This window comes from Rhodnius prolixus, unplaced genomic scaffold (assembly GCF_049639745.1).
Source record: "Rhodnius prolixus isolate KJV_2025 unplaced genomic scaffold, Rpr scaffold_2, whole genome shotgun sequence".
Lineage (NCBI taxonomy): Eukaryota > Metazoa > Arthropoda > Insecta > Hemiptera > Reduviidae > Rhodnius > Rhodnius prolixus.
In genome coordinates this window covers 24935428-25750628 of record NW_027411592.1, presented here as the reverse complement: position 1 = coordinate 25750628, position 815201 = coordinate 24935428, and the positions used below count along the sequence as shown (strand labels likewise).

The 815201-nt window shown below is 35.0% G+C and overlaps 6 protein-coding genes, 1 long non-coding RNA gene, 1 other non-coding gene and 1 pseudogene across 24 annotated transcripts; 6 read left to right on the top strand and 3 right to left on the bottom strand.

Annotated features, from left to right (window-relative positions):
* The first annotated feature begins 47126 nt into the window (after window positions 1–47126).
* LOC141449308 (LIM domain only protein 3-like) lies at window positions 47127–255596 on the top strand. Of its 2 annotated transcripts, XM_074118592.1 has the most exons (7): window positions 47127–47282; window positions 55867–55928; window positions 192108–192225; window positions 194997–195134; window positions 198559–198684; window positions 233927–234059; window positions 252469–255595. In XM_074118592.1, the coding sequence occupies exons 3-7, from the start codon at window positions 192119–192121 to the stop codon at window positions 252658–252660; spliced, it is 696 nt and encodes a 231-aa protein (XP_073974693.1). In that variant the 5' UTR covers window positions 47127–47282; window positions 55867–55928; window positions 192108–192118; the 3' UTR covers window positions 252661–255595. The 2 variants fall into 2 exon arrangements, with proteins under 2 accessions (XP_073974693.1, XP_073974694.1); XM_074118593.1 differs by lacking the exon at window positions 55867–55928 and having other exon boundaries at window positions 47133–47282; window positions 252469–255596.
* LOC141449307 (histone-lysine N-methyltransferase SETMAR-like) lies at window positions 84244–87676 on the top strand. Its single transcript, XM_074118591.1, has one exon. It carries the CDS (start codon window positions 86591–86593, stop codon window positions 87659–87661), a length of 1071 nt encoding a protein of 356 aa, XP_073974692.1. The 5' UTR covers window positions 84244–86590; the 3' UTR covers window positions 87662–87676.
* A 36017-nt stretch (window positions 255597–291613) lies between the features above and the next one.
* Window positions 291614–298052, top strand: TrpRS (Tryptophanyl-tRNA synthetase). Its single transcript, XM_074118590.1, has 7 exons — window positions 291614–291817; window positions 291903–292131; window positions 293128–293310; window positions 293395–293605; window positions 294714–294887; window positions 295039–295179; window positions 297375–298052. The coding sequence occupies exons 1-7, from the start codon at window positions 291700–291702 to the stop codon at window positions 297546–297548; spliced, it is 1230 nt and encodes a 409-aa protein (XP_073974691.1). The 5' UTR covers window positions 291614–291699; the 3' UTR covers window positions 297549–298052.
* Window positions 298053–325065: 27013 nt separating this feature from the next.
* Window positions 325066–780451, bottom strand: LOC141449304 (uncharacterized). 4 transcript variants are annotated; one of them, XM_074118586.1, is made up of 11 exons: window positions 780296–780451; window positions 697115–697148; window positions 616384–616529; window positions 558340–558447; window positions 492662–492740; window positions 452441–452458; window positions 344068–344234; window positions 342904–343038; window positions 335444–335643; window positions 329451–329543; window positions 325066–327084 (listed from the first exon to the last, which is right to left on the bottom strand). In XM_074118586.1, exons 3-11 carry the CDS (start codon window positions 616526–616528, stop codon window positions 326998–327000), a joined length of 1032 nt encoding a protein of 343 aa, XP_073974687.1. In that variant the 5' UTR covers window position 616529; window positions 697115–697148; window positions 780296–780451; the 3' UTR covers window positions 325066–326997. The 4 variants fall into 4 exon arrangements, with proteins under 4 accessions (XP_073974687.1, XP_073974688.1, XP_073974689.1 ...); XM_074118587.1 differs by lacking the exon at window positions 697115–697148 and having other exon boundaries at window positions 780296–780442; XM_074118588.1 differs by lacking the exons at window positions 697115–697148; window positions 780296–780451 and adding an exon at window positions 625797–625814.
* Window positions 597871–681973, top strand: LOC141449305 (uncharacterized). 8 transcript variants are annotated; one of them, XR_012455450.1, is made up of 4 exons: window positions 597871–598102; window positions 675276–675426; window positions 675826–676026; window positions 677703–681973. It is a non-coding gene; the product is annotated as an uncharacterized lncRNA (long non-coding RNA). The 8 variants fall into 8 exon arrangements; XR_012455446.1 differs by having other exon boundaries at window positions 675826–676102; XR_012455452.1 differs by having other exon boundaries at window positions 675826–677838; window positions 681609–681973.
* Window positions 632240–632425, bottom strand: LOC141450570 (U2 spliceosomal RNA). Its single transcript, XR_012456176.1, has one exon. It is a non-coding gene; the product is annotated as a U2 spliceosomal RNA (small nuclear RNA).
* A 6589-nt stretch (window positions 780452–787040) lies between the features above and the next one.
* Window positions 787041–787856, top strand: LOC141450187 (uncharacterized). Its single transcript, XM_074120342.1, has one exon. It carries the CDS (start codon window positions 787041–787043, stop codon window positions 787854–787856), a length of 816 nt encoding a protein of 271 aa, XP_073976443.1.
* A 1351-nt stretch (window positions 787857–789207) lies between these two features.
* On the top strand, window positions 789208–814739 carry Ack-like (activated Cdc42 kinase-like). Of its 6 annotated transcripts, none has more exons than XM_074118572.1 (22): window positions 789208–789717; window positions 789785–789922; window positions 790139–790324; window positions 790640–790789; window positions 790886–791034; window positions 791114–791254; window positions 791434–791593; window positions 792818–792934; window positions 793027–793133; window positions 794183–794316; window positions 795196–795338; window positions 795723–795840; window positions 795917–796014; window positions 796120–796344; window positions 797745–798077; window positions 808631–808779; window positions 809040–809134; window positions 810096–810254; window positions 811330–811432; window positions 811555–811798; window positions 811904–812137; window positions 813383–814739. In XM_074118572.1, exons 1-21 carry the CDS (start codon window positions 789625–789627, stop codon window positions 812114–812116), a joined length of 3255 nt encoding a protein of 1084 aa, XP_073974673.1. In that variant the 5' UTR covers window positions 789208–789624; the 3' UTR covers window positions 812117–812137; window positions 813383–814739. The 6 variants fall into 6 exon arrangements, with proteins under 6 accessions (XP_073974673.1, XP_073974671.1, XP_073974672.1 ...); XM_074118570.1 differs by having other exon boundaries at window positions 795911–796014; XM_074118571.1 differs by lacking the exon at window positions 813383–814739 and adding an exon at window positions 812300–813349 and having other exon boundaries at window positions 795911–796014.
* Window positions 802623–804244, bottom strand: LOC141449850 (putative serine protease K12H4.7; annotated as a pseudogene).
* Window positions 814740–815201: the final 462 nt, after the last annotated feature.

Genomic DNA, 815201 nt, shown 5'->3' with positions numbered 1-815201 from the left:
CCTCCGCGTCGCAGTCCAGTACGCTAACCCTTCCCTAGGTTTCTTTTATTATTTTTTCAGAACATTTCCGCCTCTAACAGCCATACTCTGATGAAATTCATTTTCTAAAGATAATTAATCACAATAATACTTATTTCAATATGGCAGATATAAAAATATACATTTTTTCTGCAACCATGTAGGGAAGTTCTCATTACTCAATTAAAATCAGCTGTGTAATGCCCAACTTCCCACACTAGTGGGGGGAAATTCCCATTAGTGTCACTTTCCGCACAAGTGAGTGGAAAAACTTTATTGTGCTTCCTTGATATAAGAAGTTTTGTTATTAACATAAATATTTTCTGTAAAACTCTAATAAGCTTATTTAAATTTATTTTATTTAAATAATTAAAAAACGAATATTAAAAAATAAAATAAAAATTGAAAGGAATATAGAAATAAAAATAATATTTTAATAAATAATTGGATATTTTTAATTATAACAGTTAAAAAGGTTGTAGTGTTACCTTATAGAAATTTAAAATGGATTCTAGTGATGCCTGTTTAGAAAACACTCCTCCATCAATAAAAGAAACAGCAGAAAATGTAATAAGTAATGTAAATACGTAAGTAATGTAAATAATTGTAATATAACAATAAATGTTTATAATAAATAAATTACTTTTTGTAGACTGTAAAAATGAAATTTTTAATTTTATTAGTTAATAAATGGTTGCAGAAAAAATATAATATTTAACTCTAGTGTAAAGTATTTTCCTCACACTCGGCAATTTGAAACTTGCACTCGCCTCGCTTCGCTCGCTCGTGCGTGCAAACCCTGCCTCGCTTGAGGAAAAGTACTACTTTCCACACTTGTTAAATAAATAACTATTTGTCGGCTGCAAACCTCATAGTTTCTTTTAAGTTTTTAGATTGTGTTTGTTCTAACTGCATGCACTTTTTTTTTTGTAGAAGTCCATTTTTATATTTTTGAATAGGTAATAACAATTCCCTTCCTTTATTTATTCTTTAATAGTCCCTAAATATTATATAATTTGTTAAAAAAAATTATGTAATTTGTTATATTAATGCAACTTTTTAATTTTAATTCCATTGAATGGAGTCAGCTGACTGCTCTAATGTAAGCAAGACGCGATTATTTATTGTGCTTATTAAAATTAAAAGTTTTTTGGTAATTTATGGACTATTTGTGCCGATTTTTGGTAAGTAAGTACCTTACCTTAAGTGGTACTTGATTCTAAAACATTCTCCGGTACATTGTGTTCGGAAGTTTGTTTTTTCTTTCTTTTCCTAGTGACAATTTATTAGCATTATTATTAACTTATATTATGTGACAATTATTATTTTTAGTGAGTATTTCAGTTTTAGGATCTAATAAACTATATAAATAACATAGCAGTGTATTAAAAAGTAATTTTATAAATTTAACCTGGACAGTAACTTTAACATTTTTTTTATAATTATAATCATCTGTAAAATTGTAAATATTATTATTAGTGTTAGGCAGTGTACATACGCATATAGTTCGATTTTCTTTTTTGTTTACTAACTTTTTATTACTCTCTTTCTGTTTATATTGTTATTCTCTTATTTATTTCTCTTTCACGATGAGCAATTCTAGTGACCGCACAGTAATAGCGACCTCCACGGACAACGAGTCCACTACGTCCACTTCTTACAAGAGGAACTATCCTTCCGGTGTCTCCCCCAAAAAATGCAAAAAAACCAAAAGCACACGGAATGCCTCTGCCAAGAAAGGACCCCAGGGCCCCATTGATCAACCACAAAACCTTCCTGCCTTTTTGCAACCAGCGACGCCCTCAGCTGAGAAACCCGAAGTAGCTCGGGGCCTAGCAACTGTTACGGCTCCTCCAGGAGTGCTGACTAATAATCCCTTCGCTCCTTTGACTGATCTACAGGACATGGAGACTGCAGCGCCCGCCTCAATACGTGTCCACAAGCCACCTCCTATTTACGTGAAAAACCTCAGTCAGTACAGTGTTTTATGCGCTGCATTATCGCAACTCGTGGGAAGAGATACCTTTATATGTAAAGCAAGAATCTCAGATCTAGTCATCCACGCAAAAACAATCGACAGCTACAGGGGTATCATCAGGTACCTCAAACAAAATAATGCAGACTACCATACCTTCCAACTGGAGGAAGACAAACCCTACAGGGTAGTCTTAAGACACCTCCATCAAAGCGTTCCCGTCGAATTCATAAAGGAAGAACTAAGTGAGCTGGGCCACACTGTTCGAAATGTGGCTCCAGTTATTCATCCAATCACCAAACAAACTTTGCCTCTCTTCTTTGTGGATCTCGAACCACGGCCAAATAACAAAGATGTTTTTAATATAGAAACTCTTTGTTACTCTAGAATAAAGGTTGAAGAGCCACACAAGCAACGGATTGTTGTGCAGTGCAAGCGTTGCCAGGAGTACGGGCATACGAAGAGCTATTGTCAGCACAGACCAAGGTGCGTAAAGTGTGCCGGCGAGCACTTTACTCAAGATTGCGGCAAGATGCCAACCACACCAGCCAAGTGTGCTCTCTGCAGCGGCGACCATACAGCCAGCTATAAAGGGTGTATGGTGTACAGAGAGTTGCAGCGAGCTCGGAGACAGCCTCCCGTGTACGAACATCGGTCAGCACAACGGAGTACTCCACAACCACCTCCAACACAACAGTCAAGAAACTTTCCTCCTCTGCATACTCCCTTCAATACCCAAAACCTATCATATGCAAGGGTGGCCGCGGGACCTCAGCCGCCTCCTATTTCTCAAATGCCCACAACCTCATCCACAGGAGACATCAATACACTTCTCACAAGCTTCTTAACAGACTTCAAATCCCTCATCACACCTCTGATATCTCTCCTTACAACTGTCGTTTCCAGACTCCTTCCTAACCAATCTCCTTAATGGCTCTTTCACAACACTCTCTCACCATCATCCTCTGGAATTCTAATGGACTGATTAACCGCAGACATGAACTAGAAATATTACTACGAGACAAACGTATTGACATCGCCCTTATAACTGAGACGCACTTCACTGACAGATCAAGATTTTTCATCCCAGGCTACACGACTTACAAGACTAATCACCCCGACGGAACTGGACACGGAGGAACTGCAATACTTATTCGAACTTCTTTACAACATTTCTTAATTCCCTACAACGCTACACCCTTCCTACAATCTACAGTAGTCTCTTTACTGACAGAGCCCTTCTCCTACACTTTTGCAGCTGTTTACTGTCCTCCTAACCACAATATCCATCAAAACGATTTCTCATCCTTTCTCTCTTCTCTCGGTTCTCGTTTCATATGTGGTGGCGATTACAACGCTAAGCATCCCAGTTGGGGCAGCCGGGTGGCGAATCCGAGAGGTCGAACTCTTAGCACCATCCTCAATCAAAATAGTTACATTTCCTTATCCCCTTCTCAACCGACTTACTGGCCAACTTCTCCACGCAAAAGACCTGACCTTCTTGACTTCTTTATCTGTTCCAATATTACCTCTTTACACACTGACATACACACATTAAACGACTTGTCTTCAGATCATAGCCCCGTCATTCTAACCTTTGACATTCACCCAAAACAAGCTCTTCCCCGACAAACCCTAATAAACGGAACTGTTGACTGGGACTTATTTCGAGAAACTCTTGACGAAAAACTGAACTTAAATGTGTCCTTAAAAACTCCTCAACAACTAGACGATAACGTGGCATACTTGACTACCGCTATTCAGCAAAGTATTTGGCATTCTTCTCAACGGACTTCACCCAACAGAACTGCACCATTACCTTTAAATCTACCTATACACTTGAGAGAACTGATAACGCGCAAACGTCGCGCAAGAGCTCTTTGGCATCGCACCAGATATCCCTCTCACAAAAGACTGTTTAACCAACTTACTAGAGAACTGACAACAAAACTAAGGGACTACTTTAACGACCAATTCTCTGATTATACACAATCACTCACAACTGAAGACAACTCTCTGTGGACAGCAACCAAAAGAATTCTCAAATACAAAAAAACTTCTCACCCACTAAGACGCCCGGACAATTCTTGGGCTAAATCCGACGAGGAGAGAGCCCAGTACTTTGCCGAACATCTTTCTACAGTCTTTACTCCTCATCCCGACGTACAAGACTTACAACATACTGAACATATTCTCAAAGAACTGGACATCCCTTTACAACTTTCACCTCCTCCCAAGCCATTCACTCCTAAAGACATCATGGACGTAATCAACTGTCTTCCCAAAAAGAAAAGTCCGGGCTATGATCTGATTACTGCTAACATCCTTTTACAACTCTCCAAGAAAGCAATAGTATTTCTTACTACTCTTTATAATGCTGTACTTCGAACCACTTACTTTCCTATTCTCTACAAATTCTCTTCTGTAACAATGATCCCTAAACCAAATAAACCTTCTCATATCCCAAGCTCTTACCGACCCATCAGCCTTCTACCCATCCTGGGGAAAGTCCTGGAAAAACTTCTACTACTCCGCCTCCAAACTGAAATAGCCCCTTTAAATATCATTCCTGACCATCAGTTCGGTTTTCGGAGTTGCCACTCGACTGTTCTCCAAGCACATCGAGTGGTGGATGTAATCGCTACTTCCCTTGAATTAAAGCAGTATTGCCCGGGTGTCTTCCTTGACATATCTCAGGCATTCGACAGGGTATGGCACACGGGACTGCTTTATAAACTCAAACGCCTACTGCCTTCTACCTCTTACCTCATTCTTAAGTCTTATCTCTCCGACCGTTTCTTCCAAGTCAAACAAGGTTCTTCTTCTTCTCTTATCCTTCCAATACTCGCTGGAGTTCCTCAAGGAAGCATTCTAGCCCCCTTACTTTATATTCTCTATACTGCCGACTTACCAACTAACCCGACTACAATTACTTTCACATTCGCCGACGACACTGCAATTCTTTCTCCTCATCTAGATCCTGTAATAGCATGCCGTGCCCTCCAATCACACCTCAATCTTCTAGAGCCTTGGCTGCAAAAGTGGAGAATCAAAGTGAATGAAATGAAATCTAAATACATAGTATTTACCTTAAACAAGAAAACTCTCCCTCCTCTCTCCTTCCACAATACTTCCATACCAATGACTAACCAAGTACGATATCTCGGACTACATCTTGACAAACGACTAACATGGAACCCACACACGAGACTCAAACGAACTGACCTCAATCTGAGGTATAAAATGTTGAAAAGACTACTCGACAAACGATCAAAACTGACCCTGACAAACAAACGAACACTATATACCGCTCTACTTGCCCCAATATGGACGTACGGAATACAACTTTACGGAAGCGCCAAAAAATCGAACATCAACCGACTTCAGACCTTACAATCTAAAATTCTAAGAACAATAGTTAACGCTCCCTTCTACGTCTCCAATCATACTATACACTCTGATCTCAATATTCCTCTCGTTTCTGAAATAGCCCAAACTCGATACACAAAACTCCATTCAAATCTACACGGTCACTACAACCTTCTGATTCACAACATGTCTACCACAACACTTCCTTCTAATCCTCAACGCAGACTAAAGCGGCGGTGGCCACGCGACCATCTCAACACAACGCCGACCTCCTAGGAAGGTTGCTGTGTAAGCTTGCCAATCTGGCGAACTAACGGCTTCCATCACTGGATGGTCGTCGTTCACTCCAATCACGCCCTTGGTGCACATGCATGTGCGCGTATGTGTATGGATATGCATATACGTGCATGTGTATTTGTGCCATCCCTTTTCACTCATCACTTTTGCTTATTGTACTGCATACAGTTGCAAAATAAATAAACAAATTAAAAAAAAAAAAAAAAAAAATTCCATTGAATAACCATGTCTTCCTTATCATTAGATTGCAAAAATGCATATAGACTTATGTATGCCGTAATGCATTATGAATTAATTCCATTGTAATGTACAAACGAATTTTCCAGCTGAAAATGACTGTCGGAGGCCCAAACTGTCGGAAATAAATAAATAATCTACGATTTAAGATTTATTAAATAATAAACGAAATTAATTTAAAAAAATTTGGGCGTATAAACAACCAAAAGAGTTATTATTATTTAACAATTATTTTGTTGAAGATTGAAAGAAAGATGCCAAAATAGCAACTGGACGTAGCCTAAATCTGCCATCGATGGCAACCCTGTTCGCTCCTTTTCTCCTTATACTTAAAAAGATGGAAAAGTCGTGAGTTCAACTTTCTTTTTTTATAATAAGTTGCCTCAACATTTAAAGTTATTGGTGCCATTATCGTCACAAACCGGACATGGATCTCGTTTCTAGACCTTTAAGATAGGGGTGATCTCACTATACCCAAAATTCTGCTAGGAGGTAGCCAACTAGATTCTTGTCCACAGGCTCATGAGCTGTGAAAAGGTTTTGTGACGGTCATGTCCTCCATTACAGATAATGATGTGCTATTTAGCTCTAATTTAGATCTTGCTGGTAGAGTGCCTGCGGGACTGGATACTCTAATAAGAGTGGTATTGCTGCTAAAAAACGTACAAGAAACCTCTAGGAAGAAGAAATTGTAGATAAGCTAGATTCGAACCCAGGTTCTTAGCGTGGGAATCCAGTAATCTTACCACTGAGCTAATTTATTAATCTCTTGCATTTTTTTTTTAATTTTATAACTCTCAGACGGAAAATCCTACCACCTATCATCTTGAACCAAACTCCTATACCAACTGTGGACAAAGCGCTACCTTGGACTGTACCTAGACAAACGGTTGACATGGAATCCCCCATACTAGACACCACACTAAACAAACTACGCTACCTTGGACTGTACCTAGACAAACGGTTGACATGGAATCCCCATACTAGACACCACACTAGACAAAGTACGCTACCTTGGACTGTACCTAGACAAACGGTTGACATGGAATCCCCATACTAGACTGAAAAGACAAGAAACTAACCAACGCTACAAACTTCGCCAGACTACTTGACAAACGTTCGAAACTTAACCTATATAACAAAAGACTCTTATATCTACTGTTACTGCGACCTATTTGGTCATACGGCATCGAATTATGGGGATCGACTAAGCGTTCCAACTCACTACGCCTCCAGCCATTACAGTCAAAATACTTCGAAAACTTCTTAACGCTCCGTTCTATGTATCTATCCATAATGACCTCAAAATCCCTTTCATTACAGATCTTGCTAACACTCGTTTCTTCAAATTTCATTCCTATGCAGCAGCTCATCCTAACCCTCTCATAGAACACCTATCTTCCTCCACATTACCAGGTAATCCTCTAAGGAGATTGAAGAGAAGATGGCCTCGTGATCTTCTCTTATCGATCGTGAGAGCAAAGCACGTTACGGGAGTGACACCACTGGGTGCCTTCTCCACTCATGATTTTCTTTTATTTCTTTTTTCTTTTACCATATTTGCTTGTTGCAACAACTGTTGCAGTGGTAAATTACAAGAAAATATTTAAAAAAAAAATTATAAATCTTATCTTGGTAAAGTTTCTGATCTTGTTTAATATTTAGGCTTTGTAGCTTTTACGTCAAATTAAATAATCTATTCTAAGACTATGTTCTTAACCCAAATTGGCCCCTATCTCTTTAATCACTGTCAATGATTGTTATCTAGGTTTGCGGATCAATTTATTTAGCAGCTTGTCAAGCCAAATATGTTTCACATATGGGAAAATGGGCGAAAATCAGAAAACCTTCAAAATTGAAAACTAGTAAAGCGAAAGTAAAAACGATAAATACGCGAAAGAAACGTGAAACGGCGGTTAAATAGTTGGACACTAGGTAGATATCTATCGAAATAGCACAAAATCCAGATCGCAAAACATAATATGGCTATAATTACTTACATAACCGCGAAAACCAAGATTACCTTCAGCTACTACCTGTTAGTGAGCTTTCTAAAAATATGAATTAGAAATACATGCGTCTATTGAGGAGTAGTCTTGAGTCATTATTATTCTATTCATAGTCTCACTTGTTATTATACTAAATTCGGTAAGTATATAAATGTTTATATATTTGTGAAATATCCGACAATAAGAAGCTAGTAAATCGTATTCACCTTCCCTTTTATAGCCGAGCGCCGTTTTACAAATGGGTAGCAATATTGTGTAGCTTAGGGTTTGCTTGCCGTCGACATACACCCCAGAAGAGTTCAGTTTATGTGGTGTTCTGCTGGCGGCTAAGAACCACCTCCTCTTCGTGCAATGTATGTCTGTAAACTCCTCTGAATATTCGAACAGCTTCGCCTACCGCAGCCATTACCCTATTGTATTTTCTGATACACCACCTTTATACAGCTTTCACCAATCCTTCTTTCAACAGCCCATCGTAACAGTCATCAGCAAAACATTGAAAGTTTGCCGGTCACGTAATGGTTGTGATATTCAAACCACTCCTTCAACCTCTTATTTCTTTCTTTCTCTACTGTCACGTCAAACTATACGAGATCAGTTTTTTTTTTCTTTTTATTCAAAAAAGCATCAGAGAAGTAAGAGAAACAGAAGGGTGAGTGATATTCACCTTGCTGCTCGAACAGAGAGAGGGTGCTGAAAGTCGCATTAGAGAGTTAGCTCACTCTGTAAGTGAAGTTTAGTGGAGGAGGGGTGAAAGGAAAAAATTTACTGTTCAGAACTGACTAGAGTGGGACCCGTGGGGGCGCTTAACTCTTCTGGGGGCCCATAAACAGCAGTACCGCAGCTACACCAGAACTCTCTCTGTTGGCTGACTACTAACATTTCTTTCTCGCTAGAACGCTATCTACCCACAGTTAGTGGCACTAAGGATTCAAACCTTATTTCTCTAAAGCCAGTTTTACAACTTTGGCACAGACTCCATATTATCCTCTAGAACTAAATCGTGTTTGAATCTACCACATGCTCGCTAGTATTCCTTAATACAAAACTTTATTTAAACCAATAGTTTTCAAAAACTATAAATATTTAAAAGCCGATTATAAATTAGCATTCTAAAATATATTATTTATGTAGAACCAGTATTAAGTAACTTATTATTAACTTACAGCCAGTAAAATATTCATTACTGCCGAAATGACTGGGTTTCTATTAAAAATGTTTGAACCGTTGACAAAGATATACAGGGTGACCAGAGTTATAAGCTCCACCCACTTTTTTTTTAACGGCGGGAAATTCCGTAAAAATAAAAAACACGTATTTAATCATTTTTAGTCTAGTTCATTTTCAGTGATTGACCCATTTTTTTAAACCCCTGTATCTCGAGATACAACACCCAACTTGGTTTTTTCAAATGGAACGTTATAATTTTTTTTGCATATTTTTATAGTATTTGAACTCCTAAATAAAACAAAAATTTTTTTTTTGAAATCGGTTAGGTTTTTCAAAAGTAATGGTAATTTAAAATATGAAAAACAAATTTCAGTTTACTGTCAAAATTACGTTATTTTTTTTAAAGAATCTGTTCAAACTGGGCACCATCAACGGATAGGCAAGCCAAAACTCTGGACTCCCACGCTCTGTTTGTAGCAGCACTTATGGTGGCGAAGTCAAGATCTAGGCAGGCTAGAGTTATTCGACGTTTCAGATCATCGACTGAAGCCACGGGATTAAGGATACTTTACACTTTATTTTTTTAGGTATCCCCACAAAAAATAGTCCATTTGGGTTAAGTCCGGAGATCAAGGTGGCCATTGGATGGGACAATGAGTCCCTAAACACTTTTCATGGAAATTTCTGTCCAGGTAACCACGAACCACTCTCACATTATGTCCCGGGCAACCATCTTGTTGAAAATACATATCTAGCCGACGTTATAGATGAACATCTTCAAGCAGAACTGGCAGAATATCTCTTAAAAAAACGTTAGATACCTTGCACCAGTTAAGTTCTCTCTGTAGAAGTATGGGCCGATTAGTTGATTTCCTAAAACTCCACACCAAACGTTTGTAGAAAAAACAACCTGAACGTCGAATAATTCTAGCCTGCCTAGATCTTGACTTCGCCACCATAAGTGCTGCTACAAACAGAGCGTGGGAGTCCAGAGTTTTTGCTTGCCTATCCGTTGATTGTGCCCAGTTTGAAAAGATTCTTTAAAAAAAAATAACGTAATTTTGACAGTAAACTGAAATTTGTTTTTCATATTTTAAATTACCATAACTTTTGAAAAACCTAACCGATTTCAAAAAATTTTTTTTTGTTGTTTTTAGGAGCTCAAATACTATAAAAATATGCAACAAAAAATATAACGTTCCATTTGAAAAACAAAAGTTGGATGCTGTATCTCGAGATACAAGGGTTTAAAAAAATGGGTCAATCACTGAAAATAAACTAGACTAAAAATGATTAAATAAGTGTTTTTTATTTTTTCGAAATTTCCCGCCGTTTAAGAAAAAAGTGTGTGGAGTATATAACTCTGGTCACCCTGTATATTTATTATCTGATTGGTCTTAATGATATATTTAAATGTATCAACTAAAATTCCTAATTATTTTCATCAGTCAAATAGCTTTATTCATAATACAATTAGATTGAGGTAGAATAAATAACAACGAATCCTATAAAACAAGTTCAAAATCAAAACTAACCTGTATCTTAAGCAGATAGCTTGATGAAGGATTGCAGTCTTTATTAATGATAATGGAATATCCCGAAAAAATCTAAGTACATAATTAAATCTGCTCAAATGTTTCTGGTCCATTCTGATCACGCCAAAAAATGTGACCGGAGGCTGAGGTACCAACGCTATAAGACTCGATCCTCCGGGAATCCTAAACTTTTCCTTACAAAAGACGATTCATTTTTATACTTAAGTAAAAAAAGTAAAGTAAAGTAATTGCCCATTTTTTCAGGCAGGTTTTACGCCTAACTACCAAATTATATGTCTTGGACGGAGGCGATTAGCAAACATACTTTACTGTAAATTTCTTTTATTAATTTTTAAATAAAATGCAAGGCCTAAGACCGGGAATCGAACCCAGTACTACAATGCATATTAGCTTTACAGGTCTCGCCTCTTAACCGCTCGGCTACCGTGTGTCGCCTAATTTTATACTTAAGTTATATATATTATATTTACAGATACGTTGCATATTTTCGTGCCTTTTCGTAGACTGCTCCTCATAATTATTTTCGAAACGTATTATTTTGAATTTAAGGCGCGTGAACAACTTCCTCCTACGGTCAGTAGCGCCCGAAGCTTTTTTCTGAGCAAAGCGGGTCTCAGAGATTACTGTCCACCAAGAGACAGGGAGCTGCAAGAAGCTTGAAGAGAAAATATAAGGTCGGGTAGCTGGATTCAAACCCGAGTTCTCTGAGTGGGAATCTGGTGTACGCTGAAGACTCAGCCAATCCCTTCCCGTTATTATTACTATTATTATTTATTTTCTAATCTCAGATATCCTATTAATAATATACAGGTTGTCATCCAAGTGCATAATTTTTGGTCACCTAGAAATTTGCGTACAATACGGCATGTGTTCAAAATCACCGGCTTTTGCAGTGGACTGTATAAATCTTCTGGTCCAATCCCAGGGCTGCTGACTGGAGTATAGTTGGAATGGAACTGTGCCAGTTACTGATAGTACTATGCACACTACCTGGACATCTCTACTTCCCATGGCCTCTTTACTTCGTTACATAGTTTCGCATTATTTTTTGTTTTTCTCTCCCAAAACTTGAAGAAGGTTGTCAGTACCTGGGACAGTAATTTTCACCATAACTACCATCTTCTTGGCCTTTAACAGGCAGCAGGCCGCCAGATTGATTGTAGATGGACTGTTCTGTCAGTGATCTCCGTCAAGTGTGAGTTCAATCTGCTTCTGTCCCACTCAAGCATAGGTTGAGGCTCAAATCGGCTGTAAAGCCCACTTCCATTATTAATTAACCCAGTTTTCTTTGCTAACTCCTGATGGATAATTTTGACCACCTGGTTGTGTCGATGAAGATAATCTCATTGTGCCCACCGTTTGCACCAGGTTAATTATGTGCTGCATAATTTCTAACGTTGGATGACTAAGTCTACATCTATCATCATGCATTTCAGGTGATTTAACTTATTCTCTCGTAATTCCTGGGTAGTTGGCCCTGGATAGCTGCCATTAAATCCTCCATCTTAATAAACAGATCTCTACACATGAATACTCCAAGTATTCTAAATTATTTATGGTATATCCGGTAGAAACCCACTTCCTGGATTAAACCGTGAACTCAAATGATACGATCGCTGTACTACTTTCAGTGACTAGAAATAATCTAATAACTAGAAGAAAAAAAATCTAAAAAAAACCTGAAAGATCTGAAAAAAGTTCTTAGACATTTTTATAAAAATATTAATTTTTTAAATTTCCAATAGCAGAGTCGCCATAACGTATTTAGAAATTTGGAAACTTAAGCATGACTACTGGTCCTGTTAATAACATTGCTGTGCGGTTTATTCAAAATAAATGTTCTGTTATATTACGTAATTATTTCAATGTTATGTATGCGATAGTCACACAATTACGGATGATAATTATTATCAATGATTTATTGTTACATTTATTTAATTAGATTTATGTAACATTGAGGCCATATTGTGATAAATATATGGTTGAACTATGAAGGTTTGGCACAATTAGTTCGTATGCCAAACATATACATTTGCATAGCTTTCTGTAAATAAACTTTTAATGATCTAGATTTTTTAAAATGATGCAATGTTCCTTCTTGATCCTAAAACAGTATATTAAATTTATGGATATACAAATTTATGGATATACAAATTTGATTATACAAATTAGTTATAAAAAAAAAGTCAATATTTCAACGCAATCTCTTAACCTTGTCAGATCGGAATAAAAAACACTTCATATCTCTCTTCACTACAATCCATTAATCCAAGAACTATCTTCTCAATCTATTCCTGGAAATCCTAATAGAAGACTAAGACGCCGGTGGCCAAGAGTTCTACTAATGGAATCAAATTGATTTATAATTTTATCTTAGTAAATATGTAAATATTCCTCTCCCTCCTCATTCAGTCCAACTCTTAGCGCTATTACTTTGCTAATTACTCTCATCTCGCTCAGCTCAAGTCGTTCACCTATCCCTTATCACATTCACCATTTCTCCTTTCTCACTGCTTGACAATATCTACATAAATAACATAAATTTATTCGCTTTTTTATAAAAAATACAATTTTTTATAAAAGCTGGAGTCTAGCCTAAGTTTAATATTCAATAATCTTACAAAATACAAAGAACCATAAATAAACAAATTAATTCTAATATACAAAACAAAAAAAAAGTATTCTTTTAAATAATTATTAATTATCTGTATATTACACTACGTATATGTATACAGTAATGTCGAGCAGAATTATAGCCAACGTTGGAGTTCTTCTTTTATTATTATACATTTTTTAACACAGTAACAGATTTTAATGGTTTTTCACTTACACAATTTAAGAGGAGATCTAACCGGTCTAAATAACAATAATTATCAGGCAAAATATACGGACCAATGTACTTTGTTCTGAAACTACTGAAGAATTTACATTCAATCAGAAAATGGGCGACTGTGTCTCCCAAACTTTTCTGAGCAAAGCTTGCAGTTAATTTTAGGATTGAATTTGTAAATTTTATTTTTTAAAATAATCCGCGGAAATTGTGCATTGGCTACTCTAATTTGTGAAAGAATTTTAGCAAACTCAAACTCTGCATTTAACCTTAAATACGATTCATCATCGTGAAAATTACTGATAAATCTGATGTAGCTGTTATATCTATTTATTGTAATTATCTATAATTGTAGATATACCAGCTTGACAATATCTGGGAGGGTTGTCAGTGGACAACTGCTCCTCTCTTGCACTCATCTTTACCCTTCATCACATTTACTAGATGCTAATTTTGCAGTTGTAAATTTTTCTATAAATAAATTATTTAAAAAAAAACCTTCCAACTATGGAGCATATGTTTTGGTAAAGAAACAGTTGAATGTTTCTCTCCAACGCTTTGGAGCTGAATTTCTGAACCGCGATGTGAAGCAGAACATTAGAGGATTGATACAAACAATGCATGATAAGGCATTTGACGATTTGGCAGATTTTAAATGGCTTAGGAAATTTTAAAATACTCCTAAGGTAAATAAATTTGTTAATAATAATGTGCTTCTTTCTTGGACTAACATCCCTAAACTGAACATTAATTATGCTCCACTGCAAAGATGTCCTGACGAGAGTTTGGGTCCCTGTTCCGCGATTATGGCCGAGTGTGAACTACTAGGCCGTATGCTTCGAAACTGCTCTAGTAACACGCTCCTTATTAGCCGGCAACACCATAATGGAACCAATTGCAGAGAAAAGATACGCATGTTTTTATAAGGTAAATGGTACTGTCAGACGATAGGCACACACCATCAGCATCTCTTTTAGGAAAAGCAATGAAGTTGCTATGATTATCGACCTGCAGTGATTTTCGGATCCTGGCAGAAAAGGTGAATCGCGAGAAGAAGTTAATGGATTCAACGGTAATTTTTACCCAAAATTACAAAAAATGCTTTAGTAATCAAACGGTTTAAAGTTAGGATAAATTCAGTACCTCAGATTTTAAAGGGCAGGAAGGGTTCAAGTTATGTTTATTGATGATGTCCAGCGAATTAGTCCAGCTAATAGTTATGCACATTATTGTCAACACTGGAGAGACTTATTAGTTACCAGGGTACCTGTGTGATTATTTTATCACCTAATCTGTGTATAATAAAACTAATAAAGGTTGCAATGCAGGATGCCCTGTCAAAAAACAAAAGGTAAACCATGAACATCCAGTAAACAAATTCTGTAAGAATTGGAATGGAGACTGCCGAGACTGAAATGAACAACATTTTCCTCCATACAAAATGAAAGAGGTCACGGATGGATATTTATTTTAATTAATGTCCAACAACATGGAGCACTGATAGTCTCGAGACAGGTCCTTCCGTTTCAGACAACTCTATTGCATGCCCTGAAGGCGAGTTGATAAGTTTCCAAAAAAGAGTAAATCTAAGTGCAGCAAACAGGAATCGATTCTCTAATGAGTCCTGCAGCTTAACACCGAGAATCCCTTCTTCATGGGAAACACTTTGGAACGAAGGTTGATCAAGTCAGTCTTATTTGATTTTTTTTTTAAAGATATATAAAATATTTCGCCATTGATTACTAAATAAAGAATAAATGTTGCCTATAACTTATTCTCAAGTTATTTGTAAGCAGTTCATCGCCGGGTAATGAGTAGTAAGAGAAATCTAGGATCAGAAAAGGCTAGCCAGTTGCATGACGATAATCAGGTTTAAGCAGCGTAACAGAAATGCTTGAAACAAAATAGTATAAAATAATATAATATTATAAAGTTTAAAATAAAAATCCATGTTCCTGAACATGAATATTTATGTAGGAGATAATAAATACAGCAAACAGAAGTATATCAGGTTTTATTTGTGTCAATTTTTTTAGTTTATTTGCTCAGCTGTTACGAAAGGTTGTGTAAACAAAGGATCGTGCGGAACCCCTCACTTCGTTCCAGCCCAGCCGAGTCAGCGAAGCTATCTGCTAAGTTGTGGATTCTTAAATCAGACAAATACAGGATGTGCAGCAGCCCTGTTCCTACCACATTTCATGGAGCCCGGTTCCCCCTTCTAGTAATAAATTTCAAAGAGACTTTCTAAACACATCCATAAACAATTGAAAATTTCACGTTACTAGATAATTGCCAGCGAGTTGTAGAGCGCCAACAGCAAAGAAGAGAGGAATTTCGCACGAGTGGAGGTGTGGGTGTCCTGTTGTGAATCATTGGACGAGTGAAGCTGTCACCCGCTATAGGAAGCAGGTGTTTAGTTTTGTGTCGCTCGCTAGGGAGCACTGTCATTTATTTATTACTCTGTAGTTGTTATTGTTGAAAATGTTGGAGAAGCAAGATGGCATACTATAGGTGGCTATACTGTTGAAGTGCTACAACCTAGTGGGGTAATAACACACTAATTATCCAAAGCTATAACGCTATACATACTTCACCCCTTTGTTTTTAGAACTATTACATGCACCTGAGTTGTTTGTAAAGACAAACTTTCCTACTGTGCAAAGCGATAAATTTACAAACTGGTTAATTTACAAACAATTCAGAGGAAAGCATGCTGCTCTCTTTTTTTAAACCTTAGAAAGTGGTCGTTGTCATGTGTGACACCACTGATAGCAGTTGCTTATCAATTATTACATAACTTATCAACTATTAGCATAACTTTTGACTCGGAGAAGCTACGATGTTCGTTTAAGTTTTAATCGTCAGCTGTCGTCACAATCTATCGATTGTATATAAAACATTAGTGTAAAATAGTGACAGTGAATAAAATAATGGTGTTAGAATAAAAAAATATTATCAAAAATATATAATGTCGGCCTTTGAAAGCTCTTTACATTTACAATGTAATTTCTGTATTACACCATGAATGTGGACCGTAACTGGTGTAAAACACTTAATCTCACTAATATCTCAGAGCTAAGGAAAATTCCATTTAAAGTTAAAATTATTTAAAAACGGTTACTCACATTTTATAAATAACTTCAATTTTGGATGCGCGAAAATATTAACATTAAAATAAATATCTTTGGCAAATTATTCACACAAAATTTTATATTCAAGAGTGGTTGTTGATTTTTTTTTTTTTAACTTTTTGACGCGAATACGTCTTTAAATTTGAATCAAATGGTGGCAATCCAAAAAATCTAATTATAACAAAATCGGGGGATACAGTTTGGCATTATAGTTTTGAATCTATCGTCTACATCCAAAATTAAATTAGACCACTGGATAGCTCAAGGATCAAAGAATTCATTACGATAAGCGAGGACTGTGACATATCGCGCGCGGTGGAGGGGGAAGCGCCGCCATTTTGAGATAATTTTGCTGCGTATCGAGATTTGCAATTAGCATAACTATTGACTCGGAGAAGCTACGATGTTCGTTTAAGTTTTAATCGTCAGCTGTCGTCACAAAGTCTATCGATTGTATATAAAACATTAGTGTAAAATAGTGACAGTCAATAAAATAATGGTGTTAGAATAAAAAAATATTATCAAAAATATATACGTAATGTCGGCCTTTACGCGTCGAAAAGCCAAAACAGAGATCGTATGCGGTTTGAAAGGGCTTCTCAAGAACAATCGAATGGTAAAAGTCGCAAAGCCGATGAAGTCGCCATATATCGCAACATCAATAGCTTCACTGATTGCAATAGAGTTAACATTGACATTTCGGAAATTTATTTGGAAATGAAAGACGCAAAAGCTGGTGATGTCTATCTAGTTAACGAAAAAGGCCAATGGCATCTTCAAATTCGTACTCGGGTGTGTGTATATCCATCCAGGCACAGTGTTAGCAGAACTTAAACTCTTTATGTTACGATCGTTGTTAAAATATTCCAAAATAATCTCTAAAATTATACCCGATTACGAGCCTAATCTTACTACACCAATTATGATAGTTGGAGACTTTAATGTTGATGTCTCACAAAACCGCTCATTGCCCGACTTCATACTCAGCGAGTTCAATTTGTCTAATATTGAAACTTCTCCAACAACGTTAGGTAATACCTATATTGATTTAACGTTTACCAGAAATCTCGATGTATCTTGTATGCCATTTCTGTCGTACTTTTCGTATCACAGACTATAATTAATAGTTATATTGTAACACAGTAATTATTTGTTTCCTTGATTTCATCCTAAATACATAAATAAAAATATTTTATATACAAAATATAACCCGGTACGTAAACGTATTCACGTACAACACACGGCCGTGTCCATGACACAGCCACAGTAGAGCTTTTTTTTTTTTATTAAAAGTGGTTCTTATAGGAATATGTTTGTCTAAAATGTGGTCTGAACTAAGTTTTCCGAAAATTAGGCTGGATATGTCCAAAGAGAGCCGAAATGTACCCAAGTAAAAAAATATAACATATCAAAAAGAAAACAAATCTCCTAAACAAACACTTACAGTTTTAAAAGTTAAGTATAGGGGCTGATTTAACGCCAAAAAGTACACAAATCAGCAAGTACCCAACATTTCATTCTTACTTTTTACTAATGTTTCAGTATGTATTAGATGTCACAGACCCTTGTGCTGGCCTTTTATCACCCATAAATATTTTTCTGTTAGAATAATAAAAGATGTATCTCAACACCATATTAAAAAGGCACTTCATTTTAACCCTGTTCCAAATTATTCTTGTGATTTATCTTTATTCTGAATAATTATCACATTCACTCGCATATTAAGGAAGAAAAAGGGAAAGTTAGAGTTGGTCTTTAATTTGAATTATGGAGTTAAAACGAAATTTCAGTCTTGAATTCGTCTTATGTGAGCACTAATTACATAGTTAATAACAAATAAATAGTACTTGTAATTATAATTTATTCATTTTCAAACTTTAATTTAATGTAGCCCATTAATTGAGTACGTGTTGTAAAGTAGTTTTATCAAAAGGAAAACAAATTAGATCAGTAAATAAGAGTGTTTATATTCAACAACCACGATATTAAAGGATTTGTCTGAGAAAAAACTACAGAATTTTCTAGCGTGAGTAAAAAAAAAGTGAAGTTATTGCTAATTTTTTTCAGGTGGGGCTTAACGTCCAACTACCAATTGAGTGAGTAAAATTAATAACGTTCTAATTCTTGGAGTAATGTGGTTTGTATTTATTCATTTTATTTTTAGAATATTTGGATGGACTTTGCAGAATGAGCTTTACTGTTAAGAGTAATAATCAGGAAGATTACACCTGACTACAGTATCCATTCACTTTTTAGGACTTCCCTAGGAGCTTGGTCTCACTCTTTGAACTAGAAGGAGTCATCAGTAGATTAACTGGGGAACGACAGAAGATTGACTTTGACGTTACTTATTAGTTACCAAGGGTACCTGTGTGATTATTTTATCACCTGCAGGGAATCACATGTCACTAATGTGGGTATAATAAATCTAATAAAGGTTGCAATGCAGAATGCTCTGTCAAAAACAGAAAAATAAAAGGTGAACCATGAAGAAGAATTTCATTTTCCTCCATACAAAATGAAAGAGGTCACGGATGGATATTTATGTTATTAATTAATGTCCAACAACTAAGTCACGGAGCACCGATTGTCTCGAGACAGGCACTTCCGTTTCAGACAACTCTGAAGGCAAGTTGATAAGTTTCCAAAAAAAAAAAAAAAAAATATAAGAGCAGCAAACAGGAATCGATTCTCTAATGAGTCCTGCAGTCTAACACCGAGAATCCCTTCTTCTTGGGAAATACTTTGGAACGAAGGTTGATCAAGTCAGTCTTATTTGATTTTTTTTAAAAAAGATATATAAAATATTTCGCCATTGGTTACTAAATAAAGAATAAATGTAACCTATGACTTATTCTCAAGTTATTTGTAAGCAGTTCATCGATTACAGTGAAGTAATTCCCAGAAGATTTCACTCTTGCCAAATGTTTTAAAAAGCACAGTATCCTTGATTATATTTTATTTATAGAATAATGAAGAGTTGAGAGTAGGCTAATGGAGCGTCAAGTACAGCCTAGCGCACACATTACAATTCTCTCCTGTTTACACGAGTATCTTCCCCTCGTTTATTTGTGTTGCACTGTATCGATCGTTGCTTTACTCTAGAGGGAGAGTACACCTTCATCCTTATATAAGGGTCACTAGGACTGCTTCAATATGCCTACTTTATAGCTGCTACTTTGTCTGCAGCCCTTTCTTGTCCACTTTTATCCACTCATAAATGTGCAACAGGTCATGACTGATTTGTAGCTTACAGGTTATTGCTTTCTTAAAATATTAAATTAGTAAAGCTTTAACGATGAGTAATATTCATTCTGAAAATTTAATGTTGACTTTAATTTAATAATTTATATTATTCGGTATTCATTGGTTTCTTTATGAAGTATATCTTATCTTATCGTTACGTGAATCCAGAGAACAAGCAGCAATAGAACACGTGGTCTCTCTACGAAACAAGGCTTTTGATTTTTTGAAAAGAGGAATTTATTTTAAACATTAGGTTAGAACAGATTTAGGATAGTTGAAATAAAATGGGGAGTGCATTTCGTTGACAGATGATTGGTTTTATAAGTATAAATGAAACAGCGTTTATAAGCATACTGTATTTTAGTTATTTTTATCTGCGTGTTGTTTATAGAGTGTAAGTATTAATGAGAGCCAGACATTGCTACATAATATATTAGTATACAGTTTAATATATTAATTCGTAATAAGAGTACTACACCTAATTACAGATAGGAAACTATCTGATGGAAGGAATATTTACAAAATTACTTTAATAAGAGAAAATTCCTCCAACAAGATTGTTTAAATGAAGAATGCCAGCACTCTAGTGCCTGGATTATCTCTCGTCGACTGGTTCCATGGACTAAGAGAGGTGCTGTAGTAGAAACGCTCGATACCTTGAGACTCCTTCATGTCTTGTTGGAGATCAAGATAGCATGATGGATATCTTCATGGTATGAGATCATGAACGATCTTAGAGTGAGTTTTTAATATTTAGAAGCGCTAATTGCCCAAGCTGTCAAAGCACAAAACAAATAAAAAACAAAGGGTATCGCTGATTTTTCGTGTTTCTAAGAACCAGTTGCCTAAAACTCTTTATATTTTGAATTTCTTTATCTTCATTTACGTACGGAAGAAGACGACGATCGCCGGTCTTCCCCAGAATAGAGTTTGCTGGAATGATTATTATTAAATTTAGTAAGAAAACTAATTTAGTAATAAATGCAACATTCTCTGCATCTTCTTGTGATTTTAGATAAATGAAAATCTGTCATATTTCTGTTACAAAAGAAAAACAAAACTAATTTAGAGATAAACATGAAAAATTTGAAATGCGGTAGGTAGAAGTTAAATCACTAAAACTTTATAAAATCAAGATGAATTAAAGATACTAATTTCAGTTACAACAGTGAATCCAATCCTGTTAGAAAATGCTACAGCATTTGCTTTAAAATTACAAACTCTTAAAAAGCTTTTGTTATGAATATTTTTGTTGCGACATTCATAAACAATTTTTGTTTTGGAGAGTTTATAGTCAAACGAAATTGATTCTAAGTTAAAGACGTTTAATTATGAGTTTGTACACAATAGACAAATGGAGAACGAAATGGGAGACTGCAGAAGATAAACGTGGATAGAGACTCCTCACAACTCCCAACTCTAAGTAAACACCTAGAAGGTTCTCCTCTTTTAATTAATAACAATGAAAGTAAATAGAAATAATTGAAGTTTTTGCTTTATTGCGAACTATATCCTGCTGACCTAGAACCAATTATCTAAAACTATAAGAAACTAATGCCGAAGGGGGTGAGGTTATCATTTGCATTCTCACCCTTCTGGCCTTCTTCATTGGCGGCCGTCACGACATTGGCTTTTTCGATTTACGCATTATTTGACCTTAAGAGCTATCGTGAGCGTCGGCTTCAAGGTTCCCTACTTGCCCCCACGAGATTCTCGGAATAAATAAATAAACAAATAAAAAATGGGAAAGTAAAGATAATGGATATTAATTCAGTCTACGTAAAGCAAGGCGCCACGGTAGCCGAGCGGTTAGAGGCAAGACCTGTAAAGCTAATATGTATTGTGGTACTGGATTCGATTCCCCTGTCTTAGGCCTTGGATTTTATTTAATGGTTAATAAAAGAAATTTACAGTAAAGTATGTTTGCTAGTCGCAAACAACTCTGTCAACGAAATCTAAAGAAATAGAAGTTAATATAGGCAAACATTTTGAAAACCATTGGATATTTTAGCTCTACAAAGTTTGTGATATTTGAACAAGCAGAAGTGATTATAGAAATGAAACGTAACAGGATTGGTGGATTGGAAAAGCCTCCCATTAATTTGTTTATTTTGGTGAAAATTTGAAGCAAATTTCAATGCACCTTCGCTCTTGCCGCCATCATGGATTAGCTGGAATGATGTTTTGTACGAAGAAGTTTCTTTAAAGGGTTAGAGTAATCTTTAGTAAAGTAATAAAACAGAGAAAAACAAGATTTGGCTAGATCGCGGACTAAGGGAACTTGGAGGTCATCAATATGAGACACATACAATAAAATGGCAACTTCCGTATTTCGAATTTGAAATTTTGCTTACAAAATATGTGATATTGTGTTTATTTGCCTTGTCAAACCATTCTGTGTTTAAAGTGGAATCTGCCCCCGATAATGAAGCTAAAAAAAAGTTATGAATTGGTGCAGACGAGCACCACTTTCTCAAAAATTTTACTGAAGTCTATTTTACTAGGACAACAGAAGTCATCTCACTCTTATTGAATAAAAAGTAAATAGGGAATGATCTTTTACTTTATATTGGGACTCAATGATTCTCAATTCGGTTCTCAGTTTCTATGTTACTTGGGCGGAAAAGTATTTACTTCTCAAATTATTCGTAAAATGGGCACAAACATCTGAAGTGCCCAAAACTATCAGGAACACCTTTTCTCTGGATCAAATCAAAAAAATCAAAGCCTTTCACCAAAATGGTTGTGAATCTTATGACAATAATATTAACAGTACGCTCACAGCCTTCAATAGCGTGAATCCCCATGCAGGCAAAGCAAATAAAAGATCGCTAGCTCTGGAGGGAACTTCTCTAAATCTAATCTGAGTCCCTAAATTGGGAAAAAATGATGATGCTATAGAAAATAGTAGTAATGTTGTTATAGAAACAACATAATTACCGGCATAACATAAATTCAAACCTAGTGATTAAAGTCCCTCGTTGAAGGAAGTGAAGGTGGCCTGGCAAGTATCCATCGTTGGCAAATGGATTTATATTGATGATAATAAACATGTACTAAACGTTTTGGATATCAGAGCTGTAGGTAAAAACAATGAAATTGAAACCAGTACCTCCGAGGCGGCGGACATCTTAAGTAACAATAATTTTTTTAAGAAAAGAAATTTGAAAGACTACATTCTGTACCATCTAATAGGGGTTATACGAGGGTCGTTTGAAAAGTCCGTGAAAATAAAAACTACTTAATTTTGGGGGGAAACCTTTTTTATTTTTCAACATAGACTCCTTTTAGGCTTATACACTTCGTCCAACGCTGCTCTAGTTTGTTGATCCCTTCCGAATAATAGGATTTGTCCAAGTCTGAAAAATAGACATTCGTTTCTGCAATCACCTCCTCGTTTGAATAAAATCTTTTTCCCGCCAGCCATTTCTTCATATTGGGGAATAAATAGTAGTCCGAGGGAGCCAAGTCTGGAGAATAGGGGGGATGTGAAACGAGTTGGAACCCTATTTCCATTAATTTTGCGACCACAACTGCTGAGGTGTGAGCTGGTGCGTTGTCGTGATGGAAAAGGACTTTTTTGTGGGCCAATCGTGGGCGTTTTTCTTGCAGCTCGGTATTCAAACGGTCCAATAACGATGAATAATATGCACCTGTAATAGTTTTACCCTTTTCCAGATAGTCGATGAGGATTATTCCTTGCGAATCCCAAAAGACAGTCGCCATAATCTTTCCGGCCGAAGGAACGGTCTTCGCCTTTTTTGGCGCAGATTCCCCCTTGGTAACCCATTGTTTAGATTGTTCTTTGGTCTCAGGAGTGTAGTGATGTATCCATGTTTCATCCACAGTGACGAAACGACGCTTAAAGTCCTGCGGATTCTTCTGGAACAGCTGCAAACCGTCCTTGCAACACTTCACACGATTTCGTTTTTGGTCAAGCGTGAGCAATCGCGGCACCCATCATGCGGATAGCTTTGTCATGTCCAAATGTTGATGCAAAATATCATGTACCCGTTCATTCGAGATGCCCACAGCATTAGCAATCTCACGCACCTTCACTCTTCTGTCATCCATCACCATATCATGGATTTTATCAATGATTTCTGGAGTAGTAACCTCAACAGGGCGTCCAGAACGTTTAGCGTCACTTGTGCCCATATGGCCACTCCGAAAATTTTGAAACCACTTATAAACTGTTCTAATCGAAGGTGCAGAGTCACCATAATGTTTATCAAGCTTCTCTTAGTCTCCTGAGGCGTTTTGCCTTTCATAAAGTAGTGTTTAATCAACACACGAAATTCTTTTTCGTCCATTTTTTGAAAATCACTCGACTTCCAAACGAATGCCAAACACAAAGAAATAGACCGATCTGGCTGAAACTTGGTGTGTGTTCTTCCAAGAGATGCTACTAACTAAACATAACCTCGATACGCGCCAGTAGTGCTATCTCTCTGACTTTGCACGGACTTTTCAAACGACCCTCGTAGAAAGGATGGAGCCTTTTTTTATCCGTAAAAGAGATCTCAGATTCTCAGAGAATATTCAGAAAGCCAACCTCTTTCCCTGAAGTATCGAAACGAAATGAGCGTTTCAGCTCTATGCTTATCAGAATCCTTTCATAAACACACAGACTATTTTCTAAAAACTTTTTAGATTAAAAGTTTTTAAAAAGGATATTTCCTTATACGAGCGCAAAACTTGCCTTGACATTTCTAAGTTAAAGTAAAATCGTTGTCAGTCTATTTAATGAAAATGAAAACATATCTTTGTGTACAACATCTAAATTTGTCTTAACATTCCAGTAGAGGTTTCTTTATTCATCTTTTTAAAGTAAAAATTCCTAAGTTGCTGATAACTCTTAAAACAAAGAAGTATTTTAGTACAGAACAGAAAACACTGGCAATATAGACTAAAATTTAATTGTGTTGACACTTGTCTGCTTTCATGAAATAGCTATTTTTTTAAAGAAAAAGAAAGAAATGGAGTTTACTGAAAATGAGCCAGAAACGTTTGTAATATGAGGGGTACAAAATTTGGGAATTGATTTATTCTTGACGTTTAATTTTTAAAAGTAAATGTAGCTTATTCCCTACGCCTTCAGACATTACAGTCAAAAATACTTCGAAAACTTCTTAACCTCCGTTCTATGTATCTAACCTCACTATCCATAAAGACCTCAAAATCCCTTTCATTACAGTGATCTTGCTAACACTCGTTTCTTCAAATTTCATTCCTCTACAGCACCTATCTTCCTCCACATTACCAGGTGGATCCTCTAAGGAGATTGAAGAGAAGATGGCTTCGTGATCTTCTCTTATCGTGAGAGCAAAGCACGTTACTGGAGTGACACCACTGGGTGCCTTCTCCATTCATGATTTTCTTTTATTTCTTTTTTCTTTTACCATATTTGCTTGTTGCAACAACTGTTGCAGTGGTAAGTTACAATAAAAGATTAAAAAAAAAAAATTAGCTTACAGAATTAGATAGTCAATATAATATAATATAATCATCTCGACTTAAGGGTTTCAATGTTATTAAGGTTTATAATTTTTTGTTAATTAAATTAATTTAGAATGCAAAATAATAACTATAATCTACTTAAAAAAAATTGGAGCTATTTAATTAAGTTTCTATATGAAATGTTATGTAAATTTGTGCACATTTATATTCTGTTACTCTCCCCAGCGACAAAACGTTGGGTCAAACTTGAAGCAGAAGCAGTACCTACGCGAAGCTCCATGTGGTAACACTTGGTCAGCATGTCATGCGACAGCAGGATGTAGACTGAAAGAGGGTTTCCAGCTGAAACCACTAACTGCAGGGGACTGAAATCATGGAAACTACTGACGGCAGTGATATTCAACGCGTTGACCACAACCTAGAATATTAATTATATTCAGAGGCGGCCAAGTTTTGCTATGTACGACCAGATGTCGCCAATGTAGCCCTCAGTCTGGTTGTTCATTATCGCGCTTAGAGCCTGTCTCGTAATAGTTAATTTTTGTTCTTTGTAAGAATCAGTGTTATGGGTTGCCAACCAAACGAAGAACCAGCGTCAAATATTGAACTTATTCAGCTATCTGTTCAATTCTTTTCGTCTTCATATTAGGAAATATATCTCTAGCAGTTATTTGCTTATAAATTCCGAGTTTAGTTTTGAAAATCTCCTTTCTTATTCCCGGATAGTTAACGAACTTAGTCCTAACGAGGTGAGAGGAACCAAGCTTGATTGGAAGCGGAGTGAAAGTCATCTGTTACGACTTAACAGCGCGCTAACTTTATGCATAATGAAATTTATTTATGATTTGTACGGACCGACACAATAAAAGTTGATCACAGCAACATTACGGTCGGTGATTGCCAACTGCCACCGGTACGTGGCGCCCACGTTCTACACACGCGCACTTATTGTTTTGGTTTATTTTCATCTTTTACTACTGCAATCTGGCGGTGAGAGAGGAGTGACTAACTGAATTTTACGGCCTAATAGAAACTATAAATATATCTTCGCTTTTTTCTGATCATTAATCCGAGATTTTATTAATTAATTTCGTTTAAAGTCACCTTTACTAAAGAGGACAGATATTAAGATATAATACAGGATATTATATAGAATATTATTATATAATATATCTCATAAATATATTATTACACATTGATCCAATCTCAATATTAATATACCAATCAAAAGCTAGTTTTTACGCTTACCCATTCACAGATAATCATCAGTTTTAGAACTCTCCAGCTGACTTTTACAACCCTTAGATTTTCTCTTCCTAGGAGCTTCTTACGGCCCACTGTTCGGTGATGGACAGTGTTGTCTGTAACGAGAGAACACTGCCCGGAAAAAAGCTCCGGGCGCCAATAACCTTAGATGTTGAGGCGCCTTAAATCATTAAAAAAAATAAAAGAGAATAGCTATATGGTTAGAATGCTGGATTGCTACGCGGAGATCCCGGGTTCGAATTCGACTGCCGGCATTTAAATTTCCTCTTCTAAGCTTCTTTCAGCTTGCTGCCAGTGTAGTCAGTAGGAAGATAGCATCGTCCACTCCAGGCTCCAACAACTTGATGATGACGTGTGTTAAAATAATCGCCTATTTTTTCAGGCGCGGCTTAACGTCAATTTCCAATTAATTGGTTGCCGCGGTCTGGAGCGGGAACACTTACTCTATTGGTGGGACTCAAACTGGGGATCTCCCACTTACAAATCTATGCTTCACAACCATTTCACCGACATCCCTTCAAAATGGTTTAGCCCTTTAAAATGATCACACTCAAAAAAGGTCCCTCCTACACCTGCGTTTTTTCTTTTTTTAATATTGTTTACGTATCCCTCATATTCTAAAGACCACTATTTTTGGTCTTCTATATATTTCAAAACAGATTTTCCCATTGAATAGAAGATTTGACTCGATCACTATTCTTCCTCTTACCGAGTGACAGAAACTAAAAATTCACTATTTTCAAACCTGAACACGAGATAAAGCACAAAACTTCTAACTTAACCAGTTAAACGTGGTATTTAGTGTAAAAAACCCCCCACAGGTGCAGAATTAAAATCATTTCGTTTATGCACGTCGAACGCAGGGCGAGACAACCAAACGTTTACAACGACGTAATAGTCACTGCAAGCACTTTTTCTGCAATCTCTGGGGCTTGAGATTGCAGAGCATTCTGTGCTCTTTCAAAATCTTGCACCGCTTCACGTATGCATTGTCTAGTTAACTAGGGACGCAAGAGCTATTACAAGGAAGAAAAGAGCTTTGAATTCTGTGCAAAATGAAATCATGCTCGTACTGAGGTCTGAACCTCTGTCTAAGGTAAAAACGGCATTGCACAAGGGTTGAGAGCTTTTATTTGAGTGCGTAATTCCCAATCTCTAATGCGGAGACCAAACATGTACCAACCACTTATCATTTGGCTGACTCCCTCCAACACCCTCCGTATAAAATACTTGGCAGTTCTATTGGTAAGATAAAGGAAACATTCCACCTAATAATATTCTTATTGTATTTTATTAAAATTTCGAGTTTTTATAGTTAATGGCAATTTTATATTTTTCACAACGAGTATACACGTCGAACGCACCGAAATAGAGATTTGGTTTTAACACGCTTAACTGGTTAACCAAAAAGGTCTATAAATGATCACAAGTCTAGTATTATTGTAAATTTGTGAGAATGGTTTTGAATCCTTTTTGTTGTGTGATCGTCTTGAAGGCCAGTACCATGGTCACGTGTTTTTGAGACGTGATTTGTTCCATATTGGGCATCTAACTATTCGACATGCCACATTAGTTCACTTTGGGCAGATTTTAGTCGCTAAAAATTAAATATAAATTTATTTACCGCCCCTGTTTTGCTAAATTTTATTTTCAGAGTATTATATTTGGACTCTACTAGGTCCAACTTAAGAGAAGATTCAAAATTCAACTACATCAGTTGTCATCCTGTCCTTCTACCAAACACATGACAAGATACCCTCTGCAGACGTTATTCAATTCACTTATCTATGTATTGCTGTTGTAGGCTTGCAGTAAACTGTCAGAATTAGGATATAACTTGATTCTAAAGACCTTAGCTTGACGTTAGACAAGTCTCTGAGGTAATTGTGACATACTTTGTAATTGAGATAAACAGATACGATGGTAACTTGTATTTCTCTGGAGAAGTATAACTATACATTATTAAACACCGGTTACCATTCTTGACATGATCTTCTCCGTAATCGTTGACAATGAAGATACGAACAGTTTGAATTGATTTATCTTTTTCATTAATCTGTAGATTAATTAAACCATGTTGGTCGCTGGTTCTCTTCGTAATTTCCAATATCAAGGTGGCTACTACGGTACTACTAAGATTGATGGATTGTTCTTTAATTTGTAGATTCGATACAATTGATTCTCTTAGCAACTCAGGTATGATCAACTTTAAATCAATATTAGAGTAATTTTTAACTGTCTGTAATCCGTAATAATTCATTCTGCATTCATAAAAGTAATTTATTAGTAGTGTGTATGTTAATGATTTGACTAATGAAGGCGCAACCGGAATTAAACATTATAAATTTGGCCAAAGTTAAGAAAAAGTCAATTGTTTAATTAACTGCTATTCTTCACTTTTTGAACTGAATGTTATTGAATAGGAATTGCTGAATAGTCGATCAAAATGTCGAGGTACTGACAAAAAAGCAGCTGCAACTTCAGATATTTTACTGCAAGAATGCTTATCACATGATATTTACAGTAATATCCATTATTAAGTTTGTGAGCATTATTCCTTGGAATGTTAGACTATCACACTAAAGGTAAGCGGGAAGTTTATCATAATTTTAATGGGCCTTTTCGAAAATGTCCTTTCAGGAAAAGGTGGTTACCAGTAAACATTTGTAATTAAAGACTTCCTTCTCGTATTAAACAGTCAAATATTGCCTTTTCTTATTTCTTATTTTAAATTTTCTTATACTGCATGTGCAATGATTCACAGAAAGCCAGCTAACTAATCTCACGTCAATATTTTAAAAGTGTTAATACTTATGAGCTTTGCAATGACAACTTAAGATCAATGCAGAGGGTGTCAGATTTGTTTGAAAAATGGTCTAATCATGTTTTTTCGCTCGATGTCGATAGGGCTGTTCATTCTGACTATAGTCGCTTGTATAGAGATATCAGTTTATTGGGTCTTAATAAAGAATATATTTATTATACTTGCACCTTAGACAAACTCAGGGTGGTCAGCCAGATTCGAGTATATTGTTACAAGACATTGAGAATCAGGTCTAGAAATGGTTATTACCACATAGACACCAACTCAATCTGCACAATGTGCAATCTAAATAGAATTGAAACTCTAGAGCACTTTCTCTTTATATGTCCGCTGTATTCACCGCTGAGAAGACACTACCTGGGAGAGTTTCTTCAAAAAGAGTCCCCATTAATAAATATTCTAAAAATAAACACATATGATCGCCTGATCACTCATATGATCTTTCAAGATTTTCCTGTTCTTGTTAGAACCCAAGAAGGGACAGTGTATAATCAAATAAAACTTTAATATATACAAATATTAATGCAAAGAAAGGTACCTGAAGCTTCTTCATGAATCTTTGCAGAACATGACAAAGAACAAAACTCTTAGGATAAGGTAGAGGCAACCGGGTTAAACCTCGCTCTTCATCACTACACTCATCCAAATAGAATTTTTATCTAAATCGAACTGATGAAAGTTTTTATAATTAAAACGGATAGCGAAGCATTAAAGTTGTCAGTGTGCAGCAGGTGTCGATGTTAAGTTCTGAACGCTGCTGTTATCAGTTTTGTTCCTCTGTTGTTTATTTTTGAGGTATATTGCGTGCTCTGAATCTACTTTAGTTGCTAATATCTAGTCATTAGTTTTTTATTACTTCTGTTTGTAGTTATATTAGTACTTTACACTTGTTACTTTCACACCTATTAGGTTATCGATCAAACTTCTCCACAAACTTTTATACACAAACTTATCTAAATAAATAGGGCTATAAACTACTGCACCACGATCCTTGATTTCCAGAATTAGCTACATTTCATTTTCTTACAACAAATTGAAGGAAATAATAAGTTAACAAAATAGTAGATAATAGTTTGCCTTTTATTTATTAGGAACTGTTTTTTTAAAAAAATCACTTATTTAGTTACAATTAACGCATTGCGTTATACGAAACAAGGGTAACAGCAACATTCATACATCAGAGTGGAGAAGGTACCGAGCGGTAACACTCCAATAACATTCTACATTCTACTGACTCTCTTCATCAGAGAGAAGATCGCGAGGCCACTGTCTTTTAAGACGTCTGGAAGTGTTGTCTGGAAATGTTCTTGAAGATAGATGTTGTACCAGTGGATTGTGATGTGTTTGAATGTTAAGATGGAATTTTCTGTATCGTGTTTTTGCAACTTGTGTGACGAAGGGTATGTTCAAGTCTGTGTGAATGGTTTGATTGGGTGACGTAGAAAGGAGCGTTTACTATAGAGCGAAGAATTTTAGATTGCAAGGACTGGATCCTTTGCAGATTTGAGCGTTTGGTTGAACCCCACAGTTCGATGCCATAAGCCCAGACTGGCTTTAATATACTTACATATACAAGCCTTTTGTTGTTCAGAGTGAGTTTTGATCCGTTGTCGAATAGTCTTTTCAGTTGTCGAAAGCGTCTTTTGAGTTCTGTTCTCTTAAGTCGAGTATGAGGGTTCCACGTAAGTCTTCTGTCAAGGTAAAGCCCAAGGTAGCGGACTACGTTGACTGATGGTAAAGGAATAAGATTGTAAAATGCAGGTGGAAGGTAATTTTTTGAGATTCTGTTTCTTTCAGTTTGATAGCCTATTTTTTGAACCATTTTTCTAAGGAGGTGAGGTGAGACTGAAGGTTTCTATGAGCTATTAAAGGATCTTTGTTAGTAGATAAGATGGCAGTATCGTCAGCATAGATGAGAAGAGTAGTTTGAGGATGAGTAAGTATGTCTGAGGAGTAGATTGTGTACAGAATGGGGTCCCAGTATGCTGCCTTGCGGAACTCCAGCGTCAGCATGACTGAATGGAGAAAGAATAGTACCTACCTTCACTCTAAAATGTCTGTCAGTCAAGTATGATTTCAAAATGAGGAAATAGGTGGTTGGAAGGATGGTCTTTCTTGATTATGAACTTGAAAAAAAAAAAAAAAAATCCAAGTCCCAAATTATAAAACATATCTTATTAAATTTGTGGAGCCGGCATAACGTGTATGCAAGGCTGGTTAGCATAAGGTTTAAACTCTAATTTACTTTAGACCAGAAAGGTTAGACATTGAAATGAACTATTTATTTTTTTATTTTTACTTATTTATTAACTTTATTTATTTTCACAATTGCTGCAGTATATTTCTGCAATAAGCTGAGCTGATTCAACGTGATGCATAGCATAAACATGAGTATCGTGAGGGGAGAATTCAGCCATTGGTGGAACTATCATACTATTTTAATAGAAAATTAAACGATGTTTAGATTACAATAATAACAGCTTCATAGCTTTCATTAAATAGATTCTAGGTCAATATTGCTGAGCAGTTTACCAATATAGTATATTTTTTTAATATTTATATTTTCTTTCAGGATCCACTAAAATTATTTTATATTTATATTAGGTGGAGACCAATTTATTCTTCTTCATTCAAAAATAAAATTCTCCATTTCAGGAGAGCCTGAATTATTTATCACTGGAATAATAAAGTTTGTAACACAATAGAAAAATGGTTATAAATTTATTAAATTCAAGTAAAGGGTTCATTAACTGTATAAATGTTTTTAGCATTTAATAATGCCAGACGTTTTCCTTGAGAAGCTGCTACATTTTTTGGTTTGTTTTTCGATCGATTTTGGGCATTAACCCACTTATAACATGTCTTGATCATTAGTATGATATGAGGGACACACTCACAATACGTTCTTTCAGTTCAGTGTATTGTGACAACGCTGAACTCACTGCCTGTGTTAGTTATCAAGCGATTAGCAACACAGCTGAGGTTGCATAACTGATCGATTATCAACAATAGAAGCAGGCTCTCAAGATCAAATATTTCTTGATTATAAAAAAAAAATCCGTGATTTTATTAGAGGATATCGATGCTGAAGCACGGATTGAAAAGTTTACACGAAGAGGGCCAAATAGAAATGTATCAATTCTTTTGACAATTTTAATCTCACTTCTTGTATAAATTAACTGCCTTCATAATAGTTATAGACAATCCTTCCTTTAGCTAATTTTATTTTTTATGTTTGTGATATTTGTGCATTTGCCTATAGCTAAAAAGTAAAAAAGTAATTGTAGAAACTATAATGTTTTCATTAGACTAGCGACAGACAGTAACCCGTTCTACAGTCCATAAGTTTAGGCAATGTTCTTTAAAAACTTAATTCTTTGTATTACTGATTACTTCTAAAACTTAAAGGTATAATATTCTAAAAATCAATTCAATTTATTTACAAGCATTTAGGCTACAGAGTGCCATTGCCGGGAGCACGGCAATAAGTAAACAGTAAACTCAAAAACAAAGTAAAATTAACTTAATAAAGTAAAGTGACAATAAAGTGAAAATAAAAGTAAAGAATTAACCATCAGCGGTTTTATAGATACTATTCATAACAAAATAATAAACATTGTTTAATTTATCGGTATTGTCGATGTCTAAAATAGAGGCAACTTGGTAATTTATATCATCATTTATATTTACATATTTGTTTAGAAACTTATTTCTATGATCCGTAAAGAGAGGGCAATGAAGTAAGAAATGATATATCGAGTCCTTATTTTGATTACAATATTTACAAATATTATCAACATCAAAAATAATTTTTTTACCTTTAATAAACAACCTAGTCTGAATTTTGAATGATAATCTTAATTGGCAGATCAGTCTAATTTTTTCTACATGTGCATTACAATTTAAGTAAAAAGCATCGGCGTCGAATGGGCATATTAGTCGGTAAAATAAATTGTAATTAGAATTAAATATCCTGTTAATGTCTTTAGAAATCAAATTATTTCTAAAAGTCATAATTAAATTAACAAATTGTTTCTCAACTGATTCAGCTTTTTGAGAAAGCCAGAGGTCTTCAGCTCCGATCATGCATAAATAAGTTTTCATTTCAAATGCCCAGTTAAATGGTATATTTGAATGGTTTATAAATTTAAGTAAACTATTGTAACAAATTTTGACTATGCAAGAATCTGGCAATTTAAGTAATGTTAGCCACCATTTTAACATCTTTTTAAAGACTTTATATTGTGTGTGTACTATATTAGCTTCAATTCTAACAAATGCATCAGGAGTGGAAATTGGCAGTTGTAACAATCTTTTAAAGAAACCCAATTGATCTCTTTCTAAGATATCCACATAATTACATCCCCAAATTTCCGAGTTATATAGCAAAACACTTTGCGCTAGAGCATCATACAAAAAGTAGTTAGATCTCAATGAATCTGATTTAGACTGTTTCAATAAATTCATAACGATAGCTTTAGCCGCACCACTTTTACTTAGAAAGTAATTTGCTGCCTGATTGAATTTGGCTGACTGAGAAAATGGAACACCTAAATAGTTGAAGACCTTTACAGTTTCTATTACATTATTGTTATATTTAAAGGGTTTTAACTTGGCGGGTCGCCCACCTTTTTGGAACATGAGAACCTTAGTTTTATTTGTATTTACTGTAAGATGGTTTTCCAGACAATAATTATGAAGTAAATTCAACTGTAGCTGAGTTTGTTGCCATGTCGAAGCCAACATGGCCACATCATCAGCATACATTAACATGCTGATATCGTTATTGTCAATACTGACGCCAACTGAACCATGCTTTGAGAAAAAACTAACTATATCAGAAACATATAATAAAAATAATAATGGGCTTAGAACTTCCCCTTGGAGTACACCCTCTGTAATAACTATATCTGAGGAGTTTATATTGCTCTGATTGATTATAAAAGAAGATGATTCGTAAAGATTCTTAATTATATTTAAAAGTTTTTTACTAATCCCCAGATCATAAAGTTTTTGCCACAGCAGTTCGTGGTTAATGGAATCGAATGCCCGCTTTAGGTCAATAAATGCAACAAACATTTTCAGTTTTTTTAGTCTTAATTGTAGATTGCTAATAGAGCTTAAAGCAAATATACTATCCCTACAACCCATACCTGACCTAAATCCAAATTGCTCTCTAGGAAATAAATGGCGAGATTCCACCCAGTTATATAACCTATTGTAAATAATATTTGTAAACAGCTTTGTTGTGGTGTTAAATAGGGAGATACCTCTGTAATTGAAGGGATCTGAGGGATCGCCTTTCTTAAAAATTAAGTTTAGTTTGATTTTGCCCCATGAAGATGGTACACATTCATTAAATAAGATTTTATTAAACATGTTGACTAAATAAGCGGTCCATTCAGGTGTAAGATTTTTTAGGCATTCATTTGGGATTAAATCACAACCAGAAGCTTTTTTATTTTTACACTTGGATATAGACATCATTAACTCGTCAATACTTATGTCGTAATCCAAATCAGGGTTAAAGGTACCCAAGTATGATTCGTTTCTAATACTACAACTTGTGTAAATAGTTTTGTAAAAACTCTCCCATTCTGTTAAACTTATAGGTGAAGTATTAAAAGGTTTTTTTCGAAATCTGTTAACGGTGTTCCAAAATTCACAGCTATCTTTTATGTTTCTAAAAGTACTTTTTATTTTTTCGAAATAATTTTTTTTGCTCGATTTTAACAAAGCTTTATACGATTTTTTATGTTTTAAGTAGTGATTTAATGATGGACTTGAAAAGTTATTTTTTCGACAAAGTTTCAAACATAAATTTACTTTTTTCCTAGCTAAATTACACTCTCTTGTAAACCATGGCTTATTTATGTATTTGGCACTATTTGAAATTTTTTTAATTATGTTTGCCTCATTCATGCAATTGGTTATTGTGTCAATATAATTCAAGTACAATTCATCAACATTATCGCTATTAAAATAGAACCCGTTATTTTGTCTTAAACATTCAACAAATTTACTTAAATGATACTGATCTCTCAGTACTCTAGCAGTGGGATTTGTCTGAATACACGATGAACTATCTGCGTATGGTCCCGAATAGAGTCGGAGTTCACAAGCAAAATGATCTGACAAATTAGATATATTGATAATATTTAAATCTTTAATTAGTGAAAGACTACAAAAAGAGGCACAAACTAGGTCGATCACACTGCACCCGTTATTACCTAAATATGTATAATTACCCACACTATCGCCTAGTGTGCGCCCATTTAATATAAAAACGCCCAATTGTTCTATTATTTCTATTAATTTATTTCCCCGAGTATTAGTTATGTTATCCTTGGACACCCTCAATCCATTAAAGTCATAGCCCGCAAACACTTCATCATCTAAAACATTCAATTGACCTATTCTCGAATTAAAATCTCCTGCCAGTATTAAGTTATAATTAGGGAATGCCGATCCAATTTCGTGCAGATCATTTTTAACAGAATCAAGTAAATAATCAAATTCTTTACCTGGTCTTAAGTATACTACACAGAGAACAATTTTGACAATATTACTTTCTACACACACAGAGAGCCACCAATCGCGACACTGAATAACTCTTATTTGAAAATTTAATGATTTTTTGAATAGCAGGATAATACCACCACTGGCACGTCCTCTTGATTCAGTTTTCTTGGCTGGCACGTTGATGTAATCGTAGCCCATTAAATAAGTTGGTAGTCGGATATCATTAAAATAAGTCCAACTTTCATACACACCAATAATGTGATAAAACAGTAGTTTGGTGATTTCTTCAGTTGATAGATTGGAAAGTGTAGAAAAACCGTTGATATTCCAGAAACAAATATTTATGCCTTCAGAATTAAGATCTGTTAATACCGACGGCTCTGAGGAAGAAGAAAGTCCGTTTGTCCTTGGAGTGAGTTTCCGTGAGGTCGCCGAGTTGTTCCCCAGATTACTATACGTAGTGACACCTGCTTGCTACGAATCAGAGAAAGGGGGACCTTTTTCAAGACTAGTAGGAGTGTTAGATGGCGTCTGAGATCGGAATGAAAATTGTTCCAGATTAGTTTGAACCTTAAGGTTTCTATCAGATTTGTTTTTCTTCGGTAGAACATTTTCTGGTCTGCTCGAACTTTCGCGAAGATTAGGCGGTGAAGTTGACAGCAGACGTTTCTTATTGTAATCACGTATCTGGGCCACTTCCTTAATAATAAGTTTATCATGTCTCAGTACTGCAAACTTCCCGTCCTGTCGAGCCTGAATAAGTTGTGGTTGTAGCTTTCTTCGAGTTTCAATCACCTCTCTTGAATAGTCCTGAGCAATCGAAAAATTACTGCCCTTTAGCTTATGAGCATTTTGAATAACTGCAAGCTTACAGCGAAAACTAACGAAGCCCACCAAAACCGGTCGCCTCTTGTCAGCGGATTTCTTGCCAAGACGTTTCACAAAATCTAAATCGGTTAATGCGATATTCAAATCTAATTTTTCGCAAAAAAAATCACAAGCGAATTTCTCCAAAGCCCAATAACTCTCAAATTCCTCCTCGATACCGAATATCATTATGTTTCGTTTTCTTACTTCTCTATCCAAATAATTAACCTTCGATTCAACAATTTTTATTTTGTTATCAATTGTACAAATGAATTCCTTAATCTCCGAAATTGTTTTAGATCTATTATCGGCCATATCTTCTTTTAATTCCATTCTTAGCTTTCTAAATTCTTCAATTAACTCAGTACTCATTTTTGAAAATTGGAAGAAAAACTATTTTTTTATTATTTTATTTTATTTTATTTGTTTTATAGGTTATAAACCTGTAACAAAAGGAGTTGGTTTTATCCTTAACAACAATGAATACAACTTGGTACAAAAAATACAAACAAAATAATAAGAATCTAACATACAACCAAATTCAAACTTTACTCATTCAACAGAAATGACCGTAACATTAGTATATTTTTAACATATTTGTACACGTTGTGAATGTTTGATTGAGAATAATCATTCGCTAATATTTCCATTTCTCTCGCTAAATTGTTGTTATCAAGGTTTAAACTTTGCCTATAAATGCTATATGCAGGACATTCTAAAAACAAATGAGCGATATTTTCACGCTGACCTCCATTACAAACCATACAAAATTTATTTGAATCTATTGTATATATAATATTTTTGACAGTAAACTTCAGTACATAAGGTCCTGACATTCTGAATTGAAAGAATAATTTAATAATATGAAATGATAATTTGTTATTAAGATATGGTTGTATTATTTGTTTATTAAGATAAGAGTTTTTAGTAAAAGTAAGAAAACTAGAATTTATCATTTTGTCATAGTCCATGGAAATTAAACTTTCTTTATACTTCTCTAACAGCGTGCGAACATGGGACTTATCTTTTATAAAGGATACCAAATCGTTTACATTTTCTAGATTTACGAGTACATTCAGCAATAAATTTGACAGTTGCGAATACCAATTATACTTTAGTTTATTATTAGATTTATCGTTAAATAAAACTAACTGAGAAAGACACAATTTAGAATAGTTCTGAGTATTAAGGTTTACAATTTTTAACAACAGATTAAGAGCAGATTTAACTATAGCATAATGAATCTTTAACCGTCCAGTCTCCAAACGAACAAGATAACCTGGTGTGTTACGAGGAATTTGGAATAGTCTTTTATAAAAATTTAATTGCACCCTTTCCAAGTCCTCTAAATGCCTGAGTGCCCATACCGGTGAACAATATATCAATGTATTTCTCACCAGAGAGTCAAACAGATACACCTGGGAATCCCACGATTTGCATTTACCTCTACATAATATTTGCATTACTACACTGGTTACTGCGTTACACTTACAAATAAACGCCTGAGAAGTTTGATTGTACAAAGCAGATTTAAAAAATGGTATACCAAGATATGTAAACCGATTTACCAATTCTATTTTAGTATTATTATAATAAAACTGTCTATGTCTGGCCGGACTTCTACCTTTACCAAACTTTAATATTTTCGATTTATTTACATTCACAACAAGCCTATTAATAGAACAATATTCCTCTAAAATCTTAATTTTTTGTTGTAAGTCAGTGAAACTATCACCAAAAATTACCAAATCATCTGCGTATGATAACAATATTACATCCGATTGGTTATTTATTCTAATTCCACCAACGTTCTTTTCTCTGAAAAAAGTCTCAATATCCACCAAATATAAGTTGAAAAGCATCGGACTTAATATCTCGCCCTGTATGACACCTCTGGAAAGGACCATCTCTCCAGTTCTGAACGTATTGCCCCTTATGCTTACCCTCATATTTTCATAAAGACACTGCATTATTCTAAACATTTTCCCATATAAGCCTATGGAACGTAATTTTTTCCAAAGTAGATCGTGAGGTATGGAGTCAAAAGCCTTTTCAAAATCAATAAAAAGACAGTAGAATTGCTTATTTTTTATTCCAAAGTGAATTTGTATAACTGAATTTAATATAAAAATGTTGTCAATACAACCCCTATTTTTCCTAAAGCCACTTTGGCTCTGTGGGATAATATTGTAAATTTGATCCAACTCTTCCAATCTAAATAAAATTACTTGTGTGAAAATTTTTGTAATACAATTAACTAAACCTATTGATCTATAATTATCCGGCAAATTTCTATCTCCTTTTTTAAATAGCATATATAAAATAGTATGTTGCCAATCATCTGGCAGTTGTTCGGCTTCTAAGATTTTATTAAAAAATACCTCAATATAAAGCAGCCAATTGCCAGGCAAGTATTTGAAAAATTCATATGATAATTGATCAACTCCAGTGGCCTTATTTTCCCTACATTTTTTAAGTGAACGTAAAATATCATCAGATGTAATATATCTATCTAAAATTTCATTTGCAGGATCAAAAAAAATTTCACGATTTACATTAGTTGGACTTAATTTTGCAAGTAAATACGCCTCCCATGAATTCGCGTTTATTGAATTCTTATTACAATCTTTATTTTTTATTTTCATATTATTTACAATTTTCCAGAACTGGGCAATATCTTTACAATTACTAAGTTGATTAGAAATAGTATTAAAAAATTCGGTTTTCTTGAATTTTACAAGTGACCTATAAACTTTCTTTTCATTAAGATAACGTTTTGTTACTTCATCGTTGAAATTTCTTTTCTTACATAAAAGTAGTAGTTTCTTAACTTCTTTCTTTGATCTGGCACAGTCATAGTCATACCAGGGATTTTTTCTTTTAATTTTATAAACCGAAGTACCGGTAGAACTAGATACTTTATTCCGTACCATTCCCAACACTTTTGCTGTTTCCCTAATTGTAGAAATTAAATTACAATGGATGTCCTCAACAGTTTTATCCCCAAAATTAATAGCTAAATTACCGCTTAACATCATGACATTTATATAGCGCTCAACCAAATTCGATTTCCATTTGATTACCGATTCATGTATCAAAGTTGCTTTTTCTGCAGGCAATTCAACTTCTTTTTGTATCCCCAGATTTAAACTAAACTGTAGAGGAAAATGGTCCGATTGCGAAACAAAATCAAGAACCTTTAAGTCACGAAAACATGACAGGCTGCAAACATCCATCCAAACCAAATCAATGACTGACCTACCGAGAGGTGTCACACAAGTAAACTGACTAGGATTGTCCGATACCGATCGACCATTCAATAATACAAACGATCTTTCATCCATAAAATTCATTAACTGACTTCCTTTCGAATTATAATTTATATCTAAACTAGATCTATTTTCAGATAAATTTGTATATACAGTAAAATCTTGAATACATTGGTCTAACAAACCCATTCTTGAATTAAAATCCCCACAGATTAGAATAATAGAATTAGTAAATCTATCTTTTATATCATATAAGGTGGAATCCAAACAAACCAGCCATTCACTTATTGACAAATTAGGCTTACAATATATTACTCCGATTACTAGTGAGCTCATGGTCAAAACAACCCTAAAAAAAATCCACCATTCAGTTATTTCAATTATCTCAGCCGGGCCTAAACTATTTTTAACTAAAACCAAGTTTCCTCCACTTGCACGCCCTCGACTCTTTTCTTTAATTGCTCGAGACGAAAATACAGTGAAACCATTGAAACAAACAGGAGGATTGATCAAAGAGGAAGTAAGCCATGTCTCATTCAAGCATATTACATCATAACCAGTGAATTCATTACAGTGTGTAAGAAAATTGTTGTAACCGTGTACATTCCACAATAAAAATTTAATAAAATTATGATCATTACAAACATACCTGACTATTTTGGATTTTTTATCAGTGTTTGGCTGGCTGCTTGAGATCACAGAAACGCTACTGTATGAAGTTATTTTGGTTTCTTGTATAAAAAATCAGTAATTGAAGCAGTTGTCGGTTGCAGTTTTTCCTTTCGTTTCCTTTTGGAGATGTTAGAGACGGATGAAATATCTGAATCGTAAGCACCATTTTCCTCTTCATCAGAAGCATTGCCTGGTAACTGACGTATTTCTGACTGAGTAAAAAACAGCAAATCTTGAGTATTCCGAATGACTTTCGGTTTATCGTTCGTTCCTTGTTTCACTAGTATGGAGCCATTTCTATGCCAAACTGAGACTAGCCTTCCTTGCACTTTCAAATCTCTAGCCTGCTTTAGTAGCTTATAAGTGAATGATGAAAGATATTCATTAACATAAATATTCTGCCCCGTCCCCGATTTTAGCTTCGCCTTATTTTTCTTTGCCTCTATTACGAATTTATTTTTCAGTGAAGTGTATACGAATTTGCATATAATAGATGAAACATTTTGATTTCCAAACTTTCGTTTATAAATGTAATCAATCATATCTTCTCTCAACTCCAAGTCTATCAAACTGCCGATATGTTTGAGAACATCAAACAAACTATCATTTTCATTTATATGAACATTATCTATTTTAACATAATTTTGGTAAACGGACTGAGAACAATGTAACACTTCTTTACTTAAATTATTAATTTCATTCCGTAGTAATTTATTTTCTTCTATCAAGAAGGAAATTTTGTTCTTACAAACCTTTAAATCTTTTTCCAAATTAGCTGCTAGTTTTTTAAAATCTGTTTTAATTTTTTTTACATCTGCAGACAGAGCATTTTGCTCTTTTCTAACAGTAGCGATATCTGTTGACAGCGAATCTAACTTTGCAAGAATCAAGTTGTTTATATCAATTCCACTACCACTAACACCAGAGACATTATCTTTGTCTAAACTCATAGTTCGAAGATCAAGTAAACACACACCAAACCAATATAAGCTTAATTATAAAGTTTTTTCTTTATTTTGTTATTTTAAATTAATAATTTACTTTTAGATAATCAATGAAAAAGAAAAACAAATCAAAGCACTTATTTTTTCACCGAAATTAAGTTCAAAACTATTGACTAAACATAGGAAAAACACAAAAAACATAGAGCACTAACAAGTACGTCTGTTCACTGCAACTGACCAAGGCCAACAACCAACCTGGAAGAAAAACTAACTGAAATTGAATCAAATAAAATGAATTCTCAGTAGAGGCAAATTGACAGTGTCAATGACAGAGTATAATAACAATACCTTTAAACTTTTGCATTAACCAGACTGTTGTGTTACAAAAGAGTTGCACAAATTGTTTATTTAGAAAGAGATAGAATGATGAGCTTCAGACCCCCCACCACTTATCGGCACTGCTCTACACAGGTTTCTTATAAAATTCACTAGAATTAAAGTTATTTTTTCACGAAAACTACTCCATAAATTTTTTTGAAAATTTATGTACTTTCGTAACTAACACTTCACTATAAACTTGCCAATTTTCACGTATAAGTGATTGTTAGAAACCAAAATAGATTAAGTTAATGCAGAGACGATGTTCACTGTGTGAATGCCAACTCCGTACAAATTAATATTCTAAAAATCACAAATTATAAAAAAGCAAATGTATTAATTAATTAATGATGAAGAATGAGCAATTGGATTAATGTTGTTCATCAAACATTTTAGGCATTAGCAACTAGAAGGTGGTAACTTTTTCATTTATCGAATTCACATTGTACTAATCGATACAGTAATTATATCTTTAATGTATTTTATTTAGTTAATTATGTATTAATTTAGGTATTTGAAATTATTCATCAAAAAGTGGATGTAGAAATAAATTTTATATTTTTTTCCTGCAATGGAATATAACTTCCGCTAAATTTTAAAGTTCTATTTATTTTCATTAATTACTTCAGCTTACTTGTTAGATTGAATTTCCCAAAGCTTGCTTGCACTTGAAGACCTAAATGAATGAGCTAATTCGACTTTTTAAACAGTTATTTTTACAGAAACTTTCATGTGATTTTGATTTGCAGGTCGCAACATTTACCATTATTTATCTGAGATGTGACAATTTAGAGAATCCAGCAGGGTAGTATGAGATGCTGCGGTCAAACAAATGGTCGTGGAACAATTATGGATTGATTGTTGGTGCATTTGAAAATTAATTGTTTAGCCGCACATGTTTTGTTTAAGTTCTTACTTATTTAATGATTTTATTAAGTTCTAGTAGATATTTATTGTTAGTTATATTAGGTTTATAAATGGTGCTTTATATATGAACTTTCTGTATTGAAAAGTTATAGAAAAGTTAGTAAAGTTTTCTGTTGAAAACGACGTCATCTTTAGGCGCTTTCTTTTTCCGAAGAGTTTCGAGCCGAAGGCTTGTTTTCGTAACCCGCGTACTCAGTATTTTGTTGCAGATATGTACGAGGGTCGTTTGAAAAGTCCGTGCAAAGTCAGAGAGATAGCACCACTGGCGCGTATCGAGGTTATGTTTAGTTAGTAGCATCTCTTGGAAGAACACACGCCAAGTTTCAGCCAGATCGGTCTATTTCTTTGTGTTTGACATTCGTTTGAATCGAGGAAGTCGAGTGATTTTCAAAAAATTGACGTAAAAGAATTTCGTGTGTTGATTAAACACTACTTTATGAAAGGCACAACGCCTCAGGAGACTAAAGAGAAGCTTGGTAAACATTATGGTGACTCTGCACCTTCGATTAGAACAGTTTATAAGTGGTTTCAAAATTTTCGGAGTGGCCATATGGGCACAAGTGACGCTGAACGTTCTGGACGCTGTTGAGGTTACTACTCCAGAAATCATTGATAAAATCCATGATATGGTGATGGATGACAGAAGAGTGAAGGTGCGTGAGATTGCTAGTGCTGTGGGCATCTCGAATGAACGGGTACATAATATTTTGCATCAACATTTGGACATGACAAAGCTATCCGCAAGATGGGTGCCGCGATTGCTCACGCTTGACCAAAAACGAAATCGTGTGAAGTGTTGCAAGGACGGTTTGCAGCTGTTCCAGAAGAATCCGCAGGACTTTAAGCGTCGTTTCGTCACTGTGGATGAAACATGGATACATCACTACACTCCTGAGACCAAAGAACAATCTAAACAATGGGTTATCAAGGGCGGAATCTGCGCCAAAAAAGGCGAAGACCGTTCCTTCGGCCGGAAAGATTATGGCGACTGTCTTTTGGGATTCGCAAGGAATAATCCTCATCGACTATCTGGAAAAGGGTAAAACTATTACAGGTGCATATTATTCATCGTTATTGGACCGTTTGAAAACCGAGCTGCAAGAAAAACGCCCACGATTGGCCCACAAAAAAGTCCTTTTCCATCACGACAACGCACCAACTCACACCTCAGCAGTTGTGGTCGCAAAATTAATGGAAATAGAGTTCCAACTCGTTTCACATCCCCCCTATTCTCCAGACTTGGCTCCCTCGGACTACTATTTGTTCCCCAATATGAAGAAATGGCTGGCGGGAAAAAGATTTTATTCAAACGAGGAGGTGATTGCAGAAACGAATGGCTATTTTTCAGACTTGGACAAATCCTATTATTCGGAAGTGATCAACAAACTAGAGCAGCGTTGGACGAAGTGTATAAGCCTAAAAGGAGACTATGTTGAAAAATAAAAAAGGTTTACCCCAAAAAATTAAGTAGTTTTTATTTTTGCACGGACTTTTCAAACGACCCTCGTATTCATATGTTATGTATACATGGTAACTCAGCTGAGCCTTTACAGCGTACCAAAAATATTTTAGTTTAAAAACATAAATGTGTTTCATATTATTGTGTAATTGTATATATAAATTGCTATCTGTGTTCTGGAGTGGCTACTGCACAAACTGTCATATAAAGGCAATGAACTCTTTATTAGGAAAAATAATAAAATATAGTTTTATACTTAGCTCTAAAAGACTTTATCAAAATGTTTGATCCAATTAAGTATCAGTTCTTATCTCAAGCCATGTCGTGGGTTCGAATTGAAAATATTGAGGCTGCTTTACAGCATTAGCCAAGCGTGACTGAATTTTGATAGAACTGGGCCATTTACCCAAAAGAAAGTGTTAGGCAGGGCGATCCAATATCACCATCAATGTTTAACTATGAGTTGGAAAAAGACTTCATTACGTTAGAATGGGGTAATTGCAAGCTGAAATACTCCTAAATAATCTCAAGTTGGCCGAAGATATTGTTTTAAAACGTTCATCGACAAAAGAATCACAATGCATGATGAATTAATTGACCAAAGAGGGTAAAGAAGCAGGATTAACATTATTTCTACTGGCCTCGGACAAAAGAGCTAAGTAATATTCAACTTAGTTGGAACTAAGAGACAATCTACCTAAAGAAACAGTTAAGTTTAGTTGGTAACTCTGAAAATGAAGTTAACAAAAGGATTAAGAGATACAATTGGGTGGGAAAAGTTATGGACTTTGAAACACATTTTAAAAAACTAAACAGAACCGCAAACGTAGAAAATAGGAATTATTTGTCGTAACTGCGATTCTTTGCAGGGCGCCAAGCTTGAAGAAGAAACAAGTTAAAGGTAAATAAAAAGAAGTTCGCTTTCTAGAAGCGGTGCGGCCCAATGAAAATCACGGAATTAAGAAGAACCACAGGGATGGACGACATTTTAGTCAAAATTGAAAGTCTAAAATAGAAGTAATCACTCTGCCAGGGCGGTTTTCACATTTTTGTTGACGATAAGAGTTTTGGAATAGTGTTCTGCTTACAAAGTCCGCAAGGTTGCCCGTCAGCGGAACCGCTGGCATGATGTATCGAGCGCAAAATCAACATTATATAATGTACTGCAGTCGATACGTAGCGTGATTATTTTTTTTTTTTGCCTAGATTGTGCGATAGTTATGTTCCAACTTCTTCTAACGATCTCCTCTGATTAGTTAATAAAAGTAACATTTTTCGGTTTTCTGGGTGAACAACAATGGAAAATGTCGTTAACCAGATGTTGTAGGAAATGATGTATCAATTTTCCGTCTAGCTTTCTAATAGAAGGAGAAGGGGTAGATTTGGGTTTTATTTTTTGCTTTTCCTTCAAAACTTTTGTGAGTGAAGAAAGACAGATGTTCCATTTAACTATCGTTTTCATACTTCTGACATACTCGATAATAATTCCTCTTGTGCCATACTTTTAAAAAAAGAATCAAACTGCAGTAAAATGCATGAAGAATGCTACGTTACATATGATCGAGATTCACGGACGAACTTTCCTACCAAAATGGGAATGCTTTCCCATTCAAATTTACAGCGGGACATTATCCAGAAATGCTTTCGAAATCTATTCCTGACTTTCAAAAGCCTCTTAACTCTCTTAATTATCCAGTCTCACCCCCTTAGATTTCGTACAGCCAAGCCTTCCTGCGCATCCTTCGTTTACTTGGCCATCCAAACTTACTCTTCCTCTTTGGTGCGCACTTACGAATTTTTGGTTTTAATAATTAATTTAACGAAAATAACTTTCTTAAAATTGAGATCGTTTCACTAAAAACCCTTACTGATATTCCAGTAGATGAAGAAATGGCTAGCAACAAATCCACTGCGCTTAAAAGATCTATTGTGGCTCCATAAAGTGTAGTGATTTTGGACATAATATCTGTGCGGCTCTCATTGTAACATACTGCTTGAGCCATTATGAACGTTGTTTCTTCCTTAAGGATGAGATTCCGCAAGGACGCCACTAACCCTGAAGTAGTGGCTTATTTCCATGACCTACTTTTTTCCTATGAAGGATATTACAGTAGGGACCAACAAGTGAGTGCATCGCAAATAATATAAAGAGGTACCTTTCTGGTGGATTTGTTATAATCACACTTCGCCATTGGGTCGTCTAAGAAAATTCCAGATGAAGGGTTGTATGTCCCTTCTTTTTGGAGATTCGATCTGCCGAGAGAAACATATTGGTTTATGTAATATTCACTTATTGAGTAATTCACCATTGGTTTACTTTAATACGATACTATAAAGTTTTTTGTAAGGAAGTGATGAATTCTTTTGTGACATTCATTATAACGGTGGGATATGAAGTTTGTTTATTACTATAGCTATGGAAATAGAGAATTAAACATATTAAAGTAGGTCCCTAGGGAAGAACCCATGGATGTAGGTAATGTAGCTGGTGGCCTGGAGGCAAGCCTGGTTATGGTGGGCGTGACCTGGATCGCGACAGGATCAAAAGGACTTTGGAGGACGCAAACGGTGCCACCCTTTGGAGGCAGGCATAGTAAAAATAGTGGCCACCTCTTGAAGATGTGCGGGGGGCGGCAGTAATATTGTGGCGCATGCTCGGCCACCTCCCACGCCACATGTTTGGGCACCACCCCTAGCACTTCGGAGACCCTAATACTAGTTAACTGTGTCAGTAAAGATCGGGAAGCTGGACTAGGGGCTCACGTCATTCTCCATTAAACGAGACATCGCGCTCGCATTTGCATCCCAGATCATCTTGAACAGCCTATTACAGGCGTCAACCTTACTTAAATAAAGGTAAGCTGAAATGTTTCTAGAAGCGAATGACAGTGTTGTCGTCTTAATTTGGAACTTAAAGTTTTGTTATGATCATTGTAGGTTTTTTAAAGTCAACGTTTTCTTTACTTCTTGATAAATTAAACTAATAACTATGATTATACTAATTTTCGTTTATGTTTTTATTAGTCGGTATCCTTAAATTAAATAATTGTGCAGTAAATTGTTAACAGAAATTCCTAATTATTACTTGATATTGTTGTAATAAAAGTTATAAAAATGTCCGATTCTTATAATGAGTGTGTTACATTACTAGCAATTTGTCATCAAATACTGCCCTCTTGATTAGATTTCCCAAATTTAGTTAAATTTTGTGTCTCTATTTTTCATTTAATGAAATGATAAAATATTATTATTATTTTTTTTATTTCATTACTTCAATGAATGATTGATTATATGGTTAATAAATATCTTGCAAATCATTCTGATGCTGTCTGCATCAACAAACCATTACCGTGTCAAATTCAAGTGCCAGTTTAATATTCTTTTTTGCCGGTATATTCACATCACGTTACCTTTACTGAATTTTAGCTTCAGTGTTATTCTATTCAAGATTCCTTAAATTCAAAAAATAGTACTGGCAATTAGAATGTTCTGTAAGTTCAAACCTTAAGACAATAATTCATATTCAAATTTTCGTGCGTAAGTTAGATGAGAAATAAAGAAGACATTATCATTTAATATCGATAGAAACTGTTATTTCTTAAAGTAAGATTTTGTTTTGCATTAATTTCCTAAAATATTCAAAATTTTATTTTTTTGTTATTTCTTTGGTAAAATAAATTATTGCTTTTGTTTTATTTCGGTAGAGAATTAAGATTTTATCTCATATATCAGTTTGATGTATAGTCTAACTAGAATATTTATTTATTTTTTAAATTAAGGCGTGCCCACGTCTGGGCTTGTCTTTGCTCCACTCCCTGTCAGCGTTCAGATCGTGTTCTTTTATTATTAGTAATACTGTTCACGTGACCATCAGGTGTAGAAAGCCAAAAATATGAAGGCAGGCGGCTGAATTCGAACCCCGGACCTCCGCAATGCTCCAACCAATGGTGTGCTAATCTGTTCTATTTCCTTTCTGATTAATTTTGGTTTAGATTATCCACATTTCTGGCAGTAATTTAAATTACCAGCCAATTTATTCCTTAAAACTTAAGCTCTTAGCATCGTATTCTTCTCGATTGAGTACTAATCCAAAGACCCTGAATCTTTTTAAAAACAATGGCAACCTGCAGTTTAAAGATACAGTCGTACCTTGTCTACAGCTGCGAAATGCTGGTGGTTTGGAAGAGGTGCATAAAACAATTTCTGTCAATGCAAGTCGGCTTGCAGAGATTTGCGTGAACTAATCACAGTCCAAGTAACTTGAGCGAAACAACCATTCGTAAAAAATCTACCTTAAGTAATTAATAAACACTTCCTTTGTGTTGTCTCTCTTCAGAACCCATAAAACTTAAACCTTATAATTTTGTAATGTCCGGCACTTGTTGCTGATAGGGCTTCCACTTAAAGAGATTGAGCTCAATGAACGCTTTCGAAGATCAATTGGATTAGAAATTGTACAAGGTAAGGATAGAAGGACCACTGTGCTGCCGTCTGAAGAATTACCAGTTATATCAGCTAATTGAATCAGTTAGAAAAAGGGGATATAATACTCGAGAATGTTGTAAAAACTTCCTGGAGCGGGTATCCTTTCTGGTAGAATAATACAAACTAGGGGGAATTAGTTAACGTTGCGTCCGTCTGGAGTAATTCTTTTAGGTAATACACAGATGGTTCCAGGATGGACGAGAAGTCCTGATGTTTCGTTGCTTGGGTCATTGATACATTGACAAATGTGGTCGGCTTCTGTATATTCACAAGGTATAGATAGACAGTCCACGACGTTGGTCCCGGGTTCGTTAGAGTTACCTGGTTTGTTCGCTCATTAAGTACTGTGTTTAAAGGAGACGCCTCTAGACTGTGGGTCTCACGCCTAATCCGTTCTGTAGACAGAGGAAGAAACACTCATCTATCTTATGTTTAGGGTGTGAGTAGACTAGGTTTAGGATATTTCGTAGAAATAGGTTGACATTGGCGGAGCTAAAGCTGTTATTCACAGAGATTCGGTCAGCTGTGAATCTTTAGTGGCTCACTCCTGGAATTGGATTTTCATCCTAGAAGTTGCAGTTGTTCTATGTAGTATCTATGGGGGTCCAGAGGACTTTGGATAGCCTGAGATTTCCTTACCCACTGACAAGTAATAATGACAACCACAAGCTGGGTATACAATTCTTTTAGGAAGATAAGACAAGAGAGTGCCAGAGGATGTTTCCAATGTTGGTAACCATCTTTTCAACGCGACGAGATATTAAGAAAGCTTTGCGTTTTTCGAAAAGTAAAAAAGATAGAATAAGATGATGTTTGGGAAATGAGAAAATTATTATTTTTATTAACATCTAAGCTCATTGCCTTCTCCGTGCATTGCCGGTCTACGGACAGTGTACTCTCGTCTTTTGCAACTTATAATTCTGTCCATCTTCGGTCAGTGGACTATAAAGGCAGCCTACTTTTATCTTTATTTATCATTTTATCATTTTTATTCACAAAACTTAGATGAAACTAATTTTACGGGACGAACCCAACATTACAGATGGGTTTATTACATTTATATTTTTAAATAGAGAATAAATTCAAAGAAATGGAATTATATTCCTACTAATAAAGAAAATCAAGTTAAACTGAATATGGCTGTAAAGGTCAAAACCTCCTGAAGGTATTTCTTAAAAAAAAACTGATATTTGTTATGAATTCTACCCTAATAAAGTACTCTATTAATGTCTGCTTTAGAATTGGGTTTTACATGTTCCTAAATAAAAAGAAATATTTTGCTCGAATAACACATGCTCCAACCAATGAAATTGTTTACGGTCAGCTTCTTCTTTTGGTTGACTTCCGCCTTTACGAGCTTTCCCCTTCATTAAGATCTCTTGGTATATTGTGTGACATCAGGCGTGTTAGGCTATAAAATTAAAGAGAATTTCGAGTCTTGGCTTTCCTGTAGATTATAGTTTTTGATCGTTTGAACACTTAAAATTTTAATATTCATATTGTAAAACTTGCTTTATACGTTTTAAATTTAATATTTTTGATAAATAATATGAGTCTACTTTCTCTAATTATGGCAATTTCTTTACATTTTCAAAATGGATTTTTCTTCAGGAATATTTGGCTTGTGATTCCATAAAGACTAAAAACGTTTTTAGAGGACGGAAATTACAAGTGTATGCTACTAGCAGAGTGTACAAGCTTAGTATTTCATCTAGTACGAGTACTAAGATGTACTAAGGGTCTTACCGATTTAGGTATTTTAGACAATGAGTATAAATAATTTAATTCTATACTTTTTGTAGATTGCCTTATGCGAAAAAGTAAGTTAATTAAAACACAGATCGTACATATTTGTTAAGAATTTTAAGTTTTTAGATTATAATATTAATTAAAATAAGATAAAAAAGAATTAAGAAAAACAGATTAAATTAAATAACATTTAAATACATTTCAGCACAAATAACAGCAAATTAAACGACCAATTCATATTTAAAATTGTTGAACATTCAAACACTGCTTGCCTAAATGCTTCATAAATTGATTCTTGTTTGCTTCATGGCAATTTATAAAGCACCTGGACATTATATGTGAAGCTTGAACAAACACCCAACTTTATGTGGTACTCAATGGAATAATAGGCGTTTTAGTAGCATTTTATGTAATTTTTAAATGTAAGTAACTAGCCACTAGATAAAATTACAAGATTTCAAACTGTGCTAGTAACATGATGTGGGTGTATCACCGTCTAAGAAGGGAGAAAAGATGACGCAACAAGCACAAAGTCGCTGGACGTTCGAAAGTTGATATTCTGGCTTCTGTTCTTTGGGCATATTTAGCCAGATGTTTCAAACTGAACGCGAGTTAATTATCGATTTAGCATTTCTTCTTGTTTCTATTAATTGTTTAACCAAGTTCAGTTAATTTCCAATTAGTAGATGAAGCGTTTAGAGCAGGTATTCCATTTAAGGAAAAATGGTATTAAATTCTATTGGGTTAGAATTAAAGCAGATGAAATTTTGCTGAAGATGAACTAACATTTTAGGCAATTATTACTATAAAAAAGGTTCATTTTAAATCTTAAAATTAAACTAAATCATTACGTATAGATGTAGTGTAATTTCATCTTTTATCTTCTCTATCATTGTGAGCGAATTCTTGTAAATAATCTTCAAATAACATAATGTTCTTGAAATGCATGAGCGTTTTGTGCTTTTAGCGGAATCTAGAGCACTGTTTAATCCAAAAATCTGATGTCAGCTTGAATATCAAAAAAGGAAGTCAACTTCAGAGAGTTGAATTATGTTGTTTATAATTTTTGACATTTAACAAATCGTTAAGATTTATTTTTCAATCAGTTTGCTAATATCAAATATGCGGTTAGAAATTTATAAATTGGTAAAGCGGTGAATAAATTTTATCACAGAATCAAAGGATCTTTTTATTTTCCATTTTTTCAAAATTGATGGTTACATTTGAAATTTATAAATATGTAAATAACAATTTACCTCGTCCTCACTTTACGCTTCTTTGACTTTCATTATATTTTATTTTGCTGTTCTTTAGGACGAAGAAATTTGTTTTCTGTGCAGCCAAAATCTGTTCCAGAATACTGGAGGAAATCCAGATGTACTATTAACACATTTAACTATATGTTCCGTACTAGAGAAGGGATTAATAAGATTTAAGTGCGCTGGACTCACAAGCGAAAACCCCGGCTGCCAGCCCTTAGGTTTTCTGCACCTAGGTACTTTCTAGCCGAGGTAGGTCCAGAAACCTCTAATTGCTCAGCTGTAAACGCTGTTAAACGGTTGTATTTTAGGTTTTTTTTTATCACAAAATAGTAAACTCGTGTTATAAATACTCATATTGGTGGGAAAGTCAATTAAATACTCCCCCTAAAAAGTGAGCACAAAATTATTAAAAAGTAATCATTTAGATTGGAAGAACTAGTTATGAAGAGTTCTGGTGATGTGTTTGGTTATTGTCGCTGTTTACTAGCGCACACGGAGAGTGTAGACTGTTAATGTCATCGCTGCACATATTTGTTTGTTATTGTGGTGTTTGGGGTGCCATCTGGATAATGTTTAGCCAGATATTGTGGTCGTTGCTAGGTAAGAAAGCAAGGCCTATATTTATACAGTGGTAACACATGCTTGTTTGTATTATCAACCTGCCACCATCATTGTCAAAATATTAAAGCGTCGTGTACAAGTTTATGTAAGATTTTTTCAGAACTACACACTAAATTTACATCAAAACACATAAACTCTACATGCGAGGTTCCACCCTTAGTTTTTGAGAGTAAACCCTTAAAATCACATGCCCACCTAGATAACGGGAGATAATACTCTACCCCAGAAATCCATTGTTAAGGAACAACCGAAGTACAGCCAGACGCTGTAGGACTAGGCGTGAAACGCGCCAGTCAAGGAATGATGCTGAACGTTCAGACTTTGTTTATTCGTAGCACATGATTAAGTAAATAATTTGTTAACAAATTTGTTAATAACAGAATTATAAAAGCAACGTCTTGAAAAATACTTTGGGCAGACTTAGCCTTGGAACTTAAGCTTAATAGAATCCTACAACATCTCACAACACTTAAAGTTACCAAATTTCTAAAAAGAAATCTTTTATGTTTTCTGGAAATTACATTTCTAAGAAACGGATGCTTTTAAAATCCACCCCGAATGTTGACTTCTCTTTGCAGTATGAGAGCGAACAACCGGGTAATTTAAGTAAATGTATAATTTATTAATTACGTCACTATAAATTCTCAGACTAGATCAAAACGTTACATTACCTAGATTATGTTTCGGTTCTAACGTTGTCGCGCGGCAGAAAGTTTAGGAGTCCATTAGAACTCGTCTTTGTAATATTTGCATTTAATGATTTGGCAATACACGCAGGTGGTTTTTTTAATTAATAGCCTTTATATTCAATAACATTATAATTTAAGTTTGGAACAAGAGAAGAAGTAAGGGTAGCTAATGTGAAAATCGAACCGCGGGTTTTTATTATTTCGTGACTAAGTATGTTCTTGTGAATACATTCAGTCCACTTTTAGTATTAGTATTAGAGTTTCGTGCCGCTAATCTTATACAACCTGTTGTACGTTAGGGTCACTCTGGCCGAGAGTTGTGACTGTGACTCCACATCTCGCGCTCTCTCATTGCGTAGACCTGAGTAAACGGTTTACTTCTCTCTTCTCACTAAATTGCTGGCAATTTATTCCTTTTTGCACTTTTTAAAAATAATATCGCTGATAAGTTTGTGGATTTTGTTTAAATGTTTTTCTACTAAATCAGATGAAAAATGGTTTATTTTCCTTTCTCTTCAGTTATAGTTAAGGCAACAATGTCAACTTAATGCAACGAGTGCTGATAATTTTTATGATGATTTTGAGAAAATTATTGGAGTGCATTCTTCCTATTGTTCAGTGGAAAGAAGAAACAAGTTAATAATTTACTGAAAATAACCGAAGAATAATTATTGATATAACTAATTAATTAGATAATTTCAAGAACACTCATATGATTGGAGCAAGGTTAATTAGTATATATATATATTTTTTTTAAATCTTCTATTGTAATTTACCACTGCAACAGTTGTTGCAACAAGCAAATATGGTGAAAGAGAAAAGAAATAACGGGAAATCATGAGTGGAGAAGGCACCCAGTGGTGTCACTCCAGTAACTTGCTTTGCTCTCACGATAAGAGTAGATCACGAGGCCATCTTCTCTTCAATCTCCTTAGAGGATTACCTGGTAATGTGGAGGAAGGTAGGTGTTCTATGAGAGGGTTAGGATGAGCTGCTATAGAGGAATGAATCTTGAGAAAACGAGTGTTAGCAAGATCTGTAATGAAAGGGATTTTGAGGTCATTATGGATAGTGTGGTTAGATACATACGGAGCGTTAAGAAGTTTTCGAAGTATTTTTGACTATAATGGCTGGAGGCGTACTGAGTTGGAACGCTCAGTCAATCCCCATACTTCGATGCCGTATGACCAAATAGGTCGCAGAAACAGTAGATATAAGAGTCTTTTGTTATGTAGGTTAAGTTTCGAACGTTTGTCAAGCAGTCTGGCGAGAAGTTTATTGCGTTGGTTAGTTTCTTGTAATTAGTATACAAAATAAATAAATCGATACTTTGCTAGATAGAAAGTATTTTTTTTTTTTTTGAGTATTTAAAGTATTAAGTGTTTAGCAACTTAATTTGTAAATTACCGCTGATTTCGTAGGAATAATCTAACATTAATATCAATCGATATTAATCAATCGATTAATATCATCTAATGGACGATGCTGTATTACTGTAATGTGCACCATCTGATCGAAATAAATGCAGTTGAGTCTTTGAGTGAAATTAACAACGATAATACCACATAGGTTGATCATTTTTCCGATAATTTCTAGTAGAACAAGCGATTGTCTGTTTTCTATGATGATTGCACGAGTACGCGAAAAGCAAGAGATGTTTTCTAAAAGAGTTGATGATCTACTTGAAATTAACAAAGAAAAATTATTGATAGTTTTTTATTTAATAATCTCACGAAAACAGAATTTATGTCAAAACACCAATAAATTACCTATTTTATGGGTTTTAAGTATATTTTTTGAGTTAATAAAATACTTACAAATGAATATTCAGCGTATAAATTCCTAAATTTCAGCGTAGTGCTTTGTTATCGCTATTTAATAACCACCTGATTGTGATGAGAACTTCGCCTTAATTCAATTTTAATACTTTGATTTAAGAAAGATATAAATAAATAATAGTTATTGCGCTACAAATTATTCATTCTACTTTTTTAAACAATTAACATTTTTAGATGCGATACACTTTATTTTACTTTTAGTTCATAAAAACCGAGGGAACATTTAGAATAGGACTTTTAACTGCTTGTGCAGTGATTTCTTTGTTTTATAACTACTTTGTAGTACTTTTTTTTTGGTTTTTAGAAGAAAATTACATTATTTGACGCCAAAAGTAGCCACTTAATTGAAAGAAAAGTGATTTTCTTCATTAAATGTAAGGCGCGTCAACATTTGAGTTCATTTGCGCCCAGAGATTTTTTTCAGTGCACTTGCTGGCCTCCTTACAGTGTTCTGTAGTTACAGACAACACTATTCATCACCGGGCAATGAGCTGTAAGAAGCTTCTACAAAGAGAAAATCTAAGCGACCAGCAGCTGGATTTTAATTTAAGATCTCTACGTTGAAATCCAGTATAAGCTGAACACACTGAAGATCTCTAGAGAATAGGCATTGGTTTAAACATTTATTTTGCATTCAATTACCCTCTGCTAAAGAAAGGTACATTTTTTTTCAAAGAAGCAAAACTCTGCTCTTTGTTATAGATCATATTGCAGAAGCAGCTCAAAAAGTTCTGGCTAATGTTGTGTTATTACTTATGGTCTGGAATGTAAACAAGTGTTTTGTCTTATGTCGCAGGTTGCATTAAACGCTCACGACGAAGCCCGAACGTTTCTGCTTAGACTCCTCGCACGTCCCAAGTAAGTCTATTAATAATATAAACAGTAAAAAGAGAATAATCATTGCGCAAATAGTGTGGGAGGCTAATAGAGATGGAAACATTCAATTATTGATTCATACAGATTTCTAAATATTTGTAATAATTTTTTGAAGATGATAATCTGTAAAAATGTTAAGTTTACGAGTACAAGGAAGGGTAAGTATTGATAAAAGTTAGTTGTACATTAGTTTCCACTCAGGATGTTACAACTTCAGAGGTTTAAGTAATCTAGTGGAACACAACCCTTACACCCTGTCGGGTTATAAAGCAATCCAATCGTTGTGTACAGGGGCGATAGTCTCAGAAATACAATCCCACGCTATACAGCGCTGTTAGCCACAACGACCCGTTTTCTCTTAAGAGGATCGTCACAACTACACAGTGGCTCTGTATAACATGTATAGAGCCACATCGTTCAGCACCAATTATACATTTCCTCTATCCTCTGTGTTGTCTTTGTGCACATGTATATCCTGGTCCAATCTTGTTCTTATAAACATAGAAAAGAAAACTTTTACTCCGACTACAGTCAGTTCCACAGTTTCCAAACAAAACTTTTCCGATCTCTTCATCAATGTTGTAAACAAACAAATAACAAGCCTATTGTAGGGCCATAATAGTTGCTATGATTGGTACACTTGGAGATTGTTTATCTTATTCGAACCAATAATGATAATGCTTTATTTATTTCTAACAAATAATTTTATATAAAACAAGTTTCTGTGAACCCAACTGTGAATCTCCGCAAAATACTGATTGGATTTATTCGTTTGTTTTCGTCAGAAGAAATATTGTTCAATCAGAGTTTTATTACTTTTTTAGAACAATAACAAATAAGTAAATTTATCAAATTTATCCAAAATTTAGCCTTTATCACTTATTATCAACAAATATAATTTTACCAGAATTCTTTTAGAACCATCGGAGCTTATTCGCAACAAATGATTGATTATTTTATTTTTTTAAGGCGCGCCCACATCTGTCAGCACCCTAAGCCTTTTTTCAATGCGCTGCCAGCCTCCGGACAATGTTATCTCGTCATAGACAGTGAGCTGTCAGAAGCTACTAGGAGGAGAAAGTCTAGCGCTAACCACTGGGCTAATTTTCTCCAAGTTAATGATTTTATAGAGAAGAAGGTGGTAACATGGGACAGTCTTTTTTTACCTTGTATATTTTGAACATTACTGAATTTAAAATCTACTCTGAAGTAAAATCATAGGCATACATTATTTGTTTTTGTAAATTTTGGAGTCCTGAGTGGTTTACAGCAAGGAGTCTGGAGTTACACTGAAAAAGACTGTCGTGGTGCCATATTGGGTTTTCAGAAAGTGTGGTCGTAATATGGGACACACATAGTAATTATAGTTAATGTTCTCGTTTCTCAATGAATTGTAAAAATAAGCCTTAAATATGCCACAAAACTATATTTTTTCACAATTATCGTACATTAACGATAAAAATTAGAGAGTAATCAGTTTTCTTAGAGAAATTTCAAGACATGATAGGTGGACTGGACACAAAAATCACAAACAAATGACTCCTTTTTCACACGCAGTGCATTCCAAATGAGCCCAACGACAACAAACAATGCACTCAATCCACATTTCTCCGCAAAAAAATGCAATCCGCATCTTCATTATCTGGTGTGAAATTTTGGGGTGGAGTGGACAAATCTGATTTTCCTGATGAAAATGAAACATCAGATTCGTCTTCAGAATGTGTCTCTTCGAAATTTAATTTCCTTTTGTCTTTCATCCTTTCTCACCTAATTTTTACGTTTGCCTTTCGGCGGTGGTCCTAATTTTGTTCTAGGCATATCTTCTTAGGTCCTGCAGAAAAAAAAATAAATTGTAAGACACTAGTTTCGCCCTCAGTGCCACTTTTCACACTTGTTTGGCAGACGATTAACGAGGTCGTTATATGGGACAACGCTGTCCCATAATACCACCAAACACCGCGTACAATATAACCACATTTTTTTCCCCCAATATACATTCATATTTGAAATCCATAATACTGGCATTTAAAACTCTCTATTTTCAACATTTCTAATGCCTAAGTGAAATTATTCTAACTTTCCTCGGCATTACCCAAAAGCAGAGGAAAACTTTTTTACACTGACGAAATCAACAGGGTCTTCTCTTGGACAAAGCTGCCACTCGATTGACCCTCTGCCTTCTGCAGCAGACATAGCCTACCCTAAAGAGTAGTAAGACACCAAAAACTAACTGATAGCACCACTACTGGTTTCACAAAAACCAGGGGCGTCCCAAATTCCCATCGCGTCCCAAATTACCACCTTCTCCTTTAAGTAAATTTTATATTATAAAACCTTTGTAATTCATTTAATTTGTTGATAACTTTTCTAAGAGTTAAAATTCGTTTCTCTTTTTCTAAAAATTGTGTAATAGCTTTTTAAATTTTTTCATTGACCATCTAAACAATTAACGAATTTACTTTGCTTTATACAGATCAGTCTAAGATCACCTTGTGGCAAAAATCAGTAACCAAACATTACGTTACATCGCTATTCCTCGCCTTGAATTACCTTTGAGAACAAAGTTCTTTCTTTCCAATCTTAAGTTTCTTCGTTACGGTCTGGAACTATGGAGAATCTCTGAGAACAGATTTTTTTCAAGCGACAGAAAGATACTTTTACTGTTTTCATTTTTTCTAAATAACAAATGTTATTTAAATATACATTTATATTGAAACTTTACTTAAACTCATTTTATCTCTATGCATATCCAAAAAAAAATTAAACTAAAAATACTTCTAGTGTGCTTATCTAAACTCTTATCTGTGCGCTTCTTGTATGTGTGGTGTAGAGGTTCGTGTCTAAAGTGGTCAGTCAAACAGGAAATGGCCGGTAGCGCCATCTAGCCGCAATGCTCGATTCTCCCCCTTCCTTTCCCTTAAACCAAAACCAGTTTAATTGCGTGAATAAACTAGTGAATAATTCAACAGTTTAAGGGAATGCCAGTATGATATTGAGTTAGTGTGGCCGTGTGTGTTGGTAGAGGGCACAGTTTGCTGCAAGCAGTATCCTAGAGGGTGCCAACCTTTCCCTGTCAACTTTACTGCATGTTCTCCGCCGCAACAACCTCTATTTGTTTCCTTGCTTCATTCTATCTTATATTAAATAAACTGATAAGTATAAAAATAAATATCTCTAATTTAGTCTCCATTTACCTTTGAATTACTTTTTCTACCCATTGTCAGAGAAAAACAACGCAATTCGTGACAAATTTTTTTGGAATAATGGCATCACCGTTTGCAAATATCGTATATTGGAATTTCCTGAATTCCAGAAAAATGATTTTACCTATTTGTATGTTTGAATGGCCATGTGATGCGACTTTTAACGAAATTTAACTAACGAAAGCCGCGGTGATCTTAAGCTTGGGGTAACATTAGGTTTTTTTTCCGAACGGGGACGAAAACGTTTTGATGTAGGACTTCCAGACTCTCGAATGCTGAATACAGAAGCGAACAGAGGTAATTAACTACTTTCGAAAACCAATCTTTCCCGAGAACGGAGCAGTGTGGGGATGTTATCAACTCTTATTTATCTACAGCATTAACACTAAACCTACCGACATTTATGCATAACTATTCCTACCGTGACCGGTCAAATGATCGGACTTTAAAATTACTTAAATTTCTTATTTTAGAATGAAGATAATAATTATTTAACAACGAAAAAGCGCAGTTTCTTTTGTTTAAATATAAATCTCGTAGATTTTACTCTTTTTTGCATCATTTTTTATAATTACAGGCTTCTCAATTGCACATTTCCCGCATATGTATTTTTTTGCATTTTAGACAGCATTTTTTAGTCTTATTGCCTTTGCAGTCTCTTATTGGGCTATTTTCCGACCACTTGTTCGTGTACTAATATTTGTCATGCTTTTGCAAAGGTAACACAAATTTTGCCTTGAAATTTCACTTCCGGTAGTTTTTTATACAAAATCCATGGATTTATCCCGGGCCTAAGTCCAGGATATTGAAAACTATTTGTTGAGGCGATCTCCGAGATTTTCCACGGTTATATTTCTTCCACGAGCTGTATACATTTCTGCTAATTTCAGAGCGACCAACTCCCCAAGCGGAACAGAAGGTTCTCTGCTTTCTAGTTTTCCCAAATATGGAAAGCCTTTTATTACATCAAACGCTAGCCAAAATTTGATACCAAATTTGTCCGATTTATTCGGTATGTGCTGAGTAAATCTGCATCTTGAGATATATGCTCTTGGTTATAACAGTTTTGACTGTTCTCTACGAATTTGTTCCAAAATTTAGAAATCAAAGCAAATTTATCGGTTTATAAACGATGATTACTTTGATCCACTCGAAGAAACCTCATAGTTTCCGTCTATACATTTCTGATCATAGTTTTTGAGAAGAATGCTCGTCCCTATTTTTTGTTCTATAGAAAAGGGCAATTTCGTACATTTTTGGCCTCATATGCACCACATGCAACAATGAGCCGATAAATGCATTACCAAATTGAGTTTTCGAGAGAATTCTGTTACAAAAATAAAAAATAAATAAATAAAATAAAATATTAAAATAAGTAAATAAAATGAAAATATTCAGCCGGTCAAATGGCCGGTCGCGGTAGGTTTAGTGTTAAGTTTTTTCAAGCGGGAGTTATACTATGGTTTTCTGGCGTCACCGCGCAAGATTTTTTTTGATTGTCTTATTGTTTAATACTTTACTTATATAGAGTTAATTTACCATTAAAAAATTAATACATTTCAATTATGGTTTATTTATTTATGTTGTTGCCTTCATTGCTATCTGCATTACGGTATTTTGACTGTGCAAAAGGCCCCATTACTTTGCCTGGTGGTTTACTCCCTTACATTGAAATAACAGTTTTTCCCTGGAACTTAAACCCAATCCAGATATCATACGTTCTTCAACAGTAAACAAGCTACTCCTCGTGTTATGGAGTACTCCCTATAACCCTCTTACTTCCACTTCAACCAATCTGATAGTAGCGTTGATTGTAGCACCCACATCTATTATACCCTTCTCAAAGAAGATCGTATGTCAAACCTTAGAGATTGTGTGAAAAATATTATTGGAAATAATGGTTTTAATTCTGATAAGACCAAGAAATTCTTGGCGCTACTCCAGATTAAGTCCTTAAAGCAATTGGGATTGTTGCTTGTTATAAATAATAGCATTTTCTTCTTCTTCTTCTTCTTATCACTTTATCAGCGTAACTTATTCTTTTTAATGCTTTGTTATTTTTTGGGGGCAATACTCAATAACAAAGAAGGAGAAAGATTGCGATTCTTGTTGAATAATGCAAATTTTTTATAAATCGATCTGTAATGAACAATTTGAGTTCTCTCTCATTTATAGGAGCGTCTAATTCTTCTCTCTCCCTTTAAAATCTATTGTCTTTCTGAAGTCTCAACGGTAAGTAGAACTGCTAAAATTGTTCTGTGTTTAGTATCTTTTGTTCCAAAATCTCCAAAAAATATTATGAGGCCCTAGGTTGTATTCATATGGTAATATTCCTCATAGATAAAATTCATGGAAAAGTTCAAATGGTCAAAAACTGCCATAATTCAATCGGAAGCCTAATATGTTCTTTGCGCTTACAATGGAGACGGCCAGCCAGGGAACTCGCTTTTGGAAAAGTCAAGAATTCCGAAATTTTGGAGTAGAAGAATGGGAAGATTAAGACCAGGAGCGCCAATAACCTTAGATGTTGACGCGCCTTAAAAAAAAAAAAAAAAAAAAAAGACCAGGAGGTAAACAGGGCCGCTTGGCATCTAGAAGATGCGAAGCTTCATATTCTAAGACGATGGGCGGATTTGAACTGATTCAGGTTCACGTTAAGTTATGAATGATGTCGTTTTGCTTCCATTTTGATTTTCGTAATCCAATAGCAATGACGCTCTTCAACTTTGGCACCAGAAAATGTTACCTTTTTTGTATATACTATGTTATTTATTCGGCGATACTTGTCTATCTCTAACGTTAATTTGTTACCAAAGGCGCATTGTATTTTCTCACGTTTTCCAACCCTTCAATTGTTAATCCGAATTCTCTTGGCTAGCACTTTCGTTCTAGTATTCTCATCAACTTTTATTCTATACTCCTTATAAAAACAATTTACTCCTTTACACTTTTGCTATTCCCCAAACAACTTCATACAGCTGAAGAAGCTTCATTCACTATTATGCTTGATTCGTTTTCTCGGACCATATTCTTAATATTTTTTACCCGACTCTTAATATTTTTTTAAAAAAAGAAAAATATCTTCTTCATATCGTTTCCTACAAATTGTACCAACCTCATCGACATCCATAATTATTAATGAATAAATATTGATAAAAGTAAATATTATTGTATTTTTCATGGATCTGATAAAAACAAATTTGAATGGCTCAAAAACATAATGAATTAAGTTTAAATATGAAAATGTTTTATCATTTTTTCATGTTAAATATTTTGCATGATTAATTGAATTCAGCCATTAACAATAAACTATGATAAGGGGCTTTAGATAAGTGTGTTGTTATTAACAAGATTGTTGATCACTTCGCCTTTGCACACCAAACTGAAACTCTTTGAATGGTGCCCTTCCATTGTCCTAAGGAAGCGGTGCAAGATGGTAATTTTTCTTGTGAAATGAAGCCGATCCATCAGCTAAACGATTTGGGGCGTCACTTGGTATTTAAAGAAGTAAGGAAGTGGAGGCTGTAATCCCTCCATACATTGTTATAAAAGACAAAAAGTTAATTGGTGAGATTTTACTGTGTTGTACTTTGAGTGGAGCACTGGTGACGGCTCTAACGACTTCTCGTTCCTCTACCCATAACTGTCTACTCCCCTTTATGCGAACAACCTCCGCCTCAGACATTAGAGTATGAGTGAACAAATCTAAACTGCATAGAGCGTCGGTGGGAGATTTTCTACAATCATTTCTGGTCCCTAGACCGCAAAATTAATGAGATTGTTTTGTGCACCCCGCTTGCTCCTATCGCCCAGCCCCTTTCATTTTGATTTAAATATCTTTTCTTCCTCCAGTGAACTGTGTACTTCTTCAACCCTTGCTTGTTCCTCTTCTATCATCCTTTCCTGGGTTGTTGTCTCCACTCCTTCCTTATTGCTACTACCAGCCAATTATAAGCTATGAAGGGTTTAATTTTTCTTGCATTGTTCTCTATAACTCTTACAAAAGGGTGAAGTTTTGTTCTTTCTCTTTGTTCACCCTGTGGTTACCAGACAGAAAGATAACTTTATAAGATTTATTAAATTAAATGGAATTTTACTTTATTTTTATTTAAAAACAAGAAACAAAAATTTATCTCACTGGTAGGTGTTTCTGCATCTTAAAACTTTAATCGAGATTTATTTGTTTAAATAGATAGCAAATAGTTCGCTATTTGTTTTATTTTTTTTTAATTGATAACCATTTCAATGTAGAGTAGACCGCTGCGTGTTTATAAAGCGCATGTGTGCAGGAAAAAAAATTACAGTGTGTCTCCCCACATAGTTCACTAACTTGGGCTCGGATATTGAGAAGTTTTTCAAATCATCATTTGAAGTTTGAGCTTCCATGGTATCTCTTCACACAAGCTAGTCGAAGAAAATCCCAAAGAGAGAAACAAGGACACTCCAGAAATTATTTTTTCTGGCTTAGAAGACGAACGTGTACAAATTAAGAAAATGGTAAAAATTCAATTTCGAAAATTGTTCTCACTACTACAAAATTTCTTTAACCTTTTAGTATAATCAGCATCAATAAATTGAGCATAACTATAGTTCGATCTACGGCTGAACCTGAAATTTGATTTATTTGTAGAATTGATGCGATAGATGCCAGAAACCCAATTTTTGCTAAACGAACTTTTCTCCGCTATTCTTGTTTTCAGTTCCCGAATTAACCGGCAGGTCCCATGTAGGTTCATTCAGTTTACTTATTAAAAATTATATATCAATTCACTAATTTCACATTTATTAACACTCTTAGTTATAAAAGAAAATTAGACTTGAACAGCAGATTTAGCAAAGTAGCTTATGATCCGCTGGTCGCTTTGTTTGGTCTTCGCATGTTCCCTTGTACTCCTGCAAGATCCTCGTTATTTACACAGCCACTGTGTGCTGCTAATGAAAAGAGGGATATTTTAAAGTTCTGAAACAATAGGTTTTGCTTTCCTTCTTCATTATTCCATAACAAAGGGCCACTCAAATAAATTGTATGTTTTTGTCCTTCACAACTAATTCAGTGAGCATAAAATCCTGTAACAACAAACATTTACTGAAGACGAGATAATCTACTTGGAAAATTGTTACAAAGTAGCATTTGCCTTTTGTTCTCTCTTTAATAAAGTTTCGCTTTTCATCTATCAGGAAGTGACGTCAAGAGATAAATTTTCTTTCATTGATGTTTCTCTTGAAGAGTAGGTATTTTCAAGAGAAAAGAAACTGCTCGTAAAATGGTTATTTGTATTTTATTGTAATTCCATAAAAACCTGTAGATTTACGATAACTCTCTTGGGCTAAAAAAAAAAGAAGTCTTCAGGAAATATGTCGATTCTTCTAGAACAGTGGTTCTTAACCTTTCTAATGCCGTGACCCCGCAATTCAGTTCCTCATGTTGCGGTGACCCCAAACCAAAAAATAATTTTGGTGGCTACTTCTTAACTATAATTTTGCTACAATTATGATTCGGAATGTAAATTAATGCATATTAATTATGTATTCTCATTGCTACAAATCAAATATAATTTATACATAGTGATTAATAACAAAAACAATATTTAATTATATATTGAGAAATATTTATTTCTAATTCCAATAAATAACATTAACGGCCATAGCGGCGTGCGTTACAGCTGAATAGCGCTGCTGCAGACGGTAGCGCGGCTTCTCAGCGGCTAAAGCCATCGGAAATATGTATTTTCCGATGGCTTTAGGCGACCCCTGTGTTTTGGTCGCGACCCACAGGTTGAGAACCGCTGTTCTAGAATAATCTAAGGTAGCCGCAGTTCCGTGTAGTGTCATCAGCATAATGAACCTCTTAAAACCCAAGAGAACTCGCAAGGCAGACTTTCTCTTATCCTCTCCAATGTTTATATTCTGTTCACCGCATTCTCTTGTTATTAGCTTCTAAATGCCGATTCAGTTAAGGACATTAAATGTATATCACACATTAAATGGCCGGAATTGGAAGGAATTGAATAGTTACTACTGTATTGAGGCTGGTAAATATAAAAAAACTATTTAATTGAATTCCGATGCCTTGATCGATTACAGAATGATTACAGAAATCTTCGTCTTCTTGAAGGTGACAGTTGTGCAAATTCTTATCAGATGAATCCTGCCTCAATGGTGATCTAAATAAAAATGAGGTGGAAAAAAGATTGAGGATTTGTTGCATATTCCATCCAAAACCAATTCAAGAAAGTTATCCTTTGGTTAAAGTCTGGTGAAGCGAGTGTTTGGACTGAAGATGATACACTGCAAACTTTTAGATATACCAGATGAGTAAGTAGAAGACAAGTTGTGGTTGCATCAGGATTTCCTTCTTCATGCTCTTAAAGCGCAGCCATTGGACCGCCATTCTCAGTCTAACCTTCAAAAAAAATTCTGTTTCACTTAAATTTGGATTATTAAATTAAACGGTTTTTTCATGTGGTAAACGTAAGTTGAAAAATATTCGGGTTTATTTGTAAACAGTTCGCGACAGCGTAAAAAGTGCATAAAGCGCTATTTCTAAATTCCAGTAAGAATTCATTTGACTTGTCTAAAATTAAACTTTTTTGGTTTGCTTTTCCATAATTAGTGAATAAAGTATTGCTACCCGGTTTTTCTTTAGTTTATCTTTATTAATCTAATATTGTGATATTCTGTATTTGGCCATACTTTAAGGATACAGTCAGTGAACTGCCATCCACATAGCAGGCTATCAGATAGTAATGTGACAGCAAGTGTAACGCTTGAAAAATGAGTTTTATATCAATAATGCGCTAAAGCAATTTAAAAATAGATTCCACTTTCAGTGTAGGGAGATTGAATGGTACAAAACGACGATGTCTAAGAACTCCCTTTGTAAATAAATGTTGATCTACTCTGGTAAATGGTATTTCTTGTTTGAAAGAAGCAACTGTTTGCTTGAAAGAAGTGGTATCACCCCATTATTATTTTATTTTATTGTTGCGGTGTATTCCGGACACCTGCATAGGTGACATTGGCCACTTGGTAAAAACCTCTTTTTTGCCCTTAGAGGGCCTCAAAACGGCGACATCTGATATATAGATAATCTGCTCAATTAGAATAGATTCTCTTAGTAAGTAGATTAAGGATTAGTGATGTATTTGTCTTTCAAGTCGGAAGTTGCTGGTTCTAGCTAGGCAATGCTTTCATAATTATCTTTTTCTTCTGAAAACCTTAACAGCTCTGACATATTTTGTCAGACACTATGAGGAAGACTGATAACAGCTCTGAGAAGGCACCAGGCGCTATCTACCTTGGTTTTAGCCGGACCTCAACTAATTAGAAAACATCCAATTTATAATTTGGGTTAAAAAATAATTATTATGCAAAAACCAGTGACAATATATAAAAAAAGATTTTTTTTTTTAAAAAAACTTCCTTAAAGACCTCATTGTAGATTCTAGAAACCGAAGCAAGTTGAAAAGTTGAAGAACCCAAATACCTTTTCGGTAGTTCATTTTTACTCACCTGACCCTAAGGAGTGTTTGCAGTAAGAAGAGCATTACATTCAAGGAGTGGATGGTCTCACTAGAGCAAACTACCAGCACGTGATCAAAATTGGCTATTTCAGCCTCTACTCTACAATACTCTCAAGTTACCAAACTGTGGTAATTAAAACTTTTCGTTAGCTGCAGGGTCATGGAGAGAGGAAACCTATTTCTACCCACCTGAATGATCCCCAGGGTGGAGTTAGTTCCAGATATCTTGCACTTTTACTTACAGTTTTATGTTCATCTTGATGTATAGTGGTACTCTGTTTAGACTAGTGAATGGTTGTAGCATTTCTTTATTTGAAGGCGACCTAGGCTAAAAGGGTTCACACATAGATGTAATAGTTGCTGACCATAAGGCACCATATCCCTTATTTCTTATTGACTTGCAGTACCTGGCTGAGATTATATAGTAAAAGTAAAGTAATTGCTTATTTTCATCAGGTGGGCTTTACGTCCAACTTCCAAATTAGGAGTCGTGGACGGAGGCGACTAGCAAACATAAATACTGTAAATTTCTTTTATTACTCATTAAATAAAATCCAATGCCTAAGACTGGGAATCGAACCCAGTACCACAATACAAACTAGCTTTGCAGGTCTCGCCTCTAACCGCTCGACTACCGTGGCGCCTAGAGATATGAGATTATATATCTTGTTTTGTAAAGTGGACCCATTGTGCTCATCAGGCTACTCACACTAAAGGAATCTCTTGCGAACAGTGAGAGAACCAGCAGAGTAGTGGGAGTAGTTAGGCTTCAAAGCTGAGCCTACCCAAATATTTTTCAAAAAAAGAAAATATTAATATAATTATTTTTTTATAGGTATATTTCAGCATAAAAATGCATTCTTTGGTACAAAAAATCATTTGTCTTTCTTGCTCTTAAAATGAACTATCAAGAATTGAACCAAAGGCTTGCGCTTTTTCCAGCCACCTTCACTTGTGCTCTAATCATTGATTCAGGTGTTAAGTGGACATGCGAATTTAGCGTATCATCTTTTCAAATGCGGCCTTACTCAGTCGCCAATTTGCGCTGGACCGATGAGACTGTGCGGCACTTTGTAGAGGTGTGCCCCCGTTTATTCTAAAACTAGATTTCTCGTCTTCGGAAGGTCAAATGTCTCCCTACCAGAGATTGTAGCATCTGGTAATCTTAACGAACTTTCTAGGTTTATTCAGTGCACTGAGCGATTGAATCGCCATGATCCCTAATGTCCTGTTACTACTTAATTAGTTTATTATATTAGCATCTGGCAACCTATAGTCGGATTTGTTGTTTTAAAGCCCCGGTATCTTTCATGAGATGAGGGGTGGGCGGGGAACAATGGGCATTTTGGATTGCCTGCGTTCCTTCCCCTTTTCGGTGGAACCGCCCGTCTGAAGCAATCTTGTGCTCCAATCTAGTTTTCATGATAGTTTCTTAATTCTTCTAGGATGGTTGCTATGTAAGCTTGCCAACGTGGCGAACTAACGGCTTCCATCACTGGATGGTCGTCGTTCACTCCAATCACGCCCATGGCGCACATGCTTGTATATGTATTTACACCATTTCCTTACCCTCATCTCTTTTGCTTATTGTAAAATTAATTACAGTAGCCAAATTAATAAACAAATACCTAGTAATAAAAATTCTGAATAGTTTCCAGAGTCCAAAGACTTGCCTTTCGGCAACATCCAAGGGTTTTAGGAAAGCTGAGGCTTGCTTTAGTCAAACTCTTATTTTGAACAAAAATATTCGATTAAATTTAAATTCTCTGTTACTGTCCAGTGTCTATTTCCAGAAAAGCGTATTGAAGTTTTCTTCCATTGTTAGGGCGTTTATTTATTTTTTTTAATTGTAACATATGACCAGGTGGAAAATGAAAATTAGTTCTACTTTATTATTATATTATTTGTGTACGAAAGGATCTTGGAAAGAGTTAGGCTGGAAACATAGTGGAGCGGCAAGCAAAGCGGCGATGATAGCTGCTTCAGATCTAAAGAAAGCGACGAGCAGCGAGCAAAGAGTCGCATGCACATAGTGACGAGTTTAGTCGCGTTCTCCTTTCGACAAAACAAGATGGAGGAATTATTTTTATATGAAAATTCTTGGTTGAAACTTTGGTATTTGCAGCAGCTTAGTAGTAGGAGCTGCAGTGTACATGACATAAATAAGTCTAGACATGAATATGGTGAATTCCATCACTAGTACCAACAACTTAGGGAGCATCCTGGCAAGTTTCATGCGTATTTTCGAATGTCTTTATCAACATTTGATTACATACTAGCCCAGTGTAACCCCATTAATCAAAATCAAATTTTATTGTTTTTGAATAATACAACTCATAACAAGAGTTAGGCACAATATAGAAAAATTAACTATGTAGGTTATTAACTAAATACAAATCTGTGTAACCCCATTAATCCTAGCAGTTACTTTAAGATAAGAAAATCAAAATAAATAAAAATAAAATAGAAATATATGCAGATAAAAAGAAATTAGTCAATTAAAAAAAAACAATAATTTTATTAAATCACTTTATTATTATTAATAATTATTAAATCAGTCGTAAATTAATGTTGTTTATCTGAAAAACTGGAGTAGTACGACGCTACAGAAGAAGGATTGGAGAATTCGTCCTGATCAGAAGTAGTAGGACGTGAAAATGTAATTTAATTTTGCCTAGTATTTAGATGAAAGTTAGCATTAAGGGAATGAGAACCAAATTAAATGTAGCAAAAATTACCTGAATTCTCCATTAACTACTAATTGTTAATTAATTTTAACTATTAATTATTAATTGTTAAAAACTATTGTATCTTCGCAAATACTATGGTCGCGCAGAGGTATCTTTAAACAAACTAAACCAATAAATGTAACAATATCCATAACCTATGAGCAATAACCTTTACAAATTAAGCGCGATAAGAGCGAAGAAATCAAACATGTCATAACGCTTTGCTCCACTCTCTATAGATAGCGTTGCTCTATCTTCGCTTTGCTCGCCACTATGCGCGGTCCCATATGTTAACTTGTGTTTGATTTCGCCGCTTTGCTCTTCGCTATCATCGCCGCTTAGCTCGCCGCTCCACTGTTTCCAGCCTTAGGGCAACAAATAGGTTAGTTTCGACAAGATTAGATGTTAAAGTAAATCAAGTAAAATAGTAAAGTGTCTATTCTCCAATATAGTTCAGGTGCAAAGGGCCTTCGATGCTGTGCACCTTTCAAAACGAAAACAAACAAAAAAGTATCTAAAAGTATCTTGGCTTTAATTGAAAATTTAACGGAAGCTTAAATAAATCTTGGTTGCACTTTAATTGGTACTGAAAGATCTGATCGCAATAAATTTGACGGGGAGATTCCTCTTTAATAAATTTGATCACAAACGTCCTTTCAAGAAATTGGAAAATTTTATTTAAATTTCTTACCTGATTTAAAATTTTACAGGGAATTCTTTTGCAGGACTACAATAAGGCATCTCCCAAACGTGTTCTCAGAACCTTTTTTCTTTAGCAATGATTCAGATCTTTTTATTGTATCATCCAAAAAAATAACCCGGTACTGTCGAATAATACAGTAGGTTTCATTGAGATTTTAAACTTGTAAAAATTAAAAGAATTATTGAAACATTTTCAAGACAACATTCCTTCTATTTTAGCCGTGGTGGAATATTTTGTAAAATTTGTTTTATTTTTTTTTTAAATGTGAATTTTTGTGACTCCTCGCGAATATATATAGACGTATACATCCGAATGAATGCATTGTCCGACCGTTCGGCGATAAGGGCTTTAAATGTAAGCTCTCTGTTGAGAGGTGTATCCCCAGTTTTACAATGATACTGCTGCACTTGATGTGTTGGAAATTGTTTTCACTTTTCTCTTCTGGGTATTATCCATCAGTATGAATGGTATTTTAACGAAATGGTGTGGCGGAAATGATTCTGCAGGAAGTCGTACTTCTGGTATTCTCTTTTTATTTGCTGTTTGGCCATTCTCTAAATTTAGTATTAAATTATTATTTTATTTCTTTTATATACATATATATAATTTATCTCTTCACTCAATTTTGACAGCTATAGACCAAATAATAGCAAAATCGGGCATCTTCTGCTTGATGACTTCTTCGGTATGAGTATGTATGGAACGTATTATGTGGTTTCACTCTGGATTTGGGGATTTCAGGCTTTTGCTTTTTCTCAAATAATTTCTGATTTTTCCCCAGCATTCTTAATTTTTATTATAAACTAATTTTATAGGTAATTTTTGTTTAAAATAAAACAAAAATGGCTTTTAAAAAGATAGGATGAATTCAATTGGTGGTGCTGTGGACTTGCCTGCAGATATCTTAGGTTCATGTCGAGCTGCTTGTCTTTGAAACCTTCAAACTTACACTTTGTTCATCAAAAGACCGTTGTGACGAAATTTAGTTCCTAATATTCCTCCCAGAACTCAGGGTTGGTTCGAAATTAGTGATTAAACATAATAAATAGCACCAAATATCCCAATTTACCTCAAAATTCAGTTTTACAATTCTAGGAAGGAGTTTTCCACATGACGCATCTGCTATCGTAGCATTAGTTACACTTTGGAATTCGAAAACAGTTAATTGTTTCTCTGAAAACTTTTTTTACTCAACTGAAACTTTTGTGGGCAATGAGAAATGCGGTATGGGATAGCGCATTGTTCACAGAGTCTAGGCTTTATACAGGGTGTTCATTTTAAGACGGCTCAAATGCATTTCACGCTTAAACGGTTGATCTGAGCAAAAAATGGTAGAGGAAAAATTTGTTGCCCGTCACCTCTAGTTTCTGAATACGTGACTTGATTTTAGATTCCTGTCCGCTTACGCGCGACCATAAATGAGAGTTTTGAGTTTTCATAAGTTATGAAAGAATCCTTTACATGAAAGATATTGTTCACTTGAATATGTGGCAGGAGGTTTCTTATTTTTTTGGTAATTAAACGCAACTCACCCAAAATTACCAAAAAATTATTAAACTTTCTTGTTTGTAACAGATGTAAAATTAATTTTTATGCATGCTTGAGAACATCTAAAGCTCTTGACATTTGATTTTCCTTAGAAAAATCACTCGAAAAAGGACTTATTCCCCGATATTAAGAAAAATAGTAGCTTTACTGCCTTGGCAATATTTTCAGTAGAAAGGGGATGAAAAAAATACATAAAAATGACCTATCGCCTGCTCTTCTTTCTCTTTGATAACAAGTTAAAAAATTGAAATATGTTTAATAAATACCAGATTTTGAAATGGCCTAGCTCTAGCACCTTTAGTTTAAAAGATATCGAATTGCGGTTTCCAGTTTCTTTCATAACTTTTTATACTCTTTAAAACTGTTTATATGAAAATGAGGGTCAACTGCAAACTCTTACTTTTGGTCGCGCGTCAGCCGCGTATGCGGGCAGGAATCTAAAACCAAGTCACATATTCTGAAACTGGAGGTGACGGGCAACAAGTTTTTCCCCCTACCATTTTTTGCTGAGATCAACGTTTAAGCATGAAATGCATTTGAGCCGTCTTAACATGAACACCCTGTACAGTTCTTTTATTTATTCATTTAACTGTAGAAACGTAGTTCGCATAGTTTGCAAGAATATTTTAATAGAACCAATTAGACATTAATCATGTTTCTAAACCCCCAAAAAACGTACATTTTATGATGAATGAGGAATTCGCGTCGTTTCAAATGTTATTAGATGTTATCAACTTATATTTACGATATAGCCTTAATGCGTGTAAAATTAAATAACTTTAACGAAAGAATTTTTTATTTTTATTTTTGAAAAGAAGTTTTTTGTTAGAATATATGAGGTACTTAACGTAACAAATTGTTGGAAGTAGAGGACGATCTGTTTGGCTGGACAGAGCAAACAGGATACGAGTGCGCGAGATCTATGTGACAATTAGTAGATAATGATCGCAATTTACTGGTTACTGGAGGGTATTTAGCAAAACTTTACTCATACGCACAGCCTATCTCCCTAATTCTCTTGTACAGCGGACATTTTTCACAAGCACCAGCTGTAAAGTACGGCCCTAACCCTAGTAGTGACCGCTGTTCGCCCATCTCTACCGCGCTCCCGCCAAATGTTTACCGCCATATTACCTGTTTTCAATTAACCCTCGCTTATTCCCAACTTTTTTGCTTTGTTTTGACAACCACCTCCCCCCCCCCGCGTGAGATGGAACCCTTTTTCCAAAATTAACAAAAAATATCCAACACAGCATAATCGCTTTGCTGACTGGCTTTATTCATCTAAATTATTTTTAGATTCGTCCATCAGCATGCTGTGCTGTTCAGCTTTGTGTTTACTTTACAAAATGATGCGAAGAGGATTTTTTTTGCAATAATTGAATCAAGAAATATAGCTGCTGTGTACTTTCTGTTTTCTACTTTATTCACGATATGTTCAGTTACTCTCGTAACTTGATGTTATTGATAAATTCTTTGACCTGAACCCAAATTGGTGAGATGGTATTTTGTGTGAGTCAGTCAAGTTATGTAATAGTTGTTGGCTGATAAATTTGTCCAACCGTATTTACTGAAAATATCTAATACATAAATATCCATTCTAGAGTTACAAGTGATTGTAGACAGGAGCACTTTATGACGGTTACATTTTGCTCTAAGGTTTTCAAGTTTTTTCTTTTTTTTTACTTTTTGTCTCATCCTTTCAGTGTAGTATTAGAATCGTTAGGATTTGCGTTGTGCTGGAAATCCTTCAATGTGAAGAATCGAACCTAACGTTAGTTTTATGTTTAGTCCAGCTATCTTGTTAATTTCAACAAAATGAGCATGTTTAGTGAGTAGCAGTACATTTGAGAATGGCAGAAACAACTCAAGGAAGATTAATTTCAATCTCACTGGTGTTGTTCTCTAGCATCACAAAAATCTCTATCATTTTCTGAAGTTTAAACTTAAATCAGCTTAAAACATGTTCACAATTTCATGATAGCGTTTGTTAAGAGTCATTTTGCCTTTAAAACACTTGTAAACAAACTTGTTTTTTGGAAATCTGAGCTCAATCAGTTGTCAGTGTAATATCATTTCATCAAATTTTCTGGCATGTTACTTTATTGAACTTTAACTTTCAACATAATAGTGTTAGGCTCTTTACGAAAACAAAAATTAACTGAATTTCAAAGTATCGGTTAAAAACAAGCATTTTTAAGAAGATAATTAAAGTTAATGATTACTATCAGCTTCAAAGATCGTCAAAAGTTATTGCCGGTTATCTAAATCGGATTCTCTTTCTCTACCCATGGCGCCCTTAAAATAATTAAATGAGTGCCTTATTTAAGTAGGCGCAATTAAATTATTTATATTGCGATGTGAGTTGTTACCCAAACTAATTGCAATTAATAAATAAAATTTAATTATCCGATGCGAGAAGATTACGAAGAGTTGGGCTATCTGTGAAACAAGAGCGGCCAGTAAGTAGGGGCCGAAGTGATTGAGTACGGCTTTACCGCAGGAATCCTCCTATGGAGGAGAGCATAGCTTACCGCTGGTTCTCTCTGGAGGAAATTTATCAGCATTACTTTATCTGGGAATATAAATGAGTCCATTAGTGGGTCCGGTTTTGCCTCCCTCTCCTACCTTCAGTGGAGGAAAAGGCTTAGCCTTGGAGAGTACATAAAGCCTGCGCAAGGCATTTTTCCTCCTAACTTCCCAGTCAATATAATATTGGAGATTTAGTTTAGAAAGTGGAAGGAGTAGGGGAAGGGTGAGGATTATATTAACTTTGCCTCCCCTGTTAGAGTTTAGTTCTATGGCATACCCCGACTCTAAGGCGAACAAGTAAGTACTGAACACTGATCAATCATTGCCAGAGATAAAGTTGATCTACCCTGTACTCCAGGACTGTCTGATAGAGCAACTACCTCCACCCTTCTCTTCAACATACTGACCCTGATTAGCTTTTATTAAATGGTAAACAGAGTAAACTCTATAGACGAAGTAAGACTACTATCCTCCCTCTATAGTAGACTAGTTGTATATTTTTAATTAATCTGGCGAACTGGAATGCTAACTGATTCAGTTTAATTTTACTTCAAGTTTTTGTAATGAATTAAGAATATTGATTATGAAAGGATTAGCTATGTGGTTACCAAATTGGATTCCCACGCGGAGATCCCGGGTTCGAATCCAGCTGTCAACCCTAACCTCTTTCTAGAAGCTTCTTACAGCTCACTGTCCGGGGATCGACGGTATTGCCTATAATGAGAGATCACTATCAGTAAGCTCATCAGATGTTGACGCGCCTTAAATTAGCAAAACAAGTACATGCTTTTTAAACTTAAAACCAAATTTGTAGAAAAGTTCATTATTTACGGTATGATAATTCGCTCAAATTATATCTCTCGCCGATATTCTGAGTGACAAAATTTTTTTCAAATTATAAATAATTAATTACTTGAAATTATCACTAATTGAAACATTTTCTATGTAAATTTCTATTATGATGATGAAAAAATGATAACTTAGGTTAGAAGATGTCTCTGGGCATCAACAGAAACAAAATCTAAACTGCACGAAATTATTTTAAAAATATTCTGGCGCCATTTTTATTCAACTTTCGCAAAATTCCCTTCACAACACTATTCTGGTCTTAAAATAAAGATTTAAAAGTAATTCAATCCCAAATAAATAAATATATCTTATTTGAACTCTCAAATACTTTTGCTTAACGTATTCTTGAGGTTTAAACACACATATTTTACAAATTATGAATTTTAAAACATTTGAGTTATTTCTAGCATTCTCTTGATTGCAAACCTGCTCAATAAATACATGGAAATGAGCCTAGGAGGAACAAAATTCAGTAAAGTTGTACTTTCACTTCGTGAATCTTCTTACAACTATGTATTCTGCAACACATTTACCATAGCTTTCTTTGTAATATATATAAGGAAAAGATCCTTAATTATCCTCTAATCTTACTGTAGAGGAAAACCTACTCACAACCTCTCCTAGAAATGCCCTTAAAAGAAAAGATGTAGTTGCAGACCATAATGAGTACAATATGCGAACCTAGTTTTAAGAAGATCGTTGGAGTCACATTCGCGAAAAGACTGGAAAATTCCACTCAGTAAAAGCGAACTTCAGCTGAGGAGGAACCACCGAAAGATAAATGTTCAGTTTCCTGCATTATGCATTTTTCGGATATTTTGTTCATCCTTTAGGCTGACATTTTCTAAAAACCACTGTTCAGACTCATCGGACCTAAGAACGGTCATTACTTGTGGAAACTCAATTTTATAAGTTTGGCATGATCGCAATAATTGCCTTAAATAAGAAATGAAAATAGAAAGTTTTCACATTTGAAGTTAAAGTGCAGAAAATGACTCAAGTAAATAAAGTAATGATTCAGAAGAGACGGAGAATTGTCGAGGAAAATCGGTACTTCTTTGATGTGTTGAATGGAAGATTGCGCCTTCGTCAAGATTGAGGTATTGTGTAAGAGTTCTTTTCTGGAGCAGACCTGACCCTCATTTGATGGCGCAAGTATTATTTATTGTAACTTGCTTATAATATATAATCGTAGCAAGGGGTTGACCCGTGCCTATACACGGATAAAATACCTGTAAAAAGAAAAAGAAAGAGAACAAGAACAAAAATAAATTCACTTTTGCAAATAAAATAATAAAAAAAAAAAGTTATTAAATTAACGAAAGCAAATTTCTAAATTTTACAGAGTTAATTATAAAAAAGTACATATATTTTACTTTGTCTACCGAGTCGAAACATAAGAGACTCTCCAACACAACTTTAGGTTGATTACAGGAAGAAAAGTTAATGTTTAGCGTATGTAGATACTTGGCTCTTAAGACATGCAATATCGGGCAGATAATTAAGAAATGAATTAGATCATCTTTATTTTTTCCACATAACAGGCAGGAGGAATCAGTATTAAATTTATAAACCCTACCGAGGATATACAGTTGAGGCTTCTACCCAGACATTAATCTTAACCTTCGGACAACAACGTGAATTGCCGAGACATGCATTACAACGTTGGGTCTTTTTGACCCAATTCATTTTTTATTTGCAATAAGACCTGTTTGACATTTAAGGAAATAATAAAATCAATATTTTCAAAAATCAGACTTTTATTAACGTGGTAGTGGAAACAATGAATTCTAATTTATTAGCTGCATATCAAAAAAAGTACTTAAATAGTTAATTTTAAAAAATAGATACTAAAATTTACAAAATTCAGGTAACTCCAAGAAACAAAAAAATGAAAAACAGACACGAAAAAAAAAAATAATTAGGTACCAAGGGACTAGGTAACTAATTCTCGTCCATCTTCAATAGTTCCTTCCAGTCCATGTCGAACGCACAAACGTTTAATTCGTTGTCTACAAATTGGTAAGGCACAGATATCGCAGGAATTGTATGTTTTCCTGTCGTTCTTGCACAGGTGGCATCTCGTTCTTGTCGCTGATCGGCCTCGGCAAGGAGGGGTAGGTGCAGCTTCCAAAGATTCTGGAAGCCCCAGAACTGTTCTTATTTCGGTTCGTACAGTTTTGGGTAGCTTTGTGTTGTCCATTCTAAGCTTCATGAAAGGCTCCTCCAATGAGAACTCTAATGATTTCAAAAAGTCGGATCGGATGGTTCGATTCCCTGAGTTGTTATTGAGACGATGAAGTACGAAGGTGTTTATTCCTATTCCAGCAGCATCTAGTACACAAAAAATATAGCGCATTGGCCATCTTCTGGAAGCTCTTTTGGCTGAATAGCTGTGGCATAACTTGTCAAAAACATCGACTCCACCTTTCGTCAAGTTGTAGAAGACAATAATGTCAGGTTTTTGCGTGTTTTGGTTCACAGTTCCAGTAACGTGCATCGATGACAGCAGAAACAATTTAAGAGGGTTAACAAAAACGTAGAAACCTTCCAGGAAAAACAATAAAATGAATAATTTATAAAAACAAATTATTGAAAAAACCAGAACATATTACAGAACGTGGGGTCATATTGACCCAGTCTTAATGTACTTAGAATTTTACAAAGCCACGTACCTTTGGTGTTGGCTATTGCCGCGTTAACATCTGCAGGAAAACTGAAAAGTCAGCTACTCAAAGTCCTTACCCTCTCCCGCCACTGCCAACTGACGTACGCGCGTTTTAGGCGCGCGCGGGTCAAAATGACCCGAACGTTGTAGTCCGAAGGTTAATTGACTGGCAACTCTGATCATATCAATGTGACATTTAAAAGTGAACGTAATGTTCACCTAAACCAAAACTGCTATTATTCCTAAAGAAAGTGTTAAATCTGGCGTTTAACAAGGATTCAACATACTTACTAAAAAGATTATTGTTAAATCTTGTCATGATACCAGTCAGTTTACCATTCGGTATGTGCTGTTTTTCCCAGACATCATCAGAACCAATAATCTAAAATTGCTTTCGCAAATCAGGGGTCCAGTTAAAAGGGATGCCAGGGCTATCTAAGATTTTCTGCCATAAAGAGACTGTTCGTTTAAAATTTTTTGAAATTATATGAGTATGTCCAACCTCCAACCTGACAAATGCATCCGGAGTATTCCTGGATAATTTTAACAAGGCGCAAGTAATTCAATGCAAATAATTAGTATTAATAATAATTGATACAATAATAATATTTACTATTAATAAAATAACTACCAACGACATTTTGGATTACTTCTTTAAATTAAATTTCTTAAACAATGTACATATTTTTATTAAGTTTTAGGTTGTTTCATTTTTTACTAAGAAATGGTGGATAGATGGTACATTTGTCCATTTGCGGCAGATTACTTTTTAATATTTATGTATGTATATGGTTGAGGATTTGATGCAGGTTCTCAGGAGACTGATTAGCTTAGAGGCATTATCGTGGGGCTCACTTAGTCCTTCATTAATTACGACCCTTATCCACAGAACAGTTACGGTCGCCTTTAGAGTGAGAGAGGGACTGTCCTTTTTAATCCAGCTGGCCGTTACAGCATCCCATCTCTCAAGAGAGGGTGCAGCTTGGGGCTTAGTCATTGCCCACACATTATACCCACTCTAAGTGGACCTACTTCGTTCTCTGTGCCGGCCAGGCCATCTCACCTCTATCTACCTCAAATGGGATTCATTATGCCAGTACAACTTCCGCTTCCTCCCCAAGCAAGGTTTACTAAACCTCATGTAATTAAGGCAAACAATGGTTGTAAATTTTGTAAAAGGGATTTGATAAGTCTCAACCTCTCCTTTCTAGAGGTTGATTCCATTTATTTATATTCAGCATTATCCAGTCGTTGTATAACATGAAGAGTATTTTTGGTGTTTCTGGTCATCTATCGGTGTGATATAATAATCATTTGAGATAAATTCGTAATTCAGAACTCTTTCAACTTCAGCAAATAAATTCTCGATGGTGAATAGATAGAACTCTAGTAAGAGCTAGTCTTTCTAGCCAACTAACATCCAGGAATTCGGCGTACAGAAAGATTATCTGAAATTTGGGTGAGATTCCCATTCTCCATCTTGCAGAATTTCTTTCATTTCGGACATGTCAGTAATAATTCCTTGATTTAAAATCAGTCATTCTCGTTTCTAAACACAGCGTTCTATAATTATTCTATTAGGATTTAATTATTAACCCCAAAAGGCAATTGTTTGAATTCCTGATGCAACCTGTTCCTGATCCAGCGGGTAAATTTGAAGAAGATCAGAAAATATGCTTGCTCTCACCTCCTAGCCCCTGAGGATCCTTTAACCACACTCAAGCTCTAGCTGGAACAGTTGGGATTCTTTAAGAAGAAGGACAGCAAAATAACGAAATAACACAATGGAGTTAGCTCTGTAATCATACTAGACCCCATCAAACATGCACCAGAACTTGGTGCGGACTTCTGTTTGTGGTAAAAGACATTAACATCATTTTGGTGTTTGATAACCGTTTAAAATGATCACAAATAGAATAAGGTAGTACATGGAAGCTTACGTGTTGGCTCGAAACCTGTTAATATTGACAGAAAGATTAAATATGTTGCAAAAATGCATTTTTAAATAATTATTGTCCGAAACTTCACCTTTACTGAAATATATTTTTCATTTTCTGTTTGTTTTTTCTATTATTATTAACTACTAACTATTTACAACTTTGGTAGCGTAACTGCACACTACACAAAGCCTCACTTTTCATTCCTAATTTTCAACAACCGATTTTTAAAAAGTTCTGGGTCAATTTTAAAGTGGAATTCACGTAACTCCAAAATGACTGTGACCAACAAACTCCTCCTCTAAAAAGTAGTCATTAGGCCGATGTTGCTCTACGCCTGCTCCGTCTGGAGCCTGGACTTGTAGTAGCAACATCAAGAAACTTCAGAAACAACGCAAAACAAATTTCTGAGACTCGCCACAGACTCTCCACGACGCACTAGAATTGACTCACTCCACGGAGACTGCGCCTATTATCCCCTGTACACTCCTATATCCAAAATCGTCTGCTCAAACTCCTTTCCATCCTTGACTGCCATCCTAATCCACTCTGCGGCGACACAGCCTCCTACGAGCCTTTTATTCCCTGCAGGACACAAAAGAATCAAACACATACTCTAACTCTCTACACTAGCTGCAGGTTTTTCCTCTCCTTTTTTCCCTGTATCCTACTCACCTAACTTTTCTCTTTCTTCACTTAGTAAGAAGGTTAAAATGTATCTCCATTATACTTCATTATTTATATAAACTGCTCCACAAAAAAAGTGGCGCACTTTGAAAAAAGCGTTTATTTTTTGTTTTATCACATTTTGGGGAAAGATGATTAGTTTTAATTGTTTTCATAAGCTGTCTGGGAACAATTAATCGAATCAAGGTCCAAAGTTTCTTGGAAATAGAGAAGCAATGCCTTGTTTAATCCCCTTCGGTCTTTTTGTGTAAAGAACAACGTGAACTTTACCTCAACAGTAAATAAATTTATTGACCTCTACAGTTGCGTTTCGGCTTTTTTCAAGCTGAAAGCATTGCAAATTCTCAGAAAATGGTGATTACTTCAGAGCAAGTGGCCCGTATTATTGTAATAGTTGAGGATGGACGGAGTCAGCGGTACGCAGCACGAACGTTAGGGTTGCCTGAGACCGCCGTCCGTAGAGCCATCCATCGTTACCGGGAGACAGGCCTCTGCACTCGCAGACAAGGTTCGGGTCGACCAAGAGCCACAGAAGCACTTGATGACCGATTTATTAGAATTCGCACTCTGAGAAATCGTACATCAACTCCTTCTGAAACTGCTCAAACACTGCTTACTGTTCGTGGAGTTTCAGTCAGTGCCGAAACTGTACGAAGAAGGCTCGCTGAAATGAATTTACGCCCTAGGAAGCAAGCCACAGTACCATTGCTCACCGTAGACAATCGGAGAGCCCGTCTAGAGTTCGCTAGGGAACACCGCAACTGTCTGAGAACGATTGTAGAAACGTTCCCTTTTCAGACGAGTCCCGTTTTGCTCTCTACGCACCTGATGGGAGGCGACGAGTTTACCGAAGGCCTGGGGAGCGCTACGCTCCGTGCAATATTTCTGGTAGACTACCATTCGGAGGTGGTTCTGTGATGGTGTGGGCTGAGATTTCTATGGGGGCTTAAACTGAGCTCCACGTGTTCAACAGGGCAATCTTGAATACAGATTTGTATGTGAGGGAAATTTTGCAGCAATATGTGATACCCTATGCACTATTTATTGGGGAAAATTTTATTTTTATGCAAGATAATGCCCGATCACACACTGTCGCCTGTGTTGTTCAATATCTCCACGATACTGGCATTCGTGTTCTGAGATGACCAGCACGCAGCCCGGATTTAAATCCAATAGAACATCTTTGGGATGAGCTGGATAGGCGATTAAGTTGGAGAAATAATCCTCCCAGGAGCTTAGAAGAGTTGCGAGGTGCTCTGGTGGAGATATGGGAGGAATTAACACAAGATTTCGTGAGAACTTTAATAAGGAGTATGCCGAGGAGATTGGATGCAGTAATGCGAGCAATACACGTTACTAAAATTCTTTTTCTCTATTTTTAATCGGAAGAAATACTTTTTTTTTCAAATTCATATTTTGCTGAGAAGTACTTTTTTGTTAAATTAAAGGTTTTCTTTAGATCATTTTTTATTTTATTTTAGCCCTTCCGTAACTTTATACTTCTTATATTTGCTAACTAAAATAAAATGTAGAACAAAAAAGTTACAGAGAAAAAAAAATAACGCATTTTTAAAGTGCGCCACTTTTTTTGTGGAGTAGTGTATTTATTGAAATAAATATTTATTTATTCATTCATTCATTAAAGTGGAATAGATTCTCCTATTTACATATCATAGCAATTATCTAATAAAGTTTAATTCCAAATGTTTTAAGACAATCTTTATAAATTATACTGCTATTTTATGAGAAAAATATCTGAGGTTTTCCTTCAGATCATGAAAAAGCCTTCCAGATTACCTTTAACGAAATATTTCATTTAAAATCTGGGACTATTGTTTGTGATAAGACTCATATACTCTATATGGCATCGGTGTTTCTCCTAAAGAGTTTTGAACGGTATTTCTGCTAGCGATAAAAATTTCAACATTAACTCTTTTTTTTTATTAATTTATAAATATCAAAAAATAAAACATTGAGCGAGGAAACCAATTATTTTTTAGTAGTTTTAGAATGTTGGCTAAAAAACTTCAGGATGTAAACACACTCGCTTCACCGCTGAGGGCCCTTCTGAAAATGATTAATGACTTTTTAGTAAAAACTTTTGAAACAGGAGAAACATGAATGTAATATGAATTAATAATATCTGAAAGGTATCCAAAATCCTCTCTGGGGAATTGTAAGAAAACTTTTCACAAAATTGGTCTTCTTGAGATTAGAGTGGCTAGAAAACTTATTTAAATTCTCTTGTTACAGTCTGGGTAACAGTTAGTTTTATTTCTTCCCAAAGGTAGCAAAAAGTATGGCAATCGTTTTAATATGGTGACGATGTGACTCTGCAGAGTGATTGGTTAACATAACTTGGAATAGGAAAAAAATCAGCGCACGTTAGAATTTGAAATTATGGGGCACCATCGCACTTCGAAGTCGTGAGAGTTCTTACCAGATTTTCTTTTCTTTCACTTGAGGCGCTTTTCAACATCTGCGATCATTCCAGCCTGAACTTTTTTCAGTACGCAGCCGGCTTTCGGATTGTGATCTCTCATCAAAAGTTGTGTATCTCTTATCGCGAACAATAGAGATGCATTCATCAGTTCTAAAAACTGAATTGTGGTGAATGTTGCAGAAATATTTATGTACAATTGAATTAGGGTTGGCAACATTACTTCAAATGTTAAAAACCCAGATAGTTGTAGCTAGATAATCTTAGTATTTGTAAAAACACCCATAGTTTTGGGTAGAGTCCTCTGAAGTGGGCAGTTTTGATAATGGTGGTTTGGTGTTGCGGTGGTATTGTAATGTAGAGTGGCACGTGACCGTATTGTCGCGCGGACGTCGCGCGGACATGAGTGGCGCTGACAGTGGGCAAGCTGATTGACAGACATACCTCTGGAGTGGTGTAGCTCTCTCGCCGGCAATTATCTGCTACTGACGGCCAATTATAAAGGGCGCGCCTTGTCCTGCGCCCCTTGTCCTATTCCCAATGCACACGTATTGTTTTCTCCCTTTAACTCTTTGTCTAATGCAACAACAAAACATATTCACATACGTACATACAAATAACCGAATAGACTCACTTTCTCTGTCTTTATATCTGTGTTAGCATGGCGGCTAAAAGATAAACATTTTGTTTTATTACAAAACAACGTGCTGCCCTCAAGGGCGACCCTCATTTCTACAAGTCCTTTTGAATTATGTAACAGAAGAATCGTCCCTAGTCTCCGGCGAACCCTGCAGCTTTGCGCCCATTGTCTCAGAAACCTTCTACATGAATCTCTCCGCTCAGCCCTTACTCCTTCGAAGCTACAAAGAGAACCTATATATAACTATAAATTTTCTCTTTTCCCTCCTCTAGGACGGATAGCCGCGATGGCCACGCGTGTGTTTCCATTTTGCTTGCAGTATTTTTTTTCCCTTTTCAACTCTTATTTATAACCAGAATTATGCCAAAAGAAGGGATATTTAACTTGGAAAACATATTTCATCCCCCAGATGTCCAGCATTGCTCTGGAGCAGGTGTGAGTTATAGAATAATGCTTTGTTTTACCACTATGCTCGCTGAATATTTAACATTTATTGATAATTGTTAATAAGGGACTGTCTTTGGGGTCTAATTTTTGTTACAATAAAAACTGGGCAAAATAAATAAGTAATAAAAATAAACACGATGTGTAAAAAATAAAGTTATCTCCGCTTGAATTTTTATTATTTAGCTTCACATAACTTATTTGATTTTATTCATCATATACAATTATAAGGATAATAACATCCATAACAATTGCTTTAACGTAAGTTGATTTATTATTATTATAAATAAAATGAAATAAAACATTATTTGGTTATTTAAACTTCAAATCAAAAAAGTCGGCAAGCAGAAAAATAAAGCAGAACATTGATTCTCTTAAAATAAACAATTATGTTCTATCAGAGTGTTAATTCAGCTCACTTCTTCATTTCTCAGCTACAAATCCTTTTAAAAATTTCAGTATGCGAAGTGTGCAGACTTGTTGCACTCCTTGCTGTTATTTCGACCTGATTCCTATTTTTATGTTTGACATAGTTTTTCTTTTCAGCACTCCTTTGTTAACTTTCTGCAATATTATTTCTTTCTTTTGTTTTTGATTTCATTTTCTTGCAATCTTTATCGTTTACTCTCTCTTGAAGCAAGCGCTTATCGTTCGTTCGGCTATCTTTAGCTTATCGTTCGTTTTAAATGTGCATAAAAAAAAAGCAGTACTTACTAAGACAGTTAAATGACCTAAATAAGCTATAAAGTAATTGGTAGTTAAGCCTCGCCCTGAAAAATTTGGAGATTACTTACTTTTAAATTTATATGAAACGGGTGCAGTGTATCAAATTGATCAAAATAAATTGATCTTTAATTTCTATTTCATTAGATGTAGCTTTATTCTTAAGATGTTCTTCTACTCTTTCTTTATTGGAGATTTCAAGTTAGACGGGCAAAATTGGTAGCTCTACTTCCCGCTCATTGGCTCTCAGCCAACTAATGGCAGGTTTTATTCGGGGATTTTCGAGGAGCCATGCAGTATTCATAATTTTGGATGAGCTCTGTGGCCTGTCGACAGTCAAAAAAATGTTAGCTCGAAGTCTAGGGTTGTCAGTAAGATGCTTTACGTTTGGCCATAGATCTCTTAGGCGGCAACTGAAGGATCCTTCATTCACTGGACAATTTGGTTTAAGAATAAACCTCCACAAAGTTCGGTTTTAGCCAGAAGAATTTGTGAGTTGTAAGGGGAAATCCAATTCATTTTATGGTGGATTTTTGGGAAGTGAAGATCTTTGGTGGGAATAGGTGGATGGTGAAGAAACCAAATGTATTTCCACTTAAAGATGTTACTCAATTGGCTCCTGGACTCGGTCTGTTATTTTCTCGGTTTTGGGTTAGCCAGGTGAGCTGAGCGGGGATAGCGTGGGTTTATCTACTAACTAACGAAAATTAAACATTATTATCCCTCACAGAACTTAGCTTATCGTTTTTAGCATTTTGTATTTGTTTGGTTCATCTACAAATAGGTACTTTGGTTTGTTAACTATGCAAAAATTTCGCTCCGACAGGTTATTAATTTAGTTATTGTTTATTAATTAAACTGTAAACAAATATCTTATCCCTCCCTTTGGATTTTTTCGTTGCGGAGAGCCCCGGCTATACAAGGTAATCGATCTACAGTAATTTTTAATATAAAGTGACATGTCTGGCTGGGTTTGAGTGAGGGTATATATTAAATGGGCGTTTGAGTGCTGTTGGGCCAGTTTGTTAGCAAACGTTAACAAAAGCGAGCCTTGTGACGCCATGAGGCTCCAATTACCGGCCATTGTCCGGCCAGAACGACAGGCCGCTATAGAATACCTTTCAAACTGTGTGACAACTTCAAATTCAATTTTCTATCCAATGTGTTGTTTTATACCACTGGGACGCTCTTTGTATTCCACTTCTTCATAACCGTAGAGATCAGTCGTCTCCTTATCTCTGTTATCCATCCTGTACACTGTCTTTTGCTGAGAAGAAGTTTATGAATATAGAAAATCTGGTTCGTAATTAGTGAGATCTTCAAGGTGTTCGTCCAAGTCCAGTGAAAATCTTCACTATAAAAACTTGTTATGGTGCTCTAGTTTCGGGTACTTTAGGTGCCCTTTATCAGGAGCTTCTTGGGCGGTTGGAGGGTAGCGAAAAAACAATAGAATATTTATTAAAAGATTTTTTTCTGATCATTGTGGAACAAACCTATTATATATCTAGGTTAGATGACTTAAGGAGATCCGATAATCAGATTTTGCGTAAAATCTGTAAACCAGAACCCAAGTACCGCCTGAATTGTACTTTACCTTGAGGACAGTTATTACCGGCTTGGGAACATTAACCTGCATGAGGTTCTTCAGTTCAGGCAAGATTGTGCACGCCTTAGCTTTCGTACATTGGAAGTAGCCTGACCAGTTGACCTATCCATAGTTCTTGGCGCTGATCATTGACTGGTAAGTAGAGGAATGTATCATCATCCCCTGGAGGGTAGACAAGTAGCAAAACTATGCTAAGAGAGAGTGTTAGGCTGATATCAACAAGTACAAAACTATTCACAATTTCAGATTGGTAACTCCTGTAACTTTCCTTCCAAAAAATGGCGATTTAGCTTTTTCCAGAAAAACAAAATCTAATATTGGGTTGGTGCAAAAATAATGCAGGTTTTTGAACTTTCATCTTTTGTTTACTTCTGCTTGCCAAGTAAACAAAGATAATCCTCCAGTCTAGGTAATGGATTATAAACAATGTTTATTAATGTTGTTTTTCCTCAAATATCAGTTTAGTTTGTGTTCCATTTTGTATGAGTTAAGACCTCCGATATTCACCATGTCAAAACAAGATTTTCGTCAAATTTATTTTTACGAGTTCAAACTTGGTCGAAATGCGGCTCAAACTGCGCGTAACATCAATGTTGTTTGGGGTGAAGGAAGCATCAGTGAATGTACAGTGCAGCGATGGTTCCAAAAATTTCGTGTTGGAGATTTTGATCTCGAAGACAAGGAAGGTCGCGGTAGGCCCTCTGTTGTTGATCACGACCATCTTAGGGCATTGGTGGAAGATAACCCTCGCAAAACCACTCGAGACTTTGCGAGAGAAGTTAGTGTTGACCACTCAACAGTCGTTCGCCATCTCGAACAAATTAGTAAAGTTAAAAAGCTTGACACGTGGGTACCTCACGAATTGACCCAGAGCCAAAAACATCGGCGTTTTGAAATTTGCAATTCTCTTCTGTTGCGCTACCAAAATGAACCATTTCTTAATCGAATCGTGACATGTGATGAAAAATGGATCCAATACGACAACAGGAGACGGTCAGGCCAGTGGCTGGACAAGGATGAAGCACCAAAACATTTCGCGAAACCAAGCCTGCACCCGAAAAAAGTAATGGTGACAGTGTGGTGGTCTACTGCAGGTGTTATTCATTACAGCTTCCTAAATACTGGCGAAACAATCACGGCTGAAACATATTGTCAAGAAATTGACAAAATGCATAGGAAATTGCAAAATCTTTGTCCAGCATTGGTGAATCGGAAAGGACCAATTCTTCTTCACGATAACGCCAGGCCACATATCGCAATGCCAACTCTCAGGAAACTTCAGGAATTGAAATATGAAACACTTCCGCACCCTCCATACTCCCCCGATCTCTCACCGACGGACTTCCACTTATTTAGACATTTGGACAACTTCTTAAGAGGAAAAAATTTTAGGGACCGAAGTGAAACCGAAAATGAGAGTCTAAACTCTAGCAGGATGTACGCCAAGCGTCATAAGGTGATCGAGACCATCAGAGCCAACTAGTCATTTCTAGGATGTTGTGAGACTATATTCATTCCTCCAATAAGGTGGGCAGCTTTAAACGCTGAGAGATGTGTCTGTTTGAGTTCAGAAGACATTTGAACCTGTTTGGTCTTTTCAAGTTTGTCTCAGAAAGAAACGCCGCTCTTGGGAGTGAGATTTCTTTAACTGGGCTTAGAAACCTCCAGGGTATGGAGCTTTCCTCTCCTTCTTCCTTCCAGAGCAGCCTTCAAGCAGCTTATGAGCTTGCTTGCATGCACGAGACTTGGTATGTATGTGCTTTGGATCGTTGGCTACTTTTTGTAATCGGAAGAATTTTACAACAGATCTGCTTCATTTATCAAGCAAAATCTCAACAGCGATGCAAAGTGATACCAAAATTGTGACACCACAAACTCAATGATCTACAGTAGTGGTGGATAGATAACCTTAAATTTCCGATTTAAACATTAAAGAAAATCCCAGTATCGAACCCAGTATCACAATACGTTTTAGTTTTGCGACCCTCCCCTCTAACCATTCGGCTATGTGGCGGCTGTTAAAACAAATATGTTATCGATTGCAATTCTTGTTGATTGCCTCTTCCGCTCCAGGTAATATATTTGGGCAACTTAAGCCACATTAATATTAAATGAGTTATTTAACGATTCCCAAAATTGATAGACATGCATAGAAATATTGTGAGAGATGTAATAATCGCAGAGGAAGATAGCTTGACGTCTGGCCAGAATTGTTTTTGGAAAAGGAGACGTGAATAGCCTTGGGCAATGACAGTCAGTGTTTAATCTCGCAGTAATATAACTAAGCAGTGATAGTGGGGGTAACGACATTAAGTCATAGTAGCTGGAGTGCCTGGAGCTATGTTTGCTAACTCACACACAGCACCTACTGTTTACAGTCTGCGAAGTCTGTTTTTGTCTCCGAATGGAATGGGATTGTGCCAAACACTAGTTACAGAACAAAAGGCAAGTTTCATAACTGACTTGACATCCTTATCTGGACACTTGTGAACACTGCCGACCGGCCTCTTCCATCCATTTACCTATCTGCTCTTCAACTTCTTCCTAGAGACGTTACTTCCTGCATTCGGCAATGCTTTCTACCATAACCTTGGGTTCTTCCTCTTATCTTTTGTTATTTGCTTAAAGTTATTTTGGTTCTTTTTCTGCTAAAAAAAAAAAAACAGGGTAACTTCTTCCGTATCATCTTTGTCTTGTAAACACGGCACTTTATGCTCTACTTGGGAAAATAAATAATTATGCGAGCAAATTCCAATATCAGCTTGTCTCAAATACGACTATATCAATCTGTAAACTTTTTTGAAAAATCAAACTCTCATTTTCGAACCTTCAAACAGGATCCTAGTCTCCAAAAAGAGTTGAGCGATTTATCTCATTGATACGTGAGAAACAAAAAAAATTGGTAAAAGTCCTCACGACCCTCCATACTATTCTCAAAATTCTGCCTCAATAATTTGCATCATACTCCGAATGTTTGAATATTATTTAATTCGTATCAAGATTTCACAGTTTGTAACTACCTTGAAGAGACTAAAGTGAAAACAATGTACATTATTATGTCGCATTTCTCCAATTTTTGTTTAATAGAGTTAATCAAGTTGTGCGGTTTTAGCCACTAAAAAATGAGTAGAAAAATAGACCAGTAACGGTGATAATCCACTAACTAGTCCCACATCATACCCGCTCTGTATTAAGAGAATATTTTTAGGGAATAATGTGGAACAGATTGTGTAAGATCAGAATATTCCAATGTAGAACTCGCAGGATAACCAAAATTTGTTTGGCAGCCATCTCCAAGTATCTGGTATTAGGCTTCTCGGTTAATGGGAATCTCGAAAATTTTGTAGTCAGTTCCGATACAACTTCAACGTCCGACAAATTATTCTCCAGAAAACGGAGAGTTATTGAAATATTGCTAAACGAAAATATTTGCAGTTTTCATGCTCTATATGTCTCGGTCACTCATTTCCGTGCACTGTTCTCTCGTTGTGGGTATCTCTGCCTAACTGCAGGCAACGAGCTACACAAATATCCAAGAAAGAACATATCTCTTGATGTGGCTCTACTGGTCTCGGAAGAACATGCATTTCACTTCAGCGAGCTAGTTTTATATTAAACTTATCCCTGTTATTAATTTAAAGAAGGCGCTTCATAATCTTCGGCCATTGGCGCCCAATATGGGGAGAATGAAGTACTGCTTATATGTTCGTAACAAGGTAGGGTTATTTTTTTTTTTATCTGTTGGTAAGAAGACAAAGGGCGCAGTTAAGGTTGTATGTGGTTATGTGAGGCCCGGAAGGACATTCATTGCCAACTACAATGAAGAAACAAGAGGAACACACATGAGGGTTTGTTCACACACAATACTGCAATATTAGAAAATGACCTGACCTCCCTAACACAGTGACAAATACTTATTTGTTGGTACTGTACAGTGGGTGTAGATGTAGTAAATGTATACTTGTAAACCTTACATACTGAGGATGATGGTAATGTTGAAGAATTGCTCTTAGACTAATACGGCCCACAAGCGCACAGAAATAGAAGAACTCGCGCTTGCGTACTAGAGTTCAAACTGCCAGTACTAAAGATGACAAATTCTGCTCGTATAAAGCCTGGTTCCCATTCCCTTCGAATGCCTCATCGTAGCGCCTATAATCCAGATTTGTCCCACTGTATGTCTTCATTGTTGGGGACCTTTACGATTGCCCTATTAGTCACTGGCTAACCCTGGCTCCACACAGATACACACTATTCCCTAAAGCCCTTTAAATCACCTACCTATCTCACAGGTAATTGCTATACGTTAGCCTTGCCTAACCAGAGCTATACCCCACAGTTACCGCTGCTGTTCTAAACGGATACTATGTTTCCATAGCACGCATTATTTTAACATTTCTGTTCCTGTTTTAACCATTTTGTTATTAATCTCCTATTAACTTTTTTTTTTCTTTTCTTTAAAATAAAATTTCTTGTCTGAACACTCGTTAGACTTTCTCGCAGCTTAGATAACTCAATTTACTTTAAATTTAAAAATTAGTACTAAAAAAGTAGTTGGCAATGTTTTATACAATTCTTACAGTGAGTGATTTCTGAAAATGGTCGATCAAGTGCAGAGAAGATAAAAACCACCATCGTTAGCCAGTTAATACTTAAAATAATTCCACAGAATCACCCTACAAAATTTGAATTTTTAAATTCACCGTATAATGGAAAAATGCAATTTTATTTTTTTATTTTTTTTAATTTATTTGATATTCACAATCTACAAAGAATAGAATTCGTAATAAGTGAATACGATAAAAGAAGTCTTCCTGACTGGATCAACTTGAGGAGAGAAGCTGCCCACCGGCAACACTCTCGCTGGAGTTTCTTACATTACTGGAGATTGTCACGAGGCCAACAGCGTTTCAGTCGTCGTGGAGGACGATCTGGAATCGTTGTGGAGGCGAGATTTAGAACAAGAGGATTGGTACAGAATGGAAGAGAGTCAAAGAATTTTCTATACTTAGATTTAGATTCGTCAGTTATGTATGAGATTTTGAGATCGTTATGGAGAGTAGAGTTAGACACATAAAATGGAGAATTTGTAATCTGTCGGAGAATTTTTGATTGGAAGGACTGTATTCTTTGTGAATTAGAATGTTTGGTTGAACCCCACAGCTCAAGTCCGTAAGTCCAGATCGGTTTAAGTACACTGTTGTATATTAGTCGTTTATGTTCCAGTGGTAGTTTGGATTGTCTGCCAATTAGTCGTAACAGTAATTTGTTTCGTCGGTTGAGTTCTAGTCTTTTCAGTTTAGTGTGCGGATTCCACGTTAGTCTTTTGTCGATGTACATCCCAAGGTAGCGAACTAAATTAGCAGAAGGAAGAGGATTTGAGTTAAAATTTAAAGTGGGACAAGAATTACGACGCAGAGTAAAAGTTATCTGTTCGCACTTTTGAGTATTGAATTTGACTCTCCACTTTTTGGCCCAGGGTTCAAGTTTGTTTAGATGATATTGTAGATGAGAGGAGGCTGTAGTGGCGTCTGAGTTAGAAGAGAGAATAGCAGTATCGTCAGCGTAAGTGCAGAGCAGTGTGTTTGAGTCAGTTGGTAGGTCAGATGTGTACACAGTATAGAGAAGCGGTCCGAGAATACTTCCTTGAGGTACACCAGCCCGTGCCAGAGAGTAGTCGGAAGAGGCAGATCCACAACTTATCTTAAAGAAGCGGTCGGTAAGAAATGATAGTATAATCAAGTAATAAGTTGATGGAAGAGCACTCTTTAACTTCCACAATAGTCCTGGGTGCCAGACTCGATCAAAGCAATTTTATTTAATTAGGAAAAATTAAGTTTTTTGTTTTTTAAATTATAATAACGAAATTTTAATAGCTTTTTTCGGAATTTGCGGAATGTATCACACTAATATAACGTTATTTGAACTATTCTCCTTACGCTAAGTTTGTTGATTTTAATAAAGATGGCGTCAATTTGAGAGATTTACTTTGTGAATATTGAAGGACCATACCGAAAAAGATTCACATAACAGCGCACTCCTAGATTCTTGTAGTAAATGATTACTTCGTTACATCATGAAATCGGTAATATGTTCAATCTTTTTATTTATGATTAATCCTAGACAGGTTGTCTCTGACAACAAGACAATTACGCAACAATCTTATCAAACTGTAATAAGCAATGTTACGACAAAGAGTTACGTGATGGGCTTTCTTTTCCTCAGTCGGAAATTATTCAGATTCTACTGTCAAAACAATTGGCTAAAATCTATTTCAGTTTTGTATCAAATTGATATAAAAATTTCCTTTATTAGAAAGTGATGACGTCATCATCTTTATTAAGACTTTTGCTGTCAATAACGTGGAAATGTTTTTTTAAACATTGTGTGATGAAAGAAATGATCGTAGCCATGGTGTGCTGTTGGATACTCTGCAATGGAGCTGGTCAGTTTAAAGAATTATTGCTTTCTGTCGAGACGGCTAACATGACATTGTTACTGGTATCGCCTCAAATTTTTTTCTTTTCTTTACGCCAATAAATTTGTAAGCTTCGTTTCTTTACTTGAAGAACTTTTTCTTAAGTAAGTGAAGGTGCGTGAGATTGCTAGTGCTGTGGGCATCTCGAATGAACGGGGTACATAATATTTTGCATCAACATTTGGACATGACAAAACTATCCGCAAGATGGGTGCCGCGATTGCTCACGCTTTGACCAAAAACGAAATCGTGTGAAGTGTTGCAAGGACGGTTTGCAGCTGTTCCAGAAGAATCCGCAGGACTTTAAGCGTCGTTTCGTCACTGTGGATGAAACATGGATACATCACTACACTCCTGAGACCAAAGAACAATCTAAACAATGGGTTACCAAGGGGGAATCTGCGCCAAAAAAGGCGAAGACCGTTCCTTCGGCCGGAAAGATTATGGCGACTGTCTTTTGGGATTCGCAAGGAATAATCCTCATCGACTATCTGGAAAAGGGTAAAACTATTACAGGTGCATATTATTCATCGTTATTGGACCGTTTGAAAACCGAGCTGCAAGAAAAACGCCCACGATTGGCCCACAAAAAAGTCCTTTTCCATCACGACAACGCACCAGCTCACACCTCAGCAGTTGTGGTCGCAAAATTAATGGAAATAGGGTTCCAACTCGTTTCACATCCCCCCTATTCTCCAGACTTGGACTTGGCTCCCTCGGACTACTATTTGTTCCCCAATATGAAGAAATGGCTGGCGGAAAAAAGATTTAATTCAAACGAGGAGGTGATTGCAGAAACGAATGGCTATTTTTCAGACTTGGACAAATCCTATTATTCGGAAGGGATCAACAAACTAGAGCAGCGTTGGACGAAGTGTATAAGCCTAAAAGGAGACTATTTTGAAAAATAAAAAAGGTTTACCCCAAAAAATTAAGTAGTTTTTATTTTTGCACGGACTTTTCAAACGACCCTCGTAGATAGTTCTGGAAGGATTTAAGTTGGAACCTTGTGTGTTTTTGGCTTTCATGTAAAATTTGCCATTTTGGAAAATAAAATATTTTTTTTAAATAAGGAACCGATTTTTTTTTTGAGAATATCATCATTAGAGAAACTATAAAGTTAGATTAGATTAGATTGTATTAAAGAGCGGTTTCACCAAAAAGGGGGAGAAACGCAGGCATCCCAAACTAAAATTACTCTGAGGAGCTGTGTAAATAGATCGAAAAATAACTGCTTGAACCTATGAAGGATAGCAATATCCTTCTTCTTTTTCAAGATTTCTTTTTCTCTAATCAGAGGTCCTTGCACCAAGTGACCATACATTCTTAATATAGGCGTCATTCGTACACAAACCTCGCGCAGCCATAACTTCTGAAACCTGCGCGATCCAACTATCTCGAGATCTGCCTCTTCTCTGCCTTCCAGAAAGCTGCTAGTTAAGATCTTTCTTCGGGAGCCGTTCTTTCTCATATTCTTCACTACGAAAACAAAAAAATTATGTTTTTCCAGTAACCCTCCAAGAAAATTCACTCCCAAACGGAGGTGAAGTGGTGAGGGACCTTGGAGTGCTCACGGACCAGCGAGCACACATTGACGAAGTACGTAAGAAGGCAGCTAAATCTATAGAAGTTCTATTTAACCATTGCAGAGATATTAAATAAAACTTAAGACCTAAAATCCATAATTACAACTTGGCCAAGTCTAAAAATGAGTACACCTCCATTATTTGGTATCAGTAGGCGAAATTCAGGGGTTAAAAAAACTCCAAATTTTAGGTCAGCTCGCTAAAGTATTGAAGGAAATGAAATGAAGACAAAGTGAATTCGGATTCCATTAGGTACAGGCGACTAAATAATGAGATCGATTGTGCCGAAATACCAGTGTTAGTTTCCATGACCTGTCAGACTCAGACTTGTCACAATATTTGACATTCTTTATTTTTCCAGCGCACATTTAGCGAGCAGAAAAGTGAAGTTGGATGGAACTCAAACTGGATTTTTTTTTTTCAGCAAATAAAAAGACATGTTTTTATAAAATGCAGCAAATTAATTCTTATTTTATGAAATTATTGTGGTGCACAATTTCACTTTTCTTATATAGATCTTCTTGGCCACAATGGACAAGTAACAATCTTCAAACTAAGAAGTTGGCCTTCAATTTGATAAAATTTGTTCTGTTTTGCAAACTTTTTAGTTGAGAATCTCATTGAAATATCTCGAATCTTCTCTTAAAATAACCCAGAGCAAAACAACCTAAAAAGGAAAGTTAAAGGCAAAATTACTTTTGATCAGGTTTTTGTTTATTTTTTCCCTAAACATTGACCCTTTTGTACGCCCTTTAAACTGTAGAAATGTATGCATAATTAATATAATAATGGAGATTATGCGAACTTGCAGAAACTCAAGTACTGGGACAATTAAAGAGTAACGCTTGGACTGAATTTCCTCCTATTTCACTCTTTTATGTTCATCAAACACTCCAATGGACATCAGTCTGTCACCCTTCCATATCAAAGTGACTAGTCATCTGAGATAATGCTAACAGAGAGCGAGTTTCGGCATAAAACAGTACCTGTTGACTAACAATCGACCCCATCAAGGTAGCTTCTACAAGTTTTAAAAAAAAAAAAAAAATTTTTAATAAAAACTGCAATTTCCTAATTAAATTTAATTATGCAGTAATTATGATTGAAACTGATTTCATTTTATTATAATATAGCGTTTGATTACTTCGACTTCTGAAACTCCTTCATTGTTTCATTCCTTTAAAATTTTTGGAACGGTTTGTAGATGATGTGAAAAATAAGAAATAGCAGAAAGTTCAAATTTCATATTTTGGTTGGTGTTTCAGAGGACAACTAACAGTAATAATAATAATATAATTTATTAATCATAAAAATAAAAACATTGAAAAAATCACAAGTAACGTACAACATGGAATTCCGTCTGCCGAAACTGACAATCAAGTTTTGCTCCAATTAGGTAGAACAGCTTAACTGAAATGATGTAAGTCCGTTCGTCGTTCTTAGACGCCCTTTGCTTTGCCAGCTGAAAAAGATCAGAGGTATTTCATGATGAGGGTTCGCCTTTTGTCATGAAAGTACTAAAAGTTATTGCTTTGTAGATATTGGGAGAAAAATAACTGTAGTCAGGCTACGTACAGAACTCAATAGAGGCAAAAGAAGACAAGGAGTTCTTCGTCTAGGCCTTGCGCAGCTTAACCTGCAAATCTTTCCTTTTGTTGATTGTTAATTTAAAGAATATTTTATACAATATTAAATAGACATTTGCGAATCGTCCTATAGAGAAATAGGAAAAAGAGAAATGCTTTAAAAGTCTATGTTTCGTAATTTAGTCTTTATGAATACTTTTGAAAATATATAAAAAAACAGATTTGGATAATATAATTGAGGAACTGAGAGATGTTGTGGAATTAAAGAAAGCAATCACTTCCACAACGAATTACCACTCGTAGTAAAATAAATACGAGTGAGTTTTGATGAGTAATGGCAGATGACAGTTGGTTAAAACTCGCAATAAAAAGACGTTGATGCGAAAAGCAAGGTAGTCTTAGTTAAACGAAGATATGAAAATCCGGTGTGAACACTCGCAAAAATTTTTTCAAACTCTGAAAGAATTTTTCTAAAAGGAAAATTAATAGAGAATATCTATATCCAAGAAAATGAAAATGCACTGCCTGTCGAATAGTTTCTCCCAAAATCAATTTTAGCAAAACACTTAACTCCGCTTCATAGTGTACATGAGATAGAAGCGTACATTGCTGGAAAATTGCACTTTGGAGTTATTTTAGCATCTCAGAAGTATCCTTTGTCAAATTATCTGTAGAAAATGTTAAAAATAAATCAGTAAAATAATACTTCTGATCGATTTTGAATGAAACTTGTTTACAAAGTCCTTTGATGACCTCTACACGGAAGATCAAATGTGAATTTTCAATTTCGTTTTCGAATGTTTTTCGTTTTTGAGGCACAGCCGCGCAGATTATTTGGTAAACACTCACAAAACGCAAAACGGAAATCTCTGGTAAAACTTGAAATATTATCTATCTAAAATCTATACTTTTCTTCCTCAATAAGAGACTATGAAAAAATGGAAACTGATAATGCTGCATAGCCTAGAATAGATTCTAGTCTGTTGCAAGAAGGCTCCAACTTGTCCAAAACACACACAAATAAAAATAAACAAAAATACAGATTCAATTAATTAACGTCATGTGTAACCAGGGGTAATTAACGTTTTTTTTTTCCACGTGGAAAAATTACCTCTGAAATACACCCATTTTGATTTAACCAAGCTCGGTGCATACAAACACCGGCACCATTAGGACGGAGTTACATGTCATATGCACCGATCGTTTTTTGTAAACGTGCATTAATGTTTTAGTCAGCACAATGTTCTACCTCCATAACTCGAACCTGGGTGATACGTTATTTTATTATTAATTTTTTGCCCCCTCTTATAATTCGTTTATAGATGGCGATTCAGATGCAGATGCAAATGATTTTACTTTAAAATTATTGAATAATCAATTGATGTGTTTTATACCGTTAATTACGTTATGAAATTACTTTGAAACTGTGAAATTAAGTTAAAAAATGATTTAGAAATTGAAAAAGCTATTGTTTTGAGTAAAAAGAAGATTTTTAAAACAGTTGTGAAAATATCATTTATTTGGCGGGTGATTTTTCTTTTAAATATCCAAAAGGCCGAATCAATTGAATGAGGGACGTAACAAGATGATTTAGTTAAAGTCATTTTGATTTCTTTAGGCAGTTCTAACCTCTTACAGAGTTAATGTCCTATTCAATGGGTGCCCTACGGATATAGAATGTATATTACATTATACCTAAACATAATGAAAAAGTTTTTTATAAAAATCCCTTGAGGATAGGAGTTATGATGATGACTTGGCTGTAACTTATTTAACTCTGTACAAGCTCTTTGTCTGTTTCACTCAAATAAACTCTCCTTGAACGAACCATCTGTGGAGAATAAGAAGTTATTCTTTGTAAAGAAATTTCTTCCCTTCCGGGGCAGTTAAAAAAAAATATATATATATATATATAACCACAGAATGGGACTCTAAAACCATTCATCTCTGTGATACTTGATACTGTTCTAAATCGGTAAACAACCCTAGATGCCCCCTCTCGTTCTTAGTGGAGTTATTTAGCATTTCGATTATGACTTTATGACATCGCTATATCCAGCATTAATGCGCTAAGACTTTTTTAACATAAAAATATACCAAACTTAAACTTCTTTTTCAATTTTTTTTTTGTTTTGTGTTTAATTTCTTTTCTTTATAAAAGATCTTGAAGATGCCTCTGGCAATAAGGATTCTAAAGAATGAATAACTTTCTTATTCCTTCCAGAGTTTAATTATTATATTATACAAACCACATAAAAAAGTTATATTTTTCTTGAATAACTTATTAAACTACATTTATCTTTTAAAACTTTAATTTTGTTTTATATAAAGTGAGGTGAATTAATGAAGCTTACTGAGAGAGTCAAGTCTACACAGGAAAATCAAACAATGCTCGGTACTTCAGTTAACTAAGTCTAATTTGTTCATTAAAATCGAAATCTTTAAGGAATATGGCCGACTTTTGGCTCAGAGATTTCCAAAACTCGCATTCAAATGCGTAATAGTCAGACCACTAACAAAAAAAAAAAATCTATTTGTAGCCTTTTATAAAATACACTATGGCGATGTTCACAATAAATAGATAAATAAATAAGGGTTTTGTTGCTTGTGTTAACATTAATGTATTTATATCATCCTGTAATGACTGTTAATAAGGTGACCAGTTTTTTTACAATGAAAAGGAGGACAAAAATCATTACCCATTGAAAAAACTCTTTCAGCTGCTGCATTTGTTCCAGGGCAGCACAACGTAAATTCAACAGGAATTATTAAATTTTCATAGGGAATGTGTTCATTTTTGAAATGGATAAATATTTCCACCCATCTTTTATCAATTTCAACATGTTGATTTTCCCATTGTTCTAATTTATCAGAATTTAAATATATATTCAGTCTTCTAATTTCTTCAAACAGACAATTGTCATGGCTTTTAATATCAGGCATTTCTTGCGATAAAAACTCAACACAATTTCTGAATACAGAGATTAACATATCAAAAAGGAGGACAGGTAGGAGGACATTTTTCGAGGGAGGACAGAACCTACAAAAGGAGGACTGTCCTCCCTAAAGGAGGACGATTGGTCACCTTACTGTTAACTATTATTATTTAATATGGAAATAGCGAGGATTCGGTCAATACAATAAAAACAACTCCTTCTTTACGCCAACATTTCCACAAACTGATTGTCTTCCTTAGGGCGTTGTTATGTGAGTTAGTTGAGTTACATTACTGATTACAGTACAACCTCGATTAACCGGGCTGACCTCTGGTTATAGCCACCCCAGAATACTGAATACCTGGTTAAACCGAATACACAGTATTACATAGTAATCCATTCCTGTTTCATCCCAGAGATCAACTCCTATCTTAGACGGCAATCCTTTTTTTTTAATTTTTTACGTACATACATACATACATAATGACCCTTCAAGAAAATCAGGTTGTTGCCACGCCTACAATTATGTTACATCGGAAGACAAAAAATTAGAGATTGGCAGTCAAAAGAAGCTAATTATGGTGGTCGGTGAAAAAGTAAAAGAAATAACATCAAGTACGGAGCCCTTTCAGTAATTGTAGGTCCCACCTCTCTCACCATCTCAAGAAGTGGATGACGAACACCTACACCAGTACTTCAGAGAGCTTATGGAACGAATAGCTCAGTCAAGTTCAACTTTTACACCCTAGAACTTCCGCTTTCATAGTATCGTTTCGGAGTCGATAACAGTTGCGAACAAAGTAACATTCGACCAAAGTTTCCAGTAAAGTTCAGTAGACAGTCTATCCCCAAAGAATGGCGATGTGAAATAGTTGTTACATCCAAGGACGTAGATGAGGGGCTGAAGAACCGACTAATGTACCCTCATTTAACTCTTTGGCTTGTCCACCCCTCTCCATAGTGATACTAATTACTCTCGCTGTCAGCTACACTTCTGAACAACCCAGGCTGGATTTAACAACGAATATAATAATTATTGTTCACCATATCTTTCTGCGATAATCAACCGCTAATTTTATGAACAGCACTCATATCACTCCCGCAATGTTTAAATCTCGGTCGGGGAATTTCTCTTAATCCCCGGCCATCCATAACTGTCAATTTTAAACCTTATAAATACTGTTGTTTTTTTAGGTGGAGCAAGAAAGATAGAAGTTTTGTAATCCCTTTAGTTGATGTCATGAGCAGCACGATTCTGCGTCTCGTCCAAAAATTTACACAGAGGGTTACACATAGAAGGTTACCACACAGAGGGTTACACATAGAAGGTTACACATGCGAATACAGCGGTCACAAACCCCCTGGACTGGTATTAGTTAGGGCGATTTTTTTACAATATTCATTTATACGTACGTATAGGTGTGTGTACGTAAAGGAATGGAACAGTGTGAGCGGAACGAGTAAAATACAAGAGTGGTTGGGTGGTTGGTTGTGATTGACACCATTAGGGCGCAGCACTGGTCAGCTGATACGTAAAATATTGTTACCATCAATCAGATTCGCATTTTTTTCGTTTTGTTTTGCTTACCAAACCATGGTGAACATAAACCGGGGTTTTTCACTCCAGGGTTATTCTGAAAAAAAATTACCTCCGCAGTGTCAATTTTCTGTGATAACCCTAAATAATGGTCAAAACCAAGCTACACCAGTTGGTATTAATTTTCATCCGATTTTTTCTCTTGGTAAATAATGTTATTTTCCTTAAATTTTTGTTTCCCTTTACTCAGTTTGTACTTAGTAGCCTTCATACTTTACTTTAAAAATTTACTTCATATAATGTAACGAATGAGAATTAAATTTATTTGCGTCAGTTAATCACATAAACTTTTTAAGGACACGTACAATTATTTTTTTTCATTTATTTAGTAATTTACTATCTGTATACAAATTACAATAAGTAAATATGATGTATAATGAGCAGGAGAAGAGTAACTACCCAGTTACTCTCTACAGGAACTCGACGATGACAATGATCTTCTCAAGGAAGTTGTCCTTCGAATGGGATGTTGAGGTTGTTATGAAAAGTATAGGTTAGTCAACTCAGAAAAGAACGTCAACTATCTGTCGGAGTATTTTTGATTGATATGCACTGTCCGTATGTTTGTAGGTTTGGCTGAATGTCACAGATCTAGTCCACATAGGTTTGAGGATAGTATTATTATAAATCAATCGTTCTAAAGGGTTCTGTTGGCAAATTAGAGCTTCGTCTAAATAGTCTGTAAAGCAGTTTCGCGCGTTTTGTCATTGCTTGTCTTTTAATAATAGAGTGTGGGTTCCATGTGAGTCGTTTGTCTATGAAGAGCTCTGTCTATGATCTGTGCCAGGGAAAAGATTACTGTTGAAGAAGATAGAAGAGTACTATGCTGGCATTCTACAACCATAATAATAATTTAGTACACATTGTTTTTTGTTTCCTCTCCTTAAAAAGATGTTACGGGTTGTCAGGATGCTAAGGAAACTCGGATTAGGATAATAACAAATGGATTAATAAATGAAATTGGAAATTAAGGACTTACTTTCGTATATCGATGATGGTGTGTTATTTAGTTATTAATGCTCTTAGAGCCATCTTATCCTTAAGTACAAAAGCTTTAAATAAAAATAAAAACAAAGAATTATTTGACAGTCTTTCTCATCGATTTGAAGAGTAAATTACCGGATTCAAAGTAAATTGTAGGAAGATAGTGTAAGAAGAGCACCTGCAACATGCAGTGATAAATGGATGTTATAGTTGGAGATTAGTTTGTTGCGTTGGGGGTATTTAGAAGAACTGCGAGACCCTAATGACCAGGCTATTGTTTAGACAGGTTTCCGATTTGTTCTGTCCATTTGTAGGAGTTGTCTCAAATTTGTGGGCAAGTGTCCGTACTTGTGTTCGGTACAAGTAAGAAGTGGAAGACTCCTGCAGGACCCCATTCTTCCTGCAAAACACTCGCACATAAACAATCAGTCATTTATTTGGTTGAGTGAGTGGTAAGAGCAAGGGGGATAGTAACAAATGGGAGGCCTGCGGGCGGTGGGATTGGATAATGTGCGAGTGGTGATTGTAGTAGCAGTGGAGGCGGCCAGAACGGTGATTAGCCGCACGCCCCGCGCCGCCGCTGGTGGCACAGTTCCCATCTCCTGCTAGAGAGCCCCGATTAATGGGATAATCAGGAGCAAACTCAGGGCCGGCCTCTCACACACCACTAACTTCCTCTTTCGGCCGTCCTGGCGCTAATTCGCCCAGTAAACAACTCACTTTCACTTCAACGCAAACTCTTTAACTAAACTTATTCCAATTTTCTGAATAAATAAATCTCTAAAGCGACTATAAATAAACAGCTGTTAGAGGGAGAGGTTAGGAAAAGAAATCGACGCATTTTTCAAAATTCCTTTTCTGTTCACGAGCATGGTGGAGATTATTCTGAACATTGAATGAGATTAAAATACTTTCTTGACTTTTGTTACAATTATTTATATTAACCAGTTAACAGTTTATGACGTAGATATTTGTCATGAAAAAAGTGTAAAATTTTGTGTTATGACGAGTATATTCGTCATGCGTTTTCAGAAGTGATTATCGGCAGTTAATTTTGCAATTTTAGTTAAAACTAAAATATATTCGTAAACTGCAAGAAGTTAGGAATATTTTGAGGCCTTGTCGAAATAAAAAGAACTAATAGAAGATTTAGAATGAATTAGTCTTCGTAAATGTATCCTTGTCTTTTATTAGTCATTACTGAATCAATAACGGATTCATATATTGTGTTAGGCTAGACTATGCAGTAAGTGGAGCGCCTGGTAATAAAAAACAGAATGAGGATCCTTTTGTTCCCTATTTACCTGTATTCAAGAGGCGGAGCTTTTTTTGGCTCATGTGCGGGGTGCAAGATTTAGCGATCATCCAAATTGCGTCGTGGGCTACCAACCTGCCAAGATATTTCCCTGCATAATTAGTATTAGTATTAATACTAAATATACATGAAATAAATAATGAAAAAAAATATAAAAGTCATTCCATTGCAACCCAATTTCATATCAAACATACTCTGGGTTTGACGAATATATTCGTCAACGCTTAATTTGTACGACGCACCTACGGGACACATTTTCCAACAAGGACGAAATAGTTAACTGGTTAATAGTGGTCAACAATTGGGGCCCAGAGCTTTAATCACTTCATTGTCGGCCTCTGCAAAGTGCTTTCTCATTACAGACACATTGTCCTTCGCCAAACTGTGAGCTTTAATAAACTCTAGGAAAACAAAATTTAAGGGCTGGCCACTCTCGAACGTAGGATCTCCTTATACCAGTTTTATGTTCTAACTGCTCAGTAATCTCTTTTAACTCTTCATATTGTTGCTTTTTTTCAAATTTTTTGGAGGGAACTTTTTTAGTACTCTCTGTACTTTATTTTTTAGTCCTGGAACTTCTGGATCTTCAGGCCAAGACTGTGTATTTAGTAGTAAGGTGTTCAAGTTATGAGTTTAATGTGTGTGTTTTATTTTTTTTTTCTTCGCAAGTTTCTGATTTGAAATGTTTACTTAAAGTTAATAAACTTAGAATAGGCTAATCCGTGAAACAATTAAAGTTTTAAGGCGCCACGATAACCGAGCAGTTAGAGGCGAGACATGCTAAGCTAATAAGTAGTGTGGTACTGGTTTCAATTCCCGGTCTAAGTCTTGGATTTTATTTAATACTTAAAATTAGAACTTTGTAGTAAAGTATTTACGCTATTCACTTCCATCTGCTATTCCTAATTGATAGTTGGACGGAAAGTTCACCTGAAAAAGCAGGCATTACTTTACTTTACCATAAAACTTTTGAGTAATGCTGGGGTGATGCCCTCCTAACTACTTTGCATGAAAAAATGGCAAACAATATTTTAATACGGTGCTGCAGCGCATTTAGAATTATGAATTCTTAAGAATAGTTTTTTAAAGTGGCCATTTACTAAAAGAAAACTCTTCAACCACAGTGGTCGCAAATACAGCCCTCTGGTTAAACAAGATTTTTGAAAACTTTACGATATCCAGTAAGACTTCATCTTCGTAGAACCTAGAACAAATTGTCCATCTATTTTTGGTGGGTGGCTGTGAATGATCAAATCTATGGCAAATCAGCTTTTTTCGTTTTGTCCTCAAATACGTAGATAATAATCGGTCGGCACAAATTTATTAGCTGGGAAAATATTAATAATTCTTATAAAGTTATAGAAAAATTGTTTTATAGAACATCAAAAAAGTTCCTAACAGCTCATTTCCAAATTCGGGTCCTTGAGATTGGCCCTTAGGACAACAATTAATAAAAACAAAAAAAGAACATCAGAAATGTTCCTTCCTTTTCATTAAAAATTATTTTATTAGGTTATTTATTAATAAAGTATTAAAGTAAACAATCCACCTGTGAAAGGCTCTGCAAAGTCCTTTCAAACACGCAACCCTCCACAATGGTGACGCCCTACAACATAGGGCGAGTCTGTTCGTATAGGTGGCGAATGAAATCGTAGCTACAGAATGTATATTTTTTAATGTATACGCTCCAGGCTTTAAATATTGATTATTTAATTATTAATTTTGCAAAAATTTTCCTTTTGTATTATGTTAATTGCTTTTTTAAAATATCAACAGAACTCTATTTTGCTTGACGGTCTCCCTTCAGAAAGAGCGACTCACGCACCACTGTTGTCAATGCATGCGTTTGTGGTTCGTTCTGACAATGAGAAGTTTTATTGTTTATAAAATTTCAACCTGGTTGTGGCGCAATGTTTCGTTCATTCTTCAATACGAGCTCACAAAGGCACCAACAAAACTACAGTAGAGTTGGTGCCACCGTTCTCTGTGTACTGGTACTGCGTTAAATATAAAATTTTCAGCACGCATTGTTTAAAGTTTACATTTCCAAATGTTTTATTAAGCTTGATTTAATTTATAATTGTCGTGTTCTGTGGAAGTTAAAGGGGAAAACAAATAATTGCAAAATAACTTTGTTGGATACGTTTCATACAGAGATATTATCGTGCCGTTAATGGTAATAAATCATTTAGGCTTTTTTTTTCCTCGTTATAAAATGAAATATAAATTAAATAAATTTAGCGGACGGTGTTGGTCTAGTGGTTATGAGTATTGTAGTTAGAACTACATCTCTCTAAGGACGAATAGCATTCTCTTAGGGAGAAAACTAGTTCATTTGCTACAATCTTCTGCAATTATTCTGACAGTAAGTAGAGCGTTATTAACTATATTAAAATTAAACATTCATAATAATAAAACTTATTGTATTTTAAGTGGTTCGATGTGAACTCTTTGTTAGTTTATTGCTTAATAGTGGCTTACTACAGCTTTATCTTTTTATTATTTTATCATCCAATTATTTATTTGCACCTGTACATTAAGAACAAGCAAATTTAATTACAAAATAAAGTTACATGAGTTATATGTATCGTAAAGAAGAGACTCAGTGATATCACTTCTAGCCGTTGGATTAGTTCAAAGATCACTGCGCAACGGTGCTTCAGTCGTCTGATAAGAGTATTGGATAAGGTTAGGCTCTTATGGAGGGGGTGTCAAACTGGCAGCCCGCGGGCCGCATGCGGCCCCCGAGATAATATTTTGTGGCCCAAGATGTTCTGAAATAAAATGAAAATAGAAAAAATTGTTATGAAGAAAATAGCGCTTGGGGATATCGAAGACACAATTCCCTCCCTCGTTAACCCCGTTAGCTACTGAAGACGAGTATACTCGTGTCTCAGTGCCTTACCTGGAGGCCTGCGGGCGTGTGTAAACACGCTGACTCAGTTCTGGCGACGTTAGGAAGCGATATGACTGCCACTCTAAATGGAATTCTAGAATGATTCGGTCAAAGACAAAAAGATAAAAAGACAAAAAGAAGTAGGAATTCCCAAAATATATTCTTACATTCTCCGTCTTTGAATCCAGCTATAGCAAAAATCACTAAGCCAGCATGGAAATCGCTGGCAGGTTACAGGAAGAAAGATTAATTTCCGTTTTATAAATACAATTACATAGTGTTTTAATTAACCTATCCATATTCTTGAATCCTCACTTTAGAATATAAATTTAACAAGATTTGTAAATGTGATGTGGCCCGCGTGAATCTTGCCTGTAGCACCAATTGGCCCGTGTCTTAATTGAGTTTAACACCCTTGCTCTAAAGATATAGGTTCAGGTAGGTTAAGGAATTGTGGAAGCTTAGATGGCGGAATTTTATCTGAATGGATCGAAAACGAATGATGTCATTACGTAAGTTTGGTCGGAGATATAATTTTCAATTTAGGTTAATTTCGTAGGATTTTTAATGGTAAAGATTGGAACCTCACTTCTCAATCTCGTAGTTCCTTAAGGTTGCAGCAGAGTTTTGCACAAAGTTAGTTTAGATCGTTTTGTTGTGTAGCGTGGATAGCATGCGAAATTGTCTTATTATTTTCCATTTTTTGCAGTCTGATGTGAGGGTTCCAAGTTGTCTTTTGTTGAGTAGCGGAGGGTAGCAGTACTTTGTCTGGAATAAGAAGTTAAGTATTATTTAACCAAACATCAGGAGTGTTAAAGTGATTTGTTTATCTTTCATTTTGTAAACCACTTTTTAAATAAGGACAGATATTCTTAACGGAGTCTAAAGGTAGAGATAGGTTTGGGAGAAGAAGCGAGAGCAGCATGATCGACAAAGATGAGAGTTCTTACTAAGATGCAAAGGAAGATCACCAGTGACATAGGGTTCAAAATACTTACATGCAGAATTTTTTGTTTTCCCCAGAAAGTAGAGATTGAAAGAAGTAGTTAGACTTGGCAAAACCGAGCACTCAGATGTGACTTAAGGATGATAAAAGAGTTTATGGGTAGGGTCTCTTTTATTTTCGACATTAACCTGCGGGAATGCCACCTAGTCTGTTTCTGAGAGGCTCCATTAACGTTTTTCATCTCAATGGAACAGACTGCGGCATCTATGTTATAAAGTTAGTTAGGATATAGTTAAAGGCTGTTTATAAGATACCAGTTTCTCTGGATAGGGACATTTGTAACTGAAGTTTGAATGTTTGTAACTTTGGCCACTGCGAGAGATATTGGATTTCCTTCTATACTAGAAAACACTTAGTAATTTATACAATAGCGGAGAGGATGATCTTGGGCTAGAGAGGTTTTGTGGTTAGTATCAGTTGTTTGGGAAGACTTTGGAAATCCTTTGTATAGTCTTTAACTTGTATGGGGCCCAGTGCACGTGTGGATAAAGAAACGGAGTATTCACTTTGAAACGTTTAAGGGATGTTTAGCAATAATGTGTAGAGGGTAGAGTAAAGGACGAGAGAAAGGAGAATGGTGCGGGCTGCCCTTTGGTTAATATATATTGTCCCTTATCTCGGTGCTGGTGATAAGGCCCGCACAAACCGTTCTTGTTCTGTGCGCTGACCGCCACAAACTAACACTTTCCCAAACACAACACTAAAACTTTCCTACATATATTACAATTGATCTTACACATCCTTCCTCTATTTGATGTAAATTACAACTGTTTTCTTATCTTAATATTTTATGCTATTTAACCGATAATCTACATTCAGATCATTAATAGTTATTACAAAGTTGATATTTCTTGATTGCTAAAATTATTATAATTCATGAAAATCGGGTCACGCGTTTAGGCGCTACGTTGTTTACAAAAAAGGTAACTAGAAGAAGAAGAAGAACATTTTCCGAAAATGTCGTTTTTCCAGTTTTTGCTAACTTTTTTCTAGAAATCTATTAGATCTATGTTGTTACGCAAAAATTACTGTAAAGGAGGATTTGCCCTACATTATAAAGAAAATTTGGGAATTTTATCTTTTATAGAAAAAGAGAAAAAATTGTCAAAGTTGGGTGTTTTTCAACGTTACTCTTTTTCATGCACTTTTTGACGATCAAACCGTTCTAGCAGATTTCCGTTCTACCGGACAGTTTTAATTTTGAGTTGGGATTCTGGTTTTATAAATGAATAGATCGACACAGAATTTAATAAAATAATAAAACCAAAGAAGATGTAGGATCAGTGTAATTTATCAGGACGGTGACTGAACAGAAGAAACTAAGAAACAGATCTGTGCCAAAAACGAAACAAAACTATGCCATAAAATGCAGGGCAGTTTTGGAGAACACCAGTATGTTCCCAAAAAAAACTACCATGGTTTGCACTCTCAAAAAGCGTAGGCGAACTGTTTAAAGGCTAGGCTAAAGCAAAATGTGAAGAAAGTTGGTACAAAATTGCAGAATGGCCCCCCCCAAAAAAAAACTGATATTTTTTGGAAACTCATTTTTTTATTAATGTCATACAATCAATCTACTTAGTGGATTAAGACAAGCATAACTTGTCGGCGATTATTGTTTCTATAATTATTATCGGTCGTTCCGTAGTCAGCAAAAATAAAATTGATTGAGATCTTCGTAATCAATCTGTAGTTATGCATTATTTCTCTACGTTTTGGGTACTTTGGTACTCTTCATCGGGTGCTCAGTTTCGCAGAAAGTAAAGCTATAAGAAAACTTGTGTGACGAGAGGTATTTAAAGTACATGAAAGATGAATGATAAAATTTGAAGAAATCAGAAACATTTTAAAATAATAAAATACGTTAATACATTAACATTTAATTTCACAAGGCTGATCATTTTCCGATAGTACTGAGTAATCCACTCAAATCCAAACGAATCAGTTCTTCTTTGGTTTTATTATTTTATTAAATTCTGTGTCGAACTATTCCTTTATGAAAACAGAATCCCAACTCAAAATTAAAACTGTCCGGTAGAACGGAATTCTGCTAGAACGGTTTGATCGTCAAACGTGCACGAAAAAGCGTAACGTTGAAAAACACCCAACTTTGACAATTTTTTCTCTTTTTCTATAAAAGATAAAATTCCCAAATTTTCTTTATAATGTAGGGCAAATATAATGGTAACTTCATGATGTCAGGAATTCTAAGAGAGCGGTTGTCTATTGCAAGTTACGAGTCATTAATCTTCTCAAAATTACCGAATAAAAATTACTGTCAAATATTATTGAATCGGATACTAATAATAACTCCTTAACAAAAACTTACAGTTTAAAAAGTTAAGTATAAGGGTTGATTAAACGCCAAAAGGTACACAAATCAGCAAGTACCCAACATTTCATTCAAGCTTAGTTGATATAATTTAAGTAATTTTGCTGCATTAACTTTTCCTTCACATTTTTTAGAATTTATTAGATGCCACAGATGCTGGCCAGTTCGTTCATAATATTATTTGGTTATAATCATGATAAAATGTATATTATATCTTCGTTTTTAAATAGGTACTTTATTTTAACTCTATTCCAAATTATTCTTCTGATTTATCTTTAATATGCCCTTTATTCTGAAGTTGTCACATCTTATACATGCATGTTAAAGTAGAAAAAGACAAAGTTAGAGTCGGCTACTGTTTAAATTTGAATCACGGAGGATTTAAAACAATATTTCAGACTTGAATTCGTCTTACCGAAATATTCGTGAGCACAAATAACACACAGTTAATAACAAGTAGATTATTCAACAACAATTATTCATTTCTCAATTGTAATTTAATTTTACTTACAGTAAAATACTGGAATAATTAGCTGTCCTAAAAATATGCATATCTTATTTATTTTATATTACATAACATATATATAACATTGTGAGAAGAACAGCTACATTGAGAGTGTGATTGAAGAAAACTATATTATTTGCGATAAAGCCAGATAATTATTACCTATTATTATAAACGTTTGACTACTACATAAAATAACAATTACTTTAATCGATGAATAAACTTAAACAGACGATTTTTATTAAAAATAAAATAATCGAAATCATTGATGTATGTTGGTGTAAGCATTTTTTTAAAAAAGTTTTTAAATTTTGTAGCCTCGTAATTTTTTTTATTTTTTATAACGTTTTCTTTTTAACCTGTAATTAATAGTTTGATTATTATAGATTAATAGATATTAAAGTCAATCTACAGTGCTACTTGAACAAATATTTTGTAGATGAAAATGGCCAGCATAAGGGTCTGTGACATCTAATAAATTCTAAAAAATGTGAAGGAAAAGTTAATGCAGCAAAATTACTTAAATTATATCAACTAAGCTTGAATGAAATGTTGGGTACTTGCTGATTTGTGTACCTTTTGGCGTTTAATCAACCCTTATACTTAACTTTTTAAACTGTAAGTTTTTGTTAAGGAGATTTTTGTACCTTTTGGATAGATTTTCATTTTTGTCTATTTTGCTAAGTAACATATCTGCTTTACTGTTTTTTTTAAATTTGGAATAAGCAATTCTATCATTATAACCTGATAAGGTGTTAAGTAGGAACCGTAACTACCACTGGAGAGATCTTTTTAAAGAATGATTATAGTTGCGGTCCCCAAACCATCCTCAATAACAATTTTTTTGAGAAAGCCTTTTTATATAAAATAGGAAGGTATTTGTTCGTAAAAAGCAAATTTAAACTGCGATTTCAGACCTTCCTTTTAAGAGAAGTAAGAAAAATAAACGGGCGATTACAGTACTTCTCCATAAAAGGGAAAGAGGCAAAGATTTTTAATCGAACGACAATTCATTAATGTAAATAGGTTCACCCATTGATAATTTTAACGATTGCAGTACTTCCTCTTAGTAGGTGTAAGAGCATGATGGCACTTCACAGCCATATAGAGGAGCTTTAATCACTTCTTCGTGCTAAATTTTATCAAAATCGGACAAAGCGTTATAGAAATATTGGTAATAATAGTTTTAGAAACGGCCTTACTTGGGTGGGGCAAACTCCCCTCCATATGAGGCATAGCGACGAGACTTTTAAAGTGCAAATCTATACAAAATTTCGATTCGAATGACACTTCATTCATGAAAATCAGTTCACTTGTCGATAATTTGAAACGATTGCTATACTTCCCCTTAACTAGTGTAAGAGCAGATCGCCGCTTTAATGTTACGTAGGGGAGCCCTAACTCTATCATCCTACCAAATTTTATCAAAATCGGGCTAAGATTTACAGAGTAATTAGTAATAATAATTTTGAAGGGGGCCTTACATAAAGGGGGCTAACTCCTCTCCCATTCGGTGTACAGCGTCGAGACCCCCAAAAGGCACATCTACATAAAATTCCGAATCGAATGTCACCTCATTCATGAAAATCGGTTCTCGCGTTTAGGCGCTACGTAGTTTACAAAAAAGGTAACAACAACAACAACAACAACAACAACAACAACAACAACAACAAGAAGAACAACAACAATTTCTGAAAATGCCGTTTTTGCTCATTTTCGGCAACTTTTTTCTCAAAATCTATTAGGTCTGGGGGGTTGCAAAAAAATTACAGTTATAAAGGAGGGTTTGCCCTATATTTTAAAGAAAATTTGGGAATTTTATCTTTTATAGAAAAAGAGAAAAAAATTGTCAAAGTTGGGTGTTTTTCAACGTTACACTTTTTCGTGCAGTTTTTGACGATCAACCCTCATACAACTGTCCTACCGGACAGTTTTAATAATAATCTCCTTAACAAAAACTTACAGTTTAAAAAGTTAAGTATAAGGGTTGATTAAACGCCAAAAGGTACACAAATCAGCATGTACCCAACATTTCATTCAAGCTTAGTTGATATAATTTAAGTAATTTTGCTGCATTAACTTTTCCTTCACATTTTTTAGAATTTATTAGATGTCACAGACCCTTATGCTGGCCAGTTCGTTCATAATATTATTTGGTTATAATTATGATAAAGTGTATATTATATCTTCGTTTTTAAATAGGTACTTTATTTTAACTCTATTCCAAATTATTCTTCTGATTTATCTTTAATATGCCCTTTATTCTGAAGGAGTTGATCCACTAAGAGAAATAAGAACAACCACTATGATGATGAATTCTTATTATTTTATTTTATTCTCATCAACATGGGTTAAGGCAGTCAAAAGAACACAACGCTATATGAATATAAAACAAAAACCTCTAGCTTCAATATTTTTTTACATTCAATATATCACACATATGTTTTATCATCTGTCCGTATTATTACAATTATTTAATAATTAATATGATTTTAACCAATTAAAATATTCGCCCACAGCTCGTCCAACCTGACCTTGATTGGTCTCTCAATCAAACAGTAATTCTTAGCAAAATCAAAATTAAAATTATGAAAATAAATAACAATAACATTAGAATCCAAAACAGAAATTAGAAAAGTACAAAACATTAAGTTTGAAAAATTAAGCAAACTTAAAACAAATAAGTTCAATAGTCTGCAATTGGCTAACTATTAGGTAACCACGGTTTCATGTTCATAGGTGAACTTTTATGGAATTTAGTAAATTTATTGGGATTGAAGCCAGAACCCCCATCGAAAACTAACTTAACTGGCTTGTGGTATTGGGAAAAAAACGAGTAGCATGCTTGCCATTTAATAACTTCATAAGCGTTAGCAGTACGCATTGGATAACATTTATTGTCGAACTGTTTCTGCATAAGGATCGAACCATAGTCTTGTGCACTTGCATCACATTCAGTAAGTGCAGTGGGTGAATAAATAGCTAACAGCGGCTCTGATATTAGGAAATTCTTAAGTCGCTCAAAACAATTAGATTCTTCTTCGGACCATACGAAATTGATTTTAGATTTCAACAACTTATATAGTGGCTGGGCGACAATAGCAAAGTTATGAATAAATTTTCGGAAATAAGAAATTAATCCTAGGAAGCTATGCAATTCGCGAAAATTTTTGGGTATTGGGTAATTTGCAACTGCAGCAACATTTGCTGTGGAGGGACAAATCCCTTCACCATCCACTAAATACCCTAAGTGACAATCGGGTTTAACTGTGAGTGCTAGCTCTAAATTTGTTACGGGCTCTTTAGGTTTTTCAACATTATTATAATTTTCTTTAATAACATTTTTGACTTTACTTTGAATTTCTAATGATAATTCATTATTTATATCCAAATCAGGTTCATTAAGTTTTACGTTATTGGAAATATCAATATTTAAAATATCAGAAATACATTCACCTATCGGTTCTTCAACTAATGTACTTTTAACGTCAATATAAACATTATTACCCTGAAACTTAACCTGTATTCCATCATATGACAGGAAATCTCGACCTAATAAACAGATAGAATTTATAGTATTTTCCGGAACAACATAGAAAGTAATTGGAATTTTAATTGAATTAACAGATACATTTTGTTTAAGCTCTCCTAATATATTTAATTTACTTTTATTGACTCCTTCAAATTGAAATTTACGCGTATACGGACTTATAACAACATTAACAGGCAAAATATGTTCAGAAATTAGAGAAATCGGGCTACCACTGTCTAAAAAGGCGCTAATTTCTACGTCGTTTACCTCTAACTTAATTTTTACTTCGTAGGTTGGTGCTAACGATGAGCTCTCTGCAATCCAGCCAATCTCCTTATGCGTAGTACCTTCCGTGAGCTGTCTCGATGTGGGACGTAATCTTGGACAGTCCTTTCTTTGATGTCCTTGAGATCCGCATTTGAAACAGGAATTAGGTTCTCGTTTCGGAGCCGTGCATGCTGAAGAAACATGACCCATTTTCCCGCAGTTGTAACATCGAACTACATTCGCCACACTCGTAGTACCTGCATTTTTCACTCTTCTTTCCTGCACTGACTCTGGAAATTTCTTGAATGCTAACGATTGACATTTCTCTTGATGTACTTTACTGCTTAACTTTATTTCTTCATAAATATCAATTCTTTTCTTAAATTCTGCAACCGTAGAACAGCCAAAAAGTACAACTTTGTTTCTAATGTCATCATTGATGCCGTCGATTGTATATTTAATTAATGCATCATCTTCGATACTACCCCTTCCTGCCAGTTCACGCATGTGACAAAAGTATTCTTTAAGTGTCTCTTCTTTTTTCATTTTTCTGTTAACTAGCATCTGATGTAGAGTAGCACTATTTATCGTAGTTGGAAATTCAGCTCTTAAGACCCTCTTCAAATTAACCCAGCTGTTGATATTCGGCTCACAATTAATTACTGTTTTTGCAAATCCTTTTATCGATTTCTTGGCATATATAAAAGTTTCCAAATCGTTCCATTTCAATAATTTCCTCATATCTTCAAATTCTTTAATCCACCGATTAGCGGTGTAATTGTCACTACCGGTGAAAGGACGAATAGAATCTTCTATATCTCTTAATAAAAATTTGGGATGGTAACACAACTCTGAATTACTTCTTTCTTCATCTTCTTTATTTTCTTCTTCTTTTACATCTTGCTCTTCAGTATCTTCATCTTCTTGCTCATTAACCTCTTCATTTAATATTTTTAAATTTTCTAAATTCATTAGACTTGTACAAATACGTTTGGATAGTTCGTCCGCATTTCCGTCATGGTCAATGTTAAGAATATTGCAGATTAGTGTAAGGTCACCATCAGTTAAATTTTCATGTATGAATTTAAGTTTGGCCTTATATTCTTCTGAATCCAACAAGAAACTAAATCCTTCAAATTTTCTGAGTCTAGCTCTTTTCTGACGATTTCCTTCGCACTCAAAAATTAATAAGTGGAGTGCTCGAATAGCGTTAATGGTAGAATTGCTAATATTTTTGTTAATTCTATTAATTTCTCCTAATGACGTCATATTTGCAAATAAATTAAACCAATGTAGTATATAACTGAGTTTTACTTACGGCCGATGAACAATCTGAATTGCTATTACTTCCTCGCAAATCAATTAGTTTATACGACAACTCTTCACTATTTTTCAATGTTCAATTCGTTTCCTTTTCTTTGCAATATAACTTTATCTGCCTCTGATCAACTTTATCTGCCTCGTACCAATTTGATCTGCCTCGAACCCCACACCTGAAGCTGAAGGAGTTGATCCACTAAGAGAAATAAGAACAACCACTATGATGATGAATTCTTATTAAAGTTGATACACAACATTTGAACAGTGAACATCACATCTTTTGCTCTGTGAAATATACTTAAAATTCAGTAGTTTGTTGTTCGAATAAACCGCTGAAAAGTGTCTCAGTGACCAATTTAAATACGCGCTACACGTTAAAAGTACTTTAAATATCGTAAAGTGTTTCTTTCTGGCTAAATCAATTAACTTTTAATTGGTTTAAAAGAAGAATACTTGTACATACTGTAAGTAGCTGTTTATATAATTACAAAGTTGGACAATGAACTGTATTGTAAATATTATTTGTACATACTGTATATAGACATTGAATACTCATTCTCTCCGATTTCTATTCTCTGTACATAATTCTCTTTCTCTTTTGAATTCTTTTAAATTACGCGAACTTTTTTTTTTTTTTTTTTTTTTTTTTTTTTTTTTTTTTTTTTAATGAGTGATAACATGAACTGTTATAGTAATGGGCCTTAGTGACCATACTGTGTTAGAAAGCTCTACTGACAATGAGTCAACTACGTCAGTAACTTCAAAAAAGAGAACCAACACATCGGGCAGCTCACCCAACAAAACTAAAAGGCTGAGAGACTCAACTCGGGTTACCAGATCCTCTGCCAAACAACAACCCAAAGGTTCACTGTCTTCTCTCAGCCAGCCTATCTTTCGACAGCCTGCAATGCCCGACATGCAAACAGCTACTACGAGCACTGCTAATATTGTCACACAGAGTGCAATCACAGTCACAGCTCCACCGGGAGTCTTGTCTGATAATCCCTTTGCGCCGCTTTCTGAGCTAGAAGAAATGGAAGTCGCACCTACCGCGCCAGTGCGCACTCACAAACCACCACCTATCTATGTGAAAAATGTTCAGAAATACTCAGTTCTCTGCACTAAATTATCTGAGATAGTGGGAAATGACACATTCACTTGCAAAGCGCGAATTACTGATTTAGTAATCAACCCAAAAACAGTTGAGAGTTACAGAGGTATCATCAGGTACCTCAAAGAGCGCAAAGCCGACTACCACACCTTCCAGCTAGAAGAAGAGAAGTCATACAGGGTAGTCATAAGAAATTTGCATCAGAGTATTCCCGTAGAGCTCATTAAGGAAGAGCTTACTGAGCTTGGCCACACTGTACGGAATGTAACACCAGTTATCCACCCTGTCACGAAGCAAACGCTCCCACTCTTCTTCGTAGATTTGGAACCCCGCCCGAATAACAAAGATATTTTCGACATTGAAATTTTATGTTATTCTCGAATTAAGGTCGAAGAGCCCCATAAACAACGACTTATAGTCCAGTGTAAGCGTTGTCAAGAATACGGACACACAAAAAGCTATTGCCAGCACCAGCCAAGGTGCGTAAAATGCGCCGGCGACCACTTCACCCCGGATTGCGGAAAGCAGCCGAACACTCCAGCTACATGCGCACTATGCAACGGCGAGCATCCTGCGAACTACAAAAGTTGCATAGTTCACAGAGAACTACAGCGATCGAGAAGGCAACGACCTGTTTACGAGCATCCTTCAGCCCACCGAAGAACACAGCATCCAGCCGATCAGCCGCCACTAGCACCTCAAGTACCAAGACACTTTCCTTCTTTCAACCCAGTCAACAAAAACATGTCATTTGCTCGGGTGGCCGCGGGGCCACAACCGCCTTTAGCTCCCCCTCCACTTCCAATTCCTTCAAACTCAGGAGACATCAATTCACTCCTCAGTTCTTTCCTATCAGACTTCAAGTTACTTATCGGGCCTCTGATAACTCTCCTCACAACTGTAGTCAGCAGGCTCCTCCCCAACCAAGCTCCTTAATGCCCATCACCCAACATTCCCTAACCCTTCTCCTCTGGAATTCTAACGGACTGACAAACCGCAGACAGGAACTTGAAGTACTACTACATGACAAACGTATTGACGTAGCTTTGATAACTGAGACACACTTCACTGACAGATCAAGGTTCTTTATTACAGGATACACAACTTACAAGACTAACCACCCTGACGGAACAGCTCACGGAGGAACCGCAGTACTTGTTCGCAGTTCCTTATCACACTTCCTAATCCCATCCCAAGCAACACCCTCCCTTCAAACTACCGTCATCTCTCTGTTGTCGGAGCCATTTTCCTATACCTTGGCAGCCGTGTATTGCCCTCCCAATCAAATAATCCTCCAAAACCAACTTTTATCCTTCCTCTCCTCTCTAGGTCCTCGATTTATATGCGGTGGCGATTACAACGCGAAGCACCCAAGCTGGGGCAGTCGTGTGGCGAACCCGAGAGGCCGAATACTTTTTAACATCCTTAATCAAAACAGTTACTCCTACTTATCCTCATCCCAACCGACTTATTGGCCAACCTCTCCTCGTAAAAGACCCGATCTTCTTGACTTCTTTATCTGCTCCAATATTTCATCCTTATATACTGATGTACACACTCTAAATGATTTATCCTCTGACCATAGCCCTGTTATCCTAACTCTTGACATCCATCCAAAACAAATTCCTCCTAGGCAATCACTTATTAACGGGACTGTAGACTGGGACGTATTTCGAGAGACTATAGAGCAAAAACTGAACTTAAACGTACCTCTTAAGACACCACAACAGCTAGATGATAATGTACAATACTTGACTGACTCTATCCAACAAAGCGTGTGGCACTCCACCACACAGCTCACTCCACCCAGAAGACCGACACCTCAAAACCTCCCACTCTATCTAAGACAACTAATTACAGAGAAACGTCGTGCGAGAGCTCTCTGGCATCGCACCAGATACCCCTCTCATAAGCGACTTTTCAATCAACTGACCAGACAACTTACTAACGAACTGCAAGAATATTATAACGAACAATACTCAACCTTCACTGAATCACTTACAACGGATGACAACTCTCTCTGGACTGCTACCAAGAAAATACTTAAATACAAAAACATCTCTCACCCTCTTCAACAGACGGATGGTTCTTGGGCTAAATCCGATGAGGAGAAAGCCCAATGCCTAGCTCAACATCTTTCCTCAGTTTTCACTCCACACCCAGACTTACAAGATTTACAACATACTGAAAACATCACTAACGAACTTGACATTCCTCTTCAGCTTTCACTTCCGCCTAAACCGTTCACTCCTAAAGAAGTTAAGAAGATAATCCTTAATCTCCCCAAAAAGAAAAGTCCTGGCTTTGATCTGATCACTTCCAACATCCTACTCCAGTTTCCCAGAAAGGCAATAGTTTTTATTACCCATCTCTACAATGCAGTCCTTCGAACCACCTACTTCCCCATCCTCTGGAAATTCTCTTCAGTGAGAATGATACACAAGCCCAAAAAACCTACACACCTCCCCACCTCATATCGGCCAATAAGTCTTCTGCCCTTATTAGGGAAAATCCTTGAAAAGCTCCTCTTAATCCGTCTCCAAAATGAAATAGCAGCCCTAAATGTCATTCCTGATCACCAGTTCGGCTTTCGGAGTTGCCATTCGACTGTACACCAGACGCATCGCGTTGTGGATGTCATCGCTACCTCCCTTGAGCTGAAGCAGTACTGCCCGGGTGTTTTCCTGGACATATCGCAAGCCTTCGACAGGGTATGGCACCTAGGGCTGCTGTATAAGCTCAAGGGCGTCCTACCTGCAACCTATTATCTTGTCCTCAAGTCCTACCTGTCCGACCGTTTCTTCCAAGTAGTCCAAGGTGCCTCATCCTCTCCTATTTATCCCATTCTTGCAGGAGTTCCTCAGGGAAGCATTCTTGCTCCCCTCCTCTACACACTATTTACGGCTGACCTACCAACTCACCCAAACACTATCACCCTTACCTATGCCGATGACACGGCAATCCTTTCTCCAAACATAGATCCTGTCGTGGCAACACGAACCCTGCAATCCCATCTTCACATCCTCGAACCCTGGCTTCGGCAATGGAGGATTAAGGTAAATGAACCCAAATCTAAACATGTAGTCTTCACCCTAAACAAAAAAACACTCCCTTCTCTTTGCCTGAATAACATTCCTATCCCCCCTGCGAACCAAGTACGATACCTTGGCCTACATCTAGACAAACGACTAACGTGGAACCCTCATACTAGACTCAAACGAACTGACTGCAACTTCAGGTACAAAATGTTGAAACGACTACTTGACAAACGCTCTAAACTTACTTTACTGAACAAAAAGAGACTCTACACTGCCCTGATAGCCCCAATATGGACATACGGAATTGAACTTTACGGTACTGCTAAACGATCCAACCTTAACCGTCTCCAAACCCTACAATCCAAAATCCTGAGAACCATCCTCAATGCTCCTTTCTATGTCTCCAACCATACTATCCATTCCGATTTAAACATACCATTTGTCTCTGACCTAGCCCAATCCCGCTACACAAAATTTCATTCCAAACTATCCTTCCATTTTAATCCCCTAATCCGTGACCTATCCTCAAGAACACTTCCTTCAAATCCTCATCGAAGACTAAAGCGGAGGTGGCCGCGCGATCATTTAAGTGCAGAACGGCGGCCTCCTAGGATGGCTGCTGTGTAAGATTGCCTTCTTGGCGAACTAGCGGCTCCCATCACTGGATGGTCGCCGTTCACATCGCTCATGCCAATTTGTATATATATTTATTTATATGTACATTATTCACACATCAATTTTGCTTGTTGTATATATGTACAGTTGCAGAAATAAAGTAAAAGTAAAAATAAAAAAAAAAAAAAAAAAAAAAAAAAAAAGAATTCTTATTATTTTATTTTATTCTCATCAACATGGGTTAAGGCAGTCAAAAGAACACAACGCTATATGAATATAAAACAAAAACCTCTAGCTTCAATATTTTTTTACATTCAATATATCACACATATGTTTTATCATCTGTCCGTATTATTACAATTATTTAATAATTAATATGATTTTAACCAATTAAAATATTCGCCCACAATTCTGAAGTTGTCACATCTTATACATGCATGTTAAAGTAGAAAAAGACAAAGTTAGAGTCGGCTACTGTTTAAATTTGAATCACGGAGGATTTAAAACAATATTTCAGACTTGAATTCGTCTTACCGAAATATTCGTGAGCACAAATAACACACAGTTAATAACAAGTAGATTATTCAACAACAATTATTCATTTCTCAATTGTAATTTAATTTTACTTATAGTAAAATACTGGAATAATTAGCTGTCCTAAAAGTATGCAATACTTATTTATTTTATATTACATAACATATATATAACATTGTGAGAAGAACAGCTACATTGAGAGTGTGATTGAAGAAAACTATATTATTTGCGATAGAGCCAGATAATTATTACCTATTATTATAAACGTTTGACTACTACATAAAATAACAATTACTTTAATCGAAGAATGAACTTAAACCGACGATTTTTATTAAAAATAAAATAATCGAAATCATTGATGTATGTTGGTGTAAGCATTTTTTTAAAAAAGTTTTTAAATTTTGTAGCCTCGTAATTTTTTTTATTTTTTATAACGTTTTCTTTTTAACCTGTAATTAATAGTTTGATTATTATAGATTAATAGATATTAAAGTCAATCTACAGTGCTACTTGAACAAATATTTTGTAGATGAAAATGGCCAGCATAAGGGTCTGTGACATCTAATAAATTCTAAAAAATGTGAAGGAAAAGTTAATGCAGCAAAGTTACTTAAATTATATCAACTAAGCTTGAATGAAATGTTGGGTACATGCTGATTTGTGTACCTTTTGGCGTTTAATCAACCCTTATACTTAACTTTTTAAACTGTAAGTTTTTGTTAAGGAGATTTTTGTACCTTTTGGATAGATTTTCATTTTTGTCTATTTTGCTAAGTTACATATCTGCTTTACTGTTTTTTTTAAATTTGGAATAAGCAATTCTATCATTATAACCTGATAAGGTGTTAAGTAGGAACCGTAACTACCACTGGAGAGATCTTTTTAAAGAATGATTATAGTTGCGGTCCCCAAACCATCCTCAACAACAATTTTTTTGAGAGAGCCTTTTTATATAAAATAGGAAGGTATTTGTACGTAAAAAGCAAATTTAAACTGCGATTTCAGACCTTCCTTTTAAGAGGAGTAAGAAAAATAAACGGGCGATTACAGTACTTCTCCCTAAAAGGCAAAGAGGCAAAGATTTTGAATCGAACGACAATTCATTAATGTAAATAGGTTCACCCATTGATAATTTTAACGATTGCAGTACTTCCTCTTAGTAGGTGTAAGAGCATGATGGCACTTGACAGCCATGTAGAGGAGCTTTAATCACTTCTTCGTGCTAAATTTTATCAAAATCGGACAAAGCGTTATAGAAATATTGGTAATAATAGTTTTAGAAACGGCCTTACTTGGGTGGGGCAAACTCCCCTCCATATGAGGCATAGCGACGAGACTTTTAAAGTGCAAATCTGTACAAAATTTCGATTCGAATGACACTTCATTCATGAAAATCAGTTCACGTGTCGATAATTTGAAACGATTGCTATACTTCCCCTTAACTAGTGTAAGAGCAGATCGTCGCTTTAATGTTACATAGGGGAGCCCTAACCCCATCATCCTACCAAATTTTATCAAAATCGGGCTAAGATTTACAGAGTAATTAGTAATAATAATTTTGAAGGGGGCCTTACATAAAGGGGGCTAACTCCTCTCCCATTCGGTGTACAGCGTCGAGACCCCCAAAAGGCACATCTACATAAAATTCCGAATCGAATGACACCTCATTCATGAAAATCGGTTCACGCGTTTAGGCGCTACGTAGTTTACAAAAAAGGTAACAACAACAACAACAACAACAACAACAACAACAACAAGAAGAAGAAGAAGAAGAACAAGAACAACAACAATTTCTGAAAATGCCGTTTTTGCTCATTTTCGGCAACTTTTTTCTCGAAATCTATTAGGTCTGGGTGGTTGCAAAAAAATTTCAGTTATAAAGGAGGGTTTGCTCTATATTTTATAGAAAATTTGGGAATTTTATCTTTTATAGAAAAAGAGTAAAAAATTGTCAAAGTTGGGTGTTTTTTTAACATTACGCTTTTTCGTGCACTGTTTGACGATCAACCCTTATACAACTGTCCTACCGGACAGTTTTAATAATAATAATAATAAATAGCTGCTGACTCTTAGATTTTCTCTTCCTAAGAGCTTCTTACATCTCACTGTCCATCACCAACTCACTGTCCGGTGATGGACAGTGTTGTCTGTAACGAGAGAACACTGTCCGGAGGCCGGCAGTGCACTGAAAAAAGCTCCGGGCGCCAATAACCTTAGATGTTGATGCGCCTTAAATCATTAAAAAAATAATAATAATAGTCTTTAACATATTTTCAAAATATACGAAATTAACACTTCTTCTTCATTCTTCTACTTAAAAATTTCTTTAGGTAAAAAACAAACTAAAAGTTCAATTCTTGTATTGATTGAGAAATACCTGTTTCTCCATGCGTACTTACAAAAAGAAGCTAAACTGAATCATTCTTTCCCATCTAAATATTCCCTAAACTGTTGTATTGATAAAATCCTTTTATTGAAATATCTGATTCTAAATTCTGCTAGAACGATAATATAACTAACGTTAATATCTGCTGATTGGAGGATATACAGCACCACGCTGGTTATCGCTGTAATACGAACCTAATTGGTTGAAATCATTAGTTTCAATTGATTGGTAATTTGAATACATGAATTAAATTATAATTTTAATAATTCAATCAAGTTAGAATTTAATCCGTGTTTGTAAAATATAACGAAAAAAGGACACTAAATTTAACTCGATTTCAAGGTTATTGAAACCTTTTTCAATTCAAATTCTCTATGAGGAACTGATTTAGTAATTTTAATGAACCTGATTAGCTCGAATCTTATCGTCAGTAAAACAATAATAGTGCAAACTTAACATAATTAGTTTAGTTGGTAACTAAATACTAGGGAGTAGCTTTCATAAGAGGGGGGAAAGATTTTTCAATATTTGTCCGGAGCCTCTAGAGAAGGAAATCAATTTATATCTGTTGAAGGGAGAGAAAAATGTGGACTGTGCTGAGTGTGGAGGAGGCGAAGGGCCACGGATGTGATTCATCCTTCCGAACCCGGGCGATCATAATCATTCCGGCTCCCCACTCTTAACTACTCTTTCAGAAACATTTTTATTAGATTTACTTCCGCCCTAGAATCAAACCAGCTGGAAAATAACTGAATTTCTACCTTCTTCTAGCCGTTATATTACTGTCAGATTTAAATTTTCAAATTGTGACGATTTTGTTTCCCGAGTTATATTACTGCCTCTGGCAACCTCCGTTTTTTGCCGTGGATTTTTTGCTAGCTAGTACTCTCAATTCAGAGAGCTTAAACACGAATATATTAGTGCCCAAACTTATATTTGTTTATTGATTTTTTTTTTATCTGAAATACCACTTCGTTTTTTTCATTAACCTTTTTGTCCACAGACATTTATCCTTCACTTCAGTTATAATCTACAACTGGATTCATTCTGATCAGTCTAATCAGTGTATCCCCTCTTTGGGCAATTACCCTAATTTCCGCTAGCAAATACCCATAATAATACTAGTATCTTCCTAAAAAACTAAAACTGTGTGGAATATTAAGTATTCCTCTTCCCTGTTACGCCCAAAACTAAAATTTTATATTTATGCTAACACTTCCAAAAAAAATTATATAGATTTTCAATTACAGAAAATTCCATCTTAACCTTCAATCACATCACAATCCACTTCTATCTTCCAGAACATTTCCAGACAACACTTCCAGACGTCTTAAAAGACAGTGGCCTCGCGATCTCCTCTCTGATGAAGAGAGTCAGTAGAATGTAGATGCTTATTGTTACCCTTGTTGCTTATGACGCAATGCGTTGATTGTAACTAAATAAATAAAGGATTTTCAATCACTAGCACACTCATACTTTTTTTTTCTTTTTTTTTTTTTTTATTTGTTTATTTATTTTGCAACTGTATGCAGTGCAATAAGCAAAAGAGATGAGTGATAAGGATGGCGCAAATACACATGCACGCATATGCATATCCATACACATACGCGCACATGCATGTGCTCCAAGGGCGTGATTGGAGTGAACGACGACCATCCAGTGATGGAAGCCGTTAGTTCGCCAGATTGGCAAGCTTACACAGCAACCATCCTAGGAGGTCGACGTTGTGTTGAGATGGTCGCGTGGCCACCGCCGCTTTAGTCTGCGATTAGGATTAGAAGGAAGTGTTGTGGTAGACATGTTGTGGATCAGAGGGTTGTAGTGATCGTGTAGATTTGAATGGAGTTTTGTGTATCGAGTTTGGGCTATTTCAGAAACGAGAGGAATGTTGAGATCAGAGTGTATAGTATGATTGGAGACGTAGAAGGGAGCGTTAACTATTGTTCTCAAGATTTTAGACTGTAAGGTTTGGAGTCGGTTGATGTTAGATTTTTTGGCGCTTCCGTAGAGCTGTATTCCGTACGTCCATATTGGGGCAAGTAGAGCGGTATATAGTGTTCGTTTGTTCGTCAGGGTCAGTTTTGATCGTTTGTCAAGTAGTCTTTTCAACATTTTATACCTCAGATTGAGGTCAGTTCGTTTGAGTCTCGTGTGGTGGTTCCACGTTAGTCGTTTGTCAAGATGTAGTCCGAGATATCGTACTTGGTTAGTGATTGGTATAGGAGAGAGGAGGGAGAGTTTTCTTGTTTAGAGTGAATACTATGTATTTAGATTTCAATTCGTTCACTTTGATTCTCCACTTTTGCAGCCAAGGTTCGAGAAGATTGAGGTGAGTTTGGAGTGCACGGCATGCTATAACAGGATCTAGATGAGGAGAAAGAATTGCAGTGTCGTCGGCGAATGTGAAAGTAATTGTAGTCGGGTGAGTTGGTAAGTCAGCAGTATAGAGAATATAAAGTAAGGGGGCTAGAATGCTTCCTTGAGGAACTCCAGCGAGTATTGGAAGGATAAGAGAAGATGAAGAACCTTGTTTGACTTGGAAGACACTCATACTTAAAAAGATAAATTTCTGACTGAAATCGTATGTTGTGCAACTTTTAATTCTCACCCGATAAGAAACATATTTCTTAACGAAGTGTTGTAAAATTTCCACATCTACCTCTTACGGTTTGCTCATCAAGCATTTGTAGTTTAATGAGATCTTCATCTTCTAGGAGAAGTTTGCCTGCATTTTATTTCTCTTTGCGCCACCTGATGTGTTATGCACTAATTTAATGCATATTTATGCATATTGTAAATTTTTTCTTGTCCTTTTACTAAGAAAGAACTTTACTTACACAACTAATGCCTGCCACTAGTTATTGAATAATATGTGGGTTTGATAAATAATAAAACTCGCTAAATTTGTAAGTAATAACCTGATTTATTAACACATTACCTTTACTCACATTAACATTTACTAGCAACTAACGCTATTCATTACAGTTACCAATTACAACAGTCCCAACAGTTTACTGTTACTTAATCACTTCGTAACGCCACAAAACTGTTCCCCGACTGACCACTGGTCCGCACTGCACCGAATTGCACTAGTCTCTGCTACACAAACAAAGCTCTACTCACTAACTGACTAACCGCCTGACTAGCTACCACTGAAGCACTCCGCAACACTGACTCTCTCAAACTGTCACTTCCAAAGTGTCTCTCCAAACTAACGTCTCTCCAAGACTCACTCAAAACTAACTGATTAAAACTGATTAACAACTCATTAAGAACTCCTTAAAAACTGACTTCTCCAGCTGTGTCTGCCTCCTTTTAATTGCGTGCCTCCCTCCAAATGGGACTGCCCTCCTCCAACTCTCTGAGCATAAGTTTCCACGCCCTCCTGACGTTCATTGGCTGGAGAAAACATACTGCCACCACCTCAGCTGTGAGCCGCCTCCTCACATTCTCTGTCTCTCTCCAACTCCGTCTGTCTCACTCTCACCTGTCAATCACTGGCTGGGAAACACATATGCCACCACCCCAACTGAGGCCTTTCTCTTGGCTGGCTTTTACACAGGTCACTAAATCCTTGAACAATCTAGCCCTTTCCTTTCTAGTTCAGGTAGAGACCGGCCCTTTTGTCTACACAGTGGTGGCCTGTGACCGGCTTTGGTCGCTTAACCCCTAGAACAATCTAGGCCTTTCTTTTCTCCTCAGGTAGAGACCGCCCTTTTGTTCACACAGTGGTGGCCTGTTACCGACTTTGGTCGCTCAACCCCTAAAACAATCTAGGCCTTTCTTCTTTGCCCAGGTCAACTTCGTTACAATATACTATGTTTTGACTAATAATTAGAACTCCATTTTTTGTAAAGGGTTTTTTCCCTCCAAACGATCGTATTAATGTACCGAACCTTTGTAGTACCGTAATAATCCCGTTGCCCTTTATGCCCATAGTCGTATTCCTTTCTCCACTCATTATTCTCTCTGTACCAATCAGTGAATGGTTCTTTCATGTCTAGGGAGTAATTGAATTTACACACTGCCGAAGTTTCAGTGGAGTAGGGTGAATTTGATATTTAGGGAGGCCAGTTAAGAGCATGTTTTCACTTGTAGATGATACAAGATACTTCGTCAAAGTAGACAAAAAAAATACTGTTAATCCAATGGTAAAAATGCATCTATTTTTAGTTAAATTTACAAAGCGTCATTAAATTTGCAGAGCTTTTACTTTATTTTAAAACTAAAATAATACGATAAAACTGCAAAATAATATCGAACTCGTGTATTGTTAACATTAAACTCCCACGCATAAATATAGCGACCTAAATGAGGCTGGGCTCTCTGGTATTGATATAAAGTTTGATAACTAAACTGATAGTGAGAAATTGACTTCAGAGTCAATGAGGTGCGATGCCGAGAGATGTTGGCCTCAATCCAGATAGCGATTGTCTCCACTTATAATCTCTTTTGTGTTCATTCAATTCATATTTTTTCTTGCCAATCAATTTCAATTAATGAAAATAATTTCTATGTTGATTACATTCTTAGCAATTTTACTTTTTACTTTCTTTTACTGTACCAATTAATAGTTTTTTTTTTACAAATTTGTGTGTTTGAGCAGTATCTTCTTCTTAACTGGCGCTACAACTCATGCAGAGTCTTGGCCTCCTCAAGACGTGCCCGCCAGGCGTCTCTTTGCTGCGCAGCCGCCCTCCAGTTTCGGAATCTTAGCAAAGATGCAGCATCCTTTGCCACACTATCCTCCCAGCGCAGCTTTGGCCTGCCTACCCTCCTGGATCCTTGCAAGTTTCCTTCCAGCACTTTCTTAGGAATCTCATCTTCACTCATCCTAGCTATGTGTCCTGCCCATCGCAGTCTACCAAGCTTTATCACTTTTACTATATCAGGATCCGTGAAGAGAGTGTACAATTCCTGATTTTTCCTAATTCTCCAATTCGGTCCGTCGCGTGTAGGACCATAGATTCTACGGAGCACCTTCCGTTCAAAGAGCGAAAGGGCCCGTTCATCTGCCCTGGTCATTGCCCACGCTTCGGAACCATAACTCAGCACTGGACGGATGAGGGTTTTATAGAGAACTCATCAACCTTCTCAAATTTATAATGTGCGATGCTCAAGTGCTGCACTTGGGCGGTGGAGCCACCTCCCGTGCGCATATACTTGGTCTTCGCTTCATTAATTACCAGTCCTAGTCGGCTAGCTGCTGCTTCTAGGGACAGAAACGCTTCCTTCATGGCATTCATTGATCTTGCCATAATGTCAATGTCATCAGCGTATGCAAGAATCTGGACCGTCTTATTTATTAAAGTGCCACTGGTCTGTATACCAGAGTCTCTCACGGCTTTCTCCAGAGCTAAGTTAAATAGGAGGCATGCTAAGGCGTCTCCCTGCCACAGTCCTTTATTTGGCGGTGTTTGAGCAGTATAACTCAAAAATAGGAAGTGCTAGAAAATTCATATTCGATATTTCGAATCGATTCTATCACTATTCCCTTTAATAAGCTTTTGGACGAAATTAGACCACTAGAACTGCCGCTTTATGTGTATTTTTTAATTTTCTCTAAGACGGCCCCGACAGTTATCTTTAATTTTCACAAGCACTTTGCAAACATCTAGATCTATAACTATTATTTGAAAAATCATCCAAGGAAAATGCTTCTTAAGGCCGTTCTAGAAGTAAGATGAGCTTCACTCTAACGTGCTATTTAAGTGCATTTAGCGGTCTCATCACGTATTTAATATTAATAGCAAATTAACCAATTAAACTTCCAAATTGGGAAAAAGTAGCTTGGGCGGAAAAGTTTAATGAAAATTGTGTGTTTTTTAAAAAAAAAAAATTTCACATAAAATAGTTTTTTTACTAAATTCCGGTTAGATAAATTTATGTGAATATTTCACACGGGCTTCATAACAATTTATTTTAATTTCAGTTTTATTCTTTATAGGATAGAAATGCCCTGCTCTACCCTACTCCATAACTATACTATCTGTAATTTCTAAGAGGTTTCATTCAGAAATGTATCATTAACTATTAAGAAGCAAGTGCTGTAGTGATAAGAGTCAGTTAGTTGGGGATGCTTTCCATTTCATCTAAATATCTCCCATTTTTCCTCTAATAGTTTACTAAAAATTTTTTGTGGTTTTTAAATACAGTCACGATGAATATTGTAAAATATAATCGACGAATATAAAAATTTAAAAAAAAAAAATGGTTTCAATCGAAAGCCGAAAATTCACACATAGACTAATACTTTCAAGACTGCGAACGAAAACTCACTAATAATATTAATTGGTAAAAATATTTGAGCAAAATAAATAAAGTAGTTTGCATAAAGATTATCAATAATAATTGTACCATCATCCGAAAGGGTGATAATGTTAACCCTAAAGCACGAGTGGTGTAACTAAATTAAGGAAGGTTGCAAAGGGCAGTTTGGCTGTAAAGAAATGGAGGTGCACTTGCCGTAGGTAACGTTTACTGGGATAATTAGTGCTGGAGGTAGTGAATAATCTGGAGGCGATGCCCTGGTTAACCCGACAGAGAACGAGATGTTGGTTAATAATCTGTGCGGTGAAATGGCGCCCCTTCTGCCGTCAGCCATCCTATACTCCTAGTTACTAATAGCACCTTAATTTCTGACCGCTCCCTAACTGCTTTCTACGACCACCTTTGCCTACATTTGCATTACGATTATACCGCCACGTCTGCAGTGCTCTTCAACAAACCTCGTATACCTGAAACTCCACCCTTTAACTCTCTACTTAACTGCTTTGCAATTACCAACTGCAAACTTCTAAACACTTATTCATTGTATAAAACGACTGCACCTTGCTCTTAGCATCTAATTCTTTCTTACAATCTACGAGCTCTCATTGTTACCAAAATTAAATGTATTCATTTTGTTTAAAGTGATTTAATAGTTAAGAAAATATTCAAGCTGGATATACTCGTATAATATTTAACCAGTGCAGTTTAGATTGCTGTAAATTAGTTTTTAGTAAGCGTTTGTACATGGAACTTATTTAGTTCAAAAGAAATAAAAATCTGCTCACACAAGTAAAATATTTAAAATAAACAAAGTAAGACTAGGCGCACGCCAGTTAGACAAACAAGACAAAATATGAGCCATCAGTAATTTACAACTAACGATAACTCATTAACACTTAGCATTTAACAAGTTGTCAGATAGATAAGTGTTAGTTAACGCTCTAGCTAGCAACGCTTATGATTTATGGTCAGATATGTGACCAAGAAATTGGATGTAGAAGATATCGATTCATCCATATAATGGGGTATTGGAAGGACTAAACGCGTTAGTTATTTCTTAAGCGGAGAGGAAAAGGTTAAAGTACTGTTTAACTTTCTAAAAAATCTGCAACCGACGAAGAACCAACAATCGGCTGGGGCAGTTTAGTGTGCCTTGGTGTTCCACCGGGTCTAGACCATGACCAACTGGTACTCATGAGGATAACTTATTTTATTGTTTACACGTTATGATTATTTTCTTTTGTTATTTGTATAAGTAAAAATATACACGAGTACATCTTCCAAATAAATAACAACATACATAATGTAAAATGTTGAACTCTGCAAGAACTCTCCAGAAATCAGGATCTGATTTGAAAACATCTGAAGAACAAGCGGCCATCGCTTCTTTTTTTTTTATTGTCGGGGCAGGAAGTGAAAGAGAAATTTGGGGCCACCGGATTAAGATCTCTGGATAGATTAGTGAGAAAAGTCAGAAATTGAGTGAGGATTAATGAGGAAATTATGTTGAAGTCTTTAAGAAGGGTATCCTTGGAATTGTAGGGAAGAATAATGAAGATTCGTCTGAGGACATTGGATTAGAATTACATCCTCTTATCATTTTAAAATAAAAGGATGTTTGTCTTTAATCCATAAATCTTTTCATTTATTATTCTTTTAAAAAGAAACCAAACTGGCTGCTAGAGATTAATGGTTCTAGGTTTCGTCTTATTTATAAACTTTTGGTTCATTTCATTAGTATTGAGATCTAACATATTCTCTACCACAAAGTGAAATATCGTCCGCTTTAATCGTGTCGCTGTTCCAAAAAAACTTCATTGTAACATATTTACAGTGTTTTTCTGTTTTCCACATTTCGTTTATGTAAATGTTTATTTCACGGAAATTAATTCACAGCTGTGCAGCGCAAGAAAAAAATTTGAAAAAGTCTGCAACGATAAAAAAAGAAATAAATAAAAAAAAAAAAATCGAGTGCTGACCACTGAATCTGTTGTTAGAATTAAAGATTCAGTGGCGCGTGTTGTTGGGTAAAGCGCGCCGCGTGGGAGTAGAGAGGAAGTGGCGGGAAACCAGCCGTGAAGTTGCGTATTCAGGCGGGTGGAGCTGGCTTCACCACAAAACAGTAAATCTGATTTCTAGGGGTCGTTAGAGTGTGACATTGCCAGTGTGTCTATGTATGTGTGTTTGTTTGCATATCCTCCCTTCTTTGCCAGGACGTCCGAAATGTTTTTGCTCCTGTATCTGTGCCCCTTCCCTTCTCTTCGATGCAAACTTTGGTCCGTTTCCCTCGTCTCTAGCAGCGATCCCTTTAAACATTTTATTCCGTCACTGATGTATGCGCCACCTATCTTACCAAAGAGCTTTACCGGCGGCTGAAAAAAAGCACCTATGTTAGTTAAAACTGATTCTACACTTCCCCTGCTAGGACTCCAGAAAGTATAGGAACACACATTATCAGGAAGGCAGCGGCCAAACGATGGACCTAACTCTTGTATTTATGGCCTCGCCTCTAAACGCAGGGAATCTCCTTTTTTGTTACTGACCACCACTTACCCTCTAGTCACTACAGCCCACCGGAAATCCTACCACATTACATGTTATACACATGGATAAATCCAAACTTTCTACCCTCTGCACAGTTATCAGACTTCTCAATTACCTTTTACTCCAAGTGTAACATATACGTTAAACACGGGCAATTTAACTAATTCAGAAAAACGTTTTAGTTCTGTTTATAAATATAATATAGGATTTCACTTTATTTTTATTTATGTACTGTTTGAATTAAAGTTCTCTTAATGTAGAAAATATTCTAGACTTCTTTTCCTTGGGACAACAAGAACCTAACAAGGAGCGAGTTCCGGTATGAGTATTAGCAGCGGAGCACGTGGACTAAAGTAGTTTCCCTGTTTTAGAAAAATAGGAAAGAAACGCTTACTTTTTCAGGTGGGTATCATTCTATAATGGTATCATGGACAGAGGCGACTGGGCAACATAGTAGTATTGAGAAGCGGTCTTAACACTGCATTGCCAATCCGAAGTCAAAAATAGGAATGGCCTCTGTTTCCCACATTTACATAGCTATCCCAAAATGCTCTTAGATATGCTATCCCCACTCTGAAGACCATAGTCTTTTTGCAGATTAGTTTACTTGAATCATAAGAGTCATTTTGACTCCAGATTGGCATTACACGTAAATATAACGGAGTCATTTCGACTCTTGATTAGCAATATAAGTAGATTTTCTGTAATTATCATGACTCCAGATGATTGCCTAAATCCTTATTTGATAAATTTAAATAATTTTCATAGAAAGTATCATGGCACAAAAAAAAAGCCTCTTTCTACAATTGATTTTCTGTCCGAATTGCAGCAAAACTTGCAGCGAATTGGGTAATTTCCGATAAGTGTCAACAGCGCACAGTAATTGTAAAATTAGTGAATGTAATTAAAAAAATGAAAAAGCCCCTGATCAGAAGGCAGCCAATCAGGGTTCTAGAAAATACTAAACTTACTGCGATCCTAAGTTGAAGTTAATTCCTTCTGCGTGAAATGTTAAAGCCGATTTGTGGACAAAATTGGTTTTTTCGTTCTTAACTCCTATTCTTTCTCATCCTTTAATGCAAATTTTATTATTAAAATTGAAATCAATATAAAAAAAGATAACAATAAATTATGGAGTCAATATGACTCCACATTGGCAATAACTGACTAAGTTCGAGCATTGCCAATGCAGTGTTAAGTAGTTTTATAAATAAACTTCTTTTCGGCAAATTTTTTTCCTTCTTCAGGATAAAATAGTGTTCAATGTCTATTGAATGACACCCATCAGAATCAGAACTTACCATGACGGTGTAATCCAACATACGTTTTTATATGCTACATTAATTATATATTTGTATTAATTACTTTATGGCGCGTCAACTACCGGCCAACCTGAAATTGTTCATCGTTGCATAATACACTGTCCATTTCCGGACTGCAACTTGTAGGAAGAGAAAAATTATGGCAACTTGCGAGGTTTTGAACCCACGACGTCCGGCCGTGATATTAACTGAGTTAACATCTACAGAAGATTGTTGTTTCTAATTTTCATTTGTAAACATTTGCATAGAATCTCTTTTCTAATCGATCTTAACATTTATCCACACGTCTACCAATCCTCCGACTACTAAAATAAAAGGGAAATTAATACTTTTGCGCTAATTTAATCGATAGTGCAAATTAATTAATTAATCGATTTGGGAAATTATCAGTGGAGGTTATAGTTGTTGATTTGTTTTTTGAATCATTATTTAGATAAGCGTTCACTCACTTTAGCCGTTATTTGTTTTAAAAGTAGTTGCCTTCCAGTCTGATAATGAAATGTATATTCACTGCCAGTTACTAGTCGGAAACAAGTGTCTAGAACCCTTCACGATAAGGTATGATTTAAACGATTTAAAATGGGAGAATTTCGTTTTAATCCAGTCCAGCTGTGGCGGGAGTGGGTTGAGTTTCAGGCATCCCAGCAGCATCCGCGGGGTTCTATATCCACTTCCTGTACAACTAGCTCATCAGTATACCCAAACCACATCCGCCTACCCACACATACTCATATACTACATTCACCGTCATTATTGATCTTCAATGATACACATGTTATCTTGATTTATTGGCTATGTAACCGTAGTTGTGTGTGATTATACCCATAGTATATTTATTATAGCCAGCATGAAGGTGGTTTGAGAATGTTTCATGGGTAGATTGGCCAGTCAATGTTCATAGCTAAAACTAACCGTTACCCTGTTACATGAGTGCCTTTTTGTTGTTGTTAACTGGCAAATCAAGCGTAATCAAGTTTCAAACCACTTCCTGATCAATAACCTCTAATAATATACAATGTCCTTCAGCATGTGGGCAGCGAGCGTGACGCACTGCAATGTACACCAGTAATACCAGCGTTAACCGTCAATAAAGAAGGTTAATGCGCACGACATGTATATCAGCTCCAACATGGCTCTTTTATTGGCCACCAATTATTGGTTCAAATATCACTCATTCGATCAGTTATCAAAGAAAAATCATAAAATTCTTGTTTTAAATTTTTGTCGACTTAAAAAATAGAAGTTTATTTTCATTTCTGTAATATTGTAATTTAACATTAAAATATCGCAGCATTTTCTTCTACTACTTTTAACATGTTCCTTTAACATTTTAACTTCTCGAAATGCAAGAAGCGGCTGTTGCTCTATTGGCTATGAGCGTTGCTTTGATAAAGCGGAGATCTCCAGCTCGAATCCTGGGTAAAGTATTTGTTTGAAAAATATGTTAACCAGTTAAGCGCGGAATTTTATTTTAAAAAAAACCCAACAGTATTTGGAATTAAAATCAGACAATGACGTGTATACACGTCGAACACAGGGCAAAACAACCAAAAGTTTACATCTGCAAGCACTTTTTCTGCAATTTATGAGGCTTGAGATTACAGAGCATTTTGTGCTCATTCAAAATCTTGCACCGCTTCACTTACCTAGTTAACTAGGGATGCAAGAGCTTTTACAAGGCAGAAAAGAGCTTTGAATTCTGTGCAAAATGAAATCATGCTCGTACTGAGGTCTGAACCTTTGTCTAAGGTAAAAACGGCATTGCACAAGGGTTGAGAGCTTTTATTTGAGTGCGTAATTCCCAATCTCTAATGCGGAGACCAAACATGTACCAACCACTTATCATTTGGCTGACTCCCTCCACCACCCTCCGTATAAAATATTTGGCAGTTCTATTGGTAAGATAAAGGAAACATTCCACTAAATAATATTCTTATTGTATTTTATTACAATTTCTAGTTTTTATAGTTAATGGCAATTTTATATTTTTCACAATGAGTATTCAAGTCGAACGCACTGAAATAGAGATTTGAGACTTGTATACACGTCCAACGCGCTTAACTGGATAATAGTACAAGTTTGTAGCTCGGTACTGAGGTCTGAACCTTTGTCTAAGGTAAAAACGGCATTGCACAAGGGTTGAGAGCTTTTATTTGAGTGCGTAATTCCCAATCTCTAATGCGGAGACCAAACATGTACCAACCACTTATCATTTGGCTGACTCCCTCCACCACCCTCCGTATAAAATATTTGGCAGTTCTATTGGTAAGATAAAGGAAACATTCCACTAAATAATATTCTTATTGTATTTTATTACAATTTCTAGTTTTTATAGTTAATGGCAATTTTATATTTTTCACAATGAGTATTCAAGTCGAACGCACTGAAATAGAGATTTGAGACTTGTATACACGTCCAACGCGCTTAACTGGATAATAGTACAAGTTTGTAGCTCCGTACTTGTCCACGACACCTAATTGATATTTAAACGTTAAGCTTCGCCTGAAAAAAATCGGCGATTTCTTCACTTTTACTTTTCGAAACGCTCAAAACGATTTTAACCAAGAGTAACATTCAAAATAATGTAACAAAACAGAAGAACATGCTGAAGACATAAACCAAAAGATTGAAGTACATCTCGCTACATAAAAGTATCTTTCATGTTAGTTTTTTCCGTAACTTGTAAATTTGCTTAATATTTAGCTCAAGACAAATTCTATTATTTTTCGTTTAGTGTAAATAGACAGTTAACGTAAAACTCCTCTTGATACTACATTTGTATCTATTTGTAATTAAATAAATTTCAATTTCAAAATAAATTTTTATCAACTTATGAAGTTTAGAGAAAAATTGTAGGTGGCGTTTTCTAAAAACTCTCAGGAAATAGGAAAATCCATTCGGTAAAGTGGTGCTCCTGTATTTGGAATTTTCTCCTCCTCGGGAATTTCAGCCAAACTGTAAACCAAATATGAATTCATCTTTGCATTAGTAGAACATTAATTCTTAGTCAGATGGAATGATGAGCTGTAAGACAAGAAGATTTCGGAAACAAGTTTGTTTATAAATCTATTAATGATTATATATTTTTTATTTTCATTTATTAGAAATAAAAATCTATAGTAAGTCGACCTTTCCCAGACTGTGATAAAGAATGGTAATAAGAAAAACAGTTAGAAGCTAGATCATTTTTCAAATCTTTATATACATTAGGTGAATACAGATTTGAGGGTTGCCATAGTGAGTAGGGCTCCCCTGGACGCTGGACGACTGCAGTTTATCTTGGACATATCCCCATTCTTTGGACACATTATTACCGCGTTCATTGATATTAATGCAACTTCTGGTTTGGCCAAAGCTTCTGTAGCTTTATTCCTCACTGCGCTACTCTTCTTCTAGGAATATAGAAGAATTGTAATGGACTTGGATTTTATTCTTTGTAGCAGCATGTTTATTGAATTGAAAGATCAGTTTTTGAGTTTCAGCCATCTCCAGAAGTAGATTTATTAGTTTGGAGTCGAGTCAGCAAATATGTCCGTATAAAAATAGAGGGATAATTCTATGGCTTGGTGCAAGAAGTGCCAATGTCAAAAAAAGGATTACTAGTGTACGTCCTCTTTGGTTTACCAGGAGGGGGGAAATATTGATGCTAAATTTTGACATTGGCACTAGTACGTTTTAGTAACTAAGTTACTACTTTGAAATTGACTTCGGCACTCCTTGAAAGAAAAATTTTGGTGGTTAATATATCAAAACAGATTTTTTACTCATTTTTACAAAAATCTGACATTGGCACTTCTTGCACCAAGCCACAGAATTATATTAAAAAAATCTTTTATTTAGTTACAATCAACGCATTTTATTGCGTTATGAGCAACAAGGGTAACAAACAATAAACAACACATCACACTTTGAGTGGAGAAGTTACCCAACGGTAATACTCCAATAACATTTTACTTTCTTTTGACACTCGTCATCAAAGAGGAGATCCGAAGTCACTGTCTTTTAAGACGTCTAGGAGTGCTGTCTGTAAATGTTCTGGAAGATAGATGTTGTACCAGTAGATTGTATGTTAAGATGGGGTTCTGTAACGCGTTTTGGCAATTTTGAATGTCTAAGTCTGTGTGAATGGTTTGATTGGTGACGTAGAAAGGAGCGTTTACTATAGAGCAAAGAATTTTAGACTGCAAGGACTGGATCCTTTTGTTGGTTTGTTATGATTTTGATTCTTTTTAAACGTGACTCTAGAGGGGGTGGTAAATTTATGTCTCTCTTGTAAAGATTATCGTTCATTCAACGATTCACGGTTCGAAAAAATGTTCCAACAATCAGTGCTCTTTCATCATAGAGGTCAGAAAATATTTGCGTTGCTTTCATTTTAGGGTGCCTAGCGCGGATAATTTTTATTCTTAATAAGAAATGAACAACCAATTATGGCTGGCCATAACGAAATTAAATGAAAATTATATGCTTAATTAATTTATCATATTTTATTCAAACGGCTCTCAAACAAGGCATTGTCCGTGTGCAAATCCTGTCCATTTCCTGATGTCCAGGTTGTTTCACTATTTCCTCTCTGATAAATCCTTGACTAACCGTAATGAAGAACAGTACAGACTTGTGGATATTTAGTGAATCAAGATCTTAGTTAAAAACTTTGTAAAATTGTTAGGTATTTTGTTTAAAAGACTGAACTAGCGACTAAAGGTAATTGACAGAAATATTTTATTAACAAGCAGATGGGGATAATAACGATGTAGCAAGCTCTTTAGGGTTACAGTTATGACTAAAAAAACACCCTTCTGTGGTGTTAAAAGAATTAAAATAATAAAATGTACCAACTTTGTATAGGGTAAGATTTACTACGAAGCCGGATGTAATCTTAAGCTAATTCAATTTCCTCTTTATAAATCAGTTTATTTATACTTTTGCAATGTGTTCCGTGAATTTTGTTTAAGTAGATAGAAAGGTTTGGGGCGGAGAATTTTGGGGGTATCATCACTTCCCGCCGGGTAGCCCCTGCTAGAGGAGACTGTTGCCCCTTGCTCAACCCTAGTCCATTGTTCCCTTTAGCAACTTACAACTTCCCTGCGGTAGTAACTCTGATTTCTGCCGCTTCACTGCCTCTCCAGTCCTGCTGATGTCACTTGCAAAACTTCCAAAGCTCCAAACTACTATTCAGCATTCACAATGAGATTGTTATTTCCACTTTGTTTGTAAACTACATTTTTAATAAAGCATCGCCCATATTAATTAGTAGAAACAAAATGTTAGTTAAATGCTCCTTTCTGAGATAATTTGCAAGTAAAATTAACTACTAAAATACAATCCTCATTAAATTTGAGATAAATTGAAACTTTGGCGACATCTCACAATTTTGTGTCAATCTAGATTTTAAAATAAGTTGCGGCTTAGCTTTCCTTTAGGCTTCAAGGCTGAGCTTATTCAGAGTAATTTTCAAAAAAGAAACTTTTCTTCTATTCAATTCTCCCTTTTTGAATTAAGTTGCTAACAAACATTCATACTTAGGATTAACTTACAATAGAATCACTTCGGAGCACCTTAAAAGGAATATTTGTCGTGAAAGCTGAAAATTGAAAATCCGTATGATCCAAATATGTTTTTGGACAATAAGATAAAATTAATATTAAAGAACTGAAAAGCCTCCTTTAGTGTCAATGCGCATACTTGCTAAGTCCATAAAAATCCTCATTTTTAATAAAATTCATTTTACGAAAACAGCTAAGATGCCATTAAAATTGCCTATCTAGTTATTTATTAAAATATTAGCAGCTAATTTTAACCACTCCTATATTAAATTGTAAACATTTGAAGGATATCGTGAATGGTTTTCTTCAAGTAAGAAGTCTTATAAAGAAAATGTTGAAGCAGACGACGTGAAAAAGGGAAAAATGGTGCAAGTAAGGGGTTGTACAGGGGCGTTTAGCGGAACATTTTACACCCCAGCTTATCGCTGGTGTTCCGGTACATTGCGCTGGCGTATCATCATCTTCATACACGCTTACACTATACAAAGCCTCACTAACATACAAACTGAAGCTGTGAAAGGGTGGTGATCTCTTTATCCAGAGAGAGAGATCCTGCTCTTTATTCCCTTCCCTTTTATAGAGGCTGGCTGGAATGGTGTATTTCCTCCTAAGACTGGAGTACAGAGAACTTCTTAATCCATTCAGAGTCTTGCTGATATCTCCGGCCACATCACCGCTTGTCGTCTCCACTAGAGACTCGCTCGGTTCTTAAATCGTTTTCTCAGCCCACATTCTTAGTATCTCATACTACTATTACCTTTTTATTATTTAGATAAAAAAATTTTTGTGTCTTTTTAAATTTTATATTCTTTAATTATCCACAAATTTGTATTTGCATTTAAATTAATAATATCCCACAATATTCAACAATAATCTGCAAATTCGTAAGCCTTATTTCTAAAACTGCGATTAATAAAGATGCTGAAGTTTGCCCATATAGTAGTATAAATTAATAAATCGATAGAATTTATATTTATACAGGGTGTTCATTTTAAGACGGCTCAAATGCATTTCATGCTTAAACGGTTAATCTGAGCAAAAAATAGTAGAGGAAAAATTTGTTGCCCGTCACCTCTAGTTTGAGAATATGTGACTTGATTTTAGATTCCTGCCCGCATACGCGGCTGAAGCGCGACCAACAGTAAGGGTTTGCAGATGACCCCCATTTTCATATACATAGTTTTAAAGAGTATAAAAAGTTATGAAAGAAACCGGAAACCGCTATTCGATATCTTTAAAATTAAAGGTGCCAGGCCATTTCAAAATCTGTATTTATTAATCATATTTTAATTTTTTAACTTGTTATCAAAGAGAAAGAAGAGCACGCGATAGGTCATTTTTATGTATTTTTTTCATCCCTTTTCTACTAAAAATATTGCCAAGGCAGTAAAGCTAGTATTTTTCTTAATATCGGGAAATAAGTCGTTTTCCGAGTGATTTTTCTAAGAAAAATCAAATGTTAAGAGCTTTAGATGTTCTCAAGCATACACAAAATTGCTAAAAATTAATTTACATCTGTTACAAACAAGAAGGTTTAATAATTATTTGGTAATTTTGGGAGAGTTGCGTTTAATTACCAAAAAAATTAGAAACCTCCTGCCACATATTTAAGTGATCAATATCTTTCAAGTAAAGGATCAAACTTATTCCTTAATTTATCAAATAATGCACTTTACTCAACTTGTGCAGCATGTACTGTGCCTTTAAAGGTGCCTCCTCTGGCTCGCAAGCCAGGTTAGCCTGGAGGTTATCAAGTGCTCTCTGTATCTGAAGAGGCACCTTTGAAGGCACAGTACAGATTTCGCCGGAAGTTCCAGCTCAGATGAATAAGATTCAGTCTTCATGAAGGTGGTTTTGGCGCCTTGACAGGACGTGGGCCATTGTCATACATATCCATTATCTTCCGGCATGCACTTTGTGAAAAGCGTCCCCGCCAATTTTGTCCATTTAAAGGTTGCTATCAACTGAGTTTTCCTAGTTGAGAGCACCCCAATGCTTGAGCCAGCTCTCATTTCTCTTCAGTAAGTGAAGTTTAGGAAACGAAAGCGTGAAATTCATTGCTGTATTATTATAATTGATTCAGCACCTTAGGGTAAATAAGTACGAAGGGTCAAAGGAGTGGAAATGGATAAAAAACTTTAAACTCTTATGGAAAGAATAACTCAAATTAAAAGAACGCAAAAGGAACATTTTAACGATTTATGTTTAGGTAGGTCAGGATTTCACACTATAGACTTCGACTATAAGTCGAAGAGAATGACTTGTACCTGACAGAGGAGGGAGAAAGGCTGGGAATGTGGAAAGAACAAGATGACCCAAAGTAATAAGTTCCAAAGTAAGCCCAAAATAATAGTAGTTGCAGATAAGTAGTGCGACTATTAATTTGGGAGGGGGCAGACTACAGCGACGACGTGGTGTTTAAATAACCACAACAGAGGTTACAGTGTCCCTAGCCGCCATCCTGGTAGTTGGCTACCCTGGCTGCAGCAGACTCCCTGTTATTGTTGTCCATTAGCGTTGTTAGTGTATTGTGCCCAGTATTACTGTCTAGATACCCTCTAGTTAGAGTAACTGTTACTCACATCACCGCTGTATATTTGTGCTGTATACTGTCCTGTAGATTATAGTCGCACACCTACATATTACTGTTGTACCGATCAATCGGTCTCCAATAATCCGTGACGTCACCTATTGTCCTGGTTATCTCATGTTTCCGCATCGTCGAACTTTCACTAAACCTTGTTCCCTTTCCTAACTTCACATTTCTCTTCAGCCAATGTCGAAGCTGTTCTCTATACATTGCTATTTCAGTTCACTTATGTATACATAATTATGAGTAAAACTTCGTTGTAAGTAAACTAGTTGCCGCCATGTAAAATTATACATTGTTGTCAGTGATTACTGTTACTCCTCTTTTAATACACTCTTAGTATTTAACTATTTAATACTTAGTATTTAACTCTTGGCATTGTAAGAAAAAATTATTTTAGTCAATTTTTTTCTTTCAACTTTGAGAATGAATTCTATTTAAAGAATGATTGTTTAAAAAAAAAGAGTAAATTAATTGCAAATCACCCTTTCTAATAATGTTGTACTTGAAATCACTTATCTTTCGTTTGAAAATCATTTTTCTTAAATTCGTTTTTAAATTAATCTTATTTTTTACTTTTTTGGTAGAGGGAGTAATAAATTGTAGTTTTTTCTGGCAGACCTTAGAAAATTTTTTTGGAATAGCATTATAATGTTAATGTTATTATTATTATATTATAATTATTATAATGTTATTATAATTGTTAATACAATGTATAAATTTTGAGTTTGAAGCGGGAAACTACTAATAGTAGGCTTTTATTTTTTACTTTTAGGGCTTTTCTTCAATAAAGCAGTTAATTACCACTGTAGAACTAAATATTAACAATGAAACTCTGATAATACAAAACCAGCTCGAGTAGATTCTTCCTGTGACTATGTGCCAAGAGTAAACAAATGTCAAGATTCTTGTTGCGGTCACCATTTACTCTAAAAATAAGCACACCCAGCTTTGTGATTGGGCATCATCTTTACTGGAAATGATGCCCTTTCTCGCTTAAAGTGCCAATTTTTTTTTTTTCCAAATTTATTTATTTTCACAAGTGCAAAATACATTTTTGAAGCTGATTACATGATACATACGATATGAGGGGAGAATTCACCCACTAGTGAAACTCCCAAAGAAAGAACATTTTACAATTATGCACTAGCACTTACGTCATTAGGATCACGTGACCTCCGGCGCTTTAATCGTTTTAGGAGGATTTCCTGGTAATGCAGTAAGTTGAGAAAGTAGAAGATTAGGATGTGAGGAAATTGAAGCGTAGAATTTAATGTAACGGAATCTGGCAGCTTCAGGATTAGAGATTCGACGAGCGTTTTTGACTGAAAAGATTGAATTTTGTAGATATTAGAAGGTTTGATTGAGCCACAATGTTCCAGCAAGTGCCGGTTAGGAAAATAAAAACAAAATAAAAAAAAAAACCTGTGGCTGCGTCATGGGTACGGCCGTGTGTTGGACGTGAATACGTTTATGGAACGGGTTATATTTTTTATATAAAATATTTTTATTTATGTATTTAGGATGAAAGCAAGGAAACAAATCGATGATGGAACACAATCTACGTATGCCTAAACAGTCCGTTGTCGATGTAGAAGCGATTTAATCATCCACTTGCATAATTTCAACCGCTCCAGCTGCAAATGTACTGACTGACGTCGTTGATCTGCTCGGCCGCATTCATTCTTTTACGTTCCCGGCACAGCTTGACTCGGTCATAATGGTGTTTTATTATTACCATTCGATTGTTCTTGAGAAGCCCTTTCCAACCTTATACGATCTCTGTATTTGGTTTTGGCTTTTCGACGCTTATAGGCCGTCATTATATATTTTTGATAATATTTTTTTATTCTAACACCTTATTATATTCAAAGTCACTATTTTACACTAATGTTTTATATTCAAACGATTGATTGTGACTACAGCTGACGATTAAAACTTAAACAAACATCGTAGCTTCTCCGAGTCAAAAGTTATACAAATTGCAAATCTCGATACGCAGCAAAATGATTTCAAAATGAGGGCGCCTCCCCCTCCACCGCGCGCGATGCGTCACAGTCCTCGCTTATCGTAATGAATTCTTTGATCCTTTAGCTATCCAGTGGTCTAATTTAATTTTAGATGTAGACGATAGATTCGAAACTACAAACTGTATCCCCCGATTTTGTTATCATTAGGTTTTTTTGGATTACCTCCGTATGATAGCTAATTTAAAGACGTATTCACGTCAAAAAATAGAAAGAGCAATAGTGGGAGTGATTCATTCCAGTAGTTTTGGTACTGACTCCACATTAGGGTGCAGTAATGAGTATTGCGAAGCAAAGGAACATTAAGTTGGGCGTGTAGTAGAGACGAGCAAGTGTGGCCAATTAGCCAGAGAACCGCTGATAATTAGAAACCGATCTCTTACTGACGGCGAGCTAGCGGCCAATTAAACGTGACAACCTTTAATAAAAGAGAAACGAAATGAGACGGGTTTGTTGCGGGGGTGGTGGCCGCTTACAGACTACCTGCCTCCAGTCACCCAGTGCCTCCCTTAGTAACGAACTAAACAACACGATTGTTAAATCTACATCTACCTCAGTACCTCAATTAAATACTCACCAACTGTTAGCCGCCAATTATCGGTGCAGGCGCTCCTCATCCCTAGCTTCTCATTTACCTCTTTTCACTTCACCTTTCTCTGGTGTTTGTTATATTCTTTTTTGGTCAGATTCTCATTATCATTATGTGAAAAATGAAATTTCAAACGTTCTGGTTATAACTTATCTGCGTTATAGATAGATAAAGTAGTTAATTAACATAAAATGTTAACTGCTGAAAAGTTTTTTGAAGGAATGGCCAAGTATTTTGGAGGATTGTTTTCGCGGGGAAATTCCGTAGTTTGATGAGTCCAGGAAATCATAAAAATTACTGGAAAACTGCCACAGAATGAAAGAACAGGACGATGTTATCCTATTATTCGTCCTGCTCAACTTATAGCATTTTTCTCTCACTACAAACACCTCATTCCTTAATCATTCCGCAAGGTAATCCTTAACCAGTTAACTGTTTCGATCTTGATGGAAAATGTGTCCCCTACGTGCGTCGTACAAATTAAGTGATGAGGAATATATTCGTCAAACCCAGAGTATGTTTGATATGAAATTGGTTTGCAATGAAATGACTTTTATATTTTTGTTATTTATTTCATGTACATTTATTCATTTATTTATATTAACGTAAATAGGAACCAAAAACATCAAAAATAAATTTCATTGCACTCGAATACCTATTGCTGATCTGGTAACAACAGCTCGCTACACACTGATTTACTTACTTCGATCGGACAAAAATATTTCTAAATTACCTAATTATCTCAAATACTTATTCTAATGATAAAGTGTTATGAGTAAATTTGACAAAGGATCATAAAACTTGGACAAACCTGGTGCCACTAAATGAACTAAACAGCTTACTCAATACTGTCCTTGCAGAAGTATGAAGTACCAAATTGCTGTTGCAGTTATCCCGAGTAGGTTGCAACATTACAGACTGGTATTTATGCAAATGAATCCCTGACCAGATAATAAAATACAAACAATTATGCAGGGAAATATCTTGGCAGGATTAGTAGCCCACGACGCAATTTGGATGATCCAAAAGCTCCGCCTCTTGAATGCAGGTAAATAGGGAACAAAAGGATCCTCATCCCGTTTTTTATTACCAGGCGCGCCCCTCACTGCATAGTCTAGCCTAACACAATATATGAATCCGTTATTGATTCAGTGATGACTAATAAAAGACAAGGATACATTTACGAAGACTAATTCATTCTAAATCTTCTATTAGTTCTTTTTATTTCGACATGGCCTCAAAATATTCCAAACTTCTTGCAGTTTACGAATATATTTTAGTTTTAACTAAAATTGCAAAATTAACTGCCGATGGTCACTACTGAAAACGCATGACGAATAGACTCGTCATAAACAGTTAACTGGTTAAATATTGAATGCTGATGAATACTACGCTGACCTATTGCTAAGATTGTAATGTTCTTTTATTCTGCCCATTTTTACTGAGACTTCTTTTACGTTTTCTGGATTTTATCTGGATTCGTTTTTAACTTCATTTCTTGAGCTAATCATTATATGTATTGCTAAAAACAACGGAAAAAAATTAAGCAATATATAAACGCTATTTAATATGAATTTTTGTATTAGAATTAAAATGAAGAGCTTTTGCTGCTGGCTTCTTAAAATTAAAGACATCATAAAAATGAGGCCCAGGGTTGTAATCGTAAAAAATGCAGCGTCTAATTAAAAAATCACATAAAAACTGTACGCTTTGACATAATTAAGATTTTAGTAAACTACCAGCAAAGAGTCTACGACTGTACACTTTAAATGTAAGTGTCTACAGTTATGTTCCTCCAGAGGGAGATCAACACCTTCAGGGGATGCTGCTGTCTATCTCGGTGGATGATACAAAGAAAGTTAGAGTAACTGTATTCATTACGTTGACACTGGGAATGCATTAAATATTGCCGCCAAACTGGTTGCGCCGGCGGGGGAAGTTAAGCAAATGACTTTATCCTTGCCGCCCCCTCTATTAACATGGAATTCCCGCCGCCGTATGGATATCCTAATTTATAAATATTCAGAAAGCTCTCCTTTCCAGCTAACTGCTTCGCGTTAATTAAATATTAACACTGTTATTTTATTATTTTAATTAATATTACTTCCGGCTTCCTGCAGTTTTGTTTCTAATTTTTTTTGTCTTTCCCCTGTTATTTTTCTTATAAACTCATTATTCTCGGCACAATCTTCCGGAATAAAGTGATTATATATCCGGTGCTTTAACACTTCCTGTCGTACTTCCTTCAAAATTGTGATATGAAAATTAATTATAATATTTGTATTTCTCTTTCTGCAAAATATTAGTTTTTGAATTTGCTTAGTTCCAAAAAATATTTTTAACGTATAATGTTATGCAGACGACACAGCCATATTAGCTTCAAGTACACCTCCTTCATCAGCTTCATACAAGTTACTGACACACTTACATAAAATAGAATCCTGGGCAAAGAAGTGGCGGATTAAAATGAACCCACATAAATGCCAACATGCCACGTTTACTCTCCGGCGGGGCTCCTGTCCTCTTTAACAGCAATCCTCTTCCTTGTACTGATCTGGTGCGCTACCTTGGGCTCTACATACACAAACAACTCACGTGGAACCCACACACTAGACTTAAAGGACAAGCAATGACGAAACGTGCGAAACTGCTTTACAGACTTCTTGGACGACGCTCCAAATTGCCCATTGAACTTAAACACTTAATATACCAGTACTATCCTCAAACCTATGTGGACTTACGGACTAGAGCTGTGGGGTGCAGCCAGACCTAAAAACATACGGACAATACAAACATTTCAATCAAAACTACTCCGACAAATAGCTGATGCTACTTTGTATGTGACTAACCTCACTCTTCATAACAACCTCTACATCCCATTCGTATAATAATTTGCCGAGACGAAATGTCAAATGTTCTATATTGCTTGATAAATTTGTACAGTCTCTCGTTTCTACAGTTATTCCTAACAATCCATCACGCCGACTGGATTTTCTTCGTCTTGGCCCCGGGACTTCCTTGAGAAAATCATTGTCAACGTCGATTTTCTGTAGAGAGTGCTTGTTACCCACTGGGTAGTTACTCTTCTCCTGCTCATCATACATCATATTTACTTATTGTAATTTGTATACAGATAGTAAATGACTAAATAAATGAAAAAATAATTGTATGTGTCCTTATCTTACATCCCACGAAGATCCTGTGATCGTAACCAGAACGCTTCAACTCTATCTTAGACTTCTTGATGAATGGTTTAAGAAGTGGAGAATTAAAATAAACACAGAAAAATGTAACCACATCACCTTCACTCTTCGGAGAGCGACTTGTCCTCCAGTGTTTTTAAATGGTAGAATTCTTCCTTCTGTGGATAAAGTTCGCTACTTGGGACTCTATTTGGACAACAACTTGCCAAGACTAAATATCAAAAATTCCATACTGCTCTCTCTACTTGCTCCAATCCCCTAGTACAGTCTCTCGCCTCCTCTGACAATCCTAACAATACGCGCCGACTGAATCGCCAGTGGCCCCGCGACTTCCTCGCAGTTTATCCTGTAGAAAGTGCTACCGCTGGGCAGTTTCTTTCCTCCTGCCTTTCATGCATCCGTTTATACTTCATTCTCTCTATTTACTTATTGTATATTATATTATACATGTAAAACTGCCATCAGAGGGGGCTGACGACAACGCCACACAGCCTGAATGTTAGGTTATAGTCGGAAGGTTTAGCGTCACTTTAGAGTGCTTACGTTACATAGTTTTTCATAGTGTTTAACAACGACGATATATAACTAGTACAGGTACTATATTGTTTTAATTATTTATGTATGTATGTATTCATGTTTTGTATTAATTTATTTATAAATTTATATTCTTTACAGAATAATAAAATCTGTTTCGAAAACCGTCTTACATACAGATTGTAAATAACGAAACAATTTTTTAAAACAAGTATAATGTGTGTGTGTATGTAAAAAAAGTAAGAAATTTTACTGTGAAACAATTTTTACTACTTTCTCAAAATTGCTTTAAGAAATATCTTGCTTGGCGTATGTTTCAAATAAATTATTGTATGTAGATCTAAATATACGCAATGGGCTACGAAGTTCTAAGAAGGTAGCCTAAGGTTGGGACCATGCGACAAACTTTAACCAAAATGGCACCTCAAGACCTAATTCCTCCGTGGACTAATTGGGAGGATAGGGTTTACACCAAGAATAGCTCTGACCCTTCTACGACTTAACGAGAACAGTACACATTGAACACATATTGAAAAGTACACCATAAAACATGCAACTGGTGCATACTATACATTAATTATTGTTTTTACAACCTCAAGCCAAAAACATGGACTAATATTGCAAGTTGTAAAAGGAAACGATTGTAACCGTAATAAAGGCAGGCTATAAACGGTGAACATCGGTATGGGCCCCACATGTATGGCTGACTGCTAATCAACAAACAAGTAGGCTAGGCTGGTACCAGGGTTTACCTGACGCTCTGGAGAGTAACCTTCCTCATACTGTGCGTTTTTTATTCCCATTTTTTTTAAATTTCTATTTCCGGGGCCTAACTTGACCAGTATATACAATACTTTTTTAATTGCTAAAACTTGCATCATAGCGAGAGGATTATAATGATTTACTGCAATCTGATTTCTTTAGAGACCTTTTTTGGTTTTATTGTGTTTTCGTATCAGTTGTTGTTTGTTTTGCTCCTTTACTTATATCTCTCACATAAAACTACCTTTTTTATGTTTGAAAAACGTTAGGGGTTTTGATAAAGTTGCGCTTTTAAAATATATAAATATTATTTCAGACAGTATAAATTAAAATGTATTTATTTCCAAGTTGGGATGGCGGTATCGTTTTAATTTCGCTCACGTTCTTTGCTAAGTAGGTCATTAGATAATAGCAGCAATCAGATAATAACTTCTGAAATATGTGCCTTGTGTCCAAGAACTTGAAAGCCACAATCATTCGAATAAATTTTATAACTAATTTCGCTTCGGATATTATCACATATGCAAAAATTGCCATAACTCTCCAGTGAATCATTATGATAATGTTATGTGGAAGGATAATTCATTTAATTAAATGTCAAATTTGTTTAAATGTACATACGATCAAATGTGATTTGCGCATGAATATTTCAGATTCTCTTCAGGTATTTAGGCCTCTTCAGGCTATTTTTTTTAATCCCAAGGAGCAATCCTGAGTAGAAAACTTGTCGGGGTTCACTGAATTCGTTAAACCAGGTACAGACACAGTTGAAAAAGTCACAGAATTAAAGAACAGGACAATTTTAGGCCAATATTTGCGACTCATTGGTACATAATAACATGCCCCTCCATTTATTTGATTGTTATTATTACTATGGTCTCCGCCATGTGATTCTTGCAGTCCAATTTATTAAAATGCATTTCTATCATTGACTTTGAATGTCGGTGCACTTATTTCTTATAACCTGCAATGCAACTTTGGAAAACTCTAATCGAATCCACCAACCAGTTGTTGCATTTTTTTTTTTTGAGAGGACTTTCGAGTTTTATGAAGTTTTATCTCTGGTAATGGTGCTAACAATTTTCCCTAAAATTCGTTCGATCATTTTCCTACATGAAGATGAATTCCTAAGGACATCCTTCTTGAAACATTTCGGGTAATGAGGAAGAAGCTGTCTGTTAAGGAGTCACTTATGTGATATAATGTGTCCGTCGCGTTATCTACTTAATAATTATAGGGATTAAAACATTAAAATTCCCAATTTCAAGCGTGTTAAGCGGAGGGGTCACGTCACTGAATACATTTTGTGATTCTTGCCGATTTCCCCTTACAAATACCATGTGTAAAGAAAATTTCAATACGATATTGGGTTAATAGAAAATCTTATGGTTTGTAATAATTTAAATAATTTGTTTTCATCCGGATAAATTTAAATTGCAATATTCCCTAGCATGGAAAACAAAAAAAAATGTTGTTTACTTTTTATGGTCCACTGCAATTGAATTGAGTATTTTTCGAAACCCAAATCTGACGTAATCTTGACTTCTTTCCTGTAGCTTTATTACTAGACACCAGCTAACACATTTTACTTGAATTTCTCATTAATAATAAATGCAAAAGCACCAAAGGGAAGGGATTAGCTATGAGGTTAGCATACTGGACTCCCACGCGGAGGTCCCGGGTTCGAATCCAGCAGCTGACCCTTAGATTTTCTCTTCCTAGGAGCTTCTTACAGCTCACTGTCCGGTGATGGACAGTGTTGTCTGTAACGAGAGAACACTGTCCGGAGGCCGGCAGTGCACTGGTGGAAAAAGCTCCGGGCGCTAATGACCTCAGCTGTTGATGCGCCAAAAAAAAAAAAAAAAAAAAAAAGCACCAAACCGGAAATATAATTTTGTATCTCAATACATCTTAGCTTTGCGAGCCACACTTAACTAACTGTTCGGTTATCATCCACCCAAGCGGCTAAGTATGTAAGAGATTGGTTCAAGATTGCTACCCTGAGGAATACCGGCTTCCTCAGGTTAAATGAAGCAATCTGTGTTCCCTTGGCTGACCCAGGAATACTGTTGCAGTGATAAGATGAAATAATTTAAACAATAAATGTAAACCAAAGTTTTTACCAAGCTTCCTTACTAAACCTAAACCCGGAGGCTGAACGTTATCAAATGCTAGCCGAATGTTGAGAAAGGCACCCAAGCAATGCTGTTTTGAACCATGATATCTGCAACTCTATGATACAAGTGATTTAATTGCTTAAACCCAATTCTGATGATCAGGCAAGATATTTTGAGTATTAAGAATAGAGTAGACCATATCCCGCCATCATCTCCTTCACCTGGTCCCTCCACCCACTTTTGGGTCTTCCTCTCTTCCTCCGGCCATCCACCTCGCTGTCCATCACCACCTTAGGCAATCTTTCTGGATCCATCCTCCTTAGATGTCCATACCATGTGAGTGCCTTAGCCTCTCTAATCCCTGATATCAACATTCCTCTCTTTGTCCTGTCTCGAACATCCTGCAGATCTCCTCCAAAAATCCATTTCTACTGCTAGTAGTCTCTCGCGCTGTCTTCTGTTCAAGACCCATGTTTCTGCGGCATACAATAGGATACCTTAGAGAATCGATGTAAAGATCAGCCTCTTGGCTCTGGGTACCAAATTTCCGCTCTACAGCGCTGGGTTGAATAGGCCTATTACTTTTTTCCCCTCCCTGATTCTCCTCTCTACTTCCTGCTGGGAGGAACCATCCAGCTCTATTATTGACCCAAGGTATTTAAAATGATCCACTCTTTTATTGCGTCTACCTTCTATTTGTAAGGTACTTGCATTCAAAGTGGATAGGTGGTCTGTCTTGTCAAAATTTACACCCAGTCCCCATTCAGCATAACTCTCCATCAACTTCCTCAGCATATAGTACGCATCATCTACATCTTTCGCAATAATCACCTGGTCGTCTGCGAACAGAAGATTAGAAATGTACAGATTATCAGTAATCTTCATTCCCATTCTCCTACACTTCTCATTCCATCCTCTGAGAGCAACGTCAAGATATATTTTAAAAAGGGTGGGTGACATACAGCAACCCTGGATTGGTCTCGTTGATGTTGTGAATGGCCGAGAACAGCCAGAGGATCGTGTCGCTTGGAAGAAGGCATTTACTCGCTATGCTGATGGTAACCACGAGTTGTGGAGTTCTCTTAGAAAAAAAAGAATAGAGTAGACGCGTTTAAGGAGGAGTTTTTCCACTGCTTTTCTTATTATGGCAGAAAAGTTTTTTTCTTCTTCTTTTTTTGGCATTGGCTTTTGACATACAGCCAGCATCGTCTAGGTGCTTATCACTAGAATATCACTCACTCTCAATTCTTACTTATAAATACATTCGCTTCACACATTCATCCCTCTACTATATACAACTATTTACATAAACCTTACAACTAATGGATGGATCAGTACTCTATATTCCTGCCTTCCTTATAGCTTAACCGAAATTAAAATCACGTAATCCTTCTCTAATCATTTTCTTGCATTCATTCTATAACTTTTAAATACACTCATATTTCATTGCTAGCTCTGCTACAGACTTAAGCACATATATGTTGGTGGAGAATATTATGTCTTCGTAGCGAAATGGTGCATCTAAATACCTGTATATGTCGTCAAACATTCGTTTCCTTTCTACCACATAACGTGGACATATCATTATTGTATGTTTGAAATCCTCGTCCTCATTGCAATCTACGCAAAGAGGAGAGGACCTTTTGTTGATCCTGTGTAGATACGAGCCGCACAACGCGTGGTTCGCTCTCAGCCTGCTTATTGTCGTAACAACCCAATTATTAGTGACAGTTCCCTTAAACCATGGTTGTCTAGGTAACTGATCTGCCATAGTTTTATAGAATCTTCCTTTATTACCATTACTGTAATCTGTCTGCCATTTTTGTAGTGCTGCTTTTACAATTATACACTTGATATCGGTGTGTGGTAATTTATAGTATAGTTAGAAAAGTTATTAGTTTGGTAAGTTCGTAAGTGATATTCTGAATTTTAGATGTAGATTTATTTTTAAACAAAAGATCAACTTTTATGTGGTGGTGAGACAAAATCTAGAGAATTTGTCATTTAGAATTGTAACGAAGATTGAAAATGTTTCCCACAATAAATATTATTTCAGTTATTTTATTAAACAAAAAAATGTGTCTACAGCTGCAATGCTAAGTAAATCGAATGAATATTAATAAGGTCGGATATGAAGAAGAAAGCACTGCTGGAATATACACACGAAGTCCGAAACAAATCTCTTGGGTTTCCTGTTTAAAAAAAAAAAGGCAAACAAACGAAACATGAAGTGTACAGTAGCGATGGAGTATGTGAGACTCGGGCGCTATTTAATCCAGAAGGAAGCTAGGGGGTTGGAACGTGAGCGTGCAGGATTCAAGGCGGACTGAAACGGGATGGCTAGATGTTACATTAGGACACGATTTATATTCATAAATATATGGGAGTCTGTGAGCTGGTGTGAGTGGCGAGGTATGTACAAGCCAGTTGGAGGCGGCGGTAGGGCAAGTAGCCGCCAAAGTCGGATCACGTACCGGCTGTTTGTTTTTATAATTGAGAACGGCAAATGGCAGGCACATCCTACATCCAGTCTCTTCAACGCTCTAACTTCCTTCTCCAAGTTTTTGCTTAAATTTCCTTCTCGAAACTTCATATTACCACTCTGGACATGCAGCCAGTCAAGCCGCCTCTGCACGAATGATTCTTTCAGCCACGTTCTAATGATAAACTCCCTTTTAATGATGTCAACTTTCCTATTTTATTTTACTTTTTTTTTTTGTTTTTTTTAAATATTCTTTTGCAATACTCAAGACTTAGCGATTCTTTGAAATAAACCAATAATATCGATAACTAGGCGCCACGGTAGCCAAGCGGTTAGAGATGAGACCTGTAATGTCTGAGGCGGAGGTTGTTCGCATAAAGGGGAGTAGACAGTTATGGGTAGAGGAACGAGAAGTCGTTAGAGCCGTCACTAGTGCTCCACTCAAAGTACAACACAGTAAAATCTCACCAATTAACTTTTTGTCTTTTATAACAATGTATGGAGGGATTACAGCCACCACTTCCTTACTTCTTTAAATACCAAGTGACGCCCCAATATCGTTTAGCTGATGGATCGGCTTCATTTCACAAGAAAAATTACCATCTTGCCCCGCTTCCTTAGGACAATGGAAGGGCACCATTCAAAGAGTTTCAGTTTGGTGTGCAAAGGCGAAGTGATCAACAATCTTGTTAATAACAACACACTTATCTAAAGCCCCTTATCATAGTTTATTGTTAATGACTGAATTCAATTAATCATGAAAAATATTAACATGAATAAATATTTAACATGAAAAAATGATAAAACATTTTCACATTTAAACTTAATTCATTATGTTTTTGAGCCATTCAAATTTGTTTTTATCAGATCCATGAAAAATACAATAATATTTACTTTTATCAATATTTATTCATTAATAATTATGGATGTCGATGGGGGCGCCACGGTAGCCGAGCGGTTAGAGACGAGACCTGCAAAGCTAATGTGTATTGTGGTACTGGGTTCGATTCCCGGTCTTTAGGCCTTGGATTTTATATAATGGTTAATAAAAGAAATTTACAGTAAAGTAAGTTTGCTAGTCGCCTCCGTCCACGACACCTAATTGGTAGTTGGTCGTAAAGCCTGCCTGAAAAAATAGGCAATTACTTTACTTTTTATATCGATTACTACGTGAAACATATTTTTTTCCTAAACTGATTCAGAAAAATGACAAATTTTATTTAAACATTTGGCTTCCCTGAAACGGTAACGTAGCTGCTAGCATTGTATTATTTGTTCCGTAGTATAAGCGTCTATTATAAATGGCCATTAGAGATTTTTTGTAATATATAACTTCTTGCTATGAGCATGCGTGTTACCATCTTACTTATGAACGATAAATTATTAGATGACAAAAAGTACCAAAAAGTTATTTGCTAAAATTATTCTATCAAGTAAGGAAAACATGCTTTGCTTATTTTAAAAAAAAACAAAAAGTATTCCCTCTGCGAAGGGAGATTTTGGTTTGGTTTGGACGAATATTGAAAATGGTAATAAATCTGGAGTTATACGCCGGTTGTTCTGATACAGCAGTAAATCATGGCGCTTAATGAAGCAATAAGCTGATAATAGTGGAGAGAGTGCAAGCTAAAAACTGGTGCAAGCTGCAGGAGCCATTTTGGCTCTCTCGCTAGCCACTCTTCACCAACTGACATGCCCATAATTCTAGGTTAAACCCTATATCTGCTGTAGTAGGCTAATGTTAAAACTCCACAACCATGTCTGCATGGTATAAAGGCAAGAGCTGTAATTCACAGGAACACACACTCTGATGATCTAGTGTTCTTTTGGAAATAGTTGATATTGGGATGGCCTGGATGATATGTACCAGTTATACAATTTTGTGGTTTTTGAAGTATAATGGTTTTGGTTCCAGAGTGTTGTTAATCACAGTAATGCTATAAATATTCTGGATGGTTATCTTATTTTTAGGTAAACAATTTTTGGTTGATGGCTGCCATTTTTGTGTGTAGATTGGTCAATACATTGGGGAAGGGAATAGATAAATCGTATTACATATTATATGTCAAATCAATCAGACGATCGCTCTCGGAAATCATCCTAAATCAAGGTGATATCCAAGCCTCGTAAACCTAATCGCCTCCATCCACCACTTCTATGAGTATTTCGCGATTAATGTAAGAAGCTCCACTTTAAATACCTCTTCTTCATCCTTGATGTCTGATACGCTTCCTTCACTTCCTTGCCACATTATTCTTTCGGATTCCGTTGTTCTCATTCCACTATTATTTATTGTTCCTTCGGTACAGCAAAAACCATTATTGCTCGCTTACGATTTTCTATACCAGGGGGGGTCAAAATGGCAGTCCGCGGGTCGCATGCGGCCCCCGAGATAATTTTTTGTGGCTCACTTTGTTCTGAAATAAAATGGAAGTATAAAAAATTGTTATGAAGAAAATATCGCTTAGGGGAGATCAAGGTAATACCGTACACATAATTTCCTCCCTCGTTAACCCTTTAGCTACTGAAGACGAGTATTCACGTGGCCCAGTGCCTTACCTGCAGGCCTTTCCAATTCTCGTAACTCTCTAACAGGTATTTTTGAACCATTCAATAAGACATTTATCTTGGGAAGGCCGTTGTTCTCAAGGGCAGCATTCTTGGTCCGATACTTTTCATCACATGCATTGCCAACTTTCCCAGACAATCCAATGACAACCTTTACTTATCCAGACGGTATAGCCATTCCCTCTCACATACCTTTAAAATCCATCCACCTTTTGCAAACAGACTACTACCGTGTGAGCAATGGCTCGTTGAATCGTCGTTTAAATGAAATCTTGACTAAAGACAAACGAAGAATCCGCCCCAAAAAATCTTACAATTTGCTTGCCTGACACTAAATTGTGAAGTAATGATTTATAACACCTCTCCTAAAACCGATCTGGATCCTAAGACTTGAGAGGGCAGCCATGGATGCTAATATTCATCTTTACAGACTAGTTGCTCTTACTGTTTATCTAAAGGAAACATTCATAATTTCCTAAGCATTCCATTCGTCAAGTATTTTATAGCATCCCGCCGCACCTCTTATCCAATCTAGATTATTCCATTTCAGTTTAATCCACTTGGATTGATTCCTACCAACTCTTGTGAAAATCCTAAGTTTAAATAAAATCTTGAGAACTGTTCTAAGAAAGTGATGTAAATGATTCATTCAAGTTTCTGATTTCATATTTCCAAAATTCTGCATAATTGATTTCTAAATAGTGCTGCGAATAATAATTTTGTGTTATTTGTGAAGAAGATGAAGATGCATTTAATGCTGAATCTGAATCTAATATAAGTGCAACATAAATCCCCTAGACTTCTCGTGTCAGAATGTGCCTATATCTGCCACATATCTTTCCCTTGATTTAACTGCAAGCAAACTTGAGTTTCCATTTGGCAGTGCGCTCACGTACCCTAGTGAGTTCTGTGCCTCTTCTACCCCCACAATGTCTTTTTATCTTGTATAGAATTAATAATAAAACGATGTGACCACAGAACCTCCATCAATATGGCAGCGTGACGTCTAGATAGATCGCTACGCCCCACGCCTAAAACTTATTGTTTGACTGTAGTTTGGTTACACAAATCATTTCTTCTTATCATATATATATAATATGAGAGTGTGGTCTTGTATGTCAGTGTCTACTCTACTATTTTATCATTCAGCTCTGCACCCCATTTTCAAGAATTCCCTTGTATGTACATTACTTCTTTTGCTTTTCCTGTCGTCTCTTGTTTTTACTCTCCTAGCTTTGGTTTTCCGCCAGTTCATTTTCACTAAAAAAACCGTTGTTTCTTAATTTTTCCGCAACAGTTTTACGAATCAGAAATTTTCTTGGCTTGACCTTAATTGATCACCGAGATAGTAAACTTTCATTCCAAGATTTCGTCTAGAACTCAAGCGTTGTTTTTCTTTCTTCTGCATCGTAATCGCCATGGGAAGGAAGCAAGATCGTCTGGGAGCGTGTCACACGATGAAAAATGACCAAGTCCAAAGTGTAATGCTACTAATCTGTCCCATTTAAATAAATTAAAGAACTCTGATTCAGAAAGAGTTGCTATTTTTTTAAAAAAACTAATCTTTATTGCGCATTCTGCCACTAAGTAAAACATTTCAAACTTAGCTCGTTATATATAGTTTAATTAATTATAATTGGCATTAATTATCCTATTACGGAAGGAATTAGCCATGCGGTTAGCGTACTGGACTCCTACGCGGAGGTCCCGGGTTCGAATCCAGCTGCTGACCCTTAGATTTTCTCTTCCTAGGAGCTTCTTACAGCTCACTGTCCGGTGATGGACAGTGTTGTCTGTAGCGGGAGAACACTATCCGAGGCCGGCTGTGCACTTATGTAATCTCCGGGCGCCGATAACTTTAGATGTTGACGCGCCTTAAATCATTTAAAACAAACAAAATTAACCTATTGCTTATATAAATTTAACAGTTCGTCTTTAACTTTAAATACCTGCACATATTTTTCTGTATAAATTAACACTGCAAAGAGCGCTGCTAAGACAGAAATAATTTACTCAAACGTTACTCGAAACACCTTTAATTACACTTTCTTTTTTTTTAAATCAGTTCATTGAGCTGGACCTCTTTTGAAACGAAGTTATTCTGAAAATTCATTTTCTTCTCCCGTCAAATCCAATTCAACTTGTGTTTGGTTCAATATTTATTAAATTCGCTTGCACAGGTCTGGAGTTATTTATAAAAAAAAGGTTTATTAGTTTAAATTATTAGTTTAACAGGCGCCAAGGTAGCCGAGCGGTTAGAGGCGAGACCTGTAAAGCTATTATGTATTGTGGTACTGGGTTCGATTCCCGGTCTTAGGCTTTGGATTTTATTTAATGCTTAATAAAAGAAATTTACAGTATAGTATGTTTGCTAGTCGCCTCCGTCCACCGACACCGTATTGGTAGTTGGACTTAAAACCTGCCTGAAAAAGTAGGCAATTACTTCACTTTATTAGTTTAACTAAAGGAAAGTGATTGTTTTTTAGAATTCGTAATTTAAATTAAACTGAGAAAGAGACAATTCACATTTTTTCAAATATTATTAACCGTTTAATTTGACAAACTTTTCCAATGCCATGCATTTGAATATGTAGCATTTCTGTTTTAATCGATTGCACTCTTTATCATCCCTCAAGTTAGCCTAATAATAATTCGCTTCAAAAAAAAAAAATAGTTTTTAAATAAAAAGAAAATCCTAAAAGGGAATTGAATTCAGTTTCTCAATTCAATTCAGTTTCTCAATTCAATTCAGTTTCTCAATTCAATTCAGTTTCTCAATTCAATTCAGTTTCTCAATTCAATTCAGTTTCTCAATTCAATTCAGTTTCTCAATTCAATTCAGTTTCTCAATTCAATTCAGTTTCTCAATTCAATTCAGTTTCTCAATTCAATTCAGTTTCTCAATTCAATTCAGTTTCTCAATTCAATTCAGTTTCTCAATTCAACTTAAACTTCAGGTGCCTCTAACCGTTTGGCTAAGATATTAAAGGCATCCTGAAGTGCGATTCATAATTTAGATTAATATTCTTCGAATGTTTGTTGGAACATACTTTAAATATTTGATTCTTAAGATATAGCAAGAAAAAGGGCGCGATGCATATCATTTTGGGTAGATACTGAGGTGGACGGAGAACTCTCGAAGTTTTTTTATTCTTATAAAGTTTTAGTTTCAAAAAATATATGTTATTAAGCTGGTAGAGCAGCTTAACTAAGTGAAATTAGATAACATTACGCCATAATAAATTAGTTAATTATATGGCCAAGTATAAATTGTCATGCGGTATATTTAATTAATTGAGATCAATGATAAATTGGCCAGTCAGAGGTTAGTGGTAGAGGTTGGTTGAAAGTAACCAGGGTTGAGTGTGTGTTTGGTGTACGGTGGCTATGAATTGACAAACTTAATTTCAGTTGTGTGTTATCATCCGCTATGGCTGCCCGGAGAGAGTTGTCACAAATTTAATAAGTACAGCTACGAGTATATAGGAGAGTATTGTGTCAGTTGTGCGTCCAAGCATCGCTTACAGCGCTAATCACCATTGGCTGGACAACGTTCACCTACACACAGCAACGAGCACATGTTTAATTATATGGGCTTCATACTGGAGACGCACACATTTACAGACACATGGAAGGATTGACAGAAGGTGAGGGTGGCCCCAGGAGAACCCGTCACTGTCGCGGCCGAGCACCAGGCCTGTCACATTAGTGCCAGCCATTCATTAGTCTGCCTCTACGTGATCACTGCGAATGTCCCTCCTTCCTCGGACAGACTGCCAAGATTTCGTACATGACTACCTGTGGGGGAAAAAATATTCTTTCTTTTCATAATTAAATATTTTTAATTTTTAGTTTCATTAAGTTTATATTTATTTTATTTTCTCTAATTTTCGCGTGTTTATTTTTTAAAGATTGTGTAGAAGTGCTCCTGAATAGTTGGCATCGTCTCTAGATCCCTGCAGAGTTGGCTAATCCGGATGAACCATTCTGCGTATCGCTACAATTTTTAGGATCTTGTTTTGGAAAAATCAGAATTCTTTAAATGTTGATATCAGAGGCACCACACATACTACACTTCCATATTAACTGAGTAACTGTCTTAAAGTAGTCTAAATACGAGATCAAAGTACGTGAGGTTTCAGTTAGGACTTCCTATCGATGTTTCGAACAAGAGCAGCTAGTTTTGCATCAGTTTATTGTTGATAGTTTTAGTTAAAGATCAGACACGGTCGGTTTAATTGTACCCCTAAATATTTAACAGCTTTACCTTTTTGCGTCCAAAATGTCAACTATTTATGGAGGGATATCTACAGTGGCTCAGTGGTTCTACTATTAACGTGAATGATTGCACCTCACATTTATTAAGATCTAAGTTTATTCGCCATCTTGTGATGTAATCCACAAGCAGTTTTGTTCTTTTTTGAAGGGTTTAATAGGCTTCTAATAAATCATGTGCTGTATGAACTATTGTCAGCTAAAAGGGTTATTTAATCAGGAATGGAAACCATAGAACTGTCCGAGAGGGGGAGATTAAGCAGGTTGGGAGTAATACAGAACCTTGGTTTGGAATACCTTCGTTTATGACTTTTAATTGTTCATTCTAATTTTAAATTTTCTGTGTATTAGGTGCGAAATTATTCAGAGATGTTACAAGAGATTTTTTTAAATTGTTTTTTTGATACATCGTTACGTTGCCAAACTTTATCAAAGGCTTGTAAAAAAACAAAACTGCGGTTAATGTAAGCCCATAACTGTATCTTAGATTTTATCCGTTATAGCAAGCATGTTTATTTTAGCCCTACTGGCTTCGGAATTTCATCCATCGTCAGAGTTAATAGATTAATGATACAAAAAAAAAAGGTGAAGTTGTCTTGAATAAAAGAATATTAAGCAAATTAAACTACAAAATACATTTAAATAGTTTAAGTACTTTGAAAGAATAGAAAATGGCATTAAACATTGTGTTAAAAGAGAAGCAGAAGGAGCAAATCATAATCTTCATAACGTGTTTGTAGACAATTCTAGAAATTACTTCAATCAAATTAAAAGAAACGAACAGTTAGAATAAATAATGGAATGTAGAGATCTTTTAATTTAAATTGCAAACAATTTGAATAGTAAAAAGTACAGTTAGGTTCATTATGTGACAGGAAACAATCATTATTTCCTGGCTGGGTGCCACAATCTAAATTAATTGTAAGAAAAATTAAAAAAAACAAAACATTTTTATAGATGAAATGGAAAGTTAATGATATTTGGCGTATACAGGGTGTTCATTTTAAGACGGCTCAAATGCATTTCATGCTTAAACGGTTGTTCTGAGCGAAAAGTTTTAGAGGAAAAATTTGTTGCCCGTCACCTCTAGTTTCAGAATATGTGACTTAATTTTAGATTCCTGCCCGCATACGCGGCTGACGCGCGGCCAAAAGTGAGGGTTCGCAGTTGGCCCCCATTTTCATATACACAGATTTAAAGAGTATAAAATGTTATGAAGAAACCGGAAACCGCAATTAGATATTTTCAAAATTAAAGGTTCTAGGCCATTTCAAATTCTGGTATTTTTAATCATATTTCAATTTTTTTAACTTGTTATCAAAGAAAAAGAAGAGCACGCGATAGGTCATTTTTATGTATTTTTTCATCCCTTTTCTACTAAAAATATTGCCAAGGCAGTAAAGCTAGTATTTTTCTTAATATCGGGAAATAAGTCGTTTTCCGAGTGATTTTTCTAAGAAAAATCAAATGTTAAGAGTTTTAGATGTTCTCAAACATACCCAAAATGGCTAAAAATTAATTTTACATCTGTTACAAACAAGTAGGTTTAATAATTATTTGGTAATTTTTGGAGAGATGCGTTTAATTACCAAAAAAATTGGAAACCTCATACCACATATGTAAGTGATCAATATCTTTCATGTAAAGGATCAAACTTATGCCTTAATTTACCAAATAATGCACTTCACTCAACTTGTGAAGCATGAATGTGAAGCAAGAAAGACCATGAACCATCTCCGAACGTTTCTGTCGACGTTGTCACCAACTACACCAGGCAAACGCCATAAAATATTATGGCTCCTTCGTCTAACTCTAGAAGTAGGTTTACTTAACTGACAATTTGGTTACTTTATCTGTACATACGCACTCAAAATCATCCGCATCTTGATCTTCTAAAAATTAAATTAAAAAGCTTATTTAGTGTCCGAATCCCCTTCTCTTTCTTCTATTCAATATTATTCAACAAAAGACACTCGTTGCAAAAATAGTCAATAAGTAGAAAACTGTCTTTTAAATGATAATATGTACAGTAACAGTTTTTGATAAGAAAACTTGGAAAATTTCAATACCCTAAGAATAAGACCATCGGGCGCAACTAATCTGACAGATGTACGCGGAAGCTAAGTAACACCACATAACTCAGAGTAAAACACCGTCAGGCCGTTTCGTTAGATGAAGGTAAAAGAGGAAGCTACTGAGGGTCATGGCTCATTCTAAGAAATACCTGAGTTTCTATCAACAAGAAAATGCCCTCTTCATCTCACAGATTAAATACGCCCGATGGAAGGTTAAATTCTTTTTTTGTTTCTTAAGGTTATATTAAAAGGGAAATGATACATCCTTTTTATTTCGTTAACTGGTATAAAACTAGTCTCAGTTGAAATTTTAGTAGCGCAAAGATGTTTCGAATAAATGGAAAATGCTGGTTATATCTTCATTAGTACCCTTAATCTAACCATTAGAGTGTAATACGACATTACTGTAACAGAGTAAACTTAAACTTTGGACTTTAGAAGAGAAAGAGGTGGGGATTAAGTCCAAGCCGATACTGGTGGGAAGACTTACTACCAAACTTAAAACACTGCAGCTCTGTTTGAGCACAGTATTGTCTTAAAGGATCCACAGAGCCTTGCAGAGCTCCTCTTCTCCCTCACTACCCGAATGGAACGGGAGATTAAATGAATAATAGGATTATAATTCGAGGCTTTTGTGGCCGTTGAGCAGCTGGCAGTTTGAGGGTGTTCTATGCGAAGAAGCTTTAACAGGTTTAAAACTTAGTCCCTACTTTAGGCTTGGTGTTGTGTGCTGACTTTACCGATATGGAATTAGTGGGACTGTTGGCGAGAAAGTTGCGAAGAGAGCCAGGATTCTCACTTTTAAGTGGCTTTATATTGGCTTATTGGGAGAGCAGGACCTCTAGTGAGTAACTTAGCGTCTGCATTTTGTTGCTGGAGCTCTAGTATTGCTGTTACAATGGCTCCTCCATTGTGTTGGTTACAGTCCTGTCTCTTCACTTACCCTCCAATCTTACTCTCCTCCTGCTCTAAGACAGAGCACCATTGTATAGCAACAACTCAATATTGCTTAAATATTATCTTAATGCTATTCCCTACCACATCTTAATATTCTTTACATCCACTAAACACTCGCGCTTCATGATTTTATTTTAAATTTCTCCACTTGAACATTATTCTTTAATGCTTGCAAGAAGTCCTACTACTGCAGATTTAGCTTTCCCTTACTGCAAGATGTTCCTTAAGACAAGGTATTGTGATCTGACAGATATTCCATTGCGAGATTTCAACACAAAAATAATTAAAAAACAAAAGTTGTTATTGCTAAATGTAAGGGTTATCCCCCCCTCCAAAAAGCAGTAAAATCAACAAAACGGCCTTGAGCCAATAGTTTTTAAGAAGAAAATGCACGACGTATTAAAATTGACTCACTCTACGAGACTGTCCCCCAGTACACTCCTATATCCAAAATCGTCTGCTCAAACTGCTTTCCATCCTAGACTGCCATCCTAATCCACTCTGCGGCGACATAGCCTCCTACGATCCTTCTACAACATACAGACCCAGAAGACTAAAACATGTCCTACTCTAACTTTCTACACAAGCTGCAGGTTTTACCTTATCCTTTCTTGTTATCCTCAATTGATATGAAGGTTACAATGTTTTGTTCATTGATACTTTGTAGAAAAGTAAAAAAAAAGTAAAGTAATCGTCCATTTTTTCAGGCGGGGCTTAACGTCAAACTACCATTTACTAGGTGTCGCGGACGGAGGCGAATAGCAAACGTACTTTACTATTTCTCATTTAACCATTAAATAAATCCAAGGCCAAGACCGGGAATCGAACTCAGTACCAGTACCACAATGCATATTAGCTTTGCAGGTCTCGCCTCTTAACCCGCTCGGCTACCGAGGTGCCTGATACTTCGTATATTTATTATTGCTATGATACTATTTTCTTTATTGCGACTCAGTTTGGTCGATTCGCTTCTGACATCATTTATATTCTCTAAAAGAATAGTTTCAAAAGTGTAAAATGAATGTAAACGTTTAAAATTTCAGAACATAATGTAAACTTTTAGCCTTGCCGTCTGTCCTCCTGTTTACTACGGAGCAACGACTCCAATTTACCAGACTGTACATTCATGCACCGACAGCGTACGACACCTCAAAGTAGATATTGTCAAACCTTAGATACTCACCTAAAACGATTAAAATTTTGAAAAATAAACGCTACAACTAACTTGCATGGACTTTAAACAACAACGTAAACCTCTCTGTTTATGCTGATCCACTCATTGCCTATCTTTCTCCTTTAAATATTCCAGACAACCACTGAGACGGAGTTAACCATGCAATTTACTCAACGTTGCATGTCAGTAATTGACTCATTTATTTCAGAACCAGTAATTGGTGATAAATCCACTCATGTTATTGTTTCAGTGACTCGATTCACTTGGTGCAGCAGCAATTGCAACAATAGTTATCAATTTCAATAAAGTTATTTAAAACAAAACCAAAAAAATCAAAGGATCTTCGACGTCACAGGTTATTAGCGAACGGAGCCATTCTTTATACTGACTGCCTATCATTTTTCACTCGTTCCAGACATTCTTGGCTTATTTTTTTCACTTTTAACTTTTCCAGTGAATTGTAGAGACTTGATGAAAGTTTGCAGAACTCGATACTTACTAAGTTAAGAGTCCAGTACTCTATCACTGAACTAATTTGCCAAATTATCAGTAGATGAATTAATTTCAATGTTTAATAATTATCTGATTGAAACAAGGTTTTGCAGTTTTAGTGAAGACTCTTCAGTACATATGTTCTGGGTTTGAATCCAGGGGAACCAAGTTTGGCACTTTGCAGCAGCCATGTGATTAGTTTTCTTCAGAAATACTCGTATATTATGGTTTGATCACAAAGATTTTCTCAAAGAATCTCTTAAAATTGCAAAAGACTTTAAAACACCTTAAGAAAGAGGAGAATATTAACATTCCCTACCTAAAAAGTCCGCCCTTCTCATCTGAAGACCGTAGGGCTTTGATTAATTATTTCCCTCTGCGACATTCACTTTCTTTTCAAGTCAAGCGCTGTGAATGTGCTGTACTAAAGGCCCATTATCTTTCAAGGTTTTCTTAAGCAGAGGCTTTTCACCGATGGCTTACAACCATTAATTTCACCAAATCCTAAAGCGAAAAGTGTTTATTTTAAGCAAAGTGATCATCACCTAGAACGCCGTTTACAATGACCTTTTCAATTATCACTAATTTATTTACATATATATTTTATTATTGTTTAATCTTTATTTTATTATTATTTGATATTATATATCTCCTATTAGTTGAATTAACAGAATTCTGAAAAGAAAAATCAGCATATGCTTCTAATAAGTGCAAGCTTAAAGCGATGGTGTCTGAAAATGCTTAGTCCTGACAATTTTATTTATTGGATGCCAAAAGTTCAGGATTTATTCACACTAAATTTACAGAATACCATTTACAGCGAAAATTACTGAATACTGAAAAAACCGGTGAGCTGAATTTATTCTAGTTTGGAAATTTAGTTCCACGTTGATACTTTTTATTATAATTTATGCGAGGTCTGTGAATTAAGTAATGAGAATGATTTTTTTATTCTAAAAGAATTACAATTCTATATTGTCACCTTCAAAATAACTTCCTTCTGAAGCCACACAGCGCTGGAGACGTTTCTTCCACTCCTCATAGCAGTGCTCGGAGCATGCTGATTTGTTTTTTCGATATCCACGGAATCGTCCACAAAGAGTTTCTACCTCAAGGTCAAACGGTCAATCAACACCTTTACCGAGAGGTTCTTGAAAAACTTCGAAAAAGAGTCATTCGTGTGAGATCAAACATCAAGAACAAGTGGGTGTTGCATCACGATAATGCTCCTTGTCACACAGCTATTTCAATAAACGAGTTTTTGGCCAGTAAAAACATTCCTGTGGCTTCTCAGCCTGCTTATTCGCCTGACTTGAGTCCTTGTGACTTTTTTCTCTTCCCGAAGTTGAAAAATCGCCTCAAGGGAACTCATTTTTGGGACAGTCGAAAATATTCAAACGGGCTGTAACCGACCAGCTGAAGGCTATTCCAGTATCAGAGTTCGAGAACTGCTATGAGAAGTGGAAGAAACATCTCCAGCGCTGAGTGGCTTCAGAAGGAAGTTATTTTGAAGGTGACAATATAGAATTGTAATTCTTTTTGAATAAAAAATCAGTCTCATCACTTAATTTACAGACCTCGCATTTTTATTTATTTATTTTAAAAGGCGCGTTGACATCTGCGATTACATGCTTTTTACAGTCTGCAATCTTCTCTCGTTGCAGACAATATCGTACAGTGAACTCTTAAGAAGAGTAAAACAGCCATCAGTTGGATCTCTGCGAAGAAATCCAGTTTACGATGACCATTGAGCCAATCCCTTCCCGATTCTTCTTATGATTGGTATATCGGAAGTAAGACAGTACAGTGTAAACCAAAATTACACCTTAGAAGAATAGCTATAGTTTACACGAAATCGTAGTAGCCGTTTTCAGTAAAATAGTACAGTTGGATGACCGATATCGTTCATATTGTCGCTCCCTCTGGTAGTTCCTGAACGAAATGTTGAATTTGAACTTCCTTTTTTTGGTTTGGGTTTCGTGGAGACTAATTTTTCGTATTCAAGGACCAAAAATGGAGGTATTTGGTGAAAAGTCAATTTATAAAATTTGCATTTATTATAAAACCTTCTCTTATTATTAGAGTAAAGAAAGAAAATGGTTTTTCATTAATTGGACATTGAGCTAACGAACATTTGGTCATAAAAAATAGCAATCGACTTTTCTTGAATAATACAGGATTCTGCTTCATCTCTTTCTAATACTGGTTAATAAAATGATTTCTAGAATTTTATTTCATTAAACTTATGTTATTAATCTATAAAGACATTACCTACCTTTTTATAGTACCTCATAAAGTCTGTGTGAGTATTAACAAACATCAAATGAATGCCCATCAATATTGTTCGATAGTCTATAGCAAGTTCCGCTGTTACAATCGATGAAACCATGAGCAGTTTGTGATTGTCTTTAGGGGAGTGTCTAGCAGCGCTATCTATAGTTTAGAGCTCTCCAGAGAGACATTACTGCAACATCTACTATGACATCATCAGTAACTGGCTATTTACTGTACCAACTACCACTTCCTTCCTACAGTAATAACTGACATTATACATATATATACTATGAGTTAATACATTCCAGCGATTCGCGTCTTATCGATTTCATTTTTCTTTATTTGTGCATTTTTCTCCTGCTCTACCTCGAAAATTGTACTTGTCTTTCATGCCTTTTGCTCAATAACTTTCTACGTTGGTTATTCTCCGAGAATCTATTGTTTGAGAATGGAGAGAGACAACATGTTTCTAGCATAAGATGAAGTGAATTCAAAGGAGGCCTTTTTCTTAACGTGGGAGGTTGTCTTGCTTCACTCTTCAGGAAGGATTTGACAGAAGGGTAGTTTGGAACGAGCGGGTTGTATTGTTGAGGCGATGGGGCAGTGATTCTCAACCTTTTTTTGTTTATGGTCGCGGCACACTTTTAACAATTTCAAAATTTGGCGGTACACTAACAATAAGATAAGTTTAAAAGTATTTTACTTATCCATAATACACTGTGTAAAATAGTTTATGTTTATTTTCAATATAAAATAAAGTAATAGGTATTACAAAAACAACAGTGCATTAATTACAAGTTAATAATAAGAATACTTTTAATGAGAAATTTGAGCTTGATGTTTTTTGATAATTTCGTTTATATTTGGTCGTATAAATGATAATGCTACTCTCATATCGTCTTCTACATTTAATATATTGTATAATTTTTATTGTGTGCATTTCTAAAATTTGGCGGTACACTTCAAAACTTTCGCGGCACGCAAAAGTGTCGCGGCACAGTGGTTAAGAATCACTGAGATAGGAAATGAAATTTGTCCAATGGGAATTTTAGTTCTGTGTCGACAGTCTAATTTGTCAGCTATTTCGTGCCAGTCCGTGAGTCCACATTGAGACTCGGTTCAGAATCTTTTTGTTCAACTGAGTCCATTAGGATCGTTTGTCGACTAGTCTTTTGATCATATGGTAACATAAGTTAAGTTCCAGATGCTTGAATCTGTTGTGATGAGACATTTGTTGGAAATAGGATCCGAAATGTCGCATTTTATTTGCCGGTGGAAGGGGATTTTCCCTCAAAAATATTGGACGGAGTAATTTACGATTGAGGGTAACGGTGGGATTGGTCTTGTGGATCTTTCTTCCGCATTTGCGAAATCATAGTTCGTGGAAATAAGGATAAGAATGAACGGATGACAATTACTGAGTACGAATCATGGGCTAGACTGGACGAAGTCTTCGGCACATGAATAAATTGAAGTCGTGAGTTGTCTTGAGGAACTCCAGCGAGAATTGGTTAAGTAGTTGTTTTCGAAGCACTGGTCATATGTAGATCAAATATCTAGACTTTTAAAAATCCGAAGGCTCGTTCTGAAGTTTTTATATGGTAATTAATGAAGTAAAGGTAGAAAAGTGATGAATCTTATGTTAATGTTTGTAGCTACTACCGTTAGCGAGTTAGCCAACGAGGTAGTTAAGGATAGTTCCGAATTTTAGAAGCTAAGATCAGGTTTTCACAGAATCCTGGCCTCACAGTCACAGTGAGGATACCGTTGACTGAGCATGGGCCTCCTCTGTGAAGGGAGTAGCTCTCCCCTAGAGATATCCAAGCAGCTTGTCGATGTCAGGATGAAAGTTTCTTTGATTGTGCCGTTTTGTTTCCGTTCTGATCTGGTGTACTTCATCCAGAAGCAGTGTTAAGGCTGATTGTACCTTATCTCATCTTTCATTCTCTTCTATTCTGTAATCATATTATTTATTCAACCCATCATCTGCTACAGTCATTTATAAGAGTGATGAACGCAACATAATTTCCAAGCAAACTTATCGTTTAAGAAATAAATAATTAAATTAATTTTCAGTAAATAAATTTAGGCCATATTACATCACACTGCTTATAAAAATTTGTTTATTTATATTTAAAAATGTATTTACGGTTGCTGGAATTATGTATGTATATTAAGAAAATTATGTACTCATGTTTATTATTGAACTGGGAGCCTTAAACCTTGTCTTCTCTTTATTACCATGTCAGATGCAAACATAAGTTCAGGTTATGTAAGATTTATCTCATTTTTCCAATTGAGTAATTTCAATATCCTGTTTTTAGGGCACAATGTCAGTACTATATTAAGGATATTTAATTATATTTTTTTATAGATACATTCTAAATATAAATGATGGCCAAAGGACAGAAAAAGTAAATGCTATATTTACATAAATTTTATATAATTGATTTATATGTAGGAGTTTGCTTAACGTTCATTCTTTCCAAGGGAAGTAGGTCTTCTCTTTGCGCCTTGCTTCTTTGATCCTAACGCCCATAGTTACCTATCACCCATGTATTATCATTTCATTCCCAATTTTCCCAGGCTCGGGGCTAAGCATGGGCTAATAGGAATCAATTGTTATTCACAACTTATTCTAATGGCTAATCGGGTGGTCTACATTTGCTGTTCATCTCAAGTTCGCGCTAACTGATATCTACTCTTGCTACATGTTTCTACTGAGTGACGATTTCCTAGGTGAGTTCTAGTACTTTTGGTGCTTCTCAATGTACGTACAATGTACAATATGGTTGTTCCTTGTGCCACCCGATTCATAGAACTCCATGTACCACTGTCCTGTCAGCTAAGACCAGTGCATTCCCAGTAAATTGAATTTCTGAAGGTAAATTGAATTAATCTTCTAATTCCCTGAGGACATTTATCCGGCCCCCGCCGCACTTCCGGAAGGGCCATCTATTTCATTGGTGGTCAGTGAGAGAAGCACTATATGTGGCGGTGCCGCAAAGCACTGCGTCGCTCATGTACAGTACTACTTCCGATGACGCGGGATGCTCGCGTCTCGGCTCCGAAAACAGTGTAAAATAACAGCAGAAGTAGAAAGAAAGGCAAAGGACTATAACTAAACCGGACATTGACCATCACATTAGCCAAAAGCAGGCTCTTAGTTCCCACTAAAATACTGAGCAGTTTGGTGATTTGTTCTTTATTTTAAATATTTTATTTGTTCCCGTTTTGATTTTTTTTTACTTTAAAATAGTTTGTTTTATAGTCCGGCCCTCCAACGGTCTGAGGGACAGTGAACTGGCCCCCTGTGTAAAACGTTTGGGGACCCCTGGTCTAGAAGATACAGCTGTTAATTAAAGCGATGTGGACAACTTTGGGCGACGCAGTTATGCCTACACCCCTATTGCAAGTCGTCGCTGGGCAAAGACTGGGCATCCAGAAAATACGTGGTGAATGCTCTCAGTAAAGTTACCGAGCATTCGGCACGAATCATCCCGAATGGACGGATTGACCACGATTCTTTTCTAGTAATATCTAATTGGGACCAATTGGTGGTTATGCTAGTTCCAAGCCGTTCAGTTTCTGCAAGAGGTCTACTCTCCGCCACGATCCACGACACAGTAGCTTTTTTCATTACAGCATCAACATTCAGCGTAGCCGGAAACTTTCCATGAAGGAACTCAGATCTCCAATCTTGTTCCTCTAATGTTTCGATCTCCTTCTGCGTTCGTCTTTATCTGAGATAGGTTCAGTGAGATGCTTCACAAATCTATAGTGATTACATCCTCTTCTTAGAGATCTGGCTTTATTAGCCTGTAGGCTGACTTTTGCAAATCCACAGCTAGAAGTTTGCTGCTCCTCCCAAAAAGTTTGAAGTTATTCACGACTACTTTTCATTTACAGAATTTCTTCAGATTTGAAACATGATTAACACACGCGAGTCTCCGTGAATACATGGTGAGCTGTTTAGTTAATACCAACATGAGCTACCATCAGCACATGAATACCAACGGGTACAATGCTGATCTGTCTATGAATACATTCCAGACTTGAACTTTAATTTCCAACTAATTTCCAACTCGTTCGTGGTAATTATTTGTAACCAGAACTTCTTCTTAGCAAAAATCATTCCCCTCTGTTATCTCTGTTTCATTGAATAAGAAACTTGTTGCAACGATGAATTCCGATTCATGATGAACAACATGAAGGACTTATTGATTGATAGAGATTTGAAGACTAAGCATTGCCAATGGAAAGCAGTAAAAGTGGGGAGTGAGTGTTTAACGACATTAACCACCCGGAATACGCACTGATAAGAAGCGTGTTAATGAAATTTCACTCATCATATGTGAGTCCGCATGAGCTCGTATGATGTTATTGCGGGGGTGGATGCTTCTTATCACTTCAAACCGCCCCCAACTAGCCCGCATTCCCCACAGTTACCGCCCTTTCTTCCACCGCTTTATGTACCTCGTTACTAGTGAATATTTTCCACAGACAAACTGATTTCAATCTAGTTCACTATTATCTAAACCTTGTCCAAAATGACGAAGACCCCTCTTCTCTCTTTTCATCCTAAATACAAAATATTTTACCCTCAGCAGCCATGTAACTTTTACATAAAAATCTGATATTTATGTCATCATCATGATACATGGACAATGTAAACATTTCCTGATGAAAGAACGAAACAAAATTTCTACCGCTGTTATCACCCTGATTCATCATGCCATCACTCTAGAGAGTCACTTGTTTCTGCTATAATTCTGTTGGAGATTCTTTGTTTCTGCCAAAATGGGGGGAGAAAAATTCAATTCTGGCAAAAAAAAGAATAGAAAGTTGATTTTTTGAACTTTTAAACTTTTTGAGCTTTTAAACTCATTTTAAAAACTCTTCAATAATTTTAGACATTTTGTTTATGGTAAAATTACTAATTCTTCTACAACTTCGTAAAATGTGGGATTTGTTCAATCTTTTATTTCGAAACGATGTAAAGCTAATCTATTTTAATTTCATATTGACGTATTTTTTTTAACTTTTAAATATTTTATTGCTTTCAATTTTATTAGCGCTCGTTTAGTTAAGTTGTAACGTTCTTTGCACTGTGCTACATAATTCACCTTATTTAGTTGGAGATCGTTTTTTGATATATCTTTCTTAATTGGTGTGGATTTCAAAGTAGCTTTCGACTATTGTTGGACATCTAATAGTATGATTAATAACGTTTAATAATAATAATTAAAAATAAAACAAACGAATAAAGTATTAGTGGTAGAAATTATTGCCATTTTTAAAGAGAAGGGGGTCTGCATTAATTTTTTGTTGGTAAGGGGTCATTGTGGTATAAAAGAAAATGAAATTGTGGATAAACTTGCAAAGGAAGCCACCAATAGTGGGGGAAATGGCTAATTATAAATTAACACACACCGATATCAAGTGTATAATTGCAAAAGCAGCACTACAAAAATGGCCAGACAGATTACAGTATTGGTAATAAAGAAAGATTCTATAAAACTATGGCAGATCAGTTACCTAGACAACCATGGTTTAAGGGAACTGTCACTAATAAATGGGTTGTTACGACAATAAAATAAGCAGGCTGAGAGTGAACCACGCGGTGTGCGGATCGTATCTACACAGGATCAACAAAAGATCCTCTCCTCTTTGCGTAGATTGCAATGAGGAGGATTTCAAACATATAATAATGTTATGTCCACGTTGTGGTAGAAAGGAAACGAATACAGGTATTTAGATGCACCATTTCGCTAGGAAGACATAATATTCTCCACCAACATATATAGCAGAGCTAGCAATGAAATATGTATGTATTTAAAAGTTATAGAATGAATGCAAGAAAATGATTAGAGTAGGATTACGTGATTTTAATTTCGGTTAAGCTATAAGGATGGCAGGAATATAAAGTACTGATCCATTCATTAGTTGTAAGGTTTATGTAAATAGTTGTATATAGTAGAGAGATGAATGAGCGAAGCGAATGTATTTATAGGTAAGAATGGAGAGTGAGTGATATTCTAGTGATAAGCACCTAGACGATGCTGGCTGTATGGCGAAAGCCAATGCCAAAAAAAAGTATTAGTATTTAACTATTAAGACATTAACTGTTTTAAGTGTTAAGTCTTAACACGTGGCTAATTTGACATAAGTCTAAGGAGATATTTTATCGTCTTGTAAGGTCCAAAATTATAATATATTTAAAAAAATATATATTAAAATATAAAAAGGCAGCTAAATTTAGTTTAAATAAGTTCGTAGAGGTTTTAAGGGTTAAAATTGGTTAAATCGGACTTTGATAACAGTTTTTTAACATAAAAGTTGCTGCCAGTTCCTTGCTAAATGGAATATCTCTCTGTGAACCCAATGAAAAGAGAGAAGAGAAGAATTTCCTTCGCTTTGCTTGTAACCTCCTACACTACGGTCGTAATGATAAGCAATGTGTGAAGGTATATCTATCTATAAGTGTAAAGGTAAACAAAGATGGCCTATATTTCCTCTCTAAATGAAGGAAAGAGATCATTCAGATAGCTTCTTCTAGAGACTAAGGGTGCTGGCACAACTACGGCAGGAAAATTAGAAGTCTGTTTGTGAACCCTCGCATGACTTGCGTTTTTTACTATTCTTAAGGATCTTATAAATTTTATCAAACTTCAAAAATTTTAGATATATTTAATTATTTTCTATATTATATAGTTTTTAACCGCTCTAACCCCAAAAATAGAATCTTACAGGGAAGACTAAACAGGATTGCCTGGCCTAAAGGATCGTAAACGCTTGTAATTAGAGCGACTGATTTTGGTTCAAACAAATTAATCACTCTTTAATGAATTCTTACGCATGTTATAGTCGTATCGGTTAAGTGAAGCTACTAAAACTGCAGTAAAATGTATCATTTCCAAATATTTACTAAAGTTTAACGACAAGAAACTAAAATCATTTAAGTAATATACGATGCTTTAAAGAGCCACTATAACGTTAATATGTAGATAGGTCTTGTGTTTCTATACATATTGAAGATAACGACCCGGAAGCAATGTGCTTACTATTCCTTTACCAATGTCTACACATAACTCCTTACTTATTATGTTTGTACAATGTGCGTCTCCCTTCTTTAGTAAACATCTACCAGTGAAAGATTCTGCAGCCCGAGCTTTATATTGTTGGACATCGGCAAGTATTCTCGTAGCAAGGAAATGTTCTCCTTATGGTCTTTTTTGTTTGTCCTGTTCATATCAGAAGAGCTATGCCCTGCCTTGACTTGAAGGTACCCGCGTACAGTCAACACAATAATGTTTCTTGCTTACAAGAGTTCGCCTTGACCCTCTGCCATGATTTGATTTAACGCTTTGCCTCCACACTACAGAGTGCTGCTCGCCTTTATTGGCCATCCATGTTCAAATCTAGCCAAGTGTAAATATTTTTTTTCTTTACAACATTTTTACTTCTCTCTTATGTTGTAAATGTTATTTTCAACGCAACAATTCTTTATTATATTATATTATATTCTTTCTTCAATTTCCAATGCCCGGTGGCGTCTAACCACTGGGCTAAGAAAGACTAGCAAAAGAGTTTATTCTAGGAATCTCGCCAAACTTTAGGGTAGAACTGTTTATTAATCAGCTATAAGAGATAAGATGTGTCTGTTTGAGCTCAGAAGACATGTGAACCTGTTTGGACATTTCAAGTTTGCACTTGGGAGTGAGGTTTCTCTAACTGGGCGTAGAAATCTTCATAACCTCAGGAGATGAGCTCCCTCTCCTTCCCTCCTCCAGGACTGTCCCGGAGGAGGGGTAGGTTAAATTTCCCTCTGTAGTGTTTTTTTTTTTTTGGCGTTTATTTGTGCTACAATCAGCGTGTTGGCTATAAGTAACAGTGATAACAGAAACAATGAATAACAGAAGTGTACGATTGGAGAAGTTACCCAGTGGTAACACTCCAAAACTTTAGGCTATTAGTCGCTCTCATCACTTGAGAGGAGATCACGAGGCCGCACTGTCTCTTAAGGCGTCTTGTCCGGGTTATCAAGAAGATTTTTTGAAGAAAGATTTTGTGTTAGAGGATTTATATGAGATTGCAGGTTGAAGTGGAGTTTTCTGTATCTTGTTTTAGCAACTTGTGTGACAAAAGGAATGTTAAGGTCAGTGTGTATAGTCAGGTTGGAGACATAAAAAGGAGCGTTTACAATAGTTCGAAGTATTTTAGTTTGAAGAGATTGATCCTTTGGAGATTTGTGCGTTTGGTTGAACCCCACAGCTCTATTCCATACGCACAGATGGGTTTTAAAACAGTAGTATAAATTTTCTTTTGTTGTCCAGAGAGAGTTTTGATCTATCGTCTAAAAGTCTTTTAAGTAGTCGATACCGTCTGTTGTCTCATTAGCTGTATAGTGTTAAAAGGAATTAAATTTGTAAGTAATGTTTTAAATTTAAAAAAATAGATTTACAGAAGGTTTTTCGCTGCGTAAATTTTGTGAGTTTTAGCTAATTTATCGCAAAAAAATCTTATTATGTTAATTGCGGTATGAGGTGGAAGTGAGAGAGTTTTATTGCTAAAATAAAGCCAATAATAACTATACATAGAGGTAATTAGTTTAGCTACTTTGTGAGGAGAAATAATGTTGGATTGGTAAAGCGCGCTAGAGATGGGCGGACTGTTCCCCAGGTGGTTAATGCGATCAGAGAGGGCGGTAATAGTCGAGTTGGGTGACAGAAGGATAATCATTGGAAAGCAGTCCTATTAATCAACACGGATTAGTTTGGGTAGCGAGTGAGCCAGCGAGATATACATACGGACTAAACATTGAGCCAAGATGTAATTAGTCAAATAGCATTATAATATTAACAATAGAGACTGTAACTGTTGGACTGCTTTGCCGCCCCCAATCTCCCCAGGGCTTCTCTGCCTCCACGAATCCACCCCAGATCTATCTGTCTCCTGCTTCAATATCATTATCTATTATTACCAGATATATCCATTTCATATTATTCCTTACTCCTACAATAATTATCATGTTTGCAATGTCTCTAAATTTGGTATCTTCTTTTTCTTTTAGTGTTCACTTTAATTTTGAACTATATTAATGAAAGTAATGGACCACTACGGTTTTTTTGGGGGGCATAGACAACTAGGCCATTAGCCTTAACCTATTTGTTTAAGAGCTTCTTAAGCTAGAGTGGTATCTTTCTTTCTCTTCGTGACATCCCTTAACTGCCTCCACCGGGGAGCAGCATTAAACCGAGGAACCCTCAAATACTCTGTTCCCTATTCATTACATTAGTCATCAAATTCTGTCAAGCAGACTTCATCTGATGGTCTTTATTCAGAATATTTCCAAACATTTTATCCTTATTCCGTCAGCATGAAAAGATGAAATAAATAAGTTCAGCACTAAGAAAGTTTATATCGATAATTAAGAACAATTTGTATCGATAATTCTAAATGCATCAATCAATTATAGAAGAACAATTTGTATCGATAATTCTAAATGCATCAATCAATTATAGAAGAACAATTTGTATCGATAATTCTAAATGCATCAATCAATTATAGAAGAACAATTTGTATCGATAATTCTAAATGCATCAATCAATTATAAGAACAATTTGTATCGATAATTCTAAATGCATCAATCAATTATAGAAGAACAATTTGCGAATTGTGTTCATGATTTTTAACTGTTATTTCCTGGTTGACATATTGTTTCATTTATAATTCCGGTTTCGAGCCAGTAGGTCGAAACTAAGTTTTCAACTGACAAATCTTCAATAAATATAAAAAAAGCGCATGGTCCTATACAACTACATAACAATATCCTTTCTTTTGGCAGAGAAATACATGGTCAGTAATAGGCCTAGTGCAGCTAATGTCAATGAACTGCTGGACAAGTTCAATGATTGTCTTGATGTTCTTTTCATTTGGTTAACAAGGATAGCCTAACGCTTGTCCTCGCAGTGCCTACTCAATTCCTCAAGGAACTCATGCTTAAAAGGTTTTGAATTTTCTGTTGCGGCGATGATGTAATAGTGATGATTTCTTTGGTGAATAATAATGCAAGTTTTTACTAAAGTAGTTAATACGTAAATATATAGAAATTACTTGGATGGGTACTTCATTTGAAAAAGCTGGTGTTTACCAATAGATAATGTCAAAGTTTTCGGATGCAGTTGCTAGGAAATTACTCTTACAAAGTGCCGCAGAGTATAAGAGTATAAGTGAATGATATGTTTAATTCAGTAAATAGATACTGGAGCCGACTTCTTTCCCTCTTGTATTCTACCGCACGCACACTCCGGCCACCCTGACAGTTGGATTACACATACAGAGTTCTGAGATTCTGGAATATAATCTTACCTTAAGAGAATTGAGTGCTTCCCGACTATTGTCAACTGTTAAGGCCTTCTTTAGGTTTCCTATTCATAACCTGATGAAATCACTTTTCCCTGAAGCATTTCTAAGTACTTCAGTACTCAAGAAAGCTTTATTATAAAGAAACTTTAATATTATTTAGTACCAAACTAAGAGTCTATCTTTAAGATACTGTTATTTATTACTAAGATTGAATCCAAATACAATTAAACTTGGTGCACGGCCATGTTTTATTTGTATGTATAGAATAACTTTCTTGACATTCACTTTTATAATAGCGCTAACTAAATATCACAGTTTATCCGAGAGGAAAAAGAAATTACTGTTTTTGATTTCAGAGCCATGGATCGAAAGTTTGGCAAAAATAATTAGAGAAGATTGAAATCAGCAACAATTTTTATTCTCTTATGGATTAATTCACCAAAAAGTTAACACCTGTACTCTGGATTAAATTTTAAGGAAACCGACTTTTCTGTATACTGTTGCATTTTGATGATTTTTTCTTCAATTTTTCATTATAACTTCATTATTACTCATTGAGATCTGTAAATATTTAGAACAGTTAATATGAGAAATAGATAAAATCGTATAAGGCACTTTATGTTAGATCAGCGTTTTGTCAGCTATCCGGGCAAGTTATTTAAAAGAGAAGAGAAACCAAATTGGCGAAATAATGGATTGGTATGTACACTGAGAACCGAATGAAACTTTTCATATTTGGTTTTAACCACTCCTGAAGGACAAGAATGTTGAGGTCTTGATCTAGAATTACATTCGCCACGTAGAAGGGGACATTAACGATTGTTTTCAGCGTTTTTGTTTGAAGAACTAAATTCAGGTAGAATTAGAAGTTTTGTTTGAATCGCATAGTTTAATAACTGCCTGACAAATTACTTATCTGCTTCACGATAACATTTTTTAAAAAATGATTATGTGCTACGAACAGTTTTGATGTCATGAAGTTGCATATTAATTCAAACCTCTTATTGAAACAACTAACATTTCATATTTAAATGCACCATCATACTTGTTCATGCTATTAGATACTTTAAACAGTCACGTGTAATGTTCTAAAAGTGTTTCTCGTAAAAAAGAAAAGTGTAAAATAAGTTTTGTACGAAGAACGCAAGTGTAAAAAGCAAATCTTTACAAATAAGCTGTCTAGATGTTAATCCCCAGACTTATTTGTATGCGTTTACTACGCGAACAAGTTTAGGAGGAGAAAATGTTTTAAAGAAGTGGGTGGGGTTATAGTCGTTTATAAGGATATGGAAAACTGGGGAAGATAACAACCGTAAAATGTAACCTGTCTCCTACTTAATTCAGCATTGGTTACAATTTTTTAAAAGATTTCTCTTTCTACTTTAGTGGTGTATGTGTTAAACGTTTCCATTCGACAAACAGGAAATAAGAAACATCCATTATAGTGCGAGAATGGCCTTGAATGGGCGGCAAAAGGGAGGAATGAAAGGAAAGCAAGAGTGTCGATAAGAGATGGTAATTGAGCGAACGGCTGCCACGAATAGAGTGCGGCGGCCCGCCATTCTCTGCTGAACTTTCCTTTTGTTAAACTTGCCTCAAAGAAAACTCAATGAAACCGCTATAGACTCATTTTCATGCTAAAAAGGGCAAACAAACATCAATTCGTGTCGCGTACGTACCTTAGCTGTACTTTTTCTTTGCTTTGCCCAATGTAACCTGCCACATCATTAGCTATTAAAACTTTGGGTTGATGGGCCCAATTAAACTTTCTTGTACATTATTCCGCGGGTGCCCGCCTTATTTGACTTACATTGAATAAATAAACGTCAAATCTTTTTTGAATTAGCTAAACAAGTCATAAAGGATTAATTTACTTCTACAACTTTTGATGAGAATTTACTTAAATATTTAATGTTCCTTCGCCAGCAATTATGATGTTAATGACGTTCGTCAGCTTTTACATTTTAACAGTTTCACTGGCCGAGCACATACCTTAATGTTAAAAACTTCTTACACTGGCTCACTACCATTGGAGGACCAATGTCTGCTAAACTATCTTTCTGACCATTCAAATCATCCAATCATACGGAGTCTTTCACTACTTTTTACGCCAGACTGCCTTCATCATTTTTTCGGGACTCTTTCAGGCTGCCATCATCTCAGTTGGCTAAAGCATTCTTTGTTCATAAATTCATCAGTCCGTTTTCCAAACTTTTTTTTTTGTCGGCTTTTAACAACCTTGGGTCATTTGCTGATCCCCAACAAAGTTGATCGCCAGTACTCTCCATCCTCCCAATCACCTGCTGCTAGGTCTCTTGCTGCCATTGCTACCTCTACTCTCTGCAACCAACTCTTTCTTGGACGGCCTCTTCTCCGGCACTTAGACAAAAAGATTCTTTGGCCATCTCTTTTGCCCCATTCTTCTGAGATAGCCGTACCCCTGCAGCTGCTTAGTATCAATGGTGTGCACTATGCTTGTGCCCACCTCAACGATATCTCGTATGGTCGAGTTTGTCACCCGCTGAGTCTTCGAAAAGCGACAACTTCTCCTAAAAACATCCATTTCCAAAGCTTGCAGCCTTTGCGCTTCTCTCGCCCTTCTAAGAAATTCATCTTAAGACTGTTTTCCCCCCCAGTTTAAGAAGTCATTCACTCCATTTTTTTTGTAAGAATAAGAATTCACTTCCGAAGTAACTAACGGATGTATCATTGTCTGGTACCCTAATACCCGAGCACTTCTTGTTAAGAATCTAGAATTCAATAACTTTTAAGTGCATAAAAGCATAGATTTCCAGGTGCAATTCTTGCTTTAATTTCTGTTATTGTAATTCTTAAGGCTAAAAACTACTTTTCTTTAAATCGCTGATTTTACCCGTCCGTTGCACGCGCTCTAGATTATTGTATTTCTGATCGGTTTCGAATGTCCGTCCATCATTAGAGGCTGAATAATCAATTTAAATAGAGAATTCGACTTCATTTACATTACCTTCTCACACGACCCTTGCTGACTCAATCATATAAGGGGCAAATCATTTAATGACCTATCAATTTTGTTTAACACGTTTTCCATGAAAATTAACCTAATTTAATTTAAAACGGAAGGCATTTAATAAGCAAATGTGGGATTTTTTAATTTAACCCTTCATTGGGCGCTATATTTTTGTAACACCATCGAGCGCAACTAATCTGTGAGATTAATGACCCAATAGCTGTTAATTTTATCAAAAATGTTTTGAAAATGTATGAAAAATGTCAGTTTATTTCAATTTTTCTTTTAAAAAAAAAACTTGTTAAGTAGAATGGAGCATTAACGTGGATAGAAAAATCACAGAAATCCCCAATTTGAAGGTGCACATATTTTTTAAATATGCGATAGTTTATTAACATCATTCTCTAAGAAATGTTGTACGTATTGGTTTCCGCTTTAATCAGAAGAGCGAAAAAATGGCCATGAGCCATCTCCGAACGTTTCTGTACACTCTGTACATTCCTATTGTCACCAACTACACCAAGCAAACACAATAAAATATTATTATTTCCACGTCTAACTCTAGAAGTAGGTTTACTTAACCGACAATTTGGTTACATTATCCTGTACATACCCACTCTAATTCATCCGCATCATGTTCGTCTAAAAAAAAGCTTCTTGTTCAGAGTCTGAATCTCCTTCTTATTTTTCTATTCAATGTTATTCTACAAAAACACTCATTGCAGAAATAATCAATGAATGGGAAACTGTCTCATAAATGGTAGTACTTACTTTGTAAGAGTTTTTGATGAGAAAACCTGAACAAATTTTTTTACTCATTGGGCGCAACAGTTTACGCGGACGCTAAGTAAGACCACGTAACACCACCGACAGGACGTTTGGTTAGAAGAAGGTAAAAGAGGAAGCTACTGAGGGCCATGGCTCATTCAAAGAAATACCTTAGTTGCTATCAATAGAAAAATGCCTTCTTCATCTCACAGATTAAATGCGCCCGATGGAGGGTTAATGCGAAAAAAGTTTTGGGCATAGAAGTGAACATAAAAGTATGTTCACAACCTCTGCAATTTTATCTGTCATAAATATTTATTTGATAAGGTCCTTTTTTAATTAAAAATATTTCAGCAACTAAAGGAGTTGTACAAAACTTACGGGTTGTCTCATCTAAAAGTTGAATCGGAAAATTAGGCGAATACGAGTACACTACCTGTTCAGTAATTGGTAAGTTTCAATTTTTTGAGTAATTATTAAACATGATTACTAGTGTTCTTATAAAACCAGTTGCAGTAAAACTGCGAGAACATTAGAGATATGTCTCACACCAGGTTCAACTTTGATTCCAAAATGTGGGTACTTCAGTTGATGTTTGAAGCCACTTACTATCTAGTAGCTGCGACATGTGCAGCACTAATTTACAGCCAGAAGATAAAGAGAGCGCTCTCTACTTCCAGCCCAAAACCAAGTGCCCATCCAACGGAAGGAAAGTGGCCACTAAGTAAACGACCGAATTGGATACAAACAGAAGTTATGGGGGCCGATTGTCGCTGGTTACCCTCAGGCCAGTATTTACCCGGTCACTTTGGCCATCACTTCAGTTTGTTACCAGATAGTTATAAAGGGCTGGATGGGTTCTGTTTCATGTGGTACTGAGTGGCACCTCGGGCTAAATTGTCCCCCCAAACCCCACTAATCCCCAAGAGGGAAGATTCAGGACTAAAACGACCACAAGCATCAGCGATTCTATCTTTCTAATAACGTTTAACTACGGGAAGATTTCAACATTGTTCAGTAATAATACAAAACCTTATTTTTGTTTGTTTTTATTTCTATAAATGTACATATATTTTTGAAGTTTCTGCACTGAAATTTTGAATTTATAGACATTTTTTAACGAGAAAAAAAACAAATTAACGACCGAGTTCTTATTTACTGTTTAATTTTTCAAAATTGGTTCGTACAATTCATTAATATTTTTAGCGTAATGAAAAATTAACTTTTTTATTATTTTGCGAAAAATTAAAATGTAGCAATGAAATATAAATATGATTTGCAACAAACATTCCTAAAAAGACTAATTAAGTTTCACGTTACTATTACGAACTATTTGGAAAATATCTGAACAAATCTTTATTTATAGTAGAACCGTCTAACTTCTAGAAAATCTGACTATTTGCGAAATTGAATATTACTATGCACAATCAACCCCTTTGTGTTTATAATTTTACAATTTTTTTTTTTTTTCTATTTCTTTCTATCTTTATTTTATTTTTCAATTTATTTACACATTAATTTCACTTTTTTTTAATGTTTTTTGCCTCGTATATTAAGTCTGGAGTACTTATCCAAGTGAGAATCATTGTTGTGGAGAGTACATAGGCGCTGCAGCCTGAAACCTCCTTTTATATACGAGTATGTATATTTGTATAAATTCTTAAATTGTAAATAAACTTTTCAAATTTCAATTTCACTTTATAAAAGAGATATTATATTAAGGTTTCCGACTTATTGCCTGCATCTACTTTATCTGTTTAGTAATGAAATCATAGCGAATTTTTAAATTAAGGAAAAATATAAATTATTAGAGTTATACAACAAAATATTTTTTTCTGCAACCATGTAGGGAAGTTCTCATTACTCAATTAAAATCAGCTGTGTAATGCCCAACTTCCCACACTAGTGGGGGGAAATTCCCATTAGTGTCACTTTCCGCACAAGTGAGTGGAAAAACTTTATTGTGCTTCCTTGATATAAGAAGTTTTGTTATTAACATAAATATTTTCTGTAAAACTCTAATAAGCTTATTTAAATTTATTTTATTTAAATAATTAAAAAACGAATATTAAAAAATAAAATAAAAATTGAAAGGAATATAGAAATAAAAATAATACTTTAATAAATAATTAGATATTTTTAATTATAACAGTTAAAAAGGTTATAGTGATACCTTATAGAAATTTAAAATGGATTCTAGTGATTCCTGTTTAAAAAACACTCCTCCATCAATAAAAGAAACAGCAGAAAATGTAATAAGTAATGTAAATACGTAAGTAATGTAAATAATTGTAATATAACAATAAATGTTTATAATAAATAAATTACTTTTTGTAGACTGTAAATATGAAATTCTTAATTTTTTTAGTTAATAAATCTAATGGTTGCAGAAAAAATATAATATTTAACTCGAGTGTCAAGTATTTTCCTCACACTCGGCAATTTGCACTTGCACTCGCATCGCTTGGCTCGCTCGTGCGTGCAAACCCTGCCTCGCGTGAGGAAAAGTACTACTTTCCACACTTGTTAAATAAATAACTATTGTCTTTTTATCTTATTTTCCTTATAGGACTTGATTGGTAATAACCAACATTAGCTGAATTATGGGAGATGTGTTTACAATAATAGTAATTGACATATTGGGTTCGTTTAGTACAGCGTGCCCAAAATTATGGGCATCTACTCCGGAAATGAGCCGATCAATTCTCAAAATGAAATTCAGCGCTCCATAAAAATAATACATTGAATGATTTTTTGAAAATTATTTATCTAGAGTTAGGAAATAATTTTGTAGACCAGTGATCAGGAAGCCAGTAAATGTATTTATTTTATTTTGGCGCATCGACTGCCAAGGTGATTAGCGCCCTTTATTTTGTTAATATTTTTATCTAGAAAGAAAAGAAGACTTTATTTGCAACATTTTTAAATCCTTATTTTCGATTATTCTCACATCCCAGTATAATTTATTAGTTTATTTATATTTTTTCTTCTAGATTTTCTGATGAACCCTGTTTAGAGGGCGCAACAAACTGATGGAAATCTGCAAAATAAAACTGAAATTAATGATAAATCCAATGATTCTCTTGGCAATGATTGTTCAAATAAACCGTATAACAATAAAATATTTCGTTTTTATAAAAATAATTATTTTTTTTTTATTTATATTTTGAACGAGATGTATGTGTATGTATGAATCTGTTGTCGTGCAGATGGATTAGCATTGTGAATGGGGAATGAAGTGGATACTGGAGCACCACCTGAGACCAACAGTGACGTCAGTTACAATTGGGTGCTCTGGATTAGTTAGTACTCTGGATTCGGCGATTCAAAACTAAATACAATAGAAAGTCAATACTGTTTTAACCAGCTGGTGTGCATTGCGTTATCCTGGAAAGGTATGAGACCTTGGGGAGAGACAGGATGCGGCAGGAGAGCGCAGGATTAGAGATGAAATTTAAAGCGGATCATACACTAGCGCCCTTACACACACACACACACACCGTGGAAGCGGAAATGTGCGTGCGTAGAAGAGTGGGCAGACGAAGATAAGGGGCTAATATGAAATAATTACCCCAGCTGTGTGCTAAGTTTGGCCAGGCGAGTCGTCGCCCATACTTACAGATAACAAACACATTACACACTGCTTAAACGAGGACCTCGGCAATCCCAACCCCCCGCTGTCCGCTCAAACAGCAAACAGTTAGAGCACTCTGCAAGCCGTGTCTGTCTGAGAGAGAGCGCTATAGAAGCTAAAAACTAATTAATAACATTATTAAGTTAGGAAGAGATCTAGAAGGCGGTGGTGGCTCCGCCCCTCCACGACACAGTTCATAACAAGTATGTGTATATTTAAAACACAATATTAAAAGCAAACCGTCTTCACATTCTCTGCTAACTTTCCTTTACCAGCTCACATATCTACACACCACAATTTACTTTACTGTATGCTACAAACTTTCAGCCCAAGTATTGCTGTTACTTTTCACAAATAAACTAAACGCACACAGAACAGTGGCGCCCTTCTCGCCGGGATGAAAAGTTAATCTATCTTCCTCTCCCCGTGCTTAACATGAAGTCTTTATCGCTATTAATTCTAAGGAAATTTTACTAAGTGCTTTTACCTTGTTCCCAACAAATTAATTCACTTAACTTCATGTTGATGTTAAGAAAATCTCCAAGCACCCACCTCCTATCTCCCAACTGAGTTTTCTATAATTTATTACATAACACAGAACCACTTGCATTCACATCTTTTACCCTCTTTTCAGTCTTACACCAATTCTCAGTTTTATTGAATCCTAAAAGTCATTATTCAGGATATCCCAAGCTATATAGATAACGACCTTTTTCTCGGAAACTAAGATAGCTAGAAAAAAAAAACAAAAAATACGTGTCCCCTTAGTTTTTTGTTAGAAATCCAAATTTAATTTGTAAATTTTGTTCGGTGCTTCCAGAAGCGAGATACCGGCACCAACTTCATTTTTTCAAATGGGAAGGTGGGGTTTTTATTTCAGAAATAGATTCCTCTATTTTTTTTAAGAAAAATTTACTCGAACGGTTTTTTTTTCTGTGAGTGATATTTCAGAAGTTATGAATGAAAACATGATTCTTATAAGAAATGTCAAAATGATAATATTATAACGGTTTTTTTGATTGAATAAGAAGAAAAGTACTATTTTATTATAAATTTTACTCCTCATTAATATTACAGATCTTGCTCGAAATGGCCTCCACCATTAGAGATGCGTAGACATGCCCTTTCCTTCCAATTGTTCCTTACTGCCAAAGAAATAGATTCGGCTTTAACCGAGTTACAGGTATCTATTATTCTCTGCTTTAGTTCATCTACAGATGCAATCCTGGCTTGGTTCTGATGCACCTAGATTTAGAAATGCTTTTAGATAAGCAGAAATAAGGAAAGAAAGAAAAAAGTTATGAATAATCACCTTGTTTTTCAGGTATCCCCAAAGGAAATAGTCCATAGGAGTCATATCCGGTGCACGAGGTGGCCACTGAATAGTACCCCCGTGTCGATATAACACGCCCATCAAATTTCCTATCGAGATATCTCTTTACATGGCTGATGGTGTTATATCGACACGGGGGTACTATTCAGTGGCCGCCTTATGGTGGCAGAGGCATTGTCAGAGGGGCAGATTGGAACAACTTTGTCCAATTCTAGAACCTGGACAAATTAATTATGAAGAAAAAGCTGCTAGGAAAGTTAATACTTGTACTTACGAAGAATAGACGATGATTTAGAAGTGTCGCAAAAAAAAAAAATCTATTTATAATTGCTAGGTATTGAAGAGTGCTGATGGATTCGTAACTGAGGACATACTTACTTACTACTCGGTGCAACAGTCCTGAGAATAGGGCCTTCTAAATAAGTTTTCGCCATTTTTTTTATACTTCCAAAAGTTAACGGAATTAACAATGTCGAAACAGGAACAATTATCTATTTTGAACGAAGAGAATCGCCTTCCGAGAGAATGGCGCATCGTTCGGATAGAAGCTTTGAGTTTGGAGATCCTTCGCTAAAGGATGCGTCCAGCCTCTGACGTTCTCTAGATGTGAAAGTCCTCAGGAAGTTATCAATGCCAAGATTGTTATTTCCGGCAATTGAGTAACTGTAGTTAGAGGCTTTTCTCTTCAGCTGCTATTGGGTTGTTCGATAAATGAATTGAGATTATGGTCTCCGTGAACAGTTTATCCTCGGATAAGTTCGTTTAGTCCTAACTTTTACTAGGCTTGACAAGGCTCTAACATTCACACGGAAATAACCAGATTCCTGTGGCGTCAATAAACACTTTAGTGTTCAACCAATGAAACCACATTACCTTTAATCACAGGCCTTTTGAAATATTGTTTAAAATTTGGTTGATTTTTATGTATTTTTGTGTGCTAAATTCAAATATGAACTCCAGCTCCAGCATCACATAAGAATTTTTCACAAAAACGCTTCGCATCTTACAAAAAGTTAGCCAAAAAAACCATTTAAAATTTGATTTTATTTACAAGTGATACGAAAAGTAAAATTACTTTAAAAAGTAATTAAATATAATGAAAATACTCAGTAAAGTATTGCTTACTTCTTTGCAAGTCCTTGTTAGATTTTTTCCTTTTCATTTCCATGCTTCTTTTGGTGCTTTGTCTTCTGTGGTCTTGAGCAGGTCGTCTCTTTTCAACATCCAACAGTAGTCAGTTATCATGCTTACGTTCCATCTTCCTTGGTCTCTACTTCTTTTATATTTTGCTAGAATCTTTCCCCCTGCACCCCACTTACTGCACCAAGATTTGAGGGAAATTAGTCGAGGTGCGAATGTAAAAAATGCACCTTTAAACTCATGTTACAGCATAAATTTTTGAATTTCTCTAACATATTTTGTACAATATTTTTATATTCTTCATCTTTTTTTGTTGCCAAGAAACTTAAGTGACTACTTCCTTGAAGGCTTTCCATGCTTTTTTTTCCGGTTCCTCCATTTTAGATTCAAAATTTTCATCTTTCGTAAGCTTCCTTGTATCCGGTCCGACAAAAACACCCTCCTTTATCTCTGCTTCAGATAAACATGGAAACTGGCTGCAAAGTTACTTGATGTACTCTCCATCTTTTTTTAATGCCTTCACAAACTGTTTCATCAGCCCTAGTTTAATGTGCATCGGAGGAAGCCAAACGTTGCTCTGCTCCACTAAACATTCTTTTTCAATGTCTTTCATACCAGGGTTTAAGGTCTGTCTTGGTGGCCACATCTTTATACAATTATTATTACTTATCATTATTCATTTCAATAATTGTTTTACAAAATGATCCTTTACAATAGGCTAACACCTTTAGTTTAAAAAAAAAATCCGAAATTGTGATAAAACCTTGCGTGATGAAATTTTTTAAATGTTTTTCCAATTTTCAGCACCAAAAAATCTAGTGAAATCACACATAGATTCCAGAAAATTTTACCATCGCGGGTCTGTATGATCAGTCCAGTTTTGGTTTCTGTAAGATCGCAGTTTGGTGTAGAGTGGATGGTCCATTATTGAAAGGAGCTGTATTGGTCTGCTGCTGGAGGTAAAAGCGGCGGTACTTCTGTCTTTCTGTGCATTGTGAATTAGTTTCCTATCAGTTGATAGAAGCAACTAATTCTGCTTAACAATAACCTCTTCTTCATATCTGTCTCAGATTCATGGCTTAAGCAGGCTGAACTTAATGATGGTTTATAGCCCTTCTTTCACTTCTCCAATTTATACTCGTCACACTATCGTAAGACCTACTTGAATGAATTGCTTATACACAAAGGTCACTCGATTGTTCTTATTAATTATGCAAAGGTCATTTTGATTGTTCATTAATTAGAAATATGATCCATTAATAAAGAATTAATGAACCGTTGCTAGCTCAATGTGAGCATCGGATTGTAGTTTAATTAAACACTGGTCTGCGGGTGGTTTTGGAGGCGGCGAGAGTGGGCGCTGGAATACAAGTACTAACGGATACTTCATTAAACTTTAAAGCGTTTCAAAGTCTGTTCTAAGGAAGGCTAGCCCTTCTAAGTAGGGCTAAATGTTGAATTATGAAAATGGCGGGTGGACTAGTGAATCTCTGTTGCACAGTTAATTGTTTCTTTATGGTGGCAGTTAAGAGCAGTGTGGGCAACTACAATATTAAGACGTTCATAGAAATTGAATATGGTGGTTACGGGCTGGAGTTAGATATGTGAATAAGTTAGGATAGTTAGTTGGTGTGATTTAATGATCTGGAGGCGCTCCAGAAGGTGGACGGGGGGATTCCCAACTCTCAAACTGCGCTGAAGTTATACTCCCCAACTTGGTCGGCTGCATTCCCTTCAACGCTCACCCACACTTCGTTCCGACTTGAATTTAACTTAGCCAAGTCAACACCTCCAAGTTTTGGCAAAAGACCGTGTACTGTAGATGAGATGAAAGCGCCCTTTAAGATCAAGGAGGCTTAATTATATATTTAGGTAAAATCAAACATTCGAACTCCCTTCAACAACGATATTCTCTTTAAATATTAAATTTTATGATTGGTTTTTAAGCAGTTTTCAATATTAATGCCTCTCCTCAATATCTTAAGTAATTCATTTTTCCAACTATTTATTGAAATTTTATTTATATAACAACATTCATAATATATCTTCTAGTGCCTTGAATGAATTACCTTTAGCTTTATTGTAACGTTATTTTTTAAAATAACATAATTTCCTAGAAATAATCTACCTAATCTACGTTCATCATCTGCATACACAAACATACTCTAGCTATTTAGAGCAGATTATGAAATCCTTGCAAGTTACGTTCAAATAATCTGGAAACACATGATAAGAATTGAAGACTTTTGACCACACAATCCAATTCAGCCTCATTCAGTTTAAAAACCCTAGACCCTTTCTTATTGTCACTTAAAGAATTACAAGTTATTGGTTTCCATTGTGGGATTTCTTTTATTAGCCCAGTGATCTTCCTAAACTAATTCTTAGTCCAATTTCATAGATACCTTCTAAAGCGTTTGGCCTCGCGTATATCTTTTATATCTACCTAAAATGAAGTTATTATTTCTAATAGTGGCTAACCTGAGGGGAAAATCCAACAATTTAAATGTTTCATGGAAGGCGCGCGCTTCTAGGTCTCCTAAGAAATGGAAAAACATCTGTTATGGTCACTCACGACTACCTCCTACCTTACTTTACATAAATAAATATTTTTGACATTTAACATTTGACATTAATAAAGTATGGTCACTTTTTAGAAGTGCCATTTTCGAAAAAGTAGTTATAAACTTCTAAATTCTATTCAATGAAAGGCACTTCCCTTCACAATGATCTTAAAATTTGTCTTATATGTATATAATCTTTATTAAAATCTAATAGATAATAAGTTGCACAAAAATGAGATTTAAAAGAAATTCCAACTAAGCTCTCATCAGAAATGTCCTTTGTTAGAAATAAAAGTTGTAGGACCACTTATGGGCAATTTCCACCAATCCTAAAGAAAATCTTAGGAACTATTTTCGATAAAAATCTGGAGGAGAAAAATTGATTTAAATTGACTGATTTGGGTGAAAAGTTTAGAGTGAAGTCCTTTGGCAGCCCATCGACTAGATATCGACTTTGTACTTCATCCGATTTTCATTATTAAGCTTACGCAGGCCATGATGCACTTTACTGGGAAAAATCACTATAAATTACAAAAATCTATTAAGTGAAATGGTTTATCTGGTAAGCCAATTTTTTTCAAATTTGGAATTTTGGAAACATATTTAATCCTTATTAATACTTAATATAATAAGATAATGGCCATTAAATACAATTTATAAAAACTATTTTCCTAGTTGAGTTAAGTTTCTTAAGAACCAATCCTCAAGGAGCGTGGAGTCGATTGGCTCCTCGTTTACTCCCAATGTTTCAGGGACCATTCTATTCGTTCCTTTCGCCTTACTTTGTTGCAACGAATTCTTCTGTATCCAAAAGCATTTTTTTTTGAAGAGCTATCTTAAAAAATTTATGTGCTATTTTTTTTAGTAATTAATGGTAATAACAATTCTAGCAGAATGTTTTGCAGTTTTGATTTAGCTTAGAATCTCTAAACATAATATTCTGCAGGTTCTCTTTTCGTAGTTAAACATATTCTATTTAATTTATGTTGTTGCAAAAAAAATTACAGTTATAAAGGAGGGTTTGCCCTATGTTTTAAAGAAAATTCGGGAATTTTATCTTTTACAGAAAAAGAAAAAAAAATTGTCAAAGTTGGGTGTTTTTCAATGTAAAGCTTTTTCGTGCATTTTTTGACGATCAACCCTTATTCAACTGTCCTACCGGACAGTTTTAATTCGCTCTTTAAATTAAAACGAATGCGTTCTTTCAAATATATTTCGTCTGTTTCTTAGTTATTAATGATTCACTGAATTCATTAAAGAGATGATTGTAAAATCAAGCAGTGACCAGATACATGAGCAGCCAATGTTAGGCAATTTGAAGAAGAAAAAGAGGCATAGTTGTTGGTTATGATCACTTTAAAATAGAATAAAACGAAACATGGACTGGATTATTTTGTAAAATAAAGTTGTATAAAACGCGGAAAGGGACAAAGCTGGACAGAGAGGATATTGTGGTTAAACTAATATAATGTAGTTGAATATAAAGACGAATTGACCAATGGAGAGCAGAAGTTTGATGCGCGCGGAAGAGCGAGACCAAGTTTTCAGAGAATCCTTGTTGTTTGCTGAGTCATACTGGGTGTACGCGCGCGTGTGCATGTTAACTGAGTCCCACCCTCGTTGGCAGCAAATTCCAGCTTTGTACTTTACTATCCGCCTCCGCCCTGGCGAACAACAAAGTCCGCCGTAACCACACAAATATGCTGCTTGCACTACTCACCCTCCGCCATAACTGGCTTAACTTATTTGACAGTTCTTGGCTTGGCTTCGTCAGTCCAGGTATTCTCAACATCCTTGTCCATGGCAGCTGCTCTTCAGCCTCTTCCCTCCATAACTCCACCCCCGCATTGCTCTCTGCAATGTGGGCTAATTAAATGTATCACCCTCAAGTTTACTCTGTCTGACTGCGATATGCGCGCATTCCCAGTTTAGTTAGTCACAAAGAGAGAAATCTGCGGTGTTTATTGTAATTAAAATTCCATTCTTTAGAGGATGAACGACTTATAAAATAACTGTCATTAACTAATCAAAAGTTTTTATATAGTTCTTGAAGAATGTGTTTCCTCCCTCTGAGGATGAAATTATTTTAGCATAGTTTGAAATGGCCTTTCATGACTTTGATGAATAAAAATTCTTTACGAATCAACTCCGAAACGAGGCAATACCTATATTTCCACGTATCCCTGCAGTATCTAATGAGAGGTGACCATCCCCTGTACCGGTTTAAATATTGTACCAACTCCTTCAAGGCGAGAGTGCTCTTATTAAAATACAACAGTCTGAATTCCTAGAGACAAGGACATTCAGCGATAAAGTGATGTACATTCTCTGCCTGAGACATATTACAAAGGGAACAGAAATACCTTGACGGCACTCTAAGTGCACTGCAATTCAGATACAACAACTCTACCCTGAACTTAATTATCAAACTGATTTGATTTATTGACAGCTGATCGCTCATATATTGAACATCTAAATTCAATTCTTTGTAAATTCTACCAGATGAAGAACTTAGTAATTAAATAATTGGAAATAGTAATTAAATAATTTTTAAATTAGATAACCACAAGTCTACGTTATTTAAATTAAATTCTATTTCCTGGTAACAGCTTCTACCTTTGCGGATATACTGATATTCCGCAGCCTGACTGTTTACTGATCATGATTCTCAAACGGATGTACCAATAAACCATTCTTTATAAAACAGGAGTACTATCTATCACCTACTGACGTTAATATATCCAAATATAAAAGAATTGCTGTTACTATATTTTTTGCAATAAGTAAGCTGGGAATCACAGCTGAGGATGTGATCTCATAGCGAAGAAACATTCATTAACAGTTTCTCTGAGAAGAGGCGAGTAGTAGGATCTAATATTGCAATAATTCATTTCAATATTGCACTTGAGATAGATGTATATACATTTTTACCCCCTAGCTTTGATATGATTAAGTTAAAGAGACGTCAAAATCTGGGTGATCACAGAAACAATATTTTGGAGGGATTTAGCTTGCTGAACCGAATCATGGGACACATCACGAAGTTCTTCACCAAAATCTTAAGTATGGGACAGTTGGGAGGTATTTCAGACTGGAAGAAATAGTAAAGATGAGGAAGTTTTTAAAAATATAAAACGAAAGCCGGAGCAACATGTCAGCACATATTATAAAATAGGTTGACTGCAAGTGTACGGCCGAAATAAAGAAATTAGTATTATTAGTCGGGATGTTCTTCAATTAGTCTGTGCCTTGTACATATTAATTAGCAAATTTGTTTAAGTCAGTTACGTACAGCTGTTTGTATGTTACAGATCCTGGGAGGATGACGATGGATGTCAAATCTGGAGGCGGCAAGGCAGCAAGTGCCGCTGGCACGCCCAACACAGGAAGCCAGGAGTGCGCAGGTTGTGGAAAACACATTACTGAGAGGTAGGTATGTGGTTTCAACTTTTTTCTTTTTTTTTTATGGAGGCCGAAAAAATGAGCGTGCTTGCTTAATTTGCGACATCTGGTAGAATTATTTATGGAGCTCCGGGCGCCATTAACCTCAGATGTTGGCGCGCCTTAAATCATAAAATTTTATAGGTTTAGCTGGCATTGAAACATCAGCATCTTTTCTGCGATAGATTGTTTTACTATCCTGGTTTCGAGCTTTCGAGCATCTTAAGGTCTGTAAAGTCACACGTTTCATGAAAGTGTCTTGAAAGCAGGGGATGGTTCGAAAAGGAAACAAGACCTGTATTGAAAAGCCCCACCAAACGACGTTTACATATTGCCCCTTTCTAAGTAATCTGTGTTGTTAAACAGAAATAATTAATTAAAAATAATAAATAGTCCAATAAAAGTAGATTTTATCTTAGTTTGGTTTAAAGCGCAGGAAAACACATCTTTTCGTGCTTCATGTTTTGTTTGTTGACCAGCATCGGGTGAGCTCTTATTTCTTAGATCGAGAAGAATAATGTCAAAATAAGTACAACCAAGAGTGCCTGTAATAGATTAGGATATGTATATTAGCATCGATATTTATATCCTACTGTTAATAAAAATATAATATTAGGCATTTGCTGAATTAACATTTTGCAGCATCGAGTAATCGATAATTTTCAGGTTCTTGTTGTGATCAATTTCGCTTAAGTATTTGATTGGGTTGCGCTTATTTCTTAAATCATTTTGATATTGATTTTACATTTCCGCATCCGAACTCTGAGCGTCCAAAATTCTCCTCAACATTAACACATTAGCAGAATAATCGTTCTCTTCTTCGAACCATCATACTTTTCTTAGGCCTCTGAATGTATTGTGATTTCCTTCGAGGCTCCAATATCGCAGGTCCTGTAGCTGCTGCAGATCCCCCTCTGCAGCCTTCTCATCCTCAGTCTTCCTTCGTCGGGCCTATTATGTAATTAATTTGATTCTTCTCCATCCAATGTCGGTGTGCATCCAACGCATTCTTGCGGTATTTACGGCCGCCACTAGGCTTTCCCCTTTCGTCACTTGTTTCTACCCCTCCCATTTTTTAAATTTTTGCTGTCAATCATTTCTTCAAGATCTTTATTATTTATCTTTCCTAAACTAATACTTATTTGAATATTAATATTTTTTTAAAAATATTTTAATAGTAAGTGACTATAGGAAATAACAAAATTGTCATTTCAGCAGAACTTGTGATATTTTTCTTCACAATGTTGCAAAGAAATTGTACGATAATTCTTCGCTTTCATGTAGTGAAATCTTTATTTAGGCACAAATCATTAAAACTGTCCGGTAGTAAAAGGGTCGATCGTCAAAAACTGCACGAAATTAAATCAAGATTACATTTAATGAAAAAAATACGTAAAGCGTAATACACTTACCTTGCAAATGTGCGGTGAGTCGAATAGGTACAAAGTGCTGCTACCCACAAAAACCACCCGATATTAACATTGAGAGAAATGACTACATTCAGTTTGAAGACGAGGGTTGTTATTGAGGCGAACGGCTAAAAAGTAACATGTACGATAAAATTCTATTGTATTAGCCGGTAAAAAAGTCGCCAAAAAATCAATCTTTTGGTTGTATAAATATGATGACAATAACGTACTTGAAAAATTCTAGTGCGAAGACTCACACATTTTCTGTAGCCCCAATTTACTAAATAGAACTACTTGATTCTTAGAATTTGCTCAGAAAATCGCCAGAAACCACAAAACTTATATAATAAAGTATCAATTTTGCTCAACTGATTTCACTAATATTTGAAATTCAAATGTTTAATTCCAATTAGTATTAATGATATTATATTTGATGTTATAGAAGCAATAAGATAAAATTCTTAAGAAACATTTAAATGGAGCTAACCACTTGATGTGTATTGCTATTTTTTACTTAGTTTTTTTGAAATTAAGATGCAGAGAATTGAGAGAAAAGTACTTTTTTCTGCAACCATGTAGGAATGTTCTCATTACTCAATTAAAATCAGCTGTGTAATGCCCAACTTTACCTCACTAGTGGGGAAAAATTCCCATTAGTGTCACTTTCCTCACTAGTGAGTGAAAAAACTTTATTGTGCTTCCTTGATAAAGGAAGTTTTGTTATTAAATATTTTCTGTAAAACTCTAATAAGCTTATTTAAATTTATTTTATCTAAATAATTAAAAAATGAATATTAAAAAAATAAAATAAAAATTGAAAGGAATATAGAAATAAAAATAATATTTTAATAAATAATTAGATATTTTTAATTATAACAGTTAAAAAGGTTATAGTGTTACCTTATAGAAATTTAAAATGGATTCTAGTGATTCCTGTTTAGTTTTTTTTTTAGTTAATAACCCTAATGGTTGCAGAAAAATATAATATTTAACTCGAGTGTAAAGTATTTTCTTCACACTCAGCAATTTGCACTCGCCTCACTTCGCTCGCTCGTGCGTGCAAACTCTGCCTCGTGTGAGGAAAAGTACTACATTCCACACTTGTTAAATAAATAATTATTATTCTATTACTATTTGCGTGACTCTTTTGCTGCGACTGACTTTTTTTACTTGTTGCTTTTGTTTTGATTTCCTATTGGGCTCCATGTTCCAAAAAAAACACTAAACAAGACGTTTACCAGGAAATATTTCCGGAAGATTAATACCATATTTTATAACTAGTCAATTTATAAATTTGTTTTTTTAAACAAGTAGTGGAATTGTTTAACTATAATGGTCTTTTGGTGACAGGTACCTGCTGAAAGCGTTGGACTTATTCTGGCATGAAGACTGCTTGAAATGTGGCTGTTGTGACTGCAGACTGGGAGAAGTTGGTTCTACTCTCTATACTAAAGCTAATCTAATATTGTGCAAAAGGGATTATTTAAGGTGCTTACTAACATGAATTGCATGTGCATGATGGTTTTTTGTTTCTTGCTTTAATTTAAACAAGAAGATGCTGGCAACAGGGTACACAGCCTTAAGTGTTTAAAGACGTAGAATACGTCTATCCAGATAGAAGTTTACATCAAGATCAACATCAAAAACCCCTTGCCATCCTCTGCCATCTATTAACAAACTTGGTAATCTTCTTTGGTAGACTATGACCGTTAAATTTATTCGCTGTATTGCAATTTGTAAGTCGTATTTGACATCAGAAATTACAACTTAGATAGCAGACTGACAGGTCTGCTCATTAAAGTCACATCTCTGACCCGAATTCAGGAAGATAATAATGTGCAACAGTACATCTCTTAAGGGCGATATCGTAGTAGGTGCAACTGCATTTGCAAATACACTTGCAGAATACGTTTTATTACATTTTTCCTATCACATTTTATTTATTTTAGGAATCTACAGAGGTAAAACATTACTATACACAAACGAAGGAAAATTTTACTCATTCAGTGTTCAAGTAAAGCAAAATTTAATCAACAATAAAGACTCTTTACAACCATTTAAAGAGGTTACACTCCCACCAACTCATTCTACCACAAAACCATTAGCCCCTTAACATGAAACAATCCCATGTTGCTTCAAGATCAAAATTAGTTATGAGAGATCATTCTCCATGAAGTAGATCAACTTGGATAAAGGAATCTTGGACTCCAAACCACTGTTGTTCACCACAACCTTCTGATAAAACCATCTCCATTCAATTTTATCTCGATTATTCTTAAAATTGACCAATGAAACCAGGTCAAAAACTTGTAGATCGCTATTACTATATCGCCGACCTAAAAATTTTTTTGCTGAGTTGATCAGTTTTGTCTCTTCGGCAAGTTTAGATGTTACTACTTAGCTAGATATTGGATTTGTAGACATATTTTTCAGATTATTATCATTGGACCAAATAGTCTCCAATTCGAAGTGGTATCTCCTTTCATCATCAACCTTCAAGGTGACTGATACACTGGTTGGATCCCAAGTCATTAAAAAGACCTGTTTACCATGAATCCATTCCTCACACAACAACATTAACAATGTTGATAAAGATCTTAAACTTAAGTAAGTCACTCCCAGACCTCCCTGAAATGAAATCCTAAGTGGAGCGATTTATAAATCCACATAATTCCTTTTGGAAAAGCTGTACTCTTACGTAAGTTCTGCTGTTTCCAGATTATTATCCCTAGTGCCCTTTTCCAAGCCAATTAGGGTAGTTTGAACCCCCAATCACATATTATCAGCTCCACTAATCAAGACATATAGGTCAATTCAAACTAAATCACACCCAAATTTGAAAGAGTAAGAACTCAGTCTTTTGTTGCTCACCATTTTTATGTGTTTAAGTCGCAGAAGTAGAAATCCAGAACAAAGGAATTCCCCCGGAACATTAATTCTCGTCTATGGACAGTTAACAAAGCCAGAAATCCAATTAGTGCTAATTGCTTGTTTATTTTCCGTTTTGAATTTTTAGTCAACAACACTAATGGAATTTTATCTCAAAATCAATTCGATTAAATAACTAGTTGTATAAATACAAAGTCGATAAGAACAGGGAAACTCTGTTTGAAGAAAAATTTATATTGAAGAGGTATTCTTGAAGTTATAATTCAATTAGAGAAGTAGAACATAACACAATATCTAATAACTGGGAAAGAGCGTAGAGTTGGGGTAGTTTAGTTTGTCTGGCGGAGAGGCAGTGTCTGGAGTTCTCCTCATGCTTATTACTTCTCTTGATATACGTCGTAGCTTGGGAAAATATGATTCCAGCTGGCGTTAATCCCAAAGTAAAGGTAAGGGGAGCGAGATGAGTTTGTTCGTGACAGTACGATGATCCACTCTTCTGGATCGTCAGTCTCTAGTGTTCGGCGGGCCACCATTTTGTCTATACTACTACCTCAGTATTATAACTTTATTATATTGTGTTAAATAAATTACATTGTTCTTCTGCACTTAACTAACATTCTATAAATTAAAGTGACTTTTTTCTTTCTCACAAAATATGAGAAAGATTTTAGGCAGCTTCTAACACTAGTTTTTCTAGATAATTCAAAATTTATGGGTTCAATTATCTTCGATAATTTCATGAAATACTAGATATTTACAGTTTAAACAGAGACTATTAAAGCAAATTATGACTATCGCATCCGCACACGACACTTAGTCGTAAAATTAGGCTTATCACCTTTAGTCCTGTACCAGGTACCTTTCGAAATCTGGCAATATTAGGAGATTGTATTTTTTTTTTTTTTTTCTAATCGATCAGAAGGCACCCAAGTTGTTGCCTGGATATTCAGTTTTGCCTTCCATTTGCCTACACCTTGCAGGAAACCATCAATGTAAATTGGTATAAGGACGCATGTTACCAATACTTGTAAATGATGCTATTATTTGGAGAGTTTATCACATTACAAAAAACTAGTAGCTTCTATTACAATCATGTTATTACCATCATTGTTGTAAATACTGCTTTACCTCGTTTACTTTGATTTTGAAAATTCATTTTTTATTTATATTATTTAAGTTTAAATTATTTCTATAAATATTTTATATACACAAGTAAATTTAATGTTAATCATATTGTAATTCTGCAGATGGGTTAGTATGAAGTTTGTTGAAAAGTTAAGATTTACAAATTTTTGAAATTAAACCCATAAATGTGGACATTATTGTTAAGGCGCCACGCTAGCCGAGCGGTTAGAGGCGAGACCTGCAATGCTAAGATGTATTGTTGGATTAGTGGGTTCGATTCCCCCGGTGTAGGCCTTAAGTTTTATTTAATGTTTAATATGAGTAATCTGTAGTAAAGTATGTTGGCTAGTCGCCTCCGTCCACTTAAAGTTAACCGTCTTAACGTTAAAAAATTATTTCTAATTTCAGAAATACAGTTTAAAGTTCTTGAATATGTATTTGCGAAGTTTACATTGTGAAAAAATGAAAATTAACATGTATATAAATTATTTAAGATTGTCTCCTGCAAGTGACAGGCTCGACAATGAGTAGGGCAGGGCATTTTATAGTTTTGTTTTGAATTCTTATGCTGTTTATTTTATAGCTAAAGCCCGCTTGGAAAAAATCTATTCCGTTAGTTTACTTTTTAAACAATGTTCATTATTCTCCTTCTTATGAATCCCAAAACGTAGATTTCCATGTTTACGATTTATCGTGGAGGTTCGAGTCACTTCAACTGATTGATCTCATTTATATATGTGACTTTGATTTAATCACTAGTCATTAAATTAACAACAGAGTAATGCTTGGCTTAATGCGAATTTGTCTTTTAGCAATAATCGATCATTTTTTTGTTTTATAGATAATATTTTATTTCAAACCTTTTTTTACTGAATAAAAACTAAATTATTTTGCGTAGGTTGTTCGGGAATACAGGATACTGCGCAGCATGTTCCAAAGTTATACCGGCATTTGAAATGGTGATGCGTGCCAGAAATAATGTCTACCATTTGGAATGTTTCGCCTGCCAACAATGTAATCATAGGTGAGTTTTATTCTTGATAGACGGATGGTTTCTACTTTTAATTACAATTACATGTTAATGCGTTAATGAGTATTAAGTAAGGTAATCACAATTAACATTATTCCAAATGTTTCACATCCTTAATATTGTAATACTCAGCCACATTATATTTTGTACGTATTAGAAGGTATTAAACTATTCATTTAAAAATGTTTAAAATAACAATAACTGCTAACAATATACTTGTATTTTTACAACCATTACTCTTGAAAGAAACTGATATAATTTGGTAACTTGGTCAGCAATAATTGACTTGATGGAATTGGCACACCAAGTTGTTTCTTTTAGTAAAGTTTAAAATGATGCACTTGATAAGATTTCTCGACTTGCACTTATGACTTTGATACAACAAAAAAGTTTGGAAATCAATTCTAAATACCACAATAAAAAATGCCAATTTTGAACTTATAGTCGATTAAAAAGAGAATAATGAAGATTGCTTAACATAAGTTCAGAAATTTATTACGTAAAGTTATACATTACTATAAGCTTATTCAATTTGTATAAGGTTATGTCTTTTTATTTCAAAATTTTAAGCTGAAAGAAAATTTAAGTCGTGCGAGTGTTCATACCAGATTTGTGTTGATTTAATTAAATCTACTTTGATATTTTAAAGTTGACTTTCAGCAATTTTTTTTTTATAGTATAATGTCTTTAGTTGTTTGGTCTGTCGTTTACTAGCTGTTGTCCAACTTTGACAGCGGTATGTCAGACTAGGTTTAAGTTGTGTCTTGTACGTTATTGTTAATGTTTTTATATGTTAATAATTGGCTATAACTGCCTCAGTTGGGTTATGGTTGGCGCAGTTTTGTTTTACGTGTCGACATCCAGAGTTATGCAAGATAATACACTTCTTGATCTTTCTGATTCTAAGAAATTTCTCGGTTATTCATAGGGAACCCTTCTTAGTGGGTTTAAATTCAATTTGCATATACAGGGTGTATGCGGAGGAGTGGTCGAAACTTCGGGAGGTGATTCAGCAGCTCAAATTCAACAAAAATTATTCTCTTCACTTTGGCCCGGTTCTCAATAGTTTGGTCTGTTTTTTTATATGATGCAAGATATTTGCATTTTTAACTTTTCACTACTAATTTACTCAAATGTCAATTTTTGGAGAAGGAACGAATAGAAAAGTAACCATTTTAGTTTTTCACAATTATTATTTAATAAAACGGAAGTAAAAAATAAAGTAGCAATAAAACTCAGAAGTAAAAAAGTACAATAGGCAGGTGCCTAGCTAAAATTGCTACAAAAATTGTTCGAACTATTTAACAAGAAAATGGGAAAGAATTGTGGCAAATTTTTAGTTTCTTGACTGCAATTGTTTTTGCAACTTATTTTAATGACATAATGGAGGGTTTTTTCACCAAAGTTAATTAATAATAATTCAAACTAATCAATTTTTGGAGAAGGAACAAAAAGAAAATAGCCATTTTATTTTTCAATTATTATTAATTAATTAACTTTGATGAAAAAAAAAACCTCCATTATGTCATTCAAATAAGTTGCGCAAACAATTTTAGTCAACTACTGCGTTTTTTTGCTACTTTATTTTTTACTTCCGTTTTATTAAATAATAATTGTTAAAAACTAAAATGGTTACTTTTCTTTTTGTTCCTTCTCCAAAATTTTTGAGTAAATTAGTAGTGAAAAGTCGGTTACGCAAAATCCCAGTTTTCTGCATTTACACCCCTCTGTTCAGGATAGGGTTTTATTAAAAACCAAAAAAATCCATATGATCTTGAAGCTCAATAAATGAGCAACTTTTCTGAAATTATGTGACTCCTTGATTCATTAATTATTAAAAAAATGCAGTTGAAAATTTTAACAAAAATTATCAAGATCGAATTTTTTAGACATTAAAGTAAAAATTTCATTTTTATAAGAAACGTTTTGAGGCTCTGTATTAAGCATATTTATAGGAAATTTAATGCTCTTTCGTTTGGAATAAGCAGATTTGTTGTAGGATAAATGATAGAAAAGTTACGGCCGTTTTTATGGCGAAAAACGCGAATTTCGTCGGAAAAGTTAAAAATGCAAATATCTTGGACACTATTGAGAATCGGGCCAAAGTGAAGAGAATATTTTTTGTTGCATTTGAGCTGCTGAATCACCTCTCGAAGTTTCAACCGCTCCTCCGCATACACCCTGTAGATTGTTTTAAGATTAGTTGTCTGTAAGTCGGTAATTTTTGTTAATGTCTGTGTGGACGTCTTTTTTAATGACATTGTGAAGTAAGTAGCTAACATTGTTATACCAGGTTTAGGCCTGTCCATAGAGTAGATCTTATTGCTCCCTGAGGCAGGCCTATTAAGAGAAAGCAGAAATCAAATCTTTAATTATAGATGATTTCAAAAATGATTATATTATAAGTACTTTGGCATGTCCCCAGATCTATTTGTTATTAAAATAACCATCCTGCCGTGTAATGAACTGGAGTGAGAATCGGATATCATCTGAAAATGTCTCACCGCTCAGGGTATATTTTGAGTTCAATAAAACAATAAAAAATAAATAATTTCAGTTAAATAAACTTATTAATTTCAGAGGTTAAAGTGAATCAATTAATTGTTTGAGTGGTTGATGATTGCCGCCTCCAAGAAGGCGGCACTTAACCACCACAACAGGAAATTTAGTTAATTCTGCAAACACTTTATTACTCCGCCTGTATCCAACGAACTGCGCCACAAATGAGTTTGTACATTAGCTCCATCTCCGCCAACCTGCCGATCTTGCCCTCCAGATTGTTTGTACACTTCACTTCCATTCTCCACAGTAGCTCTCTTTTTTCAGAGCCTCTCTTATCATCTGGTTATTATTTTATGAGTCTTCTATGATGTTTTTTTGCTTTAACTAAGGTAATTTAAATAATAGCATATTATTTTACTATTTATATGTTTATGCTATGTTTTTTTACTTTCTTATGTACTTATTTGATTGGTTAACTTCCGCGATTCCATAAATTTTGGCTTGAAGTTTTCCTTTTAAGGGCATCAGAATTTTGCTTAGTTTTTTGAAAGTGCATTACAATCGCAGAAGTCAATCTGCGATGTTAAAAGCTTGCACTCATTATCTTAGATTTATCCATACTGCCTTGCTCATATAACTTACATATGGAGTTGTTCAGTGCATGCATTTAACTTACGACTTTCTCTTTCTATCTTAGATTTTTACTTCAACTCTACTTGTAAAGTAAAGTAATCACCTAACTTTTTAGGCGAGGCAATAACGTCCAATTACCGATTAGGTCCAATTACCGACGGGAGTGAAAGCACATACTTTACTTTTATTACCATTATTAAGTGAATCCGATGTATCCATGTGCCCCCCTCCTTCCTGACATAGAACAAGGATATGATTGAAATTATACATATGTGTATCAGATACCGTGTTGTTCATTACATACTTTCAACAGGTGCAGATGTATCTGGCAGGCTGAAACGTATTCAATAGTTTATATTAGGGTTCTGTAATAACAGAAATAATAAAACAGAACATATTTATACAAAACAAAAACAAAAAATTGATACTGCTATGAAACAAAACTAAAATGAACTTTTAAAAATGAAAATGAAGAAAATTATACTTAATATGCCAATATAATAATATCCGTATATGTATATATAATGATTATCTTAAATTTATTTTTATTATATAATATTTAATGTTATCCTTGGCATCTACAACTACCCATCAAACCCATCATGTTTCACTCATTTATCACAAATGCTCCAAGTTTTAGAGCGCCAGTAACGTAGTAGTAGAGATGATCCAACTGTTTCTCAGTTTATAATTTATACAAATTTTCTTATTGTGTTCAGCGTATATATTTGTCATTTTTCGATTTCAAATAAAAATATTATTCACTCGCCGTATCGTACCTTCGTATCGGTCACAATGTGTCTACGTGAATATATTGAAGCGAACATTATTATTTTTTAACAAATAAAATGTAGCTACACACGGGGATCTCCAAGTTACAAAACCACATTCGTTACGACTTCACCAATCTCTTCTTGTAATGTAATCGATATTTTGCAGATTTTCGATTTTTATTTTCTACCGGAAATATCGGTTTTGAGTTCTTTGAGTTGGTAAAGCAGCCATTTTTGGGGAAATTCTTTCAATATGGTACTTTCAGTTGACCGACTTACTGTCATCTATTTTATGACAAAACAAAAGAATCTATTTTATGTTTCTAAGTTTATTTTATTTTTTTTGAGTTATGCAAAACTTCTTTACAGACTACGTGGACGACGCTCCGAATTGCCGATAGAACTTTTAACGATTGATTTATAATACTACACACAAACCTATGTGGATTTACGGACTAGGGCTGTGGAGTTCAGCCAAACCTACAAACATACGGACTATACAAACATTTCAGTCAAAACTCCTCCAAAAGATAGCTGACGCCCCCTCTCTACGTTGAGTAACCTTCACTCTTCACAACGACCTCAACATCCCATTCGTACACCAAAACGCCAAGCCGAAGTACCCAAAGTTCCATACTGTTCTCTCTATTTGCTCTAATCCTCTTGTACTGTCTCTCGCCTTCTCTCCTCGCCGAAGGCCCCGCGACTTCCTAGCAGTCTGAAGATCATAATCGTATCATATCCTGTAGAGAGTGCTACCGCTGGGTAGTCTCTCTCCTCCTGCCTTTCAAGCATCCATTTATATCGTATATATTCCTTTTTGCTTATCGTTTATATGCATATATTTATACAGATTGTAAATAACTTAATAATTAAAAAAAAGAGAAAAGTTATGCGTATAGATGATATCCACACTCAGATAAATTGTAAAACCCAATTTTTTGTACTTAGAGGAACTGAAAATGGATGGTTCTAAAATGAAATCTCTCTTAATGAGCTGCAAGGATTCCGAAACAAGTTATTGCGTATCGTGTTGGGAGCATCCTAGTACATCCGACATTAACAAACCTATAGGGAGCTGGGAGTCCCGACAGTAAAAGACTTTATGGATGTTACACATATTTCTAAAGAACCTTCAAAATAACGCAGGGCCTAATTCCAAACTTAACAAACAGCCAATGAAAATTGAATAATTATTCTCAGGAACATAAAATTTTGATTTTATTTTTTTTGTAATCAACCAATCAGATACCGTGTTGTTCATTACATACTTTCAACAGGTGCAGATGCAACTGGCAGGCGGAAACGTATTCAATAGTTTATAATTTATACAAATTTTCTTATTGTGTTCAGCGTATATATTTGTCATTTTTCGATTTCAAATAAAAATATTATTCACTCGCCGTATCGTACCTTCGTATCGGTCACAATGTGTCTACGTGAATTTGCTCGTGTGGGTATTAATGTCTGCTTAGTCGTTGAGATCCCTTAATTTTCTAGCTTGTTGACATTAAGAATATTAGCAGTAATATTGTTGCAATAATGTCAGACACACTAAATCATCATTTAATAGATAAAGGCCGCCCGAAGGTTAAATAGAATTGAATACATCTCCTGCTATGTCGCCTTTGTGATTTCTGCCTTTGTTCATTACAACACTGCCGGCCCCCAATAGAAAGCTTTGTTGTATTCACCTATAATTTCTACACTACTTTGTAGTTAATTTAATTAATATAATTACGTAGTGAGAGACGTGCGTTTAACTCAGTAGGTTTCTCTCTTTTTAAATAATTACTGGCTTCCCAGCTTTAACAGATTAATCAAAGTTCGGTTCTGTCGGCTACAAATATAAATCGAACATAGCTTATTACTATGGGGCATCACATTATTACGCAGCTTTCTATAAGACCCCTGGAAAGCCTTCGCAATCAGAGGTTGCTGGTTTCCTGAGATTTTGCAGGGTTTACCGTTTCCGAATTGTTAACTCTAGCACTGGCGTAATGGTGGTACTATCTTATCTAGTGACCTTTTCCCGATGATCACCTGTGTTGGGTAACTTTGTCAGAGCGGAAGGAGTTTGGCATTAGGGCTTCTCCAGAAACTTAAGAGAATTATCCCATTCATGTGCTATCTGATAATATCCTACCACTCCAGTTGGTATAATCAAGTAACAGAAGGTTCTACCACTTCCTCATTCTATTCAATACAGCAGGAGTGCCTTAGAGGCTATCCTGGGTCCATTCTCTACACAGTATACACTGCAGAAATTCCTACCCTTCTCATATACTATCCTGATCACCTATGAAGATAACACTGCAGTCTTGTCTCCTCACAAACACTCTGCAATGGCCACAAAAAACCCTTCAATCCCTTCTCTCATCTTTGCAGACATGGTTTAAGAGTTAAAGACCGTGAAAACAACACGGCAAATAGCCTTCGCTCCGTCATACTATGATAGAATTTCTCTTCCCCTCCCAATGCTTGGGCAAAGACCCGATATGGAATGCTAACACCAGTCTAAAATTAAAAATTAAATGACCTTTTAGCCGCTCAATGACACAACAAATTCAAACAAACAATACTTAAAAAACGATTAGTTTGTAAATCGGTTGAGCTTTGGGGTACAGCCAAACATTCCAAACTCCAGCGAACACAATCCCTTTGGTACGAAATTCACCTTATAATTGTCCGCGCTTTCCACCAACCTGACTATCCAAAGCGACATTGAAATCCCATTTATTAACACCGTCATTTCCTCTTCATTTATGTAGAAAAGAACTCCATAAAACCCTCACCACCTTAGCCAGAAACCCCTTTTTCCTGAACCCACCCAGATAATCACGCCCGTCAACATAAGCGTCACTGGTTTTGTGGTCTTTCAACAAGTGACAGTGATTGCCATTACTGGGTAGTTCCTCCAATATGTTATTGTTGTAGGTGTGGGTATTATTTTGCTCTGATTGGCCGCATTAGTTTGTCAGTATCCAAAAATTTTGAAAAAAAATACAAAGCAAATTTTTAAAGTGCACAAAAATGAAATATCTCTTACATCTCTTATATCTCTTACAGCTCTTACAAAAAAAAAAAAAATTGTCGTTTTTATTTTAAAGTTTTGTTAGTACTGCTGTTAGCAGTAGTACTGCCTGAAATCACAGCTTTTATATCTTTTGTACTACTGATCTTTATTCTATACAGCCTTCAAAAATTTAGCTTTTATAACTCAAAATCCTGTGCTACATTTTGATACATTATCTGTGAAGATCGATGAAACTATGAAGCTAGTCAGAAGGCATGTTCTAGCTGATTAAATTTGAATATTGTCCGAATATCCAATCAAATATCAAATATTCAGTGACGAAATGCAATGACAAAATTGGCTGAGAAGTGGTTTTCTCATCGCTGTGAATGTGGCAAAATATTTCAAACCAATCAGCTGACAGTTAAGAGGTTGTTATAAAAAAAATAATAAACCTTTAATTTACGTACTTGTGGCTAGTTATAGCCATTAAGATAATTTACAGATGAAAATACAAATTTAAATTGTTAATCCTGATCGCTACAGTAATAAAAAGGGGAATCTGCTAACTTGGAGGCAGTGTGCTAAATAATTAGCAGGTGTCAAGTTCTGAACAGTCTGTTCCCTTCTTAATTTAGTCGTTTAATGCGTTCCTTTTATACTCTTTCCCTGAATATCATTCCCTAACGAACTGTGTATTATTTTGGTGAGAAATGAAACACACTCTCCTATAAAGTTTTAGTCTCCTTATGATGAGCAAAGAGATAGATAGATAGTAATGCACGCAGTGAGGGTAGTGTTGTGTCTTAACAGATGGTTAAGAGCGCCCTCGCTTTTCCTAACTGAATAATTTACTGGAAAACCGGGTGAAATAACTCGGGCGAAGGCCTCGTCTTCTAAAAAGAGAGACGGTATGGGTGGGGTTGCGTGAGTAAGAGAGAAGGAATGACTGAGGAAAGCGTTGAGCGGATTTATAAACTCAAGGACTGTCACAATTGTGCTGTGAAGTTGCAGTCTTACCCCCGCGATTTGTTCACACACACACACACACAGCCACTTTGTTCCATCTGCCTCACACCACTTCCGTCGGCTCTCTCGGGACTTCACTGTAGCTGATGGTATGGGGATTATTGTGCTTGTTGTCTTCTCGGCTGGCGCTTTCTACGGAAATTTTGCAAGTCAAATTCGGTATTTAAAACTTGCCTTCTCGCAAGACTGAAAGTGGAATTAATTCAAAAGTTTTGGAAACAGTAATTAATGCTATATGCATATGCTGGGATTTTGCTGCTTGGAGCGTGTGATAAATTTATGAATAAATTTTGGAAGAAGAGTTTAAGTTGCCACCTTTTTCAATAATAACTGCCATTGTAAGAAGATTGGGCTTAGAAACCATAGTTGTTACGTATTTACAAACTACTTACTAGTAACTATGTGTTTCAAAACAAATCATTTTAGCAGGTCATAATGAAATAACTTCACTTTTGATTAACACAGGTTAATAGGCGAAAATCAGTTTTTAATTAATATCAAACACATCCTTTTACTAACGGGTAATATACCCTGATGAACAAAATTAACGCACCACCCTTATTTTTTTTATTATTTCCAATTTGTGCAAATTTTGGACTTTCAAAATATTGTTGCCTGAAAAAATAAGCCATTTGTAACTATGGCCATCAGAAGAATTTAGGCCTACTCTTACCTCATCTGTGATGCGAACTCTCTTCCAGTTGTCTTAAGTACAATTCACATGTTCACGTGCAAACTGAAGCCTGGTGATTTTGTGAGCTGTGGTAAGGAGAGGACCACGAGCAGGATGTCGGGCTCTAAGGTTACTTTCATTAAGTCTTCTTCTAACAGTCCTGCTGGAGATGGAAACATTTCGGACTTGTCTTATGAGACTTTTTATCTCATTTCCCGTTATACTCCTGTTTCGCCAAGCCAGGTGACGGATGTACCTATCGTCTCTCTCTCTGCTGTACATCTCTTCTTGAACGACCTCTTGTCTCCCTAAATCGCTTTAGACAAGTGATGTACGTCCAAAACAAAAGCGGAAAATAATTTATTTAATTTTAACTAAACAAAAACTGAGTGGTGCGCTAATTTTGTCAGTATTTTATCAGACATTAGAGGATCCACCTACTGTCCAATATATGTATAGTATACGTAGTGTATAATGTTTCCAAATAGATTACGCATTTAGACCAAAGGTTTGATTTCTGAATCGGACTATAGTATGTCAATAGCGAAACATTTGTTTCGATATCATTTAAAACCTTTAACAAAAAAAATCGTAGCTTTGTTTTAGGAAAAATTTCAAAATCGAAATGTGTTCACTCAATTGTTTCTTCCAGTTGGACAATTTTGGCTTATTCCTTTCCTTTCCTTTCAATGGCACTACAACCCAGTTAGTTGGGTCCTGGCCTCCTGGATTTTACTCCGTCAGTTGTCCCTCTCTCTCTTGCAGCCGCCATCATGTTCCTAGTTCGCAATAATGCCTGGCATTCTGCATTGGTCTCCCAACTCTCCTTTTGCGGTCAGGGACTTTCTATAGAAGCTTGTACGGGATCTCTTCGTGGGCCATTCTTGCGACATCTCCAGCCCATCTAAGCCTGATTAGCTTAATTAACGCTATAATATTCGGCTCTTTTATTAGAGCATACAGCTCTCTGTTTGTTCTAAGACAAACTATATCTGTGTTCTCACGTATTGGGCCGAAGATCTTACACAGTATTTACCTTTCGAATATTAAAAGGCGTTGTTCATCAGCTTTCGTTATTGTCCAGGTTTCGGAGGCAAATACTAGTTTGGCTTATTCCGGATCCCCAAATTTTATCTAAACCGAAAAGGAAATGAGCGATTTTACGTGCTATAAGTTAAGCTGACTATAGAACTCATATACAAACTAACAGCAGATTGTAATGATTGCTTCGAATTGAATATAACAACCGGTCATCATCAGGTGACCCAAAAAAAAGTGACTTTACAAACCATTTTGCCTTTTCATTAGAAAAAACACGATTTCAATAATTTCTCTTCACAGATAGACAAAAGTTGGTCTGATCAAGGAAACTGCGATAGTTGTTGACACATTTTGTTTCCAATACTAAATTATCCATTCCAAAATTATTAATCATAGCCCTGGAATCAGAGAATTCATCATTGATGTTCGTTTAACTAAATGTTTTAGGACATTGTGTAGTAAAGATGGAATTCTTTATATCTGGGAAACTTGCCTTTAAGTTGAAACAAAAATAGATCAAAAGTTGATTTCTAAACTTTATTGCTTCCATCTAAATTATTTTTTCAACGTGAGAGATGATTAGTTATTCTTACCAGTCCGTTAACAAATTACGGAGTATGTTTGAATTTGCACCACGATAACGAAGTGGTTAGAGTCGAGGTCCGCAAGGCTATTGCGTTACTGTTTGGATTCTCGGTTTAGACCTTGATTTTATTTAATGGTTTTTATGAGTACATAGTAAACTACGAACATGACACCAAATTTGGTAGCTGAACGTAAAGCTCGCTTGAAAAAATAGGCTTTACTTTACTTTATTAGCACGCCCACCTTTACTTTTGAACCGTTTAAAACAACATTATTTGAAAAAAGGAGCACAAGCCAACTTACAACATTAGAGCTTTGAGTTTATGTGACATTGTTAACAATAAGCGCCATTTTAAAAAAAAAGTTAGAACAGAAACAATAATCACTAAGTGTTTACAACATAGTTATAAGTAACTGCTTGCATCAAAACAAATCATTTTAGCAGCTCATAAAGAAGAGAAGAGAAACAATATTACCTCTCTCTCTTCATGTGAGGTGAGCGAATGAGGGGTTGTTAAGGCAACAGCTCGCTTCGAGAAGAACTTTCTAATAGAGTGGAACCGGGACTTGGTGTGCAACTTTTTGTTTTATGAGCAATATTTTGTGAGCAACCAGTTTTATTTGGCTCCTTCGAATGAAGTAGTGTCCCCTGACCATCGCACAGTTAGGCTGTTGTTTTCACAGCTCCCCAATATATCGGCAATAAGATTTACTGACGCTCAGTGTGCCTTATTGAATGTATTTTTCAAAGTTGCTTATTTGGTTAATAGCGCCGACATATATTAATGCAATTAGAGTGGTTCCAGTTTTAGAGAATCTTATTCTTTATTCATTTATATATTATTAATGCCATCTTTGGATAGAGACTCATTTTGTCGTTGACAATCGGTTTCTAATTTCATTCATCTTGGAAATGTTCACTGCTGTTAAGATCTTAGAAGCATTTATACATGATAAAGCAGGACGAGGCTGAAAATCTTGGATGCCACAAGATTAACCTGGATTCCATGGAATGATTCTACAGTTCTTCAGCACCAACGGGCTCATTCGCCCAGTTCCATTAAAATAGACTATTTTTCAACGCTAGCATCAATTAAAAGAGAAACCAGAAATCTGCTAGAACTTCAGCATGAAGTGAGAGACATTTTCTTGTCCTTACAGTTAGCCATAGTTGCAAGTTCTTTGCGTTCACTGCTCTCCATGATGGTGATTGAAAATCCGAAACATTCCTCATTGAATTATGATAAACAGGCACCTGTGACGCATTAATAGCTTCAATAATTATTGCCCTTTTAGTTTCTGTTACGAGCATTGTGTATTTAAGAATAAAATACTGAAAAGAGGATCCGTGGCAGCTTTACAAAACTGTCAAAACGTATCCTTAAACAAAAAAATCCATAACTAAATAATACCAGAAAAAATTATGAAAAAAGAAACTTCAAAAAAGACTTTTATGGTCGTTGTTTTTTAAGAAACCTCGTTTAATACAAAACAGTTTGGTTTGTTTAAATTTTGGATTACTTAAAATATTGATATGTATATATAATGAATTATTGGAGACCTGCAAAGCTAATATGTATTGTGGTACTGGGTTCGATTCCCGGTCTTTAGGCCTTGGATTTTATTTAATGGTTAATAAAAGAAATTTACGGTAATGTACTTTTGCTAGTCGCCTCCGTCCACGACACCTAATTGGTAGTTGGACGTTAATCCCCGCCTGAAAATAGGCCTGAATATAATGAATTATTGTTTCAAAATTTTATATAATTATATAAATAATTTTAGATCGAAGATGGTTCCAGTGTGTTCCGAAACGTTTCATGTCTAAATGTGATAAAAAAAAAATAAAAAATAAAACGGGAGACTGTAATTTTCTCTTTTTTGTTTACAAGTACTATACAATATTTAGGTGTAATTGTCAAGTTTATAACTTTAATCGTAGATGTTGTTTTGAGAGAAGCTTGGCCTGCTAACTCTGTCAGGATCTTACTAAAGTAAAGGTTGCAGTATTTAGCTTGAAAAAAAGAGGATGGCGCCTGATTTAAAAAAATATATATATTCTATTATTTGATTAAAATCTCCTTTTGTGAATATACATAAATTAAATGAGATGGTTGGAGACGTGCATTCGGTTAAAGCAATAAAAACGGCTAGCGATAAGGCTTTAAAGTGAATAATTCACTTATCCTGGAGGCTCACACCCACGCACACTTGCGCAAACCATACAGGACATGTGTGACGAGCAACATTTAGATTGAGAAGTTGAATGGAGAAGTTTGGTGAGTAGAAACTCAAACTGGGAGCCATTAAGTAGGCATCAATGCACCGTGGGTACACACTGATAACAAATCCATTAGCGACGCCCTTCTGCACAAGTCTGCTGATCATCGCCGTCATAGGAACTGTCTCCAGTGGTGTCTTGCATAACTCATCTAACTTCACCCTTCATCCTTATCTTATCTCCAGCTCAACTAAGATACAAACCCTTCCCTAAATGATAAATACTATAACAATCTATCAGCTCATTAAATTGTTTTAAAATAATGCTGAATTATCATTAAAATGGACCTTAAATTTTGTAATTTACCATAGAGTAGAGCAGCGGTTCTCAATCTTAAGAATTGTGAATTCATTTCACTTGATATTTGTCTGGTGGGACTCTAAAATTCTAAAATGCGAAGTATTAGTATGTATTGGAATATTGGATGAAATCTTAAGAAGTAAATATAACGAGTGGCATGTTGTAATATTACTACTCCATGAATCTATTAGTTATAATGTATTACTATAATTATATTTAAAGAACCATTGAAAACAAATTAGAACTTGAAATAAACTTAAGAATGTATTTAAAGTGAAATATGTGCTTGATATTTCTCGCCATTTTCTGGAAGAGTTGGTCGAAAAAACGGCATTATACTCTAATTTCCTGTTCTATGATTTCGAGCATCCGCTTATCCAAATTTCATGATGACTTGATTAAGAAATCTAATCCTAGAGAGAGATACTTTTTTACTGTGCCTATCGCAGAATATTCCTTTTTTATCGAAGTTCTTAAAAGCTCTTTTATTTTTATTTTAAACTTTTTTTAATTTTTTTTTTTTAACAGAAAACCGTTCTTTAAGCAAAGAAACATGATTTATTCTCTCCAATCTTTACATTCAACATGAAACCAATGTGGTTGACATTATATCATACAGTCTTCCCATAATGAAATATTTGTTCAAATGATACTTTAAACATGAAACCAGATTGATGGCCTATATTTACCTCAACCCTTTTGTAGTTTACTGCTTTTGATGATTCTGAATAACAAACAGTGTTACGACATTTGATGTATTTATTGTTATTATTATAATAGTTTTTTAAAGTACGGAACATTAGAGGTGAATTTCGCAAAAAACCCTATAAAAACCAAGGGGTTATTTATTTTAAACAAATATCTCTCGCGATCTAAGGCATGTGTCTTTGGTGCCAGAAATCAGGCTTGGAATGCCCATAAGATATGCGCAGCTTTCCACCAACATCGTAAGAAATGGTAAGGAAATTTCCCTTTATGGTAGGCCTGAATAAGGTTCTCTCTAGATTAGATTCACTTTTGTGCAATGTACATTTATACAAATGGGATAATGTTAATACAAATTTTATTTTTTAATATTCTGCATTGAAGAAAATGCAAAATAAAAGTAAAGTAATCGCCTATTTTTTCAGGCAGGCTTTACTTCCAACTACCAAATTGGGTATCGTGGACGGAGGCGACTAGCAAATATACTTAACTATAAATTACTCATATTTACTATTAAATAAAATGCTGATACTAGAACCGAGAAGTGAACTCAGTACCGCAATACATCTTTGCATTAGGGGCCACGGCTCTATTGATAGCTCGGCTACGTGGTGCCCTGAAGACCATGAATAACATAAGTTAGACATTGAGTATTTTAGTTACAAGAAGTTGAGTGAGTGTTCTCGTTAGATATTTTTGAATTTGTTTGTTATTAAAAAACAAAATAAGATTAATGTTTAATACGAATTTTACGCTGGTAAAGTTTTAGAAGTTATAAAGGTTAAAACCTTCTTAAATAATGCAGGACACATTACTTTCAGTTCTCGCAAGTAACTACGGAGTTCACAGTTAAGCAATTAGAGGGCTGATCTCTAAATAGGAGGAGATTAGACTCACCCTGGCATTATAGTTTGAGAAGTTGGACTTACACACTCTGCACTTTTAATCCGTCCAATTGTCTCTGTACTTACCATCCAGTTTACCAACTAACTAGGAGGGATCAGGGTCCTCCAGGATCTATCCTTAACTTTCAGAGAATAATGTGTGTATAGGGGGAAGAAGGAATTTGTTAGATAATAATTCATCACGTAGCCATAACATTCGAGATAATGTACAAATATCTGTAGATCTGCGGCACTAATACGTACACAATGTTCCAATAAAATAACACAATTATCAGTTAGAGTGTACTTTATAATCAACAGAGTCAACAACACCGCAGCAGTCAACAACTCAAGCACCATCCCTCTCGTCCCAATTAACTCAATTAATGTTGCTTAATTAAGTTACAATGTACGCGGATCCTTGAAATAATCGACTTCTATAAATAGTAACAATGTAATGGTGCAGGCAATAAATGTTCTGAAGGAACTCAATAAAAGATCTCTTTTAACTGCCGCAGTAACATTACTAGTTCTTGTGGGTTAGTTTGGGTTTAAGAGGTGTCGGACTGTTCTCTCTTCGAGTCGATGCTGTTGTCCAGCCTCTAAAGTAGTTAGTTCTCTAGAAATATGTGAGTTGTTCGGTCCTTTAAAGTCTTTTATTATTGATAGTTTTAGCTCCCAGTGAATTAGTTCTATCCTTACAGACTTATCAGTATTCATGTGTACGTTGTATGCGTTAGTGGTTAGTCAGAAAGAGTGTGAGCTTAGATGTACACAGATGTCTAGAGACATGAGATTTCAGAGATGTTCTTCGTGTATAGAGTTGTCTGAGAGATTGGTAGGCCTGCTCTAATTTCAGTATAGCATGTGGAGACCATCCTAGTCTCGTATCGAGTTTAAGATAAAGAAATTATTACTTTTTTCAATTCTTTTCTATTAAAGTAATTTATTGTTGGAGGCCTTACTTTCTATTCTGAACAAACTCCCAAAATTACCCTAGTTAGAGAATAAATACTGTAGTCAGTCTACTTAAAAGTAACTTTAGAATACCAAGCTTGAATGAAATCAATTAACTAGATCAGCGTTTTTTTCTTTTGAGCGGGTTTCAATTTTCAAATTTTATTGAAATCGGTTTTAGCTTTTCTTTTAACTTGAAATAATAAGCATACAGGTGAAATCCAATCGTTTTTGTGACGATAAAATAATGGCGGCAGTTCTTTGGTAGTATTTTGGAGATTCGGTCTAAAGGTAAAAATTTCTTTTCTTGTTCAAGAGAAGAGAGAATTAAAGTAATGATTTTGTGAACGAACCCAGTCATAAAACTTAGCCAAATGTAACTATCACTATCATGGGAATCAATAGAGTGTATTTATGAAAGTTTTTTAAATAGGGTTTACGGAAATTTGTAATCGCATAAGTGAAAACGCGAAGTGTAGAGAGATTTTTTTAAATGTGTTCGAAATTTGTATTTACGGCATACTGCATACTTCTTATGTAAAACTGCAGTTATGTAAAGTTTTTAGCTCTGGTTCTTGCAATTAGAATTACTACATTCTTTGTACAAGTTGTTGTCTCTGAATTTTGTTAAAATTAGACGTTTAAATTTGTACTAATTTAGTGCTTATTTATTTAAGTGTTACGCATTTCGCCGTTAACAAATATAACAATTTATTTTCATGAAGTAAAGTATCTGTAAGGTTTTATAAAAATGGAAAAGAAGCAAGCACGTCGTAGCTGTTAGTATTGTGATAAGAAAGAACTTAGAATTAAGTTGTACTGGGTATCTTGCTGCCCGGGCTTTGCTTCTTGTAGACGATTCCTGGAGAATAAATCTTTTTTGTAGGCCGGATGGACGGGCAGAGGGAAAGAATGATATACAGCCTCTGTTGAGAGAGAGTAGAGAAAAATGATGCAGGTCATTAGGGGTTATAGTTGATAAAGGCGGACGAAGGAACAGCGTGGCATTGGTGCTGTGCTATCTATGGATGCTGTGGTAACTCGCCTCCTCTCTTCACCAAACTTTTATCTTTACCCTACATCCACACAGCTCTGTCTACTCCAACTACACATTCAGCTCTACTGCTTCTTCCACTTCTTCTTCTTCTTCTGCGTCTTTCTTGTATACGTTTTGTTCTAAACTTTGCTGTACTGTACGTGACTGCACAGTATGATTACTAAATCATCGTCAGAGGGACATCTGGCATTTGGCATTTGCCCAACTCTCCAGTGGTCTACAGACCACTACTGTTTGATATTTACCTCGTACGAAAACTATCCTGTAAGCGAAGAAAAAAAGTCAGCAGCGTAAATTTATTTTAAAGATGTCTCAATATTTTAATATTTCTATTTCAATATTTTTAGTATTGGCAAACAAAAGCACCAAAACAAACTTTTTTGTTGGATATTTTCCTTCTTTCTCTCTATGTACTTCTGTCTAATTCGCTTCCCTCTCGAACTCTTCATAACTGGCTGCCCTGCCCATTCAGGTTAGCTCACAAATTACGTTTTTTGAATTTAGGGGCCTTATTTGCTTTATTATTATTATTTATTTATTGTTTAAAGAATACAATGTTTTCTAGCAAGGAGTTGACACAAAATACAAATATACAAACAAGAGAAAGAATAGACAAGTATAAGGGATTAATACATAACATGAAAATAAATAATTGTTAATATAATGATTTAAAAGTAATTTTTTTTTTTTTAATAATTCAAGGCGCGTCAACAACTAAGGTTATTGGCGCCCGGAGCTTTTTTCAGTGCACTGCCGGCCTCCGGACAGTATTCTCTCGTTACAGACAACACTGTCCATCACTGGACAGTGAGCTGTAAGAAGCTCCTAGAAAGAGAAAATCTAAGGGTCAGCAGCTGGCTTCGAACCCGGGACCTCCGCATGGGAGTCCAGTATGTTAACCGCATAGCTAATCCCTTCCATGATTTAAAAATAATTGTTACAGCTAATGATACCAAAATGTAAATTTATGAATTATTAAAGTTAAATGAAAATAATAAACTGAGTTAACAATAAAATTACGAATTAAATGAGTAAAAAAGTAAAGAGATTTTATAAAAATAAATGGAACAAAAAACAGAAATGTATGACTTGACATAAACTAATGAAACCGCTAACTTTTGATTGCACTCCCTTGATTTCTAACCATATTTATTTAACAAATACATAATCCTAATAAATACATTCACGAAATTTATTCTTTCAGAAGAAAAAAGAAGTCATATATTGCCGAATTCTGGCGCCACCGTAAACGAGCAGTTATAAGGCTAGACCCGCAAAGCTAAGATATATTTTGAATATATTGGTTTCGTGACCGTAAATGTTAAACTTAGGATGGAAGATTTGCGAGGAATCGTTCAAATAAAACAACTCGTCTTGTTGCCAACGTTTCGACAAATATATTGTCCTCTTCAGGGCGTGGCTATGCGGGTTGGTTGAGTTACAGAAACTGTTATAGTTACAGAAACAAGAAATATATTTGTCGAAACGTTGGCAAAGAGACGAGTTGTTTTATTTGACCGATTCCTCGCAAATCTTCCATCCTAAGTCTAAGATGTATTGTTGGTTTAGTGGGTTCTATTCCTTGGTCTAGGTCTTGGATTTTATTTAATGGTTAACACGAGAATTTAGTACAGTATGTTTGCCAATCACCTCCGCCTACGACACCAAATTGAACGAAAGCCTGACAAAAAAATAGGCGTCACTTTACTTATTCACTTTATCGCCAAATTCAGACTGAAATAACCGTTTTCAGACTCCTGGCTACGAAAGGGTGGTTTTTACAAATAGGACTCTCACTCTGTGAGTATTTCGTAACCGTCTATTTTTGTGTGTATGTATCAACCATAACTAAAGAGAAAATAATATAGAAAAATCAAATTTGGATTTTTAGGAGCGTGTAGAGAATGCCAACAAGGTTTAACGGTTATTTTTAACTAGGAATAAAGATGTATCTATTTATGAACAATATTTTTTTAATTAAACGAGATTTAATAAAGTAAATTAAAAACAGCATCTTGCACCAATTTAGGATGCAATTACTTTTGAAGGAAAAGCTTAATTGTTGATTTTAATTACACTCAAAACCCAACCGTCGGCAGATGCAAGCGATCAACAGATTGCAGTCAATTCTTATTAAGATAAGAGCAGAGAATGATTGCCAACAACCAATCTGTAGTCAGGGAGAAGCAAAGAATTAAACTAATTACTTGGAAATCATAGAAAAGATTATTACTTACCAGCAGCTGTTTAATCCTTAGAATATCACAATCTGAAAATAATTTTTCTCTTAAATATTCTTTTCATGATCTTCCAATCAACAATCTGAGACGTGACATTCGTCTGTCATCATTACGCTAAGCGATTTATTCGTTTTTCTCATTCTTATAAAAACTCATCAATAATTAGGATCGTATAGCGGAAAGACCAGCCAGATTTGTTATTCACAATATAGTGCAATGGCACATCCGTTGATGGTTGATATTGATAAATTATATCGAATACATTCGTATAAATATTGACTACAATGTTTGCATAAACCATAGCTTATTTGATGGGGATGTTATTGCTTGAGCAAACTGTATCACCTAAACAACAGTATCAGGATAATATAGACGCAATATGCGAATAAGAATGTAAACCGAACTACGATGTAGTTTTATGTTAGGTTAGCTTCTTTGCGCCATGTGTTCGACCAGAATGCTTTCATATCCGCAGCAATATAACTGTGCGGCCACAGGTTGGTCGTACATGTCCCCTTATAGTCACACCAGGTCTCGTGCATACGCGCCTACACAAGCTGCTCCAACAGATTATATTTTCGTATTTTGCGGATTCAAACAAATTCAACTTTGATTTTTAATCAAAAATTATACTGACTACAAATCAATAAAGGCAATCTAAGGTGTTCGACAGTTTATTTTAATTTCAATAGTTTTCATTTTAAAATAAGAATGTATACTTCAAAATCTATGGTTGCAAGCCAAAGTAAAGCAAAACAAAGAGTATCACCAAATGATCCGCTGCTCATTTAACATAATAATTTTTTGGTGCTCCAAACTATTTATTTCCTCCGATATACGTCACTTTTTCGAGATTACTTAGGCTACTCAAGAATCTTATTGATTCTAGACCTTTGAGAGATTCTCCTCTGCAAATCATTCTCTCCCTGTCTATTTCTACATTCAACTTCAACCTTTATGTTCTAGAAAGTAATCAGAGTTCACCTCTGGCTTTCTCTTAATAACTTCTGGAACAAGGAAGTGATTTTTATCTTTTAACCCACCTGCTTTATGAGTGAGACACTATTTTTACCTGACCTTTCGAGTTGGCTCCCAGCAGAATCTACCACAATTATGTTTTTGTTACCAGATATTCTATTCTAAGTAATTTTTTTTTGTTACTTCTGTATTCACTATTTCTTTTTATGTCAAATGGATCATAACTTTTCGTTTCTACTCCGAAATTCTCATTTCTTAGTTATCGCGGCTTGAAACTATTGTTTCAGAGCAGACAAGTTTCCTTAACCTGAGTGTTTATTATTAAATTGTTTAGAATTAAACAAATGGAGTCCTTCCTTTTTCTGTTTTAGGAAGCCTTCTTCAGTATGTTTTGGATGAATCTCTTGCGAATGCTGTGGAATTGGTGGCTGATGAATGTTGTTCTCAATAGATCTGTTTTGAATGTAAAATATAAAAGCTTACCTCATTCATAATAAAAATTGATAAACACATTATTGTGCTAATGCCGTAACTAAGGTGCTACACTGTAAAATTCCACCAAAACGAAAAATTAGGGGTAAAAGTATAAACCTAAATTTTTGAAAATTGTATATACGAGTATTGTAAAAAACTGAAATGGCGCGCATGATGGAATGAATTAGAGAATTTGGTGTGCCGCAAGTTAGAGAACAGCAACGCGATTTATAAACGACCACACTGCTGGTTAAACTTTATAGCTAAAGATAATTTTATGTTCTATTCATATTATTATGGTAAAGAGGGAAGGATAAGTGAGTAGACATGTTGTGCGACCGTAAACCAGCGATCTGTTGGTATATGTTATACATTTATCATACACTGGTAAGTGGTAGGTTTAAACTTGTCAACAGATGAGCTGATGTATACAACAACAGCAGCATGTTGGCGTGACAGCTACTCTCCACAGACTTACAAACATATGAATTAAATTGTGTTTCCTGAACTGAATACTGAATACAGAAACAGATGGTAGCTTTTCTTTGGTAAAATTATATTTTGTATATCTCAGATAGTGTGTACGCAATTTTTAGGTTATTTTTTCTAACAATTCTGGTAGTTCACAACGTTTTCTGAAATATTTCAATAATCGATTTTGGCAAGTTTGTTGTTAATTAACTTTTGATTAAGTGCTACTAAAATTAGTGGAAGTAATTCTGAAAATAAGGAAATCTTTTGTTTAAAAAAAAATTGATATTATTCAGATCAGACGGATGCTCGAAGACCCAGTATTTAGGCCCTATTCTACCCTAAGGAAAACCCAAACTCTCCAACCAGCTTCACATTCAATCTTCGCACTGATTTACTTTTAAAACTGCTAAAATCTCGTTACTTTTTTGATTTTCATATACTTCAGAGATAGGTTTACAAACCTGTGCTGCTGAATTGCATTTGCTTCAAAGACTTTTTTACTTTTAAGAATAGGAAAGCACCTTGTTTCAACATTTTTTTTCTCTGAATTTTATTCAGAGGTTGTCATTTTCAAAATATCGAAGTGAAAAGATATTTTCTACATATTTATAATTGTCAACATATCTTAACGAATAACATATCTTTTTCAAGAAAGTAAATTTTTTGTAAATAATAAATTCAGCAATTTTTTTTACGCTTGTTATTGAGATAGTATATAAATATATATATATTTTTTATTTATCCTTTTATTGAAATTTACACCTGTACCTACAGGGTACAATAGGTAAATGCGATGTATATATATATAGCGTGGCAGACGTGAAAGACGGTCATCCAGTGATGGCCGCCCAGTTGGTCACGGGGCCAACGGCGCCTCAGCCGTCTTCGAGGATTGGAGGGTAGCGTAGTTGAAGACAAGTTTGCAGCTAAAGGGTTGGGATGAAGTGAGAGTTTTAGATAAACATTTTTATATCGAATTTTGGCAAGTTCGGAGATGAGTGGAATTTGGAGAGCTGTATGTATTGTGTGGTTGCTAACCTAGAATGAAGCGTCTACTATGCGGCGGAGTACTTTGGATTGGAGTGTTTGCATAAAGAAGAGTCCGTAAATCCATATTGGTGTGAGAAGAGCTGTATAGAGTCGTCGTTTGTTCTGTAGTGAGATTTTTGAGCGTGTGTCGAGTAGTCTGGCTAGACGTTTGTATCGTTTGTTTAGTTCGGTACGTTTAAGTCTCGTATGGGGGTTCCAGGTAAGTCTCTTGTCTAGGTACATTCCAAGGTACCGCACATGGTCGGCTGGTGGGATAGGTTTATGATGTAAGAAGATAGGTGGTGGAGTTTGACGTTTGAGGTGAAGACTGTGTATTTAGACTTAGTTGGGTTAATTTTTATACGCCAGATAATATAAAAAAATAATCAATCTACGAAGAGAAAAAGTCCATTTTATTAAATTACATTAAAAAACAAAAAAGAGATTTTTCTTTTCTCTTTTTTCAGCATTAACTGATAAAAAATGATTTTTCTCTTCATGGAACATTAACAGTTTGAACATTCCCAGCGATAAAGACTATCTTTGTGCGATAAATGGCAAAATGGCGGGCACAAAAAAACTGGATGTCATTTTTATAAAACGTTATCTCATTGTGAGATGGTAATATAGAGTGTATGAACTAGGGTGCTAAACGACAATCGGTGTCGTTGGGTATTTTGTAGAGGTGTGTTAGTGGTGAGCACATGGGATGTTGGTAAAGGCAGGGGAACCTTTCATACGTATAATAATAGCAGCGTGGGGTATTGTGTCCAAGGGCGGTAGACCGGTCCTTTCTAGATACAAGAGAAGACGCCAGTATTAAGTAGTGAGTGGCCTCTATACGACTGCAATTCTCTACCTTCAAACTACTGTAGTCCTAAAAGAACTAGTGAACTGGATAAGGGTGGGTATTTTTATATTTCATTCCTTGGAATCCATATCCTTAATGTTATAGGGGTAGTGACAACCCGGACAATATGCTAATACATCCTCCCTTACAAATCCTTATATTACGACATTAACTCGATATTAGAAGATGTACCCATCTGCAGTAATTTGAGTTAATTCAATCAGTTGTTGATAAAAATATTCGTGATAATTTCTTGTCTAAAATCTACTTTAAACATATTTTTACAGGGAGCGTTGGATCTTGTTATTGAATACACTACAAATATATCAACAAAACAGAATCCAATTGAAATCATCTGATTAAAAGTAAAATTGGTAAAATTACTAATTGTATAGATTAGTTTAGTGAAATGAACGGGCAGACATTTACTCTCCTTTAGCTTTATCCTCTACTTTTTAAAACCATTTTCCCAAAAATTATGAGATGGTTCCAAATATTTCTGTGGGAAATAACTTCTTTGGAGTCTGAGAAATGATAGCAGCGCCGTCCACTTAGATAGAGAGGTTTGGTCCACTTAGATTAGGTTTGGTTGGGATGTCTCCCCTGTACACTGTGATTACGGAGTAGCCTAAGATGCTGCCTTGAGGAACACCAACTTCTCTGGAAAGAAGTAACAGAATATCCAATGTGAACGGTGACGCTCTACAGTTTAAGGTGAATTGCATGCATTTGTAAAATCTCATTTTTGGAGAAAATCATTGCTCTGAATTTCATGTACTTCATTGCACTCAGAACGACAACTTCGCTTTTGTGAGAAATAATTTCATTGGATAGGTTTTATATTTATTTTTAGTAAAAATAAATTTTATTGGGCAATGAAGTATCTGAAGGTTTAGCTTAAATATCATAGTTTCTTGTGTAAATAAAAGATGGCTGTTTCTGAATTCGTAAGCAAAATAATGTATTAAATAATTTCTCAACTTGATTTAGTAATTCTTAAGTCGAAAACAATTATATCAATTGTTCTCAGCGATTTTCCGTAAAGTTATTGTACTATTTACTCGCCTAACAGCCAATCAATTTTAAATAAAACATTAGCCCACCTGCCGAATAATCAGGAGACATTAAAAGCGTTGCTGTGACTTAAGTAATCGACATCGTAATAATAATTTTCTAAACAGTTTTTGAGACATTTTTTGTTTTTATCTAACATGGTTGCATCGAATTTCCTTACACTTAGCGTGTACTATTCATGCACCAAAATAACTTTTACTTTTATTTGACTCATGTTCCCAGAAAAAGTTATTTTTAGCAAGTTTTGATCAATCTTTTAAGTTGAAAATCTATGCTTTCAAGTATTAAAGGGAAGAGATCATGTTGAACACTAGAATATAATGCATCAGCACTGACTGTAAGGTGGCCCGAAATAGAATTACCTAGTTATTATTTGAAAGAGATATTAGATATAGATCGTTTTTGTGGTAAGGTTACACATCTCAAAAGTTGCACCACCATTTTTAAATATTAAAAACATTTTTGATCAGTTTTTAGATCACGTTTTGTATGGAAGTTTATACATTCATTGCTGCATGAATTGTGAATGTTGGGCAGCTCATAATGCCTTTCTGAATTTTATTATTTAACTTCTTTTTATGTGATAAGAATCGTCTTTCTTTTTGTTTTTTGTGCGATCTCAAAACAACTGAAAGTTGTTATTGTTGACGATAGATTTACGAACTTTAAGTTTGCATTAAAAAAGACCTGATTTGAGTTGTCAGAGTTGTGTATAACGGTAGATGTGAGTTTGGATGAGAGACAAAGTCAACCTTCTGAGAACTATTTAACCTATAAAGTGGAGAGTTTTGCAACTAGTGAGTCTCAAATGTGCGATATTTTTTGTGAAAGATGTGCCACGATTTTTTAAGATAATCTTTCAGACGAAAAAATGAATTTTTCATTTTCATGGTGAGAAAATAGATGACTTACATTCCTTGTCTATCAATAAGCGCCTCTGGAGGCAATTAGGGAAAAATGTGTTGCCATCAGGATATGGTTATCTTTACTATCGAATCCCTGCCCTTTCTGGATTGGATGTTAGATCTGAATTAGCATACACCCAGTTTCTTCTTATTTGGGAACATCTTAATCTCTTGGAATGCGTTGGAGGGACTGTTGGCTCTGATAACCAGCTCTCATCTTCCATCAATTCGCAGGTGAAACGGCTTGTATCCTTCATCTGGTGGAGCCAACCTCTGAACTTCTGAGGGCAAACTGATGAGGGGTGAGTTAGCTCCAGGAAGTAGTCATCTGCCTGCTTCTTGCGAACACACAAACCAATTTCATCTTCTATCTCTCCTTTTCTCTGTCTTTCGCAAATATTCAGTGGCGCACCCAGGTTTTTTTTCGGGTTGAAACTCTATAAAAATATGTATGAAATAAATACAAGTTTTCCAATGCTAAGCGAGGGAACACTTCTACCGCAAAATGGCACGTAATGTTTAGTTCGCGAAGAAGATTATCGCAATGAATGGTCGTTAAATTAGCGGGGAGTAGGGTTCAATATAACTGAAATGAGTTTTGGAGAGGAGAAAATAAGAGGCGATTTCCGGACTAATTTAAAATTAAAATTAGTCCCCTTTTAATTTAGAAAGGCATTAACATTGTATAGATAAGTATGCTGTGTGGTCAGAGCAGTAAAAAGGATTTGGTAATGCTAATTCTGGTAAGGACACCCACTGAGCGCTAGTCCTTTTTGTATATAAGGCGGTCTGCCAAGCCTAATTGCTGGGAATAACGCGACTTGAAGGATTTGTGCGTTGTTTCGTACTAGAGGAGAGGCTGCACAAACATGCACATGGCCTGTGTTCATGCTGCTTGCTCATGCATACTACCCCTTTTGCTCCTTTTCTTGTGGACGTTTCAAACAGCAGCAACTAAACTGTTCGCTCGGCCGCCCAATATGCGTGTCCTGGTCACATTATCTTCTAACACCAACATCATCCCTTCTAACCTGCTGATTTTTTTGGGGAGGATAAAATTTTTTGCAACCAAGATGGTAGAACACAAAAGCGCTGCTAACGTTTTCTTTATAAATTCAGTAGAACTTTTCTTAGACCAATTGGTGGTATTTTGAGAGTACAACTTTTTTGGATTTACATCATTCAAAGTTTAAAGAAATAGCGGTCATTCTTAATAGTGTCCATGAAACAATGGTGAAATGTAAAAGACAAAATTACCAAATGGTATAAGATCTAAGATTAAGAAACAAACCTGGCTGAAATTGCAGGCAGCCTACATTAACGGCAACAAGGAAGCATTTTAAAAGTCCATGATGCACGAATTACCAAAATTTCCAAGTTCAAAGTACAGAATACAGTGCAATCTCGATTAACCGGCTCTCGGTTAACCGGGATTCGGATTAACCGGGATCATGTTGAGTCATCATACCTGGATCGGCGCCGAAACAAAAGTTAATTTTCGGTGGCGACAGGAAAATTTTTTGTCTTCCGATATAACATAATTGTAGGCGTGGCAACAACTCTTTTATACCTGATTTTCTTGAAGGGACATTACGTATGTATGTAAAAACCCTAAATATGGTGCAATTAGTACTGTATTTCTTGGGATTTACACGATCTTACAAAAGACCATGGGATTTACATGTCGTAAATGGTTGATTTTCAACTTTACGGTTATATGTAATATTTTTATGGAAAATTACCGGCATTATTTTAATCTTCCCAGAGAGCAGCCTAATCTCTTAGCTAGTCTTCAGTGCTAATCAGTTCGTCCTACAGAAAACATCTTTCGTTTCCCCTTTCGGTCGAATTTTTATTTCACTTACGCGTATAGTACATACACACATACTTATATACATATGTACATTCATAGGTACAAATGTACTATGTAATACTGTGTATTCGCTTTAACCGGGATTTCAGTTTTCCGGGGTGAGTACAGCCGGAGGTCAGCCCGGTTAATCGAGCTTGTACTGTATTAGTAAAACAGTTACAATAAGAAGTTTGAGTTGTAATTACAAATTTTGTGCCTTTTATTTGAACGTAAGTAGGAGATTAGATTTGAGATTGTATTATTCAAATTAGTGAGTGTCCGCAGATATCGGTAAATGCCATTGGCTGAATTGTGAAAGCCGATATCTAACAAAAAAACAAAAAGTTGAAAAATCGATAGACCTAAAGTACTTTTAGCTACAATATATTTTTTCTTTGGATTTCATCTAGATATAAACCGTAACAGATTTTAACTGACTCAAAATACCCAGGAATATATTTACTTATGGGCATTCTGCTGGATTTTGGTAATTTTATTACATTACAGGGAGGAGTCTCTCTCTGGGGTTAATGGGTTACTGTGTGGCAGAATGTACTACAATGACATCATTAACGCTTCACTTGTTAGAATACAATTAATATCGGCGAACAGCTACCCACGGCTAACTCAATTAGTGTCGCGACACAGGGAATCTATTAGCGCAAGCCGAGAAACCGAGCGACTTGTTTTGCAAGCGTTCTCTCTCTACATCGCGTTCTCCCTTCAAAATGTCAGTGTGTGATTAATATAATTAGTTAGCCGCTTTTATCAAGCACCACTTCAAAATATCATTCGTTTTCAACATTATAATTTATCTTTCTTATTTGATTTAGTGTGTTGCATTGTTCACTTTAATAATATTTGTGAAGAATAGTGAATTTTTTTACTTTTTTTTCCCCTCGGTACGCAAGAGGCGAAGTCACTGCAATGTTCAATGACATACACTTTGAGGACCTCTATTCCAAAGTGCAAGGCTAGAGTAATGTAACAAGTCTTTCCACTTACGTAATAGTGGCACGGAGCTGTTAAAATACCGAGATCGAAGGAAATGCGGATTCCTCGAAGGGTTCTTTAAGGTGTCTTGGCGATTTGCAGTAAACCATTTCAGATAACTTTTGCCATCTTATTAAGGCTCTACTACTTCTGTTTAAAATATTTTTCTTAGAGAGTTGCAGCGCTATTCACTGCATTATATTAGTGACAATTAAATAAGTAGCTAAAATTCCGTGTGTGATGAGAATCGCTTGCCCAGAAATGAGGATCTCTTGAACGATTTCTTCAAACTATGGTTCGAATCAATTCTTGGCCTCAAGAGCTATCTTTACTATTTGAAATTATTTCTTTTTGGTAATTAATAGTTTGATAGGGTTCTGGTTTGTCATTCTTCCCTTAAAAGCCCTTTTATTGTGATGTTCAGCTTTGAAGACACTTTTGTAAATACTCGAGTCTGATTGCATCCCGGAGAACTGCAATTTGTGGCAGTCATATGAGCGTTCTCAGCAGATTTAAGCTCTACTAACCGACAGTCTCATGTAGATTGCATTATGAATTCTCCTTATAAATTAATTATTTGTCATTTTAATTACTTAGGTAATTTAAAATTATTTTCAATTTTATTTTTCACTTCATTATTTATTTTGTAACTGAATACAATATACAATAAACAAAAGAGATGAGAGATAAAGGAAATGGTACAAACTATACTCATAGTTCATGTATAATATGTACCCAGACCACGAGTGGAGTGAACGACGATCGTCCAGTAATGGAACCGATATCAGAGAATTGTAATTTTTTCTAAAATCATTACTTTTTTCCAAAAAAAATGTTATTACTTAGAAAGTTTTAGTCCGAATTCGATTCTAATGACACGGTGAGAAAGCCAGATAAATTTCCTAAAAATTGATACCATTTCTAAGTAGTTATAAGTTATTCTCCAAACTGGCTTAATCTTTCACCGGAACCTAGGAAAATAAAAGTAATCGAAATTTTTAAGAAAACTCATTAGGCCCTTATGTGATCATTATCAGACCTTGGAGCTGGCACTTTTTATAAAAGTTTTCTTGCCTAATGGGCTTTCAAACGGTATATCATTTACCAGGATTCCTTTTATCTTCGTATGAGATATTACGTTTGTTTTGCAAGAAAACGTGTTCACGAGCACTTAACAGTGTTAGTTTATCAAGTTTTTTAATTCATTGAAAACTCTTTTAGATGGACCAATAGTCAATTTTAAAGTAGGCTGTCTTAAAATAAGGAAGTCAAAGGTTACAAATTGCACTAAAAAAAAACAAAAACATTCCCTGGAAAATATGAACATAATTACTGGGGGCGAGAGGGTGTGTAGATTTCCTCTAAAGTACCATTTTTATCACTTGTAGACCATTGAAATCATGTTTAGAGACAATCTTTCTCGGGACGAAATTGAACTAAGTTTGCCTGCAAGGATATATTTCTGTGTAATGGTGTTCAGTGTCGTCACTGATTTTATATTACACAAATATTTGGAATTTGAAAAAAAAATACGTTAAAACTTTAAGAATATTAGCGTGAGAATGTTAACGCTAGAGTGTATTCGATCGCCTATTTAGACATGCGCCTTGCTCTAAACTTAATTATGTCAGATATCTTTTATACATTTTACTGGCGAAGTCAGTTGACTAATTGTGTTCACTACTGACAGTAACCAGAGTGAAGTGTTAGTTAATAAGTCCTGACGAAGAAGGCAGAGTGGGGGGTGGGGGTGAAGTGCAAGAAGTGTCACCCAAAGTTGGCAACACACACGGGAAGAGCACTTCCAGCTTCCACCGCCCTCTCTGTCAGATGTCAGCGTTAAGACAATTGACTTATTTATTAACCACATGTTCCAAGAGCACACACGAGCCTGACAGATCTCTTAGTAAATTATCTCCTACCGTATCCATTGCTCCTTCTCCAAACTCAGGATGATATCGACTCTTCGAAGATTAATTCAAACTAACACTATTGATCCTTAACTTCCCACTTTATATTCAATGTTTCACTCAATATTAAAACAAACAAAAATAGAAAATAAACTCGTTCTTTTTATTTTCTTACCATTCACACATTTTATAATTAGAACGAATTATTTGGTCACGCGACATTTTTTCAATGTTAAATTCACATGCTACGACAATAAATATTAATTATGAGTTTACTCTGATATTTTTATTTCAAATGATATTATTTGTGTTTTGTATTACTCTGATATTATCCTTATTGTTAATTTTTTTCTCAAGTATAGATTTTCTTCCAGATAGAGAAACCAATCGTGATTACACAAAGCCATCAAAAATAAGGTTATAGGTTAATACGACTTTTTATTCGGGTACGTTGACCCCAGTGTGATGTAACCAGTATAATAATAATAAATGGATAATTCTTTTTATCCCTTGAAAGTTATTTAATTAGAAATATCTAGGTTTCATGACCGTAAATTATTAAACTAAGGATTCAAGATTGGCGAGGAATCGGTCAAATAAAAACAACAACTCATCTTTTTGCCAACATTTCCACAAATATATTGTCTTCTTCAGGGCCTGGATATTACAAATACAAAAATACAAACAATTTAGAGAATCAGTAACATAGAAAAATCAGTATTACTGATTACTGATTTATATTATTGATTTTTTACTGATTTTCTATTAGTTAGTAAAGATAATATAACCCAACTTCCTGAACTAATGCTAGCGATTAGAATTTCGAGTTAGCAAGATAACTTTTGTCATCTATTTATTTCAAAGGCAGCACGAATAGTAGCGCACTCCTAAAGACTGCTACAAAACCGCACATGCCACCTAAATTTGCAATGAAGAGGCCATATAGAGATCTGCGTCAGAAACAGACTCCTTTAAACGGCAAATCAATCCTTAGGTTGACGCTTCGAAGGTGTAAAAGAAGCGCTGTTTTCACATTCTGGACATTGCCATTTCATTGATAAAAATATTGGAAAACACCATTCCAATACTCCGCACTTCAGAGATTAAAACGTTATTTGCGCCATAGAATGAAGGAAACACAAATATTTTGTTCATTTGTCATCGGACTTCTAAATAAGAAGTATTAGAAGCAATCTTAGAAGTTCGAAATTCATCATTGATAATACGAGTAGTTTAACTAATTGATGCGGTAATCTTTAAATATATCATATGTAGTAATAAATTTCTGTTCGTATCTTGAACTGTCGTTTTAATTCTAACTAAATACTATTAAATAAATTATATTTTCAAATGTACGAATAGTTTGTCTCGTTTCCCCTCGTTGAAACGGTACTTTAGAAAGATGAAACAAGTTACGTAGCAGTTAGGGTTTTAGAATAATGGATAACAATGTTTAAGAAGCTTTTACAAACAAGTTTGGGAAATCTGATTTTCTCCAAGGAAAGGAAACTAAAAGTTACACTTTCTACTTAAACAAGTAATGTTCCAAACCATTTGTAAGGAACCGTGACTTCCTGCAGCTTTACGCTGGAAGCGTGACACGGTAGGCTGGTGAAGAATGAGAATAAAGAAGATAAGATTGTTCTCGTTGAAGATGGGGTATCGAGGAGTTAAAGGGATTAAGAAAGGTAGAACAGGGTTACCCCACGGCGTCAGTGATAAAGGGCAAAGGGAAATCAAACTTTTCCAATACATAACTCGTGTCAACTGCCCCATTTGCGTTCGGGGCTAGAGTTTTACCCCTTATTTTACACACACAGTCGTATCTTTACTCCAAGATATGGTACATCGGCCTCCTCTTCCACTGGTCCTTTCGCTAAACTGCTTGCATACGATATCTTGCTTGATTGCTTTATGTATGCACGCTTTAAATATTTACTAAAATAAAAAAAAAAAAGACAAAATTAACTCATTAATTAACAGAGTGTCATCAAAAAGTAACCGGGAATTTATGAAATAAATTTAATGTTGCCTCAATTATGGGTGAATAAAAATAATGTTTTAAAAGAGCATCAGGTAGGTTTCAGGGAGGGCTATTCCACTGTGGATAGTATTTTTAGCCTTGTAAATATTATTAAGCTTAAAACCTTGGAGAAAGGTAGAAAGTTATATTGTTTTTTCGTGGATTTTAAATCAGCGTTTGATTCCCTGGACCGGCGCGCTCTTTATTATAAATTAAATGTATTGGGTGCCTCTACAAAATATATTGAAGTCTTAAAGGGGTTATATAATAATACAGAATCGTGTGTTTGGACCCCACGTGGAGTGACAGATAAATTTGCCACTAATATTGGTTTGAAACAAGGTTGCCTTCTTTCGCCGGCGTTATTTAATATCTTTATAGCGGATATTTATGAATTTGTTGAGGGAGGTGTTAATGTTGCTGGAATAAATGTTAGATGCTTAATGTATGCAGACGACATTGTGTTAATGGCAGACCATCCTTTTATTTTACAAGAAATGATAAATAAACTTTTTACTTATTGTAAATTATGGAATTTATTTATTAATTTGAAAAAGTCTCAAATTATTGTATTCGGTAAAGGTGGTAGGAGGGCGAGAAGTGAACGATGGCAATTAAATGGGGAACGAATTGAAATCGTCAACAGCTATAAATACTTGGGCCTTGTCTTAACACCTAAACTCTCCTTCGCGAAGCATTTTGAGGACAGGTTAAGTGCTGCCAAGTTCAGTATTCACTCTACTTATTCAAAATTTTTTAAAAATAAAGATGTCCCTTTATCGTCAAAAGTAGAAGTGTTTAACTCTGTCAGTAGAGCGATTATGAACTATGCTGCGCAAGTGTGGGGGTTTTTGCGTATAGAGGCAACAGAAAAATTGTTTACCTTTTTTATAAAAAAGCTCTTCTCACTTTATAGGTCAACACCAAATTATGTAATATATTTGGAGACTGGAATTGACCCGCCCTTCATATCTACTCTCCAACTGCATTTGAAATATATTCAAAAAGTGTTGCTTCTGCCTAATAATAGAATCCCAAAAATTTTGGCAAGGGAAATAATCAGTAAAAAACTATTTTGGTATAAGGAATTTCAAGCAATTTGTGAAAAGTATAGCTGGGAAAACAGCTACTATTTCATTAATGAGACTAAACAATGTTTTGAAGGTTTACTGGGGAATATTAGAAATGATTTTAACAATTTACAATTTAATCGTAAAAGCTCAAAACTCCCAGTATCACCGTTTGTATAGTGAATTAAATTTAAGTTTAGGTAATAATCATTATATTTCTGACGATGTTAATTTCAATTTTATGAAAACAATAATAAAGTTAAGAGGTCAATTGTTAAATTTAAATTACAATATAACACGGAGAGAGGAGATTCAGTTATGTACAATGTGTAATTGTAAGGCCATAGAAAATACTTTCCACTATTTAGCAGTATGCCCGGTGTTGGGTGAGTTCAGGGTAAGGTGGTTCGGTAAGAAATATTTGTCTAAAGAAGAATGTATCAGCTATTTGAATGGTCAGAATTGGGCAGCTTTATATAATTACCACGTTAATGCTTGGAAATACAGGAGTTTTTTAATTGAAAATTATAATACTTAATTACCATTAAAATAACTAAAAATATAATATAATTTTATTTGTTTTATATATTTTAAAGAATCTGGAAGTATTACTGCTTATTTTCTATTTAGTTTTGGTTTTATTTTTCTGTTTATATCAAGAGTGATTATTATTTTGTTATAAATATATACATATATGTATGAAAATTAAAGAACTATTACGACGCAACTCAGCAGATGGACTATTGTCCATGCTTTGTATAAATCCGTTTATTTGTAAATAGTAGCTTTTGTAATTGATTAATAATAAATACATTATTATTATTATTATTATTATTATTATTGGAGGCAGGATGAATAAAGATCAACGTCTTCTTTCATCTTTTCATTGATTTGAGACAGGCGTACGATAGTTTTAAGAGAGAAGAATTATTGAAGGCTCTGGGAGCTCCAAAGAAACTGGTTAGATTTACAAAAATGACCCTGCAAAGTTAAGGTGCAGGGATTATTGTCGGACGCCTTCTCAGTTAAGAACGGTTCGAGCCAAGGCGACCCTCTTTCCCCCACACTGTTTAATATAGCTCTGGAAGTGGCGATACGTGCTATTCGTACTATCCCGAATGGCACTATTTATAAAAGAATGAGCCAACATTTAGCTTATGCAGACGATGTTGTGCTGTCGGCTTGATCGATGACAGCGTTAGCTGGAGTTTTTGAAGAATTCGCAGAAGAAGCCGCAGCAAGGAAGATGGGTCTGCATATAAATGACGACAAGGCTTTTTATTTAAAAATTTCTAGGAGACCAGGTCGGGTGGAATCCAGCGTGAACCTTGGAAATCATGTGTTTAAATCCGCATGCCAGTTTAAATATCTGGGAGCTCTCGTGACTGAAAAGAAAAAACGAAACTCCAGAAGAAATAAAAGCACGAGTGGCGGCAGGCAACAGATGTTTCTTCGCTCTAGAGAAGCCGTTCAAATTCAGGAGTTTGACAAACAGAGCTAAGGTCCTTATATACAAAACAATCATTCGGCCTTTGGTTACGTATGGTTGTGAAGGTTGGGTTCTTTACAAAAGCTACCGGGAAAACTTCTCAATATACGGGAAAGAAAAGTACTTCGACGAATATTTGGGCGCTGTCTGCGAAAATGGGCGCTGGAGAATTAGAAAAAATGAAGAACTTCGGCAGAGTTTCGGGGAACCAAATCTGGTATCTTTTGTAAGGAAGAACCAGTTAAGGTGGCTTGGACATGTCGAAAGAATGCCAGAAAATATTATTCCAAGGAAACTTATGGAGGGAAGCCGTAGCAGAGGGAGGCCTCGTATGAGATGGTTAGATGGTGTGGAGGAAGTTTTGAGAGGGATGGATTAGACAAGGCCGAATGGCAAAAAATTGTGGAGGAGACCCAGATCCTTGTAGGGCCGTAGCGCCATGGGGTAGGTGGATAGGTAGGCAGGATGAAAAAGCGACTATTATAGTTAGTTATTATTAGTGATTGTTAGGTACTTATTTCAAAAATACTGACCAACATGGAAGTGTACCAATCGTTACTGTTTAACCTTCGTACAGTTATTTACGAGTAGTTCTAACTTTTTCAGTTCTAATAGTTATCCTAGCACGACCACTTTATATTATTATTGAGGCTAGAAATGATTTGAGCACTTATCTGTGCGAATCATTAAGTGCCTGTCGCTTCAAATGACTGTTACTAGTTTACCTAGAAATTCAGATATTCTGTTCGCAGTAAAAAATGTTTAGGCGTCCCTCTAAAGATACGAATTAAACCATCTTCAGCCAACTCCCTGTCGTGCAAATCTTTCTTCTTCTTTCTTTCATTACTGTTTGTTATGTGGATGTAGGCATTAATGATTTCGATAGGTTACCTGCTACTTGTCAAAATTTCAGGAAATAAACACTTTCAAGACTGCAATCAAGACAATTTTGCTTCAGAAATCACAATTAGATTCACAATTTCTGTATTTATTCGGGAATTACCTTAAGTACGGTAAAATGGGTTCTACAAGTTTTGTAAGTTTTCAGAATAACTCTTAAAAGAGAAATCGCAGGGAGAATTACTATTACTTCGCAGTACCTAGACTATCGTAAAGTGTAGCAGAAAGGAATACATTTGGAACATAACCAGTTCAATAAAACGGGTTCGGTTTGTTAGATAATTATTTCCCATTTCGTGTTTTTATAAGAACCACCAGTCTTCTGAATATTCGCAATTCTCCGCCTTTGAAAAAAAAAAAAAAAAAATAGAGTAATTTTAATTGCTGTGTGCCCTAGTATAAATAACATCTTTGGGCAATTGAAATTTATTTCTGTCTTTATTTAATTTCTTTCTAATCATTGAAATTGTTTTCAAATTTCAAAAAATATTTTCTTAAAAAAAAAAAAAACATTACTAATTGACTAATAATTGTTGCAGATTCTGCGTGGGCGATAGATTCTACTTGTGTGAAAACAAGATTCTGTGTGAATACGACTACGAGGAGAGAATGGTGTTCGCCAACATGGCCTACAATCCTCAGTCTTTGGCTCACCTGAAGCGACAGTTACCGGTATATTTTTATTCCACTGTATTTTCTTGAGACAATGCTCACATTAAAAATGTCCGGTAGGACAGTTGTATAAGGGTTGATCATCAAAAACTGCAGGAAAAAGCGTAACGTTGAAAAACACCAAACTTTGACAATTTTTTTCTCTTTTTCTATAAAAGATAAAATTCCCAAATTTTCTTTATAATGTAGGGCAAATCCTCCTTTATAACTATAATTTTTTTGCAACTACCTAGATCTGACAGATTTTGAGAAAAAAGTTGCCGAAAATGTGCAAAAACGGCATTTTCAAAAATTGTTGTTCTTGTTCTTGTTGTTGTTGTTGTTGTTACCTTTTTGTAAACTGCGTAGCGCCTAAACGCGCGAACCGATTTTCATGAATGAGGTGTCATTCGATTCGGAATTTTATGTAGATGTGCCTTTTGGGGGTCTCGACTCTGTACATCGAATGGGAGAGGAGCTAGCCCCCTTTATGTAAGGCCCCTTCCAAAATTATTATTACTAATTACTCTGTAAATCTTAGCCCGATTTTGATAAAATTTGGTAGGATGATAGGGTTAGGGCTCCCCTACATAACATTAAAGCGACGATCTAATCTTACACTTGTTAAGGGGAAGTATAGCAATCGTTTCAAATTATCGACACGTGAACTGATTTTCATGAATAAAGTGTCATTCGAATCGAAATTTTGTACAGATTTGCATTTTAAAAGTCTCGACGCTACGCCTCATAAGGAGGGGAGTTTGCCCCACCCAAGTAAAGCCCTTTCTAAAACTATTATTACCAATATTTCCATAACGCTTAGTCCGATTTTGATAAAATTTAGCACGAAGAAGTGATTAAAGGTCCTCTACGTGGCAGTGAAGTGCCATCATGCTCTTACACCTACTAAGAGGAAGTCTTGCAACTGTTAAAATTATCAATGGGTGAACCGATTTACATCAATGAATTGTCGTTCGATTCAAAATCTTTGCCTCTTTGGGAGAAGTACTGTATTCGCAGTTTGTTTTTCTTACTCCTCTTAAAAGGAAGTACTGAAATCGCAGTTTAATTTTGCTAGTTACGTACAAATACCTTCCTATTTTATTCAAAACGCTTTCTCAAAAAAATTGTTATTGAGGATGGCAACTATAATCATTCTTTAAAAAGATCTCTCCAATAGTAGTTACGGTTCCGACTTAACACCTTATCAGGTTATAATGATAGAATTGCTTATTCTAAATTTTAAACAAATCTGTAAAACAGATATGTAACTTTGCAAAATAGACAAAAATGAAAATCTATCCAAAAGGTACAAAAATCTCCTTAACAAAAACTTGCAGTTTTAAAAGTTAAGTATAAGGGTTGATTAAACGCCAAAAGGTACACAAATCAGCTAGTACCCAACATTTCATTCATGCTTAGTTCATATAATTTAAGTAATTTTGCTGCATTAACTTTTCCTTCACATTTTTTAGAATTTATTAGATATCACAGACCCTTATGCTGGCCAGTTCATTCATAATATTATTTTGTTATAATTATGATAAAATGTATATTATATCCGTTTTTAAATAGGTACTTTATTTTAACTTTATTCCGAATTATTCTTCGGATTTAGCTTTAATTTGCCCTTTATTCTGAGATGTCACATATATATGCAAAAGTAGAAAAAGACAAAGTTAGAGTCGGCTACTGTTTAAATTTGAATCACGGATTTAAAAGAATATTTCAGTGTTGAATTCGTTTTACCGAAATATTCGTGAGCACAAATAACACACAGTTAATAACAAGTAGATTATTCAACAATAATGATTCATTTCTCAATTGTAATTTAATTTAGTCCCCCTAATTTTACTTATAGTAAAATACTGGAATAATTAGCTGTCCTAAAAATATGCATATCTTATTTACTTTATATTACATACATACGAGGGTCGTTTGAAAAGTCCGTGCAAAAATAAAAACTACTTAATTTTTTGGGGTAAACCTTTTTTATTTTTCAACATAGTCTCCTTTTAGGCTTATACACTTCGTCCAACGCTGCTCTAGTTTGTTGATCCCTTCCGAATAATAGGATTTGTCCAAGTCTGAAAAATAGCCTTTCGTTTCTGCAATCACCTCCTCGTTTGAATAAAATCTTTTTCCCGCCAGCCATTTCTTCATATTGGGGAACAAATAGTAGTCCGAGGGAGCCAAGTCTGGAGAATAGGGGGGATGTGAAACGAGTTGGAACCCTATTTCCATTAATTTTGCGACCACAACTGCTGAGGTGTGAGCCGGTGCGTTGTCGTGATGGAAAAGGACTTTTTTGTGGGCCAATCGTGGGCGTTTTTCTTGCAGCTCGGTTTTCAAACGGTCCAATAACGATGAATAATATGCACCTGTAATAGTTTTACCCTTTTCCAGATAGTCGATGAGGATTATTCCTTGCGAATCCCAAAAGACAGTCGCCATAATCTTTCCGTCCGAAGGAACGGTCTTCGCCTTTTTTGGCGCAGATTCCCCCTTGGTTAACCCATTGTTTAGATTGTTCTTTGGTCTCAGGAGTGTAGTGATGTATCCATGTTTCATCCACAGTGACGAAACGACGCTTAAAGTCCTGCGGATTCTTCTGGAACAGCTGCAAACCGTCCTTGCAACACTTCACACGATTTCGTTTTTGGTCAAGCGTGAGCAATCGCGGCACCCATCTTGCGGATAGCTTTGTCATGTCCAAATGTTGATGCAAAATATTATGTACCCGTTCATTCGAGATGCCCACAGCACTAGCAATCTCACGCACCTTCACTCTTCTGTCATCCATCACCATATCATGGATTTTATCAATGATTTCTGGAGTAGTAACCTCAACAGGGCGTCCAGGACGTTCAGCTTCACTTGTGCCCATATGGCCACTCCGAAAATTTTGAAACCACTTATAAACTGTTCTAATCGAAGATGCAGAGTCACCATAATGTTTATCAAGCTTCTTTTTAGTCTCCTGAGGCGTTTTGCCTTTCATAAATTAGTGTTTAATCAACACACGAAATTCTTTTTCGTCCATTTTTTGAAAATCGCTCGACTTCCTCGATTCAAACGAATGCCAAACACAAAGAAATAGACCGATCTGGCTGAAACTTGGTGTGTGTTCTTCCAGGAGATGCTACTAACTAAACATAACCTCGATACGCGCCAGTGGTGCTATCTCTCTGACTTTGCACGGACTTTTCAAACGACCCTCGTACAACATTGTGGGAAGAATACCTAGATTGAGAATGTAATTGAAGAAAACTATATTACTTGCGATAAAGCCAGATAATTATTACCTATTATTACAAACGTTTGACTACAACATAAAATAACATTTACTTTAATCGAAGAATGAACTTAAACCGACGATTTAAAAAAATAAATAAAATAAAATAAATAAATAAAATAAACAAAATCATTGATGTATGTTGATGTAAGCATTTTTTAAAAAACGTTTTTGAATTTTTTAGCCTCATAATTTTTTTATAATGTTTTCTTTTTAACCTGTAATTAATAGTTTGATTATTATAGATTAATAGATATTAAAGTCAATCTACAGTGCTACTTGAACAAATATTTTGTAGATAAATATGGCCAGCATAAGGGTCTGTGACATCTAATAAATTCTAAAAAATGTGAAGGAAAAGTTAATGCAGCAAAATTACTTAAATTATATGAACTAAGCATGAATGAAATGTTGGGTACTAGCTGATTTGTGTACCTTTTGGCGTTTAATCAACCCTTATACTTAACTTTTAAAACTGCAAGTTTTTGTTAAGGAAATTTATTAAAGTTCTGCGTTTGCGGCTGAGAGAGTCAATCGTGTAGACTAAACTCAAAAACCAAAAATCACTGGAACTTTGATTTTGCATTAAGTTTCCCAACTCAGTGATTAAAATCGCTAAATGAAGTACCATTTTAATCAATACAGTTTTTCTAAGGTAGCGTATCCCAAATTAACTCTAGAATAGAATCACATACTCGTATTTCAGAAAATTTTTGTTTCCGAAGTTTAACCCTTCTACAGTTCTTTTTTTCCCCCTTTTATTCGCCTAACTACATTTATTTGGGATTCATGGGCACTCATCTTAATGCCCAAGTTCTCTTCTTCAAATGAAAATACTAATGCCGATTTACTAAACTGCGTACAAATTCAAAAGAAAGTCTCAAAAGGAAGGAAATGAATTTTATTGGATGACATGACTGAATTTATATTTATGGCATCCTAACGAGCTCCTTTTTATAAAAAGTAAATCTTCCAGTTATTATTTAATCGACACAACACTCTAATTAATAAAATAGCATACAAAGCCCTCTGATTGCTTGCGTGCACAAAGGTCAATCAAATTCCCAAGTACCTGGACAACGTCCTGCTGTTATCTTGTGATCAATTATTGCTGTACTAAATTAAAACTATTGCCTTACATACGGTTTTCGAATAACACGCATTCATCCAATTTCCTCGTGTCCTCTTAGCTTTCGTTCATTCAACGGAACTGGCCAGTCGACCAATGGCGCTGATCGTTAACCTTTTTGATGAACTTTGGGCTATCGATAAATTAATGAACATTCTAATCGAAAAAGTAGGGGATATTTCAAAATAAATTGAATACTGTCATCCAAATGATAATGAGGGCACCATGTAAGTCCTTTTTGTGTAGCAAAAAGTAAAGATACGAAGACTTAGTTCGAGAAGAAAGTTGTTCAGATAAAGAGGAAGATGAAGTATTTTGGTGTTTAGAATTTTGGCTAAATTCACCAAAGTAAAACGTTCAGGTCTTTGGCAATTTCGACCGCATTTACTTTGGAAAGTATGCTATCTCTCAGGTGATCGGATAGAGTGGAGTGATAGATATTTATTAAAAATTGTGATTTACGGAAAGTTGGATTCGTAGTTTAGTAATTAGGTTAATGGTTAAGGACTGCTTGATAACAGGATGACATGAGTCCTTGATGCCCATTAACACATATAATATCTAAGGCAGCACTACTAAGGCTGGAAACATAGTGAAGCGAGCAAAGCGGCGATGATAGTGAAGAGCAAAGCGGCGAAAACAAACACAAGTTAAAATGTAGGACCGCGCAAAGTGGGGAGCAAAGCGAAGATAGAGCAACTCCACCAAGAGAGAGTAGAGCAACGCGTTAAGACATGTTAGATTTCTTCGCTCTCATCGCGCTCAATTTTCTAGGTTAAAATGGGATATTGCTGCATTTATTGGTGTAGTTTTTTTTAAATAAACCTCTGTGAGTCCAAAAGGATCTTCTAAATCATAACCGATTTCTGTTGGATAAGAAATGGGACTGGATTAATGGGGTTAACATTGAAATTCGTCCTTTTCTTGATTAACATGCCTTCCACACTGGTTAGTATGTAATCATTTGTTGAATCAGACATTCGAAAATACTTGTGAAACTTGCCAGGATGCTCCTGTTGTTGGTACAAGTGATGGAATTCACCAAGTTCTGTCTAGTCCTGTTTATATCATGTACGAGTATACTGCAGCTCCTGCTACTAAACTGCTGTAAATACCAAATTTTCAGGGAAGAATTTTCTTATAGAAATAATTCCTCCATCGTCGAAAGAAGAACGCGACTAAATTCGTCACTATGTGCATGCGACTCTTTGCTCGCTGCTTGTCGGCCTATTTGAGTTGAAGCAACTATCATCGCCGCTTTGCTAGCTGTTCCACTTTGTTTCCAGCCTAAGGAGGAATGAAGGCGGAGGCTATATAGACTTGCAGGATACGCCTCTCCTGCTGATTAGAAATTTAAAGGGAGAGTAAAGGCAATGACACTTCCGATTTGATGATTGGGAATTTCCCTTTTTGACAATTTATTATTAAATTATGAATATTTAAATATTTATAAATGCCTAAAAGCAATTATGATAGCAAAATTACAATTAGAACTGCTATAACTGCAAAATTTCTGTACAAGTTGAGATCCATGTTAATGAGAAAACTGCCTCACTGTTAGAATGAAACACTAATCCATCACCTGTAGAAGTGGGTATTGGCTCTAACGCATCCTTAATCCGCAGTTCTCTCAGGCTAAAGTCCTGCTTGATTAAAGAGGATATAATGCTAACACTCACCTATAATACCTAATCTTCCTTCACTTACAGTGAGACAACCAAATTCCACTACTCATTCAACCCACCCCAAACTTTTCTGGCAGAACGTTGGGTCGATTAGTCTCACTGGGAGATTTACATGTTATTAGAGGAGCTCGGTAGAAATGCTAGGAAAGATAACGATGTAGCGACTAAAGGAGACAATTAAAGACAAGAACGCGACACCCTGGAGGACAATAAAGCTGGCAATACTAGCAGATAACTAAAGATAATACTATACTGGGCTGCGGCCGTGTGAGTTGGTTAGCATTGTTACCACAGAGGATTGTGTATCTACTCGGGGGCCGCGCCCGCCTCCATTACTTCAGCACGCCAACAACAAACCTAAGGAGGCCCTTCATGACGTAATCTTTAAGTAGAGGATATAATCTCTTCTTCGCGTTCCTACAAAAGCCTTGGCCTTACTCTTTAATTGTTCTCACTTATCTCTGTTTACATTCTCATATCTGATCCGCTTTTCAGTTTATATGCAAAAATTTACTTTTACTTCCTTCTTGGAAATTTTCAAGTTGCTCTTTCCACTTAATGTGTGTCCGCGACGGAAATACAATTTGTAAACCACATCAAATAGCCAATTTTTTTTATGGATAAAGTTAGATTTGAAGAAATAACAGCCTTCTTGTTTCCTGCACTTTCCCTTCATATTCAATGGTTACTGGTAGAACATCCACAGGAACTTGTAGATTAATAATAGCTTTTCTAAATAAACTTATTTACATGAGTAATCAAATAACAGCGCCAGATTGTTGTCTCAAACTAAAGTAATATCTTACATTTCAAAATTTACCGAATAAAAAGACAAAAATCACAATGTTGCAAGAGAATACTCAATATTCGTCTTATTATGTTATTTATTCCCTTATGCTTTAAGCTAATTTGTGTGTCAGTCACAGTGCGCTAATAAACATGAGAACAGGTCGAAAAACAGTTTATTAATTATGAACAATATTTCTTAGATTCACGGCGGAACAGCTCCCTCGAATCTCTTTGGAGTACATCTGTTGGCATTTGTTTGCTTTCAGCAAAATTCCGAAAAATTTGTTTTTTACCCTTTGCAGGTTTAGTCCAATCGTTTCGCATACAAAAATTCAAGATAGAACTGCCTGTAGTACCTTCTGGCTTATTATAACCTATAATCCAAAAATTGAAACAATTCACAATCAAAATATTTAAGAGAAGGTAAAAAGTCAAAAATCTTTTCTTTTTTTTTTGTGCAAGACAATTCAATCGTTAAGAAAAAAGAAAAAATAACTGCGAAGTAAACATTTCCAAATAATGGACAACATGGAAACAGTTTTAAGAAGTTCTCAAGCCTTGTTTAGTTTGTATTTTGGATAATCGTTACGGATTACAAGGGTTAGCTTGGATGTCTGCAGAAGGTGTTGCTGGCCGTGGGTTGGTGCAGTGTTTGCTAAGCGCAAGAAGTGAGGGAGATCTGGATGCACACGATGAGAAGCAAATCTCACTAGCGCGCTTGACTTCATTAACCAGCCAAGCTCTCCCATCAAACCCTCCTCCGGCTAATCCTGCCCTAAGAAGACAGCTTCCTTACAGACCCAGTACTGCCGGGGTACGGGATCCTATCTCGCTAGATAACATTGCTGTTTACGTTGATCTCAGAATATTAACGGTTTCCTACGTTCTGAATACGTAAACAGGTTATATACTTACAGACATAGAATATTTACATCTGATATAAACAACACGTTAACGGGAGAAAAGTTGTAGTTAAAAAATTGTCACTTTACGAATGAAGAATTTTTAAACTTTTAATCCTTGAAGCTGCATATTTTAGAAGAATTTCGAAAACTATCGCTCGATATTTAAGCTGATATTGTAATTATACAGAAAACTGAAAGATAGAAAGATAAAACTTTTTATTTCACATATAAAATACATACATATATACAGAGTGGAGTGCCAGTTAAGTACTATAACCTCCAGACATAGTTTCTTACCATAAATTTATTAAATTATGTTCTATACCAAGGGGAAAACAATGAAAAACCCCCAGCTTATAAGAAATATTTCAATTCAGGGAGTCCCTAACTCTCCTGGGCCTGTGCACCGTGTCCACATTATAGTCACCTATTCGTCTGCACAGGTGGTTGTGACTTGATTCGCATTTGCTGAAAAAACCAGTAGCGAGGTACTTGATGTACTGTCCTACATAGTCTATGTTGGTGTTGGCGTGTAAGTCTATAATACGGGTGTAGCGGGCGGAAGTTGTCACAAGCCTGAGGAATTTATTTTGGATTATTTGCAGAGAGGCGATGTTGGATCGACAGGTCAGATTCCAGGAGGGACAAGCATTAAGTAACATCGGCCTAACCACTACCTTGTATAACAGGAGTTTATTCTCTGGGACAGTTTAGACTCCCTGCAGAACAGCGGGAATAACACCCGAATGGCTGCCTTACCTTTATTGGCTCTATCCTTTATGTGGGGGGGTAAAGGTCAGCCCACGATCCATTATTACTCCAAGATACCTAATAGTGGTAGCCCACGGCACAATCCGTCCCCCGAAGTGGACATGTCGATACAAGATCGGCCTGCGCTTAGTGAAAAGGATAGCCTCTGTTTTTAATGGGTTAATTTTTATTTTCCACTTCGTGAAAAATCGGTCCATACATGACATGGCCCTAGTAAGCCTGTTGACTATCGTGTCTAATCTCCAAGACGAAGCATAGACAGCGACGTCGTCAGCATACAAGGCCAGTCGAACATCCTTTGGTCGAGGTGGGTTGAAGTAAATAAGAAATAAGACCGGTCCTATTATTGAGCCCTGAGGCAATCCAGCAGTTGCTTCATGAGGAAGAGACAAGGATGAATTTAATGAGACGCGGAACTTTCTATTACTTAGGTAAGAGTGAATAGTTTTAGTAATGTAAGGAGGGAAGTTATATTTGATCAATCAGTCCATTATTCCAACGTGCCAGACAGTGTCAAACGCCTTGTGGATGTCCATCAGAATCATGCCAGTGTGCTTGCGTTGAATCAAGGCCTCGGTGACATCGTCTACAACTCTGGCTAGTTGGGCGGTAGTGGATAATGCTGACCTAAACCCAAACTGCTTTTCAAAACTGAGAGAGTATCCGAGAATCAGGTCTAGTTAAACTAGTCTGCACAAATCTGAAAATAGTCAATAAAACTTTCTAAGGCAATCAAAGAAACAGCTAAAATGGGGTTGCTGGTCACTATCAGCAAGTCCTAGGACGAACAAATTGGTGTCGTTCCATCTGTTTAACCAGTTTATGAAGAAGAGGCAATTTTTAACACAAATGGAGGCTACGGATCATTAAAATATTGCATAAATTGAGGATATTATCTGGGGTAAAGTCACCCGTGAACTGTAAAGGAAAGTAAAAGCATCGGGTAATAGTCAGACCAGTTAGAAAGAGATACTAGAGAATATTGTGTGATAGATTGCCGGAAGAAGGCGTAGAACTGGAATGATTGGCGAAAGTCATGGCTAGCTTGAGCTGTAGTGTCGACAAGAGAGAAAGATCTGATTGCATGTCTTGAATCAAGATTCAGAATAACACACTGAACTCAATAATTAGACCCCATTGATAGAAAAGCAGGTAACTTTAGAAAAATAATAAACACACATTGTTGTTATAAGCAAGCTCGCGAATATATTGACAGTTAATTTAGGTAGCATGCAACATGGCGCTGCAGAGTTCGCATGGCGCATAAAAAATAGGAAAAGCCAACCCACTGGTGGCTACATTGTTACAGACTTCACTTCCACTTCCGCCAGAAATAACAATCAGTACTTTATAGTGTCTCGTGACTCTGCCGTTTGCTTGACTCCCGGTTATGTCGCATTACAAGCTGCAATAAAAATGTTATGTGCCCCTTCCCACCGGCCAATGCTAGTTATACTTCAACCTCACACTGACTTCCTCCTAAAATATAATTAAGAAGGCATTATTTTACTCTCCCACACCTTTTCACCCACTTTCATTAATTCAGAATTTGTTGCACTTGCATCTTTTGCAGAAATGCAGTAAATAATTATGTTATTTATTATTAATTAGCGTTTTGAGAAAATATGTTAAATTTCTGAATCAAATTCTGTTCTCTTTGTCAAGAAAGTCATCCAGATGTATCGCTAAAAACTTCTTCCTCTTCAACTTCAGCCAAATTTTTCATTTATTTGTTATTTAGAACTGAAAGTGTTCATAATTCGTATTAATGTGCGTCCTTCGAAACTCTCGTTACTTCTGAATCATTGCACCTCTTTCTCTAACCAAGTCCAATTCTTATTTCAGTTGTTTTAGTGTTTTTCGTTGGAGGATACTTGACTTTTTGTAGCGATGTAGTGCTGGTAGTGTAACTCGCAGACTTGACTTTATCGGGCAATCATGCCTTCCGTTACCTCCCTTGTTCTCCTCGGCCATCGATTTCTTATTCAGCAAATTATTTCATTATATCGAATGTGCCATCTGCAATTGCAAACGTCAGTTAGCCGACTGAACGACTTCATGAATTTTTTATTATCTATGACTGTACTAGTAAAATTAGATATCGTGATGGTGAAGATTTTTGATTTCAAGTGAACTTGAAGTGGCTTTTACAAATTAGTTTGTATGTGTGTGGTAAACATAATTAAAAAAAAAAGAAAAAAATAGAAATTTTAGAAATTTCAGAACTTTACTGAATAAATTTTTATAGTTTTTTTTTTAATTTCCTTGATTCCAAACTTACCTAAGATTTTCCCAAAATTGTGTATGTCCATTGCACATAGATATATGACTTTTAACCCTTCAGCCATCCCGAGGTGACAGTTTGTGCCGTTCATTTCTTAGTCTTAAATCATTTCTTAACCTTTGTTGGGACTCGTAGGCCACATAAGTCAAGGGAAGCGAACAGATACCTTTTTGGGTTCACAAAGAAAATTTCTATGATGTCTTATGTACCCAAAAAATCAAGAGCAGTAATTTTGTTATCTACAATGCTTAGCGATAAATCCATTGACAGCGGAACACGGTTAAAAGAAACTGGAGAGATGGAGTATTCTCCCCTCAAGGGGTTATTTAAGTGTAATATTAATAAGACTTAAATATGAGCCGTTCACTTCCAAATTGATTAACTTCACTTTTAGAAATATCTTAAATTTAAGTGTCAAACCACTTGGATCAGTCATAGCTTTTTATATTTTTAATGAATTTCCCAAATAATAAATATTAACACCATTAAACGACAACAATGTTTTGGCCATTGAATAATAAATCATTTATTTCAGAAGCCATTTTGATTAAATCTCATGTAAATCGTTGAAATAATTCAATTGAAATTCAGAAGCAAACGCTGAATGATAACGGTAATTTTATTTGAGTTTATATTATCAACGGAATTTTAAAAAACAAAGTACATTTCTAATTTCATCGCATTTTACCACTTTTTGTTTTATAGAGTTAATCGACTTATGCGGTGAACTCAAATAAAACTCAAATGTTCGTAAAATTAAGAAAATTTGTTGAGAGAAAGGGTACTTTCTGAATAAATTTTGAGATTTTTATCTATGTTTTAGCCCAAAATAGTTTTTATCAATTTCATTACGACATTGAGGCGAGAGTGTTTCAAATCACAAAAGGTACGATGACCCAATTATGGGGCACCCCTCTAAGAGAAGCTCATCAAAAAGTATTCTTTTTTTATAGTCAAACAAGGCATAAAATTGTAAAAATTATACAGGTTTCTTAAATAGTCAGAGATATTCACATGCCTGAATTAACTACTACACTACAGGATATTAAGACAGAATTTTTTATGTAAATAACTTACTAAATTTAGAATATTGTTATTGATCCATTCAAATTAAATTTTTAAAATTTTGGGTATGGACATACGGAGTGTGGAGCTCAACCAAACCTTCTAACTCCAAACGCTTACAGACACTACAGTCTAAAATCCTACGGAAAATCCTGAATGCTCCATACTACATTTCTAACCTTACCATACACACTGACCTTCACATCCCTTTTGTCACCGATCTAATAAAGTCTCGCTACCGCAACTTTCACAGCCTCCTAGATCTCCATCCTAATCCTCTTGTGCAACAGCTCTCCTCTCCTAACCTTCCAAACAATCCTTCTTGTCTACTGAAGCGGAAGTGGCCTTGGGACCTATTGATGTGAGTGTAATATCCTCCGAGCAAGAGTTTCACCAATGGGTGATTACTCTTATCACGATTTTCATGTGAACTTAACCTGTACGATCAAATTTACTTGATGCAACATTTGTTGTAGTTGTAAATATGGCTAATAAAGTGAAAAAAATTTTTTTTGGGGCGGGGGCTGACAATTTTTAAAGAACTTGATGGGCGCAACAGAAAGTTTAGTAACAAGTGTTTAGCTTGATGGTGCGCTCTGTTGTCCTGTAATAGAATTCAGGGAATATTGCATTTAAGCAAAATATGGGAGAGAAATGCCACTTTTTTAGTAAGTTGTTAAGCTTTTATTCATTTTTATTCTATAACACCTAATTATAAACTGCTGTTAATTAATGTTTACTACTCTGTAGTCAGCAGTTGTCTCGGACCACTTAAAGTGAACAGTTTGGGGGGGGGGATTAAATGAAACCTGTCCAATTGCTCGACAGTTTCAATCCTTTCAAATTTAAAATTTTTCGGAAATATCAATCTGCAGTGCCGAACTATGAACTACTTTCATTCACACTTTTCGCTTTGGATAAACTGGTAGATTCCATTATTCGTCCTAGGGGTTAGCTGCAAGACGTTGCCCTAAAGAGACTTCATTATAAAATAAACAATTTTTTTAAAATTACTAATGTTTAAAGAGGATGTGGAAATCGCGAGGTAGGCATGGGCGGGGCTGCGAAGGCGGTGTCCTGACGACAACTGGAGGCGGAGCAGCCGCCCTCTCCTTGACGTCAACCGCGTCGCCTCCCGGAGTGTTCTACTTGGCTCTTCACCGTTCGGTCCACTCCACCCAATTTTTTTTTTTTGCTTTATACTGGCCATCTAAAGCTTTACCCTACTGTATTTTTTCCTTAAATTTTCTTATTATTAGTGAAGTTGTTAGAAATGGAGTTAAATGGGCTCTTTGAACCAACGTAATATTTTTTCTGAATTTTACAACCAATAATTGGTTCACTATCTCTTCTAGCTTGTACATTGTCTTTATATTTGATTTAAAATAATCAAAAGTTCCTGGAATTATTGTTCGTCGATGCAAACTGGCTGCCCCTCACGGGCCTTTGCAGCTAACCTGAGACTTTGTTAAGAGCCAGAGTTTCACGATTCAACTGTCAAGACAGTACCTATGCACATAGTTAAATTGTTGGATCTGATAAAAGTAAGTAAGTCAATTGATGCGTATTTTTTCAACTACGAGTAGGCTTCACTTCCAGCTATGAAATTAAATGATACGATCGGAGGCCACGGCGATAAACTTTCTTTTAGAATAAAATTATTCTGTTGACAATTAATTAAAATCCAAGAACAAGTCCGGGAATCGAACCTAGAACCTCAATACGTTAAGCTCACCTCTAACCGCTTGGGTTTCGTGGCGTCTAGTGTTAGTATTGAGTTAGGCTGGGCTACCGCATGCCTAACTTCCTGAAGAAGGGACTAATTCGCATCTTCCTACGGGATTTAGTCCTCCTTCTAGTGATAGGATCGCGTACATTACACAGAAATGGAATTTCTCAGGAAAAATTGCTTGAATTATAGGTTTAGACCAGCGAGTTGCTGGTTGGTTGTACGCAAAAAATAATCAATAATGGTGGACATAAAAAATTAAAAAAAAAAATCAAAGCATAAAAATATCCTTTCCTTTCATAAAAATTATTTTAATTAATTATATTATACAGTAAAGTTGTTAATATGTAGAGTAATAAGGTTGGTCTATCTCAAGATATAAGAGAAAATATAATACATTTAACAGGATTAAAATTGTCTTTCATGGAGTATTTTTCAAAACCCGAAAACCCAAATGATAATTGTATTTCAAATCCCTTTCTATAAAGAAAATTTAGGAAAAGCTACATCATTATCAATAAAAGATAAAGAAAATTTAATAGAATTATCATGTGACAGAACTTAAGCGATAACTATTTAAAAATCTGCTTAGACTGATTGTAATGAGTAAGCTCTATCCAAGCAACATTAAATTTATTTACTAACTGTAAGTTACAGTTAGTTAAATGCTTAAAAGAAATTAATTTAGATGATTTGGGCACACAAATATAATAATCCTAAAGAAAAACTTTGTAAATTAATTAATAATTTTGAAGAGAAAAATATGTACGCAATTTTTAATTATTTAAAAAAAGTTTTAAAACTAAGATCTTACACTTTACAAAGTTTATAAAGTGAACATGAACTCCTTTGCAACAGATTCATTGTATCTCTATACAAATAAATATAATAACAATAAAATATAATAACAATAAAATATAATAACAATAAAATATAATAACAATAAAATAAAACTCACGGAATAAGAAATTTCTCAAAATGCAATCATTTTTATGAAGTGGTACAATTTAGCATTATGTACTACAAACAAGTGGTACGCGAGCCAAAAAAAGGTTGGGAAACGCTGGTTTAGACTAACATGAGTACAATAAGTATTTGCAAAGCTTTAAAAAAGCCGAAGGAGTTTTTTTCGTGTAAATCTAAAAAAAAAAAATTGAAAAATCCATTCATTAAAGAGTGTTACTTCTAGTGTTCGGATTTTTGGAGCGCTAAATTACAATCAGGTCCCACAATGTGACCAAATTCTGTGATCAAGATACAACTAACAATGATTTTTCTAGTTTTTGAAATATTTTGTTCAACCACACATACACAAATGTATTCTAAAAATCTTTTTTTTTTTGCACTCTGTGGAACTCAAAATATTGAGAGTTGGGCAGATTGTGCCATTCTGATGATGTCTAAAAAAAGGCTCTGTTAAAATATGTGCGTCTACTCCCTTCAAGGGGATTCGTAAGACGTCACCTGGATGTAAATCCTGAAAAATAGTATTTATGACTCTCCCACTTTACAATTTTAAGATGAAATACGCATGAAAACAGAGGTTAAACCTATAAGTGAGTTACTATAACCTTGTGAGGCTGTGCGTATATAATAGTGCCTTAGAGACTGTCGACTACTAATCGATTTATATATGCAGATTAGTTTGGTGGTGTAGATTGTAAATAGCGGTAGCAATCCTCACACACCCTTAGACAAGTCAGAAAGAGCAGGATTATATCGTTAGAGATCTCGAATTTACATTGTGTGTTGAATGCTAGTGTGTGTGAATCTAGGGGTAAAGTTTGAAGTCGGCTCTTGGGACTTACCAGCAGAGTTTATATTCAGGTTTATGTTAAACTTCCCCCCGAGAAAGCTATTTGTTGTCTTTTCTTTGTGAAAATAAGGTAACACACTTATAACTGAAACATCGACGTCTCAGATTTTGGAGATAGCCACCGAAATTCTCATTTAGAAAGAATTCAGTTCATTTAGAGAACGCTAGAATTTTAATTGTAGACATGCGTGTAATCAAAACGTAAAGACATCAGAACTCATGACAGGAGGGTGCTGTGGGCGCTGCTGTCCTTCTATTTTCCTTCGTTGAAACACTAGCCATCATTAAACGGCGAGTTGTAGAGGCTCCATCGAAAAGAAGAAATAGTAGGATACGAACCCGCGACTTTTGCGTGCTTTGTCTGCGTTCTTACTACTGATCTAATAGTTACTTTTTTTGTGTTGCACTATCAGATCAGTTGAGCTGATTCGACTATCAAAAAGTCAAACATCGAATAACTTTTATGTTTGGTTTCTTTTTAATTTGGTTTGTCATTTTCGACTCCGGTAAAAACTCCGAGGCTGAAGAATAGTTAGCAAATAGCTTTGAGTTCAATATAACGCGTTATGCTGCACAATCGTTGATGACGCTAGCTGGTCTGCTTGAGAATTCTATGTCTTTCCGGAGCAAAATTGTTAAATGGACAAAAGTTGGATTTCAAAAGTTTCGAAGTGAGATAGATATATTAAAGTGTATTAAGAAGATTGAATGATTAGAGCTTAAATGAGGTTAGGCGTTGGATCAGACCCATGACCGCAGATGAAGGAGTTAAAGTGAACCCGTTGATAGAACGTCTTTGTTGTCACAGTAGAACAAATCTATTAAGTATTCGCAAAGTTGTTTTTATTTCTTGTCAGCTTCGAACTTAGAACTTAGGTCCTCAGAAGCAGTGAAGTTTTCAGCTAACTGAATTACTCTTCTAGCCTAGTAATATGTTTGAAGGATACTCGAAGGCTTCCATTCAATAAAAAATTGGTACCTTACCAACTTTACAAAATCTTGCCGTGTGATTGGCTTCATATGGAGGTAACTTATTGGCAAACACTTGAATTCTTTTTCGTATCTATTTGATTTAAAATATGTCCATGTCTTTCTTCGGGTTCCAAGTCCAAGAAGAAAAGAGGAAGTGACGCTTTTGTTGCAACGATATCCGCGACAGTGACCCCTTTCACCACCAGATTTTGTGTTAACTTAAGAAGCGTACGTTCTCAATGCCGCTGTTTTTAACTGAAAGTAAATTCAGCTGTAAATATGTTACGGCTGTTCTGTAACCTTCTGGTGTATTAAAAGGTAACATTGCACTACCTTTTTTGTGATTTCCGTCAGAAACAAGATACATCAGGCATCAGCAAAACTATAGGTTGTCACTACAATTTAGGTAAATATAGTGAAGATTGTTGGTCATTTTCTTTAGCACTTGAATTTGTTCTGCACTGAAATCTCTTTGACGATTTATATTGGTGTATTTTTTTGTTTTTCTAGTGCGTCATTATCAGTATTCAACTAAGTATCAGTTCGCTATTCATGTTTACCCTCCAGTTAAAGCGAGTACTTATAACTTCAAGATTACTTTTCAATGACTTGCTTCTTAAAACATTTTTAGAATAATTTTAAGGAAGGGTCTAACTCTCTCCTCTTCGGGAAAGTTTCTTTTAAGTTCTGAACAATGATCACTGTATAATCAGATAAGTTACAAATTATACCATTAGCTAGATACAGAAGAAAGTGACTTACATTACCTCTGCACTTCATTCTGGAAATATTTGTTTTACTTAATAATGGCATCTAATTATTGTAAAAGAAAAAGAAAACCTTCTCTATTCCTCTCTCTTTACTATTTGTCAAGAGGGCTTAATGACCAACTTCCTAATTAGGTGTCGCAGACAGAGCTGACAAACAAGCGTACTTCACTATTAATTAACTATTAGATAAAATTTAAGAACCGGACCTGAGAGAATCGAACCTGGAACTACAGATAATCTTATCTTTGCGGGCCTCGCCTTTAACCGCTCGGCTATCGTGGCATGCAAAGAGCATGTTATTTCCAAAAGTTTCCAGCCCATGCGTTGGTGTTTCAGAATCTCTGTAATGCATACATATGTGGCATCATCTACTTTAAACCTTGATTACGTTATTTTTAAAATCTCTCATACATAATTTATTTTTGTTCCGTTTTTTTTAAATTGAAATTTGTATTAATCTAAAAGAACTATAAAAACGCAGTGGAGTTACTTATCGAATGGCATTGGCTTCTTTTAAGGTGTGTACTAACCCTCGACTATCGGGTTGCCAACTAATATAGCTAATATAGTTGACTGCATTACTTTAAAATTCATTTAAAGTCATTAATGAAAGTCTACTAGAAGTGAATAAGTCAATGAGAGTAAAGAAATTAAACCCACTTAACCGAAACAGCTACTACGTACATAAGTAGGATGCTCTCAGGACGTTGATGCTGTGGATTTTATTCACTCATTAAAATGTGAAATATTTACTCTTTGGAAGGGTGAAGCGAAAATGGAAAATAATTTTCTGTAGAAAACTTGATAATCCAGATGCTATCGATCGGAACAAATCCTAAACAAACTTTAATTACAAAAAATACGTCTGGGTAAGTAGAGGAATAACACGTACGTAAAGGCACAACATTTGTTGTTAATGTGTAGAGAAGAATGTTAATTTGGTCTTTAGTTACAGAATAAGATAATTCAATATGTCTTAATGTTATTCTATTATTATAATACTTGTGCAATACCTCTAAGTTTTTCATGGTTAAGGTAGCGCTACGGGGAACCGTACATTCTTGGACAGTTTGATTAATTCTTTTCTCATTTTTTTCAGCTGTGTTTCTTAGAACTGAGAAGTAAAAGAGTGATGTGACCTATGACGACAATTGTTTATTGATAGATTAGAGGTAGTACTGTCTGAAAGTCATGTAATTAACATACAGCTTGTGTTGTAGCCAACTCCATCGGCAGGAAGAGGAGCGGACGATCGCCAAAGAGGCGGTAATGCAGGAAGTGCAGGTGGCACTGCAGGAAGCGCAGTTGTGGGTGACGGTGGGGCTGCAACAGCCGGACAGACAAACGGACACTTTGTGCAATCTGCCGGCGCTACACCCGAACAACAGGGTATACTCTATGACGTCAAGTGATCCCACTTTGTGACGTCACCGTTGCCGGGCAGCATCCCAATTACATCTGCCAATCCTTCCTACACTGTGCCAAATGTACGCCGGCAGCGTCGTCACAGAGTTACGTCACCTAGCCAAACCCACCCGTCTTCATTTCTTGACAACCTCCTGCTGCCACTACCAAATAATCTACTTTTCTATAAGTAATAATCATAAAACTTTACTACTATCTAGGAGAAAATGTATTATAAATGTTAAAATTATCTACAGATTTCAGGTAGATGTAGACGGAATTTAGGGGAGCCTTAAGTGTGTTGAAAATCATTAATCCCTCGTTATCAACGCAGTTCTCGGTTATGCGAAGTACTTCAAGATTCATCCAAATTGGCGATGAATGTTTTCAGCAATTTGTCCAGGCGGTTTGATAAATAACGATTATATTATTCCATATCTCTTTCCCCTTTATTGATTGTCTAGTCTGTCTTCTTCTTTACCACACTACACTCGCCATTTCAACTCCCAAAAGCCGTGATCATGACCTGTTTCCTAAGAGCTGTAGGGATTCAATATAGAAATCTACTTACATGTAGTAATTGTACGTATACATAAGGTTGTGAAGTAAGGTTGATATTCGCTCTTTATATTTTTTTCGATTTTTTGATGGGAAGCTGGCAAAACCTTGATGAAATCGACTCAGTTTTTTGTTTTTTCATAATACACGGGCTCCCTATACGTCATAAGAATTTAGAAAGATAATTACATATTTCTGGTCTTAATAAGGAGGTATACATTAAAATCATGACGAAACTGCTAGGTGGTTCGCAGAGTATTCATGTTTGGCGTTTCTCAACTTCACAAAATGAAATAAATTGTGCCGCAATCTCAACTAATAATCAGATTGCCACCTTTTTATGATTTCAGCCAATCATATTCAAATCGTTGCAAGTTATATGTAGAGCTGTTCTATCAGAACCACCGACTAGTTTATGGTTGTAAAGACAATGAGAGTTTGCTCTTACATCAGGATTAAATTTTTAATCGGCTATTCCATCAGAACCCAAATCAACCAAGCTGATCTATATGATCGAACTATGGACACAGAACTTGTAGTAGAGCTACAAATTAGCTTGAACTAAATAACGGAAACATAAATAACAGGCAGCTTGCTGCTACAAGGTTTAAAAATAGTTCTTAAAAATGTTTAGGGTATTCGCAAACTAATTAAAATGTTCCAGTAACTATAATTTAAATCGAATCCAATCCAGTACATGGACCAAACATGCACGGTAAATTATAATACACCAATTTGTTAGCCTTTTGGAACAAATCTATTTATTTGTATTTGAATGGTTAAATCTTGAAAATGGTGTCCAACAATGGTGTAATACACCATTTAATAAAAAAACTGATTTTTGATGAATGTTGGCTTAATTACTTGCTCATACTGATAATTAGTATTATTTTTTCCTTTATTTCATATTTTTTTGATATAAAAGTTTAATGTCCCTTAACGTAAAAATGAAATTGCTAATGTGTACAATATAAATAGCCAAATGAAATTTATAAAATCCAATTACTTTTATTGTAATCTTAAGCAACAATTTACATTATAGTTTTGATTTTATTGTAAACCTCTAATTGACCTTTTAGGCCTCGAATAGGCGTGTAGGAAAGTTTCCTAAATGTTCCCTTGGAAATTTGATGCAAATTTCAATGTATCCACTAAACTTCAGGTCGTTAAAGAACCTGCATTTTCACAGATAAGTGGTACAGCGTGATTCTGTAAATTTTATTCCTTTAATTTTTAAATTCTTAGCAGAGGAACAATTCTTAGCTTGCTATACTCGTATATTTCAAGCTCTAATTCTGGTGAGTCTGCTTGTAGAAACTCCTTCTACTGGTACATTTTTTAAATTCATCAAATTCCTTCAAGCTCCGGATTTTAAGGCAGTTTCAGACGTTGCCACTTTTTACTGACTGAGCTTTATAAGTAATCTAACACTATTAAAATTAAGTAATGCTAAAATCCTAAAGTTAGAAAATAAAACTAAAGCTAGATCAATAAAAGCAGCCTGTTGAAAATTTGCATTAACTTTCCAAACCCTAATAATAAAGTAATTAGTATTTAATAAAATCAGTTTAAATTTCGATATCTGTTTTCTATAAATTCTTAGACATATCGTATTAATATCTAATTATTTGATATAGAAAATAATTTAAATAAGTTAATATATACGAGTATATCTATTATTACACATAATTTTGTAAATATGGTAAATAATATCAACTATTATTTTAAATAAATTAATTTCTACTAAATTAAAAATATAAATAAAAAATGAAAAAAATTCTAGATTTATTAAAAATGGACCCTTTTTATGGCTGTGTTTGTTGCTGGTCTGAATTAATTTCATTTTAGTTCTCGATTGTTTATCTATTAAGATTTTTGGTTTAATATAAGATGGTGAAAACTATACCATAGCCTAAGTTTAAGTTACATTTACAGAGTGCAATAATGGTAACAATAAAAGTTTATTTTGATCTCACTATGTTATATAAATTATAAATCAGACTTATTGTATATTTTTAAGTTTATTTCATTCTTTGCTTATGATTTTTTAAGTTTTCCAAACGATAAATATGTTTTAATAAATTGTAAATAAATAAAATAACTATAACAACTACATGACCATTATAATAATTGTAAAGTAGTTAAAAATTTGGGTTAATTTTGTTTTGTGTGTAAATAATTTTCAACTAACCCAGAATTATATTGAAATGTTACTTAAACATTGTTAAATCTTAAAAAAAATAAAAATAAATTGTTAATATTAATATTCCTGTAAATAATATTTATTACAATATTTGATTTTAATTTAGATATTGAAATAAAAATAAGTTTTTGTTTTTCTGTCCAGTCAGCTCGTCTAGAGCTAGCATTTTATAGTTATTTAAATATATATGCAATTATTTCACGTTGTAATAAATTATATTCTATATCAACTGGTTTGATTGGTTTAATTATTATTTTATTTATTGTTTAGGTAAAAATCCTTCTCTACAGACCAGGGTCCTAAATTCAGGGAACTGTCAATCTTAAGTACATTTGGGTCTATGGGCTTTCCAAAGTAACTCAGCCATCAATCTTGAACCTTTTTAATTCCTGTATGGATCCTATATGGATTAGGTGACAAACAAACTCTTTGGCAGCTGTAGCGTAGGCTTTCTACCAGCAATTAGAAAAGCTATTAATTACTTAATGAGGCGCCACGGTAGCCGAGCGGTTAGAGGCGAGACCTGCGAAGCTAATATGTATTGTGGTACTGGGTTCGATTCCCGGTCTTTAGGCCTTGGATTTTAGTTAATGGTTAATAAAAGAAATTATTAGTAATTATTAGTAAAGTATGTTTGCTAGTCGCCTCCGTCCACGACACCTAATTGGTAGTTGGACGTTAAGCCCCGCCTGAAAAAATAGGCGATTACATTACTTTACTTACTTAATGAACTTAAGCAAAGCAACTAAATTCTTATTAAATACGACTATAAACAGATGATATAAAATTAGAAACGAAAATAATATACATAACTAGTAATAGTAATAATTCATTACCTATATAATTAATTTTCAAGTTACTGGTATTTGAAATTGGACGCAATCACTCCTATAATCAAGTCTTTGAAAGTTGATAACTAGACACTAACATCATTGTCTGTCACCTGTATTTCCGTGCAATATTTGGAGAGCTAGGTATAGTCGCCTAAAAGGGAGATTGAGATAGTTGGGAAATGTGGAAAAGTTGCCTTCGTTGTGGTTACCTCAAACATTATTAAATGGCAGAACGGTGCCCTTGACTTAGATGGTTGGAAGACCAACCTCCGTCGGTTGATGGCCCCTTAAAATAAGGCCGTAGAATGGGGGGAACTTATTGAGGAGGTCCATGCCCGACTTCACTACGGACTGTTGCACCGAATAGTAGGTAAGTATCAGGATAAGTACGAATTAGGGGGATTTAGGCATAGGAACTCTTAAAATTTTGAACGATTGTGGAGTCGAATTATTTATAAGATCGTAACTGTGGTCGAAGGAAGATCAACCATTGACCATATATTCACTTACAGACAAATATTAGAGAAGTCCTACGAATTTAATATGGATCTATATCCCTTATTTGTAGGTTATAAACAAGCCTTTGTCAGTGAATAGAAAAAAACACGTCGAAAAATGAAAATGCCCAAAGTTCTAAAGTTCTTTCGACTTGCAAAAAGTAAGTTACGCAGTGTTCTTAAGGAGTAACAGCTACACTTCTAAAGCGAAGGCAGTTGAATTGGAAGAGAGAAGATGTGAGGTATACTAGAAGGCTTTGGTAATCCTGGTTCGAATACTTGGCCTTCAGACATTCTAATGCTTAAAACTCTTGCAAGGAAATCTTCAGGAGTCAGGAAGCCAAAAATACTGAATATCGATGATCTGGCTCGCTTGTTTTAGCCTCATATGTCATCGACAACTACTTCAATCTTGCATAAACTTTTTTTCAATACCACATTTACCTTAATATAAATTTAAGAAAACACTAAAGTGTATTTTGGTAAGAATCTATCGCATTTTTTTAATCTTTGGTACCTAAATGTATACAGAGAATTAGATCGTTTTTTCTATATATTCCTTTCACTCATCGACAGGCGTTGTACAGAACTACATAGATGTCTTCAGCTCCAACCTAATGAGCTTTTTAGCTTTAACGTCTCCTGCTTGTTTTCTGCAGAATGTGAAATAACAGAAATATGTTTTTATACCGTCTGTGTGGAAATGAAAGTTTGATGTAGATTTGACTCCTAATATTTGAAATCAGGACATATTATTCAAGATGGGCGCCGTGTGATTGCAGTACCTAGAAACCTGCCGGACTCCCTTAACGTATCTTCTAAATCTCTGAGAACCTGTCTCTCTCCAACATATATCTGTTCAGGACATCTTCCATCTAGTTTGCGCAAAATTTCGGGCATTCAGCCAAGTAGTGTGTCTCTTATTCCTTTGATTGTCCATTGTGGACACCGCGTCCACAGTTAGAACCCTCATGTTGAAAAGGTGCTCTTCAACTTGACGTGGCCATTAATCAGGACTTGGATTTCTTTTCTTCCAATCAGGAAAAAGGGCTGCCCCTGCATAATTTAAATATTTTTTGGGAAAAATCAGAAGGTTATGGCGACCCAAATTAGAATGTTTTAAACTTAGGAGGATAATCTAATCAATAAACTAATCCAACTTATATTTTTAAAAATTTTAAATCTTAATCCAGTTTGTGAAATAAAGTTAGTAAAGTGAAGGCTGATCTTGGTAAAAAGAAATTTATTCGGAATGACGTTGCTCCAGGAAGGCGTTGTAATTCTCTTCATTTAGAGACTTGCAGATGAAAGGAAGGGATGGCTCCAGAGGGAGGTTTTGGTCTGCAGGAAAAAAAAATTGTCCATTATCTTGTTAGAAAGCGCCAGGTTTGATGAATGCCAGTTACGGGTATATAGAGACCCTAGGGACGATTCATCTCAAGGTGGGTGGACCGACTCTAGAGCGACCTGGCGGCCACGAGTGACACACCGACCTGCCATCTGTCTCAGTTCGGATGTATTAATCAACCCATTAGGACTCCCTCAGGCGGTTATTCGTCGTCCTACACCCTCAGACCTGCCTTTGCTTTTAAAGCCTCTCTTTACCAGCATTACCAGGATCAGGGGGAGGATTTTTTTTTACACCATCACCGTCGTTTCTTCCTGCCCTCTCGCTCCGGCTCAGTGTCTCAAGTCTCTGAGGACGTCATGGTATTCGCTTCATCATTTAGCGTTTGTTGCCGCCTCTACCACTACACTCACACATCACATTATATATCGCTGAATGCGGTATCTTTTTTTTTTATTCACCTCGACCACTGGGACATATTCCTTAATTTTCCTTTATTCCAGCTTTTTTTTTTTTTGGTTTTTGTTTATTTCACTGGCACCATTTATTTTCATAAATGCTAATTTAGTTTTCTTCAAAATGAGATTTTTTCCCCTATGAGATTTGGTGATTTTTTTGTCCGAAAGGGTGAGATTATAAATTACTTTATAACAATGATACCAAATAAAATAATCCACTGCTGTCTCATTCCGAAATCCAATTGTTTTAACAACTATGAAAAATAGATATTTCTTAATTTGATAAAAGTATAAACATTGGGCTCCCAAAACTTAGCAAGAATAAACCGGTATCTGCATAATTGTGAGTTTAGATATAATGCAGTTTGATGTAAATAATTTGTCCCTTGACTCAGAAAATAAAGACAAGTTGGTCCTTACTCCCTGCTTCACTGTGTTCACTGCGATTAGATGGGCGCCGCTAGGGGTTAGAAGACCCCCTAGTGGGGTACATTTAATTGTTATAGAGTTTAGAGAAGTATAGTGGCAAACAAAAGAAGAAAATTTTGGGTGGTTTTCAGCAAATAATTGTCTATATTTATTGAAAAATTAAAGAAAATAGTTAATTGTTTATGCTTTGCATTTGTGCTTCTATGGCTTCAAATGACTTGACAAAAGTGCCAAATTATCAAAAAAAAAAGTTATATATAAATATCCTATTTGCGTAACTATCTAGGGATTTTATTGCAATTGTAATCCTGTGTTGGAAGTGCATCGAGTGTAGTTTGTGGCGAGTCGTAAAAATTTATTTTTTATATTCTGTAGCGCTATCTATTATCTGTGATAATCCAATAAGGTCAGACCAAGAGAAACATGGCTATGACCATCATATTGTATATTGGAACTTATTCGTCGTTAATTGTGAGTCCTCTTGAATCAAGGGAAAAACTTCTTAACCAGTTAAGCGTGGAATTTAGTTTTAAAAACCTCCCACAGTGTGCGGAATTAAATTCAGACAATGACGTGTATACACGTCAAACGCAGGGCAAAACAACCAGAAGTTTACAATAGTCGTAATAGTCACTGCAAGCACTTTTTCTGCAATCTCTGGGTGGTTGAGCTTACAGAGCATTCAGTGCTCATTCAAAATCTTGCATCGCTTCACGTATGCATTGCTCTAGTTAACTAAGCTTTTACAAGGAAGAAAAGAGCTTTGAATTCTGTGCAAAATGAAATCATGCTCGTCCAGAGGCCTGAACCTCTATCTAAAAGGTAAAAACGGCATTGCACAAGGGTTGAGAGCTTCTATTTGTGTGTGTAATTCCCAATCTCTAATGGGGAGACCAAACATGTACCAACCACTTATCATTTAGCTGACTCCCTCCACTCCCTTCCGTATAAAATACTTAGCAGTTCTATTGGTAAGATAAAGGAAACATCCCACCAAATAATATTCTTATTGTACTTATTAAAATTTCGAGTTTTTATAGTTGAAGGCAATTTTATATTTTTCACGAGTATACACGTCGAACGCACCGTAATAGAGATTTGGTTTGACTTGTATTCACGTCAAACACGCTTAACTAGGTACAGCTCTAAGTTGCCTTAGCTAATTTTGTCGTAAAGTGATATGATTGCTAAAAGTGAGTTTGTCATCTTAAATCGCTCCTAAACATTTGAGATTATCGACCCAGGGTTTTTCTCGATTCTAAAAGTTATATTTTTCAATAGAAGGGGTTTAATTTCAGTCAGTATTACTGATTTTGTTTATTTATTATTTTACGATGCTGACTGGACTTTTACTTTATCGAAGTATATTATGAAAGTCACAGACCCAAAGATTGATCCTGGAGAACTTCTACATCTATACTCTTTGAAGCAATAGTTCAAAACCAGTAAGGGTCACAAAGTTACGTATATGCTGTGTCCAAGAATCAGTCTAACTATGTTTTAAGGCAATTCTTGCGAAGCAGTTGCTGTAGCTACAATGCATGGTTACATTTCATTGTAGCTTACTGGTTTAAATACGATAATGTTGGTGAGAATTAATATCAAATATTTCGAGTTTGAAGCATATTAATGAGTTCGAACCTTGAGGAAGGATAGCCGTAACAGAATGTCGTGTAGTGTGCGCTCCAGCTTTTTTAGTTTTATTGAACCGACTTATTAATCTTATGGGAACGGCTGGGAGTTCGCACAACCTATTTGTACCATAATGCATACAGTGTTTAGTGTTTCCTCGTTTTTGTGTTTCCTTGGATGGTTTCATTACGAAAAGCAGCAAACGCGCGAATACGTTATTTTTAAAATGCGGGATACCAGGTTAATATTTAAATTAGGGCCATTAATGTTACTGGCCGGTTGAAATGTGGTTTCACGATTGGAAAAACTCCACAGATTTTTTTATTAGTGAGAAGATAAAAGGTCGTTTGAAGAATAAACGTGGGAAAGAAAGATTGAAAACGATTGATGTTGAATGGACAGAATGCGGAAGGAGCAGTGACGATATGAGTTCAATATTTCCGTACGGTGGAATTCTTCTTTATTGGTGCGGACTTTGCTGGCCGACATCTATCAGTAAGCAAGCAGCAGTGCCGTTGGCGGACAAGATTGGACAGGCTGGCAATATACAAGATATACCTCCCATCTCCCTAGTCCAGGATGTTTGCATTCATGTATTGTACGCCACCGCTTCCTCTTGGTAGGTACAGTCTGTCTCCTTCCTAACATCTGCTCTCATACACCAGGGTCCCGTGCAGGGAACACAACCTTCTTATATTATATATATTACATCATATCTAACAGTATAGTACAGAAGGAGAGCACTGGGTAGATGGGGTTGATTTCCTTATTTTATTGGCCTCTTTAAATATCGTTTTGTACACACCCTGCAACATCTGATAGCTACTGCCCTCTCCTAATATCTCTTTGCTTATTATAAATAAAATAGGTATATCTCCTAGCAATTTGAAACAAGTTTCATATGTTCCGTTCATCGTTCTCAACGGAATATCATGTATCATTCGCGTATTTCGAGTATTTACTAGTTTAAATACGATAATTTTGGTGAGAATTAATATCAAATATTTTGAGTTTGAAGCACATTAATGAGTTCGAATCTTGAGGATAGCAGTAACAGAATGTCGTGTGGTGTGCGCTCCAGCTTTTTTAGTTTTATTGAACAGACTTCATCATTCGTGTTTCGAGTATTTGATTTCATTAGGGACAAGAAGTTTCATAAGACTTCATAGAAACATTTCGCCATATTTCGAGTTACCACTTTTAACATTTTTTTTTAACTAAGACAATTCGGACAATCCTGGGTCAATCTTCTATTGTACTTACACAAAACTTTTTAAACAATATGACACTGAATGGGTCATATTTGTGGAAACAAGCTCCAAGGACCGTGGCGGCTGGAAACTAAAAAATCAGCAGGTTTTACTTAATAAGTTATTTATCTAGACAGTTTATTTCCTATAGATGAATTTAATTATAGGAATAGTTATTAAGATAAAATTAGAGTTTTTTTTTCTTAATTTGTACTTGCTGTTCCCTAACAACAAGAAAATAATGTAGTCAATTTGATGTAAGATGTCTTCATGACTGTATCAGCTGGAGGAGAGAAGCTGCCCACCGACAACACTCCGCCTGGAGTTTCTTACATTACTGTCGAAGATGATCACGAGACCATCAGTGTCTCATTGGACTTGGAGGACGATCTGGTGCAAGATTTTGGACAAGACGATTTGTGCTGAAAGAAAGAGAGTAATATGAACTTAATAATTTCTTTACATACCTTACTCTGGACAACAAAAGACTGATTTATACTTCTATTTTGAAACCCATCTGGGCGTATGGAATAGAGCTGTGGGGTTCAACCAAACTCTCCAATCTCCAAAGAATTCAATCGCTACAATCTAAAATACTTCGAACGCTCCATTTTATGTCTCCAATCTGACTATACACACTGACCTTTAACATTTCTTTTGTCACCGAAGTTGCTGAAACACGATACAGAAAACTCCACTTCAGCCTACAATCTCATATAAATCCTCTAGCTCAAAATCTTTCTTCTAGAACTCTTCCTGACAACCCGACAAGACGTCTTAAAAGACAGTGGCCTCGTGATCTCCTTTCAAGTGAAGAGAGTGACTAACAGTGTCATGTTTTGGAGTGTTACCAACTTCTCTACTCGTTACCTTATCATTTTTTATTCTATTGTATCTTTGTTACTTATAGCGCTAACGCGCTGATTGTAGCACAATTAACGCAAAAAAAAAACGTACATTAAGCGAGCGGTGCCAAACTGTAAGTCAAACACGAAGTTCTGAAATAAAACAAAAATAGAAAACATTTTTATGAAGAAAGTAGCGCTTAGGGAAGATACAGGCTACTGAAGACGAGTAATACACGTAACCCAGTGCCTTACCTTGGGGTCTGTGGGCGTGTATAAACGAGCTGACTAGTTCCGGCGACGTTTGGAACCATTTGCCACTCTCAGTGTCAAGTAATGTAAACAGATCCCAATAGCGAAAAGGTTAAAAAGAGCCTTCTGGGTTGTGATTTGAATCATACTTATACGAGGGTCGTTTGAAAAGTCCGTGCAAAGTCAGAGAGATACTGGCGCGTATCGAGGTTATGTTTAGTTAGTAGCATCTCTTGGAAGAACACACACTAAGTTTCAGCCAGATCGGTCTATTTCTTTGTGTTTGGCATTCGTTTGAATCGAGGAAGTCGAGTGATTTTCAAAAAATGGACGAAAAAGAATTTCGTGTGTTGATTAAACACTACTTTATGAAAGGCAAAACGCCTCAGGAGACTAAAGAGAAGCTTGATAAACATTATGGTGACTCTGCACCTTCGATTAGAACAGTTTATAAGTGGTTTCAAAATTTTCGGAGTGGTCATATGGGCACAAGTGACGCTGAACGTTCTAGACGCCCTGTTGAGGTTACTACTCCAGAAATCATTGATAAAATCCATGATATGGTGATGGATGACAGAAGAGTGAAGGTGCGTGAGATTGCTAGAGCTGTGAGCATCTCGAATGAACGGGTACATAATATTTTGCATCAACATTTGGACATGACAAAGCTATCCGCACGATGGGTGCCGCGATTGCTCACGCTTGACCAAAAACGAAATCGTGTGAATTGTTGCAAGGACGGTTTGCAGCTGTTCCAGAAGAATCCGCAGGACTTTAAACGTCGTTTCGTCACTGTGGATGAAACATGGATACATCACTACACTCCTGAGACCAAAGAACAATCTAAACAATGGGTTACCAAGGGGGAATCTGCGCCAAAAAAGGCGAAGTCCGTTCCTTCGGCCGGAAAGATTATGGCGACTGTCTTTTGGGATTCGCAAGGAATAATCCTCATCGACTATCTGGAAAAGGGTAAAACTATTACAGGTGCATATTATTCAACGTTATTGGACCGTTTGAAAACCGAGCTGCAAGAAAAACGCCCACGATTGGCCCACAAAAAAGTCCTTTTCCATCACGACAACGCACCAGCTCACACCTCAGCAGTTGTGGTCGCAAAATTAATGGAAATAGGGTTCCAACTCGTTTCACATCCCCCCTATTCTCCAGACTTGGCTCCCTCGGACTACTGTTTGTTCCCCAATATGAAGAAATGGCTGGCGGGAAAAAGATTTTATTCAAACGAGGAGGTGATTGCAGAAACGAATGGCTATTTTTCAGACTTGGACAAATCCTATTATTCGGAAGGGATCAACAAACTAGAGCAGCGTTGGACGAAGTGTATAAGCCTAAAAGGAGACTATGTTGAAAAATAAAAAAGGTTTACCCCAAAAAATTAAGTAGTTTTTATTTTTGCACGGACTTTTCAAACGACCCTCGTATAAATCAAATTTGTAAACGTGATGTAGCCCGCGTGAATCTTGCCTGTTGCACCAAATCTCTCTTGTTACAATTGAGTTTGACACCCCTGATCTAGATTTCCACCTTTTCGGTCTCTGTCACATATTTTAATGACCAGGGCTAAAATAAACATAAAGGGTAGCCTTCATTTGGAAAATGAAAGGTGAAATACTATGGTAAAACAACGATTTGGCACCCAGTTCTTATGGATCGGTGGTGTTTATCCACATGGTAATTTTTTTGGCCTACGATGTTCTGAAATAAATTATAAATAGAACAAATTCATGGTACATAATGCATAGAATTTTTTGTTATGAATGGAGATTTGACTGGATTCCAAGTCGTGCATTAGAAGGTTCAACTCGGACTTTCTCATGTATGAAAAACAATATGAATACCTCTTCATGAAGCTACATAATTCTAATTGAACCATTTTTCCTTGATTCTTGTTCAATCTGTAGATAGGTTAGTGGTGGTTTATAGAGATAAAACTTTTGCTTGGATACTGTACAAGCAGAAATAGTTGTTACTTAGTAAAGTATTTAGATAATTTGAATAATAAAGTTATTATTGTACTTGGTATTTAGAACGAAGAGAGATTTTTTACAAAAAAAAAAATACTGATAACAAAGTTAAAATAAGTGAGGCGCTGTTGAGAGATGAAATTCCAAAATAGCAAGCTGGTTTGGAACGCAACAGGAATTGTTGGCACGCAAAGTGAATTAATAGTGCGCGAGCCATTCATGCCGAAGGGCAAACTGTAGGCATGTTGTATAGGGCAAATTTGGCGGCAATATTGCACCCTCCTGTACGTTGTTTACTCTGCAGGTTATGTGACGATCACATTCTCATTCTCGAGTTATCATCATATTCCATCTGCTTTATCTCTCTTGGGCGTAAAGTTAGTTACTTTTCTTGTAGCTACTCAAATAACTTTCACTTACTGTAATCAGTGATCTCACATAGAATTTTACTTACTGTTATTGTTCGATATGTGTTTCCTAAGGCATGGGACCTAGGTTACAGACAGGAAACTCATGAACAGTGTGAGTGTTGGTAGCAGGTAATGAGGAGAACTTAAGGAGCGACGAGTAGCGAATAGGGATATTGTAGTTAATAATTTAAGTCCAAGTGTGTAGTAATATCCAGATCAGTAAGTAAAATGAGCGAAAAGTATAGAGCATATTCCTTATTTTAAGTAAGTGGTGAGTGAAAGCAGAAAACTAAATGAAAAATCTAAAGCAAGAGTGGTCACTGCAGGGAAGTTTTTTCCCATTATATGCTTGAGAAAAAGTTGTTCGGTAACGCGAAGGAGCCAAATACACAAAAATGGCAGTTTATCACACGACTTTTGTGTCCATTCTCACCTATGGAAGCAAATCGTGGGTCCTCAAACAATCATCAATCAGAAGCAAATCGGTTAGAACTACGGTAGATCAGGAACGAAATATGGCGATACAAGTCATGCTCAAAAGCAAACATCTTCAGAAATTGAGGGGAAATTGAGCTTCAATGTTATGGTCATATTAGTAGAATGAATCATATCCGGCTGGCTACCCAAAATGAGGCATGGAGATGAGAGTGCCTGGGAAACATCCTCGAGGGAAAAGAAGTATAACATGGGAGGATAAGTTCCTCATCTAAAGAAACGATGGTTTGGAAAGCAAAAGGTGCCAGAGTCAGAGAGCACTCCTTCTGTAAAAACTCTACTCCGGAAGTTAGATGAGTTGCGTTGGTGATATACAGTGTTATCAACGCCAACGTGTTCCTTAAATTCTTCTTGTACTATTTAATAATCTCAAGAAAATTCTGCAGAAATCTCTAACCAGTGTGCGCGAAAATTAAGTTCACGAATTCTTCATCAAGAGCAGGCTTGAAACCACCACTCCCGATTTGTTTGCCAGATAACGTATCAAGAAGTTAGCAATATCTGGCCTGTTAACCGTGCAATGCCCACCAGAAAGCAAATATATTTCGCACTTAAAAGCATTCTCCTTTTGCTTTATTAGAACCAACTTGAAACAAACAATACCTTACCCAGAATTAAAGCTTCATATTTTTTGAGTCTGATTCTACTAAATCTTTTATTGATTTTATTTATTTAAACTTTGGCAGAACTGAATGGTCACAGGTATAAACTGTAAATACTTCGAACATAATCTAAATTAGATAAGTTCCTTGAAAGAGGTGACCTACTCTCGGATTCACACCGTAAGTCATATGTAACACATGTGCCTTTGTAGCACATTCTGCTTTCTCGTTGATCTTAACAATTTCCATTTTATTTTATGGTCCAATAGTATGAAATTTGACAAGTTCTTAGTTAAAAAAACTGTGATAAGTGACCTCAACTTTGTTAGATCACAAATGACCCTAATAAAACATATTCAAGATATATATGTAAGCTTTCCTGTAGTAAACATCGCTTACAGCTTTGTAGAGAACTGAATTCTAGCAACCTTAAGACACGTCATTTCCTTACTTTTGTTTACAGCTATATTTGCATAAACAGCTCTCCAGTTGACGATTCCAAACTAACTAAATCTCTAACGATTCTTAAATCAATAATGTTCAATATTAGGATTGCACTAATGTATATTATATTTTCATTATTATATTATACTAATAAAAATGTAAATTTTAAAGAAATGAATAAAAAATAAATGACAAATGAAAAAGAAGTTTAAGAATTACGTTTCTTGCTTGATTATTTGTAAAAAATAATGTGATCAAGGTTTAAAGACGGTGATGGGGCAAATGAGGCAGAGATTTTGAAACACCAGAACATGAGCTGGGAAATTATGCTGATAAAATTCTTTTCGTTACTCGGCGTCATCATGATTACTCTAATAGAGCTTTTCAGAATGTTGTGAGGAGTTGCTACGGCATTCACTCTGAGATTAACATGGTATGCTGTTATAATAGAGTTCAAAACGGGATCTATGAGGGCACAGATTGTCGTTTGAAAGCAACGATGAGCACCAAGTCAATGAACATGCACTCGAGAAAAAAAAATCTATACACGAAGAGTGGAGCCTCCACATCCAGGGAATTCTGAGTGCAATTTTGGGAGAGAATCGTTTGGGAGCCGAATCGTAGGTTTGGGTCGAGCGGTACCATTCGGTTTTCTTCTGAGAGATGGGATTGCCAGTAAGAACTTGGTTAGTATTGCAGTTAGTATTTTCTAGAATTCAAAAACTACATGTATATGTTGAGAAGCCGAAGTTGCCCAAAAATCTGGGCTGCATCATAATAATATTTGTAAGTATGGAAAACTATTTAATAATTCTGATATTGGTTGAGGTTATGTGTGACAGAACAGTTTAAACCAAATAAAATTTTTTAAAACTTAAAACAAAAATAGTATTAGCCCACGTTGAGATTAATGGAGACTCTAGTCATTGATGAATTATCTATTAATTATTGTCAACTACAATCCGCACCGGGGATCCATCCTGGGGACAAAAGAATAAAAACGTAAATCCAATTATCTGTCCAAGTTGTGCACAATGCAAGTTCGATTTTTCACTTGTTCCAAATAATCTGTAACGGCGTGCCTGTCGAATGGTGTTTAGGACTTACCATGATCATTGTCCTGGCTTTGGCCCATTCATATCCTCACATCACCTGCTGTAGCATAGGATTGTTGTTAGGGAAACATTTATCACGTGAACAGAAATCTCCCTCTGGCGATCCGATGGCCACTTCTAATGTTAACCGTTTCAATGCCGCTCTTCAACCATTAAATCAATAACAACGCCCTCTTTCATTTTTTGTTACTAAACTATATTCATTTTTAAAAAACATTGAATGAATGCAACCTAAAGTAATACAAGTTTTGCCACAACCAAATGCACATGAAATTTACAATTTGTTTTCTAAACACCAGGTCTAGCTGTTAGTAAATAAGCTAGTCGATCAATGATGTGAAGGAGGCGTTGTTGGCATTAAGGAGGAATATTGTTTAAAAGTAAATAGGAACAAAACTTCAACCTATCAGAAATCGTTTAACTCGTCTAACTGCAGGTGATAATTACTAAAACGAGCACATGAATTCTAAGAACAAACAACATAATTACCAAACACATTACTGACAAGTATCGCAGGTCACATTACAATAGTATCGATACAAAAGTGACCTCAAAAATCTTATAATTTAATGTACCAAGTGTTCTATAGAATTTGTTCCAATTATGAAATTTACTTCTATTCTTTGAAATTCATCAAAAACCACGTCAACATCTCAATCCAATTTTGTTCAATATAGGTTCTTCTAAAACTAATCTAGCTTTTCTGCTGGGTGTGGTCGTTTATTCACAGTTTAGATTTGCTGTATCTAATCTTTGTTGTCAAAAACCTCAAGGAATTAATGGTCTCAACCCAGGTAAGCTAGTTTAAAGGGATGCATTCATGATGTGAACTATTTCCAATCGGCAACCTTCTGCTGTATGATTAAATAAAGTTATATGATAAGAAAGAAGGCGACTAAAAAGACATTATAGAGTAAAGGTTAAATCTTGTATTACTAATAGAGCTAATTAATAGGATGGTGGGGTGAGTAGCAATGACTAGTTATTGATGAGAACTAGTGTTTATTGAGTGATCTCAGAGCGTGGAATTTAGCTTGGAGAGGCATAGGGAGAGCCCAAAGATCAGGAAGGGGACGCGATAAGGAGTGAGGGAAAGTGAATAGAGCCTAGCAGAGGGAAGGGGAAGGATTGTTTCTGTGATAAGGCCACGGGAGTTAATTCGCTAAGGATAGTCTCCGCCGCTCCTGCACAGACATACCGTTACGAGGGTGTGCTAACCTTTACATATAACATTAGAGGTACTGTTCTTGATTACACTTGTGACATTTGAGACGGGGTGGAGGTGGGTCGACTCGTGCTTATTAAGCGATATTGTGTTTGTTGGACCCTATGAACACCTCCTTTCAAACAGTCTAAGGCAAGGGAATCCGAATGTCGCCGATAGATTCATTTCAGTTTAAATATCAAAACGCGTCAACTCCATCTAACTCATTCTTTCGAGAAGAATTTTGATTATGCAGTGCATGAAAGATGGCTGCTGCTCTGTGGCCAAGAACGAAGTAACCACCTTCTCTAAGAAAATAAAACTCTTTTCCGAAATACCAACTGGGTGGCAATTCACACAAATATTCTTTAGTACCTTCTTCTTTGTTCTATATTACCAGACCTGGAGATTTCAGTACAATTGTGTTTACAAAACTCTACATACTTTTGCGGCCTCATTTATTTATTAATTAATTCCATCTTCGCGTCTATAAAATTTTGTACACACACAGCAGTAACATTAATATTTGAAATTTGAAGCTGTGAAGATGGTTAAAAATTGTCAAAACGTGCATGAAATATTTTCTTCTGATTCATAATTTTTTTTTTTTTTTTAATTCGTTCAGTGGTCCTTAAATATAGACAGTGTGACAGCAATAGCATTTTGAGAGTAAAGAAACGCTTGAGAATCTCACATCTAGCGTGATTATTCTTGTGTAGATTGGTCGAAAAATCCAAAACTTTTATGAGAAAACTTTCATCGATGAAGTGCCTTTCAAAATTATTATTTTATTTATTTGCTACGAAAGGCAATAAAAGGCTTTGTCTTGTTAGCATAGAAGCGTAATAAAACATTAAATTTAAGTAATAATGAATATAATTTGGAAAACAAAAAACATTAAATGCATCAAAATAATGGTAAGAATAAACATCAATAATATTAACTAAACAATACAAGAATTACTACACTTTTTTTCACTTTAAGAAAGTTGTTTTAAAGTAACAGTAAAGTTTTCAAAATGGCACATAATTGCAGTGATTAAACATGAAGAGGAATTGAATTAACTTAAGTAGCAATTGAAAAGTAGAAAATGGAGTCAAAATAAGAGAGCTAAGTGTTGGACTTGAAACACTAAATTGGAATAAATGAAAACTGCAACGCTAAGGATGTTTTCCTTTTTCTTTTCCTTTTCTTTTTCAGCTTTCCTTTTTTCCAATTCTCTAAAATTTGGATCAATTGAATAATTTTGTTGGTAACCTTTTTTTAAAAAAGGCTGTAAATTTTTATCTTAAACTGCTGAATAAGACTGGCCAAGTAGGGATGAATCGTATTGAAATTTGGAATTACAGCATTATGTGAGTTTGGTACAATATGGTAAGTTTTCTATTTTTTATTTATGGGCACAATATCCATATGTTCCATGGCTAGAACGTATTGTGAGTCAAAAGAAAAGAAATATTATAGAAATTCATCTTTATTCTTTTATTGATAGTCAGAAAAAAACGCTTTCGTTTGTGGAGTGCAGTCAACATCTCTTTCTAGTCCTTGTAACATCCAACCCTGAGGATTACTGCAACTTCGCTTAGTAGGATAGTAGCTATTAGAAGAGGATGGATTAATATCTAGAATGGAGACATAAATATATGTGGAATTTTGAACCAAAGTTCGCTTGAAATTGTTATATTTATTGTTCGCATTTATGTAGCTTCGTATGATTGATTGAAACTGTCCCGCACTTAATTCTAAACTTAACAAAGCAATATTTTCTTCTTGCATTGTGGGAACATGGATCGTCAATCAGAAGCTTATAAAAGATATAGCAAGATAAAAGAGGGAAAGTGTATTGAAGTTGGGAAGTAGAGAATTGAAGGAGTGGCAGAGGAAGGGGAATCATTGATGATAACGAGAGAGGCAGCCCTTCCTCGTCCCGAGCGCTCACTGAGTGACTGATGTTTCCTCATAAGAATAAAAATACCATTACATCTACAATGCGTTGTTGGAGGTGAAGTAGCAGAAGTACTGCCCGCATACTAACTACAGCCAACTCGCCCACAAACCAAAGTAACTTCAACTGTAACTACCGCCCTTAGACAGATATACCCAATCTAGCAAACTTTCTCAGGTAATCAGATAAAGCAATATCCCGATTGAAATCGTTCAAAATAAATATTTTATCATTTCAACAAAACTATGGCCATTAGTTCTGAATTTTATTTCTTAAATCAGATACTGCAAAAAGCAAACGTTTATTTTAACTTACTTTGTATAACAATCTGGATTTAAGAAAAAGAAATAAAGCTTTTTAAAAATTAGATAAGATTTGAAGAGATAAAGATTTAAATATATTATTGATTTTCAAAATTAGAATGGAATTTAATGAGTGAATGCAAGAATCTTTTATTAAAACAATCCGTCAATTGTACAAGGACTGATCGTCAAAAATACTGCACTAAAAAGCGTAATGTTGAAAAATGCTCAACTTTAAAAAAAAAAATCATATTTTTCTATAAAAGATATTCCAAAATTTTATTAGAAAATAAAGAACATTACCCTCTTTTATAACTGTAATTTTTTGTAACAACATTAACGATATGTTGTTCAATTTTTTTGGTGACTGATTTATAGTTTCAATAGGATGAAAAAATAATTGCCATTTCAGTCGAGTAAAATTTATTTTGCCGAGCTTTCGATCTAGGGACTAGGTTATCTTCAGGGCTAGTTTAGAAAGTAATACTTTTACAGTTCAGGGTTGGTGTGTCTTCTGTCTTGTCTGTTCATGGACTGTCCATGGCACCAATGTACAGAAGGTGCCTGTTTTTCAAGTTTCAGGCGAATCACCCTTAAAACAGCCATCTTAAAATGTAATTTTAAAAGTTCAGTTGAACGAAATAATTTGATCTAGCCATGTACAACTTACATTTAATATAAAATTCATTGTAACTTAAAGTTATACACATTAAAACGGTTACTTATCGTAATTAGCATCTGAAAATGCAGTTTGTGATTAAGATTATAATAATCCTCTGATAAATTTGAACATATTCTTGCATGAAAAACAGGAAGTGACGTATTTTTCCTTTCTCTTACTAAGATGTAAAAAGTATTTTGATAATGCCAAATTTGTGAAATTGCGATTTTGCCAGAAATATCCGTTTTGAGGAACTAAATCTGGATAGCAATTTGAGTTCCTGTTTCCATAAGATTTAGTTAGATGCAACTTCATACTTTGATTTGATCCTAGTAATTTAGGATCGAAGTCCTTCCACCAAAAGTGCTTACTTACTGAATCGATTTTTCACAATTTTAAGGGTTTCTCGGAAAAAGCTTCATCGATTTTCTCGAAACTTCCCCTCATTGTAGTCATGGTGATCTTCAGTTTCTAATTGAAAGATGTTTCAAGGGATATTTGTTTCAGAATACGTCTGGGAAAAAGTCGTTAGGTAGGCTTCTCTCTAAAGTACCAATTTAGTAAAATGCAAGGCCATAGAGAAAATCGCCATTAATTGAAAATGTAATAATATATTATTTTAATGATTTAAGGCGCTTTAACATCTGAAGTTATTGGCGCCCGCAGCTTTTTTAGTGCACTTCCGACCTCCGGACAGTGTTCTCTCGTCGCAGGCAACACTGTCCATCACCGGACAATGAGCTTTAAGAAGCTCCTAGGAAGAAAAAATCTAAGGGTCAAAATATATTATTATTTAATGGTTTTATATAATAACGAAGAAATAATAAATGTGCAGCTAAATTTCCAAATTAGAAGAAAATTCCACAATGATCATTTTGTACTGAATGGAATGGATTTTTAATTTTACTGGCATTTTTTTTTTTTTTTTTAAATAGCCTCCCATTTTGAATTTGTGTACATACATTACATATAATTAGATCAATAGGGGCAAGTGTTGGTCTAGTGGTCAAGAGCGTGACTTTGTAAGTGGGAGAATCCCAGTTCGAATCCCGCGTATGATTACTCTTTATTTGCTAAAAAAATTTTTGTATATTAAAGTGTGATCTTCAGCCTCCGTCCACGACACCTAATTAGTAGTTGGACGTTAAGCCTCGCCTGATGAAATAGGCGATTACCTTACTTAATTAGATCAACAACTTATTTGGAAAATTTTTCAAAGTAGAAACTTTATAGAGAATTCTGAGCACGGACAGGAGTAGGCTACCTTTAAACTGACATATCGCTGTAATGTGCAATTCTTTCAATCTAGATGATGTTAGTAACAATTAGATGATATTTTTTAATTTGGGGTAAAAGGAATTGTCTAAGTTAGAACCGTAAGCATCGCAAGAGAAAGGCGTGTTTGCCTTCAAACTAGAGCTTGTTGCGTACTTTGTGGTTTGTAGAAATTAAATTTGTAATCTTGTAATGCGATAGCTCTAAAGAAAATCATATAAAAGTCGTTATTTTTCTTGTAAGTTTTCACGTTTGTTTGGAAAACAATAAACAGTCTTCGTTTCTTACTTCTCTTACAAGGGAATAGCGGAAGGTTTTATTGAGCTCTTGGCCGGGGATCGTGCCTTGGGCCGTTCAGCCAAACCAATAAACAGCCAGAAAAGTTTGGTCGTATATTTTTTTAAACGAACACAAACACTTTCATAGAAGTGATTACACATAGTGCTGGAGGAAGAGCGGAGCGGATGCAAGTCGGTGAGTTCATAAAACACTTTCCAACACCTAATATCCAAAGGGTGGGAAGGAAGTCGGAAGGGAAACCATCAGTTAAGAGTGGTGCTGGCGCTCTACAAGGTGCTTACTGGGTGTTGGGCGCTCGTGATTTCTGAGATAGCAGAAGTGGAGGAAGTGGAAGTCCGCTTTCTTTTTTTGTTATTCTCTCAGACCCTGGCCGACTTCCCCCTGAAGTAAGAGGCCAGCAACAGAGAAAGACATTATTCAGGAAAAGAGTATCTCAGGGGGTAGGTGTGCTGTTTAATTAAAAAAGGATTTCACGGCTATTTTACTGTAAGCAGGTGGGTAAGCGGAAGATTTGGTACTGGGAGCAAGAAGTTGATTGTTAGCGTGCTCAGCCTCCTTCTCTTTCAGACCCATACTTACCATCTAGCATAATAAATATAGAGCCTCGTTTAAATAACAGAACTTCATCAAGTCCAAGTGGATTACAAGATTTGATTATGTTCTCCCTTATTTTTATCGTAAATTACAGACTTGACCCGCTTAGGTAAAAGTAAATTACCCGCTTAGGTAAAAAAAGTATTATCGCATACCTGATTTTTGTTTTATACCTCCCTATTTCATCAGAAGACTTTACATAACTATGTAGCAGAGATCTTGATTCTTAATTCAAATGAGTGGATTCGTTTCGTTTTTAAGAAGAAATTGGTCTGATTATTTAAACCAGCGTCCCAACCTGTGGTACGCGAAAAATAATCAATAATGGCGGACATAAAAAAATTAAAACATGAAAATATCATAGATACGTTTTTTTCCTATTTCATAAAAATTATTCTAATTAAATATTATACAGCAAAGTTACTAATATTTACAGTAATAAGGTTAGTCTGTCTCAAGATATACGAGAAAATATAATCCACATTTAACAAGATTAAAATTGTCTTTCATGGAGTATTTTCCAAAACCTGAAAACACAAATGATAATTGGATTTCAAACCCCTTCTATGAAGAAAATTTAGGAAAAGCTACTTCAAAAGATAAAGAAAATTTAACAGAATTATCATGTGACAGACCTCAAATGATAATTATGTAAAGATCTGCTTAAAGAGACTGATTGTAATGAGTAAGCTCTATCCAAGCAACATTAAATTTAATTTAAAAAAAGTTTTAAAACTAAGATCTTACAATTTACAAATTTTATAAAGAGAACATGAACTTGAACTTCTTTGTAACAGATACATTGTATCTCTATAGAAATAAATATGATAATAATAAAATACAACATTCGGAATAACAAATTTCACGAAATACAATCATTTTTAGGAAGTGGTACAATTTAGCATGATGTACTGCCAAGTGGTACGCGAGCCAAAAAAAGGTTGGGAAACGCTGGTTTAAACCATAAAGTTTAACATTATTATATAGTGGAAGGTATTCCACAGTTTTTTGTTCATGTGTTGTTAGTTGAACACAGTACTGGAGACAACTTCAACTGCAATAGCTGCAATCAAAACTCCGACACATTTCTTTAATTCTACCTTAGAGATGTAGCACTGGTGCTTCAAAGAGCAATCATTCTGGGTTAAACAAATTTTTTTAGAAGAAGAGATCGATCTACAGTTAATTATGTGAAGTTGAAAAAAAATTTTTTGAACTATTTTTGAGAAAATTATGAAGACCTAAAAAATAATTTGGATCGAAACCTTTATATCTTTTGAATTAACTTTATAAAGAAGATTTTGCGCTCATTTTATTTATTAATTTGTCTTTTTAACCTTCGAAACATTCAAATAAAACATGACAGCAAAGTAAAACAAAGTATAGCACTTGTTAAAGCTTTAGAGTTGATGCTACTGCTTTTGATGCAGTATCTGAAACAGTTTGGATTTTGTTTCAATTAGAAAGACTTCAAAATGTACATCGGTTGCTTTGGAAATTGGTGCACATTATCTGTTAAATTTTTATAACGAAGGGCTATAGTATAGAATCTGGGACGTTTCGTTGAACGGCAGAAAAACAGCATCTAAGCCCTTTTTTGGTCAAAGTGCAGTACTGCCCATATATACAAGAATTAGAAATTTCTTATTTTCAATTCAAAAATACTAATGTATACGAAATACTTAGAAATTTTTACAAATTATGTTGAATTATACTAGGAAATTAATCTACCCAATCCCTTTTACCCTTTAAGTACCTTTAATCGAATTACAGGGAAACATATACCCTGTAAATGTTACCAGATTTGAGTTTGTAATCATTATTACAAAGTTTAAATAAAGGAGCCCTTTTGCGGGAAAATCTTAAAATACGGAAAGTTCTATTCGGTAAAGTGGTGCTTTTGGTCAGCAGTTTTTCCAAATTTGGAAATTCAGTCTCTATTGGTTTTTATTAATATTATTCAGGTGGCCAACCAGTGCAATAAAGCACTTTAGAAGTGAACCAAACTCCTCTTTCTGCAAAAAGTATCCCTAATCGAAATTTCTTCGAAAAATATTAAAAATTAAACTTATAAATCTACGAAGTTACGATTAGCACACTAAGTATTTCTAAAAAGCTTAAAAATATCTTTTGTAAAATGATACTTTTGCTAAACCGAATTAGATCGAAACGTTATTGAGCATCGTCAGATGGACTAAATATTAAATTGGTAGCTTCTGCGAGTTTTCGTTTTTTAGATGGGGTGGATACCTACAGAGAGACCAATTCCTAAAAAACACTTTTCTCAAAGTGGACCTCAAAATAGATATTTTAAGTGAAATCACAAATTCGTAAATCTAGATGGCCACAATATCTTCTTGCCGTTGTCGAGTATGGGAAAGTAACAGTTCTTGTAAGGCAATAGCTTTCTGACTTGAAAAGCTTCTTTATAGATGGCTAGATAAAAAATTAGATTACTTGAGAATAGACAAGAATTCAATCAATCTTTGCACATAAATTTTATGGTTCCTTTCAAATGGTTTAGACTAAAACAAAGAATTAAATGTTATACTTGTTTAAACATTTTAATAACGAGAGAAAATATTTAGAATAAATTTCAACGAAGAGATATAAACATAAAAATAATAATAACTGTTTTCAGTAATCTGATGTTAGATCAAACGAGAATGAGTCAGTTTGGAATGGCTGTAGTATTGAGTTACTTTCGAAAGAGTTGAAATGAAACCTAACAAAGGGTTGAAGAATGAATTGCCGGGGATGATGTTGCGGTGAGTGGAGAGGCGAAGAGAAAGAAGGTTTGGTTTTCAGGATGTTATTTGAGTGAACTCTTTGGTGAGCAACGGGGGCAAGGGATTGTCTCCCGCATAGTGTTAGACTGCGAGTTAATTACAATAGTAACAACTTGATGAATATACTGCCAGCACTAACACGCGCTACATGAACACAAGAACTGATAAACACGAAATTACAGTCCCAAGAAATAAGAAGTATCTGTTTCTAAAGTTTCATTACTGCATTATCTTTTTCTTTTACTTGAATTACGCTGGAAGGTTTAAATTTGAACTTAGGGTGGAATTGCTTAGAACAAAGACTGCGTTTAACGTGAAATTTCGAATGAAAACAATCAATATAGCCTGTATATGGTGGATGTTTAATCATAATGAATCTAAATTCCTCTTTTCTATTGGAACTTGATTGTGCGAATGGAACAATTTAGAAAATGCGTCATCAATCAGCTGAATTCAATGGAACGCTTCTAGCAAGTCGTAAAGAGAATAACAACTCTCTGCTAGCCAAGGTTGTACCACTATTATTGATAAGGAGATAACTATCAGTGAAATTATTAATTTCTTTTACTATGGTAAGGGGGTGATTGCGAACGTGCAAATATTTTCGATCAAAAAAATATAGTTTCAGGTCTCTTAAGTCCGAATTTGCATGACCTGTTTTTTAGAAAGTCTGTGTGAGCATGAATATGAACCAAATACCCAAAAATTAGAGAGACGAGGAAGCTAGATGATCCTAAGAAGATCTCTAAGTTTGCTGCACTTCCAAACATTGATCTTCCACATCTATACAAAACGTTTTGTCAAGAAAGTTTATTCAAGATACTTGCGAGGACGGGGTGAAGCTAACTGACTCTCTGAAAATGCCTTTTCAGCGAAATGTAGTCTTAAACACCTGAATTATTTAATAAAGATTAACTATAGTGCTGCATTCTGAGTTTCAAAAGAAAAATTGTATACAAAAAGTTCAGAAATTTCTTTTTTCAGATTTTTTCGAAAATTTCTCCCACTATTCTCTTTAATCTTTGCATTTTATTTAAGACAATCAGTTTGCTGGATTCCGGACAAATAGCCAGTTTCAGTCCTGCAATAATTAATCGCCAGCTTCTCAGTACCATTGTAAGTATCTAAACTCCAGTCAAAGCAAGTTTAAGTCTCTCAATTGAGTTTTAAATTTCTTATCACATGTTGCTTACATGCAAAAATCCAAAACAAACAGGGAGATCTTGTTTATAGTTTTGCTTCAAAGCCATTCAGTGCACAATATCAACTGAATCATAATGTTGTTATCATAGAAGCCGTGGGAAAAAAAAAAATTAGCATACGTGACACAGCTTCTAGTTTTATCATAAAAAGAGAGACCATTTCCACCAAAAACAAAGTTAGTCCAGATAAAATGTCCCCGCCACTGGTAGCGCACTGCTGTTTCAATTTCCCTTCCATTTTTCCCGATCACCCTTTGACATTATCTGGTTCTACAATGTTTGTGATCAGGACGGAGTAGTGGCGAAAAAGGGGGTATTTACACTGGAAACAGAGAAAACAAAACTGTTTGGATTTTTCATCCGCCAACTTTGGGCACTCTATAGTGAGGCTATGAAGTGGTAATGGTTACGTCACTCGTGCAGCTCTCTCAATCCCCGTCGCCCTCTAAACTGCAGGCTGTACATTCAGTGAAAAGGGGTGAATAGAAGCAGACAGGGCAAGCAGTAGGAAATGTTCGCGATAAGAGGGTAGTTAATTAACTTTATTCCTAGCCCCTTGAGTCCTCCTTCTGCTATCCTGCTATACACAATTGTGAATAAACACTAACCTAACCTAACCACAAAATGTACTCTTTTCAACTGGCGTGCTCTCAACTCTTAACATCACAGCATACTCTGCTCGTGATCTTTTTCTTTAAAGAACAGTTGCCGACTCACAGTTCTTTAATTAGATTCCATCTAAGACTTCAAGATGTAATTAGCGTTCCTCTTGTCTTCAATAAATTAATTGCTTTAATAATAGCAACACATACAAAAGCGCACAGGCAGATGGAATCGGGTAATTAGTAACACTATTAAATAAGCTCTTACTGTCACCTCTCTTAAGTTCATATATATAAACTTTTCTTCCCAACTTATTTCAAGTTTGGAGCAAAAACATTTCATACGGACTACTTTGAATTATATAATACCTGTCCCAAGAAAAATGTTCATCACTAATTATTTTTAAATCATTACAAAGTTATAATATCTTTAGTTCCTCTTCAGAGGTATCTCAAGCAACTTCAGTCTAATTATTACTTTCGGTTCAAAACTAATTAATAAATCCGGTAGTTATCAAATACTGAGTTCGCGCTGAGTGTTTGTAGCTTTCTAGATCATCAGAGAAATATGATTTGGTCTAATTACCTCAACATTCTTCCTTTTAAAGCTTGTGTGAACCAGTAGTAGTAGGTCCAGGCCATTAGGGTGACAAAATATCATGCTGAGTGAATAATTGCTACTTTTTCCTTTTGATTTTTTACCAGCCTGACGTCAGCAACGTCCTTAATTCATTATAAATAATTCTGTTTACTCACATTAACAAATTATTTATATTTTTGAAAATAAAATAAAGCTTAAACAAAAAAAAATCATCTATGAGGCAGTGATCCGCCTGATTGTCACTTAAGCGTGTGAAACATGGACCTTGGTCAAAAGAGGCTGAGGAATCTCTTCTTGTATCGGAAAGAAAAATGCTGCGGAAATATATGATTTACCTATTAAATAAGGAGAATGGAGGATCCACATAAGACCGGAGTTTTGCCATCTCTTCAAGTAAATGCCACACTGTGACTGTAGTAAAAGTGTGTAAACTGAGGTGGTTAAGACACGTCTAAAGAATCCCAGAAGAAAGGACTTTCAGAAAAATGCTGTATGATGACTAAAAGTAGTTTTTCTGGTTGCAGAAGTTCAGTGTAGAGTTGAGAAAGTGGCTGAGAATAGCGCAAGAAGTGGCTTCAGATAGTGAGGTCTTTCAAGGTCTACTGTGACAGTCAATAAGTAACTGAACACATGATTTTCTTCATAAACATAAACATAATCTTCTCAAACATAAACAAACTCGCATACAGAGGCTCACTATGTCGACTTACAATTTAATTTCCTTGCTGCTGAGAGAAACTACTATTTCAATCAGAGATAGCGATTCTTCTTTCAAGGTTAAGTCAGTAGAACCGTACATTAAACTAAAAGAGCACTTTACAAAGAGCCTAACCCCTCTTTTCCCCAGGATTGCTCTTAATAGAAGAGCTCTCTATTTTGTAAACCTAACACATAACTTTACAGTATACCTATACACTCGTGAAAGGCTACTTACTTCGAGGCGTCACCTCAGAGGCTCCGCTTGCCACTAATTTTCCAAATAAAATGTATCCAAATTTCCAAATTAGCTAAATAATGTCATAAAATAATATAATATAAATGACACCTATTCATATTCGACTTGAACAAATGTTGATCGTTCTCTAGAGGTTTGCTCAATGCTAAAGAAATTTAGTATAATGTATTGGCAAGGGACAATCAAGTATATTAAAACTGATTGGTTTTTTTGGAACGAAAAAGATTGGCAGATATTAAGTAAATCTAGTCATTCAACTGGTAAAAGTTGTTACTTGATCAATTTAAATTTACTCTCTTTTTTTAGTGGTTTAAAAAGTATTATCTATTCTTTTTTGTCGAATACTTTTTTTCTACTTATAAACAGAAAGAAATGTTCATCTTCACCAACCATTTCTATATTTGTTTTACGTATTTTCTAAAGTTTATATTACACTTTTTTTCTTCACTATTTAAACTGTAAGGAATTTTAAAGTGCAACTCAGCAAATGGACTAAGTTCATGCAATTTGTTTGTATTCTTAAGTTATAAAGTGTTCATTATTGAAAAATGTATTTATTATTTATAACTAACAAACAGAAAGTTTTACATTCGATTGTTCAACTTTCTGACTGCAGATTTGATTAGTAAAAACTATTAAAACCTATGTTTAACGAAAGAATTAAACAGCAATCTTAAAAAATCTTACTTTTGGACTATTTTTCTCGAGAGAGTAGCTCACCTTTTCTTATTAATATTGCGAGTGAAAGTTTTTAGTCCGTATCAAATCTTAAAAATTGATTTCGAGACCTTATAAATGATTATAAAATTTTGGCCCCTGCAGGTCCGGGGACAGAATAGGCCTGCTCCAGTCCAGGAAGTCGTAAGAGGCGACTAAAGGACAACGCAGGGACGGCTGGCTTACAGCCGTATGGGCATAGCAAACCCACGGAACCCAAGCTCAATACCACGCCACATAACACATTCACACTCACACTCACAACACACACACACACCACACACACTCATGCACACACCCCTAAATCTCGGTTCCCGAGCCGGGAGGTTTTTGGGCGGGGGTATCGGCCCATGTATCGGTCCCACTGAGTACCAGGCCGATCTCAGTGAGTATGCAGGCCCTCTCTCCGGTAAGGGCGCACTGTCGGAGAGTGACCTATAGAACGTCCCAAATCGTGGGAACTATATGGAACCTACTTTTAAAACAAATTCAACAGGCTTAGTTAAGAATGGAGAGCAATCTTCATCCAAAAAAAATAAATTAAAAAAATTAAAACAAACGCAAGAATTAGCTGGCAATAAATCAGGCCAGCAATTTTTTATTATGACTTGTCAAGAGGAAGGAAAATCTTTTGAGCCATATTGGCCTTATAAGATGTTTGATTTTTTAAAAAAGATATGTCCGGGAACGAAAACCAAAAAATTGAGAAATGGTTCCCTTCTGATTGAGGCGAGAGCTAGTGAGAAAGCTAAATCACTGCTGGAGCTAGAAACGTTTGAAGATATGAAAATTAAGGTTGAGTTACATAAAACACTCAACTATTCTAAGGGAGTAGTAACAAGCTATGATCTAATCCATTGTAGTGAAGAAGAGATCTTAAATGAATCAAGATCACAGGGTGTTGTCGAAGTTAAGCGTCTTTATAAAAGACAATTTGGGGAGAGTACGCCTACTCCAGCGCTTATTTTAACTTTCGAAGGCTCACAACCACCTGAAAAAATTACTGCCGGATTTGTATCATTGCCCGTGAGGCATTACATTCCAAGTCCTTTAAGGTGCTTCAAATGTTGGTCGCTGGGCCATATAGCGGGCAACTGCACCATCGGTGATCGTTGCAAGCTATGCTCTGCGCCAATTCACCAGAATGAATGTGTTACTCCGGCATTATGCATAAATTGCAATGGCTGCCACTCTTCAGTGTCAGTAGATTGTATAAAGTACAAAAAAGAAAAAAGAGCTCAAGAAATAAAGGTTAAGGAATGTATAAGTTATAGAGAAGCATTAAGGAAAGTGAATGCCGAAACTAATAGACCTATATCGTACGCGCAGTGTGTCTCTGAAACACCAGCCGATAAGAAAAAACTGGAAGATCTAGTTACACGCCTTACTGCAGTGGTAGAAACTCTGGTTAAAAGCGTAGGCAAAATAGAAGAAAATTATGATAGAATTATTAAGATTCTAGAAATAGAAGGCAAAGAGAAAGAAGAAGAGATAAAAAGTAAAGAAAAAAGAGAAGAAGTTGAAAGGAAAAGTGATAGTGATCAAAAAAAAGAGATGGAGGTAGTCATGGAAGATTCCGTGAAACCACCCATCGCTTCTAAAAAACGACCCCAAACTCCGATTTCCCCAACCTCAAAAGTTGTCTACACTGCCTCACCACCCAGGAAAATACTGGGAGGAGTGGGCAAAAAAGTAGGACAGAAACAAAGACCAAGAGAGAAATAGGAAGCAATGCTTCCTCAAATTCTTCTTTGGTAAGTGGTGAGGATAAGGATGTGGATCTCATGGATTTAGCAACCTTAGAGAAATATGTGTACAACCTTCGAAAAAAAAAAGGAAGGGAGAAAAAGTTGACTACAAAATAATTTATATTTTAATCTGAATGCACCATGTACAGTGAAGCAAAAGGGAGAGTAAACTTAGAAAATAACATTAAGGAAATTCTAAGTGACAATGAAAACAATGTACAAAAAGCGCTGCAGTTTCTACAAGAAATTAATTTAATGCATCTAATTTAATGGACACTATGCTGAAAATTTATATTAGACTCGTTTAAATCGATGATATAGGTCTCTCTTTTGTTTAGGTCTATAAGTAGGATTAATTTATGTTAGATTTAGACTTAGGCTGTAAGAATGGTTGTAGGAATGAGTGCGGGGGGCCAATGTCGGGATAGGGGTGGCGAACTTCTTCTCTACAGGACGCCTTTCCTGTACTTTAAATGTACAAAATTGGGAGCCACTGTCTTCTGGAGGGGTGGGTCTGTGTCGGGTTTGGCACCCCGGCAAGGTATGAATGGTACGAAAGAATGTAGTGTAAATAGTATAAATATGTTAGTTTAGGTTTAGTTTCTGTTTAGGGTGAGAGGAATATTGAGTACTCCACCCGAATTTTAGTTTAGCGCGTATATGTGTAATATGATTGTCCATTTTTAATGCGTGTATGCTTGGGAATATTTATTAGTATAAGCGCATCTAAGTATGTAAGTATTTATTGGTATGTTTGTCTGTATGAATGCGAAATCGTAAGTGTAAACCAGAGTAAATGTACATATTAGTTTTACTTAGGCTATGATCCGTGAGGGGTGCGAGGAATATCAAGTACTCCACCCCAAGTAGATATAGAAACAATATAGGTGCGATTTATTTATATGTTAGGTCAGTTGTCGTTAGGTTTTCTTCGTTAGGTAACTAGTAGTTTAACATAATCAGTATAGTGTCCATCAGAAATAAGAAAACAGGTGCGAAGGACCTTAGATGTTGTGCACCTTTCAAATAACAAAAAAAAAAAAAAATTATAAAATTTATATTATATTTTTATAAATTTGCTACATCGAGGACCATGCTTTCGCTATACTTAACATATATTACGGCCGGTCTGTTTATCACCATCTCTCATTTTAAACTCTAATCCCTAAAATAATCGATAATCACTAAAAAAACTACGCGAAAATAAGATTTTTTTTAAAAATATTCATCTCCTTTTTTCTTAAAACTTCGATGTTCATCCAAATATAACTTGTGTAAAAAAAATAATTATAAAGTTTAATAGTCACGCTAAAAATCAAAATTCGAAAGTCACAAGAAAGTCATAAACTAAATATTCACAGAGCAGATTTAAGACGTATGAACTGTATGAAAGCTGCACTCCAACTCTTTAATTACAATTATATTTAAATAAGTTTCTTGAAATAAATTTCAGCTAACTTTGAAACAAATAAATCAATATTAGATAAGAATGTTGAGGAATGCAAAGATATAAATTTACAACTTATTCTTTTATAAACAAACATTAAGATACACTCATTATTATATTATCATCAACAAACTGAACTATGGCGTATTAAGGGAACTAAATCGCAACACTCTCGAGTCCAGTTAATGCAAACCTAATTGATTGAGGAGACAGTTACCCGGCAACGTAATACCTTCCCTAATGTTGGATAGTTGTATGTCTTAATTGAGACGGACGACGAGACCAAGGGATTGGCGAATGTAACATGATCAGATTCCCTTGTACGTGCATAAACTAATACCATTATTTGTGTTCTATAAAGCATTGAAAATGTCAAAAATGAAAGTAAAAATCGAGTATTATGTAGCATTTTCTATAAAATATTTAAAGTAAAACGTTATTAAACTCAAAACAAAAATTTCACGCTAATAAAACATTTCTAAGGGTTGAACAAGTTAAGCAAGAAAATGTTACCTCAAATGATAAATCAAAATCGATTTCAAAACTGTAAAATAACTACCAAAATAACTTGCTGCTCCATTGAAACAATTCACAAAAATGTTTCTTTTGTAAATATTTCTATATTGAGTTGACCGTGATAGGACGTTATCTTTCCCTCATGCCACCAAAGAAACATTAAAGACATCTATGTTCGCTCACCCATAGTTTGTCAACTGAGGGACCATTATAATTATAATTTCTGGACACTCTTGGTAATTTCTTAAATGGATGTATAAACTTCTTTTCCACAAACACGTCCCTATGAAGGAGGTAAAGAGCCTCAAAGAAAGAGACGGATGTATCACTCCATGCAATTGATTTCTCATTCAACCAATTATTCCACGCCTTCCATGCACTTCGTCAAAATTCTTAATGTAATGGCCACAATATGCATAATCTTCTTTCCTGTCTCTTAGTTTTCTTCCAACAATGTGTGTCCAACACGTGTGTGCCATAACTCGAATCAATTGAACTTCTTACTCTCTTACCTCTACTTTAACCCTCAAACCACAAGATGCGGGTCGGATCCGACCCGAGGCGAAAACAAATTTCCATTGTTCCCCCCACAATTAACTCTTAGCGATTAGACTCGGTATACCCTTTCTGTGAGTCCTTAGGAAGAGGCCACACTGTTTCCGCCGATTCGGTAAGGGTCTCTCCGCACTCTAGGTTTGTATTTCTTTCAGTAAGTCAGATTCTGGGTCGGATCCGACCCGACCTTGGTATTAACGTTATACGTTTTGTACTGCACAAGTGGAACAAAAATGAAGAAAGTTACTCTGGAGATGCACGTTCGACGTTTCTCAAGAATCTTGCGTTTGCCTTGACGCTTCCTCTAGAAGAAAAAAGACTGAAAAACGAGCGTTTTCCAAAGGAATTACTCCTTACGATTGGAAAATATGTCCTACTTGTTCCCACTGATAATGGCGAACAATCAAATGATTTTCTTCCTTAACAATGTGATAATTTTGTTAGCACACCACTATTTTACTTTAATTTTCATTCAAGCTTTTTGTAAACTGTTTTGTTTTTATTGAAACAAAGTTCCTTTTTCAAGTTCATTTCTTCACTTATTAGTCCATTCTAAATAGACTAATGCCATAAAATTATACAATTTATTAAAAAATTTATACATTTTATATAGAAATAAATGTGTTATTTTCAGTTATATTTGAGTTTTTCACTGTAAGCAAGAAAATATAGTATCGGGTCGGATCCGACCCTACCTTAGTGTTCGTGTCAAGAAAATTCATCTTGTGGTTTGAGGGTTAAGAATGGTACCTGTAAAACCAATCTGAAGTTTCAAATGACCCCGACAGACCAATATGTGAACTGATGAAAACGAATTAAAGTAATTTTTTTTAGAAAAATAGACAAGTAAAAATAAACTGCCACTGAAAGGATCCAAACACTCAAAAGATATGAGCTTCCTTTGATTCTTTACATTTCAAATATTCTGACCCTCTAACAGACCCACGCTAAATACATTTTATTTTTTATCCAGATGATTTCTACTCATCATCCAAATGTACAATACTTGCTCGATTAGCAATAAAGAAATAATATAATTTCAACGCGTAAATTTCAATTTGAAGGAGTCAATCAAAGTAAATTAAATATATTAGGAGAGCTTAAACAAAATGTATCTATTAATTCAATTAAAATTCCAATTACTTTCTATGTTGTTCCGGAAAATACTATAAATTCTATCTGTTTGTTAGGTCGGGATTTTCTTTCATATGATGGATTGCAGGTTAAGTTTCAGGGTAATAATGTTTGTATTGATGTTAAAAGAACATTAGTTGAAGAACCGATACGTGAATGTATTTCTGATATTTTAAATATTGATATTCCCAATAAAAAACTTAAAACTTAAAACGTAAAACTTAATGAACCTGATTTGGATATAAATAATGAATTATCATTAGAAATTCAAAGTAAAGTCAAAAATATTATTAAAGAAAATTATAATGATGTTGAAAAACCTAAAGAGCCCGTAACAAATTTAGAGCTAGCACTCACAGTTAAACCCGATTGTCACTTGGGGTATTTAGTGGATGGTGAAGGGATTTGTCCCTCCACAGCAAATGTTGCTGCAGTTGCAAATTACCCAATACCCAAAAATTTTCGCGAATTGCATAGCTTCTTAGGATTAATTTCTTATTTCCGAAAATTTATTCATAACTTTGCTATTGTCGCCCAGCCACTATATAAGTTGTTGAAATCTAAAATCAATTTCGTATGGTCCGAAGAAGAATCAAATTGTTTTGAGCGACTTAAGAATTTCCTAATATCAGAGCCGCTGTTAGCTATTTATTCACCCACTGCACTTACTGAGTTGCACTGTGATGCAAGTGCACAAGGCTATGGTTCAATCCTTATGCAGAAACAGTCTGACAATAAATTTCACCCTGTGTGTTATTTTAGTAAAAGAACAACCGAAGCAGAATCGCGTTATCATTCCTTTGAGCTCGAAGCGCTTGCTATAATTTACTCTCTCGAGCGGTTTCGCGTTTATCTGCAAGGTATCCCGTTTAAAATTATTACTGACTGTAACAGTCTAAAATTAACGTTGGAAAAGAAGGACATTAACCCGCGAATAATGCGTTGGTCGCTTATTTTGCAAAATTTTGAGTATACCCTTGAACATAGAGGCAATGAGAGAATGCGCCACGCGGACGCTCTCAGTAGGCACAGCCAATTAATGGTGATTTCAGAAAATAGTTTGGAGCGTAATTTAGCTCTGTTACAAGATAAAGATGACGACATCACAAAATTAAAGCTCGAGCTTGAAAAAAAACAGAGTAAAACATTTGAATTATCAAACGGCTTAGTATACCGTAAAAACTATGATTTGCTACTATTTTACGTCCCTAAAAGCATGGAAAATGCTGTAATACAAGAGTGTCATCACACGGTAGGTCATCAAGGGTGTGAGAAAACATTAGGGTTCTTAACTAGGGTGTATTGGTTCCCGAATATGAAAAAGAAAATTCAGAAATATATTGACAACTGTTTGAAATGCATAACTTACTCAAAAAAATCGTCAGGGAAACCGGAAGGTAAATTTTATTCGTATGATAAAGAAGGAGAACCATTCCATTGCGTACATATTGACCATTACGGTCCTTTAGCCACTACTAAATTTAAATACCGTTATATCTTTGAAATTATCGACTCATTTACCAAATTTGTCAAATTTTATCCAGTGCGTACTACTAACGCTGACGAAGTAATTAAATGGCTAGAGTGCTATTTCTCCCACTATAGCAAGCCCGTCAAGTTAATTTCCGACAGGGGTACTGCTTTCAGTTCTAGTAAATTTACTGAATTCTGTAAAGATTATGGCATTCAACATGTTATGATTGCAACTGGCACTCCCCATGCCAATGGCCAAATTGAAATTGTTAATAGAACGTTGACCCCAATACTAGCAAAACTGACTACCTCGCCGACTCAGTGGTACGAAGTTTTAGCGAAAGTCGAATTTGCCTTTAACAATAGTATTAATCGGGCGACAGGTGAGACCCCATCCATGATCTTATTTGGGATAAATCAAAAGGGAAATCATAACGATGATTTAAGACAAATTTTAGAATTTCAACACCCAGTTTTTCGCGACCTAGAACAAAGCCGATACGGTGCGATTAATAAGTTACAAAATAGTGCTAATTACTATGAAAAGTATTATAATAGTAAACATAAGGCACCCGGAAAATATGAAGTTAATGATTACATTATGATAAAAAATACGGACGTGACACCTGGAATAAATAAAAAATTAATACCTGCTTTTAAGGGTCCCTATGTTATCAAAAAAGTATTAGACTCAGACCGTTACGTTATAGCCGATCCTGAGGGGCACCAGACTACCCAACTACCTTATGAAGGAATATGTTCACCTGTGAACATGAAACCGTGGTTACCTAATAGTTAGCCAATTGCAGACTATTGAACTTATTTGTTTTAAGTTTGCTTAATTTTTCAAACTTAATGTTTTGTACTTTTCTAATTTCTGTTTTGGATTCTAATGTTATTGTTATTTATTTTCATAATTTAAATTTTAATTTTGCTAAGAATTACTGTTTGATTGTGAGACCAATCAAGGTCAGGTTGGACGAGCTGTGGGCGAATATTTTAATTGGTTAAAATCATATTAATTATTAAATAATTATAATAATACGAACAGATGATAAAACATATGTGTGATATATTGAATGTAAAAAAATATTGAAGCTAGAGGTTTTTGTTTTATATTCATATAGCGTTGTGTTCTTTTGACTGCCTTAACCCATGTTGTTGAGAATAAAATAAAATAATAAGAATTCATCATTGTAGTGGTTGTTCTTATTTCTCTTAGTGGATCAACTCCTTCAATAAATAATTTTATTGCGTTACATTTTTATTAATATTTTTCAAATATATTAGATGTCACAGACCCTATACTGACAATGTTCACTTATAAAATACTTATTCATTTTGAGTATAGCTATGCCACTTGCCACTTATTGAGATTATGTTATCATTTATTATATGAGGCATCAAATTATAATTATTAATAATGCACAGTATTAAATAAATCGCATCATTTAAACAAATTATAAATTACGTCAAGGATTAAAAAAAAAACAACATGTTTGTGTCTTTTATAATGCCAACACTAACACACAGGAACGAAATTATTTTGAGCGAGAGAATCAGATTCAAGTGCAAGTTTATCATTTTTCAGGCGTAATTTGAAATCTAGGCTACTCTGTGCATACATTCCACCTCAGGCTTAGTAATAAATTCACTGAAGTAAAAATTTGTATTTCTATTTCTTTTCAGTCAAACTAGAGGGCAATTTCTTATTTTTCCATTAATTTTGCAATCGTAACTCAAAATTCAGGCTACCTTGTGTGTACATTCCACTTCTGGCTCATTTAATAATTCGCTGAAGCAGAAATCCTAATATTCCCGGTCAAACTGTAGGAGAATATCTTATTTTTCCTTTTATTTTACAACCGCAATTTTAAACTCGGAGTATCCTCTTGGTACAATCCATTTCATCCATGAATTTGGAATTACCATAACAAAAATAAGTATAGTTTTGAACAAACTTATTTGATTTCTGCTTCAGTGTATTAATAACTAAGACAAAGGTGGATTGTACTCAGGGTTGCCCAAAATTTGAAGTTACAATTGCATAATAAAAATGGGGTACCTAATAAGAAGGGATACTGCTGTATACTGCAGTATCTTCGAATTTCTCGAAATTTCAAGAATATGTACATCTGTCTAAGTAAGAGCTGAAACTCGGTGATCCACTTAATCGTCAAGACAGTGAAAGCCCCACTGTTACAGTTATCAGCGGTATTTCTTGAAAATAAATTTCTTAAATTTTACAAAAAAAAAAAAACAAAAATCAAAAAACCTTGCTATAATTGCAACAAAATATTTGATACTTTTCTGCATTTAATGAATAATCAAGAATGTAATGTAATTTAGTTTATTGTTCATATTATTTTAAATAATAACATCACTTAATATTTTGACTTTTTTATGACGGTGAAAATATTGTTCTGGTAAAAGCATTACAACAGCAAAATTCTGTTTTTTCTTCTTATAATGTGATTAACTTTTACATGAAAAAAGCTATATGAAAACGAAGATGTAATAATTCAGATATATTACGAGAAATCGCTATGTTATAGTACAAATTGAAAAATTAAAGATTAGGAATGCATAAATCGTTTTAAAAGAATTCCTCTACTAAACCATATAGCCCAAATCGATATGCTCACACATTCTAGCGGCAACTTACTAACTAAATTGTTATTTGTAGTTTATGGATTTTACGCTAGATGGTGCTCACCATCTAGGTGAGGCATTAAGGCATTTAAATTTTAGAGTAATCAAGTTTTTTTTTTCCAATGGATATCTCGGCTAGTAGCACCCCTCTTGTTTTACTTCCAATATTTTTTATTTGCGCAAAATAAATAAATAAATGAAATACTGGAAAAACGTATTTTTCGTTGTCTACAAATAAGCGTAATTTTAAGCTTCTTATGTTATATCTTTTTAGGCTTTTCTTTTCGAAAGCCTCAATGATTTTTTACAATTTGTTTATATTATCCACCTTTATTCAATTAATATTTTATTAATTCCGACTAGTTTCGGATTTGTACATCAAGAAAATGTACTGAACTTGGAGTCACTTGGGATTAGGCTGTACCTTAAAATAAAAAATACACAAATCCTTTCAAGTAGTTTACATTTACCGCACACACGAGTATGTAAATTTCAATGTACAGTCTTCGTTAACTTAAAATTATTAGATTGCTGACCGCACTGGAAGTCAAAAATTCTTACTACTATAAAGTAAATTATATCTAAGTTGATAATGGTACTTAGTAATTTTGTAAATTATTTCTGCAATCTCATTAGAAACAGGAGAAGATTAGTAACTCATTCACTGTTCACTCATTAAATTATTGAAATTGCATATTGTATTACAGGACTTAAAACCTAGTGCCCTTAGAATTTAATTTAACTTTTTAGGCAGCCTAAAATTAAAAAACCTTAGAAAAATCGTTTGCATTTTACTACAATAAAGGAACAATGAGCGTTGGATATGAAAATTCAAGAAAAAAAAGTTTGTCTTACTGGTGGATGTCAATAGTAATGAGTTTAACCAATAGAATGTGTTACCTGACTATGTTCTATGTGATCTGTTAGTGTAAGTGAGGTAACACTTACAGCACATGTGCAACCTTTCCTAGTGCAGGAGGTTACATCTGTGCACAATTTGTTAGTTACCACTTTCCCAGATGGAAAACTGTGAACAAGAATTGAGTAAGCTGGCAATTGAAGAAGATGGTGATGTAGTAAACCCTTGGTCTGTAACAAGTTCGTCCCAGGAAGGAGTTGACTACGATAAACTAATCAGTAAGTCTCATCGCAACAATATGTTCTAAGATGTAAGATGTAGGTCAAAAATTGTTACTTGAATCCCTGTTATCCATTATTTTAGAAAGATTCGGTAGTTCAAAAATTGATCAAGAATTATTGGATAGATGGAAAAGAATCACTTCTAAAGAACCTCATCACTTGCTCAGGCGAGGAATATTTTTTTCTCATAGAGATGTTCATAATATTCTTACATATGTAGAGCAGAAGAAGCCATTCTATCTATATACAGGGAGAGGACCCTCATCAGATTCAATGCATGTGGGACATTTAGTGCCTTTCATCTTTACCAAGTGAGTAATCATTTGCTATTTTTAACTGATTACATTAACAGTTGTTTAATTCCCTGTTATGTTAATATGAGTTATTTTGCAGACTTTTTGGCTATATTTTTTAGTCTCAAGACGTTCGTAAAAACAACATCATTGATACCATTGTTAAAGATATTAAATACTAATTATAAAATGAGGTTTAGTGGAATTACTAGTGAGTAACTAAAGTGCGGTTTTTTTGTTTTAATATTCTACCGCAGAACAGAGGCTGTAATGTTTAATTTATGGGCATGCGGTGTTTGAACTAGGGAAGCACAGGGGGTTTTCAGGTAACAGAATTTAAGTCTCTATTTAGATTTAGCAGCTCTGAAGCGGATCTGTGCACCAAATTTTTATTACTTCTGTTATATTAAATAAAATTCTAATAATCCGTAACATCCCGATTGAGACTGGGTCGAGCCATCCTCAAAAGGTCTGGTTGCGTTGTGGGGAGGAGGTGTTTGGCTCCAAGGAATAGTTATCTCCAACGTAGAATTTTCTTGGAGGGCCTGGGTATTTGTCAGATGTTATAAGGATAGGTAACTTATTCTTCCTGTTTCTTCTAATTTGGAGCAGTCTTCTTCAGAATATGTTTTAGACGAAAGCATGAGTTAGCGAGTGGTGATCCCTGATCGCGGCGTTTGCTCCAGATAATACTTTTTACGATGATAATCCAAAATTTGGTTTTTGAACTTCTTTCTAATCCAGCTTTCAATCAAGTTCTAACCTATTCAGATTACTACCTCTTTCCCACAGTGTCCTTTTTTTACACAATAAAAAATTTTCAGTAACGGAGACGGTGGAAACGAGATAGTTCGTTCCAAAAAAATTGAAAATACCAATATTTTTGTGGTATTAAAGTACTTAATCAATATAATTTAGCAACTTATTTCTTTCTCAAAGTAATAACACATATGTTCCAGAAATGTTTTTCTCTATTATTGTCTATATTGATTGATGATGGTCTATTTATTCTAGATGGATACAAGATCTTTTTGATGTACCTCTTGTAATACAACTTACAGATGATGAAAAGTTTCTATGGAAAGACCTTACTGTTGAGCAAGCCAATAAAATGGCAATTTCCAACGCCAAAGATATAATAGCCTGCGGTTTCGATATCAAAAAAACTTTCATTTTCTCTGACTTCAATTACATTGGGTGAGAAATCTTACCGTAAAATTAAGTCTTATAACAAAATTTATAAAATACTAAAATATTGTTTTTATTTTTGTTATTTTATAGACAGTGCCCTGAGTTTTATAAAAATATTGTGCGAATACAAAAGTGTGTTACCTTCAATCAGGTTAAAGGAATATTTGGATTTGGAGACAGCGATGTGATTGGCAAGATCAGTTTTCCGGCTATACAAGCGGCACCCGCTCTGTCCACATCATTCCCACAAATATTTGGTACTAAGAAGATTCCTTGTCTAATACCGTGTGCAATTGATCAGGTTAGTTTTCTTTTTCGTTAAATTATGTGAATTGCGAGCTAAACAATCGGGTGGTAGTTGTTTGCAGGAACATGGTTAATTCATTAACAATGCTTTCATCTCAAGATTTACAATTATTTTTAAAGAAATCAAAATAATACGGATACCGATTCTTTGTACCCCTTATTTGTTCCAGATGGAACATTGCACCCATTTCAAGCCAAGGTATCTAAAAAATCATCTCGAATCGGGGGCTCCAAGCGAGTGTATGTTCTCCTTCAGCACCTAGTAACTTTCCAGACATCTGAACGATGGCATGTTAGCAAATTAAGAGGTGTCAAGGAATTTCTTCCAACTCCCCAGAGAATGTGCGGATGATATCAAGGTCCAAGCTCTGCTTCTTCAGATGTCCTCCTCTAATGTTAAGTCTCTTGTGGCTGCGGTGCCGTTGGGCATAGGTCCCGTCCCGCTTTCGTAATTATAATCATCATAATGTCATCAGTGCTCATGAGGAAAACAGCTGATGAAACTTGTTTTTGAAGCATGCCATAGATCTATTCTTATTTTAATTGGTCAGACAGATCTGGGAGGTTAGAATTACGAGTCTTAGGCATAGGCGGACGGTCCAGAGCTAGACTCTGCACCGTTCCTCCTTTCTAAGCTCTTATGGAGAACTGTCTCCTGTTTCGCAAAAGAGTTCTGGCTCTTTAGAAGAGATTTGAAGGGATTTTTAATTTGGGCCAAGGTAACTTCTACTAAATTCATTCATTTCATGTACATGTATTTCTTGTGTTGAGCCAATGAATGTACAAGGATAACTTCAAAAAAATTACGCTACTAATTGTAGCAAATATTGTTTGTATTATTGCTTTCATTAAACTTGAACCAAAATAAACACATAAAAAATATTTCAATTCAAAACTTTAGTTTCGAATAATATTTGTTAAACGATGTTAAAATTAGTGCTAATAATTATTCTTCTCTTGAACCCTGAGGGGTTGGGTATATGTAAAATAATAAAAATACTGTTAGGTATCTGATGTTCATTCACCTTCGATAGCAACCAGTATCGAACTTCGTCATATGACCATTTATTAATGCTAATATTTGAAATTTATGCTTTGTTTAGGACCCTTATTTCCGTATGACTCGGGACGTCGCCCCACGTTTAGGTTACAGTAAACCAGCTCTACTACATTCTACTTTTATTCCTGCACTTCAGGGTGCTAATACAAAGATGTCTGGCAGTGATGAGAATACAGCAATTTTTCTAACGGACAGTCCTAAACAAATAAAAACTAAAGTAAGTATTCATTCAAAGCATTAGGAGTTCATGTAATATTTATATACGCTATGTTTAAATTTGTATATTAATTTATATATCATTTATTTGAAAGATAATTTCTCTCAGCACATCATGGGCATATTGTGTGATATACTCTGCTATTTTGTAGGTAAATAAATATGCGTTCTCCGGGGGACAGGCAAGCATTGAAGAGCACAGAAAGTTAGGAGGAGATTGTAGAGTTGATATATCCTACCAGTATCTCAGGTTCTTCTTGGAAGATGATGAACGTCTTAAGGAAATTGAGAAGGTATCGAAAGATTTTTTTTTTTTTATTGTCTTTATTATAATTTAGTACACATATATAAAATACAAAATAATCAAACTTGAACACAGAAATCTCCTTTTTTTAACTATTTTTATACACTTACAAAAAGCATAATTATTTTATTAAATAAAAAATAACAAATAAAATAACCAATATTCGTTCTTTAACAAAAAAGGAAAAATGGAAAAAACAAAAAAAAAAAATACTTTATAAAGACGGCTACCGTGGTCACTGACCGTTGGTGGAGTCGAATTTACAATTGAAAATAAATAAATAATAATAATAAGGATGACTCCCACGCGGAGGTCCCGGGTTCAGCTGACCCTTAGATTTTCTCTTCCTAGGAGCTTCTTACAGCCTTACAAAAGTTTGCCAATGAAGGCCAATGCCTTCCATTCAGGTAATCTATTATTTCGTGAGTAGAAAAACACTGCCGCCCAAGCCACTCAATCTTATCTCACTAAGCCGGGGACAGACAGCCAAATAATGATACGTGCTATCAGAAATGTAACAGGCACACAACTCACAAAGTACGGAACATCCTGTAACAGTGGAGCAGACTGACACTCTAAATTAAGCATCCCAGCCCTCGCTCTCATTATCCATCTCATATGCTCAAATGGGATGTTACTCTGTAAATAGTGATCCGGTATTACATTCCAGTACTCTGTAAATGGGATACCGATCATAATTCTCCATTCTCTCCATAAACTGATTTTTAAATTTAATTTGGACTTGATCACAAAGGAGACGGAAATATCGGTCCCAGTTGCATACATTATTTGCATTTATCCTTTCATTTATCCCATAAAGATTTATTAATAATAATCTCTTGCTTTTCATAATCTAAAACTACAAATAGGTTAGGTTAACCGCTCGGATGCCGTTGCGCCTTCCTGTCTATTAGTGTTAACTAGCTCATTAAGCTTTGTAGCTGCATGATTATCCGCTTTAGCTAATACCCGATCTATTCTACTCCCGCCAAACAGAAGAAAATGTTCCTGTACTGTGTATATCTTTTTAAAAACAGTTGTTTGCTCTTCTCTGAAAATGTTTGAGTTTATCAATCATCTCCAAACAACTTGCAATATGTTGCAATTGCTGTTAGCCAAATATTCTTTGTACCTTCCAGTCTAGATAGTACTTCTTGGGTTTCCATTTTTTTTTTTGCACCATTTTCAATGATGGCTGTTCCATGAGGTCGCCGGTATTTTAGCATACATTTTTCTACGAAAAGCATAGAAGAAAACCTAGCAAGTCATTACATTCAATAAACATGATCGAAAGATATTTCACAATTCTTGTCATTAAATAAAGAGCGCTAAAATAAGCTGTTAATTTCGTAGATCGACTGTTTACAATTCAAACGAAACTGGCCAGCTAAATGGAGCGCTTCTGTCTTCCATTTTGACCTCTGGTGTAGACTTGCAACCAGCTTTAGTCCTGTCTCTTAGTGAGATAGGCTTACCAATAGACTCTGATATCTAAAAGAATCCAGATAGTGCTAGTGTTTATTTATTTTAAGCTTGTTGATCTTTTATAAAATTTTGGTGTTAGTTATTTAATTTTCTTCTTATTCATACCTCTCTAACTTCCTAGATTCCTCTCTAACTTCGCCACAATTAAAGCGGTAGTGTAGCCGTGGATTTAAGCTTCTTGTAGCAAGAGAAACCCAACACATATCGCCCAGACATTTCCCATGTCTGATCAGCCATTCCTATCAGGAAATTACCCTTAAAAATATCATAACGCTCGCTTGCTTTAACCTGACTAGCTTTTTTTTTATGATTTAAGGCGCGCAAACATTTGAGGTTATTGGCGCCCAGAGCTTTTATTCATTGCTCTGCCGTCCTCTGGACAGGGTTCTCTCGTTTAGACAACTCTGTCCATCATCGGACGGTGAGCTGTAAGAAGCTGCTAGGAAGAGAAAATCTAAGGGCCAGCAGCAGGATTCAAACTCGGAATCTCCGCGTGGGAATCCAATACGCTAACCGCATAGCTAATTAATCCCTTCCCTTGTGCTTATCGTATATGTCCTAATGGGCGGAAGCTGAGAATTGGTATTCAATAGTACTTCTATTGACTAGCTGTTGTTATTTCTTTAAAATTTTCTTATCTATAGAATTTAAAGTTGCAATTAGGTGGAACATAATTATTAAATTTATTTAATGTTTTAGGAATACTCGAGCGGAAATCTCTTAACCGGCGAATTAAAGAAGATACTTATTGAAACGTTACAGCCAATAATTGCTGAACATCAAGTCAGAAAATCTGCAGTTACCGATGAAATGGTAGCTGAATTTATGAAACCACGTCCACTTGAATTTAGTTGTACGCCTGCATCGTCATAATTGTTTTTAAAATGGGCTTCCTTTAAGTATTTATATTTTTTGAAAGTCCCAATTGCTTCTCCGGCGGGCCCATCGCATATTTTTTAAAATATAAAACTATATTTTATTTTCCTTTTACAACTGTTCACTTTTAAGTTTTTCTATTTCATGTGTATTTTTAGCTCACAGGCCTAATGTTCAGTATTCCTCTAATTTTAATTTTGTTATGATAAATTTGGTCTATCGACCGACGAATGCAGGGATGTGGGTGCATTCGGAAATTAGTTTTATTTAACTGTACATGAAAGGTTGGCATTTTAATACAATTGGTTTTTAAAGAAATGGTTTTTAAAAATGTAACTTCAAACCTCAACACATTTCAGCTAAAAAAAAATCAGCACTTAATTACAAAAAAAAAGAGAGAGAAAAATATTTTACAAAATATTATTAGGGCAACATGCAATGATTGTGATATAAGTTATGTAAATTGCTGTAATTGAAAAACAAGATTTTTCTGAATGCAAATCTTTGTTTTTTTATTTTATTTTATTTTTTTAATAATTTTTTAATAAAATGCATTTAACACAGCATTAATTCTTAGATTTAGCAACCTTAACTAAGTTAAAGATTAATAATTAGAAATTTAAATAAATATTTTTAATGAAAATTGTCCTACTACCTACTATACTATAATTGTTTAATTCAATTAATTTCATTCAATTAAACAGGCGCAATGAATTTTAGTTAGCAGTTTCTCCGATAGATAGTATTCGCGTCAACTTCTTTATTAATTTTATTTATATTAATAACTGAATGTCTTATGAGATCTTCAGTGAATTTATTCAGTAAATTAAATTCCAAATGAATGTAAATATTGTTTTTTAAGGAGTATATTTATAAATATTATTTTAATTTAATTAAAGGGGCGTCAACGACTAAGATCATTGACGCCAGTAGACATTTTGAGTAGTCTGCCAGCCTTCGGCCGGAAAATCTAAGAGAGGCTGTACTCGAAACGCGAGATCTCCGAGAGGGATCTCCAAGAAGCATTTTACTTTTTTTAATTTAAGACGCGCCAGAATTTGAGTATACTGGCGTTCGGAGCTCTTTCAGTGACTTTCGGCCACCGAAGAATGTTCTCTCGCTTCAGACGATATTGTCCATCAGTAGAAAGAGCGGTATAGTAAGGCTGCACTCCAGGAAATGCCATGATTTCTAAGCTTCCCGCTGTCCCGGTAAACAACTAAGTACTCCTGGTTCCAGGTGAGACCCTCTCATGTTTTACGTTTTGAACTCTGGTTTATTGAATGTAGGATATTTCTCTATTCAGTTCTTTCGGTACTGATATGCGTCATTATTACGGGCTGATACGATATGAAAGGAGTTTGGATCCGTGTGGACTCTTCTACCAAAACATCTCAGCTAGTGATGTGCGCTCACTTTTGTGCCGAAAAATTTGGTTAATAGAGAAAGATGAATAATCAAGAACTGGACTCAACAATCCTTAGTCCAAATTGTAAAATAACAAATTATAAAGCATTATTTCTGAAACAACTAACATGCAAAAAGTTGTATGGGTAATTTTGAATTAATTTTTTTTAAATATAGTTACTTTCAAAGTAAACTGAAAGTTGAACTGTTATTCTATTAACAGAAATCGATAGGTGGTACTGAACTATTGGGCTTAAATAGTTTAGATGGATTTTTAGCAATTTAAAATACGAATGTCGACAAGGCCGTTTGTTATTGTTTAAAAAAAAAGAAGCGCTTATCAATTTATGGAGATAAAACCTCTTGCAATATGTTTGGAGGCTATCAAACCAATTCTAAAAAATGTTTTATTTCTTTTCGTTAGCTATTTGGTCCCAAATATTTTACGGGGGGCCAAGGAAACATGGATTTAGGAAATCACGTAATAGTTTAATTTTACTGTTGGTTTTCTGTAGTGAAGATTGTACTATTTATTCATACTAAAAATAAACTATAATTAGATTGTAAGAGGCATAATTTATAAGTATTTCTTTAAGGGGATTCCTGTTCAGTGGTCGATACTGTCTATAGGGGAAACATAAGGATCGATGTGAATTGATTGGTTAAAAATTATATTTGCTTGTCATGTTGGATTATGTAACTTTTCTGAAGTGGTATTAAGGAGATGGATAATACGGCCATCCCGATGATGGATGGATGTAACCAATATTACAGAAGTAGGAAGCTAACTCTGCGAGAGTCTTTATGTATTGGAAGATAGATAAATAGAAAATTTCATTCTTATTGAAGACTTAATCCACATTGTGTAATTTCTACCTTAAAAAACTGCTCAGAGATCGCCAATTTTCTAATTGCCAGTTGATCTAAATTATTTGAAAACGATTAAGGATTCTAAAAATAAAAACTGCTAATTATTTCAAAAAATATTAAGTTCACATGATTTTCAATAATTAATGAAAAACTTTCATTTCCAATTAATGGGGTACATATTTGAATCTGAGGCCACAATCCAGGCCATAAAGTTCTTAGGAAAAGGCATTAGTTATTTTCTTTCTCTATTTTTTACAAGTATACTTTTTTATATTCGCCTAGATTTAGGAATCATAGTAGTTAAATTGTCACTATATTATTATGTATTATTGTTTAATTGTCTTCTTAAAATTAGAATTAGAATAATGATATTAGGCCAGTTTTTTGGAGAGAGGATTCGCCATAAAATAAAATGCACTTTAACTAAGCTAACAACGAGAAGCGCTTCTGTTCCTTCATAATGAGCTCAGGGGTAGAACCCAGCACGCTGTCACTTTTAGTGAAACCCAGATTTCGCACCATCGCCTGGGTATATTAAAGCCCTTTTTCTTTCTTTTTTTGAACTGTCGACCTACACACATTATTCTTTACATACAACATATTCATTACCATGAGGTGTATGGGGCTCCTGAAAAGAAAATTATTAAAATCGTAGCTGAAGTCTCCTCGTGGGAATCATTGCTTAAACCACTGAACTATTATCTTCTCTAGGTTGCATTAGTTTTTACTGCCATTAATTGATACTGCTTTGTCTAGGAAATTAGAAACAATTAAAAGAATATATTCCGAGTAATACGTCAAAGGATTTAGTGGTCGTCCTTTATATATTATGTATATAAGTATATAACGCCCATCCATTACATACAGACAGATGGAATACTTAATATATTTTATATAATATGATATAAACTAATTAATTAATTAATTAAGCTTAGAATCCATCATGCATCGTGAGTATTACGCCAGATATCTATAGAAATATGAGACCTATAATCGATTAGCGATCACCTATGTAGCTCTGCAGTCTGTCCTGAACTACAGCTAAGCCACCAAGGAAAGATACTAATTTTTTATTTCAGTTTTCGCTCAAGGATGCAAGTATTGTTTCCTGTATCTGCAAGAGAAAGACCGAACAAATCATGGTGCAAGAGTTGAGTACAATATATGAGTTCAACAATACCTACAATTCTGCACTGCCCTACAAGTATGTGTGCGATTAAGGTCGCTGTATATTGATGATTCTGACTATTATTAACTCGCTTTAAGGACCCATTGAAGGACTTCTCAAGGTTTGCGCGCAACCTGAGCAAGAGCTCGGTTGTATCTTGCTCATTGTGAGGTTCACAAAGTCCATGGACTAACCAGAGTAGTCAACATACAGATCCTGCTGTAAGCGAATTATTGATCAATTCTGAGACGCTTCTTCCAATCCTTGGAGCAAAAATTTTAACTGGATCACCAGTTAAGTTTGTTTTCTCAGATATTATTACAAAAAGCCTAGGTCCAACAAAACATTCCGCGCACAAATTCTATTAACTAAGCATACCCTCTAGTATCAGTCTCTCTAGATAATAATAATATGTCGCTTTTCTTGGATAAATTTATACCAAGTATGTAGAAAATCAAAGAAATATACATCTGATGATGGTGAATAAGTTATGAGAGAGAAAGAAAACAGACGCTTAACACGGTTTTCAGACTGTAGAACCCAAAAAAAACTTGTCCAAAAATAAATTTCAAAACTTAGACTTGAGTAAAACATAAAGCAATAAAAGAATGTAAAATGGAAAACTCACCCAATACCAGCAGGATGGGATTTCAAATCCGGATCCACTTCTGCTACTCACATATCTCACTCTGTACAGTTCATTCAACATTCTCCATTAACCACACCCTCTGGGGAAGGCTAAGTTAACCACTATGCCTCAGGATTTATGTTCGTTTAGTTGAATTAAATTTGCATCTTCTAATTTTTCCCCGTTTCCTCAATTGCGCAACATAAAACATACATACTTTGAAATCCTTTCAATATATAATTTTTGTTTTTTAATTTTAAGCTACTATCGTTGTCCCAACTACATTTATTGTGTGCACGTGGTCTATGTAAAGGTAATATCTAACAAACAAAAAATTAGAGGTTGAACTTCAGTATACAATAATTACTTCTCGTTTATGCAGCACTTATTTTCCTTATACGTCTACACTTAATCGATTTTTATCGAAAAAGTGTTTTTATTCCTTAAAATGCTTCGTATTTTAATTTATTTTTATTTTTTGAACTATTATTCATTATTAAAGAAGTATTATCGACTACTGACCTTCGTTAGGGTTAAAATAACTTACACTCATTTTCAAATGCACTTAGTTCTTTTTCTTTTTTGATGTTTGACTTTGTTCGCGATTTCAGTATAGTACAATCTTGAACTTTCTCTTATTTCTAGTAAAAAGCGCACATTTCTTAAAAAATTTAAAAGATTTTCTGCAAACTTGGTACAAAATTATCCAAGCATAGCATCTAATGATGGGGAAAATTTAGGTTGCTTTGCTAAACAATAGCTGTAATATGTTTTAGCCAAAAAGTTGACTAAGACCCAACCAGCAATAAATATAATATTCATTTAATTTTTAAAATTACCGATTAGAAAAATCATTTTAAAAAATCTTGGTACCTACATCACAACAAGAACCCATAAAATGAGCAAGCAGTATGCGCAATACATACTAGGAATACTCTGATTAGGACATTGAAAATTCACAATACCTGGCCTCCAAAAGGTTTTAATGACTCTAAAATGTTTTAAGTATACTTTAAGATTGAACTTGTGAGGAGGAAGCACATATCCAGTTTCCAGCGATAGAGTTAAGTGGCAGCGGACATTAAATTGTTAGTCATGACAGTATACACTGGAATTTCACTTGCCTAAGAACCTCTTCCCGCAAAATAGAATTCCCAGATGAAAGATTTAAATAAAAGTGATTGCGTTTTTAGTTGTATTCAGAACCGCAGATTAGCTTAAATTATGAATTGGGGTTGTTATTTGTAATGTGAAGTGTTAAAGGTGATTAAAAAAACTTGAAGTCTTAAAGAAATAGTGGAGAAACTTTCTGGAAACTTTGTAAAAATTAAAAAATAGCTATTTATTAAAATGGTGATAGCTATTAAAATAGTGTCATTTGCACCAATGTTTGACGTACTGCAAGTTTCGTTTTTCAATATTCGTACCATACGCTAAAAACCTTTCTTTTTTTTTATTCAGGGGATCCTAAAACATATATTTTTGGGGAAAATTCATTTCCTAAAAGATCACAAAATCCACTTTCTAGAAGGGGAAAATTAACATTAGAAATGGATGGGTCCTAATAAAAATCGATTAAACAATCTACAATTTTTTTTACCGATATTTCACATTTTTTGTGCTGAACTTGATTCAAATTTAATTTTCAATTCTAATAAACTGCCATGAGGACTGTTTTACGAATGATTAGAGACGTTACTTGGATTAAAATCTGGTAAGTCGACTTGGTAAAATCAAGTGACGGATAAATCTTGTTTTTGAATTTGTAAAATTCCGACAACTGTTCTATTATGGGATACTTTTTTAAAAATTCCATTACTCTGTTGTAAGTATGATGGTGTTTTTCGTAGTGGATGTACCGACCGGGGATGCGTAGTGTGCAGTGTATAGAAACTCCAGAGTGATGTAGGGCTAGGTTTTACCAATTATGTGTGCGGATCATCACGGTGTAGGAGACTCAAGGGAGCTTTCCGTAGTTTGTTTTGCTGGCGCATATTCTGGTGTGCCAACATTTTTCTACATTACAGCTATAGTGTTTAAAAGCCATTGCGCTGTACTCTGCTCTAACAACTTTTATAAATTTTGAAACATCTAATTATTTTTTTATAAGAAAATAATCCAGAAATAAATTCGTTCCTATTTTCTAACATTAATCTCTCAATATGGCACTCAACGTAGGCCTAATTTGGACCCAAGTCTACCCAAAAACAAAACCCGAAAAAGTAGAAGAATCGATGTTTTCTTTTATCCATAATCTATCTTCTTATCCATTCTTGTCAACACTTTCTTTGAACCTACCGTTCTGCTTAATACTATTCTTCGCCACTGCTAAAAGGTCTTTTAGTGCTGGCGTATAACATTTTAATAATTTAACTAATTACTAGCACCACCCCAAATGTTTATCTCGTTCACCAATTTCCCAAAACTAGAATCCTCCATTTTTAGAACAATTTAGAAAGCTTCAAAAAGCATTTATTTCGATTTTAGACAGACAACAATCCTGAATACATCCACTCATGATGTCCTATTGCCAGTTGCATTAGCTAATAATATAATATTCTTAAGTGTTTATAAGATCTTCGGAGAACTAACGGACGCAGGAGCTCACAGATTCCAGAAATTTGAGGAAAAACGTCCTTGCTAAGAAAATCCTCGAAAAATAAAAGCAACACCTCAAACTCCTCTACTTCTAATTTAGTATAGGCTATTCTCGAAATTTTACAAGTACTCTAATCTTTCCAAGACGGCATCTGTTAAAACTTTACACATCTCTTAGAATATTACCGATTTTAAAACATTCTTCCATTCCCTGGTCACCCAACTAATCCTTCATTAAAGAAAAAAAAAGGCGCCACGGTAGCCGAGCGGTTAGAGGCGAGACCTGCGAAGCTAATATGTATTGTGGTACTGGGTTCGATTCCCGGCCTTAGGCCTTGGATTTTATTTAATGGTTAATAATAGAAATTTACAGTAAAGTATGTTTGCTAGTCGCCTCCGTCCACGACACCTAATTGGTAGTTGGACGTTAAGCCCTGCCTGAAAAAATAGGCGATTACTTTACTTTACTTTACTTAAAGAAAAAAAAAAAAAAGTCCTCCTCAAATTAATTCATTATTCTTTTTCTTGTTTACAGAAATTATTTACATTCTTTAGATTATATTATCATATCAAAATAAATAAATAAATCTTAAAACCTATTTTCTTCACAATTTACTGAACTTAAAATCCAATCTTTTCAATCAAAAACACTCCGTCGAATCGCTAAAGCTCCTAACTTTGTTTCTAACACTACCTTGCATCGAGATCTCCTTGTTCCCTATGTTTACGAAGCTGCAAGTTCCTGCTAGGCCAAGTTCCATGCCTCAATTTCCACAAATCATAACCCTCTAGATTCCCAGCTTACCAAGAAATCATCCAAGACGGTTGAAACGCCGGTGGCCACGTAAACTTCTTAAGTAATGCCAGTGCATAATAGTGAAATGTTCTTCTTCGAGAGTTTCACCAATGGGTGATTTCTCCCTTCATGCTACTCACGGATTTATATGAACCATGTTGTATCAGCTTTCCTTGTTGCAGTTGCAGATATGTACTGCAGTTTGGAATCTAAATTAAAAAAAAAGAAAATACACTGAATATATTGCAGACTGCAATGAACTCCCACAGTTCACCTACTTCAATAATTTATTTCATCATGTTGGGTCATCTCTTCTCTTTTATACTCCTTGTTTCAATAACTAGTGACTTTTTCATCAATTCTCCTCATCATTTTAAAAATCTTAATTTTTAAAATTCTACCTAAATAACTTATTTAATATCTAATTTTACTTGGCTTATTTTTGTTCTACTTCCATTATTTTACTCTTTTATATTTTAAAGTTATATTTTATTATTCTTATACTTTATTTTTATTTTTTGTTTTTATGTTTTACAAGTTTAGATTGCTTGATGTTCATAAAGATAGATTATTCTGTTATTTACAAGTTTATTTTATTTCTACTTTATTTTGCCAGCTTCTTTATTGAGTATTGAACTGTTCCCCGAATTTTTAAATAAATTACAATTCTTTTCCTCAGTTGAGCTATAACAAGAAATTGTGCTTCAATAGAGCAAATTGTAACAGTTGGACGAAATCTTCTCTACGATTTCTCATAAGAATTCATTTTTGTTTTTATTAATTTCTAACTTATGTAATATTTATATTACCTTTCATTCATGAAAGGTAGATTATTATTTTGCCATTTAAACTTTATTTTATGTTGACGAATTATATTGTCCTTGATTAACGTCAAAAGAATTGATGTATTAAACATTGTAAACCAATTTCGGTTACTTTTTTTATAATGTAATTTACAGTTTTATTAAGAACGGTCTCTTATCGCCACACAGCTCGTAGTCTAAGTGAGAGCATATTTCAGTACCATATCATACGTACCATTAAACATTTTCATTTGATTTTTAGCTATTAAAGAAAAGATTGATGAGGAATTCTATAGGCACAGTTCTGTAATATCCTTTATGTTCAATGAGAGGGTTTGGTTTAATTTTGTCAAATGACAAATGGCTGTCCGTGCAGACATCGTGAACTCTGAAAGAGAAGCCGAGATGCACACAGAGAGAGAAGAGGGGGACAAAAAAAGAATTAACAGACAGCCATCACGGACAATGGAAGGGCTAAGTCTGTGTTTGATTCCAGCATTGAATGGTGGACGGCGGCAACAAGCAAACCATCAGCTGCAAAGTTCTTTTTAACTTTTTCCCTAGTAATATTTATCATCCGAGCTTGTGATAGAGTGTGAAGAGATTTCTTTTACGTTTCTGCTCACATTTCTACCATTACCAAACCCAACTACCACTCACAGTTAGTTAGCCACCCTTTCCTGACCACGCGCTGTGAAACTGTCGGAACGTTTTCCCTCCATTAATTAAAGGCAGACGTTAATAAGGCTCAGATCTGAGAGACTGAGAATGCTGGTTACCCTTTCTATTCATCCCACTTTCTTTCATGCTCCCTTATCAAGGGTTCGTACATCTCTGACTAAAGGCAGCTTTTTCCTTTTAAAGGGTAATCACTGTTGGCGAAAAGACAGTCTTTCATTGGTCGCGTCATTATATATTTCCACTATCTTTTTTCCTCCTTTACGCTATAGCGTTTCTCTTAATTTCTTCTAGAGGTTTATGTTGTAAAAGTTCAAAAACAAAGAAGAAGTCCCGTACTAAAGAGACGAATTTCACTTTCCTTTCAATAAATAAGAAAATTATTTTTATAATTTCTGTAGAAAATTGAAGTTTAAGAGGTTTTATGGGGTACGCATTTACTTCCTGAAGAACTGAAATTCCCAATAATAATGCTTTACCCTAAAGTAGATCATAGATTAGAATGGGTGCTGAGAAACTTTGATGAAACAAAATTTTAGAATTTAGCTTTGCCTATGAAGCCAGGCTTTGTTTGGGCAGTTCATGATGGTGGTTAATACCACCAAACAATTCAAAGAAAAAGGTTAACAAGAAAAACAAACAAACTAAAATGAAAATGCCTCTTACAAAATGAAAAAAATATCTACTTTGCAAACATTAATGTTATAAAAGCTTCAAGCCTCTATATAATTTGAAAATTTGCTTATTTATTATACCAGAAACAATAAGTACAATTTATGAACTATAAAAGTTTTCTCGCTTTTTTTTTTGTGGTCGTTAACTAACGCAAGAAGGGAAGCGAAACATAGAGAATAATATTTTATTAAATAAAATTTCATAGTTCTAACAGTCTCCTCTCCCAGAAAATAATATTATTGGGTAACAAAACTGCTAACGAATAGATAGATTTGGCGGGGTCTCTGAACAAAATATTTCCAACAGGATAAACCGTGGTTCTTTAATCTTGGTATTCATGGCCATGTTCAACTCATGTTCTTTGTACAAGAGCATTTCACTTAAGTAAGCATATTGCAATTTTCTAAAGAGTGTTACAGTATTTTTATCATTTTAGTAAGAATAGCACTTCCAACTCTTTTGCTATATTAAGAAGGCATTAAACAATTAAGTAATCATTGGTTGGAGAAACTTTGTCACTTCTATTCGAACGTGAAGCAATAGATTTCTGAACAAAGAAAAAGAAAAAGTCGTTCTTCATTCGGAGAAAAAGTAGTTGCTAGTTCATGTTATAGATAAATTCTAGCGCGTTTGGGAATCACCAAAAAAAAAAAAAATGCAAATAGCAACATGATGTTACAGTCTTGTAATTTACAGTCTTCAAGTGCCCACGATGCTGCCAAAGAATGTAACCATCTTTTGTTTCGTTACTAGATAAATATTAAATGTAAACAAATCTTTTCGAGTTGGGATACCTGCCTTTTGAGCTTGAATGGATAAAGAGCAGCTTTAGACATGAACAGCTTATGGCAGAGGGATTTGAGTATGGAAAGGGTTCGATTGAATAGGATCTAACTTCTCTAAACGGTACATTTTTAGGAGCAGGCGTTTCTTGAAAAAAGTTTAGTGAATAATATTGTTGTAAAAAAGCAACAAAACTCTACAAAATATATTCAGTCAGCAGATATATTATTATTGGTTAATACACCAACAGTTTCAATAGGGAATTCCATCAGTCAATTGTTACCAAAGCAATTGAAGGTAAATACAACTAATTTTGAACACATAAATTACACTGGGTGTAAAAAAAAGATTTTTTTTTTGTGAAATACCTAATCTAGTTAGGATCTGACAGAGTTGAGTGTTGAATCCAACAGAGGCCGCCAGAGACACTCGCTTGGCTCTATCTGAGCTTTTAATTTGGCCATCAACTGATTACTTCCGTACCACGAGTAATGTACAAAAGCTTGCTTTATCACGGATGGGAATAGCGATTGAAAGAAATAGAAACATTGTATCAGGTTCATCTGATTGAAAATATATTTGTATATTTCAATCATTTAATTATAATACAATTAATCTCCCTGGGTTCAATAATTTTTATGTCCTACAATTTGAAAAAGGAGACTAATTGTCCCATTAAAATGTTTAAATTTCGGCAAATATTGATGTATACTTGAGGTCATTACGAGTAGATGACGTATAGTCAATCATGTATAGCTAGCAGATTTCAAAAGTGCATTTTGCTTGAGATTGCAAGTCTTGTTCTCACAATCATAAGAAATCGTAAAATACATTTAAATCAATCAGATGATGCACCACTGACAGTACTTACAACATACAAAGTTTGAAGGCTGATCACAAGTTTATGAATAATGTAAATAAAAATTTTCGCTCAGTTTAGGAAACTACTCAGACGTTCACCTAAGAAGTGTTGATATAAGAGGTTTTAGATATATTTACTGAGCAAAGAGAACTGTGATATCTCCAAATTATTGCAGTCTCTTTATAGTCTCAGTTTAATTATTCTCCTTCTTGGTAAACAGAGAGGCGGAACAACTTGTGAAAAATATGCAATTAGCTCCCAAGCCGCCTATGTTCTGGATTTTGTGGAATTTTCTTAGTAAATATTTTTACTGCAGTACTTTCTCTTGAAATCTTTGCAAGGGACAGGGAGGAAATATTGCAATGGAATAGCTGGGCAAATTATTGTGCGGACAAACTAATTTCATTTTAAACATGCCTCTTCTTGGGCTTTGAGCCCGCAGCTTAACCAATTATTAGCACGAATCTCAATCACAGTATTTACTTTAGTTCTGTTTGCCATGTCTTTAAGTACACCGTGCAAAGTACGAACAGCCACCAATTAATTTTAAGGTCTTTTAATCTTGACTTTGCAAGCAGAGAATTTTATTGTTGCACCTTGGATCATTTTGTGCATTTAAACATTTAAGAATTCTTAGAGGATTTTAATTGGAATTAATGAACTTACTTCTTTTTACATACTCTTACAAAGGTGTAAGAGGATGGATTGTGATGGTGCAAAATTTTCGAAATTTCATTTTCACCAAAAATATTAAGTTTAGGAAAACATCTAAATAAACAAAGAATATGGTGTGGCAAAATCACATGACATTAATATGTCACATTTAATTTTGTAATTAAATAGACCTCTGCAGGGATATCTTTTGCCACTAATTTCTTCAGTTAGAAGTTAAGATAAGCAGATTTACCAAACCTTATAATGTTTTGTTGCAGATTTTAGTAAAGTTATTTAGCATCCTCACGCACATGTTGGGTATATGCTTCAATTTGATGGGTCCAAGTAGAGGCTAATCAATGGAATAAATAATAATAAAATACTAATTAAATTCTATATAAAAAAAACAAAAACTGTTGTAAAAAGGGCTGTAATTTTATCAGAACAATAAAGTGCAGAGTGTTAAATTGAAATGCAGTTGATAGATCACATTACGGGATATTCATTGCCGCTAGTGGCGGTGCCCCTTCTTTAGGAAGAGTTTAATCTAATATCCCATCCTGTTTATAACACTAGAGTTGTTAAACACTTGAAAACATCACCAGTGAACACTAAAACTTCCATCAAGTGATACTTTAGTTTTTTCTCTTCTTCGATTAGCTCCAGCGAATGAAATGTGTTCGTTTTACAAGCTATTACACCTCCATCTATCACCAATAAACACCAACGGCGCATTTAAACAATTCTTTATTCATACACTTACTGATCAAGTCATATTCTTGAATAAAAAGCCAAATGTTGATAAAAGCAAATTTACTCGATGTTTTCTTCAATACAAACTTCCTTATCTTACAAAATGAATAACTTCGAAAAAATTCTACACCCTGGATGTAGCATACTCCTCTACTCACAATTTTTCGAGAATGTTTAACATGGCATACGACAGCATCAATATTGCCGTACTATTAAATGTTATGTTGAAATTAGGCATGCCAAGGAAGTGAGTTGGGCAACCAGAACGTTTCTTACTCTAGCTGGAAGGTCAAGAATTAAGGTTTACAGCGAGAAAATCCGCAGTCTAAAGCAAAACAATTCTTCGCCCATATCTCTTTAATCTAACCTTGATTTTTGTAGTTCCAAGTTATTCGAAAAACTTCAATGACATTGTACACAACAGATTAACTTAGCATCTGATGTTTGTGGAAGATTTGTTAATTACTGCAAGATCAAAGGACGAGCTGACTGGGACAATAGGAGACTTTGAATAAGCTGCGTTAAAATTAAGGCTGCATATGACTTGAAAACGACTAGATACCTAGGAAAGAACGAAGAAAATGTAAGGTGAGGTGTAAAATCATACATTCAAGTCAGGCAATACTTTTCCCAAGTATTTAGGAACTCTTGTTCCTCAAATGTAATGATTTATTAAAAGAAATCAAAGTAAGACTTATTTATTTATTAAAGTAAGGTAAAAGAAATATTAAGAAAGAATAAATCCAACTGCTGGGCAACTGAAATGACTTTGCTGGATGCGCTTGTAACAGCAACAACTTTGTATTGTTCCGAAGTTTGGGCGCTAAGATATTTGGATTCCTTGGAAACAGCATAAAGTATTTATTTCACTGGCCTCGATACACATCTCACTATATGTTAAGGTTGGAGACTGGTAGAGCTCCGTTAAGTGTTCTGGTCTGTATAAGGGCTGTTAATTTCTGGAGTAAGTAACATTCTCTTCCAGAAGACCGACTACTTAAGCAATGTTTTTTAGGTTGACGATTTAAGATCCTGGGTGGAAGCAGTAGGTGACCCTCATTTATTCCGCAAATTGGAAGTTAATTATTTTGAGAAGAATAAAAGGAATATTATAGATAAATTAAAAAACAATTCATTTAGTAGCAGCGATATAAACAGAGTATTAAATTCAAAATTTAGTTCCATCTATAGATCTATAGTAGACTTTAATTATTACCAGCCTTTGTTATTTGCAGTACAGCCTTAATATTAATAAGTCGAGAGTTGTTGATCAGTTGAGGCTTGCCGGCAATAATATATTAAAACTATTTTTTAACGTTTCCGCACATACTTTAATGTCAGACCAAGATTGCCCGCTTTGTCAAAAAATAATTGTTGATCCCATACATCATTTGCTTTTATATTGCCCTAATAATTCTATTTCACGCTAAAAATTCCTAGAAAACTTTTTTATACTTGCCTGCAATGAAACAAAATTAAAATATTTGCTAAATATTGACAATGTTGGGAAATTAAACTAATTGTTTTTGTTTTTGTAGATTCTATATAAATGTTTAATTCTTGGTAATAACAGAATTTAGTAATTTAATCTAGACGCTAATAGAAAGCTTTGTCCCGATAATGTGCCAGATGCAGTTCTCATTTTTTAGTATACTATAAACTTTTTAATAATCAAAGTTTATGGTTTTTTTTAGTCAATATCCTTTCATTGATAAAAGTTCCACTTTGGTTAAACTTACTTCTTTGTTGAATCGCTTTAATGCCGATCAAATTAGATTAGTATGTACTTTTGTAAAAACATGTTTGTTTCTCAAAAGTAATGTTCAAAGTTTGCTTTAAAGATATTATTCACTTATTTATGTTAGAGGATTAATTAATTTTTTATTTTTTTTAATTGTAATTGTAAAATAAGAAGAAACATTTTATTACTTTGTTAGGATCTGGTTTGTTGTTTATGTTTATTTATTCTGTTTAATGATTTTATATTCTGCTTTATTAAATTTTTAGAAAATTATTATTTGTTTTAACCTAGTTTGTCTATATTTATTTTGTGTTTTGTTTATATTCATATAATATGTATAAAAAAGATATCTTTCTGTGTTGAGCTCCTGCTTTTATAAAAACTTGTATTTTTTAAAAAGCAAATAAATTCTGTATTTTGTATTCTATTTATGGGTACGCCTGTGCACTGTGACCTCAAAGATTTATTGTGCCCCTTTTATTGTGCTAGGCGAATCCCCATAGCATCTGTTCCAATCACAAATGACAATTCCAGAATCTTCGAGGTCCTAATCTTACCTAGCCAGGTGTCTGAATCTTTTTTGAATAAAAGCATCATACTCAGGAGGTGTATTGGAGATTCCTCTATCTCCCCACAGAATGTGCAAGTTCCAACCGCGTTCTAGACCCAGCTTCTTTAAAGGCGCCCTCTGAATCGACAATGCCTCCAGAGGAAACCCATGTTTTGTGCAGCAATTCACCTTTATTGCGGCCGAAACACGTTAACGTTTCAGATCTGTTACGGTTCTATTCCCTAAATAGATCTTTGCCTATCTCAGACCGTGAAGATTAGTCCAGATTTTGTCTCTGCACATCTGTCACTCATTTTTCAACTCTTCGCCAAGAAAACTGTCACCTACCCCCCAAATAGGGCTCAGTCTAATTTATTTTTATATTTTCATTCAGATTAAATTTATCATTCTTAGTCACTTTCATTTTTAATAATAACGAAACCAATAAATATGCCAAAAATGAATTGGTGTTAACACTCCACCGATCGAGTACTTTCCCCTTGTATGACTGAGTAGTATGTTGTGTTTAATAGCGTGAGTGTATTTATTGGCAAGAAAGTATTTATTAGCGTGTATTTATTGGCGTGAATGTATTTATTGGCGTGAATTATTTTATCAGTGTACGTGTATTTATTGTGAGAATGATGGTACGAATGTTAGATTTAGGCTTTTAATCCGGGGTTGAAAGAAATTTATAAAAGTATTTCAACCCCCCCCCCCCCTTAGGTTTAAATTCATTTAGGATTAGGTCACTTTTAGAGTGTGCAGGAATATTTGTTAAAAGTACTGCACTCTCGAGTTAGATTCTACGGAAATAGCCTCCTTACGATAGACTATATACTTGAAGCGGATAAGTCATCATGATTGTACATATGTTTAAATGAAGCTAAACCCAAATATAATACTTTAATTGATTGATCCTTGACAAAATGTGAGTTTTGCAATATGTGAGTAATGAATTAAGGGATGGTACCATCGGCGAAACCGCATTCCCCCTCGTCGACCAGTTCGATGATGTAAGAAGGGAGCGCGGTCCGATATCCGATAGCCTAGGCTCCACCTTGCCTTGCTATGCAAGATATGTATGTGGCAGCCCGATAGGCCAATAGGTACCATCCCAGCTCTAGTGGCCTTTTTATGAGAAAAGAGAAAACACTCCACCGACGGTTTATGACCACGGTTGTGACTTTAAAAACTGTTTTATTTCCTGTAAACAATTCATAATACATTTTCAATTAATTCTATTAATTAGACTTTGGTATTAAAAAATTGTATTTTTTAAAAACAAAGCTTGTCAAAGACTGATCCATGTTGATAAAAATTCTAAATCTGATTTGAAATAACTGTCATCTCTTTTACAGAAGCATATGCTTCCATTTGCAACCAAATAGCGAGAGAACATTGACAAATAAGCTGAGTATAGGAAAAAATCCAGAGCAGGTCTTGGGTCACTTGGGGTTCGAACGAAATAACTTTAAGCTGAAGCAGCCTGAGCAGTTCACAGCTACTCAGTCACTACCAAAACAACTAAATTCCAACCTAAATCAAACTTGGCGACTGAAATTTCTCTTTTGCCCACCAGCTAATCAGAAAAATTCATGAGATCTGTTATTGAGATTACGGCTGGTTTGGGATGTAGTTAAAAACAGTAGTTATCACATTGCCGAGTATCATGCTACGTGTGCTAATATTGTGGAACGTTACTATTTACCATACAGACCAACTCAGGGGGATGTAAGACCATTTTGACAGAGAACATGAATTTTGGCTAACCCAGAAAATGTGGGAATGTATTAGTTTGGTTGGTATCAGAGTTGGAGGAGGTATGTGTGAACTCGGTGCTGGGATGGGCTGGCAATCCACTTATCGAATACATCAGTACATGTCTGATGATTAATCAACTGAACAATACGTCGCTCCCCAACCCCTGGCCGATTTGGAGGCAGGCCGCTGCTACAACTCTGCTAACTAGTTTTGTGTTACATGCCTTGTTAGCGCCGCCAACATTATTATCAATGTACCGCCTCGCACATTCTCTATTTCCAACTACGCTACCTACCACCATTTTACTTTTCTATTATTTAAATTTTGAATAGAACATCTAATCGATATTACTTTTATAATTCCAATCACATGTTGAAGTGTGTGACCAGATACGGGATAGGGAGAGACCACTTTCTGTTCCTCTCTCAGGGAAGGTATCTTTACGGGTGCTAGATAGCCGGAGGTATCCAAGAAGATGTCCCTAACCAGCCCCAAATACACAAAATAACTATCCTAGATACAAAAATAAGAGAAAACTCATATACAAAATAATACTAAGAACATACAAGGTAGTGACTTACAAGTGTCACTCCAAATTTGTAATGCAGCAGCTCCTGCCATCTATCGGCATTTTTTGATTACAAGCGGATTGATGCGATTGTCTCAGATTTTCATAATAAATTCCCAGATGTATGACCTTGAAGTGTGTGCGCTGTTCTGATGAAAGTGAACTGTAGCTGGTAATTTGAAAGGAGTTTCCTCGAAGACTTTTCCAGAAATAAATTTTCGGGGAAAATGTTTTAATTCAAAGAGACTTGCATCAGTTCGTTTCAAAGAACTTCTTGAAAAAGGGGTTTGGCAGAGTTTCTTCTATATATCAACCCTTATACAACTGTCCTACCGGACAGTTTTAATCAGTATATTTTACGGTTCTTTGTCTTATGTATTATTTTGAAGATTAAATTTGTTGCTGCTGCAACTTCAAGGTAGAAGAAAATCCAAAAACTGGAATTTTCACATTACTGAATGGATTTTTCACATTTCTGGTCTTCTTTTTTCGCAAATGCTGTCAACTTTCTCTCTGGTCTAAGTTTATTGTTGAACAACGTTTTTGTGAATAAGTTTGTTAAGATAATACGAATTATGGCACTAGTGAAAGCCAAAAGTTGTCATTTTGGTGTAATTTTCAGGTTTTAAATGTAGAAAATGTTAATAAAAAATAAGTTATAAAATAAAATTTAGACTTTGAAAAAATGTTTAACTTATATTCTTGAGTATTATGATAGAAAGTGGTTTGATTCAAACTGTAAACTGTTTTAATACTTGATCAGGCCCATTTCCAAATTTTTGTTGATTTCCTTTGGATTGATGCCACATTCAAACTAGATCATTCCAACATTTTTTATACGAAAATAATAGTAAATTATTGCACCACTTACTAGAACGTATACTGGAACAATTACCCTGTATTAAATTGTTCTTTTAAACTGTTACATTAACCCAATGCTTGGCCAAACAGTTGTGGGTAAACAGCAAGTAGTTGACGTCATCCCTAGAGGATCATTCCATGCTGTCTGTTGGTCTGCAACACAAAGTGTAGATGAGGGGAAAAGAGCGATTGTTACATCGCTTGCACGCAGACACTATTAGGTTTCTGTGTAAGTCTGATATGGCGGGGAGGATTTTAAGAGAGATCTGAAAGTTTCAACTGGCCACTAATTTGTGCTCGAAGGCTTAAAGCGTAAAGGGAGTTGTCGAGGGTAAGCATTAATCGAGAAGTGCTCTAGGGATTCAGTAAGGGTGCAATCCTTGGAGTATATATATATACATATATATATGGCGCTCACTAAATTGTGCCCTAATTCCCAAAGCGAAAGATGTCTACCAACTTTAAAAGAAACTAATTAACTTGGTTTATTTCGTAAGTGGACATTGTATAGTAACTTATTCAATTCTTTTTATTCACTGTTGTGAGAAGTTACAGGATATTAGAAGTTAGAAGAATGAGAGAATATTGTATTTTGAGAGTACATTATTTTGCTTCATTAGCAAAATAAATATAAGAAAAAATGCTTTGATGATTTGGGTTTTAGCAAAGTATGATACAAGAAGTCGATAATAATGATTAATGTTCATTTCATTGTTTTATTAATGCACATTAACATCTAGTGTTCTTTGTTTTTGACGACTCTGTTCATTAACAGACGAAGAACTAGAAAGGTAGTTGTTCAGACCGAAATAGTGGTTACTACATTGAAATTTTTGTAAAGGTTAGTCTGAATGGTTATAGGAACCGTGTAGCCCTTCAGGTAACAGTCATGCAAATTGTCTACAGATTACTTTTGAATATAAGATTGAATTTGTAATTTCCACAATGTTAAATTGTCATCAGTAGAGGTAAAACCAAGAAGTTTTAGTGAAAAGGTTAGCGAAGGTAAAGGTTTGTTAATGAAGCAATAGAAAGAAGTTCTTCTGAACGGCGAGATGTTGCAAAATGATTATGCTTACAAACCAAAAATGGTTTACCTAAGAACAGAAATAATAGATTCTGACTCGTTATATTAATGGCTAATCTTCCAATACGAACATAAACCCGAATGTGGGTTTAAATCGTGTATAAATAAGTACCAAGCTTGGATTTAATAAAGTTTCTGTCTTTCAATGAGAGCTTAAGCTCAAGTTTCACAAAAAAGCCGCAAAAATTTTTTATGTTGTCTGAATCAATTGCATAATAGTCAACTGCAAAATTCACTGCAAAGAGTGCGCTCTAACCAGATTTAACTAAGCATGCGACAAACCTGGTTTTAATTAAATTCTATAATTGGTTCAAGTCCACTATATTTCTGTACCTCGGAGGGAAAAGGCACCATGTCCATTTTTTTCGATTTTCAGATTTTGGCATCATTTTACAAATTTTTTGTTGCTCTTTCTACAGGTGTAAAGCACTATGTCCTATGTTTACTATTAAGCGATTTATGTATTTTTAAAAAGCGCTATGATACTTCATTACTTAAGGGTAAAAGGCACTACATGGGCATAAATTTTTTTCACAATGGAGATCTAAATAAAATATTTTAAAATATGGGAGTTAAAGTGGCCGTACGTAATGTAATAATTATGGTGAGAAGTACAGGAAAGAGTACAACCGGAAAAGTGGAACAAAAAATGAATTTGGAAAAATATCTTTATTTGGCTCCCCTGTAAAATTTACTTTTTTTGACATGGTGCCTTTTCCCTCCGAGGTACAGATTTATATCCACTTCTTGGTGATTGCAGCCTTTGCAGGTTACTGTGGGTGGATTTCCAACTGTATACTCACAGTAAGGTACCTTCAAGTTATTCTAACTTCGATTGTTGTCATATTTCTTCAAAAATACTTATTTTCAATGTCATAAATAGTGTTGAGTAAAAATCTTATTTACTCTAAGGCAAACATCTAGTAAGGTTTCGTTGAATTAAGAGTAACAGTTCTGATCTTAATCGTTATAAAAAGCTCAAATCTTGACCAAATGATCTGCAAAGACTTAGCAAGGACAACAAACAGTTCCTATTAAGTAACAACTTAAACAACAATAGTTCCATCCATCAGGAGAAAGATGGTTAATTCTTTTACGAGACTATAAATAACTTTTCAAAAATTACTTTGAGTTTATAAATCTCCCTCACCTTAAGTCTTTCTCTTTTCTTCCGATCAACTTACTATATTTTCCGATGTTGGAAAAACCTTTGGCGTCTAAAGAAACAATTCTAAGAAACGCATTTGAAAAGATCTTTAGAAATTTGCTTTTGATGCAATTAACCGTTTCTTTCTGGTAGATGTGGGTAAAATCAATTTACTTTATAGTTTTTATTTTGGTAATTAGCTCATAGTCGCAGGCTAACGCGAGTGAGACTTCTGCGCAGTCTAGTATCTTCAACAAAAATTGTTTGCTACACAATAATAGCGTTACCTTACGTGTTTTCATCAAGAGCAAAGTGAAGTCTATCCTCCAGTCGCTCCCTTGATTCTTGCCGAGCTTTTTCCTTCATTCTCCCTACTGTTGCCTAGGTCCTCCACTCTCCTTTTGTTCCAGAGGCATCCACTTGTACAATTCCTCTGTATCCGAAATATCTCAATAACAGTTTTAAGGCCTGCCCAGGCGATCTGACCACTATAACATCCATCTCTTGCCTTATTTCCTCATTTCCAACCTAGTTTGCCAAAGGAGTCCAGGTCAATTGTCCTTATCTTCAGTTTTGTTTTCCTGGAAGTAGTCTCCATCCTATTGCCCTTAACTATGAAATAATAAATTTTCTGTATAGTTTCTTTTGAGAGAGAGCTGAACTTCCCAAAACTGATTGTAATAACATTTTGCAGCCATCTTCCCTTATACAGTTCTTCTACTTACGTAGTTCTTAGATCGAAACATAATGTCTAACAACCATCTTAAAGAGCCATGGTTTCCTCCAATGCAATTTTAAACTCTTCTCATATATTCCTTTCCGAGCATTCTTATTAATACTCCAAGTATCCCTTATCCTGGTTAAGACCAACTGAACGTCGGCAAAGTTTACTGCTTTCTCCACCATAAGGAATTCCAATTTCCTTCTTTAACCCTTTTTTGTTTCTGTCTTCAAATTGCTCAGACAAACGTTTCCTGCCTCTACCTAGCAAAATCTTGATATCCTGTATTACATCATCTGGGCTGCTTTCTGATTCACTTCTACACTAGCTTTGGCTAAAGCACTCTTCACTTCAGAGTATGACGTCATTTGTCTTTTCCAAAACTAAAAACGCAATTTTCGATCTCTGGTTTCTGCAGCGAACTTCATTTCAAGAATAAAATAAAATAATTATTTTTCAAATAACTCAATGAATAAAAAGTTTATGTGCGAAGTTTACGTATATTTAAGGTAACTACAGATTTATAGAATTTTCTTAAGTACCAGCAATTGTACGAATTAATGAAATTTTACATTGGCAAATACAGATTAACTAGGAAACTGATTACAAGGGTGTATCACAAACAAATGCTTGTTATTTTGCCTTCCTTACATATTATATATTGATTCAAGTAAATATTACACGTTCTTGTTTTGTTCGCCCTATAGTTTGTTTTATTTTCTTTTTACTTCTGATTTAGAAGGGTGCCCATATTAAGGGGAAGATAAAATCCTGCATAAAAATGGACGAACCGGTTTGAGACGTACATCCGGTTTTAGATTGCTTCGCTAGATTATTTGTAAAAAGCTTTCATATAACCAAATTAAAACCAACTAGAAGATTTACAACTCATTGTTCAAGGTTCACCCAATAAATTGTCGGGGAGTTGGCCAACGCTCGGTTAACTACACATTGTGTAAACAAGCCCTACGAATGTAATCAAGCTACTAGCACCTCCGAACAGAAAGGGTTTGCTGTTCTTCCCCTCTCTGTGCCAGGACCTTACAGCCGCCTCCAACGGTGGTGTTCGTAAGCCTATTTGCCGCCTCCTTCCCAACTAAACAGGATTAAAGCCACCACTTTCTCTTCTCAACCATTCCCTTTCCACGACTCAAAGTGGCTGTTGGGAATATTTTTTTTTTTTTCTGGCATAAGAATAATTTTCTCCACGCGGTTATTAGCTACCGAGACTGAAGTACTAACCAGCTTCGCGTATTTGTTTCCCTGGTGTTACTTATTAACCCCCTCTAATTCTGCATAGTACAGTTAATTTTAATTCTGTTAACAAAAATTACAACAAGAGGCTGCCGTATGTTATCTCCCCATTACTAGGTAACAACGCCAGGAAATCCATGCTCTACACTTTATAATTATAATTGTGGTGTATTTTATGGGTTAATTGGAGACCCTTACATGTGAGTTGCACTACAATTTTTTAATCCAGAGTTTATAATAGTGAATCTGATGCTATGGAATCCATTGGAATTTTCCACATGATTGCTCTTAACAATAACCATTTTGTACTCTAATAGGAAATGAAATTGTTCCTAATATTTGGCAATAAATCTGGTAATATATTTTAAACCATTTTGGTTTCAACCATAAAATAAATGTTTTTCATTTAAGCCGGTTTAAGCAAATGCCTACGAACCAGTTTTTTTTTAAAGAAATAAACGTCATGGTAGATGTGGTTGCCTAATTCATGATGGGATTCATTTTGCTGCTTTTCTGAATCACCTGTTAGACAGGCGGTGTTCCTTTGTAATAGTACTTCATAGGGTGCTCCACTTAGCCAACCACCCACACCTTCACTCTTGGAGATAACGAGCGCCTCTTTTGTACTCACTTCCTTCAGCTTCCACTTGGCGCCGTTTCAGCCGCACTAACAAGCTCCCGCAATTACATAACGACACGAACACTTTTAATTGTCCTTATTCTCTCGCTATTTCTCCCTTTAAACCTCTTTTCCCAATTCCACTCTCTGAGATCTTGATAATAGAGAGAAGAATTTGTAATACTTCAATCAACAATAATGGGCGCTAAGTGCTCCACATTACGCGCATACATCGCCTACTTTTTTAATTAAGCAATGTTTTGTTTAACTTTTTTTTTCCTTTTATTTCTATATCTTTGTTCTTTTAATTCAGGTTTTAACGTCTGCAGCTGATTTTTCAGTACAAAACAGTTCAATAATTTATCATATCTAAAAAATAAAAGAGATAAATATTTCTAAAAAAAAGTACAATGGTTAAAGGTGAGGTCTCGTAAGAGTAAGAGAACTCCTTTCCTCCGCAAACTGAAATTTCTAGTTCATGAACTGGGTTCAATCTGAGTTCTTTGTTTCAAACAACCTCTCTAATAGAGTACTTCCGAATTTCCAATGCAACTGATGAAAATATAACTTTATTTTGAAGTATTTAAGACATCGATGTTGAAAATTCTAAAAGGAAGAGATAATTGTGACTGCCATAAGCATGGGTAGATTGCATTAGCTGGGTCACTTGGTCAGAGAAAATTCAGGAAGAACCATTGTATCATACCATAGATGGTAGGATACAAAGAGGTTGGATGATGGCGATGGTAACATAGAACGTTGAAGAACATTATTCTGAAGTACGGCTTCAGACTGTAGAGTGAGCAACCAGGGGTTTTGACTTAAGGAGACTTCGAGCTGCACAGGAAGAAGATTTCCCCTTCTTGTTCATTCAATAAAATATACTGATTAAGATTATATCTCTAAGCGAGTTTAAAGTTCAATGCTACGTGGGCTACCGTTAATATGAGTGTTCATCTTGTGATGCACCGTTACGAAGCGTGGACTTGTAAGTGAAAAATCCTTAGTTTCGAATCCTGTTAGATAAAATATTAATGATATTTGATCCCTCGATCTAATCAGGGTGGCATTTGCGCACAAATGCGACCCATTTTTGGATAGAATCGATACGAAATTGTAATGAAAAGTGTATTTTAATACGACAAACAGAAACATTCTAGGTAATAGTTGGACAAGGCTGAACTCCCAAACATTTTCCAAAAGCCAAAACCCATTAACAAATTTAAAACAAAAAAACACATGATAATATTATGATGGTTTTTGAAAGACGGCAATGGTGAACATAAAGTGGCCGATCCTATGGCATGCCACGTCTATGTAGTAGGTATTACCACAAATCACCGTACAAAAATCTAAGTCCTTTGTCACCCACATACTCCTGTCAGGTGAGAATCACCGGTTGAAGTGCTTGGATGACCTTCTCTTGCTGTTAGAAACTGAAAAAGGCATTCACGGAATTTCTTTAAACCTAAGATATACAATTTTTTTACAGTGATGGCATAAATCGACTTGTTTCTTCTAGACAAATAATTCGTTTAAATAGACGAGTATGGTAAATGAGTTGTACAATTTTGAAGTATACACTTTGAATATTTGGAAACTTGGTAAATAAAACCGTAAAAGCATTTTTAAAATTCAAATGTTGAAGAAACTCGCTTGACCTGTTGTTTAACTTAAACGAATAATAAGTTAATGAATTGTTCGATTTTGTTTTGACTCTGCTGGTTGATTATAATCTCTTTTATTTTATTTTATTTTTATTTTTTTTATTGTAAAACTTACAATCATAATTTCTAATTGGACGGTGGCGGTGCGTAGTGGTGACTAGAATAACCAGACATTTACTTACCTGCATTTTTAATTGTGAATATTATGTTGGTCTACTGACCATAAAATATTAAATTAAGGATTCAAATTGGCGAGGAATCGGTCCAAATAAAAACAACAATTCGTCTTTTTGCCAACGTTTCCACAAATATATTGCCTTCTTCAGGGCGGGGCTATGCGGGTTGGTTGAGCTACAGAAAACTGTTTTGAATTCTTAATTTATTTTTAATGTAGAAGTAAAATCGAAGTAGGTAAATCCTTAATAAGTTTAAATGAACACATACCAGTATTAGTTAAATTTTATAAATTAGAACTAGTGACTAGAAGTCGAGTAAAGGATTCAAAGAAGTTAGTTACCAGTATTAGTTAAATTTTATAAATTAGAACTAGTGACTAGAAGTCGAGTAAAGGATTCAAAGAAGTTAGTGAATTTGGGGATGTAACAAATCTCTAAAGATGCTGATAGATCACATGAAAACACTTTATTTAACTGTACAAGATGATTTAATTTATTAATTTAATATGTACAAAACTTTAGTTGTACTTTTCACCATTCTTTCATCAAAATGAATTCATTTTCAAAAATCTTTAATAACTAGATATTCTTCTTTCTATTTAGCTTTCTCTTTGAGAATATCTAAATAAAGTTATACATATTTATGTATTACACAATACACAATACACACACACAAACAAACGCCCTATCTCACCCAAAAACACACACATACACACTATTAAAAGAATTTTTTATAATTCATATTTATATATAAGATCAACTTTTCCTTTTAAAAAATATACATAAATTACAATAAAGTCTTAATTGTTTGATATAATACTTATAATTTACAATAATAAAAAATGAAAACAACTACATATATATAAATATATATAGCACTCCTTAGGTGTATGATAAAAATTCGCGCTAACAATAGATAATATTTCTGTTCTCATTAATAAATATACTTATAATATTTGTGTCTACAGTTTTCTCTTTTTTAATATTTACTGATATGTCAAACTATTTACAAATTTATCTTAACGCCAAGCGATATATGTATATATATATATATATATATATATATATATATATATATATATATATATATATATATATATATATATATATATATATATATATATATATATATATATATATATATATATATATATATATATATATATATATATATATATATATATATATATATATATATATATATATATATATATATATATATATATATATATATATATATATATATATATATATATATATATATATATATATATATATATATATATATATATATATATATATATATATATATATATATATATATATATATATATATATATATATATATATATATATATATATATATATATATATATATATATATATATATATATATATATATATATATATATATATATATATATATATATATATATATATATATATATATATATATATATATATATATATATATATATACTATATATTATTTGTTTAATTACATTAAACATAGTTTCAATGTTTTATTAAAAACAATTCAATAATTTTTGTCTTCTTTAAATTGGTTCCTCTGTGATATTTTTATTTAAATTCTATTTTGTATTTATAATAATTTATCATTTTAAAAATTAAAATAAAGAAATAAATAGATAATAAAAAATTCAAAATCATTATTTCTCTCTTTACAATATTAACTGATTGTCTCTTAGCTATTTTTGTTTTAATTATGGTCAATACTGAATAAATGAAATGTTTCATTGAGATACATATTTTCATACTTTTTTTTTCTCAGTGTTATTCATCGAGAATAATATTTATTCAAACATTATTGAATATTTATTAACCATAAATTGTATTGTATTTTAATAATTATTGACTAGCAATAATAATAAAAACACTAAAATGTTAAATATAACTTATTTTGACAATTCTATAAAAATAATTTCGATAAGAAAACAAATAATTATTGATAACTTAACAGCATCAACAGTCGAACAGTAAACGGCCAGGTTTTTTTTTTAAGCTTTATTTGTGATTTATTTTAGATTCATTTAATCAGGTAAATTGCATCCAATAATACAACCTGAGATGTAAATTTCTGTTCATATCGGAGCCACTATTATCACAACTCGGCTACATTGATATTTAACAATAGATTTGCAGATAATAGAAACTTGTTTAATGAAACCGGAAATGATTTATGACAAGCTATCTTTCTCTTACTCATCATCCAATATTAAAACAAAATAATGTTAACTGAACAAAAGAATTATAATCATTAATTTGCAATGTCAAATGTCAGCAATCAGACTTTTGTACTTAGACCAGTGTAAAGGGGCAGAAATGATAATTATAGACCTTTTGAACGTAAATTATTGAACTATCTTAGCTTTGCTTATCGTACTATCTTAGCCAATTAATGGATGAGAAATAAAAGTGGACATTCAGTCACATAAAATTTTAAAAAACTCTAAAGTGAATTGCTTGTTTTGATTCGACGGTGAAGAGAGAAAACCTACGCCATCAAAAGCCTATACGGGCCCATGCAGCCATGCCCAAAACAATAACAGTAGCATACCGTGTCTTGAATGAAAATCTATATTCCGGCCAAAAATCCTACATCTATCCATCTCAAAAGATAAATGGGTCTTTCCCCATCAATTCTTTTAATGGATCAGGTATGAGTTGCTTAAAATGTCTCCTTAAATCAAAATATCATCCATGATAATGAATGCCTTAAGGATGTTCACTGCCTGGAAACCCAAAGACGTTCCTGTATAAATGACACTCCTATAGATGGTTTGGAGCCGATAAAATGGAAGTAGGGCTCCTGATTTGTCTCCTCGTTATCTGAAATTCCCGGCACTCAGACTAGAAGAACTTCTTTGACAGAGGCTAGCTCTCCCACTCTCTTAGAACATTCCAAAACCAGTCCGACTATCCGAACGATGTAACCGCTCATTCGAAACACTCCAATGAATAACAAAAACTCGTCTTGGGAAATAGTGTCCATAATGGCATAAGCAAACGATACCCTAGTATCAAAGTAGATCGTCGCTCCTTATACTGGAACTATCCGTGTAACAATTCCGTATAAAATAATTAATCTTCAAGTAGCACAACATATCGTTAACAAATCCTCTCTAGAAGGCAATTTTGACAGTGGAAAAGCGGACAAAAATAGGCAAGTTTTTCTCAGTTGAATAATGTAACTTTTTCTTAACGCTTTTCCTAAAAGAGATTTATTTTTTGATTGCCCTTGAGAGATTAAAACAATGTTTGTATTTTCTTCCGACCAAGCTACACTTGTCAGCAGTGACGTAGAAGAGGAAATATTTCTCAAATGTCTGATCTAAGCTAATTTCCAGAACTATATCTCATGAGATAACATCTGAACAAGCTCAAACATAACAAAGCCTTTTTGAAAAAATTTATTGATCAACGGTTTATATGAAAAATGGATTTACTGGAGTAAACTCATTTGTAATTAAAAAAATAAGCCGACAATCTTTATATTTGTTGCAAATTGCTAATTTTGGCTTGAAAGCTGTGCTTTATTAGAACGTAGCTTTAGCTTTTCGCCGCTCAAAGGGGATCTAAGAGATATTTGCAGTGCATAGTCCTATTTTTCAAAAATTATCAACTTAAAAATTCAAGTATAGAGCTGTACTTCATTCTTGTAGCTCCTATCATCGCCATATCGCTGGCTCAATATTACAAGGTTGTATGTTACATTTTCAGAATCAAAGTTGTATGATGAAACATATTTAATTAAATCTAATATAAATAAGGCGAAATGGGGATTATTCAGTTTTGTTTTTTAGTTTACACATTAGTAAGTAACAGTTAGACTCAATTTTGCAGCGCTAACTTATCTAAAAATAGTAGAATAAAAATTAAAACTTTGATTTTCTCTAAACCTGCCTCTGGTCACATAAAACCTTGTAATATTGAGCCAGCGATATGCGAAGTATTTATCCAAAATAACAATGTTCAAGGGAGATTTAGCAATTTATGGGAAATGATGTAGGCGTTCGGGATGAGGGGCAAATTCTGGTATCCACTTCCCCTTGGTACCACTCCGGACAACTGCTCTTAGTGGTAGACGAACAAGACGGTAAGAGGGTTTTATCCTTAATTCGTTTCCTCATCATCTCATTTATAATTATTGATGGGATTCGGGCTTGTCTAATTTCGGTATGTCTCATCTCACACCTTTTTTCTGGTCTTCTGTAGCCGGGCCAACAATAGCAGCATTTGCGAAATAAAATTATCTAAAGTTTTCCAACATTTTTGACTCGAAGGACAGGAAGGTTGGGTACTTTATCTTAAGAAATAATAAAATTTTAGCACAATACGCCAATTAATCTTTCGCTTCTCATCCACCAATAAAAAGAAAACAATCAACTAGGCACATAATAAATGAATAATTTAAATAATTCTAGGCTCCCCAATTAGCTAAATAAATAAAAAAGCAAGTTGACGTCCATAAAAATTGTATCAGTTACTATTTAAATAGATATAATAAATATTTTTTAAAAATTTAAAACGAATTAAAAAAATTATTATACATTTTAGAGGAAGCATTTACAAATAAAGTGGTGAGCTTGAAATATTCATTCTGAAGCTTTGATGACTGAAGATCCGTTTGTCATTGTTGCGGTAGAAGCCGTCATGTCCAGGCTACCAACTCGGCTTGGCTCCTTTTTTAAATAAGTTTCAAATTTATAAAAATTCTTAAAATTTAATTAAACCCTAATGCTTTATTCATTAATTTTTAAACTTATAAGAGTTATGTTTCAAGTATATATATAGTTTTTTCTTTTAATTAAGGGGCGACAACATCTGAAATCATTGGCACTTGGAACCTTCTTTGCAGCTGATAACGTTAAAGACAGATAAACAAACGGTTCTTTAAGATATTGTATGTTTCATTTAAGACCAAAAATGAGAAGTTATAAATTACTTTGGTCACAAGTTACGAGTTCTTGGGAGCACAATTTATTATTTTAATCCGCTCATAACTGTAATTAAAAATGTTCTCTAGCATTTATGTATACCCGGGAGACCAAACTTTGTATGTTGAGAGCGATTTTTTTTGGTTCAGTGTACACGAAGGCGATTACATTTTGTTGTTATGCACCAACGAATTGGTACTCAAAAATATTGTCCACGTTTTTAGAAGATATTTTAGAATTTAAGATTTTTTTTTTTTTGTAATGGTAGAACAAATATTAATAATTGGAACAATAATTATTTTATTATTTCATGTCCTGAACTAAAAAAGTAGGTACTACAGAGTTGCATAATTCGGCAGTTATTTCAGAAGCTGCCTCGTATAAAGTAATTTTGAAACATGATTCCCAAATGTAGATTCGATAATTGCATATGTTTATTTTTATCGAATTCAAGCAGGAAAATAATTATTTGCATTAAATGTTGAACCGAAAAGTAGAAATTTGCAGCAACTCTCCAAATATTTGATTATTTATTCCTTCTTATTGAAGTCCTTGAGCTTTTTTCTACCCGATAATCTTATATTATTCTCTCATACATAATCAGGACTGAATTTATCATATAATTTTTCAAAGTTTACGCCAGATTAGTAGGCGATTTCCAGAAGTCTTGCAGACGACTGTGGTCTACGAGGTGTGGCTATTAAATATCGAGACTGACGCTGCTACAGAAGATCTATGCATTTGCTAAATCCTAACGACCGACAGCTGTGCAGCGTAAAGCCTTCTCTTTCGATTGCAGCGTCTCACGTGTTTGTAGAGAAATCTGTCTGACCGTAACCGTCGTTTGTGTAAGAGGTGTTAGTTTCGTATTGCCGAAAACATGATACTACACATGTAGTAGCGCAACGAATTGTCGTAAAATTTCACATGAAACTTGGTGAAACCGCTACTTACTGAAACTTATCTTTTATTAAAAGAAGTTTATAGAGATGAATGTTTATCACGTGCGCGAGTTTTTGTGTAGTTCAAGCGTTTCCAACATGACTGAGAAGACGTCGGAGATGATGACCACCCGGGTCGCCCTTCCACGTCCAAAACGGATGGAAATATCGACTATAATTAATCAACATTACTATCGTGAGGTGCTTGCTCAACTTCGTAAAAGAGTAAGGAAAAATCAACCCGATTGGTAGAAGAACAAGTCAAGGGTTTTCCATCAAGTCAGCGCGCCGGCTCACACTGCATTGTCTGTCAAGACGTTTCTAGCCAAGTACAACATCCCAGTTTTAGGCCATCCGCCTTATTCGCCTGACCTGGCCCCATGTGACTTTTATCTGTTCCCCAAAGTCAAATCTGCATTAAAAGGAACACTATTTCAGTCCGTTGAAGCTGTGAAAGAAAAAGCGGCACACGTCATGCAGGAGCTCACAGAAAAAGACTTCCAGCACTGTTTCGAACAATGGTAAATTCGCATAGAGCGTTGTAGGGATAGGGGAGGGGTATATATTGAAGGTGATAATAACTAAATATGTATAAATTTAAAATAAAATGTTTTACAGCATCAGTCTCGTTATTTAATAGCCACACCTCGTATTATCTTGATTATCTCTAGACAGAGATAACTCTAGAGATACCGTAATAGTTCCTGAGTACATGAATGAAATAACTGTGGACCGTAGCGGATGCACAAAGAAGAATTTAAAAAATATATAATTATAATATTTTCCCTAAACGATTTCGAAAACGCAATCAATTTTCTTTCATTGCTTATTTAAAGGTTTCATAAATTCGCTTCATTCTGCCATCTAATATCTCAATTTGGGTCTCTGTTCCATTAAACGTTTATAATCTTAACAAGCATTGAGTTTGAAATGTCCTGACAGAAACGATCGTCAGTGTGAAGGTTATCCTACAGGACGGAGGCATTATCAACTTACTTTGAATATTTCATTTTAACATAATAATAATGAACAAAGATCAGAAATCAAACACTGAGCAGCATAACAATAAATCTTAACTTTGACGTCAGCGCTTTTAACCGCTCCTAGCATAACAAGTATTTCATTATGTACTATTTCGAGTTTTCAAATAAAACATTAAGGAGTACTTACAATGCTAAGAGCTCCTGTGATGCAAGATTCTGGTGACTCAGACTGAGTATCATCGTCTGAATTTGGTTCCATCTTTTCTTGATCCTCAACATCCTGAAACAAACAAAAGCAGTTAATATTCAAACGCTTTTAGAAGCTGTGATTTGTTTAGAATCTCTAAAACGAAAACTCTTCAAAATGATCTGATTATCTTGCTTTTATTGCAAACCTTGGAATGTGGCGTTCTACAATATGGCCAGCGCTATTTTCAGCCACAATCTTATTAAAGACACAATACGCAGTGATTGCATTAAATACGTCGTAGGTATTAAATCTATTTTCTTAATTATAATTTCAATTGAAAAATGGTTAGATCAAACGTTTCTATCTTGAATAAGACTTTAAGCCGATTTGATTCTACAATGCGGATTAACAGATTTATTGATTTGTTGCGAGTGGTTAACAGTATTCAGAAAATTTGTGTAGTTTTCATTTATTGTAGAGAAAAGTCATATTCAGATAGGCCAAACTTAGTGCATTTATAAGAAGAGTTTTAGATTCATTTTAGGGAAGGAACAGTAACTAGTTCAGGAACATTTTCTTTTTGTCCTCCATGATTGAAATTGCCATCAAATTTGTTTACTTGTCCCAAGCTGCATCTATCAGCTGACACAGATTCTTATTTTCACAGTTCAGTGAAAAATGTAAACATCCACCAAAGTATCAATTATTTTAGTCTCTCAGAATGATGCAACAGCCTTAAAAGAAAAGGAAGATTCTAATGAACGTGAACATTTAGAGTCGATATGTATATTTATCCGCAAATAATTTATTTTTTAAGTTTTTTAGAGAAATATGGTCATGCATTAAATGATAAGAGATTTGGAAGCAGGAAACAGAATTATTGACACAATTCGGGTATTGTTAAAATGAAAAAGTGGCTTGGACATCATTGGATTCCATAATTAAACAATGTTTTAAGGATGACATGATAATCTTTTAGGAGATATCCCAAAAGAAACTTTTTAGCGAAGAGTGGCGCCGTCAGATCTCTGGGTATCAGAAATTGGTGGGACGTCGTCCGGGATAGAGATGAGTAGAGAGCAATTCTTGAAGCGGCGAGGATCCAATTATGGATTGTTAAGCTCATGATGATGATGACAAAAAGTCACTGAGGTTATAAAGATATAGAGTAGAGAGATAGAGTCTTAGAGGCAGGTTTTTGTTCGTAGTTACCTAACTCTCGATATGAAGCGGAAGCTTAAGACGTGACCTCTTCGTAAAGACTGGCCCCAGAGATCTCCATAGCTGATACCCGACGTTTACAAGTGGAGATTTACTGCTTCTGTGTTTCTAAACAGTTCTACAAACGGCATATTTCTTTTCTTATTTAGGATATTTACAATCATTCCAATTTCAAATAAAACAAGTTTATTGAAGTGTGAACTTGTGATTCGACTGTTTAAAAGCCTTGCTAACAATTTGCTGTAATTGAAAAATGGAGCATAAAAGCTTTTATTCAATGTTCGAGTTATTAAAGATATTGAAAATTCGTCAATATTTGTGGTACATCATATTTTGTTATTTAAAGAATTTTACAAACAACTAAAAATCATTCCTGGGTCTCCGACATGGAAAACAAAATCGTTAGAATACAAAATATCTAAGTGACACAATCAATAATATTCTTCACCAAACGATGGACAAATTGAATTAGCGAAAATTAAAGAAATATTAGATAATGGTGTAGTTTCATTACTTAGTAATACTCGGGCGAAGCTTTCCTTTCATCTCCATCAAACTTCCTGCAGTCTATAAATCATCAATCATTCAATATGACGTGGCACTATTCGAGCAGGAAACAAGGGTGGACCGGATATTGTCCATCAAGCAACACTAAAGGTTGGTAGCCGGCCATCTTGCTGCCTATATCCGATTCCCCTCGTACTCTCATCGTCAGCCCATCCTTTCGCTCTTATTATGCTATTAGCGTCATTGATTGGGCCTCAGGGCTACTTGGCTACACGAATAGATCTTTAATCAAATTGTGTCCGGCCATAACGGATGTCCACACAGTATAAAGGATTTTAAACCATTCGCAATGTTGTTATCAAAGTTGAATGAATGTTATGCTGTAGTAAATGTTTTTAATACTATCAACAAAACCATTTAATAGTTTTCTGAACGCAGCATATTTCACTACTTCCGTTTTCAACTCCTCAAGCAACCAAATTATAAAGACAACGAAATTTCTTTTATTACATTCTATCCAACTTGAGGAGTCAGAATTTTCATCTTACAAAACCATCTGTCCACAGTCTTATTTCTCAATTTCTAAATGAAAGGCTCTATTGTTACCCTTATTATAATTAGTGGGAAGGGAAATGCTCGCCACACTGGGCCACTTTAGCCACTCCAAAGAAAACACAGTAGGAGTAACAGCCCGAGTCTAAATCCAGTCCCAGGCCGAGCCACAAAAGATTCACAGCTGACCAAACAAATAGAGTAACAATTTTAGGGTGAAAACAGTGTAAGCTTCTCCATCGTCAACCTACCCCAAACAAAGACCCTGAACTTAGCCAGCTTACACCCTAAACCTAGCCTGCTCACACCCTAAACCTTTATAACATGGATGGGTGTTTACTTCTTTGTCTGACAAACTCTACAGAAGAGAGCATCAAGTGATATCCCAATTTTAAAGAGGTGTCCATAAAACGAACCAGATGATGCCTGAGAAGGCCAGTGAGAGTTAGACGGGTTACTAATCAACATTTTGGACTATCAACAGAGATCTCATCTATAAGGAATAATATTCGAGGCCGTCCATGCATACGTAAAATGACGAAAACTGGTTCGAGACCAATGAGGGTATCATTGCTCCTGATTTAACCAGCCTATTCTCCTCTCAACCCGAAATCCCCAAATGACTCGACTTGAAGAACACCTTTAAACGCAGCTATTCTTTTTCTTCTTCCTCTGGCTCTACGGTCCTCGAAGGACCTTGGCCTCCTCTAACACCTTGCCCCTCTCCTCTCTCACTAAGGCAATTCTCCTCCATGTCCTTACTCCCAGACTCCGAACATCTTCCTCTACATCATCCAGCCACCTAATCCTCGGTCTTCCTCTTTTTCTCGCCCCCCCCCTGGGGGTCCATTCATTATCTTCCTGGGAAATCGGGAATCTTCCATTCTCACTAAATGGCCTAGCCATCTCAATCTTCCCCTCTTAATCAAACCTCCCAAATCCTGCTCCTGGTACAGCTCTCTTATTTCTTTAAACGCAGCTATCTCTCCCCTATTTGTGCCCTTTTTCAGGAATCAGGAACTTCTGAAATATTCCTCTCTCCGTTTTGATTCACATTAACCCTCTCTCTGACCGATTTTCACTTTCTCCGCTTCGCTTCACTTATCCTTTAAACCGTTTCAAATATCTCGCGTCTCTGTTCAGTCACATCTTCTGATTCCTAAGAAATCGTTTTTTAAATCCTTTAAAATTTTACTCATATAATTCAAATCTTTCTTTCTATTGTTATGAAATTAGTAATTTATTTATTTTATTTTTATTAATCAATAATCTTCTGCAAATATGCAAGGAAAACTGGAAACTCCGAGGAAAGCAGGAATCAGGAACAATTTTATACGTGATGCTCTTGGCGGCAGGATAGATGTCACGGGAGAGTTTCCCTACGTAGTGGCATGGCTAGAAACTGAGACCAACCAACAGGAAAATGGTTAGACATGGTACTTATGGCGGATTGCCGCTCCCATTGTGGTAAAGTACGATATTGTCAAACACTTAAATCTTTGATTATGAGCACCTGTTGCGAATCTAAGCGAGAATAAGTTTTCATGAAAGCCTCAGTAGTGATGCACTTCCCTCATTGCTGGCCACTAAGCCTTCAGCACTTTCGCAATGTTGGCTTTAATTAGAAAAGCGAAAAATAGCTGGGTACACTGACTTGATTGTAAGCAATTAATTAATCGTTTGCAAGCGGTGCTTTTCTAAACGTAATTGCTTTTATTTACACATCATCTTCCTTTCTTTGTTTATGGTTTATGGTATGGCAGGTTATGGTTTTGGCTTTATCTTTTTAACTTTTGAATTTTTTGTTTGGAAGGCTTAGTTTCCACTGCCTTATGGAAAAAGAAATTTACTTCTTCGAAGGGTATTCAAGGGCAGGGATGAACACCAGTTCTACATTCTTCCTTTAAGAAAATAAACCATCCCAATACTTTCTCTTACTGGCACAAGGCAGAGGAAAAAAGAGGAATACAAAAATTATTTGGGCATCTGGTCCAAATTAATTAAAAGAAGAAATATACATTGCTATATGATGTCCCATAACTTATGCAGTTCTAAGGAAACCTCATTTATAACCATTATAACGACTCTTCTATCAGCATTTGTTTAAAGATAAGACAATCTATTAATGTTAGCTCATTCCATTCCATTAGTGAAGTACATTTCTTCGTCAAGAATTTTCCTTAAAGTAATCAAGCAATAAATAAACACCTGTGAGACCATAAGTTGGTCAGCAAAGAAGTTTTCAACATTTATTATTTGAGGCGGTGAAATAGTGATATTAAAGTATGTCAGTTAGGAACGAGGAAGACAGTTGTTCTAGTTTCTACGTTGATAGTGTGGTGGCAAGTAGCAGTAGATAAGCTACTTAACGGGCGGACTCAAGATTGGCGGAGGCGGCGGACGTGGCGCACGCACTGGCCCCCGGCCGGCAGTCTTGGCTCGCCCCGCCCCCCCGGAGGCGGTACAGCACGCCCGCTTGGGACATTCTCCTCTCTTCCGTCTCAATATATCTTACAGACGGGTGACGACCACTAAACCGAATTATTTAATTTTCATCGTAAAAAGTGTTGACAATATTACATTTTGTCATATATGGGCTAATCTAATATTTTACTAGGTTCCATTGAAAATCAATGCTTAGTCGGTCTGGGTAGGTCACATTCTTGTCCACTGATGGACAGTGGTATCTGTAATGAGAGAACAACCAGTGCCGGTAGTGCATGTAGAAGGTTGTGGTCTCATGACTTCTGATCATCATCACGCACATCATTTTTAATAACTACAAAGATAAGGGAAGGGATTATTTCAATGTTGAAAGAAAGTAAGGAGCATTGGCGATTCGGCGGAGGGTCTTTTTATCGAAAGAATAAGTTTCTGTGGATATTTGAAGCTTTGGATGAGTCCAAAAGATCCACTCCTTGAGTTTTGGCAGATTTTAGTATCATTTTATAGATAAAGTTGTTTGTTATTTACTGAAGTTCCGATTGTTTGTCGTAAAGTCTAAAAACAAATTTGTAACGTATTTATAGGTTTTTTAAAGTGTAGTATAAGTATTTGGGATGGAGGTTTGTCCATGAAGAGTTCAAAGTATTTAACTCAATATTTGGCGGAAGAGAAGTATTGTTTAGAAGTAGAGGAAGAATGGTTCGCTTTAAGGTGAATGTTTTCGTTTATTTAACTCTTCACTTTTTTTGTAACCCATGCTCAAGAGATTCTATCTGAGGTTGATGGGAGCGATAGGCGAGCGACGAATCTTTCTACGAGACATTCTTCGGCAGATTAAGTAATATTCAGGATCAAATAAGTTGCTTTTGAGTTTAGAAAGCTATTCCGGGTGCGAGAAGCGATCGAAAGCCTGATCAACATTGAGAAAAACTCTCGGGCAATATTGCTTATCCTCAAGGAAGATTAAGGTAGAGATGACTGACATTCTCAACGCGATGGCATTGCTGGACTGTAGAGTGATGAACGCGGACAGGAACTATTTCTTGTTATTGTTAGAGAGGATACATTGTTTTTAGGAGCAAATTCGCAAAAATGTTTCCTAAGAGAAAAGGAAGCCAATTGGAAACGCTGTTCATGGCTTTGGAGCTTGGGAAAAATATGGTTTCAAGTATTTTTATCTTGATCTAGTTTTTCGAACCTTGCCACGAAGATTTACATAACTTCATAAGCAATACAAAATAAATAAATGTTAATAATGAAGTTACCTTTATCTGTTCAGGTGGTTGTCGCTGCTGTCCATTGTTGGCGTTGGGTTGTGGAGATGAGAGTCTGTCTTCAGTCACCTTCGACGACAATTCATATACATTTAACATGTGAGCAGCTTGAACATGCACCATCAGATCCCAGGCTGTCGTGAACCTTTCCTTACACTGGACACACATCAGAGTTACTCCTTCCTCAATGTCTGTAACAGTATTTGGTTTTATGTTTAAAAATTGTGGTCTTCTAATCACGCTAAGAATACATTCATTCTGTAAAGTGAACATAAGTTTGACCCTACATGGGCTAGAAATGCTTAAATTTTTGCTAGTACGATTGTTCGCTTATGTTGTCACAATTAAAGCTCTTTGTCTAATTGGAGGGACATGTACGGGGTCGTCATTCTTGCAAAGATTTTCTGTTGTTCTTGGCGGCTGTCAAATGGTTGCTTCGGGAAATGAGAAGTTGGAAAAGTTGGTCAAATTGGGTGCCACCTTTCTCTTTAATGGCTAACCTTCTTCTTCTTCTTCTTCTTCTACTTCTTGCATGGCGCTACCCAGTGATGTGGGTTTTGGCCTCCTCAATATGTTTCCGCCAGTCATCCCTATTTTTAGCAACCGCCATCCAGTTACGAACTCGAAGGATGCTCTCAGCATCTTGAGCCACATCGTAACCTAGGCCTTCCAATTGCCTCAAATCTAATGTTCCATATCTCTGGAATCAAGTCTCCTGTCTAGCTTAGAAGAAAATGGAAGTATTGGTACATTCATATGTGGATTAGGGGGATCCAGACAGAGTTAAGATGAGGATTTTACATTTTCACGGTCATCTTTCACTAATAAATTGGATCTCTTCCAGAGTTTTCGATTTAAGGAAGCATCTTTCCGTAATGGGTCCAACTTCTGCAAAAGTTTGTGAGATAGTGGAGGATTGTTTGAAGTATTAGGAGATTAGGTGATGAATCTTGGAAGGAAGAAGCCCGGGTATGAATTTTTGTACCAGACCAAAAAGGAGGTAACTAATTGCTATCTTTTCAAGCTGGCTTTACACCCATAACTGCAGATCGACGGAGGCTACAGTGTGACTAAGTCACTCAATCGTTCAATTGTTACTCGGGTCATACTCGATTCTTGTCTCAATATTCTGTATTGAGTCACTTTCCGTACGAGTCACACAAATCACTATTTTTTTGTTTTTGTTTTTCTCGCGAAAAGCATCTTTTAGCTCAGCCTAAAATTGTCTCGTGATGGTGACTCCTCCAAATCAATCTAACTTGTGTATAATATGAAAAATGTCCTTGATGATTGCATCACTGGCAAGAAGCAGAAAATAAAATTATTATCATGAAAATATATTGCTACAAAACTATCTCTTACAATCAGTGGTATATTGCGATTCATTGATTTAAATGCTAAAGATCCGAAGATAAATTTAATTTGATCCAACTTTTCCCCTTTAGCCTCTCCTCCACTTTACTCTACTTTTATTGGATTCTGAATCTTAGGAGAAGGAAGAGATAAGGGAGATCTTGAACTTCCCTCACCAGGCTCCACAATTCCTTCCTCTTTTTATCCAATTTCCCTTAAATAAGTACGGAATGTAGTATCGACAAGGGGAAAAAATCACCGCTGATTAAAAAAAAGCAGTCCTAAAGACTGACAATTGTTAATGCAATATGTCTAAATGTAACAAGTTAAATGTAAATTTCTGCAGCAGAACTTGTCGCCGATGTCACAAGATTTAACATAAAAATCTGTAATCTTATTATATGACGCTATTTTTAATTTGACTTGTAATTATAATAATAATAATAATAATTATCAAGTTTCAGTTTTTACAAAATGTTCATCAGTTCTCATGATTAGAAATTGATTCAGGGAGCTTTACATTAATGCATCAGGAATAAAAATGTGTGGCTATAAATTGCTTCCAATTACAAACCTCTTCTAATTAGGTAATTAGGGAGCAAAATTCTATTGAGAGATTTGATGCAGTTTCTTTGCACTAACATTAAAGCAAGCAGCAAGAACATGGATTTTTCGGGAATCAAGTATTTTTCGACTGCTACAGTATTTATTGATTAACAAATAAGAAAATAATTTCGGTGATTTCTGATCTTTTAGGGTGTACTTTTTAGTTTTGACTGCATTTTTAGTAATGAGGTATGTTTCTGTTATGTGAGGAATCAAAGACTCCTCTTCTTTTTCTCCTATTAGCCTCCAAACCTATTGATGTTACTAAATTTATCTTCACGATAGGTATTTCAAAATTAATAGACGTGTGCCGACTTTTATTATCATCTTAGTTAAATTAGTTAATAATTAATGTATTACCTTGCTCAGCAGAAATTTATCCCAAACTGTGTTATTTCCTTTTAATAATATATTCTTTATTAATGATTGTTTATTGTTAAATTAACGTACTATAGACAGAGGCTAAAGAATGGCTAACCTATAGACAGAGGCTAAAGAATGGCTAACCTATAGACGGAGGCTAAAGAATAGCTAACCTATAGACGGAGGCTAAAGAATAGCTAACCTATAGATGGAGGCTACAGAATGGCTAACTTATAGTCGGAGGCTACAGAATGGCTAACCTATAGATGGAGGCTAAAGAATAGCTAACTTATAGACAGAGGCTAAAGAATGGCTAACCTATAGACAGAGGCTAAAGAAAGGCTAACCTATAGACGAAGGCTAAAGAATGGCTAACCTATAGATGGAGGATGCAGAATGGCTAACTTATAGTCGGAGGCTACAGAATGGCTAACCTATAGATGGAGGATGCAGAATGGCCAACATACTCGTTTGATTACAACTCGTGTTATATTCGACTCGAATGCTTCATTTTGTAACTTGTATTTATGATGCAGTTCATATATTTAATATCAATTAGCAATATTACATTTTTTAGGAGCAAATAATAGCCAACTAGTTAATTATTCCTAAATACAATTAGTCTTATGAAAAACAGAGAGGAATCCATTAAACCACAACAATGTCCAAAATTAATTTTGTTGGATAAATGACTGCTGGAGACCATTTTCATTGTTTCATGGCTAATTTAGAGTGCTTGAACACTGCGTGTATCGGGCTAATTAAGTGGAGTAATAATTAGCTCCCAACATAGAAACATAAAAAGCGGAAGATGAAACTATAGGTAAAGTAAGGGGAAGATAAATTACAATATGAACTCGGAATCAGAAGTCTTGCAGGAGATATTAGATAAGTTAAGACAAAGTAATCCAAAGCCATAGTTGATTTGCTTTTTGTCTCTGAAGTATGTGAGTTAAGTTCGCTATTCCAGTGGAGGGTGTAGAATCCTGGAAGAGAAACCTAAAGTACTGGCGTTTAGATCCTTCAAGCGAGACTACAAAAGTTGCCGACGAGCAAACGCTCACAAATAACAGACAAATATTGACGGTACTGAGCAAATTGTACAAAAAGGGACCACCAATAGATACCCACAACAAATAAGTTTATCTCGGAGCAAAAGAGAGCCAGCAGATGAACTGTAAAAAAAAAAAAAAAATACCTTTGGTGACTTACAAATCCCTTAGATACCAAGAAATTCTTTAAAGGAAACTGACTTTCTACAATGGAGGACTGGAACCTCTGAGGATTCTTCCCTGGAAGTAATGGATCAGAAAGGAATGCTCGGGGCGTTTCAGAGGGGCAACTATTTAAATGACCTCTTCGCAAGGATTTAGGATTCAGTTCGATAACTAGATTGAGTTGGTACAGAGATGAAAACAAAAAAATTGTTTCGAGAACCAGATCATGACATGAATACCAACTGTTGGAAGAAGTGCAATTAGAGAGGAAGATGCAAGAAACTTTGGTGCTGAAGACAATGCAATGCTATTGTTTGCTCTGATATGAATTGATATTGAAGTCAACACCTCCAAAGTACCTAGTCTTCAATTCTAAAAAAGGCAGAAACGAATTAATTTAACTCTGTGCACTTGTCAAGAGGAGATTTCCTTAATTTGTTTATATAATTTGTGTAGTCCCCTTTAGGAAGAACCTATAACAACACTCTTAAGGGATTTCATGTACCATTGAGGGTTCCAGCTGGCACAGCAAAGATAATGATCCTTTAGTACGGTTAGGAAATACATTTTCTTTTTAATTGAAAGCTTCATACCCAAAGACAAATTTACATTGATGTGTTGAAGTATATAGAAAGAGTAATCTAAGCACTGAGATGCTTTAATATCTTCATTACCTACGGTTTCACAAAGAAACTTAGTAATAGTCTCAATGAAGATTTAGTTTAGGAAAGAGTTGTAATATATTAATTATTCTTAACATTGATGTTGAATGAATACAAAACGGACAATAACTTCTTTTTTACTTTTGTCACTTGATTTGTTCCGACATTCTTTTAAAGTTGTTCAGTTTTCTTTAGTTCTGGATCTACTTTAGCCACTCCTTTTATACAAAAAATATTTTATTAGCATCCAAGCGCGCTGTTGTTCTTAAAAAAAATCAATTACTATAAATTTTCAAACCGAACCAATAGATTGTGAAATTGAGAGATTACTTTTGTGATGTCAACTAAATTTGAACAGATCTTTGAGAAATTAACATCGTTTCCCACAGAATTTTAAGGTCCATCACTGGTAAAAAAAAAAGAGGTTATAAAAAGGTTTTTTCAGCCAGAAAATTCCCAACAAAAATGAATTATTCTTTTTTAATCAAAAAAACCTGCTACGTACTACCTACTCTTTTTAATTATGTTTTTGTTGGTTTTCCCTGGTTTTTGTTTTTTCTAAATTTACAAGTATTGTTGAAAATATAATAATGCCCAAGGCCTTGTTATTTTGTCAATTTTTTTTCCCCCTCCCGAGCAGTGATAACGTTTATAATTTTAAAAGAAATGATGCAGTTTGGTCTTTTCCAAATACAACGGTTAGGATGCCATGTTGTAAAATATACATTTTAAGACGGCTCAAATGCATTTCATGCTTAAACGGTTAATCTGAGCAAAAAATGGTAGAGGAAAAATTTGTTGCCAGTCACCTCTAGTTTCAGAATGTGTGACGTGATTTTAGATTCCTGCCCGCATACGCGGCTGACGCGCGACTAAAAGTGAGAGTTCGCAGTTGACCTCTATTTTCATATACACACTTTACCTTTACTGTGCCTTCAAAGGTGCCTCCTCAGATACAGAGAGCAGTTGATAACCTCCAGGCTAACCTGGCTTGCGAGCCAGAGGAGGCACCTTTGAAGGCACAGTACATACTTCACAAGTTGAGTAAAGTGCATTATTTGATAAATTAAGGAATAAGTTTGGTCCTTTATATGAAAGATATTGATCACTTAAATATGTGGCTGGAGGTTCCAATTTTTTTGGTAATTGACCAAAACGCACCAAATAATTATTAAACCTTCTTGTTTGTAACAGATGTAAAATTAATTTTTAGCCATTTTGGGTATGCTTGAGAACATCTAAAGTTTTTAACATTTGATTTTTCTTAGAAAAATCGAGTGATTTCCGAGTGTAAAACGACTTATTTCCCGATATTAAGAAAAATACTAGCTTTACTGCCTTGGCAATATTTTTAGTTGAAAGGGGATGAAAAAATACATAAAAATGAACTATCGCGTGCTCTTCTTTCTCTTTGATAACAAGTTAAAAAATTGAAATATGATTAATAAATATCAGATTTTGAAATCGCCAGCACCTTTAATTTTGAAGATATATTGCGGTTTCCGGTTTCTTTCATACCTTTTTATACTCTTTAAAACTGTGTACGTATATGAAAATGGGGGTCACTCCTCACTTTTGGTCGCGCGTCGGCCGCGTATGCGGGCATGAATCTAAAATCAAGTCACATATTCTGATACTAGAGGTGACGGGCAACAAATTTTTCCTTTACTATTTTTTGCTCAGATCAACCGTTTAAGCATGAAATGCATTTGAGCCGTCTTAAAATGAACACCCTGTATGTAATATTTTTTTATTACAGCTTTAAAAGCTACCAAATTGTAACGAACGGGTATTTATGCTTTATCTAACACAAGATTTTACGAGTATCGACTAAGGTGGGGAATGCGATTCTCCAAAGTCGGGGGAGACGAATTTTTTATGCCCATGCGCCAGTTTGATTTAATATTCACATTTTATGTGAAATAAATGGGTGAACTGCTGGTATGCCAGATAACGTTTTTTCAATGAATAACGTAAAAGTCCATTTTTGATTGGAAGTTGATGAACAGTAAATAATACAATATTAGTATTGAATGAACATGTTTTTATGGATACCGTTTTGTATATGAAATACACATTAAACACAAATACAGATGCGCCATTTAGAGTCACGAGGCTGTACATGCAATAAGGGAGGAGTAACATTATGTGAGGTCTCCTCTAAATCTAATACGATAATAATTTGGCAAATCTTAGACCGATTCTCATAAAATTGGGAGGTTTTTTTTTTCTCTCTCTGATTTTTGGTGCGATTGAACTGCCTTTGGAAGTTGTATGAAATTTTCAATTTTTTCAATCGATTTGAAATATTAAACAAATTTAAAATCGGCAGCTCCCAAAGAATCTGCCAAAAAAGAGAGAATTTTTATCTGGACCTTCTGAAAAGATAATAAATAGGGCTAAAATCCTTATTGCCACAAATATTTATGAATACATACTTATCATTTACAAGTGCGCGGTTCTTGTATCCTTACTTTCTCCAGAATCTTATAACCATTATACACGCATCTTGTTAGAAATCTGTCTAATCTTGCCAAAATTTTAAGCTCCTTGCAATTATGGAATAGTTTTTCCTTATAGTGTGAAAGTAATGCATAATGTAATACTTAAAGCCAATTTAATGTAAACAACTGATTATTTGAAAATGCCTGAGGTAGCAAGTATGCGAAATACAAATATAAAAATGCGATAACCGAACTGTTTTAAGTAAAACAGTATCCACAAAAATGTACCATTTTGGTATGCTATCCATTTATTCTATTATGTATATAAGATATAGAATTTACTCTTAAATAAAATGCCAAAATGTTCCAACAAAGAATAGAACATAGCATTCGTATTTTTATATTTTTGGTTTGGTTTCATTTTTCTTGTTTTCATATTTTATTTTATTATTTTTTGCGTCACTGTCAAAATGGCCAACCACAAAGGGTAATGGGGGTTAAACCCGATTAAAAAATGAACCCTATTAAACGTACGAGTAAATGGCATGCGTGCAAATACCTCGAACAATGCACTTAGCTAACTATAGACAGGATCCATAATTAAACTTAATTTGATTAAGTATTAAGCTCAGTGTGCATTGAAAGACAGGGTCTAAAAATTCTTAACCGCAACTACAAATCCTCAAACAAACATTTATTACTTCGAAATGTATTATTTTCCTCTTAAACCAAATCTTCTTTCAAGAAAAATTTGGCAATAAAAAAAATAATAATGAATAAGTTAATGTCAGTGGAGCACAGCTTACCTCTTACGTTTCCATTCAGAGAGCTGCATTTACAAGTAAACCTTAATTTGCAAAATTCCTTTTTATGTTCCAGTAATTCTTGCAATTCTGTAAACATTTCTCTACAGTTGCCGCAAATTAAAATGTCTGGATTACCTGAAAAATAAAAGCACACGAATAAATTACAAAAACTTTTAGAAATTATAATAATATTTAAATTTGTTTACACTTTGCTGAAAATTAGCAGATCATTTCCTTTTCCTAGCAAAATAGTGCAGATAATAATCGTCTAGTGCCCGCCTAAGAGACCCGGACATTTAGATAGCAGTCTGCTCACTTAAGAAACATACCTCTAACAACTGACCTCTCCTATCACTTCGCGACATACAGCTACGGAAATTCAACTCATACCTTCAGGTAGAAACTTGGACATAAGAAGAGTAGTTAGTTTCTTCCGGCAAGTAGTAGAGGTATCGATTTCAACTGACAACTTAAAATACTATTACAATCAATAATTTTTGTAAACATTCATATAAATATTTATACTTATTCACAGAAATCCTATATGAATGCTAAGAAAAGTAATTGATTGTAATAGCATTTTAAGTCGAATGAAGAATCATCAGTTGACGCTCCGTATTGCATGCAATGCAAGTCCTTGCTCATATATCAAGTTAAAATGTTTTATAAATTTTTGCATGGAATTCTTGCAAACCAAGTTTCTCTCAATTCAAACTTTACCATCAAAATTGATCAAGTAAATATAGTATCATGCAAAAATAAATATTTTTTATTTTAAATAGTAAATTATAACGTTAGATCTCGAGGCAAAAAGGTAGAGAAGGGCTTAATAGCTGGAGCTCAATATGGCTCATACTCCGCCAGTTCTAAAGGTAATTTAGAGTTTTCCCACAAAGAATTGGTAATCGTCTAAACACAAAATACACTAAATTAATAACAATGACAGTTACACAAATGATAGCCTGATTTTGCGCAGAAATGGATGCCTTATTATCTAATGTTCCCACTTTCAGTTTAGCTCCAAAACATGCAATCCAATTAAAAGTGTCTCATGCTGGAAGAGTTTAATAATTCTGAGCTCCGAATAACATGTTAGGACAAGTTGACTATCGCTCTCTAACAATATTACTAAGTATTTAAAAAAAAAAAAACCTAATTACTTACTGTAAGTTTTGACTTGTGGAGGAGGACTGGTAGATAACTTTGCAGTATGCGACGTCTGTTGAGATGTAGATTTGGAGTTTTGTCGAGCGGACATTAACAGGCGAGGTCTTTTCATTGGTGGTGCCAATCGACTGCCAGAAAATGCAGCCGCGCCTGATGAATAGTAGCTGTGAACATTAAAGGAAAATATATAAATAATTACATATCAATCATTAAATTTTTAAAGAAATGTATTAATGAGAACTCTTTATCTATAATGAAAGAACATACATCAGTTCGTAAAAAATTAAAAGATCTTAATAAAGAAACCAGCCCATAAAGAAAACGCAAGGGTTTTTCGCGAGGAATTGCAGATCACGGAAGTAAGTCACTTTCCTAAAAGAAGAAATCTAGGAGTTCTGGGAAGTCTGCTTGATGTATAAAGTGAACAGGCACAAATTTCCATTCTGGTTTGGTGTTTAATATCGTTAAGGATTTTGGATTATAAAAATTACATGCGTTTCGAATTTGATTATTTGGCTCTATACATCTTAGTACATCTACATCAGTCTTAACAACGTTTTGGGAGTTAACAGTTCCTTGTAATTTATTTAAGTCCTGTCAAGCAAGTTTCGATCTGTGGACCAGATTTCTGGAATGTAATTTAAAATATCTTGTCTCCTAATGTAATTAGTTTATAACATAAACATATATTTCAATTGACATTTTTCAAATGTCAATTGAAATACAAATTAAGGTTCCTTCGGGTGGGTTGTGACTGTTAGCAAGACCGGGCAGTGTGCTTCAAGCTGAAAGATATTTAAATTTTTTTATATCGCATAAAAGTATAAAATAATAAAAACATCCCATATTATTGTTATGGGACAACTATAATAAAACATAGTTTACTTTATTAAATTAAATCAGTTCTACAAACAGAACAATGAAACAGAACAGAACATAAAAGAGCCCTAAAATAAATAATTATGTAATAACAGATTGTTAATTAATGTTTCTTGTAGTTTATTTTTTTTAGCAATTTTTAGCCACACGTGCTCGTGCATAATCTATCCACAGCCTGGTTGTTGCACTTCTCGCCATTCAGTTTCGATCGCTTGCCTTCTTTAGATTTATGGCATAGTTTCCTTTCGGATGGCGTCATGACGTTTACTTAACTTTCTTCATATTTTTTTTATTACTTTAGATCGTATTGGTTTAGTCCATCTTGAAGCTCTGATTGCAAACAATGTGACAAACACATTGAAATATAGTTTATATGTGCAAAATAGGACAGTAGTATTTTCCAAAATAGGTAAATCACCTTTACCAACTATTACTTTACACTAGTGGAAAGGGGCCTGAGTGTTAAATTGATCAAAATTGAATATAACATACTCTGAATGTCATCATCAATGCACAAAATAAAAAATAATTATTCTAAAGAGTGGAAGCAATGTGAGATCGAGGTAGCTGTGGCTCCAGATGTTGGCACTTTAACCAATCAAACAGGTGTAGTAGTATCAGTCGCGTCTGAATCAGCCTCGTTCTACAGTAAGTTAGTAAGTTAACCATTCTAGAAGAAGGCAGTGACTCTAATGAGCATTCTATCTGCACTAAACGTCCACTATAAGGGAATCAATTACCCACTCAAATATAAGATGACTTATTAAAGACCGTGTAACCTACCTGACAGTTCAACAGAGAAACGAGACTTACGAGACAGATAAAACTAACAATAACTAGTAGATTCAACAAGTTAGGGAAATAGCTACGACAGCTGATGTTTTGAAGGTTGATATTGGCTTCATATTTAACAAAATCGAGAAGAATAAAATTGTAATAAGGATTGGAATCAAAAGTCCACATTTGATTATTTGGCTCCATACTTCTTTGCTACATCTCCATCATTCTTAACAACGTTTTGGGAATTAAAAGTGCCTTGTAATTTATTTGAGACCTATCAAGCAAGGTTCGATCTGCGGACCAGATGACTGGTTTTATCTGTCTCGTGAATCTCGTTTCTCTGATCAACTGTCTAGTAGGTAGGTTACACTCTCATTTTAATACGAGCGAGAAGGGAAAGAAGGATTGAAGCCATGTTAATTGCATTATAAATATGGAATAGATTATAATAAATATAATGAAAAATAATAATTATAATTAGTAAATAAAAAGAATGAATAGTTCTAATTCTACAAGAAGGAAGTAAACATAACGTGGTGGGGAGAGCAATGTGGCCCAGTTGGACCAAAGTAATACGGGTAACTGTCACATCCAGTTTGGTCTCTCTTCTTCGCAGTTACATACAATTCCAATTATCGTAGCCGACCTTGCTTCCTTAAAGCGAGCCACTAGTAAGAGGTCAACCTCCTTCCTAAACTACACTAACCCAGTCTAACCCAGCCAGCCACTTAGTAAGTACATGAAGATGGTAACAGCAGCAAGCTCATTGTTCCCACAAAGAGATAAAATTATCTTAACTTTATTAACAGTTTAAGCAATTATCAGTTTAATTGTTTAGTGCCATTCTCTTTGTTTATGGTTAAATAATAATTCTGTTCTATGGAAACCCAACCTTAACTTCTATCTGTCGAACATTTAATCCCGTAATATCTGGATCTTTTTTTACACACATTATGGAACTTGTGTTCTTCTAAGTTATCTTTTCAGGGAATTATGCTGTTCTCCTCTTCACATAGAGGTCTGTAAATTACGTAATGAAACTGATTTTTTTAAATTTTTTTATTCAAAAAGAATTACAATTCTATATTGTCACCTTCAAAACAACTTCCTTCTGAAGCCACACAGCGCTGGAGACGTTTCTTCCACTCCTCATAGCAGTGCTCGAACTCCGATACTGGAATAGCCTTCAGCTGGACGGTTACAGGCGTTTGAATGTTTTCGACTGTCCCAAAATGAGTTCCTCTGTGGTGAATTTTCAACTTCGGGAAGAGAAAAAAGCCACACGGACTCAAATCAGGCCTCAAGGTGGCTGAGGAGCCACAGGAATGTTTTTACTGGCCAAAAACTCGTTTATTGAAATAGCTGTGTGACAAGGAGCATTATCGTGATGCAACACCCACTTGTTCTTGATGTTTGGTCTCACACGAATGACCCTTTTTCGAAGTTTTTCAAGAACCTCTCGGTAAAAGTGTTGATTGACCGTTTGACCTTGAGGTAGAAACTCTTTGTGGACGATTCCGTGGATATCGAAAAAACAAATCAGTATGCATTTGATCTTCGACTTCGCCATCCTTGCTTTTTTGGGCCTTGAAGAGGTTGAAGTGTGCCACTCCATGCTCTAGCGCTTGGTTTCTGGGTCGTACTCAAACACCCAAGACTCGTCACCAGTAATGACACGTTCCAGAAAATGGGGGTCATTTTTAATTGAATCCAAAAATCACCTCAAGGGAACTCATTCAAACGGCTTTAACCGACCAGCTGAAGGCTATTCCAGTATCGGAGTTCGAGCACTGCTATGAGGAGTGGAAGAAACGTCTCCAGCGCTGTCTGGCTTCAGAAGGAAGTTATTTTGAAGGTGACAATATAGAATTGTAATTCTTTTAAAAAATCAGTCTCATTACTTAATTTATAGACCTCCATTTATGTACTCCAGTCGCCCACAAAAGCGAAATAGTTCGTCGAACTCTACCTTCCTTCATTCCATCTTGAGGGGAAACTGATGTTGCAGCACACATACAAGAGTGGGGCCTTGTGCGAATGAAGTAACTCATACGGGAACACTCAGAAAAACAGAGTTTACTTTGGCATTTCAGATCAAAAACAAATCCAAATCCTCTTTGCTGTATGAAAGGACCTTCGAAAATTATCTTCATAAACAAATTAAATATTGAACGTATCTCATTAAAAGTGATTTTGGTTTTTTTTTTTTTAAATATTTCTACTCATGATTTCTTTAATTAACTTTTTTACCCATATATTAATTAATAAAATATTGATGACAGTTAAATATAGTAGGGAAGATATAATACGGTAGCTTTTGTCCATCCATATGTAAATTTTTATTTTCTTCTATCAATCAATCCTCTTTGGCACACAATTTGATTACCCTAATCAAGGAGAGAGGAAACGTTAAAGAGTTCGGAAAAACTTTATCGCAACTACAAAACTAGGGCTACTAAAGGTTGTTTTACTACTCAGGATATTGGGCACTTCCATGGGCAGAGAAAAATACTATTTTGTTTACTTTAAAAGACAATATTAGCTACAGTTTAATAGTAATTTGTTGCATTTACCGTGTAAGCTGTTGCAATACAAACTTATAAAATAATTAAAGAATTTAATATTCAAGGCAGACATTAAAAAACAATTCCTATAGTCTAGTAGAAAATCGCTTTTCACAAATTGGAAGAAATAAATATCTTTGTAATTATTTTCGGCTAATTGAAGCGTCTTGTGGTCGGCAGGCGTCCCAGTGGTAGGCTAGATCCGTATCCTTATCTTTTTTTTTGTCCACACACCGGCGGCTCCTGTGAGACCAGACTTTCCGTCCGTAAAGGAGATCTAGTTTCTTCACTATTTCCTGTTTAATGTTCCTACCTACGGTTCGCAAGTTCCACCTGATCTATTCATTCTCAAGTCGTCGTCAATTTTGATTATTACCTTATGTGAGCTCTAATTAATTAATTTATAATAATTAAATAATTAAAAATTAGGCTGAAATGGAGGAAGGCTTACACCAATAAACTGACTATAATTTAATAATAGAGGGGTGAACTTATTTAGCATATAAATGCGAAAATAGTTGAATAAATGAAGTGATTGGAATAAAAATGGCTTCCATTGGATGAGAATGAAATCGGCCAATAGAAATAACGATGATTAGATTAAAGGAGAGGATTTAGCGCGGCTATATATCTCCGACTGGGGTTGGCTTAGTGTTCTCTCAGTTGGGAGGTGAAGGGAATTGAATGGAGTATGAGGAAGAGAAAAAAGATGAGGTAACCAAAGCGAGAAGAGGTATAGCGTTAATTAGTGAAACGTGTCGGTCAGAGGGTTCTCGGTAAGAAGAAGGGACGGGCTCAGGATTACCGCTGGTGAATTGTGCACAGAGGAGTGCGGTAATTATGAAGGTTTGGTTTCCTTCTCAATGCACTACTTTAGGCGGCCGCGGGCTATATCCTCTGTTCCTCAATTATCCGCCAATCAGATTAAAGGACAAGTACAATGATTATGTGCGGCCTTCTCTGCACGGTAGGTAACGCCTCTTTGGGTGCGACGATATCAACTGTTGCAAGGACGAGAAGGTCACCCTGAAAGGAAATGAATTTTCCCCCCTCTCTTTTTCTTTTAATTAATTACAATTAGAACTTCCCGCGAACTTACTTCTTTCAGGATGAAAGTGGCGCGCTCTTCAGACTTGTTAATTACAAAAGATTTTTTTTTTATGTTTATTTTTAATTCTCTTAATTTTTATTTTAAACTTTTATCCCGACTTCCTGTCAAGCTTTCCTTTACATGACGTAATTACATTTTTACAAAAATATTTTCAGAAAAAAACAAACTCCAGTAGTGCCTATGATCTAGGAAAAGAACACTTTAATAAAAGCCCTAACTAATGCAATTAATACAACGCAGTTGCAACAAGACAACTTAAGTTTAAAGAGGCCATGGTTGCAGTTAAGTCAGGAGTTGGCCTCAGAAGTAAATGCTTTTTTTTTTTATTTAAGAGCAATGTTCGGTTTAACCGGAACATTATTCGGAACACCTTTAAATATTAATTTTTTTTTTTTAAATTTATTTTGTAATTTACAATCTGTATACATTGTATACAATCAGTAAATATGGAGAGAGCGATGAACTGGTGCGGGAGGAGAGCAGGAGGAGAGAAACTACCCAGCGGTAGCACTCTCTATAGCAGAGAGGAGAATGTGAGGAGGAGAGATAGGAGAATAATGATTTAGGTCTTCAGACTACAAGAAGTCGCGGAGCCACTGGCGATTCTGTCGGCGAGGAGTATTAGGGATGTCAGAGGAAGCGAGAGACAGTACAAGAGGATTAGAGCTAGTCAAGAGAGCGGAATGTTTGGTATTTAGTCTTGGCAAGTTGGTGTATGAAGGAAAATGTTGAGGTCGTTGAGAAGAGTGAGGTTAGTCAGATAGAAAGGAGCGTCATCTATCTGTCGGAGGAGTTTTGACTGAATTGTCTTGTACTGTCCGTATGTTTGTAGGTTTGCCTGAAACCCACAGCTCTAGTCCGTAAGTCCACATAGGTTTGAGGATAGTGTTGAATGATAAGCGTATGAATTAAATGGGCAATTTGGAGCGTCGTCCAAGAAGTCTGTAAAAAAGTTTCGCATGTTCTGTCATTGCTTGTCTTTTAAGTCTAGTGTGTGGGTTCCACGTGAGTCGTTTGTCTATGTAGAGCCCAAGGTAGTGCACCAGATCTGCAGAAGGAAGTGAAGCTAATTAAAAATTTCTAATATGAAGTCAAATCGGTACACTAGAAGTTTAAAGAACCGAAGGATTTGGAGTTGAAGGAAAAAGTCAGGTGAGTGTTCCTCCAGAATGTGTTGCGATCAAGTCAAATGTTCGATTTAAACCCTTCAACGGGAATATTCGTTTTTAAAGTCCTCCAAAAAAATTATGAACTATCTCTTGACGCCGGTACGTACTGTATTTCTTCCAAAACTCTAGCTCATGTAGAACGGATTTTGCACCTAGCGTCTAAATCATTTATAATCCATTCTTGATCTTAACCGCTTTCAATCTCTTTCTTTTTAGTTTCTTCACCTTTTTATAGAATTTTTATTCCTGAAACTGAGATCTTTGCTTTATAGAAGTTTGCTGGTTGTTGATATATGCTGGGGTAGGGTACTTATTCCACTCCAACCCCCGGAGCATGGACTAAAATGGTAATTAGCTACATGCGGTGCTACGTAATCGTGATGGTTCCAAGAATTTCGCGAACAACAATCACGGCTTCTCCAAGCAGCCTGTGGAGCTAAAGAATGGTGCCTTAGCCGTCTTTCTCGTTCTCGTGTCCATCAAAGATCGTGTCCTCGCATTGGTGGTCTTTCTATTCTCTATAAGAAATTAATAAATCATCGAAGCTGTACTTAGTAGCTCTCCTATCAGCTCTACTGCGTTTTAATTGCAATTAAATAACTGATTAAACAATATACTTAGAGATAGGCTCGAAATCAGACTTGGAAATCTACCTTAATCTATAGATTAGGTAAAATCCTACAAGAGTTGAAAGAAACGTACGCAGCTCCTTCGTTCTCTTTAATTGGATAATGAATTTGGAAAAGGGTTGCTAGACAAAGTAGCGTGGAATGTTCTTTCCCAAAAAGCTAAACTTGAGCCAAACCATCCCTTTGCACTGCCACTACAGATGTAACGCTGTCTACTCTTCGTCCAGACAAAACCTGCACAGAGTAGAATCTCTGCCAAGATCATTCATTGTCTTCTATGGTTTCACTCGAAAACTTGCTGTGAAAACAGTGATCCAATGAATACGATTGGCTTATGATCAACTGAAAGACTGTAACTAGACTTACCGATATTTCAATCCTCGGTTATTCACATACTCTTCGGCTTCTACTTCTTCCTCCGTCTTGTAGCCAACCTTGTGTCGTAGAGAGTACCCTGACACTGGCGGTCTTTCCATTCTCTGTAAGAAATTATCAAAGAAAATCGTCGAAGCTGCACATAGGAGCTCTTCTATGTGTCCGAGGAAAGAGCCAAAATCGGATTTATCTCCAGCTCCTCTCATAGCTGTAAGTATACCCCGCTTTACCTCCTTGTTACCAACATTTTGAGAGAATTATATTTTTTTTAAAGGTAGTAAAAAATTATAAACTAAACCGATTCTTGTCTATGAATCTCCCAATCGCACTTTTTGGATCATTATTTTTCACAGCAAGTTATTATGTAAAAAAAACGTGATAAGACGAAGCAAATGATTGAATAATTTTCGAGGCAGATTGGACTCAGTTACATTGAAGAGCATAGTGAATATTTGTGTAGGTAAAAGCTAACGAGATGGTAGCGTGCCATAACCTCTCAGACAAGGAACAGAAGTGTGGTAAGTTGGTCGTCAGCCGAGTCTCTACCCATTCAGGTGATACGTGTGCAAAGAGCAGGTGATAGCTGGCTAACTTGTTATATATCGGGAGCAGAGGCAGCCTATAACGAGAATGTACAAATCAGTAGGTCGTAAAAGTTGTCGTATACTTCACCAAATCACCCTTCAAAACTATTTAGCCCTTATCTGCTTCTAGCAATTTTGATAACATATTTACGATCTGCCGGTTCAATCGTTCTAAATATAGGGACTCTCCAAACATTCTACTTCAATTCCAATACTCCCCTATTTACCGCACATTTTAATAGAACTCCGCGCAGAAGATGGCGCATTCAGTGCTCTTTAACCTTCTTTTATTAATGAAATGTTTTAAATGGTTGCAAGTTACTTATTATTTTTCTTATTTCTTATAACTGGGATATTTTCAGTCCAACAATTGAAAGCTGTTCTTGAAATACATGAAAAGTAAACTGTATTACTACAAAGTATTTTTCACCTTTGGTTTTTCATGTTAAGATAAAAGAATGGAAAACAATTTTCATAACGATAAATGGTTTATTTTCTTTCAACTTCCTATTGGTTCAAAATGTAAAAATATGATAAACAGCAGTTGAGGGAGCGAATGTAGCGGGTATTGTGGGAGTTTCGGACACCCGGCAGATATGGGTTAGACAGGCCAGGGTGCACGGCTGGAAAGAGACTTTAAATACCAGTTATGTACCTCACTTCTCTCTATAAAATGCAATAATTTTTTTTTTTGCTGTAGTTCTTAGAGGCTGATGTTTAAGCTGGCCAGAATAGAAAGCGCGGAGATTAGCTGGAATATGGATTGTTTGGGATATAAATAAGGCTGGAATAATGTTCGATGCTTGAATAATGTACAACTAATGGTATCTAGGGAATAGAAACCATACAATGATAGCTTCGATTCTGATTAATTGCTATTCACTGATAGTTATATAGGTCATTTGTCAGCTGGCTGATTAGAATTTAACGTAAAGGATAATCGGTGTACATGTGCATCTGAACCGAACATGGCCAAAGAACTTTTTCGCCACGATTCAATGATCTTAGCTAGCTCATGAAATATTTTGCTGTTCAATGATGTCCTATTTTCACCGAAAAGTCGGCTGTTTCTCTGAAATTAAATTTGAAAGTCTATTTCAGTCACAACGCGAATACTAACCTACAGAACACCACAATTAGTAAGTTACTGGTCAAAACCTCTGTACTTGTTAGTATCATTTTATCAGAAAAAGATATTTCTATAAATTGAATAATTCGATTTTTTCACAACTTGTTAGAAAACAAGTTGTTTTCACAACTCTTATAATTCTACACTTTTTGTATATCCATATAGAGATCAATACGTCTAAAGTCTAAAAATTTCTTTGAGCACTTTTAATTTCTCGCAAAATATTTAAAACATTTATGTTTGGTAATTTTCTCCATATTTTGTGGTAGACCTGTTGTATAATTGACAGAGTTTCCCTTCGGTTTCATGGTTGGTAAAGTCAGAATTGAGGAATGTTATATTTTGTAAGGTGGAAGTAAAATTTTTGTTGCAGCTTTGGAAGTATATTGCGAAGATTGTAGTGGACAAGATGTATAGTATTGTTAGTCCATATTAACATTTGGAATTCGTATTTTTAAATCTAGTGTTTACAAAAGTCTGTTTGCTTGCAAAAAGTGTTGGATATTATATTTTCTCTTATGGAAGGAGAGGGGGGGCACATTTCAACATCTCAGTTAAAATGTGCCCTACCGACCTGCAAGTTTGTGACTTTTTTTGTTTAATCGCAGAGAAGAGGAAAGTGGGTGGGTCCGAAGCTACATTAAGAAGCGCAACAAACCGAATATTTTGTTCAAACTTCCTAAACCCATCACACTTCGGGTACATCCCGAACTGAGTCATTCTTGGTTTTTGAACTAGATTTCAGTGGTTTAAAAGAGAAAGTAATGTAGTAGTGAGAGAAATAACTGATAGAAGGTAAATTCAGAGTAAAGTAAAATATCATTTCTTTCTATTTTATATTGTGTTCAAAGTGTCCGTCAGTGGGGCAGATATTAACAGTGGACACAGCATTTTTAAATTAAAAAAATATAGATATGTATGTAAAGTACCAACTGTTTATTGATATAGATCTGTTAAGAAGACTTGAAAGTTGTAGAAAACAAAATAAAAAGGTTCAATAATATGATTCTGTGCACTCTGTAACAAAAAATGTAAATTCTGTTCAAATGTACCCCCATCGCCCCCTACTAAATATTTACACAAACAATTGATTAAATTGTATTATGTACTATAAATCTATACAATATTAAGGTTAGGTTAAAAAACAAAAACGATTCTTCGCTGTTTTTATAAAAAAAAATCAATTAAAATCAAATAATTTTTGAATTAAATTTGCGTAAAATAAGACATAGTAATGTAGTTGTAAACATTATATTAATATGAACAATCTGAAAGCAATATAATAATATGCTAATTGATATGAGTGAGAAAAGTTAGGATTCCCGCACTGGAAACACGAATTTTCGTTCGACCTTAGGAAAAAGAAGAATAAAATCCGAACAAAGAAAAAAAAATAAGAACACTTCAAAACCGTAATTAGTGTGCAGGCTGTCCGCCTAGAAGGATTGTACAGGTTTGTTGATTCACTGCCAGGCTCGTACATCACACATCTCACTCTGATGGATGACTTGCATGCTAATGGATTAAGCAGTTACCTACAATTACATTTGGCTATAAATCCATTAGGCATATTGCCTACTCCTCCAATCACTGACTGCTCGATGGTGATCCCCAAATCTGCTGCTTCAATATCTATTTCTTTTCTATATTTAAATTTTCATCGTCAACAAATAATTTTTTTTTTACCTGATTAAATAATCTGGCTGGTAATGGAATTTTAAATATAAGTAACTACTTGTGAGGTCTAACAATAGGATTTCCTGGTCTAAGGCAATTTGAGCTAATCTGAATTGAATTAAAGACATTGTTCGAAAACAATGGTTCGAAATACAAACAAATGATTTAGAGAATCAGCTAGTATTATTTAAGATCAGATAAAACAATCAAGATGATATGGAATACGTACATGATGCACGAAGTAATAGAGACAAATCGAAAATGGTGTATAAAGATAAATTTAGCAAAATAATATTCGACGACAACAAGCTGTAGTAGTAAGAGAAGACCTTACTAAAGAAGACTTAAAAATCCCGAGGGTTGAAAAATTCAAAAATATATGGACTGTTCTCAGTAAGGATGCTCCTAGTAAAAATGATGCACAGCAAAAAGAGCAATCGGCATTATGAACCCCGTATTATGGAGCAACAATGTTCTGAATAGTACCAAAAAGACATATGGTAGCTTGGTACCAAGTACATATACTAGTACACCCCGCTGAGATTTTTAGCTTGAATAAGCCTTTAAGGAAAAAGCTTCTAGCCATGGAGATGGTTTATTGGAGAAGAGCAGCAAGATTATCAAGGCTTGAGTATGAAACGAAGAAATACAAAAAGAAATGCACGTTACCAAAAAAACTGCACTTTACTTAACAAATTTTTTTTGAAACATCGAATTTATACATTACACATTTTGACAAAATGGGCTGCTGCTTTCCAGATCCATTTTGTAGGGTTTGCGAAAAATAGGAGGAAACATTATTTTATCTCATAACTTAATGTTTGTGGTTAACGGCGATTGGGTTCAAGATCCTTTGGTTAAAAATGGTTGACGGTAGATGTTTTTTTTAAAGCAAATTTTATTCTTGTTACAGAATTCATGCATTGAATTTGAAAAATTAAAATGCCACATATTTAAAAGAAAAGTGATTCACACGGAAAATCCAATTTGACCCAGTATTATCTACCGATGGACGACATTGGAATGAAATTTTAAATTGATCAGCTGCTTCAGTTTGCCCATTTTCTCACTGGTAATGAATATTTAGTTATGGTAATTATGCATTTTCACAGTGTGTGAAACACATTCGTTCTTTGGTTAAACCATAATTTGAACTTTTTCTTTTTTTTTAAAGAGGGATTAAAAATAAAACAGAATCCGAAATAATCATTGCCAAATTTTGGGAATATTTCCTCGCCACTTACCACAAATGGTAACACTGAATAAATTACATTCTATAGTTAGTTAGTACTTTATAGTTCAGAGCGAATTGAACTCTGATTCAAACTCATGTGAATTTACAAAGACAAAGAACGCAATGGTTCTAATCAGCAAGTTAATTTATTTTTAAATTAACATCGTTATAATTTGGATTTTTTTCTTCTTTAAAAAAGAGGGAGTCGAAGAATGTTGAAGAAAGAATGACACGACTTTAATTAGATTTAATTAAAGGCAAATGATGTCACCCTTGCCTTGTCACAGTCCTTCTAACAAAAAATTAATTTAAACTGTTTTTGATACAAAAAATTAAAAAATATAAAGAGATAATTATAAAAATATTTGACATCTATCCGTTATTTGAATAATTTTCTGGTAAAGGTAAGAAAATTCAGTTTTTCCATAAAGTAAAAAACCAATTATTTTTTGGGATCAACAAACACCCAAATTTTCAGCAAGAATGAGCCAAAACGGAACTTGCAATTGCCTCTTTGCTTACTGTCTGCAGTTTTAACTTTTAAACCACTATTTACATTAGAATTGAACAAATAGTTAAACAATAAAAAGACTAATACAATCTTAATTGAATACAATCTTTACAATTCTGATTGATGAAATTGTGTCATCCACTAGGGCATGTAATAATTGCCTGTATAATAGCTGTTTTTATTAAGAGTTTTTCCTAACATTTTATTTAAGATCTTTCAAGTTAACAACTCAAGTCCTGAAATTTCCAAGCGCCTTTTTCATCAATAGAAAACAACAATGACTTCGTGGAATCCATCCAATTAAAAGGAACAATGATATTATTGGAAAGCTCGCACAACCTTCAAAGGAGAATTGTTCCCATTAAATACTATGACTTTAAATTAAGAACAAGAAGTTGCTAAGCAAACAAAACTGTTCCTTACATAAACTGATAGAATCAAAAGCATTTTTCCAATCTTTGGACTCAGAACAGTGAATCGACCAAATATTTAAAACTCTTGGAATAGCTGCAGATCTGTTAGGTGCAAAAGAGCCTCAGTCTGAATTTGTCTGATGAAACAATAGGGTCCTTGATAAACAAGAAACTGTTCCTAACTTCTATTGGAGAACAAAAGCAAATACAGAGAAAGAATCCTGGCTGCAAATAGAGTGTTGTTCTAAGCCAATATTAAATTATTGAAAACAAGATCGATCTCTAAGGCAAAAATAAGGCTCTATGCAACAATTATCCGCTTGTTACGACGCAAAGTCTTGGTGGCTTATCGTTGGAACAGAATGAGAGGATCCGGAAAAAAAGAAAGTTATAAGATGGAATGAATGAAGAAGACACATACGAGGTCTGTAAATTAAGTAATGAGACTGATTTTTTTTTAAAAAAAATTATTCAAAAAAATCAGTCTCATTACTTAATTTACAGACCTCGTAGCATATGCGGAACAACACAGATATCAGGAATATACAGTGAAAGGCAGGTATGAAGAACTTCATTAATGTGGGAGTATAAAGTTAGCAGGACATGTGAAGGAATGCAAGAATGTCGCACGTAGATGACAGTGAAACTAGAAGAATAGTAGAACGAGGTAATTTTGAAGAAATGATGTTCAAGGAATGCTGAGATGACTAGCATGAGATAGGTACCGTTGAAGATCTGTTGTACGGAAATTGTTCAAGAATTAGAGGTCTCGAAGAGAGTGAAAAAGAGACTATGATGGTAGCAGCACCCATGAAGGGGATATCCGCTCAAGAAAGATTGTAGCATGCATCATGATCGGAGTAATGGTAAGGAGATCGTGTAGGCGAGAGAGCAATCACTCTGAGGGAACTGATGATGAAGCTCTCTTGAATAAGGTTTGCAGAAGAATTAGTTACTAAAAACAACCTCTAGTAAAACATGTTAGCAAGTCAACTCTACCTAATAGGGGCGTCTTCTTCGGTTTGCAAGGCGTTCAGAATTTTAAATTTTAGGGCACAGTGAAAAAATTTGTCCCTTGGTTGTATTTATTCATGCATCACTTGTTTGTATAGTGGTAACTAGTAACTGCCTATTTTTTTCAGGCAGGCTTTACAACAAACTACCAATTAGGTGTCGTGGACGAAGGCGACTAGCAAACATACTTTACTGTAAATTTCTTTTATTACCCTTTAAATAAAATCCAAGGCCTAAGACCGAGAATCGAACCCAGTACCACATTACATATTGGCTTCGCAGGTCTCGCCTCTAACTGCTCGGCTACCGTGGCGCCTCACTTGTTTGCATATTTGCCACGTAAAAGTAAAGTAATGCCTATTCATTCAAGAGCAACTACTACCAGAAGAAGCTCCTAACGAAAGAAGATCTAAGAGCCAGGGATTAATCCCAGAATCTCTACGTCGGAATCCAGAGTGGTTAGCACTGAGCTAATCCGTTTCCCTTCGAAATCTATAATAGGGTGTATTTATTTTTAATACAGTAAACATTATGATTTGATTTTTTATCAGTAAGACAAGTGACTTCTAAATAAAAATTATTTAGAATTATTTTAAGATAAAAAGATTAAAAAAAAAAAAATCATTTATTTCTTTTTGGGAGGGCCTATAATCTTAAAAGAATTATACAAATAAAAACAGATATTTCACCGCAGTTCCAAAGAAATCTTGTTTTGTATGTCCAATTTTGCATAAATAGTTCCTTTGTTTCATAAGTTTCTACTTCAAATAGCGTCGTGTCGAAAAAAAATGCCATTATGGCTTTACAGATTCGAGACCATTTTACTAGCGCTACAAACAAAATGTAAATTGTAAATTAAATTGTAAGCCATATAAATTTGTTGTTTACTGTGGGAGTTATAAGGGCCACATTTCACAATAAAACCATGACCCGAAAAAATTTCAACTGTCTATATCTTCTCAACTAATGGATCAGTACTCAACAAAACTATAGCATACTACTCAGTAAAACAGAGTGTGTAAGAGCACAAAATTTCATACGAATAATCTGTTGTTTACTGTGGGAGTTATAAGGGCCCCACTTCACTGCAAATTCATGACCCAAAAAAATTTCAACTCTCAATATCTTCTCAACTAATGGATCTGTGCTCAACAAAACTATAGTATACTACTCAGTAAAACAGAGTGTGTAAGAGCACAAAATTTCATACGAATAATCTGTTGTTTACTGTGGGAGTTATAAGGGCCCCATTTCACAGGAAAACCATGACCCAAAAAAATTTCAACTCTCAATATCTTCTCAAGTAAAGGATCTGTACTCAACATAACTATAGCATACTACTCAGTAAAACAGAGTTTGTAAGAGCACAAAATTTCATACGAATAATCTGTTGTTTACTGTGGGAGTTATAAGGGCCCCACCTCACAGCAAATTCATGACCCAAAAAAATTTCAACTCTCAATATCTTCTCAACTAATGGATCTGTACTCAAGATAACTATAGCATACTACTCAGTAAAACAGAGTGTGTAAGAGCACAAAATTTCATACGAATAATCTGTTGTTTACTGTGGGAATTATAAGGGACCAATTTCACAGCAAATTCATGACCCAAAAGAATTTCAACTCTCAATATCTTCTCAACTAATGGATCTGTGCTCAACAAAACTATAGTATACTACTCAGTAAAACAGAGTGTGTAAGAGCACAAAATTTCATACGAATAATCTGTTGTTTACTGTGGGAGTTATAAGGGCCCCACTTCACTGCAAATTCATGACCCAAAAAAATTTCAACTCTCAATATCTTCTCAACTAATGGATCTGTGCTCAACAAAACTATAGTATACTACTCAGTAAAACAGAGTGTGTAAGAGCACCAAATTTCATACGAATAATCTGTTGTTTACTGTGGGAGTTATAAGGGCCCCATTTCACAGGAAAACCATGACCCAAAAAAATTTCAACTCTCAATATCTTCTCAAGTAAAGGATCTGTACTCAACATAACTATAGCATACTACTCAGTAAAACAGAGTTTGTAAGAGCACAAAATTTCATACGAATAATCTGTTGTTTACTGTGGGAGTTATAAGGGCCCCACCTCACAGCAAATTCATGACCCAAAAAAATTTCAACTCTCAATATCTTCTCAACTAATGGATCTGTACTCAAGATAACTATAGCATACTACTCAGTAAAACAGAGTGTGTAAGAGCACAAAATTTCATACGAATAATCTGTTGTTTACTGTGGGAATTATAAGGGACCAATTTCACAGCAAATTCATGACCCAAAAAAATTTCAACTCTCAATATCTTCTCAACTAATGGATCTGTGCTCAACAAAACTATAGTATACTACTCAGTAAAACAGAGTGTGTAAGAGCACAAAATTTCATACGAATAATCTGTTGTTTACTGTGGGAATTATAAGGGACCAATTTCACAGCAAATTCATGACCCAAAAAAATTTCAACTCTCAATATCTTCTCAACTAATGGATCTGTGCTCAACAAAACTATAGTATACTACTCAGTAAAACAGAGTGTGTAAGAGCACAAAATTTCATACGAATAATCTGTTGTTTACTGTGGGAGTTATAAGGGCCCCATTTCACAGGAAAACCATGACCCAAAAAAATTTCAACTCTCAATATCTTCTGAAGTAAAGGATCTGTACTCAACATAACTATAGCATACTACTCAGTAAAACAGAGTTTGTAAGAGCACAAAATTTCATACGAATAATCTGTTGTTTACTGTGGGAGTTATAAGGGCCCCACCTCACAGCAAATTCATGACCCAAATAAAATTTCAACTCTCAATATCTTCTCAACTAATGGATCTGTACTCAAGATAACTATAGCATACTACTCAGTAAAACAGAGTGTGTAAGAGCACAAAATTTCATACGAATAATCTGTTGTTTACTGTGGGAATTATAAGGGACCAATTTCACAGCAAATTCATGACCCAAAAGAATTTCAACTCTCAATATCTTCTCAACTAATGGCTCTGTGCTCAACAAAACTATAGTATACTACTCAGTAAAACAGAGTGTGTAAGAGCACAAAATTTCATACGAATAATCTGTTGTTTACTGTGGGAGTTATAAGGGCCCCACTTCACAGCAAATTCATGACCCAAAAAAATTTCAACTCTCAATATCTTCTCAAGTAAAGGATCTGTACTCAACATAACTATAGTATACTACTCAGTAAAACAGAGTTTGTAAGAGCACAAAATTTCATACGAATAATCTGTTGTTTACTGTGGGAGTTATAAGGGCCCCACCTCACAGCAAATTCATGACCCAAAAAAATTTCAACTCTCAATATCTTCTCAACTAATGGATCTGTACTCAAGATAACTATAGCATACTACTCAGTAAAACAGAGTGTGTAAGAGCACAAAATTTCATACGAATAATCTGTTGTTTACTGTGGGAATTATAAGGGACCAATTTCACAGCAAATTCATGACCCAAAAAAATTTCAACTCTCAATATCTTCTCAACTAATGGATCTGTGCTCAACAAAACTATAGTATACTACTCAGTAAAACAGAGTGTGTAAGAGCACAAAATTTCATACGAATAATCTGTTGTTTACTGTGGGAGTTATAAGGGCCCCACTTCACTGCAAATTCATGACCCAAAAAAATTTCAACTCTCAATATCTTCTCAACTAATGGATCTGTGCTCAACAAAACTATAGTATACTACTCAGTAAAACAGAGTGTGTAAGAGCACAAAATTTCATACGAATAATCTGTTGTTTACTGTGGGAGTTATAAGGGCCCCATTTCACAGGAAAACCATGACCCAAAAAAATTTCAACTCTCAATATCTTCTCAAGTAAAGGATCTGTACTCAACATAACTATAGCATACTACTCAGTAAAACAGAGTTTGTAAGAGCACAAAATTTCATACGAATAATCTGTTGTTTACTGTGGGAGTTATAAGGGCCCCACCTCACAGCAAATTCATGACCCAAAAAAATTTCAACTCTCAATATCTTCTCAACTAATGGATCTGTGCTCAACAAAACTATAGTATACTACTCAGTAAAACAGAGTGTGTAAGAGCACAAAATTTCATACGAATAATCTGTTGTTTACTGTGGGAGTTATAAGGGCCCCATTTCACAGGAAAACCATGACCCAAAAAAATTTCAACTCTCAATATCTTCTCAAGTAAAGGATCTGTACTCAACATAACTATAGCATACTACTCAGTAAAACAGAGTTTGTAAGAGCACAAAATTTCATACGAATAATCTGTTGTTTACTGTGGGAGTTATAAGGGCCCCACCTCACAGAAAATTCATGACCCAAAAAAATTTCAACTCTCAATATCTTCTCAACTAATGGATCTGTACTCAAGATAACTATAGCATACTACTCAGTAAAACAGAGTGTGTAAGAGCACAAAATTTCATACGAATAATCTGTAGTTTACTGTGGGAATTATAAGGGACCAATTTCACAGCAAATTCATGACCCAAAAAAATTTCAACTCTCAATATCTTCTCAACTAATGGATCTGTGCTCAACAAAACTATAGTATACTACTCAGTAAAACAGAGTGTGTAAGAGCACAAAATTTCATACGAATAATCTGTTGTTTACTGTGGGAATTATAAGGGACCAATTTCACAGCAAATTCATGACCCAAAAAAATTTCAACTCTCAATATCTTCTCAACTAATGGATCTGTGCTCAACAAAACTATAGTATACTACTCAGTAAAACAGAGTGTGTAAAAGCACAAAATTTCATACGAATAATCTGTTGTTTACTGTGGGAATTATAAGGGACCAATTTCACAGCAAATTCATGACCCAAAAAAATTTCAACTCTCAATATCTTCTCAACTAATGGATCTGTGCTCAACAAAACTATAGTATACTACTCAGTAAAACAGAGTGTGTAAGAGCACAAAATTTCATACGAATAATCTGTTGTTTACTGTGGGAGTTATAAGGGCCCCACCTCACAGCAAATTCATGACCCAAAAAAATTTCAACTCTCAATATCTTCTCAACTAATGGATCTGTACTCAAGATAACTATAGCATACTACTCAGTAAAACAGAGTGTGTAAGAGCACAAAATTTCATACGAATAATCTGTTGTTTACTGTGGGAATTATAAGGGACCAATTTCACAGCAAATTCATGACCCAAAAAAATTTCAACTCTCAATATCTTCTCAACTAATGGATCTGTGCTCAACAAAACTATAGTATACTACTCAGTAAAACAGAGTGTGTAAGAGCACAAAATTTCATACGAATAATCTGTTGTTTACTGTGGGAATTATAAGGGACCAATTTCACAGCAAATTCATGACCCAAAAAAATTTCAACTCTCAATATCTTCTCAACTAATGGATCTGTGCTCAACAAAACTATAGTATACTACTCAGTAAAACAGAGTGTGTAAGAGCACAAAATTTCATACGAATAATCTGTTGTTTACTGTGGGAGTTATAAGGGCCCCATTTCACAGGAAAACCATGACCCAAAAAAATTTCAACTCTCAATATCTTCTGAAGTAAAGGATCTGTACTCAACATAACTATAGCATACTACTCAGTAAAACAGAGTTTGTAAGAGCACAAAATTTCATACGAATAATCTGTTGTTTACTGTGGGAGTTATAAGGGCCCCACCTCACAGCAAATTCATGACCCAAAAAAATTTCAACTCTCAATATCTTCTCAACTAATGGATCTGTGCTCAACAAAACTATAGTATACTACTCAGTAAAACAGAGTGTGTAAGAGCACAAAATTTCATACGAATAATCTGTTGTTTACTGTGGGAGTTATAAGGGCCCCATTTCACAGGAAAACCATGACCCAAAAAAATTTCAACTCTCAATATCTTCTCAAGTAAAGGATCTGTACTCAACATAACTATAGCATACTACTCAGTAAAACAGAGTTTGTAAGAGCACAAAATTTCATACGAATAATCTGTTGTTTACTGTGGGAGTTATAAGGGCCCCACCTCACAGAAAATTCATGACCCAAAAAAATTTCAACTCTCAATATCTTCTCAACTAATGGATCTGTACTCAAGATAACTATAGCATACTACTCAGTAAAACAGAGTGTGTAAGAGCACAAAATTTCATACGAATAATCTGTAGTTTACTGTGGGAATTATAAGGGACCAATTTCACAGCAAATTCATGACCCAAAAAAATTTCAACTCTCAATATCTTCTCAACTAATGGATCTGTGCTCAACAAAACTATAGTATACTACTCAGTAAAACAGAGTGTGTAAGAGCACAAAATTTCATACGAATAATCTGTTGTTTACTGTGGGAATTATAAGGGACCAATTTCACAGCCAATTCATGACCCAAAAAAATTTCAACTCTCAATATCTTCTCAACTAATGGATCTGTGCTCAACAAAACTATAGTATATTACTCAGTAAAACAGAGTGTGTAAAAGCACAAAATTTCATACGAATAATCTGTTGTTTACTGTGGGAATTATAAGGGACCAATTTCACAGCAAATTCATGACCCAAAAAAATTTCAACTCTCAATATCTTCTCAACTAATGGATCTGTGCTCAACAAAACTATAGTATACTACTCAGTAAAACAGAGTGTGTAAGAGCACAAAATTTCATACGAATAATCTGTTGTTTACTGTGGGAGTTATAAGGGCCCCACCTCACAGCAAATTCATGACCCAAAAAAATTTCAACTCTCAATATCTTCTCAACTAATGGATCTGTACTCAAGATAACTATAGCATACTACTCAGTAAAACAGAGTGTGTAAGAGCACAAAATTTCATACGAATAATCTGTTGTTTACTGTGGGAATTATAAGGGACCAATTTCACAGCAAATTCATGACCCAAAAAAATTTCAACTCTCAATATCTTCTCAACTAATGGATCTGTGCTCAACAAAACTATAGTATACTACTCAGTAAAACAGAGTGTGTAAGAGCACAAAATTTCATACGAATAATCTGTTGTTTACTGTGGGAATTATAAGGGACCAATTTCACAGCAAATTCATGACCCAAAAAAATTTCAACTCTCAATATCTTCTCAACTAATGGATCTGTGCTCAACAAAACTATAGTATACTACTCAGTAAAACAGAGTGTGTAAGAGCACAAAATTTCATACGAATAATCTGTTGTTTACTGTGGGAGTTATAAGGGCCCCATTTCACAGGAAAACCATGACCCAAAAAAATTTCAACTCTCAATATCTTCTGAAGTAAAGGATCTGTACTCAACATAACTATAGCATACTACTCAGTAAAACAGAGTTTGTAAGAGCACAAAATTTCATACGAATAATCTGTTGTTTACTGTGGGAGTTATAAGGGCCCCACCTCACAGCAAATTCATGACCCAAATAAAATTTCAACTCTCAATATCTTCTCAACTAATGGATCTGTACTCAAGATAACTATAGCATACTACTCAGTAAAACAGAGTGTGTAAGAGCACAAAATTTCATACGAATAATCTGTTGTTTACTGTGGGAGTTATAAGGGCCCCACTTCACTGCAAATTCATGACCCAAAAAAATTTCAACTCTCAATATCTTCTCAACTAATGGATCTGTGCTCAACAAAACTATAGTATACTACTCAGTAAAACAGAGTGTGTAAGAGCACCAAATTTCATACGAATAATCTGTTGTTTACTGTGGGAGTTATAAGGGCCCCATTTCACAGGAAAACCATGACCCAAAAAAATTTCAACTCTCAATATCTTCTCAAGTAAAGGATCTGTACTCAACATAACTATAGCATACTACTCAGTAAAACAGAGTTTGTAAGAGCACAAAATTTCATACGAATAATCTGTTGTTTACTGTGGGAGTTATAAGGGCCCCACCTCACAGCAAATTCATGACCCAAAAAAATTTCAACTCTCAATATCTTCTCAACTAATGGATCTGTACTCAAGATAACTATAGCATACTACTCAGTAAAACAGAGTGTGTAAGAGCACAAAATTTCATACGAATAATCTGTTGTTTACTGTGGGAATTATAAGGGACCAATTTCACAGCAAATTCATGACCCAAAAAAATTTCAACTCTCAATATCTTCTCAACTAATGGATCTGTGCTCAACAAAACTATAGTATACTACTCAGTAAAACAGAGTGTGTAAGAGCACAAAATTTCATACGAATAATCTGTTGTTTACTGTGGGAATTATAAGGGACCAATTTCACAGCAAATTCATGACCCAAAAAAATTTCAACTCTCAATATCTTCTCAACTAATGGCTCTGTGCTCAACAAAACTATAGTATACTACTCAGTAAAACAGAGTGTGTAAGAGCACAAAATTTCATACGAATAATCTGTTGTTTACTGTGGGAGTTATAAGGGCCCCACTTCACAGCAAATTCATGACCCAAAAAAATTTCAACTCTCAATATCTTCTCAAGTAAAGGATCTGTACTCAACATAACTATAGTATACTACTCAGTAAAACAGAGTTTGTAAGAGCACAAAATTTCATACGAATAATCTGTTGTTTACTGTGGGAGTTATAAGGGCCCCACCTCACAGCAAATTCATGACCCAAAAAAATTTCAACTCTCAATATCTTCTCAACTAATGGATCTGTACTCAAGATAACTATAGCATACTACTCAGTAAAACAGAGTGTGTAAGAGAACAAAATTTCATACGAATAATCTGTTGTTTACTGTGGGAATTATAAGGGACCAATTTCACAGCAAATTCATGACCCAAAAAAATTTCAACTCTCAATATCTTCTCAAGTAAAGGATCTGTACTCAACATAACTATAGCATACTACTCAGTAAAACAGAGTTTGTAAGAGCACAAAATTTCATACGAATAATCTGTTGTTTACTGTGGGAGTTATAAGGGCCCCACCTCACAGCAAATTCATGACCCAAAAAAATTTCAACTCTCAATATCTTCTCAACTAATGGATCTGTGCTCAACAAAACTATAGTATACTACTCAGTAAAACAGAGTGTGTAAGAGCACAAAATTTCATACGAATAATCTGTTGTTTACTGTGGGAGTTATAAGGGCCCCATTTCACAGGAAAACCATGACCCAAAAAAATTTCAACTCTCAATATCTTCTCAAGTAAAGGATCTGTACTCAACATAACTATAGCATACTACTCAGTAAAACAGAGTTTGTAAGAGCACAAAATTTCATACGAATAATCTGTTGTTTACTGTGGGAGTTATAAGGGCCCCACCTCACAGAAAATTCATGACCCAAAAAAATTTCAACTCTCAATATCTTCTCAACTAATGGATCTGTACTCAAGATAACTATAGCATACTACTCAGTAAAACAGAGTGTGTAAGAGCACAAAATTTCATACGAATAATCTGTAGTTTACTGTGGGAATTATAAGGGACCAATTTCACAGCAAATTCATGACCCAAAAAAATTTCAACTCTCAATATCTTCTCAACTAATGGATCTGTGCTCAACAAAACTATAGTATACTACTCAGTAAAACAGAGTGTGTAAGAGCACAAAATTTCATACGAATAATCTGTTGTTTACTGTGGGAATTATAAGGGACCAATTTCACAGCAAATTCATGACCCAAAAAAATTTCAACTCTCAATATCTTCTCAACTAATGGATCTGTGCTCAACAAAACTATAGTATACTACTCAGTAAAACAGAGTGTGTAAAAGCACAAAATTTCATACGAATAATCTGTTGTTTACTGTGGGAATTATAAGGGACCAATTTCACAGCAAATTCATGACCCAAAAAAATTTCAACTCTCAATATCTTCTCAACTAATGGATCTGTGCTCAACAAAACTATAGTATACTACTCAGTAAAACAGAGTGTGTAAGAGCACAAAATTTCATACGAATAATCTGTTGTTTACTGTGGGAGTTATAAGGGCCCCACCTCACAGCAAATTCATGACCCAAAAAAATTTCAACTCTCAATATCTTCTCAACTAATGGATCTGTACTCAAGATAACTATAGCATACTACTCAGTAAAACAGAGTGTGTAAGAGCACAAAATTTCATACGAATAATCTGTTGTTTACTGTGGGAATTATAAGGGACCAATTTCACAGCAAATTCATGACCCAAAAAAATTTCAACTCTCAATATCTTCTCAACTAATGGATCTGTGCTCAACAAAACTATAGTATACTACTCAGTAAAACAGAGTGTGTAAGAGCACAAAATTTCATACGAATAATCTGTTGTTTACTGTGGGAATTATAAGGGACCAATTTCACAGCAAATTCATGACCCAAAAAAATTTCAACTCTCAATATCTTCTCAACTAATGGATCTGTGCTCAACAAAACTATAGTATACTACTCAGTAAAACAGAGTGTGTAAGAGCACAAAATTTCATACGAATAATCTGTTGTTTACTGTGGGAGTTATAAGGGCCCCATTTCACAGGAAAACCATGACCCAAAAAAATTTCAACTCTCAATATCTTCTGAAGTAAAGGATCTGTACTCAACATAACTATAGCATACTACTCAGTAAAACAGAGTTTGTAAGAGCACAAAATTTCATACGAATAATCTGTTGTTTACTGTGGGAGTTATAAGGGCCCCACCTCACAGCAAATTCATGACCCAAAAAAATTTCAACTCTCAATATCTTCTCAACTAATGGATCTGTGCTCAACAAAACTATAGTATACTACTCAGTAAAACAGAGTGTGTAAGAGCACAAAATTTCATACGAATAATCTGTTGTTTACTGTGGGAGTTATAAGGGCCCCATTTCACAGGAAAACCATGACCCAAAAAAATTTCAACTCTCAATATCTTCTCAAGTAAAGGATCTGTACTCAACATAACTATAGCATACTACTCAGTAAAACAGAGTTTGTAAGAGCACAAAATTTCATACGAATAATCTGTTGTTTACTGTGGGAGTTATAAGGGCCCCACCTCACAGAAAATTCATGACCCAAAAAAATTTCAACTCTCAATATCTTCTCAACTAATGGATCTGTACTCAAGATAACTATAGCATACTACTCAGTAAAACAGAGTGTGTAAGAGCACAAAATTTCATACGAATAATCTGTAGTTTACTGTGGGAATTATAAGGGACCAATTTCACAGCAAATTCATGACCCAAAAAAATTTCAACTCTCAATATCTTCTCAACTAATGGATCTGTGCTCAACAAAACTATAGTATACTACTCAGTAAAACAGAGTGTGTAAGAGCACAAAATTTCATACGAATAATCTGTTGTTTACTGTGGGAATTATAAGGGACCAATTTCACAGCAAATTCATGACCCAAAAAAATTTCAACTATCAATATCTTCTCAACTAATGGATCTGTGCTCAACAAAACTATAGTATACTACTCAGTAAAACAGAGTGTGTAAAAGCACAAAATTTCATACGAATAATCTGTTGTTTACTGTGGGAATTATAAGGGACCAATTTCACAGCAAATTCATGACCCAAAAAAATTTCAACTCTCAATATCTTCTCAACTAATGGATCTGTGCTCAACAAAACTATAGTATACTACTCAGTAAAACAGAGTGTGTAAGAGCACAAAATTTCATACGAATAATCTGTTGTTTACTGTGGGAGTTATAAGGGCCCCACCTCACAGCAAATTCATGACCCAAAAAAATTTCAACTCTCAATATCTTCTCAACTAATGGATCTGTACTCAAGATAACTATAGCATACTACTCAGTAAAACAGAGTGTGTAAGAGCACAAAATTTCATACGAATAATCTGTTGTTTACTGTGGGAATTATAAGGGACCAATTTCACAGCAAATTCATGACCCAAAAAAATTTCAACTCTCAATATCTTCTCAACTAATGGATCTGTGCTCAACAAAACTATAGTATACTACTCAGTAAAACAGAGTGTGTAAGAGCACAAAATTTCATACGAATAATCTGTTGTTTACTGTGGGAATTATAAGGGACCAATTTCACAGCAAATTCATGACCCAAAAAAATTTCAACTCTCAATATCTTCTCAACTAATGGATCTGTGCTCAACAAAACTATAGTATACTACTCAGTAAAACAGAGTGTGTAAGAGCACAAAATTTCATACGAATAATCTGTTGTTTACTGTGGGAGTTATAAGGGCCCCATTTCACAGGAAAACCATGACCCAAAAAAATTTCAACTCTCAATATCTTCTGAAGTAAAGGATCTGTACTCAACATAACTATAGCATACTACTCAGTAAAACAGAGTTTGTAAGAGCACAAAATTTCATACGAATAATCTGTTGTTTACTGTGGGAGTTATAAGGGCCCCACCTCACAGCAAATTCATGACCCAAATAAAATTTCAACTCTCAATATCTTCTCAACTAATGGATCTGTACTCAAGATAACTATAGCATACTACTCAGTAAAACAGAGTGTGTAAGAGCACAAAATTTCATACGAATAATCTGTTGTTTACTGTGGGAGTTATAAGGGCCCCACTTCACTGCAAATTCATGACCCAAAAAAATTTCAACTCTCAATATCTTCTCAACTAATGGATCTGTGCTCAACAAAACTATAGTATACTACTCAGTAAAACAGAGTGTGTAAGAGCACCAAATTTCATACGAATAATCTGTTGTTTACTGTGGGAGTTATAAGGGCCCCATTTCACAGGAAAACCATGACCCAAAAAAATTTCAACTCTCAATATCTTCTCAAGTAAAGGATCTGTACTCAACATAACTATAGCATACTACTCAGTAAAACAGAGTTTGTAAGAGCACAAAATTTCATACGAATAATCTGTTGTTTACTGTGGGAGTTATAAGGGCCCCACCTCACAGCAAATTCATGACCCAAAAAAATTTCAACTCTCAATATCTTCTCAACTAATGGATCTGTACTCAAGATAACTATAGCATACAACTCAGTAAAACAGAGTGTGTAAGAGCACAAAATTTCATACGAATAATCTGTTGTTTACTGTGGGAATTATAAGGGACCAATTTCACAGCAAATTCATGACCCAAAAAAATTTCAACTCTCAATATCTTCTCAACTAATGGATCTGTGCTCAACAAAACTATAGTATACTACTCAGTAAAACAGAGTGTGTAAGAGCACAAAATTTCATACGAATAATCTGTTGTTTACTGTGGGAATTATAAGGGACCAATTTCACAGCAAATTCATGACCCAAAAAAATTTCAACTCTCAATATCTTCTCAACTAATGGATCTGTGCTCAACAAAACTATAGTATACTACTCAGTAAAACAGAGTGTGTAAGAGCACAAAATTTCATACGAATAATCTGTTGTTTACTGTGGGAGTTATAAGGGCCCCATTTCACAGGAAAACCATGACCCAAAAAAATTTCAACTCTCAATATCTTCTGAAGTAAAGGATCTGTACTCAACATAACTATAGCATACTACTCAGTAAAACAGAGTTTGTAAGAGCACAAAATTTCATACGAATAATCTGTTGTTTACTGTGGGAGTTATAAGGGCCCCACCTCACAGCAAATTCATGACCCAAATAAAATTTCAACTCTCAATATCTTCTCAACTAATGGATCTGTACTCAAGATAACTATAGCATACTACTCAGTAAAACAGAGTGTGTAAGAGCACAAAATTTCATACGAATAATCTGTTGTTTACTGTGGGAATTATAAGGGACCAATTTCACAGCAAATTCATGACCCAAAAGAATTTCAACTCTCAATATCTTCTCAACTAATGGCTCTGTGCTCAACAAAACTATAGTATACTACTCAGTAAAACAGAGTGTGTAAGAGCACAAAATTTCATACGAATAATCTGTTGTTTACTGTGGGAGTTATAAGGGCCCCACTTCACAGCAAATTCATGACCCAAAAAAATTTCAACTCTCAATATCTTCTCAACTAATGGATCTGTACTCAAGATAACTATAGCATACTACTCAGTAAAACAGAGTGTGTAAGAGAACAAAATTTCATACGAATAATCTGTTGTTTACTGTGGGAATTATAAGGGACCAATTTCACAGCAAATTCATGACCCAAAAAAATTTCAACTCTCAATATCTTCTCAAGTAAAGGATCTGTACTCAACATAACTATAGCATACTACTCAGTAAAACAGAGTTTGTAAGAGCACAAAATTTCATACGAATAATCTGTTGTTTACTGTGGGAGTTATAAGGGCCCCACCTCACAGCAAATTCATGACCCAAAAAAATTTCAACTCTCAATATCTTCTCAACTAATGGATCTGTGCTCAACAAAACTATAGTATACTACTCAGTAAAACAGAGTGTGTAAGAGCACAAAATTTCATACGAATAATCTGTTGTTTACTGTGGGAGTTATAAGGGCCCCATTTCACAGGAAAACCATGACCCAAAAAAATTTCAACTCTCAATATCTTCTCAAGTAAAGGATCTGTACTCAACATAACTATAGCATACTACTCAGTAAAACAGAGTTTGTAAGAGCACAAAATTTCATACGAATAATCTGTTGTTTACTGTGGGAGTTATAAGGGCCCCACCTCACAGAAAATTCATGACCCAAAAAAATTTCAACTCTCAATATCTTCTCAACTAATGGATCTGTACTCAAGATAACTATAGCATACTACTCAGTAAAACAGAGTGTGTAAGAGCACAAAATTTCATACGAATAATCTGTAGTTTACTGTGGGAATTATAAGGGACCAATTTCACAGCAAATTCATGACCCAAAAAAATTTCAACTCTCAATATCTTCTCAACTAATGGATCTGTGCTCAACAAAACTATAGTATACTACTCAGTAAAACAGAGTGTGTAAGAGCACAAAATTTCATACGAATAATCTGTTGTTTACTGTGGGAATTATAAGGGACCAATTTCACAGCAAATTCATGACCCAAAAAAATTTCAACTCTCAATATCTTCTCAACTAATGGATCTGTGCTCAACAAAACTATAGTATACTACTCAGTAAAACAGAGTGTGTAAAAGCACAAAATTTCATACGAATAATCTGTTGTTTACTGTGGGAATTATAAGGGACCAATTTCACAGCAAATTCATGACCCAAAAAAATTTCAACTCTCAATATCTTCTCAACTAATGGATCTGTGCTCAACAAAACTATAGTATACTACTCAGTAAAACAGAGTGTGTAAGAGCACAAAATTTCATACGAATAATCTGTTGTTTACTGTGGGAGTTATAAGGGCCCCACCTCACAGCAAATTCATGACCCAAAAAAATTTCAACTCTCAATATCTTCTCAACTAATGGATCTGTACTCAAGATAACTATAGCATACTACTCAGTAAAACAGAGTGTGTAAGAGCACAAAATTTCATACGAATAATCTGTTGTTTACTGTGGGAATTATAAGGGACCAATTTCACAGCAAATTCATGACCCAAAAAAATTTCAACTCTCAATATCTTCTCAACTAATGGATCTGTGCTCAACAAAACTATAGTATACTACTCAGTAAAACAGAGTGTGTAAGAGCACAAAATTTCATACGAATAATCTGTTGTTTACTGTGGGAATTATAAGGGACCAATTTCACAGCAAATTCATGACCCAAAAAAATTTCAACTCTCAATATCTTCTCAACTAATGGATCTGTGCTCAACAAAACTATAGTATACTACTCAGTAAAACAGAGTGTGTAAGAGCACAAAATTTCATACGAATAATCTGTTGTTTACTGTGGGAGTTATAAGGGCCCCATTTCACAGGAAAACCATGACCCAAAAAAATTTCAACTCTCAATATCTTCTGAAGTAAAGGATCTGTACTCAACATAACTATAGCATACTACTCAGTAAAACAGAGTTTGTAAGAGCACAAAATTTCATACGAATAATCTGTTGTTTACTGTGGGAGTTATAAGGGCCCCACCTCACAGCAAATTCATGACCCAAAAAAATTTCAACTCTCAATATCTTCTCAACTAATGGATCTGTGCTCAACAAAACTATAGTATACTACTCAGTAAAACAGAGTGTGTAAGAGCACAAAATTTCATACGAATAATCTGTTGTTTACTGTGGGAGTTATAAGGGCCCCATTTCACAGGAAAACCATGACCCAAAAAAATTTCAACTCTCAATATCTTCTCAAGTAAAGGATCTGTACTCAACATAACTATAGCATACTACTCAGTAAAACAGAGTTTGTAAGAGCACAAAATTTCATACGAATAATCTGTTGTTTACTGTGGGAGTTATAAGGGCCCCACCTCACAGAAAATTCATGACCCAAAAAAATTTCAACTCTCAATATCTTCTCAACTAATGGATCTGTACTCAAGATAACTATAGCATACTACTCAGTAAAACAGAGTGTGTAAGAGCACAAAATTTCATACGAATAATCTGTAGTTTACTGTGGGAATTATAAGGGACCAATTTCACAGCAAATTCATGACCCAAAAAAATTTCAACTCTCAATATCTTCTCAACTAATGGATCTGTGCTCAACAAAACTATAGTATACTACTCAGTAAAACAGAGTGTGTAAGAGCACAAAATTTCATACGAATAATCTGTTGTTTACTGTGGGAATTATAAGGGACCAATTTCACAGCAAATTCATGACCCAAAAAAATTTCAACTCTCAATATCTTCTCAACTAATGGATCTGTGCTCAACAAAACTATAGTATACTACTCAGTAAAACAGAGTGTGTAAAAGCACAAAATTTCATACGAATAATCTGTTGTTTACTGTGGGAATTATAAGGGACCAATTTCACAGCAAATTCATGACCCAAAAAAATTTCAACTCTCAATATCTTCTCAACTAATGGATCTGTGCTCAACAAAACTATAGTATACTACTCAGTAAAACAGAGTGTGTAAGAGCACAAAATTTCATACGAATAATCTGTTGTTTACTGTGGGAGTTATAAGGGCCCCACCTCACAGCAAATTCATGACCCAAAAAAATTTCAACTCTCAATATCTTCTCAACTAATGGATCTGTACTCAAGATAACTATAGCATACTACTCAGTAAAACAGAGTGTGTAAGAGCACAAAATTTCATACGAATAATCTGTTGTTTACTGTGGGAATTATAAGGGACCAATTTCACAGCAAATTCATGACCCAAAAAAATTTCAACTCTCAATATCTTCTCAACTAATGGATCTGTGCTCAACAAAACTATAGTATACTACTCAGTAAAACAGAGTGTGTAAGAGCACAAAATTTCATACGAATAATCTGTTGTTTACTGTGGGAATTATAAGGGACCAATTTCACAGCAAATTCATGACCCAAAAAAATTTCAACTCTCAATATCTTCTCAACTAATGGATCTGTGCTCAACAAAACTATAGTATACTACTCAGTAAAACAGAGTGTGTAAGAGCACAAAATTTCATACGAATAATCTGTTGTTTACTGTGGGAGTTATAAGGGCCCCATTTCACAGGAAAACCATGACCCAAAAAAATTTCAACTCTCAATATCTTCTGAAGTAAAGGATCTGTACTCAACATAACTATAGCATACTACTCAGTAAAACAGAGTTTGTAAGAGCACAAAATTTCATACGAATAATCTGTTGTTTACTGTGGGAGTTATAAGGGCCCCACCTCACAGCAAATTCATGACCCAAATAAAATTTCAACTCTCAATATCTTCTCAACTAATGGATCTGTACTCAAGATAACTATAGCATACTACTCAGTAAAACAGAGTGTGTAAGAGCACAAAATTTCATACGAATAATCTGTTGTTTACTGTGGGAATTATAAGGGACCAATTTCACAGCAAATTCATGACCCAAAAGAATTTCAACTCTCAATATCTTCTCAACTAATGGCTCTGTGCTCAACAAAACTATAGTATACTACTCAGTAAAACAGAGTGTGTAAGAGCACAAAATTTCATACGAATAATCTGTTGTTTACTGTGGGAGTTATAAGGGCCCCACTTCACAGCAAATTCATGACCCAAAAAAATTTCAACTCTCAATATCTTCTCAAGTAAAGGATCTGTACTCAACATAACTATAGTATACTACTCAGTAAAACAGAGTTTGTAAGAGCACAAAATTTCATACGAATAATCTGTTGTTTACTGTGGGAGTTATAAGGGCCCCACCTCACAGCAAATTCATGACGCAAAAAAATTTCAACTCTCAATATCTTCTCAAGTAATGGATCTGTACTCAAGATAACTATAGCATACTACTCAGTAAAACAGAGTGTGTAAGAGCACAAAATTTCATACGAATAATCTGTTGTTTACTGTGGGAATTATAAGGGACCAATTTCACAGCAAATTCATGACCCAAAAAAATTTCAACTCTCAATATCTTCTCAACTAATGGATATGTGCTCAACAAAACTATAGTATACTACTCAGTAAAACAGAGTTTGTAAGAGCACAAAATTTCATACGAATAATCTGTTGTTTACTGTGGGAGTTATAAGGGCCCCACCTCACAGCAAATTCATGACCCAAAAAAATTTCAACTCTCAATATCTTCTCAACTAATGGATCTGTGCTCAACAAAACTATAGTATACTACTCAGTAAAACAGAGTGTGTAAGAGCACAAAATTTCATACGAATAATCTGTTGTTTACTGTGGGAGTTATAAGGGCCCCATTTCACAGGAAAACCATGACCCAAAAAAATTTCAACTCTCAATATCTTCTCAAGTAAAGGATCTGTACTCAACATAACTATAGCATACTACTCAGTAAAACAGAGTTTGTAAGAGCACAAAATTTCATACGAATAATCTGTTGTTTACTGTGGGAGTTATAAGGGCCCCACCTCACAGAAAATTCATGACCCAAAAAAATTTCAACTCTCAATATCTTCTCAACTAATGGATCTGTACTCAAGATAACTATAGCATACTACTCAGTAAAACAGAGTGTGTAAGAGCACAAAATTTCATACGAATAATCTGTAGTTTACTGTGGGAATTATAAGGGACCAATTTCACAGCAAATTCATGACCCAAAAAAATTTCAACTCTCAATATCTTCTCAACTAATGGATCTGTGCTCAACAAAACTATAGTATACTACTCAGTAAAACAGAGTGTGTAAGAGCACAAAATTTCATACGAATAATCTGTTGTTTACTGTGGGAATTATAAGGGACCAATTTCACAGCCAATTCATGACCCAAAAAAATTTCAACTCTCAATATCTTCTCAACTAATGGATCTGTGCTCAACAAAACTATAGTATATTACTCAGTAAAACAGAGTGTGTAAAAGCACAAAATTTCATACGAATAATCTGTTGTTTACTGTGGGAATTATAAGGGACCAATTTCACAGCAAATTCATGACCCAAAAAAATTTCAACTCTCAATATCTTCTCAACTAATGGATCTGTGCTCAACAAAACTATAGTATACTACTCAGTAAAACAGAGTGTGTAAGAGCACAAAATTTCATACGAATAATCTGTTGTTTACTGTGGGAGTTATAAGGGCCCCACCTCACAGCAAATTCATGACCCAAAAAAATTTCAACTCTCAATATCTTCTCAACTAATGGATCTGTACTCAAGATAACTATAGCATACTACTCAGTAAAACAGAGTGTGTAAGAGCACAAAATTTCATACGAATAATCTGTTGTTTACTGTGGGAATTATAAGGGACCAATTTCACAGCAAATTCATGACCCAAAAAAATTTCAACTCTCAATATCTTCTCAACTAATGGATCTGTGCTCAACAAAACTATAGTATACTACTCAGTAAAACAGAGTGTGTAAGAGCACAAAATTTCATACGAATAATCTGTTGTTTACTGTGGGAATTATAAGGGACCAATTTCACAGCAAATTCATGACCCAAAAAAATTTCAACTCTCAATATCTTCTCAACTAATGGATCTGTGCTCAACAAAACTATAGTATACTACTCAGTAAAACAGAGTGTGTAAGAGCACAAAATTTCATACGAATAATCTGTTGTTTACTGTGGGAGTTATAAGGGCCCCATTTCACAGGAAAACCATGACCCAAAAAAATTTCAACTCTCAATATCTTCTGAAGTAAAGGATCTGTACTCAACATAACTATAGCATACTACTCAGTAAAACAGAGTTTGTAAGAGCACAAAATTTCATACGAATAATCTGTTGTTTACTGTGGGAGTTATAAGGGCCCCACCTCACAGCAAATTCATGACCCAAATAAAATTTCAACTCTCAATATCTTCTCAACTAATGGATCTGTACTCAAGATAACTATAGCATACTACTCAGTAAAACAGAGTGTGTAAGAGCACAAAATTTCATACGAATAATCTGTTGTTTACTGTGGGAGTTATAAGGGCCCCACTTCACTGCAAATTCATGACCCAAAAAAATTTCAACTCTCAATATCTTCTCAACTAATGGATCTGTGCTCAACAAAACTATAGTATACTACTCAGTAAAACAGAGTGTGTAAGAGCACCAAATTTCATACGAATAATCTGTTGTTTACTGTGGGAGTTATAAGGGCCCCATTTCACAGGAAAACCATGACCCAAAAAAATTTCAACTCTCAATATCTTCTCAAGTAAAGGATCTGTACTCAACATAACTATAGCATACTACTCAGTAAAACAGAGTTTGTAAGAGCACAAAATTTCATACGAATAATCTGTTGTTTACTGTGGGAGTTATAAGGGCCCCACCTCACAGCAAATTCATGACCCAAAAAAATTTCAACTCTCAATATCTTCTCAACTAATGGATCTGTACTCAAGATAACTATAGCATACTACTCAGTAAAACAGAGTGTGTAAGAGCACAAAATTTCATACGAATAATCTGTTGTTTACTGTGGGAATTATAAGGGACCAATTTCACAGCAAATTCATGACCCAAAAAAATTTCAACTCTCAATATCTTCTCAACTAATGGATCTGTGCTCAACAAAACTATAGTATACTACTCAGTAAAACAGAGTGTGTAAGAGCACAAAATTTCATACGAATAATCTGTTGTTTACTGTGGGAATTATAAGGGACCAATTTCACAGCAAATTCATGACCCAAAAAAATTTCAACTCTCAATATCTTCTCAACTAATGGCTCTGTGCTCAACAAAACTATAGTATACTACTCAGTAAAACAGAGTGTGTAAGAGCACAAAATTTCATACGAATAATCTGTTGTTTACTGTGGGAGTTATAAGGGCCCCACTTCACAGCAAATTCATGACCCAAAAAAATTTCAACTCTCAATATCTTCTCAAGTAAAGGATCTGTACTCAACATAACTATAGTATACTACTCAGTAAAACAGAGTTTGTAAGAGCACAAAATTTCATACGAATAATCTGTTGTTTACTGTGGGAGTTATAAGGGCCCCACCTCACAGCAAATTCATGACCCAAAAAAATTTCAACTCTCAATATCTTCTCAACTAATGGATCTGTACTCAAGATAACTATAGCATACTACTCAGTAAAACAGAGTGTGTAAGAGAACAAAATTTCATACGAATAATCTGTTGTTTACTGTGGGAATTATAAGGGACCAATTTCACAGCAAATTCATGACCCAAAAAAATTTCAACTCTCAATATCTTCTCAAGTAAAGGATCTGTACTCAACATAACTATAGCATACTACTCAGTAAAACAGAGTTTGTAAGAGCACAAAATTTCATACGAATAATCTGTTGTTTACTGTGGGAGTTATAAGGGCCCCACCTCACAGCAAATTCATGACCCAAAAAAATTTCAACTCTCAATATCTTCTCAACTAATGGATCTGTGCTCAACAAAACTATAGTATACTACTCAGTAAAACAGAGTGTGTAAGAGCACAAAATTTCATACGAATAATCTGTTGTTTACTGTGGGAGTTATAAGGGCCCCATTTCACAGGAAAACCATGACCCAAAAAAATTTCAACTCTCAATATCTTCTCAAGTAAAGGATCTGTACTCAACATAACTATAGCATACTACTCAGTAAAACAGAGTTTGTAAGAGCACAAAATTTCATACGAATAATCTGTTGTTTACTGTGGGAGTTATAAGGGCCCCACCTCACAGAAAATTCATGACCCAAAAAAATTTCAACTCTCAATATCTTCTCAACTAATGGATCTGTACTCAAGATAACTATAGCATACTACTCAGTAAAACAGAGTGTGTAAGAGCACAAAATTTCATACGAATAATCTGTAGTTTACTGTGGGAATTATAAGGGACCAATTTCACAGCAAATTCATGACCCAAAAAAATTTCAACTCTCAATATCTTCTCAACTAATGGATCTGTGCTCAACAAAACTATAGTATACTACTCAGTAAAACAGAGTGTGTAAGAGCACAAAATTTCATACGAATAATCTGTTGTTTACTGTGGGAATTATAAGGGACCAATTTCACAGCAAATTCATGACCCAAAAAAATTTCAACTCTCAATATCTTCTCAACTAATGGATCTGTGCTCAACAAAACTATAGTATACTACTCAGTAAAACAGAGTGTGTAAAAGCACAAAATTTCATACGAATAATCTGTTGTTTACTGTGGGAATTATAAGGGACCAATTTCACAGCAAATTCATGACCCAAAAAAATTTCAACTCTCAATATCTTCTCAACTAATGGATCTGTGCTCAACAAAACTATAGTATACTACTCAGTAAAACAGAGTGTGTAAGAGCACAAAATTTCATACGAATAATCTGTTGTTTACTGTGGGAGTTATAAGGGCCCCACCTCACAGCAAATTCATGACCCAAAAAAATTTCAACTCTCAATATCTTCTCAACTAATGGATCTGTACTCAAGATAACTATAGCATACTACTCAGTAAAACAGAGTGTGTAAGAGCACAAAATTTCATACGAATAATCTGTTGTTTACTGTGGGAATTATAAGGGACCAATTTCACAGCAAATTCATGACCCAAAAAAATTTCAACTCTCAATATCTTCTCAACTAATGGATCTGTGCTCAACAAAACTATAGTATACTACTCAGTAAAACAGAGTGTGTAAGAGCACAAAATTTCATACGAATAATCTGTTGTTTACTGTGGGAATTATAAGGGACCAATTTCACAGCAAATTCATGACCCAAAAAAATTTCAACTCTCAATATCTTCTCAACTAATGGATCTGTGCTCAACAAAACTATAGTATACTACTCAGTAAAACAGAGTGTGTAAGAGCACAAAATTTCATACGAATAATCTGTTGTTTACTGTGGGAGTTATAAGGGCCCCATTTCACAGGAAAACCATGACCCAAAAAAATTTCAACTCTCAATATCTTCTGAAGTAAAGGATCTGTACTCAACATAACTATAGCATACTACTCAGTAAAACAGAGTTTGTAAGAGCACAAAATTTCATACGAATAATCTGTTGTTTACTGTGGGAGTTATAAGGGCCCCACCTCACAGCAAATTCATGACCCAAAAAAATTTCAACTCTCAATATCTTCTCAACTAATGGATCTGTGCTCAACAAAACTATAGTATACTACTCAGTAAAACAGAGTGTGTAAGAGCACAAAATTTCATACGAATAATCTGTTGTTTACTGTGGGAGTTATAAGGGCCCCATTTCACAGGAAAACCATGACCCAAAAAAATTTCAACTCTCAATATCTTCTCAAGTAAAGGATCTGTACTCAACATAACTATAGCATACTACTCAGTAAAACAGAGTTTGTAAGAGCACAAAATTTCATACGAATAATCTGTTGTTTACTGTGGGAGTTATAAGGGCCCCACCTCACAGAAAATTCATGACCCAAAAAAATTTCAACTCTCAATATCTTCTCAACTAATGGATCTGTACTCAAGATAACTATAGCATACTACTCAGTAAAACAGAGTGTGTAAGAGCACAAAATTTCATACGAATAATCTGTAGTTTACTGTGGGAATTATAAGGGACCAATTTCACAGCAAATTCATGACCCAAAAAAATTTCAACTCTCAATATCTTCTCAACTAATGGATCTGTGCTCAACAAAACTATAGTATACTACTCAGTAAAACAAAGTGTGTAAGAGCACAAAATTTCATACGAATAATCTGTTGTTTACTGTGGGAATTATAAGGGACCAATTTCACAGCAAATTCATGACCCAAAAAAATTTCAACTCTCAATATCTTCTCAACTAATGGATCTGTGCTCAACAAAACTATAGTATACTACTCAGTAAAACAGAGTGTGTAAAAGCATAAAATTTCATACGAATAATCTGTTGTTTACTGTGGGAATTATAAGGGACCAATTTCACAGCAAATTCATGACCCAAAAAAATTTCAACTCTCAATATCTTCTCAACTAATGGATCTGTGCTCAACAAAACTATAGTATACTACTCAGTAAAACAGAGTGTGTAAGAGCACAAAATTTCATACGAATAATCTGTTGTTTACTGTGGGAGTTATAAGGGCCCCACCTCACAGCAAATTCATGACCCAAAAAAATTTCAACTCTCAATATCTTCTCAACTAATGGATCTGTACTCAAGATAACTATAGCATACTACTCAGTAAAACAGAGTGTGTAAGAGCACAAAATTTCATACGAATAATCTGTTGTTTACTGTGGGAATTATAAGGGACCAATTTCACAGCAAATTCATGACCCAAAAAAATTTCAACTCTCAATATCTTCTCAACTAATGGATCTGTGCTCAACAAAACTATAGTATACTACTCAGTAAAACAGAGTGTGTAAGAGCACAAAATTTCATACGAATAATCTGTTGTTTACTGTGGGAATTATAAGGGACCAATTTCACAGCAAATTCATGACCCAAAAAAATTTCAACTCTCAATATCTTCTCAACTAATGGATCTGTGCTCAACAAAACTATAGTATACTACTCAGTAAAACAGAGTGTGTAAGAGCACAAAATTTCATACGAATAATCTGTTGTTTACTGTGGGAGTTATAAGGGCCCCATTTCACAGGAAAACCATGACCCAAAAAAATTTCAACTCTCAATATCTTCTGAAGTAAAGGATCTGTACTCAACATAACTATAGCATACTACTCAGTAAAACAGAGTTTGTAAGAGCACAAAATTTCATACGAATAATCTGTTGTTTACTGTGGGAGTTATAAGGGCCCCACCTCACAGCAAATTCATGACCCAAATAAAATTTCAACTCTCAATATCTTCTCAACTAATGGATCTGTACTCAAGATAACTATAGCATACTACTCAGTAAAACAGAGTGTGTAAGAGCACAAAATTTCATACGAATAATCTGTTGTTTACTGTGGGAGTTATAAGGGCCCCACTTCACTGCAAATTCATGACCCAAAAAAATTTCAACTCTCAATATCTTCTCAACTAATGGATCTGTGCTCAACAAAACTATAGTATACTACTCAGTAAAACAGAGTGTGTAAGAGCACCAAATTTCATACGAATAATCTGTTGTTTACTGTGGGAGTTATAAGGGCCCCATTTCACAGGAAAACCATGACCCAAAAAAATTTCAACTCTCAATATCTTCTCAAGTAAAGGATCTGTACTCAACATAACTATAGCATACTACTCAGTAAAACAGAGTTTGTAAGAGCACAAAATTTCATACGAATAATCTGTTGTTTACTGTGGGAGTTATAAGGGCCCCACCTCACAGCAAATTCATGACCCAAAAAAATTTCAACTCTCAATATCTTCTCAACTAATGGATCTGTACTCAAGATAACTATAGCATACTACTCAGTAAAACAGAGTGTGTAAGAGCACAAAATTTCATACGAATAATCTGTTGTTTACTGTGGGAATTATAAGGGACCAATTTCACAGCAAATTCATGACCCAAAAAAATTTCAACTCTCAATATCTTCTCAACTAATGGATCTGTGCTCAACAAAACTATAGTATACTACTCAGTAAAACAGAGTGTGTAAGAGCACAAAATTTCATACGAATAATCTGTTGTTTACTGTGGGAATTATAAGGGACCAATTTCACAGCAAATTCATGACCCAAAAAAATTTCAACTCTCAATATCTTCTCAACTAATGGATCTGTGCTCAACAAAACTATAGTATACTACTCAGTAAAACAGAGTGTGTAAGAGCACAAAATTTCATACGAATAATCTGTTGTTTACTGTGGGAGTTATAAGGGCCCCATTTCACAGGAAAACCATGACCCAAAAAAATTTCAACTCTCAATATCTTCTGAAGTAAAGGATCTGTACTCAACATAACTATAGCATACTACTCAGTAAAACAGAGTTTGTAAGAGCACAAAATTTCATACGAATAATCTGTTGTTTACTGTGGGAGTTATAAGGGCCCCACCTCACAGCAAATTCATGACCCAAATAAAATTTCAACTCTCAATATCTTCTCAACTAATGGATCTGTACTCAAGATAACTATAGCATACTACTCAGTAAAACAGAGTGTGTAAGAGCACAAAATTTCATACGAATAATCTGTTGTTTACTGTGGGAATTATAAGGGACCAATTTCACAGCAAATTCATGACCCAAAAGAATTTCAACTCTCAATATCTTCTCAACTAATGGCTCTGTGCTCAACAAAACTATAGTATACTACTCAGTAAAACAGAGTGTGTAAGAGCACAAAATTTCATACGAATAATCTGTTGTTTACTGTGGGAGTTATAAGGGCCCCACTTCACAGCAAATTCATGACCCAAAAAAATTTCAACTCTCAATATCTTCTCAACTAATGGATCTGTACTCAAGATAACTATAGCATACTACTCAGTAAAACAGAGTGTGTAAGAGAACAAAATTTCATACGAATAATCTGTTGTTTACTGTGGGAATTATAAGGGACCAATTTCACAGCAAATTCATGACCCAAAAAAATTTCAACTCTCAATATCTTCTCAAGTAAAGGATCTGTACTCAACATAACTATAGCATACTACTCAGTAAAACAGAGTTTGTAAGAGCACAAAATTTCATACGAATAATCTGTTGTTTACTGTGGGAGTTATAAGGGCCCCACCTCACAGCAAATTCATGACCCAAAAAAATTTCAACTCTCAATATCTTCTCAACTAATGGATCTGTGCTCAACAAAACTATAGTATACTACTCAGTAAAACAGAGTGTGTAAGAGCACAAAATTTCATACGAATAATCTGTTGTTTACTGTGGGAGTTATAAGGGCCCCATTTCACAGGAAAACCATGACCCAAAAAAATTTCAACTCTCAATATCTTCTCAAGTAAAGGATCTGTACTCAACATAACTATAGCATACTACTCAGTAAAACAGAGTTTGTAAGAGCACAAAATTTCATACGAATAATCTGTTGTTTACTGTGGGAGTTATAAGGGCCCCACCTCACAGAAAATTCATGACCCAAAAAAATTTCAACTCTCAATATCTTCTCAACTAATGGATCTGTACTCAAGATAACTATAGCATACTACTCAGTAAAACAGAGTGTGTAAGAGCACAAAATTTCATACGAATAATCTGTAGTTTACTGTGGGAATTATAAGGGACCAATTTCACAGCAAATTCATGACCCAAAAAAATTTCAACTCTCAATATCTTCTCAACTAATGGATCTGTGCTCAACAAAACTATAGTATACTACTCAGTAAAACAGAGTGTGTAAGAGCACAAAATTTCATACGAATAATCTGTTGTTTACTGTGGGAATTATAAGGGACCAATTTCACAGCAAATTCATGACCCAAAAAAATTTCAACTCTCAATATCTTCTCAACTAATGGATCTGTGCTCAACAAAACTATAGTATACTACTCAGTAAAACAGAGTGTGTAAAAGCACAAAATTTCATACGAATAATCTGTTGTTTACTGTGGGAATTATAAGGGACCAATTTCACAGCAAATTCATGACCCAAAAAAATTTCAACTCTCAATATCTTCTCAACTAATGGATCTGTGCTCAACAAAACTATAGTATACTACTCAGTAAAACAGAGTGTGTAAGAGCACAAAATTTCATTCGAATAATCTGTTGTTTACTGTGGGAGTTATAAGGGCCCCACCTCACAGCAAATTCATGACCCAAAAAAATTTCAACTCTCAATATCTTCTCAACTAATGGATCTGTACTCAAGATAACTATAGCATACTACTCAGTAAAACAGAGTGTGTAAGAGCACAAAATTTCATACGAATAATCTGTTGTTTACTGTGGGAATTATAAGGGACCAATTTCACAGCAAATTCATGACCCAAAAAAATTTCAACTCTCAATATCTTCTCAACTAATGGATCTGTGCTCAACAAAACTATAGTATACTACTCAGTAAAACAGAGTGTGTAAGAGCACAAAATTTCATACGAATAATCTGTTGTTTACTGTGGGAATTATAAGGGACCAATTTCACAGCAAATTCATGACCCAAAAAAATTTCAACTCTCAATATCTTCTCAACTAATGGATCTGTGCTCAACAAAACTATAGTATACTACTCAGTAAAACAGAGTGTGTAAGAGCACAAAATTTCATACGAATAATCTGTTGTTTACTGTGGGAGTTATAAGGGCCCCATTTCACAGGAAAACCATGACCCAAAAAAATTTCAACTCTCAATATCTTCTGAAGTAAAGGATCTGTACTCAACATAACTATAGCATACTACTCAGTAAAACAGAGTTTGTAAGAGCACAAAATTTCATACGAATAATCTGTTGTTTACTGTGGGAGTTATAAGGGCCCCACCTCACAGCAAATTCATGACCCAAAAAAATTTCAACTCTCAATATCTTCTCAACTAATGGATCTGTGCTCAACAAAACTATAGTATACTACTCAGTAAAACAGAGTGTGTAAGAGCACAAAATTTCATACGAATAATCTGTTGTTTACTGTGGGAGTTATAAGGGCCCCATTTCACAGGAAAACCATGACCCAAAAAAATTTCAACTCTCAATATCTTCTCAAGTAAAGGATCTGTACTCAACATAACTATAGCATACTACTCAGTAAAACAGAGTTTGTAAGAGCACAAAATTTCATACGAATAATCTGTTGTTTACTGTGGGAGTTATAAGGGCCCCACCTCACAGAAAATTCATGACCCAAAAAAATTTCAACTCTCAATATCTTCTCAACTAATGGATCTGTACTCAAGATAACTATAGCATACTACTCAGTAAAACAGAGTGTGTAAGAGCACAAAATTTCATACGAATAATCTGTAGTTTACTGTGGGAATTATAAGGGACCAATTTCACAGCAAATTCATGACCCAAAAAAATTTCAACTCTCAATATCTTCTCAACTAATGGATCTGTGCTCAACAAAACTATAGTATACTACTCAGTAAAACAGAGTGTGTAAGAGCACAAAATTTCATACGAATAATCTGTTGTTTACTGTGGGAATTATAAGGGACCAATTTCACAGCAAATTCATGACCCAAAAAAATTTCAACTCTCAATATCTTCTCAACTAATGGATCTGTGCTCAACAAAACTATAGTATACTACTCAGTAAAACAGAGTGTGTAAAAGCACAAAATTTCATACGAATAATCTGTTGTTTACTGTGGGAATTATAAGGGACCAATTTCACAGCAAATTCATGACCCAAAAAAATTTCAACTCTCAATATCTTCTCAACTAATGGATCTGTGCTCAACAAAACTATAGTATACTACTCAGTAAAACAGAGTGTGTAAGAGCACAAAATTTCATACGAATAATCTGTTGTTTACTGTGGGAGTTATAAGGGCCCCACCTCACAGCAAATTCATGACCCAAAAAAATTTCAACTCTCAATATCTTCTCAACTAATGGATCTGTACTCAAGATAACTATAGCATACTACTCAGTAAAACAGAGTGTGTAAGAGCACAAAATTTCATACGAATAATCTGTTGTTTACTGTGGGAATTATAAGGGACCAATTTCACAGCAAATTCATGACCCAAAAAAATTTCAACTCTCAATATCTTCTCAACTAATGGATCTGTGCTCAACAAAACTATAGTATACTACTCAGTAAAACAGAGTGTGTAAGAGCACAAAATTTCATACGAATAATCTGTTGTTTACTGTGGGAATTATAAGGGACCAATTTCACAGCAAATTCATGACCCAAAAAAATTTCAACTCTCAATATCTTCTCAACTAATGGATCTGTGCTCAACAAAACTATAGTATACTACTCAGTAAAACAGAGTGTGTAAGAGCACAAAATTTCATACGAATAATCTGTTGTTTACTGTGGGAGTTATAAGGGCCCCATTTCACAGGAAAACCATGACCCAAAAAAATTTCAACTCTCAATATCTTCTGAAGTAAAGGATCTGTACTCAACATAACTATAGCATACTACTCAGTAAAACAGAGTTTGTAAGAGCACAAAATTTCATACGAATAATCTGTTGTTTACTGTGGGAGTTATAAGGGCCCCACCTCACAGCAAATTCATGACCCAAATAAAATTTCAACTCTCAATATCTTCTCAACTAATGGATCTGTACTCAAGATAACTATAGCATACTACTCAGTAAAACAGAGTGTGTAAGAGCACAAAATTTCATACGAATAATCTGTTGTTTACTGTGGGAATTATAAGGGACCAATTTCACAGCAAATTCATGACCCAAAAGAATTTCAACTCTCAATATCTTCTCAACTAATGGCTCTGTGCTCAACAAAACTATAGTATACTACTCAGTAAAACAGAGTGTGTAAGAGCACAAAATTTCATACGAATAATCTGTTGTTTACTGTGGGAGTTATAAGGGCCCCACTTCACAGCAAATTCATGACCCAAAAAAATTTCAACTCTCAATATCTTCTCAAGTAAAGGATCTGTACTCAACATAACTATAGTATACTACTCAGTAAAACAGAGTTTGTAAGAGCACAAAATTTCATACGAATAATCTGTTGTTTACTGTGGGAGTTATAAGGGCCCCACCTCACAGCAAATTCATGACGCAAAAAAATTTCAACTCTCAATATCTTCTCAAGTAATGGATCTGTACTCAAGATAACTATAGCATACTACTCAGTAAAACAGAGTGTGTAAGAGCACAAAATTTCATACGAATAATCTGTTGTTTACTGTGGGAATTATAAGGGACCAATTTCACAGCAAATTCATGACCCAAAAAAATTTCAACTCTCAATATCTTCTCAACTAATGGATATGTGCTCAACAAAACTATAGTATACTACTCAGTAAAACAGAGTGTGTAAGAGCACAAAATTTCATACGAATAATCTGTTGTTTACTGTGGGAGTTATAAGGGCCCCACTTCACTGCAAATTCATGACCCAAAAAAATTTCAACTCTCAATATCTTCTCAACTAATGGATCTGTGCTCAACAAAACTATAGTATACTACTCAGTAAAACAGAGTGTGTAAGAGCACAAAATTTCATACGAATAATCTGTTGTTTACTGTGGGAGTTATAAGGGCCCCATTTCACAGGAAAACCATGACCCAAAAAAATTTCAACTCTCAATATCTTCTCAAGTAAAGGATCTGTACTCAACATAACTATAGCATACTACTCAGTAAAACAGAGTTTGTAAGAGCACAAAATTTCATACGAATAATCTGTTGTTTACTGTGGGAGTTATAAGGGCCCCACCTCACAGCAAATTCATGACCCAAAAAAATTTCAACTCTCAATATCTTCTCAACTAATGGATCTGTGCTCAACAAAACTATAGTATACTACTCAGTAAAACAGAGTGTGTAAGAGCACAAAATTTCATACGAATAATCTGTTGTTTACTGTGGGAGTTATAAGGGCCCCATTTCACAGGAAAACCATGACCCAAAAAAATTTCAACTCTCAATATCTTCTCAAGTAAAGGATCTGTACTCAACATAACTATAGCATACTACTCAGTAAAACAGAGTTTGTAAGAGCACAAAATTTCATACGAATAATCTGTTGTTTACTGTGGGAGTTATAAGGGCCCCACCTCACAGAAAATTCATGACCCAAAAAAATTTCAACTCTCAATATCTTCTCAACTAATGGATCTGTACTCAAGATAACTATAGCATACTACTCAGTAAAACAGAGTGTGTAAGAGCACAAAATTTCATACGAATAATCTGTAGTTTACTGTGGGAATTATAAGGGACCAATTTCACAGCAAATTCATGACCCAAAAAAATTTCAACTCTCAATATCTTCTCAACTAATGGATCTGTGCTCAACAAAACTATAGTATACTACTCAGTAAAACAGAGTGTGTAAGAGCACAAAATTTCATACGAATAATCTGTTGTTTACTGTGGGAATTATAAGGGACCAATTTCACAGCAAATTCATGACCCAAAAAAATTTCAACTCTCAATATCTTCTCAACTAATGGATCTGTGCTCAACAAAACTATAGTATACTACTCAGTAAAACAGAGTGTGTAAAAGCACAAAATTTCATACGAATAATCTGTTGTTTACTGTGGGAATTATAAGGGACCAATTTCACAGCAAATTCATGACCCAAAAAAATTTCAACTCTCAATATCTTCTCAACTAATGGATCTGTGCTCAACAAAACTATAGTATACTACTCAGTAAAACAGAGTGTGTAAGAGCACAAAATTTCATACGAATAATCTGTTGTTTACTGTGGGAGTTATAAGGGCCCCATTTAACAGCAAATTCATGACCCAAAAAAATTTCAACTCTCAATATCTTCTCAAGTAAAGGATCTGTACTCAACATAACTATAGCATACTACTCAGTAAAACAGAGTTTGTAAGAGCACAAAATTTCATACGAATAATCTGTTGTTTACTGTGGGAGTTATAAGGGCCCCACCTCACAGCAAATTCATGACCCAAAAAAATTTCAACTCTCAATCTCTTCTCAACTAATGGATCTGTACTCAAGATAACTATAGCATACTACTCAGTAAAACAGAGTGTGTAAGAGCACAAAATTTCATACGAATAATCTGTTGTTTACTGTGGGAATTATAAGGGACCAATTTCACAGCAAATTCATGACCCAAAAAAATTTCAACTCTCAATATCTTCTCAACTAATGGATCTGTGCTCAACAAAACTATAGTATACTACTCAGTAAAACAGAGTGTGTAAGAGCACAAAATTTCATACGAATAATCTGTTGTTTACTGTGGGAATTATAAGGGACCAATTTCACAGCAAATTCATGACCCAAAAAAATTTCAACTCTCAATATCTTCTCAACTAATGGATCTGTGCTCAACAAAACTATAGTATACTACTCAGTAAAACAGAGTGTGTAAAAGCACAAAATTTCATACGAATAATCTGTTGTTTACTGTGGGAATTATAAGGGACCAATTTCACAGCAAATTCATGACCCAAAAAAATTTCAACTCTCAATATCTTCTCAACTAATGGATCTGTGCTCAACAAAACTATAGTATACTACTCAGTAAAACAGAGTGTGTAAGAGCACAAAATTTCATACGAATAATCTGTTGTTTACTGTGGGAGTTATAAGGGCCCCATTTCACAGCAAATTCATGACCCAAAAAAATTTCAACTCTCAATATCTTCTCAAGTAAAGGATCTGTACTCAACATAACTATAGCATACTACTCAGTAAAACAGAGTTTGTAAGAGCACAAAATTTCATACGAATAATCTGTTGTTTACTGTGGGAGTTATAAGGGCCCCACCTCACAGCAAATTCATGACCCAAAAAAATTTCAACTCTCAATATCTTCTCAACTAATGGATCTGTACTCAAGATAACTATAGCATACTACTCAGTAAAACAGAGTGTGTAAGAGCACAAAATTTCATACGAATAATCTGTTGTTTACTGTGGGAATTATAAGGGACCAATTTCACAGCAAATTCATGACCCAAAAAAATTTCAACTCTCAATATCTTCTCAACTAATGGATCTGTGCTCAACAAAACTATAGTATACTACTCAGTAAAACAGAGTGTGTAAGAGCACAAAATTTCATACGAATAATCTGTTGTTTACTGTGGGAGTTATAAGGGCCCCACTTCACAGCAAATTCATGACCCAAAAAAATTTCAACTCTCAATATCTTCTCAAGTAAAGGATCTGTACTCAAGATAAATATAGCATACTACTCAGTAAAACAGAGTGTGTAAGAGCACAAAATTTCATACGAATAATCTGTTGTTTACTGTGGGAGTTATAAGGGCCCCACCTCACAGCAAATTCATGACCCAAAAAAATTTCAACTCTCAATATCTTCTCAAGTAATGGATCTGTACTCAAGATAACTATAACATACTACTCAGTAAAACAGAGTGTGTAAGAGCACAAAATTTCATACGAATAATCTGTTGTTTACTGTGGGAGTTATAAGGGCCCCACCTCACAGCAAATTCATGACCCAAAAAAATTTCAACTCTCAATATCTTCTCAACTAATGGATCTGTGCTCAACAAAACTATAGTATACTACTCAGTAAAACAGAGTGTGTAAGAGCACAAAATTTCATACGAATAATCTGTTGTTTACTGTGGGAGTTATAAGGGCCCCACTTCACAGCAAATTCATGACCCAAAATAATTTCAACTCTCAATATCTTCTCAAGTAAAGGATCTGTACTCAATATAACTATAGCATACTACTCAGTAAAACAGAGTTTGTAAGAGCACAAAATTTCATACGAATAATCTGTTGTTTACTAAGGGAATTATAAGGGACCAATTTTACAGCAAATTCATGACCCAAAATAATTTCAACTCTCAATATCTTCTCAAGTAAAGGATCTGTACTCAATATAACTATAGCATACTACTCAGTAAAACAGAGTTTGTAAGAGCACAAAATTTCATACGAATAATCTGTTGTTTACTAAGGGAATTATAAGGGACCAATTTTACAGCAAATTCATGACCCAAAAAAATTTCAACTTTCAATATCTTCTCAAGTAATGGATCTGTACTCAATATAACTATAGCATACTACTCAGTAAAACAGAGTTTGTAAGAGCACAAAATTTCATACGAATAATCTGTTGTTTACTGTGGGAGTAATAAGGAACCAATTTCACAGCAAATCCATGACCCAAAAAAATTTCAACTCTCAATATCTTCTCAACTAATGGATCTGTGCTCAACAAAACTATAGTATACTACTCAGTAAAACAGAGTGTGTAAGAGCACAAAATTTCATACGAATAATCTGTTGTTTACTGTGGGAATTATAAGGGACCAATTTCACAGCAAATTCATGACCCAAAAAAATTTCAACTCTCAATATCTTCTCAACTAATGGATTTGTGCTCAACAAAACTATAGTATACTACTCAGTAAAACAGAGTGTGTAAGAGCACAAAATTTCATACGAATAATCTGTTGTTTACTGTGGGAATTATAAGGGACCAATTTCACAGCAAATTCATGACCCAAAAAAATTTCAACTCTCAATATCTTCTCAACTAATGGATCTGTGCTCAACAAAACTATAGTATACTACTCAGTAAAACAGAGTGTGTAAGAGCACAAAATTTCATACGAATAATCTGTTGTTTACTGTGGGAGTTATAAGGGCCCCATTTCACAGGAAAACCATGACCCAAAAAAATTTCAACTCTCAATATCTTCTCAAGTAAAGGATCTGTACTCAACATAACTATAGCATACTACTCAGTAAAACAGAGTTTGTTAGAGCACAAAATTTCATACGAATAATCTGTTGTTTACTGTGGGAGTTATAAGGGCCCCACCTCACAGCAAATTCATGACCTAAAAAAATTTCAACTCTCAATATCTTCTCAACTAATGGATCTGTACTCAAGATAACTATAGCATACTACTCAGTAAAACAGAGTGTGTAAGAGCACAAAATTTCATACGAATAATCTGTTGTTTACTGTGGGAATTATAAGGGACCAATTTCACAGCAAATTCATGACCCAAAAAAATTTCAACTCTCAATATCTTCTCAACTAATGGATCTGTGCTCAACAAAACTATAGTATACTACTCAGTAAAACAGAGTGTGTAAGAGCACAAAATTTCATACGAATAATCTGTTGTTTACTGTGGGAGTTATAAGGGACCAATTTCACAGCAAATTCATGACCCAAAATAATTTCAACTCTCAATATCTTCTCAAGTAAAGGATCTGTACTCAATATAACTATAGCATACTACTCAGTAAAACAGAGTTTGTAAGAGCACAAAATTTCATACGAATAATCTGTTGTTTACTAAGGGAATTATAAGGGACCAATTTTACAGCAAATTCATGACCCAAAATAATTTCAACTCTCAATATCTTCTCAAGTAAAGGATCTGTACTCAATATAACTATAGCATACTACTCAGTAAAACAGAGTTTGTAAGAGCACAAAATTTCATACGAATAATCTGTTGTTTACTAAGGGAATTATAAGGGACCAATTTTACAGCAAATTCATGACCCAAAAAAATTTCAACTTTCAATATCTTCTCAAGTAATGGATCTGTACTCAATATAACTATAGCATACTACTCAGTAAAACAGAGTTTGTAAGAGCACAAAATTTCATACGAATAATCTGTTGTTTACTGTGGGAGTAATAAGGAACCAATTTCACAGCAAATCCATGACCCAAAAAAATTTCAACTCTCAATATCTTCTCAACTAATGGATCTGTGCTCAACAAAACTATAGTATACTACTCAGTAAAACAGAGTGTGTAAGAGCACAAAATTTCATACGAATAATCTGTTGTTTACTGTGGGAATTATAAGGGACCAATTTCACAGCAAATTCATGACCCAAAAAAATTTCAACTCTCAATGTCTTCTCAACTAATGGATTTGTGCTCAACAAAACTATAGTATACTACTCAGTAAAACAGAGTGTGTAAGAGCACAAAATTTCATACGAATAATCTGTTGTTTACTGTGGGAATTATAACGGACCAATTTCACAGCAAATTCATGACCCAAAAAAATTTCAACTCTCAATATCTTCTCAACTAATGGATCTGTGCTCAACAAAACTATAGTATACTACTCAGTAAAACAGAGTGTGTAAGAGCACAAAATTTCATACGAATAATCTGTTGTTTACTGTGGGAGTTATAAGGGCCCCATTTCACAGGAAAACCATGACCCAAAAAAATTTCAACTCTCAATATCTTCTCAAGTAAAGGATCTGTACTCAACATAACTATAGCATACTACTCAGTAAAACAGAGTTTGTTAGAGCACAAAATTTCATACGAATAATCTGTTGTTTACTGTGGGAGTTATAAGGGCCCCACCTCACAGCAAATTCATGACCCAAAAAAATTTCAACTCTCAATATCTTCTCAACTAATGGATCTGTACTCAAGATAACTATAGCATACTACTCAGTAAAACAGAGTGTGTAAGAGCACAAAATTTCATACGAATAATCTGTTGTTTACTGTGGGAATTATAAGGGACCAATTTCACAGCAAATTCATGACCCAAAAAAATTTCAACTCTCAATATCTTCTCAACTAATGGATCTGTGCTCAACAAAACTATAGTATACTACTCAGTAAAACAGAGTGTGTAAGAGCACAAAATTTCATACGAATAATCTGTTGTTTACTGTGGGAGTTATAAGGGACCAATTTCACAGCAAATTCATGACCCAAAAAAATTTCAACTCTCAATATCTTCTCAACTAATGGATCTGTGCTCAACAAAACTATAGTATACTACTCAGTAAAACAGAGTGTGTAAAAGCACAAAATTTCATACGAATAATCTGTTGTTTACTGTGGGAATTATAAGGGACCAATTTCACAGCAAATTCATGACCCAAAAAAATTTCAACTCTCAATATCTTCTCAACTAATGGATCTGTGCTCAACAAAACTATAGTATACTACTCAGTAAAACAGAGTGTGTAAGAGCACAAAATTTCATACGAATAATCTGTTGTTTACTGTGGGAGTTATAAGGGCCCCATTTCACAGCAAATTCATGACCCAAAAAAATTTCAACTCTCAATATCTTCTCAAGTAAAGGATCTGTACTCAACATAACTATAGCATACTACTCAGTAAAACAGAGTTTGTAAGAGCACAAAATTTCATACGAATAATCTGTTGTTTACTGTGGGAGTTATAAGGGCCCCACCTCACAGCAAATTCATGACCCAAAAAAATTTCAACTCTCAATATCTTCTCAACTAATGGATCTGTACTCAAGATAACTATAGCATACTACTCAGTAAAACAGAGTGTGTAAGAGCACAAAATTTCATACGAATAATCTGTTGTTTACTGTGGGAATTATAAGGGACCAATTTCACAGCAAATTCATGACCCAAAAAAATTTCAACTCTCAATATCTTCTCAACTAATGGATCTGTGCTCAACAAAACTATAGTATACTACTCAGTAAAACAGAGTGTGTAAGAGCACAAAATTTCATACGAATAATCTGTTGTTTACTGTGGGAGTTATAAGGGCCCCATTTCACAGGAAAACCATGACCCAAAAAAATTTCAACTCTCAATATCTTCTCAAGTAAAGGATCTGTACTCAACATAACTATAGCATACTACTCAGTAAAACAGAGTTTGTAAGAGCACAAAATTTCATACGAATAATCTGTTGTTTACTGTGGGAGTTATAAGGGCCCCACCTCACAGCAAATTCATGACCCAAAAAAATTTCAACTCTCAATATCTTCTCAACTAATGGATCTGTGCTCAACAAAACTATAGTATACTACTCAGTAAAACAGAGTGTGTAAGAGCACAAAATTTCATACGAATAATCTGTTGTTTACTGTGGGAGTTATAAGGGCCCCATTTCACAGGAAAACCATGACCCAAAAAAATTTCAACTCTCAATATCTTCTCAAGTAAAGGATCTGTACTCAACATAACTATAGCATACTACTCAGTAAAACAGAGTTTGTAAGAGCACAAAATTTCATACGAATAATCTGTTGTTTACTGTGGGAGTTATAAGGGCCCCACCTCACAGAAAATTCATGACCCAAAAAAATTTCAACTCTCAATATCTTCTCAACTAATGGATCTGTACTCAAGATAACTATAGCATACTACTCAGTAAAACAGAGTGTGTAAGAGCACAAAATTTCATACGAATAATCTGTAGTTTACTGTGGGAATTATAAGGGACCAATGTCTCAGCAAATTCATGACCCAAAAAAATTTCAACTCTCAATATCTTCTCAACTAATGGATCTGTGCTCAACAAAACTATAGTATACTACTCAGTAAAACAGAGTGTGTAAGAGCACAAAATTTCATACGAATAATCTGTTGTTTACTGTGGGAATTATAAGGGACCAATTTCACAGCAAATTCATGACCCAAAAAAATTTCAACTCTCAATATCTTCTCAACTAATGGATCTGTGCTCAACAAAACTATAGTATACTACTCAGTAAAACAGAGTGTGTAAAAGCACAAAATTTCATACGAATAATCTGTTGTTTACTGTGGGAATTATAAGGGACCAATTTCACAGCAAATTCATGACCCAAAAAAATTTCAACTCTCAATATCTTCTCAACTAATGGATCTGTGCTCAACAAAACTATAGTATACTACTCAGTAAAACAGAGTGTGTAAGAGCACAAAATTTCATACGAATAATCTGTTGTTTACTGTGGGAGTTATAAGGGCCCCATTTAACAGCAAATTCATGACCCAAAAAAATTTCAACTCTCAATATCTTCTCAAGTAAAGGATGTGTACTCAACATAACTATAGCATACTACTCAGTAAAACAGAGTTTGTAAGAGCACAAAATTTCATACGAATAATCTGTTGTTTACTGTGGGAGTTATAAGGGCCCCACCTCACAGCAAATTCATGACCCAAAAAAATTTCAACTCTCAATCTCTTCTCAACTAATGGATCTGTACTCAAGATAACTATAGCATACTACTCAGTAAAACAGAGTGTGTAAGAGCACAAAATTTCATACGAATAATCTGTTGTTTACTGTGGGAATTATAAGGGACCAATTTCACAGCAAATTCATGACCCAAAAAAATTTCAACTCTCAATATCTTCTCAACTAATGGATCTGTGCTCAACAAAACTATAGTATACTACTCAGTAAAACAGAGTGTGTAAGAGCACAAAATTTCATACGAATAATCTGTTGTTTACTGTGGGAATTATAAGGGACCAATTTCACAGCAAATTCATGACCCAAAAAAATTTCAACTCTCAATATCTTCTCAACTAATGGATCTGTGCTCAACAAAACTATAGTATACTACTCAGTAAAACAGAGTGTGTAAAAGCACAAAATTTCATACGAATAATCTGTTGTTTACTGTGGGAATTATAAGGGACCAATTTCACAGCAAATTCATGACCCAAAAAAATTTCAACTCTCAATATCTTCTCAACTAATGGATCTGTGCTCAACAAAACTATAGTATACTACTCAGTAAAACAGAGTGTGTAAGAGCACAAAATTTCATACGAATAATCTGTTGTTTACTGTGGGAGTTATAAGGGCCCCATTTCACAGCAAATTCATGACCCAAAAAAATTTCAACTCTCAATATCTTCTCAAGTAAAGGATCTGTACTCAACATAACTATAGCATACTACTCAGTAAAACAGAGTTTGTAAGAGCACAAAATTTCATACGAATAATCTGTTGTTTACTGTGGGAGTTATAAGGGCCCCACCTCACAGCAAATTCATGACCCAAAAAAATTTCAACTCTCAATATCTTCTCAAGTAATGGATCTGTACTCAATATAACTATAGCATACTACTCAGTAAAACAGAGTTTGTAAGAGCACAAAATTTCATACGAATAATCTGTTGTTTACTGTGGGAGTAATAAGGAACCAATTTCACAGCAAATCCATGACCCAAAAAAATTTCAACTCTCAATATCTTCTCAACTAATGGATCTGTGCTCAACAAAACTATAGTATACTACTCAGTAAAACAGAGTGTGTAAGAGCACAAAATTTCATACGAATAATCTGTTGTTTACTGTGGGAATTATAAGGGACCAATTTCACAGCAAATTCATGACCCAAAAAAATTTCAACTCTCAATATCTTCTCAACTAATGGATTTGTGCTCAACAAAACTATAGTATACTACTCAGTAAAACAGAGTGTGTAAGAGCACAAAATTTCATACGAATAATCTGTTGTTTACTGTGGGAATTATAAGGGACCAATTTCACAGCAAATTCATGACCCAAAAAAATTTCAACTCTCAATATCTTCTCAACTAATGGATCTGTGCTCAACAAAACTATAGTATACTACTCAGTAAAACAGAGTGTGTAAGAGCACAAAATTTCATACGAATAATCTGTTGTTTACTGTGGGAGTTATAAGGGCCCCATTTCACAGGAAAACCATGACCCAAAAAAATTTCAACTCTCAATATCTTCTCAAGTAAAGGATCTGTACTCAACATAACTATAGCATACTACTCAGTAAAACAGAGTTTGTTAGAGCACAAAATTTCATACGAATAATCTGTTGTTTACTGTGGGAGTTATAAGGGCCCCACCTCACAGCAAATTCATGACCCAAAAAAATTTCAACTCTCAATATCTTCTCAACTAATGGATCTGTACTCAAGATAACTATAGCATACTACTCAGTAAAACAGAGTGTGTAAGAGCACAAAATTTCATACGAATAATCTGTTGTTTACTGTGGGAATTATAAGGGACCAATTTCACAGCAAATTCATGACCCAAAAAAATTTCAACTCTCAATATCTTCTCAACTAATGGATCTGTGCTCAACAAAACTATAGTATACTACTCAGTAAAACAGAGTGTGTAAGAGCACAAAATTTCATACGAATAATCTGTTGTTTACTGTGGGAATTATAAGGGACCAATTTCACAGCAAATTCATGACCCAAAAAAATTTCAACTCTCAATATCTTCTCAACTAATGGATCTGTGCTCAACAAAACTATAGTATACTACTCAGTAAAACAGAGTGTGTAAAAGCACAAAATTTCATACGAATAATCTGTTGTTTACTGTGGGAATTATAAGGGACCAATTTCACAGCAAATTCATGACCCAAAAAAATTTCAACTCTCAATATCTTCTCAACTAATGGATCTGTGCTCAACAAAACTATAGTATACTACTCAGTAAAACAGAGTGTGTAAGAGCACAAAATTTCATACGAATAATCTGTTGTTTACTGTGGGAGTTACAAGGGCCCCACTTCACAGCAAATTCATGACCCAAAAAAATTTCAACTCTCAATATCTTCTCAAGTAAAGGATCTGTACTCAACATAACTATAGCATACTACTCAGTAAAACAGAGTTTGTAAGAGCACAAAATTTCATACGAATAATCTGTTGTTTACTGTGGGAGTTATAAGGGCCCCACCTCACAGCAAATTCATGAACCAAAAAAATTTCAACTCTCAATATCTTCTCAACTAATGGATCTGTACTCAAGATAACTATAGCATACTACTCAGTAAAACAGAGTGTGTAAGAGCACAAAATTTCATACGAATAATCTGTTGTTTACTGTGGGAATTATAAGGGACCAATTTCACAGCAAATTCATGACCCAAAAAAATTTCAACTCTCAATATCTTCTCAACTAATGGATCTGTGCTCAACAAAACTATAGTATACTACTCAGTAAAACAGAGTGTGTAAGAGCACAAAATTTCATACGAATAATCTGTTGTTTACTGTGGGAGTTATAAGGGCCCCACTTCACAGCAAATTCATGACCCAAAAAAATTTCAACTCTCAATATCTTCTCAAGTAAAGGATCTGTACTCAAGATAAATATAGCATACTACTCAGTAAAACAGAGTGTGTAAGAGCACAAAATTTCATACGAATAATCTGTTGTTTACTGTGGGAGTTATAAGGGCCCCACCTCACAGCAAATTCATGACCCAAAAAAATTTCAACTCTCAATATCTTCTCAAGTAATGGATCTGTACTCAAGATAACTATAACATACTACTCAGTAAAACAGAGTGTGTAAGAGCACAAAATTTCATACGAATAATCTGTTGTTTACTGTGGGAGTTATAAGGGCCCCACCTCACAGCAAATTCATGACCCAAAAAAATTTCAACTCTCAATATCTTCTCAACTAATGGATCTGTGCTCAACAAAACTATAGTATGCTACTCAGTAAAACAGAGTGTGTAAGAGCACAAAATTTCATACGAATAATCTGTTGTTTACTGTGGGAGTTATAAGGGCCCCACTTCACAGCAAATTCATGACCCAAAATAATTTCAACTCTCAATATCTTCTCAAGTAAAGGATCTGTACTCAATATAACTATAGCATACTACTCAGTAAAACAGAGTTTGTAAGAGCACAAAATTTCATACGAATAATCTGTTGTTTACTAAGGGAATTATAAGGGACCAATTTTACAGCAAATTCATGACCCAAAAAAATTTCAACTTTCAATATCTTCTCAAGTAATGGATCTGTACTCAATATAACTATAGCATACTACTCAGTAAAACAGAGTTTGTAAGAGCACAAAATTTCATACGAATAATCTGTTGTTTACTGTGGGAGTTATAAGGAACCAATTTCACAGCAAATCCATGACCCAAAAAAATTTCAACTCTCAATATCTTCTCAACTAATGGATCTGTGCTCAACAAAACTATAGTATACTACTCAGTAAAACAGAGTGTGTAAGAGCACAAAATTTCATACGAATAATCTGTTGTTTACTGTGGGAATTATAAGGGACCAATTTCACAGCAAATTCATGACCCAAAAAAATTTCAACTCTCAATATCTTCTCAACTAATGGATTTGTGCTCAACAAAACTATAGTATACTACTCAGTAAAACAGAGTGTGTAAGAGCACAAAATTTCATACGAATAATCTGTTGTTTACGTTGGGAATTATAAGGGACCAATTTCACAGCAAATTCATGACCCAAAAAAATTTCAACTCTCAATATCTTCTCAACTAATGGATCTGTGCTCAACAAAACTATAGTATACTACTCAGTAAAACAGAGTGTGTAAGAGCACAAAATTTCATACGAATAATCTGTTGTTTACTGTGGGAGTTATAAGGGCCCCACTTCACAGCAAATTCATGACCCAAAAAAATTTCAACTCTCAATATCTTCTCAAGTAAAGGATCTGTACTCAAGATAAATATAGCATACTACTCAGTAAAACAGAGTGTGTAAGAGCACAAAATTTCATACGAATAATCTGTTGTTTACTGTGGGAGTTATAAGGGCCCCACCTCACAGCAAATTCATGACCCAAAAAAATTTCAACTCTCAATATCTTCTCAAGTAATGGATCTGTACTCAAGATAACTATAACATACTACTCAGTAAAACAGAGTGTGTAAGAGCACAAAATTTCATACGAATAATCTGTTGTTTACTGTGGGAGTTATAAGGGCCCCACCTCACAGCAAATTCATGACCCAAAAAAATTTCAACTCTCAATATCTTCTCAACTAATGGATCTGTGCTCAACAAAACTATAGTATGCTACTCAGTAAAACAGAGTGTGTAAGAGCACAAAATTTCATACGAATAATCTGTTGTTTACTGTGGGAGTTATAAGGGCCCCACTTCACAGCAAATTCATGACCCAAAATAATTTCAACTCTCAATATCTTCTCAAGTAAAGGATCTGTACTCAATATAACTATAGCATACTACTCAGTAAAACAGAGTTTGTAAGAGCACAAAATTTCATACGAATAATCTGTTGTTTACTAAGGGAATTATAAGGGACCAATTTTACAGCAAATTCATGACCCAAAAAAATTTCAACTTTCAATATCTTCTCAAGTAATGGATCTGTACTCAATATAACTATAGCATACTACTCAGTAAAACAGAGTTTGTAAGAGCACAAAATTTCATACGAATAATCTGTTGTTTACTGTGGGAGTTATAAGGAACCAATTTCACAGCAAATCCATGACCCAAAAAAATTTCAACTCTCAATATCTTCTCAACTAATGGATCTGTGCTCAACAAAACTATAGTATACTACTCAGTAAAACAGAGTGTGTAAGAGCACAAAATTTCATACGAATAATCTGTTGTTTACTGTGGGAATTATAAGGGACCAATTTCACAGCAAATTCATGACCCAAAAAAATTTCAACTCTCAATATCTTCTCAACTAATGGATTTGTGCTCAACAAAACTATAGTATACTACTCAGTAAAACAGAGTGTGTAAGAGCACAAAATTTCATACGAATAATCTGTTGTTTACGTTGGGAATTATAAGGGACCAATTTCACAGCAAATTCATGACCCAAAAAAATTTCAACTCTCAATATCTTCTCAACTAATGGATCTGTGCTCAACAAAACTATAGTATACTACTCAGAAAAACAGAGTGTGTAAGAGCACAAAATTTCATACGAATAATCTGTTGTTTACTGTGGGAGTTATAAGGGCCCCATTTCACAGGAAAACCATGACCCAAAAAAATTTCAACTCTCAATATCTTCTCAAGTAAAGGATCTGTACTCAACATAACTATAGCATACTACTCAGTAAAACAGAGTTTGTTAGAGCACAAAATTTCATACGAATAATCTGTTGTTTACTGTGGGAGTTATAAGGGCCCCACCTCACAGCAAATTCATGACCCAAAAAAATTTCAACTCTCAATATCTTCTCAACTAATGGATCTGTACTCAAGATAACTATAGCATACTACTCAGTAAAACAGAGTGTGTAAGAGCACAAAATTTCATACGAATAATCTGTTGTTTACTGTGGGAATTATAAGGGACCAATTTCACAGCAAATTCATGACCCAAAAGAATTTCAACTCTCAATATCTTCTCAACTAATGGCTCTGTGCTCAACAAAACTATAGTATACTACTCAGTAAAACAGAGTGTGTAAGAGCACAAAATTTCATACGAATAATCTGTTGTTTACTGTGGGAGTTATAAGGGCCCCACCTCACAGCAAATTCATGACCCAAAAAAATTTCAACTCTCAATATCTTCTCAAGTAATGGATCTGTACTCAAGATAACTATAACATACTACTCAGTAAAACAGAGTGTGTAAGAGCACAAAATTTCATACGAATAATCTGTTGTTTACTGTGGGAGTTATAAGGGCCCCACCTTACAGCAAATTCATGACCCAAAAAAATTTCAACTCTCAATATCTTCTCAACTAATGGATCTGTACTCAAGATAACTATAGCATACTACTCAGTAAAACAGAGTTTGTAAGAGCACAAAATTTCATACGAATAATCTGTTGTTTACTGTGGGAGTTATAAGGAAGCAATTTCACAGCAAATCCATGACCCAAAAAAATTTCAACTCTCAATATCTTCTCAACTAATGGATCTGTGCTCAACAAAACTATAGTATACTACTCAGTAAAACAGAGTGTGTATGAGCACAAAATTTCATACGAATAATATGTTGATTACTGTGGGAGTTATAAGGGCCCCACTTCACAGCAAAACCATGACCCAAAAAAATTTCAACACTGGAGCGAAAATAACGGAAGATATTCTAAACGAAACTCGATTTTTTTCTTAACCTCTAAATTACCGGTCCCTTTACCCTATTTGTTTTGTGTGAGTGCTTTTTTAAACTCATTTTTCGAAAAAAACAAGCATACGCTTAAAAAAAAACCTTTTGTCTGTTGTTTATTTTATACTTCTCTGTCATAAACCTATTTATTTCAAACATTATTCTGAACAAAATTATTATTTAACAGTTCTGAGATCTGAGTATATCTATACCGTTTTAAATCTTTAGATCTTTTAAAACGATTCCTCTTTTTTTTGTGATGGTGCGGATTTCAGCCTCGTCAAATTCGATGATAGGTGGGGGTAGAATGGTGCTGATGGGTATGGCTTACAGCTTCGTTGAACTCGATGATTACCTGGTCAGATTTGGAGGTGTTTGGATCTGGCACAATTTAGGTGCGCCAGAACCTCCATTTTCCCTCTAATACATCTATCAATAATAACAAGTTTGCTAATAGGTGTTTTTCAATTTAATCGGGAAGGATGATAAAGTTTGCCCAACTTTATCATCACGAATCATCATCATCATGAATGTAGCATCACGAGATGCTACTAATAACTTGGTAATAATTAAACCATAGGTAATTATAACAATTCATTACGACTAACAACCGTTATATCTGTATTAAATTACTAGCTATCTATAGAAGGGTTTTGTAAATTTTCTTATTATATTTAGAGTAGATATTTGTCAAATTATCATAAGTATAAATAATGCTATTAAAAGCTCCATATTTGTCAGAAAAGCTGGTAAAGTATGGCATACTAAATGGAGTAAGCTCAGCTTACTCAGCTAGGTCGGACACTATATATCCTGCACTAATTAAGTAATTAATGTTTTCCTTTTATGGTGTTAATTAACTTTAGCTGGGAAACCTCTTTAAAGAAATATACACAGGATTACTGAACAAATAGCCCAGATAGTGCCATAATTTTCAACAAGGAGCGCTAGTTTACAGCTCAGCTGACTGCAGCAAATAAAAAATAAAATAAAACTGAATTGAAAAATTTTGTCGTGGACACACATGCCTGACTTTCTCTTCTTGAATTATTTAAATAATAAAATTAAAATTTGTTTCAAATTTTAGTTATGTGGTTAGCGTATTGGATTCCCACGCGAAGGTCCCAGGTTTGAATTTAGCAGCCTGGCTCTTAGAATTTCTCTTTCTAGAAGTGTTGTCTGTAATGAGAGAATACTGTCCGGCGCCAATATCCTCAGATGTCAACTCGCCTTAATTAACACACAAAAAAAGTCCAAGATAAAAGTGAAAGTCAATTAGACAGTTACATTCAGCGGTGTATAGTATGGAAATTATTGAGAAAATCGCGAAAAGTGGCAAAATCGCATCTAAGTAACATTTTCGGTAGATTAGATATAGATATATACACATATAGATTAGATACCTGATCGAAAGATATCTTAACAAACGGAGTAATTTTGTTTTGTAAGTATAGCTTCTTGTTTGTTTTTTGGTTTTAACAAAGCCGAAAAGTTATTTCATGTTCAGCCATTTGATCTTGCTGCCCAGTAAAGCCGGATCGTCTTTGATCTTAGCCAAGATATGCAATGCCAATTCTGACGCAGGAAAGGTGTCAAGATATTTCCTGTCAGCTATTCCTCTATGTGACAAAGGTGGGTTCGGGGACGAAGGCCTGAAGCGGCTTAAAGCAGACCACCCTTCCTCACCAGATCGCGAGAAATCCTTCCACAAGTGTTAATCTGCGTTTATCCATCTGTTTACTACTTCTTTTTCTACCAGAACTCTACCAACTCACATTTGATTCCAGCGCCAATTAGACAGCTAGTGGGGTTTAAATGGATCACATTATTAGTCTGCGACTTTATGGCTCGTTTCTTTTCCGAACGATTGTCAGCTTCGTTTCCGATGGCGCATACTGCAGTCGTGAACAGCAAGGGATTTCCCTATCAAAATGGCAGCAAGGGCATTGAAGCTTAAGAGCCGTCATCATTTTATGGCAGTTGAATAAATACAAATTTAAAAATATCAAATTATGACTTTTACTCGTTTATTTTCGCTTTTTGTAAAGTTTATTTTGACTATGATTGAGTAGTCTACAATGTACAGATTTCGTTTTATTATCTTACAAATTATTTATACTGATTATTAGATGAATATGATTGTGTAAGCAGTTTCCTTATATTCTCAGTAGTTAGGGTACATAAGAAACAGGTCACGATAGAAAGCTAAATGTTGTTCACTTGGCAGGAGGGACATTTTCGGCAGCCTCCGGCTCCTCATCTTCCTCTCTACCATTGTCTCTATAATTGTAACAAAGAGTGAGGGAGCAGAAACAAGCATTCTCAGTGTTCTGTAATTAACGGTACCTTACACCTCCGTCATTCACTCAGTTGTCAGGCGATCTCCGCCTGTGCTAGCTATCCTGGCTCCTCTTTTCCGCACTAATTAGAGCAATTAACACTTCTCTCATGCTCCCTGTCCCACTTTTAGATCTACAAACCTTCTACACCATTTACTAAATGCGGCAAGGCTACTCGTCATATTTCTTTTAATGTTGGTACTTTTAAAATGAATAACTTGCTTTTAGAAAAAAAATGAAAATATTATTTGAACATTTCGTATATATTGTAAATTATAACCACAATTTGAAAGGTAACCAAGCAAGGCTAAGACGAATCAATAGTTATCAAAACCTCCTCGAGTGAACATTTAGAACTAACTACACTCAATAAATAAACAGTCAGGACAGAAGACACACCAATTTTAAATGTAAAAATGTTTAAAAAAAAATATTATAATTATTAATAATATAAAATAATAATGTTTTGTGAATTACAATTTTTTTTATATAAAATTAATTTACATTACAATTCTGCTACTGAAAGATATGTACCAAAGCCCTGAAGATGACAGTCCCTAAGCCGAAAGCTTGGTAAAAAAATAAACAAATTACGTCTGAATTTGGTAATATTCTTTCTTCTTTTTGTAAAAATGGATGAGACTAAAACACAAGTAGACAAAATTATCTTCTTTGTTTTCTTACTGAATATTTACAGCTACATAAACAAGTATGCACGGGGAGTTTAGTAGTTATCGCTGAAAATACAATAGTTGTGGTAGTTATCGCTGAAAATACAATAGTTGTGGTAGTTATCGCTGAAAATACAATAGTTATGGTAGTTATCGCTGAAAATTACAAAAAATGTATTTAATAAAATAGCACTTTCACAATTCTTAAAATTCCAAATTTGTAGTAGGTAAATATTTAAACCTTATTAATATTAAATAAATCCACAAATTCATTGAAATTGCTCTTTCCGGAATTTTCCCTCGATGTTTGGAGTAATATATTGTAAAGTTTACTTCTTTTTACTAAAAACTTTACTTACACAAATAATGACTGCCACTAGTTATTTTAATTTATGTGGGTTCGATAAATAATAAAACTCGCTAAACTTATAAGTAATCTGATTTATTATTTAATAAATATATAATTAATATATATAATTTATAACATTACTAACATTAACATTTACTAGTAACTAACGCTATTCATTACAGTTACCATTTACAACAGTCACAACAGTTTACTGTTACTTACTCACTACGTAACGCCACAAAACTGTTCCACGACTGACCACTGGTCCGCACTGCACCGAATTGCACTAGTCTCACTCAGCTGCACTAACACAGCTCTACTCACTAACTAACTGCCCAACTAGCTAACTCTGAAGCACTCCGCAACACTGACTCTCTCAAACTGTTCCTTCCAAAGTGTCCCTCCAAGACTAACTGACTCCAGCTGTGTCTGCCTCCCTTTAACTGCGACTGCCCCACTCAAACTCCGTATGTCTCACTCTTAACTCCATCTGTCTCATTCCCACCTGCCACTTATTAGCTGGGGAAAACACATTCTGCCATCACCCCAACTGGGGCCGCTCCCTTAGCTGGCTTTTACTCAGGGGTGGACCGTTATAGGCTACGGTCACTAAACTCCTTGAACAATCTAGCCCTTTCTTTTCCAGCTCAGGTAAAGCCTTGTCTTTTGTTCACCCAGTGGTGAACCGTTACCGACTTGGGTCGCTCAACCCCCAGAACAATCTAGGCCTTTCTTCTCTCCTCAGGTCAACTTCTTTACAATATGTAACAAGTTTTTTTAAAAAAAGATCGTTGCAACTTCTTTTTGAAAATCTGATAAAACTCAAAAATCGTTTATGAAAACCGGTACTTCGACTTGGCTGATTTTTTGTTTTTGTTTCTTAATAAGCTAATTGTTGGGTCTGATTGGCTCCTAAACCGGATGTTAATTTAAAATTCAGCGAATTTAAATTGTTTGAGTTATGCTCATTAAATTACCATAGACATACATCCAGACTGAGGTAAATTCTTTAAAATTCACTTTTGGCAAGATCGCAATACTTTCTTATAGTAACCGAATAGGGGAGAGACATCAAAAGGAAGTTAATAAATTTAAACATAAAGGGAAATGGGACAGCAGTAGCAGATTAATTTGTGAGTTCTGACTTTGTTTCCAGCAATGATGGGCAAATAGATAAGTGAGGAGGGGGAGCATTGTGAGCTGGTTTATCTATTAATAGATGCCAAACACAAAGCGGACACTAGAAACATGGTGAACCGACAGAGTGGAGGCGACATAAAGAGAGAGATGAGCAGACAGATACGAGAGCTTTAGCTGGCCACTGATCAAACAGTAGCTCCGGGGAGGATACTCTTTGTAAAGTGGACAAAGATGTCAAATAGCGGCCCGACAATCCTCGGACTTCTGATGGAATGGTTGGCCTGTTGACACAGAATGCGCGGTTCTGCCCACTCACCACCATCCCTAGATTCATTTCCTGTTATCTCTTTTGTCTTAATTACATTTAAAGGTAATACTGTTTGAATCGCCTAATTCGCCTCTCTATGTGGCCATTACTTTGGCTAAATTAAAATGAATCTCAAATATTTAAACTAGAATACTGTTGCAAATGTGGTTTTACAAACGAATAGTCTATATAAAGGAAGTGGTATTTACAAAATGGACCAAGAATTTTGTTTTGATAAGGTGACTGAATCTTGAATACCTAATCACATTCAACCTTATACCAAATTATTTATATCTACTACAAACATAATTCTCTAATTAGGATCCTTTAACGTGTTTTAAAACACAAATAATAATAATAATAATAATAATTTCAATATTTATTCCAAAAAAGTGTCGTTTTGCTCTAAGATGATAATATATCGTATAACACTGTGTTGTATCAGTGAGCTCTAACCAGCACTATAAGCCGAAACTTATAAATAAGGTATCAATCCATTTAATACAAAACTCGAATTAGACCAGTCTTGAGCTATAAGTTTCAATTAATATAATGTCTATTTAATTTTTGAAATACAGTCAACCCTCCTATAACGCGGTGAATGCGTACCGCGTTATATGGAAACCGCGCTATAAGAAACTCCGATTTAACTGAACAAACCAGGCTAATTCGTAGTGCGTTGTATGGAAACCATCTACCGCGTTGTATGGAAACCGCGCTATAAGAAACTCGGATTTAACTGTACAAACCAGGCTAATTCGTAGTGCGTTGTATGGAAACCATCTACCGCGTTGTATGGAAACCGCGCTATAAGAAACTCAGAATTAGTACAAATCACATCATTCGTACCGCGTTATATGGAGACCAAAAATACAAAAGACAAGATAAATTATAAATTATTTTTATTGAATTGAAGAGTTCATAGAAGGAAATGAAAAAAAAATGAAACAAAAACTAAACTTATAGTGTTATAGGGTTATAGTTATAGGGTTATAGAGTTACCTTATAGAAATTTAAAATGGATTCTAGTGATTCCTGTTTAGTTTTTTTTTTAGTTAATAACCCTAATAGTTGCAGAAAAAATGTAATATTTAACTCGAGTGTAAAGTATTTTCCTCACACGAGGTAGAGTATGCCGAGTGTGAGGAAAAGTACTACTACTTTCCACACTTGTTAAACAAATAACTATATTTTTATTATATTAGAACAAATGAAGAATATTACTTTCAGTATTGTGTAATGTTGTCCAATTATAAACTACAAATAAACCGTTTTGAGCGCCACGGAGCGATTTTGCGCTTCTTCGCTGTCGCTAGAACAGTGCCAGCAACAAAATTTTAGAAGGAATTGGTCACCAACGAAACGTACTGTGAAAAAGCTCTGAGACGACTGTAACCGATGTCGTAAACGGTTAAGAGATAAGCTTGAATGTTTATATAAACATATCCAGTTAAAATCATTCATTGGGTGCACGGAAAGAACCGATGGGACGTTATTGAACGGAAACCGCGCTGTAAGAGTACCGCGTTATAGGAGGGCTGTCGCAATTTCAGCTCCGCTAGGAGTCTAACCTGTGCGCGATTACTCAAAAGGAGATATGTACCTGCATCTTGTATAGCGAAAATTCTTCCCTTCTGAAATCGTTAATTATGAGTTAGTTTTGGTTATGCTTGGCGTAGCGAAAGTTAAATGCTCTTTTTTCTTTAAAAATTCTAGAATAGAAAAGTAAGATGAAGCCCTGGTATAAGAATAGAATTCTGGAAACGGAAAATAAGGAAATTCTAGTAAATATAGTGAACCATTTAGAAAAAAAGATGTCTCAATAAGGTTTTTTGGTAAACTGAAACTAGTACTAACATACATCTTAGATAAAAACGTTCCTGAATCCCTCACTCAGTAGAACTTAAAAGCAGGTACCTACAGTGAAAAATTCATTTTGAAAATGTATATGATTGCAACATTACCAGGAATAAAAATAAGATTTTAACGATAATGTTAATAATGCAGTAACAATGAGCGAGGTACCGATTATCAGCCAGTAGAACAGACAGGTGACAGAATGCGTGCCAATGCAGTCGAACTGCTGCACTAGCTTGACTTCTGATTTAGCGAAGTCGTGACGTATAGAATGACTGTTTTAATATAATTATCATACGTGCCACTGGAGCAATTTATATTCAGTCAATTTGTCAAAGCTCCTCTCTAGTTGTAAAGATAACTCAGTAAGATTACTTTAATATAGATCTTGTTTTATAATAATAATAATATAATGTAGTTATATCTTAAAATGTTAATACACCCTTTTTTTCCGTTTTTAAAAGAAATAACTGAAATTAATATTTACAACATTATTTTCAAGTTTTTAGGATAAGGTTGATGCTCAGATGGGTACTAAAATGCTAATAATGGAAACTTCGCGAGTTCGTTCGACCTGAATCCAAGATCACTTTCACCTATCACTTTTCGGGCAATTATTTCTGGGAGCAATTTTTGGCGAAGGGGGTTTTGGGAAGTTACAGCGTTTGGTCATAATTAAATTGTTTGGTTACCTAAGTATAATTTACGCATCTATTTCTGTATCATGTGAAGAGCTAATCAGTGAATCGCTAACTTTTGAGAAAATCAGTCAGTCGAATGTAACCTCCTGTTTTACTTTTAACATTGTGGCTTTCTTCAATCCAGTCTGAAAGAAGTTATTAATATAAATAAATTTTAATTAATTAATATATTTTATATTAAATTAATATAAAACTGAAGTTTTAAAATGTTTGAAATTAGTTTAATCTTTAACTATTAAACCCATCTAAGATATGAACTATTAACAACTAAAGTTTGCAGGAAATCAGTGCCACCTTAAGCGGGAGATTATATTGAATTTCCTGGATTAATCTTTAAAGATTCGCCCAGATAATCATACACAGACTACCGCACAACACAAACAATGAATGCATGATTCAAGTTAAACTGGCCCGTAAAACAATACAAAATGAACAAACAAAATAAATCCGTTTTGAATGAATACAATTCAATCAGACAGAATTCCTGAACAATTTAATTACTCTAACAAGGTTGAAGGGATTAGATATTAATACGCATGCATATTTTTTTTGGAATATATTAATTCAAATATAACAAATAAAATTTCCAGAACTGCGTTCTACATGTATTTATTTAAGGCGCCACGGTAGCTGAGCGGTTAAGAGGCGAGACCTGCAAAGCTAATATGCATTGTGGTACTGGGTTCGATTCCCGGTCTTAGGCCTTGGATTTTATTTAATGGTTAATAAAAGAAGTTTACAGTAAAGTATGTTTGCTAGTCGCCTCCGTCCACGATACCTAATTGGTAGTTGGACGTAAAGCTTGCCTGAAAAAATAGGCAATTACTTTACTTTACTTTTACTTGTATTTATTTACATGGCAAATAGAACATTTTTCTAGAAGAAGTGATTTTTAGCGGTTCAGGTAAAACGGTGACTTTGATTCAAGCAGGATCAAAGTCAGTGAGAAATTATTGTAAGAGCTGAGATGTCGGAACCTACCTTTTCGTCGGGACTTCCTCAGAGCTAATCCTTTTTTCTAATAATGAGAAGTCTACGAAAAATGGGAGTCAATGACCAGTGCTTTGTATTTCGGAGAAAGAGAATACAAGATAGCGATGGATGTGGAACACCCTAATTAGAATTAGGGTCGCCATCAATAGACGGTGGCATGCTCCCTATCCCTTTTACAAAACCCAATGTCACACCAGCTTTGCCAACTTGGACTGGAGGTAGCCGGTAGGTTGACTGCAGGCTTAGTGTAACCAGCAAACCCAGCCAAAATGGGTTCCATTCACTCTTACGCTGATTTCACAAATAATTTACAACCCAAATATTGAATTTTAACTCCGGTACAAACAGGGGACGCGTTTTCATGAGAAGCGAAGCCCTGTTATAATGTTGCCCATATTCCTCACATTCCCTGTTTGTTAGCCTACACTCACACACTGTACATACTCTTGTGAAATTTCGCTTGATTTACGGCACACCATTCAACATATTTACTTCCTTTTCAGATTGTGACTGTAAAATGTGAAATATACCTAAAAGTAATTTAAAAGGTTATGGGATTATAAAATGTCAATGCTCAATGGTTTAAAGAATATATTGTTCGATTGAACGATTTGCATTTTTGGAATGCACCATTGAAGTAGTGCATTAGGTCATACTAGTGAAGAAGCCTCGGTCACAGTGGATGAGTTCTTGAGCGAATTGTTTCATTGACCTTTACGGACGATGTCGACGTCCAACCGCCAGCAAATTGCGGTCATACTAGGTCCGTCATATTATCAGAGTGCACCAGGATTTCTCTTGTGACGCATCCTTAATATATAAATCAAATGAAGAAATAATTTGTATGTATTAAAAAAAAAGTAAACAATAAATAATTTATAGTTACTAGAAAGTGAAGATCATTCACTCGTGTTAATTTTACGTAATTAAAGTACAATATTAAGGAAAATAAGACAAAAGGGAATGCAAAAAGAATAAAGAAAACTTAGACGAAATTTTAAACACAATTCTCAGAACAAATTAATGGAAATTGGAAAGCATAACCTTAAAGTTTAAACTTCAAAGTGTTTACTAAGTTTTTTAAGAAAATTATCATTTTTTTATAGATGATAACTAACATAAAGAAACGTTAATAATAATTTTATGTTTGTGGACCATTCACACTTAATCATTCCTTTCGACACAAAAGTGGCTGAAACACGATACAGAAAATTCCATCTTAACCTTCAATCACATCACAATCCACTTGTACAACATCTATCTTCCAGAACATTTTCAGACAACACTTCTAGACGTCTTAAACGACAGTGACCTCGCGATCTCCTCTCTGATGGAGAGAGTCAGTAGAATGTGGAATGTTTTTTGGTGTGTTACCGCTGAATAACTTCTCCACTCTGATATGTGTGACTGTTATTTATTGTTATCATTGTTGCTTATAACGCAATAAAATGCGTTGATTGTAACTAGATAAATGATATAAGTGGGACGACAAATTGTTGGACAAAGTAACTATTCTTTCAAGACTTTTTGTAAAGACATCTTTTTTAATAAAACAGCCTGCTTATTGGTTAATTTTAATCGAATAATTGACTTAGTAACTAGCATTTAAAGAAGTTGGCCGAATTTTATAATTGTAACTAGGGAACAGATGAAATGCTAAACTAGCATTAACTAAACATTAAACCGCAAACTGTAGCTCTACTGCTTACATTTGTACAATTTTGCCATAAAACATTAAGCAGGCTTTTAGAAGGGGTGAATTTAAGCTTTTCTTTAGAGCAACGATTGTTAAACCTGTAATACATTTGTAAGAGATAAATGTGTTGCCAAAATTACAAGTTGGGAAAGTGTTAGTCCACCGGAACTACCGCTTTTCCGAGTCTCTGTAATTTTCCCAGGCATTCAATAATAAAGGTTTTCCTTTGAAATTCCTCTTAACTTCAGTTAGGCTTATCAACTAGACGCCATGCTTCCGTCAGCAGTATCATTCTATTGATACGTCGCGGAAAGGCCGACTTTTTATACTAATATTTTTTTTTTTTAAATATTGATCATGAAATGCATGGAGAAAAGATGAAATATCTTGCGAATGGCCACAATAGTTATTTTCTGCTTTGAGATCAACTGACCGAACAATGGTTTAAATAGGGAGTTTTTGTGTTTTCCTCCCTAAACTGAGGAACTAGAACTACGTACAAAGGCCTTCAAAATATAGAGGTCCGCTAGTAAACCTTAATTTAATGAGATGGCGACAGTATCTAACCAGTCGTTAATAAGATTTTGTTTCTGAGGAATCTTGAGTTTTGGTCAGTTCATAAGTAGAAAATTTTAGCCCACGCTTCGAAATATAATAAATAATAACAATTAATTAATTCTGCAAAAAACTTTTTACATGAAGTCGTCTAGATCCCCATATAATAGGGAGAATATCCAACTGGGAGATTATTCCTTTAGAGCAGCAATTCAGTTCAAATATTTAGGTACTATTTTGAGTGAAAAAATGAAATTGAAGAAGATATAAAGGCTAGCATTGCTGCAGGAAATAGATGTTATTTCTCCCTACAGAAAAGCATCTTGTTCAAAATGATGTCGCGAAGAACTGAATTGCTAGTTTACAAAACCATTATCCGATCAGTAGTAAATAATAATTAAAAGTAAATAATATTTGGAAGATCAGGACTAACAATGAGCTTCATGACTTATATGGCGAACCAGAACTGGTCTGTTTCATTAAAGCCGCCAGATTAAGATGGTTAGGGCACGTAGAAAGGGATGCCCAAAACAAGAATGCCAAAGAAATTGCTATATGGTAATCCAGGGGGCAGAAGAAAGAGAGCACGTCCTCGCTTGAGATGGGTGGATGATGTCGAAACCGACATCAGAAGGCTAGGAGTCAGACGATGAAGACTCCGTGCTTTGGACAAGGGCGAGTGGAATGCTGTACTGAAGGAGGCCAAGGACCGTAGCGCCTTATTGTAAGTAAGTATAATAATAGAGTTTAATTGCAAAAAATACTACAAAAATAGGACTAACAATAAATCTCATAATAAGCTAAATCTCTTCAAGGTAATGGACTTATCCGTCTACCGAGTTGCTTTTCTACTTCTATTTTTTGTTTATTTTGTGAAACTTCATCAATAAACATGCACTGTAGAGCTAGCGTTTCGAAATATATTTAGTTTATCTTCAGGGCTACAAAACTAAAAACAAGAAATTTGGGTGTTTATAATTTCATCTTGAAGGCTAACATCCATCACTTCGCAATTTAACAAATAATAAATATGTAGAATATAGATCATCATTCTTGATTATAATTAATATGAAAACAATATCTTAATAATGTGACGCTGAATGTAACTATTTTAAATAACAAGGATGCTGGATGGCCACGATTTCATTTCCTGCTAAAATGGCCGGTTTAGAAAATCCAAAGGAGTGTTTCTATGTTCATATTCAAGTGACTCTGACGATGAGAGAACGTTTTTTTCCGTGAGTTGTCCGTGCATTTGCTCAGATCACTATTAATCGGTGCAAATCTAAACAACCTCAAATTTTAATCAGGTATTTGTTTTATTGGATCGCTCAAATTTAGTGTGATGCAGGCCTGCCACGCGGCAAACAGAAAAGATTCATAAAGCTTAAGGAACTATAGTTTTGTTGATGAATTAACAAGCAGAAGATGTACTTATCATTTGTCTGTTCAAGAAATTCTACTCACTCTTAAACCTTTTTTTGAACTAAATAAATTTAAAGATAGAATTTGGAGTGGACACATTTAAGAAGCTATAAAAACTGACGTCACCAGCTCTGATTATAGCTTGCTAATATAAAGTATTCACTCTTATTAAGAAGGCACCTTTTTATTAGCTTTCTGCCCCTTTTTTTCTGGAAGAAAGCTTTACAACATCTCGCCTAGACATTAGGTACATCTGTAATGGCGGTCGTTAACTTTTTTAACAGTGCAAGTGATCTTCCACCTAACACACACATATTATTTAGTGTTTTTACGGAGCCATCACATTCGCATTAAAACTGTAAGGGTGTAAGAAAAAAGGCAAGTTATAGGAGGCAATAACATTTTCGACTTTAAAGACGGAAACAATCTTTTACTGCGCTCCATTAGCCAATGGGACGCCGCACACTTCAATTCTCCCAGCTCAGTCTATTTCCAAGTGAAGAAACGAGAAGTACATTGTTTTTACACCCTCTATCAGTTCTTGTGATAATGTTCAAAGGAATTCAATTCGGCAAAGAATAAACAATAAGCTAAAAGTTTTATAAAGAAGTAAATTGATTGAAACCATCTTCTGTAATGAAAGTTCGGAACTGTCTCGTGGTTTGACTAACTTAAGAACCAATTAACGTTCTTGACCATTTGAACGGTATTATTTTTATTTTCCCCAAAAATTTAATTAATTCTTGTTTCCATGCTGTAGTTTTTAAAATACCTGGAACATATCTATTTAAAGAAAAATGTAAAAGACCTATTGAAAAACTGGACCCAGATAATATAACTGATTGTATCCGCCATGATATGCTAGTTTTCTTTAGTTCAAAAACATTTAAAAAATGAATTAACGTTAATTAATCGAAATCTTTCAAAAATGTATATTTTTTTTTAAAATACAGCTTCTTTAATTATTCATAACTTTGAAAGTAAAATGGCCATTAAAATGATTCCAACTGCATTGTCTTTATAGCAAATTATATTTAAATAAACTTTGTACAATTAAATGTTTTCCTAATAATTTTAAAAGATACAAAAAAAAAGAAAAGCAAAACAAAAATTTTTCGATCGATGGTAGCGACCTCTAAATATTAATCGATTTTGCTCTAATATGGACGAAACTTTTTGTTTTTAAATGAACTTTGATTTTCTGTCAGGCGCTCTTTAAAATTTAAAAGTTAACATTTTTTGAAACACCCTATTCTATATTACATACAACCAGCCAAGTAGTAAGTACATAGAGTGTACAAATTTCTTTAAATTAGGCAAAGATAATGAGCGAATACCAAGGTATCGCACTGTATCCAAGATAAAACATATGACCGAAAAAATGAATAATCTTAATGAGCCAACTTAATTCTTTTTAAATTAGTGCTCTGGACTAACTTGAAAGCGAGTATAGACAAGCATGAACAATAAGCTCTCTATAAAAAAAAAGTTATCAATTTGACTTTTAGCACTTGTCTCACAAACTTACCGATGAACTACCCTTACTCTATCTAATAAAACCGCTAACTGTTTCTCCCAAAGTGTTAGGTTATTATGAGGACTAAAATTACAACTATTTCTGCTAGATAGCTGTCAAACCAAAATGTTTTATATAATATTTCACAGTCACTAGTGCAACTACCGTAAGAAGACTGTAAGCCGGTAATTTAAGAACTTGCAATACGTATCTGAAGTGGAGTCTCAAAGTAAAAGTAAATAGAAGATCATTATCAGTTCCAAGATACAGCATGAAGTTTGGAGTCATTGAAAGCAGGGAATATAATTTCTTAATAAAAAAGCGCAATAATTTCTCCAATACCTCATACTGCTAAAACCCCCAAACCTGAGCGGCGTAACAGGCGATGGAACTAAAGACTGCATAAATGTTGAAACTTACGTAGCAGAGGAATCTTGATCTAAGTAAAAAATTCCTGACCCGACTGGATCATTAAGGGACATTTTAGCCATAGATACTCTCTTGGACTAGAAACTCGTGGTCAATATTTTATAAGAGGATGGGGATGATTAAGCCTTCCTCAGCCAGGTCAGGCTATCCATTGCCGCAAACAGCCAACCTGCATTAAAGAAAAAGACGTTTGTTTGGATGAATTATATATACAGGGTGACCAGAGTTATATGCTTCACCCACTTTTTTTTTTAACAGCGGGAAATTTCGAAAAAATAAAAAACACGTATTTAATCATTTTTAGTCTAGTTTATTTTCAGAGATTGAACCATTTTTTGAAACCCCTGTATCTCGAGATACAGCATCCAACTTTTGTTTTTCAAATGGAACATTATATTTTTTGTTGCATATTTTTATAGAATTTTAGCCCCTAAAAAAACAAAAAAATTATTTTTGAAATCGGTTAGGTTTTTCAAAAGTTATGGTAATTTAAAATATGAAAAACAAATTTCAGTTTATTGTCAAAATTACGTTATTTTTTTTTAAAGAATCTGTTCAAACTGGACACAATCAACGAATAGGCAAGCCAAAACTCTGGACTCCCACGCTTTGCTTGTAGCAGCACTTATGGAGGCGAAGTCAAGATCTAGGCAGGCTAGAGTTATTCGACGTTCCAGATCTTCGACTGAAGCTACGGGATTAAGGTTACTGTACACTTTATTTTTTCGATATCCCCACAAAAAATAGTCCATTGGGGTTAAGTCCGGAGATCGAGGTGGTCATTGGATCGGAAAATGAGTTCCTAAGCACTTTTCATGGAAATTTCTGTCCAGGTACTCACGCATTATGTGCCGGGCAACCATCTTGATGAAAATACATATCTAGCCGACGTTGTAGAGGAATATCTTCAAGCAGAACTGGCAAAATGTCTCTTAAATTAGTTGATTTCCTAAAACTCCACACCAAACGTTTGTAGAAAAAACAACCTGAATGTCGAATAACTCTAGCGTCCTAGATCTTGACTTCGCCACCATAAGTGCTGCTACAAGCAAAGCGTGAGAGTCCAGAGTTTGGGCTTGCTTATACGTTACTCGTGCCCAGTTTGAACAGATTCTTTAAAAAAAAATAACGTAATTTTGACAGTAAACTGAAATTTGTTTTTCATATTTTAAATTACCATAAATTTTGAATTAAGAAAAATACTAGCTTTACTGCCTTGGCAATATTTTTAGTAGAAAGGGGATGAAAAAATACATAAAAATGACCTATCGCATGCTCTTCTTTCTCTTTGATAACAAGTTAAAAAATTGAAATATGATTAATAAATACCAGATTTTGAAATGGCCTAGCACCTTTAATTTTGAAGATATCGAATTGCGGTTTCCGGTTTCTTTCATTACTTTTTATACTCTTTTAAACTGTGTATATGAAAATGGGGGTCAACTGCGAACCCTCACTTTAGGTCGCGCGTCAGCCGCGTATGCGGGCAGGAATCTAAAATCAAGTCACATATTCTGAAACTAGAGGTGACGGACAACAAATTTTTCCTCTACCATTTTTCGCTCAGAACAACCGTTTAAGCATGAAGTGCATTTGAGCCGTCTTAAAATGAACACCCTGTATATATATATTTTTTTTTAATGATTTAAGGCGCGTCAACATCTAAGATTATTGGCGCCCGGAGCTTTTTTCAGTGCACTGCGGATGAATGATAATAATACCAGAGTTCTAAGAAGAAGAAACAAAGTGAAATTACATTACCCTTCTGAGCTAAAATATTTTCTAGCTCGCAATCCCTACTTAGATGTTTGATTTAAATTAGGTTAAAATAAAAGCTAGGTTCATGTTAGTAGCCATATAAAATATGAAGGATAGGGGTCTCCTGAGGAGAAGAACAAAGGTGTTAAAAATTCATATAAAGAAACACAGATAGCAGCAGTAAGTTGTAGTGGAAATAGACAGAGAGGCAAAGTTAAGACAGAATATAGAGGGGGGAAGGAAGTATATTTACGATTTTGCAGCCAGCGGGGACACAATCACAAAAACCTGTAGCATTGCCACTACTATGGCACAATGACGTACACACAGTAACAGTACACGGAAGGAAATAACAACAGAATACCGTAACATACATTCAACATAACAATGTAGTGGTAGAGCAAGCTGTGCGCGAAGAGGGGCCAAGACAGAGCTCCCCTGGGAAATCTGTACACACTTACCGTACGGATCGGGGAATAAGATAGGACAGTAGCGATTCATAATTTCTGTAGATCACAGCTGTCCGTCCTCAGTGGTACTGCACATCACTACAGGATGAATACCTAGCTATCTAGTATGGCCACAGATCTCTGCACCGTCAATCATACTGTTGTAACTCATTCACCTGTCTTCTATTCGGCCGCAAACTACACATCATATTGTTTACAATAAATCTTCTACAAACTAGTAGACTTCACCTTGGGTTCTATCTTAATTAGGCAATTAAAAAAGTTTTCTTAAGTTAAAATGCAATGAGCCGACTCTATCTGGGCATAACTCAGTATTGATTCTAAACTCTGGAACAAATAAAATATTCGTGCAAAGATAAGTATTTATTCATCTGAAAATAGTTCTTAATGTTACCCAATGCGGATGCATCGTCTTGTATGTAACACAATTGGCTTTTTTAACTTGATTGCAGTAATATCGTTCAGAATTATTTTGAGAATTGTCTTTTGAAAGGCTAACTGCTGAAAAGTTGCAATGATGCTGGATGTATCGGCTCAGTGTTAGCAGGAAAATCCAATAAACTAATTTAAGCTGAAACGAAACGGGAATTGAATCAAACAAAATCAATCTTTACTTGAATCATTGGATGTAATTTTCCAGCATTCAATTCATGATGGGATGATGTACTGCTATACAAACTAGAATGATTAAATATCTTTTCTTAGAATCAACTCTAACTTCACTGGTTGCGACTGGCTGGAACAATGCGACACTGAGTACCCGATAATTAATCAAGGCCGGCGTTCTTCAAGGCTCTGTACTCAGCCTAAATCCTAAATTCCATCCTAAATACTTTTAGAAGCTCTGGCTGCCATTTTGTGATTTACTGAGCAGTAAGATGCTTCTGCTACGGCAAGAGCTTTTGGTTTACAGGTTGAAGAAGGGGTTGTAAGATTACCCTTGTCCTTAATGTTAAAGAAACAATTTGGCTGACAATAGGTCTTAACAATCTCAGCCCATACAACAACACCTTAGGAAATAACAACAGCTAATGAAACTGTTCCCAAGACAGGAAAAAAGGCAGCGATCTTGAGCGAAATGAAGAGGAGGAAGTCTTAAGTTCTTCAACCTTTGCATCCTAATCCTTAATACCATCCTGAAACTAATCCCTCACATCACCAATAGTCTCCCGAGATCAATGAACAAAAAAAGCGTAGAATGAATTCGTAAAATTCAAATAATCTATTCGTAATTTTGTAACTGCTACGAGATACTTGAAATGCAGTTATGTCGTGGGTTTGGCAAAGTTTGAGTTAGCAGCCAGGATAGTGACAAATCTTGGTCTCCTTATGGCAGGGGTCCCCAAACTACGGCCCGCGGGCCATATGCGGCCCCCTGAGGACATTTATCCGGCCCCCGCCGCACTTCCGGAAGGGGCATTACTTTCATTGGAGGTCAGTGAGAGGAGCACTATATGTGGCGGTGCCGCAAAGCGCTGCGTCGCTCATGTATAGTACTAATTCCGATGACGCGGGACGGACGCGAAAACAGTGTAAAATAACAGCAGAAGTAGGAAGAAAGGCAAAGCACTATAACTAAACCGGACATTGACCATCTCATTAGCCAAAAGCAGGCCCATAGTTCCCATTGAAATACTGGGCAGTTTGTTGATTAAAATTTACTTGTTCTTTATTTGAAATATTGTATTTGTTCCCGTTTTGTTTTTCTTTTACTTTAAAATAGTTTGTTTTATAGTCCGGCCCTCCAACGGTCTGAGGGACAGTGAACTGGCCCCCTGTGTAAAACGTTTGGGGACCCCTGTCTTATGGTATCACATAGAAAATACATAGGCGAAGGTGGTGAGCATGAATTATTATTCTTCCATAAAGAGTCAACGAATCTGCAGCCTTGTCAAGGAAACTGTTTTTCGTGAGGCGGCATAGACTTGGAAATAAATGCAGTAATTCAAAAGTACTACATTACGTTCCTTCTCGCACGCTGGCAGTATCCCAATCAGTATACTGAAGTAAATGTGAGGAAGTGGTAGAAAGCAAAGACATTTTCTTCCCGTAGGAGAGAGAGGAAAAACCCTGCAAGCTTTCAAAAGTATTTCTAGGGCTTACACAAGGATAAAAGTAGGTTGCGATTACGGGAGAGTGGTATGTGCACAAAAATCCTGAGCATAATGGAAGGAAAAGAAGTGTATCGTCCTGTGTGATAAATAGAAAAAAACCGCTATTCCTGGCGGCACACAGCTATACTTTATAATTAACAGGAACAAACAAAGAGAGCGCTCCTGAAGGCAGAGAATGGCTACCAAGAGTGTTTGTGTGTTTTAATTAAGAGTTGCTTTGTTAGATGTGCGACCTGTACTTGGCCGTATCCTGGCAGAGTGTTGGTTTGGCTTGAAAAATTACATAACCTGTGTTTGGGTTTTATATACTTGTATTGGTGAGAGGTTGCAGGTCCTAATGTGCTGCCATGTTAATTTTTTCCATATTCACCCCAAACAGAGCAGCTCCATCTGGACCAGCTTGTCTCAGGAACAAGATGAATAATATTCTCTTTTTTTTCCTAAATCCTACAGTAATGGAGCTAGTCCATACTTAATCTAAAATGAATGGGTGACGTCGAAATAAGAGAGTGACGAAGGAAATTGTACTTGCGTTTTCAACACTCCTCCACTTTCTTTATGTACTTTTTATTTACAACATGTATAAACATGAAAATTTGGCAAGAACGTTACACTCTCGCCTTCTCTACTGTATTTTAGGCATTCAGTCGTACTAACTTTTTGTCATATTAAACTTAATACTATCCACTTCAATTAAAGAATTAGTTTTTAATATTCACTTAGAAAAACGGGGTTTTCTTTAGGTAAACAACATAATTCTAATTATCACAATAATTAAGTAAACGTTAAACACTGTACCTTATTAATTTTTATTTTAAAGTTTTTTTGTAACAAATCAAAAGATTAAAATCGACATTTAGTTTAAGTAGTTTATACAAATTATAAACATATTAATTTCATTAGTCTTACAGGGCATGCACATTTTTTTGACGTTAAATATTTGAATTCTAGAATTCAACGTAGAATTTATTGTTTGTATTAAATATATCTCATAAAATAAATAAAAAGTCGCACAGAGTGCTGCTCCATCCATTAGCAGTAGTTTATGTAAATAGCGGTATATAGTAGAATGATGAATGTGTGAAGCGAATGTATTTGTAGGTAAGAATGGAGAGTGAGTGATATTCTAGTGATAAGCACCTAGGCGATGCTGGCTGTATGGCGGAAGCCAATGCCAAAAAACAAAAATAAAAAGTCAGATTTAAATTTACTTTGGTCTAATGGAAAGGTTTAGGCATTATAGTAAAACGTCAAAACCCAGAAAAACCTACGAAATTACGTCATTTGTCAAAATTCCCAACTAAAATTGAGGTAAAATTCACTTTTAGTATCAGTAGAATACGATGGTAAAGGAGCTCGTAGTGGTCTCAACGAGGGAAGGTTATAAGGTGATTGGAGGTAAGTACCAGCCAATCAAACATCAAAAAGCTGAACTTCTCCATTTTGCCCATTTTCAACTTAGCCAATGCCATACAGGAATCGTTCTAGGTAAAATAATGGCCTGCTCTACAACTACTAATTGGCTGACTGTTTCTTCCAATCTGATATGAATATTTAACTCCTTATCACTATGAATATTTAAAGAGCTCCTACTGCATTATGTTCCACTATTTCAAAATTTGCACTTTTCTCAGATTTTAGATAGGATCTGATGTCATATTAGCTTTTTCTTTCTATTCCATTGCTTTTTAGGGATTACAATCCTTCACTAATACTAATTTAACTTCCTATTAAACGTATTTAAAAATATATGCTTTAAAATATGAATAATATTTCAGTTTTAAATAATATCTTTGAAAAACGTGTTATAAAACTAATTAAGTAAAAGTTATACACTGTACCATATTAATCCTACCGGACTGTTTTAATAATGTTCAGGCAAAAATGTACTTTAAAATGTAATGCACCACATTAATGTCGCAACATTAATAAACAAATCTTAGCCAGCAACTTCTGAGTGCAATCTCCACCAACCACATTTATGTGATAAACATCTTTTTGTGCAAAACTTTAGAATTATTTCCAGCCACTAGTGTAGAGAGGTAGATATTTTAATGGGACAGCTAGTATAATAGGCTTTTTTTCATTTTCTGAAACTAATTTGTATTTATCTACATCTTAGATGGTCTGGTGCAAGGCTTTGCCACATCCGCGTCCGTCAATCCACTACTTTGTTTGTAGAAAGTTTGTCCCTTAAATAACTCCAGTGGAGGATTCACAGCAGTATTGCTTTAGCAAACAATCTTCGCAAAAAGAACTGCTAGAGAGGCAAAACCAAGTTAAATACGTTGAAAACACTAGTATTTTAAACTGAGTTTGCTGCTGGTCTTCTCATTGACTCTATGGGATCTCATTTAGTTTATCCATTAATCTTATTCATTGTCATCGCCAATGCTGTTCACATCTATCAATGACAGTTGCTTGTCCAACGAAGAAGTTCCTATTAGGAACAGGCGACAGGTTTCGCCTACTTCCTTTAGAACTTGCAAGAAACTTGTCTAGTCTCCAGAACTCACTTCGATATTCTTCCCATATTAGTCAGGCATTCAACCATGTACTTACAATCATCATTTATTAGAAAAGTTTTTTTTTATTTTCTTATATCTTCTATGTATATAATATAATACTGTTCTCTATTATGCGAATGTCTCAACTATTTAAATATGGAAAAGGCAATAAATCAAATTTTACTAAGACGACCCGAAAATGTAGTATATCTCCAGAGTTTATTTGTCTCTGAGTTGTCATCAGTATAAGATTAGGAAGTGGAAGACACAAAACCGTAGACTATAGGTTGCCAATTAGTTCGCTAAACCCTAATCATTTTCACGTAAGCAACGCACTAAGTTGGCAGTCCTGTACCCTGTAAAGTAAATAATACTAATCTATTAGTAATGAATGCCATCATTTTTTTCTTCAGATTATATTATATCTATTTCTTCACAGTAAGAAGACTATTTCTTCAGGTCCGGTCATTCTTATCTGGCAACATAATAATCTCTAGGTAACGTTCAACAAAGAGATGATATTACAAGCTGATCAAAATTCATCGATCACCTATAGTAAATTAACTTCTTCAGAAAGAGCACATTATCGATTTGCTAAAGCATCGAATTTTCAAACCGTTATGAATAAATTTTTTAGATGAATCCTATTTCTACGTGTTATGCCACTAAACGCAACATCCGATTTTAAAAGAGATACATAAATGTATGAAATGAATATATGAAATGAAAAGGCATGATGTTAACGAGAGGATTGAATTACATCAACTTCTATTGCTTTTAGATTCACCTACTTACTCTCGCAATCAATAACTTGTTAAAAATTGTGGGTTGTATAACAGTTATTTGGGTGAATAGTGATGAATGTGAATCTTTTCGAATGTGTGAAATATTTTGAGACGGTTACCATAGTAAATCTGGCAAATAAATGCAATAAAAATGTCTCAATCAAACTTCAAATTTACTTTTTAAAAAAAACTATCACAAATAGACCTAATAAATCAGGAAATAATTCAGAATTTAATATTGACTCACAAAATTGCTGAATTAGTAACAATTAATATTTATAGAACAGTAAAGAATTAGTTAAATTAAGTTTCTTTGCAATTTTGTTTAATAAATAAATAATTAAACATAAAACTTCATTATTTTTTTTTGTAGGAACAATTTAGCCGAATCGAACTAGATAGATTTGTACAGAATATAACATGCAATTTAACGTGCAATATTTGACAAACATGTAATTTGTGTAATGTAGATATAAATATAGTAATCCAACTTTACCATGCAACCAGTATGCTGCTGACGTATAGAAATATGTAATTTCCGCACTCGTAACGGATTCAATCTTTAAAAACATTGACATACTTTAAACGAATTTCATTTATTAATGTAGCATCATATTGTCGTCTAGCAGCATTTGTATTGAGCGGGAATGAATGCGATGAGATGATGAATAAGACAAATAATTTGAAAATAAATAGAAAAGTTAGTAATAGATGAAATAAAAACGCTTTTATTACACTCTGTATTGCCTTATTTTCCTAGAAAACGAAACAGAAAACATTATAGAAGTTCAATTTTCTATCCAGGAAAATCTACAGAATCTTCTTTCTATCATCGTACTTTACGGATCTCGTTAAAATATCTTGGATTGTTGCAAAGAAATTACCAATGCCGTTCACACTATCCTAGAGTTCGTCAATACCAAGTAATTAGCATCTAGGGCACTACCATAATAAAAGAGCCTTAAAAACGTTTTAATTAATTATTTTATCTGTAAATTTTGCGTGCAAAGCCATCATAATGTAAATAGTGTTTCCAAATGTGTACATGCCATGTGTTGTCAGTTTATAGTTGATAATAAAAATATATTCTGTGTTAATAACTTTATTTTTTAAGGTACTTAAATATTTTTGTCTCATTATCTTACTTTCTTTCTTAGCCAGAATTGCGATTATTTTTTTTCTTTGTTTTGTTAATTATTCAGAATACTCTTTATCGGTTATGTAAATGAATTGTCGTTTTTTCTTGTTGCTTTATTTTCGGTGATTACCTTTTTACGGACTTCCTTTGATTCAGTTCATATTTATTTCAGTTACTTTCTTCATTCTGTATTGATTTCAGTTACTTTCTTCATTCTGTATTGATTTCAGTTACTTTCTTCATTCTGTATTGATTTCAGTTACTTTCTTCATTCTGTATTGATTTCAGTTACTTTCTTCATTCTGTATTGATTTCAGTTACTTTCTTCATTCTGTATTGATTTCAGTTACTTTCTTCATTCTGTATTGATTTCAGTTACTTTCTTCATTCTGTATTGATTTCAGTTACTTTCTTCATTCTGTATTGATTTCAGTTACTTGAGTTCAGTTACTTTGATTCAGTTCATATTTATTTCAGTTACTTTCTTCATTCTGTATTGATTTCAGTTACCTGAGTTCAGTTACTTTGATTCAATTCATATTTATTTCAGTTACTTGAGTTCAGTTACTTTCATCCAGTTTGTACTGATTTCAGTTATTGAATCAGTTACTTTCTCCAGTTTGTATTGATTTCAGTTACTTTCATCCAGTTTGTATTGTTTTCAGTTACTTGAATCAGTTACTTTCTCCAGTTTGTATTGATTTCAGTTACTTGAATCAGTTACTTTCATCCAGTTTGTACTGATTTCAGTTACTAATCCAAAAAAAAGAGGCTGCTCCTAAAAATAATGAAACTATTGCTAAGATTTTCTAGAAACCTTTGTTTTTTTTGTATTTCTTTTAAAGTTTTATTGCAATAAACTATAGTGCTTCCCCCATGTTTGCTGCAAATTTTATCCTGTAACAGTCTCAAATTTGTAGAACAGATGTTAATTAGAGAATTTCAAGTGTTTGTTACCCATGTTATTTTATGTTAAGTTAAACCCTTTAATAAAGATGATTGGTGTAAACTGTATTTGCAGATAATAGTTTGTGAATAGTTAATTTACTAAACATGTTACTATTATGAACGCAAGTAATTATATTACTGGCAGAGCGTGCCTCGGTTAGTATACCACAATTTACTAAGTGCCCATTTATCAATATTCTCAAAGCGTTACGTCCTTTGGATACCATAATTTAAGTGATTACCTTCGTTAAGTAAATGAGGTTTAGTTCGTTTAAAATATTATTTATTTAATAGTTTTCTTCAGTTTCATTTTAAATTCAAACTAACTCGACTAACTTTCAAAAACTTAAACAAAACTAAGACAGGATCCTCTGTATACCTTCTTATTTTATGCACTTTGAGTTGCAGTTTCCAACTGAAAGCATTCAACGTTACTAAAGTAAGGTAGAATTAGATATTACTGTCCCATTATCTAGATTTAGAATTTAATAATTAGTATTATAATGAAGTGATGTCTAAAGCTAACAAGATGCTGGAAATAGAACAAGGCTATTAGATAATTATGGCAGATTTTGCATCAATTTATGTTACACATTGATTTCATCAAAGCCAGTGTGATACTTCCTTAAGAAGGGGGGATACGAATACATGCCCAGCAGCACAGAACATTGGAGTGAACAAAGTTTCAACATTTACTGTAAAAATCTCTTTGAGGTGAATGTTGGCTGTTTGAAATTGAAGTAGCATCACTTCTGAACTAGAGAAAGATATTTAATGAAATTTAACGGGAATTTGGAAAGTTTCCTTTTTATTTAATTTGAGATCTCTTCAGTTTCAAACCCCTAAATAAATGGAAAAAACAAACATGCATCTATTAGGCAATAAAAGAGAGAGTTCAGAGGAAATAAATTTAAATTAAATGGGTTCTCTTAAACTACTGTGTTTATTGAATAAGAATTTCACTTTACAAACCGCTAAAAAACCTTGAGTCTAAAGCCCAAATTATTTTGGGTTATTTGGTTAATTATTATTTAATATAGGATCTTTTATGTTATATTTTATTTATTATTTAATTAAGATTGTTTGTATTATTTTTTCACCAGGTAATTTATAATCAGTAAACTGGATTGAACAAAGCAATTAAATAAGAATTTAACTTAGGATTCACTGTTTTAATATCAGTTTATTGACTTTTTCTTTGTCACTCCATGAATTCTCAGCAGTTCGTTCTCACACACGCCCATATTCGAATCTAATCTATTCTCTGCATTGCCGGCAATATTCTCTAGGAACCTTTGGTTTTTATATTTCTTCTAAAGTGTTATTGCAATAAACTATAGTCCTTCCACCATATTAACATTCTCAAAGTTAAAGAACAAAGTTACTCATGTTATTTTAAGTCAAGTTAAACCCTTTAATAAAGATGATTGGTATAAACTGCATTTACAGACAACAGTTTACATTAAAATTTTAACTTTTTAAGCTTTCATACTGGAGATAAGAGAGAAAACTGGCTTTCTTTCACCAGAAAAGAAGCCAGAAAGCAGAGTTATTATTATCACTAAACACGGGAGCTTAAAAATTAAACAATTTAATAAAGACAAATTCACCGGTAATTTATAATCCAGGTAATCTGGGAATACAGAGGTTATTATAATAATCTGTTGACAGGGCTTGCAGTAAACATAAAAAACTAGACAAGCTGTAGTAAAAGATTGAATCACGGAATCCTAATTCTTCTTTGAATGATTTATTTACGAATTAAAGAGATATTGTAATTATTCATTTATTGTATGGGAAAACCCCTTCGCAAAGCAAACTACCCAAAAAACACAAATGGCCGACAAAGCTAATCAAAAGTGCAAGGGATTTGGATCCCATTTTGTCCCATCTAATTTGCTGTTCCAAATCAACGAAAGATCGATAAATGATAACTACAGCTGTACTGTTCCTTCCCAATAAACACTTTATCAACTTTTTAAAAAAGTTCATTTGCCAGGAAATGGAATCAATTCATTTTTTAAAAAATCAGTACTATTTTTCCCCCAATTTCAATTTTTAATGTTCTGATTATAATCTAAAAGTTTTAAAAATAGAACCACATCAGACTTTGCAGTAACAGGGGTAAGTTAATTGACCAGTGCACGAAATATTTGCTTATCACTGCATTGCCAATCCGGAGTCAATTTGACTCCAAATAAATAGGAATGGTCTCTGTTTCATCTCATAGCTATCCCGAAATGCTCTTAGATATGCTATCCCCAATCTCTCACCATTCGATAGTCAGGAGCTAAAGACCATGGAATTCTTAGTTTCTTTATACAGATTAGTTTACTTGAATCATAAGAGTCATTTCGACTTCTGATTAATATAAGTAGATTTTCTGTTATTAACTTCACTCCAGATGATTGCCTAAATGCTTATGTGATAAATTTACATAATTTTCATACAAAGTATCAAGGCACAAAAAAAAAGCCTCTTTCTAGAATTGATTTTCTGTCCGAACTGCAGCCAAAACTTGCAGCGAATTGGGTAATTTCCGATCCGTGTCAACAGCGCGCAGTGATTGAATAAATAGTGAATGTAATTAAAAAAATGAAAATGTCCCTGATCAGAAGGCAGCCAATCAGGGTTCTAGAAAATACTGAAATTACTGCGATCCTAAATTGAAGTTAATTCATTCTGCGTGAAATGTTAAAGCCGATTTGTGGACAAAATTTGTTTTTTCTCTCTTAATTCCTATTCTTTCTCATCCTTTAATGCAAATTTTATTATTAAAATTGAAATCAATATAAAAAAAGGATAAAAATAAATTATGGAGTACATATGGAGATAACAATATGACTCCACATTGGCTATAACTGACTAAGTTCGAGTATTGGCAATGCAGTGTTAGTACAGCCTGAGCCGTAGTAAAGATGTCAAACCAAGCATAATGTTGTCTATACTGTAAACTGAAATAGGAGTTTATACAACGTTTGCCTTAATGAGGGTATTCTTTGACCTGAGGGTTCGCTAGCACACTTGGCTTTGCCTACCGAGGCTTTTAGGCGCAGGAGTACTTTACTTAAGCTTTGCTTCCATTGTAGAAATAACTAAGTTCACCATCTTAAAGTTTCATTTATAACTGAAGCATCGCAATCCAAATATCGAAAGTCATCCGAAACTCTTATTTTCTGCACGTATCTTTAGTTTAAAGCTCGCCTCAGAGTGTCTAAATCGTCGATTGACTCCAGCTAGAGTGATGCCAGCGGGCTGTTTCTCCTCTCCAGTTGATCCAGGCTATATTTTCTGTTTTAATTAAGATTTTTAATGGCAAATAAATTAAAAAAGCAATAATTAATTTGAAGGAGGTTGTAGTTGTTGAAGTCAAATATATTAAATAATATAAATATTTAGTAAACAAAAACTAACCTATCTATATTTATATTTGTGAAGTTATTAGTATCTTTAGTAACTTCCGTTAAGATGGTGTTATTATTTCTGTGCGTGTGTTAGAGGGGAAAAGCCGGACGTGGTGATTGAAAGCGTCGAGGAGTGACAGGTGAATGATAAGGTAACATTGATGGCTGACAACCCTCCTTGGACCCCCATGCAGACAATAAATAATTGCAAACATCCACGCAAGTTGTTATAAATTTAATGGGATGACAATTTACCAACTCTAATATTCATTGGGCGTGTTTACTAACTATTCAGCAGACAGAAGGTCATTTTTCCATAATAAAATGAGAGAACAATTCTTATATATATGTTATTAATTCGATCTCTTAGCCTTGAGGAGATTACCATTTGTCTGTAACATGTCTGTGTTTTCAGAAAATTATCAGAGCGAGGGCGAACTCTGTTTGTGGGCAATATCGCCTACTGGAGCAAGAATCCAAAACCACAGGGAGTTCATTGTCTCAAGTAGTTAGCATAACAGTTAAGAGCAAAATTATTGGAACCATTTACAAAAAGTGAGGAATACCGAAGAATCTAATCTTACTGGGTTCAATTTAGGTTAATCACCACCAACTTTTCACCAACATTGAAACTCTTTCCTAGACCAACTTTTCTTCGGCCACTGTCTTTTACCATCCTCAAGCGCCGAAGATCCACTATCTTGCTTGGCTCAGTCCAACAATTATTCCTTTCTAAGGCATTTAATCAACTATTGTTAATAGCAAACACATAATAAATCCAAAATCTTATTGTCTATCCATAGGGAGAGAGAGGTATTTATAGTTATTTATTTAACAAGTGCGGAAAGTAGTACTTTTCCTCACACGAGGCAGGGTTTGCACGCACGAGCGAGCGAAGCGAGGCGAGTGCAAGTGCAAATTGCCGAGTGTGAGGAAAATACTTTACACTCGAGTTAAATATTATATTTTTTCTGCAACCATTAGGGTTATTAACTAAAAAAAAAACTAAACAGGAATCACTAGAATCCATTTTAAATTTCTATAAGGTAACACTATGACCTTTTTAACTGTTATAAATAAAAATATCTAATTATTTATTAAAATATTATTTTATTTCTATATTCCTTTCAATTTTTATTTTATTGTTTAATATTCGTTTTTTAATTATTTAGTTACGTTAAATAAGCTTATTAAAGTTTTACAGAAAATATTTAATAACAAAACTTCTTATATCAAGGAAGCACAATAAAGTTTTTCCACACACTAGTGAGGAAAGTGACACTAATGGGAATTTTTCCCCACTAGTGAGGGAAGTTGGGCATTACACAGCTGATTTTAATTGAGTAATGAGCACATTCCTACATGGTTGCAGAAAAAGAAATTTTTCTGGTGTGTCAAAACTTAATATCTTCTAACACCGTCCTCTGCATTGCAATTTTCATTTCGAAGGAATGCGCTGTTAAATCTGCTTTATCCTATACAATTTCTCTAGATCGATTCTTTCATAAGTGATTTCTAAAGCAATCACCAAGACTCCGGCATTCGTCGGGAGGCACAATAGACCTTCTCAGTACAGTTCTACTTAAAGAGGTCGATCCTTTTAGTTAGTCTGGATCTGTAGGCTGTACATATCTTCCAAAGTAAAATTGAAAATCAAACTAAATTCTCAGCGATTTTCTGCTTTCTCAGTAGTGACATAAAACACATACAAAAGCAAAATTTAAACTAAAAATAACCACAATTTTATGGCAGTTTAAAATGTTTATTCCTAAAAGGAGAACATTTACACTTATTTGACAAATACAAACTTTTAAGGACTTTAAAGACGAAGAAATAACTTAAAGTAGTAGCCTAACTAGCAACTACACAGAAGACCTCATGTTAAATTAGTGCAAGTGCCTTCCAGGCACACTGTGACAAGGTGGGTGTCTTAACTTTTCAAAATCCTTTCCTAATTGGTAGCGAGTCGTGTTAGGAGCCCAGTCTGGCCACTTTGTTAATGACCCAACTTCTAAATTAAATATTTAACACTGTCTAAGTCGCTAAGATTTCAAACTGAATCGCTAAGCCTGCCTCTACACATGATTAGCACCTTTCTATTTGCGCTTCTATAAATATTAATTATTTAATGAAATAATATAATTAATCTTACTTCTTTCTTGTGTCGGACCAGAACAGAGGAAGGGAACTTAGTTTCAGTTCTAAGGCGATTAATTATCTCCCGTTCTTTCACGTCTTTTGGTGCCGTAATTTACTTAATCTCCAATAAGACAAATAATATGGATAATATGGATTAATAATATCAATCTTGACGATAATAAAAAACATAAGCCTTTGTTCTTCAAGACGATAGTGAAGTTAATTTCGTTCATTTATTTTGCGGTTCAATAATTTCTTAGTAGAAGCGGCTTTCTTTTTTATGCGTTCTAAATAAAATCGTCACATAGTTGTAAAATAAGGCGTGATTCGTGATAACTAATTCGATGGTTACGCGGAAGTTGGATTGAAGGTCAGCAGCTCATGAGAATCCTGCCTCGAGATGAACGAGGAAAATCTTGCTGAGTCCTGTCTGAAGTCTATGCTACACTTGCTTTGATTCTGGCTTTGTATGAGGAAGCTAAGTTCTTACCAAAGTTAATAAACTAACCTGAAATCTTTGAGCATGAGCAAATTGAAAATATAGAAATACGAAGCGTGCTATGGCGGAGATTTGTCCAGCGCAGCACATTCAATCATTTAACTCATTATTTAATTTGCATAATTTGATATACTTGGTGACATTAATAAGACCTGAGATACTAAAATTATAAAAAGGTCAAGAAATAAATGTTATGAAATGATGTCAACCTGTCTTAAAAAAAAATTATACTTTTCTAATTCAAAGGTTCAGACGGGATGAAATAACAAAGATAAGAACCAAAGAGATATAAAAATCTACGCCAGACTTGTCACTCAGTGTCCAAGTTTAAAAATGTGTTTTTCTCTCTTCAAAATAATAATAATAATACAAAAAGGTTGAGCTAAAGTTTCTTTTTGTAAGCTTCTTTTTGCCGGCGTAAAGACAAAAAGAAAAAAAAAACCCTTCACCTGTCTGATAGACCTTAATTAAAGGCACCTTCTGCCAGTGACAAGAAAGAACTTGAACTCACCTGTAACACGCAAGAATATCTACCGTCAGCTAAGAAGGGTAACAAACTTACTTTTTTTTACCGTAAACGTGGCAGTGTCATTACCACTACTTCTTAGTTAAGTTATGATAGACCGATAAGCTTTTTAATTCTTTCACTAAGACCGATTATCTTCAATGTTTAGATCAGGGGTCCCCAAACTAAGGCCTGCGGGCCACATGCGGCCTCTTGAGGACATTTATCCAGCCCCCGCTGCACTTCCGGAAGGGGCATCTCTTTCGTTGGTGGTCAGTGAGAGAAGCACTATATGTGGCGGAGCCGCAAAGCGCTGCGTCGCTCATGTACAGTACTTCTTCCGATGACGCGGGATGCACGCGTCACGGCTCCGAAAATAACAGCAGAAGTAGAAAGAAAGGCAAAGCACTGTAACTAAACCGGACATTGACCATCTCATTAGCCAAAAGCAGGTCCATAGTTCCCACAGAAATACTGAGCAGTTTGGTGATTTAAATTTACTTGTTCTTTATTTGAAATATTCTATTTGTTCCCGTTTTTTTTTACTTAATCCGATGGAAGTTTTAAGCAGATGAGGAGAAATCTGAAGAGTGTGAAGCTGTTAATCCTTGATGTTGAGATCCAGTGGACTTTTCAGAAAACGGAAAATAGCATTTCGAAAAGTGAAAACGGCAAAAAAAAGAAAAAATAATAGTAATAATTACAAAATCAGATTTAATTTGTAATAATTTTTTAATGACCAAGAGACCAGGCCATCTTAAGGGCTTATGTTGGTTAATTAACGTTGCACATTGGTTTTGATTGCTGACTTCAATTACACATATTTTTCTTTGTGGTATTGATCATTTTAAATTCATAGCGGTTTCCGCAGTAAAGCCCATTTTTTAAATGTTTACACCTTATTCATAGCCACCCCATAAGAGATGACTGGATTAAGTGCATCTTTAGAGTAATCAATTGCATAAACTGGATAACTTAGGCTGTAGCGTCATCTATTAGCCAGAGTCTTCTCATCCTAGTACTTCTTGGAATCCGAGATTTGGTAAATGTGCAATTCGAACTTTAAGAAAGGAGACATTCCAGTTTCCAGCAGAGTAAATTCTATGCTGTTAATAAGGTAACTCGGAAAAGGCACACTTTTAGATTCTAATGTCTTTCTACTCAAATCTTTTAATGCAAATCTCTCAAGAGTTAAAAACTCTCGGTATTTCCTGGAGCAAGAACTTAATTTTGAGTATTAAGTCGTTCCCATAATTCACTATTTGTGCTTGAATACCTTGAGTTATTCTTTTGTTTTTCTACAATAATTTTTCTTTATTTTTACTTTTTTGTTACGTACACTATTCTTTCCTTTTACATTTACATATTTTTATTTAATAGTTACACCATTATCAAGATGTAATTTAAATGTTATTTGCACAAACCAGTCTCCGACTTTCGAACTAACTAAGCCGTGTCTGTATTTCTTTTTATTATTATTAATATCTTTCTTTAAGAGTTAAAGTTGAAAAATTGAAAAAATTAAATGTTGATTTCAAATATTTATCCATCCGTAAATGAACCTTTATTATGTTTCATATTTTGCTTTGTATAGCAATTGTGTTAAAAATCAACAAGTGTTAAGAATGGAAAGGTAATTTAGTGAAGTGGGCGGAAAAGTTGGAAAAGCAGATGAACCGTCTAAAAGCGAAAGAAAAACTACTGGAGAGATAAAAATAGAATAAATTTTTTTTTTTCCAATTCGTCCTCCAATCTTTAGTTAATGCCGAGTTCTTTTATCTCCACTCCAGTTGAGAAGTAGAGTGTTGAGGAAGGTATTATTGATTTCGATCTGTACGATTGGAGATATAATAGGGAGTATCAAGAGAGAGGTATACTGGCAGAAGTGGGCGAGCAGGAGGGCGCAATTTGTGAATAAATTTCTTTCTCACTAACGAGAGCAAGATGACTGGAGTCTTCAGCACCAACAGTACACGTGCTCGATTTATTAAGAAGGCAGTCTCAGCAGCCAGCCTAACTCAACTTTAATTAGAAATAATTTAGATTTCTTTTTCTATTTTTTTTTTTTTTTTTCAGAAAACTGGTTTAGCAGAGATTTTTTCTTTACAAATATGAGATGTCCTTGTAAATAAGTTGATTTTTTTTAGGGAATTTTCTAGCAGGAAAATCTGAGGAGAGAAAAACAAACTTGTTTTCATTAGATGTATGGGAAAATGGTTTTAAGATGAAACCTGGGAAATTTCAAGGGAAGACATGTGAGTATTAACAGATTGACTTTACGTCCAACTTCTGATTAGAAGTAGATGGCGTAACTTACCGTACCAATGGCGTAGCGCAAAGAGACGCTAATCAATTCGCGTTTCCTCAACAATTTGAAAGATTAAATTTTTGTATTTATTACTACATAGCTAATTGCTTAAGCAATGGAGATTGCCGAACATTAATTTTTAACAACAACAAATACAAGCACAAAGAAAAAGAAATCATCTTAAGGACAAAACTAAAACAAAATGGATTCTCAATATACCAGCATCCCAATATAATATACTTGAGACAAACCAAATACTGAAACAAAAGATACGAATACTACTGCTACTCCCTGGCCATCGCAGCCCATGAAGGGCCTGGACCTCAGCCACAACAGCTTTCCAACCTCCACGCAGCCATTCTCCAACCTTGCAGGCCGACCGCCTTAACATCGTCCTCCAACGCTCTTTTTGGAGCCCTTGTATCCTCCATCCGGTGTATGTGTCCCAACCATCGCAGTCTTCCCTACCTTTTATGCAAGTCACAATATCAGGCTCACCAAATAGTTCAGCCACTTCTTGGTTCGTCCTGAAGTCTTCCTCTGTCCTCGCAGGTCCAAATATTCTCCTTAATATTTCCCATTCCCATCTGCGTATCTTTTGCTCATCTGCTCTAGTCAAAACCCACGTTTCTGCGCCATAGGTGACAATCAGCTTCAGCACTGTCTTAAGAAGTCTTACTTTTTCTGCTCTTAATCTTCGGAAATATATTTATTTGTAAGGTTTGTTACTACAGATTTTCTTTCAGTTTTCAGAATATTGGGGTCCTCAGTCAAGAAAATATCCAGGCAAACGATAGAGGTCATTGTTTCCCTTATAAACGATATCCAATCATTGGGGTTTTTCCTTTGAACTGACTCGTACACTTGGACAGAATATTATAGCATATACGTGGTAGTCGCGAAGTGCCCATTTCAAGTAATTTAACCAAAAGATAATACCATATAGATTTGAATACATTTACTTTGATAGGTACAGCTCCAAATTCTATTATACATCAAAGTACATTTAGGCAAATAATATACATTTTTTAATGCTTGAAGTTGAACTGTTTCCAACATATCCAAATAGTTGTTAGCCCAAACTTATGCACAATACATCATTGGTTTAAAAATTATGTCAATCAGTTTTTTCCTGGCTTCATGATTTGTAGCCGCTGAATTTACTAAAATTGACTTTACTTTACTGAAAGCCATCTTTCCAACAGTCCCAAAGTGCTTTGCAGTCTGAAAGAATTGGAAAAAGATTAAATAAGAATTAGTGCATTGGATGAAAGTGAGATTTGAAATGAGTTAAATGGATAGTTGGTTTGAAGCCCATCTTAATATTTTTTCTCCCTTGTAACAATGTCCTTAAACTTGTTCTATTTATTTTGTACATCCAAATGTTGTAAACATTCAAAATTAGGATAAGGCTTCACGCAACTTCGCGCATTTATGCAATTATCATGGACTTATTAGTTTTAATCTACTCCAAATTACCGGAAATTACCCAATAAGATAATTCAAAGTTATCAGCATTCGTGGTATATTAAACGAAGTGGTAGAAACTTGGCAAGAGCGAAGTTGAGTTATGGTATAAAACTAGTTTCTAGATACAACTGGGAACAATAATGATCGCAACTAACCAAACAAAGAACTTACCAAAGAAAGTTTCTCGCTAAGGAAAAGTATGGTTTTATAAAAACATGGCGGTGATTTATTGCTTCACTCTTACGAAGAAACAGTATGTCGACAACTTAACCTGTCATCACCTTTAAAACTTTATTATAAATATTAAGGAATTGTTGAATATTTGGTATAAAGAAGTTAAATGTTCCATGTTATTTCCAAATAAATACTACAAAATATTGTGACACATAACACTAACAATGTAAAGCAAGTTTTGTACGCAGATTGGGAAGCTCAGTAATTCCAGTAATGCATAATTTTAGTAGTAACACAAATACATTGTAGCCACTGTCCAACCAACGAATGGCATGAAACCATTCATGGAGTTGGAGGGGACGACAACGGCTCTTTCCCAACACAGTTTGATAAATGATGCACCAACTCTGTTTCTGTCGCATCAAGTCGTCACTTTAGGGCGAATCCTACAGCCAAATTGTAACTACTAATTGTAATCCTAAAGCAGACATTTAATAAAACCTCTACTTTGAAAAATGATTATAAAAATTCTGTTGTCTGGACAATTGGTTATTTTTCTTTTTTATTCTGAGAGCATTCTTGATTACTAAATTTCCTTGATGGCTCTCCTTCCATGGTTACTAGATCCTCCTGAAGGCCCTACCAAGCTGTCCTTTATCCCAACCTGCCAGGCCTTGCCAAGATGTTCTTGCTTCACAAGACGGAATTCAAATCAAATCAAATCAAATTTATTGCTTCTAAAAATGTAAATTTTACAGCAAGGAGTTCAACATATTCTACATAAATCTAAACAAAATAATAGTTATTCTCATAGATGCACAAAAAATAAAGAGAATTTTTTTTTTTTTTTTGATACAAAAACTTACCTATATACGATAAATGTAACAAAACATTGGCAAGAGGACATAAAAATATAAAGAATACAGAGACTTTCTAACATTATATAAGAACTTTGACTCTTTGTACAGTTACCGCAACTATTTTTTACGATTTAATTTTCTAGTTAATATTATTTATTTATTCTGAAAATGGTACATTCCAACTTAAAATTGTTTTTGCTTTTTAATGTCTGTTTAATTTCTAATTTATAACCAGGGTTTCAATTTTTTTCTAATTTCTAAACATTTTATGACAAAGTAATATAAGTTTTTAATTTCTAACTCTGAAAAGGGATTCAAGATTATATCTAGCGCATCTAACTTTAAACCCGGTAGCTTGTCAAAATACTTAATTCTAAGTGCGCTAAATGTACGGCATTCCAACAGAAGATGCTCAAGCGTATCCAATGAGCCACCTTTACAGAATGAGCAATTTTCAGTAGGGTTGAAATCATGTTTATCATCTTTAAACACTATTCTTGGGTATTTTTTATTTGCCAGTCGGATCTGTGCTATTAGTTTAAGAAAGTGCAACGGAAGTTTCAAGGACAGATAGAACGGTGCGGAATTGTACTGACTCACAAACCTAATGTAGCAGTTGTATCTTGTTTTGAATAAAGATTCTAGATCAATACTAATAAGATGATTTTTGTAAGCATTTAATAAATTATTTTTGTTTTTTCTTATTTCATTGTAGTCCTGAGAGATCCATAAATGAGTGGCTCCTATTTTGGTTAAATAATTGTATAAAAAGGAACACCAGTTAAAAGGAATTTGTGTATTACCAATTAAATTTATGAGACGATTTAGGCATAATTTTTGAATACGATTATCATTCATTCCAAGCAATGTTATCCACCATGATAGAACCCTCTTAAATATGTGATAGTTGATATGAATTCTGTTTAGTTCATGTCTAAGTAACGCATCAGGAGTTGATTTTGGCAGCTGTAAGAGTGATTTGAAAAATTTAATTTGTACTTTTTCCAAGATTTCCGCATAAGGTGACGCCCAAATTTCCCCACAATATAGCAATACGCTATTTACCATCGAATCAAATAGTACTTCTTTAGTCCTCCATGTATCTGATTTTCCTTTGGATAGTATTTGTTTCACGTTTGCAGCTGCAGTTTTGCTCATTGATTTGTTATATTCACTCGCTCTTCTAAATTTTCCACTTGATGAAAATATGATACCGAGGTATCTGAATTCTCTGATCAGTTCAATTTCTTTCTTCTTGAAAATAAATTTCTTCTGTTTTCCTAATTTACCCTTATGAAAAGGTATTATTTTACTTTTGGCTACATTAACATTTAACAAGTTATTTTCACAATATTTTTCAAGCAAATCCAGTTTTAATTGCACGTCTATCCAAGAGTAACCTAGCAGAACTATATCATCAGCATAAAGAAGCATGATGACATCCTCCTTTTCGTTAATTGCTACGCCTGCAACACCATGGTCCCTGAAGAAAGTTACTACATCATACAGAAAAATGGAAAATAAGGAAGGGCTGAGGTTCTCTCCTTGCAGTACCCCCTCAGACACCCTGAACTCCTTTGTCTGTCTACCATCGCTTTCTATAAACACAGAGGCATTATCATAGAGATCCTTCATAATGTTTACAACCTTACCGTAGATACCAGCTTTGTTGAGTTTGTTCCATAGTATTGTGTGTGATAGGGAATCGAAAGCCCTTTGCAGGTCTATAAATATTCCATAAATTTTTGCCCCTCTTTTTCTTAAATTTACATTAACTACTGCAGATAAAGCAAAAATTCCGTCCCTACATCCTCTGTGCTGACGAAATCCAAGCTGCTCCTCAGGCAAGATGTCCTGCTGCTCAACCCATACATTCAGACGATTAGCAATTATTCTGGTAAATATCTTCACCACATTATTAATAAGAGCTATGCCTCTATAGTTAGCTGGGTCAAATGGGTCTTCTTTCTTATGCATCATCTTCAGTTTAACGCTGCTCCAACTGGTTGGTACTTTTTCTTTCTCCCAAATCGTTTTATACAAATTAAGCAAATTCTCCCAAATGCCACAAGACGGAATTCAGCACAGATAGACTTTATACCTTCGCCTATTCTCGTTTTAATTTCTAGATCGCTGGGACTGTCTATGTCCGCTCAGGAGCCGAGCTGTTTAAAGTTCTGAATAACGTTCAGTTTTATCCGAATGGCTAACTCGATCTCTTCTTTTTTAGCAGATAAATGTTCTGTTTTACTTAAATTTATTTAAAGTTTGTCGTTGCTTGAAATCATTCTGTAATTTTCTGAGCCTCTCTAACTCATTCTGGGATTTGAGTCTTTAGCAAGTCGGCAAACAGAAAATAGGTTTTCTTTTATATATTTACTAATAAATATACGGTGCAGAACATTTAAAGCTTTACAAAAACAAAAACAATTTTAAAAAAGCACAAATTTTAGCAGTAAAATTAATTTAAAATTACTTAAAAAAGCCAATAGAATATTTCATTTTAATTAAAAAACATATTAGTCAAAACAATTCAATCTACTGAACTGGAGATACAATATCCATTCTTTCTTAGAAAATATAAAATTCCAGAGATCAAAGTTTTAATGATTTGAAACAAAAATAGAGTATACGCGATGTGGCTATAAATAACGAGACTGATGTTGCTACAGAAGAACTATGCAAGCGCCAAATCCTAACGACCGACAGCTGTGCAGCGTAAAGCCTTCTCTTTCGATTGCAGCGTCTCACGTGTTTGTAGAGAAATCTGTCTGACCGGAACCGTCGTTTGTGTAAGAGGTGTTAGTTTCGTTTTGTCGAAAACATGATACTACACATGTAGTAGAGCAACGAATTGTCGTGAAATTTCACATCAAAACTTGATAAAACCACTACTGAAACTTATCTTTTATATAAAGAAGTTTATGGCGATGAATGTTAATCACGTACGCGAGTTTTTGAGTGGTTTCCAAGATGGTCGAGAAGAAGTCGATGACGACGGCCCCGGTTGAATTGAAGGAAATTATGGGTCTAGATCTAATTTCATTTATTTTTTTCCCCTAATTTATTTATTTATTTTTTAAATTAAAGATGCGTCAACGTCCGAGTTTATTGATGCCAAGAGCTTTTTTCAGCGCATTGCTGGCTCCCGGGGAGTGTTCTCTCGTTACAGACCACACTGTTCATCACCGGAAAGTCAACTCCTAGGAAAAGAAAATCTACGGGCAAGCAGAATCTAACCACTGTAATCTAATGTAAGCTAACCTTTGATCAAACACTATCCCTTTATGGGCACAATTTTTGAGAATGATAAAACTGATGGAACAGATCTTGAAGGAGTTGAAATTTTTGCTCTCTAACTATTTAAATTTACTTCAGTTGCTAGTTACATTATTTTGTTTTGTGTTATTTAAAGTGTGTTAACTTGTCGAGGCAATTGGGGCTCCGAGCTTTTTTTCCGTGCTGTACCTGCTTCCAGAAAATGTTCTCTCTCACAGAAAATACTGTGGATCATCGGGTATTGAGCAGTGAGAAGACGCATTCTTACCCTACGTCAGAGAATCCATTGAGCTAACCACTTTCCCTTAATTCACTGCCGCTAGAGTCGGGCTAATCAGAGCTACAGAGTTGAATTGCAATCAAATATCACATAAAAACGTATCAGCTGTTTTTTCAGTTGTGAAAGCATGGAGAGAATGAGTTTTGGAGCTCATATAAATATTCTGATTTAAACAACTTCATATAATTTAAAATTTGATTCCTCATGGCTTAATAAATTAAAAACTGTAGTACTTAATTTTTTTTTCCTAAATTATCAATTATTAAGGAATACAAAATTTATCTTCTACTGGGAATTAAATTGTAATAAAGAGGTACTAAGGGAATGTTGTTTAGTAATTATACTTCTGTGGTAGTAATACTAAAAGGCAGTGAATAGCTGAAAGAAGGGATCAATATATACTTGTACAGACAAACGAACAGATGTACAAACAGTCGCAAAGACAAGGTGACGGAGATAAAAGCAGATGTAGAAGTAGAATCTCGGATCACTCCACTAGCGGTACGTATAAAGAACTGTAAGGAGTTGTTTACGACAGGCTGTAACCAGTTTATGTTTATACGTCCGTATTAGTGCGTCTAGGGCGCTATTGGCGTGTCGCGTACCACGTGTTCGGCTATTATCTGGATAGTGAGCCGAGAACTAGTGTTGCAAGCAGTGCGACACAATGTCTTCTGCCAGAGTTCACCACACCCACGCGCGCGACCCTCGCCCTAGTCAAAACCACTCTTTATGGCAGGTACTCCTGGATAGAGCTAAATAATTCAACAGTTCGTCGCCTCTTCTTTCCTTTAACTCCCCGATCTGACAATATACACTCAGGTCGTTCCGTTTGCCGACATAATCCTTATTATTTGTGTGTATGTTAGCAATGTTCATTATTCACACGATCATCTCGGCCCACCCCCGACTCGTCCTTAATTTACCAGATGCCAAGGACATCACCATGCGCGGTAAGGATACAAACTTCCATGTCTTCTTGTCAACCAATCCTAAGTGTCCTTTAAATTGTTTTCATCCTTTCAAGAAGAACCTGTCTCAGACATGGAGAATTTGCACTCATAAATGACATAAAAAGTACAAAAATAACATTATTAATAATTTAATCCGGTGAATGTGCGATAGAAATTTGATATTCATCTTTTTACAATTACATATACATATATTGGAAATAAGAATTTCATCTTTCGTAAGACTTTGCAAAATTGATTTTTCTGTTTTTAGCCATTTTCCCCAAAATAGCTTCAAGGGATTTCCTTTAAATTTGGGGCACTATTTCCACTATCTTTCCATGAAAACAGCATTCACGTTAATCTTTCCTCTCCCTTACCTTTTCAAAATAAAGTTCAATTTCTGAGTTTTGCTTATAATTTTTGCCCTATTTGGTGAGTTTCCTCAATCTGCCAATTTTCCTAAGATATGATTGTTGGCACTACGACAAACCCTGAACCTGAGGAGACAGGGACAGAAGAAATGAGACTGAATTATTGGGAGAGTGAAGTGATGAGGGCAATTTTCTGACCGGTGGAGGTTGAGAAAATCAAAACAGAATCCTAAAAAAAAAAAATGAGAAATTGAAAAATTTATTTAGGAGACCCTGATCTTGTAGTCGGCACGTTCATGCTGGTTGAGCCATTCACTTTGACATAGAATGGTATGTTTGTCTTTTTATTAACATGCCACTACAGATACCTGATCTATTTAAGGCTAATAACAAATTGTTATTTAAATCATCTATTGTATATTCTCACAGTTAAAATACATATTATTGCAACGTATATATACATATTTTTAACCAAATTAGATTTGTTATTATCCTTTCTGATGTATTTACGATCATAACTTACTCATAATTTCGGTTTAACGAGCGCGGAAACCAAATTGATAGGACGGAAGTATTTACTGTGATTCTAGGAGTGGATAGATTCGTTTTAGGTTATCGATCCCTTCAATCCCATACAGTATCTCTCGAGCCTTGGCTAAAGAAATGGAGAATTAAAATTAATGAAAACAAATGTAATTACATTACACTCTCCCAAAGGAGAACTATCCTTCCACCCGGTTACCTAAACCTCACTCCTCTTCCCACAACAGATTATGTTAAGTACCTAGTACTCTTCATGGACAAACGCCTAACCTGGAATCCACATACTAGACTCAAACGGAAAGAACTGAACAGACGATTCAAACTTCTCTCTAGACTTCTCGACAAGCCATCTAAACTTTCATTAAACAACAAACAACTTATCTACACTATGATATTGAAACCTGCCTGAGGACTTACGGAATGGAACTTTGGGGCTCAGTCAAAGCTTCCAATACCTATAGAATCCAATCCTTCCAGTCAAAAACACTCCGTCGAATCGCAAATGGTCCTTACCATGTCTCTAACTCTACCTTGCACCGACATTCCTTGTTCCTTATGTTTCAGAAGCTATAAGATCCTTTTTTTTTTTTTTTTTTTTTTTTTTTGGCGCATCGACTGCTTGGCCATTAGCGCCCACTAATATAATATTCTTTTCACTTTCCAATACTACTCGAGCCGGGATGGCACTTGCAGTCCCATAGCTTCCAGCACTACACCTTGCTCAACAAGGTAGGGTGGAGCCTGGGTCCGCAAGAGTGTCTCCACACATCCCCTCTTATTTCATCGACCTTATCGACGAGGGGGAGTGCGGAATAACATTGTGCCATCCCTTTAATACGCTGACTTTTATTACAAATATCTATATAATCCTCTTGTATACATTAATTAACAATTTTAGCAGTTAACAATTATATGAACGTTACGCAGAACTAAAAATATTTCTGGTTACTTTTCCTGTTTGCTTGGACTGTATTATATATACTTAACCAAAGGAGGCTATTTACTCTACTAATAGGTGGGATGTGCAGTACTTTGAACTAATATTCCTGCACACCCTGAAATAAACTAGAACTAAATAAAATTAACCTAATGGGGTTGAAATACTTGTATAAAAATTCTTTCAACCCCAGGATAAAAAACCTAACCTAAACATACATTCGACTTTCTCGCCAATAAATGCATTCACGCCAATAAATACATTCACGCCAATAAATACACTCACGCCAATAAATACAATCTCGCCAATAAATACATACACACCAATTCATACATACATACATACATTCACCCCTGTAATTCACTCACACTACTCTTCCACAACAGAAGAGGAAAGTACTTGATATTCCTTTCCTCTTTAAAAGAACTAGACTACAACTAACCTAATTATTAACCTAGATTTTGTTATATAATTGAATATCCTTTAAATAAGTAAATAGCCTCCTTACATAAGGAGAACCCTCTTGGAGAATTGCGCGCTGGTCGTGTGGCAGGCCTGCTCTTTCTCTTTGGAGACGCAGTGCCTGACACCCTTCCAACACGTGCGACACTGTCAGCCTTTCTCGGCATCGCGGGCACCTCGGCCTTCTTTCGGCAATGAGGAGGTACCCATGTGTCACAAGTGTATGTCCAATCCTTAGCCTCGTTAAAATTACTGATTCATGCCGCGGGTAGTTCTCGACTTTAGCATTTCGCACACATGGTTTAAATTCTTTAAGCTTTTCATCTACATTATCCCACTGACTTTGCCACTTAGAAGATCCTATTATATTAAATTCCACACATCAATCACCTCACATCCTAATCCATTAGTATCCCAACTTACTACTCTACCAGGAAATCCTCCCAGGCGGTTGAAGCGCAGGTGGCCACGCGATCTTCTAAATGAAGTAAGTGCCAGTGTACAATCTGTACCACTTTGGGAGTTTCGCTAATGGGTGAATTCTCCCCTCATGTATTCATGTATTTATTCTGTTATCATATTGTATCAGCTTCACTGGTTGCAGAATTATACTGCAGTTGTGAAAATAAATAAAGTAAAAAAAAAAAAATCTGTTTAATGCTTCCATTATTTATAATATTTATATTTAATGTTAGAGCCCCTTGCAGATGGTTTGATTGTTCAGTCAGATTGAATATTTAAAAATCATTATCAATAATTAAGGTTAGCGGGTCCAGCCAGACCAAATCAAAAGTGCTGTTACTAGAAAAAACAAGAAAGTTTGCCGGGCTATCAGAATAACCCGTAACATTATAAAAATGCCGCGGGCATCCTTAATAACCTCTCATTTTCTCTCTCTGTGAATTACTTTTTCATCCAAATCTAAATGATTCCTTTTTCCATTCAGACTGAGATCCTAATACAATTCATTTCACAAACAATTCAAATGATCAATTCGCTAGTTTAGTCTCGACATTGGACTCTATTTTAATTAGCAACAGGACTTGTTACTGTTGTTATAAAACTGCTGTTACAAGATAAAACTTAAGAAGTCTCAAAAGAAGTACAAGGCTTAATTGATATTTTGAAGTCGCTGTCCGCCTTTGAAAAAAAGCTGAAGTTTTTTTTTTTTGTCTTTTTAGCAAAAGTTTGATTATTAATGAATTAAAATAATATATTCTTAACTGAGATTATTAGAGTAATTTCTCTATAAACATGTTCAATTAAATATTGATTCTTCAATATTGAAGGCATGAAGCTGAAGAACGGCATTAAACTGGATGTGTAAAGCGTATAAAAGAACTGATTCTGATCCCATGATGCAATACGATTCAAATCCCGGCTGTCTATTGATTTTTCACTGCAATAGGGATTTAATGATGTCCCTTTTAAATGACTAGAAACCTCTTTAACAGAGATATTTGCAGTTGGGAGAGTAACTCATCAATTATGATTAATTCGTCCATGGGAACAAAGGGAGATTAGGGAGGATTAGCTTAAACCACTTTTTGATAAAGGGCAGTTTAGACTAGATAGATAGATAAAAGATGTTTATCACCAACTGAAATTTACAAAATTAATAATTGCTTATCTTTGTCGGTGGCGTATTTGCGCGACGATCAATAGTTCAAACTATTATTAGTAAACTTCAAATAGGAGAAACAGATCAAGAGCATTCGATTATTAAATAAGTTTTCAAATTTTGAAATGTTGAATTTTTAGAATATCGATTTCACATTTGTTACACCAATAGGAAACAAATGTGCGAGCACTGCAACAAATCCAAAAATCCAGCAATAGGCTGACTGCTTGAAGCAGCGACTACCGTAGGAATAAGAAATAAGAGCTTCTTAATTGTATTTCGGGCAGTTAAGGATGCTGCCAGGGATTCAGGAACCAGACAGAATCCCACAATGCACGACCACAGTATTCACACAGTCAAGGGCGCTACTAAGTAGTCAGAAGAGACCTAGTAAAATAACTTTTCTTATCGTGAACATTGACAAACTCAATTGAATTTGACCATCCTCGAGGTCACTAACTTTGATGCAAACAAACTAATGATAATTTCGCTCCATTTTGAGAGCATTCGTTTTTAAAAACTTTCCTAAAAACCAACAAACATAGTAATAGTAATAGTAGTAGTAATAATAATAATAGTGTATTCATTAAGAAATAGAATACATTAAACAAAATAGATAAACATGAATCAGTAGCACTTATCAGCATGTACGTACATAAAATACATCGTATTTTATGTACGTATAAAATACATCTGCCGAGTTGCTAATCTGTGTATAATTACAAACAACTTTTTATTTTTATAATTAATAAAAAATTAACAAAGGAAAAAAACAAATTTATACCTTTAGGAGGTGAACACGGAAGTTAATTAAATAAACTCTTCCAGCAACAATGTCCTATAATGTAGGGCATCTTTTAGATATTTACAGAGTAAAGTCCAGTCCTTGCCATCGAGATATTTGCAAATTTCATCTACTGAGAGTACATTTTTTCCTAAATATTCCCGCCTGTAAGGGGGGCTAGTATCGGGCATATTCCGACAATGTGCACAATATCTTCTGTTTCTTTTAAATTGCAAAGGGTACACAATTGACAAGCATCTGGAGTGTGAGGTTTATAATTTAGATAAAATGATTCTGATCTGGCCTGGATAATAACTTTGGAATCAGAGTAAGATCTATTATGAATATAATATACATTGTATTGCAGTCTGGGATAAATCCTATGGAACTGCCCCTCCCTCGCTCTTGATTCTAAGTGTGCTCTTTCTCTTAACTGCAATTCCCTAATAAAGTTGTTTAAATTACATTTCCCGCTAATTAAGTGATCTACTTCACATTGCGGCAACTGTAGTTGTGAACATAATTTTGACCAATCTTCAAACCATAAAATTTTCTTATTGACAATTTTTTCAGCTATCATTTTAGGCAGTCTGTGATCAGGGTGATTAAGGACTTTCAAAGTGTATTTAATATGTAGTAATAATAGTATAATAGATATTTAAAGGAAGGTATTATAACAGAATATTCCAAACAAATATATTCTGAGAGTAAGATGTCCGGCTGATGAACTGAGTAATTCACCGCTCTTGTAATACCAAATTGCGCACCCTCTTAAAGATTAATTTGTAAGCAAGAGAATACATTTTAGCTAAGGCCTATTGTTTTTCATATAGTAAAACGATATCTTAATGTATTCAATAGAAAAAGGGCAGCAGAATGAGCACTAGACTGTAAGTAAATAAAGAGGGTAGTTTTCTCTTTTTGAATTCTAGAACAGAATACTGTAGACATTCAATGGGAAATATGCTGGTAATAGTTGCTTTTTCCAGTGGAAACAACTGGAAATTATTCCAGCACATTCCTCCAGTAAACCTGGATACAAGGCCGCACCGTTGTAATGTCATACATATACATCCCTTCAAAGCAGCCTGCCTTCTCCTAGGAATACGATGGGTTTTTCTATTCTCTTACATGCTAAAGTAATTCGTCTTGCCCTACTACCACCACGCCACAAGCAAGGGTTCTTGGTACATCTCAGTAAGGAGAAACCTTTCTCTGAGCCAAGGTTATAAATAATTCAGCCGTTTTAGAAAACAGACGTCTTTCAAGTTATGAAGTTGAAAGGAAAGTGTTAGTTTGTGAAGAAAGAAAAACCATTTATCGCGTTACACCTTTTCCTTATTGGCTTAATACAATTATCTCAATTTAATAACGCTCAGAGTAATTCAATTTTTTTTACTTCCCTCTTTTGTTATTTCAGGAAAACCTGTTTACACCAAGAAAGGAAACATTCGAACATCAGTGTCCTCTAACGAGTCTCTAGATTCTCCTTGATGCTTGTGTACTTCACTAATTAGAAGTAATATACCTTAGCTACGTCCCATAAAGTATATTATTCAAAACTTTCAAGCTTTAAAAATCAGGCTTTACATTTTGCCTAATGGCGGAAGTCGGCCCAAAGCTCAAACAAATTTTTAAGTGGTCTAGAGATGTAGTAAACCCATGGATTTTAATGAAACAAAATTAAAGATACTTTCAAATAATGTAAAGGACCAGCTGCTGGCCGGGGAAAAAATGGTCTTTTCTCTAAAAGATCCTACTGAAGAAGAAATTGTTAATTTGAAGTTTAAAGTTGTTAGTGGAGAAGGATTGGAAAGATTCCGGGACAATATAGGTTTGCAAAACACATTGGCGTTTGAGGTTCCGAAACCTTAGCAACGCAAACAGTGGACGAATTACGAACTAAAGGCTGAAGTATATCATGTATCATTGGTGTAGCAAAGCATGACGTGATTGTACGGAATGATTACCTGAAGAACAACGAAAACCATCATAATTTTGGAAAGGAGAGTCTTGGAAATCATTGATGTGCGAATGAAAATTGTTTTCTCAAAGGAGGCAAGGATGGCTGAATTTGAGCGCCCTACCACTCAGGTAGGGTGTCCTTGCTTTTGGAAACAGAGTTTTAATGGGGGTTAAGACAGAAGATCCTTTGCGAATAACTGCGTTGGATCAACGTCAAGCTTTGGATCTTAACGGATCTCTTCTCGGAAAGTTAGCAAAGAACATCATCTGATTACCTCGCCCGCTGGGTAGAAGCTTACGCCTTCCCATAAACTGATCGAGAAGTATATCGGTGTTTCCTTAGAAATGCACACCAACCAAAGAGGGGATCAAAACATGCCTATTTTAGGATCCTGCAAAGAGGTGGAGATTAATGGAACCAGAACAACTCCTTTCATCCTCAGTCAGAAAACCTTTTGGAGCGCATTAACAGAACGCTATGAGAGATTAACGTACAATATAACCATTCGGATTACCACCTCCCATATGCATACACTTACAAGTACATCCTCCATGACTAATATATGGTGATCTGTTATCGCAGATACTTTAATATAAATGGATTACACTTGCAAAAATTAATCTTGGAGGCAATATTTACAACCGACTGGAACAACTCTGAGGCTACGGTCAATGTGGGGTAGAAAATCAGCAGCTGCAGTAAAAAGTGCATTTTCAGATTTGGAAGTGGGAACAACCGCTTGAAAGAGAAAACTGACAACAAAAGATGTCGACATTTCCAGCCATAAAATTAATAATATTGTCTTAAAGTGGGAACATAAATTCACCAATTAAGAATTTAAAACACTAAAATAAATAATGATAGTGTAAAGTATTTTTTAAATTCTACAGACACTAAAACAACTCTTTTAATTAATGCCAACTTGAATTTATTAAAGCACAAATTACTCAAGTAAAAGCTGAACTAAATAAATAACTACGATTTAGTTCGTTTTTTTTCCTGCTTCTTGTCAAAGTTCCGATACCTTTAATAAAATAAAATAAATATTTATTTATTCTTTAAATAAATTGGTCTAATTATTAATTAAGTTATTTAAATAGTTATACTTTAGAGGCGAATGTTTTTATGAAAATAAAATAAAGAAAAAAAAATGTGCTATAAAATAGCGCAGACTATAATAATTTGTCATAGAGCAGAATCTAGCTGACACGACAATTCTAGTCTAATAATGGCTATTTCCAATACATTTGTTCTATATAAAGTGGTGGCCATCTGTAAACAAGTTATGCTTTATCTGCGGCTCTCCAGTACCATACTTTCCAAGAGATCATTTGTTCCATGTCACCTTCCAGCAACCGCTCCATTAAACTATAATAGTGGCGAGAATTATAAAAGAAATGTGGAGCCGAAGATGAAAATAATATTTTGCAACTTAACAATTGATTACCTGTCAAAGAGCACGATAAAGATATAATCGAATTATTTTGCTGCTTGTTAGTTCAACTTCTTTTATGTCCTGTGCATATACATTCCAGCAGTTATATCATAATTATTTATTATAAATGTTCAGCGAACTTTAGGACGCAAGTCGTTTAGAAATATTCTGATAAACTTACGTAATAATTATTGGCATTGGCGTTCGACTTGTTGCTCACCTGTCATAGTAGTAATCCCTGAAACAGAAACAACTCGAGTTAATATTTTTTCTTCATCACTTAGAGATTAAGATTCTAGATCGGGTAGGCTTTGATCAGCAAGTTTGCTTTCGAATTAACTGAAACTTAATTACTTAAGTTAATAACGGGTCCAGTATTACAATAAGTTTAGTGATGTTAAACTATCAATTAGTCGTGACTAAAAATACATTCAATCAATATTACCATCTGTAAATTTTACTGTCCCGTAAGCCCTGGGAGTATTTATTTGGAATTAAATGTGACAAGCAGAAAGTATCATAAACTTAGGTTTGTGTTGAAATCATAAAACTAGAACGCGTTATTTAACTTATATTTTTCCAGATCTTTTGGTTAGGAGAGTCAAACCACCTTCAGTGGATGAAATAGTTCTAGATTAAGAAGGAACTTGTATATAATTATAATTATAATTGTTAATAAATAGCATGTGATAATGTTTATTTCACGAGTAATTTATCTGCTGAAGACGGCATTTGGAAAAATGAAACAACTACGACAAGAACGAAGACATTTCAGTACTTCAACATACTTGCAGTTTTATTATTATTTTTAAATTTAAGGTGCCAGCATGCCACGTTTACTCTCCGGCGGGGCTCCTGTCCACCTATCCTCTTCAACAGCAATCCTCTTCCTTGTACAGATCTGGTGCGCTATCTTGGGCTCTACATAGACAAAAGACTCACGTGGAACCCACACACTAGACTTAAAAGACAAGCAATGACGAAACGTGCGAAACTTCTTTACAGACTACTTGGACGACGCTCCAAATTGCCCATTGAAACTCAAACGATTACTATACAGTACTATCCTCAAACCTATGTGGACTTACGGACTAGAGCTGTGGGGTTCAGCCAAACCTACACACATACGGACTGTACAAACAATTCAGTCAAACCTACTCCGACAGATAGCTGACGCTCCTTTCTAAGTGGCCAACCTTACTCTTCACCACGACCTCAACATTCCCTTCATACACCAACACGCCAAGACTAAATATCAAAAATTCCATACTGCTCTCTCTACTTGCTGAAATCCTCTTGTACAGTTTCTCGCCTCCTCTGACAACCCTAACAATACTCCTCGCCGACTGAATCGCCAATGACCCCGTGACTTCCTTGTAGTCTGAAGGCCTAAACGTCATTATTCTCCTATCTCTCCTCACTCCTACTCATATTCTCCTCCTCACATTCCCCTATCTCCAATAGAGAGTGCTACCGCTAGGTAGCTTCTCTCCTCCTGCTCTTCCCGCACCAGTTCATCTTATTTACATCCTATTTACTTATTGTATATATTTATACAGATTGTAAATTACAAAATAAAAAAAGGCGTCAACTCCTGTGATTATTGGCGAAGCTTTTTTTAGTGCACTGTCAGCCTCCGGATAGTGTTTTCTAGTTGCAAACACTGTACCTTTTAGATATACATATTAAGTCAGCCATTAACCTATTTTAGGCTAACATTACTTTGCTTTACTCTGCGGTGGCTAACTTCACGCTTTAGAGATATTTATCTGAAATTAATCCTTCTAAAATTAAATAAATTGCAGAAAATGAGAATGACTTATTTGAAAATTATACTATTGTAATAAAATTGTAAGAAACCAGTCAGCGATAATTCGCTACCATTTACAATTTTATAACTTTTTCAAGTCAGATTATCTTATACTATGTGCATTTGAAAAATATATGAAAATAATGATAATAAAATAAATAAAGATTAACGGGAGGTTACTAAATTTAAATTTGATTGGAACACAATCTACATCTACCTACAACACATGAAATGTTTTGAGCAGAAACAAGACAGGTAATGGAACTGAATGAGGGAATGAATTTCATCCAAACGATCTTTAGATAGGCAGCGTGTATTCTCGTACTTGACGTTTGACTTTTATTCAATCAGAGTAAATAAACTGATATTTAGAGAATTTATGGCGTAATAATAGATAATATTTATTTTACAGACTTTTCTATTGTTAACAGCTTAAGCAATTGGAAATTTTAAGAAAAAAAATTGACCAAATTTTCCACCAAAAACACTGAATAATGAGCGAATGGCCGTAAAATCTATTGAATATTAATTTAATTTGTAAAAATTTTAAACAATTTTTGTGAGACAATCCAAATTAAACATTTTCTTAATTTATGCGCCGGATTTCTCAAATTAGGAAATTTTTCTTTTGTGCGTAAGTGTTATAAATAGTTATTTATTTAACAAGTGTGGAAAGTAGTACTTTTCCTCACGCGAGGCAGGGTTTGCACAGGAGCGAAGCGATGCGAGTGCAAGTGCAAATTGCCGAGTGTGAGGAAAATACTTTACACTAGAGTTAAATATTATATTTTTTCTGCAACCATTTATTAACTAATAAAATTAAAAATTTCATTTTTACAGTCTACAAAAAGTAATTTATTTATTATAAACATTTATTGTTATATTACAATTATTTACATTACTTACGTATTTACATTACTTATTACATTTTCTGCTGTTTCTTTTATTGATGGAGGAGTGTTTTCTAAACAGGCATCACTAGAATCCATTTTAAATTTCTATAAGGTAACACTATAACCTTTTTAACTGTTATAATTAAAAATATCTAATTATTTATTAAAGTATTATTTTTATTTCTATATTCCTTTCAATTTTTATTTTATTTTTTAATATTCGTTTTTTAATTATTTAAATAAAATAAATTTAAATAAGCTTATTAGAGTTTTACAGAAAATATTTATGTTAATAACAAAACTTCTTATATCAAGGAAGCACAATAAAGTTTTTCCACTCACTTGTGCGGAAAGTGACACTAATGGGAATTTCCCCCCACTAGTGTGGGAAGTTGGGCATTACACAGCTGATTTTAATTGAGTAATGAGAACTTCCCTACATGGTTGCAGAAAAAATCTATTTTTGATTGCGATGTTTCAAAAATGTGTTTTAGTACATTATTACGTTCTATGTCAATCAGTTCCATTTGGAGATAATAAACAAATTTTACAAAATTAGGACGAATCTCGCGGGCCATAAAATTATTCAAGACCCTGCTGTAAATGTACTGGAAACTGTTTAATATCCTTTCAGATTAATGAATATTTGGTCTCAATATCAGACACCAACACCAAGTCTGAAGAGCCAAAAGACTTTTTTAACTAACGTTAAAGAAGTAATGGAGCGCCTGCACCTAGACAAACCGAGAGGCATTATATTAAAAGCCCCCTAAGATTAGCGCAGGTACAATGTAACCTTCAGTTAACTAGAGCTGTTAAAAAAAGGAATAATGCCAGAGTGGGAGCTAAAGGCAATAGCTCTAGAGACCATTATTAATCGATACTCTTCACCCGATTGGTTTCATGTCTACACAGACGGTTCAGCCCTAGAAGCAAGACATATTGCGGGAGCCGGTGTGTACTCTGAAGCCTTTCAACTATCAACACCTGTGGGGAAAGTATCCACTAATTATTATGGCGAGCTTGCCGCAATATTATTAGCTCTTGATAAAGTGAAGTGGGGTCCTTGAAGCCGTATTGTGGTCTTTGTTGACTCACGTGCGGCGATTCTAGCTATAGCTGGAGCGAGCTATGCAGAGTCGGTAGTCATAGCTAAATCCAGAGCAGCGATTGAGGCTGCCAATAAAAGCACTAAGACTATAGCGCTCCAATGGATTCCAGGACACTGTGGGCTGCTAGGAAACGAGAGAGACGATGAATTGGCAAAAAGAGGTGCGCAAATGGACACCTGAGCAACTGATCTCTATGCATGCTTTTAAAAGGATAACTGCTGCCTGTCTTCGATCAGAAATGAAGTGCAGACAAAAAGCAAAAGCGGATGGGAAACGGTGGCAAGTATTGGTTGAACCAGTTGGACGAGTTCCACCTAATCTGACAAGAAGGGACGGCGTGGCCTGCTTCAGACTTCTCACGGGTCATGATTATTTGCAGGCCCACCTATATCGCATTGGGTTGGCGATGGACCCGACCTGCACTCTGTGTGGAAGAGAAGACATGTCCTCCGAACACCTTGACGTGTGTCCTTCTATCGAGGACATAAGAAGTCTTATCTTATCGGACGATATCTACAGGAAAAAAGCATTAGTGTACTGGGAAGCCCGACGTCGGATGGCAGAACTTCCGTGACTTACGGGTGGCGTAGATTTAAAAAATAAAAAATAAATAAAAAATATATATTTATGAATATAAATAAAGGTATATTGTAGAAGTTTGTTCAATAAGTTAAAATAAATAGTATACTAGATATTGGTTTTTGTTTAATTATTATTTATTGTAGAATTACTGTTAAGTTTTTTTACGATTAAAAAGATAAAAATGTCGTACATATGTGGATGACATTTTAATGGTTACGTGACTTACAGACTGACGAATTTCTGTAAATTTACATGAATTTATAAAACGACAAGCGGGATATCATTCTTTGTTTTAATATTATCTAGTATATATAATGCAAAAATATCTTATGGGTTGTAATAAATTAATTTCTGTAGACAATTGTGGCAAGATTTAATGGAATGCTCCTGTTATGTTATCTTCATGCTGTTAGTGAGGGCGCTGGAGTTCAAATAAAGGCAAACTGATAGATACGAACGGCTAGCCGAATGGATGTTAGCCGAATTATTTAAACAATTGAAAATGAAGAATATATTTTGTTAAATTGAAATTTAATGAACACACGTCACCAATATAGATAACTAGAATGAAGAAATGCGAACACGAACGAAGCTAGAAGAATAACATTGAGTTACTAAACAGTAAACGTCAATAAGGACTGTAGAGCAACATAAATTGTAAAAGGTAAGTGACATAAACAAATGGGGGTTGAGAAGGGCGAGCGGTTTATGATACATAGTGCAGCATGTTTATACCAATACCGCCTCCGTATACACTCATACAAATTGTAATGGGGCGGCAGGAAACAGCGGCGGTCACAGTGCTGCCTCCTCTAGCCAGCTGCCACATACGCACACCGCCGGCAGCCAGTCCACGAATCTATATACCTACAGGTCAAATGATCCATAAAACTACCTCATTCCATTATAGACGACTGCAATACCCAGAACCTACTCTAACTCTGCAATGGCATGCATTCTTCATTCCCTTCATTTAAATTCACTTCCTATACTTTGTTTTTATGGGCAAAATATTAAAATTGCATACTTAAAAGAGGCCAAATTTTTTTTTTTTTTGGAAATGCAATTCAGAAGTCTGGTCCAAAGCTGTAGTAGAAATAGCAGTATCTTGGCGATCTTCTGCTCCTTACAGCTATGTGCTGTCACTACTACAAAGAACAGTACGCTTCTAGCTTCTTTTCTAGCGAAGATCTTGTATTATTAGAATATATCTTAGAATAACTTTACTGGCGTAAATAAACTATAAAAAAGTACCGTTCTTATTAGTGATAAAGAACTTAAACGAGCCTTAAAAACCTAGTCGAAGACGGACGCAGACAAATATAAGATATATTTTAATAACTGATATTATTGGTTACATGTATCAGTAGTGGTAGCATCTAAAACACCTGCGGGTGGTTTCCTAAAACTCGTCTTTTACGCGGCTTATGCTGAAATTGACTTTCTAATACTCAAGGCAATATCAATAAGGCGCAATTTAAGGCAAAATCAATTTCTCTTATCATTTATTTTTAATTTTCCGATGCATATTATCTATTGCAAGAGAAAGTGCATCATCTTTCTTTTTGGTTTGCGTTGATTTCAATAACTTTCAAATTAATATCAGTATTTTAAAGATGAGATCTCTTTTAGTAGCGTCTGTTAGTGTATTGTACGTGAATACGTTTAGGTAACGGGTTATATTTTTTATATAAAATATTTTTATTTATGTATTTAGGATGAAATCAAGGAAACAAATAATTACTGTGTTACAATATAACTTCATTAATTATAGGTCTGTTATACGAAAATGTGTCTTCATAATCAACGATCGAACACAATCTGTGCCTATACAGTCCGTTGTCGATGTAGAAGCGATTTCATCATCCACTTGCATAATTTCAACCGCCCCAGCTGCAGATGTACTGACACTGTCGTTGATCCGCTCTGCCGTATTCATTCTTTTACGTTTCCGGCATAGCTTGACTCGGTCATATGGTGTTTTATTATTACCATTCGATTGTTCTTGAGAAGCCCTTTCCAACCGTGTATACGATCTCTGAATTTGGTTTTGGCTTTTCGACGCTTATAGGCCGACATTATATATTTCTGATATTTTTTTATTCTAACACCTTATTATATTCACTGTAACTATTTTACACTAATGTTTTATATACAATCGATAGATTGTGACGACAGCTGACGATTAAAACTTAGCTTCTCCAAGTCAAAAGTTATATTAATTGCAAATCTCGATACGCAGTAAAATGATCTCAAAATGGCGGCGTTTTCCCCTCCGCAGCGCGCGATGCGTCACAGACCTCGCTTATCGTAATGAATTCTTTGATCCTTTAGCTAACCAGTGGTCTAATTTAATTTTGGATGTAGACGATAGATTCGAAACTATAATGCCAAACTATATCCCCTGAATTTGTTATCATTAGGTTTTTTGGATTGCCTCCATATGAAGCAAATTTAAAGACGTATTCGCGTCAAAAATTCAGTGTAGTAATACTTCCTTTGACGGGTTTACATTTAGAAACCAGAAATGTAAGTCTCTTTAGGTTTTCCAGTAATCCAGATAATTTTATTAGTTACTGTAGAACTAACAAAACAACACTGAATAGCCGGAATAGAATATAATTAGATTTCGGGAAGAAATTGGTTGTATACAATCGACCAAACATTACAATTATATAGCATTATAATACAGTTGAATTTATGAAATATGTTATATATATGGATGTTTTCTTTATCCGCTTTTATTAGAGGAATTTGAATTTATGGTGATAGTACAATTATTATTATTATCAACATTATTATTATTAAAATATCTGTGTTATGTTTTAATATTAATGTCAATATTATGTTTTAATATTCATACACATGACCCTGTTTAATGAAAATTATTGTATAAACAGGCAGATGCAGAATACTATACCACAGTTGGCTTTTTATCTTACACAGTTAAATTGATAAAATGAAGGAAAATATAATTCCTATACATTATTACTTCTTCATCAGATATATATTGTAATCTCTATGAAGAAATTTAGGTAATAAAAGGCAAAAGAAATCATTGTACATTAAGCAAAGTGAGGAAATCTTGGCATATATTTCGTGTTTGTTATTTTACGTGGGCATTATCTTAACCAAATTGAGACCAATATGTCTATTTATCTTTCTGGTAATTAATACGGTTTCAATCAATCACGCAAACAGTGATGGACAATGTTCTTTTGCTACAGAGGACTCAGACGGAAGAGCAGTGTGTTGACGAGCGTAAATTAAAAGAATGAAATAAATCAGTCTTCGGTCTAAGGCACTAATTCTGGAATTTGGACTTGATCTGAATTTTTAAAAGAAACGTATTGGCATGGAAGAGTTCTAGTTGTATGCCGGAAGCAGCAAGAAGGCAAAAAAATGGATTTTCTCACAAAAAATATTTCCAATTTTAGTGGAAATTATAGCATTTTGGACAGGCAGACTGCAAATGGGTGCACTTTAATTCCTGCAGAGACGTTTTCTTAAATCCAAAAATGAAGCAAGCGGAACAAGATAATGCTTATTATACCTATGAGGGAACAGTTCCTACAAAAGGGCCAGAAAGAAGATTTTCAGCACCTGACACCAAATCTTCAGAGAAAGTTTCGTTTCAGTCTGTGCTCTATTAAGTTTTTCTTATACTGCTCCATCTCCTGTTATTTAAGAGGATGTTTCTTCTCTATTCAATAAATGTATTGCAGTTCTTATTTTCACACATTCTAAAATTTAAAAGAGAATGCCTTAGTTTCTAAATAATACTCCAATTGGCGAGACCTGCGAAGCTAATATGTATTGTGGTTAGATTCCCGGACTTAGGCCTTGGATTTTATTTAATGGTTAACGAAAGAAATTTACAGTAAAGTATGTTTGCTAGTCGCCTCCGTCCACGACACCTAATTGGTAGCTGGACGTTAAGCCCGGCCTGAAGAAAAATATTCCTCTTATTCTAACTCTTAAATGTTCCTTGATGCGACCGCTCACTATTTCGAGTGCTCAAGAAGCCTGATCTTGACGACCATGTTGTCAGCACCAACCAAAAAGTTTTTTTTTTTTAAACATTAAAGGATACTTAAATTTTTATTTTGAAAACAAAAAAATCTCGAAATTGTGACTTCAAGTAGTCTGTCTTTTGTTTTCTTATTATTTTTAGTTCTTTGGTTCTTTTAGTTTACTTTTCTGTGAGGAAAGTTAGTTTAGTATTAATAGTCGGGTTTGTCAACTTCCGGACAGTGTTCTCTCGTTACAGTCTACACTATCACTGGATAGTAAACTGTAAGCAGCTCTTTTAGGAAGAGAAAATCTAAGGGACCAGCACCTGGTTTGAACCCGGAAACTCCTCGTTGGAATCCAGTATTCGCTAACCTCTGTGCTAATCCCTTATTATTTCTCCTCATTAAATCATCTAGTGTAATATAGCTTACCGCTTATTCACTTGGGAATATAATGTAGAATCACAACCACTGTGTAAGAAGAGAAATCAGAAATAAATCAAAACGAAAGGTAGCAAAATGAAACACACTGGTGACAAATCTGTAATCTTATGTAATAGCATGAGTATCGTTAAGGTTTCACGAGAAGCCCTATGTACTTTGTGGGAAGGGAGGAGCTATGAAGAGAATGACCAGGGGTTGGAATCTCTCCAATGTACATAATCTGTACAGTGAACTTCTCTGCTGTCTAAATCTAATGTTGTTAGTTATATACAATCGACAAACCAGCTCACCTAGTTAACAAAAACATTATAAATGACCAAAATCTTTTAGAATGGATCAGATGATGGCAGAGGGAAAAACTACTATCTTATTGAAGCACTTAAATTCCATAGCTTTTTAAGAAATTGTTTCTGAATTTTACATTAAAATTTATTATATTTAACAACGACAGGAATTATTATTTATATAACAGGATATTCGTTCGCATAAAGACAACATCGAAATTCGGGAAAGGATTAGTTCTGAAACGAAGGGTTTTCTAAAAACAAAGACATCTACTAATGGAAAAACAATCTACCACCGAATTAATGTTCATATCAATCTACTCTATCCACTAGTGAGAGTAGATCATGCAGATTTCCATTTCTGAAGCCACCTGAGTCCGAAAAAAGACTATTATTGATTGGAGTCTGTGTTAACATATAAGTGATAGTGTGAGGTCAGAATAACACAAAAGTGTTAAGGAAATTCAAATATGATGTTTCTACTCCCATCATGCGGCAGCTCCAGCAGACGGCTTGTGCCGTGCTATTTCCGTATTGTACGTAAATGTGTTATTTTATTGTTTTTACCGAATAAAGAATATTATTAAATCCACGTTTTCCTCTAAGGTAACCTCAAGAAGAGAGGAGAGCCGTCAACAGAGGATAAGCCAATAAAACTTCCGCCCCATAATGCCTTCAAAGAAGATAAATTCTCTTCAAAAGTAAAGCAATACCAATTTTTTCAAGCGGGCTTTACGTCCAACTACCAATTATGTATCGTGGCCGGGTGCGGCTAGCAAACACACTTTACTGTAAAGTTCTCATATTAACCATTAAATAAAATCCAAGGCCTAAGACCGGGAATCAAACTCAATACCTCAAAAAAATCTTAGCTTTGCAGGTCTCGCCTCTAACCGCTCGGCTACCGTGGCGTGCGTCCAAATACTCTTCTATGAATGGTTATAATGTCCGCCAAGAAGTCAACTTGAAAACAGACAAGGAGTAACAGTTACACTGTAGTCAGCTATTTCTATAACTTAAAACAGAAAATATTTTTTCTTGCCAGTGACTTATCTTTTAACAAAAAATCACGGCATATCTATCACCGAAAAGCAGCCCAGAAGAGTGCCGTCGATGAGCTATTGCTGTTCTCTACTATAACTCCTCCTAGTTACAAGTCCATGTTCACAACTAATACATCAGATACAAGATGTAATTACTTATACTTGTCGTCACAATCTTGTCTAATTTTAAAAGTTGAACATTGTTTAAAAACTTATTAAAGATCTTTATTTAAAATTATTTTCAACATCCAAATTTGGTGTAGATTAGCGTGCAAATGAATTTGTTAACTGAATATAGGAATAAATTAAGAACAAAAACAAAATTATATTAAAAATTGACAAAATTTACTTTTTTTATGTTAATGACAGTACGAGTAAATAATAACTCATCTCACCTGTGCAACTATAACTTCAGAAGAACACTAAATGCAGGTTGTCTTATTAAGGCAGGTGAGGGGACTTAAAAGTAGATCCCTGTTTGAGACTAAGTTAAATTAATTACTAAAAGAAAATGACGGGGAGTAAGGTGCAGCGGTGGAGAAGAAGTTAAATTAGTGGTGGCTTGGCCTTGATGGTCTACTGCTGAAGATTACTGCAGTAACTTGGCTGAAAAGAGAAGAGCTAAACTTGTGTGCAACACTTCACTAGTAGATGATAATGGATTGTAACTCTGCTTCATAAAGAAAATAACTAACTTCGTCGTCGAAATTAGAAAAGTATGGACTCGAGGAGGCTTCACACCCTAAAACTTGATATGTTAATTTATTCTCCCACCTCTTCCTTCTTAACTCTTTTTCAAGTTCAATGATGATGTCATCAGAATGTATATATCAATTATCTAGCAGTTATTAGCATGAGTACAATTTGAAATTTTGTACTTTCAATTCCTCTAATTCTCTTTTGTTGCTAAAATCAATTCTGAAGACTCGTTTCAATTGAGTTTATACTCAAAATATTTTATCCATTGATGTTATTCGTTGCCATCGCCAATGCTACGGACATCTACCAGTCTAAGGAGCATTTCTAGCTCTCTTGTTCACTGTACACTCTTACAGAAAGCATTACATTTATAAGTATTTCTCTTTTGGTAATTATTGTCTCCCCATCTTTTAATCATTGAAGCAAATTTAACACTTTGCCATAAATTCTTTTAAATTAAAATATTTTGTTTGTTTTCTGCATATTTTTTAAATTAAGGTGTATTTTTTGTTGCATATCTGTGGAAGGCGTTTTGAGCTTTATAAGGAATAATTATATTTTGTAATGATTATAATGACCAAACTCACTCTCTTGTAAAAACAATCTTATTTCCAAAAATAAAAATAAATAGAAAAGGGACTAGCTCTGTGGTTAACGCATAAACCGAAGATCCTGAGTTCGAATCCAGCAGCTGACCGCTAGAATTTCTCTTCTTTGGAGCTTCTTACAGCTCAGTGTGGTCTGTAAAGATGAACGGAAATCAGGCTAAAATAAACCGCCTAGCTCGTCATTGGCTTTTCATGCCATACAGCACAGTGACGAGCTAGACTCGTCATGCACTAAAGTTACTGTTGAATATGATAATTAATTTAGTTTAAATGTCTAGTGTACTTTAATGGATAAGAGTAGTGCAGACTATGAAGATCAAGGTGATTGGAGCGATTATGAAGAATCAGAAGAAATAAGTATACATTTAGTAATGAAAGTAATGAAAGCGAAATATTATCAGGAAAGCGAAAACGTGCTGCTAGGCAACTAGTAAGTGATGACAGTGAACCTTCTGGAATCGCAGACACATCAACGGAAGAATGGATTTGAAAGGAAATAGATAATGTGCCTGAAATAAAAAAAATTACAGAAATGCCTGGTGTAAAGCCTCTGATTATGCAAAAAACTAGGTGCTAATCGGAAATCATTTGAGGTGTTTGAAGGAGTGTTGAATATGAATTTTTTGGAAATGTTATCAACAGAAACTAACAGGTATGCGCAACGAGAAATAAAGAAAGAACATTGTACAAGCACAGAACATATGATCGTTTTGGATAGTAAAATTATTTTATTTTGCTCTCTTAAATAATCAGTTTAAAAGAGTTTAAGTTGTGTTAATAGATGATTGTAAAGTACTTTTAACCAGTTTAACGGTGTGCAAGAACAATGTAAATATAATTTTTTTTTTTTTTTTTTTTTTTCTTAGTTTTTTTGTGCAAAACATTCATAGTGACCTCTAACCTTCAGTTCTGTAAGTATTTGACTTTCTGAGTGTAAAACCAAGTGCTAAGACAATTTCTCACCCCTCTTTATTTATCTTCCAATTCTCCATTCTCAACTCTAAAGATGAGTCTCAGCAACACATCTAACTCCAAATCATCTCCCGCCAGCTTATCTACTTCCTCTAGTTCAAAAACAACCAAAAAAAGAACAATCTCACCTCACAGCTCTCCCCCCAAAGACAAAAAGAAAAATGCTCCGCCTGCAGCAACTACGAAAACAAGCCTAGCAAGCAAACCCACTCTGTTCCCCGAGCTGAATCCAGAGCCTAGCAGTGCAACTGCAAATTCCATGCCAGACACAATAGTAGCTCCAGGAATACTCACCTACAACCCGTTCACTCCCCTAGCTACTCCAGATGAAATGCCTGCATCTGTGCCTACTCAGTCTCAGAAAATACCGAAACCACCGCCAATATATTTAAAAAACGTAACCAAGTACGCTGATCTCTGTAAAGCACTGACACAGTTAATTGGTCCAAACTGTTTTACATGCAAAGCCCGAGCAACTGATTTAATTATACAGGCGAAAACAGTTGACGGCTACAGACAAATAATCCACTACCTCAGGGAGAAAAAAGCAGAATTTCATACCTACCAACTTGAACAGGAGAAAGCATATCGGGTAGTAATAAGGTATCTGCATCAAAGCACACCTCCCGATTTAATAAAAGAGGAACTAGCGGAACATGGGCATATTGCCCGCAGTATCACTCCAGTTATTCATCCTGTTACAAAGCAAACATTACCACTTTTTTTCGTTGACCTCGAGCCAAATAATAATAACAAGGATATTTTTGACCTAGAATTACTTTGCTACACGAGAATAACAGTTGAGGAACCTCACAAACAGCGGCTTATTGTGCAATGTAAACGTTGCCAAGAATATGGTCACACCAAAAGTTACTGCCAGCATCGTCCAAGGTGCGTCAAGTGCGCTGGCGAGCACTTCACTCAAGAATGTGGCAAGCTCACCATAGAACGTCCTAAATGCGCTCTTTGTGATGGAGAACATCCTGCAAACTATAAAGGATGCATAGTCCACCGGGAACTTCAACGCTCAAGAAGAAGACCGCCAGTTTACGACCATCCCTCAGCCCTCAACAGAGTAGCTGCGTCTGTTCAGCAACCTGCTGCTTCGGCCTCATCAGGGAACCTCCCACGGAACAACATTTCAGCCACCGTCAACGATTGTTCATCTTATGCCCGAGTGGTCGCGGGTCCGCCGCCGCCTCAGCAGTCAGCCTCTCCTTCCGACATTACCACTTTGCTAAATTCTTTCCTTTCTGACTTCAAATCGCTCCTTACTCCTCTCGTCACTCTTCTCACCACCGTTGTCAACACCTTACTTCCCCGTCTCGCTCCTTAATGCCTCTAACTCAGTTCTCTCTTACTATATTATTATGGAATGCAAACGGACTAACTAACCACAGACAAGAGCTGGACATCCTCCTACACGACAGACGGATAGACATTGCCCTTATAACAGAGACCCACTTCACTGAGAAAACACGCTTCTACATCAATGGCTACCAAACCTACAGAACTGACCATCCTGATGGTACTGCACATGGCGGTTCTGCTATTCTCATAAAAAATTCATTATCTCACTTTCCCATTCCATACAATGCCTCAAACTACATACAACCTACTGTGATCTCTCTCCAAAGTGAACCCTTCCACTACAACATTGCTTCAGTGTACTGTCCACCTAATCACACAATCCTTCAAAACCTATTTCTATCCTTCTTCCAGTCTCTGGGTCCCAGGTTCATAAGCGGTGGGGACTACAACGCGAAGCATCCTCGCTGGGGTAGTCGGGTGGCAAACCCAAGAGGACGCCTACTCTACAATGCACTCTCTCTAACTAGCTTCTCATACATATCACCTTCTCAACCAACTTACTGGCCGACTGCTCCCAATAAACTCCCTGACTTGCTTGACTTTTTCATCTGCTCTAACATCTCATCATTTCATACTCACTCATTCACCTTAAATGAACTCTCCTCTGATCATAGTCCAGTCATCCTCACAATAGACATCCACCACAAACTTAGACCACCAAAACCAACGCTAATAAACGGACCTTTAGACTGGGACTTCTTCAGAGACTTACTTGAGAAGAAAATTGACCTCAAAATACCTCTCAAAACACCCCAAGAATTAGACAATACCGTTGATCACTTCACTGCCGCCATCCAGCAGAGTATCTGGCAAGCGACGACTAACTGCACCGCTAAACAACCTGCTCGCATACCTTATAACTTACCCCTCTATTTGCGCACACTCATAACTAACAAACGACGAACGAGATCTCTCTGGCAACGTACAAAATACCCATCTCACAAACAACAACTTAATCACCTGACAAACCAACTTAAAAAAGAACTCCGCAAATACTACAACAAACAATACACCGAATATACCAAATCTCTGACTACTGAAGACAACTCCCTTTGGGCTGCCACTAGACGTATTCTAAAGTTTCAACCTACCTCCTCTCCTCTTCGTACTACTGACGGTTCCTGGGCTAAATGTGACTCGGAAAAAGCTGAACTATTTGCAACGCACCTTTCAACTGTCTTCATTTCGCATCCTGACGTTCTCAACTCACAACATACTCAAGACGTTATTAGGGACTTAGACATACCTTTACCTCTTTCTATGCCTCCAAAACCGTTCACACCCTCCCAAGTCAAGCAAGTCATTATTAATCTCAATAAAAAAAAGAGCCCTGGTTACGATCTAATTACTGCCAACATCCTACTCCAACTACCCAAAAAAGCAATGGTCTTCCTCACTACCATTTACAACTCTATTCTCAGAACTACTTACTACCCTATACTCTGGAAATTTTCTACAGTTCGAATGATACCCAAGCCCAACAAACCGACTCAACTACCTTCTTCCTATCGACCGATAAGCCTACTGCCTCTCTTGGGCAAAATATTCGAGAGACTTCTGTTACCACGCCTCTACGAAATTACAGAATCTCTCGAAATTATACCGGACCATCAGTTTGGTTTCAGAAGCTGCCACTCGACGATCCAGCAGGCCCATCGTGTTGTAGACACCATCGCTTCTTCACTCGAGCGAAAACAATACTGCGCTGGAGTATTCCTCGATGTATCGCAAGCCTTCGACCGAGTCTGGCACGAAGGTCTTCTGTGGAAACTAAAGCGCATTCTTCCTAGCACTTATTACTTCATACTCAGCTCTTATCTCTCTGACAGATTCTTTCAAGTTCTTCAAGGCAATACTCACTCTTCCATCTATCCCGTCCTTGCTGGTGTGCCACAGGGAAGTGTCTTAGCTCCTCTTCTTTACACAATCTACACTGCCGACTTACCTTCTAACCTTAATACCTCTATTTACACCTTCGCTGACGACACTGCCATTCTCTCCACACACTCTGACCCTATCCTCGCAGTACGCTCACTACAGTCCCACCTTCACTCAATAGAACCTTGGTTAGAAAACTGGCGTATAAAAATTAACCCAACTAAATCTAAATACATAGTCTTCACACTCAAACGTCAAACTCCGCCACCTGTCTTCTTACATCACACACCTATCCCACCAGCCGACCATGTGCGGTACCTTGGAATGTACCTAGACAAGAGACTTACCTGGAACCCCCATACGAGACTTAAACGTACCGAACTAAACAAACGATACAAACTTCTAGCCAGGCTACTCGACAAACGCTCAAAACTCTCACTACAGAACAAACGACGACTCTATACAGCCCTTCTCACACCAATATGGACTTACGGACTCGAACTTTACGGTACAGCTAAAAAATCCAACCTCAATAGACTACAAACACTGCAATCCAAAATTCTCCGCCGCATACTAGACGCTCCATTCTATGTAAGCAACCACACTATACATACAGATCTCCAAATTCCACTTATCTCCGAACTTGCCAAAATTCGATACAAAAATTTTCACCAAAAACTCTCACTGCATCCCAACCCTTTAGCTGCAAACCTGTCTACAACTACGCTACCCTCCAATCCTCGAAGACGGCTGAGGCGCCGTTGGCCCCGTGACCAACTGGGTGACTAACGGCGGCCATCAATGGATGACCGTCATTCACGTCTGCCACGCTATTCACATACATTCATCGCATTTACCTATTGTACCTGTAGGTACAGGTGTAAATTTCATTAAAAGGATAATAAAAAAAAAAAAAAAAAAAAATATAGTAAATTATTTAAACGATAAATTTACTAATTTTTACACTAAAAGTAGTATTTCTATTGACGAGTCTTTGATGAAATATAAAGTTCGATTGAGTTTTGTGCAGTTTATTGCAGCATTCAAGAGAGCAAGATTTGGAATAAAATATTAAAAACTGTGTGAATTAATAAATTAATTTGGTTATTTGATGCAAAGTTTTTCATTTTACTTAATTAACAAAAGAAACTTCTTGATGTCACAATTCATTTCGGTGACCTTTCTGTCCCAATTATTATTTAAATTATTTGAGCTAGCTAAGAGCTTTAAGTAAATGCTTTATTCTTTTGTTACAATTACCTTGCGAGCCAAAAAAGTCTTAGATGAGCTATATAAGGAGTAATTTTCTTTTGTTATGATTACATAATCAAACCTACTCTCTTGTTAAAACAATCTTATTTCTAAAAATAAAAATAAGTAGAAAAGGGATTAGGAAAAGGATTTTAGAAGTTTGGTTAGAAACAGAACGGTTGTCATTAGTTGATGCAATTTTTAAGAGAATTTCGTCTTAATAAGTCTGTAACACTGGCTGTGGCTGAAGACAAGGCCAAAGATCTGCTTTATGCACCATAAATATTCCAGACTCGGGATTTTATAAGTTCACTGATAAAAAAGGATGTGAATATTTTGACATTGGTAGTATGGTTAGACGCACATAGGATCTTTGCAAGATTTTCAGGTGTAAGCTTTTAGAACTTAAGCTCCACATTTCTGCTCCGTTTGTCCATATCGTACTTGTACAGTGCCTTATACGAAGTCCGTGCAAAGTCAGAGAGATAGCACCACTAGCGCGTATCGAGGTTATGTTTAGTTAGTAGCATCTCTTGGAAGAACACACACCAAGTTTCAGCCAGATCGGTCTATTTCTTTGTGTTTGGCATTCGTTTGAATCGAGGAAGTCGAGTGATTTTCAAAAAAATGGAAGAAAAAGAATTTCGTGTGTTGATTAAACAATACTTTATGAAAGGCAAAACGCCTCAGGAGACTAAAGAGAAGCTTGATAAACATTATGGTGACTCTGCACCTTCGATTAGAACAGTTTACAAGTGGTTTCAAAATTTTCGGAGTGGCCATATGGGCACAAGTGACGCTGAACGTTCTGGACGCCCTGTTGAGGTTACTACTCCAGAAATCATTGATAAAATCCATGATATGGTGATGGATGACAGAAGAGTGAAGGTGCGTGAGATTGCTAGTGTTGTGGGCATCTCGAATGAACAGGTACATAATATTTTGCATCAACATTTGGACATGACAAAGCTATCCGCAAGATGGGTGCCGTGATTGCTCACGCTTGACCAAAAACGAAATCGTGTGAAGTGTTGCAAGGACGGTTTGCAGCAGTTCCAGAAGAATCCGCAGGACTTTAAGCGTCGTTTCATCACTGTGGATGAAACATGGATACATCACTACACTCCTGAGACCAAAGAACAATCTAAACAATGGGTTACCAAGGAGGAATCTGCGCCAAAAAAGGCGAAGACCGTTCCTTCGGCCGGAAAGATTATGGCGACTGTCTTTTGGGATTCGCAAGGAATAATCCTCATCGACTATCTGGAAAAGGGTAAAACTATTACAGGTGCATATTATTCATCGTTATGGGACCGTTTGAAAACCGAGCTGCAAGAAAAACGCCCACGATTGGCCCACAAAAAAGTCCTTTTCCATCTCGACAACGCACCAGCTCACACCTCAGCAGTTGTGGTCGCAAAATTAATGGAAATAGGGTTCCAACTCGTTTCACATCCCCCCTATTCTCCAGACTTGGCTCCCTCGGACTACTATTTGTTCCCCAATATGAAGAAATGGCTGGCGGGAAAAAGATTTTATTCAAACGAGGAGGTGATTGCAGAAACGAATGGCTATTTTTTAGACTTGGACAAATCCTATTATTCGGAAGGGATCAACAAACTAGAGCAGCGTTGGACGAAGTATATAAGCCTAATAGGAGACTATGTTGAAAAATAAAAAAGGTTTACCCCAAAAAATTAAGTAGTTTTTATTTTTGCACGCACTTTTCAAACGACCCTCGTAGATGGTAAGTATGAGATTTAAGTCTAGATTTGATCTGCGGTCAAGTAGTCTATGAAAGTAGTTCAAAACGTCGGTTCACATCTTGTTACAAACGAGTATCATTAGTGTAGAATACGTGGACATGTATTTTGAATAATCTCCTGTTATTCTAAATCACTAACTCGTAAAATAAAAATAGAAATCAGTTTCGAGCCTTGGGTAATATTTTATCCCAAAAGGTCAAATCAGAAGTAAGAATATAAAATACAGTTACTAAATGTTAATATTAATTAAGACAAGATTAAAAAAAAATTAAAACATTAAAAGGCCGTTATTGTTTAAACGGAAACAGTAATTAAAAATCAACAAAAATGAAAAATGATAATAACAAAAGATGGAAGATTGTATTTATATGCATCCAGTCAATTAACTTTGACAAATTTAGATGTGTCCTAATGATAAATTATCAGCATGAAAGAAGACGAACAGTTTGATAGATTGGTCTATTTTCTGCCGCACACGACTTGCTACAGTGAGCGTCAAACCTGACAGTCTAGAATGTCGTAATATCATTACAAATTATGCTATAATTGTATATATTGATAACACTCTGAACCAGCACAAGGAGAAAAATTTCTTTATTTGATTTAAAGTGATATTTTTAAATAAGACGTTTCATAATTTTAGTAATTTCCTAATTTGCATTATGATTTTTCTTTAAGATCCTGACGTGTCTAAAATAAAATAAAATTATTAATCAATAAAATACATTTTAAAATGTATCTTTTAATTTCATTCATTTGATCGATTTTATTAAAATTCAAGATTTTATACATTTCCTCATAATCTACACGAAAACGATTGGATGGAAAACTTTAGATGTTGTCAAAAAGCGACGATTTTCCTACAAGAACTACAAGGATTCATCGCAATAAGCCTCTTCTTTTCACTGAAAAGGATTAATTATCCTAGATCTCCTGTATCAGGAAGATAAGGAAACATTCTGCCATTTCCTGCTTCGTAATCGCTAGATTGCGTAATAAGATCTTTGATTCCCTGAAACCATGAAAGATCATATCGCTAAAACGACATGTTTGTAGAGTTCCTGGACCTTGTAAAGAGAGAAGCTATACATTCTAGGTAGTGCTATCTCTAAGGTGCCCTTGAGTAACAGGACTCGCTAGCTGTATTCAAATCTTATCTAGATATAAGATAAAATTTAACTTGTTTGGAGTTCTGGTTTAATTATCTCTTTTATATCACTCTTTCGAAAATATCTCTCGCAGTTAGATAGACAGATAGATTAGACTAGGGTGGCCTCAAGGCCTACGCCACGGCGACCCCTTTGGATCTATTGTGGCTCCCCTCACTCTAAAGCTCACCCTCTAAACCTGTCCTTTTAATCAGACTCTTAATGCTGGAGAGCGACTCTTGGGTAAAGCTCACAGGCCTTGGTTTTTCCTCGCCGAGTAGTAACATCCTTAGCCACACGAGCCCCTCACACTGACACAACACTTGCAGTGCCGTTTCCTCCTCTTTCTGACAGAACCTACAAAGGCTATCATCTACCTGGCCCATGCGATGCATGTATTTTCTGAGCCTGCAGTGGCCAGATAATAGGCCTACAATTATCCTTATAGCCTCACGGATTAATGCTGCAGTCAGCCTCGGCGAATAGCCTCTGATGAACTCCTTCGCCTGTCTCTGCCCAGTGGTGGCAAGCCACCACTCCTGAGACCTACTCTGCACCCATAAGTTAATGGCCGCAGACTTAACACACTTCGGAACCCCAAAGCAGGGCTTCGGGCCAACGAAGTGTCCCGCAGAGCCTTCCAGGGGCCAATAAATCTGCCACTTCGTTTCCCTTAAGTCCTGAATGACCAGGTACCCAAACCAGAAAGACCTTATTTTGGTCACTAATTGCCTTCAGGGCACCCAGGCAGTCCCAAACCAGCCTTGAGTTGACCTGGTAGGAACTAATAGCTCGTAGAGGAGCCTGACTATCCGAGAAAATTACGACCTTAGAATTGATAATTCCTCGCCCATTAATCTCGGCTAAATTCCTAGGCTAACCGAAAAGCTACATTTCGGCTTCACCCAGTAGACTCCCGCTCCCACAGCCTCCTCCGTCTTGGAGCCATCAGTGTACCACATTGAATCTCCCACCACTCCACACGTCTCCAAGCCTCCTGGTCTCATCTCTCGCAGTTACTGAGTCTCATGCTCCTTCAGGTACATTTAGAGCAATCAAATTTTATGCCTTATTGTTTGCTTTTTCTTGTTTATACAATATACGTAGCAACTACAATGTCTTAAATTTTGGAATTACTGTTTTTTTTCAATATTACTGTAATTAAAACTGTTCTTTGGGACACTGTATAAGGTTAAATAAAATATTAATGTTGACCAGAAGATGATATCACAGCTTTCCTGAACTACACTGTACACTTTGAGAAATAGTTCCGAGCCCAAGTGATATGCCTAACACATGTTGAGTTCAAGTGAATCCCTGTTGGCAACTGCCTCGAAAATTACAGAATACGTTCTTTCCGTTACTCGTGCAGATAATAATATTCTTCCTGCGCGAACTTTTTCCAAAAAAAATGTCTTAACTACTAATTCTTAATAAAACTTTACAGGTGATAGAACCTTACATTATCTAAATTGACAAGTTAGAGGAGCTCCACCCAACCCTAGGTACTTCTTGTAAATAAAGTAGACTGGAAAAATGATTCAAATTTATGCGTAACGATAGATGATGTTTACATTCTAAACCTCATCAATACAGTGACACTTTCGCCGGCCGAATTCCTTCATAATTTAGAATTGTACTTACTTATTTAATTCGTATTAATTTTTGCAGGAAGTAAAAATAGTACAATTCACTGAAATGGCGTATTAGAGGATATTACCTCTCTAAGGAGGGGATAGTAATTGGCTAATGTAAGTGCGTATTCAGCATTCGAAGCTAAACAAAGTCTTTGAGACCATTTATGGAAGCATACTGAAAAGGTGGAAATCATAATTCGTAAAACTCACTTCTGTTTGTGTTATTCTTTTTTTAAGTTTGAAAATTCTACTGAATTGATATTTTGACAATTTCATTCAAACACGTCAAAACTGTATATTATCCTGAAGTGGAATGTAGAGGTAAAGGTTGTTAGGGAGAGGGAAGCAGCACATGCCTGTAAAAATCCTTCACATAAAAATAACAAATTCTTTAAAAAAGTCACAATGCTAAGTTCAAAAATAAAATCGTTGGAGCTGATTTGGAGAAAATGGGGGTAAAAATAAAGTTAGTGGGCAGATTTTTTGCTTTTCTAAAAGTTTTCTTCCTAAATCTGGGCTGTCCACGAACATAGCAGCACAATTAAACAAAAAGGCAAGTTACAGCAAGTTGGTCCACGAACATAGCAGCACAATTAAACAAAAAGGCAAGTTACAGCAAGTTGCGTGCATGAAAAAAAAAAAAATCAGCGAGTCTAGCAAAATATTAAATTGTTTCATCTTGAAATAGGATCAGCTACAACTACGGCAAAGTTAAATAGACATAGTGGATGGTTAGGGAAGATGTTCTGTTTTAGATTGTAGATTTCCAAGGTGCCAAGTTAGTAAGTGTACAAAGTGTGCAAAGTTGGTCGTGAACCATGGCAAAGCCCACAAAGCAACAATCAGATAAGGAGACCACTCTAATTGAAGTTAAAGGGTTCGATAACAACTTTCAGAATGGAGCGGATTAAACTGGAGTGCATTATATATCTGAAACTTTTCATACAGTCGGCAGAATTGTGAGATAGTTCGTTTCAGCTCTCTCAGTCTCTCTTTCTCAATATATATTATACATAAAATATTTCTCTTTCAACTTTGTATTCTTCTATACATTATTATCAAAGTGAAATAATTGATATCAACAGCTCTATCTATCAACATCTATTTATTTCAGTTTTTTGGTTGTTTTAAAGAAGGGATATTGATATTATTTAAGGGAAACAATATATCCTGTAGAGCAGGGGTCCCCAAACTTTTTACAAAGGAGGCCAGTTTACTGTCCCTCAGACCGTTGGAGGGCCGGACTATAACAAAAAAACTATTTTAAAATAAAAAAAACAAAACGGGAACAAATAGAATATTTTAAATCAACAAACTGCCCAGTATTTCTGTGGGAATTATGGACCTGCTTTTGGCTAATGAGATGGTCAATGTCCGGTTTAGTTATAGTGCTTTGCCTTTCTTCCTACTTCTGCTGTTATTTTTCCCGCGTCATCGGAAGTAGTACTGTACATGAGCGACGCAGCGCTTTGCGGCACCGTCACATATAGTGCTCCTCTCACTGACCACCAATTAAAGAGATGCCCCTTCCGGAAGTGCGGCGAGGGCCGGATAAATGTCCTCAGGGGGCCGTAGTTTGGGGACCCCTGTCCTAAGGTGTCCTTCACTTTTTATCCTTTTTCGACTATTTCTGAGACAGAAGCGACCAAGAGACAAAAATGAATCCTAATAATGCATATGGACGATTCGATCCTGTTATCCTGCACTTGCTTCCTCCTCCAAACCAATTTAAACATCTTGTTAATCATATTATAGCAACTCTCTTTAATTAAACAGTTTTACTGATCCACTTTCTTTTCATAAAACTGAAGTTTTCTTGATGAATACAAAACTCTGGTACAATAACATTTTAATTAGATTTAACTTCTGTTAAAACCTTCTCTTTAAAAGCGTCTCTTTTTATTTTCTTTAATACTGCCTCTAATTATTTCTTATCCAGATTCGATTCGGCAAAATCCGTGGTTCTCTCTTTGTTAAGGAGAATGAGGTGTGAAACGAAGGTGGCCAGGTACGTGCCGTACGAGTCATTGGAATGAGTATTCTGCTCTACGTTACTGAAGTATGGGCTTTTATTCAAGTTCCCTGATATTCTTGGAGCGTGCGCAGTTATATTTTTTTTTATCTGTAGTAATACTCTCAAGCGCAATGGTCATCATAAGGGTCATCAAAGAAACTCTAAACGAATGAATTGAAGCCATAGCCTTTGTGATACATAAATAACACTATAGCTGAGTACTAATCTTTAGCAGAGCTAGCAAAGAAATATGACTGTATTTTAAAGTTATAGCCGATTAGAATGAATGGAAGAAAATGATTAGAGAAGGATTACGTGATTTTAATTTCGGTTAAGCTATAAGGATGGCAGGAATGTAGAGTACTGATCCATCCATTAGTTGTAAGGTTTATGTAAATAGTTGTGTATAGTAGAGGGATGAATGTGTGAAGCGAATGTATTTATAAGTAAGAATGGAGAGTGAGTGATATTCTAGTGATAAGCACCTAGACGATGCTGGCTGTATGGCGGAAGCAATGGAGAGTGAGTGATATTCTAGTGGTAAGCACCTAGACGATGCTGGCTGTAGGCGAAAGCCAATGCAAAAAAAAAAAGTACTAATTTTCGTTCCTCGCCTTATTGGGCACATAAACTTGAGCTAATGATGTAAAGTACCTATACCTATAGCCTAAGTTAAAATACTCAAGGAAGCCGTAAGATACAAGCATGGAACTGGTTTCAGGAATTCTTCTAGCTGGAACGAATATAAATATAGTTTGCCTTAGGTATTTGTATTTCCAAGACTTCCAAAGACCATCCTTCCAAAAGTAGAGAGCTCTTACTGAACCAGGAAGGCTGAAGCACCGAGTAAGCTTCAGGCCTGGTCGAGTTTGTTTGGACGGATTTAGTGGAAGGTAATTCAAAATAAATAAATAACTGGTAAAATATACACTTTATATTTTATTGTCACCTCTACCGGATTAGATTTCGGCAAACTTTTGTAGATTTTAGTCCGTTTATTCTGCAAAGTCAATGCCATGGCTATTCTATGTCAAGATTAAGTTAAAAATAGGATACTAAATTAATAATACCAAACATCTTGACATGATAAAAGGTAATCAACTAAAAGCAATTCATACGAAGTACAAATTGGGAATACCAGTGCTTGATAGTGAAAATGTAGCGCTACTTATCACTAGACGGATATTAGTGACATGATTATGTCAGTAGCCACCGCAGCCTCCAGTTCTGCACACTCAGCCTTAATAAGCATCCCGCATGACAGTTTATTTATGTACACGTGTTTTCTATAAAATTATCACATCTCACTTGTCACCCGACTAGTGGTATAGACCTGAATCGATAATTTTACATGTTCGATTATTAGGTATACTATATCAATACACAACAAACTGTTGTAGTCTGGCTAGTCTAAAAAAGCAGCGAAAAGGTAAACCTAAGGAAGGTAAAAAATCAAAAATTAAAACTAAAAAAATTCGTGTTCCTTATTTTTTTTTTCTTAGAAATCCAAATTTTACAAACTTTTTCGATTTTTTTGCTGCCAGAAGCGATATACGGGCATCAACTTCTTTTTAATTCCCTTAACACGCCATAACAAAATATTGAGATCGTGAAAATGTTTTCCCAATCGAGCTTAAGGAATTAATTGAAGCGAAGTATTTCCTTTATCTCCACAAGAACTATTACGGTTTTATTAAACTCTGCATAGATTTTCATCGATCTTAGCGCTCTATCTACCGATCTTAATGTTTGCTAGGAAAATCTTTTCATTGAAAAATGTTTTAAGTAGTTCCTGGACTGAAAATCCACCAGGAGTCTGAAAATCTCAAAATTTTAACGATTCTACTCTTTAGCAGCACGTGCCTATGATCTGCATCCCACGTCTTTAGTTTCATCATCATTATCGTCCGGAGCTTTCTCTGTACACTGCCGCCCTCTTACAGCAATCTTTCGTTACAGACAACACTGTCTATTACTGGACAGTGAGCTGTTGTTAGAAGCTCCTAGGAGAGCAAATCTAAATAATGCGTATTATTTTAGTCATTAAATTAGTTATTTCAAAAATTTCTTAAGTTCAAAACTTAAAGCAAGCAATCTTTCAGCCAAGCTACCATGATTAATAAAACCTAGATGTGAAAATCACCAAATAAATTAAAAATCTTCTTTGTTTTCTTATCAAAAACCATCAAAGTACCGAACAATGCTGGAACCAACAGCTTATTGTATCTAGTATTAACATTTTTCTCTTAATTCAATTTTCACTAACACAATAGTAGAATTTTAAAGTGCACAATAGTGGTAAACAAATTATTCCAATTAGCTATCCCACAAACTGAAAATTGTGAGCGATCAAATGATACATTATAAATTTAAGTTAAAATTTACACTAACCATTTTGTAGGCATATAATTTATGATAATGTTGCCATCTATATCATCCATTTTGCCCGCCTGTCCTTCAATACAAATAATACGTCAAAGGCAAGGGATAGCAAGCCTAATCTGACACCTGAGTGAAGCCAGACACACAGGGGATTTACGTCCGCCTCATTCATCAGAGTGTCCTGGACACTACAAGTAGCGCATATCCCACCATGTTGTTCCCTTATTCATTTATGTTACTTTAGATATAACATAATATGTTCTCACTTTCTTGAAGTAGTATTCATTTTATTTGCCATTGACTGACACGCAGTTTCAGCCAGATAGAAACTGTTTTCGATTCAATCCACTGCCAATCAAATTAAAATATTTGGCATTCTCATTTCTCCTATATAAAATCTTAGTTATAATAAAAGCCCATTAAGATTTAAATTAGTTGGCTTTGTGCGCGGAATAAGTTGATAAATTTTGAATTGATGAACGCAACAATAAGTTAGAAGAGAAAGGAGAATGGATTCAAAATAAAATGATTGTATAGAAATGTAAGAACAAAAGTGTAGACCGGGCGGTGTCAGAAGGAAGTGAGTTGCCAGATTGAATAATATTTAATTGAGTTGTGACCGTCATACTCGTACTACTCTTCGAGGTAAGGTGGAAGTTGAAAAAGGAAAACCGGCGAAGCCGCCATACCTGGTAATTTCCCAAGAGTCCGACAGAGTGCACCACCTCCTCATATTGCAAGCTTCTTCAACATTTTATCATTCACTTTCATTAAAGCAAAAGGAACGGAAGTGTACGACTGGCGAGCATCCCTTGGCACCGACACTTCCTCCCTCTCTCTTCGCCAATCCTTTTCCAACTCACTCCTAACAAGTAATGGAATTTATTTTGTTCGGCAGTTCAACCAGATTCCTTCCAAAGAAAGTTTATATCGAATTGTATTCATTTTTTTCAAATCTTGGCTAGCAATGTTTGGCGCTTGTTTTGCTCCTCACTCAATGGTGTACAAGTCATGGGAGAGAAGGTAATCTACAAACTCTTTCAATGTTTCTTTCACGCTATATTTGAAAATGACTGCTTGAAATGGCAGCTTAAAACTAAAAATCCACAATACATATGATCTTTACCAAAAGCTCATTTGGGATTGACAGTAGTACATCATTTTAAATTTTTAAAACCAAAACGGTCACATTTAAGCCATTGCGCCATTTTCTGGCGGTGGTTTGTGAAGAACTTACTCCTGCAACTAAACACCAGGATTATTTGCCAGCCCCTTATTTAGCTGGAGTCGACGGCAATACGCTGCTGATACGCGTGTATGTTGTAAAGATTTCTCACTCAGATAACAGCGGCTAAAATCTAAAAAGAATGACCCACTGAGCATTTGTGATAAAAACCTTTGGCAAGCTAACTAACACTTTGATTTTAAAATTTCACTTTGTAATTTCGTTTTGTAATCTTCTGATTCCATAAGAGATTTTTACAAATTAGTCTGTGCATGGATCTCTCTAGCTTTATCTGTCTAACTACATATAAGCAATTATTTTATGTAATTATTAAGTAATAAATTGTTTTCTGACTTGAGTAATTAATTCTAATTGTGATGTTTTATTATTTCAAGAAGACTAAATATTCCAACTCGAAATACCAGGCTGTTATTTCAAATGTTTACCCGAGTTACCATAGCACCCGTTGTTTAGTTTGTATTAGGTCATGTTTGTTTTTTAATTTTTTCTGTACCGGAGGAAAAATATTATTATTTAGGCATATTTAATTATTGATAAAAAAAGAAAGATACTTTCACAAAATTTCAGCTTTTTTATTCTTAGCGTATTGTTTTACATCGTATAACTTCATCCTGGGCGTGTTTTCAACGATCAAATGCTTCATCTTTAGCACTTCATTTTCGTTAAGATCATCTTATATAAACATGTTTCCGTATTTTTCAAAATTAGAGATAAAATCAAAGATATAATTTTGTTTAGTACATCATGGGACTTTGATGACTCGTGTCGCGCAATATTCCACAAGAAATGAATCACTTTCCACGCTAGTAACCCAAATGCCTATTTACGATTTTTTTATAATGGACACTCATTTTTAATTAGAAGTGAACGCTTTCCGTTCTCCAAGAATTAGTAGACAATATTATTTGCTCATGTTGACCTTTTTTTGAGAGAGAGAATGTCGTTTAGGGCACCAATTTAAAAAATAACTCTTTTTGCTTCCAATTTTTACTTTTCATAACGGCTTTCTTCAACAGTCTGTAAATGGAGAAAAGAATGTGCACCTTGCCTAGTTTCTTATTATATTATTCAAACGTAATTTTCTCAAATCCCTGCCCATTCCCCAGCTATGATGGAGCTGGAACAATTTGCACAAGGCAAATAATCAGCTGAACCGGCTGAATATTCATTTTTTCCTCCTTCTAAGCCTAGAATTCTTTTCCACTTCAGGCTCTACTCTTACATTGGCTGTGTGGGGCTTGAGTGTATGAGAGAGAGATTTGAGACTTGACTGCTTGGAGGCGGTGGAAGAAGGAAGGTAAAATAATATGGTGGCTCTCTTCTTCCTTAGGTGGTAACAGTGAAGTGACGCACAATCACACACCTTGTTGAACATCGACAAAACATTTTGTGTGATAGGGTGGACGGAGATGGGTGAATTGGGTTTCATCATTCTAGCTCCACAACTAACCAAACAGAGTTCGCTTACTTAATATTAACACTTTGTACTTTATCTGTCAGTATTTCCTTCAGTCACTGATTCCGTTCATTTTTCGGTTAATAACTTTATTGAAGTTTATAACTGGAGGTTCGATTAAATTTAGAAAACCGTATGTGTGGAGTTAACATCTTAGGCGCCTCTTCAATGAATGATCTTGACCGCCAAGTAAATCACGGGGGCAGCGGTTGAAGTTGTCAGGAAGTGTCAAAGATGAAAGCTGACCCATCAGAAGGTTGGCGGTGTGCGAAAGGCGACAGTAAAATGTCCGTAGAACGAGCGGAGATTTATTCTTGGATAAAAGGTAGATAAGGTGTGTGTTAATACCTGCTGGTATTATGGAACCCAATAATATTTTGGTAGCAAGTGATCTTGTGTTAACAGTATCTGGCCCAAACTGTAGCTAGATAGCGGTAGTGTGCAAAGCAGATGGTTGGTTCAGTTGCTATTGTATTGTTCATTTTGAAATTTTCAATTTTGTTTTTATCGATTCTCGAAAACTTTAAGAAGGCAAGTTCGAACAGCGATTTTCATTTGTGAATCAGTTCTTACGATATGTCTCCCAATTTTTTTTGGTGGCATATCAAGTCCAATATAGCGATGCTTGCAATATGGAACCCCCATGGGTTCTGGTAATATGGAACCCTGTTCTACAAAAATTTCATGTGGTTCCATATTGCAAGCATTACAAACCAATCACTTATTTTTCCGGGGAAAAAGAATCTAAAATGGGGCTAAAAAAAAAGCTGCAAAAACATTCATTGCACCTAAACACACTCTACGGCGACTTGCAATAAAGATACTAAGGTGTTCCATATTACCCGCACCTTAAGTCAGAGGCACCACTTTCACTTTTTCCATAAAATTGAAGGTTGCTCATCTGGTGGTTGGAGGAGAGTAAATTTAAAGACAATAGTGCAAGACTAATATATAAAGCTAATAATAACCAGAGAAAGCAATACAATTTTTTTGGAATGTCTAGCATAGGTAAATCGAAAACCAAAGAAGGGTTCCATATTACCACCACTTCCTCTACTTTTAGATCAGCTTGAATGGTTCTGTTGTATGGAGCATTTGTAATAAGGCGCAGAATCTTCCATTGTTGTGCTGAAGTCCAAATCGGTTTGAATAGCGCGTTATATATGAGGTCTCTATGGTTTAGGATCAATAGCGATTTGTCTGACAAGGATCCTTGACATTAGGTAGTAGCGATTTTGGTGTTCTTGCCATTTAAGTCGTGAGTGTTCCATGTCAAACATATCGTTCGGTGTCGAGAAAGGGACAGTACTGTTTTCGTTCAAGAAGCGAGGCATGATATTTACTAAGCGGTGACATTGATGTATTTGGGAGTGAAAGTTACGGAATCAAATTTCATGGTGAAGTAGGATACTTTGAAAATTTAAATCTTATTTAAATGCAAGTTTTCATAATTCAGAACTTTATAAAATATTATTATTTTAATTAAATTAGTAATATTTTTATTAATATAAATAATAATAAATAAATTATTATTATTATAGATTATATTTACATATACACCTAAAGCGTCCTTAATTATCTTGTAAAAGGTACTAATTCCTTCTTTCCAATTTTTGATTTTGTACTAATTGTAGTATATTGATTGTATCATGTTTTGTTCTCGGGTTTGTAAGAAAGGACAGTTTTGAAAAGCCGAAGATGAAACTCCTTTCTGTTCGTCCTTTTACATTGATAAAAGTTCTGGTATCACTTTTTTCCTTTGAGTATTTGAGGATTACACTAACAGCAAATCGAAACGCAGAGAGTGTCGCTGCTAGGGAAACTCCACTGTCTAGAATTACAGTTTACAGGTTACTAATCAGAAGAGATGATTATCTGCAGACCCGAGCATTATCAAATATGTCTCATCCGATCTTTATACTGTCTATAGCTAAGTCGAAGAACACTGTGTTAGAAGTATGTCTCAATATAATTGCAAGGGTGTGATGGGACACTTTCTGGGACAAAAAAATAAAAATAAAAATTATAAAAATATCAATGCGTCGGTGAAAAAAACAGAGTTAAGAGAACAGATTTTCTGACATTAAAGTCGTTAAAGATCTGAGGTATTCATCTCTTTTTCGCTGCACTGCCACATTCCCGACAGTATTACCCCGTTACAGATATCACAGCATCACCAAACGGTGAGCGACAAGGTTGTCGTATTAAGAAAAAATAAATGAGTGGGTAAAACTTGAACCAGTGAAGAATAAAGATTACTTTGGGTCCAGTAACTTTATTATGTCATTGCAAAGATATTGTCGACTTAATCATAAATTTGAGTAAATCCTCTGTAGAAGACTGGGAGATCCAACACATATTACGGTATAAATAACAAGTATTACAATAACAGGAGATGTTTGTGGATTATAGTTGGTACTGAAGATCTGATACAAGAGCTTACTAAATCTAACAAACTTAAAAGCGATTTCAAAAGAAAGGGAAACATTGAGAAAAGAGTTAAAAAGTTAGCCATCTTCTTTAAATGCTTCTTGAACTTTTTAAAGCCGGATATCTCATTCTCTAGTGAAAAGGGACGAGTTTCTAAGAGAAGAAAAACTTCTCTTTCCGCCCTAACTTTAGACTTGCTTTAACGCTGTTATACAGAAGATATAAGTGGTCTATTTGAGGGGAGGCGGATAACTTGAACTGGTATCAAGCGGATCAGTACATTATCAACAACGACAACTGGTGCAAAATTTTGCTAATCATAAGTCTTTTGCGACATGTTGGGCGACATTATGAATTTGCTCCTAAATATAAATTGCACAATGAGAACAGCTATTTGAGATAACAAAAAACACACACTAATTGAACCAAACTTTGTTTATAAACATATTTCATTCGGTTAAATGCTAAACATGCTGAATGTAGTCAACGCTTTGCCTAATTGACTTGGTTTTCTCTAATTGGGATAAAGTCTGTTCAGTAATCAGTGCTGAGAGCGAGCGAATATTGTCGAAGATGCTCGATAGCGTGAAACGACCCAGCACGAATGATAGAGGTACTAAATTTAGAAATTATTCTCCTTTTGATCAATGACTGTTAAATAAACGATATTATTAAATTAAACCAAAAGATAATCTTTATTTTTAATGATATCGTCCTAGCATATTTGTTTTTCCTCATTTTGATAGATTTCGAATTTGCATCCGTCTTCAGAGGTGGTTGTCAAATTTGAAACCCTTAACAACGAACAATCATAAAAAGCTCGAACGTAGTAACTCAAAACATTGTTGCCGGAAGTTTCTTTTATTAACACATGGAATTATACGTGGAAAAAGAAAGCAGTTATATTTCATGGTCATTTATAAGTCAGCTGGGAATTGAAATCTAACAATTAAAAAGAAAATGAAGTAAGCAAGACGAGAAAACAAGCAACTATAACTATTAGACATTGTATAAAATGGGATCTTGGACAAAGAAGTGGAGAATTAAAATAAACTCCCGGAAATGACACGTTTACTCTCCGGTGGGTCTTCTAAACTTCTGATAGGAAATATCTAACAGCAATTCCACCTTGCATAGACCTGGTTTTCATAGGCCAACTCTTCACTTGAACTCATTAGGTATAAAAGACAAACAATGACAAAATTATCGCCTAATCACAAAAGAGATCAGGCTCCAAAAATATAGTTTTGGCGCCTTACCTTGCTAGCGCGTCGGTCGTCTCATTTCCCACTACGCTGAAGTATGCCGGAGCATTCTTAGTAGGGTAAAAGTGTTATTCTTCCCTTGTATATTAAATTTTGCTGAAGCGTTCTCAGATTAATTTTAATCTACAGTAGATAAATTCAGCGCTTTGATGGCTGCCTGGCTATAAGAAAGGATGATAATCTTCCGTCCCAATAGTACTTCAGCGTTAGAATAGTGTTCTGAATGAGCCACTCGATGTTCCTGACTTAATTCGTAAGAATTTAGAAAGAATTTTTATTTGTTGCCCTTTTTTTTAACTGAAAAGAAGGCGAAATACCCCAGATGGGGCCCACTAATCCTAGGGGTCCAGTCGCAAGGCACCCCTACTTACCAGGTCTGTAAATTAAGTAATGAGACTGATTTTAAAAAAAATTTATTCAAATAGAATTACAATTCTATATTGTCACCTTCAAAATAACTTCCTTCTGAAGCCACACAGCGCTGGAGTCGTCTTCCACTTCTCATAGCAGTGCTCGAACTCCGATATTGGAATAACCTTCAGCTGGTCGGTTACAGCCGTTTGAATGTTTTCGACTGTCCCAAAATGGGTTCCCTTGAAGTGATTTTTCAACTTCGGAAAGAGAAAAAAGTCACAAGGACTCAAGTAAGGCGAATAAGGAGGCTGAGGACTCCTCAGTGAGAAGCCACAGGAATGTTTTTACTGGTCAAAAACTCGTTTATTGAAAATGCTGAGTGACAAGGAGCATTATCGTGATGCAACACCCACTTGTTCTTGATGTTTGGTCTCACACGAATGACCCTTTTTCGAAGTTTTTCAAGAAACTCTAGGTAAAAGTGTTGATTGACCGTTTGACCTTGAGGTAGAAACTCTTTGTGGACGATTCCGTGGATATCGAAAAAACAAATCAGTATGCATTTGATCTTCGACTTCGCCATCCTTGCTTTTTTGGGCCTTGAAGAGGTTGAAGTGTGCCACTCCATGCTCTAGCCCTTGGTTTCTGGGTCGTACTCAAACACCCAAGACTCGTCACCAGTAATGACACGTTCCAGAAAATGGGGGTCATTTTTAATTGAATCCAAAAATCACCTCAAGGGAACTCATTCAAACGGCTTTAACCGACCAGCTGAAGGCTATTCCAGTATCGGAGTTCGAGCACTGCTATGAGGAGTGGAAGAAACGTCTCCAGCGCTGTGTGGTTTCTGAAGGAAGTTATTTTGAAGGTTATAGAATTGTAATTCTTTTTGAATAAAAAAATTTAAAAAAATCAGTATACTCTCTGCCATGTTTATTTTCGTTAGCATTCGTAAACCTTTAAACATTTTTCAGTGATAAAACTTTACTTGTAATAATCAGTGATGCCATAAAAATACTTGGTGTCATTTTTAAATTGCAACAGAAATAGACTTGGCTCAAGTTATATGATTTTTAGGTGTGAATTGAAGGTCTTATCGAAAATGATGATGATGATGATCTTATTGAATTATAAGCCCTCCTGTAACCGTAAATTTGTTGCTATGAAAGAAGAGTTGGCCGTATGGCGGTGGACATCTAGCGAACGCGATCTGTGTATTGAGATATGAATGTGTGATAAATGAAGCTGGTTGTGATCTTTATGTGAAAATAGAAGTTGCCAGCCGTGCCGATCTGCAGAAGATGGTGTGCGAGGCAGTACTAAAAACCGGAAGAGATCAAGAAGGGTGATAGGAAGGGAGAATGTTCATGGTAGAGGATGTTAGGATATCTTGGTGTTGCCGCTGCTCACATACTCCCGCATTAGAACTAGTGCTGGTGACATTGCCTGGCTGCTGCTATACATGTTAGTGAACAGTGTATATATGGGACTGCGTAAGAAACTCCAGGACCACTTTTCCGCTTCGCTGGCACTCCCTTGTACACCCTCTCACAGGGGTTAACTAAAGAAGTTTCGCTTGTTCAATTCCTGGCCCTACACCTTGCCCTACCCTATATTAACTTTCTTAACGTCCTCGCCAACCACCATGAATAACCGTCTTCCTCTCTCCAAGTCACCTGGGAGAAGATGAAAACTTTTTTATAATATACGAGCTATGTTCATCACTTCAGCATCAAGAGCTGTAAGACCATTCATTTTATTTTGCCTTTTATTTCAAATTAAAAGAAATAAATTTGGTATGGGTTTTCTACTTTCAAACGCACCTTGTACAGAAAAAGGAACTTCGACTTTTTGGAGCATCTCCATGTAATGAGCCCAAGAAAAATAAATAAAAACATAAAAGAGATTTAGTAAGAGCGACTGAAGCAAAGGAGAATAGTAAAACTTGATTTATTACATAAAATTATTTATATATTGCAAGACACTAACCCAAAATATTACATTGCAAACTAGAGGTTTTTAACATTATTCTTACTTATTTATTTATTAAAACTGTCCGGTAGGACAGTTGTATAAGGGTTGTTATACAGGGTGATCCATTTAAAACGCACCAATCGCTAATAACGTTTTAGGAAAGTGGAATTTCGGAAAAACCCATGAAGTAAATATATGTTTTTTTTATTTAGTTTTAAAATTTTCCACCTACGATGCTGTATCTTCATTTTTGGCGGAGTTACGGGCAAAAACCTAATTGAGATTTCATAAGAACCAATGGTTTTGACAATGATTATTAAAACTACATAAAAAACTATGAAAAATTATGTTAACCCCGTTTCGATATCCCTAATATTAGTCGAGATATTTAAGATCAAAGTTACAATTTTATCTATTCGTAATCGGTTTTCAATAATAATTTTCCACCAGAAATACACGTTTTGGGGGGTCCTCTGACTGCAAAAAATGTATTTTTTTACGCAAAGAACAAAAATAATAATAATAGAAGATTTTATAGAAGATTTTACGTCATTTTTCAGTTTTTTATGTAGTTTTCATAATCATTGTCAAAACTAGTGGTCCTTAAAAAAACCCAATCGGGTTTTTGGCCGTAACTCCGCCAAAAATAAAGGTACAGCATCGGGAGTGGAAAATTTTAAAACTAGACTAAAAAAAACATATAGTTTACTTCATGAGTTTTTTTCAAAATCCCGCTTTCCTAAAAAGTTATTAGCAATTGGTGCGTTTTAAATGGATCACCCTGTATATTATGGAGCGGAAATATTCTAAATAGAACCAAAAAGAAATTGTATAGTAGTTTGGTAACTATATGCCGCTGAGACGTGGACCTCGAATAAGGCTTTAAGGAAAAAGCTTCTAGCCATGGAGATGGTTTATTGGAGAAGAGCAGCACGAATATCAAGGCTTAAAAGAGTATGAAACGAAGAAATAAGTAAGAAATGCACGTTTCCAAAAAATGTGCTACAGAAGATGGAGGAAAAGAGATGGTACGATAATGGTATTAGATGGTGACTAATTTGTTGGTTGATGCTCGAAATTAGATCTCTCCTTCAAGCTAAAAATGTAAGTGCCCGTTCTCAATTTGACGACGAGTTCTGACAAATGGTTTAGCATTTCCTGGGCAAGAAACTGAAGCAGAGTGTCTTTAAAACACAATAGGACAGATGCTTAAATAGAAATCTATTTCACTGAAGTATATTGTAAATTTGGAAAAATATAAAAGTAACCAACTATAACCTGTATCTCGCTAAAGTTTTTTGTTAATTTTTCCCCTTAATACGTAATTATGTTCCCTTTTAATCTGTACTAATATTGTCTGATGAGTGTATATAGGCGCTAAACTTGAAACCTCAATATCTGTACTCTTTCATTTTTATGTACTTATGTAAAGTTTTGTAAATAAATAAATTATTATTATTAACCAACTATAAAGTTTATTGTCCTAAATGAGTAGTTTTAATATTAAGATATGCAAGTGCGCAGTGCATCAATAGAAGAATAAGTAACGGAAATGGTTGCCTTAATTAGGAATGCGTACTTTTGTACCCAAGCAAAAATAGTCGAATGAGTTAACTGTTAATGAAGACTACAGAAATATTAAAAGCACTTCTCGCAGTTGTACAAGATTGATTATCGAAAACGCTGATTTGTGCAGTATAATGATGGTAAGACTGATCCAGATTTCTTTAGCTACAGACGATGATTATTCTACCACATAAATTATTCTGATTCAAGGTAAATTTTATGAAGAAAAATCAAGGAAATTCTCCTAAAACTTGATTCACCACTCTTTATGGCTAAAAATCTAATTTTTTTTTAGCAATTATTAAAATGGAGAATAATATTGCAGAGACCAATAACCAATGATTGAAAATATTAAATAAAACAAATGATACAAACAAATAAAGACTTTATAAAAAAAATACTTCAAAAAAGAAAGAAATAAATTCCAGATTAAATCATTTTTTCTTCTTTTTGTTATAAAAGAAAATTTAAAAGAAAACTTGTACCTAGTTCATCATTAAAGAAAAACGTATTTAATATATAATAAGAAAATACTTTCCCATTTTCTAAACGTCAGAGAAAAGCATCCAGTGGAAACAATGCAAGTGGCATTGTGAACAAGTTCTTTTGATGTAGGAACCTCTTTGATTAACATTTACCTACATGCAGCCGGACTACACGATATTTATCTACCTTTATAAATTATTTATCTACTACTTATTTATTATATATAAACTATGATTAATGTAGATTATAAACTGTGTAGCAAATTATTAAATACACGAAATAATGGTAATTATAATTTTGTTGCCTAGACAGGAATTAAAACGATAACAATAAAAACACAAAACGAAGTACTGTTAGTAGACAGATAAGCGATTAACACATTCTCTATCCTCTACTAATGCAGCTATCTGCATTAGAACACGGTGTGAATGATATGGATTTCAGCTAATCGATATTTAGGGCACCAGTGTTTAATTGAAAACGGTAACATAGTGCAAAAAATGTAATATTTAAGTTTTATGAGACTGTGTTTTTTTCTAATCATTTCTATTTTTCTGCAATCGTGCATTAATGAGATAGTAGTGATTAATACAATTAGATGATTATAATGATGATGATGGTGGTAATGATTATTAAGTTCATTCAAAGAAAAAATAATGCAAAAAATACATCCTTTTATTGTACAAACAGGGTGTTGAGCATAAGACTACGGTAACTTCGAGAGGCGATTCTGGGCATCATTTGCAACGAAAAATTTCATATAAACTATGGCTCGATTCCGCTCCGTTTTATAGATATTTTTAATTTTATGTTTTTTCAAGATGTTACTACTTTTTAGCAAAACGTTGTCTATATTTGTTAAACTATTATAGCTGTAGCAATTTCAATTAGCTCATTAGAAAGAAGGTTAAATTTCCTTTTAAATAAGCTAATTTGTATTCCAAAATAATAATATTAAGTATTTTACTTTGTGGCCCAAACATAGGAAATAGCAAGTTTCTAATTTTTTCCAAAAACTTTGACTTCATTTTTCTCAAAAACATTTTATATGAAAAAACCGTGCACTATTCAGGAAAAACATCTACATACGATCACCTTTCGAACGGTATACAATAATTGGGGTTATGTTAAAAATTGATGCAGAAATCTGTGATTAATTGCAAAAAAGTAGGCCTCAAAACAGCGTCGGCATTATGAAAGGAATTCACCTACCATAAGAATATAATTGATCAGAATCATCAAATCCAGTACGATTTTTTGCAAACGTGTAATTTAATAATTAATTTATTTAAGAACTATATTCAAAAATATAAAATTTACAATATAAATAATAAAATAAAATAAAAAGAAGAAAAATGAATATGATGTTAAATGAGTGTTAGGTACCAATTTCGAAAGAAAGGATTTTCGTTTAACGAGTTTAGATCTATGTGTTATTCTTTAGTTAATTAAAGAAATTAATCGGAGCCGAATCGTGCCATAGTTTATATGGAATTTTTTGTTGCAAATGATGCCCAGAATCGCCTTCCGAAGTTACCGTAGTCTTATGCTAAACACCCTGTATAATGCAAAAGAAAAACTAAACGCAGGGAATGAAAACCCGCTTTCCGTGGTTTGGTTTGATTTAATAAGGAAGGTGCTTTAAGGTTAAAAAATAAAAATATCCATTAAAAATTATTTTCTACAAATCTAAGCAGCGACCACATATCTGACAACCACAGATCAATCTGGACCATTCAAGAGTATGCGGAAAAAATCAAATAGAACGAATATCGAATCTCGGCGGTACGAGGCAAGAATATGACATTCGGAAACTCTTTAACTCTGTAACTGCGGTGTGCATTCTCCTACTGGTCTTAGGGATTGTTAGGTTTATGACTGAGGTTCAGCAGTTCACCTCTCACCGTATGATAGCAATACCGTTTTGTTCTGATCTTCATCAGTCAGATCTGCAGACCTAACTCCTGTAGTTGGTGTATCAATGGAAAGTCTACACTCTTTGAATCTTCCTCAATGCAAGATCCTTCCTTCTACCGAGAAATTACAGATTGGGACCCTGCACGATGATGCTCTTTTTCCTTCCTAACATTACACGCATTACACTATCGATTTAAAATATGGAGTTCTGCATTTAATGGAATTCGTGGCCGCATAATGGGGCTGCCTACCAGCAAAGTTCAGCGCGAATTTAGCTGAGAATGATATTTCCAAAAAGTGAGAGGAAAATAGTACACTTGAATAGTGTACAACTGTATTGGATCCAGATCAAACACCAGGATTATGTGCAATCGAGTTTATTCTCTCATAACTCATAACTCGATTCTATAAATAATAAATATTTTTGGACCTATGTGAATAATAAATGCTAACAAATTAACAATTAATATGGTATTTACCACATTTTGTCTCTCTCTCCGGATCCAAAACCCAAAACCAGATACCAAATTAAACACAATTCTGAATACTAATAATGTTCTTAAAACACAAACCATACGATAGGTATTCCAATACTCTAAAATAGAAACACATATGTTGTGCACTAACATTAACCACTTCTATTTCTTGGGTCTTTTAGATCCAATCCTCTCTAATTCTACCTCATTTAGGAAAAACGACTACTTTCAACTTATTGAGGTTTAAATAAAGATTGCATTCGCCTGACGGCCTATGACCAAGGCTATACATTTTAATAAAAATTTTGCAATTTATATAAATAACTAAATAAAAAAATGTTTATAATAATAATAAAGATGGCATATCTCACAGTAAGCCTCCAGCTTTTGTAACGTACTCGTATTCTCAGCAACCATTACTATGTCATCCACATATAATGTAGTTTTAATTACTTGCTTTCCCACTTTAACACCTCTTTCAAACTCATCTTCCAAATAACTTACAAATAAGGCGCCACGGTAGCCGAGCGGTTAAGAGGCAAGACCTGCAAAGCTAATATGTATTGTGGTACTGGGTTCGATTCCAGGTCTTGGCCTTGGATTTTATTAATGGTTAAATGAGAAATAGTAAAGTACGTTTGCTAGTCGCCTCCGTCCACGACACCTAGTAAATGGTAGGTTGGACGTTAAGCCCCGCCTGAAAAAATAGGCGATTACTTTACTTTACTTTTACTTTTAATTTACAAATAATCCGAAAAAGAGTGGGCTAAACAAGCGACCAGGCTTTAAGCCACAATTAACAAGTAAATTTTTCATCTAATACCTAGCGTCATCCAGGCCGAAGAAACCGGATCAGTAAACATATTTCATAAATTTGTGAAAAACCGTGGAGTAATTCCAGCATTGGAATAGTTTTAAGTAAAGGACATCACAGCCATCTGAATCAAATGGTTCATTGGACATCGAAGGTGGGCATCTAGTATTTTCCATTTACTAAATTTTAGTAATATTAAATAGCATTATTATGCAGTCAGCCGTAAAGCATTCTTTCATGGTTTCCCAGAAGCTTCTGACGAATGGCACTAATGTTGCCAGAAACGTGTGGAGCACCAATAAATTGTTTTTTTTTTTATGAAGACTTGATCTGGCCATCCCCCAACATCCTTTCCCTTGATTACTGTTACGTATTTCATATACAGATAATGAAAACTATAAATATCCTAATGAATTATTAATTATAGTATGAATTTAAAGTAATATTACGCTTTGATTAGCTAAAAACGAAAGTTAAGTTTACTAAATACAGTAACCAATAATTTACTTCGCCAAATTGAACATGAAGTTTCATAAACAGTTTCACTCACCAGTCGTTTCCGGTTTTGGCGACATTCTGCCGTTTCCTTCCTGTTTGATGCGGTTTTGGCTCTGCAACCATATTCACATCTGTAACATAAGTAGAATAGCCATATTCAGTCATGGATAGAGATAAATAAGGGGTAAATGTGGAGGATAAAGTTGGTGCCGAAGGACCGCGTAGAACACTCCAGGACTTCTTCTTCACCAGCTATTACCAGTTTACAAAACATTCACTTCTGTGGTTACCATATACGAGATATACCATACACGTACTCGTAGATCCTAGCTTTAAAAATTCTTTATTGTCCATAAAATTTTCTATATGATTTTTTATATAATATTATCACTCGTTAACAAGATATAACTTACGCATGGACAAGAAATGACACAGAAATAGACACAGAAATAATTGCCTTTTTCTAACGATTGCTTAATCAAGATTTTCCGCAAAATTAGTTTAAAAGACATCAATACTTGGAAAAAAAAAAGCTTTAGAATCTCCAATCTCGAGGATCATGGAGTTTCTTAAGATCAAGATGACTTCTGACTGCATGCATTAACCTTAAAATCCAGCATAAATACAATTCGAAATCCAAATTTAGTTTTAATTATTCAGCCCAAGCCTAATTAACATAGATAAGACTTTTGACCAGTACAAATAACGTAAGACAAATAATCAAGTAAGACAAAACCCTTTAAAAATATTTTTCCCAGTCCAAGCCAAAGACAACAGCAAATAAAATCGACGCTCTTTTAATTAAACATTTAAGAATAAATTAAATAAATATCCAATAGAGAGAAAGATTATGGCGAATTCAAGTCATAATTTTTGGATTTTGTTTGTCAAGCTTACGACCTACAGGACTTATACTTACTTATTAACAATCATGATTTCCTTTACATTGTTAACATCAATGGTGGAAGGTGGTTCAGCTTAAGGTTTGGTGTGTCATTTGTGTGAATAAATATCTTGATTCAATAAATGAAAAAGTATTTCCGGAGACAGACGGACCTGTTCAAGCATGCAGCTGGTTTATTCTAGGACAAAATAATCAAGAAACCTGCCGGCTGTGTCATCGAGAGCATATTGCATCTTGCATGGTGGCTTACTTGGCTAAAATTTACAAAATTACTTTATTTATGGGAATAAAGAACTACCATACTCGTAGTCTAGTTTTACGAGTACATCAGTAAGGAATGATTCGTACAGCTTCTAATAAGACATTAAATGTCATTACTTTTCTTTATTTTGTATTCTCTATTTACTATTTCAAATGCATTCTGCACTCTATTTACTACTATTTCATTTTACTCGTTCTATGCGATAAATACAAATAAATTTGATCAAAGGGTTGAAAAGGGATGAATTTATTTGAAATAGCAGAGGTAGGCATGAGAAATAGGAAAATCAACCTCCACTAGTTTGCATGAGTGAGTTTGAAGAACGAATATGTCTGTGATGGTGAGGGAGGTAAAAGGTTTGTGGTGTGAATAAAGAAGTGCGAAGTAAGCAGGATATAGATGTGAAATGTGAGCAATAGCCGGCCGTGGACAGGAAACTGCACTTAATGTATATATCTACTAGTTACGTCATTCAACGCCTCCAGTCTCTATGTACGCACCAACACACTGGACATCAAGAACTGCGTACAGCTGACTGGAAATTCCAATCAATCGGGTATTTGGTCACCACTTCGTCAAACTTCATCGCTTTCCCAGCTCAGCTTCTAACTACAACTCATTGGCTATTTATTCCTTCATTCTGCGCCAATATTTTGCCCTTATAAGTCTCGTTCCTTTTAAACTCAGTACTGGACGAATATAGAGTTCATCCTGAATTTCATTTCTTAAGATTCAGAATTTCTTACAACGTTCCTATAGATCCACTAACAATTTGTACATTTGCCTATCCATAAGGGAATCATCATTTTCACTTTATACATTTTAATTTTTAGTTCCTTTAGTTCCTTCTTAAAGATAGTTTTTCTTCTAGCGGTCGGCTCTTCTGAATAACACTTCAGATAAAACCTTGCTGGTAGTTGAAGAGAAACCGTAAGGACTGTTTCCATTATCGGGCCTGTGAACATTCCGGGCCTTTTAAGCCTTACATGGTTCAGTTTGTATGATGATAAAAGGAAATTTAAAGTTTCGAAGTTATGAGGAAAACGTGGTTGGATTGGTCATCAGCAGGGGGATTGCTTGTTCCGTTCCAGTACCTGGATCCATTCTAACCTGTAACCTTTGACTTCCTTATTTTAAGACAATCTACTTAAAAATTGACTACCGGTCCATCTAAAAGTTTTCAATGCATTAAACAACTTGATAAACTAACATTGTTGAGTGCTCGTGAACACGTTTTCTTGTAAAACAAATGTAATTTCTCATACGAAAATAAAAGGAATCCTGGAAAATGATATACCGTTTGAAAGCCCATTAAACAAGGAAACTTTTATAAAAAGTGCCAGCACCTTCCTGCCGAAGGAACGGTCTTCGCCTTTTTTGGCGCAGATTCCCCCTTGGTAACCCATTGTTTAGATTGTTCTTTGGTCTCAGGAGTGTAGTGATGTATCCATGTTTCATCCACAGTGACGAAACGACGCTTAAAGTCCTACGGATTCTTCTGGAACAGCTGCAAACCGTCCTTGCAACACCTCACACGATTTCGTTTTTGGTCAAGCGTGAGCAATCGCGGCACCCATCTTGCGGATAGCTTTGTCATGTCCAAATGTTGATGCAAAATATTATGTACCCGTTCATTTGAGATGCCCACAGCACTAGCAATCTCACGCACCTTCACTCTTCTGTCATCCATCACCATATCATGGATTTTATCAATGATTTCTGGAGTAGTAACTTCAACAGGGCGTCCAGAACGTTCGGCGTGCCCATATGGCCACTCCGAAAATTTTGAAACCACTTATAAACTGTTCTAATCGAAGGTGCAGAGTCACCATAATGTTTATCAAGCTTCTCTTTAGTCTCCTGAGGCGTTTTGCCTTTCATAAAGTAGTGTTTAATCAACACACGAAATTCTTTTTCGTCCATTTTTTGAAAATCACTCGACTTCCTCGATTCAAACGAATGCCAAACACAAAGAAATAGACCGATCTGGCTGAAACTTGGTGTGTGTTCTTCCAAGAGATGCTACTAACTAAATATAACCTCGATACGCGCTAGTAGTGCTATCTCTCTGACTTTGCACGGACTTTTCAAACGACCCTCGTAAGAGCCGAATGAGTTTTCTTAAAAATTTCAATCACTTTTATTTTTCCAGCATTCGGAGGAAGATTGAGGCTGTTTGGAGTATGACCTATGCTTCAAAATGATATCAATTTTTAGAAAATTTATATGTCTTTCTAACCGTGTCATCAAAATCGAATTCGAACTAAAACTTTCTGAGTAATAACATTTTTATTGCAAAAAAAGTAATGATTTTTTTTTAAATTAAAGTGACGTCACTCAAGAACAGTGGAAAATATGAAGTTGGCCAATACGTCATTGAACTCCACTTTAGATGTACTACACACAGTAGGCCTATGGACATTACTTACTGATTCACCCTGTATTAATTATTACCTTTATATATTTATTTTAATTTTGTGCGTTTGAGAGTATAAATGTGCATAGATTTGAAACAATAAAGTTCACGATCTTTGTTGTAAATAGCTACCTATGTTTCCGTGTGCATTTTTGTAGCAGTAGGAGTGAAATAAAAGAATGAAGAGTGAAAATAAGGTATGTCATTGTGAGCTGCTAGAAGTTAGAGAGATAGCAGATTGGAAAAGCTAACTGAGAAGGAAGTGACCCAGTGAGCAGAGGCCAGTTGCGGAAGTGTCACCTTGGCGCCCTTGCCGGAACTCAGTGTTGAAAGGACCCACTTGTTGTTCGCCCACTTGTCTGAACACTATCAAAATATTTCTCGTCCTTTATCACATATTTCATTATAGGGGGAAAAAAATAATTTGACGCTATTGTAACTTCTACTTTCTATTATCTCAGAAGGTTCTGGACTCACTTAGCATTCTCACCGCTCATGTGTAGATCTGTGACGTTTATTTGAACATTATCCCTAGAAAATGTTTCTTAAGGCTGAGGTGAGGGGATGCACCATTCATTAAAACCTAGTAAAAATGCTACTCCCAAGACTTCCAAAGATGTACTAATGCACTACAGAGAATTTAAGAATATTAAATCATCAGACTATTTTTCATCTTTAAATCATGGAGTGTACTTTTTTTTGAGAAAAATTGTCTCCTCTACCAAAACTTTTGCCAGGATCAAGATGAAATATGGACAATATTTAAGCTTAAATTCAACTTCAGTTTAAGGTAAATCTGTTGTTTTTTTTCTCCTAAATAGTTTGTTCAAGTTGACGTCATCGATCGGCACAAAATTCCTTCCTTTCACTAGAGATAAGATGTTCCTTCCACTGTAGTGTGGATGTTTCACTTTTTTAAATTATTTTAGAACAACCTCAGAGGCACAAACCTATAGTTTACATTAATGAAATGACATTATTAACGAAGAACTTAAGAATTAAGTGAGTGAGTTAAGAACCCTTAGAAATAACAAATTTTATTACTAGAATATTACGAGCAATTTATAAAATTTTAGATTAGATCTTAATAAACGGCTAGGCAAATGGGCAGCTTAACTGAGTGGTTACAAACGGCAATCTTAAAGAGTAAAAACGTGGACATTTTGCTAAGAAATGATAGCTCTCAATTAGCACATTACTTTCGCAAAATGGGCAACCAATGAGAACGATTACAACATAAAATATTCATTCACACTGCACGCCAAAATGTTTCACAAAATGACTATACTCCTTCCTGACATTTTGTGAGTTACCTAGGCATTACATATGAAGCCTAAATAATAACCTAATTTATGTTTAAATTTAATTGAATAATAGACCTAGGAACTAGCATTTTATGCAATTTTGTTGAATTTTATAAAGTATAACTATGCATTAAATAAAATAAGTTGGATTTTTCATACTCTTAAGTCACATCCAAATCAAATTCGTGCATTGTTTGCAATCAAATTAACATTGATGTTTCGTACATATTGATGGTTGAATTTATACCTTCTCTCAGCTGTAGAAGTTCTCCTAATTGTAAAGCAACATTCGTCTTCTTTGGTCTATCCTCTGTAAAAAACAAAAACCCTAGGGCTCTAGGGTTAATCTGCTTGGTCTTAAGACTGGCGAACTTAACCAAATTAAATTGGGCTATTATAATTTTTTAATTATTTCTAATTTCTTCATTTTTATTTTGAATTCTGCTACCATCATTGCTGATTTACTCGATTATCTAATTCTTTTTTGGTTACATATTTAGTGTTGAAAAATTTTATCAAGAGGAATTTAAATTAATTGTCAAATAATAAAAATATTAATATGAAAATGAAGAACATTTAATAAACGATTTAATAAACAAATTAACTTGGAAGGTAGCTACAATTTCTTCGGAGAAGTTTACTGAGAAAGGATACGTTACTAAACATAATAGAGAAGGTTTTAACAATCTAATAATGAATGGCGCACAATTAATCTTTAGAGAGAAACTTGGAGGACTCGACAGTAGAAAGTTTAAGCAAAGTAAGATTTGTTAAGAAGTACGGCATGACAATGAGGGGTAATCTTTTGCTAATAAGTTAGCCAAACAACATTAAGACTATTGTCGCTTCAAGTTCGCTCTTTCGTATACATTGATGTTTAGACACAGACAAGTAAATAATAATAACTCTATTTTCACACTCATAATCATAAATATATATATTTTTTTAAATATGCATTTTCTTTGAAAATTCTTTCGGTCCAAATAAAACTTTGATAGCCGCTTGATTCTGTTTGGCGCCAACATCAAAACAGTGTCAATGAAGTTTAGACAGATGTTACGTAGACATCATTCTGCTTCCTAAATAGCGATCATATTTGGAAATAAGTGGCCAATATAATCGTAAAAGAATGTTTAAAGTTGGAATTTCCTAATCCCCACAAGACAGCGAAAAAACCTGTTAATCCGCAAACTTTTCTAAGTGATAAATTTACTATTATCAGCGCATTATATTTATAATTCGTTACCAATAAGAAAAACAGGTGTTCTGCAATATTAAATCCGGAATGCTCGCAGGTCCGATAATGCAAACAGTCCCCTAGGATTTCTCTTCAACCTCCAGCAAGGCTTGATTTTACATACTATTCAGAAGAGGAAGGCATCTCTACAGCTCTCCGTCGAGGACAATCTATCTTTAAGAAGGAAAATTTTAATTAAAATATTAGTGATGATTCCTTATAGATAATTAGTGCATCCAAGTGAAAATCGTTTATACTTTTAGCTTCCCTTTGAAGCGTTTGAAGCTAAAACTTCTTTCCTCTGATTTTTTTTTTACCGCCTCAATTTTTAATAAATAAACTGTCATTGCATTTTGCTTGTCACTAAAGTCGTACTGTAGCACTGGTGTACAAATAATGGTATTTTTCCTTAATGCAACAAAGTGCACGTAAATATCAATCAAAAGCTATAATCTTTCAAGTTCTACTAACACAGAGTATACTAGAATTGATTATGATTCAGTTCAAGATTCGGGTGTTTTTTTGTTAATCCTCGGCTCACTTTCAATGAACCCATTGAGTACATCAGTCGTTCAACAATCTAGGCTTTATTCTTCGAAACTCTAAAGAGCTTTCGATGAACCCATTGAGTATATCAATAAGACGTCGTTCAACAATCTGGGCTTTATTCTTGGAAACTCTAGAGCAGGGGTCCCCAAACTACGGCCTGCGGGCCACATGCAGCCCCCTGAGGACATTATCCGGCACTCGCCGTACTTCCGGAAGGGACATCTCTTTCATTGGTGGTCAGTGAGAGGAGCACTATATGTGGCGGTGCCGCAAAGCGCTCATGTACAGTTCTACTTCCGGTGACGCGGGACGCACGCGTCACGGCTCCGAAAACAGTGTAAAATAACAGCAGAAGTAGAAAGAAAGGCAAAGCACTTTAACTAAACCGGACATTGACCATCTCATTAGCCAAAAGCAGGCCCATAGTTCCCACAGAAATACTGGGCAGTTTGTTGATTTAAATTTACTTGTTCTTTATTTTAAATATTCTATTTGTTCCCGTTTTGTTTTTTTTTAAATTAAAGTATTTTTTTTTTATATATTCTGGCCCTCCAACGGTCTGAGGGACAGTGAACTGGCCCCCTGTGTAAAAAGGTCCCCTGCTCTAGAGCTTTAGATGGACCCATTGAGTACATTACTAAGACATCGTTCAATATGCTGGGCATTTTTTTTTCTAATTTTTCACTAATTTTTTTCAATAATTACGTCTTAATTGTATGCAGTAGTGAGAACTCAGAGTATCCAGGTCGCCGTATAGTTTGAAGAACTATTTGCCAACTACTAAGAACAAATTCAAAATGCTCAAGCTCAAGGTTAGCTCCTCAAAGCATTAAAACATTAAATTTAGACCGTCCATATTAATCTCAGTAATTTAGACGTTCTATTTAACTTCCCATGTTGTCTTTTTGACGTCTATATAAGCTAATGAGATTTCACTTTGTGAACATAGCTATTGCTCTGTCCTGACTTTCTTCTGCTCTCAACTTTCATGTTCCTTCTCATTTCACCCAAAATTTCCTAACTTTCCGTCCCCAATTCCATAGATATAATTACCTTAAATACTCTGTCTTATCTATGAAGAGAATTCTCGAACTGGAGATATCTTCCATTCTTCTTTAAGAGTTATACTCAAACTTTTCACCACTTCTTTATAGTCTTTTATAAATCAACTCCTATCCAGCATAAATAATACATAACAACTTATTTTACTGCGCCATATATTTTTAAGTTTTGTTATTAGCAAGTAACAATGTTAGTTTTATGTTTACCTTTAGTTCGTATCAAGTTTAAAATGGATTTTGATATCAGACTGTAGATAAGAAATGAATAAATTGAAAATCAGTTTGTCTCCAGAACATGTCGTTCCCGGACTTACTGATTTCTTTCTCATGCAAAACGTCGATAAAAGACGAAGCTCGCTAATGTAAGATAACCGATATGTCACTTCGCATGTAGAGTGCAGAGAAATATCTACTCTTCTAGCTACTTCACGAAGTTAGAGTATTTGAAAGTCACATAAAATCTCAGCTTGAAATGGCCCAACATGAGTTTGCTTTAAGGCGATTTCCCATGAACTGGAGGATATTACATTAAATACTGGACAAAAAGGAAAACTAAGTTTTATTATTGTTGAATGTTACTCCAGTATTTATCAGAGATTTGTTCAAATCTCTTTAATTAATACAAAAGTTGAAGCAGGAGCTTTTTTTATGAGACCCAATCTATTTGCTCTGAAGATTGATTTAGGATTTACATTTAAAGCCTGTTTGAGTTAAAACACTAAAATATAATGAAACTGTGGGTTACTGGCGTCATTGTAGGGAGATTAGACTAGATTGGCTTGGAGTGCAATCTTTTGCTTTGTAACCCAGCTCCATAGCTACAGAGAACAGAAAGTTTTTGGCATTAAATAAAGATTTAATTTTTTTATTGATGTTCTACGATAATATGTAGACAAAGTTTAATGTACGTTTTGTTTAAAAATTTCGCAGCAATCTTTACTGTTATCTCAACTGTTACAAAACATGGAGATAGTGGCGAAGTCAAGGGTCAGCAGTCATACGAGGGTCGTTTGAAAAGTCCGTGCAAAAATAAAAACTACTTAATTTTTTGGGGTAAACCTTTTTTATTTTTCAACATAGTCTCCTTTTAGGCTTATACACTTCGTCCAACGCTGCTCTAGTTTGTTGATCCCTTCCGAATAATAGGATTTGTCCAAGTCTGAAAAATAGCCATTCGTTTCTGCAATCACCTCCTCGTTTGAATAAAATCTTTTTCCCGCCAGCCATTTCTTCATATTGGGGAACAAATAGTAGTCCGAGGGAGCCAAGTCTGGAGAATAGGGGGGATGTGAAACGAGTTGGAACCCTATTTCCATTAATTTTGCGACCACCACTGCTGAGGTGTGAGCTGGTGTGTTGTCGTGATGGAAAAGGACTTTTTTGTGGGCCAATCGTGGGCGTTTTTCTTGCAGCTCGGTTTTCAAACGGTCCAATAACGATGAATAATATGCACCTGTAATAGTTTTACCCTTTTCCAGATAGTCGATGAGGATTATTCCTTGCGAATCCCAAAAGACAGTCGCCATAATCTTTCCGGCCGAAGGAACGGTCTTCGCCTTTTTTGGCGCAGATTCCCCCTTGGTAACCCATTGTTTAGATTGTTCTTTGGTCTCAGGAGTGTAGTGATGTATCCATGTTTCACCCACAGTGACGAAACGACGCTTAAAGTCCTGCGGATTCTTCTGGAACAGCTGCAAACCGTCCTTGCAACACTTCATACGATTTCGTTTTTGGTCAAGCGTGAGCAATCGCGGCACCCATCTTGCGGATAGCTTTGTCATGTCCAAATGTTGATGCAAAATATTGCATACCCGTTCATTCGAGATGGCCACAGCACTAGCAATCTCACGCACCTTCACTCTTCTGTCATCCATCACCATATCATGGATTTTATCAATGATTTCTGGAGTAGTAACCTCAACAGGGCGTCCAGAACGTTCAGCGTCACTTGTGCCCAAATGGCCACTCCGAAAATTTTGAAACCATTTATAAACTGTTCTAATCGAAGGTGCAGAGTCACCATAATGTTTATCAAGCTTCTCTTTAGTCTCCTGAGGCGTTTTGCCTTTCATAAAGTAGTGTTTAATCAACATACGAAATTCTTTTTCGTCCATTTTTTGAAAATCACTCGACTTCCTCGATTCAAACGAATGCCAAACACAAAGAAATAGACCGATCTGGCTGAAACTTGGTGTGTGTTCTTCCAAGAGATGCTACTAACTAAACATAACCTCGATACGCGCCAGTGGTGCTATCTCTCTGACTTTGCACGGACTTTTCAAACGACCCTAGTACTTCAAAAATTATTGTATGAGTACATCTTCTTGGACAGCCTGCTTCTTTCACTCTTTTCGCGCTTTCATCCATCTTTAGGATGTTTTCATTGACTTTGAGATAGGTTGATGACTACGTAATGAAGTTAGAAGTAGGTAGCCACTACAAATATCTTTGATATTCTGGACCAAAATAACTTGAACACGTAAACTAATTGAAACATTCTGTCAAAATTGTTGAATTGGTTCATTAAATAATGTTTTGACAATGTTTCCTCCCTTTTGTTACTTTCTCGTATTATTTGCCAGATCTGAGATTGATGCAGATTTTCTATTTAGGGTCTTCACTGCAAATATCTTTTGAGATCCTGAGTTAGTATAACTGGTTATCCAAATTAATCTATATGTTTGAATAGCATAAGAAAAAAACATGAAACATAGAAAGCATTCAAATTTGACGCCAACATTTGACTCGTAAATCGGGAGTTCCATTTAACTAATGGATTTTTCATTTTTGGGAAATTTCTCCAGTGTCATTTAAGTGGTTATGTTCGGCTTCAGTACCAATATTATAGGTATAGATGGATTTCAATATGTAAGTAGAATAATCAAAAAGAAGCAGAATCCTATAATGCAATGCGCAATGCTTCGTTAACGCAGTTAGGATGGCAGCAGAATAGGTCGCAAGATTGGTGAACGGAAATCCCTGGCTAGAAGCAGACGGAAGTGTTTGTCAACAGCTGATGATATTTGTTATTTGTTGGTGCTTGTTGATAAGATGTAAGTACAAACGTGGCAATACCATAACAAGACCAAGTGGCCATTCAGATGATATAGTACTACAGTAGACCTCTTTTGTCAGGCTTTGGGATATTAAAGAAACATCTAGATCGCTTGGCAGAGAATAGTCTGTAAGCCTGTGTTTTCATGTTAGGCTCTTTGGAAAAGAAAAGAAAACAGCCATGCCTTCTTATTTTACCCTGGAACCCCTCTCATATCCTAATTCTAATGTCTAATTAAGTAATAAGGACTAGAAGGAGGTATGCTACAATAGACCCTCTAGATCGCACTGACTTCCGGCCTAACTTCATGAAATCTAATCTTATAAAATCGAAGAAACTCGTACAGCGAAAGTGCTATACACTAGACTTAAAAGAACAGAACTAAACAGACGCTATCGACTACTTAAAAGACTCTTAGACGATAGATCAAAACTCTCTCTCTGGACAACAAAAGACTGATTTATACTTCTATTTTGAAACCCATCTGGGCGTATGGAATAGAGCTGTGGGGTTCAACCAAACGCTCCAATCTCCAAAGGATTCAATCTCTTCAATCTAAAATACTTCGAACTGTTGTAAACCCTCCATTTTATGTCTCTAACCTGTCTATATACACTGACCTTAACATTCCTTTTATCACCGAAGTTGCTTAAACACGATACAGAAAACTCCACTTCAGCCTGCAATCTCAAATAAATCCTCTAGCTCAAAATCTTTCTTCTAGAACTCTTCCTGACAACCTGACAAGACGTTTTAAAAGACAGTGGTCTCGTGATCTCCTCTCAAGTGAAGAGAGTGACTAACCATATATTGTTTTGGAGTGTTACCACTGGGTAACTTCTCCACTCGTTTCCTTATCATTGTTACTTAGTTGTAGTGCTAGCGAGCTGATTGTAGCACAATAAACGCAAAAAAAACCCGAACACTGCCGAATATCATCTCTTTTCACAACAGGATACCGGAGAAAACTATTGGCATCTAGAGTGTGGATTCTGGAATCTAAATGGATTTTCTACTTTATCTAATCTGTCTAGGAAGGAAATTTCTGATTTGAGAAGGTTAGATATTATTTGTTTCACTGAAACTTGGCTTCACCAAGATAAGATAGCTTTGCCAGAATTTCTAAAAGACTATAATGTTAGTATTTCAAGTGCCACTAAACTAGCTGAAAAGGGTAGGGCCTCGGGAGGTTTAATGATCTTATTTAAAAAGCAAATTTTGTCAAATTGTAAAGTAGAAATATGTAAAGAATATTTGTTGTGTTTAAAAATTACAGTAGTAAATATTGATTTGATTATTGGGGTAGTTTACTTAAAGCCTAGTCTCTCAGATAAAAAGATTATTGATTCTCTCTATGATGATTTGTATCATCTCATGCTTAACTATAGTAATCATCACATTATACTTGGGGGAGACTACAATTCAAGAATAGGACTACTTAACTTTATTGATGACGAAGTGTTTGAAAGTTTTCGAATTTCCGGAAGAAGAGAAACCTATGATTCTGTAGTAAATAAAAGAGGGAGCTTGCTAGTTGAGCTAATGGAAAAATTTGGATTGTTTGTCTGTAACGGCCGTTCTATTAGTGATCGGGTAGCTAACTTCACGTATATTAAAACACAAGGATGCAGTGTTATAGATCTAGTTTGGTGTAATATAGGTATTGCTTATTTGATAAATGATTTTAAAGTTATTAATAGCGCTAGTTGTTCGGATCACAATCTTTGCATATTAAGTTTATCTCAGGCTTGTTCAAAACGCTTATCTCAAAATAATAAGAAAGCTACGTTCTCAAAGCAAGTTGTTATAAGAAATAACACCAATTTACATCAGTTTAGAAAGCTAACTAATGAATTTAATGAGATTATCTTTGAGTTTGATAATGTATTCGATATGGCTCAGTATTTTGTCACTAATATGCACTACTTAATGGTAAATTCTGGAATGTTAGTAAACAAAACAATTAAGTACATGAATGATTACAAAGGTATAGAAAATAAACCTTGGTTTACTGCAGATTGTTTGCAAGCAAAACAAAAAGTTAAAAGTATGCTAAAGAATTGTAAACAGAACTCTTTTAATCAGGAAACATTAAATGAATACTCTATTTCAAAAAGAGAATACCGCACCGCGATAAAAATAAATAAGAGAAAATATATTGAGCAAATAACTCTCGCTTTAAGAAATGTACGAAATCCATCTGAATTTTGGCTAGCAGTTAACAAATTTAAGTGTAGAACCATTAAAAAGTCAAATGAAATTTCTCCTCGAGACTGGGAAACTTTTTATTCTAAAGTTCTTCCAAGAAAGGCAAACATTGATGAAAAAAATTTTTTTGGTCCCTTCGATGTTTGGTTTGACTCGGAAATAACGCTAGAGGAAGTGAAAAAAAGCATCAATAAAAGTAAAGCAAATAAAGCAGTCGGTCTAGACTTAATACCAAATGAGTGTTTTAAATCTTTAGAAACTAACTGGCTCAATTTTCTTGTATTACTATTTAATAAAATCTTAAATTCAGAAACCATCCCAAAATCCTGGTCATCTATTAGAATGAGGTTAATACATAAGAAGGGAGACCCTCAAGACCCGTTCAATTACCGGGGGATCGCAATATTTAATTGTCTCACAAAAATATTTACAAATATTATTAATGAAAGGCTTGGAAACTGGGTGGAATGTAATTACGTCATACCTGAGGAGCAGCTAGGTTTTCGAAAAGGTAAAGGGTGCCGTGATAATGTATTTATATTGTCGGGAATTGTAAACGCATATTTGAGGTTGAAAAAAAGAAAGGTTTACGCCACTTTTATTGACCTAAAAAGAGCTTTCGATACCGTAAATCACGACAAGTTATGGCATAAATTATACAATCTGGGGATAAGCCGTAAATTACTGCAGATAATGAAAGTATTATATGATAATGCCGTGATGCTTATATCCGATGAATCCTATAATTCTGCTGAAATCCCGGTCTCGGAAGGAATTTTACAGGGAGAAGTTTTGAGCCCAATTTTTTTTTCTCTTTTTACTCACAATATTGTCCAAGTGTTTAATAATTCCGTGGGAATTCCTTTGTACAAAAACAGAGATCTACAAATATTACTATACGCAGACGATATAGTTTTGTTCTCTCCTACTTGGATTGAGGCTCAAAGAAAGTTAAATCTATTAAAAGAGTACTGTGATGAAAACTTGTTGAAAGTGAATATTAAAAAAACAATAACAATGGTGTTTACTAAATCTGGAACATTTGCAGAAAAGAAACTTCTAAAGTATGGAACTGAGCCCATAGATTATCAGAATAAATTTATTTATTTAGGAGTCCCAATTGCTTCATCTGCTAAATTTATAAAGGCCACGGAGTACTTTCTGGGGAAAAATATGGCTGCCACTCAATCTGCCCTAGCTCTTTTAAAATCATGTAGAAGCGATAACTGGGAAACCAAATGTAAACTTTATGAAGCAATTTCTGAAAGTGTTCTCTTGTACTTGTCAGAGGTTTGGGCATGCAGATATTCGGATAAAATTGAGAAGGGTCAATTAAGATTTTTTAAATTGCTGCTACATTTGCCTAGAAGTACTCCCAACCATTATGTTAGAATGGAATGTGGAAGAGTGCACATACAATTTAAAGTTTTCAGCAGAATGTTAAGTTGGTGGCTTGCTATTTTGAAAATGCCTGATTATAACCTCTCTAAAATGTGTTTTCTGAAGCAATTAGATTTGATAGACAATACAGGCATGCCATTTAATTGGGCAAGAGAGCTGAAACATTATCTTTCTTGTATCGGTTTTGACAACGTATGGCAATCACAGAACTTGAAACTAGTTGAAGAAAAATATAAGTCTATTTTAACGAGTTTTAGAAATAATCTAGTAAGTCGTGATGTTGAAGCCATTGTAAATAGTAGATATAATCTTAATTATCGCAATCTAAGTACCTATGATCTAGACGAGCCGCATCTTAAGGTAAACATGCATATAAGCAAGCTTAGGTTGATAGTGCAGTTGCGACTTTATAACAAAAAAATGTGTCGCATACATTTTAATAACCAGTACTATCAATTTGATGCAGATTTAACTTGTCCTCTCTGCCAATTACAAGCACCAAATGACTTATTTCACTTTTTATTGAATTGCCCGGCCTCATCATCACACAGGACTAAATATTTAGAAAAACATTTTTCTGCGACCCCAGACTACGATAAATTTATTTCATTATTAAGTTTTTCTATTAATACGTCGGAAGAGAAAATAAAAGATATATACTTGTTTTGTACCGAAAGTTTTTATGAGACCCAATCTATTTGCTCTGAAGATTGATTTAGGATTTACATTTAAAGCCTGTTTGAGTTAAAACACTAAAATATAATGAAACTGTGGGTTACTGGCGTCATTGTAGGGAGATTAGACTAGATTGGCTTGGAGTGCAATCTTTTGCTTTGTAACCCAGCTCCATAGCTACAGAGAACAGAAAGTTTTTGGCATTAAATAAAGATTTAATTTTTTTATTGATGTTCTACGATAATATGTAGACAAAGTTTAATGTACGTTTTGTTTAAAAATTTCGCAGCAATCTTTACTGTTATCTCAACTGTTACAAAACATGGAGATAGTGGCGAAGTCAAGGGTCAGCAGTCATACGAGGGTCGTTTGAAAAGTCCGTGCAAAAATAAAAACTACTTAATTTTTTGGGGTAAACCTTTTTTATTTTTCAACATAGTCTCCTTTTAGGCTTATACACTTCGTCCAACGCTGCTCTAGTTTGTTGATCCCTTCCGAATAATAGGATTTGTCCAAGTCTGAAAAATAGCCATTCGTTTCTGCAATCACCTCCTCGTTTGAATAAAATCTTTTTCCCGCCAGCCATTTCTTCATATTGGGGAACAAATAGTAGTCCGAGGGAGCCAAGTCTGGAGAATAGGGGGGATGTGAAACGAGTTGGAACCCTATTTCCATTAATTTTGCGACCACCACTGCTGAGGTGTGAGCTGGTGTGTTGTCGTGATGGAAAAGGACTTTTTTGTGGGCCAATCGTGGGCGTTTTTCTTGCAGCTCGGTTTTCAAACGGTCCAATAACGATGAATAATATGCACCTGTAATAGTTTTACCCTTTTCCAGATAGTCGATGAGGATTATTCCTTGCGAATCCCAAAAGACAGTCGCCATAATCTTTCCGGCCGAAGGAACGGTCTTCGCCTTTTTTGGCGCAGATTCCCCCTTGGTAACCCATTGTTTAGATTGTTCTTTGGTCTCAGGAGTGTAGTGATGTATCCATGTTTCACCCACAGTGACGAAACGACGCTTAAAGTCCTGCGGATTCTTCTGGAACAGCTGCAAACCGTCCTTGCAACACTTCATACGATTTCGTTTTTGGTCAAGCGTGAGCAATCGCGGCACCCATCTTGCGGATAGCTTTGTCATGTCCAAATGTTGATGCAAAATATTGCATACCCGTTCATTCGAGATGGCCACAGCACTAGCAATCTCACGCACCTTCACTCTTCTGTCATCCATCACCATATCATGGATTTTATCAATGATTTCTGGAGTAGTAACCTCAACAGGGCGTCCAGAACGTTCAGCGTCACTTGTGCCCAAATGGCCACTCCGAAAATTTTGAAACCATTTATAAACTGTTCTAATCGAAGGTGCAGAGTCACCATAATGTTTATCAAGCTTCTCTTTAGTCTCCTGAGGCGTTTTGCCTTTCATAAAGTAGTGTTTAATCAACATACGAAATTCTTTTTCGTCCATTTTTTGAAAATCACTCGACTTCCTCGATTCAAACGAATGCCAAACACAAAGAAATAGACCGATCTGGCTGAAACTTGGTGTGTGTTCTTCCAAGAGATGCTACTAACTAAACATAACCTCGATACGCGCCAGTGGTGCTATCTCTCTGACTTTGCACGGACTTTTCAAACGACCCTAGTACTTCAAAAATTATTGTATGAGTACATCTTCTTGGACAGCCTGCTTCTTTCACTCTTTTCGCGCTTTCATCCATCTTTAGGATGTTTTCATTGACTTTGAGATAGGTTGATGACTACGTAATGAAGTTAGAAGTAGGTAGCCACTACAAATATCTTTGATATTCTGGACCAAAATAACTTGAACACGTAAACTAATTGAAACATTCTGTCAAAATTGTTGAATTGGTTCATTAAATAATGTTTTGACAATGTTTCCTCCCTTTTGTTACTTTCTCGTATTATTTGCCAGATCTGAGATTGATGCAGATTTTCTATTTAGGGTCTTCACTGCAAATATCTTTTGAGATCCTGAGTTAGTATAACTGGTTATCCAAATTAATCTATATGTTTGAATAGCATAAGAAAAAAACATGAAACATAGAAAGCATTCAAATTTGACGCCAACATTTGACTCGTAAATCGGGAGTTCCATTTAACTAATGGATTTTTCATTTTTGGGAAATTTCTCCAGTGTCATTTAAGTGGTTATGTTCGGCTTCAGTACCAATATTATAGGTATAGATGGATTTCAATATGTAAGTAGAATAATCAAAAAGAAGCAGAATCCTATAATGCAATGCGCAATGCTTCGTTAACGCAGTTAGGATGGCAGCAGAATAGGTCGCAAGATTGGTGAACGGAAATCCCTGGCTAGAAGCAGACGGAAGTGTTTGTCAACAGCTGATGATATTTGTTATTTGTTGGTGCTTGTTGATAAGATGTAAGTACAAACGTGGCAATACCATAACAAGACCAAGTGGCCATTCAGATGATATAGTACTACAGTAGACCTCTTTTGTCAGGCTTTGGGATATTAAAGAAACATCTAGATCGCTTGGCAGAGAATAGTCTGTAAGCCTGTGTTTTCATGTTAGGCTCTTTGGAAAAGAAAAGAAAACAGCCATGCCTTCTTATTTTACCCTGGAACCCCTCTCATATCCTAATTCTAATGTCTAATTAAGTAATAAGGACTAGAAGGAGGTATGCTACAATAGACCCTCTAGATCGCACTGACTTCCGGCCTAACTTCATGAAATCTAATCTTATAAAATCGAAGAAACTCGTACAGCGAAAGTGCTATACACTAGACTTAAAAGAACAGAACTAAACAGACGCTATCGACTACTTAAAAGACTCTTAGACGATAGATCAAAACTCTCTCTCTGGACAACAAAAGACTGATTTATACTTCTATTTTGAAACCCATCTGGGCGTATGGAATAGAGCTGTGGGGTTCAACCAAACGCTCCAATCTCCAAAGGATTCAATCTCTTCAATCTAAAATACTTCGAACTGTTGTAAACGCTCCATTTTATGTCTCTAACCTGTCTATATACACTGACCTTAACATTCCTTTTATCACCGAAGTTGCTTAAACACGATACAGAAAACTCCACTTCAGCCTGCAATCTCAAATAAATCCTCTAGCTCAAAATCTTTCTTCTAGAACTCTTCCTGACAACCTGACAAGACGTTTTAAAAGACAGTGGTCTCGTGATCTCCTCTCAAGTGAAGAGAGTGACTAACCATATATTGTTTTGGAGTGTTACCACTGGGTAACTTCTCCACTCGTTTCCTTATCATTGTTACTTAGTTGTAGTGCTAGCGAGCTGATTGTAGCACAATAAACGCAAAAAAAAGCCTTTTTCACATAAATTATTTCAAGAAAATTTTATAACGTCAATTGCTGTAAGACAAAGTCATTTTTCCCCTGCCAACAGTCAATTTTATTAGCAAAAACTAAACTTTTGTACTTGTGGTCCGAATGTTGGTATTTCTGTACAGTAAATACTATGTAAATAAATTACTTGGCTAATTTAAAAATGTCTCACTAATGAACTAAATTGAATTACTCAAATGAAAAATAAATAAAACAAAAAAAAAGTCAGCTGCAGAAGCGAAGAGTTGAGCTTCAGCTGGGAAGTCCCAACTTCGTGCAAAAGACCCACTTTCAAGCGAACCTCTCAAGGAGATACGATGGAAGACACATACCAACATTGCGCAGAGTGTACTTAATATTTCTCAGCCTCTTTGAACCAAACAGTGACCTCTCTTGACCCCGTTCTCCAACGACTACTCGTCCCTCTTTCTCTAAATGAGTAGTTATCTTCCACTGGGGACCACTTTGCGGTGGATACCCCAACAACTCTTTTCCACGATTTTATCCTCTCATAACCTCAACAGTAGACCATATTTTTATATGAACTCTAATCATTTTATTTATACTCTTCTTAGGGATAACCCTCAACTGCTAAGAAAAGAGTCAGTTTTAAAATTGGCCTAATAAACTAAGATTTATGTTAAGATTTCAAAGTCATTACATAAATTATTATTGCTTGCAATGAGATAAACACTAATCATTATATCATGTGGGTGTTGTCGCTGAAAAAATAGGAGATTTCCGGTTTGCATGTATGGTAACATGAACACAATATACGAAGTATGAACAAAATCGATACGATATTATTGAAACAAATTAAAGTTCGAAACAAAGTTGTCACTTGTAACGGCTTGCTGGTATTTTGAATATAATCATTTACACTATTCCGTCACATTTTATCGTAAAGGTTCCACATTTAGTCCAATTGAAATATAATATTTAAGAAAACATTTCCACAATACATTCATTTTAAGTACATAGGGTGAAGGGACCAGTAATTGACCGGGCACCAGTAATTGACATACCAGAAATAAACTGGTATTATAAGGGATATGAGCCGTTTTTAGTGGTGATTCTTTCAATTTCGTTATTGAGAAGCCTTTGGGCAGCAGTTCCAGAAAATTATTAATTATTGGAAGGTTCCTTGGTATCAGTGGAAGGTTATTTGTGTTAAAAGTTCAAAATCAAGGAAAAAACAAGCCTTTGCTAAGGAGGATTGATAAGAAAATAAGTTTTCTTTTTTCTTATTTTTCGTTTATTTGTTCACATATTCGTGTGGTTATCAATGTTCTGTTATAATTAGTATTACTTGTAGATTTCATTTATGTAGTTTTTTTTTTAATTATAAGAAGCATTGAGGATTAAAATGGGGCTGTCAATCACTGGTCCTTGAAACGGCAATCTGCCCAGTAATTGACATGTATGTCAATTACTAGTCCTACAGCTTTTTTGTTTGAGACCAGTGATTGACATCCTGGGAAAATGATAAGATAAGTTGAATTCAATCATTGTAAAATAAAATCATTGATAAAAATCGGCAAAATAAATAGTAAAACTTCCAACAAAATATGTTTAAATTAATGAATTAGCAAATGTACGCCTTATTTCAAGAGGGCATGCAGAATGATTATTCTGTAGAGAACAACAATGTATGGACAACAAACTGGAATAATCGTGATCGCCGAACAGCTTCACGAGACCTACGTGATTGATAAAAACGACGCCCACTTATCGGAGTTGGAAAATCTCTCATTCTCCCTCAGTTTTGGGTCCTAGCCACATGACAAAGAAGAAAGGGAGGAAATGGCTGAACCATAGAATTCCATCAAATAAAACGGCCAGGGGAAAAATGAAGCTCCCTCAAGAGAAGTACCAGGTGCGAAATCAAACATACGTGGAGAGTTGGTGACTTTGTGATGTTACACCTTAATAACATAAAAAAGATTGTAAGATCTATTGTATTTACCAATTGACAGACATGTTGACCGAAGACGAATATATAGCATCCCATAGGCTAAATAGGCTAAACTGTATTAAAAAAAAAAATGAAATCGGTATGAAAACCATTTTTAATTCCTAAATAGGTGAAGGTTGGATCGCCCTTTACTACTTTATGGAGAACGTTACCAATTTAATAAAACCGTTGATGTGTGAGGTTTTCAAATGGCTTGTGATTTCAAGTGGCTAATTATCAATTACGTAAGATATATTATGATGTTCATTTCCTATGTATTCCGAAAGAATATTTTGTTTTTTCATTCATTTTTTCTTTTATGGTGTGCCTATTTTAATAACACATATTTTTGTCAATTGGTTACCTAGTTATGTGAATATCAGTGGTTTATTTGTAGGTATGTGTATATTAATACCTATCCTTTCCAAGTTAAAGAGTCAATAACAGATATATATTTTTTAATCTAGTTGTTTCTTCATTGACGTTTCATTTATTTATTACTGTTATAAGTGCGAATGCTTACAACCTGTTGCGGGACGCGATGAACGTGCACACAATGTATATATACATGTGCCCAAGAGGTAACTCAGTAATAATAAACCATAAAATACTGAATAGATGCAGAAAGTAAGAATGAATTACATTCAGATAGTTTGGTTTCGAAGCAAATGACACTGGCAGCACAGATTGTGGAAAATATTAGCGAAGCGCTCCAAAAGAAGGGAAGCTAGGAGAAATTTGGTTCACTAGAAAGCACCAACAACTCGAACCCAAAGACGCGTAGATGCCATCGGTAGCAGCGTTATAGGCGGAATGAATGAAACAAGGATGTGACCACATAGTCTAATCGGAAGTAGAGAGGGTAGTTTGGTAAAGTGAGAACCAAAAAAGTTCCCAAAAAAGGGTTTAAGTAACAAAATATTTAGCGGAAACTTGAAAGGATAAGAGAGCGGAAGAGTTGAGAGAAAGAGATAAAAGCGAGCCGACAGACATTGTGTACGATCTAACAAGCATTTTAGCTAATATCTCCTTGGTACTATTGAAAGTAAGGGCTGTTCTTCAAATTACCTGTCTTGGTTTAGACTTAATTAAAATTGTCCGGTAGGACAGTTGTGTAAGGGTTGATCGTCAAAAACTGCATAAAAAAGGGCAATGTTGAAAAAATATTAGATTATTTAGGTTTGCCTATTTAAAAACTGATTGTAATTAATTATGAATAAGACTGATTTTTGTTATAAATCCAATTGAAAAAGTGATTTAGGTGATTTATTTAGATTTAAAAGTGATTTTGAATGCATACCTTATGTCGTTTCATGAATATATTTGTATGTCAATTACTGGTCCCACCCCATGTCAAACACTGGTTCCACCGAAAATTCGGTATGTCAATTACTGGGTCACTGACATACTTCCAAAAAAAATCATTTTTGGTTGACATAAAGATCGAATTTACTGCTTTTAAAATATTAATAAAATAAAATACATCCTACTGGAGCGGTACAATTTTACAACCTTCACCTGGAGCCAAAATAACGGAAGTTATTCTATCTTAAACTCGAATTTTTTCTTAAGCAGTCAATTACTGGTCCCTTCACCCTATGTTACAATAGATTAAATAGATTATTATTTTGAACTAAGATTGATTTATCTATTAGCCACAATTTGGAGGAGAGAACCACAGTTATCTACAATGTAAACCATTCATTTATCACCTAGATAACATCGATCAATTCTTGCGTTCGCACAGTGTCCTAGTTTCTGTAAAACATAATTCACCTTTAAATATTACCTAGATTACGAGATTTTATTTTATTTATTCCAGTATATGAGCCGATTTTGGTTGACTCTAGAATGGCTATTGTTTTGTTGTTTTAATTAAGTAATGGAAATGCGCTAACTGTATTCATTTCCGATGAACCGATTTCAGTCAACATAGAGTTGTAATGAAGAGAGTATTTGATAAAAACCAACGAAGAGTTGTTCTTGCTTACGCTGGGTGTTGACTGTTGGTGTACAAGCTACGTGAAAAAAGTTGGAAACCGGAATTTGATGGTCACAATGAGAATGGAAGGTGGAAGCAACAACAGAAGTTACTGGAACCTCAACCGAGAAAAGAAGTTGATTTCTTCTGTAGCACATTTCAGTCCATTGGGAAGGTTGGGTCAAGCGACAATGAAACTTTAAGGAGGGAATGGTAAAATAGAGGAGCCGTTGGAAAAGATGGGTCAGGGATGCTTCTCGACGCCTCAACTAACCAAGCAATAGTAGAACGAATGTCAAATGATGTATAACAGCCATAACTATGATGTAGGCAATCTTAAAAAAAATAGTAGGAGCTGAAATCTATTCAGCTAAGTGATGTTCCGGTTTGCCAAAACCTTTTGCGGCATCCTCTGCTGATTCCTAAGCTGAATATCACATTTGAACTTCCAGAGAACATAAAAACACTCACAAACCACTTGGTAAAAACCACATTTTCGGACTTAGAGGATCTCAAAGCAATACCTTCTCTTAGTAGAGAGTAAAGCAATAAAATAATATTTTAAAACAAAATTAAATATGTAACTAAAAAATAAAAAGAAAAACTAGCTTGATGAGCTTGGATAGGTCGTCCAACAAAGACGATCATGTCGCTTAATAGGAGAAACTGATGTAGCAAATCGAAGGATGTACGCTTGATACAGGCGCCGCGGTAGCCGAATGGTTAGAGGCGAGACCTGCAAAGCTAATATGTATTGTGGTATTGGGTTCGATTCCCGGTCTTAGGCCTTGGATTTTATTTAATGGTTAATAAAAGAAATTTACAGTAAAGTATGTTTGCTTAGTCGCCTCCGTCCATGACACCTAATTGGTAGTTGGACGTAAAGGCCGCCTGAAAAAAAATAGGCAATTACTTTACTTACTCCTGATAGTTTTACCAGGAGATCGCGAGACTATTGGTATTTTGTTTTAGCCTAAGAGAGAAGAGTGGAAGTATGAGTGAATCAAAATGTGAGGAAAGTAAATCCATGTTCAAACTCTTAAATAAAATTATTTGTGTCTCTTATTTGTGGTTTTATTTTCAAAATTGAAAGGTTATTGAAATAACGAAACTTCTCCGTCAGTATTATAGTTAAGTTAAATTTTTCCAGATCTTTCGGTATAGTGAGCCCACATCTTCTGTGGACGAAATGGTTGTAGCAAAAAAAGAAACTTCTAATTATAATCGTGACTGTTGTAGATATTTTAAAATAAAACTTATTCCGTTAATTTCGTTATTTCAGCAACCCTAAAATTTACGAGATGTTGCTTTAAAGTGAAAGTGCATAATATTTCATTCAACAAACTTTTTAGTACAAAATCTAAGTTCATAGAAAATTTAATTACTTTTAATAAACTGCGGTTAGAGGACGTCATATCAGAGTTACTCCTGATTTTAATGTATGCAATTCACTAGCAACTTGGACATTGTTAGCAGGAGATGGCGATCACTAGAAAGACATAGAAACTAAAAGTGATGTTATGGTCGTCCAAATCACATGTAAAAATCATATTACAAAAGTGGAATCCAATTATATAGAAATGTAATCTACTAGTAGCGGACTAAGTAACTGATAATAAGGTTTACCTGAGAGACCTAACTAATAACGCATTACTAAGAGATTGCGAAGGGAAGCCAATCGTTAGAACGGGTGTTGTGTACCGTTATAGGATTAGGAAGAAGGGCATGCAGGCGGTGATTTAACCAGCCTTTGTCGGAGCACTCCAGCTCTGTGTACTACACCCTGCTTCAGTGTTAATTCCTTCATATTAAACACCAATACAGCTGATGAGACTGCCAGATAATCAGCCTACTTGGTGGTTATACCTCTTCATAATCTGATATTAGCAAACATTGCAATAATACAATATTAATAATAATATTAGAGAATCTGAATCCAGCTGCCAGCGCTTAGATTTTTCTCTCCCTAACAGATTCTTAAAATCCAGTGTTTTGCTGTTAAGTCAGAAACGAGAGAAGCCGGCAGGCCATTGAATCTAAAAATTACTATCTCTTAGAGAGAGTTAAAAGAACTTTTGGAAAATGAAATACTATGAAAGGAAAAATAACAATGTGCTGTCCTCGCTTCGGCAAATTTAAGATCAATGCATTAACACGCAGATTTAGTATAATTAAGTGGTAAGACACGGTCTTAAGATTTGGACAGATTTGTCCATGCAGAGATGACATAGATTGCCAAAGCCTTTATAGCAAAGCTATATTATCTTCGAAAACCAGAGGGAAGGCTAAGGCAATTTATCAACTTTTAACGAGTTGACTCGGTTCGACATCTTAAAAAGTAAAGTAATTCCTAATTTTTTCAGGAGGGCTCTAAGTCCAACTTCTAAATTAGGTATCGTGGACGGAGGCCACTAGTAAACATACTTTACTAATAATAATAATAATAATGTTTATTGATAATTTTGTATAAATAAAATAATATTATTGAATATGATTACAAACAATATAGGCAATATGGACACCAGTTCGTCTGCCGAGATGTTGCTAATACTAAAACAAAAGTCTCCCTGAATATAAAAAATTAAGAATAACAATAATTCTTCTGAACTAAAGCTTATTTCAATAATTGAACTCAAAAACCAATTCCCTCCTGTACTTTAGTGTTAATATAGTATAACTGTATAATGCCTGCCAGTCGTTACCATTAAGACATAATAGAAACTGAGCCCTGTCCAATACATCCATCCCATAAAAATTTCCGCCGAAAACCACTCAGAACTGGAATAACTTCAATAAAATGATACGTATCCTCTATAGACGACATATTACACAGCGAACACTTATGCCGATCAGCTGTCCGGGTCTCAGAGTAATTTAATGGTAACACTTCTCCTCTAATCTTCATTATAAGCGACATGAACCTTAGCTTATTCTCATCACGGACATATATTTTACTTCCTTCTTGTAAACATTCAACTTTGTGAATTTTATAAAGTCTTGATTCAGCCCTTTTACATAATAATCCATTTTGAAAATATATTTTCATTAAATCTAACAACTTTTGTACAGAGAGTAACATACCTTCGCATATGTTATTGGCGTTACAATTATATTTATTACAATAATTCTGACAACTCTTTAAACCAAAATAGATTTTTATTTACTACATACTCAGCTAAGCGCTTTTTAAGACAAGGCTGTGAATTTAATACTTTACAAACATAGTTGATATGTAGTCACAGTGTATAACAAAAAAGAGGTGTTCTATCAGTCTCGACATAAACAACATAATCTGGGCAGTGTTTGGGCAAGGAGAACAATCGTTTCAAAAAATATTTTTGCACTTTCCCTACTTCATTATGGTAACAATATCCCCACACTTGGGCTGAGTAACAAATAATAGCTCTACTTACTGATTCAAACAACTTATATTTTGCCGACAACGGTATGTTGTCATTTCTAATAAAACTATTCCATGTTGAGCTAATACCGAACTTAGCAGTGGTTGACTTTTCCTGAAAATGTTTTACAAACGACCGACGCGGAGTTAATATGATACCCAGATATTTATACTGCGAAACTATATCTACAACTTCACCATTGTACCACCAACCCTCCTTTCGCGCCCTCCGTCACCCTTGCCAAAAATAATGATTTTTGATTTGTTTAAGTTCACGGTCAAGTTCCCATGCAACAATATTCGTACAATCTATTATCATATTTTGTAGAGACATACTTTACTATTAACCTCTCATATTAACAATGAAATAGAATCCAAAGCCTAGACTGAGAATCGAACTCAGTACCACAAATAATCTTAGCCATGCGAGTCTTGCTTCTAACCGCTCGGCTAACGTAGCGCCTACATCTTAACTATTGTCAGGTGCCCTATCCATAGAGGGATGTGGATTAGCCACTTCTTCAGGTTACTTGGCGTCCCTGTGGGTATCCCAGCCTAACAACTTGAACAAGAGCAACATATACTGTTACACCCCACAGTACACATTAGGGCGTAGTCATCTGTACAAGGTGGGGGCTTATTAGCTCGGAACCGTTGTGCAGATTGTGTCAGGATGAGGAGGAAACGGCCTCTAACTGGCTGTTAGATTGCGTTACAATCGAGTGATTGCGCTGTGAAACCTTTGGAACTTTGAGACCAAAGGAGATAGTAGCGCAAAAAGAACTAGTACAGAAAGTCCTCAACCTCTTTAGCAGGGGAGGTTTCATTACTAGATCCAAAGGGGATCGCACAATAAGCCTCTTTTGGCTGCGGTGCCGTGGAGCGCAGGTCCCACCCCAATAATCTAATCTAATGGTGAGGTGCCTAAATTATACTCAAAAGTGTTAAATATTATAATTAAAACTTGAAAATGCATGGGAAAGTGATGCCTACTGAATTTTAAATTAAGTAAGTTTAATAAAACTGCATTCAATCAGTTAAGTGTCCATTGAATGGAGTGTTCGCTATTAAATTATTATTATAATAAATTAGGTTGTTTACCGAAATAAATGTTTAATGTAAAAAATATAGCTACATAAAAGTTTCATTGGCCAAGGAAGGCGTTGTATTATTGTCACGGCACAGTCGTACTATGTTTGTATTTGCATGATTACGATCGCAGTAGCATAACACTTCTTCTCCGTGACTGTTAAATGTGATCTTACCTATAATGATATGCAAACAGAACAACTCGTTCCCTAATAAGGCATGTAGTGCATCATTCTTAAATTATTACGTTCGTGTTGGTACTGAATTATTGATAATAGCACTTCCGTCGTAGCATCTCCTTTTTCGTCTTAACATTCTTTAATTTAAATGTTTCAAAAATTATCGCTCATTATTAGGGTGTTTCAAAAATATGTTGACTTTTAAATTTTAAAGAGCGCCGGGCGGAAAATCAAAGTTCATTTAAAAACAAAAAGTTTCGATCGTAGTAGAGCAAAATCGATTAATATTTAGAGGTCGCTACCATTGATCAAAAGATGTTTGTTTTGCTTTTTTTTTAATATAAAATATCCTAATTAAATGTTTTGTATCTTTTAAAATTATCAGCAAAACATGTAATTGTACAAAGTTTATTTAAATATAATTTGCTATAAAGACAATGCAGTAGGAATTATTTTGATTGCCGTTTGATTTTCAAAGTTATGAATAATTAAAGAAGCTGTAATTAAAAAAAAATATTAAGAAAAATATACATTTTTGAAAGATTTCGATTAATTGACGTTAAAATCACTTCATTTTTAATGTGTTTCGTACAGAATTTAAAAAACAAATAATTTTTATTACTGAAACTTCTAAATTAGCGAATATTTTGCATTTATTGTTACAATTTGGAATTGATTTACTATCACCCACATCGAAACACAAAAAATGCATTGATTTTAACTTTAATTCATCGAAATTTTTCAAAAATGTATATTTTGCCTTAACATATATTTTGTTTAATACTGCTTCTTTAATTATACATAATTTTGAAAGTAAAAAGGCCATCAAAATGATTCCAGCTGCATTGTCTTTATAGCAAATTATATTTAAATAAACTTTGTACAATTACATGTTTTGCTAATAATTTGAAAAGATACAAAACATTTAATTAGGATTTTTTATATTAAAAAAAAGCAAAACAAAAATCTTTTGATCATTGGTAGCGACCTCTAAATATTAATCGATTTTGCTCTACTACGATCGAAACTTTTTGTTTTTAAATGAACTTTGATTTTCCGCCCGGCGCTCTTTAAAATTTAAAAGTCAACATTTTTCGAAACACCCTTACTCATTATTTGGAAGTCTCAAATATTTACAATATAAAATCACAATCGCCCACTTCAAGCAGTACAGCCGAAATCCAGTTAGTAAAGTATCTTCTGATCGATATAAAATTTTAGTAGAACTATTATTCTGCTTTAATATTCAAATTACATTCTTAAATGACGTCTTTTTGGAGTGTAAATGTGACCGTCTCTTCTACCTTAGCAAATAAAGATGTTGGAATGGAACTGTGTTTGAATTACTCTCAAGGAATCAGTTTCTTATGATACTTCATTAAGAATAACCAACTTAATTGCAGAATCAATTCCCAAAACACACTTCTTCATAAACTGAAAATTGTAGATTGATTCTTTAAATTAAATACCAGAAAAAAAGAGAGATGAAAGTGACGTAAACAGAAAATATTCAATGTAAAAACCGCCATCTAAAAAAAGATTTAGCTGCAGGGAATAAAAAAAAATGCCAATTTTTCACCAGATTTGATTTTATGAACTTACAGCTGGGTGTGAGTGACGTAGATAAAAAACAGAACAGAACATACGGCCTTTATCTCTGTTCAAACAATGAATGGCAAATAAAAATTCTTGTTTTCAAATCTAGCATATCTAGCGTGTGTCGAAAACATGTTTCGTGTCGATTCATTTTAGATAACATGCCCTCGCGCTGAATGATAGAAATTCCATAATACCAGGGACTCCTTTTCAAAACCTCCCTTCAGTTTTAGGATTGCTGTTGGCAGTACGATTGTTTTACTGAAGAAATGATGAGACAAGAGTAGGATTGTTCTTCTATGAAAGAAAGTATTGGCATTTTTTTTAAATTGGAAACGCATCTTTTGTTCTCCTCTGTAAGGGAACAAAGTTTTGAACAGTCTTTTTGTGTCGCAAAATAATTTAAAAATAAAACTTAAACTTGACATTAGCTTATGGTTCCAATCAAAATGGTATTGCATTTTAACAGTTGCACTTTGCCGGAGTGATTTTTTTTTTTTCCTGTACCATATCTAGATAAGGTAATTATTTCTTTTTAGATAAAAATTTGTTTGGAAAGATTTGTCTTTGCAAATTTAGGGATAACTGAACTAATAACTATACAGGGTGTTCAGCATAAGACTACGGTAACTTCGGAAGGCGATTCTGGGCATCATTTGCAACAAAAAATTCTATATAAACTATGGCTCGATTCGGCTCCGATTAATTTCTTTAATTAACTAAAGAATAACACACAGATCTAAACTCGTTAAACGAAAATCCTTTCTTTCAAAATTGGTACCTAACATTCATTTAACATCATATTCATTTTTCTTCTTTTTATTTTATTTTATTATTTGTAAAGTAAATTTTATACTTTTGAATATAGTTCTTAAATAATTAATTATTAAATTACACGTTTACAAAAAATCGTTCTGGATTTGATGATTCTGATCAGTTATATTCTTATGGTAGGTGAATTCCTTTCATAATGCCGACGCTGTTTTGAGGCCTACTTTTTTGCTATTAATTACAGATTTCTGCATCAATTTTTAAAATAACCCCTATGCATTGTATTCCGTTCGAAAGGTGATCGTATGTAGATGTTTTTCCTGAATAGTGCACGGTTTTTTCATATAAAATGTTTTTGAGTAAAATGAAGTCAAAGTTTTTGGAAAAAATTAGAAACTTGCTATTTCTTATGTTTGGGCCACAAAGTGAAATACTAAATATTATTATTTTGGAATACAAATTAGCTTATTTAAAAGGAAATTTAACCTTCTTTCTAATGAGCTTATTAAAATAGCTGAGAAATATAGACAACGTTTTGCTAAAAAGTAGTAACACCTTGAAAAAACATAAAATTAAAAATATCTATAAAACGGAGCCGAATAGAGCCATAGTTTATATGGAATTTTTTGTTGCAAATGATGCCCAGAATCGCCTCCCGAAGTTACCATAGTCTTATGCTGAACACCCTGTATAATAGAGAATCATAGGAAGAAAAAATGTAAAAGGATAAGGTGCGAATTACAGGTCTTTGCTGGCCCGCCTGTCCGCTACTTTTTATGTAGCTGCTATGGGCATGTTGCTCGAGTCCAGATATGCTCTTGCAAAGAGTCTTCCATTCAGCTGCTATGGGCATGTTGCTCGAGTCCAGATATGCTCTTGCAAAGAGTCTTCCATTCAGCTGCTGTGGGCATGTTGCTCGAGTCCAGATATGCTCTTACAAAGAGTCTTCCATTCAGCTGCTGTGGGCATGTTGCTCGAGTCCAGATATGCTCTTGCAAAGAGTCTTCCATTCAGCTGCTATGGGCATGTTGCTCGAGTCCAGATATGCTCTTGCAAAGAGTCTTCCATTCAGCTGCTATGGGCATGTTGCTCGAGTCCAGATATGCTCTTGCAAAGAGTCTTCCATTCAGCTGCTGTGGGCATGTTGCTCGAGTCCAGATATGCTCTTGCAAAGAGTCTTCCATTCAGCTGCTGTGGGCATGTTGCTCGAGTCCAGATATGCTCTTGCAAAGAGTCTTCCATTCAGCTGCTATGGGCATGTTGCTCGAGTCCAGATATGCTCTTGCAAAGAGTCTTCCATTCAGCTGCTGTGGGCATGTTGCTCGAGTCCAGATATGCTCTTGCAAAGAGTCTTCCATTCAGCTGCTGTGGGCATGTTGCTCGAGTCCAGATATGCTCTTACAAAGAGTCTGCAAAGAGTCAGCTGCTGTGGGCATGTTGCTTATCGTTACTCGTTGTGTTTCCTTACAGAACACTGCTTTAAAGCCAGCATTGAACCCGGTTTTATGGCTGAAGTTGATGCGACTTTAATTCATAATATAATAACTATATAGCAAATTCTGTCTGTATTAACATAAATCTAATCCTCATGTAAAAAAATAATAATGAAACTATATATAACAACAAAATAGATAAGCATAAAAAATAAATAAATAAATCTAAGTTATTTTTAAATAAAGAGACATAATATTATTAAAGCAAGTTTTAAACATCCTTTAGAGAATGTGTTGCTATTTTATTAATCAACTGTAGTTCCTTTAATTAAAAAAGGGTCGTAAAATTATTAAAAAGTTTTAATTACAAAGTAGATGTACGTTAATAAAGATAAAAATAATATAACACCTCCAAAGTAAAAAAAAAAAATAGAAAGTAAAATAAAAAGTAAAAGATAGAAAGGAAAAAGACACCTTTTCTAGCAGCCTCTAATTTTAATAAAAAATCATAATTTCACTTATTCTTTGCACAAAAGTAGGTTATAATTTGTTATTCTTTGATTATACAGGGGGAAAACAAATTCTGCTTTAAAGAAGCATCAGGAAAACATGGTCCCATTATAAAAGTTCAAGTTTGAATACAAAATATGACTGAAATTGGCATTTATTTTTTCCTCCTATTGAAACAGTGAATCAGTCACCAAAAATAATGAACAGCAATGACAAAAAGAGCCTCAAAATTTAGATGTGAAGGTTCTCTGTAAATCCAAAGATTCCCATCATCCCTCCCGAAAACCTCAAACTCTCACTTCATTTATAAAGATATTCTAGGAAAACTAAATATGACACAGAAATAATCAAGACAATGAAGACTGAGTAGATGAATGAGCAGGCCTTGAAATTATGATTTCTTATTAAAATTAGAGGCTGCTAGAAAAGGTGTCTTTTTCCTTTCTATTTAAGTAAAGTAAAGTAATCGCCTAATTTTTTCAGGCGGGGTTTAACGTCCAACTACCAATTAGGTGTCGTGGACAGAGGCGACTAGCAAACATACTTTACTGTAAATTTCTTTTATTAACCATTAAATAAAATCCAAGGCCTAAGACCAGGAATCGAACCCAGTACCACAATACACATTAGCTTTGCAGGTCTCGCCTCTAACCGCTCGGCTACCGTGGCGCCCTCCTTTCTATTTAAATGGTGAGAATGAATAATAACAGCAAGATTTATTTATTTCCAGATTGTTAATTTTATGTTGAGTAAAAAATTCTGTCTTAACTTCAAAAGTGATGACGTCAGTTTCTTTTTGAACAGGAACATATTTTTGTTTCTAATGTTTCAAAAAAAAACGAAATTGCTTATGTGAGCATTAGCGTTAGAAGATTTAATATTTAGGTAAATTAATAATATTTTAACTACATGAATGAATTATACAGTATTTGATGGAATCGTAAGCTCTTGGAGTACACTCAGTAATAACGAGAACCCCTGCGTGTATTGAAAGGGATGATGAAATAACTTGAACCTGACCCACCCAATAACTTTATATCGCAGTAGTTACTTCATGAAGTCGCGGCTGCCAGTACTTTGTGACTTCTATTGCATTAATAAAGACTCTGTGCAGGGACGAAATCCTACCTCAGAGATATTAAAGAAAGCCCTTTATTAACCCTTTCTTACAGCTAAACCAAGTAGTTGCGCTCATCAACTTTCTCTGAAGGTAAGTCTATTGAGAAGGGAAGAAGGTCTGCGTCAAGTTCCAATACTGTCTTCAGTCTTGGTCCTCCATAAGAATGAGCAATGAGATATAAATTAAGGAATTTTGAGAATTTTAAGTAGTGTTCGATCTTGTCATTTCTACTAAAAAGGCTGAAAATAATTGAATAAAAATAAACAATTAGTTTTACAATGAAAAAAGGAGTAAAATTTAAATAAATTATGGAATTAGAAGGAAAGAAAAGTGGGCAATGCACTAAAATTGGAGAAAGAAAATTAGCTCAGGAAAGGAACTAATAAAGTGGAAGGCTGCAGTAATTTTGAGCAGGGGAGTTCCGACTGCTGTAATCTGGCCAGCTCCCTAGGGATGTTGTAAGGGTTTTAAGATACATGGAAAAACTACAGCACGGCTCAAGCATACTCTATAGGAGTTACTGGTGATTCTGATTTTCAGAGAGATTGAGTTAATATGAGAACAGACAGGAGCTAGGTTATCCTGCAGGAGATTTTAGCCCTCCATTCCGTCTAGAACTACTTCGTATAAGCTATAATACAAAATACAGAACTATCTCTCTAGATACCATTCACAAAGTTCGAACCTTTACATTTTATTTATACTTGGAATTTTTAAAACATATTTAGCGCCTAATTTAAACCGTTTGTACAATCGAACATTAAAATGAAGTGGCACTTCAGAGTGCTGAATCTAATTCCTATCTTATCCCAAATCAAATTCTCCAAATCAGAAAAATTTTAGGTTTTGATTTATTGCCGTAAATGAGGTTTCGGGAAAGAAATCATTTTTTTAAACTCTATTTAATTTACAACTACCTATTGGCAACAAGAAAATCGGATTGCGTACAATGTATAAAATAAAGTTAAAATAACTTGAAAGATTTGAATGAAGGCCATCCCACGATAACCCTCGATAAGTCGGCTAACACAGGATACCGTTTAAGTAAATTAGAAGGATACCCTTTTCTACCATGCATTCAGGTGATCGCAAGGCCATCGACGCTTCTTCAGTCTTGGGGGAGGATTTGAGGGAAGAGTAATCCGGGACAGGTTGTATATGAGTGGATTGAAGTGTTTGGAAAGTTTGGAATTGATGGTGTAATACGGGATTTGGCAAGGTCAAGGACAAAAGGGATTTTTAGATCAGTGTGGATAGTGTGATTGCTTACGTAGAAAGGAACGTTAATGATGGTGCGTAGGATTTTCGATTGAAAGGATTGGATACGGTTGAGATTGAAACGCTTTGCAGTCCAGATTGGGGCTAGTAGAGCTGTGTAGAGTTTCTATTTGTTCGTAAGAGTCAATTGGGTAACTTAAGTAAAGTTCCTGTCGCTTGAGTCGGGTATTTGGGTTCCACGTAAGACGTTTCTCGAGATAAAGTCCGAGATATCGCACCTTATCTGTTGGAGGAACAGGAATACGTTTCAGATAAACTTAGTGAGATTTAGACTCGCTGACCTTTATTCTCCATTCGCAAAACAAGAATTCTTAAATAGGATTACGACTCTGATGAAAAGATTTTCGGTTTCTGGTTGTCCAGAAAATAGATCTATCCATTCTTCAAACTTCTTTATCTATTTCCTTTTCATTATCTCTTTTATAGAAATATAAAATACTTTCAAGAAAAATTTTTTTTTGTAAAACGGCCTTGCTAAGCTCTCTTTTATAATCTAATTAATATAACTAGATGCAATACCAGAACTCGTAATTATTAGAAGAACAGATACCGGGAAATGTGAAACATTATTGATTCTGTTTTTACCTGTTAAAGGTCTCCTCCAACCAGAAACGGGTTCTCAAGGATGCACTGCGAGCTTCTGAATTCTTGTTAACTTTTATTTATTTAAGGCGAAATTAGTAAAAATATAAATTTCACAAAGTTTTTGCCCGTTCAAATGATTACAGGACTAACAGATATTTTATATTATTTTTGTAATCATTACAGGTAGCTACTGTGTAGGTTCTTCTAGCAAGAAGAGTCCTTTGACTCTTCTGCTCTGCCAGGTCCTTACCTGGCACTTATTGTGTCAGTGTTCTACACTTCAAGGATGAAAATAAATCCTCGCCTTCATACTTTGCCCATCAAACTCTTAAGTCTAATTAAACAGACTAGGTTGGAGGAGGTGCTCTCTCTAGTGGGTGCCACAATGGACCCTCTGGTCAGCCATCCTGGAATCTAATCTAATTCTGAATGGCCATCGCTTCTTGGCCAAGGTATAAACAATGCACTCCCATCCCTTCCACAAGAAGTATAGAAAGGAGGCTAATATTTTATTAAACTTTAATACTTAAACTAATTATTAATATTAAATTCGTTTTGTGAGGTTCGATCTAGATTTTCCAATAACTTTTCTGATTTATGTAGAAAGAGTATTAAAATGTTGGTTGTAGTTTATTTATATAGTTAAGTTTTCTACTTCTAACTCCCGATGTAATTTTGAAGGTTCGTTGAGCCTTAAATTATAAAACGAGCAACGCAGCAGCAAATAAAGTTAAATAAATTAAATAAAAGTCTACAGCTTCTGTGCATAACGACAGTCAAGTGCGACTTAGTTGGTAGCGGCCGTTTTCTTGGAATCGGTAAGAGGCTGTGTTTAGTAAACGAGAAAAGAAAGTATTTGCTCTCTCGATGCGAGTGAAATTGGTCAGTAAAATCTACACAATCTGCTTAAAGAAAGACCAGGACGGGTGGAGGCTGCACTGGCCAGGAAGAAATCGATCCAGACAAATTAACTTGAACATAGAAGCAGCTTTTCTTCCTTTTTTTCCATCCTTTCTTTCCTTCTGCTGACCTGGGTGCGCCTGTCTCTCCTTTACCCAACCCATTACTTAGTAGTAGTGGTAGTAGATTTTCCGGTGTTTGCCCACTCGGACGTTTAATTCTCTATATAGTATTAGGGGTGGCAAAGGAAGTGCGTACGATAGGGAGGGAATTCTAGTGCGTATGTACGCACTCATGTAAGCTAGTAGGAGCAGTTTAGCCTGGTACTGACATTTCGTTCCGTTCGTACGAAGGTGGAGGTGGCGAGTTGTGTGGAGAGCCCCGTACCGTATAACTGGAATTGGTGGGAGTTTGCAGGACATTTAACAATGATTTATTATGGGTCGGCGGTGTTGTGTGGGCCGGCCCCCCAACGTGTAGCCCAGGGCTGTACAACAATCGGCACCAGTATACCACAACGTCAACATCTCCGGAGAGTATGGCCACCCTTTTCTGCGTCCATCAAACCGCTCTCTTACTGCCGCATATGACATTTCTTTATCACTTAACAAGGACAAACACAAACTATACTTTTCTGCTTTCCGGTAGAACAATAACCATTCGCTGACAATAATCGTAACCTTCATTTATCCTCAAAACTAATTCCCGTTTTCACTAAACGTTATTTAAATTAATTAATACTTCCAAGTGACCTGTTTATTCATCAAGTAGCGCTAGCGTTGCTGTTAGTATGTATGAGGAGGATTCATTACGAACAGATTTCAGAGTAGGGGGGAAACCACTAAATTTTTTATTGATTGAGATTTACTGCGAAAAATTATTTTTAAAATTTAATCAGTATCTAAACATTTTTTCATTTAACTGTGCATTGCAACCCAATTAGCCATGATTACGGTTTAGACCGTACTAGAGGGAACAGAAATATTTGATCTAAGCACTTCACACAACAATTAGTTTACAGAAAAATAACTCCCTTATGGTATCCCTGCATAGAATATCGACATTTTAAAAATTTTAAATTTGCCAGAACATCGTTTGCCACGGAGTATTGCACTAAAGTGTATGGAGAAAAAAGTGTACTGGTACAAAGAGTGGCTCGCCCTGGCTGACAAGTACGATCTGTCTATTGGCGCTGTAGTAGGTGACAACTATGAAGAGTTTGCGGGAGGAAGTCTGGTCAGGCATGTTGATGCAGCTTATCGTCGAGGTTGGCTGGAGTTGGCGTCTCGCTCGCAGCACCACTCTTTTTATAGTAAATTATTGTACTGAGAAGGTCGACAGACATATTTGTCTGATGACAACAAGCTCTACTTTATGAGAGTGGTGTTTCGTGCGCGATGTCAGCTGTTGAATTTAAAGTATAAGCTGTTCGGAGATGCTGCCGATGAACTGTGCACACTCTGTAACTTGCGAGAGCGAGAGGATGGGTATCACTTCTTAGGAGTCTGCCCTATCCTGAGGGAGTACAGGCTGAGATGGTTTGGGAGAGTGCGGTGCTCTGAAGGGGAAGTGGTCGACCTTTTGAACGGCGGAAACTTGTCCGCAGTATTTCAGTTTGTGACCAGAGCGGCGGTATATAGGAAATTTTTAGTAGATAATGAATAAGGAAATTAGTTCATTTCTTAGTTATTTAGAGTTTAATCCGGAGTGGGTTTGACATAAATTTGGCGTATTTATTGACTGGAGTTTATTTTTAATTTTGTACATTAGTTTTCTTTTTTTCATTTGCTTTAATGTAGTTAATTTAGTTTATTTTTTGTTCATGATAATAACAATAAAAGTAATAACAACAACAATTATAATAATAATAATAATGAATCCCACGCGGAGGTCCCGGGTTTGAATCCAGCTGCTAACCCTTAGATTTTCTCTTCCTAGGAGCTTCTTACAGCTCACTGTCCGGTGATGGACAGTGTTGTCTGTAACGAGAGAACACTGTCCGGAGGCCGGCAGTGCACTGAAAAAAGCTCCGAGCGCTAATAACCTGAGCTGTTGATGCGCTAAAAAAAAAAAAAAAAAAAAAATAATAATAATGAAGAATGAATGGTGCCAAAAGCAGTTACATGGCAGGTATTATGCCCTTCTTACTGCAGAAGAAACTGACAGCTTAGCCTCGTCCAATGGCTCACAAAAGGCCATCTATTCCCTGAGACGGAAGGGTTCGTAATGGCGATGCAGGACCAGGTGATAGCTACGAAGGTGTACCGAAGATGGGTTCTAGAGGAAAGTCTAGTGCACGATAAATGCAGAATGTGCAACTCCACTTCGGAAAGGATACAGCACATAGTTTCAGGATGTTCAGTACTTGCGCCGATGGAGTACCTTTTCAGGCACAATAATGTGGCTAAAATTATCCATAAAGCACTTTGCTAAAAGTTTGGGCTGCTGAAGACAGAAGTGCCATATTATAAATACGAGTATAACCCGCCGACGCTGCTGCAGAATGCGCACGCAAAAGTATATTGGGACACTCAGATAATAACGGATAGGAGTGTTGCTAACAACAAGCCGGACATACTAGTTATGGATAGGAAGGGTAGAGTGGCACATATCGTCGATATCGCCATACCCAATGATGATAACATGCAGAAAAGCAGGGGCGAAAAGATCCGGTAATACCAGGACCTTAGTTTCCAACTAAGAGAAATGTATAACCTGGACAAAGCGACGGGACAGCGCCTATAATACTTTCCACGAGTGGCCTCGTGCCCAGAACATCGGTGACTGCTGTCAATGAGTTGGGCCTATCCACTGATCTGGTTGTAGAGGCGCAGAAGGCAGTCCTCCTAGATACGGTAGGTCCGTATCGTCCGAAAGCTCCTGAGTGCTGCCCATTAAGCAGATCAATACAGCCAATCGCCACGTGCAGCCCGTTATTATTTGGATTTAGTTTTTAACTCCGAGAGATAGATAGTAATTTAGATAAGGGGTTGTGGCAAAGTCCACCCCCTAAGTGATTTCCCTAATAAGGAGTCAGAAATGAAATAATAATAATAATAATAATAATACGAGGTGCCCGAGATGCCGAGAAAGGCTGACAGTGTCGCACGTGTTGGAAGGGTGTCAGGCACTGCGAACACAGAGAGAAACAGCAGGCCTGCCACATGACAAGCGCGTTATACTTCAAGAGGGTTCTCCTTACATCAGGAGGCTATTTACGTATCTAAAACATATCAATTTATATTTTAAAATTTAGGTTAGTAATTAGTTAATCTATAGGTTAGTTCTTTTAAAGGGGAAAGGAATATCGAGTACTTTCCCCTAGTGTGAATGCTTAGGATGAGTGTATTATATTAAGGTGAGAATGTATTTATTGGCATGAATGTATTTATTGGCGTGAATGTATTTATTGGCACGAATGTATTTATTGGCGTGAATGTATTTATTGGCGTAAACGTATTTATTGGCGAGAAAGTCGTATGTCTGTTTAGGTTAGGTTTTTTATCTCGGGGTTGAAAGAAATTTTATACGAGTATTTCAACCCCATCAGGTTAATTATATTTAGTTCTAGTTTATTTTATAATATTAGTTCAAAGTACTGCACATCCAACTGCTAGTAGAGTAAATAGCCTCCTCGGACTTAGTATTAGCAAAGCCCAAGCAAATAGTAAACATAGAAATTATAATACTTTTGGTTTTGCCTACAATAAATATAATAGATAAGATTTAAAATTATTAATTCAGATTTAGTAATGTATTGTAAAATTTAGTTTATTTAAGGGATGGCACAATGATGTTCCACACTCCCCCTCGTCGACAATGTCGATGAAATAAGAGGGGATGTGTGGAGACAATCTTGCAGACCCAGGCTCCACCCTACCTTGCTAAGCAAGGTGTAGTGTTTGGAAGCTATGGGTCTGCACACGTGTCATCCCAGCTCGAGTAGTATTTGGAAAGTGAAAAGAACATTATTAGTGGGCGCTAATGGCCAAGGCAGTCGATGCGCCAAAAAAAAAAAAAAAAAAAAAAAAAAAAAAAAAAAAAAATAATAATAATAATAATAATAATAATAATAATAATACAATAATAATAATAAATAAGGAGAGCATTTTAGGTTTGTATGTATTGGCTAACTTGACAGACGGACAGATTGATTGTCCATTGTCCTATAAGTGTTAAAAAAAATTTATATTATTATTTTGTTAACGTACTTACTTTTAATAAAACACTATTCTATTCTATAGAATATCAAGTAGTTTCAAGAGCACAAGAATTCTTTTGGTTTCACCAACAATAAAAAAAAAAAAAATTAAAGAAGTTTTGTCCATAAAATTATATGTCGAAAGCCGTCTGTAAAAAAAGTCCAAGAAGTTAAGGGGTGGCACACATATGCCATACTACTCCTCGTCCACAAAATCCAAGAGATAAGAGGAATGTGTGAAGTAACTTTTGCAGATCAAGACTCCGTCCTGCGTTTCTGAGCAAAGAGTTTGCGGAAGTTGAAGTTGCATGTGCATTCCAGCTAAAAGTGGCCAAAGAAAGGGAAGGAAAAATATCAGAGACGCTTTTGACCACAGCAGCCGGGCGCCGGCAGCAAGTAAAGGTTTGTTCCCATTATTAGTAAAGTTTTGAATTGCACTTAATATCACTACTTAGTAATATTGAAAAATTGTAAATTTAGTAATATTAATAGCAATAATTAAAATATCTGGAAGTCCAACACGATTATCTTTTACTAGAATTCTTCTGGTCCTAACTTGATATATATTTTTTCAAACTTCCAATTATAAAATAGATTTAAGTATTCATTCCATTCAAAGATCTAAATCGTATTCTTCAAGAAAATTTATTCAAGTCTGAGGTTTGCTCAACTGCGACTGCAAATTAAGTAAAGTAATCGGCTATTTTTTTTTTCAGGCGGGGCTTAACATCCAACTACCAATTAGGTGTCGAGGACGGGGGAGGAAGCTCATTCTTTACTAGAAACATTGTCTTTGTATTCTTTGATTCTTTCTAAGGTCCCTCCTGTATGCAACAATGTCATTGTTCAGTTAGTGTCTTCGTTTAATAAGGTAGTTTGCGTAAGTTAAGTCTTTTTTGTGTTTGTACGAGCGGCTGTCTTTGTATCAGGTATTAACACCGTATGGACAACTGTAAATACCGCTGTTTTCATAAGGGTTGTTTATTTCAATAGGTGCAGTATCCTCATCCAGTTTCTTGTAGGAGCTTAACGCATATTTGAGGTCTAGTTTGTTTGAAAAGTTTGTTCGGTTTTAATTTTTTAATAATGGTTCAACAATGAACCATTATTAAGTCAGTATCTGGTTGATCAATTTACAAATGAATTGGAATGGTCGAAAATGTGGTTGAATTCGCAGTACTGGATAATAACTTTCGATTTTATCCGACCTTGCACACAAGTATAGACAGAATCAAATTGCCACATCTTGTTGTTAGTTGCTCAGAGTGTTAAGAAAATTAATGTTTAGTAGCAATGCTCCCCATGGTCGCTGATGGTATCTTTAGGACGGAAAGATAAAATCCTGATTTAAACCATTTTCAGATAGGTAAACAAAAATAAGTGTATATATTTCTTGTAGTGGCATTTAAAGGGTATATGTACACCGCTGAGGGTCAACTCATACACAATAATTTACTACCCTTAAAGGGCAGATAGTAATTTTATGAGGCAATTATGATTTTTTGTTTTACATCTTGTTTTAATTATGTCTCATAAATGTTACTATTTTAATAAATTAATACATAACCTCTTCACTTATTACTTCCGAAGATAATTAGTAATTCTCAAAAATGAACAAAATAGTGGTCAAAGCATTTTGCCGGGAAACTGTAGGATTACAGTCTTATTCTATTCAAATTGTGTCAGAAATATAGACCAATCAATTCGCAATAAAGAATTAAAAGGTCTATTGTTAAATTTAAGATTATTGTCAAACAAAAAAGGCAAATAACTTAATCTCAGTTTTTAAGTCAGCAGAACATTGATGAAAGCTAAGCGAAAAATTTTCAAAATCAAAAGTAACAGCGTGCTTAACCAGTTAACTGTTTCGTCCTTGTTGGAAAATGTGTCCCGTAGGTGCGTCCTACAAATTAAGCGATGACGAATATATTGGTGAAACCTAGAGTATGTTTGATATGAAATTGGTTACAATGAAATGAATTTTATATTATTTTTTTTTTCGTTATTTATTTCATGTGCATTTATTCATTTATTTATATTAACATAAATGGGAACCAAAAACATCAAAAATAAATTTCGTTGCACTCGATTATCTGGTAACAGCTTGCTACACACTGATTTACTCGGACAAAAATATTTTCCAAAATTACCTTATTATCTCAAATACGCATTCAAATGATAAAGTGTTATGAGGAAATCCGACAAAGAATCACAAAACTCGGAAAAACCTGGTGCCACTAAATGAACTAAACAGCTCACTCAATACTGTCCTTGCAGAAGTACCTAATTACAAAGAATGCATGCTGCTGCAATTATCCCGAGTGGGTGGCAACATTACAGACTGGTATTTATGCATATGAATCCCTGACCAGATGATAAAATGCAAACAATTATGCAGGGAAATATCTTGGCAGGTTAGTAGCCCACGACTCAGCAATTTGGATGATCGCTAAATCTTGAACCCCGCACATGAGCCAAAAGCTCCGCCTCTTGAATACAGGCAAATAGGGAACAAAAGGATCCTCATCCCGTTTTTTATTACCAGGCGCGCCTCTCACTGCATAGTCTAGCCTAACACAATATATGAATTTGTTACTGATTACGTGATGACTAATAAAAGACAAGGATACATTTACGAAGACTAATTCATACTGTATCTTCTATTAGTTCTTTTTATTTCGACAAGGCCTCAAAATATTCCAAACTTCTTGCAGTTTATGAATATATTTTAGTTTTAAATAAAATAGCAAAATTAACTGCCGATGGTCACTTCTGAAAACGCATGACGAATATACTCGTCATAACACAAAATTTTACCCTTTTTTCATGACGAATATCTTCGTTATAAACAGTTAACTGGTTAATTTTGGGATTGTTACAGGTGCTTTTGTCATTTTGAAAGTTTTCTTAATTTCATTAGGTCTTCTACTTTAAATAGTTGTTACAGCTTGAGGGTCTGCAACTTTATTAGCTGGTGGTTTAGACGTGAAACTCCACCCATTGAATGAGATGTTTTAAAAGCAGTTTTCGTCTGTTAAACGCGATTAGAAAACAAAGATTCTAGAATTTTAAAAAAGAACATATTTTAACACAAATTAATTATTTTAGAAAATATTAAGTTAAGCCTTATTACGTATAAAGATTTGCAAAAATCGTAAAATGAGAAGATCAATCCTAAATACGTGACCTTAACTTCCTGGCTTCTATTAAAAAAGACAAATTTTACCACATTAGGCTGGATCGCATTTGCGAAAGATTAGTTTCTATTGTCACAGTCAAATTGCAAATCCACACTTTTAAATGAAACAAATCTATACCCATAAAATATCTTCTTTTTTTTAAAAGACATTTTAAGACACGTAAAGATATGTAATGTAATTTTAGAAAAAGGGAACTAGATGAAAATACAAGTGGGTATTTGTACATTTATTAATGCAGTACTGAAGTAGAACATGATGCTGATAAATTGAGTCTGATTTAGGGAAGGCACAATATGCTAGAAGTAATAATGTTATTTCGAGAATGATGTGATGAATTCATAGAAAATAAAAAGATTTTAAGTAGAAATCTTGATAAACAATAAGAGCGTTTAACTAATTAATATAAAACACGAAGAATGAGTAAAATTAATTACATTGTTTACTGCAAATTTTACAAAATGTATGCAAGCAAGTTGAATGCAGAATGTATTTAAATGAATAATCTCAACTCAGGCCTTAAACAAACATGATTGCTATTATAAACAATCAAATGGCCAATAAACGCGCTTGTAGGAAAATCTTTGTCAAAGTGTATAATATACATATATATGTATATATTGTGTACATAAAATGTAAAGCAACAAGTTGTCAACAAAGGGTTCCTTATACAGCAAACACACATAACTTCAGCGCCAAATGTTGCCCACCATCGCGGTGTTGTGGTCACTATGAATACATCAATAAATTTTGAATTTATGGCTAACCAAAGGGAGGTGGTCATCCACTAACAGTGACGCACAATTTAAATAAACATTTTCTATTCATATTACCACTTTTTATTGCTGTTAACTGTCAAAATTTTAAATTTATTTAAAAATTTTATGGATTTGTAAAATCCTAATTACTCCGGATTGAATAAATTATTTCTCAGACTTCTGCTAAAAATGTTTTTATTGAAACTAACCGGTAGGGACTGTACAAAAAAGCGTAAAGCTGAAAAATACCCCAACTTTGACAATTTTTTTCTATTTTTCTACAAAAGATAAAATTCCCAAATTTTCTTTAAAATATAGGGCAAACCCTCCTTTATAATTTTAACACATAATTAGTAGTTAGAATTTTTCTTATATTTTAATAAATTGTTTCTCTCTATCAAATAAGTGCCATTATTTGCAAGGAGAACATGCTATAGACATTGGTGTGCTGAGTGATGCTCAAAGAAACCCATTATATTTGTTTGTTTCTGCAAAGAGTGCATTTCTGAAGTCGTGCATTGATCATGCAGATTTTGGATTTAGTGTTTTTGTACGTTTGTTCATCAATGTACGTTTTGAGAGCCATTGAAAACACTTTTTGCCATTTTTTTTATTAATTTAGAATGCTAATTAAATAACTCTAAAACATTTTTCTCAGGATAATTGGATTAAGGAGCCTTTCGGAATAAAGAAGAAGTGGCTACCGACAAATATGCCATTCCTGGAATATTTATATGCAGGTTTTCACCTGTACAACACATTATTCATAAATGTGGTTATTTCTTGAGCTCATTGGCACCCCACTCGGTGTACGTACTGCAGGCCTCAAGAGTTCTCTCTTTACAGACAACACTTTCTATCACCAGACAGTGAGCTCCTAAGAATAAAAATTTAATTTAAAGGGTCAAAAATTAAAATTTAAAATATCAACCGCCGGATTCGAACCTAGGATCTCCGCATGGGAACCCACTTAGCTACTTCCTTCTCTAAATATGGAACTAACTTCCTAAAGTTGAAAAAAAAAATTAGCTGACTAGAAGTGCTACATTATTTGAGTAGATTTTTCAGTATTTTAAAATTGGCCACCATTTAAAAAAAAAAATGGGAGCGATTTTATAATTGGATAGTGACAACAAACATATATCTACAACTTTTAATTGAAATCCCGGGCAATTCGATCAAGGATGCACCTGGAATATCACCTGGTGTATAGATTTCCACTAAAATACCATTATAGTGTACAAAGTACTAGAGCGATCTCTTGCGTTCAGCGAACGAGGATTAAATATGCAGTTAAAATTCTGGATTTGAAAAGGAATTCCTCAATTGGCAGTAGAATAAAAACTTTTTTGAGATTTTCTGGAAAATGGCGCCCAGGATTTAGTATAAACTTGGTATTTTCATTTCATATACGTTGATTTATACCTTTTTTCTTTAATCAATATTCAAAAAAGTTCTTTTTAATGCAGTTCTTGGGAAGTGTTTTGGATAGGTTTACCAGTTAGATTTCACTCACGTGAATTTACCTGCTCCAGGCGGAGCAGGCGTAGAGCAACATCGGCCTAATGACAACTTTGTAGAGAAGGTGTTTGTTGGTCACCAGTCATTTTGGAGTCACGTGACAGTAGAGGAAATAATAGTCGTAAGTATATAGCCTATAGCCAGTTTGGCTGCGTTTTCTTTGTCCTGAACTTGCGTAGTGAAAGTCTTCAAAGTTAGCCCTAAGCACTTAACGTGGGTAGACCACGGCATGAGAGTATTATTATGTCTGATATGTCGGTTAAAGGAGGGTGGTCGTGCGGTATACAACTCTCCGGAAGAACATCAACCGACTTCAAACCTTACAGTCTAAAATTCTGAGAGCAATAGTTAACGCTCCCTTCTACGTCTCCAATCACACAATACATTCTGATCTAAATATTCCTCTCGTCTCTGAAATAGCCCAATCTCGATACACAAAACTCCACTCAAATCTACACAGTCATTACAACCTTCTGATCTACAACATGTCTACTACAACATTTCCTTCAAATCCAAATTGCAAACAAAAGCGGCGGTGACCACGCGACCATCTCAGCACATAACCCCGACCTCCTAGGATGGTTGCTGTGTAAGCTTGCCAACATGGCGAACTAACGGTTTCCATCACTGGATGGTCGTCGTTTACTCCACTCATGTTTTTGGGTGCACATGCGTATGTATGTATACGCATATATATGCGTGTGTAAGTACTTGCACCATTTCCTTCCCTCATATCTTTTGCTTATTGTAAATTATTTACAGTTGCAAAATCAATAAACAAATGGAAAAAACAAAATTACAAACAGTCACCCACAAAGATTGAGTTTGTGTTTATTTATCCAAAGTTGCTGTATCACATAGTGGAAGCAACCCATCAATCGGATGCAAACCAATGTTCTTTTAAATGTTTAATTGTCCTTCTTTCTTAACATTTTTATAAAAAATGAAAGAGGAAAACAAAAGAAAAAGAAAAACAAGTGTAGAAAATAAAACGCGACTCCCTTTCCTTGGTGAACGAACAAGACCTTCGCAGGCATTACTTTTTAAAAGTTCCCAACCACTAACATGCAACAATCCACCGCCTCTTCCTCCTGCGTCTAGCTAACATTATTCTTGTAGCGAGAAAACCTAATTTAAGTTTCGAAATCAGTTTGGCAAGACGGGGAGGGGGGGAACGCCTTGTCATATAAATAGGCTTTTATGAAACCCTGTTCTTGCCACCAAAGTACAGCAGTGCATCACCGTCTTACAGATTCCATTTAAGGAAGAAAACAGTATAGCTTCCAGCCAAACCAGAGATCTTCTTTGCCACATCCTATACAGTGTTACACCAACCCTCAGCTATACCATAATTTACAGTCCATTATCTATGTAAATATAAATTGCATCGGTCATTTTTTTTCCCACTTTTTTAATGTGAAGAATTTATAGTGACAATAGACTTTAAGCTGTAAGGCTTCTTCGTTCCTATAACTATTATTGCAGGTTACTTATTCAATCTGAAATGTCAATAGTATATTTGTAGTACATTAAATTTTTTGCCAACGTTTCGACAAATTTATTGTCTTCTTCAGGGCCTGGATATTACAAATACAAAAATACAAGCAATTTAGAGAATCATATACAATAAAATATTTTTTTTAATTTTTATTTTATTTATTTATTTATATTTTTTTTTATAGATATTACTGATTTTTTAATGATTTTCTATGTCACTGATTCTCTAAATTGTTTGTATTTTTGTATTTGTAATATCCAGGCCCTGAAGAAGACAATATATTTGTCGAAACGTTGGCAAAAAGATGAGTTGTTGTTTTTATTTGACCGATCCCTCGCCAATCTTGAATCCTTAGTTTACCTAAATAATGTAATATTAGTCAACATTACGCTTTTTTATTAAGTTTTTGATGATCAACCCTTATGCAACTGTCCTACCGGACAGTTTTAATTACGGCTAAACCTCCAAGGACATCTGCAATTCCTTCTTCATTCGAGAGACTTCAATTACATCAAGCGTTCAAACTATTATTGGTTACTTTGGCTCGAGAAACCGTAAGGTTTTCGCTTATCCTTGACGCAATGATAGGATGACGATTCGGGAATCCTTTGTATCAAGATTTACCTGATAGGTTATTATTAAAAAGGATTCAGTCTATCTAGTTTTCTAATAAGTTGCCGCACACTCATCAGCAGTTGGCTTTTAGTGATGGGGAACCCAGTAGAACCGTAGAGAGGTAGGGGGTAGACCAAGCTCAATTACACGCCCACATACTCGTACCACTTCTACATTCCACCATTAAGACTTTTTAGGCAAATTATTCTTGTCAAAAAAGTGCTCTAGAATCTGTTTTGCAATTTTTTCCTCATTAGGTATTTAATAAAGAATAAAATTATGCAAAAAAGTAAAAATAAATTATTTTGAAGATTTAGGTATATTATGGTTCACCATCAACTACAGTTTATGAATGATTGCAAAATATGTTATATTTTAATTATGATGTGCCTAATTTTGATTCAATCGAAGAATTTTGTCGGAATAAAACATTTGAGTTAAAAATGACAAACTTCCAAATTTGGTGTCGTGGGCAGTGCTTTACTATAAACAATTTTTCCTAACCAATAGAAAGTAGCTATATGCGGAATTCGAACTGGGGATCTCCTATTTGCAAAGCCACGCTCATAACCTTCAGACAAACATCCGTCCCTAAAGCTCTTTAAATTATGCGATGGGATTTCACCAATAATAATGATCATTCATTTGTTTGTCACTTCAGAAAGAATTCCAAACTAACAGAATTGATTCTGATTGGTTCCTACATTGACAGCACACCTTAGAACCCTATTAAAACCCAGAAGAATGAGATTATGAGAAATGATGGCGGTATCTTTAAAGTACGTATTATGCAATTAGACTTGGTCTGATTCTTGTTCAAGAAGCGTAAATACAGTTTTTGTCCCTGTGGATGGAAATTGAGTAACTGGTGGATTAGAGATGGACGTGTTCAGCACGATGAACTGAACCTGGTAAAGGATACTCCATGTTCCTTGCGGAAATGAATGATATGGTACAATAAATATGAAAAACATAATAACATCTTATGAAGGTACCATTTCTAGGCTATACTGTGAGCTATTAAAACAAAAACCGTTAGTAAATTCCAGGCTTATCATTAATGCAAGATTACTAAGTATAAAGAGAAGGAAATGGCCGTCTTTTTCGAATCTTCTGCAATTTTTCGTTTTTGAAATTACGCTGACCACCCACTCACGCAGAACACTTCGCAAAAACTTTCTTTCTTGGACTCAGGGGGTCTCAATACTTTTTTTTTTTTATGATTTAAGGCGCGTCAACATCTATGGTTATTGGCGCCCGGAGCTTTTTCCAGTGCACTGCCGGCCTCCGGACAGTGTTCTCTCTTTACAGACAACACTGTCCATCACCGGACGAAAAAATCTAAGGGTCAGCAGCTGGATTCGAACCCGGGACCTCCGCGTGGGAGTCCAGTATGCTAACCACATAGCTAATCCCTTCCCGTCTCAATACTAATAATTCTGGTGAGCATTCTACGAGTATATCGAAAATTAGACAAGAAGGCGCACTACCTACTGTAGCCGATGAAAGTACAAAACTATTTCCTTTGGAAAATCAATTAAATGAACACGATAATAATTATTGTTAGTAAATATAATTTGATGGGGAGGGAGGGAATTACCAACAATTTATGCACTGACGGTGGTTGAATGCATAAATGGTAGTAAACAGAGTTGTAAAAGGTTAAATTGTATGAAAAGTGATTTAATAATAGCAGCTATTATGTGAAGTGCCGAGTGCCTATATATATGTATATATTTGTAAAGAGTTTACCACGGAGTAAGATATCTACATAATCATATTTCAACGCTACAGCGTTGTTCGGCGAGCACAGGGTAACAATTCTAGTAGCCCAGCTCTAGTTGGCAGTTCAACTTACATCCTTGTTTACTCAACAACATTACCATACATTAACTGTGTGCTCTGAGGTGAGCCTTCTGAACAAATAATATGGATCCTTTTTAACAATTGCATGAAATAGAAAAGCGCCAAATTCAAGTTTATTCACTAGTCTAAGTGTAGTCAGATATAACAGTACATTAAATTGCAGCCAAATAGTTTTAAGACAAATCTTGATCCAAATATCTAACTAAATAAATAATTGATGAACATGAAGTTCTAATAATTAACATAAATAAAGAAAATAATAAAGATTTTGCAACATGCTTGCTAAGATAGATAAAATCAGCAACATTACCCAGTGAACGTAACCACCTTTTCATTAATTACCAAGTAGTTTTGGATAACTTTTTAGTGAAAGACTCTTAAGAGAAATAAATGTACACTTTATATAAAATTAAAATGTATGAAGTCCGTTAGGTAATCCTAATTACTATACCAAAGTTAAGCACTTCTTGCGGCTGTAAAGAAATGCGTTTTACTCAAAGAAATTAAACAGCAAACTCGCTCTACCAGAGGGTCTTTTCATGTTTGATCTCAAGACTTCTTGAAACAAAGTCAATAGTTTTCAAAAAGAGATTTCACTGATATTACCATTACCGCAGCATTCAGAACATTCGCTTCATTTGTAGATTACTTCCGAGGAACTTGAAGCAAACTAAGATATATTTAACATGACCTGTTATGAAAGATGAATAAATAATATTCAGCATTAAAGGTGAACGTTCTCACATATGTATATCAAACTTAAGATTACTTCCACAAACATGCATTAGAAATCAGGTATTCAATAAATAATAAAGGTTTGCTACTTTACTTGGATATAAGTCCACACAAAGCAATGGGATTTAACAACAAAATCAATTTGAAAATGTTTACATACATAAAAAATAAATAATTTAATTTAGATAATAACAATATTTAGTAATTTACCCTCCGTTCACAGCTTACTTCCAGGGGAACATTTGAACTAGTCAATAATACTAGAGGAAAAGCCTCGAAGTCTAACCGCGAATTTAGAGATATTGGTTTTCAAAGTGGGGAACACAGCCGGGCTCGAAACACATACTCGAGAAATAACACGAGGGCTGCAGAGATAAAAAAGTAAAGTAACGCCTATTTTTTTCAGGCTGGCTGTACATCCAACTACCAAATTAGGTGTCGTGGACGGAGGCGATTAGCAAACATACTTTACTGTAAATTTCTCATATTAAACATTAAATAAAATCCAAGGCCTAAGACTGGGAATCGAACCCAGTACCACAGTACATATTAGCTTTACAGGTTTCACCTCTAACCGCTCGGCTACGTTGGCGCCCGTTTGCATGATAATTTCAACACATTTGGTTCGATGAAATAATAGGTGTAGATCAGGGGTCCCCAAACTTTTTACACAGGGGCCAGTTCGCTGTCCCTTAGGCCGTGGGGGGCCGATTATAAAGAAAACTGTGAACAAATCCTTATGCACACTGCACATATCTTATTTTAAAGTAAGAAAAAAAAAACGGAAACAATATTTAAAATAAAGAACAAGTAAATTTAAATCAACAAACTGCCGAGTATCTCAATGGGAACTATGGACCTGCTTTTGGCTAATGAGATGGTCAGAACATTCGGTTCATTTGTAGATTACTTCCGAGGAACTTGAAGCAAACTAAGATATATTTAACATGACCTGTTATAAAAGATGAATAAATAATATTCAGCATTAAAGGTGAACGTTCTCACACTATCAAACTAAGATTACTTCCAAAAATATGCATTAGAAATCAGAGCTTTGCCTTTCTTTCTACTTCTGCTGTTATTTTACACTGCTTCCGGATCCCACGTCACCGGTAGTAGTACTGTACGTGAGTGACGCTACACTTCCTGTGTTCCACTCACTGACCACCAATGAAAGAGGTGCCCCCTTCCAGAAGTGCGTCGGGGGCCGCATGTGGCATGTAGTTTGGGAGGGAACCGTTGGTGTAGATAGATACATTACCTCCAATTAGTTTTGGTTATTTCATTTAGAAAAAAAGTTTTCTTTTCATATATATTTTTTTTTTTGTTTTTTTTTTAGCGCATCAACAGCTGAGGTTATTAGCGCCCGGAGCTTTTTCCAGTGCACTGCCGGTATATTGAAGGTGATAATAACTAAATATGTGTAAATTTAAAATAAAATGTTTTACAGCAATAGTCTCGTTATTTAATGGCCGCACCTCGTAATACAGCTTTCACAAATATGATTTTTAATTCTCAATAATTTCAGCGAAATTTATAAAAAAAAGACATAAATTCACAGAGCGAAGATTTAGAACGAGCGAAAAGAAAGAAATGAAAGCACAAATCTCAGCATCCCAAGCCGTAGACCAAAAAAAACCTCTGTAGGTAGTAAGAGGACTTGGGAACCAATGATACAATCCAAGAAATAAAGAAAAATATAGAAAAACGGAGATAAGAAAGATATAAGAAAACCATTCCACGGGTTACCTCTTACGGCTGCAGTTACCAGTTACCACATACACACACATTGTGTGTTTGGTTTTTAGTGAGCCTACTGCCGGCTGTTATAGTGCTTTTAGACAATACTTGTTTGCCGCTCACGGCACGTGACTAGTCTCACAATCAGCTCCTTCATCTTACATTCAACATCTATATACACACACTCGCGCATGATTAGATTTTACTCATTCAGTTTCCCATATTATTGCCGCCATTAAAAGCTCTAATCAAACAATTCACTTCTTTTTCATTTATTTACTTAGATTTAAGGTGATACTGAAAATGTTAGCTTATTTTCCATTATTTTCTCATTTTAAGAGGTAGATCGTGATATATTTACGAAATTACTTTGTAAAAGGATTCAGTTTTAAATATTGTTGCTTGTATCCATCATTGCACCATTGTAATCCCTATTTCTGACCAGTTTCGGGTCTTCCATCCATCAACGAGATGATTTACTGATAAGATGAAGAGAATCTGACTTTCACTTGAAGGCCTTTTGTCCCAGATACTGACAGAACGTCAGAACTATTACGCTTGGACAGTTTTAATAAAACGTACCCAAGGGCGAGTTGTGCTTTAGCAAGACTTCGCGCGGGTTCCCACATTTGCCATTTTGTTAGCAAGATGCTATAATTTTAAGAAGATATTAAATATTAAATAAATTTTATTAGTTATGTAAAAAAAATAGGGTAATAAACGCCCTAACAATAACTCAAACAAAAGTATATGTTTAGCAGGTCCATTGCTATAATATAGAAACTATAACATAGTTTCTATATTATAGCAAAAATGTGTAAATATGAAATTCATAAATTTGTTTTTGATAACTTACTTTCTCCTCACTAATAAATATATCAGAAATAAAACCTAATCTCCGAACTTGCCAAAATTTGATATAAATATTTTCACCAAAAACTCTCACTTCATCCCAACCCTTTAGCTGCAAACTTGTCTTCAACTAAGCTACCCTCCAATCCTCGAAGACGGCTGAGGCACCGTTGGCCCCGTGACCAACTGGGTGACTAATGGCGGCCTTCACTGGATGACCGTCATTCACGTCTGCCACACTATTGATTTATACCTATCACATTTACCTATTGTACCCTGTAGGTACAGGTGTAAATTACATTAAAAGGATAAATAAAATAAAATAAAATTCTCTTAATGAACCTAATTACTTGGCTGGACTGCAAGCACCACCAGGATCTCTTTGTGGAGGAGCACAATTTTTGGCAATGCCCTCTGCCCTACAAGTATATCTTCTCCAACCCTACTGTTGCCCTAAATGGATTTAATTCATTAAATTAAATGAATGGCGGTTCTTAAATAAATAAATAAATCTAACAATAATCAATCAATAATAAATAATGATGCATATTAGTAAAAGCGGTTGGTAGATATACAAAATTAACTTCGTGCTTACATCCAGCAGTTACTACCTTGATTACTCCCAGAAGTGATTACAACATAGCACCCTATTTCCAAAGACTGAAAGGTGTTTGTACAAACGATCTAGGACTCGGTAATATCCACGGAAGCTTATAATTAAGAGCACATACTTATTTAGGAAAAATTGCAGAATGTGCATTACAAGTACAGAGAGTATCAGCATTTCATGGCAGAGAGCTCTGAGTTAGTAATGACAGATTACCTGGAAAGACATCATAACGTGATGTTCATTCATTTGGCTAAGTGTACCAGAAGGAATGTTTCTCATTGTTATAAGTAAAAACTCCAAGAATTTCTTTGGAAAGGCAAGGTCAGGATTTGCTGGGTTGATTAATACGGCAGTGTAATTGCGAATTACAAACCTGATATTCTAATACGAATAGACTTGGGAAATAAAACTGCCCAAATAGTTGATATCGCTGCCCCCTTGATGGAAACATGTCGTATATATGTACATATGTCGTAGGCTTAGAGGGTTGTCTTCTAGATTATGCTGGGAGTCTATCAAAATCTGCTCATACTTGATTTCCTCGCGGTAAATCTGCGCTGAACTAACTGGAAACTTTTCAAACAGATTGCGGAAGGCAACTTTGTAGGTAAGGTTTCCGTGTGGTTACAATTCAACCTCATGGAGGCAGGTTAATATTCCATAGCTGCAATCCGCCACTTATATTACGTCACTCAAATTTTACCTTCACGTTTAAGCACCGACTAAGGAAACAGAAAATATCATGAAGTAGGTTTTGAATTGAAGGAATTGAAGGAAATTTACAGATTGAGTGAACCGCGGTCGTTCCAGTCGTGAAATCTGATAATGGAATAGAACCTAAAGCTACAGTAAAACCTTTTGCAGAGCTGGACTTTAAATTTGATAAATTGAGAGAGGCCCGAAAATCAGTAATTTATGGTACCACAAGAATATTCCAGAAAATGAATGAAAATTAATTGCAGTACGGTTGCTCCATCTAAAAAAAATTACCCGCTTTTGCGAGAAATACTAGTGATAATAATAAAGACATAAATAGGCGGAAATGACCGTAGGCGTTGATGCGCCGGAAAAAAAAAAAGACATAAAATTATGAACACAGCCGTTCCAATTGTCTTAGAGGGTTGTCTTCTAGATTGTGCTGCGAGTCTATCAAAATCTGCTCATACATAATTTCTTCGCGGTTAATCTGCACTGAACTAACTGGAAACTTTTCAAACGGATTGCGGAAGGCAACTTTGAAAGATTTTGGAGTGGCTACAATTCAACCTCATGGAGGCAGGTTAAAATTCCATAGCTGCAATCCGTCACTTATATTACGTCACTCAAATTATACCCTACACGTTTAAGCACCGACTAAACATTAAAAACTCATTTGAAAATTCCTGATCGCAAAGTGGTTTTCTTCATTTCTTTTATAGCCAACATCTCAGTGAGGGTTGGGATAAGAAACTCGCCCGAGAATGGAATAACAAATTAAAAAACCAAATCCAGCTATTACCAAAAAAGTAGTGGTTTTATTTAGTGATTGTTAATTTTGCTTGGTGATGGGAGAGCGTTAGTGAGTTAGTGAGTAAGATAGTTGGGAGCAGTGGAGAGTAATTGGTACAAAGGGCGGGTGCCTGGAGAAAGGTATACCATTCTCATTGCGCCAGCATGAACTGAGGGTACCTGAACCTCCATCTCTAACGAACTTCTCTTCTTTTTTTTTAATTAGTCTCGGAGCTAATTACTTGGCTGGGCAGCCAGCACCGCCAGGATCTCTTTGTGAAGAAGCACAATCGGCGGACGGGATGTAGAGGCATTAGCGGCAATACCCTCCGTCCAGCATGTATAACCTTTTCCAACCCTACTGTTGCCCTAACAGAGAGATTTAACCCATCTGTATTTACTCAACCGGCCTTCTATATCACTAATATAAACTACAATAACTTTCTAAATCCAGCACCTAAACCCAATACTCCTTTTTTAATTTGCGCACAATTTTGGACTTAAAATTATCAATTTGTAACAAAAATTATTCGATTGCTTTAACATTAATATACGAGTATTGTTACAAATTAATAAATGCAAAAAAGTTTATTGAAATTTTGTTACATAGAACCTACACCGATAATTTAAGAATCTCACAACAACTCACCGATAGTAGCTTACTAGTCTTGTAATTTCTAAATGCTTAAAGCGCTGCCTCTGAATAACAGCATACTCCACATCTGTTTACAGGTTCATCAGGAGAAAGGGATGTTACAAAACAGATTTATCTCATTGCTGGTCAAAGATGCCAAGAGGTTTATGGCCAAGGAAGGGTTTTCAGATGTGTGCAAGTCTCAAAATTTCTTAAAAACTAAAAATCACAGGAAGTTGGAACTTTATGTTTAGGCTGGGGCCCCTCGAGGGTAACTGCTAGTAAAAAAAACCCCTTAATCGAAAGTACGATTTTATTTCAGTGCTTTTTCGAGATTTTATCGAAAATGGTTTCAGCGGTTCTCTCTAAACAGCGTTCACACATTCTCACTCATGATGATTCTACAACTTTTATTGGAGACATTTACCCCCAAGTAAATTCGATAAATAGCACTTCTGGGATCTGGGGATTCTTAGACTTGCTCCTAATAGACCATTTCCACAATGTGGGATTTTGCGAGTTTTATATTGTAAAGGCTAGGTAAATGTATCGATGAAATTGTCAAAATTTTTAAAAGTACCATAAATACCATTAAAAAAAGTTCAATTCGCGGTAAAAATAAATATCAATTGTCCTGGTCCTCTTAAAAATTGCAATGCGTATAATGTAAATATTTAAATGTAAGTAAATTAGTGCCTATTTTACAGATGGGCTTCACGTCCAACTACCGATTCATTTAAAATTTTATTTAAATGTAACGTTAACAATAATTCATTCTATAATATTATTACTGCGGCATCTGTGAGCAGGTTGGCCTCCAACTTAAAAACACCGATCAAGCCATTAGCCTTGATCTGGAATGAGACAGTGAAGAAAGCCTAGAACAAAATATTGCTGATTGTAGACTTCCAAGCCTCAAACTATTAACATTTAGCATTGAAATAGCGAGGATTCAGAATGAAAAAAACAACAACTCCGTCTTTACGCCAACGTTTCCACAAATTTATTGTCTTCTTCAAGGTGTTTATTTTATTTTGACCAAATCATCGCTATTTCTATCTTAAATATTAATAGTTTACGGTCACTAACAGCTAATACCAATTCATAATAATATTAAATTTACAGAGGTTTAAAGCTGGGTATTTCTTTTGATAAAACTGTAATTTTGTATTGCACAGTATGCACAGCACTGCCTTCTTCCAATCTCTTTCTTCTGTAAATCTTATTCAAATTTCAGCACTTAACGTTTTCAGTTTTTTATGATAACAAAACAGTTTCAGCAATAGCTGAAGGACAGAGAAATTATTGTTGCCTTTGTAACAACTCATATTGCAGCTACGTTCAATATTCAATTAATTTATCAAAAGTTAAAAAATCTTTCAGTTATCCATTTGTTTTGAGTTTTTTTTATTTAGTTTCGTTGTATGTTTTGTATTTTCAATGTTTACTCTCTCACTCCAATTTAGGGCTTCGAGTATCCTTATTCATCAATGTTTCGAAGTAATTAATTTCTATTCGTTTTTCAAACAAGTTGTGAACTCTTTTGTTAAATTTTATAAACAGAAATGCAGTATAATTTAATCGAATAGCAAAATTTCGTTTCTAATTTTATTGAGCAATGGTAAAGCTCCGTAAAAACATTAAATTTATTTAACTAATACCTATCTCTAGATGCTTTGCTTTGCTATAATCACTATCACCGTTTGACGCTGCTAAATGTAAACTTGCTGCCAGCTGTATGAAACCCCTAAAGTATTCCCAAATTCCAAAGAAATTTCACAAAAACAATTGAGATGTTTAATTAGGTTAGTCGAAAAACGACGACGTCACTCAGCTACAATTTAATATTTAATAACACTTCACCAGAGTAATTTTTTTAATCAATATCGTCAAAAATTTCTGCAAATATGAAAGGTCATTTCATATTGCCGATGAATTTACGAATTCTATACAGGGTGTCCCAAGCTATATGGATAACGACTTTTTCTCGGAAACTAAGATAGCTAGAAAAAAACTAAAAAATACGTGTTTCCTTAGTTTTTTGTTGGGAATCCAAATTTACTTTGTGAATTTTTTTCGGTGCCTCCAGAAGCGAGATACAGGCACCAACTTCATTTTTTCAAATGGGAAGGTGTGATTTTTATTTCAGAAATAGATTCCTCTATTTTTTTAAAGAAAAATTTACTTGAACGGTTTTTTTTCTGTGAGCGATATTTTACAAGTTATGAATGAAAACATGATTCTTATAAGAAATTTCAAAATGATAATATTATAACGGTTTTTCGATTGAATAAGAAGAAAAGTACTATTTTATTATAAATTTTACTCCTCATTAATATTACAGATCATGCTCGAAATGGCCTCCACCATTAGAGATGCATAGACATGCTCTTTCCTGCCAATTGTCCCTTACTGCCAAAGAAATAGATTCGGCTTTAACCGACTTACAGGTATCTATTATTCTCTGCTTTAGTTCATCTACAGATGCAATTCCGGCTTGATTCTGATGCACCTAGATTTAGAAATGCTTTTAGGTAAGCAGAAATAAGGAAAGAAAGAAAAAAGTTATGAATAATCACCTTGTTTTTCAGGGATACCCAAAGGAAATAGTCCATAGGTGTCAAATCCGGTGAGAGATGTATCACTGAATCGCCCCCCCCCCCCCGAGTCGATATAATCACGCCCATCAAATTGTCTATCGAAAAATCTCTTTACATGCCTGGTGCTGTGTATCGACACAGGGGGCGATTCAGTGGCGCACCTCTCTCACCGGATTTGACACCTATGGACTATTTCCTTTGGGTATCCCTGAAAAACAAGGTGATTATTCATAACTTTTTTCTTTCTTTCCTTATTTCTGCTTACCTAAAAGCATTTCTAAATCTAGGTGCATCAGAATCAAGCCGGAATTGCATCTGTAGATGAACTAAAGCAGAGAATAATAGATACCTGTAAGTCGGTTAAAGCCGAATCTATTTCTTTGGCAGTAAGGGACAATTGGCAGGAAAGAGCATGTCTATGCATCTCTAATGGTGGAGGCCATTTCGAGCATGATCTGTAATATTAATGAGGAGTAAAATTTATAATAAAATAGTACTTTTCTTCTTATTTAATCAAAAAACCGTTAATATATTATCATTTTGACGTTTATAATAAGAATCATGTTTTCATTAATAACTTGTAAAATATCGCTCACAGAAAAAAAGTAAATTTTTCTTTAAAAAAATAGAGGAATCTATTTCTGAAATAAAAACTGCACCTTCCCATTTGAAAAAATGAAGTTGGTACCTGTATCTCGCTTCTGGAAGCACCGAAAAAAATTTACAAAGTAAATCTGGATTTCTATCAAAAAACTAAGGGAACACGTATTTTTTAGTTTTTTTCTAGCTATCTTAGTTTCCGAGAAAAAGTCGTTATCCATATAGCTTGGGACACCCTGTAGATGAAGTAAAAGGTGAGAAAAAAACTAAGTATACATACTAATGAAATAATAATTTATATGTAACAAACCTCAGTAAAATAATTTAAAAAAAACGATGTAAAGAAAGAGATTAACGCTAGGCTCACTTGGAACCCATTGTCAATTGTGAATCCTTTTTTAAAATTAGTATTTATTACTGAAGCATGTTTCATACCGTATTTAACTGGGGTTGTCTTCTGCATTCATAACGACTTTTTACGAGGAAAGGCCCGGGTGTCACGAAATCACTGCCCTCGCATGTATATAATACATATATATGGCGCTAAATATCCCCCAATTCGTGTTGAATACGAATGTAAAAAATAAAAATATGTTTGTTGCACATCTGTTCTATTTTTTTTATTAAAATCTTTTAATAACAAGCTGTTTTATTAAATACAAAAGTTTTTATTTAAATTGGTAACTGGAAGTATTGCTGTGGGGCCTTTCTCGACGTGGCTCAGGCCTTTGATCGAGTCTGGCGACCAGGACTATTGTGGAAGTTAAAGAGAGCCCTTCCATCAACTTATTACTTAATTAAACTTTCATTCCTTACCGACCGCTTCTTTAAAGATAAGTTGTGGATCTGCCTCTTCCGACTACTCTCTGTTCAGGGGCTGGTGTACCTCAAGGTAGTATTCTCGGACCGCTTCTCTATACTGTGTACACATCTGACCTACCAACTGACTCAAACACACTGCTCTGCACTTACGCTAACGATACTGCTATTCTCTCTTCTAACTCAGACGCCAATACCGCTTCCTCTCATCTACAATCTCATCTACACAAACTAGAACCCTGGGACAAAAAATGGAGAGTCAAATTCAATACTCAAAAGTGCGAACAGATAACTTTTACTCTGCGTCGTAATTCTTGTCCTCATATAAATTTTAACTCAATTCCTCTTCCTTCTCTGCTAATTTAGTTCGCTACCTTGGGATGTACATCGACAAAAGATTAACGTGGAATCCGCACAATAAACTGAAAAGATTTGAACTCAACCGACGAAACAAATTACTGTAACGACTAATTGGCAGGCAATCAAAGCTACCACTGGAACATAAACGACTAACATACAACAGTGTACTCAAACCGATGTGGACTTACAGACTTGAACTATGGGGTTCAGCCAAACTTTCCAATTCACAAAAGATCCAGTCCTTCCAATCAAAAATACTCCGTCAGATTACAAATTCTCCATTTTATGTCTCTAACTCTACCCTCCATAACGACCTCAAAATCTCATACGTTACTGACGAATCTAAATCTAAATATAGAAAATTCTTTGACTCTTTTCCATTCTGTTGTTCAAAATCTTGCCTCCACAACGATTCCAGATCGTCCTCCACGACGATTGAAACGCTGATGGCCTCTTGACCAGCTCCAGTAATGTAAGAAACTCCAGCGAGAGTGTTGCCGGTGGGCAGCTTCTCTCCTCAAGTTGATCCAGTCATGAAGTCTTCTTTTATCAAATTCACTAATTACATTTTATTCTTTTTGTAGATTGTGAGTAGCAAATAAATTTAAAAAAAATTTGTAACTAGAAGAGTAGATATCCTAGAAGAGTAGCTGAAGTGACGTGAGAGGAGTTAACACCCAGTAGAGATTCTCCTAACGCCGAGGAAATCGCGAGGTCAGCGCCGATTTAGGTTGTTGGGAAGAGATAAAAGCAGAGAGGCTTGAATTAAAGGACTGGGATAATCAGAGAGAGACCAGTATAAAATTTAGATAAAAAAAAGTTGAATATTTTTCAGTTATTCAATTCTAAAGAAAATTCTACGATTTTGTATTTTTATTCAACATTTTCATTAGTGTGAAAAGTATTTTCAAAATACCGGCCATGGTACAATTTAAATTATCAAGACTGGGCCTGAAGAACACAACAGTATGCCTAAAGTTTACCATCTGTAGGTGTCACCAACCTAACGATACTTTTTTTGGCATTGATCTGTAGTACAGAAATTGTTTATTTGTTTTTAGGTTAGGACCCACATACCCGCATTGAGGGTGTCAATGGTTCATGATGACATTCAGTTGCTAAGGAGAAAAGTAAGCTAAAAAAGATGTCGCTTCAAAAAATTATAAAAAGTTGTGTTCACGTTTGAATATAGAATGTCTAGCCAGTAAGTTAGTATGATGACGATGTTGACAAGTGAAGTACATGTCGGTGTTATTACTCGTACTTAAGGTATAGAAAGAGTGTACACTTGAAACATCACGGAAAACATAAATTCAAACTAAAAGATCTACAAAGTATACTTAATTAATGTTCTCTAAATATTTTAGCCTTTCTTTATTTCTTCTAAAGTAAAGAAATGCTGATGTTGACCTACCTTGTTCACACTGAATAAACACCGCGACAGAAATAAGGAAAAATAGTTTAAAAAGTTGGAGACGCTGCTCCCTCTACAGTTTCCTGTTTGAACATTAAATGTGTTTAATTGGCATGAAATACTGTCAACCTTGTGCTTTTTGGCGTCACAGTCCCGACTTCTCGTCCTACACATTTAACCTTCGCAGAAAACCTACTCTTTACATTGTCTCATCTTAACACTACTTGTAGAAATCTCCATGATGTTTTATCCTTCCGAGAAGGGTTTATTCAGGTTCAAAAGACGAACCTTTTGAAAGAAAAAAGAACGTTTTGAGGTTTCCTGAACACAAGAAATTCTGCTGAAGCTGGAGTCCTTCAGTGAAGCTTTCTAAAGGGAGCAAGCTTTGTGTATGGGAAGCATCAAGCACGGCAGAGCTGAGATGAATAAAACCATCGAAGAATATTGGCCACGATTTGTATCTAAAACGCCGCAGGATTTCTATCACTCAGCGCTGCATTCCAAATACGAGGTGTGGCTATTAAATAACGAGACTAATGCTGTTACAGAAAAACTATGCATACGCCAAATCCTAACGACCAACAGCTGTGCAGCTTAAAGCCTTCTCTTTCGATTGCAGCGTCTCACTTGTTTGTATCGAAATCTGTCTGGCCGGAACCGTCGTTTGTATAAGAGGTGTTAGTTTCGTTTTGCCGAAAACATGATACTACATGATAATTGTCGTGAAATTCCACATCAAAACTTGATAAAACCGATACTGAAACTTATCTTTTATTAAAAGAAGTTTATAGTGATGAATGTTAATCAAGTGCGCGAGTTTTTGAGTGGTTCAAGCGTTTCCAAGATGGCCGAGAAGACGTCGAAGATGATGACCTCCCAGGTCGCCCTTCCACGTCCAAAACGGATGAAAATATCGATTATAATTGATCAACATTACTGGAGGTGCTTGCTCAACTCCGTGAAAGATAAGGGAAAAAAACGACCCGATTTGTAGAAGGACAAGTCTCGGGGTTCTCCATCAAGACAACGCGCCGGCTCACACTGAATTTTCTGTCAAGGCGGTTCTAGCCAAGTACAACATCCCAGTTTTAGGCCAACTGCCTTATTCGCCTGACCTGGCCCCATGTGACTTTTATCTGTTCTCCAAAGTCAAATCTGCATTAAAAGGAACAAGATTTTAGTCCGTCGAAGCTGTAAAAGAAAAAGCGGTACGCGTCATGCAGGAGCTCACAGAAAAATGCTTCCAGCACCGTTTCGAACAATGGTAAATTCGCATGGAGCGTTGTAGGGATAGGGGAGGGGTGTATATTGAAGGAGATCATAACTAAATATGTTTAAATTTAAAATAAAATGTTTTACAGCAATAGTCTCGTCCTACAGAAATCGTGTGCAAATTATTCCTAGCCCAAGCTACTAAATACAAATTACTAAAAGTTTAAAGCATAGCTATTTTTTTTTCTTGTACTTTATATTCCGAACAAGCAAATATTGCTGAGTAACTCTACTTTCCCCAGTCGCAATCCAGTAAATTCCTTTAGCCTTCTTTGCGTTAGGATTTGATTGAACCAAAAGAACAGATTTGGATTTCTTATTAGTAACAAACAGAAGAATGGTAGCTGTGTTCGTCCCATTCTTAGCCTAGCAAATAAAATAAGATAATATTTAGTGATGGAAGATCACAAAATTTATCTTAACGGATACATTACGGAGGAACGCAGGCGACATCTAGACGATCTAAAAATTCGGAGCTGCATAAAAGTTTTACTTTCATGTTTGATAGCGTGACAATAGACGTCACAACGTTTAAAGCAAGCATGTATTCTCTCAACTTGTAATATGTATGTAACGAATATATATTTATAGAAAAAAAAGTGTACGTTTGTATGTGAGACAGATGGATAATGTACATAAAGTGCAATTAGTACGTAGTCTTGGTGGTTAGGGCGGGCACTGAACACGCAAGTGCTGGGCCACGGACTCGTACCTTGGTACAGCCCATCTCCGCTTTCCAACTTTGAACTTAGTTATTATTCTTAGAGAAAAACGGAACAAGACCTAAACTGCCTTTATAAGTACAAACTGAAACTTAGGGGACATATTTATTCTTTACTTATTGCGGTCTTTTAAATTGTTCACTTTTTTCTCAGAAAATGGTTCGTAAGATTTTAATTGTAGCTTCATCGTTTACATTTTGAAAATTAGCCAAAAAAGTATTATTTTCTGAAGCTATTGTTAGGTTTTTTTTAAATTTATTTATTTTGTAATTTACAATCTGTATAAATATATGCAATAAGTAAATAGGATGTAAATAAGATGAACTGGTGCGGGAAGAGCAGGAGGAGAGAAGCTACCCAGCGGTAGCACTCTCTAGATGAGATAGGGGAATGTGAGGAGGAGAATATGAGTAGCAGAGAGTAGAGATTTAGTTCTTTAGACTGTAAGGAATTCGCGGGGCCACTGGTGATTCAGTCGGCGAGGAGTATTAGGGATGTCAGAAGAAGCGAGAGACAGTACAAGAGGATTAGAGCTAGTCGAGAGAGTAGTATGGAACTTGGCGAGTTGGTCTATGAAGGGAATGTTGAGGTCGTGGTGAAGAGTGAGGTTAGTCACGTAGAAAGGAGCGTCAGCTTCAGCTACCTGTCGGAGGAGTTTTGACTGAAATGTTTGTACTGTCCGTATGTTTGTAGGTTTGGTTGAACCCCACAGCTCTAGTCCGTAAGCCCACATAGGATTGAGAATAGTACTATATATTAATCGTTTGAGTTCAATGGGTAATTTGGAGCGTCGTCCAAGAAGTCTGTAAAGTAGTGTCGCACGCCGAAGCTACTGTTAGTAAAACTTATTTTAGGGGTTGCAGAAGAAACTCTAACGGAAAAAATGAGCGTTAAATCTAAGTATGAGGTATTACCAACGATTCTGAAATCTTAATTAGAAAAAAACTTTTGTAACAACACCCTACTCTCTCTTTCTAGGATTCTCAAAGCATGGCTATACTGAATTCCATGGCAAATTATCTGCCAACTTTAACTCACTAATCCGTTACCAACCTTCCAGAATAATCTCAACCAACTCTCTTCGAAGACTTGAGCGCCGATGGTGCTTGAGATCTACTAATCGCTTAAAGTCAACCTCGAGATTAGAAAAGGGTCAGCTTTTCCTGTTCTGTTCTTTTTCTGTTGGCACCTTACCGAAATATTAAATTTGAACTGATTTCTCATGTTAAGATGGTCTTATACTCTCATAGACCAATTTGTAAAAACGCAAAATGCAAAGTCTGCACGGTTACAATTCCTTTCTTTTAGTAGAAGTATGAGAAAGTAATTAACAGCAGTGACGCAGCAATGCGTGCGAGTTGCAAACATTTTTTCTTCTTTTGTTAACAGCCACAATTTCCGGTACAACTATTGATCTTGCAAAGTTTTATATTTAGCACAGGTTGTCCATTAATTGTTTGTCACTTCTCTTAGTTTTGTTAACTGATAGGTAAAGTTTGAAGAGAATACGAAGAGATAAGAAAATGAAAAGGATACGAACTTTAACAACAAAAGAAATATAAAGACTTTTATCAATTTGTACTGAACAATGGAACTAACAACAAAGACTTTATACAAGAGATCGTTTACATAGTAACAGGTTTTGGAAGAGGTTAAGGGAAAAGAAACCACGTGCCAACAAAGATGCACAGTAAAAGTGAAGTTACAGGCCTAGTAACTTGTACAGTTTACCTCAATCCTTTTACCTTAAATTATATCAATTTGGGGAAAATATGACAAAAATTAAAAAGAAAACTATGTCATATAGTCTGTATTGACAAAAAAAATAATTAGGTTCTTGTGAAGGTTCTATTCATTAAAACAATTCGTCTAGAACTGGATAAGAATTTAAATAAAAAAACAGAATATACAGTCGAGCTCCCATAAAGGGCACTCTCACTAGCGGCCACCTCCATTTACGGAAAGTTTTTGGATTTCCCCGTTTTACCCCTATACACTTTCTATATAAAAGAACCTCCGTCTAACGGACACTACATAGCGACCGCGGGCATTGATTTTGGGGAACAGATTATATGTTTCACCTCCCACCAACGACCACCTTATTATTAAAAGTTCGTTTGACGCGGTGATAAAAATAATTATCCCCTCGCAAGTTTTTTTTTTTTCTTCTGGTTTTTCCTAAAATTTCTTATATAAGCTCATACATCTTGTATCATTTTAATCATTTTTCAATATTACTTTGGACGAACAATATTATTTTTTCCGATGTGTCTTCAAACGAAAGTAGTGTTAACTCTAGAAGACAAAATAAATGTGTTGGAAGATTTTGCTAAACCAAATCGGAGAATTAAGAAAAATTTAATGTATATCATATAGCTAAATAATTATGCAATTATGTACGTTTTTAAATCTATTAATAATAAACAATTTCTAAATAGATGTTTCGAAAAAACCCCATATTTTTTCGTTATGAAACTTGCCGACTCTCCTTCTAACGACCACCTCCAAACAACTTTGCTTTACCCCGCCCAGTGGCCGTTATTGAAAGGTTCCACTGTACATACAACAATTTTAAGTTTTATAAAATTTCATAATTAAGCCTGAAATGTTAGGAAAAATGTTTAAAATTAGTTAAAAAGAGAAACAATTTCACGACCGTTGACTCCAAGTCGTTATTAAGCAAACTAACTAGTGAGAAGTATAACTACTATTTAGTTGGGGCAAGGTGAGTGCCCAGTAAAACATGTAACTCCGCCCACTGATATTGTCATTATCATTGTACACGATAAATACCGGATTTTAGTAAAACTAGCAGTCTCACTAAATCCACTAAGTCAATTTAAACATGACAATGTAAACATTTAATAACCTCTAGGAAAAGAGGATAAATGTGAAGAACACACATTAATCTTGACACAATAGAAGCTGCATGTTGGTGACAGACCGTACCTATCGTGAAATCACTTCTATTTTTCTTATCTTAATACAAAAAAAAACCCAGGTACTTACCTAAGGTTTGTCCAAGCACTGTCCTACCATCTTCACCGAGGCAGGCACCACGAGCATCGAACGGATTTGTGAATTGTACGAAGGCGTACCCTTTGTGCATAGAAATACCTAAAACAGTGAATGACAATTTAATTGATTTAACACAGCTAGTCAGCTTTTAAGATACAGAAAAGAATGAAAATAATTTTGATTCTGTACATTGGAAATACCGTCAAAAAACATTCCTAGAAAAGGATATTTTAGGAGCATATTATTTTTCTCTTTTTATGATTTGAATTCTATTTTAGTTTGAGTAGCCCTTGATATATCGTTTATATGTAAATGGCAAACATTTCGCAAGATATTACCCGCTCCGGCTATTGTGACATGTTACGAACTTAGGAGCTGCGCAGAGTTAGGTTATATTCTTCTAGGTATGCAGAAGTTATACTCTTGTAGAGTTAAAACTCGTAGGTCCCCAGTCTGAAAATCATGCTTCCAGAACTTTTTGTACTGAGAGCCTGCTGAGAGGTTGTCGAGCACGCTGCATTGGTCAAAATAATACGAGGGTCGTTGGAAAAGTCCGTGCAAAGTCAGAGAGATAGCACCACTGGCGCGTATCGAGGTTATGTTTAGTTAGTAGCATCTCTTGGAAGAACACTCACCAAGTTTCAGCCAGATCGGTCTATTTCTTTGTGTTTGGCATTCGTTTGAATCGAGCAAGTCGAGTGATTTTCAAAAAATGGACGAAAAAGAATTTCGTGTGTTGATTAAACACTACTTTATGGAAGGCAAAACGCCTCAGGAGACTAAAGAGAAGCTTGATAAACATTATGGTGACTCTGCACCTTCGATTAGAACAGTTTATAAGTGGTTTCAAAATTTTCGGAGTGTGCCATATGGGCACAAGTGACGCTGAACGTTCTGGACGCCCTGTTGAGGTTACTACTCCAGAAATCATTGATAAAATCCATGATATGATGATGGATGACAGAAGAGTGAAGGTGCGTGAGATTGCTAGTTCTGTGGGCATCTCGAATGAACGGGTACATAATATTTTGCATCAACATTTGGACATAACAAAGCTATCCGCAAGATGGGTGCCGCGATTGCTCACGCTTGACCAAAAAGGAAATCGTGTGAAGTGTTGCAGGGACGGTTTGCAGCTGTTCCAGAAGAATCCGTAGGACTTTAAGCGTCGTTTCGTCACTGTGGATGAAACATGGATACATCACTACACTCCTGAGACCAAAGAACAATCTAAACAATGGGTTACCAAGGGGGAATCTGCGCCAAAAAAGGCGAAGACCGTTCCTTCGGCCGGAAAGATTATGGCGACTGTCTTTTGGGATTCGCAAGGAATAATCCTCATCGACTATCTGGAAAAGGGTAAAACTATTACAGGTGCATATTATTCATCGTTATTGGACCGTTTGAAAACCGAGCTGCAAGAAAAACGCCCACGATTGGCCTACAAAAAAGTCCTTTTCCATCACGACAACGCACCAGCTCACACCTCAGCAGTTGTGGTCGCAAAATTAATGGAAATAGGGTTCCAACTCGTTTCCCATCCCCCCTATTCTCCAGACTTGGCTCCCTCGGACTACTATTTCTTCCCCATTATGAAGAAATGGCTGGCGGGAAAAAGATTTTATTCAAACGAGGAGGTGATTGCAGAAACGAATGGCTATTTTTCGGACTTGGACAAATCCTATTATTCGGAAGGGATCAACAAACTAGAACAGCGTTGGACGAAGTGTAAAAGCCTAAAAGGAGACTATGTTGAAAAATAAAAAACGTTTACCCCAAAAAATTAAGTAGTTTTTATTTTTGCACGGACTTTTTAAACGACCCTCGTACAACCCTATTGTGAAGTCCAGGTGTCTGTTCCCAAGAAAATTCTTCTATCCATGGCACCTGGAGTTTCCAGCGAGGAAGTTACTGAGTTTAACATGAGTTTTCACGAGTTCCTGCTAGTGAACGAAAAACGGTATCTCAACCAGTCTTAACCCAAAGTAGGCCGTACCAAGTGCTCTCGTTTCTACTGATTCTGGCTTTATGACTCTAATAAAGAACAATAGGTCAGAAGACATTTCCAAAGGCTATCGCAGATGGGACCAGTCCCTGTGGTGTCTGTAACCGGAGAGAAGAGAAAAAGTCACTAAAACCCTGGCTAATTTTGCGTTGTGAGATATGAGGAACTAAGGTACCCAAAATGATAATTCGCCAAAGCGGCTGATGGGAAACCTTGTAACTTGCAAAAGGGCGAGGTTTATCACACTAGAATCACAAAGGATACGTATATAAGCCTCTTTTCTTCACAGGGTAAGGAGATTAACCCAGTGCAAAGGTTCTCCTTTGCAGTCTGAGGAGGCAACTGCCCCTTGTCTGCCGGCGTTGCAATTGCTAGGAGGCTTGATGTACTAGACATTTCAAGGGGATTGTCAGTAAGCTGGCTGCAGTACCTGAGGGAACAGAACTTACCCCTTGACCAAATAAATAAAGATTAGCCAAATAAGGTTGAATTCGAACTTGATAAGAGCCAAATGATTTTGATTTTTGGTAGTTAAAGTAAGGATCAATTCCTCCCCTGTATTTCTGTCTCAGAATTTCTGCTGCGCCCAGGATTGGTATAATCCGCACACAATCAGAGATTCTAAGCCGCTCATCTTACGATCTAAACATAAGCAGAAGTAAATCTGCCTCTAAATTTAATAGTTGGGCATTAGGCACCACCTTAAAATATACGCAATTACTATTCACCCCTTAAGTTCATATCTGCCTATGGATTCAAAGCACTCGCACGTGTATTTCTACTTTTTTCCGGGTTTTGTCTCATACTTTATTCACATATTTTGTAAATAATTATATTAGAACATAATCTTAATTAATATTTTATGGTATTAACAAAGCTTTTAAGACCATTTTCCTCCATAATTATCTGTAATTCTCTACAATGCCTGAGTAATCGCTGGCATGTATTTAACTGCGTTTTAACTAAAATTAGCCAAAGATATTCTGTTGGCTCTCTCTCTTTTAAAGCTTAGCGCATTTAAGTAGGACAAGGATGGCAGTATTTAAAATTAATAATAATAATATTCGTCAGGGAAGGGATTAGCTATGAGGTTAGCATACTGGACTCCCACGCGGAGGTCCCGGGTTCGAATCCAGCAGCTGACCCTTAGATTTTCTCTTCCTAGGAGCTTCTTACAGCTCACTGTCCGGTGATGGACAGTGTTGTCTGTGACGAGAGAACACTGTCCGGAGGCCGGCAGTGCACTGGAAAAAGCTCCGGGCGCTAATAACCTCAGCTGTTGATGCAAAAAAAAAAAAAAAATATTCGACTATGTCAATCACAAATTATTAAAGATGGCACCGTGTAAGGAGAAAAAGTTCTAGTTTTTTTTAAAAAAAAAATAATTTATATGATCTGAAACTTATTTAATGAAATATAGAAAATATGTTTTTTGTTCACTATAATCAATATTTTTAAGCGTAAAATTAATGATAAGTACTGAGGTGGTAACACTGTAAAAAAAAAATGGAAAATGAGAGGTAGAAAAAATTAAAGTGGGATGGAGTGACAATGCGCCATTGGTAGGGCGGCAAACAGCCGTCTGAGAGGCTTTGTCTGTTTGTGTAATGCATTAAACAAATTAATTACAAACAGGGCCCTCATCACGTGATTAGCCGTAATCTATGCTAATATATACGGTCATGAGGTGGATATGGACAGGGTGTAATGGTGGCACACGGCTGTACTCGGTGAGTTACGGGCCACACTCACCACTGCTGACCTCATACATCACAACACACACCATCGCCAGCTGTTCTCGTTCAAGTAACACCACCACTTGCATTTCTCCCAAAACGGCGGCGGCGTCCAAAAATCTAAACGTTACTCACACTTTTTAGTTTTTTTTATTTTAACCAAAAAATTCAAATCACACCTTTCCCAGTGTTTAATTAAAAAAGAAAATTATTATGGTTCGACTGCAATGGTCATTAGCCCGTATCAGTAATGATGACCTCCCTGATCAGGATTACATTAAATAACTCGCGGGCATTCATTACGACTTCTCTAGCAATTCGAAGGAACTCAAAAATAGAAGCTGTCTATCTTTAAATGTGTTCCTTACAACTACTCGATTGTTTCTATATATCTGTGGCGTAATCATCTAATCTGGACCCAGAAGACCCAAGCATCATCTCCAAGCTTCCATCGGGAGTTTTGTATTTCTATCGCCTTTATTCCCCACCTATTGATGAGCTTAGCCCAAATTCTACCACAACGAACCTTTCTCTAAACGTAATCTCTCAATCCAAAAGACGGACGTAAATGGACAGGTGTCAAAAGCTTCTACTGCCTTCTGCTGTTTTCTACCGTCAAAAGCAACTCTAAGAGAAAACAAAAAAGAAACAGAAGTTGTCCTTTTTTCAAATTACAAATGTCTTCTTAAACCATAGCACCCCAGAGGCTCAGATTTAACCAGGAGTCTGAAAGCCACCTAAAGAACTGTATTATTCATCTTTATCAGTTTTCCCTTTGTTTATGTTTTAACAATTAGAGAGTGCGACGCGGAGGTACTAACTCATACATGACGCTCTGATAAAGTACACATCCACAAATGGCCTTCCTTAACAACACATTTATGCCTAATTATTCTTTAATGTGTGTAGGATGGTCTTAAGATCATTGCACTTCGGACACCGCCTTTGTTTTTTCAAAGTAGAGTGATTACTGATAATGAGTATATTAGGAGATGAATTATGGATTGGTATTTCATATGTCGATAGATAGACAAATCGGCAACGAAAGGAATATTGAGATCATTATGGAGGGTGAGATTGGAGAATATATGATTGGTCAGTTATCAGCTAGAATTTTGATTTGGATGACTGGAGGCGACAAGAATTTGAAGACTTGGATGTGCCCCATCGTTCAGCACCGAAAGTCCAAATAGGTCGCATAATTTTTAAATGAATCAGTCTTTAGCCTTGTACTGTTAATACGAAACGATTTATTGGTAAAGATGGAAGTAGCGTCAAGGTCTTTTAAGTTGGTTCTAAGATTCCACGTAAGTTCACTTTCTAAGTATACACTCCGGCATCGTACTTTGCCTGCATAAGGGGTAGAGATTTGATTGCAGTTCTCTCCTTAATGTAAAACAGAGGTCACCAAAATGGTCTATATAGATCCCTAGGGGTCTGTTTAACAAAAGTGGGGGTCGATCTGAATCAGGGGGGGCGAAGGAAAAACAATTTCGAACCCAATATAGCGAACCTTGCAAAGAAACACCAGGCATACTCATCTCATTAAATAAGAAGCAATACTGTAGTTACTTTACTTATTATTTTTACTTATTTATAATTATTTATTATTTAATAAATATTAGGTATTTAAATTCCAACATTAAGATATTTTTCATGAAACTATTGTTTCAAAATGTAAAATTACTTTAATACACATTTAAAATCATAAAATAAATGTACAAACACAGAGCCTAATAGATAGTTTTATTTTAATTAACTGAAAATTCTTTTTATGGGGGTCGATGGAGCTTTCAAAAAATTATATAGGGGTCCATGATCAAAAAAGTTTGGCGACCCCTGTTGTAAAAGATACTATTTGCTTTTGGTTAAATTTTACTTAATTTTCCATTTTTGGAACCGTGTCAGTACCTATGATAATGTAACCTCTTCTAGCAACACCCGGATCGCTGTTACAAGACAGAATTGCAGAATTATCAGCAAAGGAGCACGGAACTGGTGACAGTGTGAGCATCAGCTGTGTTTAGAGTGGTCCCAAGGATACTTCCCCAGAAAAACTCCAACTTCTTCAGATTGGATGATTGGATTGGATGGGAAGGATGCTAGGATAAATTGATAACTGTTGAGGAGGTTATCTCAAGCATTAGTTAACGTTACCGGAATCCTAAATAGTAGTATTAGATAGACAACAACCCTTCCAGCTCATCCGTTCGTTGATTGCTGTAAATCTGACCATGTAAGAAGCTAGATGCACAAAGGTCAAAACAAAATAATAGCAATATAAACATTATTAAAACTGTCCGGTAGGACAGTTGTATAAGGGTTGATCGTCAAAAACTGCACGAAAAAGCGTAACGTTGAAAAACACCCAACTTTGACAATTTTTTCTCTTTTTCTACAAAAGATAAAATTCCCAAATTTTCTTTAAAATAAAGGGCAAACCCTCCTTTATAGCTGTAATTTTTTTGCAACAACCCAGATCTAATAGGTTTCGAGAAAAAAGTTGCCGAAAATGAGCAAAAACGGCTTTTTCAAAAAATTTTCTTGTTCTTGTTCTTCTTCTTCTTCTTGTTACCTTTTTTGTAAACAACGTAGCGCTTAAACGCGAGAACCGATTTTCATGAATGAGGTGACATTCGATTCGGAATTTTATGTAGATATGCCTTTTAGGGGTCTCGATCCTGTACATCGAATGGGAGAGGAGTTAGCCCCCTTTATGTAAGGCCCCCTCCAAAATTATTATTACTAATTACTCTGTAAATCTTGGCCCGATTCTGATAAAATTTGGTAGAATGATAGGGTTAGGGCTCCCCTACGTAACATTTAAGCGGCGATCAGCTCTTACACTTGTTAAGGGGAAGTATAGCAATCGTTGCAAATTATCGACACGTGAACCGATTTTCATGAATGAAGTGTCATTCGAATCGAAATTTTGTACAGATTTGTACTTTAAAAGTCTCGACGCTATGCCTCATAAGGAGGGAAGTACGCCCCACCCAAATAAGGCCCTTACTAAAACTATTATTACCAATATTTCTATAACGCTTAGTCCGATTTTGATAAAATTCAGCTCGAATAAGTGGTTAAAGCTCCTCTACGTTGCTGATGCTCTTGCACCTACTAAGAGGAAGTACTGCAATCGTTTAAATTATTAATGAGTGAACCGATTGAAATCAATGAATTGTCGTTAGATTAAAAAATCTTTGCCTCTTTGCCTAGAAGTACTGCAATCGCAGTTTATTTTTCTTACTCCTCTTAAAAGGAAGTACTGAAATCGCAGTTTAATTTTGCTATTTACGTAAAAATATCTATGTTATTCAAAACGCTTTTTTAAAAAAAGTTGTTATTGAGGATGGTTTGGGGGACCGCAACTATAATCATTCTTTAAAAAGATCTCTCCAGTGGTAGTTACGGTTCCGACTTACTACCTTATTAGGTTATAATGATAGAATTGCTTAATCCAAATTTAAAAAAATCTGTAAAGCAGATATGTAACTTTGCAAAATAGACAAAAAGGAAAATCTATCCAAAGGTACAAAAATCTCTTTAACAAAAACTTACAGTTTAAAATGTTAAGTATAAGGGTTGATTAAACGTCAAAAGTTACACAAATCAGCAAGCACCCAACATTTCATTAATTCTTCATTAATATTTAAGTAATTTTACTGCATTAATTTTCATTAATATTTTTTAGAATTTATTAGATGTCACAGACCCTTATGCTGGCCACTTCATTTATAATATTTTTTTGTTATAATTATGATAAATCACATATACGTACATGCATGTTAAAGTAGAAAAAGACAAAGTTAGAGTCGGCTACTGTCTTGAATTCGTCTTACCGAAATATTCGTGAGCACAAATAACACACAGTTAATTAACAAGTAGATTATTCAACAAAAATTATTCATTTCTCAATTGTAATTTAATTTAGTCCCCCTAATTTTACTTATAGTAAAATGCTGGAATAATTAGCTGTCCTAAAAATATGCATATCTTATTTACATATTACATTTTTTTTTATAAAAAAAAAGTTTTGAATTTTTTAGCCTCATAATTTTTTTTTATTTTTTATAACGTTTTTCTTTTTAACCTGTATTTAATAGTTTGATTATTATAAATAACTAGATATTACAGTCAATCTACAGTGCTACTTGAACAAATATTTTGTAGACGAAAATGGCCAGCATAAGGGTCTGTGACATCTAATAAATTCTAAAAAATATTAATGAAAATTAATGCAGTAAAATTACTTAAATATTAATGAAGAATTAATGAAATGTTGGGTGCTTGCTGATTTGTGTAACTTTTGACGTTTAATCAACCCTTATACTTAACATTTTAAACTGTAAGTTTTTGTTAAAGAGTTTTAAGAAGAATGAACCAATCACTGAGTCACCAGCATGGATTCTCACTTTTTATTTCGAATATAAACTTCAAGTTGGCCACGACGGACGATGTTTATGAATATAGAATGCCCTGCTTGGGTATGTACTGTTTTTGTTCGCTTGTTTCAGTTTCTTTCCGAAACGGGGCAATAAACGTTATTTAGAGGAGAGTCAAACAAAAAAATAAATGATAAACAACAGCTCGTGTACACGTTGTGAATATGCTAAATTCAAAATTAATCGTTTGAATCAACATCTAAAAACTTGTAGAACATCTAAAAATTCTATTTTTAAGAGTCATTACCAATTAATTAATTTTCCACTAATTTGTAATTTAAGTTGTATATTTAAATCCTATTCTATTCATTTCTCTGAAATAGCACTTTAGAGCGGTTCTTTAAATGAATTTCTTTCAAGAAATTTCAAATAAAAGTTATGGATAAAAAAGTATACAAATTAGTATGCCAAGTTTAAAAACTGTATGAGTATACAAAGTTTATAAGTTTTTTTTAATCGCAATTTTGAGGAGGGATGCCGTAATACTTGTTTTATATACTGCCGCCTTTTACCTAAACAGTCGAACTGTCGCTATCTAATTATGGAAATTTCTCTTGAAAGAAATTTAATTCTCTTTTAGCAATAAGAGAACTTATTAAGAAGAAGGTAACAAATAAAACAGGGATTCTAAGTAGTTGACAATAAAAAAATAAGAAATAGGTAGCTGTGGATGTTGCTAATGTAATTCAATGTCATGTTGAAAGTATACTTTTAAACGGTCAGTTTGGCTATGCTAATGTATAATTGCCAGGGAGGAAGCCACTGCCATCTGTGGCTCCGACTGTAAACACGATCCAGCTGCAACGTATCTTGCGGTTATTATCTACTTTTTCTTTTGCAAAAGAATTTATAGCCTCTTCCTGGCGAACCAACTATTATAATCGCTAAACCTTTTCCCTTTGGTACTAAATTGTTCTTTTCATGGCCCCCATAACATTTCCCGTCAGATTTCTTCCATTTAAGAATTTAAATCTGGATATTAATAAAATACATTTTCAGAGCAGCGAATTTCGATTAAAAAATTTACAGAAATAAACGTAACTATGATAACTTTTACTACAATAAAGCGCGCTTTATTTTACGGAATTTTTATTACAACACTATTAAAACGAAATGAAAATACAAAAAATAAAGAAAACTTTATAGCCAAAAGGCAATATACCGTATTTTCAAAAGCGAACCTCTCAGGAAAAGGAGCGATGGAGCATGTTAATATCTATATCTCCAGACTGATAACTCGCAGTGGATTTCTAAAATACTCAAGAATAGTACTAGCACTATCGGAGTCCTGCTAGTCTAATCGATAAACACTCTCATTGGGATAGCAGTTTGTGTCGATGGACATTATCTGAGTGTTATTTTTGTAAAGATATGTGCAACTTCATTTGTTGCCTTTGGGCCACAAAAAAACATCTAAGAACACCCACCAGATTTTCTCTCGTCGCAGTTTACGCCATCAAATTTTCTTGAAGCAAAACTATGGTGAAAAGAAAAATCACAAAACCAAAAACTTTATCCAATAAAATGCCACGTCTTTTTCTCAAATTGGTAATTTTAATGACACACTAACTGCATTTCAACCAATCTCGTCCCTCTCTTTACAAAACTCTTCAAGAAACATCTCCTAAAACGGGTGCATTGCCTCCTAGAATCACAGCAAGTACTTCCCTACCGTCAACCTTGATTTCACTCTATATTTCAGAAATAAAATCGCGTTGTGTCTGTAATCACGACTTTTCTCAGTGTTGCTAACATTTTTGCCGGTGTGGTTGGCACCCACTCCTAAACTTAAGAACACCCTACCAACTATTACACATTACCTAATCTTCCAATCGTATCTCTCCAAACATTTTCAGCGTAGTTTCTGAAATTAACTAGACTACTTCATTCCCAGTTCGTGCTGGTGTAACCCTGGTACAACCCTCTATGCTACATGATATGCACCATAATTTCATTTTACTTATGCCGATCACACAGCAGTACTTTTCGCTCATAAATACCCATTTCATATCAATCGCATTCTTCAATCCCGTATAGATTCCCTTGCGCATTGTCTAAAGAAGTAGAGAGTTAAAACAAATAAAACTGTATTTAACTCCTTAACAAAAACTTACAGTTTAAAAAGTTAAGTATAAGGGTTGATTAAACGCCAAAAGGTACACAAATCAGCAAGTACCCAACATTTCATTAATACTTCATTGATATTATTTAAGTAATTTTACTGCATTAATTTTCATTAATATTTTTTAAGAATTTATTAGATGTCACATACCCTAATGCTGGCCATTTTCATCTACAAAATATTTGTTCAAGTAGCACACCATTTAACTTAGATTGACTGTAATATCTATTTATCTATAATAATCAAACTATTAATCACTGGTGAAAAAGAAAACGTTATAAAAAATAAAAAAATATGAGGCTAAAAAATTCATAAACTTTTTTAAAAATTGCTTACACCAACATACATCAATGATTTTATTTATTTTTATTTTTAAATAAAAATCGTCGGTTTAAGTTCATTCTTCGATAAAGTAATTGTTATTTTATGAAGTAGTCAAACGTTTGTAATAATAGGTAATAATTATCTGGCTTTATCGCAAATAATATAGTTTTCTTCAATTACATTCTCAATCTAGGTGTTCTTCCCACAATGTTGTGTATATGTAATATAAAATAAATAAGATATGCATATTTTTAGGACAGCTAATTATTCCAGTATTTTACCATAAGTAAAATTAGGGGAACTAAATTAAATTACAATTGAGAAATGAATAAATAATGTTGAATAATCTACTTGTTATTAACTGTGTGTTATTTGTCCTCACGAATATTTCGGTAAGACGAATTCAAGACTGAAATATTGTTTTAAATCCTCCGTGATACAAATTTAAACAGTAACCGACTCTAACTTAGTCTTTTTCTAATTTAACATGCATGTATATGTGACAACTTCAGAATAAAGGGCACATTAAAGAGAAATCAGAAGAATAATTTGGAATAGAGTTAAAATAAAGTACCTATTTATACGAAGATATAATATACATTTTATCACAATTATAACTATTATGAATGAACTGGCCAGCATAAGGGTATGTGACATCTAATAAATTCTTAAAAAATAATGAAAATTAATGCGGTAAAATTACTTGAATAATATCAATGAAGTATTAATGAAATGTTGGGTACTTGCTGATTTGTGTACCTTTTGGCGTTTAATCAACCCTTATACTTATCTTTTTAAACTGTAAGTTTTTGTTAAGGAGATTTTTGTACCTTTTGGATAGATTTTCCTTTTTGTCTATTAGCAAAGTTACGTCTGCTTTACAGATTTTTTTAAAATTTGGAATAAGCTATTCTATCATTATAACCTGATAAGGTGTTAAATCGGAACCGTAACTACCACTGGAGAGATCTTTTTAAAGAATGGTTATAGTTGCCGTCCCCAAACCATCCTCAATAACCATTTTTTTGAGAAAGCGTTTTGAATAAAATAGGAAGGTATTTGTACGTAAATAGCAAAATTAAACTGCGATTTCAGTACTTCCTTTTAAGAGGAGCAAGAAAAATAAACTGCGATTACAGTACTTCTCCCTAAAAGGCAAAGATTTTGAATCGAACGACAATTCATTGATGTAAATCGGTTCACTCATTGATAATTTTAACGATTGCAGTACTGCCTCTTAGTAGGTGTAAGAGCATGATGGCACTTCACAGCCACGTAGAGAGCTTTAATCACTTCTTCGTGCTAAATTTTATCAAAATCGGACTAAGCTTTGTAGAAATATTGGTAATAATAGTTTTAGAAAGGGCCTTATTTGGGTGGGGCGTACTTCCCTCCTTATGAGGCATAGCGTCGAGACTTTTAAAGTACAAATCTGTACAAAATTTCGATTCGAATGACACTTCATTCATGAAAATCGGTTCACGTGTCGATAATTTGAAACGATTGCTATACTTCCCCTTAACAAGTGTAAGAGCAGATCGTCGCTTTATTTTTAGGTAGGGGAGCCCTAACCCTATCATCCTACCAAATTTTATCAAAATCGGGCCAAGATTTACAGAGTAATTAGTAATAATAATTTTGGAGGGGGCCTTACATAAAGGGGGCTAACTCCTCTCCCATTCGATGTTTACAAAAAAGGTAACAACAAGAAGAACAAGAACAAGAAGAAGAAGAAGAACAAGAACAAGAACATTTTTTGAAAAAGCCGTTTTTGCTCATTTTCGGCAACTTTTTTCTCGAAACCTATTAGATCTGGGTGGTTGCAAAAAAATTACAGTTATAAAGGAGGGTTTGGAGTAAGATTTAAAGAAAATTTGGGAATTTTCTCTTTTATAGAAAAAGAGAAAAAAATTGTCAAAGTTGGGTGTTTTTCAACGTTACGCTTTTTCGTGCAGTTTTTGACGATCAACCCTTATACAACTGTCCTACCGGACAGTTTTAAAAATAAACACCTGATGAATATATTAATAAAATAAATTTAATTTAAATGTATCGCAAACCTTCGACCGAATCTGGCACGAAGGTCTACTGTGGAAACTCAAACGCATCCTTCCTAGCACTTATTATCTCATACTCAGCTCTTATCTCTCTGACAGATTATTCCAAGTTCTTCAAGGCATTACTCACTCTTCCATTTATCCTGTCCTTGCTAGTGTGCCACAGGGAAGTGTCTTAGCTCCTCTTCTTTACACAATCTACACTGCCGACTTACCTTCTAACCTTAATACCTCTATTTACACCTTCGCTGACGACACTGCCATTCTCTCCACACACTCTGACCCTATCCTTGCAGTACGCTCACTACAGTCCTACCTTCACTCAATAGAACCTTGGTTAGAAAACTGGCGCATAAAAATTAACCCAACTAAGTCTAAATACATAGTCTTCACACTCAAACGTCAAACTCCACCACGTGTCTTCTTACATCATACACCTATCCCACCAGCCGACCATGTGCGGTACCTTGGAATGTACCTAGACAAGAGACTTACCTGGAACCCCCATACGAGACTTAAACGTACCCAACTAAACAAACGATACAAACTTCTATCCAGACTACTCGACAAACGCTCAAAACTCTCACTACAGAACAAACGACGACTTTATACAGCTCTTCTCACACCAATATGGACTTACGGACTCGAACTTTACGGAACAGCTAAAAAAATTCAACATCAATAGACTGCAAACACTCCAATCCAAAATTCTCCGCCGCATAGTAGACGCTCCATTCTACGTAAGCAACCACACAATACACACAGATCTCCAAATTCCACTCATCTCTGAACTTGCCAAAATTCGATATAAAAATTTTCACCAAAAACTCTCACTTCATCCCAACCCTTTAGCTGCAAACTTATCTTCAATTACGCTACCCTCCAATCCTCGAAGACGGCTGAGGCGCCGTTGGCCCCGTGACCAACTGGGTGACTAATGGCGGCCATCACTGGATGACCGTCATTCACGTCTGGCCACGCTATTTATTTACACTTATCGCATTTACTTATTGTACCCTTTAGGTACAGGTGTAAATTTCTTTAAAAGGAAAAAAAAAATTCATTAAACAAGGACACAACTTTTAACAATTTTAATTAATCCATTATAAATCTATTTATTCAAGGATACTGATGAAATGATTGGAACTATAACGGAATTTTATTTAAAAACAACAAAGGCAAACCGAAGTTAGCAGAATTACTTGCTTGTTGGGAGGAAGTTGAATGGACAGGAATGAAGAGCGGATATCTAGAAGCACTTGTTAGCCAGAGTAGCCGGAAGTGTCCAAGAAGAAGGAAACACCGCGTTATGCGAGAAGGCAGGTTACAGCTGAAAGAGTACATATGTAGTAGACATACATCGCAAAGTAGCCAACTAGCAACAAAAGTAATATGTACAAGAGTTAGTTTAATATTAATTATTCATATAGAGAATAGCAGTTATATGTTTACAGGGCGGCACTAATTTAGTACTGCCGAACCTTTCAGTAGCTAAATGGCTAGTTTAGTTGGGAGGATCTGGCCGCAGTTAGAGACTCACTGCCGGCGCCCACCCTCCAGGTCTAATTCTATTAACAAGACTACAGCATGCTGTAGCTAGTCGACCGCTGCATAAATTTGTACAACTCCTGCGTTTCACAGCATCCGATAGATTGTGGGGGGGCGAGGAAACCATGCTCCGTCTACTCACACAACTCAGACACCATCCGGTGTTAGCGCAACGGTTAAACAGTTTTGTTATACTCTCGACCCGAACTAATGTTTCGCCTGTTACTCCGCTTACGCTGTAAATTCCCAAATACTATCTACCGATCATAGTACACATAATATTGGTATAACTGTACAGTTAGTTTGTACTATTTGGTTAACTAGCGACATCACACTGACAAATCAGCAAGTAAACTCTCTTAAGAAAGACATTCTCTCACAAACACACCTACAGAGTCTAACAAACACCAATATCATAAACAGTAAATATTGCTTTAGAAACCATTTAAATAAGAGACTTTGCAGGAACAAAAGCAATATCTAAATTAAACTTTTTTTTAAATGTGAAAAAAATGAATTATTTGATATTTTTACAACAATAATAAGCTTGCAAAATGCATAATAGAATAATGATGTAGCAAAAAAACAGAACCAGTTAAGCGCGCAATTTAATGGTGCACAGTGTTCGGAATTAAAATCAGACAATGACGTGTATACACATGTCGAACACAGGGCAAAACAACCAAAAGTTTACGACATAATAGTCACTGCAAGCACTTTTTATGCAATCTCTGGGACTTGAGCTTACAGAACATTCTGTGCATTTCAAAATCTAGCACCGCTTTACGTTATGCATTGCCTAGTTAACTAGAGACGCAACAGCTTTTACATGGAAGAAAAGAGCTTTAAATTCTGTGCAAAATGAAATACTCGTACTGAGGTCTGAATCTCTATCTAAGGTAAAAACGGCATTGCACAAGGGTTGAGAGCTTCTATTTGTGTGCCTAAATCCCAATCTCTAATGCGGAGACCTAACATGTACCAACCACTTATCATTTGGCTGGCTCCCTCCACCCCCCTCCGTATAAAATACTTGGCAGTTCTATTGGTAAGATAAAGGAAACATCCCACCAAATAATATTCTTATTGTATTTTATTAAAATTTCCTATTTTTATAGTTAATGGCAATTTTATATTTTTCACAACGAGTATAAACGTCGAACGCACCGTAATAGAGATTTTAGTTTGACGTGTATACACGTCAAACACGCTTAACTGGTTAAGATGCGCTTAGGTATTCTTGGATTTTTAAAATTCAGCTAAAATAAATATTAGGAATGATTTGCTTATAGAAAAATGAAACAAGAGTATCATAAAGTAACTCCTGAACCGATACAGTAATAATTTTAGAATAATAACTGCAAATACTTAACCATAAAAAGCCATAAACAGAATTAAAGAGAGCTGTCAGTAATTGGAGGTGGTTTCCCATAAATGTTCGTTTTGGTTTAAAGCTACAAATAAAAAAAAGAAATTAGCTATGAGGTTAGAGTACTGGATTCCCACACGGAGATCCCGGGTTCGAATCCAGCTGCTGGCTCTTTACAGGAGCCAGTTTTACAGGAGTTTCTCTTTCTAGGAGCTTCCTAATTACTAGAGAGTACATTGTCCGGTGGCTTGCAGTGCACTGAAAAAAGCTACCAGTACTTCAGTTGTTGACGCCACATTAATTAATAATAATAAGTAATTTTTAATAATCTAGATGAGAAAGGTTTTATAATTTAGAGTTTGAAGAAGGCAAAGTGCCTATAGCTGATCTAATTTTAGTCTGCATCAAAAAACCTTTGTTTATATTTATATAGACACACAGATTTACCTTTTTAAAATGTATTTTTCATAAAGTAAGGAGGCGTACCTAATCAATAGCCACAGATTTACTCAGCATTCGAGTTTTGTAAACTAGTGCTTTTTAGTGTCACATGTTAGTTAGATCTAGAAAACTATTCAGCAGTTTGTGATGTCTGTTCACTGTGTTTTCTTTATGGTGCGTGGATTACACGTGAGTTACTTTCAAAGCAGACTAATTCCTAAATATTTTCCATATTTCAAACAAGTGGTTATGGTTCAATGAACGGATAGACAAACTCCTTTTCCTAGATTAGAGAAAGCGAGTATATTTTTTAGAATATCCAATAATTTAGTAATTATTTCGTCTTAATACTTGAGTTTTATCAGTTATTTTAAAGCATTGATGACAAATAGTCCGATTGCGGAATATAATGTAAGTTAAAAAAAAGGGCCTGAATATGGACGCTCATTGAATTTAGAAACTAATGGATAGTTTCTGCATTGAGGCAATACCTACCTCCCTTACACCTCCTTAACACTTACCGAGGACCAAGGATTCTAAGAGTGAAATAGTATAGAGACTGCTTGCCATTAAGAAAGAACAGATTTCAAATGCGAGCCTGTATTGAATACAGAGTTGCATTTCAGGGAAAACACTTAAAGCAGAGAAGGTTATTGTGATTCTAGTGAGGTTGTAAGAGGTCATGGGTCATTCATCGTGACAAGAACACCTCTCATCTATACTTAACAAGAAGTCGCAAAGTAATGGACTCTAAGAGTAACAGCACTTACGCTGCTTTGGCTTTATTCAACATTAATATTCCAACTCTTATCTACATACCATTTTCTACTTGCCAATAAGTGGAAACTCTGCTACAATTCAGTTCGCAACCATTGACAAATACAGTAATTAAATTTGATAAAATAGAACCGTGTTTCTGTTTTCTTTTTCAAGCCTTTGCAGTCAGACACCAGGTTATTCCATGGCTAGAAGCGATCGTCAAACGGACAGAAACTCAGCTGTAATTAAGATAACTAATATTCTTAATTAGATTTATTTTTGCTTAATTCCTGTCTTTAATCAACTATTAAACCAATCCAGGTAGTTTGTAAACTATAAATAAGCATTAAATGCACCTACAATGCGATATCTACTCATGGTTGTAGTTTGTAAACTATAAATAAGCATTAAATGCACCTAAAATGCGATATCTACTCATGGTTGTAGTTTGTAAACCACCATGCTTTTTGATAAAATAATACCCTCATAATGAAACAGTGAGTCAAATACATATTTTTTAAAATAGTTCTTTCATTGTTATAGTACATTGACTGTCAATGATTGACATAACTTAACAATATGTTCTCCATTCTTCAAGTACTTTACGTGAAGCACAGCTCGGAGAGCCTCGTCGAGATACGCGCCACAGACGACCTGACACGCCGTATCGTAGCCATCAAAGTGTTTCCTCTGGCCAATTCTTTTGAAACATGCAATGTGTCCAGCTATGACACACTTCTCTTGTAAAAGCCTCAGATGAAGGAAAATATCGGCCTGTTAATTCTGAGGGATAGCGTTCTCTTATTAGGTAACGGAAGTATTACGTCATGTGAAATTTTAAATTTCTAGTTTTTACAGGAAATATATCGTTTAAAGGACACGTTACCTGTTTAGGATATTTAAAGTGTAATATCAGTATAATATGCAGGATTAAATTAAAATTCTTCTTTTGAAATAAAGATATATATAAATTGAAACCTCGAGAATGTTAGTGAGACAAAGTCGCGTGATTGTTCATGCAAGAGTATTGTAGTATTGAAGCGTAAAATACAAACAAATGCAACAAACATCAGAATTCAACCAAATAGAAGTTCTTGCTCTCTAAATTGTTCTGTTGTTGGATCGATAACAATTTTTGTTGTCAACTAACAAAATTTCCAATCAAATATGAATTCCAAAGTATTTCAGCGATTTCCACCTTAGCAGTAAATCCCAATTAACTAGCAAAAATATAGTGATACAAATACCAGAGAATCAGAAATTAAATTAAATTTCATATTTGATATTACGCGATGAAAAAGATTATAATTAAGGGGTTACATAGGGAAGAGATGAGCTAAATGGTTAGCGAATACTGGATCCCAACACTTGGAGATCATGAGTTCGAATCCAGCTGGTGTAACCCTTAGGTTATCTTTTCCTAGGAGCTTCTTACAGCTCACTGTCCGGTTATAGACAGTGTTGTCTGTAACGAGTGAAAACTGTCCGAAGGCCGGCAGTGCACTGAAATAAGCTCCAAAAACCACAAATGTTGACGCCCTTTAAATACAAATAAACAAAAAAATTAAGGCTCATATCATAACTGTACTAAAAAGTTTGCAAGCTAAGTTATTTCTAAATCGGATCTAACAGATTGGATCATCTAGAATTTAGCAAATCAGCATCCTAGGTAAGTCATACATCATCCGCACCAATTTTAAATAAACATCAACTAGGATCGTCCAGTTAAATGGTATAATTTGGATGTTTTGTGATTTCAATAATATGTAAAAGCAAATCTGAGTTGATAATGTAGCAGCATTTAATGAAGCCTAAATCAACCAACCCAATATCCTCTTAAAAACTTGCAATTTTGAGGAGCCTTATAACTGTTTGAAGGCGTACATAACTGGTCTGGGGTTGTTTTGGGAAGATGAAGACAAATAAATTTATTGGTTAGATCTATTAAATGAAATTGCAATAAGTTGGTGAGGGACTACGAAACATTTTGTAAAAAGGGATTAAAACGTTTAACCTAAATGGGAAAACAGGAGCTGATAATGAGGGAAATTGAATCATATCGAAACTATAATTAAGTGACCGTTAAGGAACTAATTTCCCAGTGTTTTATAATAGAAAGATTAGCAGAAAGAGGCTGCGAACTTCATTTGAATTCTTCTACAGTTTAGAAAGAGTGAGGAATGTTGTCGAAAAAAAAACTGGCGAGCAGGAATTCAGAAATAGAGACGCAATTGCTCTCAGTTGTGAAAATCTAATTTAAGGAGTAAATTATGCGCGACTAGAAATTTAGGGCAATTCCTCTTCTTATTTTCTTATTTTTATTATTAACCGACTAACTGGACACACTTGCCGAGAGCAATGAAGACGCTAGAAGAAAGAAATGCCCTCAGCAGTGGCAATGCTCAGTCTAGGAAGGTTGGAGGCGGACATTGTGCATGTATGCGCGCGCGACACCCACACGCGCCCGGGGGAATAGCCTGCGAACCGAGGTGAGGTTTTAATTTGAATTCCTGAGGCAAGATTCCTGGAATAGCCGCCTTCTCTTACACACTAATAGACCTTCCCTGGGTCCTGTTCACCCTTTAAATTGAAGTGGTCTCCACGTGACGAATGCCACTACTTTAGGTCTTACCTTATCTAATGTCACTATCTAATGTTTTATAAAATTAAAGTAAACAGACAAATTTTTATAAATTTTATAACATGAATTAGACTGTGGCTTGAATTTATTAATTATAATCAAGTTGACGGACAGTTTGGTGAGGGTCAAACAAATAAAAATAAAATTTAGAATTAAGAGCCACAATAGATTCAAAAGGGTCGCAGGGGCGTAGGCCTTGGGCCGCCCTACTAGAATCTTAATTAAATTTTGCTATAATTAGGAAAATAAATAAAAATAGAAAGCCTTTCATTCATTTTACTTTGTTTAACTAAGTAACGAAAGTATTTCGGTGAAATCAATTTTTTTATTTTGAATTTACACCGGAAATAATCGATTTGAGTTTCGATAAAGTGGTTTTAGATCATCGTCTGTCTGTGTGTGTGCGAACAAAATATCGTAAAAACTGGGAGAAATTTAAACTTTTCTAGGATTCGGAGTTTGACAAAATATCAAAGTTAGAACCTCGAGAATTGGGGCCAGTGAAAAACACTTGTGGATTTTCAACCCAGATTTCAAATATATTATTTCATTTAATATATTATATATTGCATACAGATTATATATGTAATCTATATATGATTGTATTTATATAAACTGAGAAATACTTGACTGGTTACTAAATAAAACACAGTGTAGAAAGTTTGGCAACATGAATTGGAAGAAAAACAATTGAAATTTCCACCAAAATGTAGGCGAATCAAATTTTTAATTATCGATTTAATTTTTGTTTCACTGATTTTATAGCAAATTAGTAATATTAGGGTTCAAGGCCGTGCGATCCACTTAATTCCCTACGAAGTAGAAGACTACTTACCAATGTTTTAGATGTAGAATATGCGAAGTAACTGCAATGAGATTCACTCCCTACGAAGTAGATCCGTCAAGGCCGTGGGGCTATCAGGATGATTGTAGGCCTATTGACTGGCCACTGCAGACTCAGAAAACACATGCATCGCATGGGCATGGCAGATGATAGCCTCTGTAGGTTCTGTCAGGAAGAGGAGGAAACGGCACTACACGTGTTGTGTCAGTGTGAAGGGCTCGTGTGGCTAAGGATGTTACTTCTCGGGGAGGAAAAACCAAGGCCTGTGAGCTTTACCCAAAAGTCACTCTCCAGCATTAAGAGTCTAATTAAAAGGACAGGTCTGGAGGGTGAGCTTTAAAGTTAGGGGAGCCACAATAGACCCAAAGGGGTCGCAGTGGCGTAGGCCCTGAGGCCGCCCTAGTCTAATCTAATCTAATCTAACTGCAATGAGATTCACTCCCTACGAAGTAGAATTACCAATGTTTTAGATGTAGAAAATGCGAAGTAACTGCAATGAGATTCACTCCCTATGAAGTTGAAGACTACTTACAAGTGTTTAAGATGTAGAATATGCGAGTAACTGCAATGAGATTCACTCCCTACGAAACAGAATTACCAATGTTTGAGATGTAGAATGTGCAAAGTAACTGCAATGAAATTCACTCCCTACGAAGTAGAAGACTACTTACCAATTTTTTAGATAAGGAATATGCGAAGTAACTTCAATGAAATACACTCTCTATGAACTTGAAGACTACTTACAAGTGTTTTAGATGTAGAATGTGCAAAGTAACTGCAATGAGATTCACTCCCTACGAAGTAGAATTACCAATATTTTAGATGTAGAATGTGCAAAGTAACTGCAATAAAATTCATTCCCTAGAAGACTACTTAAAAAGCTCCATTTTTAGTAGTTATTAAACTGCAGAAACTTCTATTGGAATAATTTGCTCTAAATTATCAATAAATCTGTATTAAGTAAATGTTCGAACTGTTTTTAAATCGGATTCGAGAACCAAATTAAAATGCAGTGATCTAAGAACAAGAGAGAATTCGCTCAGAACTAACTCTCTTCCCCAACTCTTTGTTCAGCTGACTTTTAATTTCCTGTCTGTTAATAATAAATCGTTAAGATAAGTGGTCCCCTTCCCAAAATTCTTATTAAAATTCAAATTGTCCCAGTGTTTATGCAGGCGAAAATCCCTCTATCTACCTTTTGCTTGAATTATGATTTTTAAATAAAGACTCCAGACAAAGTTCTATGTAATTTACCAATTTACGGAATGAATTTTTCACTTTTCCGAGAGTTTTAGAATCTGCTTCCTACGATTTTCTCTGATCTTCATTTATTGATGAAAAGTTTTTAGTCGAAAAAATATTCTAAGAGAATTGGTTATATTAGTTAGAAGTTTAGTATATAAAAACATCTTTTTCGAGGACTTACAAAAATAAATATTGAACGATAAGAATTTAGCCTCAATTTTTTTGTCTTTCTTTCACCATAATGGATAAACGAGATGAATGTAACACTGTGCAATATGAGAAGCAAAGCTAATCTTGCCAACTTTACGTGGCAGGCTAAGAAAACTTCATCTCCATTTCTTCGAAGAGCATACGTACATTTATTTGTTTATGTTGGTAACGTAAACACAGTACTAGAATCCTTTTTACACAAGTTAAAACTAACTTAGGAGGCCTATACAAGTAGGGAAACTAGAAGAAATGGTAGTAGATGGATAAGTACGGACAGTGGAGTGTTTTAGGAAGTTAGCAAGAGACAAGTTTCTTGCCAAGACGCAAGGGCATTGTTAAAACTTGTTTCCCATCCGAGATGGGAGTACCACAGCATCACTCTACATTTACACGACTGTCATTTCACATGCACTAAAAGGTAGGAATAATTTTCCTGTAGAAACGCATTTGCGTTTTGAGATAATTTAATTTACTTTATTTTGAACACTTTTACTACTTCCTGTCTGGATAGGAAAGTATCCAGGCTCCTGCGCAGTTTCCGAAATTCAGTTATTAAAGGAGACATTTGAGAATCGCTGAACCCGCGGAAGTGGTTTCTGAAAATGGACTAGATTCAAAAAAACAAATAAAATAAATGCGAGAAAGTGTAACTTAACATTTCAATTTGGTTTCACCATTGAACTCGATTGTAACCTAACGAACAAAATCTCTGAACCTGGAGACAATACTTTCGTGAAAGGTTATTTTTGAGATTGAGTCAGAAAATGGCTCCAATGGTTTTTCTTAAACTGTAATTGTGCTGATGGTGGTCTTCAGCGTTTTTTTAAATCTTCCTTCTCTAAAGTAGCAATCCGGTGCAATTTGAGGATTCAATATGGCTTTTTTTGAAAATTGTTCGCTCCTAAACTTTTTCAAAGTATTTTTGCAATTAAAAAGAAAAAAAGAAAATTGTTTTAGGTCATTCTAAAGAGGAATAAGGCGTAGAAATGATTGAGGTCACTTTAGTGTAATGGGCATTTTTAAAATTTAAATTTGGAATAAAATTATTTGTAAGAATTTCAAAAATTGCCTTAAGAGAAGATTGTGTGGACAATCCTTGAATGTTGTAGAGGGGGAGAAGCGCATCAACTAAAATAGTCTTTGCGACGAATGAATTTTACATTTTATTTGAAAACTTAAAGAGTATATTGCGGAAGTTACGGCCTTACTTTTAAAGTCTTGCAAAGAAGAGGACACTTAAAGTACTGCTACAAATGGATACAGAAGAATATCGCAATGGTATGGAATAATATTTCCTTGTGCGGGTACAAAAGTGCTCCATATTGACGGTTCACTTTCAGAAATCGATTTCTCCTTCTTAAATATTTAAACCAGATTTTTATTATTATCATCACCATCTTTAACAATTATTTTTGAAACGTTCATCTAAAACGAACTACCAAATCAAACAAAATGGAACAAAAATTATTTCCCCTTACTTTTAATTCTATATTTTCGCTTTGGTTGAGGCGCAATACTGCCTGTATGAATTTCTTACTTGAAAATGTTTGTAGCTAACTGAACTCCTAACTAAATATGTTAAGTGCTGTTCAAAAGACCAACTTTAGTTAAAAGGAAGGGTGTTCACTATTTCAAATTACAATTAATATTTAACAACTTTACTACAAAGGCTAAGAAAGACTGGAAGATGCCCAAGTTGGTTCATTGATTAATCTGTTTCTGGTCTAACTGTTAGAAGATTGGAGCTCCATTTTAAGTGTTTAAGTCGTTCGCTTCAAATATTTGTGGATGTGAATGATATTTAGTTGATAGCAGAAAACGTTTGAAACTTTCAATGTTTGAAGACCCCTCACTCACTTCCAAGATATCATTGAGAGAAATTCTGTTTTGATTTTCAGTAAGAGTAAGAATAACAAATGATAATAAGAATAATGACAATAGACAATGGTGGTATCCTTTACAAAATGTGGAAGAATCTTAGACCAGCTTGGTTAAATCTATTTGACAATATATTTGTATCTAAATAAATATCTCAACAATGGTCACAAACTATTGTTGTTCCTCATTTCAAGAATGAAAGAAGGGAAATACGAGGAACCACAGAAATATGGGCTTATTCAACACCTGCACCTAATTGATTATATTAGTTGACAAGGAAAGACTTCTTATGGTGTGAAATCGGTACCATTTCACCTGAAGAACAATCGGAATTTAGGAAGAGACGTTCCACCAGGTTCATACTCGCGTGTTTTCTTTATATTCAGATAACAATAGGGCGAATCTTTTTTTTTTTTTTTGGTACTTCATTTAAACTTAGAGTGAGAGCATTGGACACAGTTTACAATGGGATGAACTTCATTCTCTAAGTGTGTTACAGTACAACCTGGATTAACCGAGCTGATCTCCGGCTATACCCACCCCGGAAAACTGAAATCCCTGTTAAACCGAATGCACAGTATTACATAGTAATACACTCCTGTTTCGTCCCAGAGATCAACTCCCATCTTAGACGGCAATCCTTTTTTTTATTTTTTGTACACAAAAATTTTTTAATTTTTTTGAATTTTTTAATTTTTCTCTCCTTTCTTTCTTTTTTTAAAAAATTTTCACTTTTTGCCGTTCAACTTTTTGAAAAATACTTTTCAAGTGTTGTTTACTTTTTTCTATCAAACGACCACTCTCTGATGAGTGTACGCAATTTGAAAAGCACAACTTTCTCACTGGTTGGAATGTCCTTATCGTGAACAAAATTAAATCAATTCAGCAACTGAATTCGATGCTGCATCCAGCGATATTTCTGGGTGATCACTCTCTTCTTCGTCGATTTCATTTCCTTCTTCCGGTTCGTCTTCTCGGATGATCTGGACGATTTATTCAGGACTAAGGCATGCAAACTGTGGAGCATCTCTATCACAATTGAACCACTCCAAAATTTCTTCTCGATTCACGTTTTCACCTCCTTCCATCGATTGGGCGAGACGAGCGAGATTTTCAGCCGTTACTTCAATTGGCTTCTCTCCTTCCTGGACATCTGGGGCCACTGGTCTTCTTCCAGCACTTTTGAAGCATGCTTTCTTTAATTTTTTCCCAACATTCTGCCAAGCCTACAATTATGTTACATCGGAAGACAAAAAATTTTCCTGTCACCACCGTAAATTAACTTTTGTTTCCGCGCCGATCCAGGTGTCGAGGTTGTACTGTATTTAGAATAATTAAAAATTAGTATGGAAGTGCCTTATCTTATTTAATATCAATAAAAAATGATAATACAGCTTGATACTCTTAAAATAACCAGAGCAGTTCTTCAGAGTGAATCTTCGTTGCCTTTATTGTTCTAAATGTTACTATCTAACTTCGAGACATAGAAGAAGTATTCGTGGAACTACCTTGGATGATGCTGGAAATGATCTGCTCTCTTTATTACTTGCCAACGACGTATTAATATTTGCCGTTTCAAGATACTTAATTAAAAATGGATGCTGTAAAGGAATATTTCAAGAAAAATGGCATGTCCGAAGTGCACAGAAAACTGTCATAGTTTTCTGTTCCTCTCCAAAATATGGAAAGTTAAATTATCAAAAAGAGGAAACAGTGACAATTAAATAACACACATCAATAAATATGTTAACACTATAACCTAATTTGATGTTATAGTTTGTTCTTTGTTCGAGAAATGAATCTTTAAAATAGAATAATATTCAAGTTTGCAGTTAATTTAGTTTGGAAGGAGGAGTTAAATAGCATTGATAGTAAAGTGATGATTGTGGAAGTATCGACAAAAGCTGGCACAATCAATCATCACGAAGAGCTATCCTGGTATTTAGAGTATAGTTGCTAATGAGGAGAAAATGGTAACCCATTATTGGCACTCCATTGGAGTATTCAGCTACCTTAAATACCATAAGTGTCTGAAACTTGGCTTTCTCGTTCAGCCCAACACATTACCCTTCTAAAACCACTTCTCAGGCGGACCAAGTCCTTAATGTTCACCCTTCAAACCGTTTCATATTGGAAGCTCTTTAAGATGCTATCACAATAAAGCAGAAAATACGGCTAGGATACAATAAAAATACATCTTGAGTTCAATTTAGCAAAAAAATTATTTAGAATCGTACAGAGGATATATCTTTCTTCGATAGAAATAGATTTATTATTTTCAAATACTAAGTAAAAATGAAATTACTGGTTAGTCCATTTAATAGAACGAATTTTACATTTTATTTAAAAACTATGTTAAGAGTATATTGCGGAAGTTACGGTCCTACTTTTATAGTCTTGCAAAGAAGAGGACACTTAAAGTACTGCTACAAGTGGATTCAGAAGAATATCGGAATGGTAGGGAATAATATTTCCTTGTGGGGGAACAAAAGTGCTCCATATTGACGGTTCACCTTCAGAAATCGATTTCTTCTGTCCATAATTATTTCTTAATTATTTAAAAATCTCCTCATGCCGATCCTCTTATCGCTACACTAGCTCTACAAACACTTACAGGACTGGCTTTTCAAATGGCGAATCAAAACTAACGTTATGAAATCAAAATTTATAGTATTTACTCTCAGACGGGAAATCCTACCTCCCATCATCTTGGACCAAAACTCCTATACCAACTGTGGACAAAGTACGCTACCTTGGACTGCACCTAGACAAACGGGTGACATGGAATCCCTATACTAGATTGAAAAGACAAGAAACTAACCAAACGCTACAAACTTCTCGCCAGACTACTTGACAAACGTTCTAAACTCAACCTACAAAACAAAAGACTCTTATATCTACTGTTACTGCGACCTATTTGGTCATACGGCATCGAAGTATGGGGATCGACAAAGCGTTCCAACTCACTACGCCTCCAGGCATTACAGTCAAAAAATACTTCGAAAACTTCTTAACGCTCCGTTCTATGTATCTAACCTCAATATCCATAATGACCTCAAAATCCCTTTCATTACAGATCTTGCTAACACTCGTTTTCTCAAAATTTCATTCCTCTACAGCAGCTCATCCTAACCCTTTCATAGAACACCTATCTTCCTCCACATTACCAGGTAATCCTTTAAGGAGATTGAAGAGAAGATGGCCTCGTGATCTAGTCTTATCGTGAGAGCAGTATAGCAAAGCACGTTATTGGAGTGTCACCACTGGGTGCTTTCTCTACTCATGATTTTCTTTTATTTTTTTGCTGTCAGGTGCCATATTTGCTTGTTGCAACAATCGTTGCATAGTAAATTCCAATAAAAGATTTAAAAAAAAAAATTATTTAAAATACATAATTTTAGTTTTAATGCAATAATGCAGAAAAACGATTGCGACAAAAATTAAATTTCCACCTTATATTTTACATGGAATCTTATGAAATTAAACACATTCTCTCAAGTTTTGGTTAATCTGGGAAGTGCTACCGCAGGGTAGTTTCTCTCCTCCAGCTCTTCTCGCACCATTTACATCATCACCATCATATTTACTTAATGTATATATTTAAATTCAGATTGTAAATTTCTAATTAAATAAATAAATAAGTTACACAGCTGAGAAGAAAACGTAATACACAAAGATGGCACTTTAGGGAAAAACCTAACCCGCCTATTTCCCAGAAGTGCCCTAATCAAATTTCCCTGGAAAAACTGGAAAGTTGTGCATTTACATATGCCCAATTGGTTCACAATGTCTTAAGAAAATCGTTGCAGCCTCATTTTTGGGGAGAACACCACAAAAGTTTACAAATAAATATATATTATAATAACATTGTTAAAAACAATGAAATTCATAAGGCGTACTTTATTTTGTTAAAATTTTAATAAGTGTATCATCTTCCCTAATTTAAATCCACTTCTAAATTATTAAACAGATAAAGGGGGTGCAAGGAACAATGTTATATAAGTGGAAACGCCTGAAGCAATCTAGTAGAAGCTAGTGGATAATGTAATCTAGCGCATGGAAGCAATTAAAGACACCTGCAGACCTAATTATGAGGGTCGTTCCATTGGAAACAACACTGTGGACACCGTACAGAGCTCCTAGATTACAAATAATTTTAGAAATGTGTGCGTTATCTGCAAAGTTGTGTATGCTGAATTTGTTAGTTGTTGTCGGAAGTGATTTAGTAAAAAAGAGTCGCGCCATTGGGTTACAGCCTCATTTCTTTTAATGTATTATCAAACAAATAAATAAAGTGAATTAAACTTTTAGGCGCAATCTCCGGCCACCCAATTCTCACACAGTTGTATTTGGTTCGCTGATTGTTTTCTATTATCTAACAAGAAATGTTTATAACTCGGTTGCTTTTGACGACTGGAAAATTAAGCTCATTACGATGTTACAGCCAGCGAAGGGATAGTGAACGCCCACGCAAAGCCGGAGTTCATATCTAGCTGTCGGGTTCGAGACCAGCCCTTTTCTAAGAGAAAACTTCAGGCAAATGGTAGAGTAGTGAAAAATGCTCTAGGCACCAAAAACTTCAGCTGTTTACGCGCCATATTTAAAGTGAATATCAGTAGATTAGTCCACTAATTGGTTTAATTGGCAACAAGGTTGGTATGATTGATCGATATTTCCTGCATAGGAGATGCAGTTCTGATATCCTTACAACCCTAGATTCATTGAAGGAATCCCACCTTATCTAAGATAGAAATACTTCTCTTCTTTTTTCCTATCCCGCGACACAGGCGTGAAGCCATTTTTTGTCTGGCAGCCCAATACTTTTCATAGATAGTATTCATGCCCTGTAATGCCAGGCACTCGTCCAAATGCTTAAATTATCATTACGCCGATATTACACAATGGACAAATCGGCGAGTCCCTAATACCTAATTTGTGGAGGTCTGCTTGTAGGTAATCGTGCCCTGTAGTTCCTCGGAAGAGCACGACAGACTCTTCTTTTCTTGGGAGGCCGGCAGGTATCCTGTATTCTAGCAACGTTACCCACTGCTTTCCAGCGGCCATGCTCCTGAATTCCGCGTGTACTTTCCCCTTTATGTGGCTACCTATAACTCCTCTAGCCGATGCGTTACACATTGCGTTGTCGGGCTGATCCCATTAAAAAAAAAAAAAGATAGAAATACTCTAATGACCAACTGAATCTTGAAAACGTGATGTACGTGGTCTGAGATGACAGAAATAGGTGAATGTGGTTGGTCGCATAAACAGAGGACATCATTTATGATTCCAAGGAGCCCTGACTGAATTGCTTGGATCCGATTTAAGTTTGAATGATTTGCCGTACCATAGAGTTCAAGTCTGAAGGTCCCAGATGGGAGCGAGCAAGAAAGATTAGAATATTTTTTGTTCGTAAAAAATCAGTTGAACGTTTATCAAATAACTAGCTTCTTGTGGATTTCTATTGTTTGAATCCAGTGCATGGATTTCTCGACAGTTGCTTATCGAACGGAGCCACAAGGAATCGGGTGGCTATTATTGCACGTTTATCTCTTGGGGGTTATGTTATCGCCTGTGAACGTCATAAATTAATCTACAAAAAGGTAGCAAGTAAATATTGAGTGGTGAACTGATTTTAAAACTATTGAAAAAGCTCTACCGGCCCAGCTCTAACGGCATCATTGAAGGTGGTTACTATGGTTGAGCAAATGAATTAGTGAGCAACATGGTGCTCTATATACATAATTCTTATCAGTTCTCAGTAGCTAGTGGCTCAACTCAGCCACTCCAGTTAAGGTAGAATGACCACGAAACGTTACGGTGTAGCTATTGTGTGTGCAGTCGGCATCCTGATCCAACTGAGGACTGGCTTCGCAGATAAAGGGATTAGTTGTCCAACTGGCCCATTGTATTCACCTCACCATATATCCCAATGCCAACATTGCGCCACTACTCTTGGTCTCCACCTACAGGGCTGCACTCCCATCTCTCATTCTACCATCAACAAAGTTTCCCTCTCACACCTGCTGGTCCTATTTATGTGTTTCTAAGGGCCGCCTTAGTACCACCTACCTGTACACCTCACCGTTTTCTTTAATATACTGTATAATTGAAACCAAAATTTCAAGAATTTGTTTTTATATTGTTAACTTTTATTATTTTTGTAACTTTATTACTTCATTTTTTATATTTGTACCTCAAAATGTTAACTACTGTTCTTAAGGCGCATGCAGCCCTTCCTTGGCGGTACCTTTTGACGGTTTTCCCTATCACTTTTCTCTGTTTCTGCCACCCTCGCATTTCTCCCTTTCTCGCATTTCGCGTTATCTCGTGTTATGCCTTTTCCTTACTTCTCGCCGCTAAATATTTTATTTCCCTAATCTTTTGTTGTTATGCTCATTTCTTTAGGGTTCCCACGCTATAAACCCTTCCCCTCCTCTACTCTCTCTAGACGGAGTTGTCATATCCGTTTGTAATCAGTTAGTCGACTGCTGGCTCTGCTACGCTTCACAACTTCACATATAGTACGCGTCCATTGGACCACCGCTTCAAGTTCATCTTTTCGTTCTTTCGCAACGTTTCATTGTTGGCTGCTTCCGGCGCTACGTTACTCGAGTCTGCTTGTTGGTGTGCTCCTTTCCGCATCTCAGCCTGCTACGCTTCACTTCCGCTGATATCTAGAATTTCGCATCATCCGCATCTAGTTGTTGCACTATTACCCTTCACTCTTCCGCTTTCCCCGCTATCCAATTCTGATACGCCGCTTTGGGCGTAAGCCCAAATATTTCCTACCTTTCTCGGAGTTCAATTACACATTACCCACACACATCTCTACACAATTGTACACCTAAGTTCCTTAACAGTTCCGATCCCTTTCTACCGCTTATTGAGCGTCTGCGGAGATCCTTCATCGCCTGGTGGGTGCTGAGTGCGCTCCTTCCGGTACCCCAAAGGTAAGTGCTCTCTTAATCTTCCATTTTCTACACTTCTTCTGTGTATTTCACTTAACTTATTTGTTATACTTGATTGTGGTGCCCCTTTCGGGCACATATCGCGTTTGCGTCATCTTCCCCCTCCGCATCTGGATGTAAGCCTTTTCTCGCTCACAGCTGTAATTATAAATAATGTAATATCTAATTTTTCAAGCGGGCTTTACGACCAACTACCAATTGGGTGTCGTGGACGGAGGCGACTAGCAAACATACTTTACTGTAAAATTCCTTTTATTAACCATTTAAATAAAATCCAACGCTTAAGACCGGGAATCGAACCCAGTACCATAATACATTGTAGCTGTGTGCTTTAATTATTAACTGCAGCTAAACATTCATTGCTTTCCAAGTATTTTCTAGAACTTCACTAATTCTTAAAGGAATTCCCAGAAAGTGAACAATTATTTCCTTCTAAGAACACAATAAGAATTCCGATACAAAAATTGTAGCCAAATTTCCTTTTCCTCCATTACTGACGTAAGATTAAGATTAAGATAGTAGATGGGACGGGATGGCACCGCAGCCACAGAAGACTTATTGTGCCAGCCCCTTCTGACGTAAATTATAAACAAAAATTGATCAAAGATGTCGTTTCCATCCAACGTGTGACATCAGCAATCTCAATTGAAATGTAGTCTAGGATTCCTACTTTCTAGAATTTGTTTCGTAGTTGTTTCTTAAATTGCCTTTGAACGAAATTCTTCGATAGTAAAAGAATCTAAACATGAGGTTTTTATCGCGAAAAAACTGATCAATATCTTAAACTATTAATTAAAACAATGAGAACCACATAAACAAAACCTGTATCAACAATAGTTCTGGTATTCGTCCAATTCTCTGGTATTGCAATAAAGTTTTTCCTGTCGAATACGGTGTTCGTCAGGGATGTATTTTGAGCCCACTTCTTTTTGCACTTTTTTTTGGATGACCTGCCTCAGGTACTTGAGGGTGGTGTTCGTATTGGAGGTCGTCGTATTAGGCGTGTTGATGTACGCGGATGACATTGTTCTTCTCGCGGAGGATCATGTTACTTTGCAGCGAAACATTAATCTGTTGGCGAATCTGTTGTGAACAGTGGAATTTGACTGTTAATCTCGACAAGTCGAAAATTGTTCGTTTTTCGAAAGGCTGGGTAGGCTGACTTTTGCAGATCGGTGGAGGTACAGGGGCGAGCCAGTGGAAGTGGTTACGCTCTCTATTCGCCTTTCCCTGGAATACCACCTGTAAGATAGAATTTCAGCAGCTCAGGACTTTGCCAGATACTATTAAGGTTCGGCATACTGAACAATGTGTACGGTTTGCTCAAGATTCTGAAAGGTTTCTCTTGTACAAAGAACTTAATTATAATGTTACAACTTTTTTGTCTTGAGACTGAGTGCCATTTATGTTAGCTCTTTAACTGAATGATTTGAAATGGTTGTTTAAGCTTAGATGTTGATCTCTTACATTTAAATTTCTTGCCATGGCTTGTCCGTCCTAATGCTAACTGCCCTCTTTGTGATCCCTTTGTGAGGGAGGATTTGTATCATTTTTTTGTGCAAATGTACTGCGCTTAGTGAACTGCGGGAGCGGTTCCTTGGCTTTAGTCCTTTTCCTGCTTCAGCGCTGATACCCTTTCTTAACGCTTCTTCTGAGAAAGATTGCAAACGGCTAATCGACTTGGCATTATCGCCGTTATTTTCAAGGCTTGTGGGTATTTCTATTAAATATTAAGAATATTATTTTTGGCATTTAGCAAGACTGTGTTTTCAGCCTTTAGTTTCCGTTTTCTTATTTTCTATTGTATTTATTTATGTATTTTTTCTTTTTTTAGTGCATGTAATAATTTTCTTTTATATTCTTTCAATTAGCAAGTACCTATAATTTTGTTTCTATTTCTTTTTCATTTTAAGTTGTCAATTTTTTATTTAATTTTTCCTTCTAATTTTGTAATTTTTGTACCGAGTGTCACTTAGTGATATTTTTGTACCGAGTGTCACTTAGTGATATTTTTGTACCGAGTGTCACTTAGTGATATTTTTGTACCGAGTGTCACTTAGTGATATTTTTGTACCGAGTGTCACTTAGTGATATTTTTGTACCGAGTGTCACTTAGTTATATTTTTGTACCGAGTGTCACTTAGTGATATTTTTGTACCGAGTGTCACTTAGTGATATTTTTGTACCGAGTGTCACTTAGTGATATTTTTGTACCGAGTGTCACTTAGTGATATTTTTGTACCGAGTGTCACTTAGTGATATTTTTGTACCGAGTGTCACTTAGTGATATTTTTGTACCGAGTGTCACTTAGTGATATTTTTGTACCGAGTGTCACTTAGTGATATTTTTGTACCGAGTGTCACTTAGTGATATTTTTGTACCGAGTGTCACTTAGTGATATTTTTTTTCATTTATTCTGCGTTAATCCTCCGGCAGACGGAATTTCCATGACGAAGAATGTTTTTTTTTTTTAATTTTGAATGAAATTGCTTTTACTTTTTTTAAAAAATAAAACATTATTTTTATTATTGCAATAAATAAACAGGAGTTGCTAAAATCTTTCTTCCGTTTCTAATTATAAATCCTTCATTTTATCAGCCTGGCTCTGCCGTTATCGTAATAATTTTCAAAATAAAAAACAACTTATTTTCATTGCTTTTTCATATTTTATTAACCAATGAGGTTCATACAAAAAGTTGGGAATTGTTTTATGAATAATTGTTTTGAAAACATTTTCAAAATATAAAATTTTGATACAATGGTATACAATAACCGTAATTCTTTAATAAAAACAACGCTTTTAATTCAATAATAATTTTTGTATAAAAAAATATAATAAAATAAATATAAACATTTTAAATGAAAGTATGGGTCATCATAAAATAAAGCATTGTAACAGGAAATAATGGTTTGGCTTTAGAGTGAAAGTGGATCAACTGTGGTCACTTCCTTTCACCGTTCGGTTTTGAAATCAAACAATTTATATTAAAAAAAAAAAAAAAAAAATCAATAACGTAGAGGCGTAAATTAGTATAGAAGGCAATATATTTGTCAATCACAAAAGTTTGATGTAAACGTTTTCTTTTTGACCCGACTAAAGTGACAGGTACGATTTTACAAATGGAATCATGATTATTTGTTAGCAGGGTATGGCAGGGTGACTTTGAAATTCTACTATTTAAGGCCGCGCTATTGTGATCACTTCCTGTGCATATATTAATGATTGTAAAGGGGTATTTGTTTTCACTAACATAAACGGGAGGGATGGTGAAAATTTTGTTTGTAAAATTACATCATATGATAACAATGGCATTTACTCTTCTGCAGGAGATTGATGATAGCTCTAGGCAAGCATGAAGTGGTGGTGCCCCCCCCCTCTATCCGGCAACGCCATTGCCTGGGCTATGATATTCAGATCCAATATTCTGCTTCATTTAGTTTATAATCTGTGTGTAATAGGGCAGCATCGCGCTGGCTGATGCCTGTAGTAAGGTTGCCTTTGTTGATTAAAACAGATAACATGACGTTGCCTGTTCCATCAACGACCGTCCCTCTACATTTTCACTCTGATGGCTGCATTAACGGCTAATTTAATTGCCATTACTTTTTTTTTTTTATTTATAATCCAAAGACATGTTTAGTGGTTTTCATTATTCACTATGACATTTTATTAATGAACTTAGCGTTTTAGAAAATCTTCTGCACAACCTTTCTCATGTCAGTTTCCACATTTCTCTTAGCGCACAGTCGAGGAAACAGCGTTTCTTAGGAAGGCGGCGAAAGTAAACTAAGAACATGGCCAGACATGCCCTTTTGCTTACTTTCAATGCACTAGTATTGCAACCAAACAAACTAAACTCACGGATACCTCTGCTCTGCCAAAACTAATCTCTTCTACATGAATGCAGACAGTCGGTCTTTACCAAATGTTTACGAGAGCGGAAAGTTGTTCTTTAGGACATGAGTTTACTTTTAAGTCGCGCATTGGTATCTCATTTAAAATTAGAATACTATATATCATTTTACACATATCTTTTTGATTCAATTAGGTTTACTTATTTCTATATAATCAATTTGTTTTAACAAAAACGACCAACAAAATAAAAATGTTGTTTGAAGCGCCGTGCTAATTCAGTTCGGTGTGGAAGATCTCGACTTCACTCAAGCTTCCGTCTCGCGCTGACTTAGCAAGTGAGTCAGCAAGTATAATGCGCGATGGGATCATAAGTAAAGTGCAGATCTCAGTAATAGATTAATCTACCTCTGACGATAAATGGAAATCCGAAACATGGAAAAAATATACGTCGGATAAAATCTAAGTAAATTAAAATCAAATTATAATTAAAATTTATGAAATTTTGTGTGTTAATATTTAGTACTGATTGGGCTCCTGATTTAAGTCTAATTGCATTTTTTGTCCTTTTTGCCTACTTTGTTTTGTTTAATATTTTTTCAGACCGGGAATGTTTTCTTAAGCTTCGCTTCGCGGTACAATATTCCACTCATAAGAAACGAATTACTTGGGGCACTACTCAAAGAAGTAACGATTCCCGAATTAATTGTGCCCATTTTTAAGCAAATTTAAGGAGAACTTAATGCTGTAACGAAGTCGACCTGAGCCAGAGAAGAAAGGCCTAGATTGTTTGTTCTGGGAGTTGAGTGACCAAAGTCCATAACTGTTTACCACTGTGTAAACAAAAGGCCAGACTTTACCTGAGCCGGGGAAGAAAGGGCTAGATTGTTTTAGGAGTTTAGTGACCGAAGCCTATAAAGGTTATTTGCACTGTGTAAAAGCAAGCTAAGGAAGCGGCCCCACTTGGGGTGGTGGCAGTGTGTGTTTTCCTAGTCAGTGAGTCGCAGGTGGGGGTGAGCCCGTCGCAGTTAGAGTGGGGCAGTCGCAGTTGGGGTGGCAGCTAGTCAATTGCAGTGAGTCGCAGTTTGGGTCAGACAGTTTTGAGAGAGTCAGTGTTGCGGAGTGCTTCAGAGATGGCCAGTTGGGCAGTTAGCCAGTGAGTGGAGTTAGTCAGTAGAGTTAGCCAGTTGGGCGGTTAATCAGTTAGTGAGTAGAGTTTCGTTAGTGCAGTTGAGTCTAGCGCAATTCTGTGTAGTGCGGACCAGTAATCAGTCGAGGAACAGTTTTGTGGTGTTACATAGTGAGTAAGTAACAGTAAACTGTTGTGACTGTTGTAAATGGTGACTGTAATGAATAGCGTTAGTTGCTAGTAAATGTTAATAATGTTAGTAATGTTAATGTGTTAATAAATCGAATTACTACTTATAAGTTTAGCGAGTTTTATTATTTATCGAACCCACACTTATTAAATTAACTAGTGGCAGTCACTAGTTGTAGTTAAAGTTTTTAGTAAAAGGACAAAAATTTTACAATACTCTGTTCTGTCAAATAGTATTTCCCGATAACCGACATTTCTCCCCTTGGTATTCTTACAATATTATTTACTACTAATCAGGTGGGAAAACAATGGTCACTTTGATGTCAGCGGAAAGCGTGTTCATGTGGCAAAGAAGTATTTTCTACACTCGTAACCACGTTACCAAGACCTGTTTTCAACACGATCGAAGGAAAAATTAAGATTGGTAACAGATTGTAAAGAATGATTTCTTACTGAAGGAAAACAAGAGGTGATGAATCTGACCGAAATGCGGTGAAAAAAGGAGATATTAAATAATTTAAACAGGAAAGAACTATTTAAGATGAAAAACTAATAAAAAAAAGTTGGGGTGAGATTTGAAAGAGTAATTCTAAAGGCAGGGAAAGTACAGCTGCTATTACAGCTTCACTTTGTAATAAAAAGAAGTTCTGAAAAGATTTCAAAAAAACAAAATCCCTTAAAAGATATTTACAGTCAAAATTTTACACAACAAAAAGTGAGTCATTGCTAAAGACCCGTTTACCTTTAAGGCAGAATCGTTTACTGTTTCTCTTTTCTTAGAGATACTGCTGTAACATTTCTCAATTCTACCTAAATCGAAAAAATTCGTCTTGAATATTTGCAAAGTAAAAAAAATAAAAATAAAATAAGTAAAAGTAAGAAAAGGCAATGTTAAAGAATGGAGAGAACAATATTTCACAGAGACAAGGAGCACCAGCGCGGAACAATGAATGGAAATGGGGAGATGTGAAAGTAGAGGATACGTACATTGCAAACTTTTCCCATCAGGGAGCGCCGTTGGCAAGGCACGCTTTGTACCAGTGTTTCATATGTAGAGGGGCTTCTGCAGCATGCAATGCTACATAGATACACCAAGCTACTCCGATTATACTTACCCTAGAGATGTCTTTATGTTTTAGATCAACTTGCTAACATTTCACCCAAAATATAAAAAGCTACATCTGTTGAACGACATGTAGTTAGATCAATCTTAACACTACGGATCTTGTCACACTAATTTCTATAGTAAGATCTACAATGTTACGGTGCCCCTGATGAAAACAGATTTTTTTTTTTCTGCAAGAGATAAATGTTTCATTTTAAAAATATCCTTGCATTTACTATTCAATATTTAATATTAAAAAAGTTAAGTGTAGGGGTTCATTAAACGACAAAAGTCACAGAAATCAGCAAATACCCAACATTTCATTCATACTTCGTTCGTGATTTCAGCCATTTAGAAACGTAAGAAAAAACTTATGTTTCATTTAAATTTTACAACAATAGTATCATTTAGGAAATTTTACTGCGTTAAATTTTTATTGCTGTGGGGTTCAACCAAACGCTCCAATCTCCAAAGGATCAATCTCTTCAATCTAAAATACTTCGAACTATTGTACACACTCCATTTTATGCCTCCAACCTGACGATAAACACTGACCTTAACATTCCTTTTGTCACACAACCATACATTGACCAACTAATAGCTCTAACCCAAACCGAAACTACCTTCAAATAAAATTACGATAACAAGATACAGAAAACTCCACTTCAACCTGCAATCTCATATAAATCCTGTAGCTAAAAATATTTCTTCAAGAACTCTTTCTGACAACCCGAACAAGACGCCTTAAGAGGCAGTGGCCTCGTGATCTCCTCTTAAGTGAAGAGAGCGACTAACAGCCTAAAGTTTTGGAGTGTTACCACTGGGTAACTTCTCCACTTGTATATTTCGGTTATTCATTGTTCTGTTATCACCGTTACTTATAGCGCCAACGCGCTGATTGTAGCATAAATAAACGCCAAAAAAATTCATTAATATTGTTTAATCAAAATACACAACACATTATCTACTTATTGAAAGACACAGAACTAACAATCTCATCACACGTCTCATATCCCTTGACATTACACACCTTATTTTTACACTTCTCAGTCAGAGACTCTTTAAATATTGTAAAACAGGAACTAAAAGACGAAAACACACTACCATACATTGACCAATTAATAGCTCTAACCCAAACCGAAACTACCTTTAAACAAAATTACTTTTGATTTAACGATAACTTTTACCTATTATACACAACAGTTCCTACCATCCTATTAGACATAAACTTGTCGCTCTCAGATCCCTCACTGATTGACCAAAAAATATGAGAAAATCAAGTATACGAATATTCAACTTATAGTCGATTAAAGCAAAAACATAAAAAATACATCAAAAAGGCTTAAAAAACAATTAGGGGGAAACCACGAATAATAATTTTAAATTTATTGTATTTATGAAATAATTATGTTCCATTAAATAGAAAATATTAAAGAATACATTATTAAAAATTATTAGAAATCCATTCCAAAATACGATAGGGGATAACCATCAATGTTAATTTTGAGCTTACACTCGATTAAAATGAAAAGGTTTAGAAATCAATTTAGGGGACCTATGAATGCTAATTTAAAACCTTTTTTCCACAGGAGAAAAGATTAAAAATTCATTAAAAAGTTTAGAAATCCATTCCAAAATACGATAGGGGTTAATCGTAAATGCTAATTTTGAACTTGTAATGCAATAAAAAGAAACTATTAGAGAACACATCAAGAAGGTTTAAAAATCAGTTCCAAAAAACATTACGGAAACAATAAACACCAATTTTTGTTTACAGTCGATTCAAAAGAAAAGATTAAAGTACACATCAAAAAGGGTTAGACATAAATGTTAATACTTTTTATAGTATTCAAAATTAAAGAATTAACTAAAATAACACTGTACTTAGTCAAAACGTAGCAGCACTAACACTCGTAATTACTTAATTGTAAGTAATAAATGATTAAATGTTATTCGCATGCAACAATAATATAAATATAATTAAAATTTAAATCAATAATTATTAAAGTCTTACCTGGTTTAATGAATATAGAAGTTCATCAGCATCTCAATATTTTCAGTCCAATAGCACTTGACACTAGTTAAAATAATTAACAATACTATTTGCACTAAAACCGTATAAAACGTTCTAAAAATAACACTTTTTATAAAATAGAACATCACTTTAAAACTCACTAACATTCACTAAAAAAGTCACGTTAACATGGCGATATCAGTAACGAATTAAAACTGGCCGCTGATAACCGGCTAAAGTGATCAGCTGGTAAATGAAGGTTATCTAAGCACACTGACGAAGATTTTGTTAGTTTGTTTTTTTTTTCGCCATTCACAATCTACCAAAATAAAATGTAATTAGTGACTTTTAATTAAAAAATGTTAGGCTGAAAGAAAATAAAGGTCGTCTGAGTGTTTATACCAGATTTTACTTCATTTGCATTGATTTTCTTGTATCTTCTTTGATATTTTAAAGTCAACATTAAAATAAATCGATGAAATAAAATTCCTAATTCTCAAATTGCCCATCTATTAATAACATTTTATTTTGTTAGAGTGTGAATGGTAAATAAATAAATAAATAAAATTAATAAATAAAAGTAACTCAGCATAGATATCCTAAATTTACCAGCTGATCTCTCTAACTAGTTACCGGCGGCCATCTTTAATTCGTTAGTCATGTCTCTTTGTTTTGTTTGATTTTTTTAAGTAAATATTAGTGCGTGTTCAAGAGAAGTTCTATTTTATAAATTGTGTTTAAGTTATCCTTAGTGCGTGATATACAGTCTTAGTGCAAATAGTGTTGATTCAATTATTTTAAAAATTGTCTAGTTCTATTGGGCTGGTAATCTATTGAGATGCTGATGAACTTTTTATATTCCTTAAACAAGGTAAGACTTTATTATCAACTGATTCTTTTACATTTCATTTATATTATTGTCGTTGCATGCAAATAATATTTTATTTCATACTGTATACTTTAATCTTTTTTCTTTAGTGGACTATTTGTTTAAAATTAGGATTCAGGGTTTCTCCCAAAATCTTTTATTTGTATGAATTTCTGATTCTTTTTAAAAATGTATTTCTTTAATGGACTATAGTTCAAAATTAGCATTCATAATTCCCGCAAATTGTTTTCTGGAATGGATTTCTAAACACTTTTAATAATGTATTCTTTAATGTTTTCCCTTTAGTGGACTATTTGTTTGAAATTAACATTTCAAATGGTTCCCCATATTGGTTTTGGAATAGGTTTCTATTCGTTTTTAATGTATTCTTTAATTAATTTTTTCTTTCTTGAACTATAAATTCAAAATTAGGCACTCATTGTTTTCTCAAGTTTTATTTTGATATTAACTTCAAACCTTTTTGATGTATTCTTTGATCTTTTCGTTTTAATCGTCAATAAGTTAAAATTTATCATTCTTGGTTTTCTCATGTTGTTCTTGGAAATTGATTTCGAAGCCTTTTTTATGTATTAATGTCATAAATAACAAGTCCTGAAATCTTATCAAGTGTATCACCTTAAATTTTGCAAAGAGTAACTACTAACTGATACAATCAAGAGAATTACTGCTAACAAGTTACCAAATTATATCAGTTTCTTTTAAGTGGAATAGTTGTAAAAATAAAAGCTTTTTGTTGGTCCTAAGCGTGTTTTTGAGGCCTAGTTCTAGAGAAGGTTACTTAGTTTGTATATCTCGTTTTCGATGTAAATAAAAGTGGCGAATATGTTGTGAGGTGAAAATAAGTTTTGACATTGGTTTGGGTAATGTTTGTTTGTAATCAGTAATTTATTATCAATGTTGGTGGTATAAAGGCTATTGAGCGAATGATGTTGAGTTCTCACTGATAGTTGGTCAGTACAAGAGATTTAGGTATTACAGAGCGACTAGTTTATGTTGAACAGGATAGGAACGGTTGTGGACGTGGGCTTTCCTGGTTATTCCGAATTCCAAGTTTTCTCTTATTAAGTGTGATACCCAGGAAGTTAAGAGTTTTGTTGTTCTCATATTTATGTGTGCAATTTATGTAATGGCGATGTCTGATTAGTTAAGAAAATAATTTACATATGACTACATCTAATTTGAGTGTGAGTAGTAAGTAAGTGGTCTAGATTAAAAGGTCTACATAATGTGCCTAAAATTTTACATTGTATTGTCCCCTCAATGGTGGAACACGCGTTCATGATGCATAAATATTGCAGACAATTTGGCCGATGAGGAGTGCTCCATTGCTAATTTGTCACTAGCAAGGTAAAAGTTATTTTTAAATCTAAAGCAATTTTGTTTGAAGGTAGTTTCGGTTTGGGTTAGATATTTTAGTTGGTCAGTGTACTGTATAGATGTATTCTCCTTTTAGATTATGTTTTATAATATTGCCGAGACGTTCTAGCAGCACTTTTTCTTAGTTCGAATCATAAAAATGTCGGGTTGGCAAATACGAGTCCTCGGTTTTTCTGTTTATTGTTATATCATTACGATCCATTTCTTATCTGATGGATTTTCCCTAAGGTGGATTGTTTACTCTGTTTGTAATATGTCAACAAACATTTCTGCAAATTCTTGTTTACTTTAGCTTAGTATTGTGATTGCTATTGCACCGTGAACATGGAAAAAGAGATAATTCATTTTCGGCATATTTTGCTGCACCATTTTAAAAAAGGCAACCGTGCTGCAGAAGCCCATAAAAAAATTTGCAGTGTTTATGGGTATGATTCTTTAACCGACCGCACCTGCCAAAATTCGTTCAGGAAATTTTGACATCAATGACGCTCCACGGTCTGGTCGCCTACAAGAAATTGAAACGAGCAATGTTAAGGCTATTATTGATCAAAATTCCACCCAAGCAGTGCGAGAAATTGCTATGGCACTAGATGTGTCGCACACAAGTGTAGAAAACCATTTACACAAACTCGAGTACGTTTCCAGGTTTGATGCTTGGGTACCTCACTCTCTAACCGAAGCCAACTTGGCAATACGCATTTCTGTTTGTGATTCACTCCGGAAACGGCAACAAATCGACCCATTTTTGAAAAGGTTAGTAAGAGGAGATGAAAAGTGGATACTGTACGATAATGTAGTCCGCAGAAAATCTTGGTGACCAAGAAGTGAAGCACCTAGAAGAACGTCAAAACCCAGATTGCATCCAAAGAAGATTATGCTTTCCATTTTGTGGGATTTCAAGGGTGTTATTTTCTATAAGTTATTGCCATCAGGACAAACAATTGATTCAACTCTATACTGTTCGCAATCAACAAAGTTGGATCAATCAATTTTAAAAAAGCGCCCAGAACTGGCAATAGAAAGGGTGTTGTTTTCCACCAAGACAACGCAAGGCTCCACACCTCGTTGGTCACTCGCGATAAATTATTAAGCTTTGGATGGGACCTTTTGCCCCATCCTCCGTATTCACCAGACCTACCATTTATTCCGGTCTCTGCAGAACTCCATGGATGGAAAGCAATTCCAAAACGAACAGGACATCAAAAACCACTTGGATCAGTTTTTTGACAATAAACCCCAGACGTTCTTTGAACGTGGGCATTATGCAATTGGTCGAAAGATGGGAACAAGTTATTGTAAATAATGGTGAATATATTGTAGATTAAAATAAATTTTATGTCTATTATATGTACCCAGAGTTTTATTTCACCCTCAAAAACCGGACGGACTTATTTGCCAACCCTATAGATCATCCGAAATCGGTTCCTCGACATGTTACTGTGGTTCTGAAAACATTTGAAAACAGGAAATAAGCTCGAGGATAGTCCTCACAGCGTTATCTAAATAAATCATTGAGAGAAACATCTCTAAAAGTACACGACAAAAATTTTCTACCAAACTAATAATAATATTATTGATAAAATAAATACTGCCCAATTTCATTCAATATTGTTTTAGGTTAATAAAAATGTTATGCGTTAACCTGTTAAGTATAATACATACGCTAATGTATACAAATCAGTTACGCCGGCGGCGGAAAGGAAATAGCTGCTAGGGTAACTCGGTCAGGATAAACATTACAAAGAGTTTACCAGGAGAAGGAAAAAAGAGAATGAGAGAGGATCGCATATGTGGTGGGTGATGGACCCAGCCAATATAGAGGAGTCTGGAAATTGGCCAGCTGTTCGGCGGCGACCAGCAAGTGAACATCACAGAGGGAAGAGAAATCCAATTCGATCTGCTTCCGTGTGTGTGTGTGGTGTGCCCAGGACGGGAGCGATTAACCGGCGGGGAGCGAGGCGACTCAACAAAATGCGAGAAATAAACATCTACCTTTACACATTACTAAACCGCCTTTAGGAGCTGCACGCACCCCTACTTCGCGAGCTGAATCAGGCTGTCAACGTCTAGTCGGAGCTATAATTAATCAACTAGCTCCTTTGTTACTAATCTTCGTTGTCTACACATGCAAACGCCGGCCCACAATATCTAATATTTCATCCAATTAACATCGCCTCTAAATAGTATTCTATTTTGGTCAATACTTTGATGCAGACAAATCCAAGTTTTTAACAACTTTTATCAGATTATAAATACCTCTCAATAACGGGCACTGACGGGGAAAGCAGAGTGGCCGCTGTTTGGAGGTGGCCGTTATTAGGAGTGTAGGCCAGTTTCATAATGAAAAAATATGGGTTTTTTCCAAACATCTACTTAAAAATTGTTTATTATTAATAGATTTTTTTTTTTTTTTTTTTTTTTTTTTTTTTTTTTTTTTTTTTTGCGCATCAACAGCTGAGGTCATTAGCGCCCGGAGCTTTTTCCAGTGCACTGCCGGCCTCCGGACAGTGTTCTCTCGTTACAGACAACACTGTCCATCACCGGACAGTGAGCTGTAAGAAGCTCCTAGGAAGAGAAAATCTAAGGGTCAGCTGCTGGATTCGAACCCGGGACCTCCGCGTGGGAGTCCAGTATGCTAACCTCATAGCTAATCCCTTCCCTAGTTAATAGATTTAAAAACGTACATAATTGCAAAATAATTTAGCTATATGATATGCATTAAATTTTTCTTAATTATCCAAAAAATTTATCAAAAAACTACATATTATTGACTTTATTTAATAATTTTTATAACAATTTCATATGAATCATCACATTTATTCATTACAATAATGATTTATGGTAAAATTATCATCATACTATCATCTATTCTTAAAAAAATAGAACAAACCTTTCGGCAAGTTGACGATGGCTCGATTTAGTTTTTGCAAAATCTTCCAACATATTTATTTTATCTTCTAGAGTTAACCGCTATCGTTTGGGAGACATATCGGAAAAAATAATATTGTTCGTCCTAAAATAATATTGAAAGATGATTTAAAATGGTACAAAGGAAGGGGCTTATCCAGGATGTTCATTTTAAGACGGCTCAAATGCATTTCATGCTTAAACGGTTGATCTGAGCAAAAAATGGAAAAGGAACAATTTGTTGCCTGTCACCTCTAGTTTCAGAATATGTGACTTGATTTTAGATTCCTGCGCTCATACGCGGCTGCCGCGCAACCAAAAGTGAGGGTTCGCAGTTGACCCCCATTTTCATATACACCGTTTTAAAGAGTATACAAAGTTATGGAAGAAACCGGAAACCGCAATTCGATATCTTCAAAATTAAAGGTGCTAGGCCATTTCAAAATCTGGTATTTATTAATCATATTTCAATTTTTTAACTTGTTATCAAAGAGAAAGAAGAGCACGCGATAGGTCATTTTTATGTATTTTTTCATCCCCTTTCTACTAAAAATATTGCCAAGGCTTTAAAGCTAGTATTTTTCTTAATATCGGGAAATAAGTCGTTTTCGGAGTGATTTTTCTAAGAAAAATCAAATGTTAAGAGCTTTAAATGTTCTCAAGCATACACAAAATGGCTAAAAATTAATTTTACATCTGTTACAAACAAGAAGGTTTTTATAATTTTTTGGTAATTTTGGGAGAGTTGCGTTTAATTACCAAAAATATTGGAAACCTCCGGCCACATATTTAAGTGATCAATACGAGTATCTTTCATGCAAAGGATCAAACTTCCTCTTAAAATTAACACCCTGTATAGAAAACTTTAGGGAAAAAAACAGTAAAAATCAAAAACTTGAGAGGGGATAATTATTTTGATCACCGCGTCAAAGGAACTTTTAATAATAAGGTGGTCGTTGGTGGGAGGTGAAACATATAATATCCGTTCCCCAAAATCAATATCCGCGGCGGTCGCTATGTAGAGTGACCGTTAATCGGAGGTTCTTTTATATAGAAAGTGTATAGGGGTAAAACGGGGAAATTCCGGAAAACTGTCCGTAAATGGAGGTGGCCGCTAGTGAGAGTGTCCTTTATGGGAGGCTCGACTGTACTAGAAGCATGAAGAAACTTAGGAAATTAAATCTAAACCCAAAATCAGACGTGAACACTTGCGCTGCTTATCATACGAACACTGTTACGCAAAATTTAAAAAAACTGACATGTTTTTTATGCTATCCTTTATAATAGTTGGGATAAATAAAGAAAAAATTGAGAGAATTCAGCAAATTATTTAAAAAATAATTTACATTATACTTAATTCACCTTTCATTTCGCTGCCCTAGATTAGTTCACAATCCCTAAAGAGTTACAAGCATACATACGAGCTGATATACACACGAGTCTGTTCGTGCGCCGGCTGTCTTACACGGGGATCAAGTAAATGAAACTTTGGATGACCGTCTAAATGGAAATTTCTTCGTAAGGGCCGAGCATTTTCATGTTTTTAATTCATTTTTTGTTCCATAATGAACAAAAAAAAAGAAAAAAGAAATACAATGAGTAGATCTGGCCGAATGGCCCTTTCGGACACCAACTCGCTCGGCCGGCTTTTCCCTTTCTCTTCTGAACGGCCCTTTTTCTCTTTCTAATTACATTCTGCGCGCAGAAAAAAAATATTTAATACTTTTTGTATGAAGCAAACCACCTAAAACAAACTTATGGACAGTTCATTAGGTCAGATGAGCTGGTTCACAGTTGACGTTGTTCACTAATTGGAATGAGGAAAAAAGCACTTGCTCAATCTATTTGGTACTTCCATAAAAAACCGACATTTTTTTAAAGAATTTTTTGTTTTCAAAATTAAATAAAATAAAGTAAAACAAAACCTACTGTATCTAAGGGTTGTAGCCTAATCTATGAACTAAGCTTTTATAAGGCATGCAGAAAGGAAATTTGAGGCAGGAGTTTCAAGGATTTACCAATTTTTTTTCTCGAAAAGTCCCTATCTGAGGCGAAAATCCATTCTTTTTCTGATGATATTTTTTATTCAGAAATCTGATGTTAAACAATCGCATGACTTTTGCTTACCACAATTTAGTAATAAAAGTTTTGTTCCAACAATTTTAAAATAATAAATAAATAATAATAATAATAAAATATTTATTAATTCAAAAAAATATTACAGCAGTATGAAACATAAAAACAAAATACAAATAATGCATGGAATTTACTCCGTCTGCATGAGTTGCAATAAAATGAAAAATTATAACTAAAAAAATTATAAATGTTTAAATTCAAAAAGATTTTAATAAAAATTCTGTTAGAACTATAAAATAAATTTTATGATTAATATAAATATGATTTGGTATTAATAAAACGGGAACAAAAAATTAAAATTTTGCTAAATTAAATTTTTAAAAAAATTTACCCAAAAAATAGCAAAAAATAAAATAAAATATTCTTCTAAAGCTTAAATTTTTAATACAAATAGTTTTTCTTTTTAAAAAACGAACTGAAATTGACTCGTACCAAATCCTTGGGAGTTAGCTATTTTATTAATATGTGGCACAAAATTTCTGCCATATTTACTAAATTCAATAAGTAACGAGACAAATTATTATTGCTCAAAAACGGTTTATTGAATTAGTACAAAACTTTGGTTACTTTTCAACATAGTCCCCAGCAACACTTATACACTATGCCATTAAAATCGAAGAACACAGTGAGCATAACCTTCACATTCGACCGCACTTGTCGAGCCTTTTTCGGTCTTGGCGATCCAGAATGCCTCCACTGGGACGATTGAGCCTTAGTTTCGACATCATATCCGTAAACCCATGTTTCGTCACCTGTTATAACACGTTTCAGTAGATCCGCATCGTTGTCGACTTCATTGAGTAACTCTTGAGCAACTTCCATTCTCCGCTGTTTTTGTTCGAAATTCAACAATTTTGGAACAAATTTTGCTGCCACACGTTTCATACCCAAAACATCCGAAAAAATTTCATGGCATGAGCCAATTGATATGGCAACATCATCAGCGACTTCTCTGATTGTGATTCGGCGATCGTTCATAACCATTTCTTTCACTTTTTTCACGTTTTCATCGGTTGTTGATGTGCTTGGACGTCCAGGTCGTTCGTCATCTTGGAAACGCTTATACCACTCGTAAATCCTTGTTTTACTCATAGCAGACTCACCATATGCCTTTATTAACATTTCACACACTTTATTACACTTTATTTCATTTTTTACGCAAAATTTAATACAAATTCTTTGATCCATTTTTTTTAACAAACAAAAATCGCCAAGCTCGAAAAACACGTCTAACCTTAACGGCTGCCACTTAAGAAGTAAACAATGAATATTACTGAAAATTTTATCGTACTTCAGGGGCATGTGTACCAACATAATAAAAAAAAAAAAATTTACAATCAGACTCTCCAAACCCGCGAAATTTAAAAATTCCCGTTACTTTTTGAACACACCTCGTACACTTGTCCCATCTTTCTGCTAATTTGTAAATGCCCTTGGCATAAAATTCTTTGGGTTGATCTCGAAGCCACTTTTGCACCTGATTTTTTACCTCTTCATTGGATCGAAAATGTAGACCATCTTTAAGGGGTCCAAACAGATGGAAGTCTGATGGGGCGAGGTCGGGGCTGTAGAGGGGATGTGGAAGGATCTCCCATCCCAGTTTCTGAAGTTTTTCTTTCGGTCAGCTGTGCCGTATGTGGACGGGCGTTGTCATGAAGCAAAATCACGCCTTCAGTCAAGAGCCCACGGCGTTTCGTTCGAATTGCAGGTCTTATCTTGTTTTCCAGCATGCCACTGTAGTACTGGCTGTTGATTGTTCTTTGGCCTTCAATAAATTGGCTCCTGAAAATCCCAGAATACTGTAAGCATGACTTTACCGGCAGATGACTGGGTCCTGAATTTTTTCCGAATGGGAGAAGTCGTATGCTTCCACTCAAGGCTCTGTCGTTTTGACTCTGGCTCATAGTGGTGGATCCATGTTTCATCACACGTTACAATTCTTTTGAAAAAAACCTTCTCCTTCAGTCGAATATCGATTTTTCAACTTTTGACTGATTTGAAGCCGGGTTTCTTTGTGAGCGTCCGTGAGTTGTCTGGGCACCCATCTCGCACAGGTTTTCTTGTACTGCAGCTTGTTGTGAATAATGTTATGGACAGTTCCAACACTCGCGTTTACTTTTTCACTTATCAGTTCAACGGTGATACGCCTATTGTCCCGAATTAACGCGTCAATCCGAGATTCGAGAGAGGAAGTCCCAACTTCGATCGGTCGTCCACTGCGTTGCTCGTCAGAAACTTTTGTACGGCCACTTTGAAACTGTTCTACCCATTTGTAAACGTTCGAACGATTCAAACAATTGTCTCCGTACACTTTTAACATTCTTTTGTGGATTTTACTACCTTTCTCACCTTCCGCGACTAAAAATCTGATCACGGCACGTTGTTCTTCCACGGTGCAATTCTCGAGCGGACTCGCCATCGTTAACTGAGTAAATTTGAGGTTATGTTTGCAAAATATAATTCAACAGCTGATCAGATGTCATCGCAAGGTTGCCAACTTTATCTCCTGAAAGTTTCATACGGATCAATTTAGCTGTTTTTGAGCAGTAGTAATTTGTCTCGTTACTTATTGAATGACCCTTATTGGATGATATCATTGAGATGATCAAATATCAGTATGCACCTCATTGCGACTCAACTTTTTGCGACCTTCAAATATCAGTTAATTCATTTACAAAGGCATTTCAGATTAAACGAAATATATTGAAACTTGTTGAACTCTCAACCATTTGTAACAGTACTCCTTTAAAAAAAACATCACAAACTCATTTATTGATGCGAAGCTCATCTTAAAGGCCAGATGTGAAGCGCTCAATTTAAAATATTAACATTTTAATAATGAAGAGCGTTAGCTTTGCTGTATGTGTAATTTGCGTGAAATTGAGAATATAATGAATGCACTTCATCGCAGTCTGCCCTATTTTGGCTTCCTATAGACTAGCAGTATTTTAATAGAGAAGTACTCACAGAGGTAGAACTTTGTGAATACCTAAATGGTAAAAATTTGAATAAATTGTGCTCATTTTTAAGAGGTGCATCCAGGTATAGAAGTTGGCTGTTACAACTGTGGGATTATTAACTCTTCTTTTGCATTATTGTTTTTAAAAAAGACATTACATTAATTTTAAAATATAAAATCATAAAATCCACTAGTAGCACTTCTTCTCGTCCGATTTTTTTCAAATTTGGATTTTGACTTTGATATTTACCTCTTATTAATACAACATAGGTAATGATGTCTTTTATAACGCTTAAACGACACTTCAGAGGGAATCTTAATCCTCCTCTCTCTCAGAACTGCTTATGAAGCATTTTCCTGGGTAAATGGTCGCAATTGCACCAAGGAACTCCAAAGTTAGGAATGGGAATTAATAAAAGCAACAGGTCGCCAAACAAGGGAACAACTAATTCAAAGAATTAACATATCCTAAGGCGCTGAGGCAAACCGTAGCCAGATACAGAGCTGGGTATCGGCCACCCAATGCAAAAATCCGACTTTAATTGCACAAGTTCCATGATCTATGTAGTAAACAATGCCGGACGCCCTTGGTGTTCATCTTAGGCTTGTGTGTAGAGCTGCCGCAGCGACCCAATCCTTGGAATGAAGGCTAGCTAGCCAGAACGTGATAGAACTTGCTAAAATTTGGGATTTTAACGATGGGTCATTTCTTCATTATTTTATAGTTTTTTCTTATTTCTTACTGCCACTAAATCCTTCTGAAGAATGTGACCAAAGAAAGAGATGAAGAGAGATTCTAAGCTGACTTCGCTGCTCTAATAGATAGGAAAGATTTCCTACAACAATTTGGAAGAATGCATGCGAATCAAACCCTCAGACCGCCTAAAACGGTAGTGCATCCAAAGACGCAATTTCTTGGTTTTAGAGTTTAGTTTAGTGGTTATAAGAATGTACTCGAATGATCCCTAGTTCGAGTAGCACTGGGTACAATGCTTGGAGATAACGATATCTCACTAAACTCCTTGCTAACAAATCAAGATTAACAGAAGAGGCGTAACTGCCTTCTAATTCAATCGATGTTGTTTCGACCTCACTGCTTACAGACGACAATTGACTTGTTGAGCTAGCTGGTCTAGCTCTACCACTGTCTGTTAAGTAATTTTGCCTATACCTCAAAAAACACAAAAACGAACCAATTCGGAAGCTCAAAGCACCAACGCAGATAGTTCCATGGCATTCAAAATGCATCAACATTGACGACTCTAATAGAAGTTAACTCTGAACACAAATTTGCATACACTTGTTTTTCTTTCAATATCTTCGCTGACGGTGGTCCCGATCCCTTTTTAATGCAAAATTCTTTCGATGCATGAGTTCTTAGACATGGGAGAATCTCTCCTAAAAATGACGATAATGGAATATATTGAGGGGGAGAAGAAATGTTGGCAAAGATAGAATTAAATATGGTGATCCCCCCCACTCCGTCATCTATTGCTAAGACGTTTATTTTGATTCAATAAATGCAGCAGCAATCGTGAGACACATTACGTAAGTGTTTTAGTGATTAAAGCGAAAGGTGCATCAATGAAGTGAATAAAAGTTTTTAAAAATGTCGTAGTAAAGGAAGTGATCCTGCGACAGTATTGTTAGTGGAAAGAAAGACATGGTTGGTACACCTGTGACAGGGGGAAAAGATGAACATCTCTTCTCTTGCCAACCCTCTATCCGCAGATATACGTCAGCACTCAGCCAGAGTGGGGCGCAGTAGTCCTGACACCTCACTTTCTGACCATCTTTAATCTCTTCATCACTTCAGCTGACGGTGTTCACACTCTGTTACTTCCGCATCCATGTGTCTCGTCTAATCTTCTTCCACACCATGCTCAGTTTGACTCTCTCACTATTCGATTCAGAATTGTTACGTCCCTTTCTTTTAGAAACATCACTGGGCTTTCAATAGACGGAAGCTTTAAAAGTTTTATTCCATTTGTTTTAAGCATCTGCGAAGGTACCATTTGTTCACACTTTTTATGGGCAGTATCAAGCCAAATTAACGAAATTGAGTTTCCCCCGAATAATACCCGTAAAGAGAGTCCCATAAAGAGGTTATCAGAAAATGGGAAGTGCATGTTTGTGGGTCTATGAACAAAGTAACTCTAAAACTAAAATTCGCTGGGAGCCGAACCTGTTTATTTCGATTGAGTCCCACCTACGGATCTGAAGACAATTTAGCGACCAAAATCATCCTACAGGGAGTACAAGGGTGGTGCTTTCCGAGTAATAGGCCTATGGGCACGTGAAGATCTGGTCCACTGTACATCTGTTACTCCGATCAGCTCTGCTATTCTTTCATTCATATCTTCTAGGCTTGTTTCATTCCTGAACCATTTCTCTTCCTTCAAGAAGTACCCACGATATATCTTCCCATTGTTGTTTTAAGCATTTTATGGTAAGGATTTTGGCCTAGGGGCCAAGTACATTGCACAGAACATCATTTTGTCCCATATTTTCTTTCAGCTTCTATAGCAGTCTGAGAATTAAGAAATTGCTTATTTTGTGACATATTCCTTCCAATTCAAGGCATATTTTCAAACCATTTCTATAAACTGGCCTAACATCAAGATAAGTTACGATCAAGATAGAATAGTTACATGAATTTTGTCCATAACTAAGTTATCTGCAGTACTGCAGTACAGTGTACTGAGATGAGATGACATCTTCTCGCAAACTCTTAGCAACCTACATCACCGGCAATTCTAACACCTTTGACCCACTGCTACTGAATCAGTCAGCTAGACTGGTCAGGAAATCTACCCAAGTTGCCATTAAATTATCATCAACTTCAATTATTTTATACCATTTACTTAATTTTATTGTTAACCACTTAAGCGCGTTTGACGTGTATACACGTTGTGAAAAAATATAAAATTGCCATTAACTATAAAAACTCGAAATTTTAATAAAATACAGTAAGAATATTATTTGGTGGGATGTTTCCTTTATCTTACCAATAGAACTGCCAAGTATTTTATACGGAGTGGGTGGAGGGAGTCAGCCAAATGATAAGTGGTTGGTACATGTTTGGTCTCTGCATTAGAGATTGGGAATTACGCACACAAATAGAAGCTCTCAACCCTTGTGCAATGCCGTTTTTACCTTAGATAGAGGTTCAGACCTCAGTACGAGCATGATTTCATTTTGCACAGAATTCAAAGCTCTTTTCTTCCTTGTAAAAGCTCTTGCGCCTATAGTTAACTAGAGCAATGCATACGTAAAGCGGTGCAAGATTTTGAAATGCACAGAATGCTCTGTAAACTCAAGCCCCAGAGATTGCAGAAAAAGTGCTTGCAGTGACTATTATGACCTTGTAAACTTTTGGTTGTTCTGCCCTACATTCGACGTGAATACACGTCATTGTGGGTTTTTTAAAAAAAATAAATTCCACGCTTAACTGGTTAAAATAGTTTTTCAGATAGTGACCTTATTGTAGTAGAGCTCATTTATTGTGATTGATTTTTCTCGGCACTGATTACTAAAGTAACTTATTCGCCTACGTATTACTGCAATTATTCCGTGTCGTATGCTGACATGCATATCTGGCGACAAGCCCGCCACTAAGTAAACCAAACGGAAATGCTGACTTTATTTCAGTGCCTAGTTATCTTTATATACATATATAACTAACGCTTTCATTTATGTTTGTATTTATAGGAGTGATAAATGATAATTTTGCAAGCGACCCAGAAATGTATCTTCTCTCTTGTCCCAGTCATAATTTATTTTAGAAAATAATTTTTCTAATTTAGACATTTCTAGAGGTTACATAACAAAAATGTTTTAAAACTCCAAATTTTGTTAACATATTTAATCCTTACTGACATCTTTCCTGATTGTAAAACTGACCACCACATTGAAATTATATTTGAGAGGTTGCCTTCCTCTATTTGTTCTCAGAATCCTTTTAAAAAATGTACTAGATCTGCATGTGTGCAATATAATACGTAATTTACATATAAATCTTTGCTTCCATTCATTTTTGAGAAAATCACGAAAAAAAGTGAAAAATATTTTCAGTGAAATGATAACTACTTAAAGGTAAGTACCATTGGAGTCCTTAGAGGGACGTTTCCGCTTCCTGCACTTTTGAGGTTTTATCTAAACTCACATTACAATTTCCCCGAAACCACTCTTTTCCGACTCCTAAATTAAATTTGACTTCACTATAAAAATAAATATCAAATTTTGTAGATCAGTTTGTAAAACCATTTTTTAAGACTCACATGGCCTTCAAAGGACATTTCTTGTGAGAACATGAAATTTGACTAGATCGCAATACTTCCGTAGCCTTACTGTAGTAAAGTTATCTTTACTTCTCTGTACTGATTCCTTAGGGTACGTTCACAACGGAGCTGTGAGCATAGATGATAGCGGAGATGATAGCAGTGATGCATCAGCGCTTATAGAATAACCTAGTACATTCTTATGTGAGCGTGCACAACGAAGCTTCGACTAGTGACTCATACGCGCTGCTATAAACGAGCATAGATGATAGAATTGAATTTTTCATTTTTCTGCTAGCTGAACTCCAGTATCGGAGCTTCAAAATTATTTAGTGCTGTCTTTACTCATTATTTTTGGTTATTATTTTATTATTTACTTTTAAACAATATTTTGTTTTTTAAATCGTGCTTACATTTATTTTCATGTGTATTTATTTGTTGTTTTTTTTCAATAAAATCATTACTTACCTAAGAGTAATCACTAGTTTTTCTTCTATGGTTATAGGATTTCCATGACAATTTTTCCAAAGTTTTCTTAATTTTGACCTTATTTTTTCTAAAATATAGTCGAATGTGGGTGGACCCATCCTCACATATTCGATCCGGATAATTTCTAAGTTCCTTATATAAATAGTGAAATTCGCCCAAAGTACTTCGTTTTTTATTTATGGGATGTACATGATATTTTCTAAAGCATTTTTTCTTTAAAATATACCTTTTTGTTGCTGCTGAACATAAAAACTCTTCTTCACTACTCGGACATGTTGCATGTATCACAGCTCCGGTGTGCACACTAATCAGCGATTATATTTTACTCTATCAGTTATCATCTCTGCTATCATCTATACTCACAGCTCCGTTGTAAACGTACCCTTAGCTGTGTATTTACTTTATGGAGAAGTAACGGAACAAGACTCAGATTCCATTGTAGGAGTTCGAAATTTGTGTATCGGGTGATTTCTATCAAATCAGTAGATATTCATGACAGCATTGTTGATGAATTAAATATTTATCTTATATTAGGACACTAGAATAGTTCCTTTAAAGTGGCGCTGTCCTGTTAAAAGAAACGGTAGGATACAAACTAAAAGGATTAAAATTTAATTGGTTGTTGGCTAACTCCCATCCAATCTCTTAAGCCAAGTTGGCACTTGTGACTTGCCGCCTTATTCAGTCCATTCCACTCTCAATTAAGCTGTTCCGTTTTGGTTTGTTTTGTTTTATTTTAATCCAAACAATAAAATAACTATCTTCCTTTGTATCAATAACTTTTAGGGCTCGTTTAAATTAAATTGCAATGAATGAATGAATGTAATGAATTGTAATATGATCATAACGATAGTAATAATACTACGCAAGCGCAAAATTAGTGCAGAGGTTAATTCAATGGATCACTCGCTGATTCTTGGTTTCAACTCCAGCAGCCTACCCTTGGATTTCTCTTCCTCGGAGCCACTCTTATAGTTCACTATTTGGTGATGAGTAATGTTTCCCGCAAAGAGAGGTCACTGTCCGGAAGCCGACAGTTTTCTGAAAAAAATCTCTTGAAGTCAATGGCTTCAGAATTTGAAGCGCAATGAATTTAATATTTTTTGTGAAGTGGTGATAGGGGGGCACCTTTGAACAGTTTTAATTTCTCGCCAAATATTTAAAACATTTATGATTGGTAATTTTCTCCATATTTTGTGGTAGACCTGCTGTATAATTGACAGAGTTTCCCTTTTCGTTTTCATTGTTTGGTAAAGTCAGAATTGAGGAATGTTATATTTTGTATGGGGGAAGTAAAATTTTTGTTGCGGAAGTTTATTGTGAAGATTGTAGTGGACAAGGTGTAAGTATTGTTAGCCCATATTACCATTTGGAATTCGTATTTTTAAACCTATTATTTACAAAAGTCTATTTGCTTGCAAAAAGTGTTGGATATTATATTTTCTTTTACGGAAGGAGTGGAGGACGCATGTGCCCTACCTACCAGCAAGTTTGTGACTTTTTTTTTTTGTATAATCGCAGAGAAGGGGAAAGTGGTCCGAAGCTACATTAAGGAGCGCAACAAACCGAATATTTTGTTCAAACTTCCTAAACCCATCACTTCGGGTACAACACCCTGAACTAGATTTCAGTGGTTCAAAAGAGAAAGTAATGTAGTAGTGAGAGAAATAACTGATAGAAGGTAGATTCAGAGTAAAGTAGTATCATTTCTTTCCATTTTATATTGTGTTCAAAGCTACCCCCACCAGTGGGGCAGATATTAACATTTGACTAAATGTTTAATTAAATTAAAAAAATATAGATATGTATGTAAAGTACCAACAACAGTTATAGATTGATATAGATCTGTTAAGAAGACTTGAAAGTAGTAGAAAACAAAATAAAAAGGTTCAGTAATACGATTCTGTGCACTCTGTAACAGAAAATGTAAATTCTGTTCAAATGTGCCTCCCTCACCCCTACTATAAATAATTTGACCACTAGAAATGAAGTAGAACGCAGAAATAATTTTATGAATGTCGAAAATTTCCTTAGCTGCCCATGTAGAGTAAGTTGAAAAAGCAACAGGTATGCACCCGGACCACTGACATCCGGAGATCAAGTTAATGAGACTTGGGTGACCGTCCAAATTAAAATTGCAAGTTTACAAATACACGAACGGAAGTATAACTTTAATAAATGCTGTTTTTGTTTTTAATTAGAGTTTTCAATTAAAGAATCGACGTTTTTCTTTATACTTGCTTACTTGAACACCTAGCCCTACAACTTGCATTGCTACTGTTATTTAACTTAAGGAAATTATTAAGGCCAGTTCTGGGGAACGAACTGGACAGTCTTTCCCCTAAAGCACTATTTTATTACAATGCGTACATGTGATAAAAGTACAAACATGATTATTCTTAAGGAATCCATAATACAGCTATGGCAGTCAAGTTTTTTTTGGATCAATGTGATCCTCTTTAAAAGAAACTGCAGTTAAGTTCAGGCACTGCGCTTCTTGCACTTAAACAGGGCCCGCGTACCTGGAATTCCCTACTGACAAATGAACGGCGGTACTTTCCTTGAAAGAAACCAAAGTATTTTTCATAAACTGTTTGCTTCTCCTTGTAGACTTTCTCGGCTTGTTCCAGATCATTGCTTTCAAACCTCTGATTACTATCTCGAGTCAATCGAAGCAGTAGCGCTATTTTTTTTTTTTAAAGAAGCAGAAACTTTACTCTACCATCAACTCTGTTTCTTCTTGTGGTGTCTTCGATGTAGTTAGACGTATATTTACAAGGCTTTTGCCAAACTTTGTGCTAAAGCTTCGTTCTCTCTTCAGGCCCAATAATTCCTAGACAATATCCAGCTGCACCCGGATCATATCACACAGCGGAGCATACCTATTAGTTTTGCTTGGGTGCATTTTTCCACTCAGATCCAGATAGTTGTTGAAATCACCAAGGGGCTGAGCTCGTTCAGCGTTTTTTTTTTTTTTTTTTTTTTTTTTTTTGCAAAATCAAAACTTATTTGATTGTATGACATGAACAAGCTTCCGGACAATGGACCAATGCTGACTCCTGTTTAGGCGTTGTATATACTGCTTATCTGACATAATTTTTTTTTTTTTTTCACTTTATTTACGACATTTACGATATTTACACATTTACAACTGCTACAAATGTTGCATCAAGTAAATTTGATGAAACTGGTTAAGTTCTCATGAATGTCATGTATGAGTAACCACCCATTGATGGAACTCTTTCTCAGTGGATTACACTCAGATCAGTAGGTCCCTAGGCCAACTCCGCTTCAAGCGACGAGGAGGATTGTCTGGAAGGTGAGGAGAGGGGAGTTGTTGGACGAGAGGATTAGGATGGAGAGCTAGGAGGCTGTGAAAGTTGCGGTAGCGAGACTTTATTAGGTCGGTGACGAAAGGGATGTGAAGGTCAGTGTGAATGGTAAGGTTAGAAATATAGTATGGAGCATTAGGATTTTCTATAGGATTTTAGACTGTAGTGTCTGCAGGCGTTTGGAGTGAATAGGGTTTGGTTGAGCCCCACACTTCTGCTCCGTACGTCCATATGGGTCTTAACAGTGTCTTGTAAATTGTCAGTTTGTGATTCAAGTGGAGTTTGGATCTGCGGTCAAGTAGTCTAGTAAGTAGCTTGTAGCGTCTGTTCACGTCTTGTCGTTTCAGTCGAGTATGTGGGACTTAAAATGTTAGAAAGAGAATAGAGAGAAAATGTTTTATCATGTAATGTATGAAAATGCAGAAAATAACAAATAATGAAAATAATAAGCATAAGTTTAATTCCATTGTTTTGTTCGTTAGTTGCAATTTACAAAGAAACAACTTGCTTAAATAAGGCACACTGAATAATATTATTTTATCTAATTTAGTTTTATTTGTTATAAGGTTTATTTAATTAATTTTATAATAATTTTCTCTATTTATTTTGACTTAGTTAATTAATGGCGGCTTTAAAAAGTAAATTTGAATAAAAGATGCACGATCCATTTTTTACTTTAATTTGTTACATTAGAATTCTTTATCTTTGGATAAGATGGGAAATGTTAGTAATATTCACATTCCATAATATCAAACTAATCCATAAGGCGTAAGGCAGACTTACCGGCTAAACGACCGTACCTCTGGAACATTTTCTCAACGTCTGTCTTGCTACATTGAAATGTGTTCAAATTGCCGACGAACACCCGCGAATTAACCGCCTGCGGATCCTGAGAGTTTGTCTGGTTGCCAACTTTGCTCATCTTCATCCTGCAATCACAAATCTTTATTAATTCAATTTTATACTTATCGTATTCTTTTTTTCTCGGACAACCAAAAGGAAATTATATATTAACTAAATCTTAAGTTTTGAAAAATAAATATTTGCCTACTTACAATAAATGATTAGATAAATACAATGGTTCCAACTTGAACAGCTCAATATTAATGACTAATGCTAGTCTCCGAAATACTACTTTTCTTAGTACACGTATGCAATCAATTTGCATTGCAGAGCGAGTGTATCATTCATCATGCCTTTCTCAAATATTCAATATTTCTGGTTAACCAAAATGTCGGCCTAACCACTCTAAAGGTTTTCAACAGGCACCTATTGTGGCCCCTAAAAAATAAGCTGAGTAAGGTTCAACCATATCTTGGAAGTAACTGTCAACTACCGATAAGGTGTCGTGGACGGAGGCGACTAGCAAACATACTTTACTATAAAGTTCTCTTATTAAACATTAAATAAAATCCAAGTCCTAAAAACCGGGAATCGAACCCAATACCACAGTACATATTAGCTTTGCGGGCCTCGCCTCTAACCGCTCGTCTACTGTGGCGCCCACTTGGTGGAACAGTATTATTGATATATTGTTTGAAAAAAGTAGATTGGTATGGAACGAAGCTTTGATTTAACTTCCAGAGCAACCTAACATATCATATGCGATTTAATGACAACTTTGAAACTAGTTCCAGTAGAAGCTATATAGTATTCTTTTTGTTCTGAAGTTGAAGCGATAGTGACCACAATATATGTAGATATGGTACTCATGTTGATCTACAACTACATTTTTCCTGTATTAATCCATTAAAGAGAAATATTTGGAAGGCTTCCCCTTATGTATAGAACTATGTCTTAAAATTTGTAGATAAAATTTTGAGTTTGGAGACGATTCCGCAAAAGGAAGTACAATTTACAGATTTAATTTCTCATTATCTAAGGTTTTTCGAAAAATGCCTCCCACGATTTCCATTCTAACTCATAAATTAAGCATTAATAAATAAAGAAACTCATGAAAATGAATCGACTTAAATGACAATACAAGGACATTTACCTGCCTGCAGTTAGTTCCTGTAGAAAAATATATCGATAAAAATTACTCTCATAATTTTTGTTTATATAAAACATATCGCCATCAATGGGAACAAACAAAGCAAACAAGGCCGACGAACAATGTTCTCCCAGCCTAGAAGTGTTTGTTCAACACACGAACAATCTCAAACACAGCAAACACTACATAATAACGAAGTTTACCAGCTACCGCTTTGCGAGGCACATTATTTATGTATGCATGTATATTGCATGAATCACACCATTTAACTTCGTTCAGTCGCTTTTTTTTTTTATTGTTATTTTAAAAGGATTCAAGGAGTAAATAATACTTAAAGAAAGGCAAAATAGTTTTAATTTGACTTCCAGGTTATTGTTCGTTTTGTTTAATGAAATTGGATCTAGCACAAATCTAGTGCTAGCGCAAAGTTATCTTAACTTCATCAAAGTGGCACTTTCATTGGCTGAATTGTTGGATATTATGAACGTTATATTGCGCGATATAAGAAATTAAAGCAATGAAATCGAACTTCACCGATAGAAATAATAACATTGTGATTTATTGGGCCTAAGCCATAAATTTTTAATTTTTGAAATAAAAGGACTACCTAATTCAAAAAAAAAAGTTCAAGATACAGAGAAGTCTACTGCCAGTGAGACGCAAACTAATCTTTTTAGGCTTCCTAATCTTTAATTCCATGATTTTTTTTTCCATTATCATTTTGACTTGTGACTATTTTTTTTCCTGGATTCGCTGATCGTTCATTTTAGTCATTATTTTCTAACATATTCCGCAGTTTTTCACTCTTAATGGCCGCCACAATGGTAGTAGCTCCACCTCTATCGCTGCAGTTTTTCCTAATGCCCCAAGAATCTAATTTGGAGAAGTATTGGACAAAACTGCAGAGAAACGATTGACATAACAGTTATCAATAGGATGAAAAAATAACTGCCAGTTTAGTCATAATAAACTTTATTATGCCGAGCTTTCGACCTAGAGACTAGGTCATCTTCAGGGATAATTTACAATGTACTATTTTACATCATTAAAGGGACTGTCAGTTCATGAAAAGACAAGACAGAAGACACATCAACCCTTTAATAATGTAAAATATCACATTTTTTTTAGAATAGAATAAATATTTATTACAATAAATATATACACAAAATAAATACAGAAGTGTAAATGTATTATACATTTCAACCTTCTTATCTAGTGAAGAAAGAGAAAAGTTAGGTGAGGAGGATTGGAATGCAGGGAAAAAAGGAGAGGAAAAACCTGCAGCTAGTGTAGAGAGTTAGAGTAGGATATGTTTTAGTCTTCTGGGTCTGTACGAGGGTCGTTTGAAAAGTCCGTGCAAAAATAAAAACTACTTAATTTTTTGGGGTAAACCTTTTTTATTTTTCAACATAGTCTCCTTTTAGGCTTATACACTTCATCCAACGCTGCTCTAGTTTGTTGATCCCTTCCGAATAATAGGATTTGTCCAAGTCTGAAAAATAGCCATTCGTTTCTGCAATCACCTTCTCGTTTGAATAAAATCTTTTTCCCGCCAGCCATTTCTTCATATTGGGGAACAAATAGTAGTCCGAGGGAGCCAAGTCTGGAGAATAGGGGGGATGTGAAACGAGTTGGAACCCTATTTCCATTAATTTTGCGACCACAACTGCTGAGGTGTGAGCTGGTGCGTTGTCGTGATGGAAAAGGACTTTTTTGTGGGCCAATCGTGGGCGTTTTTCTTGCAGCTCGGTTTTCAAACGGTCCAATAACGATGAATAATATGCACCTGTAATAGTTTTACCCTTTTCCAGATAGTCGATGAGGATTATTCCTTGCGAATCCCAAAAGACAGACGCCATAATCTTTCCGGCCGAAGGAACGGTCTTCGCCTTGGTAACCCATTGTTTAGATTGTTCTTTGGTCTCAGGAGTGTAGTGATGTATCCATGTTTCATCCACAGTGACGAAACGACGCTTAAAGTCCTGCGGATTCTTCTGGAACAGCTGCAAACCGTCCTTGCAACATTTCACACGATTTCCTTTTTGGTCAAGCGTGAGCAATCGCGGCACCCATCTTGCGGATAGTTTTGTCATGTCCAAATGTTGATGCAAAATATTATGTACCCGTTCATTCGAGATGCCCACAGCACTAGCAATCTCACGCACCTTCACTCTTCTGTCATCCATCACCATATCATGGATTTTATCAATGATTTCTGGAGTAGTAACCTCAACAGGGCGTCCAGAACGCTATGTCGCGGTATAGTGGATTGGGATGGCAGTCTAGGATGGAAAGGAGTTTGAGCAGACGATAGATATTACATTGTACATTAGCCCTGAAGATGACCTAGTCCCTAGGTCGAAAGCTCAGCATAATAAAAATATATCATGACTGAAACTGGCAGTTATTTTTTCATTCTAGTGAAACTTTAAATCAGTCACCAAAAATTATGAACAGTAATTGATAATTATCATTTACCTATTTCAGAAGCATTTCTCTGTAACAGAGCTTAATAGACAGGAGGAGTCACGTATGAATTAAATTAAATAATAAATAGTTTGTTTAAGGGCATGAACATTTACTAGATCGAGAGATAAGGAACTAAGTAAATTTAAGAGAAAGAGAATATGGCTAAACTGTAAATAACGGATAGAGTACGCAGACTAAATTGTCTCGGACATTATGGCAACTATAATGGTCCTTCGGGCAGCTGATCACTTTCTCATACACTCATTAGAGAGTGAGGGAAAACTACAAGTATATCTTCGTCCTTATCCTTTATCCACCTGAGTCTTCGCTTTTTCACAAGTTTGCGTGATTATTCTGCTAGTATTTATTTGTGAATACTGTCAAATTTCTTCTCTGCTTTTTCCGACAGAACTCAATTGTGCTAAACCACAGGAAATGAACTCTTTCTGTCTAAGAAGAAAATGTTTCAAGAAACTGAGGAAATAAAAACAGCAAAAATCTTCTCTAGGTGAAACATATTCACAAAAACAGTCAGAGAAAGAAACATAAAACAGACTGTCAGATTGAGGTACATACAGCTTCACGCTCATTGGTTATTCTAAGAAAATAAAAAATTCACTTTTTTTTTTGTATAAAAGAGATAGAAGCAAAAAAACAAAAAACAAAGATTACAATACGAATAATGCAAATACAGAAGGCAGTAATGTATGTTAAGATGGGGCGCGGTTGGAGATGAAAGAGCACCAAAGTAAGCTAAATATAGCGTATAACTGTTCACGGACAAAATTCAGTGTGAAACAGGTTAGACACGAAAAATACAGCACATAAAAGTTTTATTAGCTACTCCTTAAACAAGGGCTGCCAACCCTCCGTTCAGCCACACAACTTTTTCCCCAGTGCGGCCCCTCCGTCCTTCTTCAAAACGTTAGTCACACCCAATTTATCTACTTTACTTTATTAAAACTGTCCGGTAGGACAGTTGTATAAGGGTTGACCATCAAAAACTGCACGAAAAAGCGTAACGTTGAAAAACACCCAACTTTGACAATTTTTTTCTCTTTTTCTATAAAAGATAAAATTCCCAAATTTTCTTTAAAATAAAGGGCAAATCCTCCTTTATGACTGTAATTTTTTGCAACAACCCAGATCTAATAGGTTTTGAGAAAAAAGTTGCTGAAAATGAGCAAAAACGGCTTTTTCAAAAATTGTTGTTGTTCTTGTTCTTGTTGTTCTTCTTCTTCTTCTTGTTGTTGTTACCTTTTTTGTAAACAACGTAGCGCCTAAACGCGTGAACCGATTTTCATGAATGAGGTGTCATTCGATTCGGAATTTTATGTAGATGTGCCTTTTGGGGGTCTCGGCCCTGTACATTGAATGGGAGAGGAGTTAGCCCCCTTTATGTAAGGCCCCCTCCAAAATTATTATTACTAATTACTCTGTAAATCTTGGCCCGATTTTGATAAAATTTGGTAGGATGATAGGGTTAGGGCTCCCCTACCTAACAATAAAGCGACGATCTGCTCTTACACTTGTTAAGGGGAAGTATAGCAATCGTTTCAAATTATCGACACGTGAACCGATTTTCATGAATGAAGTGTCATTCGAATCGAAATTTTGTACAGATTTGTACTTTAAAAGTCTCGACGCTATGCCTCATAAGGAGGGGAGTTCGCCCCACCCAAATAAGGCCCTTTCTGAAACTATTATTACCAATATTTCTACAAAGCTTAGTCCGATTTTGATAAAATTTAGCACGAAGAAGTGATTAAAGCTCCTCTATGTGGCTGTGAAGTGCCATCATGCTCTTACACCTACTAAGAGGAAGTACTGCAATCGTTAAAATTATCAATGAGTGAACCGATTTACATCAATGAATTGTCGTTCGATTCAAAATCTTTGCCTTTTAGGGAGAAGTACTGTAATCGCAGTTTATTTTTCTTGCTCCTCTTAAAAGGAAGTACTGAAATCGCAGTTTAATTTTGCTATTTACGTACAAATACCTTCCTATTTTATTCAAAACGCTTTCTCAAAAAAATGGTTATTGAGGATGGTTTGGGGACCGTAACTATAATCATTCTTTAAAAAGATCTCTCCAGTGGTAGTTACGGTTCCGATTTAACACCTTATCAGGTTATAATGATAGAATACCTTATTCCAAATTTTAAAAAATCTGTAAAGCAGACGTAACTTTGCAAATAGACAAAAAGGAAAATCTATCCAAAAGGTACAAAAATCTCCTTAACAAAAACTTACAGTTTTAAAAGTTAAGTATAAGGGTTGATTAAACGCCAAAAGGTACACAAATCAGCAGTTCCCAACATTTCATTAATACTTCATTGATATAATTTAAGTAATTTTACTGCATTAACTTTTCCTTCACATTTTTTAGAATTTATTAGATGTCACAGACCCTTATGCTGGCCAGTTCATTCATAATATTTTTTTATTATAATTATGATAAAATGAGTGATGAATTATTCTGAGTAGTCACATATACATGCATGTTAAAGTAGAAAAAAACAAAGTTAGAGTCGGCCACTTTTTAAATTTCAATCACGGAGGATTCAAAACAATATTTCAGTCTTAAATTCGTCTTACCGAAATATTCGTGAGCACAAATAACATACATTTAATAACAAGTAGATTATTCAACAATATTTACTCATTTCTCAATTGTAATTTAATTTAGTCCCCCTAATTTTACTTATGGTAAAATACTGGAATAATTAGCTGTCCTAAAAATATGCATATCTTTATTTTCTTTATTTTATATTACATATATATAACATTGTGGGAAGAACACCTAGATTGAGAATGTAATTGAAGAAAACTATATTATTTGCGATAAAGCCAGATTATTTATTACTTATTATTACAAACGTTTGACTACAACATAAAATAACAATTACTTTAATCGAAGAATGAACTTAAACCAATGATTTTTATTTAAAAATAAAAATAAATGCATAAAATTATTGATGTAAAAAAAGTTTATGAATTTTTTAGCCTCTTATTTTTTTTATATTTTTTATAACGTTTTCTTTTTCACCTGTGATTAATAGTTTGATTATTATAGATAAATAGATATTACAGTCAATCTAAGTTAAATGGTGTGCTACTTGAGTAAATATTTTGTAGACGAAAATGGCCAGCATAAGGGTCTGTGACATCTAATAAATTCTAAAAAATGTGAAGGAAAAGTTAATGCAGTAAAATTACTTAAATTATATCAATGAAGTATTAATGAAATGTTGGGAACTGCTGATTTGTGTACCTTTTGGCGTTTAATCAACCCTTATACTTAACTTTTAAAACTGTAAGTTTTTGTTAAGGATATAACACCAAGTTGTCTTTTATCTTTTATTTCTCCTATTTATGCATTATTCCTTTTTCTTTAACAATATGCTCTCTAACCTAGAATTTATTTTGTTTTCAGTAACGTTACAAGTCAACAATGTAATTTTTGAGGGTAATTTAGTTACTATACTCCTTAACAAAAACTTACAGTTTCAAATGTTAAGTATAAGGGTTGATTAAACGCCAAAAGGTACACAAATCAGCGTGTACCCAACATTTCATTAATACTTCATTAATAGTCAAGTAATTCTACTGCATTAATTTTCATTAATAAGTTATTTTTTAGAATTTATTAGATGTCACAGACCCTTATGCTGGCCATTTTCGTCTACAAAATATAATATGTTCAAGTAGCACTGTAGATTGACTGTAATATCTAGTTATTTATAATAATCAAACTATTAATTACAGGTTAAAAAGAAAAACGTTACAAAAAATAAAAAAAAATTATGAGGCTAAAAAATTCAAAACTTTTTTTTATAAAAAACTTACACCAATGATTTTGTTTATTTCATTTATTTATTTTTATTTTTAAATAAAAATCGTCGGTTTAAGTTCATTCTTCGATTAAAGCAATTGTTATTTTATGAAGTAGTCAAACGTTTATAATAATAGGTAATAATTAATCTGGCTTTATCGCAAATAATATAGTTTTCTTCAATTACATTCTCCATCTAGGTGTTCATCCCACAATGTTGTATATATGTAATATCGGTAAGACGAATTCAAGACAGTAGCCGACTCTAACTTTGTCTTTTTCTACTTTAACATGCATGTACATATATATGTGATTTATCATAATTATAACAAAAAATATTATAAATGAAGTGGCCAGCATAAGGGTCTGTGACATCTAATAAATTCTAAAAAATAACTTATTAATGAAAATTAATGCAGTAGAATTACTTGACTATTAATGAAGTATTAATGAAATGTTGGGTACACGCTGATTTGTGTACCTTTTGGCGTTTAATCAACCCTTATACTTAACATTTGAAACTGTAAGTTTTTGTTAAGGAGATTTTTGTACCTTTTGGATAGATTTTCCTTTTTGTCTAGTTTACAAAGTTACATATCTTCTTTACAGATTTTTTTAAAATTTGGAATAAGCAATTCTATCATTATAATCTGATAAGGTGTTAAGTCGGAACCGTAACTACAACTGGAGAGATCTTTTTAAAGAATGATTATAGTTGCGTTCCCCCAAACCATCCTCAACAACAACTTTTTTGAAAAAGCGTTTTGAATAACATAGGAAGGTATTTGTACGTAAATAGCAAAATTAAACTGCGATTTTAGTACTTCCTTTTAAGAGGAGTAAGAAAAATAAACTACGATTGCAGTACTTCTCCCTAAAAGGCAAAGAGGCAAAGATTTTTTAATCGAACGACAATTCATTGATTTAAATAGGTTCACTCATTGATAATTTAAACGATTGCAGTACTTCCTCTTAGTAGGTGCAAGAGCATCAGCAACGTAGAGGAGCTTTAACCACTTATTCGAGCTGAATTTTATCAAAATCGGATTTAGCGTTATAGAAATATTGGTAATAATAGTTTTAGAAAGGGCCTTATTTGGGTGGGGCAAACTCCCCTCCTTATGAGGCACGGCGTCGAGACTTTTAAAGTGCAAATCTGTACAAAATTTCGATTCGAATGACACTTCATTCATGAAAATCGGTTCACGTGTCGATAATTTAAAACGATTGCTATACTTCCCCTTAACAAGTGTAAGAGCTGATCGCCGCTTTAATGTTACGTAGGGGAGCCCTAACCCTATCATCCTACCAAATTTTATCAAAATCAGGCAAGATTTACAGAGAAATTAGAAATAATAATTTGGGTGGGGGCCTTACATTAAGGGGGCTAACTCCTCTCTTGTTTAATGTACAGCGACGAGACCCCCAAAAGGCACATCTACATAAAATTCCGAATCGAATGACACCTCATTCATGAAAATCGGTTCACGCGTTTAGGCGCTACGTTGTTTACAAAAAAGGTAACAACAAGAACAACAAGAACAACAAGAACAACAAGAACAACAAGAACAAGAACAAGAACATTTTTCGAAAAAGCGGTTTTTGCTCATTTTTGGCAACTTTTTTCTCGAAACCTATTAGATCTGGGTTGTTGCAAAAAAATTACAGTTATAAAGGAGGGTTTGCCCTATATTTTAAAGAAAATTTGGGAATTTTATCTTTTATAGAAAAAGAGAAAAAAATTGTCAAATTTGGGTGTTTTTCAACGTTACGCTTTTTCGTGCAGTTTTTGACGATCAACCCTTATACAACTGTCCTACCGGACAGTTTTAATTTTAATCTTACCCAAAGCGTATCGTTAAATTTGTAATCCCTCGTTTTGTTCTCTTTGTTACTTACCTGGATTCCCGTTTACAGCAACAATTTCAAGGATTAGGGAAGGTGGGGGAATATAGCGCATCGGGTAATATCGCGCAGATGAGATTTGAGAAAACTGTTTGTGTGAAGATAGTAAACATAGTGCTTCTACCTAGGAGTCAAAAAATGAGGTAGAACAACTCAACTCCCGTCAACATATCAACACACAGCGTATGAAACCGTTTCGTCAAGTTTTATTATAAATTTTTGCACGTCTTCTTTTCACGGTGAGGTCTGTCATAAATATTTTTCGTTTTCATTAGCTGGCTAGTTTTATTAGTAGATAGCCTAGCTCTAAGTTCCAGTCAAGTATTTCTATTTTAAACAAATTTTGTATTTAATATGGCTTCCTTTTAGGAATAGCGCTATCCGGGGCAATATCGCGCATTAATCGCGAAAATTGTCAGCACTTCAGTTTTTGTCAGACTTTTCTCGGTATTCATGACTTTTTTTGAGTTTTCTTTTATTTATATGCTGATTTAAATAATGTGCACACTAACTTCAAGTTAAGTTTTGATATTTTTCAATAATTACCTTGGTTTCAACTTGTTTTCAAACACGTGTAATGTTTAACATTCATATTGTTTATTATTAAGTATTTATGTTTGTATTAACAGTAAAAATTTTAAAATCGGTTAGTTAAATTGCTTCCCCACTGTAATTATAGCTGATAAATTAAACGAACTTTTTGAAGTATCAGGTGCGCGGTATTACCCTGTATGTGGGGAAATACCGCGCAAACGCACTATTTTAGTTATTCATTTTTTATTACTGTTCAGGATTATTAATAATGTTGATATACCACCCAGCGTTAAAATACATGCTACTTTTCTGATTGGCACTTGCAATAAAGTAATCAAGCCAATACAACAAGAAATACAGCGGTTTCCCCTTAAGTGCGTGATATTCCCCCACCTTCCCCTACCGCATATATTATATATATTCTTTAAAAATAAATAAATAGTGGAGATGAACATATTATAAAAAAATGAATGGTAAATGAGGTCTTGAAGCCGTAATCTCGCAATGTAAGCCAAGTGCGATGATTATCAATATCTTATATACATATAATACATTTTAATGTTACACACATGTATGATGTCAGACTGTATGAATTCTGTTCGAAAACAACTAATAAATGAGCTAACTAGATGATAATGCTGAAAATGAAGATGTGACGGCTAGCTGAGAATAGACGAACCGGCTAGACATATGGTCAGCTCTGCGCTAATGTACAAGTTCTGGTGTGTACATAGCGAGCTCAGGGGTGAGTCTATGTTTGCGTAGGAGGGTGGAGGAGGGGCTTTAAGAGCTTGGCGGCGCCCGCAACAAGATTTAACAAAAGTTTCCTTTCACGCAAACTTTTCCAATCTCTCACAGCATCCACACCCACGTGTGGACCACAGTGTCCTTGCCGACTTCTAAATCAAATATATGCATCAGTCCCTCCCCCCCTCGCTGGCTGGCTAACAGTATCAACAACTTGTAGTAGGAGCTACCCATCTGCTGCGGCTTCTACACAGATGAAGGCACTAATGCTCTGCTCTCTACTCAATTCAGTTAAAAGTTAATACATCTAATATACTGCAGAAACTCATCTATTTTCTGCTTTACAACTTCTTCCAACGTTAAAGAATCGAATCTTCTAAAGAAGAGGTTGGGCAAATGCCACCGCTGACAAGGATAAACCATAACCATAATGAACCGGACCAAAAATAGAATAATAACAATTACCATTAAATTTTATAGTTTAAAATATTCATTTTGGTAACATTTAATAAATACTTTGAGACATTTCGAGGGGATACTGGTTATTTAGTCACAGATTTTCTACATTACTTGTTTATTTTAAGTTTAAATAATAAGCTTAATTTTAATAGTAAAAAAATATTTAATACTCAAGCCAGGTTTAGAAGTGGAAGAACCATTCCTAAAAGGCGTCAAGACATAGCAAAAGTTTCAAGCTCGAACAATAAGTTCTATACAGCAATAAAGAGCTCAAGATTATTTTCATTATTTTAAAATATCCATACTTTGTGTTTCTGGAGGTCACAATTCACAATTTTTAATTTAAAGCTGTTATTAAGAACAAGTAAGTGCGCTGAGTAACTAGTATTATCTAATTTTTCATGTAATGACTTTCTAATAAATAAAAAATAAAGTAATAAACATTAACTATTAGTAAGCAACTCAATTATTTAAGCTCCTAAAAACAACAACAAAATTTTTTTTGAAATCGGTTAGGTTTTTCAAAAGTTATGGTAATTTAAAATATGAAAAACAAATTTCAGTTTACTTGCAGCAGCACTTATGGTGGCGAAGTCAAGATCTAGGCAGGCTAGAGTTACTCGACGTTTCAGATCATCGACTAAAGCCACGGGATTAAGGTTACTGTACACTTTATTTTTTAGATATCCCCACAAAAAAATAGTCCATTGGGGTCAAGTCTGGAGATCGAGGTGGCCATTGGATGGGACAATGAGTCCCTAAGCACTTTTCATGGAAATTTCTGTCCAGGTAACCTCGAACCACTCTCGCATTATGTGCTGGGCAACCATCTTGTTGAAAATACATATCTAGCCGACGTTGTAGATGAACATCTTCAAGCAGAACTGGCAAAATGTCTCTTAAAAAAAAGTTAGATACCTTTCACCAGTTAAGTTCTCTCTGTAGAAGTATGGGCCGATTAGTTGATTTCCTAAAACTCTACACCTAACGTTTGTAGAAAAAAACAACCTGAACGTCGAATAACTCTAGCCTGCCTAGATCTTGACTTTGCCACCATAAGTGCTGCTACAACCAAAGCGTGGGAGTCCAGAGTTTTGGCTTGCCTATCCGTTGAGTGTGCCCAGTTTGAACAGATTCTTTAAAAAAAATAACGTAATTTTGACAATAAACTGAAATTTGTTTTTCATGTTTTAAATTACTATAACTTTTGAAAAACCTAACCGATTTCAAAACTTGTTTTTTTGTTTTTATTAGGAGCTCAAAAACTATAAAAATATGCAAAAAAAAAATATAACGTTCCATTTGAAAAACAAAAGTTGGATGCTGTATCTCGAGATACAAGGGTTTAAAAAAATGGGCCAATCACTGAAAATAAACTAGACTAAAAATGATTAAATACTTGTTTTTTATTTTTTCGAAATTTCCCGACATTAAAAAAAAAGTGGGTGGAGCATATAGCCCTGGTCACCCTGTAGGTATATATATACATGCATGTGCGCCAAGGGCGTGATTGGAGTGAACGACGACCATCCAGTGATGGAAGCCGTTAGTTCGCCAGATTTGCAAGCTTACACAGCAACCATCCTAGGAGGTCGACGTTGTGTTGAGATGGTCGCGTGGCCACCGCCGCTTTAGTCTGCGTTGAGGATTAGAAGGAAGTGTTGTGGTAGACATGTTGTGGATCAGAGGTTTGTAGTGATTGTGTAGATTTGAATGGAGTTTTGTGTAACGAGATTGGGCTATTTCAGAGACGAGAGGAATATTTAGATCAGAGTGTATAGTATGATTGGAGACGTAGAAGGGAGCGTTAACTATTGTTCTGAGAATTTTAGACTCTAAGTTTAAATTTGAATTAAAAATGTATTGATTACCTAAAATGATAATTTAAATAATGACAAATCATTATAGGGTTAGAATTCCATTTGAAGCTCTTAAATTAAACCATTTCATAAAACTGAAATTGATAAAAAAACAAAACACACGCAAAAAAATTTAAACTAAGTAGAGATTCAATGGATAAAATTGTTCGCTTCACTTTAGAGAGAGATGATAAAACGGTACCAATAATGCAGACAAGTTGAAATAACAGAATTTTTCCGAGTGATCGACTGTAAAATTATTCTACAAATTTTCTTTTTGACCATTGGTCCGTTATAATATTAACTCATTGTTTGTTCCTTTCTTCATTTTATTTCTCTTTAAAAAAAAAGAAAACAGAAATAATATTTAAACAATTTTTTCAGCTAATAAAAATAAATTCACCAATGAAAATTGTTCCTTCTATTTACTATTTCTATAGCCGGTAGAATTAAATTCTATAAAATTCAGTCAATCTAGAACGATCAATACTGAGGCTGTTTATTGCTTTAATATGTAGGCCTTATGTTTTAAAATATCTGTAAGCAAAAAATCAGACATATATTTCTTTAATCTCGCCTGTAATCTAGAAAAACAGATATTATTTCGAATAAACTCTTGTACTCTCTTGGTTTGCTTCTGTGAGGTTAGTAAATTTTCTTTTGCAAAATTTTCTACAATAGTTAGCAGCCAAATTGTTGTAAAATGTGTGTTGTTCAATAAGATGTTCAAGTTGTTCCCTGAATTTTGGTGTTTGGCAAAACATTCTCGAGGAATTTACTGTCCATCTAGTTCTCGGAAAGAAGAAGTGAACGAATTCGTGATTCCTTCTTTACTTGCAAGGTTGACGCATCATTAAATTTTCAAATGGTTTTCTTATATCAACCGGGATTGGCGTTTCCCTTGAATCAAGCACTGATTGTCTCAAGACTTGGCAGATAATTCACGCCTCAAACACGAGAAGTGCATGTTATATAGGTTTCTTTAAGATAACTCTTGATAGCAAGTTCACCGGCTCTACTCTACTCTATTGCTTTCACCATTATAAAATAATGGTTTTATAAACCAGTATTTTCCAAATTTTACGTAGGATACGCTCCCTAGGAACGCGAGACAATTGCAAGGGAGGCCTAACAAGTGCACAGCGTGATATAAGAATGGCTATGGTTAACGTGAATATACTGTAACGTGGGATGTTCTCCTTGCATATATTCCTCATCGCACAACGGGCTAATGGACCAATCAACTACACCTTGGAGATGATGATGATGCTGGAGAAAGACATGACCAATGATGGATCCAAAGCATGCTACTGGCAGGGCCAATTGGAAACCTTTCTTTGGGGTAAGAACAGTCCAAGCTTACACAAGCAGTGCCTTCTTCTCATTTCCTCAAGCAAACTTGCCCTCCTAACGGAGGCGGCAATACTCTTGGCGTACGTCAGAGACTTAGAAGATTTAAGGGTGGGGCAGCTCCAATCCGCGACAATTGCTCCGCCTGCTTGTTACCATATAACCCATGATTGTGATAACAAACACACTGCAAGTCTTGGCGATATGTGCTAGCTCATAGCAGCACTTACCAATTATGCAATTGCCAGAAATCGCAATTAATGATGCTTTTGTGTCGGATAATACTGCTATTTTGTTACTGTAATGTAAGAAATAAGAAACGTTGACGATAGTTTGTCATGAGGACTTCCCATTTCCAAGAAAAGAGACCATACAAATTGCAAAAATTACTGACTCGAATAGACTAACTCGAATAGACTAACTCGAATAGACTAACTCGAATACTAGACCACATACTCAGAAATAAAATAGAAAATTTATGTAGTACGCCTATAGAACAAAGCATTTTCACAACTGGACGCTCATGTCCGGATAACATCTTAGTGGTCACACAAGTGTCCGAGAAAAGGTGGGTACGGAGCAGAAAGACCCAATCTGCCTTCAGAGATCTGGCCAAAGCATACGACACAGTACCAAGAAAATGCCTCTGGATGGCCGTTAAGAAGAAAGAGATTTGAAATCCCACAATTAAGATCCTAAAGCTGTTATAGGGAATTGAAATTATGACCGCAAAGGTGGGTAGAGAATATTTTATGACTTTTATCCCACAAATGGGCTCAAACAAGGATGTTGCACAGCTTCCACAATCTTTAAAATTTCCATGGATAATTAAATAATTATAGCATTTAATTTTTATGATCTATTTCCATAAGAATGGACTTTCACACAATGATATAGACTCGCTTGTGTCGGATAGAAAGTGGATGGAAAACTACAAGAATGCTGAATTCCATATTGTGAAAGTCGCATATATTAAAAAGAAAATCATAAAAAAAAAAAAATTATCTTTTTCATTGTGGAGAGTATGCGGCGGGCACGATAGCCGAGAGGTTAGAAGCGAGTCCCGCAAAGCTAACTTGTATTGAGGCACTGGGTTCGATTCCTGGTCTTTGGATTTTATTTAATTGTTAATAATAAAAAGAATTTAGAGTAAATTATGTTTGCGACACCTGATCGTAGCAGTATGTTAAGCCAACATGGAAAAATAGGAATTACTGTATAAACACAATTATTATCGTTGAAAATATAGGTCCAGATGGATATATCTTTGATTGTACCGATCGTACAACGCGTTCATTGCATCCTTGACTGGTTTCGAACTTACACCCAACATCAGATCAATCAGTTTGGTGGGGAGATTTGGACTTCACTTATGTTTCCGCCACGCACTACACTGGCTAAAAGTCCAAAACCGATCAGGGATACAGCAAAGATGAATGCAACAAAAAATCAAAGACAATTTTATCCTTGAGCGTTGGTGAGAGAACTGTCTACTTTATCGTTCTGAAAGTAGAAAACATCCAGCGATGACTTCCAGCGTAAGTACGCAAAATTGTCATTACAACTACTAAATCAGAAGGCAACAGTCAATGTTTAGCCGCTTTCTACGCACAATTAAGCTGATAAGAACAGATGCTGCACCCTTTGATCTTAGCCAAAAGGCGGAGAAGCGATGACAGTTATCATGTCAAGATAACTACAATGCTATTTCAGACATAAATAGTAGAGCTGTATTCATGAAATTAGGAGGTGAACGTCTATATTTGAACTTTAAGCCTTGTGTTCAAGGGAGAATACATCTGTGTTTATCTAGGAAGGGGATATGTTTCACTTCCTTGGTCGTTGTCCTATTTTTGGCTACATGCGGAAGAATTACTTCAATTCAGAAATGCACTTCAATATCAGATGCAGGTATGACAGGTTTGCTGAATGATTCTGATTGGTGCAGCAAACAAGCATTGGCGTATCCTGAGAATTTCTCGTCCATTAAATCTAGACTTCCGCTATCTTTTTCACTTAAAGTTTTGATGTAATAGTTTCCTAAACATTTTGTCCTGATATTATGTTTATATCTAGTATTTTACGTTGTATGATGAAAGTGTACAATTTAAGTTAATAAACCTGTTTTCTTGATCGACGGCTTTTGCCATTTTCAGGAATTTACTTGTGTTAAGAATAATTAAACATTTCTTTATTTCAATAAAATTATTTATCCATCTATCCAATTCACGTCGCATCCCAATTCTAATTGAAATTTCTTTGCCGATGTTCCCCGTTATGCTATTCGGGGAATATGTTCCTTTCGCGTCCTCTTAGATACTAATCACAGTTATATGAATAAATTCCCTTCAGGTTTTACCATTTATGTAAATCCTCTTCCTGAAAACCCAAGAAGTCGTTTGAAGAGTACTTGTTCTCGAGACCAAAGCAAGACACTAATTCGCTAAAAGCACAAGTAGTATGTTTTTTCATGTTTAGGTTCCTTTCGCTAGTTGTAATGTAAAATTAAAAATAAATAAAAGAGAAAACAAAAAGAAAAAAGAACCTCGATCTAATTAAAATGGTCTGTTCTTTACAAACAAAAAAAAGGTCTAAATTTCGAAACGACAAGCAGCTAAATAATGCCCTTACGCAAAGACTAATCAATAGAGTTGTTTCAACTACACTGGTTGGTTTAATCCAGCATGTTGTACATGTCCTGTAAAGAGATTTTATTTGAATCAAAAAGGCTAAATAACCTGTTTAAGCCATGCACTTACTTTTACTGTCACATACTTTAGCCAAGGCGTACATGGCGTATAGCGCATTAGCGAATTCATAAATATTATTTTAAACAATAAAATATTTTATACTATCCCATTAATAGTCTTATGATTTTTACATTATGTTAGTAAATTATTTAATATAGTCAGTTTAAAGATTTTTCAGGTCAGGAGTTCACTGATGGAATATAAATCATAGGATTATTTAATCTCAGAACAATTATTCGATTCTTGTTACTATCGTTGCTTCTGTTAATGGAGTTTCAGCAAAAACCTGAAAATATCAAAGCAATAACTCAGTTTTCGCGACATTCCCGTTAATGGTTGTAATGGTTTTTACCAACTAAAAGTCTACTTTTGTTTGGAATATTGTTCCACTAATTTTTTTTTTTGTTTTGTTCTGGTGATAATAGCCACATTAAAGGCCAGTATATTAAGGAACAGTATTCAGTATGAGTTTAAACCCGAATGCTGGTTTAAATCGTTAGGGATGGAATCGATTCATTGGATAGCATGTACTGGAATCCAACACGGAGATCCCGGATTCGAATCCAGCCTACTAGCCCTTAGATTTTCTCTTCTTTGGAGCTTCTTGCAGCTCACTGACCGGTGATGGACAGTGTTGTCTGTAACGAGAGAACACTGTGCCCTGAAGAAATTCTCCAGGCGCCATAAAAAAATCACCTTAAAATTTAAAAAATAGAATTAAGCTTCAACTTTTTCCTGTCTTGCAGTACACTTGCTCACAGATATATAATCAAAGCAAAAACATAAAAGATCTACTTTATTTTAAGATTCGGTAGAATAGAGCTTAATTATTTGAACGAATCAATCACCTATTGGGATATGAAAATAGAGAATAAAGTAATAATTGAACATTAGGTAACGGCAAACTTAAGACGATAAGTACATGTCAAAAAGATCTATAAAAACTGCTCTGGAGTAAATGCTATTAAATAACTTAGAGCAATATAAAAATGTGTTCTGGCTAACTGGCAATAAATATAACTGCGGCCCGTCTGGATTAGAATCCTCTCCATGAATGAAGTCAGGTTACCCAATAGAGCTTAAGTAGGTTGAAAGCCATGTAGTTACGTCCTGTAGTTTACGATACCACGATAAAAGGGTCTTCTATGTGGAGGAGTGAGTTAAGAGTAGTTTTGTTGTCATAAAATTATGAAGCCTACCCAGGTAAAACAGGCACGCTAAGCTATCGCCCATGAGGCCTTAAAATATCTATTTTTTTTTTTATTTTTTTTTTTTTTCTGGCGGGCCAAATTAGGTGTCGAGAGTTACAGCAATGTTCACACGAGCCTGACACCTCAAGCTGACTCCGCAGAATTACATTAATAAATACACTTATTTTTCCCACATTACTCTCTTATGCTCTTATGCCGCTTATGCTCATGTTCTGATGTTCTCTTAATATTTTTACACGCTCTCCTGCAATTGTATTCATGTCAAACCCTCCGAGCTGTTAACATCTAATTTTGCTGTTAAATAAATTTTTTTAAAAAGCTCTTCTCTCTTTCAAATATCATAACTGAGGACGTAGGCGATTAGCAAACATATTAATTTCTCATAATAACCAATAAATAAAATCCAAGGCCTAGAACAGGAATCGAACCCAGTACCACAATACATCTTAGCTTTGCGGGCCACCTTAAAACACATAGTTTCGAAAAACACAAATTCGAAAATCTGCATTAGGACAATACTTAGGCATTGGGCACACAGATTTTGACACACACATTGACACCATAAGCCACTCCCTCACCAATAAAAGTACACTTATCTAGTACATAAAATGGTGCTCTTTCACTTTCATTCAATGATCCCGATTTTACTTTCCTGTACTTTAGGAAAAATTTCGTTAACTTTTTTGATTCTGCATTACATTAGTGATATAAGTGTAATAATTACAATGAAATTTTCAGTCTCCTGCGGTAAATACGCACTATTAAGTAAACAGTTGGGAGGTATAATAAGATTTATTTGAGATTTACTGTTATTAGTTAGTTATCTTTAATACATTTTATTCCTTGTAGCATTAAGCCTTGGGCACACAGAAAGCGGACTTTAGCGGCGGGCAGCGATCCAGCGGTCGTCTCGGTGGTCTGCTATTTGGGGACATCACACTGGACACGATTCTTTTGTTAGGGCGGTCCATTTTTGTAGCTTTCTTCTTGAGAAGTAGTAGTGCGTTTTTTTATACATTGAGTATGAGCTTGGACGAAGAACAACTCCTTCTGCTATTAGCGTTGCACAGCAAAAAGAAGAAAAGACAAAGTTGGGTGCAGAAGAAAGAGAACAATTAGGGGAATAGCACCGTTTATGTATCGAACTGGAGTCACATGAAGATAGGTTTTTTAAACATTTTTATAATATCTGTGTGAATTGTCAATCAAACATTTTCTATAAAAAGTTCAAGTTCTTTACTCATTTTTGATCAAAGGTGGCAAGGCGGTCTCGATGAAATCTTTGTGTAATACAGTTAGACCGCCTGACCGCCTCGGTCGGAAATCGTTGCAATTGTTGCATCTTCTCAGTTAAACAGAACGAGGTCTACCGCGTCTAGTCTTTGTCACGTCGACAAGCGATCTGGTAGTACTAAATTACAGATTTCAACGTTACCGCCTTGCCACCTAGTAATACGAAATAAAGATTCCAATGTTAAGAAACTTTATTACTCATTTTTTATTTCATTTTCGCGACATACGAAAATAGTGGAGGAACCTATCTTCATGTGACTCCAGTTCGATACATAGGCGGTGGTATTCTCCTAATTGTTCTCTCTTCTTATTGATTTCTTGCACCCAACTTCGTCTTTTCTTCTTTTTGCTTTGCGAAGCTAAAAGCGGAAGGAGGTGTTCTTCGTCCAAGCTCACACTCAATATATAAAAATTAAAACAAAGAACAAGAAAATGCACTACTAATTCTCAAGAAGAAAGCGTCCAAACTGGACTGCTTTAACAAAAGAATCGCGTCCTGTGTGACGTCTCCATGTTGCAGACCGCCGCGACGGCCGCTAGATCGCAGCCCGCCGTGACAGACCGTTTTCTGTGTGCCCTAAGTCTTAGTCTTTACTTGAAGTAAACAGGTAGATTTGTTAAGGAAAATAGTCATTCACTTTAAAACTCGCGATTATGTAAGAGGAACAAAATCAGAGTCGAGTGAGAAGGTGGTGGTAATTTGAAGCTTTGGAAGAAAGGAAATGAAACAGTATTAAAGGATGAAGCAGAGAAACAAATCAATTAAATCAACTTTTTGTTTGCTTCAAAGTAAAACTATGATGATGAACGGCCAGAGTTATGTTTTATTGAAGGGAGCGGTGAGCTCGTCTGATTACGCCTCTCAATCTGCTTTCGTGATCAAAAATAATAAAAAAAGTTTTCGATCAGAATTCCACACTGTTCTGCTCTTGTAGACTGGAATCTCCGATTCTCGTGGAATGTATCGGCCATTTGAAATACGTGCGTCAGTCCATGTTATTCATTTCCATTCTCATTCCCACTCTGTCCGCCCTACTAACTTTCTGCACAGCGAATGTAGCCCCGGTAAATAGCTTAATCATACTTCTGAATGTTAAACGTAGTTTTACAAATAAGCAACAGTACTTGCAATTGGTTATGATTTACGCTGGAATAAATAACAATTACAGCAACTAGTTAACAGTTTCCTATTCGAGATCCTTAGAGTTCTATCAGTTCGTGCTCAACATGTAGAACCAAATGAATGAACAGTTTCAAGCAAGAGCTCAACCAGTTGGGAAAAATTTTTTTCATCATAAGAAGAACGTCAAACAACCCTTAAAAAAACAGAAAAAGAACCTGCAGCATTCTGGGATTGCAGAAATTAGTTCTAGGCATTTTCAAAATAACTCTAGAAATGCTCTGGTTACCATAGCGCAATTTGGTATTTCGAGACATACACGGTAATGGATTTGTAAATGAATGTAACCTTTTGTAATAAGCCATACCTTACACTCTTCTGTTGGAGGTAAAGTGCAATCCGCAAATAGCAAAAGACAATTTCCTTAAGCCAAAGTCATCCTCGCGAAGTAATCGCTGATTTCTTTTCCTGGTTTGGCCTCAACTCGTTTTATTCTACCTCTTTTTAATCTTTTGTGAAATTATCGCTTCCTCTTTCTTTTTCAATTACATCTTTATTTCCAATAGTTCAATTTCAGGGTCTTGTTTTGTATCCATTTGTATCATAAAAAAACCTTCTTCGTTCATAAGCGACAAGGCAGTTATCATCAGAATGATAATCTCGAACGTACATCAGTAATGGAATTGAGAGCTGTAACCCTGGAGACTATCGCTACCAGATACCCTTCACCACCCTGGACGCATATACAGGCTGGCCAGAGTTATATGCTCCACCCACTTTTTTTTTTAACGGTGGGAAATTTCCTAAAACTCCACACCAATCGTTTGTAGAAAAAACAACCTGAACGTTGAATAACTCTAGCCTGCCTAGATCTTGACTTCGCCACCATAAATGCTGCTACAAACAGAGCGTGGGAGTCCAGAGTTTTTGCTTGCCTATCCGTTGATAGTGCCCAGTTTGAACAGATTCTTTGAAAAAAAATAACGTAATTTTGACAATAAACTGAAATTTGTTTTTCATATTTTAAATTACCATAACTTTTGAAAAACCTAACCGATTTCAAAAATTATTTTTTTGTTTTTTTAGGGGCTAAAATTCTATAAAAATATGCACAAAAAAAATATAACGTTCCATTTGAAAAGCAAAAGTTGGATGCTGTATCTCGAGACACAGGGGTTTAAAAAAATGGGTCAATCACTGAAAATAAACTAGACTAAAAATGATTAAATACGTGTTTTTTATTTTTTCGAAATTTCCCGTCGTTTAAAAAAAAAGTGGGTGGAGCATATAACTTTGGTCACCCTGTATAGCAAAAGACAATAATTTCCTTAAGCCAAAGTCATCCCCGCGAAGTAATCGCTGATTTCTTTGCCTGGTTTGGCTTCAACATCATCTTCCTTTTATTCTTCCTCTTTTTAATCTTTGTGAAATTATCGCTTCCTCTTTCTTTTTCAATTATTTCCAATAGTTCAATTTCAGGGTCTTCTTTTGTATCCATTTGTATAATAAACAAAACTTCTTTGTTCATGAGCGACAAGGCAGTTATCATCAGAATGATAATCTCGAACGTAACAAGACATAAATCAGTTAGTCGATCTCGGAAAATGAGCATTATTGATTACTAGCAAAGTCATAGGTGCACCCTTTAGATAGCAATTATAACGTCCCTAGAAATAAATCAAATTATTCTCATTACACATTAAATGAACGTAACACTTAATTGAACAATTTAGGCAAACAAGAAGTAAATTAACTTAAATGAATAAATTATTTATAAAAGTGGATTGGGCAACACTAGAGGTTATTTCTAAGAAGCAAGTCGTAATGAACAAAAGAGCGAACTGTTCTCTGTGTAAAGTAATGCGAACAGAGCACTCGACCGAACTCACTCAAGATTACGCATTGAATACTTAATGATAGTACTCGACTTTTAGAAATTACTTCCCTTTCATTGCTGTAGATGTTATTTCGTTCAACAAATATGATCCATTTTCTTCTCTTTGCTTCAAAGGATAGTGAATTTAATGTAAAAGGAAAGCAATGAGAAAGGAGATTGCAAAAAAGAAAATTGGTGAAACTGAAATCTATCACTTTGGAAGGAAGGACCAAGTACGTACTTCATTTTTACTTAGTTAATGTAAACCTAAGACCCACCTTTGAAGCCCATCTTTTGTGAAATAGACCTCAAAGACTGGCACAGATGGAAGAAGAAGCTGAGCAATTGAATTGTTTACAGTGAAGTATGAGCTTCCGTCCCTGGTAGTTGGACGTTAAACCCCGCATGAAAAAAGACGGACGCAAGGCTGGCTTTACATGCATAATGCATTTCGTATGCATAGAAGGAAATAACAGATCGTTAACCACGCTTCCTGACAAAACTAACTTACTGAGAACGGTGACATACCACATGCCAGACTACTAATCCAGAACCCTGTCTAGGACTTCGTCAACAGATCTTCTGCCCTAGACAGACCGACAAAACACAAATTAATCTCCAACAGTACACAAATAGCTTGTAAACTGCTTTCTTGATCGCGTAAATAATTATTATACAGGATGCTCACGGAGGAGAGCTCAAAACTTCGTCAAATGTAACAAAAAATATTCTATTCAGTATGGCTCGATTCTCAATAGTGTCCAAGATATTTGCATTTTTAACTTTTTTACTGTCGATATTCGCGTTTTCCACCATAAAAACGGCCCTAACTTGTTTATCCTTTATCCTACAAAAAAATCTGCTGATTCCAAACGAAAGAGCATTAAATTTCCTGCTTGGTATAGAGCCTCAAAACGTTTCTTATAAACAATGAAATGTTTACTTTAATGTTTAAAAAATTCATTCTCAATGATTTTGGTTAAAATTTTCAACTGCATTTTTTCAATGATGAATGAGTGAAGGTGTCCCCCAATTATAGAAAACGTGCATTTATTGAGCATCAAGACCATATGGATTTTTTTTGTTTTTAATAAAACCCTACTTCGAACAGAAGGGTGTAAATGCAGAAAACTGGGATTTTGCGTAACCGACTTTTCACTACTAATTTACTCAAATGTCAATTTTTGGAGAAGGAACAAAAAGAAAAGTAACCATTTTAGTTTTGAACAATTATTACTTAATAAAATAATAGAATTAAAAAATACAGTAGCAATAAAACACAGTAGTAGTAAAATACAATAGGTAGGTGCCTACTTAAAATCGCTACAAAATTGTTCGAATTTTTCAAACAAGTGGGAAAGAATTGAGGCAAATTATTAGTACCAAAGCGTGCAGTATGAAATCATATTAACAATACATCAATCCTCTCCCAAAATTTATTTGTTGAGAGTTCTTGCGGAGGAGCTAAGAAACGTTTACGCTGAAAACGGGGATTTCTGATAATATACGGTTCCAACCACGTAATTGTAGTGAAATTTACTCACACGGAAGCGGTTCAAAAAAGTACTCTTTCTGCAATTAAAATCGACGATCGTGTCTCGAATGAAATATAAATTTGAAAATATTTTGACGCCAATTTTTAATGAACCTTTACGTAACTGTAAACATGCGCTACAAAACTTCTAATTCCTTAGAAAGCTCATTTTGGAAATTTCACTAAAACTAAAGGAAAGTAAAAATTTTTAATTGTCTACCTGTTAAGAATAATCGCATGTTTCATTATGTTGCCTCTGAAATTAAGAAAATGTGGAAATTATAAAAAAAACTATTTTAGTAACCACTCTATCAAAAAACAAAATAAAATCTACCTAAAAATCACTCGAGCGGTACCAGCGTTCTTCTTGTTGATCGTATCACATAAACTATTTCTAGACAATGGGATGCTGTGCAGAATCTCTCAGCACGTTTCTTCCCAGGATCGTTTAACTTGTTTGTGGTGGGACGATCTGGCAACTTGACAAATTTAAGGTAAACAAGAAATAACAGCTGACGGACGAGGAGCGGTAAGCGGTGGGCCTCTTGCAGCCTTTTGATTTCAGTAGGTACTAACAGGTTCAGGAACTAACAAGGCTTAATAGGTAATTAGATAAATTAGAAACAGATACTACAGTAAGGTTCCTTCCAGAGCATGGTTAAAGAATTTCTAGATAGTTCAGTCTTTGTTGCACAGTTTGGTCGATAAGATCGTTTATTCTAGTTTGTCAGCAAAATGGGGCATCAAATCAAGCCTTCCTACGAGACTTCTGTCGACCTGTCTTCTTCAATAACAATCTTCTTTTTTTCACAGACCTGGTGCGCTATCTTAGCCGGTTCATAGAAAAATATCTACACAATAATAATTGAAAGACGATCTAAATTACCGACAAAACTAACAGCAATGTGCAGCTCTTTAATCAAACCTATAGGGTCTAAGGAGATAGTATTCTGGGTTTTAACTAAACAAACTACGGACTACACAGACATACCAATCTAAGGTACTGCGGGGAATCTTTGATTTACCCCGTACAACCTAACAATCCGCATACCGCTCTCAACATTCCTGATGTAAAGCTCTAGCCAAGGAAAAATACCAGAAATACCATAATGCACTCTCATAATGGCCTTAATCCTTTCGTACTGCCTCTTGTCTCAACGACTGTTCCAGACAACACTCTGGCAAAACCACCAGTGGACCCGAGATGTTAGAACTAATCAGTTATGCAGAGCCAGCGGGTAGTTTTCCTCCTGTACATTGTGTTGTTAATCGGATTTTCTTATCGTGAACTTCACTACCTTCACAAATTCTGAATTTCTAAGTAAAATTCAATTTCAAGCTAAACGTGCTAAACTTGGGTTTTTGAAGATTCCACTTAAAATTAGAATTTTATCACTCTTTATCACTCCCATCTCTTGCAAAGAGAGCAAATGTAGAGCAATCAGGAATCTTGTTGGACCAAAGTATAGCCAAAGTACATGTTTAACAATTAATTAAAACGGAAGTTGAATCTGAGCAAAGAGGAAACTTTGCAAAGGAAGGTAAATGTTACACTCATATCGGTCTAACTAAACGATAGTCTTATGGCAAAATCTGGCATAACACTCTCAGCTCTTAGTTATTTATCGACAAATTAAATTAAATATGGACCAGCTCACTAAAAGTCTCATACACGTGATGCAACATTTAATTGGTGTATATTTGTTTAGAGGTCTTGATTTGATCTCGGTTTCAGTCTTCTGCAGAGACTGTAAACTAAATTTTAGGTTTTGTTTCCTGTCTAGATACCTTACTGACGGGCTGGGTTAAATAATATCAGTTGAAAGAAAGCAAAAAGAATAGAGAAAAACTGGCGCGTCGACAAAAGAAACATTAAGTTAAAATAAAATAATTTAAAAGCCTGTACAGACTGTGCTGCTATTTTTGGTCAAATTTAGAATCAGTAATTTTATCTAAGTTTTAATTATTGGTAATTACCCCTATTGATTACAAAGAAATGTATTCACTTAAGAAACTTAGTATAATATTGTATGTACAAATGGGAAAATTAAAACAACTATATTAACAAAAGCAATTATACTTTAAAATAGAAAAGTAAACTAGTGTCTAGAAGCCCCGTTACTAGTTAGACATTAGAATTCAAATCTCGAAATTAATATCACTACAAATTAAAGTATTTATATTTCTTCTGTGGTAACTAAATAAAGTTTTTTCTTTGTTGCGGAATCAGGATATGGGAGGTTGTTCCGGTATTTCCACTTTTCCTTAATTCGCTCCTTCGTGAAATTGGAGACGCCTTCTTAATGAGCAGAGAAACCGACAAACTGTCATAGGAAGTTGGAAGTAAATGATTACTGACTCTACCATCACTATAACAAGTTTCGAGTACCATATGAGCCATTCTCGAACATTTTTGTGCATAGTGGGCACCCCTAGATACAGCACAGTAAAAGTGATTCACAATTTAAAATAAATTGTTTACAAAATAACTTATTATTTATGTATCCTTAACGATGGTTGCATAGCTCGCCAATGTTGACAGTGGGGTAGTCCGTTAGCTGGTCATGTGTGTCCGAATGGTGGAATTTCAAGTTCTTCCCGCGTTTCAAGATAATCAAACAGCGTTCACTGCAATTTGCAGTACTTTTTTTAGGGACAATCTGCAGTTGTTTCATTAGTAAATTGTAATATAATTCATACTGGACAGCCTCAAGTTAGAAAAGTACTTAGAAGTTCTTTGACGCAAGAGTGAATGAAAAATATATTTCTGACAATAAGTGGATATAGCTGTTCCAGTCGGATTTATGCTTCTTGCAGTTTGTGATTTAATGGATGTTCAGCCTACAGAATGGCCTTCTGTCTAGTAATATAACTCCTAGGTGGCACATTTCGAAGTCTTGTAGCTTCCAAACAATTTCCTGGTTAAAATCAGTTTGTCATGATGCCTAATTATGTTTGTAAGTCAGCACCTTGGATAATGTCTTTGTTAGATTAAGTTATCATTGTACTTGAGAGTGAAGTCCTTAAGGGATTTTCCAGCAACATGAGTAGAAGTACTCACAACTTCTTAGTGAAATATACAATTGTTTTGTTCTCTGTTCTTCTTTTTCACTTCAACAGAAGTACGAATTTACTCAAAGCTGAATCCGCCCAATGAGGCAGATTTATCCCCAACTATTGTGTTCCTTCTGCACATAAAGAGAGATGAAGAATGTGATAACTAGATAAATAGTTGGAGAGATAGATAAAGAGAGTTTATATATAAAATAGAACTTAAATAAACAAAAAGCGTAATTTCTTTTCCATCATGAAGTTCTCATTAAGCAGTTGAATGAGGAAAAGGTTGAATCTGTTAAAATGGTGAAAACACTTGGACGAGAGAAAAGAGTTGCAACTTACAAAGAGATTTCATTAAGTGAAACACAATCGAATTAAAGGTTCTGCATAGCTTACAGCAGCTGTGTACACACTGGCTACAACCAGACGAGTGTTTGCACTCACTTAAAGCATCACTCAATATATACACGGCTAAACTCTATTCATTTTCACCAGGATAAAACAGAAAAGGAATGCCTTTTTATAATCAAGTATTTACTTTATAACTAGAGTAGCCATTGTGCTTGGGTGTTAATAACATGAACTAGGGGAACATCTTCCCTGCACTACATCCCTAAAATGATTAGGCGAACATTTCTAAACAGATTATATTTAATTAATTTACACATTAGATTGTATAAATTGCATAAAAAGATTAAGAGATTTTATATTCAATTCATATACAGTACAACCTCAATTAACCGGCCCTCGGTTAACCGAGATTCGGATTAACCGGGATCATGTTGAGTCATCATAAGAACACCTGGATCGTCGCCGAAACAAAAGTTAATTTTCGGTGGCGACAGGAAAAATTTTTGTCTTCCGATGTTCACATAATTGTAGGCGTGGCAGCAACTGATTTTCTTGAAGGGTACATTATATATAAAATAGAACTTAAATAAACAAAAAGCGTAATTTCTTTTCCATCATGAAGTTCTCATTAAGCAGTTGAATGAGGAAAAGGTTGAATCTGTTAAAATGGTGAAAACACTTGGACGAGAGAAAAGAGTTGCAACTTACAAAGAGATTTCATTAAGTGAAACACAATCGAATTAAAGGTTCTGCATAGCTTACAGCAGCTGTGTACACACTGGCTACAACCAGACGGATTATGTATGTAAAAACCCAAAATATGGTGCAATTAGTACTGAATTTCTTGAGAAGGAAATGAAATCGACGAAGAAGAGAGTGATCACCCAGAAATATCGCTGGATGCAGCATCGAATTCAGTTGCTGAATTTTGTTCACGATAAGGACATTCCAACCAGTGAGAAAGTTGTGCTTTTTAAATTGCGTACACTCATCAGAGAGTGGTCGTTTGATAGAAAAAAGCAAACAACACTTGAAAAGTATTTTTCAAAAAGTTGAACGGCCAAAAGTGAAAAATTTAAAAAAAAAAGAAATAAAATCGAAAAAAAATAAAAAAAAGGATTGCCGTCTAAGATAGGAGTTGATCTCTGGGACGAAACAGGAATAGATTATTATTTAATACTGTGATTCGGTTTAACAGGGATTTCAGTTTTACGGGGTGGGTATAGCCGGAGATCAGCCCGGTTAATCCAGATTGTTACTGTAGTTCATATAAATTTTGCAGTAATATCACTTATAGTTAGTTTGCACTGTTCGGTTAGGCCAGTTTTAGCAGAATTTTTTCTTTAAATCTTGTAAATTGTTTTCTATATCCATATAGCTCAGATCTAATATTTTAACTACTTAAGTAAACAATGTATACTTGGAATAAAAAATTTTTTAGCAGTACTTCTGCCCATGTCTTCTGAAGGACCGCGTTTGGTTAATTGAACTTGTAAGTTTTGGAGCTAAAAATAGTAATTTATTATTTGTATTTCTTATAAATGAAGGCACATTATTATCATGTTCAAGATAATTAAGCATTGAAGCATTTAAAGAAGGAAATTCTGATAGCAAATTAAGAAAACCCGGACTTGGGAGGCGAAAATCTAAATTATAAGAATTTTCTTACTGAATTACGATGCCCACCGTAGATAAAACACATGAGTGAAGTGTTGCCCGGCACGTTATCATATACATTTTGATTTTTTTTTTTTTTTTTGCAAAGAATACTGTAGATCAGTAGATCCCAAATTTGGGTAGGCCCTACCAAATCACCTTTAAATTAATGCCTCCTGTGTTAATGTGTATTTCGTACTATTCAAAAAAGTAGCTCCTATTCAAACGTAGAATCCTAAAATGTTCAGAATTTAAATGCAAATAAATGAAACCAATGACAGTTAATGTTCCATGACAGAAATTACAAAAAAAAAACTGTATAAAAAAAAGTCATTGATTTAATAAAAATAACAATAAGAGTATCCATTAGTAATAATAGGGGAAAATATAATATTGTTTACAAGAAAACATCGAAGATTTTTTTCAAAACGTAAAAGAGAATGAAAATGTCCACAGTATAAAATGTTTTGACTGACAATTTTCCATTATAAGATCATTTGCATAAAGAAGTAGAGTAGAATGTGTCTTATTAAAACAAAAATAAAAGATCACTTACACATTTCTAAACTTAAACACTATTAAGACAATGTACACTTTGTCTGCCTGCCAAGACATTTGTATAAAGGATGTTGAGTAGTTATACTAAAACCATTTGATGGTTGTAGTAATGGTATTAATGTATTATAAACAGTACACATGCAATTACACAATAGATATCTCCTTAACAAAAACTTACAGTTTTAAAAGTTAAGTATAAGGGTTGATTAAACGCCAAAAGGTACACAAATCAGCTAGTACCCAACATTTCATTCATGCTTAGTTCATATAATTTAAGTAATTTTGCTGCATTAACTTTTCCTTCACATTTTTTAGAATTTATTAGATGTCACAGACCCTTATGCTGGCCATATTTATCTACAAAATATTTGTTCAAGTAGCACTGTAGATTGACTTTAATATCTATTAATCTATAATAATCAATCTATTAATTACAGGTTAAAAAATTCAAAAACTTTTTGAAAAAATGCTTACATCAACATACATCAATGATTTTGTTTATTTTATTTATTTATTTTATTTATTTATTTTATTTTATTTATTTTTTTAGATCGTCTTTTTAAGTTCATTCTTCGATTAAAGTAATTGTTATTTTATGTAGTAGCCAAACGTTTATAATTAAAGGTAATAATTATCTGGCTTTATCGCAAATAATATGGTTTTCTTCAATTACATTCTCAATCTAGGTGTTCTTCCCACAATGTTGTATATATGTAATATAAAATAAATAAAATATACATATTTTTTAGGACAGCTAATTATTCCAGTATTTTACTATAAGTAAAATTAGGGGGTCTAAATTAAATTACAATTGAGAAATGAATCATTATTGTTGAATAATCTACTTGTTATTAACTGTGTGTTATTTGTGCTCACGAATATTTCGGTAAAACGAATTCAACACTGAAATATTCTTTCAAATCCGTGATTCAAATTTAAACAGTAGCCGACTCTAACTTTGTCTTTTTCTACTTTTGCATATATATATATGTGACATCTCAGAATAAAGGGCAAATTAAAGCTAAATCCGAAGAATAATTCGGAATAGAGTTAAAATAAAGTACCTATTTAAAAACGGATATAATATACATTTTATCATAATTATAACAAAATAATATTATGAATGAACTGGCCAGCATAAGGGTCTGTGACATCTAATAAATTCTAAAAAATGTGAAGGAAAAGTTAATGCAGCAAAATTACTTAAATTATATGAACTAAGCATGAATGAAATGTTGGGTACTAGCTGATTTGTGTACCTTTTGGCGTTTAATCAACCCTTATACTTAACTTTTAAAACTGTAAGTTTTTGTTAAGGAGATTTTTGTACCTTTTGGATAGATTTTCATTTTTGTCTATTTTGCAAAGTTACATATCTGCTTTACAGATTTGTTTAAAATTTGGAATAAGCAATTCTATCATTATAACCTGAAAAGGTGTTAAGTCGGAACTGTAACTACCACTGGAGAGATCTTTATAAAGAATGATTATAGTTGCCATCCTCAATAACAATTTTTTTGAGAAAGCGTTTTGAATAAAATAGGAAGGTATTTGTACGTAACTAGCAAAATTAAACTGCGATTTCAGTACTTCCTTTTAAGAGGAGTAAGAAAAACAAACTGCGAATACAGTACTTCTCCCAAAAAGGCAAAGAGGCAAAGATTTTGAATCGAACGACAATTCATTGATGTAAATCGGTTCACCCATTGATAATTTTAACAGTTGCAAGACTTCCTCTTAGTAGGTGTAAGAGCATGATGGCACTTCACTGCCACGTAGAGGACCTTTAATCACTTCTTCGTGCTAAATTTTATCAAAATCGGACTAAGCGTTATGGAAATATTGGTAATAATAGTTTTAGAAAGGGCTTTACTTGGGTGGGGCAAACTCCCCTCCTTATGAGGCGTAGCGTCGAGACTTTTAAAATGCAAATCTGTACAAAATTTCGATTCGAATGACACTTTTTTCATGAAAATCAGTTCACGTGTCGATAATTTGAAACGATTGCTATACTTCCCCTTAACAAGTGTAAGATTAGATCGTCGCTTTAATGTTATGTAGGGGAGCCCTAACCCTATCATCCTACCAAATTTTATCAAAATCGGGCCAAGATTTACAGAGTAATTAGTAATAATAATTTTGGAGGGGGCCTTACATAAAGGGGGCTAGCTCCTCTCCCATTCGATGTACAGAGTCGAGACCTCCAAAAGGCACATCTACATAAAATTCCGAATCGAATGACACCTCATTCATGAAAATCGGTTCACGCGTTTAGGCGCTACGCAGTTTACAAAAAAGGTAACAACAACAACAACAACAACAACAACAACAAGAAGAACAACAACAATTTTTGAAAATGCCGTTTTTGCACATTTTCGGCAACTTTTTTCTCAAAATCTATCAGATCTAGGTTGTTGCAAAAAAATTACAGTTATAAAGGAGGATTTGCCCTATAATTTAAAGAAAATTTGGGAATTTTATCTTTTATAGAAAAAGAGAAAAAAATTGTCAAAGTTGGGTGTTTTTCAACGTTACGCTTTTTCCTGCAGTTTTTGATGATCAACCCTTATACAACTGTCCTACCGGACAGTTTTAATAACAGATCTTTCGAATGGACCACTCGGAATACAATACTGACGTTTTAGCAAACACTGACTGCTGATGTATTTAAGTATAGGTGTTTTAAGTATATATATTTTTTTATTTATTTGATTTATAGGACTCACGTCCTGTCTCAAAAACAGTTGGGTACAGCATAAATTAATATAAATATATACAAACATAAGTACAATAAAAAATGAAAGAAACACTTTGAATATGTCATTGAAATAGGTCTAAGGAATAGCTCCTTTGTGGTATTTCATGGTATTTTTTAAGTCCTTGGAAATAAGTAAAAAGATAAATAAAGCCAAAGTAATTAAAAAAGAAATAAAGTAAAAAACATAAATCAATTTTTCAACTTATTAACTCCTCTCTTAAAGAGAAACATTCACACAGATAACAAAATACAGTTTTCATTGCAGCTCTACTGCACTGAGTTAACACAAAAGGTAAACTGAAAGAAGCTCTGTCCTGATACTTTTCACGGATACTAAAATATGCTGGACAAACCATGAAAATGTGGTACAAATCCTCTTTTAGAACATTACCACATAAAAGGCAATTACTGTTTGAATCTATCCTGTAAGCGCTATTTTTTAATTTTAATGAAAATGTGTATTTATTAATTGTCCTAAGTTGAGCAAATAAGCGTGTGTATGAAATAGGTAATTGAGTAAGGAGATATTGTTGCGGGATCGAGCTATGGTTGAATACTTGAGGGTATAAAATACTACAAGTGGAGCTATGTAGTCTATCCAAATCCTGATTCACAAGAAAGTGTCTATATTTTTCCAAAGTTGGAGAAATCATTCGTGAGAAAACTTCAGGGTCAGATATTCCCAGCAGGCTAGACTCATCAAACTGATCTAATAAATCCTTCAATCGTACAACCCAATTGTACTTAGCAGACTTTCGGGAACAAATATTAGGTGTTTTAAGTATGTATACTGCATATACACCGCAAAGTATGAACTTCCAAGCACAAACTACTGAGAGGGAAAAAAATCTCTGTAAATAACTCATTCCCGAGTTGCCCCACCCTCATGACGGGAGCCACTACTGTAGATAGAGATGCAGCTCCATTGAGTTATGTGTCGACTGAGGGAAATATCTCAAGGACCGATCAATAGTACAAAATAAAATACATGAAGGGGTGACGCGAATCAATGGCCCAAATCCACTACGACCTACACGGATCTGTTGTGACACCCACCGGTTGGAACCAAAGTTAAGCCAATGGCTCAGAGCACAATTGCCCAAAAACTACTAGAGAGGTGCCTCCATATAGCTCAGCTTCTACGTCAAGTTTGAGGAACCTATCTCCTGTCATGGCTCGCAAGAACAGAGCACGTGGGTGTGGTGTCTCTTCCTCGGTAAACTTACAATACCACCATCGACTAGACCCAGCAAGTTTCAAGTCTTCTCAGCGTGTAATGCCCTCCATATCTCTTAAGCCATCTGGTTCTATTTAAGCGAATCTGCTATAAAGTATAGCGAGAATTCCTTCTCTTGCGTCTGACTTACAGGCCTCGGAGTTGTTGCGAATACAGGTCTTAAAGACTAATTTCGTCACATCCATAGATACACAGCTGAAGAGATCCTGACTAAAGGAAGGATTATTAGAACCTTGCAACTGCCTATTGTTGCCCACCTGATTTTTGTGCCCAGGATCAAACCATATGACTTATGTAGAAAATGTGTTATTCTCACAGCAGAAATTACGATGAATTAATTCAATATTCCAACAGAGCATTGCCAAGCTGCAAGATACAACAACATCAACCTAAGTAATGCTTTCTTAAAGGCCTAAAGATTAAGGTTGTTCGCTAAATTAAGTCTAACAGCCACAATCTCTTGTCATTGTGGTATTCTTATCAAGATAATTAAAACTAGTTTTGATATCTCTTTTTGAATGTCATTTCTACAGCAGAGTTTGAGATTGCATTTGCAGTTATTCCATCAAGCAAGTTATAGGCATTTATTTAGTCATATCTACTGCAATGGTTACTCTAGACCAGGAGTCCCCAAACTTTTTACCCAGGAGGCCAGTTCACTGTCCCTCAGAACGTTGGAGGGCCGGACTATAAAACAAACTATTTTAAAGTAAAAAAAAACAAAACGGGAACAAATAGAATATTTCAAATAAAGAACCAGTAAATTTAAATCAACAAACTGCCCAGTACTTTTGTGGGAATTATGGACCTGCTTTGCCTTTCTTCCTACTTCTGCTTTTATTTTTGACGTGCATCCCGCGTTATCGGAAGTAGTACTGTACATGAACGACGCAGCGCTTTGCGGCACCGCCACATATAGTGCTCCTCTCACTGATCACCAATGAAAGAGATGCCCCTTCCGGAAGTGCGGCAGGGGCCAGATAAATGTCCTCAGGGGGCCGCATGTGGCCTGCGGGCCGTAGTTTGGGGACCCCTGGTCTAGACTTTAGAATAATTAATTTGATTTTCTCCTTTCTTTCATTTCCTGTTAACTTTGCTAATATCGTGAAAGAGGTGGAAATTCTATTATGTTTCACATGGGAGAAAGGTCGGGAGAAAGTGCTAAAACCGATTCTAAAGGAAAAAGAATAGTTAATAATTTTGAAGCCAATCATGCGCTGCGCTTAGAGCATCTCTTCTCTTATCAACACACGCACACAGCCTCTCGTTGCCGTCCGTACTCTAATGGCTAAAGCCAGTTTTCCAGTTTGTTAGCACCTTTAAAGAGATGGAATAAGGGGGAATACAAATCCAATCAACTGGCGATAAATTGGTTGCTGGTTGCTTTATGAAAGCCAACAGTAGACCAACATCAAGTAGGTAAATGAACGTAGAAGGTGGAGAAAATGCTAGTAACCGAAAAGAGAATATGAAGGTAAATGAATACAAGGGTAAGGGAGTACTCCCTTCTTCACTTCCTTCCGTCCCTATCATCAAATGGTATTGCATATCCTTTGAAAAAAAAAAGAAGACCTGCATACCCTTCACTTCTTGCCCTTAAAACAATTTATCCCAGCATCACTACCACCCCTAGCAAGAGATGGAAAGAACCTACACCGTCAGTGATAGGGGCCGAGGTCACTTGGCTGCCAAGATCCCAATAGATTCAACCATCGTAAGAAGGATCGGTGCTTATCAAAAATGTTCATTCCAGAGATATACGTCTTTCAAGATCCTTGTGTCTCCTTTTAAAAAGGATTGCTAACCAAATAGTTTCTCGCTTACGCTCTAAAAAAATAAGCAGATATTTCTTCATTAAAATTATCCTTAATTTTTACTGTTTTTGAGAAATCTTCAGTTTTGGTCCGTTTAGAAAGAAACTATGCCAAGTTTCGAACTATATTTTGTTCATCATCAAGGCTTTTACTTTTTCATCCCCTTTCTACTAAAAATATTGCCAAGGTAGTAAAGCTAGTATTTTTCTTAATATCGGGAAATAAGTAGTTTTCGGAGTTATTTTCTAAGCAATAATCAAATGTTAAGAGCTTTAGATGTTCTCAAGCATACACAAAATGGCTAAAAATTAATTTCTCCATGATAACAAGTTAAAAAATTGAAATATGATTAATAAATACCAGATTTTGAAATGGCCTAGCACCTTTAATTTTGAATTGCGGTTTCCGGATTCTTTCATAACTTTGTATACTCTTAAAAACTGTGTATATGAAAATGGGGGTCAACTGCGATTCCTCACTTTGGCTCCTCTGGCTCGCAAACCAGGTTAGCCAGGAGGTTATTAACTGCTCTCTGTATCTGAGGAGCCACCTTTGAAGACACAGTACATGCTTCACAAGTTGAGTAAAGTGCATTATTTGATAAATTAAAGAATAAGTTTGATCCTTTAAATGAAAGATATTGATCACTTAAATATGTGGCGGGAGGTTTCCAATTTTTTCGGTAATTAAACATAACTCTCCCAAAATTACCAAATAATTATTAAACCTTCTTGTTTGTAACAGATGTAAAATTAATTTTTATGTATGCTTGAGAACATCTAAAGCTCTTGATTTTTCTTAGAAAAATCACCCGGAAAACGACTTATTTCCAGATATTAAGAAAAATACTAGCTTTACAGCCTTGGCAATATTTTCAGTAGAAAGGGGATGAAAAAATACATAAAAATGACCTATCGCGTGCTCTTCTTTCTCTTTGATAACAAGTTAAAAATTGAAATATGATTAATAAATACCAGATTTTGAAATGGCCTAGCACCTTAAATTTTGAAGATACCGAATTGCGGTTTCCGGTTTTTTTCATAACTTTTTATACTCTTTAAAACTGTGTATGTGAAAATGGGGGTCAACTGCGAACCCTCACTTTTGGTCGCGCGTCAGCCGCGTATGCGGGCAGGAATCTAAAATCATATTCTGAAACTAGAGGTGACGGGCAACAAATTTTTCCTCTACCATTTTTCGCTCAGATCAACCGTTTAAGCATGAAATGCATTTGAGCCGTCTTAAAATGAACACCCTGTATATTTCTATTTCCACCTTCAAGTTTAGAATTTGAATTATAATTATTTGAAATATATCGCAAACATAATTTCTCGGCAGAATTAGTTATTGATTACAGTTGCGCATATAAAACAATAGTTTTCATATTCATTATGTTAAAATTGAATTATGAATAATTTTCTTAGTTGCCATTATGATATTGTATAAACCCAGATCTCTTTGTTTATATTTATACCGCCCTGAAGAAGAACTAAATAATAGTTTAAAAACGTTGGCTTACAAAAAACTGTTCTTTCTAAATTGACCAAAACTCAAAAATAATATCTGTCAACAATTGCTGAAGATCTGCTACATTGTTGATACCTAAAAAGGAAGGTAATTTCTGTTTTCTATTTGTCTCTTAAACATTTTACTTTTTGTTAACATTCGGAGAAGGAAGTACAGTATGTTCAGATTTACAATTTTAAGTTCTCACCGGAAATAAAGATTGTGGAAGTCCCCTGAGTCCGTAAATTTTCCTACCATTTCTCTGCCACTCCTTCTTAAAGTGTGTGTTTCCTCAAGAAAGATGAACGCGCAGGAAGTGCAAGTTTGATATGCTTAATCGGTGCCGCCATAGTTTTTAGATAAAATCAGCCATATAGATGTGCTTAAATCGATTATTCAGCTTTTAGAATATTTTCCAAGATGGCTCCAACAAATTTCTTTAAACTGTTTCAATTCATACAAAAAAGAAAAGAGAAAAGGTTATGCTCTAAAATGCACACGTGTAGATCTAAAACTTTTCCCCAAGAGAATGCTTGCCAAAGCAGTTTTATGGATGGGAGGCGGGTTAAACTTCTCTCTTAAGTACAGTTTAAGTAAATTTAATGTCCTTCCTCTTCAGTATTTTAATACTGACAGGAATTTAAAAATAGAATTCCAAATTCGAAGAAAATTCGTGGAGTCGCAGCTGTTACATCTTACTGAATCAATTCTGTAGTTTTTTGGCGATTTATTAGCTCAAATTGTTTCTAGAAAATTAAGCGCGATGAGAGGAACTCGTGTAAGGCTTCGAACCGGAGTTTATTTCCGTTCTATATATTTATAATTATTAAAATTGAACTCATTAAAGAGTCTCATCTAAATAAATTTATAATTAATAACAACAATTTTTCATTCTTGCGTTGGTATAGATTTTTCCACGTTGTTTGGCTAATCCAAACCATATTATATTTTAACTAATTTTGTTGGGAAGTTTCTGGTTAAAAAAACATTTTTACAGTCTCTAAAAATCTCTTATTATTTAAGCTTTCTAAAGAGTGACGTTTCGATCGTTAATTAATCATGTTAAAAGTATAAAAATACGGCAAAAAATACAATAATAAATGCCGACCATTTAATTCCCTTTCAAATTTTTCCTTCTATGTATCCTTTTTTAATGTAGCTACTATTTTCATATCTCACCCTTGTCATTTATACCTACACTGACTCTCATTCTTCTGTTTATATTTGGTTCAGTAATTACCTTAACCAACACGTATTGTACATCTTTTTATACTAAACTTTTACCCAACCATGTTTATAAATTCTATAATTTTGCCAAATATCTCATTTCAAACCATTTGATTTTTATGAGTTTGGGAGGGGCGAGCAGGGTAGCTTCCACTCATTCCATCCATGTGGTTGGTTAAGGTGGTTTCTGAGCTGAAGAAAAATTAAATAAGTTAAAATAACGACAGTTTTTAGATGTATTTGAGATCAATTCCAGAATAGGAACTAGGACTTATACACAGAAAAACAGCCTTGAGATTAAAAATGTTAAAATAACTTCAAGACCCGAACAGATATTGAGGTAGCTGCTTAAACAGGGGTTTTGAAAGTTTACCAGAAGAACTTCCCGGAGAAAGACGATGAAAAAGTTGAGTTGGTGGTGTAAAACCAACTACAAAACTACCTGCAAGAGGGTTAGAAACGAAGCTGACCAGAAATGGAGTATCTACTTCATTTTTTGGCCCACAAAATCTTAATCTGGGGCTAAAAAAGATCTGAGGAGTCTTTGAGGTTGGATACAAACCAGATGAAACTGGTGATTGACTTTCTTAAAGGGCACACCCACACGGTAGGTGCAGCTAACATCTTCACAAACGTTGCATGACGTTATTTAACCCAGAACCTCTACGTAGGCTTTGCCAGGGAATGACTTCTCACATTCTCTTTGATTAAATTGCTTTCGTGAGTAAGAGTAAGAGTTATGACTCTTTACAGTCAGAGATCATCTCACATCTCAAGTGGATAAGATCTTCTGAGAAGGGACATTTTCCAATCAGGCTAATAAGGGATTTGAACGATAAGCCTTCAAGCTGCAGTGCCGTGAGGAAGCTGGAGAACCTACTCGTTCAGTGAACAAGTAGTAATGATTGTACAATATAATATGACAAGATTGAAAGACAAAAGAGTTTATATAAGAAAAACAAAGAGGGGTTGAAGTTGATCGACTATTAATGGTGCCCTCTGCATAATCTAAACGGTCAATAGAGTGCACCAACCTGAATGGGTCAGGCCATCAGACCGTCTCAGGAAGTAGGAATTTTAATCGCCTTCAAAACTCTGAAGATGCTCAGAGCAAGTTTAGAGGCCTAAAGGAGGCAATCCCTCCATTACGCTAGAGGACTGTGGGCCAATCCCCCATATCTCCGAAATCAAACAGTTCAAAAGAAACAAGAAAAGAAAAACCGGACTCTCTTTTACGGCGGCGACCTGGAGAGGAACCTCTACACCGCAAAGTAGATGAGGTAGGTATTAAGTAGGTAAGTAAAACAAATAGAACGAAAAATTTGGAAGGTAATCCTTCCATTTCAGCAATATTTTCTGCTACATTTTAAGCTAAGAAAATTATCGTTTTACGATCGAAACTGAATAGAAAATGAAAAAAAGAAGATATTTTTAGATACTACAAAAAGATTTTTTCAGCCCTAAAATGAAAAATGTATTGAATTAATATTCTAGTATTTAAAATGCAATTACTAAGAGTACAAAATAAAAGTATTAAATAATTTTTCAGTACCAATACAAAGAGTTAATTACAGTGTAGAAGAGAAACAAGTTAAGCTGTACTTTACGAGAGAGTTAACACTTGACGAAGACGATCTAGTTAGCAAGATCAGCGGCCCGGTGAGCATTACCAGGCTAGCTGCCACACTTTAAAATTACTTATTTACAGTTATGACTTAAGGAAGCAGAGTTGTTGGCCGCTACCTCTCACTACTACCTCTGTACCAGTTTAATTACGTCAGTAATATCAGGAATATCCTTCCAAAGCGGCGTACCTACACTCTAATGGAGGCTCCCTTTATTATATTACCTCCTGAATTGCATAACTATTACCGAATAAATATTCTTATTCTTTCATCATTCTCGCATATTTATGGTATTATCGTCCAAATTAAAACTGTTTATTACGTCTTTTCAGGGAGATTAAGTCAGTGGAATATTATTCCCTACTAAATTGGAACATATTTCTGATTAAAGGTAATCGGGTAATCTTTAGGTAATCAGAAGTGTGAACTGAGGATAGGTTAGTACCTTATATTGCTGCCTTGAGGTGTTTGAAGAAACAGAAATATGCTCCTATATGCACGTGAGAATAACGATCGAATAGGACAGATTTCAGGACCATGGGTGAACGATCTTTTAACAATAAAAACCAGTACATCTGTCTTCGAGAAAACCACAAAAAAAAAGAAGTAAAAAATGGATCTAGTAAAGTTATTAATTCCTAAAGTTTTCTATATAAGCTCATACATCTTGTACTTAAATTAATTCTAAAATTCTAAAATATAATTCAAATAATATCTAAGTTCAAAGTATTAGATTATTAATAGTGAAATTTATGAAATTGAATGAATGAATGATATGAATAGTGAAATTTAGTGAATTTATGTAAAAATTAGGTAATTCGAAGGGGGCCGCCACGGTAACCGAGCGGTGCGAGACCTGCGAAGCTAATGTGTATTGTGGTACTGGGTTCGATTCCCGGTCTTAGGCCTTAGATTTTATTTAATGGTTAATATGAGAAATTTACAGTAAAGTATGTTTGCTAGTCGCCTCCATCCGCGACACCTAATTGGTAGTTGGACGTAAAGCCCCGCCTGAAAAAATAGTCGATTACTTTACTTTGCTTACTTTACTTATGTAATTCGAAGTCAAATAGATGTAGTAATATTGAACATATATCATAAAATCATATCTTTTAATAATTAATTCGATACCCGTAAGGATTATTTATTAATAAAGAACACAATTTTATAATTTTGTAGCTAAAAATTAATATTTGAAAAACCGAGACGAGACCGAGATTTCTCGACGAGATATATATCATGTCTCGATCTCGGTCTCGGTCTCGGTTGCTCAAGTCTCGTTTCGTTTTTTTTTTGAGATTTGTCTCGTTTCTCGTGCAGCACTAGTGTTGGAAGAGTTTGCAAAAACCAAAACGAGCCATCGTCAACTTGCCGAAAGGTTTGGTTTTTTTTCTAAGAAATCTAATATTATACTGTGAGCTTGCATAATTTCTAACAAAAAGTGAATTACATATGTACAATTAGGTTTGGAGTTGGAAAATCGCAGAAAAATGAAAGCAATACGTCAAAATGAAAATGAAAACTAAAAGATATGTGTTAGACTCGATCATGTCTAATTGGTGTTACGCTGTCCGAAATAAAAATAAGCCAATTTCTGGTCCACTCATCCAAGAGAAATCTCTTAATATTGATGGATTCAAAGCATCAAATATATGGCTACAAAAATTCAAAATTCGTCATAACATTATCAACAAGGCTATCAAACAAGAAAATCACACAACCATTTTCCAAGCAATAAGTGAAGTGCAATTTAAACTTGAAAAACCATACGCGTTGAAAAGCAAAACGGCTTGCAAAACAAAAATTAGTGATTATTTTTACAATGTTGAGGAGTGATACAGTAAAAGTGCGTCTGTCCATTAAGCTTTGTAAAAATTTACCGTCCATTGAGTAATAAAAAAAGTTAAATGTGGATAAAAAATGCAATGTAACTTTACATTGCTATTTGTTTTTATGATTTTTATATAATTATCAGAGAAATGTTTAAATAAAATATTATTTTTTAGTATGATGATAATTTTACCATAAATTATTATTGTTATAAATAAATGTGATGATTATTATAAAAATTATTAATTAAGTCAATAATTTGTAGTTTTTCATAATTTTTTTGGATAATTAAGAAAAATTTAATGCATATCATATAGCTAAATAATTATGCAATTATGTACGTCTTTAAATCTATTAATAATAAACAATTTTTAAATAGATGTTTGGAAAAAACCCATATTTTTTCATTATGAAACTGGCCTCCCTCCTTCTAACGGCCACCTCCAAACAGCGGCCACTCTGCTTTTTCCCTCGCCAGTGTCCGTTATTGAGAGGTTCGACTGTTACATCATATCTTTGATTTTATCTTTCGCAGTTTGCCGTAGTTGACGGTTTTAGACAACAAACATCACGCACATTACAACTTATAATAGCAAAGATATCCAGCTCTGCAGATCTAACCGCATTTTCAATATAACACACATTTAGGGGAACACCAACGTTTCAAAAGTTATTAAAATGATGATTTTCTGTACAACAAATTTAGTTGGTTTAGGTGGGGTAGACTAAAGGACAAAGAAATAAAGGGGAAATAGAATGACCACGATAAAGTGGGTAAATAACTTCCGCCACCCCTTTCACCGAAAAGGAGACCCCCCCCCCCTTATGAGGAGTAATCTAGGAGTATGAAAGGCCAGCTCGTGTAGCGCTACACTGCAGTTACTTGTGGTGTAACAATGCTAAACATCATCCCTGCAAACTGCATGTACTATGTAGTAAACACTAGTTTCCTAACGCTCTAGTAGTATATACATGAAACGTGCACGTGCAGATAACGAATATTGGAAAGAAAATTTATTATTATTCATAAGGGTCTACGTGCGAATATTTAATAGAATAATGGGCCTTATTATAGAGTAACAGTATAATTTATTTACTTAATTCATTTTGCTCAAAGGATGGCAAAAAAAGGTTTTAGCAAATTTGTGAGCGAACGGTGGAAGCAAAATATTGATGAGGGGATGTTCAGGGTTGAGCACAAGATGATGTCTTTCATCAATTATAAGTGACACTCATACAAACTAATTGCTTCTTTAAAATAGAATGGTACCTCACAAATTTTGAATTAAAGAAAAAGACCAAAATCTAAAAAAGAAAAAGATGCGAGGCATAAAAAGCGTGGGAAATAGGTGGCGGTAATCTATAGGGCTAACAGTTCATCAGTGAATAATTAATCAGATTAAGGATTTTTGATTAAAAGGAGTGAATATGAGTTTGATGGTGATACCATCACTGCCGTAGACTGATGGCAAAACTACATGAGGATTGAGGCGGACCAGCTCTCACGGCAAAGAGGATTACAGCACAGAAATTAGGCACTCCTGGGGATTATAAGGGATTTCTGACGTCACATCATCACTATTCTTCTTCTCCGCTATCGCTCTGTATTTCTCTCTCTATCTCTTTGGAAACAGGCACACTCTTTATTCAACATGTTGGTGTTGATACAAACTGGACATATTCACTTCAAATAGAAATTATAATTATGAATATCTAGGTCTCGTGACCGTAAATTATTGAACTATGGATTCAAGATTGGCGAGGAATCGGTCAAATAAAAACAATAACTCGTCTTTTTGCCAACTTTTCAACAAATATAATGCCTTCTTCAGGGCCTGGATATTACAAATATAAAAATACAAACAATTTAGAGAATCAGTAACATAGAAAATAGGTAATATAAAAATAAAAATAAATTCTTTATAATTATTGAAACTTACGTGGCTATGCGGGTTGGTTGAGTTACAAAAACTAAGAGCCAGAACTAGAGAACGGGTATATATCGTACAATCAGATAAAACAGGACTTACACGGAAATTTTGGTGCTGACAATGGGACAGATATAATGGTCAATTTTGACAAAAGAGTACATTAAATAGATATTAGGCAATTTCTTTTAATACAAAAACAAACAGGAAAAACCCTTTTGAACTAAACAACAAACGAACCAAATGATTAGAAGCAAATTTAAAAAACCCGCATAGCCACGTAAGTTTCAATAATTATAAAGAATTTATTTTTATTTCTATATTACCTATTTTCTATATTACTGATTCTCTAAATTGTTTGTATTTTTGTATTTGTAATATCCAGGCCCTGAAGAAGACAATTTATTTGTTGAAAAGTTGGCAAAAAGACGAGTTGTTGTTTTTATTTGACCGATTCCTCGCCAATCTTGAATCCGTAGTAGAAATTATAATGTTTCACTTGAAGTTCATACATGCATTACTATCACTAGATCAGATCACTAGAACTACTATAATGTATGGAGAACTATAAATAATTATTTTAGCGAGTATTAAGTTCCAATATTTTCACTAGTGAGAAGCATTAAAAACACGCGCTCGTCAAGTTAATGGCTGCCAATCAAACTAGCAGCACGGACGCATCATTATCTACAATTATTGTTGTACCGCCCTCACTTAGAACCAAATAACTCTAGTACACAATCATCATCTAATCAAAACATTAATAGATTCTCAAACAGAAAAAAGCAAAAAACGATTGGAATGAAATGTCTGCTGCTTCAATTAGCAATCTTCCCTCTGCGGCGTGTCCTCAGTCGAAGAGAAATCCAATGAGTTTCAGTTCTGTGAATACAAATAAAAAGCACGAAAATTGCAATTTGGAAAGTAAGAAATCCAAGTATAAATATAACTTTTCATAGTTTTTCGTACAGAAATCATTTCGCGAGTCTTTTGCAAGAGAAAAGAGATTTGGACTGGATGCAAGGCGATGGAGGCAGTTATGCTAGGGGATTTCGCTGCCTGGAGTTCGGACTTCAGATTTCGGAATGAATAGAATTATTAAAACAATAATTAATTTTCTATTTAGAGTGGTTTAGTGGATATGTTGAACGTAGGTCGTCTATTGGACAAACAGAAAGCCTCTTTTCGTAGATTGCAATGATGAGGAGGATTACAAACATATAATAATGATATGTCCACCTTATGTGGTAGAAAGGAAACGAATGTTTGACGACATATACAGGTATTTAGATGCACCATTTCGCTACGAAGACATAATATTCTCCACCAACATCTACTATGTGCTTAAATCTATAGCAGAGCTAGCAAAGAAATATGAATGTATTTAAAAGTTATAGCCGATTAGAATGAATGGAAGAAAATGATTAGAGAAGAATTACGTGATTTTAATTTCGGTTAAGCTATAAGGATGGCAGGAATATAGAGTACTGATCCATCCATTAGTTGTAAGGTTTATGTAAATAGTTGTATATAGTAGATGGATGAATGTGTGAAGCGAATGTAAGAATAAGTAAGAATGGAGAGTGAGTGATATTCTAGTGATAAGCACCTAGACGGTGCTGGCTGTATGGCGGAAGCCAATGCCAAAAAAAGGAAAAAAAATATTTATTTTTTTTAATGATTTAAGGCGCGTCAACATCTAAGGTTATTGGCCCCCCCATTTTTTATTGTTCTTACATAATTTTATTTTCTCTTAACTGCTTGAAATTGCGAGACCTGCAAAGCTAAGATGTATTGAGGGTTCGATTCTCGGTCTAGGCCTCCGATTTTATTTAATGTTTAATATGAGAAATTTACTGTAAAGTATGTCTGCTAATCGTCTCCGTTCACGACACATAATTGGTAGATGGACGTTAAGTCCGCCTGAAAAATACTTTACTTTTTTTACTGCTTGAAATTAGTTCGTATCCAAATTAATTGTTCCAGAAAAAAAAAAATTATTGGGAATTCTATTTGCAAATTTTTAAAATAAAGGGCATTTATTGGTGATAGAATTTCGGCTAATATATAATAACCCATACATGCTCCTGGAAGTCTTTATTAAAATCCATTTATATTTTCTACAAGTGTGTTAAATACTCGAAATTAATTTTTTACCGTAAGTTTATGTTTTGAACATGTGCTTCAGTATTTTATGTTTATAACTTTTGTACAGCATTGGATCGTATATTCCACGATTTTGGCCATATAACTGTGTAGACTGTTCGAACTGTAGACTGAATAAACCTTTTAGTTAAGTTACAAACAGTAGTAGACTAGCAACAGCTAGCATAGCGTGCAAGTGGTCAACCAGGGTCCATCTGGGAAAGGGCCGAACTAACCGCGAACATTTGTTTTGAACAGTTTGCAGTTTTTAGTAGTTTGTAGCGCATCTATTGGGCCATAAAGGAGCTGCAAATAATACTTCCGAGCTTATAAGTGCTCTTGCTTAAATTAAAGTTGAGCTCGTTAATGTCGCTAACACTGGCCAGTTCTGTAGTGGTGATGCTCCACACTGCTCCTAAGACAAGATATTGTCATTCGCAATGAAAGAATTGAGTCAATTTAGGTCTAGGTTCGTTAATTTTACCAAGGTATGGTCAAAGCGAAATGGGGAGATAACTGTTGACTAAGGATAGATACCTGATTTAGGTATTACTATTATTTTTGCAAGTTCCCAAATTTCTGAACATTAAAATATAGTTGATTATTTTGGTGAAGATATTTGATATGCTTTTTATTAACTTGTTATTAATACAAGACGATTTATATCGGATTTTGGCTCTGATAAAAAGATTAAAAAATCAGGATAAATTTAATCCGTCTTTTTCTACCTACTTCTCTATTGCATAATCAGCTAAGAACGTTATTAGATATCGAAGTTAGGATACTTTTCTGTTTACATTACAAATTTAACGGTTGAAAGTACCATGCAAAGATAAAGAAAATTTTCTCTCAAAAAAATGGAGATAATGTTGCTCTTATACGAGGGTCGTTTGAAAAGTCCGTGCAAAAATAAAAACTACTTAATTTTTTGGGGTAAACCTTTTTTATTTTTCAACATAACTCGGTTTTCAAACGGTCCAATAACGATGAATAATATGCACCTGTAATAGTTTTACCCTTTTCCAGATAGTCGATGAGGATTATTCCTTGCGAATCCCAAAAGACAGTCGCCATAATCTTTCCGGCCGAAGGAACGGTCTTCGCCTTTTTTGGCGCAGATTCCCCCTTGGTAACCCATTGTTTAGATTGTTCTTTGGTCTCAGGAGTGTAGTGATGTATCCATGTTTCATCCACAGTGACGAAACGACGCTTAAAGTCCTGCGGATTCTTCTGGAACAGCTGCAAACCGTCCTTGCAACACTTCACACGATTTCGTTTTTGGTCAAGCGTGAGCAATCGCGGCACCCATCTTGTGGATAGCTTTGTCATGTCCAAATGTTGATGCAAAATATTATGTACCCCTTCATTCGAGATGCCCACAGCACTAGCAATCTCACGCACCTTCACTCTTCTGTCATCCATCACCATATCATGGATTTTATCAATGATTTCTGGAGTAGTAACCTCAACAGGGCGTCCAGAACGTTCAGCGTCACTTGTGCCCATATGGCCACTCCGAAAATTTTGAAACCACTTATAAACTGTTCTAATCGAAGGTGCAGAGTCACCATAATGTTTATCAAGCTTCTCTTTAGTCTCCTCAGGCGTTTTGCCTTTCATAAAGTAGTGTTTAATCAACACACGAAATTCTTTTTCGTCCATTTTTTGAAAATCACTCGACTTCCTCGATTCAAACGAATGCCAAACAGAAAGAAATAGACCGATCTGGCTGAAACTTGGTGTGTGTTCTTCCAAGAGATGCTACTAACTAAACATAACCTCGATACGCGCCAGTGGTGCTATCTCTCTGACTTTGCACGGACTTTTCAAACGACCCTCGTATTCATATTTCATTTGAAAGAATCGAGATTCTATGAAACAATATTAAAATTCAGTTCGTTCAATCAGAATTATACAGAACCAAAGACAAAAATTACAACCATCAGCAATATGAATGTTTTGCTATTAATTACTAAATCAACAATACATATGTATTTAAAATATTTATGAAAAAAAAGCAGAGTTGAAATTTGGCTGCGATAATGGAGCGAAGGGTGTAGTCACGCAATGTCCGTTAACGAATTTAGATTGAGTTTTAAATATTCAGTAGCTAGCAATAAATATCCAGAGAGGGATATACTCTTCCATCTAACGGCTAGCAGGACATTTACATTTACAGATACATAAAATTATAGAAGTTAACTACTGTCTTTACTGGCCATATTAAAAGGTAATTATATTGTCGGTTTATTTCATTTTGGAAAGTTAATCAATATTGTTTCCCTTTTAAAAAAAGAAAAACAAACACAAAAAATACAAAAGTTCAAAACATTTTCCAGAACAAATAATTTATTACATAAATATTAAGTATTTTTTGTTGATTAAAATCATTGTGATGTTCTGAGCGATTTAAATTTGCGTTAACCAAAAAACAATCTCAGCTAAAGCTACCACCCTCGGGCGAGAAAAGCAGCTATAAATGCAACAGAAAATTGCATATAATTATAATGAATATAACACTATTAGGTCCACATTGAATTTCCAATTAATGCAATTCATTCGTTTGCGTTTCTTCAATTTCACTCGCTATTAGTTACCTGTAGCCTCCTCTGTAAATAAATTATATGCCATCAAATAATCTAACCGACACAGATTAATAGTGAATTGAACTTCGGCATTAATTTTTATTGCAGCCAAAAATTTTAATGGCGCAACAACCCACTAATGAGCCTGGGCCTCCTCAATAAGCCTTCGCCAGGCATCCCTATTTTGTGCAGCAACCATCCAGTTTGTGACGCCAAGTAATGAACTTGCGTCCGCGGCAACACCATCGATCCACCTTGCCTTCGGCCGGCCAATCTTTCTTAGAATGTGGATCTCTTTTTTAGCACTCTCCTGGCAATTTTGTCACCGCCTTTCAGCGCGTCAGTCGCTGCCTGTGGGTCGCTGAGTGAGGTGCTACACAACGTGTTCGTCGCATTACCGATTCTCTCAAGATGACTGAAACATCAAATTTTGTCAAAAGCTTGGTGATTCTCAAAGCGAAACAATTAGTATGATTCAGCAGGTGTTTGGAGACGAAGCGATGGGTGTAACACAAATTAAGGAGTGGTTTCAACCGTTTCAAAAATGGCCGCACTTCAGCGGAGAGTGACCAGCGTTCTGGCAGGCCCCAGACTGCTCGGAGTGCAGCTGTTGTTGAGTTTGGTGATGGCAGATCGTCGCTTGACCGTGCGGGAGATTGCCCAAGAGGTTGGAGTTAGTGCAACTTCAAAATGGAGGTCCTTTTGTTCAGGCGACAACAACTTGGTCACTCTCTGCTGATGTGCGGTTTTTTTGAAGCGGTTGAACCACTCCTTAATTTGTGTTCACCTGCTGAATCTTACGAATTGTTTCGCTTGGGGTCACCAAGCTTTTGATAAAATTTGATGCAGTGCATTTGCTCATCACGTTCAGTCATCTTGAGAGAATCGGATCCGGAAGTCGGAGAATCGGTAATGCGACGAACACGTTGTGTGGCACCTCACTCAGCGACCCACAGGCTGGAAGGCGGTCACAAAATTCACACATGTGAAGGTATCTTCCTTTACTGAGTACAGTGGCACCGCGCTATCGTATTTATTTTGCGAGGGAAAAATAAAGGTCGGATACTTTTTAGACAGACCTCGTATTTTTTCTTTCAAACGCCTCAAGCTTCATTTCATCTGCCTTTCTAGTGGTCCAGGTTTCTGAGCCACAGGTGAGAACTGGCGGTATCAGTGTTTTATAGAGCCCCAACTTCGTCTTTCTTGAGATCAGGTTAGACCGGAGTTGTTTGCTAAGCCCAAAATAGCATCTATCGGCTGCCGCAATCCTCCTTCCTAACTCTCGGGAAATGTCATTCTTCTGGGCGTTTACTTTTGAGCCCAGATAAATAAATTGGTCTACCCACTCGAAAGTATACGGACCAATGGAAATGGCCTTCGCATCTGCAACTGATAAGTATTACAGTCCTTAAATTTTTTTTATTCTTAGAACCGTCAGCAGCTCACAATCAGATGGGTAGTGCTGTCTGCAATGAGTGATGTCGTCTGGAGGCCGTGCAAGAGAGTCTGCGAACGAAGCTTCATCCTAAATTTGACTGGCATTAATTGACCATGAAGTATTGTTAAAAAGTCTTCTTCTTGTGGTGTCTTCCTCCATGCTCAAATTAAATATTTAAAAATAATTTAATTAGTTCTCTTAAAATTATTTGTTTAATTATTTTGCAACTGTTAGTTCGCTAGGTTGGCAAGCTTACACAGCAACCATCTTAGAAGGTCGGCGTTATATGTTGAGATGGTCGCGTGGCCACCGCCGCGATTTGAAGGAATTATTGTGGTAGACATGTAGATTTTAGAAATAAGAGGAATATTTAGATCAGAGTGTATTGTGTGACTGGAGACGTAGAAAGGAGCGTTAACTATTGTTCTTAGAACTTTTGATTGTAAGGTTATAAGTAGGTTGATAGATTTTTTGGCGCTTCCGTAGAGTTGTATTCCGAACGTCCATATTGGGGCAAGTAGGGCGGCGTATAGTTTTCCCTCTTAAAATTAAATTTTATATTAATGAAATTAAATTAATACACGATAGTAAAATGGGAGAGTGTTGATCCGCCTTGAGGGTAATGAATGAATACAAAATAGGAAGGAAGATTACAAAAGTGGGATTATAAATACATATATATAAGTGTCAAGCGATGGCAGGGGTAAACATAACAAACAGGAAGCCGAGGACAATGAGAGCTTCAGAAAGATAAGAGAGTTGGAAGTGACGCTTCAAATAGAGGAAAAGTGCTGCCGAGCCCCGAGCTGTAGGTCTGTCTAGCAGTCGCTGGCCATTCTACCGCGGCTTGGAGACGTGACTTGGAATAAACAGTCCCCTCTGAGGCCCCACACGAATTCTGCACATTTTAATACTGTACCATTTCTTTTGGCCACCCTTCCTGGCCGTTACCTTTACATTCTCTTCTCGTCTGGGAGTCAAAGTTTCATCTCTAGGTGGTGGTAAATACCCTTTCTACAAGGTCCTGGAGTAAACAGAGATTTGATAACCCTTACCTTTTCCAAACAACTTCCCTTAGTTTACAAAAAGGAATTAATATAAAGCAAAGGGACTGGTGCAAATGTAGAACATTCAAAGTTAAGTAAACAGGTGTGTGATAACATGAGTTCAGCAAACATCCTTCTCCAATTACGATAAATCGTTGTAGTAAAATTATTTAAAAGAAAAGTATATAATGTAATGCAGGAAATTGCAGTTACGTTTACGTAACGAACTCTAATGATTAGAAGCTCCAGGAATTTGAAAACTTGTAAAAGAGCTTCCTAAGCTCAACAAGAACGGACAGTCCATTTAGCGGAACAATCTAGCCTGGCCCAGCTATGAAAGTACTGAAATTTTTCTTAAAAAATTTTGGCAGAAAAAAAGTCACTGAAAACCACAAAATTTATGCAGTAAAATGGTGCAATTCTGCTAAAACTATTTTAAAACGATTTTATTTCGGGAAAATGTGCCAACAGAAAACCAATGAAACCGTATTCCAGAAAATCCAATAAACTACTCTAGAAAATGGAATAACCAATTTCGGTTGGTTGATTTTTTTCCAAAAGCTTAATACGGGTTCCCATTTTCATAGCGATTTGAAATATCGAATTTTAACTTTATTCAAGTTTCCTATGTTTGAGTTATAGTCTCAATTGTAACAAAACAACAAAAATATACTCGAATATACTGTTATAAATGAACGTTTCTAGAATCATAGAATTAGCACGTGAAAAACGCCAGCGACCACAAAATTTACACAAGAAAACTGCAATTTAACTCCTTCGCTAAGCTTATCTTCTTCGTATTCTTGGATTTAACTTAAATATTTCACATTATTACGTAGAAAGACGTAGAATAATGCTAAGATCGCTCTATTCTTTCGTTCTTTGACATCGCAGCTGATTCTATCACTGGACTGGCAGAAACCACATTCTCGCTTCCAGAGACCTCACAAGTGTTAATAAGAAAAAGCAAAATACGGGGATTGAATAGCTCCTCCTAGTTAGTTGATAAATTTTGATGGTTAGTGAGAATGCAGGCTGAAACTTAACAGAGAGTAGCCATTCAGGAAAGCTGTTGCCAACGGCTAAGAGAAAATTCCTCAAGATCGGTAACATTCATTGGCACATCTAAGCGGTGTAACATTCCCCAATATATCCGTTCTAGCTAAAGGCAGGAAAACAGCTCGAGGGAGAAATCAGATAGAAGTAGCCTTCGAGAACAGTGTTCCTAGATATATATTTTGCTATTTTCATTTTTTTTTTTTTGTGCTAGATTTAAGATAAAATATCAAGTGACAGATATGTACCGCAATTTCACCTAGATCTGTTGTAACATAATGAATATTACAACCTGCAACAATACCAATCAAAATGTATAAAAACTGTGAAATACGTGTTTAAGCCCTACCAGATGTGAATTTTCAGCCTGTGGCGTAAAATAACAGATACCTCAACATTTAAAGTTATTGGCGCCCCTAGCCAATCACATTTCTGAGCTCATGAAACCGGCTTTAGAGAAGTCTTCATATTCAATGATGATTTTATATTGTGACGGACCAGCTCTCAAAATATTACCTTACAGGTTATTTATTGGAGGGGAAAAAATTGAAAACAAAACCGAATATGTGATGAATAACTTTGGCAATAACAGTCGTTTGCCATTTTGAGAACAAAATACCAGTTTTACAAATTATGGTCACATCAGGAGAATTAGGTTGACAGGTGTGACAAAAGGTCTAAAGTCCATCGATCAAAGGCCCCAATTGTTTTTTACCTATAATTAATAGTGTTTTAGAAAAAGCTAATGTATCATAAAAATATTCACAATTCGTGAGCCGTACATCACACATAACTTGCACATTCTTTAAATAATGTGACAATACTTTATTTTATTGGTGTTGCCCAGACTGTTGAGCGCTGGGTCATTGTGGCCGCACTGCCGGGGTCAGAACGGTGTCCTTTTAATTTTTACCGCCTTCCTCTCCTGATCCGTAAGAACCCTCCAAGAACACTAACACTGCCACAGCGATCTGCTAACTCAAGGGTTTCTCCTCTTTTTTTCTCTTCTGCTAATTAAAAATTCTCTCGCAAAATATGGTGTATTGTTCAGATAGTTTATTCACACAAGGAAAAATCCCCCCCAGTATTTCAAAGGCCGGTACGAGCCTACACCCAGCTGAGCTTTTCCTTTCTCGGGTTTTCCTCCTGTTTTGTGTTTGTTTTGTTAGCTTTTGAGGTACAGCAGAAGTTCCTACTTCACTTAATTTTACTTCGCATTAGCCCAGAAACCGTAAATGTTTTAGAGAGCTAAAAAACAGAATACTTCATAGCATTACTCGAAAAAATTCTCAGTGAAATTATTAGGTACTTTTCCGTTAGCCGGGAGCAAGCGAAAAACCGCCAAATGATGTAGAACCAAACGCGAGCCAAGTCGCCAAGCGAAGCGAATGACAAAACAGTCAACGGAATAAAAGTCGAAAACGTTCAACTATAAACAAATATTAATGAATTGTGAAGAAAACAGTTTTACCCAAAAAGAATGCTTATAATTATTGGTTTTTCCAGATACGGTGATGTCCTCGAGAATTAGCTCAAATGGATCGTTTACTCCTCGTCTCCACATACATTCAGCGAGGTACGACTCCAAATGATGGCGAGAAGTTTCCCAATGTTTTTTATTTCTCCATCATCTAGGGTACTGCCCCAAAGTCGCTCGATTTTCTGAGTGTTTAAAACCAGTGTCGGGATCAACAAAATTGTACCTGTGATTGACTTTAAAATGCTGTAGACCAGCTTCTTCCATTTTAGTTGGGCAGCAGCCCTTCCAGGAATCGGAATAGACGATTGGCCCTTCATCGATGAGATTTGTTGTCGCATATAACAGTACTGGTAAAGAACGGTTTGGAACTTTAACTAGAAAGCATTCGTCCGTTTTGCGGCAAACGCCACCAAATATCCACTGTTGTGGAAGAATTCGACCGGCATTGTTCTTTCGTTTTGTAAATAAGCTCTCGTCTATCTCAACTATTTTTTCACGACCACCGATTTTTTTTGCTCACGTTCCGCTAATACTTCTACACAAACTTCTCTCAAGTAGTTGTTCCAATCTACAACTGTATGTAATAATAAAATAAAAAATAAAATAACTGTAACGTAAACACTCTAAAATGACGCTAAACCTTCCTAGACTATAACCTACCTAACCTTCAGGCTGTGTGGTGTTGTCGGCAGCCCCCTCTGATGGCGCTTTTACATGTATTAGGATTCATATCCAGTTGTTTTTCACACCATCTGACTGATGTTATCTCTTCGCTCCAGCCGTAAATAAATCTCATTTTCTTCACTTTTTTAAAACAAAAATTAAGATGTAAGAAAAAAAGGAAAACGTGCTTTGTTTTGAATGAATTCAGAGAATAGAGCACATGGCCCCAAACGAACATTCCCCTTATGGTTATAAGAAATTTGGCGGTTTTTCGCTTGCGCCCGGCTGACGGAAAAGTACCAATTATTATCCTGTGGGAAAGACTTGATGTGACACTTTGCCAAAGATCTTAGCGTCCTTGCGCGCCACCTAGTTAGCACTATTTGATTTTATTTCTGGCCTAGCTAGAACTATTTCTTGTTGATTAGACTACTTGGACTTTTTTTTGGAGATCTCTGACCTAGCTATTTTTTGGAAGAAATGTGTAGAAATCACGCTAAAGAAGTAGGTTGTCGCCCATGAAATCTAGAAGAATCTTTCTCAAAATTGTTTCTGATATCTGTTTTCCTTAATTTTATTCAGGTATTTCATCCTTCTTCAATGATTGCTGCATTTAATTTAAACTATTCGCCCTGATCATCAACTCCCGCAGCAGGTTGCTTGTTTTATTCATTCTCAACAAACTCAAGAACAAATTATCCCTAATAATTAATTATATTACTTGTTTTTAAAGCAAATAAAAGTTTCTTATCAAAGTTTCTATTACATAAATTAATTCTACTTAATATTAAAGTAGCCAACTAAATAATAAATTCCCTTCCGTTTCTTCTCTAGCCAAGTTAATTGGGGTTATTAATAAAAAGTTAGGGATAAACTGGTAGAAGTGGCAGAGTGAGAGAGCCTGCGGGTTAGGAGGCAGGCCGCAGATGGTAGCTGTGGAAACACCATAGCAATCGGAGACCTGCTTTCTGTTTTGGGGGTCTCTAGGGAATCTTACTCCGCCTTCCAATTTAGCTGGGGTAATTCGAGCCCCATTAGCCGGAGAATGTCTCTGGAAATATAAGTAATCAATAGCTGGATCGATAATCAGCGTTACTTTCTGTTCGCTGCTTATTTGAGAGAAAAATTATTTTAAAATTATCCAGTGTTTTTTAGTTTCGAGCTTCAAATTATTTAGTAATTAGATTTTTATTATCTTTAGAAAGAATTCAAAAATAATTGTTTCATTTTAAATAAGTGAGAACCAGATTGGTACTGATTTCATTGCAAACATCTGAGACCCAACTTAGGGTGCTGATTAAACATTAAGATGCGTAGATTGTACTCGTATTTGTTTGTTTTCCAATTACCTAATAGTCTGTAGCATTCCTTTATTCATAATTACTTATTGAAGTGGTTATTATTCCTTTTAACAGACATAATTATTTCCATTTCCTTACTCTGTGAACATTCAATAATCTAGAAATATATCAGTTCTTGAAGTTTTAAGAAAACGGTCCGTGTGTGAATTGTAATATTTACTCGTTGGAGTAATGGTTTATCATTTCATTTTATAAATTACAATAAAATATTTCTGATTATGCTTTTTAAATTAATAAATAAATAATTGGTATTTATGAAGGTTGGACAGAATAATGGAACCGCTCGAAGGTGGTCAAATTTCCTGGTCTCCTGTGATGGAAGAACAGTATCTGAAAGGCAAAAAGCGGTTAACTTCCGACAAAATTATATCTTTGCTTTCTTCACGTCTGCGTGCATCTTTTCAGAAAGAATGGGGCTTTCTACTTATCTCTTAAGCACAATAAAATAGGTCAGTTAATTTGTTCTAACTGCAGAAATGGAATTCTGCAGTAGAAGTCCTTTCCTTGCAGTTAACTATCACTAGCATTCAGAGTTCGTATTAGCTGAAGTATTGAAGTACATCTTCTCAAAACATTGCCAGCTGTTGTAATCGGGTTTTCAATGATAAAGAAGGTCACACTCCACTTATCTTGAGTGTGTTTTGCGATGACCAGAAGTGATAGTGGTTAAGATGTATAACTCGTCCAAAAAGAGGTAAGGGTGTAGTGAATGTTTATCTCTAAGCTAGGGTTCGTAGAATTTCTTTTGCAGCAGGAGTCAAGACATCAGTTCGAACTCCATCAATATATCTTTGGACATTATACATGTCCAGGATCTGCACTTCTGTAGAAAAAGGACAGTCAATATATTCGGTGCTGTCAATTCGAACTTTTCTCTTTGAATAAAAAAAGCTTTAAAGTTTTTGTAAAATTAAGCCAAATTTGGAAAATTAACTTCAATTTTGTGACTATTAGTATTAAAAAGGAAAAATAGGTCGGACATGTTCCCTATCAGCATTAATATTACAAATTAAACTTTTAGAAAGTATGTATATATTAAATTCACAAAGAGACTACCCTAAAATAGGCAAACAATAAAAATGAACAGTTTTAGATAGGCGGAATATATTGGAATTAGGCTAAAATTGCCTGACATACTAAGGTAGTTTAATAATGGCTGCTTTTACCGCAGCACGTAGTATCTGAAATAAGCACTCGGAGTTAGAAAGAAGATCGAAATTTTAATTGCTGTTCCCACACTTCTTCGGGGCGCTCGTCCAACCTTGTGTCGACACCACGGCCATCTAGGTTGTGGCCAAGTTATGATTACTGTAAGTTGTGTAGAGAGCGTGCGTGCAAGTGATCGCGTGCATCTATCTCCCTCTTGCGCGCTTCCTCCAACTTGTGCCTGTAATTAATGTGGCTTCGTGCGCCACAACGGAAGCCTGCCAGAACGTCCCTAAACTAAACTAGTTATTGCCTCACTGCAGCAAAAATGTAGCGTAATTTTTATTTCTCATTTAAAAGTATAAGACATAACAGAACAACTTCCCTATAACGCTAAAACTTTGTCGTTGATAAAATATTTCATTACTGAATCCTTCTTGTTTTAATTGGTTTATTTTGTTTTCATACATTTTATCCCTCAACTGTGAATTAGATTTTATTAGCAGATTAAATTAATGTCATCTGTCAGAGCGGAATGTAACGGAAATAATTAGTAAGTGGAATACAACTTTAATGAATGATAAAATCTATATTCGTTACATGTTGTTACAACAATGTTATAGTGCGATATTTTGGGTCACCCGAACAGTTCACTGCACAACTCGATAACTCCAAAAAAGGAAATGTGATGAAATTCGATGAAATAATGGACATTGTTTTCTAAAATTCCTGTTTATAATATAAATTCAAATAAATTTACTGTTATTATCATTCAGTGGCTGCTACTGAATTTGACTTGAATTATTGCAACGATTTACATTAGGGCATGGTGTTAAGCAAAATAGCTTCTGAAACAAATTATTTGTTATTCAATGGCAAAAAAAAAAAAATGGTGGTAATATTTATTATTTGGGAAAATTATTATGAATATAAAGAAGCTAAAGCTGAAATAAGTGCTTTGATATTTAAATTTAAGATATTTCAAAAAGTGGAGTTAATCGATTTGTGCAGTGAACAGCTCGAATAATAATTAATTTTAGCTTCTTTACTGGAGACCTCTTCAAATGGATTTCATGAGTTCTGTTACTCTTTAATGGAGTAGAGTGAAATAATTAACAAGAGCATATTTTAAAAAAACAAATTAGCATATAATTAAGGATTAAAATTATTTTAAGATTCCAATATTTTGTCAATTACTAATTTAATCACCATTATGCTTACTTAAAACATTCACAGAATGTGGTAGCTAAAGGTTGGCTGTAGTCAGTCCAAAGAATAACATTGCACGCAGACAAAGCATTACAGCATTTAGCATCATAGCAGCATTCATTATACCTCTAAAATGCAAAAAACATATCTTTTCGGCCAGCCCACTTCAGTTCCATTATTTTGTCTCGAATCTTCAGAAATTCAAATAATTTTACTTACGTAAGTAACATAATCTTAATATTTTGTTATCATTTAAAAAATAAATCGTAGACACAGACTTAAATTTAAAAAGATGAAAATTCGATTCGGTAAAGTAGCTTATCTGGTCCGTGGCTGATTTTAGCTGAAATCGGATCCTTACACTAAATATAAATTTTGATGTTTGAGAGAATTATCGTTTTTGAGTTATGCTACCCACATATTCCTCAGACAGCCGCCCACACAGTTTATTTTTATTCAGGGGCCCTCAAAACAGATGAAAATTAGATACGATTTCAATGTCTGTCCTTACCTAATGTCACAACTGAAAGTAAACATGTGCTAATTAATTTAAGTTAGTTTTGACGAACTTTTAACTTTACAAATTTTACATTATTTCTTTTCTTTATATACATACTGTTATCTTCAAAAGAATCCCAATACTTAGTACCTACCCAATCATCAAGAGCTGTATCATGACTGATAACAACATTTATTCTGAATTTAGAAATGTAGTGCAATTCATTTCAAGTAGCAACGAAAACACATCCGCTAACCTTTGCCATTTCCTTCTACGTTAAACCAGTTCATTGCAATCATTATAATAACTCATAGTGAAAACTTTAATGCAAAAATTAATATATTCAATTCTGTAAAACGAATAATCATCAAAGTACGTCTTTAAATCCGCCTAAGCTAGCATAATCACTTAAAAAGTGTAAGGTTAAAAAACTTTACGACTTAGGCCAAACCTTACAGGATATTTACGATGCTTATTTAACTTTAAAATGCTATTATATAAATTGGGTTTTGCCCTTAATTTACACTTAAATTTAACATGTTTTCTTCTTTTCTGTATTTTATAGCCTCCAGTTATAAAATATTAACTAGTATTCAGGAGGAAGTAGTAAGCTGGACGCCAGCGAAGGGACTAACTACAGTTAATGCACTGGACATCCTTGCGGACGAATTTTGCTGTTTCTGCCATGTATGGAATGCGTATATCTACGTGTACTGGTGAGTTAGGTATGCGAAAAGGAAAGTCTGCAATTTAAAGGAGAATTTTGAGATTAAAGAGCCTTAATTTAAAGTAAATACTGGTGTGAACACTGGCTCGATTTTACTGCTGATCTCAAGGTTCTAACTGCTGATCTCAAGGTCCTAACTGTTGATCTGAAGGTCCTAACTGCTGTTCGTCAGACTCGGAATGTTTGATCCATATTAACATACAAAGTGTAAAACCGTACGGTAAAGTAAAATGTAATCTTAAAAGGAAACGTCGTACCCCAATCCCTAATCCGGAAATGTCTTAAAACGATCATACTTATTCAACAACAGTACAGTAAAGTATTGTAATCGGATTAGATTTCTTTATGTTGATTACTCATCACAGTATTATTCATTTTGATCCCGCAGGAGGTGTACTGATACAGGAGGTATTAGGTACTGACGTTAGGATGGATAGTGCCAAGATTCCCAAAAAAGTTATGGCGTAAAGGCTGGACCGCTTAAGAAGAGTGGGGAAAGACGTCCTAGGCTGCCGCAATAAATCGAGAGGATTGGTGGAAGTGCATCAACGAGGTGACCAAAGCTATTGCACCAGTAATGATGATGATGGTATGATAATGCATTATGATATTATGTGAGCTCTTCTGTGTACCAAAAAGTGGGTTTAACTAACTGCAGTATGTTGGTATGTATTTACCGTATCTTAAAAGAAACTTCGCACAACGTTCGAATTTAATATTTCGCTAGACGCTCATTGTAGATATATAACTTTTATTTACAAAAACTTTTCCTGATAAATCGTGAGAAAGAGAGTGCTTAGCTCTAAAGTGTCATTGCTGGATATTGTACAAGCTTGCCACCCGTATAATATTAATAAGCATCAAATGTGGGACTGAAGTTCAGAATGTGATGATAATTGGCTGTCCAGAAATGGCTCTTTGCCCAATAGAATTCTCCGTATTTTAAGATAATCTAATATTCGTTCAAACGATTTTTATTTAAACTTTACTCAGTGATTAAAAACATATGAATTGAAACATTTTTTAATAATTAAGTAAAGTAAAAGTAAATGCCTATGTTTTTTTTTTTCCAGGCAGGCTTTACTTCCATTTACCAAATTAGGTATCTTGGACTGGCAAACATACTTAACTATAAATTTCTCATATCAACCATTAATTAAAATCCAAGGCCTAGTTGGAGAATCGAACCCACTAAACAACACTACATCTTAGCTTTGCGGTTCTCGCCTCCAACAGTTCGGCTACCGTGGCCCCTTTTTTTGAAAATTAAAGTTATTTGGAAGAGTTGGTAGTAGAATCCTTAAAGGGATAAGCATTAAATATTACACTCAAAAGATTGAAGATTTGTCAGTGAGAAATTTGAGAAAGTAGTACTAGAACGGCGTTCACAGCAGATCGTTCCCTTTATAGTAAATGGTAAAATAAAGTTATGTAAATCTGTGAGTATGTAATAATGAATATAAGAATAGAGTAGGAGTCATTTTCTGAAAAGTGAACCATCCATTGGGTATAGAGTGACTCCCAGTGAAGGCATTTTCTCCAATCTCGATTATGCCAACACATTTAAGCCCCCTTTAACATTACACAAGAGATAGGATCGTACATTTCATAAAAATGGCACTGTAGAGAGAATCTAAACAACCCTGTCCCAGAACTCTTAATCGAATTTTTCGGGAAAGATGATTCAAATATGTTTTAGATTTTTTATATGTTCCTAATCACTATACTAAAGTTATAAAATGAAATCGTGCGAGCCTGTTGCGAGAAAAACTTAAATTATTGTAAAATCTATACAGTAAAGTAACTCACGGTGATCCAATTTGGAACTAAACCTTATTGCGGCGTTTTCTAGTCGATACCTAAGCGAAATATCCAAATTCAACCTTCTAATATACTTCGTTCTTGATTTAAGGAGATAACATACTCCTACATTCCAGTCAGACAGAATAATATTGTAAAAACCACTTTTCGGTTTCAAAGGAACTGCAACCAGTTATTTGAGCTGGAAACTGAACGGATCGAAAATCTGCACGACTTTCTTGTACCAGTGAGAGTACCTGGAATCACTTAGCTATTTCAAATTTGATTCTTTGATTATTAACACTTAAAAATATGTATCAAACTTTTGCCTTATAGAAAGAAATGAGCTGCACAACAGATTCCTTGTCCAAATGTAATCTTTTGAAATGTATTTCTATAGAAAATAAATATTTATTGAGAGTCAGCTACAAATCTCCAAAAACTAAACGATTACTTTTTTTTCAGATTTATAGTGTCAGATCACAGAAGAAGGATAAGTGGTTTTGCTCTGGTGGCTAATTGGCCGTAAGTCCCTGGTTGTAATCATGCCAGTGATACCCGCTCCCCTTCTCTTCCTACGTCTTTCCAAAAGCTCACTAAGGTACGAAGACACCATGAATTCCTTGCCAGAGATGATTTCTTGCTGTTCGGACAATTTACTGCGCATCATTTTAATTAAAAAAAGTTTTGTTCCAAAAATTTCTGTATTACAAGTTTAAATAACATGGATAGAAGTCTAGGGAAGTTGAATAGAGTTGGTACAGGTGATATATATACCAGCTGACATGGAAGACGGCAGCCGAGTTGCTGTTATGTTTGTAAAGCAGGCTTCCCCTCCATGACAACGCTGCTAATAGTATTGTTGTACGGCGACGTATGAATATATAAATGTACGTAAGGAAAGTCACCTTGATTACATAACTTACATGCCAAGTTCATCCCATCTTCCAAATGGCTTTTCTAAAATATTACAAACTCTCAAGACAAACACTCAACGAATTCCATAATATATACATTTCAATAATATTATACAATATATTTTATTTACGAATACATTCATTTGGGTTAGTATAACAATCAGAAACTAATCTTAGAAGGATAGAGATTCTTAAAGATAGAAGCATTATTATTCAGAGTTCACACTCAAAATGAAAGAATAGCATTAGTTACGTGATTCCATTTTTGAAGGAATGATCAAGTTAATGCAGTGAGAACAAACCAAGGCCAAGACAGTGTCAACATGCGGGAAGGGGGAATATTTTGGATTTCTAAATTTTAATCATGAGGTTTTTTTTTTTTTGATAAAACAGATCAAAATCAAAAATTCTAAATTGTTAAAAAGATTTTGGCTTAAAACATATAATAATACAGTGGGGTCTCGGTTATCCGTCACCCTTTTATCCGTCCATTCCAATTAACCGTCACTCTCCTCAGTATTTGAAACAAAAACCAAAACCAAAAAAACAAAAGAAGAAATTTGTCTAATGCGGTCTCTAATTTAAGATTAGCGACGGTCACAACCCCCCCCCCCCCGTTCAACGCAGAGAGTGAATATTTTCTTTTGAGATTTTTTCCTTTGTCTTTTAGGTACATACCCGTGTCCATCATTCGACAGTTTGTGGGTTTTTTCCTAAAAAGATCAACCACAAACATAACCGCCCACAAAACCGATTAGATGTCGCAGGTATTGTATTCATTAATTTTAATAGTACACAATAGAATGAATTGAATAATGAAAGATACCAGACCTTAAAGGCTTAAGCGTATAAACGTATAAAATATCTATACCAGTTAATACAAAGTTTTATACACGTTAAACAAAAGAATCTGGAAATTTTCCTGTTTTTTTCCATTATCCGTCTATTCGACTATCCGTCACGTGTCCGGTCCCGGTCATGACGGATAACCGAGACTCCACTGTAATTGTATTACAACGCTTACTTGATATCGAAATTTGATGTCCAAATCCCACTCACAATATTTAGTGATACCTCCTCTTGTTCTGATAACTGCAGCAAGCCTCCTTGGCATTGAAGCGATTAGATTTTGGATAATCTCATGAGAAAACTCATTCCATTCTTCAATAATTGCTGTACGTAGCGCTACGGGTTATCGGACGAAGTCTGAGACGTCTTCCAATTGTGTCCCAAAGGTGCTCTATTGAATTTAGGTCTGGACTTCTCGGTGAAGAAACCAAACGATGAATCCCAACATCCTGTAGGTACTCAAAGACAACTCGAGCAGTGTATACATCTGGCATTGTCCTGAATTAATAAAAAATCATCACCGACTCTTACAAGTACCTCTTCAACGGTATCTCCGGGCCATTTTCTACGATGTGTAAGTCTGTACGTCCGTTAAAAATTATGCCTCTCCAAATGATAACACCGCCTCCACCAAAAGCTACTCGTGGAGAAAATGTTAGCCTCTGCATATCTCTCTCCTTGTCGCCTCCAAACTCTCATCCTTCCATCTGGAGAATGTAGAGGGTGAATCTCGACTCATCTGAGAGTAAAACACGTCTCCACCAATTCTCTATTGTCCAATCGACATGATTTCTTGAATATCGCAGTCTGGTAACTTCATGTGCTCTGGTGAGAAGTGAGGCCACTAGCACGTATGCTGGAAGCCAAGTTTGCTTCATTTAGCCTTCGTCTAACTGTCCTACTTGAAATATGGACATTACGGACATCAGCAATCAAGTGACGTAATTGGTTGCTAGTGTGACGGACCTGTTCCTTAACACATTTAGATGAATAAATCTCTCAACTGTCCGAGTTGTACTTTTGGGACGGCCCGTGGCAGGTCTTCGGGTGTATCTCCCAGTCTCCCTATACCGCTTTAAAATTCTTGAAGCAATGGATTGGTTCATTCCTAGTCTCTGAGCAATAATTGACTGCTGAATCCCATCTTTGCGCATTGTTACCACACAAACCGTTATCTCTTCAGAATAATTTCCTTGACGAGGCATTTAATGTTTTGAAAAAATTGGAGCAGTCTTTAGAAAAACCCTGATAGCAAAAACACTAAAGAAAAATTTGTAAGAGAGAGAAATAACACAGAGGTAATGAAATGACGCTCTGAGATGATTTGGGTTCACAAGCTTTGGACAGATTATTCGTTATGAAATCATAAACGAATTGGTACATCTTTTTCTCTATTAGATTAGAGTTTATTAATTAATTAATTAATCCATTTAAAAAAAAATATTCTTAAATCCATTCTTTATATTATTGTTATTATTATTTTAAATCTCATTGACAATTTTTTTTTCCTCTCTGACCTCTCTGACAGATTCTTCCAAGTTCTTCAAGGCACTACTCACTCTTCCATCTATCCTGTCCTTGCTGGTGTGCCTCAGGGAAGTGTCTTAGCTCCTCTTCTTTACACAATCTACACTGCCGACTTACCTTCTAACCTTAATACCTCTATTTACACCTTCGCTGACGACACTGCCATTCTCTCCACACACTCTGACCCTAACCTTGCAGTACGCTCACTACAGTCCCACCTTCACTCAATAGAACCTTGGTTAGAAAACTGGCGAATAAAAATTAACCCAACTAAGTCTAAATACATAGTCTTCACACTCAAACGTCAAACTCCACCACCTGTCTTCTTACATCATACACCTATCCCACCAGCCGACCATGTGCGGTACCTTGGAATGTACCTAGACAAGAGACTTACCTGGAAACCCCATACGAGACTTAAACGTACCGAACTAAACAAACGATACAAACTTCTAGCCAGACTACTTGACAAACGCTCAAAACTCTCACTACAGAACAAACGACGACTCTATACAGCCCTTCTCACACCAATATGGACTTACGGACTCGAACTTTACGGAACAGCTAAAAAATCAAACATCAATAGACTGCAAACTCTCCAATCTAAAATACTCCGCCGCATAGTAGACGCTCCATTCTATGTTAGCAATTGGAGATACAGATCTCCAAATTCCACTCATCTCCGAACTTGCCAAAATTCGATATAAAAATTTTCACCAAAAACTCTCACTTCATCACAACCCTTTAGTTGCTAACTTGTCTTCAACTACGCTACCCTCCAATCCTTGAAGACGGCTGAGGCGCCGTTGGCCCCGTGACCAACTGGGTGACTAATGGCGGTCATCACTGGATGACCGTTATTCACGTCTACCACGCTATTGATTTATACCTATCTCATTTACCTATTGTACCCTGTAGGTACAGGTGTAAATCTCATTAAAAGGATAAATAAATAAAAAACCCATTCTTAAAATTAAAACATTTTGAAATTTTATGCAATACTTTTGCCCAGCAGTTTATAATCTAACCCTAAATTACTTATCATTAGTTTCAATAAAAGTTTATTTTTCAATTTCAGTGTTTCACATGCATTGATGCACTCATAAGCTGCAAGGTTTCTGTTCCTGGCAGAGCGCTTACGACCGGAAGTATGAAGATTTTAGCTTATGTTTATGCTTTATAGTCGTATGTTTAAGAATTATTTATTATTTATTCTGTGCCCTTTACCTTACTGTCAGGGGTCTGGGGAGCAAAAAAGGGTTAAAAAAAAACCCTGATCTAAATAAATGAAGGTTCTAAAAATGATAACTGAGGAAATAAAAACGGAAGTGAGTATATATATATAATGATTAGGTAGTGCATAATCCGCAACTAACTGGTCTTATGGTCAAGACAAGTGTATGTGTGTGTGTGTTTGCGGGAGGAGTATGTGAAAATCAAAAAGTCATTAAGAGAAGAGATTGTATGAGAAGAGTTGGGAGAAGCTGGGAGATATGTGCGGTCCAGCCAACCTCACGAACGCAATCCTCATTTAAAATGCATTAATGCGTGAATAAGGGAGGCAAGCGAGGGTGCCGACGACTCTACACCACCAAGCCAGAGACAGCCTAGCGGAATACCAAGTAACTAAGAAAAGCTGCGAGTCACATAAAATATGATCAACTTCGTAGAAGAGTTACACAACTGTCCACCAACATCATCACAAATCTGGATGATATAATTGGATTAGTTGGATCTGTTGTGATATGAGATCATGATTTCCATATATTTTCAAAACTCTAAATGAATTTATTATATGATATCATAAATAATGTTGAAACCCTAAACCAAGAAAAACCTTCACTTTCAACAGGTTTTCATTGTCTACTTTATTATTAAAACTGGTAATAATAGAAAGGGTTGCTGTGGTTTCACAGTTTAAAAAGTACACACTTTTGTGATATTTAACGAGCGAGTGCGGTTACTGTACGCGTTTCATAATTTGCAACACACATATAGCTGAAATTATTCCAACTTTTAAACTAATTGACCTGTAAATAGGTCTTTGTGTTGTGGTTTGCGTAAACAAACTTTCTCAAAAAAAAAACTATTTTTCATTTTTGAAGAAAACTCGAATTTGATTCCTTTTTAGATACCACTAGAAGACCAAAACGTAATCAAAGTAACCAAATCGCTCAAAGTGGGTACCCACTACTAAATTCCTGCGTATCCACTTCTTCAGGGACCCTGACGCTGCAAGAACACTTTGATCGACTATCACGCAGTGACAAAACAGGCTCGCAGAGGGCTTCCCTACGAATTCGATTCTTTTCTTATCTTTAATACTCAAACTGTCTTAATGCTATCACTAAAACCTATCTCGCATCTTCAGTTTACTTATGTATAACATACATCGATGAATCCTCTTATTTATATTTATCTATGTTTTAGCGTTTCTTTGTGACTATTGTGTCTCAAAAAATCCCGTCAGCTCATGTTTATTTCTACTTTTTTTGATAAGATGTTAAAAAAAAAGTGTAGATTCCATTTTGGTGACCTCCAAATGGAATTAATCGGAAAAAAAAAATTGAAAGTCACAATGATGAACAATATTAAGCAAATTACAAATATTTATAAAAATTTAAATATGGATATGTTCTGCCATATTAATTTAATAGAAAAATCACTTGTAATTGAGTCCTTAGTCTCGGCCAACTTGATATATAACTATTTCTGTGGAGCCACTGCACTCAGAAGTTTCCTTTTAAATGAGTAATCTCTATCTGTTAATATAAATTTTGACAGGTTTGTAATTAATATTCTGTTTGTCTAGTTATAGTATTTCTATATCTAGTTTGTTGTCTCAGACTTGTATTTTTTCAGTTTTTATCTTTTTTTCTACTAAGAAAGTAACTATTTTACTTATTTATTTTTCGGAGGATGGGATAGATGTGTTAATATATTTGTAATATATCATTAAACACAAAAAAAATGTCAATCTACTCGTATTGTATTATATTACTTTGTCATATTATATTATATTGATTTAGATTTTTCTTGACATTTATGGTATTACTTTTATTTTTGATTTATTTTTATTAACAGGATTTAAATTTTATTATATTAAAATTATGTGGTAAAATTATTTTTGTATTGGATATACGAGTTGTGGCAATTACATAACGAGACTATTGCTATAAAACATTTTATTTTAAATTTAAACATATTTAGTTATTATCACCTTCAATATACACCCCTCCCCTATCCCTACAACGCTCAATGCGAATTTACCATTGTTCGAAACAGTGCTGGAAGTCTTTTTCTGTGAGCTCCTGCATGACGCGTGCCACTTTTTCTTTCACAGCTTTAACAGACTGAAATCGTGTTCCTTTTTATGCAGATTTGACTTTGGGGAACAGAAAAACGTCACATGGGGCCAGGTCAGGCAAATAAGGCGGATGGCCTAAAACTGGGATGTTGTACTTGGCTAGAAATGTCTTGACAGACAGATGCAGTGTGAGCCGGCGCGTTGTCTTGATGAAGAACCCGTGACTTCTTCCAGAAATCGGGTCGTTATTTCCTTACTCTTTCACGGAGTTGAGCAAGCACCTCACGGTAGTAATGTTGATTAATTATAATCGATATTTTCATCCGTTTTGGACGTGGAAGAGCGACACGGGCGGTCATCATCTCCGATGTCTTCTCGGCCATCTTGGAAACGTTTGAACCACTCAAAAACTCGTGCACGCGATTAACATTCATCGCCATAAACTTCTTTTAATAAAAGATAAGTTACAGTAGCGGTTTTACCCAGTTTCAAGTGAAATTTCACGACAATTCGTTGCTCTACTACATGTGTAGTATCATGTTTTCGGCAAAACGAAACTAACACCTCTTTCACAAACGACGGTTCCGGTCAGACAGATTTATCTACAAACACGTGAGACGCTGCAATCGAAAGAGAAGGCTTTACGCTGCACAGCTGTCGGTCGTTAAGATTTGGCGCATGCATAGTTCTGTAGCAGCATCAGTCTCGTTATTTAATAGCCACACCTCGTATTGAACGGTTTAGTATTTAGTTAATAGTTTTGTTAATTTCTCTTAACTCTTGTTATGAGTTATATTACTCAAAAAAAATAAAATTTTGAATTTGAATATTTATAAAAATTTAAAGCATAAAAGTAGAAGAACAAGCAAGAATAATTTCATTACACCAACATAACTTTGCTAAACAAGGTCAACTTGTTGAAAACAATATAAACAAACGAACATAAATATAACTTGGAAAATACATTCAATGACAGCTGATAAATGCATTGATGAAAGTTTACTGAAAATAATCAGCAGAAATAAAGCTTTTGCATTTCCATTTATCCTCAGCTAAATTGTACATTTTAAATAATAAATTATAATATTTTATGTTACGAAAATAACTAATCACTAATATCGTGATAACAGATGTTGACTTTCAGATAACTCAGCTCACTAAGCAGTTTAATAGTTCCCGTCACCTTTTTCCAATTAAGACCCGGCAACTCCTAGTTTCCTCTCTTATATTCCCCCATTTCGACTATGGTTGTTTAGTGTATGGCGGTCTATCTGGTGATATTGAAGCTAAGCTTAAGCGCCTCATGAACTGCTTCATAAGATTTATTTTCAGCATTTCCAGAGACTCTCGCATTTCGCACTGCTACGATGAGTTGAAGTGGCTTTTTCCTGTCTATCGCCGCCAATATTTTTTGGCTTCTTTCCTTTTTCAAGTCATCCAGTCTCAAAGGCCTTCCTATATTTTTCAACTCCTTAAGTTTAAATCCTCCATCCATTCCCGTAACACTAGATCTCGCTCATCTGATCTTTATATTCCCTCTCACCGTACCTCATCCTTTGACAAGTCCTTCCTCATACGTGCTACCTCTCTATGGAACTCCTTGCCTTCATCTGTCCGCCATGCTCCTACCCTATCCATCTTTAAATCCCGTCTATTCAGTTATCTCCTTTCTATTCAGCTTCCTCCGAAATTCTAATTGTTTTAATTCATTTCCTTAATTTCTGCTGTTTTATTATTTTATTTTTACTTTCATTTTCACTTTTGTAAATATTTATTTATTTATTTAATTTCTCTATAATCACAGGCCAAACTATTAAGGCCTCTATTTGTACCTGTATTTATTCTTAGGGGACAATTGTCCCAGAATAATAAATTTCTTTTCTATTCTATTATCCTTAGAATGTTCTTCCACAGTGGTGATAAAAATTCTTTTATTGAAATAAATTGTGAAGATATTATGAAGGCGCTGCCGATAGAATGATGTCACAGGATAAAGCTTCTTAACAGCACTTCTTGGGTTTCATATTCCTGCCTGCACCCGTAGGCTCACAGCCTCTTCTTCGCAACCATTACATCAATGACGGCGGAATGTAATGTACTTTAAGCGAGAATCTTATCCACTTGTTTTCATATTTTATAAAATTTTATGTCTTTTCTTTAATACTCAATTATTCTTATATGTTTTCGACACGATCACTTAAACTGGTTACAGTATGAATAAGATGATATCATTCAAAATTAAAAAAAAAAAAGATTATTAATATTGGCATGTTTCTGCTTTGTCTTCTTCAACGGGAGTTACAGACTTATCTCACCTTTGAGATCTGGCATTCCTCTCTACTGGCCGTCTTTGGAAGCCACTCTTTTACACCAACCCGGCGTAGATATCCACCACATTTTCTATCTATCTTAAACATGATCCCCACCTAAGTAAGGCTCCACTCAGATTCCCAAAAAACACATTTCTTGGAAATCTTTATAAAAGAAGTTAAGGTATGAGTTATGGTAAGCTTATAAAAACTAGCCGCAGGCTTTCAGGCAGAACTAGCTGGAACTGATGAGATTATAAGATATGGATCATCAATTCCAGAGTAGTAAGTTTATCAGACATCCAGGCGATTATCAAGTCTATACAAGACCTACAATGTAAAATTAAGATAGAGTAAGTCGGCCTCTATCTGGACATTCTGAAGAGTATTGGTGCATAAAGGATTCTCAGTATTGTTACATATAGTCTGGGTGCCCAGGCTTTCAGGCCAAGAGTAAGGCAGCAACTTGCAAGGACAGGAAAGTCCCAGGGTCTGAGCCATTTATGGAATAGCAAAATGCCAAAGTAGTACACTATGTTTGTTGTCGCACAAATATTCAAAGCAATGGGCTCGCGTAAGTTTATTACGGCTTTACTAGATCTAGGCCGGAAGGCCTTTCTATCAATTACAATTGGCTTTCTTATCGAGCTACTCAGACTGACTAAACAAGAGCAACACTTGGGCCTTTGAAGGTTTCAAAGGGAGCCTCTTTTCCTGACAGCATGGTCAGCTGGAAGTTCAGCGTTTTAGGGAAGAAGGCCTTTAAGTCAAATGTCCTTCTCCAAGCCTGATCAATCTGACAGAATCAGATCGCTCCATCTAGAGAGTGCCGTAGAATAGGTTTACTGGCTAACCTTCTCGTAATATAACCATATACTTGCATCCAATTTTTATATTAGAGAATTACATTTTGAATTAAGACAATAAAATTAATGATTTCTACAAAGTTGTATGTACAAAGTTGCATTTAAAGTAAACTTGACCTGGATTTTTGTAAATAATGTGAACACATATAGAAATTACAGTCAACGCTTACAATCGACATCAACAAGTTTTAATAAATTGCTATTATTTTTATTTAAAGCGTATTATCTGAAAAGATTTATTAAATATATTTTCGGAAAGAGAAGGTTCAACCCCAAAGGTCTGTTGCGCCAGTGATTGACATTGTATGTAACTGTAAAACAGTGTGTCTAGCTTAGCTAGATACAAGGAAATTCGAACTACTTGATGTTTTAAAAAAAAAGAAAAAGGATATTTATTTACAAAAGAAAAAGCAAATAGAATAAATAAAATGTAGGATGTTGAAGGAGACAAAGGGGTGACAAAGGTTCCTTTGTTGCTAGGAAAATGTTGAAATGAAAATTTAAAAGAGTCTGTGATCTGATTAGAAATCGTAAAAGAAGAAAGAAGATTCTTCTCTCACTCTCTGCCGCTCCCTCCGAAATGGGACAGAGCACAACGAAAATAAGAAACGATTTCCATAATCATTTTGGGTAGAGAGAAGAAGTAGAAAAGTTTTCAGGGCTCTTCTATCCGGTTTTCAAGACATCAAGTTTAGAATCAAGTCCTACTGACACGGAGCACAGTATATATATATATATATATATATATATATTCTGTTCCCTATTTTAAATAAATATCTGTTCTTTTATTGAAATTAGTACACTCTACGCTGCTTCAACAAATAAGAGTTTCTGTTTTCGTTATTTTTACTTATGATTTCAAATAAGTGAAACAGATCATCTACTGAACTTTGTTTTCCTGAAAGCTGTCTACCATTGCAATTCGAATGTTTATGAAGACTATAATTGTGTGGTCTGCAATTTAATTTAAAGGTGAACGATGTATAAGAACAATTTAGCTGAAGCTGAGAAAAAAACCACTTTATAAGTAACTTCTGTTTATTTAAAGTTATAGTTTTCGATTTCTTTTTTTTCAAAGAGTCGGTACGGGACCGTTCTATATTTAGGTCTCAAAATGTAGTAAGGTCAGTAAAAGTTGGTAAAATTTGTATCTAATAGGATTTGGGTACCCAAGAGCAAATCCAACTTATATATCAGGGGAGGGGGGGCCAACCTGCGGCTCGCGAGCCACATGCGGCTCTTTGAAGGATTATTTAACCCGAGTTCCCTTTTCATTTTTGTGTTATTACATTTTAAAAAATAATTATCGTTCCGTATGTGTTTCAAAATGTCTTTTAAATTACTGACAACAAATATGAATGACTAAGTGCAACGTTGCAACAAAGTTCATTTCCGTCCTAGTTAAGAATGATATGACTCATTAAAAAAGGCTGCTGGTCGAATTATTTCAATATTCGGAACAACGTACTTATTTGAATCATTTTATTCCACTTTAAAATTCGGAAATCCAAACACCGATCAGTCTTAACTAACCAGCTATCTGAAAGAATCACTGAGTAGTGCTGTCACCAATTATTCACCAAATTTTAAAGAATTATCAAGAAAAGTAAAATAAATGTGTTTAATTTTTAATATTTAAATTCAATACACATATTTTGTACTTTTATTTATATGTTTTCAATAAATATAATTTCGGTAAAAAAAATGCTTTTAATACCTTTTAAATACGTATTTAATTGCGGCTCGCTAAAAATTTCAAATTTTGAAAAATGGCTCGGACTATCAAGGAGCTTGGCCACCCCTGTTATATATATTCAAATTAAATTAAAAATGAAAAAGAAAACGGATTAAATTTAGATTTAATATAGACTTATAGCTCTCAGATAATTCTCAAATTTTATTTGAAACATTTTCTGAGAAAAAAAGGGGGCGTACCAGTTCGATGGGCTTCCTTATTGTCATTTCAGAGAATGTTTGTACTTATTACCTATTTAAAAGAATTAAATATGCGACTAAATTTGTTTTACCTATTTAAAAGAATTAAATATGCGACTAAATTTGTTTTAAGTATTTAAAAGAATTAAATATGCGACTAAATTTGTTTTACCTATTTAAAAGAATTAAATATGCGACTAAATTTGTTTTACCTATTTAAAAGAATTAAATATGCGACTAAATTTGTTTTAAATATTTAAAAGAATTAAATATGCGACTAAATTTGTTTTACCTATTTAAAAGAATTAAATATGCGACTAAATTTGAAGAAAATTGGCTGGCAGGGATGTTTTTAACTTAATAAGTATTAGGTTTTAAGTATTATTAGGTATTAAGTGTTTTTAAATAGAAACTTTCAAGTGAACATCATTAATATTGCAGTGAACTGCATTTTAGAGCAAATTATAAGTTTAAAGAAAATTGAATGAGCAAATCGCGGTCTTGTGAGTGTTGCCACAGATTCGTAAAATATTTGCAGCTATAAGAGATAATGCCTGTGTAAATGTTCAAATAAATATTTACTTCATTCCACTAATAATGGAGTTTAATTAAATTCAGGACCACCAGGACTGACAGTCACTTGAACCTTGTTCTGGCTGGGTTTAAGTCGACAGACACAAGCAGTAGCAAACACAGTTAACTATATAATGAGAAAATACATAAATTACTAATAAACAACTACTAGTGGGGTAAAACAGAACGAACAGTACTATGAACAAAAATTAAATATTTACATGAGAACTTCACAATACCAACTCCAACTACAAAGATGACATCCTCAAGACAACTTAACGATGACCCCCAGACCAAGAGTTCAAACTCTCACGGTAATCTGTTTGAAAGCTCTATATTTAGAACTATGCTTGTCAACTATTTATACATTTCTAAATGGGTTTTGAAATAAGATTCTTTCTTTGGAGTAGCTTATTTTCATTTCACTTAAGAATGTTCTCATTTTAAGGTAAGAAGTAAACAGCCAGAGTAAACCTTTTGATTAGAGCAAACAATAACCAGCAAAGTCTAGCTCGAAGCAATAGTTTTTTGAACAAAATACTCTAGGAGACACATTATTGTTTCTCAGAAAGTTTATATGGCAGAAATGGTACCCAAGATCTTCAGGCCAACCTGATGAACCCACTTCTGATTTTAGATGAATTTCCTAACCAAACGGAAAAAGTAAAAAAATAAAAGATTACTTTACTTTTTCTAACTACGATTTTTTTAAACACAGCCTCCTCTCATAACCCATTCTTAATTCTTAATATTCTTTCTTTTAATTCACTCAAGAAATTATTTAGTTCCAAGGAACCATTTTTACTGCTCTACTACGCACCTGATCTCATCTGTTTCTAATTTCATTAGCACATCCTTCTTCCTTGTCACGCAGTGAATTCTAAGTATTTAAATACTTAATTTAAATCCTAGGACCATTAGTCAGTCACTAAACTCTTATCAGGTGGCCTAGGACAGACGAAGGATGGCGAAGAAAGTGCTGTTTTGAAGTTATTTGGTAATAACTGAGGCATATGCACCAAATCTTATGGTGGATCGAGAGATTCTTGAGGAGTTTCTCGTATTTCTTGGTTCAATTGGAAAAAACGAAAAACAGCCCAACTGATCGGCACTCACAAATGCAATCACAAGATAGAGGATTACTAAGTGCATAATTAAGAAATTTCAACCAAAAGACTGTGCATGAGAGTCATTTGTACCTCACTGAAGAAAAAATAATTTTGAAAATTAATGATAAATCTTGTAGAGGAGAGAGAGGCACATTTGAACAGAATTTACATTTTCTGTTTCAGAGTGCACAGAATCGTGTTATTGAACCTTTTTATTTTGTTTTCTACAACTTTCAAGTCTTCTTAACAGATCTACATCAATAAACAGATGGTACTTTACATACATATCTATATTTTTTTAATTTAAAAATTTTGTGTCTGCCTCACTGGTGGGGTAGCTTTCAACACAATATAAAATAGAAAGAAATGATATTACTTTACTCTGAATCTACCTTCTATCTATTATTTCTCTCACTACTACATTACTTTCTCTTTGAAAGCACTGAAATCTAGTTCAAAAATCAAGAATGACTCAGTTCGGGCTGTGTACCCGAAGTGATGGGTTTAGGAAGTTTGAACAAAATATTCGGTTTGTTGCGCTTCTTAATGTAGGTTCGGACCATTTTCCCCTTCTCTGCGATTAAAAAAAAAAAAAAAGTCACAAACTTGCAGGTCGGTAGGGCACATGCGTCCTCCACTCCTTCCATAAAAGAAAATATAATATCCCACACTTTTTGCAAGCAAATAGACTTTTTTAAATACTACGTTTAAAAATATGAATTCCAAATGTTAATATGGGCTAACAATACTTACACCTTGTCCACTACAATCTTCACGATACGCTTCCAAAACTGCAACCAAAATTTTACTTCCACCTTACAAAATATAACATTCCTCAATTCTGACTCTACAAACCATGATAACGAAGGGGAACTCTGACAATTGTACAGCAGATCTACCATAAAATATGGAGAAAATTACCAATCATAAATGTTTTAAATATTTGGCGAGAAATTAAAAACTGTTCAAAGGTGCCCCTCTCACCCCTACTGTGTGACTTTTTTCCCAAAACGATCACGTAAAATGAGAATATCATTAAATACTCATATATTCAATCATTTACGCGCGATTGAGGTGGCAGATCCCTAGTATGGAGTTGCGCCACTAGGATAAATACAGAGTTGCGCCAAGATAAACATGACAACATGTAGCCCCATAACAATAACGCCAAGGTATTATAGCGGACCACGTTATGAATATTCCGTCCAACAGAACTGAGAGACGGACCATCCACACCTTTTGCTATATAGAGCACAAAGCATACATTCTATGTTTTCTATATATTACCTCGCAACAACACAATTCACTGTACACTTACTTAGTTTTACACATATATGTAGTGGGGATGTGGATGCTGGTTTGTTTTGGAGCTTTAATCCAAAAAACGGGCTTCATCACAGCGTTACTGTTTGTTTACTATATGAAAGGTATTAAAATCCTCTCTGCCTCATACCAGAACACACATACAATCTGTTATTCCATATGTTTTTTTTAATATTTAACTGGGAGAGAACGGGAGGAGAAAAGCTTGCTAATGCTGCGCTTGCGCTAACAGTCGGCCGAATATCCATATTTTTATAAAGCTGTTGAATAGAGCTGAAGAAAAAGTGCGGCCAGACAGACACTGTACGTCGGTTCCTTATCAGTTCAACCGTCGGCGTTTATACAAGTAGAGTGACCACCAACAGTTCTGTTCATTACTGACCAACCAACAATACTATTCACGCCTGTTGTTTTCAAGCATTCTCCTATTTTAATTCTGTTATCTTTATTATATTTGTGAAGGAAAGAAATCCCTTTTTTCCCCAGGATACAATTGTGATTGAGAGAAAAAAATACGACTATACTCCCCTACAAGAAACAAAATTTCCCCAAAAAATCCTTCTAATTCATAAATGAAAATATTCTAAAGTAGAAGGGGCAAATTTTTCAATGTGAAATACTGATGCGTACTTCGTCCACCTTGACGAGTGTGAACTGAGCAGCGAGTTGGTGTAAATTCAGGGTGCGATTTCCGAGATGGCCCAATCGGTATGCATTTAGCGTTTGAGGTTAAGTATGAAGGAAGGGTTGTTGAAGAGGACCCGGTAGCGATGGCAAGAAACCATTCGCCTCGAATAGCTTATTAAGAATTAATTACCTACCGCTCAATTTTTACTTTAAAATTTCTCAAATTGGTGAATGAATTATCACTTATCTCCATTTTGGTTCAGCATTTATTCCACGACAATCGACCGTTGTACTAGTTTAATATTGCAAGATCTTGTACCGTTGCAATTAGTAATATAGAAATAGTTGATAGTGCCGTCAGGTAATTGATATTATGAATATCGTATATAGGTTTCGTGACCGTAAATTGTTAAAATTAGGATGGAAGATTTGCGAGGAATCGGTCAGATAAAACAACTCGTCTTTTTGCCAACTTTTCGACAAATATATTGTCCTCTTCAGGGCTTGGATAGGGGAATAAAACCAGTATAAGCGAAATTTTCTTGAAATGTGCCACACAGTAAAACAGAACAACACAGTTAACTTTAGGACAGACACGTCGAATTTAGCCAACTGCTACAATTTTATCATTAAAAAATAAATAGATATCCAAATTTTGTACATAATTATTGCTGTTTTTTTTTTAAATTTACTTCAAATCTTTAGGTTATTTGTTATTTAGTGCATAAGGGTTATTTGGTTTCTCCTGTGTTTTGTGTTTAACGGTTTTTGTTGTTTAAAGAAATTTCCCAATATTTATTGTATTTACTCTTTCGTTGTAACTAGTCTATTGTATCTGTTCAATTGTAATTACCAAAATTCCCGTGTAAGTCCCGCTATATCTGTATATATGTATATACCTGCTTCTCCAGTTCTGGCTCTTAGTTTCAGTAACTCAACCAACTCGCAGAGCCACGTAAGTTTCAATAATTATAAAGAATTTATTGTATTTTACTGTTTATTAAATAGTATCAGTAATTTTATCAGTAATTTTTTGTATTACTGATTTTCTATGTTACTGACTCTGTAAATTGTTTTGTATTTGTAATATCCATGGCCCTGAAGAGGACAATATATTTGTTGAAACGTTGGCAAAAAGACGAGTTGTTTTGATTCCTCGCAAATCTTCCATCCTAAGTAATTGATATTGTCAACATTCTTACTGCTTCTCTTTCGTCAATTACTAATCTTTAGTCATTTTTTTTAAATAAATTAAAATATTTTTGTAATTAAATCTCTAGCTATTATTGCGTCAATCGAATTGTAGGATTATTAGTGTTAAGGTGGAAGATAATCTTACTTTAATAGATATATTTAGAGAGGGTTAGTAAGAAACAAAAGGTAAAAGAGAGAAAGCAGCCGAGCAAGAAGCAGAGAGAATGTCAATATTTAAAAGGATCAACAGCCTCCAATTTAGGAGGTCGGAGGAAATGGGACGGCCAGAGTAACGCTTAAGAAAGTAAAACACCGGAGGCGAGGCAGTCATCAAGTAATGGAGGATAGGCAGGTAATTTGTTTTCAACTCCACTCGAGCGTTTAAGTTTTTAATTAAAGTATTTGCAGTTGACAAGGCAAAGTGACAAGGCTGTATTGTATTTTGAAGTCAGTTACAGATAATTGGAGCTAGTATAGAGTAATGTCAATGATCATTTTCTTCTGCCATCAATCAATAACAAATATACTTTTCCACCGCCTCCCTAATAACATAATATTCAGTTATGGCTATTGAATAATCAAAACCTTAACCTCAACGATCTAATTGGCACATTTCCTTCATATCCTGAAATTTAAAAACATATTCAATTCTTACTTTTATTTCTTTTATCACGATTCTTCTCTGCGATCTTTATTAGATCTACTTTGTCCCTCACTGTGTCAGCTGAGATTTTGCAGCACTGTAGCTTCTCGCCTACGTACTCTAAAGACTACCTCTCCTTAGAGGAAACTCAGCTTTTCCAAGGAATTCTAAGGAAGGTATACGTATTACCATCTAACACTTCCACTATCCAGGCTCTCTAGGATGTGTAGCGGGCTTTCCGCTCTAGCCACGGCCCCAATTAGTCCCAGACGTTCTAAGGATGGCTCTCCCAGATCAGAAGAGAACCTTTAAAAGGAAGTTCTATGAAGAAAGAGTAGCCGGATCAAGCATCCTATGTATTTCTGGAGTCCTACGCACTTTTACCGGCAAAACGGTCCCCACGTTTCCACAATTGGCCCCAAATTAAAAGTTTGGAACTATTCTAAGAAGAGAATACATTACATAATAAAAATTTTGGGTAAGCAAAATAGTAATCAATTTTTGAAAAGTTTAGTATAGAAATAGGGATAACAAGGAGACACATAAAGGGTAGACAGGTAAACAGAATGTATTGTTGTAATGATAAAGGTTTAAGGCGGCGTTGTACTCCATTAATCTCGATAAGAAGACGAAGTGCAGCTTTGGAGGCGGGAGAAGCGGCAACATCAAATAGTAGTTTGGAGAGTGGTTGGAGGTGGCTGTGAAATACGTTAATTAATTCACAAGATTGGGTACACACAGCAGTGGGATATACAAGGTTCATTCATCATTGCTTAGCCGACAGCATAGCGATACCTAAATAATTAACAAGTCATTATGTTGAACAAGAGTATGCAGGGCCTCTTGCTCCTTGCGGGGCTCTCTTAAACCGTCACATCTCTTATACAATACCTAACTTCCGTCCTCTTATCTATGCAGCAGAATGAAATTGTCATCCCAACACACATACCTGAAGCTGGTGCCCACTAGCTTTACAATGTTTCTTCTCTTCTGAAACTTTGATTTGTTGCTAACCGCCGCCTCTTCAGAACGGCTTGAATTCTAAAATCCTACACCAATTGAATTTATAAAATTCTTACATTCAAATGGCCCCTTTGATTCCCTCATTCTAAGATTTAATGTTACATTGTTTCAGGTTTGGTGAAAAGCCGTAAATATCTTGTTTCTACTTTCTCTTGCTGCAATGCTCGAGGCTGCAACTTATATGCATTTCATTTTATCAAAATTTTATTTTATTACATAATCAAAATGTTTCCTAACATTGATCACATTGTAAAACTGCAAATTACTACGAAATTACATTTTTAACCTACCCTATCCAATCTCAAAATGCTCCTAATTTAATTTCCAAGTATAATCATGCAAATGAAATGAAATGGTGCATGTATTAAGATCAAAGAATATGGTAAAAAGCGTTGTTTGATAAATCTGAGAAAGAAGAGAAATCCATTCAGTGATGGGTTACTAATGGCGGTGAAATTCCATCCCCCACACACACATGGACTCTTCTTTCTTTGCTGGGGAAAAAAGTTATGAATATGCTAAAACAGCATGATTACAGCGAGTACAGAGAGTTTTAAGAAAATAGTTGAGACTGTTTTCTAGGGAATCAACAAAAATAAATTAAAAATCCATTCAGTGGCTCTTTCGATTAGAGGGGGATGATCGCTAAATTTACCAGGAACTGTGAGAAATTCGCCAAAGAATTATAGAGAAATCCTGAATCGACAATCCAGGGAGCTCATCCATGAGTGGTGTGAAGAGCCAACCACGCCTGATTAGCCGACAGACATATCTTAGACAACATGTTAACAGCTGGTTCGAGATCGATAAAGGGGGCATCCGATTCGACTGCCCATTTTTCTCCACGTTATACGACCCGGCACCGAGACCAGAAGAACATCTTCCAGTATTCTAGCACATTATAAGACCATTCTGGAAGTGAAAACGCATGAATTCAGCGCCTTCAATGCCGCCTAACAATTGAACAGATTTAAATCCCTGTCACCAGAAAGATGCGGGTCAGCTTGAAAAATAGTGGTTCACCCTCCATCGCCAACAAAGTTAGTATGTTAAATCAATTAAAGTTGAATTCTTACGGAATACGAGTACTATTCATCTAGGCGCCACGGTAGCCGAGCGGTTAGAGGCGAGCCCTGCAAAGCAGGCCTTGGAATTTATTTAATGGTTAATAAAAGAAATTTACAATAAAGTATGTCTGCTAATTGGCCGTCCACGACTCCTAATAAGTAGTTGGACGTAAAGCCCGCCTGAAAAAATAGGCAATTACTTTGCTTACTTTACTTTTTACTATTCATCTTTTTTGCTGACTTTGATTCATCCTGGAAAGAATCGAAATTATTGCCAATTTCTGTCTTATTCTTTATTTATTGTTCACAAGTATTTCGACCAAGAGATTTAGTCATCTTCAGGGCTAACACTAAATAATTTATCTTATATTGATTTTGTAACGTAAATTAAAATGTATTTAAACATTTTGTTTTTTTAATTACAAGGCACTTACTTAAAAACTGTTAACCTTCACGTTTAGGAAATTCCTTAATTAACATATTTCCAATTTCACTGTAAATATCCTCATCAATGGAAATTGGTCGGGTAAAGATTACTGTTTTTTTAGTCATAAGAGTATAAGAATAGGCAAGAAACAATACAATGTTTGAAAGCGTAATGTACTCACTTTTCGCCCTAATGTATCTGCTGTTTCCCAACGACTGCAACAAAAGTGAAAACAATCTATTATAAAATATTTGTCCATTAAATAGTGAATGAAAATAATTTCCTGACTCTAAAATAATAAAATAAAACACCCTCTGAAGTTTAATTATTGAATTTGTAATCTTGAAAAGCGGTTTTACACATGTTGAAGGTACCTACCTACCACAAGACACCATACAGTGGGCTAAGTGGAACACTCTGGATATTGCCTTGATTGACAAGGTATGACACTCGGTTTCACTGCTGGTAATTTCATTCTACAGCACATTTAAGTCTCTTTTTTTATTGTAACGATAACAGTGGCGCTTGTATTGTTAGAGTATGATCTTGATTGGGTTGCAGATTAGGCGTCCTCAGTTCGTATGTAATGACCTAGCTGAGGTACTGAGTTAAAACGCATTTCAGACTAACTATTTACCAAACTAACGTTAATCTAAAGTACAATCAAAGCATGGGGAGCATACCCTCCCCGAGGTTCACTAGTCTACGGACATTCTGCAATTCTCCCAGCTACTCGGGTACAGCCCGGGTGCTCCTTCGGCGATGAAGGGTGGGCGAGGAACTGCAGTACTTTCTATTGTGTACCTTCCTTTACGGGTGTTGTGCGTTTAAGGTAGCTATCTATCTATCCTGGTTTCCATGTACATTCTAGTTCAGGCATGTACAACATACGGCCCCCGATGTGATGTGATATCTGCTTTCTGGCCTGAGGTCTTGGCGAACTTGCACATGTCTATTAGTTAGTGCCACAGACTCTTCGTCAAAAGAACATTATGTGGGCCTTTTGTCAAACATCTTAAATACGATGATATCATATAAATTGTACCGTTATAACACAAAACTAAAAGTTAAATTACAAATTCTATCCCAAGATAAAAAACGAATACTTGTTGAATCTGTTGAATAAAGCTTGAATATCTTGTATGCTGCTGTGCAATGTTCAAAACTTGGGATCTGCGACACACCTCTGGAAAGTGAATCACTTTATTTTTACTGAGGACATGTACAACTTGCCAAATATATCCTTAATTTTGTATAGGCTCTTTTTTATAATTTTAAGTTACCAAATCTAGAAGTAGAGTTTAGGATGGTAGTTGCATATCTAGGAAATAGATGGTCAAAGATAACCAAAATCTGTTATCTGAAACGGTTGCATGTAGTATTGTTTCCGTCGAATGCGTTATTCATCTGGGTAAGTAATTAAAATTGTAAAAATTAAAAATTCTTGATCATATTAACTTTTCCGATGTAGTGTTCTGCCTAGACTCCAAAGTTTAAGCAGAAAGTCATAGAACTTTTAAAACTTATCGAGAATACTTGATAACTTAGATAACATTAAAGTAAAGCAATTTAGATGCAACAGACATTACAAAAATATTTTTATCCCGTTCGCTAAAAAACAAATATTCACGAAGCCATCGAATAAAGTTGATTTTTATTTCAACTGTAGAAAGTATACAAGAAAAGTCAGGTATCCTACGTTCTGCCAAAACATGTACATAACATATCTTCAGTTGAACTGCAAAGTTAAGTACAGAAAGAAGATTTCACCCAGTTAGAAAGCCCCTTTCATTTTGAACATTAGGGATAATTTTGAAATTTAGTTAAATCCCTTTTTCAATCTCCAAAAACGTGAGATTCGGGTCATCCATATTAATATTAAGATATTTGTATTTGAAATAAATCAATTTACCTAAATTGTTGAAGTGCCGCATATAAATCAGATAAATTGTAGAACTTGCGGCAAAAAAATTTAGTTTTAAATTAATTTCTATTAAATAACAAATTCTTAATTATTGTGTTTATTCAGATATCATGTGGTTATGTTTGTGCCGCCTAATTTAATATTTCTATTTGTCTTGCCTCAAAATTTATAGGCACATATTTGCTAACAGTTTGTACAATTTTTGGTTTTCCTTTTGTTATTTAAGACGCGTCAACATCTTAGATCATTGGCACTTGGAGCTTTTTTTTAGTAGACAGCCAGTCTCCAGACCATGTTCTCTCGTTATAAACACTGCCTGTAACTGGTTGGTGAGGCTGTAAAAAGCTCCTAGGAAAAGCAAATCTAAGGACCAGCAGCTGCAGAGACCTCCGCGTGGGGAATCTAGTACGCAAAGCACTGAGATAATCCCTTCCTTTTATTGTGTGTTATTAATTTTAATGAAATCAATACCATTCTCCATGAATACGGGATTTAATTCTATATGTATATGGGATTCAAATCCTTATATCAAACAAAAATTGAAATGAATGGAATATGTGGCTGTTAATCTTTGTTAGAAAGAAGGCGGTATAAAATGATGCTATCAATAAGAGAACAATAGTTGTACTAAAAGAGTGTGTGGAGGGGGAAATAACGTGTGGTAACAATAGTGATGGGCGAGTATGTGTCAGCTTCAATAGTGAAGCAAGGATCGCAGGACCAATGGCAGTGGCTGCTGGGGTACTATCAGTAACAGGAGGACCGGGCGCGTACAATCACTAAACTAGCAAAACACTATTGTAGGTAACTGTCAGATGTCGTTTATTCTCATTCACTCTTTTACCAAAACAAACCCCATCAAAGCGCCTGTCTGCTGATACCAAAAACCGAGTCATGTCACCCTCACCTGCTGTACAGGAAGTCAAATTGCATAGACCACCTACACTTTCGGTGTATAACCGAACTTCACATAGGATTTCTGATAAAAGTTGACATTTCTGTACAATCACTTTTCACAGCTGATTGTTCAATTTAATTTAAATCATTTTTTTTTTGCTTTCTTTCACTGTTGCATTATGTTCATCAATGGTTTTCGCAATTTTTAGGTATTCTTAGCTCGAAAAACAGTACAAAACGTCTGTGCTTATGTGAATGTTAGAGATAGATGAATTCTGAGTGAGACAACCTATTCGACAACGAAATATCGCGCTGAATATTCAATCAGAGTTTAAGTACTTCCGAATGTTTGGAAGTATATTTCAGTTGTATTTAATTATTAATAATAATAAAGCCTTTTATTTTTTTAGAAAAAAAAAGCAATAAATACAAAAGTTATTTCATTCTTAAACATAAAAAATAAGACATACACTGGGTCCAAAAGACCGTCCATGGAATTGTTGCCTACAATAATATACTTAAACATTACAAAAATTACTTTAAACTTTAATTATAATTTAAAATCACAAAAAAATTACAGAACATATTGCATTATACCATTATTTATTTTCTGATTGAATTAGGTAATTATGACGGAAATTCCAAGCGTATTTACAAAAATTTATAATTGGTTTCCATTTTCGATAACCATTTAGATATGTTATTAGCTGCTCTTTTGTGAGACTCTCCTTTTCAAAAAAGCGAATGCGAAACTGCTTAAGTGCCGGACACTCAGCGGGAAAATGATAAGTATTCTCTGGCAAGGACATATCGCACAAAGAACAGAGGGAATCTTCACCATCTCTAAAAAATCTATAATTAAGATACATAAGTTCACCTCTGGCTTTCATAATCCAGGAGATCTGATCTAGAGAGTACTCATTGTTCATAGACATATTTTCTCCTAAAACATAGCTCAGCTCCTTGTACAGTCTTCCACAAGAGGAGTTTCTAGCATTAATAAGAAAATTCTGCTTAAAGTTTTATTGCAATTGATCACAAATTTTATGAAACGATTTAATTATTATACTCATACCATATACTCGTAATTGAACCAATTAATAAGTAGAACATATGTCCCAAAAAATAAATAATATGTACAAAGAAATGTACAATAAGCCGGGATAAAAGCTTTTTTTACCCTTTTTTTGACCCATTTAACCGGGCAAAGGTGAGTCTAGAGCAATATTTAGACCAGCTTGAAAGGAGATGCGAGGTGAAGGGACTTGGAGGTACGAGTATGGCCCGCAAAGAAATAAGAAAACAAAATGGGTTCTTAGCTAGACAGCCGGATAGTTGTGATTATTCAGACGCTCTGAAAGATTGGTAAAAAACCCAAAAAGCCAGGATTGAATTTAAACAGGCTGTAAGAACTGGGGAAGAGTCACTTACTGCATTTTTAAGCGGATTAAAATCGCTTAGTGAAGATTGTAAATACGGACCTAGTTTAGATGAGAGGTTATGGGACAGAATTTTAGGGAAAGCGAGACTCAGTAAGCTAGAGAAAGAAGTTCGCATGCGATAGCCAGGTGGGCTGGATTCCGGAGAGCCAGTGAAATTAGATCAGACGTACCAGTTGGCTAGAGCTATGGAAAGAATTAAAACAAGAATATATAAATAATATTGGAAGATCGGCGAAATTTGAATCTAAAGAGCAAGATCTGAGGAAACAAAAGAAAGAAAGGGTGATACGTGGGAGAAGTAGGGGTAACAGAAGGAAATGTGAAGATTATTGGAGAAGTAACCATGAACGGGCCAGGGCCGAATGTCCGGCGAGAAAAGCAAAATGGTTTAGGTGTGACCAAGAAGGACACTTCGCAAGTAGGTGCAAAAGTTCTGTAAAAAAAGAATTGAACAAGCCCAAGGGGTAAGACGATACTGAGTTTAGTGAGGACGACTCCTTAAAAGCCAGTTTTAATTGCTTAAACTGGCCAAGACTTTTTTTCATTTCACTCATTGCAAAAAATACGGAAAAAATAAAGTTTAGGAGAAGAATTTGTTTTTCGGCAATAACAAGGGCTAGTTGGGGCATTGATTGTTAGAACTGGACTAAATAATTTTTATTCTATTCATTACCAATAACTATAAAATAAGGTGGCTAGTTTAGGCTGGAAAACGGTGTTTAGTGATAAAGACTATTTAGTACAATCAAGGTGTACCTTTTTCTTTTCAATCGAAAGGAAAGTGACGAACTACGAACTAGTGTAGGCAGAAGAATGGTGTTTAGTGATAAAGACTATTTAGTACAATCAAGGTGTACCTTTTTCTTTTCAATCGAAAGGAAAGTGACGAACTACGAACTAGTGTAGGCAGAAGAATGGTGTTTAGTGATAAAGACTATTTAGTACAATCAAGGTGTACCTTTTTCTTTTCAATCGAAAGGAAAGTGACGAACTACGAACTAGTGTAGGCAGAAGAATGGTGTTTAGTGATAAAGACTATTTAGTACAATCAAGGTGTACCTTTTTCTTTTCAATCGAAAGGAAAGTGACGAACTACGAACTAGTGTAGGCAGAAGAATGGTGTTTAGTGATAAAGACTATTTAGTACAATCAAGGTGTACCTTTTTCTTTTCAATCGAAAGGAAAGTGACGAACTACGAACTAGTGTAGGCAGAAGAATGGTGTTTAGTGATAAAGACTATTTAGTACAATCAAGGTGTACCTTTTTCTTTTCAATCGAAAGGCAAGTGACGAACTACGAACTAGTGTAGGCAGAAGAATGGTGTTTAGTGATAAAGACTATTTAGTACAATCAAGGTGTACCTTTTTCTTTTCAATCGAAAGGCAAGTGACGAACTACGAACTAGTGTAGGCAGAAGAATGGTGTTTAGTGATAAAGACTATTTAGTACAATCAAGGTGTACCTTTTTCTTTTCAATCGAAAGGCAAGTGACGAACTACGAACTAGTGTAGGCAGAAGAATGGTGTTTAGTGATAAAGACTATTTAGTACAATCAAGGTGTACCTTTTTCTTTTCAATCGAAAGGCAAGTGACGAACTACGAACTAGTGTAGGCAGAAGAATGGTGTTTAGTGATAAAGACTATTTAGTACAATCAAGGTGTACCTTTTTCTTTTCAATCGAAAGGCAAGTGACGAACTACGAACTAGTGTAGGCAGAAGAATGGTGTTTAGTGATAAAGACTATTTAGTACAATCAAGGTGTACCTTTTTCTTTTCAATCGAAAGGCAAGTGACGAACTACGAACTAGTGTAGGCAGAAGAATGGTGTTTAGTGATAAAGACTATTTAGTACAATCAAGGTGTACCTTTTTCTTTTCAATCGAAAGGCAAGTGACGAACTACGAACTAGTGTAGGCAGAAGAATGGTGTTTAGTGATAAAGACTATTTAGTACAATCAAGGTGTACCTTTTTCTTTTCAATCGAAAGGAAAGTGACGAACTACAAACTAGTGTAGGCAGAAGAATGGTGTTTAGTGATAAAGACTATTTAGTACAATCAAGGTGTACCTTTTTCTTTTCAATCGAAAGGAAAGTGACGAACTACGAACTAGTGTAGGCAGAAGAATGGTGTTTAGTGATAAAGACTATTTAGTACAATCAAGGTGTACCTTTTTCTTTTCAATCGAAAGGAAAGTGACGAACTACGAACTAGTGTAGGCAGAAGAATGGTGTTTAGTGATAAAGACTATTTAGTACAATCAAGGTGTACCTTTTTCTTTTCAATCGAAAGGAAAGTGACGAACTACGAACTAGTGTAGGCAGAAGAATGGTGTTTAGTGATAAAGACTATTTAGTACAATCAAGGTGTACCTTTTTCTTTTCAATCGAAAGGAAAGTGACGAACTACGAACTAGTGTAGGCAGAAGAATGGTGTTTAGTGATAAAGACTATTTAGTACAATCAAGGTGTACCTTTTTCTTTTCAATCGAAAGGCAAGTGACGAACTACGAACTAGTGTAGGCAGAAGAATGGTGTTTAGTGATAAAGACTATTTAGTACAATCAAGGTGTACCTTTTTCTTTTCAATCGAAAGGAAAGTGACGAACTACGAACTAGTGTAAACAGAAGAATGGTGTTTAGTGATAAAGACTATTTAGTACAATCAAGGTGTACCTTTTTCTTTTCAATCGAAAGGCAAGTGACGAACTACGAACTAGTGTAGGCAGAAGAATGGTGTTTAGTGATAAAGACTATTTAGTACAATCAAGGTGTACCTTTTTCTTTTCAATCGAAAGGAAAGTGACGAACTACGAACTAGTGTAGGCAGAAGAATGGTGTTTAGTGATAAAGACTATTTAGTACAATCAAGGTGTACCTTTTTCTTTTCAATCGAAAGGAAAGTGACGAACTACGAACTAGTGTAGGCAGAAGAATGGTGTTTAGTGATAAAGACTATTTAGTACAATCAAGGTGTACCTTTTTCTTTTCAATCGAAAGGCAAGTGACGAACTACGAACTAGTGTAGGCAGAAGAATGGTGTTTAGTGATAAAGACTATTTAGTACAATCAAGGTGTACCTTTTTCTTTTCAATCGAAAGGCAAGTGACGAACTACGAACTAGTGTAGGCAGAAGAATGGTGTTTAGTGATAAAGACTATTTAGTACAATCAAGGTGTACCTTTTTCTTTTCAATCGAAAGGAAAGTGACGAACTACGAACTAGTGTAGGCAGAAGAATGGTGTTTAGTGATAAAGACTATTTAGTACAATCAAGGTGTACCTTTTTCTTTTCAATCGAAAGGCAAGTGACGAACTACGAACTAGTGTAGGCAGAAGAATGGTGTTTAGTGATAAAGACTATTTAGTACAATCAAGGTGTACCTTTTTCTTTTCAATCGAAAGGCAAGTGACGAACTACGAACTAGTGTAGGCAGAAGAATGGTGTTTAGTGATAAAGACTATTTAGTACAATCAAGGTGTACCTTTTTCTTTTCAATCGAAAGGAAAGTGACGAACTACGAACTAGTGTAGGCAGAAGAATGGTGTTTAGTGATAAAGACTATTTAGTACAATCAAGGTGTACCTTTTTCTTTTCAATCGAAAGGCAAGTGACGAACTACGAACTAGTGTAGGCAGAAGAATGGTGTTTAGTGATAAAGACTATTTAGTACAATCAAGGTGTACCTTTTTCTTTTCAATCGAAAGGCAAGTGACGAACTACGAACTAGTGTAGGCAGAAGAATGGTGTTTAGTGATAAAGACTATTTAGTACAATCAAGGTGTACCTTTTTCTTTTCAATCGAAAGGAAAGTGACGAACTACGAACTAGTGTAGGCAGAAGAATGGTGTTTAGTGATAAAGACTATTTAGTACAATCAAGGTGTACCTTTTTCTTTTCAATCGAAAGGCAAGTGACGAACTACGAACTAGTGTAGGCAGAAGAATGGTGTTTAGTGATAAAGACTATTTAGTACAATCAAGGTGTACCTTTTTCTTTTCAATCGAAAGGAAAGTGACGAACTACGAACTAGTGTAGGCAGAAGAATGGTGTTTAGTGATAAAGACTATTTAGTACAATCAAGGTGTACCTTTTTCTTTTCAATCGAAAGGCAAGTGACGAACTACGAACTAGTGTAGGCAGAAGAATGGTGTTTAGTGATAAAGACTATTTAGTACAATCAAGGTGTACCTTTTTCTTTTCAATCGAAAGGCAAGTGACGAACTACGAACTAGTGTAGGCAGAAGAATGGTGTTTAGTGATAAAGACTATTTAGTACAATCAAGGTGTACCTTTTTCTTTTCAATCGAAAGGAAAGTGACGAACTACGAACTAGTGTAGGCAGAAGAATGGTGTTTGTGATAAAGGCAACGGCTAATTGGACCAACACTAAATATTTAAACTGTCCAGTAGCTGTATAAGGGTTGATCCTCAAAAAGTATCGTTGAAAAACTAGATTTTGATAAAAAAAAACTTTGATAAAATGTACCAAAATGGCATTTTCCACAACTGTTGTTACCTTTTTTCGTGTACAAGGTAGCGTCTAAACGCGTACGTAGATTTTCATAAAGTGCTTTTCGTTTCGGGCTGTCATATGACATACGAGGTGTGGCTATTAAATAACGAGACTGATGCTGCTACAGAAAAACTATGCATGCGCCAAATCTTAACGACCGAGACAGCTGTGCAGCATAAAGCCTTCTCTTTCGATTGCATCGTCTCACGTGTTTGTAGAGAAATCGGTCTGACTGGAACCGTCGTTTGTGTAAGAGGTGTCTGCATTAAAACATCTACGTGCGCGAGTTTTTGAGTGGTTCAAGCGTTTCCAAGATGGCCGAGAAGACTTCGGAGATGATGACCGCCCGGGTCGCCCTTCCACGTCCAAAACGGATGAAAATTTCGATTGTAACTAATCAACATTACTACCGTGAGGTGCTTGCTTAACTCCGTGGAAGAGTAAGGAAAAAACGACCCGATTTGTGGAAGAACAAGTCACGGGTTCTCCATCAAGACAACGCGCCGGCTCACACTGCATTGTCTGTCAAGACGTTTCTAGCCAAGTACAATATCCCAGTTTTAGGCTATCCGCCTTATTCGCCTGACCTGGCCCCGTGTGACTTTTATCTGTTTCCCAAAGTCAACTCTGCATTAAAAGGAACACGATTTTAGTCCGTTGAAGCTGTGAAAGAAATAAATTTAAAATAAAATGTTTTACTGCAATAGTTTCGTTATTTAATAGCCACATCTCGTATGATATATATCTTTTGGGGTCTCAAAGCTATGCATTCAATGGGGGAGGAGTTAGCCTCGTACAAAAGAATTGGTGAAACCTGTGAAATATGAAGGCAATACTTGTTTCAAAACAGGAAGTGAAGCTATTAAAGGTGTACAATTGTTCAACAGTGGCCATTTAAAAGTTTAAGCCGTAAAAAGTAAAGAATTTTATCAAAAAATAATATCGGTGGCCACAAAGAATAAAAAAAATCAAAAAAATGAATTACCATAAAAGAAATGAGGAGATAAAAGAAGCAAGTGGTAAATGTCATCGTCGATAAATCGTAACATCGTGATAGGAGGCTATTGAAAAAGTTGTTAACTAAAAATGTGTCACAGAAGGGTGAGAATCAATTAAATGTGCGGCTCGCAGGCGTGACCAGATGGTGCAAAGAGCCCCAGGGCCCCCCTCAGCGGGGTGGCCAGTTCGCCTACATATTTTATTCATCCAACCAATCATTCATCGTCTGGCTCTCACTATTCCCATACTCCTTCACCTTAACTCTTCCAATTCTCGTTAACACGCCCTTATCTCGTTATCCTTAAATAGTGCCAATTTTTTTTTAACTGAATTGTTAATTAGACATAATTTGTGATCAATGAATATAGACGGTCATTTTGTGAACATTGTTTACACCATGCAATGAACTCTCTTTCTCGCTGACCAATAATCTGATATGAAAGTGTAGGTTTTCTCACCCCATTAATCTAAAAACATTAAAATTATTTACAATTTGCGTTAGAACAACGTCTGGACTCTCCCCCTCGTCGACTAGATCGATGAGATAAGAGGGGATTAGTGGAGATACGAGGTGTGGCTATTAAATAACGAGACTGATGCTGCTACAGAAAAACTATGGATGCGCCAAATCTTAACGACCGGTAGCAGATGTGTTAGTTTCGTTTTGCCGAAAACATGATACTACTACACATGTAGAGCAACGAATTGTCGTGAAATTTCACATCAAAACTTGATAAAACCGCTACTGAAACTTATCTTTTATTAAAAGAAGTTTATGGAGATGAATGTTAATCACGTGCGTGAGTTTTTGAGTGGTTCAAGCGTTTCCAAGATGGCCGAGAAGACATCGGAGATGATGACCGCCCGGGTCGCCCTTCCACATCCAAAACGGATGAAAATTTCGATTATAGTTAATCAACATTACTACCGTGAGGTGCTTGCTTAACTCCGTGCAAGAGTAAGGAAAAAACGACCCGATTTGTGAATGAACAAGTCATGAGTTCTCCATCGAGACAACGCGCCGGCTCACACTGCATTGTAAATCAAGACGTTTCTAACCAAGTACAACATCCCAGTTTTAGGTTTTTTAATAGTTTCGTCGGAACCCAGTAAGCAAAACTGTGAGCCTCACCTATCAACCATCAAGCAGATTCTGGGGAGACTAACACAGTCTAACTTCCGTACATAAAATTGCTGTGCAATGTACCCAACAGAAGCTAATAAATATATAGCGGGCACTGTAAAAGTAAGACATCTTAAATTGCATGATAAATACTCTAGTAATATCGTAAAAGAGAAACCTAAAAGGACGGAATAAGAAGGAGGCTAGGTTTAGAAATAAAGAACTAGGACTAAAGTTAAATATTTTAGGCATTATGATAGACATAAGGCCGCAAGATAATTAATTTTTTTTACCGAAACAAGAAAATAATGACAAAAATTATTGAACAAACAATGGCAGCCATAACGTGCAATTTATTCGGTAAACATTCACCATATAAAAGACACACATTATCTTCAGGTTTATCACCCAAGGTTTAGTAGCTAACATTCTTCCCCGTGAGATCTTCCAACAGGATATCGTTAATAACGTGTTGAACATTCAAAGAATTCGAGTCTACAGGTTCAGGACTACCTTTCATTTTTATGGCTCCGGCAGTTGATGGAATATTGTGCAGTATTACTCAGTTTAAAAATCAACAGCAAGCGTTATTCCTTGTCTGTGCATAAAACGCAAGTTTGTGAAAGTTTTTTAGATGAACTGTCTTTATGTTAGGGAGATACATTCAAGATTCGGAAAATGTTTCTGAATAATGTGAGGCAGGCTAGTTAACTAGGTCTTTTTTCCACCCTAAGATTACTTTGCAAAGAGAACACAATTTTTTTTGGGCGACCTCCTGAAGTTAGCAGACAGCCATGCAATATTGTAAATAAATAATAGGCCAAAAGTAAAATTATATTTGTGTATTATATATTTCTAATTGTAAATTGTTCGTATAATTTAGTTATTTCAAAGTGTTCTTCAGTTATTTCAAGTTGTTCTTCAGTTATTTCAAAGTCTTTAACTAACAATGCCACTTTTTAGTCGATCGTCTAAGCAACTCGTACATTAGGAAATCACACGACCACACTACAATAACAAATACCCAAAATAATATAATAATTATTAAGAAAAAAAAGATTATCATGCGTCAATACGTGTTCAAAGTGTAAAGGAAGGGCGGCAAGTGGTATTTACCACCCCCAAACTAGGCGATCTTTCTCCATGAATACAGCTGGGAGTTGATTGTTCCTTCTGCTTCCATATTCATGTCCCAACACGCTCATACCTTAAGCTGTAGCATTGATTTACTGCAAAGAGGTTTTCTTACTGAAGTAAGTTCAGCTTTCTTCTCTCATTTTTACCTTATTTTACCTCAGATACATGTATATCTAGTTTCAGAAATTTGGCACTGAAAAGAGTTTTGTGTTCTGGGTTCTTATACCGACTGAAAACTCAGTTTTAGATTGGTGCTACCTTAATACAGTAAGATCAAAAGAGGAAATAATTGCAATATTTTACTAATTCATTAATTATTTAATGAATTTATAGACACTAAATTGGTTTCTATGAAACAATGTTTCGAATGATGACCAATCATCCGGTATATTTGTACGTATCATCTCCATAGAAATATAGAATTGGGCAAATATTAGAGACAATCCTAAAATATCGCCTTTAGTTAAATAAATTAAAGACAACATTGTACTAAAAATTAATAAATTAGTAAGAAAACAGAACTGGTTGTTTGAACTCACCAAATAAACTACAAATCACCGTAATTTGTACACACCAGCGCCCTTTTATTCAGCCCCAGACAACCTGACTAGAGCAAGCGTGGTCGTCGGTCAGATTGTATATTTATTTAAGGTTATCTCAACTACAAACGAACCCCAACAGCTGGTGGTGAGGTACCTTTAGCCAATAGATACATGATGCATGTATACATTACTAACGCTTAATGGATGAATTGTAGCTTGGCAAGCCAAAGGTCCTGGACAGGACCCGGCCTTTGAATTTAGCTAAAATAAGAAATTTCTAGAATTATGTTTTCAACGCAATAGCAGAGAAAATTCTGTTATCTCTTAATAACCAATTTCTCTAAATCTTTTTTTATTTTTATTTTTTTTCACTTTATTTGTGTATTTACAACTGCAACAATTGTTGCATCAAGTAAACTTGATCTTACTGGTTCAGTTCTCTTGTAATGACATGGTTAGAGCAATCACCCACTGGTGAAACTCTTTCGCAATGATTTAATCACAACAGATCTCTAGGCCATTTTCGCTTCAAGCGACGAGGAGGATTGTCGGGAAGGTGAGGAGAGGAGAGTTGTTGGACAAGAGGATTAGGATGGAGAGCTAGGAGGCTGTAAAAGTTGCGGTAGCGAGACTTTATTAGGTTAGTGACAAAAGGGATGTGTAGGTCAGTGTGTATGGTAAGGTTAGAAATGTAATATGGAGCATTCAGGATTTTCCGTAGGATTTTGGATTGTAATGTCTGTAGGCGTTTGGAGTTAGAGGGTTTGGTTGAGCCCCACACTTCTGCTCCGTATGTCCATATGGGTCTTAACAGGGTCTTGTAAATAGTCAGTTTGTGATTCACGTCGAGTTTGAATCTGCGGTCAAGTAGTCTACTAAGTAGCTTGTAGCGTCTGTTCACGTCTTGTCGTTTCAGTCGAGTATGTGAGTCTCTTGTCAATGTACAGTCCTAAGTATCGTACTGCGTCAGCTGGAGGAATCGTTACACCGTTCCAGTTGAACTGGTGGACTCGCAGATTTTCTTAGAGTAAACGTAATGTTTACTGACTTTTGTTCATTAATTTTAATTTTCCATTTTCGGAACCAGGTTTCGAGAAGCTTTAAGTGAGTTTGAATATTTTGACTGGCTTGCACCGGATCGGAGTGAGATGAAAGTATAGCAGTATCATCAGCGAATGTTGAAACTATTGTATTTTGAGAAAGAGGTAAGTCAACAGTGTATATTAGAAAAAGGAAAGGGCCCAGTATGTTTCCTTGAGGAACTCCAGCTTTTATAGGTATAAAGGATGAGAGGGCCTGCCCTTGACGAACGCGGCAGTACCGATCGGTTAAATAAGATTTTAAGATCAGATAGTAGGTGAAAGGAAGATGATTTTTGAGTTTGTACAGTAAACCCGAGTGCCAGACCCGATCAAAGGCCTGAGCCACATCGAGAAAGACACCCGAACAGTACTGTTTACGCTCCAAGGAAGAGGATATGGTATCTATTACACGGTGCAGCTGTTGAGTTGTTGAATGAAATGCGCGGAAACCAAATTGATGTTCAGGTAGCATTTTAATAGAACTGCGTTTCACTGCGATAAAGATGACGATATAAATCGGTAGTTGTCACCGAAAGAAGTAGGAGCATTGCAAGCTTCAATATGCAGAGAACTGCACTGAATCTAGACCAACCTTAGAATATTCAGCAATGATCATTACTCCTCTTTACAGAATTTATTCGTTACTAAGATTATTTCCAGCCATCCTATTACACTCCCGAGTCATTAGGTCTAGAGGCAGTAATGAAGAGCCTTCACGAGTACACGGTCTGAACATTTTTGGTTAGTTTTTCTTATCTTCTGCCAAGCGATATTCTATCAACACTGAATAAAGGCTCTTATCACGAATCTGCTGTTCCTCTTGAAGTTACATCGGAAAATTTACATGTGTAAGAGAAATGAAACATTAAATGCACTCACTCCTGCTCTAAATTTACAGGATTGGCTGTAAAGACTCAGGATCCACAACAAAACTCAAAATTCATTTAAACTCAAATATGTCTACACCAGGGAAATCTTTAAAATTTACTTTTCTCAGTTAGCTAACAATAAAATGAACATTTTTCTGCAAAGAAATAATTCAATTACTTTAAGTTACATTCAACTGACATTATTTCAAGGAATGAAGCTTTTACTTCTGAAATAGTGGAACGGTGATACTTTTAGAACAATTTCAGTGTTCATAAATTTCATTCATAGTAATGAAATATTGCTAAAGTAGGACATCAATCCTGTGTTAAGGACTCTGGTATTAAAGACGGCGAAGATGGTTTGGTGTTGTGAGCCAAAAATCCCTAGCAATGCGCTTGCGCTCTAGCAATATTGCAGTTTACGTCATGTTTCTTACAGATCATGTTTTAGTGATCTTAGAAGTAGCAAGGCGCAGCAATTGAGGGGATATTTACGACTTACTAGGAATAAGAAAGGGGACAAACAAATGATGTAACGTGTTACTTCTTTTATAAAAGTTGCCATTTTGATGCGAAAGTGTTGTCTTTCTTTATCTCGTTTCCTCAATTTCAGCAATAATATAGCAAGCGATCCCAATTCCACTGCTTAAGCCCCATCCAATTCCATCTATTCCGATAATCCTCCATCTCGCTTGAAACGATCTTCACTCTACGATTTCCTAAACTCTAGCACCCTATTCGTATCCATAGAATGGCAATCTTCTCTTCTACTTACACAATGATTGTGGTGTAGTTCAGGAAGTATAATCAGCCCCAAATCTGTTACATCATTTTCTCATTACAATGATAATTGATTGGAACCAAAAAAGAAAAGTCACAACAGACATTTTCAGCTTTATTCAGAAGTTTCAGATTTATTTCTACTCCTGAGTCTTTCAAAAAAACTGATAACTATTCAGTAAATTGATATCATTGTTATACCCACAAGATTTATAAGGATCTGATAAGAAACCTGAACAGAAGGAAGCAAGATTATTGCAAATCTTGATCATTTTTATTTTGGCCAAGCTTTCGATCTAGGGAATAATTCTTCATCAGGGCGCTGTGGTACACATGTTTTACAGAAACAAATTACATGAACATTGGATTTGATATAAAAAAATAATATACCAAAATTATTTACCATACTAATTAACAATTGAGTTTTGGTGAGTAACCTGGTACAGTGCAGACGTGTCTGTGTTAGCTCTGATTTAAATGTGAATTTAGAGGATTTTTCTCACAGTTTAAAGTGCTATTTTTTCAGTAATTACTTTTAAACTTATAATCTATTGATCTCTCGTTTTTTTCCTTTCTCTTCGTCAAAATTAACGCTGTATTTGAAAAAAAAACGTGAAATTTATGGTGAATTTATTTTAGTAATATGGCCAGTATATTTACTGATACTGACAAGCCTTAAGAAAGTGGTAGCATCAATCGCTAGAGCCGTCTTTTAGAAAAACCTAAAATATTAGGAAATGGAATCAATAAAATGTCTCCTTTATTAAGCGAAATTTAAAATTTCAGCCCCCTGCAAAATTTAGTTTCTAGAGTTTTTACTTCATACATTGTGTACTTTATTTTTATAAATCGTTTCTTTATTTACCAATTGAACTAATCATATGTTTCAATTCATTTGAACTATTAGCATAAATTTTCTTTCATTAACTTCTTTTCTTTGTTTAAAATTAATTGTTTTTGATAGCAATGTTTTAAGTTTTTACTTTTCTTGCCAACTTTCAATCTTTTTGACCGTATTCATTTTGTTTTCCTGCTTTGTAACCCAGTTTATTTCTACTTACATTTTCTACATTTTCGTTACAAGTACGAGGGTCGTTTGAAAAGTCCGTACAAAGTCAGAGAGATAGCATCACTGGCGCGAATCGAGGTTATGTTTAGTTAGTAGCATCTCTTGGAAGAACACACACCAAGTTTCAGCCAGATCGGTCTATTTCTTTGTGTTTGGCATTCGTTTGAATCGAGGAAGTCGAGTGATTTTCAAAAAATGGACGAAAAAGAATTTCGTGTGTTGATTAAACACTACTTTATGAAAGGCAAAACGCCTCAGGAGACTAAAGAGAAGCTTGATAAACATTATGGTGACTCTGCACCTTCGATTAGAACAGTTTATAAATGGTTTCAAAATTTTCGGAGTGGCCATTTGGGCACAAGTGACGCTGAACGTTCTGGACGCCCTGTTGAGGTTACTACTCCAGAAATCATTGATAAAATCCATGATATGGTGATGGATGACAGAAGAGTGAAGGTGCGTGAGATTGCTAGTGCTGTGGCCATCTCGAATGAACGGGTATGCAATATTTTGCATCAACATTTGGACATGACAAAGCTATCCGCAAGATGGGTGCCGCGATTGCTCACGCTTGACCAAAAACGAAATCGTATGAAGTGTTGCAAGGACGGTTTGCAGCTGTTCCAGAAGAATCCGCAGGACTTTAAGCGTCGTTTCGTCACTGTGGGTGAAACATGGATACATCACTACACTCCTGAGACCAAAGAACAATCTAAACAATGGGTTACCAAGGGGGAATCTGCGCCAAAAAAGGCGAAGACCGTTCCTTCGGCCGGAAAGATTATGGCGACTGTCTTTTGGGATTCGCAAGGAATAATCCTCATCGACTATCTGGAAAAGGGTAAAACTATTACAGGTGCATATTATTCATCGTTATTGGACCGTTTGAAAACCGAGCTGCAAGAAAAACGCCCACGATTGGCCCACAAAAAAGTCCTTTTCCATCACGACAACACACCAGCTCACACCTCAGCAGTTGTGGTCGCAAAATTAATGGAAATAGGGTTCCAACTCGTTTCACATCCCCCCTATTCTCCAGACTTGGCTCCCTCGGACTACTATTTGTTCCCCAATATGAAGAAATGGCTGGCGGGAAAAAGATTTTATTCAAACGAGGAGGTGATTGCAGAAACGAATGGCTATTTTTCAGACTTGGACAAATCCTATTATTCGGAAGGGATCAACAAACTAGAGCAGCGTTGGACGAAGTGTATAAGCCTAAAAGGAGGCTATGTTGAAAAATAAAAAAGGTTTACCCCAAAAAATTAAGTAGTTTTTATTTTTGCACGGACTTTTCAAACGACCCTCGTACTTATAGATAGTTTTTCAAAAACTGTAGAATATCTACATTCTCTATTCAACTAAACTTTGAAATGTTAATATCGTTATTTTTACCATTGATATAGAGGTCTGTAAATTAAGTAATGAGATTGACTTTTTAAAAAATTTTTATTCAAAAAGAATTACAATTCTATATTGCCGCCTTCAAAATAACTTCCTTCTGAAGCCACACAGAGCTGGAGACGTTTCTTCCACTCCTCATAGCAGTGCTCGAACTCCGATACTGGAATAGCCTTCAGCTGGTCGGTTACAGCTGTTTGAATGTTTTCGACTGTCCCAAAATGAGTTCCCTTGAGGAGATTTTTCAACTTCGGGAAGAGAAAAAAGTCACAAGGACTCAAGTCGGGCGAATAAGGAGGCTGAGGAGCCACAGGAATGTTTTTACTGGCCAAAAACTCCGTTTATTGAAATTGCTGTGTGACAAGGAGCATTATCGTGATGCAACACCCACTTGTTCTTGATGTTTGGTCTCACTCGAATGACCCTGTTTCGAAGTTTTTCAAGAACCTCTTGGTAAAAGTGTTGATTGACCGTTTGACCTTGACGTAGAATTTCTTTGTGGACGATTCCATGGATATCGAAAAAACAAATCAGCATGCATTTGATCTTCGACTTCGCCATCCTTGCTTTTTTGGGCCTTGGAGAGGTTGAAGTGTGTCACTTCATGCTCTGACCCCCATTTACTGGAACGTGTCATTACTGGTGACGAGTCTTGGGTGTTTGAGTACGACCCAGAAAAAACAAGCGCCAGAGCATGGAGTGGCACACTTCAACCTCTCTGTAACCGACCAGCTGAAGGCTATTCCAGTATCGGAGTTCGAGCACTGCTATGAGGAGTGGAAGAAACATCTCCAGTGCTGTGTGGCTTCAGAAGGAAGTTATTTTGAAGGTGACAATATAGAATTGTTATTCCTTTTGAATAAAAGAATTTTTAAAAAATCAGTCTCATTACTTAATTTACAGACCTCTATAAATAATGACATTTACGATTTCTGTCATCTACAATCGTATAAGTACTCGCCTCTTCGCATTTGGGGTTTCTATTATTTATCAATCGATGGTTTACACAATAAGCTTACATTATCGATACAAGTATCACGATATATTTGATAGCCTACCCTATCATCTACAAAGTTTTGAAGTAAAACAACGAACTGTTTCAGAATGTTTTATTAATGCCATTAAGCAATAAAATATGGAAATTTATTTTGCAACCGAAAAAAAAAATTAAAACTGGGTTACAGTAAGAGGGGGAGAGATTTATTAAAATTTCTGTTGGCTATCAAATGATTTATATCTGTATGTACAAAGGGTTGGGCTGGGGTAGGCAGAGCACAATGAAAACTAATAAAAAATCCGCTCGCCGCAGACCATATCATTGTCTCCTGTAGCGAGCATGATATCATGCACCATACAGTCACCATAGCAAACTCTACAAAAAGATATAACCCCAAGTTATAGAGAATATGGCCTGTGACATGGTGTCCGGAACATGGGCAGTAGCGTTATTATAATGTGCTTTATCGGTATTAACCCCTTTTTAAATGTCCATATTTATAGGGCAGTTTGGGGATATCATAAATACTATTACGGCTATTTGAAAAATCTAAACATTTCATCTGATCTATTGAAAAGTTGCTAACAAAGTCAGTATTTTATATAAAATCCAATTAATCACATTTTACAACCGTAATTAAGAGAATGAAAAGGACAACTTTTTCTTACCACAATTCTACGTAATTCTAATAATCTTGAAACTTAGAATTTTGGCCTAGAAAACTAAAGGAAACGCAAAAAAAAAGCCTTACTGAACAGTAACAATTTCGGTTAATAACTGATATTCTTACAACTCATAACTTTGGTAAGACATTTCAGATTCATACCCTCTTTAGAACCGAGTTATTTATCTTGTACCGTTAGGGGCTTTTTTAAAAAGAACAATTTTTATTTAAAAGACAAGTTCTTTATTACAATATTAACTGATATATAATATAACGGTTACAAAGATATCAAGGGAAGGGAACTTCACTACTGATAGGTTGAACGGAACTGAACTGATCTCGGGCAGCAACTGGGCAGAACTTAGCTCGGGCAGCGGTTGGACAGAACTGGCTGGCCTGGCCTGGGTAGAAGTATTTATATGTTTGAAGACTGCTGTTATCAGAGGAAATATATTTATGCTGAGTCTCGAGGTTTCCTGTATATAACTACCGTACAATATTCTGAGAGGTCACTTTGTAAAGAGCATAACTTCACCCGTCCTTAAGATGCTTGATTCAGTCACGCAGGGATTACTCTGACAATCTCTAATAGTAAATACTAGCAAAACAAAAATTATTAAATTCAAAAAAGGCAGATCAAATAAAATAGTAAAAAATTACGATAGTACAGAAATAGAACAGGTCAAAGATTTCAACTATTTGGGTGTATTATTTTCTACTTGCGGGTTATTTTCAAAAGCAGTGTCCCAAGCTATCTCTCGTGCGTTATTAGCCGGAGGTAAACTGTTAGATATATGTGCCAAATCTAAACTTGTGTCATGGGAATCAAAAAAGAGATTGAATGAGGCCATAGTGTCGAGCACATTAATGTATTGTATTCAAGTCTGTGATTCTTAGGTATGATGAAACTCTAGTAAAAGCCAATTTAAATTTTAATAAACGACACCTACACCTTTCTAGGGGTACTCCAAATTTCGTGATTAGGTTAGAATCTGGCCAACTTCATATTAGCTAGTCACAAATAGTCATTAGCTATCGTGATTAGCTAGTCACAAATAGTCATTAGCTATCGTGATTAGCTAGTCACAAATAGTCATTAGCTATCGTGATTAGCTAGTCACAAATAGTCATTAGCTATCGTGATTAGCTAGTCACAAATAGTCATTAGCTATCGTGATTAGCTAGTCACAAATAGTCATTAGCTATCGTGATTAGCTAGTCACAAAAATCTGGCGAGCACACTCACACGACTTTCCCTTAACGCTTTTCTCAAAGTTGTGACTCACGATTTTTTTTTACAATTTCCAAATATTTGAGTTAAATTTAGAATGAATTTACCCTCCTCCTCTCTCCGGGAAATACCATTAATCAAATTTTCTTTAAAAAATTCAAGTAGAAGTGGTAAATTTATATTTTCAATCCTATTTAAAGTTTAAATAAATGCAAACATCGAAATTCCAGTCGCGTGGAGAAGGACAAATCCAGTTAAGTGATCACAGCTTGGCAATGTGCACTGATTTTAAAACTCTAGGTTCACTTGTAACAAATAATAGTGAGATAACCGCAGAAATAAAGGCGAGAATAGCGGCAGGAAACAAAAGGTTTTGCGGTTTAAGGATTTCTTTCGCAAGACTAAGATAATAGCCTATAAAACCATTAACAGATCCATCGTCAGCGAAACCTGGGTGCTCAGCAAAGAAAGCGAAAATATACTTGGGATTTCGGAAAGAAAAATATTAAAAGAAAGATATTTGGCCCGAAGTGCGAGAATGGTGACTGGAAAATCAGAAAGAACCTTGAACTGATAGTATTACTTTGAGAACCAAACATAGTCGCTCAAATAAAGAAGGGGAGATTGAGATGGTTGGGATACGTGGAGAGGATGACGGCGATAAGGGTACCCTGAAAACTGTTAAAAGAATGCCCAGGAGGCAGAAGAATTCGAGGGCGCCCTCGACTTAGATGGCTGTGGATGATGTGAAAGAAGACCTTCGTTGGGTTGGAGTAAGAAGATGGCGCCTTAAGGCCGCAGACCGCGACGAATGGGGTAAACTTGTTGAGGAGATCCTGGTCCTACTTTAAGGACTGTTGAATCAGATAGTAATTAAGTAATGTTTAAATAAAATCACATATGCTGTTTGCGTGGAAATCTCAAAATATCGAAAATCTATTCGGTAAAGTGACATTTCTGGTCAGCTGATTTTATTTGGAAAATTAGTTCCACTTTTGGTTTTTGTTAATATTACAAAAGGTGACTTGAAATTTTAATAAACATAAATGGCTATTTAAGGGAAAACCTAACCACTCCCTCTCCCCCAATTACTCTTAATCTCATTTTCCTGGAGAAAATGTTGAAAATAAAATTTAGAGATTAAGCTACCATTAAAACAAGTTAAAAGAAAATTGTAGGCACCGTTTCCGAGAATATCCTAAGTAACTTACAATTTATTGAGTGACTTCACTCAAGTACCACTTGCTACTTCCGGCTGACCTATTTTGGCTAAAAGCTTGTTCTGGCAACCTCTAATTGGCTAAACCAAACATCTGATTTCAACTTTCAGTGATTTTTCGTTTTTGAGAGACACACACATTACGAGAGCGAGGATATCTCAAAACGGAATTTCCGCTGATTTTAATAAAAGTTATTAATAATCTAGTGCGCCACGGAGACGAGATTCATTCTCCTATTTCAAGACTTCATCTCAAAATAGATCTGAGTTCTTTATCTATGAAACTTCTTTCTAAGTCTTTAGACAACCTCTAATATTATAAAAAGGTCAGAAATTCTCGCTCTGGAGTGTTCCTAATTAAATAAGGTTACTTTTTTTCAGATAAATTATTGCGACATGTAAATAATAATATTTAAGAAAAACAGTATGTATTTGGTATAAAGCAAACCGTTGTGAATATTGTAATTACGTAGAATAACAATGACTGCCCTCATGATACCCCTTCCTGTCGTAATAACCTTCTTATAACCAGAAACTTGGAGAGTCTCAAGCAAAATGTTGGCGATAAAACTCTTATTTCGAAATTTAAAGGATTTCCTTACAGCAAAAGGCAAAGTAATTATTTTATTTATTACACTATAACAGACATCATTCTTAATTAAATTAACAGACCACTAATATAGAGTACATTAACTTCCAAATTGCATAAATGTGTGTATATATAACACTCACAGATACACGTATGTGTATTAAATTAAAGGTTTATTAATAAAACAAAGTATATATATATCCAGGCAACCGTTTGGCTGCATTCACCCATTCTAGTCTGGCATAAAGTTTGGGCACCATCCAACATTGGACACCAAACATTATTGTCTGTATCTGGCCTAATCTTTCTCTCAATATATCTTACCTCTCTACAAATACTTCTAAACAACTTATCTAAAGTTTTTTTTTTAATTATTCAAACATTTTGTATAAATAAATAGTTCTTATTTTGTGCTCTTAGTTGTTAGCACAAATTATTTCTGATCTAGGTAGCATAAGATGTGAGATATCTAAAACAAAAACTGAAATCAAACCCCCATACGATTTCTGTTGCTACCAATTTTGACAAATTTAAATAATCACTTTCCTACCAAAATGAATCTTACTAATATAATATATTACTTAGGTGAATCTAGGCGTCACGGTAGCCGAGCGGTTAGAGGCTTTGACCTGTAAAGCTAATATGTATTGTGGTACTGGGTTCGATTCCCGGTGTTAGGCCTTGGTTTTTATTTAATGGTTAATAAAAGAAATTTAAAGTGAAGTATGTTTGCTAGTCGCCTCCGTCCACGACACCTAATTGGTAGTTTGACGTAAAGCCCACCTGAAAAAATAGGCAATTACTTTACTTTACTTAGGTGAATCAAATTGTCTTTGGCCTGACATTTCCCCCACTTCACCGCAAAACATCTGTACTCCCAGCAAAATTTGGCATTTTAAAGTTATTCCTAAATTTCAGAACTAATCTAGAATCAATTTTACCAGAAAATCTTTGGCTAAAAGAGATAAATATGAATCTGTAAACTTTAAAGATGAAAAAAAAAAAAAAATCTGTCGCTGTGTCATGAACACGGCCGAGTGTTGTACGTGAATACGTTTAAGTAGCGGGTTATACTTTTTATAATATAATAATAATATATTAAGCAGCGGTAAGTGTTTTTCATTTGTTAGCTTCAATGAGCGCAGAAACCATAGACGTCACATTTATGTCCGAATGGATTGTTGACAAACGTCGTAGTGAAACGTGCACTAGCTGCTGCCCAATTTGTCTTCATAATCGACGATCGAATACAATCTATGCCTATACAGTCCGTTGTCGATGTAGAAGCAATTTCATCACCCACTTGCATAATTCCAACCGCTCCAGCTACAGATGTACTGACACCGTCGTTGATCCGCTCGGCCGTAATCAATCCCGGCACAGCTTGACTCGGTCATATGGTGTTTTATTATTATCATTCGATTGTTCTTGAGAAGCCCTTTCCAACCGTATACGATCTCTGTATTTGGTTTTGGCTTTTCGACGCGTATAGGCCGACATTATATATTTTTGATATTATTTTTTTATTCTAACATCTTATTACATTCACTGTTACTATTTTACACTAATGTTTTATATACAATCGATAGATTGTGACGACAGCTGACGATTAAAACTTAAACGAACATCGTAGCTCCTCCGAGTCAAAAGTTATACCATTTGCAAATCTCGATACGCAGCAAAATGATCTCAAAATGGCGGCGCTTCCCCCTCTACCGCGCGCGATGCGTCACAGTCCTCGCTTATCGTAATGAATTCTTTGATCCTTTAGCTATCCAGTGGTCTAATTTAATTTTGGATGTAGACGATAGATTCGAAACTATAATGCCAAACTGTATCCCCCGATTTTGTTATCATTAGGTTTTTTGGATTGCCTCCATATGATAGCAAATGTAAAGACGTATTCACGTCAAAAAAATCCTTCGAACTGAATTCAAGAAAATTCTAAGAATAAACTCAAACACCATCTCTGTAAAACGGCACTCTCTGAGAAATATCTTCATGCAAACTTAAGATTGTATGCAGTGCTTGTTAGTACCTGAATCTTTTGCAGTAGGTAGATCAATGTGGCACATTTATTGCTTAGTTAATTGTTTATTTACCAACAACAAACAATTTACCTGGGGAAAATGTTCGAAATATAAATGAAGATGGTACTATAAAGGTTGTGAAGTCTTAGAAACAACAATGTAAAAAAAAAACTGAAGTACAATAAAAAAAATATATAGTTTCAGATATTACAAAACTTAAATCAATGTGATCTGGGCATAGTCTTAAATTGTGTTTATTCTGGTCACATAAGTTTAGAAAATGTTTCAAGAAATGTGAAACAGATCTTAGGTAATAAACAGAAAAGGGACTGAATTAAAGCGGTGATTCTGGGGTCGATTCCCTTCGCCGGACTTTCGCTTTTCTCTTATCCAGAAGGCCTCAGACTTGTGACAGAGTTATCTCTAACAAGAGGACACACCGGAGGCGGCAGTGCACTCAAAAAAGGTTCAGAGCAACAGTGACAACTAAATTTTTCGCTTTTGTTAAATTCCAAAAAAAAAACAGTAATACATTAAATGGATATTATATTAAGGATTCAAATTGGCGAGGAATCGGTCCAGATAAAAACAACAACTCATCTTTTTTACAACGTTTCGACAAATATATTGTATTCTTCAGGGCGTGGATGTGCAGAAAAAACAGTTTTCTGTAACTCAACCAATCCGCATAGCCACGCCCTGAAGAAGGCAATATATTTGTCGAAATGTTGGCAAAGAGACGAGTTGTTATTTTTATTTGGACCGATCCCTCGCCGATTTGAATACTTAATTTAATAATTTACGGTCACAAAACCAATATACAGGGTGTTCAGCAAAGACTACGGTAACTTCGGGAGGCGATTCTGGGCATCATTTGCAACAAAAAATTCCATATAAACTATGGCTTGATTCGGCTCCGTTTTATAGATATTTTTAATTTTATGTTTTTTCAAGGTGTTACTACTTTTTAGCAAAAAGTTGTATATATCTCTCAAACTATTAAAGCTACAGCTATTTTAATAAGTTCATTAGAAAGAAGGTTAAATTTCCTTTTAAATAAGCTAATTTGTATTCCAAAATAATAATATTAAGTAATTTACTTTGTGGCCCAAACATAAGAAATAGCAAGTTTCTAATTTTTTCCAAAAACTTTGACTTCATTTTTCTCAAAAACATTTTATATGAAAAAGCCGTGCACTATTCAGGAAAAACATCTACATACGATCTACGATCACCTTTCGAAAGGTATACAATAATTGGGGTTATGTTAAAAATTGACGCAGAAATCTGTGATTAATTGCAAAAAAGTAGGCCTCAAAACAGTGTCGGCATTATGAAAGAAACTTACTTATCGCTCTAATCTCCAAGTTAAAAACTGATATGTTTTATCCTAATACGGCTTATAAAAACAAATAAATACAAGAAGAAGAAAAGATAGTTTAAAGTCTACATTTTCATTAGATATTTAGTTGTCATTTTGCTATCATTATGCCAGCGTATTCGAATATTGAATATCACGATATGTTATACATCTACGGTTTCGTAGATGGGAATAGTGGAGAAGCTAGGCGGGAGTATTCTAGATGTTTTCCTGATAGGGTGTTCCGAACGCTAAGACGATCGTGGAGGTGTACAGGCGGCTAAAGTGAAGTATTCCATCCACTATTATTTAATTTGGGGATCAGAGCGAGTAATATGTTTTTGGCTTATTCATTAGCTCTCCACAATCTCCTGTGTTCGGCTTATTCATTAGCTCTTTACAACCTGTTAATTCCAAAAGTTTATTGAGTAGTTCAAAATGATGATTTATTCACATTATTTAGCATATTTCTTTAATTAACTAAAGAATAACACACAGATCTAAACTCGTTAAACTAAAATCCTTTCTTTCGAAATTGGTACCTAACGCTCATTTAACATCATATTCATTTTTCTTCTTTTTATTTTATTTTATTATTTGTAATGTAAATTTTATATTTTTGAATATAGTTCTTAAATTAATTAACTATTAAATTACAAGTTTGCAAAAAATCGTACTGGATTTGATGATTCTGATCAGTTATATTCTTATGGTAGGTGAATTCCTTTCATAATGCCGACGCTGTTTTGAGGCCTACTTTTTTGCAATTAATCACAGATTTCTGCATCAATTTTTAACATAACCCTAATTATTGTATACCGTTTGAAAGGTGATCGTATGTAGATGTTTTTCCTGAATAGTGCACGGTTTTTTCATATGAAATGTTTTTGAGAAAAATGAAGTCAAAGTTTTTGGAAAAAATTAGAAACTTGCTATTTCTTATGTTTGGTATTTTTAAGTAAAATACTTAATATTATTATTTTGGAACACAAATTAGCTTATTTAAAAGGAAATTTAACCTTCTTTCTAATGAACTTATTAAAATAGCTGTAGCTTTAATAGTTTGAGAAATATAGACAACTTTTTGCTAAAAAGTAGTAACACCTTGAAAAAACATAAAATTAAAAATATCTATAAAACGGAGCCGAATCGAGCCATAGTTTATATGGAATTTTTTGTTGCAAATGATGCCCAGAATCGCCTCCCGAAGTTAGTCTTATGCTGAACACCCTGTATATTCATGTTAAATGGATAGTTTTTTTTTTTTTTTAACATTGGATTAAATATTTTAATTGTTACACCGTCGACAGCATCTGGCTTTACTAACTTAAATTCACCAAAAAAGATAAATAAACACAATTTTAAAGCTTTAACATTCGATTTCACTGGGAAAAAGGTAAGAAAACTAAATTTTTTTCTATTTGTTCGTTTATAATTATTATTGGTTTTTAATTTTATTTTGATTAATTTTCGTTGAACACCGAATCTTTTATTTTTCAATATCTTTCTTTAAAAAAAGATACAGAAAATGAAAGTAATATGCAGAGGAGATCCACATGTTAATTTGGTCTCAGATCCCACTAATGCTAAGAAGGGTGATACACAAATTAAAATATCCTCTGCTGATCCTAAAATAACCTCCTAAAAGCTCCTGCAATTGGTGGTGGTTTTGCTTTAATTTTGTAACACGCAGACCCCGTGTATGATAGGAAACATTGTTTGTTTTTTCGAACCCTGGAAATACACACACACAGAGACATTATTCTACACCTGTTTTTCTGACTCCAGTGATATTTCAAAATTGATTTAGTAAATTTGGCATGATCACAATATTTATCTTTTCCGGAAGTAAGAGATCTTTATAAGTAATTTCCTTATTAGAGATCAAAATTCGTAAATAATTACTTATTATTAAATATTGAATGTAATAAAAAGGATGTGCGCAATATTATTTTCTAATTAAATTGAAACTTCTCCTTTCGTGCCGGACTTCCTCTTCACTGACGTAGTATCTTATTATCAGAAATAATATCTTTTTTCCTCTCTGCGCTAATTAATACGTGTATTACTTTCATTTTATGAAATAATTTTTCATCCAGAAATGGGCATTGTTTAAAATTTCTTAAAATAATTTCCTAAATAATGATTTTATTTCCATAGTCCGATGAAAATTTACCTTTTATTTGATGTGATTAGTAAAGTATTGACTAATTTTTAAAGCGTCCCATTGCCAAAATATGTGCATACTTCTAGGTTAACTTTGCCAATCAATTAAAACGTAGCTAAACCAAGACTCTAAATGGGGATTTCCCAGTTGCTAGTCTGAAACTTATTATCACTACACCAAACCTACCCATGTGACAAATATATTTCTTGTATTTAATATTTCTTACAACACATCTTCAACATCAAAGCATTCAAGAGAGCCTATTCGCAGTCTTAATTGAGATACCAGATTAGATTACTTTAGACGGGCGGTTCCACCAGAATGGTGAAGAAACGCAGCCAATCCAAAATGCCCATTCTTCCCCGCCCACTCCTCATCTCATAAGAGATTCCGGGGCTTTAAAAGAACAAATCCGGCTAAAGGTTGCCAGATGCCAATATAATAAACTAATAAAGTAGTAACAGGGCACTAGGGATCATGGCGACTCAATCGCCCAATGCACTGAATAAACCAAGAGAGTTCATTAAGATTACCAGATGCTACAATCTCCGATAGGGAGACATTTGGCCTTCCGAAGACGAGAAATCTAGTTTTAGAATAAACTGGACACACCTCTACAAAGTGCCCCACAGTTTCATCGGACTCACCACATATCCGTTTTTGACAGGCCAAGGATTTCCTTAGCCTGGCGGCAGTCAATCTTTAATTGAGATACTAAGTCTCGTCCAGGCAAAAATGGATTTAACCTATCAATAAAAGTCAGGCTACTAAGAAAGCTGTCTGCTGACCAAAATTGGGAACAAATGCTTTCTAAAAAGCAGTTGAAACTGTTTAAAATCATCATTTTATCAGAAATCAGATCTATTAAGGCTATTATTCAAGAAATACCAGCTTTCTGTCCCAGAACATCAATATGTACTCTAAGAAGACTAAAATAGTTTTGTAAGGTACGTGTTGCGACATTAAAAAGAAAAACCAAATGGCCCTCTAGCTTAAAAAAAAAGTCACACTGTAAACTATACATCGCGACACCTGGTATTTGAGTCAACACCAGACTGAATTCCTAGCACGTTACCACCAGTTAGCTGCATCTAAAATAATCTTTCCACTGCACTTATTGCAAATGATTTCAGTTAAGTTTAGTGTAACAATATGGTAAATCATTTCCGTAAATTAGTAGTGTGGTTGAGTAAGTTGTGATTAGAGTCACACAATTATTTATATTGTTGTCGATTCATTAAAAATAATCGGCGATCCTGGGTAGTGTTCCCCGTTATTTTCGATAAATTACCGTCTAATAATCGATTTTATGTCAAGAAATAATTTATTGCGTGATAGATAATGTGATTGCTAAGATAAGGCTTTACTATCTCTAATATAGATTTTGTAAAGAACCTTTGCCGGAAGGGTGTTGGTTGGTTGGTAAATGGCAGATTCCCAGTAAGAATGCTCCTTTTTTTCTGTTTCCGCTACCGTCCGTGAAACCTAATTTGGCAGTTGGACGTTATATCGCTAAATAATAGGCGATTACTCAAAATGTAAAGAATCTTTAAAAACAAAAAATGAAATTTTTATATGTAACAGTAAAATGCATTAAATCCATTACAGTACAGGCTGAACTAAATCAAATTAATTATCTTATTTCAAATAACATGAACTTTCACTTTGTACAATTTATACAAGTTGCACGTCATCTATTAATAACTTATTAGTGCATATATTTTTGAAATGAAATATTATTGCGTTTACTTTACTTAAATTTGAAATGTGATGAACCGAAAACTGGCCAGATTCTGCTAACCACTCTGCAATTAGTTCTGTAAGTCTAACATCTAACGGGCAACTAGCCAATAAATATTGTATAATATGTTGAATATTATATTGTGAGCGTGCTCTAGTCTGCGGACATCGTTCTCAGTTCATCACGGTCCAGCACGATTTATCATTCTGCTGCTATAGAATTCCCCATGCTATTTCAACTATTCTAGTCTCTAGAGTGGAGAACATTGGTATTTCCATCTATAACGGTGCCCCAGACAACATTAGCAGAAAAACCGTAGGCATGCTTGTTGTTTTGTGAGGCCTGTGAATGGTGCAAACATTTACATTTTGGATATGGCGTTGCTAAGAAATTTTGGCACACAATCATGAACATCCGCGAAGGATTCTGCTCTAGACCGTGAGCTGTGAAAAGAGGAAATCTCCGTTCACTCTGTTCAGAGCGAGAGAGACAGCCTAACTTCCTCTCTGATTCACAATACCGTGTTCATCACCGGCAGGTCAGTGAACTGTACGAGGCTCCTGCGAAGAGAAAAAGAAATCGTAAGGCATACAGCTGGATTTGGACCTAGAACCCCCGCGTACTAGTCCAGTACGTTAAACAATCAATCACTTCCAGAACTTCTTACTGCTAGAAGAAGAGCGTAATGGAATCGTGTAATAATAAAAAATGGTAATAATAAAAAGACGAATAAACAAAACTGAATAGAAAAATGAGAAAAACGAAACAAAAAGCAAACATAGATTTCTTATTTAATACTATTTAACTATTTGTGTTCTACTGCAATGGCGCGGAATGTTGAACTTGTGGGAGAAAAGAGAATTTTTGATAGAGTTTGAAGGGCACAGTAAGGGTTAGGAATTCCAGAAGGAAACCATTTGAACAAGGGAGAATTAATGAAATATGGGAGCACGACTTGGAGTAATATATATCTACATCAAATTGGAAGGATCTGGATTCGCTATCTGGTTTATAATGGAATTAGAATGTAGGTTAAGAGAAAGGATTTTGTAGGTGAATATTATTAGGAGATATTTCGATGAAAATGTGGTTTTTAGTCAGGAATAGTCTTTAGTAATATGGCTTAATATTGTGATCTATCAGAACTTCATAAATAAACCGATATTATTGCAACGATAAGTTGTACTTGGTGTTCCTTTAGGGTGCCATGATTTCTTTCTCCTGCAAAGGCAAGTGGTATGGACTTGTAAGATTCGGGCTGATCATGACTTCTTTTCCGCCCAAAAAAATCCAAGAATTAAAAAAAAATCAAGAATGGAAGACAAATTTACACGTTTTATTTAAATATTTTTGCACTTTCTCGCGTTAGTCTTTACTCAGCATCCTACTAATTTCTCTAAAATAACTTTTAACTATTTTCTTTGGACTTCCTGGCTGAGACTTGGAAGTTCAGAAGATTTTGATACAGTGAACCAGTAACCAAATCAAACCAAATCGGGTTTCTGCATCAACTAAATCGTTCACCACTGAGAAGCGTCCAAGTTGTATAAGATGAAGTCGTGATGAACAATTAACTTCTCTTTTGGTCATCAAAAACCCTTTCGGAACCTCGGTGTATTCTGCAATGCTCGTCAATAATTGCCATTTTTGAATGAAATTTCAAGGGAAATTATATTTTTTGAAGATTCTATGGCAAGCTATCGCACGATTGCTTTACCACCTTGAAATATTAAATGAAAAGAAGTAGGTTATCAAAAGTTGAAAGAAGGTTGTTCATCTAAGAATCGTTTTTGATTACTTGGGATTGTTTTCGAAATTGTCTGTGTTGATTCGTTTTCAAATTTAGAGAGCTAACGGCATAAATTTAATGCAGTATATTAATTCGCTTATAAAGTTTATTTATTTCAAATATTTTTTGAGGAAAAAAGTAAATGTTGGATTAGTAAGGAATATGAGGGTGGGGATTAGCAAAGTGGTTTAGTGCTTTGGTTGTTCCTAAAGGAAATCTTGGGTTCAAGTCCAATTGGGTGCTCTTGAAGTATTGTCTTTAACGAGAGACAATGAGAACAACGACAATGACAATGAGAAGGTTTAGAAGCCAATGTTGAGAGTCTCAACATGAGACGCTTATTCTGGTTGATGTTGTAGGCCCCTAAAACTAAAAAAAAATTCCTAGTGGTCGATAATAGAGTAAAATTTTATTAAATTTAAATTTTAGTAAAAACACAGCGTTGAAGAAAATTTTTTATATTCGGGAAATGTGAAGATTTTCTTCAAGGCATCCATTAGGGTTTCACGAGCGCTTTGATGATAATACATTGTTGTAAATTATGTAAAATTTATGTTGACTTCCTTAGTGAAAAGTTTTTTAAAATGTCAGCATTTTCGTTGAAGTGTTTCATACTATTTAGTTTATTATTATTAATGTCCACCAAAATTTAAGTTCCCGGTTCTTGTTACCACCAACGGAAGTTAGTTTAAGAGGCTGTATTAGTTTTATTACAGGAACAAGAATAAAAATGTATTATACTTTTATTTACCCATCATCTAAGCGCTGATGAAATATCCAAGATATTCTAAGTAACAATTTGTTCAGTTGATTTCATTTATTCAACTCATTTAAAATATTGTTTCTCCCTGTTGTTTCAGGCAATGAAAATATCTGATACAAAAAGCATCCGCCTGGCTAATAGAATTTCCTTCTCTTGTAGACAATACAATTTGTAAGAGATTTCATTTTAGTATGGAATTTATTTAAAAAAGACAAAAAATATGAACATTTTAATAACTACTTCGCTTCAGATTTTTAATGGCCCTAGCCATCCTAGTTGGGGAATAATGTGTAATTGGAATGTAAAAGACGTTATGATAATCTGCCAAGAACTGGTACAAATATTCTTTTCAAAGTCTGACCTTGCCAATTTTAATTCTTTCCCCTGAATTTATTAAAAAAATCCAAATCACGCCAATCGGTTAAACTACTGCCAAACAAATGAAAAAAAAAAAAAAACTTTAAAAGCCATTAAATTTTAACTGGAATAATCAATTAGATTTTACACAAAGTAGGATCAATTTGCGTACATAATCAGCGCAACTTAATAACGGTAAATCGTGGAATACTCAAATCGTTGCCCGATCAGAGAAATTAGCTTTTGGAGAAAATAAGCTAGCCCAAAGCATTTAATGCTTTACTGGCATGAAATGGTCTATTACTTGAATTTCAAACTATTTCCCCAGAAAAATGCTTTTTGGAGCGATGTGGGGGTTACACTAATCCTCCAAAGTGTCATTAAGGTGTAATTTACCAGATCTAATTATCTGTCTAATACTAATAGGAGTTAAATGTAAAAAAACTTCCATTTTTGATGGAATTCGGTTAAGCGAAAGTGCTACTTTCCTGAACAGATTGTGTGGTTTTCAGCGTTTTTTCATACAAATTCGTTTTCCTCACGTCCAAGAAAATTTCTGCAGATAAATGGCTTTAATAAAAGGAGTTCGTATCAGATCATTGTTTCCTTCACTTCATTCTGCGTTAACACTCAGTTTTTTCTTTGTTTAAATCGCTACAAAGTTTTCCAATAAAAAATTTAATTTGTGAGAAATTAATCGTGATCGCAAAACTTCCTTTTACAGTAGTCAGAGAAAGGAAAACTATATTTAATACAAGTTGTAAAAGAAAATGTGCAAAACAGGAGCAAACTAACGTTGTTATCTTTTAAAGACTAATCGACTGGAAGAATTAGATTTTCTTTTGGCCCGTATTACACCAGCTTATTACTACTGGGCACACCTACCATTTGTTTTTAAAAGATGGGCGCAATTTCCTGTCCAGGCGAGTTTCCGTTTCTTTCGGACTTCTCCAATATCCTAAACGATCGAAATGTCTGCACAATATACTAGATAAGTATCTCATTCGTTTATTTTGATAACAGTATTAAACATTTCTCGGAATGAAATATCTAAGAAATGGATCAATTTTCTTGGTGGAAAAATAATTTTTTCCAATTCTACAACCAAAATAATAGATGTAGAGTAAGGAAGGATTAGCTCTGTCAAAAGAATTTTCTTTTATTAAAGATCTGCAGCAAAGAGTGTCCAGTGAATCTAGCTTGCGCACCGATGGGCATTACAATTAAGAATAATCTGCATCTCCATAGCCTGCAGCATGCAGATGACCAAGTGATAATAGCCCAACATAAAATGGACCTCAAATATATGATGCGCAAAGTAATAGAAGTATTTCAAAAAATGGGGTCTAAAGATAAATTTAGCAAAAACTGTGTATACGAGTATGTCCACAAGTTAAACCTCAGAATTGTGGTGCTCCAAAATAATAATAATTATTAGAGGAGAAGGTGGTAATTTGGGACGGGGTTGGAATTTGGGACACCCTTGGTTTTTGTGAAACCAGTAGTGGCTATCTGTTAGTTTTTGGTACCTTACTACTCTTTGGGGTAGGCCTTGTCTGCTGCAGAAGGTAGCGCGTCAATCGAGTGGCAGCTTTGTCCAAGAGAGGACCGTGTTGATTTTGTCAGTGCTAAAGAGTTTTCTTAAGGTTGATTTTCCTCTGCTTTTGGTTAATACCGAGGAAAGTTAGAATAATCTCCCTTAGACATTAAAAATGTAGAAAGTAGAGAGTTTTAAATGCCAGTATTATGGATTTCAAATATGAATGTATATTGGAAAAAAAATGAGGTTATATTGTACGCGGTGTATGGGTGGTATGATGGGACAGCGTTATCCCATATAACAGCCTCGTTAATCGTCTGCCGAACAAGTGTGAAAAGTGGCACTGAGGACGAAAATAGTGTCTTATAATTTATTTTTTTTACAAGGTACTATAAAGGGCCTAAAAAGATCATTTCAAAGATTTCTTGACATATCTCTAAGAAAACTGATTACACTCTAATTTTTATCTATTTAAGAATTGCTATTGACTATGATTCAAATTTCATTTCAAAATATGATTAATGATATGTAACAGAGTAATGGTGAACCACAAGTTATTTGAGACAAACCCCAAATAAAACAAATGTGTGTGGTTAAAATAACCAGAAACTTACTCACGCATATTATCGTAGCTATATAAATGTGGAAACAACTCATGCGCGTTTACTTTTATTAGTGAAATTAAATGTCGTTAAACTTCTTGACAAATGAAATTCAACATTCTGTTTCAATGAAGTTGTAAGCTCATAATTATGATATAATTAATAAGTTTTAATTAATTAACCGCTTCATTAGATGAAACAACTTTTCAGAAGGAACTGGATAAATATAAACCAGGTATTTGTAGTTTTTAAATTGAACTTTTTAAGTGAAATAATTTTTATTATTAAACAAAAAGTCTGTTTTTTGACTCATTGCAGCTTTGTTGAATAGACTTTGTCGATTTTAAGAGATCAGTTCTAGAGACTAATGTTGTTTAATTCCTGTCCATCAAAGGCAAGGAATCGTCCAGACTGTAGCCCAGTTCATATTTTCTAAGTGAGAGAAAAGAAAAGACAATAGGAGCGTTTCATCAGTCTTTAAAGAAGGCGAAAAAGGAATTATCTACAGAACTTCTGGAATCAGTTTAAAATTAGAAATTAAAAAAAAATACTGCGAACATTTTAAAGAATTTGAAAATTTTAAGAATAAACCTAATTACTAATTAATTTATAAGTTCAATCACCGTTCGTGGTCGTAAATTAAATTTCGAATGCAGAAAATTCATTTTCTACTAACGTCCAACTATTTGGAGAGTAATCGGTGCGCTTCTAACAGAGGAATTTCACTTTCAACCATTGCCATAATAAACGTGCAACTTATTCAACTGATCTAAGCGATCAGGAAAAGTCAAGATGTTCTATTAAAGTAACTGCAGGACCTACTTCACATCTAAGACATCCTTTGTTTGAAAGAGTGATGGAGATAACGAATGGGTGTGTTGGTCCAGAGCGTAAAAGTGTTGAACTTATGATCTAGCTTTGACTTCTTCTTTCTAGGTCCTCTCAGAAACTGCCAGAAGAACGTAGTGAAAGAATGCTGCTGTAACTTTCAGAAAACTGAAAGAAGAGCAAAAACTGTGCAGATCTAGATAGGTCTCATGTGGAGACGGTATTAGATAGATTTTAATACCGTCTCCACATCTGGATCTGCTCAGTTAGATTGGGGTAACGAGTTATTGCGGAGTCTGCCCAAGACACAGAGGTCCTGGGGTGTTTTAAAGAAGAGGAAGAGGAAGAAAAAAACTTTTAAGTCAAAATATAGTAGAATAAATAAAGGCGCCATGGTAGCCGAGCGGATAGAGGCGAAACCTGTAAAGCTAATATGTATTGTGGTACTGGGTTCCATTCCCGGTCTTAGGCCTTGGATTTTATTTAATGGTTAATAAAAGAAATTTACAGTAAAGTACGTTTGCTAGTCGCCTCCGTCCACGACACCTAATTGGTAGTTGGACGTAAAGCCCGCCTGAAAAAATAGGCGATTACTTTACTAGTAGAATAATTTTTTTCTTTTAATCTTTTATTGGAATTTACCACTGCAACGGTTGTTGCAGCAAGCAAATATGGTACCTGATAAAAAAAAAAATAAAAGAAAATCTATGAGTGAAGAAGGCACCCAGTGGTGTCACTCCAGTAACGTGCTTTGCTATACTGCTCTCACGGTAAGAGTAGATCACGAGGTCATCTTCTCTTCAATCTCCTTAGAGAATTACCTGGTAATGTGGAGGAAGATAGGTGTTCTATGAGAGGGTTAGGATGAGTTGCTGTAGAGGAATGAAATTTGAAGAAACGAGTGTTAGCAAGATCTGTAATGAAAGGAATTTTGAGGTCATTATGGATAGTGAGGTTAGATACATAGAACGGAGCGTTAAGAAGTTTTCGAAGTATTTTTGACTGTAATACCTAGAGGCGTAGTGAGTTGGAATGCTTAGTAGAATAAATAAGTAAAACTTTCATTTATGAAAAATAAAAACCATCAAGCGATTATGATGGCATGAAACCCTAATATGTCCCCCTAGATGTGGATAGGCAAGGTATTGGTGAAGTACATTTTGTAATATTTGGAGATAATGGTAGTTCAGGCCGTTGTATTAGTGCCACCAGCTAGTCTAGGATGTCTCGCCAACAACCACGACAACTCCACGGAATTTACATTATGAGTCCTGTACTCCGTGGTCTGAGTTAAAGTTAGAAGTGAGACGGGCTGGTATTTGTAATAGTGTACCTGTTTGCAATAATTGCTGGCAGAATTGGGCCACTCTTGGTAATAGAGGTGACGAGCAAGAGATGTATGTGTGTGAGATGAGCCCACCCTCCATGAAGCTGGAGAGCTATTAGTGTTTAGGTGCTTGTAACATCGCCTCAGCAGGTGATTACCCTTCCAACGACTGATTCAACTTCAGACCGCCTCCTCATTGTCACCTAAAACACTGCTTCTATTTCCGTCTCTAAAAGCCATGATTTAACCACCAATCCATTCTTTATTGACCACAGCAATTTTTGATGCTGATGGGAACAAATTTATTTTTAATCTTTTTCTAGCAACTACTCTGTTTCAACCATGATAACATAAGCTCGTAACAATGCCTGCCTATCTGTTCTCGGTGATCTGAGCTATTTGTTTCCTAGTGTAGCACAAAAAAAACCTTCCAAATTCCTGCTCTATTCTTAATCTTAAAGCAGTTTTCGGAGAGACTGAGGAACCATTTGGTCCTTTCCAGGTCACTTTTCTCCTGTTCAGCGCTCCTGATCCTTTCATTCTACAGTTACTAATACGATTTTACTATACGATTTCGTATTTCTCTACTATTTAAGTGAAAAAGTCTTTATTTAAACAATATTTGTAACAAAAGCTCAAGTTTCTGTGTTATTTAATCATCATTTCCTATCCTGTCACACACACAGACACCCTCTCATCATCCTAGAGATATGAGGAAGTATTTTTTCATTTTCATCTATTTGTTTTTGTCTCTACATCAAAAAACATAAAAAGCACATCATGTAAAACTTAGTTATGTCATGCACAAAATGTTTTTAACGACTACGATCTATAAAGAACTTTAAACAAAAAACTCTATTGATAATATTGAACTGATCTCATTTCAGTTTGAAATCATCAGTACGCCAGTTTGCATCAGTGAATCCTCCGTGCGATTCCAACAATTTGTTATTGCACATTTTTATGGAATTGTGTCTATTTTTCACCAAAAAAACCAAACTGTAATTATTTATAATTTTACTTTATTTATTTCATTTCCAATTTTTGTTTATATTCTATGAGCAACTATTTATTTTTTATTTTAGTTTACTTTTTCTGTTTCTTAGTAATAAGTGTTCGTAATTTAAGTGCAACCCTTAATTAATATTTTAATATAGTAACATTTCATTTGCTGCAGTAAAGAAGCATTTTATTATTATTATTTTTATGTAAATATTTACATAAGTTACTTTTATTTTAATCATATAATTTTTTTATTGGTCCAAGTTAATTAGGAATCATTTATTTACTTTTATTCAAACTTTTATATAAAATAAGAGCACTTTTGGGAAAGAGTAGGAGCAGGGTTGCCTCCAACGTGCCATTTTAGGGTAACACCTTGCCTCATCACCAATAGCAATTAATTATAGAAGTAAAATACCAAAGTTCAAAAAAATCATTTAATCAATGGTACCATTTTCCAGATTTTTTGGGTGATGACTACAATATTTTCTAAATTTAATATCTAAATTTCTTGCACCTAGAACTATAACTTATTTTGGGCCCACGGTGCGAAGTTAGCGAACATTTTACTACCCAGAAACTATCCTTCTCGCCTTTCTAGATGGCGTAGAATTCTTTCTCCTAAACGGGACCAAGTGCGGCCCAAATATAATCCTTAAGATTCCTCTTTTCTTTAGAAAAATGTATTAAAAGATTAAAAATACATTTCAACGCAAAAATGATTCGCAAATATAATTTTGTACTCTCCGCGCATCCCTTTACAACTAATTCACTACAATTTAATCTAATTTAACGTCATGAATGTCTCCGCTAGTTTGGGCTTTTTATTGACAAAAAATGGAATTTTAATCTACTTTCGCAGAAAATTTATCTAAATAGACGCTAACTTCTGAAGATTTAACCTATCGTTAAATACGAGTAACAAACGACTAACATAAATAACTCATCTGTACAACCGGCATTGAACTCTATAGTTCGATCAATCAGAACTCTGATCATAACAATCCCTTCAATCCGAAATATAAAAAACAATCGTTAATACTCTTTATTTAGGGTCTGTTTTCGAGCCAAAACAATGGAAAAACAGTTCAGCAGATTGGTACTTCCAAAACCTAATTGTAGTATCCTCTGGCGGCACTTAAGCTAAAAATCTAGTTTTAAATTTTTGCAATCTGCGTTTTTGATTTAGGATGAATACATAAACCCACACCCTTTTGTAGAAACTACTTTTCCGTACTCAAAGGATCTTAAAACGTTTATTTCCGGCAGAATGTTAAAATTAAAAAGCCTGCACGATTACAAAACCTTCCTCACTGAGAGTGTAAGAGAAAGTAAAAGGTAAGCATTTGTTGCTTTTTTAAATAAACTAAAAAAAAACTAGTTCAGTTTAAATCGTTCTGATTAATTCAGAAGCGGAACTGGCGACATTAGAATCATGACATAACTCGTGTAGTGGTTAAAAAAAAAATTATACTGTATTAGTTGTAGGTAACATTCCACCAGCTGGTACGATAGCATGACAATGAAAAGATGTTGGTAAAACTGCGACATCAATCTGGAGGGGACTATAGCGACAAAATTTAATCGCCCTGAAGGACAGTAACAAACTGTATCGCCCAGTCTGCCACGTAACGAGAGAGCGTCTGTTTCCACTAGTATTTACCCTCTCGTGACACAAGAATGAAGAGAATCAACTATATATATGAAATGCTGCTCCTTTCTCTTCTGCCGCTATAGGACTTATTATTCTTCATTCTCCTCACCGATATATAACGACAAGAAAACGCATTCTCTGGTGATAGCGCTACGGATTCTGGAGGAAATTGCACGATTATCGAACATAAAGGAACATCACAATGTGTTTTAAAACAAATTTCTTCGAAGTTGGAATTATAATAATTGTTTAGCGGTGTTCGATATTAAACGACTCAACGCATAAACGAATAACCGTTTTTTGGGTTCCATTTTTATAGACCAATTATCCTTATTATTTTTATTTCATTATCTTAAAAACCATTTTTTTTAATAACTTTTTTAGTTATGTTATTTTACATTGATTACTTTACCATGTAAACTTCGAAGAACAATGCATACTCTTCAGCATAACATCCGCTTATCATGCACTCTTTACTTTCAGAGGTACATCTCTCTTAACACTCCTGGTTTCAATTAGGATTCATCTGAATTCATCTCTCTTAACACTTCAGTATTAGGTACTACTCAGTAATCTAATCATACTATAAGGTAATGAAATCATTTGCTTTTATATTTACTTAAAAAAAAATAATTTACTGTGTACAAAATACATCACACTGTATTATTAAAACTGTCCGGTAGGACAGTTGTATAAGGGTTGATCGTCAAAAAGTGCACGAAAAAGCGTAACGTTGAAAAACACCCAACTTTGACAATTTTTTTCTATTTTTCTGTAAAAGATAAAATTCCCAAATTTTCTTTTACAAACCCTCCTTTATAACTGTAATTTTTTTGCAACAACCCAGATCTAATAGGTTTCGAGAAAAAAGTTGCCGAAAATGAGCAAAAACCGCTTTTTCAAAAAATGTTCTTGTTGTTGTTGTTGTTGTTGTTACCTTTTTTGTAAACTGCGTAGCGCCTAAACGCGCGGACCGATTTTCATGAATGAGGTGTCATTCGATTCGGAATTTTATGTAGATGTGCCTTTTGGGGGCCTCGATGCTATACATCGAATGGGAGAGGAGTTAGCCCCCTTTATGTAAGGCCCCCTCCAAAATGATTATTACTAATTACTCTGTAAATCTTGGCCCGATTTTGATAAAATTTGGTAGGATGATAGGGTTAGGGCTCCCCTATGTAACATTAAAGCGGCGATCTGCTCTTACACTTATTAAGGGGAAGTATAGCAATCGTTTCAAATTATCGACACGTGAACCGATTTTCATGAATGAAGTGTCATTCGAATCGAAATTTTGTACAGATTTGCACTTTGAAAGTCTCGACTCTATGCCTTATAAGGAGGGGAGTTCGCCCCACCCAAATAAGAACCTTTCTGAAACATTACTACGAAAAACAATGATAAAATGATTTGACATCTTCAGAGAGTAATGAGAATCTGAAATACAGACATTAAGCTGAAGATGCATTGTTCGTCTGCACTTTGATGGAAGAATAATCGATGTAGAAAAGTAGAAAAAGATAAAAATAGTTCGACAAAGTTGTAACAGCCGAATAATACAAACAAACGTTTGGATCTGAGCGACTCCTGAGTTTGGCTGTGCCCCCAGAACTTCAATACAGATCTCAAGTTCTCAAAATACACATCCTTTTCCAAATTGCTAATTTTAAAACGAATTCAATCATTACACATTTTTAAACCGAAAATTACCTTTCAAAATGGTATTCTTTGAATGAAATTCTACCAAAATCCCATTTTCAGGAGTTCCCTTAACAGAATTTTTGACCTTGCAAAATGTTTCAAATATGTATTATAGATCAACAAGTGGGCAAATTAATGTACTAATTTTAAAGAGATTCATTAGCGCCATTTTAGAGAAAATTTTATGTAAAACATAGTTCTGGGTGAGGCATTTTGAAAGCTCAATTGGATCACTGGTACTATCCAATAGAAACAAATGGTTTTAGCTTCTTTAGCGATTTTTTGAGATATTTTTTAACGCACACAATGCAAACCATTTCATAAAAACCATATTTTTGGCCAAAACGGGTATTTTCTGCCTAAACTCAATTATGGATTATCCAGCTGATCTCCCGCTGGAAGCCACAACTAAAACCCTTGTTCTATTCGCTACCATCTTCCTGAATAACCATCTTTCCTTTCAACCTAGTTATCTATTATTTATTAATCAATTTAGCTCGGAATTGTAATTTAGTACAAAAAAAAAAAATGTCTGGTGCAGGTCAAATCGTTTCTCCCTCTTACAGAAGGAACCATAGTCCTTTCCAATATAGCGTGGCTTACAAAGATCTGTACACTCAGTTTCAAAATACTGAAACTGTAATATAAACTATAATTAATTTCGAATTTATCAAGAGATAAAACTAGCCAAGTTTGGCCAACTAATATACGATCCACTTTATTTCTAAATAATACGCGGTTTTTATTGTTGTAATTAAACAATAAATGTAAATACAGGAACACTGACACTGTTGTGGGGGGCGCAGAGGGTGAGGTATTGGAAGTGTTTAGTAAACGAGCCACCTGTTGTGTGCACAGTTAGAAATCGACACCATCTCTGTGCATTGCCACCGTCTGCACTCCACCCTTCTTGTCCATCCCCAAACTATAACTACAGCCGTCTCCACTAACTCATCTAACCTGTAGTACTATAACTTCCCACCAACTTCTAACTTTAATCTCACTCATCACATCGAATATTATGCTTGCCATGGAGCTGTGTTTACTTAATAAGTGGCAGAATAGCATTGTAACCAATTCCCAAAAAAGTATTGCAAAAAGTTTAGAAATTCAGTCAATAATATAGAAAAAGTTATAGCAAATGATTCGTACGTTTGTACGGAAGTATGATGTCCTAGAGCAGTGGTCGGAAACTGCGGCTCGCGTGCCACTTGCGGCTCTTTGGCCCCTTCCACAAAATACCACGTGCAGGCTCGCAAGTACAGTGCGATTGAAACTTTGTGGCCCATGCGCAAAAGTCAGTTTTCAGCCATGGTAAGTCTATTTTTGAAGAAGTGGGGTTAGACGAGAGATGAACGAATGGAGATAGACAAAACAAGTATACAAGACGAGGGTGGAAAGAGTCAACATCAGCGTATGTATTTAAATCAGATAGAGGGCATTTTCAGCAAAGGCCAGTTTAACAGTACCTTAATTAAGTTAATAATAATATACCTAAATAGTTGAAGTTTAACAAATTGGGCCCTCAAAAGAAATTTCACTCGTTTTACTGTTGATATTGTGCTCTTCTGACTAATGAGTTAGCCGACCACTGTCCTAGAGCTAAATAGAATGACGAAATAAAATTGGTCCACCCAACTGCGACTAAGTGATTTAGGTTTTCCGGAAATTACTCAAAAACCTTAAACCAGAACTCTGTTTACATCCTACTTACATGGTGGCCTATCACTTAATCATGTAAAGGAGAAGGTGGTAATATGGGACGGGGTTGGAATTTGGGACACCCCTGGTTTTTGTGAAACCAGTAGTGCTATCTGTTAGTTTTTAGTGCCTTACTACTCTTTGGGGTAGGCTTTGTCTGCTGCAGAAGGCAGTGCGTCAGCCGAGTGGCAGCTTTGTCCAAGAGAGGACCGTGTTGATTTTGTCAATGCTAAAAAATTTTCTTAAGGTTGATATTCCTCTGCTTTTGGTTAATACCGAGGAAAGTTAGAATAATCTCCCTTAGACATTAAAAATGTAGAAAGTAGAGAGTTTTAATTGCCAGTATTATGGATTTCAAATATGGATGTATATTGGAAAAAAAATGAGGTTATATTGTACGCGGTGTATGGGTGGTATTATGGGGACAGCGCTGTCCCATATAACAACCTCGTTAATCGTCTGCCGAACAAGTGTGAAAAGCGGCACTGAGGACGAAACTAGTGTCTTATAATTTTTTTTTTTTTACAGGGTACTATAAAGGGCCTAAAAAACTGATTACACCCTAATTTTTATCCTTAATGTACGATAATTGTGTAAAATATAGTTTTGTGGCATATTTAAGGCTTATTTTTACAATTTATGGAGAAACGAGAACATTAACTATAATTATTATGAGTGTCCCATATTACGGGCCACACTTTCTGAAAACCCAATATGGCACCACGACAGACTTTTTCAGTGTAACTCCAGACTCTTTGCTGTAATCCCACTCTGGACTCCAAATTCACCAAAGACAAATCATCTATGTCTATGATTTTACTTCAGAGTAGATTTTAAATTCTGTAGTGTTCAATATATGCAAGATAAAACCACCTTCTCCTCTATAATTTCACTTCCTCTTACTAGATAACGGAAGTATTGCGAACATGGCAAATTTTAAAATGGTGTTTTCACTGGGAATATCTGTGTTTAAGGTTCCCTGATCCTAAAAATAAGGAATATGAGTGCAAACACTTAAAATGGCAGTAAAATGAAACATTTCGTTTCGATAAAGTCCTACCAAATGAGCCGACTGTAACTTAGCAACCAAACGTTTTTAATCAACCCACATTATTGAATAGATATTTCACCTATTTGAGATTTGCTCACAGTCCATCGCGCTACGAACTTCACTACATCTTAGTTTTCATTGCATTTCCGGAATCACCAATTCTGTTTCCTCTGGCATTGTGCGGAGTTCCAGCCCCCTCAATCTTCCCACTAACTGCTGTTTTAACTTAATCCGAGTTTCCATTTTCTTTTGCAAGAGTTTTTTTTTTCTCTTTGAATAAATCACATTGATTCATGTGAATAAATTTATTCAGTGAATAATCACAACCAGGAAGGGAATGGACTTGGATTATGGAAATATTAAAATAGCACTATGACAGTCAAAATGGACGATTTACATACTTACCGAAATATGTATCTTAAAAGCCATTGTTTTTTTTATCAGTGGCTCATTTTTGACCTTAACCCTTTTTTGACCACACTAACCCATTCTTAGTCTGAAGAAAGCGAAGGTAAATTTGTCTCAGAGAAAAGTATAAAAGAAAGCCTTTTATTTTTAAATGCGTGCTCTCAACAAAAATATAACTCGAGAGAAATAAATTTTGATAATTTTCTTACTGTAATATTAGCAAATTTGCTGAATTTAGAATGGTAAATGCAAATTTTTTTTTTCTAAATTCAGGGTGTCCGGGCTAAATTGGCCACCCCCTTTTTCGCGGTAATTACGAGGGTCGTTTGAAAAGTCCGTGCAAAGTCAGAGAGATAGCACCACTGGCGAGTATCGAGGTTATGTTTAGTTAGTAGCATCTCTTGGAAGAACACACACCAAGTTTCAGCCAGATCGGTCTATTTCTTTGTGTTTGGCATTCGTTTGAATCGAGGAAGTCGAGTGATTTTCAAAAAATGGACGAAAAAGAATTTCGTGTGTTTATTAAACACTACTTTATGAAAGGCAAAACGCCTCAGGAGACTAAAGAGAAGCTTCATAAACATTATGGTGACTCTGCACCTTCGATTAGAACAGTTTATAAGTGGTTTCAAAATTTTCGGAGTGGCCATATGGGCACAAGTGACGCTGAACGTTCTGGACGCCCTGTTGAGGTTACTACTCCAGAAATCATTGATAAAATCCATGGTATGGTGATGGATGACAGAAGAGTGAAGGTGCGTGAGATTGCTAGTGCTGTGGGCATCTCGAATGAACGGGTACATAATATTTTGCATCAACATTTGGACATGACAAAGCTATCCGCAAGATGGGTGCCGCGATTGCTCACGCTTGACCAAAAACGAATTCGTGTGAAGTGTTGCAAGGACGGTTTGCAGCTGTTCCAGAAGAATCCGCAGGACTTTAAGCGTCGTTTCGTCACTGTGGATGAAACATGGATACATAACTACACTCCTGAGACCAAAGAACAATCTAAACAATTGGTTACCAAGGGGGAATCTGCGCCAAAAAAGGCGAAGACCGTTCCTTCGGCCGGAAAGAATTATGGCGACTGTCTTTTGGGATTCGCAAGGAATAATCCTCATCAACTATCTGGAAAAGGGTAAAACTATTACAGGTGCATATTATTCATCGTTATTGGACCGTTTGAAAACCGAGCTGCAAGAAAAACGCCCACGATTGGCCCACAAAAAAGTCCTTTTCCATCACGACAACGCACCAGCTCACACCTGTGGTCGCAAAATTAATGGAAATAGGGTTCCAACTCGTTTCACATCCCCCCTATTCTCCAGACTTGGCTCCCTCGGACTACTATTTGTTCCCCAATATGAAGAAATGGCTGGCGGGAAAAAGATTTTATTCAAACGAGGAGGTGATTGCAGAAACGAATAGCTATTTTTCAGACTTGGACAAATCCTATTATTCGGAAGGGATCAACAAACTAGAGCAGCGTTGGACGAAGTGTATAAGCCTAAAGGGAGACTATGTTGAAAAATAAAAAAGGTTTACCCCAAAAAATTAAGTAGTTTTTATTTTTGCACGGACTTTTCAAACGACCCTCGTAAATCTAAATTAACTTCTTAATTATGTTTTCTTAAAGCATTAATAATTGAAATAATAATAATAGAAATTTCTTGATAATTATTATTTCAATGAATTTATTTATAATATAAATAAATTCATCAAAATTATCATGATCACATATTATTGTAGTTCTGTTAATTATACTTTCTGTTGGATATTTTGCTTTTTGACGGCCAGCATGTAGCGGAGCAGACTCTTCTAGGCTGAATTCAGATCAATTTCCAGTTTCCTGATTCCAGAGGTTCCAGAACCGTAGAGGATAGTGGCATAAAAGAATCCAACTACCCTTCTACTTCTGCCAAGTTATTGCCTAGAAAACTTCGTTTTCAACTCCAAAATTCGCTCCATTTTAGTTTGTTCTTCGATTTATCTTCCTTCCCCCATCCTTTACCTAACAAGAGAGAGTAAAATAGAAAAAGATTTTTGCGGGTGGATAAACGTCATGATTATAGCTGAATATAATTACATAATTCCAGGCTGTATAATAGGAAAGTTAAGTAGTTATGGAAGAAGAAATTTGAAACCTCATACCAGAGAAATCGAGTTAGTAATAGACTAGGAACCACCCCCCAGTCAATAATGCCTTGATCACGTGACTGGGGATGCAAATCTTGTAGCCTCACGCCCCTATACAATAACCTATAGTAACGGCAGTGGCGGTGGATGACGACAGACAGCTACAGTACGGCCTTCCCCCATCAGTCTCTCAGATCAGGACGAGCAAGGTCTTACAAGGTAAAAAGGAAGACTGGGTAGTTTACCGGAAGGTAGGAAGGGGTCGAATTTATTATTTTTGACATAGCCAACATACATGGCGGTCACGTTATATCGCGTGTTTCCTCCACAACAGCCTATTAAATTAGACTTTATGTCCGTCTGTTATCGTTACAACCAACTATCTTTCTTTTATTTTTTATTTTTTCTATCCGTAATCCACATGCGTATCGGCTCCATAATGATGTATGTATTAATAATGTATCTAGGGCCACCTTGCCTTCCGCAATGATAATAAATATAAGTGTAAGTAAAACAATGATAAGGCAGGAACCTTGATGAAGATGTACGCAATGCATAGAAGCAGTGAAAAAGGACAACTACATTGATGTAATTAACAACTGCAAGAAGCCTTTTGTCCCGTCACCCAGGCACCGTAGGCACTACATTCTCAAGAAAGTTATATAACGCAGGAACACTAATTACATAACATAGCTTATGTTATACAGAAATGAATATTAATAACTTTTACAAAAGCCACCATTATCTCATTAAAAACTAAGCCATATTTTACAAGATGACAAACTATATTTTAAAATTACACAATAGTATAATCCATTAAACTCACTCTAAGTATATTACTGCGGTATCCGTGAATACTATTATGACCTTTTGGTGCCTTGGAAGATAATAATCGCATATTAGAAGAAGGATGGTTTCTAGTTTTTACAGCCAAGACTCCCGGTTTCTATAGATCACCGATCCTTTTTCGTATAAGGTTCTCCTAATAGAAGAGTGTACTCAGAGTGCTGACGTTACTCTCTCTAAATCGTTTTGACCATGTTTAAAGTTCAGTGCAAGTCTATTAGTAATCCAAAAATTTTATTTCAGCGTGCTTAAGTCTCGTTCTTTGATTTAAAAGAAAAAAAGAACTCACCTTAACATGTTTTGAAAATGTTCTTAAAGAGTAAATCATTGGGAAAGGTGCATAAGTCAAGATGGAGACTTCCTTGAAAGGAATTAAATCCAGTTACTTGTAAGTACTGCATGTAATATAAAGTTCACTTACACCAGAAGTGTTTGCATTAATATTTGGGAACGAAAGGGAGAGAATAATCGATTTAGTGAATCATATACTACAGATCACATAACTTAAGATCCATTTGTATTTTCATGAAATAGATCACAAGATTAATTCGATTAAAAATATGTAGATTTATTTTCGGTAGATTTTTAAAAAAATGGGCTAAAAAATAATCATATCTACTCTACTAATTCTCTAAATTGTTTTCAGCCTATAATTTAAGCTTAACCTACATAATATCTAGCTCTCCGCCGAGTGATCTCTAACCGAAAGAAATCGCAAATGAATTAACTCCAAACAAATTTAGAAAGCACAGCTGCCACAACACAATAGCCTCACATAAAAATTTTTTTATTGGATAGATTAAACAAAATCTAAAAATAAAGTTAATAATTTCAATTAACGATACAAACCGGTAAGAAATATAAGCGGCGTAAAAATAATAACCAGTTAGATGTAGCAAAGAATGAGACATTGTTAATAGTTCTCTGAAGAGATCTGGCAGGATGCCGGAATTCGGAATTAATAAATGCACAATATAAAAAAAAAAAGATTGGCAGTGAAAAAATATGATCTATTAGTATAGCTGAGAATGAAGGTAATATTTGAATTAGATGATTAATGCGGGTATAATCACGGACTGGCCGCAAGTAGCTCTGCTTCACATTAACAGCTATTATCCTGGGCTTTTCGGCTTTCTCTAGATGCTGGAGAAAGTTCGCTAATTATAGATTCTGTTGAGCTCCCACCACCAAACATCCTTCCTTCTCCAAGTAAATTCTGCCGAAGCATGTTGGCATGGAAGGAAATGAGATGGATGAGGACTTTTACTGGACAAGGCGCCCAATTCCGTCTTCTAGGACTTGATTTTGCAAGCTGAATGGTTTCCTTAAAAAGACAATGTGGTTCAGAGAGAAAAAAATCTGGGCCTAGAACCTTAAAGAAACCGCCTGCACATTCTATGGAAAATGAAGCAAATTCCAGTATACCTACTGTCGGAGGTACAATCATTCAAGGAAGATTTGAATCCTGGCATGTCAGCAGTTATTGAAGGAGGGCATACTCTCCCTAGATTTTGAGACTTCTTGAATTGGAGTGTTGTAGGGTTTCACTGGTACCGGTACGAGGAAGGCACAGTAGATCTTGGAAAGGTTGCAGGTGCGCTACTACATCCCTTATCAAAACAAAGTCTCTTCTAAATTGCTATCCTATTTACCTACTTAGCATCCACTTCCAATCAGCTAGCGGTTCTTAGATTTTAAAGGAATTTTTTTTTTTTTTTTAAGTGAAATCCTCTGGGTCTGAACAAACGGCTTGTGGCGATAATTAGCTTGGCGCGTTTCAAATGTTTCTTTAGGTGAGCATCACCAGGTGAAATGAAATAATATAATTAATATTAAATATTTATTAACAATTAAAAATATTAAGATTTACATTAACTAAGAAGGAGCAGTTTAAATAGAACTTAGTCGTTCATTCCTGCTTGAGGAAATTATATTCCAGTTACGCCTATTTTTTTAAGTTAGTTATTGAGAGGGCAGTGAAATAATTACTCGAGTACCTCGAGAAGATTAAATTTAAAAAATAACTGACTTTGAGAAAAGAAGCAAGAAAGCAAAAATCTGGCATTTTTGACCCCACAAGATCAGGACAAAATGCAAATTTCATTACTGAAAATAAATTATCGTAACACCTGGAGTTTCAAATTATTTTTAGATTCTGGTAGTTATTTGGTGAAATTAGAGATTGCGATCGAAATATCCGATTTTTAAATAAGTTAGTTAAGACACTATAACCTAGTCTTACTGCCACAAATACAATACAAAACTTTTTAGAACAATCTACAAGGCCAACAAACGTTCGTGTGAAGATAATGTTTTCGAATTGCAAATTAAGTGCATTTTCCATACTTGCATAATTTTTTTTTTTTTTTGCAATTAATTATTAGTAGAAATTTAAATTTATTAACATTTATACGAATTTCTTTTAATACCATCCTCAAGATCTAATTTACACATTTTTTTGAACGTCGAATTTTTAAAATATATTTAATTATTTGATAACATTATCTAGTTTAGAAAGTACTTAGCTCCGAAACGAGACAAGAGAAGGCCCTGAATAGAATTTTGGTATAAATTATTCAAATAATAGTTATTAATTTACATTTATGAATTCGTATATAATGTAACGAAGTTGACCTGGGCATAGAAGAAAGGCCTAGATTGTTCTAGGGGTTGAGCGATCAAAGTCAGTAACAGGCCGCCACTGCATAAACAAAAGGGCGGTATCTACCTGTGGCAGAGAAGAAAGGCCTAGATTGTTCTAGGGGTTAAGCGACCAAAGTCGGTATCAGGCCACCACTGTGTAGACAAAAGGGCCGGTCTCTACCTGAACTAGAAAGGAAAGGGCGTGATTGTTCAAAGAGTTAGTGACCTGTGTAAAAGCCAGCTAAGAGAAAGGCCTCAGTTGGGGTGGTGGCATATGTGTTTTCCCAGCCAGTGATTGACAGGTAGGAGCGAGACAGAGAGTAAGAGGAGGGCGGCCCTAGCTGAGGTGGTGGCAGTATGTTTTCTCCAGCCAATGAACGTCAGGAGGGCGTGGAAACTTATGCTCAGAGAGTTAGAGGAGGGCAGTCCCAGTTGGAGGGAGGCACGCAGTTAAAAGGAGGCAGACACAGCTGGAGAAGTCAGTTTTAAGGAGTTCTTAACGAGTTGTTAAACAGTTTTAATCAGTTAGTTTTGAGTGAGTCTTGGAGAGACGTTAGTTTGGAGAGACACTTTGGAAGTGACAGTTTGAGAGAGTCAGTGTTGCGGAGTGCTTCAGAGATAGCTAGTCAGGCGGTTAGTCAGTTAGTGAGTAGAGCTTTGTTTGTGTAGCAGAGACTAGTGCAATTCGGTGCAGTCCGGACCAGCGGTCAGTCGGGGAACAGTTTTGTGGCGTTACGTAGTGAGTAAGTAACAGTAAACTGTTGTGACTGTTGTAAATGGTAGCCGTAATGAATAGCGTTAGTTGCTTGTAAATGTTAATGTGAGTAACATTAATGTGTTAATAAATCAGGTTATTACTTACAAATTTTAGCGAGTTTTATTATTTAATCAAACCCACATATTATTTAAATTAACTAGTGGCAGGCACTAGTTGTGTAAGTAAAGTTCTTTCTTAGTAAAAGGACAAGAAAAACTTTACAATAAGTTTAGAGAGAGACAATCATATTTAAGGAATTTTCTTTACAAAATCTTGGAAAAAATAAAAAATATATTTAGTATCGTGGGTACCTCCGGTAGTGAAACTTCCTTTCCAAATTAGAATATATTAAAATCTCATTTTAGGATATGTAAGATAAAGTTCCTACTTAAAGAAGCCTACAAAACCTCTTATCAAATTAACCTGACCAAAACCTAATCAAGGGAAATTTTCCAATTCAAATTCATTTAATGAAACTTTTTGGATTAAAAGAGCCCAAATAATTTTTTATCGCATCGCAGGGCTTAGTAATCCAAAAAGTTTCATTAAATGAATTTGACTTGGAAAATTTCCCTTTTCCCAGTGTATAAATATTGTATTTTGCAGGAATTTTTCTCATTTTTGAAAAGTCCCATTTCCTTCCACAAAAAAACGATGATTTATTTGTTAAGTAAGCTTTGAAATGCGAGAAACACCTTGTTTTTGCCTTATTTTGCTCAAAAATTTCTTTTTTATTGATTTTGAATGTCGAAATTTCATTTTTATCATTTATAAAATACATCAATCTGTCGGAAATTCCCTCAGCTTCAAAATGCATGCATTGGTTTTGCAAAAGACTGTATTGTTTTTCCATTTATTAGGCTTAACAATGCAAAAAAAAAAGCCGTTTTTTGACCTAAAAATTAAAACAATAAAATCCGCAACGTAAACCGATTTGGTTTTCGGTGGATTTTGGTTAGTTTTGACCCAAATAATAAGGAGAAAGAAAAATTTCTCATGTTGGTGAACTTTTCAATTAAAATCGTTCTAGGCGAACCTTGATACATAAAAATGCATTATTAATGATGTAAATTTTGTTAACATTTTTTGAGAGCCAATTGCATACCTTTATTTCACATTATTGAATATTGAATTCACAAGTCATCAATTTTCATGACGTAAATTTAATATACTCGTATATCCGTTTTAAGGCGTCCAAATGACAAAAAATAATGTTTAAAAAAATGCTAATTAATAAGATATTTTTATAAGTAGAGTTGTAAGTGCTAATATTAAAAAATGGAATAATTATGTTTAGACTCTAAATATAGAGTTAGGAGACTGAACTTTGTCAAAATAATGATTGATAAAAACAGATGGGAATGAGACCAATGATGAGCTTTTTATCTCCACCCCCTAAAATGTGCAAATAAATTTGGTCTCGAACAGAAATTACAACTGTGAACGTGTTAATATTGAATGCAACTATTTTTTAGAACTAATAGCTAGTTTAGAGAAAATTGAATTACTATACAGGGTGTTCAGCATAAGACTACGGTAACTTCGGGAGGTGATTCTAGGCATCATTTGCAACAAAAAATTCCATATAAACTATGGCTCGATTCGGCTCCGTTTTGTAGATATTTTTAATTTTATGTTTTTTCAAGGTACTACTACTTTTTAGCAAACATTTGTCTAAAAAGAAGAAAAATGAATATGATGTTAAATGAGCGTTAGGTACCAATTCCAAAAGAAAGGATTTTCGTTTAACGAGTTTAGGACTGTGTGCTATTCTTTAGTTAATTTACAAATATTCCAAATAATGTGAATAAATCATCATTTTGAACTACTCAATAAACTTTTGGAATTAACAGGTTGTGGAGAGCTTATAAGTAATCAAGAACTTACTTATCGTTCTAATCCCCGAGTTAAAAAATGTTTTATCCTAATACGACTTATAAAAATAAATAAATGCAACAAGAAGAAAAGCCAGTTTAAAGTCTACAGTTTCATTAGATGTTTAGTTCCGTTTTGCTATCATTATGCCAACATATGGGAATAGTGGAGAAGCTAGCTAAACATCATACATCAAGTTCTTCTTTTTATATTATTTTATTATTTATAATGTAAATTATATATTTTTGAATATAGTTCTTAAATAAATTAATTATTAAATTACACGTTTGCAAAAGTCGTACTGGATTTTATGATTCTGATCAGCTATATTCTTATGGTAGGTGAATTCCTTTCATGATGCCGACGCTGTTTTGAGGCCTACTTTTTTGCAGTTAATCGCAGATTTCTGCATCAATTTTTAACATAACCCCAATTATTGTATACCGTTCGAAAGGTGATCGTATGTAGATGTTTTTCCTGAATAGTGCACGGTTTTTTCATATAAAATGTTTTTGAGAAAAATGAAGTCAAAGTTTTTGGGAAAAATTACAAACTTGCTATTTCTTATGTTTGGGCCACAAAGTGAAATACTTAATATTATTATTTTGAAATATAAATTAGCTTGTTTAAAAGGAAATTTAACCTTCTTTCTAATGAGCTAATTGAAATTGCTGCAGCTATAATATGTTTGAGAGATATAGACAAATGTTTGCTAAAAAGTAGTAGTACCTTGAAAAAACATAAAATTAAAAATATCTACAAAACGGAGCCGAATCGAGCCATAGTTTATATGGAATTTTTTGTTGCAAATGATGCCTAGAATCACCTCCCGAAGTTACCGTAGTCTTATGCTGAACACCCTGTATAGTGACAAAGGAAGTCATGAGAGTCTTCATATTAGATTAGTATGAGTAAGTTGACCTCTCTTGCTTTCATCTGTTAATCTGTTCATCTGGTCTTTTAAACTGTTGGCAAATATTTCAATTTAAAAAACTTATTCAACGTCAAAAGAAAAATCGATGAAAATAAATCGAATATGTTATTGAAAATTGCTCTTTACGTAATAATCAATAATGCAACGTTATTTATCTGGCAGCAATCTGTAAAATTATTAATAAATGAATTTCCTAAACAAGAATAAGTGTTAAACTCAAGCCAATAGTATTCAGGACAAACCAAAAACGATAACTTGGAACACCACTTACTGCGAAAGCACTCAGTGCATCCCAACTGCTTACAAAAAAGCTTGCCTTCAGATTGGAATTCTTACAATGCAGCAAGTACATATTCTATTTTGGGACAAAGCTGCGAAGTGTACAAAATAATTTAGGTGTTATATGTAATAAAATGGTTTTTTATATATCTTTTATGTAATAAGAATAGAAAGGAGGGGGTACATATATTATTTATACGTACAATATAGAAGACTATTATAACAATAGTAAATTGTATAGATATAAGTGGAAATTGGAGAGACCGGGGTGGCGAGCAGGAGAACTAAAGAGATATAGGAGGGAATGGACAGAGGAAGTAATAGAGAGCGATAGTAGCCGAAATACTGGAATTACCACCACAAGCAATATAGGCGAAGAAGAAGAGGAGAAGGAGAAGAACTGAGGAACGAGGAGGCTACAGTGCGGTTTGTGGCCAACCAAGCCTGCAAGTTATGGCTTATAGGCAATCCCAGAGGCAAATCCCACCGTGCCTCGTCCTAGTTGCTTTTCTACCTCGGAGATTGCCTTGTGTACAACCCATGTAAAATGTGTGCGAGAAGAGATTCTAACTTTGGAAAACTGTCTAGAAAGTTTTTGAAAACTTACCTACCCAAATAGGAAATCAAATTTAGTCATTTGGGTAGTGGGGGGGGGGACAAAAATCAAAGAGGTTAGAAGAATGGTGCTTAATGGTGCATCTTCAACTTTAATTTATTTTCAAGTATTCAACCATTCCGCCTTCTATCCATTGTTTTTAGGATGACTGTTTTCTTAAATTTAATCAATTCTTGAAGATCTGCTTAATAGCAATAAGATTGGATCAGTCAAGAAGTGTGCAGGTTAATGGATTGGGAACGCCATGGGTTTAGCATCAAGAAGCTAGCCTAAGTAATCTGAGGGTTCTTGTTGCTAATGCCGTGTTAGAATTGAGAACCATTATGGCTGAATTGGACCTAAGCGAACGAAGACAGAATCTAGTTATGAATCGTGGTAAGTTAATTCTAATGACGAGAGCGAAGAAGATGTCGCTTCTCTGGAGAAAGTGCCACATCTCTTTCATAGCCAGTTGATTTCATAGATAGATAATAATAGATCTTTATTTATTTATTTTATTTTATTTTTTTTAATGATCTAAGGCGCGTCAACATCTAAGGTTATTGGCGCCCGTAGCTTTTTTCAGTGCACTGCCGGCCTCCGAACAGTGTTCCCTCGTTACAGACAACACCATCCATCACCGGACAGTGAGCTGTAAGAAGCTCCTAGGAAGAGAAAATCTAAGGGTCAGCAGCTGGATTCGAACCCGGGACCTCCGCGTGGGATTCCAGTATGCTAACCTCATAGCTAATCCCTTCCCTTAATAATAGATCTTTTTCTGATATTACTTATGTCTGTGAAAAAATCTCTAGATCTACCAAATTTATGAAATACCATGCTCTTTTTCTAATAATTGATAGGACTGGAGCTGTGAGGTTTAGCCTATCCTACAGTAACATCAAAGACACCATCTACGTCCTTAATCTTCACGACTTCATCATCCTATGTTCTTACAAGAACTGAGAAAGATTAAATTTCTCAAATCAAACTGCTCTCTTAACACAGCCCTAATATTTTTGTGAAATCTCTCGTTTGTTCAATTCCTGGATATCGCCGACTGGATTGCCAATAAACCGCAGACAACCTTGGAAACTGAATATGGACACTGGGTATTTTGCAGTAAGTGCTACCTACCGCTGTGTAGTTGCTGCTCATCCTGCACCAATCGCAGCCCTTCACATATTTACTCACTGTCTATGCTAATAAATGTGTTATAAGTTACTAAATATTTATCTATTCAGACTATTCTTTGTTTGAGTAGGAGACAGAAAACTAGTAATTTTGGTAAGGTTTTTCAAGATGAATGAGAGTTCTCAGCTGAAGGTTGCGACCTTGTCAGGATCAAACTGAAACGAAGATATTTTATTAAGAAACAGAACCTTACTAAATAAAACAAAATTTTATTGCAGCACATCAGAGATAACGAGGGAGAATTGTCCGTTTAAAAATAAACAAGGGAAAAGTATGTTATCTATTTATTATGTAACAGAGTAAATTTTTCATTTGAAGTTTCGCCCAATTCAAATAGTAGGATAAAATTATAGGGCGAGTGGAGGGGTGCCTCCCTTATTAGTGGTGAATTACGGTTGCGATGCACGAGAAGATAGATTAAGGAGTTCGGATGGGCCGCCTACTAATCCAGAATTACTCTAATTTCTGTTCGGCACGGCACAGACTTTCCCTGCCTTGCTCCAGTCACTCGGCACAATTAATTTCCCTTATCCCTATGGTAGCATAAACATCCTATTAGAAATGTACCGGGTAATAAATCTTATTGAATATTCTGATGTATCTTGTATAACATACAATTGCCTAGATAAAAAAACAAATAGAGCCTGCCTTATAACAAATGGAATCTATGATAACGTGCTGAACTAGGACGCATTGGTCTACCGTAAGATTTTTCTATTGTTTGGAATGAAAACAGTTCTTGCTGGACCCTGGGGCCCCTCCAAGATGCCAACGCTCCCTAAATGATCTAAGGGTGGCTCGATTTGATTAAAAATAACCAAACTTTTCGGGGAAATTCTGTGAAAAGTTGGGAGTTGCTCTCTGATGATCCCTGAGGAAAAGAGGTAAGCTAGCAGTTTAGGATGACCACTCCTTCCAGAAAGGTTATAACCTCCTCTAGCACCCGACAATTACATCGGCTTTCTGGAAAGGTATCCTCATAAGCCCGCCTTAACAATAGCAAAGCTACTTACTCCCAGGGGGGGGCTCGACCCAATTTCGGCCCAATCACCCTTAGGCCAACCACTCTTCAGAATTTGCTTGGGTCGCCAGTTCTTGGTAGAAAGAGAGCAGCAATATTTATTTATACTAATTGAGATTAAAGTGCAAAAAACTAATACTGTATGCATAAATATTAAAAAATTAAAACTTTCTGCAACATAAATTTTAAATAAAGTAAATTCTTCATTTATTAAAGATAAGTCTTCAATTTCAGGCCAGTTTGCAATATTTTACAGTAATGGTCTAATGAAAAGGCTGGTTCTCCTTACCAAAACTCTTAGACTGGAAACATGGTGGAGCGGCGAGCAAAGCGGCGATGATAGTGGCTTCAAATCAGAGAGAGCGACGAGCAAAGAGTCGCATGCACATAGTGAGGAGTTTAGTCGCGTTCTCCTTTCAACGAGACATGATGGAGAACTATTTCTATTTAAAAATTCTTCCTTGAAAATTTGGTATTTACAGCAGCTTAGAAGCAGGAGCTGCAGTGTATAAACATATTTTCGAATGTCTATTTCAACGTTTAATTACATACTAACCAGTGTTGAAGGCATGTTAATCAAGAAAAGGACGAATTTCAATGTTAGCCTCATTAATCTTGTCCCTTTTCTTATCCAACACAAATCGGTTGTGATGTAGAGGATCCTTTTGGTCCCACAGAGGTTTCTTTAAAAAGAACTACACCAATAAATGCAGCAATATCCATTTTAACCTAGAAAATTGGGCGCGTTGAGAGCGAAGAAATCAAACATGTCACAACGCGTTGCTCTACTCTCTCTTGGTAGCGTTGCTCTATCTTCGCTTTGCACTCCACTATGCGCGGTTCCATATGTTAACTTGTGTTTGATTTCACCGCTTTGCTCTTCGCTATCATCTCCGCTTTGCTCACCGCTACACTATGTTTCCAGCCTTACTCAAGCATAGCGAAATTGACTAATCTCGTATCGTTAAGCCAGAAAAAGTAGAAACGAATTAAAGAACAGATTCTGCTTTATTTTTGTTTTACAAAAAGCAAATTTTACCAAGACTTTTTCTAACAGCAATAGCTTCACCTAATCAGTCTACTTCAACAGCATCCAATGCACTACCTAAAAGTAACCATGTTTTTATTTTTATCTGCAATCAAAAAATGACGTACGTACACTAATATTCCATTTCAATTTAAATCGAGTTTTTAAGGTCTGTTTATTAGTAATTGAGAAAAAATAGAAAAACATTTCGTTTTTTTCAATTTTGGTTTTCGGGCATTATAAATCTATCATTTCAAATTTGTTTATTTTTATATTCACAAAATCCTGTATTATGGATCATTAATTATGATGTCATCCTATAGGCGATGAAAGAGATCAGAACTACTGAAAGGCTGCAGTACTTTAAGCCGATGCGTACTTCCATAATCAACAACTCATTAATAAATAATGAGAAAACAGTGTATGATATCAGATATAGTAGAACATTGTTTTCCCTTCGCCCTTACAGCTACTTTGTTACTTAGCACAAGCACAAAACGATAAATTACGAATAATCACGCAGACTAAGATAACATATCAATAGGTGGTATCAGTTAGGCCTCCCAACTATAGTACCATTTATAACAGTTGAATAACGTACGCTGAACGTAAAAGTTATCAGTTTGATTGTCAATTTCAGACGATTTCTTTCGCCCAACCAGCTGATACAAATGAATTATAACTTTTAGAATTGATTAGAAAATATTATTTATTTAAACTCTTCAATAAAAAGTAATAAGTAAAAAATATATACTGTTACCCCTGACAATCCACCACGCCGACTGAATCGCCATTGACTTCCTGGAGAAGTTATGGATCATCGTCATCATCGACTTCCTTTAAATCTCCAGTAAGTTTGGTAAAAGATAACTTCAATCTTTCACTATTTCGTGAAGTCAGAGATTTTTGAAAAAGCTCTAGATTTATTCAGTATGGCTAGCTAATTCTTAATATAAATCTAAATTAACTTCTTAATTATGTTTTCTTAAAGCATTAATAATTGAAATAATAATAATAATAGAAATTTCTTGATAATTATTATTTCAATGAATTTATTTATAATATAAATAAATTCATCAAATTTATCAAAATTATCTTGATCACATATTATTGTAGTTCTGTTAATTATACTTTCTGCTGGATATTTTGCTTTTATTACTACATTAACTCACTATAGGCACCACATAACTGTGTTAAAGGATTTAAAATCTGTTTAGACGAATAAATCAATAACTCTAACAGTTATCACCAATACGTACATACGAGGGTCGTATGAAAAGTCCGTGCAAAGTCAGAGAGATAGCACTACTGGCGCGTATCGAGGTTATGTTTAGTTAGTAGCATCTCTTGGAAGAACACACACCAAGTTTCAGCCAGATCGGTCTATTTCTTTGTGTTTGGCATTCGTTTGAATCGAGGAAGTCGAGTGATTTTCAAAAAATGGACGAAAAAGAATTTCGTGTGTTGATTAAACACTACTTTATGAAAGGCAAAACGTCTCAGGAGACTAAAGAGAAGCTTGATAAACATTATGGTGACTCTGCACCTTCGATTAGAACAGTTTATAAGTGGTTTCAAAATTTTCGGAGTGGCCATTTGGGCACAAGTGACGCTGAACGTTCTGGACGCCCTGTTGAGGTTACTACTCCAGAAATCTTTGATAAAATCCATGATATGGTGATGGATGACAGAAGAGTGAAGGTGCGTGAGATTGCTAGTGCTGTGGGCATCTCGAATGAACGGGTACATAATATTTTGCATCAACATTTGGACATGACAAAGCTATCCGCAAGATGGGTGCCGCGATTGCTCACACTTGACCAAAAACGAAATCGTGTGAAGTGTTGCAAGGACGGTTTGCAGCTGTTCCAGAAGAATCCGCAGGACTTTAAGCGTCGTTTCGTCACTGTGGATGAAACATGGATACATCACTACACTCCTGAGACCAAAGAACAATCTAAACAATGGGTTACCAAGGGGGAATCTGCGCCAAAAAAGGCGAAGACCGTTCCTTCGGCCGGAAAGATTATGGCGACTGTCTTTTGGGATTCGCAAGGAATAATCCTCATCGACTATCTGGAAAAGGGTAAAACTATTACAGGTGCATATTATTCATCGTTATTGGACCGTTTGAAAACCGAGCTGCAAGAAAAACGCCCACGATTGGCCCACAAAAAAGTCCTTTTCCATCACGACAACGCACCAGCTCACACCTCAGCAGTTGTGGTCGCAAAATTAATGGAAATAGGGCTCCAACTCGTTTCACATCCCCCCTATTCTCCAGACTTGGCTCCCTCGGACTACTATTTGTTCCCCAATATGAAGAAATGGCTGGCGGGAAAAAGATTTTATTCAAACGAGGAGGTGATTGCAGATACGAATGGCTATTTTTCAGACTTGGACAAATCCTATTATTCGGAAGGGATCAACAAACTAGAGCAGCGTTGGACGAAGTGTATAAGCCTAAAAGGAGACTATGTTGAAAAATAAAAAAGGTTTACCCCCAAAAATTAAGTAGTTTTTATTTTTGCACGGACTTTTCAAACGACCCTCGTATTAATGTTTATCTATTTGATCCATGTTTTTATAAAATATTAAATTTTTAAAAGAGATTTTTAAAGAAAAATTGAGAATTTTAACATTTATAAGTAAAGAGAAAAAATTCGTCACACGACGAAATAACGTGTTTTTTTAAAGATTACGCTTTTTCGAGCGGTTTTTGACAATCAACCCTTATACAACTTTGTTAAAGGAAAATTTTAATCAACTATTTTCTGCAATCATATGCGTGACTCGCAAATTTATTTACGGTGTAAGAGTACAAATATAATAGTTTAAATTAATATCCTCATACACACTGTACAGAGGATGGAGAGCTGAAATTCTTCAATCTGAATTTTGCCAAAGCATGAAACATTAAAGGCCCTTTGACTGGGTAGGTTGCAAGCGACAAAGTAGTTCTTATCAGATAACAGAATGCGAAAGGATTTAATTAGCGTCAAAAATTAACCAGACAAATTCTGAAAAAAAAGAGTATATTTTATTTTATTTGCAGCACCTACTCGAAAGTTTCAATACCAAAATTATATCGGAAAAAGTATCAAAATCGCAAGGACAGTATCGATAAGCATAGATTAGATTAGATTAGACTAGGGCGGCTTCAAGTCCTACGCCACTGCGACCCCTTTAGATCTATTGTGGCTCCCCTCACTTTAAAGCTCACCCTCCAAACCTGTCCTTTTAATCAGACTCTTAATGCTGGAGAGCGACTATTGGGTAAAGCTCACAGGCCTTGGTTTTTCCTTCCCGAGAAGTAACATCCTTAGCCACACGAGCACCTCTCACTGACACAACACGTGCAGTGCCGTTACCTCCTCTTCCTGACAGAACCTACAGAGGCTATCATCTGCCAGGCCCATGCAATGCATGTGTTTTCTGAGTCTGCAGTGGCCAGTTAATAGGCCTACAATCATCCTGATAGCCCCACGGCCTTGACGGATTAATTCTGCGGTCAGCCTCGGCGAATAGCCTCTGATGAACTCCTTCGCATGTCGCAGCCCAGTGGTGGCAAGCCACCACTCCTGAGTCCTACTCTGCACCCATAAGTTAGTGGTCGCAGTCTTAACACACTTCGGAACACCAAAACAGGGCTCCGGGTCAACGAAGTGTCCCGCAGAGCCTTCCCAGGCCAATAAATCTGCCGCTTCGTTTCCCTTATTTCCTGAATGCCCAGGTACCCAAACCAGAAAGACCTTATTTTGGTCACTAATTTCCTTCAGGGCACCCAGACAGTCACAATCGATAAGCATAGAATCGAGAACATTAGATCCGCTTAAAATATTAAGTACTTCAACAAGAAAATCTTTAATGAGGTCACAGTTGGGTAACACCATGATCTGTTTCTTAAGGTCGATAGAAATTGGGGCGTCTTATCTGTGGAATCTAAACAATCACTATAATGTATCAGAGGTTCGATAAGAAGCTAAGCATTTCAGGTCTAACTTTTATAATATTTAACAGTAATAATAATAATAATAATAATAATGAAAAGAACAGAATCATTTGCCATTAGTTTGATATTTGTACTCTTGTCACTAGCAATACATCAACTTAAAGTGCCCAATTGTTTAACAAAACATATATCTTAAAGAAAAAATACAAGTAAATAAGGCGCGACAATATCTGAGGCCGTTAGCGACCAGAACATTTCATTCTGCGCACCGCTGGCTACCTTACAGTTACCACCATCCATGATCTTGAGCTGTAAAGGGCTGCCAGGAAGAGAAAATGTAAAGGCTGGCAACTGGATTTAAACCCGGGATCTCCGTAGTGTGTAGGCGCTTACCATCGAGGTAATCCTTTCTTTAATAATTATTATCTATTCTGTACTGATGTTGAATTCGTTGAACAAATTAAGCCATTAATGAACCTAGCACACCAACACTGCAATCTCTCTTCGGCTATTTATATATCTTCACCACATATCTTAGATGTTGAGAATCTATTGGTTTTGTGGCAACAAGGCTGAGTCAACGTTCAATGACCCCAATTCTCATTAATCCTAATAATCTCTGTACCCATTTTCGGATATATTTCTGTGAAAATTAATTCCTCTCTCAAAATAATTTAAAAAAAAAAAATCAAGAAATAAAATGATGTTCTCATTCTCTGGAATGAAATAAGAAGGTTGGGTTTGTACCAATCGAAATCTACTATTGGACTTCACCGACTTCTTGTTAAGTGGACATGTTGAAATTTCAAACATGGTGATATAATTCTGGAAAAACTAGAAAATTGATATTTGTTATATATTCTTTTGTTATCCAAACTAATTGCAGACTGTAATGGTTTTTGAGGAGGATGTTGGTTGTAGATGTTGATGGATAAATAACACTTTAGTATCGGTATAAGATTTTATATATTTATATGACTGACTGCCAAGGACTGTATACTTTACACTACAAGAACAGAACAGACTGACTGACGTGGCTAAATCGATGTGTACAATTAAAGTGCAAGACTTTGAACCGAATCACAGAATCCCTTTTTGACTTTCCTCTCGTTCTTATATACATTCACCGAGCCTCCCTTCTCTGTGTGCCGAGGGGGCTGTCTCTCTCTCTCTGGCTAGAGTGGATGAGTGGTGGGGTTTCACTACCCTTACACAGACGCTGACTTATAATTGAAACCAAGATTTAACATCATCTAATTTAACTACTTTTCTCAAAAATACTTATTACCACATGATCTCTCTTCTACAGCCTTTTGTTTTGTCCATTTTTAAAGCAGAATTTCTCAAAAATCCAGAAAAATTCTTAGTCAAGTGTTAAGTTACATTTACAATAGTTGCTTACATACTATTATTTTTACTATTTTACTTCTCTCCAATGGCGAGTAACATAGACTTAGCGAGACCCGGTTGGGCAAGTATCCACTAATTCAATAATTATATATTTAAATAAAATATTTTAATATTGTTGTGAAACAGTACCGCCTCAAAATATTACATTACAATATATTTAAACAAACCACATTTAAAATGTAAATAAAATATATATAAAAAAAAGAGTAATGAATGTATAATTTGATAAGGGAACAAGATGGCCGACATTTCTTGTTTAAAAAAAAACCATTTGTTATGCTGTTAGTGCTACCAGACAAATGTTAAAAAAAGCAAAGAAGAAGCTAACTGTAATTTAGTGGGCTTTTTAACTATATTAAACAATTCTTTCCTCATGAACTGCGCAGTGATGCTGTCGGCAGGTGTAAGGTGAGAAGAGGTATAAAAGTGGATAAAAATTAAGTTACGTCCCTCTTTAAAACATCTCACCAACTCACTTCTCATTCATTCCATTTCTCTGCCCCTGATGTAGATCTACACGTTACACTCATTTAAAGAAGATACGAAATTTTAAATATAAAAGTATGATTTCACATAAACAATTCCAGACCATCAAACCCCTCTGGTTTCAACTCTTATTTAAATTAATTTAATACTGGGCAGTTTAAACGTAATGTGGATTAGAATAAGGAATATTAAATTATATAAGCCCATGTTTAATACAAGATCCACAATAGAGCTTGTATAAATTAACAAGATATGAAAGAAGGTAATTTCATTGCTATAAAACGCTGAAATTGTAGGTTATTCGTGAAATAATCAACTTCAAGATAGATGTTATAACCGAGTTGAAGATCCCTAAAATTATTTACTGGGTTGTAACTCAAAATTAGATCAAGTTGCGTGTTGCAAGAATTTTTGGAGGTGAGCCGTTTACATTGATCAGAGGATAGTGAGATGATCTTATAGGACGCTGACCCTAAGTAGGTTTCCATTCTAAAAGCTCCAGGAGCCCCACAGTTGAGAAAGATTCCGTACCTCGGGCAGCCGCCAGTTCCTTGCCAGAAGGCTGAGGGCATAACCATGTCCAACACCCAGCTACCTTCTAAAGACCTAAAGTATAGGCACAAAATTAAGGAGCAAACATCCTAGATTTGATCTCTATCTCCTCGACTATACTAATCCCTGCCACCTCTTCGTCAAGGAAAGAAAGGAAGATACTCAATTAAGAGAGAGAAGCAAGTTCCCGATAAAGAAAGGTTATAAGGAAAGAATATCTTCTCAGGATATGCCGCTTTGGGAGGATTCAGACCCTGAGGAAAGTGTGACAGAAGGAGGGAAAACGTCTCGAAGACTCTGCCTCGCTAGTTAATCTGTACGTATGAGGCCTTCGGATCTTAGGGACCAGAGGAGACAATTCGCAAAAGCGATTATGGAACTTTGAAAAAGGGCGAGGTTTATCACACTAGAACTGCAGAGGTCGCTATAACAATTCTCTTTTTTCACAGGAGAGGTGTGATTTACTCACAGCTACTCAGCAAAGCGTCGAAAAGATAGATGTAGCCTCTCTGATGCAATCACTAACGCAAAAGCGTTTTGAGACAAGAAGAGATCCTGTACCAACGGTAAAAAAAAAACCCTAAATCATTTCAGAAATCAAAATCCATGTGGAAGAAGAAAGAAACATAGTTAATTTATATGGGATGCCAAATAAAAATCAAATCTGTTATTAGTTGCTTTAGCACTAGAGTGTTTAAGAGTATTAGACCACAGATTTGTATCAGTTTTGTCTCCCGATTGTAGAAGATTTTTTTGCTTTTACTTCCCACTAAATAAGAGATGAAATTCAAAACTTATGGTAAACTAGACTCTGGTGGCTTGGTGTTATGGCCATTGTTGAAAGAATAAATAAAAGCGAGCTTCTCTCCAGCAGAACGGAAGCCCCGGAGGTGTCGTTAAATTTTAAACAACTCTTCCTTTAATTCTGGCGCTAAATGAAAATGAAATGGATCAAATTTATTTAAAATTTAATTTTAAGCGGATTTACCATCTAAACTTGGCGGCAAGCCCTCCTTAGCAACTTATCGGTTTAGCAATAATTATTGTTTTATCAATTTTCATCTGTTTCTTAACATTTTTTGTATTTATAAAAATCATTGTTTAATGAGATAGTTGAAATAATTAAAATAAGAGGTATTTTTAGTGGTACACCTAGATACGAGTATTATTCTTCAAGTTTTTATGGAAGATCTTTTAACAATCTCACCTCAAAAAAATGTTTCCCTCGCCGAAGTCACTTTCTTTTGCAATTCATAATACTGAAGCTATTTCCTAAAGTTTCTAAACTTCTTAGTTAAAGATCATAACTGGTGATGAGCGCCTCTCAAAGGTGTGGCAAATAAGGGAGTCCTCTAGATGTTGAAAGTCGTCCTGAAGATCCAGATAAACCGGGGACCGAACGAAGACACACTCAGCAGTTTTATTTACACACAACTTTAAAGAATGGAAAAAGTACTGATTGATTAGCAGATGCCATTCAGTTTTTAGTACTGAAGGATCAGAAGTGGACGCTTACATCAGAAGTGAAACGTTTTATTCGTCGGCTTCCCATTTTTCGTAACTGGATAGCCGGATGCATATACTGAATACTCAGCTGGAATAGATCAGTGACTTTCAAAGTAAGAGGCGCTCTAATGTGACTAGAATGGATGAAGATTTGCTGCACTCCCAAGAATGTTGGAGATCATGTGGCCTCAGAAATTTAGGCCTTCCATCCAGAGCACTCCAAAACCAGTTTTAATTTTATTTATTTTTAACCTTTCGTATTTTAGACCTACACTTTTCTCGAGGTTTACCTAAGAAGGTAATACAATGGAATCATGTTCTAACTCATACCAACTCTATCGTTAACGTCAAAATTCAAACTATCCTCATCTACAATCTGTATACCTTTCCTCAAATCCTCTCCGAAGACTGAAGAGTAGATGGCCTCGCGATCATCTGATGGCTGGATAGAAAAAGACATCCTTCGAATTTACTTCTTCGGTATCCTGAATTAGCCGACTCATGATGGTCATTGTTGGATGGCTTCCATTCAATTGTTTCAAAACAAGCATTATGACTTCTTTGAAAAATCAATATGGACGTTAAGTTCTCTCTGAGCACTTTATTGATCTGAACAACTGTTTTAGGTAGATTTAGGAAAAATGTCCGAGTAAACATCTAATATGAAATCAATTTCTCATCAGAATTTATCATCAGAAGCTAATCTGAAATTCCGCCAATTTAAGACTTATTGTCTCGAATTATATATGTCTTTTGACCGATTCCTGGGATTAGGCCTTGGATTTTATTTAATGGTTAATACAAAAAATTAATGGTAAAGTACACCTGCTAGTTGCCTCTGTCCAAGACACTGGCAGTTGGACGTTAAGTCCACCTGATAAAATAAGCATTACATTTTTTAGTTTACTTTATGACATGGACTCAGTTGAAAGGGTGAAGTTTTATTACTGAACACTCTTTATGGAATGTAAAAAGACGAAGGAGGTCAAAAAGTTCGATCGAAAAAATAAAACTTAATTTTAATGAGAAAAGAACGTGAAGCCTCTTCGATAAATGGTTCAATATCCCTCACAGATCCTGGTAATTATGATGTTATATAAGTAAAGGAATTCAAGCAATTTTTTTAAAAAATCAAATGCAAAAAATAAACAGAATGCTTAGTATAGTTTGGATAGAAGATCCAAGACGCAGATAAATACATCAAAAGTTATTGCCAAGATAAGGCAGAACAGCTTACGGTTTTTATAAAGGTATAGGTCAGACATTTAATTAATTCTAATAAAGGAAAGGAGACGAAGTAGGCGACGTCCAGCGCCAGATAAGAAGATGATACAGACCGTTTTGCTGGAAAGAAGCCGCACGATAGAACGGTATTGTCTTCAGTCTGACATGGACAAGAAAACGAAGGCTAACTATAAACTAAGTTTAACAAACTTATTAGCATCAATCAGAAGCCCAGAAATAGCATGTGATGGTATACATACAATCACGCTAGGTCCGTCTTAACAGCCAAGCTAGATCTATACAACCTTGCTAGCTTTATAAACATGAAATATATATACCAATTCTCCCATATGTGCATCCCTTATATTCACTGTACCTTGCAAACTTACTTACAACATGCAGTAAACAACTAACTATACATTTTGGAATATATTATTCTAATATCCATTTAATATGTGCATAAGGAATAATTTTTATCTCAAGGATAATCCTTATCGTGAACAAGACAGTGTTGAACAATATTAAACAAAAAAAAGAAGTATATTTCGAGACACGCACCTAGAATATAATTACAATAATTTAAAAAAGTCTCAACAAAATATATGTACCTACGTAAAATATTTAATTTACGCTTATATAATATTATTATCAGAAAATATTTTGTGAATTAAAACCTTCAATATCTTTTCAAGGGAATATAATTAGAAGACCATATTAAAGTGCGAACAAGCTGGCGATGGTCTGCATTTGACGTGAAATCAATTCAATTTCTCTCCAAAAATAATTTGATCTACACAATATATTTATTCCTGTTTAATATTTCAATTAAATCGTTTAATTGTAAAGCCCCCTCTTATCTCTCTTCTTCGCCATTTTTCTTCCGACTTAATCTGAAGGTGAATACAACTTCTTCTTAGATGATTCTTAACAAAATCCTCTGGGGCATAAACATTCACAAATATAGCTATACATACTGCATAGTATAAACTTATACCATTTATATTATTTGTAATTAACTAGCTGTACCCAGCCACGCTTTGTTGTGGCTCAGTCTTGTTAAATGGAACTATTACGGATGACGCAAGAACTAAGGCTACGTGATTTTGGGATCGAATTGCTGCCAGAATCAATCTAATTAGGATCGTTTTACCAGTTCCTCCTGGCGCTTGTAAGAAGATTTCTCTTACCCCGTTGTTGACAGTTTACATTATTCGATCGTAAATGCCTTTTTGCCCAAGCGTTAGCTTAGGAATATTTGATTTTCTACTCGCGTTCCAAGTGCAATACGTAGGCACTTCCGAATACAGCATTATTTTCGTAAACGCGACATTTTGACATAACGTGAAGAATTTAGTTAAGCTGTAGCGTTGTAGCTGGTGGATGTAGCTAGATATTGAACAAACGAACATTTACATTTTTATTTATATAGATTTACAACCTTCATGCAATAAGTAAATTTACAGTGATGTACATAGTACGTCTTGAAGTGTCTAGGGAGAAAGTGAACAATGCCGAATCCCTGAACGAGTGACTTTTCTTTCTCTATTAGGTCAACGACAAACGATTTTACTAAAGTATGGGTAAATTCGCTAGGAATGTCAGGAAATAAAGGATAGCAAATATAGTTTGTTATGTGCGCCTAGTTTGTTATAGAATCTATATGGAGGACTCCAGTGGATGCCTGTCCAGTTACTGGAAATAATTTCACTAAACGGGTACTGTGGAGTTCATGAACATCCTGATGTATTGCCGGTAAGCAGGCAGTTTACTGTTGGAAGAGGATCAAAGACTTGTAGAGTTTGAGAAGAGGAGCAGAAATAGCCTTAAATAGACTTATTTCTCACGCTGTTAGATACCCCTAAAATAATATTGAATCGTTCGAGATTATGCAACTAGACTTTGTAAGACAAAGTTGATGAAACTTTTCAACAAGGCAGCAAGACACTGATGGAGCGCATCGAAAACCGTAGTTTTACTTATTACAAAACTAATGTAATATTGATTGCTCGTTTCTATAGGCTATGATATAAGTTACAAATCAAATTGTCTACCATCTAACCAAGTTTATGAAGCAGTTACAGTAACTTTCTACCGATTATTACATACAACCTCTAGAACGGTTTGCTCGTAATCGGTAAAAGAAATGTTTCATATATCATTTTCCGACTTCACCAGCGAAACATTTAGATTCCGCAGATGCTTTTGTAATCTTCTCAGCAAATAAATGCACTGCAAATGGAAAAGTAAAATGAAAATAGTTATTTAAGAAAAGTATTATAAAAGTTTAATAGTGACCCTAAAAAATATTTCTGTAATCATTATTAAATGAATTCAAAACGTATGTTAAGATATTAAATTCAAGATATTAGAAATATTTACTTTTAAAATAGCTTTCATTCGCTTCAAGGATCTCTTTAAATTTGGGTGGCCCCCTCCATAGTTGTAGATGATGACCCATAGACTTTTTATGAGGAGAGTTTGAGCAGAGGAGAGGGAAGAAACTTGTTAGGTACCCCTAGAGCTATAATAATTAAAACGTTCAAAGTGGGTTCATCGTCCCTCTAGAAAGGTCATGTAAGAGTAACGAATATTATCTAACTAATAATAGTCATTAAATATGTAAATAACGATTTAAACTGGGGAAAAAATCGGTTTAGCAGAAGTACCACTTTATCGAATGCCCATTTTGAGGCCTCGAAAAGTGGTTTTTAGAAAAATCGCCAACACTAATCATCACAGGAAGTTAACAATTTATATTTACATTACCACAGCATTGTCCAAATTCTGAATTATTTTTTAAAATGCCTTCTTAGATTTTGTTTCTAAAAAGTTCGGTTTGTGCATTTTGAGGTTTAAGTAGAAACGTATTTACGTATAAGTAACCACCTTGAGAATCGTGTAAGAGAAAATCGGCTATCAAGTGAGATTTTTTGCTCTTTCGCAAACTATGGTTTCAAAAAGTTTTTTCACGTTAATAACAGTAAGAGAAATACAGGTGAGTGTTACAAACCACACCTTTTTTTATCTGTTTCAATGAAATTCCTGCACTTACAGAATTAAGAATCGCAACGCCTAAAAGGCAAAGTTAAATCGCCTAAACAACCTTGGCTAATAAATCAATCTAAAACGTATTTCTTCCATTAAATCGCTTTTAACGTCCATGTAAACATTAGTTCTTCCTAAGAGGCGTTCCTCACAAGTTCTCCTCATCCCCATGGCAACCCATTATTACCACCAAAATGAGCAATATGATCGGATATTTTAGCAACAATCTGGATGCTTTATAACTGTTGCTCCAACTTGGAGGAAATATTTTCTTTTTATTAAAATAATTTTTTTCAAACCCTTAATCAACCCTTTTGCAATCTACATGATAATGAGGGTATATTACAACTAATAGGGTTTTAATTTAAGAAACATCTGTCACTTAACTAGAATTCGATTGTTATAAAACTTCCTTAGAACCGAAAGGAGACTTAAGAGGACTTGATAAAGACTAATTCATACTTCATTTCGTTTTTTATGACTTGATTCATTTAAAGCTTGTAGATTTTAAATTCTGAAAGGTGGGACGGGACCCATGCCCCACGGCACCGCAGCTACAGGAGGCTTATTGTGCCTTCCCCTTAAAGTCTAGTAGATGAAACCTCCCCTTCTAAAAAGGTTGAGGACTTTCCCTACCAGTTCCTTCTGCGCTACAATTTCCCTTGGCCTCAAAGTTCCAAAGATATCGTAGTGACCCTTCAAAATATTTGCAACAGCTAGTGAAAGGCCGTCTTCTCCTCTTCCTGACACAGTCTGCTCTACGGTTCCGAGCTAATAAGCCCAACCTTGTGCAGGAGCTTTCTGAACCTACGGTGCCCTGTGAATAGGCCTGTAACCAGAGTAATCTGATTTCTGCCCAAGCACAGAGTCTTTTTGGTTCTTTGTTTACACAGCAAGGGCATGACACTCTTGCCGTGTTTTACCCCAGGAAGCATCACCCAGTACTTTTCATCCAATCTCTGAGAGCCTCACGAACTGCACCCTTGGTGATATATACCAACAGAAAATGATATAGTGTCTGGGGCACCTAAATTAAAGCAAATACAGTGACTGTCCACATTAAATTTGAAAAGACTGTCTTTAAAGATCACACGACAATTATCAGGATGCCCTAGCCTCAGTTGACTTACAATCCTCTGCTTCAAAATACTACCTCTATATTCTAAGTACCATTCGCTTTTACCCAAGTTACTGACTTTCCTATATATAGGATGAAAACTAGAGTTTAAGGCAGAAGATAAGTCAACTGAGAGATTGTGGTTTCTTACTTTTGCCAAAACATTAGAAATTTCTTTAGTCTGACAGGAGTTACTACCAGGTTCAAGAAATTGTTGAGCACCAAAACGAGACAGATTATATTTCAACTGGGAGTACCAATTGTATTTGAAATTGTTACTTGGGATGCGATCTAAAGAAATTAATCTCTTCATACATATCTTTGGCAATCTTTTGTCATCCATCTGAACAACCCTGGACCACCAGTTTAACATTCTCTTCATGACTTCATATACAATGTGATCTATACCGGTCTCCAAGCGTACCATGTAATTGGCCGTATTACGCTGCCAGGTGGACAAAGATTTTAAAAATTGAATGCTGTTTACATTATTTTTCGAGCAGTACAATGGAGCCCATACTTCACAGGCATATAATAGTATGGCGCACACTATAGATCTGTAAAGCTCAACTTTTGTGTTCCAGGCGTCAGATTTAGATTTAACAAGTATTCCTCTTACTCAGGAAGTGGCCATTTTAGCTTTTTTCACAAACTTGTCAGCCGCTTGCATTTTCTAAAAATAAATTTTCTTTGCCTCAAAATGGATATTTCTAGTGAAAAACTCCTTTTCCTTGCCCATTAAGAGAAAACAAAAATAAATAGCTAATAATAACCTAATTTACGATTTATAATTAAGCTATGATAGTTTAGATTGGAAAGAGGAGAACAGATGTACGATGCCAGGGATTTGTAAGGAGAGTTTGGCACCGAACACATTGTATGTGGTTCTGAGACAGCCAACACTTGATAAGCGACGAGATAAGGTACAATAAGGTCCATTCAGTAAGGGAATTGCTACCGCGATACTAGTAAATCAATCAAGAGTAGGGAGTCTAGGTGGTGCCTCCTAGATTCTACATTCAATCTCACATAGAACACATTGGCTTACCTCCATCGTCGCCTTCTAAATTCTGAACAAAGGATAACAATCTTAAAGGTAGAATAGCGTAGCAGGTTAGTTGTAGAATTCTTTAATAAATCTAAATAAAAATAAATGTAATAATTAATTTAGTAAATATTTTTGTCACTGAATAATGATCGCTTCAGAGAACATCTAATTCTCATTATATTATTAACGGAAGGCTGTTTTTTTCTAAATTTTGAGATACACAGAAAAGCAAATAAAAAGTATCGTGCAGCTTTAAATTGTACTAAGTATGAAATTGTTAGTAATGATTGTTATTTTAAATCATTCCCAGAGAGGAAAAATACAAATATGGGGAATGATACTAACTCTGTGTGATCATAACTTTGATAAATATTTCAGAAAAATCAACACAAGCATGAGCTACTTTACATCGCCATCATGTCTGATGATCACAATAGTGCAAAACACTCAGCAAACTTACTTTGATATAACCATCATTGTAAAATAGAATCCTGTGAGAAGAGATGATTATATTGCAGTCACATTTGGTATTAGCGCATTTTGCTTTTATTTAGCGAATGGATGAAAAAACAAATTTGTGACCCGAATATTTGTCAAAAAAATTCTAGTGATTCATGATATAGGAGGTAATGAGACGGCTTTCTCCGCGTAACCTCAACTCTTTTGTAACCTTACAAGATTAGTTGTCAATTAATGCGCAGAAATCGCAAGAATTTTAGAGAAACCACAAGCAAAAAAATAGGTAAAACATCTGTTAGCAGCGCTTTGCCTAGATTCACTGCAGCATTATTCCAGTAAAACCAACCATCCATTAGGATGATGGTAGATCTATTCACTGTAGATTGAATGTACATGACATTGCACGGCCTAGCAGAAGACAGCCTGTCTAGGTCCTGTCAGCAAGATTAGGAAACGACCATACACTTATGTGTGACAGTCTGAAGGAATGGTTTCGCCAGAAAAATTCACACCTCCAAACTTTTACAGAAACCTCTCACCAGCCAGGATTAGAGGAGGTGCTCCAACAAGTGGTTGTGAAAATAGAACCTCTGGGACCAGATGAAATAGGAATAGATTTCCTAGCAAACCCTCGGCGAATTTGGGTGGCTAATTTTCTAGTTATTCAAATAAAATATTTAAAGTATTTTTTAAATTAAAAATTACTTGAGTTGAGTTTATCAGTTTTATTGTGATATTAAAGTGGGGAGTTCTACCCTCTGTCTAACGACAGGCAACAGTTCAAACTTAATTTCTGTTATATGTACAAGTTCACTGTTAGATAATAGAGTTCCAATGTAAATGTCTTTAGACGAAATATTTTTATTAATTTTGGCAAAAGTAGATAATCTTGTAGAAAAGATAAACAATATCCCATCCGAATTAAAGCAAATGCTATTTCCACTTTTCACTCATTATTGATTGTTTTGTAGTGAATTACTTTTAGTAAATTCTGATTAATCAAAGCAGGGTTGGTATTTTTGGTATAGAATGCTAAAAAGTAATTTAAAATTAAAGTGGAAGAGTTCCAGTTATGAACCTTTATCAGAATATAAATAAAAACTTACTAATTTTTTTGTTTCGTTTAATTCATCTTTAACGATGTGCTCGAGGGCCACAGTTTTGTAGATAAATTTTTAAAATGAGAAAGGTTAAACTTAAAAGATAATTCAAATATCAGTCACGAATAAGCTGAAAGCGTCCAATTAAAACTAAAAGTTATTTAAGACATCAAATATTACTATACTGTACAGCTCGGTTCTTTGCGTGATTAACTATAAGAAACTACCGGTTATATTTTGTTTAAATAAAGACTAAGGCATACATTACACGAACTATTATATTAAAAGCACAAGGCAAATCTATTTGCTAGATTTGCTTTTAGTGATTAAATTTTAAAAATATTAAAAAGATTGCTTTTTAATTCAGCGGACATTTGAATGGATATAAATAAACATGAAACTGATGCATTATATCACTTTTTGAATAAAAACTATGTAAGTTATTAGGAATTACACTTTGTGTAACTGGAATCACTCCTCTTAAAGAGGAATTACAGTGGTCAAAAAAAGTATTCATACGCTAAGTTTTTTTACTTTATCTACTGAACTTTTGTTTCTAGGATGACTATTTCTTCAGCACTGAAATCGAAGATAGTAACAATGAATTTAATGCTCTCATTTTCTTTTATAAACATAATGAATTGATTAAAAAGCAGAAAAATAATTTATTGTATGCAAAATAAGTATGTATTTAAACACTCAGGCTGAATGTTATAATTAACGCAAAACTAAAGACCTAATATTTTGTAAGCAATCCCTTTGCATTTGTTATTGCCTGAAGCCTCCTTGGCATAGATTCCACCAGGTTTAGTGTCTCTTGAGATGTGATTTCTGCCCATGATTTCTTTAAATTGATTATGAGCTCTTTTCTGGAAGAACATTTCAATTTTCTAATTTTCCGTTGCAAATAAGACCATAAATTTTCAATAGGGTTTACCTACGGAGACAGTAGAGGGGTGAGAAGTTGTTTCCGGGCATTATAAAGCAGCCATTCCTTCGTTTTTTGGGCTGTATGTTTGGGATCGTTACCCTGTTGAAAGAAGTATGCGCTTTCGATCCCCTAATTACGAGCACTTTTGCTTAAATTATGGCGGAACTTGTCCGCGTACCTTTCAGCGTTAAGAATTCCGTCGATGACGACAAGTTCTCCCCCTCCCGCAGCACTCATGCAGCCCCATACCATCACACTGCCTCCTCCGTGCTGTACAGTTTTTATTATCTTTTTTGTTTCAAGTACCCTATTACGCCTTCTCCGAACAAACTTTCGTCCATCGGATCCAAAAATATTGAATTAGCTCTCATCAGAGCAGATTATATTTTTCCAAAATTCCAGCGGCTTATTGGCAAACTTCCGAGCGAAATCCAGTCTCTTCATCCTATTGATTTCAATAATGAATGGTTTCTTCCTTGCAGTTCTACTTTAGTAGCCCGCTGCATATAGGCGATTTCGGATGTCTATGGCGTAACAAGGGTCCCTGAAGTTGACGCGAGGCTTTCCAAGAGTTGGCGTGCACTTATCATGGGATTATTGGAAACTTGCCACACCAGATTGCGTGTTCCTCTCAAAGAAAAAAAAAGTTATTACAGACGTTATAGAGCTCGAACTGTTCTCTGCACTAACACCCTGTCAAAAGATCTGGATGATCAAGGATTTGAGACGAGAGGAAACCGTAACAAATAAAATGTGCAGAGCTTCGCTCCTGAATGGCTGATATTTCTAGGAAGAATGGCTACCAGGAAAGACACTTAATTCCTTTCTGACAGCAGGAGAGGATGTGGTAGTTACCCACAGTTTAATGCCTCATAATATATAGTATATTGTTTTTATTAAACATATGGAACATAAAAAGTTATATTAAAATACATCATGTGAATATTGCAAAATTGGTTGACTTGTAAAGTGTTATTCCATTATAACAACACTTTATGCTGAAACAATAACTCATTCTCTTTTACAAATAAATAATATATTGTCAAACAATGCTGTGACATACAAAAAGAGTATAAAATTTTTTATCATTTAATTTACGCTAAATCTATCTATTTAAAAGAAACCTGTGTCCTAAATACAATATTTTTATTTTATCATTGTTATATTCATTCTTTACTGACTAGCTGAAGATTAACAAACTATAAACCTCTAGCTAAAGAATTAAGTTGAAATATGGAACATCTGGCGACATAAAGTTCAAGAGATAATTGTATGGAAACATTTTAAACTTCGATAGCAATAAATGCAACTTAAATAAAAAAATATAAATAATGGAATCCTTTTTCCATATTTAAAGGAATAAAAGAAAAAACCTTTGTACAGAAATTTTGAAGAGAAAATACTGACTAATTTGATAAATAAATTATTTTCCATACATTAAAACTTCTTTATTTATATAATGTTTATGAATAATAAAATACAAAGGAACAACACTGCTCTCAGGGAATGGTTTACGTTTATATTATGTATATATTCAGGGAACTCATTGATCGCACCTATAAACGACCAAATTTTAATAATTATGGCTTATGGTGATGAAAAACATTGGACTAATTTCGAATCATGTCGACAGCATTTGATCAAATAATCCGATAAACTTTTGTAAATGACGAGAAATGATGTAGACCTTTCGAAGCCCTCTGAAGACTAGAACTCTTACAACACCGACTAATAGTTTTAGTTGTAAGCTCACGAGGATAAAACTGTATTTTAATTTTACTGCAATCAGCCGAACACCTCTGTAACTTCTTCTTTCCTAGCTCGACAACCCCGTGTTCTTGGTCTTGGTGGGTCTCCTCAATATGTTTCCGCCTGTCGTCTCTATCCAGTGTCTGCTATTCAGTTACTCATGCCGAGGATACTCCTTGCGTCCTGAGCTATTCCATCCAGAGATTATACACGACTGTAACTTAATAACCAAAATTCCTTGGCCAAAAGCACATTACTAAATCTTTGTTTCACTTTTTTTTTGAGATTTTTTTGAAACTTTTTCCTGAAAATTCGATTAACAGCATTCCTTTTCAACTCTTTCACATTTTTGCCTCCTGCAATTTTGTTTCTTCATACAAAGGGTCATTTCGGTGTAATCTGCAGATAAATTTGGATAACGTTAGTGAGAATTAAATAGGTTTTTAAATTTTAAAAAACAAATATAAATGAGAAGCTGGAGGATAATATTAAAAGTCAATCATGTGGGTTAAAAGTGTACATTTTCGATTAGAATACTCACATAAGTAGATAAGCTTTGCAATGAGTAATTACCATTATCACATTCTCTTAACTCCCATAAAAGTATGCGCACTGCGGTTCTGCAGATTACAATGAATGAATAATAACTTTACTTACAATAGTTTGTTTGTATATTACAGAAACTAACCGAAGTTATAACTTTGGTTAAAAAGCAGTAAAGTAAATAAATAAATAAAAAATAAAATATATACAAAAAAAAAAATACAAATAAGAAAAGTAAAATTGTAATTTCAATTTATAATTTAAGTTTAAAAATATGGAAAAAGTCGGCCTAGGTTCATCAAAAAGTGATTTTTTAAATCTCAAATAACCACTTACTAGAGCAAGGCAGGAAGTTACCATATTGGATCGTGCTTAATTAATGATTTAAGTTCAAAGAAGCCCTGGAAAAAATCGGAAATCCGGCCTAGTTAAACCGAAAAATGGGACTTTCAAGTAATTTGATTTTTTTTTTTTTTCAAGTGACCATTTTTACTACAGCTTGGCCGGATGTGTAGACTGTGTTTACCTTAGATTTAAATATAAGTTCAAAAACAGTCGAAGAAATCGCCATTCCGGCCTTGATTTATCGAAAAAATAGTTATTTATTTAACAAGTGCGGAAAGTAGTACTTTTCCTCACGCGAGGCAGGGTTTGCACGCACGAGCGAGCGAAGCGAGGGCACCATAGTAAAGGAGGTAGCAGTTTCCCATGCTACTTAGAGGGCACTCCACTAAGTCCAAAGAGACCAACTCGAAGGGATAAGTAGCTCCCTCTACTCGGCCCAGTGGTACTGCTAATCCACTTGGTGTCTTACGTTCATTACATGAGTGGCAACTTTTGACGTACAGCTCAACATCTCTAGCCATCTCGGGCCAAAAATAACGTGGACATATCATTATTACATGTTTGAAATCCTCCTCCTCATTGCAATCTACGCAAAGAGGAGAGGACCTTTTGTTGATCCTGTGTAGATACGATCCGCACACCGCGAGGTTCGCTCTCAGCCTGCTTATTGTCGTAACAACCTATTTATTAGTGACAGTTCCCTTAAACCATGGTTGTCTAGGTAACTGATCTGCCATAGTTTTATAGAATCTACCTTTATCACCATTATTGTAATCTGTCTGCCATTTTTGTAGTGCTGCTTTTGCAATTATACCCTTGATATCGGTGTGTGGTAATTTATAATTAGCCATTTCCCCACTATTGGTGGCTTCCTTTGCAAGTGTATCAACAATTTCATTATATGTCCACGTTATGTGGTAGAAAGAAAACGAATGTTTGACGATATATACAGGTATTTAGATGCACCATTTCGCTACGAAGACATTATATTCTCCACCAACATTTATGTGCTTAAGTCGATAGCAGAGCTAGCAATGAAATATGAATGTATTTAAAAGTTATAGCCGAATTAGAATGAATGGAAGCAAATGCTTAGAGAAGGATTACGTGATTTTAATTTTGGTTAAGCTATAAGGATGGCAGGAGCACAGAATGCTGCTCCATCCATTAGCAGTAGTTTATGTAAATAGCAGTATATAGTAGAATGATGAATGTGTGAAGCGAATGTATTTGTAGGTAAGAATGGAGAGTGAGTGATATTCTAGTGATAAGCACCTAGACGATGCTGGCTGTATGGCGGAAGCCAATGCAAAAAAAAAAACTGTTATAATTAAAAATATCTAATTATTTATTAAAATATTATTTTTATTTCTATATTTCTTTCAATTTTTATTTTATTTTTTTAATGTTCGTTTTTTAATTATTTAGTTACGTTAAATAAGCTTATTAAAGTTTTACTGAAAATATTTAATAACAAAACTTCCTATATCAAGGAAGCACAATAAAGTTTTTCCACTCACTGATGAGGAAAGTGACAATAATGGGAATTTTTCCCCACTAGTGTGGGAAGTTGGGCATTACACAGCTGATTTTAATTGAGTAATGAGAATTCCCTACATGGTTGCAGAAAAATAGTTATTTATTTAACAAGTGTGGAAAGTAGTACTTTTCCTCACGCGAGGCAGGGTTTGCACGCACGAGCGAGCGAAGCGAGGGCACCATAGTAAGGAGGTAGCAGTTTCCCATGCTACTTAGAGGGCACTCCACTACGTCCAAAGAGACCAACTCGAAGGGATAAGTCGAAGGACGAGCGAGCGAAGCGATGCGAGTGCAAGTGCAAATTGCCGAGTGTGAGGAAAATACTTTACACTAGAGTTAAATATTATATTTTTTCTGCAACCATTAGATTTATTAACTAAAAAAATTAAAAATTTCATTTTTACAGTGTACAAAAAGTAATTTATTTATTATAAACATTTATTGTTATATTACAATTATTTACATTACTTACGTATTTACATTACTTATTACATTTTCTGCTGTTTCTTTTATTGATGGAGGAGTGTTTTCTAAACAGGCATCACTAGAATCCATTTTAAATTTCTATAAGGTAACACTATAACCTTTTTAACTGTTATAATTAAAAATATCTAATTATTTATTAAAGTATTATTTTTATTTCTATATTCCTTTCAATTTTTATTTTATTGTTTAATATTCGTTTTTTAATTATTTAAATAAAATAAATTTAAATAAGCTTATTAGAGTTTTACAGAAAATATTTATGTTAATAACAAAACTTCTTATATCAAGGAAGCACAATAAAGTTTTTCCACTCACTTGTGCGGAAAGTGACACTAATGGGAATTTCCCCCCACTAGTGTGGGAAGTTGGGCATTACACAGCTGATTTTAATTGAGTAATGAGAACTTCCCTACATGGTTGCAGAAAAAGAGATTTTAATCACAAATAACCATTTACAAGAGCAGGACTAAATGTTAATAGACTCTGTCTTGCTTAATTCGTAATATAAGTTAACATAACTATGGAAAAAGTCGGAATTCCGGCCTAGGTTACCAAAAAAAGGTGATTTTTTTTAGTCTCAAATACCACTTACCAGATCACGGCAGGAAGTTGCAGACTGTGTCATGCTTAATTAATGATATAAGTTCAAGAAAACACTGAGAAAAGTCCGATTAGCAGCCTTAATTCATCGAAAAACTTAATTTTAATCACAAATACCATTTCCTAGAGCAGGGGTGGATGTTACATACTTAGTAGAGCTTAATTCATGATATAATTTCATAAAACATTGGAAAAAGTGCAGTTTATTGATAATGAGTTTGAAGCAGAAGTAAGTAAAACTTAGTAAGTTAGGTCCCTCGAATAATTAGTGTTTACAAAGTTCTGGGACAATAATTACAAAATGGAAAATCACAGGTAGTTCGATTTGATATATCGTTTAAGAGTTACCATGGGGCCCAAGAAGAAGGTTTTGGTCAATATCGAGTCGCTGCAAATGCCACTATTCTATCGATTTTTTCAATTGTTCGCTACTTTTAAGTAGCGGTTTTATCGATTTTCTTTAAAGTAGATATAATAAATGCACAAATACAGATCTATAACATTTTCTCACAGCGTCCTAGTTTGGAACACTTCTAGAGGAGAGGTTGGTTACGCTTACCTCTGCGGTATTTCAAAGTATTGGTTTTTAATTTTCCACTTGAAAATATTAACTAAAATTAAATTAAGAAGAAAGCAAAGATGAAAAGTGCAAGTTCTGCGAACTTCTCCACCACCCAAGATGTCATTAAACATTGGCCTCTTAAATGAAAGGCAATAAAACTTTTTTCTCAAGTTTAGTTTGTTGGTTTTAGGGGAGGATGAGGGACACTTGCCTCTAAAGTGCCGTTTCATTAAATATTCTGTATCGTGACCGCAATAAAATTCTGAATTCGTAGAATGGAATTTTACAATTTCCATTTTTAGCTTCAAAAGACTTCAAGTAAACCTACAGTGAAGCTGAGGATATAACAGCACCTACCATTCCTACACTGGAAGAATGCATTCTTCCTCTCTCTCCCAATAAAAAACAGCGATTTCAATGGGTCTAATAGTAAAAAAAAAGATAAGACGAAATACACGTTGGGGGGAAGCACCGCTTCCAGGAAGAGAATTAACAAATCGGTTCTTGCATCTTCCCAGTGGGTCAAACAATACAGTTACTTCTGATTTATCCAATTAAAGATGGACGGACCATTCTCAGCTTTGCCAACGACTCCATCTTACTGGGTACACGCACTTGGAACTGCGATTAATAACAGATGTGTGCGAAGAGAAGGGATTAGCTGAGTGGTTAGCGAATACTGGATTCCAACGCGGGGATCACGGGTTCGAATCCAGCAGCTGGCCCTTGGATTTTCTCTTCCTAGGAGCTTCTTACAGCTCACTGTCCGGAGATGGAGATGAAATAACAGCTGTGAAATACTCAGTGAGGAGGCTTACATTTAGGTAAGAGGGGCACCTTTGAACAGTTTTAATTTCTCGCCAAATATTTAAAACATTCATGATTGGTAATTTTCTCCATATTTTATGGTAGACCTGCTGTATAATTGACAGAGTTTCCCTTCGTTTTCATTGTTTGGAAAGTCAGAATTGAGGAATGTTATATTTTGTATGGCGGAAGTAAAATTTTTGTTGCGGAAGTGTATTGCGAAGATGGTAGTGGACAAGGTGTAAGTATTGTTAGTCCATATTAACATTTGGAATTCGTATTTTTAAATCTAGAGTTTACAAAAGTCTATTTGCTTGCAAAAAGTGTTGGATATTATATTTTCTTTTATAGAAGGAGAGGAGGCACTTTTCAACATCACAGTTAAAATGTGCCCTACCGACCTGCAAGTTTGTGACTTGTTTTTTTGTTTAATCGCTGAGAAGGGGAAAGTGGTCCGAAGCTACATTAAGAAGCGCAACAAACCGAATATTTTGTACAAAACTTTCTAGACCCATCACTTCGGGCACAACATCCTGAACTGAGTCATTCTTGATTTTTGAACTAGATTTCAGTGGTTTAAAAGAGAAAGTAATGTAGTAGTGAGAGAAATAACTGATAGAAGGTAGATTCAGAGTAAAGTAATATCATTTCTTTCTATTTTATATTGTGTTCAAAGCTGCTGCTCCACCAGTGGGGCAGATATTAACATTTGACACAAAAAAATTTTAATTAAAAAAATTAAGATATGAATGTAAAGTACCAACTGTTTATTGATGTAGATCTGTTAAGAAGACTTGAAAGTTGTAGAAAACAAAATAAAAAGGTTCAATAATACGATTCTGTGCACTCTGAAACAGAAAATCTAAATTCTGTTCAAATGTGCCTCCCTCTCCCCTATATTATATATAGATATATTAAAACCTATTAAACCCGCTTATTTTAAATAATATAAACGTTAAAAAACTTAAAAGCACTGATTTATTTATTTGTAGTAATGAAAATTACTATAAATCATTTGGTAATGTTTATGGACAACTATAAAATTGCAGTATCCTTTGTACTACTAATTAAACTTAATGAAATACAATAAAAATAAATAAATTTTCTTCCTACCAATACTAATTAAGTAAGTTATAAATTTAATACATTGTTCACCAACTTTAGGGATACCTAAGAGTAATATCATGACAAATTGTACTAACATAAAGGAGAATAACTTCCAAATTCTGAAGAATACAACCAAAAAGTGTGGTTTGTTCAAATAGGTCACGGAAGAAACAATGGATTCTTTAACAAAAAATTTGGTTGAATTTTGGAAAACTGATAAGAAAGAATTGACAAGTACGAAAGAAAATTTACAACTATGAAGGGTGTACGCAAAAACCAACAAATACATGCAGAGTACGTTAGATGGTTTGTACAATAATTAAAAGAACCGAAAACAACAAAAGAAATAAATAAATATACTAATAAATGTAGAAAAAGGCGTTGTCATGTACCAATTTTTATTCAATAATTAATTTTATTTAAAAAAGTATTTCAGATCTTGTTAAAATGTAGACAAGAAATTCTTTCGACGCTAAAAGTAGTTTTGGGATCATTCGTGTTTAGTTTATTGAACACGAGACAGTTTTTGAAAGTTTAAAAAAAAACTGTAAGCGCAATGATACAAATTTTTCGTATCCACAGAAGTAGAATTAGCACCACTAAAGCTTGTTAATTATACTAGATTTTTATTTCGCAAAATGATAGTATGAGCATGTCAAAAATGATGATTTGCAGAGCACTTATTTTCTTTACTTTAAAACGTTTAAAAATTGTAAAAAAGGAAACAGTGAACAGGCTTGAACGCAAATCTTAAATATAAATCAAAATTTTCAAATTTCAAACGAAATTTAATGAAACAAATAAAAAGAATTGGTTTGCAGTGATTTTCATGAAACCATACATATTTAAAAATCTGTTACAATTACAAAATGAAGTAAAACTAAATTAAAAATAATGCTCAAAAAAATTACTGACGTAATTTTTCTGAAAGCAAAAAAAAAATTAATCATATTATATTTAAAATTAAATCACAACTGAAAGCTCACCTTGTAATGTATTATCTAATGATAAAATACTAGATACAGAATTTTTTCAGATAACACGCACAATATTTCTACGTTAGCGATTTAACCCTTAAAATCGTTTTAGCGCTACTTCATCAACCCTCAGCGGCAAACTAACCGAACTACTTGCTCCTACAACCCCTCTTTTCTCCTCGCTAATGTTCGGATTTACTCGGGCGACAAACGTTCCTCCGTTTGGAACAACGATTTCAACCGATGATTATATTTAATCGGACTGCGAAGAATCATACGAAATATTTTTTAAATAAAAAATTCAACAATTTTGAAAATTTCGAAAGCAAATAAGTGGCATTCTTGGAAAATATGAAAATTTTAAAGATCCTTCAATAAATAAAAAAGTATTTTCCAATATTTTAATTTTTGATAAAATCAACTTATAGTTCTCCTTAATAAAGAGCGAGGGAACTCTCCCAGACTGACGGTGTACTGCATTAATTTTCCCTCCAAAAAATTGTTTTAATTTACCATAGCGGGATGGAAGCATTCTTAGATGAATAGGTTGCTACATGGTTACAGCAAGGTCCAAGAATGGCTGAAATCTAATAAGGAATCTTTTCGCCTTGCACGGCTGCCGATGGCATTTTTAGCAGTTTTATGTCCTCCATAATTGATGATAATTCTACAAAGGAGACTTCGCCAACAATTAAGCCCTATATATATAGTCAGTTCCTTGATTCAATAAAAGTCAGATAAAAGTGTGCTAGGTTTCGGCAAAATAAGAAGTTTAGAATATCATGAGCTGAGATCGAATTATTTCTTAAGAACATTTAAATCGATTTCTGTTTAAAAACGATCGATCTAAACTCATTTTCTAAATATCACAAATATTCATGACAAAATTGAAGGAGTATGAATAAAAAAATCATTGAAAAAAATCAATGTTTATTATGTTTTCAAAAAAATTATTTAAATAACTTCAAGCAGTAGGTAATATTACTTCAGGCTTATTTATTACTTTAGCTTTTTAATAAGAGATCTTAAACTTTACAATCTATAATATTGTGAAAGTCTAAGAACTCAAAGAACAAAACTGTAGACAGTACCTTTACAAACTGAATAAGGTGGAATAAGTGCATCATTTCCTTACTGTACATTTACAGGAACAGTCGAAATAGATTTCAGCCGCCCTTACAAAAGTTGGTTTTAAAAAAATGGTATGAAAACAAATGCTGAACAAGTAAAGTAAGTAAAGTAATTGCCTATTTTTTCAGGAGGGCTTTACGTCCAACTCCGATAAGTTCACATACACCTTAATATTGATGTCCTAATGGACGGAAATTGAAACTCTGGTATTCATTTGTACTTCTACGGAAGCAAAAACCACACAATTACTGAACAAAAGAATTACCTAGTCATATCAAATTAGAAATAAGTCTAGCAAGAAACCTCAATTTGATATCTTTGACTATTATGTGAACGTCATTTTTAATCAATTCTTTGAAAAATTCCAGAGGAAATAGTACTGTACTTGTAATAATTATTTTAATAATAGGAAACAAAAAAGAGATCAGTTTGTCGCCCGCCTGCATTACAGTCCTTGAAAAACTCCTCCGCCGATTGGGAGCTCGATTCTTTGTGAGTTTTATGCAACAATTCCAGTAAGACTATTTTTTAATTTGTAGAACTTACTTAAATCTGAATTTATTATCAGCAAGGAGAAGTATTGCCAGGAGGGGCTAGCCTGGGTGTCTGGTACTTGCTGGTACCCTCACTGTCCTCCCCAATTCCAGGACCTGTTCCGCATTTTCCTTCTTATTCAATAAATTATCCGCCGACAACCTGTGACGTAAACGCCATTTTGGAGCTTAATTAGTTTAGAACGTATGCTGTAACGATTACTTGAGGTACAAAGAAGGATATCTCATTGCATGTAGCCTTCTTATCGTATGGGAGAGCTCTATCAAGGGTGACCTCATTATTCATTGGGACAAGATTAAACAGAGATCTACAAAATTTATCTTTATCTGAACGGGTAGGAAACTTCCATACATATTATTACATCCAACCAATAGATTGGAAAATGCTGTCTTAGGCTCGACTGGAGATAGAACCTTGATGCTACGGAGAAGAACGCGTACAAGTAAAAAAAAAAAAACCGCCTGTACCAAGAGCTTTCAGAGGCGGCTCGCAGAGTGAGGAAGAGGAAGAGACTATGGAGGACTTGTAAAGCAGGAAGGCAGTGTTTCGTCAAATTCAAACTCCGGTTGAAATGGCTTTGGAGGCCCAAATAGAGGAGGTGGTCGAATTAGGTAAGTGGGATGGCAAGAAAGAAAGAGGAAATAGTTATGGATCTGCACACATACGATGTACCAGTTTGAAGAGAGACGTTGTGAGTCATTAAGAAAATCCTGAAACCCGAAAAATTTATTCAGTATACAGCCAGTTCCGGTAGCGTTTTTGACCATTAGTTAATTGCGCCTTCTATTGGAACTCAATCAAAATATTAAAATTTTAAGTTCTGCACGATCCGTTTTTAAGAATCTGACCGCCACACACAAATTATTAATAAAAACCATTCTCTCGGATTCGGGGTGATAATTCTTTTTAATGTTTACGGATGCTTCTAGTAAAAATTCAGATTGGAAAATCTTCCCTTATTGAAATACCTTTTCTCACGATGAGTAAAAGAAGATAAAATTTCGCCCAGGCGGCATTGATGTTGTGATAATAATGCTTGGCTTTGTATGAAGGAGATCCCCAGTTCAAATCCTGGGTTTAGATACTTTTTATTTGTTAAAAAAAAATGTTAATAGTGTAAAATAAATAAAAAAATGAAATAAAAATGGGAGAGAACTCAAAACTACTAAAACGCATAAACAATAATTATATACTTAATTCTCAAGAGTTTGAATAAACACTAATTAACCTAAATATAGTTTATTCTCTTAATTCATAAGCCATAACACACATAAAGCATAACTTCCATAAAGAGTGACAAACCTAAACTCAACTGAGGAATGTCTCCTACTACCTGCAACCCTCTAGCTACTCCTAACAGTCAGCCCTTCTCTTACACCCTCTACAGGGTTGCCAAATATCAAACATTCCAATACATTTAAATTTACTACAATAGTAAAGTATACAATTCAGCCACGACACCTAATTGGTAGTTGGACGTTAAGCCCTCCTGAAAAAAATAAGCGATTTCTTTACTATTTACAATATTTTTTTTTTGAACGATTCATTCGTGTTGATTTGTTACGAATCCGCTTATAATGAGCATTCGAGGTAGAGGTTACCTCTGATGATGATCGTAGCACATCACATTTCGCTTGAAGTTCCTCGTGATCATAGTTAAGTAATTACCTACCTTGACTTGCTTACCGAAACTGTAACTACTCTCACCAAACTGATTTAGGTATTTGGTAATATAATGAGTAATTAAAAATCTAAATTAAAACATATTTCATGCCACTTCTCCACTAAGAGAATCATTTTTGAGCAGAAAGCTGGTTGAACTTCGGGAGGTGATTCTGGGCATCATTTGCAACAAAAAAATCTATATAAACGATGGCTCGATTCTGCTCCGTTTTATAGATATTTTTAATTTTATGTTTTTTTTAAAGGTATTACTACTTTTTAACAAACAGTTGTCTATATTTCTCAAACTATTAAAGCTAAAGCAATTTCAATAAGCTTATTAGAAAGAAGGTTAAATTTCCTTTTAAATCAGCTAATTTATATTTCAAAATAATAATATCAAGTATTTCACTTTGTGGCCCAAACATAAGAAATAGCAAGTTTCTAATTTTTTACAAAAACATTGACTTCATTTTTCTCAAAAATATTATATAAGTTTACAAAGTGCACTACTCATGAAAAACATCTACATACAAACACCTTTCGAAAGGTTTACCATGAATAGTGGTTATTTTAAAAATTAATATAGAGATTTCTTATTAACTGCAAAAAATAGGAAGATGCAGCGTCGACATTATGAAAGGAATTCACCTACCATAAGAATATAATTGATCAGAAACATCAAATCCAGAACCATTTTTTACAAACGTGTAATTTAATAATTAATTTATTTAAGAATATTCAAAAATGTAAAATTTACATTAAAAATAATAAAAAGAAGAAAATAGTATATGGGATTAAATTAGGGTTGGGTACTAATTTCGAAAGAAAGGATTTTCGTTTAACGAGTTTAGAATAGTGTGCTATTCTTCAGTTAATTAAAAAAAAATATGCTAAATATGTGAATAAAACAGATTTTTCTGAACTACAAAATAAACTTTTGAATTAGTAGTTTGTGAAGAGCTAATGAATAAGCCGAGAACTTATTTATTGCTCTAATCCCCAAATTACTCTACAACTGTTTTCAAGCTACTTGCAGATGCAGACCTCCAACTAGTGCGATCTGTTGATCTTCGTGTTAACTAAATAATTAGAGTTTTGTGGACTTTATTTAACAGTATTGATCATTTATGACTTTCTGCAAATATAAGGTAAATAAGTCATTATAAAATAATTATTTGAGTAACCATTCCAAATTCTTACAATGTGAAACTTTTCTACTTGTGCCATATTAAATTCTTTCATCCTGAAACTTCATTCTGTACTTGTACTATTTGGTACGTCTGCTCTAATTTTTTATTTCACGAATAGAAAACTTAGCAATAAAGTAATGTCAATGCATGCATAATTAAGAATAGATAATTTTATTTAAGAGAAAAGTTAAAACTTCGGTTGGTTTGAGTAATTTCGTAAAGTATTCGATTGGGTTGATATGTAAGTTACACCAATGCAGAATTATGTTGAAAAAAAATCCTGAGAAAATATTTTAAATGAATCTTACAAAACTAAATTTTAGCAGTGAACACAGCAAGTTTAAAGACATTTATTAGAGCTGTTTATTTATTCCAAAAACTCTTCTCAAGAGTCGTATTTGTTGACCAATTAAGTCCGAAACCTTATTAACTTTAGATAGTCTAAATTTTAAATTTTAACTTTCCGTTGAACCAACGATTCCCCGTTTTGGAGTAATAAAAAATAACAAACTAATTAAAAACAACTTTTTTGACTCAGGAAACGTCAAATCGGACATTTCCAATAAAAACACAAAATCATAACTGTAAGAGTGGGTTAAAACTCCAAAATAGCTGATCTAATTTTTTTTTTTGCGCTAAATTTCACAAAACAGGAATATTCTAAAGAATTTTTAACTTTTTTTTTATATTCCATCTTAGACGACACCTTCTAATTTATAAAGAGTTACATCCAATTTGGGCGTGACGCCTAATGAGCCTGATTGCTCTACCCTCTGACATTTTCTAAATGTTATGAACGATGTGACATTTCTAAAGGGGCGGGAATATTCCCCTCACCACTTTGTAAGTGAGATACCCTGGCAGAAGGTTGCTCTCTCCAATTAAAACCTCTCCTTTTCTTTCATCAAAAAACAATATTCTCTATCGTTCACCAAGTAGGCTACTTTATTTATTTTTTTAAATATAATACTAGCTTAAATTATATTCAAGAAAACAAAATTTCGTTCTGGTATTAACTATCAATAACTATTACGAGTTATTATAATTATTTAATCCAAAAAATTAAAGTTCCTGCATTATCTCAATTACATTGTAACAAGATTGCAATATCTAGAGATATTACATTGTTAAAGAATTAAAACGTCAATTTAAGAATTAAAATCTTCTTTTTTAGTGTTTTAAGATAACAGAAAAAGGTAATACTAAACTCTTCCTCTCCTTAAAAGGTCTTAATGTAGAAACGAATACTAGTTATCAGTTGTCATCAGAAGTATACCCCTTATTGGTACTTTTCATCAGAAGTATACCCGTGTACTTAATAAAAAACACCCACTAGAGACTAGTTTCTTCTGCGGTCTCTCTAGCTCTTACGGTGAGCGAGAAACTTTCTTGCTGGCGGCCTCTTTTAATTAACTTCTTTGACCACGACGTTCTCAAAGATCTACGGGCTTAAGCATTCTTCCGTTATGATCAATCGACTTAGGAGACTGATCGAACAGTAGCGTTATTTTAAGCTAGTAGAAGGTCCTTCGGAGAACGAGTTAGTTCCTGAGCGCTCCAGTCTTGGTTCCTGCCTATATTGTGCGATGGATTACCTAGTGCCCTTGTTGTTACAGCTCGGCGGGCTGCTACCGGGTTCTTGGAGGCAAAGTCACGTCATACAATGGATTCCCTTTTTATGTTTTGGAAACGCAAAAATATTGGCACGAGAAGTTGAAAGTTGAAGTTGATATGTTGCTTTAATGTCTTGAGACTGTCAGATGTTACATTGCGTCCTCAAGCTCTGAGTTTGTCTTTACACTGGTCTGCAGGTTAATTTCTGGCTTAATTTCTTCCCTAATTCATTCCAAGTTATTTTTTCTGCTTTCAATGAGGTGGACGTGATGTATATATTGGCTGGTCTTGAAGCGTTAGGAGAACAGAAAATGGTCATAAGATAAATCGCTGAGAGCAATTGTGGAAGAAAAATTGTTAGTGTAGTCGTACGAATATGTGTAGAATGTTAGGAGTTTCTTATGAAGCCAATAGGTACCTTTAAATAGTGAAGAACAGAGATAATTTTCAGGATAGAAAACATCACATTAGATTTCACCACGTGATTTGTTAGTTCTGCCATCCCAATCTTTAATTTTTGGATTGAAATATCCGTTCAATAAATTGCTTACAACTAAACTCGTCTTGATTTGAACTTTTTTTCCGTCCCTTGTTTTGAGATGGAACGCTGTGGCTCAACTATTCTCAAAGAACTATTTGGTCTTGAAAGCAAAACTGACCATAACAGAGGCACCAGATTAGCCATTCCAGATCAGTTAATTGGTAATGGCGGTATTGGTGTCCGCCATTTTAAAGAGGAGCCGAAAGCCAATAAATTCATCAACGATAAGCAACTGCTCACTGGCTCTGAATGGTCAAATGCCCTCAAGCTTAATATAAACTACGCCCCTCTGCGAGGAGTACCAGGTGTTGGTGGTAATGTGACGGGAAATGTTGGGACCCTCTGCCGCAGATGCGGCCGAGAGACTGAAACTGTAGCCCATGTTTTGGGCAAATGTCCTTACAACATGCTTCTAATCACCCGCCGCCATCACAATGTGAAGCACTGGATCTCCGAGAAGCTGAGGGAGCGGGATTATGACTGCCTTGAGGAGGTTTTCTCTATCGATGCCGATGGGTCGACAAGGTTCGCCGATATTTTGGCTTTTTCTAAGAAGGACAAAAAAGCGCTCGTAATAGACCCAACGGTAAGATATGAAACAAACGACCCAAACCAAGCGGAAAAGGTGGATATTGAAAAGAAGGGAATTTATGAAAAGTGTATTCCCTTCTTCAAAGAAAAGTTCCGCGAGGAGTTCGGTGAGAGGGAGTATAGGGTAATGGGCCTTTGGTTCGGAGCCCGGGGAACCCTGCCAAGGCTTACGGTTGATTTTGCGAGAGAGATGGGTTTTTACTCTACCGGCCTCCACAATCTTGCTGAGTCAATTATTTTGGACTCCTTGGGAATTCTGCATCACCATATCTACGGTGCTTAAATCCTAAGGTGACTGTGTAATTATGGATTAGTGACGAAGTCAATATGTAGGACTTTTATATTGACTGGGCATTCCCCTCATTGTTGTTTTTATATATATTTATTTATTTATTTATATTTTAGTTGTATATTTAGTAAATTTTATCTACATGTAAATAGTGATTTTATTGTTATTTATTTAATGCACTACAAGTTGACTCTTTTAAATTAAAAGTTACCCGCAAAACGAGATGCAAGATTATCTGGTGGATTGATATGTAAGCTGTGTTTTAGCAACCTCACGGAGTTAGGCAGCACCGTTTGTTGTTCTTGCAACGAATTGTTTCTCAATTCTAACGCGCCCAGAGAAATGTCATGGCATGGCCTAGCTTCATGGCATGGCTGCCTAGCCTAAACAAACCTCTCGAACAGCCGCCCAAGCCAATAGAACAGAACGAAAGGATAGTCTGTAGATTTTTGAGGAAGCCTAGGACAAAGGTTGGTACAGAGGTGCTTCCCGCAGGTCAGCTTCTCTTTCAACACTAAAAATAGTTTTTTCTTTCTAGTACAACAGTTTTCCTGCCTTTTGAAAGGTATCTAATTTAAAAATGTTATCTGTAAAAAGTGTGAAAAGAGGGAATAGATAAGTGTATTAGAGTGGCATGTGCTGACTGGTACCAAAGAAACTTTTCTGCCCCAACCCGCGGGAGTATATTAAGTTCTGGTAATGCCTACTTTGAACTTCTCAAAATGCTCCATTACCTACATTTTATTTGCAATCAAATCTTTAAAATGTACTCTTTGTAGATGTATAAGTTTATTTCTTCTCAATTTTTTGTTGTTTATATATAAAGATCTGCAAGAAATATATCAGCAGCTCCGAATATTGGTTCTATAACATGACACCATAGATTTTTAAAAAACTACTGATAAAATCAAGAAATTAAAAGAATTACGTAGGCTAGAAGCAACAAACTGGGTAGACACAAAACCAATCATTGGCCTACAGACTTCCTAACAAAGGAAGAAGAGTCCTGCTCCGGAAAGAGGCACTCAATTCAGTTCAAGACATTTCAGCAAATTTTCTTATTGGATCATAATCATGTTCTATATAAATAAAAATTCATTTTAAAAAACAAAGAAAGAAAGAGATGTATTTCAAATACATTGCTTAAAATTCCAAATATTGCACCCACCCTCTCAAACTTGTGCTTTGTATTTCTTTCTGTAGCTTTATAATTCAGTAAATAATTAAAAGTTCATACTAAATAATGTTTTCCAAAATCTAAAAGAAGAATTTTAAGAATAATAATAATCAAAAAAATCACTAAGCCAACAATAAGTCTGCCTCAACACTGTAAGAAATCACAAGCAGAAGTCTCCAACAAAACATGGCGTAGTGTAGTGATTAAAATCGTTCTTATTGTTGAACGATGGTTCACAAATACATAAATATTTTTATACTCTATAAATAATTTTATACAGTTTCTATATTTTTCTACTGTTTTTTATCATCTAAAATCGCTCACAGTAATTGTTAATAGTGAGAGTTGCAGCCTTTTTAAGATATTTCAAATGAGATAGACACATCTTGAGATATTTTTTCATTGTTGAAGTGCGTTTCTAAACTCTGGATATTTCCTTGAAAAATAATTGTTAACAGTTCGCGTCAGGTTTACTTTGTACCTTCACAGAAGTAAATTGGTTTAATTTATTTTCAATGGTAGCATCATAGAAATTTCCCTCGATATCAGTTTGATAAAAATTATCTTTTCTTTTTATCACTTTTAATGAAAATGACATCTAAAGGACCTGGATTGTATGAATTTCTAATTGAAGCAGAGTTACAACAATATTTTGCTGGATTTAAAAATGATCTGAAGGTTTGTTTTGAAATATCTTCTGTCAAAAAATTGAAGTTACAGATATTTATAGTGACAATTTTTACAGGTTCAAAATGTAGCTCAGTTGAAATATGTATCAGATGAAGATTTACAGCAACTTGGCATGTCTAAACCGGAGATGCGAAGGTTAAAAAAATATTTTCAAAAACACTTTCCTCAAAATTATCTTTCGAAATTCAAAAAGGTAATTGAAATTAAATGTAGTTTCTTAAATATGCTAAAAGTTGAACGTTTATTCCTTTTATCTCTAAAGCAAGAAATTTGATTATATCTCGTTGACTAGTTGTTCCATCTGGAAACAGTCTTAACATTGCAGCTTGCGCAATCTTAAACAATTAGTTAATCAAATAAACATTTCATTAAATTGTTGATTATAAAGTTATGTGATTTCTTTTCACAGATGATTCTGTCGCGCAAGGAAGAGCAGTGGGAATGCAGCCTGCCAGATGAACCTCCTGATAAGCCTCCAATTAGAGTTCCTAATAAACATATAATTCCAGCCGATGCAATTATAGTAAATAAAGAATTAGGTACAGGTGAATTTGGAGTAGTGCAACAGGGAGTGTGGACAAACGATGGAGAGAGAGTAAGACCAGTTTTACTTAAACATGTTTTTCCTTTGAGCTTTTTACAGCTCACCGACCGGTGATGCACCATGTTGTCTGTAACGAGAGAACACTAGCCGAAGGCCGACAGTGCGCTGGAAAAAGCTCCGGGCTCCAATAACCTCAGATGATGATGACCCTTAAATTTAAAAAAAAAATATATATATATATATATATATATATGTTTTTAATCCACTAACAAACATATAATATGTGTAGGAAATATGATAATCTAGTATTAAATTTTAATATGAATAAAAATTTTGGCATAATTCAAATATATTTTTGTTTTAAAGATTCAGGTAGCAATTAAATGTCTCAGTCGGGAACGAATGCAAAACAATCCTATAGAATTTTTGAAAGAGGCAGCTATCATGCATGCTATAGATCACGAGCACATTGTAAGACTATATGGTGTTGTCCTGGATACTAATGCTTTAATGCTTGTAAGTATTAGAGAAAAAAGTATTTTTCGAATTTAGTTTTCTACCCCTTTGTTAGACAATCATTCTATTATGTCTTTATTTTGTGTTTAATTCTAGGTTACGGAGTTAGCGGCCTTACGTTCGCTTTTGGAATGCCTGAAAGAACCTTCATTAAGAGCAAGTTTTCCAGTTCTGTCGTTGTGTCATTTTGCAATTCAAATTTGTGATGGTATGCAATATCTAGAAGCAAAAAGACTTATCCACAGGTACCTTATCCTGGTTATTTTTAAAACTGATTCTATCAATAAAACAGTTATTATAAAGCAATAATTATTTTTCACACAGAGATTTAGCAGCTAGAAACATCCTCGTTTTCTCAAAAAACAAAGTAAAGATATCAGATTTTGGACTCTCTCGTGCGTTAGGAGTTGGGAAGGATTATTATCAGACCAACTTCAATGTGAATCTGAAGTTACCTATTGCATGGTAAATAAATTTTGTTTTCTGCCAGATTATATTTATTTCTTTAGGCTTGTTATTATTCGGTATAAACCATTGGTCTAAAATTTCAATTAGGTTTTATTTCTCATTTTGTCAGATGTTTGTTACAAGTGTTTTTTGAAAAATACTGGGAAGGTATTCATAAAATATTTTTTTTTTTTCAGGTGTGCTCCAGAGTGTATAACATACTTAAAATTCACATCCGCTTCAGATGTCTGGGCTTATGCAGTCACTCTATGGGAAATGTTTTCATATGGCTTTCAACCTTGGGCGGCACTCACAGGTCAACAGATCTTAGAGGCTATCGACGAACCAAATCCTCAGGTTAAGGTTTTTACGATAAATATTGAATTTGGATCCTGCTAGATGGCAGTTTAATCTCAGGGAGTTAGATAAGACTTAACGATTATATCTGATTCATCTGTTCTTTGAAACTAGAATTTATGTTATTTCTGTGGCTCTTCAAAGTCCTTCTTGTTTTCCTCTCCGTCATTATTATTACAAAACCAAACAGTTTCAATTATAAAATATAAACTTCTATTTAATTTTGAAAGCGGGAATTTCGAATGTGGCACGTTCATTCTGCTCTGTTGGCCAATATCCGGTCAGTACCAAACATAGTTCAATTCAATCGGATTTCTGGTTTCGAAAAAAATATTTTAACACCTTACTTCTAAATACCTTTCTGCACTTTAATTTAACGGATAGATTGGTCGAATACAAGGTTTAAGACGAACCCTTTGTGGACAACATGTTGATACAGCAGCGCAGATTATAGTTGGTGTAGATCTGCAACACATCATGGTTGCTACGGTTAAAATATGTTGCAGTACCACTTCGTACTTACTGGCCAAAAGCTTAACATGATGCTTCATGCCCACGAGGGGTTATCGACCTGACGTTCGAGTGATGAAGGTGGGCATTTCTAAAACATCAGTCTTTGTACAAGAGGTTTTGTTCCATAAATTTTCGGACGGTGAAGTTTGGTTTCTTGGTATGCTGGCTGTGCGAGGCTGTAGTAGTGCTATATTCTTGCATTTTGATAACATTTTTCGGATTATACTAGAAATTGACATAATCCTGTTTATCATAGTCTAGCAAACCAGGTTGGACGCATTGCACATCACGTTTCGGATAGTAGCATAATCTGATCAGTAGTAGTGCAGATCAGATTATGTAGACTTCTTGGTGAGAACAGCGTTAAAGGTTATAAATAAACCATTTTGTTTTTTATAATATTAACTAATAATTATCATTTCTAATTGTTGAAGAAACAAGAAATTGATATCATGACAATGATCAAAAATAAAGATCAATTGTGCAACCAATTTCGAAATAAAAATTTAGAAATAAAGAAAACAAATCCATTAAATCTAACGAATTATGTTGGCTGATAAACTGCTTTAACTAACAACATTTCAACGAGTTGAACTTAGATATATTTTCTGATGTAAGTGCTACGTTCTAGCTGGTTAATATCCAAGGTTAAATATTAAATGTTTAGTTAATATTTTTTGCTAACTTAAGCTATTTTTTAAAAATATTTAGAGATTGGAACGACCAGAATGTTGTCCAAAAGAATACTACAGTCTTATGCGAAAATGTTGGCATCATGATCCTAGCAGACGTCCGAAATTTAATGATCTCATGAGACAACTTCCAGATGTAAGTGGACTTTTGTTATTCCTTTATATGAAATTTTAAAAATTATTTATTTATTTAATTGTAAAGATTTCTATTTTAAATACTTTCGTCAGTGTAAACCTGAACAAGTACAAGCGATACAAGATTCTGGCGATGAAAGGATGAAAAGAGATCAACTAATTTTCAGAGTGGGCGATATAATTACAGTTTTAGACAAAAGGTAAATTTGATTAGATTATTTCCAGTTAAAAACAAACTTTTCCTTTTTTGAGTCACAGTTTCGAAACTCTGAATAGATGATTAGGATATTACGTCTATTTTTTTTTAATTCGACAACAAACGAGGCGTCTCAGTATTCTTTCTCTCTCTTTTTTTCATGTAGAGGTTAGAGTTTGAATTTTTTCTACTTTACGGTACTTTATTAGGCTCCATTCTAAGGGGTGACGTCATTAACCCTTCTATGTAGACCTAGAATTTGCTAAGTTATAAACTATAATCGGTTATCCTTTATAGGTACTTGGCTAGGAAATCAAGTCTCGATGTAGTACTTACAGTAAGGTGGCCACTATTTACCATCACTACTTATTTTTTAAAGAATTATTTCTATGGTTTTCTCATCATCAAAGTTGGACATCTAGTTTCTTCAGACGCTATTCCAGTTTTAAAGTTCTGTCAAACATAGCCCTGATTGATTTCAATAACTACTTAATAAAAATATTTCAGTAAAATTCAGACCTGTAAATAAAGACTTATTCGCATTGCAGGGATTTTTCGGAAAGGTAGCATCACATATTATCGACTCTTATTGTTTGTGATGAATATTGGACCAAATGTGACAACTTTGCAAAAGAATGGATTAAGAAGATTGATTGCCAAATTCTGGAATTAGGTTCTGAAGCTTTTAGCCGACCTCGTTTTATTCTGCCGCGAGTTGTCTCATATTTCTCAGAATTGTTTAATTCGAAATTCTTATTTAAGGTTCACTTTCAGTAATCCAGAATTTGGGATCTTATTTAAATAACTTATCCGGAATTCTTATTTCTCCGAAGGAACTGTCTTATGTCGAAGAGAGTATCTCTCAGTAAACATTTTTCATGTACAAAGTTAGTGTTTTATTTCGCTGAAAAATAAAGAATTTTATTCTTTATTATAAAGATAAAAACATTCATATTTTAATTATAATAGTTTCATTTAAATATTACTTTCGAATTTTAATCTGTTTAATTACTTTTTTGTTTTTTTACATATTAATGGAACTTTTAATTTTAGTCCAGTGCAAGGCACAAACCTTTGGAAAGGTGTGTTGAATAATGGGAAAACAGGTGTATTCAATCCAGCTCTAACAGTTGCATACTTAGGTTCTAATCTTCCATCCAATAAACCAACGGAATTTATAAGAGGAGGTATGTTAATGTTGTTAAATCTAAAACTTAATATTTAGGCTAAACGAAGTTTGTTGGTGTACTATGTGGCAAGAGTTTAAAAAGTATATTAAAATCGAAATAATTAAGGAAGCTAATTACTTAAGTGTTTGCTAATGCATATTCTTGTTAGTAAGACTGACTTTAAAAAACGTTGAAAGTGTGGATTGAATAATAATTGATTCGCAAGTTCCAAAAGTAAAGTTGTATCTAGTTTAAAATGACTCGGTTAATTTAATTATTTCTAAAACATTTCGAATAGACTAATCACTTTCCTTTACCAACTTTAAGTCTTGTGCTCACCACAGTAATCGAATCATCCCATGAAAGGGCTTATCGCTTCAAAAAATTTAAGAATTAATTTGTTATGTGAAAATAAATATTGGAACTAATGCCATTTTAAGGAATTTCTTCCAAGAAAAGTTGACTAGGGTAAACTAATTTTTTCAACCATGAAAGGGATCAACTGCAATATTTTGAGATATCAATGAAAGCAAACGATTTACTGATTGTTCCAATCCTCCAAACCAGAGGTTCCCAATCTTTTTCGGATTGCGGTTAGTTTTTTTTTTCTAAATTTTTGACTTTCTTGAAAAATTAGAAAACTTTCCTTTTCAAAAGCGATTGCCCATTTAACAACGAAAAATTAAAAACAGATACAATTTTCCTTGGGATAATAATATAAAATATCTAATTTCAACTGTTTCAGTAACAACTTTCGGACTCGAAAATCGCCGAATTGTTTAATTGAATATTTCGCGGCCCCCTTATGTCGGTACCTTTGGGAATCACTGCTCTAAACCATTCCAAGAACGATCCGAAGTCTAAGAGTATTTCACATTCATTTTATTTTTTATATAGATGGTAAAAATGCTTACTCATCTAAAAGAAACAGATTAAGAACGGATATGATATCTGCACCACATGGGGATGTCAAACATACTGGCCATGTTGGACTTGATGGAGCTTATTTTGGTGATATTTCATTTCTCGGAGGAACTAAGGTAAGAATATATATTATATATGTGAGAAGTAAAATAAATATTGGGATGATACTATGTAAAGTATTACATTTTTTCCATATTATTATCATTCAATTCAATACTTTGTATCAATCTAGAGACAAGTTTTTTCATTTCTGTTATTGGGGGTTTTCGCCTTTGTTACCCAGTTCTCTTTTTCGATTTTCTTCTCATCATCATCGGAAAAGTATTCTTCACTCAAATTCCTTTCATTTAGTGAAGATATTTAGTGAATATTGTTGAAATCCAGACCCAAAAGGCAGTTAAAAAGGGGGTTATTTTTTTGGACATGCCATTGTAATGATCATCTTAATGCGCCAAAAAAATATTTTGAAAGTTAAATTAATTTGTAACCTTCTACCGTAGTATGAACACGTACCCCATCAAGTGGTAGCGCCATATAAACCACATACAGATAATGAAGATACAAATAGCATTTCTACAGATAAAGCTCCATTACTTGGCAACATTACTCATACTAATGGTAAGTTTACAAAAGAGATTATTTTCCATTAAGAATCATTTCTTACTAAGTTTCTGATATTTACATGTAGGAGCAGGTTGGGCAGATACCACCTCGAATAGTAAACTTCTCACTACAGATCATGAATATCATGAAATAACGGATGAAGAAGCTGTGGACAGTCCAGGATTTGAGGTAAGTTTTTCTAATTTACACCTATTACTATTTTATTCAGTCCTTAAATTGTATTTAAATTTGTTGACTGTAAACTATAAAATAAATAAATTTACTTTCTTGCAGAAACAATTCGATTTTGGTCCAAGTCTACTGGATGAAATGGATGCAGCCTTTAGGAATTACTCTTCACCTCCTCCGCCACCTCCGCCGCCATCATCGTCTTCCACTTGTCACAGTATGGTCAACGAGATAGTAGGTAATGGATCTGGTACCCAGCACAGTAACCAACACGAACAACAGAATAAAAGAAATGAATCTCTATCGGCTACTAGCAAAAAATTGGCAACCGTGAGTGTATTGATTTTTAAACAAAAAAATGATTCAATATTCATTATATTGGATTTATTTTAAAGAATTTATCCGTCATAACGTGCTTATTATCTTTTTTTCTTACCTCTCATATTTTCATCTAGCTTTAGAGAGAGATTGGTGCATCAGTTTCTGGGAGAGAATTTTTTATCAATTTATAAAAATTTTGTCATTTTCCATTGCAACATCAAACTTTATGAGGTAGTTTACTATGTGTGTAAGGAAGAAAATTGCCATTAAATGGTATAATGTGGATTTAAAGTATTGAAAAAATGTGTTTTGGGACATTTTAGTTATAGTTTCCTTTGGTATGTACTATTACCGATTCATGATTTAATTTCAAGCAGGAGGGAATTTTTAATGGAATGATAAAATTTAAAAATATTCATAATTTAGTAATTTCAAAGGGAATTATTGTATAATTTGAATTCAATTATTAATCATGTTTATTTTATTTCTTAATTTCTTATCGCTCCAATATGATGTACAATGGCGATTTAATGTTCCATTAGTAGGATCCAGAACTATTCTTAAAAATACATTTAACACTTGACTATGTACCTGAGTATTTTCACGTTGTTGTTGATTGGACTAATCCGATGTTTTATGTATAGTAAAACCTATTGTAAATATAGACGTAGGTGATAGATTGAAAAAGGAGTGGCTTAATAAACCAAAATCGTCTACGACCTATCTATTTGTGATTTTCTTAAGTGTGGGAGTCTGTCTAAGATAGTGAACGTTTAAGGCGCCACGGTAGCCGAGCGGTTAGAGGCGAGACCTGCGAAGCTAAAATGTATTGTGGTACTGGGTTCGATTCCCGGTCATAGGCCTTGGATTTTATTTAATGTTTAAAAATGAGAAATAGTAAAGTGTGTTTGCTAGGCGCCTCCGTCCACGACACCTAATTGGTAGTTGGACGTTAAGCCCCGCCTGAAAAAATAGGCGATTACTTTACTTTAGTGAACGTTTATATCTCGTACAGAGTAACTATGAGTGACTATTATGACAAAGTTCAGTTGCCGGTGGGTGCGCTAAATCCAATGAGTTCCACACACCAGCTACCTCTGTAGACCTAAGTGAATTGTGTGAATGTTATACGTTTCAGTATTGAGACGTGTTGGAATGGAATACCGGTAAAAAGTATTGATTCCAGAAGAAGTGGTTTCTTCATGCAGAGAAGACTCTGCAGCGAAACTTGTACCAATGTACCAATCTCTGAAGTGGGGTGAAAGGCTGAAAACGGTATATTAGAGTAAGCCAAGATGTTTAAAACTGTAATATTGCTTAGCAATGCGGTTTCAAATCACTTATTCAATTAGAGTTGTTTATTGTTAATTTTGTAACTTTTAACTTTTACGAAGGTTGTTCGTTTACAGGTAAAGCCAATTTCTTCCAGTGATGAAAAGACTCTAGATACGGCAATTGCATTAACATATGAGCTGGCAAACAAGGTGATGGTCCAACAAGTACAGCAAGGACCTGAAACTAGTCCGAACGGGCGTTCGAATGGAAGTGCTGGTGGTGGAGTTAATGGAGGTAGTGGGCCTCATAAAAGTGGAAGTGGAAGTGGTGGACTCACTTTCAAATTTCCCCAGGTTGGTGGCAGCGGAGGAGGTGGAAATGCTGGTGGAAACCAGTCAAGAGGTAGTCATTCTAGACATGAAGGTCGCACCTTCACTGATGAGGCGCAAGCAATACCCGATGTTCATGTAAGTATAGTTTACAATAACTTGTTTACACAATTTCCAGTCTTGCACAGATCCTTTAATGAATTTTCCTTCATATTAATGTTGCTTATTCAATCCATGAACGTATTTTTAGAAACGGTAATTATCAGTGTAAATCCTTAAAAAGTGTAACATTTTTTTTCGAATAATATTTCTTTAAAACTACGTTGTTAACTGGTTCAGTGTTGACACGATTCGATATTTTTATTTTACTTCTACTGAAGTGGATCCTGATATACGTCAGGGGTGGCCAAGACCCCTTATCAAGGGGAAGTACGCGATCGACTACAAGGTCTCATAAAGTAGCCCGCGAAGCTGACGTGAACATTGACAATTTGTAAATATAAAATATAATATAATTTGTAAATATAATACATATAATACTAAGTGAGAACGAATAATATAAAAAATAAACGTAAGATAAGAGCTTCTTAACATTAAAAAGCAGGGATAAGTGTCCAAATATTTTGAGATTTGCTGCATAGTTAATGAATTTTTTGGTCCAACATTTTTTTGCAAATCAGCATTTTTCTGCTTGAATATTACAAAAACTAACGTAAGTCGATCATAAATATCGGATTTCATTTGTAATCGTTTTTAATAATTACTTTACGTTAAAACGAACCAATTTTGTACAAAAATGCAGAAATTTTTGACAAGACGTAGTTTTCGAAATAAAAAAATGATTTATTTATTTGGTAAGTATCTAAAAATTATTTAAAATATGTCAATTCCTAAGTCCATTATCAAAAAACTTATTTGCCTCAGATACACTTTCACCAAAAATATTTAAAAATTGGCCACCCCTACTTTCGTACTCGAAGTTACTAACATTGGCAAAATAAGAACTATTTCTTTCTCACTTATTCTTCTTCAACTGGGAATCATACTAAGATTATTAGTACGATGTAAATAGATGTGTGTTTGTGTTTTGTATGAATGAACCGAACCCACTTACAGTATTCGCATAAAACATTTTGAATTACCCAATGTTAAAATAATAAAATTATTCAGATTTGCTTATAAGAGAAAAAGAAAAAACTTTGAAACAGAAATTACATTTTAAAATTGCACTTGTCTTTACATTATTTTAATTATAATATTGTTTATATTTAAAATAAAAACGTGTTGATTCTAAAATATTTAACTTCTCTTGAATTGGATCAATGAATTGGTAGTTAGCTCTGCATAAAAAAATTGGCCAACTTTTTTTTAAATGAATGGGTTATATTTGTAGTAATAATAAATAACATAAACATAATCATCAAAACAATCGCTGAAAGAAGTTATTTTTGAAGATGCTCTTTGCATTTGTTTTCAATTTCTTTGTCAAAAATAATAATAAATTGAAGTTCATTTTTGCTTCATTCGTTATTTGCTTTAAAAGGTATAGTTATAAAATGATGTTTCTTATACATATTTCTGGTTTAGTTCAATTATTATTAATTGTTTTAGGCAGTCTTTTATAATAATGAAATTAGAATTATTAGGTAAATAGAAAATCGGGAAGTGCAAATTAAAAATAAGTTATACTGCCAAACAGTTAAATGGTTGAACAATCCTTTCATTCGGCCTAAAAAAAAAAATAGTTCAAGACTAAAATTAAAAGATCATGATTATACCAATACTTAAAATATTTTAAATTACAGTAATTAAATTAGAAATATAAATTAATATATTAATGGCAAACGGAAAAAGAAGAAAATTAAATAAGACAATCTGAGGCCAATCAAGATTTTTTAAGTCTTCATTAAGAATATAACCTCTTTAAGGCTTTAGTAAAGAAGTATATGTTCATATGCTGTCGATCTAAATCACTCAATAGCAACGGACTGACCAATTTTCCTTATCGTTAGAGTAATCATGTGTATAAAAACTTTTTAAATAGTGTTCACGAAATGGCTAGAGATTGCCAACTGAGAAGTGCAAGAAATTATCTGGCTTCTCAAGCTTATAGATAGAACAAATATTATTTTGATCAAAAATATTCTCTCTTAATCTTGAGTAATAAATCTTAAAGAAAGTAATGAAAAAATAACAAAGTAATAAAATAATAAAGAGATTAGGCATTTTACTGATGAGGATAGCTTTTTTTCGGCCATCTGGTAGTACTGAGTACTGGGTATTCACCACAACGTAAGAGTCGCTGCCTAACTAAGAAATGTGTTCTCTAATTTTGAAACTCTAGATCGCTAATTTTGAAAAAAAATATCTTGTTTCATTTTCAGTAGTTTAATCTCACATTTTATTCATTAGTACCTGAAAAAAAGCGAATGGAGGAGAGATTTATAAAACAGTTTGAATTTTTACCGTACAATAGAGCAATGCAGTGCCTAAATTTCGTTGCATTATAATTATTGGTGGAGGGGGGGGGGGTGCTACAGCATTAAATATTTTTTATACGTCCTTTCATAAGATAGCTCTGCACCTATAAAGAGCACTTTGATATTAACTATTGCCATCTGGCTTTTAACGGCAAAATGCTCCGCACATTTCTAAATTTTCCTTAAGAAGTAAATTGTAAATGAATGAATTTATTTTTTTATGTCCCAGCAAAGAAGAATTCCTTCACATTTTGTGTAGCAAATTCGTAATATAACGAAGGTTTTAAACAGGTCCACTCTGCTAGGTAAACTCATTACTCCTACTTAAGGGAACCATTTCGCAAAAAAATAGTTTGTTAGCAGGAGGTTAGAAGATATTTCATAAAAAGATCTGATCACTTTCCATTCATAAAAATTCTTAACTTCACTACTTGTTGCCCAATTTTTGTTCACCCTATTCTGCCCCTATTTTTACTGTGTTCTGTATAAATAACGAGCCACAGTTTTATTTTCAGTTTGGAACTTCAAGTGTTGAGAAAATATTTTTAAATAAAGTAGTTGATTCTTCAAATCCTTTGTGCATTCTTAATTTCTTTTGTCTACTAAAAGACCATGGCTATGAAATTTCGCTCTTATCTCCCAACATTTTGAATTAGATGAATCCAAATTGTGATTAGGGTTATGAATTAGCTAGCAAGAAGCTAGCTCCATACACCTATTCTATTCTAAAACCACAGGATTTTTTCAATAATTCATTGAATACTTTCGTGTTTATTTTATAAATTGTACTTTCGTGCTTAAAATTTTTAATTAATTTTTTTTCTGTTTTCTTTTGGTTCTATTATTACATATAATTTAAACAAAAGTTTGTTTGTTCGTTTGACTAACTTTTCTTTGTTATTTCATTTGCTTTCCCTGCAATAAAACGGTACGTTAATTTTTTTAAATTTTATTTATTGCATGAATTTGTTGGTAAATTTTATTTGTGTTGTATTTATTTACTTTGTTTGTTTGATTGTTTTTTTATTTTATTTTTTATTTATGGTTGCTTTATTTAATTTGTATTGTGTTCTCAAATGAATCAGTCAATATGCTCAAGTTTACGTTCTTTAAGTTCTTGCACAAGCTTAGAGAGCCTGCGCAGTACGACACCTTTTCGACTCCCTCTTTGGGATCGTGCTTCAGCCGAATTCTGTTTTGCACGATCTAGAGACCTTTTAACGCGTCATCCTCCAAAGTTGGATTCATCTACTGAAGTATTGAGTGGTCATAGTTCTGGCGGCTCAAAAAAAGCTTGGATTGATTCTAGTTACAATTCATCTTCAAATATGTTAACATTGACTTCCGCGACTAGCACTTCCACCTTGGGAGGTTGTCCTTCTTTAAATGATCTTAACGGAGGACTGATAGAAAAGTCAAGTGGCTCAAGTCGTAGTAGTTCCACATTAAAAGATATTCCGTCCTGCAATGAATTTCCTGCCGTTACAACAGCCATACCTGCTCCCACATTTACAACATTTGGTAAGACATTACCACCACCACAAAATCAAACACCAAAAGTCCATCAGCATAAGAGATCAGCCAGTGAAGTGAGACAATATCCATGCTCGAGTGGAAGGGCTATACCTCTTTTGCCTCCACAAAATCGTAGGATTCATAGATATCACTCATCTATAGAAACACGTCGATGGTTTGCCGATACTCGTAGATATTCCTCTCGTTACAATGGAGACACGTCATCTTCTTCAACTTCCTCAACTGATTCAGATTATGATTCTACAAGAAAAGGTGTCTGCAAGAATAGAAAGATTATTTACTTGAATTAATTCATTAAACAATTTAATGATAATTAATAAACAATAAAACTGTATTTTTGTGAACGTTCTCCGGTCGCGCTTACCTTTTCTTTTCATTAGTTTTTATATCACCGAAACTACTTTATCTTAATCATGCATTCTTGTAAAATTTTGGTAAAAGATGATTACAGCTGATGGAATTTTGTTGAAAGTGTGTTTAGTTTGGTTGTATTAATTTCTGAATAAAATACTTTGTTTAATTTTTCCGCCACGAAGGTTTTGGTTTATAGCTTTCTTAATGTATGTTATTACAACTCCTATTGTTGTTTTATTTTGGATTTTAGAAATACTCTCCTAAGGATAGATTTGAATTCTAGTGTTTTTTCCCCTGGCGCGTCGACAGACATGGACAATTAGTGCAGTTAAATAGAAGTGCTTGCTGCAGTTATTATGTTGAAGTAAAAGATCTTAATGTAAGTCTCTTGGGAGAATAAATATCAGAGTGGTCTCGCTATACGTACTTATCCTTACTAATGAACATTAATAATAAATTTAAGACTACTGTTCATCGCTTTTGGTTTCATTAATCCTAAAGAAAGAAAGAATGTTAAAGAATATTTTAGTAATTATTTTTTAATTGTGCCGAGCTTTCGATCTAGCGACTACGTCATCTTCAGGGCTTATTAAGTCCAAATATCGTTTTTTAAAAATTATCAAGAATAAAAATTCTGTTTACAAACTCTCCAAAGAAGTTAGAGATGTGAACTGAGCCTGGAATTTAAGCTCAGTCCAAGCGTTCACTATGCTTAGTCATCATTACCAATCATAACTGCAGAAGCTAAGTAACCACTTTCCAATATGATCGTAAATTCGTAATCTAGCTTTGACCAATTGAGGCGGATCTCGTGGCGATTGTGGATACATGTTTACATAGTGAGCAGTGCCCAAAATATATATTACAGGTGTCTCCGGATTTTTAGTTGAAGTTATACCAAGTGCGTGCCAAGGGTCAATGCTTCCATGTACAAATAATACTCTAGATACTGACAGATGAAGGTCACCATATATTGTATTCGTTCGTTGTATACCAAGATCAAGTAGTTCTCCGTTGAATCCAAGCATCTTTGCATTGTTTTATAAAGAATTCCAAGGGAAAATTAGAGCCAAACAATTCCGCATCACTGCTTGAAGTTTGATAGAATCCAAGTTCTGTGCAAGTTTGGTAGAACCACTGACCGACCTGCTGCAGCGAAACTCTCTGGCCAAGTGATGTTGCTTAATTCTTGAATTGAAGCTGAATAAATATAATCCAGACATTTTTCATTTTGTACTTTTCTCATCATGCTATTTACAGCTGCATATCTGTCAAGTGGTTCGCCAAGAGATCTATCATGATTTTGCAGAGGTCATCTATGGTGATTTTTGCTTTTGGATCTGCTGAAATTATTTTCTTTGTTATATTGAACAACTCCAGCAAAATTATCAGCTAAAGATGAAGCCAAACTAGATATGTCTAGTGAGGAGAAGCTTATATCTTAAATTCCTTCTTCTACTATGATTTACCGGAATTAGTAAATAATTAGATTAACAATAAATAAATAAAATTTATTTAATAAAACATCTATATATAATTATATAATTAACTAGAAGTTCTCAAATCTTAGCCTAAAAAATTCCTTCCAACGAGGAAGATGTACGGAATTTGCAAGATCCAGATTATTTGGAAATTATTATAATTGAAGAAGCATATGTGTGAATTAGTGATCACGAAGATGATTTATGATGCTCGCACTAATTAGTGTAGAGTAGCAAAAAATTACTCGTACATTGCTTAATTTTATGTAACATTTTTTCTTTTTGTTTTGTGGGATCAAATTTTTGTTGTAAATGACAAAAACATCTTGAAATCTGATGCTTCTTTTTTTTTGACGAATAAGCTCAATTTTACCTCTAATCAAGCAGTAACATATTTAAGGTCCTCCATTTTAGGAATTCCAGGCCCCCACAAACTCTCACGGAACCTATTCATTTATTTACTTTTTAATGCATTTTTGTCACGTCACTTTGTTATAATGAATTATTTTGCTGTACCTTATTTGTTCCTACTGTCTTTTTTTCTATTATTATCCCGGTATCGCTTATAACTAATAAGAAATGAACTGAACTTTACTGAAAGTACATATCTCACTTTTTTAGAATCAAGGGGATCAATAACCTCCATCATTCCTTGTTGATGATTATAAAAGAATAGGGATTATATGTTGAGAAAAAATTAAATAAACAAATTGAGATTTAAAAACTTCAAAAAATAAGGTATAAAAAAGATTATATTGAAGAGGGGTTTTATTTTACGATTCTTAAAATGACACCATTAAAAGAGAAATTTAATCGTTATTTTGGTTATTTAAGAACTGGGAATGATTATTTTTAAATGAAGACAATTTTGAAATGCGTATTTGCAATGTCTCAATGTCTATTCCCTTGACTGATGACCTTATTGTGACCTTACTCAAGTATGGATCTACTAAAATGCTCTTATCGTAAGTTAATTCAGTAGTTCTTCTTTAATTGAAATTAGTTCCCCTATTGCCCAATTTATTCCAGTAATAAGCTGTTAATCCCTAAAAATCAGCCTTCACTAAATGTAATATAAGAACAAGTGTTTAATTTAATGTTTGAAGTTCTTGATCTGCATCTATTCTTTTAATCTGACAGCTTTATTTAGTTTGATTTGTGGGAGATGGCAATGTTGAAGTTGTAGTGGTTACGTTAGTACTATTTACTCATCAAACATTCGTAATTTAAATGTTGAAACTCTTGCTAACCATATAATTATCTGGAGACTTCTTAAAAGCATGTCTTTGTCAGTGAAATGCTGTAATTTATCAGTTTAAACTCTCTATTTATGCAGTTTACTAACTTCTTAAAAAGTATATTCAGCATTAAATTTACAGGGTGGGGCAAAAGGTATGAACCGGTTTTAAAGGGATGTAAAACAAAAACAATTCAGCTTACAGAAATTATGTTTATATTGTTTAATTCAGTACAGAATCTAGTTTTTTACATTAAGTTTGAAAGATACCGGCCGTCAGCCGCGATGCACTCTTGACGGCGAATTCTGAAGTTTTCAACCGCTCTTCTGCACATTTCGATGGGTATTGCCGTAACCTCCTCTCTGATTCTGTCCTTAAGTTCTTCTTGGGTATGTGGACGATGTTTAAAAACCTTTTCCTTTATGTACCCCCAAAGAAAAAAATCACAAATGCTCAAATCTGGTGAGCGCGCAGGCCACTCCACGTCACCCCTCAAAGAGACGAGGCGCTGGGGGAACACTTGCCTCAATCTCGCCATTGAAATCCTGTTGGAACCAGATGTCTCCCAGATTAGTTGCTTCACTCAATTCTTCCAGCTCAGGTTCAAAAAACTCTTCCAACATTGTCACATAGCACTCAGCGGTGACGTGGAGTGGCCTGCGCGCTCACCAGATTTGAGCATTTGTGATTTTTTTCTTTGGGGGTACATAAAGGAAAAGGTTTTTAAACATCGTCCACATACCCAAGAAGAACTTAAGGACAGAATCAGAGAGGAGGTTACGGCAATACCCATCGAAATGTGCAGAAGAGCGGTTGAAAACTTCAGAATTCGCCGTCAAGAGTGCATCGCGGCTGACGGCCGGTATCTTTCAAACTTAATGTAAAAAACTAGATTCTGTACTGAATTAAACAATATAAACATAATTTCTGTAAGATGAATTGTTTTTGTTTTACATCCCTTTAAAACCGGTTCATTTGCCCCACTCTGTATTTAGTAGAATACTGCAATGGAAGTAAAACTAGTTATCAATAATTCTGATTGGTTTCGTTTTATCCTCCATTGTTAAAACGCTACATCGTTTATATTTCAACGTTGGTTTCTCTTTAAATATTTCACTTTGAAATACATAAAATTTAAATGGCAGTATTTTCATTTCTTGAATTTATAACCTATAGATTTTATTTGTTAAAATTGTAATTATTACTAAATTCCTCTTTATTAGTTCTAATGACAGATTTTCTCTTTTCTTTTCCCTTCCCTTTAACCTAAAATTTGATACATTTCCAGTTATAGTAGCGCAACCACGAAGAAGTTTTTGTTGATTGCATGATGATAGCTTTACAGCGAGCCAGAACCGTACTAATTTTTTTTATTTAAAATAAATAAACTGCTAACTAATTCAGGCAATAATGTATGCTTAAATTGCTACTTTTTTCGTTTTCATTTCGCTTAATAATTCACATTTTCGAAGAAATTATTAATTTAAAGCCATCGACAAATTTAGCAGAAAACATTACGGAAAAAGTTGATTGGATCTCCTTGGATTTTTCTCTTCGTAGGAGTCTCTAACAGCTCATTGCCCGTTGATGATCACTGTTTCTTAAACAAGAGAACATTAACCGGAGGTTGGCTGTGTACTAAAAAATGCTCATGGAGCTAATGACCGCAAAAGTTGAATTGCTTTAAATTAAAAATAAAATAAAAAATTATAATGATAATTGTATTTAAATTGGCCTTTAGAAAATATTAAGTGACCTTAGAAAGTGAAATTGATGGATTAAAGGAGAAAAATAAATAAATATTTGTTGATAATAACTCATATTATTTGTCATATAATATGAAAAAGTTGCTTACGGCTCGATTGATTTTGGTATTTACTCCTTTAGTAAGAGAAAAGTTCATTAGAGTAGAAAAAACTATTGTAAGTAGATACTTAAATGTACTTAGCATACATTTATATAAGTGAGATGCAAAACAACAGTAATATTCAATTTTCAAAGACAACAAATCTTTTGGTTGAATTAGCTGGTATTTGCACAAAAAAATGGCAAAATTCTTTGAATCTTCCAGTTTTAAGAAATATTGTTAATAATGTTTGAAACTGCTATCTTGTTTGGCCTTAATTATTCTGAGTTAGAAGTACAACTGATTCATTCATAATGAGCATTAAATAAGATTTATGATGTATGCATGTAAAATGATGTATATATAGTCTTTAGAAATTTGATTTAAGTCATGAAGTAAAACAAATGATATGCTTTCTTGTAAATATTGCAATCTATTAGGTGGTGAAGAACGGAATATTTAAAAAGAACGTCGATGAAAAAAAACCTCTTAATAAAAGTAATTCATTTTAATTTTTAGGACTTTATTTTCTATTACTTTATTTGTTAACCTTATATAAAGAATATTTTATTGATTGTGGCAAATAGTATGTTTTGTAATTAATTTGAAGATGGATACGCACTTTCTAAGCTATGTTGGAGAAAAAAGCTATTTGAACAACATATTGTGATCAACTGAAAATAGATTAAAGTCCTTGTAGTAATAATATTGCCAGCAAAACTAGGGACCGCTTAAGCTAGTCTTCGAGATTTCATCATTCAAGGTTACTTGAAGAAATTGTTTTTCTTATTCATTTTCCGGCTAAGTTAGGTTTTTGAACTGATTGTGCGTTTTAGATTGTTATTGCTGTTTTATTTAAATGTGGTTAATTTCACCATCAATGTTAGGTGGGTAGCAGCAGCGTTAAAAGTAAAAACGCCCCCTTGCGTTAAAAGTTCTTCAGTCGCCATTACCTTATTTTCTCAATTGTGGATAGAGTTATTTATTTATTAATTAATGTATTGTTAACTTATTTGCCCTCTTTCTTCGACGCTCCTCATCCATAAATGCGTATATCTCCATCTCTCTACTGATCTTCAAAACTAGTTTGTGCGGTTGCAACCACTCAGTTACCATAGTGTATATTACTAAAGTTGTAACATTTCATAACTTTGACAATCTCCTCTCTGAAACAAATTTTCGTGTACCACTGTTTTAGCAAATACAGAAAATCTAATAATTTCTCAATTTTTTGTATACTCTTCATATTGATTTCGATTAAAGATGCATCTATATTCAACTAATATTCTAATTTAATAATATAATCAACAATTGTGTTTTCTTTAAAGAAAAGTACATATAATTTAATATTTATTTACTTTATTTAATCTAAAGCCAATTGATATAAGCGGACTGGCTCTCTGTGTATATATATTTTTTTTTGCTTTATTTGATATATTAGTGAGTGTGTGTGTGTTTGTGGGCGTAATTGTAATTTGTATTTTATGAGTGCTTATTTATGCATGTCTCCCATACAGTTATATATTTTTATAGAAATTTATTTTTATGAATAAAAGGCAATATATTAATGAGAGTAAAGAAGGAGTCCTTAGTTTTTTTTTTGCTTTTTATTTCATTTTCTAGTATTTTTGTTGATTATATTTCTTTCCTTTTTTTTTTTTAACCAATCACCTTTTTGATTCTACTTTATGTTCCTTTTACATTTGTTTTCCTAACATCCTACATCCTCACACATCATCCCATTCCGTAACTACAGGGTAGTCTCACGTCAGAAGCGAAAGCAGTGTATTCAATGTTAGTGGAACAACCAGTGGAAGCTAATCCTTTGAGGATGCTACGCTCAGCTCCGTTAGTACGACCCAAAATAAGAGGGAATAAACATCAAAGACTTGGCGGAGTAACTGGGTGAGAATTTGTTTAAAAGTTAATAAACACCAGTTATAGAATAAATAGTGTTAGATTTAAGAAACATGATTTCAAGTTTCGTACTATTAATTTAATGATTGATGTATCTTCATTATAGTAACTGTGCATACCAATATGTTGGTTTTTTCCAGCCCTCATATAAAGTAATTGGTTAATGTGCAAACAAGACCACTATAACAATAAATAAATAAATAAATAAATCTTCATTATAACTTCTTGTAAAACATAATGGTTTATAGGTCCATGAACACTCTTAGTCTGGACAGAAAGTTATCAATAGGAGATCCTCCAAATGTAAGCGAGATAGATCATGAAGAAGATTCATCCCATAATGGTTCGTGTCGCATTATTTTATTTTTTATTTAATTAAGAGAAAATATATTTGTTCAATTGCCTTTACCTGTTTTTGAGAAAAAAGTAATTTTTATTTTACCTATTGTAAAATTGTTAAAATTATTGTGATAAGAAAGATCCTGATTCTATAATATTTTAGTGGTGATTGCAATACAAATTATCACAACAAATAGAACGGTGCATTATACTGTGACACTTATAATTTTATTCTCTATTTCTATCCTGCTAACGCTTACAAATGCCCTACTTTAAAATAGCTTTAATTTTCCCTGAAATAAAGTAATGTTAAATAAAAATTTAAATTGGTTGGGCGTAAATGATTAGATACAATTAAGGAAACATAAAACAATTAGATTAGAGTGAAAACAAATTTGAAATAAAATAAATCAAAAACGATGAAGAAAAATGATGTTGAAAATGGATGAATAGTTGAGATAAGAAAAATATGAACTACAGAAAGAAAAAAAATTGGTAAGAATATTGATAATGGGTTGTAAGATAGGAAAATGGGTTCTGTTGTGTTTAAAGTTTAGGATGAGTAACGATGAGATGAGTAACGGATCCATTATTTAAAGAAGTTAACTGGTGAAAGGATGTAATCATGTTTTGAAAAGAATGCTGTAAAATAACATATAACATGAAGAAAAGCAAAAAATAACATGGTACGAAACGCTTAAAATTAAATACCTTAGTAAATTAGTTCAACGGTTTCTACTCGTTGTCACGCTCCTACGCCACTGAAATATAGGTTCTGAATGTGATGTTTAACCCTCAGATCAGTCAAATAAACATTTTGAATTTTTGAATTATCATTTTATCTCGAAAAATATTTTACAAACTTTTTTTTAAGTAAATTATGAAGTTTCTTAATCTAAGTATGTGTTCTTATATAAATCTAATGAATATTAAAAGCAAATTTAAAATAAACTTTCTTTTTGCAGCAATAATTGGTGATAATGCTATTCCCCTTCCTCCAAGAGACAGAACGAGATCACTTCTAGTTGGCAAACCTCGGCACGAAAGAAAGTATCCTCTTATCATCCCCACAGCGATTGCGCAGGCGTTATCGCAGCATTCTGTTTCAATAGCAAAAAACAACGGTTGGTAATAAAGGAAATAAATTTTTTACTAGTATAGTAATTTCTATTTCTGAAAGTAAATATTCTGTTCTGTTGATATTTTTTCCTTTAGTGGGGTGCTTAAATAAAATATCCATTACTACGATCTGTTTGCATCTTTCTATTTTTGAGTAGACCATTGTTAAGCTTTACGGTAATTAAAACTTTCATACGTTACTTCAAGTTCCACAATCATGGTAATATAGAGTTACATTACACGGTGGGTAAACAACAATACTCGGTATCCAAAATATTAGCAAATTTCTTTGAAAATGCACTAAAAATGCTGCGGACAGAGGGAGGAGGAGGTTCATGGTGTTTTTGAAATAATTTCTTTAACAAAATTGTTCTGTTAAGGTTTTATGTTCAGGGCTACGCAGATGACATCTTTATAGAGTCAGGACAGCCTGTAGTGCAGCATTTAGGTAGCGGTTGAAGTCTGACTAGTAGAGGGCCACTACATTTAATCACGACAAACATGGCGATAAAGCAAACACCATCTATTATTCTAAGATCCGCAAATACTTTAACATAAATCACAAATTATTAAGATTATTTAGGGAATTATATTTATAGATTGTTAGAATGATACATAATTTTATAATGCTCTTTATTTGAATTAGACGGTTGACTTGCCCTCATTTTGCACAATGTTATGCAATTTTAAATCACTGCTTTGTTGGGAGCTGGATGTTAATGGTGGTCACCCTTTTGCTTAGCTTGGAAAGTGATTTAATCTTAATGGGAAGTTTTGTTGGGATTACTTGAACTAAAAAGTAGCGTGTACAAAAAAATAATAAGGGCATGCATAGGTCGGTGACAATTTGAACGTGGACTTTGGTCACTAATGGACTCCTTAATTTGGCGGTACAAAGCCCTGACTACTGGAGATGTTGCAATTATTTATTAATACGATTGCATTTTCTAATCAATACAAATACTAAAATTTCATATTTTTCTTATTAATATTCTTCCGGTCGCTCTGATGAGCAATGTATTCATTAAATTTTTCAGAGTAATAACTTCAGAGGACTAATTAAAAATATCTAAATTGCAGAGCCAACTTATTTGGGATTAGAGGACGACCCTCCAGAAGAAGCTCCTGTTAAACCGGAGAACTCTTCTACGTTCAATAATATCAAGGTGGAAACCCCTCAGAGGTAGATTCCTTTTTATGTTTAAATTGTTATTAACATATAATATATCTAGTAAAATTTACTGTATTTAAATGTTGTTTTGATAAGTTTGACAAAAATTTGAAAATTTCTTTCATTTATTTCAGAACCCTTGATGGAACTAATCAAGTTGGATTTGAGGAACGAATTGCGAATTCCTTTGATCTTTTAGATCAAATGGAAGATTGCAGTTCCAGTGAAGCGGAAGAAATTTCAAAAATACCGGCGATTTATTCTGCTAGCACAGGTAATGGAGATAATGGGACGGGAAATGTAGTGAGCAATGTAGAAGAACAGAAAGATGAAGATCAGAGGTTGATGTCAGTTATGACCGATGTCTTGGGAGCCAAGGTTGACAACTACCATTATTACTAAAAACAATTATTTAAATACAAATTTTATTCAGTCATATCCAAAAATAATTATTGATAATGGAATTCAGTTTTTCGTTTATAGGTATCCCAACAGGTTTGTGAAGAATCACTGAAAGCCACCAATAATGATGTGCATAGAGCTATAAAATTAGCTAGATTAAGAGCCCTGGTTGTGTCACGAGCTGAAGCTAATGGCGAAGAAAGTTGGGATATTCAAACGGGGCTGGCCACTTTAAGGGCAAATTATTGGGATGTAGGCAAAGCGGCTTTGGAAATATTTGGACCTCGCAATTGAAAAATTATTTTCGCCGTTTAGGTAAGTCATAAAGTAGAAATAGCTATCAAGGATTTTAAGAAATTGCATTAAAAAAAAGTATAAAGTTGCAAATTGACATAGTTGTAGTTGATAGGTTAGTATATTATTACCAATTTTAACTTCTTTCTGACATTTATTATTTTTCATTCGTACCTCCCACAGGTGCCAGGTGAGACCACTCGCCATGTTTTGTAGAAAAGAAAATTAGAGAAAGGGAGGAGCCGACAGTCAGATATAATCTCTCCTCTATATAAAAAGTACATAAAAATAAGTTTAGTTTGTGTACCAAGTTCAAAAGAATTATTTGAAGTGCTCGTCCGGAAATCGCAAAATACTAAAAATAAAAGATCAGTTTAATCATTGCTTTCAGTATTACACTAGAGAAAAATTCGACAACTCCAGAATTGAATACTTTGTTAAATTATCCCTATAAAGTGGAGCTTTATATTACCCTTTTCTAGAACCCCACTAAATGAGCTTTTCTGGAGAAATGTTTCGAATAAAAGTGATACTTATTCGTGTGAGTTGTTATAGCCATTTTCTAAATGAACCGCAAAAAACAGAAATTAATTGTTCCGTAAAGACATAACCACTCTACAATTATCGAATCCGAAATTTTTAAAACAATTGGTTCTTACAAATGTTATACAGGTGTTAGAATCGAATAGTATACTGAATTCGTAGTCAGAAAGGAGCCCCCTAAAAGTTGTTTTTTGAATTTTATTTGAAACACTTATCCAGATAAGTGTTTCAAATAAAATTCAAAAACTTAAACCACTGTAAAATGGATTCAGTTATATACTCGCACCGCACCTTTATAGTTACTCCTTGAGTCAAATTTTCGATACTACATTATTATCAGAAATGAAGTTTTTCTGGTGGACCCTGAGTCCCAAAATGTGTTTTTTAGAAAACTTTTGTTACTATGTATGCTATTGTGGTGGGGACCTATCTTCTACAGCAATCCTGTTTTTTCGTACTGATCTAGTGTGCTTTTTATAGACAAGCCTCGCCCAAAACACACGTGAGAGCAGTGTCTGTTGTAAAGTCGTACCACTTGTTGTAGTGTATGTTAATCTTTTTTAGTTAATTCATTAATCCATTGGGAAGATAGATTATTGCCAGTTTGTCATAATTTTTTTATATTATTAGTATTTGTTATAATGCCAATCTTTATAGGTAGGGCTAGGTCATCATCCGGGTAAATTTTAGAAATAATTTATATATATATATATTTTTTTTTAGGTTGCAGTTTTTAAACGAAAGTCAGTCTGTCTTTCTTCTATTTCGGAGAAAATCAACTTTCAAGCTTACTTTTTATTTTCTATCCTAAGGGCGAATGAAATTTGATTGAAGGTGTAAATTATATAGAAAGAATTGTAAAACGTTTGGCGTATAAAAATATGCGAATATGTAATATTTTAATACTTGCGATTTGATTTATTTCATATTTTTGAAATTTATGTATAAGCAGTATTTAAATTTTATCAGACTGCTCATTTTTTGATACCTACAGAAATAGTTATCTTGGTATAAAGAAGAATTTGTAGTTAGCCACGGCTATTATCATTGTAATTAGTACCAATCACATTTTTCTTATTTAATATTTCTGATACAATAACTTCATGTTATTATTTAAGTTATTTAAAACAATTATTTATAGCAAAATAGATTATTAACTTTTTTAGTATTTTTATTAATTATGAAGTCTGTTAATTATGAAATTTATTTAATTATTTACGCTGATATTGTATATTATTTGTTTTCATTCAGTCGAAACATTCAACTTGTAATGAAACATTGAAACAGCTTTAAAAAGGAAAGATCCAGAAAAATATTCTGCCAATTATTTTTATACATTTACTATGTCTACTATTCTTGTACATCTTAGCTCTCTAACCATTTGAACAAAATGGATAGGAATGATTTATTTTTTAAATTAATTATTATATCATCTATTTATCCTAATTCAAACTTTATTTCAAATCGTTTGTTTATGCTGAATGATTTCTTGCCTTCGCATTTTGTTTTTATTTAATGAAACAGATTTTTGCCAATTCAGCAAATTGATCTAGTCTTCTATGCGCTCAGAAAAGTGCCTCTTTTTTGTAACCGATGTATTGTGCTATTGGGAAAACAAAACACTGATGTTTATTCTTGGAACTCTACTGCCTTGTGGTTGAAATTTAATTTTTCCTATTTTATATGTTTTTTAAATATGAATACCCAACCTATTCCAGTAAAAGTTTTATTTAGTTGTAAAAGTCTATGTTGTCTTTCTTTATATTTAAAAAAAAAATATTTTTTAAAAATTATACAGATCTGATATTGTTATATGTCAAGTATTGTTGTACATTTATATTTTATTTATGTATTTATTTTTAGAATTTCATCCCGCCCATCTGCAAATAGCTAAATAAATTTATGGAAATCAATATCTTTTTTTATATAATTTTATTAAGTTAATATAACAAATAAATATTATAATTAGCCAATTTAATAATTATTAACAAAAAATACCTGAAATAAGAACCTTGTGGTGGTAGGGATGGTTATGTTTTTACTTAAAATATAAACGTTAATAAATTATTTGGAAACTGAAGTTTTTTTCACCCCGTTTGCATATTTCATAATACACTGACGAAACATTGTAGAATTTTTTGGCTTATACATATGTCATAAATATCAAAATCAATCTTATTTAGCGTAATTTCACGGCTATGCATCGTGAGAAAAATTTGATTCTATTGTATTTGAATGAAGATGTATCTTAATAAAGGTTTAAATGCTGAGATTGAAGTCTAAATGTGTGGAGGATTTAAACGAAGAACAAGCTTTTAATACATTTTTTTGTTTAATTAATTGGTTTATGTATCGACCTCTGCAAAGTCGATCAGTTTGTTGGTTTTCCTTCAATTTTACTGAAGGTATGTATTGATATGAAATTTTCAGGAACTAAATCCAGAGAACACTAGCTAATCTCGGAGTAGTTTACTTAATCTTTACTATATTTTCAAGGTTCTATTTACTTCTAGCATCTGCTTATCCCTGACTGCTGATCAAA

Bases quoted from the DNA above. Each gene is read 5' to 3' on its own strand.
- LOC141449307 (XM_074118591.1), top strand. From the start codon at position 86,591: ATGGATTATAAACAATGTTTATTAATGTTGTTTTTCCTCAAATATCAG.
- LOC141449308 (XM_074118593.1), top strand. From the start codon at position 192,119: ATGACGATGGATGTCAAATCTGGAGGCGGCAAGGCAGCAAGTGCCGCT. The intron at 195,135-198,558 runs GTGCTTACTAAC...TATTTTGCGTAG, and splicing joins TGCAAAAGGGATTATTTAAG to GTTGTTCGGGAATACAGGAT. The intron at 234,060-252,468 runs GTATATTTTTAT...CTTGTGTTGTAG, and splicing joins ACCTGAAGCGACAGTTACCG to CCAACTCCATCGGCAGGAAG.
- TrpRS (XM_074118590.1), top strand. From the start codon at position 291,700: ATGGAAAACTGTGAACAAGAATTGAGTAAGCTGGCAATTGAAGAAGAT. The intron at 293,606-294,713 runs GTTAGTTTTCTT...TGCTTTGTTTAG, and splicing joins TACCGTGTGCAATTGATCAG to GACCCTTATTTCCGTATGAC. The intron at 294,888-295,038 runs GTAAGTATTCAT...GCTATTTTGTAG, and splicing joins CTAAACAAATAAAAACTAAA to GTAAATAAATATGCGTTCTC.
- LOC141449304 (XM_074118586.1), bottom strand. From the start codon at position 616,528: ATGAAGATGAGCAAAGTTGGCAACCAGACAAACTCTCAGGATCCGCAG. The intron at 492,741-558,339 runs GTAAGTACCTGG...CTTATGTTACAG, and splicing joins AGTGCTTGGACAAACCTTAG to ATGTGAATATGGTTGCAGAG. The intron at 335,644-342,903 runs GTAAGCTGTGCT...ATACTGTTACAG, and splicing joins TCTGAATGGAAACGTAAGAG to ACATTGAGGAAGGAGTAACT.
- LOC141450187 (XM_074120342.1), top strand. From the start codon at position 787,041: ATGGAACGCTGTGGCTCAACTATTCTCAAAGAACTATTTGGTCTTGAA.
- Ack-like (XM_074118570.1), top strand. From the start codon at position 789,625: ATGAAAATGACATCTAAAGGACCTGGATTGTATGAATTTCTAATTGAA. The intron at 795,841-795,910 runs GTAAGTTTACAA...ATTTACATGTAG, and splicing joins CAACATTACTCATACTAATG to GAGCAGGTTGGGCAGATACC. The intron at 810,255-811,329 runs GTTGGTAATAAA...TCTAAATTGCAG, and splicing joins TTCAATAGCAAAAAACAACG to AGCCAACTTATTTGGGATTA.